General features: G+C 46.0%; 6 protein-coding genes and 1 long non-coding RNA gene across 12 annotated transcripts; 4 read left to right on the top strand and 3 right to left on the bottom strand.

The window, feature by feature from the left end:
- Positions 1–191,329: 191,329 nt before the first annotated feature.
- Positions 191,330–294,370, bottom strand: LOC141265265 (acyl-CoA dehydrogenase family member 11-like). 2 transcript variants are annotated; one of them, XM_073678114.1, is made up of 20 exons: positions 294,346–294,370; positions 286,657–286,756; positions 282,991–283,116; positions 279,648–279,809; positions 268,799–268,963; positions 265,036–265,183; positions 255,590–255,711; positions 251,423–251,529; positions 243,899–244,022; positions 242,617–242,694; positions 233,873–234,011; positions 232,621–232,728; positions 230,535–230,633; positions 212,086–212,152; positions 209,448–209,533; positions 204,607–204,678; positions 203,032–203,186; positions 199,351–199,467; positions 194,695–194,804; positions 191,330–192,264 (listed from the first exon to the last, which is right to left on the bottom strand). In XM_073678114.1, exons 3-20 carry the CDS (start codon positions 283,003–283,005, stop codon positions 192,153–192,155), a joined length of 1,986 nt encoding a protein of 661 aa, XP_073534215.1. In that variant the 5' UTR covers positions 283,006–283,116; positions 286,657–286,756; positions 294,346–294,370; the 3' UTR covers positions 191,330–192,152. The 2 variants fall into 2 exon arrangements, with proteins under 2 accessions (XP_073534215.1, XP_073534214.1); XM_073678113.1 differs by lacking the exon at positions 294,346–294,370 and adding an exon at positions 294,135–294,339.
- ACKR4 (atypical chemokine receptor 4) lies at positions 217,104–227,324 on the top strand. Of its 2 annotated transcripts, none has more exons than XM_073678111.1 (3): positions 217,104–217,235; positions 222,635–222,763; positions 224,266–227,324. In XM_073678111.1, exon 3 carries the CDS (start codon positions 224,273–224,275, stop codon positions 225,338–225,340), a length of 1,068 nt encoding a protein of 355 aa, XP_073534212.1. In that variant the 5' UTR covers positions 217,104–217,235; positions 222,635–222,763; positions 224,266–224,272; the 3' UTR covers positions 225,341–227,324. The 2 variants fall into 2 exon arrangements, with proteins under 2 accessions (XP_073534212.1, XP_073534211.1); XM_073678110.1 differs by having other exon boundaries at positions 224,263–227,324.
- A 203-nt stretch (positions 294,371–294,573) lies between the features above and the next one.
- Positions 294,574–296,643, top strand: LOC141265266 (uncharacterized). The gene is made up of 2 exons (XR_012320070.1): positions 294,574–294,954; positions 296,075–296,643. It is a non-coding gene; the product is annotated as an uncharacterized lncRNA (long non-coding RNA).
- A 70,836-nt stretch (positions 296,644–367,479) lies between these two features.
- Positions 367,480–844,015, bottom strand: LOC141265263 (acyl-CoA dehydrogenase family member 11-like). Its single transcript, XM_073678109.1, has 17 exons — positions 843,882–844,015; positions 833,863–833,962; positions 761,338–761,463; positions 759,411–759,572; positions 754,595–754,759; positions 753,733–753,877; positions 652,250–652,371; positions 649,482–649,588; positions 585,205–585,328; positions 576,371–576,448; positions 575,610–575,748; positions 489,051–489,158; positions 468,584–468,682; positions 388,568–388,634; positions 386,641–386,726; positions 374,642–374,758; positions 367,480–367,589 (listed from the first exon to the last, which is right to left on the bottom strand). The coding sequence occupies exons 1-16, from the start codon at positions 844,013–844,015 to the stop codon at positions 374,715–374,717; spliced, it is 1,806 nt and encodes a 601-aa protein (XP_073534210.1). The 3' UTR covers positions 367,480–367,589; positions 374,642–374,714.
- A 107,008-nt stretch (positions 844,016–951,023) lies between these two features.
- UBA5 (ubiquitin like modifier activating enzyme 5) lies at positions 951,024–984,478 on the top strand. Of its 2 annotated transcripts, XM_073678107.1 has the most exons (12): positions 951,024–951,295; positions 956,337–956,382; positions 961,996–962,085; positions 965,846–965,955; positions 968,111–968,197; positions 968,657–968,741; positions 973,907–974,011; positions 974,916–975,043; positions 975,913–976,048; positions 976,986–977,064; positions 979,290–979,396; positions 984,266–984,478. In XM_073678107.1, exons 1-12 carry the CDS (start codon positions 951,150–951,152, stop codon positions 984,341–984,343), a joined length of 1,197 nt encoding a protein of 398 aa, XP_073534208.1. In that variant the 5' UTR covers positions 951,024–951,149; the 3' UTR covers positions 984,344–984,478. The 2 variants fall into 2 exon arrangements, with proteins under 2 accessions (XP_073534208.1, XP_073534209.1); XM_073678108.1 differs by lacking the exon at positions 951,024–951,295 and having other exon boundaries at positions 956,344–956,382; positions 961,996–962,080.
- A 21,427-nt stretch (positions 984,479–1,005,905) lies between these two features.
- NPHP3 (nephrocystin 3) lies at positions 1,005,906–1,070,096 on the bottom strand. 2 transcript variants are annotated; one of them, XM_073678103.1, is made up of 28 exons: positions 1,069,981–1,070,096; positions 1,065,577–1,065,943; positions 1,063,630–1,063,755; positions 1,059,632–1,059,782; positions 1,058,736–1,058,888; positions 1,058,065–1,058,198; positions 1,057,830–1,057,990; positions 1,055,015–1,055,177; positions 1,051,634–1,051,708; positions 1,051,107–1,051,271; positions 1,047,982–1,048,085; positions 1,043,087–1,043,201; positions 1,041,977–1,042,120; positions 1,039,604–1,039,701; positions 1,038,300–1,038,402; positions 1,037,981–1,038,063; positions 1,033,600–1,033,738; positions 1,033,059–1,033,223; positions 1,032,040–1,032,137; positions 1,029,247–1,029,369; positions 1,021,039–1,021,228; positions 1,020,110–1,020,351; positions 1,019,777–1,019,852; positions 1,017,380–1,017,507; positions 1,010,420–1,010,660; positions 1,008,080–1,008,205; positions 1,007,123–1,007,238; positions 1,005,906–1,006,289 (listed from the first exon to the last, which is right to left on the bottom strand). In XM_073678103.1, the coding sequence occupies exons 2-28, from the start codon at positions 1,065,898–1,065,900 to the stop codon at positions 1,006,115–1,006,117; spliced, it is 3,918 nt and encodes a 1,305-aa protein (XP_073534204.1). In that variant the 5' UTR covers positions 1,065,901–1,065,943; positions 1,069,981–1,070,096; the 3' UTR covers positions 1,005,906–1,006,114. The 2 variants fall into 2 exon arrangements, with proteins under 2 accessions (XP_073534204.1, XP_073534203.1); XM_073678102.1 differs by having other exon boundaries at positions 1,065,577–1,065,997; positions 1,069,981–1,070,092.
- Positions 1,070,097–1,070,105: 9 nt separating this feature from the next.
- Positions 1,070,106–1,152,950, top strand: LOC141265261 (intraflagellar transport protein 70A). Of its 2 annotated transcripts, XM_073678105.1 has the most exons (20): positions 1,070,106–1,070,298; positions 1,078,258–1,078,323; positions 1,081,052–1,081,261; positions 1,084,078–1,084,134; positions 1,085,459–1,085,594; positions 1,088,299–1,088,403; positions 1,088,665–1,088,793; positions 1,091,528–1,091,577; positions 1,094,387–1,094,539; positions 1,107,115–1,107,180; positions 1,107,519–1,107,572; positions 1,121,124–1,121,189; positions 1,130,376–1,130,452; positions 1,133,266–1,133,476; positions 1,136,658–1,136,705; positions 1,143,513–1,143,584; positions 1,145,778–1,145,881; positions 1,148,702–1,148,780; positions 1,151,180–1,151,309; positions 1,152,707–1,152,950. In XM_073678105.1, exons 1-20 carry the CDS (start codon positions 1,070,245–1,070,247, stop codon positions 1,152,841–1,152,843), a joined length of 2,004 nt encoding a protein of 667 aa, XP_073534206.1. In that variant the 5' UTR covers positions 1,070,106–1,070,244; the 3' UTR covers positions 1,152,844–1,152,950. The 2 variants fall into 2 exon arrangements, with proteins under 2 accessions (XP_073534206.1, XP_073534207.1); XM_073678106.1 differs by lacking the exon at positions 1,136,658–1,136,705 and having other exon boundaries at positions 1,070,108–1,070,298.
- The last annotated feature ends 483 nt before the right edge of the window (positions 1,152,951–1,153,433 follow it).

The raw sequence follows: 1,153,433 nt of genomic DNA, 5'->3' as shown, positions 1-1,153,433 counted from the left end.
ATTTTTTCTTCTTTTAGACCTTTACTGGCCAGCCACGCTGTGGAGTAGTTGGATGCATGTGATGGAGCATTGTCCTGCATGAAAATCATGTTTTTCTTGAACGATCCCGACTTCTTCCTGTACCACTGCTTGAAGAAGTTGTCTTCCAGAAACTGGCAGTAGGTCTGGGAGTTGAGCTTCACTCCATCCTCAACCCGAAAAGGTCCCACAAGTTCATCTTTGATACCAGCCCATATCAGTACCCCACCCCCTCCTTGCTGGCATCTGAGTCGGGGTGAAGCTCTCTGCCATTTACAGATCCTGCCTCTGGACCATCCATCTGGCCCATCAAGAGTCACTCTCATTTCATCTGTCCATAAAACCTTTGAAAACTCAGTCTTAAGATATTTCTTGGCCCATTCTTGACGTTTTATCTTATGTTTCTTGTTCAAAGGTGGTCGTTTTTCAGCCTTCTTTACCTTGGCCATGTCCCTGAGTATCGCACACCTTGTGCTTTTTGATACTCCAGTAATGTTGCAGCTCTGAAATATGGCAAAACTGGTGGCGAATGGCATCTTGACAGCTTCACGCTTGATTTTCCTCAATTCATGGGCAGTTATTTTGCGCCTTTTTTGGCCAACACGCTTCTTGCGACCCTGTGTGCTATTTGCCCTAAAACGGTGATCATGCTTCAAAAGTTTGGAAATTTCAAGACTGCTGCATCCCTCTGCAAGACATCAAGACATCACAATTTTGGACTTTTCAGAGCCCGTCAAATCTCTCTTCTGACCCATTTTGCCAAAGAAAGGGAAGTTGCCTAATAATTAAGCACACCTTATATAGGGTGTTGATGTCATTAGTCAACACCCCTTCACATTACAGAGATGCACATCACCAGATTTACTTAATTGGTAGTTGGCTCTCAAGCCTATGCAGCTTGGAGTAGGACACCATGTATAAAAAGTATCATGTGATCAAAATACTCATTTGCCTAATAATTCTGCACACAGTGTAATGAGCCCCATATATTGCTCCATACAGAATAATGGACCCCATATAATGCTCCGTACAGAAAAATGGACCCCATATAATGCTCCGTATAGAATACTAGACCCCATATAATGCTCTGAACAGAATAATGGACTCCATATATTGCTCCGTACAGAATACTGGGCCCCATATAATGCTCCATACATAAAAAAATAAAATAAAATACTCACCTCTCCTTCCTGGCCACATCTCCGGACTCCTCAGCATCTTCTGTCTCTCTGCACTGCTCGGCACAGCGGGCGTGCTATAGTGATGTCATTGCGCCCTCTGCCTTGAGACGTCAGAGTCAGAAGACGCGGAAGACACCAGAGCTGTTGGGAAAGGGGGGAGGTAAGTAAGGCAAACAGTTTAAAGCCCGGGGGGGGGGGCTAGTGCACCGGGCTCCCCCCTTCCTGCCGACTCACGGGCCCCATAGCTTGCCGGTGTCTCGAACAGTGAGTGGGTCTCCCTGCTGGCTCAGGGTCCCGGCACTTGCCTGGGTGCACCAGGTGGTGACGCCAGCCTTGATTTTATGTACAGGTAGATTACACAGTTACATTATTTCCATTCACATCATCTGGAAATATCCATTGAGTAAATGCAGTCAGTTTTAGTAAATAAGGCAGACAACAGAACATATCTTTTAGCGTTAATGATTTGAAAAAATGTCCCAGGCACTTATCTCTGGGACGTCTGCTGCAAGAGGGAATATTCTTTGGTATGCTTGTAATGGCTTCACCCGATTTGTCTGCAATAGCCTTCTAACAAGGAGTTTGTATGTTCTCCCTGTGTTTGCGTGGGTTTCCTCCGAGTTCTCCAGTTTCCTCCCACACTCCACAGACATACTGATAGGGAATTTAGATAGTGAGACCCAGTGGGAACAGTGCGCATAATGTCTGTAAAGCGCTGTGGAATTAAAGGCGCTATGTAAGTGAGTAAAATAAATTAATAAAGGGACAGTCGTGTACCGCTTCGTTTGTTGAAAACTGACTTTGGTTCTTTGTTGTACAAAGTTCATGTAAGAATTGGTTAAAATATAAATAAGTTAAAAGGTTATTCAATAGTTTGGCAGCTTAATACTATATAAATCATCATGATATGTTTTTGTAAATATTTATTGTATATTTTTATTGTCACCGTATAGGAAACAGGAAATCAAAGTGACCAGGCTAACACTCAGATAAGGTTCAAGAAACAATTCTTTATCTTTGTATTTTTCATTAATAAATAAATAGACAACTCTACGTATAAGGTTAGAAAGGTGCCTCACACTGTGAGGGACATAGGAATAGACCTGCTGCTCTCACCATAGGACAATACTTGGGTGTTTTTAATGTTGTTATGCATCATAAAGACCCTGGTGGTTACCTTAATGTAATGCTGATAATAATTAGAGGGTCTGTGAGGGACATAGGAATAGACCTCCTGCTCTCACCATAGGACAATACTTGGGTGTTTTTAGTGCTAGTGTGGCACCCCAGGGGTCTGGTTTCCACAGTAACGGCAATGTTATGTCTGAGAGCTGGTGGGAGGTCTCTTGGTCAGGAATCCTATGCATGCCACACCTCCTGCCCAGTCCTGGGAGGGGAAGAACTTCCCCTATATAAACCTGGGGCTGAGGCAGGGTTAGAGAGTTCAGAGGGAGAGTGCAGCCAGGAGGGCTGACAGGGAGCTGTGGCTCCAGCTGGGCCCAGCTCCTGGGCCCTGCCAGAAGTAGAGACAGAGAAGAGAAGCAGCTATGGGAAGAAACAACAGGAGCTCTGTGGGAGCAGTGTTACAAGGAGTCAGGGGCTGGCAGCTGCAGAGCTCGCCCTGGCTGAGAAGATTTCTTACTGGACCCGGAGTCCGAGGCTGTGGGGACTAACTCCTACCCAGCAGCAGAATCCGTCAGGCAGGGGATTTCAGGTCCTCTGGCCAAGAAACCCGAAGGCACGGTCACACGCATGGGACCAGCACCGCCGTCGTGGAGCGGAAGCTACTAGAAGGCCCCGAGTCACCGGCCATACGGATGAGCACCACACGGTACACTCAGGGACGTGGGCTACTTATACCCGCCTCTAGCAAGGTAGCCAGAAGAGTACAGTTAGTTTGGGAGGCCTACAACTCCGCCTGGCCAGGGGAGATCCCATCTGCTCAAGGACTGACCAGGCCCCAATTGCTAGCCAGTACTCCGGGAGGGTCTATCTTTGTCACCAGTAAAGACCCTGAACTACACCGTACCGTCTCCGAGTGGTTCCTGCTACCCCCATCATCCATGTCGGCTGCCCTGAGGCCATACCCCTCCCGTTGGGGGTTATACCATCCCCGCTGCACCATCCTTCCACCGGCCTCAGCGGTCTGCCCTGCAGCGGCAGCTCCAAAGCTGCATTCAACGGGTGGCGTAGTCATCCAACATCTACTGCTAATAGACTCGCCACTTAGTTTGACTCCCTGGGCACGGACCGGGTCACCGCCACGAGACTACAACCCTCAACAGATCCGGCTCCGGGTAAGCTCCCGCGTGCGCAACGCAGCGCGACACAGGCTCAGGGGCGCGTCACTAGTATGTATCAGAAAGATCCTGGTGGTTACCTTAATGTAATGATGATAATAATAGGAGTGTATAGCTGGTCTCAATGTCTGGCAAAGAATATACAGCCACATTGTAAAGGGTAGCAGTAAAACTCGGCACTCAGCAGGCTGCACACCAAAAGACGTTTGTTTATTTACAATAGGTCAGTCCGAAGAAACAGCTTATGACTTTTCGGTGCTACATGGACCTTCATCAGATAAATGCTGTAGTGGAAGCACCTTCCTGATGGTAATTTAGTGACATTATTGCAGCGCAGACACCTTGTACCTGTTCAGCTGACCCAGTCCGTGTGTTCTCAACTGGCATTTGTGAACATCACATGCTCACATCCCATTATGACACCACAGCATTTATCTGGTAAAGGTCCATGTAGGACCGAAACATCATAGCCTGTTTCTTCAGACTGACCTATTGTAAATAAATTCACATCTTTTGTCTACTGATTGCCGAGATTTACTGCTACCATATACCCAGATTAGAACCATACTCCGGCGTCTCATCAGACCATACTGGAGTGCCGTTTATGATTTTACTAACATGTAAAGTGTGTCATTACCTTCCAGGTAAAGTTAGCAGATGCAGAGAAGGTCCAGTGTCCCTCCACCCCGACACGGATTTCATCTCGCTTCCTCAGGTAGCGTGTCAGGGAGGGGGACTCCGGTACATTAAATAGATAGAGATAGCCAATGATGGCATTGAATGTGGACATATGATTAGACTGGAAGTGGGGCTAAATGCCGTAAGAGCACATGTGGTGTATGTGGTACATGAGTCCCCAAGACCGCCCCCAATAGGTGACTTCCTTTTTCCGGCCAGTGAACCGCAAACAGGCAGCATTGTCAGGGTAACTCCCTGCACAGTTGACGGTGCGCGTCAGCTGGTACTATTGCTGAGAACGGCAAGAGTCTGGGGGGTATAATGAAGGCGCATGTGCACTACCAAAGTGAGCGCGATTGGATTGCGCTATATTGATTGCATTTATGGAACCAAAATGGAATGTAGAAAATTCATTATTATACAGGTGCTTAATCCTCAGTATGAGGCAAATGAACAAAAAACATGTATCATCACCAGTGTTAAAAATCAGATCCACTGGATAAAAATACTGCCACGTAAGGTCAATGTCTATAGGTGCCTGAAAGGCAACATTTCAATAAGGGGATCGTTATCACTACTGCAAGGATCAAAGTTGGGGTATATTATGGAGAAAATCTGCACCAGCCACAATGTAAACGCACAAGAATTTGTCATCTCATAATTTGTCATACAACATAAAATAAAGAATAAAAATTAAAAAATAAACCTCCTACATTAAAACATATTTCTTTACTAAGGTGTTAAAATAATAACATTGGTAATAATATAATATTTATAGATCACATATAACATTTCTAATATGCAAAAATGCCTGGAATACCCAACCCAAAGGACGTCTATTATTCCAAACAATGACAATTATTCTATGTGATAAGACAAATATGTGTCTCATAGTGCAAAGGGCAAAAAAATGTGCTATTACCTTAGACATTAGTCATAATTAGTGATACTGTGAATAAGGTGCAAATACGAGAATAGACACCAACGCCATTATTCATAAAACGGGAATATGGCTTTATCGAAAGTGAGAAGAGAACATAAGTGCATAAACAATGAAGACATCGGACCCAAGTGATAAAAGTGTTATGGCAGCCAATGATACGTGGGAGACATATATAGTGCCATACCATACGTATCAAAATGCATGACTGGTAAAATAGTGATATGCACAAGACTCATTAATGGGGACCAGAAAAAGAGAATATGTGTACAAGGGTGGGTGATAGCTTATCAAAGTGAGAGCATTATCCCACCAGTGAAAGTGGTTATACGGTATTGTTATCACACCCATGAGTTTACATGAGGACATTTGTAATATTAATCCGAGCTCTTCTCTTACTCATATACACAAGCATCCTCAGCTCAAGATATTTCAGAGCTGGTTAGCCTAAGTATATAGTCCTAAAGGAGATGTTACCGCCAATATAAATAGATATTATAACACCCCATCTATATTATATTACATTAAGACCCATATGTAAATGGCATCATAATTCATCCCCAGGATATTCGATGGCAGTAGTAAATAAAGTCCCGGCAGACTGTTGTTGTAACCAGACATATCAAAATAATACGCATTTTCTTTTGTGCGTAGATATCACAAAAGCATCCTCCGCCAGTCATAGTTCACCAATCATCAGGTAAGTCCATTATCGGCCAAATGTCACATATATCAACTACACAAAGAAAAGCCAGATAAGTGAAATGAATTAAGAAAAATTAAACATGATGGAAAAACAATCCCCCCCCCCAGATATGGAAACAATTAAAAAAATTGCACTAAATCCAAAATTTTCATGAAGCCCACTAGGTACAACTGTATTTAATCTAGAGATCCATTTGCTCTCTACTTGTGCAAGCATTTTGCAATTCCCTCCCCTGGGACCCATAGATACAAGATCAATACCTTCTATTTAAAGAATGCTGGAGTTACTCTGATGATGTTGATTACAGCACCACTCCAGGGTTTGTTTTATTGCACCGCTGGAGTGCTTCTTTACATATAATTCCCCCCACCCCCTATCTCAAACTCACCTGCCGCCACCTTTATCCTTTTTTACTGTCGCTCTGGTTGGTATCCGGCGAAAAGTGACCTACTGACAGCTCCATTGTTTCATAGAGCGGCGCAGCGATCACTTTTCAATGCAAGTCTATGAGGGCCTCATTCTGGCCTCGTTTTGGCCCTCATAGACTTGCATTCAGCTCTTATGATGTAGCTTCTGACTTTTGGACAGTCAGAAGCTGCGCTCACAAGATGGCGCCGCGGAACCAAAGTGGTGCCGAAATATAGGGAAGATGTCGGAGGGTGAGTATATGACCGGGGGCCGGAGGCCTACATTGAAAGCACCTCTCCAGTGCTTAAAAAAAAAAAAACAGCTGGAGTGGTGCTTTAAAGTGTCTTGTTGGGTTTAAAGTTCTGTTGTAGCACCCTGAGGATTCGGCTGCTACAGGGGTATTGCACCTCAACCCAGAGGTGTGGTATTCCACTCCCGGGTAAGGATGGAGTGTGGAACTGAGCTCAGTTAGCTGCATGCACTACACACATCCCATTTCCGGAGGACAGACCAATGGTACTCCCACTTAATAATGTGCAGGTATGACCGAGTCTGTCCTTGGCTGGAGTGGGAGGGGGGTGGAATATCCCAGTAGTGTAGGGGCAGATAGGGGGAGCAGTCTGGGTAGTGCTAGGAGCTCATTGGGTGCTGGTCACCTGAGCTCACACATAGAGGGAGTATATAAGGTGGGAACCATCTTAGATCAGGGTCAGTCTGTCAGAGTGTAACCTGAAGAGAGCAGAGGAGCAGAGCAGCCCCAGAGAGAGTGAGAGTGGAGCAAGAAAGACCCAGAGAGGGAAACAGAAGGAACTCTGAGAACCCACATACAAACAAAGGGTGAAGAGTTGGCAAAAGGGTACCGGATCCCAAACTGGTGGGGGCTAAAGCATACCTCAGCCAGAGACCGGAGGCCGTGGGCAGGATCTGCCACGGCCACCCACCACATCCACCCTGAAGGCAAACCACGTGTAGGGTCAGGGAACCCAAGGCCAAGGGTCTCCCAACAGAAGGCCCGAGGGAGCTGGACCTAGGTGGATCCCTGGTGGGGACGGCCAGAAGAAAGGACAAGAAGGAGGGCTCAGGGACACGCTCCGGACTTGCTTGGGGGTTGGCTGAATCCAGGACCTGGTGGACGCAGCACGGCTCGGGTGGTCACTCAAGGCCGGAGTGACCGGAATATCTGCAGTAAGTAAACACCCTGAACTGCACAACCCGACTCTGTCTTTAATTATCATCTACGCTGCACTTCCACAACCACCATCCTCTGCACCTGACCCCCTGAGGCTATACCCCTCCCGTTGGGGGTTATACCACCTAAGCTGCACAAACACCATCAGCCTCAGCGGACCCTGCTGCAGCGGCGGCCGTAGTGACCGCAATTCAACGGGTGGCGTAGTCGACATAAAGAACTTTAGTAACATCAGTAAGGACTGCCACACACTGAGTTTGACACCCTGGGCACGGACCGGGTCACAGCCACTCGGAGACTACAACCCCCATCTGATCCGGCTCCGGGTATCCCCAACAACACTGGCCCAGGGGGCGCGTCAACTTTGGCGTAGTCGGCAGGATCTCGTGCCCGCAACATCCGGGTACTGCGTGCCTGAAGAAAAGAACAAGTTTACCTCAAAAAGAAGTCTCCTGCCGGTTCCGGAGGGTCCCCGCCATCGGGCCCCATCACAGGTCGTTTCCCGCCGGTTGTCCGCCATTTGCAGCTTTTTCCCGCCATCCATGGAGTTTCCCGCCACTGGGAGACGATTCCCGCCATTTCCAAAGATTTCCCGCCTTGGAAGAGCGGACGCCATTATGGGCGTGCCAGAGGGTGGCAAGAGGCCACCTCCCATCGTGGGCCAGGTCGAAGAATGGCGCCAAAAGCGGAAACCGCGCCCACCAACAGGGACTGTGATGCTGGAAGTGTCCATCAGCGTGAGAGAACTGCCCCTGGAACTGACAATCACAAAGTTGCCCCGGGACCACCCTCGATGTGGGCGGAGACAGAAGGAGAGAACAAAGATGGGTGTCGCCTGGAGCAGTCTGGAGCGAGCGCACCCGGAGACAAGAAGTCTGGAGAGGGGTAGCAAAGAAGCTCACCCGGAGATGTCCAGAGAGCAGAGCAGCACCGGCCCGCTGGCCAGGAGCCTGCTGGAAGAAGAGCAGAGCAGCACCGACCCGTTGGTCAGGAGCCTGCTGGACACCACGACCCCACTAGGCCTAGTGGAGGTCCTTGCACAGCTCCCCCGAGACCGGGAGTGTGCGCAGACTGCCCTGGAGGGCCTCGCACGGAGGATGGCCCGGGTACAGCGCGAGATATTGGCGGAATGGAGCCGGGAGATGGCCCAGCAAGCTGAAACCAAGACGCAAGCTGAAACCAAGACCCGGAGCACGCCAGCCGAGATGAGGAAGGAGACCGCCTCTGAGGATGGCGCGGGAGGACCCAAGGCCGGAGACGGCGCCGAGGAGGGAGCCGAACGCATGGAGGCAGGTAAAGGGGACGCCTATACCCCAAGCCGTGACACCGCTTACCTGCCCCAGCTCCCCGTCGCAGAGCCCGAAAGTCCCCCTGCTGTGCCCGAAAACGCCATGTCACCGACGCAGACTAGGCCCCAACCGGAAGCCGCAGCCGCGACCCCTGTGACGTCACACGCCTCGACCCCGAGCGTGACCAAGCAGGAAGTACCACCAGCCTGGTCGCAAGGCCTAGTACCCCCGGGCGCCGCAATACCAACAGCGCCCCCTACCTCCGCGGAGCCACCGGCCTGGTCGCAGGGCCAAGTAGCCCAGGGCGCCGCCGTCCTTACGGTGCCCTTCACTTTCCAGGTGCCCCAGGCCTGGCCGCAAGGCCTGGGCAACCCGGGCGCCACCACCACCGCGCCCATAAAACCAAGAGTGCCGCATCTGGGAGAAGATTTGTTCGCCCAACATACGTGCCCGGATGGGCAGCCCTTTATATGGCCACCGGAGTTTCACCATCCCCGACTCCGGAAAGAGAGACCCCTAGACGAACCCCTGATTCCGGTTCCAAAGCCCATAAAAAGGACCTCGCCCCCGCTAGAGGAGGCACAGTTTGAGTGGGACCCCACCGGAGAAGATCTCATGGGGTTCACTCAGGAGACTCGGGCAGCTGCAGCGGAGCGTGCAGAGTGCTGCCGGCAACAGCTCGAGGTCTTTGAGAGGGAGCGGAGAGAGAGACGGGTCCGGGAACAAAAAGCCCAAATAAAGAGCGCGGAGCAGAAGAGCCGGGCCAGGAGGAGTCCCCGTGCAGCTCATGGTCCCCCTTCCACCGGGACTGTGATCAAGTTTAATATGCAGCACGGGTGGGGCTTCATCCGAGATCACCGCACCCCAGGCGACGTCTTCGTGACCAGGAGAGACGTTGAGTCCCACCTACCGGAGGGACACAGAGGACGTGACCTGTATATAGGGGACGAGGTCACCTTCACCCGGCACAAGTGTGCCAAAGGACCCTACGCCCTCAATGTGCATCGCCTGACGGAGGAGGAGCTGCGGTGTGAGGAAGAGCAAGAGGACCCAGACGGGTCTGAAGCTAAAGTTAATCACAAAGAAAGAGCAGGAGGACGTCGTCGTTGAGTACAGCGGAGTAGAAGCTGTATATAGTTGCCCGTCGGGGCACAGTGAGCTGTTGTTGCTAATATAGTCCCCGTTGGGACCAGAGAACTGAACTGTTAACCCCGTGTGTCCCTATTCCCACTGACCGAGGACTGAGAGCGGTCATCCCTTTCCTAATACCTGGCCGAAGACTGAGAGCGGCCATAATTCCCTTGTATATAGTTGCGCTTCCTAAAGCGCCCCTTACCGGTTTTATAGGAAAACCATTTTTTCTAAGAGGAACTGTTGCACTTTTCCCGGGCACACGTTGCACAGTGTCCGGAGGAGGAACCAGAAGACGAGAATGCTATTTATGAAAAAGTTTTATGATGCTGCTAATATATGTTTTATATGTTTTATTATGTTGTTTATGAAAAAAAAAAAATTGTATGTTTGGATGATGTTTTATATCTTACAGCCCGAGGACGTGCTGTGATTTACCAGGGGGGAATGTAGCACCCTGAGGATTCGGCTACTACAGGGGTATTGCACCTCAACCCAGAGGTGTGGTATTCCACTCCCGGGTAAGGATGGAGTGTGGAACTGAGCTCAGTTAGCTGCATGCACTACACACATCCCATTTCCGGAGGACAGACCAATGGTACTCCCACTTAATAATGTGCAGGTATGACCGAGTCTGTCCTTGGCTGGAGTGGGAGGGGGGTGGAATATCCCAGTAGTGTAGGGGCAGATAGGGGGAGCAGTCTGGGTAGTGCTAGGAGCTCATTGGGTGCTGGTCACCTGAGCTCACACATAGAGGGAGTATATAAGGTGGGAACCATCTTAGATCAGGGTCAGTCTGTCAGAGTGTAACCTGAAGAGAGCAGAGGAGCAGAGCAGCCCCAGAGAGAGTGAGAGTGGAGCAAGAAAGACCCAGAGAGGGAAACAGAAGGAACTCTGAGAACCCACATACAAACAAAGGGTGAAGAGTTGGCAAAAGGGTACCGGATCCCAAACTGGTGGGGGCTAAAGCATACCTCAGCCAGAGACCGGAGGCCGTGGGCAGGATCTGCCACGGCCACCCACCACATCCACCCTGAAGGCAAACCACGTGTAGGGTCAGGGAACCCAAGGCCAAGGGTCTCCCAACAGAAGGCCCGAGGGAGCTGGACCTAGGTGGATCCCTGGTGGGGACGGCCAGAAGAAAGGACAAGAAGGAGGGCTCAGGGACACGCTCCGGACTTGCTTGGGGGTTGGCTGAATCCAGGACCTGGTGGACGCAGCACGGCTCGGGTGGTCACTCAAGGCCGGAGTGACTGGAATATCTGCAGTAAGTAAACACCCTGAACTGCACAACCCGACTCTGTCTTTAATTATCATCTACGCTGCACTTCCACAACCACCATCCTCTGCACCTGACCCCCTGAGGCTATACCCCTCCCGTTGGGGGTTATACCACCTAAGCTGCACAAACACCATCAGCCTCAGCGGACCCTGCTGCAGCGGCGGCCGTAGTGACCGCAATTCAACGGGTGGCGTAGTCGACATAAAGAACTTTAGTAACATCAGTAAGGACTGCCACACACTGAGTTTGACACCCTGGGCACGGACCGGGTCACAGCCACTCGGAGACTACAACCCCCATCTGATCCGGCTCCGGGTATCCCCAACAACACTGGCCCAGGGGGCGCGTCACTGTCACATCCTCATCTGTTTTCCCCTTTTCAATATCCCTCTCGTGTTCTCTGGCTCGAATTCTTAATCCCTTCATGGTTAGTCCTATGTAGATTTTTTTGCACGGGCACTCCACATAATATATCGCTCCTCTGATGCACAGATCAGATGATATCTCATAGGACAGGTCCACTGGAATTTTTTAAATCCAATCAGATATCACATTACTTGTTCATCAAAAGGAGCGATATATTATGCCAAGTGTCGGTGCAAAAAATCAGACTAACCCCGAAGGAATTCAGAATTCGACTCAGAGAACACACGAGGGATATTTAAAAGGGGAAAACAGTGTAGGATGTGACAACTTAAAACCCAACAAGACACTTTAATCATCATCATCAGAGTAACTCAAGTCTTCCTAAAATAAAAGGTATTGATCTTGTATCTGTGGGTCTCAGGGGATTTAAGAAAAGGCTTGCACAAGTAGAGAGCAACTGGATCTCTAGATTAAATACAGTTGTACCTAATGGGCTTCATGAAAATTTTGGCTTCAGTGCATTTTTGTAAATGATGTCTTGGTATCTGGGGGTGGGGAATTGTTTTCTATCAGGTTTAATTTTTCCTGTTGAACTTTAATTTCACTTACGGTACCTATCTTTTCTCTCTTTACTTGATATTTGAGACATTTGGCCGGTAATGGACTTACCTGATGGTTGGTGAACTCTAGAGTGATGGATGCACCCCGGATTGGGAGGTCTGTCCTTCCTGGTGTCTGACTGGCGGAGGATGCTTTTGTGATATCTACGCACAAAAGAAAATACGTATTATTTTGATATGTCTGATTACAACAGTCTGCCCGGACTTTATTTTCTACTGCCATCGAATGTCCTGGGGATGAATTATGATAGTGTGACACCCCAGGGGTCTGGTTGTCACAGTGATAGAGATATTACGTCTGAGAGCAGGTGGGAGGTCCTTTGGTCAGGGATCCTGTGCATGCCACACCTCCTGCCCAGCCTTGGGAGGGGAAGAACTTCCCCTGTATAAACCCGGGGCTGAGGCAGGGTTAGTGAGTCCAGGAAGAGTAGAGACAGAGAAGCATAGGAAGCAGCAGAGTCACAAGGAGTCAGGGGCTGGCAGCTAAAGAGCTCGCCCTGACTAAGAAGATTCTTTACCGGACCCGGAGTCCGAGGCTGTGGGGACTAACTTCTACCCAGCAGCAGAATCCGTCAGGCAGGGGATTTCAGGTCCCCTGGCCCAGAAGCCCGAAGGCCCGGTCACACGCGTGGGACCAGCACCGCCATCGTGGAGCGGAAGCCATTAGAAGGCCCCGAGTCACCGGCCATACGGGTGAGCACCACACGGTACACTCAGGGACGTGGGCTACTTACATCAGCTTCTAGCAAGGTAGCCAGAAGAGTACAGTCAGCTTGGGAGGCCTACAACTACGCCTGGCCAGGGGAGATCCCATCTGCTCAAGGACTGACCAGGCCCCGTTCGCTAGCAAGTACTCCGGGAGGGTCTATCGTTGTTACCAGTAAAGACCCTGAACGCTACCATACCGTCTCTGAGTGGTTCCTGCTACCCCCATCATCCACGTCGGCTGCCCTGAGGCCATACCCCTCCCATTGGGGGTTATACTATCACGCTGCACCATCCTTCCACCGGCCTCAGCGGTCTGCCCTGCAGCAGCAGCCCCCTGGCTGCATTCAACGGGTGGCGTAGTCATCAACCATTTTCTACCGCTAACAGACTGCCGTTCAGTTTGACTCCCTGGGCACGGACCGGGTCACCGCCACGAGACTACAACCCTAAACAGATCCGGCTCCGGGTAAGCTCCCGCGTGCGCAACGCGGCGCGACACAGGCCCAGGGGCGCGTCAACTTTGGCGTAGTCGGCAGGATCACGTGCCCGCAACCACCGGGTACTGCGTGCCTGAAAAGCAAAGACTGTTCAAACTTACCAGTGGTGAAGATTCCCGCCATCGGTGAAGATTCCCGCCATCCGGCGCCATCTTCAGCCTTCTTCCCGCCATCCGTGGAGTTTTCCCGCCATTGGACGCCATCTTGAGGACGCCGCGCGGGAAGAAGAGGGGCGTGGACTCCGAAAGCGCGCGAGAACTGAAGCCCCGCCTCACGTCCGGACGTTGCGTAAGGTCCTGGAAGGAGCCCAGCAGACGCCGACGTCACAGGAGCGCGACGGAAGGTCCTCAACCCTGACGATCCACTGCGGAGCCGCGGCCTACGGAACAGGATCATCGCAAGGTAGGCCACGGTCCACTAGGGGGGAGGAAGATGTCGGATACGGAGGAGAGCTCCACTGCCTCAACCCCCGCCAGCGCTACCGCTGTTGCAGTTATGCCCTTCACCATGCCCTATATCCCGGGAGCAGCTTGGCTACCCCAGTACTCAGGGGAGTCACATACCCTGCATGACTTTAGAGAAAAGCTGGATAGCCTCTTCCAGGTGTACCCCCTCACAGAAGAGCAAAAAGTGAGCATCCTGGTGGCCCAACTAACTGGGGCAGCCAAAAGGGAAGTAAAATCCTGGCCACCTGGGAGGAAGACTGTCGCAGGGATACTAACCCGGCTGAAGGACACCTTTGATACCCGCACCTCAGCCGAGATTAAACTTAGATTCTACGGGTGCAAGCAGCGAGCGCATGAGAGTATAAGGGACTATGCACTCAACCTACAAGAGGCCCTGAGGGCCATTAAGCAGACCGACCCTAATGGAGTGGGAAACGAGGACAGGCTGTTGACCGAACAATTTATAGAGGGTTTATATTGCAATGCCCACCGCACCCAGTTGCGGGCAATGGCCTTACAGGACCCTCATCTAGAATTTGCACAGTTCAAGGACAGAGCCATCCGGGTGCTCCGAGAACCGGCACCAGGTGGCGTTGTGACCCACAGACGCCCCACTACCACTTACTACCAGGAGGCGGCGCCCTTGTCAGCAGGGCCTGTGGGAGCTGATGCGCAGGCTTTGGACAATGACCCGGCTCCAGACCTACACCATCAGGTCCAAGAGCTAGCTAAAAGCGTTGCTGCGCTAACCCGAACTGTGCAGTCTTTACAGGTTTCCACTCCAGGGAAGATCCAGCTGGCATCCGGACCGGAGGACATCCCGTGGCGTCGACCAAGGAGGACCCCACCGGCCAGAGGAAGACCCAGTGACCGATACAGCGAGGACGGACGACCCATCTGCCGCCGCTGCAATCAACCCGGACATATGGAAAGGTACTGTTCTTTAAACGGGCACAACCTGGGGTAGAGGGCCAACCCCCAGGAAAAAGATCACCAGGCCCATCGAACTGGCGCGACAGATATGTGGGAGGACGTCCAGTCTTGCCTGTGGTACTGGATGGCATTCCCATGAGTGCCCTACTGGACACCGGGTCACAGGTCACCACCATCCCGTACGTGCTCTTCAAGCAGTACTGGAATGACTCGGATATTACCCGCTACCCTGACGACGACTTGAGTATCATCGCCAGCAATGGTCAGCCCGTGCCACAGATCGGATTTAAAGAGGTGACCATCAAAATTGGTAGAGTCGAACTGGCCGCACAGGGACTGATCATTGTAGATATTGACAAACATGAGAGTCACCCAAAAATAACTCTAGGAACTAATGTAATTGAAAATTGTCTTGCAGAGGTGATTTTCCTTTTACAGCAGGTTGCCAAGAATGCCAGCTCCGGCGAGCAGCGGGTGCTCCAGAAAGAGATCCGGGCACTGATGCAACGGCAACAAGTGGAACTCTCCGGCGGTGAGATTGGTAGCGTAAGAATGTGTGACCCTTTTCCTATTGCCATGCCCCCAAAAAGTGAAATGATGATTTGGTGCCGGGCAGCTATTGGTCTGAGAGGTAGAGATTACCAGGCAATGGTAGAACCAGTTTACTCAGACAGTAGGCCCACCATTTTGACAGCACGGGGGGTGGTCAATGTACGCCATGGGAGGGTGCCTGTTCGCATAATAAATATCGGGGAGAGGGAAGTGTACCTGCCCCGGTATGCCACGCTAGCCAAATTATATACCACTAATCAAAATTCTATACAATCTGTGGAACCCTTGCCTCCATCTCACCCGGAGGAAGGTAACGGCTCTAAGAAAGACATGGAGGACTGGTGTCAGCAACTACATCTGGGTACTGACTCCACTCCCTCACACCAGAAACAAGGAGTCTATCGGGTGGTTCAAGAGTATGAGAGAGTGTTTAGTAAACACCCGTTAGACTTCGGGCGAGTCAAGGGGGTAGAACACCGCATCCCCACGGGAGATCATCCTCCCATAAAAGAGAGGTATCGACCCGTACCCCCTGCACATTACCAACACGCCAAGGGGATGCTTAGAGACATGAAGGAGGCTGGGGTAATCCGGGATAGCTGTAGCCCCTGGGCAGCCCCACTAGTTTTAGTCAAAAAGAAAGACAACACCATGAGGATGTGTGTAGATTACCGGAAAATCAACCGTATCACACACAAGGATGCGTACCCCTTACCAAGGATAGAGGAGTCATTGGCTGCTTTAAGATCTGCTAACTTCTTCTCTACCTTGGATCTCACTAGCGGGTACTGGCAGGTTCCTGTAGCAGAGGCGGACCGGGAGAAGACCGCATTCACCACCCCGATGGGACTTAGCGAGTTCACCTGCATGCCGTTCGGACTCTGCAACGCCCCAGGAACCTTCCAACGATTAATGGAGTGCTGTCTGGGCCACAGAAACTTCGAGACGGTCCTGTTGTACCTGGACGATGTCATCGTATACTCCAAAACTTATGAGGACCACCTGAAACACCTGGCGGAGGTGTTCGAAGCTCTGGCGAGTTACGGCCTAAAGGTGAAACCCTCCAAGTGTCACCTCCTGAAACCAAAGGTGCAATACCTGGGACACGTGGTGAGCGCTGACGGAGTGGCTCCCGACCCCGATAAGATCACCGCAATCAAAGGATGGCCAAGCCCTTCCAGCGTAAAAGAAGTGCGGCAGTTCCTAGGGTTGGTAGGCTACTACCGAAGGTTTATTCCCGGTTTCACCAAAAAGGCGGCGCCTATGCAGGACCTCCTGATAGGCCAGTCCCGGAAGGCCAAGAACCAGAAGCCGCCCTTCAAATGGGAAGAGCTAGAGGAAGAGTCCTTCCGCCAGCTGAAGATGGCCCTCACGGGGGATGAAATCTTGGCGTATCCGGACTATAGCCAGCCCTTCATCCTCTACACCGACGCCAGTAACGTCGGGCTAGGAGCCGTACTGTCCCAGATTCAGCAGGGGAAAGAGCGAGTAATCGCCTATGCCAGCCGAAAACTGCGACCCACCGAAAGGAATCCCGAGAATTATAGCTCATTTAAGCTAGAGTTCCTGGCCGTGGTATGGGCAGTCACCGAGCGCTTTAAGCATTACCTCGCTTCTTCCCGGTTCACCGTATACACGGATAACAACCCGCTGACACACCTGGACACGGCAAGACTCGGTGCCCTGGAGCAGAGGTGGATGGCCCGTCTGTCCAACTACGAGTTCACAATTAAATACCGGGCAGGGCGCTCCAATACCAACGCGGACGCCCTGTCCAGGATGCCCAACCTGCCGGACGGAGGAGAAGATCCGGAGGGACTGGAAGAAGTTGAACTCCCTGCGTTCCACCGTCATGGGACTATCCAGTATTCCCACCGGGTAAGGAGTAAGCAGGCTGCTACGTTGAACCCCTTACCTCACTACAACTGGGCGGAAACGCAAGACAGCGACCCTGCCGTCCGACTGGTGAAGGAGATGCTGACTCGCCCGGAGGCTAGCCTGGAATCAGACGCTCCAGAGGAAGCCAAACAACTATGGGCAGAGAAGAGTCGACTGTTCCTTTACAAGGGGAAGTTGTGCCGCAGAATGGTTAACTCCAGGACGCATGAACTACTCTGGCAAGTAGTGGTGCCACGAAGAGACGCAGCCATGGTGATGGAGGCATACCACGACGGAGCTGGACACTTCGGGTGGAAAAAGCTGGAGTTCCTGCTGCGCGAGCGGTTCCACTGGGTAGGCATGAGGGGAACCATCGAGAAGTGGTGCAGAGACTGTGGCCCGTGCAATCTGAGAAGGAAGGACCGGGCCAGCCAGAAGACTCCCCTGCAGTCCATCGTCACCCGGCAACCGTTGGAACTGGTAGCCTTGGATCATGTAAAACTGACCCCCAGCAGAAGTGGCTACATCTACGCGTTAACCATCGTGGATCATTACTCCCGGTTTCTGGTTGTCGTCCCCGTCAAGGACTTAACGGCTCGAACAGCAGCTAGAGCCTTCCAGCAGCACTTTTGCCGTCCACACGGGTACCCGGACCAAGTGCTGACGGACCAGGGACCTGCCTTTGAAGCGGAGGTCTTCCAGGAATTCTGCAATCTGTATGGCTGCCGGAAGATAAGGACGACACCCTACGATCCGCAAACTAATGGACTTTGTGAGAAAATGAACCAGGTGGTAATGGATCTTCTAAAAACGTTGCCCCTGGAAGAACGCAGTCTGTGGCCTGAGAAGTTGCCCGATCTGGTGGACCTATACAACCACATCCCGGTAGGTTCCACCAACTGTACCCCGGCTTACCTAATGAGGGCAAGACCTGGTAAGTTACCTGTTGACCTGGAAATGGGAGTCCTGACGCCCGAGGACACTTCACCAGAAACAGACTGGGACACAGAGAGGCAGCAGCAGTACCGGAAAGTACAGGAGAGCGTGGAGCGAAGTCTCTGTCAGGCTAGGGAAAGACAAGAGAAGACTTACAACCAGTATGCTCCCGCTGTTCCCCTGGTACCCGGAGAGCAGGTCTTGAAGAGGAAGAGACGGCTCCACAAGTTGGACGACCAGTGGGAGAAGGACCCGTACACCGTACTGCCCTCAAGCCACGAGAACCCGAAGGTCTGTACCATCAGTAAAGACGGAGGGGAAACCACAGCCATTGTATCCCGGGACCACCTGAAGAAGTGCCCCGAACAACTGAGGAACCCTGAGGAGGAACAGGAAGACCATCGACCCGTGGAAGAAAGGGAAGATATGGTTAGTACCGTGCTCAGGGACTTCCCTCGGTCTTGGACTCAAGTCAATGGTGCAGTTGTGGTACCCGTACTCACCTTCCTCCAACCATCATCCCAAGAACCTACGGAGCAACGGATAGAGCTGGAAGAGCAGCCGGTCCAGGAGGCAGAAGACTCCACCCAAGCGGAACAGGAGAATCCACCCTCTGCTTATAGTGAGCCTGCCGTACCCCTAGTGAGACAAAGAGCCGGTAGACAGCTGCCCAGTTTACCCTTGACAGCTCCTACACCCTGTAGTTCAGGGCCAGACAGTCAGCTCCGTAGGTCCACTAGGGCCACTAGAGGCCAGTTACCCGCACGTTGGAGGATCTAAATGTTTAAGTTGTTTTACAATGTTTACCTGTTTATTGTTGCTTGTGTGTAATTTTGTGTTTCTAGTTGTTTTTAGGAGTCTTCGGTGGATTTACCGGGAATCCTTTGTATATAGTTGGAGCGTAACCCAGGATGGACTAGAGACTGTTAAGGACTCGGGGTAGGACAGACCCCTACCTGGTTACGTCTCCCTGTGTTGGTGAAATGGACACCTTTGCTTTTCTTCAAAGACTGCACCCGGTTGCGGACATCCGTGACCATCTTATTGTGTTTCCTTATTGTATTTTATTGTTCTTTGATATACCTTGTTATATTTTTCTAAAAAGTGTTTAGTCCCGGAGTACTAAATTTCACTAGGGGGGAGTGTGACACCCCAGGGGTCTGGTTGTCACAGTGATAGAGATATTACGTCTGAGAGCAGGTGGGAGGTCCTTTGGTCAGGGATCCTGTGCATGCCACACCTCCTGCCCAGCCTTGGGAGGGGAAGAACTTCCCCTGTATAAACCCGGGGCTGAGGCAGGGTTAGTGAGTCCAGGAAGAGTAGAGACAGAGAAGCATAGGAAGCAGCAGAGTCACAAGGAGTCAGGGGCTGGCAGCTAAAGAGCTCGCCCTGACTAAGAAGATTCTTTACCGGACCCGGAGTCCGAGGCTGTGGGGACTAACTTCTACCCAGCAGCAGAATCCGTCAGGCAGGGGATTTCAGGTCCCCTGGCCCAGAAGCCCGAAGGCCCGGTCACACGCGTGGGACCAGCACCGCCATCGTGGAGCGGAAGCCATTAGAAGGCCCCGAGTCACCGGCCATACGGGTGAGCACCACACGGTACACTCAGGGACGTGGGCTACTTACATCAGCTTCTAGCAAGGTAGCCAGAAGAGTACAGTCAGCTTGAGAGGCCTACAACTACGCCTGGCCAGGGGAGATCCCATCTGCTCAAGGACTGACCAGGCCCCGTTCGCTAGCAAGTACTCCGGGAGGGTCTATCGTTGTTACCAGTAAAGACCCTGAACGCTACCATACCGTCTCTGAGTGGTTCCTGCTACCCCCATCATCCACGTCGGCTGCCCTGAGGCCATACCCCTCCCGTTGGGGGTTATACTATCACGCTGCACCATCCTTCCACCGGCCTCAGCGGTCTGCCCTGCAGCAGCAGCCCCCTGGCTGCATTCAACGGGTGGCGTAGTCATCAACCATTTTCTACCGCTAACAGACTGCCGTTCAGTTTGACTCCCTGGGCACGGACCGGGTCACCGCCACGAGACTACAACCCTAAACAGATCCGGCTCCGGGTAAGCTCCCGCGTGCGCAACGCGGCGCGACACAGGCCCAGGGGCGCGTCAATACCATTTACATATGGGTCTTAATGTAATATAATATAGATGGGGTGTTATAATATCTATTTATATTGGCGGTAACATCTCCTTTAGGACTATATACTGAGGCTAACCAGCTCTGAAATATCTTGAGCTGAGGATGCTTGTGTATATGAGTAAGAGAAGAGCTCGGATTAATATTACAAATGTCCTCATGTAAACTCACGGGTGTGATAACAATACCGTATAACCACTTTCACTGGTGGGATAATGCTTTCACTTTGATAAGCTATCACCCACCCTTGTACACATATTCTCTTTTTCTGGTCCCCATTAATGAGTCTTGTGCATATCACTATTTTACCAGTCATGCATTTTGATACGTATGGTATGGCACTATATATGTCTCCCACGTATCATTGGCTGCCATAACACTTTTATCACTTGGGTCCGATGTCTTCATTGTTTATGCACTTATGTTCTCTTCTCACTTTCGATAAAGCCATATTCCCGTTTTATGAATAATGGCGTTGGTGTCTATTCTCTTATTTGCACCTTATTCACAGTATCACTAATTATGACTAATGTCTAAGGTAATAGCACATTTTTTTGCCCTTTGCACTATGAGACACATATTTGTCTTATCACATAGAATAATTGTCATTGTTTGGAATAATAGACGTCCTTTGGGTTGGGTATTACAGGCACTTTTGCATATTAGAAATATTATGTGTGATCTAAAAATAGTATTACATTATTTCAGCATTATTTTAACACCTTTAATTAAGAAATATATCTTAATGTAGGAGTTTTATTTTTTACTTTTTATTCTTTATTTTATTATGTTGTACATTGTGGCTTGGTGTAGATTATCTCCATATTATACCTCAACTTTGATCCTGTACTACTGGTAACGATCCCCTTATTTAAATGTTGCCTTTGAGGCACCTATAGACATTGACCTTACATGGCAGTATATTTATCCAGTGGATCTGCTGTTTATCACTGGTGATGATACATGTTGTTTGTTCATTTGCCCCATACTGAGGATTAAGCAGGTGTACAGGCAGTTACCCTGTCAATGCTGCCTGTTTGCGGTTCACTTGCCTGAAATCGGAAGTCACATGTTGGGGGCGGTCTTGGGGCCTCATGCGCCGCATACACCACATGTGCTCTTACGGCAGTTAGCCCCACTTCCAGTCTAACCACATGTCCACAATCGATGCTATCATTGGTTATCTCTATCTATCTAATGTACCTGCGTCCCCCTCCCTGACATGCCCCCTGAAGATGTGAGACGAAACGCGCGCTGGGGTGGAGGAATATTAGACCTGCTCTACATCTGCTAACTTTATCTGGTGGAAATTACACCCTTTACTATGTTGCTATATATTATTTGCCAGGCATTGAGACCAGCTATACACTCTAATTGTTATCAGCATTGCATTAAGGTAACCACCAGAGTCTTTATAAAGATGCTATGCATCAAGTATTGTCTATTCCTATATCCCTCACAATGTGAGGCACTTTATTAACCTTATATGTCAAGTTGACTATTTATTTATTAATGGAAAACACAAAGATAAAGAATTGTTTCTTAAACCTTTCTGAGTGTTGGTGTTACTGCCCCTTTATGCTACTCCTCACAGATCTTATAAGCCACTTGTACGCTTCACATGCCGGGTTTTTGATGTTTTCTATGTCCTGCAAGAAAAAAAAGGTGTCTGTCTTAGGAGATTTTCTTTTTGAAACATTTTTATAATTCATTCCAGTATTATTTTGTACAGATGTTTTACACCTGGCCTTTTTAACATTCCATAGATAAAGCAAAAGCAGAACTGGAGGAAGCATTTAACTGCAGAGCTCTACTGATCTCAAAATACTTTTTGTAGACATTCTGATATTCCACACCATGCCCCCTCCCCACCAAAAAAAACCCACATAAATGCTAATGAGGATACGGAAGTGATGTGATCAGTGACTGGATGAGCAGCAGAGCCTAATTCAATTTCAATACAGCAAGAACAATCAAACATTGAGAAAAATATTACTCAAAATCAAAATTCATATTCCTATCAGAAAATGACCCATTCTTTAAGTCAGGTTTTGTTATACTGTATGTTCTTTCAAAAAAAAAATGTTGACTTCTTTTCCCAATGTTACGATCTTTAACCCCTTCATGACAGGAGCATTTTCTGTTTTTATGTTTTCTATTTTTTGCTCCTCTTCTTCCCAGAGCCATAACTTTTTTTTTTGGTCAATATGGCCGGGTGAGGGCTTATTTTTTGTGGGACAAGCTGTACTTTAGAACGACATCACTGGTTTTACCATATCGTGTACTGGAAAACGGGAAAAAAATTCAAAGTGCGGTGAAATTGCAAAAAAGTGCAATTCCACAGTTGTTTTTTTTACCACGTTCACTGAATGCTAAAACTGACCTGCCATTAATATTCTCCAGGTTATTACGAGTTCATAGATACCAAACACGTATAGGTTCTTTTTTCTTTAAGTGGTGAAAAAAAAATCCAAAGTTTGCTAAAAAAAAAAAAAAAAGTGGTGCCATTTTCCGAGACCCGTAGTGTTTCCATCTTTCGTGATCTGGGGCCGGGTGGGGGCTTCTTTTTTGAGCGCAGAGCTGACATTTTTATTGATACCATTTTGGAGTAGATACAATGTTTTGATCGGCCGTTATTGCATTTTATTGCAATGTTGCGGCGACCAAAAAAACGTAATTCTAAAATTTAGAATTTTTTTCTCGTTACGCCATTTAGCGATCGGATTAATTTTTTTTATACTGATAGATCGGGCGATTATGAATGCGGCAATACCAAATATGTGTATGTGTAGGTTTTTTTTTACTGTTTTATTTTAAATGGGGCGAAAGAGGGATGATTTAAACTTTTATATTTTTTTATATTTTTAAAAACATTTTTTTACACTTATTGCATGCTTCAATAGTCTCCATGGGAGACTAGAAGCAACACTTGTCAGATCTTCTGTGCTACACACAGGCAATGAGAAGATTGCCTGTGTGTAGCAAATTTGCTCACTTGCTATGAGCGCCGACAGCTGGACTTGATTCAGGAAAGACTTTTCCATGATTCCATTATAATGGGATACACATGACCTCTACCTACTCAATGTATTGGTAAGCTGTGTGCTGGAGAGAGTGAGGAGAGAAATACTAAGTCTAACTGCTCTGAGGCATGAAACACTGTGGTGGTCCTGACTGCTAACACTATGCAAAGTTGGCTGGTCTCTTCAGTGGGTGGAAACAGTGGACAGCAACCATCAAAGATGAAGAGCCTGCTCAGTGGGAAAGATACGTACCGGGTATGGCCTAGTAGTGGCCCGGAGAGCTTTTAAAATGCACTTTCCTCGTGGAGTTGGACGTACGTTTAAGATATAATCTTTCTCCTTTTCGGTTGGATCTTCTAACATTATTGGCTTTTCTTCAGGCATAAAACTCTGAAAGCAAGATCGCAATAGGTTAATCTAAAGTCCAGACTGTAAAGAAGATCAGCAATAAATACAATGATGATACACATTCTAGACCAGGGGTCTCAAACTCAGCTGGGTATATGGACCGCACACAGAAAAAAATTGAATTTGGGGGGCCGCATTCTTTGCATTACAAAGTGACATTTTTACTGATACCATTTTTTTTCTATGCACCTTTTGAACTGGTCCTCATCTTGTAGTAATGCCCCATCCTGGTCCTCATCTTGTAGTATTGCCCCATCCTGGTCCCCATCTTGAAGTAATGTGCCCATCCTGGTCCTCATTTTGTAGTAATGTGCCCATCCTGGTCCTCATCTTGTAGGAATGCCCCATCCTGGTCCCCATCTTGCAGTATTGCCCCATCCTGGTCCCCATCTTGTAGGAATGCCCCATCCTGGTCCCCATCTTGTAGGAATGCCCCATCCTGGTCCCCATCTTGTAGGAATGCCCCATCCTGGTCCCCATCTTGTAGGAATGCCCCATCCTGGTCCCCATCTTGTAGGAATGCCCCCCATCCAGGTGGCCATATGTCCCCATCCAGGTGCCCATAGTGCACATAACAGAGAAAAAAAAAGATTCTTCTCACCTGTCCTCCCTTCCCTCTGCCTCCTTCAGCACATGTGGGGTGCAGGCACCATAGACCCCTTGACAATGGCGGCCCGGTCCAGGAGCCGCCGACATCAGCTCTGTAGTGCAGTGTATTGCCACGCAGAGACCGGCTCTCTGCACAGCAATACCAATGCCAGCCGCCGGCCTATCAGAGGCCAGCAGCTGACATCTGCGCATGGCAGTGACGTCATACGCCGCTGCGCTGGGACGCAGATGTCAACTGCTGGCCTCTGATAGGCCGGCGGCTGGCACTGGTATTGCTGTGCAGAGAGCCGGTTTCTGCGCAGCAATACACTGCACTACAACGCTGATGTCGGCGGCTCCTGAACCGGGCCGCAATTGGGGTCTATGGTGTCTGCGGGCCGCATGGAGGGGCTGCATGCGGCCCGCGGGCCACGTGTTTGAGACCCCTGTTCTAGACCAGCATCCCTTCATTAGAAGTTTATTCCTATCTCAGCCTTTTATGGTCGAGATCAAAATAGCTGCATTCTGTCTCCGATCACTGGAAGTGGAGCTACAGAAAGACTACAGATGTAGAAATAAATAGTTACTGTTCAAACCAAGCACAGGCATTCGGAGCACCCTTGGCGTCACCGAGCAGTTCAGTGCACATTCCCACCTATCTGCGTCCAGTGCTTCACTTGTTTTATATAGGAGATCAGTATCTATATGTGAAAATGAGTTCAAGAAGAACCTGTAGCTCAGCTGTTTTTGGCCATCTTTGTAGCTACACTTCCAGTGGCTGGAGCCTAGACAGAGTTATTCTCATCTCAGCCACAAAAAGCTGACATAGGAAAGACCCCTTAAATCTAGTGACTTATGGAATTGGAGTTATATTCAACATGACATTCACAGCTCTCATGTCAAAACCTTTCTGCAGTTACCACAGTTGCTTCACAGTAACCCTACAGATTAATATTTAAAGACTTAAAAAGGGTTTTCTGTGATTTTACAAAATCCTTAAATTGGGGGGGCAGCAGCAGGACAAAAGGACATCATAGATTGCTGGAGCACAGCGGCCTATTCACTGCAGTAACTTACCCAGCAAGTCTATATGTCACCATGTCTGGTACTGCATCTGTCATCTGAAGTTAAAACAGAGTTTGTCAGGATAAAATAACTGTTCAAACCAAGCACAGGTGCTCAGTGCACCCTTGGTGTGGCTAAGCAGTGTCCCTTCTGACCTACTTATTTTCCATCCATCTCCACCCTCCATTGCTGCACCTGTTTTATATACATTAGTATCTTTGTGTGAAAACTAGTAGTAGAAGAACCGATACCTGGTATCTGGCCTCTACTCGGAGCTTATAATATGGACAAAATATACTGCCATTTTTCCTCTTGGCTTTTTCAGCTTCTTCCTTGCTGTTGTATTTTATGTATACCTCAGTTTCACAGCTTGGCATCTATCAAATAGAAAAAAAAATATTTAGAAAGTGATATATATTTAATAACAGTTTACATGTTTTTGGGTTTTCTTTTTACAAAATTACCTATTGTTTATGTCAAGTCCTAATATGGCTCATTAAATTTGGCAGCACAAGGGCCGTCTGAGTGCGGCCTAAGGCACAGGAAATCACACAGATTACCGCCCAGTGTTCTCCATATATTAAATTAAAATAACCTTATATGGCAATAAGCTGCAAAATATGTGCTGGGAAAGATCTCACCAGTCTAAGCCATAGTAAGCAAAACACATTTCCCTTAAAAAAGTTTCCCCTAGAAAAGAAGGGAAATCAAGAAATGAAAAAATGCATTACAAATGAATTGATAAATAATTGGAATAGTCGTCAATTTATTTATAATAATGTATTGTTTCATTTTTTTCATTTTCTTTGCCCCATTGAAGGTGATCTTCAGGAAATAGACTCGAAGAAGACAGGAAAATCATCCTTACCACATGTGTGATTATTTTTCCAATTTCTGAAAACATTTTAAGGACGCTGTTGGCACAGTATTTAGAAAATCTAAAAAATAATGGTATAAGCAGAAGATGTAATAAAAGAAAAGACAAGATAAGCATTCAGGCCTTCTGCAGACAGCCGTGTTACTATACGATGACTTCCTAGAAGAGTCATGATACAGTTTGTACATATTAGTAATATAGAACGACAGAAGTCCTATGTTTTCTCCCCAACACACGGAGTGCCGACACCTCGCTCCTGCCTTGTAATGTGCTTAAGGCATTGATCATAATGCTATTACATGTATAAAGACTATCCTAACACCTGGAGGTAGATAACAGACCGGCTGCCCTCTGACTACATAGTTACATAGGTTGAAAAAAGACCTGGGTCCATCAAGTTCAACCTTTCTCCACCTATTACAGAGGTGTCACTAAATTATCTTTAACCCCCAATCTTATGTGTACTGAGGAAATCATCCAACCCTTTTTTTAAAGCATGTTTCTCTTTAACCCTTGCTCGTTTTTGCGTTTTTGTTTTTTGCTCCCCTTCTTCCCAGAGACATAACTTATTTTTATTTTTCCGTCAATATGGCCGTGTGACGGCTTTTTTTCTTGCTGGACAAGTTGTACTTTGAATGACACCATTGATTTTACCATATATAGTACTGTAAAACGGAGAAAAAATTCCAAGTGTGGTGAAATTGCAAAAAAAGTGCAATTCCAAAATTGTTTTTTTTCTTTTAATACCATTTTTCACTAAATGCTAAAACTGACCTGCCACTAGGTTCTTTTTTATTTAAGTGGTGAAAAAAAGACCAAAATTTGTGAGAAAAAAAATAGCGCCAGTTTCTGAGACCCATAGCGTCTCCATGTTTCAGGATCTAGGGATGGGTGAGGGGCCAGGGCTTATTTGTTGCATGCCGAGCTGATGTATTTATTACCATTTTGGCGTAGAGATGATCTTTTGATCTATTGTTATTGCATTTTAATGCAATGTTGCAGCGACCAAAAAAAAACGTAATTCTGGCGTTTTTATTTTTTTCTCGTTGCGGCATTTGCCGATCGGATTACCGTATATACTCGAGTATAAGCCAAGTTTTTCAGCACATTTTTTGTGCTGAAAAAGCACCCCTCGACTTATACTCGGGTATATACTCAAGTATATAGAAATACCGTTGGTGGATAGTGGGGGGAGTTAAAGGGGTTGCGGCGGTGGAGGAGAGGGGCACACGCAGTAGCCGGCTGCTGCAGCTACCACGTGTGCCCGCTGTTAAAGGGAAATGAATATTCCCTCTTCTCCACTCCCATGGGTGTAGAGAAGAATGAATATTCATTCTCTTTAGTAGTGGACACAGAGAAGCGCTGAGTCGTGGCTCCTGCCAGGGGCGGACCTACCGCCCGTGCAGCCGGTTCATTGAACGGGGGCCCCCGAGGGAGAGGGGGCCCCTCCAGCCTCCAGCAGGGCCGCCATCAGGGCATGACTGTCCTGACTCCAGCATGGGGCCCGGCCGGTTGGGGCCCCCTCGGAGCCCCGTTGGGGCCCCCCTCTTGTGCGTCTCCTCATGTGGCCCCCCCGCAGGACCCCCCGCCGTCATATTACCGGAGATGTCCCTGCGCTCAGCATGGTTCCCCGGCCCCATGCTGAGCGCAGGGACATCTCCGGTCATGTGACGGCGCCGGCACAATACTTACCCCTCCCCGTGCCTCCGCAGCGTCTTCCGCGTCCTCTGACTGTGACGTCTCAGGTCAGAGGGTGCGGTGATATGTTTACACCGCGCGTGATCTCTCCTGAGCTGTCACAGCGGGAAGACGCGGGCGATGCTGGAGTCCGGATCAGCATCAGGTGAGAAGCGAGGTGAGTATTTGATTATTTTTTTTTTATGTTTGGGGCCATGGAGCATTATATGGTGGGGGGAGAGTGGGTGTGACATCCTGCATGGGGCATTATATGGGGGGGGTGACATCCGGCATGGAGCATTATAAGAGGGGGAGGGGGGAATTGACATCCTACATAGGGCATTATAAGGAGGGTGTGTGTGTGACATACTGCATGGGGCATTATAAGGAGGGGGGGTTTGTGATTTACTGCATGGGGCATTATAAGGAGGGGGGTGTGACCTCCTGCATGGGGCATTGTAAGGGAGGGAGTGGTCTGACATACTGCATGGGGCATTGAAAAGGGGGGATGTGACATCCTGCAAGGGGCATTATATGGGGGGGAGAGGTGACATCCTGCATGGGGCATTTTATGGGGGGTAGAGGTGACATCCTGCATAGGGCATTAAAAGGGGGGTGTCATCCTGCATGGGGCATTATAAGGGGGGAACAGCCTGCGTGGAGCGCTACATGGGGGCCAATATTCTGTATGGAGTGTTATATGGGGGTCAGTATTATGTATGGAGCGTTATATGGGGGACAGTATTCTGTATGGAGCGTTATATGGGGGTCAGTATTCTGTATGGAGCATTATATGGGGGTCAGTATTCTGTATGGAGCGTTATATGTGGGTCAGTATTCTGTGTGGAGCATTTTATGGGGGCCAGTATTCTGTATAGAGCGTTATATGGGGACTAGTATCCTGTATGGAGCATTATATGGGGACCAGTATCCTGTATGGAGCGTTATAAGGGGGTCAGTATCCTGTATGGAGCATTATATGGTGCCCATAATACTGTATGGAGGACTATACTGTCCAGTCTGCACTGTGCGCTGTGAGGATTCACCGGTTTCTGAGCTATTGTAGAATTTACAATAGATATCACTTGTGTAATGGGGCATTATAAGGGGGGAACAGCCTGCATGGAGCGTTATATGGGGGCCAATATTCTGTATGGAGTGTTATATGGGGGTCTGTATTCTGTATGGAGCGTTATATGGGAGACAGTATTCTGTATGGAGCGTTATATGGGGGCCAGTATTCTGTATGCAGTGTTATATGGGGACCAGTATCCTGTATGGAGCGTTATATGGGGACCAGTATCCTGTATGGAGCGTTATATGGGGACCAGTATCCTGTATGGAGCATTATATGATGACCAGTATCCTGTATGGAGCATTATAAGGGAGTCAGTATCCTGTATGGAGCATTATATGGTGCCCATAATACTGTATGGTGGACTATACTGTCCGGTCTGCACTGTGCGCTGTGAGGATTCGCCGGTTTCTGAGCTACTGTAGAATTTACAATAGATATCGCTCATGTAATGTAGTAAGTGAAATCCTTGGCCTTGTACTATATATATATTTCTCTGTAGTATCTGTGCATCATGAATCTTGGTATATGTTAAAGGGGCCACTGAAACTCTGTCGCCCAGGGCCCACAAAAACCTGGAGCCGGCCCTGGGGGTAAGTATAACAAGTTTTATTTTTTTTAAATACAGTTAATTGACTAGGAGTGGGGGGAATCAGAGATGCACGGGGGGATGAGAGATGCACGGGGGGGGGGCCTTCATGCCCTCTATGAAGGGCAGGGGGGGGGGCCCAAAAAAATTCTTGCACAGGGGCCCACTACAGTCTGTGTCCGCCCCTGGCTCCTGCTCACAATGCCCGCTACTAAAGAGAATGTATATTCACTGTTCTCCACGCCCATAGTCCCGGCGTGGAGAGGAGTGAATATTCCGGCAGCTCACATCAGCGTCTGAGAGCGCATGGCAGTGACGCCATGTGCTGCTCAGATACTGACATGTGCTGCTGCTGCAGCAGAACAGCACGCAGCGCTGGAGCAGAGGTGAGGAAGGAAGGTGAGGATAAGTGTTTATTTTTTATGTGTGCAGTGATGGGATTGGGATGAGGGGGCCATACATACCAGGATTGGGGATGATGGGGCCATACATGCCAGGATTGGGCATGAGGGGGCCATGCATACCAGGATTGGGATGAGGGGGCCATACATACCAGGATTGGGGATGAGAGGGCGCCATGCATACCAGGATTGGGGATGAGGGGGCTATGCATACCAGGATTGGGGATGAGGGAGCAATGCGTACCAGGATGGGGACATTTACCAGTAGCTGCTGCATTTCCCACCCTAGGCTTATACTTGAGTCAATAAGTTTTCCCAGTTTTTTGTGGTAAAATTAGGTACGTCGGCTTATACTCGGGTCGCCTTATACTCGAGTATATACGGTAATTTATCTTATATTTTGATAGAGCGGACATGTCTAAATGCAGTTATAACAAATGTGTTTTTTTTTATTTTAAATGGGACAAAAGGGGGGGGGTGATTTCAACTTTTATATTTATTTTTATTTTTTTTAATATTGTTTAGAACATTTTTTGTTTACTTTTTACTTGCTTCAATTGTCCGCTTAGGAGACTTGAAGCTGTGATCAACCGATCACTTGTGCTACACATAGCAGGGCTGAAGCCCTGCTATGTGTAGCATAAATCATCATCTCCTGTAACAAGCACAGGGTGAGTGGGGGTCTTCTACAGACCCCCGGCTGTATTGACAACCCATCTGCGCCCCGCAATCATGTGACAGGGGCGGCGATGGGTGTGTGTTAAGACGTGCTTCTGTCGGGCGTGAGTTAAATGCCGCTGTCAGTGATGGACAGCAGCATTTAACATGTTAACAGCTGCAGGTCGATCGCGATTCCACCCTCAGCTGTTAGAGGCACATGCCACCTGATCAAATCAGCTGTCATGTGCAGGGAAAGATGCGTGCTCCGGCACTGAGCCCGCATCAAAGGGAGGGACACAACCTTCGACATACTATTACATCCAAGGTTGTGAAGGGGTTAATACATTTCTCTGACATTCGGCTGCAGTTTATCATCTAGCACAGGAATGTGCTTGGCATACCCATACAGAATATGCTCCTGTTGCATCTATCAACTTCATTACTACACTGTATTGGAACTTGTAGTGATGGACAATGGATGGTATTGCTAGCATCACAAACATATCTCACACTCATTTATTCCTTAGTCCTATAAATTGGGAGGAAAAAAAATGCAACATAGCTCACCCAGATACGGTTATCCAGTTATCGGCGTCCGGCCCCTTAGGTCTGGGCATGAGCTCTCCTGGTGGGAAATATTTCCTATATACATATGGTAACAATGTTTTCACACTCTTCTTGGCTTTTCTTATTGGAATTGAAGCTGTTTACATGAAAATAATAATTTACTAATTAATTACAAAACCAGACTAAAATACATAATAAATGGATAAAAATACCACCCTTTGTTCAAGTGTAACTAGATGAATTTGTTGTTTTGAAGACAAAGTCAGAGATTTTGTAAGATGAATGAAAAACCAATTATACCAAACAGGTGATAATGATCATCGTTTCATACGTAGGTCGAAGCAGCCAATTACTGAAAGAAATTTCTGTGCAGGAGACTTAAAACTGGGTGAGGAACAGCCAAACTGTTCTAGAAAAGGTGAGGTTGTGGCAGACAGTTTCGTCTGTTTCAGTTGCAGCAGATGAAAGACACATCATGATTACTTCCCTTCAAAATCAAAGGATATTCATCACTGCCATCAGCTCAGATATAGCAGCAAGTAGTGGGACCCAGCTACACCCACCTTCTGTTCAAAGAGGACTGGCCAAAAATGCAGTTCATGGAAAAATTGAGTCCAAAAAGCCATACCTTCCACATGGAAAGAAGACCAAGTGACTCAACTATGTATGAAAATATAGGAATTAGGGTGCAGAAAAATGGCAGCAGGTGCTCTGGACTGATAAGTCAAAATGTGAAATATTTGCCTGTTACAGAAGACAATTTGTCACCAAAAGGCTGGAGCACAATAATGAGTGTCTGCAGGCAAAGTAAAGCTTGGTAGAGGGTCTTTGCAAGTTTGGAGCTGGTCACACCAAATATTGATTTGATTTAGATTTTCGTTTTATTCATTCATTTTATTTTTGTCAAGCAGCAAAATGAAAACTATCAACACTTTTATTTTTGGAAGCATTCTCACTTGGCAGCATTTTTTTTCCACACCTAAAACTTTTGTACAGTATTGTATATACACAGACAAGCTACTGAGCCTCACTCAAAAAGCTGATGCTGGAGGGCCGGTCTCCAGCACTGAAGGCAATATGCAGAAGTCCCAGAGACCATGCCAGCAGGCCCCATTCTTAAGATGGTGGGAAACGCATCTATCACACATGTGGAATATCCCATGCACAGATGTGCCGGCGTCCTGTTCCTCCTTGCAGTGTCTCAGCATGTACCAGTTTCTCCTGGGATCTACAGCAATGTCCGTTTAAGCTAGCAATATGCACAGAAAGTTATCTACTTTTTGTATATATGCTTCCTGGACTGCATTTTTCCACTTTATTTGATAAAAAATGTTTCTATTTGAAGAATTCATTTGTCGGGTGTTTCAGTTTATATCCCATGGATAAGCCATACATGAAGAAGGTGACAACATCCCTTAGAGGCCACGTTCACACGTTCAGTATTTGGTCAGTATTTTACATCAGTATTTGTAAGCTAAAACCAGGAGTGGGTGAGAAATACAGAAGTGGTGACATGTTTCTATTATACTTTTCCTCTGATTGTTCCACTCCTGGTTTTGGCTTACAAATACTGATGTAAAATACTGAGCAAATACTGAACGTGGCCTTAGATAAGTTACCGTCAGAGGTTTTTATAAGTAGCCTATTTCCCTTGCCCCTTTGAGAAAAGCATATGCTTGGCTGAGCCGATGGTATTGAGGGAGAACTGGGATGGAGTGAGACGGCCGTTCAGCCCCCAGCAGTCTGTATTGTCAGACCAGATTTGGGGTCCTGTGCACCGCACACAGGGGGACACTGGAGACCTCCTGTCATAACCAGTACCAGTCGCAGAGCAGGGAATTATTTTCTGCACGCAGGAGACAAAGCCCAAAAATAATATCACAACCTGAATTCCTTTACATAAGTAGAAGTGCACCTTAACTCCACGGCCGTGTTAACTCTCTGTGAAGCTTCACTTATAAAATGGAGGAGATGTGAATAAGTGCTGAACATACAATTCCCTAATAGACAGCAGTGGCTCAGAAACGTGCAGCTTCATCAATCCAGTAGAAGAACTCTGTACACAAAACGCTTACAGCAATCCTACAGAACCATGCAGTTGTAATATTAGATCAGATGACCCTATAACACCAATTTTTCATGGGCTCCCAAAAACCCACAAATTAGAATTTCCTACACCCTTACGCCCCATTATATCGAGTATCTCTTCTCTGAATGAACGTTTAAGTCGATGGGTAGATTTTCATCTACAGCCATTAATTCCCAGAACATCGGGTTACCTAAAAGATACGTTATCAGTAATTGATTATATGAAAAATGTAAAATGGTCTGAAAAATCTAAATTTCTGTCAGGTGATGTAGTAAATTTATTTTCATCTATTCCACATAATTTAGCATTAACTGCTGTGTTCCATCACCTACAAAAATATAGCGGGTATACGGACGAAACAAAGGAAATGATTGTCCGGAGTATTGAATATCTCCTTGAGTATCATTTTTTTATGTTCAATGAAGAATATTATTTCCAAATTAAAGGTTGGCCAATGGGCTCATGTTTCTCTCCATCTTTAGCTGTACTTTTTGTATCATGGTGGGAAGAAAACATTATTTTCACAGATAAAAATCATTTTAAAAATAACATTGAATTATATGTTAGATATTTGGACACTGTTTTAGTAATATGAGTAGGGGAAGTGGAAAAAAAATCCCATATTTTTTATCTTGTATCAATACCAATGATGTTGATTTAAAATTTACTTATACTGAACTGGAGGATAAAATCAGTTTATCGAACTTGTTTCTCATGGGGGATGTAAAACAACAAAGAGTTAGATATCGCTATAACTATAGAAAAGCTATTAGTGGGAACACTACACTTAGAGCAGACGGCTGCCATCCCGCACATACTGTGAATTCAATCCCCTATGGGGAATTAAATAGAATCTATAGAAACAGCTCTGATATTGCACTATTTAATGAACAAGCAGAGGTAGCGACAGCTAGATTGATGGAAAGGGGATATAAGAAAAAACAAATTGATTCAGCAATTAAAAAAGTTCTTTTAAGAAATACTCATTTAACTAATAGGAGTGATGGTATTAACAACAACCAAAAACCAATAACAACTAAACCTAATAATATGGAAAATAAAACCATTTTTAGCACCCCATATAGTTGCCAATTTCAGGAAGTAAAAAATATTATAAACAGATACAGTGCCTACAAGTAGTATTCAACCCCCTGCAGATTTAGCTGGTTTGATAAGATGCAAATAAGTTAGAGCCTTCAAACTGCAAACGAGAGTAGGTTTTATGAACAGAAGCATAAATCTTACAAACCAAAAAGTTATGTTGCTCAGTTGAATTTTATTAAATTTTAAACATAAAAGTGTGGGTCAATTATTATACAACCCCTATGTTTAATATTTTGTGGAATAACCCTTGTTTGCAATTACAGCTAATAATCGTCTTTTATAAGACCGGATCAGGCCGGCACAGGTCTGTGGAGTTATCTTGGCCCACTCCTCCATGCAGATCTTCTCCAAGTTATCTAGGTTCTTTGGGTGTCTCATGTGGACTTTATTCTTGAGTTCCTTCCACAAGTTTTCAATTGGGTTAAGGTCAGGAGACTGACTAGGCCACTCCAACACCTTGACTTTTTCCCTCTTGAACCAGGCCTTGGTTTTCTTGGCTGTGTGCTTTGGGTCGTTGTCTTGTTGGAAGATGAAATTACGACCCATCTTAAGATCCTTGATGGAGGAGCGGAGGTTCTTGGCCAAAATCTCCAGGTAGGCCGTGCTATCCATCTTCCCATGGATGCGGACCAGATGGCCAGGCCCCTTGGCTGAGAAACAGCCCCACAGCATGATGCTGCCACCACCATGCTTGACTGTAGGGATGGTATTCTTGGGGTCGTATGCAGTGCCATCCAGTCTCCAAACGTCACGTGTGTGGTTGGCACCAAAGATCTCGATCTTGGTCTCATCAGACCATAGAACCTTGAACCAGTCTGTCTCAGAGTCCTCCAAGTGATCATGAGCAAACTGTAGACGAGCCTTGACATGACGCTTTGAAAGTAAAGGTACCATACAGGCTCGTCTAGAACGGAGACCATTGCGGTGGAGTACGTTACTTATGGTATTGACTGAAACCAATGTCCCCACTGCCATGAGATCTTCCCGGAGCTCCTTCCTTGTTGTCCTTGGGTTAGCCTTGACTCTTCGGACAAGCCTGGCCTCGGCACGGGAGGACACTTTCAAAGGCTGTCCAGGCCGTGGAAGGCTAACAGTAGTTCCATAAGCCTTCCACTTACGGATGATGCTCCCAACAGTGGAGACAGGTAGGCCCAACTCCTTGGAAAGGGTTTTGTACCCCTTGCCAGCCTTGTGACCCTCCACGATCTTGTCTCTGATGGCCTTGGAATGCTCCTTTGTCTTTCCCATGTTGACCATGTCTGAGTGCTGTTCACAAGTTTGGGGAGGGTCTTAAATAGTCAGAAAAGGCTGGCAAAATAGATCTTTAATCCACACATGTGAAGCTCATTATTCTTGGTGCCTGAATTACTTCTTAATACTTTAGGGGGACCAAACAGAATTCTTGTGGTTTGAGGGGTTGAATAATAAATGACACTCTGAATTAACTTTTAACGTTTTTAAAAAAAAAAAAAAAAAAATTTGCTGCAGTGCATTTCCCACTTCCAGGCTGATCTACAGTACAAATGTCACAATGCCAAGTTAATTCCGCATGTGTCAACCAGCTAAATCTGCAGGGGGTTGAATACTACTTGTAGGCACTGTATGTCCCTATATTATTTCAAGATCGGAACTTAAACAAAATCGTGAAAAATGGATTAGTATGTGTGCCGAAAAATCAATAGGTGCTACTCTTTCCCCAAGTCTATGTGCCACAAAAAAGCGATAAAAAAACCTGGCTAAGTTGTAAAGGTTTTTTTAAATGTGCATGTTCTAAATGCACGATGTGTCAGTACACACTGCAAACTCAAAAAATGGATGCAGTCAATGAAATTAAAAGATTATTAATTGTAATACAAACTATGTCGTGTATTGCATTTTCTGCAAAGAATGTAAAATAAAATACATTGGCTGCACAATACATAAATTAAAGAAAAGGATGGCAGAACATGTTACTAACATCAAAAATAAAAATGCATCCTATTCAGGAGTATGTAAACATTTTGTAGAGAGACATAAAGGGGAATTAAATAATTTTTCATTTTATGGGTTGCAAAAAGTGGATCTTTCTATTAGAGGAGGGGATAGGAGGAAAAAACTCCTGCTAAGAGAATTATTTTGGATCATTAAACTTGATACAAAATACCCTAACGGTATGAACTATAGGAATAATACTCTTTATTTATATTATATTCTAGCGATTTGAGTTGTTCCTTGGGATTTAGTCTTGTGATTATGCAAATTATCCTCATATGTGATTGATTGTTAACATATGTTTTTATACCATGTATCATAAGGAATCTGTATCTCAGTGAATAAGGGCTTTTTGGCAGAAACGCGTAGGAGATGTATTTCCAACTTGTATGATCTTTTAAATTATTTGAAATAAACTGAGGATTTTATTCAATTTGGGACTCGGCAGAAGTTTTTCTTTTGTTTTGGGACAGTATATTACTTACAGGCACATGGCGTTTTTCTTGCTGTCTCTAAATTTGTCTGCAATTGAAAACAAATGGAAAACATTAATAGACATGCTAACATGTAATCAATAGCTACTCCAGCTTAACTGATGTCATCTCAGACTTGTTCCAGTGGCCCCCGAAGCCGATGCCGCAGGCTGGAGATTACGTACTCAGGCCTCAAAGACATCAGTTAGGTTGGAGGGGAAGTATTTGTGGTATGGGCACTGCAATTATCACTAAAGCAGCTCCTCCTTTGTGACTCCTAGCAAGCCATTTGCAGGGATAAAATGCCTTATTTTACATGCAATAAAGATACTGACATGCTTGGAAAGTTCACTTTAAAATGATCATATTAATTCTGTTAACGGAAAAATCTAGTCCCCCTAAATCCATGCCTAAACCCCCACCCCACAAAAAGGAAAAAAAGACTGACCAATAACACCAGATTCCTCTCTAATGGTTATTAGCCATTATACTGTACACATTAATGTCGTCCAGACCTGACGAGATCAACCGACATTCTGATGTGTGTGGGGCTCTGCCGATTGTCCCCCTACTAATGATTTTACTTCTAGAAGAGTCAGGAGGTCCACACTTATCACCCAGGATTGGAGCACAATACAGGTGCTGAATATACTCAGTCAGCAAATAAAGGGCATATACAGTTAGCTCCAGAAACATTTGAACAGTGACCGAATCTTTGTGATTTGGGCTCTACATGACACTATTTTTTATTGAAAATGAAGCAACTGGGATGCAATTGAAGTGTAGACTTTCAGGTTTAATTAAGGGGCTTGAACAAAAATATCCTATGAAACGTTTTGGAATTGCAACCATTTTCCTACAAAGCCTCCTCATTTCAGGGGCTCAAAAGTAATTGGACAAATTAACTTTACTATAAAATGTTCATTTTTAATAATTTGTGGAGAATCCTTTGCAGGCAATGACTGCTGGAATTCTGGAAGCCATGGACATCACCAAACACTAGGTTTCATCCTTTGTGTTGCTTTGCCAGGCCTTTACTGCAGCTGACTTCAATTGTTTCTTATTTGTGGCTCTTTCTGCTTTAAGTTTTGTCTTATGCATGTGAAATGCTGCTCGATGGGATTGAGATCTGGTGGTTGACTCAGCCATTGCAGGATAGTCCACTTTTTTACCTTAAACTTCTCCTGCGTTGCTTTTGCAGAATGTTTGGGTCACTGTCCATCTGTGATGCTCTGTCCAATCAACCTTGCTGCACTTCAGAATCCATCCGGCTGCTTCTGTCTTCAGTCACATCATCAATAAACACTAGGGACCCAGTGCCATTAGGAGCCACGCATGCTCATGCTATCACACTGACCCCACCATGTTATACAGAGGATGTGGTGTGCTCTTGATCATGAGCTGTTCCAAGCCTTCTCCCTACTTTCTTCTTCCCATCATTTTGATACAGGTTTATCTTAATTTCATCTGTCCAAAGAATGATTTTCCAGAGCTGGAATGGCTTTTTTAGATGTTTTTTTTGGCAAAGTCTAATGTGGCCTTTCTATTTTTAAGGCTCATTAATGGTTTGCCTCGTGTGGTGAACCCTCTGAATTTGCTCTCATGAAGTCTTCTCTTTATGGTAAAGTTAGATACTGATACATCTAATTCTTGGAGAGTTCTATGTACTGAAGTGTTCTTCACTTGGGTGGATGTTTTGAAGGGGTTTTCCTCCAACATGGAAAGGATTCAGCGATCATCCACCGCTATTGTCATGGACATCCAGGCCATTTTTGGGTTCCCAAGCTCACCACTACGATCTTGTCTTGCAGAATGAATCAAACTGTTTTTATTTGTCCACTCCTAACATTTCTGCATTCTCTGATGGATTTCATCTTTTTTTCTCAGCCTAATGCTGGTCTGTTTCTATTCCACTGAGAGTTCCTTTGACCGCATGTAGTGGTTCACAACAACAGCTTCCAAATGCAAATGTCACTCCTGGAATCAGCTCCAGGCCTTTTACCTACTTAACAAGGGAATAGCCTATGCAGTCTTCATTAATCCATCAAAGAACTTTTGAGATAATTGTCTAACTAGTTTTGGTCCCTTTAAAAAGAGGCAGCTACATATTAAAGTCTTGTAATTCCTAAACCCTTACTCCAATTAAGATATGAATACCCTCAAATTAAAGCTGAGAGTCTGCACTTTAAGCCTATATTAATCATACAAATGTATCTTGAATATGTTTTGGTAAACAGCTAAAATGCCCAAACTTGTGCCACTGTCCAAATATTTCTGGACCTAACTGCATTACTATTCACTAAGCAATAAAGAATGAAACTCCCTAATTACTAATAAAAAATAACAGTGAGTGAATGTGGGGAGGGTTAAAATCAATTACATAGGTTATAGGAATGTGATTATGTCCTGAAAAGTTGTCAAGATAAATACAGTTAAATAAAAGACAATACTTTACCAGCTCTCTAGATGTTACAATTGATGGTTTTATGTTGGGAAATATTTGGTCATAAATACTTCCCACAGGGGGCGCACCACGCCTCTTTTTTGGTGGAGGAGGCTGAGTAGAACCACCTAAAGTTGTATGAAAAAAATGTTATTTGTTAGTTAGGAGTAAGCGTTTGCTCCCTATGGGTCCAACTCCTGAGTCTCCGATCCCGGCACCAGCTGTGATGGCTGTATTGTCCCACTGACTAGAATAGAGCTGTGCTGCACTTGTCTACACACTTTCATTCTCTGGATCAGTATGGATTCAAGAAACTGAGCCATGAAAAATTTCTGCTGCTGATTTAGAACTTTCTGTGTAAAAAAAAGTATTCTGCTGATGCACCGATATGTGGGCTAAGTACAAAGGCACAATTTTGGGGCACACAGCCAATTGTGGCACTGTGTTCTGATTTTTTAAGCCAATAACTCTGGTTGTAATGATACCGAATGTGTATTTTTTTCCTAAGTTCCTACTTTTAACAATATTTTTTTAATTAACTTTAATGGGAATCTTTCAGAAGAATCCTTCCCCCAAAGCTGTTTATATGGTCTTGTTACTCTATGAAAGACGATGTCAGCCAGGCCTAGACTGATGCAATCTGCTGCTCCCTAACTGAAAAATCGCAGTTTAACTTCATATCTGTAAAGCATACATTACCTCCCAACAGCGATGGTCGTGGCTGCGATGGCATTTTCATGGGGGGTGGGAAATTGCCCATTAAAAAGCAAGGCAGAAACTTGCCACTGCTCTCTATTTTTGGCTGCTGCATTTTAGATTCTTCACCTGAAGAAATAAGAAAGTATCAAAATACAAGTGTATGCTGTATACCAATTCTCATGCAGGAAAATATACAGTATAGCCGCACATAATTACAAAGTCAGTATCCTGCATTATATACACGTTTGGAAAATGGATTCGGTAAGACTCGTCTTATAGCTCCTTGATTCTGACCAAATGAATGATTTGCCTGATCTATCCATTTTGGGTGCAGGCTGTGTTATACAGCTAGCTCCAGTTGCAGCCTCCGATATGCTGTTGTCAATCATCACAGCAGCATTGAAAAGGCTGAAAATGGTAGAATGTGTCCCTACCCCCTTTGCGCCCTGCAAAATTTTTGTGAGGTGCCGATGGCAATGTTACAGAAGTTGAGGACTTTTGAAGGCCCCTGTGTCCATCATGTTTGTACATTTATGAAGCTCTGCTTGTGGTTGGACTTTATACAAGATAGGTGATTTTACAAAACATGGCATCATTACAATATTGCAGTGTGTTGTACTGGCAATTAAGTGACCCCTGGTTCAAGTCACATTGACTGATTAAAAAAATTATATATTTGTTTAATAAGGTAAGGTTCTTATCACCCTACTTTCACCAAAATGTAAATAAAACATTTGGTGGCTCAGCATGTGAGATTTTCCAAACTAATACAATATCAGAATATACAGTGAATGCCCGACAAAATGCTGTTTTATGGTCACTTATGACAGAACTTCTATTTTATGGTCACTTCACCTCAAGAAATGAAATAAAAAGATCAGAAAGTCATACGGAACCCAAAATATCAAATCCATATCTCCCAGCCGATCCACCAGGACAGTCTCCAATTGGGAGGGAGATGTCCCGCTAGGTCAAGGCTATGTCTCAGGCCTCTTACACAGGTCAGTGTGTCCGGTGCGTCTGGTGACAGTTTTCACACGTTCCGGAGACACTGACACACCTAGACTCATTCAAATGAATAGGTCTGCGCACAGGTCAGTGAGTTTCCACATACTACGTGTCCGCCAGCAAAACACGCTGATATGTCTGTTTTTTTTCACGATGCATGAACCGCAAAACATCCCACACTGATGACACACACATAAACTACATGAAAGCGATTTTCAGTACGTTAAGGAGTGAAATTTTTAAAATAGAACTTTTGGGGGCTTCCAATATATAGGACCCCCAAAGTCACTTCAAAACCGAACAGGTCCCTATAAAAATAAGTTTTGTAAATTTCTTTGAAAAAATGAATTTTTACTGCTACATTTTTAAACCTACAATGCTGACAAAATGAAAGAACATTTTACAAATGGTGCCGATGTATAGCAGACATGAGGGAAATGTCATTTATTATTGGTTTTGTGTGGTATGACTATTAAAGGGATAATCATTCACAATTTGTGAATTGATAATTATTTGATTTTTTTTGTCAAATTTTTGATATTTTTATAAATGCCCAACATATCAAACTAAATTTACCATTATCATAAAGTATAAAGTGTTACTAAAAACAACTCAAAATCAATGGGATATTTTATTAGCACATAAAGTGACACATGTCAGATTTAAAAAAAAATGGCCTGGTCACTAAGGGGATAAACGCACACATATATACATATATCTATACATATACAGGGTGGGCCATTTATATGGATACACCTAAATTAAATGGGAATGGTTGGTGATATCAACTTCCTGTTTGTGGCACATGAGTATATGGGAGGGGGAAAACTTTGCCAGATGGGTGGTGACCATGGTGGCCATTTTGAAGTCGGCCATTTTGGATCCAACTTTATGTTTTTCAATGGGAAGAGGGTCATGTGACACGTCAAACTTATTGAGAATTTCATAAGTAAAACAAAGGTGTGCTTGGTTTTAACGTAACTTTATTCTTTCATCAGTTTTTTACAAGTTTATGACCACTTCTAAAATGTGTTCAAAGTGCTGCCCATTGTGTTGGATTGTCAATGCAACCCTCTCCTCCCACTCTTGACACAGATAGCAACACCGCAGAAGAAATGTTAGCACAGGCTTCCAGTATCCGTTGTTTCAGATGCTGCATATCTATATGTAATATATGTTCCTATAATATATTGTGGCACTCTCAGGGGAAAGCGCCACACCCTGTGCAGGACTGCATCATAATCAGGTACAACTATGCCATTCTTTATTAACATGATGGATCAATACAGTATATACTAATACTGGTGTCCGGCTGTGCAATACTTTACAGGTGGATGTGTAATATATTCTGGAACATTATCTCTTCTCTCTGATAGGCTTAGGGTTTGTGCAATTATTCACAAACATTTAATACAGCAATGTATTTAATACAACACTTAATATATAGAGGTGCTTAAACACTGCTGCGATTGTCCACTAGGCTCAGTGAGTGTGCAGTTATTGCACAACATATTATAGGCACATGTATTACTTGCCATATCTGCAATGATCACATACTAACTGTCTGCACATCTACTCATCCCAATAGCAACCATCTTAATATTTCTAGTATTTTACACCCCAATTGATTTACAATCATGCATTTTGGTAATATCATGTTGTCAAATACTTTTGAGTCTCTTTATTACTCAATTTATTTTGTGGGTGTACTCTTTTGACTACCACATACCCACTTGTTATTATAATAATGTATAAAAATACATCTGTCACTATGTGGGTGATCCCCCTGAGGCACTATTATTAGGGCATGTGCACACTATCCGTACTGTCAGCGCTTTGAACGCAGTATACTTTATGCTTCATCCACAGCGCTGCACGCAGATGAATCCGCATGTGTTGATTGAACAATGCGGATTCACCACATTCAATACATTGCACTGATCTCATTTCTCTTGGGGAGATTAGCGACTCCGCAAGATAAATTGACATGCTGCTGTCTGGATAGATGCGCTGCATGTCTGTGTCTGCGGGTGATCCGCAGTTGTATGGAGACGCATAGTGGGCATGGGATTTCTTGAAATCCCATCCACTTTGCTTGTAATGTAGAACGCACTTGCGCTGCGTCCAATCCGCAGCGTTTCCTGACCGTGTGCACATAGCCTTACAGTCTTGGATGTATATTATTTGCTTGTCCTTTACGTCATTTGGTTAACCGCAATGAGTGCAGTACAGAGAGCTGGACCGTCCCAGAGGAACGAGACATGCACACACGGAGCCTCTCCGGACTGCCTGCTCTCAGCCCAGCAGACTAGTGTGTCTGCAAACAATTTCTCCCTCTGGATTCCGAGTACTAAGCTTCCTGCATGACGGTAAAACAGCAGGAAACTCTGTCTACGGCAGAGGATGAGCTGTGCTGCGTATTGTAGGCTGCTGCATACAAGGCATCATGATGGGAAAACAAATGGCGATCAGATCGGCACAGATTTAACTTTCTTGATGAGGCCCCCTCCCCCATGGGCCACTGTGCTTCTTAACAGGCGGTATGTCCGCCCCTGACTCACCCATAGACTTGAAGAGCAAAGTTGTCAGGAGCCGGACACGAAGTGTCTCACTGCTCAGCAAATTCCAGGCTCAACTGTCATTCTCATGGCGAGTTCTAGAATGGAACGTATCTGGTTGTGATGTCACTATGGTACTCGTCATCCTGAGCTGCTATTGGCCGCAGCGTAGTACAAATTAAAAGGCGGGATTCCACGTTCAATGGCGTCTATAATGGATTTTCATCAATAAAATATGTGGCATTGTCTGGAAATGATGTATTCAGTGGGATTCTGAGGGCTTGCTCACACAATTTTCATTTTCTGCTTATTTTTGGTCTATATTCATGGACAGATATCAGCAGTGGCTTACAGTAGCAGCAAAGCAGAACTGACATATCTCATCCACACGCGGTGGATCAGTTCTGGGCAGAAATTCGCCTGCACTGTGGATTTCTAAACCTCCAAAATATCAATTCGTTGTGTAAATTTTCACTGTGGATTTCATTCTTTGCATACGGTAAAATACGCACCACTTTCACATGTAATACATGCAGATTTCATCACAACTCCATGACAATATCTGCACAGATTTTTTCTATTATGTTCACACGACCCCAATTTTTATCTGTGGAAAAAACTAACATCACACGGACAGCACTAGGATCAGTGTTATTCAAGTGGGTTGTTCAGATGACCTTTAGATTTTTTTTTTACATGGATCGAATGTTCGGGTGAAAAGAATCTCAGCATACACTATTATCTTCTGTATTTTGGATGAGATTTGCCCATTCTATTCTATGGATGCAAAATAAAAAATCGGATACCATACGGATCAACCATATAGCATTCTATTTTCATGGATTCAATGACATTATTAACATTGGAAATGTGTTTTGCTCTTGTAAATCTTATTACTTGGTGATGTGTTAATACGAATGACATACGGATGTTAAAAATGGTCTCATGGATGGTATACCGATGGCAATACTGAAGAATATCGCCTGTTTTGCTGGATAAACATTGATCGATTTTTTTTTTATACCCTTGTGTGATCTTCGCCCTAGTGTGAGATTTTACAACAGATACATTTTCAAAAAAGATATGAATATGGATGTAACAAGTATTAGATTTTTTAATATCAAGAAAGCTCTCATTTGTCTATAATCAGTGCTGAAAGTTATTCTGTTCTGCTCAGTCACCTCCAATGTTACTTGTTCTGTATGTCGGTGTATCAAGCCTCAGACCTAAAAAAAAATATTGCATCAAGAAGCAATTAGTCCTTATTAGTGATGAGCGAGCACTAAAATGCTCGGGTATTCGTTACTCCGGTCAAGTAAATCATAATGCTCAGGTGCTCGACCTGAGTAACGAGTACAATGAAAGTCAATGGGAAACCCGTGCATTTTTCCAGCGTCCCTCCTGGAGTTCTGGAGGGGGGGCTAAAAATTGGTGAAATTGTTGGAAACAGTGCTGAAATGACATGGGGACAGCATAGGGAAGACCCCTTGAAGCATCTCTGAATTCCAGGTCACTGCTGTGAACTATGTTGTCAGAGTATTACGCCACTTTTTCAGATTGACAATAAAACATACAAAAACAAAGATAAAATGGATTTTCCTGGAAAAAATGTTAAGAAACATTTTTTCCTGGGTAATGACTTGTACATAAGGCAAAATAAATAACCAAGATTTTTTTTGGTTTGTTGCAGCAGCAAGAGTATAAGGCAATAATCCCTGTCTGGATGCGTGTAATATGCTATCCATAGTGCGATAGCTCACCCGTACACAAACTTCAGATAAGAGTTAATGTTACGGGTCCGGGTGGTGGAACCTCTGTGCTTCGGTGCAAGGAGGGACCAGAGGGGCTTGACTATGTGCCTACTCGGCCTGACCAAGGTCACACGGTGGCTTAATTGACTCCATGAACCAGGGAGGGACCGGGCAGGTGGACCAGGTGCCACTCTGGGACCGACCTTGTGTGAGAGAAGGTGACTCCCATGGGTCATATGGCAAGAACTGATCTGTACAGCGGAAGAGCACGGTAGGAAGGCTGACGGGTGATCCGGGTAGATAAGCAGGCTGATTCAGCAGATAGCCAGACGGGTGCTCCAGGTAGGCAAGCTGACAGGTACGACAGGTAACAGACAGGTGCTCCAGGTAGGCAGGCTGGCGGGCACAGTAGATTACAGACAAGTGCTCTGGGTAGGCTGACTGGCGGGCACAACAGGTAACTGGCAGATGCTCCAGCTAAGCAGACTGGCAGGCACGGCACGGTAAATGGTAGACAGGTGGGCAGAGCCCATAGACTGACTGGCGGACTGGACTGTAGACAGACTGTCGGGCTGGATTGTAGTCAGACTAGCGGGCTGGACTGATAGACAAACTGGCGGGCGGACAGGACTGACTTGCAGAGGGACCAGAGGGCTGAAGCAACAGTTAGCACACAGAGCAACAACCTTGCACTGGCACCTCTATTTTGGAGGAGGTGCCTTATATAGGGGAAGTCCTCCGGCCATTGGCCGGGGACTCTTTAGGAGGGCGCTCGCGGCCTCTTCAAGAGGGAGGGAGCGCGCGTGCGTGCCCTAAGCACCATGCCCGGGAAGCTGCATGCACCCCTTCCAATCCACGAGAAAAAAGGTTTTTCCTCTTACCCTCTTGGTGGCCAACATGTTCTCTACCTCATAGACGTCCTCAGCGGAGACCAGAGCTGGGGTGGTACCTGGATCGTCAGAGAAAGAATTAAGGACAACTGGTTTGAGGAGAGATACGTGGAAGGAGTTGGGAATCCTTAAGGTGGCCAGGAGTTTCAGCTTGTAAGACACGGGATTTATTTGGTTCAGAACCTCGAATGGACCGATGAACGGAGGACCCAATTTATACGATGGTATTTTGAGACAAACATATTTGGAGGAGAGCCAGACCTTGTCTCCCGGATGGAATTGAGGTGGATCCAGATGTCTCTTATCAGCATGTCTCTTCATCCGCTCGAAGGACTGAAGAAGTGCGGATCTAGTGTCTTCCCAAATAGCAGAAAATTCGCTGACAAGAGACTTCGCAGCAGGATTGTCCACTGAAGAAGAGACGGGAAACGGAATCCGGGGGGTGTTGACCGTAGACCACAAAGAATGGGGATTTAGAAGAAGACTCGCTCTCATGGTTGTTATAGGAGAACTCGGCCCAGGGTAGGAGCTCATCCCAATCGTTATGGAGAGCATTGACGAAGTGCTGAAGAAAGCTGGTAAGGACCTGGTTGATACCTTCCACTTGACCATTGGATTGGGGATGATAAGCAGAGGAGAAATCCAAGGAGACATCCAGCAACTTGCACGTAGCTCTCCATAAGCCCGAAGTGAACTGGACCCCGCGATCAGACACAATGTGGAGGGGTAGGCCGTGAAGACGGAAGATGTGATGGATGAAGTCCTTAGCCAGCACTGATGCAGACGGGAGACCAGGCAAGGGAATGAAGTGGGCTATTTTAGAAAAGCGGTCAGCGACCACCCAAATGACAGTACAACAGGCAGAAACAGGGAGATCCGTAATAAAGTCCATAGCAATGTGTTTCCATGGAGCGGAAGGTACAGAACAGGAAGGAGACGGCCGGCTGGAAGGTGCCTGGGAACTTTGTTACGGGCACAGGAGGAGCAAGACGCGACGAAGTCCGCAACATTCTTGCGCATGGAAGGCCACCAGTAATGCCGGGCGATGAGCAGGAAGGTCTTCCTCTGGCCAACATGGCCGGCTAGTTTGGATGAATGGCCCCAGAGTAGAACCTTCTTACGATCCGGAACTGCTACAAAGGTCTTACCGGGTGGAAGACAAGACAGGCCAAACGGAGCCACAGTCATTACTTTGGAGGGGTCAATGATATGTAGAGGCTCCTCCTCTTGGTCGGAAGACAGGAATGAGCGTGATAGAGCGTCGGCTTTAATGTTCTTGTCCGCCGGGTGGTAATGTAGAGTGAAGCAAAATCGGGCAAAGAACAGAGAACACCGGGCCTGACGCGGATTAAGTCTTTGGGCGTTCTGCAAATAAGCGAGGTTTTTGTGGTCAGTGTAGATGATCACCTGGACGAGGATTTCTGGGTGAGCACCGGAGGAGCTCAGGAGGAGGATGCATCAACCTCCAGGAAGAACTGCTTGTTGTAATCCGGACGATGCAGCACAGGAGTGGAAGAGAAGGATTGTTTAAGGGAGGCGAAGGCCTTCTCCGCTTCGGAGGTCCACTCCCTAGGATTTGCTCCCTTACAGGTGAGCGCAGAGATGGGAGCGGTCCGGGAGGAGAAATGAGGAATGACGAGGCAGTAATAATTTGCAAAGCCCAGGAATGGCTGAATCGCCTTCAACTCCTCCGGTCGGGGCCACTTCATGATGGCAGACACCTTCTCGGGATCCATCCACAGCCCGGACTGGACTTGTCTGACTGATAGTCAGACTGGCGGACTGGTAGTCAGACTGGCGGGCAGGACCGACTGGCAGCGGGACCTGAGGGCTGAAGCAACAGTTAGCACACAGAGCAACAACCTTGCAAAGGCACCTCCATTTTGGAGGAGGTGCCTTATATAGGGGAAGTCCTTCGGCCATTGGCCGGGGACTCTTTAGGACAATGCACGTGGCCCCTTTAGGAGGGAGGGAGCGAGCGCCCTAAGCACAGTGCCCAGGAAGCTGCGTGCACCAGCAGCAGGGAGGCCGGAAGATACCGGACCAGGACCGCGAGGGGACTGTCGTCTCTGCCTGGCAGGGGGCTGAGACGCCGCTGCTACATGAGGGCACATCCGGAGAGAACATCAAGATATCGGCCAGGTACACCACCACGCAAGAATACAGAAGATCACGGAAGATGTCATTAACCAGCTCCTGGAAGACGGCTGAAGCATTACAGAAACCAAAGGGCATCACGCGGTATTCGTAGTGACCGTCCCGGGTGTTGAAAGCCGTCTTCCACTCGTCTCCCTGGCGAATCCGGACCAGATTGTACGCCCCACGAATATCAAGCTTTGTGAAGATCTTCGTGTCTTTAAGGCGGTCAAACAGCTCCAAGATGAGAGGCAGGGGGTACTTATTTTTGATGGTAATCTGGTTTATACCCCTGTAGTCAAAACAAGGACGAAGAGAGCCGTCTTTCTTCTTGACGAAGAAGAATCCTGCTCCAGCCAGGGAGGAGGATTTCTGGATAAATCCCCTAGCAAGATTCTCCTCTATGTACTCAGACATGGCACGGGTTTCGGCCAGCGACAAGGGGTAGATTCGCCCGCGAGGAGGTGAAGCACCAGGTACCAGGTAGATGGAGCAATCATGCGGCCTATGAGGTGTTAGTGTCTCCGCTTCCTTTTTGTGAAAGACGTCTGCATAGGACCAGTAGGGTGCCGGCTGTCCAGGCAGGTTAGCTGGAGTAGACGGGGGTCGAGCAGGACGAACCGGAAGCAGGCAGGACACATGGCATCCCTGCCCCCAACGGAGCACGTCACCAGATCTCCAATTCAGGACGGGCTCCTGTCTTTGCAACCAGGGCAGACCAAGCAGGAGAGGGTGAGAAAGACCAGACAGCACATGAAAGGAGATCTTCTCCGAGTGCAGCATTCCCACCTGAAGGGTTACAGGCTCAGTGACGAGCAAGATGGTCTCCAGAAGAACCCTCCCATCTACGGAGGCAACCGCCAACGGTTCAGCCAGACGTATGGTAGGAATCTGGTACCGCTCCACAACAGCCTGTTGAATGACATTCCCAGCGGCTCCAGAATCCAGATAGGCAGTCTCGAAGAAACGGGTCTCTCCACTGGAAACAGAAACAGACAGAGTCAAGGACAGAGAGGATTTACTTTTGCCTAGGATGACCTCTCCGAGCGGTCCTAGACACTGGAGTATCCCAGCCACACCGGGCAGGAACGGATCAGATGCTCAATACTGGACAGTAGAAGCAACTCCCCTCGGCTTGGCGTGTCTCCTGGCGAGACTTGATCATCTTGGTTTGGTCAATCTGCATGGGCTCAGGCAAACATGACCGGGGAATTGCCGGTTGCCAGGCTGGCTTTTGGAATACAGGAGCGAGACGATGAAATCTTTTCTCCCGGGTAGTCTCCTTAACACGCTCCAGAAAACGGATGTCAATCCGGGTAGCTAATGACACCAGGTCGTCCAGGGTGGAAGGGATGTCACGACTGGTTAGCTCATTCTTGATCCGTCCGGAAAGACCCTTCAAGAAGGTGGACACCAGGGCCTCGTTGTTCCAGGCAAGCTCAGATGCGATGGTACAGAAACGTATGGCACACTGGCCCACGGTGAGACTCCCTTGGCGGAGACGGAGAAGTGAGGAGGCAGTAGAAGATTTTCGCCCGGGCTCATCAAAGACCTTCCAGAAGGCAGTGAGGAAAGCCAGAAGTTCGGACACCAGGGGATCCCCTCTTTCCCACAGAGGGTTTAGCCATGCCAATGCCTCCCCGGCGAGGTGAGACATGATGAACGCCACCTTGACCCGGTCGGAGGGGAACTGATGTGCCAGGAGTTCAACGTGCAGCGTGCACTGATTTAAGAAGCCCCGAAATAAGACGGGGTCACCACCAAAACGTGGAGGCGCAGAGAGCCGGGGTTCAGAGCCAGGTGCCATGGCGCCAGTAGGTTGAGGTGCCGCCGGAGCGAGTGCCGCTCGGCTAGACACGGACATGGACCGAGTGGACAGCGTGTCCAGGCGGGAGTTGACAGTCCACAGATAGGACAGGATAGTCTCCTGTTGGGATCTCTGACGTGAGACCTCCTGGTACAGGTCAGAGAGTGAAGGAGCCTGGGGGCCACTGGGTTCCATGGCCTGTGCAAACTGTTACGGGTCTGGGTGGCGGAACCTCTGTGCTTCGGTGCAAGGAGGGACCAGAGTGGCATGATTAGGTGCCTACTCAGCCTGACCAAGGTCACACGGCGGCTTAATCGACTCCGTGAACCAGGGAGGGACCGGGCAGGTGGACCAGCTACCACTCTGGGACCGACCTTGTGTGAGAGCAGGTGACTCCCATGGGTCAGATGGCTGGAACTGATCTGTACAGCGGAAGAGCATGGTAGTATGGCTGACAGGTGGTCCGGTTAGATAAGCAGGCTGATTCGGCAGATAGCCAGACGGGTGCTCCGGGTAGGCAAGCTGACGGGTGCGACAGGTAACAGACAGGTGCTCCAGGTAGGCAGGCTGGCGGGCACAGTAGATTACAGACAAGTGCTCTGGTTAGGCTGGCTGGCAGGCACAACAGGTAACTGGCAGATGCTCCAGCTAAGCAGACTGGCAGGCACGGCACGGTAAATGGTAGACAGGTGGGCAGAGCCCATAGACTGACTGGCGGACTGGACTGTAGACAGACTGTCGGGCTGGATTGTAGTCAGACTAGCGGGCTGGACTAATAGACAGACTGGCGGACAGGACTGACTTGCAGAGGGACCTGAGGGCTGAAGCAACAGTTAGCACACAGAGCAACAACCTTGCACTGGCACCTCTATTTTGGAGGAGGTGCCTTATATAGGGGAAGTCCTCCGGCCATTGGCCGGGGACTCTTTAGGACGGCGCGCGCGGCCCCTTTAAGAGGGAGGGAGCGCGCGTGCACTCGCCTTGAGCATAGTGCACGGGAAGCTGCGTGCACATCAGCAGCAGGGAGGCCAGAAGACGCCGGACCAGGACTGCGGCGGTAAGGGGGACGGCGTCTCTGCCTGACAGGAGGCAGAGACGCCGATGCTACAGTTAATAATGTTGAATATAGAATCAAGTTGAATTGGCCTTCCCATTATTTAGGAGTGGGTCTCCAATGCTGTTATTCAGTATGCAGTAAGTGCAAGTTCTGCCGAAAATTAGGACGCACTCGAATACCAATTTGAAGAGACGCAGTGGCGGGCCTCAGTAAAAAAAATATTTTCCATTATTAAGGAGTGAGTCTTCTAGACTGGTAGTGCCTATGCACTAAGTGCATGGGCATTTACCCCTGGGGGGTATAAATATATATTATATAGAATGTTAGAGGCAGGCCTCTAAAAATAGTTCCTAGGCGCATCATAAAAAAATTATGTAGGGGTTGCATGATGGTCACCCTGGTTATATGGTGGTGGAGGAAGACGACATAAAACAGACGAAATCCTGAAGCGTATACCCATAGCTGGGTGTGAAGAGGTGCAGGGGAATAGACCCTCCAAAAAAAAACCACTGGATTTCAGTTTATGTTTCGCTGCTATCATCTGGTGGTGTTTATAAATCTGGCCCAATCCATCCCTTGTTCATTTTGATAAGAGTCGGCCTGTCAGCATTTTCGATTGACAGGCGGATGTGCCTATCAGTTATAATACCCACAGCGGCACTAAAAACCCTCTCTGACAAAATACTAGCGGCAGGCCAGGACCTCCAAGACATAGAGAGACAGTTCATGGCACAGAGGAATCACGGAGGATGCTGGTACGATCAGCAAGGTACTCCTTCAGCATCTTCCAAAACATTTCCCTCCTTGTCACAGTACCCCCATGCATCAGGGCCTGGGCACTGGGAGGGACTAAGAAAACTGCCCCAGACCTTTGCCAGTGTTCCCCTGCCTCTGCTGCATCTGGTTTGTGTCTCCCTTGCCTATACTCCTTAGTTATCCAAGGAACTGTGACCTCTTCCGCCAGCGTTGTCAGCTGGGAATTGTTTTAATAATTCTTCAACAAGATCACTTTGGTACTGCAACATTTTATTAGACCTCTTCGCCATGGGAAAGAGGGAGAGAAAATTCTGCTTGTAGCGCGGGTCTAGAAGTGTGACCAACCAGTGACTACTGTTGCCCAAAATGTGTACAACACAAGGGTCACGGGAAAGGCAGCGGAACATAAACTCAGCCATGTGTGCCAGACTGCCAACAGCCAAGCCAAGACTTCCCTGACCCAACCAAGAGGGCAACTGTCCATGTTCTCCATGTTCTCATCTTCATCCTCCTCCTGGTCCTCCTACTTATCCTCCCCTTCTTGAGATCATCCATTCTGAACAGACGGTATGAATGTGGTGTGGGTAGTACCAGCTCCTGTTCCTGCTCCTGCTCATTATCATCTAATCCGCATTGAGATGAGATGAGGCTGGGCTGTGTAGCATCACCCTGTATAGTTGCTCCTTTTCATTGTGCTCCACCTGCAATGCCTCCTCTTTAATTGTGAGCAACGAATGTTTCAGTAGACAGAGAATCGAGATATTGATGCTAATTATGGCATCATTGCCGAGTCCTGAAAGTTTTGGAGGATGGCAGACATCAAAGCCCACTCATCAGCTCTTATCTGTGGAGGCTGACTGTAATACCGACGGGCGTGTCGAAGCTGGTACTCAAAAACTGCCCTTTGCTACTCACAAATCCTTCTCAAACATTCAATGTTGAGTTCCAACGTGTGATGACATCACTCACCAGTCTGTGAGTTGGAAGCTGCAAAGATAAGTTTTGAGAAACCGCAGAACCACTAAGTTGAGCACATGGGCCAGGCATGGTACCTGTGCGAGGTTGTCAAGCTTCAGAGCCGCCACCAGGTTCTGGCCATTGTCACACATGACCATGCCTGGCTGTAGGTTCAGTGGTGAGAGCCACAGACCTGCTTGCTCTGTTACAGCTTTCAACAACTCTGCAGCGGTGCCATAGAAGATAACCTCCAGCATAGCCTGTTGCTGCTTGGCCGAGGCAGTGCTGCATTGCTTCCAGTCCAGCTTGCGACTGATGTGGTCATTTCAAAAATGGAGGCTGAAGAGGAGCAGGAGGAGGACGAGGCGCAGGAGCTGTAGAATGTGGGAGCAACCCTGATTGGCCCAGGAATCACAATCCTCTACGTCGGGAGGACGTGTTTCATCCCAGGGTCTGACTGGGTCCCTGCTTCCACAATATTAACCTAGTGTGCTGTCAGTGAAATGTACCGTCCCTGGCCACAAGCACTTGTCCACGTCTGCTTGGTTAGGTGGACCTTCCCAGTAACTATGTTGGTGAGGGCATGGGTAATGTTCTGAGACACGTACTTGTGTAAGGCAAGGGTGGCATACCAGGAGAAATAGAGGCGGCTAGGGACTGAGTCCCGAGGGACAGCCACCGCCATGAGGTTTCGGAAAGTTTCTGTCTCAATAAGTCTAAAAGGCAATATTTCCAGTGCAAATAGTCGAGAAATGTGACAGTTTAGTATTGTGGCCTGTGGGTGGGTGGCTGCGTAATTGTTCTCATGTTCAAAGCACTGGTGTAGGGACAATTGAACGCTGCGCTGGGACAAGGACGTGGTTGGTGACGGTGATGGTTGCAACGATAGCTGCAGGGTGGGAGGCATATTCCCCTGCATCATGAACAGAATTTTGGCGTGCATTTAGAACAGCGGAAGAGGCAGTATTGTCACCCGCAGACACTGTTTGTGGTTTCTGGCGTTCGGCCCAACTAGTCGGGTGCTTTGCTGTCATGTGCCTGAGCATTCTGGTGGTGGTCAGGATGGTAGTTTTGCTGCCCCTGCGGATGCTGGCATCTTTTTGGGTTAACTGGACAGTCTTTAAAAAAGACCCAGACTCAAGAAGACATAGCAGTTGGACTAGCAACTGTTCCGTGGCCCCATAGAAAGTGGGACTGGAAGCTAGGTCGACATGCTGTGGGTGCTTGTTGTGCTCCCTCAGCAAGCACAATTTCATCTTGCCCACGGTTTCGGCCTCTGAGTGCACCATCAGCATCACGTCCACTTCCCCGTTCCTTACCACACGCTTTGCCCATTTTAAATGGAGTTTAATATTTTGCAGCTTGCAAAAAAATGTCAGGATTAATACCGCAGTATTTGATCACATCTAATGACAGATTCTTTTGGGTAGTGCCAGTATAGCGATGCTATTGGTAAGCGAGCAAGTGTGGATATATTTTGGACACACAAGTAGCAGACTTTAAATGCAGTATAATATTTTGCAGCTTCTAAAAAAAATCAGGATGAATACTGCAATAATATTTGACCACCTGAGATGATGGACAAGTTTCTCAGCTTGCACAATACAGCAATGGTATTCAAATCAACCAAATCTGGCTGTATGTTGATAACAAGCAAATGGAACAGTAAAAATGGTTATTATACTGCTTTTCACCAAAATTAGCAGGACTAAGAGCAAAAAGAATACTATTAGCCTTGATGTCTAAGGCCATTGATAGGAGTTCCAGCAAGCAGAAAGAATGTGCAATGGACCCTATTCTGTACTATACTATGTCTCCACAAACTCAGCACTAATTAGGCAATCAGCAGGATTAATATTCTTCAGAAGAAGTCCTAACAAGGACTGTTAAAGTAGATTTCTGATAGTGGTGTGGAATCTCTGTTTAATAGAACTGCAAATGGGCATGAGAAAATAATTGCAGATCTGCACTTCCCCATAGTATAACATTGGACCGAGTGCAATCCAATATTTAATTGGATTGCACTCGTCCGATTTATACGTTGTGAGCAAGCCCTTAATGTGGGAGGCCTTGGTTTATCCCTCCAGCAGACCGTAACGCACATACACCGAGATGTCTGCAGTGTTCATTGTTTGTCCAAGTGGTTGGGAGAACGACAATGAACTAGAAGGAGGTGCACGGAGATGAATTTCTTCATAGATTGTCAGATTAGAAGAATGGTGCGTAGTGATCCAGTCTGTACTGTAAGTGAAATTGGACATCAGTTCCCAAGCCTAAGGCTTCAAACAGTGTCCACACAAACCATCAGAAGGTGTTTGCATCATGTTGGGCTATGAGAGAGATGTTCAGCTACAGATGTTCCTTTGACCACATGCCACTGCTCTCAAAGGCTATCATGAAGGAGAGCATGAAGGAGAGCAGGACAACAATGTTGGCTGAATTGGAGGTATGAACTCTTCAAGACAAGAGAGAGACTCATTGCTGGACACAGTGATAGCTGGAGATTGGTTTGGAGACCACTTGGACAACGCCATGAAAAGACCTTTATAAAGAACATGAAACTGGCCCTTCTCCTGGGTGCAGTTTCATAATGTACTGTAGCCGGACCCCTCGAGTTTTTATTTCGGGTACATGAACAGCTTAGTATTACATTGATTCAGTTGTGGAATCAGTGATATGGCCATTTCTCAAGTGTAACAGAAACCATTTTTCAACATGACAACACCAGGCCACATGTTGCTCATGCTACTGTGAGCAGCCTGTATGACTTAAACGTGCTACCATGGCCTGCAGCGGCTCCAGACTTGTCTCCCATCGTGCATATCTGGGACGTCATTGGTCAGGAACTACAAAGTGAGCTGCAAGAAGCAAATTTTGATAATTTGCATTCAACATGGCAGAACATTCCTCACTCAACTATTAATAACCTTATTGATGACAGCCACGGCATGCAAGTTCATATAATTCTGGGTGTGGCACTCATACTCGATGAGTTTTTACTTTTTTTTTTTAGTATTTGCATATCATTATTATGTCTATACTGTGATTTTACGTATGATATTATTATAATCTGATTTATTTCATGCTTCACTAAATATGTGGCCTTCAATACAGTTTAAGCTTGAAAACTCTGATGCTGAAGGCATTCAGCATCGGGACTGGAACTCTTTGTGCTTGTGCCATTATGTGGTAAAATTTGGTTCCCAAGCTTGTGTTTTGGGCATGGCAGCTACAAATTCCAGTTTAGTGTATTGTACTGTTGGTTTAGATTAACCATTTTAAGCCATGAGTTTCGGATTGGGCATTAAAAAAAAACCTCAGTTTAACTGAATGCACCGATATTAATGAAGATTTCATAACAGACATGTCAAAAGTTGTTTTTTTCTTTGATGCAAAATGAATGTTTCTGTTGGCTGATTTTCTTTATGCTTTCCTTTTTCGCTGGGTTTAAAAAATGGAAAAGTGTAACTTTGTCTATACTTTATAAAGGTTTTTTTTTCTAAGTGACTACATTTTAGAAGCCAAAGCAAAAGAGATTTCCGAGGCTCAAAGGCTGAATTACGAGCAGGTAATAACTTCCATTTTATCCCTTTTTTTCTTTGCTTGTGTAATGGTGTGCTTTCTCCTAACCTGATTTATAACAATTAGTCATAATTGTTATTTACAATGTGTATTTCTAGCAGCTAGGCTTCATCTTAGTTTGCCTATGTATTCTTTCACCAGAGTGTTTTGGATAACAAACGACCCCAGAACAGTTTTTTTTTAATTTATCATTAACTATTTGTGGACAGCCTGAAACTATAAAAATCCGGGCGTCCGCACTTTCTCTTCACTGACGTTCTAAAACATTAATGCAGAGTTAGAAGCTTGCAGGACATTGTGCAGCTGTGGGAGTGAGGAGCCAGCTGTCAGACACAGCCAGACTACCACAGTGAAGGCAAAGAAGGTTTATTACTATGTGTGAAGAAACGACAACAGGGGGGCCCCGCAGAATCTCGCTGTTGCCCCCGCTTGTGATGGACGCACACACCGCCTCCCGCCTGATGTCACAGTTACGTCAGACGGAGAACGTGGTAAGGACTAGCCCTCTACACCTACGTGACGTTCCGCACACCCTAAGGGACGCGTAAGGTCAGGTTGGTATGTTATGCACAGACACCCCTTTTCCACACAGGTACAGGAAGGCACCAGGGAGTGGGTAGAGGTGGCCCACTCAGTCACTCAGGTGGCACCACTCACCCACAACCCTGACAGGCTGAGAGGCTCCGCTCATTAGCTCCAGTGAAGCAGAGCCTAGTCGGCCTAGGAGAGCTGCCACCAGTTTCTATTTGATATAACGGACTATATCAGGCTAGATACCAGCATGTTCGTTGGACCGAACAACAGGCGTAAGGTTCGTGGATCGAAATAAAAGAACAGCCCAAGATTAAATTCTATATTTAATCACCGTAAGGGCACACTAAACAGTATGCTATATACATAAGGGTTATACATATACAGTGGTCGGAGATACAAGCACAAAAGCATGGGTACAAAAGGTATAAAGCAGTTATTACCAGTCAGTTACCGGTTTTAGATGGAAAGGCCTGGCATTCGGGGGATGGGCTGCCACATGGGAGGCTGTAGGCCCTCACTTGGTTGATGGACTTGTCCAACATGTCTTGATGTCATGACCTCCCCAGGAACAAAGACTCTGGGCTCAGGGCTGTTGGAACTGTTAAACTCTCTGGATCCTGCCCACTCCTGCCACCAAGCTGGATTCAACTCTCCTCCCCCTGGTCTCTCTCAGCTACAACTCTAAAAATGAAAACGGGCTATACCTCCTTACTGGACGATCCTAGGGATCTGGTTCTGGTGTCATCGGATCCAGCTTGGCCCCTGCTATGCCTGGAGACCAAACACAGGGGCACTAGGGGCTTCTGAAAGGTTGTGCTGCATATCTCCCTATAGTTGCTTGCTGGGCGGTGGAGAAAGGCTGGTGAGATTCTCCATTCCTTTCAGTTTCCAAATATCTGGTTGGTTTATCACTCGTGTGTATCGTTTTCCCATAGCTGCTGATAAATTATGTTTCTTGAACAAAGAAATACATGACGTCGGGGGAAGGGACATTCTGTGTAGCTGGCAGCCACTGTGGGGGATCTCACTCCTCACTTCTCAGCCCCCTCCTTTGCAAGCTGCAGTGTATTCAAAAGAGTTGGATTACACTGTGCATTGAAGATCTCTCTAGAACCTGCCAAGCAGGGCACAGTGATTGACACGTGTTAGTCTTGAATATTCTTCACACCATGTTTGCTTTTTGATCACTGTATACAGAGCACTCAACCAGCACTTGGGTATACAGATTCAGCAGAATTGATGAGGTTTCCTACTCTGGAACAAGTCATCATGCAATCGCTGGGTGTAGGGAGAGAACAGAAGCTGCTGGATCATAAGGAACCCAGTTAGCTCAGTTATGAGGGCAGGAGGCTAAATTCCCCCTGTAACTGGAGCCAATATGCCAGCCCCAGTTACTGGGGAAACTGACAATGAAAAGAATATTAGTATGTTGAAATGCCCCATCCCCCCCCCCCCCCAAAGGTCTCTTCAGACATTATGGGGGGCACAGTGTGTGAAATAAATGAAAAAAATGAAGAAACAAGAAAAATAAATGAAACAAAAAAAAACACTGCCAGTCCAAATTGCTGTTTGTCACTCCTGTCAGCAAAAAAGTTCTATATATGAAAATAACGGAAAGAGGAGTGCAACGTTTAACTTTTTTTAATAAGACCTTAGTGGCTGTAAAAACAACAGCAACAAGGCCCATTCAAAAATAATTAGAAAATCAGATTGTTTGGAAAAGCATTTAGAGTCGTTAAAAGCGCAAGTGCCTGGTCAGTATCAGGAGAATGTGACCTGGTCCTAAAATGGGTAAAAGAAGTCTGGCCCTTTTTTTTATTTTTTTTTAACACTTCAAATGGTCTGAAACCGAATCCCTCGATTCCTCTACTTTTAAAGGGAACTTTAACAGGGGTGTGGTATTGGAAGCACTTTATTCTCATCGTTTCTCCTCCCTTTTTCTTCTCCTCCTTTCTCTGCACATAGGGATGTCAGTAATGCCACTATGGGCTGTGATCTAGCACGCTACATTAATGATTGACAGCAGTCCCGGATTAGTATTAGAAGGCTGATAAAGCACTCCAAACACTATTATCCTAAATTTGTGATTAGTTTCAGTTGTGTGGGTTTTACATAAAGTGATTGTTGGTATTAAAAAAATAAATCCTTTCCACAGCACCGTCAAAATGAGATTTTAATCCAGTGTATTGTTATAACTTTATGTCCACATGTCAGACTTTCTGTTGGGTTTCAGGATGCTATGGAAGCCTGAGGCTGCCTTGATGTCAAAGTCATGTAGTTGTCCCACAGCTAGAGCGCCACAGAATGCGCAACACGGTTTGTAACTTTCTGGATTTCTGTTTTAGGTCGCTCATTATATTTCCGATAATATTACATTTCTGAATCATTTTGTCCTATAACTTGTTGCACGGTTCCTCTGTTGTTCCTTGTAGAAATGTTGTGAATTGACAATTTGATGTTGCCAGCTCAGGGTGTGCCCTTAGTCGTGTAACGTCCCATGAGTGTTTATTCCTTTCACAAGGGAAATGCTAAACCCTATTCTCAATTTATTCCGATATTTCTAGTAGGAATAACAGAGGAACAGCACAATATGGAGTTAAAATGATGGCCCAGAATAATTTAATAAAGAATGCAATAATTTATTAAAATGGATATGTCAAGGGTGGTGATGGGTCTCCTTTTCCTGACTGGGTGATTTTCATCTTTTATGCTTTTGTTTTTTCACCCCTTCTCCCAAGCACCATATCTTTTTTATTTTTCCATTGACATACAAGATCAGCTAAAATTTTGCATACACCTATTCATGCAGTGGTTTCCCTTGTTCTTATTAGAATGTGCACATTGTAGATTCAGACTGAAGGCTTCAAAACCATGACGGGAACTCCTAGAAACAAGTCGTAAACAAACACGTTTTTAACTTTAGATTCCTCAAAGCACCCACCTTTTACTCTGATCATAGCTTTACACCCCCTTGGCATTTTGAAAGCAGCAGGAGGACTAAGATGACAGTTACAGGGGGCTTCAGTAGGCCCCCTGGCTGCCATAGCCACCCATCTGTTCCCACGATTGGGTTGAGGGGCTGGTGGAAGCACCATTGCTGTCGTAATCTAAATGCCACTTTCAGAGATTGACAGTGGCATTTAAATTGTTAAATTACAATGATCTGAGCAAGCCCCGGTCGCTGTAGTTGGAGGCAAGTGCCGGCTATGTAACACAGCCAGCATCTGCATGGCATGATGCTGGTTCAGCTCCTAAGCTACTCCATACACGGCGATCTGACAAAGGACGGGATGTTACATCACATGTATGTTTAAAGGGAATGTCTCATGTTCTTTTTTCTGTTTAGCTCGTCTGCTTCCTTGCTTTCTTCTTTCTGAGGGGACTGTGCACTCCTGAAGATTAAGAACAGCGGCACAATTACAATGCAGGACCAAACTATGTAGTCTCCCATGTTGCAAGCAGAAGCAGCTTTACCTATTGAGCATCAGAGAAGTGTTAAAGCTGGCCAGATCTAGCTATAAAGCCAGCTTCAGAGCAGTGCTTGCAAGCTCTAAGGCCTCATTCAGACATTAGTGTTGCACGTACGTGTTGTATCAGTTTTTATCACGGATACAACACATACCACTTATAATCTACAATGTTATTCACATGTCCGTGTTCACCGACCATGTCTGTGCAAAACTCAGAGATATGTCTTTTTTTTTCAGCAGCATAGATGAAAAGGGCCAATATATGTCTATGAGTCAGTGAAAACACGTATAGCACACAGATGGCATCAGTGCACAATTCCCGTTTAACATTGAAAAGTATAGGAGAAGATTTGTAATTTCTTTCTTTATCCATCCGTGATAAATACTGATGACACCAATACCATTTTTTCACGGATATGTTTAATAAATACAGGCGTGTGAATGAGGCCTAAAGAGCTGCAATCACACATTTCTTGCCTAGGAAACCGGACACCTTTGATAGAAAGCAGAGGTGGCTGGTAACCTAGGTAATAAGCAGCAAACTATAGATTTAAAAGTCACACCATTTTTGAAAACGAACAGTATCTTTAACCCCTTCCCAGCGTTCGCCATACAAGTACATGACAAGTTGGGCAGAGGTGCATGGAGCAGGCTCAGGAGCTGAGCTGTGAACACTCCTATTACCCCTCAAATGCTGCTGTGTTCTGGGGCTCTCCATTTCACAACCCCATCGCCTCTTACTCAGGATAATATCTCAGGGTGCTTATGGGTTGCCATGATGGTGCCTGTGATTAAGTTTAATAGGCGATTGTGATTTTCTTTATATACTGCAATACAGCTGTTTTGTAATATATACAATTAGTGATCAAATAATCATAAGTTCAAGTCCCCTTAGGACAGTGTTTCTCAACTCCAGTCCTCAGGGCCTCCCAACAGATCAGGTTTTCAGGATCTCCTTAGTATTGAACAGGTGAGAGAACCTGTGGCTTTATTTAATGCCTTGATAATAATTCCATCACCTGTGCAATACAAAGGAGATCATGAAAACCTGATCTGTTGGGGGTGCTGAGGACTGGAGTTGAGAAACACTGCCTTAGGGGGATAAAAAGGAAAATTATATATACACATGTATATATTTATGTACAGTGCCTTGTGAAAGTATTTGGTCCCATTGAACTTTTCTACCTTTAGCCACATTTCTGGCTTCAAACATAAAGATATAAAATTCTAATTTTGCGGGGAAGAATCAACAACAAGTGGGACCTAATCGTGAAGTGGAACGAAATTTATTGGATATTTTAAACTTTTCTAACAAATTTAAAACTGAAAAGTGGGGCGTGCAATATTATTCGGCCCCCTTGAGTTAATACTTTGTAGCGCCACCTTTTGCTGCGATTACAGCTGCAATGCGCTTAGGGTATGTCTCTATCAGTTTTGCACATCGAGAGGCTGAAATTCTCGCCCATTCTTCCTTGCAAAACAGCTCGAGCTCATTTAGGTTGGATGAGGGGCATTTGTGAACAGCAGTTTTCAGCTCTTTCCACAGATTCTCGATTGGATTCAGGTCTGGACTTTGACTTGGCCATTCTAACACCTGGATACATTTATTTTTGAACCATTCCATTGTAGATTTTGCTTTATGTTTGGGATTATTGTCTTGTTGGAAGATAAATCTCCGTCCCAGTCTCAAGTCTTTTGCAGACTCCAACAGGTTTTCTTCCAGAATGGTCCTGTATTTGGCTCCGTCCATCTTCCCATCAATTTTAACCATCTTCCCTGTCCCTGCTGAAGAAAAGCAGGCCCAAACCATGATGCCGCCACCACCATGTTTGACAGTGGGGATGGTGTTTTGAGGGTGATGAACTGTGTTGCTTTTACGCCAAACATTTCGTTTTGCATTGTGGCCAAAAAGTTCGATTTTGGTTTCATCTGACCAGAGCACCTCATTCCACATGTTTGGTGTGTCTCCCAGGTGGCTTGTGGCAAACGTCAAACGAGACTTATTATGGATATCTTTGAGAAATGGCTTTCTTCTTGCCACTCTTCCATAAAGGCCAGACTTGTGCAGTGTACGACCGATTGTTGTCCTATGGACAGACTCTCCCACCTCAGCTGTAGATCTCTGCAGTTCATCCAGAGTGATCATGGGCCTTTTGGCTGCATCTCTGATCAGTCTTCTCCTTGTTCGAGATAAAAGTTTAGAGGACGGTCTTGGTAGATTTGCAGTGATCTGATACTCCTTCCATTTCAATATGATCACTTGCACAGTGCTCCTTGAGATGTTTAAAACTTGGGAAATCTTTTTGTATCCAAATCCGGCTTTAAACTTTGCCACAACAGTATCTCAGACCTGCCTGGTGTGTTCCTTGGTCTTCATGATGCCCTCTGCACTTGAAACAGAACCCTGAGACTATCACAGAGCAGGTGCATTTATAAAGAGCCTTGATTACACACAGGTGGATTCTATTTATCATTACCAGTCATTTAGGACAACATTGGATCATTCAGAGATCCTCACTGAACTTCTGCACTGAAAGTAAAGGGGCCGAATAATATTGCACGCCCCACTTTTCAGTTTTAAATTTGTTAAAAAAGTTTAAAATATCCAATAAATTTCGTTCCACTTCACAATTGTGTCCCACTTGTTGTTGATTCTTCCCCCCAAAACTAGAATTTTATATCTTTATTAGTGTTGAGCCACCACCGTAGTGTTCGAGTTCGGTTCGGTTCGTCGAACACCCGTGTGTTCGCCGAACTGTTCGTCGAACTGTTCGTCGAACACCTTCGAACACCGTTAAAACCAATGGCAGGCAAACAAAAACACATAGAAACACATAGAAAACACCTTCAAAGGTGTCCAAAAGCTAACAAACTGCTCAGAAGACATAACTAACACATTGAAAAGTGACAAGTACATATAGTCATGCGAAAATAAAAGAGGTGGAGGAGTAAAAGGAGGGGGAGACACAGATATAGGCATGTCATGCCCTTCTAAAATCCAAAAAGTGAGAAGCCGACACGGCCAGTCCGCTCCTGCCCGTGCCACCTCCGTGTCGCCGGGTTTGTGCCAGAGCCGCGGTGAACCCTGACGGCCAGCCCCCCTCTCCCAATACTGGTGCCTGTCCGCTGGTGGGTCGAGCGAGCCCCCCTGTGGTGGAGGCAGCTCTAAGCTTTTTAATTTAAATTGTCTCTCTAATTTGAATGAATACACTTTAAATCCATTTACAAGGATCTATTGGAGGGCAAGTCTCATGCCAGCAGCCGCGGTAATTCCAGCTCCAGTAGCGTCCACTAAAGCTGCTGCAGTTAAAAAACTTTTATAAGGATCGAGCTCGGCTGTCCACCGCAAGGCATGCTACTGCCAGTCCCAGCCCCTATGCCTTGGGGTGCCTCCTGATGCTCTTCACTGAGTATCCCATGGTCCCGAAGCATTTCCTTTGAAAAAATTAAGTGTCTAAACTACAGGTGGTGTAGCTTGCTTAACAGCCGGGATAATCCGCTGACTAGCAGACACTGCTACTAGGCACAAAGTATTTCCTGGGCTAGATGCAGTTAAAAATTTGTAATTACATACTCTCGTTGGATGCTGAGAAAGCATTCCATAGAGTCTCCTGGCACGCCATATATGATTCTCTTAAAAAGCTTGGGGTAGGGGTCTAGGGGACCCTTTTATAGCCAAAATCACGGCCCTGTATCGCAATACGTCACCTAGGCTGAAGATAAATGGAACTGTAGCACCCTGAGGGCTCGGTTGCTACAGACGTATTGCACCTCACCCAGAGGTGTGATATCTCACTCTCAGGTAAGGATGGAGTGTGGATCAGGACCCGACACCTGCATGCATTACACCACATTGCCGTGGGGCAGGGCGACCAATATGCCCCTGAGATGGGCACGACAGTCCCTGTCCCTGGCTGGAGTGGGGGGAGGGAACACTGAGGAAGGGGAACCCTGTAGTGCAGGAGCAGGGAGGAAGCAGTTCCTGGGTGCATTGAGAAGGGAGTATAAAAGGTGGGCACCATCTTAGTTCAGTGCAGAGAAGTCTGAGCAGAAGTGGCAGGGAGCAGGGGCTCTGCATGAGCTCTGCTCTGGAGGCGGGCCTAGTAACAGAGGCCCAGGCCTGGAAGAGGGAGAAGGAAGGAAGAGGAGCGGAGAAGGCTCCAGGAACGAGGAATGAAGGGATCCCAGGGGTGCGGACGGGCGAGTCGCCACCGCACGCCCGAATCCACCTGCGTGGAGGGGTCAGGCCAAAGGGGGAGACCGGTCCCCGAACTAGTGGAGGCAGGAAACGACCCTCAGCTAGAAACCGGAGGCTCTGACATTTTATGTGGCGCAGCCCCTCGCTACACCCGCTAGGAAGGCACCACATAGGGTCAGGGAAACTGGCGCCAAGTTTACCAAGAGGAGGCCCGAGGCAGCCGGACAGAAGTGTTGGTAAGAAAGGCCAGACAAAGGACACACAAAGGGGGTCCTGTGAAGTGCTCCAAAGTTATCTGGGAGTTGTCTGAGCCCCTCACCTGGTGAGCACAGTACGACGTGGGCAGCCGTTACCTGCAGACGTGGTCTGGATAATAAGAACTGTGAGTAAAGGCCCTGGACTGCATCACTGACTCCGTGTCGTTACTGTTGCTGCCCTGCACCATCACCCCCATCCTCCGCATACACTGCCCTGAGGCTATACTCCTCCCGTGGGGAGTTATGCTACGCTCTGCTGCACCCACAACACCAGCCTCAGCGTTCTGCCCTGTAGCGGCGGTTCACTCTGACCGCAATCCACGGGTGGCGTAGTCGGACATTTAAACATCAAAACCACATAAATAGTTCCGCAACTGGTTTGACCGCCCTGAGCCACGGAAGCGGGTCGCCGCCACGAAGACTACAACCACCAGCATCCACCAAAAAGGGTCCGGCTCTGGGTGTCCCAAGGCCCAGGGGGTGCGTCAGAACATTTTCATCACCTTTCACAATCACCAATGGGACAAGGCAGGGATGTCCTCTGTCCCCTCTCTTATACATCCTAGTGACGGAGCACCTGCTCTCATCAATTCGCCATAACCCCAATATTAGGTGGATTGAGGTGGGAGGCACCGAGTACAAGTGCTCTCTATTTGCTGATGATGTCCTAGTATATATCACTAAATCACATATATCCATCCCTGCTGTTATGGCTGAAATAGATCACTTTGTTACATGGTAAAATTTTAAAATCAATGCAGCGAAGTCTGAGGCCCTCGATGTCTCCCTCCCCAAATCCATATAGGATTCCATCCAGTCCAACTTTCCCTTTGCCTGGCCCTCACAGGGTATCAAATACTTAGGAATTCCTATTCATAGAGACCTCTCCCATCTATGTTATCTTAATTTTGGGCCCTTTATTGAACAATTCCATACAGACCACGGTTGGCAAGTTAGAACTGTAAGATTCACTACGTGAACCACTGGTGTTTTGTGGAAAAGCACATGTACACTGCGTTCCAAATTATTATGCAAAAAGTGTTTAGGAGTGATAAGGGAAGAATTTGTTTGTTTGTCAGTTAAACTCATTGATGGTGATGTGTGTCAGGGCTCTTTATATCACTGTAAGCAATTGCAGACACCTGTGCTAATTAGTTTGGCAGGTGTGTCCAATGAAAGGCAAGACTACTTAAGAAGGCTCTCTCACATTATTAAGCAGCCTACATTTTCTGCCAAAATGGGAAAGAAAAAGGATGTGTCGGCTGCTGAGAAGCAACAAATTGTGGAGTGTTTAGGTCAAGGCATGACTACAATCAACATTGTGCGATGATCAGGATGAAGTGTCTTGGCAATCAAGAAGTATGTAGCTGATTCACAGTACACACGTGTGCGTGCTGATAAGGGCAAATTGAGGACTCTTTCCTACAGGCAATTACGTCAGGTTAAAAGAGGAGCGGCAAGAAAGCCTTGTCATAGCAGCAGACAAGTTTTTGAAGCTGCTGGTGCCTCCAACGTCCCCCGAACAACAAGATGCAGGGTCCTTCAGAGGTTTGCAGCTGTGCATACGCCATCCTGTCGACCTCCTCTATCCACTTCACACAAGCAGAAACGGCTCCAGTGGGCCAAACATTACATGAAGACTGATTTCAAAACTGTTTTGTTCACGGATGAGTGCCGTGCAGCGCTCGATGGTCCAGATGGATGGAGTGGAGGATGGCTGGTTGATGGACACCCCACGCAAACACGGCTACAGCGCCAACAAGGAGGAGGTGGAGTAATGTTTTGGGCTGGAATCATGGGGAGAGAGATTGTCGGCCCCTTTAGGATCCCTGAAGGCGCTAAAGATGAACTCCATAATGTATGTGGATTTTCTCAAACAGCACTTCCTGCCATGGTTCAAGAAGAAGAACCGTGTATTTCACAGCAAGATCATTTTTCTGCATGATAATGCACCATCTCATGCTGCACATAAAACATCTGCATCTCTGGCTGATATGGGCATAAAAGGGGACAAACTTATGGTGTGACCCCCATGCTCCCCTGACCTCTACCCCATTCAGAACCTTTGGAGCATCATTAAAAGGAGTGTCTATGATGGCGGGAGGCAGTTCACATCTAAGCAACAGCTCTGGGAGGGTATTCTGTCCTCATGCAAAACAATTGAAGCAGAAACCATCCAAAACCTGACAAATTCAATGGACGAGAGAGTTCAGAAGCTCCTTTCGAACAAGGGGTCCTATGTGAAAATGTAACATCACCTACAATAAAGTTTTGAGTTGAAAACTGTTTGATTTCAGTTTCTAACAACCTGCTAATGCTTATAATTTCAAAAATGACCATTTTTTTGGTCTTTATTAAAATGAAAAGGTTGATCGAAAAGTTTGGGGGATCTAAGAGTGTGGCAACCCAGTAGTCATGATTACTTCGAATTCTGACAATATGAGGGTCATGCTGCAGGTAGTGCAGCAAGAAGGCACTTATGTGTCTTGCGCATCTCGGAGCCCCAAAATTATTTTCCGGGCTAGATGCAGCTAAAAATTATTTTTAATTTTAAATCTGGTGGAGCTTATTATAGATGGCCTAATATGATCAGTGCTGCACACTGCTACAAAGCCCAAATTATTTTCCAGTCAAGATACAGATAAACATGATTAGTAATTTGAAAGCTTAAAACGGTTGGTAGGGTGATTTTAACCAATCATCAAGCTTTTACTCTCCCCAGGATGACACAGGGGTAGAAAAGTCGTTTCGGATCCATGATTTGTTCATCTTTATGAACGTGAGTCTGTCTACATTATCAGTGGAGAGCCGCGTGCGCTTATCTGTCAGCACACCACCAGCAGCGCTGAACACACGTTCAGACAGAACGCTGGCTGCGGGGCATGACAAGATCTCCAAGGCGTAAGTGGCTAGCTCCGGCCATTTATCCAGATTGGAAGCCCAAAAAGAGCAAGGGTCCAGTGACACAGTCGTGGCTTCAATGTTTACTTGGAGATACTCCTGTACCATCGTCTCTAGGCGTTGACTATGTGTCAGACTTCTTGTCTCCTGTGGCCTTGCAAAGGATGGGCTAAAAAAGTGGTGAAATGATTCCGCAAAATTGATGTTACCAGCAGATACTGTGGTTCTGTTACGGTTTGAGTGCTGAACACTTGACGGTCCCACGGCTGGCAAGTTGGAACTGTGAGATTCACTACGTGCACCACTGGTATTTTGTGGAAAAGCACATGTAAGATTCTGCAACAGTCTCTGCTGATACTCCTGCATGCGTGCATCCCTTTCTATGGCAGGAATAATTTCTGCAAATTTACTTTTGTACCGGGGATCTAACAGTGTGGCAACCCAGTAGTCAGGATTATTTCTAATTCTCCCAATTCGAGGGTCATGTTGCAGGTAGTGCAGCAAGAAGGCACTCATGTGTGTTGCGCATCCAGGAGCACCAAGTCCCTGTTGTGTTGGTGGCGAGGTAACAATCATGCTTCCTTCCTCTGTCCTCTCCCCCCAACCTCGCACAACAGAAATGTGATCAAGGTCTCCCTCATCTGATGAGTCTTCCATCAGTTCGTCCTCCACTTCTTCCTGGGCTCCTGCACCTTCCTCACTAGTTTGGCTGCTACCATGCGCCCTGGTAAAACCATCTCCCCCACCCTCACATGCCTGCCGCCTTGGTGCTGCCGACTGTCTGGACCTTGCAGATGTTAGCCCTTCCGCATACAACTCCTCCTCCTCTACTTCCTCCACCTCCTCTTGTGCCACCACCTGACTCCAAATTCTGTTTAACATGTGCTCCAGCATGTAAATCACCGGAATAGTCATGCTGATAATGGCATCGTCAGCACTAAACATCTTCGTCGCCATTTCAAAACTGTGCAGAAGGGTGCATAGGTCCCTGATCTGAGACCACTCCTCCAGCGTGATTTGCCCCACCTCTGAATCTCGTTGGCCCAGGCTATACGTCAGGACGTATTGCACCAGGGCTTGTCGGTGCTGCCACAGTCGCTGCAACATGTGCAGAGTTGAATTCCACCGGGTAGGCACATCGCATTTTAGCCGGTGAAGTGGCAGGCCCAACGACTTCTGTAGAGATGTAAGTCGCTGAGCTGCGGGATGCGAACGGCGGAAGTGAGCACACAGCGACCGTGCCCTCTGCAGAAGGCCATCTAGTCTGGGATAGTGGGCTAAAAATTGCTGGACAACCAGGTTCAACACGTGAGCCATACAAGGCACGTGTGTGACATTGCCCCGGCGAAGGGCCGCACCCAGGTTTGCAGCATTGTCGCACACGGCCTTCCCTGGTTTCAGGTCCAGTGGAGACAACCATTCATGAAATTGGTTCTCCAGAGCTGACCACAACTCCTCAGCTGTGTGACTCACATTTCCCAGACATTTCAAAGTAAAAACCGCCTGATGACGTTGAGACCTACTGCCAGCATAGTAAGGAGGTGTGCAGGATCCCTTCTGCGCAGTTAGAAAGCTTGTGGCATGACCAGACAGGCTTTGGGTGCAGGTGGAAGACCGAGAGGAGGTTGAGGAGGCAGAAGCAGTGGAGGAACTTTGACATAAAGAGGATTGACGCACAACTCGTGGGGACGGCAAGACTTGGACAGCAGCCCCTTGTCCTGCTGTCACCATAGTTACCCAGTGCCCAGTCAGCGACATGTAACGCCCCTGTCCATGCCTACTCGTCCAAGTGTCTGTGGTGAAATGCACCCTGTCACACACAGAGTTTCTCAAAGAAGCGGTGATGTTGTGTGCGACATGCTGGTGGAGCGCAGGCACACCTTTCTTTGAGAAGTAGTGCCGACTGGGCATCTGGTACTGGGGCACTGCGACGGACATAAGGTCTCGAAAATCCTCTGTGTCCACCAGGCGGAAAGGCAGCATTTCTGTAGCCAAGAGCTTGCAGATGGTGAAATTCAACCTCTTAGCTTTCTCATGGCTAGGAGGAAATGGTCTTTTACTTGTCCACATCTGAGGGACCGAGGGCTGGCTATTGTGCTTAGACGGGGTTGATAAGGGTGTCCCCGGCAAACTGCCGGTCTGTGAGGAAGATGCAGGCGGACATGTTAGGTTGCCTTGATCCAAAGGTGGTACTATCGATGTCGGACAGCGCTCAACACCAGCTGGTGTTACCACCTCCAAAGAAAATGATGACCTGCCGATCACGCTGGCTGTTGCGGGTAAAGAGGTGGCAGGTCTGCGCCCCAAAACAGGTGTGACTGCTGTCCCCCCAGTCACAGAGGATGAAGAGGCCGCGGATGCACAAGATATGGCAGACGGTGGTTGGCCCGGCCGGCTAGGCCGCATTGTAGCACACTGAGCTTCCCACTGCAACTTATGCTTCATGTCCATGTGCCGGTTCATGCATGAAGTACTCAAACTATGTATTTTTTGGCCTCTACTTAGCTTTTGCTGACAAATGTTACAGATAACACGAGTTGGGTCATCTTTATCGATCTGAAAAAATGCCCAGGCTATGCAAGGCTTAGCACCCATGCGACCTGAAGAGCCACCACGACTTGTGGTGAGAGGCAGAGTTGTGTTTGAGGATGCAGTTGTTGACGTGCTTCCAGTACTACGTCTCTGTCCAGGAAGGCGCAACCTGACCTCGTCGTCACTAGCATCTTCCTCCACCTCCTCTGCTGACCTCATCTCTTGGCTGACTGTGGGTTGACAGTAAGTGGGATCTCCAACCTCATCATCATCACCCTGTGTGTTATCACACCCGTCGTCCTCAGAGCCAACCTGTTCCTGCCCTGACAAAAAACTGAAGTTGTCGCTCCAATCAGGTATTTGAGTCTTATCATCGTCTTCCTCATTGTCTCCACCAACAGGAGTTACAGTTTGGGAATGAGGGTCTACATTATGGTCAGAACCTTCTGCGTCTGGTCCTGGATCCGACTCATAAAGATTCTGGGCATCAGTGCAGATCATTTCCTCGTCTGGATTCACAGAAGCGCTGGAGTCGACCTCTGATTCCCAGGCTATAGTATTATGTAAACAGCTCTGCAGACTCAACCATCTGTTCTACCTCATACTCAGACGGGCAGCTGGAGATTTGGGAGCTGTGAGGAAGCAAGTGCGATTTGGGTGACACCTTTGAGGACTGGAGTATTTGTGATGTTGAAGTTGATGTGGAGGAGAGCCCACTTAAAGGAGCACTTGATATCCGTTGAAGCACCTGCTGTTTTTGTGCCTCATCTGGAATTTGTAGCGATTGGCGTGGCCATAAGAAAGGGATCTTATCACATTGTCCGCTAAAAGAAGTAGACATTTTAGTTTGGCTGGAAGATGGTCTTTCTTCTGCAGATGTTACTGTTGCTTTAACACCTACCCCACGGACACAACCTTTTTTCCCCTTCACAACACGCCTATTCCCCTTTCCACCAGCAGCAGGCCTTTTTCCACTCATTTTGGTGGTTAACTAATTCACAACTCTGGAGTTGTTTGCACAAAAAAACAATGGATGGTAACCGAGCAGAGCTGAGTGGCCAAACTGTGGTATTAGGCCAAAACTATTGGCTGGGTTAGATGCAGAAAAAAATTATATTCAATTTGCAACCTGATGGAGGTCAGTATAGATGGACTAATACAACAAGTCCCACACACAGCTAGAAGCCCAATATTTTTTCAGAGGTAGATGCAGAAAAAAATATATTCAGTTTGCAACCTGATGGAGGTCAGTATAGATGGACTAATACAACAAGTCCCACACACAGCTAGAAGCCCAATATTTTTTCAGAGGTAGATGCAGAAAAAAATATATTCAGTTTGCAACCTGATGGAGGTCAGTATAGATGGACTAATACAACAAGTCCCACACACAGCTAGAAGCCCAAATATTTTTTCAGAGGTACTGTAGATGCAGATAAAAATTATTTTGAATTTGCAACCTGATGGAGGTCAGTATAGATGGACTAATAGAGAAAGTCCGACACACTGCTAGAAGGCCAAATATTTTTTCAGAGCTAGATGCAGAAAAAAATTATATTCAGTTTGCAACCTGATGGAGGTCAGTATAGATGGACTAATACAACAAGTCCCACACACAGCTAGAAGCCCAATATTTTTTCAGAGGTAGATGCAGAAAAAAATATATTCAGTTTGCAACCTGATGGAGGTCAGTATAGATGGACTAATACAACAAGTCCCACACACAGCTAGAAGCCCAATATTTTTTCAGAGGTAGATGTAGAAAAAAATATATTCAGTTTGCAACCTGATGGAGGTCAGTATAGATGGACTAATACAACAAGTCCCACACACAGCTAGAAGCCCAAATATTTTTTCAGAGGTACTGTAGATGCAGATAAAAATTATTTTGAATTTGCAACCTGATGGAGGTCAGTATAGATGGACTAATAGAGAAAGTCCGACACACTGCTAGAAGGCCAAATATTTTTTCAGAGGTACTGTAGATGCAGATAAAAATTATTTTTAATTTGCAACCTGATGGAGGTCAGTATAGATGGACTAATAGAGAAAGTCCGACACACTACTAGAAGGCCAAATATTTTTTCAGAGCTAGATGCAGAAAAAAATTATATTCAGTTTGCAACCTAATGGAGGTCAGGATAGATGGACTAATACAACAAGTCCCACACACAGCTAGAAGCCCAATATTTTTTCAGAGGTAGATGCAGAAAAAAATATATTCAGTTTGCAACCTGATGGAGGTCAGTATAGATGGACTAATACAACAAGTCCCACACACAGCTAGAAGCCCAATATTTTTTCAGAGGTAGATGCAGAAAAAAATATATTCAGTTTGCAACCTGATGGAGGTCAGTATAGATGGACTAATACAACAAGTCCCACACACAGCTAGAAGCCCAATATTTTTTCAGAGGTAGATGCAGAAAAAAATATATTCAGTTTGCAACCTGATGGAGGTCAGTATAGATGGACTAATACAACAAGACCCACACACAGCTAGAAGCCCAAATATTTTTTCAGAGGTACTGTAGATGCAGATAAAAATTATTTTGAATTTGCAACCTGATGGAGGTCAGTATAGATGGACTAATAGAGAAAGTCCGACACACTGCTAGAAGGCCAAATATTTTTTCAGAGCTAGATGCAGAAAAAAATTATATTCAGTTTGCAACCTGATGGAGGTCAGTATAGATGGACTAATACAACAAGTCCCACACACAGCTAGAAGCCCAATATTTTTTCAGAGGTAGATGCAGAAAAAAATATATTCAGTTTGCAACCTGATGGAGGTCAGTATAGATGGACTAATACAACAAGTCCCACACACAGCTAGAAGCCCAATATTTTTTCAGAGGTAGATGTAGAAAAAAATATATTCAGTTTGCAACCTGATGGAGGTCAGTATAGATGGACTAATACAACAAGTCCCACACACAGCTAGAAGCCCAAATATTTTTTCAGAGGTACTGTAGATGCAGATAAAAATTATTTTGAATTTGCAACCTGATGGAGGTCAGTATAGATGGACTAATAGAGAAAGTCCGACACACTGCTAGAAGGCCAAATATTTTTTCAGAGCTAGATGCAGAAAAAAATTATATTCAGTTTGCAACCTGATGGAGGTCTGTATAGATGGATTAATAGAACAAGACCCACACACAGCTAGAAGCCCAATATTTTTTCAGAGGTAGATGCAGAAAAAAATATATTCAGTTTGCAACCTGATGGAGGTCAGTATAGATGGACTAATACAACAAGTCCCACACACAGCTAGAAGCCCAAATATTTTTTCAGAGGTACTGTAGATGCAGATAAAAATTATTTTGAATTTGCAACCTGATGGAGGTCAGTATAGATGGACTAATAGAGAAAGTCCGACACACTGCTAGAAGGCCAAATATTTTTTCAGAGGTACTGTAGATGCAGATAAAAATTATTTTTAATTTGCAACCTGATGGAGGTCAGTATAGATGGACTAATAGAGAAAATCCGACACACTACTAGAAGGCCAAATATTTTTTCAGAGCTAGATGCAGAAAAAAATTATATTCAGTTTGCAACCTGATGGAGGTCAGGATAGATGGACTAATACAACAAGTCCCACACACAGCTAGAAGCCCAATATTTTTTCAGAGGTAGATGCAGAAAAAAATATATTCAGTTTGCAACCTGATGGAGGTCAGTATAGATGGACTAATACAACAAGTCCCACACACAGCTAGAAGCCCAATATTTTTTCAGAGGTAGATGCAGAAAAAAATATATTCAGTTTGCAACCTGATGGAGGTCAGTATAGATGGACTAATACAACAAGTCCCACACACAGCTAGAAGCCCAAATATTTTTTCAGAGGTACTGTAGATGCAGATAAAAATTATTTTGAATTTGCAACCTGATGGAGGTCAGTATAGATGGACTAATAGAGAAAGTCCGACACACTGCTAGAAGGCCAAATATTTTTTCAGAGCTAGATGCAGAAAAAAATTATATTCAGTTTGCAACCTGATGGAGGTCAGTATAGATGGACTAATACAACAAGTCCCACACACAGCTAGAAGCCCAATATTTTTTCAGAGGTAGATGCAGAAAAAAATATATTCAGTTTGCAACCTGATGGAGGTCAGTATAGATGGACTAATACAACAAGTCCCACACAAAGCTAGAAGCCCAAATATTTTTTCAGAGGTACTGTAGATGCAGATAAAAATTATTTTGAATTTGCAACCTGATGGAGGTCAGTATAGATGGACTAATAGAGAAAGTCCGACACACTGCTAGAAGGCCAAATATTTTTTCAGAGCTAGATGCAGAAAAAAATTATATTCAGTTTGCAACCTGATGGAGGTCAGTATAGATGGACTAATACAACAAGTCCCACACACAGCTAGAAGCCCAATATTTTTTCAGAGGTAGATGCAGAAAAAAATACATTCAGTTTGCAACCTGATGGAGGTCAGTATAGATGGACTAATACAACAAGTCCCACACACAGCTAGAAGCCCAATATTTTTTCAGAGGTAGATGCAGAAAAAAATATATTCAGTTTGCAACCTGATGGAGGTCAGTATAGATGGACTAATACAACAAGTCCCACACACAGCTAGAAGCCCAAATATTTTTTCAGAGGTACTGTAGATGCAGATAAAAATTATTTTGAATTTGCAACCTGATGGAGGTCAGTATAGATGGACTAATAGAGAAAGTCCGACACACTGCTAGAAGGCCAAATATTTTTTCAGAGCTAGATGCAGAAAAAAATTATATTCAGTTTGCAACCTGATGGAGGTCTGTATAGATGGATTAATAGAACAAGACCCACACACAGCTAGAAGCCCAATATTTTTTCAGAGGTAGATGCAGAAAAAAATATATTCAGTTTGCAACCTGATGGAGGTCAGTATAGATGGACTAATACAACAAGTCCCACACACAGCTAGAAGGCCAAATATTTTTTCAGAGGTACTGTAGATGCAGATAAAAATTATTTTGAATTTGCAACCTGATGGAGGTCAGTATAGATGGACTAATAGAGAAAGTCCGACACACTGCTAGAAGGCCAAATATTTTTTCAGAGGTACTGTAGATGCAGATAAAAATTATTTTGAATTTGCAACCTGATGGAGGTCAGTATAGATGGACTAGTAGAGAAAGTCCGACACACTACTAGAAGGCCAAATATTTTTTCAGAGCTAGATGCAGAAAAAATTATATTCAGTTTGCAACCTGATGGAGGTCAGTATAGATGGACTAATACAACAAGTCCCACACACAGCTAGAAGCCCAATATTTTTTCAGAGGTAGATGCAGAAAAAAATATATTCAGTTTGCAACCTGATGGAGGTCAGTATAGATGGACTAATACAACAAGTCCCACACACAGCTAGAAGCCCAATATTTTTTCAGAGGTAGATGCAGAAAAAAATATATTCAGTTTGCAACCTGATGGAGGTCAGTATAGATGGACTAATACAACAAGTCCCACACACAGCTAGAAGCCCAAATATTTTTTCAGAGGTTCTGTAGATGCAGATAAAAATTATTTGAATTTGCAACCTGATGGAGGTCAGTATAGATGGACTAATAGAGAAAGTCCGACACACTGCTAGAAGGCCAAATATTTTTTCAGAGCTAGATGCAGAAAAAAATTATATTCAGTTTGCAACCTGATGGAGGTCAGTATAGATGGACTAATACAACAAGTCCCACACACAGCTAGAAGCCCAATATTTTTTCAGAGGTAGATGCAGAAAAAAATATATTCAGTTTGCAACCTGATGGAGGTCAGTATAGATGGACTAATACAACAAGTTCCACACACAGCTAGAAGGCCAAATATTTTTTCAGAGGTACTGTAGATGCAGATAAAAATTATTTTGAATTTGCAACCTGATGGAGGTCAGTATAGATGGACTAATAGAGAAAGTCCGACACACTGCTAGAAGGCCAAATATTTTTTCAGAGGTACTGTAGATGCAGATAAAAATTATTTTTAATTTGCAACCTGATGGAGGTCAGTATAGATGGACTAATAGAGATAGTCTGACACATTACTAGAAGGCCGAATATTTTTTCAGAGCTAGATGCAGAAAAAAATTATATTCAGTTTGCAACCTGATGGAGGTCAGTATAGATGGACTAATACAACAAGTCCCACACACAGCTAGAAGCCCAAATATTTTTTCAGAGGTACTGTAGATGCAGATAAAAATTATTTTGAATTTGCAACCTGATGGAGGTCAGTATAGATGGACTAATAGAGAAAGTCCGACACACTGCTAGAAGGCCAAATATTTTTTCAGAGCTAGATGCAGAAAAAAATTATATTCAGTTTGCAACCTGATGGAGGTCAGTATAGATGGACTAATACAACAAGTCCCACACACAGCTAGAAGCCCAATATTTTTTCAGAGGTAGATGCAGAAAAAAATATATTCAGTTTGCAACCTGATGGAGGTCAGTATAGATGGACTAATACAACAAGTCCCACACACAGCTAGAAGCCCAATATTTTTTCAGAGGTAGATGCAGAAAAAAATATATTCAGTTTGCAACCTGATGGAGGTCAGTATAGATGGACTAATACAACAAGTCCCACACAAAGCTAGAAGCCCAAATATTTTTTCAGAGGTACTGTAGATGCAGATAAAAATTATTTTGAATTTGCAACCTGATGGAGGTCAGTATAGATGGACTAATAGAGAAAGTCCGACACACTGCTAGAAGGCCAAATATTTTTTCAGAGCTAGATGCAGAAAAAAATTATATTCAGTTTGCAACCTGATGGATGTCAGTATAGATGGACTAATACAACAAGTCCCACACACAGCTAGAAGCCCAATATTTTTTCAGAGGTAGATGCAGAAAAAAATATATTCAGTTTGCAACCTGATGGAGGTCAGTATAGATGGACTAATAGAGAAAGTCCGACACACTGCTAGAAGGCCAAATATTTTTTCAGACGTACTGTAGATGCAGATAAAAATTATTTTGAATTTGCAACCTGATGGAGGTCTGTATAGATGGACTAATAGAGAAAGTCCGACACACTGCTAGAAGGCCAAATATTTTTTCAGAGCTAGATGCAGAAAAAAATTATATTCAGTTTGCAACCTGATGGAGGTCTGTATAGATGGATTAATAGAACAAGACCCACACACAGCTAGAAGCCCAATATTTTTTCAGAGGTAGATGCAGAAAAAAATATATTCAGTTTGCAACCTGATGGAGGTCAGTATAGATGGACTAATACAACAAGTCCCACACACAGCTAGAAGGCCAAATATTTTTTCAGAGGTACTGTAGATGCAGATAAAAATTATTTTGAATTTGCAACCTGATGGAGGTCAGTATAGATGGACTAATAGAGAAAGTCCGACACACTGCTAGAAGGCCAAATATTTTTTCAGAGGTACTGTAGCTGCAGATAAAAATTATTTTTAATTTGCAACCTGATGGAGGTCAGTATAGATGGACTAATAGAGAAAGTCCGACACACTACTAGAAGGCCAAATATTTTTTCAGAGCTAGATGGAGAAAAAATTATATTCAGTTTGCAACCTGATGGAGGTCAGTATAGATGGACTAATACAACAAGTCCCACACACAGCTAGAAGCCCAATATTTTTTCAGAGGTAGATGCAGAAAAAAATATATTCAGTTTGCAACCTGATGGAGGTCAGTATAGATGGACTAATACAACAAGTCCCACACACAGCTAGAAGCCCAAATATTTTTTCAGAGGTTCTGTAGATGCAGATAAAAATTATTTTGAATTTGCAACCTGATGGAGGTCAGTATAGATGGACTAATAGAGAAAGTCCGACACAATGCTAGAAGGCCAAATATTTTTTCAGAGCTAGATGCAGAAAAAAATTATATTCAGTTTGCAACCTGATGGAGGTCAGTATAGATGGACTAATACAACAAGTCCCACACACAGCTAGAAGCCCAATATTTTTTCAGAAGTAGATGCAGAAAAAAATATATTCAGTTTGCAACCTGATGGAGGTCAGTATAGATGGACTAATACAACAAGTTCCACACACAGCTAGAAGGCCAAATATTTTTTCAGAGGTACTGTAGATGCAGATAAAAATTATTTTGAATTTGCAACCTGATGGAGGTCAGTATAGATGGACTAATAGAGAAAGTTCGACACACTGCTAGAAGGCCAAATATTTTTTCAGAGGTACTGTAGATGCAGATAAAAATTATTTTTAATTTGCAACCTGATGGAGGTCAGTATAGATGGACTAATAGAGAAAGTCTGACACACTACTAGAAGGCCAAATATTTTTTCAGAGCTAGATGCAGAAAAAAATTATATTCAGTTTGCAACCTGATGGAGGTCAGTATAGATGGACTAATACAACAAGTCCCACACATAGCTAGAAGCCCAATATTTTTTCAGAGGTAGATGCAGAAAAAAATATATTCAGTTTGCAACCTGATGGAGGTCAGTATAGATGGACTAATACAACAAGTCCCACACACAGCTAGAAGCCCAATATTTTTTCAGAGGTAGATGCAGAAAAAAATATATTCAGTTTGCAACCTGATGGAGGTCAGTATAGATGGACTAATACAACAAGTCCCACACACAGCTAGAAGCCCAAATATTTTTTCAGAGGTACTGTAGATGCAGATAAAAATTATTTTGAATTTGCAACCTGATGGAGGTCAGTATAGATGGACTAATAGAGAAAGTCCGACACACTGCTAGAAGGCCAAATATTTTTTCAGACCTAGATGCAGAAAAAAATTATATTCAGTTTGCAACCTGATGGAGGTCAGTATAGATGGACTAATACAACAAGTCCCACACACAGCTAGAAGCCCAAATATTTTTTCAGAGGTACTGTAGATGCAGATAAAAATTATTTTGAATTTGCAACCTGATGGAGGTCAGTATAGATGGACTAATAGAGAAAGTCCGACACACTGCTAGAAGGCCAAATATTTTTTCAGAGCTAGATGCAGAAAAAAATTAGATTCAGTTTGCAACCTGATGGAGGTCAGTATAGATGGACTAATAGAATGATGCTATGCCCAAAAGATTTTACTTCACTAGGTGCAGTAAAAAAATTGGTATTCTATACACAGGTGGTATATCTTGCAACACAGATAGGCTACTCCACTGACTAACACACTCTGCAATAGGCCAAAAAGGATTAGCTTTGCTAGATTCAGCCAAATGCTGTGAAAAAAACTTGCACAGCACTGGCACAGACCTGCCTGGCAAAAACTGATAGGAACTGATGTAACCTAGTCCTGAAAAGGACTCCAATTACAATTAGTCTTTACTCCCACAACCTATCTATTTAAGAGCACAGACCTGCCTGATAAAAGTCGTAGGAAATGCTGTAACCTAGTCCTTAAAAGGACTGCAATCACAACTATTCCCTACTCCCAAGCTATCTGCATATTTGTGCGAAAATTGGCTTGAAATTAACAAGGTATAGCGCACACAGCAACAGCGGTGCCGTCTAACACGCAGCTGCAGCAGTGAGAAAATGGTGGCGACGGGGAAAATGGCTTGGTCTTATAGGGCAAGGACATGTGACATACACTGCCAATGACACATGCCCTTGCTTGTGTGAAAAAAAGCACTTCGCTCCGTGTGTGCGCTGCTGATAGGCTGACAGATTGCACCTCCCCACTGTAAATGCGGGAAAGAGAAAAAAAAATGGAGATCTTCATTGTTCCTGCAGAGATCCATCCCCTGCCCCTCCCCCCACCCCGCTGTACACTCAAACTGCGTATTAACATTAATTTTCATCATTACTGAGAAAAAATCCAGTTATGATTTTGGTGCACGAACAGTTATCGAACATAACCTCGAACAGCCGAATTTTTCTCAAATTGTTCGTGTTCGCCGAACGGCTCGAACACCGCCCAAAACAGCTCGAATTTGAGATTGGAGAACAGTTCGAGTAGAACAACGCTCATCTCTAATCTTTATGTCTGAAGCCAGAAATGTGGCAAAAGGTAGAAAAGTTCAAGGGGGCCAAATACTTTCACAAGGCACTGTATGTATATCTACAGGTGCTTCTCGCAAAATTAGAATATCATCAAAAAGTTCATTTATTTCAGTTCTTCAATACAAAAAGTGAAACTCATATATTATATATAGAGTCATTACCAACAGAGTGATCTATTTCAAGTGTTTTTATCTGTTAATGTTGATGGTTATGGCTTACAGTCAATGAAAACACAGAAGTCATTATCTCAGTAAATTAGAATAATTAACAAAAAACACCTGCAAAGGCTTCCTAAGCATCTAAAAAGGTCCCTTAGTCTGTTTCAGTAGGCTCCACAATCAGATGTCCAGAAGGCAGTCATTGACATACTCCACAAGATCACAGAGTTCCAATTTTCATTTGGAAATCAAGGTCCCAGAGTCTGGAGGAAGAGTGGAGCGGCCCACAACCCAAGCTGCTTGAGGTCTAGTGTGAAGTTTCCACAATCAGTGATGGTTTGGGGAGCCATGTCATCTGCTGGTGTAGGTCCACTGTGTTTTATCAAGATCAAAGTCAGCGCAGCCCTCTACCAGGAAATTCTAGAGCACTTCATGCTTCTGTGGTCACTGCATTCTGAGTCTTCTATCCTTTGGATTACGAGCTCAGAGAGATTGAGACACAGGACAGGAGGTGTGTCAAACAAGCTCTAAACTTTATTACAATGCATGGGTTTTATATTCACCCTGAAGGCAGGAAACGGATTTACCATATATGGTTTGATTATACAATTTTAGCACACAAAGACTGATTTCTATTCTCGTGCTTGTGTTGAAACATTCAATCGGACACATTAAATTAGACACATTAAATCAGATACATTCTGATGACTAGCAAGGACGCATTATTGATTTAAGAAGGAACATTCATAGTTGGTGTTTTTTGACCTAAAGTAACTTTCAGACATATATAGCATAGATGGGGTCTTTAAACTTAAGGGGCCTCATCTTCTGCTATAACATTCCATCCTTTTGTTCCTTCATTTATCAATATGAATCTCTATATTTTCTTTTAGTACACCGCTGAATACACATTAGAAAAAGCTTAAAAACCAAATAAACCGCAAGACACATTAGCAAAACCTGTAAAATAGCTTGCACTATACCAGCCAACCACCCACCGATACCTTTAAACCAATTACCAGGATTTAGAAAGGAAAAGGTGTTTGCCCACCAGGAATCCTGATTCTTGAGGTTGGCCTCATCATAAAGCTTCCTTAATTTTACAACGTCCTCTAACTTATGTTTCAGCGTCAATACACTAGAATTGTCTATATAATGACAGCATGCGGGCCCTATTATCTGGCACATCCCTCCTTGTGCTGCTGTTAAATAATCTAGTACAAGGGTATGTTGGTTCGTGACAATAATCAATTGATTCTGTACTGCAAGAGATCCGTTAACTACTTCTAAAATATCCCAAATCTGATCATCAAGATAGTCCGTAGCTTCTACTAATTTATCTCACATTTGTGTCAACATAGGGTATATAAACAATGCACTGAAAAATTTGTTTACCCCTCCCATTTGAACTATATGGGGTCTCCCACTTGGTCTTTCTTTATTGTCTGCTGATCGCTTATGCAGTGTATGTTTTGGGATAAACAAAGGATCTAGCTGGTCTGGAGTAACAATATAAGTTGCGGGTGTCAATCTGGCTAAGGTACAAGTTCCTGTTACTCCTACTGGGAGCCACTTGAAAGCCTTGTCTCCACATACCCAATACATGGATAAGGGGAGATTCCATAGTGCTGAATGTCGCAGTATTAGACGGTGAACTAAATCAACAAACTTAGAAACATTTGACATCATACACCACCCAGGCCCTTGACCTATAGGGGAGCAATAGCCAGCATCAGGATTGCCACACGTAGGTGTACCTTTCTGATAACTTGAGCTTTCATTACACTGTAGATTGCCAGGTATTTTGGCACAGGTATCACTTGTCCCGTTTTTAAAATAAACATTATTCACCCAATTAGAAGTGTGTAGATATCTTTCCAACAGGGAAAGTTTAAAGGCATCACTGCTTCCTGAAGTGGCATTAAAACTTATTTTCAATCCATGTTCAGGTATTTTCCCTAGATCAGTAATTTTTGTTTTGTTACGAGGTACCCACTCCCCTCCTTTAAATGCTATATACAACCTGGGAATTATTTGACCCGTCAGGTTCCCTTGCCACCGCGGAAATTTTGTCCATCCTACTACGGGAATCCCAACAGTGGTATTCCACAGTCTCTGTGTGGCATTATTGGCCCAAGTATCTGAACAGTTCACCCAAAAGTTTATCTCTTCCCATGAGACTGGGACAGTGAGAAAGTGTATGCTAGTGGATGTCACAGGGGCATGTGTAAATATCCAACAATTAGCAATGGTCTGGTTTTGCTCCTTTAGTCCATCGATTAGAGCAAGATGGTGTTTAATGAATCTATTGTCGTCTCCATCTGTGGTGCTCAACCTAGTCCATGCACCTGTGGTCGCAAGGATGCAGGTAAGTATAAACAATGTCATCATTCTTTGTCCGCTGGTTCTCCTAGTATCTTTTTGCAATGAGACGCGTGGATCCAGGTCTCTTTTCCCTCTAGCTTAACGGCTGTGCTTGTGGTCAGCAGAACTTGAAAGGGTCCGTCAAACCGTGGATCTAGGATTTTCCTTACGTGTCTTTTTATAACCACCCAGTCTCCAGGTTGCAGCGTATGGCTGCTAGAGTCTTGATCTGGATCTGGAAGAGAACTGAAGACATTATCATGTACTTGCTTAATCTCTTTGTGTAAAGCCCTCACGTAGGAACTTAGCACATGGTTATTCATTTCTAATGCTTGCGGATAGAAACACCCTAGGCTGGGTACGTTGCCAAACTATCTCATATGGAGAGAGTCAAGTCTTTCTATTAGGCGTGTATCTTACTGAAAACAGAGCAAGCGGTAAACAGTCCGGCCATGGTTTTCCTGACTCAGCCATGGCTTTCTGAAATTTTAATTTCAATGTCCCATTCAGTCTTTCCACTTTACCACTACTTTGCGGGTGATATGGGGTGTGGAATGCTTGTTGAATTCCTAGAGCTGACATGACTGCCTTCATTATTTCACCTGTGAAGTGTGTACCTCTGTCACTCTCAATTACCTTTGGTACCCCATACCTGCAGACCACCTCCGCAAGCAGTTTCTTTGCGGTTGCCGCAGCCGTGGCTTTGGCAATCGGGAAAGACTCTGGCCATCCTGAGAACAAATCAATACAGACCAACACATATTCCCATGATCCTGACTTTGGCAGCTGAATATAATCAATTTGCAGTCTCTGGAATGGATAGAGGAGCTGGGGGGGTGTTTCGGTGGTGTTTTAACTACTCTACCCTGATTATGTGTAGCACATATCATGCACCCTTGTACCAGGTTTTCAATACAGGTGGAGAATCCTGGTGCCACCCAATGTTTCTGCATCACACTCATCACAGCCGTTTTAGATTGGTGTGTCGGCCCATGTAGCATCTGGGCAGCTGCTGGGTACAGTGCCCTTGGAAGGCATCGTCGTGTCCCTTTCCCCCATACCCCATTTGCTTCATTCAGGCATGCACCCTCCTTCAACCACTTATCAACCTCCTCCTTCAGAGCCTGAGCCTGCATTTGGGATAAGATGTCCTCCGACACAAAGGGGTTTTTAGGGGCACTTAACTGACGTACTGTTGACCCTTGTTGCGACTTACAGGCTGCTGTTTTTGCCGCTGCATCTGCCATCGCGTTATCTCTGCTTACCTGTTCGGTGTGTCTGGTATGTGCTCTTACCTTTATGACAGCTACCTTTTTGGGTAGTTTTAGTGCATCAATTAACTGCTGGACCGCCTCAGCATTCTTAATGGGGTGTCCTGCTGCCGTCAGGAAACCTCTTGACTTCCATATGGGACCAAAATCATGCGATATACCAAATGCGTACCTAGAATCTGTGTAAATGTTAACAATACTACCTTCTGCTAGTTTACAGGCCTCGGTTAGGGCCCTAAGTTCAGCTTCTTGAGCCGATTTGTGTGGGAGCATTGGTTCTGCCTTGATTACTGCATTGAGGGAGACAACTGCATATCCAGTATGGAAAGTACCTGAATCGTCCTGATGACGGGATCCATCTACAAAAAATTCAAAATCTGCATTTTGTAATTCATGTTCAAATACAGTAGGTAAACCTGCTGTTTCTTGTGCCATTATTTGTACACAGTCATGAGGAACTTCCTCTCTTGGATCTTCCTTAAAAAGCACAGTACCTGACCCCTCCTTTAGATCCGAGAGAGGTAACAAAGTTGCTGGATTCAGGGTAGTAAACCTCTGTAAAGAAACATTGGGAGGCATTAACAGTGCACATTGTAACCTAAGATGACGTGCTGCTGAGAGGTGAGCGGGTTGCACTTGGTTCAATATAGTATAGACATCATGAGGTGTTAGCACGGTGAGCCGATGGTCAAGAACAATGTCTGCGGATTTATGGAGTAATAGTCCAACAGCATGCAGAGCACGTACACAGGATGGTGCACCTCTGGCTACCGCATCCAATCTGCCACTAAAATAGGCAACAGGTCTCTGATTATCACCGTGTGTTTGAGTTAAAACTACTGCTGCATGTCCGGCTTGTTCATGAAGATACAGAGTAAATGGGAGCTCATAATTAGGGGTACCCAAAGCTGGAGCGGCCAAAATACGGTTTTTGAGAGAATAAAAACAGTCTATTGCCTCTGGTGTTAGTACAAAAGGTGTTGGAGTAAGACAGTCATAGAGGGGCTGCATTAAAACAGAGACGGCATGAATCCACTGTCTGCAATAGGAAACAAGTCCAAGAAAAGTTCTGAGGGCTGCAACATTAATGGGGACGGTGAATGCCTGTACTGCTTGTTTGCGTGCATTTGTTAAATGACGAGCTCCTGGTGTAATGCAATGTCCCAAAAAGGTGACTGAAGATTTACAAAACTGAAGCTTATCTTTCGATGCCTTGCAGCCAGAGTGATAGAGAAACAACATAAGCGATATGGTTGCACTATGACATTGTTTCCTGGAGGGGGCACAAATGAGCAGGTCATCGACATATTGCAAAACAATGATATGTGGTTCAGACCATCCCTTCAGTATTTCCTGCAGACTTGCAGTGTACATTGTGGGTGAATTTTGGGCACCCTGTGGCAACACTGTCCATGTATATTGACTACCCTGGAATGTGAAAGCCAACAAGTACTGGCAGTCAGGATGTAATGGTACACTGAAAAATGCATTTGCCAAATCGACCACTGAAAAACAAAGAGAGTTAGAAGGTATCTGTGACAGAAGAGTATGCGGGTTGGGCACAACTGGTGTTAGAAGTTCTGTGGCTTTGTTAACCAACCAGAGGTCATGGACCATTCTATATGCGGCTGGTTGTCCTGGCACGCTCTTTTTCTTTACTGGGAACAGGGGAGTGTTGCAAGGGGACTGGGTTTTGACTAGGACTCCCCTCTGTAGTAATTTTTGGACTTGCTGGGCTATGGCATTCTCCTGAGCCGAGCTAAGGGGATACTGCTTCTGTTGAGGCAAGATTGCTCCTGGTTTTAATTTTACCATTACTGGTTGAACTCTTAACCTACCAACATCTGTTTTGTCTGAGGCCCAAAAATCATGTGGCACAGCATGCTCCAATATCGGGGGAAACTCATTTTTCTCTTCTATGCTGGCAAGATCTAGTGACATAATTTTGCAAAGGGTACTTGGTTTTAAACCTGGGGTCATGGTGACAGTGCCATCGGGATGATATTCAATATGTGCTTGTAATTGAGACAGCACATCATTTCCCAATAGATTACATTGGCCTTGGGGCAATACCATGAGCTGGCTATGTACAGTAGCTCCTTGAATTTGCAGGGGAATTCTCTTAGTGACAGGGAGCAGGATAGACGGGGAATTGAAGGGGGTGGCAATGACATGATGTGAAAAATCAGTGTCAGTGTATGGCCAATCACCTTGCTTAATTACTGAATTGTCGGCCCCCGTATCTACTTGGAAATCGATTTCATGTCCCCCTGGTAGGTTCACCTGCACTATACAACTGGGAGTTGGGGGTAAGGAGATGAGGGGGTTCATGTGCAAGCTACCCTCATCCTATGGGGGCGTTGTTTGGTCGGCTGGAGGACCCGTACTCTGAGCATTTGGATACGGGTTGGTCCTACAGTCCTTTCTAAAATGTCCTGGCTTTTTACATCCGTAACACAGTTTCTGTCCTCCTCCTTCAGTCCGTCCTCTGCCTCTGTTGTTTCAGGGGGTCGTCTCTACTATATTTATTCTGGCAGCTCTTTTTGCCTGCGCTATGTCATGCTGTGCCCCCTGAGCTATTCTAGCTAAATCTTCTGCCTTCACTGATCTCCAGTCTGGTCTACTTGCTTTTACCTTCTCTGCAATCTCCTTATTTAGTCCATTCATGAAAGCACTTGCTAATACCCTCTCACTAGTCCTATTCCCGGGGTTGAACCCCTTTTCTGACCAGGTTTTCTTTAATGCATAGAAATAATCCTTAGGATCTTCCTCCTTCCCCTGCACTCTATCTTCTAGTGTAACTTGCTTTTCTGCTTGCCTATCTTTACATGCTTTTACCAACGCTTTTACGTACAGAACCCCGGCTGCTGCATCATTAGCCTCCGCTACATCAGGGCCCGTTCTACTGTCATATTGTTTATAAGTTTCGTCCGTCAGTCTGTCATACCGAGCTTCATCTGCCAATTTCCCCTTAATTACCCCTTGCAGATCTATTCTAGTGGCATGGTACGTATCCTGTATGGTGGTGATCATTCTAGCGAAACCCATAGGGGACTGGGTTGGGTCTGGCAGCTGGGAGATCAGTGCCAACTGCTCTGAAGGACTCCATGGTCTATACATTAACATTGTGCGAGCTTCCTGACCTGGAACAACTGCATCCCCCCCCCTCCGCTGCTGCTGCTGCTGCTCCCGGTGCTCCTGGCACAACTACCGTCCTCATTGGGAATAGACTAGCTGGGTGGGGTCTCGGTCCTCCACATGCCACACAAATGTCTACTGTCAAGGGGTTCTGCTGTCCACATCTGGGGCAAACCCAACAATTGGGTTCCTGAGATTTCTGATACTGGGGTGGGGGTGAGCTGGGTGACGTCGGGAGCGGACAGGGAGAAAAATCTGTCACTCCGGTTTTTGTCAGTCTGTAACGTCCGTCTCCTAATTCTTCAATTTTTCCTTTAAAATGAGCACATGCATTCATCCATACAGCTACTGTCCCTAACAGACCCTTATCTTTCAGCCATCCATGATAGGAGTTAAAGAAGGATTTCCATTTCTCTCCATTCATCTCTCCATTCTCATTCATCCCCACTTTACACAATATTTTGTCAATTCCAATTGGTGCCTGTTTCCCTTCTCTGCGTTCCACTAAGTCTTTGGCTATAATGCCTTCCTTGGCATTTTGGTTCCCCATTTTTCGGTTCTCCTCACTTAGAGTAGACTCCTCAGTCACTTAGACAATGGTCACTTAGACAATGGGCCACAAAGGTTTCTGAACCATTCCACTACTAGCTTTCCAGGACTTATATGCCAACCAGAAAAACAGACCAAAAACACCAATTCCGATACACACCCACAACACAATCATCGGATCCATACTTTCATTCTTAAGTTTTTCCAAAGGATAGAAGGCAGGACTGACAATTTATCTGAGGGAATTCTACTGGTTCAAAGGGACCTGAGCCAGACAACAATCTGTGAATTACCTGGGGTTCCGACCGCTTGGGGGTGAGGGAGTCTCTTCTATGCAGTGATATAATTAGGTAGAATATAACAGTTATTCTTACCTCAGCGCTGTATATATCAACAACAGAGAGCTTCACTCGTCCCACGTCTCGGACCGGTCAAGCACCCCTGGGTAGATTAACTCAAGGTCCCTGTTTGAGGCGCCAGCTGTGGTCACTGCATTCTGAGTCTTCTATCCTTTGGATTACGAGCTCGGAGAGATTGAGACACAGGACAGGAGGTGTGTCAAACAAGCTCTAAACTTTATTACAAAGCATGGGTTTTATATTCACCCTGAAGGCAGGAAACGGATTTACCATATATGGTTTGATTATACAATTTTAACACACAAAGACTGATTTCTATTCTCGTGCTTGTGTTGAAACATTCAATCGGACACATTAAATTAGACACATTAAATCAGATACATTCTGATGACTAGCAAGGACGCATTATTGATTTAAGAAGGAACATTCATAGCTGGTGTTTTTTTACCTAAAGTAACTTTCAGACTTATATAGCATAGATGGGGTCTTTAAACTTAAGGGGCCTCATCTTCTGCTATAACACTTCCCTCTGCCGACAAGCGTTTTGGAGATGGAAATGTCATTCTCCAGCAGGACTTGGCCCCTGTCTACACTGACAAAAGTACCAATACCTGGTTTAAAAACAACAGTATCACTATGCTTGATTGGCCAGCAAACTCGCCTGACCTTAACCCCATAGAGAATCTCCCCATAGAGGAAGATGAGAGACACCAGACCAACAATGCAGACGAGCTGAAGGCTGTTATCGAAGCAACCTGGGCGTTCATAACACTTCAGCAGTGCCACAGGCTGATCGCCTCCATGCCACGCTGCATTGATGCAGTAATTGATGCAAAAGGAGCCCCGACCAAGTATTGAGCATTTACTGAACATACATTTCAGTAGGCCAACATTTCAGATTTTAAAATAATTTTTCAAGCTGTTGTTATAAAGTATTCTAATTTATTGAGATAATGACTTTTGTGTTTTCATTGGTTGTAAGCCATAATCATCAATATTAACAGAAATAAACACTTGAAATAGATCACTCTGTTTGTAATGACTTTATATAATGAGTTTCACTTTTTGTATTGAAGAACTGAAATAAATTAACTTTTTGATGATATTCTAATTTTGTGAGAAGCACCTGTATGTATGTAATGTATGTGTATATGTGTATATATACATATATGTAGTATATATACACATTTTTTTATATATTTTGGTTGGTTGGACTTTTGCGGACGTTACTAAATATGCTTTTTTATTCTTTCTTAATATATTTATTTTAAATGAGAAGAGGAGGGGTGGTTTCAACTTTTTAGTTTTTTTTCTTGTCTATATATATTAAAATATGTATGTATATTTTAACCTATATGGAAAAAAAACGTAATCACCTTTTCTCATTTAAAATAAACATTAAAAAAGAATAAAAAAACATATTCAGTAACGTCAATACCAAAATATAAAATTTACCAGGATGATAGACGCTATAGTGAAACAAAAATGTGAAAAGCCGTTACAGAGCTCAGTTGGCTAAAAAATTCAAAAGTTATGGGACTAGGAAAATGGTGATACAAACATTGGTGTATTTTTTTTTTTGTTTTTATAAATTTTGCAATTTTTTTCACCTCTGATGTAATAAAAATAAATTGGACAAGTGTGGCATCGCCTTCTTAGAACTGGCATGGAGAATCATTCTTACAGTAAAAGGAATGCTGTAAAAGCATAACCCAAAAACAATTTTTGGATTGCAATTTTTTCGCAATTTAACCACACTTTGGAATTTTTTTCCTGTTTTAAAGTACACTGTATGGTAAAATGAATGGTGTCATTAAAAACCTGACTTGCAATTAACAAACAAGCCGCCATACATGGTAGCTATGTGGTCTGCAAAATTAAAAATGGTATCACGTTTAGAAGAAAGGGAGGAACAAAATATATTACTAAAATTTGCTATGGTGGGAAGGGGTTAATAAAAAGTTTTAAATTGCAAAGTTGCTTTTTGCAACTTAACCAATTTAATAAGTTGAGGCAACCTCAAAGGCTACAATTATACTGTATTGACTATATATGTAATCTGGTAATTAATCCCTTTGATTGCACGATTGTGAAATGAGGCTATGGTCAGTATGGACTGTGAAAAATGAATTTATGGCTTATAATTGTCATTACAATATAATGTAGCGCTGGGAGATTCTAATGTCTTGCCTCATAGTTTCTCTCCAGATAGTGTATTCACATCCCATTTACAAAAAGATGGTATGAGTACAATATTCCTTCTTTCAGAGGCATTTTATGCAGAGGGGGTAATTTATGTGAAGTCTACATAAAAGACATTTATCACCGCTGCAGACTTGCTTTGTTGTCGGCCATAACTGAGCTGTAATTCTAATCAGGTGCTTTGTGTTGTCAAACCCTTTGAAAGATGTTACTGTGGCTACACATTAGTGGGGAAGTTTGGCTTTTTAATTACTGCATTCATAAAAATTCCTGATGGTACAAAGAACGTGTAATGTAAATCTAGATAAAATGAAATATGAACTTATCTGATCCTAAATTGTTCCCTGTCCAAGAAAGTATTCCAAAGGGTTTCATATTTACCCTGAGAAAATGGCTAAAATTTTGTTGAGAATAAGAAAATTTAAATAGGACCTTTCACCAGTTTTGCATGGTAAACTGGCGCAACATCATGGAATCGTATAAATATAATAAAGCATCTTTTATTTAATTTTTTTTAATTTCTCATCTTTGTTGTGGAGATATTATTGTAAAGTTTAGGTTATGATTTATGATGAGCTCCCCTGTTTGCTTTACCTCTTCAGGTAGGTAGGGCCACATTTGTCAGTAGGTCGAGGTCCAGTGTGTATGAGAGCATATAGCGGGGGGGTGGGGCCATCGTAATTCCTCCCCTTCATTTGGCGGACCTAACAGCAAATCTGGTGCATTTCTAGAGGGAGGGGGGTGTTGGCATGAAATATACAGCTATTTGGAGGATTACAAGGCAGAAAGTGTGATTAGGAGACTAGCGTTAGTCCTCCTTCCCCTCTGCAGTGTCCTGAGTGCATACTTGTACAGCAGCGATCCTTATATTTCTGTCTGCTCTGTTGCTCCACAAGTCAGTACAGTGTGCACTGATAGAGCCAAGGGGCCAAACTGGTCGGCTGGCCAAAGCCCCTATCAAAAATGACCTCTTTCTTTAGCACTGCGGTTCAGCTGCACACTCAAGGAAGCAAGCAAGCCAATGGACAGCAAGCTATATAACCATGAGAGCAGAAGGAATATATGGCAGGATGCCAGTTGAAGGAATGGAGTCTGGTTTGGTGAGGAAGAGACAAGAGCAACAAGTTGTGCTGATGAGACCGGAGAGGAGAAAAGGCATTGCAGCCAAAAACCTGAGGGCAGGCAGCTAAACGGCAATCACAAGTCCTCCCACCACAGTGACTGTGTTCTTGTGGGGTTAATTGGCACTGCTTGCAAATACTTTAGGGGAGAGTAGCTAAGCTGTGAACTGCAGCAGGGAGCTATGTCATAGCCAAGGACAACAGCAGCAGTGTCTCCAGTAATGAGGAGAATAAAGATATTTTAATAAGTCTGCATTGGACTGGCCCACCGGAAGATCGGAAAATCCTCAGGTGGGTCCACAAGCTCTAGCTCACCAATTACTTACAGAATAGAATGTCAGGCTTTCATAATGTTCTGCCTTGCAGGTTCCGATCATCTGACTGCTCAATGCTGCAGCTGCTGGTATTACAATGATTGGATGAGCGGCTGTACTCTTCCTGTAATAATAATGAGATGACTGCTGTAAAGTTAAGACCATTATGAAGATTAGTGATTAGAGCGAAAATTGCAAGATTTCAGGAATCTTTTTAAAACAGTGAATGATGATAAAAAAATCAACAAAAATTCTTACAGCCATTCGCAAATATTAAAGGGTTCCTCCGTGCTAAAATAAATAATACATAAATATTAAACATTCTTGTAAATACCTTTTTATATAGCAAAAAGATATTCTTTATCTACTGCACTCAGTCAGGATTTCAAGATGGCAGCTACTATGAATCAAAACTTGTCCTAGATTTCTGATTACACTCAATAAGAGTAGGACGGGCTATGTGAAGCATGAGACAGAGGTCACTGACAGAGCAGCGTCCTGTCAGGCATAGTGAACACACATTCCTCTGTGCAGTCAGCTTGACAGGACACTGAGTGGAGCCAGACTAAAGGAGAAGATAAACACCTTTCTTTATCTGACTGAGAATGAACATCCATCTCAGTCAACCTGACAGTTTTAGTGTGTCTGTCATGTGGTCACACAGCCCGTCCTACTACATGTCCAGGCAGTTGCCATATTTAAAATCCTGACTGAGTGCATTAGATAAAGCATACCTTATTGCTAAATAATGGTATTTGGAAAAATGTTTAATATTTTAAATGTGTGTTATTTATTTGATTACATTTCTTGGATAACCCCTTTAAATACTGAAGGTAATGTAAAATGAAAAACGTCATAAGAATTGGGACTTTCAGGTGTGTGTAAATGTATATTTAATATATATTACCTCCTGGTTGCTTCTTCCTGTCCAAAAAGCAATCTAAGGGTAGTACTCTTAGGCTATGTTCACACTTTGTATTTTTGCAGCGTTTTTTTTCTGCAGCCAGAACCTGATCTCTTGGCACTAAAAAAGCTACAACCAAATCGCAGGCATTTTTTTGCTGCTTTTTCTTGCTGCATTATTTCTGTGTTTTAGCTGAGTGTTTTGCTGCGTTTTTCAGGATCCAGAAGTTCTGCTTTGCTTCTACCTTGCAAGCGTAAACAATGCAAGATGTTAGGCCACCAATGCACGTAGTATGGGAAACAATTTTGCAAAAAAAAAGGGCAATTTGATTTATTGAATTATTTAGGGGGAAATGTTTTTTACGTTTACTAGGTAGGATGTAACATGTTGACATGTCTTTCTAGTAATGAGTTCATATTACTGACCGTCTAAATTTCTCCTGCAATGACTTAGTCCAGCCATTAGGGCTCAGCAAGAAACAAGTAAAGAAAAAGCCCAGGGATCTGTAAAAAAGTCCGGGAAACACAGAGATCCAGGAAGTCCTCTGAGGAGACGAGATGCGTCTGATGCTCAGTGTCGTTTGGGAGCTTGTACAGACTGCAGCCAGATGGTGTGTCCAAGAAGAAGCTGTGCCTTGTGAGTAACTGAGATATGTGACCGGTCACCAACTGTGTAGTCAGTTAGGGAAAGCTAGTTAGTGATTCCAGTAGTGCTGAGAATTGCCTGGTGTATATCACTTCTGATGGACTGATCAGGCTTGATCCAGAGATTGTGAAGGATCTGGTATACTAAGACTCTGTGCACGTGGATACTACAAAGGAGCCCTGTTGTGAACTACACTTTGAGACTGAGATTGATTCTAATTCCTGCTTACACCTGGATGTGCTGAAGAGCTTGGTGAGAAGGAGAAGCTGATCAAACCCTGTGGCCGGAGATCAGGGTCTAATAAAAGGTTTAGTTTGTTAACTGTTTGTATATGTACTAAGTCTGAGAGATTTCTCTTTGCTCTTGTAAGAAGAGAAACTGTACACTGTATAGGTAACGCGTTGGTTAAATATATATATGAGTGTTCTCTAAGGGGAAAACAAGTGTACCCAGATCCCATTGTATTAGTGTGGGAGGGGGGTGTAAGGTTATATTCCTGGGAGGACAACGTGCCGCATCCGCGGTAACATCCTGGGTAGGCCCTGTACTGAATAAGGGTGGGAGCGGCATAGCCCAGGGGTAGTTTGGCTCATTCCCGTGAGATTGGCACTTGGGCTCTCTCGGGCTGCATAACTTGTATTTTGTGTTAGTGGCTGTTGTGGCCCATATTTTGTAGAATCGTTTAGCCCTGTCATTTGTGTGACCAGTATAAAGAAAGTTATTTGCCACTATACGAGGTCGGAGTCATTCATAGCAGCGCCGTATCCCTCATACACATTCGACCTGCGTTCCGGTCGTTACAAGGACATTTTTACTTTTAACACATCATTAATTTAATTATCACTAATTCAATTAAACTATGCTTGGAGTGGGAGACACACAAGGATTGCTTTAAAAAATAGTTTTTGTATGTCTGAAAAAATAGTGAATATTCTGAACAAAATTGAAAGGGTAGGACATTAATTATGTCTTAAATTAAACAATCTAATTATCACAAATTTAATGATGATTTGAGTGGGGGAAATACAAAGATTGCACTAAAAATAAGTGCAAATTACATTACAATAAAAAAATTATTAAAATTCATGTTTATGCGACAAAACAAAGACATTATGTTTTCTACTTGGGAAAATTACAAAAAGAAATGGGTTTCGCATCCTGTTGTACCTGCGTGTTTTTTTTTACCAGAAACTCTGCAAAACCTGATAGCTGTGGTTTTGCTGTTTTTTTGCACTTACTCATTGCTTTCTATAAGTAAAAAAAAAAATTGCCAAAATGCTTAGAATTGACATGCAGCAGATTTCCAATTCAATCAGAAAAAAGCAAGTTTATTAATGAGATTTCTGAAATCTCAAAGCTTTTGTCGGTACTGTCAAAAGCAGTTTTTTAAGTTACAAAAAAAATGCAGCTTAGAAAGCTGCAAAAATGCAGCGTGTGAACATAGCCTTACTTACAATGATAACTGTTAGGTTTAGAATGTCCTGTGTTCTTTCCCAAAAGTTGCATTCAATGGAGAAAGTTACCAAGAAGTTCTTCTACATTATGTAATTACTAGTGTTGAGCCACCCCCGTAGTGTTCGAGTTCAGTTCGGTTCGTCGAACACCCGTGTGTTCGCCGAACTGTTCGTCGAACTGTTCGTCGAACACCTTCGAACACCGTAAAACCAAAGGCAGGCAAACAAAAACACATAGAAACACATAGAAAACACCTTCAAAGGTGTCCAAAAGCTGACAAACTGCTCTGAAGACATAACTAACACATGGAAAAGTGACAAGTACATATAGTCATGCGAAAAGAAAAGAGGTGGAGGAGTAAAAGGAGGGGGAGACACAGATATAGGCATGTCATGCCCTTCTAAAATCCAAAAAGTGAGAAGCCGACACGTTCAGTCCGCTCCAGCCCGTGCCACCTCCGTGTCGCCGGGTTTGTGCCAGAGCCGCGGTGAACCCTGACGGTCAGCCCCCCTCTCCCAATACTGGTGCCTGTCCGCTGGTGGGTCGAGCGAGCCCCCCTGTGGTGGAGGCAGCTCTAAGCTTTTTAATTTAAATTGTCTCTCTAATTTGAATGAATACACTTTAAATCCATTTACAAGGATCTATTGGAGGGCAAGTCTCATGCCAGCAGCCGCGTAATTCCAGCTCCAGTAGCGTCCACTAAAGCTGCTGCAGTTAAAAAGCTTTTATAAGGATCGAGCTCGGCTGTCCACCGCAAGGCATCCTACTGCCAGTCCCAGCCCCTATGCCTTGGGGTGCCTCCTGATGCTCTTCACTGAGTATCCCGTGGTCCCGAAGCATTTCCGTTGAAAAAATTAAGTGTCAAAACTACAGGTGGTGTAGCTTGCTTAACAGCCGGGATAATCCGCTGACTAGCAGACACTGCTACTAGGCACAAAGTATTTCCTGGGCTAGATGCAGTTAAAAATTTGTAATTAGATACTCTCGTTGGATGCTGAGAAAGCATTCCATAGAGTCTCCTGGCACGCCATATATGATTCTCTTAAAAAGCTTGGGGTAGGGGTCTAGGGGACCCTTTTATAGCCAAAATCACGGCCCTGTATCGCAATACGTCACCTAGGCTGAAGATAAATGGAACTGTATTACCCTGAGGGCTCGGTTGCTACAGAGGTATTGCACCTCACCCAGAGGTGTGATATCTCACTCTCAGGTAAGGATGGAGTGTGGATCAGGACCCGACACCTGCATGCATTACACCACATTGCCGTGGGGCAGGGCGACCAATATGCCCCTGAGATGGGCACGACAGTCCCTGTCCCTGGCTGGAGTGGGGGGAGGGAACACTGAGGAAGGGGAACCCTGTAGTGCAGGAGCAGGGAGGAAGCAGTTCCTGGGTGCATTGAGAAGGGAGTATAAAAGGTGGGCACCATCTTAGTTCAGTGCAGAGAAGTCTGAGCAGAAGTGGCAGGGAGCAGGGGCTCTGCATGAGCTCTGCTCCGGAGGCGGGCCTTGTAACAGAGGCCCAGGCCTGGAAGAGGGAGAAGGAAGGAAGAGGAGCGGAGAAGGCTCCAGGAACGAGGAATGAAGGGATCCCAGGGGTGCGGACGGGCGAGTCGCCACCGCACGCCCGAATCCACCTGCGTGGAGGGGTCAGGCCAAAGGGGGAGACCGGTCCCCGAAACTAGTGGAGGCAGGAAACGACCCTCAGCTAGAAACCGGAGGCTGTGACATTTTATGTGGCGCAGCCCCTCGCTACACCCGCTAGGAAGGCACCACATAGGGTCAGGGAAACTGGCGCCAAGTTTACCAAGAGGAGGCCCGAGGCAGCCGGACAGAAGGGTCGGTAAGAAAGGCCAGACAAAGGACACACAAAGGGGGTCCTGTGAAGTGCTCCAAAGTTATCTGGGAGTTGTCTGAGCCCCTCACCTGGTGAGCACAGTATGACGTGGGCAGCCGTTACCTGCAGACATGGTCTGGATAATAAGAACAGTGAGTAAAGGCCCTGGACTGCATCACTGACTCCGTGTCGTTACTGCTGCTGCCCTGCACCATCACCCCCATCCTCCGCATACACTGCCCTGAGGCTATACTCCTCCCGTGGGGAGTTATGCTACGCTCTGCTGCACCCACAACACCAGCCTCAGCGGTCTGCCCTGGAGCGGCGGTTCACTCTGACCGCAATCCACGGGTGACATTTAAACATCAAAACCACATAAATAGTTCCGCCACTGGTTTGACCGCCCTGAGCCACGGAACCGGGTCGCCGCCACGGAGACTACAACCACCAGCATCCACCAAAAAGGGTCCAGCTCCGGGTGTCCCAAGGCCCAGGGGGCGCGTCAGAACATTTTCATCACCTTTCACAATCACCAATGGGACAAGGCAGGGATGTTCTCTGTCCCCTCTCTTATACATCCTAGTGACGGAGCACCTGCTCTCATCAATTCGCCATAACCCCAATATTAGGTGGATTGAGGTGGGAGGCACCGAGTACAAGTGCTCTCTATTTGCTGATGATGTCCTAGTATATATCACTCAATCACATATATCCATCCATGCTGTTACATGGTCAAATTTTAAAATCAATGCAGCGAAGTCTGAGGCCCTCGATGTCTCCCTCCCCAAATCCATATAGGATTCCATCCAGTCCAACTTTCCCTTTGCCTGGCCCTCACAGGGTATCAAATACTTAGGAATTCCTATTCATAGAGACCTCTCCCATCTATGTTATCTTAATTTTGGGCCCTTTATTGAACAACTCCATACAGACCACGGTTGGCAAGTTAGAACTGTAAGATTCACTACGTGAACCACTGGTGTTTTGTGGAAAAGCACATGTACACTGTGTTCCAAATTATTATGCAAAAAGTGTTTAGGAGTGATAAGGGAAGAATTTGTTTGTTTGTCAGTTAAACTCATTGATGGTGATGTGTGTCAGGGCTCTTTATATCACTGTAAGCAATTGCAGACACCTGTGCTAATTAGTTTGGCAGGTGTGTCCAATGAAAGGCAAGACTACTTAAGAAGGCTGTCTCACATTATTAAGCAGCCTACATTTTCTGCCAAAATGGGAAAGAAAAAGGATGTGTCGGCTGCTGAGAAGCAACAAATTGTGGAGTGTTTAGGTCAAGGCATGACTACAATCAACATTGTGCGATGATCAGGATGAAGTGTCTTGGTAATCAAGAAGTATGTAGCTGATTCACAGTACACACGTGTGCGTGCTGATAAGGGCAAATTGAGGACTCTTTCCTACAAGCAATTACGTCAGGTTAAAAGAGCAGCGGCAAAAAAGCCTTGTCATAGCAGCAGACAAGTTTTTGAAGCTGCTGGTGCCTCCAACGTCCCCCGAACAACAAGATGCAGGGTCCTTCAGAGGTTTGCAGCTGTGCATACACCATCCTGTCGACCTCCTCTATCCACTTCGCACAAGCAGAAACGGCTCCAGTGGGCCAAACATTACATGAAGACTGATTTCAAAACTGTTTTGTTCACGGATGAGTGCCATGCAGCGCTCGATGGTCCAGATGGATGGAGTGGAGGATGGCTGGTTGATGGACACCCCACGCAAACACGGCTACAGCGCCAACAAGGAGGAGGTGGAGTAATGTTTTGGGCTGGAATCATGGGGAGAGAGATTGTCGGCCCCTTTAGGATCCCTGAAGGCGCTAAAGATGAACTCCATAATGTATGTGGATTTTCTCAAACAGCACTTCCTGCCATGGTTCAAGAAGAAGAACCGTGTATTTCACAGCAAGATCATTTTTTTGCATGATAATGCACCATCTCATGCTGCACATAAAACATCTGCATCTCTGGCTGATATGGGCATAAAAGGGGACAAACTTATGGTGTGACCCCCATGCTCCCCTGACCTCTACCCCATTCAGAACCTCTGGAGCATCATCAAAAGGAGTGTCTATGATGGCGGGAGGCAGTTCACATCTAAGCAACAGCTCTGGGAGGGTATTCTGTCCTCATGCAAAACAATTGAAGCAGAAACCATCCAAAACCTGACAAATTCAATGGACGAGAGAGTTCAGAAGCTCCTTTCGAACAAGGGGTCCTATGTGAAAATGTAACATCACCTAGAATAAAGTTTTGAGTTGAAAACTGTTTGATTTCAGTTTCTAATAACCTGCTAATGCTTATAATTTCAAAAATGACCATTTTTTTGGTCTTTATTAAAATGAAAAGGTTGATCGAAAAGTTTGGCGGATCTAAGAGTGTGGCAACCCAGTAGTCATGATTACTTCGAATTCTGACAATATGAGGGTCATGTTGCAGGTAGTGCAGCAAGAAGGCACTTATGTGTCTTGCGCATCTCGGAGCCCCAAAATTATTTTCCGGGCTAGATGCAGCTAAAAATTATTATTAATTTTAAATCTGGTGGAGCTTAGTATAGATGGCCTAATAGGATCAGTGCTGCACACTGCTACAAAGCCCAAATTATTTTCCAGCCAAGATACAGATAAACATGATTAGTAATTTTAAATCTGGTGGAGCTTATTATAGATGGCCTAATAGAATCAGTGCTGCACACTGCTACAAAGCCCAAATTATTTTCCAGCCAAGATACAGATAAACATGATTAGTAATTTGAAAGCTTAAAACGGTTGGTAGGGTGATTTTAACCAATCATCCATCTTTTACTCTCCCCAGGATGACACAGGGGTAGAAAAGTCATTTCGGATCCATGATTTGTTCATATTTATGAACGTGAGCCTGTCTACATTATCAGTGGAGAGCCGCGTGCGCTTATCTGTCAGCACACCACCAGCAGCGCTGAACACACGTTCAGACAGAACGCTGGCTGCGGGGCATGACAAGATCTCCAAGGCGTAAGTGGCTAGCTCCGGCCATTTATCCAGATTGGAAGCCCAAAAAGAGCAAGGGTCCAGTGACACAGTCATGGCTTCAATGTTTACTTGGAGATACTCCTGTACCATCGTCCCTAGGCGTTGACTATGTGTCAGACTTCTTGTCTCCTGTGGCCTTGCAAAGGATGGGCTAAAAAAGTGGTGAAATGATTGCGCAAAATTGATGTTACCAGAAGATACTGTGGTTCTGTTAAGGTTTGAGTGCTGAACACTTGACGGTCCCACGGTTGGCAAGTTGGAACTGTGAGATTCACTACATCCATCACTGGTGTTTTGTGGAAAAGCACATGTAAGATTCTGCAACAGTCTCTGCTGATACTCCTGCATGCGTGCATCCCTTTCTATGGCAGGAATAATTTCTGCAAATTTACTTTTGTACCGGGGATCTAACAGTGTGGCAACCCAGTAGTCAGGATTATTTCTAATTCTCCCAATTCGAGGGTCATGTTGCAGGTAGTGCAGCAAGAAGGCACTCATGTGTGTTGCGCATCCAGGATCACCAAGTCCCTGTTGTGTTGGTGGCGAGGTAACAATCATGCTTCCTTCCTCTGTCCTCTCCCCCAAACCTCGCACAACAGAAATGTGATCAAGGTCTCCCTCATCTGATGAGTCTTCCATCAGTTCGTCCTCCACTTCTTCCTGGGCTCCTGCACCTTCCTCACTAGTTTGGCTGCTACCATGCGCCCTGGTAAAACCATCTCCCCCACCCTCACATGCCTGCCGCCTTGGTGCTGCCGACCGTCTGGACCTTGCAGATGTTAGCCCTTCCGCATACAACTCCTCCTCCTCTACTTCCTCCACCTCCTCTTGTGCCACCACCTGACTCCGAATTCTGTTTAACATGTGCTCCAGCATGTAAATCACCGGAATAGTCATGCTGATAATGGCATCGTCAGCACCAAACATCTTCGTCGCCATTTCAAAACTGTGCAGAAGGGTGCATAGGTCCCTGATCTGAGACCACTCCTCCAGCGTGATTTGCCCCACGTCTGGATCTCGTTGGCCCAGGCTATACGTCAGAACGTATTGCACCAGGGCTTGTTGGTGCTGCCACAGTCGCTGCAACATGTGCAGAGTTGAATTCCACCGGGTAGGCACATCGCATTTTAGCCGGTGAAGTGGCAGGCCCAACGACTTCTGTAGAGATGTAAGTCGCTGAGCTGCGGGATGCGAACGGCAGAAGTGAGCACACAGCGACCGTGCCCTCTGCAGAAGGCCATCTAGTCTGGGATAGTGGGCTAAAAATTGCTGGACAACCAGGTTCAACACGTGAGCCATACAAGGCACGTGTGTGACATTGCCCCGGCGAAGGGCCGCACCCAGGTTTGCAGCATTGTCGCACACGGCCTTCCCTGGTTTCAGGTCCAGTGGAGACAACCATTCATGAAATTGGTTCTCCAGAGCTGACCACAACTCCTCAGCTGTGTGACTCACATTTCCCAGACATTTCAAAGTAAAAACCGCCTGATGACGTTGAGCCCTACTGCCAGCATAGTAAGGAGGTGTGCAGGATCCCTTCTGCGCAGTTAGAAAGCTTGTGGCATGACCAGACAGGCTTTGGGTGCAGGTGGAAGACCGAGAGGAGGTTAAGGAGGCAGAAGCAGTGGAGGAACTTTGACATAAAGAGGATTGACGCACAACTCGTGGGGACGGCAAGACTTGGACAGCAGCCCCTTGTCCTGCCGTCACCATAGTTACCCAGTGCCCAGTCAGCGACATGTAACGCCCCTGTCCATGCCTACTCGTCCAAGTGTCTGTGGTGAAATGCACCCTGTCACACACAGTTTCTCAAAGAAGCGGTGATGTTGTGTGCGACATGCTGGTGGAGCGCAGGCACACCTTTCTTTGAGAAGTAGTGCCGACTGGGCATCTGGTACTGGGGCACTGCGACGGACATAAGGTCTCGAAAATCCTCTGTGTCCACCAGGCGGAAAGGCAGCATTTCTGTAGCCAAGAGCTTGCAGATGGTGAAATTCAACCTCTTAGCTTTCTCATGGCTAGGAGGAAATGGTCTTTTACTTGTCCACATCTGAGGGACCGAGGGCTGGCTATTGTGCTTAGACGGTGGTTGATAAGGGTGTCCCCGGCAAACTGCCGGTCTGTGAGGAAGATGCAGGCGGACATGTTAGGTTGCCTTGATCCAAAGGTGGTGCTATCGATGTCGGACAGCGCTCAACACCAGCTGGTGTTACCACCTCCAAAGAAAATGATGACCTGCCAATCACGCTGGCTGTTGCGGGTAAAGAGGTGGCAGGTCTGCGCCCCAAAACAGGTGTGACTGCTGTCCCCCCAGTCACAGAGGATGAAGAGGCCGCGGATGCACAAGATATGGCAGACGGTGGTTGGCCCGGCCGGCTAGGCCGCATTGTAGCACACTGAGCTTCCCACTGCAACTTATGCTTCATGTCCATGTGCCGGTTCATGCATGAAGTACTCAAACTATGTATTTTTTGGCCTCTACTTAGCTTTTGCTGACAAATGTTACAGATAACACGAGTTGGGTCATCTTTATCGATCTGAAAAAATGCCCAGGCTATGCAAGGCTTAGCACCCATGCGACCTGAAGAGCCACCACGACTTGTGGTGAGAGGCAGAGTTGTGTTTGAGGATGCAGTTGTTGACGTGCTTCCAGTACTACGTCTCTGTCCAGGAAGGCGCAACCTGACCTAGTCGTCACTAGCATCTTCCTCCACCTCCTCTGCTGACCTCATCTCTTGGCTGACTGTGGGTTGACAGTAAGTGGGATCTCCAACCTCATCATCATCACCCTGTGCGTTATCACACCCGTCGTCCTCAGAGCCAACCTGTTCCTGCCCTGACAAAAAACTAAAGTTGTCGCTCCAATCAGGTATTTGAGTCTCATCATCGTCTTCCTCATTGTCTCCACCAACAGGAGTTACAGTTTGGGAATGAGGGTCTACATTATGGTCAGAACCTTCTGCGTCTGGTCCTGGATCCGACTCATAAAGATTCTGGGCATCAGTGCAGATCATTTCCTCGTCTGGATTCACAGAAGCGCTGGAGTCGACCTCTGATTCCCAGGCTATAGTATGAGTAAACAGCTCTGCAGACTCAACCATCTGTTCTACCTCATACTCAGACGGGCAGCTGGAGATTTGGGAGCTGTGAGGAAGCAAGTGCGATTGGGGTGACACCTTTGAGGACTGGAGTATTTGTGATGTTGAAGTTGATGTGGAGGAGAGCCCACTTAAAGGAGCACTTGATATCCGTTGAAGCACCTGCTGTTTTTGTGCCTCATCTGGAATTTGTAGCGATTGGCGTGGCCGTAAGAAAGGGATCTTATCACATTGTCCGCTAAAAGAAGTAGACATTTTAGTTTGGCTGGAAGATGGTCTTTCTTCTGCAGATGTTACTGTTGCTTTAACACCTACCCCACGGACACAACCTTTTTTCCCCTTCCCAACACGCCTATTCCCCTTTCCACCAGCAGCAGGCCTTTTTCCACTCATTTTGGTGGTTAACTAATTCACAACTCTGGAGTTGTTTGCACAAAAAAACAATGGATGGGAACCGAGCAGAGCTGAGTGGCCAAACTGTGGTATTAGGCCAAAACTATTGGCTGCGTTAGATGCAGAAAAAATTATATTCAATTTGCAACATGATGGAGGTCAGTATAGATGGACTAATAGAACAAGTCCCACACACAGCTAGAAGCCCAAATATTTTTTCAGAGGTAGATGCAGAAAAAAAAATATTCAGTTTGCAACCTGATGGAGGTCAGTATAGATGGACTAATATAGAAAGTCCCACACACTGCTAGAAGGCCAAATATTTTTTCAGAGCTAGATGCAGAAAAAAATTATATTCAGTTTGCAACCTGATGGAGGTCAGTATAGATGGACTAATAGAGAAAGTCCCACACACTGCTAGAAGACCAAATATTTTTTCAGAGCTAGATGCAGAAAAAAATTATATTCAGTTTGCAACCTGATGGAGGTCTGTATAGATGGATTAATAGAACAAGTCCCACACACAGCTAGAAGCCCAATATTTTTTCAGAGGTAGATGCAGAAAAAAATATATTCAGTTTGCAACCTGATGGAGGTCTGTATAGATGGAGTAATAGAGAAAGTCCCACACACTGCTAGAAGCCCAAATAATTTTTCAGAGCTAGATGCAGATAAAAATTATATTCAATTTGCAACCTGATGGAGGTTAGTATAGATGGAGTAATAGAACAAGTCCCACACACAGCTAGAAGCCCAAATATTTTTTCAGAGCTAGATGCAGATAAAAATTATTTTTAATTTGCAACCTGATGGAGGTCAGTATAGATGGACTAATAGAGAAAGTCCCACACACTGCTAGAAGCCCAATATTTTTTCAGAGGTAGACGCAGAAAAAAATATATTCAGTTTGCAACCTGATGGAGGTCAGTATAGATGGACTAATACAACAAGTCCCACACACAGCTAGAAGCTCAATGTAACGGGTCTGGGAGGCGGAACCCCAGAGCTACTATACAAGGGGGCGGTCCTTGTAAGGGAGCGGGTGGCGACCAGGGAAGACGGGCAGGCGGTCACAGCAGGTGACCGGGACAGTCTCTGAGTGAACGGGCTGGAGGTCACGGCAAGTGACCGGGGCAGTCTCTGGATGAACGGGCAGGAGGTCACGGCAAGTGACCGGGGCAGTCTCTGGATGAACGGGCAGGAGGTCACGGCAAGTGACCGGGGCAGTCTCTGGATGAACGGGCAGGAGGTCACGGCAAGTGACCGGGGCAGTCTCTGGGTAAAGTGTAGGTACGACCTGTGATGGCAGAGCCTCCAGGTAGGCTAGCAGGCAGATGGTAGATGTGTGCTCCCAGGTGAGCAAGCGAGAGTCTCTGGAATGGCAGGTGGTCACAGCACGTGACGGCGGAGCCTCCAGGTAGGCTAGCAGGCAGGTAACAGGTGTGTGCTCCCAGGTGAGCGGGCAGGAGTCTCTGGAATGGCAGGTGGTCACAGCACGTGACGGCGGAGCCTCCAGGTAGGCTAGCAGGCAGGTAGCAGGTGTGCGCTCCCAGGTGAGCGGGCAGGAGTCTCTGGAATGGCAGGTGGTCACAGCACGTGACGGTGGAGCCTCCAGGTAGGCTAGCAGGCAGGTAGCAGATGTGCGCTCCCAGGTGAGCGGGCAAGCTGGTCCATAGACAGACTGACAGGAGTTGGAGGGCAGACCATCGGACCTCAGGCTAGCAGGCAGGTAGCAGAACAGCGCTCCCAGGTGAGCAGGCAAGCTGGTCCTTAGACAGACTGACAGGAGTCGGTAGGCAGACCGTCGGACCTCAGGCTAGCAGGCAGGTAAGCGGAATATCATGCAGGAATCAGACAGTAAACTGGCAGGAATCTGGCAGGTAACTGGCAACGGGACCTGAGGGCTGAAGCAGAGTAGTAAACAGTGCAACAACATTGCTCGGGCACCTCCATTTTGGAGGAGGTGCCTTATATATGGTGAAGTCCTCCGGCCATTGGCAGGGGACTCCTTAGGACGGCGCGCGCGGCCCCTTTAAGAGGGAGGGAGTGCGCGCGCGCACGCCCTAAGCACAGTGGCCGGGAAGGAGCGCGCGCTGCCAGCAGAGCGGGAGGAGGACGCCGGTCTCGGAGCAGAGGGGTGAGGGGAACAGCGTCCCTGCCTAGCAGAGGGCAGGGACGCCGGCGCTACACCCAATATTTTTTCAGAGCTAGATGCAGAAAAAAATTATATTCAATTTGCAACCTGATGGAGGTCAGTATAGATGGAGTAATAGAACAAGTCCCACACACAGCTAGAAGCCCAAATATTTTTTCAGAGGTAGATGCAGATAAAAATTATTTTTAATTTGCAACCTGATGGAGGTCAGTATAGATGGACTAATAGAGAAAGTCCCACACACTGCTAGAAGGCCAAATATTTTTTCAGAGCTAGATGCAGAAAAAAATTATATTCAGTTTGCAACCTGATGGAGGTCTGTATAGATGGATTAATAGAACAAGTCCCACACACAGCTAGAAGCCCAATATTTTTTCAGAGGTAGATGCAGAAAAAAATATATTCAGTTTGCAACCTGATGGAGGTCAGTATAGATGGACTAATAGAGAAAGTCCCACACACTGCTAGAAGGCCAAATATTTTTTCAGAGCTAGATGCAGAAAAAAATTATATTCAGTTTGCAACCTGATGGAGGTCAGTATAGATGGACTAATAGAGAAAGTCCCACACACTGCTAGAAGGCCAAATATTTTTTCAGAGCTAGATGCAGAAAAAAATTATATTCAGTTTGCAACCTGATGGAGGTCTGTATAGATGGATTAATAGAACAAGTCCCACACACAGCTAGAAGCCCAATATTTTTTCAGAGGTAGATGCAGAAAAAAATATATTCAGTTTGCAACCTGATGGAGGTCAGTATAGATGAACTAATACAACAAGTCCCACACACAGCTAGAAGCCCAATATTTTTTCAGAGCTAGATGCAGAAAAAAATTATATTCAATTTGCAACCTGATGGAGGTCTGTATAGATGGAGTAATAGAACAAGTCCCACACACAGCTAGAAGCCCAAATATTTTTTCAGAGCTAGATGCAGATAAAAATTATTTTTAATTTGCAACCTGATGGAGGTCAGTATAGATGGACTAATAGAGAAAGTCCCACACACTGCTAGAAGGCCAAATATTTTTTCAGAGCTAGATGCAGAAAAAAATTATATTCAGTTTGCAACCTGATGGAGGTCTGTATGGATGGATTAATAGAACAAGTCCCACACACAGCTAGAAGCCCAATATTTTTTCAGAGGTAGATGCAGAAAAAAATATATTCAGTTTGCAACCTGATGGAGGTCAGTATAGATGGACTAATACAACAAGTCCCACACACAGCTAGAAGCCCCATATTTTTTCAGAGCTAGATGCAGAAAAAAATTATATTCAATTTGCAACCTGATGGAGGTCAGTATAGATGGAGTAATAGAACAAGTCCCACACACAGCTAGAAGCCCAAATATTTTTTCAGAGGTAGATGCAGAAAAAAATTATATTCAGTTTGCAACCTGATGGAGGTCTGTATAGATGGATTAATAGAACAAGTCCCACACACAGCTACAAGCCCAATATTTTTTCAGAGGTAGATGCAGAAAAAAATATATTCAGTTTGCAACCTGATGGAGGTCAGTATAGATGGACTAATAGAGAAAGTACCACACACTGCTAGAAGGCCAAATATTTTTTCAGAGCTAGATGCAGAAAAAAATTATATTCAATTTGCAACCTGATGGAGGTCAGTATAGATGCAGGGGCGGAACTACCGCCCGTGCAGCCTCTTCATTGAATGGGGGCCCCGAGGGAGAGGGGGCCCCTCCAGCCTCCAGCAGGGCCGCCATCAGGGCATGACTGCCCTGACTCCAGTATGGGGCCCGGCCGGTAGGGGCCCCCTCGGAGCCCCCCCTTTTGTTCGTCTCTCTCCTCATGGGGCCCCCGGCCCCATGCTAAGCGCCGGGTCCGGGACATCTCAGCGCTGCGCTGCTCAGCTGCGGCAGCACTTTCATGATTCCCCTGACTTCCGGTCATGTGACCGCGCCGTCACATGACCGGAAGTCAGGAGAACCTGGTGTCAGCGATTTGGACGAGCGCCAGGATTCTGCAGGGATCGCATGGGGGTAAGTATAACAAGTTTTATTTTTTTTTTTAAATACAATTAACTAGGAGTGGGGGGAAATGGGAGATGCACATGGGGGGGAGGGGAATGGGAGATGCACATGGGGGGGAATGGGAGATGCACATGGGAGGGGAATGGGAGATGCACATGGGGGATGCACATGGGGGGGCGTTGGGAGATGCACATGGGGGGGAATGGGGGATGCACATGGGGGGGAATGGGAGATGCACATGGGGGGGGAATGGGGGATGCACATGGGGGGGGATGGGGGATGCACATGGGGGGGAATGGGAGATGCACATGGGGGGGAGGGGGATGAGAGAGGTGCACATGTGGGGGAGGGGGATGAGAGGTGCACATGTGGGGGAGGGGGATGAGAGGTGCACATGTGGGGGAGGGGGATGAGAGAGGTGCACATGTGGGGGGATGAGAGATGCACATGGGGTGGGATGAGAGAGGGGCACATGTGGGGGAGGGGGATGAGAGATGTGCACATGGGGGGGATGAGAGCTGCACATGGGGGAATTGGGAGAAAATGAGCTGCACATGGGGGAATTGGGAGTAGGGGGATAATGAGCTGCACATAATGAATGTGGGGTGGGGGAGAGTAAATGATGATGGGGTGGGGAGAGCACGGACATGATATAATGAATTGGGGCAGGGGGTGCATGTAAATAATGAATGCAGGGAGCAGGAAGTATAGAGTAGGGGGCGTTGCGGATGCAGGAGTGTAACTGGTAACAAATTGGTGGAAAGAGTAGAGGTTCTAATTAAATTATATATTAAGTGCCTATTTACAGTTAATGGGGGCACCGTGGTGGATTACAATTTATATTTGGAATGGTGGGTTGCATAATAACTATATATTAATGGTGGGTGCACGTCTGTATTCAGCTGCGTAATGTAGAAGTTGGGGAATGTGCTCTAGATAACTGTGTTATTTTATGCAGAGACGAGTCCTGGCTGGAAGACGTGATGGCGGTCTGTGCTGGATGAAGGAGAAAAGCGTAGCTGAAGGACTTCACCTAGAAACGTCACCAGTGAGTCAGTGCATTACATGTACACTTACACTATATACTATGTACTGGGCTCCTGTGTATAATGTCACTGGTGATCACTGTATTACCTGTACACTATATACAGAGCTCCTGTGTATAATGTCACTGGTGATAACTGTATTACCTGTACACTATATACAGAGCTCCTGTGTATAATGTCACTGGTGATCCCTGTATTACCTGTACACTATATACAGAGCTCCTGTGTATAATGTCACTGGTGATCACTAGATTACCTGGACACTTACATTATACATACCATGTATAGAGCTCCCGTGTATAATGACACTTATGGTAATATTAGTAATGTGGTGGTAATATTAGTAATGTGGTGGTAATATGTGGTCTGGTCATGGTGTGGCAGTTTTTCTTCCTTCTGTGTGGTATTATTCGGTCACTATGTTGTGGTAATATGTGGTCTGGTCATGGTGTGGCGGTATTCCCTGTATGTGGTATTATTGGTCATTTAAAAAAAAAAATGTATATGACACATTCCCTTAAAGAAAACAAAATAAAAATATATCTAAAAAGAGTATTGGATATTTTAAGAAAATTTTAATAGGTTAGAGTAGGGCCCGGCCAGAAGAGTCTACCTTATCGTAGTGGCGGCTTTAAAAATCTTTTGGCCAAAACAAAAGCTGCTGGCTATGTATGTGGCGCCGTCACATGGCCGAACGTCAGGAGAACCTGGTGGCAGCGACGTGGACGAGCGCCAGGATTCTGCAGGGATCGCATGGGGGTAAGTATAACAAGTTTTATTTTTTTTAAATACAATTAATTAACTAGGAGTGGGGGGAATCAGAGATGCACGGGGGGGATGAGATGCACGGGGGGGATGAGATGCACGGGGGGGATGAGATGCACATACGGGGGGGGTGAGATGCACATGGGGGGGATGAGAGATGCACATGGGGGGGATGAGAGATGCACATGGGGGGGATGAGAGATGCACATGGGGGGGTGAGAGATGCACATGGGGGGGTGAGAGATGCACATGGGGGGGTGAGAGATGCACATGGGGGGGGTGAGAGATGCACATGGGGGGGATGAGAGATGCACATGGGGGGGGATGAGAGATGCACATGGGGGGGTTATGTTTACATAACTTTGTTGCCTTATGAAGGGCAGGGGGGGGCCCAAAAATTTCTTGCACAGGGGCCCACTACAGTCTGTGTCCGCCCCTGTATAGATGCACTAATAGAATGATGCTATGCCCAAAAGATTTTACTTCACTAGGTGCAGTAAAAAAATTGGTATTCTATACACAGGTGATATATCTTGCAACACAGATAGGCTACTCCACTGACTAACACACTCTGCAATAGGCCAAAAAGGATTAGCTTTGCTAGATTCAGCCAAATGCTGTGAAAAAAACTTGAACAGCACTGGCACAGACCTGCCTGGCAAAAACTGATAGGAACTGATGTAACCTAGTCCTGAAAAGGACTCCAATTACAATTAGTCTTTACTCCCACAACCTATCTATTTAAGAGCACAGACCTGCCTGATAAAAGTCGTAGGAAATGCTGTAACCTAGTCCTTAAAAGGACTGCAATCACAACTATTCCCTACTCCCAAGCTATCTGTAGATTTGTGCGAAAATTGGCTTGAAATTAACAAGGTATAGCGCACACAGCAACAGCGGTGCCGTCTAACACGCAGCTGCAGCAGTGAGAAAATGGTGGCAACGGGGAAAATGGCTTGGTCTTATAGGGCAAGGACATGTGACATACACTGCCAATGACACATGCCCTTGCTTGTGTGAAAAAAAGCACTTCGCTCCGTGTGTGCGCTGCTGATAGGCTGACAGATTGCACCTCCCCACTGTAAATGCGGGAAAGAGAAAAAAAAATGGAGATCTTCATTATTCCTGCAGAGATCCATCCCCTGCCCCTCCCCCCACCCCGCTGTACACTCAAACTGCGTATTAACATTAATTTTCATCATTACTGAGAAAAAATCCAGTTATGATTTTGGTGCACGAACAGTTATCGAACATAACCTCGAACAGCCGAATTTTTCTCAAATCGTTCGTGTTCGCCAAACGGCTCGAACACCGCCCAAAACAGCTCGAATTTGAGATTGGCGAACAGTTCGAGTAGAACAACGCTCATCTCTAGTTAAGAGTCCTATTCTGTTAGTTTTAGTATTCTTTACCATTAAATCACATAGTAAAGTGTGTAGCTATTACTCAGATTCTGGTCTCCCACTGACTCATGATGGGCTTATGATGACCCTTATCCTTATGGATGCCAATCAAGCCATATAGGGTGGGGATAAAGGGTGGGCAACTTGATGTCACTTAGCAGCATCTCCATCTGCTTTGCTGGATACATGAATTAACAAATGGCACCAACATGCATTAAAATTCTGCAAAATTCTGGGCTACTAAGGAGACTGCATGAACAGAACGATCAAGTATTGATGGAGCGCAAAGACTACCTGTCCGAAAGGGGTTAAACTCTAAAGTCCAAATGTGATAATCCAAGTTACATTGTATGAGTGGCTTCAGCTACTAAGTCACTTATGTCCATGCATTGATGCCTGCCTTCTTCTGTGCTTTCTTGGCTGATTGTATAGTAACTCACTTGTATTACACCGACTGAAGAGCGGTACCTATAAAAAGAGCACATTAATCTAATTCTTCCACACTAATAGGTTATAACACTGATGTACTGCTGAACTAAATAAAGCAGCCGGAACAAAACTACAAGGCCCCCAACAAATTCTCATTCTACAGTTCTTTTTCACTATTTATTTTTTATGTCTAAAAATGATTCACAAACAAAAGTTAAAACTAAAAAATTCCTACAGAAATGTGCGTTGAGCATATTGTTGTTTCCCAGGCAGGATGTGCTTCCAGTGCCGAGCTCTAGTTGTTGGGTAATGACAAAGCTAGGGACAGGGATACATGCTTGGCTTACCTGGAAGAAAGCAGTAGGGACTGCTACATAAGGATTCCCCCTTTATTATGTAATAAAAAATGTTATTGTGGCTATTAAATGCTGCTCCTCCATTCGAATTTAGGAAACTGTTTTCGAAGCATCTTAAAGTAGCACTGCCATCAAAGTTTTTATCGTAATTAATTTATCGTAATTAATTGCAATCATCATATTATGTTACGGATCCGGGTGGTGGAACCTCTGTGCTTCGGTGCAAGGAGGGACCAGAGGGGCATGACTAAGTAGAATACAGCAAGAAAGTGGTGAGAAAAGTTAAAATATAACTTTTATTAATGCAGCTAAAATAACTCAGAGACTTAATAAAAAGGTCACAGGGACCATGAGTACAAGAACTATTTGCCAACCTGTCATAGGACATACACCTCACTAAGTGTTAGGAGTGTTGAATGGCACAGGTAAATCTTAATCAACAACTAACCCACCAAATTCACTAACAGAGAGGTGATCAATAGAAATAAACCAGCTGAGAGAAGTAACAAACTGAGTATGACATGTAATGGTTAATTAATAGAGTTACTATAGCAATGGAACAGTCTCACCACTTTGATGTCAGTAACCTCCAGTGTTCTCATCAGCTCACAGACCAGGGCTCCTTAACATACTCAGCCTCCAGCCGAGCAAAGGACACATTCCCGACACGTTTCCTCACATAAGTGGATCATCAGGGGAGTTAAATGTTGGTGTGTCAAAGTCTGTCGCCGGTTCTGGCATGCGGCTCCTGTGCGGCCGAAACGTCACTTCCGGTTGCGGCCCCATTACTTCCAGTGCATGGACCGCATCAACTGGCGGTGACATGCAAACGTCACTTCCGGTATGCCCGTACTACAGCGCTAACAGATCGGGCAAGACGCTTACTACAGTCGTGGTGGCAACGACCGAACTAAACCAAACGGTCAACGCTATGGTGAAAGGGGGTGGGCAAGGTTCCCACTACAACCCTTCGTGGTCACCAAGGCTGAAGATAGAAAGGCTGGATGTGATGATATATATCACATTAACATCACACAGCACCCTAATAGTGGATGGCATTGGGGTCACAAAAAATCAGTGGGATAGAGGCAAATGGTGCACAAAAGCAGACGCACTGACCTCCAAAATTGAAGGATGGGTAGAGAGTTATAAAAACGGAGAGGTGGATGAGAGGACTAGAGGGGCAGGAAAAAGAGGTACAGGGAGAACGACTATCGGGACTGCAGGTGATATCAGAAAAGAGAAAGGAGATCTACACGGACCCTGTCAAGGCCCTAAGCACGGTGATCCCTAACTAACAGTGGAGGTTGGCACCCTAAATAACCTGCGCAAGTTGGCGCCCCCACTCCACGGCGGCTGTCCCTACACTCCTCTCCCTATGTTGTCCCTATGGCTAAAGAAAAGACCTATAGGACAGTTGTTCGTTCAGGCCATGAGGGGTAACAGTCAGTAACTTAAAGATCCATTTGGTTTCTCTCTGTAGGATCATTTTATCCCAATCACCTCCCCTGAGAGGGGGAGGGATTTTGTCGATGCCCATAAATCTAATAGCTTCCGGATGATCTGGATGCAGAGTATTGACATGCCTTGCTATGGGGGTATATCTCTTTAGAATGATATCTCGCTGATGCTCCCCCACCCTTCTCCTAAGTTCCCTTTTGGTTTTTCCTACATATTCAGCACCACAGAAGCACGAGGCCTTGAATATTATCCCTTTGGACCTACAGTTGATAAAAGTGTTTTATTACGAAAGTCTCACCCGTAATATTGCTCGTAAATTTCTTGCCCTGGGTCATGAGTTTATAAGCCACACACCCGCTACATCTGTAACTGCGCTTTATGGACCCTGATAACCAGCTGTCTTCATGATGGCTCGTGTAGTGGCTATGGACAAGCCTGTCCCTCAAGGATCTACCTCTTTTGTAAGTGATCTGGGGCGCAGAGCTCACAAGTGTGCCTATGTCCTCATCTATCTGAAGGATTGACCAGTTCTTCAAAAGTTTCCTGCGGACCAAGTCCGCTCTATTGGAGAAAGTGGTAACGAGCCTGCATATATTATCATCCTTTTTGGGTTTGAGAGATGGGTTCAGTAAAGAAGTGCGGTCCCTCACTATCGTCTCCCTGTACGCTCTTGACACCACCTTGCCCGGGTAACCTCTCTCATGAAAGCGTCTGAGTAGGTCAATGGCCTGCTCTTCAAAAGAAATGTCATCCGAGCAGTTCCTGCGGACACGCATGAACTGCCCTTTAGGGATTCCCCTCTTGAGGGGGATCGGGTGGATACTCTCCCACCTGAGCTGGGAGTTCGTGGCAGTCGCTTTTCTAAATGTCTTGGTGCTTAACAAACCATCTTTCTCATTTTGGATTAGGATATTCAAGAACGGGAGTCAGTCCTCATCTATCTCAGAGGTGAAACGGAGATTCAAATTATTGTGATTAAGTCTAGCCACAAAATCTTCAAATTGTCTCTTGTCCCCTTTCCACAACACTAAAACATCGTCAATGTAACGAATCCAAAGGAGCACGCGATCGCTTCCCTCCACTGGTATGTCCCCAAAGACCACGATTTCCTCCAACCAGCCCAGGAACAGATTAGCGCACGATGGGGCGCAGGGACTCCCCATCGCGGTCCCCCTGAGCTGGTGGAAGTACTTCCTGTCAAACAAAAAAACATTTCTTGACAGACAAAAACGGAGTGCCTCCAGAATGAACCTATTTTGCTTGTGATATTGTCTGCCCCTCCCACTCAAGTAGTATTGAACTGCCTCCAGGCCCCTCTCATGTGGAATAGACGAGTATAGCGACTCAACATCAATACTGGCTAACATCAACTCGGGATCCACCACCATGTTTTCCAATCTCCGAAGGAGATCAGTTGTATCACCAACAAATGAATTAAGACCCGTTACAAACTGACTCAGTACTTTATCCAGTTAAATGCCCAAGTTTTGGGTTAGATTAACATGACTCATTAGCATGACTAAGTGCCTACACGACCTGACCCAGGTCACACGGCGGCTTAGACGACTCCATGAACCAGGGAAGGACTGGGCAGCTGAACCAGGTGCCACTCTGGGACCGACCTTGTGTGAGAGCAGGTGACTCCCACGGGTCAGATGACAGGAACTGACCGGTACAGCGGATGAGCATGGCAGGAAGTCAGATGGGTGGTCCGGGTAGATCAGCAGGCAGGTACGGCAGATAGTCAGACAGGTGCTCCGGGTAGGCAAGCAGACGGGTACGGCGGATAGCCAGACAGGTGCTCCGGGTATGCTGGCAGGCGGGCACGGCAGGTAACTGGCCAGTGCTCCAGGTAGGCAGGCTGACGGGCTTGGCAGGTAACTGGCTGGTGCTCCAGGTAGGCAGGATGGCGGGCACGGCAGATAACTGGCAGATGCTCCAGGGAGGCAGGCTGGCAGGCATGGCAGGTTATTTTCAGGTGCTCCTGGTAGGCAGGCTGGCGGGCTAGGCAGGTTACTGGCAGGTGCTCCAGGTAGGCAAGCTGGCGGGCATGGCAGGTAACTGGCAGACTGGCAGGCAGAACTATTAGACAGACTGGCGGGCTGGACTGTAGACAGACTGGCGGTCTGGAATGTTAGACAGACTGGCGAGCAGGACTGACTGGCAGCAGGACCTGAGGGTTGAAGCAAGTGTTAGCACATGGAACAACAACCTTGCATAGGCACCTCCATTTTGGAGGAGGTGCGTTATATAGGAGAAGTCCTCCGGCCATTGGCCGGGGTCTCTTTAGGACAGCGTGCGCGGCCCCTTTAAGAATGAGGGAGCACGCGCGCCTTAAGCACAGTGGCCGGAAAGCTGCGCGCGCCACAGCAGCAGGGGTGCAGGAAGATGCCAGACCAGAACCGCAGCGGTGAGGGGATTGGCGTCTCTGCCCGTCAGGAGGCAGAGATGCCGATGCTACATATTATATGGCACTGTGTACTTAAAATTGCTCATTTTGCCTTTCTACCCAGTTAATTCTTCTCCTTTTCATTAGGTCTATGACCTCACGTGATTAAAAACTGACTCGCTGAATTCTTCTTAGCTCTATGTATAAACAGGAAGTCAATTTTCATTGCATGACTCACTGCAAAAGTATCTGGCAGAGGGGAGGAGCAGAGTTGCTGGGACATTAGTTGAAGAGGGGAATGATGAATGCAAGGACAAGAGACTTCCTGTTTTTACATAGAGCAAAGAAAAGAATTAACTGGGTAGAAAGGCAAAATAAGCAATTAAGTACACAGTGCCATATAATATGATTGCAATGTATTAAGAGGATAAAAACTTTGATGGGAGGAGTCGGGGTGGATTAAGAGTAGCAAGGGCCCCGGGCAGTTTAGAAGGTGCGGGCCCTCCCCCCACACACCTGATGTATCACGTGACATGTCACATGATCCCCTAAGATAGATCATGTGATAGTCCACGTGTGATTAATTTAGCACAATATTAATTATAATATTTTTTTTTACATTAATTGTATGACTTAATATTGAGCACAATTAAGTATGCTGACATCCCCTATATACAGTATGAGACCCTACACACAATATGAGCTGCCACATAATCCTCCTATACACAGCAGGAGGCCGCACGTAGCCATCTACACACTGTGGGAGGCCGCACATAGCCATCTATACACAGCAGGGGCCCGCAGGTAGCCATCTATACACAGCGGGAGGCCTCACTTAGCCATCTATACACAGCGGGAGGCCGCACGTAGCCATCTATACACAGCGGGAGGCCGCACGTAGCCATCTATACACAGCGGGAGGCCGCACGTAGCCATCTATACACAGCGGGAGGCCGCACATAGCCATCTATACACAGCAGGAGGCCACACGTAGCCATCTATACACAGCGGGAGGCCGCATGTAGCCATCTATACACAGCGGGAGGCCGCACATAGCCATCTATATACAGCGGGAGGCCGCACATAGCCATCTATACACAGCGGGAGGCCACACGGCGCCCCCCAGATACAGCGGGAGGCTACACGGTGCCCCCCCAGATACAGCGGGAGGCCACACGGCACACCCCCAGAAACAGCAGGAGGCCACGCGGCGCCCCCCAAGATACAGCGGGAGGCCACACGGCCCCCCCTAGATACAGTGGGAGGCCACACTGTGTCCCCCCAGATACAGCGGGAGACCGCACGGCACCCCCCCGATACAGCGGGAGGCCGCACGGTGCCCCCCCAGAGACAGCGGGGGGCCGCACGGCGCCCTCCCCAGAGACTGCGGGAGGCCACAAGTAGCCATCTATACACAGCGGTAGGACGCACGGTGCCCCCCCACAGACAGCGAGAGGCCGCACGCAGTCACGCACACACACACACACTTGAAACACAAAAATACATATAAACCGACATCACACAATGATATCTGCCTGCCTGCACACACACACACACTCACTCACACACACTGACACACACACACGTCACTCACCATCCCCCGGCTCGGCTCCAGTCATCCAGCTCCTCTCCGGTGCAGCAGTGCAGGGCGCACACTGCGTGACATCATGCTAGGAGACACGGCTGTGCACAGGGCCATGTCTCCTAGCTGTGACTCGGCCGGGCCAGCACACAAGGAAGTTAACAGGTGCAGTGCTGGCCCAGCCGAAGAAGAAGCAGCGGCTGTGCTCAGCTGCTGAGGGAGCGGTCCGGGGGCCCCCTGCCTCTGTCTGCCGGTATGTGCCGCCCCTCTGCCTGCCGTTATGTGCTACATTGGCGCCGGTGCCGCTCATATTATAATGAGGGCAATCTGGCTATGGGCCCCCCCGGAGCCCCGAGCCCCGGGCGGTAGCCCAGATTGCCGTCATTATAATCCGCCTATGTCTGCTATGTGTGTATGCACCTGTATATGTGTGCATCTGCCTGTATATGTGTTATGTGTGTACTCTCCTGTATGTGCACATCTGCCTGTATATGTGGTATGTGTGTACTTGCCTGTATATGTGTGTATCTGCCTGTATATCTGCTATGTGTGTGTTACTTAAAAGGAATTTCTGTTTTTATTCTTTTAATGCCCTTAGGCTTGCCCTAGGAAAAAAAATAAAATCAGGGATACTCATCCTCCTCGGGGTCAGCGATTCCTCTTTGCTACTGCCCTGGTCTTTGTTTTCAGGCTGCAACCGTGATGTCATGACGAAAACACGTGACTGCGGGAGCTAATCACTGACCTCAGCAGCCATGCCAAGTTAGACAGCACAACCTGCTGAGCCATGTGATTGGCTACAGTAGTCACATGTGATATCACCACTGCAGCCTGTAAACATAGACAGAGCAGGAGCAGAGAGATATCAATAGACTAGGTGAAAATGAGTAACTCTGATTTTATTATTTTTCTCCCTAGCGCAAGTCGATGAGCACAAAAATAAATTAACTTAATTGAAAGTCCCTGTAAGAGGAGGGGGCATACACAATTCTTACACAGGGGCCCTTTGGTCTCAGTGTTTGCCTCTTGTGTACTTGCCAGGTTGGGACAAGGGAATCACTAGAGAGGTCTGTGGTCAGTGAAGGACATACAAAAGGATTGGAATATTCATTTCAGGCAAGCCATATTGCTAAAATGTCATTTACAAGTTAAGTGCCACCAAATGTAACAAGGTCCATAAAGGCATAGCTTGGTGAGTTTCAAGTGGAAAAATTTGACTGGTCCAGACAGGGACCTGAACTCAACCCAATCAAACACCTTTGGGATGAACTTATTCTCTGTCTAAGGCCACAGTAGAGCTTGTCACCAGCAGGCGCAGCTCTACTCACTCAGAACACAAAGGCACTCAGCTTTCAGACAATGGCTAATCTCTGTCTCTCAGTCCTCGCTATGTAACTACAAGGGGTTTTAAGACAGGCAGGATGGTGAAGTCAATTGCCGAAAGGGTTATTCCCATTTCAGCCTTTCATGGCAGAGACAGCAATAACGTCTAGGTTTTTACAACAGAAGGTGGAGCTATGAAAAAAGCAGAGAGAAGTTGGTTTGTTGGTCCTAGGGAAGTAAGAGTGCAGCAGGGGGTGCTGATTGGCAGCAGGGCTTACGTCAGCCGACTTTGTGCCATCATTGCTGGAATGGCCTCAGTGCAGGAGGTGAGGTTTTTATTTTACAAGGGAGACTACTTAATTTAAAAAGTGGATGTCCAAGGAGTGGAAAACCCCTTTAAAAGTAATATGTAGCAGTAGTGATGGGTGATCACTAAAATGCTCGGGTGCTCGACGCTCGGGTCGAGCACATTGTAATACTTGGGTGCTCGACCCGAGCAATGAGCCAAATGTAAGTCTATGGAAAACTCGAGCATTTTTCCGGCAGCTCCCCCGGGTGGGCTGCAGAGGGCCTAAAAATTGCCCAAATCGATGGGAACAGTGCTCAAATGACATGGGGACAGCATGGGGTAAAAGACCCATAGAAGCATTTCTGACTCCCAGGTCAACAACATTGTCAGAGGTATTACGCCACTTTTACGGACTCACAATAAAATATACAAAAATGAAACCAAAATGGATTTTCCTGGGAAATATGTTAAGGAACATCCTTTCCAGGGTAATGACTTGTATATAAGGCAAAATAAATAACCAAAATCAAAAATACTCCTCCACACCTTGGGTTATGTTTACACGTAGCGTTTTTGATGTGTTTTTGCACTTTTGCATTGTTTTCAACCGTGACAACTGCATTTACCAGGAAATGTCATTTTAACATTTTACAACCTTATCTGGCCATGTGGTGTGTGAGATATCATCAGACACATTGTGTTTCATTTATGAAGGAGGGACTCTGATAGTTACAAAGTCTATTTTTATAGGGCCATCAGGCAGCCTTTACTATTCTTAAAGGGCCAGCATTCGGCCCTCAATATTCTTAAAGAATCATCAGCCGGCTATGTTTTATTGTTCCCATTACTAAAGAGTGGGTCTCCTATACTGTTATTGCATATGCAGTGAGTGGCAGCCCAAATTTGGACGCACCCCAATACCACTTTGAAAATTTGGACGCACCCCAATACCACTTTGAAGAGACTTAGAGGAGGGCCTCCTGAAAACAATGTTCCCATTATTAGGAAGTAGGTCTCCATTGTGTTTGCCTATGCAGTAAATGCAAGGGTTGCCAAAATTTTGGAGGCATTCCAATGCTCCTTGGAAGACACGTGGAGGTCAGAAGGCCTCCTGAAAACAATATTCCCATTATTAGGAAGTGGGTCTCCTATTGTGTTTGCCCATGCAGTGAATGCAAAGGTTGCCAAAAATTTGGAGGCACTCCAATGCCCCTTGGAAGAGATGTGGAGGTCAGAGGGCCTCCTGAAAACAATGTTCCTATTATTAGGAAGTGGGTCTCCCCATTGTGTTTGCCTATGCAGTGAATGCAAGGGTTGCCAAAAATTTGGAGGCACTCCAATGCCCCTTGGAAGAGATGTAGAGGAGGGCCTCCTGAAAAAAAATGTTCCCATTATTAGGAAGTGGGTCTCCCATTGTGTTTGCCTATGCAGTGAATGCAATGGCTGCCAAAAATTGGGAGGCACTCCAATGCCCCTTTGAAGAGACGTGGAGGAGGGCATCATAAAAAAATATTCCCAGAAAGGAGCGGGTCTCCTATACTTGTAATGCCCATGCACTAAATGTATGGTCTGACAAACATTTACCCCTAGGGGGTATACATGAACATACTGTATAAAAAAAATTTACGGGCATCATAAACACCCTTTAACAAAATTCTGTGGGTGCTGCATCACGGACCACGGTCACCCTGGTGACATGGTGGTGGAAGCTTATACCCATGTGTGGGTGTGAAGAAGTGCATGGGAATACACCTCCCAAAAAAAGACACTGGATTTGAGTTTATGTTACGCTGCTATCATTCGGTGGTGTTGAGAAGTCTGGCCCAATCCAGCCCTTGATCATTTTTATAGGAGTCAGCCTGTCAGCATTTTCAGTTGACAGGCGGATGAGCTTATCAGTTACAATTCCACCAGTGGCACTAAAAACCCGCTCTGATAAAACGCTGGCGGCAGGGCTGGCCAGGACCTCCAAGGCGTAGAGAGTAGTGTTGAGCCACCCCCGTTTGGTTCGGTTCGTCGAACACCCGTATGTTCGCCGAACTGTTCGTTGAACTGTTCGTCGAACACCTTCGAACACCGATAAAACTAATGGCAGGCAAACAAAAACACATAGAAACACATAGAAAACACCTTCAAAGGTGTCCAAAAGCTAACAAACTGCTCAGAAGACACAACTAACACATGGAAAAGTGACAAGTACATATAGTCATGCGAAAATAAAAGAGGTGGAGGAGTAAAAGGAGGGAGAGACACAGATATAGGCATGTCATGCCCTTCTAAAACCAAAAAAGTGCGAAGCCAACATGGCCAGTCCGTTCCTGCCCGTGCGACCTCCGTGTCGCCGGGTTTGTGCCAGAGCCGCGGTGGACCCTGACGTCCAGCCCCCCTCTCCCAATACTGGTGCCTGTCCGCTGGTGGGTCGAGCGAGCCCCCCTGCGGTGGAGGCAGGTCTAATCTTTTTAATTTAAATTGTCTCTCTAATTTGAATGAGTACACTTTAAATCCTTTTACAAGGATCTATTGGAGGGCAAGTTTCATGCCAGCTGCCACGTAATTCCAGCTCCAGTAGCATCCACTAAAGCTGCTGCAGTTATAAAGCTTTTATAAGGATCGAGCTTGGTGGTCCACCGCAAGGCGTCCTACCGCCAGTCCCAGCCCCTGTGCCTTAGGGTGCTTCCCCGATGCTCTTCACGGAGTGTCCTGGGGACCCGAAGCATTTCCTTTGAAAAAATTAAGTGTTCAAACTACAGGTTGTGTAGCTTGCTTAACAGCTGGGATAATCCGCTGACTAGCAGACACTGCTACTAGGCACAAAGTATTTCCTGGGCTAGATGCAGTTAAAAATTTGTAATTAGATACTCTCGTTGGATGCTGAGAAACCATTCCATAGAGTCTCCTGGCGCGCCATATATTATTCTCTTAAAAAGCTTGGGGTAGGGGACTAGGGGACCCTTTTATAGCCAAAATCACGGCCCTGTATCGCAATACGTCACCTAGGCTGAAGATAAATGGAACATTTTCATCACCTTTCATAATCACCAATGGGACAAGGCAGGGATGTCCTCTGTCCCCTCTCTTATACATCCTAGTGATGGAGCACCTGCTCTCATCAATTCGCCATAACCCCAATATTAGGTGGATTGAGGTGGGAGGCACCGAGTGCAAGTGCTCTGCATTTGCTGATGATGTCCTAGTATATATCACTCAATCACATATGTCCATCCCTGCTGTTATGGCTGAAATAGATCACTTTGTTACATGGTCAAATTTTAAAATCAATGCAGCGAAGTCTGAGGCCCTCAATGTCTCCCTCCCCAAATCCATACAGGATTCCATCCAGTCCAACTTTCCCTTTGCCTGGCCCTCACAGGGTATCAAATACTTAGGAATTCGTATTCATAGAGACCTCTCCCGTCTATGTTATCTTAATTTTGGGCCCTTTATTGAACAACTCCATACAGACCACGGTTGGCAAGTTAGAACTGTAAGATTCACTACGTGAACCACTGGTGTTTTGTGGAAAAGCACATGTACACTGTGTTCCAAATTATTATGCAAAAAGTGTTTAGGAGTGATAAGGTAAGAATTTTTTTGTTTGTCAGTTAAACTCATTGATGGTGATGTGTGTCAGGGCTCTTTATATCACTGTAAGCAATTGCAGACACCTGTGCTAATTAGTTTGGCAGGTGTGTCCAATGAAAGGCAAGACTACTTAAGAAGGCTGTCTCACATTATTAAGCAGCCTACATTTTCTGCCAAAATGGGAAAGAAAAAGGATATGTCGGCTGCTGAGAAGCAACAAATTGTGGAGTGTTTAGGTCAAGGCATGACTACAATCAACATTGCTAAGACACTTCATCCTGATCATCGCACAATCAAGAAGTATGTAGCTGATTCACAGTACACACGTGTGCGTGCTGATAAGGGAAAATTGAGGACTCTTTCCTACAGGCAATTACGTCAGGTTAAAAGAGCAGCGGCAAAAAAGCCTTGTCATAGGAGCAGACAAGTTTTTGAAGCTGCTGGTGCCTCCAACGTCCCCCGAACAACAAGATGCAGGGTCCTTCAGAGGTTTGCAGCTGTGCGTAAGCCATCCTGTCAACCTCCTCTATCCACTGTACACAAGCAGAAAAGGCTCCAGTGGGCCAAACAATACATGAAGACTGACTTCAAAACAGTTTTGTTCACCGATGAGTGCCGTGCAACGCTCGATGGTCCAGATGGATGGAGTGGAGGATGGCTGGTTGATGGACACCCCATGCAAACACGGCTACGGCGCCAACAAGGAGGAGGTGGAGTAATGTTTTGGGCTGGAACCATGGGGAGAGAGATTGTCGGCCCCTTTGGGATCCCTGAAGGGGTAAAGATGAACTCCATAATGTATGTGGAGTTTCTCAAACAGCACTTCCTTCCATGGTTCAAGAAGAAGAACCGTGTATTCCGCAGCAAGATCATTTTCATGCATGATAATGCACCGTCTCAAGCTGCACATAACACATCTGCATCTCAGGCTGATATGGGCATAAAAGGGGACAAACTTATGATGTGACCCCCATGCTCCCCTGACCTCAACCCCATTAAGAACCTCTGGAGCATCATCAAAAGGAGTGTCTATGATGGCGGGAGGCAGTTCACATCTAAGCAACAGCTCTGGGAGGGTATTCTGTCCTCATGCAAAACAATTGAAGCAGAAACCATCCAAAACCTGACAAATTCAATGGACGAGAGAGTTCAGAAGCTCCTTTCGAACAAAGGGTCCTATGTGCAAATGTAACATCACCTAGAATAAAGTTTTGAGTTGAAAACTGTTTGATTTCAGTTTCTAACAACCTGCTAATGCTTATAATTTCAAAAATGACCATTTTTTTGTTCTTTATTAAAATGAAAAGGTTGATCGAAGAGTGTGGGGGATCTAAGAGTGTGGCAACCCAGTAGTAAGGATTATTTAGAATTCTGACAATCTGAAGGTCATGTTGCAGGTAGTGCAGCAAAAGGCACTTATGTGTCTTGCGCATCTATGAGCCCCAAAATTATTTTCCGGGCTAGACGCAGCTAAAAATTATTATTAATTTGAAATCTGGTGGAGTTTAGTATAGATGGCCTAATAGAATCAGTACTGCAAACTGCTACAAGGCCAAAATTATTTTCCAGCCAAGATACATATAAACATGATTAGTAATTTTAAATCTGGTGGAGTTTAGTATAGATGGCCTAATAGATCAGTACTGCACACTGCTACAAGGCCCAAATTATTTTCCAGCCAAGATACAGATAAACATGATTAGTAATTTTAAATCTGGTGGAGTTTAGTATAGATGGCCTAACAGAATCAGTACTGCACACTGCTACAAGGCCCAAATTATTTTCTAGCCAAGATACAGATAAACATGATTAGTAATTTGAAAGCTTAAAACGGTTGGTGAGGTGATTTTAACAAAGCTTTTGCTCTCCCCAGGATGACACAGGGGTAGAAAAGTCGTTTTGGATCCATGATTTGTTCATCTTTATGAACGTGAGTCTGTCTACATTATCAGTGGAGAGCCGCATGCGCTTATCTGTCAGCACACCACCAGCAGCGCTGAACACAGGTTCAGACAGAACGCTGGCTGCGGGGCATGACAAGATCTCCAAGGCGTAACTGGCGAGCTCCGGCCATTTATCCAGATTGGAAGCCCAAAAAGAGCAAGGGTCCAGTGACACAGTCATGGCTTCAGTGTTTACTTGGAGATACTCCTGTACCATCGTCTCTAGGCGTTGACTATGTGTCAGACTTCTTGTCTCCTGTGGCATTGCAAAGGATGGGCTAAAAAAGTGGTGAAATGATTCCGCAAAATTGATGTTACCAGCAGATACTGTGTTTCTGTTACGGTTTGAGTGCTGAACACTCGACGGTCCCACGGTTGGCAAGTTGGAACTGTGAGATTCACTACATGCACCCCTGGTGTTTTGTGGAAAAGAACATGTAAGATTCTGCAACAGTCTCTGCTGATACTCCTGCATGCGTGCATCCCTTTCTATGGCAGGAATAATTTCTGCAAATTTACTTTTGTACCGGGGATCTAACAGTGTGGCAACCCAGTAGTCAGGATTATTTCTAATTCTCACAATTCCAGGGTCATGTTGCAGGTAGTGCAGCAAGAAGGCACTCATGTGTCTTGCGCATCCAGGAGCACCAAGTCCCTGTTGTGTTGGTGGCGAGGTAACAATCATGCTTCCTTCCTCTCCCCCCAACCTCGCACAACAGAAATGTGATCAAGGTCTCCCTCATCTGATGAGTCTTCCATCAGTTCGTACTCCACTTCTTCCTGGGCTCCTGCACCTTCCTCACTAGTTTGGCTGCTACCATGCGCCCTGGTAAAACCATCTCCCCCACCCTCACATGCCTGCCGCCTTGGTGCTGCCGACCGTGTGGACCTTGCAGATGTTAGTCCTTCCGCATACAACTCCTCCTCCTCTACTTCCTCCACCTCCTCTTGTGCCACCACCTGACTCCGAATTCTGTTTAACATGTGCTCCAGCATGTAAATCACCGGAATAGTCATGCTGATAATGGCATCGTCAGCACTAAACATCTTCGTCGCCATTTCAAAACTGTGCAGAAGGGTGCATAGGTCCCTGATCTGAGACCACTCCTCCAGCGTGATTTGCCCCACCTCTGGATCTCGTTGGCCCAGGCTATACGTCACAACGTACTGCACCAGGGCTTGTCGGTGCTGCCACAGTTGCTGCAACATGTGCAGAGTTGAATTCCAACCGGGTAGGCACATCGCATTTTAGCCGGTGAAGTGGCAGGCCCAACGACTTCTGTAGAGATGTAAGTCGCTGAGCTGCAGGATGCGAACGGCGGAAGTGAGCACACAGCGACCGTGCCCTCTGCAGAAGGCCATCTAGTCTGGGATAGTGGGCTAAAAATTGCTGGACAACCAGGTTCAACAACTGAGCCATACAAGGCACTTGTGTGACATTGCCCCGGCGAAGGGCCGCACTCAGGTTTGCAGCATTTTCGCACACGGCCTTCCATGGTTTCAGGTCCAGTGGAGACAACCATTCATGAAACTGGTTCTCCAGAGCTGACCACAACTCCTCAGCTGTGTGACTCACATTTCCTAGACATTTCAAAGTAAAAACTGCCTGATGACGTTGAGCCCTGCTGCCAGCATAGTAAGGAGGTGTGCAGGATCCCTTCTGCGCAGTTAGAAAGCTTGTGGCATGACCAGACAGGCTTTGGGTGCAGGTGGAGGACCGAGAGGAGGTTGAGGAGGCAGAAGCAGTGGAGGAACTTCGAGATAAAGAGGATTGACCCACAACTCGTGGGGACGGCAAGACTTGGACAGCAGCCCCTTGTCCTGCTGTCACCATAGTTATCCAGTGCCCAGTCAGTGACATGTAACGCCCCTGTCCATGCCTACTCGTCCAAGTGTCTGTGGTGAAATGCACCCTGTCACACACAGAGTTTCTCAAAGAAGCGTTGATGTTGTGTGCGACATGCTGGTGGAGCGCAGGCACACCTTTCTTTGAGAAGTAGTGTCGACTGGGCATCTGGTACTGGGGCACTGCGACGGACATAAGGTCTCGAAAATCCTCTGTGTGCACCAGGCAGAAAGGCAGCATTTCTGTAGCCAAGAGCTTGCAGATGGTGAAATTCAACCTCTTAGCTTTCTCATGGCTAGGAGGAAATGGTCTTTTACTTGTCCACATCTGAGGGACCGAGGGCTGGCTGTTGTGTTTAGACGGGGTTGAGAAGGGTGTCCCCGGCAAACTGCTGGTCTGTGAGGAAGATGCAAGCGGACATGTTAGGTTGCCTTGATCCAGAGGTGGTGCTATCGATGTCGGACAGCGCTGAACACCAGCTGGTGTTTCCACCTCCCAAGAAAATGATGAACTGCCAATCACGCTGGCTGTTGCGGGTAAAGAGGTGGCAGGTTTGCATCCCAAAACAGGTGTGACTGCTGTCCCCCCAGTCACAGAGGATGTAGAGGCCGCGGATGCACAAGATGTGGCAGACGGTGGTTGGCCCGGCCGGCTAGGCCGCATTGTTGCACAGTGAGCTTCCCACTGCAACTTATGCTTCATATCCATGTGCCGGTTCATGCATGAAGTACTCAAACTATGTATTTTTTGGCCTCTACTTAGCTTTTGCTGACAAATGTTACAGATAACACGAGTTGGGTCATCTTTATCGATCTGAAAAAATGCCAAGGCTATGCAAGGCTTAGCACTCATGCAACCTGAAGAGCCACCACGACTTGTGGTCAGAGGCAGAGTTGTGTTTGAGGATTCAGTTGTTGACGTGCTTCCAGTACTACGTCTCTGTCCGGGAAAGCGCAACCTGACCTTGTCGTCACTAGCATCCTTCTCCACCTCCTCTGCTGACCTCATCGACTGGCTTACTGTGGGTTGACAGTAAGTGGGATCTCCAACCTCATCATCATCACCCTATGTGTTATCACACCCGTCGTCCTCAGAGCCAACCTCTTCCTGCCCTGACAAAAAACTAAAGTTGTCGCTCCAATCAGGTATTTGAGTCTCATCATCGTCTTCCTCATTGTCTCCACCAACAGGAGTTACAGTTTGGGAACGAGGGTCTACATTATGGTCAGAACCTTCTGCATCTGGTCCTGGTTCCGACTCATAAAGATTCTGGGCATCAGTGCAGATCATTTCCTCGTCTGGATTCACAGAAGCTCTGGAGCCAACCTCTGATTCTCAGGCTATAGTATGAGTAAACAGCTCTGCAGACTCAACCATCTGTTCTACCCCAAACTCAGACGGGCAGCTGGAGACTTGGGAGCTGTGAGGAAGCAAATGCGATTGGGGTGACATCTCTGAGGACTGGAGTATTTGTGATGTTGAAGTTGAGGTGGAGGAGAGCCCACTTAAAGGAGCACTTGATATCCATTGAAGCACCTGCTGTTTTTGTGCCTCATCTGGAATTTGTAGCGATTGGCGTGGCCGTAAGTAAGGGATCTTATCACAATGTCCGCTAAAAGAAGTTGACATCTTAGTTTGGCTGGAAGATGGTCTTTCTTTTGCAGATGTTACTGTTGCTTTAACACCTACCCCACGGACACAACCTTTTTTTCCCTTCCCAACACGCCTATTCCCCTTTCCACCAGCAGCAGGCCTTTTTCCACTCATTTTGGTGGTTAACTAATTGACAATTCTGGAGTTGTTTGCACAAAAAACAATGGATGGGAACCAAGCAGAGCTTGGCCAAACTGTGGTATTAGCCCAAAAGTATTGGCTGGGTTAGATGCAGATAAAAATTAGTTTGAATTTGCAACCTGGTGGAAGTTAGTATAGATGGACTAATAGAACAAGTCCCACACACTGCTACAAGCCGAAATATTTTTTCAGAGCTAGATGCAGATAAAAATTATATTGAATTTGCAACCTGGTGGAGGTTAGTATAGATGGACTAATAGAACAAGTCCCACACACTGCTACAAGCCGAAGCCAAAATATTTTTTCAGAGCTAGATGCAGATAAAAATTATTTTGAATTTGAAACCTGGTGGAGGTTAGTATAGATGGACTAATAGAATGATGCTATTCCCAAAAGGTTTTACTTCACTAGGTGCAGTAAAAAAAATTGTATTCTATACAGAGGTGGTGTAGCTTGCAACACAGATAGGCTACTCCACTGACTAACATACACTGCAAGAGGCCAAAAAGGATTTGCTTTGCTAGATTTAGCCAAATGCTGTGAAAAAAACTTGCACAGCACTGGCACAGACCTGCCTGGCAAAAAGTGATAGGAACTGATGTAACCTAGCCCTCAAAAGGACTGCAATTACAATTAGTGTTTACTCCCAACCTATCTATTTAAGAGCACAGACCTGCCTGATAAAAGTGATAGGAACTGATGTAGCCTAGCCCTCAAAAGGACTGCAATTACAATTAGTCTTTACTCCCAACCTATCTATTTAAGAGCACAGACCTGCCTGATAAAAGTCGTAGGAAATGACGTAACCTAGTCCTCAAAAGGACTGCAATCACAACTATTCCCTACTCCCAAGCTATCTGTAGATTTGTGCGAAAATTGGCTTGAAATTAACACTGAAAGTATAGCGCACACAGCAATAGCAGTGCCGTCTAACACACAGCTGCAGCAGTGAGAAAATGGTGGCGACGGGGAAAATGGCTGGGTCTTATAGGGCAAGGACATGTGACATACACTGCCAATGACACATGCCCTTGCTTGTGTGAAAAAAAGCAGTTCGCTCTGTGTGTGCGCTGCTGATAGGCTGACAGATTGCACCTCCCCACTGTAAATGCGGGAAAGAGAAAAAAAAATGGAGATCTTCATTATTTATGCAGAGATCCATCCCCTGCCCCTCCCCCCGCCCCGCTGTACACTCAAACTGCTTATTAACATTAATTTTCAGCATTACTGAGAAAAAATCCAGTTATGATTTTGGTGCACGAACAGTTATCGAACATAACCTCGAACAGCCAAATTTTTTTCAAATTGTTTGTGTTCGTCGAATGGCTCGAACACTGCCCAAAACAGCTCGAATTTGAGATTGGCCAACAGTTCGAGTCGGACATCGCTCATCTCTAGTAGAGAGCCAGTTCATTCCACGTAACCAGCTTGGATACCCAATAATGTTACTCTGCTGTCATTTGGTGGTGATGAGAAGTCTGGCCCAATCCAGCCCTTGTTCATTTTGATAAGGGTCAGCTTGTCAGCATTGTCAGTTGACAGGCGAGTGCGCTTATCAGTTATAATTCCCCCAGCGGCACTAAAAACACGCTCCGATAACACGCTAGCGGCAGGGCAGGCCAGGACCTCCAAGTCGTACAGAGCGAGTTCATTCCAAGTGTCCAGCTTGGATACCCAATAATTAAAAGGCACAGAGGAATCACGGAGGACGTTGGTACGGTCGGCAAGGTACTCCCTCAGCATCTTCCCAAACTTTGCACTCCTTGTGAGAGTACCCCATGCCTCAGGGCTTGTGCAATGGGAGGGGCTGAGAAAATTTTCCCAGAACTTTGACAGTGTTCCCCTGCCTCTGCTGGATTGAAGTTGTGTCTCTCTCGCCTGTACTCCTTGGTTGTCCAACGAACTGTGACTTCTGCCGCCAGCATTTTCAGATGGGAATTTTTTTAATAGTTCCGCAACAAGGGCCTTCTGGTACAGCCCCATTTTTGTAAACCTGTCTGCCTCAGGAATTAGAGATATAAAGTTCTCCTTGTAGCGTGGGTCTAGAAGTGTCACCAACCAGTAATGACTGTCACCCAAAATTTTGAGAACACGAGGGTCATGGGAATGGCAGCGTAACATAAACTCAGCCATGCGTGCCAGACTGCTAACAGGCAAGACTTCCATGTCCTCACCAAGAGGATGACTGACCATGCTTTTCTCCTCCTCCTCTCTGTCCTCTGGCCATCCACGCTGAACAGACGGTATGACAGTTGTGCAGGTAGTACCGCGAAGAGTGCATGAAACTAGCTCCTGTTCTTCCTCCTCCTCCTCCTCTTCCTCATTGTCACCCAATCCACATTGGGATGAGATGAGGCTGGGCTGTGTGTAATCACTCTGTATGGTTCCTTGCACCATCTCATCATGCTCCGCCTACAATGCGTCCTCTTTGATTGTGAGCAGAGAGCATTTCAGAAGACAGAGAAGCGGGATGGTGACGCTAATTATGGCGTCATCGCCACTCACCATCTTGGTGGAGTCCCCAAAGTTTTGGAGGATGGTACATATGTCTGACATCCATGTCCACTCCTGAGGTCTTATATGTGGAGTCTGAACTGAATACCGATGGCCTTGTTGATGCTGGTACTCAACAACTGCCCTCTTCTGCTCACAAATCCTTCCCAACAACTGCAGTGTAGAGTTCCAATGCATGGGGACATCACACACGAGTCATTGAGCCGGAAGCTGCAAACGCTGCTGAAACACGGCAAGGGCGGTGGAAGCTGTAGCTGACTTTCTAAAATGGGCACACAGGCGGCGTACTCTAACAAGCAGATCCGGCAGCTCCGGGTAGGATTTGAGAAACCGCTGAACCATGAGGTTAAGCACATGGGCCAGGCATGGTACGCGTGTGAACTCGCCTCGCCTCTGAGCCGCCACCAGGTTCTGGCCATTGTCACATACGATCATGCCTGGCTGTAAGTTCAGCGGTGTGAGCCACAGATCTGCCTGCTCTTTCAGAGCTGTCCACAACTCTTCAGAATTGTGTGGTTTGTCACCTAAGCATATGAGCTTCAGCACAGCCTGTTGCCGCTTGGCCAAGGCAGTGCTGCAGTGCTTCCAGCTTGTGATTGATGTGGTTATTTCGGAGATGAAGGCTGAAGAGGAGGAGGAGGCTGAGGAGGAGGAGGTGCAGGAGCTGTAGAATGTGGGGGCAACCCTGACTGACCTAGGGCCCGCAATCCTTGGCATCGGGAGGACGTGTTCCGTCCCAAGGTCTGACTGGGTCCCGGCTTCCACTATGTTAACCCAGTGTGCCATCAGCGAGATGTACCGTCCCTGCCCACAAGCAATTGTCCACGTATCCGTGGTTAGATGGACTTTCCTGGTAACTGCGTTGTTGAGGGCACAGCTAATGTTTTGGGACACATGCTTGTGTAATGCGGGGACGGCACACCGGGAGAAATAGTGGCTGCTGGGGACCGAGTACCGAGGGATGGCCGCCGCCATCAGGTTGCAAAATGCTTCCGTCTCCACAAGCCTAAAAGGCAACATTTCGAGCGCAAGCAGTCGTGAAATGTGAGAATTTAGTAGTGTGGCCTGTGGGGCGTTGGCTGCGTATTTGTGCTTGTGTTCCAAGGACTGAGGTATGGACAACTGAATGCTGCGCTGGGACAAGGACGTGGACGTGCTTTCTGATGCTGCTACTTGAGAGTGTGCAATGACAGGTGCAGGGCAGGAGGCATCATTGAATGCACCATGGACAGGGGATTGGCTTGCATGCACAACAGCAGAAGAAGCAATGGTGCCACCCGCAGACACTGTTCCTGGACCCTGGGGTTTGGCACATAAAGTCGGGTGCTTTGCTGCCATGTGCCTGATCATGCTGGTGGTGGTAAAGCTGCTAGTTTTGCCACCCCTGCTGATGCTGGCCTGGCAGGTGGTGCAAATGGCCTTTTTGGGGTTATAGGCAGAGTCTTTAAAAAACAACCAGACTCGGGAAGACCTAACAGTTGTACTGGCAAATTCCGTTGTGTTGGTGTTACACGGAATGGTTGCCTGCCTTCTTTCTGCGGCCACCACACTGCTTCTTCTGCCTGTTGGGGTGCTCTGCCTCCCTCACCCTATGTGCTGCTGTCCTCGCTCTGCATGTCCTCCTGCCAGGTTGGGTCAGTTACTATATCATCCAGCACCTTGTCTTCCAGTGCCGCACCCTAGTCCTCCTCCTGACTTTCTGGCAATTGTGTCTCATCATTGTGCACCTCTTGTGACACTTTCACCTTTGTGTGACCGTGGCTGCTCAAATATTTGGGCATCACTACATGCGATCTCCTCTTGCCCCACTTCAAGTGGACCGGGCGAGAGGCCCGAATCTATAAATGGAAAAGTGAACAGCTCTTCAGAGTGTCCAAGTGTTGGATCAGTTATCTCCGGGCACTCGGCATGGTGGGAGGAAGGAGGATCAGGGTGAGGAATATGCGGTCCAGACTCACGGCTACTGAGACTTGACCGTGTGGAAGACAGGGTAGTGGTGGTGGGGGCTAAGTGATTGGAAGCATTATCCGCTATCGAACCAACAACCTTTTGACACTGCTCTGGGTTCAATAGTGGTGTGCTGCGGTCCCCTAGGAATTGGGACAGGAAGGTTGGGCGACAAGATGTGGGTGTTTGCTGTGGCACTATTTCAGCTTGCCCACGGCCTCGGCCTCTGCATGCACCATCACCATCACATCCAGTTCCCTGTCCCTTGCCACGTGCCTTGCCCATTTTAAATGTAGGACAATATCTTCCACGCTCACTACAAATGCCTGAATTTGGAGCAAAGTTATATGTAATCCATGTGATGGAGAAACCACAGTTGTAAATACCTGGCCTATAGGTAACTATTTTGAACAGCAATCCGGTGCCAAAAACTTTGCTGACACACTGAAAGAAAATTAGAATGGAGGCCAGAAATGGCAGAATTTTCAGAAAACTTATATGTGATCCGTGTGACGGACAAACCACAGTTTTAAATACCTGGCCTGTAGGTAACTATTTTGAACAGCAAACAGGTGCCAAAAACTTTGAGGACACACTGAAAAGCAAATTTGAATGGCGGCCAAAAATGGCAGTATTTTCAGTGCAATTATATGTGATCAGTGTGACGGACAAACCACAGTTTTAAATAGCTGGATTTTTAGTGCTGTAATATGGAAAGGACCTGGCTATATTCTGCAGTGTCAACAAGCAAATGGCACAGAAAAACGGTGTTCTCTGGATTGCTTTTTAAGCAAATAATGAGGATTAAGATCCAAAAAAACTTATTCCTGAGACCTGTGCCTTTGTCTAGAAATAAACAGCAGCAGAAGGCAGAACTGGAATGGAGCCTCTTGTGCTACATGCATTGCAGTCTGCTATATACACTGCCTGCCTGCCTGCCTATATACATTGCCGGCCTGATATCTCTGCAGATGGATTAGTCCTCAGAAGGACTGTTTGTAGAGATGGATATGTGTAATGTATTTGTTTTCTCCCTACACTACCTAAAACACAACCAAATCTCTCCTTAACTCAGCAGCACCTCTCCCTACACTGCCTGATTGCAAAGTAAATTGATGAGCACAGCGGTGCCAGGTCTGATATAGAACTGATGACACTGTGCGGAGAGCCAATCATTGTAATGCCACAACCAACAATGGCTGCGGCATTACAGTGAGTGGCAGGCAATCCCTGCATGTTGATTGGTGCTCTAAAGAGCGCCAAACATGCAGGGAGGTGACACGAGCATCCGCCCAAGCATTTCGCAAGTACTCGGCGAGCTCCGAGCATCTCGAGTACTGAGATGCTCGGGTGAGTACCGAGTACTTGCGAGTATGCTCGCTCATCACTAGTTAGCAGGTTTTTTGCTATGTAATCTGAGAGCAGCATGTTTATAGAGGTTGAGACACTAATTCCCGCAATGTATCACTTACTAGTCTGTGTGTTATTATTTCAATACAATCAGGGTTTTATCAGCAGGAGATTTTCACAACAGGACTAGGTGTCTTGTGCCTCCTAGTCATCTGCTCTGTGTAACTACGACCCACCACTGATTAGCAGTTCTCTGTCAACTGTGGCAAGACGACTCGCTCGGCTCTCCCGGAGGCAAACTCAGGACACGTTCTCAGGTTACCTTTCTGCTGGTTTATTATCTGGCATAAACTCATGCAGGGTTCCACAGGAAAAATAAACAAGACCCTTCTGGGTTAAACGGGAAAACAAAAGAAAATGTAGCTCAGTCCATAGGTGAGCAGGTTCCGCCCGCTCTCGGTAGCACAACTGCTCAGGCAAAGTCCTTGTAACAAGCTCTGCAGCTTCCACAACACTGTCTGGAGACTTCACTCTCCAGACCACACTCCAGAGGGAAAAAAAAAGGACTGAGCTTTTACACATTGCTCAGCCAGACCCTGAGTGGGGGTAGGGGGAATGGCGTCCGCCCTCTTTGCCATTCCCATAAAACTGCACACCCTTTAGCAGAGTAAACCCACCAGCATATAACACGCTGGCAGAAATAAATAGGTCTTAGTTCACACAGGAGAGCATCCTTAGTGACATATACCTCCTCTCACATATAAAACCAGTGACACTGTCACACAATGTACAATGTATTACTGGTTAAGCCAGAGTTATACAGAGAACAGAATTCAGAGAACTATTAGATCTGCCGCAGAGAAAACAGTGATTATATCAAAATAAAAGCAAGTAGCCCAGTAATTGATACATTTCTGGAATCAGGGTCTCAGCCCTTACATCATGCTGCTCTCGGATTACATAGTAAAACCTGGTGAAATATTCTCTTTAAGTTTCTTCCTTCTATTTCTAACTATATTTTGTGTTGTATACTTAAGGTGGGTTAAACTTTATTCTGAGGGATCTTTTAGACCATAGTTTCGGTTCACATTATCAGTATGTGACTATTAATGGATATTTTATGAGGTTTTTAATGTTTTTATCATCTATTATGTGCGTGTTTATGTAGTTTATGTAAAATGCACAATATAGCTTCAAATATTTTTCCATATGTTTGGTGTACACAAAATTTGGTATTGACTCTTTTTCAGTATCTGTATACCTACTATAAACACATCCAATGTGCCCAAAAGCAACCAGAATAGCCACCATAATACACTCATCACATACATCAGTCCCAGCATAAAACAGATTAAAATTTTCCCATACTAAATATATAATATTTATTTACTTCCATTAAAGGGGTTGTCCGGTACTTTTTTTAAGTTGCCCAATGTATTCAGCATGTGGGCATAACTATCTCTGTAAATACCTTGTGTTGCAAATAATACCTGTGAGCTGCGATATCGGTGGCTGCTCACAGGCATCACGTAACCCCCGGCTGCAACCGGCGCTGACATCCGCTGACGTCACGACAAGTCCAGGCTGCAGCCGAGGGTCCCTCTTCTGCGTTCCACCAGTGGCTGCTGGGTTGTGGGTGGGGTTATTTCCCTCCGTCACACCCGGCATCCACCACTCACTCTCCCTGCCCCATTCATTGGGAAAGCGTGAGGTGGATGCCGGGTGTGATGCAGGGGGTAACCCCACCCACAACCTAGCAGCCACCGCGGGGACCCCAGCGCTGAGTCACGCCTCACTTGTCGTGATGTCAACGCGGGGTCACGTGATGCCTGTGAGCGGCCACCGATAGCGCTGCTAACAGCCATTATCAGCAACACAAGATATTTACAAATATACTTATGCCCACATGCTGAATACATTGGCCAATTAAAAAAAGTACCGACAACTTCTTTAAGTTGAGCACGTTACACAACGTGCCACTGTCTTAAAGTTCTGCTGCCTACATTGCAATCAATGAAAGGTCAAAGTCTGCAAAGTTGAGACATTATAAACAAAAATGATTAAACATCTGTTACTTTACTGGACCAGCTCAACAATACAGTTGATGAATATGGCTTCTGTGGTGCCTGCAATGCTTGATTTAGACTGATAGACTATAGGTCCTGCTCTGCCTTTATTGATATTGAGCTCAGCTGACACAAGGTGAGGTTTTGATACTAGAGATAGGACCATCCCAATTGGGTACATCTTGTTGCGGTGGGATGGCATTTACGCTTTTTTGATCCTACTATTTACTTACTACAGTTGAAACCAGAAGTTTACATTTACTATATCAAAAAGACACATATGCATGCTTTTCTCAATATCTGCCATGAAATCAGAATAAACCTTTCCCGTTTTAGGTCAATTAGGATTACCATAATTTTTAATATTTGCCAAATGCCAGAATAATGAGAGAGAGAGAGAAGGTTTTAAGGCAGTCCAGAATTGTTTAAAGGCATAGTAATCTTAGTGTATGTAAACTTTTGACTTTGAAGTAAGTAATAAAAATGCCTTAAAACATTCTCTCTCTCATTATTCTGGCATTTGGCAAATATTAAAAATGATGGTAATACTAATTGACCTAAGACGGGAAAGGTTTATTCTGATTTCATGTCAGATATTGAGAAAAACATGCATATATGTCTTTTTATATAGTCTATGTAAACTTATGGTTTCAACTGTACATGGTATATGCTAATTTAGTTTTTTTTCTTCGGTTTTGATACACTATAGGTACCTGCATTATTTTTCGGAATATGTATTATATGTCTTGTTGTCGCCATATTATTTTGTCCTCCACTGATAGTAATTATCATGTAGGATTGTTCTAGCTGTCACCATTTGGTAGACACTCATGTGGGAGTCCATGGAGGAAACATTACATTTCCTGATCTATACATATCTATAATTGCTTCCTCTTACTTTTTTAAATTGCTCTCTTTCTGTACCCAGCACCCAATTCTAGTTATGAACAGTAATTTGAGGCCCTATTATTGCACACGCTGTTCCATTTTCCTGCTGGGAGATAAACCACCAATTTATTAGCAGAAGTTGTTTGTAAATATGTACAGAAAAATACACACATCTCTTATGATAGTTTCCCAGAGTGGTTTCCCGTCCATATAATAATGAACCATATTAATTCATTAGGATTACGCTACATTTTGTGTAACCACTTTTAATTAGTTGCATTATACTAATCTACATTCAAGGTATAAAATGATAGAGATTATGATATATATTTCTAAACTGCAAGCCTACAAGACTAGATTGCTGGACTATTATTTTTTTCTTTTTCCAACAGCTCCACCATGTGGCCAACATAGGTATTTTGAGATGATTACTATTTCTCCTGACTAGAGATGAGCGTTGTTCTACTCGAACTGTTCGCCAATCTCAAATTCGAGCTGTTTTGGGCGGTGTTCGAGCCGTTCGGCGAACACGAACAATTTGAGAAAAATTCGGCTGTTCGAGGTTATGTTCGATAACTGTTCGTGCACCAAAATCATAACTGGATTTTTTCTCAGTAATGATGAAAATTAATGTTAATACGCAGTTTGAGTGTACAGCGGGGCGGGGGGAGGGGCAGGGGATGGATCTCTGCAGGAACAATGAAGATCTCCATTTTTTTTTTTCTCTTTCCCGCATTTACAGTGGGGAGGTGCAATCTGTCAGCCTATCAGCAGCGCACACACGGAGCGAAGTGCTTTTTTTCACACAAGCAAGGGCATGTGTCATTGGCAGTGTATGTCACATGTCCTTGCCCTATAAGACCGAGCCATTTTCCCCGTCGCCACCATTTTCTCACTGCTGCAGCTGTGTGTTAGACGGCACCGCTGTTGCTGTGTGCGCTATACCTTGTTAATTTCAAGCCAATTTTCGCACAAATATACAGATAGCTTGGGAGTAGGGAATAGTTGTGATTGCAGTCCTTTTAAGGACTAGGTTACAGCATTTCCTACGACTTTTATCAGGCAGGTCTGTGCTCTTAAATAGATAGATTGTGGGAGTAAAGACTAATTGTAATTGGAGTCCTTTTCAGGACTAGGTTACATGAGTTCCTATCAGTTTTTGCCAGGCAGGTCTGTGCCAGTGCTGTGCAAGTTTTTTTCACAGCATTTGGCTGAATCTAGCAAAGCTAATCCTTTTTGGCCTATTGCAGAGTGTGTTAGTCAGTGGAGTAGCCTATCTGTGTTGCAAGATATACCACCTGTGTATAGAATACCAATTTTTTTACTGCACCTAGTGAAGTAAAATCTTTTGGGCATAGCATCATTCTATTAGTCCATCTATACTGACCTCCATCAGGTTGCAAATTAAAACTAATTTTTATCTGCATCTACAGTACCTCTGAAAAAATATTTGGGCTTCTAGCAGTGTGTGGGACTTGTTCTATTAGTCCATCTATACTGACCTCCATCAGGTTGCAAACTGAATATAGTTTTTTCTGCATCTACCTCTGAAAAAATATTGGGCTTCTAGCTGTGTGTGGGTCTTGTTCTATTAATCCATCTATACTGACCTCCATCAGGTTGCAAACTGAATATATTTTTTTCTGCATCTACCTCTGAAAAAATATTTGGCCTTCTAGTAGTGTGTCGGACTTTCTCTATTAGTCCATCTATACTGACCTCCATCAGGTTGCAAACTGAATATAATTTTTTTCTGCATCTAGCTCTGAAAAAATATTTGGCCTTCTAGTAGTGTGTCGGACTTTCTCTATTAGTCCATCTATACTGACCTCCATCAGGTTGCAAATTAAAACTAATTTTTATCTGCATCTACAGTACCTCTGAAAAAATATTTGGGCTTCTAGCAGTGTGTGGGACTTGTTCTATTAGTCCATCTATACTGACCTCCATCAGGTTGCAAACTGAATATAGTTTTTTCTGCATCTACCTCTGAAAAAATATTGGGCTTCTAGCTGTGTGTGGGTCTTGTTCTATTAATCCATCTATACTGACCTCCATCAGGTTGCAAACTGAATATAATTTTTTTCTGCATCTAGCTCTGAAAAAATATTTGGCCTTCTAGTAGTGTGTCGGACTTTCTCTATTAGTCCATCTATACTGACCTCCATAAGGTTGCAAATTAAAACAATTTTTTATCTGCATCTACAGTACCTCTGAAAAAATATTTGGGCTTCTAGCTGTGTGCGGGACTTGTTGTATTAGTCCATCTATACTGACCTCCATCAGGTTGCAAACTGAATATATTTTTTTCTGCATCTACCTCTGAAAAAATATTTGGCCTTCTAGCAGTGTGTCGGACTTTCTCTATTAGTCCATCTATACTGACCTCCATCAGGTTGCAAATTCAAAATAATTTTTTTCTGCATCTAACCCAGCCAATAGTTTTGGCCTAATACCACAGTTTGGCCACTCAGCTCTGCTCGGTTACCATCCATTGTTTTTTTGTGCAAACAACTCCAGAGTTGTGAATTAGTTAACCACCAAAATGAGTGGAAAAAGGCCTGCTGCTGGTGGAAAGGGGAATAGGCGTGTTGGGAAGGGGAAAAAAGGTTGTGTCCGTGGGGTAGGTGTTAAAGCAACAGTAACATCTGCAGAAGAAAGACCATCTTCCAGCCAAACTAAAATGTCTACTTCTTTTAGCGGACAATGTGATAAGATCCCTTTCTTACGGCCACGCCAATCGCTACAAATTCCAGATGAGGCACAAAAACAGCAGGTGCTTCAACGGATATCAAGTGCTCCTTTAAGTGGGCTCTCCTCCACATCAACTTCAACATCACAAATACTCCAGTCCTCAAAGGTGTCACCCAAATCGCACTTGCTTCCTCACAGCTCCCAAATCTCCAGCTGCCCGTCTGAGTATGAGGTAGAACAGATGGTTGAGTCTGCAGAGCTGTTTACTCATACTATAGCCTGGGAATCAGAGGTCGACTCCAGCACTTCTGTGAATCCATACGAGGAAATGATCTGCACTGATGCCCAGAATCTTTATGAGTCGGATCCAGGACCAGACGCAGAAGGTTCTGACCATAATGTAGACCCTCATTCCCAAACTGTAACTCCTGTTGATGGAGACAATGAGGAAGACGATGATAAGACTCAAATACCTGATTGGAGCGACAACTTTAGTTTTTTGTCAGGGCAGGAACAGGTTGGCTCTGAGGACGACGGGTGTGATAACGCACAGGGTGATGATGATGAGGTCGGAGATCCCACTTACTGTCAACCCACAGTCAGCCAAGAGATGAGGTCAGCAGAGGAGGTGGAGGAAGATGCTAGTGACGACGAGGTCAGGTTGCGCCTTCCTGGACAGAGACGTAGTACTGGAAGCACGTCAACAACTGCATCCTCAAACACAACTCTGCCTCTCACCACAAGTCGTGGTGGCTCTTCAGGTCGCATGGGTGCTAAGCCTTGCATAGCCTGGGCATTTTTTCAGATCGATAAAGATGACCCAACTCGTGTTATCTGTAACATTTGTCAGCAAAAGCTAAGTAGAGGCCAAAAAATACATAGTTTGAGTACTTCATGCATGAACCGGCACATGGACATGAAGCATAAGTTGCAGTGGGAAGCTCAGTGTGCTACAATGCGGCCTAGCCGGCCGGGCCAACCACCGTCTGCCATATCTTGTGCATCCGCGGCCTCTTCATCCTCTGTGACTGGGGGGACAGCAGTCACACCTGTTTTGGGGCGCAGACCTGCCACCTCTTTACCCGCAACAGCCAGCGTGATCGGCAGGTCATCATTTTCTTTGGAGGTGGTAACACCAGCTGGTGTTGAGCGCTGTCCGACATCGATAGCACCACCTTTGGATGAAGGCAACCTAACATGTCCGCCTGCATCTTCCTCACAGACCGGCAGTTTGCCGGGGACACCCTTATCAACCCCGTCTAAGCACAATAGCCAGCCCTCGGTCCCTGAGATGTGGACAAGTAAAAGACCATTTCCTCCTAGCCATGAGAAAGCTAAGAGGTTGAATTTCACCATCTGCAAGCTCTTGGCTACAGAAATGCTGCCTTTCCGCCTGGTGGACACAGAGGATTTTCGAGACCTTATGTCCGTCGCAGTGCCCCAGTACCAGATGCCCAGTCGGCACTACTTCTCAAAGAAAGGTGTGCCTGCGCTCCACCAGCATGTCGCACACAACATCACCGCTTCTTTGAGAAACTCTGTGTGTGACAGGGTGCATTTCACCACAGACACTTGGACGAGTAGGCATGGACAGGGGCGTTACATGTCGCTGACTGGGCACTGGGTAACTATGGTGACAGCAGGACAAGGGGCTGCTGTCCAAGTCTTGCCGTCCCCACGAGTTGTGCGTCAATCCTCTTTATGTCAAAGTTCCTCCACTGCTTCTGCCTCCTCAACCTCCTCTCGGTCTTCCACCTGCACCCAAAGCCTGTCTGGTCATGCCACAAGCTTTCTAACTGCGCAGAAGGGATCCTGCACACCTCCTTACTATGCTGGCAGTAGGGCTCAACGTCATCAGGCGGTTTTTACATTGAAATGTCTGGGAAATGTGAGTCACACAGCTGAGGAGTTGTGGTCAGCTCTGGAGAACCAATTTCATGAATGGTTGTCTCCACTGGACCTGAAACCAGGGAAGGCCGTGTGCGACAATGCTGCAAACCTGGGTGCGGCCCTTCGCCGGGGCAATGTCACACACGTGCCTTGTATGGCTCACGTGTTGAACCTGGTTGTCCAGCAATTTTTAGCCCACTATCCCAGACTAGATGGCCTTCTGCAGAGGGCACGGTCGCTGTGTGCTCACTTCCGCCGTTCGCATCCCGCAGCTCAGCGACTTACATCTCTACAGAAGTCGTTGGGCCTGCCACTTCACCGGCTAAAATGCGATGTGCCTACCCGGTGGAATTCAACTCTGCACATGTTGCAGCGACTGTGGCAGCACCGACAAGCCCTGGTGCAATACGTTCTGACGTATAGCCTGGGCCAACGAGATTCAGAGGTGGGGCAAATCACGCTGGAGGAGTGGTCTCAGATCAGGGACCTATGCACCCTTCTGTACAGTTTTGAAATGGCGACGAAGATGTTTAGTGCTGACGATGCCATTATCAGCATGACTATTCCAGTGATTTACATGCTGGAGCACATGTTAAACAGAATTCGGAGTCAGGTGGTGGCACAAGAGGAGGTGGAGGAAGTAGAGGAGGAGGAGTTGTATGCGGAAGGGCTAACATCTGCAAGGTCCAGAAGGTCGGCAGCACCAAGGCGGCAGGCATGTGAGGGTGGGGGAGATGGTTTTACCAGGGCGCATGGTAGCAGCCAAACTAGTGAGGAAGGTGCAGTAGCCCAGGAAGAAGTGGAGGACGAACTGATGGAAGACTCATCAGATGAGGGAGACCTTGATCACATTTCTGTTGTGCGAGGTTGGGGGGAGAGGACAGAGGAAGGAAGCATGATTGTTACCTCGCCACCAACACAACAGGGACTTGGTGCTCCTGGATGCGCAACACACATGAGTGCCTTCTTGCTGCACTACCTGCAACATGACCCTCGAATTGTGAGAATTAGAAATAATCCTGACTACTGGGTTGCCACACTGTTAGATCCCCGGTACAAAAGTAAATTTGCAGAAATTATTCCTGCCATAGAAAGGGATGCACGCATGCAGGAGTATCAGCAGAGACTGTTGCAGAATCTTACATGTGCTTTTCCACAAAATACCAGTGGTGCACGTAGTGAATCTCACAGTTCCAACTTGCCAACCGTGGGACCGTCAAGTGTTCAGCACTCAAACCGTAACAGAACCACAGTATCTGCTGGTAACATCAATTTTGCGGAATCATTTCACCACTTTTTTAGCCCATCCTTTGCAAGGCCACAGGAGACAAGAAGTCTGACACATAGTCAACGCCTAGAGACGATGGTACAGGAGTATCTCCAAGTAAACATTGAAGCCACGACTGTGTCACTGGACCCTTGCTCTTTTTGGGCTTCCAATCTGGATAAATGGCCGGAGCTAGCCACTTACGCCTTGGAGATCTTGTCATGCCCCGCAGCCAGCGTTCTGTCTGAACGTGTGTTCAGCGCTGCTGGTGGTGTGCTGACAGATGAGCGCACGCGGCTCTCCACTGATAATGTAGACAGACTCACGTTCATAAAGATGAACAAATCATGGATCCGAAACGACTTTTCTACCCCTGTGTCATCCTGGGGAGAGTAAAAGCTTGATGATTGGTTAAAATCACCCTACCAAACGTTTTAAGCTTTCAAATTACTAATCATGTTTATCTGTATCTTGACTGGAAAATAATTTGGGCTTTGTAGCAGTGTGCAGCACTGATCCTATTAGGCCATCTATAATAAGCTCCACCAGATTTAAAATTAAAAATAATTTTTAGCTGCATCTAGCCCGGAAAATAATTTTGGGGCTCCGAGATGCGCAAGACACATAAGTGCCTTCTTGCTGCACTACCTGCAGCATGACCCTCATATTGTCAGAATTTGAAGTAATCATGACTACTGGGTTGCCACACTCTTAGATCCCCCAAACTTTTCGATCAACCTTTTCATTTTAATAAAGACCAAAAAAATGGTCATTTTTGAACTTATAAGCATTAGCAGGTTGTTAGAAACTGAAATCAAACAGTTTTCAACTCAAAACTTTATTCTAGGTGATGTTACATTTTCACATAGGACCCCTTGTTCGAAAGGAGCTTCTGAACTCTCTCGTCCATTGAATTTGTCAGGTTTTGGATGGTTTCTGCTTCAATTGTTTTGCATGAGGACAGAATACCCTCCCAGAGCTGTTGCTTAGATGTGAACTGCCTCCCGCCATCATAGACACTCCTTTTAATGATGCTCCAAAGGTTCTGAATGGGGTAGAGGTCAGGGGAGCATGGGGGTCGCACCATAAGTTTGTCCCCTTTTATGCCCATATCAGCCAGAGATGCAGATGTTTTATGTGCAGCATGAGATGGTGCATTATCATGCAGAAAAATGATCTTGCTGTGAAATACACGGTTCTTCTTCTTGAACCATGGCAGGAAGTGCTGTTTGAGAAAATCCACATACATTATGGAGTTCATCTTTAGCGCCTTCAGGGATCCTAAAGGGGCCGACAATCTCTCTCCCCATGATTCCAGCCCAAAACATTACTCCACCTCCTCCTTGTTGGCGCTGTAGCCGTGTTTGCGTGGGGTGTCCATCAACCAGCCATCCTCCACTCCATCCATCTGGACCATCGAGCGCTGCACGGCACTCATCCGTGAACAAAACAGTTTTGAAATCAGTCTTCATGTAATGTTTGGCCCACTGGAGCCGTTTCTGCTTGTGTGAAGTGGATAGAGGAGGTCGACAGGATGGCGTATGCACAGCTGCAAACCTCTGAAGGACCCTGCATCTTGTTGTTCGGGGGACGTTGGAGGCACAAGCAGCTTCAAAAACTTGTCTGCTGCTATGACAAGGCTTTTTTGCCGCTGCTCTTTCAACCTGACGTAATTGCCTGTAGGAAAGAGTCCTCAATTTGCCCTTATCAGCACGCACACGTGTGTACTGTGAATCAGCTACATACTTCTTGATTGCCAAGACACTTCATCCTGATCATCGCACAATGTTGATTGTAGTCATGCCTTGACCTAAACACTCCACAATTTGTTGCTTCTCAGCAGCCGACACATCCTTTTTCTTTCCCATTTTGGCAGAAAATGTAGGCTGCTTAATAATGTGAGAGAGCCTTCTTAAGTAGTCTTGCCTTTCATTGGACACACCTGCCAAACTAATTAGCACAGGTGTCTGCAATTGCTTACAGTGATATAAAGAGCCCTGACACACATCACCATCAATGAGTTTAACTGACAAACAAACAAATTCTTCCCTTATCACTCCTAAACATTTTTTGCATAATAATTTGGAACGCAGTGTACATGTGCTTTTCCACAAAACACCAGCGGTTCACGTAGTGAATCTTACAGTTCTAACTTGCCAACCGTGGTCTGTATGGAATTGTTCAATAAAGGGCCCAAAATTAAGATAACATAGATGGGAGAGGTCTCTATGAATAGGAATTCCTAAGTATTTGATACCCTGTGAGGGCCAGGCAAAGGGAAAGTTGGACTGGATGGAATCCTATATGGATTTGGGGAGGGAGACATCGAGGGCCTCAGACTTCGCTGCATTGATTTTAAAATTTTACCATGTAACAAAGTGATCTATTTCAGCCATAACAGCATGGATGGATATATGTGATTGAGTGATATATACTAGGACATCATCAGCAAATAGAGAGCACTTGTACTTGGTGCCTCCCACCTCAATCCACCTAATATTGGGGTTATGGCGAATTGATGAGAGCAGGTGCTCCGTCACTAGGATGTATAAGAGAGGGGACAGAGGACATCCCTGCCTTGTCCCATTGGTGATTGTGAAAGGTGATGAAAATGTTCTGACGCACCCCCTGGGCCTTGGGACACCCGGAGCCGGACCCTTTTTGGTGGATGCTGGTGGTTGTAGTCTTCGTGGCGGCGACCCGGTTCCGTGGCTCAGGGCGGTCAAACCAGTGGCGGAACTATTTATGTGGTTTTGATGTTTAAATGTCCGACTACGCCACCCGTGGATTGCGGTCAGAGTGAACCGCCGCTACAGGGCCGACCGCTGAGGCTGGTGTTGTGGGTGCAGCAGAGCGTAGCATAACTCCCCACGGGAGGAGTATAGCCTCAGGGCAGTGTATGCGGAGGATGGGGGTGATGGTGCAGGGCAGCAGCAGTAACGACACGGAGTCAGTGATGCAGTCCAGGGCCTTTACTCACAGTTCTTATTATCCAGACCACGTCTGCAGGTAACGGCTGCCCACGTCGTACTGTGCTCACCAGGTGAGGGGCTCAGACAACTCCCAGATAACTTTGGAGCACTTCACAGGACCCCCTTTGTGTGTCCTTTGTCTGGCCTTTCTTACCAACACTTCTGTCCGGCTGCCTCGGGCCTCCTCTTGGTAAACTTGGCGCCAGTTTCCCTGACCCTATGTGGTGCCTTCCTAGCGGGTGTAGCGAGGGGCTGCGCCACATAAAATGTCAGAGCCTCCGGTTTCTAGCTGAGGGTCGTTTCCTGCCTCCACTAGTTCGGGGACCGGTCTCCCCCTTTGGCCTGACCCCTCCACGCAGGTGGATTCGGGCGTGCGGTGGCGACTCGCCCGTCCGCACCCCTGGGATCCCTTCATTCCTCGTTCCTGGAGCCTTCTCCGCTCCTCTTCCTTCCTTCTCCCTCTTCCAGGCCTGGGCCTCTGTTACTAGGCCCGCCTCCGGAGCAGAGCTCATGCAGAGCCCCTGCTCCCTGCCACTTCTGCTCAGACTTCTCTGCACTGAACTAAGATGGTGCCCACCTTTTATACTCCCTTCTCAATGCACCCAGGAACTGCTTCCTCCCTGCTCCTGCACTACAGGGTTCCCCTTCCTCAGTGTTCCCTCCCCCCACTCCAGCCAGGGACAGGGACTGTCGTGCCCATCTCAGGGGCATATTGGTCGCCCTGCCCCACGGCAATGTGGTGTAATGCATGCAGGTGTCGGGTCCTGATCCACACTCCATCCTTACCTGAGAGTGAGATATCACACCTCTGGGTGAGGTGCAATACGTCTGTAGCAACCGAGCCCTCAGGGTGCTACAGTTCCATTTATCTTCAGCCTAGGTGACGTATTGCGATACAGGGCCGTGATTTTGGCTATAAAAGGGTCCCCTAGACCCCTACCCCAAGCTTTTTAAGAGAATCATATATGGCGTGCCAGGAGACTCTATGGAATGCTTTCTCAGCATCCAACGAGAGTATCTAATTACAAATTTTTAACTGCATCTAGCCCAGGAAATACTTTGTGCCTAGTAGCAGTGTCTGCTAGTCAGCGGATTATCCCGGCTGTTAAGCAAGCTACACCACCTGTAGTTTAGACACTTAATTTTTTCAAAGGAAATGCTTCGGGACCATGGGATACTCAGTGAAGAGCATCAGGAGGCACCCCAAGGCATAGGGGCTGGGACTGGCAGTAGGATGCCTTGCGGTGGACAGCCGAGCTCGATCCTTATAAAAGCTTTTTAACTGCAGCAGCTTTAGTGGACGCTACTGGAGCTGGAATTACGCGGCTGCTGGCATGAGACTTGCCCTCCAATAGATCCTTGTAAATGGATTTAAAGTGTATTCATTCAAATTAGAGAGACAATTTAAATTAAAAAGCTTAGAGCTGCCTCCACCACAGGGGGGCTCGCTCGACCCACCAGCGGACAGGCACCAGTATTGGGAGAGGGGGGCTGGCCATCAGGGTTCACCGCGGCTCTGGCACAAACCCGGCGACACGGAGGTGGCACGGGCAGGAGCGGACTGGCCGTGTCGGCTTCTCACTTTTTGGATTTTAGAAGGGCATGACATGCCTATATCTGTGTCTCCCCCTCCTTTTACTCCTCCACCTCTTTTATTTTCGCATGACTATATGTACTTGTCACTTTTCCATGTGTTAGTTGTGTCTTCTGAGCAGTTTGTCAGCTTTTGGACACCTTTGAAGGTGTTTTCTATGTGTTTCTATGTGTTTTTGTTTGCCTGCCATTGGTTTTAACGGTGTTCGAAGGTGTTCGACGAACAGTTCGACGAACAGTTCGGCGAACACACGGGTGTTCGACGAACCGAACCGAACTCGAACACTACGGGGGTGGCTCAACACTACTCCTGACATCATTATAGAAGCATTCGGGATTGACGAGGATGACTAAAAAGCAGGGCCTATGATAAAATAACATACTCACCTTATAATAAGCCCCAGCTTCCCCATAAAGTGGTGGTCCTAGTTATCTTTATTAGCTTTCCTGCAGAGATGACGGTCCAAATACGAACACTGCAGCTAATTATTGACATTGATGGTAGCACAGTCCACACAAAATTACTGAGGCCAATGATTGGCTGCAGCTGTCACCCACAGATAGTCAATTGCTAGCACTGCAAAACAATTTAGGGTAGGTTCATATTTGGCCCAATTCATCAAAGCTTTTATGCTTATGAATGCAGTAAAAGAAAAAACTACGCCAGAATTGCATTTTATTCACCATTTTATCACTCTTGGAACATTTTTTTAATGTTTCCATACACTGCATAGCAACTTGAATGGTATCTTTCAAAACTATAACTTATCCAAAAGTACAAGTCCTCATAGTCTATGTCAACGGAAAATTAAAATGGTTATGGCTCTTGGAAGAAGGTGAGGAAAAAAGATAGCAAAAACAAAATTTTTTCTATGAAAAAAATTGCCTGGTCCTTAAAATATTAAAAATAAATGTTTTCCTAAGTGGATCCACTCAAATCCTCTCCGTAAAAAAATGTCATGTGAACATACCCTAAGGCTCTCAATAAAGGATCTAAAGTTGTACCCTTGCCTTGCTCCTCTAAATATGATGAAAAGCTGAGACTGCAGAACGTTAATCCACAAGGTAGAAGATGGATTTGTAAAGACAGTGTGTAAAATTTAGGAAAGTAGGTCAGAAGATGCAAAACTTTAAAATTTGGTTTAAGTGGTACCAAGTGACTCTATCAAAGGCCTTTTCAGTATCAGATCTTTGAGTTTCTTTACTGAAATATTTGCGCAATGCTTCTAATAGTTAAGCAAATATCATGAGTAATGGAATATTCATGTAAAAAAACAACAATCTGGAATGGCATAAGAATATGTGCCATCTAGACTGAAATCTATTTGCCATTATTTTGGTGGGTCTTTAAAGGGGTTGTCCCACAAATAAGTGCTTCCTAATAAATAATGGAAAATTAAGCATTTCCATAATGCAATACAAGCAGCTCAGTGCATAGATATACTGTAGAAAGTGGAAAAAAAACATGAAAAAAACTGTGTATATGTCTGGTCAGAGGCGGATCTAGGTTTTCCGGCACCCAAGGCAAGAATTCAGTATGGCATAATTGTCATGTACCACTCATATGCAATTTGCTTACTTACAGACACATGCACACTAGCCAGTCTTCATAATTCTCTCAATGTTCACTGAAAAACCACAGCTCCAGCTTCATTGAGAGAAGCATGAAGAAAAGTTAGTTGTCGCGTGACCGTTGATGTGAGAATCGCACCATGGTGGTGATACATGTCATAGAAGGGAGGAGGGGAGGGAAAATGTAGAAAGCTTACCACGTTGTTGATTTCAAAACCATATGCCAGCCGGAATCCATCCTGAGGGTGTCGAACCCATTGGTGATCACAAGCAAATGAAAAAGAAAAGGGAAATGCACTGGCACAGCCAAAAGGAAATAATTAAAAATTGTTCTTTATTGAAAAAAAACTAGAACATGCTAAAATGAAACCTCAGAAACCTGACGCGCTTCTGGTGTATACAACACCCTTATTCATAAGACGACTGAGGCAACATGTAACAGACCAGACTTTATACCAAACTTGCAATAAATGAGCAAAAACAGTAGTTGGAGCTCAAATCAGTGCTGCAGAGGAAGTTGCAAACAATACAGGTGACGAGCATAAGATAATAAATGTAGTGCAAAGAATAATAAATAATTCATAAAGCATACCACTATCACATGAGTTAAAGTCCGATGATGAAAAAGAAACGGACCTTCTATTTGGCTCCTGGTGCGAATGGTGACCAGAGCGATTTTTCAAAATAGATCTAAATGGCCTTTTGGAGGGGTCTCTGTTCCAGGTGTAGATCTTATCATTATTGTAATCTGATATATCTCTATTAAACTTGGATTGTTTTATTTTGGTGATATTGTCCTCCAAGGCATTGAGATTATCAGACATCTTTTTCTTTAATTGATGATATTCTGAGGTTTCTGAAATTTTGTTGAGCTCAACATTAATTAAATCAATGTCCATTTTTCATATGAGGTGATTAGACCCATCAATTTTACAGAACATTCAGAAAGTATCAAATTCCATTCAGTCAGGAATTGATCTGGAAAAATATATGTGGGTAATTTTTTATATATATATTGTAATGTAGCGCCTTGCTGCATTGCTAAAATGTCCAGGGGGTGTGTTCTAGCTGACCATGTACCTCCCCTCAGGTGACTGATCACATGACTGTGACATCATCACAGGTCCTATGTGCACAGACTGATATATAAACCCTGGTAGTTTTGAAACAGGTGTGAAAGGCATGAGGCCTGATCCCTGTGTGTAGGATACCAGAGTGCCTGGAGAGGCTGGGAGAGAGAGGCCTGGAGAGGCCTGGTGAGGCCTGGTGAGGCAAGAGGCTAAATCCCTGTGTTTGGGACGCAGTAGCCCTGGAAGGCACGTGGCTTGGAGACCACGGCTGGGAAGCCTTAAAGCCACAGCTTTGGCAGAACAGAGCTGAGAGAAGCAGCTAAGACCCAGCAAAGGTAAAAATGGTTCTTTATATGGACATTGATGTTGTACCTTGCTGAAGTCTGTATCTAAAGCCAAGCGGGTATGTCTGCCATTGGAAAGGTCTCCTGGATGTTATGTGTATAACCAAACTCATCAAGAGAATGCCAAGAGTGTGCAAAGCAGTAATTAAAGCAAAAGGTGGCTACTTTGAAGAACCTAGAATATAAGACATATTTTCAGTTGTTTCATACTTTTTTGTTAAGTATATAATTCCACATGTGTTAATTCATAGTTTTGATGCCTTCAGTGTGAATGCACAATTTTCCTAGTCATGAAAATACAAAAAAATCTTTAAATGAGAAGGTGTGTCCAAACTTTTTGTCTGTACTGTATATGGACCTAACTGTATGTGGGGGAAAACCACTGCCTGGGCATAAGGCAGGGTTCGGAAGGGAAGGAGCACCATTTGACTTTTTTAATGTAAAATTTGCTTGAATAATTAGCGGATATGCCTCTGATGTGCCTAAACAATAGAAACCCCCCACAAGTGACACCGTTTTGGAAACTAGACCCCTCAGGGAACTTATTTAGATGTGTGGTGAGCACCCTGAACCCCCAAGTGCTTTACAGAAGTTTATAACATGGAGCCGATAAAACAAAAAAATCTAACTTTTTCCACAAAAATGATGTTTTAGCCCCAATTTTTTTTTCACAAGGGTAAGAGGAGAAAATGGACCCCAAAACCTTTTGTACAATTTCTCCTGAGTGCGCTAATACCCCATATGTGGGGAAAATACAGTGTTTGGGCGTACGGCAGAGTTCAGAAGGGAAGGAGCACTGTGTGACTTTTTGAACGCAAAATTGTCTGGAATCGAGAGCGGATGCCACGTTGCGTTTGGAGAGCCCTTGATGTGCCTAAATAGTGGAAACCCCTCACAGGTGACCCCATTTTGGAAACTACACCCCTCAAGGATTTTATCAAGGGATATACTGAACATTTTGAACCCAGAGGTGCAACACAGAATTTGATAACATTAGGTCATCATATTGAATAAGTTGTCATTAGTCTTGAGCGCAAGTGCTCGCTACTTAAGTTTGCATCGGGTACTCAGGTATGCACCATGTATCGCGGGTCCTCGAGTGACATGGTCGAGTCCCGACCCACATTTTTCTCGGTTATTAGACACCCAAAAAAAATTGATAAGGTATCTTTATTGTTCGGGTCAGTACGTTTACAGCGGTACCACATTTATATCATTTTTCTATGTTTTGGCGCTTTTACACAATAAAAACTATTTTATAGAAAAAATTACTTTTTTGCATCGCTTTATTCTGAGAGCTATAACTTTTTTATTTTTCGGGTCATGGAGCTTGTTTTTTGCGGAACAAGATGACGTTTTCAGCGGTACCATTTTTATTTATATTTGTCTTTTTAATCGCGTGTTATTCCATTTTTTGTTTGGCAGTAAGATGATAAAGCATTGTTTTTTTCTTCGTTTTTTATTTAGTTTTTTTACCATGTTCACTAAATGGGTTAACTAGTGGGACAGTTTTATAGGTCAGGTCCTTCTGGACGCGGCGATACCAAATATGTGTATTTTATTTTTTTTTATTTTTTTTTTTTTCATAATAATATTTATTGATGGGTACATTATATTTTATTTTTGGTGTATTATTTTTATATTTTATTATTTTACAATTTTATTCTTTTTTTTTTCATTTTTAAACTCATTTTTTTACTTTTATTCTTTTTCCCAGTATGGGCCTTTCACTTTTTTTTACTCTGATCGCCTGTATAGCACAGGGATAAAGCACCATCCCTGTGCTATACAGGCTGTCAGCGCTGCAGATGCAGAAGATACTTTGGTCTTGCACTGCGCATGACCAAAATGTCTTCCTGTTGTCTGGTGGCCCGGATGTTGTCATGACGACATCGGGTCATCATGGCAACATCCGGGAAGCCGCGGCAGTCATCGCTGGACGCTGGCAGGAGAAGTGAGTATCCCGATCACCTCCCCTTGCCACCGCAATGCTGCAATCGACTTTGATCGCAGCATTGCGGGGGTTAATGTGCCGGGAGCGATGTGGGACTGCTACCTGCACATAGCACCGGGTGTCAGCTGTGACAATCAGCTGACACCCGGCGGCGATCGCGCCCGCACAGCCTGTGTGCAGGTGCGATTGGCAAGACGTACTAATACGTATCAGGCACTTAAACCCCAGGGCACAGATACGTATTAGTACGTCTTGGGCTTTAAAGGGGTTAATGAGAAAAAAAATAAACTTTTTAGAATTTACCAAATGGCTGCAATGAAACTAAGAGTGAAAAATTTAAAGGGGTCTGAATACTTTCCGTACCCACTGTATGTTCCCCCATCACTTTCCATACTTTCACTTCATTCATCCCCACTTCCCATACTATTTCTACACACATTCCTCCCTCCTGCTCCCCATACTGTTTCGTCATATATTCATACTGTCTCCTCAAATTTCTCCACCCCTCTTCCCCCTGCCAATTACAGTAAAGACTAGTGTTGAGCGAACATGCTCGACACTGCTCGGTACTCGCCCGAGCATCACGCTGCTCAGGATGTTCGGCGAGCACCGAGCATTTCCGGGTTACTCGGGCGGGAGCTCGGGTCTCCGCCCTGCATGTTTGGCGCACTTTACAGAGCCAATGAACATGCAGGGATTGCCAGCCAGTCACTGTAATGCTGCAGCCATGTTGGTTGTGGGCATTACAGTGATTGGCTGGCCGCACAGTGTCACCTCGAGTATTTAAAACCGGGCGCCGCCATCTTGGACACAGTCGCTCCGGATTAGACAGTGTAGGGACAGCGCTGCTGATTTAGGGAGAGATATAAACTGCGAAATAGTTAGTGTAGGGTCTGTAAAAGCTGCCAGAACAAACAAACAGTCCTTTTCAGGATTAATATCCATCCCAGATACCAGGCAGGCAGGCTGTATAGGAGACACAGTGGTTATACCAGCAAACGCTGCATTACAGTCCTGTGTGCTCCTGTTGCTGAAATTGCTGGACTTAGCACCAGGTGTCGGGGGCCAGGAAAAATCCATTTTTTTTCATCTAAATCCTCCTTTTTTTTCCTCCTTTACACTGTACAAATACCCGTCTTATTAACCTTTTGGTGTGTCCCCCCCCCACCCCAAAAAGCATGTCTCTGATTTTTCAGACACAAATATAACTGTTGAAAATAGTCTGGTGTAGGCTAGAGAAACGGAACTGTTGTTTTGCACTTCCACGGTTCAAACCTCTGTATTATCCATTTTGGGCCATTTGTATCTAAAAAAAAAACAGTTTGAGTGTGTCGCTCACTGTTCAGCCGCAAATCTATATATTTAAAAAAGTCTGGTATACCCCAGTAAACAATAACTGTGGTTTTGCCATCCCACGGTAAAAAATCTCTATTATTCAGGTTTTGGTAGTTTTTTCCGTAAAGAAAAACAGTAGTGTCTCCTGACTGTTGTGACACAAAAATATATCTGTTGAAAATAGTCTTATGTAGGCCCGACATCCCAGTGTGGTTTCGCAGTTCCATGGGTCAAATCACTGTACTATCCAGTTTTGGGCCTTTGGTATCTAAAAAAAAAAGCAGTTTGAGTGTGTCGCTCACTGTTCAGCCGCAAATATCTCTATTTAAAAAAGTGTGGTATACCCCAGTAAACAATAACTGTGGTTTTGCCATCCCACGGTAAAAAATCTCTATTATTCAGCTTTTGGTACTTTTTTCCGTAAAGAAAAACAGTAGTGTCTCCTGACTGTTGTGACACAAACATATATCTGTTGAAAATAGTCTTGTGTAGGCCCGACATCCCAGTGTGGTTTCGCAGTTCCACGGGTCAAATCGCTGTACTATCCAGTTTTGGGCCTTTGGTATCTAAAAAAAAAGCAGTTTGAGTGTGTCGCTCACTGTTCAGCCGCAAATATCTCTATTTAAAAAAGTGTGGTATACCCCAGTAAACAATAACTGTGGTTTTCCTCTTCCACGGTTCTAATCTTCTCTTTATTACCCTTTTTCTATTGATAGTGCAAGTGTAAGCTATTTTACTTCATTTACAATGGGCAAGGCGCGTGGCAAGGGACGTGGAAGTGGACGTTCTGGTGATGGTTCGTGCAGAGGACGGGGCCGTGGCCAAGGTGAAAATGTGCCACAACCAACAGCCACATCTTCTCGCTCCCACTTCTTGACCGAATTACTAGGGAAGCACAGAACAACACCAGTATTGAGAACTGATCAGTGTGAGCAGGTTATTAATTGGATAGCAGATAATACTTCCAGTTACCTGGGCACCACCACCTCCGGTCTGTCTTCCACACGGTCAACTCTTAGTAGCCGTGAGTCTCGACCGCATACTCCTCCTCACCCTGATGCTCCTTCCTCCCACCATGCCGAGTGTCGTCAGACAGCAAGTGATCCCACACTTGGACACTCTGAAGAGCTATTCACTGGTCCATTTCCATATTTGGGCCCCTCGCCTGATACGCTTGAAGTGGTGGAAGAGGAGATCCCATGTTGTGATGCCCAAATATTTGAACAGCCACGGCCACAGGAAGTCGACGTTGGCAATCTGTCACAAGAGGTGGACGATGACGAGACACAATTGTCAGGAAGTGAGGAGGAGGATCGTGGTGCGCAAGTGGAAGAGGAGGAGGTGGTGGATGTGACGCGCCCCTGGGCCTGAGTCGCGCAGCGTTGCGCACGCGGGAGCCTACCCGGAGCCGGATCTGATAGGGGTAGTAGTCTCGTGGCGGTGACCCGGTCCGTGCCCAGGGAGTCAAGCTGAGTGGCAGAGTTTAGCAGAAGATGGTACGGTGTTCGACTACGCCACCTGTTGAATGCGGCTATGAGGCCGCCGCTGCAGGGCAGACCGCTGAGGCCGGTGGTACGATTGTGCAGCGTAGATGGTATAACCCCCAACGGGAGGGGTATGGCCTCAGGGCAGCCGACGTGTTTGAAGGGGGTAGCAGAATAGCATGCAGGTAGCAGGAACCACTCAGAGACGGTGCGGTGTAGTTCAGGGTCTTTACTGATGACCAAGGTAGACCCTCCTGGAGTACTGGCTAGCAATCGGGGCCTGGTCAGTCCGTGAGCAGATGGGATCTCCCCTGGCCAGGCGGAGTTGTAGGCCTCCCCAACTAATTGTACTACTTTGGCTACCTTGCTAGAGGCGGGTAAAAGTAGCCCACGTCCCTGAGTGTACCGTGTGGTGCTCACCCGTATGGCCGGTGACTCGGGGCCTTCTGGTAGCTTCCGCTCCACGACGGCGGTGCTGGTCCCTTGCGTGTGACCGTGCCTTCGGGTTTCTTGGCCAGAGGACCTGAAATCCCCTGCCGGTCGGTTTCTGCTGCTGGGTAAGGATTAGTCCCCACAGCCTCGGACTCCGGGTCCGGTGAGAACTCTTCAATCAGGGCGAGCTCTACAGCTTCCAGCCCCTGACTCCTTTTAGCACTGCTCCCACTGAGCTCCTGATCTTTCTTTCCTATAGCTGCTCCTCTCCAGACCAGACTATGTCTCTGTCTGGGACTCCTCTTCTTCTCTTTCTCCTCTCTAACCCTGCCTCAGCCCCAGTTTTATATAGGGGAAGTTCTTCCCCTCCCAGGACTGGGCAGGAGGTGTGGCATGCATAGGATTCCTGACCAGGAGACCTCCCACCTGCTCTCAGACGTAATATTGCTATTACTGTGGAAACCAGACCCCTGGGGTGCCACATTCCCCCCTAGTGAAATTTAGTACTCCGGGACTAAACATATTTTTGTGAACATACAAGTATAAACAGAAACAGCATAATAAAGAAAAACACATTAGGATGGTCACGGCGTGTCCGCAACCGGGTGCGGTTTTTGAAGAAAACAAGGGTGTCCATTTCACCAAGGAACAGGGAGCCGTAACCAGGTAGGGGTCTGTCCTACCCCGAGTCTTTAACAGTCTTAGTCCTTTCCTGGGTTACGCTCCAAACATATGTACAAAGGATTCCGGATAATCCATAAACGACACCTATAAAATAACTAGAAATACACAATTATTCACAAGCAACAATAAACAGGTAAATACAAATAAAACAGTTTGAGCACTTTAAATCCTCCAACGTACGGGCAACTGGCCTCTAGTGGCTCTAGTGGACCTTCGGAGCTTACTGACTGGTCCTGAGCTACAAGGTGTAGGAGCTGTCAAAGGTAAACTGGGCAGCTGTCTACGGGCTCTTTGGCTCACTAGGGGTACAGCAGGCTCACTATAAGCAGAGGATTGATTCTCCTGGTCTGCTTTTGTGGGGTCTTCTGCCTCCTGGACCGGCTGCTCTTCCAGCTCTACCCGTTTCTCCGTAGGTACTTGAGATGCTGGTTGGAGGAAGGTGAGGACGGGTACCACAACAGCGCCATTGACTTGAGTCCAAGACCGAGGGAAGTCTCCGAGCACAGTACTGACCATATCTTCCCTTTCCTCTGCGGGTCGAGGGTCTTCTTGTTCTTCTTCAGGGTTCCGTAGCTGTTCGGGACACTTCTTCAGGTGATCTCGGGATACAATGGCTGTGGTTTCTCCTCCATCCTTACTGATTGTGCAGACTTTCGGGTTCTCATGGCTTGAGGGCAGTACGGTGTACGGGTCCTTCTCCCACTGGTCGTCCAACTTGTGGAGCCGTCTCTTCCTCTTCAAGACCTGCTCTCCAGGTACCAGGGGAAAAGCGGGAGCATACTGGTTGTAAGTCTTCTCCTGTCTTTCTCTAGCTTGACAGAGACTTCGCTCAACGCTCTCCTGTACTTTCCTGTACTGCTGCTGCCTCTCTGTGTCCCAGTCTGCTTCTTGTGAAGTGTCCTCGGGTGTCAGGACTCCCATATCCAGATCAACAGGCAGCTTACCAGGTCTTGCTCTCATTAGGTAAGCCGGGGTACAGTTGGTAGAACCTACCGGGATGTGGTTGTATAGGTCCACCAGATCAGGCAGTTTCTCAGGCCACAGACTGCGTTCTTCCAGGGGCAATGTTTTCAGAAGGTCTATCACCACCTGGTTCATTTTCTCACAGAGTCCATTGGTTTGCGGATGATAGGGTGTTGTTCTTATCTTCCGGCAGCCATACAGAGTGCAGAACTCCTGGAAGACTTCCGCTTCAAAGGCAGGTCCTTGGTCCGTCAGCACCTGCTCTGGGTATCCGTGTGGACGGCAGAAGTGCTGCTGGAAGGCTCTAGCTGCTGTTTGAGCCGTTAAGTCCTTGACCGGGACCACCACCAGGAACCGGGAGTAATGATCTACGATTGTGAGGGCGTAGACATACCCAGATCTGCTTGGAGCCAGTTTCACATGGTCCAGGGCTACCAGTTCCAGTGGCTGTCGGGTGATGATGGGCTGCAAGGGAGTCTTCTGGCTGGCACGGTCCTTCCTTCTTAGGTGGCACGGTCCACAGTCTCTGCACCACCTCTCGATGGTTCCTCTCATGCCTACCCAATGGAACCGTCCGCGCAGCAGGAACTCCAGCTTCTTCCATCCGAAGTGCCCAGCTCCGTTGTGGTATGCCTCCAGTACCATAGCCGCGTCTCTTCTTGGCACCACTACTTGCCAGATCAGTTCATGCGTCCGGGAGTTAACCATTCTGCGGCACAACTTCCCCTTGTAAAGGAACAGTCGACTCTTCTCAACCCACAGTTGCTTGGCCTCCTCCGGAGCGTCTGGGTCAAGGCGGGCATCTGGCTGAGTCAGCATCTCCTTCACCAGTCGGACGGCGGGATCACTGTCTTGCGTTTCCGCCCAGTTGTAATGAGGTAAGGGGTTGAACGTAGCAGATTGCTTACCGCTTACACGGTGGGAATACTGGATAGTCCCATGACGGTGGAACGCGGGGAGTTCAACTTCTTCCAGTTCCTCTGGATCTTCCCCTACGTCCAGTAGGTTTGGCATTCTGGACAAGGCATCCGCGTTGGTATTGGAGCGTCCTGCCCGGTATTTGATCGTGAACTCATAGTTGGACAGGCGGGCCATCCATCTCTGCTCCAGGGCACCGAGTCTGGCCGTATCCAGGTGTGTCAACGGGTTGTTATCCGTGTACACGGTGAACCGGGAAGAGGCGAGGTAGTGCCTAAAGCGTTCGGTGACTGCCCACACCACTGCCAGGAACTCTAGCTTGAATGAGCTGTAATTCTCAGGGTTTCTTTCGGTGGGTCGCAGTTTTCGGCTGGCGTAAGCAATTACCCGTTCTTTCCCCTGCTGGATCTGGGACAGTACGGCTCCTAGCCCGATGTTACTTGCATCGGTGTAGAGGATAAAGGGCTGGCTGTAATCAGGGTACGCCAGGATTTCATCCCCCGTGAGGGCCATCTTCAGCTAGCGGAAGGACTCTTCTTCCAACTTCTCCCATCTGAAGGGTGGCTTCTGGTTCTTGGCCTTCCTGGAATGGCCTATCAGGAGGTCCTGCATAGGAGCTGCCTTTTTGGTGAAACCGGGAATGAACCTTCGGTAGTAGCCTACCAACCCGAGGAACTGCCGCACTTCCTTTACGCTGGAGGGTCTTGGCCATTCCTTAATCGCGGTGATCTTATCAGGGTCGGGAGCCACTCCGTCAGCACTCACCACGTGTCCCAGGTACTGCACCCTTGGTTTCAGGAGGTGACACTTGGAGGGTTTCACCTTTAGGCCGTAGTTTGCCAGGGCTTCGAACACTTCTGCCAGGTGTTTCAGGTGGTCCTCGTAGGTCTTGGAGTAGACGATGACATCGTCCAGGTATAACAGGACCGTCTCGAAGTTTCGGTGTCCCAGACAGCATTCCATCAACCGTTGGAAGGTTCCTGGAGCGTTGCAGAGTCCAAACGGCATGCAGGTAAACTCGCTAAGTCCCATCGGGGTGGTGAATGCGGTCTTCTCCCGGTCTGCCTCTGCTACAGGAACCTGCCAGTACCCGCTAGTGAGATCCAAAGTGGAGAAGAAGTTAGCAGATTTTAAAGCAGCCAAAGACTCCTCTATCCTTGGTAAGGGGTACGCATCTTTGTGTGTGATACGGTTGATTTTCCGGTAATCTACACACATTCTCATAGTGTTGTCTTTCTTTTTAACCAAGACTAGTGGAGCTGCCCAGGGGCTACAGCTATCCCTGATTACTCCAGCCTCCTTCATGTCTCTAAGCATCCCCTTGGCGTGTTGGTAGTGTGCAGGGGGTACGGGTCGGTATCTCTCCTTTATAGGAGGATGGTCTCCCGTGGGGATGTGGTGTTCTACCCCCTTTACTCGCCCGAAGTCTAACGGGTGTTTACTAAACACTCTCTCGTACTCTTGAACCACCCGATAGACTCCCTGTTTCTGGTTTGAGGGAGTGGAGTCAGTACCCAAATGTAGTTGCTGACACCAGTCCTCTATTGTTTTCTTAGAGCCGTTACCTTCCTCTGGATGAGATGGAGGCAAGGGTTCCACGGACTGTACAGAATTTTGATTGATGGTATACAATTTGGCTAGCGTAGCATACCGGGGCAGGTACACTTCCCTTTTCCCGATGTTTATTATGCGAACGGGCACCCTCCCATGGCGTACATCAACCACCCCCCGTGCCGTCAAAATGGTGGGCCTACTGTCTGAGTAGACGGGTTCTACCATTGCTTGGTAGTCTCTACCTCTTAGACCAATAGCTGCCCGGCACCAAATCATCATTTCACTTTTTGGGGGCATGGCAATAGGGAAAGGGTCACACATTCTTACGCTACCAATCTCACCACCGGAGAGTTCCACCTGTTGCCGCCGCATCAGTGCCCGGATCTCTTTTTGGAGCACTCGCTGCTGGCCGGAGCTGGCGTTCTTGGCAACCTGCTGTAAAATGAAAATCACCTCTGCAAGACAATTTTCAATCACATTAGTTCCTAGAGTTATCTTTGGGTGACTCTCGCGCTTGTCAATGTCTACAATGATCAGTCCCTGTGCTGCCAGTTCGACTCTACCGACTTTAATGGTCATCTCTTTGAATCCGATCTGTGGCACGGGTTGACCATTGCTGGCGATGATACTCAAGTCGTCGTCAGGGTAGCGGGTTATATCCGAGTCATTCCAGTACTGCTTAAAGAGCACGTACGGGATGGTGGTGACCTGTGACCCGGTGTCAAGTAGGGCACTCATAGGAATGCCATCCAGTACTACAGGCAAGACTGGACGTCCTCCCACGTATTTGTCACGCCAGTTCGATGGGCCTGGTGATCTTATTCCTAGGGGTTGGCCCTCTACCCCAGGTTGTGCCAGTTTAAAGGACAGTACCTTGCCATATGTCCGGGTTGATTGCAGCGGCGGCAGATGGGTTGTCCGTCCTCGTTGTATCGGTCGCTGGGTCTTCCTCTGGCCGGTGGGGTCCTCCTTGGTCGACGCCACGGGATGTCCTCCGGTCCGGATGCCAGCTGGATCTTCCCTGGAGCAGCAACCTGTAAAGACTGCACAGTTCGGGTTAGCGCAGCTACGCTTTTAGCTAGCTCTTGGACCTGATGGTGCAGGTCTGGAGCCGGGTCATTGTTCAAAGCCTGCGCATCAGCTCCCACAGGCCCTGCCGACAAGGGCGCCGCCTCCTGGTGGTAAGCGGTAGTAGGGCGCCTGTGGGTCACAACGCCACCCGGTGCCGGTTCTCGGAGCACCCGAATGGCTCTGTCCTTGAACTGTGCAAAGTCCAGATGAGGATCCTGTAAGGCCATTGCCCGCAACTGGGTTCAGTGGGCATTGCAATATAGTCCCTCTATAAATTGTTCGGTCAACAGCCTGTCCTCGTTTCCCACGCCGTCAGGGTCAGCCTGCTTAATGGCTCTCAGGGCCTCTTGTAGGTTTAGTGCATAGTCCCTTATATTCTCATGTGCTCGCTGTTTGCACCCGTAGAATCTAAGCTTAATCTCGGCTGAGGTGCGGGTATCAAAGGTGTCCTTCAGCCGGGTTAATATCCCTGCGGCAGTCCTCCTCCCAGGTGGCCAGGACTTTACCTCCCTTTGGGCTGCCCCGGTTAGTTGGGCCACCAGGATGCTCACTTTTTGCTCTTCTGTGAGGGGGTACACCTGGAAGAGGCTATCCAGCTTTTCTCTAAAGTCATTCAGGGTATGTGACTGCCCTGAGTACTGGGGTAGCCAGGCTGCCCCCGGGATATAGGGCATCGTGAAAGGCATGACCGCTGCAGCGGTGGCGCTGGTGGTGGCTGCGGCAGTGAAGCTCTCCTCCGTATCCGACATCCTCCTCCCCCCTAGTGGACCGTGGCCTACCTTGCGATGATCCTCTTCCGTAGGCCGCGGCTCCGCAGTGGATCGTCAGGGTCGAGGACCTTCCGTCGCGCTCCTGTGACGTCGGCGTCTGCTGGGCTCCCTCCAGGACCTTACGCAACGTCCGGACGTGAGGCGGAGCTCCAGTTCTCGCGCGCTTTCGGAGTCTACGCCCCTCTTCTTCCCGCACGGCGTCTTCAAGATGGCGTCCAACGGCGGGAAAACTCCACGGATGGCGGGAAGAAGGCAGAAGATGGCGTCCAACGGCGGGAAAACTCCACGGATGGCGGGAAGAAGGTAGAAGATGGCGTCGGATGGCGGGAATCTTCACCACAGGTCAGTTTAAAAGTCTCTTTTTCAGGCACGCAGTACCCGGTGGTTGCGAGCACGGAATCCTGCCGACTACGCCAAAAGTTGACGCGCCCCTGGGCCTGAGTCGCGCAGCGTTGCGCACACGGGAGCCTACCCGGAGCCGGATCTGATAGGGGTAGTAGTCTCGTGGCGGTGACCCGGTCCGTGCCCAGGGAGTCAAGCTGAGTGGCAGAGTTTAGCAGAAGATGGTACGGTGTTCGACTACGCCACCCATTGAATGCGGCTATGAGGCCGCCGCTGCAGGGCAGACCGCTGAGGCCGGTGGTACGATTGTGCAGCGTAGATGGTATAACCCCCAACGGGAGGGGTATGGCCTCAGGGCAGCCGACGTGTTTGAAGGGGGTAGCAGAATAGCATGCAGGTAGCAGGAACCACTCAGAGACGGTGCGGTGTAGTTCAGGGTCTTTACTGATGACCAAGGTAGACCCTCCCGAAGTACTGGCTAGCAATCGGGGCCTGGTCAGTCCGTGAGCAGATGGGATCTCCCCTGGCCAGGCGGAGTTGTAGGCCTCCCCAACTAATTGTACTCTTCTGGCTACCTTGCTAGAGGCGGGTAAAAGTAGCCCACGTCCCTGAGTGTACCGTGTGGTGCTCACCCGTATGGCCGGTGACTCGGGGCCTTCTGGTAGCTTCCGCTCCACGACGGCGGTGCTGGTCCCTTGCGTGTGACCGTGCCTTCGGGTTTCTTGGCCAGAGGACCTGAAATCCCCTGCCGGTCGGTTTCTGCTGCTGGGTAAGGATTAGTCCCCACAGCCTCGGACTCCGGGTCCGGTGAGAACTCTTCAATCAGGGCGAGCTCTACAGCTTCCAGCCCCTGACTCCTTTTAGCACTGCTCCCACTGAGCTCCTGATCTTTCTTTCCTATAGCTGCTCCTCTCCAGACCAGACTATGTCTCTGTCTGGGACTCCTCTTCTTCTCTTTCTCCTCTCTAACCCTGCCTCAGCCCCAGTTTTATATAGGGGAAGTTCTTCCCCTCCCAGGACTGGGCAGGAGGTGTGGCATGCATAGGATTCCTGACCAGGAGACCTCCCACCTGCTCTCAGACGTAATATTGCTATTACTGTGGAAACCAGACCCCTGGGGTGCCACAGATGATCTAGTAACTGACCCAACGTGGAAGGAGGACATGCAGAGTGAGGCCAGCAGCACACAGGGGGAGGGAGGCAGAGTACCCCAACAGGCAGGAAGAAGCAGTGTGGTGGCCGCAGACAGAAGGCAGGCAACCGTTCCCCGTAACACCAACACGAGGGACGTTGCCAGTACAAGCGATAGGTCTTCCAGAGTCTGGAATTTTTTTAAAGACTCTGCTGATAACCCCAAAAAGGCCATATGTTCCACCTGCCTTGCCAGCATCAGCAGGGGTGACAAAACTACCAGCCTGACCACCACCAGCATGATCAGGCACATGGCAGCAAAGCACCCGACTTTGTGGGGCGAAACCCATGGTCCACGACCAGTGTCAGCGGGTGTCACCACTGCTTCTTCCACTGTTGTATGTGCAATAGAACCCCCTGTTGTGTGTGCAAGGCAATCCCCTGTCCATACTGCATGTAAATATGCCCCCTCCTCTCAGACTTCACTTGTTATGGCAGTTTCTCAAGAAACAGCATCAACGTCCACGTCCACGTCCCACCACAGCGTTTAATTGTCCATATCCCAGACCTTTGAACGAAAGCGGAAATTCGCAGCTAACGCCCCACAGGCCACAGTCCTAAATTCGCACATTTCACGACTGCTTGCGTTGGAAATGCTGCCTTTTAGGCTGGTGGAGACGGAATCCTTCCGCAATCTTATGGTGGTGGCCGTCCCTCGGTACTCGGTCCCCAGCCGACACTATTTTGCCCGGTGTGCCATCCCCGCACTACACAAGCACGTGTTCCAAAGCATCTGCCGTGCCCTCAACAACGCAGTTACTGGGAGAGTCCACCTGACAACGGACACGTGGACAAGTGCTTGTGGCCAGGGACGGTACATCTCTCTGACGGCACACTGGGTAAACATAGTGGAAGCCGGGACCCAGTCGGACCTTGGGACGGAACACATCCTCCCCACACCGAGGATTGTGGGCCCTATGTCTGTCAGAGTTGCCCCCACAGTGTACAGCTCCTGCGCATCCTCCTCCTCCTCCTCATGTTCAGCCTCCATCTCAGATATCACCACATCAGTTACAAGCTGGAAGCACTGCAGTACTGCCTCCGCCAAGTGGCAACAGGCTGTGCTGAAACTCATAAGCTTAGGTGATAAACCTCACACTGCTTGTGAGTTGTGGACAGCTGTGAAAGAGCAGGCAGATCTGTGGCTGAGACCGCTGAACCTACATCCCGGCATGGTCGTGTGTGACAATGGCCGTAACCTGGTGGCGGCTCTGAGGCGAGGTGAGATCACACACGTACCATGCCTGGCTCATGTGCTTAACCTCGTGGTTCAGCGGTTTCTTAAATCGTACCCCAAGTTGCCAGATCTGCTCGTGAAAGTACGCCGCCTGTCAGCTCATTTTCGCAAGTCGGCTACAGCTTCCGCGCGCCCTTGCTGTGTTGCAGCAGCGTTTGCAGCTTCCGGCACACCGACTGGTGTGTGATGTCCCCACACGTTGGAACTCTACCCTCCACATGTTGCAAAGGATTTGTGAGCAGAAGAGAGCAGTTGTGGAGTACCAGCTGCAACAAGGCCGTCGATATTCAGGTCAGACTCCACACATAAGACCTCAGGAGTGGACCTGGATGTCTGACATATGTACCATCCTGACAAACTTTGAGGAGGCCACCAAGATGGTGAGTGGCGATGACGCCATCATTAGTGTCAGCATCCCACTTGTCTGTCTTTTGCAACGCTCTCTGCAGAGAATTAAAGAGGAGGCATTGCAGCCAGAGTATGATGAGATGGATCAAGAAGCCGTAGCGGGCGATTACACACAGCCCAGCCTCATCTCATCCCAACGTGCATTGGGGGACAATGAGGGAGAGGAGGAGGAGGAGGAGGAAGAACAGGAGCTGCTATCATGCGTTGTAGACGGTAGTACCTGTACAAGTGTCATACCGTCGGTTCAGCGTGGGTGGCCTGAGGACAGGGGGGAGGAGGAAGAGGAGGAGGAGAGCATGGTCAGTCATCATCTTGGTGAGGACACGGAAATCTTGCCCGTTACCAGTCAGGCACGCATGGCTGACTTTATGTTACGCTGCCTTAACCGTGACCCTCGCGTTGTCAAAATGTTGGGTGACCGTCATTACTGGTTGGTGACACTTGTAGACCCCCGCTACAAGGAGAACTTTCACTCTCTTATTCCTGAGGTGGAGAGGTCTACAAAAATGGGGCAGTATCAGAAGGCCCTTGCTGCAGAACTCTTAAAAAAATTCCCATCTGAACACGCTAGCGGCAGAGGTCACAGTTCGTTGCCCAACCAAGGCGTACAGGCGAGAGAGATGCAACTCCAATCCAGCAGAGGCAGGGGAACACTGTCAACGTTCTGGGACAGTTTTCTGACACCCGCCCAGCTTACAGGCCCTGAGGCGCGGGGTACTCTCACAAGGAGTGGAAAGTTTCAAAAGATGGTGAGGGAGTACCTTGCCGACCATACCAGCGTCCTCCGTGATTCCTCTGTGCCTTTTAATTATTGGGTATCCAAGCTGGACACTTGGAATGAACTCGCTCTGTACGCCTTGGAGGTCCTGGCCTGCCCTGCCGCTAGTGTGTTATCGGAGCGTGTTTTTAGTGCCGCTGGGGGAATTATAACTGATAAGCGCACTCGCCTGTCAACTGACAATGCTGACAAGCTGACCCTTATCAAAATGAACAAGGGCTGGATTGGGCCAGACTTCTCATCACCACCAAATGACAGCAGAGTAACATAAAGTCAAATCCACTGTTATTTCGGGAGGTGTATTTGTTATGTTCTGCTACCAAAGCTAAGGAAAGAGAGGAGATCTGTCCCTACTATGAGACTCAGCTGAATCCCTACGATGTAACAGGGAACCTGATCCTGCGATCAGACCTGCTAAAGTCCTAATCTAGTCTGTACGAAGACCTATAGATGTGGGGAGGGAATCCCTACAAGTACTAAGGACTGGGAGGAATATGGGACACCTCCTAACAGAAATAGTAGCAGACAGACGAACAAACAAAATAGATAGAACATAGAGGTCCGTAGACCAAGCAAACTAACAGAGTTAGATACAGAGCACAGGCTAGCTAGAAAGTAGATATACAATGAAGTCCAGCAAAGCCAGAAGGGCGGAGCAGGACTAAATAGGCCAACAAGGTCATGTGACCAGCAAAGGAAAAAAAACCTAACAGCAAGGTTCTAACAGTACCCCCCCTTCTAAGAGGATCCTCCGGATCCCCTAGGACCAGGCTTATCAGGAAATCTCCTGTGAAACGCTCTGATAAGTCTGGACGCGGAAACATCATCTGACCTCACCCAAGAGTTATCCTCGGGTCCGAAACCTTTCCAGGCCACAAGATACTGCAAACTACCTCTATACCGTCTAGAGTCAAGGATGCGAGAAATTTCATATTCCCCGTCCTCCACCACCGGAGGAACAGAGGCAGAGGCGTCACCATCCGACACAACAGCTTTTTTTAACAGAGAGACATGAAAGACCGGATTAATTCTCCAGGAGGTAGGAACCTCCAACCTAACAGCAGATTGGTTGACAACCTGAAGCACCTTAAAGGGCCCTACAAACTTGGGACCCAATTTCTTAGAAGGAATCCTCAACCGTAGATTCCTAGAGGACAACCAAACCATGTCACCAACAGCGAACAAAACCTCCTGTCGTTTCCTATCAAAGTAGTCTTTAGATTTTCTGTTGGCCTCCTGAAGATTACCACGCACATCCGTCCAAACTCTTTCCAAATCACCGGAAAAATTCTCCTCCTCAGGCACGGCAGATCCCAACTTGGAGAACGACCCAAACGACGGATGTCTCCCAGAACAACAAAAAAAAGGCGAACAACCAGCAGAAGAAGATGTATGATTGTTCAGAGCAAATTCGGCAAGTGGCAGAAACTCAGACCACCCCTCTTGATTGTCTGCCACAAAACAACGCAAGAACTGCTCAACATCCTGGTTTTTCCTTTCTGTCTGGCCATTAGATTCAGGATGATATCCGGACGAAAACGACAAATGAATTCCCAACCTGTCACAAAAGGCACGCCAAAAACGAGCCACGAACTGAGGACCCCTATCAGAAACAATGTCAGTAGGAACGCCATGAAGTCTGACAATTTCCTTGACAAAGGCCTTAGCGAGAGTTTTAGCGCAGGGCAGTTTGACGAAGGGAACCAAGTGACACATCTTGCTAAAACGGTCCACGATCACCCAGATGACAGTAAAACCCTCAGAGGGGGGAAGGTCAGTTATAAAGTCCATAGCCAAATGTGTCCAAGGAGCACTGGGGACCTCCAAAGGACAAAGCAACCCCGCAGCAGGAGTATGTGAGGACTTAGATCTAGCACATATAGTACATTGGCGCACCCACTTAATGACTTCCTTCTGCCATCCAGGCCACCAAAAACTGCGACCCACCAGTCTCTTGGTCTCAGAGATTCCGGGATGACCTGCCAACCGAGATTCGTGACACTCAACAAACAAATCTCTCCTAAAGGTCTCAGGCACAAACAACCTCCCATGAGGAGTGTTAGATGGGGCATTCTCCTGAGCTTTAAGAATCTCATCTTCCAAAACGGAGTCTAAAGCAGCTATCACAACACCTTCTTGTAAAATGTTTTCCTCTTTCTCAGCACCGACTATGGGAGAAAAACTGCGAGACAAGGCATCCGCCTTAACATTCTTAGTACCAGGGATGTAAGTAACGGAGAAATTAAACCGCGAGAAAAACAGTGCCCACCTAGCCTGACGGGCATTCAGGCGCTTGGCAGCATCAAGATATATCAGATTTTTATGATCCGTAAGAACCTGAACGGGAAATTCCGCACCTTCCAAGAAGTGGCGCCAGTGTTCAAATGCGAGTTTAATAGCCAATAATTCCCGATTACCAATATCGTAATTCAATTCAGTCTCCGAAAATTTTTTTGAAAAAAAGGCACAGGGATGTAATCCATCCCCGTTATCCTGAGACAATACTGCGCCAACCCCCACAGAGGAAGCATCAACCTCAACCAAAAACGGCCTAGTAACATCAGGCTGCATAAGGATGGGAGCAGAGGTGAACCTCTCCTTGAGATACACAAAAGCTTCAATGGCCTCAGAAGACCACTGAACCGCATCAGCACCTTTCCTGGTGAGATCAGTCAGAGGTTTGACAATACTAGAAAAATTTTTTATGAACTTTCTATAGTAATTGGCGAAACCCAAAAACCTCTGTATCGATTTCAAACCAATAGGCCTAGGCCATTCCTGCACAGCCTGAACCTTAACCGGATCCATCTCAAAACCTTTGCTGGAGATAATGTAGCCCAAAAAACTAATTCTCTGTACAGCGAACTCACATTTCTCCAGCTTAGCAAAAAGCGAATTGTCCATTAATAACTGTAATACCTCACGCACGCTCCGCCAATGAGACTCCAGATCTGGCGAATAAATCAAAATGTCATCCAAATACACAACCACATTTTTACCGATCAAAGGTCTAAGGATGTCATTAATCAGATTCTGAAAAAATGCAGGAGCATTAGTAAGACCAAAAGGCATAACCAGATTCTCAAAATGACCCACAGGAGTGTTAAAAGCAGTCTTCCATTCATCACCTTCCTTCATGCGCAACAGATTGTATGCCCCCTTAAGGTCAATTTTAGAGAACCACTTGGCCCCCAATAACTGGTTAAACAGATCAGGAATCAATGGCAGTGGGTAAGGATTGCGTACCGTAATTTTGTTAATCTCACGAAAATCCAGACAAGGACGTAAACCGCCGTCCTTTTTTTTTACAAAAAAAAAACAACCGCCACAGGAGACTTAGAGGGCCTAATGTGACCGGCGGCCAAGCTTGTCTGTATGTATTCCTCCAAAGCCTTCCTCTCAGGAATAGTAAGGTTAAATAAACGACTCTTAGGAAGAGTCGCTCCAGGGACAAATTCAATAGAACAATCATAGTCTCTATGGGGAGGCAAAACCTGCGATTCCTTCTCAGAAAAAACTCTCCAAAAATCCTGAATAGGAACAGGCAATTCTCCCCTATCCAAAGCTGCAATACGCCCGTTACAACACTTGTCATAACATTTATGGCTCCAGGATTTAATTTCACTGGTAGACCAATCCAGTACAGGATTGTGAAATTTTAACCAGGGCAAACCCAATATTACTGGAGAAGGCAAGTTATTCAACACTACCAAATCCAATTTCTCATGGTGAACACCATTAATAGTGAGAGGAAATTCACTGACCTTGAGAGTAATATTCTTCAAAGGGGAGCCATCCACAGAAACCACAGCAATGGGGGATGACAAAGGTTCAGGTTTTAAATTGAGTTTTTCCACGAATCCCCCATCAATTACATTCAGTGTAGACCCGCAATCAACAAACACCCGAAATTCCATTAATTTTTCCTGAGCAATCGTGGAAGCAGCTAAAAATATACCCTTGGAATTTAAACAGGCAATACGGGCGTGACTGACCATTTTTTTTTTCTTTCTTCATACGAAGCTCACAGCCTTCAATCAAATGACCAGACTTTCCGCAATAGAAACACAAGCCCTGCGAAAAACGACGGTCTTTTTCTTGAGAGCGAGGTGCCACCGATCCAATCTCCATCAGTTCACCACTGTTAGTACACACATTATCATAACCAGAAACTGACATAGCAGAGGATTTGCTCTCATTAACCCTAGCACGCAGTCTTCTATCCACCCGTATAGCTAATTGCATAGCCTGTTGCAAATCTTCAGGTGTAGGATAAGCAATTAGCAGGTCTTTAACCCTTTCACTGAGCCCAGCAAGAAATAGACTTTTCAGAGCAGAATCGTTCCACCCTGTTTGAGTGGACCAACGACGAAAATGTGTACAATATTTTTCCACATTACCCGATCCTTGTTTTAGACGTCTCAACTCAGTCTCAGCTGATGCGACACGGTCAGGATCATCATATAATAGTCCCAAAGCAGAAAAAAAACTATCCACTGATCTGAAGCATGAATCACTAGGTTGCAAAGAAAAGGCCCACTCCTGAGGCTCTTTGCGCAAAAGTGACATTATGAACCCTACGCGCTGGGATTCATCCCCAGAGGACTTAGGTCTCAAACGAAAATACAATAAGCAAGCATTTTTAAATGAAAAAAATTCTCGGTGTTCACCAAAAAACAAATCCGGCAAACATACCTTAGGCTCCAAGAAATGTGCTCCAGGACAGTTACTCACGTGCTGACGGAGCTCGGCCACCTCCAGAGAGAGTCCCTGCAGGCGATGAGCCAAATCCTGAACCGACACCATGATGGAAAAAAAAATCTTTCCTTAGAGAATTTGCTGGCTGGACTTACTGTTATGTTCTGCTACCAAAGCTAAGGAAAGAGAGGAGATCTGTCCCTACTATGAGACTCAGCTGAATCCCTACGATGTAACAGGGAACCTGATCCTGCGATCAGACCTGCTAAAGTCCTAATCTAGTCTGTACGAAGACCTATAGATGTGGGGAGGGAATCCCTACAAGTACTAAGGACTGGGAGGAATATGGGACACCTCCTAACAGAAATAGTAGCAGACAGACGAACAAACAAAATAGATAGAACATAGAGGTCCGTAGACCAAGCAAACTAACAGAGTTAGATACAGAGCACAGGCTAGCTAGAAAGTAGATATACAATGAAGTCCAGCAAAGCCAGAAGGGCGGAGCAGGACTAAATAGGCCAACAAGGTCATGTGACCAGCAAAGGAAAAAAAACCTAACAGCAAGGTTCTAACAGTATTCACATGCACCGCTTCACACCCACACATGGGTATACGCTTCCTCATTTTGGCTGTTTTATCTTCTTCTCCTTATCCTCAGCCTCCACCACCACTATACCACCAGGGTGCCAGCATTACAAGTTGGTGGGCTCGGCCAATGCTGCCCTAAAGCAGGCCAGGCTAAGAAAAGTGTGGGAAAGGTTACCGGGACAAATAGGGGTGGCTGGGGACTGAGTATGGACACCCGGCCTCCCCCTGGAGGCTGGGGAGCAAGCGGGGACACCCGGCCACCAGGCGGCTGGGGACTGAGTATGGATACCAGGCCGCCGACACAGCCATGGCGTGGTGGCCAGATTCCGCCTCCACATGCCTAAAAGGCCCAATTTAAAGTGCAAGCAAGCAAGCAGTATGGTATTGCAGCCTGGGGGTGGGTGGGTGGCAGGCTGCATACTTGCGCTTGCATTGCAAGGAATGGGAGAGGTACAATTGAACACTGCCCTGGGACAAGGACTTGAATGGGGATAGTTGCAAGTCTGCAACGACAGGTGCAAGGTGGAAGGCATCTTCGCATGTACCATGAACAGGGGTTTGGCATGCACACACTACAGCGGAATAGGCTCTCCTTCCCACTAAATGCACTGGGGAGGGCACAGGTAATGTTTTGGTATACGCGCTTAATCTTATGTATAAGGCACACCAGGAGAAATAGGGGCGGCTGGGGACTGAGTATGGATACCTCGCTGCCGAAGCAGCCATGAGGCAGTGGCCAGCTTCGGCCTCCTCCAAACTAAAAGGTCCTATTTCAAGTGCAAGCTAGCAGTATGGAATTGCAGTCTGGGGGTGGTTGGGTGGCAGGCTGCACACTTACACTTGCATTAAAAGAAAACATAGCAGATGCTAACTTCTGTCATCATCATCATGTTCCTCACCTTGGCACTCTCAACTCCACCGATGGAGAAGTCAGGGCCCACCGGAGGAGTCTGGTTCTCTGGTGGGCTCGTCCAATGCTGCCTAAAGCAGGCCTGGCTAAGAAAAGTGTGTGGGGGGATGTTCCAAGGAGAAATAGGGGCGGCTGGGGACCGTTTATGGACACCCGGCTGCCCCCAGGCGGCTGGGGACCGTGTGTGGACACCCGGCCGCGGAGCGGCTGGGGACCGAGTATGGACACCCGGCCGCCGGGCGGCTGGGGACTGAGTATGGATTCCAGGCCGCCAACACAGCCATGACGTGGTGGCCAGATTCCGCCTCCAAATGCCTAAAAGGCCCAATTTCAAGTTCAAGCAAGCAAGCAGTATGGTATTGCAGCCTGGGGGTGGGTGGGTGGCAGGCTGCATACTTGCGCTTGTATTGAAAGGAATGGGGGAGGTACAATTGAACACTGCCCTGGGACTAGAACTTGCATGGGGATAGTTGCAAGTCTGCATCTTCTGATGCGGTAAGGATCACTTATGATGGTCACACTTTTAGACAGTGACCTGGGAGTCAGAGATGCTTCCAGGGGTCTTCCCCATGCTGTTCCCATGTCTTTTCAGCACTTTATGCATGTGTCACACAGCACATGGCCAGATAAGGTTGTAAAATGTTAAAATGACATTTCCCGGTGAATGCATTTGTCATAGTTGAAAGCAATACAAAAGTGCAAAAATGCATAAAAAATGCTACTTGTGAACATAGCCGAAGGTGTGGAGGAGTATTTTTGTTTTTGGTAATTTATTTTAACTTATACACAAGTCTTTTCCCTGGAAAGGATGTTCCTTAACATATTTCACAGGAAAAAAGTTTCACTTTCGTTTTTGAACGTTTTATTGTGAGCCCGTAAAAGTGGCTTAATACCTCTGACCACGTTGTTGACAGCAGTGACCTGGGGGTCAGAAATGCTTCCTGGGGCGATCCCCATGCTGTCCCCATGTCATTTGAGCACTGTCACTATCGTTTTGGGCACTTGTTAGGCTTTTAAAAGACTGCCGGGGGTGCCACCGCAAAAATGCTCGAGTCTCCCATAGACTAACATTGGGCTCGTTGCTCGGGTCGAGCACCCGAGTATCACGGCGAGCTCGGCCCGAGCTTCGAGCACCCGAGCATTTTAGTGCTCGCTCAACACTAGTAAAGACATAAGCATGGAATAGCCCCTGCCAGTGGCATCAGTAGAGAATATTCAATCATCCTCTCTTTCTGCTTCTGTAGAAGAAATGCAAACAACGCACACTAACCAGCAGCTACAGCACCTACATGGTCGGGCACAGACAGTTACACAGGATGCAGCAGTGACGCTATTTTAACTACACTGCTCAAAAAAATAAAGGGAACACTTAAACAACAGAATATAACTCCAAGTAAATCAAACTTCTGTGAAATCAAACTGTCCACTTAGGAAGCAACACTGATTGACAATCAATTTCACATGCTGTTGTGCAAATGGAATAGACAATAGATAGAAATTATTGGCAATTATTAAGACACCCTCAACAAAGGAGTGGTTCTGCAGGTGGGGACCACAGACCACATCTCAGTACCAATGCTTTCTAGCTGATGTTTTGGTCACTTTTGAATGTTGGTTGTGCTTTCACACTCGTGGTAGCATGAGACGTACTCTACAACCCACAGAAGTTGATCAGGTAGTGCAACTCATCCAGGATGGCACATCAATTCGAGCTGTGGAAAGAAAGTTTGCTGTGTCTGTCAGTGTAGTGTCCAGAGGATGGAGGCGCTACCAGGAGACAGGCCAGTACACCAAGAGACATTGAGGGGACCGTAGGATGCCAACAACCCAGCAGCAGGACCGCTACCTCAGCCTTTGTGCAAGGACGAACAGGAGGAGCACTGCCAGAGCCCTGCAAAATGACCTCCAGCAGGCCAGAAATGTGCATGTGTCTACACAAACGGTTAGAAACCAACTTCATGAGGGTGGTATGAGGGCCCAACGTCCACAGATGGGGGTTGTGCTCACAGCCCAACACCGTGCAGGATGCTTTACATTTGCCACAGAACACCAGGATTGGCAAAGTCACCACTGGCACCCTGTGCTCTTCACAGATGAAAGCAGGTTCACACGGAGCACATGTGACAGACGTGACAGAGTCGGAGACGCCATGGAGAGCGATCTGCTGCCTGCAATATCGTTCAGCATGACCGGTTTTGCAGTGGGTCAGTAATAGTGTAGGGTGGCATTTCTTTTGAGGGCCACACAGCCCTTCATGTGCTCGCCAGAGGTAGCCTGATTGCCATTAGGTACCAAGATGATATCCTCAGACCCCTTGTGAGACCATAGGCTGGTGCGGTTGGCCCTGGGTTCCTCCTAATGCAGGACAATGCCAGACCTCATGTGGCTGGAGTGTGTCAGCAGTTCCTGCAAGATGAAGGCATTGAGGCTATGGACTGGCCCGCCCATTCCCCAGACCTGAATCCGATTGAGCACATCTGGGACATCATATCTCGCTCCATCCACCAGCGTCACGTTGCACCACAGACTGTCCAGGAGTCGGCGGATGCTTTAGTCCAGGTCTGGAAGGATATCCCACAGGAGACCATCCACAACCTCATCAGGAGCATGCCCAGGTGTTGCAGGGAGGTCATACAGGCACCTGGAGGCCACACACAATACTGAGCCTCAATTTGACTTGTTTTAAGGACATTACATCAAAGTTGGATCAGCCTGTAGTGTGTTTTTTCACTTTAATTTTGGGGGTAACCCCAAATCCAGGCCTCCATTGGTTAATAAATTTGATTTCCATTGATGATTTTTGTGTGATTTTGTTGTCAGCACATTGAAATTTGTACACAACAAAGTATTCAATGAGAATATTTCATTCATTCAGATCTAGGATGTGTTATTTGAGTGTTCCCTTTATTTTTTTGAGCAGTGTTTATCTCTGCACAGCCACATTTTTATTTACAGCTTATTGCAGCAGCAGGAGACAGGACGCAGGAGCAGGAGATCCAGGACACCGGAAAAGGACACCGAGGACACTGGAGCAGGAGCAGCAACCGGAGCTGGTAAGAGAAAGGTCTTGTGGTGTCACAGAGGCTTCTGTGGCACCACAAGGCCCAGCACAGAGAAGATCAGCAGTGTGACCGCTCTGTAGAAATCCTCACCAAGTGTGAGGAGCTGCAGGGCGGTCACAGGGGGTAATAGGGTGGTGACAGGTAGGTCACAGGCCAGTCACCACTCGGTCACCTCCCGGTCAGGCACCCTGATCGATGTAATCATAGAGCGCTCCAATCAGAACTGGCTGAGGGCTGTGCAGCATCACAGGGGGTCATGGGGCGGTGACAGGCAAGTCACAAGCCAGTCACCACCCCGTGACCGCCCGGTCACCTGTGGACAGACACTTTGATTGGAGCGATCGATGTCATCATCGATCGCTTCAATCAGAGCTGGCTGAGGCCTGTGCAGCATCACAGGGGGTCATGGGGCAGTGACAGGCAGGCCACTAGCCGGTCACCGCCCTGTGACCGCCCGGTCACCGCTCGGTCGGTGCTCTGATTGGTGCAATCGATATAATCAGCGAGCGCCGATCCTAGGCTGCACATGACTGTTTCAGGCAATATGGTTTCAGGCAACGAGCTCGGGTGCTCGTTGCTCGGGTCGAGCAAATCGTAATGCTCAGGTGCTCGACCCAAGTAACTAACCCAATGTAAGTCAATGGGAAACTAAACTCGGAGGTCTGCAGAGGGCCTAAAAATTCGACAAATTGATGGAAACATTACTCAAATTATATGGGAACAGCATGGGGAAGACCCCTGTCAGCATTTCAGACTCCCAGGTCACTGCTGTGAACAGTGTTGTCAGAGTATTACGCCACTTTTACTTTTTACTTTTACAAAAATTTTAAGAAACATTTTTTCCAGGGTAATGACCTATATAAGGCAAAATAAATAACCAAAAACAAAAATGCTCCTCTACACCTTGGGCTATGTTCACACATAGAGTTTTTGATGCACTTCTGCATTTCTTTCAACGGTGAAAAATACATTCACCAATAAATGTAATTTTAACATTTTACTACCTTATCTGGCCATGTGGTGTGTGAGACATGATCAGAGACATCCAGAATGACCACTCATTTCCAGCTGATAATACAATCTAGCACCTGTCCCTATTTTAAAAGCAGCTAACAGCGGTATCAATAGGGAATAGATTTTTTTTTCAGCACGGAGTATAATACAATAATCCCTGATGAGATGCCTGCAAGACACTATCCCAACTGCTATAGGTCACCCGTACACGAATGTCAGATAAGAGAGGTAATATAGTACAATAGAAAATAGAATTTAACCGGCTCCGAAGAGGTTTTTTTGGTACGTTGCACCACCAAACTGTGAAGGAACGCAAGCAACCAACCTGTCTGCTTTCATCATTTTCTAATTACAGATCACCGTTAAAATTATGAATCGGTCAATGAGTGCATGGAAAAAATCTATCAAGTTATGGATTATTGTACGGATGTATGCGACCAGAATGAACAATTATTTCCAGCTGATAATACCATCAATCCAGTATTATCAATAGGGATTTTTTTTTTCAGCACGGAGTATAATACAATAATCTCTGACTAGATGCTTATAAGACGCTATCCCAACTACTATAGGTCACCTGTACTCGAATCTCAGATAAGAGAGATAATATAGTACAATAAAAAATAGAATTTAACCGGCTCAAAAGAGGTTTTTTTGGTGCGTTGCACCACCAAAATGTGAAGGAACGCAAGCAACCCTGTCTGTTTTCAGAATTTTCTAATTACAGATCACCGTTAAAAATTATGAATCAGTCAACGAGTGCATGGAAAAAATCTATCAAATTATGAATTGTTGTACGGATGTATGAGACCAGAATGAACACTCATTTTCAACTGAGAGGACCTTGCCCGCAAGGGCTCACAGTCTACAGGGGATTGGTGAGGATATAGTAGGTTAGGGTAGAGCTGGTCAAGCAAAGGTATGGTGAAACAAGGATTCCTGCAGGCTGTAGGCTTGTCACAAGAGGTAAGTCTTTAGGTTCCTTTTGATGACCAATTCTTTTGCCCGGTCACGGTATAGCGATGCTATTGGTCAGCGAACAAGTGTGAATATATTTGTGACACACAAATAGCAGACTTTAAATGCAGTATAATAATTTGCAGCTTGCAAAAAAAAAAATCAGGATGAATACCGCAGTATTTGATCACATCTGATGACCAATTTTTTTGCCCAGTCACGGTATACCAATGCTATTGGTCAGCGAACAAGTGTGAATATATTTTTGACACACAAGTAGCAGACTTTAAATGGAGTATAATCTTTTGCAGATTGCAAAAAAAAAACAGGATTAATACTGCAGTAATATTTGACCACCTGAGTTGATGGACAAGTTTCTCTGCTTCCACAATACAGCAATGCTAGTCAAATCAATCAAATCTGGCTGTATGCAAATGGGGCAGTAAAATGGTGTATTATATTGCTTTTCACCAAAATTAACAGGATTAAGAGCAAAAAGAATATTATCAGCCCTGATATCTAGGGCTATTGATAGGAGTTCCAGCAGCAGAAAGAATGCGCAATGAACCCTATTCTGTACTATATTAGGTCTCCACAAACTGCCTAAATAGTGCTATCAGCAGGATTAATATTTTCTTCAGAATTAGCCCTTACAAGGACTGTTAAAGTAAATTTCTAATAGTGTTGTGGAATCTCTGTTTAAAATAATCACCAATTCTCTCCCTCGCTCAGCAGCAGCTCTCCCTACTCTGCCTCTTTGACTGGTAGACTGTGACGTGCATAGGGTCCCGCGTCTTATATAGACCCGATGATGCGATGCGGCCAGCCAATCACTGTAATGGCACAACCAACATGGCTGCGGCATTACAGTGAATGTCACGCTATCCCTGCGTAATAATTGGCAGCCTAAAATGCGACCAACATGCAGGACGGGGACTAGAGCTCAAGCCCGAGCATTTCAAAATTACTCGTCGAGCACCGAGCATCCCAAGCACTGTGATGCTCGGGCGAGTAACTAATAGTGGCGAGCATGCTCGCTCATCACTAGACCGCATGTATGCAAACTGCATACTTGCGGTCATGTGCTCGCTCCACGTACAGGCACTAGTTATTCCTGACAGTGTGCACCTGAAAAACAGCTTCAACTCTTTTCTGTAGCATTAATGTAAGGAAGTTGACTTGGTTATTCCAAACCTTTAACTTTATTCTTCTGTAACCATTGTTTTGAACAACAACTGGTGTGTTTTGGGTAGTTGTCGTCTTACTGCAAGTAACATGTTCTCTTGGGATTCATCTCATGGACACATGTCCTGACATTTTCCCATAGAATTTGCTGGTTTAATTCAGAATTCATTGTTCCATCAATAATGGAAAGCCATCCTGGCCCAGCTGCAGCAAAACAACGGCAAACCATGCTACAAACACCGCCATATTTCACATATGGTATGATGTTTTTATGCTGTAATGCAGAATTTTTATTTTTCCCAACATAACACTTCTCATTGAAGCCAAAACACTTTCATTCACCCACAAAACATTGCTCAAATAGCCTGACTTGTCCAGGTGATCTTTAGTAAACTGCAGATGAGCAGCAATGCTTTTTGGAGAGCAATTTCTTTCTCCTTGTAATCCAGCCATGCATCCCATTGTTGATCTTTGTCCTCCTGATGGTAGACTCATGAACATTAACAGCAGCTAATGTGAGAGAAACCTTTAGTTGCATAGAGGATACCTTAGGTTCCATTGTGACCATGCTATTATTTGCCTTGCTCTTGGAGTAATCTCTGTTGGTCGACCACTCTTGTGGATGGTAATAATGGTGTTAAATATTCTCCCTTTTTTCTCAATTTTTACACAATCTGACTGTGGATTGGTAGAGTGTAAACTCTTTAGAGATAGTTTTGTAACCTTTTCAGCCAGATGAACATCAACAGTTTTTTTTCTTCGGAGGTCCTCTGAAATCTGTTTTGATCTTACCACGACACACTTCTACAAATATGTATTGAACTTTGATAGATACATATTCCTGAAATAAAACAGGTCACACACTCACACCTGATTGTCATTTCATTTATTAACAACACCAGACTCTAATTTTACAGTCAATTTAACCGCTTATCCTAAAAGGTTCACATACTTTTGCCACTCACAGACATATGGTATATGTCATTTTTTGGGTTCGCTCACACTTGGGTATAAATTGCAATCCAATAAAAAAAAAAAAAAGAAAGAAATCTCATGCCATATGGACCATCGTTATAGCATCCGATCTTTACAGACATTATAATTCTGTAGCATAGGAAAATGCAAGTGGTCCTGTAAAAGATTAATAGCTGCTGAGTAAAGGAAAAAAAAAGGATTGCATACGGATGACAAGTGAGAAAAAATCATCCCACTCTCCTGGATGAGAATGGGATCGGATTTTTTATACGCTAGTGTGAGAGAATCCTATCAATGAGGAAAATTATCCAAGTCTACTAGTTTTGACTCATTTGCTTGATGTTCGCTTTATTTACTTTTAGGACTGAAAATCTGATGAAGTTTCAGATTAAATTGACGCAGAAAGACGGATTTTGGTAAGAACTTACCTGTAAAATCCTTTTCAGCGAAGGAAGGAAGGGAGACACAGATCCATTACTAGTGGGTAGGCGGAGCCCCACAGGGATAGTTCACCTCAGATTTATAAAAAAGTGACGACCGGCCCCTCCAACTTAAGCTCCTCCTACTCCCATGTTCTCCAGTCCGTACACAAGCTAAGGAAGAGCAGACAACACCAGCAGAACAGTACAACCCCTTCTGAAAAATTCAGAAATGTGAGAAAACAGGTTATGCAAATAACAGCAAAAAAACACACAGTCCTAGGTACAACTCACTGGACCTGACAACTGCGATGAGCTGGCGATGCTGGAAAAGAGCCCTAGTGCGCCAACCCCAGACCAGATGACCGCCATCAGGAAAGGGTCGCGCCGCATCTAGAAACAAAAAAATACTTCTGCCATGGGAGGGTGCTGTGTCTCCCTTCCTTCCTTCGCTGAAAAGGATTTTACAGGTAAGTTCTTACCAAAATCCGTCTTTCAGCAGCAGAAGGGAAGAAAGGGAGACACAGATCCATTACTAGTGGGACGTCCCAAAGCAGTCCAAAACTCTAGGGTGGGAAATAGTGGCAGAATCTCCAACACCCCAACAACTTAGGTAAGCGCGCAACCAGCGCCGAACAAAAAATGAAATAAAGAGGTAACTTAAACCACCGCCGCCTGCAGGACCCTGCGTCCCAAGGCCGCATCGGCGGAAGCACTCACGTCCACTTTATAAAATTTAGTAAAGGTGTGAACGGAGCGCCAGGCAGCCGCCCGGCAGAGCTGTGCTGCCGAGGCCCCCTGACGAAAAGCCCACGACGAACCAACAGCCCTCGTGGAATGAGCTCGAACTTTAACCGGACAAGGCTCGCCCTTGAGCCGGTACGCTTCCAGGATAGCCGAACGTATCCACCGAGCTATAGTGTCCTTGGAAGCACGCTGACCACGTCGACGACCAGCAGGAATCACAAAAAGAGAGTCCGATTTCTGAAAACCTTGCGTGATTGTAAGATAGAACTTCAATGCCCGCACCAAATCCAATGAGTGCAAGGCCCGCTCCTTTGGACTCTTTGGCTTCGGACAGAGAGAAGGTAACACGATGTCCTGATTGACGTGGAAATGCAACACCACTTTAGGTAAAAAATCTCCACGGGTACGAAGCACCACACGATCCGGAAGAAATTCCAGAAAAGGTGGCGAGCAAGACAGTGCCGCCAACTCCGAAACCCTTCTCAAAGAGGTGACCGCTACCAGGAAGGCCACCTTCCAAGAAAGCAAGTAAAGCGTAGCCGAATCCATAGTCTCAAAAGGCCCATGCTGAAGAGCTTCCAGGACTAGATTAAGCCGCCAAGGAGACACAACCGCCTCCCGAGGCGGAAACTGACAAGCAACCCCACGAAAAAAAGAACGCACGTTCCTACGTGAAGCAATAGCCCTTCGAAAAAGCGCGGATAGTGCAGATACCTGACCTCGTAAGGTACCAACTGCTAGACCCTTGGCCAAACCAAATTGCAGAAAAGCCAAGAAGTTGGGGATGGAAAAAACCCTCGGGTTCCTTGACGATCCAGAACACCAAGAATAAAAAAGACTCCCAAGTTCTGTGATAAATCCTAGTCGTAGCTGGACCTCTGGCCGCCCGCAAGGTAGAAATAACCTCGGACGAAAAACCACGACGGTTCAAGATCTCGGTCTCAAGTGCCACTCCGTCAAAGTGACTTCAGGTGCGGATGATGAATGGGCCCTTGGATTAACAGGTCCGGGCGAAGAGGCAGTGGAAACGGAGGCGCCGCCAGAAGAGACACCAGCGTCGAATACCACGTCCTCCGTGGCCAATCTGGCGCTACCAAAATTGCTGATACTCGTTCCAGTTTGATCTGCCGAATCACCAAAGGAAGTAAGGATACTGGCGGAAACACATAGATCAGCTCGAACTGGTCCCACGGGGCCACTAGAGCATCTACCGCCATAGCCTCCGGGTCCCTGTACCTGGACATGAATGTCGGAACCCTGGCGTTCAGCCTGGATGCCATCAAATCCACCTGAGGGGTCCCCCACCGGGAGCACAGCAGTGCAAACACTTCCGGATGGAGACTCCATTCCCCCGGATCCACCTGCTCGTGACTGAGGAAGTCCGCCGAGATATTCAGCACACCTGGGATATGAATCGCGGAGATGGCTGGAACCCTGGACTCGGCCCAAACCAGGATCCGAGAGACCTCCACCATGAGTCTGGAACTCCTCGTCCCGCCCTGATGGTTGATATACGCGACAGCCGTCACATTGTCTGACTGAATCCGGACCGGCAGACCGCTCAAAAGGACCGTCCAATGTCGGAGGCAGAGAAAAATTGCTCTCAACCCCAGAATGTTGATCGGTAGGGACGACTCCTCTGACGACCAAACCCCCTGAACCCAGAGGTCGTTCCAAACCCCCCCCCCCAGCCAGTCAGGCTGGCATCGGTGGAAATCACCGATCACCTTGGGAGAAGAAAGGATTTCCCCAGGGATAGAGTTTCCGGATGTAACCACTATCCAAGAGACTCTCGCACCCTGCGGGAGATAACGACCGAGCGATCCAGTGAAGTCGGCGATCGATCCCAACTGGTCAGAATAAGATTTTGGAGATCCCGGGAATGAAATTGTGCAAACGGTACGGCTTCCATTGCCGCCATCATCAGACCCAGAAGGCGCATGCATTCCCGAAGGGACATTGCCATCGCCGACCTCATAGCCTGGACATGGCGACGAAGGTTCGTTTGTTTGTCCGGAGGCAGGGACACCACTGCCCGTACTGTGTCGAAATGCATCCCCAAGAACAGGATTGACTGCGTCGGTTTTAATGACGACTTCTTCCAATTGACCAGCCACCCGAAGTCCTCCAGGTGCTGGAGGGAGAGATCGCGAGCAGTCATCGCCTCCTCCGCTGTGGGCGACACAATCAACAGGTCGTCCAGGTAGGGTAGAATCGTAACTCCTTGTTTTCGAAGAAGCGCCATGAGTGGCGCCAGAATCTTTGTAAAAACCCTGGGTGCCGAGGCCAACCCGAATGGTAGGGCCACAAACTGGTAATGGGCCTGACCTATGGCGAAACGCAGGAAACGCTGGTGAGCCCTGCCGATAGGGACATGCAAATAGGAGTCGCGGATGTCGATCGACACCAAGAAATCGTACAGCGACAGGGCCGCTACGACAGAGCGGAGAGACTCCATGCGGAATTTCCGGGTCCGGACATGCAGATTCAAATCTTTGAGATCCAGAATGGGGCGAAACTTGTCCTCCTTTTTGGGGACCACAAAAAGGTTGGAGTAAAACCCCCTTCCCCGGTCCTCTGGCGGAACCGGGACCACCACACCCTGCTGTAGAAGAGTGTCTACCTCCCGCAGCAGTGCTGCAGCCAGCTTGGGCTCGGACGGGGTGCGTGACTGACAAAACCTGTCTGGGGGACGAGAGTGAAACTATGAAATAGCCTGCCAACATAACCCGCGTCACCCAGGCGTCCGAAATGTGGGACGCCCAAATTGACCCGAATTGTAGCAGACGACCTCACACCCGAGCGCCCTCCAGCGGAATCCTGGTGTCAGTCCGCCTTAGCGGGCTTCTTGTCAACCTCCCGTTTGTCCTGACGGAAATGTTGCTTCCAGGGAATACGGGATTTCTGGGTGGACTTCTTACCGGAAGCCGAGGGACGACCCGATCCCCAAGAAGGCTGACCGAACCGCCCCCTGGTCCGAAAGGACCGACGACCACCACTGGCACTTGACCTGCCAGACGTGGAAGCCGCCGCTTTCCGCTGAGGCAAGGCAGCATCCTTATCCTTGGCCTTAGCAATCAGCTCCGTGAGGTCCGAACCAAAAAGATGACCGCCTTTGTACGCTAGACTAAGCAAACCTTGCTTGGATACTGCGTCTGCAGTCCACTGTTTAAGCCACAGTGCTCTCCTGACTGTGACGGCCGAAGATTGAGCCCTGGACAGAACGGAAGTAGTATCCAGTACTGGGTCCCTGCCATAACATGTCGCCTCTTCCAACAGCTGGAAAAGCCTTTCCACTTCCAACAGCGGAGTTCTATCCTGCCATGCCGTCCGCAGCTGGTCCAACCACCGCAGAGAAGCCTCACCGGCCCACATGGCCCCCAAGGCTGCACGGAATCCATGACCCGCGGCCTCGTAGATGGACTTCGCCGCTAACTCCGTTCTTCTGTCCAGAGGCTCCTGAAGACTGGCCTTCCCTTTAGCAGGAAGATTTGCTAAGCTGAGACAGAGGAACGTCCACTTCAGGTGAGGGAACCCAATTAGCGATCGTCTCCGTGGTGCAGGGATACAAGGCATCAAAAAACCGCATCCCCTGGAAGCGTTTATCCTGACACCGGCGTTTTTTCCACTGCCTCGTTAAGTTCATCATGCGCTGGTAATGTTGAACGAGCCCGAAGCGACTCCTAATACAGCCGGGCCGACTTGCCAGGCTTTGTCGGCTCTTCAGACAGCTGTAACGCTTACCGCATGGCTCCAATAAGAGCATCCACGCGGCCCGAAAGCGAAGCAGAAAGACTCTGCCGATCCTCATCCTCAGAATCGGAGATTTCACCAACCGAGCTTGTTGGTGAATCTGGAGCCTCCGATGCACTGCGCGGAGGAGACAGCGCCACCCTGTGGCGCTTCTTGCCTCGTGGTGTCGGTTGCGACTTACTGACACCCAATGACCCAGGAGGTTAGAAAGACTGTCAATGGAGCGGGTGAGAGCCTCCACTTTAACATCACTAAGGGTCGAACTCGACGCCGTCGAAGACCTGGGTGTATCAGAAACGCGAGACCGATCCTGAAACGGATCGGGAGAGAGGTCCGCGCCCCCTGGTCCCTGATCCGTCATGCCTCCCACATCAGATGCCAGCATGTTAGAATGAGTATGGTAACCTAGAGTGTGTGAAAATAGCTAACACAGCCTGCTTCCACAAAAAAAATTCCCCTTTTTTTTTTTTTTTTTTTTTTTTTTTTACTTTTAAGGCACTGAAAGGTTAAAACTCTCCACTAGAGAGAGTTACCCCAGCCCTGCAGAGCAAAAGTTAACCTAACGAACTGGGGGGAAGCGCCCTTTGAACCAGAAGAGTGCACCCCCAGAAAGAGTTAACAGTCCTGTTGAGCAGACCCCTTCAGAAGGGGTTAATGCTGCTGACACACTAAATACCTCACGGCCTTAAGAGGTCAGAGAAGTGAGAGTGTCCAGTAAAGCGGTAGCGGCAAATAGCACCTTGCCTGCCTTAGCAGGTCAGCCAAGGTGCTTTACAATGGAGAGAACAAAAAAGGAAACTTCTGCCTTCAGGCAGAAGCGACTCACCAGTGCCGCGGTGACTGCTCATTCTGAGCTGTGAGGGCGGTGAACGGGGAGCAGAGAGCCGGAGGTGCACGTGGAGGGAAGCCGGAAGGAGGGAGAGGGGCGGAGAGCTCAGCGCGCGGTAAGCCAGGAGCTTCCTGTCAGAACTACAATGGCAGGAAGCCGAACGACGCGAAGCCCCGCCCCCCGAGCTCACTCACAGAACCCGCGCTTAGGGAGAAAGCGCGCGCTCTCCTGAAGGCTTCCTGCCTAAAAGTGACGGCAGGAAGCCAAGATAATAAAGCCACGCCCCCCGTTCCAATGGAGCCGCGCTCCTCCGTCCCTGTTCCCCAGCCCCCAGGGTCAGAGAATGCAGCGGTGATCCTCATACACCGTCTGCAAAAAAAAGAAAAGCAGAAAGTCACCACATGAAATAATGGCGGCTGCCGCAGCAGCCGCTGAAGCACTCATACACAGAGCACTTACCCCGCTGTGCGCCACAGGGACCCCCAGGGATGTGTGGCGCTGTGGCCCTTGCTCCCCCCACGGCGGAGCACGCAGGGACCCCACAGACGGTGTGCATCTCCACCAGGAAGCGCCCTATGTCCCCCGGGGCCGGCAGGTTACTGCGGGGACCTCATTAAGGGGTACGCAGGTCTGCCAGGGGAGGGCAGGGGTCCCGGCAGTGCCGAGACCCCCTGAGACCTCTAGACCACGGGGGGTCCCGGTCTCCTTTGGTAAAAATAAAAAATCTTCAGAGGAGCTGCAAAGGCAGCGACTATCCTCTGCGACCTCAAATTTCAGACTGGAGAACATGGGAGTAGGAGGAGCTTAAGTTGGAGGGGTCGGTCGTCACTTTTTTATAAATCTGAGGTGAACTATCCCTGTGGGGCTCCGCCTACCCACTAGTAATGGATCTGTCTCCCTTCCTTCTCTTCTGCTGCTGAAATACAGAAAATTCTGAAGAGTTCACAAATTTTCAAGCACCACTACAGAAGAGCTTTGCAATGCAGCTTTGCAGAAGAGCTTTGCAATAACTGCTATTCTTTCTAATTTTATTCTGTGAAGTACGTAGAAATAGACCCTTTAAAAAGGGAGTCTGTCAACCCAAACTGACAGTATAAACTAAGCACAGTCTTGCACTTTTAGGCCCTGACTCAAAGCAATTACGCCAGAATTTTGGCATAAATAGCTTGGAAAAAGACTCAAAATTCTTCCAACTTTTGGTGCTTTCATTCTAGTTTTACCCAGCACCACCAAAATAACGAGCAGACACTCAGCTCTAATTCATGACAAGCTGTAGCGTACCATACAGCAGTAATCTTATTTCTGTCCCTGACTGGAGTAGGATTTGTGGCAAGGTGCACAGGGGCGCACTCCACTTTTCAGACGCGTCAGAGGCAGTGAATGGTGGTAGCACTTAGAACATTAAAGGTGCAATTTTCATAGGAGCCATTTCCCCTACATGTCCGTGTGCTTGGTTTGTACTGTCAAATCCAGAGGATATTGCATGCAGTGCTGCAGTCATTCAGCCCACAGTCTAGAACAAACATGGAAATTGGTTAGTCGTCACTCTAGTGTATATCATGCCTGCAGTTTAGCGCACAGCTAATATAAAACAGTCAATATGTGTCAATAACGTGTTTTGGATATGCCAATCGTCTACAGTTTTATGAGACATATTATATATATAATATAAATATATATATATACACACACATACATACACATACACACACATACATATACACACACACATACAGTACATACAATGGTGTGAAAAAGTATTTGCCCCCTTACTGATTTCTTATTCTTTTGCATGTTTGTCACACTGAAATGTTTCAGATCACAAAACAAATTTAAATATTAGACAAAAATACCACAAGTAAACACAAAATGCAGTTTTTAAATGAAGGTCTTTATTTTTAAGGGAAAAAATAAATCCAAACCCACAGAGCCATGTGTGAAATGGATTGTGCTCTAAACCGAATAACTGGTTGGGCCACCCTTCACAGTAACAACTGCAATCAAGCATTTGCAATAACTGGCAATGAGTCTTTTACAACGCTCTGGAGGAATTTTGGCCACTCATCTTTGGAAAATTGTTGTAATTCTGCCACAATGGAGGGTTTCTGAACATGAACTGCCTTTTTAAGGTCCTGCCACAGAATCTCAAATCGGACTAAAGTCAGGACTTTGACTTGGCCACTCCGAAGTCTTAATTTTGTTTTTCTTAAGCCATTCAGAGGTGGACTTGCTGGTGTGTTTTTGATCATTGTCCTGCTGCATAACCCAAGTGCGCTTCAGCTTGAGGTCATGAACAGATGGACGGACATTCTCCTTCAGGATCTTTTGGTAGACAGCAGAATTCATGGTTCCATTTACCACAGCAAGTCTTCCAGGTCTTGAAGCAGCAAAACAGCCCCAGACTATTACATTACCACCACCATACTTTACTGTTAGTATGATGCTCCTTTTCTGAAATGCTGTGCTACTTCTAAGCAAGATGTAATGAGTCATACACCTTCAACTTCAAGTTCAACTTTTGTCTCATCAGGCCACAGAGTATTCTCCCAAAAGTCATGGTGATCATCAAGATGTTTACTGGCAAAACTGAGATGAGCCTTTATGTTCTTTTTGCTGAGCAGTGGTTTTCGGCTTGGAACTCTGCCATGCATGTCATTTTTGCCCAGTCTCTTTCTTATGGTAGAGTCACGAACAATGATCCTAACTGAGGCAAGTGAGGCCTGCAGTTCTGTGGATGTTGCTGTGGGGTCTTTTGTGACCTCTTGGATGAGTCGTCGCTGCGCTCTTGGGGCAATTTTGGTCGGCCGGCCACTCCTGGGAAGGTTCACCACTGTTCCATGTTTACGCTATTTGTCGATAATGGCTCTCACTGTGGTTCAAGGAGTCCCAAAGCTTTAGAAATGGCTATATAACCTTTTCCAGACTGATGGTTCCCAATTACTTTGTTTCTCATTTGTTCCTGAATTTCTTTGGATTGCAGCATGATGTCTAGCTTTTGAGTATATATTGGTCTACTTCACTTTGTCAGGCAAGTTCTAATCAAGTGATTTCTTGATTGAGAACAGGTGTTGTAGTAATCAGTCCTGTGTGTGGCCAGGGAAATTGAGCTAAGCTTCCCAAAGATGTGATAAACCATAGTTAATTTATGTTTTAAGGGGGAGGGCAATTACTTTTTCACACAGGGCCCTGTAGGTTTGGATTTCTTTTTCCCTTATTAATAAAGACCTTCATTTAAAAACTGCATTTTCTGTTTACCTGTGTTATCTTTGTCTAATATTTAAATTCGTTTTGTGATGTGAAACATTTAAGTGTGACAAACATGCAAAAGAATAAAAAATCAGGAAGGGGGTAAACACTTTTTCACACCATTGTAAGCTTTAGTGATGTTGTACATAACTACAACATGTAGTATGTCCCTCCTGTAGTTAATCATATGTTAATCACAGGGTTTCCATGCTTCATAGATAGACTAGATAAATGAATACACATAAATGCATACATACATACATAAATGTACCACAGATCTAGATTTTAAATTGTTTTAGGAATACTTTGATCACACAAAAAGATTACTGCTGCACTTCCACCATATGTTTCCTGGACATGAACACTCAGTAAACCATTCTTGTGTTCTCTATGGGGAGAGCAGAATAAGCCGCTTCTAGACTCCTTTGGCGGTGGCATATCTGCCTGTAGTACAAATGGATTAGTTGAAAAAATGTAAACTGCCCAATCACTCTGTCCCCAAAATTTGTGTCAGCAAGCCTCCATACACATTAGATGGCCCAGCTGTTCCAGTGATTAACCCATACAAGTCAGTAAACTTTAGGAAGGGAACTCGTGCACATTTGCTATACAGCAAAAAATGTCACTTGAATATAAAATTTGTGGATATTTTAAATGTAGTTGGTGAAATTTTGTAAAAAATTATCAAGACCACAAAACTTCATCCAGTACATTCATATGAAAAACTTAAGATTGAAAGGATTTCACCAACTAGAAGATATCAGGTGTTGTATACATGTGTACTTGCACATGCCATCTATATAGGAAAACAAAAGTGAGTTGAGGAAAAAGCATGTGACAACACATTGGGGTATCACTGGCGTTTCTAATTTACAATCTGTCCTTTGTCCAGGAAACATATGGTGGAAGTGCAGCAGTAATCTTTTTGTGTGATCAAAGTATTCCTAAAACAATTTAAAATATAGATCTGTGGTACATTTATGTATGTATGTATGCATTTATGTGTATTCATTTATCTAGTCTATCTATGAAGCATGGAAACCCTGTGATTAACATATGATTAACTACAGGAGGGACATACTACATGTTGTAGTTATGTACAACATCACTAAAGCTTACAATGGTGTGAAAAAGTGTTTACCCCCTTCCTGATTTTTTATTCTTTTTTTATGTTTGTCACACTTAAACTTTTCACATCACAAAACGAATTTAAATATTAGACAAAGATAACACAAGTAAACAGAAAATGCAGTTTTTAAATGAAGGTCTTTATTAATAAGGGAAAAAGAAATCCAAACCTACAGGGCCCTGTGTGAAAAAGTGATTGCCCTCCCCCTTAAAACATAAATTAACTATGGTTTATCACATCTTTGGGAAGCTTAGCTCAATTTCCCTGGCCACACACAGGACTGATTACTACAACACCTGTTCTCAATCAAGAAATCACTTGATTAGGACTTGCCTGACAAAGTGAAGTAGACCAATATATCCTCAAAAGCTAGACATCATGCTGCAATCCAAAGAAATTTAGGAACAAATGAGAAACAAAGTACTTGGGATCCATCAGTTTGGAAAAGGTTATATAGCCATTTCTAAAGCTTTGGGACTCCTTGAACCACAGTGAGAGCCATTATCGACAAATAGCGTAAACATGGAACAGTGGTGAACCTTCCCAGGAGTGGCCGGCCGACCAAAATTACCCCAAGAGCGCAGCGACGACTCATCCAAGAGGTCACAAAAGACCCCACAGCAACATCCACAGAACTGCAGGCCTCACTTGCCTCAGTTAGGATCATTGTTCATGACTCTACCATAAGAAAGAGACTGGGCAAAAATGACATGCATGGCAGAGTTCCAAGCCGAAAACCACTGCTCAGCAAAAAGAACATAAAAGGCTCATCTCAGTTTTGCTGTGAGAAATAAGTATTTGATCCCCTACAAACCATTATGAGTTCTGGCTCCTACAGACCAGTTAGACGCTCTTAATCAACTCGTTACCTGTATTAAAGACAGCTGTCTTACATAATCACCTGTATAAAAGACTCCTGTCCACAGACTCAATTAATCAGTCAGACTCAGATTTTAAAAAATCTCCCATGAACAGTTTCCAAATGCAAATTAGCACTGCAATTTCAGCATAAACCACAGACCGTTATTCTCATTCATTTGCCACAAAATTGAACTTTTTAAAAGTCAATTATCTAATTATTTTTCAACCTGTAAAAATAGACAACAATGGAGTGCATGAACAGTTATTATAATATTTTTGTGAAATCCATTGAATTCAACTTGAAAGTTTACACTTTAATTACATCTTGTTTCAAATCCATTAAGGATAAAATCATTACGTGTCACTGTCCATACTAATGGACTGTTCTGTACTAGATTCTACACTTTCATAACACGTCAAGGTCCTGAATTGCAATCATCTCTGGCCAATCGGGAGTCTGCAGGAAATCTTTGTATAAAGCCAGCTTTGGACGGGGTGAGTAATAACAGAGGAGTGAATGGCATTTGTTGCTCAATTGTTATAGGAAATTCAAATATCTACTAAAAAAAGACTCATCAGGAATGATGACAGGTCCTCTTTACAGCAAAACCTACAAGGTTGAAAAAAAAAAAAAAAAGATCTTCATTTGAACACTCTTGTGATTTTTTTTGCACATCTTGTAAATTAACCTTTATCATCACCAGATAAAAGTATAGTTCTAAAAATTCTGGAGAGATGCATCCCTATAATTAGGGTACGTTCGCATGACTCATTGTCATGCAGGGTGTGGGAAAGACTTAGTGCGAAACAAAGGGAAGAGGGAAAGGGAGCCCAGACTCTAGGGAAAGGGGGGAATGGAGACCTCCTAGGCTGATCTGTTATCACCCTATCTCCACTAACATACCTATATTGGTTCTTCACCAATTGCCGCACGTTAACCTCGCCCTGTCTTTCCCTGGAGTTTGGCCCTGGCTAGGGAAAGAAGGGGATGAGCGCTAGTCAATCCCCACTGACAACTAAGGACAACAATGGGGGAAAAAACAAGAGAAGATAGCTTAGCTTTTAGTCGACTTCAGAGAGATGAACGCCTGTCCTCATAACAGCAGAGAGGTAGAAGTAATGCACTTGCTCTGAGCCTTCACAAGGGGTAATGTGAGTATCGCCGGCAACTCCCTCTAGCACACAGCAGGTATTTATACACCCAGGCCAGGGTGTTAATTAGTCAGAGGAAGGTAGCCACTGGGTCCTAGATAGACAGCTTCTAAGAAGGTGTCTGTAATACCAAACTAAGAGATCTCCTGCAACCAACTGCAGGGCGACTGTCTGTCACTTCTGACACACCCGTGACAGTCATATAGTAAGTGGCAAAAATCCACTGGCTCCACAATATCAGCATGAGCTAAATGTAGATTTGCTGCATATTTTCACCATATGGCTTGCAAAGGGTGAAATCTGCAGCATTTACTGATATGCTGAGAATCTGCAGCACAGTTCAGTTTGTGAGAATTATTTCTGCAGCATATAGAAGAGACTTGGTAAAATTTTATCCACTTTGCCAGTTCTGAAATATATGAACGAACTTCTGCCCGAATATCCGAAAGGTAAAGTCAGTCATGTGTGAAGACACCCTAAGGCCACGTTCACACGTTCAGTATTTTACCTCAGTATTTGTAAGCCAAAATCAGGAATGGAACAATCAGAGGAAAAATATAATAGAAACATGTCACCACTTCTGCATTTTTCACCCACTCCTGATTTTGGCTTACAAATACTGATGTAAAACACTGACCAAATACTGAATGTGTGAACGTGGCCTAATGGTGATTTCAGTAGTTGTGGATGGGAAACGACCCTACAACAGCAGAAAACAAGTAATCTTCTATAGGGAGGCACAGCACCTCTAAAGCTGAAATGAACAACTTTAGTGTTTGTTACATAAAATACCATAATCTAAACCCACACCAGAATAAGAGAAACAATAAAATGAGCTTAAATTCTACTTTATTGATTGTTAATACTAGCAGTATAGAAATAGAAGATCAGTTATCCAAAATGTCATAATTACGTCATTATGAAGGAAACCTCTTTTCAGTATAATTGAAATGTACATATTGTTTTAGTGTTAATTTTAGCATAAAAAGTGCTATATGGTTAATAGAAGTATAATTAATGAAGGCACATAGAAAATACAGTACAAAGTTGATTTATTGGCTTTGTGCTACAACATTTGCTGCACTGTAATAATTACAATGTATTTAAGTTTAGTATCAGCAGTAGAGACATCGTCCAAAATCCAATCACATGACATTAATTACCCTGTAAACAAGTAGATAAAGTCTGGAAATTATCCTGTTATTTTTTGTGATTTACAAGAAAAAAAAAATACAAAAATTAATTTTTATTAAAGGTTTTCTCATTAGACATTTATGGTAGAACAGGCTTGATGATTCTGCACCTAAAGTAACATCACAAATTCCTAAACATTACATACACACGGCATCCAAACACCTTCTGTATGGACACGTATGTGACACCAGGCAGCAAATCAGCCCTGATATGGAATCTCAGAAAAAAATTATTTTTTTTAACACAATAGTTTTTATTAAGAAAAAAAGAGAATCAGACACTCCGACTGACGGCTAAATGTAAGATCATCTATGGAGAAACACAGCAGCCACTGCACCCATTCAGGACTCCATTTCGAAGCCTACAATGTGTATAAATGAAACGTGCCTTTTGTTAATTTAGTGCTTACAGGATTTGTGACTGTAAAATGTGCTGTATCAGCCAATTAAGCTGTAAAGTACAATATTGTACATATAACATGCACTTCCCATCAACACCATGTGCCGGGATTTATTCTATTGCACTTACATCATATATTTCCTGATAAGACTTTCCTAATCCGTCCTGTGACAAACTTCCTTTCAGTATTTTAGGTGCTGATTTCACTTAGATTTACAAATTACAAGAACCCATTGGAGTAACTCTGAATAATATAAGGATGGTTTTACATTTTTGACAACAGCTTTGCTTGATCCATCAATTCCATTTTTGCAATGGCGGAGAGATGAACTTCATCAGGACCATCAGCAATACGCAGAGTCCGAACAGCTGTATACCTGCAAACAATATATAGTGGTATATTTTACACAGGGATCCCACACTTCATTTCACTTTTATTCACATGTAGAACAACCTAAAGCGTGTTAAAGTAAATGTACTTTCTTCTCTGAGGTTTACCCAGGAAATGCACCTATGTCGGCCATGTGCCGAGCAACACACTTTCTTCAAAGCCCTCAAGGATAAAGAATGTGCCCAGCTCATGACCTACATAGTACAAAAGTATTTGAAGTATAAAAGGTTCGATCAAATTAAAAATCAGAATGAATACACTGAAATGTGCTAAAATTGGGTCTGAAAAACAACAATGTATTTTTGATCATTTTTTGGGGCAGCTTTGTTGCCAGTAATTTTTTTAACTGTATATATAAACTATTAAGTGTCTTCCAAACAGAAGCAGCCTGAAGAATGGTCAGGTCACAAAAAAAAGAAGCTGCAAAAGTTAAAAGAAGCTCAAAAAGACTGATCATATACACAGCAAGTCATATTGACATTGCAGGGTTCAATCTCTTTAGCATTTAAGTGCTTAAAAAGACATTGTGTGCACATACCCTTGGAGGGTGGAGGGGGGGGGTTAACGCAAAACTTTTCAATGTGGATTTTTGAGCAGATTCTGCTCCAAGATCAACATGAAAAATTGCTTCAAATTCTCTTTGAATATGCCTGCTATTCATTTCAATGGAAAAGACAACTATAGGACGCATGGTGCTGCAATTGTTTTCCTCATGTAGCAAAAGCAGCAACAGGTCAATTCTTCAGGCATTTCTTGCTTCAAAAATATTACTCCACATAAAAAATGCATAAAAACAGCACAAAAAAAACAAAAAACAAACAAACAACAAAAAAAACAGGCCAAAAACGTATTTTTAAGCCGTTTTTTTGTATGGATTTTTCAGCCAGAAAGATTCACAAACAAAATTCCACTTTAACATACTCTATGTAGTTAGCCCATGTGTGCTTGACTTGAAGCTTTGGTCCAAATGCCCCCAATAATATGAATAAAGACATAACGGCTGTGTGCCCATGATGCGTTTTTTAAGCGTTTCCGCAGAGGCAAAAACGCTGCAGAAACGCTTAAAAAATGCTTGGTAGAAGGCCTGCCATGTTCCCCAATGATAATCCGCATGTGCTGTGCAGATGCTGCGGAAATTTCCGCTGCGGATTATCATTGCGGAAAAAAACGCAGCACTACCAATTATTTTGCGGAAGCGCTGCGTTTTCGCCGCCATTGACTTGCATTGGAACGCATGGATTCCGCATCACTGCATCTGTACATGCAGAATCCATGCGTTTCAATGTGCGGATGGTACCCAGGTCTGGAGGACAGGAGACTCTCCTCCGGACCCGGGTACCATAGTACCTGTAAAAAAAAGAAATAAATGAAAAATTTATATTATATTTACCTTCTGACGGCCCCCGCTGCGCTTGTCTTCGCTTGCCGGCAGCTCGCGGTGGACTGAAGGACCTGCGCTGACATCAGTCATGTGACGGCAGGTCCTTCAGTGTAGTGTACCGCGAGCTGCCGGCAAGCCAAGACGGAGCGAAGCAAGACTCCGGGGGCCATCGGAAGGTAAGCATAGATTTATTTTTTTATTTTTTGACATTCTTTCGGTCACACTATATAAATCCATGCCGTTTGCATGGATTTATATAGTGTGACCAAGTTGACAAGCACTTTCCAAGTGATGCTAAAATGCTTGGAAAGCGCTTGACAACCCGCATGCAGAAATGCATGTGAAGAACGCTTCACATCCGCATGTCCCTGGCAGGAAAAACGCATGTACAATCCGCATGCGTTTTTTCTGCCAGGGAGATGCAGAAACGCTCAGGAAAAATCCGGAGCATTTCTGCATCATGGGCACATAGCCTTATACAGTTTTTTTTTTACTTTTAGATATTTTAAAGGTCTAAGGGGTAATATTTCTCCTTGTGGAGAGTGACATACCGCCTCTGGCATGTCAAGGTAAGGAGGCTTATTCGCTGTGCAATGCTCCTCTGGGAAATTTAATATGCAAATTGCCTCTTCAGAGAAAAAGAGGACTTGAACTCTATAGAGCCACCTATTGAAAGCAGCAAACCTACAAGTCACAATCGACCCTTTAACGAGTCGTGCAATATGACTTAAGATAAAAGCCAAATCAGAATCTCAATTTGTAGACACAGTGTGTCGGGCTGTTGGCCCTCGTCAGTGCAAAGTATGAGAACTGATTTGGCTGCATGAGAGGCTCTGGACTGAGGTCTATTTTAAAGACATTAGTGGCATCAAACTTACAGTAATGCAGCTCTGGCTTGAGCTTGTACCATCAAGTAACCATAGCTCAACTTAAACAAAGGCTTTTCTACTAATTTTTTCTATTTAAAAAAGTTCCCCAAATCTCTTTCTTTAATTTTTAGTACAGTTATGCATATGTAAATGTATAGCCACTTACATAAAGGCCAATGGAAAGTCCTGAGATACCCCAGCTCCTCCGAACACTTGAATTGCCCGATCGGCCACTTGACATGCCATTCTAGGTGCTACAACTTTAATCATTGCAATCTGCAGTGGATGGAAAAGTTTATGAGCATCACAAAACTATACAATACACAGCATAAGAACACAATATGACATGTAGGAAACATTTATGTTCTTTTGGTGTTTCCATTATAAAAGATTTTTTTTCCAGTAGGATTTCTAAACGGGGATGATTTTAGGGAGCAGCATACTGGGCAATGACCCAGGGGCATCATTTCCTTGATCCTCTTTCCCCACCAAAGATGAGACCCTTGGCAGTAGACAGATGGAGGAGAGGGAAAAAAATTGGAGTCAAGTAAATTGTTAATTTATGTTTGAGTGCTCATTTTATTTATTCATCTCAAAAGAACTATCGAGATGTTAAAGGTGTAAAACCATTACACTATTTACCGATTTTAAAAGGTATCCCCAACTTCATAAAGCCGACATATATTGTGAAACAGAGCTTGGAATCAACAAGCACTTTTGTAATTTACCGCTTATTAAAAATTGCAGCCGGTCTTGCAATATTAACACTTATACACACTTCACTGCCTAGAATGCCAACCTCCACTGCTCTCTAGTTTGTAAGCAGTGTGCTGAAGCTGGCCACTTAGGAGGTAATCGCACGCTCCCCCAATGCCGGCCAGCTTACGAGTCAAATGTAAAAAGAGAGCTTGTAAGCAACACACATGTTCTGCTTATCCAGCAGTCATGATCAGTCTCCAGTTGTGGTCATTCTTTTACTGTAAAGTAAAAAAAAAAAAAAGTTTTTTCAGGAACAAGCTAAAAAATTAATAAACAGTAAATTGCAAAACCAGCTTGTACTTACAAGCACTATTTAACAATACCCATTTATGAAGATGGGAATAACCATTTAAAAGGGGCTGTCCACTACTCTGACAACACCTTCTCAATCCCTATGTTTCCCCCTTGTAAAAATAACACCTACATAGTGCTGTTTCAATGGTTTCGGCACTGGTTCTCTCGGGGACTGCATGTAGTTATGTACTGATACTGATTGTGGTTCTGGTGCTGTACTTCATGATTTTTGGTTGTCCTGGTGATGTATTGATATATAGTTGGTGGTTCTGGGGCTGTATTCATGTACTAATTGTGCTTTTGGTGATGTATTCCTGTACTGATAATAGTTCTTATAATGCATTTCTGTATTGATGAGGATTGTGTTGATGTACAGTACAGACCGAAAGTTTGGACACCTTCTCATTTAAAGATTTTTCTGTATTTTCATGACTATGAAAATTGTACATTCACACTGAAGGCATCAAAACTATGAATTAACACATGTGGAATTATATACTTAACAAAAATGTGTGAAACTACTGAAAATATGTCTTATATTCTAGGTTCTTCAAAGTAGCCACCTTTTGCTTTGATGACTGCGTTGGACACTCTTGGCATTCTCTTGATGAGCTTCAAAAGGTAGTCACCGGAAATGGTTTTTACTTCACAGGTGTGCCCGGTCAGGTTTAATAAGTGGGATTTCTTGCCTTATAAATGGGATTGGGACCATCAGTTGTGCTGTGCAGAAGTCAGGTGGATACACAGCTGATAGTCCTACTGAATAGACTGTTAGCTGCTTTTTTCTTGCCATAAATACAAATTCTAAGTAAAGAAAAACAAGTGGCCATCATTATTTTAAGAACTGAAGGTCAGTCAGTGAGAAAAATTGGGAAAACTTTGAAAGCGTCTCCAAGTGCAGTTGCAAAAACCATCAAGCGCTACAAAGAAACTGGCTCACATGAGGACTGCCCCCAGGAAAGGAAGACCAAGAGTCACCTCTGCTTCTGAGGATAAGTTTATCCGAGTCACCAGCCTCAGAAATCGCAGGTTAACAGCAGCTCAGATTAGAGACCAGGTCAATGCCACACAGAGTTCTAGCAGCAGACACATCTCTACAACAACTGTTAAGAGGAGACTTTGCGCAGCATGCCTTCATGGTAAAATAGCTGCTAGGAAACCACTGCTAAGGACAGGCAACAAGCAGAAGAGACTTGTTTGGGCTAAAGAACACAAGGAATGGACATTAGACCAGTGGAAATCTGTGCTTTGGTCTGATGAGTCCAAATTTGAGATCTTTCGTTCCAACCACCGTGTCTTTGTGCGACGCAGAAAAGGTGACCAGATGGACTCTACATGCCTGGTTCCCACCGTGAAGCATGGAGGAGGAGATGTAATGGTGTGGGGGTGCTTTGCTGGTGACACTATTGGGGTTTATTCAAAATTGAAGGCATACTGAACCAGCATGGCTACCACAGCATCTTGCAGCGGCATGCTATTCCATCAGGTTTGCGCTTAGTTGGACCATCATTTATTTTTCAACAGGACAATGACCCCAAACACACCTCCAGGCTGTGTAAGAGCTATTTGACCAAGAAGGAGAGTGATGGGGTGCTACGCCAGATGACCTGGCCTCCACAGTCACCAGACCTGAACCCAATCGAGATGGTTTGGGGTGAGCTGGACCGCAGAGTGAAGGCAAAAGGGCCAACAAGTACTAAGCATCTCTGGGAACTCCTTCAAGATTGTTGGAAGACCATTTCCGGTGACTACCTCTTGAAGCTCATCAAGAGAATGCCAAGAGCGTGCAAAGCAGTCATCAAAGCAAAAAGTGGCTACTTTGAAGAACCTAGAATATAAGACATATTTTCAGTTGTTTCACACTTTTTTGTTAAATATATAATTCCACATGTGTTAATTCATAGTTTTGATGCCTTCAGTGTGAACGTACAATTTTCAAAGTCATGAAAATACAGAAAAATCTTTAAATGAGAAGGTGTGTCCAAACTTTTGGTCTGTACTGTATTTCTGTATCGATGGTGATAGTGATACTTCATTTCTGTACTTTTGGTAATTCTGGTGCTGTATTCCTGTACTTATGATGGTTCTGGTGAGGTATTTATGTACTGATGGTGGTTGTGATACTGTATTTCTGTACAGTTAGTTCTGGTGCTGTGTTCCTGTAATGTTATTGGTTCTGAGCTTGTACGCATGTAACCATCCATAACTAGTCAGATAACGTGATAGATGGCTATGTTAATAAAGTATTGTGACGTCTGACAAGTTTAGGGATCCTACATCTGTATCCATGTTAGGATTGGGCATGCTACAGTGCTTTCATTTCATAATGAATTATTCTAACTTTGTAATATACTCACTGAGAAGATGTGACTCCACTTTCCAGTTTCAGTGGTCATTCCATGACCACAACAGATTTTCACATTTACAGTAACATGCTGACTAGCTTCTCTTCTTGCTTCGCTCAGTGAAACAGGGGCTGTAGTTTTTCACTGAACACAGAGCGAATTAGGTAGAGAAACTAGTTGGCACATGACTAAGGATGAAAATCACAAGTGATCAGACACATGTCTTTTGAGGAGCTGCCCATTTACTAAAGACTTTTCCAGCACAGAGCACCGATTTTCGGCGATCTTATTGTTGTGTTTTATTAGTGATTTCTTGCTGTGTTTTATTGTCCTGCTTGCTTGTCAGTATGTGCACTAATTTCACTTGTAAAGTGTCCAGCATTCCAGTAATTTCATTAGTATCTCCGGAGCCTCTAACCATTGTTCAAACAGTGACTAGGCCCATTGTGTGAGTGTTGAAAGTAGATCCGGGGGAGCCGTCAGGACAGGGAGTTTCACATGCAGACCCAGGTGATGGGTTTGACCTGAGAAAAATCCCTCCACTAATACAAACTTAGCTTTGGGGGGAAAGGTGAGAACAGTTCTGCCCATTCAATGGGCTGATCCCAGTGAAGGAGAAAAGAAACCACATGTTTAGTGGGGAGTTGGTGGAATGTCATCGAAGAGATAGGATCTAGTCTAAGGACCTGGACCATGGATGGATTGATGGCTTATGGCGTAGAGCTCGGCTGCCGACTGGGCTGGGTAAAAGTGCTACAGTTGTGGGATCTCTCGTCTGGATTTGATAAACTTTCTTAAAGGACGGTTGCAAGTGGATACCTTTGCTTCTATTGTTTTATCTGTCATATGGAGGATCGTCAACTGTGACTACACACTATACTGGCTGTAGATCCAAAATCTGTGGAATCAACCAAAAGTTGGGGGACAGTGAGTATCGCCTGGCACAAAGGCAGTGAAAATACTGCCCTGGGGAGGGGATCTTGTGGACTGAGACAATTGTATTTTGGACATTTACCTGGGATTGCTGCATTACCATGGATGTAAGGAAGAAAATACTGTTGCATCGTTAACCTGCCTAGGTGATTATTAAAATACACAATCTCAGATCTTCACATGTCCAATACTCAAACCATCTAAGCTGTGTATAGGAGGGGACGCCAAATGGAACTTTTGCTTAGGGTGCAGTAAAACCTAGATCTGCCGCTGGTATTGTTAGTATTTGCAGGATTGTGTTTCCATTTCATTTAGGTATTATTGAAATTGTTATAAATTTTCTGGTAATCCAATGGCATAAAGTCAAGGCGTGATAACAAGACATACAGTATGATCGGGGGTTATTTCTAAGAAGTTTAAAGGTTAACTTACACAATGTAATATTTAGAGCTCACACAATTCACAGTTACAATGAGAACCATATCCTGTACCTCTTTTCGAGCTTTAGCACTGCCAACTGTATCTATGGCTTTTGCTGCTCTCAGTGTCAGCAGTCTGGCTTGTTCAATTGCAATGCGACTCTCTGCTATCCAGTGTGCAACCACTTCCTGTGTGAAGAAAAACACAGACCACAATGGTTTATAGACGTGCATGGCCATCCGGTAAACTAATTAACAAAGGTCAACACAAAGTATATGACTGGAAAGCAAACAAAGCTTATTAAAGGAAAGCACAACTATTGCTTCATTTATCTTGCTGTGCCATCTGTTTACTTTTACTTAAAATGATTTTCCAAGATTTACTTTTTCTTACTCCATAGGCGTTCAGGGGGTTATAAATATACTGAGCTTCATTCACGCTCCAATGGACCAGCATTGCCTCTGAACATTGTCGACAGGCTGCAGCAGTGACATTATAGCGCATGACCAATGTAACCAATCACTGGTCTCTGCAGTGACACAGAGCTAGATCTGGAAGCAGCAGTGATCTACTGTAGTTGTGATGTCACCGCTGCAGCCTGTCAACAAAGAATAAAGGCAGTGGCGAAGAGGTAGAGCATGGCATGATAAATGAAGGGATATAGAAAATATTGGTTCCTGTAATGTTCAGTAGTTTTCCTTTCTAGTAGAGATGAAACAATCTATTAGAAGGACCTTGGTCCAGCAGCCAGGTCATTATTCCGAGACTGGTGGACGGGAGCCCTGCGAATCACCTCTTACCCGAGGCCTGCATGACGTCATCATGACAGACACACAAATACACGACGTCTGGCTAATCAAAAGAGAACCCGCCGACACCATCAAGTAAGAGGAGATTACCCACACTACCGTTCAGTGGTCAAGGACTACTGAACTGGCTGCTGGACCAAAGTCCTGCAAATAGATTTTCCCATCTCTACTTTTTAGTTTTTAATGGCTACTACTGGATTTTGATAACCTAGTGTCCTTACAAATTCTCAGTATTAAATACTATTCTGCTCATCATTAGCATTAGACTGAACACAGCATTATATGGGGGGGGGGCATATCACTCGACTGAACATAGCATTATAAAGTGTCTATTCGTTTGTTTTTGTTCTTTTTATAAGTGGATAGGTAGACAAGGCCTGGTTGAATGGCCACAATGGTCCCCAGATGTTATGCAGATGGCATTTTTTTGGGGGGTGTTCTGAAAGATTAGGCATATTTGAGAAAGCTGTACACAGTTGATAACATGATTATAATTCAACTATTATTTAAACTATCTAACTACTTCTGTAAAGGTGGCTGGGACGCTAGGAGGCAGCGATCATGCTATTATAGAATTTTGGATAACTAGAGGAGGAAGACATGTGAAGACTCAAACTTCAAGGTTAGATTTTAGAAAGGCAGATTTTAAGAGACTCAGAAAGAGAATAGGAGGGATCCAATGGCTGGATGTCCTTAAGGACAAAAATGTCCAGGAAGGATGGGAAATTTTTAAAAATGAGATTCTCAAAGCACAATCGTTAACAATCCCGAGAAGTAGGAAGAATGGGAAGCATTTAAGGAAACCAGGATGGATGAACACAGAACTTAAACACATGCTAAAAAGAAAGAAAGAAATGTTTATTAAATGGAAAGAGGGAGGCATATCTAAAGAAGATTATAATGCAGTCTGCAGATCCTGCAGGGCACGTATCAGGTTAGCTAAAGCTGACAATGAATTAAGGCTTGCAAGAGATGTCAAAAGCAATAAAAAAGGATTTTGGGGGTATGTCAAAAGTAAAAGAAAAGTCAAAGATGCTATAGGATTTTTACAGGATGAAAATGGAGAAATGGTAAGAGAGGATGTTGAGAAGGCCGAACTTTTTAATTCCTATTTTGCATCTGTTTTCTCTCAGAAAGAAAATGTAACATCAACTGATCTTCACTGTCCTTTTAAAGGAATAGAGGAATCCAAGTTATCTGTAAACAGAAAGATTGTGAGGGAATATTTAGCTAACATAAATGAGTTCAAGTCTCCAGGTCCAGATGAATTACACCCCAGAGTACTGAAGGAGATCGTAGAAGAAATTTTAGAACCACTCTCCATAATCTTTGAAAATTCTTGGAGAACAGGAGAAGTCCCAGAAGACTGGAGAAGAGCAAATGTTGTTCCTATCTTCAAAAAGGGGAAGAAGGTGGACCCAGGGAACTATAGGCCGGTGAGTCTGACTTCTATACCAGGAAAGATCTTTGAACAAATTATTAAACAACATGTATGTAAGTACATGGATAAGAATGAAGTGATTAACCAGAGTCAGCATGGGTTTGTAACTAACAAGTCATGTCAGACTAACTTAATTTCCTTCTATGACAGAATCACTGACTGGGTGGATCAGGGAAATGCTGTAGATATAGTATATCTTGACTTCAGCAAAGCATTTGACAAAGTATCTCACACCATCCTTATTGAAAAAATGACCAAGTATGCAATGGACCAGGCAACTGTTAGGTGGATTCATAACTGGCTTAGTGATCGGACTCAAAGGGTGGTTGTAAATGGCTTCACATCCAGCTGGATGAATGTCTCAAGCGGGGTACCACAGGGCTCCGTCCTGGGACCTGTATTGTTCAACATCTTTATCAATGATTTAGATGAAGGAATTGAGGGTAAACTGATTAAATTTGCTGATGACACAAAGCTAGGAGGGATAGCTAATACTAGAGAAGAGAGAGAGAGGATTCAAAAAGACCTAAATAAACTGGAGCAGTGGGCAGCAACCAACAGAATGGTTTTTAACAGGGAAAAATGCAAAGTACTACATCTGGGCAATAAAAATGAAAAAAGCATATACAGAATGGGAGGAATAGAGCTAAGCAACAGTACATGTGAAAAAGACTTAGGTATACTAATAGATCATAGACTGAACATGAGTCAACAGTGTGATGCAGCAGCAAAAAAGGCAAATACAATTCTGGGATGTATTAACAGAAGCATACAGTCTAGATCACGTGAAGTCATTATCGGTCTTTACTCCTGTTTGGTCAGACCTCATCTGGAATACTGTGTACAGTTTTGGGCACCACATTTTAAAAAAGACATAGACAAACTGGAGCAAGTTCAGAGAAGAGCGACCAGAATGGTGACTGGTCTGCAAACCATGTCCTATGAGGAACGGTTGCAGGATTTGGGAATGTTTAGCTTGCAAAAAAGAAGACTGAGAGGAGACTTAATAGCTGTCTACAAATATGTCAAGGGCTGTCACATTGTAGAAGGATCATCTTTATTCTCATTTGCACAAGGAAAGACTAGAAGCAATGGGATGAAACTAAATGGGAGGAGACACAGATTAGATATTAGAAAAAACTTTTTGACAGTTAGGGTGATTAATGAGTGGAACAGGCTGCCACGAGAGGTGGTGAGTTCCCCTTCAATGGACGTCTTCAAACAGAGGCTGGACAGACATCTGTCTGAGATGATTTAGTGAATCCTGCTTTGAGCAGGGGGTTGGACCAGATGACCCAGGAGGTCCCTTCCAACTCTACCATTCTATGATTCTATGATTCTATGATTCTATGATTCTATGATTCCCTTGTACATAGTTCACTATAGAGGCCACTACTGTAGTTGTCCACATCATAATCGGGCCTCTAAAAGATTCCACTGTGCCCCCAGATGTGACCAGCCTGTGTGTACTCACAAAACTACAACACTAAAATTCTTCTTACGTGATGCATCAACTTTTTCCCAAAAGCTGTTCTCTGAGCAGCCCTGGCACACATAAGCTGAAGAGCGCTCTCAGCCGCTCCAATGGTCCTCATGCAGTGATGTATGCGTCCAGGTCCAAGGCGACCTTGGGCGATCTCAAAGCCTCTGCCCTCTCCTGAAAAGGAAAGAATATAAAGTGGCAAATATATAATGAAATCATTTAAAGAAAATATGATGAGTTTGCATAAAAATCCTGCATGTTTAATACAAACTGTGACTTAAACATATAAGCCCCAAATGTAGATGATGACATCTTTTCATTCATAATATTGCACATGAATTAGGAGTTAGGAAAGTGCACAGTGTGCGGACAAGCTACCCTAGACATGGGGATATGCAGGTTACGTAATGCCTTCAGTCTGGCGTTTGCTGTATTAGTCAGAGTGCCAACATTGCCATATTATCAAAGAAGTTCACGATCATTTTGAATTTCACAAAATTAGAAGACTGGGCAAAGAGGGCAAACAAGTAAGGAAGCTCCTCTGCATGAGTATGTACACCCCTATCGCTAAGACGTCACGGCACAGAGTTGCAGTCACAAAACAGGTTAGTAAGAAGACTTAGCTGGTCAATAAGCAGAGTTTCTTGGCTGGATCTGTCTTTTTTGGACACAAGAGATATCACCAGGGAGTTGGGATCAGGCTTACAGAAGTGGTTGGATGCCGAACAGGAGTGGCACAGGGCCCCTGAAATTTACAGGCTCCATAACAATCGCTGCTGTATGACATGCTAGAGAGAATGCAGCTGCAGGGCGAGTCGTTCTAGAGAACAGTCTATGCCGGATAGAGTCACTGCCTCAGTGTAAGAGAAAACCATCTCCTACAGGAGGAGCGTAAAGATTATGCAGGTCTGATTACTCTATAACCTATCCAACATTATATATGTGTGTGTGTGTTACAAACTAATATCACAGTTCTAAGGTCTCTTATCTCCATCCAATTAAAGAATTTATAAATCTACACAATAAAAAGACAAAAGGAAAAGCAAGAACATGTGGGACGCTGATGTAAGTCATTCAGTTTACAGGAAAGACTTAATGAAGGGCATATAATCGTACAGTTTGTATCTGCACTGTTTGTTATGATAGTAGCAAAACTCATAGAAAATACACACATACCCCAAACAAACACGGTACGCACACACTATTACCCACCCCAAGCATACATAGCAGACATACACACACTAAAGATATTGTATAAATATTTAGCAAATACATAAATTCACTTGACGTAACTAATACAGGTGCCAGGATTTCAGATTTGGTTCACTTTACACAATTGGCTGTATTAGCAGAATCTCATCTGATATCCCATCAGTCTCTTTTATATTCTAAGAGGAAATGACATTAGAGCTGCTGTTCAGTGAAGGGGAATTTCCAGAATTAGTCTAGGACTTGGCCGCCTTCTCCTACTGGAATAAAAACTTCTGTGGTGCTAAAATTGCTGCAAACAGAAAGCCAGCATAACAAATCAACAGTGGAAAAAACTGGCCACGCTCCAAAAGAGACTAAATCCTGTACAATACTAACTACTTACCCAGAATTAGATTCGCTTCGGGAACTCTCACATTATGGAAATGCACTTCAAAATGCCCTCCGTGATGGGTATCTGCAAAAACAGTTGTTTAAAGCTAGTAAAACAAATTAGTGCTAAAACTGGGAAAAGGTCATAAATCAATGTGGTATCCCTTGTATAAAAGATCAGTGAGTCAGAGCAATGACTTATATTCCAATTGAATTTCCCACGTTGATGTTGAATACATTTATTTCTCCTGTCACTCGGATACCCACTGGTTGGGAATACAATATTATTATTTCTTTAGCATTAGGAGGAGTCTGGTAATAACCCTGCAGAAATGTGTTGGGTTCCTAAATCCTTGCCATTGCCTTCTAGTCACAGTTCTGATTCTAGACAACTTTTCTGTACAACTATGTTTTTGCTTGTATTTCTTAAACTCATGTATAAAAAGGAGCATTATCACCAGAACATACGGTTTGGTCCAGTAATATTTGGACAGTGTGTCTTGAATATGTTTTGTTGTCAATAGCTAAAATGCCAAAACTCGTCAGTATCCAATCAACATGGGCTTAAAATACAGACTCTCAGCTTTAGGGTATGTGCGCACGTTCAGTATTTCATAGCAGAAATTTCTGCAAGGTTTCTGCATCTCTTGGCAGCAAAAATGTTGTGCAAAAATGCGTGTTTTGTCGCAATTTTGGTGCGTTTTTGTACAGCAATGAATGCTTTTTGGAGCTAAATAAAGATATTTGAAAAAAGAAACGTGGGACATCGCTTTCACCCTAGTATTACCTTCGGACCTGGTATGAGTATATTGGGTAATTTAAATGATTAAAATCGCATGATGTTCGCATACTTAGCATTGCAGAGTGCTACTTCGTTTGTTAGTTGTATATGGAGGTAGCTGCTCCTAGTAAGCACCTGTACACACCTATTTCTTGTTTTGGAAGTGCCAGTCAGTTTTTTCTGTTAGTGTTTTATTCTCAGTGTGTGTGTGTGTATTTAACTCTTTACTTAGTAATGAGGGTGTCTAGCTGACAACTCTTCATTACTAAAGCTAGGGTTAGGTATCAGTGTCACCTAATCCCATTAGCCCTAATCCCATTAATCCTAATGCCACACTTGTTTTGTCAGTATATGCGAATCCTCCACATGTAATGACATTTCTATAGGTCAAAATCTGCAGTGGAGACTAGCGTCTCCACTACAAAAATGGACATGCTGCAGGTGAGTTTGGGTATGTGCCCATGATCAGGAAATGTTCAGTGAACACATGCGGATTTACCTGCGTTCAATAGAAAGCAGCGTTTTGGACGCAGCAAAAATATGCTGCGTCTAAAGCGCTGCAACATCGAGATCATGGGGACATAGCCTAAAATGTAAAAAAAAATGGAGAGGGATCATGCGTAATTTTCATAACCAACAGAGGGAAAGCCAACCACTGGGGGCTGATAGTACTAGCTGGGGAAGGGGCCATTAGCCAAAAATGTTACCTGGCTCTTAATAACAGCCCACAGCAGTTTGCTTAGCCTTTACTGGCTAGACTACAGGGGGACCCCAGAAAGAAATTGACGTAGGGTCCTTCTATAAAATCTAACCAGCAAAGGCTAGGCAGACAGCTGCAGGTTGATATTAATAGCCAGGGAAGGAACCATGGATCATCGCCCCCTCCGAGGCTAATAATATCCGCTCTCAGCGGCCCCAGAACTGGCGCATTCATAAGATGCACCAAATCTGGCACTTAGCCTCTGCTCTTCCCACTTCCCCTGGTGCGGTGGCAAGTGGGGTTGGGGTTCATGTCAGACTTGTATTGGCAGCTGACATGAAGCCCAGGTTAGTAATGAAGGGCGTCTATAAGATGCCCCCATTACTAACTCAGTAGAACAAAAATTTTAAATAAAGACACGGCCAGAATAAATTTTTTTTATTTTAAATAAAATTCCACACGGTTTTAAAAGTGTATTTAATAATAAAAAACACTGTATACTCCCCTAACACCCATTCCGCTGAAGACACTGTCACCAGTAAAAAAACAAACAAAAAAAAACAAACAACCATATCACTCACCTGTCCGCCGTGATGACATAATCCAGATTGTCTCACGAAGATCTGGGTCACTTTTACAGCAGTCACATCAGCAATCACTGGTGTGACTGTTGTAGAGGACAGCACTCTATACCCCGAAAGGAGTGTAATCACTCCTGTCAGTGTATAGCGCTGTGTTGCTGGGAGTGAGGTCACTGGAGATCAGTCAGCTGATAAGCTCCGGTGACCTCACTTACTGCATCAGTGTTGCGTGAAAAAATTCTCACACAGCACCGGTGCCGTAAGTGAGGTCACCAGCACTCTCAACTAATCGTCAGCTGACCGAACTCCAGTGACTTCACTCCCGGCAGCTCAGCGCTATACACTGCCAGGAGCGATAGCGATCCTGTCAGTGTATAGTGTGCTGCCGGGTGATCGGATCGCCATGGGACACTCGGGGTACGGCGATAGAGGAGTATGAAGTGTTTTTATTTTAATATCGATTTATTTTAACTTTTTTTTTTTAAGACTAATTCTCCCCTCAGCCGTGCCTGCTCTCGCTATTATCAGCGGAAGTGGCAGTAGGATTATGGGAGGAGTTGTCTCCCGCAGGCAATTATTTGTGCGTTTTTGCCGCATTTTTGACTCATTGACTTGAATTGAGTCAGTCAAATACGCAGAAAACACCCGCAGCAAATCCGCAAATATTTTTTATACCTGCGTTTTTGCTGCAGATTTGACTGACTCAACTGAAGTCAATGGGTGAAAAACGCTGAAAAAATGCACAAAGAATTGATATGCTGCAGATTTAAACACAATGACAATCCTGACCGGAAAATTTCCGATCATGTGCATAGCACTTTAGGATTGTCATTGCATTAGCTGGCACATGGATTCCTTAGCATTTTTGGCTCATTTCCCCACGGAAAAAAAGCAGAAAAAACGCACCTTGTGCACATAGCCTTAGGCTACATTCACACATTCAGTATTTGCTCAATATTTTACATCAGTATTTGTAAGCAAAAATCACGAGTGGAACAATCAGAGGAAAAACTATAATTAGAAACATGGGAAAAAAAATTTCACCCACTCCTGGTTTTGGCTTACAAATACTGATGTAATACTGAATGTGTAAACATGGCCTTAAATTGAGGGTATTCACATCCTAATTGGAGTAATGGTTTAGGAAATAAAGCTCTTTAAAATGTAGCTGCCTCTTTTTAAAAAGGGATTTAAAGTAATTGGACAATTATTTCAAAAGTTCTTTAATGGGTTACATGAGCTACTCCCTCGTAAACCTATGACCAATTAAGCAGGAAAAAGATCTAGAGCAGATTCCAGGTGTGACATTTGCATTTGGAAGCTGTTGCAGTGAACCCACAACATGCGGTCAAAGGAGCTTTAAATGGAAGAAAAACAGACCATCATTACATTGAAAAAAAAAGAAGAAATCCATTAGACAAATAGCAGAAATGTTAGGAGTGGCCAAATCAACAGTTTCAGTATATAAGCCTACCATAAAGATAAGATTCCATGAGAACAAATATAGAGGGTTCACCACAAAGGTGCAAACCATTGATCAGCCTTAGGAATAGAAAGGCCAGATTAGACTTTGCCAAAAAACATCTAAAGAAGCTGGCTCTGTTCTGGAAAAACATTCCTTGGATAGTTGAACCCAAGATCAACCTGTATCAGAATGATGGGAACAAGAAAGTTTGGAGAAGGCTTGGAACGGCTCACGATCCAGAGCACACCACATCATCTGTAAAACATGGTGGAGGCAGTGTGATGGCATGGACATGGATGGCTTCCAATGGTGCTGGGTTACTAGTGCTTATTGATGATGTGACTGAAGCAGCCCGATGAATTCTGATGTGTACAGGGCGATACTTTCTGCTCAGATTCAACCAAATGCAGAGAGTTTGACTGGACGGAGCTTCATAGTACAGATGGACAATGACCCAAAAAATACTGCGAAAGCAATCCAGGAGTTTAAGGCAAAGAAATGGAATATTATGCAATGGCCCAGTCAATCAACAAATCTCAACCCCATTGAGCAGCATTTCACATGCTTTAGACAGAACTTAAGGCAGAAAGAACGACAAACAAGCAACATCGGAAGTCCGCTGCAGGAAAGGCCTGGCAAAGTATCACAAAGGAGAAAACCCAGCGTTTGGTGACATCCATGGCTTCCAGACTTCAGGTAGTCATTGCCTGCAGAGGATTCACATTCAAAGTATTAAAAATGAACATTTTCTTTATAGAAAAGTTAATTTGTCCAATTACTTTTGAGCCCCTGAAATGAGGAGGCTTTATAGAAAAATGGTTGCAATTCCTAAACGTTTCACAATTTTTGTGTTCAACCCCCATAATTAACTGAGATACATCTGAAGTGTAGACTTTCAGGTTTATTTCACTATAAATAAAAAATAGTGGCATGCAGAACTCATATCACGAAGATTCGGTCACAGTCCAAATATTTCTGGACCTAACTGTAGGTATATTTTGGGTTATGTTCACATTGAGTTTTTTGATGTGATCTTTGGAGCAGGAAGCAATCATTAATAAATAACCTAGTTAAATTAGATTTTTTTTCAATCAGGTCACTGGAGAGGGGCCAACACAGAGGGCGGTCTCCCTTCCCATGCTGAAACCACCACATGGAGCTGCCGGGACCAGGGGAGGAATACTAAAAGTGGACACATTTCAACAATAGAGTATGGTAGTAAGTGGAATTATAACATTTCATGTGTAATAGAACATAGTTTTGTGATGCTGAACATCCCCCAATTGTAAACATATAGGTGTATACAGCATAGTTCTTGCTACATTACCTTCATACCCAAACACTTTTATCGCTCTGACAAGCTCTACACCTTTTGTGTCCATGGGAACAAGGATCATGCTGTGCTTCTTATATCTGAAAAATATGGTTACATAAGGTTCACAAGATGTAACAAATACAGTTCATATGGAATCAGACATTAACATACTTGTTCAACTATTTGAAGGGAGTGTTACCCCCAAACTCAAATTAAAACCACTTATACATTCATATATGAAACCTGGCCTATGTGAAAATCCTACTTCTAGTACAGTCTTCACCATTTTCGTTTTATATAAAAAAAAAAAGTTTGCAACCTTGCTGTGTTCAAAAGCTCAGTGAACTGTTCCATTCTATGGGTTACGACCCTCAACACCTCGCCTTACAATGGGGAAAAAAAGTATTTAGTCAGCCACCAATTGTGCAAGTTCTCCCACTTAAAAAGATGAGAGAGGCCTGTAATTGACATCATAGGTAGACCTCAACTATGAGAGACAAAATGAGAAAACAAATCCTGAAAATCACATTGTCTGATTTGGAAAGAATTTTTTTTCAAATTTTGGTGGAAAATAAGTATTTGGTCAATTACAAACAAGCAAGATTTCTGGCTCTCACAGACCTGTAACTTCTTCTTTAAGAGGCTCCTCTGTCCTCCACTCATTACCTGTAGTACTGGCACCTATTTGAACTTATCAGTATAAAAGACACCTGTCTGCAGCCTCAAACAGTCACACTACAAACTTCACTATGGTGAAGACAAAAGAGCTGTCGAAGGACACCAGAAACAAAATTGTAGCCCTGCACCAGGCTGGTAAGACTGAATCTGCAATAGGCAAGCAGCTTGGTGTGAAGAAATCAACTGTGGGAGCAATAATTAGAAAATGGAAGACATACAAGACCACTGATAATCTCCCTCAATCTGGGGCTCCACACAAGATCTCATCCTGTGGGGTCAAAATTATCTCAAGAAAGGTGAGCAAAAATCCCAGAACCATGCGGGGGGACCTAGTGAATGACCTGCAGAGAGCTGGGACCAACATTACACAGGCTACCATCAGTAACACACTATGCCGCCAGGGACTCAGATCCTGCAATGCCAGCCGTGTCCCCCTGCTTAAGCCATTACATGTCCAGGCCTGTCTGAAGTTTTCTAGAGAGCATTTGGATGATGTCCAAGAATGAGAATGAGAATGTCATATGGTCAGATGAAACCAAAGTTGGACTGTTTGGTAGAAACACAACTCGTCATGTTTGGAGGAGAAAGAATGCTGAGTTGCATCCAAAGAACACCATACCTACTGTGAAGCATGGGGGTGGCAACATAATGCTTTGGGGCTGTTTCTCTGCCAAGGGACCAGGACGACTGATCCATGTACATGAAAGAATGAATGGGGCCATGTATCGTGAGATTTTGAGTGAAAATCTCCTTCCATCAGCAAGGGCATTGAAGATGAAATGTGACTGCGTCTTTCAGCATGACAATGATCCCAAGCACACCGTCAGGGCAATGAAGGAGTGGCTTCGTGAGAAGCATTTCAAGGTCCTGGAGTGGTCTAGCCAGTCTCCAGATCTAAACCCTATAGAAAACCTTTGGAGGGAGTTGAAAGTCCGTGTTGCCCAGCGACAGCCCCAAAAGATCACTGCTCAAGAGGAGATCTGCATGGAGGAATTGGCCAATATAACAACAACAGTGTGTGCCAACCTTGTGAAGACTTACAGAAAATGTTTGACCTCTGTCATTGCCAACAAAGGATATATAACAAAGTATTGAGATGAACTTTTGTAATTGACCAAATACTTATTTTCCACCAAAATTTGAAAAAAATTTCTTTCCAAATCAGACAATGTGATTTTCAGGATTTGTTTTCTCATTTTGTCTCTCATAGTTGAGGTCTACCTATGATGTAAATTACAGGCCTCTCATCTTTTTAAGTGGGAGAACTTGCACAATTGGTGGCTGACTAAATACTTTTTTTCCCCATTGTATGTCAATTGACAGCACATGATTTGTAGGCCCCAATTCATCAAAGCTTTCACGCCAAAGAACTGGGGTAAAAGCTGTGAAAAGCAGCAAAATTTTTGTGTAATACAGTTTAAGCAACCACTTTAGGGGATTCATATATATTTACCTGGCGTCCATGTATATTGCCTTATGGGCAACCATTACCTCCTATCCTCCTGATGAACCTGATATTACATGGGCGACACACGTTGGGGCAGTAACATGAACTCAAAGTAAACTATAGGTCTGTCCTTCAATGAGGAGGTAATATGTATCAGTAACTACTTGAATTTGGTCCGTTTCTTTCCTATCCCTATGGTACTGAGGCTTGTTATTATATTAATAGCCTTATCAAGTTCTGTGGATTAGTCAGGGTTTAAACTTAAATTTAATCATAAAAATCAGATTTAAAAACAGTAGCTTGTTTTCTGATAACACGAGGTGCTTGTTCTTCCCTGCTTTTCCCATTTGGGTTATGTAGGATTCTACATGGTGGCTTTTTCCACAGATAAATAAGGATGTTAACTGTCAGACATGTATGGTAGATGATACGGATCACTCCTGGTAGAGTGCCAGGGACCCATCAGAACATTTTTCTTTCTGTAAACAGTTCTTATACAGAGGAGCTGCTCCTCTTAAGATATACCTGGAGGATGAGCCATTTTCTGTTTTACCCATTACAATCGCTATTTTGCAATTGGAGTCTCCAGCACCTACAAAAGAGGGGGAAAAAAAATATAAAAGACATGAATTTGGCAAGTCAGGTTTCGAGAAATTTTTATAAACTTTGCTTTTATGATCACGGCAATGAAACAGTTCTTCAAGCCAACATCATTAGCGCAAAATGACCCACATGTTCTAACCATATGATTTCAAAACCATATCAATTCACTAAAATGTCACCAATATGGCTCAAAATATACTTTACATGTACATGTCTTATTACTTACCGTATATATTTGTTTTGCATGTACATGTCTTACTACTTATTTGCTTCCTATGAAGGATATTTGCTTGTTTATCATCAGATATTAGTTATAATAGTTTTGTAACATATATATATATATTAAATGATTAAGAGGATAGAATATGGTTTCCATCTCAATTCTGGCAAGTAGGAAATTCAAATAATAAGATAAGAGCCAGATTCTTAAATGTATACATATTCCATAATCATAAAAAGCGACAACCGGAGGAAAAAAATTATTGAAGAACTACTGGCCCAACAGTCTATCCATCAAGGAAAACTCCACACTATTGACCAGTGTTATTTCATCAGAATTTGTCATTGCCTGAGAAAATATGAGCAAAAAAATGACAGGAAGTATACTCAAAACATGGCAGGCTCTTACTTCCATTTGATCTGGGCTTATCTTAGAGTTCATGATGAATTGATGCAGGTTCTCAGATTGCTAAAAAGACAATAAGGGCTCACTCTCACTTGCGATGCAATCGGATGAGTGCAATCCAATAAAAAAATCGGATTGAACTCGCCCTAATGTTACCCTATGCCAAGCTGCAAGCTGCAATTGCATCCTCAAATCGGATCGCACGCGCCCATATAAGCGTGTGGGTGTGTGTGAAACATCGCACTGCACTCCGATATCACCCGAGTGCAGTGTGATTCCCACCGATGCCAGCAACAGAGGAGATGGAGAAATTACTTTCTCTGTCCCCTCCGCAGCTGTGCTGCGATCCCCTCTGTGCGAGAGGATCAGAGTACTGACACTCGGCTCACACTCGCAGCAGAGCAGGAGCTGAGTGTCATTAGCATATCGCATCGGATGCCATACGTTAGCGGGACCCCCGCCTCAGTAATGTTTCTTGGTGAACCCAACCTGGGTCTACTTCTGTTAATGGCTATCCCTAGCTTAATTAAATGATGTCTTCTTCCATGGAGGATAAGACTGGCCCAGAAGCGGCTGACTCCATAAGGCCCATCATAGCTGAACTTGATATGGGCAGTAATGAATGGGTCCATAAACATCTATCCCATAGATTTGTGCAGTTTTGTATTTTTTTTGTAGTGGTGAAGCCAATTAGGCATCCAAGTCTGGACTTCCCAAGAAAGAAGCCCCCTCATCTTTCAGCGTAGGTCTTTTGCATATTAGCCTTTTTTTTCCTTATTGAAAGGGTAGTGGTCCGGATGCACCACAATTGTCACCTAGATTATCATACCTAGATTGTAAATCCTTTTTTTGCCCGTGTACTTGTAACAATACTTCCCCTTATGTTCTGAATTTTCTACATTAATATCTTTGATGTATTAATAGTGTTTTTTCTAGCCTTTTATAGTTTATTAATATAAACTCCGATGAGTGTGGTGAATTACATTGATTTTCTTTGCTACAATTACACCTGGCAAAGGATGAGAAAGTAAAATGGGCAAGTAAGAACTGAGCGACATTGAGAAGGGGCCAATAAGGATAGCTAGACAATTTGTATACAGCTTACAAGACCTGCTATTTTGGAGAGATTTTAATCAATGATCATTACCTATCAAAGCTGGTTTAAGGTTCATTGGCATCCATAGTTTATTGGTGCAGGTTGGGTTAATTATAATCCATCTGGTCCATTCACACAGAGGAACTGCTGTAGCAAAAACCCCTAAGAGGTGTATGGTTGCCCTGATAGAATGCACCAGAAAACAGTGCTTAGAGGGAATCTGTCAGCAGTTTTTCCTATGCCATCTGAGTGCAGCATGATGTATGGGCAGAGAGTCTGAATTCAGTTATGTGTCATTTACTGGGCTGTGTTGTGTTTTAATAAAAATAAATAAAAATCAGGGTTTTATCAACAGGAGATTATCACTACAGGATTAGATCTTTAGTCCTATGTGGTCCTCTTGTTGTATAACCTCACTCTCATTACTGATTAGCAGCTTTCTGTCCATGTACAGTGTAGACCGAATCATATATATAACTGCCAATCAGTGTTGTGGGCTGAGTTATACAGGGCTCAGCATTCTGAGCACTGCTAGATCTGCAGCAGAAAAAACAGTGATGGTCTCAAAATGGCAGCATGCAGACAGCAAGTGACACATCGATGGTATCAGGTCTCAGCCCTTTCAGCATGCTGTTCTCGGATTACATAGCAAAAACCTGGTGGCAAATTCACTTTGAGGCTATGTGCCCACGATGCATCTCCCCTGGCAGAAAAAACACATGCGGATTGTACATGCGGATTGTACATGCGGATTGTACATGCGGATTGTACATGCATTTTTCCTGCCAGGGACATGTGGATGTGAAGCGTTCTTCACATGCATTTCCGCATGGGGGTTGACCAGCGCTTTCCAAGCGATTTTAGAATCACTTGGAAAGTGCTTGACAACTCGGTCACACTATATAAATCAATGCAACCGGCATGGATTTATATAGTGTGACCCGAGAGAATGTCAAAAAATAAATCTATACTTACCTTCCGATGGCCCCCGCAGTCTTGCTTCACCGTCCCGGCTGCCGGCAGATCGCGTTACACTGAAGGACCTGCCGACGTCAGCGTCGTGTGACCCATCACATGACTATGACGCCAGCGCAGGTCCTTCAGTCCATCGCAAACTGCCGGCATGCAAGGAGGAGCGCATCGGGGGCCGCCAGAATGTAAGTATATATATATTTTTTTATTCGATTCTTTTTTTTTTTTTTTTTTTTTTTACAGTTTCTATGCCTCTGCAGAAACGCTTAAAAAACGCATCGTGGGCACACAGCCTAATAGCTTTCTGCATATGAAGCAGAGTGGCCACAGACTGGTCAGAAGAATTCTGCTCAACAAGGGCAACAAAAGTGGTCTATGAAGCAATGGAAGAAAGTGGCCCGGTTTTCTTTTATATCACGTGAATGGTCATGTGCATATACAGTACAGACCAAAAGTTTGGACACACCTTCTCATTTAAAGATTTTTCTGTATTTTCATGACTATGAAAATTGTACATTCACACTGAAGGCATCAAAACTATGAATTAACACATGTGGAATTATATACTTAACAAAAAAGTGTGAAACAACTGAAAATATGTCTTATATTCTAGGTTCTTCAAAGTAATAAGAAATAGTCTTCCAACAATCTTGCAGGAGTTCCCAGAGATGCTTAGCACTTGTTGGCCCTTTTGCCTTCACTCTGCGGTCCAGCTCACCCCAAACCATCTCGATTGGGTTCAGGTCTGGTGACTGTGGAGGCCAGGTCATCTGGCATAGCACCCCATCACTCTCCCTCTTGGTCAAATAGCCCTTACACAGGCTGGAGGTGTGTTTGGGCTCCTGTTGAAAAATAAATGATGGTCCAACTAAACGCAAACCGGATGGAATAGCATGCTGCTGCAAGATACTGTGGTAGCCATGCTGGTTCAGTATGCCTTCAATTTTGAATAAATGCCCAACAGTGTCACCAGCAAAGCACCCCCACACCATCACACCTCCTCCTCCATGCTTCACGGTGGGAACCAGGCATGTAGAGTCCATCCGTTCACCTTTTCTGCGTCGCACAAAGACACAGTGGTTGGAACCAAAGATCTCAAATTTGGACTCATCAGACCAAAGCACAGATTTCCACTGGTCTAATGTCCATTCCTTGTGTTCTTTAGCCCAAACAAGTCTCTTCTGCTTGTTGCCTGTCCTTAGCTGTGGTTTCCTAGCTGCTATTTTACCATGAAGGCCTGCTGCACAAAGTCTCCTCTTAACAGTTGTTGAAGAGATGTGTCTGCTGCTAGAACTCTGTGTGGCATTGACCTGGTCTCTAATCTGAGCTGCTGTTAACCTGCGATTTCTGAGGCTGGTGACTCGGATAAACTTATCCTCAGAAGCAGAGGTGACTCTTGGTCTTCCTTTCCTGGGGGCGGTCCTCATGTGAGCCAGTTTCTTTGTAGCGCTTGATGGTTTTTGCAACTGCACTTGGGGACACTTTCAAAGTTTGCCCAATTTTTCGCACTGACTGACCTTAATTTCTTAAAGTAATGATGGCCACTCGTTTTTCTTTACTTAGCTGCTTTTTTCTTGCCATAATACAAATTCGAACAGTCTATTCAGTAGGACTATCGGCTGTGTATCCACCTGACTTCTGCACAACACAACTGATGGTCCCAACCCCATTTATAAGGCAAGAAATCCCACTTATTAAACCTGACAGGGCACACCTGTGAAGTGAAAACCATTTCCGGTGACTACCTCTTGAAGCTCATCAAGAGAATGCCAAGAGTGTGCAAAGCAGTCATCAAAGCAAAAGGTGGCTACTTTGAAGAACCTAGAATATAAGACATATTTGCAGTTGTTTCACACTTTTTTGTTAAGTATATAATTCCACATGTGTTAATTCATAGTTTTGATGCCTTCAGTGTGAATGTACAATTTTCATAGTCATGAAAATACAGAAAAATCTTTAAATGAAAAGGTGTATCCAAACTTTTGGTCTTTACTGTACATATATTTTCATGGTTTAAAAATAAATAACTAGATCTCTCATATGTGCAATAAGTTGACCTACTTCTCCTTTGTATGACCTGAAGATTTAGTGACTATAAAAAGAAAAACGATACTATTTCTTATAATATAACTATAACTTTGCTTTTAAAGAGTACTTTATAATACAGAGGAGAGAAGAATAAACATCCTCCTGCTTTTATATATTTCCTGAAACTAAAAAGGAAAAGAAAAACAAGGAGGGAGAGCTTTATCATACTTTCCAGAATAGGGAGGGGTGTTGGCTGGATGACAAAAATGCCTGTAAACTATTTTTTTTTCCTGACAGACCGTCTAATACTAGTCCACACACCACATAAAACCCAGGCTTTCTGCAATAGAGGTGAGTGCATCTGATGCTTTCACAGGCTTTTCTTTATTTCTGTTTGTTGTGAAATTAACCGTGCCATTTTCTTTATGCCATCTACCAAGTCATAGAAACAGACTGCTGAGGACATCTCTATTACAGTTTTATGAGTGACTAATAAAAAACACTTTTGACTTGTTGTAGATCTAGTCTGGATTTCACTAATCATTATCAGGCTAATTTATGACTAATTATTAGTATCATATATTCATGATAATCATTGCATAACTACAAAAGTATGCAAGAGATAGGAGAGAAGAAAGTAAAGTGTCAGTTGTTAAACGTTTCACTGTCTATAGCACAATCTGGTTCTAATTCCCATGTTACTTGTGATGAACTTTGCAGTCTTCTCTACAGGAGTTGCACTAATGTAACTTTCGGGAAGCTCTGCTGCACTTGATTTGTTGATTTAATTCTGTCTAAGCCAACAAGTGGCTCATTGTGGTCAGATGGACAAAATCCGCTAGACAAAGCCAAAAGAGATGAAAAAAGAATCCTAGGGAAATCTTACAGTCTGATGAAGTCAAGTCACAAGGCAAAACGTGTTTTAGGTTCAAATTCACAAGTCCATAATGAATTTATAAGTCCATTACTTTTAGATGGTCCTTAAATATATGCTACTTCATTACACTGCGATATAGTCTAAAATTCCTACTTAATGTAAAACATTACATTTTTCTGCCGGAATATACATAATTCCAGTGACAAATTAACAATAGAATAAGCTAAAAAAATCCCACACAAATTTATAGCTTTTGTAATTTACAATAATAAAGCCAAGTTATTGGACCAAATAAGACAAACTTAAATGTTGGCTACAGGGCAAATATATACTTTCTACTGGATGAGAACACTTAGCAAATAGTGATGAAACTCTTACACTACTGAGTATGTACCAGAGTTTTCAGAAACTCTTTCACTTACATGAGCCCTTGCGACAAACTATAGTGAGGTGTAAAATATGTATAGGTATGCACACATGCATTACAAGTATAGAAAGTCCTTTTAAAGTCTAGGGAAGCACAGACATACATGCCTCATTCCTCATTAGCACTGAGGACTGATGGAGATGGTTCACCGAGCAGTGACGCAGAGAATTTGCAGGTTACTCTCACTTTACTCGCACTCCAGCGCTATTCCAACTGCTAATATAAGATGATAGGAAATAGGGCAATGCTACAATGTAAATTGATCTGAGGACAAATTGAGGAATTGATGAATTACATTCTTGAACTCTTTTAATACACTTCTTATAGTAGAGGAGGTACAGGGAATTAAATTCCTCTGTTCTATAACTGTCCACATGCCAAGATAAATAAACCAATGCCACAAAAAAAATGCTACAATGTGTTTTGAAAAAGACTTGTGAAATTTGTAATTTTAAGTAAGCTAAGCAGCAGTAATTAATGTCAAGAAGCAGCTGCAAAAACAAATATTAGATGAGGGGTGAAAACAAAGATCAAATCTGTGTGCTCAAGGTAATATTACCCCTTAAATCTCTTTTAAGATCACATCCTAAATATGGGATTTAGTTTCAGGCTCTATGTTGTTAAAATTATATAGGTGAGCTGGAAAGTGTATACAGGCAGGAAGCCAAATAATTAAAGTTTTCTCCTAGTTGAATAAGCCCAATATATCTAGCCTCTCAGGTAACACCTTAGCAGTTATGTTATTGAGATGTTTGCACAAAGGATCATAGGAAGTGCATTATGTGTGGAAGAAAGAAAATTTTGATATTTGTTTAGGAAAGGGTTCTTTACAGTTAGAGTAGTCTACTATACCCGGAGAGGTGGTAATGACAGATACTGTGTTAGCTTATTAAAAGGCTAGATTCTTATGTACAAAAGAAGCTGATGGACGCACAGGGAATCCATGAGGGATCTGTGCTCCCCATGGCAGCCTTGTCCCATTACTTCTGATTGTAAAAGGTAAAGATTCTAATGCTAGGAGAAGCATTATAGATTTGAGAGGTCAGCAGAGAGATATACATAGATTCACAATGGAAGCATAAAATGTATTTGCATTAAAGGACTGGCTATGATTCACGTTTATTCCATGATTACACAACTAAATTGTGATATTGTGGTTTTAAATGATCAGCAAATCATTGTGTCACAAACATGGATTTTACAGAACTGCTATTCCACTGAACAGTATGGCTAAGGCTGAATAGAAAAGTTAAGGTCATATGAATAGCACGTAATAGGAAACAGCGATTTCCTATAACACGTCCTTAACCCATGGAAGATTTTACAATATCAGGCAGAAACATAACAGATGTTAAACAATTCACAGAACAGCATTTTGTATCCTGCACAAAGCAGACCAAATATATAGACATATTATAACATATAGGCAATAATATATATGTTAGTTTACTTATAATTACACAAATGGAGAAGAAACCTACCATAACTCAATCACTCACATTCCGGAGTGTCCACCTAAAGAGTTTCTAAGTTAGGATTCATGTTCTCCACTTATATAGCCACTGGTAAGTTTAATCAATCCCTGATTTAGCAATGGATTGCCACACTTAAAGGGTTTAAAAACCTGCAGTCAAACCTCAGGATTTCCACTAAGAGGTCACATTACAAGAGCTCTGGTTTTGAGAAAACCATGTGTCCTTAATCAAATATGCTAATGAGGTGCTTTGTGCACTCTAGGTGTGACCAAGCAGTTCATGGCACCTTCTCACTTACTTGATTTTCATCCATCTGACAGCTTTGGCTTTAAAAGGAGCCAGAGGAGGGCAATCAAGAAACACATGGGTAGAGATAGATTGAGAACAAGTAGGTGAGAAGATGCACCAACCTGCTCAACCATGTTAAGGGAGCACTGGGCACTTTATTAGCATATTTAAATAAAGAACTAATTCTGGCAAATGCAACAACAAATTTGGACACTAAAATGGTGCGATTTTTTATCAGGGCCATGTCCGCTTCAAGTTGCTGTGCTAGGTTTAAGCAGTCATTTTGTGCAGACAGACTGCCTTTCAATATGTCAAAAGAAGGAGTTTCATTACAGGCTTCTGAAATACAAATTAATGTTTCTTGTTGGAAGTTATACTTTAAGTTCTTTAGTTCAGTAAAGCCAGTAACAGACAGATAAGGGGACCAAAAAGAAGATTTTTTTTTATAAACAATGTACAGCACAGACCAAAAGTTTGGACACTCCTCATTTAAAGATTTTTCTGTATTTTCATGACTATGAAAATTGTACATTCACACTGAAGGCATCAAAACTATGAATTAACACATGTGGAATTATATACTTAACAAAAAAGTGTGAAACTACTGAAAATATGTCTTATATTCTAGGTTCTTCAAAGTAGCCACCTTTTTTTTGATGACTGCTTTGCACACTCTTGGCATTCTCTTGATGAGCTTCAAGATGTAGTCACCGGAAATGGTTTTCACTTCACAGGTGTGCCCTGTCAGGTTTAATAAGTGGGGTTTCTTGCCTTATAAATGGGGTTGGGACCATCAGTTGTGTTGTGCAGAAGTCTGGTGTATACACAGCCGATAGTCCTACTGAATAGACTGTTAGAATTTGTATTATGGCAAGAAAAAAGCAGCTAAGTAAAGAAAAACGAGTGGCCATCATTACTTTAAGAAATGAAGGTCAGCCAGTGCGAAAAATTGGGCAACCTTTGAAATTGTCCCCAAGTGCAGTTGCAAAAACCATCAAGCGCTACAAAGAAACTGGCTCACATGAGAACCGCCCCAGGAAAGGAAGACCAAGAGTCACCTCTGCTTCTGAGGATAAGTTTATCCGAGTCACCAGCCTCAGAAATCGCAGGTTAACAGCAGCTCAGATTAGAGACCAGGTCAATGCCACAAAGAGTTCTAGCAGCAGACACATCTCTACAACAACTGTTAAGAGGAGACTTTGTGCAGCAGGCCTTCATGGTAAAATAGCTGCTAGGAAGCCACTGCTAAGGACAGGCAACAAGCAGAAGAGACTTGTTTGGGCTAAAGAACACAAGGAATGGACATTAGACCAGTGGAAATTTGTGCTTTGGTCTGATGAGTCCAAATTTGAGATCTTTGGTTCCAACCACAGTGTCTTTGTGTGACGCAGAAAAGGTGAACGGATGGACTCTACATGCCTGGTTCTCACTGTGAAGCATGGAGGAGGAGGTGTGATGGTGTGGGGGTGCTTTGCTGGTGACACTGTTGGGGATTTATTCAAAATTGAAGGCATACTGAACCAGCATGGCTACCACAGCATCTTGCAGTGGCATGCTATTCCATCCGGTTAACGTTTAGCTGGACCATCATTTATTTTTCAACAGGACAATGACCCCAAACACACCTCCAGGCTGTGTAAGGGCTATTTGACCAAGAAGGAGAGTGATGGGATGCTACGCCAGATGACCTGGCCTCCACAGTCACCAGACCTGAACCCAATCAAGATGGTTTGGGGTGAACTGGACCGCAGAGTGAAGGCAAAAGGGCCAACAAGTGCTAAGCATCTCTGGGAACTCCTTCAAGATTGTTGGAAGACCATTTCCGGTGACTACCTCTTGAAGCTCATCAAGAGAATGCCAAGAGTGTGCAAAGCAGTCATCAAAGCAAAAGGTGGCTACTTTGAAGAACCTAGAATATAAGACATATTTGCAGTTGTTTCACACTTTTTTGTTAAGTATATAATTCCACATGTGTTAATTCATAGTTTTGATGCCTTCAGTGTGAATGTACAATTTTCATAGTCATGAAAATACAGAAAAATCTTTAAATGAGAAGGTGTGTCCAAACTTTTGGCCTGTACTGTATATGAGTTAATAAGACAACCCCTTCTCATTTGCCCTATTGAGGAATATGACGTGATAGTGCGGGCAGTCACTTGTCACTTGGAACCTTGAGGTGCAAATACAAAGGGTCTCTTGCTCTGATGAACTTGGTCACGTATTACATACTCCAGGTACTCAACTGATCACCTGGCCAGCTTGACAAAATTATGATGTCCTGATGAAGATGAAGAACTCTTCTCAATTTATTTTGTAAAATGTACTTTGCTGGTCTGCTCAAAAGGTCCGATAATTGGGAGCGAGCCTCCTTACGAATGCTCATTTCCCAATTGGGCCATATAATTTGGCCCCAACAGCCTTGATCTTTTGAATATTGCCAAATAGTCCATCCTGAATTAAAGGCAGAGATGAGATAAAAAGGCTTGGTGGGCTTTATTCTACCCATCCCTGCTCTTCTTACTGATGCATTAGACATATCTCTAAATAATTTAGTCATATCAGCTCTATTTAGGGAAGCAAAACGAAATCTGCCCTACCCATCTTTCCCAAAAGCTTCCGGCAGTTTAATAGCACTGAGATATGTTCTTACATGTAAGTGTAATATTGATATTTCTGTACACAGGAGCTTTTCTCTACATTGCATGGACTCAATGATGAAATGTACAGCTCTCCATGTTACCAATAGCCACAGTGTGAACTACAGCAAGATCTTTCTCTCCAATTATTGGATTCTCTCTACCTAACTACTCTTGTGAGTATCCATTCATGAATACACTTGTACCCAGGCAATTGCCATCCTACCATTGATCAAACAACTTGTAGCTGCCTAGATCATGTGGACCAAAGTAGTAGATTCCCCAATGATCATAAAATATTCTTATTATGATACAGATAAACTGTTTGCTGTTAATTCTTCTCGATTATCATGCGAGTAGCCATAAGGCCACCTTCACACGTCCGTGAAAAATCGGTACTGGTGCCATCCATGTGTTAATGTTTAGCATCAGTCATCAGTGTTTTTCCAGTATAGGTGAAGAAAGAATTAAATTACAAAAGTTTCTCCTATACGTTTCAGTGTTAAACATGTAAAGCACACGCATGCCATCTGCGTGCCGTACATGTTTTTTTACGGACCCATAGACTTGTGTTGGCTCTTGTCATTCGCGCTGTCGAGGAAAAAAAAAACACGACAGGTCTCTGTGTTATACACGGACACGGTGCGTATAAAAACCTACGTGCACAACAGTATAGGTTACAATGGGTACGTGTAGTATCAGTGAAAGAAACTCATACCACACGTACTTGAAGCAGACATGTGAAGGAGGCCTTAGACCACATTGGTTGCAGGGTAGATCATTTATATTTTTGTATACATTTTTAAATGGTACATTAGCTATATCTAACATAAGGAGTTTTTTTAATGGCCTCAGAGTGTTATGCACCGGCAGACTGAGCTTTCTTATAAAGTAATTGGGCCACTGTTTTGATCTATGTCTATGAACTCATTGTGACATTTTCCTGACTGGCCGAGACTGGCATTAGGTCGGGTTCAGAAGAGCCCATTTTCAGTCCATGTGCTGTCTCTGGGCAAAAAGGACCACATATAGACAATACGCAGATCAATGGCAGCCTATGTACTAGGGAACGAACGGAGGACAAGTGCGGGGAGTAGCATGAATCAATTATGACTGGTCCGATTACCTCAACAGTCATCTGAATACAGCCTAATGCTATATAAAAAATATATATCTAGGAAAAAAAATGCATTTGTCTCTAGTGAAAAATCAGAAGAAAACTCCCTCCCCCCATTGCCTCCTGAAGCAAACAACAAATACTTATTTCTTTTTTTATCCTTTGAACTGTAGTGTGATACTTTTGGTTAGTACTTTTTAAAGTTTAAGCATTCTCTATACAGATCATTTAAAAATTATGATTTGAGTTTTTACATTAAAACCTGTAGGAATGCAGTGCTGTGTTATCTAATCTGTTTTTGCCTACATTCCCCCATTTGCATGATAATGGCTAGGGAGGTAAAAACAGACAAGTCACAGATGTTGGTCTACTGATAACTATTGATAAGGAGTAGGGAACATCCTATACAAGCCCAGCTGCCAGCCCTACAAAACTATTGTCCACTCAAAAATAGTCTTTAAATTATGTTAGTAACATTTGTAGAGTATTTAAGCTTACGACAACATAAAATATTCTCCATAAAAATGTAATAATTCTCAAGTTTCCTTACTACGGCAGAAGCATCAGAATGAATCGACACATGACCACTACAACCATGACAACCGAAAGTTATGAAGATTACAATCACACAGCTTTTGATTATGACAATTATGAAGAACTTTGCATGAAGCACGACATCCGGAGATTTGCTTCTGTTTTCCTTCCAGCGTTCTACTCTGTGGCGTTTGTGCTTGGTGTAGCTGGAAATTCCTTAGTGGTTGCTATTTATGCATATTATAAGAAAATTAAAACGAAGACTGATGTCTACCTGTTGAATCTAGCGGTGGCAGACCTTCTGCTGCTCTTCACCCTTCCCTTCTGGGCCGTTGATGCCTCCATTGGTTGGCAGTTTGGACATGCAATGTGCAAGATAACCTCTGCTTTGTACACCGTGAACTTCAGCTCGGGTATGCAGTTTCTGGCTTGCATTAGTTTGGACAGGTACTTTGCAGTGCTTAGAGTATCCACACATCAAAATTTCAAGAGAAGATGCTTGGCAATTTGCCTTTTTGTTTGGATCACGTCAGCATTGCTGAGCATCCCCGACTTACAATTCAGTGACGTAAAGGAACACAATGGAAAGCATGCCTGCCTCCCAACGTATCCTAAAGAGTCTGTAAAACAGGTCACTGCCTTCATTCAGATTCTGGAAACCGTGTGCTGCTTTGTAATCCCTTTCATTATCATGCTGTTCTGCTATTCTGCCATGGCCAAAGTCCTTATTAAAACCCCAAACATTAAAAGATTTCGGTCACTGAAGGTCTTATTGGCAGTGGTGGGAATTTTTCTCATCACTCAGCTGCCATACAATGCCATCAAATTCTGGAGAGCCATTGACATTGTATATGTTCTGATAACAAGTTGCCAGGCCAGCAAAACCATAGACTTAATGATGCAAGTGACAAGTAGCATGGCGTTATTTCACTGCAGCCTCAATCCGCTATTATACGCTTACATGGGAACCACATTTAAAACTTATGTGGCGAAAACAGTGAAAAAAGTTGGCTCTTGGAGAAGACAAAGATCTGAGAGTGCTGAAGAGTACTCCATGTATTCTGGCAATCATGTGGAAGAAACAAACAGTTTTTCTATCTAATACTCTTAAAATAACTTGTTTAGATAAACTTGTAGAAAATGTCAATGACAAGAGGGGAATAAAATACAACTTGTTATTAATAAAAATGCCAGATTCATAATTCCACCGTGCTGAGAGCAAGTCTATCCAGCAGTCTAATACTACAGTGTAAGGTACCGATAAAGCCTAACTGAAAATTGTCTATATCTAGAGTTAGGACAATATGTTGAGGCCACTAGGAAAATATTAAATTATTCCTCCCTTGCTGCACTTTTTGCAATCCTAGCCCAATTCAACTACCTAAAACTATAGATACCAGACTCACTAGTATTGTTTGCTGGATACTGATACAGAATTATTTTGTAATCTAGACGCGATTCTGTCGCCCACTAGACAGCAGACATCAGGAGACCACTGGCCATAGAGTCACACATTATAGGCTCTTGTGCCAAGCATGTAAATAGTCTCCCGATAAGCCGCTGTCAAATGGGCGAGTGAAACAGGTCGAGACTTCAAATTGGAAATTCTATATCAGTATCCAGCATTAAATACAAGCGAGTCTTATATAACTAGTTTATTATTAGGTAATTTAATTGGGCAAGGTTAGGAACGAGTGTAGAAGGAGGAATTTCTATAAATTCCTATCTGTTGCTAGCTCTAGTTTAGTGGCCTCAACATTGTGTCTTAATTATTAGGCAACGTTCACACGTTCAGTATTTGGTCAGTATTTTACATTAGTACCTGTAAGCCAAAATCAGGAGTGGAACAATCAGAGGAAAAGTATAATAGAAACATGTCACCACTTCTGTATTTATCACCCACTCCTGGTTTTGGCTTACAAATACTGATGTAAAATACTGACCAAATACTGAACATGTGAAGGTGGCCTTAGCTGCAGACAATTTTCAGTTAGGCTGTATTTATTAGCCAACACTGTAGTGTTAGACTATATTAAACTGATGGATACATTTGCTCATTGCATGGTGAAGTTGTAAAATTGAATTTTTAATTAATAACAATAAAAGTTATATTTTAGCATTTTAGTCCACTCAAGTCAATGATACATTTTAAAATTAGGCTCATAAGTATTTGATGTCTTTGAATAGCAAACGTGTAAACTTGTAGAAAGCACAGGAAATCTATCATATCTGTTACAAATATACATGTTACCTTAATGTAAAATTCCTGAACGTACTATGCCGAATATAGAAGCCATGAACCGTCCCGTTCAGGCTCTGCACGAGGCATAACATAATATCAGAGTTTCCTGGAAAGTTATTTTAAAAGGAGTTTCTAAAATATTTACATTGTATGTACTATAGCTGTAAGTAATGAACTGATGACTACATTAAAAAAATGGCATTTCCAAAAGTCACATTGATATGTAAATGACGTTGGAGAGCTATTGTAGATCTGAAGCCTCTGTCACTCCAGCTCTATTCCCAGCCCAGTGCCACCTCCTCCTGCTTGACTGACAGCATGCTGTGTGACTTCAGGCAAAGGAGGAGGCAGGAGGAGGAGGCAGTTCCGGGCAAACACGGGGAGATCATACAAACTCCTTGCAGATGTTGCCCTTTGTGGGATTTGACCCCAGCGCTGCAAGGCTACAGTGCTAACCACTGAGCCACCATGCTGCCCAATGATCCAGTCAAACTATTAGAAGCTGGATTTATATATGAAGATGGATGAAAATATACTAAACTGGTTGTTTTTTTATTTTATAAAGTGTGCAGCACTAGGGAAAAATCCAATATTAAAAACAACCAGAGATGTAACCCACTCTTTCTTGCTCCAGTCTTTCTTGATTGGCTGCAGTGGTCAGGTGAGCTATAAACATGACGTCATGGCAGCAGAACATCACTGCTCAGTGGTGAGGTCATATCTACATCAGCCGAGCTACTGCGCCTAATTGTCTGCAGTGTTCAAGAACACTGCAACCAATCAAGTTTCTATAAGCCTTTAGATCATTGGTGTATGAGGTCTAATAAAATGGATTATTTCATCAGTTCTTTTGCAATGTATTACATAAGCAAAACAAAGCAAAGTAAACTGAACAAGGCAGGACTATTGATTTCACAAGAAACAGAAGAAATATATTACAGCAACAGCAACTCACAATCTTTGGAAAACTTTTTAAATATTTAATGGCGCACTTACAAAAGTCAATATAATAAAGATTCATATAAAACAGTCACTCCCATTCCATATACTGCTGATAGATTTATTCCAAATATTATTTTGAAGTAATAAAAAAGGGAACTAACCACCATAAGTAAACATTACAGGCCTAAATTGGGCTTATGGGCGCCGCATCTTGGCATATTTAGCTTTTTTGCTGCATATAGAATAGTCTGCAGTTAACAAATGATGGCAAGCCAACAACCTTCCACCTCAGCTCTGAACGTCCGTACATGCGCTCTGAATGTCTGTACATGCGCTCTGAACGTCCGTACATGCGCTCTGAATGTCTGTACATGCGCTCTGAACGTCCGTACATGCGCTCTGAACGTCCGTACATGCGCTCTGAACGTCCGTACATGCTCTCTGAATGTCTGTACATGCGCTCTGAATGTCTGTACATGCGCTCTGAACGTCCGTACATGCGCTCTGAATGTGTGTACATGCGCTCTGAACGTCCATCTCATATGTACGGTCCGATTTGCTTTCTGAGCAGATAGCTTTCTATACAGCCGTCTGCCTGCACTCTCGCTGAGAGCGGATATTGAGCACTTCTTCTGTGACTGAGGGCTGACTGGAGCATGCGCAGTAAAACTTTCTATATAGCGGTCGGGTTGAACAGTACAAGCCAGTAGTCTCCATCACAGAAGAAGCATTAACCCCCGAGATGCGTCTTATAAACATGCCAATTTCCTCTGAGCAGTATGAAAAAACATCTGCACATGCTCGGCCCAAAAAAACCTTCTGCACATGCTCGGCCAGAAAAAACATCTGCACATACTCGGCCAAAAAAACCTTCTCCACATGCTCAGCCAGGGCATGAGACTCCTGCTACAGGACAAGCTATACATCTTTACCAGACTGTAAGAGGAAAATTATGTCATTTTGAAAATGAATTGAATTTGAAAAGTTTTGTCTTTTCCAAAGCTCTTTTAAACAGAATGCATTTATTTTCATGGGAAAACCCAAATTTAATGCCACACATTGTACATGTACGGCACTGGAAGCTGCTGGTCATCTTACTTAATAGTGAGTAATTTTCTAAATTAAATATGGTATTTTAAAAACTTAGTAACTTGCATAAACTGTAAAAGTTCTTGACTGGAGTACACGTCTCTGGTAAACGCCAGCTGAAGGATGCACCAATCTCATCTTTGTGGTATCTTACGCCAGCGAACTCTACATAAAGACTAGTGGAAGCAATGCCAGTCTTAATGACTCTACCACTATATTTTGAGACAAATTAGACTAAAAAAAACAATTACAAACTGAAGATAGTGGGTAAAGCAGGCAAGAATGGGAGTTGTCTGTACATACTCGACTTGTATCCTTTACAGAGCAGAGGGTACACAAACTTTAGAGGTCAACAGCGTGCCTGTAAAACTAAACATTTTCCTTACACTTCTATCTCTGGGGAAAGCTAAAAAGAGAAGATTTATAACAGGAATGGAGATCCCACTAGCACACCGTATAATAGCTTTTAAAGTTTACAGTATGTGTCAGGAAGTATTTAAAGATGGCCAATGTGAAAGGCAAACAAGGGAAATAACAAAACAAGGGAAAGCCTAAACATTTACAGCTCAAATCCCCAAAGGAAATCTTTATCCCTCGCATGATCTACATATCAGCAGGTAAGGGTTATAGAGCCAGAACATGTGTATTTCTTGTAAGGAGCATGCCTTAGCTATCTTGGCATGCAATAGCAAATCCTGCTATATCAGATTCCTTGTCAGACATAACTAATGCAAAGACGGATAGGAGTACACAGCTGCTAGTATCTGTAGAATGTACAGTACATACTGTCGTATCTACTGCAAATACCAAGGAATACTTGATTTTCTTAAAATGATTACTAAACAGATGCAGACATCCACCTTTTGGTTCCTTGGCAGCTGAAAAGTCCAACTTCCAGCCATATGTAAAGTTGTAATTTTGCAATAGGTAGATAAGAAACTTACCATTTCTGAAACTGAATTTATTCGAGGGCGTGATGACCCCAAGACTTACTCTCAAGAAGTTTTTCCGCCGATAACAGGATGACAAATTTCCAGCATGTTGCATCCGGTTTTGAAATGAGGACAGATAGGGTGGAGAGGATGGGTGTGCAGAGATGTGCTCATCCCCAGGAATAAACACAAAGAGGACACACTTGAAAATGACCGTGGGGAGTGATATTAGCTGTGAACCTTCAGGATAAAGAACTTAATATTTCAAAGAGCAGGCTAACTTAAAGGTGATGTACACTAATGGACAACCCCAGTTTAATCAGTTCCGGACCCCAATTACAATAAAAACCATGTGCGTGTCACTTGTCATGGCAGCCAATGTCATGTCACCCTTTGGAACCACATCGCAGGAATGGCACCGCTGTGGGAGAGGAGTAAACATTGTTTTCATTTTAATTGAATTCCTGAATTGATTAAGCTATGGTTAGAGGGGGTCTTTCACAAGACATTTGCCTCTATTATGTAGTTCTACTCTCTGAAACTTCTATTATGCTATTGTCTCATGGAATCATAACCAGATTTACATGTCTAGTACTGAGCTGACGCTGTACAAAATAACAGTAATTGCAATCAAACATACACAAACATCTATAAAAGGAAGTTTATAGAGAATTTGTCACCAGGTTGTTGTTGTTGCATCTGAGATCAGCATAAAATAAGGACAGTGACCAGATTCCAATGATAGGTCACTTACTGGGCTTCTTGCTGTAGCTTTGATAAATCACTGATTTAGCAGCTTGCAGCTCTGAAAGTCCTCTCAGTTCATGAGCTCTGACTGTCCTCGCCACGCACCATTGATTGCCACGTCTATGCACTGTGCAGATAGACAGCACTCAATCAGTCGTATAGGCAGGTTACACAGGACTTATCCTTCAGAGGACTTACAGAGCAGAAGCAGATAAAACAGAGAATTTATCAAAATACGGCAAGAAGCACAGTAAGAGACCCCTGTTCCAACACCGAGTCCATGTCACTATTTTAGACGGCTTTCAGATTTGGCTTTTCAGAAACTAAAAACATGTTCTACTCACCACTGCTCCACCACTTCTTTCCATTGACCAGGTAGCTGTCTCCATCTCTTTTGATGCAGCACTCCATGTTGGTGGCGTCACTGGAAGCTACGTCAGGCTCTGAGTATGGAAAACGTAATAATGGTCATTCTGTGTTCAATACAATAACTGTTCATAAAACCATATACAGCATCTGATCAGGTTATAAACAACACTTTGGGAACAAAAACTTATTAGGCCCAATGCCACACTGATGGATAGTTTAATACACTACAATTCATAGCAGTGCTTTTCTTAGTGTCCATAGACTGAATACAATGAACCCATGTGCTCTCTGTAGGCAACTACTTGTTCCTGTTCACATTACCCTGATTATTGCTAATAACAACAAAACAAAAAAGGATAAAAGCATCCAAGAAGAAAGGATCGACCCTTAATATATTTGGGAGAGGTAGACACATGAATATATAAAGAAAATCAGACTGACACCCGTACTCTGCTATGTACCATCTAGAGGTGAGTGGGGCTTATTCTTTCAGCATACTACTATTCAATGTATAACTAGATCAATCAAAATGGTGGTAAATGCAAATGTATATCAGATATTATAGCCCATACTGTTAGAAAGAAAGAAATCACCTAGAAATCTGTGCACATTTCTACACATACGGCTGTAAGTGCTCTTATACAGATCACATAAGGTTGTAGGGGAGGCAGAGTTGCATGCCAATCTCCAAATGTGTACCATAATTGACTTAATGTGGCAAAGTGATGGAGTCACTAGCCGTGAGGTCTGTTATGGGAGAGTGCTATAACGGGATACTTAAAGAAGCACTCCTCCTCCCATCAAAGCTTTATCCAATTAATTTATTGCAATCATCATATTATATAGCACTGTGTACTTACAATTGCTCATTTTGCCTTTTTACCCAGCTATTTTTTCTCTTTTCTCTGAGCTATGTAGAAACAGGAAGTCTCTTGTCCCAGCATTTATTATCCCCCTCTTCAACTCCTGACCCAGCTGCCCCCCCCCCCCCCCGCCAGGGACTTTTGCAGTGACTTATGACTCATACAGGGAACATTGACCTCCTGCTTCTGCATAGAGCTTAGAAGGATTCAGTTAGTCAGTTTTTAATCATATGATGTCATAGACCTAATGGAAAACAGAATAATTAACTGGGTAGAAAGGGAAAATGAGCAATTGTAAGTACACAGTGCTATATAATATGATGATTGCAAGATATTAAGAGGATACATTTTTTTATGGGAGGAGTGCTTCTTTAAGTGTCAGACAAAGAAATACCCTTTTCCACAGAGTCAGCCATACTGTGTCCAAAAAAAAAAATCTTGATGCAGTACTGTTCCTTATCTTAACCAAAATGCACATCCATTGATAGTGATACTTCCACCTAATATCAGACATTATGGGCCCAATTATTGCATGCGTGCCTGGCTTTCGCCAAGTTTTTGGCGCTCTGCATTTTTTTTTTTTAGTTTGCCACTGTAGACGACATTAACATTTTCCATATGTTTTTGCCTAATTCATCATTTGCAACTCTCCTTAGAATACGCCATGAATGTCTGATCGGCCGGGGTCAGACACCCAGCACCCCCGCTGATCAGCTGTTATCGGTGGCGGCAGCTGCCGGCTGGAAGTACTCACTTACTGAGCTGCTCCATCTACTTGTAGTGGCCAAGGCAGGGTACTGCACATCCGGCTCCTATTCAAATCAATAGGAGGTGGCCGCCGCCGCCGCCGCCGCCGATGACAACTGATTGGCAGATCATAAGGATAGGCCATCAATGTAAAAGTAGTGGACAACCTCTTTAAATGTCCTGAATTTTACATTGTAAATGGTGGCTTGTATGAATGGCCTGCCAGTAATAGCGATCATGAGGAGAAACAGAAGAAGGAACTCCAGCAGGAGCCATCTTTAACACCTTCCTATCATGATTACTGCCTTTCGAAAACCACTTTTTTTCCCCCACTAACGTAGCAGTATGAGGGCTTGTTTTTCACAGTAGTTTTGAATGACACCATTTTATTTACCATAAAAAGTACTGGAACATGTAGTGGGGAGATCCTTTATATCTTAGTCATCCTCACCTGTCATGCAGAAACACGACTGAATTTTCCCCTTAAGTAAAGGCTCAAGCCACTGCTTCTTTTGCTCCTCTGTGCCGTACATGTGAAGCACCTCCATATTGCCGGTATCTGAAAAACAGAATTGATACCATTTAATACATTACAGAACATATTTATATAAAGCCCAATCCCGCTGCAGTAATTGTATACACTGCTGAATTAGTATTAACTGCTCAGAAATGGTTTTATTTTTGATTGCACCTATATGCTCTAATGCCCTGTTCATACTAGTGCTGTGGCTAATTGCTACAAGAAAAGGCTAATCACAGAGCCACATCTGCCCCATTGACTTCACCATTTTTATAATCAACATTTTGATAGGAAAAAATGGTATTACATGCAACATGCCAAAGCTGATTGATTCTGTGATGGAGGCTCTGAAACACTTGGGCTCTGTTCACATTTGTATCACATCATCCTAAATGCAGCACTTGTCAAAGTGGTCCAATGCCTACATGAAAGTGCCACCATTCTGACGGCCTGACATAATGTGTCCCCAAGCTCCATGCCAAAAGTCCGCTGCCTAAGGTGAAGTTCACACATTGCAGATTTCCAGTGCAGTATACAAAGCTTAGTAATGGAATAGGGTGAAATCTCTAACAAAATCCGGAAGTAACACATGAGGACTCTGCTGTGGATTCATCACCAAATTTGCAGAGGAAACATTCCACAGCGGGTGAATATGGCCTGACTTTATACTTTATGTAGACATTTTGGCCCCGAGTTATCATTGCTGTTTCTCCAGTTTTCTGACATTATTTGCTCCTTTTTAATGGCTCTTCATTTTTGTGCTGTTTAGGTCGTCTTTCTTTTGTAATTTTCTTTGATAACTTTGGTTATTTAGCGTTATGAAATATCATATTTTCTTGGCGAATCTTACTCTAGTCCCTGCCTGGAGTAAGGTTCCTGGAGGAGTTTTCAATTCGGTGCATCTTTTTTTTCTTCAGGTATTTGCGACTTTTGGCGCTAAAAAAACTGCAAAAACTGATCAAAGACAAGAATAAGCAATTTTTAATATTGCACCATTCTGAAGAAATGGGGGCAAAATAACCCCAAAAAACATCGAATGCCACAAAAAGAAAGACTTCAAGAAATTGCAAATGATGATGATTCTGGTCCTTTGTCGTGTACACTTAAAGCCATCAGCACCTGAGAGACGTCTTCTACGAGTGACGGTATGCCCACTGAAGTCTAGTATATACAAGATACTTGCCTGGTGCTTGGCAATTGAAAACCTCTGGAGCAAAGAAACATTTCCCAGTTTCTTCTGCAATGAAGGCGTAGTCTGTCTGGCTAAGACCACTGACAGCTGGCAGAAACAAATTCCACAGTCCTTCAGCTCTTGCCAGTTCCTAAGCAGAAATATATATATAAAAAAAAAAAAATCACGTTTATATCAAATGCTTTTGATTTATTTTTTGAAAGGCCTTTTTTTCCATTTTTTATAGCCAATGAAAATATTATCAATTAACAGCAACTAGAGTCATATACATACACTTAGTACATAAAGCCTTATACACAACACACACAACCGGTCCCCATGCCCAACCCCCTCCCCCAAAATGTCTCTGCTAGGAATAGTATCGGGCTATTGCTAATAAACCTGATGAGTACACCCACTGGAGCTCTTTATAACGTCCAAGAGTCCACACAGCCATAGTAAAGAAGCTGGAATGGTGGGGTCTTTTCCTGTCAGTCATTCTCACATTGAGTACGAGGAGCAGCTTCAACCCACCCCAGCGTATTGGCAGAAAGTGTGAAGAAATGGGAAGATTTCCCATCCACTACTCTTAGCTTTGCAGGGAATAACCGCATTTAGACCCCTTCTCTCGCAACTTGACGCGGACTTCAGCAAATTGAGTACATTGTTCTCTGACACCAACTGAGAAAGCCTTAGTTACTTACCGGTAAAGGGATTTTTCGGAGCCCATGACAGCACCACGTGAGAGAGAGGATCCGCCCATCAAGGACAGGAAACCTACAGGTTAAAAAGGGCGCCCCTCTCTTCCCGCCTCAGTTTAGTTAACAGAGCATGAGAGTACCGCCAAGGTTAGTTATAACAAAACATAATCACATTAAGTACATTACTTTTCATCAATTTCCCGCAAGGGTGCACAAAAAGAAATCAACTCTACGGGAGTGCACAACACCAGTGAAGGGAGGGAATATACGGGTGCTGTCATGGGCTCCGAAAAATCCCGTTACCGGTAAGTAACTAAGGCTTTATTCGGTATACCATGACAGCACCACGTGAGAGAATTACAGAGACGAAGGAAATTAGGGAGGGACCACAGCTTGAAGCACCCTTCTCCCGAAAGTGAGATCTGCAGAGCCACCCAGATCCAATCTATAGTGCCTATAGAAAGTAGAGGGAGAAGACCAAGTGGCAGTCTTACAAATTTCCTCAATGGAAAGCCCTGTCTTCTCCGCCCAGGAGGTTGATACCGCTCTGGTAGAATGCGCCCTCAATCCCTCCGGTATCTCTTTATCCCCTGAGGAGTATGCGAGGGAAATGGCCTCCTTGATCCATCTAGCGATTGTAGCCTTTGAGGCCTTACAACCCTTTCTAGCCCCCTGATAGCAAATAAATAGGGACTTATCCTTTCTAAATCCACGTGATACTTCTAAGTACTTTAGTATGCACCTCCTAACGTCTAAAGTGTGAAGCCTCTCCTCTTTTTGATTTTTGGGCGGGAAGCAAAAAGTCGGGAGAACTATCTCCTGGGTTCTATGGAATCGAGTGGCCACTTTAGGAAGAAAGTCCGGATCAGGTTTTAATATAATCCTATCGTCCAGAATTTGCGTAAATGGAGGGCATATTGAAAGGGCCTGTAGGTCACTGACTCTCCTGGCTGAAGTTAGGGCTACTAACAGGACCGTCTTTAGGAAAATAATTTTGGGGGAGACTAAATCTAGTGGCTCAAAAGGAGGACTGGTCAAGGCATCTAATACAAAATTCAAATCCCAGGGAGACATCTTTACTTTGGTAATGGGTCTACACCTAAAGGAAGCTTTTATAAAATGGGCTATCCAATAGTTATCAGCAATATTGGAAGAAAATAAAGCCCCCAACGCCGACACCTGTACTTTCAAGGTACTGGTAGAGACCCAATTCTAAGCCCCGCTGCAGAAATTCCAGAATTTTCCCAATAGGGGGCCCCTCCTCCACCTTAACTTCTGCAAAGGACAGAAACTTCCTCCAGGTCCTGGCATAAATACGGGTGGTAACTGGTTTTCTGCTAGCCAGGAGAGTATTCACTACATTTGCGGGGAATCCTTTGTTGGTCAATAACACCCTCTCAAATTCCACGCCGTCAAATGTAGACTCGGGGTTGGAGGATGGGAAAGTGGCCCCTGAGTGAGGAGGTCCGGAATCTCCGGAAGAACCCAGGGATCTGATATGGACATCTTCCGGAGACAAGGGAACCACGGTCTTTTGGGCCAAAAGGGGCATATGAGTATCACTCTGGCCCGGTCTGCCCTGATCTTTCTTATCACCGCTGGGAGCAGGATCATGGGAGGGAAGGCATATGCCAGAGGAAATCTCCAGGGAACCATGAAGGCGTCCACTGCCAGGGGTTCTTCTCTGGGGTCTAAGGAACAAAAATTTTCCACTTTCCGATTGGCTCTTGTTGCGAATAAGTCCACAGTCGGAAGGCCCCACATTTCTACGATTCTGGAGAATATTCGCGTATTTAGGGACCACTCTCCCTCTTTTACGGAAGTACGGCTGAGGAAATCCGCTGTGATGTTTTCCTTCCCTTTTAGATGAGTAGCCGAAAGAGAGGGACAATGATGTTCGGCTTTCAGCAGAAGTGCGTTCGCTACCCTCATCAAGTTTCTTGAGCGGGTTCCCCCTTGGTGGTTTAAGTAAGCTACCGTGACTTGATTGCCCGAGAGTATACGGACATGCTGGCCCTGTAAATATATAAGGAACTCGTTGAACGCATGCTGCACCGCCAGAAGCTCCTTAACATTTGATGACAACTGTCGCTCACTGCTTGACCAGGTTCCCTGCACTAATCTCCCTTCAAAGTGAGCTCCCCAATCTGTAGCACTTGCATCAGTGGACAAGACTGCAGTTGGTTCCCAGAGAACCCCTTTAGCAAGATTGTCTTGTCGCAACCACCAACGAAGGGACCTTATGGCACGAGGACCTAGCGTAAACTCACGGTCTAGATGCCCCTCTAAAGCTGCGTTATTGTACAACACATCCCACTGAAAAGCTCTTGAATGTAATTGTGACCAACGAACCGCAGGAAAAGTGGAGGTGAAGGTTCCCAATAGTAACATGGCCTTACGGAGTGACATAGAAGGCTGACGTATACATTGTGCTATCAACCCCCGGATTCTATCAATTTTTTCTTCTGGAAGACAACATAGCTGTTTCCTGGAATCTAATATGACCCCCAGGTATTGTTGTACCTTGAGTGGAGATAGTCTAGACTTTTCTAAATTTAGAAACCACCCCAAACTATTTAAGACCGACATGGTCTCCCGCAGGTGGGTCTCGCACTGAACCAACGAGTTCCCCACTATCAGGAGATCATCCAGGTAAGGGATAATTAGAATGTCCCTTTCTCTTACATGTGCCATAACTTCCGCCATTACTTTAGTAAAAACTCGCGGGGCTATAGCTAAACCGAAGGGGAGTGCAGTGTATTGAAAGTGTTTAACCACCCCGTCAATTTCAATGGCCAGCCTCAAGTATTTCTGATAGTCACTATGAATTGGGATATGGTAATACGCATCTTTGAGATCGAGCACTACCATATAGCAGTGGGGAAAAAGTAACTTTATTACGGATTTTAAAGACTCCATTTTAAAGGTGTGTATTTTAAGGAAATTATTCAGGGATTTCAGATTTATGATTGTCCTGAAACTTCCATCTGGTTTCGGAACCAAGAAGAGCGGGGAGTAGAAACCAAGACCCTTTTCAGCCTCCGGAGCCTCAATCAGGACGTGCTTTCTTATTAGGGTTTGTACTTCCGAAACGAGGGCAGCCTGGCGTTCTGGGGAAGAACTGGAGGGAACAACCATGAATCTTTTGTGAGGCAATGCTTTAAATTGAAATTTAAGACCATACTTAATCAGGCTTAAAATCCAATTACTATGAGAAATCTGTTCCCAAGCTGGGACAAAAAATGAAAATCTCCCTCCCACCTGGGCTGATTGTGTATCCCCTGGCTTCTGCTCAATTTTTGGAGACGGACCAAAGAGTAGACCTCTACCTTTTCGACCCCTTTCGTCAGACTTGTCTTGCTCCCTGAAATATCTCTTCCGGAACGATCTCTTAAAGGAGGGTAGAGGTACTGATGGAAACCCCCTCTTAGGGTCCCCCGCTTTCTCCAATAAGTCATCCATGGTCTGACCAAAGAGGTATTCTCCTTCGCACGGGATTGTGCACAGTCTGGATTTAGTCTGTAAATCCCCTGGCCAGCATTTAATCCACAAGGCTCGCCGAGCCGCATTTGACAGTGCTGCTGATTTTGCTGCCAACCTTACTGAGTCCACAGATGCATCCGCAAGAAAAGCTGCCGCCCCCTGAACCAGTGGAAGGGAAGAAATAATGTCTTTCCTAGAAGTCCCATCCTTCAACTGACTGTCTAGCTGTTCAAGCCACACCATCAGGGCTCTGGACGAGCAGGTAGCTGCTACTGTTGGTCTCAGTGCTCCCGCAGCTGTCTCCCATGCCCCTTTCAAGAAAGTATCAGCCCGTCTGTCTAGGGGGTCTCTCAATGCACCCATATCATCGAACGGGAGGGAAGTTCTTTTCGCTGCTTTGGTAACAGAAACATCCAGCTTGGGTGCTTTTAACCAGGAGGAACACATAGCATCCTCAAATGGATATTTCCTTTTAAAGGATGGAGGAACACTACCCTTCTTGTCAGGTTTCCTCCACTCCTTATCAATGAGGTCTTTCACCTTTGAATTTACCGGAAAGACCCTTCTTTTCTTTAGCCCCAGACCACCAAACATAACATCCTCAGCTGACTTCTCTGCCCTCGTGTCCACTATCCCCATTGTAGATCGGACGGCTTTTACTAGGGCATCGACCTCCTTCAGGGGAAAGCACTGTCTATCTGGCTCACTATCAGAGGAAGAGAAGGCGGAGGAGGAAGCGACCGATAGCTCAGAGTCTGAACCCGGCTGGGTTTCTTAAGGAATATGCCCAGACTCTGAACCCTGCAATGCTTTGCCAATTTCTTCCCTTATTAAAGTTCTTAGGCCTAGGGAAAAATCTGGGGTTTCCTCCGACATCATTTTGCTAATACAAAGCTGGCATAACCTCTTGCTATATGAATCAGGGAGTAGACAGCCGCATAAGGCACATTCTCTGTGCTTGGATTTCGAGGAACATTTCTTGCTCTAAAAGAAAGTTATAGATAGAAGGAGGAAACATTAGTAGAACTTTCACAAAGATTCCACTCACCCCACAGAACCTTCGGTACCGTAGAAGCAGAAGAATCCAACATGCACGGCGAGGAATCACGCCGCACCGGACCGTCCTTCCTGCTCTTAGTGGTAGCTCTTCTAGCTGAACGACCAGACCCTAGCCGGGAATGGTGCTGCGCCACTAGTTGTGAGGGCTCCCCAGAGGGCTGCTCCTGTAGCAGATGTTGTTGCCTAGGTGACAGCTCTTGTGAAACTTCCATAATTACAGTGTAAGAATGGGCTGGGAAGCACCTCTGTATGTTACCAGATCCTTTATATATTGGCCATACCGGTACCATGTGTGGGTGTGTGCTCTTTTTTTTTTTTTTTTTTTACCCAGGAGCGCGTTACCTGCTCCTTGGTCTTCCTCCCCAGGTGGCCAGGTGGGTTCCAGGTGGGCTCCTCGCCGCCAGGACCTTAATCCCCCGGCGTTCAGCTGCTCGCGTGCAAAATTCAAACGAGCTCCGCCCCTTCCGGTGACGTCACAGGGACTTCCTGCCCGGCGCACCGGAAGTCACGTCAGTAGGTCGCGCCTGTCACGTGCCCCGCCGGCGTGACCTGGATCTCCTGCAAATTGTAGCGGGGGGAGGAAGCCCGCTAGCGGCCCCACACCTGGCAGACATCTACCTCCCCGTGAGGCGATGTCGCGCCCGCCGCAACGCTCACGGAGGCGCCCCACTGAGCCCTACCGTGGCGTCTCCAGAGGACCGGGACGGACCGGCTCCAACCACCTGCTGTGGCCCTCTCTGGGACAGGAGTCCATCTTCTGCAGGTAAGCCTGCGAGGTCTCCCATCATGGACAGGAAACCTAAACTGAGGCAGGAAGAGAGGGCCGCCCTTTTTAACCTGTAGGTTTCCTGTCCTTGATGGGCGGATCCTCTCTCTCACGTGGTGCTGTCATGGGAGACCGAATAAATTTCGGTTAAAGGAAACCAGATTGCACAGCACCTCACCCTTCAGGCGGACAGCCATGAGTATGGCATCTCTGTCATGGTATGCAATAGTCGAGCAAATAATGGCCGAGGAGGACCAACAGGGGGGCCAACAGGAGGGCCAGGTCATGTTGGAACTCTATGTGCTCGCTCAATGCTAAAGACTTCTGCACCCAACAGATCTTTCAACCAGTTTTTGATGAAGTATCTGGCATCAGCCCCTTCAGTTTCCTCCGGCAGGCCCACTACCCTGATGTTATTTCTCCTAAGCAGATTTTCAAAATCATCTGTTCTTTCACTAGAAGAATTGACTTGTTTCTTTAATTCTGCAATTTGAGCTGGCATAGGCTTCAGAGTATCCTCTACATCCGAGATTCTGCGCTCCACCTCTGATGTGCACCTTCTGTCATTCGGAAACATGACGTGCAGAAAATTAAAGTCCGGCCGGAGTTCGTCCACTTTAGTTACCAACACGGCTTGGCAGTTGTTGCTGGCTGACAGTATCTTGCTCCTCTACAAACATTGACCAGAAATTTGGCCAGAGGATCTTTGAGGAGAATGTGGTTGGGAAGAAGTTAAGAATTCATTGTCCCCGCGCACAGAGGTCCGGTATGGAGCCTTGCAATGCATTCGGGACCCTGGAGTGTTGCTACAATTTTTTAGCTGCAACAGCTGTAATATGAATCCGTGCGCTGGTGGAAGTGGAGGAGCTATCCGCAGCAACAGTCACTTGTTCAGGGGAAATCCCAGCAGTAGAATCAATATCTGAGGAACAAATTGGGAGGACTTCCCCTTAGTTTTTTTCTTTGTATATGCCATAGCAATGTCAGCTGCATCTCAAATTCAACTGATAAAAGCAGAGACCAACTTCAGGAATATATTAACAGCTGTAAAATGTCTGGAAACAGTCTTAGTTCACAATGAGTAGAATAAACGGGTTGTTCTGTCCAAATCAATGAGTGTGCAGTCAGTCTGTGTGACTGCAGATTTATGGATCCTCGCAGAACACAGTGTACGCTTGGGAGGGATTCACAAGTCTGTTGTCACAGAGTGACTGTACACTTATCGATTTGGACCGGACAACCCCTTTAAGTCTAATATATAGTCTGTGCTGCTGTTTAACACCAGCAGGTGGCAGTGTTGTACAAGAATCGAGAAAATCCAGCACAGAGAAAATGACCTCTGAGAAGGTCAAGATACTCAGCACAAGTAAACAATGGTGCAGCAGTCTCAGTCTCAGTCTCAAGATCGAGACCCCACCTGATGAAGACGGCTTAGACCGTTGAAACGCGTTGTGGCAGTGGTATTGGAGGAAGAATAAAAGTCGGTTGACATCTATTAAATTGTCCAGTATTCCTTTGGCGCTCCCTGAGACTGCTGCACCATTGTTTACTTGTGAGATATCTCCATACGGAGCCAAAGCGGCAGGAGCAGCTGGGCATATTTGGATGTGTGAGGACCTGCGGTTCTCCAGCCACCGGGTTAAACTACTGAGGACCTGCGGTGACGTGGTATCTGGTCCAGCAGGATCGTGTGACCACTTGAGGAGCACGGAGTAGCGAGGCAAACACCGACAGGACGGTACTACAAATAGAGGCGACCCGGAGCCTCATTAATCACACGCTTAATCTTGGTTGTGTAGACGTACACAACCATCACAGGTGAGTGTACTGGCACTTTTTAAATTATTTAAATAGCCCTGTGAGTCTACACATGCGCCCTTTCTTTTCTTTTCGCTAGATACTCAGGACAGACAGAGAGGCCTTCTCCACTGTTCTAAGCTGTACTATCTGCAGCAGCAGGTCAGGAACACTGCTGAAGAAGGAAGCTGTCCCCGCACGACCACTGTGCAATATGGATTAGGAGAAGCACCAGGTCCTTTATACTGGATTCCATGTGAGCAGCATTAATGGAGTCACTTTACACAACTTTCCCTGTGGATTCCTGATGGGAATTCATCACAGCACCCTGGAGTTCACCCTCACCACTCTCCTCCATCAGTCACTGACCAGGTGGAAGGAGCAGCCACTTCACACTTAACTGAACAGAATCCACAGCTCAGCATCCGGGGCCAGGGCAGGGTGGGCGCAGCACAAAACACTGATCTGTGAGCAAGCGCCCCTCCAAAACGGCAACAGGGTATTCCCGATGTGAGGGTCTGCCGATTCCTCAGCTCCAGTGAGAGGTTACAGTAAGGACGGCAGGTTTATCTCAGGATGGAGGGGCAGAGAGCTAGAACAAATGCCTTTACCAAAGAAATTCAAACAGTTTATATTTTGTTCAATTATGGATTGCGAATTTGTGTAGGATCAGGAAAAAATAAATAGAGAAGCACTGGCACTTTGGTCTATCAGCAAAACAGAATATTGCAGCTTCTTCAAAATCAAGTGGGGTGTAATTCCAGACACAGCCTACATACAAATGTGGCGCTATTTCTAAAGAGAAACAAACAAAAACAAGAAGCCTTAGTTCTACTTTGTAGACACATCCTTTAAAATCCGAAAAGGCCGACCCCTGTGCTCTGGTACTGAATAAAAACAGCACAGTTCTGGGGTATGTGCAATGTTATTGTACATCTGTTACTATTCACCTTTAGCTTTTCTATGACCAGTGGTTTCTTCCATCTGAGCGGTGAGTTTTCATATTTGGTATAATACTCCAATACCTCCTAAAATGACAAAACATATTACACTGAAAAACCAAGTCTGTGACTAAAGTAATACTAAAACCCAACCACGCACAATATATAATGAGGCAAACTAGCTTTACAGACATCCATTATGTACTGACAGTCTATGCCAGAAACGTGTGATTTTAGGGAGTCCGGACACCAGAGCCCCTGCAGATACTGCGTCCTCCGGTTTACTGTAGACTAAAACTGCGAAAACTGTTCAACATTCAATGTAGGGATAATCAATTAGATTTACAAATTGACAAAAAATTCCCTAAAAATATAATTTCTATTGTCTATACTTAATAAAAGGGAATATTACACTAAACAGTTAAAACTACATAGCATGATTGGGCAGTAATAATTCCTAGCTAAATAAATCCCACCAGAATTCCATATTGTTATTATGTATTGCTGTATTGTGCAGCTGCAGTCCGTCACTATACTAAATTAATTGCCATCTAAACATCCCCTAGTGCATGCAATTTTTAAGAATTGTCAGCTATTAGCCTCCCCAACAGGTTTCACCATACTGGCATCATGGGCCTCGTTCTCCTGATGACACCAGAATGGTGAAACACGTTGGAAAGGCTAATGGCTGACAATTATTAAAAATCGCTTGTGTGAGGGGGTATGTCATTTAGTATAGTGATGGACTGCAGCCACACAATACAGCAATAGATAATAATCTGAAATTCTACTGGGATTTATTTAGATGGGATAAAGGTTCACAGTAATCATGATTCCTACTAGTTAACCATACCCAATCGCACTATGTGGTTGTAACTGTTTAGTGCAATATTCCCTTTCATTAAGTATAGAAAATAAAAGTTATACTTTAATACGGGCTTTAGTTTAGGCATTTTGCTCCTGTTTTTCTTAAGGAAGGGACTGTAGGTTGGAAACTTTACAATTATTGATCAGTCATCTGAGCTCTAAGTGGAAAAAGTGAACAGTGCATTTTTTTTAGCCTTTTTACTCTCAGTCCGTCACCATTGCCTATCCATGTATTGGTCTAGGTACAAAGTAGGTCCCCAAAACTACTGCACAAAGGTGTATGTGTACACCAGTCATTAGAGCTATCCTGGAAATCCTGGCTTGTCAACTCAATTGATAAAGAAAAAGTCAAAAAGTTATAGTGATGCAAGTTTTCTATTTGTGTATCACAATATATAGTAGATAACGTATGATAGGAAACAACCTGTTGTGCAGGCAGAATGTGTTGCTTTATAAACTGCTTCACTCGCTGCAAAACCAGGTTCCCTTTGCCACTAAGCAGGAACAGCTCCCCCGGAGGGTTGGAAATCTCAACAGCTGTTTTCTCTCTGGAATATAACAAAACAGAGAACCTATGGAATATCATACTATGCTCAATCTCATGACTTTACCTTCATAAAAATGCAGAGAAAAAGACAAAGCTCTCAAAAGAAATGATAATGCAATCAAGTCATGTACCACAAAAAACTATCATGTATTAAACTGAAGAGGTTGTCCACTACTTTTTCATTGATGACCTATTCTTAGGATAGGTCATCAATATCCGGCACCTGGCAACCCCGTCGATCAGTTGTTCTCGGTTTTGGCAGTCGGAATTGTTCGATTGCGGAGCTGCTCTGTCTTCTGATAGTACCCTGTCACGGACAGAAGAAGACAGAGCAGCTTCACAATTTAGCAGATCCAGCTGGCGGCCGCCGACATCGAGAGCAGCTGATCGGCCGGGGTGCCGGACCCGGGCTGAACAGACATTGATGTCTTATCCTAAGCATTGGTCATCAATGGAAAAGTAGAGGACAACCTCTTTAATGTATTAGTATGGCTAAATTTAAAAAAAGAGACCGTGCCAGGTCCCATCAATTACGGGCGGTACGTTACGGTGCTCAAAAGGCATCAAATGACACAAAGCAATTTTTGTGTTTATTTGCATGTGTTTAGGGAGCAATACAAAAACTGCACAAAAGACTCATGTGCAGGAGCCCAGATGCTTCACAAGTTGGGAATTTCTTATAAGGCAAGGAGAACATTTGAAGGATTGTGAGTTAGGAGACACAGCCACCCTATGAATACAAGTATGGTAGTCCTTTATGTAGCAAGTCCAATGTTGTGCTCTTGTCTTTGATGCAAGTTCAGGAGCCAAGATCGCATCTTTCCCAACAGAAAATAGTTAGGTTACACAGCCATCATCTGCCTCTAACAACAGCAAGTGGAGATGAGCCTCCAGGAGTTAACTCCTTAAATGCCACCGTCAGTCAATCTCTGACAGCAGATTTTAACGAGCACAAGAACTGGAGGAGGATGGGCACTTTCCACACACTAGTTCCCCAGTGATGATGGGTCATTATGGCAGCCAGGTGCCTGCTGAAAAACCTCCATGCCTTCAATATATGGTATAAGTTAGATCACTGGCTCAAGTCACCTTTGGGGACTAAAAAAAAAAAAATTAAAAATATGAAAAATTTAAATCATCCCAATTTTTCTTCCCATTAAAATACAGTAAAAAAAACACGTTGGTGTCCTAGTGTCCATAAAGTCAGATCTATACAAATGTATAAAAATTAACCTGATTGCAGAACACTGTAAAACAACAAAAAAGAAAAAACACTAGAATTGCGTTTTTTGGACAATGCAATAAAATTCAAATCTAAAGCAAGCAAAAATGTCGTCTATACCTCAAAATGAGATCAATAAAAAGTGAGCCCACCATAAAAAGAAAACCACACACTTTCATACTCTTTATCTAAAAACTGCAGCAATATTTCCTGCCACAACTGTTTCTCCCCTTCCCATACTGATAGTTCTGCTTCACGTCATCAGTCTTATTATGGCACTATTCCTGTGCACTGTTAGTACACACAAAAGACAAAGGAGCGAGCAGAACATGAGTGTAATTGTATGTACGGAATAAGTATATGTCAATGCACGTGCAGTAGTAAATAGACTGTCACATACACATATCTGCCGGGCACAATGATAATTAGACTAATTGGTAGTAAGCTAGAAAGACCAAAGAAAGCGGAAATCCTATGTATGGTCAAATAATTATAAAAACCATGTATAGTGGCCGTACAAAGAGTCTTTATTAAAAACACAAGTTGGTCAGGTGTGCAGTGGAAAAGCAGAAAAAGAACAAGCGCATACACTTACGTTTTTGACATAATAAAAATAAGATATAAAAGGATGTTAACAGACAGGGAACAAGTTTAAAACATATGAGTGATGGCCATACAGTAATATGCTAAAGTAGAGACCAAAAATGATGTACGAAAAGTCATGGCTAAGGTGCGCAAAGATATAAGTAATGTATGCCATTGATGGTGGGTACATAGTGGCTGAATCGGGCATACGTAGAGAAGGAGCGCATTTACTTGGAACATGACCTCGAGCACAAGAGTGGCTCTAAGACAAAGCAGTATTACAGTGTAAGGGCTTATTCACACATCAGCATTTCTCATCAGTGTTTGTAAGTTCCACTCCTGGTTTTGACATTGTAATGCAGCGACTTGCTGCATTGCCAAAATGTCTGAGGGGGTGTGTTCTGGCTGACCACGTACCTCCCGTTCAGGTGACTGATCACATGACTGTGACATCATCACAGGTCCTGTGCGCACAGAGGGATATATATATCGGGGTGGTTTTGAAACACAGGGAGGCAAGAGGCCTGATCCCTGTGTCTGGAACACCAGTAGCCCTGGAAGGCACATGGCCTGGAGACCACGTCTGGTGAGCCTTAAACCACAGCTTTGGCAGAACAGAGCTGATAGAAGCAGTCTAAGACCCGGCAAAGGTAAAAACGGTGCTTTATATGGACATTGATGTTGTTACCTTGCCGAAGTCTGTATCTAAAGCCAAGCGGGCATAGCTGCCACTGAAAAGGCTCTAAGATATAACATGTGTAACATGCCTGCGAGCCACTGAGATGGATTATGTTATAAGCAGTTTATGATGTGTAATAAACCGCTGGACTTCATATTACCGGAAAACGTTGCATATGTGCTTTAATTGACCCGGTGAAGTGAGTGCCCCTCAACATGATCAATAGCGCTACCTCACAATTGGTTAGAGAATGCGGGCAACTGCAGCCTGGTTGCAAGGGGTAACGGCACAGGACAACGAACGTGGATGCAAGCATCTGGCTGTGGCTTGTCGGGGCCACGAAGATTAAAGCATCTGGCTGTAACTCGGCGGGGTTACAAAAATTGTCGTCGCACTCAAACATGGTTTGCTGTGGCTTGGTGGGGCCACAAAAATTTTTCCGGGAAGAGCGGTGTGAGCAGCGTACCGTGATTGGCTATGAATGGAGCAGTATCCCCAGACGGAATGGAGAAGTGGTTGGATGACCGGCTGCAAACGTTCTGCAGCAAAATGGAGTGTCCTGAAGAAATGCAGGAGCTGATAAAGATGACTGTGAAGGGAGCAGCAAATGAGACTGAAGCTATTGAGCGATTAAAGTGCCTGTTAAAATCGCAGCAGCAGGCATTTGAGAAACGACAACAGGCCTTGGTGCAGGAACGGCAGGAGCTGTTGGACAGAAGGGCAGAAGCGGACCATTCCTTGAGTTCTCCAGTGACGCTGGTGCTATTCCAGAGTGCCCAGGGAGGTAGTAAGAGATGTTGTGAACTGGGTCCTAAGACTATCGCATGTTTTTTTTTAAAGTACCCCCTACAGGTGTGGTTGTCCAAAAGGGGGCGGGGTCTCAAAAGAGGGTGGAGCATAAAAAACCAAAATTGGTTACTGGTCGTGGGTTGGCACCACCTAAAAATGACAATTCGACCGTTGATAACTGGGTAGCTCCAGTAGAAGGGGTTGACATCAAAGTGGGAGGTGACTTGTTGGTCCATGACACCATGGGGAGTGACACAGACCCCACAGCTGACTGACGGTGACACTACAAAAGTAGAAAGAGTTCGGTCAGGAGTTAAACGAGGTGAGAAAGTCCCCCTCTAGTCGTCGAAGGTACAAGGGCCACAAAAAAGTTGCTCCTGTAGTCTTTGCTAAGAGGGTAAATAAAGAAAATGCAATGCTGTGTGCCTTTATTCCGGGTGTGGATCCTCCTTTAGAAGCAGAGGAGATCAAGATGGAAGAGGAGGTGACGTTGCCAGCAGCAACCTCTGGTACAGTATCAGACAACAAAGAAGATCAGGAGGAAGAGTTGGATGCAGTTCTGCAGATTTGGTACAAGCAGGATGATCTACTGAGACAAAAGTATCAGGAACCGACAGCCCTGAAAAGGGCACTGAAAGTGTAGGTGGCCAATCATGACCAAGAGCTGGAGCCTGTCAGGCAGCAGTATCAGAGTGACATGCAGCAACTAAGGAAAAACATCGAGAACGTATCCCAGAACCAGCTGAACCTGGAGTCTGAACGGCAGAAAATAAACCAGGTTGTGAGGAACTTGCAGCGAGAACTGGAGGAAAGCAGCGAGGAAATCAACCAATGGAAGGAAAAGTTCCAGAAAAATAAAGAGGACCTCCGCAAAACCAAGGAGGAGGTTTTGCAGTTGAAGCTTGAGAAAGAGAAGTCTGAAGATGAGCTGAACGAGATGAAAAATTGTTCCTCCCTGGTGCAGTCAGAGCTGAACCAAGTGAAGAAAGGCTCTGTGGATGTGGAGGAAGCAGAGGTCACAAGAAAGGAAGTGCAGAGATTTCAGGAGCAGGTGAAGCAGCTGATGCAGGAGAAGAAAAGTCTGGACGAGGGTCTACACAAGAGGGATAGGGAGCTGTCTGCCTTAAAAGGGGCGCTGAAGGATGAAGTTTCTGGACATGATCAAGACTTAGAACAACTGCGCAAACAGTTCAACTGGAAGCTGTGTGAATCCAAGAAAGAGTATGATGAACACGTGAGGGAGCTGCAACAATTTCAGGACCAAGTAAAGCCTCTAATGCAGGAGAAGGAGCGGCTGGAGGACTCTCTGTACCAGCGAGACCGGGAGCTAACTGCCCTGAAAGGGGCATTAAAAGACGAAGTGTCTGGTCACGACCATGAGGCAGAGAAGATGCGTGAAAAATTCAATAGGGAACTGCAACAAACCAAGAGAAATTGTGAGGATCTCCTCAAGGTTAAGAAAAAACTAGAGGATGATAAGGCTGATGCAGAGCACATGCGCCAAGTGATTGAGAGCACTCTGCAGGGCACCCGTGATGAAAATGATGATCTCCGCAGGAAGATCCTAGGACTGGAAGCTCAGGAGAAGAAGCTGAAGACGTTCTGTGATAATCTCCAGAGATAATCTCCAGAGGGCAGAGACGTGCCTTAAGAATAGAATTGGCAGGATGGAAGCTGAGCGGAAAAAGATGGAGGAGTCTATCGGAGAAGCCACAGACCAGGGTCAGGAGTTTGCCACTGGAGAAGGGAGGTATGAAGCAAATACTACCTCGAATAATGAGAGCTTGGATGATACGGTGGATGAAAGAGCCGAGATCAAGGAGCTCAAGAACACGTTACAGGCCCATTTGAAGCAAGAGAAGCTTGAGAGACTGGCTGTCGAGAGCCGAGTGGGCGCATTGGAGACAGAGAGGTCTGAGAGAACTCTGCTGATAAAGGAGCAGTTGAAGCAGGAAGAGCTTCAGAGATGTCCTACTGAGAGGCGAGTAGCTGAGCTAGAGGAAAAAGTTTTCAAGCTCAAAGATCGCCTGGCAAAGTACCAATCAGAGAACGAGGCCTCCTTGGAGAAGGGAAAGGGCAAACAAGTTGCGCTTAATCCTTTATACCATGAGAAGGTGGACCTGAGGAGAATTCTTGAGTTCATAGCTGTGAGTCAGCTCAGCGGAAGCATACAGGGTGAAGAAGCGGACAGTCAGTTGTCCCGGAAACCTGAGCCAGATGATTGTTTGGAGACCACTGGTGAGACAGAAACTTCTCGGTACAAGTGCCTCATAGATGTACCCTAAGATTTGAGAGAAGAATGCACCAGCGAGTCCGTGCATGAAGAGTTTAAGAAGGCTGTGCGAGCCTGTAAAGTGTACTCGACCTCAGAAGCTAAACAGCTGGTGGTCCTGTCCACAACCGAAGTCACAGTGAAGAGGGTGGCTATCCTACGTGACATGCACTGGCGATGTGTTCGCATGAAGTGGATTATCCGGTTGAAGACGGAACAAGCCATTAGACAACTGGAACTTATGAGAAAAGCTCAAAGTCTGCGGGAAGAAGTCATCTGGGTGCCTCATGCTCTGGTAAGAAAGCTCAATGGGAGAAATGGCCAAGCCATGCAAATGATGGTAAAGAAGTCTAGTGTGATGAAAGTATTCAGTCCCCGTGATCATCAGGACTGGATACCAGATAAAGACGGCATAGCGTCATTCTCCGCTGCAGGAACGGAAGAAAATTTTGCATATATACGAATGCTGATGGAGTACCGAGAGACCTACCTGCGAGAGATAGAACAGTTGAATCTCGCCAGATTGCGAATGGAAAGATAGTGTCGCCTGAACAGCAGAAGATGGCAGCAGTCTATAAATTGTGAGACCAGACAGAGAAAGGGTCCTCCAAATAATAGAACGGCTACAGCAGAAGTTAGAGACCTTTCAGGATGTCCTGAGGATAGTGGGCGTGGGTTTAGAGGTAGTGAGTCCTCCAGTAACTCAGGCCTGAGAGGCCCATGCAAACGACCCAATAGAGTACGAGACAGTACGGATTCGGACCTGACCTTAGCTACAAGGGCAAGCGAGTCGCATTGCTGTATTGACCGCTGGGAGCGGGGGAGGTCTGACAAGGTTACGACTCGGAAATGTGACTTGACAAAGTTAGTGACAATGACAGATGGTAGGTCCCTAAGGAATGGACTAATGTTGATGACTAATGTTCCAGGGGCTGAGCAGCGCAAACGTCAAGTACATGGACTTTGTGTGAACCGTGGGTTATAATGTGATTGTGTATATCATGTGTTCGATACCATGGGCTTGAACAAGAGGGGGAGGATATGTAATGCAGCGGCTTGCTGCATTGCCAAAATGTCTGAGGGGGTGTGTTCTGGTTGACCACGTACCTCCCCTTCAGGTGACTGATCACATGACTTTGACATCATCACAGGTCCTCTGCGCACAGAGGGATATATATCCGGGTGGTTTGAAACACAGGGAGGCAAGAGACCTGATCCCTGTGTCTGGGACACCATTAGCCCTGGAAGGCACATGGCCTGTAGACTACGTCTGGTGAGCCTTAAACAACAGCTTTGGCAGAACAGAGCTGATAGAAGCAGCTAAGACCCGGCAAAGGTAAAAACGGTGCTTTATATGGACATTGATGTTGTTACCTTGCCGAAGTCTGTATATGAAGCCAAGCGGGCATAGCTGCCACTGAAAAGGCTCTAGGATATTACATGTGTAACATTCCTGCGAGCCACTGAGATGGACTATGTTATAAGCAGTTTATGATGTGTAATAAACTGCTGGACTTCATATTACCAGAAAACGTTGCATGTGTGCTTTAATTGACCTGGTGAAGTGAGTGCCCCTCAACATGATCATTAGCGCTACATCACAACATACAGAGGAAAACTGTACTTTACAGATTGACATCTGTTCTGTGTTCTGGAGACATTCCAGTATTTTTTGATCAGCATTTATATGCCAAAACCAGATCAAAAATCCTGATGTGTGAATAAGCCTAAAACACAGATATTTGTAATGAGAATCATACAGTTTGTGGTTTGGGCAGCATGAACCCATCTAAACACTTTCTTAAAGGGAACCTGTTCAGTGCAATTTAAGGCATGTAAGAGATCTTTCATTACCTTTTAGCAAGTCTTAACCCATTTTCAGCCAAAGGTTGGACCATATCAGAAAAAGAGCTGGCATTTTCCCCACTAGAATTCCCAAGCAGGAATCGAGCATGAATTCCCTGAAAAACAAACATGTGAAACTAAATAGAACAAAGTTAGAGGGGTATCACTAAGGTAGGTTTTCTGCCAATAATATACTAATCAGCTGTAGTCTTCTGTTTTTGGAGCCGCTCCGGTCGTCTTCTGCCACGTGTACCCTGCCGGATCGCTCCAGTGTTTGCTGGGCGAGCCGGGGGTCACTTCTTAGTGCAAGTCTATGAGAGAAAGAAAGACTTTCACCTCTAACTGCTGGTCATTCAGGAGCTGCGGTCAAAAGATGGCGGAACGGGACTGGAGCGGCGCCAGGAAAAGCTGAAGTATATTATTAGGGGGAGGGAACATACATTATCGAAACCATGCCAGCAGTGAAATAAAATGAAAAATAATCAAAGCACCACTCCAGCATTTTATGTTGAATTTTGATGTTAGTATACTGAATAAACCTTGCTAGAATCCAGACCTCGCAATGACATTGCTTTATGCACGGTTTTATAGCTTAGAAACACTGAGGTTTGTGTAGAAATCCCACAAAAGTCCAAAAATAAAGTGGAGTGGTGCAAAAGTCGATGCCATCAAATAAGAGCGTGCAACAAGAGGAAGTCAATAACCATAAAAAACTGTACAAGATCAACCTAAGAGCATGGTCTTCAGGTGAAGAAAAACCCTGACTGTACAGGGATGTCTCGGGAGAGTTTCATATGACGACACAGTAATGAGGAGGCGTCTTAACTTTTATAATTACTGTTTTGGGAAATAATTTCAGACTCCAGTTCTCAGACTCCGTCAATTGCTCCAGGTTCTAGTGGACTAATATTAATATATATAATTTATGGAGGAGCCATATGAGTGGTCATTCCACTTTTAACAGATGTGAATACCATATAATTACTACATTTTCTGCTCGCTCCTTTCCTCCTATAGCAGCTCTACTTATTGGTTGATGAATATTGTATAAGATGTTACAGTCCTATAGCCAACATCCAGATGAGAAGTGAAGAATTGTCCTTTAACAAGTCATTATTACCAATAAGCAATATTATAGTAAAATTACATTTAGAGGCAGATCTATTCCTGACATGCAGGATCCACCAACCCACTCGTTGAAGATTGACAGATTTCGTCTTATTCTCACTGATAACCCCTGTATCTTCTTTGCTTAGTTAAAAAGAATTTCAATTTTTAGTGTAGGTACAGTACACTTTAAAGAAAAACTGTCATAATGATCAATGCCCCTTAATCCCAAGTCACTTAGAAATTGTCATGTAGTTCCTTGAAAGATGAGCCAGTCTACGCCATTATTTATAAAATCCGATACTCCATAACTGTAAAATCTACTGCCTCCTTGCTTTATTCCCCGTCTAGCACCACCTTCTGTCGCTTGAATCATAGCTAAAAGGCTGTAGAGTGAGACCAGTGAATCCCAAGTAAGACACAAGGTGGCGCTAGGCAGGGAATAGAGTCAAGGAGGCAGAGGTTCGGGAAGTGCTCCACATCACACCCAGAGCTCTTCACCCTTACTGTGCATATAGATTAAAATGTGGAATTTACAGTTATGGAGCAGCAGATTTTATAAATAATTGTATAGACGAGTACATCTTTCAAGGAGCTACATGACAATATTAGCAGCTTCAGGAGGTTCGATTTCATGACAGTTCCATTTAAATATAACCTGTATTTTATTTACTTTCAATTTTTGCTCTTTCAATATTTAGGAGTCTATTGGGATTTTCCATTAAGTGACTGACAATCTCCCCTGTAAGTAAGAATGTCCACTGGACTCAAAAAGCTATACTGACTCATTTACCACACCAAAATTATATATAGATCTGCTCGGAGTTCTGTTTTCCAACATGTGATCCACAGGTAAGATGCATGTACAATGTGACAGGTTGCCTTCAAGGTGAAAAAAAAAAAAAGCAACTAAACTGGTCCCCGATATTACAAAAAGCTTCAAATTGTAGGATTTACTGGTTTTGGCACTGCATACAGTAGCATAGCTTGGAAGGACAGGGTTAAATCCCAGCTCTGCCGATCTTGATTAGGAGTGCACCTGTAGTGTTTTTGTTAAGAACCAGGGCCTATGTTCACTAGGTGTGTCAATTTGCTGGATGTTCAGCAGAGTTGAGTGTGCTGCTGGAGAGTAACCAGACAAGATGTGAGCTGTGGGAGAGGGAGACATGCTGGGGTCTCTCTATGAATGGAGACTGCTTTAAGCAGTCAGTTTGAGGGCTGCAGAGAACCATGTTGAAGCCGCAGCCTGTTCAGTGTGACCTGTGCCTGGAGTTGAACACTTCTGTTTGGCGCAGGAAGCCACTGGAACTCGGATTGAAGGGGATAAAGCAACTGGTGAGACCGTACCTCAATTGTGTATGAAGTCTGCTCCACGAGAAATGACAGTAATCTATTGGGTGAGCCTGCACTGACATATGTGATTGTGATTAAATGCACAGGCCTACCACAGAGAGTGAATCCCTACAACAGTAATTATGTCATTGAAGAAACTTTATTGCATTTCATCTAAGAACTGATTCATTTTGAACTTAAAAGGGGTTATCCAAGAATGTCATAAAATGGCCCCATCACATAATTCAAACCACAATGTGAAAAACACAACTCGAGAAGTGTCTCAACTGACAGAAGAGCAGTATTGTAAATACACATAGCTCACTCAGGGAGGAGAAGGGCCATGGCATGAGAATATATACCTTTTGTTTGCTGAGCACAAAGGATTTTTTTCTCAAGCTTCAGGCTATGTGCCCACGTAGCATTTTTGCGGCGTTTTTACAGCCGCAAAAACACTTGTAAAACCGTCTGCCATGCAAGGCAATGTGAATTCGGATGTGCTGTGCACATGATGCGCTAATTAGCGCGCCGAATTCGCATTGCGTTGCAAAACGCAGCATGACCATTTGTACCGTGATTACGCCGCAAATTCGAGGCCAATGAGGAACATTGAAACGCAGCAAACCCGCAGGTATATGTGGATTTGCTGTGTTTCAATTAAATTCAATGGCCGCAAATTCGCGGCGTAATCGCTGTGCATGTGGTACCCAGGATGAAGAGGAGACTACAACTCCTCTCATCCTGGCTACCACGCGGTGAAAAAAAGAAGTACAAAAGTTAAAAAATAAAAAAAAACTGTATACTCACCTCTCCGGTTTCCTCCCGGCGGCGATCCTCTCTCCTCGGCGTCCCGCGGTGTACTGGCAGGACCTGCGGTGAAGTAATTTAATCAGCTGATGGTCACGTGACGCTGACGTCAGCAATAAGGTTATGGTCGCGTGACCATCAGATGACTAAATGACGTCACTGCTGGTCCTGCCAGTACACCACGGGACGCCGAGGAGAGAGGATCTCCGCCGCCGGGAGGAGACCGGAGAGGTGAATATACAGGTTTTTTTTTATTTTTAACTTTTTAATTCTTTTTTTTTTGCTATAGATGCAACATTTAAATCATCTAAGTTGGTCACACAATATAAATCCATGCCAGTTGCATGGATTTATATTGTGTGACCAACTTGTCAAGTACTTTCCCAAGTGATGCTCAAAATTGCTTGGAAAAGAACACATGGGAAAAAGCATGTAAACACGCTGAAAAAACGCTTCTCCCTGGCAGAAAAAAATGCATGTAAATCTGCATGCGTTTTTTCTGCCAGGGAGAGGCAAAAACGCACTGCATCAAATCTGCATCGTGGGCACATACCCTCAGTCCTCACTGAGCAGTCACTCAGCAGGGAGAAGACTTATTTCTTCTCATGTAACAGCCCTGCTCCAAGGCCAGATGTGCTATTTGCGTTTACAATACTGTTGTTCTGTTAATGGTTTGTCTGCAGTTTGGAGTCTTCAGACTGCAACTTGTCCTGAAAAATTACGAGTACAGGCTGCAGTTTGCAATATGTGATGGGTGATGTTTTATCACGTTCTTGGAGAACCCATTTAAGATGCTTACAACTTTGAAATAAATATGAAGTCCTATAGGATAGAGAGACAAAAGCTTTTCTTGTTAGCTTTGCAAGATAGTGATAACATATGCTTGAGCAAGTGGGTTATAAAGTATTATATATAAGGAGCTGTATTTACCTGCAATATCCCAGCAAGCTTAAAAAAGGTAAGGGCAAGAAAGAAATTCCAGTCATACACTTGTGATGAAACACCACGACAGCGGCTATATATAGTAATCAGATCATCAAATGCAGGAATTCCTTTAAAAATAAATAAAAATAACATTTTGCAGCGAAGAAAGCCTTTCATTTCTTAAAAGTAAATCTCCACCTTTTGATATCATGTTATCAAAAATTCTGAGCTGATTAATTTTATAAGATATGTTTGTAGAGTTAGGACCATTGTTTTTCCAAATCAGCATACACATGGAATTATAGGAGTTTTCCGGGAACAACAAATAACTAAAGGAAATGTATTCAGAAAAATAAAATTCCTAAATGACTTTAATTAGCAAATCACACTTGTTTTGTCTAGGGAGATAAATTTAGAATTAAAATGGCCACTGCCTTTCCACACTGACAGAAGGCTGGAAACCCTAGAATGTTAATAGGACAAGTGCCTGTGTGCCTAGGAAGCTCATCCCCCTCCCTTTATGTGTAGGAAAAAATGCACTCAGTGGATATTCTGATCTAATACTGGAGGTACCAGGGATTCTGAGGTAAGAAGAGGCTGCTCACACTGCTGTCCACCATGTCTAGCTGATCTAATACTAAATATACCAAGTATGCTGAGGTAAAGAGGGGCTGCTCACACTGCTGTCCACCCTGTCTATCTGATCTAATACAGTACTGAAGAAGATACCAGGGGTGCTGAGGTAAGAAGAGGCTGCTCAGATGGCTGTCCACCCTGTCTATCTAATCTAAGACATAGGTGTATAAACACATATAACTAACAAAAGACTGATCATCACTTCCAAACAGAAAACAGGTGTGCTCAGGTGCATACTAAGAATAGCCATCTCCATATATAACTAACAAGGTAGCATTCTGTAGCGTTATAGCATGTAATCATGAAATATAGGAAATTTTAATTGCATTACTGCTCTAGAAAATAGGAATAAACAAGAATACTGATTGCATAAATTGGCCAATTCATTCATACACAGCAGCTATGATAAGAATTCTCTTTGCTGGGACCTAACCTATTGCGATTCCTCTCCTAGGCTGATAGCCTACATTTAAATGGGTAGGTAGGATCCTGCGGTGATTAAAACTGCCAGAGGCTGATGGATAGAGCCTATGTAGACAACTAACAAAAGACATTAGGTTAGGTCCCAGCAAAGAGAGTCACCTTATCGTGGCTGCTGGGTACACATGAATTGGCCAATTTATGCGCTAAGTATTCTCAGTTATTCCTATTTTCTAGAGCAATAATGCAGTTCAAATTTCTTATATTTCATGTTTGCATGCTATAGCACTACAGAGTGCTACTTTGCTAGTTATAAAAACATATAGTCTGATCAAGAAAAATTACTGCATATCTAATAAAAGGTCACACTTTAATAAGAATGCCTAAGCATAATGCATAATTGCTATATCACATATTAATGCTACATAATGAAAGACATGCTACTGATGCTGCCTAATGACCTTGAGAAGTCCTGGTTCATGGCAGAAAGGAGATTTTTGTGTACTCACCGTAAAATCTCTTTCTCTTAGCCTCTAATTGGGGGACACAGGACCTTGGGTGTTATGCTGCTGTCCACTAGGAGGCGACACTATGCTTATCTGAAAAAGATTAAGCGTGGCTCCTCCTCTGCAGTATACACCCCCGGACGACATCAGCCTGCTCCAGTTTTGTGCAAAAGCAGTAGGAGTAACGTAACATAGATAACATAACCATGCCTATAAGAATGCAACTATGTAAGAACTCAAAGGAAAACCAACATGAGAACTCAACTTAACGGCCCGGAACGGGCAAAGGGTGGGTGCTGTGTCCCCCAATTAGAGGCCAAGAGAAAGATTTTACGGTGAGTACACAAAAATCTCCTTTACTCTGTCGCCTCATTGGGGGACACAGGACCTTGGGACGTCCCAAAGCAGTCCCTGGGTGGGAAGCAATGGACGAATATTGTGTAGACGGGTCCCTACAATTGGGGCACCGCCGCCTGCAGAACACGTCTGCCCAGGCTCGCATCTGCTGAGGACTGGGTATGAACGTTGTAGTGTTTTGTAAACGTGTGTAGGCTGGACCAGGTGGCTGCCTTACACACTTGTTGTGCCGAGGCCTGGTGCCGAATGGCCCAGGAGGCCGCTAACGCAACGTGTAGAATGTGCCGTAATACCTGCAGGAATAGTGAATTTTTGAGGCGGTAGGCCTCTTGCATGGTGGATTTGATCCACCTGGCAAGGGTAGCTTTGGAAGCTGGTAGACCCTTGCGGCCGCCTTCCAGAAGAAGGAATAGAGAATCAGACTTCCGGAAGGGCGCAGTCCTAGACACATAGATACACAGTGCCCTGACAAGGTCAAGCGTATGCAAAGCCTTTTCCACTCTATGAACCGGAACCGAACAGAGGGATGATAGTGAAATTTCTTCGTTGAGATGAAAGCTGGACACAACCTTCGGAAGGAAGGATGGAACCGTATGAAAGACTACCTTGTCCTGGAAAAAAATCAGGAAGGGCTGTCTGCAGGAGAGTGCCGTGAGTTCAGACACCCTGCGTAGCGAGGTGATTGCCACGAGGAAAATCACTTTCTGGGATAGAAGACGGAGTGGGACTTCCCTAAGGGGTTCAAAGGGTGTTTCCTGTAATGCTGTCAGCACCAGGTTGAGGTCCCACGCTTTTAGAGGTCGTCTGTAGGGGGGAACCAATCGGGAAACCCCCTGGAGAAATGTTCTTACTTGCGGTTTATGAGCAATGCACTTTTGAAAAAGCACTGAAAGAGCTGACACCTGGCTCTTAAGGGAGGCCAGGGATAGTCTGGCTTCCAGACCCGCTTGGAGAAAACAGAGTACCCTGGGAAGGGAATAAGGGAGTGGGGTCTGGTTACGAGATTCGCACCAGTTAAAGAAAGTTTTCCAGGTACGGTAGTAAATCTTGGCAGAGGTTGGTTTTCGTGCTCTGATCATGGTTTTAATGACGTCTGGTGAAAAACCTGCCTCGGTTAAAACCCAGGTCTCAATGGCCACGCCGTCAAATTGAGGGCCTCTAAGTTCTGGTGGTAGAACGGGCCTTGTGACAGAAGATCCGGGCAGTCGAGAAGACGCTAGGGAACGTCTGCTGTGAGTCGTACGATGTCTGCGTACCATGTACGCCTGGGCCAGTCCGGTGCTATTAGGATGGTTGGAACTCCCTCCTGTTTGATCTTTCTCATCACTCTGGAAATCAGGGGGAGAGGTGGAAAAATGTACAGGAGCTGGAACTGGGTCAAGTCCTGAACCAGGGCGTCCGCCGCTAGCACTCTCGGGTCGCGTGTTCTGGCCATGAAGTTGGAGACTTTGGCATTGAGATGAGACACCAATAGGTCCACGTCCAGAGTGCCCCAACGATGGCAGATCTGTTGGAAGATTTCGGGATGGAGAGCCCACTCTCCCGAGTCTATTCCTTGTCGGCTGAGAAAGTCTGCTTCCCAGTTGTCTACACCCGGAATGTGGACCGCTGAGATAATGGAGCTCGTTTTCTCCGCCCAGGGAAGGATGTGTGTCACCTCTTGCATCGCTCTGGCACTGCGAGTTCCCCCTTGGTGATTGACATATGCCACGGCTTTGGCATTGTCCGATTGTACTCTGATGTGAGAGGCTGCCAGTAAGTGATGGAAGGCTCTCAACGCCAGGAGGATGGCACGAATCTCCAGGATGTTGATGGGCAAGGTTGCTTCCGCTGGGGACCACTTGCCCTGTGCTCTGTGGTGTAGGTGTACTGCACCCCAACCCGTCAGGCTTGCGTCGGTGGTCAGGACCTTCCATTGACCTGGGAGAAAAGATTTCCCTTTTGTTAGAGAGGTCCGGTTGAGCCACCAGTGAAGGGACTTCCTGGTTGACGACGTCAGCTGGAACTTCCTGTCGAAAGAAGAAGGGTTCCTGTCCCATGACTTGAGAATGTCTAGCTGGAGAGGCCTGAGGTGAAGCTGGGCAAGTGGAACCGCTTCTATTGCCACCACCATCCTGCCAAGGACTCTCATGGCAAACCGGAGAGATCGAGGGGGTTTGCTGAGAAGGGTGCGAACTCCTAGACGGAGAGGCAGTGCCTTGTCTTTGGGGAGAAGCACTAGGCCCTTGGCGGTATTGAATAGCATTCCCAGGAATGTCAGAGACTGGTTTGGGGTTGGTGATGACTTTTGTAGGTTGACTAACCAACCCAGGCGACTCAGGGTGTCGATTGTGATTGAGACACTGAGCTCGCAGTCCTTGAAGGTAGAAGCCTTGACGAGCAGATCGTCCAGGTATGGGAAGACTACTATGCCTCTGGAGTGTAGGACATGCATGGTGGTAAACACTCTGGGAGCCGTGGCGAGTCCGAACGGGAGAGCCACGAACTGGTAGTGGTCCTGGTCGATTGCGAACCTGAGAAATCTCTGATGTGCAGGTGCAATCGGTATATGCAGGTATGCATCTTGTATGTCTATGGAGGCGAGATATTCTCCTTTTTCCATGGATGCAATGATTGACCGGAGGGACTCCATACGGAAGTGACGTACTCGTACATATTTGTTGAGTTGTTTTAGGTCTAGTATGGGGCGTACACCTCCTCCTTTCTTGGGGACTACGAAAAGATTGGAGTAGAACCCCTGGAAGCGCTCGGCTGCGGGGACAGGTATTATGACTCGTGCTTGAAGAAGCGATGAGACCGCTTGGTGGAAGGCGCGAGCTTTTACTGGCGATTTTGGGGGAACGGATATAAGGAGTCTCTTTGGTGGGTTGGAAGTGAACTCTATTTTGTATCCTGAAGACACTGAAGACACTAGTTCCCTGACACACCTGTCTTCTGTAATAGGTAGCCAGACTTGATGAAAGAGTAAAAGTCAGCCGCCTACAGGTGGGATGTCTTCCTGAGTCCGTGAGTCATGACGAGGAGAAATTCTTAGATTTTCCTCCTTTTGATTTTGAGTGGCCTGCCTTTGACTGCAAGGATTTGTCCGACTTTTGTGTCGGCCTCGAGTCTTCCCTGCGTGTGAAGCGGCTGTTATTTTGTGGTGGCCGTGAAACGGACCAGCCGGAAGAGTTCCGAAAGGATCGGAAGCGAGCTTGGTTACGCTTGTTATAATTGCGCTTGGGTTTCAGTTGGGGAAGAGAGGTACTCTTACCCCCGGTGGCATTGGATATCATTGTGTCCAAGCTTTCACCGAAAAGTCGACCGCTGAGGTATGGAAGGTGCGTGAGGGACTTCTTTGAGGCTGCGTCCGCTTTCCATTCACGCAGCCAAAGGATACGCCGAATTGTGATGGCGTGTGATATTGCCCCCGCTGCACCCCTTGCCGAATCCAGCGCTGCATGAAGCATGTAATCCGCCACAACTGCTATCTGAACTGTTTGGTCCGACAGTTCAGGGGCAGAAGCTTGGAGGCCAGTTTGTAGATTTTTTGCCCAAGCCAGTATGGCCTTGGCTGCCCAGACTGAAGCGAACGCGGGGGCTAGGGAGGCCCCTGTGGTTTTGCAAATTGAGCGAGCCATACTTTCTACCTGCCTGTCTGCTGCATCCCTAAGGGTTGAGCTATCTGGCAGTGAAAGAAGTGTCTGTGCTGCCAGCCTGGAGACTGGGGAGTCCACTGCTGGTGGGTCTGCCCATTCTTTGGTGGTTTCCTTTGGAAAGGGGTAACGGGCCTCCAGAAACTTGCGATTGTTAAGCTTCTTGTGAGGCTGTGAGAATTGTTTTGTGAGGATAGATTTAAATTCTGGATGATCCAAGAAAACCTTAGGTGGTTTCAGAGCTCCTTCAAATGAAATCTTATTTTGTGGTGCGTCCGGGATCGGATCACAGATGTCCAGCACCCGATGTATGGACGAGATTATGTCCTCAACTAGCGCTGCATTGCTAGGTGGGATTGGAGTTAGGGATCCATCAGTTTCCTTGTCTCAGTCAGAATTGCAGACGCCTTCTGACTCCTGTGTATCACTAAGGTGTCTCCTAGGAGACCCAGAAAGGGGGATTTCTCTGGACGGAGATTGGTGCGGAGAAATATAATGTCTGTCCCTGGTAGGGGACTGTGTAGATGACCTGTGAATACGGTATCTCTCCCTAGACCGGGATGACCGTGTGCTATGGGATGCCGCAGATGAGTGTGACCTATGGGTGCGCTTGCGTCCTGACCTTGACATGGATGTGCCTGGGTCAGTATGTGACTGAGTCCGGCTTTCCCTTTGTTGGGTAGCATTCATAGCCGAGGTATGGCTTTGCAGAGCCTGAAGCAATTTGGAGGTCATGTTATCTATGGACTGTGTCATAGATTGTGACATTTGAGTGACCCATTCCGGCGTAGCATTAGATACTGAAGGGTTGGTAGGGGCTAATTGGGACTCCGGCACAGTAGTCCGAGTACAATCCTTGCAATGCGGATATGTGCTGCCGCTGGGAAGAGCATTACTGCGGGCTGTACAGAAAGTGTAAAAGCAGTCCTGCCTGGTTTTCTTAGACTTTGAGCCCGGCATAGTGCACCTGGAGTGGCTATGCAAGGGGGCTAACTGTGTAGAGGAGGATACAGAGTAATAAAATTCACAGCTGAGGTAACTCAGACTGTGAACTTACCCCACCAATGTGCCCCTGTGAACAGCACTGAAGGTGCCTGGTCCTGTGCCTCCCCGGAGACTTGGCTGGCCTGTGAATGTCCTGCAGCTTATGATGGCCGCCGTAGCTCTTCTCCTGCTTGCAGAGATGAAGGAGAAGGGGGGGCGGAGCGCTGCAAGGGCGGCAGTTGCTATGGAGATGGGCGCCCTGCAGCCTAGATCCGCCCCCTGTCTGACACCGCAGTGAGTAAAAATCGTCATCCGGGGGGCGGAAAATGGGCGCCGTGTAAATTTATCTTCTATGCCCAAAATGGCGGTGGGGACATAAGTGGAAGGGGGTCTCTGAAAAGAGTCCCCCTTAGGCGCTTAAGATGAAAAGCTGCCGCAGGTGCAGAGCCTGTGAAGGCCTGTGCCTGTGTGTGCCATGGCTGCCTGCACTACAGGGTCCCGCAGTCAAGCTGGGGTTCCTGTATTGCTGCTGGTCCTCGGCTGCGGTGTGCTGGCTGGTGAGAGCTGCAGATGCTGCCGTCCAGGCCCTACCTGATGGTGTCTCAACCTAATACCCCAAGGGGGGATTAGGGAGGGTGCCGCTGTGACCTGTCAGGGGGCTTTGTCCTCGCCTCAACTTCGGACCAAGACCGAGGGAACTGGGGAAGGAGGGGGGTTCTCAACTTCAAGCCTGACCCGAGGGGCCGGAGAAGGAGCAGCATGGTGGCTAAGTAATCTCTCAACTTCAACTGTGCACCCCATAGTAGGGGGCAGAGGAAGGAGCCATGCCGGGGGTCTCTTAAGAGACCCTCTTTTCTTCATCTGTAATCCCGTGCTGAAGCGAGGGACGAGTGAAGGTCTGAGGTGTGCCTCCTTGCGACACTAAGCAAAAACTAGAGCAGGCTGATGCCGTCCGGGAGTGTATACTGCGGAGGAGGAGCCACGCTTAATCTTTTTCAGATAAGCATAGTGTCGCCTCCTAGTGGACAGCAGCATAACACCCAAGGTCCTGTGTCCCCCAATGAGGCGACAGAGTAATGCTGTAAATTTATGCAAGTACAATGCCTGTTTATGCCGAAATGCCTGTACAATTTATGCAAGTCATCCACAATCCAATATAATAAATTCGGAACCAGTAAACAAAAAACTGGAGTAATTACGTTTTCCAAGATTAAATTCACCCACTGCAATACCCATAGTAGTGTCTAGGGCTAACAAGATCTAACCTGGAGAATTAGGTTCACTGCCATTTTTTTTTTTTTTTTAAGTGAATGTTTTCAATAATTCTCTTCATTAAAGAGTTCTGCCATGACTTGTTTTTCATTTTTTTTTATTAATGGCCTATCTGATAGGTGTGGGTATGACCACTGGTACTTCCAACGATCAGCTGTTACCAGTGCTGGCTGGAAGTTCTCGGATGCTGCCGAAGCACAACAGCACCATCATTTTTATAGAGTCTGTGGCCGGCTACTGCATATCCACCCCCTATTCAAATGAGGATAGGCCATCAATAAAGTAGTGAACAATCTCCAATTTATTTATTTTACAGAGCCATTAATCAGAGACAATATCATTTCTAGTGAGAATTCAAAAAATTATATTCCATCCCATGGATGTGTAAACCGCAAGTTACAGCCATTGTCATTTAAACATTCCATACGGTGTTGTACGCTCAATATTTAATATCATCTAGGAGTTTTTAGGATTCTCTACTTTATGGGAAGTCCATTTATGTGGCATGTTCACATTGACACTGCTGTTATTTCTATGGAAACCTAACACCTTGTCATTTTATATAAAATGAGATTTTGTAGACCGTTTCCCCTTCACCCTCATTTTGCACTTGCACTTATTACTCTATGCTATACAAAGCCTTTGGGTAGAGGGTTTCATATGATATTTTGCTTTCAATATATAATCTTCAGTACACAGACTTTGTACTGGCCATGAATGTTGCCTCCTTTTCTGATATTTTTTTCAGAAACTTTGGCTCAGTGTTGCCCCCACGTATTGTCAATTTTAATATTTATTCAATTAAATTATATTTTTATACACTAGATAAGGAAGCCTTCTTTCTGATACGAGGGAGCCAAGTCATCTTGCAAACAACCCAAGGGACATTTGGCACCAAATTAAGTAAACTGAATGAGCTTGAAAGCCTCTACCCTGGATGGATCCAACAAATAGAAAATTTCATATTATTTAGAAAAAGCTGGGAGGTTCTTTTCTTCATGTAAAAAATGCTTTTTCCACAATATTTGCCTACTCTTTCATTTTGACATTTTGGCGACTTTTGAACTAATTTCTAACTTCTAGAACAGTATCATTCCCAGGTGTAACAATGCTACTCAATTGGGAGCGATGTGACGTATCACAGGAACCGTTTCTATTTAAAAGTCCGGCTGGTTTATTTCAGTCTTCATAAACCACATCACAGGAAAACTTAAAAATACAACCCTTGTCCAGCACAAAGTGAAAAATAAATCAAAAGTCCATACAATAGCACAGGTTGGCCTGCTTGGCTTAGGAGTCCAGCTTCCTAGTCCTTTAGTGAAGGCACTCAACCCAGGAGATCTACACACCTCTATACACAGAACCATGTGCGAGATAAGCAGGTTCCATTTTACAATGTGAACTACACCCAGGGATGGAGATATGGTGAGCAGCCGTCCCACCCTAACTCTTAACCCCTCTTAGTACTAGGTGTACTAGAGCATTACTCTAGGATTTACATCACAGAGGACATCAATCTCTGTGATACATATCTTGCATCCACTATGTGTCCGGTCAAAGGTTAAAGAAAAAAAAAAGGGGGGAGGGAGCAATATATTGCAGATCTAAATTTATGTCGTGTACCCTCAATAAGAATACCCACCTTCAACATCAGTAAAGGATTTGTTACTATGGTTTCCAAGAAACTGGACACCGCGAGGCCAAAAATACAGTGAGGTAAAGTAAGCCAAGTCAGACGTAGCATGTCCAATGGTGGAGAGTTCCCAATCAAGGACAGCAATTACACGGGCCTGGAGAGAAGTATTTAAAGGGTTATTCTCATTAGAATGAATGACTAAAATTGTAAAGTGTTATTAAAAAAAAGTAACTTTGCAATTTACATGTTATTGAAAATCTTCTTCATTCTTGAGAATGAAAGGATTTTTAGTTTATCGTTTACTGCTCTTGCCTAGGATACCAGCCATCTCTGCAGTCTAACAGCAGTGGTCGAATGTGCATAGTTCTTATAAGGTCTTTCTAATAGCGCTCCTAAGCATTGCTTTGAAGCTGACAGATTAGCTTCAGTGCCACTGCATCCCTCTGATGCTGTAGAGGCAATGCTGCCTTTGATCTCAGCATCGGAGAGTGTAAGGTTCAGGCCAGCAGTGCAATGATGATCTGAACTGTCAGTCAAAAAAGCACCACCTACCAGCAAAGAAGAAGGAGTAGCTCAAAGGGACAACATACCGTATTTTTCAGACTATAAGACGCACCGGACTATAAGAAGCACCTAAGCTTTAGAGGAGGAAAAAAAAAATTGAAGCAAAAAATGAGGTCATGACTCATTGTTATGGGGTGGGGATCTGCTGCTGAAACTGTTATAGGGGTAAAGTCCTACAATTCTGTACTAATATCCCCCATCCTGGTGTATATATGTGCCCCCCATCCTGATTTTTTATATATTATATATATATATATATATATATATATATATATATATATATATATATATATATATATATATATATATATATATATATATACACACATATATACACACACACACATATACATATATACATATATATATATATATATATATATATATATATATATATATATATATATATATATATATATATATATATATATATATATATATATATATATATATATACACACACACATACACAGTGCCTACAAGTAGTATTCAACCCCCTGCAGATTTAGCTGGTTTGATAAGATGCAAATAAGTTAGAGCCTTCAAACTGCGAACGTGAGTAGGTTTTATGAACAGAAGCATAAATCTTACAAACCAAAAAGTTATGTTGCTCAGTTGAATTTTATTAAATTTTAAACATAAAAGTGTGGGTCAATTATTATACAACCCCTATGTTTAATATTTTGTGGAATAACCCTTGTTTGCAATTACAGCTAATAATCGTCTTTTATAAGACCTGATCAGGCCGGCACAGGTCTGTGGAGTTATCTTGGCCCACTCCTCCATGCAGATCTTCTCCAAGTTATCTAGGTTCTTTGGGTGTCTCATGTGGACTTTATTCTTGAGCTCCTTCCACAAGTTTTCAATTGGGTTAAGGTCAGGAGACTGACTAGGCCACTCCAACACCTTGACTTTTTCCCTCTTGAACCAGGCCTTGGTTTTCTTGGCTGTGTGCTTTGTGTCGTTGTCTTGTTGGAAGATGAAATTACGACCCATCTTAAGATCCTTGATGGAGGAGCGGAGGTTCTTGGCCAAAATCTCCAGGTAGGCCGTGCTATCCATCTTCCCATGGATGCGGACCAGATGGCCAGGCCCCTTGGCTGAGAAACAGCCCCACAGCATGATGCTGCCACCACCATGCTTGACTGTAGGGATGGTATTCTTGGGGTCGTATGCAGTGCCATCCAGTCTCCAAACGTCACGTGTGTGGTTGGCACCAAAGATCTCGATCTTGGTCTCATCAGACCATAGAACCTTGAACCAGTCTGTCTCAGAGTCCTCCAAGTGATCATGAGCAAACTGTAGACGAGCCTTGACATGACGCTTTGAAAGTAAAGGTACCATACAGGCTCGTCTGGAACGGAGACCATTGCGGTGGAGTACGTTACTTATGGTATTGACTGAAACCAATGTCCCCACTGCCATGAGTTCTTCCCGGAGCTCCTTCCTTGTTGTCCTTGGGTTAGCCTTGACTCTTCGGACAAGCCTGGCCTCGGCACGGGAGGACACTTTCAAAGGCTGTCCAGGCCGTGGAAGGCTAACAGTAGTTCCATAAGCCTTCCACTTACGGATGATGCTCCCAACAGTGGAGACAGGTAGGCCCAACTCCTTGGAAAGGGTTTTGTACCCCTTGCCAGCCTTGTGACCCTCCACGATCTTGTCTCTGATGGCCTTGGAATGCTCCTTTGTCTTTCCCATGTTGACCATGTCCGAGTGCTGTTCACAAGTTTGGGGAGGGTCTTAAATAGTCAGAAAAGGCTGGCAAAAGAGATCTTTAATCCACACATGTGAAGCTCATTATTCTTGGTGCCTGAATTACTTCTTAATACTTTAGGGGGACCAAACAGAATTCTTGTGGTTTGAGGGGTTGAATAATAAATGACACTCTGAATTAACTTTTAACGTTTTAAAAAAACAAAAAAACAAAAAACAAAAACAAAATTTGCTGCAGTGCATTTCCCACTTCCAGGCTGATCTACAGTACAAATGTCACAATGCCAAGTTAATTCCGCATGTGTCAACCAGCTAAATCTGCAGGGGGTTGAATACTACTTGTAGGCACTGTATATATATATATATAAATAATCGGCATCCTGGTATACACGACCCCCTCCTCCCCATCTTGGTATACATGGTCCCTTCCTCCCTTCCTGGTATACATGGACTCCTCAGCCCCACCCTGGTATACATGGACCCCTCCTCCCCATCCTGGTATACATGGCCCCCCACATGCTGCACACATAAAAAAAAATAAACAATTCTACTTACCTTCCCTCTGCTCCCTTGCAGCGTCCTGTTCTGATGCCAGCAGCTGATCTCAGCTTGTAAGCAGTGTATGATGACATCACTGCCATGCGCTCCCACACGCTCAGGTCAGCTGCCGGAATTTTCACTGCTCCTCACGCCGGGTCTATAGGCATGAAGAGAAGTGAATATTCATTTTCTTTAATAGCGGGCACAGTGTTAGCCGCAGCTGCGGCACCTGCTCGGTGATCACGTGTGCTCGCTGTTAAAGAGAATGAATATTCACTGCTCTCCACTCCCATGGGTGTGGAGAGTAGTGAACATTCATTCTCTTTAATAGCGGGCACACGTGATCACTGAGAAGCTGTAGGAGCCGCGGCTGTGGCTAACCGTGTGATTGCTATTAAAGAAAATGAATATTCACTGGTCTCCACGCCCATAGTCCCTGCCATCTCTCGGAACCTGCTTCAGTGCAGAGGTGGGTGGGACTATGGGCGTGGGGAGCAGTGAATATTAATTTTCCTTATCAGCGGGCACAGTATTAGCTGCAGCAGCCGGCTACAGCCTCTGTGACCCATTCCTCTGCCGCTAAATCCCCCATCCACAGCCACAGCAGGTACATCTGGACTATAACACGAACCCCCAACATTCCTCCAAAATTTTGGAAGAAAAAAGTGCATCCTATAGTCCAAAAAATACGGTAAATAAAACCTACAATCAAATGTTACAGAGCCACACGCAGAATTCTGTTCTGTATTGCATTATATCTGAAAGGACAATCCCAACATCACAGCTAAAATCCCAAATTACACTGCACTATGTATGTATATAAAACTTGGTGATAGTTTCTAAGCACTGCAATCCAATCCTAGAGAGCAATGCTTTGATATGCCCCATGAAAATGGACATTACAGAGCTGTAGCTTTGCAACACATGCACAAAAAAAAAAACACAACCCTACCTCTGTTTGGTGGAAAATAACATTATCGATCCTGAAATCTCCATGGATCAGCGTTTCATCATGGTCATCGCTTGGCACATTTTTAATTAACCAGTCTGCCAGTTGGTTCATTGCGGGTATATCCTTATGTGCTGCCCTTTCATATTGCTTCTTCCATGTAGTGACCTGTCAATTATATAGATAATTTCGCATAGTTTTTAAATATAAAACAACATAACAGGTTCAATGACCTATGCAAACCTGGCTAATTGCTCGTAGGTTTTGGCCAGAGTGTCTAATTAGTCAAGAGACTTCAGCACCAGTCTCTTTAACTGCTGTAAATATATATTCTAACAGTCTTTTCAGTAGGACTATCAGCTGTGTATCCACCTGACTTCTGTCCCAACCCCATTTATAAGGCAAGAAATCCCACTTATTAAACCTGACAGGGCACACCTGTGAAGTGAAAACCATTTCCGGTGACTACCTCTTGAAGCTCATCAAGAGAATGCCAAGAGTGTGCAAAGCAGTCACCAAAGCAAAAGGTGGCTACTTTGAAGAACCTAGAATATAAGACATATTTTCAGTTGTTTCACACTTTTTTGTTAAGTATATAATTCCACATGTGTTAATTCATAGTTTTGATGTCTTCAGTGTGAATTTACAATTTTCAAAGTCATGAAAATGCAGAAAAATCTTTAAATGAGAAGGTGTGTCCAAACTTTTGGTCTGTACTGTATAATATATATATATATATATATAATAAAAAAAAGCATTCTAGAATTGGTACTTTTTTATTGGCTAACCAGGAACATTGTATTTGCAAGCTTTCAGAGCATAGAGGCTCCTTCATCAGGCAATTTTACAAGTGAATGACTGAGACAAGAGCCCAACATTTAAAAAATTTTTCAACTGGTCATTTGTGCATGGGAAAGATGGGATGATGCCTCCTAATGTTATAACCTTATAACAACAATAATAATTTTCAGACATTAATCGGCATTGGAAAAGTGAAAAGAGCGGCATTTCCACATGGGGATGTTTGGTATCTAAATGTAATATCCAGAACGCTTCTCACAGCATAAGGTGTTTTTGCCAAATACCTCCTCTAGGGAAATATGGCACTCTTTCTATACCGAAGAGTTTAAAGTGCGTTGAATCACCACTATGCATGGGAACAAAATTTTTACCAGAGCACCAGAGTACAATCCATTTTTTCTAGCGATACATCCTACGCATTGTACTTTACATAAATCACAGAAAATAGAATATACTACATGGTGGATATCAAAGTTAATGAAATCTTGACTATAATGAACATCTCCTTGAGAAGAGTGAAAGCTTTTTGTTTTGTCCGCAGCAAAGGAATACATGTTACATTGGTTTCCATTACACTTGAAAAAACCTTTGGGTTTTAACCAACAGTTTTTTTTGGTCGGACTTTGGAACAGGAGAAAGCATGTTGCACAAGGTTCGGACTCTTTTGCCACAAACCTGCAGCCCTGAGATATGATTTTTCTAAATGTGTCGTCTTGGTTGATGACTGGAAGAATTTTTTGGATAATATTTTTGACTTGATTATATTGTAGGCTGTAGGATGTGGAAAAAGTAACAGATGCGTCATTATTCATATTTGGTGGAATATTTTTTCTTATTAGATAGTTGATTTCTTGTTTTGTTTTTTACTTTGGTGAATGCACCTTGAATCAACTGACTTCCATATCCCCTTTCTCGCAATCTGTTATGTACAACATTACTCTCCGCAAGGAAGCGGTTGTCATCTGAACAAGTGTGTCGGGCACGTAACATTTCTCCATAGGGGATAGCCCTAGTAGTATGTTTGGGGTGACAGCTTGTCGATTGGAGAATAGTATTGCCTGATATACTTTTTCCGGTACAAAGATGTATGTACATGAACGGCAATGCAATCTCCTTAGAGGGAAAATGTCCAGAAATTAGATTTGATTGGAAAGTGGATCAGCCACGAACTTCAAATTGCATGTGTTATCATTTAGATATAGAACAAATTCAGAGAATTCCAATGTGCTTCCCACCCACACCAGGAGGAGGTCACCCACATAGCGACCATACCACCTGATGTGGGTGGAGAAAGGGCTGTCAGGGTGAAAAATTAATTTCTCTTCCCACCAAGCCATAAACAGTATGGCCAGGGAAGGGTAGAATTTAGCACCCATTGGTGCTCCAACTATTTGTAAAAAAAAAAAAAAATGTAGAATTGTACATGAAATAGTTGTGCTTTCTCGATATCACCCTTGCGGTGGATCCGGATGGTCGAATCCAGACAGATGTATATAGGAAGCCTACTGCAACAAATTCCCTGATACATGCCTCTTCGGCTCATGATTATTCCACCTTTAGAGCCGTCCCAGTTGGACAGTTCCTCAGGATGAGGCGCATCTGCTCTACTAATTCGTATTTTGAGAAACAGGCTACAGATCTTGCTGATCGCTTTAAACAACGTGGTTATAGCAACCGATGTATTCGCCGTGGCTATAAGAGGGCCCGCAGCACACCCAGGGACCATCTTATTCATCCCTCCCCGGTGCCTAGCCATGGGACATCTGAGAGGATCCGCTACATATCCACATTCAACCATGAGTGGGGAGCTATGCGGCGGATCCTCTCTCGACATTGGAGTATACTTCACACGGAGCCCTCAAACAAATCGGTCGTACTGGTGGAGGGAAAATCCATGTGTGTGTTTTAGGTAAACCATGGAATATTGGTATTACGGGTTTCTGGATTCAACTGGGTAATATGTTGGATTTTTAATTTGGAACGAAACATCACCATCACTAATACCATTCAGATTACCAATTTCTGCCTCTAGTTGCTGGCAACATAACAAAACAGTTTTTTCTGAAAAGAAAAATCACAGAATTCATTAGTATTATGTGACATTTCAGAAGCTTCATGTGCATCAAAATCATCCTTGAAGAAATGTTTTTTTACAGTTAAATTACGGAGAAATGTATTCACATCCTGTAAGGTGAGAAATAAATCAAAATTCTGGCTGGGGGCAAAATTCAAACCCCTGGCCACAACATCAATCTGATCCGTAGACAGTATAGTTGGTGTTAGAATCAAAACACTGTCAAGATGTTGAGTTGTTAGATGGAAACGTTTCTTCCCCCTGGGAGGATTTCTTCTGGGCATGCTTTCTCCGTGCTCTCCTCCCTCCTCCTCCTCTGACATTTTTTGACAAATTTTTGGAACTGATTTCATGTCACTTGGGGTCTGAATTAGATGCATCTGAAAAGCTGTCAGATTCATATTCAGATGATGAGAAGGATACATGTCTCTCTGACTTATAGCACTATGTTTTTTCATGATGGATTTAGTGCTGCCAGAAGGAAGAGTGGACTTGTGATTCCAATTATACACCATTATTTTTGTAATCCATCAAATCTCTGTTAAATTTAGATTTTTTTGGTTTTAGTGATGGATTCTTCCAATTTCTTGAGATTTACTTTAAGTTTTTGGTTAAGCATTGTGTATTCTGGATTATTAGCATGTGTCTTTAGAGATACATCCACATTGTTCATTTCTTCTGTATATTGCTTGGTGGGAGGAGAAATTCATTTTTCACCCTGATAGCCCCTTTCCACCCACATCAGGTGGTATGGTCGCTATGTGGGCGACCTCCTCCTGGTGTGGGTGGGAAGCACATTGGAATTCTCTGAATTTGTTCTATATCTAAATGATAACACATGCAATTTGAAGTTCACGGCTGATCCACTTTCCAATCAAATCTCATTTCTGGACATTTGCGGGCCCCATCCTCTCAGAAGGGTCGCTGATTCAGGATGACTTGGGCGGTGGTGGCGGCAGGAGTGAGGCGATGTTGCGGGCCCCGTCCTCAGAAGAAGTCGGAAGTGAGTGTAGGTTCCCTCTCCCGTACATAGCACTGTGGTGGGCATTTTCCCTATGTACGGAAGAGGGAACCTACACTCACCGCCGACTTCTTCTGAGGACAGGACCCGCGGCATCGCCCCAATCCCACCGCCACCACCGCCGAAGTGATCCTGAATCAGCGACTCTTCTGAGAGGACGGGGCCCGCAGCATCGCCCCAATCCCACCTCCACCACCACCCAAGTCATACTAAATCAGCGATCCTTCTGAGAGGACGGGGCCCGCAGCATTGCCCGACTTCTGCCGCAGCCAACCTCCTGTATCTGTGACCCTGGCTCCTGTGACGCCTGCTCCACCACCACCGTCTCCCTCAGGTAAAACGGCGCACCATTTAATTTAAAAAAAAAAAACATTTTTTCCTATTTTGCACCCAAAATTTGGGGTGCGTCTTATAATCCGCAAAATACGGTATACATATATTCATTGCTTATGTTTTGCATTTCATTGCATTTTCTGTGTTCTTGCACACCTGCTAATTACACGTTATTTTCAGCCTCTCTGTGATTGGCTGTGTGTAGCTTAAAACAGGACCATTATCATTTCATTACTATGCTATGATTAAGGACATCTAAGACGCCGGAAAAGCATCAGTTTGTTATCTTTGTATGTTGGGTATTATGGTAGAATTAAAATACTGCTTTTATTTTACCTGTGGAAGTTCCGCTCTTTTCACTTTTCCACTGTTGCTGAGCCACACCAGCTGGAGTCATGGCACCCACTGGTTTTTCGCCCATGGATTTCCAACTCACAAAGTATGGTAAGCTCTGATTCCTTTTAGCTACATTAATCTGCACCGTCCCCATTGGGGCTCACAATCTACATTCCCTATCAGTATTTCTTAGCTTATCTTTAAGATTTTTGTTACAAATGGAAAGGTGGTGGAAATGATGGCTTAATGGGCATTTACACTGCAAGATAATCGTGAACAAGCATTGTTAAAAATGCGCCTTTCAATATTTGGCAGCCGGTTTATACAGCAAGATATCACCCGATGAACGAGCAAAAATACTTATTTCACTTATTTATCAGGTGAAATTATTTTTTTTAAAAAACACAGCCTAAAATTTGTTATTAGACTTACCGGTAATTGTATTTCCAGGAGTCCACCCTGACAGCAACATGGAGGATGTCCTTCTTATCCTTTCAGGGACAGGAAACACTGAGAGGTTAAAAGCCCTCCCCTCCCACCACCACTCATGTGTCTTTCTAAGTACCACACCAGGATGGATGCAACATTTATTAATCTCTACATACCAATGTTACTTCACATTGCACAGAAATAATCAAGGGAGGGAAACTAACTGTGCTGTCAGGATGGACTCCTGGAAATACAATTACCGGTAAATCTAATTACCGCTTTCCAGGACGTCCCCCGGACAGCACCATGGAGAATACCAAAGTATTGCCCTAGGGTGGGACTACCGCGTGGAGAACTTTAATACCAAATGCCATTCTTTGCCCCACTAGTACATCTAGCTTATAGTGTTTGGAAAATGTAATCAAACTCGACCATGTCACGGCTGTGCATATCTGTTCTATCAAGACCCCCCCTTCTCTGGCCATGACGTGAAGACTGATTGAGTTGAACAGACTTTCAATCCTTCCTGTGTAAGCGAGGCCTATCGTGGACCTAATCCATCTTGTGATCATTTTCTTAGATGCTTTTTTCCCTTTATTTTTACCCCTATACTGTATAAACAGGTTGTGATCCTGCCTCAAGTCCCGGGTGGCCCCTAGATAACAGATGACTGTCTACCTGACATCCAGGGAATAGAAAAAACGGGCTGATTTTTAGGACACCCTCCTGATTTACGTATGTTTCTTGTAGACACTAACTTAGGTAGAAAGGCCGGATCGTACCTAAGCAGTATCCTGTCCTCATAGATCTGTAAATATGGATCTTCAATGGATAATGCCTGTAACTCTCCCACCCTCTTAGCGGTGGGGATAGCCACCAAGAAAGCTGTTTTAAAGGTAAGCCTGCTGATGTTCAATTCACTGGCTGGCTCATATGGGTATTGGCATAGGGCGTTAAGAACTAGATTAAGATCCCAAGGTGGGACTGATTTCTTTACTCAAGGCTTTAGTCTCTGAACTGCCCTAGAAAACCTACTGTAGCTATGCAGGGATGAGAGGCTAGGTGGATGTCAAAAAACATGTTTAGGGCTGAAATCTGGACTCTCAGTGTACTTTGTCTCAATCCTTTGTTGAACCCCGCCTGCAAAAAAACTAAGATTTTAGGAATATTAGGGTTCGAGGTATCTACTGCTGAATCCCCACATTCTAAAAGACAACCTCTTCCAGATTTTCCTATATATAGCTGAGGTAACCAATTTTCGACTCGCCTGTAAAGTTATTATTACTTGATCTGATAGCCCCCGGGACCTCAAGATCTGCATCTCAGGATCCATGCCGAAAGATGTAATCTGTCCACATTCTGGTACAAGGCTGGTCCCTGGTGAAGAAGATTCTTCCTTAAGAGGAGAAATATGGGTTCTTCCAGGCCCATATTGGCCAATAGAGGAAACCAGATCCTCTTTTGCCTAAAGGGAACTATCAGGATTATTTTTACCTGATCCTCCTACACCTTTCTTAGAACCCTTGGAATTAAGGGTAGTGGAGGGAAGGCATATGAAAGGTCCTTGGTCCATACTTGAGATAGCGCATCAATTCCCACAGGGTTGTCCCGGGGATTTAGGGAATAGAATTTTTTGACCTTTGCCTTCTCCCTGGTCGCAAAAAGGTCTATCTGTGGGACACCCCAACGGCAACAAAATCTGAGAAATACTTTGCCATTTAGTTTCCATTCTGGGGGTAAAATCTCCCATCTGCTTAGTAAGTCTGCCAACGGATTTTGAGCCCCTTTTAGGTGGACTGCCGAGATTGATAAGGCCGTCTTTTCTGCCAAGCTGAATATTTTTGTAGCAAGGCCCTGGAGAATTGCATTTCTTGGCCCTCCTTGGTGACGCAGAAAAGATACTGTTGTCGTATTGTCCGACAGGACCTTTATATGTTTGTTCTGCACAAGAAACCGATTGCGCTGAAAGACTTCCCATACGGCGCAAAGTTCCTGGTAGTTTGATGACCTGGAACGAACTTCCGGAGACCAAATCCCCTGAAAAACCCTACCTTCTGTGTGGCCGCCCCAACCTGACTGACTCGCGTCGGAGGTGATGACTACAACTGGGGAGGAGATCCACGCTATCCCCACCTGAAGGTTTTCTGGAACTGTCCACCAAATCAACAACCTTCTTACTAATCGAGACAGGGGCATTAACTTGTCCAGGGATATCAGCTTTCTGTCCCAGGCTGACAGGACAGCTTTCTAAAGTTATCTTGAATGAAACTGACACCATCTTACACATGGAATGCAGGCCGTCATCAAACCGAGAATTCTCGTTGCAGTCCTGATAGAGCAATGACGCCTTGAGAACTGACATATCCAGACTCCCATCGTCCTCTGTTTTACTATTGGCAGAAACAAGCTTCTTAGGTGGGAGTCTAAGGTAACCCCCATAAAGACTTTCCTGGTCCCTGGTGTTAAATCAGACTTTCCCCAATTTATTAACCAACCTAATTTCTGAAGAGTGGAAATTGTAAAATTTATCTGATCTAGAAGCTCCTAAAGAGAACCTGCCACTAGTAGAAAATCGTCGAGGTAAGGGACCACGATAACCCCTGTTTTCCTTAAGTAGGCTACGATTTTTACTACCAGCTTGGTGAAAACCCATGGAGCCGAGGCTAGAAAGAAGGGAAGACAACAAAACTGTAAATAATGAATTTGATCCCTGGATTTGACGGCGAATCTTAGATATCTTTGATAATGCTCATGAATGGGAACATGGTAGTATGCTTTTCTCAGATTTAATGTGCACATCATCGCATCTTTGTCTATTAGGGGAATGGTCAATCTGATTGACTCCATCTTGACACGTTTGTATCTTACCCAACGATTTAATGACCTTAAGTTTATAATTGTACGAGTCTCCCCGGAGGGCTTCCTGATAGAAAAGAGCCTTGAGTAGTGCCCCTGAAATGTTTCTCTTCAGGGAACCGTAACTGGCCCATATTTTTAGTAGGTCCTGAACCTCCGACCACATGGGATAGGAATCGGCCGTGGGCTGGGAGTTAGTTAGGATAAACCTTTCTGGTGGGAACCTGGAGAACTCTATCCTGTAGCCTGAAGATATAGTTCCTAGAACCCAATGATCCTGTGAGATCTCCTGCCAGCCTCTGACGAATGACCTCAGCCGCCCCCCCCACACGTATGGCGTCATTGTCTTCCTGAACCCGAGCCAAAAGGCGGACCTGTACCACTACCTCCTTTGGAGTATCTCAATCTACCGGATGTTCCTTTCCCTTTATACTCTGGTCTGTGGTAGGGACGGGCTCTGTGAAAGGGCTGATATCTATTAGATCTATCCTCCGGGAACCTTTTCTTTTTATCCGATGCGTTTTCTAGAATATCATCTAGAACAGAACCAAATTCTCTAGTTCCTGAAAAGGGAATAGAACAGAGCTTATTTTTTGACTGACTGTCCCCAGACCATGTCTTTAACCAGATAGCTCGCCTGGATGCGTTTGATAGCGCACTATTTATGGCCGCAAATCTGACAGACTCAGCCGATGCGTCCGCTATGAATCCCGTTGCCAATCTAAGTAAGGGAAGGGACCTTAGAATAGCATCTCTTGGAGTCTTAGATCTCAATTGTTCCTCAAGATCATCGACCCACAAGTGCATGGACCTGGCGACCGAGGTTGCAGCTATATTAGTTTTCATAATGGCTGCCAACGTCTCCCAGGTTCTCTACAGAAGGCCATCCGCTTTCCTATCCATAGGGTCCTTTAGGCTGGACGAGTCGTCAAAGGGGATCGAAGTTCTCTTAGCTACTTTTGCCAAAGGGACGTCGATCTTAGGAATTTCATCCCAGGGTTTAATGTCCTCTGGCTCAAACGGAAGATGGAGTCTAAAGTCCCGTGGAATGACCAGCCTTTTCTCCGCATCCTCCCATTCCTCAAGGATCTTGGCTCGGATGTGGCTGTTCACGGGGAAAACTCTGCTCCTCTGAGACTTCAGGCCCCCAAACATCTCATCCTGGATGGAATGAGATTTCTGAGCCTCCTCCACCTGCATGATGTTCCTGACAGATCTTAGGAGTCTCCTCTGACGAAAAGAGGTATCTCTTCCCCTCCTCTGGTGGATTTGAAGCAGTCTCTTCCTCCTCGTCATCTTCAGATCCGAAGGACTGTAGCTCTTCATCCAAACTGAGTTCCATTTCCCACCTTGGCCTCTTTGCTAAGGGCCTTGGCTGAGATGTTTGGGGTGAGACTAGACCGGAGATAGAGGCTCGTACCTCCTCCCTAATCATGGACCTCATGTCTGTGAGAAAGGATGGCTGCTCCTTCCTGATGATTCTGGAAGTACAGCTTTCACACAATTGCTTCCCCCATGCTTCAGGTAGCCTGTTGTTACATATAGAAAATCTTTTCAGCTTCCCTGTATTTTTCTTATTATCCTTTTTAACTGTCGTTGATGGGTTAGTGGGATCCCTGTCCTATAAAAACATAGAGGGACACATCTTTTTAATTACGGGGGGAACTTTATAACCAAAAGTACTGTAAATTTCACCCCCCTCACAAGGGTGTTAAGTAACTACCCCCACCCCCACCCCCCACGTGTACCACAGGCAGCTCTGATGGGGTCTCTGCTTTCCCAGATTCCTCCATCCTGGACAGTCTCCAGCTCAGCAGAGAAATCAGACACAGGTAATTCCTTTTATACTACCTATCTGACGTCTTCTCTGCTTCATGCGTTTTACCCTGAAACGCACGCCGATTGTACCTTTAAATTTTCAAAAAGTGTGCGCCCGGAAGTAGTCACTGGAAGTGAGCCGCACACGTGGATCCGGGTCTTCGGCGTACGGGATGTCTGCGCCGAAGCAGAGAGCCCTCGCCAGAGGGAAGCGGCTCGGAAGCCAGGAGCAGCGCTACACTGGCTGAGGATGAGGAACCCCCCTTCGGGGGGTGTCGGCCACGGACCTCATGACAGGGGGAAGGATAAGCTGGGCCACCCGATCCCCATGAGCCCGCCATAAGGTATCAATCTTCGGATCCTCAGATCCACTGCTCCTCTCGCTGTTCTTATCTTCACAGGGACAGGAAAAACACTGAGAGGTGGAGTCAAAAGAACTCAGATCGGTAAAAGTTTACCGATTGGTGTTCGTGTTGTGCCGCTCGTTGGTCCGAATAAACAGACCTTAAGACATGCCATGACTTTATGATCAGTGATGGTCATAAAGTGGTGGTCTGTGATGCAGTTATAGTATAGCTTGTGTGCTACTAAATTAAGAAATAACTGCATCGCCTTTACAGACACGTATAAAATATACATATACCTGTACATACAGGTGCGTGTGTACATACAGGTGCGTGTGGGCATTTCCTGCATTACTGTCACCTAAGAGTTGTCTAGGGAAGATAAGTTATCAACTATCCACAGGATTGTTGGGGGTCCAACTGCTGGGACCCGCACTGATTGGCAGAACAGGGAACTTTCATCTCTGTTACAATGATGCGGTAGTGTCCTATAGGGCTGCTAAACACTACGAGGGTACCTTCCTGCAGCCCATAGAGAAGGAATGAAGCAACAGTCGGACAAGTGCGCTGCAAGGGAATAGAAGTGCCCTGTTCTGCTGATTGATGCGAGTCTCAGTGGGTTGACCTCCATCTATCTATAACTTATCACCTTTCTTCTTGGGACAACCCTTATAGCTGGGGAGGAGAACAGTCCCCTTACTTCTGGAGAAGTGCTAGATTATATACTTTTCCTTCATGGACAGCTGGCTGTATACACACAAAGAAACGGTACCATAGGTTTTTATGATGACAGCTAAGCAAAATAAATTTTTCCTGCGAAATTAAAAAAGTCCACATTACCTGCCGCTGACTATATCCTTTTCCTCTGCCATATCCGGTAAGATTTAATGTATGTATGTTTAATGAATGGAGATGGGCAAGTGTTTCAGTGAGAGCCACATACAAGGCTAATCTTTCCGCAGGGCTGACTTCTGGCAGTGTGACATCTCGGAATATACGTCCCTGACCAAGACAAAGGGAGAAAAACACTAGTAACCATTACAGCTATAAATACAAATAATCATCTTGTATTAAAAGGTATTTCCCAAGATGGACACATCATTTATCCACAGAGTCGGTGATACATTTCTGATACCTGGGGAGCTTCATTGACCACTAAAATGGGATTTCTGATTGCAGTAAGTTTAGATGCTGCAGTGGTCCAGTGTGCCCAGTTTGGCTCAACTCTGTGGAGCTGGAGAAGACAGCTGAGCACATGGCTTGGTTGTTTTAGCTAGTCCCTTAGACATTAAAGAAGTCGGCCACTCTCTCATTTGTGCAGTTTCCGTACTTTTGTCCATACAATAGCTGCTGGTGGAGGAACATGTGACCAGACCTGTCCAGCAGTCTCCTCCAATAGTGAACTCCTCACATTGGAAAGCTGATTTTCTATTGGAGTAGACTGCTGAACGGGTCTGGTCACATTGTCCTCCACCAGCAGCCATTGTATGGACAGAAGTGTTGATCAGTCTGTGAGGAAACTGCACTAAGAAGAGTAAGTGGCGACCTCTTTATCTGAGACTCCACCAGTGAGCGCAATCTGACTGTCTAGCAGGAAAATTTATAACTATCTTATCTGTATTTTTTCGGTGCTCCTCTCATCTGATTTATGGCCTCAAATTACATTAAAAAAGGTGACCATGCAGGGAAACAAAGCCTGTAAGAGCAAAATTGTGCAAAATTTGCAATGAAACCCAATTATAAAATGGAGTTTTAGCTCAAAACAAAATTAAAAAAGGTGGCCAGCCTCTAACCATTTGTAAGTGTTATCTCATCACAGACAACCCATCTTAAAGCCCCCAAACACATTAGGTAGGTGTTAGCCAACAGCGATCTCTCCCAACTCCCCAGACACAGGAACGCTTGGCTTGGAGGGGCGCTCCAGTGTTTTCTATGAGAGAACTACAGCTAGAGGTGCATCCAAGGTCTTGTGTCCCATGAGAACAAAAAGGACTGACACTGAAATTAAGAAAGCTGGATCCATCTGTTCCACCAACATCATCTGTTGGGGGAGAATCAGGAGGCACCCATACACATTAGACTGTTGGTGATGCTGCCAATATCGCTCAGCCTTTATTCTAAGGTGTATGGGGCCTTTAATACGAGACCGATCACAACAACAAGCAGTTCTGTCTCGAGAAGATGTAGGTTCAACAGCTCAATTCCTCTAAACTGCATGTCTTTTATATTGTATAAGACTGGAATCAGTGGGTGAATAAAACAAGGGAAAATGCACTCAAAGAAGCAATGAAGGTTGTAAAAGTATCATTAGAAAAGTAATTGTTGAGTTAGGACATATGAAACTTCAGCCAGCAGTGCAGCTTACTGATTACTAACAAACACACTGTCAGGATTCACTCTGCTAGCCGACTAAAGCAGTCCTCACATGAGCACAAGTTTGTTATTTGCATACTGTGCTTCCAGTCATAAGCTTCTGTCAATAGTCTACAGAACATCGAGTATTGGGGAAGAATCAGCTAAAGTGTGACAGCCAGAACAGTGTGCAAATCGCAAACTTGTGATGACCGCTCGAACCTGTCAGTAAAGATGAATCCTAACAGTGAATTACACACTTAGCACACAGTAAGCTAAGCTGCTGACCGAAAGTTTGCCAAAGTGGAAAAACACTTTAAAAGGTGGCTTTCCAACTACTACATATGTATGAATGAAACAGGAAACTCTGCAGATTAGATCTCTCACTAATTTGCACATTTTTTTCAGTGGAGGATTGCCTGTAGACTCTATATTCAGCTGGTCTCTTTAAAAAACAACCACAGATCCTCTCAAGATCCTCCTTGGCTCCAGTTGTCTCTTTGAGTGGCCCTGGCTGACCATCTAATGTGTATGGAGGCTCTTCCCAACAGATGCGATCAAGTAAGAGAAGATTGGGGCGTGCTGAATTCCAAAGCCTGGATATTTGACTCATCTGAAAGATAGGCCACCGCAAGAAGTATCTGGCAACAACTTACTCCATTCCTCAATAAAGAAACCTGCACTCTTGGCAAAGATGAGCATTTGTATGGAGGAGTCAATATATGTAGCAGTCGACCAAATGATATCAGTTTGACTGATTTTTGGGAAAACCTCAGGAATAGTAGGTGGTCAGTGTTTCAGCAAAAGAGAAATATGAAGTGACAGAAAAGCAGAGACAGCTCTCCTCTCAGGCTGTGTGCCCACTATGCGCTTTTTAAGCGTTTCCACAGAAACGCTTAAAAAACGCATGGTAGAAGGTCTGCCATGTTCCCCAATGATAATCCGCGTGTGCTGTGCACATGCTGCGGAAATTTCCGCTGCGGATTATCATTGTGGAAAAATCCGCAGCACTGCCAATTATTTTGCGGAAACGTGGCGTTTTCGCCGCCTTTGACTTGCATTGGACGGCATGTCATCCGCATCACTGGATCTGTACATGCGGATAACATGCGTTTCAATGTGAGGATGGTACCCGGGTTTGGAGAAGAGGAGACTCTCCTCCGGACTCGGGTACCATAGTACCTGTAAAAAAAAAAAAAAAGAATAAAATAAAAAATAAAATATTATACTTACCTTCTGATGGCCCCCGGGGTCCTTGTCTTGGCTCGCCGGCAGCTCGCGGTAGACTAAGAGGACCTGCAGTGACGTCATTTAGTCATGTGACGGGTCACGCGACCGCTGACGTCGGCAGGTCCTTTAGTCTACCGCGAGCTGCCGGCGAGCCAAGACAAGGACACTGGGGGCCATCAGAAGGTAAGTATAGATTTTTTTTTTTTTTTTTTTTTTACCATTCTTTCGGTCACACTATATAAATCCATGCCGTTTGCATGGATTTATATAGTAGGACCAAGTTGTCAAGCACTTTCCAAGTGATGCTAAAATCGGTTGGAAAAGCGCTTGTCAACCCGCATGCGGAAATGCATGTGAAGAACGCTTCACATCCGCATGTCCCTGGCAGGAAAACGCATGTACAATCCGCATGTTTTTTTCTGCCAGGGAGATGCAGAAATGCTCAGGAAAAATCTGGAGAATTTCTGCATCGTGGGCACTTAGCCTTAGAGTGCTTCACATAGTGCCATCAGATTTCAGCGCCACTGAGAAGTACCACAAAGTAAGTGCAGACAGAGTGAATCAAAGGGACATGTTTGTTATGCATTAGAGAAAAACTAACCTGCACATGTTCCATCACGTAAAATTCTGTACCGATAACCGAGACATCTCGACAGTAAATTAAGGACTTTGGCACAGGAAATCCACCAGAAAATAAAGCCTTCTGCACTTCATATTCTCTTTCAATCTAAGGAAAATAAATAAGAGAAGAACCAGTGTGGAAGTATTGATTTTTTTTTATTTTTTAAATGATTTATATTGAGTTTAACAATAGGTAAATGGCATATCAACAATATCAATCAATAGACAATGTACGTACAGAGCCGGGTGTGAGCGGGGGAAACTTTCTCAGCTCTGCTACATGCTCTAAAACCGCTGATTGTATCACAACTGCTGCATCCAGAAATACAACATTGGTGGAATCAGGGTCTGTTTCCCTACATTCTGCTGCTTTCAGATGAGGTAGCAAAAACCTGGAGACAGATTCCCTTTAAAAGAAGTGACATAAGGTGGAACATGTGCAGAGCAATGGCGCTTTGACAATCATTGTTTTATCTGCAGGAAATCATCACTAGAGGACTACTTGGCCTGTTGCCAGGCAGTACAGCCTACCCCCATGAATGATTGGCAGCTTGCTGCTTATGCACAATGTACAAAGACAGCTGCCAATCAGCGGTGTGGACGGGGTTATACAGAGCTCTATATTCAGGAACCTGTTAGATCTGCAGCAAAGGAAACAGTTTTTAACTGCAGCACCCAGTAAAGTAAGTGACATAATGCTGGAATCAGGGTCACTGCCCTACATCATCCTGCGCTCAAATGGGGTAGAAAAAACCTGGTGACAGATTCCCTTTAAAACCGCTATCCTACAAACAGTCCGGGCAAAAACTGCCACTTTTAACTACATATCTCCGAGTCACATGACCCATTTCTGTTTAATTCCTATCTAATCTAAAGCCCTTTTACAAGCACTGTACTTGTCGTTGGCTACAACCTGCTCCACATCACCACCAACCTCCTGCCCCCTCTGGCAGCTGTGTCTAGTCTCCAGTAAGCTCCATTGTCAGTCTCCTTCCCCTCTGGCAGACACAAATACTATCAATCAACTAAATGTACCAGAGTCTGGAGCGATGGAAACAAAGCATACTAGACAGCCGCCCTTACATCTACACCTATGAAAGTCCACATTTATATTTTCTTTCTAATGAGAAATGGGGATCCGGCTGTGGGGAGATTGACTGAGCGTGTACAGCATGTCCAGCAGCACTCAGAGGGTAAAGGGGCTTACGTTATACACTTTGAACACCAGGTGGCGCTATACTATGTAACAATCATAACTCTTCACTAGTTTTTTTTAATGTAAGTTAAAAACTATTGTGACCTGTACAGTAATTATATCTACTCTTCTTTTAAAGAATTTATTTCTGTGATCAAAAATCTCCCCTAGATGAACTGTAATACACTACTCAAAAAAATAAAGGGAACACTTAAACAACACAATGCAAGTCAATCACACTTCTGTGAAATCTACCTGTCCAGTTATGAAGCAACACTGATCGTGAATCAATTTCTTCTGCTGTTGTGCAAATGGAACAGACAACTGGTAGAAATGATAGGCAATTAGGAAGATATACCCTATAAAGGAGTGGTTCTGCAGGTGGTGATCACAGACCATTTCTCTGTTCTCATCCTTTTTGGCTGTTGTTTTGGTCACTTTTTCATTTTGCCATTGCTCTCACCCTTAGAGGTACAGTAGCATGAGGCGGAGTCTACAGTACAACCCACAGAAGTTGCTCAGGTAGTGCAGTTCTTCCAGGATGGCACATCAGTGCGAGCTGTGGCAAGAAGGGTAGCTGTGTCTGTCAGCACAGTGTCCAGAGCATGGAGCAGATACCAGGAGATGTGGAGGGGGCCATAGGAGGGCAACAACCCAGCACCGGGACCGTTACCTCCTCCTTTGGGCAAAGAGGAACAGGAGGAGCACTGCCAGAGCCCTGCAAAATGACCTCCAGCAGGCCACAAATGTGCATGTGTCTGCACAAACGGTTAGAAACCGACTCCATGAAGGTGGTATGAGGGCCCGACGTCCACAGATTGGGGTTGTGCTCACAGCCCAACACTGTGCAGGACGCTTGGCATTTGTCACAGAACACCAGGATTGGCAAAGTCATCACTGGCGCCTTGTGCTCTTCACAGATGAAAGCAGGTTCACACTGAGCACATGTGACAGACGTGACAGAGTCTGAAGACGCCGTGGAGAGCGATCTGCGGCCTGCAACATCCCTCAGCATGACCAGTTTGGCAGTGGGTCAGTAATGGTGTGGGGTGGCACAGCCCTCCATGTGCTCGCCAGAGGTAGCCTGACTGCCATTAGGTACCGAAATGAAATCCTCAGACCCCTTGTGAGACCATATGCTGGTGCGGTTGGACCTGGGTTCCTCCTAATGCAGGACAATGCCAGACCTCATGTGGCTGGAGTGTGTCAGCAGTTCCTGCAAGATGAAAGCATTGAAGCTATGGACTGGCCCGCCCGTTCCCCAGATCTGAATCCGATTGAGCACATCTGTGACATCATGTCTCGCTCCATCCACCAACGTCACATTGCACCACAGACTGTCCAGGAGTTGGCGGATGCTTTAGTCCAGGTCTGGGAGGAGATCCCACAGGAGACCATCCGCAACCTCATCAGGAGCATGCCCAGGCGTTGTAGGGAGGTCATACAGGCACGTGGAGGCCGCACACAATACTGAGCCTCATTTTGACTTGTTTTAAGGACATTACATCAAAGTTGGATCAGCCTGTAGTGTGTTTTTCCACTTTAATTTTGGGGGTGACTCCAAATCCAGGCCTCCATTGGTTAATAAATTTGATTTCCATTGATGATTTTTGTGTGATTTTGTTGTCAGCACATTCAACTTTGTACAGAACAAAGTATTCAATGAGAATATTTCATTCATTCAGATCTAGGATGTGTTATTTGAGTGTTCCCTTTATTTTTTTGAGCAGTGTATAATATAATATAAGACCATTATTGGGGAGAAAGAGGACTGTGCAATTCTGTCAATCAATATTTTCTAGCCTGCCCTTATCTTTATAGTAGCCACAGTAATGAAGGCCAAAGAGCTTTGTTATACATATTGGGTTATGCACAATGTGAACAGATGTATAAATTTGGAATTACTGATAATTAGACGAGAATATGTCGCTTTCCCTACAATGATATTGCAGCTACTTAGCATCATTTTTAGAACAGATAGAATTCTTTTTTATAAAACCGAAAAAAAAAATATATATATATATTTTGTAGACTGCAATACATATTGTATAGAGAACAAAAAATAAATAAAACTCACAGTACTTGGAGGAAAATAGTAAAAAAATGAATAACTTATTGAAGAAAAAATAAAGGCAAGGGGTCAGTATGACCCCATTTGAAGTTTTAGCATTAAAGCAACAAAAGTCAAGAACGACCATGTGACGAAAGGTTCTCTGTACATAACACTCTTTAGAAAGATTTAGCTCATTAGAAAGCGACATTTCTTAAAATAGTTTAACAATTTCTGCTTTGATCCTGACTGTACATATGAAATTGAAATTATCTATTGCACTTTTCATATTTCCCACTAAATATCAGCAAACGTCAGAGCTGAATGCAGTCTAGTAAGAAAGAAAAAGGACTATTTGCTGTTTGGAATATTCAACCCTCAGATGATGAATCGCACTTTACCCGATGAGCTCCCGGCAGCAGCAGGCCGTGCGGCTTCTTCCTCAGAACAAATTTTTTCTGACCTTTCTGCAGAAAAAATGTAGGGTTGGATTGTCCAGATCTAGAATAATGAAAATAATTAGAAATTTATTTTTCCATTTATAAAAAAAATTGTGTAACTTTATTAGATAAAAATACTGCAAGTCACAGACAAGCTGGGAGTACGCATGCTGCGTGCCTGTACAAGAGAGAAGTTCTAGAGGAATCCTGGCATTACAATGTTATAAAACAAGTAAAGTTGGAAAAGAATTGCGATTTCATTCCTAGGCGTGGAAAAAATCTGTCTTACCATGCAATTAGGTCTATGGCTTTAGCGATCAATCGAAACTTAAAAAGGAATCTGACAGCAGGATTTCACCTCTCAAACTATTTATATGTGCATTTAACTTTTTTTAAGACAAGTCCGGAAACACCTTTACACCACCAGTGTATTCCTCTGTTACTGAGAATTCAGCGTTTAAATTGATATGCAAATGAGGCTGAAGTGCTATTTGTAGATCTGAAGCCTCTGTCACTCCAGCTCTATTCCCCGCCCCGCACCGACTTCTTTTGCTGTGTGACTTCAAGCAAATGAGCAGCCAGTCAAACAGGAGTAGGCAGAACTATGGAGGGAATAGAGCTGGAGTGACAGATGCTTCAGATCTCCAAATAGCACTTGTAGCATCGGCGTCTCTGCCCCCTGCCAGGCAGAGACGCCGTCTCCCCTACCACCACGGTCCTGCTCCGGCATGCAGCTTTCCTGGCACTGTGCTTAGGGCGCGCTCCCTCCCTCTTAAAGGGGACGCACGCACCGTCCTAAAAAGTCCCCGGCCAATGGCCGGAGGACTATCTCTATAAAAGGCACCTGCTCCAATATGGAGGTGCCTGTGCAAGGTTGTTGCTCTATGATACTTACTTTGCTTCAGCCCTCAGGTTCTCTGCAAGTCAGTCCTGTCCGCCAGTCTGTTCTTCAGTCTAGTCCGCCAGTCTCAGTACTTTCCAGCCCGACAGTCTGCCTACAGTCCAGTCCGCCAGTCTGTCTATGGGCTCTGCCCGCCTGCTTACCAGGAAGCACCTGCCTGTTACCTGCCGTGCCCGCCAGCCAGCTTCCTGGAAGCACCTGCCTGTCACCTGCCGTGCCCGCCCGCCTGCTTACCTGGAAGCACCTGCCTATTACCTGCAGTGCCCACCCGCCTGCTTACCTGGAAGCACCTGCCTGTTACCTGCCGTGCCAGCTTGCCTGCTTACCTGGAAGCACCTGTCTGGCTATCAGCCGAATCAGCCTGTCTGTCTACCCGGACCACCCGTCAGCCCGCCTGCCGTGCTCTTCCGCTGTAACGGTCAGTTCCTGCCTTCTGCCCTGTGGGCGTCACCTGCTCTCATACAAGGTCGGTCCCAGAGTGGCACCTGGTCCCTCTGCTCGGTCCCTCCCTGGTTCACGGAGTCGACTGAGCCGCCGTGCGACCTTGGTCGGGCCGAGTAGATACTTAGTCACGCCCCTCTGGTCCCTCGTTTCACCGAAGCACAGAGTTTCCACCACCCGGATCTGTAACAGCACTTCAACCTCATTTACATATCAATTAAAATGCAGATTTCTCAGTACCGAAGAGATGGACTGGCGGTGTAAAGGTATTACTGAACTGGTCTTTGAAAGAGCTACATGCACATATAAATAGTTTGGGGAGTGAAATCCTGCTGGCGGATTCCCTTCACACCTTTTGCACAGATAAACCAGTTGTTAAAATAACAACCTAATAGGAGAAATATATAATTTGTGGCACTTTTCTGATAAAGTTACCCTCTGCCCTAGACATATGAGCACAACACACTATCAATGTCATTCTGCTAATAAATAAAGAGACCTTTGTAATTCCATTGGTCCATAGCTTGTACTTTATCATTCTATAAACCCTTGACCTTCACAGATGCCATAAACTACAGGTCCACATAGAGGATACAGTTTAACTTTCACTAAATGTTGCCATTTCAGCTTTTGTCACTAGGTGGTGGGGCCCAAATATGATATCATATGCTTCAGGGTGATAAGAATTCTGGCTACACCCCAGCCATTTGTGGTTTTATTCTTTAGGGAAAAAGCAAGTGGGGCTGCTATACTCCGTATGGGGCTGCTATACTCCGTATGGGGCTGCTATACTCCGTATGGGGCTGCTATACTCCGTATGGGGCTGCTATACTCCGTATGGGGCTGCTATACTCCGTATGGGGCTGCTATACTCCGTATGGGGCTGCTATACTCCGTATGGGGCTGCTATACTCCATATGGGGCTGCTATACTCCATATGGGGCTGCAATCTGAGGATCATAGAGGGTCTTATCATTCTATGGCACATTCTAATGATATGCTGTAACTGCATGCGGTGCTGGTCAGTAAAGCAGAAGGCCCAGTGGTGTAGAGAGGTGGCCAATGGCTGGGGGCAAGGCTAGAATGTTGTACCTCTTAACATGTGGACAGTTTTAGGGATCTTTCACACTTCCTGATATTTCCGGTACTGGAAAAACCCGTACCGGAGATATCCGTGTCCACCTGTGTGGCACACGAGTGCTGCCCGTTCGCCGCATCAGGAGCACACGTACCGTCGCTTCCAAATCAGTGTACAGTTAGCGCTGTTCCCAAGCACCAAGTGCTGAACACTGCCCTCATCATAGTCCCCCTGTCGAAGCAGCGATCAGCACTAGCAGGGACAATGATGAGAGTAGTAGTCTGCTCCCGCAGTGTCCACCTGTACAAATAAAAATACAATAAAAAAAATCCATATACTCGCCTGTTCTAAGTGTCCCCCGCTGTAATCCATGTGACCGATCAGCAGAGGAGCAGGGGAGAATGACTCCCGCAGCGAACACGCCCCGGAGCTGAGCTGCACTCAGTGAGTGACAGGACACAGCTTGCTGAGCGCAGCTCCGGGTCCCGCTCCGGGTGGACACTGCGGGAGCAGACTACTACTCTCATCATTATTCCGTGCTGGCGCTGATCGCAGTGCCGGCAGGGAAAAATGATGAGGGCAGCATTCAGCATCCGGCGCTTGGGAACAGCGCTAACTTACCGCACGGATGGCATCCATGTGTGGAACGTGTTTACATGGACCCATTGACTTGAATGGGTCCGTGTGATCCGTGCTGCCGGCCAAAAATGGACATGTCTACGTGTGGAGCTCATGGACACACGGTCCGTGGAAACACACTGACGTGCGCAGACACATAGATTTGAATGGGTCTGCGTGGGTCAGTGTCTCCGGTACGTGTGCAAACTGTCACCACCGGACACACGGACAGGTCAAAGAGCCCTTAGAGTTTCTTTCTTCTTAAATCATTTTACCATGGCTATAACTAGAGCCTTAGCCCTAAACTAGTTAGAGTTGGAGAAAAATGTGTAATATGCTAACGTCTTACAACTTTAGGGTTTTTTTCCCCCCAAAGGACACTTAAATTTGGAGCAGGCTGTCCATCATCTCACAAAATTAGAGGAAAGGCAGAGAGCTATGGCACAGCACAGAGCACCACACTGATCAGTATGGTCAGGCTCAGCGGCCCCAATGCAAAATCCCCAACAGGGCCCCCAACTAGCACCATTCTTTAATAGTAATAGCATTTTCCCATGTTGCAAAGCGATCTTTGCCCCCCCAGTCTTCAGGGCCCAGGTACGATTGCAACTTCTGCACCTATTATTGCTCAGTCTTTTCCAACTTGCTGCCTATGCAGAGGGCATACTGAATAACAAACTCATCTTGACCGCTGCACTGATTGGGTGGCGCGACCAAGAAGACTAATTGGTTTTGGTCACTGTGCCCGTGCAATGCTCCATCAAGTGTGTGAAGGGGGGGGAATAGTTTGAACCTTCATTCAATTTGGTGCTTGGGGCCCATTTTCCACACCCAATATTGTACAAAAAGGAAGGTTCAAAAGTTGAAAAATCCCTTGTCCATCTGCCAGCAATGGTCCTATAAGCAGTGCACACACAGGGGCTTTCCTGTGCATTGTGCAGTCTATGATGGCAATGAAGCAGAGCCCCCAATAATAAGTATTGCAGGGTAAGGTGCCTGCCCCGCTCACCTGTACTGGCTGTCAGCCCGTCACACTCACCTGTACTGCCTGACTGTCAGCCCGTCACGCTCACCTGTACTGCCTGTCAGCCCGTCACGCTCACCTGTACTGCCTGACTGTCAGCCCGTCACGCTCACCTGTACTGCCTGTCACGCTCACCTGTACTGTCTGACTGTCAGCCCGTCACGCTCACCTGTACTGCCTGACTGTCAGCCCGTCACTCTCATCGGTACTGCCTGACGGTCAGCCCGTCACTCTCATCGGTACTGCCTGACGGTCAGCCCGTCACTCTCATCGGTACTGCCTGACGGTCAGCCCGTCACTCTCATCTGTACTGCCTGACTGTCAGCCTGTCACTCTCATCTGTACTGCCTGACTGTCAGCCCGTCACTCTCACCAGTACTGCCTGTCAGCCCGACACTCTCACCTGAGCTGCCTGTCAGCCCGTCACTCTCACCTGTACTGCCTGTCAGTCAGCCAGTGACTCTCACCTGTACTGCCTGACTGTCAGCCCGTCACTCTCACCTGTACTGCCTGACTGTCAGCCCATCACTCTCACCTGTACTGCCTGACTGTCAGCCCGTCACTCTCACCTGTACTGCCTGACTGTCAGCCCGTCACTCTCACCTGTACTGCCTGACTGTCAGCCCGTCACTTTCACCTGTACTGCCTGTCAGCCCGACACTCTCACCTGTACTGCCTGACTGTCAGCCCGACACTCTCACCTGAGCTGCCTGTCAGCCCGTCACTCTCACCTGTACTGCCTGTCAGTCAGCCAGTCGCTCTCACCTGAGCTGCCTGTCACTCTCACCTGCACTGCCTGTCAGTCAGCCAGTCGCTCTCACCTGAGCTGCCTGTCAGTCAGCCAGTCGCTCTCACCTGAGCTGCCTGTCAGTCAGACAATCGCTCTCACCTGAGCTGCCTGTCAGCCCGTCATTCTCAACTGAGCTGCCTGTCAGCCCGTCAATCTCACCTGTACTGCCTGACTGTCAGCCCATCACTCTCACCTGTACTGCCTGACTGTCAGCCCGTCACTCTCACCTGAGCTGCCTGTCAGTCAGCCAGTCGCTCTCACCTGAGCTGCCTGTCAGCCCGTCACTCTCACCTGCACTGCCTGTCAGTCAGCCAGTCGCTCTCACCTGAGCTGCCTGTCTGCCCGTCATTCTCACCTGAGCAGCCTGTCAGCCCGTCATTCTCACCTGAGCTGCCTGTCAGCCCGTCATTCTCACCTGAGCTGCCTGTCAGCCCGTCATTCTCACCTGAGCTGCCTGTCAGCCAGTCGCTCTCACCTGAGCTGCCTGTCAGCCAGCCAGTCGCTCTCACCTGAGCTGCCTGTCAGCCCGTCACTCTCACCTGCACTGCCTGTCAGTCAGCCAGTCGCTCTCACCTGAGCTGCCTGTCTGCCCGTCATTCTCACCTGAGCTGCCTGTCAGCCCGTCATTCTCACCTGAGCTGCCTGTCAGCCCGTTATTCTCACCTGAGCTGCCTGTCAGCCCGTCATTCTCACCTGAGCTGCCTGTCAGTCAGCCAGTCGCTCTCACCTGAGCTGCCTGTCAGCCCGTCACTCTCACCTGCACTGCCTGTCAGTCAGCCAGTCGCTGTCACCTGAGCTGCCTGTCAGCCAGTCATTCTCACCTGCACTGCCTGTCAGTCAGCCAGTCGCTCTCACCTGATCTGCCTGTTAGCCCGTCACTCTCACCTGCACTGCTTGTCAGTCAGTCGCTCTCACCTGAGCTGCCTGTCAGCCCGTCACTCTCACCTGCACTGCCTGTCAGCCCGTCACTCTCACCTGCACTGCCTGTCAGTCAGCCAGTCGCTCTCACCTGAGCTGCCTGTCAGCCCGTCACTGTCACCTGCACTGCCTGTCAGCCGCTCTCACCTGAGCTGCCTGTTAGCCCGTCACTCTCACCTGTACTGCCTGACTGTCAGCCCGTCACTCTCACCTGTACTGCCTGACTGTCAGCCCGTCACTCTCATCTGTACTGCCTGACTGTCAGCCCGTCACTCTCACCTGTACTGCCTGACTGTCAGCCCGTCACTCTCACCTGTACTGCCTGACTGTCAGCCCGTCACTCTCACCTGTACTGCCTGACTGTCAGCCCGTCACTCTCACCTGTACTGCCTGACTGTCAGCCCGTCACTCTCACCTGTACTGCCTGACTGTCAGCCCGTCACTCTCACCTGTACTGCCTGACTGTCAGCCCGTCACTCTCACCTGTACTGCCTGTCAGCCCGTCGCTCTCACCTGAGCTGCCTGTCAGTCAGCCAGTCGCTCTCACCTGAGCTGCCTGTCAGTCAGCCAGTCGCTCTCACCTGAGCTGCCTGTCAGTCAGCCAGTCGCTCTCACCTGAGCTGCCTGTCAGTCAGCCAGTCGCTCTCACCTGAGCTGCCTGTCAGTCAGCCAGTCGCTCTCACCTGAGCTGCCTGTCAGTCAGCCAGTCGCTCTCACCTGAGCTGCCTGTCAGTCAGCCAGTCGCTCTCACCTGAGCTGCCTGTCAGTCAGCCAGTCGCTCTCACCTGAGCTGCCTGTCAGTCAGCCAGTCGCTCTCACCTGAGCTGCCTGTCAGTCAGCCAGTCGCTCTCACCTGAGCTGCCTGTCAGTCAGCCAGTCGCTCTCACCTGAGCTGCCTGTCAGTCAGCCAGTCGCTCTCACCTGAGCTGCCTGTCAGTCAGCCAGTCGCTCTCACCTGAGCTGCCTGTCAGCCCGTCACTCTCACCTGCACTGCCTGTCAGTCAGCCAGTCGCTCTCACCTGAGCTGTCTGTCAGCCCGTCACTCTCACCAGCACTGCCTGTCAGTCAGCCAGTCGCTCTCACCTGAGCTGTCTGTCAGCCCGTCATTCTCAACTGAGCTGCCTGTCAGCCCGTCACTCTCACCTGCACTGCCTGTCAGTCAGCCAGTCGCTCTCACCTAAGCTGCCTGTCAGTCAGCCCGTCACTCTCACCTAAGCTGCCTGTCAGTCAGCCCGTCACTCTCACCTGCACTGCCTGTCAGTCAGTCGCTCTTACCTGAGCTGCCTGTCAGCCCGTCACTCTCACCTGCACTGCCTGTCAGCCCGTCATTCTCACCTGAGCTGCCTGTCAGCCCGTCACTCTCACCTGAGCTGCCTGTCAGCCCGTCACTCTCACCTGCACTGCCTGTCAGTCAGCCAGTCGCTCTCACCTGTACTGCCTGTCAGTCCGTGGCTCTCACCTGAGCTGCCTGTCAGCCCGTCATTCTCACCTGTACTGCCTGTCAGCCCGTCATTCTCACCTGTACTGCCTGTCAGCCCGTCATTCTCACCTGTACTGCCTGTCAGTCCATCAATCTTACCTGTACTGCCTGTCAGCCCGTGGCTCTCACCTGAGCTGCCTGTCAGCCCGTCATTCTCACCTGTACTGCCTGTCAGTCCATCAATCTTACCTGTACTGCCTGACTGTCAGCCCGTCGCTGGCGCTGAAGCCCGGCAGGTTGCTGGATAAGTAGTCATTTAGTTTTTGCTCGTCAAACTTGTGCTGCTCCCGGACTGCGCTGGTGTCTGCCTCTGGCGCTGCCATGTCTATACACAGTAATGACCGTCTGTCCACCGCCTGGACTTGAACCTTGGACTTCTCTACCTTTGACACATTATTACCTTTGTTTCGCTTTTTAGTGTCAATAAAGTTAAAGTGGAAAAAAAAACACTCATGACGTATCGGACGTTAACGTGAGGAAATAAGAATGCGCCGCTGCGGCCATATTGGAGACTGGCAAGTTCTCAACCAGTCCCCAAAGTGTTATGTCAATGAATGTTTGTATAGCAACTTCGGGCTCCGGCTGAAGAACTACAAGGCCCAGGGAGTCAGACTCGTGAGTCATGGAGAAACCACCAATAGCGACGCACTCTAGCCACTGTCAAACTCCTGGCGCTGCCCCATCTGCAAAACTACATCTCCCAGCATGCCGTGACTGGGTGATAGCCTACAGGCATGCTGGGAGATGTAGTTTACGCTGCAGTGTAGGACAGACCCGCCTCTTCCTGACTGCAGACGTGTCTGTAACAGGCGGCAGTGAGTGATTCAGAGCATCTCTGCTCGGCTGTCAGGCGCTGCGCGGCCATGGCTACTGATAGGCTGGTGCAGGAGCTACAGGCCAGGGTCCGGGAGCTGGAAGAGGAGCTGAGCAGGGTGAGGAGCAGACATGGAGCCCACAGAGCTAAGATTGTGCAGATGAGTGCAGAGGTGGTGGACTCCAACCCGTACAGGTACATGTGCTGCTGCCAGACCGCGGGGTGGGCACATACTGGGGGCACTGACTGCATTTTACCATTGAGCATCATTAGATGTGATGTCACAGTATGACGTCACCATCCTTCTGCCATGTGCAGGGCTGAGGCCAGGACCATACACAACCTGTGTGCTGGGATATCAGTGTGGCACCTGCATCCTGCACCATCCCCCGCTATTCCTGGGCTTTGCCCCCGTAGACACCATGTTAGTTGTGTGCGGTTTCCGTATATTCTGCTGCAATTAGTTTTGCACAATCCCTTATTAATGGCCCCAGAGAGGAGCCGAAAATAATAACGGCAGTGACCCTCTGATCTTACCAATCCCATGACGTAAACAATGTGACACGACTGCTGCAGCCAATCAGCAGCTGATGATCGGCTGCAGTATTCACAGTTTTCTGACATTGTTTTCACGGTGTACATATTGTGGTAAAAGTGACCTCTCAGTAAGTTTCTGCTCATCGGTACAATTATGGCGATACCAAACATGTCCAGTTTTTTTATTATTTTAGTGGTAGAAAAATAAAATCAGAAATTTGCAAAAAAATAAAAAATTGAGGGGTTTGAGTCAACATTTTCCGATACCCATAACATTTTAATTTTTCGCTCAATGGAGCTGTGTGACAGCTTTATTTTTTATGGGGCGAGACAACATTTCTGATACCATTTTGGGATAGATGTGACTTTGATCGCTTGTTACAGCATTTTTTGTGGAATTGCAGCGACAAGAAAAAATTTAATTTTGGTGTTCTTGAATTCTTTGTATTCTCTTTATTTTTAATGGAGGAAGAGGGGGGTGAATTGCCTTCACTGTGATTCCACTTGTGCTATATACAGTAATGCTGCAGCATCACTGTATACAGCCGGAATCACGTTTCCTTTGAAGGTCGGCCACAGGCAGAGTTTCAAAGGAGCATCAGGATGACAAGCACTGGGGTCTTTAACAGACCTCCTGCTGTCATAGCAACTCCATCCTACGCCAATCTCTTTCTTGAATTTTGGGAACATGAATATGTTCAGGAATATGGACCACACATCATCTGGCTCGGTAGTATCATGGATAAGGTTTATTGATGATATTTTGTTTATTTGGCAGGGGCTTCCAGAGCAGAGCTTGAGAAATTTCTTCTACATTTGAACACAAATACCATGAATATTAAATTATCTTGCACTATCAAACAAGATTGCATCGACTTCTTGGACTTGAGTATTTCAGTGGACAATTCCGGAAAACTTCATACGACCATCTATGTTAAAAAAACTACTGTGAATGCCTTTCTAGACGATAAATCAGCACATGTGATTCGAGCTATATCTACCAGACAGTTTCTTGGAGCACAACATATTTGCGACCAGAATGAGGATTTGGAGGATCAACCGCGTAATCTAACTTCTAGATTTTTACGACGAGGTTACAAGATAATAATTCTGCGTGCTAACCTTCGAGCGAAAAATACTAAGCGACATACTTTACGATTTCCAAAAGGGAAACAGATGGACATGTTCGTTTCATCACAAATTACCATTCCAGATGGCATAAGATGACTAACATCATTTCCAAATTTTGGCCTATTCTCCAACAGGATCCTACTTTTATATAAATTCTTGCCGAGTCAACCCCTTATAACTGCCAAGCGCAATAAAACACTATGTGATTAATTATTAGTACATAGTCATTATGTTTCTTCTACATCTACTTACATCTTTATCTCCAAAAGTCCCAAATGGGGTTCTTGGAAGCAGGGTCGGCTTCAGGTTTTTGTTGGCCCTGGCGAAAGAGTCTCAGTGGGCCCCTTTAACACATACCACATTTCATGATGCACAGAGAAATATAGGTATAATACAAGGCCAAAGATTTCACTTCTTACATTACATGAGCAATATCTATTGTAAATCCTACAATAGCTCAGAAACCGGCGAATCCTCGCAGCGCACAGTGCGTGTCCTGGGGGGATTCAAAAGTTTTCATTTTAGACTGGATGTAACGGGTCTGGGAGGCGGAACCTCTGAGCAACTATACAAGGGGGCGGTCCTTGTAAGGAAGCGGGTGGCTCCCAGGGAAGAAGGGCAGGTAGTCACAGCAAGTGACAGGGACAGTCTCTGGGTAGAAGGGCAGGTAGTCACGGCAAGTGACAGGGACAGTCTCTGGGTAGAAGGGCAGGTAGTCACGGCAAGTGACAGGGACAGTCTCTGGGTAGAAGGGCAGGTAGTCACGGCAAGTGACAGGGACAGTCTCTGGGTAGACTAGCAGACAGGTAGCAGGTGGACGCTCCCAGGTGAGCGGGCAAGAGTCTCTGGACGGGCAGGTGGTCACGGCAAGTGACGGCAGAGCCTCCAGGTAGGCTAGCAGGCAGGTAGCAGGCGAGCGCTCCCAGGTGAGCGGGCAAGAGTCTCTGGACGGGCAGGTGGTCACAGCAAGTGACGGCAGAGCCTCCAGGTAGGCTAGCAGGCAGGTAGCAGGTGAGCGCTCCCAGGTGAGCGGGCAGGCAGGTCCATAGACAGACTGACAGGTGTCGGAAGGCAGACCGTCGGACCGCAGGCTTGCAAGCAGGTAAGCGGATATCAGGCAGGAATCTGGCAGGTAACAAGCAGGAATCTGGCAGGTAACTGGTAACGGAACCTGAGGGCTGAAGCAGAGTGAAGGCTTTGCAACAACATTGCTCGGGCACCTCCATTTTGGAGGAGGTGCCTTATATATGGAGAGATCCTCCGGCCATTGGCCGGGGACTCCTTAGGACGGCGCGCGCGGCCCCTTTAAGAGAGGGGGAGCGCGCGCGCCCTAAGCACAGTGGCCGGGAAGGAGCATGCGCTGCCAGCAGAGCGGGAGGAAGACGTGGGGCACGGAGAGGTGAGGGGAACAGCGTCCCTGCCTAGCAGGAGGCATGGACGCCGACGCTACACTGGACAGTATTATGGGCACCACATAGTTCTCCATACAGAATAATGGACCCCATATAATGCTCCATACAGAATAATGGACCCCATATAATGCTCCATACCGAATAATGGACCCCATATTATAATAATTTTTATTTTTATAGCGTCAACATATTCCGTAGCGCTTTACATTTTGGAGGGGACTTGTACAGGCAATGAAAGACATTACAGAATAACGCTAATCGCAAAAATCAACAGATACCAGGAGGAGTGAGGGCCCTGCTCGCAAGCTTACAATCTATGAGGAAATAGGGGAGACACGAAAGGTGGATGGTAACAATTGCTTGTATTGTAAGGTCGGCCATCAATGTAATAAAAAGGGTATTCACATAATGCTAAATGAACCAGTCACCAACCAGTATTAGAACAAGTGCAGACACAGTAGTCTAAGTGATGGGATGAGGGACCTGATTTGGAAGGAAGTTTTGTATGGGGGGGAGAAAAAAAAAGGGGTAGTTGGGTAGGTGAGGTGATAGACAGTCTAAACAAATTCGTTTTTAGGGCACGCTTAAAACTGTGGGTATTGGGGATTAATCGAAGAGTCCTGGGTAGTGCATTACAAAGAATTGGTGCAGCACGTGAGAAGTTTTGGAGACGAGAGTGGGATGTCCGGATTATTGAGTATGTTAATCTTAGGTCATTAGCAGAACGGAGGGCCCTGTCCTGAGATGTCAGTCAGAAGACGTGGAAGAGAGTAGACTGGAGCAGTGGGGAACCGAGGAGAGGTCAGTATTGCAAACAGTTTAAAGCACGTAGGGGGGAACCCGGTGCCCGCGCTTGCACCAGGCCCCCCCAACTCCCAAGCCCCGACGACGAGTGGGCCCTCCAACTTCCTCAGGGCCCCGACACTTGCCCTGATTGGAAATGTGGGATTTGTAAGGCCTGTAGATACATTGAGAAAACCAATATTTTTATGAGTCTGAATATGAACGAGAGTTTAAGATTTTGCATTTCATTTGTCGTACGCCAATGGTCATTTACCAGACTACTTGTCCTTGTGGCTTAATATATGTTGGTATGACCACTCGGGAACTACATGTTTGCACTCTTGAACATATTAAGAATATAAAAGCAGTGGAAAAAATTACCACTGATGATGTTGGGGCCATTTCTAAATTAAAACCTTTGCCCAGACATTTTCAGGACTTTCATCCTTACCAGGAGCATCTGCTAAGGGTAAAAGGAATAGATCGTATATATCCTGAGAATAGGAGGGGAAACTTGGTGAGAAAATTGACACAAAAAGAGTAGTGATGGACGAACCCGAACAGTAAAGTTCGGGGTCCATACCGAATACCCAAGGTCCGTGCACGGACCCCAAATGCAGACTTCTCCAGGAAGTCCGTGTTACTGTTCGGGTGCGCAGCCCGAACATCGACTGTTTCCCAAGCTGTCATCTGTGTGACAGTGCGAGAAACACTGATCGATGTTACCGCCGGTCAGAGAGCTGCAGTTCCCACGCTGTCAGATGACAGCGTGTGAGCCAGCAGCTCTGACAGGCTTCGGCTGATGAGTACTACTTTCATCAGCGTATGTCAGGTGTCGCTGACGGCAGCAAGAGCAGGCGCCACTGATGAGTATTTATCAGCCGGCTGTGCTATAATAAATAATATTAAAAAAAATAGAACATACCCCCACATCATTTTTTTTATTTTTGATAACCAGTGTTGACAAAACTAGTATAGGCTTTATCATGGCTGATTATCAATAATTAAATAAATAATTTAAAGAAACTGTGTTGGGTCCCCCCCATTTTTTACAACCAGCCAAGCTAAAGCAGACAACTGGGGGTGGTGTTCTCAGACTGGGAAGGGGTCATGGATATTGGCACTCCCCAGCCTAAAAATAGCAGCCCGAGCCGCCCCAGAAACGAAGCATCTATTAGATGCCCCAGTTCTGGCACTTTGCCCAGCTCTTCCCACTTGCCCTTGTGCGGTGGCAAGTGGGGTAATAGGTTTGGGGTTAATATCAGCTGTTTTATGGCTGCTGACATCAAGACATCAAGCCCAGAGGTTAATAATGGAGGGACTAACCCAATAGTCAGATTGTAAAAAATAAAAACACAGCAAGAATAAAGTCTTTTAATTGAAATAATGACACTGACACCTATATTTGAAATGAAAATAAAAAAGCAGTTATACTCACCTTAACGCCAGTGTCAGCACTCACTCTCCCCGGGGCTCCTGTGTGCTGGCATCACTATCCCCGACCTACATATGGATTGAACATGAAGAGGAAGTCCGGGCTGCAGCTGATCTCTGACTTCCTCTTCATGTTCAATCTGTACGTAGACGGGGACAGTGATGCCAGCACACAGGAGCCCCGGGGAGAACAAGTGCTGACATCACTAGAACGGGCTCAGCATGGGAGGTGAGTATAGGATTTTCTATTTTATCGGGGCCAAACATTTACTTCAAGAAGCGGACAACCTCTTTAAGAGAGTGTGTGACCTTTTGATTGTCTGGCAGTAACATATTTTGGGGACTCATCGCCTCGTGTGTTTGATGAGTCGTGGCAGCCCGTTAAGAAATCGGGGTGTGCAGACTGTCGGGGTGTATTTATGCTCACATTTATAGCCTATAACAGAGGTTAACTGTTGGATTTAGTGAGAGGAAATAAATTAACCCTTGCATGCACACCCCACGTCACGAGCTGACAAGTGTGTACGTGACAGTGCTTGTGTTTCATCATCGTCTGAGATGTCCTGAAGTGGTCTGCTGAACGTATGCACTGGTGCTCCCACGTACTCATCCTCCGACATGGAGTGTACTGATGCTCAATAACTTGTCTCTTCCACTTGTGGGGCAGGGCCAGGTGGATGGGCCACGGAACCAACAGCAGAAGAGACTGCTGCACCACTTGTGGCTCAGACAGCTTGCAAAATCTGCACTTTCTGTAGGGGAACAGGTGGATGTGATGCACCCCCTGGGCCGTGGGGTACTCTGTGCCGGGCCTGTCGTTGCTAGGGGAGATGTCACAGTGGCGGTGACCCAGGGCGGTCAGTAGAAAGGGGATATTTACAGGGGAATTAAAGTTCTTATATACAGTTCGTGATGCCACCTGTGGTATGCGGTTAAAGGGAGCCGCCGCTGCAGCGCAGGTCCTCTGGAGCTGTTGTTAATGCAGCAGAGTTGGTTTAGCTCTCCCCAGGTAGAGCTTAGCTCCAGGGCAGTGTAGACGTTGCTGTTAGGGTGTAGTGCAGAGGATGGCGCAGTTAATAATCAGTCCACAACATAATGGCGGTTTCCTTTTATTTTTACTTGCGGTGGTTAGGTAGACCGGGGCACGTGTACTAGCTGATAGTAGAGGTCCGGGCAGCCTGGAAGCAAGTTGGGGATCCACCTAGCCAGGTGAAGTTGTAGGCCTTCCATCTGCGCTATTCTCTTTGGCCCTGCTGCTTGAAGCTATGCGGTGGCCCTCGTCCCTGAGTAAAATGTCTTTGTGCTCACCCGTATGGCTGGCAGCTCGGGCCTTCCTGGAGTCTCGCTCCCACGTGGCGGTGCTGGGCCTTATTGTGCTGCTGAGCCTCCAGGCGTATGATGGGGCCAGGAGACCTGCAGTCTCCTGCCCTCCGGTTTCTGCTGCTGGGCTTTCGGTGCCCCACAACCTCGGACTCCGGTATCCGGTTCTTCTGCGCGCCCCTCTGGGGTGAACTGCCGTGCAGCTCAACTCCCTGGGTCTTTCCTCATCGACGTCCTGACTTAAACTCCTGTCTGTTCTCACACTAACTAACCCCGCCTCTAGATCCAGTTGCTAAGGGGAGGAGTTCCCCTTGCTGGTCTGGAGCCAGGAAAGTGTTGCATGCTAGCAAAACCTGATTAGGGGACCCCTCCTTGCTTCCAGGCATGGCATCACCTCCTTGTGAGGGAGGCAATGCCACTGTGGCAACCGGACTCCTGGGGTGCCACATTCCCCTCTAGTTAAGTTCAGTACTCCCGGACTGAGGATACCTTTTAAAATTAACAATAACAATTCACATTACAAACCGTTTACAAAATCTCAAAAGGCAATAACTACAAAAACTCAAGCAACAACATACAGCAGTCACTGCGGCGCTTAGTCTTTACACCACAATCCGGGTAACTGAAATTTGGCTGGTGGGAACCACATCAACCCACTTTGTGTATCATCCCTGGATGTGGCTTCAGGGCACTCTTTTGGTGGGCCTGGTCTTCAGCCACGCCTGCGGTTTATTTTCTAGGCCAATTAGTAACTATATCCAACATTGTCCTAACCACATCTAGTCCTGTGGTCCAATTGTCCATAAATGTAACAAATTATATATATCTAGCATTATTTAACGATTACAACTATTTGTAACATACTCTTTAGTTCTCTTACACTTTAGTTCCTCCAGTGGGCAGGGAGCTGACCTTTAGTACTCCGGGTTGATCTACGTAGTATATTTGTTGTCACTGACCTACCCTGGTCCCTAGTGTCTACCCCTGGTGTGGTGGGTTCAGTGTGAACTACACTATGGGCAGTCTGAGGTAACACCGGTAGGCTGGGTAATCTCCTACGAATTCTTTGACTCACCCTGGGTATGGCAGGTTCACTGCTAGCAGAGGGTAGATTCTCCTGATCCGCTGCTGATGAAGCATCTGTCTCTGGGGCCAACTGGTCTTTCAGATGTTCTCGAGCCTCTGCAGCTTCCGGTGAGGCAGCTTGGAGAAAGGTCAGGACAGGTACCACAATTGCTCTGTTCATCTGCGTCCAAGACCAGGGAAATGCTCCAAGGACTGTCTGAACAGTTTCTTCCACTTCTGTGGGCTGAGGGCTGTCTTGGTCTTCTTCTTTTGTGTTTCAACCGTTCAGGACATATCTTCAAGCGGTCTCTTGAGACTGCCGCTGAAGTTTCCCCTCCATCTTTACTGATGAGGCACACTTTGGTGTTATCGTAATTCGAGGGTAGGACGGTGTATGGCTCATCCTCCCACTGGTCATCTAATTTATGGACTCGTCTCTTCCTCTTAAGAACCTGTTCTCCAGGTGACAAGCGAACTGCAGGTGCGTGCTTGCCTCGGGACTACCACCTGCCAGACCAGTTTGTGTGTCCGGGAGTTGATACTTCTTCGACACAGTTTGCTCTTCTCCTTCCACAACTCTTGGGTCTCCTGTGGAGCATCTGGATCAGGGTGCGAGTCAACTTGTGTCAGCAACTCCTTTACCAGGCGGACAGCTGGGTCGCTATCCTGCATCTCTGGCCATCCATGATGGGGCAATGGGTTGAACGTGGCCTCTCTGCTGGCGGAGTGCTTGTCCCTCACACAGTGGGAGCACTGGGTCACCCCGTGACGATGGAAATCGGGTAGCTCTATCTCTTCCGGGTTTTCTCCCCCATCTGGCAAGTTGGGCATCCTGGACAGCGCATCAGCAATGAGTGTTTTTATGCCCCGCCTGATACTTGATGGTGAACTCGTAGTTAGACAGTCGGCCATCCATCGTTGCTCTAGGGCACCAAGCTTCGCAGTCTCCAGGTGCGTCAGCGGGTTGTTGTCTGTGAAGACTGTAAATCTGGAGGAGGCGAGGTAGTGTTTGAAGCGCTCTGTTACAACCCAGACTATGGCTAAAAACTCAGGCCAGGACTTCGTCTCCAGTAAGAGCCATTTTCAGTCGAGTGAAAGATTCGTCTTCCGGTTTACCCCATTTGATTGGAGGTTTCTGGTTCTTGGACCTGCCCACTAAGAGGTCCTGCATGGGTGCCGCTATCTTGGTGAAACCCTTGATGAATCTCCTGCAGTAGCCCACCAGCCCGAGGAACTGCTGCACTTCCTTGATAGTGGAGGGTCTTGGCCAGTCCTTGATCACAGTGACTTTTTCAGGGTCTGGTGCTACACCTTCGGCGCTTACCATATGACCTAGGTACTGCATCTTGGGCTTCAACAGATGGCACTTGGATGGCTTTACCTCGAGGCTAAAACCAGAAAGGGCTTTGAACACCTTGGCCTTGTGCTCCAGGTGGTCTTCATGTGTCTTTGAGTAGACTATTACGTCGTCTAGGTACAGCAGCACAGTTTCGAAGTTTTTGTGTCCTAGGCAACACTCCATTAACCGCTGGAAGGTTCCTGGGGCGTTGCAGAGCCCGAATGGCATGCAGTTGAACTCGCTGAGGCCCATTGGTGTTTTGAACGCGGTCTTTTCTCTGTCCGCCTCTGCCACAGGAACCTGCCAGTACCCACTGGTGAGATCCAAAGTGGAGAAATAGTTAGCTGATCTCAATACTGCTAATGATTCCTCAATTGTGGGTAATGGGTAGGCGTCCTTATTTGTAATGCGGTTAATCTGCCTGTAATCAACACACATCCTCATTGCACCATCTTTCTTTCTAACGAGAACTAATGGAGCTGCCCAGGGGCTACAACTATCTCTGATCACCCCAGCCTCCTTGATCTCCCGTAACATTCCTTTGGCACATTGATAGTGAGCATGGGGGTACAGGCCGGTACCTCTCTTTAATGGGCAGATGATCTCCTGTGGGGATATGATGTTGGACCCCTTTTACCTGCCCAAAGTCTAGTGGGTGTTTGCTGAAGACTCACTCATATTCTTGGACCACCCGTTATACTCCATGCTTTTGGTGCAAATGGGTGAAGTCAGTGCCTACTTGTAGCTTCTGACACCAATCCTCCATCTGCCCCTTGGAGACGTTATCCTCCGCCGGTTTGGATGGAGACAAGGGTTCCACTGCCTTTATTGCATTGTTACTGACAGTGAACAGCTTAGCAAGGGTGGCATACCGGGGTAAATGGACCTCTTTCTCCCCACAATTCAGGATGCGTATCGGTACTCTCCCCTTGCGGACATAGACTAACCCCCTGGCTGTCAAGATGGTGGGCCTACTATCAGAGTACACGGGTTCTACCAGGGCCTGATAATCTTGACCCCTGAGACCGATTGCTGCCCTACACCAAATTAACATTTCACTCCTAGGGGGCATTGCAATGGGGAATGGATCACTCATTCTGACACTGCCGACTTCTCCTCCAGACAGCTCTACCTGCTGTCTTTTCATCAGGGCTCTGATTTCCTTCTGCAGAACTCGCTGCTGACTGGAACTGGCAGTCTCTGCGGCTTGTTGCAACAAAACAATAATTTCTCCAAGACAATTTTCTATCACATTGGTGCCTAAGGTTATCATAGGATGACTTTCTCGGCGATCAATATCAACAATAATCATTCCTTGTGATGGCAATTCTACTCGGCCAATCTTTATGGTCACCTTTTTATACCCCACCTGGGGCAAGGGCTGACCATTGCTGACATAGATGTTAAGATGTTCATCTGGACTGCGGGTAATGTCTGAATCAGTCCAGTATTGTTTATAAAGGATATATGGCATCGTTGTCACCTGGGACCCAGTGTCCAGCAGTGCGTTCATCGGGATGCCATCAAGCACGACAGGTAGGACCGGCCATCCTCCCACGTACTTGTCTCGCTAGCTTTGTGGGCCTGGTCGTCTTACTCCTGGGGGTTGGCCCTCTGCCCCAGGGGTTGCTCGTTTAAATTACAGAATCGTGCGAAGTGCCCCACCTTTTGACAGCGGCGGCAGATGGGTTGTCTGTCCTGGTCGTAGCGATCGCTATTTCTCCCTCTGGTCGGTTGAATTCTTCTCTGCCGTTGCCACGGGACGTCATCTGGACTAGAAGCCAGCTGGATCCTCTCCTTTGGAGACACTTGCATGGCCTGCATGGTTTTGGTTAGTGTAGCCATACTTTTGGTCATCTCCTGGACCTGAAGGCATAGGTCTGCAGATGGGTCATTATCTAGGGTCTGCACATCAGCCTCCACAGGTGCTGGGGAAAAGGACGCCACCTCCTGGTGGTATGTGATAGCAGGGCGCCGGAAGGGTGCAGTGCCACCTGGGGTTGGTTCTCGTAGCACCCGGATGGCTTGGTCTTTAAATTGCGCTAAGTCCAGATCAGGGTTTTGCAAAGCCATAATGCGCAACTGTGTCCGGTGAGCGTTAGACAGGAGCCCCTCAATAAACTGCTCAGTTAGCAATCTGTCCTTGTCTCGCACACTGTCGGGTCCACCTGTTTAATGGCCCGCAGCGCCTCCTGCAGGTTTAGAGCATAGTCCCGTACACTCTCCTGCACCTTTTGTTTGCACCCGTAGAACTTCATTTTAATCTCTGCTGCGGTACGGGTGTCAAAGGTAGCCTTCAACCGGGCCAGTATTTCCTTAACAGTGCCTTTGTCCCTGCCCGGCCAGGACTTCACCTCCCTCTGGGCTGCACCAATTAGCTGGCCTATAAGGATGCTGACTTTTTGCTCCTCAGACAGGGGGTACACTTTAAACAAACTGCGCAGTCTCTCCTCAAAGTCGCTCAGGGTGTGCGACTCCCCTGAGTATTGGGGCAACCAGCCTGCCCCTGGTATATATGGCATTGATAACGGCATTACAGTGGCGCTGGCTGTGCCCACAGCTGAATCCTCTCCCAGGTTGGGCATCTTCCTCCCCCCTAGTGAACCTCAGCCAGGTCCTGGGTGTCTGCTGACTTAATGGCGGTTTCCTCTTATTTTTACTTGCGGTGGTCAGGCAGACCGGGGCACCACGACCATGCCGCCTAATGCCTAAACCATTGAAAAAGGCAAAAAATAAACACCTTAAGGCTATGTGCCCACGATGCAGAAATGCTCAGGATTTTTTCCTGAGCGTTTCTGCATCTCCCTGACAGAAAAAAACGCATGCGGATTGTACATGCGTTTTCCTGCCAGGGACATGCGGAAATGGAGAGTTATTCACTGACATTTCCGCATGCGGATTGACAAGCGCTTTCCAAGCGATTAGCATCACTTGGAAAGTGCTTGTGACAACTAGGTCACACTATATAAATCCATGCAAACAGCATGGATTTATATAGTGTGAACGAGAGAGTGGTTAAAAATAAAAAAAATAAATATATACTTACCCTCCGATGGCCCGCGCTGGCTTGCTTCGCTTGGTCCCGGCTGCCGGCAGCGGTGAATTGAAAGACCTGCCGACGTCAGCGTCGCGTGACCCGTCACATGACTCTGACGTCAGCGCAGGTCCTTCAATCCACTGTGAAGTGCCGAGAAGCAAGGAGGAGCACAGCGCGGGCCGCCGGAAGGTAAGTATATATTTATTTTTTATTTTATTCTTTTTTTTACAGATTTTTTAATGGTACCTGAGTGTGGATGAGACTCTCCTCTCCGCTACACCCGGGTACCATCCGCACATTAGAATGCGCCAATTATGCAAGTACAGATGCAGTCTTGCGGAATTGGCGCGTTCTAATGTAAGTCAATGGCGGCGAAAACGCAGCACTTCCGCAAAATTATTGGTAGTGCTGCGTTTTTTCACACTGATAATCCGCAGCGGAAATTTCTGCAGCATGTGCACAGCACATGCGGATTATCATTGGGGAACATTACTGCCCTTCTACCATGTGTTTTTAATGCATTTCCGCAGCTGCAAAAACGCTGCAGAAACGCATTAAAAACGCATCGTGGGCACACAGCCTAATACTCACCTTTACGCCTAATCCACCAAAGCCCATGTCCCCTGTAAAAGACAAAAAATAAAAAAAAACACCATATTCGAGAATATCATCCATTTGTGTCCCACGACCATCCAGATGATTCGGAGAGCAGTCACTGATGTGACTGTGAATGTGCTTCCAATAGGTGGTGCTATAGAGTTCAAGTCCTCTTTTTCTCTGAAGAGGCAATTTGTATATCTAGTTTATTTGTAATTTTATTGCTCTTTTGCCTGGATTCAAATTTTAATATTTCTTTTTCCTCCTTTTTTCTAGGTGTTTTTTTCTTTTTTGTGGATCTATATTTTTGGGCAATTATGATATTTTGTATCTCCGTCTCCTTTTGAATATTGAAGACATGAGACCAGTATTTATGTGGGAAGTAGTTTTATTTTATTCTTTTACATATCTTATTTTTCTTTATTTTTTATTTTTCTATTTCATTATTAATTATTTGATCTATTTTTTTATTGTTTTTCATTTTTATTTTATTTTATAATTCATGCTTTTGTAACGGGGGACAGGTGGTAGCCATGGTCGAGTGGCACATCTGCTTCATCACCCTGACCCCCTACAGAAATAGGGGACTCCCTGGGTTTGTGTTGGAGGCAGTGTTTCTGTGACAGTCATTTTCACACTCCCTTATGATTCACCATCTGTGGTGCCGATTCTTTCGGTTTCCAGAATGAAATAGCCGAACCAACTTGAAAATGCAAAGTCCTTTCTAGTAACAAACACGCTTACATACAGGGTATAGCATGCAGTACATTTTCCTTCTTCATATACAGGCAACGGCACATGGGCACAGACACCGTTTGTGCAATAAAAATAGTTGCAGAGTGTTTCAGCCTTAAGGTAAACTCCATTCTCTGGAACTTAGACGTAAGGGAGCGCCGGCTATCACCTTACTGTTCCCGCTACCTGACTATCCTGGATCCACCTTGCTGATAAGGCTGACCTAGTCATGGCAAGTATGTGGAGTCCCCAAACTGGTTTACTTGAGGTATACTGTCCTGCTTGTCCCCGCTGCTGCTGGTCCCTTGTATTTGCTGCCACACACACCCGACTCCTCTTGTTCTTGTGTAGTTCATCTAGAACAAGTGTCTCCTTCTCTAAGACTCTCTCACTGTCTCCTGTCTTTTCTAAGACTCCCCACACACTGTCACACTGAACTAAGATGGATTCTCTAATTATCCCAGATATCCTTCAGTCTCAAACTACACCCACCTAAGGGCTGGCCTATTTATTTAACTATCTCCTGAACTTATGGATATGACAGGCACAAATATATTAACTGCCATCTAACCTATTGCTGCCATCTAGTGGCTGTATCATAAACAACACATTTTATGATCACTATAATACACAGATCATAAAACAGCTTTAGGCTAAGTGCCCACAATGCAGGTATGCTGCTGATTTTTTCTGCATCTCCCTGGCAGGAAAAACGCATGCGGATTTTACATGCGTTTTTCCTACCAGGTAGAAGCGTTTGTCAAGCGATTTTGCATGCATTTCTGCATGCAGGTTATCAAGTGCTTTTCCAAGCGATTTTAGCAACCGGCATGGATTTATATAGTGTGACCAAGTTAATAGTTAAAAAAAGAATAAAAATGGTAAAAAAAAAAAAACATTATACTCACCTTCTAATGGCCCGCTGTCTTCTCTCCGGTGCGTCCGGTCTCTTGTACGGCTCGCGATGGTGTAAAAGGAACTTGCATGACATAATTTAGTCATGTCTGTGGTCGCGTGATCTGTCACATCAGCCTGAACGTTTTCTGGGCTTTACTAATTTTTACCGGAAATTTATCAAAAACTACTCTATAATTGTGAAACCCCTTACTAACACGAAGAAAGGGTCTGATTTTTCCAAATGGTTGGATGCTTCCCTCCAGGCTTTTTCTTCCCTAAAAAATTGTATTGCCACTGCACCTATACTCAGTCAACCCGATGTTTTCCAACCCTTTATTGTGAAGGTTGATGCATCGGATGTCGGGGTTGGGACTGTGTTGTCCCAGGGTCCGTCCCCTGGTAAATAGCGTCCATGTGCCTTCTTTTCTAAAAAATTGACTTTGGCTAAGATTATGAAATGGCGTGGGTAATAGGGAACTTTTGGCAATCAAATTGGCGTTCGAAGAATGGTGACATTGGTTGGAGGGAGCTGTCCATCCTATTACTGTTATTGCTGACCATAAGAATCTGTCATATCTCCAGTCAGCTAAATGTCTCAACCCTAGCCAAGCCAGATGGTCCCTGTTTTTTGCTAAGTTCAATTTTGTTGACCCTTTTCATCCAGGGGTCAAAATGTCAAGGCTGATGCTTTGTCCCGGAGCTTCCCTGGTGGTGGTGATTATTAGAACCCTGCCCCGATATTACAGAAAGGGGTAACCATTTCGGCACTGTATCCTGACCTGTAGAATGAGGTGTTGGAGGCTCAGGGGGACGCCCCTGCCTCCTGCCCTTCAGGAAGGTTATTTGTACCATCTGACCTGAGCCGCAAAGTAATTAAGGAACATCATAACTCTGTGCTTGCTGGGCATCCAGGTGGTAAGGCAACTGCGGACCTCCTCTCTCGTCATTTTTGGTGGCCGGGGTTGCATTGGGATGTGATTGAACACGTAGCTGCTTGTAGTATTTGCGCGTGTTCTAAGGTTTCGCATACCTGTCCATCTGGTACTCTTCTTCCGCTACCTAATCCTAGTAGGCCATGGACACACTTGTCCATGGATTTTACTACTTACCTACCCGTCTCTGCAGGCAAAACGGTGGTAGATAGGTTCAGTAAAATGGTTCACTTCGTCGCATTGCCTGTGCTTCCAAATGCCAAGACACTTGCTCAGGTGTTCATAAATGAGATCGTGAAGCTTCACGGAGTTCCCTCTGATGTGGTGTCAGATCGGTGGACACAGTTTGTTTCCAAGTTCTGGAAGGCATACTTTTCTTGACTAGGGGTGCAGCTGTCCTTTTCCTCTGCCTTCTACCCTCAGTCGAATGGACAGACCGAGCGTGTCCATCAGAATTTCGAGACTGTCCTCAGGTGTTTCGTCTCTGAAAATCAGGAGGATTGGGCATCCTACTTACAGCTAGCAGAATTTTTCCATTAATAATCTTCGTCAAGAATCCACTGGCAGGTCACAGCTCTTCGGTGCATACAGTTATCATCCACAGTTTTGTACCTTTAGTGGGGGAGTAGCTTCAGGAGTTCCAGAGGAGGAACTGTTTGCTTCGTCGCTCTCCTCGGTATGGCAGGCTGTTCTGAGTAATTTAAAGATCATGGGAGACAGGTATAAATGTATGACTGACAGAAAACACTTACTCAGGCACATGACAGCAAAGCACCCGACTAGTTGGGCCGAATTTCAGGGTGTAGAAACAGTGCCTGCAGGTGACACCACTGCCTGTTCTGCTGTTGTGCATGCACGCCAATCTTCTGTCCATGGCGCAGGCGAAGGTGCCTCCCACCCTGCACCTGTCGTTGCAGGAAGGTGCTGTCTTCCCTATATTGGCTCTTCACCAATCGCCGCACGCGTGCCTCGCCCTGTCTTTCCCTGGCGAATGGCTAAGGCTAGGGAATGGAGGAGATTTGCAACCATCATCGTCCACGTCCTTGTCCCAGCGCAGCGTTCAGTTGTCCCTACCCCAGGCCACAATACTGAACTCACACATTTCTCGAATGTTTGCCCTTGAAATGTTGCCTTTTTGGCTCTTGGAGATGGAATCTTTCCGCAACCTGATGGCGGTGGTCCCTCGGTACTTGGTCCCCAGTCGCCACTATTTCTCCCAGTGTGCCATCCCCGCATTACACAAGCACGTGTCCCAGAACATTACCCATGCACCCTCAACAGCGCAGTTACTGGGAAGGTCCACCTAACCATGGACAAGGATTGTGGGCCCTGGGTCAATCAGGGATGCCCCCACATTCTACAGCTCCTGCACCTCCTCCTCCTCAGCCTCCATCTCCAAAATGACCACATCAGTTGGAAGCTGAAAGCACTGCAGCACTACCACAGCCAAGCGGAAACAGGCACTGGTGAAGCTAATACGCTTAGGTGACAAACCGCACACCGCTGCAGAGTTGTTAACAGCTCTAAAAGAGCAGGCAGATCTGTGGCTGTCACTGCTGAACCTACAGCCAGGCATGGTCATGTGTAACAATGGTTGGAACCTGGTGGCGGCTCTTAAGCTAGGTGAGTGCACACAAAATGTGTGCCCATTTTTGAAAGTCACCTACAGCTTCCGCCGCCCTCGCCGTGCTTCAGCAGCAATTGCAGCTTCCAGCTCACCGTCTGGTGTGCGATGTCACCACGTGTTGGAACTCAACCTTGCAGATGTTGGGAAGGATTTGTGAGCAGCAGAGGGCAGTTGTTCAGTACCAGCTTCAACACGCCCGTCGTTATTCAGGTCAGTCACAAAAGAGCTGATGAGTGGACATGGATGTCAAACATCTGTACCATCCTCCAAAACTTTGAGGACTCCATCAAGATGGTGAGTGGCCATGACGCCATAATTAGCGTCACCACCCCACTTCTCTGTCTACTGAAATGCTCGCTGCTCACAATTAAAGAGCAGGCATTGCAGGTGGAGCACAATGAGATGGAGCAAGGAACCATACAGGGTGATGCCACACAGCCCAGCCTCATCTCATCCCAATGGGGTGATAATGAAGAGGAGGGGGAACAGGAGCTGGTTTCCTGTGCTTCAGACGGTGCTACCCACACAGCATTCATACCGTCTGTTCAGCGTGGATGGCCTGAGGAGAGGGAGAACGAGGAGGAGGAGAGCATGGACAGTCATCCTCTTGGTCAAGACAGGGAAGACTTGGCTGTTCGCAGCCTGGCACACATGGCTGACTTTGTTTCTCTGCCTTTCCCGTGACCCTCACATTGTACACATTTTGGCCAACAGTAATCACTGGTTGGTCACATTTCTAGACTCACGCTACAAGGAGAACTTTCTATCTCTCCTTCCCGTGGCGGAGAGGTCTAATAAAATTTTGCAGTACCAGAATGCCCTTCTTGTGGAATTATTAAAAAAAATTCCCATCTGATAACGCTGGCGGCAGAGGTCACAGTTCATTGGACAACCAAGGAGTACAGGCGAGGGAGACACAAATATGATGCAGCAGAGGCAAGGGAGCACTGTCAAAGGTGTGGGACAGTTTTCTCAGACCCTCCCAGCGCCCAGATCCTGATGCGCAGGGTACTCTGACAAGGAGGGAAAAGTTTTGGAAGATGCTGAAGGAGTATCTTGTCAACTGTACCAAATTCTTCCGTTATTCCTTTGTGCCTTTTAACTATTGGGTATCCAAGCTGGACATGTGGCATGAACTGGCACTCTATGCCTTGGAGGTCCTGGCGTGCCCTGCCGCTAGCGTTTTGTCAGAGTAGGTTTTTAGTGCAGCCGGGGGTATTATAACTGATAGGCGCATCCGCCTGTCAACTGAAAATGCTGACAGGCTGACTCTTATCCAGATGAAGCAACAGCTGGATTGGGCCAGACTTCTCACCACCACTGCATGATGGCAGCGGAACATAAAGTAAAATCCAGTGGCTTTTGTTTGAGGGGTCTATTCTGATGCACCTCTTCACACCCAGACATGGGTATACGCTTCCTGATTTTGTCTGTTTTCTGTTGTCCTCCTCCTTCTCCTCATCCTCCACCACCATATCACCAGGGTGACCATGATTCAACACCCACATAATTTTTTAAGGATGTTTATGATGCCTGTAGGAATTTTTTTTATCGGCCTACCTTTAACATTCTGTATGTTATACAGTATGTTTACTCTGACTTAGTGTATGGGCATTAACAGTATAGGAGACCCACTCCTTAACAATGGTAAAAAAAATTTTTACTGAGGCCCTCCTCTATGTCTCTTCAATGAAGTATTAGGGTGCGTTCAAATTTTGCAGCCCTTGCAGTCACTGCATACGCAATAACAGAATAGGAGACCCGCTCCTTTATAATGGGAACATTTTTTTACTGAGGCCCTCCTCTGTCTCTTCAAAGGGATATTGGGGTGCGTCCAAATTTTTGGCAGCCCTTGCAGTCACTGCATACTGTAAGATGGCTGCCGGACCGGTCCTTGAGGGGAGATATGTGTCATTAAGGTTAGTAGCTTCAGTGATGTAAACACGGGAAAGCATGCTCCAGCACATATAGTGCAGAGAAGATTAATAGGGCATATCAGGGACGGGTTTTTACGAGTAGTCATGAGTAGTGTTGAGCATTCTGATACCGCGAATATCGGCCGATACCCGATATTTCAGTATCGGAATTACGATACTTAATTCCGATACTTTTACAATATCGAATACCGGAATTGGAAGTTCCCATAATGCCTGCGCTCTGCAGTGTCTCTGAAGTATGACAAGCTGGATGGCAGCCCTCAGCTGAGATCCAGCCTGTCATCAGAATGCCATCCCAGCGTGGGAGAATTCTCCTGATCGTTTAAAAGCCGGCGGGCGGTAAAAAGCCGTCAGCTTTTAAACAATCACACAGCCCCATACTGCTTCCCCGCAGCCTCACACCCCGATCCTCCGCTCCCCTCGCCACCTCCCATCCCGATCGTAAGTTAGGACAGGGCGGGGAGCGCAGCACCAAGGAGCGGGGAGCAAAGGACCCGGGCGGGGAAGCCGGCAGTGAAAAGACTTCACCGCCGGCTTTCCCATTCTGTGCTGCGCTTTCCCTCCGGTTATTTCAAATGAATAGCTGAGGTATCAGGTGATGCTGATCAGCTGTTCATTTGAAGTAGCCGCGGTGCCCTCAGAGGGTTCACGTGAGTTCATGCTTGACTGCATTACATGAACTCACATGAACTTTCCCACGGCCGCACCGATCAGCCCGTCATGATTGGTGTGTGTGGGTGTCTGTGCGTGTGTCTGCGAATGTGTGCGGGGTGTCTGTGCGATGTCTGTGGGTGTGTGCGGTGTCTGTGGGGCTTCGCACTATATTTATGTCCAGCCAGGTACAGCAGGCAGGAACGGGCTGCCCCCAACCACCAGCTGCCTATTTGTACCTGGTTGGACACAACAATATAGGGAAGCCCTTTTTTTCTTAATTATTTCATGAATTTCATGAAATAATTTAAAAAAAAAATACGTGGGGCTTCGCCCTATTTTTGTGTCCAGCCAGGTACAACTAGGCAGCTGGGGGCTGGAATCCGCAGCGCAGGGAGCGCCAAGCTTTCTGGGCCCCACCCGCTGCAAATTGCAGTCCGCAGCCACCCCGGAAAATGGCGCGCTCATAGAAGCGCCATCTTCTGGCGCTGTACCCAACTCATCCAGGGCCCTGGTGCGGTGGCTCACTGGGTAATAAAGGGGTTAAGGCCAGCTTGGCATTATCAGCTGGCCCTAAGCCCGAAATTCATGGGGTCACGCCAATATTAGACATGACCACCATGAATTTCTAGTAAAGTATTTAAAAAAAACACAACACCCAGAAAAAGTCCTTTAATTGAAATAAACACACAATTCTTTATTGTTCTAAATTAAACTATACTTACCATCACGCCCATTCCAGCTGAAGCCAATGATCTCCTGCAATAAAAGAAAAATAATAAAGCAACCTCATCCTTACCTTTCCATGGTTCCCACGACAGCTTCAGCTCTGCTACATCGAGATAACAGGCTGGACCGCAGCAGAACGCTGCCATCCAGCCTGTCATCCCGCAGACACTGAGAAGCGCAGGCTTGCTTGCGCTCCTCAGTGTCTCTCTGTGACGGCATAAAGATGAGCCGAGGTCATGTCCAATGAACTCGGCTCACCTCATGCACGTCACTGACAGCGTGGGAAAATTCTCCTGCACTCAGCGCTTCAGCGTGAGAATTTTCCCACGCTGTCAGTGACGTGAATGAGGTGAGGTCATGTCCAATGAACTCAGCTCACCTCATGCACGTCACTGACAGCATGGGAAAATTCTCATGCTGAAGCGCTGAGTGCAGGAGAATTCTCCCACGCTGTCAGTGACGTGCATGAGGTGAGCTGAGTTCATTGGACATGACCTCGGCTCATCTGGATGCCGTCACAGAGAGACACTGAGGAGCGCAAGCATGCCTGCGCTTCTCAGTGTCTGCGGGATGACAGGCTGGATGGCAGCGTTCTGCTGCGGTCCAGCCTGTCATCTCGATGTAGCAGAGCTGAAGCTGTCCTGGGAACCATGGAAAGGTAAGGATGAGGTTGCTTTATTATTTTTCTTTTATTGCAGGAGATCGTTGGCTTCAGCTGGAATGGGCGTGATGGTAAGTAGAGTTTAATTTAGAACAATAAAGAATTGTGTGTTTATTTCAATTAAAGGACTTTATTCTGGGTGTTTGTGGTTTTTTTTTTAACTTTGACTATGGGGTTAGTAATGGGGGTGTCTTATAGACGCCTCTCCATTACTAACCTGGGCTTGATGTCAGCTGGCATTATAAGCTGACATCAACCCCAACCCTATTACCCCACTGCCACCGCTACAGGGCAGTGGGAAGAGCGAGGCTAAGTGCCAGAATTGGCGCATCCTATGGATGCGCCATTTCTGGGGTGGCTGACGGCTGGTGTTTCTAGCCTGGGAGGGGGCCAATATTCATGGCACCCTTCCTGGGCTATTAATATCAGCCCCCAGCTGTCTGCCTAGCCTTTGCTAGCTATTAAATTAGGGGGGACCCCACGTCATTTATTTGAGCGGGTCCCCCATTTTAATAGCTAGTAAAGGCTAGGTATTCAGCTGGGGGCTCATATTAGTAGCCTGGGAAGCTCCGTGGGTATTACCCCCTTCCCAGGCTTCAAACATCTGCCCCAGCCGTCTGCTTAACCTCCGCTAGAGACTAAAATTAAGGGGAACCCCACGCCAATTTTTTTTTAAATAAATCCTTTATTTTAACACTAAATGACAAGTACAGTAATCAACACTATCACTGTACTTCATATATATGTGACTGACATGTTTCTATCTATCTAATCTATGTGTGAAGCTCTATTCTGTCTGTTATAAATTGTCGGGTACCGCTGCTGAATTGCCGGCCGGCTTTTTTAAAGAGACAGTGCATGAAAACACAATTATTTTTTTAAATAAATCTTTTACACTAAATGACAAGTACAGTAAGCAACACTGTCACTGTACTTCATATATATATATGTGACTGACATGTTTCTATCTATCTAATCTATGTGTGAAGCTCTATTCTGTCTATTATAAATTGTCGGGTACCGCTGCTGAATTGCCGGCCGGCTTTTTTAAAGAGACAGTGCATGAAAACACAATTATTGTTTTAAATAAATCCTTTACACTAAATGACAAGTACAGTAAGCAACACTGTCACTGTACTTCATATATATGTGACTAACATGTTTCTATCTATCTAATCAATGTGTGAAGCTCTATTCTTTCTGTTGTAAATTGTCGGGTACCGGTGTATGCCGCTGATGAATTGCCGGCTTTTCGCGTAATACATTCTACATTATTCTTAGTTGTTTTACTTCATGTAGAATTAACCTACAAGGAAAGAAAGGGTTTATTTTCATTCCGATATTTGTGTCCCATTGACTTGCATTGGTTTCCGGTATCGGAATCGGCGATATCCGATACTTTTTGGGTATCAGTCCGATCCAATCCGATACGATATTTCCTGATATTGGAAGGTATCGCTCAACACTAGTCATGAGTGATAGTTGCAAATGCCTGCTCACATATCCCCACCCTGGGGGCGTGGTTTAGTAAATAAAATGGAGACCAGGTATCTCATTCAGTGTCTGTGGCTGGAGGTGTGGAGACCTCCAGGATGTTTTGGCTAAAGGACACTGACCGTGAGTGGGCGAACGCACACTACTGTATGGACTGTTTATTCTTTGTTTTTCTACTTTGTGACAGAAAAGGCTGTCGTTATGTTTACTACTGATGTGGCAACCCTTCTTCTTTCTTAGAAAGAACTTTGGAATAGACAGCAAAGGGTCTTCACATTGCCAGTGAGATTCAAATTAAAATACTTCATCTATGAAGGGAGAGAGACAAAATACATTTGACATGCATTGTCAGCAGTTAGTCTGTCTGAGACGGCTAAGACTCACCGTATTTATTAGCTAGACAAAGCAGAACTACAACTGTTACATACAACTGAACAGGAAACCGAAATAGACTATCAGTGATAACACACTTCCTGTGGCCCAACGTAAAACCTTCTTGTCAGGGAATTCACAGGAAACCAGTATCTTAGTCAGACATTCCATGATGCAAGTTTTAAACAAAGACTTCAAACATAGAAAAGATATAATTGTTTTCTAAATAATAATGAATAGTGCATACAATTCATGGAGAGAGCAGGTAGTACACTTATCCCAAGACAGGGAAAAAGTCTGTATTCATATACAATTGTTAATAACTCAAGTATAGACTACCAATTAATGGACTTTTTGTAGGCTAAAACGTACAAACAAGATAGCACAAAAGAGCAAAAAACGATCAATAAGCCAACATTTAGAAAAATGATTCAATAGACTTTATTATAAATGACAACAAGGATGATTTAGGGTAATTGTTGGAATAATATATATTAATCTGTATGTGTATTGCAACAACTACTGTGCTGTTTCATATGTTGTGCATATTGTGAGGTTGTTAACAAAGTTTAGTTAAAAAAAAAAAAAAACTCACACAGACAGGATGCCCCCTCCTTCTCTTCCTGTGTTGTTGTTATATGTCTTTGATTTCCTCATGGTGCAGTAACACCAGACTCCATGCTGTGCCTATGCTGGATATGAATAAACCTACATTCTGTGTTCTAAACTCTGGATGTCACGCGGATTAATCCTCTGCTAACAGGTTATGGGCCCAGATGTACCAGAGTCCCCAGAGTCACAGAGTCACAGATCCCCAGAACACAAAAGAAAGAAAGACAGCAAACTGAGAAGAAGCAAAGATGGCCACCAGCAGCAGCTCCATGAAATTTACAGTGCCAAGTCTCACTAACCAGAATTATCAATCCTGGAAATTCAAAGTGAAAATGCTGCTGATAAGAGAAGGTACGTGGAAATACACACAGGAGCCTAAACCTGACCCAGTGCCACAGGAGTGGACAGAGATGGATCAGAAAGCACAAAGTACCATATCACTCAGTATAGATGATGACCAGATTGTGCATGTGTGTAAATGTAATACTGCAAAGGAAATGTGGGAGCAGTTGCAAAAGGTACATGAGAGGATAAATTTAAGCAATAAGCTCTATCTCATGAGAAAGCTGTACCAGTCTAAGCTGCAGAAAGGCCAGGATATGCAGGATTACATAAGAAGTGTTCTGGAAGTTGTAGAATGCCTGAGAGGCATTGGGGAAGATCTAAAGGACTTTCATGTGGCCGCATTACTGCGTAGTGGCCTTCCAGAGAGCTATGATACACTTGTAACCGCACTAGATGCGCGTCCAGATGATGAGCTTACACTGGAGTATGTCAGGGGGAAGCTCATAGATGAATATAAGTGAAAGGCAGAAGGTGTAAACAGTAGGACATGCAACACAGAATCTGCTTTACAGACTCAAAACCTGACTGATAACAGGAAGCACATAAAAGAAACACGTGAATATTTTGTTTGCAAGAAATCAGGACATTTGAAAGCTGACTGCAGAGTCTGGAAAGCTAGAATGAATCAGCTGAAAAAGCAAAGCAGTCATCAAAGGGTTAAAAGTGCTGTATCTGGAGAAAATGATTCTGTGAATACTGAAACTGCATTTACTGTCAGTGCAAATACATCAAAGCATGCATGGTGTATAGACTCTGGAGCAACTAGTCACATGACTAATAACAGAGACTTCTTTTCTAAGCTTGACCAAAGTAAATCAGAGAAAGGGATTATGGCTAATGGTCAGTACATGACTTCAGAAGGCATAGGAGATGGTTATATTGATTGTCAAATCTCACCAAAACAAAGCAGGAAGATCCCAGTAAAGGATGTACTGTATGTGCTTAGTCTTGAAAGTAATCTACTATCTGTGAAGAAACTCACAAAACAAGGAAATGAAGTTACATTTAAGCATGATAGCTGCATCATCTCAAAGGAAGGTCACACACTAGCAGAGGGAAACATCACAGATGAACTTTATCAGCTGAAATGCAAAGAGTGTGTGTATACAGCGCAACAAGAAGAGCATAAAAACTGTATTCATGTGTGGCATAGGCGTCTGGCACACAGAGACCCAGAAGCAATAAGAAAGTTAGTCCAAAAGCAACTAGCTGAGGATATTACAATTGATCTTTGTAACCAGACAATGAAGTGTACTAGCTGCATCAAAGGGAAAATGTCTAGGAAAGCTTTTCCTAAGAGAATTAGTACAACAACAGAACAGCCACTAGATTTAATACACACAGATGTCTGTGGTCCAATGAGCACTCTGACTCCAGGGAAGAAGAGATATTTTCTCACATTTATTGATGATCATTCAAGATATACAGTTGTCCACCTGCTTCACAGCAAGAAGGAAGTTCCAGAGAAACTTGAAATATACCTAGCTGAAGTATATAATAAATTTGGAAGAATGCCAAAGATTCTACGTGCAGATAATGGGACTGAATATACAAGTAATGAGACACAGAGCATTTTAAAGAAAAATGGAATCCTATTTCAGACCACTGTACCGTACAACCCAGAGCAAAATGGTGTCGCGGAAAGAAGGAACCGAACACTATGTGAAAGTGGAAGAAGCATGTTATTTGATGCAAATCTGCCCACAGCATATTGGGGTGAAGCAATCATAACAGCTTGCTATCTTTTGAACGGACTACCAGGTAAAGCTACAGAGAAAACTCCATTTGAGCAATGGAATAGCAGAAAGCCAAAACTACATCACATAAGAATATTCGGAAGTAAAGCATTTGTACATGTTCCCAAAGAAAAGCGAACTAAGTGGGAATCTCACGCTAAGGAAGGTACCCTGGTAGGCTACAGCGAAACTCAGAAAGGTTATAGGATTCTACACCCAGAAACAAACAAGATCACAATAAGTAGAGATGTAGTGATTGATGAGAACTTTGTATCACCCAAGTTTTGTGACATCACGCCAGTAGTCCAGCTGAAGTCACAATTACAAGACAGCAACAAGGAGGATGTAGAGGTCTGGCTGGATTCTTCAACTAATGAAGGAACAACAGAAAAATCAGGTGAATCTGAAATCAGGAGATCGTCAAGATCAAACAAAGGTATACCAGCTAAACGTCTATCCTACATTGTCAAGACACTACCTGAGTCAGAGCCGCAGTCATGGGATGAAATGCAAGCACTACCTGTCCATGAAAGAACAAAGTGGATCGATGCCGCTAATGAGGAAATCAAATCGCTTCATCAACTCCAAACTTAGAAACTCACCAAGCTATCACAGGGCAAAAAGGCAATCAAGTGCAAGTGGGTCTTCAAAACCAAATATGACTCTGAAGGTAAAGTCCATAGATTCAAAGCAAGGTTGGTCGCAAAAGGATATTCTCAAAAGTATGACGAAGATTACAATGCTACATTTGCTCCAGTCGCTAAACAGACCACGTTCAGAGCTTTGTTAGCTGTAGCTGCTGTACAAAAGATGTATGTCAGGCATTTGGATATAAAAACTGCCTTTCTAAATGGTGACATTGAGGAGGACTTATACATGACTCAACCTGAAGGTTATGTAAAAAGAGGTGAAGAGAATCTTGTTTGCAAACTACAAAAATCTCTCTATGGTCTTAAGCAATCAGCAAGAGCATGGAACACCAAGATGAATAAAGTCTTGTTGGAAGAAGGATTTAAAAGAGGTCAAGCAGATCCGTGCTTATATACAAAATATACAGATGGGAAGTGGATGTATATTCTCTTATATGTGGATGACGTGATTGTTGTTCATCAAGACGACGCAGAAATTGGAAAAATGACTGAAATTCTGAATCAGCACTTTGAAAAAAAAGACATTGGAAGTGTGACATATTATCTAGGAATCCAAATCCAGAGAGAGGAAGATGGAAGTTTTCTTCTAAACCAAAGTGCAAAAATTAATTTGATTCTGAATCAGTTTAAAATGTCAGAGGCCAAAGGTATATCAACCCCAATGGAACCATCCTACCTGAAGCTGGAAGGAGAAGATGACCTGTTGCCTAACAATGAGAAATATCGTCAGGCAGTGGGGGCACTTCTATACATATCAACTATGACTCGACCGGATATCACAACAACAGTTGGAATCCTTTGCAGATATGTGGAAAAACCGCGCCAAAGAGACTGGAATGCTGTTAAGAGACTTCTATGATATTTGAAAAACACGCAAGATGTAAATTTAAAACTATCTGCAGCAGGAGATCTAGAACTTACCGGCTATGTAGATGCGGATTGGGCTGGTGATTCACGTGATCGTAAATCCACAAGTGGATACTTGTTTAAAGTTGGAGAAAGTTCAATCTCCTGGTCTAGTAGGAAACAAGTGTCTGTTGCCTTGTCATCTACAGAAGCGGAGTATGTGTCCGCAGCCTATGCAAGCCAGGAGGTTGTTTGGCTAAGACAATTGATGGACGATCTTGGCAAACCGACAACTCAGCCGACGGTGATTTATTAGGACAACCAAGGATGCATTAAACTTGCATGCAGTGAAAAGATCAGTGCTAGAACCAAGCACATTGACGTCAGACATCATCATCTACGTGATTTGATAGATCGTGGCATAATTCAGTTTGTCTATTGTGAAACTGATAAGATGGTAGCTGACATTATGACAAAGCCATTGCCACGAGCTAGGTTCCAAGAATTGAGAACCACAATGGGACTAAGAGGATAAGTAGTTGTTGAGTGGGGGTGTTGGAATAATACATATTAATCTGTATGTGTATTGCAACAACTACTGTGCTGTTTCATATGTTGTGCATATTGTGAGGTTGTTAACAAAGTTTAGTTAAAAAAAAAAACAAAAAAACTCACACAGACAGGATGCCCCCTCCTTCTCTTCCTGTGTTGTTGTTATATGTCTTTGATTTCCTCATGCTGCAGTAACACCAGACTCCATGCTGTGCCTATGCTGGATATGAATAAACCTACATTCTGTGTTCTAAACTCTGGATGTCACGCGGATTAATCCTCTGCTAACAGTAATTATAAATATAAATATAGCCATTCTGAACCTTGAAAAGATAGCTCCACTAAGTACAGCATATATCAACTAATCCACAATTGAAAAATATATGTATATAAGCATATGTTGACAGTCAATACACGTACTAGCGAGTGCCTAATATACCCCTAGTCGGTAAAGTGCCCAGGTAAATCCCATATGTAATAATTTCCATATATTATAATATGCAGTCCTTCATAATCCTGTCTATACATACCAGGAAGTAAACAAAGGGACCGCAGAGGAAAATGGCAGGGCACGAGAACGTCACATTAAATGGCTGTACACGTGGAGCGCTCCACGTGTACAGCCATTTAATGTGACGTTCTCGTGCCCTGCCATTTTCCTCTGCGGTCCCTTTGTTTACTTCCTGGTATGTATAGACAGGATTATGAAGGACTGCATATTATAATATATGGAAATTATTACATATGGGATTTACCTGGGCACTTTACCGACTAGGGGTATATTAGGCACTCGCTAGTACGTGTATTGACTGTCAACATATGCTTATATACATATATTTTTCAATTGTGGATTAGTTGATATATGCTGTACTTAGTGGAGCTATCTTTTCAAGGTTCAGAATGGCTATATTTATAATTACCCTAAATCATGCTTGTTGTCATTTATAATAAAATCTATTGAATCATTTTTCTAAATGTTGGCTTATTGATCGTTTTTTGCTCTTTTGTGCTAAATAATAATGAAGCCAGATAGAAAATATTAACCATAACTACTCCTCCCTTTTTATTATTTTACAAAACAATTTATTCATCAGCTACTTCCTCATGCTATAAAAGCCTAGAGGGGACAAATCACGTTCACGGACAAATATCTTGCTTGTAAATCTCATCATATATGTTTATAGAAGTGGTATTATATTTTGCGAGGTGACATTTACACAATGAAGCTTAGGATTGAGAGTGGCATCAACCGCTATACACTGCGTAGTAGTGGTAGCAGATCCATTACACTCTGAATAGTCAGCTGTAAAGAAAGGAAACCCTCTGGATTTTATCTGAATACAGCTGCAAGAGGTAAAGTTCAGATAACAGGAGAGGTCTACACGACTGGTCGCCCAAGGCATTTCAGTCTGACTTAGAGGCGGACCACTCCTGTTAAACAACAACCATGGCTCAGTCACCCAAGCAGCTACAGTTAAACCTAAAGCCTTCTTTTTTTGTTGTTTTTAGTCTAATATGAAAAGTGTGGTTACTTAAGTTAAACATTTCTTTCAAAGTCACTGGAATGGCTAAATAAGGCATAGTACTAGAGGATATTGGACTATGGGTGCATATCCAACAGTTCTTAGGACGGTCATTAGAGTTCATGTCTTGGAGTAAGACTTGGTGATGCTTTATCAGTTTGTTATCCCAGTTCTCTTTTAGTACTTCATGGAGAGTTAGGGCAAGGGGTACGGTTACTATCACTATAGTCCAAACAAACAGAGTCATCATCTTTGCTGCTGCTGGGGTTCAAGACCTTTTTACCAAGGCTGGCGTGGATCCAAGTGTCCTTGCCTTGAAACTTGACAGAAGTGGCAGTGGTTAAGAGCACTTGGAATGGTTCACTGTATCTGGGCTCCAGTGGTCTCCTCATATGCCTCTTTACCGCTGAGGCAATTGGGGTCTGGGATAGAGGAAAGAACACGATTATGAGTAACAGTCAAATGATTATGAAACTCCAGAACATAATCAGTGAGAGAACCATAGGAGGCCTGCAGCTGCTGTGGGAAATACAACCCTGTCTTAGGGACACTACCAAACAGTATTTCATATTGACACAGCTTCTCCCTCCCCCTTGGGGCTGTCCTCACTGAATACAATGCTATGGGCAAACAATCTACCCAGGACAAGTGTGTTTCTTCCATGCACTTTTGGATTTTTAGTTTCAAGATACCATTGAGGCGTTCCACCTTCCCACTACTTTGTGGATGATAGGGAACATGGAAAGCCTGTTCTATCCCAAGAGTGACCATGATTTGTTTCATTAGTTCCCCAGTAAAATGGGTTCCTCTGTCACTTTCTATAGTTTCCGGCACCCCATATCTACAAACCACCTCACTGATCAATTTTTTTAGCAGTACTTTTTTTGTTTGCTTTAGTCACCGCCCAAGCTTCTGGTCACCCAGAGAAAAGGTCAATGCATACCAGGGCGTATTCATAATTACCCACCTTAGGTAGCTGTATGTAGTCCACCTGCAGTCTCTGAAATGGGTAATCTGGTTTTGGTGTGCATTTCGAATAGGCCTACCAGGGTTATGTTTTGCACAAAGTACACATTCTTGAACATACTTTGCAGCCGTATTCGAGAACCCTGGGGCCCACTAGTTTTGTAGCACCACTGCACACATAACACCCTTAAAGTTATGCACTGAAGAATGTGCAAGGGCAGCTATGATGGGGAACAGGCAGCGTGGAAGGCAAATACGTTTGTTTGCCTGCCATACCCTTGACACTGACTGTACAGTGCCCACTTTGACTCATGAATTCTGCTCGTGGGGGGAAGCCTGGGTCTGGAAGACCAGCAGTAGTTCGAGGTCCACGGCCACTGGGACCGGTGCAGGGGATGTCTCCTTATTTGAATGGGGGGCTTCCTGCACTCCCTGACTCTGAGTCTCCTGGGGTTCCCGCACCTGCTATAGCCAGTATCTCTGTCAGAGGTAGTCGTGCTGCTTCCTTAGCCGCCTGGTCGGCCAAGGCATTCCCTACTGCAAGGGGAGTTTGTTCCCGTGTGTGCTGACATTTTGACTATGGCTGCCCTTCAGGGAAGGGTGAGTGCTGTAAGTAGCTGCTCTACCACTTGTGCATTCCTTATAGGTTTGCCAGCAGAGGTCAAGAAATTACTGCTTCGCCAAATGGCGCCAAAGTCATGTGCAACACCATAAGCATATTGCGAGTCAGAAAATACATTAATTTCTTTACCTTTTTCCAGATTAAATGCTGCCGTGAGTGCTTTAAGCTCTGCCTCTTGCGCAGAGCAGCTGGAGGGGAGTGGTTCTTGCATTACTGCCTTACCATTGTGGACTACTGCATACCCAGTGATGAATCGTCCTTGTTCACTGTCCCAAGCTCTGGAACCATCTACAAAATACTCAGCAGAGGGGTTATTGAGTGGTACATCAGTAATATTTGCCAACCCTTTATTTCAGCTTCCATCAATGCCTGACAATTATGTTCATGTACCATATCAAACTGAGCTTCCTCATCTGCTAATTTGAAAAACAGGGTCAGGTCTTGACTCATGGTTCCAACCTCTTCCCCATCCTGATACTTTCCTCCCTTTTCTAAATCCACTAGAAGTAGCGTAGCTGGATTTAGAACATTACCGCGTTTGATAGTTATATGGGGGGGTGTAAGGAGTGAGACTTCATATTTTGTCAACCTTGATGCTGAGAGGTGACGGGTCTGAGCCTGTTGAAGTATTTCAGGTACAACATGAGGAGCTTGAAGCGTGAGGGAGCTTCCTAACTCTATGTCCTCTGTCTTTTTAATGAGTTCTGAAGCAGCTGCCACAGCTCTAACACAAATAGGAGACCCCATAATGACTGGAGCTAGGGTTACAGAGTAATACCCTAGAGGGTGCTGCCTACCACCATGTTCTTGGGTAAGGACACCAGACGCATGTCCAGCCTGTTCGTGGCAGTAAAAAGTAAAAAAACTTGTCATATTTTGGTATACCTACAGCTGGTGAGGCAGAAAGAGTGAGTTTGAGAGCGTGAAATGCATCAATAGCCTCAGAATTAATGGTGAAAGGCTCAGTTTTGAGGCATTGGAACAATAGGGCCATAATACTGGAGGCATTTCATATCCAGAGATGGCAGTACTAGACTAGGCCCAAGAATGCCCGAAGGGACTTAGTAGATCTTGGAAGGGGTATTTTTGTATTTTTAGTATAGTCTCAATCCTCCCTGGGCTGAGATGCTTAATGCCTGGAGACAGGCAATGCCCAAAGAAAGTGACTGTGGACTTGCACAATTGGACTACAGTCTGAACTGTAGGTCTAAGGCCATTCATAAAACACTGCAACAATAATCTGCGATCCTTATCATCATTATGCTCATATCCAAAATCCAACCATGTTTGTTCTAATACAGAGGCATATTCTGAGACTGACTGAGCCTTATCCTGTACTACAGTTTGTAACAGGTCTTGTTTTTTATCCTGCTCTGCCTGTGCCCGGTTTTGCATCCTTTGTATAAACACCCGACCCGACTCTGGTGTATTTTTAATGGCCAGTTCTTGGCCTGGCAGCATCTGAGTAATTTCCATAAGTAAGGGGTCACTGCCTTTCTGCAGAATGACAGAAACTAGATCATCCCATGTGGCCCGATATGCCTCCTGAACACCCTGGCGGCGCATTCTAAATGTTAAGGGAGTTTTTCGGGGAGCTGGGTAACGAGGGCAATAACTTCACTGGGGGACCAAGGCTGATATGTTTCTATTGGCCATACTTGGGGGGAATCGTGTACATGAACATTATCAACCATCCTAGGAGGTTGAAACTGTACTTGACTAGTGGTCCTCATAGGGAACAGAGGCAACCTGGGTGTTGTCCCTGGGTGGGAAGACCCACAGGACCAGCAACAATTAACCCCAGGGGGATTCTGATGACCACAATGTCTGCAAGTCCGTTCCATTGACCCAGCATAAGGCTTGGGTGCTGAATTTACATCAGGTACAGAGACTACAGGGGTCTGAAAGTTTTTCAAACTATCATAGATTACATAGACAGTTCCATGCCTGGTTTCCTCTGATTTATGTTCATTCATTGAAAGACATTTTGCTACTTCTAACCACATCCTAGCCTGCTCTAGTTTGTCTTTATCTTTCTACCATCCTTCCCAATTGCAGACATATTTCTCCCATTCCTTCTCTTCCAGATTTCCCCACTTTCCCATACCAAATTTCCTCAATATTATTTCACATCCCTCTACTGCTTCTTTCCCTTTCATTCTCTCCACTATCTCACATGCTGGAACTGGGGCATCACCCTTTGGGTCAGTCAATTCCTTACTGTTGCCAGTCCCTATGACTGCAATCACTGTGCCAGAGTTACCGTAGAACTCTCTTCAGCACACCTAGAGCCTCTCAGACTCTAAATTTGATCCTGTCCCAGTCTCCTCTGAGTCTCGAAAGACGGATCTTTAAGGAAGTACTAACACCGATTTTCCAGCCCTGCGAGCTAGGGAGATTCTTACACACAACCAAACAAATAACAATACTTAGCCTACTGCTCCAACTACTATTGCAATTATTTCTGCATGATCATATAACATTTCCTGAGGTAATCTGCAATTATTAAATAGCTGCCTCTGCAGTTTCTCTATCAACTGGGTTAGTTGCGGGACAAAAAAAGGAAGTCACACAAGTGGGGGCATAGTGGTGTGTTTTTACTACCCAGTTCAAAGGTTTTCCTTCTACACCATGTAAAGGCACTGCGTGACAATTATATCTGCAATAAGTGTTACTTTTTATACTATATGTTTCCCGGTCTGGGTATACTGGCTGAGCAAGAACTTCAACTACTATGATATTCCCTCTCTTGAGCTTACACAAAACAGAACACAGACACTGAGGACAACGATTCTGATTAATCAAAAATGACTTAACAATACGTCAGTCACTCAATGCACACTGTACAATCGCTGATATTAATCCCCCTGCTGTATTCGGGCTAAACACTACATTCAGTTACCCCTTTCTTGAGGGTGCCCTTACCAATTTACAGGGGAATTTAATACCTTCAGAGTACTACCTTACCGTGAAGGATTCCTCTGTTATAGGCAAACACACTTCCCTGATCCTCTTACGGAACGATTTTCCTCTCCACCACATGTGAAGGAACATACCTAACGGGATGCCTTATCAAGCAGAGACCGTAGTCCCATATCAAAAATCATTCAGTCCCACATTCAAGGATCCTCATAGTTTACAATATCATACCAGACATTTATGACGTAGACAAAACAACATAAAACAATCCTCTGACTCCTGAAATATGCTGGAGAGCTGCGGAGGTGCCTAATCCCGACACACTGGGCAAGGTTGGTTACTCGTCACTTCATTCAATTATCATTCAACCGTCATTCAACCATCATTCAATCGTCAATTATACATCTAAAAACACATTGAAACCTATAAGACAACAAATTTTGCACATAAAAAAAAAAAAAATTTCAATCACTGTTCAAAAATGAATGTCTTGTTAGGACCACCAACTACCCGTTCTGGAGCCCTCTAGTTAACTGTGAATTATTAGTAACACAAGGGGTTATCATATGGAGAAACTCACATAAATAACTTTTACAAGTTTATTTCAAAATTGCAAAATAAGATCTGAATAATGCACAACATTTTAATTATAATTTTTTGTAGAAAACACCAAAAAACATTTTTTTCCAAATTTCAAACAAAGATATGAAAAACACATAAAGGTATATAAATGTAGAGTAAACTAACTGCAGCTACATTTCTTTTCTAACTTTTTCTTTTCAATTTTATTGGTCTTCCAAACAATTTTCACATGTTATCTTTTCTGAAGAATGTACTTTACAGACATTTTCCCCACAAGTGGTACAATATCACTCAGTTTTCCTCTCTAGGTTTCTCGGACAAATGAAACAACGCTTTCATTTTCTTTCTCCTGGCCCTGGAATATCCTGAAACTGTATGCCACACCGTTTCATTGCTTCTTTAGTTTGCTTTGGCAAACATTTCATGTTGCTTCGCTCCATCATGTGAGGCATTACAAGTTCATGGCAAAGGTCCTTCCAGAATAGGCGTCTCCTGTCCTTCCTCCTTGCATGGAATTCTGGATGAGTTTCTGTATAAATAATGAATGAATTCAGGGCTGCTACATTAAGCATATTTGAAGAAATTACTACAGGCCAACGTCTTGTTTGCCTCTTGCATGAATATTCTCCCACCATTTCATCCATTTTGTCTACACCTCCATTAGTTTTATTGTAATACAGGATGATTTCTGATTTCAATTTCCTGTCATTGCTGTCAATACTGCAATCATAATGCATGGTACTGAGTAATATAACGGATTTCGCTTTGTAAGATACCAGTTTCGCTTTGTTGTTGAAACCAAAGACACTCTCATAAAGTACTCGCTGTGAATTGTGTTTCATTGCTTGAGGAATTTCTCATCGGCTTGGCTTCATAGTACCAACAAGTGTAACAGCTTTTTCAGGCAGAAAATTGCCCAGTGCTACATTGGTAAAAGAATTGTCCATGGTTATGTTTGTACCTGAATTGTATATTGGTACAGCAAGTGTTTTCACAATCTCAGACCCTAGATCTTTCTGTACTGGTGCATCAACTTCTTTGCCACAGTAGATAAGCCCATTTATGCCATAATAATTTGCAGAATCACACATCCAGAAGATTTTTATTCCATACTTGGCTGGTTTACTGGGCATGTATTGTATGAACTTGCAATGTCCTCTGAAGGGTACAAGTTGCTCATCTACTGTAACATTAGTACTAGGATTGTAAAGTTTGGTGCAATTTTTGATAAATATGTTCCAAATTGAACTGATAGGGACTAATTTGTCTGTTTGGAACCTCGCTGCATGAGTTCGCTTATCATCAAATCAAATGTTTCTTCTAATTTTCTCATATCTGTCCACTGCCATTGTCGCTTTATAGTGTGGATCAGAAAGTGGGTCCAGAAATAATTCTCTGATTGGAACATCATACAATTTTTGACTCCCTGCCAGCAGTAAACGTCCAATATATGCATAAAGTTCCTCTTTTGAGATATTTTTCCAGGACTTATTTTTTGCAGAAGCGATACGTCTTCCTTCTAGGCCTTATCACTCCCTCCCAAAATCACATGACATCCTCACATGGCATGATCCACCCCCTGGCCCCTCCACCAGCAACCCTGACTACAAAAAAATACTTCATTGATGAAGGTAGAGTCTGTCTGAGATGGCTAAGACTCAAGGTGTTTATTAGCTAGACAAAGCGGAACTGCAACTGTTACACTACAGGAAACTGAACAGGAAACCGATATAGACTATCAGTGATAACACACTTCCCGTGGCCCAACGTAAAACCTTCTTGTCAGGGAATTCACAGGAAACCAGTATCTTAGTCAGACATTCCATGATGCAAGTTTTAAACAAAGACCTCAGACATAGAAAAGATATAATTGTTTTCTAAATAATAATGAAGCCAGGTAGAAAATATTAACCATAACACTACTAAAGTGCGGTTTATGCAGTTATAATAAACCTGCCTTGGACATTTTAAAGAAACCGGTTTCCTGTGCCTATCTCAACCGCAGCTGAGTGAGTATAACCCTACAATTGGTGCTAGAAGTACAGGCACGAATCCCAAGGGGCAGTGTGACTGCTACAGGAAACCGTATATGTCCTGGTTGAAGGCCACCAGCCAGCAAAGACTGTCCATCAGCAGGAAGGAGCTGATAAAGCAACTGGTGCAGGCTAATCTCCAGCAGCATCAACAGCAGCAGACGCAGCAGCAGTAGTAACTGCAGCAGCAGATGGAGCTACTGGCTGAGGTGATCCTTGGCAGGGCAACTGCCCCACCCCCAAGTACAGGTGATGACTAACACATGAAGAAGACAGTAAGAAGAGCCTTATAAAAGATGACCCCGGGTGATGACGTCGAGGCATTCCTGATGGTTTTTGAGAGGGTGGCGGAGCAGGAGAAATTGCCTCCGGAGCAATGGGTGGAGGTTCTGGCGCCATATTTAACAGGGGAGCCGCAGAAGGCCTATTATGACTTGGCCTTTCAGGATGCAAAAGAGTATGCCAAATTAAAGACTGAGATTTTGGGGCGCTTTGAAGTGACTCTGACTGTCAGTGCACAAGGGGTGCACCACTGGGCCTAATGCAGTGACCAACCTCCCTGGTCCCAAATGTTTGCCCTCCTACACCTGGTTCAAAAGTGGTTGCAACCTGAATCTTCCTCCCCAGCACAGATGGTGGAGAGGGTCATCATCAACTGGTTCATACACTCCATTCCGAGGCTGGTGCAATCCTGGGTAGCCCAGGGAGATCCCCATAATGTCAATGACCTGGGGGGGTTGCTGGAAAGATACCAGGCAGTCGAGAGTGCCTTGGGGAAGCAATGGGTCGTAGCATCTCCATACTGGTGTTCTCAAAGGTGGGGCTGACACCCAAAAGAGGGGAACTAGAGATACATCTGGGGGACATCCAAGAGCCCAGGAGGGGTCTGAGATGCTGCCAAAGGCCCCATCCAGTAACATAATTTGTTGGAGATGTCAAACTCCGGTTCACATTGCCGCCCGTTGCCCCATAACCAACAAGCCAATGGACTGCAGCATAGGATGGCGCTGCTCGTACTTTGCATATCCTGCCTGGAGTGCTGTCCCTCAACCAGGCGAGTTGATGCGATCCAGAGTTGGCCACAACGTCTCTCAAAAAAGCAGGTCAGGGCGTTCCTAGGCATCGTGGGCTACTACCACTGGTTCATCCCTAACTTCGCCATGATAGCCGCCCCTTTGACAGACCTACTTAAAGGTGTTACGGATCCGGGTGGTGGAACCTCTGTGCTGTAGTGCAAGTAGGGACCAGAAGGGCATAACTAGGTATCAACTCGGACCGACCAAGGCCGCATGGCGGCTATATCGACTCCGTGACCAGGGAAGGACCGAGCAGAGGGACCAGGTGCTACTCTGGGGACCGACCTTGTATGAGAGCAGGTGACTCCCACGGGTCAGAAGGCAGACATGGCAGGAAACTAGCAGGAGCCTCTAGGTAGGCTGTCGGGTATACACGGCAAGTGACAGGCAGGAGCCTCTAGGTAGGCTGTCAGGTGGTCACGGCAAGTGACGGGCGGGAGCCTCTAGGTAGGCTGTCAGGTGGTCACGGCAAGTGACGGGCGGGAGCCTCTAGGTAGACTGTCTGGTGGTCACGGCAAGTGATGGGCGGGAGCCTCTAGGTAGGCTGTCAGGTATACATGGCAGGTGCAGGCAGGAGCCTCCAGGAAACAGGCAAGTACTTCAAGTAGGCAGTAGGCAGGCTAGCCTAGCCCATAGACAGACTGGCGGGTTTGACCGGAGGCAGACCGTCGGGCTGGAGAGTGTCCTTGGCAGGCAGAGACAGGTAGCAGGTGGAAGCTCCGGATAAGCGGACTGGACAAGCCTATTGACAGACTAGCGGTCTGGGCTGTGAGCAGACTGTCGGGCTGGACTGGAAATTAGGCTGGCAGACTGGACTGATAGTCAGACGGACTAGACTGGTAGTCAGACAGGCAGCGGGACCTGTGGGCTGAAGCAGAGTTTAGCATACAGAGCAACAACCTTGCACGGGCACCTCCATATTGGAGGAGGTGCCTTTTATAGGGGAAGTCCGCCGGCCATTGGCCGGGGACTTCTTAGGACGGCGTGCGCAGCCCCTTTAAGAGGGCGGGAGCACATGCGCGCACGCCCTAAGCACAGGGCCAGGGAAGCTGTGTGCACCAGCAGCAGCTGCAGGGAGGCCAGAAGACGCCGGAGCAGGACCGCGGCGGTAAGGGGGCTGGCATCTCTGCCGGGCAGAAGGCAGAGACGCCGATGCTACAAAAGGGACAAAATCAGCTATGGCTAAGTGGTCTCCAGAAGCTGAGACTGCCTTCCAGGAACTAAAGCTAGCCCTGTGTAAACAGCCAGTGTTGGCGGCACCAGATTTCTCTAAGGAGTTTGTGGTCCAGACGGATGCGCCAGATACAGGTCTGGGTGCTGTCCTATTACAAGAGATGAACAGGGAAGAGCACCCCATAATTTTATTTAAGCTGGAAGCTGACATCTTGTGAGAAGAATTACTTCATAGTGGAGAAGGAATGTTTGGCCATCAAGTGGGCGTTGGACACTGTAAAATACTACCTCTTAGGCAGGAAGTTCAGGCTGGTGTCAGACCATGCCCCAATAAGGTGGATGAGCGAGAAGAAGGGGAACAATGCCCGAGTGACCAGGTGTTATGATCTGCAAAACAAGAACTAAGGAAAGAAGGGGAAAGCGTTCCCTACAGTAAGACTAAGCTGAATCCCTATGATGTAGTGGGCAGCCTGTTCCTAGCGAACAGACCCGCCTTAGTCCTAGGCTAGTCTGAACGAAGACCTATAGAATAAACAAAGAAAACAAAAGATAAATTGACAAAAATGTACTAGAGGTCCCAAAGGACCAAGCGAACTGAGAGATATAGGCTCCGCAGCACCTGGCTAGCAAAACAGTCAAACAACACTGAAGTCCAGCACAGCCAAAAAGGCGGAGCTGGAATATAAAGGCAGATGGTCACGTGACCGCAAAACACAAGATGGAAAAAAACAAACAGGAGGGTTCTAACACCAGGTGGTTCCTAGCCCTTCAGGATTTTAGCTTCCATGTAGAGCATAGGCCTGGGAAAGTGCATGGTAATGCTGACGCTCTGTCGAGGGTCCACTATAGTGGACAGTGAATAGTGGATATAGTCCACTATAGTGGATAGTGAAAGGTGGCAAGCCCCCGGCTTTGAGCAGAGGGCGGGGTTATGTAAGATGGCTGCCTGAGAGGTCCTTGAGAGGAGATGTGTTATCGAGGTTGGTAGCTTCGGTGATGTAACCCGGTAATGCATGCTCCAGCACGTATAGTGCTGAGAGGGTTAATAGGGTGTATCAGGGCCGGGTTTTACAAGCAGTCATAAGAGATGGATGGGCATGGCTGCTCACATATCCTCACCCTGGGAATGTGGTTTGGTAAATAAAGGCCAAGTATCTCATTCATTTTCTGTGGCTGGCGGTGTGGAGACCTCCAGGATGTTTTGGCTAAAGGACACTGACCGTGAGCAGGCGAACGCCCATTACTGTATGTACTGTTTATTTTCTGTTTTTCCACTTTGTGCTGGAAAAGGCTGTTGTTTTGTTTACTACTAAAGTGCAGTTTATGCAGTTATAATAAACCTGCCTTGGACATTTTAAAGAAACCGGTTTCCTGTGCCTACCTCAACCGCAGCTGAGTGAGTAAAGCCCTACAATACGCAATAACAGTAATAACAGTATAGGAGACCCGCTCCTTTATAATGGGAAGATTTTTTACTGAGGCCCTCATATATGTCTCTTCAAAGGGGTATTGGGGTGCATCCAAATTTTTGGCAGCCCTTGCAGTCACTGCATACGCAATCACAGTATAGGAGACCCTCTCCTCTCCTTAATAATGGGAACAACAAAGCATAGCCGGCTGATGGCCCTCTAACAACAGTGAGGGCCGACTGCTGGCCATTTAACAAAAGTAAGGGCCGCCTGATGGCCCTGTAAAAATAGGCTTTGTGACTTCCAGAGTTCCTCCTTCATAATTGAAACAGGATGTGTCTGATCATGTCTCACACACCACATAGGCAGATAAGGTAGTAAAATGTTAAAATTACATTTACTGGTGAATTAGCTTTTCACCGTTGAAAGCAATGCAAAAGTGCAAAAACACATCAAAAACGCTACGTGTGAACATAGCCCAAGGTGTGGAGGAGCATTTTTTGGGGTTTTTTTTTTTGCCTTATATACAAGTCATTACCCTGGAAAGAATGTCCTTAACGTTTTTTTTCCAGAAAAATCCATTTTGGCTTCGTTTTTGTATGTTTTATTGTGAGTCTGTAAAAGTAGCGTAATACTCTGACAACATTGTTCACAGCAGTTACCTGGGAGTCAGAGATGCTTCCAGGGGTCTTCCCATGATGTTCCCATGTCATTTCAGCACTGTTCCCATCGATTTGGGCAATTTTTAGGGCCCCTGCAGACCTCCGGTGGGGCTGCCGGAAGAATGCTCGCATTTCCTATTGACTTACATTGAGCTCGTTGCTCAGATTGAGCACCCGAGCATTATGATTTGCTCTACCCGCACAACGAGCACCAAAGCACAAAGTGCTCTCTCATCACTATTCAGGACGTAATCTTTCATTGCACACTCTTCAGCATGCAGTAGTGAACGCTGCATGCACGTGCTCACTGATCAAGAAGAAATTAAAAGGATTGTTGCCATCAAAACACAGCTGCCGGCCCAAACACTGTGGTACCCAGAAATCTGCCCTCGGGCCTGAAGTTCCCCACCCCTGCTCTAAGCCATAGGTCAGGGTGAGCAACATAGACGAAAAGCGTTGGCGCAGTGGAGCATGACTTACCAGAAGGCATGTGGATCACAGAGGATGGCGAGATGGAAAGACTGAGTAAGAAACACCAGAAGACACAGAGCCAGAAATGTAGAAATACACAGGAACATTTGATGTATCATCAATCTAGGACTTGCAGCAGGCAAATTGTTAATTTTTGAGTTGTATGCTCTAAGGAAACAGGTGGTCAACAGTGGTGAGTGAAAGTGCTCACTACTCGAGTTTGCATTGGATGCTCGGGTACGCACCGAGTATCATGGGTGCTTAAGTGACAAGCTTGAGTTAGACAGCCAAAAAAACATGTGGGGATTGCCCGTGTATGGCTGGCAATCCCCGCATGTTTGTTTTGGCTGTCTAACAGCCACGAAACATGCGGGGTGGGGACTCGAGCATGTCGCTTGAGCACCCGCCATACTCAGTGCGTACTTGAGCATCCGATGCAAACTGGAGTAGCGAGCACTTTCGCTGATCACTAGTGGTTAAAGGTATTGATGTATTCAATCAGTCGCCTTTAATAGGCCTTGGGTGATGATGTTAAACGTGTTTGCTGGGTAACCTCAGTAACCCGTTGCAGACTTACACAAAGGGAACCAAGCTTTGGCACCTGAGCAAGGACAGTTAAGTAACATATAGTTGTTTCCTACTTGCAAAACAGCTTCAATTCTTTTCTCCCATTAACTGCTTGCTTCAGGTACTTCTACATTTCTATAGCATTAACTTGGCCATTCCAAACCTTTTAACTTTATTATTCAGTAACCATTATTTTGAACAACAACTGGTGTGTTTTGAATAGTTGTCTTGCTGCAAGTAGCACGTTCTATTGGGATTCATCTCATGGACACATGTCCTGATATTTTTCCATAGAATTTGCTGGTTTAATTCAGAATTCATTGTTTTATCAATAATGGAGAGCCATCCTGGCCCAGATGCAGCAAAACAATGCCAAACCATGCGACCAACACCACCGTGTTTTGCATATGGTATGAAGTTTTTATGCTGTAATGCAGTGTTTTTATTTTCCTCAACATAACACTTCTCATTGAAACCAAAACAATTTCATCCATCCACATTGTTCAAATTGCCTTCTGGCTTATCCAGATGATCTTTAGTAAAGTGCAGATGAGCAGCAGTGTTCTTTTTGGAGAGCAATGACTTTCTCCTTGCAATCCTGCCATGCATCCCATTGTTGTTCAGTGTCCTGATAGTGGTCATGATTTTTAATAATAGCTAATGTGAGAGAAGCCTTCCGTTGCTTAGAGCAGTGGTCCCCAACCTTTTTTGCACCAGGGACCGGCTTGAAGCAAGATAATTTTTCCATGGCCCAGCAAGGAGGGGGTGGGGTGGGCGGGGCTTTGGTCATATGGGGGCGGGGTAATGGAGGGATTTGGAGTTTAGTGCATACTTATCATATAGTGTTGACCAGGTCCCCGCCAGGAGCTATGCCAGGAGCCCCACATAATGTGCTGTGCCAGGTGCCGCATCACTGAGGCCCCATCACGCCCTGCAGCAGGACAGGGCAGCTGTCCTGACAGCTGCTGTTCAGCTGCATTTACTTCATCCCAGGGGCGGACACAGACTGTAGTGGGCCCCTGTGCAAGAAATTTTTGGGGGCCCCCCCCGCCCTTCATAAGGCAGCAAAGTTATGTAAACATAACCCCCCCATGTGCATCTCTCACCCCCCCATGTGCATCTCTCACCCCCCCATGTGCAGCTCACCCCCGTGCATCTCTCATCCCCCTCCGTGCATCTCTCATCCACCCCCGTGCATCTCTCATCCCCCCCGTGCATCTCTCACCCCCCGTGCATCTCTCATCCACCCTCCGTGCATCTCTCATCCCCCCCGTGCATCTCTCCCCTCCCTCCCATGTGCATCTCTCATCTCTCCCCTCCCCCCATGTGGATCTCTCATCTCTCCCCTCCCCCATGTGCATCTCTCATCTCTCCCCTCCCCCCCATGTGGATCTCTCATCTCTCCCCTCCCCCCATGTGCATCTCCCATTCCCTCCACTCCTAGTTAATTGTATTTAAAAAAAAATAAAACTTGTTATACTTACCCCCATGCGATCCCTGAAGAATCCTGGCGCTCGTCCAAATCGCTGACACCAGGTTCTCCTGACTTCCGGCCATGTGACGGCGCCGTCACATGACCGGAAGTCAGGGGAATCATGAAGGTGCTGCCGCAGCAGCGCAGCGCTAAGATGTCCCGGACCCGGCGCTTAGCATGCGGCCGGGGGCCCCATGAGGAGAGAGACGCACAAGAGGGGGGCTCCGAGGGGGCTCCTACCGGCCGGGCCCCATACTGGAGTCAGGGCAGTCATGCCCTGATGGCGGCCCTGCTGGAGGCTGGAGGGGCCCCCTCTCCCCACGGACCGGCTGAAAAACCCCAACGGCCCGGTCCTGGTCCGCGGACCGGCGGTTGGGGACCTCTGGCTTAGAGGATACAGTTACCATGGTACCCTGAGATCATGTGATGATCCCAGAGTACGGTGGCCTTTGAGATCTAGCAATAAGCTGGATCTCACAGGCAGAGTCGGTGAGTCAGACATGACTCACTGACAGGTCTCATGCACTGCAGTACAGAGGTACTGCAGAGTATGAGACCAGCTATAAAAGTGACAATCACACATGTCCCACAGTGGGACTTGGTGAAAAAGTAAAAAAAAAGTTAAATAAAATGTGTAAAAAAGTGAAAAAAACACAAAAAGTGCACAGAAATCACTAAAATCCGTTTTGCCGCTCAAAACGCAGCGTTTGTGATAAAACAAAAATAAACGAAAAAACGTACACATAAAATGACGCATCATACTGACTCACAAAAAAGTGAATAAAAAGCGATCAAAAAGTCTTATGTAAAAAAAATGATACAAATAAAAATGCCAAACCGTCCCACACAAAAAAGCCATAATATGACTTATTTGGCAAAAAAATAAAAAAGTTACAGCTCCCAGAATGCGACGATGCAAAATAAAATTATTTTTTGTAAAATACTGTTTTTAGTCTGTAAAAATAGCAAAGCATAAAAAAAAATATATAAATCTGGTATCGCTGTAATCGTACCGACTCAGCGGACAAATCAATCTTATCACTTTTACCGCACGGTGAACGGCGCAAAAAAAACGCAAATAAAAACAATAACTGAATTGCTGGTTTTGTTCATTCTGTGTCTGAAAAATCTGAATAAAAAGCGACCAAAAATTACTATGTGCCCCAAAACGGTACCAAAAAAATCTACAACTCGTCCCGCAAAAAAATAAGCCATCAAAATGCAAAATTGAGGGTTGAAAAATATTTTTGTGGGAAAAATTTGAAAATTTTATTTTTACATCTCAATGTTATAAACTTCTGTGAAGCATCTGGGGGTTCAAGGTGTTCAGCACACATCTAAAGAAGTTCCCTGAGGGGTCTAGTTTCAAAAATGCTCTCACTTGTGGGGTTTTTTCACTGTTTAGGCACATCAGGGGCTCCCCAAATGCAACATGGCATCCGCTAATTATTCAAGCAAATTTTACATTCAAAAAGTCAAATGGTGCTCCTTCCCTTCCGAACCCTGCCGTGCGCCCAATCAGTGTTTTTTCCCCACATATGGGGTATCGGCATACTCAGGAGAAATTGCACAACAAATGGTATGGGGCAATTTCTCCTGTTACCCTTATGAAAATGCAAAATTGGGGGCTGAAAAACATTTTTGTTTAAAAAATGTGAAAATTTTATTTTTACTGCTCAATGTTATAAACTTCTGTGAAGCACCTGGGGGTTCAATCTGCTCACCACATATCTATATAGGTTTCCTGAGGGGTCTAGTTTCCAAAATGGTGTCTCTTGTGGGGGGTTTCCACTGTTTAGGCACATCAGGGGCTCCCCAAACTCGACATGGAGTCTGCTAATTATTCAAGCAAATTTTACATTCAAAAAGTCAAATAGTGCTCCTTCCCTTCCGAACCCTGCCGTGCGCCCAAACAGTGTTTTTTCCCCACATATGGGATATCGGCGTGCTCAGGAGAAATTGCACAACAAATTTTTTGTCCATTTTCTCTCGTTACCCTTGTGAAAATAAAAAAAAATTAGGTCTGAAGTAAACATTTTGTGAAAAAAAATTAAATGTTCATTTTTTCCTTGCACGTTGCTTCAGTTCCTGTGAAGCACGTGAAGAGTTAATAAACTTCTTGAATGTGGTTTTGAGCACCTTGAGGGGTGCAGTTTTTAGAATGGTGTCACTTTTGGGTATTTTCTGTCAAATAGATCCCTCAAAGTCACTTCAAATGTGATGTGGTCCCTAAAAAAGTGTTTTTGTGAATTTTGTTGGAAAAATAAGAAATCGCTGGACAACTTTTAACCCTTATAACTTCCGAACAAATTAATGAAAAAAAATAAATAAATTTGGTTCCAAAATTGTTATGATGTAAATTACACAGGTGAGAAATGTTATTTATTAAGTATTTTGTGTGACATATCTCTTTGATTTAAGGCCATGAAAATTCAAAGTTTGAAAATTGCAAAATGTTAAATTTTTTTGCCATATTTCCACTTTTTTCACAAGTAAATGCAAGTCATATTGAAGAAATTTTTACCACTATCATGAAGTACAATATGTCACGAAAAACTGTCTCAGAATCAGGGGGATCCGTTGAAGCGTTCCAGAGTAATTACCTCATAAAGTGACAGTGGTCAGAATTGTAAAATTTGGCCCAGTCATCTAATATATATAATTGTCTTATCCCGTCTGTCTGTCTGTCTGTCTGTCTGTCTGTCTGTCTGCGACGCGGGATTTCAGAAAAAGATGGCGGCCGTTAGCGGCTCACCCGCATACGCTCACCCTCACCCTCACACCCTCAGACGCTCACCCTCACACGCTCACCCGCATACGCTCACCCTCACCCTCACACGCTCAGACGCTCACCCTCACGCTCTGACGCTCACGCTCTGATGCTCGGACGCTCACACTCTCACGCTCTGACGCTCACGCTCACACGCTCTGACGCTCACGCGCACGCTCGGACGCTCACGCTTACACTCTGACGCTCGGGCGCTCACGCTCTGACGCTCACGCTTACACTCTGACGCTCGGGCGCTCACGCTCTGACGCTCACGCTTACGCTCGGACGCTCACACTCTGACGCTCACGCTCGGACTCTAACGCTCTGACGCTCACGCTCGGATGCTCACGCTCACGCTCGGACGCTCACGCTCTGACGCTCACGCTTACGCTCGGACGCTCACGCTCTGACGCTCATGCTCGGATGCTCACGCTCTGACGCTCACGCTCGGATGCTCACGCTCATGCTCTGACGCTCACGCTCTGACGCTCACGCTCTGACGCTCATGCTCACGCTAGGATGCTCACGCTCTGACGCTCACGCTCAGACGCTCATGCTCACGCTCTGACGCTCACGCTCTGACGCTCACGCTCTGACGCTCACGCTCGGACGCTCACGCTCAGACGCTCATGCTCACGCGCAGACGCTCACACTATGATGCTCACGCTCAGACGCTCATGCTCACGCTCAGACACTCACGCTCTGAAGCTCACGCTCTGAAGCTCACGCTCTGACGCTCATGCTCACGCTAGGACGCTCACGCTCTGACGCTCACGCTCAGACGCTCATGCTCACGCTCAGACGCTCACACTCTGATGCTCACGCTCAGACGCTCATGCTCACGCTCAGACACTCACGCTCTGAAGCTCACGCTCTGACGCTCATGCTCACGCTAGGACGCTCACGCTCTGACGCTCACACTCTGATGCTCACGCTCAGACGCTCACACTCTGATGCTCACGCTCACACACTCATGCTCACGCTCAGACACTCACGCTCTGAAGCTCACGCTCTGACGCTCATGCTCTGACGCTCATGCTCACGCTCTGACGCTCACGCTCTGACGCTCATGCTCACGCTCAGACGCTCACGCTCTGATGCTCACACTCAGACGCTCATGCTCACGCTCAGACACTCACGCTCTGAAGCTCATGCTCTGACGCTCATGCTCACGCTCTGACGCTCACGCTCTGACGCTCACGCTCTGACGCTCACGCTCTGACGCTCATGCTCTGACGCTCATGCTCACGCTCAGACGCTCACGCTCTGATGCTCACGCTCAGACGCTCATGCTCACGCTCTGACACTCACGCTCTGACGCTCACGCTCAGACGCTCATGCTCACGCTCAGACGCTCACACTCTGATGCTCACGCTCAGACGCTCATGCTCACGCTCTGAAGCTCACGCTCTGAAGCTCACGCTCTGACGCTCACGCTCTGACGCTCACGCTCTGACGCTCATGCTCACGCTCTGACGCTCACGCTCTGACGCTCATGCTCTAACGCTCATGCTCTGACGCTCACGCTCTGACGCTCACGCTCTGACGCTCATGCTCAGACGCTCATGCTCACGCTCTGACACTCACGCTCTGACACTCACGCTCTGACACTCACGCTCTGACGCTCACGCTCTGAAGCTCACGCTCTGACGCTCATGCTCACGCTAGGACGCTCACGCTCTGACGCTCACGCTCTGATGCTCACGCTCTGATGCTCACGCTCTGATGCTCACGCTCTGAAGCTGACGCTCACGCTCTGAAGCTCACGCTCTGACGCTCACGCTCTGACGCTCACGCTCTGAAGCTCACGCTCGGATGCTCACGCTCAGACGCTCACGCTCTGAAGCTCACGCTCGGATGCTCACGCTCACACTCTGACACTCACGCTCTGAAGCTCACACTCTGACACTCACGCTCTGAAGCTCACGCTCTGATGCTCACGCTCTGAAGCTCACGCTCTGACGCTCACGCTCACGCTCTGACACTCACGCTCACGCTCTGACACTCACGCTCTGACACTCACGCTCTGACACTCACGCTCTGAAGCTCACGCTCTGACGCTCATGCTCACGCTCGGACGCTCACGCTCTGATGCTCACGCTCAGACGCTCATGCTCAGACGCTCATGCTCACGCTCAGATGCTCACGCTCTGATGCTCACGCTCAGACGCTCATGCTCACGCTCAGATGCTCACGCTCTGATGCTCACGCTCAGACGCTCACGCTCTGACGCTCACGCTCTGATGCTCACGCTCTGATGCTCACGATCAGACGCTCACGCTCTGACGCTCATGCTCTGACGCTCACGCTCACGCTCTGACACTCACGCTCTGAAGCTCACGCTCGGATGCTCACGCTCACACTCTGACACTCACGCTCTGAAGCTGACGCTCTGACGCTCATGCTCATGCTCTGACTCTCACGCTCTGACTCTCACGCTCTGACTCTCACGCTCTGACACTCACGCTCTGACTCTCACGCTCTGACTCTCACGCTCTGACTCTGACGCTCACGCTCTGACGCTCACGCTCACGCTCTGGCGCTCACGCTCAGACGCTCAAGCTCGGACGCTCACGCTCTGATGCTCACGCTCTGATGCTCACGCTCTGATGCTCACGCTCGGATGCTCACGCTCTGAAGCTGACGCTCACGCTCTGACGCTCTGACACTCACGCTCGGATGCTCACGCTCACACTCTGACACTCACGCTCTGAAGCTCACGCTCTGAAGCTCACGCTCTGATGCTCACGCTCTGAAGCTCACGCTCTGAAGCTCACGCTCTGACGCTCATGCTCACGCTCTGACACTCACGCTCTGACGCTCACGCTCTGAAGCTCACGCTCTGATGCTCACGCTCTGATGCTCACACTCTGACACTCACGCTCTGACACTCACGCTCTGAAGCTCACGCTCTGAAGCTCACACTCTGACGCTCACGCTCACGCTCTGACACTCACGCTCTGAAGCTCACGCTCTGACACTCACGCTCTGACACTCACGCTCTGACACTCACGCTCTGACACTCACGCTCTGACACTCACGCTCTGACACTTACGCTCTGAAGCTCACGCTCTGACGCTCATGCTCACGCTCGGACGCTCACGCTCTGATGCTCACGCTCAGACGCTCATGCTCTGATGCTCACGCTCAGACGCTCACGCTCTGATGCTCACGCTCAGACGCTCACGCTCTGACGCTCACGCTCTGATGCTCACGCTCAGACGCTCACGCTCTGATGCTCACGCTCTGATGCTCACGCTCTGATGCTCACGCTCTGATGCTCACGCTCAGACGCTCACGCTCTGATGCTCACGCTCAGACGCTCACGCTCTGATGCTCACGCTCAGACGCTCACGCTCTGATGCTCACGCTCAGACGCTCACGCTCTGATGCTCACGCTCTGATGCTCACGCTCAGACGCTCACGCTCTGATGCTCACGCTCAGACGCTCACGCTCTGATGCTCACGCTCAGACGCTCACGCTCTGACGCTCACGCTCTGACGCTCACGCTCTGACACTCACGCTCTGAAGCTCACGCTCGGATGCTCACGCTCTGAAGCTCACGCTCTGACGCTCATGCTCATGCTCGGACGCTCACGCTCTGAAGCTCACGCTCAGACGCTCATGCTCGGACGCTCACGCTCTGATGCTCACGCTCAGACGCTCATGCTCAGACGCTCATGCTCACGCTCAGATGCTCACGCTCTGATGCTCACGCTCAGACGCTCATGCTCAGACGCTCATGCTCACGCTCAGATGCTCACGCTCTGATGCTCACGCTCAGACGCTCACGCTCTGACGCTCACGCTCTGATGCTCACGCTCTGATGCTCACGCTCAGACGCTCACGCTCTGACGCTCATGCTCTGACACTCACGCTCACGCTCTGACACTCACGCTCTGAAGCTCACGCTCGGATGCTCACGCTCACACTCTGACACTCACGCTCTGAAGCTGACGCTCTGACGCTCATGCTCATGCTCGGACGCTCACGCTCTGATGCTCACGCTCAGACGCTCATGCTCAGACGCTCATGCTCACGCTCGGACGCTCATGCTCTGATGCTCACGCTCAGACGCTCACGCTCTGATGCTCACGCTCAGACGCTCACGCTCTGACGCTCACGCTCTGATGCTCACGCTCAGACGCTCACGCTCTGATGCTCACGCTCTGATGCTCACGCTCTGATGCTCACGCTCTGATGCTCACGCTCAGACGCTCACGCTCTGATGCTCACGCTCAGACGCTCACGCTCTGATGCTCACGCTCAGACGCTCACGCTCTGATGCTCACGCTCAGACGCTCACGCTCTGATGCTCACGCTCTGATGCTCACGCTCAGACGCTCACGCTCTGATGCTCACGCTCAGACGCTCACGCTCTGATGCTCACGCTCAGACGCTCACGCTCTGACGCTCACGCTCTGACGCTCACGCTCTGAAGCTCACGCTCGGATGCTCACGCTCTGAAGCTCACGCTCTGACGCTCATGCTCATGCTCGGACGCTCACGCTCTGAAGCTCACGCTCAGACGCTCATGCTCAGACGCTCATGCTCACGCTCGGACGCTCACGCTCTGATGCTCACGCTCAGACGCTCACGCTCAGACGCTCATGCTCACGCTCAGACGCTCACGCTCTGATGCTCACGCTCTGACGCTCACGCTCTGACGCTCACGCTCTGACATTCACGCTCTGAAGCTCACGCTCGGATGCTCACGCTCACACTCTGACGCTGACGCTCTGAAGCTCACGCTCTGACGCTCACGCTCTGAAGCTCACGCTCTGAAGCTCACGCTCTGACACTCACGCTCACGCTCTGACACTCACGCTCTGAAGCTGACGCTCTGACGCTCATGCTCACGCTGTGACTCTCACGCTCTGACTCTCACGCTCTGACGCTCACGCTCTGACGCTCACGCTCGGACGCTCACGCTCACGCTCAGACGCTCACGCTCACACACTCATGCTCACGCTCAGACACTCACGCTCTGAAGCTCACGCTCTGACGCTCATGCTCACGCTCGGACGCTCATGCTCTGATGCTCACGCTCAGACGCTCACGCTCTGATGCTCACGCTCTGATGCTCACGCTCAGACGCTCACGCTCTGACGCTCACGCTCTGATGCTCACGCTCAGACGCTCACGCTCTGATGCTCACGCTCTGATGCTGACGCTCTGATGCTCACGCTCTGATGCTCACGCTCAGACGCTCACGCTCTGATGCTCACGCTCAGACGCTCACGCTCTGATGCTCACGCTCAGACGCTCACGCTCTGATGCTCACGCTCAGACGCTCACGCTCTGATGCTCACGCTCAGACGCTCACGCTCTGATGCTCACGCTCTGATGCTCACGCTCTGATGCTCACGCTCTGATGCTCACGCTCAGACGCTCACGCTCTGATGCTCACGCTCAGACGCTCACGCTCTGATGCTCACGCTCAGACGCTCACGCTCTGACGCTCACGCTCTGACGCTCACGCTCTGACGCTCACGCTCACGCTCTGACACTCACGCTCTGAAGCTCACGCTCGGATGCTCACGCTCTGAAGCTCACGCTCTGACGCTCATGCTCATGCTCGGACGCTCACGCTCTGAAGCTCACGCTCAGACGCTCATGCTCAGACGCTCATGCTCACGCGCAGACGCTCACACTATGATGCTCACGCTCAGCCGCTCATGCTCACGCTCAGACACTCACGCTCTGAAGCTCACGCTCTGAAGCTCACGCTCTGACGCTCATGCTCACGCTAGGACGCTCACGCTCTGACGCTCACGCTCAGACGCTCATGCTCACGCTCAGACGCTCACACTCTGATGCTCACGCTCAGACGCTCATGCTCACGCTCAGACACTCACGCTCTGAAGCTCACGCTCTGACGCTCATGCTCACGCTAGGACGCTCACGCTCTGACGCTCACACTCTGATGCTCACGCTCAGACGCTCACACTCTGATGCTCACGCTCACACACTCATGCTCACGCTCAGACACTCACGCTCTGAAGCTCACGCTCTGACGCTCATGCTCTGACGCTCATGCTCACGCTCTGACGCTCACGCTCTGACGCTCATGCTCACGCTCAGACGCTCACGCTCTGATGCTCACACTCAGACGCTCATGCTCACGCTCAGACACTCACGCTCTGAAGCTCATGCTCTGACGCTCATGCTCACGCTCTGACGCTCACGCTCTGACGCTCACGCTCTGACGCTCACGCTCTGACGCTCATGCTCTGACGCTCATGCTCACGCTCAGACGCTCACGCTCTGATGCTCACGCTCAGACGCTCATGCTCACGCTCTGACACTCACGCTCTGACGCTCACGCTCAGACGCTCATGCTCACGCTCAGACGCTCACACTCTGATGCTCACGCTCAGACGCTCATGCTCACGCTCTGAAGCTCACGCTCTGAAGCTCACGCTCTGACGCTCACGCTCTGACGCTCACGCTCTGACGCTCATGCTCACGCTCTGACGCTCACGCTCTGACGCTCACGCTCTGACGCTCATGCTCTAACGCTCATGCTCTGACGCTCACGCTCTGACGCTCACGCTCTGACGCTCATGCTCAGACGCTCATGCTCACGCTCTGACACTCACGCTCTGACACTCACGCTCTGACACTCACGCTCTGACGCTCACGCTCTGAAGCTCACGCTCTGACGCTCATGCTCACGCTAGGACGCTCACGCTCTGACGCTCACGCTCTGATGCTCACGCTCTGATGCTCACGCTCTGATGCTCACGCTCTGAAGCTGACGCTCACGCTCTGAAGCTCACGCTCTGACGCTCACGCTCTGACGCTCACGCTCTGAAGCTCACGCTCGGATGCTCACGCTCAGACGCTCACGCTCTGAAGCTCACGCTCGGATGCTCACGCTCACACTCTGACACTCACGCTCTGAAGCTCACACTCTGACACTCACGCTCTGAAGCTCACGCTCTGATGCTCACGCTCTGAAGCTCACGCTCTGACGCTCACGCTCACGCTCTGACACTCACGCTCACGCTCTGACACTCACGCTCTGACACTCACGCTCTGACACTCACGCTCTGAAGCTCACGCTCTGACGCTCATGCTCACGCTCGGACGCTCACGCTCTGATGCTCACGCTCAGACGCTCATGCTCAGACGCTCATGCTCACGCTCAGATGCTCACGCTCTGATGCTCACGCTCAGACGCTCATGCTCACGCTCAGATGCTCACGCTCTGATGCTCACGCTCAGACGCTCACGCTCTGACGCTCACGCTCTGATGCTCACGCTCTGATGCTCACGATCAGACGCTCACGCTCTGACGCTCATGCTCTGACGCTCACGCTCACGCTCTGACACTCACGCTCTGAAGCTCACGCTCGGATGCTCACGCTCACACTCTGACACTCACGCTCTGAAGCTGACGCTCTGACGCTCATGCTCATGCTCTGACTCTCACGCTCTGACTCTCACGCTCTGACTCTCACGCTCTGACACTCACGCTCTGACTCTCACGCTCTGACTCTCACGCTCTGACTCTGACGCTCACGCTCTGACGCTCACGCTCACGCTCTGGCGCTCACGCTCAGACGCTCAAGCTCGGACGCTCACGCTCTGATGCTCACGCTCTGATGCTCACGCTCTGATGCTCACGCTCGGATGCTCACGCTCTGAAGCTGACGCTCACGCTCTGACGCTCTGACACTCACGCTCGGATGCTCACGCTCACACTCTGAAGCTCACGCTCTGAAGCTCACGCTCTGATGCTCACGCTCTGAAGCTCACGCTCTGAAGCTCACGCTCTGACGCTCATGCTCACGCTCTGACACTCACGCTCTGACGCTCACGCTCTGAAGCTCACGCTCTGATGCTCACGCTCTGATGCTCACACTCTGACACTCACGCTCTGACACTCACGCTCTGAAGCTCACGCTCTGAAGCTCACACTCTGACGCTCACGCTCACGCTCTGACACTCACGCTCTGAAGCTCACGCTCTGACACTCACGCTCTGACACTCACGCTCTGACACTCACGCTCTGACACTCACGCTCTGACACTCACGCTCTGACACTCACGCTCTGAAGCTCACGCTCTGACGCTCATGCTCACGCTCGGACGCTCACGCTCTGATGCTCACGCTCAGACGCTCATGCTCTGATGCTCACGCTCAGACGCTCACGCTCTGATGCTCACGCTCAGACGCTCACGCTCTGACGCTCACGCTCTGATGCTCACGCTCAGACGCTCACGCTCTGATGCTCACGCTCTGATGCTCACGCTCTGATGCTCACGCTCTGATGCTCACGCTCAGACGCTCACGCTCTGATGCTCACGCTCAGACGCTCACGCTCTGATGCTCACGCTCAGACGCTCACGCTCTGATGCTCACGCTCAGACGCTCACGCTCTGATGCTCACGCTCTGATGCTCACGCTCAGACGCTCACGCTCTGATGCTCACGCTCAGACGCTCACGCTCTGATGCTCACGCTCAGACGCTCACGCTCTGACGCTCACGCTCTGACGCTCACGCTCTGACACTCACGCTCTGAAGCTCACGCTCGGATGCTCACGCTCTGAAGCTCACGCTCTGACGCTCATGCTCATGCTCGGACGCTCACGCTCTGAAGCTCACGCTCAGACGCTCATGCTCGGACGCTCACGCTCTGATGCTCACGCTCAGACGCTCATGCTCAGACGCTCATGCTCACGCTCAGATGCTCACGCTCTGATGCTCACGCTCAGACGCTCATGCTCAGACGCTCATGCTCACGCTCAGATGCTCACGCTCTGATGCTCACGCTCAGACGCTCACGCTCTGACGCTCACGCTCTGATGCTCACGCTCTGATGCTCACGCTCAGACGCTCACGCTCTGACGCTCATGCTCTGACACTCACGCTCACGCTCTGACACTCACGCTCTGAAGCTCACGCTCGGATGCTCACGCTCACACTCTGACACTCACGCTCTGAAGCTGACGCTCTGACGCTCATGCTCATGCTCGGACGCTCACGCTCTGATGCTCACGCTCAGACGCTCATGCTCAGACGCTCATGCTCACGCTCGGACGCTCATGCTCTGATGCTCACGCTCAGACGCTCACGCTCTGATGCTCACGCTCAGACGCTCACGCTCTGACGCTCACGCTCTGATGCTCACGCTCAGACGCTCACGCTCTGATGCTCACGCTCTGATGCTCACGCTCTGATGCTCACGCTCTGATGCTCACGCTCAGACGCTCACGCTCTGATGCTCACGCTCAGACGCTCACGCTCTGATGCTCACGCTCAGACGCTCACGCTCTGATGCTCACGCTCAGACGCTCACGCTCTGATGCTCACGCTCTGATGCTCACGCTCAGACGCTCACGCTCTGATGCTCACGCTCAGACGCTCACGCTCTGATGCTCACGCTCTGACGCTCACGCTCTGACGCTCACGCTCTGACGCTCACGCTCTGAAGCTCACGCTCGGATGCTCACGCTCTGAAGCTCACGCTCTGACGCTCATGCTCATGCTCGGACGCTCACGCTCTGAAGCTCACGCTCAGACGCTCATGCTCAGACGCTCATGCTCACGCTCGGACGCTCACGCTCTGATGCTCACGCTCAGACGCTCACGCTCAGACGCTCATGCTCACGCTCAGACGCTCACGCTCTGATGCTCACGCTCTGACGCTCACGCTCTGACGCTCACGCTCTGACATTCACGCTCTGAAGCTCACGCTCGGATGCTCACGCTCACACTCTGACGCTGACGCTCTGAAGCTCACGCTCTGACGCTCACGCTCTGAAGCTCACGCTCTGAAGCTCACGCTCTGACACTCACGCTCATGCTCTGACACTCACGCTCTGAAGCTGACGCTCTGACGCTCATGCTCACGCTGTGACTCTCACGCTCTGACTCTCACGCTCTGACGCTCACGCTCTGACGCTCACGCTCGGACGCTCACGCTCACGCTCAGACGCTCACGCTCACACACTCATGCTCACGCTCAGACACTCACGCTCTGAAGCTCACGCTCTGACGCTCATGCTCACGCTCGGACGCTCATGCTCTGATGCTCACGCTCAGACGCTCACGCTCTGATGCTCACGCTCTGATGCTCACGCTCAGACGCTCACGCTCTGACGCTCACGCTCTGATGCTCACGCTCAGACGCTCACGCTCTGATGCTCACGCTCTGATGCTGACGCTCTGATGCTCACGCTCTGATGCTCACGCTCAGACGCTCACGCTCTGATGCTCACGCTCAGACGCTCACGCTCTGATGCTCACGCTCAGACGCTCACGCTCTGATGCTCACGCTCAGACGCTCACGCTCTGATGCTCACGCTCAGACGCTCACGCTCTGATGCTCACGCTCTGATGCTCACGCTCTGATGCTCACGCTCTGATGCTCACGCTCAGACGCTCACGCTCTGATGCTCACGCTCAGACGCTCACGCTCTGATGCTCACGCTCAGACGCTCACGCTCTGACGCTCACGCTCTGACGCTCACGCTCTGACGCTCACGCTCACGCTCTGACACTCACGCTCTGAAGCTCACGCTCGGATGCTCACGCTCTGAAGCTCACGCTCTGACGCTCATGCTCATGCTCGGACGCTCACGCTCTGAAGCTCACGCTCAGACGCTCATGCTCAGACGCTCATGCTCACGCTCGGACGCTCACGCTCTGATGCTCACGCTCAGACGCTCACGCTCAGACGCTCATGCTCACGCTCAGACGCTCACGCTCTGATGCTCACGCTCTGACGCTCACGCTCTGACGCTCACGCTCTGACACTCACGCTCTGAAGCTCACGCTCGGATGCTCACGCTCACACTCTGACGCTCACGCTCTGAAGCTCACGCTCTGAAGCTCACGCTCTGACGCTCACGCTCTGAAGCTCACGCTCTGAAGCTCACGCTCTGACACTCACGCTCACGCTCTGACACTCACGCTCTGAAGCTGACGCTCTGACGCTCATGCTCACGCTCTGACTCTCACGCTCTGACTCTCACGCTCTGACGCTCACGCTCTGACGCTCACGCTCGGACGCTCACGCTCGGACGCTCACGCTCACGCTCAGACGCTCACGCTCAGACGCTCAGGCTCTGACGCTCAGGCTCTGACGCTCAGGCTCTGACGCTCAGGCTCTGACGCTCACGCTTGGACGATCTGACGCTCACGCTTGGACGCTCAGGCTCAGGCTCTGACGCTCAGGCTCTGACGCTCACCCTCGGACGCTCACCCTCGGACGCTCACCCTCGGACGCTCACCCTCGGACGCTCACCCTCGGACGCTCACCCTCGGACGCTCACATTCTCACTCTCCCGCGCTCACATTCTCACTCTCCCGCGCTCACATTCTCACTCTCCCGCGCTCACATTCTCACTCTCCCGCGCTCACATTCTCACTCTCCCGCGCTCACATTCTCACTCTCCCGCGCTCACATTCTCACTCTCCCGCGCTCACATTCTCACTCTCCCGCGCTCACATTCTCACTCTCCCGCGCTCACATTCTCACTCTCCCGCGCTCACATTCTCACTCTCCCGCGCTCACATTCTCACTCTCCCGCGCTCACATTCTCACTCTCCCGCGCTCACATTCTCACTCTCCCGCGCTCACATTCTCACTCTCCCGCGCTCATATTCTCACTCTCCCGCGCTCACATTCTCACTCTCCCGCGCTCACATTCTCACTCTCCCGCGCTCACATTCTCACTCTCCCGCGCTCACATTCTCACTCTCCCGCGCTCACATTCTCACTCTCCCACGCTCACATTCTCACTCTCCCACGCTCACATCCTCACACGCTCCCACGCGCACCCTCACACGCTCCCACGCGCACCCTCACACTCTCCCACGCGCACCCTCACACTCTCCCACGCGCACCCTCACACTCTCCCACGCGCACCCTCACACTCTCCCACGCGCACCCTCACACTCTCCCACGCGCACCCTCACACTCTCCCACGCGCACCCTCACACTCTCCCACGCGCACCCTCACACTCTCTCACGCGCACCCTCACACTCTCACCCTGTGCTAGCCGGTCATCTCCCCGCTGCTCGCAGCAGAAGTTACCCGACCGGCGGCCTCGCTCCCCGGTCCTCCAAAATTCATTAGGGGCCCCGGGGGGATACATTGGGGGGTTAATTTAAAGTAGTGCACAACCCATTTAAACACTGCTTTGCTGATTAGTCGCGCCCGGTCGGCGTTAGAATCGGGCCACCATCTAGTTAAGTACATAATTGGCTCCATCCTTAAGGGGTTAAATCATTTTATGCAATCTGACTGAGGATTGGTGGAGTGCCAACTCTTTAGAGATAGTTTTGTAACCTTTTCAGCCAGATGTACAGTACATCAACATTTTTTCTTCTGAGGTCCTCAGAAATCTCTTTTAATCGTACCATGATACACTTCTACAAATATGTATTAGACTTTGATAGATACATGTTCTTCAAATAGACCGGATCACACGCTCACACCTGATTGTCATTTCATTGGTTAACAACACCAGACTCTAATTTGACATTCAGTTTTTCCGCTTATCCTAAAAGGTTCCTATAGGTTCACATACTTTTATCACTCGCAGACATGCGATATTTGTCATTTTTTGAGTTTGCTCATACCTGCGAATAAATTGGACAAGTGCAATCTGATAAAGAAAAAATCAGATTGCACTCAGACCAATGTTATTCAAACAGGCAGTTCACATCTGCATATTTTTTTCTCAGCTGTATTTAGCATGAGAAAAAAAATCACAGCATGCTGTGACTTCACTCTGAAATCAGACCGTGCGAGAAAAAAAAATTGTATGTCATACAGACACCATAAATATGCCATTTGATTCTTACAAATACAATACAATTCTGTAGGAAACAGCAAATAGTAACAGCAAATAGTCCTGTAAAAGATTAATAGCTGCTGAGTAAAAAAATGGATGGCATACGGACTGCACACAGATGTCAAGTTAAAAAAATCATCCCACTATTCTGGATGAGAATGGGACCAATTTTTTTACACGCCATTGTGATCAAACCCTTTAAAAGAGTAAAATTATTCAAGCCTACTAGTTTTGCTTGATTTTGTTCTCTTTATTTACTTTTAGGACAGTAAAAATATTATGTAGTTTCAGATCAAATTGATGCAGAAATACAGAAAATTTTGAAGGGTTCACAAACTTTCAAGCACCACTGTACAGTAATCCAGAAGAACTTTACAATGCATTAAAATAACTGCTATGCTTTGTAATTTTATTCTGTGCAGTGTTACACTCACGCACGGACTGACTGACGTGAGCGTGGTTAGTGGTCCCACTAGGCCACGAACCAAGGAGTGCCTGGAGGGGCGTGACTAGGGGCCTCACCAGATCCGACCACGAACACACGGTGGCTTAATCGACTCCGTGGTCCGAAGAGGGACATGGGAGGTGGCCCAAGTGCTACTCCAGGTCAGACTCCGGTCACAGCTGTTGACCCACACCGGGGAATGCAGGAATGGGCAGGCACGGCTAGTATGCAGACAGGTGGGTACTGGCAGGCACGGCTGGTATGCAGACAGGGGTAGAGGCAGGCACGGCTGGTATGCAGACAGACGGGTAGAGGCAGGCACGGCTGGTATGCAGACAGGCGGGTACTGGCAGGCACGGCTGGTATGCAGACAGGCGGGTACTGGCAGGTACGGCTGGTATGCAGACAGGCGGGTACTGGCAGGCAGGAACGCAGGTTGGATAAGGACCAGTACAGACTGGGATACAGGAACAGGGCCGCAGGTGCGGAGGGCAAGCAGAGCAGAGCGAAACCGCAGGTGCGGAGGGCAAGCAGAGCAGAGCGAAACCGCAGGTGCGGAGGGCAAGCAGAGCAGAGCGAAACCGCAGGTGCGGAGGGCAAGCAGAGCAGAGCGAAACCGCAGGTGCAGAGGGCAAGCAGAGCAGAGCGAAACCGCAGGTGCAGAGGGCAAGCAGAGCAGAGCGAAACCGCAGGTGCGGAGGGCAAGCAGAGCAGAGCGAAACCACAGGTGTGGAGGGCAAGCAGAGCAGAGCAAAACCGCAGGTACGGAGGGCAAGCAGAGCAGAGCGAAACCGCAGGTGTGGAGGGCAGCAGAGCAGAGAGAAACCACAGGTGCGGAGGGCAAGCAGAGCAGAGCGAAACCGCAGGTGTGGAGGGCAAGCAGAGCAGAGCAAAACTGCAGGTACGGAGGGCAGCAGAGCAGAGAGAAACCACAGGTGCGGAGGTCAAGCAGAGTAGAGCGAAACCGCAGGTGTGGAGGGCAAGCGAGGCAGAACAGAGCAGAGCGTAACCGCAGACCAGAAGGTGCAGGTAGACAGGACAGGGCTCTGTTCACATGGAACAGACTGGGAATCACAGGAAGATAGCTAGAACACAGGAAGTAGAAACGGAGGCAGGGAAACGGGACAAGCAGAACAAGATACACACAAGGTACTTGCAATGAAGTAACAAGTGGACACAAAACTCACAAACAGAAGTACAGAGACAACGAGTTGGAGTTAGGTGCAGGTTCAGACACTGCAGGAAAACGAAAGAATCGGACATAGAGACAAACAGGTAACTGGCTAGGACACAGTTCAGAGAGGAACTGAACCTGGAACAAGATAAAGGAACTAGCCTGGGTACTCAGCCCCCAGGGAGGCGGAAACAGACTAGAAGTCACAGATACAGGTAACAGGCCTGGGTATACAGCCCCCAGGGTGGCAGACACCGACAAGATACAGGACAGAACCTAGCAACTCAGTTGCATAGAACACACTGAAAGAAAGTGTTGCTCATTCACCTCCTACTGGGTGGAGGGGGTTTAAGTATCCAGTGACTCACAGCAATAGGCTGGGAATGCATTAGGACTGTGCACACTGTAACTTTAAGAAACAGGAAGCAACAGCGCCGCTGCCCTAAGCAATCAGACAAGAGACATGCACACAGCAAGTAATGGAGCAAAGTGTGCAGCCTGGACTGATAGGTAAGTTGGCGGTCTTGCATGGTAGGAGATGGTAAGCCATGCCAGCACACCGCCAGGGATGTTACATGCAATATGTAGAAATAGAACCTTTAAACCCTTTACGAATATACGTCATAGGTTGCCTCCCTCCCTTTGATGAGGGCTCTGGTGCTGAGCCTGCATCTTTCCCAGCACATGACAGTTCATTTGATCATCTGTCATGTGCCTCTAACAGCCGTGATAACATGTTGAATGCCGCTGTCAATCTCTGACAGCGGCATATAGCTTGCGCAAACCGGATGCGCATCACTAACCGTATCCATCAGTGACCGTCACATGATCTCGGGGCGCCGATGGGTTGGCATTACAGCCGAGGGTCTGCAGAAGACCCCTGTGACTGTCATTGCAGATCTCCTATGGACGCTGGCCCGATGATTTCTGCTGAAGCTCTGCTACGTATAGCATAAGTGATCGGAAAATCGCCGCTTCAAGTCTGCTAAGGGAACTGTTGAAGCAAGTAAAAAGTAGAAAAAAAATATTTTAAAAAATATATAAAAGTTCAAATCATCCCCCTTTTGCCCCATGCAAAATAAAACAGTGAAAAAAATACATGTTTGGTATCGCTGGTCTATGCGTTCCCTCCGATACCGCTGATAGCAAGAACCATCCAGAAAGTCAGGATAGAGAGAGTGGCAACAATTCTGGTGGCCCCTCTGTGGCCCAAAAGGCCTTGGTTCGGGGCCATCACAGGACTCTGCCTAGAGGGTCCAGTAATACTACCACAGGTCAACAACCTTCTCTCTCAAGGGCCCCTGTTCCATCCCAATCCTCAGTGGCTAAACCTGGCAGCCTGGTTACTGAAGCCGAGATCTTAAGATCCCAAGGTCTCTCGGAAGAAGTTATAAAAACTCTTCAACAGAGTAGGAAGCCAGTAACCAACGCGATATACGGCAAAATATGGAAAAAATCCTATCATGGTACGCTCCAGATACTCCTGATACCTCACATCCCAACATTGCTCGGATCCTTGATTTTCTACAGAGTGGATTGGAGTTGGGTCGCAAACCCTGCACTCTTAAGGTGCAGATTTCAGCCCTGAGTTCCATATTCGACCAAGATTTGGCCTCTCATAGGTGGATCAAGAGATTAATAACTTCAGCACTCATAACTTCACCCAAAAATTCAGTCTCAGGTCCCATCCTGGGATCTGAATGTGGTACTCAAGGGTTTAACCCTCTCTCCCTTTGAGCCTCTAGCTCAATACAGACTCTCTCATAAGACTGCCTTCTTAGTAGCCATCACTTCAGCACGGAGAGTAGGAGAACTTCAGGCCCTTTCTATCAGAGAACCTTACATTAATGTGACCGAAGATAGAATTACGCTTCGCCTGGACCCTTCCTTTCTCCCAAAGGTAGTTATTGACTTCCATCATTCCCAGGAAATCACCCTTCCCTCCTTCTGCCAGAATTTTTCCAATCCAAAGGAAGCAGAGTTCCACCTCCTAGATGTCCGCAGAACTGTCCTTTATTATCTTCAACAAACTGAGTCTTGAAGATTGGATGGAAACCTATTTATACAGCACTCAGGGCAGAACAGAGGAAGGAAGGCAGCTAAGTCCACTATAGCAAACTGGATCAAAAAGGCAATTGGGGAAGCTTATAGCAATCAACAAATGAATCCACCGATTGCCTTAACGGCTCATTCTACCAGATCCACATCAACTTCATGGGCCGAAAGAGCGGGCGCTTCTACTGAGCAGATTTGCAGGGCAGCTACATGGTCTTCCCTTCATACGTTTTCTAAACATTATAGATTAGACTTCCACATTCTTTCCTGTATAATGACTTGTATATAAAGCAAAATGAAACAAAGAGAGAAAAAAAACGCTTCCTCCATCCTTTAATAGCCGGGCTATCTCTCATCGTATTTCCCCATCGCCTATGACTACACTAGATGACATAGTAGAGGGGGAAATAAAACTACACCTACCGGTAGTCACCACTAAATGTAATTTTAACAATTTTCTTCCTTATCTGGACATGTGATGTGTGTGACATGGTCAGACACATCCCGTTTCATTTATGAAGGAGGGACTCTGAAACTCACAAAGCCTATGCGGACAATGCAAGAAGCGCCAAAAATTAGAAGGAAGAAAGTCTATGATACACCCTGTATTTGACATAAAGGAGGGCCTCATACACATTCTGTTAAAATTGTTAGGTAGTGGGACTCCTAGACTGGTAAAGCCTATGCACTAAGTGCAATGGCTGGCCAAAATTAGAAGGATGGACTGCAATTCACCCTGTAAGACAAAACTTTTTAACAAGTGCCGCATGACGACCCTCTAAAAATTTGGAGAAAGTGACGCATAATGACCTTTTAAAAATTTGGACACAGTGACGCATAATGACCTTCTGCATGATGACCCTACATTTAAATTGGCTTTGTGTTCCGCTGCTCTCATCTGGTGGGGTTGAGAAGTCTGGGCCAATCCAGGCCTTGTTCATTTTGAGTGAGGGACGCCAGATGACCCGATAAAGATTTTGAGTGAGAGCCACCTGTTGACCCTATAAAGTATTTCAGTGAGGGCTGTCTGATGTTGATATTGTGGAGGACAAGAAAAAGAAGAAACCTTTTTGGTGGGAAGGGGTGCATGTGAATACACCATAAAAAAAGGAACATTTGAATTGACTTGATGTTCTGCTGCTGTTATCCGGTGGGGTTGAGAATCTGAGCCAATCCAGGCCTTGTTCATTTTGATAAGAGTCAGCCTGTCCGCATTTTCAGTTGGCAGGCAGATGCGCCTATCAGTTATTATGCCCCCGGCAGCACTAAAAACCCACTCTGACAAAACGCTAGTGGCAGGGCAGGCCAGCACCTCCGAGGCTTAGGACAGTTTATACCACGTCTCCAGCTTCGATACCCAATAATTGTACGGCACAGAGTAACCAAGGAGGACGCTGGTACGGTCGGGTAGGTACTCTTTCATCATCTTCTAAAACCTTCCCTCCTTGTCAGACTAGCCTGCGCATCAGGGCATGGGTGCTGGGAGGGTCTAATGAAACTGTCCCAGGGCTTTGATAGTGTTCCCTTGCCTCTGTTGGACCAAGTGCATGTCTCTCTAGTCTCTCCTCCTTGGTTGGCCAAGGATCTATGACCTCTGCCGCCAGCATTGCCAGATGTGAATATTTGCATTAATTGTTTGGCTAGGGCCTTCTGGTATTGCATCATTTTACTAGCCCTCTCCGTTGCAGGAAGGAGAGATGAAAAGTTCTCTTTGTAGCATGGGTCGAGAAGGGTGAACAACCAGTAATCGGTGTTGGCCAAAATGTGCATAACGCGAGGGTCATGGGAAAGGCAGTGGGACATAAAGTCAGCCATGTGTGCCAGACTCCCAACAGGCAAGACTTCCCTGTAACCACCAGGGGAACAACTCTACATATCCTCTTCAGCCTATCTATGCTGAACAGACGGGAAGAAGCTGGTGTGGTTAGTATCCTCTTTAGCGCAGGTAACTATCTCCTGTTCCTCCTCATTATCACCCAATGCGCGCTGAGAAGATGAGATGAGGCTGGGTCGGGTAGTATCACCCTATGTGCTTTCTTCCTCCATCTCCGCCTGGTCCACATGTAAAGCTTCCTCTTTAATTGTGAGCAGCGAGCACTTGAGTAGACACTGAAGTGGGATGGTTACCCTGATTATGGCGTCATCGCTACTCACCATTTTGTTTGAATGATCAAAGTTTTATAGAACCTCACAGATGTTAGACATCCATGCCCACTCGGTTATGTGCTGAGGCTGACCGGAATACCGACGGGCATGTTATAGCTGGTATTCAACTTCTGCCCTCTGCTGCTCACAAAGCCAGCCTTGCCAACCTATGTATTGTGGCGTTCTAGTGCGTGGTCATGTCGCACAGTAGTCGGTGAGCTGGCACTGCTGCAGCACTGCTAGACCGGCGCCAGCTGTAGCTGACTTGTGGAAATGGGCGCATATGTGGCATACCTTCACAAGTAGCTCAGGCAAATCTGGGTAGGTTTTCAGAACCTGAACCACCAAGTTGAGCATGTGGGCTAGACATCGTACATGTGCGAGCTTGCCAAGCTTCAGAGCCGCCACCAGGTTACGGCCATTATCACACACAACCATACATGGTTGTACAATAGGCGAGAGCCACAGATCTGTCTGGTCTGTTTATACCTATCAACAACTCTGCGGCGGTGTGCTGTTTGTTGCCCAAACAAATTAGTTTCAGCAGAGACTGTTGCCACTGCACCAAGGTAGTGCTGCAGTGCTTGCATCTTGCGAGTGATATGGATGACAATTCGGAGATGGAGGAGGAGGTGGTGGAGGAAACCCTGATGGAACTAGGGCCCACAATCCTCGGCATCGGTAGCATGTGTGCCTTCCCGGACCTGGCCTCCTAGGTAGGTTTTAAGAAACCGTTTTACCACCAACTTGAGCACGGGGGCCAGGCCTGGTACATGTGCAAGTTGCCAAGCTTCAGAGCTGCTACCAGGTTACAGCCATTATCACACATGACCACGCATGGTTGTAGGTTCAGCGGCAAGAGCCACAAATCTGTCTGGTCTGATTTCTTATCTGATTTCTGGTTTGATGTCTTACAGTTGGTGAAATCCTTTCAAAGTTTTTCCTATTAATGTACTGGAAGAAGTTTTGTTGTCTTGATATTTTTTACAAAATTTGCACCAACTACATTTAAAAGTATCCACAATTTTTATATCCAAGTGACATTTTTTTTTTTGCTGTATAGAAAATGTGCACGAGTTCCCTTCCTAAAGTGTACTGACTTGTATGGGTTAATCACTGGATCAGCTGGTCATTTAATGTGTATGGAGGATTGCTGACTGAAATGTTGAAGACAGAGTGATTGAGCAGTTTTGACTTTTTCATCTAATGATTTTGTGATACAGGCAGATATTACTAGAAATAACATAGGTGATAGACCCAAAGGAGTAGAATTATTGAGTGAACATATAAACCCTTTAAAACCGTGGAGTGGGGGCGCCAAATTCGTTTATTAGGGTGCCAACCCCCGCGATATGCAGGATCTTTGAAGGGCTTATCAGAGTTATTTTAAGTCCGTCCTTCATATTAATAATCCGCTTATAGGATGTGTTATATAACATTTATGGTTAGCTCTATCTCATTTTAAAACACATGGGTATTGGTGTTTTTTTTCTAATATAATTATTGGTTTTAAAGGGTTTATATGTTCACTCGATACAGGCAGATATGCCACCGCCAAATGAGTCTGGAAGCGGCTAATTCTGCTCTCCCCATAGAGAACACATGAATGGTTTACTGAGTGTTCATGTATATGGAGGAGTTGGGAGAGCTAGAGGTTATCTGAATGAGTATTTGGTTGACAGCTGTCTACGCTTTAAGAATGGGGGGCCTTTAGTACCAAATATATAGAGTTCCCATGAACAGCTTCCAAATGCAATTTATCAATGCAATTTAAAAATCAACCCCAGGCCTTTATTTTCATGTCATAAAATTGAACTTTTTAACAGTCAATTGTCTAATTATTTTTCAACCAGTAAAAATAGAGGGACAATGGAGTGCCTGAACAGTTATTGTAATATTTTTGTGAAATTCATTGAATTCAACTTGAAGGTTTACACTTTAATTACATCTTGTTTCAAATCCATTGAGAATAAAATTGTGTGTCACTGTCCATACTGATGGACTGTTCTGTAATAAATTCTAAACTTTCATAACATGTCAAGGTCCTGAATTGCAATCATCTCTCGCCGATCGGTTGTCTGCAGTAAACCTTTATATAAAGCCAGCTTTGAACTGGGTGAGTAATAACAGAGGAATGAATGGCACTTGTTGCTTAATTGTTATAGGAAATTCACATATCTACTAAAAAAGACTCCTTAGGAACAGGGCTGTGGAGTCGGTAAGCCACAGTTGCGACTCCGACTCCTGGATTTTATCAGGTTCCGACTCCGACTCCTTCATAAATGGCCAATTCGTAACAATAAATTTACTGTTGTAAAATATTAACATCGTGCTTATTCAGTTTCTCACCATCATATAAGTAATCAGACCACTTAGAGCAAAAACTATATTTATTAGAATACAATTAGAATATAGCAAATAACTTTTATAACCTTTTATAAACTCTTGTAAGTAAATATGCAATAAACACTGTTATGCAGTTAATAAGAAGAAATCTATAAATTTGTCCTCAGAAAAAGTATTGCCTCTGTCAGATCCTCCTTCATGGATGCCCTCAAATCTGATCTATTTATTTTGAGAGCAGAGAACAACCTCTCTACACTAACTTGGGTTGGTGGCAAAGCAGTAACCACTCGTGCAACATCTCTGACAATGTCAGGATACAGAGGAATCGCTTGTTGCACTGTTATTTTTGATGAACGGTCAAATTTCTCAATTTCTTTTAGTGCACATGAAAAATTCTGCTGAAATGTACTGGCTGTGTTCTTTGATGGGGATGACTCTTCTTCTATGCGGGAACGCTTTGCACGGTCCTTGTGATCCAAATATTTTTCGAAATTAAATTCTTCATCAGTTGATGATGAGGGTGAAGATGTGGCAGGACGACCAAATTCTTCTTGTTCCTCCTGACTGTTCTGCAACCCTTTCATCCTTACTGCTATTTCAAACAGAGCTTCTTTTCCTTTAGTTAGCTGTTGATCATCTAGAAGAATCTGATGCATTGGGTCTACATAAACAGCTGCCAAAAGAATGTTATTTTGTAATAGTAGCTCCTCTCTCCGTTTCATTGATGTAGCAATGCCACTTGCAATTAACCCTCCTCTTTGGGACAGGCGAAACATCAGGTTCTTCCACTCCTTTAAGAAAATATCTGGAGTTAAGTCCTCTGCTTGTAATTTTTTAGTCACTGTAAATGGGTGCTCTAGCAATTTTTCCAGCTCAGTCACCTGATTCCACTGACTTTCATTTAGCGTCAGTTGAGAGTTAGCCATGTCTACAAGAAAGGTTTTCAGTTCAACCAAGCGCTGAATCATTAAGTACTGCCCCATCGTGTGGCTTGATCAATAATTGCCCCTTTTTCAGCATCTCTTCAAAATTTAGTCAATTTTCTCACCTTGCCAATCAGTGCAGCAGCATGTCCTTCTTGCAGACTGTCTCTTATAGCCAACTGTAGCGTATGCACAACACAGCGCATGTGATGAATGAAAGAACGTATTGACACAGTTTCATCAAGATCATCTAAACTATCATGTTGCTGTTCATCTGAAGCAACTTCAGTTTGCTCCTCAGTTACAATACTGTGTTCCTCTATTTCAAACATTTCTGTGTCTGTGGACCCAGAATGTTCTTCTAGCTGCTGGTCACCATCATTACTCTCATTCATTAGCTTAATAGTACTTATCATATTTGAAGCATTATCAGTTACGACAGAAAGAACTTGCTCTTTTTTAAGTTCATAGTCTTGCAGAACCTTTTCCACCAAGACCTGGAGAAACTCACTGGTGTGATGAGCTTTGGTGTCTTTTACTACCAATGTCTTGGTAACTATTTCATTTTTGTCACAAACAAATCGGACATTGATGGCAAAATAGTTCACTCTGTGACGTGTGCAGCATCCATTTTAAGAAACAGAAAGCGTCCCTTGAGAGTTTTTTTAAGTTCTTCCTTTTGTTTAAAAGCTTCTTCGATTACTAATTTTCTAATTCTCTCTCTCTCCAGAGAAACACCAAGCTTGCGGGCCATTTCCCCATTCAGACACATAAAAGCTGGTCGTGAAAATAATGAAATAGGCACACTATCCTTTACAACAAGCTCTATGATCTGTTTTTTAAATGTATCTACTGTCATTGTCACAGTAACTTTGTCACTGACAAAATATCTTGCAACTGATGGCTGCAAAGTTCTCTGCTCCTTTGTTTGGCTGGAAGAGCTGGGCACTGGTTCATTGGTTTGTATGCAGTCTTTCTCATCCACTGCTTTCAGTACTTCTGGATGAAAGCGCTGTAAATGTCTCTTTAGATTAGAAGCTCTGGTAGGAGCATTTTTATCTTTGCCTGAATATGCACTGATCTTGGCTTCACAGCATTTGTTTTCGTCTGGATCATTTGTCATACACTGACAGACATAATGTTTTCTATCTTGAGTGATGGTGAAATGTTCAAATACAGCTGATTTAATGTGACGCTTCTTTGACATTCTCAGGTTTTTAATTCTGCATTCACAATCCAAATGACAATTGTTTTTCCTAAAAACAATTGTACAAAATTACTGCCAGGTCGTACAACTGATATAGTGGTCAGTAATACTGTTATTCCTCATGTACTCACAGTTAACTGATGCAAAGTTTGTTGAAAGGATAATACTTCTTACAGTCTTCCTCTTCTGAGTAGCAGCTGTGAGATGCTTGGAAGACGCACACCTAGTAAACATCTAGTCTAGAGGAGGAGCTTTACTACTAAAAATTTGCAACTCATTTTCACTTTCAGTTTCATACATTGTAAGTAGGGGGGTTGGGGCAGCATGAGGTTAACCAAGTATAAGATTAGATAAGGGCAGTGGAGAACAGTGACACATAAGAAGTAAGAAATGTCTCTATCTCCAGCAGAACTGCTTATCACTGTTGTTCATAGTTTGATAGAACATATATATTTGAGTAACATTTATAAAATTCATATGAAAGTTCAATTATGAAATATTAATACATTTTTTTTAAAGCTGGAGTCGGTACATTTCTACCGACTCCGACTCCAACCAAAACTAACTCCGACTCCACGACTCCGACTCCACAGCCCTTCTTAGGAATGATGACAGGTCCTCTTTACAGTAAAACCTACAAGGTTAAAAAAAATAAAAAATCTTAATTTGAACTTGGCTCATATAGTAAGTGGCAAAAATCCACTGGCTCCACAATATCAGCATGAGCTAAACGTAGATTTGCTGCATATTTCACCATATGGCTTGCAAAGGGTGAAATCTGAAGCATTTACGGATATGCTGAGAATCTGCAGCACAGGTCAGTTTGTGAGAATTATTTCTGCAGCATATAGATGAGACTTGGTAAAATATTATCCACTTTGCCATTTCTGTGATACATGAACGATCTTCTGCCCGAATATCCGAAAGGAAAAGTAACAGTTACGTGTGAAGACACCCTAATGGCGATTTCAGTAGTTGTAGGGTCGTCTCCAATTCACAACACCAGAAAACAAGTAATCTTCTACAGGGAGGCACAGCACCTCTTGACTGAAACAAACAACTTTAGTGTTGGTTACATAAAATACCATAATATAAACCCACACCAGAATAAGAGAAACAATAAAATGAGCTTAAATTCTACTTTATTGATTGTTAATACTAGCAGTATAGAAATAGAAGATCAGTTATCCAAAATGTCATAATCATTATGAAGAAATTTATTTCATATTTCAGTGCAATTCAAATGTACATATTGCTTTGGTGTTAATGTTGACAATATCATAAAAAGTGGTATATGGTTAATAGAAGTTTAATTAATGAAGGCACATAGAAAATACAGTACAAATATGAGATATTGGCATTGTGTTGCAAGTTTTGCTGCACTGTAATAAGTACAATCTATTTAAGTTTAGCATCAGCAGTAGAGACATCGTCCAAAATCCAATCACATGACATTAATTACCCTGTAAACAAGTAGATAAAGTCTGGAAATTATCCTGTTATTTTTTTGTGATGTATAAGAAAAAAATGTAAAACATTTATTTTTTATTAAAGGTTTTCTCATTAGACATTTATGGTAGAACAGGCTTGATGATTCTGCACCTAAAGTAACATCACAAATTCCTAAACATTACATACACACGGCATCCAAACACCTTCTGTATGGACACGTATGTGACACCAGGCAGCAAATCAGCCCTGATATGGAATCTCAGAAAAAAATTATTTTTTTTAACACAATAGTTTTTATTAAGAAAAAAAGAGAATCAGACACTCCGACTGACGGCTAAATGTAAGATAATCTATGGAGAAACACAGCAGCCACTGCACCCATTCAGGACTCCATTTCGAAGCCTACAATGTGTATAAATGAAACGTGCCTTTTGATAATTTAGTGTTTACAAGATTTATGACTGTAAAATGTTGTGTCTCGGGCAATTAAGCTGTAAAGTACAATATTGTACATATAACATGCACTTCCCATCAACACCATGTGCCGGGATTTATTCTATTGCACTTACATCATATATTTCCTGATAAGACTTTCCTAATCCGTCCTGTGACAAACTTCCTTTCAGTATTTTAGGTGCTGATTTCACTTAGATTTACAAATTACAAGAACCCATTGGAGTAACTGAATAATATAAGGATGGTTTTACATTTTTGACAACAGCTTTGCTTGATCCATCAATTCCATTTTTGCAATGGCGGAGAGATGAACTTCATCAGGACCATCAGCAATACGCAGAGTCCGAACAGCTGTATACCTGCAAACAATATATAGTGGTATATTTTACACAGCAATCCCACACTTCATTTCACTTTTATTCACACGTAGAACAACTTAAAGCGTGTTAAAGAAAATGTACTTTCTTCTCCGAGGTTTACCCAGGAAATGCACTTATGTTGGCCATGTGCCAAGCAACACACTTTCCTCAAAGCCCTCAAGGATAAAGAATGTGCCCAGCTCATGACCTACATAGTACAAAAGTGTGGCGTGATCACAGGTGGACATATATGGGTAAGCTTAACTCATGTTTAGTAACGCGCGCACTTATATATATACATTGTTTATTGATTGACATTTAAACTGTGCGAAGGGTACTGGCACGGGCCCATGAGTTTATGCAAGCCTTGGGCTCAAAGTATACTGCCCTTTAAACACTTACCAGCCCAGGGATCTCTTTGCATTGCCCATTTACCTTCCATGCCCCCCTGTGGTCCTTTTCATGTATCTCTCACCTCATACCCACTGATCTGTTTTATGTTTTGTAGTGATTTTGTCTTTTAATGTTTCTAAATAAAATATACACTTTTTAATCTATTCTTCAGCATTGGAGTTGCAATTTTTGGGGTGTACCATTTTTTCTATAGGTTTATATATAACTGTGGTAAAATTCCCCTCTTTTCCCTATGTATGGGATAATATGTGATTTATTCACCCGCTGTGTAGGTATTATGCACATAGTGCAAAAGTATTTGAAGTATAAAAGGTTCGATCAAATTAAAAATCAGAATGAATACACTGAAATGTGCTCAAATTGGGTATTCCAATATTTTTATATAATCAAACAGGTGAAACAATAAGAAATGGTAGCTTTCTACAACGCTGAGATCAGCCATTTTGAAGGCACCCCTATGCTAACTACATAGGCTTTAAAATAACGGTGACACAACCCCCCATACATCATTTGACCCCTGATGTATAACATGGCCACCTGCTTCTACATTCTCCCAGAAGCGACGCCGGTAGCACAATGTAAGAGGTCCTTCTGCACACACCTGATGTGGATATACCACTGTAACTAGTTATAAGAACTTAATATGACTAGGAGTAATAAATAGAAGCCCTCACATAATACACACAACTACCATTATTCTGGTCAAGTGTAATGTAGTATTTATGTAGCTAGTGATTTATAGTAACACTGAGTTTAGCACACATAGTGCAGCATTTGTCCCTCATGTAGACAAAGAAGAAACAGTTCAGTTCTTCAGGCATTTCTTTCTTGAAAAATATTACTCCACATTTGGACTATTGAGTCAACTGATACAGAAAAAAATGCATAAAAACAGCACTCACAACACCAAAAAAACCAGGCCAAAAACATTTTTTAAGCTGTCCTTTACAGCTAGAAAGATCCACATTGTTAGATGGAATTTTGTCTCACTCCTGTGTACTGGGTGAGCTTGACTTGAAGTTTTGCTCCAAAATGCCCCTAATATGAATAAAGACATTTCTACACTTTCTACACTTTTTTTTACTTTTGGATAATTTAAAGTCATTAGCAGCACCAGACTGAGAGTAATGCCGCTCTGGCTTGGGCTTGTACTTTCAAGTAAACAAAGCTCAACTTATACAAAAGCCTTTCTACCTGTAGGCTTCTTTTAAAAACTTCCCCAAATCTCCTTCTTTATTCTTTTACACTTACATATAGTCCAGTGGAAAGTCCTGAGATACCCCAGCTCCTCCGAACACTTGAATTGCCCGATCGGCCACTTGACATGCCATTCTAGGTGCTACAACTTTAATCATTGCAATCTGCAGTGGATGGAAAAGTTAATGAGCATCACAAAACTATACAATACACAGCATAAGAACACAATATGACATGTAGGAAACATTCATGTTCTTTTAGTGTTTCAGACACATTACCCATTATGAAAGTTTTCTTTCCCAGAAGGATTTCTAACAAAGATGATTTCAGGGCACAGCATAATAATAATACTTATTATTATTAATATTTTTTATTTTTATTGCGCCAATATATTTAGCAGCACTTCACAATTTTAGAGGGGACTTGTACAGACAAAGATATTACAGAATAAACATAACTTAGATACCAAGAGGAGTGAGGGCCCAGCTTGCAAGCCTACAATCTATGATTAAATAGGGGAGGCACGAAAGGTAAATGATAAATGTGCTTAAATTGTATGATACAGCCATAATATACTAAATAAAGGGTATGCACATAACGCTGCATGAAACAGTCACTAGCCAGTATGTGTACAGCATGCTACGAGGGTCATGATCTTGAAGGAAATTTTGTATGGTCAAAAAGGAGATAGTTCTACAAGTGAGTTGGGGCGATAGCCTAAAAACGCATTTCTTTAGACTGGCCTACGCTTAACCCCTTCACACCCCCAGCCTGTTTTTTACCTTCATGACCAGGCCAAATTTTACAATTCTGACCACTGTCACTTTATGAGGTAATAACTCTGGAACACTTCAACGGATCCCACGAATTCTGAGATTGTTTTGTCGTAACATATTGTACTTCATGATAATGGTAAAATTTGTTCAATATGATTTGCGTTTGTGAAAAAGATGGGAATTTGACAAAAATATTGCAATTTTCAAACTTTTAATTTTTATGCCCTTAAATCAGAGTTATGTCACACAAAATAGTTAATAAATAACATTTCCCACATGTCTACTTTACATCAGCACAATTTTTGAAACATAATTTTTTTGGTTAGGAAGTTAGAAGGTTTAAAAGTTGACCAGCGATTTTTCATTTTTCTAACCAAATTTACAAAATCCCAATTTTTTTTAATTTTCACAACAGTAACAGGAGAAAATGGACCCCAAAGTTTGTTGTGCAATTTCTCTTGAACAAGCCATGTGGGGGAAAACCACTGTTTGGGTGCACAGCAGGGCTCAGAAGGAAACGAGCGCCATTTGACTTTTTGAATGTAAAATTTGCTGGAATAATTAGCGGACACCATGTCTCATTTGGAGGGCTCCTGATGTGCCGAACTGTAGAAACCGCCCACAAGTGATACCATTTTGGAAACTAGACCCCTCAGGGAACTTATCTAGAAGTGTGGTGAGCACCTTGAATCCCCAGAACCAACACAGAAGTTTATAACGTAGAGCTGTGAAAATAAAATAAATTAATTAAAAAAAAAAAATCACATTTTTCCCACAAAAATGTGTTTTAGCCCCAAGTTTTGCATTTTTACAAAGTAACAGGAGAAATTTCACCATACAATTTGTTGTGCAATTTCTTCTGAGTAATCAGATACCCCATATGTGGTTGAAAACTACTGTTTGGGCGCAAGGCAGGGCTTAAAAAAGAGTGACATTTTGGAAATCAGACTTTGATGGAATGCTCTGCAGGTGCCATGTCACGTTTTGAGAGCCCCAGATGTGCCTAAACAGTGGAAAAACCCCACATTTTGGAAACTAGACCCCTCAAAGAATTTATCTAGATATGTGGTGAGCACCTTGAAACCATAGGTGCTTCACAGAAACAGAATGTGCTTCACAGAATTTTATGTTGATCTGTGAAAATGAAAAAAAAATATTTTTCCCACAAAAATGTTGTTTTGGCCCCAAATTTTTTCATTTTTTCATTTTCATTGGCTAAAAATGGCACCAAAATTTGTCCCACAATTTCTGCTGAATGTAGACATACCCCATACGTGGCTGTGTACAGTACTGCTTAGACACATAGCGAGACTCGGTAGGGACGGAGCGCTATTTGCCTACTGGAGTGCAGATTTTCCTAGAATAGTATGCAAACTCCATATACAGAGCCCCTAAGTGCTAGAAGAGAAAAATCCCCCTTCAAGTAACCTTATTTTGGAAATAATAAGTCTTTGGGAATTTATCTACTGGTGTAGTGATGATTTTAACTCCATTATTCATTTTGTTTGGCAGCGGGCACAGCGTAAGCAGCAGCAGGCGGCTGCTGCCTCCTGTGCCCCGCTCCTCTGCCGCTGCCGCTCCCCCCCCACACCCACAGAACATATGTTCGGACTATAAGATGCACCTCCCCCAGTTTCCTCCAAAATTTTGGAGGAAAAAAGTGCGTCTTATAAATAGATAGATTGGTTTTTTTTTCACTCTTATTTTGTGATTTTTTTATGCTTTATAAACTGAGTGCTGCACTGACAGACAAACATGCTCGATCGGCCCCCGCGATGACGTTGCTTTGCGCCGATCGGAGGGCAGAGGGGGCTTCCTCCCTCTACCTGATCTCTAGATGCTGCAATCGGTATAGATCACAGCATTTAGGGGGTTAAAGTGCCGGGTGTCAGCTGTCAAAATCAGATGACACCCAGCGGCACAGCCTCTGTGCATGCAAAATCGCCTGGACGTAGCCATACATCCAAGATCGGTAAGTACGAATGGATATGTCCAAGGTCATGAAGGGGTTAAAACTATAGGTATTTGGAATGCACTACCCAGGACAATTATTTAATTCCCAAGAATTGGTGCAGCACGCGAGAAGTTTTCGAGACTGGAATGGGAGGTTCGGATTATTGAAGATTTTAGTTTTAAGTCATTAGCAGAACAGAGGGTACAGGTAGGGTGGTAGACTGAGACGAGGGAAGAGATGTAGGGTGGTGCTTTACCATGCAGCGCTTTGTGAGTGAGAGTGATAATTTATATTGAACTCTGTATCGGATGGGTAATCAGTGAAACGACTAGCACAGGGTAGAGGCATCGGTGTAGTGGTTGGAAAGGAATATGATCTTGGCTGCTGTATTCAAAACGTACTGGAGAGGGGAGAGTATGGTAAGAGGGAGACTGATTAGTAAAGAGTTTCAATAGTCCAGACGAGAATGAATAAGTTTTTGCTGAGTCCAAAGTAAGAAAAGGTTGAATTCTAGAGATGTTTTTGAGGTGTAGGTGACATGAGCAGGCAAGTGATCGGATGTGGGGAGTGAATTAAACATATGATTCAAATATGACACCAAGACAGCGGGCATGTTGCTGGGGAGTGATGGTAGAACCACACATGGAAATGGCAATATCGGGCATAGGTAGGTTATTGGATGGAGGAAACACAAGGAGTTCCATTTTTGACAAATTCAGTTTTAGCTAGAGGGAGGACATAATGTTAGAGACAGTGGACAGACAATCACTGGTATTTTGTTGTAATGCAGGGGTAATGTCAGGAGACGATGTGTATAATTGGGTGTCCTCAGCATAGAGATGGTACTGAAAACCGAACCTACTGATGGTTTGTCCAATATAGGCAGTTTATAAGGAGAAAAGGAAGGGGCCTAGGACGGAACCTCGAGGAACCCCAACAGTAAGGGGAAGATAAGCCAGCAAAAGATACAGTGAAGGAGCCGTCAGAGAGGTAGGAGGAGAAGCAGGAGAGAACAGTGTCCTTGAGGCCGATAGCGCGAATCAGCAGGAAACAGTGACCATTAGATAGCTGTAAGTAGATCATTAGAGACTTTGGTAATGGCAGTTTCAGTAGAATGTAAAGAGCAGAAACCATATTGTATAGGGTTAATAAGAGAGTGATCTGAGAGATAGTGGATTAGACGGGAGTGGACCAAGTGTTCCAGGAGTTTAGAGATGAAGGGAAGATTGGAGACAGGTCTGTATTTCGCAGCGGAGTTCGGGTCAAGCGATGGTTTTTGAAGTAATGGATGTATGCTGGTGTATTTAAATGAGGAGGGAAAAATACCAGACGAGAGAGATTAAATATTTTAGTTAGGTAAGTGGTGACAGCCGAGAAAGGGACTGGAGGAGATGTGAGGGAATAGGGTCACTGGTGCAGGTAGTAGGGTGAGAAGATTCAAGGAGCCTGGTCACTTCTTCTTGCGTGACCGGTTCAAAGACAGAAAGTGAGCTAGATGAAGTGCATGGGGGAGGAGAATGAATAACGTTAGGGTATTGTGAGCAAATTTTCTGTCGGATATGATCAATTTTTTCTTTGAAATAATCTTTGGCCAGATTGGATTTTCTCAACAGACATTCGGCGCACCTGGAGCACCGCTGGAGAAAACATGTTTGCAGCGCATGCCAGAGCTGTCACTGTCTGTCGAGGTGCTCTAAATGTAGGCGGTGCAGCTTGATCCAGGGCACATTGCAGTGTTTCTGTCACAGTTCCACCCCTCACAGTGTCTGGGATGCAGTTACTGACAGCTCAGCCGTCCAATCTTGTACAGGGGCATGCTGGAGCTGTCAGTGCTGTGATTGACAGCTCGACCATCCAGTCTGGTACAGGGGCGTACAATAGCTCTCATTGTGGTGATTGACAGCTAAGCTGTCCAACCTGAGACTGGGAGGCACTGGCTATCTTCAGGTGTTCATTATCCCAATTGAATGCCTGGCTACTTAACTGAGCTGTTTCCCCCATACGTACATTCAGCTAGTGTGAAGTTTGTTCTCTGTGCCTTGAGTTCAGTTTATTGATCTTCTGTTGCCTGACCTTAGACCTTGTTGTGACCATCCATCTGTTTAACCCCTTCTGCTCTGATCTGCTTTCCTCCTGATATTCTGATCTACGGAACGTTACCTGACTACGCCTTTGCCTCTTCCCTCTGTTTATGACGTACCCTCCTGGCTTTGACTTCGGACTCCTTGACTATCCCGTCTCACGGCCTGGCCGTGAAAAGTGACTCAGCGTCACAGTTTCATTATAATGTTTCAGTGCAGAGTCAGGACATGAGAGGGAAGAGATTGGGGCCAATGATGACTGCAAATTCTTCATAAGTTTCTGGGTGTTTCTGGGCATGTATATTTTTAGAAGTGTGGAAAGTTGGGTGTGTCCTGAGCAGGGTGATAGTTCTTGACAGAGAACGAAAGAAGGTTGTGGTCAGAGCGGAAGGGGGGAGTTAGTAAAGTTATACACTGAGCAGAACCGGGAGAAGATCAGGTCCAGCGTATTTCAGTCTTCATGCGTAGGAGAATTAATAAGCTGTGAAAGACCAAAGGAGGAAGTTAGCGATAAAAAGTGGGAGGCAGATGGGGAGAGGGAATCACCAATGGGGATATTGTTAAAGTCCCCCATGATGACAGTGGGGATGTCACAGGACAGAACGTTTGGAAGCAGAGTGGCAAAATGATCCAGGAACTGAAGGGAGGAGCCTGGAGGGTGATACACAACTGCCGCTCACAAGGAGAGGGGCTGATAGAGTCTGAAAGTGAGAACCTCAAAAGAAGGGAAGATAAGGGAGGGTACTGGGGGGATGGACCTGAATAGTAAATTTTGTTGAAAGGAGCAGACCAACACCTCCACCTGATCTGTTGTCATGTTTCCAGGTATGAGAAAAATGAAGGCAACCATATGAGAGGGCAGCAGCAGTGGTGGTATCTGACTGCTGGATCCAGGTTTCAGTAAGAGCAATAAGGTTAAGGGAATATGAAAGGAAAAAGTCATGGTTATAGGAGAGTTTGTTGCACGCTGACCATGCATTCCAGAGGGCACAATTAAAAGAGACGGAAGGCATGCAAGGAATATTAATGATATTTGCAGGGTTTCTGAGTGCAGCAGGGAAGGAGCTAGTCTTATTATTACAAGAAGGAGCGGGATTAGGAGAGATACCTCCTGCAACTAGAAAGAGAATAGAGAGAGTGAGCAGATGGTTCAGTGATTTTTGAAAGAGTCTTTTGTGTTGTATGGTGGGAGTGAATGGATCTGTGCGGTTTAACATTGTGAGATTTTCATACTTAGTCACGTGCTGACTAGCTTCTCTTCTTGCTTCGCTCAGGGAAACCGGGGTTGTAGTTTTTCACTGAACATTGAGTGAATTAGGGAGAGAAGCTAGTGCCACATGACTAAGCATGCAAATCGTCAGTGACTCCCCGTCACCTGCGCAATAGAACCCTGCGGTGCAGTGCACATACAAACTGGGCCGGAAGGAAACAAAGCGTGCTCTATGTGACCAGTGCTTTACCAATGCCTGGGAGGTGAGGGAGACCAGTGCACATCACAGGGCTCTGTGACGTTAAGGGGAGGGGGGAATATGGTAAATAAACACATAGGTGGGGATTACTAAGAAGATAGGCATGGATTTCTTGGCATCCAGGGGATGCCAAGCCTGTGCAAAACAGAGTTGATAAAAACACATTTCTCTGCAATCAAACCTCTACTATGGGCCATACAGGTATGTATAGATTTACTTTTCTATAATCTGTATGCCCATATTAGAGGTCTTATATCTCTCAGGGGGTGACAGATTCCCTTTAAAGGGGCATTCCCATCTCCAAGACCCTATCCCAATATGTAGTAGGTGTAATAATAATAATATTAGCAAATAGCTCAATTAGAAATTTAGTATAGTATTTTTGATTTGCTACCTCTTACCTCATGTGCAGGCATCGCAGGACCTTAGGTATCCATGGTTACGACCACTAGCAACTAGCTAACTGACTTTATCAGTGGACATAACCATGGATACCTAAGGTCATGTGATGCCTGCACATGAGGAAAGAGAGATAGCGAATCAGAAAAAAATATACTACATTTCTAATTGGAGGTATTTGCTAATATTAGTATTATTATTACACCTACTACATATTGGGATAGGATCTTGGAGATGGGAATACTCCTTTAAACTGTGTATAGGAGGGGGCGCCAAACTGAATTTTTGCGTAGGGTGCAAGAAAGCCTTGATCCGCCTGTGGTATTGTTAGTATTATTTGCAGATTTGTTTTTCCATTTCACCTAGGTATTTGTGTCATTGGATGACCAGAATATATATAACAATGGCAATAAGTCAGGGGGTGATAAGACACAGTATGATCAGGGCTTGTTTTCATGAAGTTTAAAGGTTAACTTACACAATGTAATATTTAGAGCTCACACAATTCACAGTTACAATGAGAACCATATCCTGTACCTCTTTTCGAGCTTTAGCACTGCCAACTGTATCTATGGCTTTTGCTGCTCTCAGTGTCAGCAGTCTGGCTTGTTCAATTGCAATGCGACTCTCTGCTATCCAGTGTGCAACCACTTCCTGTGTGAAGAAAAACACAGACCACAATGGTTTATAGACGTGCATGGCCATCCGGTAAACTAATTAACAAAGGTCAACACAAAGTATATGACTGGAAAGCAAACAAAGCTTATTAAAGGAAAGCACAACTATTGCTTCATTTATCTTGCTGTGCCATCTGTTTACTTTTACTTAAAATGATTTTCCAAGATTTACTTTTTCTTACTCCATAGGCGTTCAGGGGGTTATAAATATACTGAGCTTCATTCACGCTCCAATGGACCAGCATTGCCTCTGAACATTGTCGACAGGCTGCAGCAGTGACATTATAGCGCATGACCAATGTAGCCAATCACTGGTCTCTGCAGTGACACAGAGCTAGATCTGGAAGCAGCAGTGATCTACTGTAGTTGTGATGTCACCGCTGCAGCCTGTCAACAAAGAACAGGGGCAGAGGCGAAGACATAGAGCATGGCATGATAAATGAAGGGATATAGAAAATATTGGTTCCTGTAATGTTCAGTAGTTTTCCTTTCTAGTAGAGATGAAATAATCTATTAGAAGGACCTTGGTCCATGAGCCAGGTCACTATTCCGAGACTGGTGGACGGGAGCCCTGCGAATCGCCTCTTACCTGATCCCATCCGCGGTCCCTCTTTTGATTTATAGAAACAAATAAATCCCGGCACTCACGAGTATTTCAATGCTCTTTAATGAACTTCCACATGGAAAAACGTTTCAGCCCATCCCAGGCTTTTGTCAATTGTGGACTAATGGTTACAACATAAATTTATAGGATACATCCCCAAAGTAATACAAAACGGAAATATATAAGAAAAAAAACTACAAATAAATCACAACATAACTATTACACCATTATTTCTTAAATAAATTATATCAAAGCATATACCGTATTTTTCGGACTATAAGATGCACCTAGGTTTTAGAGGAGGAAAATAGAAAAAAATGTAAGCAAAAAATGTGGTCATGATGCCCTGTTAAGAGGGAGGGGGTGGGGGTCTGCTGCTGACACTGTTATAGGAGTAATGTCCCCCAATTCTGTTAATATGGCCCATCCTGGTATATATGGCCCCCTCCTTGTTATACATGGCCCTCATCCCCATCCTGATATGCATGGCACCCCAATCCCCCATCCTGGTATGCGTGGCCTCCTCATACCTCTTCCTGGTATGTATGGCACCCTTCAACCTGTTATGTATGGCCCACTCACACCCATCCCTGTATGTATGGCCCCCTTCATCCCTGTATGTATGGCCCCCCCTCATGCCTATCCTTGTATGCATGCCCCCACCCTCATCCCGGTATGTATGGACCCCTCATCCTTGTATGCATGGCACCCACCCTCTGGTCCCCGTCACGCTGCACAGAAAAAAAAATAAACAATCATACTCACCTCCTCTCTCCTCCAGCGCTGTGTTCCGCTCTGTGCCAGAATAGTCAATGCTCCCCACGCATGCAGTCCAGGCGTGGGGAGCAGTAACTATTCATTCTCGATAATAGCACTCATCATGCTGTAGCCTCAGCGAGGCTCCTGCTGTACTCGGTGGTCAGCGTGTCTGCTATTCAAGGCCATGAATATTCACCCCCCGCGTGCGCGCTATTAGGGAGTATGAATGGTCACTGCTCCCCACGCACACAGTCCCGGCGTGGGGAGCAGTGACTATTCCGGCATAGAGCGGAACACAATGTTGGAGGAGAGAGGAGGTGATTATGATTGTTTATGAATGGGCTGTAAAGCCTAAGCTAACTGCTGCGGACTGATATTAATAGCAAGGGAAGGGGCCATGATCTTTGGCTACTTCCAAGACTATTAAATCAGCCCTCAGCTTTCCCTCTTTTCCTTAAAAATACGCGTGAGCCCACTTTTTTTTTTTTTTTTTAATAAATTGATTAGGGGTTGTACTAGGAAATGACATCAAATTGGCCTTTTTTTTTTTTTTTTTTCTTCACTAACTTTATTTGTCTTCAAAAATACTTCAAAAACGCACATAGAATCCACATGCGTTTTTCTGGCACGGAGATGCGGAAATGGTCAGGAAAATTTCTGCTTCATTTCTGCATCGTGGGCACATAGCCTAATATTGGCGTGACCCCATGAATTTCGGGCTTAGGGCCAGCGGATAATACAAAGCTGGCCCTAACCCCTTTATTAGCCAGTGAGCCACCGCACCAGGGCCCTGGATGAGCTGGATACAGCGCCAGAAGATGGCGCTTCTATGAACGCGATATTTTCTGGGGTGGCTGCGGACTGCAGTTCGCAGCAGGGGGGTCCACAAAGCTTGGGCCACCCTGCGCTGTGGATTCCAGCCTCCAGCTGCTTAGTTGTACCTGGCTGGACACAAAAATAGGGCGAAGCCCCACGTATTTTTTTTTTTTAATTATTTCATGAAATTCATGAAATAATAATAATAAAAAAAAAAGGGCTTCCCTATATTGTTGTGTCCGGCCAGGTACAAATAGGCAGCTGCGAGTTGGGGGCAGCCCGTTCCTGGATGCTGTACCTGCTGGCATACAAAAATATGGCGAAGCCCACGTCAAAATTTTTGGGAAAAATTTATTAAAAAATAAATAATAATTTAGGAACGGCATCTTTATTAACCCCTCAAGTGTCATTTAGTGTTAAAATAAAGGATTTATTAAAAAAAAAAATTGGCGTGGGATCCCCCATAATTTTAGTCTCTAGCAGAGGTTAAGCAGACAGCTAGGGCAGATGTTTGAAGCCTGGGAAGGGGGTAATACCCACGGAGCTTCCCAGGCTACTAATATCAGCCCCCAGCTGAATACCTAGCCTTTACTAGCTATTAAAATGGGGGACCCCCCTCCAAAAAAATGTTTTGGGGTCCCCCCTATTTTAATAGCTAGCAAAGGCTAGGCAGACAGCTGGGGGCTGATATTAATAGCCCAGGAAGGGTGCCATGAATATTGGCCCCCTCCCAGGCTAGAAACACCAGCCGTAAGCCGCCCCAGAAATGGCGCATCCATAGGATGCGCCAACTCTGGCACTTAGCCTCGCTCTTCCACGCTGCCCTGGTGCAGTGGCAGGGGGTAATAGTGGTGGGGTTCATATCAGCGCCAGCTGCCATGAAGCCCAGGTTAGTAATGATGGGCGTCTATAAGACACCCCCATTACTAACCTACAAAGTGTTAAAAAGAAAAAACACACACTACACCCAGAAAAAAATTATTTATTTGAAATAAAACACACAATTTTATTTAATTCTTAGTTTACTAAAAAAAATAGTTACATGTCCATCCAGCTTGTCGTCCTTCAGAGACACTGCAGAGCGCAGGCATTATGGGAACTTCCGATTCCGGTATCCGATGTTCTAAAAGTATCGGAACTCCGATACTGCGAATATCGGCCGATACCCGATATTACAGTATCGGAATGCTCAACACTAGTCAGGACCCATCACTATGTGGACTGGGGGCCATCAGAAGGAGAGTATAATGTATTTATTTATTTTAAATTTTTTTTTTTTACCGGTATTGTGGTACCCGGGTCTGGAGGAGCGTCTTCTCTTCTCCAGACCCGGGTACCATCCGCACACTGAATCGCTTAATATCCGCATGTGCACATGTAGTCATGCGGATATTAAGCGATTCAATGCAAGTCAATGGTGGCGAAAACGCCGCGATTACGCAAAATAATTGGTAGTGTTGTGGATTTTTCCGCAATGATAATGCGCAGCGGAAATTTCCGCAGCATGTGCACAGGACATGCAGATTATCATTGGGGAACATGGCAGGCCATCTACCAAGCGTTTAAGCGTTTCTGCGGCGGAATTGCCGCTGCGGAAGCGCTTAAAAAACGATAGTGGGTACACAGCCTTAATGTTGTGGAATTTAGTAATCCCCCTTTGATATGCAATTAAAAACTACTCAACATTAAAAATAAACTGATACGAGCGGATGCAGGGAGTGCAATTAAATTCTAAACAGACCTTTCTCTCCCAAAAGAACAATGGCACTTTTCCATGTCTTAATTGTGCTCAATGCAATAATGTGATTAAGGGCCAATATTTTACACATCCTCAAACAGGCAAACGTTTTGAAATAAAAGTTTTTTTCACCGGTACGACCAGTAATGTTATTTATTCGATCAAATGCCCTTGTGGCTTTCTCTATATAGGTGAGACAATGCAACAGGTGGGGAGTAGGATTAATAAACACAAGTCCACCATTCATTGTAATGATACTACACTATCTACCTCTCCCTTATCACTTTAATGAAAAGAATCATTCAATAGCTCAAATATTACAACACATAAAACTTCCTAGACGAGGAGGAAATATTAAAAAGATTTTATAGCGGAGAGAAGCATATTGGATCTATACTTTGAATACATTGACCCCTAATGAATTGAATAGAGAGTACGAGACAAACTGCTTCATGTGAACTTGCTTTGAAGGGAAGTTATTTATATCTCTTTTTTTTCAGACATCTCAGGCACGTTAATTAAGTATTCAGATATGTCAGTTATAAGTGGATGAAAATCAATATAAATATATTCATACATATTTTATATGAATAGCTTGTTTTGTATATAGATAACAAAAAATTAGTTACATATTTTATAATTATGAATTAATATAAGTAAAGTAAAAATTATAATCTGAAATTTACTATGAAATGTAATAAAAAATCACGGTATTTAAAAGATAATACTCCATATTTCACAACATACGCATTATGTATGCAATATGAAAAATGTAATAATTAGGAATAATTTAATAAATTAAATATTGAATAGTTATTTATATATTTACTTGTTACACATGTCATGATTGAAAATAGCCGTCCACTTTTCTATAGATGTGGTATTGTAATGAAATTGTAACATGTACAAACAATATGTAGAAATAGGTCTCTTTTTTTCTTTTATAATTTTGAGCGGTTATATACTTTCATATAATTTATTTAAGAAATAATGATGTAATAATTATGTTGTGATGTTATATATTTCCTTCTTGTATTACTTCCGGGTATGTATCCCATAAATTCATGTTGTAACCATTAGTCCACAATTGACAAAAGCCTGGGATGGGGTGAAACGTTTTTCCATGTGGACGTTCATTAAAGAGCATTGAAATACACGTGAGTGCCGGGATTTATTTGTTTCTATGGATTGTTGCTTTCCACATGCACCAAGATCTATTGCAGAGTGCTGACCCTCTTTCTGGATCTTTTGCCTCTTTTGATTTAGTTGGGCCTGCATGACGTCATCATGACAGACACACAAACACACGACGCCTGGCTAATCAAAAGAGGACCCTCCGACACCATCAAGTAAGAGGAGACTCGCAGCACTGCCCCTCAGCGGAGTACTGAACTGGCTGTTGAACCAGAGTCCTGAGATTAGATTTTAGTTTTTAATGGCTACTACTGGATTTTGCTGACCTAGCATCCTTACAAATTCTCAGTATGAAATACTATTCAGCTCATCAATAGCATTAGACTGAACACAGCATTATATGAGGGAGGTGAGGGTACATATCATTGACACTCGACAGAACATAGCATGATACAGGAGTGGGGGGGCATATGTAAGAATAAAGTGTCTATTTGTTTGGTCTTTTTTTTTTTTTTTTTTTTTTTTAATATGTGGATAGGTAGACAAGGACTGTTTGGATGGCCACAATGATCACCAGATGTTCTGCAGATGGACTTTTTTTTTGTGGGGTGTTCTGAAGGATTAGGCATATTTAAGACAGCTCCAACAGTTGATAACATGATTATAATTCAACTATTATTTAAACTGTCTAACTACTTCTGTACTCCCTTGTATATAGTTCATTATAGTGGCCACTTGTCACGCCAGGTATGGGAAAGACTTAGTGCAACACAGAGGGAAAAGGGAAAGGGAGCACACACACTAGAGAAAGAGGGAAGTGAAGACCTCCTAGTCTGATCTGGCGTCACCCTGTCCCTATATTGCCTCGTCAGCAATCGCTGCACGCGTGCCTCGCCCTGCTCTCCCTGGCGTATGGCTACGGGTAGGGTTGGGAAGAGATGAGCACTAGTCAACCTCCACTAATCTCTATAAGAAAAACAAGGGTAGACAAAACAGGGGGAAATGGCTTAGCTTTAGATGAACTCCAAATAAGCACACGGCCTCAAGCTCCAGAGAGGACGAAGTACTGCTCCTGCTACGCAGCCGGCATGGATTTATATAGTGTGTGAATGTCAAAAAATAAAAAATAAATATATACTTTACCCTCTGATGGCCCCCGGTGTCCGGCTTCGCTCGGTCCCGGCTGCCGGCAGTGAAGACTTTACGACCTTCCGACGTCAGCGTCATGTGACCCGTCACATGACTCTGACGTCAGCGAAGGTCCTTCTTCATTCAACCGCGAAGTGCGGGGAATCAAGCAGGAGCGCTGCGCGGGCCGTCAGAAGGTGAGAATATATATTTTTTATTTTATTCTTTTTTTTTTAATGGTACCTGGGTGTGGATGAGACTCTCCTCTCCTCCACACCCGGGTACCATCCGCACATTAGACCGCATGAAAAGCGCATCAACATATACAGTGATGCGGATTCCATGCGGTCTAGTGCAAGTCAATGGCGGCAAAAGAGCAGCGTTTCCGCAAAAGTAATTGACATGCTGCGGATTTTTGACCGCAGCGTTTACGCTGCGGAAAAATCCGCATCATCGGCACAGCACATGCGGATTTCAATTGGGGAACATTGCTGCCCTTCTACCATGCGTTTTTCATGCGTTACCGCGGTGTTTACGCAACTGCAAAAACGCCGCGGAAACGCATGAAAAACGCATCGTGTGAACTCAGCCTTAGCATTAGGAGGAGTCTGGTAATAACCCTACAGAAATGTGTTGGGCTCCTAAATCTTTGCCATTACCCTGCAGCCACAGTTCTGGTTCTAGACAACTTTTCTGTACAACTATGTTTTTTCTTATATTTCTGATTTTAAACTCATGTATAAAAGGAGCATTTTCACCAGAACATACCTTTAGGTCCAGAAATATTTGGACAGTGACAAGTTTTGTCATTTTAGCTGTTGACCAAAACATATTCAAGATACAGTTATCTAATCAATATGGGCTTAAAATGCAGATTCTCAGCTTTAGGCTACGTTCACATACAGTTATATGAAAAAGTTTGGGCACCCCTATTAATCTTAAGCTTAATGTTTTATAAAAATTGGTGTTTTTGCAACAGCTATTTCAGTTTGATATATGTAATAACTGTTGGACACAGTAATGTTTCTGCCTTGAAATGAGGTTTATTGTACTAACAGAAAATGTGCAATCTGCATTCAAAGAAAATTTGACAGGTGCATAAGTATGGGCACCCTTATTTTCCTGTTTTAAATACTCCTACCTACTTTTTACTGACGTACTAAAGCACTTCTTTTGGTTTTCTAACCTCATTGAGCATTGAACTTCATAGCCAGGTGTATGCAATCATGAGAAAAGCTACTTAAAGTGGCCACTTGCAAGTTGTTCTCCTGTTTGAATCTCCTCTGAAGAGTGGCATCATGGGCTCCTCAAAACAACTGTCAAATGATCTGAAAACAAAGAATATTCAACATAGTTGTTCAGGGGAAGGATACAAAAAGCTGTCTCAGAAATTTAACCTGTCAGTTTCCACTGTGAGGAACATAGTAAGGAAATGGAAGAACACAGGGACAGTTCTTGTTAAGGCCAGAAGTGGCAGGCCAAGAAAAACATCAGAAAGGCAGAGAAGAAGAATGGTGAGATCAGTCAAGGACAATCCTCAGACCACCTCCAGAGAGCTGCAGCATCAACTTGCTGCAGATGGTGTCACTGTGCATCGGTCAACTATACAACGCACTTTGCACAAGGAGAAGCTGTATGGGAGAGTGATGCGAAAGAAGCCGTTTCTGCAAGCACGCCACAAACAGATTCGGCTGAGGTATGCAAAAGCACATTTGGAGAAGCCAATTTCTTTTTGGAAGAAGGTCCTGTGGACTGATGAAACCAAGATTGAGTTGTTTGGTCATACAAAAAGGCGTTATGCATGGCGGCAAAAAAACACAGCATTCCAAGAAAAACACTTGCTACCCACAGTAAAATTTGGTGGAGGTTCCATCATGCTTTGGGGCTGTGTGGCCAATGCCAGCACTGGGAATCTTGTTAAAGTTGAGGGACGCATGGATTCCACTCAGTATCAGCAGATTCTTGACAATAATGTTCAAGAATCAGTGATAAAGTTGAAGTTACGCAGGGGATGGATCTTTCAGCAAGACAATGATCCAAATTACCGCTCCAAATCTACTCAGGCATTCATGCAGAGGAACAATTACAATGTTCTGGAATGGTCATCCCAGTCCCCAGACCTGAATATCATTGAACATCTGTGGGATCATTTGAAGAGGGCTGTCCATGCTCGGCGACCATCAAACTTAACTGAACTGGAATTGTTTTGTAAAGAGGAATGGTCAAAAATACCTTCATCCAGGATCCAGGAACTCATTAAAAGCTACAGGAAGTGACTAGAGGCTGTTATTTTTGCAAAAGGAGGATCTACTAAATATTAATATCACTTTTCTGGTGAGGTGCCCATACTTATGCACCTGTCAAATTTTGTTTGAATGCAGATTGCACATTTTCTGTTAGTACAATAAACCTCATTTCAAGGCAGAAACATTACTGTGTCCAACAGTTATTACATATATCAAACTGAAATAGCTGTTGCAAAAACACCAATTTTTATAAAACATTAAGCTTAAGATTAATAGGGGTGCCCAAACTTTTTCATATAACTATTCAGCATTTGCTCAATATTTTATATCAGGAGTGGAACAATCAGAGAAAAATTATAATAGAAACACGTCACCACTTCTGTATTTTTCATACACTCCTGGTTTTGGCTTACAAGTACTGAATGTGTAAACATGGCCTTAATTTGAGTGTATTCACATCCTAATTGGAGTATGGGTTTAGGAATTACAGCACTTTAATATGTAGCATCCTCTTTTTAAAATGGATTAAAAGTAATGGGGCAATTATCGCAAAAGCACTTTAATGAGCTACATGGGCTATTCCCTCGTTAATCTATCAATTAAGCAGGAAAAAGGTCTGGAGCCGATTCCAGGTGTGACATTTGCATTGGAAACTGGAAACTGTTGCTGTGAACCAACAATATGCAGTCAAAGGAGCTTTCAATGAAAGAGAAACAGCCCATCATTAGATTGAAAAAAAAGAAGACATCTATCAGAGAGATAACAGAAATGTTAAGAGTGGCCAAATCAACAGTTTGGTACATTCTACAAAAAAAAAGCGCACTGGTGAGCTTGGGAACTCAAAGTGCTGGATGTCCACAGAAGACATCAGTGGTGGATGATCCTAGAATCTTTTCAAAAACCTCTTCACAACATCCACACAAGTGGATATATTATATATATATATATATATATATATATATATATATATATATATATACATACATATATACACACACACTGTGGCTTTGGGTGTTGAGATGTGTGGGGGGAGCTGCAGTGGTGGAGGAGCGAGGCACAGGAGGCAGTAGCCAGCTGCTGCATCCTACACTGTGCCCGCTGCTAAAGAAAATGAATAGTCACTGCCCCTCATGCACATGGGCGTGGGGAGCAGTGAATATTAATTTTCCTTAATAGCATGCACACTGTACTTGCAGCGCAGCTCCTAGTATGTATGGCACCCTTCATCCCTCATCCTGGTATGTATGGCCTCCCTCATCCCTCTTCCTGGTATGCTTGGCACCCCCTGATCACCATCATGCTGCACACAAAAAAAAATAAACAATTATACGCACCTCCTCTGCTCCACCAGTGCATCCTGCTCTGCTGCCGACAGGGATCTCACTGTGTGGAGTGGGTTGTAGTAAATATTCATGGTCTTTAATAGCGGGCACACATGACCGTCGACTGCAGTAGGAGCCGCGCTGCGGGTACAGTGTGCGTGCTATTAAGGAGAGTGAATGGTCACTGCTCCCCACGCACACAGTCCCGGCGTGGGGAGCAGTGACTATTCCGGCACAGCATCTCACAGTGTGAGGGTGCATGGCAGTTATGCCATGCGTGGCTCACACAGTGAGATCCCTGTCGGCAGCAGAGCAGGACGCAGCACTGGAGCAGAGAGGAGGTGAGTATAATTGTTTATTTTTTGGGGGTGCAGCGTGATAGGGATCACGGGGTGACAAGCATACCAAGATGAGAGGTGCCAAGCATACCATGATAAGGGATGAAGGGTGCCATATACATACCAGGAAGAGGGATGAGGGGGGCCATACATACCAGGATGAGGGGTACCATACATACCAGGAAGAGGGATGAGGGGGGCCATACATAACAGGATGAGGGGTACCTACATACCAGGAAGAGGGATGAGGGGGGCCATGCAAACCAGGAAGAGGGATGAAGGGTGCCAAACATACCAGGAAGAGGGATGAGAGGTGTCATACATACCAGGAAGAGGGATGAGGGGGGCCATACATGCCAGGATGAAGCATGCAATACATACCAGGAAGAGGGATGAGGGGTGCCATACATACCAGGAAGAGGGATGAGGGGTGCCATACATACCAGGAAGAGGGATGAGGGGTGCCATACATACCAGGATGAGGGATGAAGGGGGCCATACATACCAGAAAGAGGGATGAGGGGGGCCATACATACCAGGAAGAGGGATGAGGGGGGCCATACATACCAGGATGAGGGTTGAAGGGGGCCATACATACCAGGATGAAGGGTGCAATACATACCAGGAAGAGGGATCAGGGGTGCCATGCATACTAGGATGGGGATGAGGGCCACGTATAACAGGAAGGAGGGGGCAGCATATATACCAGGATGGGGGATATTAACAGAATTGGGTGACATTACCCCTATAACAGTGTCAGAAGCACACCCCCTCCACCTTAACAGGACATCATGACCACATTTTTTGCTTAATTTTTTTTCGATTTTCCTCCTCTAAAACCTAGGTGCATCTTATAGTCCACAAAATACGGTATTTAAAAAGATGGTATTTTTAATTTTAATAACAGGATTAGTATTAAAAAGTGGTAATCATGAAATTCACACTGACAGGCCACTGGGGCTTTTTTTCTGTCACAGAACAGAAAGCTCACAGCAAGGCTCCATGTTCAGAGACAGAATTATTGACAGGTAACCCCTATACACAGCAAATAACACAATATCCATCAATAACAACAGGTAATGTCACTCCTGTGTTAATGAATTGGGGATCATTGTGTGCACATACTCATACTGCTCAAAAAAAAAAAATCAGTGTGTACATAACCTTACAGCAACCTACAATGAGTGAATCATCTGCTAAAAAGACTTTTGTGATGCCATTAAAGCAAATCTTCATATTTAACCAATATTTAATTTTAAGTTTAAACTGCATAATTCATTTGCCTGTTGCCACTAATAGTACAAGCACATATAGGGCAAACTACTTAATGAAAACTGCAGGGAGCCAGAAGGATTTAAAGGGGTTGTCAAACAACACAAAAATATATTATACTACTGTACATGAAATGTATTGATATGTCCATGCTTCAGCACCCTTATCCTGATCCCGAAAGCTACTTCTGCTTTAGTTTTGTATTATCTCTACAGAGAGGGGGCTTAAATGGCAACTGAAATGAGCAAACAGCCAGCCCCCTTCAAGCAAGTCACTGGAGAGGGGCCAACACAGAGGGCGGTCTCCCTTCCCATGTTGAAACCACCACATGGAGCTGCCGGGACCAGGGGAGGAATACTAAAAGTGGGCACATTTCAACAATAGAGTATGGTAGTAAGTGAAATTATAACATTTCATGTGCAATAGAACATAATTTTGTGATGCTGAACATCCCCCAATTGTAAACATATAGGTGTATACAGCATAGTTCTTGCTACATTACCTTCATACCCAAACACTTTTATCGCTCTGACAAGCTCTACACCTTTTGTGTCCATGGGAACAAGGATCATGCTGTGCTTCTTATATCTGAAAAATATGGTTACATAAGGTTCACAAGATGTAACAAATACAGTTCATATGGAATCAGACATTAACATACTTGTTCAACTATTTGAAGGGAGTGTTACCCCCAAACTCAAATTAAACCACTTATACATTCATATATGGGACCATTCCCTTATAAAAATCCTACATCTAGTACAGATTTCACCATTTACGTTTTATATTTAAAAAAAAAAGAGTTTGCAGCCTTGGTGTGGCCAAAGGCTCAGTGAACTGTTCCATCCTATCGGTTACAATCTTCCACACCTTGCCTCATGTCGATTGAGAGCACTTGATTTGCAGTGATGCCTGAATCAAACTCTAAGCCCAATGACAAAGCAGAGAGGACATAAAGGCACCGATTCATCAAAGCTTTTACGCCAAAGAACTGGCGTAAAAGCTTTGAATAGTCACAACATTTTTGTGTAACACAGATTAAGCAGCCCCTTTAGGGGATTCACATACATTTATCTGGCGTCCAAGTATATTGTCTTATGGGCAACCATTACCTCCTAACCTCCTGATGAACCTGGTATTACATGGGGAAAACATGTTGAGGCAGTAACATGAACTCAAAGTAGACTATAGGTTTGTCCATCAGTGAGGAGGTAATATGTATCAGAAACGTTACTTACATTTGGGCTGCTTCTTTCCTATCCCTATGGTACTATGGCTTGTTATTATATTAATAGCCTTATCAAGTTCTGTGGATTAGTCAGGGTTTAGCCAACATCGAGCAAGTGCTATATTACAAAATTTAGGATGAAAACTTCTGCCGCTTAGGGTGAATTAGATTTATAAGAATCTACCTTCCAACAAGACAATGACCCTAAGCACACAGCTAAAATAACAAAGGAGTGGCTTCAGAGCATCTCTGTGACCATTGTTGACTGGGCCAGCCAGAGCCCTGACCTAAACCCAATTGAGCATCTCTGGAGAGACCTGAAAATGGCTGTCCACCAATGTTCACCATTCAACCTGACAGAACTAGAGAGGATCTGCAATGAAGAATGGCAGAGGATTCCCAAATTCAGGTGTGAAAGAATTGATGCATCAGTTTTTTTTCAGTCAAGATGGGGTGCAGAGTGGACTTTAATGGGAAAAAATGAACTTTTTAGAATTTACCAAATGGCTGGAATGAAACAAAGAGTGAAAAATTTAAAGGGGTCTGATTACTTTCCATACCCACTGTAAAACAGAATCAAGGGAGCTCGGAGATTTTTACAAAGTATTTAACACAATTATATGACCAAGACAGGACCTCAAAATTTTTTTTTCTTCATATTACAACCTGCAAGAAAAAAACAACAACACATTTTGCACTTTTCATACTGGGCTCTGGGGTCATATTGAACTCATATTTCCTGTTCTTTCTTGAAGACTTTTCAGAAGTATCACGGGGAGATAATGGATCACATATGATCCACTCTTCATAGCAGGCTATGTCACAGCTCCTACTCCGCTCACAAAGCCCTTTGTACCAGTGACTTTTCTGAAAGAACATAGGAGTCTAGAATAGCCCCGTGGCCAATGTAAAGGTTGCAAGATTTTGAGTTTTTTTTTTTTTTTTTTTACTTAAAAATTAGATTTAAAGCAGTAGCTCATTTTCTGATAACACGTGGTGCTTGTTCTTCCCTGCTTTTCCCATTTGGGTTATGTAGGATTCTACATGGTGGCTTTTTCCACAGATAAATAAGGATGTTAACTGTCAGACATGTATGGTAGATGATACGGATCACTCCTGGTAGAGTGCCAGGGACCCATCAGAACATTTTTCTTTCTGTAAACAGTTCTTATACAGAGGAGCTGCTCCTCTTAAGATATACCTGGAGGATGAGCCATTTTCTGTTTTACCCATTACAATCGCTATTTTGCAATTGGAGTTTCCAGCACCTACAGAAGAGGGAAAAAAAAATTATAAAAAAAGGACATGAATTTGGCAAATCATAAAAACAGGTTTCGAGATTAATTTTTATAAACTTTGCATTTATGATCATGGCAATGAAACAGTTCTACAATCCAAGATCATTAGAGAAAGATGACCCACATGTTCTAACCATATCATTTCAATTCTAGAAATAAGATGTCACTAATATGGCTCAAAATATGTTTTGCATCTACTTGTCTTATTACTTATATATTTGCTTCCTATAAAACAGGGTTCCCCAACTCCAGTCCTCAAGGCCCACCAACAGGTCATGTTTCCAGGATTTCCTTAGTATTGCACAGGTGATAATTCTATCACCTGTACAGACAATAATTCCATCACCTGTGCAATACTAAGGAAATCCTGGAAACATGACCTGTTGGTGGGCCTTGAGGACTGGAGTTGGGGAACCTGGCTATAAAGGATATTTACAGGGTGGGCCATTTATATGGATACACCTAAATAAAATGGGAATGGTTGGTGACATCAACTTCCTGTTTGTTGCACATTAGTATATGGGAGGGGGGAAACTTTTCCAGATGGGTGGTGACCATGGTGGCCATTTTGAAGTCAACCATTTTGCATCCAACTTTATTTTTTTTCAATAGGAAGAGGGTCATGTGACACATCAAACTTATTGAGAATTTCATAAGAAAAACAATGGTGTGCTTGGTTTTAACGTAACTTTATTCTTTCATTAGTTTTTTACAAGTTTATGACCACTTATAAAATGTGTTCAAAGTGCTGCCCATTGTGTTGGATTGTCAATACAACCCTCTTCTCCCACTCTTGACCCACTGATAGCAACACTGCAGAAGAAATGCTAGCACAGGCTTCTAGTATCCATTGTTTAAGATGCTGCACATCTCGTGTCTTGATGGTATGGTACGCTATATGGTGTACAAAGATAGTGGGGCCATTCTTCATCAATGGAAACCTCAATGCCACTGGATATCCGAAATTGCTACATGATGATGTGTTGCCCTCTTTATGCACTGAAGATGGCACGTTGGCATGGAATGGCATGGAAACAACAGATACTGTATCCTCACTCATCCCTTGTAGATTGTGAGCCCTCGCGGGCAGGGTCCTCGCTCCTCCTGTACCAGTCGTTGTCACATTATGTTCAAGATTATTGTAATTGTTCTTGTATTATACCCCTTTTTTCACATGTAAAGCGCCATGGAATAAATGGTGCTATAATAATAAATAAATAATAATAAAAAACCAAGCACACCATTGTTTTTCTTCTGAAATTCTCAATAGGTTTCATGACCCTCTTCCCATTGAAAAAAATAAAGTTGGATCCAAACTGGGCAACTTCAAAATGGCTGCCATGGTCACCACCCATCTCGAAAAGTTTCCCCCCTCCCATATACTAATGTGCCACAAACAGGAAGTTGATATCACCAACCATTCCTATTTTATTTAGGTGTATCCATATAAATGGCCCACCCTGTACTCGTTTATCATTAGATATTATTTTTTATTAAAGTTTTGGAACAAATTTAAATAAAAAATATATGTGGCACCCTGCTACTACAGGTACCACAGGACCCAAAAGGGTGCATGGACTTCTCCACAAGAGGCCCTCATTACAAACAAACACCTCCACCCTTCCACCTCATACCACCAGAGGGAGCCCTGTTAGGCATATATATATATATATATATATATATATATATATATATGAGGGTGGAGTCAGGCAGTTCAGTTTAGTCTGAGGGGAGCGTGCTGACGCTGAGAGCAGTGAAGACGCAGCACATCTGCTGCTCTGTTCTGAGGGCCCCGAGTGTGGCCGGAGGCAAAGAGGAGAAAGGAGTTAAGGGGGCAGAGGAGCATCACAGGCTCACCCCAAGATTTAATCCGGACACCGGGTCCGCACCTACAGGGTCCTCTATACCCAGTAGGGACTATCGGCATATCAGGAGGATTACAGATCCCTGGTCGACCTGAAGCTAAACCCTTTACAGGACTAGGAACCATGAAGGCCCCGGCGTCCAGGGATAGTGGTTGCCAGATAAAGGTCCTACTACCAAGCGACAGGTGAGAGAACGACACAACACAGAAGCTAGGCCGAGTTTCAGGCTGGCCAGGAGCTTAGAGAGAGGGAGAAACGGACCAGGAGGCCTTATACCCGCTCACTGGGGAGAGTCCAGAAGTGCACCCTTCCTACCGAGTACCCTGGACCGTACCTGACATCCGCACCAGTAAAGGTACTGAAGTGAATCTCCTGTCTCTATCAGTTACTCCTGCTGCACCATCTCTTCTGCACTACAACGCCCAGCATCACCTACACTGCCCCGGGGGGGCCGCTCCGCCTGTGGGGAGCAGAAACATCCCAGCTGCCATCCCATCAGCGCCGGAGGTCTGCAGCAGCGCCGGTAACCATTACCGGAAACCACAGGTGGCGTCACGAGACAAACTGTACACTAAAACCCCTTTTCAAGAGAGACCCCAGAGTACGGGCCCGGGAGCCGACTGCCGTGACATCCTAAACAAGTTAAAAGGCCCGGGTAGAGAGTCCCCTATATCCCCCTGGGCGAGACATATATATTAAATTATTAAGAGGCTAGAATATGATTTCCTGCAAGTGGAGAATTAGCACAATTCCCCATTTCCGCTCTTGGCTACACCATCTCAATTCTGGTAAGTAGGATGTTAATATTAAAAGACAAAAGCCAGATTCTTAAATGTTTACATATTACATAATCATAGGAGGAAAAAATTAATGAAGCGCTACTAGCCCAACAGTCAACCCATCAAGGGAAACACCACACTATTGACCAGTGTTATTTCATCAGAATTTTTCATCGCCTGAGAAAATATGAAAAAAAAATGCAAGAAATAAAGTTGGTTTGTAGTTTGGAAAATATACTCAAACCATGTCAGGCTCTTTCTTCCATTTGATCTGGGCCTATCCTAGAGTTCATGGTAAATTGATACAGGTTCTCAGATTCCTAAAAAGACAATTAGTATTGTTTCCAGATGATCCCAACATATGCCTACTTCTGTTGTTGCCTAATGATTATCCCTAGCCCTTGGAAATTATACCTTCTTTCACGCTTAAAACTGGCCTAGAAGGGGCCGACTCCATGAGTCCCATCATAGTTGAACTTGATGAAAAACCTATAACGAATCCACTGAAAGTGGAGACTAGCCCGAATATATATTAAACCAAAAAAGGACAGAGAGGACAGAGGCCTATGATCTATAATAATTAACAATTAAGCTCAGAACAAGTTATCACAGTGTCAAGAGATTACTCATGGGTTCAGGTAAAACTCAAAGAGAAAAAAGAACCAGAGGACACTCCTGTCCAAAGAAAAACCGCGGGATCGGTTTGAATATCAAGATAAATTTATTAAAGCAAGATAATAGTACATACACAAAATCCACAAATGGTGAGAGAAAATGTGCTGCTAAAGTATAAGCAGCAGAAGTATACAGTAAAAACTCATGAAAACCCACGGAATTCCCTGCCCTAAGTCAAGATAGACAAAAATCCACCCCCTCACATCATAAACATGTATGACCGCCTATGGAGTAACAGTAACTAATGAGATAGATGCAGATCAGAGTAAATTTAACAGAGGCCGCAGGTGTAATGCGGCATGATATAATGGATCAGATGCGTACTGTACCTGAGGACATATCAGCGTCGTGGGGAGAGAGCAGGGGATCCACACAAGCGCCTCTGCGTACTGTACCTGAGGACATATCAGCGTCGTGGGGAGAGAGCAGGGGATCCACACAAGCGCCTCAAAATAGTTGAACTTGATGCGGGCAGTGAGAAATGGGTCCATAAACAGGAATACAAAACTACATAAATCTTTGAGAGATTCGTTTCACCTCTACAAAAACAGAAGCATCCAGTTAGGCATCTCAGTCTGGACTTCCCAAGAAAGAAGTCCTCCCATCTTCCAGCGTAGGTCTTTTGCATAGAAGCCTTTTTCCTTATTGAATGGGTAGTGGTCCTAATCCACCACAATCGTCACCTTGATTATCATAACTGGATTGTATATCCTTTTTTTGCCCATGTACTTGTAACAATACTTGCCCTGAGTTCTGAATTTTCTACATTAATATTTCTGATGTATTAGTATTGTGTGTTGTATATGCCTTTTATAGTTTATTAATATGGTTGGATGAGTGTGGTGAATTACATTGATTTACTCAGCTACAGTTATACCTGTCAAGGAACGGGATATACAAAGCAGCAAATGAAATGGGCAAGTCTGATTCTGAGCAACATTGAGAAGGGGCCAATAAGAATAGCTAGACAATTTGATTAAAATCTCTCCAAAACAGCAGGTCTTGTAAGGTGTTCAGTGATCAGTACCTACCAAAACTAGTTTAAAAGGGGTTTTCCCCCAAAGTTAATTAAAATTTACATTTTAATCAAATCAATCTTAGAATAATAATAAGTTCCACAATTGGATGTGTTTTAATAAAATGTTCCTGTGCTGAGATAATCTTATAAATGTGCCCCTGCTGTGTACTGTGTAATGACTGTGTCTGATCATACAGGGACATGGTCTGATCATACCACATGAAGTGACATGTTGCAGTTTGCAAAAACGCAGTAGTTTTCAGAAATCCCATGCACACACATTGTTTCTTTTTCCAGACTGATTTGGAAATCTCATAGCTTCTGCTGGTACTTTAAAAGCAGCTTCTAATTTACATAAATTTGCATAAAAACACAGCAAAAATGCAATGTGTGAATATAGCCTTAAACTGATTTTAACATAAAACACTTTTGACTTGTAGATCTAGTTTGGATTTCACTATTCATTATTAGGCTAATTTATCACTATGATTATATAATATTTATATTCTGCAATGGTTATCATGAATGTATGATAAACATAACTACAAAACTATGCAAGAGATAGGAGAGAAGAAAGTAAAGTGTCAGTTGTTAAACGTTTCACTGTCTATAGCACAATCTGGTTCTAATTCCCATTTTACTTGTGATGAACTTTGCAGTCTTCTCTACAGGAGTTGCACTAATGTAACTTTCGGGAAGCTGTGCTGCACTTCATTTGTTGATTTAATTCTGTCTAAGCCAACAAGTGGCTCATTGTGGTCAGATGGACAGAATCCGCTAGACAAAGCCAAAAGAGATGAAAAAAGAATCCTAGGGAAATCTTACAGTCTGATGAAGTCAAGTCACAAGGCAAAACGTGTTTTAGGTTCAAATTCACAAGTCCATAATGAATTTATAAGTCCATTACTTTTAGATGGTCCTTAAATATATGCTGGTTCATTACACTGCGATATAGTCTATATTCCTACTTAATGTAAAACATTACATTTTTCCAGTGACAAATTAACAATAGAATAGCCTAAAAAAAATTCCACATAAAATTATAGCATTTGAAATTTACAATAAAGCCAAGTTATTGGACCAAATAAGACAAACTCAAATGTTGGATAAAAGGCAAATATATACTTTCTACTGGATGAGAACACTTTTCAAGTAGTGATGAAAGTTCAAGACTTTTCAGAAAGACTTTCACTTAAATGAGCCTTCGCGACAAACTTTAGTGAGGTTTACAATATGCATAGGTATGTACCACATGCATTACAAGTATAGAAAGTCTTTTTTTAAAGGCTAAGAAAATACAGACATGTTGACACGGTGTGACTGTCAGATAATTACTGTTCCCTCTGGGCTGTGAGATGTGGATGGCGTTCTTCGTGATGTTAGGTAAGGAGAAGGAACAAGAGATGAGAGAGAGTCACAAAGACATGTTAACAATGAACAGGTTAACTTTTACTTCTCACAGCATTGATGGTAACAGCCATAGATGGTACAGTGGGACAGCATGTGCAGATGGTAAACTGTTCCATTATCACAGGCAGCATTTGGTAAATGGAGGCAGAGCAATGGGAAAACCAATCAGTAGCTTACAAGTACGTCTCTCCAGGTGTCTAATGTCTGGTGTCCAGTACTGACGCCATAGAGGTTCTATGCAGAGTCTTTATCCATGTTAGGCCTCATTGTCCCATCCTCACTAACCATCATATCAATCACTACCAATCACTCACCCCGATTGGCAGAAGTCTTGCTCCCTCATGTTTGGTTCTCAAGTTAGCCATTCCCAATACAGCCCGGAAGGAATGGATTTCCTCACATGCTGGCTAGTTGCTGTGGTACTTCTCAGTGTGCTGTTACCTCATCTCTATCTGAATTTAATCTGTCCTGAGTCATAGTGATATAGTACATAACATTAAAGTATTCATCATTCTTATAAAACAGTATTGTAACCCCCAACTTTGGGGCATTACAATGCCACATAAAAAAAATGCTACAATGTCCTTTGAAAATGCAATTTTTTTATCTTAAGTAAGCTAAGTGACGCGCCCCTGGGCCTGTGTCGCGCTGCGTTGCGCACGCGGGAGCTTACCCGGAGCCGGATCTGTTTAGGGTTGTAGTCTCGTGGCGGTGACCCGGTCCGTGCCCAGGGAGTCAAACTGGACGGCAGTCTGTTAGCGGTAGAAAATGGTTGATGACTACGCCACCCGTTGAATGCAGCCAGGGGGCTGCTGCTGCAGGGCAGACCGCTGAGGCCGGTGGAAGGATGGTGCAGCGTGATAGTATAACCCCCAACGGGAGGGGTATGGCCTCAGGGCAGCCGACGTGGATGATGGGGGTAGCAGGAACCACTCAGAGACGGTATGGTAGCGTTCAGGGTCTTTACTGGTAACAACGATAGACCCTCCCGGAGTACTTGCTAGCGAACGGGGCCTGGTCAGTCCTTGAGCAGATGGGATCTCCCCTGGCCAGGCGTAGTTGTAGGCCTCCCAAGCTGACTGTACTCTTCTGGCTACCTTGCTAGAAGCTGATGTAAGTAGCCCACGTCCCTGAGTGTACCGTGTGGTGCTCACCCGTATGGCCGGTGACTCGGGGCCTTCTAATGGCTTCCGCTCCACGATGGCGGTGCTGGTCCCACGCGTGTGACCGGGCCTTCGGGCTTCTGGGCCAGGGGACCTGAAATCCCCTGCCTGACGGATTCTGCTGCTGGGTAGAAGTTAGTCCCCACAGCCTCGGACTCCGGGTCCGGTAAAGAATCTTCTTAGTCAGGGCGAGCTCTTTAGCTGCCAGCCCCTGACTCCTTGTGACTCTGCTGCTTCCTATGCTGCTCTTGTCTCTACTCTTCCTGGACTCACTAACCCTGCCTCAGCCCCGGGTTTATACAGGGGAAGTTCTTCCCCTCCCAAGGCTGGGCAGGAGGTGTGGCATGCACAGGATCCCTGACCAAAGGACCTCCCACCTGCTCTCAGACGTAATATCTCTATCACTGTGACAACCAGACCCCTGGGGTGTCACACTCCCCCCTAGTGAAATTTAGTACTCCGGGACTAAACACTTTTTAGAAAAATATAACAAGGTATATCAAAGAACAATAAAATACAATAAGGAAACACAATAAGATGGTCATGGATGTCCGCAACCGGGTGCAGTCTTTGAAGAAAAGCAAAGGTGTCCATTTCACCAACACAGGGAGACGTAACCAGGTAGGGGTCTGTCCTACCCCGAGTCCTTAACAGTCTCTAGTCCATCCTGGGTTACGCTCCAACTATATACAAAGGATTCCCGGTAAATCCACCGAAGACTCCTAAAAACAACTAGAAACACAAAATTACACACAAGCAACAATAAACAGGTAAACATTGTAAAACAACTTAAACATTTAGATCCTCCAACGTGCGGGTAACTGGCCTCTAGTGGCCCTAGTGGACCTACGGAGCTGACTGTCTGGCCCTGAACTACAGGGTGTAGGAGCTGTCAAGGGTAAACTGGGCAGCTGTCTACCGGCTCTTTGTCTCACTAGGGGTACGGCAGGCTCACTATAAGCAGAGGGTGGATTCTCCTGTTCCGCTTGGGTGGAGTCTTCTGCCTCCTGGACCGGCTGCTCTTCCAGCTCTACCCGTTGCTCCGTAGGTTCTTGGGATGATGGTTGGAGGAAGGTGAGTACGGGTACCACAACTGCACCATTGACTTGAGTCCAAGACCGAGGGAAGTCCCCGAGCACGGTACTAACCATATCTTCCCTTTCTTCCACGGGTCGATGGTCTTCCTGTTCCTCCTCAGGGTTCCTCAGTTGTTCGGGGCACTTCTTCAGGTGGTCCCGGGATACAATGGCTGTGGTTTCCCCTCCGTCTTTACTGATGGTACAGACCTTCGGGTTCTCGTGGCTTGAGGGCAGTACGGTGTACGGGTCCTTCTCCCACTGGTCGTCCAACTTGTGGAGCCGTCTCTTCCTCTTCAAGACCTGCTCTCCGGGTACCAGGGGAACAGCGGGAGCATACTGGTTGTAAGTCTTCTCTTGTCTTTCCCTAGCCTGACAGAGACTTCGCTCCACGCTCTCCTGTACTTTCCGGTACTGCTGCTGCCTCTCTGTGTCCCAGTCCGTTTCTGGTGAAGTGTCCTCAGGCGTCAGGACTCCCATTTCCAGGTCAACAGGTAACTTACCAGGTCTTGCCCTCATTAGGTAAGCCGGGGTACAGTTGGTGGAACCTACCGGGATGTGGTTGTATAGGTCCACCAGATCGGGCAACTTCTCAGGCCACAGACTGCGTTCTTCCAGGGGCAACGTTTTTAGAAGATCCATTACCACCTGGTTCATTTTCTCACAAAGTCCATTAGTTTGCGGATGGTAGGGTGTCGTCCTTATCTTCCGGCAGCCATACAGATTGCAGAATTCCTGGAAGACCTCCGCTTCAAAGGCAGGTCCCTGGTCCGTCAGCACTTGGTCCGGGTACCCGTGTGGACGGCAAAAGTGCTGCTGGAAGGCTCTAGCTGCTGTTCGAGCCGTTAAGTCCTTGACGGGGACGACAACCAGAAACCGGGAGTAATGATCCACGATGGTTAACGCGTAGACGTAGCCACTTCTGCTGGGGGTCAGTTTTACATGATCCAAGGCTACCAGTTCCAACGGTTGCCGGGTGACGATGGACTGCAGGGGAGTCTTCTGGCTGGCCCGGTCCTTCCTTCTCAGATTGCACGGGCCACAGTCTCTGCACCACTTCTCGATGGTTCCCCTCATGCCTACCCAGTGGAACCGCTCGCGCAGCAGGAACTCCAGCTTTTTCCACCCGAAGTGTCCAGCTCCGTCGTGGTATGCCTCCATCACCATGGCTGCGTCTCTTCGTGGCACCACTACTTGCCAGAGTAGTTCATGCGTCCTGGAGTTAACCATTCTGCGGCACAACTTCCCCTTGTAAAGGAACAGTCGACTCTTCTCTGCCCATAGTTGTTTGGCTTCCTCTGGAGCGTCTGATTCCAGGCTAGCCTCCGGGCGAGTCAGCATCTCCTTCACCAGTCGGACGGCAGGGTCGCTGTCTTGCGTTTCCGCCCAGTTGTAGTGAGGTAAGGGGTTCAACGTAGCAGCCTGCTTACTCCTTACCCGGTGGGAATACTGGATAGTCCCATGACGGTGGAACGCAGGGAGTTCAACTTCTTCCAGTCCCTCCGGATCTTCTCCTCCGTCCGGCAGGTTGGGCATCCTGGACAGGGCGTCCGCGTTGGTATTGGAGCGCCCTGCCCGGTATTTAATTGTGAACTCGTAGTTGGACAGACGGGCCATCCACCTCTGCTCCAGGGCACCGAGTCTTGCCGTGTCCAGGTGTGTCAGCGGGTTGTTATCCGTGTATACGGTGAACCGGGAAGAAGCAAGGTAATGCCTAAAGCGCTCGGTGACTGCCCATACCACGGCCAGGAACTCTAGCTTAAATGAGCTGTAATTTTCGGGGTTCCTTTCGGTGGGTCGCAGTTTTCGGCTGGCATAGGAGATTACTCGTTCTCTCCCCTGCTGAATCTGGGACAGTACGGCTCCTAGCCCGATGTTACTGGCGTCGGTGTAGAGGATGAAGGGCTGGCTATAGTCCGGGTACGCCAAGATTTCATCCCCCGTGAGGGCCATCTTCAGCTGGCGGAAGGACTCTTCTTCTAGCTTTTCCCATTTGAAGGGCGGCTTCTGGTTCTTGGCCTTCCGGGACTGGCCTATCAGGAGGTCCTGCATAGGTGCTGCCTTTTTGGTGAAACCGGGAATAAACCTTCGGTAGTAGCCTACCAACCCTAGGAACTGCCGCACTTCTTTTACGCTGGAGGGGCTTGGCCATCCCTTAATTGCGGTGATCTTATCGGGGTCGGGAGCCACTCCGTCAGCGCTCACCACGTGTCCCAGGTATTGCACCTTTGGTTTCAGGAGGTGACACTTGGAGGGTTTCACCTTTAGGCCGTAACTCGCCAGAGCTTCGAACACCTCCGCCAGGTGTTTCAGGTGGTCCTCATAAGTTTTGGAGTATACGATGACATCGTCCAGGTACAACAGGACCGTCTCGAAGTTTCTGTGGCCCAGACAGCACTCCATTAATCGTTGGAAGGTTCCTGGGGCGTTGCAGAGTCCGAACGGCATGCAGGTGAACTCGCTAAGTCCCATCGGGGTGGTGAATGCGGTCTTCTCCCGGTCCGCCTCTGCTACAGGAACCTGCCAGTACCCGCTAGTGAGATCCAAGGTAGAGAAGAAGTTAGCAGATCTTAAAGCAGCCAATGACTCCTCTATCCTTGGTAAGGGGTACGCATCCTTGTGTGTGATACGGTTGATTTTCCGGTAATCTACACACATCCTCATGGTGTTGTCTTTCTTTTTGACTAAAACTAGTGGGGCTGCCCAGGGGCTACAGCTATCCCGGATTACCCCAGCCTCCTTCATGTCTCTAAGCATCCCCTTGGCGTGTTGGTAATGTGCAGGGGGTACGGGTCGATACCTCTCTTTTATGGGAGGATGATCTCCCGTGGGGATGCGGTGTTCTACCCCCTTGACTCGCCCGAAGTCTAACGGGTGTTTACTAAACACTCTCTCATACTCTTGAACCACCCGATAGACTCCTTGTTTCTGGTGTGAGGGAGTGGAGTCAGTACCCAGATGTAGTTGCTGACACCAGTCCTCCATGTCTTTCTTAGAGCCGTTACCTTCCTCCGGGTGAGATGGAGGCAAGGGTTCCACAGATTGTATAGAATTTTGATTAGTGGTATATAATTTGGCTAGCGTGGCATACCGGGGCAGGTACACTTCCCTCTCCCCGATATTTATTATGCGAACGGGCACCCTCCCATGGCGTACATTGACCACCCCCCGTGCTGTCAAAATGGTGGGCCTACTGTCTGAGTAAACTGGTTCTACCATTGCCTGGTAATCTCTACCTCTCAGACCAATAGCTGCCCGGCACCAAATCATCATTTCACTTTTTGGGGGCATGGCAATAGGAAAAGGGTCACACATTCTTACGCTACCAATCTCACCGCCGGAGAGTTCCACTTGTTGCCGTTGCATCAGTGCCCGGATCTCTTTCTGGAGCACCCGCTGCTCGCCGGAGCTGGCATTCTTGGCAACCTGCTGTAAAAGGAAAATCACCTCTGCAAGACAATTTTCAATTACATTAGTTCCTAGAGTTATTTTTGGGTGACTCTCATGTTTGTCAATATCTACAATGATCAGTCCCTGTGCGGCCAGTTCGACTCTACCAATTTTGATGGTCACCTCTTTAAATCCGATCTGTGGCACGGGCTGACCATTGCTGGCGATGATACTCAAGTCGTCGTCAGGGTAGCGGGTAATATCCGAGTCATTCCAGTACTGCTTGAAGAGCACGTACGGGATGGTGGTGACCTGTGACCCGGTGTCCAGTAGGGCACTCATGGGAATGCCATCCAGTACCACAGGCAAGACTGGACGTCCTCCCACATATCTGTCGCGCCAGTTCGATGGGCCTGGTGATCTTTTTCCTGGGGGTTGGCCCTCTACCCCAGGTTGTGCCCGTTTAAAGAACAGTACCTTTCCATATGTCCGGGTTGATTGCAGCGGCGGCAGATGGGTCGTCCGTCCTCGCTGTATCGGTCACTGGGTCTTCCTCTGGCCGGTGGGGTCCTCCTTGGTCGACGCCACGGGATGTCCTCCGGTCCGGATGCCAGCTGGATCTTCCCTGGAGTGGAAACCTGTAAAGACTGCACAGTTCGGGTTAGCGCAGCAACGCTTTTAGCTAGCTCTTGGACCTGATGGTGTAGGTCTGGAGCCGGGTCATTGTCCAAAGCCTGCGCATCAGCTCCCACAGGCCCTGCTGACAAGGGCGCCGCCTCCTGGTAGTAAGTGGTAGTGGGGCGTCTGTGGGTCACAACGCCACCTGGTGCCGGTTCTCGGAGCACCCGGATGGCTCTGTCCTTGAACTGTGCAAATTCTAGATGAGGGTCCTGTAAGGCCATTGCCCGCAACTGGGTGCGGTGGGCATTGCAATATAAACCCTCTATAAATTGTTCGGTCAACAGCCTGTCCTCGTTTCCCACTCCATTAGGGTCGGTCTGCTTAATGGCCCTCAGGGCCTCTTGTAGGTTGAGTGCATAGTCCCTTATACTCTCATGCGCTCGCTGCTTGCACCCGTAGAATCTAAGTTTAATCTCGGCTGAGGTGCGGGTATCAAAGGTGTCCTTCAGCCGGGTTAGTATCCCTGCGACAGTCTTCCTCCCAGGTGGCCAGGATTTTACTTCCCTTTTGGCTGCCCCAGTTAGTTGGGCCACCAGGATGCTCACTTTTTGCTCTTCTGTGAGGGGGTACACCTGGAAGAGGCTATCCAGCTTTTCTCTAAAGTCATGCAGGGTATGTGACTCCCCTGAGTACTGGGGTAGCCAAGCTGCTCCCGGGATATAGGGCATGGTGAAGGGCATAACTGCAACAGCGGTAGCGCTGGCGGGGGTTGAGGCAGTGAAGCTCTCCTCCGTATCCGACATCTTCCTCCCCCCTAGTGGACCGTGGCCTACCTTGCGATGATCCTCTTCCGTAGGCCGCGGCTCCGCAGTGGATCGTCAGGGTTGAGGACCTTCCGTCGCGCTCCTGTGACGTCGGCGTCTGCTGGGCTCCTTCCAGGACCTTACGCAACGTCCGGACGTGAGGCGGGGCTTCAGTTCTCGCGCGCTTTCGTAGTCCACGCCCCTCTTCTTCCCGCGCGGCGTCCTCAAGATGGCGTCCAATGGCGGGAAAACTCCACGGATGGCGGGAATCTTCACCACTGGTAAGTTTGAACAGTCTTTGCTTTTCAGGCACGCAGTACCCGGTGGTTGCGGGCACGAAATCCTGCCGACTACGCCAAAGTTGACGCGCCCCTGGGCCTGTGTCGCGCTGCGTTGCGCACGCGGGAGCTTACCCGGAGCCGGATCTGTTTAGGGTTGTAGTCTCGTGGCGGTGACCCGGTCCGTGCCCAGGGAGTCAAACTGGACGGCAGTCTGTTAGCGGTAGAAAATGGTTGATGACTACGCCACCCGTTGAATGCAGCCAGGGGGCTGCTGCTGCAGGGCAGACCGCTGAGGCCGGTGGAAGGATGGTGCAGCGTGATAGTATAACCCCCAACGGGAGGGGTATGGCCTCAGGGCAGCCGACGTGGATGATGGGGGTAGCAGGAACCACTCAGAGACGGTATGGTAGCGTTCAGGGTCTTTACTGGTAACAACGATAGACCCTCCCGGAGTACTTGCTAGCGAACGGGGCCTGGTCAGTCCTTGAGCAGATGGGATCTCCCCTGGCCAGGCGTAGTTGTAGGCCTCCCAAGCTGACTGTACTCTTCTGGCTACCTTGCTAGAAGCTGATGTAAGTAGCCCACGTCCCTGAGTGTACCGTGTGGTGCTCACCCGTATGGCCGGTGACTCGGGGCCTTCTAATGGCTTCCGCTCCACGATGGCGGTGCTGGTCCCACGCGTGTGACCGGGCCTTCGGGCTTCTGGGCCAGGGGACCTGAAATCCCCTGCCTGACGGATTCTGCTGCTGGGTAGAAGTTAGTCCCCACAGCCTCGGACTCCGGGTCCGGTAAAGAATCTTCTTAGTCAGGGCGAGCTCTTTAGCTGCCAGCCCCTGACTCCTTGTGACTCTGCTGCTTCCTATGCTGCTCTTGTCTCTACTCTTCCTGGACTCACTAACCCTGCCTCAGCCCCGGGTTTATACAGGGGAAGTTCTTCCCCTCCCAATGCTGGGCAGGAGGTGTGGCATGCACAGGATCCCTGACCAAAGGACCTCCCACCTGCTCTCAGACGTAATATCTCTATCACTGTGACAACCAGACCCCTGGGGTGTCACATAAGCAGCAGTAATTAATGTCAAGAAGCAGCTGCAAAAGCATATATTATCTGAGGGGTGAATACAAAGAGCAAATCGGTGTGTTCAAGGTAATATTACCCCTTAAATCCATTTTAAGATCACATCCTAAATATGGGATTTAGTTTTGGGTTCTATACTGTAAAAATTATATAAGTGAGCTGAAGAGAGTTAATATAGGCAGGAGGCCAAATTATTAAAAGTTCTTAGTTGAATAAACCCGATATATCTAGCCTCTCAGTATAACACAGAAAATATTGACATTTGTATAGGAAAGGGTTCTTTACAGTTAGAGTAGTCTACTATACAGTGCCTTACTCCAAGAGATAGTAATGGCAGATACTGTGTTAACTTATGAAAAGGCTAGATTCTTATGTACAAAAGACGCTGATGGACATGCAGGGAACCCTTGGGGAATCTGTGCTCCTCATGGCTGCCATGTTCCATTACTTCTGATTGTAAAAGGTTACAATTCTCATGCAAGGAGAAACATTATAGATTTTTGATGGTTCAGCAGTAGTGTTGAGCCACCCCCATAGTGTTCGGGTTCGGTTCGGTTCGTCGAACACCGGGATGTTCGTGGAACTGTTCGTCGAACACCTTAGAACACCGTCGAACACCGTTAAAACCAATGGCAGGCAAACAAAAACACATAGAAACACATAGAAAACACCTTCAAATGTGTCCAAAAGCTTACAAACTGCTCAGAAGACACTCTTTAAAAAAGCCGCCGGCAATTCAGCAGCGGCATACACCGATACCCAACAATTTAGACAAGAAGGAATAGAGCATCACACATAGATTAGATAGATAGAAACATGTCAGTCACATATATAAGAAGTATAGTGACAGTGTTGGTTACTGTACTTGTCATTTAGTGTTAAAGGATTTATTAAAAAAAATATTAGTGTTTTCATGCACCGTCTCTTTAAAAAAGCCGGCCGGCAATTCAGCATCGGTACCCAACAATTTATAACAGAAAGAATAGAGCATCACACATAGATTAGATAGATAGAAACATGTCAGTCACATATATAATAAGTACAGTGATAGTGTTCATTACTGTACTTGTCATTTAGCGTTAAAATAAAGGATTTATTAAAAAAAAAATTGGCGTGGGGTTCCCCGTAATTTTAGTCTCTAGCGGAGGTTAAGCAGACGGCTGGGGCAGATGTTTGAAGCCTGGGAAGGGGGTAATACCCGCGGAGCTTCCCAGGCTACTAATATCAGCCCCCAGCTGAATACCTAGCCTTTACTAGCTATTAAAATGGGGGACCCAAAACAAAAATGACGTGGGGTGCCCCCTATTTTAATAGCTAGCAAAGGCTAGGCAGACAGCTGGGGGCTGATATTAATAGCCCAGGAAGGGTGCCATGAATATTGGCCCCCTCCCAGGCTAGAAACACCAGCCGTCAGCCACCCCAGAAATGGCGCATCCATAGGATGTGCCAATTCTGGCACTTAGCCTCGCTCTTCCCACTGCCCTGTAGCGGTGGCAGTGGGGTAATAGGGCTGGGGTTGATGTCAGCTTATAATGCCAGCTGACATCAAGCCCAGGTTAGTAATGGAGAGGCATCTATAAGACACCCCCATTACTAACCCCATAGTCAAAGTTAAAAAAAACACAAACACCCAGAATAAAGTCCTTTAATTGAAATAAAACCACAATTCTTTATTGTTCTAAATTAAACCATACTTACCATCACGCCCATTCCAGCTGAAGCCAAAGATCTCCTGCAATAAAAGTAAAATAGTAAAGCAACATCATCCTTACCTTTCCATGGTTCCCATGACAGCTTCAGCTCTGCTACATTCACATGACAGGCTGGAGCGCAGCAGAACGCTGCCATCCAGCTTGCCATGCAGCAGAGACTGAGAAGCGCAGACATGCTCGTGTAGCACCCCGAGGACTCGGCTGCTACAGGGGTATTGCACCTCGACCCAGAGGTGTGGTATTCCACTCCCGGGTAAGGATGGAGTGTGGGACAGAGCTCAGACAGCTGCATGCACTACACTCACCCCATTTCCGGGGGACAGAACAACGGTACTCCCACTAGGTAGATGTGCAGGTACGACAGAGTCTGTCCCCGGCTGGAGTGGGGAGGGGGGAGGAATATCCCTGTAGTGTAGGAGCAGATAGGGGAGGTACTCTGGGTATAGCTAGGAGCCCATTGGGTGCTAGTCACCTGGGCTCACACATAGAGGGAGTATATAAGGTGGGCACCATCGGAGGACAGGGTCGGTTCTGTGCAGAGAGGAGCTCAGCCAGAGAGGGCTGAGGGGGGGGAGCTGTGGCTCCGTCTGGGCCCAGCTCCAGGGCCAGGCCTGAAGCGGAGAGAGAGAGACAGAAAGTCCCAGAGACACAAGGGGAGAGAGGAACCCTGAGATCCCACAGGAGAACGAAGAGGGTGAAGGGTTGGCAGAGAAGGGTACCGGATCCCAAACTGGTAGAGGCTAATTATCCTCAGCCAGGAACCGGAGGTCGTGGTCAAGCTTTGGCACGACCCTCACCACATCCACCAGGAAGGCATACCACGCGTAGGGCCAGGGAAGCCAGGAAAGGTTTTACCACCAAGAAGCCCGAGGGAGCCGGACATAGGTGGGTCCCTGGTGAGAACGGCCAGAAGGAAGGAAGAGAGGGGAGCTCTGGACCACGCTCTGGAACTACCTGGGAGTTGGCCGAGTCCCTGCCCTGGTGGACACGGCATGACTCGGGTGGTCCTTACTGTGCACAAGCGACCGGATAAAGAACAGTGAGTAAAACTTTTGAAACTGCACTTCAAGCCTCCGTGTTTCGTTGTCACACCTGCACCCTCAGTACTGGGACACCCGCACCATCACTCCCCTCATCCAACTCTCAATAGCTGCCCTGAGGCCATACCCCTCCCGTTGGGGGTTACACCATCCACGCTGCACCATCCTTCCACCGGCCTCAGCGGTCTGCCCTGCAGTGGCAGCTCCATAGCTGCATTCAACGGGTGGCGTAGTCGAACCATACAGCATCATCTGCCAAACACTGCCTCCTAGTTTGACACCCTGGGCACGGACCGGGTCACCGCCACAAGGACTACTACCCCTATCCAGATCCGGCTCCGGGTATCCCCTGAACATGGCTCAGGGGGCGCGTCACTCGCGCTTCTCAGTGTCTGGCTGTGACGGCATAAAGATGAGCCGAGGTCATGTCCAATGAACTCGGCTTACCTCATGCACGTCTCTGACAGCGTGGGAAGAGCAGGAGAATTCTCCCACGCTGGGATGGCATTGAGATGACAGGCTGGATCACAGCTGAGCGCTGCCATCCAGCTTGTCATCCTGCAGATGTGTTATGTGCAGCATGAGACGGGGCATTATCATGCATGAAAATGATCTTGCTGCGGAATGCACGGTTCTTCTTCTTGAACCATGGAAGGAAATACTGTTTGAGAAACTCAACATACATTATGGAGTTCATCTTTACCCCTTCAGGGATCCTAAAAGGGCCGACAATCTCTCTCCCCATGATTCCAGCCCAAAACATTACTCTACCTCCTCCTTGTTAGCGCCGTAGCCGTGTTTGCATGGGGTGTCCATCAACCAGCCATCCTCCACTCCATCCATCTGGACCATCGAGATCATTTCATGCATGATAATGCCCCGTCTCATGCTGCACATAACACATCTGCATCTCTGGCTGCTATGGGCATAAAAGGGGACAAACTTATGGTGTGGCACCCATGGTCCCCTGACCTCAACCCCATTGAGAACCTCTGGAGCATCATCAAAAGGAGTGTCTATGATGGCGGGAGGCAGTTCGCATCTAAGCAACAGCTCTGGGAGGGTCTTCTGTCCTCATGCAAAACAATTGGAAGCAGAAACCATCCAAAACCTGACAAATTCAATGGACGAGAGAGTTCAGAAGCTCCTTTCGAACAAGCGGTCCTATGTGCAAATGTAACATCACCTAGAATAAAGTTTTTAGTTGAAAACTGATTGATTTCAGTTTGTAATAACCTGCTAATGCTTATAATTTCAAAAATGACCATTTTTTTGTTCTTTATTAAAATGAAAAGGTTGAAAACTCGCTGTGCATAATAATTTGGAACATGCATTTTGAGTGCAGTTTGAGTTTTTTATTTTTTTAAAAATATACTGTTATCATAGGCAGTTTGTACAAAAACCTTTCAATTGTACTCTAATAGTTATTTGACTGGAAATTACAATGACTGCAATTCATATAGGTAATTTGGGAAAATCTGAGAAAATATTATTTGCATAATAATTTGGAACACACTGTAAATTGTCGGGTACCGATGCGGAATTGCCGGCCGGCTTTTTTAAAGAGACGGTGCATGAAAACACTAATATTTTTTTAAATAAATCCTTTAACACTAAATGACAAGTACAGTAACCAACACTATCACTGTACTTATTATATATGTGACTGACATGTTTCTATCTATCTAATCTATTTGTGATGCTCTATTCTTTCGGTTCTAAATTGTCGGGTACCGGTGTATGCCGCTGCTGAATTGCCGGCTTTTCATGTTTCACTGTGAGCACTGTTCCCATCGATTTGGGCAACCACTGTAATGCCACAACCACCATGGCTGTAGCATTACAGAGAGTGGCTGACAATCCCTGCATGATTGGTGCTCTAAATAGCGCCAGACATGCAGGACACGCTTTTGGTGCACGAACAGTTATCGAACATAACCTCGAACACCGCCCAAAACAGCTCGAATTTGAGATTGGCGAACAGTTCTAGTCGAACACCGCTCATCTCTATTCAGCAGAGATCATTGTACAAATACATACGGTAGATTCACAATGGAAGCATAAAATGTATTTGCATTAAAGGACTGGCTATGATTCACGTTTATTCCATGATTACACAACTAAATTGTGATATTGTGGTTTTAAATGATCAGCAAATCATTGTGTCACAAACATGGATTTTACAGAACTGCTATTCCACTGAACAGTATGGCTAAGGCTGAATAGAAAAGTTAAAGAAGTTGTCCACTACTTGGACATGTTCCTGTTCCCCTGTTCATACCCCTCGCTTGGCCCCCATAAAGTAAAGATTATACTCGCCTCCCATGCCGTTGCCGTTCCCGCAGTGTTGGCACTCGCTCTCCCGGGGCTCCTGTGCTGTTGTTGTGACACGTGATGCCCGGCACCCAAACAGCGCTGGCGTCACTGTCCCGGCCTCCTGTCAAATTGAACGTGAAGAGGAAGTCAGAGAGCAGCCGAAGCCCGGTTCAATTTGTCTGAAGGCAGAGACAGTGACGCCAGCAGTGATTGGGAGCCGGCGTCAGGTGTCACAACAACTGCACAGGAGCCTCGTGAGAGCGAGGGCCGACACGGCAGGAGCGTCCCTGGCACAGGAGGCGAATATAAGCTTTATTATTTTATGGGGGACAACCATTTTGATCAAGAAGGGGTTGTGCTAGTAGTGGACAGCCCCTTTAAGGTCATATACATAGCACGTAGTAGGAAACAGCGATTTCCTATAACACGTCCTTAACCCATGGAAGATTTTACAGTTCAGGCAGAAACATAACAGATGTTCAACAATTAACAGAGCAGCAGCATTTTATCTTGCACATAGCAGACCAAATATATAAATATACTATAACATATACAGGTGCATCTCACAAAATTAGAATATCATCAAAAAGTTAATTTATTTCAATTCTTCAATAGAAAAAAAATGAAACTCATATATTATATATATAATGCTATCAGGGCATTACTGCCATTACTGGTGTATGGGGCCCCGGTGAGCAGAGAGGGGAGCCCAGACTTGGTGAGACAAGTAGCAGCGTGTCTCACCCAGACCAGGCCCCCCTCTCTTGCTTCTTCTCACTGTGCCTCAGGGGCAGGCACTTTCCTTATGGGCTGGTGGCATTATTAGCTAACTGTATCGCTGCTGTTTGATGTAGCCACAGTCAGTGCAGCAGGGCAATGCACAAGGTCCTCAGCATTAGTTCTGTGCAGAGCTCGGTGCCGTCTCCAGCACTGGCTCCATCTCTGTCTTTTCTCACCCTGCTCCTACTCCTGACCATGACAGCAACAGTGGCCGGAGCTCAGCAGGAAGAGATTGGAGCCAGAAAAGGTCAGCAATTCTGTGCCCTCACAAATTGATGCTGCTTCCTACTGGCTCTAGAACAAGGGCTTCTCAATCGTCTGGAGAAGGGATCCACAGCCAGGGTCGGACTGGCCTGGCGGGATAGCGGGAAAATTCCCGGTGGGCCCCTATGAGAGAGTGAGAGAATTGGTAGCGGGGCCCTTTAAAAGTGTGGGCCCTTTAAAAGTGCGGGCCCTTTAAAAGCGCAGCCGAAGGAAATGTAGCATCAACTGCGGCGCTCATACTATTCAGTGGTGACAGTGGGTGACGCGCATACTCACATGACAAGAGGACGTGTTCTTGGTGGGCGGTGACACGTACCGCGCTCTGCTTTCCCGCTGGTGGCTGGCAGTGGTGTGGTGTCAGGTGACACGCTAATGTCGCGCTACTTGCTCCCCGGCTGGCTTCTGATACGCCGACGTCGCGCTCTGCTCTCCAGTCCCGGCTCCTGCTCCCTTGGAATTGGCCTTGTAACACCGGCGCCCGTCCGGGTATGTAACACCGCACCAGCACCGCGCACCGCCCTCTTCTCTCCTGCTCTCTTGGCCTTTTAACGCCGGCTCCTGGGCAGAGTATGTGGTGACCTGCACTCTGCTCTCTCACCGTCACCCTGGAAACAAGGCTGCAGGCCTACAGCTCTCCCTGCTTCAACTTCAAGTCAAGTGCAATATCCACGTTTTTCTGGGTGAGTGTTCCCAGCATTGGTCATCATGCATATATGGGGGGGTCAGGCTGGACACATGGGGTTGAGGGGGGCAGGCTGGACACATGGGGACCTGGATGGACACATGGGGGTGAGAGGGGGCAGGCTGGACATATGGGGACCTGGATGGATACATGGGGGTGAGAGGGGGCAGGCTGGACACATAGGGACTTGGATGGACACATGGGGTTGAGGGGGGCAGGTTGGACACATGTGGACCAGGATGGATACATGAGGGTGAGGGGGGCAGGCTGGACACATGGGGCCTAGGATGGATACATGAGGGTGAGGGGGGCAGGCTGGATACATGGGCACCTGGATGGATACATGGTGGTGAGGGGGGCAGGTTGGACACATGGGGGCCTGGATGGACACATGGAGGTGGTGAGGGGAGCAGGCTGAACACATGGGGACCTGGATGACACATGGGGGTGGGGTTAGGGGGGGCAGGCTGGACACATGGGGACCTGGATGGACACATGGGGGTGAGGGGGGCAGGCTGGACACATGGGGACCTGGATGGACACACGGGAGTGAGGGGGAGCAGGCTGGACACATGGGGGTGAGGGGGGGCTGGATGGACACATGGGAACCTGGATGGACACATAGGGGTGAAGGGGGGGCAGGCTGGACACATGGGAACCTGGATGGACACAAAGGGGTCAGAGGGGGGAGGCTGGACACATTGGGACCTGGATGGACATATGGGGGTGAGGGGGGCAGGCTGGACACATGGGGACCTGGATGGACACATGGGGGTGAAGGGGGGCAAGCTGGACACATGGGGATCTGGATGGATACATGGGGTGAGGGGGCAGGCTGGACACATAGGGGCTAGGATGGATATATGGGGTAGGGCAGGCTGGACACATGGGGGACTGGATAGATATATGGGGGGCTAGGATGGATATATGGGGGTGGGCAGGTTGGACACATGGGGGCTAGGATGGATATATGGGTGGGGCAGGCTGGACACATGGGGGACTGGATAGATATATGGGGTGGGGCAGGATGGATATATGGGGGGCTAGGATGGATATATGGGGGTGGGCAGGTTGGACACATGGGGGCTAGGATGGATACATGGGGTGGGGCAGGCAGGACACATGGGGGACTGGATAGATATATGGGGTGGGGCAGGATGGATATATGGAGGGGGCGCTAGGATGGATATATGGGGTGGGCAGGTTGGACACATGGAGGTCAGGATGGATATATGGGAGAGGGCAGGCTGGACACATGGAGGACAGGATGGATAGATGGGGGGCCACGCTGGACAAGGGACTTTATTACTGTTTGGGGGCCAGATTGAGGATCTTTATTAGTTTATGGTGGCGAGTGGGGAACATTATTACTTTAGAGTCCAATTAGGGACATTATTACTTCTGTAATATAATTTCATTTTTAGGAAACGGTTTTCCATGGGACGGGACAAAAGGGGGGTCCTGTTACTGTGCAGGGCGGCAGTACGTCTCTTTATTTCTTCAACTGGTGTAGTGTAGAAGCCCGGGAAAAGTGGGAATGTGCTCTAAAAGAGATCAATTATTGATAACTGTGTTATTTTCTGCAGAGATGAATCCTGGCTGGAAGAAGTGATGGCGGACTGTGCCAGATGAAGAAGAAAAGCGAAGATGAAGAACTTCACCTAGAGACATCACTGGTGAGTCAGTGTATTACATGTACACTTACACTATATAGTATATACAGAGCTCCTGTGTATGTCACTGGTGACCAGTGTATTACTTATACACTATATACAGAGCTCCTGTGTCTAATGTCACCCGTGATAACTGTATTACCTGTACACTATATACAGAGCTCCTGGGTATAATGTCACCGGTGATCACTGTATTACCTGTACACTGACACTATATACAGAGCTCCTGTTTATAATGTCACTGGTGATCACTGTACTACCTGTACACTATATACAGAGCTCCTGTGTTTAATATCACTGGTGATCCCTGTATTACCTGCACACTATATACAGAGCTCCTGTGTATAATGTCACTGGTGATCCCTGTATTACCTGTACACTATATACAGACCTCCTGTTTATAATGTCACTGGTGATCACTGTATATTACCTGTACACTGACACTATATACAGAGCTCATGTGTTTATTGACAGTTTTGTTAGTATTGTGGTTTGTATTCCTGATCAGTATTGTATTATTTGGTCACTATGTGGTGGTAATATGTGGTCTGGTCATGGTGTGGCGATATTTGTTCCTTTTGTATGTGGTATTATTGGTGTTGGTATAGTGGATTATGTTGTGTATGGCGGTCATTTGTTCTCGCTGATATTAACTAGGAAAATATTTTTTGCCATAAGGCCACGGCCCCACTATCAGTATTTGGTCAGTATTTTTTCCTCAGGAGTGGGAGCCCAAACCAGGAGTGGGTGATAAATGCAGAATTGGTGACTTGTTTCTATTATGCCTTTTCTCTGATTGTTCCTCTCCTGGTTTTAGCTCCCACTCCTGAGAAAAAATGCCGACTGAATACTGACCAAATACTAATAGTGGGGATGTGGCCTTAGAGATTAAATACTTGGACCAGAGCGTCAGAGATGCACTTACAGGGGTTCTCCGGTGAAAACAAGTAATCACCTCTCCACAGGATAAGTGATAACTTATTGATTGGTGGGGGTCTGACTACTGGGACCTGCACCGATTGGTAGAATGTGGAGCTTTTCTCCCCATTAGACTGGAGCTGATGTGCGACTCGACCACTGATCCATTCATTCCCTCAGTGGCTGCGAGCGCTGCTCTTTTTTGGAAGCCCCCAAGAGAATGAATGAGGCTGCGGTCAGATGTCCCACCTGTCGCTGCATTTTAAAATGGGGATAAGTGTCCTGTCAGGGATAAAACTTCCCCATTCTTCTGATAGGTGCGTTTTCCAATGCTCGGACCCAAACGATCAATAAGTGATCACCTATACTGTGGAGCCCATGGATCGGTGATAACTTGTTTTACACAAAGAAGCTCTTTCATGCAAACTACAGTAATTGTACATCCCAGTTATAGTGTGCACAGTAGATGTGCCGGAGGCGCCAGGAGACGCTCCACTATAACAGGGATAGCGGATAACAGGTATTTGCATATTGCTGTAGGTGGGCCCCTAGAGTCAATTCCCCTGTGGGCCCCAGACACCCCAGTCCGACCCTGTCCACAGCCCAGATTTTTTTAAGCAATTTTTAAGACTGCACACAAATCAGTATGGCTGCCATACCACGCATACTGTACTCTAGCTAGAATCTCTTCTAAAAGAAGTAAGTACACCCCTAGTGTGCTACTAGTACTCACAGATCAGCTGCCTTTCTAGCTGCATGAAAGAGCGCCTCTGAAGATTGTAAACTCCATCCTGGCACGGGAGATGGTCACATTGGTCAGTGGAGTGGAGATGGACCTGGGATGATGTCACCGTCATGTGACCTGAGGGGGCGAAGCTTGTGTGCAGAGACTGGAAAGAAAGTGAAACAGACCCATCTCCTCATGTGGTCAGTGATCTCTGTCTGGACCTCAGGAATGCTGGGAGACAGTTGTAGTTCTAGTTAGTATATACCCTCCCTGTAACATCACTGTCACATAGCCTGGATATGCTGGGAATTGAATTGTGAGTCTTCTCCTTATACCTCCTCTCTACCCGTAATGTAATTTTCAGGCTGTCATTTTTTTTTTATAGCACATAACAGCCTGGGCATTCTGGGACCTGTTGTTCTCATATTACCTTTCTGTCATTTTCTCTGAGATCCGATTGCGGCTTGGACATGCTAGGAGTTTTAGTTTGCTTCCTTTTATACAGGAAGGGGGCAGCTGGGGTATGTACCCCGGGTGGGCTCAGCTAAGATTTTCCTGCCCTAGAACCACAATATACCCCATTAACCCCTCACCATCCTAGACCCTACATCACTGTGGCTGTGCACATTAACCCTTTCTCTGCTACAGACCACCATTTTTATTAACCCCCTTTTCTTAGACCATCAGGAGTGTAGTCATTAACCCTGTCACAACCCATTTAAGGTACGTCGACACTGAAAATTCAGCAAAATTTTGCAGCTGAAAACATGCAGCAAAATCCACACCATTTGACGCTGATTTATTGGTGGTTTTTGAAGTCAAAATCATCCCTCATTAGAAGAGGTGAACTTTTTACTTAAATCCGCAGAATAAAATTGACATCCGCAGCAGAATAAAATCCGCAGCATTTCAAGCAGAAACTCCCTGCAGATAAAAAAAAAATTAAATACAAGATTAAATTAAAAATTTGGTATCGCCGCATCAGTAAAAGTCCATTCTAGTAAAAAATATTATCTAAGTAGTATATAAGTATCGAGAACAGTTAACACCGTCAATAGAAAAAATACAAAAAGCCAAAATTGCTTTTTGGAGGGGGTCAGTTCTTCTGCAAGAAAAAAATGTAATAAAAAGCGAGCAAAAGACCTTATGTCCCCCTCCCCAAGAGGGTACTTTGTTCACTATAACATGCCACCTCTGGCTGAATGGAATCCTCAGGAAATAGTACGGTTCTGGCTCCGGAAGTGTGAACAATGTGCCTGCGATCGTCCGAAGCTGCTACAAGGGTACTTCACTGGCATATCCAGCTGTGCCGAGAAACATCAAGGAGACAGCCCACAGGAAGGTAACGTCACAAAGAAAAAGACATTCTAAGATACCGTTGGCTGTTACAAGCTAATTTTGCATAATTATGCCACAATTGTTTATATTACTTGTACTTGATTTATGTAATTGTAACTAATTTATACAATGCAAGTTTCCATGAATACAAGGTTATTGCTTTCAACTTGGTATCTGTAGTTGTCTTTTAACTTTTATTACTGCACATATTTGGTGCATTTATGTGCAAAACCATAGACTTAATGATGCAAGTGACAAGTAGCATGGCGTTATTTCACTGCTGCCTCAATCCGCTATTATACGCTTACATGGGAACCACATTTAAAACTTATGTGGCAAAAACAGTGAAAAAAGTTGGCTCTTGGAGAAGACAAAGATCTGAGAGTGCTGAAGAGTACTCCATGTATTCTGGCAATCATGTGGAAGAAACAAACAGTTTTTCTATCTAATACCCTTAGAATAATGTGTTTAGATAAACTTGTAGAAAATGTCAGTGGACAAGAGTGGACAAAAATACAACTTATTAATAAAAATGCCAGATTCATAATTCCACTGAGCTGTGAGCAAGTCTATCTAGCAGTCTAATACTACAGTGTAGTACAACAACATCAATGATTTAGATGAAGGAATTGAGGGTAAACTGATTAAATTTGCTGATGACACAAAGCTAGGAGGGATAGCTAACACTAGAGAAGAGAGGATTCAAAAAGTTCTAAACAAACTGGACCTGTGGGCAGCAACTAACAGAATGATTTTAATAGGGAGAAATGTAAAGTCCTGCATTTGGGCAAGAAAAATGAAAAACAAAATACAGAATGGGAGGAATAGGGCTAAGCAACAGCACAGGTGAAAAATACTTGGGTATACCAATAGCTCACAGACTGCACATGAGTCAACAGTGTGATGCAGCAGCAAAAAAGGCAATACAATTCTGGGTTGCAATAACAGAAGCATAGAGTCTAGATCGCATGAAGTAATTATCCTCCTCTACTTCTCTTTGGTCATACTTCATCTGAAATATTGTGTCCAGTTCTGGGCACCACATTTTACAAAAGATATAAAGAAAGTGGAGCAAGTTCAGAGAATAGCGACTGGAATGGTGATCGGTCTGCAAACAATGTCGTATGAGGAACGGATGGGAGATTTGGGAATGTTTAGCTCGCAAAAGAGAAGACAGAGTAGACTTAACAGCTGTCTACAAATATCTCAAGGGCTGTCACACTGTAGAGGGATCAACTTTATTCTCATTTGCACAAAGAAAGACAAGAAGCAATGGGATGAAACTGATTGGGAGAAGATACAGATTAGATAGTAGAAAAAACTTTGACAGTGAGGGTGATTAACGAGTGGAACAGGCTGCCACGAGAGGTGGTGAGTTCTCCTTCAATGGAAGTCTTCAAACAGATGCTGGACAGACATCTGTCTGAGATGATTTAGGGAATCCTGCATTGAGCGGGGGGGGGGGGGGGGTGGACCAGATAAGCCTGGAGATCCCTTCCAACTCTTCCTTTCTATGATTCTATGACAATATAAAATTATTCCTCTCTTTCTACATTTGTTGCAATCCTAGCCCAATTCAACTACCTAAAACTATTGATACAATACTCACTACTAGTATTGTTGGCGGGATAATGATACAGAATTAGCAATTTGTAATCTAGACGCGATTCTGTCGCCCACTTGACAGCAGACATCAGGAGACCACTGGCCATAGAGTCACACATTATAGACTCTTGTGCCAAGCATGTAAATAGTCTCCCCATAAGCCGCTGTCAAATGGGCGAGTGAAACATGTTGAGACTGCAAATTGATAATTCTATATCAGTATCCAGCATTAAATACAAGTGAGTCTTATATAACTAGTTTATTATTAGTTAATTTAGTTTCGCAAGGTTAGGAACGAGTGTAGAAAGGAGAATTTCTATAAATTCCTTAGTGTTGCTAGCTCTAGTTTAAGTGGCCTCAACTATTGTCTGCAGACAATTTTCAGTTAGGCTATAGTTGTTACTAGCCAACACTGTAGTATTAGACTGCTGGATACATTTGCATGCTCACAGCATGGTGAAATTGTAACTATAATTAATAACAATAAAAAATAAGGATTTTAGTTCACTCAAGTCAATGATACATTTTAAAACTAGGCTCATAAATATTTGGTGTTTTTGCATAGCAAACGTGTAAACTTGCAGAAAGCACAGGAAATCTATCATATCTGTTACAAACATACATGTGACCTCAAAGCGTCAGCAGGATTTAGCCCTATAAACTAAAGGCATGGCCATAATGGCGCTTTGATGCTGATTAGTCTGATACCTGATGTGAAGCGATCCGCTTCGTGGCTGCTGAATACTCATCTTATGAACTTTTCATAAAATGACGTCTTCTATACTTCTGTGTGCTTCGGGGTGGGACGTGGGGGCAGGATCCTCTTCTGGTTCTCTGCCCCCCCCCCCAGCCTCCCCTGCTTCTTGTACAAGTCACTGATTATTCAGTGACCTGCCTTTTTAAAATTCCACACGGATGTACCCATCACTGTGTGAGTGACGCATTTGCAGTGTGAGTCTGCGTCCTGTGTGCAGGACTTCAATGGCGCCGGAGGTGGCGCATGCGCAGGTTGAGACTTCAGCTCAGTGAATTTTTCAGAGCCAAAATCTCAATCTGTGCATGCACCACCTCTGGCGCCATTTTATTGAAGTCCTGCACACAGGACGCAGACTCACACTGCGCATGTGCCGCTCACACAGTGATCGCGGTGGCACAGAATTTTAAAAAGGACTCAGGTCACTGAATACTAAGTAACCTATACAAGAAGCAGAGAAGGCTGGTGGGTGGGGCGGAGAACCAGAAGACCGTGCCCCCACATCCTGCCCCGAAGCACAGAAATCATCATTTTATGCAAACTTCATAAGGCAAGTATTCAACAGCCACTAATCGGATCCCTTCACATCAGGTAATGTATTACCCTTTACCCCCAAAGGCTGTTTGCACATTAATGACCAGGCCAGTTTTTACAAATCTGACTAGTGTCACTTTATGAGGTAATAACTGTGGTACACTTCAACGGATCCCACTGATTCTGAAACTGTTTTTTTTCGTGACATATTGTACTTCATGATAGTGGTAACATTTATTTGATATGACTTTCGTTTATTTGTGAAAAAAAAACAAAACGGAAATTTGGTGAAAATTTTGAAAATTTAGCAATTTTCAAACTTTGAGTTTTCATACCCTAAATCTGAGAGATGTCACACAAAATAGTTAATAAGTAACATTTCCCACATGTCTGCTTTACATCACCACAATTTTGGAACCAACATTTTCTTTTATTAGGGAGTTATAAGGGTTAAAAGCTGACCAGCGATTTTTAATTTTTTCCACAAAATTTACAAAACCATTTTTTAAGGGACTACATCACATTTGAAGTGACTTTGAGGGGTCTCTATGACAGAAAATACCCAAAAGTGACACTGTGGCGCCCCTGAGGGTTCAGACGCCACAGAGGTACTGCACCTCACCCAGAGGTGTGGTGTCTCCTTCTCTCAGGTAAGGAGGAAGTGTGACGCCTCTTCTCGGAAGCCCTTTTCTTTACCCTGGGAGATGGGGACTCGGAGGCTGTCACAATTAAAAGGATGATGAAGGCTTATCCGGGTTGAGTGACTGATTCCAACTACGCCACCTGGTGAAGGCCACCAGCGCCGCTGCAGTCCGCTGAGGCATGGTGTTATGGCGGCCATAGTTATTACTACTCCCCCCAGGTGGAGCAAGGCCTCAGGGCAGAGGGACAGGATGACTGGGGTAGTAGTCTAGATAGTCTGGGTGTTGCGTCGTGCGGTGTAGCGCAGAATAAAGAGTCCGGAGGCCATAGAGGTGAACTTCCAAGGCTTTACTCACTTTTGAGATGGCAAAAGGAAGGCGACTCCCTGCTCCCCGCGGAGCTCTGTGGCCACCAGGGATGGGGGTCCGACAACCTCCGAGTAAGTCCAGCGTTCAATCAGGACCCCGCACCAGAGTGTTCCTGAACTACAGACCGTATCCTTTCCTGACTGTGTATGTAGATAGGCCGGGTCTCCCTCTGAACTCCTCTCAGAAAAAGGGCACGGGTGGCAGCGCCATTCCTTTCGATACCCGGTGGGATCCTCAGGGCCTACCGGGCTTTCCTGACCAGGACATAAAGTAGCAAGGTCAGGTGCTGGGAGCCGGTACCCCTCTTGCAGCCGGACTCCCTCTGAATATATCAGGTGCTGAGGACAGGTGGCGTACACCGCTTCGTCTGCATCCTCCCTGGGATCCATTTGCTGTGGAGCTACACTCTTAAGCTCCGGGCCTTCTTGGTCGTGGGCCTTGACCGGGTTGAGACATTCCTTGTCTACAACCTACCCCCTCGACCCAAGGCCAAGGTACAAGGGCTGTGTCTCCATCCTCTGCAGGTCCACACAGGATCCACGCTCAGGGAGGAAGGTCATGATCCATGGACCGACCGACTAACAGAGACCAATCACCAAGATGGCTTTCTATTAAATATCAATTATTAAGTGTCACTAAATTGTAAGTCCTCCACCCTCACCCACTAACTGGTTCCCCTAACTCTTGGTTCCCCAGTCTCCCTGTAACCAGGAGGGCAGCACCTAGTGCATTCTAGCCCCCTCTGGTGGAGAAATGTGGTGTTGGATGTAAAGGAAGGGTCCTGAGCATCACGCTGTTCTTACCTCAGAGGAGGAACACCACACTCCATTAAAGAAGTGCAGCATCCCTGTGGCGGTCGAACCCTCAGGGGCGCCACAGGAGTGCTGCCCGGAACCCCAACACCCGCATTCAGCACTACACTACTCCAGGCCGGCTGGAAGGGCAAGATGCACTGTGTCTCCTGCTGAGCCCTGCCTTGGCTGGAGTGGGGGGAACCAAAGAGGGGGAACCAGCAGTGGGCGTGGGTGGAGGAAGCAGTTTAGGGGAGCACTTTTATAGGAGGTACATATAAAGGGAAGCCATCCTAGGGTGGCAGGTCAGTCAGTGGAGAACAGTCAGTGAGCAGTCTGAGGAGCAGAGTTTCTTCAGGAGCTCAGCTCCACAAGTGGGGCCTAGTGATAGAGGCCCAGGAGGGGAGCAGAGGAGAAAGGCTCCGTTCTGCAGAAGGGATCCCAGGGGGTACAGTGAGTGCAGGAAGGCACCCGTACGCCCCAAATCTGCCAGGTGTCAGAGGTATCAGGCCGCAAGAAGGGGACCGGCCCCTGGACCAGCCGTGTTACTCCAGGTCTCAGCTGGAAAAACCGGAGGCTTCTTCACTTCCATGGTGCAGTCGCCACAGTCTCACCCTAGTCACCGTGAAGGTCAAGTAGGTCCGGGAACTCCAGGTTGCCCAGAGGGACTTCAGAGCACCCGATCGGGACTGTGTGTGGGAAGCACAGGGCAGGAGGGAGAAGACCCAGCGCGCGAAGTCAGTCTAGATAGGTACACAAAGAAAGCGGGGTTCCGTCAAGCACTCCTGACACATCTGAGGAAGAGCTGAACCCCTGGTCTGGTGGACGCAGTGCGACGCGGAGGCGGACACCCGTACAGTGTACCTGAGAACCTTGAATAAGAACTGTGAGTAAAACTCGGATGACTGCACTGCACTGCCTCTATCAGTTATTTCAGCTGCGCCATCCCTCCTGCACCACAAGTCCCAGCAACACCACCCACCATCAAACTCTACACTGCCCTGAGGCCCGCTCCACCTGTGGGGAGCTGTTCCATCCTAGCTGCCTATCAACTGCGTCAGAGGTCTGCAGCAGCGCTGGTACAAATTACCAGAAACCACAGGTGGCGTCACGATCAAACTACAAATCCCATATAAACTATCCCCTTTTTGTTGACCGCCTTGGGCCACGGACCGGGCCAGCCACTATGACATATTCCCCCCCAGCATCCATAGGCCCGGACACCGAGTACCCCACTGTCCTGGGGGCGCGTCAACACCATTCTAAAACTTCACCCCTCAAGGTGCTCAAAACCACATTCAAGAAGTTTATTAACTCTTCAGGTGCTTCACAGGAGCCCCTGATGTGCCTAAACAGTGGAAACCCCCTACAAGTGAAACCATTTAGCAAACAAGACCCCTCAGGGAACTTATCTAGATATGTGGTGAGCACTTTGAACACCCAAGTGCTTCATAGAAGTTTATAACATTGAGCCGTAAAAATAATATTTTCACATTTTTCCCACAAAAATGTTTTTCAGCCCCAAATTTTGCATTTTCATAAGGGTAACAGGAAAAATTGCACCATACCATTTGCTGTGCAATTTCTCCTGAGTAAGCAGATATCCCATATGTGGGGAAAAAACGCTGTTTGGGTGCATGGCAGGGCTCGGAAGGGAAGGAGTGCCATTTGACTTTTTGAATGTAAAATTTGCTTGAATAATTAGTCGACTCCATGTCGTGTTTGGAGAGCCCCTGATGTGCATAAACAGTGGAAACCCCTCACAAGTGACCCTGACGGGGTCTAGTTTCCAAAATGGGGTCACTTGTGGGGGTTTTCCACTGTATAGGCATATCGGGGGCTCCCCAAACGCGACATGACACCCACAGACCATTCCATCAAAGTCTGCATTCCAAAATGTCACTCCTTCCTTTCTGAGCCCTGCCATGCATCCAAACAAGTTTTCCCCCACGTATGGGGTATCTGCGTGGTCAGGAGAAATTGCACAAAAACTTTGGGATCCATTTTCTAAAAAAAAAGAAATTTTTTTGTAGGAAAAATATGATTTTTTTTTTCATGGCTCCATGTTCTAAACTTTTGTGAAGCACTTGGGGGTTCAAGGTGCTCATCACACATCTAGATAAGTTCCTTAAGGAATTTTAAGTGGTGCTCAAAAGGGGGGTGGGCATTTGTATTTGGGAGCACAGAATTTTCTGAATTTCTTGTGGGGGGGCAAGGGTCATTTTCTAGAGCCATTTTCCTACTAGTAACATGGAAGCCCCCTATATTTCCATTACCAGATGATGGACCTGAGTGGGGACTTGCTTCTTTTGTGGATTGAGTCGAAGCTTTTATTATGATCCAAAATGTTATGTAAAATTTTCCCATTTATCCTGAGCTTTATGCTGAGCACTGATATTTGGGTTTTCATTTAAATCTCCGAATGACATAATTCAGATGAAACCCCCGAGGTTATATCAGGTTTTTAGGTTTGGCTGCTGTCACACACTAAAAGACTTTTTTTTTGCAAAAGCTAGTTTTTGCATTGCCATATTTTGAGAGCTATAATTTTTCCATATTTCGTCCGACAGTCATGTAAGTGCTTGTTTTTTGCGGGACAAGTTTTTATTGGTACCATTTTTGGGCATGTCAAATTTTTTGATCGCTTTCTATTCTTGTTTTGGGAGGCAGAATAAACAAAAAACAACAATTGTTTTTTTGGGGTTTTTTTATGCCGTTCCGCGGGTGGTAAAATTGATAAGGCAGCTTTATCCTTCAGGTCAGGATGTTTATAGCAATACCACATTATATATTAATACAACACTACATTACGAATATATTATATAGTTTTTTTTATGTGTTGGCGCTTTTACACTATAAAAACTATTTTAAAGAAAAAATATTTTTTTTGCATCGCTTTATTTTGAGAGCTATAACTTTTCTATTTTTCGGCTGATGGAGCTGTATGGCGGCTTGATTTTTGCGGAACAAGATGACATTTTCAGAGATACTATTTTTATTTATATTCGTCTTTTTGATCGCGTTTTATTCCACTTTTTGTTTGGCAGTATCGTTTTTTTCCTTTTTTTTTTTTTTTTACCATGTTTACTAAAGGGGTTAACTAGTGGGAAAGTTTTATAGGTCAGGTCGTACCGAACGCGGCGATACCAAATATGTGTACTTCTATTGTTTTTTTTTATTCATAATATTTATTAATGATACGTACAGTATGTACAGTACAGACCACAAGTTTGGACACACCTTCTCATTTAAAGATTTTTCTGTATTTTCATGACTATGAAAATTGTACATTCACACTGAAGGCATCAAAACTATGAATTAACACATGTGGAATTATATACTTAACAAAAAAGTGTGAAACAACTGAAAATATGTCTTATATTCTAGGTTCTTCAAAGTAGCCACCTTTTGTTTTGATGACTGCTTTGCACACTCTTGGCATTCTCTTGATGAGCTTCAAGAGGTAGTCACCGGAAATGGTTTCCACTTCACAGGTGTGCCCTGTCAGGTTTAATAAGTGGGATTTCTTGCCTTATAAATGGGGTTGGGACCATCAGTTGTGTTGTGCAGACGTCTGGTGGATACACAGCTGATAGTCCTACTGAATAGACTGTTAGAGTTTATATTATGGCAAGAAAAAAGCAGCTAAGTAAAGAAAAATGAGTGGCCATCATTACTTTAAGAAATGAAGGTCAGTCAGTGCAAAAAATTGGGAAAACTTTGAAAGTGTCCCCAAGTGCAGTTGCAAAAACCATCAAGCGCTACAAAGAAACTGGCTCACATTAGGACCGCCCCAGGAAAGGAAGACCAAGAGTCACCACTGCTTCTGAGGATAAGTTTATCCGAGTCACCAGCCTCAGAAGTCGCAGGTTAACAGCAGCTCAGATTTGAGACCAGGTCAATGCCACACAGATTTCTAGCAGCAGACACATCTCTATAACAACTGTTAAGAGGAGAATTTGTGCAGCAGGCCTTCATGGTAAAATAGCTGCTAGGAAACCACTGCTAAGGACAGGCAACAAGCAGAAGAGACTTGTTTGGGCTAAAGAACACAAGGAATGGAAATTAGACCAGTGGAAATCTGTGCTTTGATCTGATGAGTCCAAATTTGAGATCTTTGGTTCCAACCACCGTGTCTTTGTGCGACACAGAAAAGGTGAACGGATGGACTCTACATGCCTGGTTCCCACCGTGAAGCATGGAGGAGGAGGTGTGATGGTGTGGGGGTGCTTTGCTGGTGACACTGTTGGGGATTTATTCAAAATTGAAGGAATACTGAACTAGCATGGCTACCACAGCATCTTGCAGCGGCATGCTATTCCATCCGGTTTGCGTTTAGTTGGAACATCATTTATTTTTCAACAGGACAATGACCCCAAACACACCTCCAGGCTGTGTAAGGGCTATTTGACCAAGAAGGAGAGTGATGGGGTGCTACGCCAGATGACCTGGCCTCCACAGTCACCAGACCTGAACCCAATCGAGATGGTTTGGGGTGAGCTGGACCGCAGAGTGAAGGCAAAAGGGCCAACAAGTGCTAAGCATCTCTGGGAACTCCTTCAAGATTGTTGGAAGACCATTTCCGGTGACTACCTCTTGAAGCTCATCAAGAGAATGCCAAGAGTGTGCAAAGCAGTCATCAAAGCAAAAGGTGGCTACTTTGAAGAACCTTGAATATAAGACATATTTTCAGTTGTTTCACACTTTTTTGTTAAGTATATAATTCCACATGTGTTAATTCATAGTTTTGATGCCTTCAGTGTGAATGTACAATTTTCATAGTCATGAAAATACAGAAAAATCTTTCAATGAGAAGGTGTGTCCAAACTTTTGGTCTCTACTGTATGTATTTTTTTTATTATTATTACTATTTTGTGATTTTTTTTAAAAAAAATTATTTTTACAACTTTTTTTTTTACACTTTACTTAGGCTATGTGCCCACGATGCAGAAATGCTCCGGATTTTTTCCTGAGCGTTTCTGCATCTCCCTGACAGAAAAAAACGCATGCGGATTGTACATGCGGATTGTACATGCGTTTTGCCTGCCAGGGACATGCGGATGTGAAGCGTTCTTCACATGCATTTCCGCATGCGGGTTGTCAAGCGCTTTCCAAGGGATTTTAGCATCACTTGGAAAGTGCTTGACTACTTGGTCACACTATATAAATCCATGCAGCCGGAATGGATTTATATAGTGTGACCGAAAGAATGTTAAAAAATAAATATATACTTACCTTCTGATGGCTCCAGAAATCTTTATTCGATGTGTCTCGGCTACACTGAAAAGACCTGCCGACGCCAGTGGTTGCGTGACCCGTCACATGACTAAATTACGTCATGGCAGGTCCTTCAGTCCACCGCGATCTGCCAGCAAGCCAGGACAAAGACACCGGGGGCCATCAGAAGGTAAGTATAATGTTTATTTTTTATTTTATTCTTTTTTTTTTTACAGGTTCTATGGTACCCAGGTCCGGAGGAGAGTCTCCTCTTCTCCAGATCCGGGTACCATCCGCACATTGAAACGCATGGAATCCGCATATACAGATCCAGTGATGTGGATTCCATGCGTTCCAATGCAAGTTAATGGTGGCGAAAACGCACTTCCGCAAAATAATTGGTAGTGCCGCGTATTTTTTCGCAATGATAATCCGCAGCGGAAATTTCCGCAGCATGTGCACAGCGCATGCGGATTATCATTGGGGAACATGGCAGGCCTTCTACCAAGCATTTTTTAAGGGTTTCTGCAGCAGAATTGCCGCTGCGGAAACACTTAAAAAACGCATTGTGGGCACACAGCCTAAGTCCCACTATGGGACTTTCACTTTCTGCAGTCTGATCGCTGCTAAAAGGCATACAGTGCTGGCCAAAAGTATTGGCACCCCTGCAATTCTGTCAGATAATACTCAGTTTCTTCCTGAAAATGATTGCAATCACAAATTCTTTGGTATTATTCTCTTCATTTAATTTGCTTGCAAGGAGAAAACAAAAAAGAGAATGAAGCAAAAATCAAATCATTGATCATTTCACACAAAACTCCAAAAAAGGGCCGGACAAAAGTATTGGCACCCTCAGCCTAATACTTGGTTGCACAACCTTTAGCCAAAATAACTGCAAACAACCGCTTCCGGTAACCATCAATGAGTTTCTTACAATGCTCTGCTGGAATTGTAGACCATTCTTCTTTGGTAAACTGCTCCAGGTCCCTGATATTTGAAGGGTGCCTTCTCCAAACTGCCATTTTGAGATCTCTCCACAGGTGTTCTATGGGATTTAGGTCTGGACTCATTGCTGGCCACCTTAGAAGTCTCCAGTGCTTTCTCTAAAACCATTTTATAGTGCTTTTGGAAGTGTGTTTTGGGTCACTGTCCTGCTGGAAGACCCATGACCTCTGAGGAAGACCCAGCTTTCTCACACTGGGCCCTACATTATGCTGCAAAATTTGTTGGTAGTCTTCAGACTTCATAATGCCATGCACACGGTCAAGCAGTCCAGTGCCAGAGGCAGCAAAGCAACCCCAAACATCAGGGAACCTCCGCCATGTTTGACTGTAGGGACCGTGTTCTTTTCTTTGAATGCCTCTTTTTTTTCCTGTACACTCTATGTTGATGCTTTTCCCCAAAAAGCTCTACTTTTGTCTCATCTGACCAGAGAACATTCTTCCAAAACGTTTTAGGCTTTCTCAGGTAAGTTTTGGCAAACTCCAGCCTGGCTTTTTTATGTCTCGGGGTAAGAAGTGGGGTCTTCCTGGGTATCCTACCATACAGTCCCTTTTCATTCAGACGCCAACGGATAGTACGGGTTGACACTGTTGCACCCTCGGACTGCAGGGTAGCTTGAAATTGTTTGGATATCAGTCGAGGTTCTTTATCCACCATCCGCACAATCTTGCGTTGAAATCTCTCGTCAATTTTTCTTTTCCATCCACATCTAGGCAGGTTAGCCACAGTGCCATGGGCTTTAAACTTCTTGATGACACTGCGCACGGAAGACACAGGAACATTCAGGTCTTTGGAGATGGACTTGTAGCCTTGAGATTGCTCATGCTTCCTCACAATTTGGTTTCTCAAGTCCTCAGACAGTTCTTCTTTCTTTTCTCCATGCTCAATGTGGTACACACAAGGACACAGGACAGAGGTTGAGTCAACTTTAATCCATGTTAACTGGCTACAAGTGTGATTTAGTTATCGCCAACACCTGTTAGGTGCCACAGGTAAGTTATAGGTACACAAATTAGAGAAGCATCACATGATTTTTCAAAGGGTGCCAATACTTTTGTCCACCCCCTTTTTTAGGTTTGGTGTGGCATTATATCCAATTTGGCTTTAGGACAATTTTTTTTGTGTTTTTTTTTTGTGTTTTTTTTCATTGAAGACAAATTAAATGAAGAGAATAATACCAAAGAATTTGTGATTGCAATCATTTTCAGGAAGAAACTGAGTATTATCTGACAGAATTGCAGGGGTGCCAATACTTTTGGCCAGCACTGTAGCAGTGCAGGATCACTGCTATGCTTTATAGCTGTCAGCCCTGCAGACACAAGATAGTTCACGCGCAGTGCATGAACTAACTACCTTGCTAGTGCCTGGTGACCTGGATGTCGTCATGATGACATCGAGTCACCATGGCAATGATTGGGACCCCAAGATGATGTCGCGGGGTCTTCAATCCAAAGACAGAGGGGCTTTCTTCCCTCTGCCTGCACGCTAAATGCTGCGATTGCAGTGATCGTAGCATTTAGCAGGTTAAAGTGCCGGGAACGGTGCGGGCAGCGTTCCTGGCACTGAGAGCCGGGTGTCAGCTGTCAGAATCAGCTGACACCCGGCAGTGATCGCCCACGCACAGCATCTGTATGCACATAATAGCCGAGACGTATCTATACATCCCATGGCAGTAAGAACCAGGCCACAGGGACATATGGATACATCTTATGTCAGAAAGGGGTTAATCAGCATCATAGCACCATTATGGCCATGCCTTTAGTTAATAGGGCCAAATCCTGCTGACAGGTTCTCTTTAATATAAAACTCCAGGACAAAGTGTCATGCCCAGTGTAGGACCTGTAAGTCAGACACCGAACATAGAAACCATGAACCTTCCACTTCAGGCTCTGCACAAAGTATCAGGACTTCCACTAGGAATTTCAGGGCCCCATACTGTCAACATTTTCGTGCCCCCCTCAGACTCCACCCCAGGCTCCACCCCAGCTCAGCCTCCATCCCACGACACCTTCCACAGTCCCACCTCCCACTCTTAGAAATACTCCACTTCTGCACCACGTCCTCACCAAATCACACATTAACAGTTCCCATCGAACACCAGATCACATACATAGCCAGCAGCTTTTGTTTTGACCAAAAAATTTCTTAAGCCATTACCAGGACAAGGAGACTATTCTGGCCGGGCCCTACTCTACTCTAACCTATTAAACATTTCTTATAATACCCAATACTCTTTATAAGTATATTTTTCTTTAAGGGAATGTGTCACATACATTTTTTAAAAATGACCAACAATACCACGTACAAGGGACAAATACTGCACAACAATTACCAGACCACATATTACCACCACATAGTGACCGAATAATAACACATACAAGGAATGCCGCCACTCCATAAACAGACCATATATTACCACCACATAGTGACTGAATAATGTCACATACAAGGAACAAATACAGTCGCATCATGACCATACCACATATTACCACCTCATAGTGACCAAAGAATACCACATACAGGAACAAATACTGCAACATCATGGCCGGAGCACATATTACCATGACATAGTGACTGACTACTACAATACTGATCATTAATAAAAAAAAATAAAAAATAAAAAAAAACCACAATACTAATATTACCATAAGTGCCATTATACGCAGGAGCTCTGCACATAATATACAGTGTATAGCGTAAGTGTACAGGTAATACAGTGATCACCAGTGACATTATACACAGGAGGTCTGTGTAATATACCTGGCGGCGTCCTTGCATAGTGGTCCATCTCCCATTGTGCAAGAGCGCGCACTTGATCTCCAGTTCAGTCTGCTAGCCTGGCTTCCCTCCATGCTGTCTGCTTGCCTCTGTTTCTGCTGCTTAAGGGCGGCGCCCGATCACTTCCTGTTTCTTGTACCTGCTGCAGACACACCCCTGATGCGTCCTCAGCCTATTGCTGTCTGTCACCTGGTATTTAATCCAGCTCCTCCCAAGAAACCCTGCCTGAGCATTGTGTTTCATTCAGTGTGCTCTTTCACTCTGAATGTGCCAGGTCCCTTTCTGTGTTTGCTTGCCTGCCTTTCCTGGAGGCTGTATTTCCAGGCCTGTCTGAACTCGCTCCTAGCCTGTTCCTTCCGCCCTCTAGGGGCTGCATACCTAGACCCGCTCCTCTATCTCGTCTGTCCTGTCTGAACACGCTCCTAGCCTGTTCCTTCCGCCTTCTAGGGGCTGCATACCTAGACCCGCTCCTGTTTCTTGTTACTGCGTCTGTTCTTGTCTGAATACTCTTCTAGCCTGTTTCCTGTTTTTCTTTATGTCCGTACCTTTCCTTTTTCTGCAGAGTCTGTACTCGTACCTAACTCCTACTCGTTGTCCCTGTACTCCCGTTTGTGAGTTTGTGGTCCACTCGCTACTTCACTGCAAGTACCCTGTGGGTATCTGGTTCTGCCTTTCCCTTCCTGTCTGTTCCGTGTGAACAGAGCCCTGTCCCCCCTGCTCTGCCTTGCTCACCGCTCCGGCGGTTCTTGCCTGCTCTGCCTTGCTCACCGCTCCGGCCGTTCTAGCCTGCTCTGCCTTTGCACACCGCTCCGGCGGTTGTAGCCTGCTCTGACCCTTTGCTCACTGCTCCGGCAGTCTTCCTCCGCTCTGACCCTTTGCTCGCTGCTCCGGCAGTCTCGCTCTGCTCTGACCCTTTGCTCGCTGCTCCGGCAGTCTCGCTCTGCTCTGACCCTTTGCTCGCTGCTCCGGCAGTCTCGCTCTGCTCTGACCCTTTGCTCGCTGCTCCGGCAGTCTCGCTCTGCTCTGACCCTTTGCTCGCTGCTCCGGCAGTCTCGCTCTGCTCTGACCCTTTGCTCGCTGCTCCGGCGGCCTCGTCCTGCTCTACTCTTGCTCACCGCTCCAGGCGGCCTCGTCCTGCTCTACTCTTGCTCACCACTCCAGGCGGCCTCGTCCTGCTCTACTCTTGCTCACCGCTCCAGGCGGCCTCGTCCTGTTCTACTCTTGCTCACCGCTCCAGGCGGCCTCGTCCTGCTCTACTCTTATACACCGCTCCAGGCGGCCTCGTTCTGCTCTACTCTCGCTCACCGCTCCAGACGGCCTCGTCCTGCTCTACTCTCGCTCACCGCTCCAGGCGGCCTCGTCCTGCTCTTCTCTCGCTTACCGCTCTAGGCGGTCTCGTCTTGCCCTGCTCTCGCTCACCACTCTGGGTGGCCTCACTCTGCTGTGTTTGTCCGCCACATCTGTGGTTCTGTTCCTGAGTCCCAGTGTGTACTGAGTCCTATCCCGCCTGTGTTCCAACCAGCTAGTGCCTCCCTGTCTGCACTCTAGCCGTGCTTGCCTGTACCCCCCTGCCTGCATACCCGTCTGCCTGCATACCAGTCGTGCCTGCCTATACCCACCAGTCTATGTGCCAGCCTAGCCTGTCTGTTCCTGTGTTCCCCAGTGTGGGTCAACAGCCGTGTCTGGGGTCTGTCCTGGAGTAGCACCTGGTCCCTCTGCTCGGTTCCTCCTTGGTGCACTGGCGTCGTATGCCGTCGTGCGACCCTGGTCGGATCGGGTGAATACTTAGTTACGCCCCTCCAGGCATTCACTCTCCGGCACGGTCCAGTGGAATCACTACATATACACGCACACGCCGCTCAGCCCGGGCGTGTGCATTACAGCCTGTATATAGTGTCAGTGTACAGATAATACAGGGATCACCAGTGATATTATACACAGGAGCCCTGTGTATAGTATGTAGTGTATAGTGTCCGTGTACTTTAACACACTGACTCACTGGTGAATCTCTAGATGGAGTCCTTCCATCTTAGCTATTCTTGCTCATCCAACACAGACCGCCACCACTTCTTCCAGCCAGGACTAGTCTCGGCAGAAAATAACACAGTTATCTAGAACAGTTTCCAGAATGTGCTCTCCCCTCATGTCTCTCCACTCTGTCCTCCATGCCTCAAAAAAAAAAAAAAAAGAAGTTCCTCCTTACCTTGCTGCCGCACCAGTGGTGACGCTCCTTCGTTGATTTGAAACGTGGACGCCAGCCAGTCACAGGCCGGCACTGACATCATACAGTAGGGGAAATAAGTATTTGATCCCTTGCTGTTTTTGTAAGTTTGCCCACTGACAAAGACATGAACAGTCTATAATTTTAAGGGTAGGTTAATTTTAACATTGAGAGATAGAGTATGCCAAAAAGATCAAGAAAATCGCATTGTATAAATTAGCTAAATTTATTTGCATTTTACATTGAGAAATAAGTATTTGATCCCTCTAGCAAACAACACTTATTACTTGGTGTTAAAACTCTTGTTGGCAAGCACAGCAGTCAGGCTGGACTTGTAGTCAGGCTGGCAGTCTGGACTTGTAGTCAGGCTGGCGGGCTGGACTTGTAGTCAGGCTGGCGGGCTGGACTTGTAGTCAGGCTGGCGGGCTGGACTTGTAGTCAGGCTGGCGGGCTGGACTTGTAGTCAGGCTGGCGGGCTGGACCTGAGGGCTGAAGCAGAGTATAACACACAAAGCTACAACCTTGCACGGGCACCTCCATTTTGGAGGAGGTGCCTTTTATATGAGAGGTCCTCCGGCCATTGGCCGGGGACTCCTTAGGACGGTGCGCGCGCCCCAAGCACAGTGCCCGGGAAGCTGCGCGTACCAGCAGTAACAGAGGCAGGAGCGCCGGAGGACGCTGGGCAGGGAGCGCGGCGGTAAATGGGACGGCGTCTCTGCCTGTCAGGGGGCAGAGACGCCGATACTACAGTACCCCCCCCTTTACGCCCCTTCTTTTTTAGGCCTGAAAGAAATTTTTTAAAGGAGAATCGGGGCATGGATGTTCTCCCTGGGTTCCCAAGTTCTCTCCTCTGGGCCGACCCCCTTCCAATCCACCAGAAAAAAAGGTTTTTCCTCTTACCCTCTTGGTAGCCAGAATGTTCTCTACCTCATAGACATCCTCAGTGGAGACCGGAGCTGGGGAGGTACCTGGATTGTCGGAAAAAGAATTAAGCACAACGGGTTTGAGGAGAGATGCATGGAAGGAGTTGGGAATCCTTAAGATGGCCGGGAGTTTTAACTTGTAAGCTACTGGGTTAATTCGCTGGAGGACTTCAAATGGGCCAATGAACCGTGGGCCCAACTTATAGGAGAGTATTTTGAGACGAACATTGTTTGGAGGAGAGCCAAACCTTGTCTCCCGGACGGAATTGAGGCGGATCCAGAAGTCTCTTATCAGCATGTTTCTTCATCCGCTCGGAGGATTGAAAAAGTGCGGACCTAGTGTCCTCCCAAATGGTAGAAAATTCGCTGACCAGAGACTCCGCGGCAGGGTTGTCCACAGCAGCGGAAATGGGAGACTTAATCCGGGGATGTTGACCGTAGACCACAAAGAACGGGGTCTTGGAAGAAGATTCGCTCTCATTGTTGTTGTAGGAGAACTCGGCCCATGGTAGGGGCTCCACCCAATCCGTATGGTGAGCGTTGACGAAGTGTCAGAGGTAGCTGGTAAGGATCTGATTGATACGTTCCACTTGGCCATTGGACTGCGGATGGTAAGCAGAGGAGAAATCAAGGGTGACATCCAGCAGTTTACACGTAGCTCTCCAGAAGCGCGAAGTGAACTGGACCCCTTGATCAGACACTATGTGGAGGGGTAGGCCGTGGAGACGAAAGATGTGATGGATGAAATCCTTAGCCAGCACAGATGCAGACGGGAGACCAGGCAGAGGGATGAAGTGGGCCATTTTAGAAAAGCAGTCAGCGGCCATCCAAATGACCATACAGCCGGCAGAAACAGGGAGATCAGTAATAAAGTCCATAGCAATGTGTTGCCACAGGGCAGCAGGTACGGGAAGAGGCAGGAGACGGCCACCTGGAAGATGTCTGGGAACTTTATTGTGAGCACAGGACGAACAGGCAGTGACAGAGTCTACCACATCCTGGCGCAGGGTAGGCCACCAGTAATGCCGGGTAATGAGCAGGAAGGTCTTCTTCTGGTCAGCATGGCCGGCTAGTTTGGATGACTGACCCCAGTGAAGAACCTTCTTACGATCCAGAACCGCTACAAATGTCTTACCGGGTGGGAGACGAGAAAGGTCCAAGGGGGCCACATTCATCACTTTGGAGGGGTCGATGATATGCATGGGCTCCTCCTCTTGAACGGATGACAGGAAGGATTGGGACAAGGCATCGGCTTTAACGTTCTTGTCCGCCGGGCGGTAATGCAGAGTAAAGTTGAAGCGGGCGAAGAACAAAGACCACCGGGCCTGACGTGGATTGAGTCTTTGGGTATTCTGTAGATAAGCCAGGTTTTTGTGGTCAGTATAGATGACCACCGGGTGCAGAGTCCCCTCAAGCAGGTAACGCCACTCCTCCAGCGCCAATTTGATGGCCAGCAGCTCTCGGTCTCCTATGGAGTAGTTGCGCTCAGACGAGGAGGAGAGCTTGGAGTAGAAGCCGCAGGTTACCATTCTCCCGGATGGAGATTTCTGGGTGAGCACCGCTCTGGCTACGGAAGAGGAAGCATCAACCTCCAGAAAGAACTGTTTGTTGCCATCCGAACGGTGCAGCACAGGGGCAGAAGAGAAGGCTTGTTTTAAGGAAAGGAAGGCCTCCTCCGTTTCAGACTGCCATTCCTTAGGATTTGCTCCCGTCTGGGAAGAGAAATGTGGAATGAAGAGACGGTAATAGTTGGCGAAGCCCAGGAAACGCTGAATCGCCTTCAACGCCTCCGGGCGGGGCCACTTCAAGACGGCAGAGACCTTCTTGGGGTCCATCCATAGACCAGTCTTAGAGATAATATAGCCCAGGAACGGAAGGGAGGTCTGCTTGAAGAGGCACTTCTCAAATTTTGCATAAAGGTGATTCAGCCTGAGCCTAAGCAGGACCTGACGAACATCCCTCCGGTGTGTGGGAAGATCCGGAGAGAAGACCAAGATGTCGTCCAGGTACACCACCACGCAAGAATATAAGAGGTCACGGAAGATGTCGTTAACTAATTCTTGGAAGACGGCGGGAGCATTACAGAGGCTGAAGGGAATCACACGGTATTCATAGTGACCGTCCCGGGTATTGAATGCCGTCTTCCACCCGTCTCCTTGGCAGATCCGGACCAAGTTATACGCCCCACGAAGATCGAGCTTGGTGAAGATCTTCACGCCTTTAAGGTGGTCGAACAGCTCAGAGATGAGCGGCAGGGGGTATTTGTTTTTGATAGTGATTTGGTTGAGACCTCTATAATCGATACATGGGCGCAATGAGCCGTCTTTCTTTTTTACTCAGAAAACTCCGGCTCCAGCCGGGGAGGAAGATTTACGGATGAATCCCCTAGCCAGATTTTTTTCGATGTACTCCGACATGGCCCGGGTTTCGGCCAATGACAACGGATAAATACGCCTATGGGGTGGAGTGGCACCGGGTATCAGGTCGATAGGGCAGTCATATGGCCTATGAGGTGGCAGTGTCTCTGCCTCCTTCTTGTCGAAGACATCAGCATAGGACCAGTAAGGTGCCGGTAGACCAGGTAAATTAGTCGGAGTAGATGGAGGGCGGACCAGAACCAGGCAGGTCTTATGGCAATCCTGCCTCCAACGGAGCACCTCACCGGATTGCCAGTTCAGAACGGGTTCATGTCTCTGTAGCCAGGGAAGACCTAGCAAAAGAGGGTGAGAGAGTCCGGAAAGCACATGGAAGGAGATCCTCTCTAAGTGCAGCATTCCCACTCTGTGACGAGCAAGATGGTCACTGGAAGGAGTCTTCCATCCACAGAAGCGACTGCCAATGGTTCTGAAAGAGGTTTGGTAGGAATCTGATATTTCTGTACAAGGGACTGGGAAATGAGATTCCCAGCGGCTCCGGAGTCCAGATGGGCGGTCTCAAAGAAGCAGTTCTCTCCACAGGAGATAGAGACGGACAAAGTCAAGAACGGAGAGGATTTTCTCTTGCCCAGGACGACTTCTCCAAACGGTCCAAGACACTGGAGTTTCCCGGCTTCACCGGGCAGGAACGGATCAGGTGCTCCTTACTACCACAGTAGAAGCAGCTCCCCTCGGCTCGGCGTGTTTCTTGGCGAGACTTGACCATCTTGGTCTGGTCGATCTGCATAGGTTCGGGCGAGATTGCCCGGGGAGTTGCTGATTGGGAAGCTGGTTTCTGGAAAACAGGAGCAAGACGAGGAAATCTTCTCTCCCAGGTAGTCTCCTTTGCACGTTCTAGGAAACGGATGTCAATCCGGGTTGCTAGTGACACCAGGTCATCCAGGGTGGTAGGAATGTCCCGGCCGGCTAACTCGTCCTTAATCCGACCGGAAAGGCCCTCCCAGAAGGTGGACAGCAGGGCCTCTTTGTCCCAGGCAAGCTCAGAAGCGAGGGTACGGAACCGTATGGCATACTGGGCCACGGTGAGACTCCCTTGGTGGAGACGGAGCAATGAGGAGGCAGTAGAAATCCTTCATCCGGGTTCATCGAAGACCTTCCGGAAGGCAGTGAAGAAAGCCGGAAGGTCGGACACCAGGAAATCCCCTCTTTCCCACAGAGGGTTAAGCCATGCCAATGCTTCCCCGGTGAGGTGAGACATGACGAACGCCACCTTGGCCCGGTCGGAGGGAAACTGATGTGGCAGAAGTTCAAATTGCAGCATGCACTGGTTCAGAAAGCCCCGACATAAGACGGGGTCACCTCCAAAACGAGGAGGCACAGAAAGCCGGGGTCCTAGGCTGGTTACCGAGGTATTGGTAGGCAGTGGCGCTGCCGGAGCGGGTGTCGCTCGACTTGGGGCGGACACAGGTGGAACAGACAGCATGTCAGGCGAGAGTTGACAGCCCGCAGGTAGGTCAGGATGGTTTCCTGTTGGGATCTCTGATGAGAAACCTCCTGGTACAGGTCATCAAGCAAAGGGGCCTGGGGGCTACCGGGTTCCATGGCCCGTGCAAACTGTTACGGATCCGGGTGGTGGAACCTCTGTGCTGCGGTGCAAGGAGGGACCAGAGGGGCGTAACTAGGTATCAACTCGGACCGACCAAGGTCGTACGGTGGCTCAATCGACTCCGTGACCAGGGAAGGACCGAGCAGAGGGACCAGGTGCTACTCTGGGACTGACCTTGTATGAGAGCAGGTGACTCCCATGGATGAGAAGGCAGGGACTGACCGGTACAGCAGATGAGCACGGCAGGCAGGCTGATGGGTGATCCGGGCCGACGGATTGGCAGGCACGGCAGGTTACAAGCAGGAGCCTCCAGGTAGGCTGGCTGGTAGGCACGGCAGGTAACAGGCAGGTGCTTCTAGGTAAGCGGGATGGCAGGTAACAGGCAGGTGCTTCTAGGGAAGCGGGCTGGCAGGCACGGCAGGTAACAGGCAGGTGCTTCAAGGTAAGCGGGCTGGCAGGCACGGCAGGTAACGAGCAGGTGCTTCCAGGTAAGCAGGCGGGCTGAGCACATAGACAGACTGGTGGACTGGACTGTAGACAGACTGTCGGGCTGGAGAGTAGACAAGCTGGTGGGCAGGACTTGTAGTCAGGCTGGCTGGCGGGACTTGTAGTCAGGCTGGCGGGCTGGACCTGAGGGCTGAAGCAGAGTATAACACACAAAGCTACAACCTTGCACGGGCACCTCTATTTTGGAGGAGGTGCCTTTTATATGAGAGGTCCTCCAGCCATTGGCTGGGGACTCCTTAGGACGGCGTGCGTGGCCCTTTTAAGAGGGAGGGAGCGCGCGCGCGCGCCCTAAGCACAGTGTCCAGGAAGCTGCGCGTGCCGGCAGCAACAGAGGCAGGAGCGCCGGAGGACGCCGGGCAGGGAGCGCTGCGGTAAGTTGGATGGCGTCTCTGCCTCTGAGGGGGCAGAGACGCTGATACTACACAGCCCATAATCACCAAACAACCACTTGAACTGGTAGCCTTGGACCACGTTAAGCTAGCCCCAAGCCGGTCAGTCTATGTCTACGCTCTCACCGTAGTAGACCACTACTCTAGGTTCTTGGTAGTAGTGCCAGTGAAATATCAGACGGCTCAGACGGCAGCCAAAGCATTTCAACAACACTTTTGTTGCCCGCACGGTCACCCTGAACGAGTGCTTACTGACCAAGGTCCAGCCTTTGAAGCAGAGGTGTTCCAGGAATTCTGTAACTTGTATGGCTGCAAGAAAATCAGGACGACGCCGTATCATCCCCAGACCAACGGGTTGTGTGAGAAGATGAATCAGGTGGTAATAGACCTATTGAAGACGTTTCCCCTTGAAGAACATAGCCTGTGGCCAGAGAAGTTACCAGATTTGGTGGACCTATATAACCACATCCCGGTGAACTCCACCAACTGTACACCTGCTTACCTGATGAGAGCAAGACCCGAAAAGCTACCCATTGACTTAGTCATGGGGGTTTTAACACCAGAGACGACATCATCAGATGCAGATTGGGATACAGAGCGGCAGCAACAATACCGCAAGGTGCAAGAATGTGTTGAGAGAAGTTTGTCCCAGGCAGGACAGAGGCAGGAGAAAACTTACAATCAGCATGCACCAACAGTTCCCTTATCACCTGAAGAACAGGTACTTAAGAGGAAGAGATGAGTCCATAAATTAGATGACCAGTGGGAGGTGGAGCCATACACCGTCCTACCCTCAAATTACGATAACACCAAAGTGTGCTTCATCAGTAAAGATGGAGGGGAAACTTCAGCGGCCATCTCAAGAGACCACCTGAAGATATGCCCTGAACAGTTGAAACACAAAGAAGAAGACCAAGACTGCCCTCAGCCCACAGAAAAAGTGGAAGAATCGATCCAAACAGTCCTTGGAGCATTTCCCCAGTCTTGGATGCAGGTGAACAGAGCAATTGTGGTACCTGTCCGGACCTTTCTCCAAGCGGCCTCACCGGAAGCTGCAGTGGCTCCAGAACATCTGGAAGACCAGTCGGCCCCAGAGACAGATGCTTCATCATCAGCAGATCAGGAGAATCTACCCTCTGCTAGCAGTGAACCTGTCGTACCCAGGGTGAGTCAAAGAATTAGTAGGAGATTACCCAGCCTACCAGTGTTACCTCAGACTACCTGTAGTGTAGTTCACACTGAACCCACCACACCAGAGGTAGACACTATGGACCAGGGTAGGTCAGTGACAACAAATGTACTAAGTAGATCGACCCGGAGTACTAAAGGTCAACTCCCTGCCCACTGGAGGAACTGAAGTGTCTGTTATATATAGTTGTAACCGTTAAATAATCTTGCATATATATAGTTGTTAAATTTATGGCCAATCGGACCACAGGACTAGGTGTGGTCAGGACAATATTGAAAATAGTTGGTAAGTGGCCTTGAAAATAAACCAGGCCCAACGACAGCGTGCCCTGAAGCCACGCCCAGGGACGATACACAAAGTGGGTTGATGCGGTTCCCACCAGGTAAACTTTAGTTATCCGGAAATAAACAATTCCCTGATAGTGGCATAAAGACTAAGCACCACAGAGACTGCTATAAATTTTTGTTGGGTTTTTGTAATTTTTTACTTTGTAAACTATTTGTAATGTGAATTGTTATTGTTAATTGTTGATTCAAAAAGGTATCCTCAGTCCGGGAGTACTGAATTTAACTAGGGGGGAATGTGGCACCCCAGGGGTCCGGTTGCCACAGTGGCATTGCCTCCCTCACAAGGGGTGATGTCATGCCTGGAAGCAAGCATGGGTCCCCTAGTCAGGTATACTAGCATGCAACACTTTCCTGGCTCCAGACCAGAAAGGGGAGCTCCTCCCCTTAGCAACTGGGATCTGGAGGCGGGGTTAGTTAGAGTTAGAGAGGAGTTGAATACAGGACAGCGACGAGGAAAGACCTGGGGAGTGGAGCTGCATGGCAGCTCACCCCAGAGAGGAGCGTAGAAGAACTGGACACCGGAGTCCGAGGTTGTGTGGGGAAACCGGAGGGCAGGAGACTGCAGGTCTCCTAGCCCCATCAGACGCCCGGAGGCTCAGCAGCACATAGGGCCCAGCACCGCCACATGGGAGCGACACTCCAGGAAGGCCCGAGCTGTCTGCCATACGGGTGAGCACACAGACGTTTTACTCAGGGACGAGGGCCACAGCACAGCTATAAGCAGCAGGGCCAAAGAGAGCGCAAAGGGAAGGCTTCCAACTTGACCTGGCGAGGTGGATTCCCAACTTGCTTCCAGGCCGTCCAGACCTCTACTACCAGCTAGTACCTGTGCGCGGGTCTGCCTAACCACCGCAAGAAAAGATAAGAGGAAACCGCCATTAAGTTGTGGACTGGTCATTATCTGCGCCATCCCCTGCACTACACTGCACAGCAACATCTATAACATCACCATTTCCTGCCCTGGAGCCAAGCTCTGCCTGTGGAGAGCTGAATCAACTCTGCAGCGTCATCATCAGCTCCAGAGGATATGCACCGCAGCGGCGGCTCCATATAGCTGCATACCACAGGTGGCGTCACGAACATTTATATTAAACTTTAATTCCCCTTTTCTCAACATCCGCTTTTATTGACCGCCCTGGGTCACGGACCGGGTCACCGCCACTGTGACATCCCCGAGCACCGACCGGCCCGGCTATCGAGTACCCCATGAACCAGGGGGCGCGTCAGCCGCATAGACTATCATGGCTACGAGTGCTATCCATGAAAACCACAGATGGCACTCATACATGAAAACCGGATATCTCTATGAGCCATTAAAGGGAATTTGTCAGAAGGATTTCATCCCCATTCTCCAAACGAGTTATACACGCTTGCAGCTCTTTCAAAGACCAGTCCAGCAATACCTTTACATGACAAATCCATTTCTAGGTTACTGAGAAATCAGCGTTTGAATTGATATGTAAATGACATTGGAGAGCTATTGTAGATCTGAAGCCTCTGTCACTCCAGCTCTATTCCCTGCCCAGTGCCACCTCCTGCTTGACTGACGGCCTATATGCTTTGTGACTTCAGGTAGAGGCGCCATCATTCAAGTAGGAGGAGACAGCTCTGGGTAAAAACATGGAGAGACCATACAAACTCCTTGCAGATGTTGTCCTTGGTGGGATTTGACCCCAGTGCTGCAAGGCTACAGCGTTAACCGCTAAGCCACCATGAAGCCCAATGATCCAGTCACCAAACTATTAGAAGCTGGATTTATATATGAAGATTGCAGAAAATATATTAAACTGGTTGTTTTTTTTATTTTACAAGTGTGCAGTGTGGCGCCCCTGAGGGTTCGACCGCCACAGGAATGCTGCACTTCTTTAATGGAGTGTGGTGTTCCTCCTCTGAGGTAAGTCCGGTGCTATGGTAGTTACCTAGTTTTGCATCCAACACCACATCTCCACCAGAGGGAGCTATTATGCACTAGGTGCTGCTCCCCTGGTTACAGGGAGACTGGGGAACACAAAGTGGTAGGAACCAGTTAGTGGGTGTGGGTGGAGGAACAGTTAGTTTGTTACACTTCTAATTTCATATTTAATAGAATGCCATCTTTGATCTTGGTTCTTTTTTGGTCCTTCTGTCCGGTCTTCTGTCGGATCATCAGACCTGTGTGGTCTCGGACAGTGTGTCTGTCAAGTGGTCGTACTGTGCTGTCAAAATACTGTGTGTAAAGTGACTTCCCTCCGGGAGCGCAGATCCTGGGTGGGCATGCACCGGTATGGGACACAGCCCTCGTACCCCGATCTATGGGACGAGAGGGAGGTTGCAGACAAGGAATGTCTCAATCCGGCCAAGGACCAGGATCAAGAAGGCCCGGGAGCTTTAGAGTGTGGCTCCCTAGCAAATGGGTCCCGGGGAGGATGCAGACGGAGCGGAGTACGCCACCTGTCCTCTTCTACCTGATCTATTCAGAGGGATTCCGGCTGCAAGAGGGGTACCGACCCCCTGACACCCGACCTCGTACTCTATGTCCAGGACGGGAAAGCCCGGTTAGGCCCTGAGGATCCCGCCGGGCTTGGGATGGAGAGGAATTGCCACCCGAGCCATACACCTGAGAGGAGCTCAGAGGGAGACCCGGCCTATCTACACACGCACAGACGGGAAAGGGGAAAGTCCGTAGTGCAGGAACACTCTGGTGTAGGGACGCTACCGAACACTGGACTTCCTCGGAGGTAGTCGGATCCCCGTCCCTGGTGGCCGCAGGACTCCGCGAGGAGCAGGGAGAAGCCTTGCGCTGCTTGTGAGAACTGTGAGTAAAGCCTTGGAAATTCATCCCTATGGCCTCCGGACTGTTCATTACGCGCCATACCATGCGACGCCGCGTCCCTACTCCCGCACTACTATCCCTCTTCATCCTGCCCTGAGGCCGCGCTCCGCCTGTGGGGAGCAGCGAGAACTTTAGCCGCCGTGACATTGGGCCTCAGCGGACTGTAGCAGCGCTGGTGGCGCATCACCAGACACCACAGGTGGCGTAGTCGACAATTACCACTCAACCTGGAAAGCCCTAACATCATTTTCAATGTGACGGCCCTGGGCACGGAACGGGTCGAGGCCACGACTGCATCCCCGTCCTCAACATCTGACCCGGCTCCGAGTACCCCATCTTCCCAGGGCAGGGCTTGAGAGGCGTCACATCACTGGCTTAGTCGGCAGGATATCGTGCCCGCAGCAACGGAGAAAAGTGCCCATTGCTATCGGGTACTGTGTGCCTTACACCTTGGACTGTTGTTTTGCACTTAAAATGGCACCCGCCCAAGAAGAACAGGCGCCATAATGTTGTGAAAAGACTGACTTTGTACACCTCCCATCGTGGGCTTGCCTCCCGTTTGGCGCCAAAAATGTGGACTGCCCCTTCCATCAGAGACTGTCCGCGAGGTAATGCCCGTCAAACAGGATGGGCTGAACGAAGGCGGGCCTGTCAGCATGCCGCCCAGGAACCGCCCCGAAAGAGGAGGAAGAAGAAGCAAAGCAACAAGGTGCGGCCATGTCAGTCGGAGCTTGGCAGTGAACGGAGGTGGTCATGGATGCCCCTGGGGAACGAAGCCATGCGACTGCTGCACCTGATCCAGGCCCTTCATCTGGCGGAGAGTCTAGCGGCAATGCGTTGACACCGGGAGACTTCGAGTTTCTAAACCAGGAGGCCCCAGAGCTTGCTAGGAGGCAGAGAGAGGCCCAGGAGGCGGCGACGGCTGCGTGGAAAGCAGAGATGCTGCAGCGGATTTGAGATCGCCGCCGAGGAGTGGAGGCTCCGGAAGCAGTCGGCCTGGAGGTCGAAGTGGAAACCGACCTGACAGCAGGTGAGGATGCAACCCCTGCCCCGGCTGCGGAGCCGTCGGAGTTGATCCTGGACCTCATGGCGGAGTATATCCACCCCCAAGCTGTCACCTGGGAGCAAGCACTAGCTCCTGAGCTGCAAGTGGCAGCTATCGGTGGGGATTTGCACTGCCACGAGAGCTCCGTGACAGAGGTACCTGGAGTTGCGGAGGAGACTACCGACTCCAACCTGGATTGGTCCGCACTACTTGAGGACTTTCAGCAACCTGTCCTGACCCCGCTACCTGCCCCGGCGGTAACCTGGCCCGAGGCCGAAGAGTGGGCCTGGGAAAACCAGGGGGGCGACCTGATGGGCTTCCCGTGGGAGACCACAGCTGAAGCGCACAGGAGGAGCCAGTGGTGTAGTGATCAGGTCCTACAGCTGGCACGGGAGCGACGTCGGCGGGAGCAACGCTGCGAGCGCCTCGAAGTCCGGACCAAGGCTTCAAAAGACTCGGGCACGACTGGAGGAGGCCACCCGTCCCAGTCCCCGGTATGAAGGCCAGATTGTGCGATTTCACCATGAGGCGGGGTGGGGGTTTATCAGGTGTCCCCTCTTCAGAGACGATGTGTTTGTCAGCGGGCGGGACGTAGAGCCGCGCCTTAAGAAGGGACACACTGGCCGGAACCTCCTCCCGGGTGATACTGTGACTTTCACTCGCCACCAGGGGGAGCATGGGTGGTACGCCCTGGACGTCCGCAAAGTGTCTGGGAGTGACGCCACCACCTTCTCAGCCTCAGGTGACCGGCTAGCCTCTGTCGGGAGGAATGAGCCCTTCCCTCCACGTGAGCCCCAAGTCTGAAGCAGCCCCCGGCTGCTGTTGTTGTTGTTTTGGTTTGAACTTTTGCTGCTATATCTGGTATTTTTCTTTATATAGAGACTTTGATCCCTGCGGACTATGGCAGGCGGCGGACTGCAATGTAAATAGTTATGCACCTATTTAGGTGCTCCCTATTGGTTTTATACAAAACCGTGCATACTTTCTACCTCAGACCTCAGAAGCAAAACCTGTCTGGAGTGGCAAGTGTGGGGGTCGAACTCCGGATCTTCATGCCGTGCAGCCACCCCAGGGCCCAAGTAGAGGGTTTAGGGCAGGTCCCTCTTGCTACTGAACAGACCGTTGTCACTTTAAGCTGTCCGCTGCCTTAATCAAAAAGTCTCTTGTCTTAATTTATAATTTTGCACTTTTATATCTTTGTACTTTTATAATTTTATACTTTTGCACTTTTATACTTTTATAACTGTTATGCAACGTTACAAGAAATGTGCCTCCCATAAAGGGATGATAGTTCTACTTGTTTATATATAAAAAGAATTTTCCTGGGTGCTATTCCTTTGCAGCCCGCGGACGTGCTGTGTTTTACCAGGGGGGAATGTGGCGCCCCTGAGGGTTCGACCGCCACAGGAATGCTGCACTTCTTTAATGGAGTGTGGTGTTCCTCCTCTGAGGTAAGTCCGGTGCTATGGTAGTTACCTAGTTTTTCATCCAACACCACATCCCCACCAGAGGGAGCTATTTTGCACTAGGTGCTGCTCCCCTGGTTACAGGGAGACTGGGGAACACAAAGTGGTAGGAACCAGTTAGTGGGTGTGGGTGGAGGAACAATTAGTTTGTTACACTTCTAATTTCATATTTAATAGAATGCCATCTTTGATCTTGGTTCTTTTTTGGTCCTTCTGTCCGGTCTTCTGTCGGATCATCAGACCTGTGTGGTCTCGGACAGTGTGTCTGTCAAGTGGTCGTACTGTGCTGTCAAAATACTGTGTGTAAAGTGACTTCCCTCCGGGAGCGCAGATCCTGTGTGGGCATGCACCGGTATGGGACACAGCCCTCGTACCCCGATCTATGGGACGAGAGGGAGGTTGCAGACAAGGAATGTCTCAATCCAGCCAAGGACCAGGATCAAGAAGGCCCGGGAGCTTTAGAGTGTGGCTCCCTAGCAAATGGGTCCCGGGGAGGATGCAAACGGAGCAGAGTACGCCACCTGTCCTCTTCTACCTGATCTATTCAGAGGGATTCCGGCTGCAAGAGGGGTACCGACACCCGACCTCATACTCTATGTCCAGGACGGGAAAGCCCGGTTAGGCCCTGAGGATCCCGCCGGGCTTGGGATGGAGAGGAATTGCCACCCGAGCCATACACCTGAGAGGAGCTCAGAGGGAGACCCAGCCTATCTACACATGCACAGACGGGAAAGTCCGTAGTGCAGGAACACTCTGGTGTAGGGACGCTACCGAACACTGGACTTCCTCGGAGGTAGTCGGACCCCCGTCCCTGGTGGCCGCAGGACTCCGCGAGGAGCAGGGAGAAGCCTTGCGCTGCTTGTGAGAACTGTGAGTAAAGCCTTGGAAATTCATCCCTATGGCCTCCGGACTGTTCATTACGCGCCATACCATGCGACGCCGCGTCCCTACTCCCGCACTACTACCCCCCTTCATCCTGCCCTGAGGCCACGCTCCGCCTGTGGGGAGCAGCGAGAACTTTAGCCGCCATGACATTGGGCCTCAGCGGACTGTAGCGGCGCTGGTGGCGCATCACCAGACACCACAGGTGGCGTAGTCGACAATTACAACTCAACCCGGAAAGCCCTAACATCATTTTCAATGTGACGGCCCTGGGCACGGAACGGGTCGAGGCCACGACTGCATCCCCATCCTCAACATCTGACCTGGCTCCGAGTACCCCATCTTCCCAGGGCAGGGCTTGAGAGGCGTCACATCACTGGCTTAGTCGGCAGGATATCGTGCCCGCAGCAACGGAGAAAAGTGCCCATTGCTATCGGGTACTGTGTGCCTTACACCTTGGACTGTTGTTTTGCACTTAAAATGGCACCCGCCCAAGAAGAACAGGCGCCATAATGTTGTGAAAAGACTGACTTTGTACACCTCCCATCGTGGGCTGGGCTCCCGTTTGGCGCCAAAAATGTGGACTGCCCCTTCCATCAGAGACTGTCCGCGGGGTAATGCCCGTCAAACAGGATGGGCTGAACGAAGGCGGGCCTGTCAGCATGCCGCCCAGGAACCGCCCCGAAAGAGGAGGAAGAAGAAGCAAAGCAACAAGGTGCGGCCATGTCAGTCGGAGCTTGGCAGTGAACGGAGGCGGTCATGGATGCCCCTGGGGAACGAAGCCATGCGACTGCTGCACCCGATCCAGGCCCTTCATCTGGCGGACAGTCTAGCGGCAGTGCGTTGACACCGGGAGACTTCGAGTTTCTAAACCAGGAGGCCCCAGAGCTTGCTAGGAGGCAGAGAGAGGCCCAGGAGGCGGCGACGGCTGTGTGGAAAGCAGAGATGCTGCAGCGGATTCGAGATCGCCGCCGAGGAGTGGAGGCTCCGGAAGCAGTCGGCCTGGAGGTCGAAGTGGAAACCGACCTGACGGCAGGTGAGGATGCAACCCCTGCCCCGGCTGCGGAGCCGTCGGAGTTGATCCTGGACCTCATGGCGGAGTATATCCACCCCCAAGCTGTCACCTGTGAGCAAGCACTAGCTCCTGAGCTGCAAGCGGCAGCTATCAGTGGGGATTTGCACTGCCACGAGAATTCCGTGACAGAGGTACCTGGAGTTGCGGAGGAGACTACCGACTCCAACCTGGATTGGTCCGCACTACTTGAGGACTTTCAGCAACCTGTCCTGACCCCGCTACCTGCCCCGGCGGTAACCTGGCCCGAGGCCAAAGAGTGGGCCTGGGAAAACCAGGGGGGCGACCTGATGGGCTTCCCGTGGGAGACCACAGCTGAAGCGCACAGGAGGAGCCAGTGGTGTAGTGATCAGGTCCTACAGCTGGCACGGGAGCAACGTCGGCGGGAGCAACGCTGCGAGCGCCTCGAAGTCCGGACCAAGGCTTCAAAACACTCGGGCACGACTGGAGGAGGCCACCCGTCCCAGTCCCCAGTATGAAGGCCAGATTGTGCAATTTCACCATGAGGCGGGGTGGGGGTTTATCAGGTGTCCCCTCTTCAGAGACGATGTGTTTGTCAGCGGGCTGGACATAGAGCCGCGCCTTAAGAAGGGACACCCCGGCCGGAACCTCCTCCCGGGTGATACTGTGACTTTCACTCGCCACCAGGGGGAGCATGGGTGGTACGCCCTGGACGTCCGCAAAGTGTCTGGGAGTGACGCCACCACCTCCTCAGCCTCAGGTGACCGGCTAGCCTCTGTCGGGAGGAATGAGCCCTTCCCTCCACATGAGCCCCAAGTCTGAAGCAGCCCCCGGCTGCTGTTGTTGTTGTTTTGGTTTGAACTTTTGCTGCTATATCTGGTATTTTTCTTTATATAGAGACTTTGGTCCCTGCGGACTATGGCAGGCGGCGGACTGCAATGTAAATAGTTATGCACCTATTTAGGTGCTCCCTATTGGTTTTATACAAAACTGTGCATACTTTCTACCTCAGACCTGAGAAGCAAAACCTGTCTGGAGTGGCAAGTGTGGGGGTCCAACTCCGGATCTTCATGCTCTGCTGCCACCCCAGGGCCCAAGTAGAGGGTTTAGGGCAGGTCCCTCTTGCTACTGAACAGACCGTCGTCACTTTAAGCAGTCCGCTGCCTTAATCAAAAAGTCTCTTGTCTTAATTTATAATTTTGCACTTTTATATCTTTGTACTTTTATAATTTTATACTTTTGCACTTTTATACTTTTATAACTGTTATGCAACGTTACTAGAAATGTGCCTCCCATAAAGGGATGATAGTTCTACTTGTTTTTATATAAAAAGAATTTTCCTGGGTGCTATTCCTTTGCAGCCCGCGGACGTGCTGTGTTTTACCAGGGGTGAATGTGGCGCCCCTGAGGGTTCGACCGCCACAGGAATGCTGCACTTCTTTAATGGAGTGTGGTGTTCCTCCTCTGAGGTAAGTCCGGTGCTATGGTAGTTACCTAGTTTTTCATCCAACACCACATCCCCACCAGAGGGAGCTATTATGCACTAGGTGCTGCTCCCCTGGTTACAGGGAGACTGGGGAACACAAAGTGGTAGGAACCAGTTAGTGGGTGTGGGTGGAGGAACAGTTAGTTTGTTACACTTCTAATTTCATATTTAATAGAGTGCTATCTTTGATCTTGGTTCTTTTTTGGTCCTTCTGTCCGGTCTTCTGTCGGATCATCAGACCTGTGTGGTCTCGGACAGTGTGTCTGTCAAGTGGTCGTACTGTGCTGTCAAAATACTGTGTGTAAAGTGACTTCCCTCCGGGAGCGCAGATCCTGTGTGGGCATGCACCGGTATGGGACACAGCCCTCGTACCCCGATCTATGGGATGAGAGGGAGGTTGCAGACAAGGAATGTCTCAACCCGGCCAAGGACCAGGATCAAGAAGGCCCGGGAGCTTTAGAGTGTGGCTCCCTAGCAAATGGGTCCCGGGGAGGATGCAGACGGAGCGGAGTACGCCACCTGTCCTCTTCTACCTGATCTATTCAGAGGGATTCCGGCTGCAAGAGGGGTACCGGCCCCCGACACCCGACCTCGTACTCTATGTCCAGGACGGGAAAGCCCGGTTAGGCCCTGAGGATCCCGCCAGGCTTGGGATGGAGAGGAATTGCCACCCGAGCCATACACCTGAGAGGAGCTCAGAGGGAGACCCGGCCTATCTACACACGCGCAGACGGGAAAGGGGAAAGCCCGTAGTGCAGGAACACTCTGGTGTAGGGACGCTACCGAACACTGGACTTCCTCGGAGGTAGTCGGACCCCCATCCCTGGTGGCCGCAGGACTCCGAGAGGAGCAGGGAGAAGCCTTGCGCTGCTTATGAGAACTGTGAATAAAGCCTTGGAAATTCATCCCTCTGGCCTCCGGACTGTTCATTACGCGCCATACCATGCGACGCTGCTTCCCTACTCCCGCACTACTACCCCCTTCATCCTGCCTTGCCTGCCCTGAGGCCGCGCTCCGCCTGTGGGGAGCAGCGAGAACTTTAGCCGCCGTGACATCGGGCCTCAGCGGACTATAGCGGCGCTGGTGGCGCATCACCAGACACCACAGGTGGCGTGGTCGACAATTACCACTCAATCCGGAAAGCCCTAACATCATTTTCAATGTGACGGCCCTGGGCACGGAACGGGTCGAGGCCACGACTGCATCCCCGTCCTCAACATCTGACCCGGCTCCGAGTACCCCATCTTCCCAGGGCAGGGCTTGCGAGCGTCACAGCAGCACTAGGGAAAAATCCAATATTCAGAATAAATATATAATAATATAATAATTTTATAATATAATATAAAATAATCAGATGTAACTCACTCTTTACTGCTCCGGTCTTTCTTGATTGGCTGCAGTAGTTAAGTGAGCTATAAACGTGACATTGTTGCAGCAGAACATCACTGTGCTCAGTGGTGAGGTCATATCTACATCAGTCGAGCAACTGAGCCTAATTGGCTGCAGTGTTCATGAACACTGCAACCAATCAAGAAACTGTAGAGTAGCAGCAATGATGAGCCCGAGGTGGGAGAGTAAAATCTCTAGTTGTTATTGTAATCCAATGCCTATGGAAAAAGAAATAAGCACACAATCCCTTTAATACGGCATTGCATGTGGTTTAGAAGAGGTGGTGAAGGCCCTGTTCCCAGTTTCCATTTAAACCTAGTGCACCTAGCATTTAGATCATTGGTGTATGAGGTCTAATAAAATTATTATTTCATCAGTTCTTCTGCAATGTATTACATAAGCCAAACAAAGCAAGGTAAACTGAACAAGGCAGAACTATTGATTTCACAAGAATCCCAAGAAATATATTACCACAGGAATTCACAATCTTTGTAAAACTTTTCAAATATTTAGTGACGCACTTACAAAAGCCAATACACTAAAGGCCGATAAAAACAATCACTCCATTCCACCTACTGTTGACAGATTTATTCCAAATATTTTAAAGTAACAAAAAGTGAACTAACCACCGTAAGTATACATTACAGGCCTATTTGGTTTACGGGGTCCGCATCTTGGCATATTTAGCTTTTTTGCTGCATGTACAATTCTGTGCAGTTAACAAATGACAGAAAACCAACAACCTCCAACCTCAGCTCTGAATGTCCGTACATGCGCTCTGAACGTCCGTACATGCGCTCTGAACGTCCATCTCATATGAGCGGTCCGATTGTCTTTCTGAGCCGATAACATTCTATACAGCCGTCTGCCTGCACTCTCGCTTTGAACGGATATTGAGCACTTCTTCCCTGACTGACGGCTGACATGTCTGACTGGAGCATGTGTAGCTCATAGTGGGTTATGGGGGCTTCTCGGTCTCTGTACACATACCCCATTTACTACTGAAAAACCATCTGCACATGCTCGGCCAGGGAATCAGACTCCCGCTACTGGACAAGCCTGTAAAAGGAAAGTTATGTCATTTTGAAAATTAATTGCATTTCAAAAATTTTGTATTTTTCAAAGCTCTTTTATACAGAATGCATTTATTTTCGTGGGAAAATGCCACACATTATACATGTATAGCACTGGAAGCTGTCATTTTACTTAACAGTGAATTATTTTCTAAATTAAATATGGTATTTCTAAAACGTAGTAACTGGTATTAACTGTAAAAGCTCTTGACTGGAGATTAAGTCTCTGGTAAACGCCAGCTGAAAGATATGCCGATCTCATCTTTGGCGCATCTTACTCCACTGAAGTCTGCATCAAGACTGGTGGAAGCAATGCCAGTCTTAATGACTTTTCTACTATATTTTGAGATATACTAGACAAAAAACAAACTCAATTACAAACCGAAGATAGTGGGTAAAGCAGACAAGAATGGGAGTTATTTGTACATACAGTAGTGTTCAAAATAATAGCAGTTAAGCACAAAATCTTTAAACTAGTTTCTATGTCCATGCATTGGGAACATCGTACACTGTTTTCTAATTCAAAACATGAAGAGAAATGTATATAATTTTTAACTACTTTACAGAAAATAAAAAAGAAACATTGGGCTGTTCAAATAAATAGCAGTGTCTGCATTTGTCTTTACAAACTCACAACATGTACTTTTTTTTGAAGATTTACCATTCCTGTGAATCACTAACCTAATATTTAGTTGTATAGCCACAGTTTTTTAGAACTGCTTCACATCTATGTTGCATAGAGTCAATCAACTTGTGGCACCTGTCATTCCAGCCCAGTATGCTTTGACTACATCCCACAATTTTTTGGCATTTATTGGCTTTGCCTCAGAAATGACATTTTTGATGTCAGCCCACAAGTGTTCTATCGCATTAAGGCCAGCCCAAGCCGGGGATTGGGCTGGCCTCTTCATAACCTTAATTTTGTTGGACTGGAACCAAGATTTTTCTCGTTTACTGGTGTGTTTAGGGTCTTTGTCTTGTTGAAACACTCATGTCAAGGGCATATCCTCTTCAGCATAAGGCCTCTTCAAGTATTTTAATATATGCAAACTGATCCATGATCCCTGGTCTGCGGTAAATAGGTCTGGCACCATAGTAAGAGAAACATGCCCTTATCATGATGCTTGCACCACCATGCTTCACGGTCTTCAGAGTTTACTGTGGCTTGAATGCAGAGTTTGGGGGTCGTCTGATGAACTGTCTGTGGCCCTTGGACCAAAAACAACAATTTTACTTTCATCAGTCCACAAAATGTGTCTCCATTTCTCTTTAGGCCTGTTGATGTGTTCTTTGGCAAATTGTATCCGCTTCAGTAAATTTTTTTTTTTGGGACTTTGTGAGGACTTCTTACTAAGAGATTAGCTTCACACAAGCATCTTCTAACTGTCACAGTACTCACTGGTAACTTGAGACTGTCTTTGATCATCCTGGAGCTGATCATTGGCCGAGCCTTTGCCATTCTTCGATCCATTCGAATGGTAGTCTTTAGTTTTCTTCCACGTCTGTTTTTTTTCCCCATTTTAAAGCATTGCAGATCATTTTAGCTGAACAGCCTATCATTGTCTACACTTCTTTATACATTTTACCCTCTCCAATCAACTTTTTAATCAAAGTACGCTGTTCTTCTGAACAATGTCTCGACCGACCCATATTTCTCAGGCTTTCAAGGAGAAATGCATGTACAACATGTGTTGGCTTCACCCTTAAATAAGGGCCACCTGATTCACACCTGTTTCTTTACAGAATGATTGACCTTACTAATTGAACTCCACACTGCTATTATTTTGAACATGCCCCATTTCAATTAATTATTCAAATACACAGACTCAAAAACATGCAGATCATGAATGCTGAGTCTGTTGGTTTTCTTAGAATCTACTGCACCAACTGGTAAATTGTTTGATGTGGTAATATAATTTATACCAGAAACAGCGATTAAAGGGAATCTGTCACCCCCTTGGGACTTATAAGAACTCTAATATGGACATACAGGTGATAGAAATGTGAATCTATACTTACCTGTATGCCCCATATTTAGAGGTTTGCTTGCTTTGAAATAGCTTTTTACTAAATTAGTTTTGACATGCTTCCCATCCGGGGGATGCGAAGAAATCCCCACCTATCTACTTAATTTCCATATTCCCCCCCTCCCCTGCACGTCACAGTCCCTGTGACGTGCAGTTCCCGTGGCCGGATCCTGCGCAATTTACCTTGTATGCAAGGCGCAGTTCTTCCTGCCGTCTGTGTATCTTTGTAGAGTAGGGAACTTGTGCGCAGGTGCCGGGAAGGCAGAGTGATGAGGGGGAAGGAAGCCAAGACACTAAGGAAAGAGGGGGTGGAGACTTCCTAGGCTCATCTGATATCACACTGTCTTCCCTACCGTCACGAAGAAAAAAAGGAAAATCCAGCTACCACAATATAAAATCTTCTGTCTTTATTTAATCCTTTAAAAATCAAGACATGGGTACAAACCACTGAGGGAGGTGTGAGGGGAAAGGAAAACGCAGCACACTAGACGCGTTTCGAGCACATTACATGCTCTTGAACTCAGTGTGATGTGCTCAGCTACACATGAGTGTATATAATGAGTCAGATACGTGATCACTGGTTGAGCTCCTGGGCGTAAACAGATGGACAACTCATTAATTAACCAGGCACTATTAACACAAGGTATGAGCTGAGACAAAGAGAATAATGTTAAAAACCACATGATAAAATACAATAACTGTTGTGCAAAGACATAATAACATGAAATCCACTGAGCAGTCAAATATGAAAAGGGAAAATACGTTGAAACAAACGAAAGTATATAACATCCAGAAACAATGGGACTGCGTGAACATGTAACAAAAGACTCCCTTTGAAGACCAATAAATGCATGTAATAGAAAAATTTTATCAGAAATGCTTGTAATCTTTAAAATTAATAGAAGTACAACATTAGCACGAAGACCGGAAACATGGTTCAAAAAATTAATATACAGACAATCACTATAATATATAAATATACCTTATAATAGCAATTGTTTTTCTGAATTACTTCATACAATAGATGCAAAAAGAACTTCCTTAAAGGGTAATATAGTAATACTAAATAAAGAACAATCATTCATACATTTTTATTATTGCTGGGAAAAAAATCTATATAAAATAAAAAAAACAAATAAATATATTATTCCTATTGGAATATTATTATTTATTTAAGTCCAATGTATAATATAACCCAGGAGGTAACAGATTCCCGAAGTTTGAAGGAACTATTGAGCGGAGGGCTCAAGGTTCAAAGAACCCATATATTAGTATTCCAAGGGAGTCATCTGTCAGAAGGTCGCACAAGAGGAATGCACAGACATTCACTGCAAAGTACATACTGATGTGTTACACATGCAATTGCTAATTTTGATGGTGATAATATTGTCCAGAGGAGAAACTATTCCACAATGAGGGGCAATCTAGGAAATATATATCAATCAAATTTATTTGCTATTGCGGAAAAGAGTAAAAATAATAACACAATAGGGATGGTATATTAAACTCCCGTGTTTAGTATAACCTAGGAGATAATGAGTTCCCGCAGTTTAGTGAACTGTGGAACCGAAGGCTCACAGTTCAGGAACACCGCAGATTAATCTTCCACGGAGAAGTCACTTGTCAGAAAGCCGCACAAGAAAAATGCATGAGAATTACTGCAAAGTACATGAGAATATATTAACCATTCAATTGCTAGTTTTAATGGTTATGATTAGTGTTGAGCATTCCGATACTGAGTTCCGATACTTTTAGAATATCGAATACCGGAATCGGAAGTTCCCATAATGCAATGAACCAGTTTGATTTTATTCAGCCAATGAGGATCCTAAGAAGTGTGGGCACATCCTGTTAGGCATGTAGGCATGGTAACTAATGGCATGGCTGTGATTGGCTGCTGAAATTATGTCATGATGCACTATAAAAGCTGCCGCCGCCATTTTGGGTTCACTCTGCTGTGAATTCAGTTAGGGACAGGACGCTGCTGTTCTGAGGGACAGTTTTAGCTACCTATTTGCTTTATTGTGCTTTACCCAGGCTACTTTATAAAGGTTTCTTTTGCCTTGCAGCGCTAGTGCACAGTTCTCTGCACTGTTCACGGCTGTCTGCGAGGTCTCTGTGTGTGAGTGCAGCTCACGCTGTAGTGTGTGCTTCAGCCACGTCTGGTTGTAGTGCGCTCAGCGTGCGTCACTGCCACATACATTGTGATTTTTTGCATTAGTGCTGCTCATTTTTCCTGATTTCGCCTATTAGTGTGGTGGTTCCATCCGTATCCAGCTAGATTGCTTCCAAACACACTATATAGGAGTAGATAGAGAAGCTTTCTTTTGCCTTGCTGTGCTAGTGCACAGTTCTCTGCACTGTTCATGGCTGTCTGCGAGGTTTGTGTGTGTGAGTGCAGCTCACGCTGTAGTGTGTTCTGCAGCCACGTCCGGTTGTAGTCCGCTCAGCGTGCTTCATTGCCTCATACATTGTGCTTTTTTTGCATTAGTGCTGCTCATTTTTCCTGATTTCTCCTATTAGTGTGGTTCCATCCATATCCAGATAGATTGCTTCCAAACACACTACAGTGCTGGCCAAAAGTATTGGCACCCCTGCAATTCTGTCAGATAATACTCAGTTTCTTCCTGAAAATGATTGCAATCACAAATTCTTTGGTATTATTTTCTTCATTTAATTTGTCTTCAATGAAAAAAAAACACAAAAAGAATTGTCCTAAAGCCAAATTGGATATAATTCCACACCAAACCTAAAAAAGGGGGTGGACAAAAGTATTGGCACCCTTTGAAAAATCATGTGATGCTTCTCTAATTCGTGTAATTAACAGCACCTGTAACTTACCTGTGGCACCTAACAGGTGTTGGTAATAACTAAATCACACTTGCAGCCAGTTAACATGGATTAAAGTTGACTCAACCACTGTCCTGTGTCCTTGTGTGTACCACATTGAGCATGGAGAAAAGAAAGAAGACCAAAGAACTGTCTGAGGACTTGAGAAACCAAATTGTGAGGAAGCATGAGCAATCTCAAGGCTACAAGTCCATCTCCAAAGACCTGAATGTTCCTGTGTCTTCCGTGCGCAGTATCATCAAGAAGTTTAAAGCCCATGGCACTGTGGCTAACCTCCCAAGATGTGGACGGAAAAGAAAAATTTACGAGAGATTTCAACGCAAGATTGTGCGGATGGTGGATAAAGAACCTCGACTAACATCCAAACAAGTTCAAGCTGCCCTGCAGTCCGAGGGTGCAACAGTGTCAACCCGTACTATCCGTCGGCGTCTGAATGAAAAGGGACTGTATGGTAGGATACCCAGGAAAACCCCACTTCTTACCCCGAGACATAAAAAAGCCAGGCTGGAGTTTGCCAAAACTTACCTGAGAAAGCCTAAAACGTTTTGGAAGAATGTTCTCTGGTCAGATGAGACAAAAGTAGAGCTTTTTGGGAAAAAGCATCAACATAGAGTGTACAGGAAAAAAAAAGAGGCATTCAAAGAAAAGAACACGGTCCCTACAGTCAAACATGGCGGAGGTTCCCTGATGTTTTGAGGTAGCTTTGCTGCCTCTGGCACTGGACTGCTTGACTGTGTGCATGGCATTATGAAGTCTGAAGACTACCAACAAATTTTGCAGCATAATGTAGGGCGCAGTGTGAGAAAGTTGGGTCTCCCTCAGAGGTCATGGGTCTTCCAACAGGACAATGACCCAAAACACACTTCCAAAAGCACTATAAAATGGTTTTAGAGAAAGCACTGGAGACTTCTAAGGTGGCTAGCCATAAGTCCAGACCTAAATCCCATAGAACACCTGTGGAGAGATCTCAAAATGGCAGTTTGGAGAAGGCACCCTTCAAATATCAGGGACCTGGAGCAGTTTGCCAAAGAAGAATGGTCTACAATTCCAGCAGAGAATTGTAAGAAACTCATTGATGGTTACCAGAAGCGGTTGTTCGCAGTTATTTCGGCTAAAGGTTGTGCAACCAAGTATTAGGCTGAGGGTGCCAATACTTTTGTCCGGCCCTTTTTTGGAGTTTTGTGTGAAATGATCAATGATTTGAATTTTGCTTCATTCTCTTTTGTGTTTTTTCCTTGCAAGCAAATTAAATGAAGAGAATAATACCAAAGAATTTGTGATTGCAATCATTTTCCGGAAGAAACTGAGTATTATCTGACAGAATTGCAGGGGTGCCAATACTTTTGGCCAGCACTGTATATAGGAGTAGATAGAGGAGCCTTTCTGCAGCCTTGTGCCCTGCAGCCCCAGCCAGATTAGTATTAGCCTATTTTTTGTAGCCTCATCTATTGCATTGTAGGTTACCTTCCTGCATTGTAATAGCTACAAAAAGTTTGTGATACTATCGGTTTTACATCTCTGGGCACATCCAGTGTCTTTTTGTGAAAAAAAAAAACCACGTAAATAAAGTTCACCAAACACTCCACTTTACAGTTGTGTAGGCCACATTAGCTTATATTAAAGTCTAGTCCACACTTCATAAAATTAGTGTTTCTTATACCTGTTAGCAGCTGTTCAGGAATAAGCACACTAAGCCCTTAGTACTTTTCTGCCTATCTTTATCAGTCTACCAAGATGAAGAAGGCAGGGAGTAAGGCATGTAGTCGTGGGCGTGGGCATGGAGTTTCTGCAGGGAGAGGACGTGGGGATTCTGTGCCTGCAGGGAGAAGACGTGGGGATTCTGTGCCTGCTGCGGGCACCAGTGACTCAGCATCCCCCAGTTTTACCAAGGAACAGTCCTTTATGCGCAGCTTTGTAGGAGCTCGCCATGCCCCACTGTTGCGGGAGGACCAAATTGAAGCCGTTGTCGGATGGATGGCAGCTAACGCATCGACTTCAATTAGTTCCAGATCCTCTCAGGTCCTGAGCACTGAAGAGCACCCATCTGTCTCTTCACCACCTGCCAAATTGCCCAGGCAGTCAGAGAGCCCTGGACAGGAGCCATCTCTACTTCTGTTCTCTGAATCTCTTGGCTTGGAAAGAGGGGGCCAGCCAAGCAGAATTCTAGAATTTGATGAAGAGGTAGTATGCAGTGATGCGCAACCGCTTTGTCTCTCTGAATCTGAAGAGGCGGGTGGGCCAGTGCCTATGGTCAGCACACCTCAGTACGCATCTGATGATGAGACTCAGGTGCCACTTTCTGGTGCATACTGTGCTCTCGAGACTACCCAGGAGAAGCAGTTGTTTGAAGAGGGTAGTGTAGATGATGAGGTCCTTGACCCATCATGGCGTGAGGTACAAGAAGGTGGTGGGAGCAGCTCTGAGGAAGAGATTCCCCGAACAGCCCAAAAAAGAGGCAGAGGGAGGGGGCAGACTTGGTTGCCTGTAGCCTCCACTTCGGCACCCATTAGGAGCATGCCTCTTCCAAAACGGGCGCTCCCAAGACTTGCAGTGCCTGGTCCTTTTTTGACACAGTTGCAGATGATATTTACTTTGTCAAATGCAAGCTGTGTAATCAGAAAGTGAAAAGAGGGAAAAGTGTCAGCTACCTCAATACCACAAATATGTGGAAACATGTGCGGACCAAGCACGTGGTGGAGTTACAAAGACACACTGAAGACCTAGGCCAACCTACAGCGCCACCTACCACCTCTTCAGCTCGTGTTGTAGCCTCTTCCTCCAGCTCACACACAGCTGGTTCGGCTTCCTCACAGGATCGCCATGGAAGAACCTCTGGCACTGTTGTACAGAGACACAGTGTCATTCCACCCACAGCACCACATTCCCTGTCATCCTCACACTCCCAGGCCAGTCTACAGCCATCGTTAGCACAGGCATGGGAGAAAAGGCGCCCATACTCGGCAAACCACCCCCGAGCACAGGCTCTGAATGCTGGCATTGCAAAACTACTGGCCCTTGAAATGCTATCATTCAGGCTGGTGGAGACTGACACTTTCCGTAACTTGATGGCATTGGCAGTCCCACAATACAATGTGCCCAGCCGCTTTTATTTCAGCAGGCAAGCCGTCCCTGCCCTGCAACAGCATGTGGAGGGAAAAATTAAACATGCGCTACAAAACGCCATCAGTAGCAAGGTCCATCTGACCACTGATGCGTGGACCAGTAAGCATGGACAGGGACGATACCTTTCCCTCACTGCTCATTGGGTAAATGTTGTGGAGCCAGGTACAGATCTTGAGAGTGGCACTGTACATGTTCTGCCAACTCCAAGGATTGCAGGAATCCAGTCTGTACACATTGACTTCTCTTCATACTCCAGTTCCTCTGAATCAGCGCTGCAGGAGCCATCACGGTCTACCTCTACATCGACCCATGAACTACCTGTTATGACCTATATGAGCACAGCCATGGCCAAACGTCAACAGGCCGTATTGAAATTAATTTGGGGAATCGAAGTCACACAGCGCAAGAGCTCTGGAATGCCATCAAGCAGCAGAGCGACGTGTGGTTTGTGCCAGCGAATCTCCAGCCAGGTATGGTAGTGTGTGACAATGGCCAAAATCTGGTGGCAGCTCTGGGCCTAAGCAGCCTCACTCACATCCCATGTCTGGCACATGTGCTCAATTTGGTCGTGCAGAGTTTTTTGAGGGACTATCCGGATCTTGATGCAATGCTGCACAAGGTCCGCATAGAGTGCGCTTACTTGCGGCATTTCAGCATCGCAAGATCGCGCATTGCAGCTCTGCAGCGCTGATTACGCCTTCCGGAACATCGCATCATATGTGACCTACCCACCAGGTGGAATTCAACGTTGCATATGTTGGAGAGGTTGTGTGAGCAGCAGGCAGCAGTAATGGAGTACCAGCTGCAGTCGGCGCAAACAAGTCGCACTGCGCGCCGTTCACATTTCACCACCACTGAGTGGGCCTCTATGAAGGACATCTGCCATGTTTTGCGTGCCTTCGATTATTCGAGTGCAGATGATGCACTAGTCAGCATGACTATCCCCCTTATCTGCCTGCTTTAAAAAACACTGCAAGCACTAAGGGAGGAGGTTTTGGAAGAGGTGGAGGATGAGGAGTCACAAATGCCATCTGCTTCTGTACAGTCTGCACAACGTGGTTCCTCACAAAGGCCTAGGCAGGGGACACTTTGTGAGGAGGATGAGGAGGAGTCAATGGAGGAGGAAGACATCTGTCCAGAGGAGGGAGGTACACAATGCTCTAGTAGTCAGTATCTAGAGCGAGGGTGGGGTGATGCAGAGCAGGCAGAGTTCACGCCTCAAGCAGGGGACAGCGTTTCTTGGCCAGTTGGCAGTCTGCAGCACATGGTTGATTTCATGCTGAAGTGCCTGAGAAATGACCGCCGCATCGCCCACATTCTCAACACGGCTGATTATTGGGTGTCCACTCTCCTAGATCCTCGCTACTGGGACAACTTACAAAGCATCATAACACCGTTGAACCGGGAGTGTAAAATGCGGGAGTACCAAGAAACACTGGTGCATTCCATCAAGTTCTCCATTCCACCCAATGGCAGTGCTGCTAGTGCTTTACAAAGCAGCTCAGTGCGTCGAGACAGTGGAGGAAGCTCTGCGCAAAGAGGGAGCAGAAGCAGCACCTCAGCACATGGCAAGACCAGTATGGCCCAAATGTGGCAAAGTTTTGTGTCCCCGCCACAAATGTCTACACCATCACAGATGGGTCCAGTCAGGAGGAGGCAACATTTCCGTCAGATGGTGACAGACTACATGTCTTGCCCTGTCAGTGTACTCCCAGACCGCTCTTCCCCCTTCAAGTTTTGGGTCTCTAAGCTGGATACATGGCCAGAGCTTAGCCAGCATGCATTGGAGGTGCTGGCTTGCCCTGCTGCTAGTGTATTATCGGAACGCGTCTTTAGTGCCGCAGGTAGTGTACTAAAAGACTGTCGCATCCGACTATCCTCCGATAACGTTGACCGGCTTACTTTTCTGAAAATGAACAAGGCCTGGATCTCGCATGAATTTGCCAGTCCTCTTCCAGATTAAATAATTGGTTGGCAACAGTATCCAGGTCTCCTGTTGTGTTCATGTTTCTACCACCTGAACTGTAATCCCTGGGCTCCAACACCGCCAGTTGCTGCTCAGAAGTGCCATCTGCACAGTCAACACTTGCTCCAGTGTTATTGGGGTTCAGTAACGTCAGCTGTTCCCCGAAATGTGTGTCCGTCAATTTCTCCTGCTCTGTCCACATTCACACTACTACTGATTTTAAACTTGCTCCAATTAGGCCTCTGGCTCCACTCTGTTTTCAGTATTTACCCTGGGCTCCAACACCGCCAGTTGCTGCTCAGAAGTGCCGTCTGCACAGTCAACACTTGCTCCAGTGTTATTGGGGTTCAGTAACGTCAGCTGATCCCCTGCTGTGTGCCCGGCAATTTCTCCTACTCTGTCCACATTCACACTACTGCTGATTTTAAACTTGCTCCAATTAGGCCTCCGGCTCCACTCTGTTTTTAGTATTTACCCTGGGTTCCAGCACCGCCAGCTGTTTCCCAGCAGTGTCTTTGGCACGGGTACTCCCTCCTGCCCAGCCTGGTTCCAGCACGCCAGCTGTTTCTGGGTATTGTCAACGTCACTTTGCCTCCAATACGTTGTCCTGTCGTGTTGTGGTCGGGTTAGCCGACTCTATGGTGCCTGCAGTTTAGGTGACTCCTATGTGGGCTGCGGGATCTGGCAATGAAGGCTGGTTCCATAGTGCCAATAGGACAAGCACCCCCTGTAGGACTGTGGGTTTCGGTAACTCCGGCCGGCTCGCGGCCTTGCAACTTTTTTTTTCATGTGTACCTTCTGCTACCCATCCGGGTTCCAGTACCATCAGCTGGTTCTCGGCAGTGCCTTTGGCTTAGGTGCCTCCTTCTTGGTATCTGAGTTCCACCAACGTCTGCTGGTCCTTTGTAGTGCTTTCTGGCACAGGTACCTCCTGCTTAGTAACCGGGTTCCAGTACCATCAGCTGGTCCTCGGTAGTTCCATTGGCTCTTGTACCTTCTGCTACCCATCCAGGTTCCAGTACCGTCAGCTGGTTCTCGGCAGTTGCTCAGCCTTCTTGTACCTTCTGCTACATTTCCAAGTTCAAGCTTTTTGAAATGGTTTTTGGTAATCACTCTGGATCTCCCTGACGACGACCCTGAAGACCACCCCGAAGAAGACGACGACCCCGAAGAAGACGATGACCCCGAAGATGACGACCCTGAAGACCACCCCGAAGAAGACGACCCTGAAGACCACCCCAAAGAAGACGAGGACCCTGAAGACGACGACCCTGAAGACCACCTTGAAGAAGATGACGACCCCGAAGACGACGACACTGAAGACCACCCCAAAGACGACTAAGAAGATGACCCTGAAGAAGATGACCAAGAGGACAAAGAACAAGAAGTCAACCACCAAGATACAGAGAAACAAGAGACAGATGACCAAGAAGCAGAAGAACAAGAAGCTGCAGAACATTAAGCATAAGACTAAAAATCAGAGCAAAAGATATTATCTAAATTATAAGCAGAAGAAGACTAAGCAGTGTATGGGGGGTGAGTTCATTCCTCTTCGTGGTGCCCCTGGAAAATACCTGCTGCTGCAGGCCAAACTGAACGCGGACAAATCCTGTTGTAAATCTTTTGTGACAGGTAGAACGGAAGGTGTAATCTTCAAACTTTTATAGATAACTACAGGAATGCCTGTCACAAATAAGAATATGATGAAGAAGAAGACGATGAAGAAGATGAAGAAGTAGAATATGAAGAAGAGTAATAGTTGAATAAGAAGAATATGAAGAATGTAAAAAAAAAGAATAGGAAGAAGGTGAAGAAGAAGAAGATGAATAAGGTGAAGAAGAAGTTGATGAAAAAGATGCTGCTGCTGAGGATGATGAAGGAGAAAGTGTGGGAGAAGTAAAAAAGAAGGTGAAGAGCATGGAAGTAGTGAAACAAATATCTGACCAAATATAAAAAAGCTTAACATAGTCAATATCTTTGTAACTCCAAACGTCTTAAAAAAAATATTAATTCCTGCTATTCCATTTGATTGGGCTAAACCTCTATGCCTTTAATGTCTCCACCACCTCCCCCAATACATTCTACATTATTCTTAGTTGTTTTCCTTCATGTAGAATTAACCTACAAGGAAAGAAAGTGTTTATTTTCATTCCGATATTTGTGTCCCTTTGACTTGCATTGGTTTCCGGTATCGGAATCGGCGATATCCGATATTTGTTGGGTATCGGTCCGATCCAATCCGATCCGATATTTCCCGATATCAGAAGGTATCGCTCAACACTACTCAACACTAGTTATGATGTTACCTAGAGGAGAAACTAACTAATCCACAATCAGCGGTCATCAGGGAAATATGTGTCAGGATTATACCTTTGGGATATATAGGCAGACATATATTAATAAAAGCCTGCATCCAAAATAACCACAATCAACTCAATCGTTTATTAGCTAGAAAAGGGGATCAAAAAGGATTAATAATGTAACATGAATTCTTTCCTTAGATTTAGACCAGCTGGAACATGGGTATTTAACATCTAGATCCAAAAAGCCTCTCGATCTCGCAATCTACGCTCCCTGTTACCTCCTATAATGTGTTTTGGTACCTGTTCAATAGCATATACCCTGCAATTATGGATTTGTCTGTCATGATACAAGACAATGTGTCTAGTAAAATTAGATATATTGCGATTTCTGAGATTGGAAATGTCATATAAGTGCTCACGCAACCTGGATTTTAATTTTCTTGTTGTGGACCCTATATACTTCAGGTGACACAACAGACATTCCAAAATATAAACGACAAAATCTGAATTACAATTCAGGAAACCCTTGATATTGTAAATTTTGTCAGTATCAATGTGATGGAACAAGTTTTGCAAGGGTACTGTCCACATCTAAAAAAGCCTGATACGGACAACCAATGTGATGGTCCCTATGTGGAACTATTCCGATTAATATGAAGACTGGGTGACAGATGACTCGCTAAAGACGGAGCTCGCTTTGATACAATCCTCATGCCATTTTTTAATATTTGTCCATGTTTTCATCATCCCTAAGTACATGTAAATTATTCTGTACAATACGTGAGATTTCTATTTAGGATAACCCCTGGTAAGTAAGCGTTGTTTAATATTTTCAGTTTCTGAAACAAGAAGCAGTGGTATTACAGTTCCGTTTGGCCCTAGTAAGTTCACCTACTGTGATAGACTTTTTGGTGTGGGGAGGATGGTGACTGTGAGCATGTAGAATAGTATTGCCTGCACATTTTTTGCGAAAAGTACTGGTAAAAATAGGAAAACCAGCAATGGATTTTAGATGGAGAACAAATAGAGTCTTTGTGAGAAGAAAAAGTGAATTTTAAATAACAAGGATTATTGTTTAGAAAATTCATGAAAGTGGGGATATTGGACAAGTTTCCTCCCCACGCCATCAGAATATCATCAATTTATCTCGAGTACCAAATAATGAATTCACTGAAAGGGTTGTTTTCACTGTAACTATACATTTCTTCCCACCAAGCCATAGCAAGATTGGCTACCGAGGGGGAAACTTTAGCTCCCATTAAAAGCCACTTTTTTGAAGAAAAATTTTTTTGTTAAAAAGAAAAAATAGTTGTGAGTGAGTAAGAATAATAATCCAGTTTCCATATAGGATTGGAGATCTAAGGTGTAATCACTGTATTTACAGAGGTGATGACGTTCTGCCAATATAGCAATATAATGAGGAATGGCAGTATAGAGTGAAACGACCTCGCATGTCATCCAAGACCAAGTGGATTGCCAACTGACTTGGTGAAATAGACTGATAACATCCTTAGAATCCCTCAAGTAGCCAGGAATACACTGAACTAGGGGCTGCAAGGCACTGTCCAACCGCTAGCCCAAACGCTCTCCCATAGACCCATTGCCGGAAACTATGGGACGCATTGGTGGGAGAATTAAATTTTTGTGTGTTTTGGGCAAAGCATGCATGATTGGGATGGTAGAATCATGCACAATCAAATAATCCCTTTGTTTTTTGGAAAAAAAGCCCATAGAAAAACCTTCCTCAACGATACTGTTGCATTCTTGCATGTAGATGGCAGTAGGGTCTTGAGAGGGATATAAATGTTATAGTCAGACAACATCATTTCAATTGAATGGACATAATCTGTTTCATTCATTACGACCACTGAGCCCGCTTTATCTGACATCTTAATTACAATGTCCCATCGTGAACGGAGATTAGAATACGCAAACTGCTCAGCCGATGTTAAATTAGAGCAATATGATTTAGAGTCTTTGGTGGAAATTAAGGCTTTTAAGTCCCGTTCAATATTCTCCTGTAATCGTGTCATGTTATCCGTTCTAGTTTGTACCGGATAAAATGTGGGATTTTTCGTTTGGAAAGAATCAATTGAGTGTTTATCTTGAGGCAATGCCGAAGAACTGTCCAGATCGAAGAGAGCTAATAAGCTGTTCTGTTCACAAAAGTTCATGTTCTTAAATTCATTAGGCATGACGTGCATGACGTTTTGTTCTGGAGTCTCGGTGGAGAGAAAATGTTTTTTAATAGTGAGATCAAACTTGTTAATATTTTTGATAGTAGAGAAAATATCAAATTTGGGATTGAACGGAACAAAATTAAGACCTCTACTCAAAAGTTTAGTTTCTCCCTCTGTCAATGGAATAGATGGAAGATTGACAACATCTAATTTATGGTTTTGTTTGAGCTCCTGAGGCAGTTTTTGAGAAAAAAGGGGGTGTTTGCAATGTTTTCTGACACCTCTTCGGGTCCGTTTTTTGGCATTTTAGATGTTTTACGCTGTTTTTTGTTTGAGACTTATTTGTAGGCTGTCTATATGTGAATGGGGTTGGCATACGTTCAGAAGACGCATCTGAGTCCATTTCCGATGATGAAAACGTAACTTGATGACGTGAAGTTGATATTTAAGATGGGCGATGATGTTTTTTTAAAATAGATCTGGGAGATTTTCCAGGTCTATCCCAGCGGCCCCATTCATAGACTTGATCATAATTATAGTCAAAAGTGTCTCTATCAAACTTGTTCTTCTTATAAGTCATAATGGATTCCTCCAATTTAGTGACTTTGGAGGTTAGGTTTTTCTGGAAAGCTTCAAAGTGTTCTTCCCTACCGTCCTTATATTGGTTGCTCACCAATCGCCAAACAGGAACCTAAAACCCTGCATCTCCCTAGAGCTAGGCCCTGGCTAGGGAAAGGGGGGGGGGAAATGAGCGCTAGTCAGTCCCCACTAACAACTAAAGACAGCAAGGGGATACAGACACTGGGGAAGTAACTTAGCTTGAGCCAACTTCAGAGCGATTACACACACGGCCTCTTAGCACCAGAGGGAAGTAAGCAGACTGCAACAGCTCCAAACCTTCAGAAGGGGTCATATGAATATCACCGTCACCTCCCTATAGCAAACAGGAAGTATTTAAACAACCATGCCTGGCTGTCAATTAGCCGGAGGGAGGTAACTGCTGGGTCCTAGAGTAAGACAGATCTAAGGTGTCTGTATTGCCAAATGAAGAGATGTCCAGCAACCAACTGCAGGGCGACTGTCTGTCACATCTGACATACCCGTGACACTATCCCTGTTTTGCCCATTCAAAATTTTCTTCAAATCTAGGACCCTCATATCATCTGGTCACACATCCTACATGCACGTAGTAGCCCTCTGTGTCCGTATACATACTAGTTGGTGACCGGTTCATGCAGCATTACGTGAACACCCTATTTATTATATTGATGTTTGGACCGTACAATATAAATAATTATTACCATCCACCTTTCATGTCTCCCCCATTTTATCATAGATTGTAAGCTTGCGAGCAGGGCCCTCACTCCTTTTGGTAGCTGTTGATTTATGTGATTGTTATTCTGTAATGTATTTTATTGTCAGTACAATCCCCTCTCTAACATGTAAAGTGATGTAGAATATGTTGGCGCTATAGAAATAAAGTTATTATTAAATTATTTGTAGAATGTATAGTACATACTGCAGTATATCAAGTCAACAAAAAACAGGGATCTAGCAACAGACATCCAAACGAGAATCTGAATATGTGTTAAAACTTCATGTTTATTAGAATTCCTTTAAAATCACTGTTAAAATTATAGATCCAGGGGATTACGCGTTTCGAACAAAAATGTCCTTAGTCATAACCATGTCTTGTAATCAGTACAAAAGCAGGGTTAAATAGAAAAGGAAAGGGAATGAGGTGAGCAATTAATCATGTAGATGATACAATTATGCTAATAAACCAAACAAATGTCATAGGTGCAAAAAGAATTAATCCAATAATAATACGTGATATCCGTTTTCTTATTCAATCCAGAAGGAACTCTGCAATTAAACGTAAAAATATATTGCGCTTCTCTAAAATGCAATACTTTATCTCTATCCCCGCCTCGATCACTGGTGAGAACCTCCTCCAATGCATGAACACGAAAAAAGTCCAAACAACCTCCATGGACAGACAAAAAATGGTAAGATGCTCCTGATAGAGCTCTTCTTGTAACATTTGCAGCATCATACATATGTTCTGCAATTCTAGTCCTGAGAGATCGTGTGGTGCAACCAACATATTGAAGATTTCACTGTATGCATGTAATAGCATAAACCACATAGGCTGTCATCAGCATATAACACCGGAAGGTATTTCTTAATCACATCAGTCACTTGATGAAAATTACTGCTATATGTAGTTGAAAAAGTTAGATTAGGCAGATTTTCTCGTGCAGTTTTTTTTTCTGCTGTAAGTATTCTGCTCTGCTTTTACTATCAGCTTTAATTTTTGCCCTTTCGAGCACATTAGTAGAATAGCCACAGTTTTTAAATCTGTGGTCAATAATGGTACACTCCTTCAAAAAATCCTCTCTGTTAGTACAACATCTTTTAGCTCGAATATATTCTCCTGTTAGCAAGCAATATAGAATTCCCAGCAGTAGGTTTGCGAAATAGGGAGCAATCAATTTTACCAGTTATAATTGACCCTTTTAAGTTGATATCCAAATATGGAATCGACTCCTTTTCATGTTGGAAGGTGAAAGAAATATTAAATGGATTATTGTTAATATATTGAACGAAATCATAAACTGACTCATCGGGATCGGGCCATATTATTAAACCATCATCTATATATCTCATGTAACAATGTAGAGAAAATTGAAATGGATTCAGTTCTGAATAGATATAATTGTCCTCCCACCAATTCATAAAAATAACAGCAATAGAGGGGGAAAATTTCGCTCCCATAGAACAACCTTGCTGTTGTAGAAAAACCTGTCTGAAAATTTAAAGTAATTGTTTTTCAGCAAAAACCAAGTAGCATCTAGTATAAAATCTTGCAAACTTGTGCTATATTTGGAATACCTCTCCATATAAATGCATATCGCATAAAGGGCTAAAGTGTGTGGAATCATAGAATATAGTGCATTTACGTCACATGTAAGCCAGCTATTATTGATTGTCCATTCCCAACCATTCATGATATTTAACACATGCTTGGAATCCTGGACAAAACTGGGAGAGCATTGCGTCAAAGGTTGAAGTCTCTCATCAATCCATTCACATAAATGTTCAGACAAAGAGTCAATGCCTGAAACAATCGGTCGCATTGGAGGTGGAAATGTCCCTTTATGTAGTTTGGGCAGTGGAAAAGAGGTACTCTTGGTTTAAGGGGGCTGAAAAATTCAACTTGTTTTTGATCCAAAATTCCCAGAGGTTCTCCTTCATGCAAGATAGTACTTAATTGAATCCGTACTGTATTAGTTGGATCAGATCTTAGCGGTTTATATGTAGCTGAGTCGTTCAACATTTCACAAATTAGCATTTCATACAATTTAGTGTCCATGATTACCACAGATCCGCCTTTATCCGAGTTTTTAATAATAACACGATCATTTGATTGTAGAGACTTTAAAGCACTTTTCTCTCTCTCGTTGAGATTCTCCTTTTTGATTTTATTTGAGGCATTCAAATTTTTTTAGTTCAGCCTCCACTAATGCTTGAAAATCATCCATACAATTACTCCTACTTTGTATTGGATAAAAAGTAGGATTAGGTATTTTTTTCCTGAAGTGAGTATCATGAAGTGATGAAATAGCAAGATCAGTATCAGACAAATTTTCCAAATGTCTAGCTGAAATTTGTTCACTGAAAGTGGGCAGAAAAGAGTCAAAAATATGAGAAGTTAATGTCTCAGATGTTTCATGACTTTCATTAGGATCAAAAAAATGTTTCTTTATAGTCATATTATGAACAAACTTGTTTACATCAATTAAAGTAGAAAATAAATTGAACTGGGAACTGGGTACAAAATGAAGTCCTTTACTGAGAATTTTTATTTGATCTTCATTGATTATAGTAGCAGACAAGTTGACTAGAGTAAAATTCTCACTCTGATGGATTAAATTCTCTTCCGTGTGAAATACTGGTGCACTTTTTCTGTGGTGTTTGCGGCCTGAACGCCTAGTTTTTTTGTAGGCTGTATATCAAGTACCAATGATTACTTAATTATCTTGAATTGATTAGTATACAGGGTGCAGACATCCACCATCTGGTTCTTTGCCTGTTGAAAAGTCCAACTTCCAGCCATATATAAAGTTGTAATTTTTCAATAGGTAGATAAGAAACTTACAGTTTCTGAAATTTAAATTAGAGTGTGTGATGACCCCAAGACTCATCAGGAAATTACTTCTTGAGAATAACAGGATGACAAATTTCCAGCACGTTGTACCATGGGGAGTGATATTAGTTGTGAAACTTCAGGAAAAATAAATTAATATTTCAAAGAGTTGGCTAGCTTAAAGGTGTTGTCACTAATGGACAACCCCAGCTTAATCAATTCAGGACCCCAATTAAAATAAAAACCATGTGTACTCACCCCATGCAGTGGCACTGTTCTAACAATGTCTGCTGTTCCCGGCATGGAGCACAACATTGGCTTCAGCAGACACGTGAGAAAACAACCAGCAGATCGTATACATTCCATCATGCTGGCAGTCAGCTCTGACAGTATATTGAAGGCTGCAGTCAACCAGCAGCCGCTGAGTGTGGTGTCACTTGTCCGTAGCAGTCAATGTCATGTCACCAGTTGGAACCACATCGCAGGAATGGCACCGCTGTGGGAGAGGAGTCACAATGTTTATTTTATTTGGAGTCCTGAATTGATAAGGCTGGGGTTAGAGGGAGTCTTTCACAAGACATTTACCTCTATTATGTTGTTCTATTATCTGAAACTTCTATAATGCCATCTCCTCATGGAATCAACCAGATTTACATATCTAGTACTGAGCTGAAGCTGTACAAAATAATCAGTTCAATCAAACAAATACAAACTTCTGTAAAGGGAGTTTAAAGAGAATTTGTCACCAGGTTGTTGCTGCTGCATATGAGAGCAGCATAAAATAAGGACAGAGGCCAGATTCTAAGCTAGGTCACTTACTGGGCTTCTTGCTGTAGCTTTGATAAATCACTGATTTATCTGCTTGCAGCTCTACTAGTCCTCTAAGTTCATGAGCTCTGACTGTCCTCGCCACGCACCATTGATTGCCACGTCTATGCACTGTGCAGATAGACAGCTTTCTATCAGTCGTATAGGCAGGTCACACAGGACTTTTCCTTGAGAGGACCAACAGAGCAGAAGCAGATAAAACAGAGAATTATCAAAGTACAGCAAGAAGCCCAGCAAGAGATCCCTGTTACAACACAGCATCCGGTCACTATTTTATATGGCTTTCAGATTTGGAAGCATAATCGTGGCATCAAGTTTCCACTCCCCCTCCAAAAAAAAATAAAGGCTATAGTTTGCATCTGAGTGAGGCCGAGCATGACATGACACCAAATCATTCTACCCCTACCTAATACTACATAGCTTTTCAAAAACTAAAAATAGGTTCTACTCACCACTGCTCCACCACTTCTTTCCATTGACCAGGTAGCTGTCTCCATCTCTTTTGATGCTGCACTCCATGTTGGTGGCATCACTGGAAGCTACGTCAGGCTCTGAGTATGGAAAATATAATAATGGTCATTCTGTGTTCAATAGAATAACTGTTCATAAAACCATATACAGCATCTGATCAGGTTATAAACAAAACTTTGGGAACAAAAACATATTCCGTCCAATGAAACTTGGATTGATGGTTTAAAAAATACACTACTATTCATAACCGTAGTGGTGAGCGAGCATGATCGTCACTGCTCCGAGCTACTGCCCGAGCATCTCACTGCTCGGCGCTCCTTCTGCATTTCCGGGATGCTCGGGCAGGAGCTCAGGTCCCCTCCCTGCATGTTTGGCGCTCTTTAGAGAGCCAATTAACATGCAGGGATTGCTTGCCACGCAATGTAATGCCGAGGTCATGTTGGTTGTGGCATTACAGTGATTGGCTGGCCGCATAGAATCATTGCGTCTATATAAGACCTGGTGGCGCTATGCTCATGACAGTCTAACCCGGAAATAGGCAGAGTAGGGAGAGATGCTGCTGAGCTAGGGAGAGAATTGGCGTTTTAATAGTTAGGTATAGGTTTTCCACAGCAAGATATACAGCTCTGGCAAAAATTAAGAGACTACTTAACAGTTTTCTATTGGAAAGTATGGAAAGACTGGTGGAAAGCATGCCAAGACGAATGAAAGCTGTGATTAAAAATCATGGTTAGTCCACGAAATATTGATTTCACAGTTAAAACATGAGTAATTTGAGGCTTGAAAGCACTGTTTCTTTTTTAGTATTTTGACGCTTTATCATTTGCTGCAAATAAATAAAAAAAATTTAGCTTTGAATTTTTGGAGACATGTTGTCAGTAGTTTTTAGACTAAAACAACAATGTACATTTTACTTAAAAAATATACCTATAAAGAGAAAAATCAGAGAAACTGAAAATTTTCTAGCGGTCTCTTAATTTTTACCAGAGCTGTATATCCATCTGAACGAACAGTCCTTCTGAGGACTAATCCAGCTGCATATATTAATCCTGATAGCAGGAGTTAGGCAGTGTGGCAGCGTATATGACCAGCCCAGGGGAATGGGGATAACTCTGTACCCGGGCCTTTAGCCTGGCCTTTAGGGATGTCGCGGTGGTCGGCTCCCGGGCCCGTACCCTGGGGTCGCTCTTTAAAAAGGGGGTTGATATTTGTAAAGTTTATAAAAGAAAGAGTTTGTGACGCCACCTGTGGCTTCTGGTGAGAATCACCAGCGCTGCGCAGTCCACTGAGGCTGGTGATAAGGCAGCTGGATGGTATAGCTCCCCACAGGTAGAGCTGGGCCTCAGGGCAGTATAGGAACGGGGATGCAGGACAAAGAGACTCCGCCGGGCCAGAGCAAGAACAGGGACGGACACGATAGTTACTTCAATACCTTTTACTGGTGGAATTTCAGGCACTCCCCGGAGCACTGTATGGTGAAGGGTGTATGTCCGGATCCTCCCCAATGAGCAGGTTTTGGACCTCCTGGTTCTTGCTTCTGCGTAGTAAGTTTCTGACCTGCCTGGAGCTAGGCCTAACTTTGTCTCTGTCCTGCGCTGGCTGACCTTGTGGTAGGGCCTTCTCTTGGAGTGCACGCTCCCGACTTACGGGGCCTATGTGTCTCCTGGCTCTGGTACGTATCAGCACTTTAGCGATCCTGGGACCTGTAGTTCTCCAGGGATTCCGGTTTATCTTACTGGGTCGTGGAGATCCCGGCAAGCTTCGGACCCGGTGTCCGGTAACTACTTCTTCTTCGGGGTGAGCTAATTAAGCTCCTCTGCCCCCTATGAGCTAACTCTCTACTCTTTTTGCCTTCGGCCTACTCGGACCCTCAATAGGCTACTCACACTAACGGCAGCGTGCCGCGTTTCACCGATCTTATGGCGCCGGCACACCTGAAGCTCACCCCTCTGAGCAACACCAAGTCTTGATCTGGATGAGCTCCACTGCAGGATAGCAATTGCAGGAGCTGGAACAGACTTTTGTCCTCTGAGGTAACTCTTCTCAGACTGCACTGGACTCACTGCAAAACCAGCCTCTGACTTCAACTAGACTCTCTGAGCTCGACTCTGCATTCAGGTTTGTACTTGCTGAACTCTTTAGAGGAACTGAACTGCCTGGCTCCACCTTCCCTTTTATATCTCCCTAACGGGCTTCCTCTGGTGGTCTGAGGTGGAAGGTGGAGATGTGTGAATGGTATGGGGGCCTCTTGTGGAGGAATCCTTCAATACACCCTTCTAGGATTTGTGATACCAAGCACAGCTGGGCTTCACATATACAGCACAATATGGTCCATATCACGTTCTGTCTGCTGCTACTGTTACAGATATCCATATAGCCCTACATATCCGGGCTATTTTTTTTTTTTTGCTCTTAATTCTGGTTATTTGCTTAAAAAGCAATCCAGAGTACATAATTTTACTGCTTCATTTTCTTGTTAGCAGAATACAGCCAGATTTTTTTGATTATATTCGCATTACTGTATTGTGGAAGTAGAGAAACTTTTCGATGATCAGACGTGATCCCATATTACTGCCGTAATAATACAGACATTTTACAGAGCGTGCCAAATATTACACTCCATTTAAAGTATGGCAGTTGTGTGTTCAAAACTATTCACAGTTGGTCGCTGACAACATATCTGTGAACAATGTTGTCAGAGTATCACACCACTTTTACAAACATACAAAAACCAAGCTAAAATGGATTTTCCTGGAAAAAGTGTGAAGAACCATTCTTCCCAGGATAATGACTTGTATATAAGGCCAAAGAAATAATAATATTAAAAAAAAAAGTGGAAGAGATCTATGCGACCAGAATGAACACTCATCTGGAGCTGTTGATGCCCCCTAGCACCTGTCCCTATTGTAAATGCATCCAACAGTGTTATCGATAGGTAATAGAATAGATTTTATTTATTCTATTTTTTTTCGGCAGCACCAGCAGCATGCAGTATAAGGCAATAATACCTGGCTGGATCGGTATAATATGCTATCCATACTGTGATACCTCACCCATAAGCGAATTTCAGATAAGACAGGTAATATTCTAGAATATAGAATCTATTTGAATTGTCCTTCCCATTATTAAAGAGTGGGTCTCCTATACTGTTATTCCGTATATACAGCAATTAGAAGGGCTGGCAAAAATTAGGATGCACTCCAAAACGCATTTGAAGAGACGTAAAAAACAACCCCAAAAAAATATAAAAAAACACAGCAGGATCTTTAGTATAAGAACTAGACTTGCCAATATAATCACATTGTACAGCTCCTGCACCTCCTCCTCCAGCTCCGAAATTACCACATCAGTCACAAGCTGGAAACACTGCAGCACTGCCATATGCTTATGCTTAGGTGACAAACTGCACACTACTGCAGAATTGTTGAAAGCTGTAACACAGCAGGCAGATCTCTGGCTCTCACTGCTGAACATACAGCCAGGCATGGTTGTGTGTGACAATGTCTGGAATCTGGTGGTGGACAAATGATAGCCAGAGTAGATACGGTTTCCCTCTATGCCAGTCCTTTCATCCGACCTAAAGAATATGGCTGTGGTGAAATACAACTCTCTCCGAGAAACAGCCCTGGCTAAGAAGAGTCTGTGTGAAGGTTCCCAGGCACTATGCCTGCTTTTTTACTGAGGGGGAAACCCACACAAACACAGGGAGAACATACAAAATCCTTGCAGATGTTGTCCTTGGTGGGATTTGAATCCAGGACCCCAGCGCTGCAAGACTGCAGTGCTAACCACTGAGCCACTGTGTTGCCCTCTCTGTTCTCCCTCTGATATCTAACATGCTGGAGAAACTTGCACCTACTTCCATGCAGTATCTTCAGCCCCTTTGTGAGAAGCTAATGTATTTGGACAGCCACTCAGTCTAGCAAATAAAATTCCTGAGAAGGAAATTGTGGATGGGTTAGCTTCTGGTACTGGGTGCCAATACCAAACCACTGGAAATATTCCAGGCTGGTTGGAGCCAAGCTGATTTCCACAGAAAAGTACCAGCAGCAACCTAAGGAGATGGTGGCCTCTACCATCATCATCATGACCTGCACTATGAACTCTCCTGAAGGAGAAGCCATGACCCACCAGAGGAGTCTCCGGTTCTCAGGTGGGCCGTCCAACCCTGCCTAGAAGCAGCCCTGGCTAAGAAAAGTCTGTGTGCAGGTTCCCGGACACGCTATGGGTGCCTTTGTACTGTGGACTGGTCCAGCAATCTATAATATTGCAATCTATAAGATCCCTTCACTGGTTCCCAATTGCCCATCGTATCCAGTTCAAACTACTAACACTGACCTACAAAGCCATCTATAACCGCTCTTCTCAGTACATCTCTGAACTAATCTCCAAGACCTCCTTTTCTCCTCCACACTTATTCGTTCCTCACACAATCGCCTTCAAGACTTCTCCCGAATATCCCCCATGCTCTAATTCTGTGCCTCAACATGTCCGATTAGCGACCACATTCGGATCTTTCAGACAACCTGAAACCCCATCTCTTCAAGACAGCCTACAGCCTGCCATTAGCTCGCTGCCACCTCAACACCACCAGAGCTACTGAAACCTCCCAACCTACTGTCTCCTTCCCCACCATCCTGTAGAATTTAAGCCCAAAAGGGCAGGGTCTATAAGACTTAAGATGCAATCTGGCACCTTGCCAAAGCCCAATTCTGCTCTCCCTCTGATATCTAACAATAACAGAGGTCATGCTGGAGAAACTTGAACCTACTGCCACTCAGTGTCTTCAGCTCCTTTGTGAGAAACTAATTTTGGGCAGATGCTCAGTCTGCCAAATAAAATTCCTGAGAAGGCAATTGTGGGTGGCTTCGCTTCTGGTACTGGGTGCACTGCTAATACCATGACGTGCCATAATTCACTGGAAATATTCCAGGCTGGTTGGACACAGAAAAGTACCAGAAAGCTAAGGAAATGGATAGACTATCATCATGAATAATTTGCTCCTTGTCTAGGAGACCGACCACTGCTGCTGTCTACCTTGTGAACATTGTGTTGAAGCATAATTGACCCAGGGACCGCAATCCTATGCGTCGGGAAGACGTGTTTCCTCCCAGGGTCCGACTGGTTCCTGGCTTCCACAATATTAACCCCGTGATGCGTCAGTGAGTTGTACCGTCTCAGGTCACAAGCACTTGTTCACATGTCTGTGGTTAGGCGGTCCTTCCCAGTAACTGTGCTGTTGATGGTACGGGTAATGTTCTGGGACCGATGCTTGTATAAAGGTGGGGATGACAACGGGAGAAATAGTGGTGGCTGGGGACCGAGTACCAAGGGCCAGCCACTGCCATGACGTTGCGGAAAGCTTCTGCCTCCACGAGCCTAAAAGGCAAAATTTCTAGTGCAAGCAGTCGAGAAATGTGGCAGTTTAGTATTGTGGCCTTTGGGTGGTTGGCTGCATATTTGCACTTGCATTCAAAGGACTGGGGTAGGGACAACTGAACGTTGCACTGGAACAAGGTGGTTGCTGATGGTGATGGTTGCAAGTGTGCAATGACAGGTGCAGGGTGGGAGGGATTGTCGCCTGTATCATGGGCCGAGGCTTGGCGTACACGTAGAACAGGGAAAGAGGCAGTGGTGTCACCCGCAGACATTGTTTCTGGACTCTGGCATTCGGCGCATCGGCTTCATCGTCCACCACCTCATCTTACACTGATTTTCTGTCCATTGTGTCTCATCATCATCCACCTCTTTCGACAGTAACTGCACTTTCCCACCGTCATCTTTGGGTGACCATGGCTGCTCAAATATTTGGGCATCGCTACATGCGATCTTCTGTTGCCCTGCTTGAAGCGGGCAGGGCAAGAGGTCCGAATCTGTAAATGGAAAAGTGAACAGCTCTTCGGAGTGTCCAAGTGTAGGATGAGTTGTCTCCAGGCACTCGGCATGGTGGGAGGAAGGAGGATCAGGTACTAACCAAAATCCCACAATGTCTGTCTGCTATTTCATCCTACTTCTCTGCTAGATTTCTATAACTTAACATGGATGAAAAGGAATTCATCATCTTTCCACCATCTCATTCAACCTTCCTATCTGACCTATCAACGTCAATGGCTGTCCACTCTCACCAGTCCCGCAAGCTCACTGCCTTGGGGTAACCCTGGACTCTGATCTCTCCTTCAAACCACATATCCAAGCCCTTTCCACTTCCTGCCGACTCCAATGCAAAAATATCTCCCTGATCCACACATTCCTCAACCACGAATCTGCAAAAACACTAGTGCACGCCCTCATCATCTCCCGCCTCGACTACTGCAACCTCCTGCATTGTGGTCTTCTTCCACCTCTCTTGCACACCTCCAATCTATCCTAAACTAATCCACCTGTCCCCCCGCTATTCCCCAGCCTCTCCTGTCAGTCCCTTTACTGGCTCCCCATTTCTCAGAGACTCCAGTTTAAAACCCTAATGATGGCATACAAAGCCATCCACAACTTGTCTCCCCCATAGATCTGTGAGCTAGTCTCCCAGAACATACCTGCACGCAACCTCCAATCCTCACAAGATCTCCTTCTCTACTCCCCTCTTATCTCCTCTTCCCACAATCGCATATAAGATTTCGCCCATGCACCCCCCCTACTCTGGAACTCTCTACCCCAATATATCAGACTCTTGCCTACTGTTGAAACCTTCAAAAGCAAGCTGAAGACCCACCTCTTCCGACAACAAACAACCTGCAGTAACCCTCGCTACACCATATCGCTACACAACCAGCTCTACCCTCACCTACTGTATCCTCACCCATCCCTTGTTGACTGAGCCCTCACAGTCAGGGTCCTCTCCTCTCCTGTACCAGTCGCTGTCACATTTTTGTTCAAGATTATTGTAATTGTTTTTGTGATGTTTACCCCTATTTCACATGTAAAGCGCAAAGGAATAAATGGCGCTATAATAAAAATAATGTTGTCCAGACTCACAGCTACTGAGACTGGACCATGTGGAAGACAGGGTGGTGGCAAACTGACTGGAAGCATTATCTGCTATCCAACCAACAACCTTTTCACTCTACTCTGGCTTCAAAAGTGGTGTTCCGCAGCCCCCTAGAAATTGAGACAGGAAGGTAGTTCAACATAATGTGGGTGTTTGTTGTGCTCCCTCAGCAGGCACAGTTTAATCTTCCCCATGGCCTCGGTCTCTGCGTGCACCATCACTATTATGTCCACTTCCCCGTCCCTTGCCCATTTTAAATGGAGTTTAATATTTGTCACGTTGCCAAAAATGTCTGTATTATTACCGCAGTAATATAGGATCATGTCTGATGACCACGGTTTTAGGCAGTGATCTGGGAGTCAGAGATACTTCAAGGGGTTTTCCCCATGCTGCTCCCATGTCTTTTCAGCACTGGATGTGTCTTATGCCTCACCACATGGCCAGGTAAGGTAGTAAAAATTTTAAAATTACATTTACTGGTGAATGTATTTTTCACCATTGAAAGCAGTGCAAAACGCATCAAAAACGCTACGTGTGAACATAGCCCAAGGTGTGCATGAGCATTTTTTTGGGGGATTATTTATTTTGCCTTATACTCTTGTCATTACCCTGCAAAAAATGTTCCTTAATGTTATCCCCAGGAAAATCCATTTTGTTTTTGTATGTTTTATTGTGAGCCCGTAAAAGTGGCGTAATATTCTGACAACATTGTTCACAGCAGTGACCTGGGAGTCAGATGCTTCCAGGGGTCTTCCCCATGCCATTTGAGCACTGTTTCCATCGATTAGGGCAATTTTTAGGCCCCCTGCAGACCTCTGGGGGGAGCTGCAAGAAAAATGCTTGAGCTTCCCATAGACTTACAGTACAGACCAAAAGTTTGCACACACCTTCTCATTTAAAGATTTTTCTGTATTTTCATGGCTATAAAAATTGTACATTCACACTGAAGGCATCAAAACTATGCATTAACACATGTGGAATTATATACTTAACAAAAAAGTGTGAAACAACTGAAAATATGTCTTATATTCTAGGTTCTTCAAAGTAGCCACCTTTTGCTTTGATGACTGCTTTGCACACTCTTGGCATTCTCTTGATGAGCTTCAAGAGGTAGTCACCGGAAATGGTCTTCCAACAATCTTGAAGGAGTTCCCAGAGATGCTTAGCACTTGTTGGCCCTTTTGCCTTCACTCTGCAGTCCAGCTCACCCCAAACCATCTCGATTGGGTTCAGGTCTGGTGACTGTGGAGGCCAGGTCATCTGGCGTAGCACCCCATCACTCTCCTTCTTGGTCAAATAGCCCTTACACAGCCTGGAGGTGTGTTTGGGGTTATTGTCCTGTTGAAAAATAAATGATGGTCCAACTAAACGCCAACCGGATGGAATAGCATGCCGCTGCAAGATGCTGTGGTAGCCATGATGGTTCAGTATGCCTTCAATTTTGAATAAATCCCCAACAGTGTCACCAGCAAAGCACCCCCACACCATCACACCTCCTCCTCCATGCTTCACGGTGGGAACCAGTCATGTAGAGTCCATCCGTTCACCTTTTCTGCGTCGCACAAAGACACGGTGGTTGGAACCAAAGATCTCAAATTTGGACTCATCAGACCAAAGCACAGATTTCCACTGGCTTAATGTCCATTCCTTGTGTTCTTTAGCCCAAACAAGTCTCTTCTGCTTGTTGCCTGTCCTTAGCAGTGGTTTCTTAGCAGCTATTTTACCATGAAGGCCTGCTGCTCAAAGTCTCCTCTTAACAGTTGTTGAAGAGATGTGTCTGCTGCTAGAACTCTGTGTGGCACTGACCTGGTCTCTAATCTGAGCTGCTGTTAACCTGCGATTTCTGAGGCTGGTGACTCGGATAAACTTATCCTCAGAAGCAGAGGTGACTCTTGGTCTTCCTTTCCTGGGGCGGTCCTCATGTGAGCCAGTTTCTTCGTAGTGCTTGATGGTTTTTGCAACTGCACTTGGGGACACTTTCAAAGTTTGCCCAATGTTTCGCACTGACTGACCTTCATTTCTTAAAGTAATGATGGCCACTCATTTTTCTTTACTTAGAATTTGTATTATGGCAAGAAAAAAGCAGCTAACAGTCTATTCAGTAGGACTATCAGCTGTGTATCCACCAGACTTCTGCACAACACAATTGATGGTCCCAGCCCCATTTATAAGGCAAGAAATCCCACTTATTAAGCATGACAGGGCACACCTGTGAAGTGAAAACCATTTCCGGTGACTACCTCTTGAAGCTCATCAAGAGAATGCCAAGAGAGTGCAAAGCAGTCATCAAAGCAAAAGGTGGCTACTTTGAAGAACCTAGAATATAAAACATATTTTCAGTTGTTTCACACTTTTTTGTTAAGTATATAATTCCACATGTGTTAATTCATAGTTTTGATGCCTTCAGTGTGAATGTACAATTTTCATTGTCTTGAAAATACAGAAAAATCTTTAAATGAGAAGGCGTGTCCAAAATTTTGGTCTGTACTGTACGTTGGGCTCGTTGCTCGGGTCGAGCACCCGAGCATTCCAATTTGCTCAACCTGAGCAACGAGCACCCGAGCATTTTAGCGCTCGCTTATCACTACATAACAATACTTTTCTTAGTGTCCATAGACTGAAGGAACCTACCTATATGCAACTACTTGTTCCCATTCACCTTACCCTTATTATTGCTAAATGACCACAAATCAAAATGATAGAAGCATCCAGAAAGAGAGGATCGGGCCTTTAATATATTTTGAGGAGGCAGACAGATGAATATATAAAGAAATAATCAGACATACATCAGTACTCTGCTAGAAGGAACATTCCTATATACCAACTAGAGGGAAGAGGGGGATGTTCTTTCAGCATATCACTTTTCATTACAAAACTAGATGAATTAAAATCTTGTTAATTGCAAATCTATATGAGATATTATAGTTCATACTATTAGATAGAAATCACCTAGAAGTCTTTGCACATTTCTGCACATAAGGCTGCAAGTGCTCCTATTCAGATCACATGAGTTTGTTGGGAAGGCAGAGTTTCATGCCAATCTCCAAATGTGTACCATAATTGACTTAATGTGGCAAAGTGACTGAGTCAGTAGCCGTGAGATCTGTTATGGGTAAGCGAGTGTGCTATAGTGGCCTACTTAAGTGTTAACCAAAAGTGCACTCCTCCACAGAGTCAGCCATAGGGTATGTGCACACGGTCAGGAGCCGCTGCGGGTTTGACGCTGCGTGTTATGCAGCGTCAAACCCACAGCAGCAAGATGTTACAGCATAGTGTATGGGATTTCTAGAAAACCCATGCCCACTATGCCTCTACGGCTCACCCGCAGAAACTGACATGCGGCGCATCTTTCCAGACCGCAGCATGTCAATTTCTCTGGCGGGTCCGCATGCGGGCTTTTACCCATAGACCTAACCTCTATGCGGAAAGTCCGCAGGTTAAAAAAATGGTGCCACTCATTTACATAAAATGAGCGGAAGATGCCGGTGGCCACTCCGCTGTGTCGGGGCTGCAGGCGGCTCCGGATAGTGTGCACATACCCATACTGAGCCCGAAAAAACTAGATGCAGTGTTGTTCTTTGTGTTAACCAAAATGCACATCCACTGAGAGCAATACTTCCACCTAGTATGAGAGACTAATGGCCTGATTTATTATTGCATGTGTGTCTGTTTTTTGTAAAATTTTTGTGTTTTTATTTTTTTTAGCGCACTTTTACTTTCTGCAACAAGTTCAGGTTTCCATTAGCACTTATCTTGAAGTCTATTTTATATATGTGTTTGCCACGGGACACAGCTTAAGGCCCCGTCACACTTAGCGACGCTGCAACGATCCCGACAACGATACGACCTGTCAGGGATCGTTGCTGCGTCGCTATGTGGTCGCTGGTGATCTGTCAAACAGGCAGGCTCACCAGCGATCAGGGGAGCAGCGACATCGTGGAAAGAATCTTTCCACTATGTCCTGCTCCTGCTTACTAGCCTGCTGAAGCAGGAGCAGGCTGGTAACCATGGTAAACAACGGGTTACTAGGGGCACACGCGCTCCTAGTAACCCGTTGTTTATCATGGTTACCACTCTGCTACAGTGAGCGGGAGGTTAGCGCTCACTTTAGCAGGCTCGTAACCATGATAAACAACGGTTTACTAGGTGCGCGTGTGCACCTAGTAACCCGATGTTTATCATGGTTACCAGCCTGATCGCTGCTCCCGCTGGTCACACACAGCGATGTGTGCTGACCAGCAGGAGAGTAACGACCAAAAAATGGTTCAGGACACTTTGCAGCGATCAGCGAACTCACAGCAGGGGCCTGATTGTTGCTAAGTGTCACACATAGCGACATCGCTGGTGAGGTCGCTGTTGCATCACCAAAACCGTGACACAGCAGCGATCTCGCTAGCGATCTCGCTATGTGAGACGGGGGCTTTAGCGTTTTTGCCTAATTCAACAATTGGGACTTTCAAAAAAGTAATAAAATGTGTTACAAATGTATCCCTGAAGTTATTTCATGTACGCTAAAAATGTTTGCGCAATTTTCTCAACTTTTTACGCCATAAAAAAACTGTTAAAAAGGACAAAAAAGTAAAAAACATTTGACTGTGCAAAATTTATGAACAGCATGTGCCAATTTGATGCAAAACAACTTCAGCGAATGACACAAGATGACAAAAAAAAATATATATATATCCTTAAATAATGAAATGGACCTTGTGACCATACTTGCTACGGTCCAGGTTTTACAGTAATACTTTTGCTAATGGATTGCAAAAAGTGCACAACTTGGCAAAACCACACCTAAATATGTTTTAGGGTATGTGCACATGATCAGTATTTGCTACAGATTGGACGCAGTGCACTTGCACTGCGTCCAATCTGCAGTGACCAGATGTTACAGCATATTGGATAGGATTTGTAGAAATCCCATGTCCACTATGCATCTCCGTACACCCGCGCAAACTGACATGTGGCACGTCTTTCCAGACTGCAGCGTGTCAATTTCTCCTGCGGGTCCGCATGCAGGCTTTCCCCATAGACCTAACCTCTATGGGGAAAGTCGGCATGTGGAAATAAAAAAAAAAAAAGCCTCCGCTCATTAGCATATTGAGCGGAAGCCGCTGCCGGCTTCTCCGCAGCGTCGGGGGTCGCAGGCGGTGAGACATCGTGTGCACAGTCCCTTAGAGTCATCTATGGGTAATTTGGAGGTGCTTCGTGATCATCATGGAGGAAGAGCTTAAATGTCCTGAATTTTACATTGTAAATGGTGGCTTGTATGAATGGCCTGCCAGTAATAGACATATACAACCCTGCAGCAACTCAGACAACCATAAGGAAAAACGCAAAACAGAATTAGCAACTCCAGCAGGAACGATTTTTAACCTCTTCCTATCACGATCACTGCATATTTTGTTATTCCAACATTATATGTTGAAAGGCACATTCCCCCCCCACTAACGTAGCTGTTATGAGTAGTGTTGAGCGATACCTTCCGATATCAGGAAATATCGTATCGGATTGGATCGGGCCGATACCCAAAAAGTATCGGATATCGCCGATTCCGATACCGGAAACCAATGCAAGTCAATGGGACACAAATATCGGAATGAAAATAAACCCTTTCTTTCCTTGTAGGTTAATTCTACATGAAGTAAAACAACTAAGAATAATGTAGAATGACATGAAAAGCCGGCAATTCATCAGCGGCATTCACCGGTACCCGACAATTTACAACAGAAAGAATAGAGCTTCACACATAGATTAGATAGATAGAAACATGTCAGTCACATATATATGAAGTACAGTGACAGTGTTGCTTACTGTACTTGTCATTTAGTGTAAAGGATTTATTAAAAAAAATATTAGTGTTTTCGTGCACCGTCTCTTTAAAAAAGCCGGCCGGCAATTCAGCATCTGTACCCGACAATTTATAACAGACAGAATAGAGCTTCACACATAGATTAGATAGATAGAAACATGTCAGTCACATATATAAGAAGTACAGTGACAGTGTTGCTTACAGAACTTGTCATTTAGTGTAAAGGATTTATTTAAAAAAATAATAGTGTTTTCATGCACCGTCTCTTTAAGAAAGCCGGCCGGCAATTCAGCATCTGTACCCGACAATTTAGAATAGAAGGAATAGAGAATCACACATAGATTAGATAGATAGAAACATGTCAGTCACATATATATGAAGTACAGTGACAGTGTTGATTACTGTACTTGTCATTTAGTGTTAAAATAAAGGATTTATTTAAAAAAAAATTGGCGTGGGGTTCCCCTTAATTTTAGGCTCTAGCGGAGGTTAAGCAGACAGCTGGGGCAAATGTTTGAAGCCTGGGAAGGGGGTAATACCCACGGAGCTTCCCAGGCTACTAATATCAGCCCCCAGCTGAATACCTAGCCTTTACTAGCTATTAAAATGGGGGACCCCCCCAAAAAAATGACGTGGGGTCCCCCCTAATTTAATAGCTAGCAAAGGCTAGGCAGACAGCTGGGGGCTGATATTAATAGCCCAGGAAGGGAGCCATGAATATTGGCCCCCTCCCAGGCTAGAAACACCAGCCGTCAGCCGCCCCAGAAATGGCGCATCCATAGGATGCGCCAATTCTGGCACTTAGCCTCGCTCTTCCACGCTGCCCTGGTGCGGTGGCAGGGGGTAATAGGGTTGGGGTTGATGTCAGCTTATAATGCCAGCTGACATCAAGCCCAGGTTAGTAATGGAGAGGCGTCTATAAGACACCCCCATTACTAACCCCATAGTCAAAGTTAAAAGAAAACACAAACACCCAGAGTAAAGTCCTTTAATTGAAATAAAGACACAATTCTTTATTGTTCTAAATTAAACCATACTTACCATCACGCCCATTCCAGCTGAAGCCAACGATCTCCTGCAATAAAAGAAAAATAATAAAGCAACCTCATCCTTACCTTTCGATGGTTCCCAGGACAGCTCCAGCTCTGCTACATCGAGATGACAGGCTGGACCGCAGCAGAAAGCTGCCATCCAGCCTGTCATCCCGCAGACACTGAGAAGGCAGGCATGCTTGCGCTCCTCAGTGTCTCTCTGTGACGTCATCCAGATGAGCCGAGTTCATGTCCAATGAACTCAGCTCACCTCATGCACGTCACTGACAGCGTGGGAAAATTCTCCTGCACTCAGCGCTTCAGCGTGAGAATTCTCCCACGCTGTCAGTGACATACATGAGGTGAGGTCATGTCCAATGAACTCAGCTCACCTCATGCACGTCACTGACAGCGTGGGAAAATTCTCACGCTGAAGTGCTGAGTGCAGGAGAATTTTCCCACGCTGTCAGTGACGTACATGAAGTGAGCGGAGTTCATTGGACATGACCTCGGCTCATCTGGATGCCGTCACAGCCAGACACTGAGGAGTGGAAGTATGCCTGCGCTTCTCAGTGTCTGCGGGATGACAGGATGGATGGCAGCGTTCTGCTGCGGTCCAGCCTGTCATCTCGATGTAGCAGAGCTGAAGCTGTCGTGGGAGCCATGGAAAGGTAAGGATGAGGTTGCTTTATTATTTTACTTTTATTGCAGGAGATCGTTGGCTTCAGCTGGAATGGGCGTGGTGGTAAGTATGGTTTAATTTAGAACAATAAAGAATTGTGTGTTTATTTCAATTAAAGGACTTTTTTCTGGGTGTTGTGTTTTTTTAAATACTTTACTAGAAATTCATGGTGGTCATGTCTAATATTGGCGTGACCCCATGAATTTTGGGCTTAGGGCCAGCTGATAATGCCAAGCTGGCCTTAACCCCTTTATTACCCAGTGAGCCACCGCACCAGGGCCCTGGATGAGTTGGGTACAGCGCCAGAAGATGGCGCTTCTATGAACGCGCCATTTTCTGGGGCGGCTGCGGACTGCAATTTGCAGCGGGGGTGGCCCAGAAAGCTTGGGTCTCCCTGCGCTGCGGATTCCAGCCCCCAGCTGCCTAGTTGTATCTGGCTGGGCACAAAAATAGGGCGAAGCCCCACGCATTTTTTTTTAAAATTATTTCATGAAATTCATGGAATAATTAAGAAAAAAAGGGCTTCCCTATATTGTTGTGTCCAACCAGGTACAAATAGGCAGCTGGTGGTTGGGGGCAGCCCATTCCTGCCTGCTGTACCTGGCTGGACACAAATATAGTGCGAAGCCCCACGTCAATTTTTTTTTAATTATTTCATGAAATAATTTTTTTAAAAAAGGGCTTCCCTATATTGTTGTGTCCGGCCAGGTACAAATAGGCAGCTGGTGGTTGGGGGCAGCCTGTTCCTGCCTGCTGTACCTGGCTGGACACAAATATAGGGCGAAGCCCCACGTCAATTTTTTTTAAAATAAGTCCTTTATTTTAACACTAAATGACATTTGAGGAGTTAATAAAGATGCAGTCCCTAAATTATTATTTATTTTTTAATTAATTTTTCCCAAAACTTTTGACGTGGGCTTCGCCATATTTTTGTATGCCAGCCAGGTACAGCATCCAGCTTCTATGAACGCGCCATTTTCCGGGGTGGCTGCGCACTGCAATTTTCAGCGGGGGGAGGGGGGGGGGGCAGAAAGCTTGGGCCTCCCTGCGCTGCAGATTCCATCCCCCAGCTGCCTAGTTGTACCTGGCTGGACACAAAAATAGGGAGAAGCTTCACGTATTTTTTTTTTTTAATTATTTCATGAAATTCATGAAATAATTAAGAAAAAAAGGGCTTCCCTATATTGTTGTGTCCAACCAGGTACGAATAGGCAGCTGGTGGTTGGGGGCAGCCCGTTCCTGCCTGCTGTACCTGGCTGGACACAAATATAGTGCGAAGCCCCACGTCAATTTTTTTTAAATCATTTCAGGAAATTCATGAAATAATTTAAAAAAATTGATGTGGGGCTTCGCCCTATATTTGTGTCCAGTCAGGTACAGCAGGCAGGAATGGGCTGCCCCCAACCACCAGCAGCCTATTTGTACCTAGCCGGACACAACAATATAGGGAAGCCCTTTTTTTCTGAATTATTCCATGAATTTCATGAATTTAAAAAAAAAAAAACGTGGAGCTTCGCCCTATTTTTGTGTCCAGCCAGGTACAACTAGGCAGCTGGGGGCTGGAATCTGCAGCGCAGGGAGGCCCAAGCTTTCTGGGCCCCACCCGCTGCAAATTGCAGTCCGCAGCCGCCCCGGAAAATGGCGCGTTCATAGAAGCGCCATCTTCTGGCGCTGTACCCAACTCATCCAGGGCCCTGATGCGGTGGCTCACTGGGTAATAAAGGGGTTAAGGCCAGCTTGGCATTATCAGCTGGCCCTAAGCCCGAAATTCATGGGGTCACGCCAATATTAGACATGACCACCATGAATTTCTAGTAAAGTATTTAAAAAAAACACAAACACCCAGAAAAAAGTCCTTTAATTGAAATAAACACACAATTCTTTATTGTTCTAAATTAAACCATACTTACCATCACGCCCATTCCAGCTGAAGCCAACGATCTCCTGCAATAAAAGAAAAATAATAAAGCAACCTCATCCTTACCTTTCCATGGCTCCCACGACGGCTCCAGCTCTGCTACATCGAGATGACAGGCTGGACCGCAGCAGAACGCTGCCATCCAGCCTGTCATCCCGCAGACACTGAGAAGCGCAGGCATACTTCCACTCCTCAGTGTCTGGCTGTGACGGCATCCAGATGAGCCGACAATGAACTCGGCTCACCTCATGTACGTCACTGACAGCGTGGGAGAATTCTCCTGCACTCAGCGCTTCAGCGTGAGAATTTTCCCACGCTGTCAGTGACGTGCATGAGGTGAGGTCATGTCCCATGAACTCGGCGCACCTCATGCACGTCACTGACAGCGTGGGAGAATTCTCACGCTGAAGCGCTGAGTGCAGGAGAATTTTCCCACGCTGTCAGTGACGTGCATGAGGTGAGCTGAGTTCATTGGACATGACCTCGGCTCATCTGGATGACGTCACAGAAAGACACTGAGGAGCGCAAGCATGCCTGCGCTTCTCAGTGTCCGCGGGATGACAGGCTGGATGGCAGCGTTCTGCTGCGGTCCAGCCTGTCATCTCGATGTAGCAGAGCTGAAGCTGTCCTGGGAACCATGGAAAGGTAAGGATGAGGTTGCTTTATTATTTTACTTTTATTGCAGGAGATCGTTGGCTTCAGCTGGAATGGGTGTGGCGGTAAGTATGGTTTAATTTAGAACAATAAAGAATTGTGTCTTTATTTCAATTAAAGGACTTTTTTCTGGGTGTTTGTGTTTTTTTTAAATACTTTACTAGAAATTCATGGCGGTCATGTCTAATATTGGCGTGACCCCATGAATTTCGGGCTTAGGGCCAGCTGATAATGCCAAGCTGGCCTTAACCCCTTTATTACCCAGTGAGCCACCGCACCAGGGCCCTGGATGAGTTGGGTACAGCGCCAGAAGATGGCGCTTCTATGAACGCGCCATTTTCCGGGGCGGCTGCGGACTGCAATTTGCAGCGGGTGGGACCCAGAAAGCTTGGGTCTCCCTGCGCTGCAGATTCCAGCCCCCAGCTGCCTAGTTGTACCTGGCTGGACACAAAAATAGGGCGAAGCGCCACACATTTTTTTTTTTAATTATTTCATGAAATTCATGGAATAATTAAGAAAAAAAGGGCTTCCCTATATTGTTGTGTCCGGCTAGGTACAAATAGGCAGCTGGTGGTTGGGGGCAGCCCGTTCCTGCCTGCTGTACCTGGCTGGACACAATTATAGGGCGAAGCCCCACATAATTTTTTTTTAATTATTTCATGAATTTCCTGAAATAATTAAAAAAAAATTGACGTGGGGCTTCACACTATATTTGTGTCCAGCCAGGTACAGCAGGCAGGAACGGGCTGCCCCCAACCACCAGCTGCCTATTTGTACCTAGCCGGACACAACAATATAGGGAAGCCCTTTTTTTCTTAATTATTCCATGAATTTCATGAAATAATTAAAAAAAAAAAAACGTGGAGCTTCTCCCTATTTTTGTGTCCAGCCAGGTACAACTAGGCAGCTGGGGGATGGAATCTGCAGCGCAGGGAGGCCCAAGCTTTTTGCCCTCCCCCCCCCCCGCTGAAAATTGCAGTCCGCGGCCGCCCCGGAAAATGGCGCGTTCATAGAAGCTGGATGCTGTACCTGGCTGGCATACAAAAATATGGCGAAGCCCACGTCAAAAGTTTTGGGAAAAATTTATTAAAAAATAAATAATAATTTAGGGACTGCATCTTTATTAAGTCCTCAAATGTCATTTAGTGTTAAAATAAAGGATTTATTTAAAAAAAAAATGGCGTGGGATCCCCCATAATTTTAGTCTCTAGCGGAGGTTAAGCAGACGGCTGGGGCAGATGTTTGAAGCCTGGGAAGGGGGTAAAACCCACGGAGCTTCCCAGGCTACTAATATCAGCCCCCAGCTGAATACCTAGCCTTTACTAGCTATTAAAATGGGGGACCCCCCAAAAAAAAATGACGTGGGGTCCCCTCTATTTTAATAGCTAGCAAAGGCTAGGCAGACAGCTGGGGGCTGATATTAATAGCCCAGGAAGGGAGCCATGAATATTGGCCCCCTCCCAGGCTAGAAACACCAGCCGTCAGCCGCCCCAGAAATGGCGCATCCATAGGATGCGCCAATTCTGGCACTTAGCCTCGCTCTTCCACGCTGCCCTGGTGCGGTGGCAGGGGGTAATAGTGGTGGGGTTCATGTCAGCGCCAGCTGCCATGAAGCCCAGGTTAGTAATGATGGCCGTCTATATGACACCCCCATTACTAACCTACAAAGTGTTAAAAAGAAAAAACACACTACACCCAGAAAAAAATAATTTATTTGAAATAAAACACCATTTTATTTAATTCTTAGTTTACTAAAAAAAAATAGTTACCTGTCCACGTTCCTGCGCTGATCTCCCATGCACAGCTGTCACATCTGGAGATGGTGACAGCTGTGCATGGCTGCTGTAAGCTCACGCTGCCGGGAACACGTCCGCTCCCGGCAGCGGGAGCCACTGACTGAGGTCACCGGAGTGCATTCAGGCAGCGCAGCTCCGGAGACCTCCTTTACGGCAGTGCTGTACCGTGGGAATTTCTCACGATACAGCAGTGCCGTAAAGGAGCTAACCGGAGCAGCGCTGCCTGAACTCCGGTGAACCCTTACGGCCCCGTCATTCTAGCGGCGGCAGCGGTTCAGAGCGGTCACATTCTATGTGGCTGCTCTGAACTGGAGATCTTCGTGGGACACTCGTGGACTACTACGGAGGGGTAAGGATAAGGTTGTGGTTTATTATTTTATATTTTATTACAGGAGATCGATGGCTTCGGGGAATTAGGTGTCTTGGTGAGTATAGGTGTAGTTTTTTATTTTTTACTTTATTTTAGGTGGCGATCGGCGGGGACAGGTAATGTATGAACTAATTTCTTTTAGGTAACCACTGGCCACCAATGACATGTATTTAACATTTATTGGGGACACAGTAGGGCAATTTAAATAGCAGGATCAGGCTGATGGGAACTACTGCTCCCATCGAGCTGATCCTGCTGGCAGGAGTGGACGGGGGACAGACATAGGCCGATGGGAGTAGTAGTGTCACATCGGCCTATGTCTGCCTGCACACACACCCGCACACACACCCGCACACACACACCCCGCACACACACACACCCCGCGCACACACACACCCCGCACACACACACACACCCCGCACACACACACACCCCGCACACACTAATCATGACGGGTCCGGGAGGTGAGGCTGACCTGTGCGGCCGTGGGAAAGTTGATGTGAGTTCATGCAGTCAAGCATGAACTCACATGAACCCTCTGAGGGCACCGCGGCTACTTCAAATGAACAGCTGATCGGCATCACCTGATACCTCAGCTGTTCATTTGAAATAACCGGCGGGAAAGCGCAGCACAGAACGGGAAAGCCGGCGGTGAAGTCTTTTCACTGCCGGCTTCCCCGCCCGGGTCCTTCGCTCCTTGGTGCTGCGCTCCCCGCCCGGTCCTAATTTACGATCGGGATGGGAGGTGGCGAGGGGAGCGGAGGATCGGGGTGGGAGGCTGCGGGGAAGCAGTATGGGGCTGCGTGATTGTTTAAAAGCCGGCGGCTTTTTACCGCGCGCCGGCTTTTAAACAATCAGGAGAATTCTCCCACGCTGGGATGGCATTCTGATGACAAGCTGGATCGCAGCCTAGCGCTGCCATCCAGCTTGTCATCCTTCAGAGACACTGCAGAGCGCAGGCATTATGGGAACTTCCGATTCCGGTATTCGATATTATAAAAGTATCGGAATTAAGTATCGGAATTCCGATACAGTGAATATCGGCCGATACCCGATATTTCAGTATCGGAATGCTCAACACTAGTTATGAGGACTTGTTTTTCGCAGAACGAACAGTAGTTTTGAATGACACAATTTTAGTAGCCATATAATGTACTGGAAAATGTAGTGGGGAGATCCTTTATGTATTTTAGTCATCCTCACCTGTCATGCAGAAACACGACTGAATTTTCCCCTCAAGTAAAGGCTCAAGCCACTGCTTCTTTTGCTCCTCTGTGCCATACATGTGAAGCACCTCCATATTGCCGCTATCTGAAAGACAGAATTGATGCCATTTAATACATTACAGAACATATTTATTTGTAGCTCAATCCCACTGCAGTAGTTGCATACACTGCTGAATTAGTATTAAATAACTGCTCAGAATCTAGTGTAGTGCGGCGTGTGTTCATGTGGCACCCCAGGGGTCTGGTTACCACAGTAATAGAGATATTATGTCTGGGAGCAAGTGGGAGGTTTCTCTGGTCAGGAGCCCTAGCCCTAAGCATGCAACACGGCCCACACCCAGACCTGGGAGGGGAGGAATCTGCCCTTATAAACTGGGTCTGGGGTGGGATTAAGTTAGTCAGAGCCTGGAGTTGAGTTCCAGACACAGGGAAAGTGACAACAGGAGCTCTGTAGGAGCAGGAGCGAGTGCCAGAGGCTGGAAGCTAGATAGCTCGCCTTGGCTGAAGACACTAACCCGGACACGGAGTCCGAGGCTGTGGGGACATCCAGGTCCAGCAGCAGAATCCAACCGGCAGGGGATTCCATGTCCTCTGGCCTTAGAAACCCGAAGGCACGGTCACAAGCAAGGGACCAGCACCGCCATCGTGAAGCGAAGGCTAACGGAAGGCCCCAAGTCACCGGCCATACGGGTGAGCACCACACGGTATACTCAGGGACGTGGGCTACTTCTACCCGCATAGAGCAAGGTAGCCAGGAAAGAGTGCAGATAGTCGGGGAGGTCTACAACTCCACCTGGCCAGGGGAGATCCTGCTTGCTCACAGACTGACCAGGCCCCTACTGCTAACCAGTACTCCCGGGAGGGTCTGCTTTATACCATCAGTAAAGACCCTGAACTGCACCACACGTCTCTGTGATTCCTTGCCGCACCAGCACCATTACTACTGGGACGCTCACACCATCACTCCCATCATCCACATTAGCTGCCCTGAGGCAATACTTCTCCCGTGGGGAGTTATCCCATACTCGGCTGCGCAAACAACATCAGCCTCAGCCGTCGGCAGTGCAGCGGCGGTCCCCACTGACCGCAATCCACGGGTGGCGTAGTCGGACATTGTTCTTACTTAAGGCCGCCACTGGTTTGACCGCCCTGGGCACGGACCGGGTCACCGCCACGGAGAACTACAACCCCCAGCATCCCAGCGATCCGGCTCCGGGTATCCCCCTGCACAGCACAGGCCCAGGGGGCGCGTCATTCACACTGTGTGGTAATGAAGGAATGACCCAAGGAAAGTTCAACTTAAATGTCTTTATTTGCAAAAACTCACAACTCAAATGCAAAAGATGTCCACCGGATCGCAGCGGGTGATCCAAACAGTCCGTGCAAACCTGTTGCCATGGAAGACAGCCGCGCCATTTCACTCTGAGGTGCGCAGTTATGTTGCCTTCACAGGCCTGTGTTGCAGAGCCTCCTGCTCTGCAGCTTGCAAACAAATCACTGACACACCCAAACCTTTGCTGCAGGTTTTTAAATGAAAACTGTGGACATGAGCCACTTGGAAGACCCAGCTGGAGGGAGCAATCTGCCCCACTTCGATCCTGTAGATTGCTCCAAAAATAAAAGCCCATGCCGGGTTTTCTTAATCCAACTTGGTCAAATAGCTTGACCAAGTTCAAACTTACTTTTATTTTACACTGCAACCACAGCTGTGTCTGTGATTGCAATGCACTCCAGTGGGTTCAATAAACTCCTATGCGCATCCTGGGGGATACCCTCCCTTGTATATGATCCCCCTCACTGCCTCACACTACCTATATGCTCTAATGCCCTGTTCATATTAGTACTGTGGCTAATTGCTATAAGAAAAGGCATATCACAGAGCCACATTTGCCCCATTGACTTAGTCACATCTGTCACAGTACCATTTTTATAGTTAACATTTTGACAGGGAGAATGGTATTATATGCAGTGACATACAACATGCCAAATCTATTGGACTCTGATGGAGGCTCTGAGACAAATGTGAAAAGAACCCAAGCGTATCACATCATCCCAACATGTAGTGCCTGTCACAAAGGTGTCCAATGCCTACAAGAAAGTGTCACCATTCTCATTGCTTGCAATAATGTGTCCTCATACTCTGTGCCAAAAGTCTTCGTAATGGAATAGGGTGAAAGCTCTAATGAAATCCGGAAGTAACACATGGGGATTCTGTCTGTGGATTCATTACCAAATTTGCACCGGAAACTTTCCACATGTGAACATGACCTAACTTTATGTAGACACTTTGGCCCCAACTTATCATTGCTGTTTCTCCAGTTTTCTGGTGTAACAAGATCTGCAACTTTCGTGGCTTTAATTTTTGTGCCTTAGGCTATGTGCCAACGATGCAGAAATGCTCCGGATTTTTCCTGAGCGTTTCTGCATCTCCCTGGCAGAAAAAACGCATGCGGATTTTACATGCGTTTTTCTGCCAGGGACAAGCGCATGACGCGTTTTTCACATGCGATTTCGCATGCGGGTTGTCGAGTGCTTTTCCAAGCGATTTTAGCATCACTTGGAAAAGTGCTTGACAACGTAGTCACACTATATAAATACATGCAACCGGCATGGATTTATATAGTGTAATCAAGTTAATAGTTAAAAAGAATGGTAAAAAAATAAAAAATAAACATTATACTCACCTTCTGATGGCCCCCGGTCTCCTTAGCAATGCGTCCTGGCTCCCCGGCAGCTCGCGATGGTCTAAAATGACCTTCCATAACATCATTTAGTCATGTGACAGGTCAGGTGACGTCATGGAAGGTCCTTTTAGACCATCGCGAGCTGCCGGGGAGCCAGGACGCATCAATAAGGAGACTGGGGGCCATCAGAAGGTAAGTATAATGTTTATTTTTTATTTTTAAATCTTTTTTTTAACAGGTACTTGTTATGATCTGCAACAAGTACTAAGGAAAGATCGGGGAAAGCAGTCCCTACAGTAAGACTAAGCTGAATCCCTACGATGTAGTGGGCAGACTGTTCCTAGTGAACAGACTCACCTTAGTCCTCGGCTAGTCTGAACGAAGACCTATAGCATAAGGGGAGGGGTCCCTAAAAGAACTAAGGACTGGGACAAAAAAGGGACACCTCCTAAACAGAGAAGTTGTTGCAGAACACAAAAAGACAAACTGACAAAAAGGTACTAGAGGTCCCAGAAGGACCAAGCAAACTGACAGAGAAAGGCACCGAAGCACCTGGCTAGAGAAACAGTCAAACACTTAAGTCCAGCACAGCTAAAAGGGCGGAGCTGGAATATAAAGACAGATGGTCAAGTGACTGCAAAACACAAGATGGAAAAAACAAACAGGAGAGTTCTAATAGTACCCCCTTCTTTATGAGGATCCTCCAGGCCCAGGCCTATCCGGAAACCTCTTGTGGAAAGCTTTAACAAGCCTAGTAGCAGAGATATAATCCGTCCTTAAACAGGAGTTGTCTTCGGGTCCGAAACCCTTCCAGGAGACAAGATACTGTAATCTCCCTCTATGCCATCTAGAATTAAAGATACGAGAAATTTCATATTCACCATCTTCCACCACAGGAGGAATTGTGACAGTGGCGTCCCTATCTGATACATCAGCCTTTTTCAACAAGGAAACATGAAACACAGGATTAATCTTCCAGGAAGTAGGGACATCCAACTTAACAGCAGACGGGTTAACAACATGAAGCACTTTAAATGGATCCACAAATTTAGGACCCAGTTTTTTAGAGGGAATCCTCAACCGCAGGTTCTTGGAGGACAACCAAACCATGTCACACACAGTAAACAAAACCTCCTTACGTTTCCTGTCAAAATACTTCTTGGACTTCTTGCTAGCCTCTTGAAGGTTGCAACATACAGTACAGATCAAAAGTTTAGACACACCTTCTCATTTAAAGATTTTCTGTTTTTTCATGACTATGAAAATTGTACATTCACACTGAAGGCATCAAAACTATGAATTAACACATGTGGAATTATATACTTTACAAAAAAGTGTGAAATAACTGAAAATATGTCTTATATTCTAGGTTCTTCAAAGTGGCCACCTTTTGCTTTGATGACTGCTTTACACACTCTTGGCATTCTCTTGATGAGCTTCAAGAGGTAGTCGCCAGAAATGGTTTTCACTTCACAGGTGTGCCCTGTCAGGTTTAATAAGTGGGATTTCTTGCCTTATATATGGGGTTGGGACCATCAGTTGTGTTGTGCAGAACTCTGGTGGATACACAGCTGATAGTCCTACTGAATAGGCTGTTAAAATTTGTATTATGGCAAGAAAAAAGCAGCTAAGTAAAGAAAAACGAGTGGCCATCATTAGTTTAAGAAATGAAGGTCAGTCAGTCCGAAAAATTGGGCAAACTTTGAAAGTGTCCCCAAGTGCAGTTGCAAAAACCATCAATCGCTACAAAGAAACTGGCTCACATGAGGACCGCCCCAGGAAAGCAAGACCAAGAGTCACCTCTGCTTCTGAGGATAAGTTTATCCGAGTCACCAGCCTCAGAAATCGCAGGTTAACAGCAGCTCAGAATAGAGACCATGTCAATGCCACACAGAGTTCTAGCAGCAGACACATCTCTTCAAAAACTATTAAAAGGAGACTTTGTGAAGCTGGCCTTCATGGTAAAATAGCTGCTAGGAAACCATTGCTAAGGACAGGCAACAAGCAGAAGAGACTTGTTTGGGCTAAAGAACACAAGAAATGGACATTAGACCAGTGGAAATCTGTGCTTTGGTCTGATGAGTCCAAATTTGAGATCTTTGGTTCCAACCACTGTCTCTTTGTGCGACGCAGAAAAGGTGAACGGATGGACTCTACATGCCTGGTTCCCACCATGAAGCATGGAGGAGAAGGTGTGATGGTGTGGGGGTGCTTTGCTGGTGACACTGTTGGGGATTTATTCAAAATTGAAGGCATACTGAACCAGCATGGCTACCACAGCATCTTGCAGCGGCATGCTATTCCATCCGGTTTGCATTTAGTTGGACCATCATTTATTTTTCAACAGGACAATGACCCCAAAAAAACCTCCAGGCTGTGTAAGGGCTATTTGACCAAGAGGGAGAGTGATGGGGTGCTACGTCAGATGACCTGGCCTCCACAGTCACCAGACCTGAACCCAATCGAGATGGTTTGGGGTGAGCTGGACCGTAGAGTGAAGGCAAAAGGGCCAACAAGTGCTAAGCATCTCTGGGAACTCCTTCAAGATTGTTGGAAGACCATTTCCGGTGATTACCTCTTGAAGCTCATCAAGAGAATGCCAAGAGTGTGCAAAGCAGTCATCAAAGCAAAAGGTGGCTACTTTGAAGAACCTAGAATATAAGACATATTTTCAGTTGTTTCACACTTTTTTGTTAAGTATATAATTCCACATGTGTTAATTCTTAGTTTTGATGCCTTCAGTGTGAATGTACAATTTCCATAGTCAAGAAAATACAGAAAAATCTTTAAATGAGAAGGTGTGTCCAAACTTTTGGTCTATACTCTACATTAGTCCAAAATCTCTCCAAATCACCAGAAAAATTCTCCTCCTCCGGCAACGCCGACCCCAATTTGGAGAACGAACCAAAAGACGGATGTCTCCCAGTACAACAAAAAAAGGAGAACACCCAGCAGAGGAGGATGTATGATTGTTAAGAGCAAATTCTGCGAGAGGCAGAAACTCAGACCACACCTCTTGATTGTCCGCCATAAAAAACGCAAAAACTGTTCAACATCCTGGTTCTTTCTTTCAGTCTGTCCATTAGACTCAGGATGATAACCAGATGAAAATGACAAATGGACTCCCAACCTGTCACAAAAAGCACGCCAAAAGCGAGCCACAAACTGAGGTCCTCTATCAGAAACAATATCGGTGGGAACGCCATGGAGCTTGACAATCTCCTTAACAAACGCCTTAGCGAGAGTCTTGGCGCAGGGCAACTTAATGAATGGAACCAAATGACACATCTTACTAAAATGGTCCACGACCACCCAGATGACAGTAAAACCCTTGGACACAGGAACATCAGTAATAAAATCCATTGTGAGATGAGTCCAAGGCGCAATAGGCACCTCCAGAGGGCAAAGCAACCCCGCAGCAGGAGTATGTGAAGCCTTTGACCTAGCACACACAGTACATTGACGCACCCACTTGATGACTTCCTTCTGCCATCCAGGCCACCAAAAACTGCGACTGAAAAGTCTCTTAGGCTCCGAAATTCCTGGATGACCTGCCAACCGAGACTCATGACACTCCACAAACAAATCTCTCCTAAAGGCTCTAGGCACGAACAACCGCCCATGGGGAGTGCTAGATGGAGCATCATCTTGAGCTTTCAGAATCCCATTCTCCAAAACAGAGTCCAATGCTGCCACCACAACTCCTTTCTGTAAAATGCTCTCCTCCTCCTCGGCACCGACCGTAGGAGAGAAGCTGCGAGATAAAGCATCGTCTTTAACATTCTTAGTACCAGGGATATAGGTAACAGAAAAATGAAACCGAGAAAAAAAAAGTGCCCACCTAGCTTGACGGGCATTCAAGTGCTTGGCAGCATCCAGAAAGATCAAATTCTTATGATCTGTGAAAACCTAAATAGGAAATCTAGCGCTTTCCAAAAAATGACGCCAATGTTCAAACGCGAGTGTAATAGCCAGCAACTCCCGATTTCCAACATCATAATTCAGTTCGGTTTCCGAAAATTTTTTCGAAAAGAAGGCACAAGGTTGTTCTCCTGAAACAAAACTGCTCCGACCCCCACCGATGAAGTATCGACCTCGACCAAAAAAGGCTTGGTCTCATCAGGCTGCATAAGGATAGGGACAGAACTGAACCTCTCTTTGAGATACTCAAATGCTTCAATGGCCTCAATAGTCCACTGGACCGTATTCGCGCTTTTCCTGGTGAGATCGGTCAGAGGCTTAACAATTATAGAAAAATTCTTAATGAATTTCCTGTAATAATTGGCAAAACCCAAAAATCTCAATATAGATTTCAAACCAATAGGCCTAGGCCATTCCTGCACAGCCTGAACCTTCACCGGGTCCATCTGAAAGCCCTCGCTGGAGACAATGTAGCCCAAAAAAATAATTTTCTGCACAGCAAACTCACATTTCTCCAGCTTAGCAAAGAGTGAATTATCACTCAATAACTGCAAAACTTCACGTACACTCTGCCAATGGTACTCTAGATCTGGTGAATAAATCAAAATGTCATCCAAATACACAACCACATTCTTCTGAAAAAATGCAGGCGCATTGGTTAGACGAAAATGCATCACCAGATTCTCAAAATGACCTACCGGAGTGTTAAAAGCAGTTTTCCATTCATCACCCTCCTTCACTCGTAACAAATTGTATGCGCCCCGGAGATCAATTTTAGAGAACCCCTTGGCCCCCACCAACTGGTTAAACAAGTCAGGAATTAACGGCAATGGGTAGGAATTGCGTACGGTAATCTCCGCTCTATCGGCCTCAAGGACACTGTTCTCTCCTGGTTCTCCTCTTATCTCTCTGACCGCTCCTTCTCTGTGTCTTTTGCCGGCTCCTCCTCCTCCCTACTTCCTCTTACTGTCGGGGTTCCTCAAGGATCAGTCCTAGGCCCCCTTCTTTTCTCCTTATACACCGCTCCTATTGGACAAACAATCAGCAGATTCGGTTTTCAGTACCATCTCTATGCTGATGACACCCAATTATACACCTCTGCTCCGGACATCACCCCTGCATTACTACAAAAGACCAGTGATTGTCTTTCTGCTGTGTCTAACATTATGTCCTCCCTCTACCTAAAACTGAATCTGTCAAAAACTGAACTACTCGTCTTTCCTCCCTCCATTAATCTACCTGTGCCCGATATTGCCATCTCCGTTTGTGGCTCAACCATTACTCCCCAGCTACAAGCCCGCTGTCTTGGGGTCATTTTTGATTCAGATCTTTCTTTCACTCCTCACATCAAATCACTCGCTCGTTCATGTCATCTACACCTCAAAAACATCTCAAGAATCAGGACTTTTCTCACCTTTGACTCGGCAAAAACTCTTACTGTCGCTCTTATTCATTCTCGTCTTGACTATTGCAACGCTCTACTAATCGGTCTCCCTCTTACTAAACTCTCCCCTCTCCAATCCGTCCTGAACGCAGCAGCCAGGATCATATTCCTCGCCAACCGCTACTCAGATGCCTCTTCCCTGTGCCAGTCATTGCATTGGTTGCCCATCCAATATAGAGTTTGTTTTAAACTTATCACGCTTACCCACAAAGCGCTCCATGCTTCAGTACCCCCCTACATCTCCTCCCTTGTCTCAGTCTACCACCCTACACGTGCCCTCCGTTCTGCAAATGACTTGAAACTAAAATCCTCCATAATCCGAACTTCCCACTCCCGTCTCCAAGATTTCTCGCGTGCTGCGCCAATTCTCTGGAATCCACTACCCAGGACAGTTCGATTAATTCCCAATACCCACAGTTTCAAGCGAACCCTAAAAACACATTTCTTTAGACTGGCGTATCACCTAAACACACTCTGTCCATCCCAGCTTTCCCCCATATTAAAATCTTTTTCAACTTCGGGTTCAAACCAACCATGCACATAAAAGCTTCTGTCAGGACTGCACACATACTGGCTGGCGACCAGTGCATGTATTATTATTTATCCTATTCAGTATATCAAGGCTGCATTATACAATATATGTACTTTTTACCTTTTGTGTCTCCCCCACTTCCTCATAGACTGTAAGCTCGCGAGCAGGGCCCTCACTCCTTTCGATATGAGATATGCTTATTCTGTATTGTCTGTATAAGTCCCCCCTAAAATTTGTAAAGTGCTGTGGAATATGTTGGCGCTATAAAAATAAACTATTATTATTATATTATTATTATTATATTATTATTATTAATTTCACGAAAATCCAGACATGGACGTAAAACCCCGTCTTTTTTTTTTAAGAAAGAAAAATCCAACTGCCACAGGCGACTTAGAAGGTCTAATGTGACCAGCAGCCAGGCTAGTCTGTATGTACTCCTCCAAGGCCTTTATTTCAGGAATAGTCAGATTAAACAAGCGACTCTTGGGAAGAGTAGCTCCAGGAACAAACTCAATGACGCAATCATAATCCCTATGAGGAGGTAAAACTTGCGACTCTTCTTCCGAAAAAACCCTCCAAAAATCTTGAATAGGTACAGTAATTCCCTTTTTTCCACAGCCGCAATGCGACCATTACAACATTTATCATAGCACTTTGGACTCCAAGACTTAATCACATTAGTAGACCAGTCCAGCAAAAGATTGTGCAGTTTTAACCAAGGCAAACCTAAAACGACCGGAGACGGTAAATTATCTAATACAACCAAGTCCAAAATTTCTTGGTGAACTCCATTGATAGTGAGGGGAAATGCAGCAACCTTGTGAGTAATACATTTCAAGGGAGTGTTATCAATTGCAATCACAGAAATAGGTAATGACAAAGGTTTGGATTTCAATTTAAGGTTTTCCAAAAACCCTTTATCAATCACATTAAGTGTTGAACCACAATCCACAAATACCTGAAATTCAATCAAATTTTCCTGCAAAGTAGTACTCCCAGAAAAAAATACTCCTGCAGAGTGTAAACAAGCTATACGGGCGTAACTGACTTTTTTTTTTCTTTACTTAAACGAAGCTCACAATACTTAATCAAATGGTCAGCTTTACCACAATAAAGACACAATCCCTCGGCGAACCTCCGGTCTCTTTCCTGAGAGCGAAGTGACATCGCCCCAACCTCTATCAGTTCTCCACTGTCAGAGCAGATTTTCTGGGGACTAGGACCTGACATTATGGGAGTCTTTACCTCATTCACCCTGGACCTCAGTCTTCTGTCCACACGAACAGCTAACTGCATGGCATCCTGCAGAGTCTCAGGTGTGGGGAATGCAATTAGCAGGTCCTTAACCCTTTCACTCAGACCAGCAAGAAATAAACATTTCAGCGCAGGATCATTCCATTTGACTTCTGAAGCCCATCTCCTGAAGTATGTGCAATAATTTTCAACATCACCTGACCCCGGATTCAAACGCCTGAGTTCTGCCTCAGTAGATGAGATTCTATCAGGATCGTCATATAATAGCCCCATAGAAGAAAAAAATTCTTCTACAGACCTTAAACACGGATCATTAGGTTGGAGAGAAAAGGCCCACCCCTGTGGTTGATTGCGCAAAAGTGACATAATAAAACCAATGCACTGTGATTCATTCCCAGAGGACCTTGGTCTCAAATGAAAATATAACAAACAAGCATTTTTAAAGGAAAAAAAATCTAGCTGTTTACCATAAAAAACATCAGGCAGTCCTACCTTGGGTTCCACAAAATGCGCTCCAGAACAACTTACGTGTTGCTGTAGCTTGTCCACCTCCAGAGACAATCTCTGCAAGCGTTGAGCCAAATCCTGGGCGGAAACCATACTGATCCCCGAATTTCTTTCCTTTTAGTTTTTTGGGCTGGACTTACTGTTATGATCTGCAACAAGTACTAAGGAAAGATAGGGGAAAGCTGTCCCTACAGTAAGACTAAGCTGAATCCCTACGATGTAGCGGCCTGACTGCTTCTAGCGAACAGACCCGCCTTAGTCCTCAGCTAGTCTGAACGAAGACCTATAGAATAAAGGGAAGGGTTCCTAAAAGAACTAAGGACTGGGACAAAAAAGGGACACCTCCTAAACAGAGAAGTTGTTGCAGAACACAAAAAGACAAACTGACAAAAAGGTACTAGAGGTCCCAGAAGGACCAAGCGAACTGACAGAGAAGGGCACCGAAGCACCTGGCTAGAGAAACAGTCAAACACTGTAGTCCAGCACAGCCAAAAGGGCGAAGCTGGAATATAAAGGCAGATGGTCAAGTGACCGCAAAACACAAGATGCATAAAAACAAAAAGGAGGGCTCTAACAGTACTATGGGACCCGGGTATGGAGGAGAGTCTCCTCTTCTCCAGACCCGGGTACCATTCGCACATTGAATCGCTTAATATCCGCATGTGCACATGTAGTCATGAGGATATTAAGCGATTCAATGCAAGTTAATGGCGGCAAAAACGCTGCGCTTATGCAAAATAATCGGTAGTGCTGCGGATTTTTCCGCAATGATAATCCGCAGCGGAAATTTCCGCAGCATGTGCACATTATCATTGGGGAACATTGCAGACCTTCTACCAAGCGTTTTTAAGCGTCTGTGGCGGAATTGCCTCTGCTGAAACGCTTAAAAAATGCATAGTGGGCATACAGCCTTATTCCTCGTAATTTTTGCACCACTTCTTAAGTTGCCTTTCTTTTTTAAATCTTTTTTTACTTTTCCTTTACAACTTTCTTATTCAGAGTAATGAATTTTTTTTGGCGAATATTACTCTAGTCCCTGCCTGAAGGGACTAGAGGAGTTTTCAATTTTGCACTTTTTTTAAAGCATTTGCGACTTTTGGTGTTAAAAAACTGATAAAAAGACAAAAAAGTAAATTTTTGGTACTCACCGTAAAATCTGTTTCTCGTAATCATCATTGGGGACAAAGAACCACAGGATAGTCTGCTGCCACCTGCAGGTCGACACTATTGTTGCATTGAAATAAAATTTGTTCCTCCCCAGCAGACTATACCTAGCTTGAAGAAAAGCATTGAAGATGTTATCCGGTACTTTTTTTAAATTTCCCAAAGTATTCAGCATGTGGGCATAAGTATATTTGTAAATACCTTGTGTTGCTGATAATGCCTGTGAGGGGTGCTATCGATGGCCGCTCACAGGCATCACGTGACCCCGCGCAGACGTCATGACAAGTGAGGCGTGACTCAGCACTGTGGTCCCCGCGGTGGCTGCTGGGTTGGGTTATTCCCCGCGTCACACCCAGCATCGACCACGCGCTTTCCCAATGAATGGGGAGAGGGAGAGCGCATGGTGGATGCCGGGTGTGATGCAGGGGAATAACCCCGCCCACAACCCAGCAGCCACCGGTGGAACGCGGAAGAGGGACTTGCCGTGACGTCAGCAGATGTCAGCGTCAGGTGCAGTCGGGGGTCACGTGATGCCTGTGAGCGGCCAGTGATAGCGCCACTCACAGGCATTATCTGCAACAGAAGGAATTTATAGAGATACTTATGCCCACATGCTGAATACATTATGCAACTTTAAAAAAGTACCGGACAACCCCTTCAGGCAAGAAGAAACATAACTGCACTCCCAACCGAGGGAGCTGTCCCCCCCAATGAAAACTACGAGAAACAGATTTTATGTTGAGTACCAAAAATCTACTTTTCTGGTTCTTCTCATTGGGGAAAACAGAACCATGAAAGCTGTCCCTAGGATGGGAAAGAATTAAATATCTTAATATTACCACCTAGTCTTCCGCCGTAGCAAGCAGAAGTCTGGGCTACTGCCTCAAGCAATATCTTCCTACCAAGGCTTGCATCAGCTGAGGCAAAAGTTTGGACCCTATAAAACTTGGGTGTCGATGCATACATTTTCTAAGTAGCTGCTTTACAGAGCTGCAAAGCCGATGCCTGATGATGAACCACCCAGAAAGCTCCCACCGCTTACGTAGAGTATGCCCTAATCCTAAATGAGGCCACCCTGGCCTTAGCACTATAAGCCTGGATAATAGCAGTCTTGATCCAGTGGGCAATTGGTTGCTTTAGAAGCGGCCTGACCCCTATGAGGGCCCTCTGGTATAATAAACAAGGAATGAGAACGCCTGAATGAGACAGTGGCTGATAAATAATATCTTACGGCTCTAACAACTACAACCTGTGCAGACTTCTCAACAGGATGAGATGGTGCCAGACAAAAGGAAGGTAAAATAATGTCCTCCTTAAGGTGAAAATTCGAGACCACCTTTGGGAGAAAAGACGGAACACTACCTTATCCTGATGAAAAATAAGGTAAGGAGCGTGACAAGACAGAGCTGCAAGCTCCGAGACCCTCCTAATAGAAGTGATGGCTATAAGGAAAGCTACCTTATGAGAAAAAGAGATCTCTACGCTTTTTCTGATAGACTCAAAAGGCAGAGACTGAAGAGCCTCTAAAACAAGATTCAAATCCCAAAAGATCCAGGGGAGTCCAATAGCATGGCTTAAAGTGTGCCACCCCTTGGAGAAAAGTCTTAACCTGCGGTTTAGATGCTGAATCACTCAAAAACAGAATAGCCAGGGCAGACACCTGACCCTTGAGGGAGTAAAGCCCTAGCCCTTCCTCCAATCCAGACTGTAAGTAGACGGAGAGCAGCGCTGGCAAGGAAAAAAGACATTGACAAAGTACTGGTAGACTCACACCAACCTTAATAAGTCCTCCAAGTATGATGGTAGACTCGCAATGAGGATGGCTTCTGGGCAATAATCATAGTCTGTATGACTGATTCAGACAGATCTGTTGCTCTCAAAATCACAGCTTCAACATCCACACAGTTAAATTGAGCACCCATAAATTCAGATGAAAGAACGGCCCCTGAGACAGAAGGACCAGAAGAGCCCATGGGACATCTGCCAGGAGATTGATAACAGCCGAATACCAGGCCCTCCGAGACCAGTCTGGAGCAATGAGAATGACAGGAACACCCTCTATCCTGATCTTCTTGAGAAGTCTGGGTAGAAGCAGTAGAGGTGGAAAGAGGTAAGGCAGAGAAAACTGGGATCAATAGATTACCAGGGCGTCGAGTGTGATCGCCTGAGGGTCCCGGCACCTTGCCATGAATTTCAGCATCTTGTTGTTTATTCTTGATGCCAAAAGATCGACATCTGGTGTACCCCACCGCCGACAAATCCGCCTGAACACCTCCAGGCGAAGATCCCACTCTCCTGCGGGTAGCTGCTGGCGACTAAAAAATGTCTGCCTCCCAGTTGCCTACCCCTGGCATATGTACTGCCGAGATTACAGGAACCTTGTACTTGTCCAAAATTCCTGTGACCTTAACCATGGTAGATGGGCTTTGTGTGCCCCCCTGGCGATTGATATAGGCCACAGCAGTAGCATTGTCTGATTGATCCCTGATCGGCAACTCTCAGACAAAGTGCTACCAATGAAAAAGAGCCAGACGGACTACTCTAAGCTCCAGAACGTTGATTGGGAGAAGTCTCTAACTGCTCCAGACTCCCTGGACCGTCAAGTTTGCTCCAAGAAAGGCTGAGATCTGTGGTAAGCACCTGCCACTGAATGGGACGAAAAAAGCGACCCTGAGTTAACAGTGGTGACGTTAACCTCCACCTAAGAGACTGGCGACAGTGAAGGTGGAGAAGAATAGGCTAATCCAGGGACTCTATTGATCTGTCCCAAGAGGCTAGAAGCGTATTCTGTAAAGGCTGTAATGCAGCGGCATTACTGCAATGATCCAGTGTGTATTTTGGCTGAACATGTACCTTTCCCTCAGGTGATTGGTCACATGACTGTGACATAGCTCAGGTCCTGTGCGCACAGAATGTCTGTCTGATCACATGACTGTGACATCAGCAAGGTCCTGTCTGTGTGTGTGTGCTACAGGATATATAAACCCTGGGTGATTTGAGACAGGTGTGTTGTGTAAGGCATGAGGCCTACTCCCGTGTGAAAGGCATGAGGCCTGGTGAAGCCTGGTGGACTCCTGGAAGGTAAAGCCTGGATCCTTGTGTGTGTAAGCGATGCCAGTAAGCCTTGGAGTGCCAGAGGCTTTGAGAGTGAGAGGCCTGGAGAGGCCTGGTGAAGCCTGGTGGACTCCTGGAAGGTGAAGCCTGGATCCTTGTGTGGAAGCGATGCCAGTAAACTTTGGAGTGCCAGAGGCTTGGAATAAGCGTCCTGGAAGGCAGAGCCTGGATCTGAGTGTGTGAGAGATGCCAGTGGCCTTGGACGGGATGAGGGCTGGAGACCACGCTTGGTAAGCCCTAGAGCCACAGTGGTGGTGGGACAAAGCGGACTGAAGCAGCTACAACCCCTCAAAGGTAAAACACTGCGTTATATGGACATTGATGTGGACATTAATATAAGTGCCTTTGCTGAGGGATGTAACTGTAGCCAAGAGGGCCTGTCTGCTAGTTGCAGGGCTCCTGGATATTATATGTGTAATATGCCGGTGAGCCACTAAGATGGACTGTGTGACAAGCAGTTTATGAAGATTAATAAACTGCGGGTTGGTGAAATACCGGAAAATATGGCTGGTGTGCGTTAATTGACCCGGCGCAGCGAGTATCCCCCAGGATGATGACAAGCGCTGCCTTACATGTGGTTTGAGGATGCGGGTAACTGCAGTCCAGTTGCTAGGGGCAACTGCAGTCCGGTTGCTAGGGGCAACGGCACAGGAGGACGAGTGTGGTAAAGCATCTGGCTGCAACTCGGCGTGGTTGCGAAGATTGTCGTCGCACTCAAACCTGGTTTACTGTGGCTCGGCGGGGCTCACGAAGTTTAAAGCATCTGGCTGCAACTCGGTGGGGTTGGCAAGGTTGTCGTCGCACTCAAATCCGGTTTTGCTGTGGTTCGGTGTGGCCACGAAATTTTTTTCGGGGAGAGCGGTTTAAAGTGTCTAGTGTGTACCGCGATGGCCAGGAATGGTGCAGTATTTCCAGATGGAATGGAGAAGGGGTTAGATGACCGTGTGCAATCGCTCTTTGGCATAATGGAGTGTCCTGAAGAAATGCAGGAGCTGATAAAGATGGCTGTGAAAGGAGCAGCAAATGAGTCTGAAGCTGTTGAGCGATTGAAATGCCTGGTGGAGTTGCAGCAACAGGCATTTGAGAAACAGCGACAGGACTCACATCAGGTATTTGAGAAACTTTTACAGGACATGGTGCAGGAACCGCAGGAGCTGTGGGCACTATATAGAATGGCGGCAGTGCACCATTCTGTGAACTCTCCGGGGGCGCTAGTATTGTCCCAGAGTGCCCGGGGAGGTGGTAAGAGATGTTGTGAACTCGGTCCTAAGACTATTGCTGTTTTTTTTTGTGAAAATCAACCTACAGGTGTGGGTGTTCAAAAGGGGGCGGAGTCTCAAAAGGGGGCAGATTTTCACAAGAGTATGGAGTGTAGAAAACTGAAAATTGTTACTGGTGGTGGGTTGGTACCCCCTAAAAATGACAATTTGACCGTTGATAACGGGGTGACTCCAGTGGAGGGGGTTGACGTCAAGGTGGGAGGTGACCTGTTAGTCCACAACACCAGGGGGAGTGACACAGACCCCGTAGCTGACGGTGACACTATATAAGTAGAAGGTGAGGTCAGTCAGGAGGGACTAGAAGAGGGGAAAGAGTCCCCCTCTCGTCGACGGCGCAAATGTGGCACCCCAGGGGTCTGGTTTCCACAGTAACGGCAATGTTATGTCTGAGAGCAGGTGGGAGGTCTCTTGGTCAGGGATCCTATGCATGCCACACCTCCTGCCCAGTCCTGGGAGGGGAAGAACTTCCCCTATATAAACCTAGGGCTGAGGCAGGGTTAGTGAGTAGAGAAGAAGTAGAGACAGAGAAGCAGATATAGGAAAAGAACATCAGGAGCTCTGTGGGAGCAGTACTACAAGGAGTCAGGGGCTTGCAGCTGCAGAGCTCGCCCTGACTGAAAAGTTATCACCGGACCCGGAGTCCGAGGCTGTGGGGACTAACTCCTATCCAACAGCAGAAACCGACCGGCAGGGGATTGCAGGTCCTCTGGCCCAGAAACCCGAAGGCACGGTCACACGCGTGGGACCAGCACCGCCGTCGTGGGGCGGAAGCTACTAGAAGGCCCCGAGTCACCGGCCATACGGGTGAGCACCACACGGTACACTCAGGGACGTGGGCTACTTATATCCGCCTCTAGCAAGGTAGCCAGAAGAGTATCGTTAGTTTGGGAGGCCTACAACTCCGCCTGGCCAGGGGAGATCCCATCTGCTCAAGGACTGACCAGGCCCCAATCGCTAGCCAGTACTCCGGGAGGGTCTATCTTTGTCACCAGTAAAGACCCTGAACTATACCGTACCGTCTCCGAGTGGTTCCTGCTACCCCCATCATCCACGTCGGCTGCCCTGAGGCCATACCCCTCCCGTTGGGGGTTATACTATCACGCTGCACAATCCTACCACCGGCCTCAGCGGTCTGCCCTGCAGCAGCAGCTCCTTAGCTGTACTCAACGGGTGGCGTAGTCGTCCAACATCTACCGCTAATACAGCGCCACTTAGTCTGACTCCCTGGGCACGGACCGGATCACCGCCACGAGACTACAACCCTCAAGAGATCCGGCTCCGGGTAAGCTCCCGCGTGCGCAACGCAGCGCGACACAGGCCCAGGGGCGCGTCACAAGGGCCACAAAAAGGTTGCTCCTGTAGTCGTTGCTGAAAGAGAAAATAAGAAGAATGTAATGCTGTGTGCCGTTGTTTCAAGGGTGGATCCTCTTTTAGAAGAAGAGGAGGTGACGTTGCCAGTAGCAGCCTCCGATACAGAAGAGGAGGTGAACGAGGAAGTTAACTAATGGAAGGAAATGTTCCTGGAAATTATGGAGGACCGCCGCAAACTCAAGGAGGAGGTTTTGCAGTTGAAGCTTGAGAAGGAGACGCGGCAGGATGGAGTTTCTGGACGTGATCAGGAACTAGAACGACTGCGCGCACAGTTCAACCAGGAACTGTGTGACTCCAAGTAGGAGTGTGGTGCACTCAGTAAGAAACTCCAACAGATTAAAAGAGCCTATGAGGATCTCCTCAGGGGTAAAGGAAAACTAGAGGATGATAAGGCGGATGCAAAGCACATGCGCCAAGTGGTTGAGACCACTCTGCAGGAGACCCGTGAGGAGAATGATGATCTCCGTAGAAAGACCCTAGGTCTGGAAGCTCAGGTGAAGGAGCTACAGGTGTCCTGTGATAATCTCCAGAGGGCAGAGACGTGCCTTAAGGAAAGGCTCAGCAAGATGGAAGCTGAGCGGGAAATGATGGAGGAGTCCATCGGAGAAGCCACAGACCGGGGCCAGGAGTTGGTCGCTGGTGATGGGAGGTATGAAGCAGATACCTCCTTGAGTGATGTGAGCTCGAATGATTCGGTGGATGTAGGAGCCGAGATCAAGGAGCTCAAGGAGTTGCTACATGCCAGAGGACGCAAGAGAAGCTTGAGAGACTGGCTATTGAGAGCCGAGTGGGCGCATTGGAGACAGAGAGGTCTGAGAGAACTCTACTGTTAAAAGAGCAGTGGAAGCAGAAAGAGCTTCAGAGACGGGCCGCTGAGAGGAGAGTGGCGGAACTAGAGGAAGAAGTTTCCGGGCTCAAAAGTCGCCTGATAGAGTATCACTCAGTGAACGAGGCCTCCTGGGAGAAGAGAAAAGGCAAACAAGTGACACTCACTCCCTTAGACCATGAGAAGGTGGACCTGAGGAGAGCTAAGAGAGTGATGACAAGCACTGCCTTACAAGGCCTTCACTGACATTGAGCAAACGGCACTACCTCGAATGTCGCCACCATCTTTCCTAGGAATGCCTGCCCGGACGCTTCAAAATTCTGATGGAAGACTGAAAAGATCATCTCTTCTCCTCTGGAAGAAATACTGATGTCTGAACAGTGTCGAATACCATTCCCAGAAATCGTAGCCGCTGTGTAGGAACCATAATTGACTTTGGAGTGTTTCGGTTGGATTGTCAACAGAACAGCGTCTGTAGAACGATTTGTAGGCTTCTAGATTCTGAGCAAAGGATAGCGCTTTTACAACAATATCATCCAGATAGGGGAAAAATTTATCCTCCAGGAGCGTAGCAGCGTAATAACTGGGGCCAGGATTTTCGTGAATATCCTGGGTGCTGTGGCAAGTCTGAATGGGAGAGCCCTGAATTGATTGTGATCTTGATTGACTGCAAAGTGAAGAAATCGCTGATGGGCTGGAAAAATTTGCACAAGCAGATAAGCGTCCCAAATATCTACCGAACAAAGAAATTTCTTGGCTTCCATGGATGCGATCACTGACAGGAGCGACTCCATCTTGAAGCCAAACTCTTTTGTTCAGGTGCCTTAAATTAAAATAGGCTGCATCGAGACGTCCTTTTTGGGGATGATGAATACATTTCAATAAACCCCCCTGAAGCACTTTGAAATGGGAACACCTACAATCACGCCTGCCTGAATCAGGGATTATATCGCCTCATCAAAACTGACTCATACTGGGAGACCTTGGAGGGCGAGAACAAAAGAAACTATCCTGAGGTAGAGTGGTGAACTCTAATCTGTAACCCAAAGAGATAGACCTCTTTGACCAAAAGATTGCTGATTGCCGCAAGCCATGCCTCCTGAAAAAGGAAGAGGTAGCCTCCCACCCAGGAAGAATCCCTGAGTGGGGGCTATCCATCAAGCATTGACCTTCCTGTTGCATCTGGACCCGGAGGGCCTAGCCGCTGATTCAGAAGGGCATCTGGCGGGTGTTGGTCTAAAAGGTAGCTCTCTTGGATGACCCTCGGTCAAACCTGCCGACTCATCCAGGGCTGGAAACTGTCAAAAGAGACAGACCTCCAAGGCCCCATGTGTCACAGGTGTATCAAGTGTGACAGACCGTCACTCTGGATCCGGCTGTAGAAGGTCACTGCGCTTGGCATTGCAGATGCCTTCTTGATCCTCTCGTCTCTGTAGTGTAGTGATATCCTTCTTCCTTTAGGACCCAGCAGGGATCTCCACCTTTTGCTGCTAATTGACACACCCTTGCTTGGTAGTTAAAAATTCTCAGTGTCTCCAGAGAGTCGCCGGTGATAGTTCTATGTTCCTCTGTCCATGCCTGGAGTACTAGTAGTTGGATAGTTTCTTCTTGGACTTCCTTTGGAGGACAGTTTGCGTTATCTCTCTTGTGTCTTCTCAAGCTAAGTGTATCCCCTTTGTTTATTTACCTTGTTGTCTCCCTTCCCCTCTTACCGTTGTTGTTTACTTGTTTCTTCTCTCACCTTGCGTGACATTATCACCGGCCGTACATAAAAAAAATAAACTGACGTGTTTTTTTTTTGTGTGGTTTTTTTTGGCGTGTTTTTCTTTCCCTATCCCTTCATTCATGGATCCCATTTTTATGCTGACATAGCAGCTGCACAGGCTGTCACTGGAGGTGACTGACCTGCGCTCAGACTTTCAGCAGCGGCTGCAGACTCCTAATGTTTGGGACTCTGTGGGAAGGCCGGTCCAGCCTGAACCCAAAATTGCCCTGCCGGACAGGTTTTCAGGAGGTAGGGACACGTTTTTTGTATTCAAAGAAGCTTGCAAATTATATTTTAAACTTTGTCCTTACTCCTCTGGAGATGAGGAGCAACGAGTGGGGATTGTGATCTCACTGTTGCAAGGAGATCCTCAAACCTGGGCTCTCTTTGCCACAGGGTTCTGTGTTTCTCCAGTCAGTAGAGGGGTTTTTCGGGGCTCTAGCCCTCATCTTTGATTATCCGGACCGAATCTCCTTTTTACCAGAAATTCATTCAAAACTATTCGGTAATTGTGAAACCCCTCACTGACATGACAAGGAAGGGGTCTGATTTTTCAAAATGGTCGAATGCCATCCAACAGGCTTTTTCCTCCCTAAAGAATTGTTTTGCCACAGCACCAGTACTCAGTCAACTCAATGTTTCCCAATCTTTTATCATTGAAGTTGATGCATCAGAGGTGGGGGTTGGGGCTGTGTTGTCTCAGGGTCCGTGCCCTGGTAAATGGCGTCCATGCGCATTCTTTTCCAAGAAATTATTTATGGCTGAGATAAATTATGACGTGGGTAATAGGGAGCTTAGGGCGATTAAATTGACGTTCGAAGGAAGAATGGAAAAATTGGTTGGAGGGGGCTGTTCATCCTATTACTGTTATCACGGACCATAAGAACCTGTCATATCTTCAATCTGCTAAACGTCTCAACCCTAGGCAGGCTAGATGATCCCTGTTTTTTACTAGGTTCAATTTTGCTGTCACTTTCCAGCCATGTGTCAAAAACATCAAGGCTGATGCTTTGTCCAGGAGCTTTCCTGGTGGTGGTGACCATGATTTTGCAGAAGGGAGTAGTCATTTCGGCATTGTACCCTGACCTTGAGGGTGAGGTGTTGGAGGCTCAGAAGGACGCCACTGCCTCCTGCCCTTCGGAGAGGTTATTTTTACCATCTAATCTATGCCATAAAGTAATTAGGGAACATCATAACTCGGTGCTTGCTTGACATCCAGGTGGTAAGGCTACTGCGGACCTCCTTTCTCGTCGTTTTTGGTGGCCGGGGTTGCATCAGGATGTGGTTGAACATGTGTCTGCTTGTAGTACATGCGCACATTCTACAGTATCGCATACCCGTCGGTCTGGTTCTCTTCTTCCACTCCCTATTCCTAGCAGGCCATGGACACACTTGTCTCAGGTATTTATAAATGAGATTGTAAAGCTTCACGGGGTTCCCTCCGATGTGGTGTCAGATCGGGGAACCCGGTTTGTTTCTAAGTTATGGAAAACTTTCTGTACTCGCCTGGGGGTGCAGCTGTCCTTTTCCTCTGCCTTCCATCCTCAGTCGAATGGACAGTCCGAGCGCATTAATCAGAATTTAGAGACTTACCTCAGGTGTTTTGTCTTCAAGAACCAGGAGGATTGGGCATCTTACCTACCGTTGGCAGAGTTTGCTCATAATCATCGCCAGGAGTCTACCGGCAGGTCACTGTTCTTTGGTGCATACGGTTTCCATCCACAGTTTGGTACTTTTGGTGGGGAAGGGGCTTTGGGAGTTCCTGAAGAGGAACGTTTTGCTTTGTCGCTCTTCTCTGTGTGGGAGGGGGTTCAGAGTAATTTTAAGATCATGGGAGACAGGTATAAACGTATCAAAGAGAATGACGGCACTTCCACTACAAAAACTAGGTGTGAACAGGTGCTTACTAAGAGCAGCTACCTCCATATATAATGAACAAATAAAGTAGCACACTGTAACACTGAGTATATAGATGTGAAATATGAAATATGAATAGCATAACTGCTGTAAAAAATAGAAATAAATGAAAAATTTTTTGAAAATTTTTTTTAGCGCATGAAATATGAAGTATGGAAAATGAATAGCATTACTGCTGTAAATAAATGAGAAATCTTAGCGCATAAATTGGCCAATTCATGTGTACCTGACAGCCGCGGTAAGGCGTTTCTCGATGTCAGGACCTACCAATGTGAATACCTCTCTAAGAGACCTCCGTCTGCTTATGTGTGGGAAAGACAGATCCTGATGCATTTAAAACCACCTGCGGCATGGGGGTGGGGGTGGAGTGCTCAGTCAACGCTAAATCTAGTAACAAAGAGAATGACGGCACTTCCACTACAAAAACTAGGTGTGAACAGGTGCTTACTAAGAGCAGCTACCTCCATATATAATGAACAAATAAAGTAGCACACTGTAACACTGAGTATATAGATGTGAAATATGAAATATGAATAGCATAACTGCTGTAAAAAATAGAAATAAATGAAAAATTTTTTGAAAATTTTTTTTAGCGCATGAAATATGAAGTATGGAAAATGAATAGCATTACTGCTGTAAATAAATGAGAAATCTTAGCGCATAAATTGGCCAATTCATGTGTACCTGACAGCCGCGGTAAGGCGTTTCTCGATGTCAGGACCTACCAATGTGAATACCTCTCTAAGAGACCTCCGTCTGCTTATGTGTGGGAAAGACAGATCCTGATGCATTTAAAACCACCTGCGGCATGGGGGTGGGGGTGGAGTGCTCAGTCAACGCTAAATCTAGTAACAAAGAGAATGACGGCACTTCCACTACAAAAACTAGGTGTTAGTAAGCACCTGTTCACACCTAGTTTTTGTAGTGGAAGTGCCGTCATTCTCTTTGTTACTAGATTTAGCGTTGACTGAGCACTCCACCCCCACCCCCATGCCGCAGGTGGTTTTAAATGCATCAGGATCTGTCTTTCCCACACATAAGCAGACGGAGGTCTCTTAGAGAGGTATTCACATTGGTAGGTCCTGACATCGAGAAACGCCTTACCGCGGCTGTCAGGTACACATGAATTGGCCAATTTATGCGCTAAGATTTCTCATTTATTTACAGCAGTAATGCTATTCATTTTCCATACTTCATATTTCATGCGCTAAAAAAAATTTTCAAAAAATTTTTCATTTATTTCTATTTTTTACAGCAGTTATGCTATTCATATTTCATATTTCACATCTATATACTCAGTGTTACAGTGTGCTACTTTATTTGTTCATTATATATGGAGGTAGCTGCTCTTAGTAAGCACCTGTTCACACCTAGTTTTTGTAGTGGAAGTGCCGTCATTCTCTTTGTTACTAGATTTAGCGTTGACTGAGCACTCCACCCCCACCCCCATGCCGCAGGTGGTTTTAAATGCATCAGGATCTGTCTTTCCCACACATAAGCAGACGGAGGTCTCTTAGAGAGGTATTCACATTGGTAGGTCCTGACATCGAGAAACGCCTTACCGCGGCTGTCAGGTACACATGAATTGGCCAATTTATGCGCTAAGATTTCTCATTTATTTACAGCAGTAATTCTATTCATTTTCCATACTTCATATTTCATGCGCTAAAAAAATTTTTCAAAAAATTTTTCATTTATTTCTATTTTTTACAGCAGTTATGCTATTCATATTTCATATTTCACATCTATATACTCAGTGTTACAGTGTGCTACTTTATTTGTTCATTATATATGGAGGTAGCTGCTCTTAGTAAGCACCTGTTCACACCTAGTTTTTGTAGTGGAAGTGCCGTCATTCTCTTTGTTACTAGATTTAGCGTTGACTGAGCACTCCACCCCCACCCCCATGCCGCAGGTGGTTTTAAATGCATCAGGATCTGTCTTTCCCACACATAAGCAGACGGAGGTCTCTTAGAGAGGTATTCACATTGGTAGGTCCTGGCATCGAGAAACGCCTTACCGCGGCTGTCAGGTACACATGAATTGGCCAATTTATGCGCTAAGATTTCTCATTTATTTACAGCAGTAATGCTATTCATTTTCCATACTTCATATTTCATGCGCTAAAAAAATTTTTCAAAAAATTTTTCATTTATTTCTATTTTTTACAGCAGGTATAAACGTATGGCTGACAGGAAATGCTCGTCAAGTCCGGACCTAAATGTGAATGACTTTGTGTGGTTGTCTACCAGGAATATCAAGTTGAGGGTTCTTTCCTGGAATCTGGGACCTAGATTTTTTGGTCTCTATGAAATAACCGCCGTCATTAACCCAGCAGCGTTTTGTCTTGAGCTACCTAACACTCCTAAGATCCACAATTTGTCTCACAGGTCTCTGCTCAAGAAGTATATGGAACCTCTTGAGTCCTCTCCCCAGCCGCCGCCCCCAATCATGGTTGATGGTAATTTGCAGTTTCAAATTTCGAGGATTGTGGATTCTCGTTTCCAGCTTTGTTCCCTACAGTACTTGGTGCACTGGAGGGGTTATCATCCAGAGGAAGGGATGTAGGTTTCAGCATCAGAGGTGAATGTCCCTTGGCTGGTTCATTCGTCCCATCCTGAGAAATCGGGTCCTGAGTGTCTGGAGGCCACTCGTAGAAATGGGGGTACTGTCACGGGTGTATCAAGTGTAAGAGGCAGTCGCTCTGGATCCGGCTGTAGAAGGTCACTGCGCTTGGCATTGCAGATGCCTTCTTGATCCTCTCGTCTCTGTAGTGTAGTGATATCCTTCTTCCTTTAGGAGCCAGCAGCGATCTCCACGCTAATTGACACACCCTTGCTTGGTAGTTAAAAACTGTCAGTGTCTCCAGAGAGTCAACAGTGATAGTTCTATGTTCCTCTGTCCATGCCTGGAGTACTAGTAGTTGGATAGTTTCTTCTTGGACTTCCCTTGGAGGACAGTTGGCATTATCTCTCTGGTGTCTTCTCAAGCTAAGTGTATCCCCTTTGTTTGTTTACCTTGTTGCCTTTAGTTACATTGGGGCCTGACTAGTGTTAACCCCGTCCCCTTCCTACCTAGACCCAAGCGCTAGGGACATTCAGGGATTAGGTTTCCTGCTCGGCGAAAGGTGCGGAACCTATATAGGAACGATGGGGTAGTCAGGGTGATATTAGATCTGCCTAGGGGTCTCTACTCCCCCTTTTCCTAGTTGTTGGGCTCCCTTTCCCTCTTACCGTCATTGTACACTTGTTCCTTCCCTCACCTTGCATGACACCATGCCTCCGAAAAGGACGGCTGGCCCTGGACTGAGGAAGAAATGCGCTTCTGTCCCCCCCCCGCCCACTTTCGTAGCTTCGTAAATTATCTTATATGACATGCTTCCAAATAAGTGAGACCCCTGGAATGGTAGTCCTGTTGATCTTTTTGAAGCTGAAAAAAAAGTAGTTCTCCAGCGATGATGGAAAAACAGGTAAGTATAAAACATCACATTTATTTAAGCATATTAAAAGTCCAACATATCGGCATGACACAGTGAAGCACTACAGAAAAAAACAATGTATTTCAGCTAGTGTGCCTTAGTCATGGTCTGTGTGAACAAGCATCTAGCTAAGCTAATAAACATTTGTTCACTAGTTATTTAATTAGCATTTGTGTGCCAAAGTATATTTAATAGTGATGAGCGAGCATGCTCGCTACTGCTCGGTGCTCGCCCGAGCATCTCACTGCTCGAGATGCTCGGCGCTCTCCGAGTATTTCCGGGGTTGCTCGGCGGGAGCTCGGGTCCCCTCCCTGTATGTTTGGCGCTCTTTAGAGCGCCAATCAGCATGCAGGGATTGCCTGCCACTCATTGTAATGTCGCAGTCATGGTGTTTGTGGCATTACAGTGATTGGCTGGCCGCACAGCGTCATCAGATCTATATCAGACCTGGCACCGCCATGCTCATCACAGTCATTCCGGAATCAGGCAGAGTAGGGAGAGGTGCTGCTGCATCAGGGAGAGATTTGCTTGTGTATTAGGTAGTGTAGGGAGAAAAACCGTACATTACACATATCCATCTTAACAACAGTCCTTTTGAGGACTAACTAATCCATCTGCAGAGATATTAGGCAGGCCGTGTATATAGGCAGGCAGGAAGGGTATATAGCAGACTGTGGTGCATATAGCACAATAGGCTCCATTCCAATTCTGCCTTCTGCTGCTGTTATTTCTATACAAAGACCCAGGTCTCAGGGGCCAGGAATACTTTTTTTTGGATCTTAATCCTCATTATTTGCTTAAAAAGCAATCCAGAGAACACCGTTTTTCTGTGCCATTTGCTGGTTGGCACTGCAGAATACAGCCAGGTCCTTTCTATATTACAGCGCTAGAAATCCAGCTATTTAAAACCGTGTTTTCTCCGTCAAACGGATCACATATACGTTGTCAGAAAATACTGCCATTTCTGGCCTCCATTAAAAATTTCTTTCAGTGTGTCAGTGAAGCAATTCCCACCAGTTTGCTGTTCAAACTACTTACCTACAGGCCAGGTATTTAAAGCTGTTTTCTCCGTCACACGGATCACATATATGTTGTCAGAAAATACTGCCATTTCTGGCCTCCATTAAAAATTTCTTTCAGTGTGTCAGTGAAACAATTCCCACCAATTTGCTGTTCAAACTACTTGCCTACAGGCCAGGTATTTAAAACTCTGTTTTCTCCATCACACGGATCACATATAAGTTCGCTCCAAACTCAGTCATTTGTAGTGAGCATGGAAGATGCTGTCCTCCATTTAAAATGGGCAAGGCACGTGGCAAGGGACGGGGAACTGGACATGATGGTGATGGTGCATGCAGAGGCTGAGGACAAGGCCGTTGGCAAGGTGAAATTGTGCCACTACAAACATCCACATCTTCTCGCCTGACCTTCCTGTCCCAATTCCTAGGGGACCGCAGCACACCACTATTGAACCCAGAGAAGTCAAAAGGTTGTTGGTTGGAAAGCGGATAATGCTTCCAGTCACTTAGCCACCACCACCACCACCACCCTGTCTTCCACACGGTCAAGTCTCAGTAGCCGTGAGTCTGGACCGCATATTCCTCACCCTGATCCTCCTTCCTCCCACCATGCCGAGTGCCCGGAGACAACTGATCCCACACTTGGACACTCTGAAGAGCTGTTCACTTTTCCATTTATAGATTCGGGCCTCTCGCCCGGTCCACTTGAAGTGGGGCAAGAGGAGATCGCGTGTAGCGATACCCAAATATTTGAGCAGCCACGGTCACACGAAGGCGACGGTGGGAAATTGGCAACGGTGGAAAGAGGTGGACGATGAGGAGACACAATTGCCAGAAAGTCAGGAGGAGGACCAGGGTGCGGAAGTGGAAGACGAGGTGGAGGATGATATAGTAACTGACCCAACCTGGCAGGAGGAAATGCAGAGCGAGGACAGCAGCACACAGGGGGAGGAAGGCAGAGCACCCCAACAGGCAGGAAGAAGCAGTGTGGTGGCCGCAGACAGAAGGCAGGCAACCGTTCCCCGTAACACCAACACTAAGGAAGTTTCCAGTACAACTGTTAGGTCTTCCCGAGTCTGGTTGTTTTTTAAAGACTCTGCCGATAACCCCGAAAAGGCCATTTGCACTACCTGCCAGGCCAGCATCAGCAGGGGTGGCAAAACGACCAGCCTGACCACCACCAGCATGATCAGGCACATGGCAGCAAAGCACCCGACTTTGAGGGCTGAGCCCCAGGGTCCAGGAACAGTGTCTGCAGGTGGCACCATTGTTTCTTCTGCTGTTGTGCATGCAAGCCAATGGTGCATGCGAAGATGCCTCCCGCCCTGCACCTGTCGTTGCGCACTCTCAAGTAGCAGCATCAGGAAGCACGTCCATGTCCTTGTGCCAGAGCAGTGTTTAGTTGTCCATACCCCAGTCCTTGGAACGCAAGCGCAAATATGCAGCCAACACTACTAAATTCTCACATTTCACGACTGCTTGCGCTCGAAATGTTGCCTTTTAGGCTCGTGGAGACGGAAGCATTCCGCAACCTGATGGCGGCGGCCATCCCTCGGTACTCGGTCCACAGCCGCCACTATTTCTCCCGGTGTGCCATCCCCGCATTGCAAAACATTAGCCGTGCCCTTGACAACGCAGTTACTGGGAAAGTCCACCTAACCACAGACACGTGGACAAGTGCTTGTGGGCAGGGACGGTACATCTCGCTGATGACACACTGGGTTAACATAGTGGAAGCCAGGACCCAGTCGGACCTTGGGACGGAACACGTCCTCCGGACGCCAAGGATTACAGGCCCTAGGTCAACCAGGATTGCCCCACAGTCTACAGCTCCTTCACCTCAGCCTCCTCCTCCTCCTCAGCGTCCATCTCCGAAATGACCACATCAGTCACAAGCTGGAAGCACTGCAGCACTGCCTCGGCCAAGCGGCAACAGGCTGTGCTGAAGCTAATATGCTTAGGTGACAAACCGCACAATGCTGAAGAGCTGTGGACAGCTCTGAAAGAGCAGGCAGATCTGTGACTCACACTGCTGAACCTACAGCCAGGCATGGTCATGTGTGACAATGGCCGGAACCTGGTGGCGGCTCTGAGGCGAGGCGAGCTCACACACGTACCATGACTGGCCCATGTGCTTAGCCTCGTGGTTCAGCGGTTTCTCAAACCCTACCTGGATCTGCCGGATCAGCTTGTTAAAGTATGCCGCCTGTGTGCCCATTTTAGAAAGTCAGCTACAGCTTCCGCCACACTTGCCGTGTTTCAGCAGCGTTTGCAGCTTCCGGCTCACAGACTGGTGTGTGATGTCCCCATGCGATGGAACTCTACACTGCAGATGTTGGGAAGGATTTGTGAGCAGAAGAGGGCAGTTCTTGAGTACCAGCATCAACAAGGCCGTCGGTAGTCAGTTCAGACTCCACACATAAGACCTCAGGAGTGGACATGGATGTCAGACATATGAACCATCCTCCAAAACTTTGAGGACTCCACCAAGATGGTGAGCGGTGTTGACGCCATAATTAGCGTCACCATCCTGCTTCTGTCTTCTGAAACGCTCTCTACTCACAATCAAAGAGGATGCATTGCAGGTGGAGCACGATGAGATGGAACAAGGAACCATACAGGGTGATTACACACAGCCAAGCCTCATCTCATCCCAACGTGGATTGGGTGACAATGAGGAAGAGGAGGAGGAGGAAGGACAGGAGCTAGTTTCAAGCACTATAGACAGTACTACCTGCACAGCCGTCATACCGTCAGTTCAGCGTGGATGGTCGGAGGACATAGAGGAGGAGGAGAGCATGGTCAGTCATCCTCTTGGTGAGGACACGGAAGTCTTGCCTGTTATTAGTCTGGCACGCATGGCTGAGTTTATGTTACGCTGCCTTTCCCATGACCCTCGCATTCTCAAAATTTTGGGTGACAGTCATTACTGGTTGGTGATGTGACGCCCGGGTGGAGGAGAGATGGATGACTTGCCTCTCCTTCCCCTCTCGCTAGCCCACCCTGAGAGTTGGGGTACCCGGAGCCTCTGTGGAAGGTGGATGCAGTCGTGGCCTAGGCCCGGTCCGCGCCCAGGGTTGTCACATAAAAATTAAGGGTTAGGAGGGATGGTGATGGTTCGAGTGGTGTTAAAGACTACGCCACCTGTGGTGTCTGGTGATTCGCCACCAGTGCTGCGGCAGTCCTCTGAGGCTGGATGTAGCGGCAGCTGTAGATGGTACTACTCCCCACAGGCAGAGCAGGGCCTCAGGGCAGAGGAAACAGGAGGATGGGAGTTGTAGTGGGAGATGCAGTGCCGTGCTTCAACAAAGGACCGGAGGCCATAGGGGTAGTATTCCAAGCTTTACTCACGGTAGAATGCACAGCTGCAAGGCTTCTCCCTGCTCCTCACGGTGCGCTGCGGCCACCAGGAAAGGGATTCGGCACGCTCTGGGTAATTCAGGTGCGCTGATCAGGACCCCCAGCACCCGAGTGTGCCTAGCAACTCCCACTAGGTCCTCTCCTGTCCGTGTGTGCTATGTGTGGCAAGGCCGGGTCTCCCCTTCCGGGCTTTCCTGACCAGGACGTGAAGTAACAAAGTCAGGTATCGGGGGCCAGTACCCCTTTTGCAGCAGGAGTCCCTCTGACTAGGCCAGAATAAAGAGTAGAGGTGGCGTATGCCGCTCCGTCCTTATTCTCCGGGATCCTTTTGCCTGTGAAGCTTTACTCCTCCACTCCCCTCCATTCCTTCTTAGGTAGGGACCTTGACTGGGTAGAGACAACCGTTAACTCCCGCCCGCTCCTCGCCTCAAGGCCAGAGTACGAGGACCGTGTATCCTCAATAGCTGCAGGTTCTATCAGAAAGCCACATTCAGCAATGAAGATCACAATCAAAGAACCTTGAACTTAAGATGGCCGAATATTAAATATGAATTAGTAAGTGTAACCTCTAGGTGTGTCCTCCACCCTCACCCACTACTAGGTTCCCCCTATCTTTGGTTCCCCCATCTCCTCTTATCCTGGCTGGGGCAGCACCCTGGTGCATATTAGCCCCCCTACAGGTGGGAGAGGTGTAGTGTTGAATGCAGAGGTGGGGTCCTGACAGGCGCTCCATCCTTACCTCGGAGAGGAGATACCACACCTCATTAAAGAGATGCAGTACCCCTGTGGCGACCGAACCCTCAGGGGCGCCACAGTCACACTTCTAGACCCACGCTACAAGGAGAACTTTATATCTCTTATTGCTGAGGCGGACAGGTCTACAAAAATGGGGCTGTACCAGAAGGCCCTTGTAGCGGAACTATTAAAAAAATTCACATCTGAAAACGCTGGCGGCAGAGGGCACACTTCTTTGGACAACCAAGGAGTACAGGCAAGACAGACACAACTTCAATCCAGTAGGGGAACACTGTCAAAGTTCTGGGAGAGTTTTCTCAGACCATCCCATCGCACAAGCCCTGAGGCGCAGGATACTCTCACAAGGAGTGCAAAGTTTGGGAAGATGCTGAGGGAGTACCTTGCTGACCGTACCAACGTCCTTCATGATTCCTCTGTGCCTTATATTTATTGGGTATCCAAGCTGTATACGTGGAATGAACTGACTCTCTACGCCTTGGAGGTCCTGGCCTGCCCTGCCGCCAGCATTTTATCAGAGCGGGTTTTTAGTGCCGCTGGTGGAATTATAACTGACTAGCTGGTGGCCCGATTCTAACGCATAGGGTATTCTAGAATATGTATGCGGCCAACCGGGCGCAATCAGCAGAGCGCTGTTTAAATTTGGCGCCAATATCGCTGATTGGTCACGGCCAGCGGTCGCGACCAATCAGCAGAGCGGTGTTTAAATTTGGCGGCAAAATCGCTGATTGGTCGCGGCCGCCGGCCGCGACCAATCAGTGAATTGTATTAGTGAGGACCGGGGAGCGGCGCTGCCTGTGCGGGTACTTCCGCTGCGAGCAGCCGGGAGATGACTGGCTGCTCGCAGCAGAAGTATCCGGACCGGCGGCGCTGCTCACTGGTCCTCCCTCCACACTTGCCGTCAGGAAATCAGCGGCTGGAGCCGCTGATCTCCCGACGGTAGCCGCATGGAGGTCAGTGGCGCCACTGGTCGGGGTACTTCGCCACTGACCTCTGTGCAGAGCGGTGTTTAAATTTGGCGCCAATATCGCTGATTGGTCGCGGCCGGTGAATTGTATTAGTGAGAACCGGGGAGCGGCGCTGCCTGTGCGGGTACTTCCGCTGCGAGCAGCCGGGAGATGACTAGCTGCTCGCAGCAGAAGTATCCGGACTGGCGGCGCCGCTCACCGGTCCTCCCTTCACACTTGCCGTCGGGAGATCAGGGGCCCTAGCCGCGGATCTCCCGACGGTAGCCGCATGGAGGTCAGCGGCGCCGCCGGTCGGGGTCCTTCTGCTGTGAGTAGCCGGGAGATGACCGGCTAGCACCGGTCATCTCCCGGCTGCATCGCCACTGACCTCCGTGCGGCAGATGAGCCGCTAACGGCCGCCATCTTTTTCTGAAATCCCGCGTTGCTGATTGGCCGCGGCTGGACCAATCAGCGACGCGGGATTTCCTGGACAGAAGGACAGACAGACAGACGGGATAAGACGATTATATATATTAGATAAGCGCATCCGCCTGTCAACTGAAAATGCTGACAGGCTGACTCTTATAAAAATGAACAAGGGCTGGATTGGGCCAGACTTCTCAACACCACCAAATGATAGCATCGTAACATAAACTCAAATCCAGTGTCTTTTCTTGGGAGGTGTATTCCCATGCTCCTTTTCACACCCACACATGGGTATACGCTTCCTGATGTTGGCTATTTGCTCTTGTCCTCCTCCTTCTCCTCATCCTCCACTATCATATCAACAGGGTGACTGTGGTCCGTGATGCAACACCTACATAATTTTTTTAAAAGGTGTTTATGATGCCCGCAAAATTTTTTTTTTATACAGTATGTTCATGTATACACCCCCAGGGGTAAATGTTCGTCAGCCCATACACTTAGTGCATGGGCATTACAAGTATAGGAGGCCCGCTCCTTTCTAATGGGAACATTTTTTTATGAGGCCCTCATCCACGTCTCTTCCAAGGGCCATTGAAGTGCCTCCAAATTTTTGGCAGCCCTTGCATTCACTGCATAGGCCAACACTATCGGAGACTCTCTCCTTTCTAATGGGAATTTGTCATTACTGTGGCCCTGCTCTATGTCTCTTTAAATTGTTAGTGGGTTTTTCCTAAATTTGGTCAGTCGTTAGACTCACTGCATACCCTATAACTGTATAGCAGTCTCTTTCCTTTCTAATGGGAATTTGTTGTTACTGTGGCCCTGCTCTATGTCTCTTTAAATTGTTAGTGGGGTTTTTCCTAAATTTGGTCAGCCGTTGGACTCACTGCATACCTTATAACTGTATAGCAAGCCCTCTCCTTTCTAATGGGAACATGTCGTACTTGTTACTGTGGCCCTGCTCTATGTGTCTTTAAATTGTTAGTGGGGTTTTTCCTAAATTTGGTCAGCCATTAGACTCACTGCATACCCTATGTTATGCACACGCCCGGACTGACTGGCATGTGCGTGTTTAGTGATCCCACTGGACCATGAACCGGAGAGTGCCTGGAGGGGCGTAACTAAGTATCTACCCGATCCGACCAAGGTCGCACGACGGCATACGACGCCTGTGCACCAGGGAGGAACCGAGCAGAGGGACCAGGTGCGACTCCAGGTCAGACCCCGGACACGGCTGTTGACCCACACCGGGGGATACAGGAACAGGCAGGTTAGAGCACAGGCTGGGTAGAGTCCAGTACAGACTAGGAGACGGGTTCAGAGCCGCAGATGCGGTAATCAAGCAGAGTAAAGCGAAACCGCAGGTGCGGTGGACAGGGCTGAGCAGAGCGAAACCACAAGTGCGGTGGACAGGGCTGAGCAGAGCGAAACCGCAGATGCGGTGGACAAGGCTGAGCAGAGCGAAACCGCAAGTGCGGTGGACAAGGCAGAGCAGAGCGAAACCGCAAGTGCGGTGGACAAGGCAGAGCAGAGCGAAACCGCAAGTGCGGTGGACAGGGCTGAGCAGAACGAAACCGCAAGTGCGGTGGACAGGGCTGAGCAGAGCGGGCAGAAACCGCAAGAGCGGTAAGTAAGGCAGAACAGAGATAAACAGCCAAAGCGGTGAGCAAAGACAGAGCAGAGGGGACAGGACTCTGTTCACACGGAACAGACTGGAAGAGAAAAGCAGAACCAGATACACACAAGGTACTTGTAAAGAAGTAGCGAGTGGACTCCAAACTCACAAACAGAAGTACAGCGACAACGAGTAGGAGTTAGGTGCAGGTTCAGACTCTACAGAAAAAGAGAGGAAACGGACACAGAGACAAAACAGGTAAGAGGCCAGGAGACAGTTCAGACAAGAACTGCACTGCAACGAAATACAGGAACGAGCCTAGGTAAAGCCAAGTGCTGGTTCAGACACTGCAGCAAAAGGGAAGAAACGGACATAGAGACAAAACAAGTAACAGATTAGGAGACAGTTCAGACAGGAACTGTTACTGCAACAGAATACAGGAACGAGCCAAGGTAAAGCCAAGTGCTGGTTCAGACAATGCAGGAGAAAGGGAGGAAACGGACATAGAGCCAAAAACAGGTAAGAGGCTAGGAGACAGTTCAGACAGGAACTGTTACTGCAGCAAAATACAGGAACGAGCCAAGGTAAAGCCAAGTGCTGGTTCAGACAATGCAGGAGAAGGGAGGAAACGGACATAGAGACAAAACAGGTAAGAGGCTAGGAGACAGTTCAGACAGGAACTGTTACTGCAGCAAAATACAGGAACGAGCCAAGGTAAGGCCAAGTGCTGGTTCAGACAAAAAACAGGAAGCAGGTTAGGAGACAGTTCAGACAGGAACTGTTACTGCAGCGAGACACAAGAGCGAGTCTGGGTATGCGGCCCCCAGACGGCGGGACGAACAGGCTAGGAGCGTGTTCAGACAGGCCTGGAAATACAGCCTCCAGGAATGCAGACAGGCAGGCAAGAAAACACAGAACAGGACCTGGCACATTCAGAGTGAAAGAGCACACTGAATGATAACGTTGCTCAGGCACCAGCTTCCATGTGAAGCTGGTTTAAATATCCAGTGACGGCCAGCAATAGGCTGAGGATGCATCAGGGATGTGCCCACAGCAGCTACAAGAAGCAGGAAGAGATCGGGCGCCGCCCTTAAGCAGCCAGAACAGAGGCAAGCAGACAGCATGGAAAGAAGCCAGACTAGCAGACTGGACTGGTGATCAAGTTTGCAATCTTGCATGGTGAGAGATGGTGCACCATGCAAGCCCGCCACCAGGTATGTTACACCCTATAACTGTATAGCACACTCTCTCCTTTCTAATGGGAATTTGTCATTACTGTGGCCCTGTTCTATGTGTCTTTAATTTCTTAGTGGGGTTTTTCCTAAATTTGGTCGGCTGTTGGACTCACTGCTTACCCTATAACTGTATAGCAGACCCTCTCCTTTCTCATGGGAACATGTCGTACTTGTTACTGTGGCCCTGCTCTATGTGTCTTTCAGAGTCCCTCCATCATCAATGAAACAGGATGTGTATGATGATGTGTCACACACCACATTGCTAGATAAGGTTGTAAAATGTTAAAATGACATTTCCCGGTGAATGCATTTGCCTTAAAAAATAACATGAAAAAAAAACGTAGGATCTTTCTTTAGTATAAAAACAGAGTCGCCAATGTAACCTCAATGTAATCACATTGTTCAGCTCCTGCACCTCCTCCTCCATCTCCGAAATGACCACAACAGTCACAAGCTGAAAGCACTGCAGCACTGCCTTGGCCAAGCAGCAACAGGCTGTGCTGAAGATAACATGCTTAATACTTAGGTGACAAATCGCCCAGCGCTGCAGAGTTGTTGACAGCTGTAACACAGCAGCTTGATCTGTGGCTCTCACTGCTGAACATACAGCCAGGCATGGTCATGTGTGACAATGGGCGTAACCTGGTGACGGAGAAATGACAGCCGGAGTAGATACGGTTTCCCTCTATGCCAGTCCTTTCACCGAGCTAAAGAATATGGCTGGGTGAAATACAACTCCCACTGAGAAGCTGTTTCAGATTGAAAAACATTGGGCCCACCAGAGAATTTGATTCTGAGGGCTCACCTTTCTCCCCTGCTCAAGAGCCCCATAGCAGCTTCAAAGTTAGCGCTATCATAACTCTCCTGATGTAGAAGCCAGGGCACACCAGAGGATTCTCTGGTGGGACCGTCCAACCCTGCCGAGAGGCAGTCCTGGCTAAGAAAAGTGTGTGGAAAGGTTCCCGGAAACTCTATGGCTGCTTTTTTACTGAGGTGGAAACCCACGCAAACATGGGGAGAACATACAAAATCCTTGCAGATGTTGTCCTTGCTGGGCTTTGAACCCAGGATCCCAGCGCTGCAAGGCTTCAGTGCTAACCACTAATCCAATGTGCTGCCATTCACCCTCTGATGTCTAACAGCCTGGAGAAACTTGCACCTACTGCCACTCTATCTTCAGCTCTTTTGTGAGAAACTAATGAATTTGGGCAGCCACTCAGTCTACCAAATAAAATTCCTGAGAAGGAAATTGGGGAAGGCTTCGCTACTGGTACTGGGGGCAGTGCTAATACCATGGCGTCGTACCATAGTGTACTGGAAATATTCCAGGCTGGTAGGAGGCAAGCAGATTCCCACAGAAAAGTACCAGCAGTAATGTTCAGGGACCCACGCTTGTAGAAGGCGAAGACAACACCGGGAGAAATAGTGGCGGCTGGGGACCGAGTATGGACAAGAGGCATGAGGTTGTGAAAAGCTTCCGCCTCCACGAGCCTAAAAAGCCACATTTCAAGTGAAAGCAGCTTTAGAGGACTTCCTGGGAGAAATAGCAGCTGGAGTAGATATAGTTTCCCAAGTCCTTTCACCAAGCTAAAGAATATGGCTGTAGTGAAATACAACTCAGCAAAAAAAGCTGTGTACTGGCTCTGTACCATCCCTGGCCACATTCACTTGACCACATGTTTGTGGGTAGGCGGTCCTTCCCAGTAAGTTCACTGGGGAGGGCACGGGTAATGTTGTGGGACCCGTGCTTGTGGAAGGCGGAGACGATACCGGGAGAAATAGTGGCAGCTTGGGACCGCGTATTGACACCCGGCTGCCGCCGGCATGAGGCTGTGAAAAGCTTCCACCTCCATGAGCCTAAAAGGCCCCATTTAAAGTGCAAGCAGCTGCCCAGAAATCTGACAGTTTAGTATTGCAGCCTGTGGGTGGGTGGGTGGCTGGCTGAATACTTGCGCTTGCATTCCAAGTAACAGAAAACTAAGCAGATGGTGGCCTCTATCATCATGGCCTCACCTTGGCACTATGAACTGTCCTGAAGGAGAAGCCAGGGCCCACCGGAATAGTCTCTGGTTTTCTGCTGGGTCCGTCCAATCCTGCCGAGAAGCAGCCCTGGCTAAGAAAAGTGTGGGGGAAGGTTCCCGGACACTCTATGGCTGTTTTTTTAATGTGGATCGGATGTGCTTATGCATGTTATTTCTCAAACCGGATTGCAGATCCGGCCATTGCCCAACTCTGCAGTCATGAAATTAAATGCACAAAGAAAGATGTTTGTGTGTCAAAGCACCATCGAGAAGTGTGAGTTGATTTTGGACAGGCTGCCATTGCTTCTGCAAAAGCTTCTATAGAGAACTTCCTGGGAGAAATGACACCCAGAGTAGATACGGTTTCCTTCTATGCCAGTCCTTTCACCGAGCTAAAGAATATGGCTGTGGTGAAATACAACTCAGCAAAAAAAGCTGTGGACTGGCTCTGTACCGTTCCTGGCCACATTCACCTGTCCACGTGTTTGTGGTTAGGTGGTCCTTCCCAGTAAGTGCACTGGGGAGGGCATGGGTAATGTTGTGGGACCTGTGCTTGTGGAAGGCAGAGACGACACCGGGAGAAACAGTGGCGGCTGGGGACCGAGTATGGACATCCGGCCGCCGCCGGCATGAGGTTATGAAAACATTCCACCTCCACGAGCCTAAAAGGCCACATTTCAAGTGAAAGCAGCTTTAGAGGACTTCCTGGGAGAAATTACAGCTGGGTAGATATGGTTTCCCAAGTCCTTTCACCAAGCTAAAGAATATGACTGTGGTGAAATACAACTTAGCAAAAAAAGCTGTGGACTGGCTCCGTACCGTTCCTGGCCACATTCACATGTCCACGTGTTTGTGGTTAGGCGGTCCTTCCCAGTAAGTGCACTGGGAGGTCACGGGTATTGTTGTGGGACCCGTAATTGTGGAAGGCGGAGACGACACCGGGAGAAACAGTGGTGGCTGGGGATCAATTATGGACACCCGGCCGCCGCCGGCATGAGGTTATGAAAAGCTTCCGCCTCCACGAGTCTAAAAGGCCACATTTCAAGTGAAAGCAGCTGTCGAAAATTAGGCAGTATAATGTTGCAGCCTGTGGGTTGGTGGGTGGCTGGCTGCATACTTGAGCTTGCATTCCAAGGAATGGGGTAGGGACAACTGAACGCTGCACTGGGACAAGGACGTGGACGGTGATTGTTACAAGTCTGCAACGACAGGTGCATGGCGGGAGGCATCTTCGCATGTGCCAAGGATCACTCATGATGGGCACACTTTTAGGCAGTGGCCTGGGAGTCAGAGATGCTTCCAGATGTCTTCCCCATGCTGTTACCATGTCTTTTCAGCACTGTATGCATGTGTTTGATGATGTGTCACACACCACATGGCCAGATAAGGTTGTAAAATATTAAAATGACACTTCCCAGTGAATGCATTTGTCTTGGTTGAAAGCAATGCAAAAGTGCAAAAACACATCAAAACATGTGAACATAGCCCAAGGTGTGGAGGAGTATTTTTGTTTTTGGTTATTTATTCTGCCTTATATACAAGTCATTACCCTGGAAAGGATGTTCCTTAACATATTTCCAACTGACAACGTTGTTGACAGCAGTGATCTGGGAGTCAGAGATGCTTCCAGGGGTCTTCCCCATGCTGTTCCCATGTCATTAGAGCACTGTTCCCATCGATTTGGGCAATTTTTAGGCCCTCTTCAGACCGCCGGGGGAGCCGCCTGAAAAATGCTCGAGTTTCCCGTAGACTTACATTGGGCTCATTGCTCAGGTCAAGCACCCGAGTATTCCAATGTGCTCGACCCAAGCAATGAGTACCCGAGCATTTTAATGCTCGTTCATCACTAATATTTAGCTCTATCCTATCTGGATGCAATAAAAAACTGAAAATGCAATGAAAACACAACATGAAACAAACTATTAGCACTGAATGATTAAATCTTGTCTAATATTCATATCAACCGGTATTCTGGTTAGAGCTTTTAGATCCAATATAATTATCTGTTTAGTATTTTCCTCTTTAAATCTCCTCCTCTGAAAAAAACCTTGTTCAATACCTGCAAGTCTGAACGATGTCATATCCTGCTTATACTGTATATCAGTGAAAAATGTCTAGAGGCTGCAGACATATTAACTGTTGCCAGATTAAAAGCATCATACTGGAGCTGCATGTGCACTATGTAAAACCGCCTGACAGTAAATTCTCTATGTATTTATTGTGTATGTAAAGTGTCACAGATGCTGAGTCATTGCATGCTCTGTACTAACTGCTTATTGTAGGAGAAAGAAACAAGTGTTTTATGGGTAAAGTGATTAGACTCATTCACTGACAGCAAGCAGAGATCTTGCAAATAGTGAGAAATTGTGACACATTTTGCTAAACTATTCATTAAGATAATACTGACCATTTAATATTCCAGGGCTGATGATTGAAGGGTGTGACAAAGTCACTGGCAGAGTACTTGAGAAGAGATATGTTTCACTGAGGTTATTAGTTTCAGAGATGTGAAACCTGGAAGTCTTCTCCATTCTTTTATGTATTTTTATATTCCAGCTGAGAGGGTTAATCAGCCATTTTAAAAGGGCTTGTTTTTTTTTGAATGGCCTTAGTACGAGTTGGAGGCTATTCACCATATCTCCACTCCAGGTGTAGTCTGGGCTACAAATAGCCAGTCTTGTGTCTCAGGTGGTGTTCAGTATCTGGAGAAGCTTGCTCCAGAGAGGAGCTTGCATTTGTTGTGCTAAATCTGGATGATGTGTGATTAATAGTGATGAGCGAGCACTAAAATGTGTAACGGGTCCGGGAGGCGGAACCTCTGAGCTACTATACAAGGGGGCGGCCCTTGTAAGGGAGCGGGTGGCAGTCTCTGGGTGAACGGACAGGGAGTTACGGCAAGTGATCAGGGCAGTCTCTGGGTAAGGGGTAGGTACGACCTGTGATGGCAGAGCCTCCGGGTAGGCTAGCAGGCAGATGGTAGATGTGTGCTCCCAGGTGAGCAAGCGAGAGTCTCTGGAATAGCAGGTGGTCACGGCACGTGACAGCGGAACCTCCGGGCTGGCAGGCAGGTAGGTAACGGAGAAGCGCTCCCAGGTGAGCGGGCAAGAGTCTCTGGAATAGCTGGTGGTCACCGCACGTGACAACGGGACCTCCGGGCTGGCAAGCAGGCAGGTAACGGAGATGCGCTCCCAGGTGAGCGGGCAAGAGTCTCTGAGATAGCTGGTGGTCACAGCACGTGACAACGGAGCCTCCGGGCTGGCAAGCAGGCAGATAACGGAGAAGCGCTCCCAGGTGAGCGGGCAAGCTGGTCCATAGACAGACTGACCGGAGTAGTAAGGCAGACCGTCGGACCTCAGGCAAGCAGGCAGGTAGCTGATATGCGCTCCCAGGTGAGCGGGCAGGCTGGTCCTTTAGACAGACTGACAGGAGTAGTAAGGCAGACCGTCGGACCTCAGGCTGGCAGACAGGTAACAAGTATTCAGGCAGGAATCAAGCAGGTAACTAGCAGGAAACTGGCAGGAAACTGGCAGGTAACTGGCAGGTAACTGGCAACGGGACCTGAGGGCTGAAGCACAGGTGAGACACAGGTGCAAACAACATTGCTCGGGCACCTCCATTTTGGAGGAGGTGCCTTAAATATGATGAAGTCCTCCGGCCATTGGCCGGGGACTCCTTAGGACGGCGCGCGCGGCCCCTTTAAGAGGAGGGGAGCGCGCGCGCCCTAAGCACAGGGGCCGGGAAGGAGCGCGCGCTGAGAGCAGAGCGGGAGGAGGACGCCGGGAAGGAGCGCGCGCTGACAGCAGAGCGGGGAGAGGACGCCGGGCACGGAGAAGAGCGGTGAGAGGAGCAGCGTCCCTGCCTAGCAGAGGGCAGGGACGCCAGCGCTACAGTACCCCCCCCTTTAGGCCCCCCCTTTTTTAGGCCAGACAGAAATTTAGCTAGGATGAGAGGGGCATGGATGTTCTCCCGGGGCTCCCACGTTCTCTCCTCAGGACCAAACCCCTTCCAATCTACCAGAAAAAAGGTCTTTCCTCTTACCCTTTTGGTGGCAAGAATGTTCTCTACCTCAAACTCGTCCTCAGCAGAAACCGGAGCAGGAGGCGTACCTGTAGACTTGGAAAAAGAGTTAAGCACCACAGGTTTGAGTAGAGACACATGGAAGGAGTTAGGGATCCGTAAGTTGGCCGGGAGTTTCAATTTATAGGCCACCGGGTTGATCTGACTGATGACCTCCAGTGGGCCGATGAACCGAGGCCCTAACTTATAGGAAGGGATCTTGAGCCGGACATATTTGGACGAGAGCCAGACTTTATCCCCAGGGCGGAATTGAGGAGGGTCCAGACGTTTTTTGTCAGCGTGTCTTTTCATACGCTCGGATGACAGAAGGAGTGCGGACCGGGTACTCTCCCATATGGAGGAAAATTTGTTAACAAGAGATTCCGCAGCCGGATTGTCCGCCGAGGTGGAGACGGGAAACGGGATCCGAGGATGCTGACCGTAGACTACAAAAAACGGGGATTTGGAGGAAGACTCGCTCTCGTGATTGTTGTACGAGAATTCGGCCCATGGCAGGAGATCCACCCAGTCAGAATGGTGGACATTAACGAAGTGCCGAAGGTAACTGGTCAGGTTCTGATTGATCCGCTCCACTTGACCATTAGACTGTGGGTGGTAAGCGGAGGAGAAGTCCAGGGTGACGTCCAGCAATTTACAAGTGGCTCTCCAGAAACGGGAAGTGAACTGTACCCCACGATCCGACACGATGTGACGGGGCAGGCCATGAAGACGGAAGATGTGGCGGATAAAGTCTTTAGCCAGCTCGGGTGCAGACGGAAGACCTGGCAGTGGAATGAAGTGAGCCATCTTGGAGAAGCGGTCAGCGACCACCCAAATGACCGTACAACCGGCAGAGACGGGTAGATCAGTAATGAAGTCCATCGCTATATGCTGCCAGGGGGCAGCAGGTACTGGCAGAGGTAGGAGGCGGCCGGCCGGCAGGTGTCTCGGAACTTTGTTGCGGGCGCAGGACACACAGGCAGAAACAAAGTCTATTACATCCTTGTGCAGGTTAGGCCACCAGTAGTGCCGGGTAATAAGCTGGAGGGTCTTTTTCTGACCGGCGTGGCCAGCTAGTTTAGAAGAATGACCCCAGTGTAGGATCTTCTCCCGATCAGGTACTGGTACGAACGTCTTACCAGGAGGAAGACGATTTAGACTCACGGGAGCCACCTGCATTACTCTGGCGGGATCGATGATATGTTTCGGATCCTCCTCGAGATCAGACACCAGAAAGGACCGAGACAAGGCGTCCGCCTTGACGTTTTTGTCAGCCGGGCGAAAATGAAGGACAAAATCAAAACGAGCAAAAAACAAGGACCACCGGGCTTGGCGCGGGTTAAGTCTCTGGGCATGCTGGAGGTAAGCCAAGTTCTTGTGGTCAGTGTAAATTATTACCGGGTGAAGAGCCCCCTCGAGCAGGTAACGCCACTCCTCCAATGCCAGTTTGATGGCCAATAACTCTCGGTCTCCTATGGAATAGTTGCGCTCAGAGGAGGAGAAGAGTTTAGAGAAGAAGCCACAAGTTACCATCCTCCCGGAAGATGATTTTTGAGTAAGTACCGCTCCGGCTCCAGAGGAGGAGGCGTCAACTTCCAGGAAGAACTGTTTGTTGCCATCTGGGCGATGCAGCACCGGGGCGGAAGAGAAGGCCTGTTTAAGGGAAAGAAAGGCCTCCTCTGCTTCGGGTGGCCACTCTTTGGGATTAGTACCTTTACGGGTGAGCGCAGAAATTGGGGCCGTCCGGGAAGAGAAGTGTGGTATGAAGAGGCGGTAGTAGTTGGCGAAGCCCAGGAATCGCTGAATGGCCTTCAACCCCTCCGGTCGGGGCCATTTCTCGATGGCAGACAGTTTCTCAAGATCCATTTGTAGGCCGGTCTGAGAGATAATGTAGCCCAGAAACGGAAGCGAGGTCTGCTCAAAGAGGCACTTCTCAAATTTAGCGTAGAGATGGTTCTGCCTTAGCCTGAGCAGGACCTGACGAACGTCCCTCCGGTGAGTCTGGAGATCCGGAGAGAAGACCAAGATGTCGTCCAGGTACACCACTACGCAGGAGTAGAGAAGGTCCCGGAAGATGTCATTGACCAACTCTTGAAAGACGGCAGGAGCGTTACAGAGACCAAAGGGCATTACCAGGTATTCATAGTGGCCGTCCCGGGTGTTGAATGCCGTCTTCCATTCATCCCCCTGACGAATACGAACCAGGTTGTACGCCCCACGAAGGTCCAGTTTGGTGAAGATCCTAGCCCCCCTCAGGCGATCAAATAATTCTGGAATGAGCGGAAGGGGGTACTTATTCTTCACCGTGATCAGGTTTAGGCCTCTATAGTCTATACAGGGACGGAGAGAGCCGTCCTTCTTTTTGACGAAAAAGAAGCCTGCTCCCGCCGGGGAGGTAGATTTCCGGATGAATCCTCTGGCCAGATTCTCCTCAATATATTCGGACATTGACCGGGTCTCAGCAGCGGATAAAGGATAGATACGCCCACGGGGAGGAGTAGTACCGGGTAGCAGATCGATGGGACAGTCGTATGGTCTATGTGGTGGTAATGTCTCTGCCTCCTTTTTATTAAAGACATCTGCATAAGACCAATAAGGAATCGGAAGTCCAGGTAGATTAGCTGGGGTAGGAGAGGGACGGACGGGATGGACGGGAACCAGGCAGGTTTTATGACAGTCTTGTCCCCAGCGAAGGACCTCTCCGGTTTGCCAGTCTAGCACGGGTGCATGTCTCTGGAGCCAGGGCAGACCTAGCAAGAGGGCGTGAGAGAGTCCAGGTAGAACATGAAAGGAGATACTTTCAGAATGCAGCATTCCCACCTGCAGGGTAATGGATTCGGTGATGAGTTGAATGGGGCGAGGTAAGAGGCCCCCATCCACGGCAGCGACAGACAAGGGTACAGCCAGAGGTTTGGTGGGGATGCGGTATTTCTCAACCAGGGACTGTGAAATAAGGTTCCCGGCTGCTCCAGAGTCAAGTTGGGCTAGTTCGAAATAACGGCTCTCCCCGTAGATGATCGAAACTGACAACAGCAGGGATGGAGAGGATTTATTTTTGTCTAGGTGGACCTCTCTGAGCGAACCTAGACACAGGCGTTTCCCGACCTCTCCGGGCAGGCACGGATCCGGTGCTCCTTACTGCCACAGTAGAAGCAGCTCCCCTCGGCACGGCGTGAGTCCTGACGGGTTTTGACCATCTTGGTCTGGTCGACCTGCATAGGCTCAGGAGAGTGTACCTGGGGAGAGATGGAGGGAATGACGGGTTTCTGGAAAGTAGGAGCTAAACGTGGAATCCTTCTCTCACGGGTGACCTCTTTGGCACGCTCCTGGAACCGTAGGTCAATCCGGGTGGCAAGGGTTATTAGATCATCGAGAGAGGTAGGAATGTCCCGACCAGCAAGTTCATCTTTAATACGACCGGACAGACCCTCCCAGAAGACGGATACCAGAGCGTCGTTATCCCAGGCCAGCTCCGAGGCAAGGGTGCGGAACCGTATGGCATATTGGCCCACGGTGAGACCCTCCTGACGGAGGCGTAGCAGAGAGGATGCGGATGAGGTCTTCCGTCCGGGTTCGTCGAAGACTTTCCGGAAAGCCGAGAGAAAAGCAGGCAAGTTGGACACCAGGGGGTCTCCTCTCTCCCATAGAGGATTTAGCCAGGCCAGGGCCTCCCCGGTGAGATGGGACATAATAAAGGCAATTTTGGCCCGGTCGGAATTAAACTGATGGGACAAAAGTTCAAAGTGCAGGGTGCACTGATTTATGAAGCCCCGAGCCTGGACGGGGTCGCCTCCGAAGCGAGGAGGTGCAGAAAGCCGGGGTCCGGGGTAGGATACCATAGTATTAGTGGGCAGCGGAGCTGCCGGATTGCAAGATATGGCACTGGCGGAGGTTGTTGGTGGATCTGACAGAGTGTTCAGGCGAGTATTAACATTCCGCAGGTGACCCAGGATGGCCTCCTGTTGGGACCTCTGACGGGACAGTTCAAGACAGAGGTCCGAGAGCGAGGGAGCTTGGGTGCCACCGGGTTCCATGGCCCGAGCAAACTGTAACGGGTCCGGGAGGCGGAACCTCTGAGCTACTATACAAGGGGGCGGCCCTTGTAAGGGAGCGGGTGGCAGTCTCTGGGTGAACGGACAGGGAGTTACGGCAAGTGATCAGGGCAGTCTCTGGGTAAGGGGTAGGTACGACCTGTGATGGCAGAGCCTCCGGGTAGGCTAGCAGGCAGATGGTAGATGTGTGCTCCCAGGTGAGCAAGCGAGAGTCTCTGGAATAGCAGGTGGTCACGGCACGTGACAGCGGAACCTCCGGGCTGGCAGGCAGGTAGGTAACGGAGAAGCGCTCCCAGGTGAGCGGGCAAGAGTCTCTGGAATAGCTGGTGGTCACCGCACGTGACAACGGGACCTCCGGGCTGGCAAGCAGGCAGGTAACGGAGATGCGCTCCCAGGTGAGCGGGCAAGAGTCTCTGAGATAGCTGGTGGTCACAGCACGTGACAACGGAGCCTCCGGGCTGGCAAGCAGGCAGATAACGGAGAAGCGCTCCCAGGTGAGCGGGCAAGCTGGTCCATAGACAGACTGACCGGAGTAGTAAGGCAGACCGTCGGACCTCAGGCAAGCAGGCAGGTAGCTGATATGCGCTCCCAGGTGAGCGGGCAGGCTGGTCCTTTAGACAGACTGACAGGAGTAGTAAGGCAGACCGTCGGACCTCAGGCTGGCAGACAGGTAACAAGTATTCAGGCAGGAATCAAGCAGGTAACTAGCAGGAAACTGGCAGGAAACTGGCAGGTAACTGGCAGGTAACTGGCAACGGGACCTGAGGGCTGAAGCACAGGTGAGACACAGGTGCAAACAACATTGCTCGGGCACCTCCATTTTGGAGGAGGTGCCTTAAATATGATGAAGTCCTCCGGCCATTGGCCGGGGACTCCTTAGGACGGCGCGCGCGGCCCCTTTAAGAGGAGGGGAGCGCGCGCGCGCGCGCCCTAAGCACAGGGGCCGGGAAGGAGCGCGCGCTGAGAGCAGAGCGGGAGGAGGACGCCGGGAAGGAGCGCGCGCTGACAGCAGAGCGGGGAGAGGACGCCGGGCACGGAGAAGAGCGGTGAGAGGAGCAGCGTCCCTGCCTAGCAGAGGGCAGGGACGCCAGCGCTACAAAATGATCGGGTACTCGTTGCTCGGGTTGAGCAATTTGGATTGCTCGAGTGCTTGGTCCGAGTAATGAGCCCAATGTAAGTCTATGGGAAACTCAAGCATTTTACCGGAGGCTCACCCCGGCAGTCTACAGAGGGCCTAAAAATTGCCCAAATCGATGGGAACAATGCGCAAATGACATGGGAACAGCATGAGGAAGACCCCTGGAAGCATTTATGACTCCCAGGTCACTGCTGTCACTCAAAATTTGGAGAACGGGAAAGGCAGCGTAAGATAAACTCAGCCATGTGAGGTAGACTGCAAAAAGGCAAAACTTCTGTGTCCTCACCAAGAGGACGACTGACCATGCTCTCCTCCTCATCCTATTCCTCCTCTTCCTCCTTCTGTCCTCAGGCCATACACGCTGAACAGATGATATGACAGTTGTGCAGGTAGTACCATCTATAGCACAGGAAACTAGCTCCTTTACTTCCTACTCCTCCTCTTCCTCATTGTTAGCCAATCCACGTTGGGATGAGATGAGGCTGGGCTGTGTGGAATCAACCTGTATGGTTCCTTGCTCCATCTCATCATGCTCCGCCTGCAATGCATCCTTTTTAATTGTGAACAGAGAGTGTTTCAGAAGACAGAGAAGCGGGATGGTGACGCTTATTATGGCATCATCGCCGCTCACCATCTTGGTGGAGTCCTCAAAGTTTTGGAGTATGGTACATATGTCTGACATCCATGTCCACTCCTTAAGTCTTATGTGTGGAGTCTGAACTGAATACCGACGGCCTTATTGATATTGGTAGTCAACAACTGCCCTCTTCTGCTCACAAATCCTTCTCAACATCTGCAATGTAGAGTTCCAACGCGTGGGGAAATCACAGATCTGTTAGAACCCTCCTGTTAGTTTTTGCTATCTTGTGTTTTGCAATCACGTGACCAGCTGCCTATATATTCCAGCTCTGCCCTTCTGGACTTCAGAGTTTCTAGACTGTCTTACTAGCCAGGTGCTTCTGTGCCTATTCTGTCAGTTTGCTTGGTCCTCTGGGACCTCTAGTACTTTTTGTCAGTCTGTCTTTTGCTCTGCAACAACTTCTGTTAGGAGGTGTCCCATTTTTGTCCCAGTCCTTAGTTCTTTTAGGGACCCCTCCCTTTATTCTATAGGTCTCCGTTCAGACTAGCCGAGGACGAAGGCGGGTCTGTTCGCAAGGAACAGACAGCCTGCTGCATCGTAGGGATTCAGCTTAGTCTAACGGTAGGGACAGCTTTCCCATTCTTTCCTTAGTTTATGTTGCAGATCATAACAGTAAGTTCAGTCCCCCCCAAAAAAAACGATAGGAAAGAAATTCAGGGATCAGTATGGTTTCCGTCCAGGAGTTGGCTCAACGCCTGCAGGGATTGTCTCTGGAGGTGGCCGAGCTTCAGCAACACGTGAGTAGCTGTCCTGGAGCGCATTTTGTCAAACCCAAGGTAGGACTGCCTGATATTTTTTACGGTAAACAACAAGATTTTTTTTCCTTTAAAAATGCTTGTTTGTTATATTTTCGTTTGAGACCGCGGTCCTCTGGGAATGAATCACAGCGCATTGGTTTTATTATGTCACTGTGCAAATAACCACAGGGGTGGGCCTTTTCTCTCCAACCTAATGATCCGTGTTTAAGTTCTGTTGAAGAATTTTTTTCTGCTATGGGGCTATTATATGATGATCCTGATCGAATCTCATCTGCTGAATCAGAACTTAGACGTTTGAATCAGGGGTCAGATGATGTTGAAATTTATTGCACACACTTCAGGAGATGGGCTTCAGAAGTTAAGTGGAATGATTCAGCACTGAAAAGTTTATTTCTAGCTGGTGTGAGTGAAAAGGTTAAGGATTTGCTAATTGCATTCCCTGCACCTGAGACTCTGCAAGAAACTATGCAGTTAGCTGTTCGTGTGGACAGGAGAATAAGGTCCAGGGTCAATGATGTAAAAACTCCTGTAACTTCAGGTCCTAGTTTCCAGAAAATCTGCTCTGACAGTGGAGAATCAATCGAGGTTGGGGCGATGTCACTCCGCTCTCAAGAAAGAGATCGGAGATTCGCCGAAGGTTTGTGTCTTTATTGTGGCAAAGCTGATCATTTGATTAAGTATAGTGAGCGTCGTTTAAGTAAAGAAAAAAAAAGGTCAGTTACGCCCGTATAGCTTGTTTACGCTCTGCAGGAGAGTTTCTTTCTGGGAGTACTACTCTGCAGGGAGATTTGATTGAATTTCTGGTATTTGTGGATTGTGGTTCAACACTTAATGTGATTGATAAAGAGTTTTTGGAAAAACTTAAATTGGAATCCAAACCTTTGTCATCACCTATTTCTGTGGTTGCAATTGATAACACTCCCTTGAAATGTATAACTCACAAGACTGCTGTATTTCCTCTAACTATCAATGGTGTTCACCAAGAAATTTTGGACTTGGTTGTTTTGGATAATTTGCCCTCTCCAGTTGTTCTAGGATTGCCTTGGTTAAAATTGCACAATCCTTTGTTGGACTGGTCTACTAATGTGATTAAGTCTTGGAGTCCGAAGTGCTATGATAATTGTTGTAATGGTCGCATGGTGGCTGTGGAAAAAGGGGAATTACCAGTACCTATTCAAGATTTTTGGAGGGTTTTTTCGGAGGAGGAGTCGCAAGTTTTACCTCCTCATAGGGATTATGATTGTGCCATTGAGTTTGTTCTAGGTGCTACTCTTCCCAAAAGTTGCTTGTTTAATCTGACTATCCCTGAAAGAAAGGCCTTGGAGGAGTACATAGAGACTAGCCTGGCTGCTGGTCACATTAGACCTTCTAAGTCGCCTGTGGCAGTTGGATTCTTATTTGTTAAAAAAAAGGACGGCGGTTTACGTCCATGTCTGGATTTTCGTGAAATTAATAAGATTACCGTACGCAATTCCCACCCATTGCCGTTAATTCCTGACTTGTTTAACCAGTTAGTGGGAGCCAAGTGGTTCTCAAAAATTGATCTCCGAGGGGCATACAAATTGTTACGAGTGAAAGAGGGTGATGAATGGAAAACTGCTTTTAACAATCCGGTAAGTCATTTTGAGAATCTGGTGATGCCTTTCGGTCTTACCAATGCACCTGCATTTTTTCACAACCTTATTAATGACATCTTGAGACCTTTGATGGGTAAGAATGTGGTTGTGTATTTGGATGACATTTTGATTTATTCACCAGATCTAGAGTCCCATTGGCAGAGTGTACGTGAAGTTTTGCAGTTATTGAGTGATAATTCACTCTTTGCCAAGCTGGAGAGATGTGAGTTCGCTGTGCAGAAAATTTGTTTTTTGGGCTACATTATCTCCAGCGACGGCTTTGAGATGGACCCTGTGAAGGTTCAGGCTGTGCAGGAATGGCCTAGGCTTATTGGTTTGAAATCCATACAGAGATTTTTGGGTTTTGCCAATTATTACAGGAAATTCATTAAGAATTTTTCTGTAATTGTTAAACTTCTAACCGATCTCACCAGGAAAGGTGCGAATACGACCCAGTGGACTACTGAAGCCATTGAAGCGTTTGAGTATCTCAAAGAGAGGTTCAGTTCTGCCCCTATCCTTATGCAACCTGATGAGACCAAGCCTTTTTTGGTCGAGGTCGATTCTTCATCAGTGGGGGTCGGAGTAGTTTTGTCTCAAGAGAACAAGGGTAGAGTACATCCTTGTGCCTTCTTTTCGAAAAAATTTTCGGAAACCGAACTGAATTATGATGTTGGTAATCGGGAGCTGCTGGCTATTAAACTTGCATTTGAACACTGACGTCATTTTTTGGAAGGCGCTAGATTTCATATTCAGGTTATCACAGATCATAAGAATTTGATCTTTCTGGATGCTGCCAAGCGCTTGAATGCCCGTCAAGCTAGGTGGGCACTTTTTTTTTCTCAGTTTCATTTTTCTGTTACCTATATCCCTGGTACTAAGAATGTTAAAGCTGATGCTTTATCTCACAGCTTCACTCCTACGGTCAGTGCCGAGGAGGAGGAGAGCATTTTGCAGAAAGGAGTTGTGGTGGTGGCATTAGACTCCGATTTGGAGAATGCGATTCTGAATGCTCAAGATGATGCTCCATCTAACACTAACCCATGGGAGGTTGTTCGTGCCTAGAGCCTTTAGGAGAGATTTGTTTGTGGAGTGTCATGAGTCTCGGTTGGAAGGTCATCCAGGAGTTTCGGAGACTAAGAGACTTATCAGTCGCAGTTTTTGGTGGCCTGGATGGCAGAAGGAAGTCATCAAATGGGTGAGTCAGTGTACTGTGTGTGCTAGGTCAAAGGCTTCACATACTCCTGCTGCGGGGTTGGGAGTCCATTTGTCATTTTTGTCTGGGTATCATCCTGAGTCTAATGGACAGACTGAAAGAAAGACCAGGATGTAGAACAGTTTTTGCGTTGTATTGTGGCGGACAATCAAGAGGTGTGGTCTGAGTTTCTGCCTCTCGCAGAATTTGCTCTTAACAATCATACATCCTCCTCTGCTGGGTGTTCTCCTTTTTTTTGTTGTACTGGGAGACATCCGTCTTTTGGTTCGTTCTCCAAATTGGGGTCAGCGGTGCCGGAGGAGGAGAATTTTTCCGGTGATTTGGAGAGAGCTTGGACTAATGTACGTTGTAACCTGCAAGAGGCAAACAAGAAGTCCAAGAAGTATTTTGACAGGAAACGTAAAGAGGTTTTGTTTACTGTGGGTGACATGGTTTGGTTGTCCACGAAGAACCTGCGGTTGAGGATTCCCTCTAAAAAACTGGGTCCTAAGTTTGTGGGTCCATTTAAAGTGCTTCAGGTTGTTAACCCATCTGCTGTCAGGTTGGATATCCCTACTTCCTGGAAGATTAATCCTGTGTTTCATGTTTCCTTGTTGAAAAAGGCTGACGTATCTAATAGGGACGCCACTGTCAGAGTTACACCTGTGGTGGAAGACGGCGAATATGAAATTTCTCGTATTTTGAATTCTAGATTGCATAGAGGGAAATTACAGTATCTTGTCTCCTGGAAGGGTTTCGGTTCCAAAGACAACTCCTGGGATGATGTCTCTTGCCCTAGGCTTGTTAAAGCTTTCCACAGGAGGTTTCCTGATAGGCCTGGGCCTGGAATATCCGAAGGATCCTCATAGTAGAGGGGGTACTGTTAGAACCCTCCTGTTAGTTTTTGCTATCTTGTGTTTTGCGGTCACGTGACCAGCTGCCTATATATTCCAGCTCTGCCCTTCTGGCCTTGCTGGACTTCAGTGTTTTCTAGACTGTCTTACTAGCCAGGTGCTTCTTTGCCTATTCTGTCAGTTTGCTTGGTCCTCTGGGACCTCTAGTACTTTTTGTCAGTCTGTCTTTTGCTCTGCAACAACTTCTGTTAGGAGGTGTCCCATTTTTGTTCCAGTCCTTAGTTCTTTTAGGGACCCCTCCCTTTATTCTATAGGTCTCTATTCAGACTACCCGAAGACGAAGGTGGGTCTGTTCGCAAGCAACAGGCAGCCCGCTGCATCGTAGGGATTCAGCTTAGTCTTACGGTAGGGACAGCTTTCCCATTCTTTCCTTAGTTTATGTTGCAGATCATAACAAGATCAGTCAGTGAGATGGAAGCTGCAAACGCTGCTGAAGCACAGCAAGGGCGGCGGAAGCTGTAGCTGACTTTCTAAAATGGGCACACAGGCAGCGTACTTTGATAAGCAGATCCAGCAGATCCGGGTAGGTTTTGAGAAACCGCTGAACCATGAGGTTAAGCACATGGGCTAGGCATGGTACATGTGTGAGCTCACCTCACCTCAGAGCCGCCACCAGGTTCTGGCCATTGTCACACACGACTATGCCTGGCTGCAGGGTCAGCGGTGTCAGCCATAGATCTGCCTGCTCTTTCAGAGCAGTCCACAACTCTTCAGCATTATGCGGTTTGTCACCTAAGCAAATTAGCTTCAGCACAGCCTGTTGCCGCTTGGCCGAGGCAGTACGGCAGTGCTTCCAGCTTGTGACTGATGTGGTCATTTTGGAGATGGAGGCTGAAGAGGAGGAGGAGGAGGATGAGATGCAGGAGCTGTAGAATGTGGGGTCAACCCTGATCCACCCAGCGCCCGTGTTTCGTCCCAAGGTCCGACTGGGTCCCGGCTTCCACTATATTAATCTAGTGTGCCGTTAGCGAGATGTACCGTCCCTGCCCACAAACACTTGTCCACGTTTCCGTGGTCAGGTGGACTTTCCCAGTAACTGCGTTGTTGAGGGCACGTCTAATGTTGTGGGACACTTGCTCATGTAATGTGGAGACGGCACACCGGGAGAAATAGTGGCGGCTGTAGACTGAGTACCGAGGGATGACCACAGCCATTAGGTTGCAGAAAGCTTCCATCTCCATGAGCCTAAAAAGCAACATTTCAAGCGCAAGCATTCGCAAAATGTGTGAATTTTGTAGTGTGGCCTGGGGGTGTTGGCTGCGTATTTGCTCTTGCGTTCCAAGGGCTTGGGTAGGTACAGCTGAACGCTGCGCTGGGACAAGGATGTGGACATGTTTGCTGATGGTGCTAGTTGAGAGTGTGCAACCACACGTGCAGGTCGGGAGGCATCTTGCCATGCGCCATGGACAGGGGATTGGGGAGCACACGGAACAGCGGAACAAGCAGTGGTGTCACCCACAGACACTGTTTCTGGACTCTGGGGTTCGGCTCACTTAGTAGGGTGCTTTGCTGCCATGTGCTTGATCATGCTGGTGGTGGTCAGGCTGAAAGTTTTGCTACCCCTGCTGATGCTGGCCTGGCAGGTGGTGCAAATTGGAGTTTGGGGTTACCTGCAGAATCTTTAAAAAATAACCAGACTCGGGAAGACCTAACAGTTTTACTGGCAACTTCCGTCGTGTGGGCATTATGAGAAACGCTTTCCCGTCTTGTGTTCGCAGCCACAACACTGCTTCTTCCTGCCTCTTGTGGTGCTACGCCTCCCTCCCCCTTTGTGCTGCTGTCCTCGCTCTCTATGTCCCCCTGACAGGTTGGGTCAGTTACTATATCATTCACCACCTCGTCTTCCACTTCCGCACCCTGGTCCTCCTTCTGACTTTCTGGCAATTGTGTCTCATCATCATCATCATCATCTACCTCTTGCGACCGTAATTGCACTTTCCCACCATTGCCTTCGTGTGACCATGGCTGCTCAAATATTTGGGCATCGCTATACGCGTTCTCCTCTTGACTCGCTTGAAGCTGGCTGGGCAAGAGGCCCGAATCTACAAATGGAAAAGTGAACAGCTCTTCTGAGTGTCCACGTGTGGGATCAGTTGTCCCCGGGAACTCGGCATGGTGGGAGGAAGGAGGATCAGGGTGAGGAATATGCGGTCCAGACTCACGGCTACTGAGACTTGACCGTGTGGAAGACAGGGTGGTGGTGGTGGTGGCAAAGTGACTGGAAGCATTATCTGCTATCCAACCAACAACCTTTTGACACTGCTCTGGGTTCAATAGTGGTGTACTGCGGTCCCCTAGTAATTGGGACAGGAAGGTCGAGCGACAAGATGTGGGTGTTTGTTGTGGCACAATTTCAGCTTGCCCATGGCGATGTTCTCGGCCTCTGCATGCACCATCACGTCCACTTCCCCGTCCCTTGCTACGCATCTTGGCCATTTTAAATGGAGGACAATATTTTTCATGTTCACGAGAAATGGCTGATTTTGGAACACAGTTATATGTGACATGTCTGACAGAGAACCATGATTTTCAATAGCAGGCCTTTAATTTGCTAATATTATTCTACACAGAGACCTAATGAGAACAGCTTGACTGACACACTGCAACGAAATGAAAATGGAAGGAATGGATGATTTTGGAACACTCTTATAGGTGATAGGTCTGACAGAGAACCATGGTTTTAAATAGCAGGCCTGTAATTTACTAATATTATTCTATACATAGACCTAGTGTGAATAGCTTGATCGGCATACTGGAACGAAATGAAAATGGAAGAAATGGCTGATTTTGGAACACTCTTATAGGTTATATGTCTGACAGAGAACCACGGTTTTAAATAGCAGGCCTGTAATTTACTAATACTGTTCTTCACAGACACCTAGTGTGAATTGCTTGACCGACACACTGCAACAAAATGAAAATGGAAGAAATGGCTGATTTTGGAACACTCTTATAGGTGTTATGTCTGACAGAGAACCACGGTTTTAAATAGCAGGCCTGTGATTTACTAATACTATTCTTCACAGACACCTAGTGTGAATAGCTTGACCGACACACTGCAACAGAATGGAAAAGGAGGCCAATATTTTCCACGTTTAGTTCAAATTTCTGGATTTTTATCGCTGAAATATGGAACAGATCTGACTGTATTCTGCAGTGCTAACAAGCAAATGGAGCAGAAAAATGGTGTACTCTGGATTGCTTTTTAAGAAAATAACCAGGATTAAGATCAAATTTTTTTTCCCCTGGCCCCTGATATCTGGGGCTAGGTCTACAAATATCTGTAATTATTACAGCAGCAGCAGACAGGACGTTCAATGGACCCTCTTGTGCTAAATGCACTGCAGTCTGCCACATACACTGCCTGCCTAACTAACACTGATTATATGCAGCTTGATTAGTCCTCAGAAGGACTGTTAATTCATATATATATATGTATATATTGTAAGGCAGCGCTAGTCATCATACTGGGGGTAACTCGCTTCGCTGCGTCAATCAATGCACACGTGCAATGTCTTTACGTTTTTCACCACAATGCAGTTTATTACTTCGGCATAAACCACAAGTCCACACAGTTCATCGGGTCCAACTCCGTGGTACGCCGACACACATATCTACATTATTCATGAGCCAAGTGGCACACCGGCCCACTTGCTCCAGGTTACAGCTTACGGCAAGGTAATAATAGCAATGTTCATATCACAATGTCCATATAGCACAGGGTATTACCTTTGCCGGGTTTAGCTGTCTCAGTCCATTACTCTGCCACCACTGTGGCTCTGCGGCTTCCCAGGTGGGGGTCTCCAGCCGTCGTTCCCTCAAAGGCCACTGACATCCACACAGGATCCAGGCTCTGCCTTTCAGGACTCTTACTCAAGCCGGCTCTCCCTCAAAGGCCACTGACATCCACACAGGATCCAGGCTCGACCCTTCAGTTACCAGGCTTCACTCCAAAGCCGCTGCCTTCCAAGGCCACTAGCATCCGCACAGGATCCAGTCTTTGCCTTCAGGCTGCCAGGCTTCACTCCAAAGCCGCTGCCTTCCAATGCCACTAGCATCCACACAGGATCAAGTCTCGACCTTTCAGGCTGCCAGGCTTCACGGTATCACGGTATCCCACACACATGGGGAACAGGCCTCACGCCTCTCACACCGAACACACCTGTCTCAAATTAAGCAGGGTTTATATATGCTGTGCACAGACAGCCACATACTGACAGGACCTTGCTGATGTCACAGTCATGTGATCAGTCAGCTGGGTGTATAGGTCCTGTGTGCTGTCCCAGTCATGTGTACAGAGCTTTACTGTGCATACAGGACCTGGGTGATGTCACAGTCATGTGACCAGTCAGTTAAAGGGGAAGGAACATGGTCCGGTAAACACATCCTGGACCATTTACAGTAATGCTAGCAAGCTGCTGCATTACAATATATATATATATATATATATATATATATATATATATATATGTTGTGGAATACCTATACTAACAGGACGTTCAATGGACCCTCTTGCACTATATGCACTGCAGTCTGCCACATACACTGCCTGCCTGCCTAACTCCTGCTATCACCACTGAATATATGCAGTTGGATTAGTCCTCATAAGGACTGTTAGTTCAGATAGATATATATGTTGTGGAATACCTATGCTAACTAAAAACAAGCGAATCTCTCCCTGACTCAGCAGCACCTCTCCCTACTCTCCCTGTTTCCGGGGTAGACTGTGACGAGCATACCGGCGCCAGGTCTTATATAGACCTGATGATGCTGTGCGGTCAGCCAATTACTCTAATGCCCACATCCAACATGGCTACGGCATTACAGTGCGTGGCAGGCAATCCCTGCATGCTCATTGGCTCTCTAAAGATCGCCAAACATGCAGAGGGGACTCAAGTTCCCGCCTGAGCAACCCAGTAATAATCGCCAAGCTTGTCGAGCATTGTGATGCTCGGGCGAGTACCGAGCAGTGGCGAGCATGTTCGCTCATCACTAGTGATTAACCCTGAGTGGCCGGACCCCGGCCGATATACGGACTGTGCTGTATCTTTTTATTTTGATTTGCTGTTATGCCTAATGGGCTGTGTTTACTTTATGAACTCTAAGATTGGTTTATGACATTTTTTAACCCCTTTACTCCCCAAGGTGGTTTGTACTTTAATGACCATGCCAATTTTTACAATTCTGACCACTGTTAATTTATGAGGTAATTACTCTGGAACGCTTCAACGGATCCCACTGATTCTGAGAACGTTTTTTCATGATATATTGTACTTCATGATAGTGGTAAAATTTATTTGACATCACTTGCGTTTATTTACGAAAAAAATGGAAATTTGGCGAAAATTTCGCAATTTTAAAACTTTGAATTTTCATGCCCTTAAATCAGGGAATTATGTTACACAAAATAGTTAATAAATAACATTTCCCACATGTCTACTTTGCATCAGCACAATTTTGGAACCAACATTTTTTGTTAGGGAGCTATAAGGGTTAAAAGTTGACCAGCAATTTCTCATTTTTACAACAAAATTTACAAAACCATTTTTTTAGGGACCACATCACATTTGAAGTGACTTTAAGTTGCCTTTATGACAGAAAATACCCAAAAATTACACCATTCTAAAAACTGCACCCCTCAAGGTGCACAAAATCACATTCCATAACTTTATTAACCCTTCAGGTGCTTCACAGGAATTTTTGGAATGTGGAAGAAAAAAATGAATATTTATTTTTTTCACAAAAATGTTACTTTACACCGCAATTTTTTTATATTTGCAATGGTATCATTAAAAAATGGACCCCAAAATTTGTTGTGCAATTCCTCATGAGCACACCGATACCCCATATGTGAGGGAAAACCACTGTTTGGGCACACGGCAGGGTTCGGAAGGGAAGGAGCGCCATTTGACTTTTTGAAAGTAAAATTTGCTTGAATAATTAGCAGACGCCATGTTGCGTTTAGAGAGCCCCTGATGCGCCTAAACAGTGGAAACTCCCCACAAGTGACACCATTTTGGAAACTAGACCCTAGATGTGTGGTGAGCACCCTGAACCCCCAAGTGCTTCACAGAAGTTTATAACATTGAGCCGTGAAAATAACATTTTCACATTTTTCCCACAAAAATGTTTTTCAGCACCCAATTTTGCATTTTCATAAGGGTAACAGGAGAAATTGCACTATACCATTTGTTGTGCAATTTCTCCTGAGTAAGTCGATACTCCATATCTGGGAGAAAACCACTGTTTGGGTGCACGGCAGGGATTGGAAGGGAAGGAGCGCCATTTGACTTTTTGAATGTAAAATTTGCTTGAATAATTAGCAGACGCCATGTTGCTTTTGGAGAGCTCCTGATGCGTCTAAACAGTGGAAACCCCCCAGAAGTGACCCCATTTTGGAAACTAGACACCTCAAGGATTTTATCAAGGGGTATAGTGAACATTTTGAACCCAGAGGTACGACACAGAATTTGATAACATTAGGTCATCATATTGAATACGTTGTCATTAGTCTTGAGCGCAAGTGCTCGCTACTTGAGTTTGCATCGGGTGCTCGGGTATGCACCGTGTATCTCGGGTGCTCAACTGACATGCTCGAGTCCCCGCCCCACATGTTTCATGGTTATTAGACACCCAAAAAAACATGCGGGGATCGCTCGTGCATGGCAGGCAATCCCTGCAAGGTTTTTTTGGCTGTATAACAGCTGCAAAACATATGGGGCGGAGACTTGAGCACCCACGATACCCGGTGCATACTCGAGCACCCGATGCAAACTCACTTAGCGAGCACTTGCGCTCAACAGTATTCGCCATATTGTCGGCATTTTTTTTCTTTACTTTTGGAAAAATCCCAACCCCAACAAAACCTAACTCCAATCCTAATACAACCCCAACCTTAGCACAACCCCAACCCTAGCCCAACCCTAACCATAGCCCTAGCCCAACCCTAACCCTAGCCCAACCCTAACCCTAGCCTAACCCTAGCCTAACCCTAGCCCAATCCTAACCCTAGCCCAACCCTAACCCTAACCCTAGCCCAACCCCAATCCTAGCTCAACTCTAGCCCAACCCTAGCCCTAGCCCAACCCTAACCCTAGCACAACCCTAACCCTAGCACAACCCTAACCCTAACCCTAGCACAACCCTAACCCTAGCACAACCCTAACCCTAACACAACCCTAAACCTAGCACAACCTTAACCCTAGAGTTTATTTTTTACGCCATTCTTCATGCCGTATAAGTGATTAGACAACTTTATTCTTTGGGTCGGTGTGATTACAGCAATATCAGATTCATATCAGTTTTTTATGATTGACAGCTGTCACACACTAAAAGACGCTTTTTTTTTTTTTGAGACAAGTTAACGTTTTTATTGGTACCATTTTCGGCCATGTGACATATTTTTTGATCGCTTTCTATTCCGATTTTTGTGAGGCAGAATAAACAAAAAACAACAATTCTGGAATCTTTTTTTGTTTTTTTTTTATGCTGTGTTTTTTTTTTTTATGCGTGTGTCAAAATTGATAAGGTAGCTTTATTCTTCGGGTCAGTATGTTTACAGCGGTACCACATTTATATCCGTTTTTATGTTGTTGCGCTTTTACACAATAAAAACTATTTTATAGAAAAAATATTTTTTTTGTATTGATTTATTCTGAGAGCTATAACTTTTTTATTTTTTCGGCTGATGGGCTTGTTTTTTGCGGGACAAGATGACGTTTTCAGCGGTACTATTTTTATTTGCTTTCGTCTTTTTGATCGCGTTTAATTCCATTTTTTGTTTGACGGTATGATGATAAAACATGGTTTTTTGCTTCGTAACTAGTGGGACAGTTTTATAGGTCAGGTCACTCCGGGCGCGGCGATACCAAATATGTGTACTTTTATTGTTTTTTTTTTATTTTTTTATTCATAATAAATAAATATTATGGATACACTATATTTTTATTTTTGGGGGATTATTTTTTTCATTTTTTTTTAAATATTTTTACTATTTTCTTTTCACTTTCTGGCACTTTTTTTTCTTTTACACTTTGTCCCACTATGGGACTTTTCACTTTTTGCAGCCTGATCGGCTGAATAGCATGGAGAGCAGCAGCTCCTTATGCTATGCAGCCTGTCAGTGCTGCACACAGGGAGAAGTTACTTTGGTCATGCACTGCGCATGACCAAAGTAACTTCCAGCTGTCTGGTGACCCGGATGTTGTCATGATGACATCGGGTCACCATGACAGCATCCAGGAGCCGCCACAAACAGCGCAGGACACCGGCAGAGGAGGTGAGTACTGGCGCTTACCTTCGCAATGCTGCGATCGACTTCGATCCTGGCATATAGCACCGGGTGTCAGCTGTTACAATCAGCTGACACCCGGCGGTGATCGCCCCGCACCGTTTGTGTGCGGGCGCGATCGCATTATGCGTAATAGTACGTAGCTGGTCCATAAGGCCCAGGGCACAGCTACGTACTATTACTGACAAGGTCGGAAAGGGGTTAATAAACCAAGACAAAACTTAAAGAGACAGAGTTCCATGTCTACCTCCACGTACAGCCAAGCAAGCTGCTCTACCACAAGGGTTAATATAGGGATTTGTACCGGAATAAAACAAGCCGTTAGTACTGAAGAATTAAATCTTGTTAAATCTTGTCTAATGTTCGTACCAAGTGGTGTTCTGGTTTGCAGTTTATAGATCCAATATGATTCTCTGTTCAATATTTTCCTCTTCAAGTCCCCTCCTCTGATAGGTTTGAAAACCTTTTCAATACCTGGAAATCTGAATGATGTCGCATCCCCCTTATGTATCAATGAAAAATGTCTAGAGGCTGCAGGCATATTAACTGTTGCTGGATTAGAAGCATTAGGCCACGGCCCCACTATCAGCATTTGGTCAGTATTTGGTCAGTATTTTTTCTCAGGAGTGGGAGCCAGGTGAGGAACAATCAGAGAAAAGGTATAATAGAAACAATTCTGCATTTATCACCCACTCCTGGTTTTAGCTCCCACTCCTGAGAAAAAATACTGACCGAATTCTAGCGAAATAGTGATTGTAGGGCCGTGACCTTAGACAAATGATGCCTGATGCGTTTTTTAAAAGGGCCGATAGTGCACCCTACACATTGTTTTTTGCATGTGATGAAGTCCATCAAGTAAACAACCCCTGCTGTATTGCAATTGAAAAAAGCTACACATCATACAATTTTGTCCTGTTGTAAAAGAGAAATATCTTTGACATTTTAATGCATGTTTACAGGATATACACTGTGTGTGTCCACATCCAGAGAATCCCTTAAGGGAAAGCCCAGTCAGTTTACAAGATTGTGTGTTGTTGTGAAAAAGACTGGGAGATAAAATCATACCCTTTTGAAGCTAGGTCCACCCTCCACAGCTTGATGCACAGCATGCAGTGAATTGCCACACAATTACTTGCCGCCTGGGCAGAGCACTCCACCCCATCTAAGGATGCTGAACAGAGATACTTTCCTGCCTGTGCAATCTAATCCGCAATCTTGGCTAATTCCAAGTCCTGGGAACCAGCCAAAAATCCTTGTCACAAATGCTTAGCCCACGTCGTCACGGTCTTGAAGACCCAAGTAAGACAGAAAGAATTATGCGGTGTTAGGGAAGTGCTAGAACAACTAGACAGGGGATTTAGGTTATAACACACAAACCTTTTATTGTTTAATACGCTCTCTAACGCCACGACGCATTTCAATAGCAATTTGATAGCGTTTCCAAACATTTTTCTGTGGCACATAATAAGGATCCTACTGACTTAAGGCTTAAAATCATTGATCAGATTGAGTCGTTTAATTAATCGTGAGAGTTATTGGATTTTTAGATTGGGCACTTTGTCCCAGGATTGAGAATGCGATTCATTAGCCCTAGTTCTCTCTTGGTTCTTAGTCACGCATTACCAGTTTTTATTCATTTTATATTTTATATTTTATGCCTTACATTTTATTTATAATCCCTGCTTTTAGTACATCATGACACTCTTGGGTATATTGTGGCATCTTTTATCCTCTTTTTTAATCTTTTGATCTAAATTTGCAATGTAGTTTTTATATTCATATTTATACAATATTCATTTTCTTTTTTATATTTACTTCCTGTTTTGCATTTCTGGTGTTGTCATAATTGTCAGTATCTTTTGATTGGTGCACCTACCCTGCATAATTGTTGATCTGTCATTTGCTCTCTAATCTACCTGAGGAAGATAGTTTTTGCTATCGAAACGCGTTGTGGCGTTAGAGAGCGTATTAAATAGTGTTGAGCGAGCACTAAAATGCTCGGGCGCTCGAAGCTCGGGCCGAGCTCGCCGTGATACTCGGGTGCTCGACCCGAGCAGCGAGCCCAATGTTAGTCTATGGGAGACCCGAGCATTTTTGCGGCGGTACCCCCGGCAGTCTTTTAAAAGCCTAACAAGTGCCCAAAACGATAGTGACAGTGCTCAAATTGACATGGGGACAGCATTGGGATCGCCCCAGGAAGCATTTCTGACCCCCAGGTCACTGATGTTAACAACGTGGTCAGAGGTATTAAGCCACATTTAAGGGCTCACAATAAAACGTTCAAAAACGAAACTGAAACTGCTTTCCTGTGAAATATGTTAAGGAAGTTCCTTTCCAGGGTAAAGACTTGTGTATAAGGTAAAATAAATAACCCAAAAAAATACTCCACCACACCTTGGGCTCTGTTCACAAGTAGCATTTTTTATGCATTTTTGCACTTTTGTATTGCTTTCAACCGTGACAAATGCATTCACCGGGAAATGTCTTTTTAACATTTTACAACCTTATCTGGCCATGTGCTGTGTGACATATGCATACAGTGCTGAAAAGACATGGGAACAGCATGGGGAAGACCCCTGGAAGCATCTCTGACACCCAGGTCACTGCCTAAAAGTGTGTCCATCAGAAGTCATCCTTGCCGCATCGGAAGATGCAGACTTGCAACTGTCCCCGTGCAAGTTCTAGTCCCAGGGCAGTGTTCAATTGTTCCTCCCCCGTTCCTTGCAATGCAAGCGCAAATATGCAGCCAACCACCCACCCACCCCCTGGCTGCAATACCATACTGCTTGCTTGCACTTGAAATTGGGCCTTTTAGGAATGTGGAGGCGGAATCTGGCCACCACGTCATGGCGGCGTTGGTGGCCTGGTATCCATACTCAGTCCCCAGCCGCCCGGCAGCCGGGTGTCCACACTCGGTCCCCAGCCGCCAGGGGGTGGCCGGGTGTCCACACTCGGTCCCCAGCCGCCCCACGGCCGGGTGTCCACACTCGGTCCCCAGCCGCCAGGGGGCGGCCGGGTGTCCATACTCGGTCCCCAGCCGCCCCGCGGCCGGGTGTCCACACACGGTCCCCAGCCACCTGGGGGCAGCCGAGTGTCAATAAACGGTCCCCAGCTGCCCCTATTTCTCCTGTCAACTTCCCCTCACACACTTTTCTTAGACCGGCCTGCTTTAGGGCAGCATTGGACGAGCCCACCAGAGAACCAGACTCCTCCTGTGGGCCCTGGCTTCTCCATCAGGGGAGTTGAGAGTGCCAAGGTGAGGAGCATGATGAGGATGATAGAAGTTAGCATCGGCTTTGTTTTCTTGGAATGCAAGCACATGTATGTAGTAGCGGCTAGGCCTGAGGTGGTCAGCATTTTGGCGCATATCCTACCTCCTCCGAGGATTGCTGGATGTTTTCCTGCTACTATCCCAGTTCTATGACTCCCGTTAAAACAAAGCTTCAGGTGATAAATGATGGATGAGGTAGTGGCAAAGGAGAAAGAGCAGGAGGAACAGGGACCATTCACATCAATATCAGGCTAGTCAACCACATATGTCTTGTAGGATATGTTTCTGTAACAAAAGGAGCGGTTCGGCTACACAGTTATAGGGCATACAGTGAGTGCAATGCCTACCAAAAATTTTGAGGCACTCCAATGCCCCTTGGAAATGACATGGAGGTCAGAGGGCCTTAACTAAACCGTTTTTTTCCATTTATAGCAACTGGGTCTCCTGCACACTGTTGGCCTAAGCAGTGAATGGAAGGCTTTCCAAAAATTATGAGGAACTGCAATGCCCCTTGAAACAGATGTGGATTACAGCGTACTAAAAACCTTCTACCCATTATTGGGGAGTGGGTCTCCCTTAGTTTTCGCCTTTGCATTGAAAAGCAAAAGCTGACTAAAATTAGGAGGAAAAGCAATGCCCGTTGGAAGAGTCGTGGAGGTTAGAGGTAATTAAAAACAACATTTCAATGCCCCTTGGAAGAGCTGTGGAGTTCAGAGTGGCTTAAGAAGACGCTTTTAATGCCACTTTGAAGAGACGTGGAGGTCACAGTAGCTTAACAAGACAGTTTTAATGCCCCTCGGAAAAGACGTGGAGGTCCCAGTAGCTTAACAAGACGGTTTGAATGCCCCTTGGAAGAGACGTGGAGGTCACAGTAGCTTAACAAGACGGTTTTAATGCCCCTCGGAAAAGTGATGGAGGTCGCAGTAGCTTAACAAGACGGTTTTAATGCCCCTTACAAGAGCCATACAGTACAGCATCTTAAAAACATTATTTCCTATATTGGGGAGTGAATCTCCCATAGTATTTGCTTATGCCTTCCAAGCAAAAGCTGCTAAAAATTAGGATGGAGGAACTTGCAATGCCCCTTACAAGAGCCATGCAGTACAGCATATTACAAACATTATTCCCATTATTGGGGAGTGGGTCTCCCATAGTATTTGCTTATGCCTTCCAAGCAAAAGCTGCCAAAAATTAGGAGGAAATGCAATGCCGGTTCGAAGAGTCGTGGAGGTTAGAGTTAATTAAAAACAACATTTCAATGCCCCTTGGAAGAGCTCTGGAGTTCAGAGTGGTTTAACAAGACTCTTTTAATGCCCCTCAGAAGAGACGTGGAGGTCCCAGTAGCTTAACAAGACGGTTTTAATGCCCCTTGGAAAAGTGGTGGAGGTCGCAGTAGCTTAACAAGACGGATGGAATGCCCCTTGGAAGAGACGTGGAGGTCCCAGTAGCTTAACAAGATGGTTTTAATGCCCCTCGGAAAAGTGGTGGAGATCACAGTAGCTTAAAAAGATGCTTTTAATGCCCCTCCGAAGAGACGTGGAGGTCCCAGTAGCTTAACAAGACGGTTTTAATGCCCCTTGAAAAAGTGGTGGAGGTCGCAGTAGCTTAACAAGATGCTTTTAATGCCCCTCAGAAGAGACGTGGAGGTCCCAGTAGCTTAACAAGATGGTTTTAATGCCCCTTGGAAAAGTGGTGGAGGTCGCAGTAGCTTAACAAGACGGTTTGATTGCCCCTTGGAAGAGACGTGGAGGTCCCAGTAGCTTAACAAGACGGTTTTAATGCCCCTCGGAAAAGTGGTGGAGGTCACAGTAGCTTAACAAGACGCTTTTAATGCCCCTCAGAAAAGTGGTGGAGGTCGCAGTAGCTTAACAAGATGCTTTTAATGCCTCTTGGAAAAGTGGTGGAGGTCGCAGTAGCTTAACAAGACGGTTTGAAAGCCCCTTGGAAGAGACATGTAGGTCCCAGTAGCTTAACAAGACTGTTTTAATGCCCTTCGGAAAAGTGGTGGAGGTCACAGTAGCTTAACAAGATGGTTTTAATGCCCCTTGGAAAAGTGGTGGAGGTTGCAGTAGCTTAACAAGACGGTTTGAATGCCCCTTGGAAGAGACATGGAGGTCCCAGTAGCTTAACAAGATGGTTTTAATGCCCCTCGGAAAAGTGGTGGAGGTCGGAGTAGCTTAACAAGACGTTTTTAATGCCCCTTACAAGATCCATACAGTACAGCATCTTAAAAATATTATTCTCATTATTGGGGAGTGGGTTTCCCACAGTCTTTGCTTATGCTTTCCAAGCAAAAGCTGACAAATATAAGGACGAGGAACTTTCAATAATGGCAACACGGACCACGGGCACCCTGGTGGTATAGTGGTGGTGGAGGCTGAGGATAAGAGGAAGAACATAAAACAGCCGAAATGAGGAAGCGTATACCCATGTGTGGGTTTGAAGCGGTGCATGTGAATACACCTCCCGAAATAACACAGTGGATTTGACTTTATGTTACTCTGCTGTCATTTGATGGTGATGAGAAGTCTGGCCCAATCCAGCCATTGTTCATTTTGATAAGGGTCAGCTTGCAGCATTGTCAGTTGACAGGCGAGTGCACTTATCAGTTATATTTCCCCCAGCGGCACTAAAAACACGCTCCGATAACACACTAGCGGCAGGGCAGGCCAGGACCTCCAAGGCACGCAGTACGAGTTCATTCCAAGTGTCCAGCTTGGATACCCAATAATTAAAAGGCACAGAGGAATCACGGAGGACGCTGGTACGGTCGACAAGGTACTCCCTCACCATCTTTTGAAACTTTCCACTCCTTGTGAGAGTACCCCGCGCCTGAGGGCCTGTAAGCTGGGCAGGTCTCAGAAAACTGTCCCAGAACGTTGACAGTGTTCCCCTGCCTTTGCTGGATTGGAGTTGCCTCTCTCTCGCTTGTACGCCTTGGTTGGTCAACGAACTGTGACCTCTGCCGCTAGCGTGTTCAGATGGGAATTTTTTTAACAGTTCTGCAGCAAGGGTCTTCTGGTACTGCCCCATTTTTGTAGACCTCTCCATCTCAGGAAAATGAGAATGAAAATTCTCCTTGTAGCGGGGATCTAAAAGTGTCACCAACCAGTAATGACTGTCACCGAACATTTTGACAACGCGAGGCAGCGTAACATAAAGTCAGCCATGCGTGCCAGGCTGGTAATGGGCAAGACTTCCGTGTCCTCACCAAGATGACGACTGACCATGCTCTTCTCCTCCTCCTCCCCCCTGTCCTCAGGCCACTCACGCTGAACCGACGGTATGACAGTTGTACAGGTACTACCGTCTACAGCGCATGATACAAGCTCTGTTCTTCCTCTTCCTCCTCTCCCTCATTGTCCCCCAATGCACGTTGGGATGAGATGAGGCTGGGCTGTGTGTAATCGAACGCTACGGCTTCTTGATCCATCTCATCATACTCTGGCTGCAATGCCTCCTCTTTAATTCTCTGCAGAGAGCGTTGCAAAAGACAGACAAGTGGAATGCTGACGCTAATGATGGCGTCATCGCCACTCACCATCTTGGTGGACTCCTCAAAGTTTGTCAAGATGGTAGATATGACAGACATCCAGGTCCACTCCTGAGGTCTTATGTGTGGAGTCTGACCTGAATATCGACGGCCTTGTTGCAGCGGGTACTCCACAACTGCTCTCTTCTGCTCACAAATCCTTTGCAACATGTGGAGGGTAGAGTTCCAACGTGTGGGGACATCACACACCAGTCGGTGTGACGGAAGCTGCAAACGCTGCAGCAACACAACAAGGGCGGCGGAAGCTGTAGCCGACTTGCGAAAATGAGCTGACAGGTGGCGTACTTTGACGAGCAGATCTGGCAACTCGTGGTATGATTTAAGAAACCGCTGAACCACGAGGTTAAGCACATGAGCCAGGCATGGTACGTGTGTGATCTCGCCTCACCTCAGAGCCACCACCAGGTTACGGCCATTGTCACACACGACCATGCCTGGATGTAGGTTCAGTGGTCTCAGCCACAGATCTGCCTGCTCTTTCACAGCTGTCCACAACTCACAAGCAGTGTGAGGTTTCTCACCTAAGCTTATGAGTTTCAGCACAGCCTGTTGCCGCTTGGCGGAGGCAGTACTGCAGTGCTTCCAGCTTGTAACTGAAGTGGTGATATATGAGATGGAGGCTGAACATGAGGAGGAGGAGGATGACGACGCGCAGGAGTTGTACACTGTGGGGGCAACTCTGACTGACATAGGGCCCGCAATCCTCGGTGTGGGGAGGATGTGTTCCGTCCCAAGGTCCGACTGGGTCCCGGCTTCCACTATGTTTACCCAGTGAGCCGTCAGGGAGATGTACCGTCCCTGGCCACAAGCACTTGTCCACGTGTCCATTGTCAGGTGGACTCTCTCAGTAACTGCGTTGTTGAGGGCACGGCAGATGTTTTGGGACACGTGCTTGTGTAGTGTGGGGATGGCACACCGGGCAAAATAGTGTCAGCTAGGGACCGAGTACCGAGGGATGGCTACCGCCATAAGGTTGCGGAAGCATTCCGTCTCCACCAGCCTAAAAGGCAGCATTGCCAACGCAAGCAGTCGTGAAATGTGCGAATTTAGGACTGTGGCCTGTGGGGCTTTAGCTGCGAATTTCCGCTTTTGTTCAAAGGTCTAGGATATGGACAACTGAACGCTGCGGTGGGACGTGGACGTGGACGTTGATGCTGTTTCTTGAGAAACAAGTGAAGACTGAGAGGAGGGGGCATCTTTGCATGCAGTATGGACAGGGGATTGCCTTGCACACACAACAGGGAGTTCTATTGCACGCACAACAGTGGAAGAAGCAGTGGTGACACCCGCTGACACTGGTCGTGGACCCTGGGGTTCGCCCCACAAAGTCGAGTGCTTTGCTGCCATGTGCCTGATCATGCTGGTGGGGTTCAGGCTGGTAGTTTTGCCACCCCTGCTGATGCTGGCATGGCAGGTGGTACAAATGGCCTTTTTGGGGTTATCAGCAGAATCTTTAAAAAAATTCCAGACTCTGGAAGACCTACAGGTTGTACTGGCAACGTCCCTCGTGTTGGTGTTACGGGGAACTGTTGCCCGCCTTCTGTGTGTGACCACCACACTGCTTCTTCCTGCCTGTTGGGGTACTCTGCCTCCCGCACCTTGTGTGCTGCTGGCCTTGCTCTGCATGTCCTCTTGCCACATTGGGTCAGTTACTAGATCATCCACCACCTCCTCATCTTCCACTTGCGCACCACGATCCTCCTCCTCACTTCCTGGCAACTGTGTCTCCTCATCGTCCACCTCTTGTGACAAATTGCCAGCGTCGACTTCCTGTGGCCGTGGCTGTTCAAATATTTGGGCATCGCTACATGGGATCTCCTCTTCCACCACTTCAAGCGGAGCAGGCGAGGGGCACAAATCTGGAAATGGACCAGTGAACAGCTCTTCAGAGTGTCCAAGTGTAGGATCAGTTGCTGTCTGACGACACTCAGCATGGTGGGAGGAAGGAGCATCAGGGTGAGGAGGAGTATGCGGTCGAGACTCACGGCTACTAAGAGTTGACCGTGTGGAAGACAGACCGGAGGTGGTGGTGCCCAGGTAACTGGAAGTATTATCTGCTATCCAATTAATAACCTGTTCACACTGATAAGTTCGCAATACTGGTGTTGTTTTGTGCTTCCCTAGTAATTCAGTCAAGAAGTGGGAGCAAGAAGATGTGGCTGTTGGTTTTGGCACATTTTCACCTTGGCCACGGCCCCGTCCTCTGCACGCACCATCACCAGAACGTCCAGTTCCATGTCCCTTGCCACGCGCCTTGCCCATTGTAAAGGAAGTAAAATAGCTTACACTCGCACTATCAATGGAAAAAGGGTAATAAAAAGTAGATTAGAACCGTGGAAGAGGAAAACCACTGTTCTATTTCTCTGGCCTACACCCAACTCTTTTAAACAATCTGAACAATCAGGGAGAAACTATTACTGTTTTTCTTTACGGAAAAAATACCAAAAGCTGAATAATAGAGATTTTTTACCGTGGAATGGCAAAACCACAGTTATTGTTTACTGGGGTATACCAGACAGTTTTAAATAGATATATTTGCGGTTGAACAGTGAGCGACACACTCAAACTGTTTTTTTCTAGGTAAAAATGGCCCAAAAGTGGATAATACAGAGGTTTGAACCGTGGAACTGCAAAACCACACTTCTGTTTCTCTGGCCTACACCAGACTATTTTCAACAGATATATTTGTGGCTGAACAACCAGGAGACACTACTGTTTTTGTTTACGGCAAAAAATGCAAAAAAGCAGGATAATACAGAGATTTGACCCATGGAACTGCAAAACCACACTTGTATTTCTCGGGCCTACACCAGACTATTTTCAACAGATATATTTGTGTCTGAACAATCAGGAGACACTACTGTTTTTCTTTACGGCAAAAAATGCAAAAAAGCAGGATAATACAGAGATTTGACCCGTGGAACTGCAAAACCACACTTGTATTTCTCGGGCCTACACCAGACTATTTTCAACAGATATATTAGTGTCTGAACAATCAGGAGACACTACTGTTTTTCTTTACGACAAAAAATGCAAAAAAGCAGGATAATACAGAGATTTGACCCGTGGAACTGCAAAACCACACTTGTATTTCTCGGGCCTACACCAGACTATTTTCAACAGATATATTTGTGTCTGAACAATCAGGAGACACTACTGTTTTTATTTACGGCAAAAAATGCAAAAAAGCAGGATAATACAGAGATTTGACCCGTGGAACTGCAAAACCACACTTGTATTTCTCGGGCCTACACCAGACTATTTTCAACAGATATATTAGTGTCTGAACAATCAGGAGACACTACTGTTTTTCTTTACGACAAAAAATGCCAAAAGCAGGATAATAGAGATTTTTTACCATGGAACAGCAAAACCACAGTTATAATTTACTGATGTATACCAGACTTTTTAAATATATATATTTGCAGCTGAACAGTGAGCGACACTCAAACTGTTTTTTTTTAGATACAAACGGCCCAAAAGTGGATAATACAGAGTTTTGAACCGTGGAACTGCAAAACCACACTTCTGTTTCTCTGGTCTACACCAGACTATTTTCAACAGATATATTTGTGTCTGAACAATCAGGAGACACTATTATTTTTTTTTTACGGCAAAAAATGCCAAAAGCAGGATAATAGAGATTTTTTACTGTGGAACAGCAAAACCACACTTATAATTTACTGGTGTATAGCAGACTTTTTTAAATATATATATTTGCGGCTGAACAGTGAGCGACACACTCAAACTGTTTTTTTTAGATACAAACTGCCCAAAAGTGGATAATACAGAGGTTTGAACCGTGGAACTGCAAAACCATACTTCTGTTTCTCTGGCCTACAACAGACTATTTTCAACAGATATATTTGTGTCTGAAAAATCAGAGACACACTTTTTTTTTGGGGGGGGGGGGGGGGGCACCAAAAGGTTAACAAGACGGGTATTTGTACAGTATGAAGGAGGAAAAAAAAAAGAGGATTTGGATGAAAAAAAAAAGGATTTTTCCTGGCCCCCGACACCTGGAGCTAAGTCCAGCAATTTCAGCAATAGGAGCACACAGGACTGTAATGCAGTGTTTGTTGGTATAACCACTGCATCTCCTATACAGCCTGCCGGCCTGCCTGATATCTGGGATGGATATTAGTCCTGAGAAGGACTGTTTGTTTGATCTGGCAGCCTTCACAGACCCTACACTAACTATTTCGCAGGATATATCTCTCCCTAAATCAGCAGTGCTGTCCCTACACTGTCTGATCCGGAGCGACTGTGTCCAAGATGGCAGCGCCCGGTTTTAAATACTCGAGGTGATGCTGTGCGGCCAGCCAATCACTGTAATGCCCACAAACAACATGTCTGTGGCATTACAGTGACTGGCTGGCAATCCCTGCATGTTCATTGGCTCTGTAAAGAGCGCCAAACGTGCACAGCGGAGACCCGAGCTCCCGCCCAAGTAACCCGGAAATGCTCGGTGCTCGCCGAACATCCCGAGTAGTGTGATGCTCGGGCGAGTACCGCTCAACACTAGTATTAAACAATTAAAGGTTTGTGTGTTATAACCTTAATCCCCTGTCTAGTTGTTCTAGCGCTTCCCTAACACAGCATAATTCTGTCTTGATTGCTAATCTCCCATGTGGAGAGCTGTGGAAGCTGCTCTGTTTACAACTAGTTCACCACAGGACCTGCCGTGATGTCATTGTGGAACGCCCACTTCGTTCACACGGTCCCGGTGAAGCAGGAAGAAACTCCTTACAGCAGCCCCTGTTAAGCTGCGGTCATCATTCAGACTCCCACCTGGAAGCGTTTTCCCTTGTTGTGCGGGGCTTCTTGGTACCACAGGACCAGGTGAGTGGTCACAACATTCTCCCCCTTTCCTCCCCCCCAACCTCAGGCTCTTCACCATTGGCACTCCAACTGCTTTTGTTCTTCTTGAATACCCAAGTGGCAGAAAAGGCTGGGCAAAGGACAAAACTTGCCATTTCAAAAGCGGACCTTGCCACAAATTCTATGCTTCTATCCGTGGTGTCCTTAAGCGTCGCAACCTCTGCAAGAGGTACAGTGGCCCCCTTAGATAAGTGAGATACTGGAGTGTCTACCACCGGTGGAGTAGACCAAGAGGCCACCAGCTCTGCTAAAAAGGGATATAACACCTCTGTATGAATACGCTTTTGAAAGCGTTTGTCTGGATGTTCCCTTGCTCTCTGTAAAACCTCTGTAAATTCTTCATGGTTAGAAAAGGATCTAGCCATGTGCTCACCTCTCTTAAGAAAAACTGTTTCAGTAACAGAAGGGGGCGGCGCAGTTGTCACTCCTAGAGAGGCATCAACAGCCGACACAAAACTGTCCACCATTTCTCTCAGCTTTCCCACCTTATATGGATCAAAACCATACAACGAACTAAAACTGGATTCTGAGCACTGATGGGGATAGAATCCCTTGAGGAGGGAAAAAGAAATCTGGGTGCCTCCCCTGTGAAGGTGAATGGGACAAGAAGGTAACTCGAGGCTGTGTGGACCACCTTCGCGACAGGCCAAATTGGTGCGGGGTGGCTGGAGTATCCGATTCACTCGCAGCAGCATTCGGAGCTCCTGTGGTGGTAGTAGCCACTGGCAAATGTTCACAACTGTAACCAGCGTCCTGGATATCCTGGTTAGTTCAGCTACAGACAGCTTATACACGAGTCCAGGAAGGAGGGGTAATATATTCCTCAGATGTCATAGAGGTCATCTGGGCGGCTAATAGCAAGGAAGCTGGAAGGGTACAGGTGGTACAATAGGCCACAGACTGACCGGTGGAAAACTTTTTATTACAAGTTACACAAGCATAGAAAGTGACAAGTGCAGACTGCATTTATGGGCATGCACAGTCCTCTAGTGTCAGGCAAGGTGTAGGAAAGACTAAGTGTAACACTAAGGGATGAGGGGAAGGGAGCCCAGACACTACAGAAAGGGAGAGTGGATACCTCCTAGGTTGATCTGATATCACCCTGTCTCCCCTATCATCCCTATATTGGTTCCTCACCAATCGCTGCACAGGAACCTAAAACCCTATATTTCCCTACAGCTTGGCCCTGGCTAGGTAAGGGGGGATGAGGACTAGTCAGTCCCCACTAAACAACTAAAGACAGCAAGGGGGACAAACAGGGGAAAGTAACTTAGCTTGAGCGGACTTTAGAGAGATTACAACACGTCCTCTCAGCACCAGGGAGGAAGTAAGCAGACTGCAATAGCACCAAGCCTTCACAGGAAACATGTGAATATCACCGGCCCCTCCCTAAAGCAAACTGAATTTATTTAAGCACCCAGGCCAGGGTGTTAATTAGAGCAGGAGGGAGGTAGCCACTGGGTCTTAGAGTGAGACAGATTCTAAGAAGATGTCTCTAATGCTAAACGAAGAGATCTCCTGCAACCAACTGTAGGGCGACTGTCTGTCACATCTGACAAACCTGTGACATCTAGACTCAGACATTATGAGTGATAGAGAAAGGGCAGAAAGAAACTATAAGAGTCCACTAAACAGTTGTAAGGGAGTGAGAAGAAGACACCGTGTCAAGAAAGAATTAAATGTTATAAAAGTATTTTATTGTTATATGTTTTATACAAATCTGTTTTTTATCCTTATGGCCGGTTTGTGCCTCGGTTTTCCTGGAGGCATCCAAAGTTTCACGCAGATCCCAGGGTGGTCTTGGGCCTAGGGCCCAGACGAGGCACCGAATTCCATGGCTCTGCCTCCACTGAGAGGAAGAGGCCGGTTGGGTCACAACAAGAGGGAAAGATGGTGGGCATCAGAGAAGCTGTAATGCCAGATAGGAAGTCCCTGGTATGAACAGAAGCTGTAGAGGTGGTTGATATGTATGTAACTGCATCCGGTCCCATGGATGGGGAGGTAACAAGGACTCCTGTACAACAAGTGAGTATAGAACGCATCCCACAGCACAACACACACGTCAGGTTCCCGTTTAGAAAAGGGGTTTCAGGGTGAAGAGAACTCCCACAGCACCGGCCCTGTGTCCCCCCTTCACAGTAACACAAAACTGTTAGAGTGCTTAGTATAAGCCCCCAGTAGCCAATAGTCTGCCACACCCAGGTTGCTGGAATTCATAGCCCTGTTAGCTTGCTATCCCATGAGGAGGAAGACGTCGAGGTGCTTCTGTGCCCCACACCACTTAAAAAGGAGGAAGAGGAAGGGGAAGGGACAGAGCCAGAGGAGTGGGTAACCAGCGTGCCGAGAAACCACCGCTGATTGGCTGTTAAACCGGCCGCGCTGATAGGCCGACTGGCTTGAAACAAACTGCCCGATGATTGGCTGAATGTTTCCAGCTAGAAGATTGGCTAAGCGTTCCAACGGCCACATGCACTTGCGGTCTGCCTGCTGGAACAGGACCAACAGCGTCCAGCCTACTACCACCCGGCCTGCTACCTGCAGATACACAGCTAGCTGCATGGCACGGTCCTACCTCAGCCCACTGACCTGTCTAACCCCAACCAGCTAAGGCCAAAGGGAGCTCAGATGGGCAAGTAGAATAGCCAGCAGCAGCACCTAGCCCCTGAACAAGGACTATCCCCTTCTCTCCCTCGAAGCTGTACACTGGTAACTACTATCCCAAGGAAAGGAATAGAGGGGAGGGGTGAAATAAAGGCTCATGAATGACAAGCTTATACTTATCTGTCCTGCAGATACAGATCCTTTTAACTTCTGCTCCATGCACATGCACGCTATGTGGGGCAGCGGGCAAGAGCTAGTTGGACCTCCTCCCCAGTACCTAACTGTGCCGACTGTGTAAAGGGAAATTTGTCCGGCCACACTGACGCAAGAGGATACGGACTGAACAGTTACAGTCTGTGCTCTCTGTCGCTACATGGGTGAAACAGAGTGCAAAATTACACTCTGGTACTCTGAGACATCCATCTGAAAAACACAATGCAAAAATGGTTAGCTCCTAACCCAAGACAGGTCTGAGACACACCTTGCCTCCAACTGGCACTACAAAAAACTTGGGAAGCCTGAGTCCAGCAGGAAAGGTATAGTCTGCTGGGGAGGGGCCAATTATATTTAAATGCAATAATAGTGTCAGCCTCCAGGTGACAGCAGACTATCCCGTGGTTCTGTGTCCCCCAATGAGATGAACGAAAATGAAGCATTTTTTAACATTGCACCATTTTGAAGAATTGGGCTCAAAAAACATCAGCAAATACCACAAGACAAAAAAAAGGGACTTCAAGAAATTGCAGATGATTGTTTGGGTCCTTTGTCATGAATAGCATGAGCGAATATGTTCGAAAACGATCGCAAGTTTTAAATTCGGCACGAATATGGCACATTCGGATTTGTGATCGGAAACACTAGCATTTTTTCTTAAAATCGGTAAAATTCGGTGAAAAAGTGTGGGAAATTATTGCATTGCAACTAAACTTAACATTTTGGCTAGCATACTGGTGGTGTATGATGAGCGGGGGGACATGTTTGTTGAGGGGAGGGGCTGGGGAGAGCTGACAGGATCTGAGAGCAGCGAAGTGCTTGTAATATTTTTTTTTCCCTAACTTTATGTGTGCAAATCGCGGCTAGCCAATAAGGGCGCAGGAAGCATCCACTCTGTCCAGACACAAGGGCTTGTGCCATTGGCTGCTGAAATCACATGTCTTATCTATATAAAGAGCGGATATGTTGTGTCAGTGCCATTTTCTGATTATAACAGGTCACAGACGCTGCTGCTGGATGCTGCTCCTGCATACTGAGATATTTTAGCTAGTTAGATAGGCGCTTGCTTCTAAGTCAAATAGTTTAGATAGCTAGTGTCCTGTGTGGCTGTGAAATCGACCTTCCAGCAGATTTTTTTTCTTGTGCTATTACTGAGGTCGACACAAAGACAGCAGGACCATTGTCATAGAACTCTATTGTGCACTGCTTCTATTGTTAGATTATAAGATTAAATTTTGCCAGAAACTTCCCTCCATGGAAAGGGACCCGTGAATGCTAGAGTATCGAAACACGCTTTTACACAACCTTAAGACAGGTTTTCCCGAAGACACCAGTGAGGCACACAGTGTGCATCGCAGCTGTAGACCTCCGGGACTTCAATTCGTCAACGCCAAAATACTAGCAGCAGCAGTATAAGTGGCAGAGTGGCAGAGGCAATTTTTGTGAGCCATTTCACACATTTTTTAGACCAGCTTGTGCACTAGCACAACAGAGTACAAGTCTGACACGTGGTGAACGACTGGAGAGGATGGTGCAGGAGTATCTAGAACTCAATATCAATACCATCAGGGAGGGTTTGGACCCTTTTATATTTTGGTCATCAAAAATGGGTGAGTGGCCTGAGATCGTCTGTCACGTCTTGGAGGTTTTATCATGCCCGGCAGCCAGCGTTCTCTCAGGGCGTGTCTTCAGTGCTGCTTGTGGTGTCCTGATGGATAAGCACAGTCGGCTATCCCCTGAAATTGTAGACTGCCTAACTTTCATCAAGATGAACAAATCATGGATCTCAAAGGACTTTTGCACCCCAATCGCAGACTGTACAGACTAGGTGATGCTGTAGTTTTTAGTGTGCTGCACTGATATCGCATAATTGCAGTCTATGATATGTTTAGTGTGGCTTCAGTGCCTGCTGTTGCTGCAGATGTTAAGAATAATTTTTTGAAATGTGATCACTACTGGTTAGGTCTCCATCTGCTGGGTTGGCTGTAGTGGAAGAGGTGTCGGTCCCCATTAAAAAAAAAAATTATTCCACGGAAATTAATTTTTGATTGAAATTGATGCCATTTTGTTGGTATTAGGCCATAATTTAGGGAAATGTGAACACTTCTGGTTAGGCCTCCATCTCCTGGGTTGGCTGTAGTGGAAGAGGTTTTGGTCTCCATCCATTTGTATAGTTATACTGTAGTGAAATTAATTATTTGGTGCTGATATTGTACACAGGGTGTTATGCACACGCCCGGGCTAAGCGGCGTGTGCGTGGGATTGGTAGTGATTCCACTGGACCGTGCCGGAGAGTGAATGCCTGGAGGGGCGTGACTAAGTATTCACCCGATCCGACCAGGGTCGCACGACGGCATACGACGCCAGTGCACCAAGGAGGAACCGAGCAGAGGGACCAGGTGCTACTCCAGGACAGACCCTGGACACGGCTGTTGACCCACACAGGGGAATACAGGAACAGGCTGGTAGGCTGGCACACAGACTGGTATGCAGGCAGGCGGGTATGCAGGCAGGGGGGTAAAGGCAAGCACAGCTAGAGTGCAGACAGGGAGGCACTAGCAGGTAGGAACACAGGCGGGATAGGACCCAGTACACACCGGGACTCAGGAACAATACAGGCAGAGGGTTACAGGCAAGCACAGCTAGAGTGCCGACAAGGCTGAGCAGGGAGGACAGGGCTCTGTTCACACGGAACAGACAGGAAGGGAAAGACAGAGCCAGATACTCACACAGTACTTGCAGAGACAATAAGCAGGAGTTAGGTACGAGTTCAGACTCTGCAGAAAAAGGAAGGGAACGGACATAGAGGCAAAACAGGTAAAGGACAGGAGAGAGTTCAGACTGGAACTGAGTGTACGGAGGAGACCGACACTGCAGAGGGATACAGGAGCGGGTCTGGGAATACGGCCCCCAGAGAGGCGGAACGAACAGGCAAGGAGCGTGTTCAGACAGGACAGACCAGACACAGGAGCGGGTCTAGGAAATCGGCCACTAGAAGGCGAGAGGAACAGGCTAGGAGCGTGTTCAGACAGGACAGACAAGAGAACACAGAAAGGAGTCAGTTCAGACACGGGAGCTGAAACCGCAAAGCAGGAGACATACAGGACTCAGTTCAGACACGGGAGCTGATACCGCAAAGCAGGAGACATACAGGACTCAGTTCAGACACGGGAGCTGATACCGCAAAGCAGGAGACATACAGGACTCAGTTCAGACACGGGAACTGATACAAAAAGCAGGAGACAAGAGACGGGACCTGGCACCTTCAGAGTGCAAGCACACACTGAAGGAAACACTATGCTCAGGCAGGGATAGAAGGGAGCTGCTGAGCTATATACCAAGTGTCAGACAGCAATAGGCTGAGGACGCACAAGGGGCGTGACCCACAGCAGGTACAAAAAGCAGGAAGTGATCGGGCGCCGCCCTTAAGCAGCAGAAACAGACACAAACAGACAGCATGGAGGGAAGCCAGAGAGACATTCTGGACAGGAGATCAAGTGCGCTCTCTTGCACAGTGGGAGATGGACCACCATGCAAGGACGCCGCCAGGTATGTTACAGTACCTCCCCCCTTACGCCCCCTCTTCTTCAGGCCTGCCAGAATCTTCCGCAGGGAATTCGAGGGCCAGTCGTTCACTGGGTTGGAGGGGGACAGAGACTTAAGGGTAATCTCTGCTTCGAGGTACATCTTGTCAAGCTCACAGGAAGAAATAGACGGGTTATCACGTACATAATGAGGAAAAGTCACTGTCTCTTTGTTATCTGGTGGTATCCCGGAGGATTCAGGAAACAACTGGAGGTCCTCCGCCGGGTCAGAAGAGTGCAGAGGCTCAGAGAAAACAACTGCTTCAGAGTACGCTAGGTCGGACTCACTGGAGGAAGCAGGCGAGGTATCGGGTACCGAGTATAGGAAAGTCTCTGTCCATTCACCACCAGGTGGCACCCCGAAGGGTTCTGGAGACAGCTGGCGGTCCTCCGCCTGGTCAGAGGGGTGTAGAGACTCACGGGTAACCTCTGCTTCAGAGTACACTAGGTCGGACTCACTGGACGAAGCAAGCGAGGTATCAGATCCAGGATATAGGAAAGTCTCTGTCCATTCACCACCAGGTGGCACCCCGAAGGATTCTGAACACAACTGGAGGTCCTCCGCCTGGTCGGAGGGGTGTAGAGACTCAGGAGTAACCTCTGCTTCGGAGTACACTAAGTTGGACTCACTGGACGAAGCGAGCGAGGTATCAGGTACAGAGTATAGGAGAGTCTCTGTCCTTTCGCTACCAGGTAGCACCCCGAAGGGTTCAGGAGACAACTGGAGATCCTCCGCCTGGTCGGAGGGGTGTAGAGACTCGGAGGTAACTACCACTTTGGGGTACCCATTGTCAGGCTCACAGGACGAAGCGGACAAAGTATTGAGTACCGGGTGTAGAGAAGTCTCTCTCCATTTGTCATCGAGTGGTATCCCGGAGGGTTCAGGAGGCAACAGGGGATCCTCCGCCAGGTAGTAGAGGTGCACAGACTCTGAGGTAACCACAGCTTTGGAGCATCCTTGGACATGCACACCGGTTAAAGAGAAAGAAGCATCTGATGCCGGGTGCAGGAAGTTCTCCTGTGTGGAGTCTGGATGGGCAGAAGTCTCTTCGGCCAGGAGAACTGGTGCACTACCCACGCACATTACCCATTGGGGTTTCTCCGGGATACAGGGAGATGAAGCTTCAGTAGGGACTTCAAGGTTGGGGTCAGGAGGTCTCAGGGAGGACAGACCCTGGCGTGACGGCTTGCCTCTAAGTCTAGCACGTCTGGACTGCCTCTTGAGGTTGAGAGAAGTATTCCGGAAAGCGTAGTCACCCTGTGAGGATTCTGGGTGGGCAGTAGTCTCATTGGGCTGGAGGACTATTGCGCTACCCACACACATTACCCGTCGGGGCTGCTCCGGGATATTGGGAAGTGAAGCTTCAGCAGGGGCTTCAGAGTTAGGGTCCTCGAAGACCATACGAAAGGCCACCAGGAAGGCCTGCAGGTCAAGGATGACAGGATCCCATGCTTCCCATAGGGGGGTGACCCATTTCAAGGCATCACCCGCTAGGTAGTCAATCATAAAGGCCACTTTAGCCCAATCGGAAGGAAAATAGAGAGGGTAGGCCTTAAAGTGTAGCATGCATTGCTCCACAAATGCACGACACTGTCTTGGATCCCCATAGTAACGTGGCGGATCCGCAGGAACGAGGGCTGATAGATCCATCTGGACGGGTGCGTAACTCGCCTGGAACTCAGCTAAAGGGGGAAAAAAAATTATTTATTTTATTTTAATGCATGTATTCGCTGGAAAAACTTCTCAAAGAGCGAAGGCCGTGGGGCTCAACGGGAACCATGGCCTGAGCATGCTGTTATGCACACGCCCGGGCTAAGCGGCGTGTGCGTGGGATTGGTAGTGATTCCACTGGACCGTGCCGGAGAGTGAATGCCTGGAGGGGCGTGACTAAGTATTCACCCGATCCGACCAGGGTCGCACGACGGCATACGACGCCAGTGCACCAAGGAGGAACCGAGCAGAGGGACCAGGTGCTACTCCAGGACAGACCCCGGACACGGCTGTTGACCCACACAGGGGAATACAGGAACAGGCTGGTAGGCTGGCACACAGACTGGTATGCAGGCAGGCGGGTATGCAGGCAGGGGGGTAAAGGCAAGCACAGCTAGAGTGCAGACAGGGAGGCACTAGCAGGTAGGAACACAGGCGGGATAGGACCCAGTACACACCGGGACTCAGGAACAATACAGGCAGAGGGTTACAGGCAAGCACAGCTAGAGTGCCGACAAGGCTGAGCAGGGAGGACAGGGCTCTGTTCACACGGAACAGACAGGAAGGGAAAGACAGAGCCAGATACTCACACAGTACTTGCAGAGACAATAAGCAGGAGTTAGGTACGAGTTCAGACTCTGCAGAAAAAGGAAGGGAATGGACATAGAGGCAAAACAGGTAAAGGACAGGAGAGAGTTCAGACTGGAACTGAGTGTACGGAGGAGACCGACACTGCAGAGGGATACAGGAGCGGGTCTGGGAATACGGCCCCCAGAGAGGCGGAACGAACAGGCAAGGAGCGTGTTCAGACAGGACAGACCAGACACAGGAGCGGGTCTAGGAAATCGGCCACTAGAAGGCGAGAGGAACAGGCTAGGAGCGTGTTCAGACAGGACAGACAAGAGAACACAGAAAGGAGTCAGTTCAGACACGGGAGCTGAAACCGCAAAGCAGGAGACATACAGGACTCAGTTCAGACACGGGAGCTGATACCGCAAAGCAGGAGACATACAGGACTCAGTTCAGACACGGGAGCTGATACCGCAAAGCAGGAGACATACAGGACTCAGTTCAGACACGGGAACTGATACAAAAAGCAGGAGACAAGAGACGGGACCTGGCACCTTCAGAGTGCAAGCACACACTGAAGGAAACACTATGCTCAGGCAGGGATAGAAGGGAGCTGCTGAGCTATATACCAAGTGTCAGACAGCAATAGGCTGAGGACGCACAAGGGGCGTGACCCACAGCAGGTACAAAAAGCAGGAAGTGATCGGGCGCCGCCCTTAAGCAGCAGAAACAGACACAAACAGACAGCATGGAGGGAAGCCAGAGAGACATTCTGGACAGGAGATCAAGTGCGCTCTCTTGCACAGTGGGAGATGGACCACCATGCAAGGACGCCGCCAGGTATGTTACACAGGGGTACAGAGACATGATAAACTCAAAATTGGTTTTCTTACTACCGTGGTATATAAAGCAGGCTACTCAGACTATCTCAACTTAAAATTCTTTGGGGCAGATATTGTTCTCCACACAGTGGTACACAGACATGATAAACTCAAAATTGGTATTTAAAGCAGACTACATTTCAGGTTAAAATTCTTTGGGGCAGATATTGTTCTACACAGAGGGGTACACAGACATGATAAACTCAAAATTGGTATTTAAAGCAGATTACATCTCAGCTTAAAATTCTTTGGGGCAGATATTGTTCTCCACACATGGGTACACAGACATGATAAACTCAAAATTGGTATATAAAGCACACTACATCTCAGCTTAAAATTCTTTGGGGCAGATATTGTTCTCCACACATGGGTACACAGACATGATAAACTTAAAATTGGTATATAAAGCACACTACGTCTCAGCTTAAAATTCTTTGAGGCAGATATTGTTTTCTACACAGGGGTACACAGACATAATAAACTCAAAATTGGTTTTCTTACTACCATGGTATATAAAACAGGCTGCATCTCATCTTAAAATTCTTTGGGGCAAATATTGCTCCATGCAGGGGAAAAAAAAAAAGCTGGTCCAAGCAGCTTCCTGACCCTCGTCACCAGACGTTAACCCCAGGGGAAGGGGGGAGATCCTGATGAGACTCAGATACCTGAGGGTCACGCGGACTGTACTGTGCTATCAGGGCAAGAAGAGGAGGAAGGTGACTCACAGGGCGAGGAATGGGATAACATATTGGTTGATGATGAGGTTGTGTTTCCCACTTGGTGTGAACCCAGAGGCATGCAGCTGAGTAGCTCACCTGAGGAGGTGGAGGAGGAAGACGAGGAGGTTACGTTGCATCTTATGGTGCAGACACGGAGTGATGCAACCGTGACAAGCACTGCATCCTTACCCACAGCTGTGGCGGTGACCAGAACCGGTCATGGGTCTGCAGCTTGCAGGGGCGGCAAGGGTTGCCTAGCCTGAGCCTTTTTTTGATACCGCAAGGAATGAGCCAACTCACGTTATCTGCTAACTTTGCAAGAAAAAACTCAGTAGAGGGAAAAAGTGCAATAATTTTACTACTACATGCATGAACCTTCACATGCGCAATCAACATGCATTACTCTGGCAATCTCACTGTGATAAAATGTGGACCTCAACAACCATCAGCCGCCCCATCAACCGCATCTGCTGCTTCTTCCTCCTCATCTGTTACCGTGCCCAGTATTGTCACGCAGGTCTCCCACCGCAGAACCTCTGGTTCTTTACCCGCTCCAATCAGGCTGAGTGAGACCCTGTCAGCTGTAATAGAAGCGGACATGCCTGCTTTTTGACCGATCTCAGAGAACGAGCACACCACAACTTTATCATTCCATCGTAACTTCTCCGCCTGCACCTCACTCATGTCCAGCAGTTTGTCCGGTTCACCGTACTCTGCCCTCTCTCAGCACTGCAGCCAGCCCTCCGTCCCGCAGTTGTGGTCACGTAAAAGATTGTTTCATCCTACACATGATAAAAGCTAAGAGATTGAACTCCACCATCTCCTATCTGTTAGCCATGGAAATGGTGTGTCAGGCCCTAATTTTTTAAAATTTGAAGACTCCTGATTGGGTCTCCATTTGCTGGGTTGGCTGTAGTAGAAGAGTTGTCGTCCCCATTATACTATTTCTACTCTACTGAAATTGATGCTACTTAGGTGGTGTCAGGCCTTAATTTAGGAAAATGTGAACACTCCAGATTGGGTCTTCATCTGCTGCGTTGGCTGTAGTGGAAGAGGTGTCAGTCCCCATTAGAATAGTTAGAATCTAGTGAAATTAATTCTTTGGTGCAGATATTGTTCTCCACACAGGGGTACACATGATAAAATTGAAATTGGTTTTCTTACTACCGTGGTATTAAAGCAGGCTACATCTCATATTTTAATTCTTTGGTGCTGATATGGTTCTCCATACAGGGGTACACATTAGTGATGAGCAAGCACTAAATGTGCTCAACTTAGTGGTTCAGCGGTTTCTCAAAACCTACCCAGATCTGCCAAAGCTGCTTGTGAAAGTACGCCGCGTGTGTGCCCATTTCAAAAAGTCAGCAACAGCTTCTGCAACCGTGGCAGTGCTTTAGCAGCGTTTGCAGCTTCCAGCTCACCGACTGGTGTGCTATGTCACCACACGCTGGAAATCAACGTTGCAGATGTTGGGAAGGATTTGTGAGCAGCAGAGGGCAGTTGTTGAGTTCCAGCTTCAACACACCCGTTGGAATTCAGGTCAGCCTCCACACATAAGAGCTGATTATGATGAGTGGGCATGAATGTCTGACATCTGTGCCGTCCTCCAAAACTTTGAAGACTCTAACAAGTTGGTGAGCTGCGATGACGCCATAATTAGCATCACTACCCCCTACCCCCCTTCTCTGTCTACTGAAATGGTCGCTGCTCATAATTAAAGAGGAGGCATTGCAGGCGGAGCAAGGAACTAAACAGGGTGATGCTACACAGTCCAGCCTCATCTCATCTCAATGGATTGGGTGACAATGAGAAGGAGGAGGATGAGGAGGAGAACATGGACAGTCGTCCTCTTGGTGAAGACAGGGAAGCCTTGGCTGTCTTGGAAGTTTTGATACCCCTCTTTCAGTCTGTGGGAAAGCTATATGAGTTTTGCTTAATGATGACATTCAGTGGCCTAAACCGGAGCTTTGCTTATGAACATTATTTCTCAAAATGCATTGCAGATCAGGCCATTGCCCAACTCTGTAGTCATGAAATTCAAGGCGTAAAGAAAGATCTTTGTGTGTCGAAGCACCACTGAGAAGTTTGAGCTGAAGGTGGACAGGCTGCCATTGCTTATGCAATAAGCTGCATTAGATCTCTTCCTGGGAGAAATGACAGTTGGAGTAGATACAGTTTCCTTTCACCGACCTAAAGAATATGGCTGTGGTGAAATACAACTCTCCCTCTCAGTGCTAACCACTAAGCCACCGTGCTACCCTCTCTGTTCTCCCTCTCATATCTAACAAACAGGTAATGCTGGAAAAACTTGCACCTACTGCCACTCAGTGTCTTCAGCTCCTTTGTGAGAAACTAATGTTTGGGCAGATGCTCAGTCTACCAAATAAAATTCCTGAGAAGGAAATTGTGGATGTCTTCACTTCTGATACTAGGTGCCAATACCAAACCACTGGAAATATTCCAGGCTGGTTGGAGACAAGCTCATTCCCACAGAAAAGCTAAGGAGATGGTGGCCTCTATGGACATGAAGGAGTTAGCTCGTTGTCTAGTAGTCTGGTTTTTATACTAAAGATCCTGTCCTTTTTTATAGTTTTAAGTGAGCACAAAGAGACCGTGCTTTCTGCAGCAGTTCATCCAGGCCAAGATAGTGGTGGAGAAATTGCTGTACCATCAGGATGAGGATTCGAGCCATGCAAGGCACGTGTGTGAGGTTGCTCCGGCATAGGGCCGCCACCAGGTCAGCACCATTATTGCACACGGCCTTCCCTTGCTCAAGGTTCAGTGGAGACATCCATTGCGCCACAACTCTTCAGCTGTATGACTACGATCTCCAAGGAAAATTAATTTTAAAAATGCCTGATTGCGGTGAGCCCTGGCTGCGCAGTAGGGAGGTGGGGGGGATTCTATCTGCACTGTTGGAACGTGTGTTTCACTAAGGCAGAGGTTGAGGGTGCAAGTGGAGGCCCTAGAGCAGGTGGAGGAGGCAGAAGCACTGGAGGAAGTGTTAGATACAGAGGTTTGTCCCACAAGCATTGGGGATTCCAATACCTGCTATCTAGAGACATCTTGGTGTTTAATAGTGGTTTAGTTCTCCATCCCCTGGTGTGTAGTAGTTTAGTTTTCCAACCCCAGCTGTTTAGTAGTTTAGTTTTCCAACCCCTGTTGTCTATCCGTTTAGTTCTCCATGTTCTGGTGTGTATATGTTTCGTTCTCCAACCCTAGCTGTCTAGTAGTTTAGTTCTCCAACCCCTGTTGTCTATTAGTTTAGTTCTCTAGGTTCTGGTGTGTATTTGTTTCATTCTCTAACCCATCCATGCCCATCCCCAGGGGTTAAAGTCTGGTGACAAGAGTCATGATTCTGCTCAGACCCTACTTCGTCCGGCCCTGGATCAACTGAAAAAATTTTTGGGCATTGCTGCACATGCTTTCCCCATCTTGAGTCTGTGAAGCTTTGGATTAAACCTCTGATGCTCCGGAATAAAATGTGTGAACAGCTCTGCAGACTCTCCTGTCTGTGGTTCCATACAGTTAATTGGGCGGTTAGAGAATTGTGATGCGGGTGAAAACAAGGGTAATTGGGGTGCCATCTTTGAGGACTGTACTGTGTGTGATGTTAAGGTGGAGGAAGAGGAGCGGAGGCCACTTGATGCAGCTCTTGTCATCTACTGGAGCACATGTTCTTTCTGGCCCTCATCTGCAAAGCGTACCGCTGTCTTGGCATTACAGACTAGGCCCTATCTTGGATCTCTTCATACCTAACCGATCAGACATTCAGTGTCTCACACTCATACACCACCTCCTCATCTTGCCCCCTATAAGTCGGTGTCCCCCAAGGTTCAGTTCTAGGACCCCTGCTCTTCTCCATCTACATCTTCGGTATGGGACAGCTGATAGTCTCACGGCTTTCAGTATCACCTATATGCTGATGACACATATAGCTACTTCTCAGGACTTGATATCACCTCCTTACTAACCAGAATCCCACAATGTGTGTCTGCTATTTCTTTTTTCTCTGCTAGATTTGGAAAACTTAATATGGATAAAACCAAATTCATCATCTTTCCACCATTTCATTTATCCCCCCCAACTGGTCTATCCATCAAAGTCAATGGCTGCCCACTCTCTCCAGTCTCGCAAGCTTGACTCTGATCTGTCCTTGAAACGTCAGATCCAAGCCCTTTCCACTTTCTGCTGGCTCCAACTCCAAAATATCTCTGGAAGCTGCACATTCCTCAACCATGAATCTACAAAAACACCAGTGCACGCCCTCATCATCTCCCGCCTGGACTACTGCAAGCTCCTGCTGTGTGGCCTCCATTCTACCACTCTCGCACCCCTCCAATCTATCCTAAACTGTGCTAGCAGACTAATTCACCGGTTACCCCGCTATTCCCCGACCTCTCCCCTCTGTCAGTCTCTGTGCTGGCTCCCTATTGCCCAGAGACTCCAGCTGAAAAGCCTAACTTTGGCATACCAAGCCATCAAAAACCAGTCTCCTCCATACATCTGTGACCTAGTCTCTCTGAACTTACCTGCGCGCAACTTCCCATCCTTCCAAGATCTTATTCTCTACTTCCCTCTTATCTGTTCTTGCCACAATCGTATACAAGTTTTGTCCCGTGCATCTCCCTTACTGTGGAACTCTGTACTCCAACACATCAGACTGTCACCTACCATGGAAACCTTGAAAAGGAAGCTGAAGAAGACCCACTTCTTCTGACAAGTGTACAATCTGCGGCAACCCTCGCTCCACCATACCGCTGCACGACCAGCTGTACCCTCACGTACTGTATCCTCACCCATCCCTTGTAGATTGTTTGTGCGCCCTTGCGGGCAGGGTCCTCTATCCTCTTGTACCAGTTGGTGACCCCTTTTCACATGTAAAGGGCACGGAATAAACGGTGCTATAATAATAAATAATAATAATAATAATTATACTACTTGTACTCCGGGTCAATTGATGGCACTTTCTTGGTGTCTGCCCTTAATTTGAAGTGTTTTGGCAGCTATTGGGCCCATTTGAAGGTGTTGTGTATGGGTTTGTCTTTGCCCCCCATTGAATCCAATGGTGATCGGCAATGTTCGGCGAATATTCAACTAATAAATCTGTGAATATTGCAAATTCGAACGTTCGAGATCCGAACCGAATATTGAAATATTCACTCATCTCTAGTCATGAACACTTAAAGGCATCAGCAACTTCTACAAGTGACGGTACGGTATGCCCACTGAAGTCTAGTATATACAAGATACTTGCCTGGTGCTTGGCAATTGAAAACTTCTGGAGCAAAGAAACATTTCCCAGTTTCTTCTGCAATGAAGGCGTAGTCTGTCTGGCTAAGACCACTGACAGCTGGCAGAAACAAATTCCACAGTCCTTCAGCTCTTGCCAGTTCCTAAGCAGAAATATAAAAAACTTTTTTTAACAAATGCTTTTAACAAAGAAATTCAAACACTTTACATTTTGTTGCTAATACTAAAAATGGGTTGTCTAGGATCAGAAAGAAAAAATAAATAGAGAAGCACTGGCACTTTTTTTTCCATAGGCAAAATCTAATATTGCAGCTTGTTCAAAATCAAGTGGGTTGTAGTTCCAGACACAGCCTACATACAAATGTGGCGCTATTTCAAAAGATAAACAAGCAAAACAAAAACCTTTAGCTCTACTTTCAGACAGACCCTTTAAAATCCAAAAGGGCCTACCCTGTGCTCTAGTACTGAATAAAAACAGCACAGTTCTGGGGTATCTGCACATGCAAGTGTGTATTTGATTTGCAATGTAAGGCCACAGACCCACTATCAGTATTTGGTCAGTATTCAGTCAGTATTTTTCTCAGGAGTGGGAGCCAGAACCAGGTGAGGAACAATCAGAGAAAAGGTGTAATAGAAACAAGTCACCAATTCTGCATTTACCACTCCTGGTTTTGGCTCCCACTCTTGAGAAAAAATACTGACCGAATACTGACCAAATACTGATACTGGGGCCGTGGCCTTACTTGTACATCTGTTACTATTCACCTTTAGCTTTTCTATGACCAGTGGTTTCTTCCATCTCAGCGGTGAGTTTTCATATTTGGTATAATACTCCAAAACCTCCTAAAATGACATAAAACACATTACACTGACAAACAAAGTCTATGACTAAAGTAATACTAAAACACATCCACGCACAATAAATAATGAGCCAAACTAGCTTTACAGGCATCTATTGCATACCGACAATCTATTATTCAGATTTTAGGGAGTCCAGCACAAGGGCCTCTGCAGATACTGGGTCCTCCTGGTAGCTGTTGGGACAGGATTGTAGGTTGGAAACTTTTGCAATTATTAATCAGTCATCTGAGCTCTTTAAGTGTAAAAAGTGAACAGTGCATTTTTTAGCCTGAGTTTACTCTCACTCAGACACCTTTGCTGGAGCCACCTTTTGACTAGCTGCCACATGTCATATGCCTGAGACCTAGCGGGCCGGGCCTTCACAAAGGTCCATTGAAACACACGTTGGGCTCGCACATAGTTATTAACCCCCAGTTGGACAAGGATGTCACCTTTCAGCTTCCCATAGTCCTGGGCATCCTCCCGACTGAGGTCAAAGTAGGCCTTTTTAGCGTCTCCCATCAGAAACAGAGCCACCACTTCAGCCCACTGATCGGCTGGCTGGCACTCTTGCTCTGCTGTGTGTTCAAAAGACTGTGAAGAAGGCTTCTGTGGCGCCCAGCTGCGCTGGGTACCATAGATCCTAGAAGGGTGCATGGATGGATTCCCCACAAGAGGCCCTCATAAGCATTCACACATCTCCACCTTCCACCTCAGACCACCAGAGGGAGCCCGCTAGGGATATAAATAGGGAATGTGGAGCTAGGCAGACAGTTCCTCTAGAGAGTTCAGCAAGAGCAGGTCTGACTCCAGAGTGTAGCGCAGTCTAGGGAGCTTAACTAACTGTTCAGTTAGAGCCCAAGGCGTGCCGACGCCATAAGAGCGGTGAAGCGCGGCAAGCTGCCGCTAGTGTGTTTAGCCTAGTGAGGGCCTCGAGTGAGGACGAAGGCTAGAGGAGTGAGTAACATAGGGGGCAGAGGAGCTTTACCCACTCACCCCAGAAGACGTATACTGGACACGGGGTCCGCATCTACAGGGCCGTATACCCCCCTGTGGAGACAACCGGAGACCCCTGGAAGACTTCAGGTCCCAGGATCACCTGAGAGCTGATACGTATCAGAGCCAGGAGACACAGAGGCCCCGCATGCTGGGAGTGTGTACTCCAAGAGAAGGCCCTACCACAAAGTCAGCCGATGCAGGACAGAGACAAAGTTAGGCCTAGCTACAGGCAGGTCAGAAACTTACTACGCAAAGGCAAGAAACAGGAGGCCCTATACGCGCTCACTGGGGAGTATCCTGATATGCACCCTTCACCCTACAGTGCTCCAGGATGTGCCTGAACCTCCTTCAGTAAAAGGTACGGAAGTGAACTGTGTCTTTGCCTATCCTTCTTCAGGCCCGGCTGGGCCTTCGCGTCCTGCATCCCCCTTCTACGCTGCCCTGATTAGCTATACCACCCAAGCTGCCTTAACACTGGCCTCAGAGGGCTGCCGCAGCGCTGGTGATCCTCACCAGACACCACAGGTGGCATCACGAACTTTCCCATCATTATCCACCCTTTTAAAAGAGAGACCCAGGGTACGGGCCCGGGAGCCGACTATCGTGACATCCCCCCAAAACCAAATAACAAGGCCCGGGCGCCGAGTTGTCCCCATCCTCTGGGCTCATCACTTACATGTTGTGCTCAGGACTCATCTTCCTCAACGCTGCCCTTACTTTGTCCCGGGCCTCACAACGGATTGGGGTCGTTGTTGGGGGTGTCTCTAGCAGAGCAGCAATCTGTTGCAGAATCAGGTCATTAGTCTTCTGCTGCTGCAGGTACAGCAGTTGCTGCTAATTGTGCTGCTGTTGCAGTTGCTGTTGCAGCTGCTCAGTGAGTACCAACTGCTTTAGTAGCTCCTCCATGTTGTCGGAAGGCCTGAGCTGTAGCCTTGCAGGCTTGATCACGGACATGCAGCTTTTGAGGTATGCCTCAGTTCACACTCCCCGCATTCTACACCATATGTAGTGCAGCGGGATTTACACAGTGCAGTAATAAGGCAGTGACCCCGGAAAGTTCAACGTAAATGTCTTTTATTTTCCAAAACTCGCAAATTAAAGGCAAACGGTATCCTCCGGATCGCAGCCGGGTCATCAAACAACAGTCCATTTCCAAACCAGTTGCCGTGGGTGACTGCACTGCCGTATCTCTCTGAGGTGCGCAAGGAGTTTTGCTTCCCTTGGCTCTGTGTTCACTTTACACAGGCCTGTCTTGCACAGAGCCTCCTTCTCTGCATCTAGCAAACAAACCACTCACACACTGAAACCTTTGCTGAGGTTTAAATGTGAATCCTTGACGTGAGCCAGTTGTAAGACCCGGGCTGGAGGGAGTGACCAGCCCCACTACAATCCTGTAGATCACTCAAAAATAAAAGTCCAGGTCAGGTTTTCTTAAATCTGACTTTATAGCTTGACCAAGTCAAAACTCTTACTTTTATTTTTCACTGCAAGCACAGCTGTTTCTGTGATTGCAATGCACTCCAGCGGGTTCAATATGCTTCTATGCGCATCTTAGGGGATACATCCCATCCCTCGCATATAATTCCCCTCACTGTCTCACACCATGTATGGTCTTGGTACAAAGTAGGTCCCCAAACCCACTGCACAGAGGTGTATATGTAAATCAACACTAATCATAAGATTTATCCTGGAAATCTGGGCTTGTCAACTCAATTGATAAATATAAAACTTACATCACTATAGACAGGGCCGCCATCACAGCATTACTGCCCTTACTGATGTATGGAGCTCAGTGAGCAGAAACAGGAAGGGGGGGGGCCAGACCGGGCTCACCTGATTTTTGCTTGTGCTCACCGGGCCCCAGTGGCAGGATTCAGCCGCTTCAGTACTTCAGTAACTGAATGTGTGTCCGAGGACACACATTCAATTACTGAAATCTATTGGCGTGCAGGAAGCCCGTGGCTTCTTGCACAACAATAGTTAAAAGTCGCCAGCCAATCAGAGGATGGCAGCTGACATCAGTGCGCATGTCGCCAGAGTATGACGTCACTGCCATGCGCCGGTGCATCCGCGCCTCAAATGGATGAGTAAGAGGATGCCGCTGGACCGTGGCCAGGTAAGGCAAAGTTCTTTTGTACTGAAAGCCACAAAGGCAGGATGGGAGACAATATGGGACCAGGAATAAAAACACTGGGGGCCAGGATGGAAGACGACATGGGGCCAGGAATGAAGATACTGGAGGCCAGGATGGGAGACCATATGGGCCAGGAATGAAGACACTGGGGGCTATTAATAAAGACACTGGGGGCCAGGATGAGGGACGTTATTACAGGAAGGGGCTAGGATGTGGGACATTATTACTGTAGGGTCTAAGGGATATAATTACTGCTGTGATGTATTTTATTTTTGAGGAAACTGTTTTCAGGGTGGGGAGGGCCCTGTTGCTGTGCAGGGCAACACTATGTCATTTTTTTCTTCATCTGGTGTAGTGTAGATGACGCGCCCCCTGGGCCAGTGTTGTTGGGGATACCCGGAGCCGGATCAGATGGGGGTTGTAGTCTCCGAGTGGCTGTGACCCGGTCCGTGCCCAGGGTGTCAAGCTCAGTGTGTGGCAGTCCTTATGATGTTACTAGATGTTCTTTTGTGTCGACTACGCCACCCGTTGAATTGCGGTCAATACGGCCGCCGCTGCAGCAGGGTCCACTGAGGCTGGTGATATGTGTGCAGCTTAGGTAGTATAACCCCCAACGGGAGGGGTATAGCCTCAGGGGGTCAGCCGTGGAGGATGGTGGTTGTGAAGGTGCAGCAAGGAGACTCAGAGGCATAAAATGCAGTTCCAGGGTTTTACTTACTGGTGTTGCTCGGGTCACTGTGTACAGCAGTGACCACCCAAGCCGTGCTGCGTCCACCAGGTCCTGGACTCGGTCAACTCCCAGGCAACTCCGGAGTGTGGTCCTGAGCTCCTTTCTGTCTCTCCCTTCTTCTGGCCGTTCCCACCAGGGATCCACCTAAGTCCGGCTCCCTCGGGCCTCTTGTTGGTCAAGCCTCCTCTGGGCTCCCTGACCCTATTCTTGGTCTGCCTTCTGGGTGGATTTAGTGGGTGATCGTGGCAGATCCTGCCCACGACCTCCGGTTCCTGGCTAAGGTGTGCTGTAGCCTCTGCCAGCTTGGGATCCGGTACCCTGTTGCCGACCCTTCACCCTATTAGCCCTCTTATGGGCTCTTGGGGTCCCCTCTGCGCCTCTGGGTCTCTCTCTCTTCTCCTCTGCTCTGCTTCTCAGGTTACACCCTGACAGACTGACTGACTGGCTGACTGACAACCGACTGACGTCTCACAGACTGACCCTGATCTAAGATGGTTCCCACCTTATATACTCCCTCTATGTGTGAGCTCAGGTGACCAGCACCCAATGAGCTCCTAACTTTACCCAGGCTGCTCCCCCTATCTGCCCCTACACTACTGGGATGTTCCACCCCCCTCCCACTCCAGCCAGGAACAGACACAGTGGAAGTGGTGCTCTAGATATCTGTGTTATTTTCTGCAGAGATGAGTCTTTGCTGGAAGAAGTGATGGCGGTCTGTGCCAGATGAAGAAGAAAAGTGAAGATGAAGGACTTCAACTAGAGACGTCAATGGTGAGCCAGTGTGTTACCTGTACACCGACACTATACACTATATACTGTATACAGAGATCCTGTGTATAATGTCACCAGTGATCACTGTATTACCTGTACACTGACACTATATACAGAGCTTCGGTGTATAAACTGGTGATCACTGTATTACCTGTACACTATACACTATACACAAAGCTCCAGTGCATAATGTCACTGGTGAGTCACTGTATTACCTGTACACCATTAACTATATACAGAGCACATGTGTATAATTTCACTGGTGATCTCTGTATTACCTGTACACTATACATTATTTATAGAGCACCTGTGTATAATATCACCGGTAATCACTGTATTACATATACACTATACGTTATATACAGCGGGTACGGAAAGTATTCAGACCCATTTAAATTTTTCACTTTGTTTCATTGCAGCCATTTGGTAAATTCTAAAAAGTTCATTTTTTTTCTCATTAATGTACACTCTGCACCCCATCTTGACTGAAAAAAAAATGTAGAAATTTTTGCAAATTTATTAAAAAAGAAAAACTGAAATATCACATGGTCATAAGTATTCAGACCCTTTGCTCAGACACTCATATTTAAGTCACATGTTGTCAATTTCCTTGTGATCCTCCTTGAGATAGTTCTACTCCTTCATTGGAGTCCAGCTGTGTTTTATTAAGCTGATAGGACTTGATTTGGAAAAGCACACACCTGTCTATATAAGACCTCACAGCTCACAGTGCATGTCAGACCAAATGAGAATCATGAGCTCAAAGGAACTGCTCAAGGAACTCAGAGACAGAATTGTGGCAAGGTACAGATCTGGCCAAGGTTACAAAAGAATTTCTGCATTACTCAAGATTCCTAAGAGCACAGTGGCCTCTATAATCCTTACATGGAAGAAGTTTGGGACAACCAGAAGTCTTCCTAGATGTGGCCATCCAGCCAAACTGAGCAATCGTGGGAGAAGAGCCTTGATGAGAGAGGTAAAGAAGAACCCCAAGATCACTGTGGCTGAGCTCCAGAGATGCAGTAGGGAGATGGGAGAAAGTTCCACAAAGTCAACTATCACTGCAGCCCTCCACCAGTCAGGCATTTATGGCAGAGTGGCCAGACAGAAGCCTCTCCTCAGTGCAAGACATATGAAAGCTCGCATAGAGTTTGCTCAAAAACACATGAAGGACTCCCAGACTATTTGGTGATAATTCTAAGCGGTATGTGTGGAGAAATCTAGGCACTGCTCATCATCTGCCCAATACAATCCCAACAGTGAAACATGGTAGTGGCAGCATCATGCTATGGGGGTGTTTTTCAGCTGCAGGGACAGGACGACTGGTTGCAATTGAGGGAAACCTGAATGAGGCCAAGTACAGAGATATCCTGGATGAAAACCTCTTCTAGAGTGCTTTGGACCTCAGACTAGGCCGAAGGTTCACCTTCCAACAAGACAATGACCCTAAGCACACAGCTAAAATAACAAAGGAGTGGCTTCAGAACAACTCTGTGACCATTCTTGACTGGCTTAGCCAGAGCCCAGACCTAAACCCAATTGAGCATCTCTGGAGAGACCTGAAAATGGCTGTCCACCAACGTTCACCATCCAACCTGACGGAACTGGAGAGGATCTGCAAGGAAGAATGGCAGAGGATCCCCAAATCCAATTGTGAAAAACTTGTTGCATCATTCCCAAGAAGACTCATGGCTGTACTAGCTCAAAAGGGTGCTTCTACTCAATATTAAGCAAAGGGTGTGAATACTTATGACCATGTTATATTTCAGTTTTTCTTTTTTAATAAATTGGCAAAAATTTCTACTTTTATGGTTATTTCAGTCAAGATGGGGTGCAGAGTGTACTTTAATGAGAAAAAAATTAACTTTTAGAATTTACCATATGGCTGCAATGAAACAAAGAGTGAAAAATTTAAAGGGGTCTGAATACTTTCCGTACCCACTGTACTATATACAGAGCTCCTGTGTATAATGTCACTGACGATCCCTGTATTACCTGTACACTTATACTGTATACTGTGTGCAGAGCTCCTGTGTATAATGGCATTTATGGTAATATTAGTATAGTTTTTTTTTATTAATGATCAGTAATGTAGTATTTGGTCACTATGTGGTGGTAATATGTGGTCTGGTCATGGTTTGCCAGGATTTATCCCTTGTATGTAGTATTATTCGGTCACTATGTGGTGGTAATATGTGGTCTGGTCATGGTGTGATGGTATTTTTCTCTCGTATGTTGTATAATTCAGTCGTTATGTGGTGGTTATATGTTGTCTGGTCATGGTGTAACAGTATTTCTCCCTTGTATGTGACTCGCCCCCTGGGCCATGGGGCACTCGAGACCGGTTTTCAGGGCAATGCTGGGAGTAGTAGTGGCGACCCAGTCCCGTGGCTCAGGGTGGTCAGACCAGTGGCAGTCTTTTATATGTTTTAGGTAATGTCCGACTACGCCACCCGTGGATTGCGGCTATTATGAACCGCCGCTGCAAGGCAGTCCGCTGAGGCTGATGGTGTGTGCAGCTGAGATCGTATAACTCCCCACGGGGAGAGTGTGGCCCCAGGGCAGTGTAGTAGATGGTGGGGGTGATGGTGCAGGGAGTCCCAGTACCATTAGTGCTGGCGAAGTAAGAAGCACAAAGACAATGTGTTGCAGTCCAGGGTCTTTTACTCACAGTTAGTATACTCCAAGCCACTTCGGTACCGGTAATGACTGCCCAAGCCGTGCCGTGTCCACCAGGCGAGGGGCTCGGTCAACCCCCAGGCAATTCAGGAGCATGGCACAGGTCTCCCTTCTATCCTTCCTCTGGCTCGTGCCCCACCAGTGACGAAGCTTTTGTCCAGCTGCCGCGGATCTATGCGGGTAAACGTGGGCCCCGTTTCCCGCTGTCCTATATGGTGCCTTCCTAGCAAGGTTTAGCAGGGGGTCGCACCAAGTGATGATCACGACCTCCGGTTCTTGGCTGAGGATTATTTGCCTCCACCAACTTGGGATCCGGTACCCTTTTCTTGCCTAACCCGTCACCCGTAATTTCCTGGGTCCTTAGGGTCCCTTCTGCCTTCTTGTTTCTGAGCCCTTCTGTTCCTCTGTCACTCCTCCTTTCCTGTTCCTTCTTCTCCTCCTTCCCTCGGCCTCTTCTCCAGGCCTACTTCTCCCTCTCCTCCCAGGCTCCGACCTTTTCTCTAGGCCTGCCTTTGAGCAGAGCTCCTACAGAGCCTCCGCTCCCTGTCTTCTCCTCTCACTCTGAACTGACCACTGTCCTAAGATGGTGCCCACCTTTTATACCTCCTCCTCTGAGTGTGAGCTCAGGTGACCAGCACCCAATGAGCTCCTACCTATGCTCAGAAACCGTCCCCTTCTGCTCCTACATGACTGGGTATTCCTCCCCCCTACCCACTGCAGCCAGGGACATGGTCTGTCGTGCCTGCATTACGTATAAATGGGAGCACCGTTGAGCTGTCCCCCGGAAATGGGGTGTGTGTGATGCATGCAGCTAACTGAGCCTTGGTCCATACTCCATCCTTACCCGGGAGGGAGTGGAATACCACACCTCTGGTTGAGGTGCAATACCCCTGTAGCGGCCGAACCCTCGGGGCGCTACATATGTAATATTATTCAGTCACTATGTGGTGATAATATGTGGTCCGGCCATGGCGTGACGGTATTTGTCCCTTGTATACAGTATTATTGGTCATTTTAAAAAACGTATGTGACACATACCTTTAAAGAAAAATAGATAAAAATATACCTAAAAAGAGTGTTGGATGTTTTAGGATATTTTTAAAAGGTTAGAGTAGAGTAGGGTCCTGACAAAAAAGTCTACCTTGTCGTGATGCTTAAAAAATCTTTTGGACAAAACAAAAGCAGATTGTTATGTATATGATATTGTGTTCAATGGGAACTGTTAATGTGTGATTGGTGTTTTTCCAAGAATGGGCAGTGGGACTGTGGTTTGAGGGGTAGAGGCAGAGTTGGGGTGGAAGTGGAGCTGGGGTGCAGTCTCAAGGGGGCCCGAAAATTTTGCCAGTATAGTGCTCTGAAATTCCTGGTGGCAGCCCTGACTATAGATTTTGGACATTTTCTTTGTATATCACAACATATAGCAGATAAAAAATGATAGGAAACAACCTGTTGTGCAGGCAGAATGTGTTGCTTCATAAACTTCTTCACTCTCTGCAAAACCAGGTTCCCTTTGCCACTAAGCAGGAACAGCTCCCCCTGAGAGTTGGAAACCTCAACAGCTGTTTTCTCTCTGGAATATAACAAAACAGAGAACCTATGGAATATCATACTATGCTCAATCTCATGACTTTAAGTTCATAAAAATGCAGAGAAAAAGACAAATTTATTAAGAGAAATGATACTACAAAAAAGTGATATACAAATAAATCTATCATGTATTAAACTTAATGTATTAGTATGACTAAATTTAAAAAAGGACAAGTTAGCAGTGCCAGGTCCTATCAATTAAGGGCAGTACATTACTGGGTTATTGTGGATTCCAGCTTATTCAAGAGCAGAGGATTTCTTACAGGCTAAAGAAGCAAACTTGAAGGATTGGGCACTATGAGACACAGCCACCTTATGAATACAAGTATGGTAGTCCTTAATGTAGTAAGTTTAATTTTGTGTCCTTGTCTTTGATTCAAGCTCAGGAGCTGAGACCGCATCTTTTCCAGCAGATAATGGTTAGGTTACACACCCATCATCTGCCTATAACACATACCTTAAAGAAAAGAATGCCTGAACATATTACCATTCGTCACCTGATTCCACACAAACAAATTGCTCGTCCTCAGCTTTGTCTAAATGTTTTCTGGAAGTTCACCAGGATAACATCTCTTCCTTCAGGGTTTCCAGCATTGAAGGGATTTATAAACCCTGTATGGGGGGGTCTGACCAGTGGCGTACCGCCAATGGCGGCAGACCACACCACTGCTATGGGGTCCGTGGCCGGAGGGGGCCCGTTAGGGCCCCAAGCAGCGTGGGAACGAGGAGTATAGGTGAGTAGGACGTTGCGGCAGTAGAGGAGCGGAGCACACGCTGTAGCCGCTGCTGCAGCTACCACGTGTGCCCGCTGATAAAGGGACATGAATATTCCCTCTTCTCCTCTCCCATGGGCGTGGAGAAGATGGAATATTCATTCTCTTTAGTAGCGGCCACGGAGGAGCGCTGAGCCCGGGCTCTTGCTGTCAGTGGCCGCCGCTAAAGAGAAAGCATATTCACGCTTCTCCACGCCCATAGTCCCGGCGTGGAGAGGAGTGAATGTGCCGGCAGCAGCTCACCTCGGCTTCTGAGAGCGCGTGCAGCTCAGATGCCGACATGAGCTGCTGCAGACAGGACTCAGCGCTGGAGCAGAGGTGAGGAAGGAAGGTGAGTATTAGTGTTTATTGTTTTATGTATGCAGTGATTGGGGGATGAGGAAGCCACACATACCAGGATTGTCACGCTGTCTCTGTATACTGGAGGTAGGGGGCCTAAGCTGACCCTAAGCTGGGGCCCTGACTAGTCCCTCAACCTGGAGGTACTGTTAAAGGTACAGAGGTCCAGGCCGCCAGCGTAACCCCTACCTCCTGAGGATCCCTGCACCTAAGTAATCTAGTCCTGAGAAGGACCCCGATCACAACAAAAGGGGACAAGTAATAATATGCCCACACACAGTACTTAGACGAACGAGACAGTACAAGGGAAAAACCAAAACCACCTTGCATACAACAACTACACAACTACAACAGAGGGAACACCAACGGGAAAGGAGATAAATGATAAAGCGAGGAAGGGAAAAAACACTCCAAATACACTTATCTCAGTAACTCCAAACACCACGATCCGCTCTGTTAGTCTGAATGAAATGCTTTCACCGACACTTCCCAAACAGACCAGCAGGCATATGAAGGAGTCTCACTACAGCAGTATTGATTGCAGCTGGGCGAGGCTGGACCTCCTCTAGCTCAGAGAGAGAGAGAATTAACTCCCTCACTGCCGAAAAACACAAAGCACCAACAAGTCAGCTGCGAGAAGTCAGGCTGTGTACTCGTGACGATCTTCGTGGCGACACACCCGTGACAGTACCCCCCCTTCTACGAGGGGCCTCCGGACCCTCAGGGCCAGGTTTATCCGGGTGAGTCGTGTGGAAGGCCCGAACTAATCGGTCTGCGTTAATATCCGACGCAGGAACCCACATCCTCTCCTCAGGACCATACCCTTTCCAATGAACCAGGTACTGAAGGGACCGGCGATTAAAGCGTGAATCGATGACCCTCGATACCTGGAACTCCAAGTTACCATTGACCACCACTGGAGGGGGAGGTAAAGGTGACGGTACCACCGGCGCCACATACCTCTTAAGCAACGATCTGTGGAACACGTTGTGAATTTTAAACGTAGGGGGGAGGTCAAGACGGAATGCCACCGGATTAATAATAGAACTGATTCTGTACGGCCCGATGAACCTGGGACCCAGTTTCCAGGAGGGAACCTTAAGTTTAATATTCCTGGTAGACAACCATACCCGATCGTTCACACTTAGGTCCGGACCAGACACTCTCCTCCTATCAGCCATACGTTTGTATCGGTTCCCCATAGTATTCAGATTCTTCAGCACCCCTCTCCATACTGAAGCGAGTGATGAGGAAAATCGTTCCTCCTCAGGAACCCCCGAAGAGCCCCCCCTACTGAAAGTACAAAACTGGGGGTGAAAACCATATGCCCCAAAAAACGGGGACTTACCAGTGGACTCACTCCGCCTATTATTAAGAGCAAACTCTGCCAGAGGTAAGAAAGAAGCCCAGTCCTCCTGGTTCTCTGACACAAAACACCGGAGATATGTCTCCAAGCTCTGGTTCATACGTTCCGTCTGACCATTGGTCTGAGGATGAAAAGCCGATGAGAATGACAAATGCATCCCCCGCCGTGCACAAAACGCCTTCCAGAACTTGGACACAAACTGAGACCCCCGATCAGACACCACCTCGGAGGGTACCCCGTGAAGCCTCACAATCTCCCCAGTGAACACCTGCGCAAGAGTTTTAGCATTAGGGAGAGCCGGAAGAGCGATAAAATGTGCCATCTTGCTGAACCTGTCCACTACAACGAGTATGACCGTTTTACCCGAAGAAGGAGGGAGGTCCGTAATAAAGTCCATAGACAGATGAGTCCAAGGACGCTCCGGGATCTTCAAAGGTAAGAGGGCCCCAGACGGACGGGTATGTGAGGTCTTAGAGCGCGCACAAACCCCACAGGACGCGACAAAAGTTACCACCTCCTTATGTAAGTTAGGCCACCAAAACCGACGCGAGAGGAGATCCACAGTTGCTTTACTCCCCGGGTGTCCTGCAAAAACTGAGTTATGGTGTGCCTCGATCACCTTTTGTCGCAACTGATCTGGAACAAACAGTCTCCCCGGAGGTCCAACAGGGGCGTCCCCATGAGCCTCCAATACCTCCTCCTCCAGCTCAGAGCATACTGCCGAAACCACCACCCCCTCCTGAAGGATAGGAATCGGGTCGTCCGTATTCCCGGCCCCAGGGAAACTACGAGATAAGGCATCCGCCTTTACATTTTTTGACCCAGGACGATATGTAACGACAAAATTAAACCTGGTAAAAAACAATGACCACCTAGCTTGTCTGGGATTCAGACGTTTCGCGGACTCCAGATATAGCAGGTTCTTGTGATCGGTGATGACGGTGACCGGATGGACTGCCCCCTCCAAAAAATGGCGCCACTCCTCAAAAGCTAACTTAATGGCCAAGAGTTCCCTATTGCCGACATCGTAATTCCTCTCAGCGGACGACAATTTTTTAGAGAAAAAGGCGCACGGATGCCACTTACCAGGGGACGAACCCTGTGACAATACTGCTCCCACCCCTACCTCGGAAGCGTCTACCTCTACAATGAATGGCTGTGACGCATCAGGTTGAATGAGTATGGGTGCCGAGGCAAAACATTTTTTCAAGGAGGAGAATGCTTGACAAGCCTTGTCAGACCACCTAGAAAAATCCGTCCCCTTTTTAGTCATGTCTGTGAGAGGCTTAACCATGGACGAGAAATTACGAATGAACTTCCGGTAATAATTAGCAAACCCCAGGAAACGTTGTAGTGCCTTAAGATTCTCTGGCCGATCCCACTCAAGAACTGCCCGCACTTTCCCAGGGTCCATACGAAAACCGGACGCTGAAACCAGGAAGCCTAAAAACTGGAGTTCCTGTACGGCGAACACACACTTTTCCCATTTGGCATACAGTTTATTATCCCGCAAGATCTGTAACACCTGCCTAACGTGCTCCTGATGAGACACCAGATCCGGCGAGTAAATTAAGATATCATCCAGATATATGACAACAAACTGTCCCACCAGGCGGTGAAAAATGTCATTAACAAAGTGTTGGAACACCGCCGGGGCATTAGTCAGACCGAATGGCATGACAAGGTTCTCATAATGCCCCTCCGGAGTGTTAAACGCCGTCTTCCACTCATCCCCCTCCTTCATCCTAATCAGATTGTACGCCCCCCTGAGATCCAACTTAGAGAACCATTTGGCGCCCACGATCTGATTAAAGAGATCGGGAATAAGTGGGAGCGGATACGGATCTCGGACTGTAATGCGATTAAGTTCACGGAAATCCAGGCAAGGGCGTAGGCCTCCATCTTTCTTCTTAACAAAGAAGAACCCCGCAGCCACCGGTGAAGATGAAGGTCTAATATGCCCCTTAGCCAGACTTTCTGAAATATAATCCTTCATGGCCTGCCTCTCTGGACCAGAAAGGTTATACAACCTAGCTTTAGGTAACTTGGCCTCAGGGAGCAGTTTTACAGAACAGTCATACTCGCGATGAGGAGGTAGTTCCTGACACCCTTTCTCCGAGAATACATCCTCAAAGTCCGCCAGAAATGGAGGTAAGACCCAAGGAGTAACCGCACCGATGACCGTGTTCATGCAGTTTTTATTACAGAATTTACTCCATTGGCTTATCTCTCTGGTTTGCCAATTAATAACCGGGTTATGCTTAGCTAACCAAGGAAGGCCCAACACTATAGGAGTGGGAAGACCCTCCAACACGTAGCAAGACAACAGTTCTTTATGTATCGCCCCCACTTGAAGTTTTACGTCATGCACAGCTTGCAAAAAACTTCCCTGACCGAGAGGCCTGGCATCGATCGAGAATATGGGGATGGGTTTAGCCAACTCACTCAATCGCATACCTTGAACCCGGGCAAACCGAGCATCAACCAGATTAGCCCTGGCCCCACTATCCAGAAGAACAGATATCCTCTCAGTTCTCGTACCCACCACCACCTCCGCCGGTACGAGAAACTGAGACGAACCTAGGGACGAAATACCTACTCCCAGATTGCCGTCCACCACACAACCTGGGATCAACAGTTTTCCGACGACTCTTCACTCTGCAAGGGACGGGATGGACACCCCCCAATAAAATGTCCCTTTCTCCCGCAGAAGAAACACCTTCCTGTCTTATGGCGCACCACCGGTCCCCTCCCCCGAAATGATGTCCCTCCTAATTGCATAGGCTCCTCTGGACTGACCAGGGGAACCACCATATGAGGGGACCTTGTAGGAGGTGGAGTCATCACAGGGGGTAGAGTTATCCCGCACCTCTCCCGAAGCCGTCTGTCAACGCGAATAGCAAGGGCCATAGCGGCTTCCAGTGACGCGGGAGAGTCATACTGTGCCAACACATCCTGTAATTTGTCGGATAAACCATGACAAAACTGGCTCCTAAGAGCCGGGTCATTCCACTGGGTGTCCGTGGCCCACCTACGGAACTCCGAACAGAATTCCTCCGCCGGACGATCTCCCTGCTGGATCCTACGTAACTTAGACTCAGCAAGGGAGATCCGATCTGGGTCATCATATACGAGTCCCAGAGCAGCGAAAAACCTATCCACTGACTGGAGAGCCGGGGAGCCCGGGGGAAGAGAGAACGCCCAAGATTGTGGGTCCCCTTGTAGGAGCGAGATGACAATTCCCACCCTTTGTTCTTCACTCCCCGATGACCGAGGCCGCAGCCGAAAGTACAACTTGCATGCCTCCCGGAAAACAAAAAACTTGTCCCGCCCCCCAGTGAACCTGTCAGGGAGAGCTACTTTAGGTTCTGGTCCGGCTTGCTCCTGAGGATGCAAAACCTTGGACCTAACGTCCGCCAGCTCCATGGACAAACTCTGCAACTGCCGAGCTAGACCGGCTACTGGATCCATGGTAGCTGGAGAAAAACTAAGTGGGTCGGTGAAAATGTCACGCTGTCTCTGTATACTGGAGGTAGGGGGCCTAAGCTGACCCTAAGCTGGGGCCCTGACTAGTCCCTCAACCTGGAGGTACTGTTAAAGGTACAGAGGTCCAGGCCGCCAGCGTAACCCCTACCTCCTGAGGATCCCTGCACCTAAGTAATCTAGTCCTGAGAAGGACCCCGATCACGACAAAAGGGGACAAGTAATAATATGCCCACACACAGTACTTAGACGAACGAGACAGTACAAGGGAAAAACCAAAACCACCTTGCATACAACAACTACACAACTACAACAGAGGGAACACCAACGGGAAAGGAGATAAATGATAAAGCGAGGAAGGGAAAAAACACTCCAAATACACTTATCTCAGTAACTCCAAACACCACGATCCGCTCTGTTAGTCTGAATGAAATGCTTTCACCGACACTTCCCAAACAGACCAGCAGGCATATGAAGGAGTCTCACTACAGCAGTATTGATTGTAGCTGGGCGAGGCTGGACCTCGTCTAGCTCAGAGAGAGAGAGAATTAACTCCCTCACTGCCGAAAAACACAAAGCACCAACAAGTCAGCTGCGAGAAGTCAGGCTGTGTACTCGTGACGATCTTCGTGGCGACACACCCGTGACAAGGATACTTGGATCGAGGAGGCCACACATATCAGGATACTTGGATTGAGGAGGCCACACATACCAGGAATGGGGGATTGAAGAGGCCACACATACCAGGAATGGGGGATTGAGGAGGCCACACATACCAGGAATGGGGGATTGAGGAGGCCACACATACCAGGATTGTGGGATTGAGGAGGCCACGCATACCAGGATTTGGGGATTGAGGAGGCCACATGTACCAGGATTTGGGATTGAGGAGGCCACACGTACCAGGATTTGGGGATTGAGGAGGCCACATGTACCAGGATTGGGGGATTGAGGAGGCCACACTTACCAGGATTGGGGGATTGAGGAGGCCACACTTACCAGGATTGGGGGATTGAGGAGGACACACATACCAGGGATTGTGGGATTGAGGGGGCCACACATACCAGGGATTGTGCTGCTGCATTTCCCACCCTAGGCTTATACTCAAGTCAATAGGTTTTCCCATTTTTATGTGGTAAAATTAGGGGCCTCGGCTTATATTCGGGTCGGCTTATTTAAAATATACGCTATTTTAAAATCAGTGAGTACGTGGTGCCCATAATACTGCAGGACTGTGGCGTGCATTATACTATATGGGGGCTACATTTTACCCTATGGGGTGTGTAATATACTGTATGGAGGACTATGGGGAGTGCATTATATTCTATGGAGGACAATGGGAAGTTCATTATACTATATGGAGGATTATGGGGGGCGCATTATACTATATGGAGGTTTATGGGGGGAGCATTATACTATATAGAGGATTATGGGGGCGCATTATACTTTATGGAAGATTATTGGTGGTGCATTATACTATATGGAAGGCTATGTGGGGCCATTATAATATTTTGAGGGCTATGTGGGGGGCCATTATACTGTATGAAAGCAATTATACAGTGTGAAGGTTTGTGTGGGGTCATTATACTGTTTGGAGGGCTGTGTGGGGGCCATTATACTGTTTGGAGGGCTGTGTGGGGGCCACGAGAGTGTATGGAGGGCTCTGTGGGGTTCACAGTTGGGGGATTATACTGTGTTAGGGTCACCATACTTTGCCATGGGTCTGACCCAAAGCGATGTTCACCAAGGAAGTGTCTTGTTTCCTTGGTGAACATCACTCGCCTTCCTTCAGGTTTCAACTACTACAATGATATAATGTTTTTGTTTTTTTTTAGGAAATGAGGTTAATATTTTCTTTGCAATTGTGCTTATACGTTTTATATGCATGTGTGTGTTTATCATGTTTTTTCTCTCTTTGGTATGTGCATGTGTGGCACCCCAGGGGTCTGGTTTTCCACAGTAATGTAATGTTATGTCTGAGAGCAGGTGGGAGGTCCTTTGGTCAGGGATCCTGTGCATGCCACACCTCCTGCCCAGTCTTGGGAGGGGAAGAACTTCCCCTGTATAAACCCTGGGCTGAGGCAGGGTTAGTCAGTCAAGGAGAGTAGAGACAGAGAAGCAGCATAGGAAGAAACAGCAGAAGCTCATTGGGAGCAATATTACTACGAGTCAGGGGCTGGCAGCTGCAGAGCTCGCCCTGACTGAGAAGCTTTCTTACCGGACCCGGCGTCCGAGGCTGTGGGGACTAACTCTTACCCAGCAGCAGAAGCCGACCGGCAGGGGATTTCAGGTCCTCAGGCCCAGAAACCCGAAGGCACGGTCACACGCGTGGGACCAGCACCGCCATCGTGGAGCGGAAGCCATTAGAAGGCCCCGAGTCACCGGCCATACGGGTGAGCACCACACGGTACACTCAGGGACGTGGGCTACTTATATCCGCTTCTAGCAAGGTAGCCAGAAGAGTACAGTCAGTTTGGGAGGCCTACAACTCCGCCTGGCCAGGGGAGATCCCATCTGCTCAAGGACTGACCAGGCCCCGTTCACTAGCAAGTACTCCGGGAGGGTCTATCGTTGTTACCAGTAAAGACCCTGAATTACACCGCACCGTCTCTGAGTGGTTCCTGCTACCCCCATCATCCACATCTGCTGCCCTGAGGCCATACCCCTCCCGTTGGGGGTTATACCATCTACGCTGCACCATCCATCCACCGGCCTCAGCGGACTGTCCTGCAGCGGCAGCTCCATAGCTGCATTCAACGGGTGGCGTAGTCGTCCTGCATCTACCGCTGTTACATCGCCGCTCAGTTTGACTCCCTGGGCACGGACCGGGTCACCGCCACGAGACTACAACCCTCAAGAGATCCGGCTCCGGGTAAGTTCCCGCGTGCGCAACGCAGCGCGACACAGGCCCAGGGGCGCGTCAACTTTGGCGTAGTCGGCAGGATTTCGTGCCCGCAACCACCGGGTACTGCGTGCCTGAAAAAGAGACTTTTCAAACTTACCTGTGGTGAAGATTCCCGCCATCCGGCGCCATCTTCAGCCTTCTTCCCGCCATCGGTGAAGTTTCCCGCCATCCGGCGCCATCTTCTGCCTTCTTCCCGCCATCCGTGGAGTTTTCCCGCCATTGGACGCCATCTTGAGGACGCCGCGCGGGAAGAAGAGGGGCGTGGACTCCGAAAGCGCGCGAGAACTGAAGCCCCGCCCCACGTCCGGACGTTGCGTAAGGTCCTGGAAGGAGCCCAGCAGACGCCGACGTCACAGGAGCGCGACGGAAGGTCCTCAACCCTGACGATCCACTGCGGAGCCGCGGCCTACGGAACAGGATCATCGCAAGGTAGGCCACGGTCCACTAGGGGGGAGGAAGATGTCGGATACGGAGGAGAGCTTCACTGCCTCAACCCCCGCCAGCGCTACCGCTGCTGCAGTTATGCCCTTCACCATGCCCTATATCCCGGGAGCAGCTTGGCTACCCCAGTACTCAGGGGAGTCACATACCCTGCATGACTTTAGAGAAAAGCTGGATAGCCTCTTCCAGGTGTACCCCCTCACAGAAGAGCAAAAAGTGAGCATCCTGGTGGCCCAACTAACCGGGGCAGCCAAAAGGGAAGTAAAATCCTGGCCACCTGGGAGGAAGACTGTCGCAGGGATACTAACCCGGCTGAAGGACACCTTTGATACCCGCACCTCAGCCGAGATTAAGCTTAGATTCTACGGGTGCAAGCAGCGAGCGCATGAGAGTATAAGGGACTATGCACTAAACCTACAAGAGGCCCTGAGGGCCATTAAGCAGACCGACCCTGATGGAGTGGGAAACGAGGACAGGCTGTTGACCGAACAGTTTATAGAGGGACTGTATTGTAATACCCACCGAACCCAGTTGCGGGCAATGGCCTTACAGGATCCCCATCTGGGCTTTGCACAGTTCAAGGACAGAGCCATCCGGGTGCTCCGAGAACCGGCACCGGGTGGCGTTGTGACCCACAAGCGCCCTGCTATCACTTACCACCAGGAGGCGGCGCCCTTGTCGGCAGGGCCTGTGGGAGCTGATGCGCAGGCTTTGGACAATGACCCGGCTCCAGACCTACACCATCAGGTCCAAGAGCTAGCTAAGAGCATTGCTGCGCTAACCCGAACTGTGCAGTCTTTACAGGCTTCCACCCCAGGGAAGATCCAGCTGGCATCCGGACCGGAGGACATCCCGTGGCGTCGACCAAGGAGGACCCCACCGGCCAGAGGAAGACCCAGTGACCGATACAGCGAGGACGGACGACCCATCTGCCGCCGCTGCAATCAACCTGGACATATGGCAAGGTACTGTTCTTTAAACGGGCACAACCTGGGGTAGAGGGCCAACCCCCAGGAAAAAGATCACCAGGCCCATCGAACTGGCGCGACAGATATGTGGGAGGACGTCCAGTCTTGCCTGTGGTACTGGATGGCATTCCCATGAGTGCCCTACTGGACACCGGGTCACAGGTCACCACCATCCCGTACGTGCTCTTTAAGCAGTACTGGAATGACTCGGATATTACCCGCTACCCTGACGACGACTTGAGTATCATCGCCAGCAATGGCCAGCCCGTGCCACAGATCGGATTTAAAGAGGTGACCATCAAAATCGGTAGAGTCGAACTGGCAGCACAGGGACTGATCATTGTAGATATTGACAAACATGAGAGTCACCCAAAAATAACTCTAGGAACTAATGTAATTGAAAATTGTCTTGCAGAGGTGATTTTCCTTTTACAGCAGGTTGCCAAGAACGCCAGCTCCGGCGAGCAGCGGGTGCTCCAGAAAGAGATCCGGGCACTGATGCGACGGCAACAGGTGGAACTCTCCGGCGGTGAGATTGGTAGCGTAAGAATGTGTGACCCTTTTCCTATTGCCATGCCCCCAAAAAGTGAAATGATGATTTGGTGCCGGGCAGCTATTGGTCTGAGAGGTAGAGATTACCAGGCAATGGTAGAACCAGTTTACTCGGACAGTAGGCCCACCATTTTGACAGCACGGGGGGTGGTTGATGTACGCCATGGGAGGGTGCCCGTTCGCATAATAAATATCGGGGAGAGGGAAGTGTACCTGCCCCGGTATGCCACGCTAGCCAAATTATATACCATTAACCAAAATTCTATACAATCTGTGGAACCCTTGCCTCCATCTCACCCGGAGGAAGGTAACGGCTCTAAGAAAAACATGGAGGACTGGTGTCAGCAACTACATCTGGGTACTGACTCCACTCCCGCACACCAGAAACAAGGAGTCTATCGGGTGGTTCAGGAGTACGAGAGAGTGTTCAGTAAACACCCGTTAGACTTCGGGCGAGTCAAGGGGGTAGAACACCACATCCCCACGGGAGACCATCCTCCCATAAAAGAGAGGTATCGACCCGTACCCCCTGCCCACTACCAACACGCCAAGGGGATGCTTAGAGACATGAAGGAGGCTGGGGTGATCAGGGATAGCTGTAGCCCCTGGGCAGCTCCACTAGTCTTAGTCCGAAAGAAAGACAACACCATGAGGATGTGTGTAGACTACCGGAAAATCAATCGTATCACACACAAGGATGCGTACCCCTTACCAAGGATAGAGGAGTCATTGGCTGCTTTAAGATCTGCTAACTTCTTCTCTACCTTGGATCTCACTAGCGGGTACTGGCAGGTTCCTGTAGCAGAGGCGGACCGGGAGAAGACCGCATTCACCACCCCGATGGGACTTAGCGAGTTCACCTGCATGCCGTTCGGACTCTGCAACGCACCGGGAACCTTCCAACGACTAATGGAGTGTTGTCTGGGCCACAGAAACTTCGAGACGGTCCTGTTGTACCTGGACGATGTCATCGTATATTCCAAGACGTATGAGGACCACCTGAAACACCTGGCGGAAGTGTTCGAAGCTCTGGCAAGTTACGGCCTAAAGGTGAAACCCTCCAAGTGTCACCTCCTGAAACCAAAGGTGCAGTACCTGGGACACGTGGTGAGCGCTGACGGAGTGGCTCCCGACCCTGATAAGATCACCGCAATTAAGGAATGGCCAAGCCCCTCCAGCGTAAAAGAAGTGCGGCAGTTCCTCGGGTTGGTAGGCTACTACCAAAGGTTTATTCCCGGTTTCACCAAAAAGGCAGCACCTATGCAGGACCTCCTGATAGGCCAGTCCCGGAAGGCCAAGAACCAGAAGCCGCCCTTCAAATGGGAGGAGCTGGAAGAAGAGTCCTTCCGCCAGCTGAAGATGGCCCTCACGGGGGACGAAATCCTGGCGTACCCGGATTATAGCCAGCCCTTTATCCTCTACACCGACGCCAGTAACATCGGGCTAGGAGCCGTACTGTCCCAGATCCAGCAGGGGAAGGAACGAGTAATCGCCTACGCCAGCCGAAAACTGCGACCCACCGAAAGGAACCCCGAGAATTACAGCTCATTTAAGTTAGAGTTCCTGGCCGTAGTATGGGCAGTCACCGAGCGCTTTAAGCATTACCTCGCTTCTTCTCGGTTCACCGTGTACACGGATAACAACCCGTTGACACACCTGGACACGGCAAGACTCGGTGCCCTGGAGCAGAGGTGGATGGCCCGTCTGTCCAACTACGAGTTCACAATCAAATACCGGGCAGGACGCTCCAATACCAACGCGGACGCCCTGTCCAGGATGCCCAACCTGCCGGACGGAGGAGAAGATCCGGAGGGACTGGAAGAAGTTGAACTCCCTGCATTCCACCGTCATGGGACTATCCAGTATTCCCACCGGGTAAGGAGTAAGCAGGCTGCCACGTTGAACCCCTTACCCCACTACAACTGGGCGGAAACGCAAGACAGTGACCCTGCCATCCGACTGGTGAAGGAGATGCTGACTCGGCCGGAGGCTCGCCTTGAACCAGACGCTCCGGAGGAAGCCAAACAACTATGGGCAGAGAAGAGTCGACTGTTCCTTTACAAAGGGAAGTTGTGCCGCAGAATGGTTAACTCCCGGACGCATGAATTACTCTGGCAAGTAGTGGTGCCACGAAGAGACGCAGCCATGGTGATGGAGGCATACCACGACGGAGCTGGACACTTCGGGTGGAAGAAGCTGGAGTTCCTGCTGCGCGAGCGGTTCCACTGGGTAGGCATGAGGGGAACCATCGAGAAGTGGTGCAGAGACTGTGGCCCGTGCAACCTGAGAAGGAAGGACCGTGCCAGCCAGAAGACTCCCCTGCAGTCCATCGTCACCCGGCAACCGTTGGAACTGGTAGCCTTGGATCATGTAAAACTGACCCCAAGCAGAAGTGGCTACGTCTACGCGTTAACCATCGTGGATCATTACTCCCGGTTTCTGGTTGTCGTCCCCGTCAAGGACTTAACGGCTCAAACAGCAGCTAGAGCCTTCCAGCAGCACTTTTGCCGTCCACACGGGTACCCGGACCAAGTGCTGACGGACCAGGGACCTGCCTTTGAAGCGGAGGTCTTCCAGGAATTCTGCAATCTGTATGGCTGCCGGAAGATAAGGACGACACCCTACCATCCGCAAACTAATGGACTTTGTGAGAAAATGAACCAGGTGGTAATGGATCTTCTAAAAACGTTGCCCCTGGAAGAACGCAGTCTGTGGCCTGAGAAGTTGCCCGATCTGGTGGACCTATACAACCACATCCCGGTAGGTTCCACCAACTGTACCCCAGCTTACCTAATGAGGGCAAGACCTGGTAAGTTACCTGTTGACCTGGAAATGGGAGTCCTGACACCCGAGGACACTTCACCAGAAACAGACTGGGACACAGAGAGGCAGCAGCAGTACCAGAGAGTACAGGAGAGCGTGGAGCGAAGTCTCTGTCAGGCTAGGGAAAGACAAGAGAAAACTTACAACCAGTATGCTCCCGCTGTTCCCCTGGTACCCGGAGAGCAGGTCTTGAAGAGGAAGAGACGGCTCCACAAGTTGGATGACCAGTGGGAGAAGGACCCGTACACCGTACTGCCCTCAAGCCACGAGAACCCGAAGGTTTGTACCATCAGTAAAGACGGAGGGGAAACCACAGCCATTGTATCCCGGGACCACCTGAAGAAGTGTCCCGAACAACTGAGGAACCCTGAAGAGGAACAAGAAGACCATCGACCCGTAGAGGAAAGGGAAGATATGGTTAGTACTGTGCTCGGGGACTTCCCTCGGTCTTGGACTCAAGTCAATGGTGCAGTTGTGGTACCCGTACTCACCTTCCTCCAACCAGCATCCCAAGCACCTACGGAGCAACAGGTAGAGCTGGAAGAACAGCCGGTCCAGGAGGCAGAAGACTCCACACAAGCAGAACAGGAGGATCAACCCTCTGCTTATAGTGAGCCTGCCGTACCCCTAGTGAGACAAAGAGCCGGTAGACAGCTGCCCAGTTTACCCTTGACAGCTCCTACACCCTGTAGTTCAGGGCCAGACAGTCAGCTCCGTAGGTCCACTAGGGCCACTAGAGGCCAGTTACCCGCACGCTGGAGGATTTGAAGTGTATAAATTGTTTTATTTATGTTTATCTGTGTATTGGTGCTTGTGTATAATTTTGTGTTTCCAGTTATTTTTAGGAATCCTTGGTGGATTTACCGGGAATCCTTGTACATAGTTGGAGCGTAACCCAGGATGGACTAGAGACTGTTAAGGACTCGGGGTAGGACAGACCCCTACCTGGTTACGTCTCCCTGTTTTGGTGAAATGGACACCTTGCTTTTCTTCAAAGACTGCACCCGGTTACGGACATGCCGTGACCACCTTTATGTGTTTCTTCTTATTGTACTGTTATTGTTGTTATATCTTGTTATGTTTTTCTAAAATATGTTTAGTCCCGGAGTACTAAATTTCACTAGGGGGGAATGTGGCACCCCAGGGGTCTGGTTTTCCACAGTAATGTAATGTTATGTCTGAGAGCAGGTGGGAGGTCCTTTGGTCAGGGATCCTGTGCATGCCACACCTCCTGCCCAGTCTTGGGAGGGGAAGAACTTCCCCTGTATAAACCCTGGGCTGAGGCAGGGTTAGTCAGTCAAGGAGAGTAGAGACAGAGAAGCAGCATAGGAAGAAACAGCAGAAGCTCATTGGGAGCAATATTACTACGAGTCAGGGGCTGGCAGCTGCAGAGCTCGCCCTGACTGAGAAGCTTTCTTACCGGACCCGGCGTCCGAGGCTGTGGGGACTAACTCTTACCCAGCAGCAGAAGCCGACCGGCAGGGGATTTCAGGTCCTCAGGCCCAGAAACCCGAAGGCACGGTCACACGCGTGGGACCAGCACCGCCATCGTGGAGCGGAAGCCATTAGAAGGCCCCAAGTCACCGGCCATACGGGTGAGCACCACACGGTACACTCAGGGACGTGGGCTACTTATATCCGCTTCTAGCAAGGTAGCCAGAAGAGTACAGTCAGTTTGGGAGGCCTACAACTCCGCCTGGCCAGGGGAGATCCCATCTGCTCAAGGACTGACCAGGCCCCGTTCACTAGCAAGTACTCCGGGAGGGTCTATCGTTGTTACCAGTAAAGACCCTGAATTACACCGCACCGTCTCTGAGTGGTTCCTGCTACCCCCATCATCCACATCTGCTGCCCTGAGGCCATACCCCTCCCGTTGGGGGTTATACCATCTACGCTGCACCATCCATCCACCGGCCTCAGCGGACTGTCCTGCAGCGGCAGCTCCATAGCTGCATTCAACGGGTGGCGTAGTCGTCCTGCATCTACCGCTGTTACATCGCCGCTCAGTTTGACTCCCTGGGCACGGACCGGGTCACCGCCACGAGACTACAACCCTCAAGAGATCCGGCTCCGGGTAAGCTCCCGCGTGCGCAACGCAGCGCGACACAGGCCCAGGGGCGCGTCACATGCATATTCAATGGAGGACGGTGGCATCTTGCTTAACATAATGTCAGTTCCAGTATATTGAACAAGCATTTATTTACCTGGATTTCCTAAACATTATGCCCAGGAGTAAGGATGTTACTGTCCGAAACGTGCAAGATTTTGCATGGTCTAGAACGCCCGTTATTTTTTACTCCATGCATTTTTACTAAAGCTAGAATAAAAGTTTGAATTCTTTAATTGTTTTTGGTGCTGGATTGCAACCTTTTCATGTTTTTGTTTTTCCGTGTCTGAGGGAAAAAAAACAACACACAACATGCCAGAGTATGACCTGATATTTGGATCGCATTAGGAAATGCAAGTCAATGAGTCAGTGGAAAACATCGGACTGCATTCGGATGACATCTGAGTCTAGTCTGATTTTCATGGGCTGACAGAATGGAGAAGATGGAGACATTTTTTTTCCCCATCTTCACATCCGAGAGAATCAGTCCACTATCTCTGATCAGAGTTGGATCAGAGTGATAATCAGCCATATTCTCTCAGATGACTGAATATACGCTCATGTGACCCTAGCCTTACTCTGAAATGCTGCAGTGAGAAAGAATAGTTGAAAGCAGGAGCAGGGAATGAGGTGACTGAGATGGTTCATCACATTAGTCATAGTGAGCTTCTCCCAGCCTCGCTTGGATTGGGTGTTCAGTGAGCATTTCCCAGCCTCACTCTGGTTGAGTGCAAGGTCTCTCCTTATACATAACCATGGAGCAGACCTCAATCACATGACACTAAGCTAAATGGAGTAGCTTGGTTCCACTAGGTGAGTGCAGCCTGTTGAGTCGGAGTCAACTTTTTTCCTTACAGGGGTGGACCACTACCTGGATAAACCCTTTTTAAATTAAGTAGTACCCTTATAAAAATTAAAACTCACCTCCGGTACCAGCGCTAATCTAAGGGTTCGACATATTGCGGATCGGATAGAAAGAATGCTGGGTGGGGCTGGGGAAAACCCAGCAGTCATGGTACACATCGGTACCAATAACAAAGTTAAAGGGAGGTGGAAGGTCATTAAAAATGATTGCAGGGAAGTAGGAGAGAAGGCCAAGATTTCCAAGGTGGTGTTTTCAGAAATGCGGCCACTGCCACGAGGGTCACTAGAAAGACAGCGGGAGCTTAGGGAGATAAATAAGTGGCTTAGAAATTGGTGCACGAAGGATGGGTTTGGGTTCATAGATAACTGGGCCGACTTCTCTATCGGCTACAGGCTCTACGTTAGGGACTGGCTGCACCTCAATGGGGAGGGTGCAGCCGTGCTTGGGGAAAAAATGGTCAGTCGGATGGAGGAGCTTTTAAACTGGGATCTGGTGGGAGGGAGGGTAGTTGTGCTAATAAGGGGATAGATAGAGTAGACAGAGAGAATGACAGTAAGATGATTTAGGGGGTGTGGGATAAGAAAGGAAAGTAGGGAGCTGAGTAGGAGTAACAAATGTACTAATAGTATCAAATGTCTGCTGGCAAATGCAAGAAGACTCGCAAACAAAATGAATGAACAGGAAAGACAAGAAAGGTGGAGGGGTTTTTATTTTCGTAAAATCCAACTTAAAACCTGTGCTCAGTGACGACATTAAGGGGAGATGCGACAATGTACAGTAGATTCAGTATGGGTCAATGTACATGAGGCTGGCAATAATGGAAAACTGCTAATTGGAGTTTGCTACAAGCCTCCTAATATGGCTGAACAGGTGGGAGTATACTGGGGACTACAGAACAGGAGAAAGACTTGGGTGTCATAGGAAATATTAAAAGCTCTGCAGCCACACTAGGGATGGACACCCCCTGTCTCCTTTTTCTTCTCAAACTCATTTCCAGTAAGAGCTGACAGTCTAAGTCTCCTAGATGTAGGATTACACAATGGGCATAACAAAGTAGGGAATTAAAATGCGGGAAGTCCTTTTGAAGCCCAACTAGGATGTCTCTTGTGAAAGACTGAGATGCATACAGTAGACAGGTAATTGAGACAGGAGAAGTATTTTCAAAGCGTTGGACAACAATAGGTACATATGTTTACGCATAGACACAGAAATGAAAAATCTTTTTGTTCCCAGGAAATACATTGTCCTTTCAGGGGAAATGTCATACATTTACACTAAACACATCTTTGGCAACCTGATGTCTCCGAAAGAAAATATTGAATATCGAAGGTTGTATAAATCCGATTGTAATGGGACATACCTTTTCGGCTTCAGATCTAATAGGGGAAGAAGCAATACCAAAAAATTGGAGCAAATTGTTCATAAAAAATATAAAAATCATTATTGAAATAGCACAAGTATATAGTCAAAACATAGATATGAACCATAGTTAGACATAATCAGTGATACAAAACAAGTGTTAAAAAATGACAATCACCACACATAATAGTCTGGAAAGGGAAGAGCAGATTTCCACATAAACTGTACATAAAGGGCTAATGTTCAAAGTATTAACTCACACTGAATACTATGTCTGCAATATACAAAGTCACTCCAAGTAGTAGTATCAGCAGGTACCAGGTAAGGATAAGTATATCAGACTACTTGCGCGTATACAGACAACAAAACATAAGCTCATACTGTCACGGGTGTGTCGGAGGTGACAGACAGTCGCCCTGCAGTGGCAGTGGCTTGTAGGAGGTCTCCACGTTTGGCATTGAAGACAGCTTCCTAGATAGTAGGCTGTCTTTAGGACCCAGCAATTACCTCCCTCTGGCCTGGGTGTATATATACCTGGTCTCTCCAGGTGGGCGTCGCCGGTTATATTCATTCCTACTTGGAACTTGGCTGAAGTAGCATCATGTCCTCTTTAGAGTCTTGAGGCCGTGTGCCCTGTTGGAGTTTCTTCTAAAGCTAAGTTCTAATTCCCCTGTGTTGTCTTCCCCTTTTGTCTTTAGAGTGCTAGTGGAGGTTGACTAGTGCTCATCTCCTTCCTTCCCCAGCTATAGCCTTATGGCAGGGATAGTAGGGCGAGACACGTGATCGGCGACAGCTGCGGAGGCTGTATAGGGACGTTAGCGGGAGACAGGGTGACGGTAGTCCAGATTAGGAGGTCACCACTTCCCCCTTTCCCTAGTGTCTGGGCTCCCTTTCCCTTTCCCCTCTGTGTTGCTCTCACACCTGGCGTGACATTATAACAGGCCGAGCACGTTTTGGGAAAAAAAAGGGAAAAAAGAAAACGACACAAGATTGACACTTTTTTTTTCATTGTGTGTTTTTGGATGTGCACCTTTATTTTTCCTTACTCCCTTTAGTATGGGATCAGTTGCAGAGCTTGCAGAGCAGTTCTGTTGTCTGTGTCTGGAGGTGAATGACCTCCGCTGTGAGGTTCGGCAGCGGTTCGAGGCCGCCAATGTGGGGTCTCTGCAGGTAGGCCTATCCAGCCTGAACCCAAGGTTGCCCTGCCGGACAGGTTTTCAGAAGGTAGGGACAAGTTTTTTTGTGTTTAAGGAGGCATGCAAATTGTACTTCAAACTTCGTCCCTACTTCTCCAGCAATGAGGAGCAACGTGTTGGTATTGTGATCTCTCTACTGCAGGGCAATCCTCAGTCATGGCGTTTTCGTTACCGCAGGATTCTGTTTGTCTCCAATCTGTGGAGGGGTTTTTGGAGATCTTGGCCTCATCTATGATGACCCTGACCGAGTCGCCTTGGCTGAGTTTAAGCTACACCGCCTTCAGCAGGGGATTCGGTCAGTGGAAACATACAGTTTGGAATTCCGTAGATGGGCAACAGATTCTAAATGGAATGACTCAGCCCTTAAAAGTCAATTTTGTGAGGAAAGGTTGAAAGATGCCTTGGCTGTATATGATACCCCTCAGTCCTTGGAGGCTGCCATGTCTTTGGCCATACGTCTCGATAGGCACCTTCGGGATAGACGGGTGCGACCTCCTTCTCCAGGGCCTTCTTGTCGAGGTTGTGTACCTTTGCCAAGGGAGCGGTCTGGGGGTGAAACATACATCTCCCCGGAGATTTGCAAGAGAAAAGGCGTATGTTTTTTTTATGGGAAAAAGGGACACTTTGTTGGGACCTGTCCTTCAATTCCTAAACAAAAAGAGACTCTATTAACTCTTGGTAGTCTGGAGTTGGATAAACAAGGGTTGCATTTGTGGCCAAACTGCAGTTCCCGCTTTGTCCTGCCTGCAGAGGTGGTGCAAGAGAGCAAAATCAAAAAAATTTCTGTGTTTGTTGACAGTGGAGCCGGGGTCAGCATGGTTGACGCTGAGTTTGTGAAAACTCATGGTCTCGCTTGCTGTGCTTTAGCTGAACCTATTTCCATCTTTGCCATTGACTCGGCGCCACTTGCACAGAAAGCATTTACTCAGATTGTACATAATGTGAAACTGAGGGTAGGGTCAGTTCATTGTTAAATCATTCCTTGCTATGTTTTGGAGAATCTCCCTACTCTGATTGTTTTAGGTATCCCTTTGGCTTTTTAAACATAATCCATTGGTGGATTGGCAAACCGGGGAGATTATTGAATGGGGAGATTACTACCATGAGAACGGTCTGAATATTTTCATTGCTGCTTTCTCTACGGAGTTTCTGCCTGCTTTTTTGTCTGGTTTTGAGGACGTTTTTTTCTGAGAAGGGGTGTCAGGACTTGCCCCCTCATCGTACTTATGACTGTCCTATTAACCTGACCCTCAGAGCTAAACTACCTAAGTCCAGACTGTATAATCTTTCTAGCCCTAAGAGACAAGCCATGAAGGATTTCATTGCGGAAAGTCTGGAGAAGGGACATATCAGACCCTCATCTTTGCCCATGGCGGCAGGGTTCTTCTTTGTGAAGAAAAAAGATGGTGGTCTACGTTCCAGTTTAGATTTCCGGGAATTAAATAAAATTACCATCCGTGATCTATACCCTCTTCCTCTGATTCCTGATTTGTTCAGCCAGGCTGTGGGAGCTAAGGTATTCTCCAAGTTGGATTTAAGGGGAGTCTACAATCTGGTTAGAATCAGAGAAGGGGACGATTGGAAGACAGCGTCCAATACCCTGGAAGGTCATTTCGAGAGTCTGGTTATGCCTTTTGGCTTGACCAATGCACCTGCGGTATTCCAGCATTTCATAAATGATATTTTTCATCATTTGGTGGGGAGGTTTGTGGTGGTCTATTTGGACGATATTTTGGTTTATTCACCTGATTTTCAGACACATCTGGGGCATGTTAAGCTGGTGCTCCAGATATTAAGGGGTAACAAACTTGATGCCAAACTAGAGAAATGTGTTTTCGCTGTTCAGGAGGTGCAGTTTTTGGGGTACTTGTTGTCATCTTCAGGTTTTTGGATGGATCCGGCGAAGATCCGTGCAGTCCTTGACTGGGAACGTCCCAAGAACCTGAAGGCCCTACAACGTTTTCTGGGCTTTACTAATTTTTACAGGAAATTCATCCAAAATTACTCTGTTGTTGTGAAACTCCTTACTGACATGACTAAGAAGGGGTCTGATTTTTCCAAATGGTTGCAAGCTTCCCTCTAGGCTTTTTTTTCCTTAAAGAATCATTTTGCCACTACACCTATACTCAGTCAACCCGATGTTTCTCAACCCTTTATTGTGAAGGTCGATGCTTCGGATGTCGGTGTTGGGGCTGTGTTATCTAAGGGTTCGGCCCCTCGTGAATGGCGTCCATGCACCTTCTTTTCTAAAAAATTGTCTTCAGCTCAGAGAAATTATGATGTGGGTAATAGGGACCTTTTGGCGATCAAATTGGCATTCACGAATGGCGATACTGGTTGAAGGGGGCTGTCCATCCTATTACTGTTATTACTGACCATAAGAAGCTGTCATATCTCCAGTCAGCTAAATGTCTCAACCCTAGGCAAGCCAGATGGTCCCTGTTTTTTACTAGGTTCAATTTTGTTGTCACTTTTCATCCAGGGGTCAAAAACGTCAAGGCTGATGCTTTGTCCCGGAGCTTCCCTGGAGGTGGTGACCATGAGAACCCTGCACCAATATAACAGAAAAGGGTAGTTATTTTGGCTCTTTTTCCTGAACTGGAGTGTGAGGTGCTGGAGGCTCAGGGGGACACCCCTGCCTCCTGCCCTTCAGAAAAATTATATGTACCACCTGATCTGCGCCATAAAGTAATCAAGGAACATCATAACTTTGTGCTTGTGGGCATCCAGGTGGTAAGGCAACCGAGGACCTCCTTTCTTGTCGTTTTTGGTGGCCGGGGTTGCATCGGGATGTAATTGAACACATAGCTGCTTGTAGTATTTGCGCGCGTTCTAAGGTTTCGGACACACATCCGCCTGGTACTCTTCTTCCGCTACTTATCCCCAGCTGGCCATGGACACACTTACTGACCTACCGGTATCTGCAGGCAAAACGGTGGTTTTAGTAGTAGTAGATAGGTTCAGTAAAATGGTTCACTTCGTCGCTTTACCTGCACTTCCCAATGCAAGGACACTTGCTCAAGTTTTCATAAATGAGATAGTGAAGCTTCACGGGGTTCCCTCCGATGTGGTGTCTGATTGGAGGACTCAGTTTGTTTCTAAGTTCTGGAAGGCATTCTATTCTCGACTGGGGGTGCAGCTGTCCTTTTCCTCTGCTTTCCACTCTCAGTCAAATGGTCAGACCGAGGGGGTCAATCAGAACTTGGAGACATACAGTACAGACCAAAAGTTTGGACACACCTTCTCATTTAAAGATTTTTCTGTACTTTCATGACTATGAAAATTGTACATTCACACTGAAGGCATCAAAACTATGAATTAACACTTGTGGAATTATAGACTTAACAAAAAAGTGTGAAACAACTGAAAATATGTCTTATATTCTAGGTTCTTCAAAGTAGCCACCTTTTGCTTTGATGACTGCTTTGCACACTCTTGGCATTCTCTTCATGAGCTTCAAGAGGTAGTCACTGGAAATGGTCTTCCAACAATCTTGAAGGAGTTCCCAGAGATGCTTAGCACTTGTTGGCCCTTTTGCCTTCACTCTCCGTCCAGCTCACCACAAACCATCTCGATTGGGTTCAGGTCTGGTGACTGTGGAGGCCAGGTCATCTGGCGTAGCACCCCATCACTCTCCTTCTTGGTCAAATAGCCCTTGCACAGCCTGGAGGTGTGTTTGGGGTCATTGTCCTGTTGAAAAATAAATGATGGTCCAACTAAACTCAAACCGGATGGAATAGCATGCCGCTGCAAGATGCTGTGGTAGCCATGCTGGTTCAGTATGCCTTCAATTTTGAATAAATCCCCAACAGTGTCACCAGCAAAGCGCCCCCACACCATCACACCTCCTCCTCCATGCTTTACGGTGGGAACCAGGCATGTAGAGTCCATCCGTTCACCTTTTCTGCATCGCACAAAGACACGGTGGTTGGAACCAAAGATCTCAAATTTGGACTCATCAGACCAAAGCACAGATTTCCACAGGTCTAAGGTCCATTCCTAGTGTTCTTTAGCCCAAACATGTCTCTTCTGCTTGTTGCATGTCCTTAGCAGTGGTTTCCTAGCAGCTATTTTTTCATGAAGGCCTGCTGCACAAAGTCTCCTCTTAACAGTTGTTGTAGAGATGTGTCTGCTGCTAGAACTCTGTGTGGCATTGACCTGGTCTCTAATCTGAGCTGCTGTTAACCTGCGATTTCTGAGGCTGGTGACTCGGATAAACTTATCCTCAGAAGCAGAGGTGACTCTTGGTCTTCCTTTCCTGGGGTGGTCCTCATGTCAGCCAGTTTCTTTGTAGCGCTTGATGGTTTTGCAACTGCACTTGGGGACACTTTCAAAGTTTTCCCAATTTTTCAGACTGACTGACCTTCATTTCTTAAAGTAATGATGGCCACTCGTTTTTCTTTACTTAGCTGCTTTTTTCTTGCCATAATACAAATTCTAACAGTCTATTCAGTAGGACTATCAGCTGTGTATCCACCAGACTTCTGCACAACACAACTGATGGTCCCAACCCCATTTATAAGGCAAGAAATCCCACTTATTAAACCTGACAGGGCACACCTGTGAAGTGAAAACCATTTCCGGTGACTACCTTTTGAAGCTCATCAAGAGAATGCCAAGAGTTTGCAAAGCAGTCATCAAAGCAAAAGGTGGCTACTTTGAAGAACCTAGAATATAAGACATATTTTCAGTTGTTTCACACTTTTTTGTTAAGTATATAATTCCACATGTGTTAATTCATAGTTTTGATGCCTTCAGTGTGAATGTACAATTTTCATAGTCATGAAAATACAGAAAAATCTTTAAATGAGAAGGTGTGTCCAAACTTTTGGTCTGTACTGTACCTCAGGTGTTTTGTCTCCGAAAATCAGGAGGATTGGGCACCCTACTTACCGCTGTCAGAATTTGCCATCAATAATCATCATCAAGAATCCACTGGCAGGTCACTGTTTTTTCGGTGCATACGGTTATCATCCACAGTTTGGTACTTTCAGTGGGGGAGGAGCTTCAGGAGTTCCTGAAGAGGAACGGTTTGCTTTGTCACTCTCCTCAGTGTGGCAGGGTGTTCTGTGTAAGTTGAAGTCCATGGGTGACAGGTATAAACGTATGGCTGACAGAAAACGCTTGCCAGGTCCGGACCTGAATGTGAATGACTTTGTGTGGTTGTCTACCATGAATATAAGATTGAAGGTTCCTTCTTGGAAGCCGGGACCTAGGTTTATTGATCCCTACAAAATTAACGCCGTCTTTAACCCAGCAGCGTTTCGTCTTGAACTTCCTCGGGCCCTTAAGGTTCGCAATGTGTTCCACAGGTCCTTACTCAAAAGGTACGTAGAACCCATGAGCCCTCACCTCTACCACCGCCCCCAGTAATGGTTGATGGCAATTTGGAGTTCAAGATTTCAAGGATAGTAGATTCTCATCTCCAACGTCGTTCTCTGCAATAAATGGTGCACTGGAAAGGCTATGGACCAGAGGAGAGGATGTGGGTTTCAGCATCAGAGGTGAACGCTCCCATATTAGTTCACGCTTTTCACACCTCTTTTCCTGGGAAACCCAGTCCTGAGGGTCCGGAAGCCACTCATAGAGGGAGGGTACTGTCACGGGTGTGTCGGAGGTGACAGACAGTCGCGTGGCTTGCAGGAGGTCTCCACGTTTGGCATTGCAGACAGCTTAATAGATAGGAGGCTGTCTTTAGGACCCAGCGACTACCTCCCTCTAGCCTGGGTGTATATATACCTGGTCTCTCCAGGTGGGCGTCACCGGTTATATTCATTCCTACTTGGAACTTGGCAGTAGCATCACGTTCTCTTTAGAGTCTTGAGCCCATGTGCCCTGTTGGAGTTTCTTCTAAAGCTAAGTTGTAATTTCCCTGTGGTGTCTTCCCATTTTGTCTTTAGAGTGCTAGCGGAGGTTGACTAGTGCTCATCTCCTTCCTTCCCCAGCTATAGCCTTACGCCAGGGATAGTAGGGCGAGGCACGTGATCGGCGACAGCTGCAGAGGCTGTATAGAGACGTTAGGGGGAGACAGGGTGACGCTAGTCCAGATTAGGAGGTCACCCCTTCCCTCTTTCCCTAGTGCAGGGCTCCCTTTCCCTTTCCCCTCTGTGTTACTCTCACACCTGGCATGACACATACCCATAGTTAGCCCATTGTTATATTTTTTATGGACAATTTGCTCCAATTTTTTGGTATTGCAGCTAATGTTTAGGATTGTTCATAGTTTATATTATTGGCCCTGACACTGAGAGGCATTGGGCCTTATTAATTTAGGTATATTATGTATTCTGCTCTATGGATATGGATATCTATGAAGCATATTTTTTACTAACTGTAACTGACGCGCCCCCTGGGCCGTGTGTGGGGGAATACCCGGAGCCGGGTCTCTGTGTAATGCAAGGGGTTGTAGTCTCCGTGGCGGCGACCCGGTCCCGTGGCTCAGGGTGGTCAAACCAGTGGTGGATCTGTTTATTTGGTTTTTAATGTTTAAAAGTCCGACTACGCCACCCGTGGATTGCGGTCACTGAGAACCGCCGCTGCGAGGCAGACCGCTGAGGCTGATGTTGTGTGCGCAGCAGAGGGTAGTATAGCCTCAGGGCAGTGAGTGCAGATGGTGGGGGTGATGGTGCGCGGGAGCAACAGTAATGACTCAGAGTCCAGTGATGCAGTCCAGGGTCTTTGCTCACAGTTTTACACTCCAAGCCACTTCTGCAGGTAATGGCTGCCCACGTCATACTGTGCTCATCAGGTGAGGGGCTCGGCCAACTCCCAGGTACCTTTGGAATGCTTTTCAGGACCCCCTTCATGTGTCCTTTCTCTGGCCCGTCGTACCCCACAATTGACCACGTTTCTGTCCAGCTGCCTCGGGCCTTGGCGGGCAAACGTATGTTCCATTTCCCTGGGTCCTATATGGTGCCTTCCTAACGGGTGTAGTGAGGGGCCGTAACACGTGCAATGCCACGGCCTCCGGTTACTAGCTGAGGGTAGTTGCTCTCCTCCACTAGATGAGGGATCCAGTTCCCTTTCTTGGCCTGACCCCCCTACTCTGGTAGCAGCGGGCGTACGGTGGCGACTGGCCGGTCCGCACTCCTGGGGTCCCTTCAATCCACTCCTGGAGCCTCCTCCGCTCCTCTCCTCTCTGACTGAACTCAGTAACTCTTCTCTTCTCCAGGGTCAGGCCTTGAGACTTGGCCTCCCTGCAGAGCAGAGCCCGTACAGAGCCCCTGCTCCCAGTCTTCTTCTCTCTCTTCTCTCCCTTCTTCTCTCTGACTCCAAGATGGTGCCCACCTTATATACTCCCCCTTCCAGTGCACCCTGAATCTACTCTCCCCACCCACACACTACCGGGTTCCCCTTTTCTAGGTGTTCCCTCCCCCCACTCCAGCCAGGGACAGGGGCAGTTGTGCTCACTCTTGGGAGCATTGTCACCCTGCCCCCCGGAAATATGGTGTAATGCATGTGGGTGTTAGGGTCCTGAGCCACACTCCATCCTTACCTGGAAGTGAGATATCACACCTCTGGGTGAGATGCAATACCTCTGTAGCGACCGAACCCTCGGGGCACTACATAACCCCTGTCTATAGGCCGCAAATCGATAATGAGCAAATCGCTGACAGCAACCATGTCACGTTTGGTCTCTGGGTAATGGTAAAATCCCAATAAAAAATATGGTCGCGATCTCGAACTTCTGTTAGTTTCCCGATAGCCGGTCTATTAGTGGGAACAGCCTGCAGCCTCCTCCGTTAATCGTCAGGACAATCATGTAATTGTCCAGACAATAGGGGACAGCAGAGAGCTGTTCGATACAAAGATCACAGCAAGTGGTTCTGCATGACTTTCCCGGGCTGTGCTATCCTGAAAATGGTATTCTCATGGCTGTATTTGCCACTAGGCACCCGAGGGTGGGTGCCTAGGGTGGCAGGTTGGGGGGTCCACCATGAAGGAATATTAAAATATATATATTTTTTAAACTTCCCCCTTCCTCTAACCACCGCTGGACTTTGTATGAAATGCCATCTTTATTGGGGGGAGGGAGGGGATGCATGGGCAGATCAGCGCCCTGCTAGTGATGAGCGAGCACTAAAATGCTCGGGTACTCGTTGTTCGGGTCGAGCAAATTGGAATGCTTGAGTGCTCGGACTGAGTAATGAGCCCAATGTAAGTCTATGGGAAACTCGTGCATTTTTCTGGCGGATCCCCCCGGCAGTCTGCACAGGGCCTAAAAATTGCCCAAATCAATGAGAAGAGTGCTCAAATGACATGGGATCAGCGTGGGGAAGATCCCTGAAAGCATTTCAGATGCCCAGGTCACTGCTGTCAACAATGTTGTGAGAAGTATTACGCCACTTTTACGGACTCACAATAAAACATGGAAAAACTAAACCAAAGAGGATTTTCCAGGGAAAAATGTTAAGGAACATCCTTTCCAGGGTAATGACTTGTATATAAGGCAAAATAAATAAACAAAAATGCTCCTCCACACCTTGGGCTATGTTCACACGTAGCATTATTGATGAGTTTTTGCCCTTTTCTCCCAGGAAGTCCTCTAATGCAGCTTGTTCGCATAAGCAATGACAGCCCATCCAACATCAGTTCGCACTTGTCGGTGGTGCTTCGACACAAACATCTTTCTTTGCCCTTTAATTTCATGACTACAGAGTTGGGCAATGGCCTAATCTGCAATGCGGTTTCAGAAATAACATGCAATTAAGCACGTCCAGTCCACATTAAAAAAAGCAGCCAAAGAGTTTTCGGGAACCTTCCCACACATTTTTCTTAGCCAGGGCTGCTTCTCGACAGGATTGGACGGGCCCACCAGAGACCTGGAGACTCCTCAGGTGGGCTCTGGCTTCTCCATCGGGAGAGTTTATAGTGCCGAGGTGAGGCCATGATGATGATAGAGGCCACCATCTGCTTAGTTTTCTGTTACTTGGAATGCAAGCGCAAGTATGCAGCCAGCCACCCACCAACCCACAGGACGGAATAGTAAATTGCCAGATTTCTGAGCTGCTGCTTGCACTTGAAATGTGGACTTTTAGGCTTGTGGAGGCGGAAGCTTTTCACAACCTCATGGCGCAGCAGCCGGGTGTCCATACTCGGTCCTGAGCCACCACTATTTCTCCCAGTATCGTCTCCGCCTTCCACAAGCAAGGGTCCCTGAATATTACTGCTGGTACTTTTCTGTGGGAATCTGCTTGCCTCCTACTAGCTTGTAAAAATTTCCAGTGAACTATGGTACGACGCCATGGTATTAGCACTGCCCTCAGTACCAGTAGCAAAGCTATCCCCAATTTTCCTTCCAGGAATTCTATTTGGTAGACTGAGTGACTGCCCAAATACATTAGTTTCTCACAAAGGAGCTGAAGATAGAGTGGCAATAGGTGCAATTTTCTCCAGCCTGTTAGATATCAGAGGGTGAACGGCAGCACATTGGCTCAGTGGTTAGCACTAAAGCCTTGCAGCGCTGGGATCCTGGGTTCAAATCCCAGCAAGGACAACATCTGCAAGGATTTTGTATGTTCTCCCTGGGTTTGCGTGGGGTTCCACCTCAGTAAGAAAGTCGCCATAGAGTGTCCGGGAACCTTCCCACACACTTTTCTTAGCCAGGACTGCTTCTCGGCAGGGTTGGACAGTCCAACCAGAGAACCGGAGACTCCTCCGGTGGGCCCTGGCTTCTCCATCAGGAGAGTCCATGACAGCGCAAATTTTGCAACAGCTATGGGGCTCTTGAGTGGGGGAGAAAGGTGAGCCCTCAGAATCAAATCCTCTGGTGGGCCCAATGTTTTTAAGTTTGAAAATGCTTCTCAGTGAGAGTTGTATTTCACCACAGCCATATTATTTAGCTCGGTGAAAGGACTGGCATAGAGGGAAACCGTAAGTACTCCTGCTGTCTTTTCTCCATCGCCAGGTTTTGCCCATTGTCACATATGACCATGCCTGGCTGTATGTTCAGTGGTGAGAGCCACAGATCAGCTGCTGTGCTACAGCTTTCAATAACTCTGCAGCGGTGGGCGGTTTGTCACCTAAGCATTAAGCATGTTTTCTTCAGCACTGCCTGTTGCCGCTTGGCCAAGGTAGTGCTGCAGTGCTTTCAGCTTGTGACTGATGTGGTCATTTCGGAGATGAAGGCTGAACTGGAGGAGGAGGTGCGGGAGCTGAACAATGTGATTACATTGAGGTTACATTGGCGAGTCTGGTTTTCATACTAAACAAATATCCTACTGTGTTTTTATTTTTTTCATTTATTTTTTTTTATGTTATTTTTTAAGACAAATGCATTCACCGTGAAATGTCATTTTAACATTTTACAACCTTATCTGGCCATGTGGTGTGTGACACATCAGACACAACCTGTTTCATTTATGATGGAGGGACTCTGAAAGTCACAAGGCCTATTTTTAAAGGGTCATCAAGCGGCCCTTACTATTCTTAAAGGGCCAGCAGTTGGCCCTCGCTATTGTTAGAGAGCCATCAGCCGGCTATGCTTTGCTGTTCCCATTATTAAAGAGTGGGTCTCCTATACTGTTATAGCGTATGCAATGACTGCAAGGCCTGCCAAAAATTTGGACGCAACTCAATACCCCTTTGAAGAGACATAGAGAAGGGTCTCAGTAAAAACAATGTTCCCATTATAAAGAAGCGGGTTTCCTATAGTGGTAATGCCCATGCTGTGACTGCAAGGACAGCTAAAATTTGGGAAAAACCCCACTAACAATTTAAAGACACATAGAGTTGGGCCACAGTAACGAATATGACATGTTCCCATTAGAAATGAGAGGAGGGTCTGCTAAACAGTTATAGGGTATTTAATGAGTCCAACAGCTGCCAAAATTTAGGAAAAACCCCACTAACAATTTAAAGACACATAGAGCAGGGCCACAGTAACGACATGTTTCCATTAGAAAGGAGCGGGTCTGCTATACAGTTATAGGGTGTGAAGTGAGTCCAATGTCTGCAAAAATTTAGGAAAAAACCCACTAACAATTTAAAGACTCAGAGCAGGGCCACAGTAACAATATGTTTCCATTAGAAAGGAGCAGGTCTTCTATACAGTTATATGATATGAAGTGAGTCCAACGGCTGCCAAACTTTAGGAAAAACCCCATTAACAATTTAAAGACACATAGAGCTGGACCACAATAACAACATGTTCTCATTAGAAAGGAGAGGGTCTGCTATACAGTTTTAGGGTATGCAGTGAGTCCAACGGCTGCCTAAATTTAGGAAAAACCCCACTAACAATTTAAAGACACGAAGAGCTGGGCCACAGTAAGGACATGTTTCCATTAGAAAGGAGCGGGTCTGCTATACAGTTATAGGGTATGCAGTGAGTCCAACGACTGCCTAAATTTAGGAAAAACCCCACTAACTATTTAAAGACGCATAGAGCTGGGCCACAGTAAGGACATGTTTCCATTAGAAAGGAGCGGGTCTGCTATACAGTTATAGGGTATGCAGTGAGTCCAACGACTGCCTAAATTTAGGAAAAACCCCACTAACTATTTAAAGACGCATAGAGCAGGGCCTCAGTAACGACATATTCCCATTAGAAAGGAGCGGGTCTCTCATACTGTTTGCCTATGTAGTGACTTCAATGGCTGTCAAAAAATTTGGAGGCACTCCAATGCCACTTGCAAGAGACATAGTGGTCGGAGGGCCTCCTGAAATAATGTTCCCATTATTAGGAAGTGTGCCTCCCATACTGTTTGCCTATGCAGTGAAGCAACGGCTGCCAAAAATATTGAGGAACTCCAGTGCCCCTTGCAAGAGACGTAAAGGTCGGAGGGCCTCCTGAAAACAATGTTCCCATTATTAGGAAGTGTGTCTCCCATACTGTTTGCCTATGCAGTGAAGCAACGGCTGCCAAAAATATTGAGGAACTCCAATGCCCCTTGCAAGAGACATAGATATGTTGATATGGTGGTGATATGGTGGTGGAGGATGAGGATGCAGAGAAGGATGAGGACAAGAGCAAATAGACAAAATCAGTAAGCGTATACCCATGTCTGGGTGTGAAGACAGAGGTGCATGGGAATAGAGTTAGACCTCCCCAAAAAAAGACACTGTATTTGAGTTTATGTTACGCTGCTATCATTCGGTGGTGTTGAGAAGTCTGACCAAATCCAGTCCTTGTTCATTTTTATAATAGTCAGCCTGTCAGCATTTTCAGTTGACAGGCGGATATGCCTATCGGTTATAATTCCACTGGCGGCACTAAAAACCCGCTCTGACAAAACTCTAGCGGCAGGGCAGGCCAGGACCTCCAAGGTGTAGAGAGCCAGTTCATGCTACGTGTCCAGCTTAGATACCCAATAATTATAAGGCACAGAGGAATCACGGAGGACGTTGGTACCGTCGGCAAGGTACTCCCTCACCATCTTCCGAAACTTTGCACTCCTTGTGAGAGTACCCCGCGCCTCAGGGCGTATGCGATGGGAGTGTCTGAGAAAACTGTCCCAGAACTTGGACAGTGTTCCCCTGCCTCTGCTGGATTACATTTGTGTCTCTCTCGCCTGTACTCCTTGGTTGTCCAACAAACTGTGACCTCTGCCGCCAGCGTTTTCAAATGGGAATTTTTTTAATAATTCCACAAGGGCCTTCTCGTACTGCACCATTTTATTAGGCCTGTCCTGCAAGGTAATAAGAGACATAAAGTTCTTCCTGTAGCGTGGGTCTAGAAGCGTCACCAACCTGTAAAGACTGTCACCCAAAATTTGGACAAAGCGAGGGTCACAGCAATGGCATAACATAAACTCTGCCATATGTGCCAGACTACAAAGAGGCAAGACTTCCGTGTCCTCACCAAGAGGACGACTGACCATGCTCTCCTCCTCATCCTCCTCCTCTTCCTCCTCCTCCCTATCCTCAGGCCATCCACACTGAACAGACGGTATGACAGTTGTGCTGGTAGTACAGTCTATAGCGCAGAAAACTAGCTTCTGTTCTTCCTCCTTCTCCTCCTCTTCCTCATTGTCACCCAGTCCACGTTGGGAGGAGATGAGGCTGGGCTGTGTGTAATCACCCTGTATGGTTTCTTGCTCCTTCTCATCGTGCTCCGCCTGCAATGCATCCTCTTTAATTGAGAGCAGAGAGCGTTTCAGAAGACAGAGAAGCAGAATGGTGACGCTAATTATGGCATCACCAACGCTCACCATCTTGGTGGAGTCCTCAAAGTTTTGGAGTATGGTACAGATGTCTGACATCCATTTCCACTCCAGAGGTCTGGTTTGGAGTCTGACCTGAATACCGACAGCCTTGTTGATGCTGGTAGTCAACAGCTGCCCTCTTCTGCTCACAAATCCTCCCCAACATCTGCAATGTAGAGTTCCAACAAGTGGGAACATCGCAGATCAGTCGGTGAGCTGGAAGCTGCAAACGCTGATGAAGCACGGCCAGGGCGGCAGAAGCTGTAGCTGAATTTCTTAAATGGGCACACAGTCGGTGTAATTTGACAAGCAGATCCGGGAAGGTTTTGAGAAACCGCTGAACCACGAGGTTAAGCACATGGGTCAGGCATGGTACGTGTGTGAGCTCGCCTCGCCTCAGAGCTGCCACCAAATTCCGGCCATTTTCACACACGACCATGCCTGGCTGTAGGGTCAGCGGTGTCAGCCACAGATCTGCCTACTGTTTCAGAGCTGTGCACAACTCTTCAGCGTTGTGTGGTTTTTCACCTAATCATATTAGCTTCAGCACAGCCTGTTGCCGCTTGGCCAAGGCAGTGCTGCAATGCTTCCAGCTTGCGACTGATGTGGTCATTTCGGAGATGGATGCTGAAGCTGTAGGTGACTTTCGAAAATTGGCACACATTTTGTGTGCGCTCGCCTAGCTTCAGAGCCTCCACCAGGTTCTGACCATTGTTACACACAACCATGCCTTGCTGTAGGTTCAGCAGTGACAGCCACAGATCTGCCTGCTCTGTTACAGTTAAAGCACATTACCTTCAGCACAGCCTGTTGCTGCTTGGCCAAGGCAGTGCTGCAGTGCTTCCAGCTTCCGACTGATGTGGTCATTTCGGAGATGAAGGCTGAAGACGTGGAGGAGGTGCAGGAGCTGTAGAATGTGGGGGCAACACTGATTGACCCAGGGCCTGCAATCCTCGGCGTCGGGAAGACATGTTCCGTCCCAAGGTCCGACTGGGTCCAAGCTTCCACTATATTAACCCAGTGTGCCATCAGCGAGATGTACCATCCCTGCCCACAAGCACTTAGGTGGACTTTCCCAGTAACTACGTTGTTGAGGGCACGTCTAATATTGTGGGACACGTGCTTATGTAATGCGGGGCGGCACACCGGGAGAAATAGTGGCTGCTGGGAACCGAGTACCATTGGACTGCCGACACCATCAGGTTGTGGAAAGCTTCCGTCTCCATGAGCCTAAAAGGCAACATTTTGAGTGTAAGCATTCGTGAAATGTGTGAATTTTGTAGTATGGCCTGTGGGGTATTGGCTGCGTATTTGCGCTTGCGTTCCAAGGACTGGAGTAGAGACGTGATTGCTGATGGTGCTAGTTGAGAGTGTGCAATGACAGGTGCAGGGCGGGAGGCATCTTGGCAAGGGATTGGCGTGCACGCACAACAACGAAAGAAGCAGTGGTGTCACCCGCAGACACTGTTGCTGGACCCTGGGGTTCGGCCCACTTAGTCGGGTGCTTTGCTGCCATGTGCCTGATCATGCTGGTGGTGGTCAGGCTGCTAGTTTCGCTCCCCATGCTGATGCTGGCTTGGCAGGTGGTGCAAATGGCCTTTTTGGGGTTATTTGCAGAGTCTTTAAAAAATAACCAGACTTGGGAAGACTTAACAGTTGTACAGGCAACTTTCGTCATGTTGGCATTACGAGGAAGGCTTTTCCGCCTTTTGTCTGTGGCCACCACACTGCTTCTTCCTGCCTGTTGTGGTGCTGCACCTCCCCCCTCCCTGTGTGCTGCAGTCCTCACTCTGTGTGTCCCCTTGCCAGGTTGGATCAGTTACTATATCATCCACCACCTCGTCTTCCACTTCCGCACACTGGTCCTCCTTCTGACTTTCTGGCAATTGTGTCTCATCATCATCATCCACCTCTTGCGACAGTAATTGTACTTTACCACCGTCGCTTTCATGTGACCGTGGCTGCTCCAATATTTTGGCATCACTATCCGCGTTCTGCTCTTGACTCTCTTGAAGCTGGCCGGGCGAGAGGCCCGAATCTACAAATGGAAAAGTGAACAGCTCTTCTGAGTGTCCAAGTGTGGGATCAGTTGTCTCCGGGCACTCGGCATGGTGGGAGGAAGGAGGATCAGGGTGAGGAATATGCGGTCCAGACTCACAGCTACTGAGACTTGACCGTGTGGAAGACAGGGTGGAGGTGGTGGTGGCCAAGTGACTGGAAGCATTTTCTGCTATCCAACGAATAACCTTTTCACACTGCTCTGTGTTCAATAATGGTGCTATGCGGTTCCCTAGTAATTGGGACAGGAAGGTCGAGCGAGAAGATGTAGGTGTTTGTTGTGGCACAATTTCACCTTGCTACGGCCACGTCCTCGGCCTCTGCATGCACCATCACCATCACGTCCACTTGCCACACACCTTGCCCATTTAAAATGGAGGACAATATTTTCCACATTCACGAAAAATGGCTAATTTTGGAACGCAGTTATATGTGATATGTCTGACAGAGAACCACGATTTTAAATAGCAGGCCTGTAATTTAATATTATTCTACATTGAGACCTAGTGTGAATATCTTCACCGACACACTGCAACGGAATGAAAATGGAAGAAATGTATGATTTTAGAAGTCTTTTCGGTGATATGTCTGACGGAGAAACACAGCTTTAAATTGTAGGCCTGTAATTTACTAATATTATTCTACACGGAGACCTAGTGTGAATAGCGTCACCGACACACTGCAACGGAATGAAAATAGAAGAAATGTATGATTTTAGAAGTCTTTTCGGTGATATGTCTGACAGAGAACGACGGCTTTAAATTGTAGGTGTGTAATTTATTAATATTATTCTACACGGAGACCTAGTGTGAATAGCTTCACCGACACACTGCAACGGAATGAAAATGGAAGAAATGTTCGATTTTAGAAGTCTTTTCGGTGACATGTCTGACAGAGAACGACGGCTTTAAATTGTAGGTGTGTAATGTGCTAATATTATTCTACACAGAGACCTAGTGTCAATAGCTTCACCGACACACTGCAACAGAATGGATTAAGTCCTCAGAAGGACTGTTGGTTCAGATGATTATAGATATATGTTGTGGAATACCTATACTAACTATGAACAAGCAAATCTCTCCTTGACGCAGCAGCAGCTCTCCCTACTCTGCCTGATTCCGGGGTTGACTGTGACGAGTATGGCGGCGCCAGGTCTTATATACACCTGATGATGCTGTGTGGCCAGCCAATCACTGTAATGCCCACAACCAACATGGCTACGGCATTACAGTGAATGGCAGCAAATCCCTGCATGTTCATTGGCTCTCTAAAGAGCGCCAAACATGCAGGGAGGGGACCTTAGTTCCTGCCTGAGCAACCCGGAAATACTCGCCGAGCGCTGAGCTTGTTGAGTACCGTGATGCTCGGGCGAGTACCGAGCAGTGGTGAGCGCGTTCAGTTATCACTACTCCCTGCCCAATCAGTCCCTGCCCAATGGAGGAAGTTAAATGATAGAAGTGAAGTTATGATGTCATGCCCATGTGACTTATAGGCGGAGCCATGAAACAGCTTGCAAGTGAAATAGCAGAAGGGAAGAGACACTAATGACAGGTAATTAGGGAACAGGTCTACATGGGATGCAGGCTATGTGGGGGTACATATGGGGGTACAGGATGTATATGGGGTGCAGGCTATATCTGGGGGTACATGTGGGGGGTGCAGGCTATATGTGGGATTACATATAGGGGGTGCAGCCTATATGTGGGTATACATATAGGATGTGCTGGAGATATGTGGGGTGCAGGCTATATGTGGGGGTACATATGGGTGGGTGCAGGCTATATGTGGGGGTATATATGAGAGTGCAGGATAAATGTGGGGGTGCATATGGTGAGTGCAGGCTATATGTAGGGGTGCATATGGTGGGTGCAGGCTATATGTAGGGGCGCATATGGTGGGTGCAGGCTATATGTAGGGGCGCATATGGTGGGTGCAGGCTATATGTAGGGGTGCATATGGTGGGTGCAGGCTATATGTAGGGGTGCATATGGGTGGATGCAGGCTATATGTGGGGGTATGGGAGTGCAGGCTATATGTGGTGGTAGATATGAGTGGGTGCAGGTTATATATGGGGGTACATATGGGTGGGTGCAGGCTATATGTGGGGTACATATGGGTGGGTGCAGGCTATATGTGGTGATACATATGGGTGGATGCAGGCTATATATAGGGTTGCTTATGGTGGGAGCAGGCTATATGTAGGGGTGCATATGGTGGGTGCAGGCTATATGTAGGGGTACATTTGGTGGGTGCAGGCTATATGTAGGGGTACACATGGGTGGGTGCAGGCTATATGTGGGGTTACATATAAGGGGTGCAGACTATATGTGGGCTTACATATAGGAGGTGCTGGAGATATGTGGAGGGGCAGGCTATATGTGGGGGGTACATATGGGTGGTGCAGGCTATATGTGGAGGTATATATGAGAGTGCAGGATAAATGTGGGGGTACATATAGGTGGGTGCAGGCTATATGTAGGGATGCATATGGTGGGTGCAGGCTATATATGGAGGTATAGGGAGTGAAGGCTATATGTGGTGATACATATGGGTGGATGCAGGCTTTATGTGGGAGTACGTATGGGAGTGCAGGCTATATGTGGTGGTACATATGGGTGGGTGCAGGCTATACGTGGGGGTACATATGGGTGGGTGCAGGCTATATGTGGTGATACATATGGGTGGATGCAGGCTATATGTGGGGGTACATATGGGTGGGTGCAGGCTATACGTGGGAGTACTTATGGGTAAGTGCAGGCTATATGTGGGGGTACATATGGGTGAGTGCAGGCTATATGTGGGGGTACATATGGGTGGGTGGGTGCAGGCTATATGTGGGGGTACATATGGGTGGGTGCAGGCTATATGTGGGGGTACATATGGGTGGGTGCAGGCTATATATGGGGCTACAAATGGGTGGGTGGGTGCAGGCTATATGTGGGGGTACATATGGGTGAGTGCAGGCTATATGTGGGGGTACATATGGGTGGGTGCAGGCTATATGTGGGGGTACATATGGGTGGGTGCAGGCTATATATGGGGCTACAAATGGGTGGGTGCAGGCTATATGTGGGGTACATATGGGTGGGTGCAGGCTATATGTGGGGGTACATATGGGAGTGCAGGCTATATAGGCAGCATGATGGCTCAGTGGTTAGCACTGTATGGTGACTCAGTGGTTAACGCTGTTGCTTTGCAGCCCTGAGGTCCAGGATTCAAATCCCACCAAGGACATCATCTGCAAGGCGTTTGCATGTTCTCCTCTTGTTTGCATGGGTTTCCTCTGGGTTCTCCGGTTTCCTCCCACATGCCAGAGACTGATAGTGAATTTACATTGGGGACAGTGAGCCCCAATGGGGACAGTGATGATGATGCCTGTAAAGTGCTGCGGAAAATGATGGTGCTGTATAAGCAATGCATAATAAATAAATAAAATATATGTGGGAGTGCAGGCTATTTGTCGGGGTACATATGGGGAAACAGGCTGTATGTGGGGGTACATATGATGGTGAACACTGTATGTGGAGGTTACATGTTGGTGCAGGAAATATGTGGGGGGTGCAAGCTGCATGTGGGGGGTACATGGGTGTGCAGGCTGTATGTGTGGGGAGTATGGGAATACAGATTGTGTGTAGAGGGTACATGGGGGTGCAAGCTGTATGTGGGGGTTGCATGGGGTGCAGTCTGTATGTGCATGGTACATGGGGTACGGACTGTATGTAAAGGGTGCAGGTTGTATGTGTGCGGTACATGGGGTGCAGACTATACGTAGGGAGTACAGGCTGTATGTGTGCGGTACATGGGGTGTGGACAGTATGTAATAGAGCGCCACAAAGGAGGGGAAAGTAACCACTCCTTGAAGCTAAAGATACAAGGAATATTTACAGTAGATAGTGAGAGGGAGTGGTATTTTTTGAGGGCACAATATGGAGGGAGTATAGTGTGGGGAGGGATACTGAAGATGAGGACAGTTTGGAGGCAGTATTTTATAACGCAGGTAGAGTGAGGAGGGCGAACAGTGTATAGGTCATAGTTGTTAAGAGAGCATTGTTTGACAGTTATAGTTCATAAGGAAGGGCAGTGTGGTGGGCAAAGTTCATGAGGGAAGGGATGGGGAAGCATTATAATTTATAAGGGGGGGGCGATGTGGAGACAATATTTTATAGGAGAAGAGACCATATACCATAAGAGGGACAGTGGTGGGGGGGTCACTTTATGGGGCAGAGAGCACAGTGAGGATCAATCTATAATATAAGGCGGGATGCGTGTCTCTGTCTGAAGCCTCGATAGACTGCGCATGCGTGACGCGCAGTCTGGCTCCAGAGAGAAGCACGCATCCAGCCATTACAGGTAAGAGGAGGTGTATGGCACCGGAGATCGCGCGGTATGCGTAGACACCGAACGCATACCGCGATCTCCGGCGCCATACTTACATACTTAGCTGACCGGGAGGAGCGTTGCCGCGGCGCCTCTCTTCGCTGGAGACCGGGGGCGGAGTGAAGGCGTCGGACCGGCGCGTGCGCATTGCGCTATCCGGTGCCATTTTACTGAAGACACATTTACAGTGTGTCTTCAGCAAAATGGCGCCGGACAGCGCGGTGCTCCGGCGCCGCACTCCTCCCCCGGCCTCTGGCAGAACAGGACGCAGCAGAGCTGGAGCAAAGAGAAGAAAGGTGAGTATAACTGTTTCTTTTTTTTGTATGTGTGTACAGTGTCAAAGGGATGAGGGGGCCACACATAACAGGATTGTGGGGTGAGGGGACCATGCATATATCAGGATTGGGGGGGTGAGAGGTACCACACATACCAGGATTGGGGGGTGAGGGGTACCACACATACCAGGATTGGGGGTGAGGGGTACCACGCATACCAGGATTGGGGGGTGAGGGGTACCACGCATACCAGGATTGGGGGGTGAGGCGTACCACACATACCAGGATTGGGGGGTGAGGGGTCCCACGCATACCAGGATTGGGGGTGAGGGGCACCACGCATACCAGGATTGGGGGTGAGGGGTACCACGCATACCAGGATTGGGGGTGAGGGGTACCACGCATACCAGGATTGGGGGGTGAGGGGTACCACACATACCAGGATTGGGGGTGAGGGGTACCACGCATACCAGGATTGGGGGGTGAGGGGTACCACGCATACCAGGATTGGGGGGTGAGGAGTACCACACATACCAGGATTGGGGGGTGAGGGGTCCCACGCATACCAGGATTGGGGGTGAGGGGCACCACGCATACCAGGATTGGGGGTGAGGGGTACCACGCATACCAGGATTGGGGGTGAGGGGTACCAAGCATACCAGGATTGGGCGGTGAGGGGTGCCATGCATACCAGGATTGGGCGGTGAGGGGTGCCACGCATACCAGGATTGAGGGGTGAGGGGTACCACGCATACCAGGATTGGGGGGTGAGGGGTACCACGCATACCAGGATTGGGGGGTGAGGGGTAACACGCATACCAGGATTGGGGGGGTGAAGGGTAACACGCATACCAGGATTGGGGGGTGAGGGGACCATGCATACCAGGATTGAGGGTGAGGGGTGCCACGCATACCGGGATTGGGGATGAGGGGTGCCACGCATACCGGGATTGGGGATGAGGGGTGCCACGCATACCGGGATTGGGGATAAGGGGTGCCACGCATACCGGGATTGGGGATGAGGGGTGCCACGCATACAAGGATTGGGGATGAGGGGTGCCACGCATGCCGGGATTGGGGATGAGGGGTGCCACGCATGCCGGGATTGGGGATGAGGGGTGCCACGCATGCCGGGATTGGGGATGAGGGGTGCCACGCATGCCGGAAGTGTGGATGAGGGGTGCCACGCATGCCGGGATTGGGGATGAGGGATGGAGTGCCATGCATACCGGGATGAGGGATGGGGTACCATGCATACCAGGATAAGGATGAGGGATACCATACACACCAGGATAAGGATGAGGGGTGCCACGCATACCGGGATTGGGGATGAGGGGTGCCACGCATACCGGGATTGGGGATGAGGGGTGCCACGCATACAAGGATTGGGGATGAGGGGTGCCACGCATGCCGGGATTGGGGATGAGGGGTGCCACGCATGCCGGGATTGGGGATGAGGGGTGCCACGCATGCCGGGATTGGGGATGAGGGGTGCCACGCATGCCGGGATTGGGGATGAGGGGTGCCACGCATGCCGGGATTGGGGATGAGGGGTGCCACGCATGCCGGGATTGGGGATGAGGGGTGCCACGCATGCCGGGATTGGGGATGAGGGGTGCCACGCATGCCGGGAGTGTGGATGAGGGGTGCCACGCATGCCGGGATTGGGGATGAGGGATGGAGTGCCATGCATACCGGGATGAGGGATGGGGTACCATGCATACCAGGATGAGGGATACCATACACACCAGGATAGTGATGAGGGGTGCCATACATACTAGGATAGGGATGAGGGGTGCCACGCATACCGGGGTGAGGGGTGCCACGCATACCGGGGTGAGGGGTGCCACGCATACTGGGATTGGGGGTGAGGAGTGCCATGCTTACCGGGATTGGGGCTGAGGGGTGCCACGCATACCAGGATTGGGGATGAGGGGTGCCATGCATACCGGGATTGGGAATGAGGGATGGGGTGCCATGCATACCAGGATGAGGGATACCATACACACCAGGATAGGGATGAGGGATGGGGTACCATGCATGCCAGGATGAGGGATACCATACACACCAGGATAAGGATGAGGGGTGCCACGCATACCGGGATTGGGGGTGAGGGGTGCCACGCATACTGGGATGAGGGGTGCCACGCATGCCGGGATTGGGGATGAGGGGTGCCACGCATGCCGGGAGTGTGGATGAGGGGTGCCACGCATGCCGGGATTGGGGATGAGGGATGGAGTGCCATGCATACCGGGATGAGGGATGGGGTACCATGCATACCAGGATGAGGGATACCATACACACCAGGATAGTGATGAGGGGTGCCATACATACTAGGATAGGGATGAGGGGTGCCACGCATACCGGGGTGAGGGGTGCCACGCATACCGGGGTGAGGGGTGCCACGCATACTGGGATTGGGGGTGAGGAGTGCCATGCTTACCGGGATTGGGGCTGAGGGGTGCCACGCATACCAGGATTGGGGATGAGGGGTGCCATGCATACCGGGATTGGGAATGAGGGATGGGGTGCCATGCATACCAGGATGAGGGATACCATACACACCAGGATAGGGATGAGGGATGGGGTACCATGCATGCCAGGATGAGGGATACCATACACACCAGGATAAGGATGAGGGGTGCCACGCATACCGGGATTGGGGGTGAGGGGTGCCACGCATACTGGGATGAGGGGTGCCACGCATACCGGTATTGGGAGTGAGGGATAGGGTGCCATGCATACCAGGATGAGGGATACCATACACACCAGCATAGGGATGAGGGGTGCCACGTATACCAGGATTGGGGGTGAGGGGTGCCACACATACCAGGATTGGGGGTGAGGGGTGTCACGCATACCAGGATTGGGGGTGAGGGGTGCCACGCATACCAGGATTGGGGGTGAGGGGTGCCACGCATACCAGGATTGGATGATGGGGGCAGCACAAATACAAGGAGGGGGGCAGCACATTCCAGCATGGGAGACTATATACCAATAAAAATGCTCGCCACCCGGGAGTAGAACGGGTTCAATAGCTAGTTATATTTACGGCACACAGAAGGGGGTTAGCTATTTTTATTTAGGCGGCATTATAATGACACTTTTTTTATTTTTAAGGGCACTGTGTAAGGATGTGCTACAGAAGACTAGAGAAGAGGGACGGCAGCAGAGACGAGCTATAGCATCGGGACCAGATGAAGAAAAAAAGGATGAGAAGAACTTAAATCAGAGGAGATGTCACCTATAAGGTACCTGGATCTAAGGAGGCATTTACACTGGTCAATCGCGGCGCTTAAATGACCACTGACCAGTCTTATTAAGCCAATCCGCAGTCATTTATTACCCTGTTTAGACCAGCCAACTGCACCTTCATGTGCAGAAAGCCATCCTTAATATGATCGCTCTGTGCTCATAGAATAAAAATGTTCTCGGCAGCACATCTTTACACAGGATGATCTGCTGCCGAGATCAATGATATTTAAGTAAGCGGAAAATGTCATCACATGTGACCTGTCTAAGCTATTAATATGGTCATACAGGTTATAGACTGCTGAGGAGAGTGATCCCTGTATGCCTCATATCAAATGCCTTGTTGTGGATAAATCATCTTTTATCCGTTAACCTCTTCCACTTAACAGTAGGGGGCGTCACAACTTAGAGTGCCTAGGGCATCATGTACACCAAATACGGCCCTGGGTATTCTGGTTAAAAGTTAGCTGAGCAGCAGTACTCAATGTCAAGCAGCAGCTGCAAAAGCAAACAAGATTTCAGGATGTATAAAAAGAGAGATAAAATCCAGCGATCACTACGTATTGTTACCCCTATATAAATTACTGGTGAGGCCACATCTAGCATATCTGATCCAGTATTGGGATTTACATTTTAAAAAGGATATTCAGAAGTTAGAGTCAGTTCAAAGGGATGGAGGGCCTCTCATATGATGAGAGGTTGGAAAAGTTGGGCTTGTCTAGCTTTGAGAAAAGACATCTCATGTACATTAGTAAATATATGTGTACAAAGTACTGGCGCATGACTTATTCCTTCCAAAAACCATACTAACGAACAGGCGGCACTCATTACAGGTGGAAGAAAGGTGATTCTGGCAGCTAAATAGGAAAGGGTTCTTTACAGTTACAGCAGTCAGACTGTGGAATACCCTACCACAAGAGGTAGTAATGGCAGACACTATAACAGCTTTTAAAAAAGGGCTGGATGATTTCCTCAATACACATAACATTGTGTGTTATAGTTTAATTAGTAACAAAATGTACAATTGGTGGAGGAAGATTGAACCTAGGTCTTTTTTCAACCTATGCAACTAGGTGACTACGTAAGGATGTCAGTGCCGGGTATTCTGTGACATTAGGTCACGCAAGTTCTGCAGCCAGGGCCGGCTCCAGGTTTTCATGGGCCCTGGGTGAAAGTCTCAGTGGGCCCCTTTAACACACACCACAATTTATGATACACAGATATGGCGGAGAAATATAGGTATACAACACAGGCCCAGGCTATCCCCTCATCCTTCACATATGCAGACATTCACGCACACACACAGTGAGCAGACATACAAACATACATACACAGTAAGCAGACATGCACACACACAGTACACAGACATGCACGCACACATGCACAGTATGCAGGCATGCACACACATACGGTACGCAAACATGCACACACATAAACACATGCACATGATACACAGATATGCACACATACAATATGCAGACACGCACATACACAAATATATACACAGATATGTACACATACAGACATACGTACATATTTGAACACAAATTCTTAAAAACACATATATAAATAGACATAAATATATACTGTATATACACAGTCATACACACTGACATACACAGACATTCACATCATACATGCACACACACACATATAAGAAATATTTTTAATATGGGGATTGGGGAAGCCTCACTCACCTGTCACCTGTCCAGCAGCTCCTCAAGTATGCGGCAGTGCAGGGCTGCCGGCGTGTCACAAACATGGGGCACTGCACCATCAGAGGGGTCCACTCGCTGTTGGGGCCTGGGATGCTCCTCCTCATCTGTGCAGGGCCGCCGGCATGTCACAGACATGGCCCTACACCATCAGAGGGGCCCACTCTCTGTCGGGGCTTTGACTGTTCCCCCTCATCTGTGCAGGGCCCCGGCATGTCACAGACATGGCCCTGCACCATCAGATAGGCCCACTCGCCATCGAGGCCAGGGAAGGGGTGACACACACGCATAATTAAAGGTGTCACCACTGCCATGTCATTACCACCAGATACAGACAAAGAGCGCACAGCGCGCGGCCATGTCTGGGAAAGTGCCGGCAATCAAGCAGCGCTGGCGGTCCTGAACAGGTGGCGGGAAGGCGGCCCGGGCATCAACAGCGAGTGGGCACCTCTGATGGTTCAGGGCCTCGTACGCCGGGTACTGACGCTGGCCCTGTCGGCAGCCAACCAGCGACTGCTATTGGGCTGCTGCTCTAGTACTACTTCTGTTACTTCCACTGATTGGCTGCAGGGCTCTTGTGCTGTAACTATCAGAATTGATCCTGACATTGATAAAATGGTGGTGATATGGGAAGGAAGGCATGTGTTAATTTTGCTTTAGGAGAGAGATAGCTTTCAAAAGCCTTAGACAGATATTTGTAACGAGGGAACCAGTCTTGGATTCATATCAAATGTGGTTTGGGCAACATGAACCATCTAATCAGTTTCTTAAATGGAACCTGTTAAAGGGACTCTTGTCAGCACAAAATGACAAAATATTCTAGTACCAAACGTTTAACCCCTTAATGACAGCCAATACGACTTAAAACTGACCTGCGATATAAGAGACTAGCATTCTCTGACAGGTGACTATCCAGCAGCTATCAGCCATACACTATAGCTGACAACTTCTTGCATCAGCCACGATTAGTGTTGGCACCGGACATGGCCGTTTAACCATTTAAATATTGCTGGCAATAGTGACTACAGGATCTAGATGGTTAAGAGAGTGTGGGGGCTCCATCTTTAACCCCATCGGCACCCATAGATTTTGATCGTGTGATCCTGATGTTTGCCATGGCAATTCATAGCCAAATCATGGCCTTAAAGTCTTCCAGCTATAGTAGCCTGTTGTCACGGGTGTGTCAGAGGTGACAGACAGTTACCCTGCAGTGGTTTGCAGGAGATCTCCATGTTTGGCAATGCAGAGAGCTGCCTATATAGGAGGCTGTGTTTAGGACCCAGCAACTACCTCCCTTTAGCCTGGGTGTATATATACTTGGTGTGTCTAGGATGGCGTCACCGGTTATACTCATTTCTACTTGGAACTTGGCTGAAGCAGCACCACATCCTCTCTGGAGTCCTGAGACCGTGTACACTGTTGGAGTTCTTCTAAAAGCTAAGCTGATATTCCCCTGTGTTGTCTTCCCCTTTTGTCTTTAGAGTGCTAGCGGAGGTTGACTAGTGCTCATCTCCTTCCACCCCCAGTTGTAGCCTTATGCCAAGGATAGTAGGGTGAGGTACATGATCGGCGACAGCTGCGGAGGGTGAATAGGGACAGTAGGGGAAGACAGGGTGACGCTAGTCCAGTTTAGGTGGTCATCACTTCCCCCTTTCCCTAGTGTCTGGGCTCCCTTTCCCCCCCTGTGTTGCACTCACACCTGTTCAGAAGTTAGAAACATTTAGGTGGTAAAAATACATTTTTTCATTCCTGTCATATCATTAATTTCTCATCTGCACCTGAAAGGTTAATAAACTACCTGAAAGCCATTTTGAATATGTTGAGGGGTGCTGTTTTTAAAATGGTATCACTTTTGGATGGTTTACAATATATAGGACCCCCAAAGGCATTTCAAAACTGAATAGGTCCCTAAAAAAATAAGTTTCGTAAATTTCCTTAAAAAAAATAAAAATTACTGCTACATTTTAAAACGTGCTAAAATGTTAACAAATAAAACAGCATTTCACAAATGGTGCTGATGTAAAGCAGACAAGAGGGAAATGTTATTTATTAATGTTTTTGTGTGATATGACTACCTGGATTAAAGGTATAATCATTCAAAGTTTGAAAATTGCTATTTTTTTACATTTTTGTCACATTTCTGAAATTTTTAAAAATAAACATAAAACATATCAATCTAAATTTACCACTATCAGAAAGTATAACATATCACGAAAAAAAACTGTCTCAAAATCAATGGGATATGTTGAAGCATTACAGAGTTATTACTATATAAAGTGACATGTCAGATTTCAAAAAGTTGGCCTGGTCATTAACCCCTTTCTGACATTCTATGTAATAATACGTCCCTGTACCCTGGGCCTTAGGTACCAGGTATGTATTATTAAGACATGGCGATTTCGCCTGCACACAGGCTGTGCGGGTGCAATCGCCGCTGGGTGTTAGATGATTCTGACAGCTGACACTAAGTGCCAGGAGCTGTGCCCGCTCCCGGCACTTTAACCCCCTAAATGCTGCTATCTGTGCAATCGCAGCATTTAGGGAGCAAGCAGATGGACAGAATACCCTCTGCTTTTGGATCGGAGACCCCACGCCGTCAGCGCGGGGTCCTGGTCGTTGCCATGCTGATCCGATGTCATCATGACGACATCCGGGTCACCAGGCACCAACAAGTTACTTTGATCATGTGCAGTTAATGATCAAAGTAACTTGTGTCTTCAGCACTGACAGGTTATAATATATAGCAGTGATCCTGCACTGCTATATATTATAACTACGATCAGACTGTAGAAAGTGAAAGTCCCGTAGTGGGACTAAGTAAAAAAGTAAAAAAAAAGTAAAAAAAAGAAATACAAATATTTTTTAAAAAATAAAAAACTATAAAATATCTATCTATCTATCAAAAATGAGAAAAAACAGACAGCACTCCAAAAATTAAAGTGAAAAAAACGTGGCTTTACTGATCCATTAGCAGCTGCTAAAGGATCAGTAAAGCCACGTTTTTTTTACTTTAATTTTTGATGTGCTGCCTGTTTATTCTAATTTTCTATTTGTGGAAGGTTTGGACATCACCTTAACAGGTTTTATTGCACCCGGCTTCTTTTGGCAGTGCTGCCAAATTTTCTTTAATTATCTGTCTATCTGTCTATCTATCTATCTATCTATCTATCTATCTATCTATCTGTCTATCTATCTATCTATCTATACAGTGGGTACTGAAAGTGTTCAGACCCCTTTCAATTTTTCACTCTTTGTTTCATTGCAGCCATTTGGTAAATTCTAAAAAGTTCATTTTTTTTCTCAAAAAAGTACACTCTGCACCCCATCTTGACTGAAAAAGTATTCAAGTATTCATAAGTATTCAGACCCTTTGCTCAGACACTCCTATTTAAGTCACACGCTGTCCCTTTCCTTGTGATCCTCCTTGAGATGGTTCTACTCCTTCATTGGAGTCCAGCTGTGTTTGATTAAAATGATAGGACTTGATTTGGAAAGGCACACACCTGTCTATATAAGACCTCACAGTTCACAGTGCATGTCAGACTAAATGAGAATCATCAGCTCAAAGGAACTGCCAAAGGACCTCAGATACAGAATTGAGGTTAGTCACAGATCTGGCAAAGGTTACAAAAGAATTTCTGCATTACTCAAGGTTCCTAAGAGCACAGTGGCCTCCATAATCCTTAAATGGAAGAAGTTTGGGACCACCAGAAGTCTTCCTAGACCTGGGCATCCAGCCAAACTGAGCAATTGTGGGAGAAGAGCCTTGGTGAGAGAGGTAAAGAAGAACCCCAAGATCACTGTAGCTGAGCTCCAGAGATGCAGTAGGGAGATGGGAGAAAGTCAACTATCACTGCAGCCCTCCACCAGTCGGGTCTTTATAGCAGAGTGGCCCGACGGAAGCCTCTCCTCAGTATAAGACATATGAAAGCTCGCATAGAGTCCCAGACTATGATAAATAAGATTCTCTGGTCTGATGAGATGAAGATAGAACTTTTTGGTGATAATTCTAAGCGGTATGTGTGGAGAAAACCAAGCACTGCTCATCACCTGCCCAATACAATCCCAACAGTGAAACATGGTAGTGGCAGCATCATGCTATGGGGGTGTTTTTCTTCTGCAGGGACAGGACGACTGGTTGCAATTGAAGGAAACATGAATGCGGCCAAGTACAGAGATATCCTGGATGTAAACCTCTTCCAGAGTGCTCTGGACCTCAGATTGGCCGAAGGTTCACCTTCCAACAAGACAATGACCCTAAACACACAGCTAAAATAACAAAGGAGTGGCTTCAGAACAACTCTGTGACCATTCTTGACTGGACCAGCCAGAGCTCTGACCTACACCCAATTGAGCATCTCTGGAGAGACCTGAAAATGGCTGTCCACCAATGTTCACCATTCAACCTGATGGAACTGGAGAGGATCTGCAAGGGAGAATGGAGGAGGATCCCCAAATCCAGGTGTGAAGAACTTGTTGCATCATTCCCAAGAAGACTCATGGCTGTACTAGCTCAAAAGGATGCTTCTACTCAATACTGAGCAAAGGGTCTGAATACTTATGACCATGTGATGTTTCAGTTTTTCTTTTTTAATACATTTGCAAAATTTTCTACATTTCTGTAGTCAAGATGGGGTGCAGAGTGTACTTTAATGAGAATAAAAATGAACTTTTTAGAATTTACCAAATGGTTGCAATGAAACAAAGAGTGAAAAATTTAAAGGGGTCTGAATACTTTCCATACCCATTGTATATACAGTATATACATATATATGTATACAGTATATGTACCCATAAATAAATATTATTATGGTAAAAAAAAAAAAAGTACACATATTTTATATCGCTGCGCCAGGAACAACCTTACCTATAAAACTGTTCCTTTAGTTAACCCCTTTAGTGAAAACGGTAAAAAATAAAAAACAAAGCAAAACACGGTGCTTTATCATTATACCACTGAACAAAAAGTGGAATAAAACGCGATAAAAAAGATGAATGTAAATAAAAAGGATACCGCTGAAAATGTAATCTTGTGCCGCAAAAAACAAGCTGCCATATAGCTCCATCAGCCAAAAAATAAAAAAGATATAGCTCTCAGAATAAAGCGATGCAAAAAAATATTTTATTAATAAAATTGTTTTTTTTGTGTAAAAGCGGCAAAACATAACAAAACGATATAAATATAGTATCGCTGTAAACATACTGACCCGAAGAATAAAGCTCCCTTATAAATTTTACTACACGCAGAACGGCATAAAAAAAAATTAAAAAAAACAATTCCTGAATTGCTGGTTTTTGTTTATTCTGCCTCCCAAAAATCGAAATAGAAAGCGATCAAAAAATGTCACGTGTCTAAAAATGGTACCAATAAAAACATCAACTTGTCCCGCAATAAACAAGCACTTACATGACTCTGTAGGCTGAAAGATTGAAAAATTATAGCTCTCAAAATATGGCGATGCAAAAACTAGTTTTTACACAAAAAGTGTTTTTTAGTGTGTGACAGCTGCCAAACATAAAAACCTGATATAAATCTGGTATTGCTGTAAATCGCACTGACCCGAAGAATAAAGTCGTCTAATCACTTACACCGCACGAGGAACAGCGTAAAAAATAAATAAAACCAATTCTTCACCGGCTGCTGATTTGTTCATTCTGCCTCCCAAAGATTGCAGTATGGCTCAGCTCACATCTATTCTGCGCTCTGTGCTGAGTGCTTACACCAGGGTTTCCATGTAAATCTCTGAAATACGTGATTCAGACGGAACCCCCGGTGGAAGATTTCCTGTAATGAGGCAGACGGAGGCACTGTGGACACCATCTGGCCTGTGATCCCGCGGTGTCCGTCTTTTTATTAGGTGTGCATAAAAGTGCAGTCGGCCACAGTTTTGTGAACCTCTGAAAAAAAGGAAACCGCTAAACAAAGGCCAGACGGAGTCCAGAGTAACTCTGCTGACTCATTATAGTGAATGGATCCCTCGGGATAAGGTTAAGGTTGTGTTAGGGTTGTGTTAGAGTTAGGGTTGTGTTAAGGTTAGGGTTAGTGTTGTGTTAGGGTTAGGGTGAGGGTTATTGTTAGGATTAGGTTTGTGTTGGAGTTAGAGTTGTGTTAGGGTTAAGATTAGGGTTATGGTTAGGGTTGTGTTAGGGTTAGGGTTGTGTTAGGGTTAGGGTTGAAAAAAAAATGATGACAATATGACGTCTAGTGTTGAGTGCAAGTACTTGCTACTTGAATTTGCATCGGGTGCTCGAGTATGCACCAAGTATTGCAGGTGCTCGAGTGATGGGACCGAGACTCGAGCATGTCACTCGAGCACCCGTGATACTTGGTGCATACCCGAGTACCCGATGCAAACTCAAGTAGCGAGCACTTGCACTCAAGACTATTGACAACATATTCAATATGATGACCTAATGTTATCAAATTCTGTGTTGTACCTCTGGGTTCAAAATGCTCATTATAACCCTTGATAAAATCCTTGAGGGGTGTATTTTACAAAATGGGATCACTTGTGGGGGGTTTCCACTGTTTAGGTACATCAGGGGCTCTCCAAAAGCGACATGGCATCCTCTCTCGATTTCAGCCAATTTTGCGTTCAAAAAATCACACAGTGCTCCTTCCCTTTTGAACCCTGCTGTGCGCCCAAACAGTGTTTTTTCCCCATATATGGGTTATCGGATGACTCAGGATAAATTGCACAACAATTTTTGGGGTCCATTTTCTCCTTTTACACTTGTGAAAAGAAAAGAAAAAATTTGTAGCTAAAAGATGAATTTTGTGGAAAAAGTTTGATTTAGTGATGAGCGAGGGGGCTCGCTTCTGCTCTTGCTTTAGCTCACTGCTCGAGATGCTCAGCGAATACTTCCGGGATGCTCAGGCGGGAGCTCGAGTCCCTGCCCCGCATGTTTGGCGCTGTTTTAACATCGAATAAACATGCGGGGATTGCCTGCCACTCACTGTAATATCACAGTCATATGCTCGTCACAGTCTTCCCTTCAGACAGGCAGAGTAGGGAGAGGTGCTGCTGAGCTAGGGAGAGAATTGAAGGTTTATTGGTGAGGTATTAGGTATTAGGTATATACATACAACCCCTGGCAAAAATTATGGAATCACCGGGCTCGGAGGATGTTCATTCAGTTGTTTAATGTTGTTGAAAAAAAGCAGATCACAGACATGGCACAAAACTAAAGTAATTTCAAATGGCAACTTTAGGGCTTTAAGAAACACTAAAAGAAATCAAGATTAAAAATGTGGTACTCAGTAAGGGTAATTTTTTCAGACCAAGCAGAGGGAAAAAATTATGGAATCACTCAATTCTGAGGAAAAAATTATGGAATCACCCTGTAAATTTTCATTTCCAAAACTAACAACTGCATCAAATTAGATATGCTCGTTAGTCTGCATCTAAAAAGGAGTGATCACACCTTGGAGAGCTGTAGCACCAAGTAGACTGACATGAATCATGACTCCAACACGAGAGATGTCAATTGAAGCAAAGGAGAGGATTATCAAACTCTTAAAAGAAGGTAAATCATCACGCAATGTTGCAAAAGATGTTGGTTGTTCACAGTCTGCTGTTTCTAAAATCTGGACCAAATACAAACAACATGGGAAGGTTGTTAAAGGCAAACATACTGGTAGACCAAGGAAGACATCAAAGCTTCAAGACCGGAAACTTAAAGCAATATGTCTCCAAAACAGGAAATGCAAAACAAAACAAATGAGGAATGAATGGGAGGAAACTGGAGTCAATGTCTGTGACCGAACTGTAAGAAACCGCCTAAAGGAAATGGGATTTACATACAGAAAAGCTAAACATAAGCCATCATTAACACCTAAACAGAAAAAAACAAGGTTACAATGGGCTAAGGAAAAGCAATCGTGGACTGTGGATGACTGGATGAAAGTCATATTCAGTGATGAAGAGCGAATCTGCATTGGGCAAGGTGATGATGCTGGAACTTTTGTTTGGTGCCGTTCTAATGAGATTTTTAAAGATGACTGCATGAAGAGAACATGCAAATTTCCACAGTCATTGATGATATGGAGCTGCATGTCAGGTAAAGGCACTGAGGAGATGGCTGTCATTACATCTTCAATAAATGCCCAAGTTTACATTGATATTTTGGACAGTTTTCTTATCCCATCAATTGAATATGGGGATGATGATATCATTTTTCAAGATGATAATGCATCCTGCCATAGAGCAAAAACTGTGAAAACATTCCTTAAAAGAAGGCACATAAGGTCAATGTCATGGTCTGCAAATAGTCCGGATCTCAATCCAATTGAAAATCTTTGGTGGAAGTTGAAGAAAATGTTCCATGACAAGGCTCCAACCTGCAAAGCTGATCTGGCAACAGCAATTAGAGAAAGTTGGAGCCAGATTGATGAAGAGTACTGTTTGTCACTCATTAAGTCCATGCCTCAGAGACTGCAAGCTGTTATTAAAGCCAGAGGTGGTGCAACAAAATACCAGTGACGTATTGGAGTGTTCTTTTGTGTGTTTGTTTTTCTTGTGTCCATAATTTTTTCCTCAGAATTGAGTGATTCCATAATTTTTTGCCTCTGCTTCGTCTGAAAAAAATTACCCTTACTGAGTACCACATTTTTAATCTTGATTTTTTTTAGTGTTTCTTAAAGCCCTAAAGTTGCCATTTGAAATGACTAGTTTTGTACCATGTCTGTGATCTGCTTTTTTTCAACAATATTAAACAACTGAATGAACATCCTCCGAGCCCGGTGATTCCATTATTTTTGCCAGGGGTTGTATACATCTGCGGTAATAATCATCACATTTTTTGGAGCGTGCCAAATATTACACTCCAGTTAAAGTCTGCCAGTTGTGTGTTGTTCAACCTATTCTTACTTGGTTGCTGACCAATACCACATCTATAAGGCCACTGTCTAAAATCATGGTCATCAAATGTGATCCGATATTACTGCGGTAATAATCGTCACATTTTTTGGAGTGTGACAAATATTACACTCCAATTAAAGTCTGCCAGTGGTGTGTTGTTTAACCTATTCACACTTGGTCACTGAACAATACTACATCTATAAGGCCACTGCCTAAAACCGTGGTCATCAGACGTGATTGATCCGATATTACTGCGGTAATAATCGTCACATTTTTTGAAGCGTGCTTAGTATTACACTCCAGTTAAAGTCTGCCACTTGGGTGTTGTTCAACCTATTCACACTTGGTTGATGACCAATACCACATCTATAAGGCCACTGCTTAAAACCATGGTCATCAAACTTGTTCTGATATTACAGCAGTAATAATCATCACATTTTTTTGAGTGTGCCAAATATTACACTCCAATTAAAGTCTGCTAGTTGTGTGTTGTTCAACCTATTCACACTTGTTCACTGACCAATACCACACCTATAAGGCCACTGCCCAAAACTGTGGTAACCAGACGTGATCCGATATTATTGCGGTAATAATCGTCACATTTTTTGAAGCATGGCTAATATTCCACTCCATTTAAAATGGGTAGGCGCGTGACAAAGGATGGGAAGGTGAACGTGATGCTGATGGTGCATGCAGAGGCTGAGGCCATGGGCAAGATAAACTGTGTCTGCTGAGGGAGCACAACAAACACCCATATCATGTCGAACTACCTTCCTGTCCCAATTTCTAGGGGGCCATGAACTCTCCACTCTTGAAGCCAGAGCAGTGTGAAAATTTGTTGGTTGGATAGCAGATAATGCTTCCGGTCAGTTTGCCACCACCATCACCTTGTCTTCCACATGGTCCAGTTTCAGTTGCCATGAGTCTGGACCACATATTCCTCACCCTGATCCTCCTTCTTCCCACCATTCCGAGTGCCCAGAGACAAGTGGTTCAACACTTGGACACTCCGAAGAGCTGTTCACTTTTCCATTTATATTTTGTATGTTTTAATGTGAGTTCATGAAAGTGGCGTAATACTCTGACAACACTGTTCACACCAGTGACCTGGGAGTCAGAACTGCTTCCAGGGGTCTTCCCCATGCTGTTCCCATATCATTTTAGCACTGTTCTCATCGATTAGGCCAATTTTTAGGCCCCTCCAGACCTCCTTGGGGGGCCGCCGGAAAAATGCTTTAGTTTCCCATTGGGCTCAATGCTTGTGTCGAGCACCCGAGCATTAAGATTTGCTCGATCCGAGCAACGAGCACCCGAGGATTTTAGTGCTCGCTCATCACTAGTTTGATTTTTTTCTATTTTCACGGCCCTATGTTATAAACTTCTGTGATGCACCTGGGGGTTCAAGGTGCTCATCACACATCTAGATAAGTTCTTTGAGGGATCTGGTTTCCAAAATGAGGTCACTTGTGGGGGGGATTCCACTGTTTAGGCACATCATGGGCTCCCCAAAAGCAACATGGCATTCGCTAATTATTCAAGCTAATTTTACATTCAAAAAGTCAAATGGCTCTCCTTCCCTTCTGAGCCCTGTCGTATGCCCAAACACTGTTTTTTCCCCACATATGGGGTATTGGTTTACTCAGAAGAAATTGCAAATCAAATGGTATGGTGCAATTTCTCCCGTTACCCTTATGAAAATGCAAAATTGGGGGCTGAAAACATTTTTGTGGGAAAAATGTGAAATTTTTATTTTTACGGCTAAATGTTATCAACTTCTGTGAAGTACCTGGGGGTTTAAGGTGCTTACCACACATCTAAATTTGTTCCCTGCGGGGTCTAGTTTCCAAAATGGGGTCACTTGTGGGGGACTGCCACTGTTTAGGCACATCAGGGACATGGCGTCCACTAATTATTCATGCAAATTTTACATTCAAAAAGTCAAATGGAGCTCCTGTCGTGTGCCCAAACCGTGGTTTTCCCCCACATATGGGGTATCGGCGTGCTCAGGAGAAATTGCACAACAAATTTTGGGGTCCAGTTTTTCCTGTTACCCTTGCGAAAATAAAAAAATGTGGGTCTAAAGTAAAATTTTGTGAAAAAAGTTAAATGTTCATTGTTGTCTTCCCCATTCCAAAAATTCATGTGAAGGGTTCATGTCACCTGAAGGGTTAATATAGTGCTTGAATGTGTTTTTGAGCACCTTAAGGGGTGCAGTTTTTAGAATGGTGTCACTTTTGGGTACTTTCTGTCATAAAGGCCCCTCAAAGTCACTTCAAATGTGATGTGGTCCCTAAAAGAAATGGTTTTGTAAATTTTGTTGGAAAAATGAGAAATCGCTGGTCAAATTTTAACTCTTATAAATTCCTAACAAAAAAAATATTGGCTCCAATATTGTGTTTATGTAAAGTAGACATGTGGGAAATGTTATTTATTAACTATTTTGCGTGACATATCTCTCTGAGTTAAGGGCATGAAAATTCAAAGTTTGAAAATTGCAAACATTTTCAACATTTTTGCCAAATTTCCAATTTTTTCACAAATAAACACAAGTCATATCAAATAAATTTTACCACTATCATGAAGTGCAATATGTCACGAAAAAACAGTCTCAGTATCAGTGAGATCTGGAAGTTCCAGAGTTATTGGCCTGGTCATTAACGTGCAAACCACCTTCGGGGATAAAGGGGTTATGTACACCTTCACACCTTCTGGTTTACCATCTACAAGTGCTTCTCACTAAATTAGAATATCATCAAAAAGTTAATTTATTTCAGTTCTTCAATACAAAAAGTGAAACTCATATATTATATAGAGTCATTACAAACAGAGTGATCTATTTCAAGTGTTTATTTTTGTTAATGTTGATGATTATGACAACGAAAACACAACTTATGACAATGAAAACACAAAAGTCATTATCTTAGTAAATTAGAATAATGAACAAAAAACACATGCAAAGGCTTCCTAAGTGTTTAAAAAGGTTCATTAGCCTGTTTCAGTAGGCTCTACAATCATGGGGAAGACTGCTGACTTGACAGATGTCCAGAAGGCAGTCATTGACACACTCCACAAGGAGGGTAAGCCACAAAAGGTCATTGCTAAAGAAGTTGGCTGTTCACAGAGTGCAGTATCCAAACATATTAATGGAAAGTTGAGTGGAAGGAAAAAGTGTGGTAGGAAAAGGTGCACAAGCAACCGGGATAACCGCAGCCTAGAAAGGATTGTTAAAAAAAAGGCCATTCAAAAATGTGGGGGCGATTCACAAGGAGTGGACTGCTGTGGGAGACATTGCTTCAAGAGCCACCACACACAGACGTATCCAGGACATGGGCTACAAGTGCTGCATTGCTTGTGTCAAGCCATTCATCACCAATAGACAACACCAGAAACGTCTAACCTGGGCCAAGGAGAAAAATACCTGGACTGTTGCTCAGTGGTCCAAGGTGTTATTTTCAGATGAAAGTAAATTTTGCGTTTCATTTGGAAATCAAGGTCCCAGAGTCTGGAGGAAGAGTGGAGAGGCACACAATCCAAGCTGCTTGAGGTCTAGTGTGAAGTTTCCACAATCAGTGATGGTTTAGGGAGCTGTAGGACAGCGCTAGTCATCATACTGGGGGACACTTGCCTCACCGGGTCAATTAAAGCACACATGCAATGTATTTCCGGTATTTCACAATTCAGCAGTTTATTATACTTCATAACTGCTTATCACACAGTCCAACTCAGTGGCTCGCCGACATTTTACACATATAATGTCCATGAGCCTTTCCAGTGGCAGCTATGCCCACTTGGCTCCAGTTACAGCCTTCAGCAAAGTAACTATAACAATGTCCATATAACACATCGCTTTTACCTTTTGCCGGGTCTTAACGGTTTAGTTCGGCCACAGTCGTGGCTTTAAGGCTTTCCTAGATGGGGGTCTCCAGACTACTGGTATGTTTTCTCACCTAACATCCAGCCTTTGCCTTCCAGGACTCTTGCCTTCCAAGCCTCTTGCCCTCCAAGGCCACTGGCATCGCTTACACCTAAGGATCCAGCCTCGACCTTTCAGGCTTCACCAGGCTTCACCAGGCCTCACTAGGCCTCACTAGGCCTCACTAGGCCTCACTAGGCCAACCGTGTCCCACACACTGGAACAGGCCTCACGCCTTACACACCCTGTCTCAAAAGCACCAGGGTTTATATATCTTCCAGTGCACGCAGGACCTGTGCTGATGTCACAGTCATGTGATCAGACTTTCTGTGTGCACAGGACCTGTGCTTTGTCACAGTCATGTGACCAGTCACCTGAGGGGGAGGTACATGGTCGGCCAAAACACACCCTGGACCATTACAGTAATGCCTCAGGCCGCTGCATTACATATCCCCCCCTCTGTTCAAACTTGTGGGGTTGAAGACATAATATACACAATCACCTTATAACCCACAGTTCACACAGAGACCATGTACTTGTCAATTGCGCTTTTCACCCCCTGGAATATTAGTCAATGACTTTAGCCAATTCCTTAGGGACCTACCATCTGTCATTGTCACTGACTTTGTCAAGTCACATTTCCGGGTCGTAACCTTGTCAGACCTCCCCCGCTCCCAGCGGTCAGTCGTAACCTTGTCAGACCTCCCCCGCTCCCAGAGGTCAGTCGTAACCTGGTAAGACCTCCCCCACTCCCAGCGGTCAATACAGCAGTGCGGCTCTCATGCCCTTGTATCTAAGGTCCGGTTCGACTCCGTACTGTCCTGTCCTCTATTGGGTCGTTTGTATGGGCCACTCAAACCTGAGTTACTGGAGGTCTCACAACCTCTAAACCCACGCCCACTACTCTCAGGACATCTTGAAAGGTCCCTAACTTCAGCTGTAGCTGTTCTGTTATTTAGGGGGCCCTTTCTCTGTCTGGTCACACAATTTCTAGACGGCTGCCATCTTCTGCTGCTCAGATGATGCTGTCTATCCACTCGCAGTCTAGCGAGATTCAACTGTTCTACCTCTCGCAGGTAGGTCACTCGGTACTCCATCAGAATGTGACTCGCCCCCTGGGCCATGGGGTACCCGGAACCGGGCTTCTGTACGATGCTGAGGGTAGTAGTGGCAACCCGATGCTGTGGCTCAGGGTGGTCAGACCAAATTGTGGCAGTCTATTTATTATGTTTTATGAATGTCCGACTATGCCACCTGAGGATTGCGGTCAGAGATAACCGCCGCTGCGAGGCAGACCACTGAGGCTGGTGTTGGTGCACAGCACAGGGATGGGATAACTCCCCACGGGAAGAGTGTAGCCTCAGGGCAGTGTATCGGGATGCTGGGGGTGATGGTGGATGCGCAGCAGAAATCACACAGAGTCCAATGATGCAGTCCAAGGTCTTTCACTCACAGTTGTTATCCAAGTCACTTCCGTCGGCAAGGACTGCCCGAGCCGTGCTGCGTCCACCAGGTGAGGAGTATGGCAATTTAGGAGAATGGCACAGGACCCCCTTCTGTCCTTTCTCTGGCCTCTCGTGCCCCACCAGTGACCAAACTTCTGTCCAGCTACCGCGGACCATGTCAGGCAAGCGTTGGCCTCCGCTTCCCGCTATCCTATATGGCACCTTCCTAGCAGGTTTGGTGGGGGGTCGCACCAATAGATGATCACGACCTCCGGTTCTTGGCTGAGGGATGATTTACCTCCACCAACTTGGGAATCCAGTACCCTTCCACAGCCTGACCCTTCACCCAATATAACGCGGGTTTGCAACGGTTGCTGTCCGTTTTGCTCTCTTAGGGTCCCTTCTGCCTTGTTGTCTCTGGAGCCTTTCTACTCCTCTGTCTCTTCTCCTTCCTTCCGTCTCCTTCTTCTCTTCTCCTCTCTGGCTCCGGCTTTCTCTCTAGGCCTGCCTCATGGAGCTGAGCTCAGGCTGAGCCGCGGCTCCCTGTCAGCTCTCTCTCCCTTCTTCTTCCACCCTGACTTCACACTGACTAAAGATGGCTCCCACCTTTTATCTGCTTCTCTGTGTCGGAGCTCAGGTGACCTGCACCCAATGAGCTCCTTCCTATGCTCCCAGAAACCGTCCCCTTCTGCTCCTACATCACTGGGTTCTCTCCCCCCTCCCCACTCCAGCCAGGGACATGGTCAGTTGTGCCTGCATAAATGGGCGCACCGTCGAGCTGTCAAGGGACATGGTCAGTTGTGCCTGCATAAATGGTAGCACCGTCGAGCTGTCCCCCAGAAATGGGGTGAGTGTGTGTATGCAGCTAACTGAGCCCTGGTCCACACTCCATCCTTACCTGGGAGTGGAATATCACACCTCTGGTTGAGGTGCAATACCCCTGTAGCAACCGAACCCTCGGGGCGCTACACATGCGCATATATTCCAGGCTTTCTTCCGTTCCTACAGCGGAGAATGACACCATGCCGTCTTCATCTGGTATCCAGTCCTGAGGATCACGTGGACTGCTTACTTTCACCACACCAAACTTCTTTATCATCATCTGCATGGCTCAGCCATTTCTCCCAATAAGCTTTCATCCAGAGCCTGAGGCAACCAGATGACCTCTTCGTGCAGACTTTGAGCTTTTTTCATAAGCTCCAGTTGTCTAACGGCTTGTTCCGTCTTCAACCGGAGAAACCGCTTCGTGCGAATACATCGCCAGTGCATGTCACTTAGGATCGCCACCCTCTTCACTGTGACTTCGGTTGTGGACAAGACCAGCAGCTGTTTAGCTTCTGAGGTCGAGTACACCTTATAGGCTCCCACGGCCTTCTTAAACTCTTCATGCACGGACTCACTGGTGCATTCTTCTCTCAAATCCTCGGGCACTTGTACCGAGAGGTTTCTGTCTCACCAGTGGTCTCCAAACGATCATCTAACTCAGGTTTCAGGGGCAACTGACTTTCAGCTTCTGCACCCTGTATGCTTCCCTTGAGCTGACTCACAGCTACATATGCACGAATTTTCGTCTTGACCACTTCCATTTCATATTTATCTTCTGTTAACACTCTCTTAGCTCTCCTCAGGTCCACCTTCTCATGGTATAAGGGAGGAAGTGCAACTTGTTTGCCTTTTTCCTTCTCCAAGGAGGCCTCGTTCACTGAGTGATACTTTGCCAGGCGACCTTTGAGCTCAAAAACTTCTTCCTCTAGCTAAGCTACTCGCCTCTCAGCAGTCCATCTCTGAAGCTCTTCCTGCTTCAACTGCTCCTTTAACAGTAGAGTTCTCTCAGACCTCTCTGTCTCCAATGCGCCCACTCAGCTCTCAACAGCCAGTCTCTCAAGCTTCTCTTGCTTCAAATGGGCTTGTAGCATCTCCTTGAGCTCCTTGATCTCGGCTCTTACTTCCACCGAATCACCTGAGCTCATATTATTCGAGGGGGTATCTGTTTCATACCTCCCATCTCCAGTGGCCAACTCCTGGCCCTGGTCTGTGGCTTCTCCGATACACTATATCTTTTTCCACGCAGCTTCCATCTTGCTGATTCTTTCCTTAAGGCATGTCTCTGCCCTCTGGAGATTATCACAGAACGTCTGCAGCTCCTTCACCTGAGCTTCCAGACCTAGAGTCTTTCTGCGGAGTTCACCATTTTCATCACGGGTGTCCTGCAGAGTGGTCTCAACCACTTGGCGCATGTGCTCTGCATCCGCCTTATCATCCTCTAGCTTTTCTTTAACCCTGAGGAGATCCTCATAGTCTCTCTTAATTTGTTGCTGTTCCCCACTGCGTTCACCATATTCCTTCTTGGATTCACACAGCTCCCGGTTGAACTGTTCGCGCAGTCATTCTAGGTTTTGTTCACGCCCAGAAACTTCATCCTGCAGCGCCTCCTTCTCATGCTTCAACTGCAAAACCTCCTCCATGGTTTTGCAGCGGTCCTCCCTAATTTCCTGGAACATTTCCTTCCATTGGTTAATTTCCTCGTTGCTTCCCTCCAGGTCTCGCTGTAAGTTCCTCACAACCTGGTATATTTTCTGCCGTTCAGACTCCAGGCTCTGCTGGTCTGAGGACACGTTCTCCAGGTTTTCCCATAGTTGCTGCACGTCACTCTGACACTGCTGCCTGATAGGCTCCAGCTCTTGGTCATGACTGGCCACCTCCTCTTTCAGGGCTGTCAGATCCTGATCCTTCTGTCTCAGTATTGTACCAGAGGTTGTTACTGGCAACGTCACCTCCTCTTCTGGCTTTAAAGGAGGATCCACACTTGAAACAAAGGCACACAGTACTACATTTTCCTTATTTTCACTTTCAGCAAAGACTACGGGAGCAACATTTTTGTGGCCCTTGCGCCGTCGACGACGAGAGGGGGACTCTCTCCCCTCGTCTAGCCCCTACTGACTGAACTCTCTTTCTACTTTCATAGTGTCACAGTCAGCTATGGGGTCGGTGTCACTCCCCATGGTTATGTGGACTAACAGGTCACCTCTCACTTTAACGTCAACCCCGTCTACTGGAGCTACCCCGTTATCAACGCTCAAATTGTCATTTTTAGGGGGTACCAACCCACAACCAGTAACAAATTTTGGTTTTCTAAAATCCACGCTCTTGTGAAAATCCGCCCCTTTTTAGACTCCACCCCCTTTTGGACACCCACACCTGTAGGGGGAATTTTACAAAAAAAATCAACAATAGTCTTAGGACTCAGTTCACAACATCTCTTACCACCTCCCCGGGCACTCTGGGACAATACTGGCGCCCCCGGAGAGTTCATAGAATGGTCCACTGCAGCCATTCTATACGGTGCCCACAGCTCCTGCCGTTCCTGCACCATGTCCTGTAGACATTTCTCAAATACCTGCTGCGGTTTTAACCGGCACTTTAATCGCTCAATAGCTTCATTTCCTTTTGCTGCTCCGTTCACAGCCATCGTGGTACACTATTCACACACACCGCTCTCCCCCGGAAAAAATTTTCGTGGCCCTGCTGAGTCACAGCAAACCAAGTTTGAGTGGGAGGACAATTTTTCGTAACCTCACCGAGTTACAGCAAACCAGGTTTGAGTGCGAGGGCAATTTTCGTAACCCCGCCGAGTTACAGCCAGATGCTTTAATTTTCGTGATCCCGCCGAGCTAAACCAGGTTTGAGTGCGAAGACAATTTTCGTAACTCCGCCGAGTTACAGCAAGATGCTTTAATCTTCGTGACCCCGCCGAGCCACAGCAAGATGCTTGTATCCACACTCGTCGTCCTGTGCCGTTGCCCCTAGCAACCGGGCTGCAGTTACCCCTAGCAACTGGGCTGCAGTTGCCCGCATTCTCCAACCACATGTAAGGCAGCGCTAGTCATCATACTGGGGGACACTCGCCTCACCGGGTCAATTAAAGCACACATGCAATGTCTTTCCGGTATTTCACAATTCAGCAGTTTATTATACTTCATAACTGCTTATCACACAGTCCAACTCAGTGGCTCGCCGACATTTTACACATATAATGTCCATGAGCCTTTCCAGTGGCAGCTATGCCCACTTGGCTCCAGTTACAGCCTTCAGCAAAGTAACTATAACAATGTCCATATAACGCAATGCTTTTACCTTTTGCCGGGTCTTAACGGTTTTGTTCGGCCACAGCTGTGGCTTTAAGGCTTTCCCAGATGGGGGTCTCCAGCCCTCGTTCCTTCAAAGACTACTGGTATGTTTTCTCACCTAACATCCAGCCTTTGCCTTCCAGGACTCTTGCCTTCCAAGCCTCTTGCTCTCCAAGGCCACTGGCATCGCTTACACCTAAGGATCCAGCCTCGACCTTTCAGGCTTCATCAGGCCTCACTAGGCCAACGGTGTCCCACACACGGGAACAGGCCTCACGCTTTACACACCCTGTCTCAAAAGCACCAGGGTTTATACAGTATATCTTCCAGTGCACGCAGGACCTGTGCTGATGTCCCAGTCATGTGATCAAACCTTCTGTGTGCACAGGACCTGTGCGATGTCACAATCATGTGACCAGTCACCTGAGGGGGAGGTACATGGTCGGCCAAAACACACCCTGGACCATTACAGTAATGCCGCAGGCCGCTGAATTACAGGAGCCATGTCATCTGCTGGTGTAGGTCCATTGTGTTTTATCAAGATCAAAGTCAGAGCAGCCATCTGCCAGGAAATTTTAGAGCACTTCATGCTTCCCTCTGCTGACAAGCTTTTTGGAGATGGAAATTTCATTCTCCAACAGGGCTTGGCAACTGTCCACACTGCCAAAAGTACTCATGCCTGGTTTAAAACAACAGTATCACTGTTGATTGGCCAGCAAACTCGCCTGACCTTAACCCGTTAGAGAATCTATGAGGTATTGTCAAGAGGAAGATGAGAGACACCAGACCCAACAATGCAGACGAGCGGAAGACTGCTATCAAAGCAACCTGGGCTTCCATAACATCTCAGCAGTGCCACAGGCTGATTGCCTCCATGCCACGCTGCATTGATGCAGTAATTGATGCAAAAGGAGCCCCGACCAAGTATTGAGTGCATTTACTGAACATACATTTCAGTAGGCCAACATTTCGGATTTTAAAAAAAATTTTCAAGCTGTTGTTAGAAAGTATTCTAATTTACTGAGATAATGACTTCTGTGTTTTCATTGGCTGCAAGCCATAATCATCAACATTAACACAAATTAACACTTGAAATCGATCACTCTGTTTGTAATGACTCTATATAATATATGAGTTTCATTTTTTGTATTGAATGTATTGAAGAACTGAAATAAATTAACTTTTTGATGATATTCTAATTTAGTGAGAAGCACTTTTCTCTACGCCTTTCTCTGGCTCTATGAAGCCAGAGCTGCCAAAGAAGATGGGGAGTGGAGATAAAGGGTAAACAAGCAGGTGGGGAGATGTATTTAAATGATTGGTCGAGCCATGAAGCACCGAGCAGCGGAACTTAGTTTGTACAGTCATTCTGTGCGGACAGAGTCCCTTTTAAGAAGCACTCCCATCAAAGTTTTTATCCTCTTAATATATTGTAGTCATCATATTAAATAGCACTGTGTACTTACAATTGCTCATTTTGCTCTTCTACACAGTTAATTCTTCTGCTTTCCATTAGGTCTATGAAAATCATATGTAAATCAATGGCGGGGGGGGGGATGGTGCAGCTGGGTCAGGATTCGAAGAGGAGAATGATTTCTGCAGCGAAAAGATACTATCTGTTTCTACATAGAACAGAGAAAAGAAAATAATTTACTGGATAGAAAGGCAAAATGAGCAACTGTAAGCACACAATGCTATATAATATGACGACTGCAATATCTTAAGGGGATAAAAACTTTGATGGGAGTACTTCTTAAAGTGCAGTTTATGGCATGTAAGATATTTTATTACCTTTTAGCATACATTAACCCACTTTCAGCCAAAGGTTGAACCACATCGGAAAAATAGCTGGCATCTTCCGCACTAGAATTCCCAAGAAGGAATCTTGCATGAATTCCCTGAAAAACAAAAGTTTCAAACCAAATACAAGACATAGAACAACCACAAGTTGTTATAGAAGGGGCCTTTTTTCTCAGTTCTTCAAAGAGCAGCTCCTCCTCTAAGCAGTTCCTCACACCTGAAAGGGTAACATGTAAGTAAATAATGTCTCATGGGAAACGTAGAGCCGCAAAAACAGTCAAGTACAGCTGCGCCATGTTGTTTGCATGACTCCCAGAGAAATAAATAAAAGCTACTAAAAACAGCTTTTGCAAAACATGTCGCTGTCTTTAAAGCGAACCTGTCAGCCGGATTTTGCAAATTAAACTATAGGCAGTGTCAGGTTGGTGCCGTTATACTGATTAAAATTATACCTTGGTTGATGTCCTGTGTTTCTTGTGTAATATTTATTTTCAGTTTTGATGTAATGATATGCTCATGCTTCTGGGCGGGCCTTGTGGGCAGGGCTTTATGTGGTGCTCTGCTTACATATTCATCTGTATGCCTTTTGACAGGTCACTGTGCCTTCAGTAATAATGAAAACAAAAACTGCACTTCTGGGTTTGCTGTTTGGTGCACAAGTAGGACCCCAATCCATAGACAGTATATGAAAAACTTGGCACTCGCTCTTTATTCAAAGTGAATTGATAATTTTATTTTTTACAGCAATTCCAGAATATATAAGACGTTTCGATTGGTCAGACCTTCATCAGTCATCTGGAGTTGCTAAATTTGCATGCTGCAGCACTAAGGTCATGAGGCGCCTCATGTCTCAGCGGTGGACACCGCAGACATCACCTTAGCGCTGCAGCATGCAGATTTAGCAACTCCAGCAGATGACTGATGAAGGTCTGACCGACCGAAATGTCTTATATATTCCGGAATTTCTGTGAAAAATAAAATTATCAATTCACTTTGAATGAAGAGCGAGTGCCAAGTTTTTCTTATACTGTGCCTTCAGTGACCTGCCTCCTATTTTACATACTGCATATAGTATTGTGGGTTTAAAAAAAAACATTTTTCATCCATCAAAATTATGCCAGCGCCCGCGCATGCTCAGTAGCATTTATCGCTTACCGATAGATGCTACTGCGCAAGCGCTGCCGGCAGCACCATTTTGCTAAAGCCAATTTTTTTTGTCTCAATCAATATGGAGCCTGCACATGCACAGTAGCATCTATCTCTTGCCAATAGATTCTACTGCGCAAGCGCCGCCGGCGGTGCCATTTTGTTGGAGAAAAAAAAATTTGTCTGCCGACTATTTATGTTATTCAACTAGCACTGGAGAAAAACTGTTTTCTAATGATGAGAGAATGTGCTCGGATAAGGGGTTAACCAAGCATGCTCGAGTGTTATCCGAGTATCTTCGGCATGCTCGTATATTACGTTTGAGTCTCTGTGTCTGCATGATTTGACATTAGACATTATTTATTTATAAAATCTACATTTTAATTCATATGTAAAATGAGGCTTGAAGTGCCCTTGGCATGATCAGAGCACTCCCTGAACCTCTGCCTCCCTAGCACTATCTTCTGCTGCTTGAATGGCAGCTAAATGGTTGTACACTGAAACCAGTAAAACATAAGTCAAACAGAAGGTGGTGCTAACCAGGGAATAGGGCTAGGAGGAAAGAAGTTCAGGAAGTGCTCCAAATCACATCCAGAGCACTTCAGTATCACTTTGCATGTAAATTAATATGTGGAATTTACAGTTATGGAGCAGTAGATTTTATAAATAATGTAGATTGGCTCACCTTTCAAGGAGCTATATGACAATATTAGCGGTTTCAGGAAGTTCATTGCCATGACATGTTCCACTTAAGTATAAACTTGTATTTTATGACTTTAAATGTTTGCCTAACAACCTTCCCTTTAAGACTGGCAATATAGACCGCAGTCAAGAGCTAAGTAGTAATGTCCACTGGACTCATAAAACGTTATATTGACCCATTTGCCATACCAAACTATATATACACATCTGTTCAGTACTTTATGTTCTAACATGTGGTCCACAGGTGAGATGCACATACAATGTGACAAACTGTCTTTGAGGAAGAAAGAGAAGTAAAAAAATACACACACTAAATTTGTCCCTAATTCTAATTTTACAAATATTTAAAAAAAAAAATGCAAATGGTAGGATTTAATTGTTTTGGCACTGTACACTTAGTAATTATCATTACAGAAATTATATTGCATTTTATCTATGAACCGATTGATTTTGAACTTACAAAGGGGTGCTCTAAGTATGTTACAAAATAGCCTCAGTCACATAATTCTAACCACAGCCCCGTCCTATTCACATGTCAGGATGGGTTGCAGTCTGAAGAAACACGTCTCAACTGAGAAGTACTGGACATACACAAACCTCACACAGTGAAAAAAAAGGGCCGGGACATGAGAAGAAATAAATATTTTCTTTGCTGAGAACAAATTTTTTTCTCCCGCCTCAATCCTCCATGTGCAGTCACTCAGCAAGGAGAAGATTTATTTCTCCTCATGTAAGAGCCCTGCTCCAAGGCAGACTGTGCTTTACAATACTCCATGGAGAGGCCCGCAGTTTGCAATATGTGACGGGGGATGTTTCATCACATTCTTGGAAAACCCCTTTAAGATGCCTAGTAATAACATATGCCTGAGCAAGTGGGTTATAAAGTATTATATATAAGGAGCTGTATTTACCTGTGATATCCCAGCAAGCTTAAAAAAGGTAAAGGCAAGAAAAAAATTCCAGTCATACACTTGTGATGGTACACCCCGACAGCGGCTATATATCGCAACCAGATCATCAAATTCAGGAATTCCTTAAAAAAAAAAAAAAAATAGGATTTTGCAATGAAAAAAACTTTCATTTCTTTAAAGTAAATATCCACCTTTTGTCACAATGTTATCAAAAATTCTGAGCCGGTTAATGTTATAATATCCATTTGTAGTGATAGGACCATTGTTTTTCCAAGTCTTCTGCACATGTATGAAATTAAAGGAATTCTCTGGGAACAAATATATATATATATATATATATATATATATATATTGTAAGGCAGCGCTAGTCATCATGCTGGGGGACACTCGCTGCACCGGGTCAATTAAAGCACACCAGCCACGTTTTTCCAGTTTTCACAATCTAACAGTTTATTGCACTTCATAACAGCTTATCACACAGTCCATCTTAGTGTCTCACCGGCATGTTTACACACATAACATCCGGGAGCCTCTCAAGTGGTAGACAGGTCCACTTGGCCCCAGTTACACCCTTCAGCAAAGTCACTTATATCAACATCCATATAACGCAGTGTTTTTACCTTTGCCGGGTCGTAGCTGCTTCAGTCCGCTGTGTTCTGCCACAGCTGTGGCTTTAAGGCTTTCCCAGGTGGGGATCTCCAGCCCTCGTACCTTCCAAGGCCACTGGCATCGCTTACACATAAGGATCCAGTCTCGGCCTTTCAGGCTTCACCAGGCTTCACCAGGCTTCACTAGGCCTCACCAGGCTTCGCTAGGCCTCACACTAGCGGTGTCCCGCACGGGGAACAGGTCTCATGCCTTACACACCCTGTCTCAAAAGCACCAGGGTTTATATATCATCCAGTGCACACAAACAGGACCTGTGCTGATGTCACAGTCATGTGATCAGACCTTCTGTGTGCACAGGCCCTGTGCGATGTCACAGTCATGTGACCAGTCACCTGGGGGGAGGTACATGGTCGGCCAAAACACACCCTGGACCATTACAGTAATGCCGCAAGCCGCTGCATTACAATATTATATTTATATATATATATATATATATATATATATATATATATATATATATATTGTAATGCAGCAGCTTGCTAGCATTACTGTAAATGGTCCAGGATGTGTTTTACCTGACCATGTACCTTCCCCTTTAACTGACTGGTCACATGACTGTGACATCACACAGGTCCTGTATGCTCAGTAAAGGTCTGTACACATGACTGGGACAGCACACAGGACCTATACACACAGCTGACTGATCACATGACTGTGACATCAGCAAGGTCCTGTCAGTATGTGTGTGTGTGCACAGGATATATAAACCCTGCTTGATGGGAGACAGGTGTGTTCGGTGTGAGGCGTGAGGCCTGTGCTCCGTGTGTGTGGGACACCGTTTGTGAGAGGCCTAGTGAGGCCGAGTGAAGCCTGGCAGCCTGAAAGGCAAAGACTGGATCCTGTGCGGATGCTAGTGGCCTTGGAAGGCAGCGGCTTTGGAGTGAAGCCTGGTACCTGAAAGGTCGAGCCTGGATCCTGTGTGGATGCTAGTGGCCTTGGAAGGCAGAGGCTTGAGGAAGAGTCCTGAAAGGCAGAGCCTGGATCCTGTGTGGATGTCAGTGGCCTTTGAGGGAACGACGGCTGGAGACCCCTACCTGGGAAGCCACAAAGCCACAGTGGTGGTGGATTAAAGGGACTGCAGCAACTAAACCCGGCAAAGGTAATACACTTTGTTACATGGACTGTGTCATGGTCATTGATAATTTATTACCTTGCCGTAGGCTGTAACCTGGAGCAATTGGGCCTGTGTGCCACTTGGCTCATGAATATTGTGGATATGTGTGTCGGCGTGCCACGGAGTTGGACCCGGTGAACTGTGGCATATGAAGTAATAAACTGCAGCTTTGTGAGAAAAACGTAAAGACATTGCACGTGTGCATTGATTGACGCAGCGAAGCGGGTAACCCCCATTATGATGACTAGCGCTGCCTTACATATGGTTCGAGAGTGAGGGCAACGGCAGCCCGATTGCTAGCGGCAACGACAACCCGGTTGCTAGCGTCAACGGCACAGGACGATGAGTGTGGATAAAGCATCTTGCGGCAACTCGGCGGGGTTGCGAAGATTAGCGTCGCACTCAAACCTGGTTTGCTGTGGCTCGGCGGGGCTCACGAAGTTTAAAGCATCTTGTGGCAACTCGGCGGGGTTGCGAAGATTATCGTCGCACTCAAACCTGGTTTGCGGTGGCTCGGCGGGGCCACGAATATTTTTTCCGGGAGAGCGGTGAAATGCTAGCGTGAACAGCGTACCGCGATGGCTGTGAGCAAAGCAGCAGATCTGTCTGGAGCTATTGAGCGGTTGAAGGGCCGGTTGGGACCGGAGCAGGTATTTGGGAAACTTTTACTGGACATGGTGCAGGAACCGCAGGAGCTGTGGGCACCATATGGAATGGCGGCAGTGGACCATTCTATGGACTCTCCGGGGGCGCCAGTGTTGTCCCAGAGTGCCCGGGGAGGTGGTAAGAGATGTTGTGAACTGATTCCTAAGACTACTGCTGATTTTTTGTGTAAAAATTACCCTGCCGGTGTGGTTGTTAAAAAGGGGGTGGAGTCTAAAAAAGGGGCGGATTTTCACAAGAGTGTGGAGTGTAGAAAACTGAAAATTGTTACTGGTTGTGGGTTGGTACCTCCTAAAATTGACAATGTGACCGTTGATAACGGGGTAACTCCAGTAGAAGGGGGTGACGTCAAAGTGGGAGGTGACCTGTTAGTCCACAACACCATGAGGAGTGACACAGACCCCGTAGCTGACTGTGACACTTTGAAAGTAAAAAGTAAGTTCAGTCAGGAGGGGCTAGATGAGGGGAGAGAGTCCCCCTCTCGTCGTCGACGGCGCAAGGGCCACAAAAAGGTTGCTCCGTTAGTACTCCCTGAAAATGAAAATAAAGAGAATGTAGTACTGTGTGCCTATGCTTCAAGTGTGGGTCCTCCTTTAGAGGTAGAAGAGGAGGTGACGTTGCCAGTAGCAACCTCCGGTACAGTACTGAGACTGACGGATCAGGATCTGACAGCCCTGCAAGAGAAGGTGGCCAGTCATGACCAAGAACTGGAGCCTATCAGGCAACAGTGTCAGAGTGACATGCAGCAGATAAGGGAAAACCTGGGGAACGTGTCCGCAGACCAGCTGAACCTGGAGTCTGAACAGCAGAAAATATACCAGGTTATGAGGAACTGGCAGCGAGACGTGGAGGGAAGCAACGCGGAAATTAACCATTGGAAGGAAATGTTCTACGCAATTAAGGAGGACCGCCGCAAAATCAAGGAAGAGGTTTTGCAGTTGAAGCTTGAGAAGGAGGCGCGGCAGGATGGTGTTTCTGGACGTGAACAAATCCTAGAACGACTGCGCAAACAGCTCAACCAGGAGCTGTGTGACTCCAAGAAGGAGTGTGGTGAACGCAGTAGGGAACTGCAACAGAGTAAGAGATTATGAGGATCTCCTCAAGGTGAAGGAAAAACTAGAGGAGGATAATGCGGATGCAGAGCAAGTGCGCCAAGTGGTTGAGACCACTCTGCAAGACACCCGTGAGGAGAATGATGGTCTCCGGGGAAAGACCCTAGATCTGGAAGCTCAGGTGAAGGAGCTACAGATGTCCTGTGATACTCTCCAGAAGGCGGAAATGTACCTTAAAGAAACAGTCAGCAAGATGGAAGCTGAGCGGAAAAAGATGGAGGAGTCCATCGGAGAAGCCACAGACCAGGGCCAGGAGTTGGCCACTGGTGAGGGGAGGTATGAAGCAGATACCTCCTCAAATGATGCGAGCTTGGATGATTCGGTGGAAGTAAGAGCCGAGATCAGGGAGCTCAAGGAATTGCTTCAGGCCCATTTGAAGCAAGAGAGGTCTGAGAGAACTCTACTGTTAAAAGAGCAGTTGAAGCAGGAAGAGCTTCAGAGACGGGCCGCTGAGAGGCGAGTGACGGAACTAGAGAAAGAGGTCATCCGGGTGCCTCATGTTCTGGTGAGAAAGCTCATTGGGAGAAGCGTCGAGCCATGCAGATGATGGTCAAGAAGTCTGGTGTCGTGAAAGTAAGCAGTCCACGTGATCGTCAGGACTGGATACCAGACGAAGACAGCATGGTATCATTCTCCTCTGTAGGAACAGAAGAAAGCCTGGAATATATACGCATGCTGATTGAGTACCGAGTGACCTACCTGCAGGAGGTAGAACAATTGAATCTCGCTAGACTGCGAGTAGATAGACAGCATCATCTGAGCAGCAGAAGATGGAAGCCGTCTAGAAATAGTGAGACCCGACAGAGAAAAGGCCCCCTAAATAACAGAATAGCTATAGCTGGAGTTAGGGACCTTTCAAGATGTCCTGAGAGTAGTGGGCGTGGGTTTAGAGGTGGTGAGGCCTCCAGTAACTCAGGTTTGAGCAGCCCATACAAACGACCCCATAGAGGATGGGACAGTACGGAGTCAAACCGGACCTTAGATACCAGGGCATGTGAGTCACACCGTTGTATGACTGACCAATGGGAGCAGGGGAGACCTGACAAGGTTACGACCCGGAAAGGTGACCTGACGAAGTCAGTGACAGTGACAAATGGTAGGTCCCTAAGGAATGGGCTAATGTCGTTGACTAAGGTTCCAGGGGCTGAGTAGCACAATTGTAAAGTACATGGTCTCTATGTGAGCTGGGGGTTATAATGTTATTGTGTATATATATTATGTGTTCAACCCCACAAGTTTGAACAGAGGGGGGGGGGATGTAATGCAGCAGCTTGCTAGCATTACTGTAAATGGTCCAGGATGTGTTTTACCTGACCATGTACCTTCCCCTTTAACTGACTGGTCACATGACTGTGACATCACACAGGTCCTGAATGCGCAGTAAAGGTCTGTACACATGACTGGGACAGCACACAGGACCTATACACACAGCTGACTGATCACATGACTGTGACATCAGCAAGGTCCTGTCAGTATGTGTGTGTGTGCACAGGATACATAAACCCTGCTTGATGGGAGACAGGTGTGTTCGGTGTGAGGCGTAAGGCCTGTGCTCCATGTGTGTGGGACACCGTTTGTGAGAGGCCTAGTGAGGCCGAGTGAAGCCTGGCAGCCTGAAAGGCAAAGACTGGATCCTGTGCGGATGCTAGTGGCCTTGGAAGGCAGCGGCTTTGGAGTGAAGCCTGGTACCTGAAAGGTCGAGCCTGGATCCTGTGTGGATGCTAGTGGCCTTGGAAGGCAGAGGCTTGAGGAAGAGTCCTGAAAGGCAGAGCCTGGATCCTGTGTGGATGTCAGTGGCGTTTGAGGGAACGACGGCTGGAGACCCCTACCTGGGAAGCCACAAAGCCACAGTGGTGGCGGATTAAAGGGACTGCAGCAACTAAACCCGGCAAAGGTAATACACTTTGTTACATGGACTGTGTCATGGTCATTGATAATTTATTACCTTGCCGTAGGCTGTAACCTGGAGCAAGTGGGCCTGTGTGCCACTTGGCTCATGAATATTGTAGATATGTGTGTCGGCGTGCCACGGAGTTGGACCCGGTGAACTGTGGCTTATGAAGTAATAAACTGCAGCTTTGTGAGAAAAACGTAAAGACATTGCACGTGTGCATTGATTGACGCAGCGAAGCGAGTAACCCTCATTATGATGACCAGCGCTGCCTATATATATATATATATATATATATATATATATATATATATATATACACACACACTGCTCGAAAAAATAAAGGGAACACTCAAATAACACATCTTAGATCTGAATGAATGAAATATTTTCATTGAATACTTTGCTCGGTACAAAGTTGAATGTGCTGATAGCAAAATCACACAAAAATCATCAATGGAAATCAAATTTATTAACCAATGGAGGCCTGGATTTGGAGTCACCCCCAAAATTAAAGTGGAAAAACACACTACAGGCTGGGTATGCTCCTGATGAGGTTGCAGATGGTCTCCTGTGGGATCTCCTCCCAGACCTGGACAAAACCATCCGCCAACTCCTGGACAGTTTGTGGTGCAACGTGACGTTGGTGGATGAAGCGAGACATGATGTTCCAGATGTGCTCAATCGGATTCAGGTCTGGGGAACGGGCGGGCCAGTCCATAGCTTCAATGCCTTCATCTTGCAGGAACTGCTGACACACTCCAGCCACATGAGGAATGGTATTGTCCTGCATTAGGAGGAACCCAGGGCCAACCGCACCAGCATATGGTCTCACAAGGGGTCTGAGGATCTCATCTTGGTACCTAATGGCAGTCAGGCTACCTCTGGCGAGCACATGGAGGGCTGTGCGGCCCGCCAAAGAAATGCCACCCCACACCATTACTGACCCACTGCCAACCGGTCATGCTGAAGGATGTTGCAGGCAGCAGATAGCTCTCCACGGCATCTCCAGACTCTGTCACGTCTGTCACATGTGTTCAGTGTGAACCTGCTTTCATCTGTGAAGAGCACAGGGAGCCAGTGGCGACTTTGCCAATCCTCGTGTTCTGTGGCGAATGCCAAGAGTCTTGCACGGTGTTGGGCTGTGAGCACAACCCCCATCTGTGGATATCGGGCCCTCATACCACCCTCATGGAGTCGGTTTCTAACCGTTTGTGCAGACACATGCACATTTGTGGCCTGCTGGAGGTCATTTTGCAGGGCTCTGGCAGTGCTCCTCCTGTTCCTCCTTGCACAAAGGCGGAGGTAGCGGTCCTGCTGCTGGGTTGTTGCCCTCCTGTGGCCCCCTCCACGTCTCCTGGTGTACTGGCCTGTCTCCTGGCAGCGCCTCCAGAGCCTCTGGACACTACGCTGACAGACACAGCAAACCTTCTTGCCACAGCTTTCATTGATGTGCCATCCTGCCATCCTGAGCAACTTCTGTGGGTTGTAGAGTCCGTCTCATGCTGCCACGAGTGTGAAAGCACAACCAACATTCAAAAGTGACCAAAACATCAGCCAGAAAGCATTGGTACTGAGATGTGGTCTGTGGTCCCCACCTGCAGAACCACTCCTTTATTGAGGGTGTCTTGATAATTGCCAATAATTTCCATCTATTGTCTATTCCATTTGTACAACAGCATGTGGAATTGATTGTCAATCAGTGTTGCTTCCTCCGTGGACACTGTGATGTACCTGGAGTTATATTCTGTTGTTTAAGTGTATATATATATATATATGTATGTTTTAGGGATTCATGCTCTAAGATAGGCATTAGACCTTAGGTAGCATTCACACAGGCAATGCAGCTTTGGTCCAAACGTGCAGTTTTTATTGCTTTCCACAGGTTGTACAGCACCAAAACAAACTCAACATAAATCCCTAGCCTTGTCCAGGCACTAATTAAACAACACAGTCCCTGTCTACTCATACACGGCTGAGCTGGTCCCAATCTGGTCAAACACAACAGCCATTTTCCCTAGCAACCACTGATACTTGCAGTTTGGTGCACACAGGCTGTGCAGTCTCTTCTCAGAGAGAGATTCCAGCTTGTATCTCTCTTCAGCTTTAACACAAATCCACTCTGGTCAGCTTCCCCCCAGCTGACTGACTTAGATGAACACCTGGCTTGGCTATTTGCAGAGCTTAGCCAGGGGTACCTAATCAAACTCTGTAGAGACAGGATTTAACCTTAGCCTAGCCGACATTGCTAATATATTTATTTATTACATAAATATTAAAACACACATCTAAATGTATTTAGAAAAAGAAATTCCTAAATGTCGTTAATTAGTAAATCACACTTGTTTTATCTAGGTAGGCAATCATTATAGAATTAAAATGACTGCTGCCTTTCTACACAGACAGAAACTGGTCATAGAATGTTAATAGGACAGGTGCCTGTGAGCATGTGCAGTAAGAAACTTACCCACCTCCTTTTAGGTGTAGGAAGAGGTACACTCATTGGATATTCTAATCTAATACTGGAGATACCAGGGTTGCTGAGGTAATAAGAGGCTGCTCACACTGCTGTGTACTATTTATATCTGATCTAAGACATATATACATAAACATATATATAGTCTGACCAATAAATTATATTATTGCATATCTAACAAAGGTAAAATCTTAATAAGAATGTCTAATGAAGCGTAAAGCACGGTTAAAGCACAAATGCTATATCAAATGTTAATGCAGAATCTCTCAATCTATCAATATATAAAAGAACTAAGCCGATGGGTGAATGGCGTAACGACAAAAAAATCAAAAGGCCAGAATTACAGGGTTTTTTGGTCACCGCAACATTGCAACAAAATGCAATAAATCAAAACATTGTATCTACAATTAAATCTGTCAATCAAAACATTGTATCTACACCAAAATGGTATCAATAAAAACGTCAGCTCGACGCGCAAAAAATAAGCCCCCACCCGGCCCCAGATCACGAAAAATAGAGATGTTATAGCTCTCATAAAATGGCGCCATTTTTTTATTGTTTTTTACAAACTTTGTTTTTTTTTCCACCAATTAAATAAAGAACCTATGCATAATTGGTATCTACAAACTCATAATGACCTGGAAAATCATAATGGCAGGTCAATTGTATCATTTAGTGAACATGGTAAAAAAAAAAAACCTTTTTGTGGAATTGCACTTTTTTTGCAATTTCACCGCACTTTGAATTTTTTTCCCATTTTCCAGTACACGATATGTAGACGATATGGTAAAACCAATGGTGTCGTTCAAAAGTACAACTCATCCTGGAAAAAATAAAATTATGTAAAATACAAAGTTATATTGTGGTACTGTGTTAGCCAGAAAAATTGATGTAAATACTTTTATGCCCAAAAATGACGAAAGTATTCTCAGAGTGATAGCTTTATTGTCTAACAAGAAAAAAATATATATATGCAAGCTTTCAGAGCACACAGGCTCCTTCTTCAGGCATTATTACAAATTAATTGATAAGACAAAAGGCACAACATTTAAGAGATGTTACAGCAAGACATTTGTGCATGAGGTGTAAGGGGTGATGCCTCTTAATGATAAGTCAAAGAGATCAAATTTAGGGTTTTTAGTTGCAACTGGCAAGTCTGTGGGAATGTTTAATTATCCGCAAACTGTCTCGCGGATGTGTGAATTTAACCCATGTAGGGAGTCATAAATCCAGGTGTTAGATTGAGTCCTGTTGTCAAGGAATTGAACATTCTTATCAATTTGAATTCACAAATTTTTCTCTCTCTGTCATCCTTGAAATGACCTTTTAGTATTAAAACTTTTAGCAGCCGCAAAAGCAAACAAGATTTTGGGGAGTATAAAAAGAGAGATAAAATCCCATAATCCCAACATATTGTTACCCCTTTATAAATCACTGGTGAGGCCATATCTAGAATATGGGATCCAGCTTTGGGCTCCACATTTTAAAAAGGATATTCAGAAATTAGAGTCAGTTCAAAGGCGGTCAACAAGATTATTACAAGGGATCGAAAATCTCTCATATGATGAGAGGTTGAGAAAGTTGGGCTTGTTTAGCTTAGAAAAAAAGAAGCCTCAGAGGAGATCTCATTTACATGTATAAATAAAATGTGTGGTCAGTACAAAGGACTTGCACATGACTTATTCCTTCCAAAGACCATACTAATGACCAGGGGGCACTCATTACGGGTGGAAGAAAGGCAATTCCGGCAGCTAAATAGGAAAGGGTTCTTTACAGTTAGAGCAGTCAGACTGTGGAATACCCGACCACAAGAGGTAGTAATGGCTGCCACTGTAACAGCTTTTAAAAAAGGACTGGATGATTTCCTCGATACACAACATTGTGGGTTATAGTTAAGTTAGTGACAAAATGTACAATTGGTGGAGAAGGTTGAACTTGATGGACCTAGTTCTTCTTTCAATCTATGCAAATATGAGTTGACCCAATTTTACAACCTAGCCCCCTAAATTTATTCCTCTAGCGGTGCAGTTAGCATAATTACACCACAGCTGTTTCATAGAACTTTATACCACTGATCAGTGAAGAAAAAATTAATTACATTTTTTACCACTAAAATATTATTTTAGCCCCAGATTTTACATTTTTACATGGGAAAATTGATAAAAGTGGCCCCTTAATTTGTCTCACAATTTTTGCAATACTCCATATGTGGCTGTGCAGTATTGTTTGACAATATGGCAGGACTGAGGGAGAAGGAAGGACGACTATTTGACTATAGGAGCACAGATTTTCTTGATTTCCTAGAATAATTTGCGGACTCCATTTGCAGAGCCACTAAGTGCCAGAACAGCAGAATCCCCCCTCTCAAGTGACCCCATTTTGAAAATGACACCCCTCTGGGAAATTCATATATGGGTGTAGTGACGATTTTCACTCCATTGATGATTTCCAGAAGCAAGCAGCAGTGGATGTTTTAGTGCAAAAATTGAAAATGTGCCAATGTAGTGCCCAATATATTGCTCCCAGCTTGTGTCTCTGGAGACATCAACCCCGGAAATTGTTATTCACTAAATAACACATATGCTTGAATGACAAAATTAGATAAATTAACCTTCACAACCTTTGATGTATCTATACGTCCAGGTCGCCCTGTACTTACCAACCTTGGACGTATGGATACATAATGGCGATCACCCGCGCACAGAAGCTGTGTGCACATGATTTCTGCCGGGTGTCAGCTGATTCTGACAGCTGACACCCGGCACTCAGTGCCAGGAGTAGTGCCGAATCGCTCCAAGCACCTTAACCCCTAAATGGTGAGGGTTAACGCTGGTTCCTGATCGCAGTATTTAAAGAGCAGGCAGAAGGAGGAAGCCCCCTCTGTCCTTGGATCGGTGCCCCTGCGATGTCTTCGGGGGGTCTGATTGTTGCTATGGTGATCTGATGTCGCCATGACGAGATCAGAGTCACCAGAGCTAGCAAGTTTGGTGCTGACAGTTTGTAAAGGTCAGGAATAGTGATGAGCGAACGTGTGCTCACAACTGCCCGGTACTCGCCAGAGCATCTCACTGTTCGTGATGCTCGGTGAGTACTTCCTGTATGCTCAGGTGGGAATTCGAGTTCGAGTCCCCGCCCTGCATGTTTGGCGCTGTTTAGACAGTGAATAAACATGAGGGAATTGCCTGCCACTCACTGTAGTGTCGCAGCCATGTTGGTGGTCGAGGTGGTGGACTATGAAGTCACTGACCCAACCTGGCAAGGTGACATGCATAGCGAGGACAGCAGCACAAAGGGAGAGGGAGGCGTAGCACCACAACAGGAAGGAAGAAACAGTGGGGTGGCCACAGACACAAGGCAGGCAACTGTTCCCTAGAACACCAACACGAGGGAACCAGCCAGTCCAACTATTAGGTCTTCCCGAGTCTGGCTCTTTTTTAAAGACTGACAAGTTAACCCCAAAAAGGCCATTTGCAACATCTGCCATGCCAGCATAAGCAGGGGCAGCAAAACTACCAGCCTCACTACCACCAGAATGCTCAGGCACACGATTGCAAAGCACCCGACTAGTTGGGCCGAACGCCAGGGTCTAGAAACAGTGTCTGCAGGTGACACCACTGCTTGTTCCGCTATTGTGCGTGCACACCAATCCCCTGGTGCAGGAACAACCACCTATTACAGGTGGGTTCTTACAATCACGATATCCCAGATCCACTAGATTCCCCCCCTTGTCCCTGAACCCAGCGATCGAGATTTTTGTACGCCTTGTGGCCGATGATTTGAGTCGCCTTCCTACACAAAGACGTTCTGATAATCTCACTTACTCACAAAGCACGGCACTAAATCAGTTACGATCGCTGTCGTATATAGTCATTAAGCCAGCAGACAAGGGAGGGAATATTGCTCTCTGGCCCTGCTCTCAATATGAAAGAGAGGCATTTCGCCAATTAAGAGACACTCAGACTTACATTAGATTGTCCTTTAATCCCACAGCCTCCTTCTCTGACGCACTCCAGGGGATCCTGGGTCGAGCGTGTGATCGGGGTCTCATTGACAAAAAGACCGTTGAGGCGCTCATGGTGCGATTTCCAAAAACAGCCACCTTTTATCTTTTACCAAAAATCCAGAAGGACGCCCTCAACCCGCCGGGACGTCCGATCATTTCAGGCTTGGATGGCCTATGTGGCCCCATCTGCCAGTACATTGACAGCCATCTTCATCCACTGGTTGAAACCCTTCCATCTTATATAAAAGACAAGACGGACGTCCTCACGCGGGTTGATTGCGCCCTTGTTACAGACGATACCCTCCTTGTCACGGCCGATGTCGAGAGTCTGTATACATGCATCAGCCATGATCTGGGCCTGGCTGCGGCCCGCCTCTTCCTGGGCAGTTCCAATCTGGACGGCCCATCTAGGGATTCATCCTTGAGCTCCTCCAATTCGTCCTCTGCCATAATTACTTTCTTTTTAAAGATAGGGTATACCTCCAGAAACGTGGCACGGCCATGGGGGCGGCCTGTGCCCCCTCATACGCCAACCTCTTCCTCGGCGCGTGGGAGAGAGATATTTTTTGGCGACGAGGGTACACAGGGCGCGGACCGGGTCGTGTCATGGATGAGGTATATAGATGATGTTCTATTTTTCTGGCAGGGGACGGTGGAGGAGCTTGATGATATTATGGCACGTCTGAATTCTAACACACGTGCGGTGAGGTTATCCTATACATACCATCCTAAGCAGATCGATTTTCTGGATATCACTTTGGAGGTGGACTCAGCTCTCCGTATCCAGACCGATCTGTTTAGAAAACCCACCTCTGTTAATTCCCTGATACATGCTGCATCTGCACATGATTCTTCAACTATCAGAGCCGTCCCGATTGGACAATTTCTCAGGGTGAGGCGGATCTGCTCAACTAACTCCAACTTTGAGAAACGAGCCTCAGATCTGGCTGAACGTTTTAAACAACGAGGCTACAGCAATCGATGCATTGGCCGTGGCTATGTGAGGGCCCATAATACCTCTCGCTATGACCTTATACATCCTCTTCCCAGACACAATCATGGGTTACCGGAGAGGATCCGCTACATATCCACATTCAACCATGAGTGGGGGGAAATGCGGCGGATCCTCTCCCGTCATTGGAGCGTTTTGGGCATGGAGCTCTCCCTTCGGGATTTCATTGGAGAGTCTCCATGCATGACACCTCGGCGTTCGAACACCCTGGGGGACCTGTTGGTCTCCAGTCACTACATTCCTCCTTTGTGCAACCCCTTCGGATCTCGTGGCCCCACGGTGGGTACCTTCCCATGTGGACATTGCACCGCCTGCACCAATGTCATACGCTGTACGTCGCTCACGAACTCCGATGGCTCCCGCCATTTTGATATCCTCCACTACATCTCCTGTAGCACCACACACGTGGTATATTATGCCACGTGTGGGTGTGGGTTGATTTATGTAGGTCTTACATCAAGGGAGCTATGAAACAGAGTTCGTGAGCACGTAAGAGACATTGGTGCGGCTCGGGGAGCCACGGATCCCCGGGAGCTCAAGACTTTACCACGGCACTTTAGGGCGTTTCATAACTGCGATCCTCGATCACTGAAAGTACGGGGTATTGATGTGGTACACTTGGGCTCCCGGGGTGGGAATGCTAAATGCCTCCTGGCACAAAAGGAGGCAAGGTGGATTGTTACTCTTGATACCTTGGCACCACGGGGTCTGAATGAGAACTTGGGGTTTGCCTCTTTTCTTTGACTGGTATCCATTCCGTTACTGTGCTTCGGTATATTAGATATGGTGCCAATTATATTTATCTATAGAGGTCACGGTAGTTAGTTCTATCTAATGACATTTATTTACCTTGGACCATTTGTAAATGCTCTCCTCTTGACCCTGCTGAACATTTTCGTATGTGGGGGCTACTTTTCATTCCTCCCGTTTTTAATCTTGTTCTTAAATTGTTCTGTTTCTAATTTTCTTATATTTTTTTCATATAGACTCTCTCTTAAGGACCGTAACCATGTTCCATTGTCGTATTTGGATAGACAGAATATCTCATCCTTCTCTTCATGGAATCTAATTGGACTTATGATTTATTGATATATATTTTTTCTCATCAACATTTTTTCTTTTTCCTTTTTCCCATATTTGTATTTTAGTTTTTCCATTTTTCATTGTTTCTGTCTCCCCCCCCCCTCCCCTTTTTTGTTTTCTATTTCTCTTATATGTGATTTCATATATGTATTCATTTTTTATTTTTTAATTGCTTGATATTTTCCTGCCCTTCATATTATTTTTCTACTCTTTCTTGTTTCTTATTTATCTTCCCGGTCCCAATAGGATCTGGTATGGCCTTTGCCTCCCTCTAACTGCGTATAGGGGGTAGTCTATTTGCTCCGACGGGCTGCCCATTCATTTGATATATTATCCTCCATAGACTTAGGGCCCATACAATCGGAGCACTATGTACCGCTACCGGGGGTTGCTGTGCGCATGTGCTGGGTTACTCACGCCCTGCGTCCCCGCGCGTCTGTCACCATGGCTGCGGCACTTCACCGGATGTAGCCTAGGCTGCACTTCCAGGTCGCGCCAACGCTATGACGGACAAGGCGGGGTATTGTGGGGCGATGACGATCCCAGCGCATGTGCCATAGATGCCGCCCCCGGGGGCGGCCATATTGCTAGCTCACATGACAGTACATGTGATCTTCCAGGGGCAGGCATAAAAAGGTCCTTGAGCCCTTTGCATTTATGCCTCTTGAGAAAGCAGTCGCGAAACGCGCGTCAAGGCCCGCTCCTAACGGGAGTAACCAGCCCTCCTCTGTCCCCTGTACGAGCAACAGTTTATACCTTCGTGGGTGAGTCATTTTTGGTTGTGTTGGTGATATATAGAATGAATTTAACGATATACTTCCTTACCGAACTGACCTAACTCCCTCTTGATTACTTAATACTCTTAATGTTTGCTTGTACCACCTTTCCCGCCCTCTCCTCTTCCCACTTCTTGTCTTTTACTCATTTGTTATCTTTACATTTTTTTGGATGGCATCTTTAGGTTTAGTGCCATACCACAGTCACTGACCTGAGTCCATCCCTTGCAGTTCATATATCTTGGTGATTCCCCTCAGGACGTTCTTCCTTAGGGGACCCACGTGTATTTATTGTCATCTTTTTTGGTGCTTATTTTTTCATCTTATATTCACGATGTATTGTCTAGATACCTAGTACTCTGCTTTTCTATGGGGTTTAGGATATGGTGGGACTCTTTTGATCCGCAAGTCTATACATTGTCTTCATATGTTTTGATACTATTTATGTAAAATAATTTTTTAATAAAGCTTATTTATGCCAGTTTACTCATTTTGTCCTCTTCGTTTTCCATAAATTTTTTTGAGTAGGCGCTGCTTCGCGGTTATGGGCTGTGAGTGGTATCCCCTCCACACCACTTACCCGCTGTTTTAAATATGCTGGCCAAAGTGTTTTCTATAATTTAAAGAGCAGGCAGAAGGAGGAAGCCCCCTCTGTCCTTGGATCGGTGCCCCTACGATGTCTTCGGGGGGTCTGATTGTTGTGTGGCACCCAGATCCAGCAAGGAAAAGAACGGGTAATCGCTTACGCTAGCCGAAAGCTATGACCCACCGAGAGGAACCCTGAGAATTATAGCTCATTCAAGCTGGAGTTCCTGGCAGTAGTGTGGGCAGTGACCGAACGTTTCAAGCATTACCTTGCCTCCTCCAAATTCATCGTGTACACGGATAACAACCCGTTGACACACCTGGACACTGCAAGGCTCGGTGCTCTGGAACAGAGATGGTGTTAGAACCTTGCTGTTAGGTTTTTTTTCCTTTGCTGGTCACATGACCTTGTTGGCCTATTTAATCCTGCTCCGCCCTTCTGGCTTTGCTGGACTTCATTGTATATCTACTTTCTAGCTAGCCTGTGCTCTGTATCTAGCTCTGTTAGTTTGCTTGGTCTACGGACCTCTATGTTCTATCTATTTTGTTTGTTCGTCTGTCTGCTACTATTTCTGTTAGGAGGTGTCCCATATTCCTTCCAGTCCTTAGTACTTGTAGGGATTCCCTCCCCACATCTATAGGTCTCCGTACAGACTAGATTAGGACTTTAGCAGGTCTGATCGCAGGATCAGGTTCCCTGTTACATCGTAGGGATTCAGCTGAGTCCTATAGTAGGGACAGATCTCCTCTCTTTCCTTAGCTTTGGTAGCAGAACATAACAGTAAGTCCAGCCTGCAAATTCTCTAAGGAAAGATTTTTTTTTTTTTTGTTCCATCATGGTGTCGGTTCAGGATTTGACTAAACACCTGCAGGGACTCTCTCTGGAAGTGGCCGAGCTCCGTCAGCACGTGAGTAACTGTCCTGGAGCATATTTCTTGGAGCCTAAGGTATGTTTGCCGGATTTATTTTTTGGTGAACATCGAGAATTTTTTTCATTTAAAAATGCTTGCTTATTGTATTTTCGTTTGAGACCCAAGTCCTCTGGGGATGAATCCCAGCGCGTAGGGTTCATAATGTCACTTTTGCGCAAAGAGCCTCAGGAGTGGGCCTTTTCTTTGCAACCTAGTGATACATGCTTCAGATCAGTGGATAGTTTTTTTTCTGCTTTAGGATTATTATATGATGATCCTGACCGTGTGGCATCAGCTGAGACTGAGTTGAGACGTTTAAAACAAGGATCAGGTAATGTGGAAAAATATTGTACTCATTTTCGTCGTTGGTCCACTCAAACAGGGTGGAACGATTCTGCTCTGAAAAGTCTATTTCTTGCTGGGCTCAGTGAAAGGGTTAAAGACCTGCTAATTGCTTATCCTACACCTGAGGATTTGCAACAGGCTATGCAATTAGCTATACGGGTGGATAGAAGACTGCGTGCTAGGGTTAATGAGAGCAAATCCTCTGCTATGTCAGTTTCTGGTTATGATAATGTGTGTACTAACAGTGGTGATCCGATGGAGATTGGATCGGTGGCACCTCGCTCTCAAGAAAAAGACCGTCGTTTTTCGGAAGGCTTGTGTTTCTATTGCGGAAAATCTGGTCATTTGATTAAAGGCTGTGAGCTTCGTATGAAGAAAGAAAAAAAAATGGTCAGTCACGCCCGTATTGCCTGTTTAAATTCCAAGGGTATATTTTTAGCTGCTTCCACGATTGCTCAGGAAAAATTAATGGAATTTCGGGTGTTTGTTGATTGCGGGTCTACACTGAATGTAATTGATGGGGGATTCGTGGAAAAACTCAATTTAAAACCTGAACCTTTATCATCCCCCATTGCTGTGGTTTCTGTGGATGGCTCCCCTTTGAAGAATATTACTCTCAAGGTCAGTGAATTTCCTCTCACTATTAATGGTGTTCACCATGAGAAATTGGATTTGGTAGTGTTGAATAACTTGCCTTCTCCAGTAATATTGGGTTTGCCCTGGTTAAAATTTCACAATCCTGTACTGGATTGGTCTACCAGTGAAATTAAATCCTGGAGCCATAAATGTTATGACAAGTGTTGTAACGGGCGTATTGCAGCTTTGGATAGGGGAGAATTGCCTGTTCCTATTCAGGATTTTTGGAGAGTTTTTTCTGAGAAAGAATCGCAGGTTTTGCCTCCCCATAGAGACTATGATTGTTCTATTGAATTTGTCCCTGGAGCGACTCTTCCTAAAAGTCGTTTATTTAACCTTACTATTCCTGAGAGGAAGGCTTTGGAGGAATACATACAGACAAGTTTGGCCGCCGGTCACATTAGGCCCTCTAAGTCTCCTGTGGCGGTTGGATTTTTTTTTGTAAAAAAAAAGGACGGCGGTTTACGTCCTTGTCTGGATTTTCGTGAGATTAACAAAATTACGGTACGCAATCCTTACCCACTGCCATTGATTCCTGATCTGTTTAACCAGTTATTGGGGGCCAAGTGGTTCTCTAAAATTGACCTTAAGGGGGCATACAATCTGTTGCGCATGAAGGAGGGTGATGAATGGAAGACTGCTTTTAACACTCCTGTGGGTCATTTTGAGAATCTGGTTATGCCTTTTGGTCTTACTAATGCTCCTGCATTTTTTCAGAATCTGATTAATGACATCCTTAGACCTTTGATCGGTAAAAATGTGGTTGTGTATTTGGATGACATTTTGATTTATTCGCCAGATCTGGAGTCTCATTGGCGGAGCGTGCGTGAGGTATTACAGTTATTAATGGACAATTCGCTTTTTGCTAAGCTGGAGAAATGTGAGTTCGCTGTACAGAGAATTAGTTTTTTGGGCTATATTATCTCCAGCAAAGGTTTTGAGATGGATCCGGTTAAGGTTCAGGCTGTGCAGGAATGGCCTAGGCCTATTGGTTTGAAATCGATACAGAGGTTTTTGGGTTTCGCCAATTACTATAGAAAATTCATAAAAAAATTTTCTAGTATTGTCAAACCTCTGACTGATCTCACCAGGAAAGGTGCTGATGTGGTTCAGTGGTCTTCTGAGGCCATTGAAGCTTTTGTGTATCTCAAGGAGAGGTTCACCTCTGCTCCCATCCTTATGCAGCCTGATGTTACTAGGCCGTTTTTGGTTGAGGTTGATGCTTCCTCTGTGGGGGTTGGCGCAGTATTGTCTCAGGATAACGGGGATGGATTACATCCCTGTGCCTTTTTTTCAAAAAAATTTTCGGAGACTGAACTGAATTACGATATTGGTAATCGGGAATTATTGGCTATTAAACTCGCATTTGAACACTGGCGCCACTTCTTGGAAGGTGCGGAATTTCCCGTTCAGGTTCTTACGGATCATAAAAATCTGATATATCTTGATGCTGCCAAGCGCCTGAATGCCCGTCAGGCTAGGTGGGCACTGTTTTTCTCGCGGTTTAATTTCTCCGTTACTTACATCCCTGGTACTAAGAATGTTAAGGCGGATGCCTTGTCTCGCAGTTTTTCTCCCATAGTCGGTGCTGAGAAAGAGGAAAACATTTTACAAGAAGGTGTTGTGATAGCTGCTTTAGACTCCGTTTTGGAAGATGAGATTCTTAAAGCTCAGGAGAATGCCCCATCTAATACTCCTCATGGGAGGTTGTTTGTGCCTGGGACCTTTAGGAGAGATTTGTTTGTTGAGTGTCACGAATCTCGGTTGGCAGGTCATCCCGGAATCTCTGAGACCAAGAGACTGGTGGGTCGCAGTTTTTGGTGGCCTGGATGGCAGAAGGAAGTCATTAAGTGGGTGCGCCAATGTACTATATGTGCTAGATCTAAGTCCTCACATACTCCTGCTGCGGGGTTGCTTTGTCCTTTGGAGGTCCCCAGTGCTCCTTGGACACATTTGGCTATGGACTTTATAACTGACCTTCCCCCCTCTGAGGGTTTTACTGTCATCTGGGTGGTCGTGGACCGTTTTAGCAAGATGTGTCACTTGGTTCCCTTCGTCAAACTGCCCTGCGCTAAAACTCTCGCTAAGGCCTTTGTCAAGGAAATTGTCAGACTTCATGGCGTTCCTACTGACATTGTTTCTGATAGGGGTCCTCAGTTCGTGGCTCGTTTTTGGCGTGCCTTTTGTGACAGGTTGGGAATTCATTTGTCGTTTTCGTCCGGATATCATCCTGAATCTAATGGCCAGACAGAAAGGAAAAACCAGGATGTTGAGCAGTTCTTGCGTTGTTTTGTGGCAGACAATCAAGAGGGGTGGTCTGAGTTTCTGCCACTTGCCGAATTTGCTCTGAACAATCATACATCTTCTTCTGCTGGTTGTTCGCCTTTTTTTTGTTGTTCTGGGAGACATCCGTCGTTTGGGTCGTTCTCCAAGTTGGGATCTGCCGTGCCTGAGGAGGAGAATTTTTCCGGTGATTTGGAAAGAGTTTGGACGGATGTGCGTGGTAATCTTCAGGAGGCCAACAGAAAATCTAAAGACTACTTTGATAGGAAACGACAGGAGGTTTTGTTCGCTGTTGGTGACATGGTTTGGTTGTCCTCTAGGAATCTGCGGTTGAGGATTCCTTCTAAGAAATTGGGTCCCAAGTTTGTAGGGCCCTTTAAGGTGCTTCAGGTTGTCAACCAATCTGCTGTTAGGTTGGAGGTTCCTACCTCCTGGAGAATTAATCCGGTCTTTCATGTCTCTCTGTTAAAAAAAGCTGTTGTGTCGGATGGTGACGCCTCTGCCTCTGTTCCTCCGGTGGTGGAGGACGGGGAATATGAAATTTCTCGCATCCTTGACTCTAGACGGTATAGAGGTAGTTTGCAGTATCTTGTGGCCTGGAAAGGTTTCGGACCCGAGGATAACTCTTGGGTGAGGTCAGATGATGTTTCCGCATCCAGACTTATCAGAGCGTTTCACAGGAGATTTCCTGATAAGCCTGGTCCTAGGGGATCCGGAGGATCCTCTTAGAAGGGGGGGTACTGTTAGAACCTTGCTGTTAGGTTTTTTTTCCTTTGCTGGTCACATGACCTTGTTGGCCTATTTAATCCTGCTCCGCCCTTCTGGCTTTGCTGGACTTCATTGTATATCTACTTTCTAGCTAGCCTGTGCTCTGTATCTAGCTCTGTTAGTTTGCTTGGTCTACGGACCTCTATGTTCTATCTATTTTGTTTGTTCGTCTGTCTGCTACTATTTCTGTTAGGAGGTGTCCCATATTCCTTCCAGTCCTTAGTACTTGTAGGGATTCCCTCCCCACATCTATAGGTCTCCGTACAGACTAGATTAGGACTTTAGCAGGTCTGATCGCAGGATCAGGTTCCCTGTTACATCGTAGGGATTCAGCTGAGTCCTATAGTAGGGACAGATCTCCTCTCTTTCCTTAGCTTTGGTAGCAGAACATAACAGATGGATGGCTCGCCTGTCCAACTTTGAATTCACCATCAAATACCGGGCAGGACGCTCAAATGCCAACGCGGATGCCCTGTCTAGAATGCCGAACTTACCGGACGTAGGGGAAGATCCAGAAGATCTGGAAGAAGTTGAGCTCCCTGCGTTCCACCGTCATGGGATTACCCTGTATTCCCACCGTGTGAAGGACAGGCGCTCCGCGACGTTCAATCCCTTGCCCCACTACAACTGGGCGGAGACGCAAGACAGTGATCCTGCAGTCCGTCTGGTGAAGGAAATGCTGACCCAAGCCGATGCCAGTCTGGACCCAGACGCCCCAGAGGAGACTAAGCAACTGTGGAAGGAGAAAAGTAGGCTGTTCCTCTACAGGGAGAAGTTGTGCCGGAGAATGGTTAACTCTCGAACACATGAGTTGACCTGGCAGGTAGTGGTCCCCAGACGAGACGCGGCTATGATTCTGGAGGCGTACCACAACGGAGCAGGACATTTCGGGTGGAAGAAGCTGGAGTTCTTATTGCGTGAACGGTTCTACTGGGTAGGCATGAGAGGAGCCATCGAGAGGTGGTGCAGAGACTGTGGACCGTGCCACCTAAGAAGGAAGGACCGTGCCAGCCAGAAGACTCCCTTGCAGCCCATCATCACCCGACAGCCACTGGAACTGGTAGCCCTGGACCATGTGAAACTGGCTCCAAGCAGATCTGGGTATGTCTACGCCCTCACAATCGTAGATCATTACTCCCGGTTCCTGGTGGTGGTCCCGGTCAAGGACTTAACGGCTCAAACAGCAGCTAGAGCCTTCCAGCAGCACTTCTGCCATCCACACGGGTACCCGGACCAAGTGCTGACAGACCAAGGGCCAGCCTTCGAAGCGGAAGTCTTCCAGGAGTTCTGCAACCTGTATGGCTGCACGAAGATAAGAACAACGCCCTATCACCCACAAACTAATGGACTCTGCGAGAAGATGAATCAGGTGGTGATAGACCTCCTGAAAACATTGCCCCTGGAAGAACGCAGTCTGTGGCCTGAGAAGCTGCCTGATCTGGTGGACCTATACAACCACATCCCTGTAGGTTCTACCAACTGTACCCCGGCTTATCTAATGAGAGCGAGACCTGGTAAGCTGCCTATCGACCTGGATATGGGAGTCCTGACGCCCGAGGACACCTCGCCAGAGGCAGACTGGGATACAGGACGGCAGCAGCAGTATCGGAAAGTGCAGGAGAGCGTGGAGCGAAGTCTGTCTCAAGCTAGAGAAAGGCAAGAGAGGGCTTATAATCAGTATGCTCCCGCTGTTCCCCTGGTACCTGGAGAGCAGGTCTTGAAGAGGAAAAGACGGCTCCACAAGTTGGACGACCAGTGGGAGAAAGACCCGTACACCGTACTGCCATCAAGCCATGAGAACCCAAAGATTTGCGTGATCAGTAAGGATGGAGGAGAAACCACAGCCGTTGTCTCCAGAGACCACCTGAAGAAGTGTCCCGAGCAGCTGCAAAACCCTGAAGAAGAAGATCAAGAAAACCCTCGACCCGCAGAGGAAAGGGAAGAAATGATCAGGACTGTACTCGGAGACTTCCCCCGGTCTTGGACACAAGTAAACGGTGCTGTCGTGGTACCCGTCCTCACCTTTCTCCAGCCAGCCCCGCAAGTGCCTACAGAGGAACCAGTAGAGCTGGAAGAGCAGCTGGCCCAAGAGGCAGAAGAGTCCACACCAGCAGTACAGGAGGATCAACCCTCTGCTAGTAGTGAGCCTGCCGTGCCCCTAGTGAGCCAAAGAGTGCGCAGAAAGCTGCCCAGCCTGCCCATAACACCTCCTACACCCTGTAGTGCAGGACCAGTTAGTGAGCTCCGTAGGTCCACTAGGGTTACCAGAGGCCAGATGCCCGTACGTTGGAGAATCTAAGTTGGCTAGTTGCTTTAACTATTTTATGTTTACCTGTTTTGTTGTAGCTGTTGCTAATTATGTTTTTCAGTTACAGATTTCTTTATATGGACTGACAGGTTATGGACAGTGAGTAACCGGAACTCTGTTGTAAATATGTTTGGAGCGTAACCCAGGAATGGACTAAAGACTGTTAAAGACTCGGGGCAGGACAGACCCCTACCTGGTTACGGCTCCCTGTTCTTTGGTGAAATGGACACCCTTATTGCTTCCCGGTTACGGACACGCCGTGACCATCTCATGTATTTAACTGTTATTGTTTATACCCTGTTATGTTTTAAAAAAAATATGTTTAGTCCGGGAGTACTAAATTTCACTAGGGGAGAATGTGGCACCCCAGGGGTCTGGTTTCCACAGTAATAGCAGTATTACGTCTGTGAGCAGGTGGGAGGTCTCCTGGGCAGGAATCCTAAGCATGCCACACCTCCTGCCCAGTCCTGGGAGGGGAAGAACTTCCCCTACATAAACTGGGGCTGAGGCAGGGTTAGAGAGAGGAGTTCCAGACAGAGACGGAGTCTGGTCTGGACACGCAGAAACAGGGACAGATAGACATCAGGAGCTCTGTAGGAGCCAAGGAGAAGCGCCAGGGGCTGGAGCTGTGCAGAGCTCGCCCTGGGAGAAGGTACTAAAACCGGACACAGGAGTCCGAGGCTGTGGGGACTAAGATATACCCAGCAGCAGAATCCATCCAGCAGGGGATTCCAGGTCCTCTGGCCATAAAAGCCCGGAGGCTCAGTCACAACGAAGGGACCAGCACCGCCATCCCGGAGCGGAGGCTAACAGGAGGCCCCAGGTCACCAGCCATACGGGTCAGCACCACACGGTATACCCAGGGACGTGGGCTACTGGTAACCGCCGAAAGCAGGGTAGCCAGGAAGGGTACAGACTAACGGGAAGGCCTACAACTCCACCTGGCCAGGGGAACTCCGGCTTACTCGCAGACTAACCAGGCCCCAACTACTAGCCAGTACTCCCGGGGGAATTTGCCTTGTACCATCAGTAAAGGCCCTGAACTGTACCCTCGCGTCTCCGTGCTTCCTTGTCGCACCGTTAGTGCTGGGACATCCACACCATCACTCCCAACATCATCCACATCCGCTGCCCTGAGGCCATACCTCTCCCGTTGGGGGTTATATCAACATTGCTGCACACCTATACCACCGGCCTCAGCGGTCTGCCCTGCAGCGGCGGTTTCATAACCGCATTCAACGGGTGGCGTAGTCGGACACTAATACCATCATACCAATAACTGCCACTTAGTTTGACCACCCTGGGCGCGGACCGGGTCACCGCCACACGAAGACTACTACCCCCATCGGATCCGGCTCCGGGTATCCCCCACGCGCGCCGCACTACAGCACTGGCCCAGGGGGCGAGTCAGTTGCTATGGTGATCTGCTGTCGCCATGACGAGATCCTGGTCACCACAGCTAGCAAGTTTGTCTGTCAGTGAAGTGCTGACAGTTTGTAAAGGTCAGGAATAGTGATGAGCGAGCGTGCTCACAACTGCCCGGTACTCGCCAGAGCATCTCACTGTTCGTGATGCTTGGTGAGTACTTCCTGTATGCTCAGGTGGGAGTTGGAGTTCGAGTCCCCGCCCTGCATGTTTGGCGCTGTTTAGACAGCGAATAAACATGAGGGAATTGCCTGCCACTCACTGTAGTGCCACAGCCATGTTGGTGGTCGAGGTGGTGGACGATGAAGTCACTGACCCAACCTGGCAAGGTGACATGCATAGCGAGGACAGCAGCACAGAGGGGGAGGGAGGCGTAGCACCACAACAGGAAGGAAGAAACAATGGGGTGGCCACAGACACAAGGCAGGCAACTGTTCCCTAGAACACCAACACGAGGGAACCAGCCAGTCCAACTATTAGGTCTTCCCAAGTCTGGCTCTTTTTTAAAGACTGACAAGTTAACCCCAAAAAGGCCATTTGCAACATCTGCCATGCCAGCATAAGCAGGGGCAGCAAAACTACCAGCCTGACTGCCACCAGAATGCTCAGGCACACGATTGCAAAGCACCTGACTAGTTGGGCCGAACGCCAGGGTCTAGAAACAGTGTCTGCAGGTGACACCACTGCCTGTTCCGCTGTTGTGCGTGCACACCAATCCCCTGTCCATGTCGCAGGTGAAGATGCCTCCCGCCCTGCACCTGTTGTTGTACACTTGCAACCACTACCATCAGTGACCCCGGTCCTTTGAATGCAAGTGCAAATACACAGCCAACGCTACAATACTAAACTGCCACATTTCTCGAATGCTTGCACTTGAAATGTTGCCTTTTAGGCTTGTACAGATGGAATCTTTCTACAAGCTCATGGCGACGGCCGTCCCTAGGTACTCAGTCCCCAGCCTCCACTACTTCTCCCGGTATGCTGTCCCCACCTTACACAAGCATGTGTCCCAGAACATTACCCGTGCCCTCACCAACGCAGGTTTAGCTTAGATAAAGCTTAGGTCCACCTAACCGCAGACACGTGGACAAGTGATTGTGGCCAGGGACAGTAGATCTCACTGACGGCACACTGGGTTAATATAGTGGAAGCCATGACCCAGTCAGACCCTGGGACGGAACACGTCCTCCCGATCCCGAGGATTGCAGGCCCTGGGTCAATCAGGGTTGCCCCCACATTCTACAGCTCCTGCACCTCCTCCTCGTTTTCAGCCTTCATCTCCGAAATGACCACATCAATCAGAAGCTGGAAGCACTGCAGCACTGCCTTGGACAAGCAGAAACAGGCTGTGCTGAAGGTAATGTGATTTAACTGTAACAGAGCAGGCAGATCTGTGGCTGCTAGGCGAGCGCACACAAAATGTGTGCCAATTTTCGAAAGTCACCTACAGCTTCCGCCGGCTCTGAGGCTTGGCAACCTCACACACATACCATGCCTGGCCCATATGCTCAACCTAGTGGTTCAGCGGTTTCTCAAAACCTACCCAGATCTGCCTGAGCTGCTTGTGAAAGTACACCACGTGTGTGCCCATTTCAGAAAGTCAGCTACAGATTCCGCCGCCCTCGCCGTGCTTCAGCAATGTTTGCAGCTTCCAGCTCACCATCTGGTGTGCGATGTCACCACGCGTTGGAACTCAAAGTTGCATATGTTGGGAAGGATTTGTGAGCAGCAGAGGGCTGTTGTTGAGTACCAGCTTCAACATGCCCGTCGGTAATCAGGTCAGCCTCCGCACATAAGAGCTGATGAGTGGGCATGGATGTCTGACATCTGTGCCATCCTCCAAAACTTTGAGGACTCCACCAAGAGGGTGAGCGGCGATGACGCCATAATTAGCATCACCATCCCGCTTCTCTGTCTACTGAAACTCTCGCTGCTCATAATTAAAGAGGAGGCATTGCAGGCAGAGCACAATGAGATGGAGCAAGGAACTATACAGGGTGATGCCACACAGCCGAGCCTCATCTCATCTCAACATGGATTGGGTGATAATGAGGAGGAGGAAAAGGAGGAAGAACAGGAGCTATTTTCCTGCACTACAGACGGTACTGCCCACACAACAGTTTTACAGTATGCTCAGATTGGATGGTCTGAGGAGAGGGAGAATGAGGAGGAGGACCAGGAAGAGGATGAGGAGGAGGAAAGTATGGACAGACGTCCTCTTGGTCAGAACAGGGAAGTCTTGGCTGTTGACAGTCTGGCACAAATGGCTGACTTTATGTTCCGCTGACTTTCCCATGACCCTCGCGTTGTACGCATTTTGGCCAACACTAATTACTGGTTGGTCACACTTCTAGACCCATGCTACAAGGAGAACTTTCTATCTCTCCTTCCCATGGCAGAGAGGTGTAATAAAATGTTGCAGTACCAGAAGGCCCTTGTTGAAGATTTATTTAAAAAATTCCCATCTGAAAACGCTGGCGGCAGAGGTCACAGTTTGTTGGACAACCAAGCAATACATGCGAGGGAGACACAAATACGATGCAGCAGAGGCAGGGGAACACTGTGAAAGGTCTGGGCCAGTTTTCTCAGACTCTCCCAGCGCCCAGGCCCTGATGCGCGGGTTGCTCTGACAAGGAGGGAAAAGCTTTGGAAGATGCTGAAGGAATACCTTGTCGATCGTACCAACGTCCTCTGTGATTCCTCTGTGCCTTATAACTATTGGTAATCCAAGCTGGACACGTGGCATGAACTGGCTCTCTACGCCTTGGCGGTCCTGCCCTGCGCTGCTGCTAGCGTTTTGTCAGAGCGGGTTTTTAGTGATGACGGGGGTATTATAACTGATAGGCGCATCCGCCTGTCAACTGAAAATGCTGACAGGCTGACACTTATCAAAATGAACAAGGGCTGGATTGGGCCAGACTTCTCAACACAATCAGATGATAGCAGCGGAACATAAAGTCAAATCCAGTGTTTTTTGCTAGGGTCTACTCCCATGCACCTATGCACCTTTTCACACCCAGACATGGGTATACGCTTCCTGATTTTGTCCATTTTATGTCACCCTCCTCCTTCTTCTTCGCATCCTCCACCACCATATCAACAGGGTGACCATCATGCAACACCCACATAATTTTTTTTAAGGCTGCTTATGATGCCCGTTGCCTGTAGGAAATATTTTTAGAGGCCTACCTCTAACATTCTGTATGTTATACAGTATGTTCATGTATACCCCACAGAGGTAAAAAAATTTTATGCACTTAGTGCATGGACATTACCAGTATAGGAGACCCACTCCTTAATAATGGGAACAATTTTTTTTAATGATGGCCTCCTCTACATCTCTTCAAAGCGGTATTGCAGTGCGTCCTAATTTTAGGCGGCACTTGCAGTCACTGCATGGGCATTACCACTATAGGAGACCCACTCTTTAACCTCTTTCTGACGTGGGGCGCAATAATACGTATCTGCGCCCTAGGCCTATTGGACCAGATATGTACTATTACGCCCTGGCGATCTCACCCACACAGAGGCTGCGCTAGTGCGATCGCCGCCAGGTGACAGCTGACACCTGGTACTATGTGCACATTAACCCCCAAAATGCTGCGATCAAAGTAGATCGCAGCATTTCCGGGGAAAGCACTGGTAAGAGCGCCCCCTCTTACCTTCTATCCGGCATCCCGCGCTTTGTATGCCGGGTCCGGATAGTTGCCATGGTGACTCGATGTTGTCATGATGACATCTGGGTCACCAGGCATCAGCATGTTAGCTAGATTGTGCTCAGCGCACAATCTACCTAACTTGTGTGTGCAGGGCTGACAGCCTGCACAGCATAGAGGGTGATTCTTTATCCTTATGCTGTGCAAGCGATCAGCCTGCAAAAAATGAAAGTTCCTTAGTGGGACAAAGTGCAAAAGTTAAAAAAAAGTCTCAGAAAGTGAAAAAAAAATAAAAATTTAAAAATGAAAAACTAATTCAAAAAAATAAAAATATACTGTACCCATAAATAAATATAATGGAAAAAAACAAAAAAAACTGTAAAAGTACACATATTTGGTATCACCGCGTCCATAACGACCTGACCTATAAAACTGTCCCACCAGTTAACCCCTTTAGTGAACATGCTAGAAAAAAAAGTTAAAAACTATGCTTTATCATCATACCGCCAAACAAAAAATGGAGTAAAACGCGATCAAAAAGACGAATGTAAATAAAAATGGTGCTGCTGAAAACGTCATCTTGTCCCGCAAAAAACAAGCTGCCATACAGCTCTATCGGCTGAAAAATAAAAAGGTATAGCTCTCAGAATAAAGCGATGCAAAAAAAATATTTTTTCTATAAAATAGTTTTTATTGTGTAAAAGCACCACGTAGTAAACGTACTAACCCGAAGAATAAAGCTGCCTTATCAATTTTACCACACGCGGAATGGCATAAGAAAAATAAAACAATTCCTGAATTGTTGGTTTTTGTTTATTCTGCCTCCCAAAAATCGGAATAGAAAGCGATCAAAAAATGTCACATGCCCAAAAATAGTACCAATAAAAACATCAACTTGACCCGTAAAAATCAAGCCCTTATATGACTCTGTCGGCAGAAATATGGAAAAGTTGTAGATCTCAAAATATGGCGATGCCAAAACTAGTCTTTACAAAAAAAAAAGTTTTTAGTGTGTGACAGCTGCCAAACATAAAATCCCGATATGAATCTGGTATCGCCGTAATTGCACCGACCCGAAAAATAAAGTCGTTTAATAACTTATACCACATGAGGAATGGCGTAAAAAATAAACGCTAGGGTTAGGGTTGTGCCAGGGTTAGGGTTGTGCTAGGGTTAAGTTTGAGCTAGGATTAGGGTTGTGCTAGGGTTAGGGTAAGGATTGTGTTGGGGTTGGGATTTTTTCAATAGTAAAGAAAAAAAAATGACGACAATATGGCGACTCGTGTTGAGCGCAAGTGCTCGCTACTTGAGTTTGCATCGGTAGCTCGGGTATGCACTGAGTAGCGCGGGTGCTCAAGTCTCCACCTCATATGTTTTGCGGCTGTTATACAGTAAAAAAAAACTCGCAGGGATTGCCTGTCATGGACGAGCGATCCCAGCATGTTTTTTTTGGATGTCTAACAACCATGAAATATGTGGAGAGGGGACTCGAACATGCATACCCGAGTACCCGATGCAAACTCAAGTAGCGAACACTTGCGCTCAAGACTAATGACAACTTATTCAATATGTTGACCTAATGTTATCAAATTCTGTGTCGTACCTCTGGGTTCAAAATGTTCACTATACCCCTTGATAAAATCCTTGAGGGGTCTAGTTTCCAAAATGGGGTCAGTTGTGGGCAGTTTCCACTGTTTAGGCACATCAGTGCCTCCCCAAACGCGACATGGTGTCCACTAATTATTCAAGCAAATTTTACATTCAAAACGTCAAATGGGGCTCCTTCCCTTCCGAACCCTGCTGTGCGCCCAAACAGCGATTTTCCCCCACATGTGGGATATAGGCTTACTCGGGAGAAATTGCACAACAAACTGCATGATGCAATTTCTCCTGTTACCTTTAGGAAAATGCAAAATTGGTGGCTGAAAAACATTTTTGCTCACCACACATCTAGATAAGTTCCCTGAGGGGTCTAGTTTACACAATGGTGTCACTTATGGGGAGTTTCCACTGTTTAGGCACATCAGGGGCTCCCCAATTGCGACATGGCGTCCACTAATTATTCAAGCAAATTTTACATTCAAAAAGTCAAATGGCGCTCCTTCCTTTTCAAACTCTGCCGTGCGCCCAAATAATGGTTTTCTCACACATATGGGGTATCGGCGTGCTCAGGAGACATGGCGCAACAAATTTTGGGTCCATTGTTTCATCTTACCATTACAAAAATAAACACATTTAGGTCAAAATTAACATTTTTGTGAAAAAAGTTAAATGTTCATTATTTTCTTCCATATTCCAAAAATTCCTGTGAAGAACCTGAAGGCTTGATAAACTTCTTGAATGTTGTTTTGAACACCTTGAGGTGTGCAGTTTTTAGAATGGTGTCACTTTTGGGTATTTTCTGTCACAAAGGCCCCTCAAAGTCACTTCAAATGTGCTGAGGTCTCTAAAAAAATGGTTTTGTAAATTTTGTTGGAAAAATGAGAAATCGCTGGTCAACTTTTAACCCTTATAACTTCCTAACAAAAAAAAAAATTTGGTCCCAAAATTGTGCTGATGAAAAGTAGACATGTGGGAAATGTTATTTATTAACTATTTTATGTGACATGACTCTCTGATTTAAGGGCATGAAAATGCAAATTTTGAAAATTGCAAAATTTTCAAAATTTATGCCAAATTTACGATTTTTTCACAAATGCAAGTCATATAGAATAAATTTTACCACTATCACGAAGTACAATATGTCACGAAAAAATAAATAAATTCAGAATCAGTGGGATTCGTTGAAGCGTTCCACAGTTATTACCTCATGACGTGACAGGGTATGCAGTGAGTACAACGGCTGCCTAAATTTGGGAAAAACCCCAATACCAATTTAAAGACACATAGAGGTGGACCTCAGTAACGACATGTTCCCATTAGAAAGGAGCGGTTCTGCTATACAGTTATAGGGTATACAATGAGTACAACGCCTGTCTAAATTTGGGAAAAAACCCAATACCAATTTAAAGTCACATAAAGTCTTCTATCCTCCTGTACCAGTCACTGACTTGTATTGTTCAAATTATTGTAATTGTTTGTGCTATGTATACCCCTTTCATATGTAAAGTGCCATGAAATAAATGGTGCTATAATAATAAAGAATAATAGAGGTAGGCCTCAGTAACAAAATGTTCCCATTAGAAAGGAGCGGTTCTGCTATACAGTTATAGGGTATGCAGTGAGTACAATGGCTGCCGAAATTTGGGAAAAACCCCAATACCAATTTAAAGACACATAGAGGTGGACCTCAGTAACAAAATGTTCCTATTAGAAAGGAGCGGTTCTGCTATACAGTTATAGGGTATGCAGTGAGTACAACTGCTGCATAAATTTGGGAAAAACCCCAATACCAATTTAAAGACACATAGAGGTGGGCCTCAGTAACAAAATGTTCCCTTTAGAAAGGAGTGGTTCTGCTATACATTTGTAGGGTATGTAGTGAGTACAACGGCAGCCTAAGTTTGGAAAAAAAACAATATCAATTTAAAGACATGTGAGAGTGTGAAATGTGATAACAGCTGGAGAGCTCTAGGACCCTGTGACTTTTGCATGGCTGGGCTCAGAGGAGGGGCAGGGCTAGAAACTTTGTGTATTTTGAGAGCGTCTGATGTGTGCGTCTAGACAGGAAGTCTGAGAGAAGGAGCTGCAAGAAGACGCTGTCTTTACTCTCTTCTGTGTGGAGTTTGTTGACCCCTATCCCTGTTTAAGGACAAGGGCTGAGCTGGGGAAGCTGTGTGGCTCTGTGGAGTTTTGTGAAAGTCCATGCTGAGTGGATTATAGACTTTGTGCTTGGGGAGTCACTGTCGGGTGATGAAGAGGCTGAGCAATCCATCTCTGTGACTGAACACATGTATGGTGTACTGGATAACAGTGAGAGACTTCGGGAGGAAAGACGATTTCTGGTGCTATTTCCACTGAGAGGATATTGACAAGACTTTGTGAAGAGATCTTCCCAGACCTTAATCTGAGGTTACAGGACTTAAGTCCCCGGCGTGTGGGCTCGGCATCGGCCGACAAGACAAGGAATTTTTGCTGTTTTGTGAACTCTGTTTTTGTTTTGGCGCCAAAGTTTTCCGGGACTAGCTGCAGCCACCGCGATTCACAGGCCTGTGATAGACTGCATCCGAGGTTAACGGTACCGTAACTTTAAGATATCCGGATATCCTAATAATAAGAGCAATTGATATAGTTTCATGCATTATTATTGTTTATAGTGGTAGGATTGTATGCAGTGTGCCATCCCAGGGGGTCCCCATATACCGCCCTCACTAGTCTGACACTGTTTTTAGGTAAAATTGTTCCAGATCTTTAGAATAATTTACATGAGCTGGAAACCTTGAGATTGACACATTGATTTCAGCTCTTGCTGATTGTGTATATCTAGTAGAGGTAGTGTCCCAGGCAGAACCTGAGACTGATTCATCCAATACTGAATTTTAGTCTAATCTCTGTTTTAGTAAAGAAAGTGTTGTTTATTTCTGTCTCTGTCTCAGTTTGTGACTCACTGGATCTCTCTCGGACCACCGGTCATTACAGACACATAGAGCCTTCTCTCCTCCTGTACCAGTCACTGACTTGTATTGTTCAAATATAGTAATTGTTTATGCTATGTATACCCCTTTCACATGTAAGGCACCATGGAATAAATGGCACTATAATAATAAATAATAATAATAGAAGTGGGCCTCAGTAACAAAATGTTCCCATTAGAAAGGAGGGGTTCTACTATACAGTTATTGCATATGCAGTGAGTACAATGGCTGCCAAATTTGGGAAAAAAACCAATACCAATTTAAAGACACAGAGGTGGGCCTCAGTAACTGTCACGGGTGTGTTAGAGGTGACAGACAGTCGCCCTGCAGTTGGTTGCAGGAGATCTCTACGTTTGGCATTACAGACATCTTCTTAGAGGCTGGCTGTCTCTAGGACCCAGCGGCTACCTCCCTCTGGCTAATTAAGTCCCTGGCCTGAGTGTATAAATACCTGGTGTGTCTGAGAGGGAGGTGCCGGCAATATTCATTACTACTTGTGAGGCTTTAGGAAGAGCAATACTTCATCCTCTCTGGAGCTTGAGGCTGTGTGCGCATTTGTCTGGAGTTGTCTAAAGCTAAGCAATCCCCCCCCTGTTTGTCTATAGAGTTTAGTGGAGATCGACAAGTGCTCATCTCCTCCCTTCCCTAGCCTTAGCCATATGCCAGGGAAAGTCAAGGTGAGGCACACGTGTGGCGATTAGTGAAGAGCCAATATAGGGACGGTAGTTGAGAAAGGGTGACACTAGACCAGACTAGGAGGTCTCCACTCCCCTCTTTCCCTAGTGTCTGGGCTCCCTTTCCCTCTTCCCTCTGTGTTGCACTAAGTCTTTCCAACACCCTGCATGACAATAACAACATGTTCCCATTAGAAAGGAGCGTTTTCCGCTGTACAGTGATAGGGTATGCAGTGAGTACAACACCTGCCTAAATTTGGGAAAAACATCAATACCAATTTAAAGACATATAGACGTAGGCCTCAGTAACAAAATGTTCCCATTAGAAAGAAGCGGTTCTGCTATACAGTTATAGGGTATGCAGTGAGTACAACGGCTGCCTAAATTTGGGAAAAAAAACAATGTCAATTTAAAGACACATAGTGTCTTCTCTCCTCCTGTACCAGTCACTGACTTGTATTGTTCAAATTATTGTAATTGTTTGTACTATGTATACCCCTTTCACATGTAAAGCGCCATGGATTAAGGAAAGGAGCTGTTCTGCTATACAGTTATAGGGCATGCAGTGAATACAATGGCTGCCTAAATATGGGAAAAACCCCAATACCAATTTAAAGACACATAGAGGTGGGCCTCAGTAACAAATATTCCCGTTAGAATGGAGCGGTTCTGCTATACAGTTATAGGGTATGCAGTGAGTACAACGGCTGCCTAAATTTGGAACAAAAAAACAATATCAATTTAAAGACACATAGGGGTGGGCCTCAGTAGCAAAATGTTACCATTAGACAGGAGCGGTTCTGCTATACTGGTATTGCATATACAGTGAGTATGACGGCTGCCTAAATTTGGAACAAAAAAACAATACCAATTTAAAGACACATAGAGGTGGGCCTCAGTAACGACATGTTCCCATTAGAAAGGAGCGGTTCTGCTATACAGTTATAGGATATGGAGTGAGTACAATTGCTGCCTAAATTTGGGAAAACCCCAATACCAATTTAAAGACACAGGTGGGCCTCAGTAACGACATGTTCCCATTAGAAAGGAGCGGTTCTGCTATACAGTTATTGCGTATGCAGTGAGTACAACGGCTGCCTAAATTTTGGAAAAACCCTAGTACCAATTTAAAGACACAAAGATGTGGGTCTCAGTAACAAAATGTTCACATTAGAAAGGAGCAGTTCTGCTATACAGTTATAGGATATGGAGTGAGTACAATTGCTGCCTAAATTTGGGAAAACCCCAATACCAATTTAAAGACACATAGAGGTGGGCCTCAGTAATAAAATGTTCCCATTAGAAAGGAGCGGTTTTGCTATACAGTTATTGCGTATGCAGTGAGTAAAACGGATGCCTAAATTTGGGAAAAACCCCATTACCAATTTAAAGACACAGAGGTGGGCCTCGGTAACGACATGTTCCCATTAGAAAGGAGCTGTTCTTCCATACTGTTCTTGCGTATGCAGTGACTGCTAGGGCTACCAAAAATTTGGACGCACTCCGATGCCCCTTAGAAGAGACGTAGAGGAGAGCCTTATGAAAAAAATGTTCCCATTATTAGGAAGTGGATCTCCCATACTGTTATTGCTTATGCACTGAATGCAAGGGCTGCCAAAAATTTGGACGCACTCCAATGCCCCTTGGAAGAGACGTAGATATGGTGATATGGTAGATATGGTGGTGGAGGATGAGGATGAGGAGAAGGAGGAGGACAATAGCAAATAGACAAAATCAGGAAGCATATACCCATGTCTGGGTGTGAAGAGGTGCATGGGAATAGACCTCCCCAAAAAAAGACACTGGATTTGAGTTTATGTTACGCTGCTATCATTTGGTGGTGTTGAGAAGTCTGGCACAATCCAGCCCTTGTTCATTTTTATAAGAGTCAGCCTGTCAGCATTTTCAGTTGACAGGCGGATGCACTTATCAGTTATAATTCCCCCTGTGGCACTAAAAACCCGCTCTGACAAAATGCTAGCGACAGGGCAGACCAGGACCTCCAAGGATTAGAGAGCCAGTTCATGCCACGTGTCCAGCTTGGATACCCAATAATTATAAGGCACAGAGGAATCATGGAGGACGTTGTTACAATCGGCAAGGTACTCCTTCAGCATCTTCACAATCTTTTCCCTCCTTGTGAGACTACCCCACGCATCAGGGCTTGAGCGATGGTAGGGTCTGAGAAAACGGTCCCAGCACTTTGACAGTGTTACCCTGCCTCAGCTGGATTGAATTTGTGTCTGTCGCCTGTACTTCTTGGCTGTCCAACAAACTGACCTCTGCTGCCAGTGTTTACAGATGGGAATTTTTTGAATAATTCTGCAACAAGGGCCTTCTGGTACTGCCCAATTTTAGCCGACCAGTCCACCATGGGAATAAGAGATAGAAAGTTCTCCTTGTAGTGTGGGTCTAGAAGTGTGACCAACCAGTAATGACTGTCACCCAAAATTTGGACAACGCGAGGGTCACGGGAAAGGCAGCGTAACATAAACTCAGCCATGTGTGCCAGACTGCAAAGAGGCAAGACTTCTGCGTCCTCACCAAGAGGATGACTGACCATGCTCTCCTCCTCATCCTTCTCCTCTTCCCTCTCCTCAGGCCATCCACGCTGAACAGACGGTATGACAGTTGTGCGGGTAGTACCGTCTATAGTGCAGGAAACTAGGTCCTGTTCTTCCTCCTCCTCCTCTTCCTCATTGTTACCTAATCCACGTTGGGATGAGATGAGGCTGGGCTGTATGGAATCACTGTATGGTTCCTTGCTCCATCTCATCGTGCTCCACCTGCAATGCCTCCTCTTTAATTGTGAACAGCGAGCGTTTCATAAGACAGAGATGCGGGATGGTGACGCTAATTATGGTGTCATCTCCGCTCACCATCTTGGTGGAGTCCTCAAAGTTTTGGAGGATGGCACAGGTGTCGGACATCCATGCCCATTCCTGAGGTCTTATGTGTGGAGGTTGACCTGAATATCGACGGCCGTGTTGAAGCTGGTAGTCAATTACTACCCTCTGCTGCTCACAAATCCTTCCCAACATCTGCAACATTGAGTTCCAACGACTGGGGACATCACTCACCAGTCAGTGAGATAGAAGCTGCAAACGCTTCTGAAGCATGGCAAGGGCGGCGAAAGCTGTAGCTGACCTTCTAAAATGGGCACACACGCGGCATACTTTGACAAGCAAATCCGGCAGATCAGGTCGGTTTTGAGAAACCGCTGAACCACGAGGTTAAGCACATGGGCCAGGCATGGTACGTGTGTGAGCTTGCCTCGCTTCAGAGCCGACACCTGGTTCCTGCTTCCACTATATTAACCCAGTATGCCATCAGCGAGATGCACCGTCCCTGCCCACAAGTCCTTCTCCACGTATTCGTGGTTAGGTGGACCTTCCTATTAACTGCGTTGTTAAGGGCATGGCTAATGTTCTGGGAAACATGCTTGTGTAATGTGGGGATGGCACACCGGGAGAAATAGTGGCGGCTGGGGACCGAGTACCGAGGGACAGCCGCCGCCATCAGGTTGGGGAAAGCTTTCATCTCCACAAGCCTAAAAGGCAACATTTTGAGCGCAAGCATTCGTGAAATGTGTGCATTTAGTAGTGTGGCCTGTGGGGTGTTGGCTGCGCATTTGCGCTTGCGTTCCAAGGACAGGGGTAGAGACAACTGAACGCTGTGCTGGGACAAAGACGTGGTTGCTGATGGTGTTAGTTGAGAGTGTGCAGCGACAGGTGCACAGCGGGAGGCATCTTTGCATGCGCCATGGACAGAGGATTGGCAAGCACCCACAACAGCGGAACAAGCAGTGGTGTCCCCCGCAGACACTGTTTCTGGACCCTGGCGTTCAGCCCACCTAGTCGGGTGATTTGCTGTCATGTGCCTGATCACGTTGCTGGTGATCAGGCTGCTAGTTTTGCTACCCCTGCTGATCCTGGCTTGGTAGATGGTGCAAATGGCCTTTTTGGGGTTATCTACCGAGTCTTTAAAAAACAACCAGACTCGGGAAGACCTAACAGTTGTACTGCCAACTTCCGTCATGTTGGTGTTCCGGGGAACGGTTGCCCGCCTTGTGTCTGCGGCCACCACACTGCTTCTTCCTGCCTTTTGTGGTGCTACGCCTTCCTCCTCCTGTATGCTGCTGTCCTCACTCTGCATGTCACCTTGCCAGGTTAGGTCAGTGACTTCATCATCCACCAACTCGTCTTCCACTTCCGCATCCTGGTCCTCCTCCTGACTTTCTGGCAATTGTGTCTCATCATCATCCAGCTTTTGCGACAGTAATTGCACTTAGTCACCATTGCCTTCGTGTGACCGTGGCTGCTCAAATATTTGGGCATCCCTACACGCGTTCTCCTCTTGCTCCGCTTGAAGCTGGCCGGGTGAGAGGCCCAAATCTATAAATGGAAAAGTGAACAGCTCTTCAGAGTGCACAAGAGTGGGATCAGTTGTCTCGGGGCACTAGGCATGGTGGGAGGAAGGAGGATCAGGGTGAGGAATATGAGGTCAAGACTCACAGCTACTGAGACTTGACCGTGTGGAAGACAGGGTGGTGGTGGTGTTGGTGGCAAAGTGACTGGAAGCATTATCTCCTATACAAAGAACAACCTTTTGACACTGCTCTGGGTACAATAGTGGTGTGCTGCGGTCCCCTAGAAATTGGGTAGGAAGGTCCAGTGACAAGATGTGGGTGTTTGTTAAATAGCTTCACTGACACACTGATGCAAAACTCTAAATGGAGGACAATATTTTCCACGTTTACTATAAATGCCTGGATTTGAACCGCAGTTATATGTGATACGTCTGAAGATACCCACGGTTTAAAATAGCGTCCCTGCAGTCTACTATTCTTCACAGCTACCAAGTGTGAATAGCTTCACTGAAACACTGATGCAAAACCTTAAATGGAGGACAATATTTTCCACGTTCACTCGAAATGCCTGGATTTGAACCGCAGTTATATGTGATACATCTGACGGACACCTGCGGTTTTAAATAGCGGCCCTGTAGTTTACTATTCTTCACAGCGACCACATGTGAATAGCTTCACTGACACACTGAAGCAAAACTCTAAATGGAGGACAATAATTTCCACGTTTACTACAAATTTGTGGATTTTTATTGCTGTAATATGGGATCACATCGGACGATGGAAAAGATCTGGCTGTATTCTGCAGTGCCAACAAGCAAATGGAGCAGTAAAATGATGTACTCTGGATTGCTTTTTAAGCAAATAATCAGGATTAAGATTAAAAAAAATTAGCCTTGGCCCCTGATATCTGGGGCTATGTCTACGGATATCTGTAACAGCAGCAGCAGACAGAACGTGCAATGGACCCGCTTCTGCTGTATACACTGCCACAAACCCGGCCTGCCTGCCTGTCTAACTCCTACTATCACCACTGAATATATGCAGCTGGATTAGTCCTCAAGAGGACTGTTAGTTCAGATGGATATATAGATATACTGTGGAATACCTATACCAACTAATAAACAAGCAAATCTCTCCTTAACTCAGCAGCAGCTCTCCCTACTCTGCCTGTTTCCGAGTTAGACTGTGACGAGCATAGGGGCACCAGGACCCGATGACACTATGCGGCCAGCCAATCAATGTATGCCACAACCAACATGGCTATGGCATTACAGTGCGAGGCAGGCAATCCCTGCATGTTCATTGGCTCTCCAGGGTCCAGGAACAGTGTCTGCAGCTGGCACCATTGCTTCTTCCACTGTTGTGCATGCAAGCCAATCCCCTGTCCATGGTGTATGCCAAAATTCCTCCTGCCCTGCACCTGTCGTTGCGCACTCTCAAGTAGCAGCATCAGGAAGCACGTCCATGTCCTTGTCCCAGCGCAGTGTTCAGTTAGCCATACACCAGTCCTTGGAACACAAGCGCAAATATGCAGCCAACGCCCCACAGGCAACACTACTAAATTCTCACATTTCACGACTGCTTGTGCTTAAAATGTTGCCTTTTAGGCTCATGGAGATGGGAGCATTCTGCAACCTGATGGCGGCGTCCGTCCCTCGGTACTCAGTCCCCAGCCGCCACTATTTCTCCCGGTGTGCGGTCCCCGCATTAAACAAGCACGTGTCCCAAAACATTACCCGTGCCCTCAAAAACGCAGTTACCGGGAAAGTCCACCTAACCACAGACACGGTCCATCTCGCTGACGGCACACTGGGTTAACATAGTGGAAGCCGGGACCCAGTCCGACCTTGGGATGGAACACGTCCTCCCGATGCCAAGGATTGCAGGCCCTAGGTCAATCAGGGTTGCCCCCACAGTCTACAGCTCCTGCACCTCATCCTCCTCCTCAGCCTCCATCTCCGAAATAACCACTTCAGTCACAAGCTGGAAGCACTGCAGCACTGCCTCGGCCAAGCTGAAGCTAATATGCTTAGGTGACAAACCGCACAATGCTGAAGAGTTGTGGACAGCTCTGAAAGAGCAGGCAGATCTGTGGCTCACACCGCTGAACCTACAGCCAGGCATGGTCATGTGTCACAATGGCCGGAACCTGGTGGCGGCTCTGAGGCAAGGCGAGCTCACACACGTACCATGCCTGGCCCATGTGCTTAACCTCGTGGTTCAGCGGTTTCTCAAATCCTACCCAGAGCTGCCAGATCTGTTTGTCAAAGTACACCACCTGTGTGCCCATTTTAGAAAGTCAGCTACAGCTTCCGCCGCCCTTGCCGTGTTTCAGCAGCGTTTGCAGCTTCCGGCTCACAGACTGGTGTGTGATGTCCCCACGTGTTGGAACTCTACACTGCAGATGTTGGGAAAGATTTGTGAGCAGAAGAGGGCAGTTGTTGAGTACCAGTATCAACAAGGCCATCGGTATTCAGTTCAGACTCCACACAAGACCTCAGGAGTGGACATGGATGTCAGACATATGTACCATCCTCCAAAACTTTGAGGACTCCACCAAGATGGTGAGCGGTGATGACGCCATAATTAGCATCACCATCCCACTTCTCTGTCTTCTGAAATGCTCCCTGCTGACAATCAAAGAGGATGCATTGCAGGCAGAGCACGATGAGATGGAGCAAGGAACCATACAGGGTGATTACACACAGCCAAGCCTCATCTCATCCCAGCGTGGATTGGGTGACAATGAGGAAGAGGAGGAGGAAGGACAGGAGCTAGTTTCATGCACTATAGACGGTACTACCTGCACAGCTGTCATACCGTCTGTTCAGCGTGGATGGCCAGAGGACAGAGAGGAGGAGGAGGAGGAGAGCATGGTCAGTCATCCTCTGTCACACTGTCTCAACGTACAGGAGGTCAGGGGCCTGAGCTGACCCTAAACAGGGGCCCTGACTAATCCCTCAACCTGGAGGTACTGTTAATGGTACAGAGGTCCAGGCCGCCAGCGTAACCCTAAACTCCTGAATATCCCTGAACCTCTGTAATCTAGTCCTGAGAAGGCCCCCGATCACAACAATGGGGAACAGGATAGAAAATGCCCAAACACAGTACTAAACAAACGAGACAGTACAAGGGGAAAACCAAAAACCACCTTGCATACAAAAAACTCACACCACAATTACAGAGGGAACAACAACAGGTTAGGAGATAAATGATAAAGGGAGGAAGGGAAGAAACCACACCGTATACTCTTCGCTCCGAACTCCACCAAACAACGATCCGCTCTGTAGGTCTGCAAGAAATGCTTTCACCGACAACTTCCCTATCAGACCAGCAGGTATTTGAAGGAATCCCAATCCAGCAGCATTAACTGCAGCTGGGCGAGGCAGAGCCTCGTCAAGCACAGAGGGAGAGAATTAACTCCCTCACTACCAAAACACAAAGCACCAAAAACTCAGCTGCGAGAAGTCAGGCTGTGTAGTCGCGACGATCTTCGTGGCGACACACCCGTGACAGTACCCCCCCTTCTACGAGGGGCCTCCGGACCCTCAGGGCCAGGTTTATCCGGGTGAGTCGTGTGGAAGGCCCGAATTAACCGGTCTGCGTTAATATCTGATGCAGGAACCCACATTCTCTCCTCAGGACCATACCCTTTCCAATGAACCAGGTACTGAAGGGACCGGCGACTAAAACGTGAATCGATGACTTTCGATACCTGAAACTCCAAATTTCCATTGACCACCACTGGAGGAGGAGGTAAAGGTGACGGTATCATTGGCGCCACATACCTCTTAAGCAAAGATCTGTGGAACACGTTATGAATTTTAAACGTAGGGGGGGAGGTCAAGACGGAATGCCACCGGATTAATTATAGAACTGATCCTGTACGGCCCGATGAACCTGGGACCCAGTTTCCAGGAGGGAACCTTGAGTTTTATATTCTTAGTAGACAACCATACCCGATCGTTCACACTTAAGTCCGGACCAGACACTCTCCTCCTATCAGCCATACGTTTGTATCGGTTCCCCATAGTACTCAGATTATTCAGTACCCCTCTCCACACTGAAGCGAGTGATGACGAAAATCGTTCCTCCTCAGGAACCCCCGAAGAGCCCCCTCTACTGAAAGTACAAAACTGGGGGTGAAAACCATATGCCCCAAAAAACGGGGACTTACCAGTGAATTCGCTCCGCCTATTATTAAGAGCAAACTCCGCCAGAGGTAAGAAAGAAGCCCAGTCCTCCTGGTTCTCTGACACAAAACACCGGAGATATGTCTCCAAACTCTGGTTCAGACGTTCCGTCTGACCATTGGTCTGAGGATGAAAAGCCGATGAGAACGATAAATGCATCCCCCGCCGAGTACAAAAAGCCTTCCAGAATTTGGACACAAACTGAGACCCCCGATCCGACAGCACATCGGAGGGTTCCCCGTGAAGCCTCACAATCTCTCCAATGAACACCTGCGCAAGAGTTTTAGCATTAGGAAGAGCAGGAAGAGCGATAAAATGTGCCATCTTGCTGAACCTGTCTACTACAACGAGTATGACCGTTTTACCCGAGGACGGCGGGAGGTCCGTAATAAAGTCCATAGACAGATGAGTCCAAGGACGCTCCGGGATCTTCAAAGGTAAGAGGGCCCCAGACGGACGGGTATGTGGGGTCTTAGAGCGCGCACAAACCCCACAGGACGCAACAAAAGTTACCACCTCCTTATGTAAGTTAGGCCACCAAAACCGACGCGAGAGGAGATCCACAGTTGCTTTACTCCCTGGGTGTCCTGCCAAAGCTGAGTTATGGTGTGCCTCGATCACCTTTTGTCGTAGCTGATCTGGAACAAACAGTCTCCCTGGAGGTCCAACAGGGGCGTCCCCCTGAGCCTCCAATACCTCCTCCTCAAGCTCAGAGCATACTGCCGACACCACCACCCCCTCTTGAAGGATAGGAACCGGATCATCCGTATTCCCGGCCCCAGGGAAACTACGAGATAAGGCATCCGCCTTCACATTTTTTGACCTAGGACGATATGTAACGACAAAATTAAACCTGGTAAAAAACAATGACCACCTGGCTTGTCTGGGATTCAGACGTTTTGCGGACTCCAGATATAGCAGGTTCTTGTGATCGGTGATAACGATGACCGGATGGACTGCCCCCTCCAAAAAATGGCGCCACTCTTCAAAAGCTAACTTAATGGCCAAGAGTTCCCTATTGCCGACATCATAATTCCTCTCAGCGGACGACAATTTTTTGGAGAAAAAAAGCGCACGGACGCCACTTACCAGGAGACGAACCTTGTGATAAAACTGCCGCCCCTACCTCAGAAGCGTCTACCTCTACAATGAACGGCTGTGACGCATCAGGTTGAATGAGTATGGGTGCCGAGGCAAAACATTTTTTCAAGGAGGAGAATGCTTGACAAGCCTTGTCAGACCACCTAGAAAAATCCGTCCCCTTTTTTGTCATGTCTGTGAGAGCTTTAACCATGGATGAGAAATTACGAATGAATTTCCGGTAATAATTAGCAAACCCCAGGAAACGTTGTAGTGCCTTAAGATTCTCTGGCAGATCCCACTCCAGAACTGCCCGCACTTTCCCTGGGTCCATACGAAAACCGGACGCTGACACCAGGAAACCTAAAAACTGGAGTTCCTGTACGGCGAACACACACTTCTCCCATTTGGCGTACAGTTTATTATCCCGCAAGATCTGTAACACCTGCCTAACATGCTCCTGATGAGACACAAGATCAGGCGAGTAAATTAAGATGTCATCCAGATATATGACCACAAATTGACCCACCAGGCGGCGAAAAATGTCATTAACAAGTGTTGGAACACCGCCGGGGCATTAGTCAGACCGAATGGCATGACAAGGTTCTCATAATGCCCCTCTGGAGTGTTAAACGCCGTCTTCCACTCATCCCCCTCCTTCATCCTAATCAGATTGTACGCCCCCCTGAGATCCAACTTAGAGAACCACTTGGCGCCCACGATCTGATTAAAAAGATCGGGGATAAGTGGGAGTGGATACGGATCTCGGACCGTAATCCGATTAAGTTCACGGAAATCCAGGCAAGGGCGTAGGCCTCCATCTTTCTTCTTCACAAAGAAGAACCCTGCGGCCACCGGGGAAGATGAAGGTCTAATATGCCCCTTAGCCAGACTCTCTGAAATATAATCCTTCATGGCCTGCCTTTCCGGACCAGATAGGTTATACAACCTAGATTTAGGTAAATTGGCCCCAGGAAGCAATTTTACAGAACAGTCATACACGCGATGAGGAGGTAGTTCCTGACACCCTTTCTCCGAGAATACATCCTCAAAGTCCGCCAGAAATGGAGGTAAGACCCTAGGAGTGACAGCACCGATGACCGTATTCATGCAGTTTTTATTACAGAATTCACTCCATTGGCTTATCTCCCTGGATTGCCAATTAATAACCGGATTATGCTTAGTTAACCAAGGAAGGCCCAACACAATAGGAGTGGGAAGACCCTCCAACACGTAACAAGACAACTGTTCTTTATGTATCGCCCCCACTTGAAGATTTACGTTATGCACCACTTGCAAAAAACTTCCCTGACCGAGAGGCCTGGTGTCGATTGAAAATATGGGGACGGGTTTAGCCAACATATTCAATAGCATACCTTGAACCCGGGCAAACCGAGCGTCCACCAGATTAGCCCCGGCCCCACTATCTAGAAGAACAGATATCCTCTCAGTTCTCGTACCCACCACCACCTCCGCCAGCACGAGAAACTGAGACGAACCTAGGGACGAAATACCTACTCCCAGATTGCCGTCCACCACATAACCTGGGATCAACAGTTTTCCGACGACTCTTTACTCTGCAAAGGACGGGATGGACACCCCCCAATAAAATGTCCCTTTCTCCCGCAGAAGAAGCACCTTCCAGTCTTGTGGCGCACCGCCGGTCCCCTCCCCCGGAATGATGTCCCTCCTAACTGCATAGGCTCCTCTGGACTGACCAGGGGAACCTCCATATGAGGGGACCTTGTAGGAGGTGGAGTCATCACAGGGAACGGAGTTATCCTGCACCTCTCCCGAAGCCGTCTGTCAATGCGAATAGCAAGGGCCATAGCGGCTTCCAGTGAGGCGGGAGGATCATACTGTGCCAACACATCCTTTAATTTGTCAGATAACCCTTGACAAAACTGGCTCCTAAGAGCCGGGTCATTCCACTGGGTGTCCGTGGCCCACCTACGGAACTCTGAACAGAATTCCTCCGCCGGACGATCTCCCTGGTGGATCCTACGTAACTTAGATTCAGCAAGGGAGATCCGATCCGGGTCATCATATACAAGACCCAGAGCAGAGAAAAACCCATCCACTGACCGGAGAGCCGGAGAGCCCGGGGGAAGAGAGAACGCCCAAGATTGTGGGTCCCCTTGTAGGAGCGAGATGACAATTCCCACCCTTTGCTCCTCACTCCCCGATGACCGAGGCCGCAGCCGAAAGTACAACATGCATGCCTCCCGGAAAACAAAAAACTTGTCCCGCCCCCCAGTGAACCTGTCAGGGAGAGCTACTTTAGGTTCTGATCCGGCTTGCTCCTGGGGATACAAAACCTTGGACTTAACGTCCGCCAGCTCCATGGACAAACTCTGCAACTGCCGAGCTAGACTGGCTACTGGATCCATGGTGGCTGGAGAGATTTTTTTTTTTTTTTTTTGTGTCGGTCGGTGAAAATGTCACGCTGTCTCAACGTACAGGAGGTCAGGGGCCTGAGCTGACCCTAAACAGGGGCCCTGACTAATCCCTCATCCTGGAGGTACTGTTAATGGTACAGAGGTCCAGGCCGCCAGCGTAACCCTAAACTCCTGAATATCCCTGAACCTCTGTAATCTAGTCCTGAGAAGGACCCCGATCACAACAATGGGGAACAGGATAGAAAATGCCCAAACACAGTACTAAACAAATGAGACAGTACAAGGGGAAAACCAAAAACCACCTTGCATACAAAAAACTCACACCACAATTACAGAGGGAACAACAACAGGTTAGGAGATAAATGATAAAGGGAGGAAGGGAAGAAACCACACCGTATACTCTTCGCTCCGAACTCCACCAAACAACGATCCGCTCTGTAGGTCTGCAAGAAATGCTTTCACCGACAACTTCCCTATCAGACCAGCAGGTATTTGAAGGAATCCTAATCCAGCAGCATTAACTGCAGCTGGGCGAGGCAGAGCCTCGTCAAGCACAGAGGGAGAGAATTAACTCCCTCACTACCAAAACACAAAGCACCAAAAACTCAGCTGCGAGAAGTCAGGCTGTGTAGTCGCGACGATCTTCGTGGCGACACACCCGTGACATCCTCTTGGTGAGGACATGAAAGTCTTGCCTGTTAGTAGTCTGGCACGCATGACTGAGTTTATGTTACGCTGCCTTTCCCATGACCCTCGCGTTCTCAAAATTTTGGGTGACAGTCATTACTGGTTGGTGACACTTCTAGACCCACACTACAAGGAGAACTTCATATCTCTTATTCCTGAGGCGGACAGGTCTACAAAAATGGGGCTGTACCAGAAGGCCCTTGTTGTGGAACTATTAAAAAATTTCCCATCTGAAAACGCTGGCGGCAGAGGGCACACTTCATTGGACAACCAAGGAGTACAGACGAGAGAGACACAACTCCAATCCAGCAGAGGCAGGGGCACACTGTCAAAGTTCTGGGAGAGTTTTCTCAGACCCTCCCATCGCACAGGCCCTGAGGCGCGGGGTACTCTCACTAGGAGTGCAAAGTTTTGGAAGATGCTGAGGGAGTACCTTGCCAACCGTACCAACGTCCTCCATAATTCCTCTGTGCCTTATAATTATTGGATATCCAAGCTGGATACATGGCATGAACTGGCTCTCTATGCCTTGGAGGTCCTAGCCTGCCCTGCCGCCAGCGTTTTATCATAGCGGGTTTTTAGTGCCGCTGGTATAATTATAACTGATAAGCGCATCCGCCTGTCAACTGAAAATGCTGATAGACTGACTCTTATAAAAATGAACAAGGGCTGGATTGGGCCAGACTTCTCAACGCCACCAAATGATAGCAGTGTAACATAAACTCAAATCCAGTGTCTTTTCTTGGGACGTGTATTCCCATGCACTTTTTCACACCCAGACATGGGTATACGCTGCCAGATTTTGGCTATTTGCTCTTGTCCTCCTCCATTTCCTCATCCTCCACCACCATATCACCAGAGTGACGGTGGTCTGTGATGCAACACCCACATAATTTTTTTATGATGGCAGTAAAAATTTTTTTTATACAGTATGTTCATGTATACCCCCCTGGGGTTAATGTTTGTCAGCCCATACACTTAGTGCATGGGCATTACAAGTATAGGAGGCCCTCGCCTTTCTAATGGGAACATTTTTTATGAGGCCCTCTTCCACGTCTCTTCCAAGGGGCATTGAAGTGCCTCCAAATTTTTGGCAGCCCTTCCATTCACTGCATAGGCCAACACTATGGGAGACTCTCCTTTCTAATGGGAATTTGTTGTTACTGTGGCCCTGCTCTATGTGTCATTAAATTCTTAATGTGTTTTTTTCCGAAAATTGGTCAGCTGTTGGACTCACTGCATACCCTATAACTGTATAGCAGACTCTCTCCTTTCTTATGGGAATTGGTCGTTAATGTGGCCCTGCTCTATGTGTCTTTAAATTCTTAGTGGGGTTTTTCCTAAAATTGTTCAGCCGTTGGACTCACTGCTTACCCTATAACTGTATAGCAGACCCTCTCATTTCTAACGGGAACATGTCGTACTTATTACTGTGGCCCTGCTCTGTGTGTCTTTAAATTCTTAGTGGGGTTTTTCTTAAAATTGGTCAGCCTTTGGACTCACTGCATACCCTATAACTGTATAGCAGACTCATTCCTTTCTAATGGGAATTTGTCGTTACTGTGGCCCTGCTCTATGTGTCTTTAAATTCTTAGTGGGGTTTTTCCTAAAATTGGTCAGCCTTTGGACTCACTGCTTACCCTATAACTGTATAGCAGACTCTCTCCTTTCTAATGGGAATTGGTCGTTACTATGGCCCTGCTCTATGTGTCTTTAAATTCTTAGTGGGGGTTTTTCCCAAATTTTGTCAGCCCTTGCAGTCACAGCATGGGCATTACCACTATAGGAGACCTGCTCCTTTATAATGGGAAGATTTTATTTTACTGAGACCCTCCTCTATGTCTCTTTAAAGGGGTATTGGGTTGCATCCAAATTTTTGGCAGCCCTTGCAGTCACTGGATATGCAATAACAGTATAGGAGACCCACTTATTAATAATGGGAACAACATAGCTGGCTGATGGCTCTCTAACAATAGCGAGGGCCGACTGCTGGCCTTTTAAGCATAGTAAGGGCCGTCTGATGGCCCTATAAAAATAGGTTTTATGACTTTCAGAGTCCTTCCATCATAAATAAAACAGGATGTGTCTGATGATGTGTCACACACCACATTGCCAGATAAGGTTGTAAAATGTTAAAATGACATTTCCCGGTGAATGCATTTGTCTTAAAAAATAATGTAAAAAAACAAAACAATAGGATCTTTCTTTAGTATAAAAAACAGCGTCACCAATTTATCCTCAATGTAATCACATTGTTCAGCTCCTGCACCTACTCCTCCATCTCCGAAATGACCACATCAGTCACTGCAGCATTGCCTTGGCCAAGCGGCAACAGGCTGTGCTGAAGATAACATGCTTAATGCTTAATTGACAAACCGCCCAGCGCTGCAGAGTTGTTGAAAGCTGTAACACAGCAGCCTGATCTGTGGCTCTCACCTCTGAACATACAGCCAGGCATGGTCATGTGTGACAATGGGCGGAACGTGGTGACGGAGAAATGAGACCCAGAGTAGATACGGTTTCCCTCTATGCCAGTCCTTTCACCGAGCTAAATACAACTCTCATAAAAAAAAGGCTGTGGACTGGCTCCGTACCTTCCCTGACCACATTCACCTGTCCACGTGTTTGTGGTTAGGCGGGCCTTCCCAGTAAGTGTACTGGGGAGGGCACGGGTAATGTTGTGGGACCCATCCTTGTGGAAGGCGGAGACGATACCGGGAAAAATAATGGTGGCTGGGGACCGAGTATGGATACCCAGCCGGCTCCGGCATGAGGTCGAGAAAAGCTTCCGCCTCCATGAGCCTAAAAGGCCACATTTCAAGTGAAAGCAGCTTTAGAGGACCTCCTGGGAGAATTTACAGCTGGGTAGATATGGTTTCCCAAGTCCTTTCACCAAGCTAAAGAATATGACTGTGGTGAAATACAACTCAGCAAAAAAAGCTGTGGACTGGCTCCGTACCGTCCCTGGCCACATTCACCTGTCCACGTGTTTGTGGTTAGGCGGTCCTTCCCAGTAAGTGCACTGGGGAGGGCATGGGTAATGTTGTGGGACCCGTGCTTGTGGAAGGTGGAGACGACAGTGGGAGAAACAGTGTCGGCTGGGGACCGAGTATGGACACCCGGCTGCCACCGGCATGAGGTTGTGAAAAGCTTCCGCCTCCACGAGCCTAAAAGGCCATATTTCAAGTGCAAGCAGCTGCCCAGAAATCTGGCAGTTTAGTGTTGCGGCCTCTGGGTGGGTGGGTGGGTGGCTGGCTGCTTACTTGCGCTTGCATTCCAGGTAACAGAAAACTAAGCAGATGGTGGCCTCTATCATCATTATGGCCTCACCTCGGCACTATGAACTCTCCTGAAGGAGAAGCCAGGGCCCACCAGAGGAGTCTCCGGTTCTCTGGTGGGCCCGTCCAACCCTGCCGAGAAGCAGCCCTGGCTAAGAAAAGTGTGGGGGAAGGTTCCCGGACACTCTACGGCTGCTTTTTTAGTGTGGATCGGACATGCTTATGCATGTTATTTCTTAAACCGCATTGTAGATCAGGCCATTGTCCAACTCTGTATTCATGAAATCAAACGCCCAAAGAAAGATGTTTGTGTGTCAAAGCACCACCGACAACTGCGAGTTGATGTTGGACAGGCTGCCATTGCTTCTGCAACAAGGTGCATTAGAGTACTCCCTGGGAGAAATGACACCCAGGGTAGATATGGTTTTCCTCTATGCCAGTCCTTTCACCGAGCTAAATACAACTCAGCAAAAAAAGCTGTGGACTGGCTCCATACCGTCCCTGGCCATATTCACCTGTCCACATGTTTGTGGTTAGGCGGTCCTTCCCAGTAAGTGCACTGGGGAGGGTACGGGTAATGTTGTGGGACCCGTGCTTGTGGAAGGTGGAGACGATACCGGGAGAAATAGTGGTGGCAGGGGACCAAGTATGGACACCCAGCCGCCGCCGGCATCAGGTTATGAAAATCTTCCACCTCCATGAGCCTAAAAGGCCACATTTCAAGTGCAAGCAGCTTTAGAGGACTTCCTGGGAGAAATGACAGCTGGGTAGATATGGTTTCCCAAGTCCTTTCACCAAGTTATAGAATATGGCTGTGGTGAAATACAACTCAGCAAAAAAAGCTGTGGACTGGTTCCATACCGTCCCTGCCCACATTCACCTGTCCACGTGTTTGTGGTTAGGCGGTCCTTCCCAGTAAGTGCACTGGGGAGGGCATGTGTAATGTTGTGGGACCCGTGCTTGTGGAAGGCGGAGACGACACCGGGAGAAACAGTGGCGGCTCGGGACCGAGTATGGACACCCAGCCGCCGCCGGCATCAGGTTATGAAAATCTTCCGCCTCCATGAGCCTAAAAGGCCACATTTCAAGTGCAAGCAGCTGTCAAAAAATTGTCAGTATAGTATTGCAGCCTGTGGGTGGATGGGTAGCTGGCTGCATACTTGCGCTTGCATTCCAAGGAATGGGGTAGGGACAAATGAACGCTGCACTGGGACAAGGACGTGGACGGTAATTGTTGCAAGTCTGCAACGACAGGTGCATGGCGGAAGGCATCTTCGCATGCGCCAAGGATCACTTATGATGGGCACACTTTTAGGCAGTGACCTGGGAGTCAGAAATGCTTCCAGAGGTTTTCCCCACTGTATGCATGTGTCTGATGATGTGTCACACACCACATGGCCAGATAAGGTTGTAAAATGTTAAAATGACATTTCCCAGTGAATGCATTTGTAATGGTTGAAAGCAATGCAAAAGTGAAAAAACACATCAAAAACGCTACGTGTGAACATAGCCCAAGGTGTGGAGGAGTATTTTTGGTTTTGGTTATTTATTTCGCCTTATATACAAGTCATTACCCTGGAAAGGATGTTCCTTAATATATTTCCCAGGAAAATCCATTTTGGTTTAGTTTTTGTATGTTTTATTGTGAGTCCGTAAAAGTGGCGTAATACTCTGATAATGTTGTTGACAGCAGTGACCTTGGAGTCAGAAATGCTTCCAGGGGTCTTCCCCATGCTGTTCCCATGTCATTTGAGCACTGTTCCCATCGATTTGGGCAATTTTTAGGCCCTCTGCAGACCGCCCGGGGGAGCCACCTGAAAAATGCCTGAGTTTCCCATAGACTTACATTGGGTTCGTTGCTCGGGTCGAGCAACCGAGTATTCCAATTTGCTCGACCCGAGCAACGAGTACCTGAGCAATTTAGTGCTCGCTCATCACTATTGGCCACAGTTTTTTGCACCTCTAAAAAAAGGACACCGCTGAACAGAGGCCATATGGAGTCCAAAGTAACTCTGCTGCCTCATTATAATAAATGCATCCATTGGAGGTTTCATCTGAATCATGTCACTTGGAGATTTAGATGTATACCCCTATGTAAATGCTCAGCCTAGAGAGCTGGATAAATTTGATCCAAAATGTTATGTAAAATGTTCCCAATAAAAGCTTTAACTCAATCCACAAAAAAGCCCCCACTCAGGTCTGTCATCTGTTGAAAATATAGGGGACTTCCACATTACTGGTAGCACAAAGGCTCTGGAAAAGTGAAATGGCTCTTCACCAAATGCCCTCCTACCTTCTGAGCTTCAGTGTGCCTATACCACATTTAGCGTCCACATGTTTGGCATTACTGTAGCGATGAGAGGCCGCCTAATTTACAGGTGCATGTCTCCAGAAGCATGAGCTGGGCACAATGTACTGAACAATACAACATACTGGTCAACACAAAGCACTGGTCACTACAACATACTGGTCACTATAATGGCAGTTTGCAATTTTTAATCAGCAACATCCAATGCTGCTAGTTCTGGAGAACACCCATGGAGTCAAAATCGTCACGACACCTGTAAATTCCCAAAGAGGCATAAATGGGGGGGTTCAATGTGCTCACCAAAAATCTAGATAAGTTTCCTGAGTGGTCTAGTTTCCAAAATGGTGTCACTTGTGGGGGATTTCCACTGTTTAGGCACATCAGGGGCTCTGCAAACTCGACATGGTGTCCGCTAATTATTCAAGCAAATTTTGCATTCAAAAAGTCAAATGGCACTCTTTACCTTCCAAGGACAGCTGTGCCCACAAACAGTAGTTTTCCTCCACATATTGGTTATCGGCGTACTCAGGAGAAATTACACAACAAATTGTACAGTGCAATTTTTGCTATTACCCTTGAAAATGCAAAATGTGGGGCTAAAAAACATTTTTGGGGGAAAAATGTGATTTTTTTATTTTCACGGCTCAACATTATAAACTTCTGTGAAGCACTTGGGGGTTCAAGGTACTCACCACACATCTAGATTAGTTCTTTAAGGGCTCTAGTTTCCAGAATTGTGTCACTTGTGGGGGGTTTCCACTGTTTAGGCACATCAGGGGCTCCCCAAATGCAGCATGGCGTCCGCTAATTATTCCAGCAAATTTTACATTCAAAACGACAAATGGCACGCCTTCCTTTCAGAGCCCTGCTGTTCGCCCAGTGGTTTTCCCCTACATATGGGATATCGGCATGCTTAGGAGAAAATAAATAAATTGGGGCTAAAAGAACATTTTTGTGTAAAAAATTTCATTTTTTTATTTTCACGGCTCTAAGTTATAAACTTCTGTGAAGCACCTGAGTGTTCAATGTGCTCACCAGACATCTAAATAAGTTCCCTAAAGGGTCTAGCTTCCAAAATAGTGTCACTTGTGGGGGGGTTCCACTTTTTAGGCATATCAGGGGCTCTCCAAACGCGACATGGTATCCGCTAATTATTGAAGCAAATTTTACATTCAAAAAGTCAAATGGCACTCCACAGTATAGATATTCTGTTGATATATGTCCAATAACAGTTCTGCACCACCTTATATCTCCTCTCTCATCTGTCTATCGCCCTATACGTGCCCTTCGTTCTACAAATGACCTAAGACTAACATCCCCCATAATCCGAACCTTGTACCTCCGTCTCCAAGACTTCTCTTGTGCTGCGCCAGTTCTCTGGAATGCATTACCCCAGACGTCCCCCACGTCTTCAAGCGCGCTTTAAAAACCCATCTCTTTAAACAAGCCTACCACCTCAACTCTGTAAACTAACTTTCCCCTGTTCCCTCCTTTTAAATATTATTCAGAATCTGCACCCTACTATTCAACTGTCTCCACACCCTCCATGCACACGAAAACTGCATTCGATACTTCAGTATTGCACTTAAACATACAGGCTGATGACCGAATCATGCAGCGTTATATGAAAATCCCTATTTATTATAATTGCCAGACCTGAAATAACAAGCACTTTTCACCTATTGTGTCCACCTATTGTGTCCCCCCATTACCTTGTAGAATGTAAGCTTGCGAGCAGGGACCTCACTCCTAATTTAACTGTTTAAACTGTCTTAACTTGTATTGAATTTATTGTCTGTACATGTCCCCGCTTAATTGTAAAGTGCGCTATATAGATAATTATTATTATTATTATTATTATCTGAACTAACAGTCCTTTTGAGGACTAATCCAGCTCCATATATTCAGTGGTGATCGCAGGAGTTAGGCAGGCAGAGATTGTGGACACTATGCAGCTAGTGTTGAGCATTCCGATACTGAAATATCGGGTATCGGCCGATATTTGCGGTATCAGAATTCTGATACTTAATTCCGATACTTTTAGAATATCGAATACCGGAATCGGAAGTTCCCATAATGCCTGCGCTCTGCAGTGTCTCTGAAGGATGACAAGCTGGATGGCAGCGCTCAGCTGCGATTCAGCCTGTCATCAGAATGCCATCCCAGCGTGAGAGAATTCTCCTGATTGTTTAAAAGCCGGCGGGCGGTAAAAAGCCGCCGGCTTTTAAACAATCACACAGCCCCATACTGCTTCCCCGCAGCCTCCCACCCCGATCCTCCGCTCCCCTCGCCACCTCACATCCCGATCGTAAGTTAGGACCGGGCGGGGAGCGCAGCACCAAGGAGCGGGGAGCGAAGGACCCGGGCGGGGAAACCAGAAGTGAAAAGACTTCACCGCCGGCTTTCCCGTTCTGTGCTGCGCTTTCCCGCCGGTTATTTCAAATGAACAGCTGAGGTATCAGGTGATGCTGATCAGCTGTTCATTTGAAGTCGCCGCGGTGCCCTCAGAGGGTTCATGTGAGTTCATGCTTGACTGCATGAACTCACATGAACTTTCCCACAGCCGCACAGGTCAGCCTCACCTCCCAGACCGGTCATGATTGGTGTGTGTGGGTGTCTGTGCGGGTGTGTGTGCAGTGTCTGTGCGATGTGTATGGGTGTGCGCGATGTGTGCGGGTGAGCGCGATGTCTGCGGGTGTGTGCGGGTGTGCGCGGTGTCTGTGCGATGTCTGCGGGTGTGTGCGTGCAGGCAGACATAGGCCGATGTGACACTACTACTCCCATCGGCCTATGTCTGTCCCCCGTCCACTCGTGCCAGCAGGATCAGCTTGATGGGAGCAGTAGTTCCCATCAGCCTGATCCTGCTATTTAAACTGCCCCATATGTTATTTTGGCCCCCATAGGTTTATATTTTTGCCCCTATACATGTTTTATTTTTTTAGGCCCCCATATTTTTTTTTTGTTTTTGGTCCCCAATAAATTTTAAATACATGTCATTGGTGGCCAGTGGTTACCTAAAATAAATTAGTTCATACATTACCTGTCCCCGCCAATCGCCACCTTAAATAAAGTAAAAAATAAAAAAATACACCTATACTCACCTAGACACCTAATTCCCCGAAGCCATCGATCTCCTGTAATAAAATATAAAATAATAAACCACAACCTTATCCTTACCCCTCCGTAGTAGTCCACGAGTATCCCACGATGATCTCCAGTTTAGAGCAGCCACATAGAATGTGACCGCTCTGAACCGCTGCCGCCGCTAGAATGACGGGGCGTAAAGCAGCCCCGTCATTGCATAAGCGGGTTCGCCGGAGTTCAGGCAGCGCTGCTCCGGTTAGCTGCTTTACGGCCCCGCTGTACCGTGAGAAATTCCCACGGTACAGCAGTGCCGTAAAGGAGGTCACCGGAGCAGCGCTGACTGAATGCACTCCGGTGACCTCAGTCAGGGGCTCCCGCTGCCGGGAGCGGACGTGTTCCCGGCAGCGTGAGCTTACAGCAGCAATGACAGCTGTCACATCTCCAGATGTGACAGCTGTGCATGGAAGATCAGCGCAGGAACGTGGACAGGTAACTATTTTTTTTTTTAGTAAACTAAGAATTAAATAAAATGTTGTGTTTTATTTCAAATAAATTATTTTTTTTCTGGGTGTTTGTGTTTTTTATTTTTAACACTTTGTAGGTTAGTAATGGGGGTGTCTTATAGACTCCCATCATTACTAACCTGGGCTTCATGGCAGCTGGCGCTGACATGAACCCCACCACTATTACCCCCTGCCACTGCACCAGGGCAGCGTGGAAGAGCGAGGCTAAGTGCCAGAATTGGCGCATCCTATGGATGCGCCATTTCTGGGGCGGCTGACGGCTGGTGTTTCTAGCCTGGGAGGGGGCCAATATTCATGGCACCCTTCCTGGGTTATTAATATCAGCCCCCAGCTGTCTGCCTAGCCTTTGCTAGCTATTAAAATAGGGGGGACCCCACGTCATTTTTTGGGGGGGTCTCCCATTTTAATAGCTAGTAAAGGCTAGGTATTCAGCTGGGGGCTGATATTAGTAGCCTGGGAAGCTCCGTGGGTATTACCCCCTTCCCAGGCTTCAAACATCTGCCCCAGCCGTCTGCTTGACCTCCGCTAGAGACTAAAATTATGGGGGATCCCACGCCAATTTTATTTTTAATAAATCCTTTATTTTAACGCTAAATGACACTTGAGGGGTTAATAAAGATGCAGTCCCTAAATTATTATTTATTTTTTAATAAATTTTTCCTAAAAAATTTTGACGTGGGCTTTGCCATATTTTTGTATGCCAGCCAGGTACAGCATCCAGGAACGGGCTGCCCCCAACTCCCAGCTGCCTATTTGTACCTGGTCAGACACAACAATATAGGGAAGCCCTTTTTTTTTAATTATTTCATGAAATAATTAAAAAAAAATTGACGTGGGGCTTCGCCCTATTTTTGTGTCCAGCCAGGTACAACTAGGCAGCTTGGGGCTGGAATCTGCAGCGCAGGGAGGCCCAGGCTTTCTGGGCCACCCCCCTGCAAATTGCAGTCTGCAGCCACCCCGGAAAATGGCGCGTTCATAGAAGCGCCATCTTCTGGCGCTGTACCCAACTCATCCAGGGCCCTGGTGCGGTGGCTCACTGGGTAATAAAGCCCGAAATTCATGGGGTCACGTCAATATTAGACATGACCACCATGAATTTCTAGTAAAGTATTTAAAAAAAACACAACACCCAGAAAAAAGTCCTTTAATTGAAATAAACGCACAATTCTTTATTGTTCTAAATTAAACCATACCTACAATCACGTCCATTCCAGCTGAAGCCAACGATCTCCCGCAATAAAAGAAAAATAATAAAGGAACCTCATCCTTACGTTTCCATGGTTCCCAGGACAGCTCCAGCTCTGCTACATCGAGATGACAGGCTGGACCGCAGCAGAAAGGTGCCATCCAGCCTGTCATCCCGCAGACACTGAGAAGCGCAGGCATGCTTGCGCTCCTCAGTGTCTCGCTGTGACGGCATAAAGATGAGCCGAGGTCATGTCCAATGAACTCAGCTCTCCTCATGCACGTCACTGACAGCGTGGGAAAATTCTCCTGCACTCAGCGCTACAGCGTGAGAATTCTCCCACGCTGTCAGTGACGTGCATGAGGTGAGTTCATGTCCATGACCTCGGCTCATCTTTATGCCGTCACAGCGAGACACTGAGGAGCGCAAGCAAGCCTGCGCTTCTCAGTGTCCGCAGGATGACAGGCTGGATGGCAGCGTTCCGCTGCGGTCCAGCCTGTCATCTCGATGTAGCAGAGCTGAAGCTGTCCTGGGAACCATGGAAAGGTAAGGATGATGTTGCTTTATTATTTTTCTTTTATTGCAGGAGATCGTTGGCTTCAGCTGGAATGGGCGTGATTGTAGGTATGGTTTAATTTAGAACAATAAAGAATTGTGCGTTTATATCAATTAAAGGACTTTATTCAGGGTGTTTGTGTTTTTTTATAACTTTGACTATGGGGTTAGTAATGGGGGTGTCTTATAGACGCCTCTCCATTACTAACCTGGGCTTGATGTCAGCTGGCATTATAAGCTGACATCAACCCCAACCCTATTACCCCACTGCCACCGCTACAGGGCAGTGGGAAGAGCGAGGCTAAGTGCCAGAATTGGCGCATCCTTTGGATGCGCCATTTCTGGGGCGGCTGACGGCTGGTGTTTCTAGCCTGGGAGGGGGCCAATATTCATGGCACCCTTCCTGGGCTTTTAAAATCAGCCCCCAGCTGTCTGCCTAGCCTTTGCTAGCTATTAAATTAGGGGGGACCCCCACGTCATTTTTTGGGGGGGGTCCCCCATTTTAATAGCTAGTAAAGGCTAGGTATTCAGCTGGGGGCTGATATTAGTAGCCTGGGAAGCTCCGAGGGTATTACCCCCTTCCCAGGCTTCAAACATCTGCCCCAGCTGTCTGCTTAACCTCCGCTAGAGACTAAAATTACGGGGAACCCCACGTCAATTTTTTTTTAAATAAATCCTTTATTTTAACACTAAATGACAAGTACAGTAATCAACACTGTCACTGTACTTCATATATATGTGACTGACATGTTTTTATCTATCTAATCTGTGATTCTCTATTTCTTCTATTCTAAATTGTCGGGTACCGCTGCTGAATTGCCGGCCGGCTTTTTTAAAGAGACGGTGCATGAAAACACTATTATTTTTTTTAATAAATCCTTTACACTAAATGACAAGTACAGTAATCAACACTGTCACTGTACTTCATATATATGTGACTGACATGTTTCTATCTATCTAATCTATGTGTGAAGCTCTATTCTTTCTGTTGTAAATTGTCGGGTACCGGTGTATGCCGCTGATGAATTGCCGGCTTTTCGCGTAATACATTCTACATTATTGTTAGTTGTTTTACTTCATGTAGAATTAACCTACAAGGAAAGAAAGGGTTTATTTGCATTCCGATATTTGTGCCCTATTGACTTGCATTGGTTTCCGGTATCGGAATCGGCGATGTCCGATACTTTTTGGGTATCGGTCCGATCCAATCCGATACGATATTTCCTGACATCGGAAGGTATCGCTCAACACTATATGCAGCACAATAGGGTCAATTGCACGTTCCGTCTGCTGCGGCCTGTTACAGATATCTATTGGACTAGATATCAGGGCTAATTTTTTTTTGCTCTTAATCCTGATTATTTCATTAAAAAGCAATACAGTCCAACATTTTACTGCTACATTTGCTTGTTAACACTGCAGAATACAGCCAGATCTTTTCCATCAGACGTGATCCCATATTACTGTGATACAAATCAAGTAACTTGTAGGGGACGTGTAAAATATTCTACTCCATTTACAGTTTGGCAGCAGCATGTGTGGCGCCCCTGAGGGTTCGACCGCCACAGGAATGCTGCACTTCTTTAATGGAGTGTAGTGTTCCTCCTCTGAGGTAAGAACAGTGTGATGGTCAGGACCCAACCTGCACATCCAACACCACATTTCTCCCACCAGAGTGGGCTAGAATGCACTAGGTGCTGCCCTACTGGGAATTGGGAGACTGGGGAACCAAGAGATAGGGGAACCATTTAGTGGGTGAGGGTGGAGGACTCACATTTTTGTGACACTTAATAATTCATATTTAATACACTGCCATCTTGGTCTTTTGATTGTGATCTCCCACCCTGAATGTGGATCCTGTGTGGACCTGCAGCGTATGGAGACACGGCCCTCGAGCCCTGGCCTTGGGCCGAGGGGCAGGTTCGAGTTAACATATGTCTCAACCCGGTCAAGGACCATGACCAAGAAGGCCCGGAGCTTAGGAGTGTAGCTCCACCGCAAATGGATCCCAGGGAGGATGCAGACGGAGCGGTTTACGCCACCTGTCCTCGCTATTCTGATCTATTCAGAGGGATTCCGGCTGCAAGAGGGGTACCGGCCCCCAACACCCGACCTTGCTACTCCACGTCCTGGTCGGGGAAGCCCAGTAGGCCCTGAGGATCCCACCGGGTGACGGAAAGAGCAGAGTTGCCACCCGTACCCTGTTTCTGAGAGAAGTTCAGAGGGAGACCTGGCCTATCTACACACACACAGACAGGAAAGGACCCGGTCTGAAGTCTAGGAACACTCTGGTGCGGGGTCCTGATCAAACACTTGTATTACTCGGAGGTTGTTGGACCCTCGTTCCTGGTGACCGCAGAACTCCGCGAGGAGCAGGGAGAAGCCTTGCAGCTGTATTCTCCACCGTGAGTAAACAACCCTGGAAGTTAACCCCTATGGCCTCCGGACTCTTTATTCTGCACTACACCGCACTACGCAGCACTAGACTTCCTAAACTACTACCCCATCTTCCCGTCTCTCTGCCCTGAGGCCCTGCTCCGCCTGTGGGGAGAAGTGACAACTATGGCTGCCATAACATCCCGCCTCAGAGGACTGCAGCGGCGCTGGTGGCCTTCACCAGGTGCCACAGGTGGCGTAGTCGAAATCAGCCACTCAACCCGGATAAGCCCGTACCATCTCTTTTTAAGTGTGACGACCCTGGGCACGGGCTGGGTCTGGGCAACGGCTGCACCCCATCTCTACACCCACAGAACTCGACTCCGAGTCCCCATCTCCCAGGGAAGGGCTTACACCACGCAAGTGGGGGGGGGTCACACAACCTGTGGTAGTCGGCAGGATCGCGTGCCCGCAGCAAAGGAAGGAATTACCCATATTGCTATCGGGTACTGTGTGCCTTACAACTTGAACTGTTGTTTTCACTTAAAATGGCGCCCGCCCAAGAAGAACAAGCGCCATAATGCTGTGGAAAGATGGCCTTCTGACACCTCTCATCGTGGGCTGGGCTTCTGTATGGCGCCAAAAGTGTGGACTGCCCCTTCCATCAAAGACTATCCGCGGGGTAATGCCCGTCAAACCAGATGGGCTGAAAGAAGGCGGGCCTGTCTGCATTCCGCCCAGGAACCGCCCCGAAAGAGGAGGAAGGAGAAAAGCAACAAGGTGCGGCCATTGAAGTTGGAGGTTGGCGATCTTCGGGAGCAGATATGGACGCTTCTGGAGCGCAACCTACGGAGCCTTCCGAACCCGGTTTAGGTCCTTCACCCGGAAGGGAGCAAAGCAGCAGAGTTCTTACAGCGGGAGACATAGAGTTTCTCCAGCAGGAAGCCCCAGGTCTTGTGCGGAGACTGAATGAGGCCCAGAAGGCGGCGTCTGCTGCGTGGCGGGAAGAAATGCTGCTGCGCATCCGGGCCCGCCGCCAAGGAGCTGGAGCTCAGCGGGAAGCAGTGACAGAGATCGTGTGCGGCCCAGCGGCGGGTGAGTGTGCTACCCCTGCCCCGTCTGCCGAATCTACCGTGCCCATATTGGACCTCATGACAGAGTATCTCCTGCCCGGCACGGTCACCTGGCAGCAGGTCTTTGCCCCGGAGCTGCAAGCTACAGCTATAGGCGGAGACCTGCACTGCCACCCAACTCCCGAATCTTGTAGAGCACCCGCAGCAACCCCTAATGACACCGATACCCGCACCGACAGTCACCTGGCCGGAGGCTGAGGAGTGGGCCTGGGACAACCCGGGGGGGGACCTGATGGGCTTCCCCCGGGAGACCCGGGCCGAAGCGCGCAGGAGGAGTGAGCGGTGCAGTGAGCAGATACTCCAACTCACTCGGGAGCAACGCCAAAGGGAGGTCCGCTGCGAGCGCCTCGAGGTGCGGGCCAAGGCTGCCAAGTCCCGAGCCTGACAGGAAGAGGCAACCCTTCCAAGTCCCCGTGTGGAAGGGCAAGTCGTCCGCTTCCACCATGAGGCGGGGTGGGGGTTCATCAGGAGTCCCCAGTATCAGGACGATGTCTTCATCAGCAGGCGGGACGTCGAGCCGCGTTTGAAGAAGGGACACCCTGGCCGGAAACTCTTCCCGGGTGATGTAGTTACATACACCCGCCACCATGGGGTGCGGGGGTGGTACGCCCTGGATGTCCACAAGGTGTCTGGGAGCGACGCCCCCTCGCGCTCAGCCTCAGAGGACCGGTCAGCCTCCATCTGGAGGAACGAGCCTTTTCCCAGGAGGGAACCCGAGATTTAAACAGCCCCGGCGGGTGTAATCTGTTAATAGTTATTATGTTGACGTTTATGCTTTAATTTGTTTACCCCGGTTTCTAGAGACATGTGTCCCTGTGGACTTGCAGCAGACAGACTCCTTACCTTGTACATAGTTTGCATCTCTTTAGGTGCTCCTTATTGGTTTTATGTAAAACCGCGTATATATTTCTACCTCAGACCTCAGAAGAAAAACTTGTCTGGGTGGCTCTCCTGGAGGTCCAACTCGGGATCTTTATGCCCTGCAGCCACCCCAGGGCCCAAGTTGGGGGTTTGGGACAGGTCCCTCGCGCTTCTGAGCTGACTCTTTGTCCTTGCACCTTAACCCGTCTGTCTGTGCACAAAAGTCTCTGGAAAATGCTAGCACTTTTATAATTTTATACTCTTCTACTTTTGTACTTTTATATTATATGCTGTTTGTAATGTTTAAGAAAAAGTGCCTCCCATAAAGGGAAGATAGTTTATTGTTATATATAAAAGAAAACTTTCCTAGGTATTGCTCTTTTGCAGCCCGCGGACGTGCTGTGTTTCACCAGGGGGGAATGTGGCGCCCCTGAGAGTTCGACCGCCACAGGAATGCTGCACTTCTTTAATGGAGTGTAGTGTTCCTCCTCTGAGGTAAGAACAGTGTGATGGTCAGGACCCAACCTGCACATCCAATACCACATTTCTCCCACCAGAGTGGGCTAGAATGCACTAGGTGCTGCCCTACTGGGAATTGGGAGACTGGGGAACCAAGAGATAGGGGAACCATTTAGTGGTTGAGGGTGGAGGACTCACATTTTTGTGACACTTAATAATTCATATTTAATACACTGCCATCTTGGTCTTTGGTCGGTCTTTTGATCGTGATCTCCCACCCTGAACGTGGATCCTGTGTGGACCTGCAGCGTATGGAGACACGGCCCTCGAGCCCTGGCCTTGGGCCGAGGGGCAGGTTCGAGTTAACATACGTCTCAACCCGGTCAAGGACCATGACCAAGAAGGCCCAGAGCTTAGGAGTGTAACTCCACCGCAAATGGATCCCAGGGAGGATGCAGACGGAGCGGTTTACGCCACCTGTCCTCGCTATTCTGATCTATTCAGAGGGATTCCGGCTGCAAGAGGGGTACCGGTCCCCGACACCCAACCTTGCTACTCCACGTCCTGGTCAGGGAAGCCCGGTAGGCCCTGAGGATCCCACCGGGTGACGGAAAGAGCAGAGTTGCCACCCGTACCCTGTTTCTGAGAGAAGTTCAGAGGGAGACCCGGCCTATCTACACACACAGACAGGAAAGGACCTGGTCTGAAGTCTAGGAACACTCTGGTGCGGGGTCCTGATCAAACACTTGTATTACTCGGAGGTTGTTGGACCCTCGTTCCTGGTGACCGCAGAACTCCGCTAGGAGCAGGAAGAAGCCTTGCAGCTGTATTCTCCACCGTGAGTAAACAACTCTGGAAGTTAACCCCTATGGCCTCCGGACTCTTTATTCTGCACTACACCGCACTACGCAGCACTAGACTTCCTGGACTACTACCCCTGTCTTCCCGTCTCTCTGCCCTGAGGCCCTGCTCCGCCTGTGGGGAGTAGTAACAACTATGGCTGCCATAACATCCCGCCTCAGAGGACTGCAGTGGCGCTGGTGGCCTTCACCAGGTGCCACAGGTGGCGTAGTCGAAATCAGCCACTCAACCCGGATAAGCCTGTACCATCTCTTTTTAAAGTGTGACAACTCTGGGCACGGGTCGGGTCCGGGCCACGGCTGCACCCCATCTCTACACCCACAGGACCCGACTCCGAGTCCCCATCTCCCAGGGAAGGGCTTACACCACGCAAGTGTGGGGGGGGGGGTCACACATATGGTAGTGAACCTATTCACACGTGATCGTTGAGCAATACTAAACTAGAAGGGCAGTGCTTAAAACAATGGGTGTACCGTCACACGTATCAGATATTACAGCGGTACAAATCCAGAAATTTGTAGGAGACATGTAAAATATTCTACTCCATTCACAGTTTGGCAGCAGTGTGGTAGTGAATAGTGATGAGTGAATTTGTTCGAAATCCGATCTTACAACTTAAATTCGACACGAATATGGCACATTGGGATTCGTGATCAGAAATGCAAACAAAATTTCTTAAATTTGGGAAAAATCTGCAACGTATGACGGATACATGCGGGAACGTGATTGCGGGGCAATCACAGTGTTTTTAACTGTTTTGCTAGCATAGTGTTTGTGTATGATGAGCAGGGGAACATGGTAGATGAGTGGGGGGCTGGTGATAGCTTAGAACAGGTCAGATCAGTGACGCGCTTGTAATTTTTTTTCTTCGTCCTGTAGGCGGCAACTTTAAGTTAGGAAAGCGCGGCTAGCCAATCAGAGCGCAGGAAGCATCCACACTGTCCAGACACAAGGGCTTCTGCAATTGGCTGTTGAAATCACATGTCCTCTCTATGTAAAAAGCGGCCATGTTCCCTCAGCGCTATTTTATACATGTCACTACTGGAGACAGACGTTGGCGAGTGTGCACCTGTGTACTGAGAGATATTAGGTAGATAGATGGGCGCTAGTGTGGAAGTCAGATAGTGTAGAGAAGTCCTGTGCCGTGTACCTGTTCAATCGACCTTGCAGCACTTTTTTTGTTCTTGTGCAATTACTGAGGTTCTGACAGAAAGAGCAGGGCCCATGCCATAGAACAATGTTGTGCACCGGTTGTACAGTACTCCATCTGCAACTATCTGCAGAGCTTGTCAGAGCAGAGCTTAGAAACCTTTTTTTTTCATTTGCTAATGTGATAGTCAGAGGCGTAGCTAGGGTTTTGGTTCAGGGAGGGGGGGGGGGGGCGAAACATCTGAGTGGGCCCCTAGCCAGGTATCACTGATTACAAACATAGTGGCGCACCCAGATAGTGGATGTAGGAGAACCTCAGCAGATGACCGTGCTGTTACTAAAATTAATCTCTATACAAAGACCAGCACTGATATTACCGCCATATGGTGACATATATTGATTGTTGCCAGTCCTGCAGAATATATAAGAGATTACAGTTATATACAGGGTGGTCCAAAAGTAGGTGGACAGAAAATAATAACATTTGAATTAGGCTGTTGCTGTAACTGGGGAACAACTTGATTCATTAGAATTTCGAGATACTTATCTCCTGTGACTGTTTCATCAAAAAATATTGGTCCTAAAACACCAAAACTTGAAATACCACCACAAACATTGACACCAGGCTCATTTAGTTGTTGTTCTAATGTTAAATGCATGTTCTGATTATACCAGTAAATACAATTATGTCTGTTAATATGGCCGGATAACTTGAAAGAAGCTTCATCACTCCACATAATGTTATCTAAAATTACTGGATTTTCTTCAATTTTGTTAAGCATAATCTCACTAAATGGCAGCCGCTTGTCTGGATCATCCTCCAATAAACCATGAATTAGACGTGGAGAATCAGCTTTCCAACCAATAGGTTTCAGGATTCGCATGATAGAAGCTCGTGAAATTCCCAATTCCAAACAGGCTCTTCTGGTGGACTTTTTTGGACTCTGAACAAATGTTTCAGCAACAAGTTGTTTATTATCTTCTGTACAGACTGTTTTGGGTCGACCAGTTTTTGGAGCATTAAGGATTGAGCCAGTGGCATTGAATTTGTCACGAATGCGGTAAATGGTTTTTCTCTTTGGGGCTTGAGTACCAAATGTTTCAACCCAATTTGCTCTAACGGTTTCAGCATTTTGAGATTTCCAATACTCTGTTAAAATCCATTTTCTTTGATCTGTATTTAAATTATTTGCCATTATGTGTTATCTGAATTATCTGAAAAGAAAACAGATTTGGGGGAGATCTATCTGTGAAAACTAGATCTGTGAAACTGGCTCAGTTGCCCTTAGCAACCAATCAGATTCCACCTTTCACTTTCCAAAGAGTCTGTGAGGAATGAAAAGTGGAATCTGATTGTTTGCTAAGGGCAACTGAGCCAGTTTCACTTTACACCATGTTTGATAAATCTCCCCCATCATAACCTTATTACACTTTCTGTCCACCTACTTTTGGACCAACCTGTATATTAACTTACAGCTGACGTTCTTTCTGATTAAATTGTTTACTTTTCCTGCCTTTTCCATTTGGCCCAGACCGACACGACAACGTCTCCATCCAGGACTCAGAGTCTCAGGTCTGCAGAGATCACAACAAAGACACATTTGACTACTTACATTTCCGGCACCGTTCCCATCTATTCCCAACCTACACAAACCGCTCATCCAGCTGATAAGCCAATACTGAGCCTCTGTTGCTGTACATGTCCCTATTACTGCACCTACTGTGTGCCCTCTAAATGGTAAAACAAACCTCAAGAATATAGTAATGAACTGTGCAAGTGCCCTAGAAAACAGTGCCCACATTTTTCCCCCTAGAAAGTAATAGTGCCCTCTGTGTGCCCCTTTGACAGTCACAATAACCTGAGTTCCCCTATAACTATAAGTGCCCACTTAACGTTTAATAACGTCTTGAGTCTCCCTCCATGTACAGCCCCTGTCTACACAGTATGATGCTTTCCTATACACAGTATAATGTCCCCTCACTGTATAGTACCCCCCACACACAGTATACTGACCCCTTAGTAGCCCCCAAACGGATGTCTCCAACACTGTATGATGGACCCACACTATACAAAGACCCCACATAATCTGCCACACTGTATGACCCTAACTGTAATCCCCACACTGTATAAATAGCCTCCATATAGTATAATGCACCAGATAGTCCTCAATATAGTATAATGCACTCCCCATAGGCAGAGTCTGTAGCACAATCCCCCCCATAGACAGTCTGTGGCATAATCCCTCCACCCCCCCAATGGCAGTCTGTAGCATAATCCCCCCACCTCCCATAGGCAGTCTGTAGCATAATCCCCTCACCCCCCATAGGCAGCCTGTAGCATAATCCCGTCACCCCCCATAGTCAGTCTGTAGCATAATCCCCTCATCCCCCTTAGGCAGTCTGTAGCATAATCCCCTCACCCCCCATAGGCAGTCTGTAGCATAATCCCCTCACCTCCATAGTCAGTCTGTAGCATAATCCCCTCACCCCCCATAGTCAGTCTGTAGCATAATCCCCTCACCCCCATAGGCAGTCTGTAGCATAATCCCCTCACCCCCCATAGGCAGTCTGTAGCATAATCCCCTCACCTCCATAGTCAGTCTGTAGCATAATCCCCTCACCCCCATAGGCAGACTGTAGCATAATCTCCTCTACCCCCCGTAGGCAGTTTGCAGCATAATCCCCCCACCCCCCATAGGCAGTCTGTAGCATAACCCCACCCCCCCCCCCCAAATAAGAAAAAATAAATAAATAAGTACAATACTCACCTCTCTCTCCTCCTCGTTCCCCCGCTGCTCCGAGTGCCCGGCCCGCACAAATCTTCAGCACAGCGGGCCGGGCGCCATGTTATGACGTCAGTGACATCAGACACAGAGGACACTATAGGGACTGATGGGAGAGGGAGCGTCGCTTCCTCTCCCATCACTGAGCTTGCGGTTGCGGTGACGTGTGGGCGGGGGGGCGATGCTAGCACCGGGGGCCCCCCCCTCCTGCTCAAGCGCTCCATAGCAGCCGCCGTGCAGTGCAAGTACAGCGCTTGCCGCTACAGTTACAATAGCATAGCTCCGGGTGGGCCCCCTCAGAGCGCGGGGCCCGGGGCCCCCTCTGCCCCCCCCGGTAGCTACACTACTAGTGATAGTGCAAGCTATGTTAGCCAGTTTGTCATTTTTTTGGTGAATGATCTTCAGCTGTATGTACAGTAAGACATTTTTTTTTTCTGTTGGCAGGCAGAGTCCACAAAAGTTTTTTTTTGTGGCAAACATGATACACTCTGCTATACGTCAGCTACTACGTTAGTGGCGGTGAACTTCAGCTGTTTTCAGAGTAAAAAAAAATATTTTTCTGCTGCTAGCCACAGTCCATCAAAGATTTTTTTGTGTGGCAAACGTCATACACTCTGCTATACATCAGATACTACGTTAGTGGCGGTGAACTTCAGCTGTTTTCAGAGTAAAAAAATATTTTTTTCTGTTGCTAGCCACAGTCCATCAAAGATTTTTTTGTGTGGCAAACGTCATACACTCTGCTATATGTCAGCTACTACGTTTGTGGCAGGGAAACTTCAGCTGTTTTAAGAGAAAAAAAAAAATTGATTTTTTTCTGTTGCTAGCCAGAGTTCACAAAATATTTTTTTTATGTAGCAAACGTGATACACTTTGCTAGAAGCCACCTACTATTTTAGTGGCGGTGAAATTTATCTGTATGCAGAGCACATGCAGAGTAAATATATATATTTTTTACTGTGACTGACGTGATACAGCAGGCTAGATCTGAGTTTGAAATATCTTGGAGCATATATTCTATGTTATATAGGCCTCATTCACATTCAAAAAATACTTTCTTCAATTCCTAATGTTATACAGCAGGGAATATCTCAGTTTGAATTAGTTTGGAGAACATCTCGTATGTTATACAGGCCTCATCTACACTAAAAAAATACTTTCTTCTGTTACTAATGTCATACACTAGGGGACATCTCAGGGTGCGAAGGGAGGGTGGTTCACTGCGATCGAGGGGGGTTGGTGATAGTGAAGGTGAAGTGAAGGCGAGGAACAAATGAAGTAGGAAGAGGTGATGGGAGAGCAACATTCTGAACATGAAGAGGATAATCATCCCATCTCTGTTTGTGTTTGGTGGGAGGGGATGGAGGAAACAAGCATCAGAATTACCCAGCCACCAACACAGCATGGGCTTGAACCTCAGGGAAGAGGCTGACATATGAGTGTGTTCTTGTTGCACTATCTGCAACATGATCCCTGTATAGTTATGATTCGAAATAGTGCTGACTACTGGGTTGCCACTCTGTTAGATCCACGTTATAAGAGTAAGTTTTACCAGATGATTCCCGCCCTGGAAAGGGACCCGCAAATACTGGAGTATCGAAACACGCTTTTAAACAACCTTAACATAGGTTTTCCCCAAGCCAGCAGTGAGGCACACAGAGTTCATCGCAGCTCTACACTTCCATGGACAGTTGTCCTCTTGGGGAGGACAGGGAACTCTTGGCTGTCTTGGAAGTTTTGATACCCCTCTTTCAGTCTGTGGAAAAGCTGTATGAGTTTCACTTAATGATCTTCAGTGGCCTAAACCGTGGCTTTGCTTATGCACGTTATTTCTCAAAATGCATTGCAGATCAGGTCATTGTCCAACTCTGTAGTGATTCAAGGAGTAAAGAAAGATCCTTGTCTGTGACTAAACACCGCTGAGAAGTGTGAGCTGATGTTGGACGGGCTGCCATTGCTTATGCAACAAGCTGCATTAGAGGACTTCCTGGGAGAAATGACAGCCGGAGTAGATACGGTTTCCATCTATGCCAGTCCTTTCACCGAGCTAAAGAATATGGCTGTGGTGAAATACAACGCTCACCGAGAAGCAGTGTCAGACTGAAGAACATTGGGCCTACCAGAGGATTTGATTCTAAAGGACCACCTTTCTTCCCCACTAAAGAGCCCCATAGAAGCTGCAAGGTTTGCGCTATGAACTCTCCTGAAGGAGAAGCTAGGGCCCACCAGAGGAGTCTCCGGTTCTCTGGTGGGCCCCTCCAACCCTGCTGAGAAGCAGCCCTGGCTAAGAAAAGTCTGTGGGAAGGTTCCCGGTCACTTTATGTCTGCTTTTTACTGTGGCCTGGCTCCAGTGAGATGTATTATCCCTGGACACATTCACTTGTCCACGTGTTTGTGGTTTGGTGATCCTTCCCACTAAGTGCACTGGGGACGGCACGGGTAATATTTAGGGACCCGTGCTTGTGGAAGGTAGGAATGACACCGGGAGAAATAATGGTGGCTGGGGACTGAGTATGGAGACCCGGCCGCCGCCATGAGGTTGTGAAAAGCTTCCACCTCCACGAGCCTAAAAGTCAACATTTCAAGTGCAAGCAGCTGTCCAGAAATGTCACAGTTTAGTATTGCGGCCTGTGGGTGGGTGTCTGGCTGCAGAGACTCCGGGTCTCTGGTGGGCCCGTACATCCCTGATGAGCAGCAGCCCTGGCTAAGAAAAGTCTGTGGGAAGGTTCCTGGACACTCTATGGCTGCTTTTTTACTGTCGACTGGCTCCAGTAATCCTTCAGATTGCAATCTATAAGAACCCTTCATTGGTTCCCAATTGCCCAGAATATCCAGTTCAAACTACTAACACTGACATACAAAGCCTTCCATAACCTTTCTTCTCCGTACATCTCTGAACTAATCTCCTGATATATTCCCTTATTTAATCTCCGGTCCTCCCAAGACCTCCTTCTCTCCACATTTATTTGTTCCTCACCCAATCGCCTCCAATGTTTCTACCAAATATCTCCCATCCTCTGGAATTCTGTGCCTCAACACGTCCGATTAGCCACCACATCCGGATCCTTCAGACACAACCTGAAAACGCATATCTTCAAGACAGCCTACAGCCTGCCATTGCCTCGCTGCCACCTCAACACCACCGGAGCTAATGCAACTCCACAACCTACTGTCTCTGACGCGTCCCCTTGGGCCGTGGGGGACCTGGTGCCGGGCCGGTGGATGCTGGGGAATGTCACAGTGGCGGTGACCCGGTCCATGACCCAGGGCGGTCAATAAAAGGGGTTATGGATAGGGGATTTATAGTGGTTTTATAGAGTTCGTGACGCCACCTGTGGAATGCAGCTAAAGGGAGCCACTGCTGCGGACCAGTGCTCTGAAGCTGATGTTACTGCAGCAGGGATGGTGTGGCTCTCCACAGGAAGAGCTAGCTCCAGGGCAGTGTACACTATGTGCAGAATTATTAGGCAAGTTGTATTTTAGAGGATTATTTTTATTATTGATCAACAACTAAGTTCTCAATCAACCCAAAAGACTCATAAATATTCAAGCTTAATATTTTTGGAAGTTGGAGTGTTTTTTTTTTAGATTTGGCTATCTTAGGAGGATATCTGTTTGTGCAGGTAACTATTACTGTGCAGAATTATTAGGCAACTTAATAAAAACCAAATATAATCCCATCTCTCTTGTTTATTTTCACCAGGTAAACCGATATCAGTGCACAAAAATTAGAAATAAACATTTCTGACATGCAAAAACAAAAACCCAAAAAATTAGTGATCATTATAGCCACCTTTCTTTATGATGACACTCAACAGCCTTCCATCCATAGATTCTGTCAGTTGCTTGATCTGTTTTCGATCAACATTGCGTGCAGCAGCCACCACAGCCTCCCAGACACTGTTCCAAGAGGTGTACTGTTTTCCCTCCCTGTAGATCTCACATTTTATGATGGACCACAGGTTCTCTATGGGGTTCAGATCAGGTGAACAAGGGAGCCATGTCATTATTTTTTCTTCTTTTAGACCTTTACTGGCCAGCCACGCTGTGGAGTAATTGGATGCATGTGATGGATCATTGTCCTTCATGAAAATCATGTTTTTCTTGAACGATAATGACTTCTTCCTGTACCACTGCTTGAAGAAGTTGTCTTCCAGAAACTGGCAGTAGGTCAGGGAGTTGAGCTTCAGTCCATCCTCAACTCGAAAAGGTCCCACAAGTTCATCTTTGATGATACCAGCCCATACCGGTACCCCACCTCCACCTTGCTGGCGTCTGAGTCGGAGTGGAGCTCTCTGCCCTTTACTGATCCAGCCTCTGGCCCATCCATCTGGCCCATCAAGAGTCACTCTCATTTCATCAGTCCATAAAACCTTTGAAAAATCAGTCTTAAGATATTTCTTGGCCCATTCTTGACGTTTTATCTTATGTTTCTTGTTCAAAGGTGGTCGTTTTTCAGCCTTCCTTACCTTGGCCATGTCCCTGAGTATCGCACACCTTGTGCTTTTTGAGACTCCAGTAACATTGCAGCTCTGAAATATGGCAAAACTGGTGGCGAATGGCATCTTGGCAGCTTCACGCTTAATTTTCCTCAATTCATGGGCAGTTATTTTGTGCCTTTTTTGGCCAACACGCTTCTTGCGACCCTGTTGGCTATTTGCCATGAAACGCTTGATTGTTCGGTGATCATGGTTCAAAAGTTTGGAAATTTCAAGACTGCTGCATCCCTCTGCAAGACATCTCACAATTTTGGACTTTTCAGAGCCCGTCAAATCTCTCTTCTGATCCATTTTGCCAAAGGAAAGGAAGTTGCCAAATAATTAATCACACCTTATATAGGGTGTTGATGTCATTAGTCAACACCCCTCCTCATTACAGAGATGCACATCACCAGATTTACTTAATTTGTAGTTGGATCTCAAGCCTATGCTGTTATGATCTGCTACAAGAACTAAGGAAAGATAGGAAAACTGTCCCTACAATAGGACTAAGCTGATTCCCTACGATGTAGCGGGCAACCTGTTCCTTGTGAACAGACCCACCTTTGTCCTCAGCTAGTCTGAACGCAGACCTATAGATATAAGGGAGGGGTCCCTAAAAGTACTAAGGACTGGGACAAAATTGGACACCTTCTGGCAGAAGTTGTAGCGGAGCAAAAAGACAAACAGACAAAAATACTTAGAGGTCCAAGGACCAAGCAAACTATAGAGATAGGTACAAAGCACCTGGCTAGATTAAGAGTCAAAGTAACACTGAAGTCCAGCAAAGCCAGAAGGGCGGAGCTGGAATAAATAGGCAGCAGGTCACGTGACCACAAAATAGAAAAAAACTAACAGGAGGGTTCTAACAGTACCCCCTCTTCTATGAGGATCCTCCAGATCCTCCAGGCCCAGGCCTATCAGGAAACCTCCTGAAACGCTCTGATAAGTCTAGGAGCAGAGACATCATCTGCCCTTACCCAGGAGTTATCCTCAGGACCGAAACCTTTCCAAGGGACGAGATACTGCAATCTCCCTCTATGCCTTCTGGAATTCAGGAAACGAGAAATTTCATATTCACCGTCTTCCACCACCGGAGGAACTGTGACAGTGGCATCCCTATCCGATACATCAGCTTTTTTCAACAAGGAAACATGAAACACCGGATTAATCTTCCAGGAAGAGGGAACCTCCAACCTAACAGCAGACTGGTTAACCACCGGAAGCACCTTAAATGGTCCCACAAACTTCGGACCCAATTTCTTAGAAGGAATCCTCAACCGCAGATTCTTTGAGGACAACCAAACCATGTCACCAACCGTAAACAAAACCTCTTGACGTTTCCTGTTAAAATACTTCTTAGACTTTTTATTAGCCTCTTGAAGGTTACAACGTACATCAGTCCAAACTCTCTCCAAATCACCGGAAAAATTCTCCTCCTCCGGCACAGCCGACACCAATTTGGAGAACGAACCAAACGACGGATGTCTCCCAGTACAACAAAAAAATGGAGAACACCCAGCAGAAGAGGATGTATGGTTGTTAAGAGCAAATTCAGCAAGTGGCAGAAACTCAGACCACCCCTCTTGATTGTTTGCCACAAAACAACGCAAAAACTGCTCAATATCCTGGTTCTTTCTTTCCGTCTGTCCATTAGACTCAGGATGATACCCAGACGAAAATGACAAATGGACTCCCAACCTTTCACAAAAAGCATGCCAACAACGAGCCACAAACTGAGGTCCCCTATCAGAAACAATGTCGGTGGGAACGCCATGAAGTCTGACAATTTCCTTGACAAAAGCCTTAGCGAGTGTCTTAGCGCAGGGTAGTTTAATGAAAGGAACCAAGTGACACATCTTGCTAAAACGGTCCACGACCACCCAGATGACAGTGAAACCTTCGGACACAGGAAGGTCAGTAATAAAATCCATAGCAAGATGTGTCCAAGGTGCACTAGGAACCTCCAGAGGGCAAAGTAACCCCGCAGCAGGAGCATGTGAAGCCTTTGATCTGGCACACACCGTACATTGACGCACCCATTTAATGATTTCCTTCTGCCACCCAGGCCACCAGAAACTGCGACCTACCAGTCTCTTAGTCTCAGAAATTCCTGGATGACCTGCCAACCGAGACTCATGATACTCCACAAACAACTCTCTCCTAAAGGTTCTAGGTACAAACAACCTCCCATGGGGAGTGTTAGATGGGGCATCCTCCTGGGCTTTCAGAATCCCATCTTCCAAAACGGAGTACAATGCTGCTATCACAACTCCTTGCTGTAAAATGCGCTCCTCCTCCTCGGTACCAACCATGGGAGAAAAGCTGCGAGATAAAGCATCAGCTTTAACATTCTTAGTACCCGGGATGTAAGTAACAGAAAAATTAAACCGCGAAAAAAAAGAGCCCACCTAGCCTGACGGGCATTCAAGCGCTTGGCAGCATCTAGATAGATCAGATTCTTATGATCAGTGAAAACCTGAATGGGAAATTTAGCACCTTCCAAGAAATTACGCCAATGTTCAAATGCGAGTTTGATAGCCAGCAATTCCCGATTACCAACATCGTAATTAAGTTCGGTTTCAGAAAATTTTTTCGAAAAAAAAGCACAGGGATGAACCCCATCCTTGTTCTCCTGAGACAAAACCGCACCGACCCCCACCGAAGAAGCATCAACCTCGACCAAAAAAAGCTGGGTCTCATCAGGCTGCATAAGGATGGGGGCAGAACTGAACCTCTCCTTGAGATACACAAAAGCTTCAATGGCCTCAGTAGTCCACTGGACCGTATTCGCACCTTTCCTGGTGAGATCAGTCAGTGGCTTAACAATTATAGAAAAATTCTTAATGAATTTTCTGTAATAATTGGCGAAACCCAAAAATCTCTGTATCGATTTTAAACCAATAGGCCTAAGCCATTCTTGCACAACCTGAACCTTCACCGGGTCCATCTCAAAGCCCTCGCTGGAGATAATGTAGCCCATAAAACTAATTCTCTGCACAGCGAACTCGCATTTCTCCAGCTTAGCAAAAAGTGAATTGTCACTTAATAACTGCAATACCTCACGTACGCTCTGCCAATGAGACTCCAGATCTGGCGAATAAATCAAAATGTCATCCAAATACACCACCACATTCTTACCAATCAAAGGTTTCAGGATGTCATTAATAAGGTTCTGAAAAAACGCTGGTGCATTGGTAAGACCAAAAGGCATAACCATATTCTCAAAATGACCCACCGGGGTGTTAAAAGCAGTCTTCCATTCATCACCCTCGCAACAAATTGTATGCCCCCCGGAGATCAATTTTAGAGAACCACTTGGCCTCCACTAACTGTTTAAACAAGTCAGGAATTAACGGCAGTGGGTAGGAATTGCGTACGGTAATTTTATTAATTTCGTGAAAGTCCAGACATGGACGTAAACCGCCGTCCTTTTTTTTTACGAAAAAAAATCCAACAGCCACAGGTGACTTAGAAGGTCTAATGTGACCAGCAGCCAAGCTCGTCTGTATGTATTCCTTCAAGGCCTTTCTTTCAGGGATAGTAAGATTAAATAAGCGACTCTTGGGATTGGTGCAATCATAGTCCCTATGAGGAGGTAGAATTTGCGACTCCTCCTCTGAAAAAAACTTCCAAAAATCCTGAATAGGTACAGGTAATTCCCCTCTTTCCACAGCAGCAATGCGACCGTTACAACATTTATCATAACACTTAGGACTCCAAGACTTAATCTCATTAGTAGACCAGTCCAGTAAAGGATTGTGCAGTTTTAACCAAGGCAAACCTAAAACTACTGGAGAAGGTAAATTATTTAATACCACTAAATCCAAATTCTCTTGGTGAATACCATTAATAGTGAGGGGAAATTCAAAAACCTTGTGAGTAACACATTCCAAAGGAGTGTTATCAACAGCAACCACAGAAATAGGAGATGACAAAGGTTTGGGTTCCAATTTAAGTTTTTCCAAAAATCCCTTATCAATCACATTCAGTGTAGAACCACAATCCACAAATACCTGAAATTCAATCAACTCCTCCTGTAATGAGGTACTCCCTGAAAGAAATACTCCCTTAGAGTTTAAAAAAGCAATACGGGCGTAACTGACCTTTTTTTTTTCTTTGTTTAACAGAAGCTCACAGTTCTTAACAAAATGGTCAGATTTACCACAATAAAAACACAATCCCTTGGAAAACCTGCGGTCTTTTTCCTGAGAGCGGAGTGACATCGCCCCAATCTCCATCGATTCTCCGTCGTCCGAGCAGACCATCTGATGACTAGGAGCTGCCATAGCAGGAGTTTTCTCCTCATTAACCCTGGCACGCAGTCTTCTGTCCACCCGTATAGCTAATTGCATGGCTTCTTGCAAGTTTCCAGGTGCAGGGAAAGCAATCAGCAGATCCTTAACCCTTTCACTTAAACCAGCAAGAAACAAACATTTTAACGCCGAATCATTCCATCTCACTTCAGAAGACCACCTTCTGAAGTGTGTACAATAATTTTCAACATCACCTGACCCCTGCTTTAAACGTCTCAGTTGTGTCTCAGCAGAAGAGACTCGATCAGGATCATCATACAACAACCCCATAGCAGAAAAAAAATCTTCCACTGATCTAAAACACGGATCATTAGGTTGGAGAGAAAAGGCCCATCCCTGTGGTTCCTTGCGCAAAAGTGACATGATAAACCCAATGCGCTGTGATTCATTCCCAGAGAACCTGGGTCTCAAACGAAAATATAATAAACAAGCATTTTTAAAGGAAAAAAAATCCTGTTGTTTACCACAAAAAAAATCAGGCAGTCCTACCTTCGGTTCAACAAAATGCGCTCCAGGACAACTACTCACATGTTGCTGGAGCTTGGCCACCTCAAGAGACAATCCCTGCAGGCGTTGAGCCAATTCCTGAACAGACACCATGCTGATCTCCGGATCTCTTTCCTTAGGATTATTTTTGATTTTGGGCTGGACTTACTGCTATGATCTGCTACAAGAACTAAGGAAAGATAGGAAAACTGTCCCTACAATAGGACTAAGCTGATTCCCTACGATGCAGCGGGCAACCTGTTCCTTGTGAACAGACCCGCCTTTGTCCTCAGCTAGTCTGAACGCAGACCTATAGATATAAGGGAGGGGTCCCTAAAAGTACTAAGGACTGGGACAAAATTGGACACCTCCTAGCAGAAGTTGTAGCGGAGCAAAAAGACAAACAGACAAAAATACTTAGAGGTCCAAGGACCAAGCAAACTATAGAGATAGGTACAAAGCACCTGGCTAGATTAAGAGTCAAAGTAACACTGAAGTCCAGCAAAGCCAGAAGGGCGGAGCTGGAATAAATAGGCAGCAGGTCACGTGACCACAAAATAGAAAAAAACTAACAGGAGGGTTCTAACATATGCAGCTTGGAGTAGGACAACATGTATAAAAAGTATCATGTGATCAAAATACTCATTTGCTGAATAATTTGGCACACAGTGTAGATATTGCAGGTTGTGCTGGGCATTCTAGTGCAGGGGTTGATGGCATAGCAAGAAACACAGAGACAAGGAAGTGAAGTCCCAGGGTCTTTACTGGTGGTGATTAGACAAGCCGGAACTAGGGTACTGGCTAGAAGTGGAAGTCCGGGCAGCCTGGAAGCAAGTAAAGAACCCTCCTCGCCAGGTGAAGTTGGAGGCCTTCCCTTTCTATTAAACTCTTTGGCCCTGCTGTTTGTAGCTGTGCAGTGGCATCTGATGGGGCCAGGAGACCAGCAGTCTCCTGCCCTCCGGTTTCTGCGGCTGGGCCTTCAGTGCCCCACAACCTCGGACTCCGGTGTCCAGTTCTTCTGTGTCCCTCTGGGGTGAACTGCCGCGCAGCTCCAGTCCCCAGCTCCTCTCTCCTCGACGTCCTGACTTCAACTCCTCACACTAAGATTAACTAACTCCGCCCCCAGATCCCAGTTGCCAAGAGGAGTGGCTCCCCATGCTGGTCTGGAGCCAGGAAAGTGTTGCATGTTTAGTATACCTGACTAGGGGATCCCTGCTTGCTTCCAGGCATGGCATTACCTCTTTTGAGGGAGGCAATGCCACTGTGGCAACTGGACCCCTGGGGTGCCACATCTCCTTCCCCACCATCCTGTAGAATGTAAGGATGCAAGTGCAGGGTCTATAAGACTCAAGATGCACTATGGCACCTTGGCAAAGCCCAGTTATATTCTCCCTCTGATATTTAACAATAACAAACAGGTCATGCTGGAGATACTTGCACATACTGACACTCAGTGTCTTCAGCTCCTTTGTGAGAAACTAATGTTTGCTCAGCCAGTCTACCAAATAAAATTCCTGAGGTATGGAAATTGTGGATGGCTTTGCTACTGGTACTGGGTGCTAATACCAAACCGTGGGGTGCCATTCACTGGATATTCCTGGTTGGTTGAAGATGAGCTCATTCCCACAGAAAAGTACCAGTAAGCTAAGGAGATGGTGGCCTCTATCATCATGAAGGAGTTTGCTCGTTGTCTAGTAGTCTGGCTTTTATACTAAAGATCCTCATTTTTATAGTTTTAAGTGAGCATGCAGAGACCGTGGTTTCTGCAGAAGCGCTTCCAGGCAGACATAGTGGAGGAGAAATTGCTGTACTATCAGGTTGAGGATGCGAGCCATGCAAGGCACATGTCTGAGGTTGCCCTGGTGTAGGGCCGCCCCCAGGTTTTTACCATTATCTCACAAGGCCTTACCTTGCTCCGGGTTCAGTGGAGACAGCCATTGCTCAAACTCGGCCTAGAGAGAGGTCCACAACTCCAACCCCTGTTTTCTATTAGATTAGTCCTCCATGTTCTGGTGTGTATTTGTTTCATTCTCCAACCTTTGCTGTTTAGTAGTTTAGTTCTCCAACCCCTGTTGTCTTATTAGAAAACAGGGGTTGTAGAACTAAACTAATAAGACAACAGGGGTTGGAGAACTAAACTAATAGAAAACAGGGGTTGGAGAACTAAACTATTCTAAACTATAAACTATTTGTTTAGTTCTCCAACCCCTTTTTTCTATTAGTTTAGTTCTCCATGTTCTGGTATGTATTTGTTTCTTTCTTCAACCTTAGCAGTTTAGTAGTTTAGTTCTCCAAACCCTGTTGTCTTATTAGTTTAGTTCTCCAACCACTGTTTTCTGTTAGTTTAGTTCTCCGTGTTCTGATGTGTATTTATTTCTTTCTCCAACCCATCCATGCCCATCCCCAGGGGTTAACATCTGGTGACGAGGGTTTGGATTCTTCTCGGAACCTACTTCGTCTGGTCCCGGATCAACTGAAAACATTTTTGGGCATCGCTACACATGCTTTCCCCCTCTTGAGTCTGTGAAGCTTTGGATCAGACCTCTGATGCCCCGGAATAGAATCTGTGAACAGCTCTGCAGACTCGCCCATCTGTGTTTCCCCACAGTCAGTTGTCTGGTTGGAGAGTTGTGACATGGGTGAAAACAAGGGTAATTGGGGTGCCACCTCTGAGGACTGTACTGTGTGTGATGTTAAGGTGGAGGAAGAGGAGCAGAGGCCACTTGATGCAGCGCTTGTCATCAACTGGAGCACATGTTCTTCTTGCCCCTCATTTACAAGGCATATCGCTGTGCGACTGCCAAAGAAAGGGAGTGGAGTCCAGTAACAGAAGTTTTAAAAATACTGCACAATTACTCACTGCAGCAAAACAAACCTGCTTCTCATCTCATATCATACGTGTCTCACAACCCTAAACAGCTATTCAGTACATTTAAGTCCCTCCTCTATCCCCTAGCTCCCCCTCCCTCTCCTCTCCTCTCATCTCAGCTGAAGAATTAGCCTCATTCTTCAAGCAGAAGATTGACAACATAGGGCAAAGCGTTTGTTTAAAGTCCCATCAGCCCCTTCTTAAAATGGCTCAACTCTTCTCCAAAACCAGCTTCTCTGCCATCACGGAATATTATCTTTACTCTCCAAATCACATCTCACCACCTGTGAACTTGATCCAATACCATCTCACCTCATTCCAAACTGTACCACAGTCTTCATCCCAAGCCTAACCATCCTCTTCAACCTGTCACTAACAACTGGCGTCTTCCCCCTTGTGATTCAAACATATCTTGATGACAGGTATATAAGGAAAAAAAGGGGAAAATTTTAGCCTACCATGTATATGCCATGGACTTTTTAACTTTACATTTCTTGTGATGAATACGGAGAAGGTGCTGGAGTTTTTTTAATCTACTTCCTACTACCTATATCTCGATGACACCCATCCTCCAAAAGTCCACACTTCACCCATCCTATGTTTAGCTATCACCCCATCTCACTTCTCCCCTATGCCTCCAAATTACTGAATCAACACATCTATTTTGAACTGTCCTCCCACCTCTCCTCCTGCTTTTACTGCTTACAATCTGTCTTTCAACCTCACCATTCCACTGAAACTGCCCTGACTAAAGTCACCAACAACCTACTAACTGCCAAATCCAAACAAGACTACTCTGTCCTCCTTCTCCTAGACCTGTCTCCTTCCTTCGACACAGCAGGCCATACCCTCTTGCTACAGACTCTCATCTCTCGGCATCACAGACTTGGCCCTGTCTTGGATCTTTTCATACCTAATTGACAGGACATTCAGTGTCTCCCACTTACACACCACCTCCTCATCTCACCCCCTATGTGTCAGTGTCCTACAAGGTTCAGTTCTAGGACCCAGGCTCTTCTCCATCTACACCTTCACCCTGGGACAGCTCATAGTCTCACGGCTTTCAGTATCACCTCTATGCTGATGACACACAGATCTACCTCTCTGGACCTGATATCACCTCCTTATTAACCAGAATCCCACAATGTGTGTCCTGTATTTCATCTTCCCCTTTTCACATATAATGCGCGACGGAATAAATGTCGCTGTAATAGTTACATATATATAGTTACATAGTTAGTAAAGCCGAATAAAGACTTGCGTCCATCAAGTTCGACCTGTTAGTTCTGTAATTGCTAAAGTTGATCCAGAGGAGGGCAAAAACCCCAAATGATTTAGCCAATCTTCACCTGAGGAAAAATTCCCTCCCGACTCTGAAACCAGCAGTCAGAATAAATCCCTGTATCAACCTACTATTTTATTCTATTTTTAAGTATATGCAGAAATCTGCCTGGTATCTAGAAAAGCATCCAGTCCCCGCTTGAACTGGTTTAGTGAATCCGACATTACCGTCTCCTCACTCAGTGAATTCCATATTCTCACTGCTCTTACCGTAAAGAACCCCTTCCTATGCTGGTGCTGAAACCTTTTCTCTTCCAGTCTTAGTGAATGCCCTCTTGTTACCGTAATATCCCTCCTTTTGAACAAATCCCGGGCAAGGTCTCTATACTGTCCCCTAACATATTTGTACACATTTATTATGTCCCCCCTCAACCTTCTCTTTTCCAGGCTGAATAGTCCTAGTTTTGCCAACCTCTCTGGGTATTGCAGTCCCTCCATTCCCCTTATTAATTTTGTTGCCCTCCTTTGTACCTTTTCAAGCTCATTTATATCCTTTCTATATATTGGGGCCCATAACTGAGCACAGTATTCCAAGTGTGGTCTGACCAGTGCTTTGTACAGTGGAAGAACAATGTTCTCATCCTTTGCAGCTATACCTCTTCTGATACATCCCATTACCCTGTTTGCCCTTACAGCAGCGGCCTGACTTTGGGCACTCCAATTTAGTTTGCTATCAATCAAGATGCCCAAGTCCTTCTCCATCTCTGAATTCCCCAATGATTTCCCATTCAGTGAGTACTGGTGACTTCCATTTTTCCTTCCCATATGTATGACCTTACATTTCTCCTCGTTAAACCTTATTTGCCATTTAATGCTCCACCTACCCAGCTTATCCAAATCCCTCTGTAGGTCTTCACTATCCTCTTTTGTATTAATTGTTTTACATAACTTTGTGTCATCTGCAAATATTGATATTTTACTATTTATCCCGTTGACTATGTCGTTAATAAAGATATTAAATAACATTGGGCCTAGTACAGACCCCTGTGGTACCCCACTAGTGACGCTTACCCAATCTGAGTATATTCCATTTATAACCACCCTCTGCCTTCTATCCTTTAGCCAGTTAGCTACCCACTTGCAGACATTTTCCCCCAGCCCCATCATTCTCATTTTGTATACCAACCTATTATGTGGCACGCTATCGAACGCTTTTGAGAAGTCGAGATACACGACATCCACTGGTTCCCCCTGATCTACTCGAGAGCTAACCTCCTCGTAGAAGTCAATCAGGTTTGTTTGGCAGGAGCGATTCCTCATGAATCCGTGTTGGTTCGGGGTTAATAGATTATTAGCGTCAAGATGCTCCATGATTGCCTCATTAATAAAGCCTTCAAAAATTTTGCCCACAACGGACGTCAGACTCACCGGCCGATAGTTTCCGGTGTTACTTTTTGCTCCCTTTTTGAATATTGGCACTACATTCGCCTGTCGCCAATCAAGTGGTACAGACCCAGTCTCAACAGAGTCCTTAAATATAAGATATAACGGTCTGTCTATCACATTACTTAGTTCCCTTAGTACCCGTGGGTGTATGCCATCAGGTCCTGGTGATTTGTTTATTTTAATGTTACTGAGGCGTTTCTGTACCCCAGCTTGGGTTAGATTTGTCATACTTAGTGGAGGATTAAGCTTGTCACTTCTCATTTCGCCTGTTAGTTCTTTTTCCTTTGTGAAAGTTGACGAAAAAAATTTATTTAATAGATTAGCTTTATCCTCATCTTTCTCTATGATTTTGCCTTCATCACTTTTTATCGTAATAATATAATATAGTAATAATAATAATAGTACTTGTACTCTGGATCAATTGATGCCACTTTCCTGGTGTCTACTCTTTATTTGATATGTTTTGGCAGCTTTTGGGCCCATTTAAAGGTGTTGTATATCCTTATTTTTTGTCGTCCCATTGAATCCTATGGCGTTCGGTAATATTCGGCGAATGTCTAAATATTCGGCCAACATTTCCGAACTGAACATTGAAATGTTCACTCATATCTAGTAGTGAACCTATTCACACGTGGACTCTGAGCAATACTATACTAGAAGGGCAGTGCTTAAAACTGTGGGCAACCAGTCACACGTATCAGATATTACTGCGGTACAAGTCCAGAAATTTGTAGGAGAAGTGTCAAATATTCTACTCCATTTACAGTTTGGCAGCAGTGTAATAGTCAACCTATTCACACGTAGTCGCTGAGCAATACTAACCTAGAAGTGCAGTGCTTAAAACTGTGGACGTTCTGTCACACATATCAGATATTACTGCGGTACAAATCTAGAAATTTGTAGGAGACGTGTAAAATATTCTACTTCATTTAAAGTTTGGCAGCAGTGTGCAAGTGAACCTATTCACACCTGGACTCTACACCCACAGGACCCGACTCCGAGTCCCCATCTCCCAGGGAAGGGCTTACACTACGCAAGTGTGGGGGGGGGTCACACATATGGTAGTGAACCTATTCACACGTGGTCGTTGAGCAATACTAAACTAGAAGGGCAGTGCTTAAAACCATGGGCGTCTCATCACAGGTATCAGATATTACTGCAGTACAAATCCAGAAATTTCGAGGAGACGTGTAAAATATTCTACTCCATTTAAAGTTTGGCAGCAGTGTGGTAGTGAACCTATTCACATGTGGTCACAGAGCAATACTAAACTAGAAGGGCAGTGCTTCAAACTGTGGACGTCCTGTCACATGTATCAGATATTACTGTGGTGCAAATGCAGAAATTTGTAGGACACTTGTAAAATATTCTAATCCATTTGCAGTTTGGCACCAATGTGCTAGTGAATCTATTCACACGTGGTTGCTGAGAAATGTTAAACTAGAAGGGCAGTGCTTAAAAACATGGGCATCCCATTACACGTATCACATATTACTGTGGTGCAAATCCAGAAATTTGTAGGAGACGTATAAAATATTCTACTCCATTTACAGTTTTGGTCTCCAAGCACAGCGTAACCCGACTCCCACCTTTAAGAGAGAAGGGAGGGGGCTTCAGTGTGAGTGTCCCTCTGCAGCGTGAGCTGAGCTGACAGGCAAGCCCCTTGCTGACATCCGCTCTTAGTTCTCAACATGTGCTCTGTTGTGTAAGCTACTATATTTCTATACCGATCTGTGGAAGAACTATATGTCCTTGCTCTTCACAAAATGGATTTTCTTGCTCAGGGGGAAGATAGCGAATGCCAGACTGCATCCTAGCCCACTCTAGCATGTAGGGACGAGGAGATATATGTTCCAGCCTTTTGGAACCTCCTACAACTGCTGTGTTTGGTACCCACACGTAGCAGGGGCCCTACCGGGTCCATTGACAGCAGAACCAGTTCCCTGGAATCTTCCTGTAAGGAGGTATGGGCCACATTAGTTCTGGGAGTCTCTTAGCCAGGAAGGAACAGGGGGTGGAGACTTGGGCTGAACAGGGGGCAGGTTGTGGGAGTTCCCAGAGAGTTGGAAGGTCTGTGTAGCAAAAGCCTATCCTCTTTTCCCTGCTCGTGACATGCAGACGTGAGGGACAAGTCCAGCAACCAAGCAGGGCACACATTCTTCCCCATGTGGTCGCCCGACCCCGGATCCATGCTTTCCATCTAACTGGTATTTGATGTTAAGATCTGTTATGCTTGATGTACCATGCTTCTGTATTTGTAAATCTGATCACTGTATTTGTATAACCTTATGTATATAGTAGATTGTTTAGTGAGCCCTTATGGCGATTAAATATATAATTTAATCTTGGGCTGGTCTTTTATCTCGAACCATGAACTTCACATCTGTTGTTCGCGCTACCGGGCTGGTTTCTAGCCCGATATAAGTCTGTATATCAAATAGAAACTGGTGGCAGCTCAATCAAGGCCGACCAGGCTCTGTTTCGCTAGAGTACTGAAAGAGCCTCTCAGCCTGTCAGGAGGATGGGAGAGAGTGGGGCCATGTCAGAGTCTAAGTGGACCACCTTGTCCCACCACCTGGTGCCTCTCTGTACCCGTGTGGACTGGAGGTGACGGTGTAGAACTGTGCCAATCTGACCTTACGCGTCCGGAACATCATATTGGTGCAAGGGGTAGATGCGTATCACGTGCTCCGTCTGGCGTAGTGTGACGTCCGGCAGGTGGTGGGGTGTGGATCCACCGGAAGAAGCGGCGACAGCGGGATTCTGCGGGGTCCCTCTGGTGCCGTTCCTTCACATTGGTGGCAGCGATGGGATTCTGCGGGGTCTCTCTGCTGCCATTCCTTCACAACATGTAAAATATTCTACTCCATTTACAGTTTGGCAGCAATGTGGTAGTGAACTTATTCACACGAGGTTGGTGAGCAATACTAAACTAGAAGGGCAGTGCTCAAAACCGTGGGTGCCCCGTCACACGTATCAGATATTATTGCGGTACAAATCCAGAAATTTCTAGGAGACATGTAAAATATTCTACTCAATTTATAGTTTGACAGCAGTGTAGTAGTGAACCTATTAACATGTGGTTGGTGAGCAATACTAAACTAGAAGGGCAGTGCTTAAAATTTTGGGCGTCCCGTTACACGTATCAGATATAACTGCGGTACAAATCCAGAAATTTGTAGGAGACGTGTATAATGTTCTATTCCATTTACAGTTTGGCAGTAGTGAGGTAGTGAACCTATTCACACGTGGTCGCTGAGCAATACTAAACTAGAAGGGCAGTGCTTAAAACCACAGGCTTCTCATCACGCATATCAGATATTACTGTGGTACAAATCCACAAATTTTAAGGAGACGTGTAAAATATTCTGCTCCATTTACAGTTTGGCAGCAGTGTGGTAGTGAACCTATTCACATGTGGTTGGTGAGCAATACTAAACTAGAAGGGCAGTGCTCAAAACCGTGGGCGCCCCGTCACACGTATCAGATATTATTGCGGTACAAATCCAGAAATTTCTTTGAGACGTGTAAAATATTCTACTCCATTTACAGTTTGACAGCAGTGTGGTAGTGAACCTATTCACACGTGGTCGCTGAGCAATACTAAACTAGAATGGCAGTGCTTAAAACCGTGGGCACCCCGGCACATGTATCAGATATAACGCGGTACAAATCCAGAAATTTGTAGGAGACGCGTATAATGTTCTATTCCATTTACAGTTTGGCAGTAGTGTGGTAGTGAACCTATTCACACATGATCGCTGAGCAATACTAAACTAGAAGGGCAGTGCTTAAAACCGTGGGTGTCCCGTCACACGTATCAGATATCACTGCAGTGCAAATTCAGCAATTTGTAGGGGACATTCAAGATATTATACTTCATTTAAAATGGGCAAGGCGCGTGGCAAGGGACAGGAAAGTGGACATGACGATGATGGTGCATGCAGAGGCTGAGGCCATGGGCAAGCTGAAATTGTGACATAACAAGCACCCATATCATGTCGCCCTACTTTCCTGTCCCAATTACTAGGGGATCGCAGCACACCACTATTTAACTCTGAGCAATGTCAAAACGTTGTTGGTTAGATAGCAGATTATGCTTCCAGTAACTTTGCGATCACCACCACCACCCTGTCTTCACCTCTTTCAAGTCTCAGTAGCCTTGAGTCTAGACCACATATTCCTCACCCTGATCCTCCTTCCTCCCACCATGCCGAGTGCCTGAAGACAACTGATCCCACACTTGGACACTCTGAAGGGCTGTTCACTTTTCCATTTATATATTTGGGCCTCTCGCCCATGCAGCTTCAAGCGAAGCAAGAGGAGTTCACATGTAGCTATGCCCAAATATTGAGCAGCCATGGTCACACGAAGGCGATGGTGGGAAAGTGCAATTACTGTCGTAAGAGGTGGATGATGATGATGAGACACAATTGCCAGAAAGTCAGGAGGAGGACCAGGGTGCGGAAGTGGAAGACGAGGTGGTGGACGATGAAGTCACTGGCCGAACGCTAGGGTCCAGAAACAGTGTCTGTGGGTGCAACCACTGCATGCTCCGCTGTTGTGCGTGCACGCCAATCCCCCATCCATGGTGCAGGAGAACATGCCTCCCACCTTGCACCTGTCATTGCACACTTGCAACCACCATCATTGTCCGCGTCCTTGTCCCAGCACAGCATTCAGTTGTCCCTACCCCAATCCTTTGAACGCAAGCACACATATGCAGCCAACCACCCACAGGCCACAGCACTAAACTGCCACATTTCTAGAATGCTTGCACTTGAAATGTTGCCTTTTAGGCTCGTGGAGATGGAATCTTTCCTCAACCTGCTATCGCCTGTCCCTCGATACTCGGTCCCCAGCCGCCACTATTTCTCCCGGTGTGCCATCCCCGCATTACACTAGCACGTGTCCCAGAACATTAGCCATGCCCTCAACAACGCAGTTACTGGGAAAGTCCACCTAACCACGGACACGTGGACAAGTGCTTGTAGGCAGGGATTGTACATCTCACTGATGGCACACTGGGTTAATATAGTGGAAGCCGGGACCCAGTCGGACCCTGGGACGGAACACGTCCTCCTGACGCCGAGGATTGCGGGCCTTGGGTTAATCAGGGTTGCCCCCATAATCATAATCATAATACAGCTCCAGCACCTCCTCCTCTTCTTCAGCCTCCATCTCTGAAATGACCACATCAGTCGCAAGCTGGAAGCACTGCAGCACTGCCTCGTCCAAGCGGCAACAGGCACTGCTGAAGCTAATATGCTTAGGTGACAAACCGCACACCGCTGAAGAGTTGTTGACAGCTCTAAAAGAGCAGGCAGATCTGTGGCAGTCACCGCTGAACCTACAGCCAGGCATGGTTGTGTGTGACAATGGCCGGAACCTGGTGGTGGCTCTGAAGCGAGGCTAGCTCACATATGTACCATGCCTGGCCCATGTGTTCAACCTAGTGGTTCAGAGGTTTCTCAAAACCTACCTGTATCTGCCTGATCTGCTTGTCAAAGTACATCGCGTGTGTGGCCATTTTAGAAAGTCAGCTATAGCTGCCATGCTTCAGAAGCGTTTGCAGCTTCCAGCTCACTGACTGGTGTGCGATGTCCCACACGCGCTGGAACTCAACCTTGCAGATGTTGGGAAGGATTTGTGAGCAACACAGGGCGGTTGTTGAGTACCAGCTTCAAAACGCCCATCGGTATTCAGGTCAACCTCCGCACATAAGAGCTCAGGAGTGGACATGGATGCCAGACATCTGTGCCGTCCTCCAAAACTTTAAGGACTCCACCAAAATGGTGAGCGGCGATGACGCCATAATTAGTGTACTTAAATGCTAGTTGCTCACAATTAAATAGGATGCATTGCAGGCGGAGCACAAAGAGATGGAGGAAGGAACCATACAGGTTGATTCCACACAGCCCAGCCTCATCTCATCCCAACACGGACTGGGTGACAATGAGGAAAAGGAGGAGGAGGAAGAACAAGAGTTAGTTTCCTGTGCTATAGACGGTACTACCCACACAACTGTCATACTGTCTGTTCATCGTGGATGGCATGGTCAGTCGTCCTCTTGGTGAGGACGTGGAGGTCGTCCCTGTTAGCAGTCTGATACACATGGCTGAGTTTATATTCCGCTGCCTTTCCCGTGACTCTCGCGTTGTCCAAATTTTGCATGGCAGTCATTACTGGACCCACGCTACAAGGAGAACTTTCTATCTCTCATTCTCGCAGCGCAGAGGTCTACTAAAATGGCGCAGTACCAGAAGGACCTTGCTGCGGAATTATTAAAAAAATTCCCATCTGCAAACGCTGGCGGCAGAGGTCACAGTTCGTTGGACTACCAAGGAGTACAGGCGAGATACACAAATACGATGAAGCAGAGGCAGGGGAACACTGTCAAACGTCTGGGACAGTTTTCTCAGACCCTCGCATTGCACAGGCCCTGATGGGCGGGGTACTCTCACAAGGAGGGATAATTTTTCAAAGATGCTGAAGGAGTAACTTGCCGAACTTACCAACATCCTCCAAGATTGATTTGTGCCTTATAATTATTTGATATCCAAGCTGGACACGTGGCATGAAATGACTCTCTAAGCCTTGGAGGTCCTGGCCTGCCCTGCTGCTATCGTTTTGTCAGAGCAGGTTTTTAGTGCGGCCGGGGGCATTATAAGTGATAGGCGCATCCGCCTGTCAACTGAAAATGCTGACAGGCTGACTCTTATAAAAATTAACATGGGCTGGATTGGGCCAGAATTTTCAACACCACTGGATGATAGCAGCAGAACATGAACTCAAATCCAGTGCCTTTTTTTGGGAGGTCTGTTCCCATGCACCTCTTCACACCCAGACATTGGTATATGCTTCCTGATTTTGTCTATTTTCTGTTGTCCTCCTTCCTTCTCCTCATCCTTCACCACCATATCACCAGGGTGACCGTGATGCAACACCCACATAATTTTTTTAAGTGTGTTTATGATGCCCGTAGGAATTTTTTTAGAGGCCTACCTCTAAAATTCTGTATGATATACAGTATGGTCATGTATACCCCCCATGGGTAAATGTTTTTCCGCCCATGCACTTAGTGCATGGGCATTACCAGTATAAGAGAGCCACTCCTTAACAATTGTAACAATTTTTTGAATGAGGACCTTCTCTACATCTCTTCAACGGGGTATTGGAGTGCGTCTAATTTTTTGGCAGCTCTTGCATTCACTGCATGGGCATTACCACTATAGGAGACCCACTCCTTTATAATGGGAGCATTTTTTTACTGAGGCTCTCCTCTATGACTCTTCAAAGGGGTATTGGGAGTGCATCCTAATATTTGGCCGCCCTTACAGTCACTGCATACGCAAAACCAGTATAGGAGACCTGCTCCTTTATAATGGGAACATTTTTTTTACTGAGGCCCCCCTCTATGTCTCTTCAAAGGGATATTGGAGTGCGTCCTAATTTTTGTCAGCCCTTGCAGTTATTGCATATGCAATACTAGTATAGGAGACCAGCTCCTTAATAAAGGGAACACTTTTTTTACTGAGGCCCTCCTCTATGTCTCATCAAAGGGGTATTGGAGTGCGTCCTTATTTTTGGCAGCCCTTGCAGTTACTGCAAATGCAATAACAATATAAGAGATCCCCTCCTTTATAGTGGGAATTTTTTTTTTACTGAGGCCCTCCTCTATGTCTCTTCAAAGGGGTATTGGGGTTTTACCAGAATTTAGGCAGCCGTTGCAGTCACTGCATACGCAATAACAGTATAGCAGAACCGCTCCTTTATAATGGGAACATTTTTTTACTGAGGCCCTCCTCTATGTGTTTTAAATTGGTATCAGGGTTTATCAAAAATTTAGGCAGCCATTGCAGTTACCCCTGCGGGTTCAGTCGCCACAGAGGTACTGCATCTCACCCAGAGGTGTGGTATCCCACTCTCAGGTAAGGATGGAGTACTGCACGGGACACACTTGCATCCATTACACTCCACTTCAGTAGGGAAGGGCGAGATTGCTCCTAAGGGAGAGCACAGTCCCTGGTCCCTAGCTGGAGGGTGGAACCATGTAGTGGGTGTGCGTGGAGGAAGGAGTTTATGGGAATACTTCAGTAGGAGTATAAGAAAGCAGGGAACCATCTAGAAGGGTCGAGTCCTGCTCAGGAGAGCAGTGGAGGAGGTCCAGGCTCCTGGCTCCAGTGCTTGGAGCAGGAGTTGAGAGGAGGGAGAGAGGAGTGGGGCCTAGTAAGAGAGGCCCAGGAGAGAGAGAGCGAGAGAGGACGGGAGCAGAGGGAAGGCTCCAGAGACAGAGGGGATCCCAGGGGCACGGTGAGTGCAGGAAGCCACCTGTGTGCCCGAATCTGCAGGAACGTGGAGGAATCAGGCCGTAGAGGGGACCGGCCCCTAAACTAGTGGAGAACTACAAGGCTCAGCTCAGCTAGATAACCGGAGGCTGCTGTGCTTGCAAGGTGCAGCTGCCAACCACCACAATTACATCGCCGAAAAGGCGGCCACAGAGGGTCCAGGGGACTGCAGGTCGCCCGACAAGATCCGAGGCTACCGACTTGGGACACTGATTGTGAGGCGCAGGGCAGGAGGGTGAGAGCCAGCACCAGAAGGCACATAGAACGAGGCCCCGTTTAAGTACTCCTGAGTTACTTGAGAGATTGCTGAACCCTTTCCTTGGTGAATGCAGGATGACGTGGGAGGTTACTTTAGTACTAGTAACCCGGAGTTCAACAACTGTGAGAAACCTTAAAGACTGCACCCCACTGTGTCCTGGAATTATTATCTGCGCCATCCCCTGCACTACACTGCACAGCAACATCTATAACATCACCATCTACACTGCCCTGGAGCTAAGCTCTGCCTGTGGAGAGCTGAACCAACTCTGCTGCGTCACCATCAGCTCCAGAGGATCTGTACCGCAGCCGCGGCCCCATATAGCCGCATACCACAGGTGGCGTCATGAACATTAAACTATAAAAACTTTATTCTCCCTTTTACTATAATCCCCTTTTTATTGATCGCCCTGGGTCACGGACCGGGTCACTGCCACTGTGACATCCCCTTCACCGACCGGCCCGGCACCGAGTACCCCACAGCCCAGGGGGGGCGTCACATACGCAATTACTGTATAGCAGAACTGCTCCTTAATAATGGAAACACTTTGTAACTGAGGCCCTCCTCTATGTGTCTTTAAATTGGTATTGGGTTTTTTCCAAAATTTAGGCAGCTGTTGCATCCACTGCATATGCAATAACTGTATAGCAGAACCTCTCTTTTATAACTGTATAATACAAACACATTTTACTGTGTCCTTGTGTTTTTCAGTCTTTTGGTGGTGTGAACACTGTCCTACAGACTTGTTCACCATGTGCATGGCCCATGTGTTTGTATTCAATTTGTTTCTCTGCAGCGTGTTCACATGGACATTACCTGTCAGATCTGCTCATATAGGTACTATACACATGATCAGTTTTTAAATACAACAGATAGGGACTGCTCTGATGTGGGTTACCTTGATGTTGGTAGAGCGGCTTAGTAACCAAATACCCTGTTTTTTATCACCTTTCGGCTATGTGCCCACGATGCAGAAATGCTCCGGATTTTGCCTGAGCGTCTCTGCATCTCCCCTGGCAGAAAAAACGCATGCGGATTCTACATGCGTTTTTCCTGCCAGGGATATGCGGATGTGAAGCGTTCTTCACATGCATTTCCGCATGCGGGTTGGCAAGCGCTTTCCAAGTGATTTTAGCATCACTTGGAAAGTGCTTGTCAACTTGGTCACACTATATAAATTGTAACATACCTGGCGGCATTCTTGCATAGGGCAGCATCTCCCACTATGCAAGATCGCAAACTTGATCATCAGTCCAGTCTGCTAGCCTGGCTTCTTTCCATGCTGTCTGCTTGCCTCTGTCCTGGCTGCTTAGGGCGGCGGCCCGGTCACTTCCTATTTCTTGTAGCTGCTGTGGGCACACCCCTAATGCGTCCTCAGCCTATTGCTGTCAGTCACTGGATATTTAAACCAGCTTCACCTGGAAGCTGGTGCCTGAGCAACTTCACCATTCAGTGTGCTCCTTGACTCTGAATGTGCCTGGTCCTGTTCTGTTTTTCCCTGCTTGTCCACCTTCCTGGAGGCTGTATTCCCAGGCCTGTCTGAACACGCTCCTAGCCTGTTCGTTTCTGCCTCTGGGGGCCATATACCCAGGCTCATTCCTGTATTTCGCTGCAGTAATAGTTCCTGTCTGAACTGTCTCCTAACTTGTTACTTGTTTTGTCTCTATGTCCGTTTCCTCCCTTTTGCAGCAGTGTCTGAACCAGCTCTTGGCTTTACCTAGGCTCGTTCCTTCTTTTCGTTGCAGTACAGTTCCTGTCTGAACTGTCTCCTAACCTGTTACCTGTTTTGTCCATACGTCCGTTTCCTCCGTTTTGCTGCAGTGTCTGAACCAGCACTTGGTTTTACCTAGGCTCGTTCCTGTATTTCGTTGCAGTACAGTTCCTGTCTGATCTGTCTCCTAACCTGTTACTTGTTTTGTCTCTTTGTCCGTTTCCTCTCTTTTTCTGCAGAGTCTGTACCTGCACCTAACTCCTACTCGTTGTCGCTGTACTTCTGTTTGTGAGTTTGGAGTCCACTCGCTACTTCTTTGCAAGTACCTTGTGTGTATCTGGTTCTGCCTTTCCCTTCCAGTCTGTTCCATGTGAACAGAGCCCTGTCCCCTCTGCTCTGTCTTTGCTCACCACTTTGGCGGTTTATCTCTGCTCTGCTTTACTTACCGCTCTGGCGGTATCTGCCCGCTCTGCTCTGTTTTGTCTACCACACTTGCAGTTTCGCTCTGCTCAGCCTGGTCCACCGTGCCTGCGGTTTCGCTCTGCTCTGCCTTGTCCACCGCATCTGCGGTTTCGCTCTGCTCTGCCTTGTCCACCACATCTGCGGTTTCGCTCTGCTCAGCCTTGTCCACCGCATCTGCGGTTTCGCTCTGCTCAGCCTTGTCCACCGCATCTGCGGTTTCACTCTGCTCTGCCTTGTCCACCGCATCTGTGGTTTCGCTCTGCTCTGCCTTGTCCACCGCATCTGCGGTTTCGCTCTTCTCTGCCTTGTCCACCACATCTGCGATTTCGCTCTGCTCTGCCTTGTCCACCACATCTGCGGTTTTGCTCTGCTCTGCCTTGTCCACCGCATCTGCGGTTTCGCTCTGCTCAGCCCTGTCCACCGCATCTGCGGTTTTGCTCTGCTCAGCCCTGTCCACCGCACCTGCGGATTCGCTCTGCTCAGCCCTGTCCACCGCACTTGCGGTTTCGCTCTGTTCAGCCTTGTCCACCGCATCTGCAGTTTCACTCTGCTCAGCCCTGTCCACCGCACTTCAGTTTCGCTCTGCTCAGCCCTGTCCACCGCACTTCAGTTTCGCTCTGCTCAGCCTTGTCCACCGCACCTGCGGTTTCGCTCTGCTCATCCTTGTCCACTGCACCTGCGGTTTCGCTCTGCTCAGCCTTGTCCACCGCACCTGCGGTTTCACTTTACTCTGCCTAATTACCGCATCTGCGGCTCTGAACCCGTCTCCTAGTCTGTACTGGACCCTACCCAGCCTGTGCTCTAACCTGCCTGTTCCTGTATTCCCTGGTGTGGGTCAACAGCCATGTCCGGGGTCTGACCTGGAGTCGCACCTGGTCCCTCTGCTCGGTTCCTCCCTGGTGCGCGGTGTCGTAGCCGTCGTGCGACCTGGGTCAGATCGGGTTGATACTTAGTTACGCCCCTCCAGGCACTGTCCGGTTCATGGCACAGTGGGATCACTAATCACGCACACGCCAGTCAGTCCGGGCGTGTGCATAACATAAATCCATGCAATCGGCATGGATTTATATACTGTGACCGTAAAGAATGTTTAAAAATAAAAAATAAATCTATACTTACCATCTGATGGCCCACGCAGCCTTGCTTCGCTCCGTCCTGGCTGCCGGCAGATCGCGGTACACTGAAGGACCTGCCGACATCAGCATCGCGTGACCCGTCACATGACTATGACGTCAGCGCAGGTCCTTCAGTCCACCGCGATCTGCCGGCATGGGAGGACGAGCGCTCCGCGGGCCATCAGAAGGTAAATATAACATTTATTTTTTATTTTATTCTTTTTTTCACAGGTTCTATGGTACCCGGGTCCGGAGGAGAGTCTCCTCTCCTCCATACCCGGGTGCCATCCGCACATTGTTCCAATGCAAGTCAATGGCGGCGAAAACGCAGCGCTTCTGCAAAATAATTGGTAGTGCTGTGTTTTTTTCCGCAATGATAATCCGCAGCGGAAATTTCCGCAGAATGTTCACAGCACATGCGGATTATCATTGGGGAAAAAAACACAGCACTACCAATTATTTTGCAGAAGCGCTGCGTTTTCGCCTTCTACCATGCATTTTTTAAGCGTTTCTGCAGCGTTTTTGCCGCTGTTACTTTTTTATAGCTTTTATAATGGGAACATTTTGTTACCGAGGCCCTCCTCTATGTGTCTTCAAAGGGGTATTGGAATGCGTCCAAAATTTTTGCAGCCGTTGCAGTCACTGCATACACAATAACTGTATAGCAGAACCGCTCCTTTATAATGGGAACAATGTTACTGAAGCCCTTCTCTATGTGTCTTCAAAGGGGTATTGGGATGCGTCCAAAATTTAGGCAGCCACTGCATATGCAATAACTGTATAGCAGAACCGCTCCTTTTTAATAGGAACATTTTGTTACTGAGGCCCTCCTCTATGTGTCTTTAAATTGGTATTGGGGTTTTCAAAAATTTAGGCAGCTGTTGCAGCCACTGCATGCGCAATAACTGTATAGCAGAACCTCTCTTTTATAATGGGAACATTTTGTTACTGAGGCCTTCCTCTATGTGTCTTCAAAGGCGTATTGGAATGCGTCCAACATTTTTGCAGCCGTTGCAGCCAATGCATATGCAATAACTGTATAGCAGAACCTCTCCTTTATAATGGGAACATTTTGTTACTGAGGCCCTCCTCTATGTGTCTTTAAATTGGTATTGGGGTTTTTCCAAAATTTAGGCAGCCGTTACAGTCACTGAATCTTCAAAGGGGTATTGGAGTGCATCCAAATTTTTGGCAGCCCTGCCACTCACTGCATACATAATAACAATATAGGAGACCCACTCCTTTATAATGGGAACATTTTTTTTCCGGAGGCCCTGCTCTACGTCTTTTCAAAGGGGTATTGAAGTGCATCTTAATTTTTGGCAGCCCTTGAAGTCACTGCATACGCTATAACAGTATAGAAGACCGGCTCCTTAATAATGGGAGCAAGAAAGCATAGCCAGCTGATGGCCCTCTAACAATAGTGAAAGCCGACTGCTAACCCTTTAACAATAGTAAAGGCCACCTGATGGCCCTATAAAAATAGGCTTTGTGACTTTCGGAGTCCGTCCTTCATAAATGAAACAGGATGTGTCTGATCAAGTCTCACACACCACATGGGCAGATAAGGTATTTAAATGTTAAAATGACATTTACTGGTAAATGCTACGTGTGAACATAGCCCAAGGTGTGGAGGATGATTTTTGTTTTTGGTTATTTATTTTGACTAATATACAAGTCATTATCCTGGAAAGGATGTTCATTAACATTTTTCCCAGGAAAATACATTTTGGTTTCGTTTTTGTATGTTTTATTGTGAGCCCCTTAAAGTGGCATAATACTTTGACAGTATTGTTTACAGCAGTGACCTGGGAGTTAGAGATGCTTCCAGGGGTCTTCCACATGCTGTTCTCATGTCATTTGAGCACTGTTCCCATCGATTTGGGCAATTTTTAGGCCCCCTGTAGACCTCCGGGGGGGGCGACGGAAAAATGCTCGCGTTTCCCATAGACTTAAATTGGGCTCATTGCTCAGGTTGAGCACCCGAGCATTCCAATTTGCTCAACCCGAGCAACGGGCACCTGAGCATTTTAGTGCTCGCTCATCACTACTCCACATATTAGTTATTGGCGAACTCAGGAGAAATTGCACAATAAATTGTACAGTTCAATTTTTGCCATTACCCTTATAAAAATGCAAAATTGGGGGCTAAGAAACATTTTTGTGGGAAAAATGTGATTTTTTTATTTTCATGGCTCAACATTATCAACTTCTGTGAAGCACCTGGGGGTTCAAGGTGCTCACCACACATCTAGATAAGTTCCCTGAGAGATCTAGCTTCCAAAATGTTGTCATTTGCGGGGGATTTCCACTGTTTAGGCACATCAGGGGCTCTGCAAATGTGACATGTCGTCCGCTAATTATTTCAGCAAATTTTGCATTCAAAGAGTCAAATGGCAATCCTTCCAAGCCCTGCTGTGCCCACAAACAGAAGTTTTCCTCCACATATTGGGAATTGGCGTACTCAGAAGAATTTGCACAACAAATTGTACAGTGCAATTTTTGATATTACCCTTATGAAAATGCAAAATTTGAGGCTAAAAAACATTTTTGTGGGAAAAATGTGATTTTTTTATTTTCACGGCTCAACATTATAAACATCTGTTACGCACCTGGAGCGTTCATGGTGCTCACCACACATCTAGATAAGTTCCCTGAGGGGTCTAGTTTCCAAAATGTTGTCACATGTGAGGGTTTTCCACTGTTTAGGCACATTAGGGGCTCTTCAAATGCGATATTTCATCCGCTAATTATTCCAGCAAATTTTACTTTCAAAAAGTCAAATGGCGCTCCTTCTCTTCCGAGCCACGGCGTGCGCCCAAACGGTGGCTTTCCCCTACATATGGGGTATCAGTGTGCTCAGGAGAAATTGCCCAATAAATTTGGGGTCCATTTTCTCCTGTTATTCTTGAGAAAATAAAAAAATTGGGGCTAAAAGAAAATGTTTGTGGTAAAAATTTGATTTTTTTTTCATTTTCACGGCTCTACTTTATAAACTCCTGTGAAACACCTGGGGGATCAAGGTGCTCACCACACATACAGATAAGTTCCTTGAGGGGCCTAGTTTCCAAAATGGTGTCACTTGTGGGGGATTTTCACTGTTTAGGCACAACAAGGGCTCTTCAAATACGACATGGCATCGGCTAATTATTCCAGCAAATTTTGCATTCAAAAAGTCACATGGCGTTCCTTCCCTTCCAAGCCCTGCAGTGTGCTTAAACAGTAGTTTTCCTCCACATATTGGTTATCTCCGTACTCAGGATAAATTGCACAACAAATTTCATGGTGCAATTTCTCCTGTTACCCTTGTGAAATTGGAAAATTTGGGGATAAAAAACTTTTTTATGGGAAAAATTTGATTTTTTTATTTTTACAGCTCAACATTATAACCATCTGTGAAGCACCTGGGGGTTTAAGGTGCTCACCACTCATCTAGATATGTCCCTGAGGGGTCTAATTTCCATAATAGTGTCACTTGTGGGGAATTTCCAATGCTTAGGCACATCAGGGGCTCTTTAAATGCAACATGACGTTTGCTTATAATTCCATTTTTACATTCAAAATGTCAAATGGTGCTCCTTTCTTTTCGAGCCCTGCCGTGTGCCCAAACAGTGGTTTTCCTCCACATATGGGGTATCGGCGTGCTCAGGAGAAATTTCACAACAAATTTTGGGGTCCTTTTTCTCCTGTTACACTTGTGAAAGTAAAAAGAAAATTGTGTCTAAATTAACATTTATTTGTATTTTTTCCTTACACATTCCATTAATTCCTGTGAAGCACCTGAATGATTAATAAACATCTTGAATGTGATTTTGAGCACCCTGAGGGGTGAAGTTTTTAGAATGGTGTCACTTTTGGGTATTTTCTGTCATATAGGCCCCCCAAAGTCACTTCAACTGTGTTGTGGTCCTTAAAAAAATGGTTTTGTAAATTTTGTTGTAAAAATCCTTATAATTTTCTAACAAAAAAAATTCTTTCAAAAATCATGGTTATGTAAAGTAGGCATGTGGTAAATGTTATTTATTATCTATTTTGTGTGACATAACTCTCTGATTTAAGAACAGAAATTAAAAGATTGAAAATTGCAACATTTTCCAAATTTTCGTCAAATTTCCGTTTTCTTCACAAATAAACGCAAGTCATATGGAACTAATTTTAACACTATGATGAACTACAATATGTCTCAAAAAAACAAACTCAGAATCAGTGCAATCCATTGAAGCATTCCAGGGTTATTTCCTCATAAATCTACGGGTAATATGTCTCCTTGCGGAGAGTGACGTGTTAAGCACGTCAGGTGAGGAGACTTTTAAAGCTGCAATGCTCCTCTGGGAAATATTCAAATTGTCTCTTCAGAGAGGAAGAGGACTAGAACTCTAGTGCCACCTAGAGGAAGTAGAAATCCTAAAAGTCAATAGTGACCCTATAACGAGCCTTATCACATGACTTAGGATAAAAGCCAATACCAGAAACTCAATTTGCAGGTACTGTGTTTCGGGGTACTGCCCCTCGTCAGTGCAAAGTGTGAGTTCTGGTTTGGCTGGATGAGAGGTGTCAGACTGTTATCTAGGGGTAATATTTCTCTCTCCTCACCTGACGTGCTTAACACGTCAATCTCCACAAGGAGAAGTATTACCCCTAGATACTCATACTCACTTGCCTCTTGAGAAAGCTGCTTTAGCGAAACGCACGTCGAGGTGTGTCCGCTATAACTGGTCCCCTGCGGTCCCATCCGGCACTGGTTCTATTGCGGTAAGCTTCACCTATTCGGGTTATGACTTAGGTGGGAATTGTGTCCTGACTTCAGCAATACTTTAATACATAATTTCCTGTATGGGTGATCTCTGCTGAATATACATATGGATTCCTTTTGCCAGGAAGAGATATAGTATATCTTCCCCTTGTGAGACCAAGGGCTCTTTCCTAGCACTAATTTGTCCTTTTGATATGTTTGATGTACATAAACTGTGATAATGCTTATAAATTGATTAAATAAATAATGTTTTTCTATCTATGCCATTTATACTCATGGTCTCATTTGCTTGGAATGTGACACGAGTAGGCTTTCTTGGTTGGCCTCGGTTTACCGGGTGATCCAACCAAGATTTTGTATGAAATATGTTGGTCGTTGTTTATGTACTAAACACCTACCCTACTGAACCCTATATCCTAACTAATAAATTGATGGGACTAACTGGGAAAGTAAATTGTGCCCAGCTCATGCTTCTGGAGACATGCACCCGTAAATTAGGTGAGCTCTCATCACTACAGAAATGCCAAACATGTAAACGCTAAATGTGGTTTAGGCACACTGGGGCTCAGAAGGGAGGGGGGCGTTGGGAGCACAGAATTTGCTGAATTTCTTTTGGGGGCTTTTCCAGAGCCTTTGCGCTACCAGTAATGTGGAAGCCCCCTATATTTCCGATAACAGATGAAGGACCAGAATGGAGGCTGTTTGTGGATTGAGTTAAAGATTTTATTGGGAACATTTTACATAACATTGTGGATCACATTTATCCTGCACTCTATGCTGAGCATGTACAACGGGATTTACATCTAAATCTCCAAGTGACATGATCCATTCACTATAACGAGGTTGCAGAGTTACTCTGGACTCCGTCTGGCCTCAGTGGTGTCCTTTTTCTCAAAGGTGCACAAAACTGTGGCCAGCTGTGCTTTTATGCACGCCTAAAAAGATGGACACCGCCGGATCAAAGGCCAGACAGCATTCACAGTGCCTTCATCTGCCTCATTATAGGGAGTCTTCCGCCGGGGGTTCCATCTGAATCACATATTTTAGAGATTTACACGGAAAGCACAGTGTAAGAGCTCAATGTAGGGCGCAGGATAAATGTGAGCCTTACTGCGATCTTTGGGAGGCAGAATGAACTAATCAACAGCAGGTGAAGAATTGGTTTTATTTATTTTTTACGCCGTTCCTCGTGCGGTATATGTGATTAGACAACTTTATTCTTTGGGTCGGTGCGATTAGAGCAATACCAGCTTTATTTTGGGTTTTTATGTTTGACAGTTGTCACACACAAAAATATGCTTTTTTTTGCTTTGCCATATAGTGAGAGTTATAATTTTTCCATATCTTAGCTGACAGTCATATGAGGGTTTGTTTTTTGCGGGACGAGTTGACTTTTTTATTGGTGCTATTTTTGGGCACATGACATTTTTTGATTGCTTTCTATTCCAATTTTTGGGAGGCAGAATTAACAAAAACCAGCATGGTAAGGCAGCATTATTCTTCGTGTCAGTACGATTACAGCAATATAATATTTATATATTTTATGTTTTGCCACTTTTATGCAATAAAAACTATTTTATAGAAAAAATCATTCTTTTTGCATCGCTTTACTCTGAGAGCTATAAATTTTTTATTTTTCCGCTGATGGAGCTGATGGTGGCTTGTTTTTTGCAGTACAAGATAGCGTTCGTGATACCATTTTTATTTACATTTGTGTTTTTGATTGCGTTTTATTCCACTTTTTGTTTGACGGTATGATGATAAAGCATCGTTTTTTGCCCTTTTTTTTTTTTACGGTGTTCACTAAAAGGGTTAACTAGTGAGACAGCTTTATAGGTTGGGTCTTTCCGGACGTGGCAATACCAAATATGTGTACTTTGTTTTTTTATTTTTTTTTCCATAAAAATATTTATTTATGTTTACAATATATTTTCATTTTTATGTCTTATTCTTTGATTTTTTTTTTATATTTTTACTCATTTTTTTCACTTTTTTACTTCGTTCCATTAGGTGACTTTCACTTTTTGCAAGCTAATCACTTGTATAGCTTAGGAATGCAGGAGCATTCCTGGTCTATACAAACTGTCAGAGCTGCACTGACAGACAAACTTGCTAGATCATGCAATGAGCATGATCTACCAAGTTTGCTAGCTCTGGTGACCCGGATCTCATCATGGCGACATCGGATGACCATAGTGCCAATCCAAGGGCAGAGGGGGCTTCCTCCCTCTGCCTGCTCTCTAAATGCTCACTGACAAAGCTAAATTGCTGATTGACAAAGCTCTTGTCAGCAGCACTGGTCACACTTTCTCCTCTGATAGCTCACTAACAGAAGATCAGAGGAGAAACAGTGTTTTATATAAGGCAAATCACACGGAAAGTTTGTTACTGTAGCAAACTTCCCAGCAATTGCGGTCATTGGCTAGAATGAAGGCGACATCATCAGAACCTGAACCAGTGGGCAGCATGATGGTGAACAAATCAGATCTCGATGAGGTCAGGGGTCATAGCTAACGTTCTACAACGGAATCCCAGTGCTTGCAGGTATGTGGTCCCAATCTCTGCAAGACCACCGACTGTAGACAAACGTCGGAGCTGCACAAAACCCAACAAGCTACCATCGGTGGAATCAGTTAATATGAGATATTGTGGATTTTTTCCCCTTCACCTCACTTTGCACTTATTACTCTATGCTATATAAAGCCTTTGTGTAGGGGTTTCATATGATATTCTGTTTTCAATGTATAACTTTCATTATGCAGACTTTATACGGGCCATGAATGTTGCCCCCTTATCTGATATTTTTTTCATAAGCTTTGGCTTCATGTTGCCCCCCATGTATTTTATGAATTTTAATATCATTTATTCAATAAAATTATATTTTTATTCACTAGGTAAGGAAACCTTCTTTCGGATATGAGGGAGCCAAGTTCTACTAGGCAAGTCATCTTGCAAACAACTCAAAGGAAACTTGGCACCAGATTAAGTAAACTTCATAAACTTGTAAGCCTCCACCCTGGATAGATCCAAGAAATAGGAAATGTCGCATTCTTGTCTTCATCTAAAAAGCTGCCTTCTCCACAATAATCACCAAATCTTTCATTTTGACAACTTTTGAACTAATTACTAACTTACCAAACATAATCATTATCAGATGTAGGGATTTACTCACTTTTAGGCACCTGGTAGCATTCACACAGGCACGTAGTTTTGGGGTCAAACAGGGACATTTATTGAAGTGCATAAACTTCCAGCAGAATGCAAAACAATCAGCCTTTCTTCGGCATAAAGGAATAAAATAAACAGTCCATATACAGGCACATCTGGGCTTACGCGTTCATATAAATGTCCAGCTGCCTCTCGAGTTGTGTCAAAGAGACCAGCACCAAGAGGTCTTTTCACCTCTCCTCCCAGACACAGACCACAGTCTCACACCCATGCAGCAATCCTGGCACAATTTAGTCTGCAACAAACAGTACTCTGCAGCTCCCAGCAGAATATACACACTGCTCAGTTCCCCAGCACATTGCACACCAAGTGACCCTACTTCCTCTTTGTAGTAAAAAGTTATGCAGGTGCCACTATCAAACCTGCAAAGTGGGGATTTAACCCTGTTCTACATTACTTTGATACACAGGTTACAAAAATAGGAGGGAGCTATATATTGCAGATCTTAGAAGGTACACATTACTTCAATTTAGAATACCCACCTTCAATATCAGTATAGAATTTGTTACGGTTTCCAAGAAAATGGACACCATGACGGCAAAAATACAGTACGGTAAAGTAAGCCAAGTCAGACATAGCATGTCCAATAGTGGAGAGTTCCCAATCAAGGACAGCAATTACACGGGCCTGGAGAGTGTAAAAAGGATATAAGTGTAAAAAAGTGTATAAAGGGTTATTCTCATTAGAATGAATGAATAAAATTGAAAAGTGTTCTTATAAAAAGTAACTTTGTAATTTGTTATTGAAAATCCTCTCCATTCTCAAGAATGAATATATTTTTAGTTTATTGTTTACTGCTCTTGCCTAGCATACCAGCCACTCCTGCAGTATAGCAGCAGTGGTCGAATTTGCGTAGTTCTTAAAAGGTCTTTCCAGTTGCCCTTCTAAGTACAGTTTGGAAGTTGGTTGGTTAGGTTAAGAGCCCTTGCACCCTTCTGATGCTGTAGAAGCAAAGGTGCCTTTGATCTCAGCATCGGTGAGTGCAAGGTCAGCGCAGCAGTGCAATGATGATCTGAACTGTCAGTCAAATGCGCACCACCTATGAACAAACAGGAAGCCAGGAGAAGGAGTAGCTCGAACGGACAACATAAATAAAAACTACAATCCAATTTTACAGAGCCACATACAGAATTCTATTTTGTATTATATTATATCTGAAAGGACAATCCCAGCATCACAGCTAAAATACTGAATTATACTGCACTATGTATGTATATAAAATTTGGTGATCGTTTCTAAGCACTGCAATCCTAGAGAACAAGGCTCTGACATGCCTCATGATAATGGACATTACAGAGCTGTAGCTTTGCAACACACACAAAAAAAACCACCACACAACCTTACCTCAGTTTGGTGGAAAATGACATTCTCGATCCTGAAATCTCCATGGATCAGAGTTTCATCATGGTCATTGCTTGGCACATTTTTACTTAACCAGTCTGCCAGTTGGTTCATTGCGGGTATATCCTTATGTGCTGCCATTTCATAATGCTTTTTATATATAGTGACCTGTCAATTATATAGATATTTTAAAACTATATACGTTATATGAAATTAGCACACAATATAACAGGTACAACAATGACCTACACAAACCCGGCAAATTGATTGCAGGCTTCGGTTAGAGTGTCTAATTAGTTAAGAAACTTCGGCACCATGTCATTTACTATTAACTGCTGTCAAGTATGATGTACAAATAATAATATATTTATATACTTTGCTAACCAGGAAGACTAGTTTTGCAAGCTTTTAGATCACAGAGGCTCCTTCGTCAGGCACTTTACAAATTAATTACTGAGACAAGAGAACATTTAAGAGAAGTTTTACCAGGACTTTTGTGCATAGGAAAGATAAGGTGATGCCCACTAAAGCTAAGCCAAGGTTATAAAATTAAGAGTTTTGTTCCATATGGAGTGGTGGTGGAAGTGATGGCTTAATGGGCGAACATTGTTAAAAACGCTTATTTCAATATTTGACAGCCTATTTACACGGCAAGAAATCCTCCCATGAAAGAGCAAAACACTCGTTTATCAGGTGAAATGTTTTTTTTTTGCACAGCGTAAAAGATAATCACTATTGGCAGTGCGTGGGGCTGTGTAAACAGAGCTTGAGCTGCCGAGAACTATGACAGCCTATGTGCACTGAGTGCTCTACTATAGATTGCTCAGTGCGCATCGTTTTCTTTGGTCTGCCTGTGTAAACAGGCTGTCAAAAGACCTCAAACTGGTAAAAGTTTACTGACCATGGCTGGCCCTCCTGCACGGTGTCCCCTTCTCCCTCCATGCAGGGACGCCGGGTTGCTCAGAGTCCCAGGCCTCAGTGTGGTCCCCAGCGTGCTTCTTGCCCTCTTCTGTGTTTCGGCGCGCCTAGTGCACACGCGCTCCCCTGCTCTTAAAGGGGCAGCATATGCATTTGGTAATTGTCCCCAACTATCAGCTGGGAGGCATTTAAAGTTTTCACATGCAAGGTATCTCCCAGCCAATAGCTGGGAGACATCTTGTATAAAAGGCACCCTCCCCAATTGGGAGGTTCCTGAGCAACCCCTATAGGTAGTGTTAGGCGTTTGCAACTGTATGTTGCCAGGTCCCCGTCCTTATTCTGTTGAAGTTATTCCTGTATCTTGTGTCCCATTAGTCCAGTATAGTTTCTCCATGTTCCTGTGACCGCTTAGGCAGTGTCCGAATCCTGAAACCACATCGACAGTATCTGTCTGCTATCCTGAAACCTGTGAGTCTGAACCTGTCCCAGTGGACTTCCTGTCTGCACAGTCTGAACTTGTCCCAAGTGGCCATCCTGCTCTGTTTGTAAATCTGAATTAATGTCTCTGGCCCCTGGGGACAGCTGCTACTGACGGACGCCGCCCTGGAGTGGCACCTGACAGCTATCTGCTGCACAAGCCTGACCTCACCATTAGAGGCTCCATGAACACCAAGGTAGCTGGTTAGTTATGCCCCACCAGGGTGAGTCCACGAACCACATGCGCCACCTGTGAGCGTGACACATATTAAAGAACCTTAAGATATACCATCCCTTTATGATCAGTGGTGGTCTGACCTCTAGGACTCCCACCAATCCTGAGAATAAATGGGATGCAGTGCTAGTATAGCTTATGTGCTGCTAAATTGAGAAATAATTGCATCATCTTTACAGACATATATAAAATATACATATATCTGTACATACAGGTGTGTATGGGCATCTCCTGCATAACTGTCTCTCAAAACAGTAGTAAAGATAAGTTATCAACTATCCACAGAATTGGTGGGGGTCTAACCGCTGGGACCCGCACTGATCGGCAGAACAGGGAACTTTCATCTCCTTTACAATGGTGCGGTAGTGTCCTATAGGGCTGCTGAACACTGCAATCGTATTTTCCAGCAGCCCATAGAGAACGAATGAACCATCAATTGGACAAGCACGCAGCGAGGGAATAGAAGTGCCCCATTCTGCTGATTGATGTGAGTCCCAGTGGGTGGACCCCCATCTGTCTATCACTTATCACCTATCCATAGGATAAGTCATCATCACCTATCTTCTTGGGAAAACCCTTACAGCTGGGGAGGAGAACAGTCCTAGTTCTGGGGAAGTGCTAGATTATATACACTGCTCAAAAAAATAAAGGGAACACTTAAACAACAGAATATAACTCCAAGTAAATCAAACTTCTGTGAAATCAAACTGTCCACTTAGGAAGCAACACTGATTGACAATCAATTTCACATGCTGTTGTGCAAATGAAATAGACAATAGATGGAAATTATTGGCAATTATCAAGATACCCTCAATAAAGGAGTGGTTCTGCAGGTGGGGACCACAGACCACATCTCAGTACCAATGCTTTCTGGCTGATGTTTTGGTCACTTTTGAATGTTGGTTGTGCTTTCACACTCGTGGTAGCATGAGACAGACTCTACAACCCACAGAAGTTGCTCAGGTAGTGCAGCTCATCCAGGATGACACATCAATGCGAGCTGTGGCAAGAAGGTTTGCTGTGTCTATCAGCGTAGTGTCCAGAGGCTGGAGGCGCTACCAGGAGACAGACCAGTACACCAGGAGACGTGGAGGGGGCTGTAGGAGGGCAACAACCCAGCAGCAGGACCGCTACCTCTGCCTTTGTGCAAGGAGAAACAGGAGGAGCACTGCCAGAGCCCTGCAAAATTACCTCCAGCAGGCCACAAATGTGCATGTGTCTGCACAAACGGTTAGTAACTGACTCCGTGAGGGTGGTATGAGGGCCCAACATCCAAAGATGGGGGTTGTGCTCACAGTCCAACACAGTGCTGGACGCTTGGCATTTGCCACAGAACACAAGGATTGTCAAAGTCGCCACTTGTGCCCTGTGCTCTTCACAGATGAAAGCAGGTTCACACTGAGCACATGTGACAGACGTGACAGAGTCTGGAGACGCCGTGGAGAGCAATCTGCTGCCTGCAACATCCTTCAGCATGACCGGTTTGGCAGTGGGTCAGTAATGGTGTGGAGTGGAATTTCTTTGGAGGGCCGCACAGCCCTCCATGTGCTCGCCATAGGTAGCCTGACTGCCATTAGGTACCAAGATGAGATTCTCAGACCCCTTGTGAGACCATATGCTGGTGCGGTTGGCCCTGGGTTCCTCCTAATGCAGGACAATGCCAGACCTCATGTGGCTGGAGTGTGTCAGCAGTTCCTGCAAGATGAAGGCTTTGAAGCTATGTAATGGCCCGCCCATTCCCCAGACCTGAATCCGATTGAGCACATCTGGGACATCATGTCTTGCTCCATCCACCAACGTCACGTTGCACCACAGACTGTCCAGGAGTTGGCGGATGCTTTAGTCCAGGTCTGGGAGGAGATCCCACAGGAGACCATCCGCAACTTCATCAGGAGCATGCCCAGGCGTTGTAGGGAGGTCATACATGCACGTGGAGGCCACACACAAAACTGAGCCTCATTTTGACTTGTTTTAAGGACATTACATCAAAGTTGGATCAGCCTGTAGTGTGTTTTTCCACTTTAATTTTGGGGGTGGCTCCAAATCCAGGCCTCCATTGGTTAATAAATTTGATTTCCATTGATGATTTTTGTGTGATTTTGTTGTCAGCACATTCAACTTTGTACAGAACAAAGTATTCAATGAGAATATTTAATTTATTCAGATCTATGATGTGTTATTTGAGTGTTCCCTTTATTTTTTTGAGCAGTGTACTTTTCCTTCATTAGGCTGTGTGCCCACGATGCGTTTTTTAAGCATTTCCGCAGTGGCAAAACGCTTGGTAGAAGGCCTGCCATGTTCCCCAATGATAATGCGCATGTGCTGTGCACATGCTGCGGAAATTTCCGCTGCGGATTATCATTGCGGAAAAAAACGCAGCACTACCAATTATTTTGCGGAAGCGCTGCGTTTTCGCCGCCATTGACTTTCATTGGAACGCATAGGATTCGCATCACTGGATCTGTACATGCGCATTCCATGCGTTTCAATGTGCGGATGTTACCCGGGTCGGGAGGAGAGGAGACTCTCCTCCAGACCCGGGTACCATAGAACCTGTAAAAAAAAAGAATAAAATAAAAAATAAATATTATACTTACCTTCTGATGGCCCCTGGTGGGCTTGTCTTCGCTTGCCGGCAGATCGCGGTGGACTGAAGGACCTGTGCTGACGTCATTTAGTCATGTGACGGCAGGTCCTTCAGTGTACCGCGAGCTGCCGGCAAGCCAGGACGGATCGAATAAAGACTCCGGGGGCCATCTGAAGGTAAGTATAGATTTATTTTTTCATTTATTATCATTCTTTCAGTCACACTATATAAATCCATGCCGTTTGCATGGATTTATATAGTGTGACCAAGTTGTCAAGCACTTTCCAAGTGATGCTAAAATCGCTTGGAAAGCGCTTGTCAACCCGTATGCGGAAATGCATGTGAAGAACGCTTCACATCCGCATGTCCCTGGCAGGAAAAATGCATGTACAATCCGCATGTACAATCCTCATGCGTTTTTTCTGCCAGGGAGATGCAGAAACGCTAAGGAAAAAATATGGAGCATTTCTGCATCGTGGGCACATAGTCTTAGACTCCTTTCCAGTTGGCTGTATACACACAAAGAAACGGTACCATAGGTTTTTATGATGACAGCTAAGCAAAATAAATTTTTCCTATGAAAATAAAAAAGTCCACATTACCTGCCGCTGACAAGATCCTTTTCCTCTGCCATATCCAGTAAGATTTAATGTATGTATGTTTAATGAATGGAGACGGGCAAGAGTTTCAGTGAGAGCCAAACACAAGGCTGATCTTTCCGCAGGGCTGACTTCTGGCAGTGTGACATCTCGGAATATACGTCCCTGACCAAGACAAAGGGAGAAAAGCACTAGTAACCATTACAGCTATAATTACAAATAATCATCTTGTATTAAAGGTATTTACCGAGATGGACACATCATTTATCCACAGATAATACATTTCTGATACCTGGGGAGCTTCACTGACCATTAAAATGGGATTTCTGATTGCAGTAAGTTTAGATGCTGCAGTGGTCCAGTGTGCCCAGTTTGGCTCAACTCTATGGAGCTGTAGAAGCTGGTTAAGACACCTGAGCACAGGGCTTAGTTGTTTTTGCTAGTCGCTTAGACATTAAAGAGGTCGTCACTCTCTCTTCTAAGTGCAGAGTCTGTCAAATTGACCAGCACTTCTGTCCACATTTAAGTGTGTGTTCAGAGCAATTCATGCCCTTCATCCTAATGAAATAGATATGTGATGGAGGGAGGAAGTCTGCGTTGCTGTGTCCTATCCCACCTGTATCTACCTGATGAACTTGGACTGTTTAGTAAAAGTTTGAATGTTGCAAAGAACCTGGTGTCCCATGCATTGTGTGTGGCGGCTCTTGGGACAGAAGCCTCAATGAAGCAGAGACCTACAGCCTGCAAGTGAGTGTGATGCACCTCACACCCTAAGGCACACTGGGACTGGGACACCAATTGTCTGTAAAGTGCCAGAGCGCAGCCGGACAACAGCTCGGTCGCGACTACCGCTCTGCAGTACTTTACACATACAATGGCTGCTGGTGGATGAACATGTGACCAGACCTGTCCATCAACCTCCTCCAATAGAAAAGCAGCTTTCCCATGTGAGGAGCTTACTATTGGAGGAGGCTGATCTTTGATATGTTCCTCCACCAGCAGCCATTGTATGGACAGAAGTGCTGGTCAATTTGACGGAAGCTGCACTAAGAAGAGAAAGTGGCGACCTCTTAATTGGAGACTCAGTCAGATAGCTCAATCTGACAGTCTAGTATGAAAGTTTGTAACTATTTTATCTGCCTTTTACTGAGCTCCTCTCAGCTGATTTATGGCCTCAAACTACATTAAAAAGGTGACTATGCAGGGAAACAAATCGTGTAAATTATAAAATGTTGTTTTAGCTCAAAGCAAAATTAAAAAGGTGGTCTATAGTGATGAGCGAGTATGCTCTGCTAACCCTTTCGGCGAGCATGCTCGGGTGCTCGCTGAGTATCTTCAGCGTACTCGGGTGTTATGTTTTAGTCATGCCGTGCACATGATTTGCAACCGTTTGACAGCTTTAATACATGTGAGGAATGCCTAAGAAACAGGCATTAGTCACATGTATTAAAGCTGTCAAACAGTCGCAAATCATGTGCACTGAGTGACTAAAACATAACACCCGAGCACGCTGAAGATACTTGGAAAACTCCCGAGCATGCTCGTAAATCTCGAGTAACGATCATGCTCGCTCATCACTAGTGGCCAACCGCAAGAAGTATCAGGCAACAACTTACTCCATTCCTCAATAAAAACACCTGCACTCTTGGCACAGATGAGCATACATTTGTATGGAGGAGTCAATATATGTAGCAGTCGAACAAATTATATTAATTTGAATGATTTTTGGGAAAACCTCCAGAATAGTAGGTGGTCGTGGGGGGAGTTTCAGCAAAAGAGAAATATGAAGTGACAGGAAAAGCAGAGACAGCTCTCCTCTCAGAGTGCTTTGCATAGCGCTATCAGATTTCAATTAACTGCAGAGGAGCGAGGCCATACTTTATTCTCAAATCAAAGAGATATGTTTGTTATGCATTAGAGAAAAACTAACCTGCACATGTTCCATCACATAAAATTCTGTACCAATAACCGAGACATCTCGACAGTAAATTAAGGGCCATGGCACAGGAAATCCAGCAGAAAATAAAGCCTTCTGCACTCCATATTCTCTTTCAATCTAAGAAAAAAAATACCACATGCTATAATGGAAACAAATGAGAGAAGAAACAGTGTGGAAGTATCGTAAATCATCATTTCCTGTTTTTTAAATATGAACAATAAACTGGGACCAATATTCAAGAATATTCTGCAGTTACTCCAGCAGCAGACAATTCATTCCAGCAAATTGGATTTATTCACTTTTACACACTTATATAACACCATTAACCCCTTCACCCAACAACCCTGTTTTCACCTTTATGACCAGGCCAAATTTTACAACTCTGACCAGTGTCACTTCATGTGGTAATTGTGTCACCCCAGGCCTGGATGGCACAAACATTAAAGGCTGTGTCTGAGAGCAGGAGGGAGGTTCCCTGGTCAGGGACCATTAGCATGCAGCACCTCCTGTCCCAGGCCAGTAGGGGGAGCAGGCTGCCCCTACAAAAACTGGAACTGAGGGCAGGGTTAGCGAGACCAGGACCCACTTCTGAAGCATCCAGAAGGGTTCCCAGAGGAAAAGGACAGGTCAGCAGCAGCTGAGGAGTCCGGGAGGCAGAGGAGGAACAACAAGCCAGTGACAGAGGCGACAAGAGCCGGTCCTGGCTGAGAGAGAACTACACAACTGGACACTGGGGTCCGAGGCTGTCCCGGCAGCAGATAACCAACCCGCAAGGGATTTCAGGTCCCTTGGCCTAAGAAGCCTGGAGGCTCCGCCACACAGAGGGACCGGTACAGCACAGAGAAGCAACAGGTACCTAAGGCCCAAGTCGCAAGCCATACAGGCGTAGTACACGGCCAGCTCAGGGACGTGGGCTATCACACCACGAAAAGGGGGATAGTCAGCAAGGGCAGAGAGAGAACGGTAGGCCTACCCACTCACCCTGACCAGTGGGGCTCGCCCGAATGCTCTCACATACCTAGGCCCATTCCTACCCTGTACTCCTGTTGGGTCATTAGTGCTAACTACAATAAAGACCCTGGACTGTTTGAAGCAGACTCTGAACCCTTATTATTGCGGCCTGCACCATCACCCCCCAGCATCCTATTACACTGCCCTGAGGCTACACTCTTCCCGTGGGGAGTTATCCTATCCCTGTGCTGCATACCAACATCAGCCTCAGCGGTCTGCCTAGCAGTGGCGGTCATCCCCGACCGCAATCCACTGGTGGCGTAGTCAGGCATTCAAAACCCTACAAATAGACTGCCACAGCATTTGGTCTGACCACCCTGAGCCACGGGATCGGGTTGCCACTGCTACCCCCAACATTGCACGGAAGCCCGGTTCCGGGTGCCCCACGGCCCAGGGGGCGAGTCAGCTTTGGCGTAGTCGGCAGGATTGTGACCAACCCGCCACAAATGGGTATTGCGCGCCTGAAACAGACTGTACACGTACCTCAAAAGGAAGTTTCCCGCCATTCGGAGCCGTTTCCCGCCATCTTCAGCCGTTTTCCCGCCATCGGACGCCATCTTTGGGACGCCACGTGGGAAGAAGAGGGGCGTGAACATCAAAACCGCGTGAGACCTGAAGCCCCGCCCTACGCACCGACGCTGCGCAAGGTCCTGGAAGGAGAGAGAGCGACGCTGACGTCACCAGGACGCGACGCAAGGTCCTCGCCCGGAGCAGCACCAGCGGAGCCGCGGCCTACGGAAGAGGATCAACGGAAGGTAGGCCACGATTAACTAGGGGGGAAGGAAGATGACGGATGCGGAGGGACCTTCTACCACCAGTGTGGCTGCAGCAGCGGTGATGCCGTTCTCCATGCCCTACATCCCCGGAGCAGCCTGGCTGCCCCGATACTCAGGGGAATCCCATACATTAACTGACTTTAAGGAAAGACTGCGCAGTTTATTTAAAGTTTATCCCCTGACAGAAGAACAGAAAGTGAGCATTCTGACGGGGCAGCTAACCGGTGCAGCCCAGCGGGAAGTGAAATCATGGTCAGATGAGGAGAAAAGGACTGTAAAGGACATTCTGACCCGGCTGCGGAGTACCTTTGATACCTGTACCTCAGCAGAAATCAAAATGCGGTTCTATGGCTGTAAGCAGCGAGCCCAAGATAGTATCAGAGACTATGCCTTGAACCTGCAAGAAGCTCTGGGAGCAATTAAACAAGCTGACCCTGGCAGCGTGCAGGACACTGATAAACTGTTGACTGACCAGTTCATAGAAGGTCTGCTGTCCAGCGCCCACAGAACCCAGCTGCGCCTCATGGCCCTACAGAACCCCGATCTGACTTTTGCGCAGTTCAAAGATAGGGCCATCTGGGTGCTCCGAGAACCTGCACCAGGTGGCGCTGTAGCTTCCCGGCGCCCTGCCATCACTTACCACCAGGGGGCGGCGCCCTACCCAGCAGACATTGTGGAGGCTGATGCGCAGGCCCTAAATCCATCCCAGCCTGACGACCTGCACCATCAGGTCCAAGAACTAACAAAGAGTGTGGCCGGATGACCAGGACCATACAGTCATTGCAGGTGGAATCGTCAAGACCAATCAAGCTGGCTTCCAGTCCGGAGGATGTCCAGTGGCGTCGACAGACGAGGATCCCGTCGTTCAGAGGGAGGCCCGCCGACCGTTACACTGAGGATGGACAGCCGATTTGCCGCCGTTGCAGCCAGCCAGGACACATAGCGAGGTACTGTACTTTAAATGGGTCCGACCTGGGGCAGAGGGCCAACCCCCAGGCATAAGGTCATCAGGCCCATCTAATTGGCACGATAAGTACGTGGGGGGACGCCCGATCTTACCCGTAGTGCTGGACGGTATCCCCATGAGTGCACTGCTGGATACCGGGTCTCAAGTGACTACCATCCCCTACGTACTTTTCAAGTGGTACTGGAGTGACGCTGACATAACCCGCTATCCAGACGATGATTTAAGCATTATCGCCAGCAATGGCCAACCCGTGCCGCAGGTGTGGTTCAGAGAGATGACCATCAAGATTGGTAAGGTTGAACTGCCGGCACAGGGAGTGATCATTGTGGACTTTGACCGTCGTGAAAGTCACCCTAAAATAACCTTGGGTACTAATGTGATTGAAAACTGTCTTTCAGAAGTAATTGTGATTTTGCAGCAGGTGGCGATGAATGCGAGTTCCAGCCAGCAGAGGGTCCTCCAGAAAGAGATAAGAGCCCTGATGAGACGGCAACAGGTAGAACGGTCTGGTGGTGAGATCGGTAGAGTGAGGATGAGCGACCTGTTCCCCATTGCCATGCCTCCCAAAAGTGAAATGATGATCTGGTGTCGGACTGCAATTGGGTTAAGAGGGAGAGACTACCAAGCCATGGTAGAACCCGTGTACTCAGACAGCAGGCCTACCATTTTGACAGCCAGGGGGGTGGTTGATGTCCGCCATGGAAGGGTGCCCGTCAAGATCTTAAACATCGGGGAAAGGGAAGTACACTTGCCCTGGTACGCTACACTAGCCAAATTGTTTGCCGTCGAACACAATGCTATCAGGGTCGTGGAACCCTTGCCTCCATCTTCCCCGGTGGAGGGTAATGGCTCCCAGAAACACAAGGAGGACTGGTGCCAGAAACTCCATGTGGGTGCTGACTCCACTCCCCTGCACCAAAAACAAGGAGTCTACTGGGTGGTTCAGGAGTACGAGAGAATTTTTAGTAAGCACATGCTAGACTTCGGCCGAGTAAAGGGAGTAGAACACCACATCCCCACGGGGAGACACCCACCAATAAAAGAGAGACACAGACCTGTACCTCCTGCACATTATCAGAAAGTAAAGGGTATGCTGAGAGAAATGAAAGAAGCTGGGGTCTTTAGAGATAGCTGTAGCCCCTGGGCAGCTCCCTTAGTTTTGGTAAAAAAGAAAGACGGTACCATGAGAATGTGCGTGGACTATAGACAAATCAATCGTATCACCCATAAAGACGCGTACCCGTTACCTAGGTTAGAGGAGTCTTTAGGAGCCCTAAAATCAGCTAACTTCTTCTCTACTTTGGACCTTACTAGCGGGTGCTGGCAGGTTCCTGTGGCAGAGGCTGACAAGGAGAAGACCGCCTTCACCACCCCGATGGGATTGAGCGAATTCAACTGTATGCCCTTTGGGCTCTGCAACGCACCAGGGACCTTCCAGAGACTGATGGAATGCTGTCTAGGGCATCGAAACTTCGAGACGGTCCTACTTTACCTGGACGATGTGATTGTCTATTCGAAGACTTACGAGGACCATCTAAAGCACCTGGCCGAGGTGTTCGAAGCCCTGGCAGGCTATGGCCTGAAAGTGAAGCCTTCAAAGTGCCACCTGTTAAAACCGAAGGTCCAGTACCTAGGACACGTGGGGAGTGCAGAGGGAGTAGCCCCCGACCCCGACAAAGTTACAGCCATCAAGAGCTGGCCAAGCCCCTCTAACATCAAAGAAGTGAGGCAATTCCTCGGGTTGGTAGGCTACTACCGAAGCTTCATCCCCGGGTTCACTAAGATGGCAGCCCCTATGCAGGACCTCCTGATAGGGCAATCTAAATCCAGAAGTCACAAGCCACCCTTCAAGTGGGACAAGCCGGAAGAGGAGTCCTTCCGCCAGTTGAAGATGACCTTCACGGGGGATGAGATCCTGGCCTACCCCGATTATGGCCAGCCTTTTATCCTCCACACAGACGCCAGTAATGTGGGGCTGGGAGCCGTACTGTTGCAGCACCAACAGGGCAGAGAAAGGGTGATCGCGTATGCCAGCCGGAAGCTGAGGCCCACTGAAAGAAACCCGGAGAATTACAGCTCCTTCAAGCTAGAATTCTTGGCAGTGGTGTGGGCCCTCACAGAACGGTTTAAGCATTACCTGGCCTCCGCAAAGTTCACTGTGTACACGGACAACAACCCATTGACACATCTGGATGATGCCAGACTAGGTGCCCTAGAACAGCGGTGGATGGCCCGGCTATCCAATTATGACTTCACAATCAAATACCGGGCAGGCAGAACCAACGCCAACGCAGACACCCTATCAAGAATGCCCCAACTACCTGAAGGAGAAGATGATTCGGAAGAGCTGGAGGAAATAGAGCTCCCTACATTCCACCGGTATGGGGCCACTCAGTATTCTCACCGGGTAAGAGACAAAGACTTAACCACCGTCATGTTCAACCCCTTACCCCACCACGGCTGGGCTGAAACGCAAGATAGTGACCCTGCAATACGCCTGGCGAAAGACCTGTTAACCCAGGCAGACGCTAGCCCTGGCCCGGACGCTCCAGAGGAAGCCAAGCAGATATGGAAGGAGAAAAGCAGGCTATTCCTCTACGAAGGTAAGCTGTGCAGAAGGCTTGTCAACCACCGGACGCACGAGCTGACCTGGCAGATAGTGGTCCCAAGGCGAGATGCAGCAATGGTCCTGGAAGCCTACCATGACAGAGCGGGACACTTCGGGTGGAAGAAACTGGAGTTCCTACTGAGTGAGCGGTTCTACTGGATCGGTATGAGAAGGGCCTTAGAGAAGTGGAGCAGGGACTGCGGCCCATGTCACCTCTGAAGGAAGGACCGTACCAGCCAGCAGACACCCTTGAGGCCCATCGTCACCAGGCAGCCTCTTGAGCTGGTAGCTCTGGACCATGTGAAATTGGCTCCAAGCCGGTCGGGCTACGTCTATGCCCTGACAATTGTGGACCATTACTCCCGGTTCCTGTTGGTGGTTCCTGTTAAAGACCTGACAGCCCAAACAGCGGCCAGAGCCTTCCAGCAACACTTCTGCCGTCTACATGGGTATCCGGAACAGGTCTTGACAGATCAAGGTCCAGCGCTTGAGGCTGAAGTATTCCAGGAGTTCTGCAACCTCTACGGCTGTAGGAAGATTCAGACAACGCCTTACCACCCGCAAACCAACGGGCTGTGTGAGAAAATGAACAATATCGTCATTGATCTCCTCAAGACGTTACCCCTGGAAGAACGCAGCCTGTGGCCGGAGAAGCTGCCAGACCTGATTGACTTGTACAACCATATCCCGGTGAATGCTACAAATTGCACCCCGGCTTACCTGATGCGAGCAAGACCAGGTAAGCTGCCGATAGACCTGGAGATGGGAGTCCTGACACCCGAGGACACCTCCCCAGATGCGGACTGGGATACGGAACGGCGGCTACAATACAAGAAGGTACAGGAGAGTGTGGAGAGGAGTCTGGCTCGAGCGAGAGAAAAGCAAGAGAGGCTCTTCAACCAACACGCCCCGGCTGTTCCTCTGGAACCTGGTGAGCAGGTCCTGAAGTGGAAGAGAAGGCTTCACAAGCTGGACGACCGGTGGGAGAGAGACCCGTACACAGTACTGCAGTCCGACCACGACAACTCGAAGGTATGTGTGATTACCAAGGATGGAGGAGAAACCACTAGCACCGTCTCCAGTGACCACCTAAAACGGTGCCCCGAGCAACTACAGAGTCCAAGTGAAGATCAAGATGACCTTGAACCCGCAGAGGACAAGGAAGAAATGATCAGCACAGTTCTCGGAAAGTTCCCCCGGACCTGGACTCAGATAAATGGCGCGATAGTGGTACCTGTCCTACGCTTCCTTCAGCCTACCCAGCAGGAGCCTACAGGAGAGCAGGAAGAACAAAGAGAACAAGCAGCCCCGGAGGCAGAAGAACCCATGCCAGCAGCCCAGGAGAGTCAACCCTCTGCTGACAGTGAGCCTGCCATTCCTGCGGTAAGTCAAAGGACCCGCAGACAGCTGCCTGCCCTGCCTGTGAACCCAGCTAGTAGCTGTACCCTAAATGCTAGTGGGGAAAGCCAGGTTAGACCACCACCAGACAGTGGGTTAAGGAGGTCAACCCGGAGCACTAGGTGTCAAATACCAGCTCGCTGGAAGATCTAAATGCACAGTGTATATATTTAATGTTTTTATGTTTGTACCCTGGTTATTAATACTGTTTTCCAGTTTCCCTAGATACAATGGACTGACAGGTTATGGACGGTGAATAACCGGAACTACCGTGTAGATAGTTGCACCTGGTGCCCTCTTGTGAAGTTGGCCACAGAAGAAAAACCTGTCCGGCGTGGCCCCCTTTGTGGCCCAAAGTAGGTAGCTCAGCCTTGTCGCCACGCCCAAGGCCAGGAACTTGGGGTTTATGGAGACAGGTCCCCACATCGCTCAAAACCTTCACCTTATTGGGTGAAATGGACACCCAATCACGGATCATACTGTGACCCTCTTCTTTTGTTGGTGATATGGACACCCGGTCACAGACCATACTGTGACCTAAAGAACTCAATATGTGGTGTTGTTTGTTATTTCCTTCCCTGTTGTGCTTATGGTCATGCATTTATACCCTGTATTTGTGTTTTCTGTTTAGTCCCGGAGTACTAAATTTTACTAGGGGGGAATGTGTCGCCCCAGGCCTGGTTGCCACAAACATTAAAGGCTGTGTCTGAGAGCAGGAGGGAGGTTCTCTGGTCAAGGACCATTAGCATGCAGCACCTCCTGTCCCAGGCCTGTAGGGGGAGCATTCTGCCCCTATAAAAACTGGAACTGAGGGCAGGGTTAGCGAGACCAGGACCCACTTCTGAAGCATCCAGAAGGGTTCCCAGAGGAAAGGGACAGGTCAGCAGCAGCTGAGGAGTTCAGGAGGCAGAGGAGGAACAACAAGCCAGGGACAGAGGCGACGAGAGCCGGTCCTGGCTGAGAGAGAACTACACAACCGGACACTGGGGTCCGAGGCTGTCAGGGTTGCAAGCCCGGCAGCAGATAACCAACCCGCAAGGGATTTCAGGTCCCTTGGCCTAAGAAGCCTGGAGGCTCCGCCACACAGAGGGACCGGTACAGCACAGAGAAGCAACAGGTACCTAAGGCCCGAGTCGCAAGCCATACAGGCGTAGTACACAGCCAGCTCAGGGACGTGGGCTATCACACCACAAAAAGGGGGATAGTCAGCAAGGGCAGAGAGAGAACGGTAGGCCTACCCACTCACCCTGACCAGTGGGGCTCGCCCGAATGCTCTCAGACACCCAGGCCCATTCCTACCCTGTACTCCTGTTGGGTCATTAGTGCTAACTACAATAAAGACCCTGGACTGTTTGAAGCAGACTCTGAACCCTTATTATTGCGGTCTGCACCATCACCCCCCAGCATCCTATTACACTGCCCTGAGGCTACACTCTTCCCGTGGGGAGTTATCCTATCCCTGTGCTGCATACCAACATCAGCCTCAGCGGTCTGCTTAGCAGCGGCGGTCATCCCCGACCGCAATCCACGGGTGGCGTAGTCGGACATTCAAAACCCTACAAATAGACTGCCACAGCATTTGGTCTGACCACCCTGAGCCACGGGATCGGGTTGCCACTACTACCCCCAACATTGCACGGAAGCCCGGTTCCGGGTGCCCCACGGCCCAGGGGGCGAGTCATAATAACTCTGGAACGCTTAAACGGATCGCACTGATTCTGACACAGGGAAAATGTATATTTTTGTACTGTGTTAGCCAGTAGATAGAAAATATTTAGATTTGAGAGTCCTCAGTGGTTGATACCTTTTAATGGCTAACTGAAAAGATGGTAACAAGTTGCAAGCTTTTGAGACTTGGTATTAAAAGGTAATTTCAAATCTCATTGAGACAGAAAAGTTTGGGAATATAAACTCATGGTGACCTTTGACACCTTCAGAGTAGGAATGAATGCGTCCCATGGATTTATGTCATTCTACATCAACTAAGGAATGTGGTCCTCAGAACTGTGGGGTCATCACAACCCTGGACCAGACCTCAGTCACAGGACAATAAAACTTTCACACTCCTTATCTATGAACTGCTAAAATATTTACAGCCAGAACTGTTTATCTCTCCCATAGTAATAGCTCTGCTTTACATCACCTGTCTCATCTATTGCATTATTTCTGTGTCCTATTGTGTATAAATATTTCTCTTCAGATTTTGTGTTATATGCCTGATGAAGAGGCCTGAGTAGTTTCGAAAGCTTGCAACTTGTTAACATCTTTTCAGTTAGCCATTAAAAGGTATCAACCACTGAGGACTCTCAAATCTAAATATATTACTAAATGTGACATTGTTTCTTCAAGACATATTGTACTTCATGATATAGGTAAAATTTGTTCGATATGACTTGCGCTTATTTGTGAAAAAAATTGAAATTTTGTGAAAATTTGGAAAATTTTGCAATTTTCAAACTTTTAATTTTTATGCCCTAAAATCAGAGAGTTACAGTGAAGAGCAAAAGGGTAACAACGTTTTGAACTTTTGACTTTCAGGCTCCATATCTCATCATTCACTACTGCTTTGAATGTGAGACTACCATAATTTTACAGACAATCATTTTGGCTATCTCATACATAAAATTGACTTGCAACTATTTAGCATTAGTGATGAGCGAACGTGCTCGCCACTGCTCGGTACTCGTCTGAGCATCACTGTGCTCAACAAGCTCGGCAAGTATTTCCGGGTTGCTCGGGCGGGAACTCGGGTCCCTTCCCTGCATGTTTGACGTTCTTTAGAGAGCCAAAGAACATGCAGGGAACATGTACTGTAATGCTGTAGCCATGTTGGTTGTGGGCATTACAGTGATTGGCTGGCCGCACAGCGTCGTCAGGTCTATATCAGACCTGGCGACGCCATGCTCATCACAGTCTACTTCGGAAACAGGCAGTGTAGGGAGAGGTGCTTCTGAGATAGGGAGAGATTCGCTTGTTTCTTAGTTAGTATAGGTATACCACAACATATTCTACACATATCCATCTCAACTAACAGTCCTTCTGAGGACTAATCCAGCTGCATAGATATCAGTGCTATGCAGGCAGGCAGTGTATGTGGCAGACTGCAGTGCATATAGCAAGAGGGTCCTTTCCAGTTCTGTCTGCTGGTGCTTTTACAGATATTTGTAGAAATAGCCCCAGGTATCAGGGGCCAGGAATAAATTTTTTTTGGATCTTAATCCTGATTATTTGCTTAAAAAGCAATCTAGAGAACACCGTTTTTCTGCTCAATTTGCTTGTTGGCACTGCAGAATACAGCCAGGTCCTTTCCATATTACAGCGCTAAAAATCCATCTATTTAAAACTGTGGTTTGTCCGTCACATGGATCACATATAATTGCTCTGAAAATTCTGCCATTTCTGGCCTCAATTGAAATTTTGTTGCAGTGTGTCAGCGAAGTTATTGACACGAGGTCGTTGTTAAAAATAGTTGCCTACAGGCCAGCTCTTTAAAACTGTGGTTTTTCTGTCACACGGATCACATATAATTGCGCTGAAAATTCTGTCATTTCTGGCCTCCATTGAAATTTTATTGCAGTGTGTCAGCAAAGTTATTGAAACGAGGTCTGGATTGGGCCAGACTTCTCAACACCACCGAATGATAGCAGCGTAACATAAACTCAAATCCAGTGTCTTTTTTTGGGAGGTCTATTCCCATGCACCTCTTCACACCTACACATGGGTATACGCTTCCTGATTTTGTCTATTTGCTCTTGTCCTCCTTCTCCTCATCCTCCATCACCAAATCATTCACCACCATATCTACCATATCACCTCCTCTACGTGTCTTGCAAGGGGCATTGGAGTTTCTCTAAATTTTGGTCAGCTTTTGCATTCACTGCATAGGCAAATACTATGAGAGACCCACTTCCTAATAATGGGAAAATTGTTTTTAGGAGGCTCTCCAACCTCTACGTCTCTTCCAAGGGGCATTGGAGTGCCTTCAAATTTTTGGCAGCTTTTGCATTCACTGCATAGGCAAATACTATGGGAGACCCACTTCCTAATAATGGGAACATTATTTTTAGGAGGCCTTCTGACCTCTACGTCTCTTGCAAGGGGCATTAGAGTGGCACCAAATTTTTGGAAGCCGTTGCTTCACTGCATAGGCAAACAGTATGGGAGAACCACTTCCTAATAATGGGAACATTGTTTTTAGGAGGCTCTCTGACTCCTACGTCTCTTGCAAGGGGCATTGGAGTGCCTCCAAATTTTTGGCAGCCCTTGCAGTTACTGCACACCCAATAACAGTATAGGAAGCCCACTCATTAATAATGGGAACAACAAAGCATAGCCGGCTGATGGCTCTCTAACAATAGCGAGAACCGACTGCTGGCCCTTTAAGAATAGTAAGGGCCGCCTGATGGTCCTATAAAAATAGGCTTTGTGACTTTCCCTCCATCATAAATGAAACAGGATGTGTCGGATGATGTGTCACACACCACTTGGCCAGTTAAGGTTGTAAATGTTAAAATTACATTTACCAGTGAATGCATTTGTCTTGGTTGAAAGCAATGCAAAGTGCAAAAACGCATCAAAAACGCTACGTGTGAACATAGTCCAAGGTGTGGAGGAGCATTTTTGTTTTGGTTATTTATTTTGCCTTACATACAAGTCATTACGCTGGAAAGCATGTTCCTTAAAATATTTCCCAGGAAAATCCATTTTGGTTTAGTTTTTGTATGTTTTATTGTGAGTCTGTAAAAGTGGTGTAATACCTCTGACAACGTTGTTGACAGCAGTGACCTTGGAGTCAGAAATGCTTCCAGGGGTCTTCCCCATGCTGTTCCCATATCATTTGAGCACTGTTCCCATCGATTTGCGCAATTTTTAGGCCCTCTGCAGACCGCTGGGGGGAGCCGCCTGAAAAATGCTCGAGTTTCCCATAGACTTACATTGGGCTCGTTGCTCGGGTCGAGCACCCGAGCATTTCAATTTGCTCGACCCGAGCATCGAGCACCAGAGCATTTTAGTGCTCGCCAATCACTAGTCTAGAAGAAATAATGGAAAAAATTCTAACAGATCAAGTAATTTATAGTGCCAGTGTTTCTACCTCCTGCCCCTCTCTCCCAGCAGACACGCTGACCTCCTTACCACCATGGGCCCTGGCCGAGGTGTCCTGCTCCTCCATCCTCCCTCCACGCCGACTCTGCCCAGGGCATGTGCACTGTACGCAGATCCCCGGGCACTGTGCTTAGGGCGTGCGCGAGCATGGTTTTTGACTCTTTAAGGGGCTGCACGCACTGTCCTAAAATGTCTCCGGCCAATGGCCGGAGGACACTGGCTGCTTAAAGCACCTCCTCCAACATGGAGGTGCCTGTGCAACGTTGGAAGTTTGTTGTCTAAACATTCTTGTCAGCTCTCTGGTTCCAGTGCACGTATCGCCATTTACCTGCCTTTTTACCAGCCATGCCCGCCAGCCTATCTACCAGCCGTGCCTGCCTGCCTTTTTACCAACCGTGCCCGCCTGCCTGTCTACCAGCCATACCAGTCTGCCTGTCCATCTGTCATTCCAGCCTGTGCCTGCCCCCTGTCTCTTGGGGGTCAGCTGCTATCCACCCAAGGTCAATCCCGGAGTAGCACTTGGTCCACCTTCCCGGTCCCTCCTCAGATCACGGAGTCATCTAACAACCGTGCATCTGAGGTTGGATGTCGTGAGGTCCCTAGTTACACGCCTCCAGGCTCTCCTCGCGCCACGGCACCACCACCCGTCCTGTTACATTTTGCACAGGCAATGGAATCCGCTTGCTCCCAGGCTCCTATCACCTCAGACCTATACCAGGAGGTCTTCTGCAAGACATCCCAACAGGACATAATCTTTTCCTTTTTGTGGACTGTGAATACCCGCCTGGATGTACTGACAAGACTAGCTGCACCCGCCTCTACCGGAGCAGTAACTACTTTGGCGGCATCTCAACCTTGTGGCAGTGCTGGACCCCGACTGTCTGCTCCTCAACGCTATGGCAGGGATCCTGCTCTATGTCGTGGATTTGTGAATCAGTGCACCCTACACTTCACGCTCTTCGCCCATTAGTTTACTTCATCATTTCACATCTCACTGGTGAAACGCTGGCGTGGCTCAATTCCATATGGGTGAGAGGGCACCCTCTAGTGTCTTATCTTCAGGCTTTTCTAGAGGCCTTCCAGAGGGTTTTCGATGAGCCCGGCTGTGCATCCTCAACGGCTTCATCTCTCCTCCGATTGCGTCAGGGGAACCGAACAGTAGGCCAGAGTATGCTGTACGTTTCCACACCCTCTGGTCTGAACTTTCCTGGAATAACGAGACTCTGGGAGGGCCTTTTGGGAGGGCTTTTCTGGGTGAATCAAAGACGAAATGGCCAGTCATGACATACCCACCTCCCTGGATGACCTAGTGTCTCTGCAAGTTGACCAGGTGATGATGATCAAAAGCTGCCAGGAGACCCGTCATGCCGAGGGAAGGTGCTTTTATTGTGGCAGTTCTGAGCATATAATCTGCTCCTGTCCAGAGAGACTGGGAAACTCCAAAGCCTATGGTCGCTTGGAGAGGTCACCCTGGCGAGAATCAGTTCTCTCCATCACTGACACTGTCAGTGTCCGTATCCTGCGGCAACACCCATTTTGTTGAGTCTACCTATCTGGACACCGGCGCCACAGGTAATCTCATCCAACAGGCCGTGGTGGAGCGGTATCAAATCCCGATCCAATGTCTCCCAGATCGGTTTCTTCAGTGGATGGGAGGCACCTTGCCGAGATCATCCTGTTCGGCACCGAGCCTGTGGTAATCCAGGTAGGAATGCTACAATCAGAGAATATTTCCTTCTATGTGCTGCCCGGCCTCTCTCACCTTTTGCTACTAGGTCTACCATGGTTGCGGAGACAAAAACAGGTCTTGAACTGGAGTTCCAAAGAGGTGCTCCATTGGGGTCAGGAGTGTCATAAAACCTGCCAGGCTTCCATTCGCCCTGCTTGACCTCTGGCTTCTCTATCTAAGCTACCTGGCTTACTGGCACCTTACTGGACGTATGCGGACATCTTTGACAACAAGGAAGCCGAGACTCTCCCTCCCCATAGGCCATATGACTGTCCTATTGACATTATTCCTGGTGCTTCTCCCCCTCGAGGCTGAATCTACCCCCTGTTGCAGGCCGAGACCCATGCCATGTCTGAATATATAGAGGAGAATCGTGCTAGGGGATTTATCCTGAAATCCACCTCTCCAGCTGGTCCATGATTCTTCTTTGTCAAGAAGAAGGACAGTTCTCTTCGGCCCTGTATCGAATATAGGGGACTGAATCAAATAACTATAAAGAATAAGTACTCCCTGCCTCTTATCTCCGAGCTGTTCAATCGCCTTAAAGGTTCTACAGTCTTCACTAGTGATGAGCAAGCATGCATTGCTCGAGATGCTCGGCGCTCGCCGAGTATTTCCAGGGTTGCTCGGCGGGAGCTCGGTTCCCCTCCCTGCATGTTTGTCGCTCTTTACAGAGCCAATGAACATTCAGGGATTATCTGCCACTCACTGTAAAACCGCAGCCATGTTGGTTGTGGCATTGCAGTGATTGGCTGGCTGCACAGCGTCATCAGGTCTATATCAGACCTGGCGCCGCCGTGCTTGTCATAGTCACTCCGGAACCAGACAGTGTAGGGAGAGGTGCTGCTGTGCTAGGGAGAGATTTGCTTGTTTCTAGTTAGTGTAGGTGTACCAAAATATTAAAGACACATATCCATCTTAACAAACATCCCTTCTGAGGATTAATCCATCTGCAGAGATATCAGGCAGGCAGTGTATATAGGCAGGCAGGCAGTGTATATAACAGACTGCAGTGCATATAGCACAAGAGGCTCCATTCCAGTTTTGTCTGCTGCTGCTGTTAGATATTTCTAGGTCCAGGTCTCAGGGGTCAGAAATAATTTTTTTTTCTTGATCTAAATCCCCTTTATTTGCTTAAAAAGCAGTCCAGAGAACACCATTTTTCTGTGCCATTTGCTTGTTGGCACTGCAGAATACAGCCAGGTCCTTTCCACATTACAGTGCTAAAAATCCAGCTATTTAAAACTGTGGTTCACACGGATCACATATAATTGCACTGAAAATACTCCCATTTCTGGCCTCCATTAAACGTTTGTTTCAGTGTGTCAGTGAAACTATTGACACCAGTTTGCTGTTCAAAGTACTTACCTACAGGCCAGCTATTTAAAACTGTGTTTTCTCCATCACACGGATCATATATACGTTTTCAGAAAATACTGCCATTTCTGGCCTCCATTAAACATTTGTTTCAGTGTGTCAGTGAAACTATTGACACCAGTTTGCTGTTCAAAATAGTTACCTACAGACAACTACTTAAAACTGTGTTTTCTCCATCACACGGATCATTTATACGTTTTCAGAAAATACTGCCATTTCTGGACTCCATTAAACATTTGTTTTCAGTGTGTCAGTGAAGCTATTGACACCATTTTGCTGTTCAAAATAGTTACTTTCAGGCCAGGTATGTAATACTGTGTTTTCTCCGTCACACGGATCATATATACCTTTTCAGAAAATACTGTCATTTCTGGCCTCCATTAAACATTTGTTTCAGTGTGTCAGTGAAGTTATTGACACCAGTTTGCTGTTCAAAATAGTTACCTATAGGCCAGATATTTAAAACTGTGGTTTGTCCGTCTCACGGATCACATATAAGTTCACTCCAAATTCAGTCATTTGTATTGAGCGTGGAAGATATCGTCCTCCATTTAAAATGGTCAAGGCACGTGGCAAGGGACGGGGAACTGGACGTGATGGTGATAGTGATGGGGCATGCAGAGGCCGAGGCCGTGGGCAAGCTGAAATTGTGCCACAACAAACACCCACATCTTCTCGCTCGACCTTCCTGTCCCAATTAATAGGGGACTGTAGAACACCACTATTGAACACAGATCAGTTTGAAAAGGTTATTGGTTGGATAGCAGACAATGCTTCCAGTCACTTAGCCACCACGACCACAACCCTGTCTTTCACACGGTCAAGTCTCAGTAGCCGTGAGTCTGGACTGCATATTTCTCACTCTGAACCTCCTTCCTCCCACCATGCCGAGTGCCCAGAGACAACTGATCCCACACTTGAACACTCCAAAGAGCTGTTCACTTTTCCATTTATAGATTTGGGCCTCTCGCCCGGTCCACTTGGAGGGGGGCAAGAGCAGATTGTATGTAGCGATGCCCAAATATTTGAGCAACCACGGTCACACGAAGGCGAAGGTGGGAAAGAGGTGGACGATGATGAGACACAATTGCCAGAAAGTCAGGAGGAGGACCAGGGTGCGGAACTGGAAGACTAGGTGGTGGATGATATAGTAACTGACCAAACCTGGCAGGAGGACATGCAGAGCAAGGAGAGCAGCACACAGGGGGAGGGAGGCAGAGCACCTCAACAGGCAGGAAGAAGCAGTGTGGTGGCCACAGACAGAAGGCAGGCAACCGTTCCCATAACACCAACACGATGGAAGTTGCCAGTACAACTGTTAGGTCTTCCCAAGTCTGGTTGCTTTTTAAAGACTCTGCCGATATCCCCAAAAAACCCATTTGCGCCACCTGCCAGGCCAGCATCAGCAGGGGTGGCAAAACTACCACCACCAGCATGATCAGGCACATGGCAGCAAAGCACCCAACTTTGTGGGCCGAACCCCAGGGTCCAACAACAGTGTCTGCGGGTGGCACCACTGCTTCTTCTGCTGTTGTGCATGCAAGCCAATTCCCTGTCCGTGGTGCATGTGAAGATGCCTCCTGCCCTGCACCTGTGATTGCACACTCTCAAGTAGCAGCATTAGGAAGCACGTACTTGTCCCAACGCAGCGTTCAGTTGTCCATACCCCAGTCCTTGGAGCGCAAGCGCAAATACGCAGCCAATGCCCCACAAGCCACACTACTAAATTCCCACATTTCGCGACTGCTTGTGCTCGAAATGTAGCCTTTTAGGCTTGTGGAGACGGAAGCATTCCGCAACCTAATGGCGGCGGCCGTTACTCGGTACTCGGTCCCCAGCCGCCACTATTTCTCCCGGTGTGCCGCTCCCGCATTACACAAGCACGTGTCCCAAAACATTAGCCGTGCCCTCAACAATGCAGTTACCGGGAAAGTCCACCTAACCACGGACACGTGGACAAGTGCTTGTGGGTAGGGACGGTACATCTCGCTGACAGCACACTGGGTTAACATAGTGGAAGCCGGGACCCAGTCGGACCTTGGGACGGAACACGTCCTCCCGACGCCAAGGATTACAGGCCCTACGTCAATCAGGGTTGCCCCCACAGTCTACAGCTCCTCACCTCATCCTCCTCAGCCCCCTCCTCCTCTTCAGCCTCCATCTCCGAAATGATCACATCAGTCACAAGCTGGAAGCACTGCAGCACTGCCTCGGCCAAAGCGGCAACAAGCTGTGCTGAAGCTACTATGCTTAGGTGACGAACTGCACAATGCTGAAGAGTTGTGGACAGCTCTGAAAGAGCAGGAAGATCTGTGGCTCACACCGCTGAACCTACAGCCAGGCATGGTCTTGTGTGACAATGGCCGGAACCTGGTGGCGGCTCTGAGGTGAGGCGAGCTCACACACATACCATGCCTGGCCCATTTGCTTAACCTTGTGGTTCAGCGGTTTCTCAAATCCGACCTGGAGCTGCCGGATCTCCTTGTTAAAGTACGCCGCCTGTGTGCCCATTTTAGAAAGTCACTTACAGCTTCAGCCGCCCTTGCCGTGTTTCAGCAGGGTTTAGAGCTTCCGGCTCACAGACTGGTGTGTGATGTTCCCACGCGCTGGACCTCTATACTATAGATGTTGGGAAGGATTTGAGAGCAGAAGAGGGCTGTTGTTGATTACCAGCATCAACAAGGCCGTCGGTATTCAGTTCAGACTCCACACATAAGACCTCAGGAGTGGACATGGATGTCAGACTATATGTACCATCCTCCAAAACTTTGAGGACTCCACCAAGATGGTGAGCGGTGATGACGCCATAATTAGCATCACCATCCCGCTTCTCTGTCTTCTGAAACGCTCTCTGCTCACAATCAAAGAGGATGCAAAGCAGGCAGAGCACAATGAGATGGAGCAAGGAGCCATACAGGGTGATTACACACAGCCCAGCCTCATCTCATCCCAATGTGGATTGGGTGACAATGAGGAAGAGGAGTAGGAGGAGGAAGAACAGGAGCTAGTTTCATGCGCTATAGACGGTACTACCTGCACAACTGTCATACTGTCTGTTGAGCATGGATGGCCTGAGGAAAGAGAGGAGGAGGAGGAGAGCAGGGTCAGTCGTCCTCTTGGTGAGGACACGGAAGTCTTGCCTGTTAGCAGTATGGCATGCATGGCTGAGTTTATGTTACGCTACCTTTCCCATGACCCTCGCATTCTCAAAATTTTGGGTGACAGTCATTACTGGTTGGTGACACTTCTAGACCCACGCTACAAGGAGAACTTTCTATCTCTTATTCCTGAGGCGGACAAGTCTACAAAAATGGGGCAGTACCAGAAGGCCCTTGTTGCAGAACTATTAAAAAAATTCCCATCTGAAAACGCTGGCGGCAGAGGTCATAGTTCATTGGACAACCAAGGACTACAGGCGAGAGAGACACAACTCCAATCCAGCAGAGGCAGGAGAACACTATCTAAGTTCTGGGAGAATTTTCGCAGTCCCTCCCATCGCACAGGTCCTGAGGCGCGGGTTACTCTCACAAGGAGTGCAAAGTTTGGGAAGATGCTGAGGGAGTACCTTGCTGACCGTACCAGCATCCTCTGTGATTCCTCTGTGCCTTATAATTATTGGGTATCCAAGCTGGATACGTGGAATGAACTGGCTCTCTACGACTTGGAGGTCCTGGCCTGCCCTGCCGCTAGCGTTTTATCAGAGCGGGTTTTTAGTGCCGCTGGTGAAATTATAACTGATAAACACATTTGCCTGTCAACTGAAAATGCTGACAGGCTGACTCTTATAAAAATGAACAAGGGCTGGATTGGGCCAGACTTCTCAACTTCACCGAATGATAGCAGCGTAACATAAACTCAAATCCAGTGTCTTTTTTTGGGAGGTGTATTCCCATGCACCTCTGTCTTCACACCCACACATGGGTATACGCTCCCTGATTTTGGCTATTAGCTCTTGTCCTCCTCCTTCTCCTCATCCTCATCCTCCACCACCATATCACTAGGGCTACCGTGGTCCGTGATGCAACACCCACATCATTTTTTAAAGGGTCTTTATGATGCCCGTAAAAAAAAATTTTTTTACAGTATGTTCATTTACCAGGGGTAAATGTTTGTCAGCCCATACACTTAGTGCATTGACATTACAAGTATAGGAGACCCGCTCCTTTCTAATGGGAACATTTTTTTATGAGGCCCTTCTCCACGTCTCTTCCAAGGGGCATTGGAGTGCCTCCCAATTTTTGGCAGCCCTTGCATTCACTGCATAGGCCAAGACTATGGGAGACCCACTTCCTAATAATGGGAACATTTTTTCATGAGGCCCTCTACGTCTCTTCCAAGGGGCATTGGAGTGCCTCCCAATTTTTGACAGCCCTTGCATTTACTGCATAGGCAAACACTATGGGAGACCCACTTCCTAATAATGGGAACATTGCTTTTAGGAGGCTCTCCGACCTCTACGTCTCTTCCAAGGGGCATTGGAGTGCCTCCAAATTTTTGGCAGCTTATGCATTCATTGCATAGGCAAACACTATGGGAGACCCACTTCATAATAATGGGAACATTGTTTTTAGGAGGCTCTCCAACCTCTATGTCTCTTGCAAAGGGCATTGGAGTTCCTCCAAATTTTTGGCAGCCGTTGCTTCACTGCATAGGCAAACAGTATGGGAGACCCTCTCCTTTCTAATGGGAATTTGTCATTACTGTGGTCCAGCTCTATGTGTCTTTAAATTGTTAGTGGGGTTTTTCCTAAATTTTGTCAGCCTTTGGACTCACTGCATGCCCTATAACTGTATAGCACACCTGCTCCTTTGTAATGGAAACATGTCATTACTGTGGCCCTGCTCTATGTGTCTTTAAATTGTTAGTGGGGTTTTTCCCAAATTTTGGCAGACCTTGCCATTACAGCATGGGCATTACCACTATAGGAGACCCGCTCCTTTATAATGGGAAATTTTTTTCACTGAGACCCTCCTCTATGTCTCTTCAAAGGGGTATTGGGTTGCGTCCGAATTTTTGGCAGCCCTTGCAGTTACTGCATACGCAATAAAAGTATAGAAGACCCACTCTATAATGGGAACAACAAAGCCTAGCCGGCTGATGGCTCTCTAACAATAGTGAGGACTGACTGCTGGCCTTTTAAGAATAGAAAGGGCCGCCTGATGGCCCTATAAAAATAGGCTTTGTGACTTTTAGAGTCCCTCCATCATAAATGAACCAGGATGTGTCTGATGATGTGTCACACACCACATGGACAGATAAGGTTGTAAAATGTTAAAATGACATTTCCTGGTGAATGCATTTGTCTTAAAAAATAACGTAAAAAAACAAAAAAAACAGTAGGATGTTTCTTTAGTAAAGAAAACAAAGTCGCCAATGTAACCTCAATGTAATCACATTGTTCAGCTCCTGTACCTCCTCCTCCATCTCCAAAATGACCACATCAGTCATAAGCTGAAAGCACTGCAGCAGTGCCATGGCCAAGCGGCGACAGGCTGTGCTGAAGACAACATGCTTAATGCTTAAGTGACAAACCGCCCAGCGCTGCAGAGTTGTTGAAAGCTGTAACACAGCAGCCTGATCTGTGGCTCTCACGCTGAACATACAGCCAGGCATGGTCGTGTGTGACAATGGGCGGAACTTGGTGACAGAGAAATGACAGCCAGAGTAAATACGGTTTCCCTCTATGTCAGTCCTTTCACCGAGCTAAAGAATATGGCTGGGGTGAAATACAACGCCCACTGAGAAGCTGTTTCAGATTGAAAAACATTGGGCCTACCAGAGGATTTGATTCTGAGGGCTCACCTTTCTCTCCTGCTCAATAGCCCCATAGCAGCTGCAAAGTTTGCGCTATCATGAACTCTCCTGATGTAGAAGCCAGGACACACCAGAGGATTCTCTGGTTGGACCGTCCAACCCTGCCGAGAAGCAGTCCTGGCTAAGAAAAGTGTGTGGGAAGGCTCCCGGACACTCTATGACTGCTTTTTTACTGAGGTGGAAACCCACGCAAACACGGGGAGAACATACAAAATCCTTGCAGATGTTGTCCTTGCTGGGATTTGAACCCAGGATCCCAGCGCTGCAAGGCTTTGGTGCTAGGCTGGAGAAACCTGCACCTACTGCCACTCTATCTTCACCTCCTTTGTGAGAAACTAATGTATTTGGGCAGCCACTCAGTCTACCAAGTAAAATTCCTTAGAAGTAAATTGGGGATGGCTTCGCTACTGGGGGCAGTGCTAATACCATGGCATCATACTATAGTTTACTGGAAATATTCAAGGCTGGTAGGAGGCAAGCAGATTCCCACAGAAAAGTACCAGCAGTAATGTTCAGGGACCCCCGCTTGTAGAAGGCGGAGACAATACCAGGAGAAATAGTGGCGGCTGGGGACCGAGTATGGACACCTGGCCGCTGCCACCATGAGGTTGTGGACAGCTTCCACCTCCACGAGCCTAAAAGGCCACATTTCAAGTGCAAGCAGCTGCACAGAAATCTGGTAGTTTAGTATTGCTGCCTGTGGGTGGGTGGGTGGTTATTTGGCTGCATACTTACGCTTGCATTCCAAGTAACAGAAAACTAAGCAGATGGTGGCCTCTATCATCCTCATGGCCTCACATCGGCACTATGAACTCTCCTGAAGAAGAAGCCAGGGCCCACCGGAGGAGTTTCCGGTTCTCTGGTGGGCCCGTCCAACCCTGCCGAGAAGCATCCCTGCTAAGAAAAGTGTGTGGGAAGGTTCCCGGACACTCTATGGCTGCTTTTTTAGTGTGGATTGGACGTGCTTATGCATGTTATTTCTCAAACCGCATTGCAGAACAGGCCATTGCCCAACTCTGTAGTCATGAAATTAAAAGCGCAAGGAAAGATGCTTGTGTGTCAAAGCACCACCGACAAGTGCGAGCTGATGTTGGACTGGCTGCCATTGCGTCTGCAACAAGCTGCATTAGAGGACTTCCTGGGAGAAATGACACCCAGAGTAGATACGGTTTCCCTCTATGCCAGTCCTTTCACCGAGCTAAAGAATCCATGGTGAAATACAACTCTCTTTGAGAAGCAGTGTCAGACATTGGGCCCACCAGAGGACTTGATTCTGAGGGCCCACCTTTCTCCCCCACTCAAGAGCCCCATAACAGCTGCAAAGTTTGCGCCTATCATGAACTCTCCTGATGGAGAAGCCAGGGCCCACCCGAGGATTCTCGGGTGGGCCCGTCCACCCCTGCTGAGAAGCAGCCCTAGCTAAGAAAAGTGTGTGGGAAGGTTCCCGGACACTCTAAGGCTGCATTTTTAATGTTTACTGGCTTCGTACCGTTCCTGGCTATATTCACTTGACCACGTGTTTGTGGTTAGGCGGTCCTTCCCAGTAAGTTCACTGAGGAGGGCAAGGGGAATGTTGTGGGACCCGTGCTTGTGGAAGGTGGAGATGATACCGGGAGAAATAATGGCGGCCGGGGACTGAGTACGGACACCCAGCCGCCGCCGGCATGAGGTTGTGAAAACCTTCCGCCTCCACGAGCCTAAAACGCCACATTTCAAGTGCAAGAAGCTTTAGAGGACTTCCTGGGAGAAATGACACCTGGAGTAGATACGGTTTCCCAAAAGTCAGTCCTTTCACCGAGCTAAAAAATATGGCTGTGGTGAAATACAACTCACCGACAAGCTGTGGACTGACTCCGTACTATAACCCTGGCCACATTCACTTGTTCACGTGTTTGTGGTTAGGCGGTCCTTCCCAATAAGTAAACTGGGGAGGGCACAGGTAATGTTGTAGGACCCGTGCTTTTGGAAGGCGGAGACGACACCGGGACAAATAGTGGCAGCTGGGAACCGAGTATGGATACAGTTATGATCTGCAACAAGAACTAAGGAAAGAAGGGGAAAGCTTTCCCTACAGTAAGACTAAGCTGAATCCCTACAATGTAGCGGGCTGCCTGTTCCTAGCAAACAGACCCTCTTAAGTCCTAGGCAAGTCTGAACGAAGACCTATAGAATAAAGGGAAGGGGTCCCTAAAAGAACTAAGGACTGGAGCAAAAAAGGGACGCTTCCTGAACAGAGAAAGTTGTTGCAGAAAACTAAAGAAAAACTGACAAAAAGGTACTAGAGGTCCCAAAGGACCAAGTGAACTGAGAGATAGGCACCGAAGCACCTGGCTAGCAAAACAGTCAAACAACACTGAAGTCCAGCACAGCCAAAAAGGCAGAGCTGAAATATAAAGGCAGATGGTCATGTGACCGCAAAACACAAGATGGAAAAAACAAACAGGAGGGTTCTAACAGATACCCGTTTGCCGCCATTAGGTTATGGACAGCCTCCACAAGCCTAAAAGGCCACATTTCAAGTGCAAGCAGCTGTCAAAAATTTGGCAGTATAGTATTGCAGCCTGTGGGTGGGTGGGTGGCTGGCTGCATACTTGCGATTGCATTCCAAGTAATGGGGTAGGGACAACTGAACACTGCACTGGGACAAGGACGTGGACGGTGATTGTTGCAAGTCTTCAATGACAGGTGCATGGCGGGAGACATCTTCGCATGCGCCAAGGATCACTTATGATGGGCACACTTTTAGGCAGTGACCTGGGAGTCAGAGATGCTTCCAGGTGTCTTCCCCATGCTGTTCCCATGTCTTTTCAGCCCCATATGCATGTGTCTTATGATGTGTCACACACCACATGGCCAGATAAGGTTGTAAAATGTAAAAATGTAATTTCCCAGTCAATGCATTTGTCTCGGTTGAAAGCAATGCAAAAGTGCAAAAATGCATCAAAAATGCTACGTGTGAACATAGCCCAAGTGTGGAGGTGCATTTTTGTTTTTGGTTATTTATTTTGCCTTATATATATATACAGTACAGACCAAAAGTTTGGACACACCTTCTCATTTAAAGATGTTTCTGCATTTTCTTGACTATGAAAATTGTACATTCATACTGAAGGCATCAAAACTATGAATTAACACATGTGGAATTATAAACTTAACAAAACAGTGTGAAACAACTGAAAATATGTCTTATATTCTAGGTTCTTCAAAGTATCCACCTTTTGCTTTGATGACTGCTTTGCACACTCTTGGCATTCTCTTGATGAGCTTCAAGAGATAGTCACTGGAAATGGTCTTCCAACAATCTTGAAGGAGTTCCCAGAGATGCTTAGCACTTGTTGGCCCTTTTGCCTTCACTCTACGGTCCAGTTCACCCCAAACCATCTCGATTGGGTTCAGGTCTGGTGACTGTGGAGGCCAGGTCATCTGGCGTAGCACCCCATTACTCTCCTTCTTGGTCAAATAGCCCTTACACAGCCTGGAGGTGTGTTTGGGGTCATTGTACTGTTGAAAAATAAATGATGGTCCAACTAAACGCAAACCGGATGGAATAGCATGCCGCTGCAAGATGCTGTGGTAGCCATGCTGGTTCGGTATGCCTTCAATTTTGAATAAATCCCCAACAGTGTCACCAGCAAAGCACCCCCACACCATCACACTTCCTCCTTCATGCTTCACGGTGGGAACAAGGCATGTAGAGTCCATCCGTTCACCTTTTCTGCGTCGCACAAAGACACGGTGGTTGGAACCAAACATCTCAAATTTGGACTCATCAGACCAAAGCACAGATTTACACTGGTCTAATGTCCATTCCTTGTGTTCTTTAGCCCAAACAAGTCTCTTCTGCTTGTTGCCTGTCCTTAGCAGTGGTTTCCTAGCAGCTATTTTACCATGAAGGCCTGCTGCACAAAGTCTCCTCTTAACAGTTGTTGAAGAGATGTGTCTGCTGCTAGAACTCTGTGTGGCATTGACCTGGTCTCTAATCTGAGCTGCTGTTAACCTGCGATTTCTGAGGCTGGTGACTCGGATAAACTCAGAAGCTGAGGTGACTCTTGGTCTTCTTTTCCTGGGGCGGTCCTCATGTGAGCCAGTTTCTTTGTAGCGCTTGATGATTTTTGCAACTGCACTTGGGGACACTTTCAAAGTTGGCCCAATTTTTCGTACTGACTGACCTTCAATTCTTAAAGTAATGATGGCCACTCGTTTTTCTTTACTTAGCTGCTTTTTTCTTGCCATAATACAAATTCTAACAGTCTATTCAGTAGGACTATCAGCTGTGTATCCACCAGACTTCTGCACAACACAACTGATGGTCCCAACCCCATTTATAAGGCAAGAAATCCCACTTATTAAACCTGACAGGGCACACCTGTCAAGTGAAAACCATTTCCGGTGACTACCTCTTGAAGCTCATCAAGAGAATGCCAAGAGTGTGCAAAGCAGTCATCAAAGCAAAAGGTGGCTACTTTGAAGAACCTAGAATATAAGACATATTTTCAGTTGTTTCACACTTTTTTTGTTAACTATATAATTCCACGTGTTAATTCATAGTTTTGATGCCTTCAGTGAATGTACAAGTTTCATAGTCATGAAAATACAGAAAAATCTTTAAATGAGAAGGTGTGTCCAAACTTTTGATCTGTACTGTATATATATATGCAGTACAGACCAAAAGTTTGGACACACCTTCTCATTTAAAGATTTTTCTGTATTTTCATAACTATGAAAATTGTACATTCACACTGAAGGCATCAAAACTATGAATTAATACATGTGGAATTATATACTTAACAAAAAAGTGTGAAACAACTGAAAATATGTCTTATATTCTAGGTTCTTCAAAGTAGCCACCTTTTGCTTTGATGACTGCTTTGCACACTCTTGGCATTCTCTTGATGAGCTTCAAGAGGTAGTCACCGGAAATGGTTTCACTTCACAGGTGTGCCCTGTCAGGTTTAATAAGTGGGATTTCTTGCCTTATAAATGGGGTTGGGACCATCAGTTGTATTGTGCAGAAGTCTGGTGGATACACAGCTGATAGTCCTACTGAATAGACTGTTAGAATTTGTATTATGGCAAGAAAAAAGCAGCTAAGTAAAGAAAAATGAGTGGCCATCATTACTTTAAGAAATGAAGGTCAGTCAGTCCAAAAAATTGGGAAAACTTTGAACGTGTCCCCAAGTGCAGTTGCAAAAACAATCAAGCACTACAAAGAAACTGGCTCGCATGAGGACCGCCCCAGGAAAGGAAGACCAAGAGTCACCTCAGCTTCTGAGGATATGTTTATCCGAGTCACCAGCCTCAGAAATCGCAGGTTAACAGCAGCTCAGATTAGAGACCAGGTCAATGCCACACAGAGTTGTAGCAGCAGACACATCTCTACAACAACTGTTAAGAGGAGACTTTGTGCAGCAGGCTTTCATGGTAAAATAGCTGCTAGGAAACCACTGCTAAGGACAGGCAACAAACAGAAGAGACTTGTTTTGGCTAAAGAACACAAGAAATGGACATTAGACCAGTGGAAATCTGTGCTTTGGACTGATGAGTCCAAATTTGAGATCTTTGGTTCCAACCACCGTGTCTTTGTGCGACGCAGAAAAGGTGAACGGATAGACTCTACATGCCTGGTTCCCACCGTGAAGCATGGAAGAGGAGGTGTGATGGTGTGGGGGTGCTTTGCTGGTGACACTGTTGGGGATTTATTCAAAATTGAAGGCATACTGAACCAGCATGGCTACCACAGCATCTTGCAGTGGCCTGCTATTCCATCCAGTTTGCGTTTAGTTGGACAATCATTTATTTTTCAACAGGACAATGACCCCAAACACACCTCCAGGCTGTGTAAGGGCTATTTGACCAAGAGGGAGAGTGATGGGGTGCTACGCCAGATGACCTGGCCTCCACAGTCACCAGACCTGAACCCAATCAAGATGGTTTGGGGTGAGCTGGACCGCAGAGTGAAGGCAAAAGGGCCAACAAGTGCTAAGCATCTCTGGGAACTACTTCAAGTTTGTTGGAAGACCATTTCCGGTGACTACCTCTTGAAGCTCATCAAGAGAATGCCAAGAATGTGCAAAGCAGTCATCAAAGCAAAAGGTGGCTACTTTGAAGAACCTAGAATATAAGACATATTTTCAGTTGTTTCACACTTTTTTGTTAAGTATATAATTCCACATGTGTTAATTCATAGTTTTGATGCCTTCAGTGTGAATGTACAATTTTCATAGTCAAGAAAATACAGAAAAATCTTTAAATGAGAATGTGTGTCCAAACTTTTGGTCTGTACTGTATATATATATATATATATATATATCCGCAGTCCAATGGCAAGGTAGAGTGAATCAATCAGATCCTCCTCACTAACTTCCTCCGGCACTTCGTCAACGCCCACCACAGTGACTGGGTTGAACGCCTGCCTTGGGCTAAATTTTCGTACAATAGCCATGTGAGCAAATCATCAGCCAAATCTCCGTTCTTTATGGTATATAGTCAGCATCCTAATATTCCATTCACTGTCTCTACTTCCACCAACACTCCTGCTGCTGAATCCCTCATAAAAAGCTTCTCTGAAATCTGGGAGCACTCCAAGTCTACTTTACTAAAGTCCTCTGAGCAGATGAAGAGACATGCAGACAAGAGACGTCTGGATCCACCTCTGTTTCGTCCTGGGGACAAGGTCTGGTTGTTGTCCAAGTATGTCCTTCTCAAGGTACCTTCATATAAACTGGGCCCACGTTTCATTGGTCCCTTCGAGGATCTGAAACAAATTAATTCAGTGCCTTACAAACTTAAACTCCCTGTCTCGTTACGGATCCCCAATTCCTTTTATGTGTCTCTCCACAAGCCTGTCGTCCTCAGTCCTTTTTCAGAAGACCTGGGTACAACTCCTGCTCCAGTCAGCACTGAAGACGTTTTTAAGGTAGAGAGTATTCTGGCTATCAAGAGGGTAAGAGGAAAGAACTTTTTTCTCATAGATTGGAAGGGGTTTGGTCCTGAGGAGAGGTCTTGGGAGCCCAGGAAGAACATCCATACCCCCTTCTCATGGAGAGATTTCTTGCGGGCTTGAAAAAGAGGGAGCGTAAAAGGCAGGGTACTGTAGCGCCGGCATTTCTGCCTCCTGCCCTTCTCCCCCGGCACAGATGCCGACCCCTTTACCGCTGTGGGCCTCGGCCGGCGTGTCTGGCTCCTCCGTCCTCCCTCCATGCCGACTCTGCCTGGGGTACGCGCACTGTGCACAGATCCCTGGGCACTGTGCTTAGGGCACGCACGCTGCCTGCCTCTTAAAGGGGCCGTGCACGCCATCCTAAAGTGTTCCCGGCCAATGGCCAGAGGACACTTGCTGCTTAAGGCACCTCCTCCAACATGGAGGTGCCTGTGCAATGTTGAAAGTTTGTTTCCTAAACAAGTTCTCATGTCCCAGTGCACATATTGCCATTTACCTGCCTGTCTAGCAGCTATGCCCACCAGCCTGTCTACCAGCCGTGCCCACCTGCCTGTCTACCATCCGTGCTTGCCTGCCTGTCTACCAGCTGTGCCAGTCTGCCTTTCCGTCTGTCGTGCCAGCCTGAGCCTGCCACCTGTCCCTTGGGGTCAGCTGCTATCCACCTGAGGTCAGTCCCGGAATAGCACCTGGTCCACCTTCCCGGTCCCTCCTCGGATCACGGAGTCATCTAGACCCCTCAAGGAACTTGTCTACATGTGTGGTGCGCACCTTGAACCCCCAGGTGCTTCACAGAAGTTTATAATGTTGAGCCGTGAAAATAGAAAAATCGAATTTTTTCCACAAAAATGTTTTTTAGCCCCAAATGTTGCAATTTCGCCAGGGTAACAGGTGAAATTGCACCATACAATTTGCTGTGCAATTTCTCCTGAGTATGCCGATACCCCATATGTAGGAAGAAACTACTGTTTGGGCGCATGACAGGGCTTGGAAGAGGAGTGCCATTTGACTTTTTGAATGCAAAGTTTGCTGGAATAATTAGTGGACGCCACATCATGTTTGCACAGCCCCTGATGTGCCTAAACAGTAGAAACCCCCCACAAGTGACACCATTTTGGAAACCAGACCCCTCAGGGAACTTATCTAGATGTGTGGTGAGCACATTGAACCCCCAGGTGCTTCACAGAAGTTTATAATGTAGGGCCATGAAAATAACAAAATCACATTTTTCACACAAAAATGTTCTTTTAGCCCCAAATTTTTTATTTTCAAAAAGGGAACAGGAGAAAATGGACCCCAAAATTTATTGTGGAATTTCTCCTGAGTATGCCGGTACCCCATACGTGGTTGAATACTAATTTTGAGGCACAGTGCAACGCTCAGAAGGGAAGAAGCGTCATATTGGAGTTCAGATTTTGCTAGACTGGTTTAAGAGTGCCATATCACATTGGCAGAGCCCCTGAGGTGCCAGAACAGCAGAACCCCCCTCATAAAAGACCCCATTTACAAACTACACCTCTCAATTCATTCATCTAGGGGTGCAGTGATCATATTGACACCACAGATGGTCACAGAATTTTATACCATTGGGCAGTGAAGAAAAAAATAATTACATTTTTACTACCAAAATTTTGTTTTAGCCCCAGATTTTACATTTTCACACGGGGAAATGAGTAAAAATGGCACCAAAGTGTCTTACAATTTCTGCTGAATGTAGAAATACCCCATATATGGCTGTACAGCACTGCTTAGCCACAGGGCGAGACTTGGGAGGGACAAAGCGCTATTTGCCTCCTGGAGCGCAGATTTTTCTACAATAGTTTGCAGACTTTTTTTTTATGTCGTTCCGCGTGTGCTAAAATTGATAAGGCAGCATTATTCTTCGGGTCAGTATGATTACAGTGATACTACATTCATATCGTTTTTTTATGTTTTGGCGCTTTTACCCAATAAAAACTATTTTATAGAAAAAATTATTATTTTTGCATCGCTTTATTCTGAAAGCTATAACGTTTTTATTTTTTCGGCTGATGGAGCTGTATGGTGGCTTGTTTTTTGTGGGACAAGATGATGTTTTCAGTAGTACCATTTGTATTTACATTTGTCTGTTTGATCGCGTTTTATTCCACTTTTTGTTCGGTGGTATGATAATAAAGCATTGTTTTTTGCCTCGTTTTTTTTTTTATGGTGTTCACTAAAGGGGTTAATTAGTGGAACAGTTTTATAGGTGGGGTCGTTCGGGACGCGGCAATACCAAATATGTGCACTTTTTTTGTTTACATTTTTTTTCCATTAAAATATTTATTCATGGGTACAATATATTTTTATTTTTTTAATTTTTTTTTTTTTTTCCGATTTTTTTTTTTTACTTTTTTACTTTGTCCCACTATGTGAGTTTCACTTTTTGCATGCTGATTGCTTGTAAAGGATAGGCATTCCTATGCCTTACAAACTGTCAGCGCTGCACTGACACACAACCTTGCTACAACATGTTGTGAGCATGATCTAGCAAGTTTGCTAGCTCTGCTGACCCGGAATGCATCATGACTATAGCAACGATCGGGCCCCCGCGATGATGTTGCAGGGGCGCCAATCCAAGGGCAAAGTGGGTTTACTCTCTCTGCCTGCTCTCTATATGCTGCAATCAATTTTGATTGTAGCATTTAGGGGGATAAAGTGCTGGGAGCAGTGCGCCACCGCTCCTGGCACTGAGTGAAAGGTGTCAGCTGTCAGAATCAGCCATGACGTATCCGTACGTCCAAGGTCAGTAAGTACCAGGCGACCTGGACGTATGGATACAACAAAGGTCGTGAAGCGTGTCTTTGGAGTGTAGGAGGAAACCCACTCAAATACAGGGAGAACATACATACTCCATGCAAATGTTGCCCTTGGTGGGACTTTAATGGTGCTAATCACTGGATAAGGTAGCATTACCCAGTCTGTTTTAAATATGGCTGTAATGCACCAGAAAGGTGAGAGAAAAAAAAAACCTTCTGTCACTATCCAATCTGGGTCACTGAACTGAGCCCCTCAATACTAAATTGCCTTAAATGGGTTTTCTAACCAAAATCTTTAGGCTATGTGCACACAGCATCCTTTCGCCATCAGCATTGCTGTCGTACTTGTGGCAGCTCCGTCGATGGTATCTTTTACTCTATACTGTTAAGTGTAGAGAGTGGACGGCATGTCACTTCTTGTGGTTGCTTCAGATTTTCTGAACCCTGAAGCCATTAAAGGGAATCTGTCAGCAGGTTTTTGCTATGTAATCTGAGGACAGGATGAGGTAGGGGTTAAAACACAGATTTCAGCAATGTTTTACTTATCAGGCTGTTTGCTGTTTATGACGCGCCCCTGGGCCTGTATCGCGCTGCGTTGCGCACGCGGGGGCTTACCCGGAGCCGGATCTGTTGAGGGTTGTAGTCTCGTGGCGGTGACCCGGTCCGGGCCCAGGGAGTCAGACTAAGTGGCGCTGCAATAGCAGTGATGTTAGATGACTACGCCACCCGTTGAATGCAGCTTTAGGGCTGCTGCTGCAGGGCAGACCGCTGAGGCCGGTGGTAGGATTGTGCAGCGTGGTAGTATAACCCCCAACGGGAGGGGTATGGCCTCAGGGCAGCCGACGTGGATGATGGGGGTAGCAGAAACCACTCGGAGACGGTACGGTGTAGTTCAGGGTCTTTACTGGTCACAAAGATAGACCCTCCCGGAGTACTGGCTAGCGATTGGGGCCTGGTCAGTCCTTGAGCAGATGGGATCTCCCCTGGCCAGGCGGAGTTGTAGGCCTCCCAAACTAACTGTACTCTTCTGGCTACCTTGCTAGAGGCGGGTAAAAGTAGCCCACGTCCCTGAGTGTGCCGTGTGGTGCTCACCCGTATGGCCGGTGACTCGGGGCCTTCTAGTAGCTTCCGCTCCACGACGGCGGTGCTGGTCCCACGCGTGTGACCGTGCCTTCGGGTTTCTGGGCCAGGGGACCTGCAATCCCCTGCCGGTCGGTTTCTGCTGCTGGGTAGGAGTTAGTCCCCACAGCCTCGGACTCCGGGTCCGGTAAGAAATCTTCTCAGTCAGGGCGAGCTCTGCAGCTGCCAGCCCCTGACTCCTTGTAACACTGCTCCCACAGAGCTCCTGATGTTCTGTTCCTATATTTGCTTCTTTTCTCTGTCTCTACTTCTTCTCTACTCACTAACCCTGCCTCAGCCCTAAGTTTATATAGGGGAAGTTCTTCCCCTCCCAGGACTGGGCAGGAGGTGTGGCATGCATAGGATTCCTGACCAAGAGACCTCCCACCTGCTCTCAGACATAACATTGCTGTTACTGTGGAAACCAGACCCCTGGGGTGCCATATTTACTTTACAATTAAGGTTTTATCACTAGGACATGATCACTGCAAGACTGCCTGTCTCTTACCAGGTCGTCAGGCCATGCCCAGTCCTCTGATTAGCAGCTCATATAGAGCCGGGTGTGGGAAGCTTTCTCAACTCTGCAATGTGTTCTAATACCTCTGATTGTATCACAACTGCTGCATCCAGTAAAACATCGGTGGAATCAGGGTCTGTTTCCCTACATTCTGCTGCTTTCAGATGAGGTAGTGAAGGAGGGTGGCAGGCAGAAGAAGACGCCGTAGCAAGAAGAGGGTTAAGAATTTTTGTTATGTTATGTTTTATCAAGTGTGCTGTGTTACATTTTATTATTTGTTTGATAAAGTGTGTTAAATTTTATCCCTATGGCTGTTGTTGCATTTCGGTTTTCCTCTAGGATTTGCCTTAAAGCCATCTGTCAAGATTATCCAGCCTGGGAAAGTCATGCAGAGCCACCCGCTGTGATCTTTGTGTCGAACAGCTCTCTGCTGCCCTCTATCGTCCGAAAAATTACGCAATTGGCAGACGATTACCATAGAAGGCCGCAGTCTGTTTGCATGCAGGCCAGTTATTGGAAAACTACTTGATTCTGGTCCTGGAAGAGTATGGCTTCGGGCACAGTTTACAGAACAAAAGGTACAGAACTATTACATTTGATATTTAATCCAGAACGATAGGCAGTGCTTATAAAAAATATAAAAAAGATTTTACAAAGGGGACAAAACAATACAGAATATACAATTACATAACATAAAAGGATAAACCAAGGAAACTTACTAAACCTGTCGTCACAGCAATGGCTTCAGATTTATGGAGGGAGGCTCTCCAGGAAAAAAATGGACAGCACCTACAGTGAACTGTGCCTCCATGTACTGACAAGGCCCAAAAGTTACATCACTGCATAAGCCAGATCAGTGCTGGCACTGACCATGGTCGTTTAACCCCTTAAATACTGCTGTCAATAGTGACTACAGCATCTAGATGGTTAACAGAGTGTGGGGGCTTCCTCTTTAACCTCATCAACACCCTGAGACCTTGATCGTGTGGTGCTGATGTTTGCCATTGCAATTCATGGCCAATTAACGACCTTACAGTCTTCCAGCTATAGTGGTTGTTCAGAAGTTAGAAACATTTAGGTGGTAAAAATAAATTTTTTCATTCCTGTCATGCCGATTTGCATTAATTCCTGAAAAGCGTATGAAGGGTTAATAAACCACTTGAAAGCAATTTTGAATACATTGAGGGGTGCTGTTTTTAAAATGGTATCACTTTTGTGTGTTACCAAATATATAGGACTCCCAAAGTCACATAAAACTGAATAGTCCCTAAAAAAATACGTTTTGTAAATATCCTTTAAAAAAATTAAAAATTGCTGCTACATTTTTAACCTTCTAAAATGTTAACAAAATAAAACAACATTTTCCAAATTGTGCTGATGTAAAGCAGACATGAGGGAAATGTTATTTATTAATGTTTTTGTGTGGTATGACTATCTGAATTAATAATTTTTGTCACATTTCTTATATTTTTATAAATAAACACAAAACATATCAACCTAAATTTACCATTATCATAAAGTATAATGTGACACGAAAAAACAATCTCAAAATCAATGGGATATGTTGAAGCATTCCAGTGTTATTACAACATAAAGTGACACATGTCAGATTTCAAAAATTTGGCCTGGTCATTAAGGTGTTATTAGCTCCTTTGTTACACCCACATACCTCCCTTTCATGACTCCTTAATGGGTTGGGCTTGGGATGTGGCTTCAGTTTCAGAAAATTATAAGATTCCCTTAATTGACTATATCTTTGCATCAGAGAGTTGCAGGTGCTCAATATCGACGTCATATTTTTATCATGATTTTATCTTTACATAGAGACTGTTTTCTTGCGCCCGGACTGACTGGCGTGAGCGTGATTAGTGATCCCACTGTACCATGAACCGAGGAGTGCCTGGAGGGGCGTAACTAAGTATCAACCCGATCCGACCAAGGTCACGCAGCGGCTTAGTCGACTCCGTGGACAAAGGAGGAACTGAGCAGAGGGACCAGGTGCGACTCCAGGTCAGACCCCGGTCACAGTTGTTGACCCACACCGGGGAATGCAGGAACAGGCAGGTTAGACTGGCATACAGGCAGGTGGGTATTGGCAAGTACGGCTGGTATGCAACAGGTGGGTACTGGCAAGTACGGCTGGTATGCAGACAGGTGGGCACTGGCAAGCACGGCTGGTATGCAGACAGGTGGGCACTGGCAAGCACGGCTGGAGTGCAGACAGGGAGATACTGGCAAGCATGGCTGAATGCAGACAGGGAGATACTGGCAAGCACGGCTGGAGTGCAGACATGGAGATACTAGCAGGTTGGAGCGCAGGCTGGATAGGGTTCAGTACAGACTGGGAGACAGGAACAGAGCCGCAGATGCGGTAGACAAGCAGAGTAAAGCGAAACCGCCGGAGCGGAGGACAAGGCAGAGCAGAGAGGAACTGCTGGTGCGGTGAGCAAGCAGAGCGGAGCGAAAACCGCAGGTGCGGTGGACAAGGCAGAGCAGAGCGGAACCACCGAAGCGGTGGACAAGGCAGAGCAGAACGGAACCGCCGGAGTGGTGGGCAAGTCAGAGCAGAGAGAAACCGCTGGTGCGGTGAGAAAGGCAGAGCAGAAAGAAGCCGCCGGAGCGGTGGGCAAGTCAGAGCAGAGAGAAGCCGCCGGAGCGGTGGGTAAGGCAGAGCAGGGGGAAGCCGCCGGAGCGGTGGGCAAGTCAGAGCAGAGAGAAACCACCGGAGCGGTGGGCAAGACAGAGCAGAGCGAAACCGCAGGTGTGGTGGACAAGGCAGAGAGGACAGGGCTCTGTTCACATGGAACAGACTGGAAAATACAGGAAGATGGCTAGAATACAGGAGGAAGATATGGAGGAAGGGAAAAGGGACAAGCAGAACCAGATACACACAAGGTACTTACTATGAAGTAGCGAGTGGACACAAAACTCACAAACAGAAGTACAGAGACAACGAGTTGGAGTAGGTGCAGGTTCAGATACTGCAAGAAAAGGGAAGGTACGGACATAGAGACAAACAGGTAAAAGGCTAGGATACAGTTCAGACAGGAACTGCTACTGCAAAGAGATACAAGAACGAGCCTGGGTATACAGCGGAACAGAGTAGAAGACAGAGATAACAGGCCTGGGTATACAGCCCCCAGAGATGGCGGAAACGGACAAGAAGTCACAGATAACAGGTCTGGGTATGCAGCCCCCAGAGATGGCGGAAACAGACAAGAAGCAGAACTGGACCTGGCAACTTCAGAGTCAAGGAGCACACTGAATGTTAGTGTTGCTCAGGCACCTCCTACTGGGTGGAGGGGGTTTAAATATCCAGTGACTCACAGCAATAGGTTGGTGACTCATTAGGGGTGCGCCCACAGCAGCTATAAGCATCAGGAAGTAACCGGGCCGCAGCCCTAAGCAGTCAGTCAAGAGACATGCACACAGCATGAACTGGACCACGGTTTGCAGGCTGGACTGACAGGTAAGATTGCGGTCTTGCATAGTGGGAGGTGGTGCACTCTGAAAGCACGCCGCCTGGGATGTTACAGAGACCAAACATGGCAGGTGTAGCCTCATCTATCAGGTCCGTATTCAATTGAATGGATTCTGGCCATTGCTCGCAACTTGAAATCATGCTTTGCATTCGCCACTTCATCATGTTTCCAAAAATATGATTTTCCTATCTATTGGATCGACGCAGTTCATGCAAACCTCCCTTCTTAATTTTCTAGTAAGCAGACAAAGGACTCCCAGATCTTTAAATTTCTAAAATGCTTATCTCAGTTGTAAATCTAATCCACATTCCTGAAGCAGGTTGCAGGCAGTTAGTCTGAGTCTATGACTCATACAGACAGTCAGTCCGAAGTCCATGACTCATGGACTCATGACAAGTGCTGGTTCAGTAAAGGGAGTGGAGTGGTAAAAGCAAGGCTGAATTGCCAGGAAAGCAGGTTTCTAGAAGCAGATACAGCAGGAAAAGAAAGTGTTCTGTCAGTTTGTGTTTCTTAATAGAATGAGGACATGTCTGAAGCTCCATCTAAACGCCGGGACTGTCTTGGACCTATGGTCCGGAAAAGGGTCTGAAAAGTAGGCCTCTGTCACCCAGCAGAGGAAGATGTCGGCCAGGTCACAGGGAGAGAGGAAGATGGTGGGTCTCAGGACAGGATGGGTACAAGGACTGGTAGGACACAGAACCAAGGGAACACCATCACCACAAAAAGACTGTCTTAATCTGTATGCTGCAGTCGTGTGTAAATGAATTGCACAGTAAAGTCGAACCTGTTAACACAGACCCAAGTTCTCCTGTCTTGTTTGCAGTCGGAAACAGTCCTATGGACAGGGAGGTAATGAGGACTCCCGAAGTAATAGTGAGTAAAGAACGAACTCCACCACACAGTACACTCCCCTCTCATTCCTGTTTAGAAGAGGGCTTTCAGGGCAAAGAGAACTCAGTGAGGGCCCACAACATGTCGGCCTTGGTCCATCCCCCTCCCCCACTTCAGTAGCAAAAACCTGGAGACAGAGTCCCTTTAAAAGAAGTGGTATGGATATGGGACATGGGCACAGTACTGTCACTTTGACAATCATTCTTTTATCAGCAGGAAATCATCACTAGAGGACTAATTGGCCAGTTACCATGCAGTACAAGCCTTCCCCCACCACTGCTTAAGCAGCAAGTTGCCAATGTAAATAGAAAGCTGCCAATCAGCGGTGTGGACGGGGTTATACAGAGCTCTATTTTCAGGGACCTGTTAGATCTGCAGCAAAGGAAACAGTTTTTAACTGCAGCACCCAGTAAAGTAAGTGACACGTCGCTGGAATGAGGGTCTCTGCCCTACGTTATGCTGATCTCAGATGGGGCAGCAAAAACCTGGTGAAAGATTCCCTTTAAAACAGTTATCCTGCAAACAGTCCAGCCAATAACTGCCACTTTTAACTACATATCTCCGTGTCACATGGCCCATTTCTGTTTAATGCCTATGTCATCCAAACCCCTTTTACAAGCACTACATTTGTCGTTGAACAATTTGCTCCACATCACCATCAGCTTCCTGCCCCCTCTGGCAGTTGCATCTAGTCTCCAGTAAGCTGCCTTGTCAGTCTCCTTCCCCTCTGGCAGACACAATTATTATCAAACTACTAAATGTATCAGAGTCTGGAGCAATGGAAACAAATCGTACTAGTCGGACCCCTTACATCTACACATATGAAATTCCACATTTATATTTTCTTTCTAATGAGAAATGGGGATCCGGCTGTGGGGAGATTGATTGAGCGTGTACAGCATGTCCAGGATCACTTGGTAGGTAAAGGTGCTTAAGCTATACACTTTGAACACCAAGCGGTGCTATACTATGTAACAGTCATAACTCTTTACTAGTTTTTTTAATGTCAGTTAAAAACTATTGTGACTTTCCTCTTTTAAAGAATTTATTTCTGTGATCAAAAATCTCCCCTAGATGAACTAGAATATAATATAATATAAGACCATTATTGGGGAGAAAGAAGACTGTGCAACTCTATCAACCAACTTTTTCTAGTCTGCCCTTATCTTTATTGTAGCCACAGTAATGAAGAGCAAAGAGGCATGTTGTACATATTGGATTATGTACAGCGTGAACAGATGTATAAATTTGGAATTACTGCTAATTAGAAGAGAATATGAATTTTCCTTACAGTGAAATTGCAGCTACTTAGCTCTTTAAAGCAACAAAACTCAAGAACGACCATGTGACAAAAGGTTCTCTATTAGTGATGAGCGAGCATGCTCGTCACTGCTCTGTACTCGCCTTAGCATCTCATTGCTCGAGATGCTCGGCGAATATGTCAGGGATGCTCGGGCGGGAGCTCGGGTCCCCGCACTGCATGTTTGGCGCTCTTTAGAGAGCCAATGAACATGCAGGGATTGTCTGCCACTCACTGTAATGCCGTAGCAATCTTGGTTGTGGCATTACAGTAATTGGCTGGCCGGATAGCGTCATCGGGTCTATATAAGACCTGGTGATGCTATATTCGTCACAGTCTAACTTTCAGACAGGCAGAGTAGGGAGAGATGCTGCTATGTGTGGGACAAAATTAGCAGTGTAATAGTTAGATATACTGTAGGTATTCCACAACAGGATACATATCCATCTGAACTAACAGTCCTTCTGAGGACTACTCCAACTGCATATATTGAGTGGTGATACCAGGAGTTAGGCAGGCAGAGAAATTTGTGAACACTATACAGCACAATAGTGTCCATTGCACGTTCTGTCTGCTGCTGCTGCCTGTTACAGATAGCCATTGGACTAGATATCAGGGCTTTTTTTTTGCTCTTAATCCTGATTATTTTCTTAAAAATTAATAGAGTCCAACATTTTACTGCTCCATTTGCTTGTTAGCACTGCAGAATACTGCCATATTTTTCCATCATCAGATGTGATCCCATATTACTGCGGTACACATCCTGCAATTTGGAGAGACCTTGTAAAATATTATCCTCCTTTTACAGTTAGGCTGCAGTGTGTCAGTAAAGCTATTGACACGTCGCCGCTGCAAATAATAGGAAACTACAAGACCGGTATTTTAAACCGTGGGCGTCTATCAGACGTATCACATATTACTGTGGTACAAATCCAGCAATTTGTAGGGATCGTGTAAAATATTATCCTCCTTTTACAGTTAGGCAGCAGTGTGTTGGTGAAGCTATTGACATGTGGTCGCTGCCAATAATAGGAAACTACAAGGCTGGTATTTAAAACTGTTGGCGTCCATCAGACATATCACATAAAACTGCGGTACAAATCCAGCAATTTGTAGGGACCGTGTAAAATATTATCCTCCTTTTACAGTTAGGCAGCAGTGTGTCGGTGAAGCTATTGACACGTGGTCGCTGTCAATAATAGCAAACTACAAGGCCGGGATTTAAAACTGTGGACGTCCGTCAGACGTATCACATATTACCGCGGTACAAATACAGCCATTTGTAGGGACCGTGTAAAATATTATCCTCCTTTTACAGTTATGCAGCAGTGTGTCGGTGAAGCTCTTCACATGTGGTTGCTGCCAATAATTGTAAACTACAAGTCCGGTATTTAAAACCATGGGCGTCCATCAGGCGTAGCCCATATAACTACGGTACAAATCCAGCCATTTGTAGGGACTGTGCAAAATATTATACTCTATTTAAAATGTGCAAGGCACGTGCCAAAGGACGGTGAAGTGGACGTGATGGTAATGGTGCATGCAGAGGCCGAGGCTGTGAGCTAGCTGAAATGGTGCCACAACAAGCACCTACATCTTGTCGCCCGACCTTCCTGTCCCAATTACTAGGGGACTGCAGCACACCACTATTGAACCCAGAGCAGTGTCAAAAGATTGTTGGTTGGATAGCAGGTAATGTCACTTTGCCACCACCACCCTGTTTTCCACATGGTGAAGTCGTGAGTCTGGACCGCATATTCCTCACCCTGATCCTCTTTCCTTCCACCATGCCGAGTACCCGGAGACAACTGATCCCACACTTGGATATTCCGAAGAGCTGTTCACTTTTCCATTTATAGATTCTGGCCTCTCGCCCGGCCAGCATCAAGCGGGGCAAGAGGAGATTGCATGTAGCGATGCCCAAATGTTTGAGCAGCCACTGTCACACAAAGGCAACGGTGGGAAAGTGCAATTACTGTCACAAGACGTGGATAATGATGAGACACAATTGCCAGAAAGTCAGGAGGAGGACCAGGGTGCTGAAGTGGAAGACGAGGTGGTGGACGATGAAGTCACTGACCCAACTTGGCAAGGTGACATGCAGAGCGAGGACAGCAGTACACAGGGGGAGGGAAGTATAACACCACAACAAGCAGGAACAAGCAGTGTGGTAGCCACAGACACAAGGCGGGCAACCGTTCCCCGAAACACCAACACCAACACGACGGAAGTTGCCAGTACAACTGTAAGGTCTTCCCAAGTCTGGTTGTTTTTTAAATACTCTGCAGATAACCCCAAAAAAGCCATTTGTAACTTCTGCCAGGCCAGCATCAGCAGGGGTAGCACATGACAGCAAAGCATCCGACTAGGTAGGCCGAACGCCAGGGTCCAGAAACACTGTCTGCGGGTGACACCACTGCTTGTTCTGCTGTTGTGCGTGCACGCCAATCCCCTGTCCATGGCGCATGCAAAGATGCCTCCCGCTCTACACCTGTCATTGCACACTCGCAACTACCACCATCAGCTACCACGTCCATGTCGTTGTCCCAGCGCAGCGTTCAGTTGTCCATACCCCAGTCCTTGGAACGCAAGTGCAAATACGCAGCTAATGCCCCACAGGCCACACTACTAAACTCAACCATTTCGCGAATGCTTGCACTCGAAATGTTGCCTTTTAGGCTCGTGGAGACGGAAGCTTTCCGCAACCTGATGGCGGCGGCTGTCCCTCAGTACTCGGTCCCCAACCGCCACTATTTCTCTCGGTAAGCCGTCCCCGCATTACAGAAGCACGTTTCCCAGAACATTAGCCATGCCCTCAACAATGCAGTTACTGGAAAGGTCCACTAACCACGGACACATGGAGAAGTGCTTGTGGGCAGGGACGGTACATCTCGCTGATGGCACACTGGGTTAACTTAGTGGAAGCCGGGCCCCAGTCGGACCTTGGGACAGAACACGTCCTTCCGACGCCAAGTGTTGCGGGCCCTGGATCAATCAGGGTTGCCCCTATATTCTACAGCTCCTGCACCTCCTCCTCTTCAACCTCCATCTCCGAAATGACCACATCAGTCGGAAGCTGGAAGCACTATAGCACTGCCTCGGCCAAGCAGCAAAAGGCTGTGCTGAAGCTAATATGCCTAGGTGACAAACTGCACACCGCTGAAGAATTGTTGACAGCTCTGAAAGAGCAGGCAGATCTGTGGCTGTCACCGCTGACCCTACTGCCAGGCATGGTCATGTGTGACAATGGCCGGAACCTGGTGGCGGCTCTGAAGCAATGCGAGCTCACACATGTAACATGCCTTGCCCATGTGCTCAACCTAGTGGTTCAGCGGTTTCTCAAAACCTACCCTGATCTGCTGGATCTGCTTGTCAAAGTACGCCACGTGTGTGCCCATTTTAGAAAGTCAGCTACAGCTTCCGCCGCCCTTGCCATACTTCAGCAGCATTTGCAGCTTCCAGCTTACTGACTGGTGTGCGATATCCTCACGCATAGGAACTCAACATTGCATATGTTGGGAAGGAATTGTGAGCAGCACAGGGCAGTTGTTGAGTACCAGCTTCAAAATTTCTGTCGGTATTCAGGTCAGCTTCCGCACATAAGAGCTTAGGAATGGGCATGGATGTGAGATATCTGTGCCATCCTCCAAAACTTTGAGGACTCCACCAAGATGGTGAGCGGCGATTGCGCCATATTTAGCGTCACCACCCCGCTTCTCTGTCTTCTGAAATGATCGCTGCTCACAATTAAAGAGGAGGCATTGCAGGCAGAGCACAATGAGATGGAGCAAGGAGTCATACAGGATGATTCCACACAGCTCACTCAGCCTCATCTCATCCTAACGTGGATTGGGTGACAAAGAGGAAGACGAGGAGGAGCAGGAAGAACTGGAGCTAGTTTCTTGCGCTATAGACGGTACTACCCACACAACTGTCATATCGTCTGTTTAGTGTGGATGGCCTGAGGAGAGGGAGGAGGAAGAAGAGGAGAGCATGGTCAGTCGTCCTTTTGGTGAGGACACGGAAGTCTTGCCTGTTAGCAGTCTAGCACACATGGCTGACTTTATGTTACGCTGCCTTTCCCGTGACCCTCGCGTTCTCCAAAATTTGGGTGACAGTCGTTACTAGTTCGTGACACTTCCAGACCCACACTACAAGGAGAACTTTCTATCTCTCATTCCAGTGGCGGACACGTCTGCTAAAATGGTGCAGTACCAGAAGGCTCTTGTTGTGGAATTATTAAAAAAAATTCCCATCTGAAAACGCTGGCGGCAGAGGTCACAGTTTGTTGGACAACCAAGGAGTACAGGCAAGAGAGACACAAATATGATCCAGCAGAGGCAGGGGAACACTGTCAAAGGTCTGGGAGAGTTTTCTCAGACCCTCCCATCACACAGGCCCTGATGCGCGGGGTACTGTCAAAAGGAGGGATAATTTTACAAAGATGCTGAGGGAGTACCTTGCCGACCGTACCAATGTCCTCCATGATTCCTCTGTGCCTTATAATTATTGCGTATCCACGTGGCATGAAATGGCTCTCTACGACTTGGGGGTCCAGACCTGCCCTACCGTTAGCATTTTGTCAGAGCAGGTTTTTAGTGCCGGGGGAATTACAACTGATAGGCGCATCCGCCTGGCAACTGAAAATGCTGACAGGCTGACTATTATCAAAATGAACAAGGGCTGGATTGGGCCAGACTTCTCAACACCACCGAATGATAGCAGCATAACCTAAACTCAAATCCAGTGTCTTTTTTTTTGGGAGGTCTATACCCATGCACTTCTTCACACCGAGACATGGGCATACGCTTCCTGATTTTGTCTATTTTCTGTTGTCCTCCTCCTTCTCCTCATTCTCATCCTCGACCACATCACCAGGGTGACCGTGATGCAAGACCCACTAATTTTTTTAAGGGTGTTTATGATGCCCGTAGGAAATTTTTGTTATACACTGTGTTCATGTATACCCCAAGGGGTAAATGTTTTTCAGCCCATGCACTTAGTGCATGGGCATCACAAGTATAGGAGTTGCGCTCCTTTATAATGGGAACATTGTTTTAATGAAGACCTCCTCTACAACTCTTCCTAGGGGCATTGGAGTGCTTTCAAATTTTTGGAAGCTTTTGCAGTCACTGCATATGCAAGAACAGTATAGGAGACCCGCTCTTTTATAATGGGAATGACGCGCCCCCTGGGCCAGTGCTGTTTGGGGGATACCCGGAGCCGGATCAGATGGGGGTTGTAGTCTCCGAGTGGCGGTGACCCGGTCCGTGCCTAGGGTGTCAAGCTCAGTGTGTGGCAGTCCTACAGATGTTGCTGGATGTTCTTTAGTGTCGACTACGCCACCCGTTGATTTGCGGTCAATACGGCCGCCGCTGCAGCAGGGTCCGCTGAGGCTGGTGGTGTGTGTGCAGCTTCTGATAGTATAACCCCCAACGGGAGGGGTATAGCCTCAGGGGGTCAGTTGTGGAGGATGGTGGTTGTGAAGGTGCAGGATGAATCAGCAAGAAGACTCAGAGTCGGGCTGTGCAGTTCAGGGGTTTTTACTTACGGGTGTTCTTATGGTCACTCTGGCCTGAAGCGACCACCCGAGCCGTGCTGCGTCCACCAGGTCCTGGACTCGGCCAACCCCCAAGTAATTCTGGAGCGTGGTCCTGAGCTCCTGTCTGACTTTCCCTCTCTTCTGGCCGTTCTCACCAGGGATCCACCTATGTCCGGCTCCCTCGGGTCTCTTGGTGGGTACACCTCCTCTGGGTTCCCTGACCCTATACTTGGTCTGCCTTCCTGGTGGATTTGGTGAGGGTCGTGGCAGATCCTGCCCACGACCTCCGGTCTCTGGCTAAGGTGTGCTTTTCTCTCTGCCAGCTTGGGATCCGGTACCCTAGGTGCCAACCCTTCACCCTGTTGCTTGTATTCTGGGGTCTTGGGGTTCCTTCCCCTTCTCTCTGGGTCCTTCTGACTCCTCTCTCTCTCTTGGCCTTGGAGCTGGGCCCAGCCGGAACCACAACTCCCTGTCAGCCCTTCTGGCTGAGCTTCTCTGCTCTGCTCCTCAGGTTACACTCTGACAGACTGACCCTGATCCAAGATGGTGCCCACCTTATATACTCCCTCTATGTGTGAGCTCAGGTGACCAGCACCCAATGAGCTCCTAGCCTTACCCAGACTGCTCCCCCTATCTGCCCCTACACTACTGGGATGTTCCACCCCCCTCCCACTCCAGCCAGGGACAGACACTATCGTACCTGCACATAAACTGGTGGGAGTACCGTCGATCTGTCCCCCGGAAATGGGATGTATGTAGTGTATGCAGCCTACTGAGCTCAGTTCCACACTCCATCCTTACCCGGGAGTGGAATACCACACCTCTGGCTTGAGGTGTAATACCCCTGTAGCAGCCGAATCCTCAGGGTGCTACATTCCCCCCTGGTAAATCACAGCACGCCCTCGGGCTGTAAGAGAATAAACATCCAAAACATACAATTTTTTTCATAAAACATAAACATATAAAACATTATAAACATTATCAGCATAAAACTTTTTCATATAAACATTCTTGTTCCTCCGGCCACGGTGCAACTTGTGACCGGGTAAAGTGCAACAGTCTCTTGTAGTAATAACAACAGTTTCCTATAAAACCGGTAGGGGGCACTTTAAGAAGCGCAACTATATACAAGGGGAATATGGCCGCTCTCAGTCCTCGGCCAGTGGGATTAGGGATGGCTGCTCACAGTCCTCAGCCGGTGGGGAGATGGGACACACTGTAACAGTTCACTGGTCCCAACGGGGACTATACTTTTGTAGCAACAGTTTGTGTACCCACACGGGTAATTATTTACATGTTCTATTTACAGTTCATCAGTGGCGGTGTGCTCTTGGCTGAGGGTAATCTTTAGACCCGTCCGGGTCCTCTTGATCCTCCTCACCCCGTAGCTCCTTCTCAGTAAGTCTATGCACGTGCAGGGCATACGGACCCTTGGCGCACTGATGCCGGGTGAAGGTGACCTCATCACCCAGGTATAGGTCACGACCTCTGTGTCCCTCCGGCAGATGACTTTCAACGTCTCTGCGGGTGACAAAGACGTCGCCGGGGGTCTTGTGGTCCCGGATGAAACCCCACCCGTGCTCCAACTGGAATTTTATTACAGTCCCGGTGGCACGGGGACCGTGGGCTGCACGGGGGTTCCTCCTGGTCCGGCTCTTCTGCTCTGCGCTCTGTATCTGCAGCCGCTGCTCACGGACCCGCCTCTCTCTCCGTTCCCGGTCGAAGACCTCTAACTGCTGCCGGCAGCACTCCGCACGCTCAGCTGCGGCCGCCCGAGTTTCTTGGGTGAACCCCATGAGATCTCCTCCAGTGGGGTCCCACTCAAATTGTGTCTCCTCCAACGAGAGCGGGGTCCTCTTGACGGGCTTCGGAGCCGGAATCAGGGGCTCGCACAGGGGCCTTTCCTTTTGGAGCTCAAGTTGGTAATACTCCGGTGGCCATATAAAGGGCTGCCCATCCGGGCATGTGTGCTGGGCAAATAGATCTTCACCCAGGTGTGGCGCTGTGGACGTTGAGGGCGCTGTTTTGGTGGCGGCGCCCGGGTTCACCAGGCCTTGCGACCAGGCCTGGGGCGCCCTGAATGTAAAGGGCACCGTGAAGACGGCGGCGCCCGGGGTTACTTGGCCCAGTGACCAGGCCGGTGGCTCAGTGGAGGTAGAGGGCGCTGTTGGCACTGCGGCGCCCGGGGGCACTCGGCCTTGCGACCAGGCCGGTGGCGTCTCCTGCTTGGCCGTGCTCTGGATCGAGGCGCGTGACGTCACAGGCGGCGTGGCCGCGGCTCCGGCCGCTTGAGGCCTAGCTTGGAGCGATGACGCAGCGGCTACGGGAACGGTGAGTGGGGCTTCGGGCTCTGTGACGGGGAGCTGGGGCAGGTTTACGGCTTCTGGGCACGGGATATTTTCGTCCCCATTACTTGCCTTCATCTCTTCGGCTCCCTCCGCGGCGTCGTCTCCGGCCGTCGTCCCTCCTTCGCCGTCCTCAGAGGTGGACTTGCTCCTCGCTGCTGGTGACATGCTTCGCTGGCAGGCTCCAGCCTGCAGGGCCATCTCTCGGGTCCACTCCGCCAGCGTTTCCTGCTGCACCCGGGCCATCCTTCGTGCGAGGCCCTCCAGCGCGGTCTGTGCACGCTTCCGGTCTCGGGGGAGCTGTGCCAGGATCTCCAGCAGGCCTTCTGGAGTGGCGGCCTGCAACAGGCTCCTGACCACAGGGTCGGTGCTGCCTGACTCTCCCTCCATCTCCGGGTGTGTTCTCTCTGGACTCCTCTCCAGACTCCTCATCTCCGGGTGCGCTCTCTCCAGACTCCCCCAGGCTGCACCCATCTTCGCTCTTTTGTTCCGTCTCCGCCCACATTGGGGGTGGTCCTGGGGCAACTTTGTGATTGCCAGTTCCAGGGGCAGTTCCTTCACGCTGATGGACATATCAATCATCACAGTCTCTGCTGGTGGGGGCGGTTTCCACTTTTGGCGCCATTTCCGATCCTGGCCCACGATGGGAGGTGGCCTCTTGCCATCCTCTGGCACGCCCATAATGGCGTCCGCTCTGCCAAGGCGGGAAATCTTCTGAAATGGCGGGAATCTTCTCCCAGTGGCGGGAAACTCTGTGGATGGCGGGAAAAGACTGCAGATGACGGGCAAATGGCGGGAACTGATCCGAGATGGCGTCCGATGGCGGGGACCCTCTGGAATTGGCGGGAGACTTCTTTTTGAGGTAAATGTGAACTTTTCTTCAGGCACGCAGTACCCGGTTGTTGCGGGCACGTGATCCTGCCGACTACGCCAAAGTTGACGCGCCCCCTGGGCCAGTGCTGTTTGGGGGATACCCGGAGCCGGATCAGATGGGGGTTGTAGTCTCCGAGTGGCGGTGACCCGGTCCGTGCCCAGGGTGTCAAGCTCAGTGTGTGGCAGTCCTACAGATGTTGCTGGATGTTCTTTAGTGTCGACTACGCCACCCGTTGATTTGCGGTCAATACGGCCGCCGCTGCAGCAGGGTCCGCTGAGGCTGGTGGTGTGTGTGCAGCTTCTGATAGTATAACCCCCAACGGGAGGGGTATAGCCTCAGGGGGTCAGTTGTGGAGGATGGTGGTTGTGAAGGTGCAGGATGAATCAGCAAGAAGACTCAGAGTCGGGCTGTGCAGTTCAGGGGTTTTTACTTACGGGTGTTCTTATGGTCACTCTGGCCTGAAGCGACCACCCGAGCCGTGCTGCGTCCACCAGGTCCTGGACTCGGCCAACCCCCAAGTAATTCTGGAGCGTGGTCCTGAGCTCCTGTCTGACTTTCCCTCTCTTCTGGCCGTTCTCACCAGGGATCCACCTATGTCCGGCTCCCTCGGGTCTCTTGGTGGGTACACCTCCTCTGGGTTCCCTGACCCTATACTTGGTCTGCCTTCCTGGTGGATTTGGTGAGGGTCGTGGCAGATCCTGCCCACGACCTCCGGTCTCTGGCTAAGGTGTGCTTTTCTCTCTGCCAGCTTGGGATCCGGTACCCTAGGTGCCAACCCTTCACCCTGTTGCTTGTATTCTGGGGTCTTGGGGTTCCTTCCCCTTCTCTCTGGGTCCTTCTGACTCCTCTCTCTCTCTTGGCCTTGGAGCTGGGCCCAGCCGGAACCACAACTCCCTGTCAGCCCTTCTGGCTGAGCTTCTCTGCTCTGCTCCTCAGGTTACACTCTGACAGACTGACCCTGATCCAAGATGGTGCCCACCTTATATACTCCCTCTATGTGTGAGCTCAGGTGACCAGCACCCAATGAGCTCCTAGCCTTACCCAGACTGCTCCCCCTATCTGCCCCTACACTACTGGGATGTTCCACCCCCCTCCCACTCCAGCCAGGGACAGACACTATCGTACCTGCACATAAACTGGTGGGAGTACCGTCGATCTGTCCCCCGGAAATGGGATGTATGTAGTGTATGCAGCCTACTGAGCTCAGTTCCACACTCCATCCTTACCCGGGAGTGGAATACCACACCTCTGGCTTGAGGTGTAATACCCCTGTAGCAGCCGAATCCTCAGGGTGCTACAGGAACATTTTTTTAATGAGGCCCTCCTCTACGTCTTTTCCAAGGGGCATTGTAATGCATCCACAGGTTTGGCAGCCCTTGCAGTCACTGCATATGCAAGAATAGTATAGGAGACCCGCTCCTTTATAATGGGAACATTTTTTTAATGGGGCCCACCTCTACGTCTTTTCCAAGCGGCATTGTAATGCGTCCACATTTTTGGCAGCCCTTGCAGTCACGGCATACGCAAGAACAGTATAGGAGCCGTGCTCCTTTATAATGGGAACATTTTGTGACCGAGACCCTCCTTTATGTCTCTTTAAATTGGTATTGGGGTTTTTACAAAAATTTAGGCAGCTGTTGCAGTCACTGCATACACAGTAACGGTATAGCAGAAGCGCTCCTTTATAATGGGAACATTTTGTGACCGAGGCCCTCCTTTATGTCTCTTTAAATTGGTATTGGGTTTTTTCCTCAATTTAGGCAGCCGTTGCAGTCACTGCATACGCTTTAACACTATGCAAGACCTGCTCCTTAATCCCATGTCATTTGAGCACTGTTCCCATCTATTTGGGCAATTTTAAGGCCCCCTGCCAGGGGCGGAACTACCGCCCGTGCAGCCGGTTCATTGAACGGGGGCCCCTCCAGCCTCCAGCAGGGCCGCCATCAGGGCATGACTGCCCTGACTCCAGTATGGGGCCCGGCCGGTAGGGGCCCCCTCGGGGGCCCCCCTCTTGTGCGTCTCTCTCCTCATGGGGCCCCCGGCCCCATGCTATGCGCCGGGTCCGGGACATTTCAGCGCTGAGCTGCGCTGTTGCAGCAGCGCCTTCATGATTCCCCTGACTTCCGGTCATGTGACGGTGCCGTCACATGACCGGAAGTCAGGAGAACCTGCTGTCAGCGATTTGGACGAGCGCCAGGATTCTGCAGGGATCGCATGGGGGTAAGTATAACAAGTTTTATTTTTTTTTAAAATACAATTAACTAGGAGTGGAGAGATGGGAGATGCACATGTGTGTGTGTGTGTGTGTGGGGGGGGGGAGATGGGAGATGCACATGTGTGTGGGGGGGGGAGATGGGAGATGCACATGTGTGTGGGGGGGGAGATGGGAGATGCACATGTGTGTGGGGGGGGGGAGATGGGAGATGCACATGTGTGTGGGGTGGGGATGGGAGATGCACATGTGTGGGGGGGGGAGATGGGAGATGCACATGTGTGTGGGGGGGGGAGATGGGAGATGCACATGTGTGTGGGGGGGAGATGGGAGATGCACATGTGTGTGGGGGGGAGATGGGAGATGCACATGTGTGTGTGTGTGTGTGTGGGGGGGGGAGATGGGAGATGCACATGTGTGTGTGTGTGTGGGGGGGGAGATGGGAGATGCACATGTGTGTGGGGGGGGGATGGGAGATGCACATGTGTGTGGGGGGGGATGGGAGATGCACATTTGTGTGGGGGGGAGATGGGAGATGCACATGTGTGGGGGGGGAGATGGGAGATGCACATGTGTGGGGGGGGGGAGATGGGAGATGCACATGTGTGGGGGGGAGATGGGAGATGCACATGTGTGGGGGGGAGATGGGAGATGCACATGTGTGGGGGGGGAGATGGGAGATGCACATGTGGTGGGGGGGGAGATGGGAGATGCACATGTGGTGGGGGGGGAGATGGGAGATGCACATGTGGTGGGGGGGGAGATGGGAGATGCACATGTGGTGGGGGGGGAGATGGGAGATGCACATGTGGTGGGGGGGGAGATGGGAGATGCACATGTGGTGGGGGGGAGATGGGAGATGCACATGTGGGGGGGGTGAGAGAGGTGCACATGTGGTGGAGGGGGATGAGAGAGGTGCACATGTGGTGGAGGGGGATGAGAGAGGGGCACATGTGGTGGAGAGGGATGAGAGAGGGGCACATGTGGGGGAGGGGGATGAGAGGGGCACATGTGGGGGGGGGAACGAGAGGGGCACATGTGGGGGAGGGGGTGAGAGATGTGCGCATGGGGGGGGATGATAAATGATGATAGGGTGGGGAGAGCACAGACATGATATAATGAATTGGGGCAGGGGGTGTATGTAAATATTGAATGCGGGGAGCAGGAAGTATAGAGTAGGGGGCGTTGCGGATGCAGGAGTGTGACTGGTAACAAATTGGCGGAAAGAGTAGAGGTTCTAATTAAATTATATATTAAGTGCCTATTTACAGTTAATGGGGGCACAGTGGTGGATTACAATTTATATTTGGAATGGTAGGTTGCATAATAACTAACCATATATTGATGGTGGATGCACGTCTGTATTCAGCTGCATAATGTAGAAGTTGGGGAATGTGCTCTAGATAACTGTTATTTTATGCAGAGACAAGTCCTGGCTGGAAGACGTGATGGCGGTCTGTGCTGGATGAAGGAGAAAAGCGAAGATGAAGGACTTCACCTAGAGACGTCACCGGTGAGTCAGTCTATTACATGTACACTGTGTATAATGTCACTGGTGATCACTGTATTACCTGTACACTGACACTATATACAGAGCTCCTGTGTATATTGTCACTGGTGATCACTGTATTACCTGTACACTGACACTATATACAGAGCTCCTGTGTATAATTTCACTGGTGATCACTGTATTACCTGTACACTGACACTATATACAGAGCTCCTGTGTATAATTTCACTGGTGATCACTGTATTACCTGTACACTGACACTATATACAGAGCTCCTGTGTATAATGTCACTGGTGATCCCTGTATTACCTGTACACTGACACTATATACAGAGCTCCTGTGTATAATGTCACTGATGATCACTGTATTACCTGTACACTATATACAGAGCTCCTGTGTATAATGTCACTGGTGATCACTGTATTACCTGTACACTGACACTATATACAGAGCTCCTGTGTATAATTTCACTGGTGATCACTAGATTACCTGGACACTTACGTTATACATACCATGTATAGAGCTCCCGTGTATAATGACACTTATGGTAATATTAGTAATGTGGTGGTAATATTAGTAATGTAGTGGTAATATGTGGTCTGGTCATGGTGTGGCAGTTTTTCTCCCTTCTGTGTGGTATTATTCGGTCACTATGTTGTGGTAATATGTGGTCTGGTCATGGTGTGGCGGTATTCCCTGTATGTGGTATTATTGGTCATTTTAAAAAAAAAATGTATATGACACATTCCCTTAAAGAAAACTAAATAAAAATATATCTAAAAAGAGTATTGGATATTTTAAGAAAATTTTAATAGGTTAGAGTAGGGCCCGCCCAGAAGAGTCTACCTTATCGTGGTGGCGGCTTTAAAAATCTTTTGGCCAAAACAAAAGCTGATGGCTATGTATGTGGCGCCGTCACATGGCCGAACGTCAGGAGAACCTGGTGGCAGCGACGTGGACGAGCGCCAGGATTCTGCAGGGATCGCATGGGGGTAAGTATAACAAGTTTTATTTTTTTTAAATACAATTAATTAACTAGGAGTGGGGGGAATCAGAGATGCATGGGGGGGGTGAGAGATGCACATGGGGGGGTGAGAGATGCACATGGGGGGGTGAGAGATGCACATGGGGGGGTGAGAGATGCACATGGGGGGGTGAGAGATGCACATGGGGGGGTGAGAGATGCACATGGGGGGGTGAGAGATGCACATTGGGGGGTGAGAGATGCACATGGGGGGGTGAGAGATGCACATGGGGGGGTGAGAGATGCACATGGGGGGGTGAGAGATGCACATGGGGGGGTGAGAGATGCACATGGGGGGGTGAGAGATGCACATGGGGGTGATGAGAGATGCACGGGGGGTGAGAGCTGCACATGGGTGGGATGAGAGCTGCACATGGGGGGGTGAGAGATGCACATGGGGGGGTGAGAGATGCACATGGGGGGGATGAGAGATGCACGGGGGGTGAGAGCTGCACATGGGTGGGATGAGAGATGCACATGGGGGGGTGAGAGATGCACATGGGGGGGTGAGAGATGCACATGGGGGGGTGAGAGATGCACATGGGGGGGTGAGAGATGCACATGGGGGGGGGTGAGAGATGCACATGGGGGGTGAGAGATGCACATGGGGGGTGAGAGATGCACATGGGGGGGATGAGAGATGCACGGGGGGTGAGAGCTGCACATGGGTGGGATGAGAGATGCACATGGGGGGGTGAGAGATGCACATGGGGGGTTATGTTTACATAACTTTGTTGCCTTATGAAGGGCAGGGGGGGCCCCCCAAAATTTCTTGCACAGGGGCCCACTACATTCTGTGTCCGCCCCTGCCCCCTGCAGACCTCCAGGGGAGGCCGCCGGAAAAATGCTCGAGTTTCCCATAGACTTACATTGGGCTCATTGCTCGAGTCGAGCACTCAAGCATTCCAATTTACTAGACTCGAGCACCGAGCACCCAAGCATTTTAGTGCTTTCTCGGCACTAGTCTATATATATAACACACCTTAGAAAGATTTAGCCCATTAGAAAGTGTATTTTCTTTAAAAAAATTAACAATTTAATTTCTGCTTTGATCCTGACTTTACATATGAAATTGAAATAATGTATTGCACTTTTCATATGTCCCACTAAATACACTGTGTGCAGAATTATTAGGGAAGTTGTATTTTAGAGCACTATTTTTATTATTGATCAACAACTATGTTCTCAATCAACCCAAAAGACTCATAAATATCCAAGCTTAATATTTTTGGAAGTTGGAGTGGGTTTTTTTTAGATTTTTTTTAGGAGGATATCTGTTTGTGCAGGTAACTATTATTGTGCAGAATTATTAGGCAACTTAATAAAAAACAAATATAATCCCATCTCACTTGTTTATTTTCACCAGGTAAACCAATATCAGTGCACAAAATTTAGAAATAAACATTTCTGACATGCAAAAACAAAAAAAAAAGTAGTGATCAATATAGCCACCTTTCTTTATGACGACACTCAACAGCCTTCCGTCCATAGATTCTGTCAGTTGCTTGATCTGTTTTCGATCAACATTGCGTGCAGCAGCCACCACAACCTCCCAGACACTGTTCCGAGAGGTGTACTGTTTTCCCTCCCTGTAGATCTCACATTTTATGTTGGACCACAGGTTCTCTATGGGGTTCACATCAGGTGAACAAGGGGGCCATGTCATTATTTTTTCTTCTTTTAGACCTTTACTGGCCAGCCACGCTATGGAGTAGTTGGGTGCATGTGATGGAGCATTGTCCTGCATGAAAATCATGTTTTTCTTGAATGATACTGACTTCTTCCTGTACCACTGCTTGAAGAAGTTGTCTTCCAGAAACTGTCAGTAGGTCTCGGAGTTGAGCTTCACTCCATCCTCAACCCAAAAAAGTCCCACAAGTTCATCTTTGATGATACCAGACCATACCAGTACCCCACCTCCACCTTGCAGGCGTCTGAGTCGGAGTGGAGCTCTCTGCCCTTTACTGATCCAGCCTCAGGCCCATCTATCTGGCCCATCAAGAGTCACTCTCATTTCATCAGTCCATAATACCTTTGAAAAATCAGTCTTAGGCTATGTGCCCACGATGCAGAAATGCTCAGGATTTTTTCGTCCTATGCTTCCTCTCTGACCCAGGCGCGCGCAGCTTGATGACGTCATCATGCAGCGCACGCCTGGGTCAGGGAGAAAGCTGCCGGCAACCAGGAGGATGTTGCAGGGGTGCGAGCTGAGGTTTTTTTTTTTTTTTTTTCACTGAAACGCTGAAGGTGGGAGGGGAGGTGGGGGGGGAGCAATGGTGGGATGGTGGGGCTGGGGAGTACAATAATGGGGCTGATGGGGCTGGGGAGAGGAATGATGGGGCTGGGAAGAGCAATAATGGGGCTGATGGGGCTGGTGAGAGGAGTGATGGGGCTGGGGAGAGCAATATTGGGGCTGATGGGGCTGGGGAGAGGAATGATGGGGCTGGGGAGAGGAATAATGGAGATGATGGGATGATGGGACTGGGGAGAGCAATGATGGGGCTGGGGAGAGCAATAATGGGGCTGATAGGGCTGAGGAGAGCAATGATGGGGATGGTGGGGAAGGGGAGAGCAATGACGTGTTTATGGGAGAGAGCAATGACGGGGGTGCTGGGAGAGAGCAATGATGGGGTGGTGGGAGAGAGCAATGATGGAGGTGCTGGGACAGAGCAATGATGGGGTTGCTGGGAGAGAGCAAGGATGGGCGTGCTGGGAGAGAGCAATAATGGGGGTGCTGGGAGAGAGCAATGATGGGGGTGCTGGGAGAGAGCAATGATGGAGGTGCTGGGACAGAGCAATGATAGGGGGCTGGGAGAGAGCAATGATGGTGGTGCTGGGACAGAGCAATGATGGGGTTGCAGGGACAGAGCAATGATGGGGGCTGGGCGAGAGCAATGATGGAGGTGCTGGGACAGAGCAATGATGGGGTGCTGAGAGAGAGCAATGATGGGGGTGCTGGGAGAGAGCAATGATGGGGGTGCTGGGAGAGAGCAATGATGGGGTGCTGAGAGAGAGCAATGATGGAGGTGGTGGGAGAGAGCAATGATGGGGGTACTGGGAGAGAGCAATGATGGGGGTTTCACTTTGCTTGTACTGTGAAGCCTTGTATGTTTTCCGTGTGCACATAGCCTTACAGTTAATTGGGGAGAGTCACAGAGATTGAATCATTTATATTATTGGCTGGTGGAGATTATAGTTAATGGGGGGCACAGTGTTGCTTATCACTTTATATTTTGATTACTAAGTAGCTAATAAATAGTATATTAATGGGGGGTACATATCTGTATTCGAGGACGCAGAGTGGGGGAGACACATGTATGCATACAATATGTGACCTTGTTATTTTCTAGGCTGGAGATCATCGTGACAAGACTAGTCGTGGCTGGGAGATGTTGACATGAAGGTCTGACCAGATGGAGAAGAAGCAGCAGAAACCGACTCTGATCAGACGAGACGTCAGCGGTAAGTGCCTGGATGTAAATATTATTCTATATCTGCACTGTGTGACTTGGATTGATAATGTTATCTGTAAAATCCCTTAGGCCACATTCTCACATTTGTGTGAAATGTCCGTGTGCTGCCAGAATTTTTTATAGGATGGTCTACGGACTCGTAGAGTTTTATAGATCCATTCACACATCCATGAAAATCACGGATCTGAGAATGAGATCTAAGAGGGTCAGAGAATGTCCTGTTCTGATCCGATTTTGAGGATTAGAATAGGACATGCTCAATGCGTTGGTAAAACAGGGCAGCACACCGACACTGCACACAGATGCAGGAATGTATTATGTATAGCACAGTCCCTTAGTATATAGTGTACTCACTTATTATGTATAGCGCCATCCTTAGTTATATAGTTTCCTCTTTTATTATGTATAACACCCTCCCTTATTATGTACCATCCTCTCTAGCTCTAGGGGCTCACAGTTGGGGGATCATACTGTGTTGGGGTCAGCAGCATACTTTGCCCTGGGAGTTGAGGTGGGGTATAGTAGGGTCATTATACTGCGTATGTGGAGGAATTCACCATGGGGTATCATACTGTGTTTGGGGGGCCATTTTATTGGCATCACACTTTATGGGGCAATGAAAGAGAGATCTAGGACTTCAGCAGGAGAAAAATTACTATGTAAAGGATGGAAAGTTGTGAGATCTGATCTTTGGTGACCCCGACTATTATTTACATTTTCTTTTGGGGGGGGGCCCAATTAGAGCTTCTGCTATGGGGCCCCATGATTCCTATGTATGCCCCTGCCCCCGGTGTCTTGCTTCCCTCCGTTCTGGCTGCCCGCAGCGGTACACTGAAGGACCTGCCGACGTCAGCGTCGCATAACCCGTCACATGACTATGACGTCAGCGCAGGTCCTTCAGTCCATTGCGATCTGCCGGCATGAAAGGACGAGTGCAGCGGGGGCCGTCAGAAGGTAAATATAATCTTTATTTTTTATTTTATTCTTTTTTTCACAGTTTCTATGGTACCCGGGTCCGGAGGAGAGTCTCCTCTCCTCTAGACCTGGGTACCATCCGCACATTGAACGCATGTATTCCGCATGTCCTTATCTAGTGAAGCGGAATGCATGCGTTCTCATGCAAGTCAATGGCGGGGAAAACGCAGCACTTCCGCAAAATAATTGGTAGTGCTGCGTTTTTTTCCGCAATGATAATCCGCAGCGGAAACTTCCGCAGCATGTGCGTAGCACATGCAGATTATCATTGGGGAACATGGCAGGCCTTCTACCATGCGTTTTTAAGCGTTTCTGCAGCGTTTTTGCCGCTGCTGAAACACTTAAAAATCGCATCATGGGCACACAGCCTTAAGATATTTCTTGGCCCATTCTTGACGTTTTATCTTATGTTTCTTGTTCAAAGGTGGTCAATTTTCAGCCTTTCTTCCATGTCCCTGAGAATCGCACACCTTGTCCTTTTTGATATTCCAGTAACGTTGCAGCTCTGAAATATGGCAAAACTGGTGGCGAATGGCATCTTGGCAGCTTCACGCTTGATTTTCCTCAATTCATGGGCAGTTATTTTGTGCCTTTTTTGGCCAACACGCTTCTTGCGACCCTGTTGGCTATTTGCCATGAAACGCTTGATTGTTCGGTGATCACGCTTCAAAAGTTTGGAAATTTCAAGACGGGACACAGTTGGACCCTGGAATGCAACACGTCCTCCAGACATAGAGGATTGCGGTTCCTGGGTCAATCAGGCTTCAACACAAAGTTCAAATGGTAGACAGCAGCAGTGGTCGGCCTCCTACACAACAAGTAAATTATTCATGGTCATGAGGCCATCCATCTCCTTAGCTTTCTGTTCCTTGGAATGCAAGCACATGTATGTAGTAGCGGCTTGGCCTGAGGTGGTAAGCGTTTTGGCGCATATCCTACCTCCTCCGAGGATTGCTGGATGTTTTCCTGCTACTATCCCAGTTCTATGACTCCCGTTAAAACAAAGCTTCAGGTGATGAATGATGGATGAGGTGGTGGCAAAGGAGAAAGAGCAGGAGGAACAGGGACCATTCACATCAATATCAGGCCAGTCAACCACACATGTCTTGTAGGATATGTTTCTGTACCAAAAGGAGCGGTTCGGCTACACAGTTATAGGGCATACAGTGAGTGCAATGCCTACCAAAAATTTTGAGGCACTCCAATGCCCCTTGGAAGTGACATGGAGGTCAGAGGGCCTTAACTAAATCGTTTTTTCCATTTATAGCAACTGGGTCTCCTGTACACTGATGGCCTAAGCAGTGAATGGAAGGCTTTCCAAAAATTATGAGGAACTGCAATGCCCCTTGAAACAGACGTGGATTACAGCGTACTAAAAACCTTCTACCCATTATTGGGGAGTGGGTCTCCGTTAGTTTTCGCCTATGCATTGAAAAGCAAAAGCTGACTAAAATTAGGAGGAAATGCAATGCCCGTTGGAAGAGCCGTGGAGGTTAGAGGTAATTAAAAAAAACATTTCAATGCCCCTTAGAAGAGCTGTGGAGTTCAGAGTGGTTTAACAAGACGGTGTTAATGCCCCTTGGAAGAGTGGTGGAGGTCGCAGTGGAATAAAAAGACAATATCAATACCACTTGGAAGAATGGTGGAGGTCACAGTAGCTTAACAAGACGGTTTTAATGCCCCTTGGAAGAGCTGTGGAGTTCAGAGTGGTTTAACAAGACGGTTTTCATGCCCCTTGGTAGAGCTGTGGAGTTCAGAGTGGTTTAATAAGACGGTTTAAATGCCCCTTGGAAGAGACGTGGAGGTCACAGTAGCTTAACAAGACGGTTTTAATGCCCCTTGGAAGAGATGTGGAGGTCACAGTATCTTAACAAGACAGTTTTAATGCCCCTTGGAAGAATGGTGGAGGTCACAGTAGTTTAACAAGACAGTTTTAATGCCCCTTGGAAGAGTGGTGGAGGTCGCAGTAGCTTAACAAGACGGTTTTAATGCCCCTTGGAAGAGTGGTGGAGGTCGCAGTAGCTTAACAAGATGGTTTTAATGCCCCTTGGAAGAGACGTGGAGGTCACAGTAGCTTAAAAAGACGGTTTTAATGCCCCTTGGAAGAGTGGTGGAGGTCACAGTGGAATAAAAAGACAATATCAATGCCCCTTGGAAGAATGGTGGAGGTCACAGTAGCTTAACAAGACGGTTTTAATGCCCCTTGGAAGAGCTGTGGAGTTCAGAGTGGTTTAACAAGACGGTTTTCATGCCCCTTGGTAGAGCTGTGGAGTTCAGAGTGGTTTAATAAGACGGTTTAAATGCCCCTTGGAAGAGACGTGGAGGTCACAGTAGCTTAACAAGACGGTTTTAATACCCCTTGGAAGAGATGTGGAGGTCACAGTATCTTAACAAGACAGTTTTAATACCCCTTGGAAGAATGGTGGAGGTCACAGTAGTTTAACAAGACGGTTTTAATGCCCCTTGGAAGAGACGTGGAGGTCACAGTAGCTTAACAAGACGGTTTTAATGCCCCTTGGAAGAGTGGTGGAGGTCACAGTGGAATAAAAAGACAATATCAATGCCCTTTGGAAGAGTGGTGGAGGTCACAGTAGCTTAACAAGACGGTTTTAATGCACCTTGGTAAAGCTGTGGAGTTCAGAGTGGTTTAACAAGACGGTTTTAATGCCCCTTGGAAGAGACGTGGAGGTCATAGTAGCTTAACAAGACGGTTTTAATGCCCCTTGGAAGAGCTGTGGAGTTCAGAGTGGTTTAACAAGACGGTTTTAATGCCCCTTGGAAGAGCTGTGGAGTTCAGAGTGGTTTAACAAGACGGTTTTAATGCCCCTTGGAAGAGACGTGGAGGTCACAGTGGTTTAACAAGATGGTTTTAATGCTCCTTGGAAGAGACGTGGAGGTCACAGTAGCTTAACAAGACAGTTTTAATGCCCCTTGGAAGAGTGGTGGAGGTCGCAGTGGAATAAAAAGACAATATCAATGCCCCTTGGAAGAGTGGTGGAGGTCACAGTAGCTTAAAAAGATGGTTTTAATGCCCCTTGGAAGAGCTGTGGAGTTCAGAGTGGTTTAACAAGACGGTTTTCATGCCCCTTGGTAGAGCTGTGGAGTTCAGAGTGGTTTAATAAGAGGGTTTAAATGCCCCTTGGAAGAGACGTGGAGGTCACAGTAGGTTAACAAGACGGTTTTAATGCCGCTTGGAAGAGCTGTGGAGTTCAGAGTGGCTAAACAAGATGGTTTTAATGCCCCTTGGAAGAGTGGTGGAGGTCGCAGTAGCTTAACAAGACGGTTTTAATGCCCCTTGGAAGAGACGTGGAGGTCACAGTAGCTTAACAAGACGGTTTTAATGCCCCTTGGAAGAGTGGTGGAGGTCACAGTGGAATAAAAAGACAATATCAATGCCCCTTGGAAGAGTGGTGGAGGTCACAGTAGCTTAACAAGACGGTTTTAATGCACCTTGGTAAAGCTGTGGAGTTCAGAGTGGTTTAACAAGACGGTTTTAATGCCCCTTGGAAGAGACGTGGAGGTCATAGTAGCTTATCAAGACGGTTTTAATGCCCCTTGGAAGAGCTGTGGAGTTCAGAGTGGTTTAACAAGGCGGTTTTAATGCCCCTTGGAAGAGACGTGGAGGTCACAGTGGTTTAACAAGATGGCTTTAATGCTCCTTGGAAGAGACGTGGAGGTCACAGTAGCTTAACAAGACAGTTTTAATGCCCCTTGGAAGAGTGGTGGAGGTCGCAGTGGAATAAAAAGACAATATCAATGCCCCTTGGAAGAGTGGTGGAGGTCACAGTAGCTTAAAAAGATGGTTTTAATGCCCCTTGGAAGAGCTGTGGAGTTCAGAGTGGTTTAACAAGACGGTTTTCATGCCCCTTGGTAGAGCTGTGGAGTTCAGAGTGGTTTAATAAGACGGTTTAAATGCCCCTTGGAAGAGACGTGAAGGTCACAATAGCTTAACAAGACGGTTTTAATGCCGCTTGGAAGAGCTGTGGAGTTCAGAGTGGTTTAACAAGATGGTTTTAATGCCCCTTGGAAGAGATGTGGAGGTCACAGTAGTTTAACAAGACAGTTTTAATGCCCCTTGGAAGAGTGATGGAGGTCACAGTAGCCTAACAAGACGGTTTTAATGATCCTTGGAAGAGTTGTGGAGGTCGCAGTGGAATAAAAAGACAATATCACTGTAACTTGGAAGAGTGGTGGAGGTCACAATAGCTTAACAAGACGGTTTTAATGCCCCTTGGAAGAGCTGTGGAGTTCAGAGTGGTTTAACAAGACGGTTTTCATGCCCCTCACAAGAGCCATGCAGTACAGCATATTAAAAACATTATTCCCATTATTGGGGAGTGGGTCTCCAATAGTCTTTGCCTATGCCTTCCAAGCAAAAGCTGCCAAAAATTAGGACGGAGGAACTTGCAATGCTGGCAAACAAGAGCCATGCAGTACAGCATATTAAAAACATTATTCCCATTATTAGGGAGTGGGTCTCCCATAGTCTTTGCCTATGCCTTCCAAGCAAAAGCTGCCAAAAATTAGGACAGAGGAACTTGCAATGCTGGCAAACAAGAGCCATGCAGTACAGCATATTAAAAACATTATTCCCATTATTGGGGAGTGGGTCTCCTATTGTTTTTGCCTATGCATTCCAATCAAAAGATGCCAAAAATTAGGACGGAGGAATTTGCAATGCTGGCAAACAAGAGCCATGCAGTACAGCATATTAAAAACATTATTCCCATTATTGGGGAGTGGGTCTCCCATAGTCTTTGCCTATGCCTTCCAAGCAAAAGCTGCCAAAAATTAGGAAGGAGGAACTTACAATGCTGGCAACACGGACCACGGTCACCCTGGTGGTATAGTGGTGGTGGAGACTGAGGATAAGGAGAAGAGCAAAATACAGCCGAAATGAGGAAGCGTATACCCATGTGTGGGTGTGAAGCGCAGCATGGGAATACACCTCCCGAAATAACACAGTGGATTTGACTTTATGTTACTCTGCTGTCATTTGGTGGTGATGAGAAGTCTGGCCCAATCCAGCACTTGTTCATTTTGATAAGGGTCAGCTTGTCAGCATTATCAGTTGACAGGCGAGTGCGCTTATCAGTTATAATTCCCCCAGCGGCACTAAAAACACTCTCCGATAACACGCTAGCGGCAGGGCAGGCCAAGACCTCCAAGGCATACAGAGCGAGTTCATTCCAAGTGTCCAGCTTGGATACCCAATAATTAAAAGGCACAGAGGAATCACGGAGGATGCTGGTACGGTCGGCAAGGTACTCCCTCACCATCTTTTGAAACTTTCCACTCCTTGTGAGAATACCCCGCGCCTCAGGGCCTGTAAGCTGGGCGGGTCTCAGAAAACTGTCCCAAAACGTTGACAGTTTTCCCCTGCCTCTGCTGGATTGGAGTTGCGTCTCTCTTGCCTGTACGCCTTGGTTGGGCAACGAACTGTGACCTCTGCCGCTAGAGTGTTCAGATGGGAATTTTTTTAACAGTTCTGCAGCAAGGGCCTTCTGGTACTGCCCCATTTTTGTAGACCTTTCCACCTCAGGAATAAGAGTGAAAGTTCTCTTTGTAGCAGGGGTGTAAAAGTGTCACCAACCAGTAATGACTGTCACCCAACATTTTGACAACTCGAGGGTCACGGTTAAGGCAGCGTAACATAAAGTCAGCCATGCGTGCCAGACTGGTAACGGGCAAGACTTCCATGTCCTCACCAAGATGACGACTGACCATGCTCTCCTCCTCCTCCCCCATGTCCTCATGTCACCCACGCTGAACCGACGGTATGACAGTTGTACAGGTACTATCATCTACAGCGCATGATACCAGCTCCTGTTTTTCCTCCTCCTCCTCTCCTTCATTGTCCCCCAATGCACGTTGGGATGAGATGAGACTGGGCTGTGTGTAATCGCCCGTTACGGCTTCTTGATCCATCTCATCATTCTCTGGCTGCAATGACTCCTCTTTAATTCTCTGCAGAGAGCATTGCAAAAGACAGACAAGTGGAATGCTGATGCTAATGATGGCGTCATCGCCACTCACCATCTTGGTGGACTCCTCAAAGTTTGTCAGGATGGTACATATGTCAGACATCCAGGTCCACTCCTGAGGTCTTATGTGTGGAGTCTGACCTGAATATCGACGGCCTTGTTGCAGCTGGTACTCCACAACTGCTCTCTTCTGCTCACAAATCCTTTGCAACATGTGGAGGGTAGAGTTCCAATGTGTGGGGACATCACACACCAGTCGGTGTGCCGGAAGCTGAAAACGCTGCTGCAACACAGCAAGGGCGGCGGAAGCTGTAGCGACTTCTGAAAATGAGCTGACAGGCGGCATACTTTGACGAGCAGATCTGGCAACTCGGGGTACGATTTAAGAAACCACACATGAGCCAGGCATGGTACGTGTGTGATCTCGCCTTGCCTCAGAGCCGCCACCAGGTTACGGCCATTGTCACACACGACCATGCCTGGATGTAGGTTCAGCGGTCTCAGCCACAGATCTGCCTGCTCTTTTACAGCTGTCCACAACTCACAAGCAGTGTGAGGTTTATCACCTAAGCTTATGAGTTTCAGCACAGCCTATTGCCGCTGGGCGGAGGCAGTACTGCAGTGCTCCCAGCTTGTAACTGATGTGGTGATATCTGAGATGGAGGCTGAACATGAGGAGGAGGAGGAGGATGATGCGCAGGAGCTGTACACTGTGGGGGTAACTCTGACTGACATAGGACCCGCAATCCACGGTGTGGTGAGGATGTGTTCCGTTCCAAGGTCCAACTGGGTCCCGGCTTCCACTATGTTTACCCAGTGTGCCGTCAGGGAGATGTCCCGTCCCTGGCCACAAGCACTTGTCCACGTGTCCGTTGTCAGGTGGACTCTCCCAGTAACTGCATTGTTGAGGGCACGGCAGATATTTTGGGACATGTGCTTGTGTAGTGCGGGGATGGCACACCGGGCAAAATAGTGTCGGCTGGGGACAGAGTACCGAGGGACGGCCACCGCCATAAGGTTGCGGAAGGATTCCGTCTCCACCAGCCTAAAAGGCAGCATTTCCAACGCAAGCAGTCGTGAAATGTGCGAATTTAGGACTGTGGCCTGTGGGGCTTTTGCTGCGAATTTGCGCTTTCGTTCAAAGCTCTGGGATATGGACAATTGAACGCTGCGGTGGGATGTGGATGTGGACGTTGATGCTGTTTCTTGAGAAACTGCCATAACAAGTGAAGACTGAGAGGAGGGGGCATCTTTGCATGCAGTATGGACAGGGGATTGCCTTGCACACACAACAGGGGGTTCTCTTACACGCACAAAAGCGGAAGAAGCAGTGGTGACACCCGCTGACACTGGTCGTGGACCCTGTGGTTCGCCCCACAAAGTCGGGTGCTTTGCTGCCATGTGCCTGATCATGCTGGTGGTGGTCAGGCTGGTAGTTTTGTCACCCCTGCTGATGCTGGCATGGCAGGTGCTACAAACGGCCTTTTTGGGGTTATCAGCAGAGTCTTTAAAAAAATTCCAGACTCTGGAAGACCTACCGGTTGTACGGGCAGCGTCCCTCGTGTTGGTGTTACGGGGAACTGTTGCCCGCCTTCTATGTGCGGCCACCACACTGCTTCTTCCTGCCTGTTGGGGTACTCTGCCTCCCTCCCCCTGTGTGCTGCTGGCCTTGCTCTGCGTGTCCTCCTGCCACGTTGGGTCAGTTACTAGATCATCCACCACCTCCTCCTATTCCACTTGCGCACCACGATCCTCCTCCTCACTTCGTGGCAATTGTGTGTCGTCATCGTCCACCTCTTGTGACAAATTTCCAGCGTCGACTTCCTGTGGCCGTGGCTGTTCAAATATTTGGGCATCGCTACATGGGATCTTCTCTTCCACCACTTCAAGCGGAGCAGGCGAGGGGCACAAATATGGAAATCGACCAGTGAACAGCTCTTCAGAGTGTCCAAGTGTGGGATCAGTTGCTGTCTGACGACACTCGGCATGGTGGGAGGAAGGAGCATCAGGGTGAGGAGGAGTATGTGGTCGAGACTCACGGCTACTAAAACTTGACCGTGTGGAAGACAGACCAGAGGTGGTGGTGCCAAGGTAACTGGAAGTATTATCTGCTATCCAATTAATAACCTGTTCACACTGATCAGTTCGCAATACTGGTGTTGTAGTGTGCTTCCCTAATAATTCGGTCAAGAAGTGGGAGCTGTTGGTTGTGGCACATTTTCACCTTGGCCACGGCCCCGTCCTCTACACGCAGCATCACCAGAACGTCCAGTTCCACGTCCCTTGCCACGTGCCTTGCCCATTGTAAATGAAGTAAAACAGCTTACACTCGCACTATCAATGGAAAAAGGGTAATAAAAAGGAGATTGGAACTGTGGAAGAGAAAAACCACAGTTCTTTTTCTCTGGCCTACTCCAGAATCTTTTAAACAGATATATTTGTGTCTGAACACTGAGCGAGACACTCAAACTTTTTTATGTAAAAAAGGCAAAAAGGTGGATAATACAGAGATTTGAACCGTGGACCTGCAAAACCACAGTTATAGTTATGTGGCCTACACCAGAATCTTTTAAACAGATATATTTGTGTCTGAACAGTCAGGGAGACACTATTACTGTTTTTTTTATGGAAAAAAGGCCAAAAGCTGGATAATACTGAGATTTGAACCGGAGTCATTCCATGTCAAGTGGACCAGTGGTCCCCACTCGACCTTCTCCGATTTTGCTGAAAATTTATAAGGATGTACATGTATGTTTGAAAAGAGGTTCTGTAAATTTTTAGGGCCAGTTCTCAAATACATTGGGCACTGTTGACCTTTCACTGGAGGTTCCACCAAGCCTGCGGCTTCAGCTAAGAGGATTTTGCAAACTTTGGCACATAGCCATTAGAGTTCTATACTGGCTATGATGCTGAAATTAGGCATACTAGCTCAACTTTTGCTGCTAAACACGATAAAATTATTACCGGCTATGACAAAACAATATTTTGGCAGCAATTTTGTGTCAAAGTAGCTTGTAAAACGCGTCGCATAAAATTTATGACAAACTTTGCCCATATATAACTCAAGACCAAAAACCAATAGTAACTGGTGCTTTGCCCTGTACACCAAACATCTACATGACTTTGCATTGCTGCAATATCACGGTCAAATCATATGTATTTGTGGAAATATTCACACCCACATATGATGAAAAACTTAAAAAAAACGAATTTTACCTATTTTTAGGTCAAATTTCTCAAAAAGGGTACCCCTAAAATATATTAATTCTGATATCATTAGAAAGAGCACATTTTTCTCTACACGGATCATTGTTTTTTTTTTGGAGTCTCTCAGTTTAAGAAAAGAAAAATGCCACTGAACATGGTGTTATTTATGCGCGTAATGCATTGATTTTGTGTTTGATTTTCAGATTCTTATCACATGTTACAGAGTTGTATTGTTGCTAGCAATGTCTATTATAATCAAAAACCTATAAACCTTTTTGTTTATGAAAAGTTATTGACTATTGTTACATTTTAATGCATATATTATTTATTTTTTAGCGATGGAGAATGAAATTGATGAAGAATCGGCCCAGTGCTCTATCGGCCTTGCGAACAATTCGAAGTGCCACCTTAAGACATTCACCCATAGCAAGGATGAGTTGAAATTGTTTACAAGCTTTGGATTGGATGAACAGAAATTGCTGCGTCGACGAGAGGGACTAAATTTTGACGAACATTCACAAATCTGTTTACACCATGAAGCTTCATTCTTGACCAAATATGAGCATTTGCAAAAATCGTGTTGCAATCCTTTTGGGAAGAAAGGTCATAACACCGAAAAGAATTTGCAAGCTATCAATTTGTTAGCAGCTGACCAGTTGAACGAATTTACAAAGAATGATGTGAAGCCTGGCCAGAAGATGTGTGCATCATGTCGAAAAGAATTTGCTAACAGGAAAAAATCAGCTGATCCAGTTTCCTCTGAATCAGATCCAGATGGAATGGAATGTTCTCCTGAAAGTCTAAATTCAAGCTTAACATCCATTGGCATCTCTCCTCTGAAATATCCACGGGTAAGCCAGCGGGATTCACTTGGATATGCAAGGAGAAAGATAAGCCAGGTACAAAATGCATTTTCTAGCAAGATTGCTTCAATTGGAGGGCTTGAGCCGAAAGACATTGAGCAAACAAAAACAGCACAGTGCAAAATGTGTCTGGATTACAATCACCTTTTGGCAGATTTGAAGCAAAAGCTGCAGGTGTCCAGTCGGGCAGAAAAGGTCCAAATCTTGACATTGGCACCTAAAAGTTGGTCCATTAAGGCTATATCAGACGAATTCGGTGTCTTTGAACGAATGGTCAAACAAGCTGGAAAGCTTAAATGTGAACATGGGATCTTAGCCTTACCTAGAATCAAGTGTGGCAAGAAAGTTTCTGAGGAAGTGAAGAAAAAGTTGCAGGCATTTTTTGAGGATGATGAATTCAGTCGAATGTGCCCTGGTAAAAAAGACTATGTATCAGTGCGAATAGCAGGAGAAAAAAAGCAGATGCAAAAGCGACTATTACTGAGCAATATGAGGGAAATGTTTGTTGCCTATCGGGATCGGAATGGCCCTGAAATTGGATTTTCCAAGTTTTGTGAGCTTCGGCCAAAGTGGTGCGTAACCGTTGGATCTGCTGGAACACATTCCGCTTGTGTGTGTACCATTCACCAAAATGTGAACTAATGCTTGCAGCATGCCCAATCAATAATGACTACAAAGAGCTCATATGCAAAATGGTCTGTGGAATTGAATCCAAAGACTGTATGCTTGGCCGTTGTGATAAATGCCCGGGTCCTGAAGTTTTAAAAGAATTTCTAGTCAATGTGTTTGTCAACAGTGACTCTGAAGATATTATTGAGTTCAAACAATGGATTCACACTGATCGAGACACGCTTGATACCAAACAACTGACTATAGAAGATTTCATTGAAGAATTGGTTTTGAAAATTTCTAAACTTTGTAGCCATCACTACATCGCCAAGCATCAAAGTAGCTATTTGAAATCGTTGAAGGAAAATCTGAGACCTGGAGAGCTTGTGATCCTTATGGACTTTGCTGAAAATTACTCATTTATTGTTCAAGATGCCATTCAAGGTTTCCACTGGGAAAATAGTCAAGCTACAGTACACCCATTTGTAATTTACTTCAAGGAGTTAAATGGTGAAGCTGCGCAGAACATCAGCTTGTGCATAATCAGTGATTGCTCACGACATGACACAGTTGCAGTCCACACTTTCTTAACAGTAATTGTGGAGTATCTCAAGACTCTCATCTATGGGATTCGTCATATCCACTACTTCAGCGATGGATCTGCAGCCCAGTACAAAAATTTCAAAAATTTTCTCAACTTGTGCCACCACAATGCTGATTTCAATATCAGCGCTGAATGGAATTTTTTTGGTACCAGTCATGGAAAGTCACCCTGTGATGGGATTGGAGGGACAGCAAAGAGGTTGGCAGCTCGTGCCAGTCTTCAACGCCCAACTGAAAACCAAATACTGACCCCGGTGGATTTATTCAACTTTTGCAACGAGCAACTGCATGGAATCAAATTTTTTTTTGTTCCAAAAGAAAAAATTGACGAAATACGGGTAGTTCAAGAGGAAAGGTTCAAAGATGGACATACAATTGCTGGAACAAGAGAAAATCACCAGTTTGTGCCAATTGATGACAAAAAGATTCACATTTCAAGGGTGTCAAATGACCCATCATCTTTCATTGCCCATGTAGATAGATCTGTCAGATCAGAAATGCCTTTTGTGCCAATTGCAAACCTCCAGCCAGGGCAATACATTGCCTGCATTTACGATAGGAACTGGTGGATTGGAAATATTTCTGAAATTTCAGTCGACGACCATGATGCATTAATAAATTTTATGTATCCTCATGGACCAGCTAGCTTCTTTCACTGGCCTGTGAGAAATGATACATGCTGGATTGCCGAGCAGTCAATCATTGCAATAATTCCAGCACCAGCTGCAACAGCAATGGGCCGACAATACAGCTTCTCTGAACCGATTATGTTGCAAATTCAGCAACAATTCCAGACCACTTAGACTGAACATTATGGCTTGGGAACCAACAAAAGATACCCAATATTAGGCTTGGGATCCTAGGCAAAGACACCCACCCTCAGGCTTCAGAACCTGCGATAAAGAGACCGCCCGCGGTTGGCCTTGCACATCTATCGGCCATGGCTCCTAGGTGATGGGGCTGCCAATTCTCGAAAGACAGCATTATTACAATTCTTAATAGGATTATAATACCAATTCTTAGAGAATTGGTTGTGGTATAACCACCATGGACCAACGCAAGGGTTTGAATAGTGCAGTTACCATTCATTGCTTATTAATAAATAACACCATGTTCAGTGGCATTTTTCTTTTCTTAAACTGAGAGACTCCAAAAAAAACAACAATGATCCTTGTAGAGAAAAATGTGCTCTTTCTAATGATATCAGAATTAATATATTTTAGGGGTACCCTTTTTGAGAAATTTGACCTAAAAATAGGTAAAATTAGATTTTTTTTAAGTTTTTCATCATATGTGGGTGTGAATATTTCCACAAATACATATGATTTGACCGTGATATTGCAGCAATGCAAAGTCATGTAGATGTTTGGTGTACAGGGCAAAGCACCAGTTACTATTGGTTTTTGGTCTTGAGTTATATATGGGCAAAGTTTGGCATAAATTTTATGCGACGCGTTTTACAAGCTACTTTGACACAAAATTGCGGCCGAAATATTGTTTTGTCATAGCCGGTAATAATTTTATCGTGTTTAGCAGCAAAAGTTGAGCTAGTATGCCTAATTTCAGCATCATAGCCAGTATAGAACTCTAATGGCTATGTGCCGAAGTTTGCAAAATCCTCTTAGCTGAAGCCGCAGGCTTGGTGGAACCTCCAGTGAAAGGTCAGCAGTGCCCAATGTATTTGAGATCTGGACCTAAAAATTTACAGAAACTCTTTTCAAACATACATGTACATCCTTATAATATCGGAGAAGGTCGAGTGGGGACGATTTTTAAAACTGGTCCACTTGATGTGGAATCACCCACCGTGGAACTGCAAAACCACAGTTACAGTTATGTGGCTTACACCAGAATCTTTTAAACAGATATATTTGTGTCTGAACAGTCAGGGAGACAGTATTGCTGTTTTTTTTTACGGAAAAAAGGCCAAAAGCTGGATAATACTGAGATTTGAACCGTGGAACTGCAAAACCACAGTTCTTGTTATCTGGCCTACACCAGAATCTTTTAAACAGATATATTTGTGTCTGAACAGTCAGGGAGACACTATTACTGTTTTTTTTTTATGAAAAAAAGGCCAAAAGCTGGATAATACAGAGATTTGAACCGTGGAACTGCAAAACCACAGTTATAGTTATGTGGCCTACACCAGAATCTTTTAATCAGATTTATTTGTGTCTGAACAGTCAGGGAGACACTTTTACTGTTTTTTTTTACGGAAAAAAGGCCAAAAGCTGGATAATACTGAGGTTTGAACCGTGGAACTGCAAAACCACAGTTATAGTTATGTGGCCTACACCAGAATCTTTTAAACAGATATATTTGTGTCTGAACAGTCAGGGAGACACTATTACTGTTTTTTTTACGGAAAAAAGGCCAAGAGTTGGATAATACAGAGATTTGAACCGTGGAACTGCAAAACCACAGTTATAGTTATCTGGCCTACACCAGAATCTTTTAAACAGATATATTTGTGTCTGAACAGTCAGGGAGACACTATTACTGTTTTTTTTACGGAAAAAAGGCCAAGAGTTGGATAATACAGAGATTTGAACCGTGGAACTGCAAAACCACAGTTATAGTTATCTGGCCTACACCAGAATCTTTTAAACAGATATATTTGTGTCTGAACAGTCAGGGAGACACTATTACTGTTTGTTTTTATGAAAAAAAGGCCAAAAGCTGGATAATACAGAGATTTGAACCGTGGAACTGCAAAACCACAGTTATAGTTATGTGGCCTACACCAGAATCTTTTAAACAGATTTATTTGTGTCTGAACAGTCAGGGAGACACTTTTACTGTTTTTTTTTACGGAAAAAAGGCCAAAAGCTGGATAATACTGAGGTTTGAACCGTGGAACTGCAAAACCACAGTTATAGTTATGTGGCCTACACCAGAATCTTTTAAACAGATATATTTGTGTCTGAACAGTCAGGGAGACACTATTACTGTTTTTTTTACGGAAAAAAGGCCAAAAGTTGGATAATACAGAGATTTGAACCGTGGAACTGCAAAACCACAGTTATAGCTATGTGGCCTACACCAGAATCTTTTAAACAGATATATTTGTGTCTGAACAGTCAGGGAGACACTATTACTGTTTTTTTTACGGAAAAAAAGGCCAAAAGCTGGATAATACAGAGATTTGAACTGTGCAACTGCAAAGCCACAGTTCTAGTTATCTGGCCTACACCAGAATCTTTTAAACAGATATATTTGTGTCTGAACAGTCAGGGAGACACTATTACTGTTTTTTTACAGAAAAAAGGCCAAAAGCAGGATAATACAGAGATTTGAACCATGGAACTGCAAAACCACAGTTCGAGTTATCTGACCCACACCAGAATTTTTTAAACAGATATATTTGTGTCTGAACAGTCAGCAAGACACTATTAGTGTTTTTTTTTACGGAAAAAAAGGCCAAAAGCTGGATAATGCAGAGATTTGAACCGTGGAACTGCAAAACCACAGTTCTAGTTATCTGGCCTACACCAGAATCTTGTAAACAGATATATTTGTGTCTGAACAGTCAGCGAGACACTATTACTGTTTTTTTATGGAAAAAAGGCCAAAAGCTGGATAATTCAGAGATTTGAACCGTGGAACTGCAAAACCACAGTTCTTGTTATCTGGCCTACACCACAATCTTTTAAACAGATATATTTGTGTCTGAACAGTCAGGGAGACACTATTACTGTTTTTTTTACGGAAAAAAGGCCTAAAGCTGGATAATACAGAGATTTGAACCGTGGAACTGCAAAACCACAGTTCTAGTTATGTGGCCTACACCAGAATCTTTTAAACAGATATATTTGTGTCTGAACAGTCAGGGAGACACTATTACTGTTTTTTTTACGGAAAAAAGGCCAAAAGCTGGATAATACAGAGGTTTGAACCGTGGAACTGCAAAACCACAGTTCTAGTTATCTGGCCTACACCAGAATCTTTTAAACAGATATATTTGTGTCTGAACTGTCAGGGAGACACTATTACTGTTTTTTTTACGGAAAAAAGGCCAAAAGCTGGATAATACTGAGATTTGAACCGTGGAACTGCAAAACCACAGATATAGTTATGTGGCCTACACCAGAATCTTTTGAACAGATATATTTTTGTCTGAACAGTTAGCGAGACACTATTACTGTTTTTTTTTACAGAAAAAAAGGCCAAAAGCTGGATAATACAGAGATTTGAACCGTGGAACTGAAAAACCACAGTTATAGTTATCTGGCCTACACCAGAATCTTTTAAACAGATATATTTGTGTCTGAACAGTCAGGGAGACACTATTACTGTTTTTTTTACGGAAAAAAGGCCAAAAGCTGGATAATACTGAGATTTGAACCGTGGAACTGCAAAACCACAGTTATAGTTATGTGGCCTACACCAGAATCTTTTAAACAGATATATTTGTGTCTGAACAGTTAGCGAGACACTATTACTGTTTTTTTTTTACGGAAAAAAGGCCAAAAGCTGGATAATACAGAGATTTGAACCGTGGAACTGCAAAACCACAGTTATAGTTATGTGGCCTACACCAGAATCTTTTAAACAGATATATTGGTGTCTGAACAGTCACAGACACACTCAATTTTTTTTTTTGGTGGGGGGAATACCTAAAGTCTAATAAGACGCGTATTTGGACAGTCTGACTGAGGAAAAAAAATAAAAGATTTAGATGAAAAAAAGGATTTTTCCTGGCCCCTGAGACCGGGGGATAAGTCTAGCAATTTGACCAGCAGGAGCACACAGAACTGTAATGCAGTGTTTGTTGGTATAACCACGTGTCTCCTATACAGCCTGCCTGCCTGATATCTGGGATGGATATTAGTCCTGAGAAGGACTGTTTGTTTGATTTGGCAGGCTTTAGAGACCCTACACTACCTATTTCACACTATATATCTCTCCCTAACTCAGCAGCACTGACCCTACACTGTCTGATCCCGGGCGACTGTGTCCAAGATGGCGGCACCCGGTTTTAAATGCTCGAGGTGACGCTGTGCGGCCAGCCAATCACTGTAATGCCCACAAACAACATGGCTGCGGCATTACAGTGACTGGCTGGCAATCCCTGCATGTTCATTGGCTCTGTAAAGAGCGCCAAACGAGCAGGTCGGAGACCCGAGCTCCCGCCCTAGTAACCCGGAAATGCTCGGTGCTCGCCAAACATCCCGAGTAGTGAGATGCTCGGGCGAGTACCGAGCAGTGTCGAGCATGCTCGCTCAACACTAGTCATTAGTTAACACCCCTCCTCATTACAGAAATGCATATCACCAGATTTACTTAATTGGTAGTTGGCTCTCAAGCCTATTCAGCTTCGAGTAGTACAACATGTATAAAAAGTATCATGTGATCAAAATACTCATTTGCCTAATAATTCTGCACACAGTGTATTAGCAAACATCAGAACTGAACGCACTCTTAAAAAAAAAAAAAAGATTAACAGTTTGGACTATATAACCCTCACATCAGAAAGTTTACTTTACCCGATGAGCTCCCGGCAGGAGCAGGCCATGCGGCTTCTTCCTGAGCACAAATTTTTTCTGACCTTTCTGCAGCAAAAATGTAGGGTTGGATTGTCCAGATCTATAATAATAATAATAATAATAATAATAATAATAATAATTAGAACTTTATTTTTCTGTTTCATTTGTAAACCAAATTGTGTAACTTTAATACACAAAAAACTGCAAGTCACAGACAAATTGGGAGTAAGCATGCAGCGTGCAGAGCAGTTCTAGAGGAATCCTGGCATTACACTGTTATAAAAAAGTGAAGTTGGAAAATAATTACGATCTCATTACTAGGCGTGGAAAAAATCTATGTTATCATGCAATCAGGTCTATGGCTTTAGCAACTGACGGGACTCTGACAGCAAGATCTCACCACTCAAATTATTTATATGTTAATGTGGCGCCCAGGGGATGGGGACTACTCGGCGCCTGGGCCTTAATGCCTGGTCTTGGGGGATGTCGCGGTGGTCGGCTCCCAGGCCCGTACCCTGGGGTCTCTCTTAAAAAGGGAAAAAAGAAATGTCAAAGTTCGTGACGCCACCTGTGGTGTCTGGTGAGGATCACCAGCGCAGCGGCAGTCCACTGAGGCCGGTGTTACGGCAGCTTTGATGGTGTATCTCCCCACAGGTGGAGCTAGGCCTCAGGGCAGTGATGTTTGACGAGGTGCACGATATGGCGGTGACCCAGCCGGGTCACAGGAAGAACATTGGACACACACGGTTTGCTTCTGTACCTTTTACTTGTGGAAATGCAGGTACCGTCCGGAGCACCGTAGGGTGAGGGGTGCACTGCAGGACTCTCCCCAGTGAGCAGGTGTAGGGCCTCCTGTTTCTTCGCCGCTTAGTGTTAGTCTCTGGCCTGCCTGGAGCTAGGCCTAACTTAGTCTCTGTTCTGCACCGGCTGATCCTGTGGTAGGGCTTTCTGTTGGAGTACACACTCCCTGGTATATGGGGGCTCGGTAACTCCTGACCCTGGTATAACAGTCAGCGTTTGGTATTCCTGTGACATGTAGTTTGCCAGGGGTTCTGGTTGTCTTCTGCTGGGTGTAAAGAATCCCTGCAGACTCGGACCCTGTGTCCGGTATATGGTTTCTGGGGTGAGCTGGTAAAGCTCATCTGCCCCCAATGCTACTCACTCCTCTAGCCTTCGGCCTACTAGGGCCCTCACTAGGCTATACACACTGGCAGTTAGTTGGCTGCCTCTTCTGCTGTTCTCTGAGCGTCAGCAACGCTCCTAGCTCACTTTACTCGAGCTGCTTGAGTCTGACTGAGCTCCACTGCAGACTAACCTGTTTCTCTGTGTCTCACTCTGCAGGAACTGGCTGTGGACTCCAGACTGTTCTGTCTCCACTCTCTTCCTGAGGAGAACTCACTCACAGACTCTCTCCTTCTGTGTCTGAGCAGAAACTGCTGAATCACTGTCTGGGCTGCCTAGCTCCACCATCCCTATTTATATCCCTATCAGGCTCCCTCTGGTGGTCTGAGGTGGAAGGTGGAGGTGTGTGTATGCTCTGAGGGCCTCTTGTGGAGAAAACCTGAAATGCACCCCTCCAGGATCTGTGGCTCCATACACAGTAGGGCGTCACATTAACTTTTTCTAAGACGAGTCTGGCAACACCTTTACATGGCCAGTCCATTCCTCTGTTACTGAGAATTCAGCGTTTAAATTGATATGTAAAGAGACTGAAGAGCTATTTGTAGATCTGGAGCCTCTGTCACTCAAGTGATATTCCCTCTCCAAAGTGCAGACTTATTCTGCACGACTGACAGTCTCTATGTTGTCTGACTTCAAGCAAAGGAGCAGTCAGTCAAATGGGAGGAGGCAGCACTAGGCAGGAAATATAGCTGGAGTGACAGAGGCTTGAGATCTCCAAATAGCACTTCAACCTCATTTCAATATGCCGATATTCAAATGCCGATTTCTCTGTAATGGAGGGACGGACTGGCCATGTAAAGGTATTGCTGAACTTGTCTTTGAAAGAGCTACATGCACATATAAATAGTTTGGGGAGTGAAATCTTGCTGACGGATTCCCTTCACACCTTTAAGACAGATAAACCAGTTCTTAATATAACAACCTAATAGGAGAAATATACATTTTGAGGCACTTTCCTGATAAAGCTAACCTCGGAACCAGACATGTGAGCATTGCACACGATCAATGTCATTCTGCTAATAAATTAAGAGACCTTTGTAATTCACCAGTGTAATATCCCCAACAGGGCCCCCAACAATCACTGTTCATCTTTTCCCATGGGGCAAAGGGATCTTTAGGGCCCCCCTAGTTGTAGGGACCCAGGTGCGATTGCAACTCCTGCACCTATTATAGTTATCTCCTGTTGCTCAGTCTTTGCCAACTTGCTGCCTATGTAAAAGGCATACTGAATGACAAACCCATCTTGACTGCTGCACTGTGCATAGGATCGGATGGCAGTGACCAAGATGACAATTTGGTTTTGGTCACTGTATCCGTGCAATGCTCCAACAAGTGTGGGTGGGGGAATACTTTGCACATTCATTCAGTTTGCTGCTTGGTGCCAGGGCTGCGACCAGGAAATTCAGGGCCCCTTACTGGCAAAATTTTTGGGCCTCCTCGAGACTCTGATCAGTCTCCACCTTAGCTTTGCCTCTACCTCTCGAACCTTCCACGGTCCCACCGCCCATTTCTGTACCACATCATCACCAATCACACATTAACAGTTCCCATCGAACACCATATCACATATATAGCCATCAGCTTTTGTTTTGGCCAAAAGATTTTTTAAGCCACCACCACAACAAGGTAGACTCTTCTGGCCAGGCCCTACTCTACTCTAACCTATTAAAAATTTCCTAAAATGTCCAATACTCTTTCTAGGTATATTTTTATTTATTGTTCTTTAAGGGAATGTGTCACATATATTTTTTAAAATGACCAATAATGCCACATACAAGGGACAAATACAGCCACACCATGGCTGGACCACATATTACTACTACATAGTGACCTAATAATACCACATACAAGAAACAAATACTGCCACGCCATGACCAGACCACATATTACCACCACATAGTGACCGAATAATACCACATACACGGAACAAATACTGCTACACCATGACCATTGTCACGGGGTTACCATGACAGTTTGGAGCCAGAAGACCTCAGCGTTGGATGGCTCCTACTCCAGCTCTGACACGAAGCACTTCTCCGTCATTTTAAATGTGTTTATTTCTTCCGGCAGAACAGGGGTTAAGTGGCCATGTTGGAATTCCTTGTGCTCACAGCTGAGCTCGATTAGCCACTCCTTTTCCCTTTATAATCTGGGCTCTGATACAAATCCTTATCAGAGCTAGCTTTTGCTGCATGGCTAACGGAGGGAGAGGGGTTCTTATGCCAAGGAGAGTTGAAGGAATTATTTGTGACTGTAGTCTGGTTTGTACTCGTAGTAATTCTTTATCCTTCTCCATTTTTGGTTTATTCCCTTTCCTTCACACCCCGGTGCTTTCCTCTGTTATATGTGAGTGAATTTTAGTGTGCCTGGAGTTTTCTGTTTACCCCTGTCTATGTAACCCTGTTTGTCGGGTTGGTGTACTACGGTGCACCGTAGCACCCCTTTCTCTAGGTGGGGGGGAGTGAACAGATAGAGGGCTTACTAAGGAGTCAGGGTGAGGGTGGAGGCCCCGGCATTCTCACCTTCAGAGGTATCCCGGGGAATAGGGCAAGCTAGGGTGCCCCCTAGTGTTATGTACAGGGTAAGAGCCCCTGGTCCCTGATCACTCGACAGCTGTGTCATGACAACCAGACCACAAATCACCACCACATAATGATCGAATAATACCACATACAAGGAACAAATACCACCACACCATGACCAGATCACATATTACCACCACATAGTGACCGAATAATACCACATACAAGGAACAAATACTGCTATACCATGACCAGACCACATATCAACACTATATAGTGACCGAATAATAATGGCAAATTGAAAGGATCTACCATATAATGTATGTCCTATTAAAGGGGTTGTCCGGTCAAAATCGATAAGTCTGCCGTCTCACTGTGTGTGACAGCAGACTTATGAATCCCCGCAGCGCACACACTGTGTGCTGAGGGTCTTCGTCGGTTTCAGTTCCGATAACGGAGGGTATGTATGAGTTATACATACCCCTGGCCAATGAGCGTGTATAACTCATACATACCCTCCGTTTCCGGGACTGAAACCGGCGAATCCCCACAGCGCACAGCGTGTCAAACAGAGTGACTGCAGACTTATTTGTTTTGACCGGACAACCCCTTTAATGTTCCACTGCTAAAAAGAAAGAATAGAGACCCAGCGGTGGCTTCCAGGAAAGGAGCGGTGACTTCCAGAAAAGGAACGGTGGCTTCCAGAAAAGGAACGGTGACAGTAAATGTGCAGATCTCTCCATTCATTTCTGCAGGAACTCCAAAAAGTTCTGAATGACCCTGGTGGGACTTTTATGTATGGTTGTTATGTATGACAATTATACTCCCCGTAAAGTGGCCATATAGCGCTCAGATAACAGGTCTGTGCAGGCAGTCAGCAGAGGATTATTACGCTTTGGACTTTACAAGATTCTACATCACTGATCAGACAGTTCTTGGGAGATGTAACAAGGACCTTTCTGCTTGTCTTTGTTAATGGATACTTGGAAACAATTATGGAGGTTTTTTTTCAACATGTCATTCCTCTGTTATTCCTCCTGGAAATATATGAATAAACTAACAAAATGTCTGTTACCATTTGTGTGTCCCTACTAAGTCTATCCTTGCCTAATCATTACTGACAGTATCAGACTGTATAGGGACGCATCTTATTTAGAAGGGGAATGGTAACCCCTAGTTGTCAGTTAGGCCTGGGATACAGATTTTGCAATGCAACTGATTGATTTTAACCATTGGGCGACAGCTGCAGTTCTAAGAATTGCGTGGCATGCAGTAGATGGCATTGTACAGCAGCTGCAGCGCTATAGGTAAGATCAGTTAGTTATGTCTCTGCTTAAACCAGGCGCTATACACACATTTTCAGGAGTAACGACAGAGGAACTGCACAACAAAGGGTCCACAGGCATTATATGTTAAGTATCAGAACTTCATAATGCCGTACAGGATATACAGGTGCATCTCACAAAATTAGAATATCATCAAAAAGTTAATTTATTTCAGTTCTTCAATACAAAAAGTGAAACAAATATTATATAGAGTCACCAGGAAATTTTAGAGCACTTCATGTTTCCCTCTAATGACAAGCTTTTTAGAGATGGAAATTTCATTCTCCAGCAGAACTTATCACCTGTCCACACTGCCAAAAGTACCAGTACCTGGTTTAACCCCTTTAAAGCCCAAGACATATTAATACATGTCTGCGCACTGGGCTTTGAGAAAGCGATTAAAAAATGTCACATGCCTGAAAATGGCACCAATAAAAACGTCAACTCATCCCGCAAAAAACAAGCCGTCACATGACTCTGTCGGCCAAAATATGGAAAAATTATAGCTCTCAAAATATGGCGATGCAAAAACTAGATTTTACAAAAAAAATCCGTCTTTTAGTGTGTGACAGCTGTTAATCATAAAAACTCGATATGATTCTGGTATCGCTGTAATCACACCGACCCGAAGAATAAAGTCGTCTAATCACTTATACCACACGAAGAACGGCATAAAAAATAAACTCTCCGGTTAGGGTTGTGCTAGGGTTAGGGTTAGGGATGGGCTAGGGTTAGGGTTGGGGTTAGGGTTGGGCTAGGGTTAGAGTTAGGGTTGGGCTAGGGTTAAGGTTGGGCTAGGATTAGGATTGGGGTTAGGGTTAAGGTTGGGCTAGGGTTAGGGTTGGGGTTAGGGTTCGGGTTGGGCTAGGGTTAGGGTTGGGCTAGGGTTGGGCTAGGGTTAGGGTTGGGGTTAGGGTTGGGGTTGGGGTTAGGGTTAGGCTAGGGTTAGGGTTGGAGTTAGGGTTGGGCTAGGGTTAGGGTTGGGATTTTTTTCGAAAGCAAAAAAAAAAAGATGACGATATGGTGACTAGTGTTGAGCGCAAGTGCTCGCTACTTGAGTTTGCATCGGGTGCTCGGGTATGCACTGAATATCGCGGGTGCTCGAGTGACATGCTTGAGTCTCCATCCCATATTCTTCGCAGCCAAAAAAACTCGCGGGAATTGCCTGCCATGCACGAGCGATCCCCACATGTTTTTTTTGGGGTGTCTAATAACCATGAAACATGCGGACGGGGGCTCGAGCATGTCACTCGAGCACCCACGATACATGGTGCATACCTGAGTACCCGATGCAAACTCAAGTAGCGAGCACTTGCGCTCAAGACTAATGACAACTTATTCAATATGATCACCTAATGTTATCAAATTCTGTGTCGTACCTCTGGGTTCAAAATGTTCACTATACCCCTTGATAAAATCCTTGAGGGTTGTAGTTTCCAAAATGGGGTCATTTGTGGGGGGTTTCCACTATTTAGGCACATCAGGGGCTCTCCAAATGCGACATGGCTTCCGCTCTCGATTCCAGCCAATTTTGAGTTGAAAAAGTCACACAGTGCTCCTTCCCTTCTGAACTCTCTCGTGAGCCCAAACACTGTATTTTCCCCACATATGGGGTATTGGCGTACTCAGGAGAAATTGCACAAGAGTTTTTGGGGTCCATTTTCTCCTCTTACCCTTGTGAAAATAAAAAAATTGGGGCTAAAACATAATTTTTGTGGAAAAAGTTTGATTTTTTTATTTTCACGGCTCCATCTTATAAACTTCTGTAAAGCACTTGGGGGTTCAGGGTGCTCACCACACATCTAGATAAGTTCCCTGAGGGTCTAGTTTCCAAAAGGGTGTCACTTGTGGGGGGGTGTTTAGTCACACCAGGGGCACATCCGCTAATTATTCAAGCAAATTTTACATTCAAAAAGTCAAATGGTGCTCCTTCCCTTCCGAACCCTGCTGTATGCCCAAGCAGTGGTTTTCCCCAACATATGGGGTATCTGCTTACTCTGTAGAAATTGAACAACAAACTGCATGGTGCAATTTCTCCTGTTACCCTTATGAAAATGCAAAATTGGGGGCAGAAAACCCTTTTTTGTGGGAAAAATTTGAAAATTTTATTTTTACAGCTCAATGTTATAAACTTCTGTGAAGCACCTGGGGGTTCAAGGTGCTCACCACACATCTAGATAAGTTCCCTGAGGGGTCTAGTTTCCAAAATGGTGTCACTTGTGGGGGGTTTCCACTATTTAGGCACATCAGGGGCTCTCCAAACGCAACATGGCGTCCGGTAATTATTCAAGCAAATTTTACAATCAAAAAGTCAAATGGCGCTCCTTCCCTTCCAAACCCTGCCATGCGCCCAAACAATGGTTTTCCCCCACATATGGGGTATCTGATTACTCAGGAGAAATTTTACAACAAACTGCATGGTGCAATTTCTCCTGCTACTCTTATGAAAATGCAAAATTGGGGGCCAAAAAACATTTTTGTGGAAATTTTATTTTTACGACTCAATGTTATAGGCGCATCAGAGCCCCTGATGTTTAGGCACATCAGGGGCTCTGCAAATGCAACATGGCGTCCACTAATTATTCAAGCAAATTTTATATTCTAAAAGTCAAATGGCACTCCTTCCCTTCCGAACCCTGCCGTGTGCCCAAACAGTGTTTTTTCCAAACATATGGGGTATCTGCGTTCTCAAGGGAAATTGCACAACAAATTTTGGGGTCCATTTTTTCCTGTTACCCCTGCAAAAATAAAAAAAATTGGGTCTAAAGTAACATTTTTGTGAAAAAGTTAAATGTTAATTTTTTCTTCCACATTCCAAAAATTCCTGTGAAGAACCTTAAGCGTTAATAAAGTTCTTGAATGTGGTTTTGAGCACCTTGAGGGGTGCAGTTTTTAGAATAGTGTCACTTTTGGACATTTTCTGTCATAAAGACCCCTCAAAGTGACTTCAAATGTGGTGTGGTCCCTAAAAAAATGGTTTTGTAAATTTTGTTGGAAAAATGAGAAATCGCTGGTCAACTTTTAACCCTTATAGCTCCCTAATTAAAAAAATTTTGGTTCCAAAATTGTGCTGATGTAAAGTAGACATGTGGGAAATGTTATTTATTAACTTTTTTGTGTGACATATCTCTCTGATTTAAGGGCATAAAAGTTCAAATTTTGAAAATTGAAAATTTTTTACAATTTTTGCCAAATTTCCATTTTTTTCACAAATAAATGCAAGTGATATCGAAGAAATCTTACCACAATCATGAAGTACAATATGTCACGAAAAAACAGTCTCAGAATCAGGGGGATCCGTTGAAGCGTTCCAGAGAAATTACCTCATAAAGTGACAGTGGTCAGAATTGTAAAAATGGGCCTGGTCATTAACGTGCAAACCACCTTGGCTTGTAAAGGGGTTAAAAACAACAGTATCACTGTGCTTGATTGGCCACCAAACTCACATGACCTTAACCCCATAGATAATCTATTGGGTATTGTCAAGAGGAAGATAAGAGTCACCAGACCCAACAATGCAGATGAGCTGAAGGCTGCTATCAAAGCAACCTGGGCTTTGACACCTCAGCAGTGCCACAGGCTGATCGCCTCCATGCCACGCTGCATTGATGCAGTAATTGATGCAAAAGGTGCCCAGACCAAGTATTGAGTGCATTTACTGAACATACATTTCAGTAGGCCAACATTTCGGATTTTAAAAACATTTTTCAAGCTGTTTTTATAAAGTATTCTAATTTACTGAGACAATGACTTTTGTGTTTTCATTGGCTGTAAGCCATAATCATCAATATTAGCAGAAATAAATACTTGAAATAGATCACTCTGTAATGACTCTATATAATATAGGAGTTTCACTTTTTGTATTGAAGAACTGAAATAAATTAACTTTTTGATGATATTCTAATTTAGTGAGATGCACTTGTTCAGTATATGTATGAAAGGCAATCATAGAAGAAATACTTAGAACTTTTTTAGCAATTAATATAAAAAACACAATGATATTGATCTACATGTCATATCTGTAATAGTTTGTGAAAATAATAAAGAGACTTCAGAGACCACACAGAACCAACATGACAATCAGCGCGGACCCTAAATGCACTCATCACTAAACCTACATATAGTGAAATAACTGCCGTCACGACGGTGTGGACTATAAGGTCCATTCTATAATGACCATAATGAGCTGGGGGTCCCTTTGGCAGCCCAGTGATAGAGCCAGTAGGAGGCAGCATCAATTTGTGAGCACAGAATTGCTGACCTTTTCTGGCTCCAATCTGTTCCTGCTGAGCTCCGGCCACTGTTGCTGTCATGTTCAGGAGTAGGAGCAGGGTGAGAAAAGACAGAGATGTAGCCAGTGCTGGATACGGCACCAAGCTCTGCACAAAACTAATGCTGAGGACCTTGTACATCGCGTCTGGTACACTGAGTGTGCCCACATCAAATAGGAGCGATACAGTCAGCCCAAAATGCCACCGGCCCAGCAGGAAAGTGCCTGCCTCTGAGGCCCATTGAGAAGAAGCAAGAGAGGGGGTCCCGGACTGGGTGAGACACGTTGCTACTTGTCTCACCCAGTCTGGGCTCCCCTCTCTGCTCACCGGGGCCCCATACATCAGTAATGGCAGTAATTCCCTAATGGCGGCCCTGCCCCGATATTACACAAAAAGGAAGGTCCAAAAGTTGAGAAATCCCTTGTCCATCTGTCAGCAATGGTCCTATTTGCAGTGCGCACACAGGTACTTTCTGTGCATTGTGCAGTCCATGATTGCAATGGAACAGTGCCCCCCCTATAGTAAGCATTGCAGGGTAAGGTGCCTGCCCCGCTCACCTGTACTGCCTGTCAGCCCATCGCTCTCACCTTTACTGCCTGACTCTCAGCCCGTCGATCCCACCTGTACTGCCTGACGGTCAACCCTTCGATCTCTCCTGTACAGCCTGACTGTCAGCCCGTCGCTCTCACCTGTACTGCCTGTCAGTCCATCAATCTTACCTGTACTGCCTGACTGTCAGCCCGTCGCTGGCGCTGAAGCCCGGCAGGTTGCTGGATAAGTAGTCATTTAGTCTGTGCTCGTCAAACTTGTGCTGGTCCCGGACTGCACTGGTGTCTGCTTCTATCGCTGCCATGTCGACACACAGTAATGACCATCTGCTTAAAGCCCCAACCTGCACCTTGGACTTCTCTATCTTTGACATATTATTACATGTGTTTTCAAAGATGCTGAAGTTGGTTGCTCATTCATCCAGTTTCTTACTTGGGGCTGAAGTTCGTTTTCGACGATGATGAAGTTGGTTTCTTATTCGATAATTCTTTTTTCTGTTTTTGACAGGTTTCACAGCAACAGTAAAAGAATCACAATAATAACATACAATGCAGTGATGTGCCTTTATGTGAATACACATAAAAACAGCTAGCTACAAAAATGATAAAACTGGCACCAAAATGGGCATCAAAGTGGGCAAGTGGGCATTATAGAAAGTGTTAGGCTAAGTGCCCACGATTCAGAAATGAAGCGGAAATTTTCCTGAGCATTTCTGCATCTCCTTGGCAGAAAAACGCATGCAGATTTTAGGTGCATTTTTGACGCGTTTTTTACATGCGTTCTTGTAAGCGTTTTTTAACCCAAATAAAGTTAGATGAAAAAAATAGGGCACTTGCTATGTTCTGCAACTAAGAACTAAGGAATAGGAGGGAAAAGCTGTCCATGCACTGAGATTCTGCTAAAACCCTACGCTGGGGTGGGTGCCCTATTCCTTGTGAATAGCCCCACCGACGATCCTGCACTGTACTTAAACGAAGACCTGAAGGAAGGGGAAAGGGTGTCCCTAAAATATCTAAGGACTGGGAGCAAAAACAGGTGACCTCCTATAAGATAAGTCAGTTGCAGAAACGAAGATTAATGGAAACAAAACTGGTGGAACAAGAAGTCCCAGGATATCAATTGTCCTAAGCCCAAAGAACTAACAAGGCAACTTAGCCAGAGCACAAGCGTTACAACACTGATGTCCAGTGAGGAATGGGAGATAGGTGCTGACTAATAAAGAGTGAGGAGATCCCGTGACCAAGACAACTAGCACCAGAGGAAAAGACTAGAAGCCAGCAAACCACAAAAAGATGTCCGAAAAGTAAAACAACATATATTCTAACAGTACCTCCCCTTTTACAAGGATCCTCCGGATCCTCTAGGCCGAGCCTTACCAGGAAATCTCCTGTGAAAAGCCTTAATTAGCCTTGAGGCCGAGACGTCCTCGGCCTTCACCCAGGAATTGTCCTCGGGGTCGAAACTTCTCCAGGACACAAGATACTGTAATCTCCCTCTATGCCACCTGGAATCTAAAATGCGAGAAATCTCAAATTCACCATCCTCATCAACAGGAGGAACAGTAGGCTTCGCCAGCTTATCAGGCGTGTCCGCCTTCTTAAGTAACGACACATGAAACACAGAATTAATCCTCCAGGATGAGGGAATGCCCAACCTCACTGCTGCCGAGTTGACAATCTGAACCACTTTGAAAGGACCCACAAATTTAGGCCGCAGTTTTTTAGAAGGAATTTTCAAACGAAGATTTCCAGAGGACAACCAAACCATGTCCCCAACAGCAAGCAATGACTCCTTTCTTTTTTTGTCAAAATACCTTTTTGATCTCCTGTTAACCTCTTTAAGATTCAGGCGTACACTGGTCCAAACCCTCTCCAAATCTCCAGAAAAATTGTCCTCCTCCAGTACAGCAGCCCCAACTTTGGAAAATGGACCAAAAGATGGACACCTGCCAGTACAACAAAAAAAAGGAGAACACCCAGCTGAGGAAGAAGTATGATTATTAATGGCAAACTCCGCAAGTGGTAGAAATTCCGACCACATTTCCTGATTGTCTGCTACAAAACATCTCAAAAACTGCTCAACATCCTGGTTCTTCCTTTCAGTCTGTCCATTTAACTCTGGATGATACCCCGACGAGAATGACAAATGAATTTTCAATCTGTCACAAAAAGCATGCCAAAAGCGAGCCACAAACTCTGGTCCTCTATCGGAAACAATGTCCGTGGGAACACCATGGAGCCTGACAATCTCCTTCACAAAAGCCTTAGCAAGAGTCTTGGTGCAAGGTAACTTGTTGAACGGAACCAGATGACACATTTTACCAAACCGATCCACAACAACCCAGATGACAGAAAAACCCTCCGATACTGGCAGATCAGTGATAAAATCCATGGCAAAGTGCGTCCATGGCGAACTAGGAACTTCCAAGGGGCACTGCAACCCCGCAGCTGGAGAGTGAGTGTTAGAACCCTCCTGTTTGTTTTTTTCCATCTTGTGTTTTGCAGTCACGTGACCATCTGCCTTTATATTCCAGCTCCGCCCTTTTGGCTCTGCTGGACTTCAGTGTTTGACTGTTTCACTAGCCAGGTGCTTCGGTGCCTTTCTCTGTCAGTTCGCTTGGTCCTTCTGGGACCTCTAATACCTTTTTGTCAGTTAGTCTTTTTGTGTTCTGCAACAACTTCTCTGTTTAGGAGGTGTCCCATTTTTGTCCCAGTCCTTAGTTCTTTTAGGGACCCCTCCCCTTATGCTATAGGTCTTCGTTCAGACTAGCCGAGGACTAAGGCGGGTCTGTTCACTAGGAACAGGCAGCCTGCTACATCGTAGGGATTCAGCTTAGTCTTACTGTAGGGAGAGCTTTCCCCTATCTTTCCTTAGTACTGTAGCATCGGCGTCTCTGCCCCGTACTAGGCAGAGACGCCGTCCCTCTCACCTCCCCGCTCCTGGCGCGGCGTCCTCCAGCGCTTCTCTCCCCGCTGCTTCCGGCACGCGCTCCTTCCCCGGCAGTGTGCTTAGGGCGCGCGCGCGCACGCTCCCCCTCTCTTAAAGGGACCGCGCGCGCCGTCCTAAGGAGTCCCCGGCCAATTGCCGGAGGACCTCCCATATTTAAGGCACCTCCTCCAAAATGGAGGTGCCCGAGCAATGTTGTTGCAAAGCCTTCACTCTGCTTCAGCCCTCAGGTCCAGTTACCAGTTACCAGCCAGTCACCTGCCAGATTCCTGCTTGTTACCTGCCAGTCACCTGCCGGATTCCTGCCTGTTACCTGCCAGTTACCTGCCTGATTCCTGCTTGATACCTACCTGATATCCGTTTACCTGCTTACAAGCCTGCGGTCCGACGGTCTGCTTTCCTACACCTGTCAGTCTGTCTATGGACCAGCCTGCTCGCTCACCTGGGAGCGCTCATCTGCTACCTGCCTGCTAGCCTACCTGGAGGCTCCGCCGTCACTTGCCGTGACCACCTGCCTGTCCAGAGACTCTCGCCTGCTCACCTGGGAGCGCTCATCTGCTACCTGTCTGCTAGCCTACCTGGAGGCTCTGCCGTCACTTGCCGTGACCACCTGCCTGTCCAGAGACTCTTGCCTGCTCACCTGGGAGCGCTCACCTGCTACCTGTCTGCTAGCCTACCTGGAGGCTCTGCCGTCACTTGCCGTGACCACCTGCCCATCCAGAGACTCTCGCCCGCTCACCTGGGAGCGCTCACCAGCCACCTGCCTGCTGTCCTTCTACCCAGAGACTGTCCCTGTCACTTGCCGTGAGTACCCGTCCTTTTACCCAGAGACTGTCCCTGTCACTTGCCGTGACTACCTGCCCCTCTACCCAGAGACTGTCCCTGTCACTTGCCGTGACTACCTGCCCGTCTTCCCTGGGAGCCACCCGCTTCCTTACATGGACTGCCCCCTTGTATAGTTGCACAGAGGTTCCACCTCCCAGACCCGTTACAAGTACCTGTTGCAGATCATAACAGTGAGAGGCCTTCGACCGATACCTTCCTAGTTTCCGAAATCCCTGGGTGACCCGCCAACCGAGACTCATGACATTCAACAAACAACGCTCTCCTCAAGGCTCTAGGCACAAACAATTTACCACACAGAGTGTTAGTTGGTGCTGCACTCTGAGCTCCTAGGATGCTATACTCCAACTCTGAATCAAATACGGCCACCACCACCTCTCTCTGCAAAATATACTCCTCCCTCTCAGCATTCACTGCTGGAGAGAAACAACGTGTCTTAACATTCTTTGTCCCCGGGACAAAGGTTCTGGAAAAATTGAACCGGGCAAAAAACAGTGCCCACCTAGCCTGACGGTCATTCAAACGTTTAGCTACGTCCAGATAAATCAAATTCTTATGATCAGTGAAAACCTGTATAGAATGTAGAGCCCCCTCCAAAAAATGTTGCCAATGCTCGAACGTGAGTTTAATAGCCAACAACTCACGATTCCCAACATCATAGTTGAGCTCTGTCTCAGAAATTTTTTTGGAAAAGAAAGCACAGGTATGCACACCATCCTCTCCCTCCTGGGACAGAACTGCCCCTACGCCTATAGATGAGGAATCCACCTCAACCAAAAATGGCTTGGTCTCATCCGTCTAGATAAGAACAAGAGCAAGAGCTGAACCTCTCCTTGAGATACTCAAAAGCTTCAATAGCCTCAGTGGACCATTGGACTGTATTAGCACCTTTCTTGGTAAGATCAGTAATGGGTTTAGCAATGACAGAGAAATTCTTTATGAATTTCCTGAAATAATTGGCAAACCCCAAAAACCTCTGTACGGACTTCGAACCTTCAGGCCTTGGCCACTCCAGCACAGCCTGAACTTTCACTGGGTCAATCTCAAAACCATCACAAGAGACAAAGTAACCCAAAAAACTAATTTTCTGGACATACTGTTATGTTCCGCACTAAGAACTAAGGAATAGGAGGGAAAAGTTGTCCCTGCACTGAGACTCAGCTTAAACTCTTCCTTGTGAATAGCCCCACTGACGATCCTGCACTGAACTCAAAAGAAGACCTGAAGGAAGGGGAAAGGGTGTCCCTAAAAGATCTAAGGACTGGGAGCAAAAGCAGATGACCTCCTAAAAGATAAGTCAGTTGCAGAAACAAAGATTAAAGGAAACAAAACTGGTGAAACAAGAAGTCCCAGGATATCAATTGTCCTAAGCACAAAGAACTAACAAGGCAACTTAGCCAGAGCACAAGCATTACAACACTGATGTCCAGCGAGGAATGGGAGACAGGTGCTGAGTAATAAAGAGTGAGGAGATCCCGTGACCAAGACAACTAGCACCAGAGGAAAAGACCAGAAGCCAACAAACCACAAAAGGGTGGCCGAAAAGTAAAACAACATAGATTCTGACAGCACTACTGATGTCATTTCCTAGTCCAACCCCTATTCACCATTTTTGCAGTATTCAGGATGCCACATGAACTGCAGCCCCTGTGTCTCAGTCAACCATACATGTTCCTTTTGCTGCTGACTGCGATAAATCTCCTGAATCACTACAGCGAGCAGGTAAGATAAATGTAAGTAGATGGTTTGTTATATTGTATGTAGTGTGTACTAACCAATTATTCTCCCATAGGAGTGGTCTAGGAGGAGAGGAGAAGACCCAAAAAGCTGTGGGTGCACCCTATTGTGCAGGAGCAGGCAGACAAGTGGCACTTCAATGTGCTGTACTAGGTTTTAAGGAGGTAAGATATATGGGAAAAAAGGATATTGTCATCTGTGTGTACCTAATGTATTTTTAAATGAGTTGTTGTTGCTATCCTATGGTAAAAAATTATATTTTATTCTATTTCAATCCGTGTGAACCTAATATTTATTTTGAACTTTTTTACATATATCCCGAAAAATTCCAGCAGTTTTGTTGGCTCACCATTGCTGCCTTTGATGGGCTGCTGTGTCTTCTTTCTCCCGACCTGTACTACAGTGACACCATAATGAGAAGGGCCATCTCTGCTGAGGAAAGGCTGCTCATCACCTAGCGGTAAGTTGAATATTTTAATATACACTGCTCAAAAAAATAAAGGGAACACTCAAATAACACATCCTAGATCCGAATGAATGAAATATTCTCATTGAATACTTTGTTCTGTACAAAGTTGAATGTGCTGACAACAAAATCACACAAAAATCATCAATGGAAATCAAATTTATTAACCAATGGAGGCCTGGATTTGCAGTCACCCCCAAAATTAAAGTGGAAAAGCCCAGTACAGACTGATCCAACTTTGATGTAATGTCCTTAAAACAAGTCAAAATGTGGCTCAGCATTGTGTGTGGCCTCCACGTGCCTGTATGACCTCCCTACAATGCCTGGGCATGCTCCTGATGAGGTTGCGGATGGTCTCCTGTGGGATTTCCTCCCAGACCTGGACTAAAGCATCCGCCAACTCCCGTACAGTCTGTGGTGTAACTTGACGTTGGTGGATGGAGCGAGACATGATGTCCCAGATGTGCTCAATCGGATTCAGGTCTGGGGAACGGGTGGGCCAGTCCATAGCTTCAATGCCTTCATCTTGCAGGAACTGCTGACACACTCCAGCCACATGAGGTCTGGCATTTTCCTGCATTAGGAGGAACCCAGGGCCAACCGCACCAGCATATGGTCTCACAAGGGGTCTGAGGATCTCATCTCGGTACCTAATGGCAGTCAGACTACCTCTGGCGAGCACATGGAGGGCTGTGCGGCCCGCCAAAGAAATGCCACCCTACACCATTACTGACCCACTGCCAAACCGGTCATGCTGAAGGATGTTGCAGGCAGCATATCGCTCTCCATGGCGTCTCCAGACTGTCACGTCTGTCACATGTGCTCAGTGTGAACCTGCTTTCATCTGTGAAGAGCACAGGGCGCCAGTGGCGACTTTGCCAATCCTGGTGTTCTGTGGCAAATGCCTAGCGTCCTGCACGGTGTTGGTCTGTGAGCACAACCCCCATCTGTGGACGTCAGGCCCTCATACCACCCTCATGGAGTCAGTTTCTAACTGTTTGTGCAGACACATGCACATTTGTGGCCTGATGGAGGTCATTTTGCAGGGCTCTGGCAGTGCTCCTCCTGTTCTTCCTTGCACAAAGGCGGAGGTAGCGGTCCTGCTGCTGGGTTGTTGCCCTCCTATGGCCCCCTCCACGTCTCCTGGTATACTGGCCTGTCTCCTGATAGCGCCTCCAGCCTCTGGACACTACACTGACAGACACAGCAGACCTTCTTGCCACAGCTCGCATTGATGTGCCCTCCTAGATGAGCTGCACTACCTGAGCAACTTCTGTTGGTAGTAGAGTCCGTCTCATGCTATCACGAGTGTGAAAGCACAACCAACATTCAAAAGTGACCAAAACATCAGCCAGAAAGCATTGGTACTGAGATGTGGTCTGTGGTCCCCACCTGCAGAACCACTCCTTTATTGAGGGTGTCTTGATAATTGGCAATAATTTCCATCTATTGTCTATTCCATTTGCACAACAACATGTGAAATTGATTGTCAATCAGTGTTGCTTCCTAAGTGGACAGTTTGATTTCACAGAAGTTTGATTTACTTGGAGTTATATTATGTTGTTTAAGTGTTCCCTTTATTTTTTTGAGCAGTGTATATGTATTGTGAGGCAGTGACTGGGATTGTATACGAGGGATGTTATATATCCCCAGAATGTGTACAGAGACCTATTAAATCCATTGGAGTGCATTACAGACACAGACACACCTCCGGCTACAATGCAGGAATGAAGGTGAGCATTGACCTGGTCAGGCTATCTGGCTAAGGCAGATTAGTAAAACCCTGCAGGGCCTTCAATTCTTGGAGGAGGCTACAGGAAGGCAGTGGGGCGGCCTCCTCCCTCCAACCCGGGTTTTTCAGTGGCTCTTTCCACAGGTCCTTTAAAAACTCTGCGTTAAGGATTAGTGTTGGTGAGTGTTGGGACCTGCTAGGAGCATAGCAGGAAAGCTTGTCGGGTCTGTGTGTATCTGAACCTACGCCTGGGAAGGCTCTGCACCCATCAGGCTCTGAGCGGCCCGGCGCGGCTGCTTATGTTGGACTTGCTTGGGTCGCTGCCTCAGTTACTGCACGGTGTGAACACCGTCGCCTTACAGCATACATATATGTATATATTTTATATACCGTATTTTTTGGACTATAAGACACACCTTTTCCTCCAAAATTTTGGAGGAAAGTGGGGGGTACGTCTTATAGTCTGAATCTACTATATATATTCTACTATATATATTGTAATGTTGCTGTGGGTGGTGAGGGTGCGGGGGGAGCGGCAGCGGAGCGGGGCACAGTAGGCAGGAGCCAGCTGCTGCAGCCCTTGCGTGTGCCCGCTGCTAAAGAAAATGAATATTCACTGCTCCCTACGCCCATGGGCGTGGGGAGCAGTGAATATTCACTCTCCTTAATAGCGGGCGTACAGTTTCAGCAGCAGCTGTGGCTCCTGCAGCGGATCGGCGGTCATGTGTGCCACTACTAAAGAGCATGAATATTCACTCCTCTCCACACCCATGGGAGTGAGGAGTAGTGAATATTCATGCTCTTTAATAGCGGGCACACGCAATCGCCCAGCTGCTGCTGGAGCCATGGCTGCGGCTGAAGCGTGCGCCCGTTATTAAGGAGAATGAAGTCACTACTCCCCACACCCATAGTCCCGATGTGGGGAGCAGTGACACGGTGAGATCAGCTACTGGCAGCAGAGCAGGATGCAGTGCTGGAGCCGAGGGAAGGAAGGTGAGTAGTATTGTTTATTTTTTGTGTGCAGTGTGATAATAATGAGGGGGGCGAAGCATACCAGGATGAGGGGTGCCACGTATACCAGGATGAGGGGTGCCATGCATGCCAGGATGAGGGGTGCCAAGTATACCAGGATGAGGGGTGCCACGCATACCAGGATGAGGGGTGGCATGCATACCAGGATGAGGGATTAAGGGTGCCATGCATACCAGGATGAGGGGTGCCATGGATACCAGGATGAGGGGTGCCATGCATACCAGGATGAGGGGTGACATACATGCCAGGATGAGGGCTTCCATGCATACCAGGATGAGGGATGCTGTGCATACCAGGATGAGGGGTGCCATGCATACCAGGATGAGGGGTGCCATGCATATCAGGATGGGGGATTGGGTGTCATGCATACCAGGATGGGGATGAGGGGTGCCATGCATACCAGAATGGGGATGGCGGTCACGTATAATAGGAAGGATAGAGGCCATATATACAAGGATGGGGATATTAGTACAGAATTGGGGGACATTACCCCTATAACAGTGTTAGCAGCAAACCCCCTCCCCCATAACTGTGCATCAGGACCACATTTTTTGCTTACATTTTTTTCTATTTTCCTCCTCTAAAACCTAGGTTCTTATGGTCTTATAGTCCGAAAAATATGTTTTTTTGTTTTTTTTTACGTAATCAACATATGCTGCCACATCCCCACTGAAAGTATTTTCTCAGTATTCGGACAGTATATTTGCTGTGGAGTTGGATACAAAACCACATGAGGAACAATGCGAGAAATTAAATAGAAACCCGTCACCAATTTTGAATTTATCATCCACTCCTGGTTTTGACTCACACTCTTTAAGAAAAATACTGACGGAACACTGACTGTATGGCTGGTTTCACACGTACAGATATCTCCTGCACCGTACGTACCGGAAATATCCGTGCCCGTGTGTGTTTTACTTTATGTGTTGTGGTCGTGTGCGTTACATGTGCCGCACCTGGATCACATAGATGGACTTCTGGAAGTCAGCAGTACAATTATCGCTATTCCCTGTACTCATTGCTGAACGCTGCCCTCATCATGGTTCTCTGCCGGTGCTTTGATCAGCACCAGCAGGGACCATGATGAGGGGGTTAGTAGTGTGGCCCCACCTGTAAAATTCAGAATGAAATAATAACAATCATTACGTCTGTTGTCTGTGGTACGTCTGGAAACTGTCACCACTCGTACCGGAGAAACAGACGTGTGAAAGAGCACTGTGCAGTTTTGTATTAATAATCACATAGGAACATTAACCATGTAATTAGTTGTATTCCTTCCAGCATTGGTAATTTAAAATAAATAATCTGTCCTATAGACAATTATCCACTCCTTGTCTTTTCAAACTGACATCTGTAGTTCCACCACCCATGAATGGGCGCAACAGCTCACCCCTCCCTTCAGGTTTAACTTGGTTAGTCAGCCTCTGGTGACAGCTCCTCTGTGTCTAATGTTTTTGTGTACATAAGATTTGCTGGGTCATAGCAAGGTCATTGTGATAAGGTCACTGAATAGAATTGATATGTATGAGGAGCAAACAATGGAGGCAAACACAGTCAATGACAACTGACTACATATGTGTGAACTCACGAGCAAAAAAATGACGAAAAAACACCTAGCAAATTTACAACCAAACAACAAAAAAAAAAAAGTGCGCTCAGTGCGGGAATAGTATTTTGTAATAAGTCCATTTTTTTCCCATAGTAATTACAAATGTGGAATTATAATGTTGACTTGTATTTCTTTTCTTTTTTGTGTCTTTTCTAACTTTATATTTTTCCTTTTCAGGTTTTTGGCCACAGGAGAGAGCTATACATCACTGCACCTCCAATTTAGGGTTGGTAAATCCACTATTTCCAGAATTGTGAGGTGCACATGTACCGTCATCTGGCAGGAGTTGCAGTCCATCGTGATGCCTTCCCCAACCGAGGAGACTTGGCTGCAGGTCGCAGCAGGCTTTCAAACTGTGGCCAATTTCCCCAACTGCGTAGATGCTGTCGATGGCAAACATTTGAGAGTTCAGCAGTCACCACGATCAGGATCACGCTTCTTTAATTATAAGAAGTATTTTTCTGTGGTCCTGATGGCGGTGGCTGATGCACATTATAAATTTGTTGCCATTGACGTTGGTGCTTATGGCAGTACTGGGGACTCTCGGGTGTTGCGATCATCACAGATTGGGCTGCAAATTCTTCAAGATGGCGGAACGCTCCCAGCCTCAAGACCTTTGCCGGGTTCCACACATCCAGTTCCCTTTGTGATGGTATCAGATGAGGCATTTCCCTTAATGACCAACCTTCTGCGCCCATACCCACGAAGGGCACTGAATGACCAGCGGAGGATTTTGAATTATCGTCTGAGTCGTGCACGCAGATATGTGGAATGCACCTTCGGAATCATGTGTAGTCAGTGGAGGATCTTTCACACTGCAATCCGGAGACAGTTGACACTGTAATTAAGGCATGCTGTGTACTCCACAACTATGCTCCTGAATACAGCACTGAGCAAGATGAGATGTCACAGCTGTCAGAATTAATTCCAGTGGTCAACTTGGCTCCAGGTAGGCAATGCAACTCAGGTGGCAGGGTGTGAGAAACCTTCGCTGACTACTTCATGAGTCCTGAAGGTGCCGTGCACTGGCAATACTCCTATGTCGGTGGTGTGCAACCTGACCAGCAGAGAAGATCTGATGCCCAATAAAAGAAGAACTTCAAGAAAAGTTATTCTTTACAAAATTGCAAAAACCTTTTTAAATATTAAATTAATTTGTTTTAATTTTCAATTTTGTCTCCATCAGTTATTCAATTATCACCTCCTACGTGTTGCTTTATGCCCATACGTCTACCCATAAGTTTACGTAAGTCTATGACAGCCACAACAATGGTAGAACGTGACTATCATACACTTACATTGTGACCCCTACCTCTGATTATGCTCAGTCAGAAGTAGTGGTCACAAGATGGCTTTCCAGTGCATCACCCGTGAAGATATTTCAGCTACTTGACACAAAAAAAAAAGCATGAGATATTCGAACCGGTGCCTGGGAATCGGCAGTACTACTAGAGCGCTCTTCCAAAGTACTGACTGTTAAAGTCATCACTCACTATTGTCATTTGCTTGTGCTCTGAGCAGAACTAGCAAAGAACAATGTTGAGAGTATTCATCCCTTTGTTGTCAAAAGTCAGATAAATTAACCAATTTTTTTTTTTAATTCCAATCGTCTACATACAGATGACCCCACACGTACAGTAGCAGAATAACTAGAAAAATTTAGCTGTCCCCTGACCTGCGCGCGCAGGTCAGCGCAGATCAGGGGCCCATTTTTTTAGATGAAATTTTTCAATGACGCCACCAAAACAGATATACTCTAATTAAGTATATAGTCTAAATTTTACTTTAAGTAAAATGGACTCAAATGTTTTAAATATTAATTTATTTGTATAAATTATATATATATATATATATATATATATATATATATATATGAGTATATAAACTCTGCAAAAATCTTGTAACAAAAAAAATAACTAAACTTGTCAAGTAAACTTTCGGACAAACATTATCCATAAATTTTCAATGTCCCAACAAACACAGTTTCATAAGCTGACCTGTCAACAGTTTTGGGCCATAAAGTATGGGCAGCGCCTGTAGTTCATTTCAGTATATAAAACTAAACACCTAGAAAAGGTGTTTTTGAACGCATTCAGTCTTTTTTAAAAAAAATGGTGTATATAATGGCCTACAGGTGCTGTCTGCATTTTTTATGGCCCAAAAATGGTGACATAGGGTAAGTAATTTTACTGAAATTGATGGAAGTCAGGCTCGTAGCCATACCCTGGAAACATGTCCTGGGAGAAGCTGATGTTGGTAGACGGACCAGGATGATGACAAGATGCTCCAGGGGCAGGTGGGCGACCGTAACTTCCATGCGCCTCTGAAGGTTCGGGCTGATATGATGCAACCTGCCCAAAATGCTGGGTTGCAGCTGCTGGTGGTGGTGGAGGCCCACTGGGCTTAAACAAATTAAATATCCCAGTTATTAGGGCTGGTGCCGAGGGCATAGGTGATGGTGCATTAATCTCCATGACAAGAGCATTGGCTGCTGTGATGTACAGGTTCTGCTTGTCCCGTGGCATGGATCTTAGGCGGCCTGCTATTGATAACCCAAATTTGTCACGCTCATCTTCTTTGTGGACCCTGTCCATAAGATTGAGGGTGCATGTAGTGAGGGCTTCAAGTGCACTACTCCCAACCTCTTGGCTTTTGGCCTTTTTATTTGCCCTTCTCAATGCCACGGGACGGGCAGAATCAGCCCCCATCCCAGTGGGCCTCCAGCAGAGCTACCGGCAGCGCCAGAAGCAGGAGCAGCATCAGCAGCAGACCCTGGCACAACGCCCTCAGCAGATGAGGAGGCAGCGGCGGGCGAACCGGAAGGACCAGCACCATGAGGATCCGGAGAAGACAGGAGAAATAAGTCCTCTGAATCCTTTTCCGCTCCCTGTTCCGTGCTGGTCTCCTTGTGTACAGCAGGTGTCGGGGCCCTTACATTGCCTTCAGTGCCATAGAAAAAAGGAAAAAAAGAAGGCATGTTAATACAACACTTTGAAAGAAATTTCGTTTACAAATAATTATTGTGAAATTACCTCCACAAACTCCTGCTGGTCAAAATGAAGGCCAGCTGGTCTGCATAACGAACCTTTCTTTTGAGGGGCGATGAGCCGCTTTGCCCGGACTCTGACTTCATCAGGCGGGAAAGGTGACCGAGCGCCACCTTTTTTTTACATCTTCCACTGAAATAAAAAAAATAAATAAATAAAAATTATGTACTGCATTTCAAACATAAATAAAATTACACATCTATATTACAAAATGGTACAAATATCTCAAAAAATAAAAACTTACAAATTTGTTTTTGGGCCACTTTGTCCACGTCCACCCACAGTGGGTAAATTTCTCTGACAACATGCGTCTCTTCTATGCTGTTTATCCTTGTAGAGTTCGCTGGCCCGGTCCCTTATTGCAGGATACTTCTCCACCTACAATGTCTTAGCATTACATCAATGAATTAATAAACCGAAAAGGGTGTAATTAAGATTAAAAAAATATATGCATATAAATTATATATATATATACACACTCAAACACACATGCAAAAGCTATGCAGATATTTACATAGTTACATAGTTTATAAGGCCGAAAAAAGACAAGCGTCCATCCAGTTCAGCCTATTTCTTGTGCACTGCAGCTATTCCGCTATTCCTATACCATGCGGTATAGGCCAATTTACATCATTGAGGAAAAATTCACTTCCCGTCACCAATCTGGCAGTCAGATTAAATCCCTGGATTAATTAACTATCACTAAGCATAAGATGTAATTTTATTGTTCTCAAGAAAGGCGTCCAGGCCTCTCTTGAACTCATTAAGTGAGTTGGACATCACCACTTCCTCTCCCAGAGAGTTCCAGAGTCTCACGGCTCTGACCGTAAAGAATCCCCTTCTATGCTGGTGCAGGAACCTCCTTTCCTCCAGACGCATAGTGTGCCCCCTCGTCTTTGTCACCATCCTTGGTATAAACAGGTCATGGGAGAGATCTCTGTACAGCCCCCTGATGTATTTATACATGTTTATGAGGTCTCCCCTAAGCCTTCTCTTTTCCAATGTAAATAGGCCTAATTTTGACAACCTCTCTGGGTATTCTAGTCCCTCCATTCCCTTTATTACCTTAGTCGCCCTCCTTTGTACCCTCTCTAGCTCCAATATGTCTTTCCTGAGCACCGGAGCCCAGAACTGTGCACAATATTCTAAGTGCGGCCTTACCAGCGCTTTATACAGAGGAAGAACAATGTTCTCATCATATGCCCCTATTCCTCTTCTGATGCATGCCATGACTCTATTAGCCTTCGCAGCTGCTGCATGACACTGGGCACTCCAATTTAATTTGCTATTAACCAAGACGCCCAGGTCCTTCTCCATGTCAGATTTCCCCAACGGTTTCCCATTTAATATGTATGGGTGACTGCTTTTTTCTTTCCCATGTGCATGACCTTACATTTATCAGCATTGAACCCCATTTGCCATTTTTTGGCCCAACTCCCCAATTTATCTAAATCCTCCTGTAGCTGTGCCCTATCCTCATCTGTATTAACTACTTTACAAAGTTTAGTATCATCTGCAAATATTGCTATTTTACTATGCAACCCTTCCACTAGATCATTAATAAATATATTAAATAATATAGGGCCCAAGACAGACCCTTGAGGCACCCCGCTAGTAACCCTGACACACCCTGAGCTTACTCCATTGATAACCACCCTCTGCTTTCTATCACTCAGCCAGCTATTTACCCACTTGCACACATTATCCCCCAGACCAAGCATTCTCATTTTATATACCAACCTTTTGTGTGGCACGGTATCAAACGCTTTGGAGAAGTCAAGGTATACAACATCCACTGACTCTCCCCGGTCCAGCTGTGAGCTCACCTCCTCGTAGAAGGCGATCAGGTTTGTTTGGCAGGAGCGATCCCTCATGAATCCATGTTGATATGGAGTTAGACAGTTGTTATCATTAAGATATTCTACAATAGCATCTCTAAGAAATCCTTCAAACAATTTACCCACAACAGACGTTAAGCTTACTGGTCTATAGTTCCCAGGGTCACTTTTAGACCCCTTTTTGAATATTGGTACCACATTTGCTTGGCGCCAGTCTAGTGGGACAGTCCCTGTCCATAAAGAGTGCTTGAATATAAGATACAGCGGCCTGTCTATCACATTACTTAATTCTTTTAGTACCCGGGGGTGTATGTCATCTGGGCCTGGTGACTTGTCTATTTTGATATTATTTAGGCGTTTCTGAACTTCCTCCTGGGTTAGGTGGGTGATATTTAGCGAAGGGTTTACTTTATCACTCTGCATTTCCTCCGATAAATTGTTTTCTTTTGTGAAAACAGTGGAGAAGAAGCTATTGAGTAGGTTTGCTTTACCCTCATCGCCCTCTATGATTTTACCCAGGTTACTTTTCAATGGGCCAACTCCATCAGTTTTAATCCTTTTACTGTTTATATAGTTAAAGAACAGTTTGGGATTTGTTTTACTTTCCTTGGCAATTAGTCTCTCTGTCTCCTCTTTTGCTATTCTTATTTGTTTCTTACAGATTTTGTTTTTTTCCCTATAAGATATTAGCGCTTCCTCGCTGCCTTCTTGTTTAAGTTTACCGAAAGCCCTTTTTTTGTTTTTCATTGCCCTCTTGACTTCCTTATTTAGCCACATTGGCTTCCTCCTATTCCTAGCCCTTTTATTCCCATAAGGTATGTACTTCTACAGTGACTATGTAGGATTGTTTTGAAAATTTCCCATTTTCTATCCGTGCTCCTCTTACTGAAGATACTATCCCAGTCTATAAGGTGAAGGGCATCTCTTAGCTGATCAAACTTTGCCCTCCTGAAGTTCAGTGTTTTTGTGACTCCCTTGCTGGGCACCCTACTGAAGCACATGTGGAATTGTATAATGTTGTGGTCACTATTTCCCAGGTGCCCCCCGACCTGCACCTCAGTTATTCTGTCTGGCCTGTTAGTTAATATTAAGTCTAAAAGGGCCGTCCCTCTAGTTGGTTCCTGCACAAGTTGTGACAAATAATTGTCTTTGATAATTGACAGAAACCTGTTTCCTTTTTGAGATCTACAGCTTTCGGTTTCCCAGTCTATATCGGAGTAGTTGAAGTCCCCCATAATAATCACCTCGTTATTTTTTGCTACTTCGTCTATTTGTCTCATTAATAGACTTTCCGTGGCTTCTGCTATATTTGGTGGTTTATAACAGACTCCTATGATAATTTTATTATTGTTTTTTGCCCCATGTATCTCCACCCATAAGGACTCGACCTCCTCATTTCCCTCCCATACATCCTCCCGTATTGTAGGCTTTAGACACGTCTTTACATATAGACAGACTCCACCCCCTTTCCGACTTCTTCGATCCCTTCTAAACAGACTGTAACCCTGTAAGTTAACTGCCCAGTCATAGCTTTCATCTAACCATGTCTCGGTTATTCCCACTATGTCATAGTTACCTGTAGATATTTCTGCTTCCAGTTCATCCATCTTGTTTGTCAGGCTCCTGGCATTTGCTAGCACGCAGTTTACACGATTTTGTTTTGTTCCAATCTTCTCCCTGTGGACTGTATTAGAAATTTTCTTACCTCCCTTCCAAGCATCTTGTCTTGGACCTTCTTTGTCGCACTTCATATCTTTCATTAGTATGTTCTCTGGTTGCATGTTCGTGTCCGGCGTTTTTCTTCCCATCCCCTCTTCTTCTAGTTTAACGCCCTCCTGATGAGTGTTGCGAGTCTCCTGGCGAATGTGTGTTTCCCGGGTTTGTTGAGGTGTAGTCCGTCTCTGGCAAGGAGTCCGTCATAGAGGTAATTCACACCGTGGTCCAGGAATCCAAATCCTTGTTGTCTGCACCATCGTCTCAGCCAGTTGTTCACATCAAGGATCCTGTTCCATCTCCTGACGCCATGCCCATCTACTGGAAGGATAGAAGAAAAAACTACCTGCGCATCCAGTTCTTTTACTTTCTTCCCCAATGCTTCAAAGTCCTTGCAGATTGTCGGTAGGTCCTTCTTTGCCGTGTCATTGGTGCCAACATGTATCAGAAGAAATGGGTGGACATCCTTGGAACTGATGAGCTTCGGTATCCTATCGGTAACATCCTTGATCTTCGCCCCTGGGAGGCAGCATATTTCTCTTGCGGTTATGTCCGGTCTGCAGATAGCTGCTTCTGTTCCTCTCAGTAGTGAGTCTCCCACCACCACCACTCTTCTTCCCTTCTTGGCTGTCCTTTTTCTTGTCGCTTCTGGGTGTTTCTGGTTGCTCTTTTCTTTCTTGCTTGCTGGTAGTTCCTCATCCTTAGGTGTGCCATCTTCATCCTCCACAAGTCCTTGGAATATGTTTCTCAGTTGTGTGGTTGGTGGTGTCTCCATGGTCTTCTTGCTTCTTTTGGTCACTTGCCTCCACTTGTCTGCCTCTGGAGGTTCTCGGATGCTTCCTTGACTTTCCGTGACCAGTAGTGACGCTTCTGTTCTGTCCAGGAAGTCTTCATTTTCCTTGATGAGTTTTAATGTCGCAATTCTTTCTTCCAGTCCCCGCACCTTTTCTTCTAAAAGAGCCAGTAGTCTACACTTCTGGCAGGTGAAGTTGGTTTCAGCTTCTGGTCGATCTGTGAACATGTAGCACATGTTGCAGCTCACCATGTAGGTTGCCACATCTGCCATGCTGCTCCTTGTCCCTGCTGACTTGATGTCTGTCTTCTTTCTTGTGATACCCTAGGATAAACAAATTAAACAAATTTTTGGCGATGCTTTCCAAGCAGCTGGTCCCGGCTGTACCCAACGATCTTGTAGCTGAAGGGGACTCTTCGCTTTTCCCAGAAGGCACCTGGAATATGCAAATTGTCCTCTTCAAGCTTCAATCCCTGGTTTGGCGATACTTTCCAAGCAGCTGGTTCCGGCTGTACCCAACGATCTTGTAGCTGAAGGAGACTCTTCGCTTTTCCCAGAAGGCACCTGGAATATGCAAATTGTCCTCTTCAAGCTTCAATCCCTGGTTTGGCGATGCTTTCCAAGCAGCTGGTCCCGGCTGTACCCAACGATCTTGTAGCTGAAGGAGACTCTTCGCTTTTCCCAGAAGGCACCTGGAATATGCAAATTGTCCTCTTCAAGCTTCAATCCCTGGTTTGGCGATGCTTTCCAAGCAGCTGGTCCCGGCTGTACCCAACGATCTTGTAGCTGAAGGAGACTCTTCGCTTTTCCCAGAAGGCACCTGGAATATGCAAATTGTCCTCTTCAAGCTTCAATCCCTGGTTTGGCGATGCTTTCCAAGCAGCTGGTCCCGGCTGTACCCAACGCTCTTGTAGCTGAAGGAGACTCTTCGCTTTTCCCAGAAGGCACCTGGAATATGCAAATTGTCCTCTTCAAGCTTCAATCCCTGGTTTGGCGATGCTTTCCAAGCAGCTGGTCCCGGCTGTACCCAACGATCTTGTAGCTGAAGGAGACTCATGTGTGTATACATGCGCACACACACACCACAACAACACCCCCCCCCGCCACCCCCATTTCCAATTACAGCTCTTTCACAAGTCAGAATCTCCGGTACGAGAGGTGATGTCATTTTTTGCACACATACCGGAGACACACACATGCTTGGTCACGCATACCTGCAGTAACATACATATGCGGACAAATCCAAAGGCGGTGAAGGTAGAGATATACGTCCGCGCCGCTGAAAAATACTCAAATCAGGAACATATAATAAAATCCTTGTTTATTGGTAAATGCCTACGCGTTTCTGGGTGTTCCACACCCCTTCATCAGGGCACCAACAGATATATCAATGTATGCACTGAAACACTCCATTTATATACAGACATGAAATGAAAAAAAAAAAATGTGTTCAAAAAGGAAGAGCAGAAAAAAACAACATAACCTTTGCACCTGAGGCTGTGTGCAAAAAACCTTGAACAAAACTTTATCAATGAGTGTCACCAATATAAAAAGTGAATATAAAAAACATGTATTAAGACACGTATTACAGATAATGTAGTGTAGAAATGTATAAATAATCAATATACAGGATAGTCAAATGTATCAGTCAAATGGAGTAAATACATGAAAGTAATATTACTTACTAATAAGTAAGCGTTCACATTAGGTAAGAACAATATAAATATATATATAACATTAAAATCTCTAATGAAAATACACCCATCAGCTGTCGTTCCATAGAGGGAGAAGGAACAAAATAAAAAGAACCCCCATGTAAAAAAATAGCCAGTAATATCCTCTATCACCGGAGGAATGGTACAAGGAACACGTTATCTGACCTATATCATGTAGTGACATAGAGACTTAATGTGTAGTAATAGGACCCAAAGAAAACGCCGCGATGTAGTGCAAAGGCTGTGGCACAGATAAAGGAGATACACAGACAGGTAGTGAATCACCTGACGTGCGGTGGCGTAGAAGGAGAGAGGTGTGTGATTGTAGCAACCAGCAGAGCACTACGATGTGGGTTTGAGTTGTACTGCTCCAAAAAGGAAACCATAAAAGAGGGAATATTTATAATAGCGTGCAGGATTTTAGAGGAACACAATATGTGTGTCAGCAAAAACTATGATGAATGTAAAAACACAGATTTAGGTGTGTATATATAAAAAACAATATTAACTATAAAAAAAACTTCAGAGACATCATTCAGACCAAAGGGCTTAAGAGTATTCAGTCTGTAAATCCAATAAATTTCCTTTCTGTTTAGTTCTTGGAGTCTATTAGGATAATTCTCGGGAATTTGATCAATAAGGCTGATCTTTAGATTTAAAAAATCTTTATTATGCACCACATTGTGCAATGTCTAGAAAGATCTTGTTTAAGAAACCCTTTAAGAACATTATGCCTATGCGAGTTGAGGCGTAGGTGGAGAGGCTGTATCGTTCTCCCCACATATTGTTTATTACAACTGCATTCTATTAGATAGATAACAAAAGTAGAATTGCTGGTGAGATATTTATTGATCTCAAAAATCTCCATATTAGTCTTTGATTGAAAGTGAGTAAGACCATGTGTAATACTTTTACAACATAGACAATTTTTGTTGCCACATTTAAAGACCCCTTTACAGGATGTTATAGGAGTCATACAGTTGTTCTTTGTCGTATTCCTTATCCTACTCGGAGCTATGATATTTCTTAGTGTGGGGGCACACCTAAAAGTAATACCCGTTCTTTTAGGCAAGATCTTTTCCAGTATGGGATCATCTAGAAGAATTTTCCAATTATCTTCTAGTATTTTTCGTATTTGTCCATGAGATTTGTTGGAGGAAGTTATGAAATTCAAGGAATAATTACTCTCCTTGGTATTTTTAGTTTTTTCTTTACCTATCAATAGACTATCCCTATTTTCTATATTTAAAGCCTCCGGATATGCTTTTTTTAATAAGATTACCGGGGTATCACTGGTTTTTAAACCTGTTAGCAACAGTGCTAGATTGTACTATAAAGTCATCTTTGTGGGTACAATTTTTTCTAATCCTATAGAATTGGTTTCTAGGAATATTTTTTAGCCATTTAGAGTAATGGCCGCTTTTAAAATTAATGTAGCTGTTTGTGTCAACATCTTTAAAGTATGTTTTTCTGCAGATATTCTCTCCTATTAAAAATAATGTGAGATCCAAAAAATTGATAGTCTCAGGATTAACAAAGGGTGTAAAAGAGAGACCCCAAACGTTTCCATTCAAATGATTTAGAAACTTAGCCGGACCAACAAGTTCAGCATCCCAAATAATGATCAAGTCATCAATGTACCGTTTATAAAATATGATGTTCTCAAAAAAAGGGGAGTTATAGATATATATTTTTTCGAAGAGACCCATAAAAAGATTAGCGTATGTAGGTGCTATTTTTGACCCCATCGCTGTACCTGATACCTGATGATACATTTTATCTCTAAAGGTGAAATAATTATTGTTCAATATAAACGACAGCCCTTCAAATAAAAAATCCCTTTGTGTAACCGTAAGCCTATTATCTAAATCTAAGAAGTGCCTAAAAGCCGCCAGACCAATTGTGTGTTCTATATTGGAATATAAAGCTGCTACATCTAAAGTGATGAAAGTATAAGTATTTTTCCATTTCATCTCTTTTATTAAATTAATCAAAAGTGCGGAGTCCCTAAGGAAGCTATCCAAATGCAATACATGTATTTTCATAATTCTATCAATGTATTCGGACAATTTACTCGTTAGCGAGCCAATACTTGAAATAATGGGTCTACCAGGGGGATTTTTTTGATTTTTATGTAATTTTGGTAGATGGTAAAAAAAGGGGGTATTAGGACTCCTAATATTCAGGAATTTTTTCTCTGTTTCATTAATGCTCTTGTTAGCAAAGGCCTGGTTGATTCTTGTAGTATATTCCTTAATTAAATCAAAGGAGGGATCAATATAAATATTTTTATAGTATTTAGTATCTGACAAAATATTGTGGGCTTCTTTGACATAATCATCGTAATCCTGTGTAACAATACCCCCCCTCCCCCTTTGTCTGCTGAACGAATAATGATGTTCTTATTCTCCCTGAGAGATTTAATAGCCATTTTTTCTTTTTTTGAAATGTTTACTTTATCGCTTTTTAGAACAAAAGGGTTATCATTAATCCTTTTGAACTGACTAATCAAAAGATCACTAAAGGTACTTAGATGGTGTGTTTTACTCTCTAGAGGATAAAAATGTGATTTTCCTCTCAAATCCAGATGTGAGCCTTCTTCAATTTCACTTTCTTGTTTTAAATTCATATTTTTATCAGAAGCTATTACAGTTTTTATCGCAAAGTGTCTTTTAAGGGTTAATTTCCTTATAAAGACTTGAGTGTCTAAAAATAAATCAAAGTCTTTGGGAGTATTAGTGGGACAGAAGGAAAGACCTTTACTTAAAATGTGTGAGTGAATATGAGGACAAATTAAAAATGTTTCCAAAGTCCATGGTCTTATCTATCTCCTTGGATCTATTTTTTCTTTCTTTTTTCCTTTTCCCTCCTCTACACCCTCTTCGGATTTTTTTCATTTTATGGTCTTTTTTGGAAAAAAATGATCTATCCTTCCTTTTATGGGCAGTGCTGAGGGTAAAAAAGGCACTGAGCAAGCAGCCCCTGTGTTAGAATTATCGACAATATTCTCCCTGGTAGAGGGCCCCGGGATCTCAGTCTCAGAAGGGGTATTGCTGAGGTCAATATTTTCATGTATAGAGAAATCCAGTAATTCTCCAATTGGAGGGTCTTCCCTTGCAGGTGAAAGGGATAGGGAAGTATCAGATGCCGCATACACGGGGAGTGTAAAAGAAGAAGATTTCCTCCTTTCCTCAGTAATTAAGTTAATTTGGGCAATGACCTGTTCTATATTGATATCAGGACTAGTGTTGAGCCACCCCCGTAGTGTTCGAGTTCGGTTCAGTTCGTCGAACACCCGGGAGAAGGAAGGAAGAGGAGCGGAGAAGGCTCCAGGAACGAGGAACGAAGGGATCCCAGGGGTGCGGACAGGCGAGTCGCCACCGCACGCCCGAATCTACCTGCGTGGAGGGGTCAGGCCAAAGGGGGAGACCGGTCCCCGAAACTAGTGGAGGCGGGAAACGACCCTCAGCTAGAAACACATTTTATGTGGCTCAGCCCCTCGCTACACCCACTAGGAAGGCACCACATAGGGTCAGGGAAACTGGTGCCAAGTTTACCAAGAGGAGGCCAGAGGCAGCCGGACAGAAGGGTTGGTAAGAAAGGCCAGACAAAGGACACACAAAGGGGGTCCTGTGAAGCGCTCCAAAGTTATCTGGGAGTTGTCTGAGCCCCTCACCCGGTGAGCACAGTACGACGTGGGCAGCCGTTACCTGCAGACGTGGTCTGGATAATAAGAACTGTGAGTAAAGGCCCTGGACTGCATCACTGACTCCGTGTCGTTACTGCTGCTGCCCTACACCATCACCCCCATCCTCCGCATACACGGCCCTGAGGCTATACTCCTCCCGTGGGGAGTTATGCTACACTCTGCTGCACCCACAAAACCAGCCTCAGCGGCGGTTCACTCTGACCGCAATCCACGGGTGGCGTAGTCGGACATTTAAACATCAAAACCACATAAATAGTTCCGCCACTGGTTTGACCGCCCTGAGCCACGGAACTGGGTCGCCGCCACGGAGACTACAACCACCAGCATCCACCAAAAAGGGTCCGGCTCTGGGTGTCCCAAGGCCCAGGGGGCGCATCAGAACATTTTCATCACCTTTCATAATCACCAATGGGACAAGGCAGGGATGTCCTCTGTCCCCTCTCTTATACATCCTAGTGACGGAGCACCTGCTCTCATCAATTCGCCATAACCCCAATATTAGGTGGATTGAGGTGGGAGGCACCGAGTACAAGTGCTTTCTATTTGCTGATGATGTCCTAGTATATATCACTCAATCACATATATCCATCCCTGCTTTTATGGCTGAAATAGATCACTTTATTACATGGTCAAATTTTAAAATCAATGCAGCGAAGTCTGAGGCCCTCGATGTCTCCCTCCCCAAATCCATACAGGATTCCATCCAGTCCAACTTTCCCTTTGCCTGGCCCTCACAGGGTATCAAATACTTAGGAATTCCTATTCATAGAGACCTCTCCCATCTATGTTATCTTAATTTTGGGCCCTTTATTGAACAACTCCATACAGACCACGGTTGGCAAGTTAGAACTGTAAGATTCACTACGTGAACCACTGGTGTTTTGTGGAAAAGCACATGTACACTGTGTTCCAAATTATTATGCAAAAAGTGTTTAGGAGTGATAAGGTAAGAATTTTTTTGTTTGTCAGTTAAACTCATTGATGGTGATGTGTGTCAGGGCTCTTTATATCACTGTAAGCAATTGCAGACACCTGTGCTAATTAGTTTGGCAGGTGTGTCCAATGAAAGGCAAGACTACTTAAGAAGGCTGTCCCACATTATTAAGCAGCCTACATTTTCTGCCAAAATGGGAAAGAAAAAGGATGTGTCGGCTGCTGAGAAGCAGCAAATTGTGGAGTGTTTAGGTCAAGGCATGACTACAAATCAACATTGTGCGATGATCAGGATGAAGTGTCTTGGCAATCAAGAAGTATGTAGCTGATTCACAGTACACACATGTGCGTGCTGATAAGGGCAAATTGAGGACTCTTTCCTACAGGCAATTACGTCAGGTTAAAAGAGCAGCGGCAAAAAAGCCTTGTCATAGCAGCAGACAAGTTTTTGAAGCTGCTGGTGCCTCCAACGTCCCCCGAACAACAAGATGCAGGGTCCTTCAGAGGTTTGCAGCTGTGCATACGCCATCCTGTCGACCTCCTCTATCCACTTCACACAAGCAGAAATGGCTCCAGTGGGCCAAACATTACATGAAGACTGATTTCAAAACTGTTTGTTCACGGATGAGTGCCGTGCAACGCTCGATGGTCCAGATGGATGGAGTGGAGGATGGCTGGTTGATGGACACCCCACGCAAACACGGCTACAGCGCCAACAAGGAGGAGGTGGAGTAATGTTTTGGGCTGGAAACATGGGGAGAGAGATTGTCGGCCCCTTTAGGATCCCTGAAGGGGTAAAGATGAACTCCATAATGTATGTGGAGTTTCTCAAACAGCACTTCCTGCCATGGTTCAAGAAGAAGAACCGTGTATTCCACAGCAAGATCATTTTTATGCATGATAATGCACCGTCTCATACTGCACATAACACATCTGCATCTCTGGCTGATATGGGCATAAAAGGGGACAAACTTATGGTGTGACCCCCATGCTCCCCTGACCTCTACCCCATTCAGAACCTCTGGAGCATCATCAAAAGGAGTGTCTATGATGGCGGGAGGCAGTTCACATCTAAGCAAGAGCTCTGGGCGGGTATTCTGTCCTCATGCAAAACAACTGAAGCAGAAACCATCCAAAACCTGACAAATTCAATGGACGAGAGAGTTCAGAAACTCCTTTCGAACAAGGGGTCCTATGTGCAAATGTAACATCACCAAGAATAAAGTTTTGAGATGAAAACTGTTTGATTTCAGTTTCTAATAACCTGCTAATGCTTATAATTTCAAAAAGGACCATTTTTTTGGTCTTTATTAAAATGAAAAGGTTGATCGAAGAGTGTGGGGGATCTAAGAGTGTGGCAACCCAGTAGTCAGGATTACTTCGAATTCTGACAATCTGAGGGTCATGTTGCAGATACTGCAGTAAGAAGGCACTTATGTGTCTTGCGCATCTCGGAGCCCCAAAATTATTTTCCGGGCTAGATGCAGCTAAAAATTATTATTAATTTTAAATCTGGCGGAGCTTAGTATAGATGGCCTAATAGAATCAGTACTGCACACTGCTACAAAGCCCAAATTATTTTCCAGCCAAGATACAGATAAACATGATTAGTAATTTTAAATCTGGTGGAGCTTAGTATAGATGGCCTAATAGAATCAGTACTGCACACTGCTACAAAGCCCAAATAATTTTCCAGCCAAGATACAGATAAACATGATTAGTAATTTGAAAGCTTAAAATGGTTGGTGAGGTGATTTTAACCAATCATCAAGCTTTTACTCTCCCCAGGATGACACAGGGGTAGAAAAGTCGTTTCGGATCCATGATTTGTTCATCTTTATAAACGTGAGTCTGTCTACATTATCAGTGGAGAGCCGCGTGCGCTTATCTGTCAGCACACCACCAGCAGCGCTGAACACACGTTCAGACAGAACGCTGGCTGCGGGGCATGACAAGATCTCCAAGGCGTAAGTGGCGAGCTCCGGCCATTTATCCAGATTGGAAGCCCAAAAAGAACAAGGGTCCAGTGACACAGGCATGGCTTCAATGTTTACTTGGAGATACTCCTGTACCATCGTCTCTAGGCGTTGACTATGTGTCAGACTTCTTGTCTCCTGTGGCCTTGCAAAGGATGGGCTAAAAAAGTGGTGAAATGATTCCGCAAAATTGATGTTACCAGCAGATACTGTGTTTCTGTTACGGTTTGAGTGCTGAACACTCGACGGTCCCACGGTTGGCAAGTTGGAACTGTGAGATTCAGTACGTGCACCACTGGTGTTTTGTGGAAAAGCACATGTAAGATACTGCAACAGTCTCTGCTGATACTCCTGCATGCGTGCATCCCTTTCTATGGCAGGAATAATTTCTGCAAATTTACTTTTGTACCGGGGATCTAACAGTGTGGCAACCCAGTAGTCAGAATTATTTCTAATTCTCACAATTCGAGGGTCATGTTGCAGGTAGTGCAGCAAAAAGGCACTCATGTGTGTTGCGCATCCAGGAGCACCAAGTCCCTGTTGTGTTGGTGGCGAGGTAACAATCATGCTTCCTTCCTCTGTCCTCTCCCCCCAACCTCGCACAACAGAAATGTGATCAAGGTCTCCCTCATCTGATGAGTCTTCCATCAGTTCGTCCTCCACTTCTTCCTGGGCTCCTGCACCTTCCTCACTAGTTTGGCTGCTACCATGCGCCCTGGTAAAACCATCTCCCCCACCCTCACATGCCTGCCGCCTTGGTGCTGCCGACCGTCTGGACCTTGCAGATGTTAGCCCTTCCGCATATAACTCCTCCTCCTCTACTTCCTCCACCTCCTCTTGTGCCACCACCTGACTCCGAATTCTGTTTAACATGTGCTCCAGCATGTAAATCACCGGAATAGTCATGCTGATAATGGCATCGTCAGCACTAAACATCTTCGTCGCCATTTCAAAACTGTGCAGAAGGGTGCATAGGTCCCTGATCTGAGACCACTCCTCCAGCGTGATTTGCCCCACCTCTGTATCTCGTTGGCCCAGGCTATACGTCAGAACGTATTGCACCAGGGCTTGTCGGTGCTGCCACAGTCGCTGCAACATGTGCAGAGTTGAATTCCACCGGGTAGGCACATCGCATTTTAGCCGGTGAAGTGGCAGGTCCAACGACTTCTGTAGAGATGTAAGTCGCTGAGCTGCGGGATGCGAACGGCGGAAGTGAGCACACAGCAACCGTGCCCTCTGCAGAAGGCCATCTAGTCCGGGATAGTGGGCTAAAAATTGCTGGACAACCAGGTTCAACACGTGAGCCATACAAGGCACGTGTGTGACATTTCCCCGGCGAAGGGCCGCACCCTGGTTTGCAGCATTGTCGCACATGGCCTTCCCTGGTTTCAGGTCCAGTGGAGGCAACCATTCATGAAATTGGTTCTCCAGAGCTGACCACAACTCCTCAGCTGTGTGACTCACATTTCCCAGACATTTCAAAGTAAAAACCGCCTGATGACGTTGAGCCCTACTGCCAGCATAGTAAGGAGGTGTGCAGGATCCCTTCTGCGCAGTTAGAAAGCTTGTGGCATGACCAGACAGGCTTTGGGTGCAGGTGGAGGACCGAGAGGAGGTTGAGGAGGCAGAAGCAGTGGAGGAACTTTGAGATAAAGAGGATTGACGCACAACTCGTGGGGACGGCAAGACTTGGACAGCAGCCCCTTGTCCTGCTGTCACCATAGTTACCCAGTGCCCAGTCAGCGACATGTAACGCCCCTGTCCATGCCTACTCGTCCAAGTGTCTGTGGTGAAATGCACCCTGTCACATACAGAGTTTCTCAAAGAAGCGGTGATGTTGTGTGCGACATGCTGGTGGAGCGCAGGCACACCTTTCTTTGAGAAGTAGTGCCGACTGGGCATCTGGTACTGGGGCACTGCGACGGACATAAGGTCTCGAAAATCCTCTGTGTCCACCAGGCGGAAAGGCAGCATTTCTGTAGCCAAGAGCTTGCAGATGGTGAAATTCAACCTCTTAGCTTTCTCATGGCTAGGAGGAAATGGTCTTTTACTTGTCCACATCTGAGGGACCGAGGGCTGGCTATTGTGCTTAGACGGGGTTGATAAGGGTGTCCCCGGCAAACTGCCGGTCGTGAGGAAGATGCAGGCGGACATGTTAGGTTGCCTTGATCCAAAGGTGGTGCTATCGATGTCGGACAGCGCTCAACACCAGCTGGTGTTACCACCTCCAAAGAAAATGATGACCTGCCAATCACGCTGGCTGTTGAGGGTAAAGAGGTGGCAGGTCTGCGCCCCAAAACAGGTGTGACTGCTGTCCCCCCAGTCACAGAGGATGAAGAGGCCGCGGATGCACAAGATATGGCAGACGGTGGTTGGCCCGGCCGGCTAGGCCGCATTGTAGCACAGTGAGCTTCCCACTGCAACTTATGCTTCATGTCCATGTGCCGGTTAATGCATGAAGTACTCAAACTATGTATTTTTTGGCCTCTACTTGGCTTTTACTGACAAATGTTACAGATAACACGAGTTGGGTCATCTTTATCGATCTGAAAAAATGCCCAGGCTATGCAAGGCTTAGCACCCATGCGACCTGAAGAGCCACCACGACTTGTGGTCAGAGGCAGAGTTGTGTTTGAGGATGCAGTTGTTGACGTGCTTCCAGTACTACGTCTCTGTCCAGGAAGGCGCAACCTGACCTCGTCTTCACTAGCATTCTCCTCCACCTCCTCTGCTGACCTCATCTCTTGGCTGACTGTGGGTTGACAGTAAGTGGGATCTCCAACCTCGTCATCATCACCCTGTGCGTTATCACACCCGTCGTCCTCAGAGCCAACCTGTTCCTGCCCTGACAAAAAACTAAAGTTGTCGCTCCAATCAGGTATTTGAGTCTCATCATCGTCTTCCTCATTGTCTCCACCAACAGGAGTTACAGTTTGGGAATGAGGGTCTACATTATGGTCAGAACCTTCAGCGTCTGGTCCTGGATCCGACTCATAAAGATTCTGGGCATCAGTGCAGATCATTTCCTCGTCTGGATTCACAGAAGCGCTGGAGCCGACCTCTGATTCCCAGGCTATAGTATGAGTAAACAGCTCTGCAGACTCAACCATCTGTTCTACCTCATACTCAGACGGGCAGCTGGAGATTTGGGAGCTGTGAGGAAGCAAGTGCGATTGGGGTGACACCTTTGAGGACTGGAGTATTTGTGATGTTGAAGTTGATGTGGAGGAGAGCCCACTTAAAGGAACACTTGATATCCGTTGAAGCACCTGCTGTTTTTGTGCCTCATCTGGAATTTGTAGCGATTGGCGTGGCCGTAAGAAAGGGATCTTATCACATTGTCTGCTAAAAGAAGAAGACATTTTAGTTTGGCTGGAAGATGGTCTTTCTTCTGCAGATGTTACTGTTGCTTTAACACCTACCCCACGGACACAACCTTTTTTCCCCTTCCCAACACGCCTATTCCCCTTTCCACCAGCAGCAGGCCTTTTTCCACTCATTTTGGTGGTTAACTAATTCACAACTCTGGAGTTGTTTGCACAAAAAAACAATGGATGGGAACCGAGCAGAGCTGAGTGGCCAAACTGTGGTATTAGGCCAAAAGTATTGGCTGGGTTAGATGCAGAAAAAAATTATATTCAATTTGCAACCTGATGTAGGTCAGTATAGATGGACTAATAGAACAAGTCCCACACACAGCTAGAAGCCCAAATATTTTTTCAGAGGTAGATGCAGAAAAAAATTATATTCAGTTTGCAACCTGATGGAGGTCAGTATAGATGGACTAATAGAACAAGTCCCACACACTGCTTGAAGGCCAAATATTTTTTCAGAGCTAGATGCAGAAAAATATTATATTCAATTTGCAACCTGATGGAGGTCAGTATAGATGGACTAATAGACCAAGTCCCACACACTGCTAGAAGCCCAAATATTTTTTCAGAGCTAGATGCAGAAAAAAATTATATTCAATTTGCAACCTGATGGAGGTCAGTATAGATGGACTAATAGAACAAGTCCCACACACTGCTAGAAGGCCAAATATTTTTTCAGAGCTAGATGCAGACAAAAAAATATTTTTAATTTGCAACCTGATGGAGGTCAGTATAGATGGACTAATAGAACAAGTCCCACACACTGCTAGAAGCCCAAATATTTTTTCAGAGGTAGATGCAGAAAAAAATTATATTCAGTTTGCAACCTGATGGAGGTCAGTATAGATGGACTAATAGAACAAGTCCCACACACTGCTAGAAGGCCAAATATTTTTTCAGAGCTAGATGCAGATAAAATTTTTTCTCAAATCGTTCGTGTTCGCCGAACGGCTCTAACACCGCCCAAAACAGCTCGAATTTGAGATTGGCGAACAGTTCGAGTCGAACAACGCTCATCTCTAATCAGGACCCTTGTTATGGGAAGTGGTTTCATCAAGGACATTAGACGTTGCCGGCACTATAACAATATTGTTCGGCTCAAAAGACGGACCTTTAATACTGTCAAAAACAATATTAGAAGACATAGGTGTTGTTACCATGGTGTTTAATTTAGAATCAGAGGTTCTATTACCATTGTACGCCAATGGGATAGTGTCATCCTCTTTATCCCTTTGAGCTCTTTTATCACTCATTTTGTTGGAGGTTAAATTTGAGCGATGTCTGTTGCTATTTGAAATAGCTTTGTGGGCTTGCTGAAATTAAAGCGTTGGCGATGATGGAACCACTTCCCATAACAAGGGTACTGATATCAATATAGAACAGGTCATTGCCCAAATTAACTTAATTACTGAGGAAAGGAGGAAATCCTCTTCTTTTACACTCCCCGTGTATGCGGCATCTGATACTTCCCTATCCCTTTCACCTGCAAGGGAAGACCCTCCTATTGGAGAATTACTGGATTTCTCTATACATGAAAATATTGACCTCAGCAATACCCCTTCTGAGACTGAGATCCCGGGGCCCTCTACCAGGGAGAATATTGTCGATAATTCTAACACAGGGGCTGCTTGCTCAGTGCCTTTTTTACCCTCAGCACTGCCCATAAAAGGAAGGATAGATCATTTTTTTCCAAAAAAGACCATAAAAAGAAAAAAATCCGAAGAGGGTGTAGAGGAGGGAAAAGGAAAAAAGAAAGTAAAAATAGATCCAAGGAGATAGATAAGACCATGGACTTTGGAAACACTTTTAATTTGTCCTCATATTCACTCACACATGATGAAAAACTAATTTTAAGTAAAGGTCTTTCCTTCTGTCCCACTAATACTCCCAAAGACTTTGATTTATTTTTAGACACTCAAGTCTTTATAAGGAAATTAACCCTTAAAAGACACTTTGCGATAAAAACTGTAATAGCTTCTGATAAAAATATGAATTTAAAAAAGGAAAGTGAAATTGAAGAAGGCTCACATCTGGATTTGAGAGGAAAATCACATTTTTATCCTCTAGAGAGTAAAACACACCATCTAAGTACCTTTAGTGATCTTTTGATTAGTCAGTTCAAAAGGATTAATGATAAACCTTTTGTTCTAAAAAGCGATAAAGTAAACATTTCAAAAAAAGAAAAAATGGCTATTAAATCTCTCAGGGAGAATAAGGACATCATTATTCGTTCAGCAGACAAAGGGGGGGGGGTATTGTTACACAGGATTACGATGATTATGTCAAAGAAGCCCACAATATTTTGTCAGATACTAAATACTATAAAAATATTTATATTGATCCCTCCTTTGATTTAATTAAGGAATATACTACAAGAATCAACCAGGCCTTTGCTAACAAGAGCATTAATGAAACAGAGAAAAAATTCCTGACTATTAGGAGTCCCAATACCCCCTTTTTTTACCATCTACCCAAATTACATAAAAATCAAAAAAATCCCCCTGGTAGACCCATTATTTCAAGTATTGGCTCGCTAACGAGTAAATTGTCCGAATACATTGATAGAATTATGAAAATACATGTATTGCATTTGGATAGCTTTCTTAGGGACTCCGCACATTTGATTAATTTAATAAAAGAGATCAAATGGAAAAATACTTACACTTTCATCACTTTAGATGTAGCAGCTTTATATTCCAATATAGAACACACAATTGGTCTGGCGGCTTTTAGGCACTTCTTAGATTTAGATAATAGGCTTACAGTTACACAAAGGGATTTTTTATTTGAAGGGCTGTCGTTTATATTGAACAATAATTATTTCACCTTTAGAGATAAAATGTATCATCAGGTATCAGGTACAGCGATGGGGTCAAAAATAGCACCTACATACGCTAATCTTTTTATGGGTCTCTTCAAAAAAATATATATTTATAACTCCCCTTTTTTTGAGAACATCATATTTTATAAACGGTACATTGATGACTTGATCATTATTTGGGATGCTGAACTTGTTGGTCCGGCTAAGTTTCTAAATCATTTGAATGGAAACGTTTGGGGTCTCTCTTTTACACCCTTTGTTAATCCTGAGACTATCAATTTTTTGGATCTCACATTATTTTTAATAGGAGAGAATATCTGCACAAAAACATACTTTAAAGATGTTGACACAAACAGCTACATTAATTTTAAAGTGGCCATTACTCTAAATGGCTAAAAAATATTCCTAGAAACCAATTCTATAGGATTAGAAAAATTGTACCCACAAAGATGACTTTATAGTACAATCTAGCACTCTTGCTAACAGGTTTAAAAACCAGGGATACCCCGGTAATCTTATTAAAAAAGCATATCTGGAGGCTTTAAATATAGAAAATAGGGATAGTCTATTGATAGATAAAGAAAAAACTAAAAATACCAAGGAGAGTAATTATTCCTTGAATTTCATAACTTCCTACAACAAATCTCATGGACAAATACGAAAAATACTAGAAGATAATTGGAAAATTCTTCTAGATGATCCCATACTGAAAAAGATCTTGCCTAAAAAAATGGGTATTACTTTTAGGTGTGCCCCCACACTAAGAAATATCATAGCTCCGAGTAGGATAAGGAATACGACAAAGAACAACTGTATGACTCCTATAACATCCTGTAAAGGGGTCTTTAAATGTGGCAACAAAAATTGTCTATGTTGTAAAAGTATTACACATGGTCTTACTCACTTTCAATCAAAGACTAATATGGAGATTTTTGAGATCAATAAATATCTCACCTGCAATTCTACTTTTGTTATCTATCTAATAGAATGCAGTTGTAATAAACAATATGTGGGGAGAACGATACAGCCCCTCCACCTACGCCTCAACTCGCATAGGCATAATGTTCTTAAAGGGTTTCTTAAACAAGGTCTTTCTAGACATTGCACAATGGTGCATAATAAAGATTTTTTAAATCTAAAGATCAGCCTTATTGATCAAATTCCCGAGAATTATCCTAATAGACTCCAAGAACTAAACAGAAAGGAAATTTATTGGATTTACAGACTGAATACTCTTAAGCCCTTTGGTCTGAATGATGTCTCTGAAGTTTTTTTATAGTTAATATTGTTTTTTATATATACACACCTAAATCTGTGTTTTTACATTCATCATAGTTTTTACTGACACACATATTGTGTTCCTCTAAAATCCTGCACGCTATTATAAATATTCCCTCTTTTATGGTTTCCTTTTTGGAGCAGTACAACTCGAACCCACAACGTAGTGCTCTGCTGGTTGCTACAATCACACACCTCTCTCCTTCTACGCCACCGCACGTCAGGTGATTCACTACCTGTCTGTGTATCTCCTTTATCTGTGCCACAGCCTTTGCACTACATCGCGGCGTTTTCTTTGGGTCCTATTACTACACATTAAGTCTCTATGTCACTACATGATATAGGTCAGATAACCTGTTCCTTGTACCATTCCTCCGGTGATAGAGGATATTACTGGCTATTTTTTACATGGGGGTTCTTTTTATTTTGTTCCTTCTCCCTCTATGGAACGACAGCTGATGGGTGTATTTTCATTAGAGATTTTAATGTTATATATATATTTATATTGTTCTTACCTAATGTGAACGCTTACTTATTAGTAAGTAATATTACTTTCATGTATTTACTCCATTTGACTGATACATTTGACTATCCTGTATATTGATTATTTATACATCTCTACACTACATTATCTGTAATACATGTCTTAATACATGTTTTTTATGCTCACTTTTTATATTGGTGACACTCATTGATAAAGTTTTGTTGAAGGTTTTGTCACGGGTGTGTTGCCACGAAGATCGTCACGAGTACACAGCCTGACTTCTCGCAGCTGACTTGTTGGTGCTTTGTGTTTCTCGGCAGTGAGGGAGTTAATTCTCTCTCTCTGGGCTAGATGAGGTCCAGCCTCGCCCAGCTGCAATCAATACTTCTGCAGTGAGACTCCTTCATATACCTGCTGGTCTGTTTGGGAAGTGTCGGTGAAAGCATTTCATTCAGACTGACAGAGCGGATCATGGTGTTTGGAGTTGCTGAGATAAGTGTATTTGGAAGTGTTTTTCCCTTTCCTCGCTTTATCATTTATCTCCTTTCCCGTTGGTTTTCCCTCTGTTGTAGTTTAGTAGTTGTATGCAAGGTGGTTTTGGTTTTTCCCTTGTACTGTCTCGTTCGTCTATATACTGTGTTTGGGCATATTATTTCTTGTTCCCTTTGCTTGTGATCGGGGTCCTTCTCAGGACTAGATTACTGAGGTGCAGGGATCTTCAGGAGGTAGGGGTTACGCTGGCGGCCTGGACCTCTGTACCTTCAACAGTACCTCCAGGTTGAGGGATTAGTCAGGGCCCCAGCTTAGGGTCAGCTTAGGCCCCTTACCTCCAGTATACAGAGACAGCGTGACATTTTCACCGACCCACTTAGTTTTTCTCCAGCTACCATGGATCCAGTAGCCGGTCTAGCTCGGCAATTGCAGAGTTTGTCCATGGAGCTGGCGGACGTTAGGTCCAAGGTTTGGCATCCTCAGGAGCAAGCCGGACCAGAACCTAAAGTAGCTCTCCCTGACAGGTTCACTGGGGGGCGGGACAAGTTTTTTGTTTTCCGGGAGGCATGCAAATTGTACTTTCGGCTGCGGCCTCGGTCATCGGGGAGTGAAGAACAAAGGGTGGGAATTGTCATCTCGCTCCTACAAGGGGACCCACAATCTTGGGCGTTCTCTCTTCCCCCGGGTTCCCCGGCTCTCCAGTCAGTGGATAGGTTTTTCGCGGCTCTGGGACTCGTATATGATGACCCAGATCGGATCTCCCTTGCTGAGTCTAAGTTACATAGGATCCAGCAGGGAGATCGTCCGGCGGAGGAATTCTGTTCGGAGTTCCGTAGGTGGGCCACGGACACCCAGTGGAATGACCCGGCTCTTAGGAGCCAGTTTTGTCATGGTTTATCCGACAAATTACAGGATGTGTTGGCACAGTATGACTCTCCCGTGTCACTGGAAGCCGCTATGGCCCTTGCTATTCGCGTGGACAGACGGCTTCGGGAGAGGTGCGGGATAACTCTACCCCCTGTGATGACTCCACCTCCTACAAGGTCCCCTCATATGGTGGTTCCCCTGGTCAGTTCAGAGGAGCCTATGCAATTAGGAGGGACATCATTTCGGGGGAGGGGACCGGTGGTGCGCCATAAGGCAGGAAGGTGTTTCTTCTGCGGGAGAAAGGGACATTTTATTGGGGGGTGTCCATCCCGTCCCTTGCAGAGTGAAGAGTCGTCGGAAAACTGTTGATCCCAGGTTGTGTGGTGGACGGCAATCTGGGAGTAGGTATTTCGTCCCTAGGTTCGTCTCAGTTTCTCGTACCGGCGGAGGTGGTGGTGGGTACGAGAACTGAGAGGATATCTGTTCTTCTGGATAGTGGGGCCGGGGCTAATCTGGTTGATGCTCGGTTTGCCCGGGTTCAAGGTATGCGGTTGAGTGAGTTGGCTAAACCCATCCTCATATTCTCGATCGATGCCAGGCCTCTCGGTCAGGGAAGTTTTTTGCAAGCTGTGCATGACGTAAAACTTCAAGTGGGGGCAATACATAAAGAACTGTTGTCTTGCTACGTGTTGGAGGGTCTTCCCACTCCTATTGTGTTGGGCCTTCCTTGGTTAGCTAAGCATAACCCGGTTATTAATTGGCAAACCAGGGAGATAAGCCAATGGAGTAAATTCTGTAATAAAAACTGCATGAACACGGTCATTGGTGCGGTTACTCCTTGGATCTTACCTCCATTTCTGGCGGACTTTGAGGATGTATTCTCGGAGAAAGGGTGTCAGGAACTACCTCCTCATCGTGTGTATGACTGTTCTGTAAAACTGCTCCCTGAGGCCAAGTTACCAAAAGCTAGGTTGTATAACCTTTCTGGTCCTGAGAGGCAGGCCATGAAGGATTATATTTCAGAAAGTCTGGCTAAGGGGCATATTAGACCTTCATCTTCACCGGTGGCTGCGGGGTTCTTCTTTGTTAAGAAGAAAGATGGAGGCCTACGCCCTTGCCTGGATTTCCGTGAACTTAATCGGATTACGGTCCGAGATCCGTATCCGCTCCCACTTATTCCCGATCTCTTTAATCAGATCGCGGGCGCCAAATGGTTCTCTAAGTTGGATCTCAGGGGGGCGTACAATCTGATTAGGATGAAGGAGGGGGATGAGTGGAAGACGGCGTTTAACACTCCGGAGGGGCATTATGAGAACCTTGTCATGCCATTCGGTCTGACTAATGCCCCGGCGGTGTTTCAACACTTTGTTAATGACATTTTTCGCCGCCTGGTGGGACAGTTTGTTGTCATATATCTGGATGATATCTTAATTTACTCGCCGGATCTGGTGTCTCATCAGGAGCACGTTAGGCAGGTGTTACAGATCTTGCGGGAAAATAAACTGTATGCCAAGTGGGAAAAGTGTGTGTTCGCCGTACAGGAGCTCCAGTTTTTAGGCTTCCTGGTTTCAGCGTCCGGTTTTCGTATGGACCCTGGGAAAGTGCGGGCAGTTCTTGAGTGGGATCGGCCAGAGAATCTTAAGGCACTACAACGGTTCCTGGGGTTTGCTAATTATTACCGGAAGTTCATTCGTAATTTCTCGTCCATGGTTAAGCCTCTCACTGACATGACTAAAAAGGGGACGGATTTTTCTAGGTGGTCTGACAAGGCTTGTCAAGCATTCTCCTCTTTGAGAAAATGTTTTGCCTCGGCACCCATACTCATTCAACCTGATGCGTCTCAGCCATTCATTGTAGAGGTAGACGCTTCCGAGGTAGGGGTGGGAGCAGTATTGTCACAGGGTTCGTCCCCTGGTAAGTGGCATCCGTGCGCCTTTTTTTCTAAAAAATTGTTGTCCGCTGAGAGGAATTACGATGTCGGCAATAGGGAACTCCTGGCCATTAAGTTAGCTTTTGAGGAGTGGCGCCATTTTTTGGAGGGGGCAGTTCATCCGGTCACCGTCATCACCGATCACAAGAACCTGCTATATCTGGAGTCCGCGAAACGTCTGAATCCCAGACAAGCTAGGTGGTCATTGTTTTTTACCAGGTTTAATTTTGTCGTTACATATCATCCTGGGTCAAAAAATGTAAAGGCGGATGCCTTATCTCGTAGTTTCCCGGGGGCCGGGAATACTGACGACCCGATTCCTATCCTTCAGGAGGGGGTGGTAGTTTCGGCAGTATGCTCTGAGCTGGAGGAGGAGGTATTGGAGGCTCAGGGGGACGCCCCTGTTGGACCTCCAGGGAGACTGTTTGTTCCAGATCAGTTGCGACAAAAGGTGATCGAGGCACACCATAACTCAGTTTTTGCAGGACACCCGGGGAGTAAAGCAACTGTGGATCTCCTCTCGCGTCGGTTTTGGTGGCCTAACTTACATAAGGAGGTGGTAACTTTTGACGCGTCCTGTGGGGTTTGTGCGCACTCTAAGACCTCACATACCCGTCCGTCTGGGGCCCTCTTACCTTTGAAGATCCCGGAGCGTCCTTGGACTCATCTGTCTATGGACTTTATTACGGACCTCCCTCCGTCTTCGGGTAAAACGGTCATACTCGTTGTAGTGGACAGGTTCAGCAAGATGGCACATTTTATCGCTCTTCCGGCTCTCCCTAATGCTAAAACTCTTGCGCAGGTGTTCATTGGGGAGATTGTGAGGCTTCACGGGGTACCCTCCGAGGTGGTGTCTGATCGGGGGTCTCAGTTTGTGTCTAAGTTCTGGAAGGCGTTTTGTGCACGGCGGGGGATGAAGTTGTCATTCTCATCGGCTTTTCATCCTCAGACCAATGGTCAGACGGAACGTATGAACCAGAGCTTGGAGACATATCTCCGGTGTTTTGTGTCAGAGAACCAGGAGGACTGGGCTTCTTTCTTACCTCTGGCAGAGTTTGCTCTTAATAATAGGCGGAGCGAGTCCACTGGTAAGTCCCCGTTTTTTGGGGCATATGGTTTTCACCCCCAGTTTTGTACTTTCAGTAGGGGGGGCTCTTCGGGGGTTCCTGAGGAGGAACGATTTTCCTCATCACTCGCTTCAGTATGGAGAGGGGTGCTGAAGAATCTGAATACTATGGGGAACCGATACAAACGAATGGCTGATAGGAGGAGGGTGTCTGGTCCGGACCTAAGTGTGAACGATCGGGTATGGTTGTCTACCAGGAATATTAAACTTAAGGTTCCCTCCTGGAAACTGGGTCCCAGGTTCATCGGGCCGTACAGAATCAGTTCTATTATTAATCCGGTGGCATTCCGTCTTGACCTCCCCCCTACGTTTAAAATTCACAACGTGTTTCACAGATCATTGCTTAAGAGGTATGTGGCGCCGGTGGTACCGTCACCTTTACCTCCCCCTCCAGTGGTTGTCAATGGTAACTTGGAGTTCCAGGTATCGAGGGTCATTGATTCACGCTTTAATCGCCGATCCCTTCAGTACCTGGTTCATTGGAAGGGGTATGGTCCTGAGGAGAGGATGTGGGTTCCTGCGTCGGATATTAACGCAGACCGATTAGTTCGGGCCTTCCACACGACTCACCCGGATAAACCTGGCCCTGAGGGTCCGGAGGCCCCTCGTAGAAGGGGGGGTACTGTCACGGGTGTGTTGCCACGAAGATCGTCACGAGTACACAGCCTGACTTCTCGCAGCTGACTTGTTGGTGCTTTGTGTTTCTCGGCAGTGAGGGAGTTAATTCTCTCTCTCTGGGCTAGATGAGGTCCAGCCTCGCCCAGCTGCAATCAATACTTCTGTAGTGAGACTCCTTCATATACCTGCTGGTCTGTTTGGGAGGTGTCGGTGAAAGCATTTCATTCAGACTGACAGAGCGGATCGTGGTGTTTGGAGTTGCTGAGATAAGTGTATTTGGAAGTGTTTTTCCCTTTCCTCGCTTTATCATTTATCTCCTTTCCCGTTGGTTTTCCCTCTGTTGTAGTTTAGTAGTTGTATGCAAGGTGGTTTTGGTTTTTCCCTTGTACTGTCTCGTTCGTCTATATACTGTGTTTGGGCATATTATTTCTTGTTCCCTTTGGTTGTGATCGGGGTCCTTCTCAGGACTAGATTACTGAGGTGCAGGGATCTTCAGGAGGTAGGGGTTACGCTGGCGGCCTGGACCTCTGTACCTTCAACAGTACCTCCAGGTTGAGGGATTAGTCAGGGCCCCAGCTTAGGGTCAGCTTAGGCCCCTTACCTCCAGTATACAGAGACAGCGTGACAGGTTTTTTGCACACAGCCTCAGGTGCAAAGGTTATGTTGTTTTTTTCTGCTCTTCCTTTTTGAACACATTTTTTTTTTTTCATTTCATGTCTGTATATAAATGGAGTGTTTCAGTGCATACATTGATATATCTGTTGGTGCCCTGATGAAGGGGTGTGGAACACCCAGAAACGCGTAGGCATTTACCAATAAACAAGGATTTTATTATATGTTACTGATTTGAGGATTTTTCAGTGGCGCGGAAGTATATCTCTACCTTCACCGCCTTTGGATTTATTCTGGTCCTGTGGGACACCTATTGGAGATCCGCTGCGGCTGCCTTTTATATGTTATGGTAGTTGTGAGAACCACCTTTTTACTATTATTCCCTATGCCTACAGGTGTAACCCTATTGGCCTTTGTGCTCTCTCTCTCTTTGTATTTTTGTACATATGCGGACGTGAGAAACTGTCTTTCCAGCGTATGCAGGAGCTTTCAGTGAGTGAACCTACATACGCTGTACAAGAATCTTAAATTTCAATATATTAAAAAAAGAAACAATTAGGTGGGCTCCCGCTTAATTTTAATAACAAGCAGAGGGAAAGCATACGGTTGGGGGCTGATGTTATAGTTTGGGAAGTAGCCAATAACATGGCCCCTTCCCTTGCTATTAATACCAGGCCACAGCAGTTAGCTTAGCCTTTACTGGCCATTCGACAGGGGGACCCCCAAAAAAAATAACATGGGGTCCCCCTATAAATTGTAGCCTGCAAAGGCTAGACGGATATCTGCAACCTGATATTAATAGCCTAGAAAGGGGCCATGGTTATAGGCCCCTTCTCAGGCTATAATATCAGCCCTCAGCCGCCCCAGATTTGGCGCATCATATTTGTTCGCCAAATCTGGCGCCTAGCCTCACTCTTCCACGCTGCCCTGCTGCGATGGCAGGGGGTAATTGTGTTGGGGTTTAAGTCAGCGCCAGCTGGCATGAAGCCCAGGTTAGTAATGAGAGGCGTCGATAAGACACCCCCATTACTAACCAACAAAGAGTTAAAAAATAATAAAAAAAAATAAACACACAAACACCACAAAAAAATAATTTAATTGAAATAAACCACACCATTTTAATAAATTCTTAATTTACTAAAATAAAAAATAATTACCTATCCACGTTCCAGTGTTGATCCCCCATGCACAGATATCACATCTGGAGATGTGACAGCTGTGCATGGCTGCTTTATGCTCACACTGTCGGGAACATGTCCGCTCCCGGCAGTGTGAGCCCCTGACTGAGGTCACTGGTGTGCATTAGTGCAGCTCCGGTGACCTCCTTTATGGCCCTGCAGTACCGTGGGAATTTCTCACGGTCAGCAGGGCCGTAAAGGAGATCACCGGAGCAGCGCTGCCTGAACTCCAGTGAACTCCGTGATGCAATGACGGGGACCCTTTACGGCCCCGTCATTGTATCGGCGGCGCTCATTTAGAGCAGTCACATTTTATGTGACTGCTCTAAACTGGAGATCTTCGTGGGACACTCGTGGACTACTACGGAGGGGTAAGGATACAGTTGTGGTTTATTATTTTATGTTTTATTACAGGAGATCGATGGCTTCTGGGAATTAGGTGTCTAGGTGAGTATAGGTGTATTTTTTAATTTTTTATTTTATTTTAGGTGGCGATCGGCGGGGACAGGTAATGTATGAACTAATTTATTTTAAGGTAACCACTGGCCACCAATTAAATTCATTTATTTAACTTATTGGGGACCAAAAAAAAATGGGGACAATAAATTAATAAAAAATTAAGTGGAAAAAAACTAAAAAAAAATATGGGGGCCCAACAAAAAAATATAGGGGGGGGCAAAAAAAATAAATGTATGGGGGCAAAAATATAAACATATGTGGGCAAAAAATATAAACATATGGGGGCAATTTATGGGGCTCATTAGAGGCACTTTTAATAGCAGGATCAGGCTGATGGGAACAACTGCTCCCATCGAACTGATCCTGCTGGCGCTAGTGGACGGGGGACAGACATAGGCCGATGGGAGTAGTAGTGTGACATCGACCTATGACTGCCTGCACACAGACCCCACACAGACCCCACACAGACCACACACAGACCACACACAGACACACACAGAGACACTTATCACACTAACCATGAAAGCCACATTCAGGTCCATTCGTTTATACCACCCCAGGTGCTCAGCTATGTTCCGGGAAGACGGGAATGGTATGGGATTCTCGTCTTCTTGGATTTATGGGATGCTCATGGGATAGCAGGAACGCCCCCACATGAGGTCACTTCCCATTTGCTGTGGTTTTGTGCTACAAAATCGCAGAAAATGCGCTTCAAATCCGCAAGTAGTTTTACATATTTGGGGATTTGAAGTGGCTCAATGCAAGTTTATGGCGGCCAAATTGCCGTGATTTTGCAAAATAAATGGTATTGCTGCGTATTTTTCCGCAATGATAATCCGCAGCGGAAATTTCAGCAGCATGTGCACAGCACATGCGGATTATCATTGTGGAACATTGCAGACCTTCTATCAAGGTTTTCTAAGCGTCTCCACGGAGGAATTGCCGCTGCGGAAAAGCTTAAAAAACGCATCGTGGGCACACAGCCTTAAATGACTTTGGGCCACTGATCTCACACTTCACACACATAGGTTAGGGTGCCCCACATCAAATTCACATCACTTCAGCCTTGCCCAAATGGGTTCTGGGCATGAAAACTGGCATCGAAGTGGAAAAATAGCCAATTTTCACAGAATAAGTAACTGATGTTTTTCAGGGGTTAAAGGCCTTTGGGCCACAGAGACTTTTGATGCCAGTTCTCATGCCCAGAACACATTTGGGCCAGGCTGGAGTGACATGAATTTGATGTGGAGCATCACTATCTATGTAACGGTGGTGTGAGATCAGTGGTCCAAAGTTATTTTACCCCTTAAAATCACTAGTTACTTTGTCAAATCTGTCAAAATTGTCTATTTGCCCAATTTGATGCCAGTTTTCATGCCCAGAACACATTTGGGCCAGTCTGGAATCACCTGAATTTGATGCGGGGCATCACTACAGCAGCAGACATACAGATTGCCCTCATCATGTGTGGCAGACAGGGAGCGATCCCTGCAGGTCCACTGCCATTTATTGCAGCGGAGCTTTGAGAACCCATCCTCTGCTTCCTGCCCGGCGCTTTCTGCCTGACACAGGAAAGCATGGCTTGATGACGTCAGCATGCAGCGCGCGCCTGTGTCAGAGAGAAAGTTGCCGGCAACGGCGATGCTGTGGGGGAAAGCGCTGAGAGGTGAGTGTTGTTTTTTTTACTAATACAATGGGGAGAGGTCCAGGAAAATGAGGGGTGGTGGGGGAGACAATGATGGAGGTGGAGGAGACAATAATGGAGATGCGGGAGATGACAATGATGGGGATGAGGAGAACAATGATGGGGGTGTGGGAGATAACAATGATGGGATGAGGGAGAACAATCATGGAAGTGGGGAGAAAAATGATGGGGATGGGGAAGAGCAATGATGGAGGTGAGGGAGATGACAATGATGGGGATGAGGGAGAGCAATTATGGGGTGTGGGGGAGAGCAATGATGGAGGTGGGGGAGAACAATTATGGGGATGGGGAGTACAATGATGGAGATGTGTCATGCACAGTGTGGGAAATACTAAGTGCAACACGAAGGGATGAGGGGAAGGAAGCCCAGACACTAGACACTAGAGAAAGGGGGAGTGGAGATCCCTAGGCTGATCTAATAACACTCTGCCTTCCCCACCATCCCTATATTGGCTCCACGCCAATCGCCGAGCAGGAAATATAAGCTCTGTATATCCCTAGAACAATGATGAAGGTGGGGGAGAGCAATTATGGAGGTGGGCAGAACAATGATGGGGTGGGGGAGGTGACAATGATGGGGATGAGGAGAGCAATGAAGGAGGTGCAGGAGATGACAATAGTGGAGATGGGGAGAGCAATGATGGAGGTGGGGGACATGACAATGATGGAGGTCGGGGAGATGACAATGATGGAGGTGGGGGAGAGCAATGATGGAGGTGGAGAGATGACAATAATGGAGGTGGGGGAGAACAATGATGGTGGGGGAGAGCCCTGTATATCCCTAGAGGTAGGCCCTTCATAGGGAGGGGGGTGAGCACTGGTCAGTCCCCACTATAGACTAAAGACAACAAAGGAGACAAACAAAGGGGGAAAACTTAGCTTGAGCAGACACCAGAGAGAAAACACCAAACGTCCTCCAAGGGCACCAGAGAGGAAGCTAGCCGACTGTTATAGCTCCAAGTCCTCACAAGGGAAAATGTGAATATCACCCGTGACTCCCTGCAGCAGACTGAGAGTTTATAAACACCCAGACCAGGGTGTGTCAATCAGAGTAAGAGAGGTTGCCGCTGGGGCCAAAAGAGAGAAGGATTAAGAAGACGTCTGCAATGCCAAACGCAGTGACCTTCTGCAGCCAGATGCAGAGTGACTGTCACATCTGACACACCAGTGACAAGATGGGGGAGAGCAATGATGGAAATGGGGGAGAACAATGATGGGGATGGGGAGAGCAATGATGGAGGTGGGGGAGGTGACAATGATGGACATGGGGGAGAGCAATAATGGAGGTGGGGAGGACAATGATGGGGAAGGGGAGAGCAATGATGGAGGTGGGAGAGAGGCAGGAGTCTCTAGACCGCTATTTTCACAAATTAGTAGACATTTAGACAATAGAAATGATGAGAGGACCAATGTGTTCAATCTCTCATCATACTCTTTGAGTGATGATGAAACAAAATTACTCTCGAAGGGTTTGTCTTTTTGCCCGACATATAAGAGTAATGATTTTGACATTTTTTTGGACCTACAGTCTTATATCAGAAAATTTACTTTAAAAAGACATTTTTTGTTAAAATCTGATAAATGTTCCGTTGTGAAAGATAAAACACAAATGTCTTCCGACCCAACACTACATATACACTGTGTTCCAAATTATTATGCAAAAAGTGTTTAGGAGTGATAAGGTAAGAATTTTTTTGTTTGTCAGTTAAACTCATTGATGGTGATGTGTGTCAGGGCTCTTTATATCACTGTAAGCAATTGCAGACACCTGTGCTAATTAGTTTGGCAGGTGTGTCCAATGAAAGGCAAGACTACTTAAGAAGGCTGTCCCACATTATTAAGCAGCCTACATTTTCTGCCAAAACGGGAAAAAAAAAGGATGTGTCGGCTGCTGAGAAGCAACAAATTGTGGAATGTTTAGGTCAAGGCATGACTACAATCAACATTGCCAAGACACTTCATCGTGATCATTGCACAATCAAGAAGTATGTAGCTGATTCACAGTACACACGTGTGCGTGCTGATAAGGGAAAATTGAGGACTCTTTCCAACAGGCAATTACGTCAGGTTAAAAGAGCAGCGGCAAAAAAGCCTTGTCATAGCAGCAGACAAGTTTTTGAAGCTGCTGGTGCCCCCAACGTCCCCCGAACAACAAGATGCAGGGTCCTTCAGAGGTTTGCAGCTGTGCGTAAGCCATCCTGTCGACCTCCTCTATCCACTGCACACAAGCAGAAACGGCTCCAGTGGGCCAAACAATACATGAAGACTGACTTCAAAACTGCTTTGTTCACTGATGAGTGCCGTGCAACGCTCGATGGTCCAGATGGATGGAGTGGAGGATGGCTGGTTGATGGACACCCCATGCAAACACGGCTACGGCGCCAACAAGGAGGAGGTGGAGTAATGTTTTGGGCTGGAATCATGGGGAGAGAGATTGTCGGCCCCTTTAGGATCCCTGAAGGTGTAAAGATGGACTCCATAATGTATGTTGAGTTTCTCAAACAGCACTTCCTGCCATGGTTCAAGAAGAAGAACCGTGCATTGCGCAGCAAGATCATTTTCATGCATGATAATGCACCGTCTCATGCTGCACATAACACATCTGCATCTCTGGCTGCTATGGGCATAAAAGGGGACAAACTTATTGTGTGGCCCCCATGCTCCCCTGACCTCAACCCCATTGAGAACCTCTGGAGCATCATCAAAAGGAGTGTCTATGATGGCGGGAGGCAGTTCACATCTAAGCAACAGCTCTGGGAGGGTATTCTGTCCTCATGCAAAACAATTGAAGCAGAAACCATCCAAAACCTGACAAATTCAATGGACAAGAGAATTCAGAAGCTCCTTTCGAACAAGGGGTCCTATGTGCAAAGAATAAAGTTTTGAGTTGAAAACTGTTTGATTTCAGTTTGTAATAACCTGCTAATGCTTATAATTTCAAAAATGACCATTGTTTTGCTTTTTATTAAAATGAAAAGGTTGAAAACTCTGCTGTGCATAATAATTTGGAACATGCATTTTGAGTGCAGTTTGAGTGTTTTATTTTTTTTTAAATATACTGTTATCATAGGCAGTTTGTACAAAAACCTTTCAATTGTACTCTAATAGTTATTTGACTGGAAAATTACAATGACTGCAATTCATATAGGTAATTTGGGAAAATCTGAGAAAATATTATTTGCATAATAATTTGGAACACAGTGTACAGTCATGGCCAAAAGTTTTGAGAATGACACCAAAATTATATTTTCACATGATCTGCTGGCCTCTGGTTTTTATTAGTGTTTGTCTGATGTTTATATCACATACAGAAATATAATTGCAATCATATTATGAGTACCAATAGGTTATATTGACAGTTAGAATGAGTTAATGCAGCAAGTCAATATTTGCAGTGTTGCCCCTTCTTCTTCAAGACCTCTGTAATTCTCCCTGGCATGCTCTCAATCAACTTTTGGACCAAATCCTGACTGATAGCAGTCAATTCTTGCATAATCAATGCTTGCATTTTGCCAGAATTTGTTGGTTTTTGTTTGTCCACCCGTCTCTTGATGATTGACCACAAGTTCTCAATGGGATTAAGATCTGGGGAGTTTCCAGGCCATGGACCCAAAATCTCTATGTTTTGTTCCATGAGCCATTTAGTTATCACCTTTGCTTTATGGCAAGGTGCTCCATCATGCTGGAAAAGGCATTGTTGGGCGCCAAACTGCTCTTGGACGGTTGGGAGAAGTTGCTCTTGGAGGAAATTCTGGTACCATTCTTTATTCATGGCTGTGTTTTTAGGCAAGACTGTGAGTGAGATGATTCCCTTGGCTGAGAAGCAACCCCACACATGAATGGTTTCAGGATGCTTTACAGTTGGCATGAGACAAGACTGGTGGTAGTGCTCACCTCTTCTTCTCCGAATAAGCTGTTTTCCAGATGTCCCAAACAATCGAAAAGGGGATTCATCAGAGAAAATGACTTTGCCCCAGTCCTCAGCAGTCCACTTCCTGTACCTTTTGCAGAATATCAGTCGGTCACTGATGTTTTTTCTGGAGAGAAGTGGCTTCTTTGCTGCCCTCCTTGAAACCAGCCCTTGCGCAAAGAGTCTCCGCCTCACAGTGCGTGCAGAAGCACTCACACCAGCCTGCTGCCATTTCTGAGCAAGCTCGGCACAGCTGGTAGTCCGATCCCGCAGCTGACACAGTTTTAAGATACGGTCCTGGCGCTTGCTGGTCTTTCTTGGGCGCCCTGGAGCCTTTTTGACAACAATGGAAGCTCTCTCCTTGAAGTTCTTGATGATGCGATAGATTGTTGACTGAGGTGCAATCTTTGTAGCTGCGATACTCTTCCCTGTTAGGCCATTTTTGTACAGTGCAATGATGGCTGCATGTGTTTCTTTAGAGATAACCATGGTTAACTGAAGAGAAACAATGATACCAAGAACCAGCCTCCTTTTAAAGTGTCCAGTGATGTCATTCTTACTTAATCATGACTGATTGATCGCCAGCCCTGTCCTCATCAACACCCACACCTGTGTTAATGGATCAATCACTAAAACGATGTTAGCTGCTCCTTTTAAGGCAGGACTGCAATGATGTTGAAATGTGTTTTGGGGGTTAAAGTTCATTTTCTGGGCAAATATTGACTTTGCAAGTACAGTAATTGCTGTTAAGCTGATCACTCTTTTACATTCAGGAGTATATGCAAATTGCCATTACAAAAAATGAAGCAGTAAACTTTGGAAAAATTACTATTTGTCTCACTCTCAATACTTTTGGCTATGACTGTAGACCTGAGGAGAAAGTCAAACTTCTATCCAATTGAGAGTAAGAGTCACCAGATCGAGACATTCTCTGACATTACACTGCTGGACCTGAAAAAAATGGTGAAGAGACCCATACTCCATAAAAATAAGAATTTGAGTAAAAAAGAAAGTTTAGCACTAAATAATCTTAAAAAGAACAGAAACATCGTTATTAGGTCGGCTGATAAAGGAGGGGGCATAGTCATTCAGAATTATTGTGACTATGTGGGGGAAGTCTATCAAATATTAAGTGATGTCAACTACTACAAGGAGATCTTTTTCAATCCTCTTCCAGAACTAAAAATTGCATACAAGAAACTTATTACACAGGGAGTAGAAGATTATGTACTAAATGAACATGAAAAGAAATTTCTTACTACACTTAGTCCTAGTATGCCATTTTTTTTATCATTTGCCGAAAATTCATAAAGATCCCCTTAATCCTCCAGGTAGACCAATAATATCAGGGATAGGTTCTCTCACCAGCAATTTAGCGGAATACTTGGACATACTCTTGCAACATGTGAAAAATCTTAGTAGCTACCTTCGTGACTCCAGCCATTTTATTAAACTAATATATAACATTAAATGGAAAAAACAGTATGTTTTTGTGGCGCCCCTGAGGGTTCAGTCGCCACAGGGGTACTGAACCTCAGACCGAGGTGTGGTATCTCCTCTCCGAGGTAAGGAACGAGCACCTCTCAGGACTCAGCCATCCATTCAACACTACACCTCTCCTACCTGAGGGGGGCTTATATGCACCATGGTGCTGCCCCAGCCAGGATAAGAGGAGATGGGGGGAACCAAAAGATAGGGGGAACCATGTAGTGGGTGAGGGTGGAGGACGCACTTTAGGTTACACCACAAAATTCATATTTAATAAACGGCCATCTTGGGCTTATGGTCTTTGATTGTGGTCTTCATCACTGAACGTGGGTTTCTGTGTGAACCTGCAGCTGATTGAAGATACACGGTCCTCGTGCTCTAGCCTTGAGGCGAGGAGCGGGCTAGAGTTAACGGCTGTCTCTACCTGGTCCCTACCTAAGAAGGCCTGGAGGGGAGCAGAGGAGACAAGCTCCATAGGCTAAAGGATTCCAGAGGGATGCAGACGGAGCAGCGTACGCCACCTGTCCTCACTATTCTGGCCTTGCCAGAGGGACTCCTGCTGCAAAAGGGGTACCGGTCCCCGATATCTGACTCTGTCACTTCAAGTCTTAGTCAGAGAAGCCCGGAGGCTCAGTGGATCCCACCGGGTAACGGACGGAGCGGAGTCGCCACTCTTACCCTTCTTCTGTGCATAGACCGGAGGGAGACCCGGCCTTGTAACACGCACCACATACGGACAGGAGAGGACCTAGTGGGAAAGTCTAGGAACACTCTGGTGCAGGGGGTCCTGATTGATGCACCTGAACTACCTGGAGTGTGCTGATCCCCTTCCTGGTGGCCGCAGCGCGCCGTGAGGAGCAAGGAGAAGCCTTGCAGCTGACACCTAACAACGTGAGTAAAGCTTGGAAGACTGCATCCATTGCCTCCAGTCCCTTATTTCAGCGCGACACCACACCGCACCACCCACTACGACCCCCCTCATCCGTCCTCTCTGCCCTGAGGCCCTGCTCCGCCTGTGGGGAGTAGTACCATCTTCTGCTGCCACTACATCCCGCCTCAGAGGACTGCCGCAGCGCTGGTGGCGAATCACCAGGCACCACAGGTGGCGTAGTCGTTTAATCCACTCGATTAACAACAAACCGTGAAAGCCCATTAAATCTTTTATGTGACGGCCCTGGGCACGGAACGGGTGCAAGCGACGACTACAACCCCCAACATCTGACCCGGCTCCGAGTACCCCCCATCTCCCAGGGTAGGGCTGTGAGCATCACATTTTCTTAAGTTTGGATGTGGTTTCACTCTATACTAATATAGAACTGGACATCGGCTTGCTGTGCATTGAGTATGTTATATCCAGGGATGAACATTTGTCTTCCAAACATAAATCTTTTGTTTTAGCTGGGTTATCCTTCGTTTTGAAAAATATTTTTTTAATTTTAGATATAAAACGTAGCATCAGGTGAAGGTCACAGCAATGGGCTCGAAGGTAGTACCTACATTTGCAAATATTTTTATGGCGGGTGTTTGAAAAAATATTTATACAAGATGGGGCTTTTAATAGGAGCATCGTTTTTTATAAACGATATATTGATGACCTATTTTTTGTTATAGATAGGGACATCGTTGACCTTATATCTTTTATCAGATTTTTAAATACCAACAATTGGGGCATAACTTTTAATTCAGATATCAACGAAGAGAAAATTAACTTTTTGGACCCAACTCTGTTTGTAAAAGATGAACAAATTAATACTAAGACTTTCTTCAAGGAGGTGGATGCTAATAGTTAAATCCACTATAGCAGTGGTCATTATAGAAAATGGCTTAATATTCCTCACAATCAGTTCCAGAGAATTAGAAGAAATTTCACTACGAAAACAGGTTTTATAGAACAATCTAAAATTCTGAAACAGAGGTTTTTAAAACAAAAATACCCAAGAGGTTTGGTACATAAATCACTTTTGAGTGTCAAAGTGAATAGCAATCAGAACTCTCTTCTTACAGGCACTGCTAAAAAATGAGGCTATTTGAACATGAGGCTTTTGAACATGACTTAAAGTTCATCACAACTTACAACCACCAACATAATGAAATCAGAGACGTTTTAAAGAAAAACTGGTATATCCTTAAGAATGATCCATTTTACTGCAGATCTTACCTAAAAACCCGACCCTTATCTTCAGAAGAGCCCCTACATTAAGGAACATTCTAGCCCACAGTAAACTGCGCAGTCCCCATGTTTATTCTGGAAATAATGACAATAAGGTCAAAAAGAATATCACCAAATGCGGAAAAAGGGGATGCATGTGTTGTAAATCTATAACACATAATATCGAGAGTTTCACTTCATTGGCCACTGGAGAGAATTTTAAAATCACAAGCCACATGACCTGTGAAACTGATTTTGTCATTTACAGTACAGACCAAAAGTTTGGACACACCGTCTCATTTAAAGATTTTTCTGTATTTTCATGACTTATGAAAATTGTACATTCACACTGAAGGCATCAAAACTATGAATTAACACGTGGAATTATATACTTAACAAAAAAGTGTGAAACAACTGAAAATATGGCTTATATTCTAGGTTCTTCAAAGTAGAGTAGCCACCTTTTGTTTTGATGACTGCTTTGCACACTCTTGGCATTCTCTTGATGAGCTTCAAGAGGTAGTCATCGGAAATGGTCTTCCAACAATCTTGAAGGAGTTCCCAGAGATGCTTAGCACTTGTTGGCACTTTTGCCTTCACTCTGCGGTCCAGCTCACCCCAAACCATCTCGATTGGGTTCAGGCCTGGTGACTGTGGAGGCCAGGTCATCTGGCGTAGCACCCCATCACTCTCCTTCTTGGTCAAATAGCCCTTACACAGCCTGGAGGTGTGTTTGGGGTCATTGTACTGTTGAAAAATAAATGATGGTCCAACTAAACGCAAACCGGATGGAATAACATGCCGCTGCAAGATGCTGTGGTAGCCATGCTGGTTCAGTATGCCTTCAATAAATCCCCAACAGTGTCACCAGCAAAGCACCCCCACACCATCACACCTCCTCCTCCATGCTTCACGGTGGGAACCAGGCATGTAGAGTCCATCCGTTCACCTTTTCTGCGTCGCACAAAGACACGGTGGTTGGAACCAAAGATCTCAAATTTGGACTCATCAGACCAAAGCACAGATTTCCACTGGTCTAATGTTCATTCCTTGTGTTCTTTAGCCCAAACAAGTCTCTTCTCCTTGTTGCCTGTCCTTAGCAGTGGTTTCCAATCAGCTATTTTACCATGATGGCCTGCTGCACAAAGTCTCCTCTTAACATTCGCTGTAGAGATGTGTCTGCTGCTAGAACTCTGTGTGGCATTGACCTGGTCTCTAATCTGAGCTGCTGTTAACCTGCGATTTCTGAGGCTGGTGACTCGGATAAACTTATCCTCAGAAGCAGAGGTGACTCTTGGTCTTCCTTTCCTGGGGCGGTCCTCATGTGAGCCAGTTTCTTTGTAGCGCTTCATGGTTTTTGCAACTGCACTTGGGGACACTTTCAAAGTTTGCCCAATTTTTTGGACTGACTGACCTTCATTTCTTAAAGTAATGATGGCCACTCATTTTTCTATTCAGTAGGACTATCAGCTGTGTATCCATCTGACTTCTGCACAGCACAACTGATGGTCCCAACCCCATTTATAAGGCAAGAAATCCCACTTATTAAACCTGACAGGGCACACCTGTGAAGTGAAAACCATTTCCGGTGACTACCTCTTGAAGCTCATCAAGAGAATGCCAAGAGTGTGCAAAGCAGTCATCAAAGCAAAAGGTGGCTACTTTGAAGAACCTAGAATATAAGACATATTTTCAGTTGTTTCACACTTTTTTGTTAAGTATATAATTCCACATGTGTTAATTCATAGTTTTGATGCCTTCAGTGTGAATGTACAATTTTCATAGTCATGAAAATACAGAAAAATCTTTAAATGAGAAGGTGTGTCCAAACTTTTGGTCTGTACTGTATGTTATTGAGTGTAGTTGCCCGAAACAATATGGTGGCAGGACTGACTCGCCCAGGGGGATATAGGGGACTCGGTACCCGGGCCTTTACCTCCTTGGGTTGTCACGGCAGTCAGCTCCCGGGCCCATACTCTGGGGTCACTCTTTAAAAGGGGTTTGCTAACAGTTTTGTCTCGTGACGCCACCTGTGGTTCCCGGTAATGAGTAACGGCACTGCTGCAGACCTCCGGGGGTGATGGGATGGCAGCTGGGATATTTTCTGCTCCCCGTAGGTGGAGCGGGCCCCGGGGCAGGGTTGATGGAAGGGATGCAGGTGAGAGGTGGCCCGGTCGGGTCAGGGGAATGATGGACACGCACACAGGGGATTCGCCTCAGTACCTTTACTGATGTAACGGCAGGTATGGTCCAGGGTACCTAGTAGGAAGGGTGCACTTCTGGACTCTCCCCAGTGAGCGGGTAATAGGCCTCCTGGTCCATTTCTTCCTTTCTCTAAAGCTTCCGGCCAGCCTGGAACTAGGCCTAGCTTCTATGCTGTTTCACTCTCTCACCTGTCTGCTTGTAGTAGAACTTTTCTTTGGCTACCACTATCCCTGGAAGCAGGGGCCTTCGTGGTTCCTAGTTCTGTAAAATGATGGTAGTTTCAGGTTAACCAGGGATTTGGAATCCTCCTGGTATGCCAGTTGTCCCCACTGGCTGTAGATGACCCTGTAGGCGCAGACCCGGTGTCCGGCTTGTGTCCTGGGGTGAGCCTCAGATGCTCCTCTGCCCCCTTAACTCCTCTCTCCTCTCTCCTTGCCTCGGCCACATTCGGGGCCCTCAACACAGCAGCAGACGTGCTGCTCCTTCACTGATCTAAAGCATCAGTACACTCTCTGACTACCTAACTCCACCCTCCTGTTTATATATCCCTAACAGGGCTCCCTCTGGTGGTGTGAGGTGGAAGGGTGGAGGTGTCTGTTGTGTAATGGGGGCATCTGGTGGAGAAGTCCGTCCATGCACCCTTTTGGGTTCTGTGGTACCTGTGGTAGCAGGGTGCCACAGGACCACTCAGCCCATGCATAAAAGGTTAAATTCTCATAGACACAATGTGACCATTGGCTTTCTTAAACATGGTCTATCTAGACACAGGCTTACACACCACGGAAAAGACTTTGGAAGTTTAAAGATATCACCCATTGAGCATGTCTCTATCGAGAACACTAACAGAGCCCAATCCTTAAACCGTAAAGAGGTTTATTGGATATATAAATTGAACATTCTGAAGCCACAGGGTCTTAAAGAGATCACGGAAGTGTTCACGTAAAATCAGATTGATTGATTTTCTGAACCACGTTGTGCTATATAGTGGTGAATAGGAAACTGAAAAGAGTACCATCTAGCGGCAGCAGGGGTGGATTAAGAGTAGCAAGGGCCCCGGGCAGTTTAGAAGGCACGGGTTTCCCCACCCCCCACACACACACCTGATGTATCACATGTCACATGATCCCCTATCATAGATCATGTGATAGTTCACGTGAAATTAATTTGGCACAATATTAATAAATTAATTATAATAATTTTTTTTAGGCTGTGTGCCCACTATGCGTTTTTTAAGAGTTTCTGCAGCGGCAATTCCGCAGCAGAAACGCTTAAAAAACGCTTGGTAGAAGGTCTGCCATGTTCCCCAATGATAATCCGCATGTGCTGTGCACATGCTGTGGAAATTTCCGCTGCGGATTATCATTGCGGAAAAATCCACAGCACTACCAATTATTTTGCGGAAGCGCGGTGTTTTCGCCACCATTGACTTGCATTGGAACGCATAATATCCGCATCACTACATGTGCACATGCGGATATCATGCGGTTCAATGTGCGGATGGTACCCGGGTCTGGAGAAGAGGAGACTCTCCTCCAGACCGGGATACCATAGTATCTGTAAAAAAAAGAATAAAATAAAAAATAAATATTATACTTACCTTCTGATGGCCCCCGGTGTCTTTATCCGATGCGTCCTGGCTTGCCGGCAGCTCGCGGTAGACTAAAGGACCTGTGGTGATGTCATTTAGTCATGTGACGGGTTACGCGACTGCTGACGTCGGCAGGCCATCAGAAGGTAAGAATATATTTATTTTTTATTTTTTACCATTCTTTTACGGTCACACTATATAAATCCATGCCGGTTGCATGGATTTATATAGTGTGACCAAGTTGTCAAGCACTTTCCAAGTGATGCTAAAATCGCTTGGAAAGCGCTTGACAACCCGCATGCAGAAATGCATGTGAAAAATGCTTCACTTCCGCTTATCCCTGGCAGGAAAAACGCATGTAAAATCCGCATGTGTTTTTTCTGCCAGGGAAATGCAGAAATGCTCAAAAAAAATCCGGAGCATTTCTGCATCGTGGGCACATAGCCTTACATTAATTGTATGACTTAATATTGAGCACACGTAGTCATCTATACACAGCAGGAGGCCGCACATAGCCATCTATACACAGCGGGAGGCCGCATGTAGCTATCTATACTGTTACGGATCCGTGTGGTGGAACCTCTGTGCTGCGGTACAAGGAGGGACCAGAGGGGCGTAACTAGGTATCAACTCGGATCGACCAAGGTCGTACAGCAGCTCAATCGACTCCGTGACCAGAGAAGGACCGAGCAGAGGGACCAGGTGCTACTCTGGGACCAACCTTGAATGAGAGCAGGTGACTCCCACGGGTCAGAAGGCAGGGACTGACCGGTACAGCAGATGAGCACGGCAGGCAGGCTGACGGGTGATCCGGGCAGACGGACTGGCAGACACGGCAGGTAACAAGCAGGAGCCTCCAGGTAGGCTGACTGGTAGGCACGGCAGGTAACAGGCAGGTGCTTCTAGGTAAGCGGGCTGGCAGGCACGGCAGGTAACGGGCAGGAGCCTCCAGGTAGGCTGACTGGCAGGTAACAGGCAGGTGCTCCTAGGTAAGCGGGCTGGCAGGCACGGCAGGTTACGGGCAGGTGCTTCAAGGTAAGCAGGCGGGCAGAGCCCATAGACAGACTGGCGGACCGGACTGTAGGCAGACTGTGGGGCTGGAGAGTAGACAAGCTGGCGGACTGGACTTGTAGTCAGGCTGGCGGACTGGACTTGTAGTCAGGAGGTGCCTTTTATATGGGAGGTCCTTCAGCCATTGGCCGGGGACTCCTTAGGATGGCGCGCACGGCCCCGTTAAGAGGGAGTGAGTGGGCGCACGCCCTAAGCACAGTGCCCGGGAAGCTGCGCGTGCCGGCAGCAACAGAGGCAGGAGTGCCGGAGGGCGCGGGCAGGGAGCGCGGCGGTAAGTGGGACGGCCGCACGTAGCCATCTATACACAGCAGGAGGCCGCACGTAGCCATCTATACACAGCGGGAGGCCGCACATAGCCATATATACACAGCAGGAGGCCGCACGTAGCCATCTATACACAGCAGGAGTCCGCACGTAGCCATCTATACACAGCTGGAGGCTGCACGTAGCCATCTATACACAGCGGGAGGCCGCATGTAGCCATCTATACACAGCGGGAGGCCACACGGCGCCCCCCAGATACAGCGGGAGGCCGCACGGCGCCATCTATACACAGCGGGAGGCCGCACGGCACCATCTATACACAGCACAAGGCCGAACGTAGCCATCTATTCACAGCAGGAGGCCGCACGGCACCATCTATACACAGCGGGAGGCCACACGGTGCCCCCCCAGAGGCAGCGGGAGGCCACACGCAGTCACGCACACACACAAACATATACAGACATATACATACACGCATAAACACATTTGAAACACAAAAATACATGTAAGCAGACATCACACAATGATAACTGCCTGCACACACACTCACTCAATCACACACACACTCACACACACACACTCACACACACTCACACACACACACCATCCCCCGCCTCGGCTCCAGTGGTCCAGCTTCTATCCAGTGCAGCAGTGCAGACCGGGCGCGCACTGCGTGACGTCACACTAGCAGACACGGCCGCGCACAGGGCCGTGTCTCCAAGCTGCCTGCACACACACACACTCACTCAATCACACACACACACTCACACACACACTCACACACACTCACACACACACACACTCACAATCCCCCGGCTCGGCTCCAGTAGTCCAGCTTCTCTCCGGTGCAGCAGTGCAGGCCGGGCGCCCACTGTGTGACGTCACACTAGCAGACACGGCCATGCACAGGGCCGTGTCTCCTAGCTGTGACACGGCCGGGCCAACAAACAGGGAAGTTAACAGGTGCAGTGCTGGCCCGGCTGAAGAAGAAGCAGCGGCCATGCGCCGCTGCTGGGGCAGCGGTCCGGGGCCCCCCCCGCCACTGTCTGCCAGTATGTGCCGCGGCGCCGCACATATTATAATGAGGGCAATCTGGCCATGGACCCCCCAGAGCCCCGGGCGGTGGCCCAGATTGCCCTCATTATGATCCGCCTATGAGAGGCAATATATGGTATTGCATATAGCAAGTGTTCACCTTATAGAGATGCAACACTTTTTATATATATATTTTTTGGATATAGATGAGCTCATGATTTAATGCAAAGGATTAACAGGAGTTTGATCAATTAGAATCACCATAAGAAAAAGAGCAAAGGATGTTCCCTAGCTATTTTATTTTCATTATCAAAAAATGACAGTAGGTTTTTCCAAAATTCATTATTAATCCATTTCAACTATTTTTTTGTTGTATGCATCTAATTATTTCAGACAATTTTTATGAGGGTTTGCCAATCTTGCATCTTGTAATAATTTTTTATCTTGTAAGAAGAATATAGGTTCTTAAAAGGCATTTTACATACATAACAGGGCATGTGAGTTGATAGCCCATACGGCCCTTTAACTAGACAAAGAATAATGGTTCTAATACCAACAGGTTCAATCCCAGTCAGAATGAGTAAGTTTTATTAAGGTATATATTCACAAACATAGAAATAAGTATACGGGGTTGCTTAATAATTGCACTCAATATTGATAACAAATATGTAATAACTCTGATGTTTGATAACAACAATATAAACATAGTGCTGTTTTTCTTTTTTCTTTTTGTTTTTTCCCCTCTTTTTTTTCTCTCTCCATTTTTTTTCTTTTTCCCCTCTTATTTTTTTTTTGCTTCTTTTCAAAAGTAACTGCCGCTGGGAGGAGCCAGGTCTGTTTGGCGCCCATTTTTTTCATTTGAGGTGTGTATATATAGAGACAGATCCATAGTTTTGTGATAGGCTTTTTACCTGATGAAGTGGACAGGACGTCCATGAAACGCGTTGTATTTTAAGCCATTAAATAAAAGATGTAACCTTATTAATTGGTATTATCATCTGTACACGGAAGAGCGCGGACTGAACTCACACCATCATATCTTATACTACGTGCTTCAAAATGATGGAGATGGGGGAGAGCAATGATGAAGGTGGTGGAGATGACAAAGATGGAGGTGGGGGAGAGCAATGATGGAGGTGGGGGAGATCAATGATGGAGGTGGGGGAGAACAATGATGGGGATGAGGGAGCGCAATGATGGAGGTGTGGGAGATTACAATGATGGGGATGGGGGTGAACAATGATGGAGGAGCAGGAGATGACAATAATAGAGGAGGGGGAGAGCAATGATGGAGGTGGGGGAGAGCAACGATGGTGGAGGGAAGAACAATGATGGGGATGGGGAAGAGCAATGATGGAGGTGCAGGAGATGACAATGATGGGGATGGGGAGAGCAATGATGGAAGTGGGGGAGATGACAATGATGGAGGTGGGGGAGAGCAATGATGGAGATGGAGAAGATGACAATGATGGAGGTGGGGGAGAGCAATGATGGAGGAGGGGGAGAGCAATGATGGAAGTGGGGGAGATGACAATGATGGATATAGGAGAAAGGACAATGATGGAGGATGGGAGATGACAATGATGAAGGTCTGGGAGATGACAATGATGGAGGTGGGGGAGAGCAATGATGGAGATGGTGGAGATGACAATGATGGAGGTGGGGGAGAGCAATGATGGTGGGGGAGAGCAATGATGGAGGTGGGGGATATGACAATGATGGATATAGGAGAAAGGACAATGATGGAGGAGGGGAGATGACAATGATGAAGGTCAGAGAGATGACAATTATGGAGGTGGGGGAGAGCAATGATGGAAGTGGGGGAGATGACAATGATGGAGATGGGGGAAAGCAATGATGGAGGTGGGGAAGATGCCAATGATGGATGTGGGCGAAAGGATGGAGGTGGGGGAGATGACAAATATGGAGGTGGGGGAGAGCAATGAGGGAGGTGGGGAGATGACAATGATGAAGGTGGGGGAGAGCAATGATGGAGGTGGGGGAGATGACAATGATGGATGTGGGAGAAAGGACAAAAATGGAGGTGGGGGAGATGACAATCATGGAGGTGAGGGTGAGCAATGATGGAGGTGGGGGAGATGAAATTGATTGAGGTGGTGGAAATGACAATGATGGATGTTGGAGAGAGGAGAATGATGTAGGTGGGGAAGATGACAATGATGGAGATGGGGAGATGACAATAATGCAGGTGGGGTAGATAACATTGATGGAGGTGGGGGAGATGACAATGATGGATATGGGGGGAGATGACAATAATGCAGATGGGGTAGACGACATTGATGGAGGTGGGGGAGATGACAATGATTGGGATGAGGTAGAGGACTTTGATGGAGGTGGAGGATGTAACATCCCTGGCGGCGTGCTTGCATAGTGCACCACCTCCCACCATGCAAGACCGCAATCTTACGTGTCAGTCCATGCTGCACTCTTTGCTCCAATACCTGCTCTGTCCATGTCTCTTGTCTGATTGTTTAGGGCGTCAGTGCGGCTTTTTGCTCGTTTCTTATAGCTACTGTGTGCACAGTCCTAATGCATCCCCAGCCTATTGCTGTGAGTCACTGGATACTTAAACCCCCTCCACCCAGTGGGAGGTGCCTGAGCAACACTTTCTTACAGTCTGTGTTCTGTGCAACTGTTAGTTGCCAGGTACTGTCCTGACTCTGTTTCCGCCACCCTGGGGGCCAAGTACCCAGGGCCGCTACCAGTATCTCTGACTTATAGTCTGTTTCCGCCACCCTGGGGGCTGAATTCCCAGGCTCGTTCCTGTATCTTGTTCCCGGTTCAGTTCCTGTCTGAACAGTGTCCTAGCCCGTAACCTGTTTGTCTCTATGTCCGAATCTTCCCTTTTCCTGCAGTGTCTGAACCTGCACCTAACTCCAACTCGTTGTCTCTGTACTTCTGTTTGTGAGTTTTGTGTCCACTCGCTACCTCATTGTAAGTACCTTGTGTGTATCTGGTTCTGCTTGTCCCCTTTCCCTTCCTCCGTATCTACCTCCTGTGTTCTAACCATCTTCCTGTATTTTCCAGTCTGCTCCATGTGAACAGAGCCCTGTCCTGTCTGCCTTCACCTTCTGCTCTGTTCTGCTCTGCTTGACCACCACTCCAGCGGTTCCGCTCTGCTCCACTTGGTTACCGCACCTGTGGTTCTATTCTGCTCTGCTTGTTCACCGCTCCGGCGGTTCCGCTCTGCTTCGCTTGTTCACCACATCTGCGGTTCTGCTCCGCTCTCCTTGTTCACTGCGCTTGCGGTTTTGCTCTGCTTTGCTTGTTCCCCGCCCCCCTGGTTCCGCTCTTCTCCGCTTGTTTACCGCAACTGCGGTTCTATTCTGCTCTGCTTGTTCACTGCTCCGGCGGTTCCGCTCTGCTTCGCTTGTTCACCACATCTGCGGGTTTTGCTCTACTCAGCTTGTCTACCGCATCTGCGGGTTTTGCTCTGCTCAGCTTGTCTACCGCATCTGTGGATTTTGCTCTGCTCAGCTTGTCTACCGCATCTGCAGGTTTTGCTCTGCTCAGCTTGTCTACCGCATCTGCGGGCTTTGCCCTGATCAGCTTGTCTACCGCATCTGCGGGTTTTGTTCTGCTCGTCTACCGCACCTGCGGCTCCGTTCCTGTGTCCCAGTCTGTACAGGTCCCTATCCTGCCTGCGTTTCTACCTGCCAGTACCCGCCTCTCTGTATGTCGGCCGTGCCTGCCTGTGCCCATCTGTCTGCACGCCAGCCATGCCTGCCAGTGCCCACCTGTCTGCATACCAGCTAACCTGCCTGTTCCTGCATTCCCTGGTGTGGGTCAACAGCTGTGACCGGGGTCTGACCTGGAGTAGCACCTGGTCCCTCTGCTCGGTTCCTCCCTGGTTCACGGAGTTGATTGTGACCTTGGTCGGACCGGGTTGATACTTAGTTACGCCCCTCCAGGCACTCCTCGGTTCATGGTACAGTGGGATCACTAATCACGCTCATGCCAGTCAGTCCGGGCGCGAGCCTAACAGTTTGCTCAGGCCATGGTTCCCGTTGAGCCCCATGGCCCTTCGCTCTCAGAGACATTTTGAATCCTTGTCTGGCGAATACGTGCACCAAGAAAAACTTTTTCTCAAACTGTGGCCCAGGCGATTTATGCACCAGCCCAAATGGATCTATCAGCACTCGTTCCTGCGGATCCACCACGGTACTATGGGGATCCAAAACGAAACCGTGCATTTGTGGAGCAATGCATGCTGCATTTCAAGTTCTATGCACACTATTTTCCTACTGATCGGGTTAAAGTAGCATTCATGATGTCCTACCTAGCGGGTGATGCCTTGAAATGGATCACCCCCCTTATGGGAAGCATGGGATCCTATCGTCTCTGACTAGCAGGCCTTCCTGGTGGCCTTTCTCATGATCTTCGATGACCCTAACCCTGAGGCTTCTGCTAAAGCTTCCCTTCCCAGTATCCCGGAGCAGCCCCGATGGGTAATGTGTGTAGGTAGCCTACCAGTTCTCCAGCCTGAAGAGACTGCTGCCCACACAGAACCCACACAGGATGACAATGCTCCACAGAATACTTTCTTTCCCAACCTCAAGAGGCAGTCCAGACGTGCAAGGCGTAGAGGTAAACCGTCACGCCAGGTTCTGTCCTCCCAAAGACCTCCTGTTCCCCAGCCTGTAGAGGCAGCTCTCCGCACAGAATCCATGAAGGATGACTATGTTCGTCAGGCAAAGCAGAGGCCAGAACTCAGTCACAAAATCGGATTGCGGTCCCGCTGCGGTTGTTTGAGACCCCCTGATGGTCTTTGTCCAGCGAAGGTTGGAGAATCCCAAGACATTAGGCCTGTAGGAGAGGCTGCCCTTAGCGCTAGTGTTTCCTCTCCACAGATGACCATGACTGTCTCCGTGGCAAGTGAAGGCCTCGGATTAACCGGATGTTTCGGGCTTAAAGCCTTGAAGAGTCGGTGTCTGATTCCCGTCCGACAACTCCAGAAGCCGGTTTGGGCATACCCACAGGTCGTCCTGTATGATGTTTCCTGGGGGACTGCTGAGGTGCAAGAGGTGTCCAGTCCCCATATCTTCAGGACAGTCAGCAGTTTCTTCTTCTTCTTCACCAGATCTGCTAGTCGCTGACTCTCTGTGCGCTGAAGTCTCCGAAGGAAGGGAAGCGGAGGCATTGTTCCCACACAGTCTCGACGATTGTACCAATGATCTGGCTTTAGGCACCGCCCCGCCTCGCAGACATGTAATCTCAGAAACCAGACTGAAGTTGGCCCATAATCAAGGATCCTCCATCTCTAACAAATCTGCGAATAATTCCATAAAGGCGGTGGCTACCTCCAAGTCTCTGCACCCCTCCAACCAGAAAGAAGGACCTCCAGTTGCCTCCTGAATCCTCCGGGGAGCTATCTGATAACAAATGGACAGAGACTTTTCTGCAATTATGGAGGTGGGGGAGAGCAATGATGGAGGTGGGGGAGATGACAATAATGGATGTGGGCGAAAGGACAATGATGGAGGTGGGGGAGATGACAATGATGGAGGTGGGGGCGAGCAATGATGGAGGTGGAGGAGATGACAATGATGAAGGTGGGGCAGATGAAATTGATGGAGGTGGGGGAGAGCAATGATGGAGGTGGGGGACATGACAATGATGGATGTGAAAGAAAGGACAATGATGGAGGTGGGGGAAATGAAAATGATGGGGATGAGGTAGAGGACAATGATGGAGGTGGGGGAAGACGACAATGATGGTAATGGGGAGAGCAATGATGGGGATGGGGAGAGCAATGATAAAGGTGGGGGAGAACAACAGTGGGGATGGGGAGAACAAAGATGGAGGTGGGGGAGAGCAATGATGGAGGTGGGCAGAACTATGATGGGTATGGGAGAGAGCAATAATGGAGGTGGGGGGCTGACAATGATGGGGATGGGGAGAGCAATGATGGAGGTAGGGAAGATGACAATGATGGAGGTCGGGGAGATGACAATGATGAAGGTGGGGGAGAGCAATGATGGTGGGGGAGAGCCCTGTATATCCCTAGAGCTAGGCCCTTCATAGGGAGGGGGTGAGCATTGGTCAGTCCCCACTATAAACTAAAGAGAACAAGGAAGACAAACAAACGGGGAAAACTTAGCTTGAGCAGACACCAGAGAGATAGCACCAAACGTCCTCCAAAGGCCCAAGGGAGGAAGCTAGCCGACTGCTATAGCTTCAAGCCTTCACAAGGGAAAACGTGAATATCACGCGCGACTTCCTGCAGCAGACTGAGAGTTTATAAACACCAAGACCAGAGTGTGTCAATCAGCGCAGAAAGGAGGATGCAAAAGTGAGAAAGATTAAGAAGACATCGACAATGCCAAGCGCAGTGACCTTCTGCAGCGCAAGTATCTGTCACATCTAACACACCCATGACAAGGTGAGGGAGAGCAATGACGGAGGTGGGGGAAAACAATGATGGGGATGGGAGAGCAATTATGGAGGTGGGGGAGATGACAATGATGGGGAGTTGACAATGATGAAGATGGGGAGATGACAATGATGGAGGTTGAGTAGATGACAATGATGGAGGTGGGGGAGATGGCAATGATGGAGGTGGGGGAGATGACAATGATGGATGTGGGAGAAAGGACAATGATGGAGGTGGGGGAGAGGACAATGATGGAGGTGGGGGAGAACAATGATGGAGGTGGGGGAGAGCAATGACAGAGGTGGGGGAGATGACAATGATGGAGGTGGGTGAGAGCAATGATGGAGGATATGCCAATGATAGATGTGGATGAGAGGACAATTATGAAGGTGGGGGAGATTACAATAATGGAAGTGGGGGAGAGCAATGATGGAGGTGGGGAGATAACAATGATGGAGGTGAGGTAGAGCAATGATGGAGATGGGGAAATGACAATGATTGATGTGGGAGAAAGGACAATGATGAAGGTGGGGAGATGACAATGATGGAGGTGGGGGAGATGACAATAATGGATGTGGGAGAAAGGACAATGATGGAGGTGGGGGAGATGACTATGATGGAGATGGGAGAGATGACAATGATGGAGGTGGGGAGATGGCAATGATGGAGGTGGGAGAAAGGACAATGATGGAGATGGGGGAAATGACAATGATGGATGTGGGAGAAAGGACAATGATAAAGGTGGGGAGATGACAATGATGGAGGTGGAGGAGATGACAATAATGGATGTTAGAGAAAGGACAATGATGGAGGTGGGGGAGATGACAATGATGGAGATGGAAGAGATGACAATGATGGAGGTGGGGAGATGACAATGATGGAGGTGGGAGAAAGGACAATGATGGAGGTGGGGGTGATGACAATGATGGAGATGGGGGAGATAACAATGATGGAGGTGGGGGAGATGACAATGTTGGATGTGGAAGAAAGAATAATGATGGAGGTGGGGGGATGACAATAATGGAGGTGGAGGAGATGACAATGATGGAGGTGGGGGAATACAATGATGGAGGTGGAGGAGAGGACAATGATGAAGGTGGAGAGTTGACATTGATAGAGGTGGGGGAAAGGACAATGTTGGAGGTGGGGGAGAGGACAATGATGATGAAGGTGTGGGAGATGACAATGATGGATGTGGGGGAGATCAATGATGGAGGTGTGAGAGATAACAATGATGGAGGTGGGGGAGATCAATGATGGAGGTAGAGAGATAACAATAGTAACATAGTAACATAGTTTTTAAGGTTGAAGGAAGACTAAGTCCATCTAGTTCAACCTATAGCCTAACATGTTGATCCAGAGGAAGGCAAAAAAAAACCCATGTGGCAAACACTAAGCTCCACATTGGGGAAAAAAATTCCTTCCCGACTCCATACGACAATCAGACTAGTTCCCTGGATCAACGCCCTATCAAGGAATCTAGTATATATAACCTGTAATATTGTACTTTTCAAGAAAGGTATCCATGTCCTTTTAAATTTTAGTAGTGAATCACTCATTACAACATCATAAGGCAAAGAGTTCCATAGTCTCACTGCTCTTACAGTAAATAATCTGCATCTGTGATTATGATTAAACCTTCTTTCCTCCAGACGTAGAAGATGCCCCCTTGTCCCCATCTCAGGCCTCAGAGTAAAAAGATCAGTAGAAAGGTCTTTGTATTGTCCCCTCATATACTTGTACATAGTAATAAGATCATTCCTAAACCTTCGCTTTTCCAAAGTAAATAACCCCAAGTGTAATAACCTGTCTTGGTATTGCAGACCCCCCAGTCCTCTAATAACCATGGTCACTCTTCTCTGCACCCGCTCTAGTTCAGCTATGTCTTTCTTATACACCGGAGACCAGAACTGTACACAGTATTCTAAGTGTGGTCGCACTAGTGACTTGTATAGAGGTAAAATTATGTTCTCCTCATGAGCATCTATGCCTCTTTTAATGCATCCCATTATTTTATTTGCCTTTGCAGCAGCTGCCTGACACTGGCCACCAAACGTGAGCTTGTCGTCCACCAATACACCCAGGTCTTTTTCAGTTACAGTTTTGCCCAGTGTTTTACAATTAAACATATAATTATACATTTTTTTTTCCTCTGCCCAAGTGCATTACCTTACATTTATCCCCATTAAAGCTCATTTGCCATTTATCAGCCCAAGCTTCTAGTTTACATAGATCCTCCCGTAATATAAAATTGTCCTCCTCTGTATTGATTACCCTGCCGAGTTTAGTGTCATCTGCAAATATTGAAATATTAGCGGGCTCAATACTGACCCCTGTGGTACCCCACTGTTAACTGAGACCCAGTCTGAGTGTTTTCCATTAATAACCACCTTTTGTTTCCTATCACTGAGCTAATTCTTAACCCACATACATATATTTTGACCTATCCCCATTGTTCTCATTATATGTATCAACTTTTTGTGTGGAACCGTCTCAAAAGATTTTGAAAAGTCCATATACACAACATCCACTGCATTTCCTTGGTCCAGTCCAGAACTTGCCTCCTCATAAAAACTGATCAAATTAGTTTGACAGGAGCGGTCCCTCGTAAACCCATGTTGATATTGGGTCATGAGGTTATTCTTCTTCAGATACTCTAGTATAGCATCTCTTAGGAAACCCTTCAGGATTTTACCCACAGTAGAGGTTAAGCTTACTGGCCTATAATTTCCAAGTTCGGTTTTTGTCCCCTTTTTGAATATTGGCACCACAGCGGGCACTAAAATGCTCGGGTGCTCGAAGCTCGGGCCGAGCTCACTGTGATACTCGGGTGCTCGACCCGAGCAACGAGCCCAATGTTAGTCTATGGGAGACCCGAGCATTTTTGCGGCGGCACCCTGGCAGTCTGTAGAAAGCCTAAAAAGTGCCCAAAACGATAGTGACAGTGCTCAAAAGACAGGGGGACAGCATGGGAATCGCCCCAGGAAGCATTTCTGACCCCCAGGTCACTGCTTTCAACAACATGGTCAGAGGTATTAAACCACTTTTACGGGCTCACAATAAAACGTTAAAAAACGAAACTGAAACGGTTTTCCTGTGAAATATGTTAAGGAACTTCCTTTCCAGAGTAAAGACTTGTGTATAAGGTAAAATAAATAACCAAAAACAAAAATACTCCTCCACACCTTGGGCTATGTTCACAAGTAGCATTTTTTATGCGTTTTAGCACTTTTGTTTGCTTTCAACCGTGACAAATGCATTCACCGGGAAATGTCATTTTAACATTTTACAATCTTATCTGGCCATGTGCTGTGTGACATATGCATACAGTGCTGAAAAGACATGGGAACAGCATGAAGAAGACCCCTGGAAGCATCTCTGACACCCAGGTCACTGCCTAAAAGTGTGCCCATCAGAAGTGATCCTTGCCGCATCAGAAGATGCAGACTTGCAACTATCCCCGTGCAAGTCCTTGTCCCAGGGCAGTGTTCAATTGTACCTCCCCCATTCCTTGCAATGCAAGCGCAAGTATGCAGCCTGCCACCCACCCACCCCCAGGCTGCAATACCATACTGCTAGCTTGCACTTGAAATGGGACCTTTTAGTTTTGAGGAGGCCGAATCTGGCCACTACCTCATGGCTGCTTTGGCAGTGAGGTATCCATACTCAGTCCCCAGCCGCCCTGCGGCCGGGTGTCCACGCTCGGTCCCCAGCCGCCAGGGGGCGGCCGGGTGTCCATACTCGGTCCCCAGCTGCCCGGCGGCCGGGTGTCCACGCTCGGTCCCCAGCCGCCAGGGGGCGGCCGGGTGTCCTTACTCGGTCCCCAGCCGCCCCGCGGCCGGGTGTCCATACACAGTCCCCAGCCGCCTGGGGGCGGTCGGGTGTCCATAAACGGTCCCCAGCCGCCCCTATTTCTCCTGCGAACTTCCCCCACACTTTTCTTAGCCTGGCCTGCTTTAAGGCAGCATTGGACGAGCCCACAAGAGAACCAGACTCCTCCGGTGGGCCCTGGCTTCTCCATCAGGGGAGTTGAGAGTGCCAAGGTGAGGAGCATGATGATGATGATGATAGAAGTTAGCATCTGCTTTGTTTTCTTGGAATGCAAGCGTAAGTGTGAAACCTACCACCCACCCACCCCCAGGCTGCAATACCAGACTGCTAGCTTGCTTGCACTTGAAATTGGGCCTTTTAGGCATGTGGAGGCAGACGCCAGCCACCATGTCATGGCTACGTCGGCGGCCTGGTATCCATACTCAGTCCCCAGCCGCCCGGTGGCCGGGTGTCCACGATCGGTCCCCAGCTGCCAGAGGGCAGCCGGGTGTCCATACTCAGTCCCCAGCCGCCAGGGGGCGGCCGGGTGTCCACACACAGTCCCCAGCCGCCTGGGGGTGGCCAGGAGTCCAAAAACGGTCCCCAGCCGCCCCTATTTCTCCTGTCAACTTCCCCTACACTTTTCTTAGCCTGGATTGCTTTAGGGCAGCATTGGACGAGCCCACCAGAGAACCAGACTCATCCGGTGGGCCCTGGCTTCTCCATCAGGGGAGTTGAGAGTGCCAAGGTGATGGGCATAATGATGATGATAGAAGTTAGCATCTGCTTTGATTTCTTGGAATGCAAGCGTAAATGTGCAACCTGCCACCCACCCACCCCCAGGCTGCAATACCATACTGCTAGCTTGCTTGCAGTTGAAATTGGGCCTTTTAGGCATGTGGAGGCAGACGCCGGCCACCATGTCATGGCTGCGTCAGCGGACTGGTATCCATACTCAGTCCCAAGCCGCCCGGCGGCCGGGTGTCCACGCTCGGTCCCCAGCTGCCAGGGGGCGGCCGGGTGTCCATACTCGGTCCCCAGGCGCCCCACGGCCGGGTGTCCACACACGTTCCCCAGCCGCCTGGGGGCAGCCGGGTGTCCATAAACGGTCCCCAGCCACCCCTATTTCTCCTGTTAACTTCCCCCACACTTTTCATAGCCTGGCCTGCTTTAGGGCAGCATTGGATGAGCCCACCAGAGAACCAGACTCCTCTGGTGGGCCCTGGCTTCGCCATCAGGGGAGTTGAGAGTGAGAAGGTCAGGAGCATGATGATGATGATAGAAGTTAGCATCTGCTTTGTTTTCTTGGAATGTAAGCGCATGTATGTAGTAGCGGCTAGGCCTGAGGTGGTCAGCGTTTTGGCGCATATCCTACCTCCTCCGAGGATTGCTGGATGTTTTCCTGCTACTATCCCAGTTCTATGACTCCCGTTAAAACAAAGCTTCAGGTGATGAATGATGGATGAGGTGGTGGCAAAGGAGAAAGAGCAGGAGGAACAGGGACCATTCACATCAATATCAGGCAAGTCAACCACACATGTCTTGTAGGATATGTTTCTGTACCAAAAGAAGCGGTTCGGCTACACAGTTATAGGGCATACAGTGAGTGCAATGCCTACCAAAAATTTTGAGGCACTCCAATGCCCCTTGGAAGTGACATGGAGGTCAGAAGGCCTTAACTAAACCGTTTTTTCCATTTATAGCAACTGGGTCTCCTGTGCACTGTTGGCCTAAGCAGTGAATGGAAGGCTTTCCAAAAATTATGAGGAACTGCAATGCCCCTTGAAACAGACATGGATTACAGCATACTAAAAACCTTCTACCCATTATTGGGGAGTGGGTCACCCTTAGCGTTCGCCTATGCATTGAAAAGCAAAAGCTGACTAAAATTAGGAGGAAATGCAATGCCCGTTGGAAGAGTCATGGAGGTTAGAGTTAATTAAAAACAACATTTCAATGCCCCTTGGAAGAGCTGTGGAGTTCAGAGTGGTTTAACAAGACGGTTTGAATGCCCCTTGGAAGAGACGTGGCGGTCGCAGTAGCTTAACAAGACGGTTTTAATGCCCCTTGGAAGAATGGTGGAGGTCGCAGTAGCTTAACAAGACGGTTTTAATGCCCCTTGGAAGAGACGTGGAGGTCGCAGTAGCTTAACAAGATGGTTTTAATGCCCCTTGGAAAAGTGGTGGAGGTCGCAGTAGCTTAACAAAACAGTTTTAATGCCCCTTGGAAAAGACGTGGAGGTTGCAGTAGCTTAACAAGACGGTTTTAATGCCCCTTGTAAAAGTGGTGGAGGTCGCAGTAGCTTAATACGACAGTTTTAATGCCCCTTGGAATAGTGGTGGAGGTCACAGTAGCTTAACAAGACAGTTTAAATGCCCCTTGGAAGAGACGTGGAGGTCACAGTAGCTTAACAAGACGGTTTTAATGACCCTTGGAAGAATGGTGGAGGTCGCAGTAGCTTAACAGGACAGTTTTAATGCCCCTTGGAAGAGACGTGGAGGTTGCAGTAGCTTAACAAGACGGTTTTAATGCCCCTTGGAAGAATGGTGGAGGTTGCAGTAGCTTAACAAGACGGTTTTAATGCCCCTTGGAAGAGACGTGGATGTCGCAGTAGCTTAACAAGACGGTTTTAACGCCCCTTGGAAGAGACGTGGAGGTCGCAGTAGCTTAACAAGACGGTTTTAATGCCCCTTGGAAAAGTGGTGGAGGTCGCAGTAGCTTAACAAGATGGTTTTAATGCCCCTTGGAAGAATGGTGGAGGTCGCAGTAGCTTAACAAGACGGTTTTAATGCCCCTTGGAAAAGTGGTGGAGATCGCAGTAGCTTAACAAGACGGTTTTAATACCCCTTGGAAAAGTGGTGGCGATCGCAGTAGCTTAACAAAACAGTTTTAATGCCCCTTGAAAAAGACGTGGAGGTTGCAGTAGCTTAACAAGACGGTTTTAATGCCCCTTGTAAAAGTGGTGGAGGTCGCAGTAGCTTAATACGACAGTTTTAATGCCCCTTGGAATAGTGGTGGAGGTCACAGTAGCTTAACAAGACAGTTTAAATGCCCCTTGGAAGAGACGTGGAGGTCACAGTAGCTTAACAAGACGGTTTTAATGCCCCTTGGAAGAGTAGTGGAGGTCGCAGTAGCTTAACAAGACGGTTTTAATGCCTCTTTGTAGAGACGTGGAGGTCGCAGTAGCTTAACAAAATGGTTTTAATGCCCCTTGGAAAAGTGGTGGAGGTCGCAGTAGCTTAACAAGACAGTTTTAATGACCCTTGGTAGAATGGTGGAGGTCGCAGTAGCTTAACAGGACAGTTTTAATGCCCCTTGGAAGAGACGTGGAGGTTGCAGTAGCTTAACAAGACGGTTTTAATGCCCCTTGGAAGAATGGTGGAGGTTGCAGTAGCTTAACAAGACGGTTTTAATGCCCCTTGGAAGAGACGTGGATGTTGCAGTAGCTTAACAAGACGGTTTTAACGCCCCTTGGAAGAGACGTGGAGGTTGCAGCAGCTTAACAAGACGGTTTTAATGCCCCTTGGAAAAGTGGTGGAGGTCGCAGTAGCTTAACAAGATGGTTTTAATGCCACTTGGAAGAATGGTGGAGGTCGCAGTAGCTTAACAAGACGGTTTTAATGCCCCTTGGAAAAGTGGTGGAGATCGCAGTAGCTTAACAAGACGGTTTTAATACCCCTTGGAAAAGTGGTGGAGATCGCAGTAGCTTAACAAGACGGTTTTAATACCCCTTGGAAGATTGGTGGAGGTCGCAGTAGCTTAACAAGACGGTTTTAATGCCCCTTGGAAGAGACGTGGAGGTTGCAGTAGCTTAACAAAATGGTTTTAATGCCCCTTGGAGAAGTGGTGGAGGTCGCAGTAGCTTAACAAGACGGTTTTAATGCCCCTTGGAAGAGACGTTGAAGTCGCAGTAGCTTAACAAGATGGTTTTAATGCCCCTTGGAAGAGACGTGGAGTTCAGAGTAGCTTAACAAGACGGTTTTCATGCCCCTTACAAGAGCCATGCAGTACAGCATATTAAAAACATTATTCCCATTATTGGGGAGTGGGTCTCCCATAGTCTTTCCCTATGCCTTCCAACAAAAAGCTGCCAAAAATTAGGACGGAGGAACTTGCAATGCTGGCAAACAAGAGCCATGCAGTACAGCATATTAAATACATTATTTCCATTATTGGAGAGTGGGTCTCCCATAGTCTTTGCCTATGCCTTCCAAGTAAAAGTTGCCAAAAATTAAGATGGAGGAACTTGCAATGCTGGCAACACGGACCACGGTCACCCTGGTGGTATAGTGGTGGTGGAGGCTGAGGATAAGAAGAAGAGCAAAATACAGCCGAAATGAGGAAGCATATACCCATGTGTGGGTGTGAAGCGGTGCATGGGAATACACCTCCTAAAATAACACAGTGGATTTGACTTTATGTTACTCTGCTGTCATTTGGTGGTGATGAGAAGTCTGGCCCAATCCAGCCCTTGTTCATTTTGATAAGGGTCAGCTAACGGCAGGGCAGGCGAGGACCTCCAAGGCGTACAGAGCGAGTTCATTTCAAGTGTCCAGCTTGGATACCCAATAATTAAAAGGCACAGAGGAATAACGGAGGACGCTGGTACGGTCAGCAAGGTACTCCCTCACCATCTTTTGAAACTTTCCACTCCTTGTGAGAGTACCCCGCGCCTCAGGGCCTGTAAGCTGGTCGGGACTCAGAAAACTGTCCCAAAATGTTGACAGTGTTCCCCTGCCTCTGCTGGATTGGAGTTGCGTCTCTCTCGCCTGTACGCCTTGGTTGGTGAACGAACTGTGACCTCTGCCGCTAGCGTGTTCAGATGGGAATTTTTTTAACAGTTCTGCAGCAAGGGCCTTCTGGTACTGCCACATTTTTGTAGATCTCTCCACCTCAGGAATAAGAGAGTGAAAGTTCTCCTTGCAGCAGGGGTCTAAAAGTGTCACCAACCAGTAATGACTGTCACCCAACATTTTGACAATGCGAGGGTCATGGTTAAGGCAGCGTAACATAAAGTCAGCCATGCGTGCCAGACTGGTAACGGGCAAGACTTCTGTGTCCTCACCAAGATGACGACTGACCATGCTCTCCTCCTCCTCCTCCTCCTCCTCCCCCCTGTCCTCAGGCCACCCACGCTGAACCAATTGTATGACAGTTGTACAGGTACTATTGTCTACAGCGCATGACACCAGCTCCTGTTCTTCCTCCTCCTCCTCCTCTCCCTCATTGTCCCCCAATGCACGTTGGGATGAGATGAGGCTGGGTTGTGTGTAATCGCCCATTAGGGCTTCTTGATCCATCTCATCATACTCTGGCTGCAATGCCTCCTCTTTAATTCTCTGCAGAGAGCGTTGCAAAAGACAGACAAGTGGGATTCTGACGCTAATGATGGCGTCATCGCCACTCACCATCCTGGTGGACTCCTCAAAGATTGTCAGGATGGTACATATGTCAGACATCCAGCTCCACTCCTGAGGTCTTATGTGTGGAGTCTGAACTGAATATCGACGGCCTTGTTGCAGCTGGTACTCCACAACTGCTCTCTTCTGCTCACAAATCCTTTGCAACATGTGGAGGGTAGAGTTCCAACGTGTGGGCACATCACACACCGGTCGGTGTGCCGGAAGCTGCAAACGCTGCTGCAACACAGCAAGGGTGGCGGAAGCTGTAGCCGACTTCCGAAAATTAGCTGACAGGCGGCGTACTTTGACGAGCAGATCTGGCAACTCGGGGTACGATTTAAGAAACCACTGAACCATGAGGTTAAGCACATGAGCCAGGCATAGTACGTGTGTGATCTCGCCTCGCCTCAGAGCCGCCACCAGGTTACGGCCATTGTCACACACAACCATGCCTGGACGTAGGTTCAGCGGTCTCAGCCACATCTGCTCTTTCACAGTTGTCCACAACTCACAAGCAGTGTGAGGTTTATCACCTAAGCTTATGAGTTTCAGCACAGCCTGTTGCCGCTTGGCTGAGGCAGTACTGCAGTGCTTTCAGCTTGTAACTGATGTGGTGATATCTGAGATGGAGGCTGAACATGAGGAGGAGGAGGAGGAGGATGATGCGCAGGAGCTGTACACTGTGGGGGCAACTCTGACTGACATAGGGCCCGCAATCCTCGGTGTGGGGAGGATGTGTTCCGTCCCAAGGTCCGACTGGGTCCTGGCTTCCACAATGTTTACCCAGTGTGCTGTCAGGGAGATGTACCGTCCCTGGCCACAAGTACTTGTCCACGTGTCCGTTGTCAAGTGGACTCTCCCAGTAACTGCGTTGTTGAGGGCACGGCAGATGTTTTGGGACACGTGCTTGTGTAGTATGGGGATGGCACACTGCGCAAAATAGTGTCGGCTGGGGACCGAGTACCGAGGGACGGCCACCGCCATAAGGTTACGGAAGGATTCCATCTCCACCAGCCTAAAAGGCAGCATTTCCAACGCAAGCAGTCGTGAAATGTGCGAATTTAGGACTGTGGCCTGTGGGGCTTTGGCTGCAAATTTGCGCTTTCGTTTAAAGGTCTGGGATATGAACAATTGAACGCTGCGGTGGGACGTGGACGTGGACGTTGATGCTGTTTCTTGAGAAACTGCCATAACAAGTGAAGACTGAGAGGAGGGGGCATCTTTGCATGCAGTATGGACAGGGGATTGCCTTGCACACACAACAGGGGGTTCTCTTACACGCACAACAGTGGATGAAGCAGTGGTGACACCCGCTGACACTGGTCGTGGACCCTGGGGTTCGCCCCACAAAGTTGGGTGCTTTGCAGACATGTGCCTTATCATGATGGTGGTGGTCAGGCTGGTAGTTTTGTCACCCCTGCTGATGCTAGCATGGCAGGTGGTACAAATGGCCTTTTGGCGGTTATCAGCAGAGTCTTTAAAAAAATTCCAGACTCTGGAAGACGTACCGGTTGTACTGGCAACGTCCCTCGTGTTGGTGTTACGGGGAACTGTAGCCCGCCTTCTGTGTGCGGCCACCACACTGCTACTTCCTGCCTGTTGGGGTACTCTGCCTCCCTCCCCCTGTGTGCTGCTGGCCTCGGTCTGCGTGTCCTCCTGCCACATTGGGTCAGTTACTAGATCATCCACCACCTCCTCCTCTTCCACTTGTGCACCACGATCCTCATCCTCACTTCGTGGCAATTGTGTCTCGTCATCGTCAACCTCTTGTTACAAATTGCCAGCGTCAACATCCTGTGGCCGTGGCTGTTCAAATATTTGGGCATCGCTACATGGGATCACCTCTTCCACCACTTCAAGTGGAGCAGGCGAGGGGCACAAATATGGAAATGGACCAGTGAACAGCTCTTCAGAGTGTCCAAGTGTGGGATCAGTTGCTGTCTAACGACACTCGGCATGGTGGGAGGAAGGAGCATCAGGGTGAGGAGGAGCATGCAGTCGAGACTCACGGTTACTAAAACTTGACCATGTGGAAGACAGACCGGAGGTGGTGGTGCCCAGGTAACTGGAAGCATTATCTGCTATCCAATTAATAACCTGTTCACACTGATCAGTTCGCAATACTGGTGTGGTAGTGTGCTTCCCTAGTAATTCGGTCAAGAAGTGGGAGCGAGAAGATGTGGCTGTTGGTTGTGGCACATTTTCACCTTGGCCACGGCCCCGTCCTCTACACGCACCATCACCAGAACGTCCAGTTCCACGTCCCTTGCCGCGCGCCTTGCCCATTGTAAATGAAGTAAAATAGCTTACACTCGCACTATCAATGGAAAAAGGGTAATAAAAAGGATAATAGAACCGTGGAAGAGGAAAACCACAGTTCTATTTCTCTGGCCTACACCAGACTCTTTTAAACAGATTTATTGGTGTCTGAACAGTCAGGGAGACACTATTACAGTATTTTTTATGGCAAAAAATGCCAAAAGCAGGATAATACAGAGATTTGACCCTTGGAACTGCAAAACCACAGTTCTATTTCTCTGGCCTACACCAGACTCTTTTAAACAGATATATTTGTGTCTGAACAGTCAGGGAGACACTATTACTTTTTTTTTTACGGCAAAAAATACCAAAAGCAGGATAATACAGAGATTTGATCCGCGGAACTGAAAAAACACAGTTCTATTTCTCTGGCCTACACCAGACTCTTTTAAACAGATATATTTGAGTCTGAACAGTCAGGGAGACACTATTACTGTTTTTTTTTATGGAAAAAATGCAAAAAAGCAGGATAATACAGAGATTTGACCCGTGGAACTGCAAAGTCACAGTTCTATTTCTCTGGCCTACACCAGACTTTTTTTAAACAGATATATTTGTGTCTGAACAGTCAGGGAGACACTATTACTTTTTTTTATGGAATAAATGGCAAAATCAGGATAATACAGAGATTTGACCCGTGGAACTGCAAAACCACAGTTCTATTTCTCTGGCCTACACCAGACGTTTTTAAACAGATATATTGGTGTCTGAACAGTCAGGGAGACAGTATTACTGGGGTTTTTTTCGGAAAAAATGCCAAAAGCAGGATAATACAGAGATTTGACACGTGGAACTGCAAAACCACAGTTCTATTTCTCTGGCCTACACCAGACTCTTTTAAACAGATATATTGGTGTCTGGACAGTCAGGGAGACACTATTACAGGTTTTTTTTACGGCAAAAAATGCCAAAAGCAGGATAATAAAGAGACTTGACCCGTGGAACTGCAAAACCACAGTTCTATTTCTCTGGCCTACACCAGACTCTTTTAAACAGATATATTTGTGTTTGAACAGTCAGGGAGACACTATTACAGTTTTTTTTTACGGAAAAAAATGCCAGAAGCAGGATAATACAGAGATTTGACCGGTGGAACTGCAAAACCACAGTTCTATTTCTCTGGCCTACACCAGACTCTTTTAAACAGATATATAGGTGTTTGAACAGTCAGAAAGACACTATTACGGTTTTTTTTATGGCAAAAAATGCCAAAAGCAGGATAATACAGAGATTTGACCCGTGGAACTGCAAAACCACAGTTCTATTTCTCTGGCCTACACCAGACTCTTTTAAACAGATATATTTGTGTCTGAACAGTCAGGGAGACACTATTACTTTTTTTTTTACGGCAAAAAATAACAAAAGCAGGATAATACAGAGAGTTGACCCGTGGAACTGCAAAACCACAGTTCTATTTCTCTGGCCTACACCAGACTCTTTTAAACAGATATATTTGTGTCTGAACAGTCAGGGAGACACTATTACTGTTTTTTTTACAGAAAAAATGCCAAAAGCAGGATAATACAGAGATTTGACCAGTGGAACTGCAAAACCACAGTTCTATTTCTCTGGCCTACACCAGACTTTTTTAAACAGATATATTGGTGTCTGAACAGTCAGGGAGACACTATTACTGTTTTTTTTTACGGAAAAAATGCCAAAAGTAGGATAATACAGAGATTTGACCCGTGGAACTGCAAAAACACAGTTCTATTTCTCTGGCCTACACCAGACTCTTTTAAACAGATATATTTGTGTCTGAACAGTCAGGGAGACACTATTACTGTTTTTTTTTACGGCAAAAAATGCCAAAAGCAGGATAATAAAGAGACTTGACCCGTGGAACTGCAAAACCACAGTTCTATTTCTCTGGCCTACACCAGACTCTTTTAAACAGATATATTTGAGTCTGAACAGTCAGGGAGACACTATTACTGTTTTTTTTTATGGAAAAAATGCCAAAAGCAGGATAATACAGAGATTTGACCCGTGGAACTGCAAAGTCACAGTTCTATTTCTCTGGCCTACACCAGACTTTTTTTAAACAGATATATTGGTGTCTGAACAGTCAGGGAGACACTATTACTTTTTTTTTTACGGCAAAAAATACCAAAAGCAGGATAATACAGAGATTTGATCTGTGGAACTGCAAAACCACAGTTCTATTTCTCTGGCCTACACAAGCCTCTTTTAAACAGATATATTTGTGTCTGAACAGTCAGGGAGACATTATTACTTTTTTTTATGGAATAAATGGCAAAAGCAGGATAATACAGAGATTTGACCCGTGGAACTGCAAAACCACAGTTCTATTTCTCTGGCCTACACCAGACGTTTTTAAACAGATATATTGGTGTCTGAACAGTCAGGGAGACAGTATTACTGGGTTTTTTTTCGGAAAAAATGCCAAAAGCAGGATAATACAGAGATTTGACACGTGGAACTGCAAAACCACAGTTCTATTTCTCTGGCCTACACCAGACTCTTTTAAACAGATATATTGGTGTCTGGACAGTCAGGGAGACACTATTACAGGTTTTTTTTACGGCAAAAAATGCCAAAAGCAGGATAATAAAGAGACTTGACCCGTGGAACTGCAAAACCACAGTTCTATTTCTCTGGCCTACACCAGACTCTTTTAAACAGATATATTTGTGTTTGAACAGTCAGGGAGACACTATTACAGTTTTTTTTTACGGAAAAAAATGCCAGAAGCAGGATAATACAGAGATTTGACCGGTGGAACTGCAAAACCACAGTTCTATTTCTCTGGCCTACACCAGACTCTTTTAAACAGATATATAGGTGTTTGAACAGTCAGAAAGACATTATTACAGTTATTTTTATGGCAAAAAATGCCAAAAGCAGGATAATACAGAGATTTGACCCGTGGAACTGCAAAACCACAGTTCTATTTCTCTGGCCTACACCAGACTCTTTTAAACAGATATATTTGTGTCTGAACAGTCAGGGAGACACTATTACTTTTTTTTTTACGGCAAAAAATAACAAAAGCAGGATAATACAGAGATTTGACCCGTGGAACTGCAAAACCACAGTTCTATTTCTCTGGCCTACACCAGACTCTTTTAAACAGATATATTTGTGTCTGAACAGTCAGGGAGACACTATTACTGTTTTTTTTATGGAAAAAATGCCAAAAGCAGGATAATACAGAGATTTGACCAGTGGAACTGCAAAACCACAGTTCTATTTCTCTGGCCTACACCAGACTTTTTTAAACAGATATATTGGTGTCTGAACAGTCAGGGAGACATTATTACTGTTTTTTTTTACGGAAAAAATGCCAAAAGTAGGATAATACAGAGATTTGACCCGTGGAACTGCAAAAACACAGTTCTATTTCTCTGGCCTACACCAGACTCTTTTAAACAGATATATTTGTGTCTGAACAGTCAGGGAGACACTATTACTGTTTTTTTTTACGGCAAAAAATGCCAAAAGCAGGATAATACAGAGATTTGACCCGTGGAACTGCAAAACCACAGTTCTATTTCTCTGGCCTACACCAGACTCTTTTAAACAGATATATTGGTGTCTGAACAGTCACAGACGCACTCAATTTTTTTTTTTTTTGGGGGGGGGGGGATACCAAAAGATTAATAAGACGCATATTTGAACAGTCTGACTGAGGAAAAAAAAATACATGATTTAAATGAAAAAAAAAGGATTTTTCCTGGTCCCTGAGACCGGGTGATAAGTTTTAGCAATTTGACCAACAGGAGCACACAGGACTGTAATGCAGCGTTTGCTGGTATAACCACTGCGTCTTCTATACAGCCTGCCTGCCTGATATCTGGGATGGATATTAGTCCTGAAAAGGACTGTTTGTTTGATTTGACAGGCTTTAGAGACCCTACACTACCTATTTCGCAGTATATATCTCTCCCTAACTCAGCAGCACTCTCCCTACACTGTCTGATCCGGAGCGACTGTGTCCAAGATGGCGGCGCCCGGTTTTAAATGCTCGAGGTGACACTGTGCGGCCAGCCAATCACTGTAATGCCCACAAAGAACATGGCTGCGGCATTCCAGTGACTGGCTGGCAATCCCTGCATGTTCATTGGCTCTGTAAAGAGCGCCAAACGTGCAGGGCGGAGACCCGAACTCCCGCCCGAGTAACCCGGAAATGCTCGGTGCTCGCCGAACATCCCAAGTAGTGAGATGCTCGGGCGAGTACCGAGCAGTGTCGAGCATGCTCGCTCAACACTATTATTATGGAATCTTTAAAGATTAAAAATAATTGTCTATCTAGGACGTTACTTAATTCCTGCAGTACTCGCAGGTGTATCCCATCCGGGCCCGGGGATTTGTCAACTTTAGTGATTTTTAGACGCCGCCGTACTCCCTGCTGGGTTAAGCAAGTGACATTTAATGGAGAATTTTTGTCATCACTAATCATGTTTTCTGTCATGCGATTTTCTTGTGTAAATACGGTTGAAAAAAAAATCATTTAGCATATTGGCTTTTTCCTCATCCTCCTCCACCATTTCACCCAGACTATTTTTAAGGGGGCCAACACTATCATTTTTTAGTTTTTTACTATTTATGTAGTTAAAGAATATTTTTGGATTATTTTTACTTTCTCTGGCAATGAGTCTCTCTGTCTCAATCTTTGCTGCCTTGATTTGGTTTTTACAGAATTTATTTAATTTTCTGTATTTATTTAATGCCTCATCACTACCTACTTGATTTAGTTCATTAAATGCTTTCTTTTCGTCATTTATTGCACCCCTTACTGCTCTATTTAGCCATAGTGGTTTCCTCCTATTTCTAGCATGTTTATTCCCATAGGGTATATATTGTGCGCAGGTCCTATTCAGGATGCTAATAAATGTCTCCCATTTGCTTTGTGTAGTTTTATGTCTCAGGATATTGTCCCAGCTTATTGCACTAAGATCATCTCTCAACTGTTGGAAATTTGCCTTCCTGAAGTTTAGTGTCCTTGTAACCCCTCTACTACACATCTTATTAAAGTATACATGAAAACTTATTTTGTGATCACTATTACCCAAGTGACCCCCAACTCTTATATTTGATATGCGGTCTGGCCTGTTGGTTAATGTTAGGTCTAGCAGTGCCCCCCTTCTTGTTGGGTCCTGAACCAGTTGTGAATGGTAATTGTCTCTCATAGTTGTCAGAAACCTATTACCTTTGCTTAAACTATAGGTTGCTGTTCCCCAATGTATTTCAGGGTAGTTGAAGTCCCCCATAATGACTTCTCCTTGAGTCGCTGCTTCATCTATTTGCTTTACGAAGGATATTCTTTGCTGCTTCCATGATTTTTGGAGACTTACAACAAACCCCTATCAGTAATTTATTATTTTTTCCCCCTCGCCTTATCTCCACCCAACGGGACTCTACATTTTCATTAGATTCACATGTATTCTCCCGCAAGATGGGTTTTAAGGATGATTTTACATATAAACACACCCCTCCCCCTCGCTTGTTTGTACGGTCATTTCTGAACAGGCTATAGCCCTGTAAATTAACCGTCCAGCCATGTCTCAGATAGCCCCACCATGTCATAATTATTTTCCAACAAAATTAATTCTAATTCCTCCATTTTCTGGTGAGGCTTCTGGCATTAGTGTACATGCATTTTATGTATCTCTCTGTACCGCTGTACCTCTATGATGAACAATGATGGATGTGGGACAAAGGACAATGATGGTGTTGGAGAAAATGACAATGATAAAGGTGGGGAGATGACAATGATGGAGGTGGAGTAGATGACAATGATGGAGATGGGGGAGAACAATGATGTAGGTGGGGGAGAACAATGATGGGCGAGAGCAATTATGGAGTTGGAGGAGATGGCAATGATGGAGGTGGGGGAAAACAATGATGGAGGTTTGGGAGAGCAAGGATGGAGGTGGGGGAGAACAATGATGGGGATGGGGAGAGCAATGATGGAGGTGGGGGAGATGATAATGATGGGGATGGGGGAGAGCAATTATGGAGGTGCGGGAGATGACAATGATCGGGATGGGGAGAGCAAGGATGGGGATGGGGGAGATAAATGATGGATGTGGGGGAGAACAATGATGGGGATGGGGGAGAACCATGATGGGGATGGGGGGAGATGACAAAGATGAAGGTGGAGGAGAGGACAATGATGGAGGTGGGGGAAATGACAATGATGGAGGTGGGGGAGAGCAATGATGAAGGTGGGGGAGATGAAGATGATGGATGTGGGAGAAAGGACAATGATAGAGGTGGCAGAGAACAATGATGGAGGTGGGGGAAAGCAATGCTGGAGATGCCAATGATGGATGTGGGCAAAAGGACAATGATGGAGGTGGGGAAGAGCAATTATGGAGGTGGGGGAGATGACACTGATGGAGGTGGGGGAGAGCAATGATGGAGGTGGGGAAGATGACAATGATGGATGTGGGAGAAAGGACAATGATGGAGGTGGGGGAGATGACAATGATGGAGATGATAATGATAGAGGTGGGGGAGATGACAATGATGTAGGTGGGGGAGATGACAATGATGAGTATGGGGTAGAGGACAATGATGTAGATGGGGAGATGACAAAGATGGAGGTGGGGGAGAGCAATGATGGAGGTGCAGGAGAGGACAATGATGTAGGTGGAGGAGATGACATTGATGGAGGTGGGGAAGAGGACAATGATGGAAGTTGGGGAGAGGACAATGATGATGAAGGAGGGGAAAATGACAATGATGGAGGTGGGGGAGAGCAATGATGGAGGATATGCTAATGATGGATGTGGACGAAAGGACAATGATGGAGGTGGGCGAGATTACAATAATGGAGGTGGGGAGAGCAATGATGGAGATGGGGAGATGACAATGATGGAGGTGGGGTAGAGCAATGATGGAGGTGGGGGAGATAATAATGATGGATGTGGGAGAAAGGACAATGATGGAGGTGGGGGAGATGACAATGATGGAGGTGGGAAGAGAGATGATGGAGGTGGGGGAGATGACAATGATGGATGTGGGAGAAAGGACAATGATGGAGGTGGGGGAGATGACAAGGATGGAGATGGGGGAGAACAATGATGAACGTGCAGAAGAGGACAATGATGTAGGTCTAGGAGATGACATTGATGGAGGTGGGGGAGAAGACAAGGATGGAAGTGGGGGAGGACCATCATGATGAAGGTGGGGAAGATGACAATGATGGAGGTGTGGAGAGCAATGATGGAGGTGTGGGAGATGACAATGATGGAGGTGGGGAGAGGACAAGGATTGAAGTGGGGGAGAGGACAATGATGATGAAGGTGGGGAAGATGACAATGATGGAGGTGGGGGAGGACAATGATGGATGTGGGAGAAAGGACAATGATGGAGGTGGGGAGAACAATGAAGGAGGTGGGGGAAAGCAATGATGGAGGTGGGGGAGATGACAATGATGGAGGTGGGGGAGAGCAATGATGGAGATGCCAATGATGGATGTGGACAAAAGAACAATGATGGAGGTGGGGGAGATGACAAGGATGGAGGTGGGGATGAACAATGATGGAGGTGCAGAAGAGGACAATGATGTAGGTCTAGGAGATGACATTGATGGAGGTGGGGGAGAGGACAAGGATGGAAGTGCGGGAGAGGACAATGATGATGAAGGTGGGGAAGATGACAATGATGGAGGTGGGGGAGAGCAATGATGGAGGTGTGGGAGATGACAATGATAGAGATGGGGAGAGCAATGATGGATGTGGGGGAGATAACAATGATGTAGGTGGGGGAGAGCAATGATGTAGATGGGGAGATGACAATGAGGGATGTGGGAGAAAGGACAATAATGGTGGTGGAGGAGATAACAATGATGGAGGTGGGGAGATGACAATGATGAGGGTGGGAGAGAACAATGATGGGGATGGGGGAGAACCATGATGGGGATGGGGAGAACAATGATGAAGGAGGGGAGATGACAATGATGGAGGTAGAGTAGATGACAATGATGGAAGTGGGGGAGAACAATGATGGAGGTGGAGGAGAAAACAATGATGGAAATGGAGGAGATGGCATTGATGAAGGTGGGGGAGAGGACAATGATGGAGGTGGAGGAGAGGACAATGATGGAGGTGGAGGAGATGGCATTGATAGAGGTGGGGGAGAGGACAATGATGGAGGTGGGAGAGAACAATTATGGAGGTGGGGGAGAGGACAATGATGGAGGTTTGGTGGAACAATGATAGAGGTGGGGGAGAGGACAATGGTGGATATATTTTGATTGGTGCGTGGCTAATAGTATATTAATGATGGGGTACATATCTATATTCAGGGGTGCAGTGCGGGTGAGACACATGAATGTATACACTATATGTGACCTTGTTTTTTTAAGGTTGCAGTGGTCATCTTGACAGTACGAGTCATGGCTGGGAGATGTCGACATTAAGGTCTGTGTTAGAACCTTGCTCTTAGGTTTTTTCCTTTGCTGGTCACATGACCTTGTTGGCCTATTTAATCCTGCTCCGCCCTTCTGGCTTTGCTGGACTTCATTGTATAACTACTTTCTAGCTAGCCTGTGCTCTGTATCTAACTCTGTTAGTTTGCTTGGTCTACGGACCTCAGTGTTTTATATATTTTGTTTGTTTGTCTGTCTGCTACTATTTCTGTTAGGAGGTGTCCCATTTTCCTCCCAGTCCTTAGTACTTGTAGGGATTCCTTCCCCACATCTATAGGTCTCCGTACAGACTAGCTTAGGACTTTAGCAGGTCTGATCGCAGGATCAGGTTCCCTGTTACATCGTAGGGATAAAGCTGAGTTCTATCGTAGGGACAGATCTCCTCTCTTTCCTTAGCTCTGGTAGCAGAACATAACAGTAAGTCCAGCCTGCAAATTCTCTAAGGAAAGATTTTTCTGTTCCATCATGGTGTCGGTTCAGGATTTGGCTCAGCGCCTGCAGGGACTCTCTCTGGAGGTGGCCGAGCTCCGTCAGCACGTGAGTAACTGTCCTGGAGCACATTTCTTGGAGCCTAAGGTATGTTTGCCGGATTTATTTTTTGGTGAACACCGAGAATTTTTTTCATTTAAAAATGCTTGCTTATTGTATTTTCGTTTGAGACCCAAGTCCTCTGGGGATGAATCCCAGCGCATAGGGTTCATAATGTCACTTTTGCGCAAAGAGCCTCAGGAGTGGGCCTTTTCTTTGCAACCTAGTGATACATGCTTCAGATCAGTGGATAGTTTTTTTTCTGCTTTGGGGCTATTATATGATGATCCTGACCGTGTCGCATCAGCTGAGACTGAGTTAAGATGTTTGAGACAGGGATCAGGTAATGTGGAAAAATATTGTACTCATTTCCGTCGATGGTCTACTCAAACAGGGTGGAACGATTCTGCTCTGAAAAGTCTATTTCTTGCTGGGCTCAATGAAAGGGTTAAAGACCTGCTAATTGCTTATCCTACACCTGAAGATTTGCAACAGGCTATGCAATTAGCTATACGGGTGGATAGGAGACTGCGTGCAAGGGTTAATGAGAGCAAATCCTCTGCTATGTCAGTTTCTGGTTATGAGAATGTGTGTACTAACAGTGGTGAACCGATGGAGATTGGATCGGTGGCACCTCGCTCTCAAGAAAAAGACCGTAGATTTTTTGAAGGCTTGTGTTTCTATTGCGGAAAATCTGGTCATTTGATTAAAGGCTGTGAGCTTCGTATGAAGAAAGAAAAAAAAATGGTCAGTCATGCACGTATTGCCTGTTTAAATTCCAAGGGTGTATTTTTAGCTGCTTCCACGATTGCTCAGGAAAAATTAATGGAATTTCGGGTGTTTGTCGATTGTGGGTCTACTCTGAATGTAATTGATGGGGGATTCTTGGAAAGACTCAATTTAAAACCCGAACCTTTATCATCCCCCATTGCTGTGGTTTCTGTGGATGGTTCCCCTTTGAAGAATATTACTCTCAAGGTCTGTGAATTTCCTCTCACTATTAATGGTGTTCACCATGAGAAATTGGATTTGGTAGTTTTGAATAACTTGCCTTCTCCAGTAATATTAGGATTGCCCTGGTTAAAATTTCACAATCCTGTACTGGATTGGTCTACCAGTGAAATTAAATCCTGGAGCCATAAATGTTATGACAAGTGTTGTAACGGGCGTATTGCCGCTTTGGATAGGGGAGAATTGCCTGTTCCTATTCAGGATTTTTGGAGAGTTTTTTCTGAGAAGGAATCGCAGGTTTTGCCTCCCCATAGAGACTATGATTGTTCTATTGAATTTGTCCCTGGAGCGACTCTTCCTAAAAGTCATTTATTTAACCTTACTATTCCTGAGAGGAAGGCTTTGGAGGAATACATACAGACAAGTTTGGCCGCCGGTCACATTAGGCCTTCTAAGTCTCCTGTGGCGGTTGGATTTTTTTTTGTAAAAAAAAAGGGCGGCGGTTTACGTCCTTGTCTGGATTTTCGTGAGATTAACAAAATTACTGTACGCAATCCTTACCCACTGCCATTGATTCCTGATTTATTTAACCAGTTAACGGGGGCCAAGTGGTTCTCTAAAATTGACCTTAAGGGGGCATACAATCTGTTGCGCATGAAGGAGGGTGACGAATGGAAGACTGCTTTTAACACTCCTGTGGGTCATTTTGAGAATCTGGTTATGCCTTTTGGTCTTACTAATGCTCCTGCATTTTTTCAGAATCTGATTAATGACATCCTTAGACCTTTGATCGGCAAAAATGTGGTTGTGTATTTGGATGACATTTTGATTTATTCGCCGGATCTGGAGTCTCATTGGCGGAGCGTACGTGAGGTATTACAGTTGTTAATGGACAATTCGCTTTTTGCTAAGCTGGAGAAATGTGAGTTCGCTGTACAGAGAATTAGTTTTTTGGGTTACATTATCTCCAGCGAAGGTTTTGAGATGGACCTGGTTAAAGTTCAAGCTGTACAGGAATGGCCTAGGCCTATTGGTTTGAAATCGATACAGAGGTTTTTAGGTTTCGCCAATTATTACAGAAAATTCATAAAAAATGTTTCTAGTATTGTCAAACCTCTGACCGATCTCACCAGGAAAGGTGCTGATGCGGTTCAGTGGTCTTCTGAGGCTATTGAAGCTTTTGTGTATCTCAAGGAGAGGTTCACCTCTGCTCCCATCCTTATGCAGCCTGATGTGACTAAGCCGTTTTTGGTTGAGGTTGATGCTTCCTCTGTGGGGGTTAGCGCAGTATTGTCTCAGGATAACGGGGATGGATTACATCCCTGTGCCTTTTTTTCAAAAAAATTTTCGGAGACTGAACTGAATTACGATATTGGTAATCGGGAATTATTGGCTATTAAACTCGCATTTGAACACTGGCGCCACTTCTTGGAAGGTGCGGAATTTCCCGTTCAGGTTCTTACGGATCATAAAAATCTGATATATCTTGATGCTGCCAAGCGCCTGAATGCCCGTCAGGCTAGGTGGGCACTGTTTTTCTCGCGGTTTAATTTCTCCGTTACTTACATCCCTGGTACTAAGAATGTTAAGGCGGATGCCTTGTCTCGCAGTTTTTCTCCCATAGTCGGTGCTGAGAAAGAGGAGAACATTTTACAAGAAGGTGTTGTGATAGCTGCTTTGGACTCCGTTTTGGAAGATGAGATTCTTAAAGCACAGGAGAATGCCCCATCTAACACTCCTCATGGGAGGTTGTTTGTGCCTGGGACCTTTAGGAGAGATTTGTTTGTTGAGTGTCACGAATCTCGGTTGGCAGGTCATCCCGGAATCTCTGAGACCAAGAGACTGGTGGGTCGCAGTTTTTGGTGGCCTGGATGGCAGAAGGAAGTCATTAAGTGGGTGCGTCAATGTACTATATGTGCTAGATCTAAGTCCTCACATACTCCTGCTGCGGGGTTGCTTTGTCCTTTGGAGGTTCCCAGTGCTCCTTGGACACATTTGGCTATGGACTTTATAACTGACCTTCCCCCCTCTGAGGGTTTTACTGTCATCTGGGTGGTCGTGGACCGTTTTAGCAAGATGTGTCACTTGGTTCCCTTCGTCAAACTGCCCTGCGCTAAAACTCTCGCTAAGGCCTTTGTCAAGGAAATTGTCAGACTTCATGGCGTTCCTACTGACATTGTTTCTGATAGGGGTCCTCAGTTCGTGGCTCGTTTTTGGCGTGCCTTTTGTGACAGGTTGGGAGTTCATTTATCGTTCTCGTCCGGATATCATCCTGAATCTAAGGGCCAGACAGAAAGGAAAAACCAGGATGTTGAGCAGTTCTTGCGTTGTTTTGTGGCAGACAATCAAGAGGGGTGGTCTGAGTTTCTGCCACTTGCTGAATTTGCTCTGAACAATCATACATCTTCTTCTGCTGGTTGTTCGCCTTTTTTTTGTTGTTCTGGGAGACATCCGTCGTTTGGGTCGTTCTCCAAGTTGGGATCTGCCGTGCCTGAGGAGGAGAATTTTTCCGGTGATTTGGAGAGAGTTTGGACGGATGTGCGTGGTAATCTTCAGGAGGCCAACAGAAAATCTAAAGACTACTTTGATAGGAAACGACAGGAGGTTTTGTTCGCTGTTGGTGACATGGTTTGGTTGTCCTCTAGGAATCTGCGGTTGAGGATTCCTTCTAAGAAATTGGGTCCCAAGTTTGTAGGGCCCTTTAAGGTGCTTCAGGTTGTCAACCAATCTGCTGTTAGGTTGGAGGTTCCTACCTCCTGGAGAATTAATCCGGTATTTCAAGTCTCTCTGTTAAAAAAAGCTGTTGTGTCGGATGGTGACGCCTCTGCCTCTGTTCCTCCGGTGGTGGAGGACGGGGAATATGAAATTTCTCACATCCTTAACTCTAGACGGTATAGAGGTAGTTTGCAGTATCTTGTGGCCTGGAAAGGTTTCGGACCCGAGGATAACTCTTGGGTGAGGTCAGATGATGTTTCCGCGTCCAGACTTATCAGAGCGTTTCACAGGAGATTTCCTGATAAGCCTGGTCCTAGGGGATCCAGAGGATCCTCTTAGAAGGGGGGGTACTGTTAGAACCTTGCTCTTAGGTTTTTTCCTTTGCTGGTCACATGACCTTGTTGGCCTATTTAATCCTGCTCCGCCCTTCTGGCTTTGCTGGACTTCATTGTATAACTACTTTCTAGCTAGCCTGTGCTCTGTATCTAACTCTGTTAGTTTGCTTGGTCTACGGACCTCAGTGTTCTATATATTTTGTTTGTTTGTCTGTCTGCTACTATTTCTGTTAGGAGGTGTCCCATTTTCCTCCCAGTCCTTAGTACTTGTAGGGATTCCTTCCCCACATCTATAGGTCTCCGTACAGACAAGCTTAGGACTTTAGCAGGTCTGATCGCAGGATCAGGTTCCCTGTTACATCGTAGGGATAAAGCTGAGTTCTATCGTAGGGACAGATCTCCTCTCTTTCCTTAGCTCTGGTAGCAGAACATAACAGTCTGACCAGATGGAGAAGAAGCAGCAGAAAACTACTCTAATTAGACGAGACGTCAGCTGTAAGTGCCTGGATGTAAATATTATTCTGCATCTGCATTGTGTGACTTGGAGTGATAATGTTGTCTGTAAAATCCCTTAAGCCACATTCTCACATTTGTGTGAAATGTCTGTGAGCTGCCAGATTTTTTTATTGGATGGCACACAGACTCATAGAGTTTTCTGGGTCCATTCACACATCTGTGAAAATTACGCATCTGACAATGAGTAGTGTTGAGCCACCCCCGTAGTGTTCAAGTTCGGTTCGGTTCGTCGAACACCCGTATGTTCGCCGAACTGTTCGTCGAACTGTTCGTCGAACACCTTCGAACACCGTTAAAACGAATGGCAGGCAAACAAAAACACATAGAAACACATAGAAACCACCTTCAAAGGTGTCCAAAAGCTGACAAACTGCTCAGAAGACACAACTAACACATGGAAAAGTGACAAGTACACATAGTCATGCGAAAAGAAAAGAGGTGGAGGAGTAAAAGGAGGGGGAGACACAGATATAGGCATGTCATGCCCTTCTAAAACCAAAAAAGTGCGAAGCCAACAAGGCCAGTCTGTTCCAGCACATGCGACCTCCGTGTCGCCGGGTTTGTGCCAGAGCTGCGGTGGACCCTGATGGCCAGCCCCCTCTCCCAATACTGGTGCCTGTCCACTGGTGGGTCGAGCGAGCCCCCCTGCGGTGAAGGCAGGTCTAAACTTTTTAATTTAAATTGTGTCTCTAATTTGAATGAATACACTTTAAATCCTTTTACAAGGATCTATTGGAGGGCAAGTCTCATGCCAGCAGCCGCGTAATTCCAGCTCCAGTAGCGTCCACTAAAGCTGCTGCAGTTAAAAAGCTTTTATAAGGATCGAGCTCGGCGGTCCACTGCAAGGAGTCCTACCGCCAGTCCCAGCCCCTGTGCCTTGGGGTGCCTCCCCGATGCTCTTCACTGAGTGTCGCGGGGGCCCGAACCATTTCCTTTGAAAAAATTAAGTGTCCAAACTACAGGTGGTGTAGCTTGCTTAACAGCTAGGATAATCCGCTGACTAGCAGACACTGCTACTAGGCACAAAGTATTTCCTGGGCTAGATGCAGTTAAAAATTTGTAATTAGATACTCTCGTTAGATGCTGAGAAAGCACTCCATAGAGTCTCCTGGCACGCCATATATTAATCCCTTATAAAGCTTGGGGTAGGGGTCTAGGGGACCCTTTTATAGGCAAAATCACGGCCCTGTATCGCAATACATCACCTAGGCTGAAGATAAATGGAACATTTTCATCACCTTTCATAATCACCAATGGGACAAGGCAGGGATGTCCTCTGTCCCCTCTCTTATACATCCTAGTGACGGAGCACCTGCTCTCATCAATTCGCCATAACCCCAATATTAGGTGGATTGAGGTGGGAGGCACAGAGTACAAGTGCTCTGCATTTGCTGATGATGTACTAGTATATATCACTCAATCACATATATCCATCCCTGCTGTTATGGCTGAAATAGATCACTTTGCTACATGGTCAAATTTTAAAATCAATGCAGCGAAGTCTGAGGCCCTCGATGTCTCCCTCCCCAAATCCATACAGGATTCCATCCAGTCCAACTTTCCCTTTGCCTGGCCCTCACAGGGTATCAAATACTTAGGAATTCCTATTCATAGAGACCTCTCCCATCTATGTTATCTTAATTTTGGGCCCTTTATTGAACAACTCCATACAGACCACGGTTGGCAAGTTAGAACTGTAAGATTCACTATGTGAACCACTGTTGTTTTGTGGAAAAGCACATGTACACTGTGTTCCAAATTATTATGCAAAAAGTGTTTAGGAGTGATAAGGTAAGAATTTTTTGGTTTGTCAGTTAAACTCATTGATGGTGATGTGTGTCAAGGCTCTTTATATCACTGTAAGCAATTGCAGACACCTGTGCTAATTAGTTTGGCAGGTGTGTCCAATGAAAGGCAAGACTACTTAAGAAGGCTGTCCCACATTATTAAGCAGCCTACATTTTCTGTCAAAATGGGAAAGAAAAAGGATGTGACGGCTGCTGAGAAGCAACAAATTGTGGAGTGTTTAGGTCAAGGAATGACTACAATCAACATTGCCAAGACACTTCATCCTGATCATCTCACAATCAAGAAGTATGTAGCTGATTCACAGTACACACGTGTGCGTGCTGATAAGGGAAAATTGAGGACTCTTTCCTACAGGCAATTACATCAGGTTAAAAGAGCAGCGGCAAAAAAGCCTTGTCATAGCAGCAGACAAGTTTTTGAAGCTGCTGGTGCCTCCAACGTCCCCCGAACAACAAGATGCAGGGTCCTTCAGAGGTTTGCAGCTGTGCGTAAGCCATCCTGTCGACCTCCTCTATCCACTGCACACAAGCAGAAACGGCTCCAGTGGGCCAAACAATACATGAAGACTGACTTCAAAACTGTTTTGTTCACCGATGAGTGCCGTGCAACGCTCGATGGTCCAGATGGATGGAGTGGAAGATGGCTGGTTGATGGACACCCCATGCAAACACGGCTACGGCACCAACAAGGAGGAGGTGGAGTAATGTTTTGGGCTGGAATCATGGGGAGAGAGATTGTCGGCCCATTTAGGATCCCTGAAGGGGTAAAGATGAACTCCATAATGTATGTGGAGTTTCTCAAACAGCACTTCCTGCCATGGTTCAAGAAGAAGAACCGTGTATTCCGCAGCAAGATCATTTTCATGCATGATAATGCACCGTCTCATGCTGCACATAACACATCTGCATCTCTGGCTGATATGGGCATAAAAGGGGACAAACTTATGGTGTGACCCCCATGCTCCCCTGACCTCAACCCCATTCAGAACCTCTGGAGCATCATCAAAAGGAGTATCTATGATGGCGGGAGGCAGTTCACATCTAAGCAACAGCTCTGGGAGGGTATTCTGTCCTCATGCAAAACAATTGAAGCAGAAACCATCCAAAACCTGACAAATTCAATGGACGAGAGAGTTCAGAAGCTCCTTTCGAACAAAGGGTCCTATGTGCAAATGTAACATCACCTAGAATAAAGTTTTGAGATGAAAACTGTTTGATTTCAGTTTCTAATAACCTGCTAATGCTTATAATTTCAAAAATGACCATTTTTTTGTTCTTTATTAAAATGAAAAGGTTGATCGAAGAGTGTGGGGGATCTAAGAGTGTGGCAACCCAGTAGTCAGGATTACTTTGAATTCTGACAATCTGAGGGTCATGTTGCAGGTAGTGCAGCAAGAAGGCACTCATGTGTCTTGCGCATCTAGGAGCCCCAAAATTATTTTCCGGGCTAGATGCAGCTAAAAATTATTATTAATTTGAAAGCTGGTGGAGCTTAGTATAGATGGCCTAATAGAATCAGTACTGCAAACTGCTACAAAGCCCAAATTATTTTCCAGCCAAGATACAGATAAACATGATTAGTAATTTTAAATCTGGTGGAGTTTGGTATAGATGGCCTAATAGAATCAGTACTGCACACTGCTACAAGGCCCAAATTATTTTCCAGCCAAGATACAGATAAACATGATTAGTAATTTTAAATCTGGTGGAGCTTAGTATAGATGGCCTAATAGAATCAGTACTGCACACTGCTACAAGGCCCAAATTATTTTCCAGCCAAGATACAGATAAACATTATTAGTAATTTTAAAGCTTAAAACGGTTGGTGAGGTGATTTTAACAAATCATCAAGCTTTTACTCTCCCCAGGATGACACAGGGGTAGAAAAGTCCTTTCTGATCCATGATTTGTTCATCTTTATGAACGTGAGTCTGTCTACATTATCAGTGGAGAGCCGCGTGCGCTTATCTGTCAGCACACCACCAGCAGCGCTGAACACACGTTCAGACAGAACGCTGGCTGCGGGGCATGACAAGATCTCCAAGGCGTAAGTGGCGAGCTCCGGCCATTTATCCAGATTGGAAGCCCAAAAAGAGCAAGGGTCCAGTGACACAGTCATGGCTTCAATGTTTACTTGGAGATACTTCTGTACCATCGTCTCTAGGCATTGACTATGTGTCAGACTTCTTGTCTCATGTGGCCTTGCAAAGGATGGGCTAAAAAAGTGGTGAAATTATTCAGCAAAATTGATGTTACCAGCAGATACTGTGTTTCTGTTACGTTTTGAGAGCTGAACACTCGACGGTCCCACGGTTGGCAAGTTGGAACTGTGAGATTCACTACGTGCACCACTAGTGTTTTGGGGAAAAGCACATGTAAGATTCTGCAACAGTCTCTGCTGATACTCCTGCATGCGTGCATCTCTTTCTATGGCAGGAATAATTTCTGCAAATTTACTTTTGTACCGGGGATCTAACAGTGTGGCAACCCAGTAGTCAGGATTATTTCTAATTTTCACAATTCGAGGGTCATGTTGCAGGTAGTGCAGCAAGAAGGCACCCATGTGTCTTGCGCATCCAGGAGCACCAAGTCCCTGTTTTGTTGGTGGCGAGGTAACAATCATGCTTCCTTCCTCTGCCCTCTCCCCCTAACCTCGCACAACAGAAATGTGATCAAGGTCTTCCTCATCTGATGAGTCTTCCATCAGTTCATCCTCCACTTCTTCCTGGGATCCTGCACCTTCCTCACTAGTTTGGCTGCTACCATGCGCCCTGGTAAAACCATCTCCCCCACCCTCACATGCCTGCCGCCTTGGTGCTGCCGACCGTCTGGACCTTGCAGATGTTAGCCCTTCCTCATACAACTCCTCCTCCTCTTCTTCCTCCACCTCCTCTTGTGCCACCACCTGACTCTGAATTCTGTTTAACATGTGCTCCAGCATGTAAATCACAGGAATAGTCATGCTGATAATGGCATCGTCAGCACTAAACATCTTCGTCGCCATTTCAAAACTGTGCAGAAGGGTGCATAGGTCCCTGAGACCACTCCTCCAGCGTGATTTGCCCCACCTCTGGATCTCGTTGGCCCAGGCTATACGTCACAATGTATTGCACCAGGGTTTGTCGGTGCTGCCACAGTCGCTGCAACATGTGCAGAGTTGAATTCCACCGGGTAGGCACATCGCATTTTAGCCGGTGAAGTGGCAGGCCCAACGACTTCTGTAGACATGTAAGTCGCTGAGCTGCGGGATGCGAACGGCGGAAGTGAGCACACAGCAACCGAGCCCTCTGCAGAAGGCCATCTAGCTCGGGATAGTGGGCTAAAAATTGCTGGACAACCAGGTTCAACACGTGAGCCATACAAGGCACGTGTGTGAGCCGCACCCAGGTTTGCAGCATTGTCGCACATGGCCTTCCCTGGTTTCAGGTCCAGTGGAGACAACCATTCATGAAACTGGTTCTCCAGAGCTGACCACAACTCCTCAGCTGTGTGACTCACATTTCCCAGATATTTCAAAGTAAAAACCGCCTGATGACGTTGAGCCCTGCTGCCAGCATAGTAAGGAGGTGTGCAGGATCCCTTCTGCGCAGTTAGAAAGCTTGTGGCATGACCAGACAGGCTTTGGGTGCAGGTGGAGGACCAAGAGGAGGTTGAGGAGGCAGAAGCAGTGGAGGAACTTCTAGATAAAAGAGGATTGATGCACAACTCGTGGGGACGGCAAGACTTGGACAGCAGCCCCTTGTCCTGCTGTCAACATAGTTACCCAGTGCCCAGTCAGCGACATGTAACGCCCCTGTCCATGCCTACTCGTCCAAGTGTCTGTGGTGAAATGCACCCTGTCGCACACAGAGTTTCTCAAAGAAGCAGTGATGTTGTGTGCGACATGCTGGTGGAGCGCAGGCACACCTTTCTTTGAGAACTAGTGCCGACTGGGCATCTGGTACTGGGGCACTGCGACGGACATAAGGTCTCGAAAATCCTCTGTGTCCACCAGGCGGAAAGGAAGCATTTCTGTAGCCAAGAGCTTGCAGATGGTGAAATTCAACCTCTTAGCTTTCTCATGGCTAGGAGGAAATGGTCTTTTACTTGTCCACATCTGAGGGACCGAGGGCTGGCTGTTGTGCTTAGACGGGGTTGAGAAGGGTGTCCCTGGCAAACTGCCGGTCTGTGAGGAAGATGCAGGCGGACATGTTAGGTTGCCTTGATCCAAAGGTGGTGCTATCGATGTCGGACAGCGCCCAACACCAGCTGGTTTTTCCACCTCCAAAGAAAATGATGACCTGCCAATCACGCTGGCTGTTGCGGGTAAAGAGGTGGCAGGTCTGCGTCCCAAAACAGGTGTGACTGCTGTCCCCCCAGTCACATAGGATGAAGAGGCCACGGATGCACAAGATGTGGCAGACGGTGGTTGGCCCGGCCGGCTAGGCCGCATTGTAGCACAGTGAGCTTCCCATTGCAACTTATGCTTCATATCCATGTGCCGGTTCATGCATGAAGTACTCAAACTATGTATTTTTTGGCCTCTACTTAGCATTTGCTGACAAATGTTACAGATAACACGAGTTGGGTCATCCTTATCGATCTGAAAAAATGCCCAGGCTATGCAAGGCTTAGCACCCATGCGACCTGAAGAGCCACCGCGACTTGTGGTCAGAGGCAGAGTTGTGTTTGAGGATGAAGTTGTTGACGTGCTTCCAGTACTACGTCTCTGTCCAGGAAAGCGCAACCTGACCTCGTCGTCCTCCACCTCCTCTGCTGACCTCATCTCTTGGCTGACTGTGGGTTGACAGTAAGTGGGATCTCCAACCTCGTCATCATCACCCTGTGTGTTATCACACCCGTCGTCCTCAGAGCCAACCTCTTCCTGCCCTGACAAAAAACTCAAGTTGTCGCTCCAATCAGGTATTTGAGTCTCATCATCGTCTTCCTCATTGTCTCCACCAACAGGAGTTACAGTTTGGGAACGAGGGTCTAAATTATGGTCAGAACCTTCAGCGTCTGGTCCTGGATCCGACTCATAAAGATTCTGGGCATCAGTGCAGATCATTTCCTCGTCTGGATTCACAGAAGCTCTGGAGTCGACCTCTGATTCCCAGGCTATAGTATGAGTAAACAGCTCTGCAGACTCAACCATCTGTTCTACCCCATACTCAGATGGGCAGCTGGAGACTTGGGAGCTGTGAGGAAGCAAGTGCGATTGGGGTGACACCTCTGAGGACTGGAGTATTTGTGATGTTGAAGTTGATGTGGAGGAGAGCCCACTTAAAGGAGCACTTGATATCCGTTGAAGCACCTGCTGTTTTTGTGCCTCATCTGGAATTTGTAGCGAATGGCGTGGTCGTAAGAAAGGGATCTTATCACATTGTCCGCTAAAAGAAGTAGACATCTTAGTTTGGCTGGAAGATGGTCTTTCTGTTATGTTCTGCTACCAAAGCTAAGGAAAGAGAGGAGATCTGTCCCTACTATAGGACTCAGCTGAATCCCTACGATGTAACAGGGAACCTGATCCTGCGATCAGACCTGCTAAAGTCCTAATCTAGTCTGTACGGAGACCTATAGATGTGGGGAGGGAATCCCTACAAGTACTAAGGACTGGGAGGAATATGGGACACCTCCTAACAGAAATAGTAGCAGACAGACGAACAAACAAAATAGATAGAACATAGAGGTCCGTAGACCAAGCAAACTAACAGAGTTAGATACAGAGCACAGGCTAGCTAGAAAGTAGATATACAATGAAGTCCAGCAAAGCCAGAAGGGCGGAGCAGGATTAAATAGGCCAACAAGGTCATGTGACCAGCAAAGGAAAAAAAAACCTAACAGCAAGGTTCTAACACTTTCTTCTGCAGATGTTACTGTTGCTTTAACACATACCCCACGGACACAACCTTTTTTTCCCTTCCCAACACGCCTATTCCCCTTTCCACCAGCAGCAGGCCTTTTTCCACTCATTTTGGTGGTTAACTAATTGACAACTCTGGAGTTGTTTGCACAAAAAACAATGGATTGTGCTGATTGGTCGCGGACGCTACTTAAATGTGGTGCCAAAATCGGTGATTGGTCGCGCCCAGCGTCGGCGACCAATCAGCACAGCGGTGTTTAAATGTGGAGCCAAGATCGGTGATTGGTCGCGGCCGATATTTAAATGAGGCGCCCAAATCGGTGATTGGTCGCGGGCAGCGCCAGCGACCAATCAGCGATTTTGAACAAAAATGTCCGGACCTTTGTAACACCATGTGGATACTGTGCGGAGATCAGCGGCTAGGGTGTGAAGGGAGGACCGGGGAGCGGCGCTGCGGATCTGGATACTTCTGCTGCCAGCACCCGCTCATGTCCCGGCTTCTCGGAGCGGAAGTATCCGCACAGGCAGCACCGCTGACATCCATGCGGAAGGGAGGACCGGGGAGCGGCGCTGACATCCATGCGGCTAGGGTGTGAAGGGAGGACCGGGGAGCGGCGCTGCGGGTCGGGATACTTCTGCTGTGAGCAGTCGCTCATGTCCCGGCTTCTCAGAGCGGAAGTAGCCGCACAGGCAGCCGCTCCCCGGTCCTCACCAATACAATACGCTGATTGGTCGCACCCTCCTGACGCGACCAATCAGAGATTTTAACGCTAAATTCAAACACACTGTCCGCTCGCGCCCGGTTAGCCGCATGCATATTCTAGATTACCCGATGCATTAGAATCAGGCCACAATCTAGTAATAATAATAAATTGCTTATTATGAAATTATTAAAGTACCACTCTAGCGTTGTTTTTTTCAGCACTGGAGTGGTGTTTTGAACGTAAGCCCCCCTCTCCGGTCCTGCGGCACCATCTTGCTGGAAGTCAGAAGCTGCATCACAAGAGCGCAATGTAAGTCTATGGGAGCCAGAACGAGGCCAGAACGAGTGTCTCATAGACTTACAGTACAGACCAAAAGTTTATTCAGTTCAGTTTATTCAGTAGGACTATCAGCTGTGTATCCACCTGACTTCTGCACAACACAACTGATGGTCCCAACCCTCTGGAGCATCATCAAAAGGAGTGTCTATGATGGCGGGAGGCAGTTCACATCTAAGCAACAGCTCTGGGAGGGTATTCTGTCCTCTTGCAAAACAATTAAAGCAGAAACCATCCAAAACCTGACAAATTCAATGGATGAGAGAGTTCAGAAGCTCCTTTCGAACAAGGGGTCCTATGTGCAAATGTAACATCACCTAGAATAAAGTTTTGAGTTGAAAACTGTTTGATTTCAGTTTGTAATAACCTGCTAATGCTTATAATTTCAAAAATGACCATTTTTTTGTTCTTTATTAAAATGAAAAGGTTGAAAACTCTGCTGTGCATAATAATTTGGAACATGCATTTTGAGTGCAGTTTGAGTTTTTTATTTTTTTAAAAATATACTGTTATCATAGGCAGTTTGTACAAAAACCTTTCAATTGTACTCTAATAGTTATTTGACTGGAAAATTACAATGACTGCAATTCATATAGGTAATTTGGGAAAATCTGAGAAAATATTATTTGCATAATAATTTGGAACACAGTGTAGTACCACAAGGGGTTACTTACCGTGGATTTATTCAGTGGTTCCCAGAGAGATCCTTGTTGACGAGTCCAGAGAAGATACGGTTGTGACAATCCCAGGTTTCAGGCATCATGTACTGATGTGGAAACCCTTCTTTAGGGAGAGCTTTGGAATAGACAGCAAAGGGTCTTCACATTGCCAGTGAGATTCAAATTAAAATAATTTATGGATGAAGGGAGGGAGACAAAATACATGCGACATGCAATTGTCAGCAGGTAGAGTCTTGTGTGGCAACTAAGACTCACCATATTTATTAGCTAGAGAAAGCGGAACTACAACCGTTACATGCAACTGAAGAGGAAACCAAAATAGACTATCAGTGAGAGCACACTTCCCGTGGCCCAACGTAAAACCTTCTTGTCAGAGAACTCACAGGAAACCAGTATCTTAGTCAGACATTCAATGATGCAAGTTTTAAGCAAAGACTACAGACATAGAAAAGCATATAACTGTTTCTAAATAATAATGAAGCCAGATATAAAACATTACCCATAACAATATATAGACTGCTGTGTATAATTGCAGTATCACCTACATAACATATATACAACAGTCACCGTATCACCTACATAACGTATATACACCAGTCTATATACATTATATAGGTGATACATCTGTATATACAGTACAGACCAAAAGTTTGGACACACCTTCTCATTTAAGTATTTTTCTGTATTTTCATGACTATGAAAACTGTACATTCACACTGAAGGCATCAAAACTATGAATTAGCACATGTGGAATTATATACTTAACAAAAAAGTGTGAAACAACTGAAAATATGTCTTATATTCTAGGTTCTTCAAAGTAGCCACCTTTTGCTTTGATGACTGCTTTGCACACTCTTGGCATTCTCTTGATGAGCTTCAAGAGATAGTCACCGGAAATGGTTTTCACTTCACAGGTGTGCCCTGTCAGGTTTAATAAGTGGGATTTCTTGCCTTATAAATAGGGTTGGGATCATCAGTTGTGTTGTGCAGAAGTCTGGTGGATACACAGCTGATAGTCCTACTGAATAGACTGTTAGAATTTGTATTATGGCAAGAAAAAAGCAGCTAAGTAAAGAAAAATGAGTGGCCATCATTACTTTAAGAAATGAAGGTCAGTCAGTGCGAAAAATTGGGAAAACTTTGAAAGTGTCCTCAAGTGAGGTTGCAAAAACCATCAAGCGCTACAAAGAAACTGGCTCACATGAGGACCGCCCCAGGAAAGGAAGACCAAGAGTCACCTCTGCTTCTGAGGATAAGTTTATCCGAGTCACCAGCCTCAGAAATTGCAGGTTAACAGATGCTCAGATTAGAGACCAGGTCAATGCCACACAGAGTTCTAGCAACAGACACATCTCTACAACAACTGTTAAGAGGAGACTTTGTGCAGCAGGCCTTCATGGTAAAATAGCTGCTAGGAAACCACGGCTAAGGACAGGCAACAAGCAGAAGAGACTTGTTTGGGCTAAAGAACACATGGAATGGACATTAGACCAGTGGAAATCTGTGCTTTGGTCTGATGAGTCCAAATTTGAGATCTTTGGTTCCAACCACCGTGTCTTTGTGCGACGCAGAAAAGGTGAACGGATGGACTCTACATGCCTGGTTCCCACCGAGAAGCATGGAGGAGGAGGTGTGATGGTGTGGGGGTGCTTTGCTGGTGACACTGTTGGGGATTTATTCAAAATTGAAGGCATACTGAACCAGCATGGCTACCGCAGCATCTTGCAGCGGCATGCTATTCCATCTGGTTTGCGTTTAGTTGGACCATCATTTATTTTTCAACAGGACAATGACCCCAAACATACCTCCAGGCTGTGTAAGAGCTATTTGACCAAGAAGGAGAGTGATGGGGTGCTACGCCTGATGACCTGGCCTCCACAGTCACCAGACCTGAACCCAATCGAGATGGTTTGGGGTGAGCTAGACCACAGAGTGAAGGCAAAAGGGCCAACAAGTGCTAAGCATCTCTGGGAACTCCTTCAAGATTGTTGGAAGACCATTTTCGGTGACTACCTCTTGAAGCTCATCAAGAGAATGCCCAGAGTGTGCAAAGCAGTCATCAAAGCAAAAGGTGGCTACTTTGAAGAACTTAGAATATAAGACATATTTTCAGTTGTTTCACACTTTTTGTTAAGTATATAATTCCACATGTGTTAATTCATAGTTTTGATGCCTTCAGTGTGAATGTACAATTTTCATAGTCATGAAAATTCAGAAAAATCTTTAAATGAGAAGGTGTGTTCAAACTTTTGGTCTGTACTGTAAATGATACTGCAACTATACACAGCAGTCACAGTATCACGTATATAATGTATGTACAGCAGTTTGAATATGATATATATTCAGCAGTTGCAGTGTCTCCTATATGATATATATGTGTCTCCTATGTGATGCATGCATCATAATGTAGTATATAGTGTAATGCAGTCTTAATATAGTGTGTAAGGTAGAGTTGTGTATGTATAGTATATAGTGTAGAGATGTTTATATAGTATGATTATATGTATATAATGTGGAATCCACACTATATACACTGCTATATCTCTACACTGTATATTATATACATTGCTCCACTATATATTCCTTAACACAGCATATAGTGTATACAGCTATATCTGCTGTATATGCTCTAATTATGAATGTGTGTGTGTATGTATGTATGTGTATATATGTGTGCGTGTGTATATATAAATAAGCAGCACTCCGATTTATTGTGGAAAAAGTGGAGGACTCTTCTTTATTAGCCCATGTGGCAACATTTTGGATCCATAACAGAACATTTCTCTGTTATAATAATAATAATCTTTATTTTTATATAGCGGCAACATATTCTGCAGTTCTTTACATACATTATCTGTTATGGAACCGAAACATGGCCACAAGGGCTAATAAAGAAGAGTCCTCCACTTTTCTCTTATTTAATTTGTGTGCTACTTTTATTCTTTTTATAAATCTCTTTGTTTTAAGGGTATGTGTCCTGAAAGCATTTCACCCACTGCTTAAGATTTGGTGGTACTCAGTTATGACACATACAGTGGTGGCCAAAAGTATTGGCACCCCTGCAATTCTGTCAGATAATACTCAGTTTCTTCCTGAAAATGATTGCAATCACAAATTCTTTGGTATTATTATCTTCATTTAATTTGCTTGCAAGGAAAAAACACAAAAGAGAATGAAGCAAAAATCAAATCATTGATCATTTCACACAAAACTCCAAAAATGGGCCAGACAAAAGTATTGGCACCCTCAGCCTAATACTTGGTTGCACAACCTTTAGCCAAAATAACTGCGAACAACCGCTTCCGGTAACCATCAATGAGTTTCTTACAATGCTCTGCTGGAATTGTAGACCATTCTTCTTTGGCAAACTGCTCCAGGTCCCTGATATTTGAAGGGTGCCTTCTCCAAACTGCCATTTTGAGATCTCTCCACAGGTGTTCTATGGGATTCAGGTCTGGACTCATTGCTGGCCACCTTAGAAGTCTCCAGTGCTTTCTCTCAAACCATTTTATAGTGCTTTTGGAAGTGTGTTTTGGGTCATTGTCCTGCTGGAAGACCCATGACCTCTGAGGGAGACCCAGCTTTCTCACACTGGGCCCTACATTATGTGCGAAAATTTGTTATTAGACTTCATAATGCCATGCACACGGTCAAGCAGTCCAGTGCCAGAGGCAGCAAAGCAACCTCAAAACATCAGGGAACCTCCGCCATGTTTGACTGTAGGGACCGTGTTCTTTTCTTTGAATGCCTCATTTTTTTTCCTGTACACTCTATGTTGATGCTTTTTCCCAAAAAGCTCTACTTTTGTCTCATCTGACCAGAGAACATTCTTCCAAAACGTTTTAGGCTTTCTCAGGTAAGTTTTGGCAAATTCCAGCCTGGCTTTTTTATGTCTCGGGGTAAGAAGTGGGGTCTTCCTGGGTATCCTACCATACAGTCCCTTTTCATTCAGACGCCGACGGATAGTACGGGTTGACACTGTTGTACCCTTGGACTGCAGGGCAGCTTGAACTTGTTTGGATGTTAGTCGAGGTTCTTTATCCACCATCCGCACAATCTTGCGTTGAAATCTCTCGTCAATTTTTCTTTTCCGTCCACATCTAGGGAGGTTAGCCACAGTGCCATGGGCTTTAAACTTCTTGATGACAATGCGCACGGAAGACACAGGAACATTCAGGTCATTGGAGATGGACTTGTAGCCTTGAGATTGCTCATGCTTCCTCACAATTTGGTTTCTCAAGTCCTCAGACAGTTCTTTGGTCTTCTTTCTTTTCTCCATGCTCAATGTGGTACACACAAGGACACAGGACAGAGGTTGAGTCAACTTTAATCCATGCTAACTGGCTGCAAGTGTTATTTAGTTATTGCCAACACCTGTTAGGTGCCACAGGTAAGTTACAGGTGCTGTTAATTACACGAATTAGAGAAGCATCACATGATTTTTCAAACAGTGCCAATACTTTTGTCCACCCCCTTTTTTAGGTTTGGTGTGGAATTATATCCAATTTGGCTTTAGGACAATTCTTTTTGTGTTTTTTTCATTGAAGACAAATTACATGAAGATAATAATACCAAAGAATTTGTGATTGCAATCATTTTCAGGAAGAAACTGAGTATTATCTGACATAATTGCAGGGGTGCCAATACTTTTGGCCACCACTGTATATGGGACTCTTTATACTGTATGGAGCAATATATGGGGCCCATTATACTGTAAAGAGCATTATGTGGGTCTGTTATACTGTATGGAGGGATATGTGCTGCCCATAATACTGTATGGAGGACTATGTGGAGCCCATTATACTGTATGGAGGACTATACTGTCTGGTTTAGAATGATAAGTCTGCAGTCATTCTGTGTGACTGCAGACTCTTGAGTCCCCCTCAGGACGAGCACTGTGTGCTGTGAGGATACTGAGCTATTGTAGAATTTACAATAGATATCACTCATGTAATGTAAGAAGTGAAATCTTTGGCCTTGTACTATATCTATATTTCTTATCTGTGCATCATATATAAGTATCTATTATTTTTATCCAGAAAAGTGGGACAATTTTCTTCTCACTTGTCATCTGTGTGCAGTTAGTTTTCTTTTTTTTCTCAGCAGCTATTAATTTTTTACACGACCATTTACAGTTTCCTATGTTACAGAATTGCAATGTATCTGTACATATTGGATGCTATACTGTGGCATCTGATTTTTTTGTTTCTTACTCCTAAACTTGAATGGGTGAGTCTCATCCAATTTCAGAGTCAAATTGCAGCATGATAAGATTTTTTTCTCACACCGAATCAGTATGAGAAAAAAAAAGTTTCTCTCTACGGCCTCATTGCAGAACATCGGTCAGTGTGCGATCTGATAAAATATCGGATAACACACGCCTGATTTATACACTTATTTGCACAAGCCCTTGGTGGCATTGGACTTCTGTATTGTCATTATTGGTTTATTATTTTCTACATATAAAAATAAATCATGGGCTGTTAAATGGGCTATCCCAAGTTTGGAAGTTATCCCCTATTTCCGACAATCCTGAGAAACGGATCACTAAAGAGCAACATGTAAATGGAGCTGTGGTTGATCATACGCACTGTGGCGCCATTCACATGTAAATCCTTAAATAACTCCTTTAAGAGAATGTTGAGGGGCACGACAACGTTTAAAAGCAAAATTCACTGATGTTATGGAGGTGGTGGGGTTTGTGTGGCATGGCTGCTTTTTTGTCCTCGTCCGGCCCTGACGGAGACGCATAGTGGACATGGGATTTCTAGAAATCCATCCACTATGCTGTAACATCTGGACGCTGCATAAACACGCAGCGTCAAACCCGTAGCGGCTCTGCATCGTGTACACATATGACTCGCCCCCTGGGCCATGGGGTACTCGGCAGCCGGGCCTTATGGCTGCTTTTGGGGGAGATCACGTTGGCTGGCTCGGTCCGTGACCCAGGGCGGTCAGTGCAAAAAGGGGATATTTATAGGGGATTTGTCGTGACGCCACCTGTGGTGTCTGGTGAGGATCACCAGCGCTGCGACAGTCCTCTGAGGCAGATGATAGGGCAGCTTGAGATGGAACGGCTCCCCACAGGTGGAGCAGGCCTCAGGGAGGTGAAAACGATGCAGGTTGCCCTGGGCGTTGTGGTGCAGGGGGAGCGATGGCGCAGCAGAAGTAACGGACAGAGACAGGGGATTTGTTTCATTACCTTTACTGGTGCTGTTGTTAGGTATGGTCCAGGGTACTCCAGGTGAAGGGCACACTTTTGGACTTGACCCCAGTAAGCGGGTATAGGGCCTCCTGATCCGTGTCTGTCTCTGTGTATGTTCCTGGCCAGCCTGCAACTGAGCCTAGACTATGTGTCCTACTTTTACTTCACCTGTCGCTCTGAAGTAGGACCTCTGGTTGGTAACCACTTTCCCTGGACATCGGGGCCTTCGTGGTTCCTGGTCCTGTAGGTGTCTAGCTTCAGGTTTGCCAGGAACTTGTAGTCCTCCTGGGATTCCGGTTATCCCTACTGGGTGTAAAGGGTCCCTGTAGGCTCGGACCCGGTGTCCGGTCTGTATAAAGGGGTGAGCTTACTATGCTCCTCTGCCCCCTTAGCTCCACTCTCCTTTTCTCCTCGCCGTCGACCACACTCGGGGCCCTCACTACTCGGCAGCTGGCGTGCTGCGTCTTCACCGCTCTCTGAGCGTCGGCACACTCTCAGCTCACAGACTCACTTCTGTCTGAGCTAACAACTAACTGACTAACTGACTGAGCTGCCTGGCTCCACCCTCCCTATATATATCCCTAACGGGCTCCCTCTGGTGGTCTGAGGTGGTAGGGTGGAGGTGTGTGAATGTGTGAGGGCCTCTTGTGGAGAAGTCCATCCATGCACCCTTCTGGGTTCTGTGGCACCAATGCGCAGCAGGCCCAATACATACTCTAAGAGATTTTTTCATCTTATAAAATTACTAAAAAAAAATTATAATAAAAAACACAAAAAAGTTATTTTTAATGCGTTTTTTTTAAATTAATGAACATCGCAAATCAGCAAATAACACAGACATATTTGGTGTTCCTGTAATGGTAACGACCTACACAACACAGCGATCAGATTATTTACGGGGATCGGTAAAGGACGTAAAAAAATGGTGTAATTCATATTTTTCTCTATTAAATCCATAAAAATGTAATAAAACGGTAATGCTGAGGCCGTGTTCAGACGTAGCGTAAATGCTGCATTCTTTCTGCTGCTTTTTTTCTGCAGGTGTCCGCACCACACGTAACAATCTTCTCTGATTATTGGTGTTTGCTGCGTTTCTTTTATGCGTTTTCCTCTTTGCTTGATGCTATTTTGGGACAGATATGAAGCAGAGTTTTGAACGCTTTTTAACAGTACAGAAAAGCTTTGATTCTTATTGTGGAGTTTGGTGCGGATCCTGCAGAAAACAAAAAACACAATATTTCTGCAACATGTGAACACGTCCTTACAGACACAAAAAAGCCGGATGTCATATAATGAAGTTACATAAGGATGAGAAAGTTCTGGCGGCTCCGACTGTGAATGAGGGAACAAAAAATAATCAACAACTAGAGATGAGCAGGTCGCACCGATGACGTCGCGCTGCCCGGGGTGATCAAAAGCCGCCGGGGAAGCCGGATGGTTAGAGATTCACAGCCTCCTGTCCAGCCGCCAGGTAGCACTGACCTGGACGCTGGACCAGAGACCTGGGAATCCATCAGCTCATCTCTAGTCCCAACTGTCCGGGATACAGCGGACAATCCTGGATTTGGGTCTACGCCCTGCAGTCTTGGGCGTCTGCTGAATGCCCCTCACTACCAGAGCCCCTCTGACAACTCCTCCTGCCAGGGGAGAAAGAAATGGTAAATGGGCGTGGATTGGGGTGTGGCCAAAATTTGCTGCAGCGCCAGTGTGCAGAGTCTCTGTCTGACAGGGCAGCAGGCATTTTGCTGCCCTCTCTTTCACACCTCATGACAGAAGTGGCCGTTGCTTCAGAGGGGCCCCTTTATGTGATGGGGCCCGGGGCAACGGCCCCCCTCTGCGTCCCCGGTAGCTACGCTAATGCTTATTACGTACCATCCTCTCTAGTTCTATATGGTGCCGTCCCTTATTTTATGGCTTCCTCTGCTATTATGTACAGTGCTGTCCCTTAGATAGAGTATTCTTGTTTTTTTGTCAGTCACAGCGCCCTCTTTTATTACATAGTCCTCTCTTGTTAGATATAGAATGACTGGTGATGTCACGGATGTGTCAGAGGTGACAGGCAGTCGTCCTGCAGTGGGTTGCAGGAGATCTCTACGTTTGGCATTCTTAGATAAGAGGCTGTCTTTAGGACCGAGTGGCTACCTCTCTCTTGCTAATTAGCTTTCTGGCCTGGGTGTATATATACCTGGTGTTTCTGAGAGGGAGTCGCCGGCTATATTAATTTCTACTTGTGAAGCTAAGCAGGAGCAGTACTTTGTCCTCTCTGGAGCTTGAGGCCGTGTGCTTATTTGGCGTTCATCTAAAGCTAAGCCATTTCCCCCTGTTTTGTCTACCCTTGTTGTCTATAGAGTTTAGTGGAGGTTGACTAGTGCTCATCTCCTCCCATCCCTAGCCGTAGCCATACGCCAGGGATAGCAGGGCGAGGCACGCGTGCGGCGATTGCTGTAGAGGCAATATAGAAATGGTAGTTGAGACAGGCTGACGTCAGATTGGACTGGGAGGTCTCCACTTCCCCATTTCCCTAGTGTCTGGGCTCCCTTTCCCTTTTCCCTCTGTGTTTCACTGAGTTTTTCCCACACCTGGCGTGAGAGGTGATGAGGCATCATCTGACAAGAAGACCAGTTTATCAGCTCCTCCATTAGAAAAGAAGCTTTCCTATGCTCCATTATCAGTCATTGTATTATATACAGTACCTAACAAGAGAGGACGACATGTAATAAAAAACAGGGCGCTATATTATCTGATGTAAGGGACAGTGCTGTAGATAACAAGAGAGGGCACTGTGTAATAAGGGACGGTAATATACATAATAAAGGAGACTATGTAATATATATATATATATATATATATACAGTTGAGACAAGAAGTTTACGTACACTATATAAAAAGACACATATTCATGTTTTTCTCAATATCTGACATGAAATCAGAATAAACCTTTCCCGTTTTAGGTCAATTAGGATTACCATAATTTTTAATTTTTGCCAAATGCCAGAATGAGAGAGAGAGAGAATGCTTTAAGGCATTTTTATTACTTACTGCAAAGTCAAAAGTTTACATACACTAAGATTACTATGCCTTTAAACAATTCTGGACTGTCCATATGATGATGTCATGTTTGGAAACTTCTGATAGTTGTTTTTTTGGCAACATCTGAGTTAATTAGAGACACACCTGTGGATGTATTTTAATGCACACCTGAAATTTGATGTGGGCCATCACTATCTGTGTATTGGTGATGTGAGATCAGCGGCCAAAGTTATTTAACCCTCTCAATAACGTCCTTCGGTGCCCACTTTTGTGCCAGGTTTATCATTTTTGTAGCTGTTTTTAAGTGTATTTACATCAGGGCACCTTGCCGCATTGCATTTTATCATTGTGATTTATTACTTTTGCTGTTAAACCTGTAAAAAAATAGCAGAAAAAAAAATTGCCGAATAAGAAACTTCAGCATCGTTTTGTTTCGCTTTATATGGTCAATAAAGTTAATGGAGGTAAAAAACACTCATGACGTATCGGACGTTAACGTGAGGAAATAATAATGCGCCTGGCTCCTGGCGCTGCCCCATCAGCAAAACTACATCTCCCAGCATGCCGTGACTGGGTGATAGCCTGCAGGCATGCTGGGAGATGTAGTTTACGCTGCAGTGTAGGACAGACCCGCCTCTTCCTGACTGCAGACGTGTCTGTAACAGGCGGCAGTGAGTGATTCAGAGCATCTCTGCTCGGCTGTCAGGCGCTGCGCGGCCATGGCTACTGATAGGCTGGTGCAGGAGCTACAGGCCAGGGTCCGGGAGCTGGAAGAGGAGCTGAGCAGGGTGAGGAGCAGACATGGAGCCCACAGAGCTAAGATTGTGCAGATGAGTGCAGAGGTGGTGGACTCCAACCCGTACAGGTACATGTGCTGCTGCCAGACCGCGGGGTGGGCACATACTGGGGGCACTGACTGCATTTTACCATTGAGCATCATTAGATGTGATGTCACAGTATGACGTCACCATCCTTCTGCCATGTGCAGGGCTGAGGCCAGGACCATACACGACCTGTGTGCTGGGATATCAGTGTGGCACCTGCATCCTGCACCATCCCCCGCTATTCCTGGGCTTTGCCCCCGTAGACACCATGTTAGTTGTGTGCGGTTTCCGTATATTCTGCTGCAATTAGTTTTGCACAATCCCTTATTAATGGCCCCAGAGAGGAGCCGAAAATAATAACGGCAGTGACCCTCTGATCTTACCAATCCCATGACGTAAACAATGTGACACGACTGCTGCAGCCAATCAGCAGCTGATGATCGGCTGCAGTATTCACAGTTTTCTGACATTGTTTTCACGGTGTACATATTGTGGTAAAAGTGACCTCTCAGTAAGTTTCTGCTCATCGGTACAATTATGGCGATACCAAACATGTCCAGTACTTCTATTTTAGTGGTGAAAAAAAAATGTGGGGGGGTTGTGTCGCCAGTTCCTGAGACCCGTAGCTGTTTAATTTTTCGTTTAATGGAGCTGTGTGACGGCTTTATTTTTTGCGGGCTGAGACAACATTTTTGTTGCTACCATTTTGGGATCGATATGACATTTTGATCGCTTGATACAGCATTTTTTTGTGGAATAGCAGCCTTAGCTGTGGTGTTGGAGTCGGTATAAATTGGACCGACTCCTGAAATATGTAATAAATTGGGTACAGTAGCACAATGCAGGATGTGCTGTAAATGTTTTCATAAGAATTTGGGAAAGTTATGAAATGTCCTATAAATGTCTATTCTGTTCCTGATCTAAGGTTCTCGGCTTTTAGTTGAGATGAATCTGTGTTGCTGTTTATGTACACGCTCAGTACTGAGGCCGGGCTGTGGAGTCAGGAGTCTGAGGTTTGGCTTATCGACTCCGCAGCACTGATTGTAGCGACCAAAAAACCCTGTAATTTTGACGATGCTGAAGTTGGTTTCTGATTCGTCCAGTTTCTTATTCGGCAATTTATTTTTTTCTGTTTTTTTTTTTTTTTTTTTTACAGGTTTCATTACAAAAATAAAAAATTACAGTAATAAAATACAATGAAGCAAGTAGCCCTGATGTGAATACTTTTAAAAGCAGCTACAAAAGTCATAAAACTGGCACGAAGGGTGTTATTGAAAGGGTTAAATGACTTTGGACCCCCTGATCTCACACTGCAGATACACAGACCAGGATGCCCCACATCTTACTCAAGTCACGCCATCCTGGCCCAAATGGGTTCTGGAAATCACAATGGGCATCAAAGTGGGCAGACAGCCGATTTTGATGAGCTGAGTAAGTACTGTAGCTGGTGTTTTTTTTCAGGGGTTAAATGACTTTGACCCACTAATCTCACACAGCCATTACATACATAGTGATGGCCCACATCAAATTCTGGTCACTCCAGCCTGGCCCAAATGGGTTCTGGACATCAGAATGGACATCAGAATGGGCATCAAAGCAGGCAAATATTCAAATCTGTGAAAAGTGGCTATTTGCCCGCTTTGATGCTGGATCTGATGCCCAGAACCCATTTGGGCCAGGCTGGAGTGACCTGAATGTTATGCGGGCCATCCCTAAGTATGTAATGGGGGTGTGAGATCAGTGGCACAAAGTCATTTAACCCCTGAAAAATCACCATTTACTTATTCAAATCTGTGAAAAGTGGCTAAGTAAATGGTGATTTTTCAGGGGTTAAATGACTTTGTGCCACTGATCTCACACCCCCATTACATACTTAGGGATGGCCCGCATAACATTCAGGTCACTCCAGCCTGGCCCAAATGGGTTCTGGGCATCAGATCCAGCATCAAAGCGGGCAAATAGCCACTTTTCACAGATTTGAATAAGTAACTGGTGTTTTTAATGGGTTAAATGACTTTGGGCCACTGATCTCACACCAGCATTACATACATATTGATGGTCCACATAAAATTAGATGTGGGGCATCACTAGGTATGACATACTGGTGTGAGATCCGTGGCCCAAAGTCATTTAACCCCTGAAAAACACCAGTTGCTTATTCAAATCTGTGAAAAGTGGCTATTTGCCCGCTTTGATGCTGGTTCTGATGCCCAGAACCCATTTGGGCCAGGCTGGAGTGATCTGAATTTGATGTGGAACATCACTTTGTATGTAATGGTGGCATTATATCAGTGGCCCAAAGTCATTTAAACCCTGAAAAACACCAGCTACTTATTGAAATCTGTGAAAAGTAGCTATTTGCCCGTTCTGATGCCCAGAGCCCATTTGGGCCAGGCTGGAGTGACCTGAATGTTATGCGGGCGATCACTATGTGTGACATACTGGTGTGAGATCATTGGCCTAAAGTCATTTAATCCCTGGAAAACACCAGTTACTTATTCAGCTCATCAAAATCGGCTATCTGCCCACTTTGATGCCTGTTGTGATTTCCAGAACCCAGTTGGGCCAGGCTGTCGTGACTTGAGTTAGATGTGGGGCATCCTGGTCTGTGTATTTGCAGTGTGAGATCAGTGGCCCAAAGTCATTTAACCCTTTCAATAACTCCCTTCAGTGCCCACTTTGGTGCCCATTTTTGTGCTAGTTTTACGACTTTTGTAGCTGCTTTTAAGCGTATTCACATCAGGGCACATCGCTGCATTGTATTTTATTACTGTAATTTTTTATTTTTGTAAAAAACAGAAAAAAAGAAATTGCAGAATAAGAAACTAGACGAATCAGAAACCAACTTCAGCATCGTGTAATTTTGGTGGTTTTGAATTTTTTCAGTTTAGGCCGTTCACACATTATGTTTTTTTCAGCGTTAATTTTCATAAAAATCTGCAGCAAATTTCAGCTGCCTTTTGCAGTACCAGCAGTCTATGAGAAACCAGAATTCTCTGTTCACACATCATGGTTTTTTTTTTTTTCGTTGTTGAATATTTTGTGTCTTGCATGGTTTTTTGGAAAATAGAACATGTCACTTCTTTCACCGATTTTTATTTTTTTATTTTTATTATTTTTTATTTTTTCCAGCGTTTTTTTCACCCATAGGAAGTAATGGGTGGTGACAAACGCTGAGAAACCGCACCAAAATTTGCATCAGCTTTTTTTTTCAGCATTTTTGATGGCAAAATAGAATGGGGTTCTTTTTTTTTCATAGAACTTTATGTACATGCATAAATAGAGACAGAAGGACAGTGAAAAAAAACGCATCAACAAGAGCACCAAAACTGCAAGAAAAATCCTGAACAAAATGCCCCTGAAGATAAAGTTTTGCTGCAGATTTGTGACGCAAAAAAACCATGATGTGTGAAGATAAATAGCCTTAAGGCCCCGTCACACTTAGCGATGCTGCAGCGATCCCGACAACGATACGACCTGTCGGGGATCGTTGCTGCGTCGCTATGTGGTCACTGGTGAGCTGTCAAACAGGCAGGCTCACCAACGATCAGGGGAGCAGCGACATCGTGGAAAGAATCTTTCCACGATGTCCTGCTCCTGGTTACCAGCCTGCTGAAGCAGGAGCAGGCTGGTAACTATGGTAAACATCGGGTTACTAGGGGCACACACGCACCTAGTAACCCGCTGTTTATCATGGTTACCACTCTGCTACGGTGAGCGAGAGGTTACCGCTCAGTTTAGCAGGCTCGTAACCATGATAAACAGCGGGTTACTAGGTGCGCGTGTGCCCCTAGTAACCCAATGTTTATCATGGTTACCACTCTGCTACGGTGAGCGAGAGGTTACCGCTCAGTTTAGCAGGCTCGTAACCATGATAAACAGCGGGTTACTAGGTGCGCGTGTGCCCCTAGTAACCCAATGTTTATCATGGTTACCAGCCTGATCGCTGCTCCCGCTGGTCACACACAGCGATGTGTGCTGACCATCGGGAGGGCAACGACCAAAAAATGGTCCAGGACACTTTGCAGCGATCAGCGACCTCACAGCAGGGGCCTGATCGCTGCAAAGTGTCACACATAGCGACATCGCTGGTGAGGTCGCTGTTGCGTCACCAAAACCGTGACACAGCAGCGATCTCGCTATGTGAGACGGGGGCTTTACTGTGCTTACCAATCAAGTTAATTATTTTGATATATCTGACTTCTTGAATGCAGCAATACCACGTGTACTTTTTACATTTTTTTTCCCTTATCTTTTTATTTTTAATGGGGGAAAAAGGAGAGTGATTTGAACTTTTATTTTTTTTACTTTTCACTGTTCTTATTAGTCCCCTCAGGGGACTTGACGCTGCGATCGTCTGATCACTTGTGCTATATACTGCAACGTCATAGCATCGCTGCGTATAGCAAAAATCCCCATCTCCTTTGAAGCCCGGCCATAAGCAGGGTTTAGAAGGAGCTCCGTAATAACAAGCACGGGGGTCTTCAGCAGTCCTCTGGCTGTCATAGCAACTCATCAGTGTCCATGCTGTTCTGTGATGGGATGCACTGATCAGCTGGGCCGCTGTTGCCTTTACTGCTGTATATACATTTGGATTATCGGTCCTTTAGCTGTACATTCACACATGGCAGTAATGGTCCATACTGTACCTGCTCCGCTCTCTACCGCATCGGTCACTATTAGTATATATTAGTATATTATACAGGATACTTCCAGAGTACAGAAGACCAGTGATCATCAGAACATCTGATCAGTCAGGATTTTCTGTGACTTCTATTACACATATTCCACTCCTGTTCTGTGTGACTGTATCCAGCTACATTACAGGACTTTCAGTTCACTTTTTCACTGGAGATTTTTCCACTGATCTACAGAAAATCTACATGAAAGTCCCTCTGTTACATGAGGCTTCGTAGTGGATTGTGATGTGGATGCGCAGTGGATATTTCCCTATACATTGCTGCTGAGTTTTCCTGCTGTGTGTAAATCAGTCTACTGACCAAATACTGATAGTGGGACCGTGGCCTATAAAGTTTCATCTACTTCGTTGTTGTGATATATAATGTTTTTTTGTTTTTTTAGCCGCTTAATGGCCTTGAAGCGAATGGGAATTGTTCAAGATTATGAGGTAAGAGATAAATCGGATGAAGATTCCTGCTGGCGGATTCTTTACTGTATAAAGACATTGCTACTATTTAGATCTGGGCATTTACCTTCTGCAAATTTAAGGAGTTATTAAAGGGAATCTGTCACCAGCTTTTTGCAGCTAGGGGCAGAGACCCTGATTCCTGTGATGTGTCACTTACTGAGCCTTTTGCTGTAGTTTTGCTCAATCCCAGTGTAATCAGCAGGAGATTATCACTAGAGGACTAGTAAACGTGCTGTCATGTAGTCATTAATATTCATGATCCCTGTATAACTCCTCCCCGACCACTGATTGATACCTTTCTGCCTATGCACAGTGTACACAGAAAGGTGCCAATCAGTGGTGTGGGTGCGGTTATACAGAGCTCAGCATTCAGAAAACTGGGAGATCTGCAGCAGAAAGTCATTTCTTTATCGCATCATTGGGGGACACATGTAACCATGGGTGTATGCTGTTGACACTAGGCAAAAAAAGAAATCGCTCCTCCTCGGCAGTATACACCCACCGACAGGCACTAAGCTCACCAGTTTAAGCTTAGTGTCTGTAGGAGGTAGACCTGGATCTTTGCAGATCCATCTTTTTCTTCTAGGTATTCTGTCGTTTTTTATTAATCTTTTCACCTTTCTTTTTCAGATCCTTCTCTTCAGGGTTAACAGGGAGTAAATCTCACCCGGTTGTCCGTACTCGAGCGACCGAGAGAGCAGTGTGGCACCCCCCACATTGCCCACTCTCGGACCCGCTGGGCAGGACTTTATCCCCTGTCACCTCTCGGTGCTTTAGGGTGACTCCCGTTGGCCAGTTCTAGCCTGTTCCCCATCCTCGGAGCGTCCTGGGAAGGAGGCGGTGGTCCCTTCGGGTGACCTTCCCCTTTATTATTTGGGGTCAACACAGTCTTCTGCACTGTCCAAGACTGGACAGTGCGGGAAGGAGGAATTGTCAGAATCCACCCCCCCCCCCCCTCTTATACGGTGGACCTCCTGTTGCCAGCCTCAGAAGTGGAGAAGAGGAGCTGGGTCTCGCATACCCTGGTACTGACTCTCCTCTCCTCCACAGAAGTCGGCGGGGGTGCAGGCGCTCCCTCTCAGTAGCACCGAGGGAAAGACGGAACATGACGCTTCCTTTCAGCAGCGTTCCTTGCTGGCCACGCCCCCCTCTTACCTCCCTGTGCTCCGCAAACATGGCGCTTCTCAGCAGCTGTCCTTGCTGGCCACGCCCCCCTCTTACCTCCCTGTGCTCAGCAAACATGGCGCGTCTCAGCAGCTGTCCTTGCTGGCCACGCCCCCTCTTACCTCCCTGTGCTCAGCAAACATGGCGCTTCTCAGCAGCTGTCCTTGCTGGCCACGCCCCCCTCTTACCTCCCTGTGCTCAGCAAACATGGCGCGTCTCAGCAGCTGTCCTTGCTGGCTACGCCCCCTTCTTCCCTCTCTATGTGAGGCAATTCTGCCTGCTCTATTCCGTCTATCAGGCGTCTCCTTACAGCTGGCACAACTTAACGATCACGCCCCTCCCGACACTCGCAGCCCATCAGCGCGAGCGTCTCCTCTAGTCTGGAGTCATAGTGCCTGTTGCCTATCACGAACAGTTCTCCAGTTTCTACTCCAATCTTTTCGTTGTCCCAAAAAGGGACGGCTCTCTCCATCCAATCCTGGACCTCAAGCGTCTGAACCGACGAGTGCACATCCTTCACTTCAGAATGGAGTCCCTCCGCTCAGTGATTGCCTCAATGGCAGCCGAGGAGTTTCTATGCTCAGTGGACATTCAGGACTCATATCTGCACATTCCGATCTGTGCATCGCATCAGAGGTTCCTTCGTTTTGCGGTTCAGGACAGGCACTACCAATTCACAGCGCTCCCCTTCGGACGTGCCTCTGCACCAAGGGTATTCACAAAGGTAATGGCGACTGTCATGGCCATTCTGCGTGCCAGGGGGATTGTAATTATCCCTTATCTGGACGACCTGTTAATCAAGGGTCCCACCCTCAAGGCCTGGTTTCTAAGCCTTCAAATCACTCTGAACACTCTATCCCGGCTGGGCTGGATTGTCAATGTGGCCAAATTGTCCCTAATTCCATCTCCACGTCTAACCTTTCTAGGAATGTGGTTCGACGCAATCCAAGCCACGGTCTTTCTTCCAGACAAGAAGATTTGCGCCCTTCGTCGCGGGATCCGCCTTCTCAGCAACCCAGTTCCCCATTCTCTTCGTCTTTGCATGAGTGTCCTGGGGAAGATGGTTGCAGCCATGGAGGCCGTGCCTTTTGCCCAGTTCCATACATACCTGGCCTCTTCAGTTAGCCCTGCTCTCAACTTGGGGCAAGAGCCCCTCGTCACTGGATCGACCCATCATGTTGCCCCCCCCCATGTGATACGGTCTCTTGCATGGTGGATTCGTCCCTCTTCCGTCAGTCTCGGGAGGTCATTCCTGCCTCTCCTCTGGCAGGTGGTCACGACCGATGCCAGTCTTATCGGCTGGGGGGCAGTTTTCCTTCACCACACTGTGCAAGGCCGGTGGAGTTCCCGGGAAGCCTTCCTCCCAATCAGTCTCTTGGAGATGAGAGCAATTTACCTCGCTTTGCGTCACTGGCAGGATCTCCTAGTAGGAGCCCTAGTTTGCATCCAATCGGACAATGCCACGGCCGTGGCATACATAAACCATCAAGGAGGGACGCTCAGCAGGTCCGTCATGAAAGAAACCTCAAAAATCCTAGTGTGGGCCGAGAAGACAGTTCCGGCTATCTCAGCGGTACACATTCCAGGGGTGGACAACTGGGCCGCCGACTTCCTCAGTCGGTAGGGTCTGGCCTCAGGAGAGTGGTCCCTCAACCCCGAGGTGTTCCATCAGATTTGTCAGCGGTGGGGCACACCCAACGTCGACCTTATGGCGTCTCGGCAGAATCACAAAGTTCCCTCCTTTTATAGCCTGGTCTCGCGATCGGCCAGGACACTCTAGTCATGTCATGGTCACAGTTCCAGCTGCCTTATCTCTCCCCCCCCCCCCCCCCCCCCCCTCAACCTTTTTGATCCCGCGAGTCGTCAAAAAGATCAGGGCAGAAGGGGTACCTGTAATACTGGTAGCTCCGGACTGGCCCAGACAGGTCTGGTACGCAGAGTTGGTAAAACTGGTCGCTGATTCCCCCTGGAGGCTACCAGACTGCCCGGATCTTTTCTCACAGGGTCCTCTCTTCCTTCAGAGTTCTCGGTCCCTAAATTTAATGGCATAGCCGTTGAAGCCGCAGTTTTGAGGGACCTAAGGTCATCCAAGCCATGATTAGTGCTAGAAAGCCTGCCACCTCTCGCATTTATCATTGGACCTGGAAAGCCTTTTTTCGCCGTTGCGAGGAGAAACAGCTGGCTCCCATGATATTTTTTCTACCTTCCATTCTGGTCTTTCTACAGTCAGGCCTTGATGCCGGCCTCTCTGATTACCCTCAAAGGCCAAATCTCAGCACTGTTGATCCTTTTTCAGTGTAACTTGGCGTCCTGACCTCAGGTCAAAACCTTCCTCCAAGTAGTGGCTCACCTGGCACCGCCATATTGCCCCCCTGTGGATCCGTGGAACCTTAATTTTTTCTCAAGCACCCTCCAGCAATCTCCGTTCGAACCCATCCAGGACATTTCAACACCTCTTCTTTCATGGAAGGTAGCCTTTCTGGTTGCAGTTACTTCAATCAGAAGGGTTTTTGAGCTGGCAGCTCTCTCGTGTTGGTCTCCCTTTATTGTCTTCCATCAGGACAAGGCGGTCCTCAGACCGGTACCTTCCTTCCTAACGAAGGTGGTGTCCTCTTTCCACATCAATAAGGACATTGTGGTACCATCTTTCTGCCCGGCTCCAGCTCATCCGTTTGAGAAGGCTCTTCATAAGCTGGACCTTGTTAGAGCTGTACGCGTTTACCTTACAAGAACGGCTCCTTTTCGGCGTACCGACTCCTTGTTTGTCATTCCTGAGGGTTGCCGCAGGGGTCTCCCCACTTCCAAGTCGACCATCGCCCGTTGGATACGTTCGGCCATTTTGGAGGCATATCTGGTCAGAGATAGGCCTCCACCTCCGGAAGTAAAGGCCCACTCTACTCAGGCGGTGGGGGCCTCCTGGAAGGAGGCCACAACCTGGTCTTCACTTCACACCTTTACGAGGTTTAACAGAGTCCACACTTGTGCCTCGGCTGATGCCAGCCTAGGACGGAGGTTCTGCAAGCGGCGGTTGCCCACCGTCCGACCTAGTCTGTGGCTATCTACTGTTCTCCCACCCTAGGGACTGCTTTTGCACGTCCAATGGTTACCTGTGTCCCCCAATGAAGCGATAAAGAAAGAGGGATTTTTGGAATTCACTGTAAAATCTTTCTTGGAGCCTTCTTTGGGGGACACAGCACCCTCCCTGGTTTTATGCATATGTTGGGCCATTGTGCCCCTGTTGGGCATGTACATAGTTACTCTTTGTTTGGTTCCTCCTACTGCTTTGGTCACTTACTGATGAGCTTGGTGCCTGTCGGTGGGTGTATACTTCCGAGGAGGAGCTATTTTCTTTTTTCTGCCTAGTGTCGGCCTCCTAGTGACAGCAGCATACACCCATGGTTACCTGTGTCACCCAATGAAGGCTCCAAGAAAGAGATTTTACAGTGAGTACCAAAAATCCCTCTCTTATCAAAACTACCACAAGCCGCCCAATAAGCTAGTGGAATCAGGGTCTCTACCCCTATGTCGTGCTGCTCTCAGATAAGGTAGCGAAAGCCTTAATTCCCTTTAAGAATTTTACACCTATAACCTATCCTTAGGATGAAGTATCAATGTGGGATTAATGGATTGTTGACTCCTGAGAGCCAATGATCAGTAGAACTCATCAGCTGTACCCGGGCCCCTCATTGCCGCTCCCAATACAGCGCCATCTTTATTTATGCTGCTGTGCTGGGTACTGCATCTCGATCTATTGAAATAAAAGGGCAGAACTACAATATCAAACAGCTGCACAGGTGAGTATGTAATAATCAGTACCGCAGTGACGGACCCTAAGGTGTGCTGACCCCCGGTCCACCATCATGTCTGTGTCACATATTCATGTCTGATCCCATTTGTGTAACAGTTTTGATTTCCTCTGAATTTCTTTTTCAGCATATTTATTTCCTCTCCTTTTATGTCTTCATGGCCTTGGTCAATAAATCCATATATTTTCTCATTTTTCCTATTAAAGAGGTTATCCTTGCATATGATATTTTAATAATTAATGATATTAATAACCTATCCTTACAATAGGTCGTCAATATCAGATTGGTAGGGGCTCGGCACCAATCCCCCACCAATCAGTTACCTGCTCTGGTGATGACCATAAATGAACAGCGTAGTTCTCTTCAATGTGTAGAAGCCGCTGCTGGGTGCTGCCCTTCACTCCTCAAGGCAATAGGAGTTGTTCTGCAGCTCTTGGCAGCAGCTGTTACCCAGTGATGGAGCTGTGCTGCTCCTATTGTACACAGTTTACATCCGATAACTACCAGATCTGGTAACGACTGAGCGGTGGGGCGCCTGGTATCAGACCCATTTGGTTCAGACAACATTTTCAAGTATATAGTTGGATAAAGCTATAATATGAAATTATTTTTTCTGCCCTAGAAAATCCGTACATACACCGTGGCAGTAGTAGGTGTCGGTGGTGTTGGCAGCGTCACTGCAGAAATGCTAACGAGATGTGGAATTGGTAAGGTAATGCATATTTTCACCAATTTTAATAATATAGTTGTTTTCTTTTTTCAGTAATGCATATCAATCAACAAGGTTTTTTTTAAAGCACACCTGTCGGCAGGATTGTGCTTAGTAAACCACATACACTGTCAGGTAGGCGTCGTTATGCTGAGTAAAATGATACCTGATGATGATTATAAAAGAATCACTGGACGGGTTTTATCAACAAGGTATCATTTTATTCATCATAACACGCCCACCTGACTTATTATTATTATTATGCCATTTTATTCCATGGCGCTTTACATGTGAAAAAGGGGTATACATACAAAAACAATTACAATGATATTTAATGAAACGTGATGGCGACTGGTACACGAAGAGCGAGGACCCTGCCTGCAAAGGCTCACAGTCTACAAAGGATGGGTGAGGATACAGTAGGTGAGGGTAGAGCTGGTCGTGCAGCGGTATGGTGGAGCGAGGGTTTCTGCAGGTTGTAGGCTTGTTGGAAGAGCTGGGTCTTCAGGTTCCTTTTGAAGGTTTCCACGGTAAGCGAGAGTCTGATATGTTGGGGTAGAGAGTTCCAGAGTATGGGGGATGCATGGGAGAAATCTTGTATGTGATTGTGGGAAGAGGAGACAAGAGGGGCATAGAGCAGGAGATCTTGTGAGGATCCGAGGTTGCATGCAGGTATGTACCGGGAGACTAGGTCACAGATATATGGAGGAGACAGGTTGTGGATGGCTTTGTATGCTGTGGTTAGGCAGGTTAGACAGAGAGGAGAGGCCGGGGAATAGCGTGGGGACAGGTGGATTAGTCGGGCAGCAGAGTTTAGGATAGATGGAGGGGTGCGAGAGTGTTAAAAGGGAGGCCACAGAGCAGGAGGTTGCAGTAGTCGAGGCGGGAGATGATGAGGGCGTGCACTAGTGTTTTTGCAGATTCGGGGTTGAGGAATGTGCGGATCCGGGAAATATTTTTGAGTTGGAGTCGGCAGGAAGTGGAAAGGGCTTGGATATGTGGATTGAAGGAGAAATCAGAGTCAAGGGTTACCCTAAGGCAGCGAGCTTGCGGGACTGGGGAGAGTGAACAGCTATTCACGTTGATAGATAGGTCAAATGGGGGGGAGGGGGGGTTAATGGGAAGGTGGAAAGATGATGAATTCAGTTTATCCATGTTAAGTTTTAGAAATCTGGTAGAGAAGATGGATGAAATAGCGGACTGACATTGTGGGATTTTGGTTAGTAAGGAGGAGATGTCGGGTTCGGAGAGGTAGATCTGTGTGTCATCAGCATAGAGGTGATACTGAAAGCCGTGAGACTCTAAGAGCTGTCCCAGGCCAAAGGTGTAGATGGAGAAGAGCAGGGATCCTAGAATTGAGGGACACACAGGGGATGGGCCACTGTGTCACAGGCTTAGGAGAAAGTAGTTTTGCTTGGATTTGGCGATTAGTAGGTCGTTGGTGACTTTAGTCAGGGCAGTTTCAGTAGAATGGTGCAGCCGGAAGCCAGATTGGAGGAGGTCAAAGAGAGAGCAGGAGGAGATGTGGGAGGACAGTTCAAAATGAACATGTTGTTCCAGTAGTTTTGATGCATAGGGGAGAAGTGATGTGGGGCGGTAGCTTGTCAGAGAGGATGGGTCAACGGAGGGCTTTTTGAGGATGGGTGTGATCGAGGCATGTTTGAAGCATGAGGGGAAGACACCAGTTGTTAGTGAAAGGTTGAAAAGGTGGGTTAGGGTTGAGATGAAGATGGTGGTAAGGCTGGTGATGAGGTGGGACTTGATTGTGTCAAGTTCACAGGTGGTGAGGTGTGATTTGAAGAGTAAAGAGGAAAGTTTATCTTCTGTAATGGTGTAGAAGCTGGTTTTGGAGGAGTAGGATTGAATGGGTCTGAGGAGGGGCTGGGGTTTTTTAGGCAAAAGCTTTGTCTGATGGTGTCAAACTTCTGCTTGAAGAATGAGGCAAAGTCTTCAGCTGAGAGGAGAGGGAAGAGGAGCTGGGCGGGCTGAGGAGAGAATTGAAAGTGTTTAAATAGCTGTTTAGGGTTGTGAGACAGGGAGGATATGCGAGATGAGAAGTAGGTTTGTTTTGCTGCAGTGAGTGTGGACTTGAAGGTAGTGAGGGACTGTTTGAATGTGATGAAATGCTCGTTGGAGTGGGACCTTTTCCATTTCCACTCGGCAACCCTGGAGGCCCGTCGCAGTTCTTTAGTTAGGCTGGTCTGCCAGGGTTGCCTGTTGATTGTGCGAGCTTTGGTATGTGTGAAGGGGGCGACCGAATTGAGAGCTGCAGCTGTTGTGGTGTTACATGACGCAGATGTTGCTGCCGCTTTATATAAGGAACTGATGTCTGTAAGAGGGAATAGGGATTCAGAGAGTAAGTGTAGGTCAAAGTGTTTAAGATTTCTGTGAGGGTATGCAAGTTTGTGGACTAGGGATTGTTGCCCTGGAGAGGTGAGGGTAGAGAATGTAAGTAGGTTGTGGTCAGAAAGAGGGAGGGGTGAGTTAGAGAGGTTAGACAGGGAACAGAGGCGGGTGAAGATGAGGTCCAGAGTGTGGCCATCTTTGTGAGCGGCTGCGGAAGACCATTGGGTAAGGCCAAAGGAGGAAGCGAGGGATAGAAGCTGAGAGGGAAGTGTCTATGTGGATGTTGAAGTCACCCTTGATAGTGGGGATGTCAGCGGAAAGGAAATGAAGTGGTCTAAGAAGGTTGTGGCTGGTCCTGGGGGACGGTAAATGACAGCCGGTTGGAGTGGTAGTAGATGCACACATAGTGCACCTCAAAAGAGGGGAGAATAACGGAGGGTGGTAGTGGGATTTGGGTGAAGGAGCAGTTATCTGGCAGGAGAAAACCTACTCCTCCACCATGCTGTGTATGTGGTTTACTAAGCACAATCCTGCTGACAGGTGCACTTTAAACTTGTCATGAGTCGTATCTGGTTAATATGACTTTTATCATAATAACATTTATTTATTTTGGGCCTCTAGCACTAGAGTTCATTTTTATAACCCTGAGGGTCAGAGTGTTTTGGCACCACCATTGTAATAAAAAAATAAATAAATACAGGACTGGGTTTACACCGCATTGTGTTCTGCGACCTTCTTGAGAATTTTTCTTATGCATCTCCATGTCTTATAAGATTCAATGTAGATATATGTTCCGTTGGCATTTGCTAATAACCTTCTTCACCATACATCATAGTGGGTGGGGTACAACTAGTAGAATCGCTCCTGGAGCAAGATCTTGGCGAACCTGTAGATTAGGCTAATGCGGAATAACAAAATAGAAAATTCCCTTAAAAATAAAGCAAATGAACCGGGGCTGTAGACTTTAGAGACATGGACACACAGTAATCTAACCTTGATATAAAGCAGTACATGACGTCCTCTCAGACACTAGCAGTTTAAATCTCACATCTGTTTTTTTAGAAAAGTTCAAGGAAAGGCAACACATTTAGAAGGGGCCTTTATACAAGGGTTAATTTCCAGAGGTGTCTTATGTTGGCCGAGTTCTGTTTTCAGTTGTGGAAAGGGTATTCCATCTCATAGTGATGATGTATGATTGGTGGGGTCTGACCTCTGGGACCCCCACTGATCCTGAGAAGAAAGGCTTTTTCTTTCTAAGCAGAATGTCCGGATCCGTGGGGATTGCAGAGGTCATGACCCGGTCATCATAAAGTGCTGGATATTGGATCTATATGGCATCATTATATTGGATGGGAATAATAACGGCTTCTGGGATTCTACATGTGGGTGATTACACACCAGTCTTGTTTCTCTCTAGCTGCTGCTCTTTGATTATGATAAGGTGGAGCTGGCGAATATGAACAGACTCTTCTTCCAGCCGCACCAAGCTGGGCTGAGCAAAGTTGAGGCAGCGGAGCACACACTGAGGTAGGAGCTTTTTCCAGGATTCACATTGGAAGGGTTATCTGCGACTTATTTTTTATACAATGTCCCTTGGAACTAACAGTAAGGTGGTTGCTACCTGCACTGATCGCTGCCGGCACTGAATGGTCACTGACCACTCCTGCCGGCAATTCAGTGGTTTCCGCTGACGTCACTTCAACAGAGCAATCTTTGAAAAGAGGAAAGGCGACACTTTCTGTCCCATAAAAACATATATTTTTTTAACAAGCATTAAAAAATGGTTGCAGGAGAAAGCTGGATGCAAGAGATAGACGACGGCCGTTTCGCACATAATGTTGCTTCTACGGGTCCAACCAAACAGAATACCAAATTTTTGTACCCCACATTTGACCACCCTCACTCTGACTACTCAGATACTACAACCTGTATGGGATAAACTCCCTCGATCTGATTTATCTCTGATCCTGACTGTTACATCAGTCCCACTCCTGAGGCCTTAACTTATACACCGCGTGCAGAATTATTAGGCAAATACATATTTTGATCACTTCGATACTTTTTATACATGTTGTCCTACTCCAAGCTGCATAGGCTTGAGAGCCAACTACCAATTAAGTAAATCTGGTGATGTGCATCTCTGTAATAAGGAGGGGTGTTGGGTAATGACATCAACACCCTATATAAGGTGTGCTTAATTATTAGGCAACTTCCTTTCCTTTGGCAAAATGGGTCAGAAGAGAGATTTGACGGGCTCTGAAAAGTCCAAATTGTGAGATGTCTTGCAGAGGGATGCAGCAGTCTTGAAATTTCCAACCTTTTGAAGCGTGATCACCGAACAATCAAGCGTTTCATGGCAAATAGCCAACAGGGTCGCAAGAAGCGTGTTGGCCAAAAAAGGCTCAAAATAACTGCCCATGAATTGAGGAAAATCAAGCGTGAAGCTGCCAAGATGCCATTCGCCACCAGTTTTGCCATATTTCAGAGCTGCAATGTTACTTGAGTATCAAAAAGCACAAGGTGTGCGATACTCAGGGACATGGCCAAGGTAAGGAAGGCTGAAAAACGACCACCTCTGAACAAGAAACATAAGATAAAACGTCAAGAATGGGCCAAGAAATATCTTAAGACTGATTTTTCTAAGGTTTTATGGACTGATGAAATGAGGGTGACTCTTGATGGGCCAGATGGATGGGCCAGAGGCTGGATCAATAAAGGACAGAGAGCTCCACTCAGACTCAGACGCCAGCAAGGTGGAGGTGGGGTACTGGTATGGGCTGGTATCCTCAAAGATGAACTTGTGGGACCTTTTCGGGTTGAGGATGGAGTGAAGCTCAACTCCCAGACCTACTGTCAGTTTCTGGAAGACAACTTCTTCAAGCAGTGGTACAGGAAGAAGCCGGTATTGTTCAAGAAAAACATGATTTTCATGCAGGACAATGCTCCATCACATGCATCCAACTACTCCACAGCGTGGCTGGCCAGTAAAGGTTTAAAAGAAGAAAAAATAATGACATGGCCCCCTTGTTCACCTGATCTGAACTCCATAGAGAACCTATGGTCCATCATAAAATGTGAGATCTACAGGGAGGGAAAACAGTACACCTCTCGTAACAGTGTCTGGGGGGCTGTGGTGGCTGCTGCACGCAATGTTGATCGAAAACAGATCAAGCAAACTGACAGAATCTATGGATGGAAGGCTGTTGAGAGTCATCATAAAGAAAGGCGGCTATACTGATCACTAATTTTTTTGTTTTTGCATGTCAGAAATGTTTATTTCTAAATTTTGTGCACTGATATTGATTTACCTGGTGAAAATAAACAAGTGAGATGGGATTATATTTGGTTTTTATTAAGTTGCCTAATAATTCTGCACAGTTATAGTTACCTGCACAAACAGATATTCTCCTAAAATAGCCAAATCTAAAAAAAAACCACTCCAACTTCCTAAAATATTAAGGTTGGATATTTGAGTCTTTTGGGTTGATTGAGAACATAGTTGTTGATCAATAATAAAAATAATCCTCTAAAATACAACTTGCCTAATAATTCTACACACAGTGTAGTTACCTCTGATTTACATTTTCATCCTGAGCCATTAAAAAGTTACCAAACTGCAGAGGCAAAGAAGAGCTCTGTGCACACAGTAATTTCCTGATATATGCTTCTTTTCTTTTTGCAGGAGTATAAATCCTGACGTCCAGTTTGAAGTCCATAACTATAATATCACCACAATAGACAATTTTCAACACTTCATGGATAGAATAAGGTAAATTGTTCTTATCAAATTCATATACCGCGCTGAGCAATTTCCTTCAGCCCTACAGACTTTAAATGTAGCGGCGGCATTCGAGCGCCGCCGCCTCTGCACTCATACTAATATTCCCTCATCGTGCAGTGAAGAAGAAACAGGGCACTTGGGGTCCCGTTCTAGTAATCTGGGGGACCACCAATGATTATAAATTTCTTCACTACAATCATAAGCCCAAATTTATTAACAAAGTTTTACATTTTTAAATTCAACATTAAAAAGTTTTGCAACTTGGCAAAAGATTAGTATTTCATTCATTGTGGATGTAGAACGTGCGGAGGTACTGTATAATCTTGCAGTGGTGGAGATTCAGAGTTACACGGTTAAAGCTCACAATAAAAGCTGTTACAAATATGTTTCAAATCAACTTTTTCATGATTGTTTTACGTTCTTAACTTTTTTTTTCCCTACTATTAGCAAAGGTGGATTAAAGGAAGGAGAACCAGTGGACCTTGTACTTAGCTGTGTTGACAACTTTGAAGCACGTATGGCAATTAACACTGTATGTAGAATTTCTAATTTTTACATTTGGCTCCAATCACTGCTGTTAGAAAATTAGATTCTCTGGTCTAAGACAGCAGCTTTCTAATAGAGCCCGTCTAAACTTTAGCAAACACTTTATCATTGTTGCTCCAGTGCATCTACCATTAAAAAATTAAGAAAACTTGCAAATAGTCTTGATTTAAAATATCCAAATATTTTGTGTCCAAGACTTTGTTCACACAGATTTATTTTTTTGCGGTATAAGCTAAAGCTGCTTCTGGAAGTTTTGAGAAATTTTCTCTTTTTCTGAAGTTGTCTTAAAGGGAACCTGTCAGCAGGCTTAAGCACTATAAAGTAAAGGTATGGCCATAATGGCGATATTACACTGATTAAATTGAGACCTTTGTTGAAGGAATCCGATCAGTGGTTCTTTTTTAATCATGGTTTTAAGTTGTCTTTTGATGATGTCTTCTGTGCATGGGGCGGGCCTGGGGGTGTGTGGGTCTGTGTTCTGGCCCCTCTGCCTCCTGTGTTTCTACCACGTCTGGTCTACAGGAAAATGGCGCTGCTGTTGGCTCATGCGCAAATTGAGATCTCAGATCTTGATCTGCACGTTCGCCGACTCTGGCGCGATTTTATTGAATACCAGATGTGGATTCTCATACTGTGAAATTTCAAAACGGAGTCAGGTCGCTGAATAATCAGTGACCTGTAGAAACACAGGAGGCAGGCGGAGGGGCTAGAGCAGAAGACCCAACCCTCCCTGGCCTACCCCAATGCACAGACGAAGTCATTGAAAGAAAACTTAAATCCATGATTAAAAAAGAACCACTGATCGGATTCCCTCAACAAAGGTACCAATGTAATCCGTGTAATAGTGCCATTATGGCCCTATGTTTACTTTATAGTGCTTAGTCCTGCAGACCAGTTCCCTTTTAAATACCGTATTTTTCTGACTATAAGACACACCCCAGGTTTAGACAGCAGAAAATAGGAAAAACATTTTTTCCTATTAAAACTTCTCTGGTGGGGTAAAGTGGAGGGGTCATTATCACTAATTTTAATGTACAGTGATATGAAAAAGTTTGGGCACCCCTATTAATCTTAAGCTTAATGTTTTATAGAAATTGGTGTTTTTGCAACAGCTATTTCAGTTTGATATATGTAATAACTGTTGGACACAGTAATGTTTCTGCCTTGAATGAGGTTTATTGTACTAACAGAAAATGTTCAATCTGCATTCAAACAAAATTTGACAGGTGCATAAGTATGGGCACCTCACCAGAAAAGTGACATTAATATTTAGTAGATCCTCCTTTTGCAAAAATAACAGCCTCTAGTCGCTTCCTGTAGCTTTTAATGATTTCCTGGATCCTGGATGAAGGTATTTTTGACCATTCCTCTTTACAAAACAATTCCAGTTCAGTTAAGTTTGATGGTCGCCGAGCATGGACAGCCTCTTCAAATTATCCCACAGATGTTCAATGATATTCAGGTCTGGGGACTGGGATGGCCATTCCAGAACATTGTAATTGTTCCTCTGCATGAATGCCTGAGTAGATTTGGAGCGGTGTTTTGGATCATTGTCTTGCTGAAAGATCCATCCCCTGCGTAACTTCAACTTTGTCACTGATTCTTGAACATTATTGTCAAGAATCTGCTGATACTGAGTGGAATCCATGAGTCCCTCAACTTTAACAAGATTCCCGGTGCCGGCATTGGCCACACAGCCCCAAAGCATGATGGAACCTCCACCAAATTTTACTGTGGGTAGCAAGTGTTTTTCTTGGAATGCTGTGTATTTTTGCTGCCATGCATAATGCCTTTTTGTATGACCAAACAACTCAATCTTGGTTTCATCAGTCCACAGGACCTTCTTCCAAAAAGAAATTGGCTTCTCCAAATGTGCTTTTGCATACCTCAGCCGACTGTTTGTGGCGTGCTTGCGGAAACTGCTTCTTTCGCATCACTCTCCCATACAGCTTCTCCTTCTGCAATGTGCGTTGTATAGTTGACCGATGCACAGTGACACCATCTGCAGCAAGTTGATGCTGCAGCTCTCTGGAGGTGGTCTGAGGATTGTCCTTGACTGATCTCACCATTCTTCTCTGCCTTTCTGATGTTTTTCTTGGCCTGCCACTTCTGGCCTTAACAAGAACTGTCCCTGTGTTCTTCCATTTCTTTACTATGTTCCTCACAGTGGAAACTGACAGGTTAAATCTCTGAGACAGCTTTTTGTATCCTTCCCCTGAACAACTATGTTGACTAATCTTTGTTTTCAGATCATTTGACAGTTGTTTTGAGGAGCCCATGATGCCACTCTTCAGAGGAGATTCAAACAGGAGAACAACTTGCAAGTGGCCACTTTAAGTAGCTTTTCTCATGATTGCATACACCTGGCTATGAAGTTCAAAGCTCAGTGAGGTTACAAAACCAAAAAAAGTGCTTTAGTAAGTCAGTAAAAAGTAGGTAGGAGTATTTAAAACAAGAAAATAAGGGTGCCCATACTTATGCACCTGTCAAATTTTGTTTGAATGCAGATTGCACATTTTCTGTTAGTACAATAAACCTCATTTCAAGGCAGAAACATTACTGTGTCCAACAGTTATTACATATATCAAACTGAAATAACTGTTGCAAAAACACCAATTTTTTTTATAAAACATTAAGCTTAAGATTAATAGGGGTGCCCAAACTTTTTCATATAACTGTACTAGGGTAGAATAGAGAGGTAATCTGTTGCTAGTGTCTCTCTGCAGTGTTGCAGTGGGCTCTGCTACATGTGCATGTACACACACACTTTACCACATTCTGCAGTTCCTGATCAGGACCTGTACGGAGGTTGCAGCCAAAGAACATTTGCAGGACCTTCCACTTGATTAAAGGGGTATTCTCATCTCCAAGATCCTATCCCAATATGTAGTAGGTGTAATAATACTAATCTTACCAAATACCTCCACTTAGAAATGTAGTATAGTTTTTTTTAGATTTGCTATGTCTTTCCTCATGTACTGGCACTGCAGGACCTTGGATATCCATGGTTACGACCACTAGCAACTAGCTAACTGTCACTTAAATCAGTGGATGTAATAAAGTCCTGCAATGCCCCGCACATGAGGAAAGAGAGATAGCTAGTCAGAAAAACGATACTACATTTCTATTTGGATGTATTTGCTAATATTATTATTATTCCTAATACATAATTTCACATCTAATCAGTCACATGACCTGAAAGATCCTGGAATTACTGTTGCAGAAGGTCCTGCTGCTGCTCAACTCCTGCAGCCTCCTTTCCCGCCGGTAAGCTTCCTCTCCTGCTCTGCACCGATCACCTAGATTAGTACAGAGCAGGAGGAGAGAGAGCAGCTCTGTGTGACTGGAGAGGACGCGGTGCCAGCGTTCTCCATCGCCTGAAGCTGCCTCCGGACTATAAGACGCACACACTTTTTAACAAGTGTTTTTCTTGTTAAAAAATGCGTCTTATAGTACGAAAAATACGGTAAGATTTTACGGTAAGATTTTTTTTTTTTCTCTATAGATTTTTTTTTTTTTTGTTCTGCAGCCTTTTGATTTAACAGTGCCTAGTTTACAGTGAATTCCAACAGTAATCGCTATAGAGAAGCGGCTTTCAAAACCTCTTCAGATAAAAACACTCAAGCTCCTTATTCCCTTCACGCCGCATCCCTTTTCCGTTTTTGTTTTCATTTTTTGCTCCCCTTCTTCCCAGAGCCATAGCCTTTTTATTTTTCGGTCAGTATGGCCGTGTGAGGGCTCATTTTTTTGCAGGACGAGTTGTACTTTTGAACGCCACCATTGGTTTTTACCATAACGTGTACTGGAAAACGGGAAAAAAAATCCAAGTGCAGTCAAATTGCAAAAAAAAGTGCAAATCTACAATTTTTTTTTTTTTTTATCATGTTCACTAAATGCTAAAACTGAGATGCCATTATTATTCTCCAGGTCATTACAAGTTTGTAGACACCAAACATGTATAGGTTCTTTTTTTATTTGAGTGGTGAAAAAAAAATACAAAGTTTGTTTAAAAAAAAAACAAAACGCCATTTTCCGAGACCTGTAGCGTCTCCATTTTTAGGGATCTAGGGCTGGGTGAGGAGTTATTTTTTGAGTGCCGAGTTGACGTTTTTATTGATACCATTTTGGTTCAGATACTATCTGTTATTGCATTTTATTGCAATGCTGCGGCGACAAAAAAACGTAATTCTGGCGTTTAGATTTTTTTTATTGTTACGCCATTTACCGATATAGTTAATTTTTTTTTTTTATATTGATCTGGCGATTCTGAACGCAGCGATACCAAATATGTGTCTATTTTTTTAGTTTGTTTTATTTTGAATAGGGTGAAAGGGGGGTGGATTTAAACTTTTATTTTTTTTTATATATATTTTTTTTAAAAAAAAAAATTCTACTTTTTACTTGCTTCAATAGACTCCTTAGGAGACTTGAAACTGCGATTGTCCGATTGCCTGTGTTACTCATAGAGCTTCAGCCCTGCTATGTGTAACAAAAGTGCTCATCTTCTATGAGCGCCGACCACTGGGTGATTCTCATAGCAGATCGGCTATGACAACCAAAGGTGTCTCATCCAGACCCCGGGTTGTGAAGCCAACCCATCGGTGACCCGCAATCACGTGACGGGGTCGCCGATGGGTGGAGCCAACAACGCTCTTCCCGGAAGAGCAACTTAAATGCCGCTGTCAGTTTGACAGTGGCATTTAACTAGTTAACAGCCGCAGGTGGATCGCGATTCCACCCGTGGCTGCTGCGGGCACATGTCAGCTGTAAGAATCAGCTGACATGTGCTCGGAAAAGTGCGGGCTCTGCGCCAGAGCCCGCACCAAAGGGGGGGGACACGGCATTCAGTTTTCCACATGGTTTTAAGCATGATTTTGGAGCTGATGTGCATCACAGAACTGTTTGAACATAGCCTGAAGCTCCTATGCAGACCTGTGGTTACAGATATATCCGAGCCCTGTGCAGCCTGATTGCAGTTCTATAATCATCCAGTATGTATGAGCACGATGTTCTCCCTTCAGTTACGGAGTCTACCGTACCCAGCATAACATTCATCCCTAGTACCACTTTAAAGCGGTGCCTACATTCAATGGCTTTGTTTATTACAGCTTTGTCATGTTTTTTTCCCTAAATCTACTCTATATTTGATAGGCCTGTAATGAACTTGGACAGATCTGGATGGAGTCTGGAGTCAGTGAGAATGCGGTGTCAGGACACATTCAGCTTATTAAACCCGGAGAGACGGCCTGCTTTGCGGTATTTAATCCCAATATTTCAGTCTTGTAATCAGTTTATACACTTGTGTATCTTTTAACAAGCTGCTTACATTATTTCTATGGCTTCAAAGGAACCTGTCCTCAGATTCATGCTGCCCTATCTGCGCACACCAACATTGTCCCAATTATTTTGAAATTCTGCGACATTTCAGAGCAAAACATTTGTTAAAAAAAAACCAAAACTTGGGCACAGAAAGTGCTGGGCGGCTCCCCTTATGGTTTCTCTTATAGGTATAGCATTCAAGTATGGTGGGCAGAAAGAATCTGTCAGGATCCCTACAGCTTCCCCAGTTCATAGAATCAGAATGGTAGAGTTGGAAGGGACCTCCAGGATCATCTGGTCCACCCCCTGCTCAATGCAGGATTCACTAAATCATCTCAGACAGATATCTGTCCAGCCTCTGTTTGAAGACGTCCATTGAAGGGGAACTCACCACCTCTCGTGGCCGTCTGTTCCACTCATTAATCACCCTAACTGTCAAAAAGTTTTTTCTAATATCTAATCTGTGTCTCCTCCCATTTAGTTTCATCCCATTGCTTCTAGTCTTTCCTTGTGCAAATGAGAATAAAGATGATCCTTCTACAATGTGACAGCCCTTGAGATATTTGTAGACGGCTATTAAGTCTCCTCTCAGTCTTCTCTTTTGCAAGCTAAACATTCCCAAATCCTGTAACCGTTCCTCATAGAACATTGTTTGCAGTCTGCTCACCATTCTGGTCTCTTCTCTGAACTTGCTCCATTTGTGTTAGTACTTGAAAACACAAAACCCCATATAATACATGAATGAACCCATAGTGCCACAATCAGGCACCATGGCTCATCTTTGTACAGTTACAAGGTAGAAACATTGTATTGAATTTCATATCTGGTTCATCTTCTGCAGTGTGCTCCACCACTAGTGGTTGCTGCCAACATTGATGAAAAGACTTTGAAACGAGAAGGTGTTTGTGCGGCCAGTCTCCCTACCACGATGGGAGTTGTAGCAGGAATTCTTGTACAGAATGTACTCAAGTAAGTGCTGGGAAAAGACACCATAAAAAACGTATGACATGGTCAACCCAAAGATAGATTTCCTCAATCTGCCCCTAATACAGACCAAAATAAGCGAGATGATGGCTTGTCGATAAGGCAGCAGGACAAGTGCTAAATATCGGGAGCAAAGATTAGCAAAAAAAAATCAGAGCAGACAAGTACAAGCTTCCTTAGCTGACACTACGCCTCACACAGTCATGACATCCTAGGGACCTACTAATTGGAAAGGGTGCCCGCAGTCAAGTGCCGGCTGGGGAAGTTCACACTGCTCTGGTCTGGCCACGAAGAACAGAAGTGGACGCCAGAACTAGGTAGTCTGAATTTTTTTTCTTCATTTTGGATCGAGAAGTAAAGTATGAAGAAAAAAATAAATATAAGAACCCATTTACAGTATATGGCACATAAGGTGGTGTTGGGCATTGTACTTTTATCAAGTCATTAGGGAAGATGTATCAAAATAGATTCAATAGAAATAATGGAGTATTTACACATAGCAACATATCAAATTGATGCTAATATTTTTCAAAATGGCTTTAAAAAGTTACCGTAATTTGTTTTTGTGAATAACCCTTTATCACCTAATGAGCAGAACCCAATGATCTCACGATCAGGGCGTTGGAGCTTAAGAACAGCCCCGTCCTGGAGCAGAGATCAAGCGTGTCAATACTTCATTCAAGACACATCGGCATAGCCCCGTTGTTGGGGCTCAAGAGCGCTGATCTTGGGTTTCTTGGTGTTCCCAGTGGACTATAGTTATTCACAGCCCATATTATTGGGAAGCATATACATAAATTAGAGGATGAAATAACACCAGTTGTTTACAAGAAACCTTGATTTTTGCTTTGTAGATATTTGTTGAATTTTGGCACAGTCAGTTACTACCTAGGATACAATGCAATGCAGGACTTTTTCCCAACTATGACCATGAAGCCCAACTCCTCGTGTGATGATAGATACTGCAGGCAACAGCAGGAGGCTTACAAGGTGAGAAGAAGATCTTACTTTATCTACTAAATGTACCTTACATCGACAAGTCCAGATTCAAGATTGCTTTAACACAGATGATGGTGGGAAAGAGAGGTCTAAATGGTTTCCTATGATTTGATGGTCTCCACAGTGGAAGTTCTCAGTAACAATAATCTTCTGATGTGTCATAGATATAAGTGGGAAGTTCGCAGTGTGAAATCTGCGAGCAGCGCCATAAGAGTTAAAGCTCTTTTGTTCTGAAAATCTCACAAGAATTTGTGAAATTTAATATCTATGATTAAATCACAATAGATAAGTCATTTTTTATTCACTTAAAGAGGCTATGTCACAAGGTGAGAAGTGGCCAGATTTTGCTCTTATTGTATTGCTTTTGCTCCACAGATTATTCTGTGTGGTTTTGTTTTTTTAAATCCACCATACGGTTAAGAGCTATCGGCCTTTTTATTTAGTGCTAGTTCTTATGGTTTTTACCAGGAGGGCCAAGGTCCACAGGATAATAATGCAGAGTAACCTATGGACAGTCCCCCAGAGACTGTGAGAAAGACCATAAAAATTAGCACCAGATTAAAAGGCCCATATCTCCAGAACCATACTGTAGACTTAAAAAATACAAAACCCGGTTTACTCAGGGGAGCAGCAGGAATTAAATAGGAGCATACAATTTCCACTATTGATTTGGTGACAGAACGTCTTTAAAATAGAAGTCACTATACAAAAGAAATTGTAGAGAAAGTAAAACTTTTAATATGAATAAGACAAAAACGAAGTAATTCGGGGATGTATGAACCCTTATTCAGTGAGCCTCTCTTAGTGCCGGCTTCAGACAATCTGAAGTTCACCATATTGGTAGGTTGTGCCATTACGATAAGACGTTGGTAGAAAGAAAACTGTGTTTAATGATACTATAACCAGTAATACTTGTCTCATTTCTCAGCTCCGAGAGGCTTCAGAACCAAAGCCGGAGGTGGTTGTGGTAGAAGAATCACCGGTTGTACACGAGGACAATGAATGGGGTAAGGACTGAAGCTGAATTTCCATTTCCATGCCGTGTGATTGAGAGAAACCTTATAATCACTATCTCCCATAGGAGAAATGGCTTCTGGTAAAATGTTGGCATTTTCCTTGTATACAGTGACCTCTGTATAAATTTAGAGGGATTTTGTGTTCTACTGCTGAAGTGACCAATGGGAAGCTACAGTGGTGGAGGAAATAGAAAACCTATAGAGCTTACCACAGGAACCTGCTCCACTGATGCCTTGCCTACGGTTGGTAGCAATGATGTTTTGGCTATCGGTGGCCACAGCAGTCAGGTCACTGGTGGTTGTCACATCGATGCAACAATATGGAACTGTTAACTTAAAGGGAACCTGGTTATTACCTGCAAATATAGGGGTAATCTGCAGATAAGTAGCATTACAGTGCTGTCCAGCTACCTGACTGAAAGTGCAACAACCCAGAGAAAATTTAACTTTTTTCCTCCCACGAGCCGCCAGCTTTCAGTGACTGTGGCATGCACGGAGCGGCTACACCTGGCAGTATGAATGACAGCTCTTTTTGCTCAGATGCACTGCACCGCGAACTGTTAAAGTGCCAAAGCGTGCTTACAGCCTACGCTCACAGTATAGTGAGCTGTGCACGCCACCGTGACTGAAAGCCAGCGGCTCCTGAGAGGAAACAAATGCATTTTCTCCCAGAAGCCCCACTTTCAGTAAGTCAGCCAGTCAGCATTATAACACGGTTTACCTGAAGATTAACACCATATCTGCAGGTAGATGGCGTTTCCTGAGGTGTTACCTTTAAGAGGAAGTGGTTTAGGCTGAGGTTGGAGGTGGTGTGCCGAGCTACTCTCTTATAGGACTTGCATTATGGCATTTGTAGTCAAAGCACAGGAAGACTAAGGAGCAGAAATGAGTGATGTAAACATACAAGCTGGTGCCTGCAGACCAGAAGAGCAGCAAAAATGACAATATAGATGTACTCATTGGCACTTGACTGCAATACTTATGGCAAAAAAAAGGACATGGGTTAGAGTCATGAGAACCTCTTTAATTAGCAAATAACACTCATTTTATCTTGGGAGGTAATCTTTATAGTACATTAAAAGGGCCACTGTTTTGTTACACTGACACAAACCTGACCTTGAACATTTACTAGGACATGTGCATCAAGACGCTCCACTACTGTGACCTTCAGGTAACCTATACCACATAGTGTCAGCTATCTCCAGGTCACAGCAGCCAGTCAACATCGATAAACCACTGTCATCTCCAGTATTAGATCAGATAAACAGAACGGACAGCCGTGTGAGCAGCCTCTTCTAATACTGCAGATACCAGGGGTGCTGAGGTAAGATCAGATAGACAGGGTGGACAGCCGTGTGAGCAGCCTCTTCTTACCTCAGCACCCCTGGTATCTGCAGTATTAGATCAGATAGACAGGGCGGACAGCAGTGTGAACAGCCTCTTCTTACCTCAGCACCCCTGGTATCTGCAGTATTAGATCAGATAGACAGGGCGGACAGCAGTGTGAACAGCCTCTTCTTGCTTCAGCACCCCTGGTATCTCCAGTATTAGATCAGATAGACAGGGTGGACAGCAGTGTGAGCAGCCTCTTCTTACCTCAGCACCCCTGGTATCTGCAGTATTAGATCAGATAGACAGGGCGGACAGCAGTGTGAACAGCCTCTTCTTGCTTCAGCACCCCTGGTATCTCCAGTATTAGATCAGATAGACAGGGTGGACAGCAGTGTGAGCAGCCTCTTCTTACCTCAGCACCCCTGGTATCTGCAGTATTAGATCAGATAGACAGGGCGGACAGCAGTGTGAACAGCCTCTTCTTGCTTCAGCACCCCTGGTATCTCCAGTATTAGATCAGATAGACAGGGTGGACAGCAGTGTGAGCAGCCTCTTCTTACCTCAGCATACTTGGTATCTCCAGTATTAATCAGATAGACAGGGTGGACAGCAGTGTGAGCAGCCTCTTCTTGCTTCAGCACCCCTGGTATCTCCAGTATTCGATATGAAAGACCAGGTGAACAGTAGTATGAGCAGCCGCTTCTTATCTCCGCACCCCTGGTATCTTCAGTATTAATAGCGGTTCCTAGTAGTCTCACTTTTTACAAAAAAATGGCTAATTGATTTGCTTTGTGTGATTCAATCTGTGATGCTATGCAGGTTGTGTGTTGGCTTCTCTAGGTTTTAGAAAATGCACTTTATTTATTCCTGTATATATTTTGTAGGCATCGAGCTGGTGTCTGAGGTTTCTGAAGAAGAGTTAAAAGATGCTTCTGGACCTGTCCCTGAGCTGCCAGAGGGAATTACTGTGGCATATACAATTCCTATAATGGTATGAAAATCATAGTTATCTGGCTTAAAATGTATGCAGTAAGTGGGATTCCAAAACCTATATTTTATTATGGTTTCTTTCGTTTTGGCAGTTTTAGGCACTAGTATTAAAATGGACACAGATTAAGATGAACACTTTAATGTAGGAGTCAAAAAGTCAACCAAGATCACAGCCTGACAAATGATCAGATTTTCTTGCAGACAACCTTTTAAAGGAGATCCAACATCAGGTTTTTGCTATCCCATCCCATTTATTTGTTTTTTTGTCACCTAGCATAGGTATGACGTGTATGCAATGCATTTTTAACATCATCTTTTAGATGCTGTAATTATCTATGTAATTTAAAGCTAGTTTTCAAACTAATAAAGTAATCTTATATATAGATTTATAACGTAAATGAATAGATACAATAGATGATGTCCTGTAGATGCTTAACGTCACAAGCCCCCTAAATATAAATTGGCACCCTTTAATGCCTTTTATGTGACACTAAAGGGTGTTTTTAGCCTTATTAAATCTATTACATGATTTAAAAAAAATTACCTGGGGGTCCCCCTTATTTTTAATAACCAGCCAAGGTAAAACAGCTGAGGGCTTTTATTATTAGGCTGGGAAGGTCCCTGGTTATTGGGCCCTCCCCAGCCTAGAAATACATGAGATGTGCCAATTCTGGCGCTTGGCCCGGCTCTTCCTGATTACCCTGGTGCGTTTGCAATTGGGGTAATGGTTTATGGGGTTAATGTCGGCTTTGTAATGCCAGCTGGCATCAATCCCTGGTGTTAGTAATAGAGAGGTGTCTATCAGACACCCCTCCCATTACTAACCCAGTATGTTAAAAGAAATAAAACACATTTTGTTTTAAAAAAAACACCCCTTTCTTCCCCGACTCTATCCTGTTTCATCAAATCACTAATAAAAAGATAAAAAAATCCAGTCCAGGGATTCTGGCGTAGCCAATGGAATCCGAAATAGTCCACAAATGGGAACCTGAAAGACATAAAGAGAGGTCAAGAAATAAAAACAAGAAACACTCTCTCATTCACCAATTTATTATTAAAAAACTCCGCAGCTCCGACGTAATGCATGGCGTTCCCACGATTCTGTACTGCAAGCTATGGAGCACCCTGCTGAGAATGAAGCTTGGTGGGTCGCTCCCGGTCATGTCTCCTGCTCGATGAGGTCAGTAACGTCATCGCTCGTGAGACAACCAGGAGTGACCTATGCTTGCAGTACAGAAGCAAAGTTTCTGATTTCCACGAGACCCGACGTCTCTGAACAGCGGTGACCTCAGAAACGACACCGCTCATCCGAGTCACACTGGCCTCTGAGACTGTGCCACAGAGGCGTAGGAGTGCAGTGCAATGCTTTCTCTCATTGCAGTCCTCCAGTGTGAGCGAGTCCTTAAAGAGAAAGTGCCATCAAAAATTTTTTTTGCAACAATTGAAAAAATGTAAAGTATTTAATGTTTAATTTTTTTTATAAATATGATCATTTATTTTTAATGAAGTAAAATATGAAAAATAATTTTAAACACTAGGGGGAGCAGCTGCTGAAATTTGCCATGAAAACCTAGTGTACACCTAGCTCACATTACACTGCAGTCAATGTGTTTGGGGTCTGCTCTCCTCCCCTTCTGGGTGTCTGCAACAAGATAAGAAAGGATGAAGTGTAGGATCAGTGTGGAGCCATTTTATTGGTGACTTCCAGTGATACTGACAAGTACAGTGTCACCGAGGACGGACGGCAGCACCGAATCTGTTAGATGTATCATAAACTGGGGTTAGATACGTGGAGTGTATCACGTGCTTGATTAGATACGCATAGAGTAACACACGCTGGGATTAGATGGAGTTTATCACATGATGGGATTAGATATTGAGCTCAGCGGAGTATTACACAGGATGGGATTGGATACACAGAATCTAATGTATGCAAGATGTGACCCCACTCCGTCCACTTCTATGGGAGCAGTGGTGTAATGTGTGACCCTCCTCAGTCTACTTCTATGGGAGCAGTGGTGTAATGTGTGACCCTCCTCAGTCTACTTCTATGGGAGCAGTGGTGTAATGTGTGACCCTCCTGTCTACTCCTATGGGAGTAGTAATGTAGTGGATGAAGCGAGGTCACACATTACACCACTGCTACCATAGAAGTGGACAGAGGAGGGTCACACTTTACACCACTGCTCCCATAGAAGTGGACGGAGCGAGGTCACACTTTACACCACTGCTCCCATAGATGTGGACGGAGGAGGGTCACACTTTACACCACTGCTCCCATAGATGTGGACGGAGGAGGGTCACACTTTACACCACTGCTCCCATAGATGTGGACGGAGGAGGGTCACACTTTACACCACTGCTCCCATAGAAGTGGATGGAGGAGGGTCACACATTACTCCACTGCTCCCATAGAAGTGGACGGAGCGGGGTCACACTTTACACCACTGCTCCCATAGATGTGGACGGAGGAGGGTCACACTTTACACCACTGCTCCCATAGATGTGGACGGAGGAGGGTCACACTTTACACCACTGCTCCCATAGAAGTGGATGGAGGAGGGTCACACATTACTCCACTGCTCCCATAGAAGTGGACGGAGTGGGGTCACACTTTACACCACTGCTCCCATAGATGTGGACGGAGGAGGGTCACACATTACACCACTGCTCCCATAGATGTGGACGGAGGAGGGTCACACATTACACCACTGCTCCCATAGATGTGGACGGAGGAGGGTCACACTTTACACCACTGCTCCCATAGATGTGGACGGAGGAGGGTCACACTTTACACCACTGCTCCCATAGAAGTGGATGGAGGAGGGTCACACATTACTCCACTGCTCCCATAGAAGTGGACGGAGCGGGGTCACACTTTACACCACTGCTCCCATAGATGTGGACGGAGGAGGGTCACACTTTACACCACTGCTCCCATAGATGTGGACGGAGGAGGGTCACACTTTACACCACTGCTCCCATAGAAGTGGATGGAGGAGGGTCACACTTTACACCACTGCTCCCATAGATGTGGACGGAGGAGGGTCACACTTTACACCACTGCCCCCATAGAAGTGGACGGAGGAGGGTCACACTTTACACCACTGCTCCCATAGAAATGTGTAACCCTGCTCTATCCACTTTTATGGAGAAGTGGTGTAATAGAATAAACGTCCTGTAGATATATAATTTCACAAGCCCCTACATAAAATAAACTTGCAACCTTTAGTGCTTTTCATGTGGCACTAAAGGGTATTTACCCTAATAAATAAATGAAAAAAAAAAAACCATGTGGGGTTCCCCACTAGTTTTGGTAACCAGCAAGGTAAAGCAGACAGCTGCAGGCATATATATTCTGGCTGGGAAGGTCCCTGGTCTTTGGGCCCTTTCCAGCCTAAAAATACAAGCCCGCAGCCGCCCCAGAATTGGTGCATCACATTAGATACGCAATGTTGGCTTTGCCCGCCTCTTCCCGATTGCCCTGGTGCAGTGGCAATTGGGCTAATGATAGTTGGGGTTGATGACAGCTGTGAATTGTCAAAAATCACATTGACATCAAGCCCTGAGGTTAGTAATGGAGAGGTATCTATCAGACACCCCCATTACTAACCCACTAATGAAAAAAATAAAGACAGAAAAATAAATTTTACTTGAATAAAGACTCCCCGACACTTTCCTTGCTTCACCAATTTATTTAAAATAAAAGCAAAAAACATGCAGGTCCGATCTAGTCCATGGCATTCCCACGACGATTCCTGAATCCAGCGTCCAAAGGCTATGGAGCCTTGTTCAGAGAACGACGCTCCATAGACTGTAGCAGCCACCACTCCGGGTCCCGCTGCGCTCCACGAGACCCGGCGGCTGTGATGAGTAGTGAGCTCAGTAACTATACCACTCCTCAAAGTCGCCGAGTCCTCTGTATAATGGCCCCATATAGCGCCCCATAGTCCAATCGCCCCATATATTGCATCCCAATATATGGGCCTTCCATCCTGGGATATTCCCCCATCCTGTGTATATGGCCCCCATATATTCAATGCAAAGAAGAAAAAAAAAAACGCTTCTACTCCATTTCCACACGCTGCCCCGCAGCGCTGTGTCTTCTGGCTGAGATCACCGTTCCCCGCCGCTGCAGATACTTACCCCGGACCTCCGCTCCCAACACCTTGTCTCCCCGGCAGCTCCTGACATCGCAGGCACTGACTGAGCAGTGCATGCGATAATAGGGGAAAGTGGAGCTCGCAGCATACACAGTGAGTGGGCGCCACAAAGATGGCCGCGATCTCCTCCCACAGCTATGACCTCGACAGCCCAGGTCGCAGCAAAGAGGCAGGAGGAGCGGGCTCAATGCTAGAGATGTGGCTGGATGGTAAGCGCATTCTCTTATGCCCTGGACCTGTCCTGCATGGAGATTTACACACCCCCCAAATGAAAAGGACAACCCCCAGTGGCTGAAATAAAAAAAAAAATTAAAGCGTTACATTTACTTTTGTATTAAAAATAATTGATTATGTAATCAATAATTATTAGTACAAAATTAAAAATCGCAGCACCTTCCCTTTACCCTGAGGGTTGTGTATAATATTACTCAGTGTGATTTACTAGTCTCATGTGTGGATTTCTTTTACCATTTGTGATATCTTGTGAGATCGACTATTGTTTGGTTTAGGTTAGTAGAAAACCTTCCACCATGTAGCTCGTGTTTGTTCATCTTATTATCTCTGATCACCCAACGCACTGCAAACTCAATACCGCAGTGTAGGGCAATTTTGGTTGGGTTCGGATGAAAAAAAACTAAAAATGCCAAATTTAAAACTTGTCCCCCTGCCCCCCCAAGCAGAAAACATTCCTGCTCTTTCTATTCCAGAAACCCTCATCAGGAGCTACAGTGGAGGACACAGATCAGAGTCTGGAGGACCTCATGGCCCAAATGAAAAGCATGTAATATCGGCTGCCGGTTATCATTCCCATGTGTCCTGGTGGAATCTATTCATATAGTTCTTGGCTCTTCTCACGTCACACTACTTGGTCCTATGTACTTACATTGTACTAATAAATTGCTCAGCATTATTTAAATACATTTAGTCTCTCGTTCCTTATTATTTATAGGCGCTGATGCAAAGGAAATGATTAAAGTGGATTTTCAATTAATGGGTTTCCAAAATTGTTCAAGTTTTTTTTTTTTTTTATAATTTGATATTTCTAATTATTACAAATGTTAATGGACTGTTTACTAGCCTTTATTTTTATAGATTTGATGATAAATGTATGATTGCTGGGGCCAAACACTAGCCGCATTAACATCGTGCTGTCATGGGGGTGCGTCATTCTATGCACCCATCAGCAATCCTGTGACATGATCGTGGGCTGTAACGGCAGCCGGGGGGGCTACTGAAGACGTCCGTGTATGTCATCTCATAGCTCCGCTGAAGCCCTGCCTGTGGCTGGGCTTCAAATGACTGGGAGATCTTTATTATATACAGCAATACTGTCACTCTGTGTTTAACAAGTAAATCGTTATTTCGCAATTAATAAATATAACCTCATACAAAATAATATATACATATTAAAGTTTTTTCTTTACCATAACATACGCTAGTCATTAAAATTCAGTTTCCAGTATTTGGAGTGTTTTATTTTAATCACTTTTGCTTTAAAGGGGTTATCCAGGACTATTTCATTCTTTTCACTATGAGCCATAGAACTAACAGGCAGGTAGTTGCTGACTATCTCCCCTTTGTGCCCGGCGCCGTTCTCTGCCAGCACAGACCTCTCCTGTCTGCGATACAGTGACTTCCACTGATGTCACGTCGACAGAACAGCTGATTCTCTTCCGCTCTGCGCTGTTGGCGGGGAGTGACTGATGATGTCATGCTGATTTGGCAGCCGGCTCCCCGCTGCCTAACTGCGGATAGCCAGCTGTCAATCAGCACAATGTCCTCAATCCCGCCCATCGACAGAGAAGCCTGGAAGAAGAGCTGCTATGTTGACATGGAGCAGCTGCATCACATGTAGGAGTGGCCGGTGACCCATCTGAGCCAACGCCGGGTTGAAGAGGCAGGTAGTCGCCTCTGTTATCAACTACCTGCACGTTCGTTTTTAGGCTCATAGGAAAAAAAAATAACTGTCCTGGACAACACTTTTAAGGGCTATGTGCCATTAGAAAATTTTCCATTATTTAAAGTACAGTTCACAAATGTAAGAATTCTCAAGTTTTATGTATCTGGAGAGGATAAAAAAAAAAAAACCTAGTCCGTTAAAGGTCTTAAAGTTAGGTAGATGAAACCTGAGATGAACAATAGCACATAACTTCCATTGTGTCATTATTTATTTGTCACAAACTAGGCCAAGATGCAGAAGCAGTATGTGAAAAATTAAGTACACCTTCACTGCTTCCACTGGAATTAAAGGTAGCAGCCCGGTGCTGCAAAGCGAATGGGCTTGATTAATTGACCATCAGCAAGTGTTGGCACCCTTTAGCACGGTGTTTTCAAGTGCTGTGCATTTTTGTTATTCTTTGCTGTAATAATGGCAAAAGGAAATGTACAGTTTGCCACAAATTTAAAAAATCATAGCAAAATATTGCGATTTTAACTCTTATTCTGGCGAAAAATGCACCACGTCCGCAATGTGTGAATGTAGCCAAAAAGCAGAAGTTTTGGCATTTTACTGGTCTGGAGTATTTAAGTGTGTGTTAACACAATGCCAAGGAGGAACGGGTTAAAATGGTTGTCCACCTTTTTGAGGACACTTTTTTTTTTTTTTTTTTTTTTTTTTAAATGCATATAATTGGGGCTAAAAAATCATATTCGATTGGGTTTTATTAAAAATTTTGTACAGTTTGCCGTCTGTTTTGCATTGTATATTGCTGGCTGCAGAATGAGTTAATCCCTCCCCCCTTTCTGATGCACCGCTCCTGACACTGTAACCCCTTAAATGCTGCGATCTCAGCATTTAGCGAGTGAGCAGAGACAGCAGCCCCTCTGCTCTTGGATCGGAGACCCCACGCTGTCATGACTACATCCGGGTCACCAGGCCCCAGCAAGTTACTTTGATCATGCGCAGTGCATGATCAAGCTAACTTGTGTCTGCAAGGCTGACATAAATATAACACATAAATATTTTGGAAAAAAAATATACCGAATGTGTACTTTTATTGTGTCTCCACATCCGGAATGACCTGACCTATAAAACTGTCTGGCTAGTTAACCCCTTTAGTGAACACAGTAGAAAAAATAAACATAGCAAAAAACTGCTTTATCATCATATCGCCGAACAAAAAGTAGAATAAAATGCGATCAAAAGACGGATGGAGCGCATCAGCTGTGGACTTGCTGCCTCTCCCTGGATCCTCACGGCCTGCTCTGCAGGGAGCCCGGGCCAGCACTGGTGAGAAGCGTGCACCGGAACATCCAGGTTCCAGTGTGCACACGTGGGGATGCAGCGCGTCCCAGGGCATGACTGGGAATCCAGTCGGCGCGTGCGACCTCTTTCAGAGATGCTGTGAGTACAGATGTTCCTATGGGAGGGACGCGCCGGTGTCCAGGCCAATTAAATATAATTAAAAAATGCCCAGGAATGCGTCAGTCGGAAGTGTTCTGGAAGTAAAGCGGGGGAGGGAGAGTGCCCGGGACTTATATACCGCCAGAAAGCACTGTGAAAGTGCTTCTTATAGACAGTGGGAGATCGTCCCAGCACAGCAAGGACTCCAGTGTGGCGTCGACCCCCCCCCCCCCCCCCCCGAGAGCGAACTCCTCTACAAAAATGGTTCCTCCTCCTAACCCGGTACCCCTTCTTCCGTCAGAATGGTAAGTGATCTACGTGAACGTTCACTTCATAATTAGGGTCACCCTTTTTTCTCTTCTCTTATTCAGGGAAGAAAAAGTGCGGGAAAGACCAAACACAGGACCTGTGCACTTTGCACAGAAGAGTTACCCACTATATGGGAGAAAAGACTCTGCTGCTCTTGTATAGAGCAAACAATCTGTGACGAAACACCAAAGTTTGCCTCAGAGCTCAGGTCCATGATAAAGTCACAGGTAGAAATACTTTTAGGTCCCTTCAGGATAAAGGGAAAAAAACGAAAAAATCCAGAAACATATCCCCTGAATCCAAGTCTAGAGGCTGAGGAGGGAGACTCAGATACATCCAATTCATAATCATCTTCATCCAGGGATAGAGGCGGGCGTAACTGTTTCCCTGTAGAGGAAACAGCCTCATTAAAGCGGTCAGGTCCACCATGGGGCTGATAGACCCTCATCCAACAAGATCAGTTCAGGACATAATGTTCGGCATACTAGAACAAAAAAGAGAAGATCTTTCCCTCTTAATGAGAAAATCCAATCTCTAATTAGGAGAGAGTGGGAAAAAAACAGAGAAAGGGCCTTTTATCCCCAAAGAGAAAGTATCCGTTCGATGACCCGGCCTGTTCATTCTGGGAGAAGGCGCCAAAGTTAGACGTGGCAATTGCTAAGACTTCTTTTTGAGGACATGGCAGTATTGAAGGATCACATGGACAAAAAAGCGGACACTTTCCTAAAGGGCTCATGAGAAGCTGCTGGGGGGGGTTAAAACCCGCGGTAGCAACCACTTGTACAGCCAGATCGCTAATGGTCTGGCTAGACCAACTGGAAACACAGCTGAGCGGAAAAACGTCTAGGGATACTATATTAGACTCCATCTCAGTAATGAAAGGGGCAGCTGCCTTCTTGACTGACGCATCTGCTGACTTTCTCTAACGCAGCCATGCGTGCTCTCTGGCTTAAAGGTTGGCCAGGAGACCTCCAGACAAAAATCAAGGTTATGCTCCATTCCCTGTGAGGGAGAATTCTTATTCGGGCCTACGCTTGATGATATTCTGGATAAAGCTGGTGATGATAAAAAAATTAAAAAAAAAACATTTCCCTGTCCTCTCCAATACCTCTTATAGGAAGTCCTTTCGGAGTAGGAAATTTATCCGTAGGAAAAACCCCAGGGACCAAGATAAGTGGGAGGATAGGAGGAAAACCAAAAGGTTCATGTTCAACAGACCCCCCAATGACAACAGAAAGCCTTCCCAATGAGGGTTTTCCCAAGGTGGTGGGAAGATTGAATGAATATCCAACAGCTCTTGGATCCTAGACCTAATAAAATCAGGTCTAAAGTTTCAATTCCACAACCATATTTCATGGTGACACCCCAGAGATCCTCAAACGGAGAGCAACTAGCCTTAGAGCATGAGGTTCTAGGCCTAATAGGGAAAGCAGTCTTTCAAGAGGTTCCTTCTCGAGAAAATGGCAAAGGATTCTACTCCCCTCTGTTTCTGAGGAAAAAAACAGATGGGACTTTCAGGACAATCATAAACCTAAGGAAGCTGAACAAGTTATTGAAGGTCCAGTCCCTTTAAAATGGAAACCATAAAAACATGTGTAAAAATGCTGTTTCCAGACTGTTTCATGACTGTTCTGGACCTAAAAGACGTTTACTATCATGTCCCCATCCACAAAAATTATCAGAAATTCCTCAGAGTAGCAATCCTGATAAGAGGGGTAGTCAAGCACTTTCAGTACACTGCTCTCCCATTCGGTCTAGCCATAGCTCCATGGGTGTTCACCAAGATAGTTGCAGAGGTAATTGCTCACTTGAGGGAACAGGATATCCTAATTGTCTCGTACCTGGACGATTTTCTGATAATAGGCAATTCTCTCTGACATTGCAAGAACCAACAAGGGAAGGTCATGGATTCCTTTACAAACTTTAGGCTGGCTTTTGAATCTAAAGAAATCCAAAACCTAGCTGCATCAAGTACAGGAATATCTGGGTATCATATTAGATTAAAAAAAATCAGGAATGTCGCCTCCCGCCAGAGAAAATTCAGACGACCATAGCTCAGGTATCTTGGATAAGGGACCATCCCTCTACGACTCTGCGGAAAGCGGTGTTCCTCCTAGATTCCATAACTGCCTGTACCCCAGCCGTTCAATGGGCTCAGATGCACACCTAAGAATTCCAACTGAAACTCCTTGGATCTGAAAATTCTCTAAAAGGGCATTTAGAAGGTCAGCTAACCTGGTCATCAAAAACTGCGCTTTCTCCTTCCCCCATGACGGCACCACGGAGAGGGGATCCGCCCTTCAAGGACAGGAAACCTACAGATAAAAGGGCGGTGCCTCTCTCCCGCATCAGTTGGTTTCCTGTCCTTGATGGGATCCTACAGTCCGGCATACCTGCGGGGTGCCAGAAGACAGAAGTGGACGTCGTGGGATGCCAGGCCCGGCCAGTCCGATACAGGCAGCGGGGGTCCCCCTGCCTCTGCTGGTGCGGTGTCCTGAGGGCGCCACCGCTAAGGTCAGTGGGCCTTTAGGGTGTGCGAAGGGAGGTCCAGACGAGGAGCAGTGGATCACGACCTCACCTTAGAGCTATGAACTCTCCTGATGCCGGTTCTCTGGTGGGAGAGGCTGCCGTGGGTGGCTCCAGCTCTGCACGTCAGTGAGAGAGCAGCTGTGGACCTGCGCCCCTGTCTGGGGTCGGCAGCTCCAGCTCCGTGCATCAGTGGATAAGCTTCTGTGGAGCTCTGCACGTCAGTGAGAGAGCAGCTGTGGACCTGCGCCCCTGTCTGGGGTCGGCAGCTCCAGCTCCGTCCATCAGTGGATAAGCTTCTGTGGAGCTCTGCACGTCAGTGAGAGAGCAGCTGTGGACCTGCGCCCCTGTCTGGGGTCGGCAGCTCCAGCTCCGTGCATCAGTGGATAAGCTTCTGTGGAGCTCTGCACGTCAGTGAGAGAGCAGCTGTGGACCTGCGCCCCTGTCTGGGGTCGGCAACTCCAGCTCCGTGCAACAGTGGAGAAGCTGCTGTGGAACTGCGCAGCTCCAGCTCTGCACATCAGTGGGAGCAGTATTGCTCAGGCATGGACGGAGGTTGAGGAACAGGCCCGTGACTCGTTCCAGCCCCCAAATCCGTACAGCTGGTGGTGAGTGATCTTCGTGAATGTTTACCTTGTTATGGCGCCCTTTCCTTGTTATGGTACTAGGAAAGGCTGAAAGATGTTAGCGCAAAACTCAAAATTGGGTGTGGGTGCGCTCTGTAAGACCCCATCTGGGCTAAGGGCATTGTGCTTTAAAAATCGGCTGGACCTTAGACCTCTAGGCTAAAGTTAGCCACATGTCTGGGTCGCACAGAGCCTCATGATTAGCCTTCAGAATTTACCACAAAAATAAGCCTCAATCTGCTCAGTAAATGTTAAACCAACACTGTGGTTTTTTACTGTTGTCCTCCAGTCTGTTTACTCCATCCATAGGACGGCACATGGTGTTAATACAGCACATGGTCTCTGTGAAGGTCTGCTGTCCAGCTGCATCTCATCAGTTGGCTCCTTCAGGTGGGGCTAGTCTGACAATTGAGATTTACCACCCAAAGGGAAGGTTTATCCTTCATTCAGAGGGATTGTTCTTTTAAATAAAAATCTGAGCGCAGTGCCTCACAGTGCCTTATAAGCCTCTTTGCGCTCATAAAGAGCTCATCATAGCACTTTATATTACATCATAGTGCTTCACAGATGCCACATCTTAATGCACATCATAGCGTGGTGCCTCATGGCACATCATAGCGTGGTGCCTCATGGCACATCATAGCGTGGTGCCTCACGGCACATCATAGCGGGGCGCCTCACGACACATCAGAGCGCGGCGCCTCACGACACATCAGAGCGCGGCGCCTCTTGGCACATCAGAGCGCGGCGCCTCTTGGCACATCAGAGCGCGGCGCCTCATGGGCTTAATAGTGCCTCATGGCATAATGCCTCATGGCACATTATAGTGGCTCAGTAGCACTTTACAGTGCCTTTTAGTACCTAATGGGACCTCATAGTGTCTCTCAGTGCTTCAGGGTGCCCCTGTACCTTGTAGTGCTTTTATAGGGTGTCTGTGCCTCATAGTCCCTCTTCGTAAGGGTACTGGTTCCACAACTAAGTTTATGTCTAACAAAACCAGGTTCAGCGACTGTAAACTGTGCATGGCAAGCTTACCGACTTCAGGGGGAAAAATATCCTAGCCTCTGTTTTGAGACTGAGGGTAGCAGTATTCCTGGCTGGTGCCCAGCTGGCTCGGTGAAATGCCGATTGGAGGCAGGTAACAATGAGAGCGCTTCCTTCGTTTTGCAAGCTAATAATAAACCTTGTACATTTTCACCCTTAAACGTAGGAGGCATCATGTAGTGCTCATACTGCCATTGTGGGAGGGCAGACCCTGACTACTCATATACAGCTCAGCTATCCCAGCTTGATCAAACAAAACAATATTTATCCAAGGTAACCACTGATACTTGTGGAGTCTGGCCTGTGTCTCTGATTAGCTCCAAGACACATACCATCTGCTCTGCTCTCCAGCAGTCTGACTAAGGTGAATGCCTAGCCTGCTCTGGTGCTTAGCTCTCCAGGGGCCCTAATCAAGACTGGTAAAGCTATTATTTAACCCAGTCCTACCTGGGTTTGCTTCAACCCGAAGGGGCTACTGAGAGTCAGATCATTGGAAATGGACTCTAAAAGAACTGCTAGTGAATCTGCAGTTCCAGATTGCAATATAGTAGTATAGGCATTTAAGGAGGTATACAATCAGGTTCCAATTCACATGAAACATCAAATTCCTGAGAATAGTTCTTGGTATAAATGAGGATTTAGGCTTTGTTTGTGTCCTTCCATTCAGATGTTAATGAGCCTTAAGGCTTTATGGAGGATTATAGTAGTTAGGACAACTCTCATATCGAAGGAAGAGGCATTAACAATAGTTTACCTCAACTATTTCAAGATTATCGGCAGACCCATCGAGTGCTGCAAAACTCACTGGGCAGTGAGTAAGAGCTGTAGTCTCCCAAGGTAGAATAAGGAGTCCTGCTATATGTCAAAATTAAAAGCCGTCTGGCCACAACTCTGAACAAGGCAATGTTGCTGTTAATAAGTAATCTCTTACATTCCAGTAGTAGCATGGTCACAGGTACACACCCATGGGCTGTCTTTAAAGACCCGGTTCCTCTAACCTGAAGAAGCTTTAGGCAGTATATAAGAAAGCTCCATTCATCTATACATGGTCTCCATGTAAAGGTCTTGTCATACAATAGAGTAGCTTTATCTTACATAAACCATTATGGAGGAATTCTGCCAAGATCCCTAATGACATTTATGTCTAATCAGTTCAGATGGCGAAGTCTCACCTTTTATCTTTAACAGCACCTCATATAAAGAGGAAGAGAATTGCAAGTGGACCTTTTTAGCCGTGGACTACTGGAACAGTGTCCAACCTTCATTGAATAAGCAAGGAATATGAAAGTGAGTTTGGATCTAGGCCCATTTTCAGTCCAAAGATGGCACCCTGGGATGTGAATCCAGTGCTTACGGCTGTAACAAGCCTTTGCTTGAACCCATGGATTCAGGGTCTTCACAATAAAGACTATTATCCCGGTGGCCCTGACTTCAGCATGGTAAGTTTATGACATTCAAGCTTTTTCGGTTAATCCTTTGTTTATACAGATCCTAGAAGATGGGTCGGTTCCGGAGCTACTTTATCTTCTGAAGATAGCTTCCAATTTCCATAGAAGTCAGGAAATGGTGCACCCTACTTTCTGTGCTAATCCGGGGAATCCATGGCAGAACAATAAGAAGCCTCCTGGGCGGAGAAGGCCGGTGCTACGATAGAGCAGATATGTAGACCGGCAACCTGGTCTTCCCCCTCTACCTTCTTTAATCACTTAACCTACAGAGAGCACGGAGTACATTCCCACTCAAACAACAAAAAAATGTTGGTAATTAAAAACACATTTATTCAATCATTTAAAATATACATGCAAAAAGGACAAAAGTACATATATAAAAATAGTAAGTCATTCGGGGTGAAAGTCACAAAACAGAGCTGCAAAAGTACTCAATCCTTGTTCCCACAGTATAATGGTATATATAAAGTAGATAAAGTAGTATCAAACAAATAAATAGAGAATAATACAGTGTACAGAATTTAACAATGAATATCACACAATCACCCATAGAGAAATACCTATAGGTAGTGAGTTACCTGGTAAAACCCCCCTCCATCCAGGATCTAAAGTGTTAAAAGTGCAGTCATATTTAGATCAGAGGGGGCTTACCCATATGAGCAACAGGGATTAGCGTGCGACTCTGAAAGCCCCTTCTTTAATCACTGCTGGCTAGACTTAACCTCTTTTTCGGACCTTACTTTCGGGAGAAGGGTTCTGGAAGCTGTGGTCCCCCCCCAATGAGTCACTTCTCTGTAATTTTCTCCGTGGTGCCGTCATGGGGGAAGGAGAAAGACGTAGTTACTTACCGGTAACGGGATTTCTCAAAGCCCATGACGGCACCCGTACATTCCCTCCCTTCACGTGTGGGTGCGCACACTTATTAGTTAATTATTGTAGCCACGTGGTGTGTCTGACGAGGTCTTAAATTGTAAAAAATTTTGTTACTAACCTGGTGGACCTCTCATGCTCTGTAAACAACTGATGCGGGAGAGAGGCACCGCCCATTTATCTGTAGGTTTCCTGTCCTTGAATTCCTTCCAAAGCCCCTAAGGGAAAAAAACAAACAAAAGCACACAGGTACCAGGTATGGCCAGTATAAAAGGTTCCTGGAAACATATGGAGGTGCTTCCCAGCCCATTGTTTTTTGCCTTGGTAATCGTGGGAGATGCACAGGAGCAGCTAGCACCTCAGCAAGAACTGCTGCAGGAGCAGCCCTCTGGGGAGCCCTCACAACTGGCGGTGCAATGACGTTCCCGGTCTGGGTCCAATCGTTCAGCTAGAAAGTTCACCGCAAAAAGCAGGAAAGAAGGTCCGGTTGTTCGGCTTGATTCTCCGCCGGTTAAGATGGATTCTTCTGCTTCTACGGTACCAAATATTCCAAAGGGTAAGTGGAATCTTTGTGAAAGTTCTACTAATTCTTCTTCCTCCTTCTCTATAACTTTCTTTCAGAGCAAGAAATGTTCATTTTAGTCTAAACATAAGGAATGTGCCCTATGCAGCAATCTGCTCCCTGATGCATATGTTAAGAAATTGTGCCAACCTTGTATTGACAAGGTAATGAATGAAGAAACCCCGGGGTTTTCCTTAGGCCTAAAGACTTTAATTAGAGAAGAAATAGGCAAGGCTTTGCAAGGGAATTCTGAGTCCAGGCATGTTCCTCGGGACCCTCAGTCAGGCTCGGACTGATATCTCAAACATTTCTTCCTCCTCTCTCTTTTCCTCTGATAGCGAGTCGGATAGACAGTGTTTTCCTCTGCAAGAGGTTGATGCCTTGGTGAAAGCTGTCCTGACTACCATGGGCATTGTAGACACGAGACCAGAAAAATCTGTAGAGGATGTAATGTTTTGGGGATTAGGTCAGAAGAAGAAGAAGAAGAAGAAGAGATGTTTTCCCATAAATACAAAAGTCAAAGATCTCATTGATAGAGAGTGGCAAAAGCCAGACAGGAAGGGCAGCATTCCCCCCCTCTTTCAAAAGGAGGTATCCATTTGACGATGCCGCATGTACCTCTTGGTCAAAAGCACCAAGGTTAGATGTTGCCATTGCTAAGGCATCAAAAAAGTCTTCTCTCCCATTTGACGACATGGGAGCATTAAGAGACCCCCTGGACAGATGAGCCGATACCTTCCTGAAAGGTGCATGGGAGACAGCTGCAGGAGCCCTGAAACCAGCAGTGGCAGCCACCTGCACATCCAGAGCCCTGATGGTATGGCTGGAACAGCTAGACAATCAACTAAAGGAGGGTGTCTCCAGGAAGGAGATTATTTCTTCCCTTCCCCTGGTCCAGGGTGCAGCGGCCTTTCTTGCTGATGCATTTGCGGACTCTGTTAGATTGGCAGCAAAATCATCAGCTCTATCAAATGCTGCTCGGCGAGCCCTATGGATTAAATGCTGGCCTGGAGATGTACAAACGAAGTCTAGACTTTGTACAATTCCTTGCGAGGGGGAATATCTTTTCGGCCATACCATGGACGAACTGTTGGAAAAAAACGGAGATCCTAAGAAGGGATTTCCATCTGTACCTCTACCCTCTTTTAAGAAATCATTTCGGAAAAAGAAATTTGTCCTAAGAAGATTTTTTTAGAGAACGAGAAATTCGAAGAAAGAGGTTGCAAAGGTAGAGGCCTACTCTTTGGTGGTTCTTCCAAAAATGAGCAGAAGCCAGGAAAATCACAATCGGCCCAGGTGGGAGGGAGAATGAAGTTATTTTTCACATAGTAATTGGATTTTGAGCCTGATTAGATTTGGTCTTAAATTTCAATTTCAAACTCTTCCTTACAGAAGATTCATGATTGTTCCCTCTATTTCCTCCCCAGAGCGGCAGACTGCTCTCGTATCGGAAATTCAAGTCCTAATAAAGAAAAACGTCCTGATTGAGGTTTCGGATTCAGAAGAGGGTCACGGATTCTACAACCCGCTCTTCCTGGTCCCCAAACCAGATGGGTGTTTCAGGACAATCATAAATTTAAGATCTTTAAATAGCTTTCTTAAAATAGACACCTTTAAAATGGAATCCTTAAAAACGATAATAAAATTACTTTTTCCCCAATGTTATATGGTAGTTCTAGATCATAAAGACGCATATCACCATGTTCCCATTCATAAGGACTATCAAAAGTATTTGAGGGTGGCCATTGAAATAAGTGGGGTGGTTAAACACTTTCAGTATACTGCACTTCCCTTTGGGTTAGCTATAGCCCCGCAAATTTTTACCAAACTAGTGGCAGAGGTTATGGCCCATATAAGAGAAAAAGACATCTTAATAATCCCTTACCTTGATGATTTCCTGATAGTGGGGAACTCCTTTGTTCAATGCGAGGCCCACCTTCAGGTAACTATTTCTGTCCTGGAAGGACTAGGTTGGTTTCTAAATCTGGAAAAATCTAGATTGACTCCACTAAAAGCTCAACAGTTTCTAGGGGTCATTTTAGATTCTGAAAGACAGTTATGCTATTTATCAGAAAAGATTGCAAAAATCCAGGGCTTAGAAAGACATTGTATGGATAGACCCTCTATGTCACTCCATAAAGCCATGTCATTATTAGGGACCTTGACCTCGAGTTTTACCGCGGTGCGTTGGTCCCAATTTCACTCAAGGGCACTTCAATGGGATATATTGTATAACGACTCAATCCTAGATGGACATCTAGACCGGGAGTTTACCTTGGCCCCTCGCTCTTTACAATCCCTTCGTTGGTGGTTGGTACACACTAATCTTTCTAGGGGAGTCCCTTGGGAATGTAAACCTACTGCAGTCTTGACTACAGATGCAAGTGCTACAGGTTGGGGAGCTCATTTTGAAGGTAACTTAATTCAGGGGACCTGGTCAGAAAATGAGGTACGGTTTTCCTCAAATGTTAAGGAACTTTTGGCGCTTGATTATGCGTTCAATAACTTCCTTGTATATTTACAGGGCCAGGATGTCCGTATACTCTCGGACAATCAAGTGTCTGTAGCATATATAAATCATCAAGGGGGAACCCGTTCAAAAGACTTAATGAGAGTAGCGGACAAACTTCTTCAGAATGCAGAGGATCATTGTCTCTCCCTTTCTGCTGTTCATCTAATAAGGAAAGAAAACGTCACAGCTAGTGTTGAGCATTCCGATACCGCAAATATCGGTCGATACCCGATATTTCAGTATCGGAGTTCCGACACTTTTAGAATATCGAATACCGGAATCGGAAGTTCCCATAATGCCTGCGCTCTGTAGTGTCTCTGAAGGATGACAAGCTGGATGGCAGCGCTTAGCTTACTGTACTTGTCATTTAGTGTTAAAGGATTTATTAAAAAAAAAAAAAAAGTGCTTTCATGCACCCTCTCTTTAAAAAAGCCGGCCGGCAATTCAGCAGCGGCATACACCGGTACCCGACAATTTACAACAGAAAGAATAGAGCATCACACATAGATTAGATAGATAGAAACATGTCAGTCACATATATAAGAAGTACAGTGACAGTGTTGCTTACTGTACTTGTCATTTAGTGTAAAGGATTTATTAAAAAAAAGTGTTTTCATGCACTGCCATGAATATTGGCCCCCTCCCAGGCTAGAAACACCAGCCGTCAGCCGCCCCAGAAATGGCGAATCCATAGGATGTGCCAATTCTGGCACTTAGCCTTGCTCTTCCCACTGCCCTGTAGCGGTGGCAGTGGGGTAATAGGGCTGGGGTTGATGTCAGCTTATAATGCTAGCTGACATCAAGCCCAGGTTAGTAATGGAGAGGCGTCTATAAGACACCCCTATTACTAACCCCATAGTCAAAGTTAAAAAAAACCACAACACCCAGAATAAAGTCCTTTAATTGAAATAAACACACAATTTTTTAATGTTCTAAATTAAACCATACTTACCATCACGCCCATTCCAGCTGAAGCCAATGTCTTCTGCAATAAAAGTAAAATAAAAAAGCAACATCATCCTTACCTTTCCATGGTTCCCACGACAGCTTCAGCTCTGCTACATTGACATGACAGGCTGGATCGCAACAGAACGCTGCCATCCAGCTTGCCATGCCGCAGAGACTGAGAAGCGCAGGCATGCTTGCGCTCCTCAGTGTCTCGCTGTGACGGCATCCAGATGAGCCGAGTTCATGTCCAATGCACGTCACTGACAGCGTGGGAAATTTCTTCTGCTCAGCGCTTCAGCAGAATTTTCCCACGCTGTCAGTGACGTGCATGAGGTGAGCTGAGTTCATTGGACATGAACTCGGCTCATCTGGATGCCGTCACAGCCAGACACTGAGGAGCTTCTCAGTGTCTGCGGCATGGCAAGCTGGATGGCAGCTTTCGGCTGCGATCCAGCCTGTCATGTGAATGTAGCAGAGCTGGAGCCGTCGTGGGAACCATGGAAAGGTAAGGATGAGGTTGCTTTATTATTTTACTTTTATTGCAGGAGATCGTTGTCTTCAGCTGGAATGGGCGTGATGGTAAGTATGGTTTAATTTAGAACAATAAAGAATTGGGTCTTTATTTCAATTAAGGACTTTATTCTGGGTGTTTGTGTTTTTTTTTTTTTAACTTTGACTATGGGGTTAGTAATAGGGGTGTCTTATAGACACCTCTCCATTACTAACCTGGGCTTGATGTCAGCTGGCATTATAAGCTGACATCAACCCCAGCCCTATTACCCCACTTCCACCACTACAGGGCAGTGGGAAGAGCGAGGTTAAGTGCCAGAATTGGCACATCCTATGGATTCGCCATTTCTGGGGCGGCTGACGGCTGGTATTTCTAGCCTGGGAAGGGGCCAACATTCATGGCACCCTTCCTGGGCTATTAATATTAGCCCTCAGCTGTCTGCCTAGCCTTTGCTAGCTATTAAAATAGGGGGGACCCCACGTCATTTTTTTGGGGTCCCCCATTTTAATAGCTAGTAAAGGCTAGGTATTCAGCTGGGGGCTGATATTAGTAGCCTGGGAAGCTCCATGGGTATTACCCCCTTCCCAGGCTTCAAACATCTGCCCCAGCTGTCTGCTTAACCTCCGCTAGAGCCTAAAATTAAGGAGAACCCGACGCCAATTTTTTTTTTAATAAATCCTTTATTTTAACACTAAATGACAAGTACAGTAATCAACACTGTCACTGTACTTATTATATATGTGACTGACATGTTTCTATCTATCTAATCTATGTGCGATTCTCTATTCTTTCTATTCTAAATTGTCGGGTACCGGTGTATGCCGCTGCTGAATTGCCGGCTTTTCATGTCATTCTACATTATTCTTAGTTGTTTTCTTTCATGTAGAATTAACCTACAAGGAAAGAAAGGCTTTATTTTTATTCCGATATTTGTGTCCCATTGACTTGCATTGGTTTCCGGTATCGGAATCGGCGATATCCGATACTTTTTGAGTATCGGTCCGATCCGATATTTCCCGATATCGGAAGGTATCGCTCAACACTAGTCACAGCAGATTTTCTCAGCCGTACTTCCATAAAAGGAGAATGGTCCTTGAACCCTCAGATATTCTCCAGGATTGTGGAAATGTGGGGTCTTCCAACAGTGGACTTGTTTGCGACAAAATCCAATCGAAAAGTGACGTTTTGTTCCCTAAACCCCAGGGAAAGGCCCCTGGCAGTGGACACCTTCATGGTTCCCTGGGAGTTCCCTTTGGCGTATGCATTTCCTTACATGATCCTGCTTCCATCAGACATAAGGAAGATCAGGGCAGACAAAGCCAGAATAATTCTTACATGCCCCTTTTGGCCCAAGAGACCGTGGTTCCCTTGCCTCTGGAGAATGTCCATATCAGACCCCTGGGTTCTTCCAGAGATTCCAGACCTTCTCACTCAGGGTCCGGTTTCCCATCCTCCAGCCTCAAATCTCCATTTAATGGAATGGAATTTGAAAGGGCGCTGTTAACCAGCAAAGGTTTCTCCACAAATGTAGTAAACACTCTCTTATGTAGCAGGAAACCCGTTACTACAAGCATCTATGCTAGGACTTAGAGGAAGTTTCTGTCCTTTTCGAAATTTAAACCAGAGGATGGGCCCCCTAGTGGGAAGATACTAGAATTTTTGCAGCGGGGTTTACAACAGGGCCTTACCACTAGTACATTGAAAGAACAAGTTTCGGCTTTGGGAGCTTTGTTTTCTTCCGATATAGTGGCTAATTATTGGGTAGCACGGTTTATAAAAGCTTATTTTAGGTGTAGACCTATTAAAACTAAACCCTCTCCCTAGGATTTAAATCTAGTCCTAGATGCCTTGACTTACCATCCCTTCGAGCCCCTAGATTCAGCCTCCCATAAAATTATTCTTCTTAAAACAGCCTTGTTAGTTGCCCGAACTTCAGCCAGAAGAGTAAGTGACATACAGGCTCTTTCTAAATCACCACCATTTACTCAAATTCTGGATGATAGAATTGTATTAAAACCTGACCTAGCCTTTCTTCCAAAGGTAGTCACTCGGTTCCATAGGACTCAGGAGATTAATCTTCCAACTTTTTGTTTTCCCCCTAAAAATCAGAACGAGGAGAAACTACACACATTGGATGTTAGGAGGTGCGTACTTAAATACCTGGAGGTTTCACACAGTTTTAGGAAAGATAGTTCCCTATTCATATGCCATCAGGGGGCTAGGAAAGGCTGTAAAAGCTTCAAAATCTACGATTGCGAGGTGGATTAGAGAGGCCATCTCCCTCGCCTACTCCTCAGGGGATAAGGAAGTACCGGAGGGGTTGAGGGCTCATTCCACCAGAGCAGTAGCAACCTCCTGGGCGGAGAAGACAGGGGTTTCCATCAAAAACATACAGTACAGACCAAAAGTTTGGACACACCTTCTCATTTACATATTTTTCTGTATTTTCATGACTATGAAAATTGTACATTCATACTGAAGGCATCAAAACTATGAATTAACACATGTGGAATTATATACTTAACAAAAAAGTGTGAAACAACTGAAAATATGTCTTATATTCTAGGTTCTTCAAAGTAGCCACCTTTTGCTTTGATGACTGCTTTGCACACTCTTGATGAGCTTCAAGAGGTAATCACCGGAAAAGTTTTTCACTTCACAGGTGTGCCCTGTCAGGTCTAATAAGTGGGATTTCTTGCCTTATAAATGGGGTTGGGACCATCAGTTGTGTTGTGCAGAAGTCTGGTGGATACACAGCTGATAGTCCTACTGAATAGACTGTTAGAATTTGTATTATGGCAAGAAAAAAGCAGCTAAGTAAAGAAAAACGAGTGGCCATCGTTACTTTAAGAAATGAAGGTCAGTCAGTGCGAAAAATTGGGCAAACTTTGAAAGTGTCCCCAAGTGCAGTTGCAAAAACCATCAAGCGCTACAAAGAAACTGGCTCACATGAGGACCGCCCCAGGAAAGGAAGACCAAGAGTCACCTCTGCTTCTGAGGATAAGTTTATCCGAGTCACCAGCCTCAGAAATCGCAGGTTAACAGCAGCTCAGATTAGAGACCAGGTCAATGCCACACAGAGTTCTAGCAGCAGACAGATCTCTTCAACAACTGTTAAGAGGAGACTTTGTGCAGCAGGCTGTCATGGTAAAAGAGCTGCTAGGAAACCACTGCTAAGGACAGGCAACAAGCAGAAGAGACTTGTTTGGGCTAAAGAACAACAGGAATGGACATTAGACCAGTGGAAATCTGTGCTTTGGTCTGATGAGTCCAAATTTGATATCTTTGGTTCCAATCACCGTGTCTTTGTCCGACGCAGAAAAGGTGAACGGATGGACTCTACATGCCTGGTTTCCACTGTGAAGCATGGAGGAGGAGGTGTGATGTTGTGGGGGTGCTTTGCTGGTGACACTGTTGGGGATTTATTCAAAATTGAAGGCATACTGAACCAGCATGGCTACCACAGCATCTTGCAGCAGCATGCTATTCCGTTCGGTTTGCATTTAGTTGGACCATCATTTATTTTTCAACAGGACAACGATCTCAAACACACCTCCAGGCTGGGTAAGTGCTATTTGACCAAGAAGGAGAGTGATTGGGTGCTACGCCAGATGACCTGGCCTCCACAGTCACCAGACCTGAACCCAATCGAGATGGTTTGGGGTGAGCTGGACCGCAGAGTGAAGGCAAAAGGGCCAACAAGTGCTAAGCATCTCTGGGAACTCCTTTAAGATTGTTGGAAGACCATTTCCGGTGACTACCTCTTAAAGCTCATCAAGAGAATGCCAAGAGTGTGCAAAGTAGTCATCAAAGCAAAAGGTGGCTACTTTGAAGAACCTAGAATATAAGACATTTTCAGTTTCACACTTTTTTGTTAAGTATATAATTCCACATGTGTTCATTCATAGTTTTGTTGCCTTCAGTGTGAATGTACAATTTTCATAGTCATGAAAATACAGAAAAATCTTTAAATGAGAAGGTGTCCAAACTTTTGGTCTGTACTGTATGTAAGTTTGCCACGTGGTCTTCTCCCTCCACCTTCTATAGGCATTATAGATTGGATTTGGGTGTCTCTTCTGATCTCACCTTTGGGAGAAGGGTGCTTCAAGCTGTGGTCCCTCTCTAGTCTCCTTTCGTCTCTGTAATTCTCTCGTGATGCTGTCATGGGAGTACGAATAAAGCCTTAGTTACTTACCGGTAACGGGATTTTTTGGAGCCCATGACAGCACCCTTATATTCCCTCCCTACACTGTTGTTTTTTCGCACACCCTTAGAGTAAATTTCCTTTTTTGCACCCTCGGGGGAAGTTAAAGTACTTGGCTTAATATGAAATTTGTTTTGTTGTTATTAACCTTGGCGGTCCTCTCATGCTCTGTTAACTTAACTGAGGCGGGAGAGAGGTGCTGCCCTTTTTAACCTGTAGGTTTCCTGTCCTTGAGGGGCGGATCCTCTCTCGTGGTGCTGTCATGGGCTCCGAAAAATCCCATTACCGGTAAGTAACTAAGGCTTTCTAAAAGGATGATGGCAGCAAGGCTAAAATTTAAAAAGCTGCATCCAAAGAAAAGCAGAAAACTTCTTGAACAAGGTCCTCTGGCCAGATGAGACATCAGTGAAGATGTTTGGCCATAATGCCTGTAAAGATCTGAGGTTGGGGGTTGTAAGTAGTTCCCTAGGCAGGTTAACGATGCAACAATATTTTATTGATCACAGCCATGGTAATAAAGCAATTCCAGGTAAATGGCCAAAATACAGTTCTCTCAGTCCTCAAATTCCCAATCTGGGTTCAGTAGTTACACTGGTTTTGTATAAGGCCATACTCACTGTCTCCCAACTTTTGGTTGGCCCACAGATTTCGTACCTCCAGCCAGTATAGTCTGTAGCCACAGTCCATGATCCTCTAGGCGGCAGATAAACCGATGAAAGCACAGGTATCCAGTAGCAGCAGTCCTTTTAAGAAAGTGTAAATCCAAACGACATAATCCATAATGGTAACATGTTCATCCATTCATCCTTCCAAGTCCACAGTCTCCATCCTCTTCCTTCAATCCTTTCCCACAACCCTCACTAAAACAGGTCTCTCTCTTCCTCCCTGGGGTCAGCCCCCTCCAAAGTTCAGAAGTGAAGACACCCTCCCCCTTAAGCATTTACTTTAACATGAGACTGCATGTAAGACCTCCTGTGGTGACAGCTCCACTGTGTCCACTCCTTCCATCTACATAAGGGGTCCCTTGGCTGAAAGATCAATGGTCCAAGGCACCTGAGATAAGGTCACTGAATGGAATGGATACCTGAGATAAAGATGAGATTAGTGGAATGCTGGACATTTTACAAGTGAATCTTACATACTGACAAGTAAGCAGAACTATATCAAACATAACAAGTAAATCACTAATAAAAACACAATAATAATATTGACAAAATGGTGGTCCGTGCTGGAAAAGTATCATAGTCTTTAATAAGTGGGCAGCTCCTCACAATGCCCTTCACTAGGTTTGGTGAAAACCAAACCCAGCATATCTGCAAACAGAAACTTTTTATACCAGTGATCAAGCACAGGCGAGTGGTGATTTGGGTTTGTTTTGCCTGCACAGGACCACTTGGCAGTCACTGAGTCAACTCTGAACTCTGTATACCCAATTATTCTACAATCAAATGTGAGGCCATTTATCCAAAAGCTAAAATTTGCCCCAAACTATGTCATGCAACAGGACAATGATCCCAAGCTTACCAGCACGTCTGCATCAAAATGGCTGAAAATGAAGAAACATTGAGGTGTTGCAATGGCCCACACCAAAACCCAATTGCAATGCTGTGGTGGGCAGACCTGAAGATTGCCGGATCAGCATGGCTGCACTGCTAATCCGAACTGACCTCTCCCCCATACTACCAGCAGAGATAGATTTGTCTCTGCTGCATGGGAGAAGCACAGGGGAACTGAAGCTGACGGGGTCAAGGTATGCACTCCGTGTCTAAGTAACCGGCTACTCTAAGACTGCAAGGTGGCCGGTAACCTAGGCAATGAGCTGTGCATAATAGAATTAAAAAACCCCTCTGTTTTAGAGTACAGAGAAGATTTTTAATAGGTAAATTGCAAAGTTGCTGCTTTTTACAGGCATTTTGCAATTTTACACAATAGTGAACACTAGACAACACCTTTAAGCAACATGGTAAAAATTAATGTACCAAAATTCATCCAGAAAAAAAGTGAGAGATTGATAAAGAAAACAATTACTTCAAGTTATTACCACCAATGGTGGTTCATACATCGGTTCTGTATTTTGGCCTAGTTTTTGTTAAGTAATGACACCATGTAATATGTCGTGTGTTGTTCATCGGAGGTTGTATTTACCTGATTGTAAGTCCTTCTAAGGACCAGATAATTTTTCATAATCTCCTGATTCATCTAACTGTAGAACTCAAAAACATACATTCATGAGAAAAAGTTTGTTAAATGTATCGAAAAACAAGTTGTTTTTTTTTTTTGTTACCCAAAAAAAAAAAAAAATCGAGCAAATTTTACACTGGCCGCTGGATCTAATCCTCATTCAGACAGCAGCGGATTTTCTGGTATGCAAACACAGTCAGCTTTTATCATAAATGATTCATCAGTGATTTTTTCGTGATTGCAAAGGAGTGATCGACAGCGTCTTCGAGCCAACCTAAAATACCCGGATATGGCCAATAATTATGTCTGACATAGCGTAAGCAATGCATCATTACAGTCAGGGGCCCTTTCAGCGCATACGCCAAAATCCCATTTTCCAGAGCTTCATACGTAATTTCTGACAGCACCACTGCTGACGTGGGGATCAAATGTGGTATGAGTATAGCATTAGGCCTCATTCACACCTCAGTTTCATCAGTGTTTGGTCACTCTGTCATCTGTAATATCAGTGATTTTCAAATATGAAAAAAATCTAAAATAAATTGAAAGGCTTCTCCTATCCATTATAGTGTTACTGACGGATGCACGCAGACTGCTGCCATCTCTGTGTGGTCCTTTTTTTTTTACTGAATCATAAACCTGTATGCATAACTTTGATCTGTGACTTAAAATCGATCAAAAATGGACGTCACCAAGATTTTTTTGTGGTCACATGGTGCGCATAAAAACATGTGAACAGTTCCACAGACTTTAATGGGTACTTATTCTCATTCTATGAATGAGGACTAATATATATGCTGCAGCCACAATCATACTTGTCATTTGGCAGTTAAACTGCAAAAAAAAAAAATGCTGACTGTTTATTTCAATAGCAAAGCCAACTTTCAGATGTGACTGAGAAGGGGGCTGGCTAAGCTATTACTATTATCCGGTCTGGCCAGTCTTCGTCACACATTGACAAGGAAACACATGGTCTTCCACAATATGGGAAAAATAAATATCACATTTCATAGAGACTTTGTGACCATTTATACAATAAATACGGGAGTGTACAGATAATTAGGACAATGGTTATTAGCTTCCATTTTGTAAATTACAGCATTAGTCTTTATGTGTGTTCTGCTTCAAGTTGTCCTGAGCAAACCAGACGTTCCAGGACTTCCCATGGGATGAATCGGTAGCCATTTGAGGTTTCTGGCAATTCCCAGCATTGGACCAAGAACCAATATGTAGATTTCTTTTTAGGTCAAGTCCGCATACAAATATTTTATTCTTTTGGCTTCTTGATCATGAAAGGTTTCATTTGGAAACTAAATACTGTCTGTGTGATTTGGGAAATTTGGAAAGAATGATGGAAGACCATGGTGGGCTCATAATCCACGGCTGACACTTGTAGTACCAGTGATAAGAGGTCAGGCTCGTTTTTCAGATCTTCCAGCTCTCTAGACCACAGTACGTTTCTGTGACTATATTCATTGTTCAGTGAATGCATTTACTGGTAAAGTGTTCCTGAGACTGGACGTGTCTCCTCCGCTAGATGAATGTCCGGAAGGGGCCTTACCCCCTAATACAGAGGTGTCAGCTTCTCGGATTTCCATTGCTCTTTTATAAAGTTCTGCTGCTTTTTCAAAGTCTCCTTCTTCATACCTGTTAAAAATATATAATAAATTGGGTACAGTGGTTCAATGCAGTTTATGGAGAATATTTGTTTCATAAGAATTTGGGAAAGTTATGAAATGTCCTATAAATGTCTGTCCTATTCCTGATCTAAGGGTCTAGACTTTTAGCTGAGATGAATCTGCTACAGAAAATTTATCACTTAAACATGAGCCATGTATGAGGGAGTCTGAGTCGGTAAGCCAAACCTCCGACTCCTCAATTTCCATGACACCGACTCCACAGCCCTGTGAAAAACTGCCAAAAGTTGCAATTTTTTTTACGCAGCTTCTCATTGCGCAAAAAAATGTTGACTTTTTAAAGCTTTTACGCCAGTTTCCTGGCATAAAAGCCTTGATAAATCGGCTCCACAGTAAACACAAAAACCTCTGCATTAATATCTATCATCAAACTTCACACATTCAAGCCAAAAAGTTTGCATGTAAAAGATGCTCTTTATTTTTGACTTTTGTAAAGCAATGGTCTCACAAAAGAAAAGCCGTTCATAAACAGAAGCCAGTTACTGCCCATAGACGCAGCTTCTCTAACCCATGGGGTTCAACTGTTATCACTGGAAGGAAGCTGGATCTGGCTTTATATGTGTACCAAAATGTAGCATCTAAGTCATGTAATGCGGGGACAGTCCAGATTCACGAGAGGGGTAGCCATTCTTAAAGGAGTAACCCGACTTTGCTCATCTCCATATGGGCAGGTGTGTGCAGCTCGACACTTCTAGAGATATCTGCTATCTCACGCACCTGTTCTAGTTGTTAAACTAGAATGATATGCGATATCTGCAGCTCACTTATACATATTAACAATACCTCAATAAAGCAAGATTTTTCAGGGTTTCTCCAACCCTGGGGTGCATACGACCAAGACTATCTTCATAAATCTTCATGGCACGTTCATATAGAGGTAAAGCTTCCACTTGCTTTTTCTGAAAGGATAAAATCAGGTAATATAATAAAAACTATAAAGATTGTGCTAGAGAGTATGCAATATAAGACAAAAGCAAGACCAAGCAGTCCCAGAGACGTATGTGTTTGAAAGCATATATTTATTGCATTTATATAAATTCTAAATACGTTGAAATACCTCGCATTACTGATCTTGAACTCCTCTGGCTTTTACAAGCTGTAACTTAGGATCAGTACAAATGACTGAAAGGGGTTGTCCGGTTTGAAGCCACAATTCTGCAGTCACGCTATGTGATGAGATATTGCATACACCCGGCCACATTCTGACTAGACGGACACAGTCTCGCTCAATGCAAGCATATTGAGAGAGGCTGGAAACAGTCAAGTTGGAATGTGGCTTAGAGTATGCATATTTCATACTTGCAGTCACATAACCGCCATTCTTGGAGCCGCAGAATCCTTACAGTGCACACGATGCAAGGATTCACAAGTCTGCAGTCACATAGAGTGACTGCAGACTTGTAGCTTTAGACCAGACAAACCCTGTAATGTAATCAGTTCTAGAGATTTCTTTAAAGAGGCGTAGTCCTGACATGTCTGTTCTTTTAATTAGTGAATTCCCCATAAAATAACAAATCTAAGCAACTTGTCTTAATACTCTTTTCTCAGGTGCTACTAGTTGGTGGTGTGTTCCTTTTAGTGCTTCCCTTACACATCAGACTGTACAGAGGAATACCCTAAAAGAAGAGAAATGATAACACATGACAGATAATACCTTTCCTCTTTTGGACCATGTTTTATCAGGAGAGATAACAGGTGCTCTCCTTTAAGTAGTGTCCCAGGAAACTACACAGCGCTTACCATTTGACAGTACAATACAGCAAGGTTCACCAAGGCAGTAGCAACACTGGGGTGCTTGGTGCCAAATGACTTCTGACGGATTTCCACAGCCAGTTCATAAAGAGGTGCCGCTTTATCAAGCTTCCCCTGGGGAAAATAAGAAAAAAGAAATGTTTAAAACTGATACAGAATAAAATTGAAAAACAACGTCCAGTTTATTTATACCCTTCTTATCCATGTATAACGAGTTTCATCAACAGCCTCAAATATGAATCATATGAGACAGGATTTCAATAATGTGTAAGTATGGAGTACCTCCTTCACTTAGCTGGCTATCCTGCTGCTCCTGACACAGATCATACAGCACAGATCCACTTTTTCAGTGTAAGAGGAAGTATTAGAGAGGGGGAGGGTAGATCACACAAACTATATGAAATTCAAGCATAGAAAAGATAACATACAAAGTCTGTAGAGGGAGGGTGGAAAGCACTTTGAGGTTTGGAACAGATGACAGATCCACAAGCAAAGTTAGTATCAGTGTACACTACCATTCAAAAGTTTGGGGTCATTCAAAAATAATGAAATTTCTAAAAGAAAAGCACATTTTTTTCAATGAAGCTAACATTAAATGAATCAGAAATACACTCCATACATTGTTAATGTGGTAAATGACTATTCTAGCTGCAAACATCTTGTTTTTATTGCAATATCTACATAGGTGTATAGAGGCCCATTTCAAACAACCACCACTTCAGTGTTTTAATGGTACATTGTGTTTGCTAACTGTGTAAGAAGGCTAATGGATGTTTAGAAAACCCTTGCACAAGCATGTTAGCCCAGCTGAAACAGTTTGGCTGATTTGAGAAGCTATAAAATTGACCTTCCTTTGAGCTAGTTGAGAATCTGGAGCATTACATTTGTTTGTTCTATGAAACTCTCAAAATGGCCAGAAAAAGAGAACTTTCATGTGAAACTCGACAGTCTAGTCTTGTTCTTAGAAATGAAGGCTATTCCATGCAAGAAATTGCCAAGAAACTGAAGATTTCTTACAACAGTGTGTACTACTCCCTTCATAGGAGAGCACAAACTGGCTCTAACCAGAGTAGAAAGAGAAGTGGGAGGCCCCGCTGCACAGCTGAGCAACAAGACAAGTACATTAGAGTCTCTAGTTTGAGAAATCGACACCTCACAGCTCCTCAACTGGCAGCTTCATTAAATAGTACACGCAAAACGCCAGTGTCAACGTCTAGAGGCGACTCCGGGATGCTGGCCTTCAGGGCAAAGTGGCAAAGAAAAAGCCATATCTGAGACTGGCTAATAAAAGGAAAAGATTAATATGGGCAAAAGAACACAGACATTGGACAGAAGAAGATTGGAAAAAAGTTTTATGGACAGAAGAATCAAAGTTTGAGGTGTATGGATCACACAGAAGAACATTTGTGAGACGCAGAACAACTGAAAAGATGCTGGAAGAGTGCCTGACGCCATCTGTCAAGCATGGTGGAGGTAATGTGATGGTCTTGGGTTGTTTGGTGCTGGTAAAGTGGGAGATTTGTACAAGGTTAATGGGATTTTGAATAAGGAAGGCTATCACTCCATTTTGCAACACCATGCCATACCCTGTGGACAGCGCTTGATTGGAGCCAATTTCATCCTACAACAGGACAATGACTCAAAGCACACCTCCAAATTATACAAGAACTATTTAGGAAAGAAGCAGGCTGCTGGTATTCTGTCTATAATGGAGTGGCCAGCGCAGTCACCAGATCTCAACCCCATTGAGCTGTTGTGGGAGCAGCTTGACCGTATGGTACGCAAAAAGTGCCCATCAAGCCAATCCAACTTGTGGGAGAGGCTTCAGGAAGCATGAGGGGAAATGTCTCAAGATTACCTCAGAAAATGAACAGCTAGAATGCCAAAGGTCTGCAATGCTGGAATTGCTGCAAAGGGAGTATTCTTTGACGAAAGCAAAGTTTGAAGGAGAAAATTATTCTTTTTAATAAAAATCATTATTTCTAACCTTGTCAATGTCTGGACTATATTTTCTATTCATTTTGCAACTCATTTGATAAATAAAAGTATGAGTTTTCATGGAAAACACAAAACTGTCTCCGTGACCCCAAACTTTTGAACGGTAGTGTATTTCAGCATGAGGAAGAAGAGATGCCTTATGGGCAGTAAAAGAACAGGGATGAAGCTGTGCTAATCCAAAGATACTTGGGAATGTCTGAAACTAGGAGCAGGTTCCAAAGTTTTTATCAGTGGTTGTGAAAATGAATGAAGGAATGAAGATACAGACTCCATGCATATATACTCTAGGAGAGTTTTTGACATAAGCTAAAAATGTAACACAAGTCATACTTTTCTTTTGTAGAGCACGGCAAGATGCTTCACAGTATATGCGAGTGATGGGTGGTCTGGGGAGAGCGCCCTCCTCCTGATGTCTAATGCTCGTTCGTATAGTTCCTCAGCTTTGTCATATTGCTTTCTCTCATTATATAGAGCAGCTAAATTGTTTAAAGACTGGGCACAGTCAGGATGTTCTGCACCAAGCACACGTTCCCGCATTTCCAATGATCGCCTAAGAAACATTTCCGCTGTTCTACAAAGATAAAAAATACAAACAAGAGAGAGATATCAATCCCTGGAATTAATACAGGTGACTTACCTTTGGATTGTGGGTACAAGAAGTAACTATGTGGGGAACTGCAATATATATGTGAATCCCTAATATACCCTCCTCAATGTTGAAATTGCAACACCAAGAAGGAAAAGTCGTGGAATTATGGAGATCAGAGGATGGAAAGACATGTTAATGATATGCAAATGATGAAAAATAGAAACAAAATTGTCAAGACATCTTTGATCAGTATTGAATATTAGCACTATGTACAGGAATACACGCACTTACATATATTGACAAGAGATCAATGAGGTTAAGCGTTTGAGGAATGTTCTACACTTGGGAACGAAAATCATCAAGATCTGCTGCTGGCAGCTCCCTTTGTAATCGCCAAACAATGACATGCCAGAAGTGTTTGATGGATACACCGCATGCCATTGTAGCATTTTCAGGGCACGCAGGCTGCTCACAGTAGCACTAACAACATGCGGCCTGGCATCATGTTGAAAAACGGCTCCTGTGAAACTTTGCATAAATGGCCCGTGGTTTCACAACTAAATCAATGTAGCACTGAGCAGTTACCAACATTATGACTTTCCACTACATAATCCCAGAAGTAGGACCGGTGTGACAATTACTTTTCATGATGTTGCCCACGTGGTCTGCAGAACAATCTCCATCTATTATCGAATATAAGACAAAAGTGAGACTCATCGCTGAAGAGGATAGACCGCCTTCAACCTCCATTGCTACCTTGCACTGCACCATGATGGCCTGAGAATGGCGGAGTGAGGTCAGTGGACACCTGGAGCTGAACGTCTGGCTCGTAGTCCTACGTCATGCGAATGTCTTCTGATGGTTTGTGTAGAGACTGATGCCTTAGGCTTGGTATGTGACGTGTAATTTCACTTGCAGCACAGAATGGATCAATTATGGAAGCAGTGGTACGGTCATTTCTGAAGAGTGTCTCAAGAACCGTTTTTCAACACGACAATGCCAGGCCGCATGTTTCTTATGCTACTGTGAGGAGTCTGTCACCGAAATGGTCATTTTCAGCAATTGAAAAGGGAGCTGCCAGCAGTGGATCTTGATGATTTGCGTGCACAAGTACATTGAGCAGAAATTTCCTCAGACAACCATTAACTTCATTCAATGCAGAGGTGCTCATACACTATACTGAATAAATCAAGACATGTTTTCATCATTTGCATATCATTATCACATCTATTGATGCTGTGATTTACATAATTCCATAACTTTTCCTTATATGTGTTGCAATTTCAATGTTGAGAAATGTATATGCGATGAAGCAGGTTAGCGCCAGGAAAACCATATTAAATGGAATGTGTCGTCAGAAAAAGAGGATTTTTGGTACTCACCGTAAAATCCTTTTCTCGGAGCCTTCATTGGGGGACACAGGAAACCATGGTGTATGCTGCTGTCACTAGGCAGAAAAAAAGGGCTAATTCCTCCCCAGCAGGCTACACCCACACTGGGAGTGAACTAACCAGTTTGTGAGAAAGCAGTAGGAAAGGAGGTATAAAAGATTACCCTAAAATGGCACAAATAAGGGTGGGTGCTGTGTCCCCCAATGAAGGCTCCGAGAAAAGGATTTTACGGCGAGTACAAAAAATCCTCTTTTCTCTATCGCTTCATTGGGGGACACAGGAAACCATGGGACGTCCTAAAGCAGTCCCTAGGGCGGGAAGAGACAAGTACTCAAAAGCTAAGGTCGGTCCACTACTGCATGAGGGACCTTCCAATACAGATTGGCGTTGCTGAGGCCAAGTGGAGATACCGTGTAGTACAAGGAGAAAGTGTGGACCGAAGACCAGGAAGGACGAACAGTCCATGGAGCGATAGGAAGATTCTGGATAATCTGGAAGTGTCCCCCGTTCGGGGGAGAAACTGTGGAGGAAAAAACAGAACAATGAGTTCAGACCGAAGCACCAGACTGTCTAATTTAGCGCTCCACCCTGTATGTAAGTCACGGCTAGAACAGATAAGACGGGCTCTAAACCTAAGCGAGTCGGAAAAAGGAAAAGGTCCTGGACTTCCTGCGACCTTGAAATGGGGGGGGGGAACTAGAAGGCAGCTCCCAGGCCAGGGAACAAGTGTCCCAGAACACTTCCCACTTCCAACAGGCGCAGGGCTCAGGCTAGAAGGGAGGATAGCCCCTTCCATACAGGGAAAACTTCGCTCAGGGGGGAAGAATTAAGGACCGATTTGGGGATGGGCCCTCCTGTTCCATGTGTTACACTGTCCCCCAAATTTACTCAACATGCTTATGTGGAGATGAGAGAAGAAGGTGAAAAAAAGAGGACAGGAAGATTGTCACCAAAGAGTCCAACCCTCCAAGGGAAGGATCGAGAACGCTTACCGTGAGAGTAAAGACTATGGCGCCAACGGAGGGAGGATTCCAACCACAGTAGGATCAATCATGATGACACATGTCACGTGAGTAACGACCACCCATCTGAAGGGAATGCTCTGAGGAGAACCTTACCTGTCTCTGGAAACGACCCACTGGTTCATGTTACACTGGACAGGACCAGCTTGAATAAGGGCCATCATATCCTGATAGGCGGAAGTTCTCTTCGTCGAAACAGAAGGTATGGTAAGAGACATGGCATTAATGAGGTGCTAGTCAGGTAGACGGCAGACTGGTTCAGGTTGTGGAATCAGGTGTTTCATCATAAGGCGCCTGGAGACCGATAGTCCATCTTGATTCTAGACAAGTGGCAATCCTGAAAGGAAGGAAGAAAAGAAGAGTACCTGCATGCGGAATCCTGAATCCAAAGAGGAGTCTTCCGAGATGAGCTCCGTTACCAACCGTTCATCCTGCAAATGTTGGGGACTGCCAACAACTGTCCCTGGAAGTGGAAACTTCTGACTGAACACATGTTAAGCCGGATAGTGCCGGCTTGAGGAAAGGCTTCCATGTCCTGAAAGTCGGAAGTTCTCTTGTCGAAAGAGAAAATTAGGCAAGAGACACAACATTACTGAAGTACCTGACCGGTAGGAGGTAATCAGGTGCTTCATCTCAAGGCGTCTAGAGACCATAGGTCTGTTTCGGTCCTTGACATGTGATCGAAGAAAAGGAAGAATAGTCTCCCTAGAGGAGCGCCACAACCAATTATCCAACTGATGAAAGGCGTAGACGACAACTGTAGGGAAAAAGAAAACAGGAACAACAACTCGTGTATAAGCATCAGACCGGTAGGTCCCACGGAGCCTGGGCGAATCGGGGCGGTCAGGATCAGCAGGACGAGAAGAATCTGTTTTCGTGACCAACTAAGACCTGCTCCTTGGTATGAACAGAGCCTGTAACAGCATCTGGTCTGTAATACCATGTCTGTAATTTGTTGAAGACTTGAAGAGGTCTGCTTCTGAGGAAACAAAAAGGTGAGTGTCGACAAACTGACATGCTGTGGATAGTGGATCGAATACTACAGGGTTAGCAGCAAACGGATAAAAACACTGTAGCTGCTAATAAGGGGGGGTAGTAGGTCTGAACCGCTAGGGATAATGGACAAAGAGCCCAGATATAGATAAGATAAGTGCCTGGAGCACTACATGGATTTATGCTGTTGAAAAGAGACAGCTGTATAGCTGTGGCCATAGATGTTAGTGGGTCTGACCAACTGCAGAGAGAACCCGACAGTTGATGCATAAGAAACCTCTGAAACGAAGATAATGGAGGTTGTTGCATGTATGTTCTTAAATAGCAGTGGCAAGGTAATACTCTGTTACTGACCCGCCTTAGTCCGAAAGGACTGTTGGCGGGATAGGCAACCACATAGATCTGATGCCATTAGGAAGTGGGCAGGAGTTGGCAGTGGTTTGCCTGGGTAGTCGTGCCATAGGTATGGTCGTGGAGCTGATGGAACACCAGGTATGTTCCATAAAGGAAGCTCTACAGCTGTGGATGTGGAGGATGGAGTGTTCTGACGCACTGCAAGAGTGGCAAAGTTTCGAACAGTCAAGGTATGGGCAGCTACTCCGTTATAAAAATAATAACTCTGGAGACACCTCGGTTCTGACTTACTATCGCTAGTAGTAACAGTGTGAGGGCACAACCTTGGTGAATTGTGGACCTGTCCGTAGGGAGAGGCATAAAACAACTCCTGTGTGTATCATAAACAAGGTAATCTGCTATAGGCAAGGCACCCTGTAGGTACCAGAATGTTAATTGACCAGAAACCGTAGGTTGCAGAAGAATTCTAGAACGATAACTGCTCTGAACACCATTTCCTGAGTATACCTCATTCGCAGGGGCACTCAATCAGATCTCTTCGTGATTGGAGGTGAGAGACACTCTCGAGAAGAGATTGGTCTTTGTGGAAAAGGTTCGTCGTCCTTGACTCAGGCCTGCATGACAGCTGATACCGGGCTGTTCATCATGTCTTGTGACCTGGAGGGGCCGGTTGGAGTCTAGATCGGAATCTGACTCGGGTAGCAGGGTGGAGAGGTGCTACTCTAAAACTATCTCTGGGAAAGAGAAGTGAGACATGGGAGTAGTCCTAGATTATGTAGGAACAATGGGAGTCTAGACGTAAAGCTGGAGGGCACCCGCTCCCTGGAACTCTGCGCGATCTGCTGTAAAAGCATGCATCTGATACATCTTGGGAAATAATCAGAGCAGCTGAGGCAGATGGCTTGTTAGGCAGTCGCAAAGGGACCTCTACCAAAGGTTGGTGAGGTCGGTTACCGGATGCAATAAGGCAGCAACCATTGGAATACTGCTTTCGATCCTGGTGGCGGGGAGCTCCGGATAGAACTGTGTGCTTGGGGTTGTTGCGGTCGATGCATGGAGATTCCTGCTGACCTATGGATATTGGTACCCTCATACCATAAGTCTTAGCATGGTCTGACCCACAATCTGTATAGTTTTGGGATGTTCCATGAAATGTCCCACAAATGCTATGGTTTTGGAATGAAATGTCCCACAAACGCTATGGTTTTGGAATGAAGTGCCCAACAAACTATGGTTGTGGAATGAAATGTCCCACAAACTATTTGGACAGTTTAGAAAAAAAAAGGGGGGACTGGGCCCGAGGGGCCGGGACAGTGCCTACCTTATCCTATGTGGGGGACCCCGGTGTTGATTGCCATGGGCTAACGGTTGAAGCAGTGCCAGGAGCCGAGGCTGAAGAGGGCCAGGAGCCGTTGTGACAGAGGCTGCGGCTGGGTGACTGAGGGAGTGGCTGTAGCTGTGCCAGAGCCCGCGGCTGGCGCTGCGACGGAGGCCGCTGAGACGGAGGCTGCGGTAGTCATTGAAAGGGATGCGGCTAGCGCCATGATGTAGGCCGCAGCTAGCATTGGAGCGGAGGCCGCAGCTGGCGAGGAGACGGGGCAGGGCTAGACCTGTGACAGGGGCCGCAGTTGGCGCGGGCAGCGTCTGTAGCTGTGACTCTGGCTTCGGCAGGCGCCAAGAAGAAGACCGCAGGCCGCGCGAGTAATGGTGCCGGCGGGAGAAGGAGGGGGCGGGGGCCGAAAAAGGGAGCACAGAGAGCCCGTGCTGAGGAAAAGAAAAAACAGCAGGGATTGGATAGAAAAAAAGGGGGTTAGAAAGAGTCCGTGGCTCTGAGGGGCTAATGGTGCGGTGGGGGGGCATGTGGAATGGAACTAGGCCGAAGCCACGGCCTAAATTTTGAATGAGGGCTGGAAATGAGGGAGAACGACGGGGAACAGTAACCAGCTGGCTGTCCTGTGGAGCTCCCGCCACCTGAAGAAAGGACTGTAGAAAGGAGGGTACCTGTCTCTGGAGAGGCCCCGACTCCTTCTTCACAGTCCTGAAGACGGCATCAGCAGCCCCCGGTTGAGGGGGCGGGGGGGGGGGGGTCGCTGGAATAGGAACGTCTTCCTTCCCGCACCGTCGCAGTCCCCAGCGGTGCAAAAGACGGTGTCGACCCTGGGTGAGGGGAGGATTACTGAGTAGTGATCACAGTCTTCCTCCCGGCCCGCTCCGAGGAGGCAGCTGGGGGGGGGGGCAGGACCATCTGCCACGAGTCACCCCAAGACGCTTCGGAAGAGTTAGGGGGAAAAAAGGGTCCTGCCTGTTAGACAAGAGAGTGGACGATGTGGGCGACACCACATTGTTCTCTCTGTCCCAAAAGGTGGGAAATCAGGGTGAGCTGTTACACCTTGTTGCCCGAAGTCACAAGCTGTATCTGAAAAAGAAAGGAAAAACATTAATAAAACACAACAAGATGGTAGAGACGGGTCTGAACGCAGACCCATGTCTTGCCTCCTTGGACACTAAGCAAAAACTGGTTAGTTCACTCCCAGTGTGGGTGTAGCCTGCTGGGTAGGAGTTAGCCTTTTTTTCTGCCTAGTGTCTGCAGCATACACCATGGCTTCCTGTGTCCCCAATGAAGCAATAGAGAAATTACCTACTGCCCAAGTAAAGTTTTTACGTTAAGAATTTTGTACACATTTTTTGTGATATTTTTATTTTCCATGTCAGTATTTTAACTTTAATATGTTATTAACATTGCACTGCTGGTTTTCCAAGTATGATAAATTAAAATAAAATTAAAATAAAATAATAAAAAAAAAGAAATACAATTGTTACATAATTTATTAAATAATTAAAAATAAACTAATATACAAATGGCAGTGAGAGATTAAAAAATGTAAAGTACCTAAGATGTATATGGATCATGGGTTTACAATGGTCAGTATCTAGTACTCACTCGAGGTTGTTCTGTAAGTAATATAAAACTCCCAGCTCATTTAGGGTCCTTGCGTTATCGGAGGTGTCCTTGCCCAGTGTCAGTTCCTCCAACTGAAGAGCACGACGCCTTAGGAGAGCAAACCCATACTAATGAGAGAGAAACGGAAAAGTGCTTGTTTTAGTCAATTCATGCATTCCCCATTAAATAATCTGGAACATATTGTCTAAGAACTCTTCATTGTGCCATTCCTCTGTTATTACTCTTGGAAATGTATGAATGAAATTGACAACAAGGAATAACCATTTCTGTTGATAAAAGGGTGTGTCCCTACACAGTCTGACACTGCCAGCACTCATTGGACTACTGTCAGACTGTGGATGGCCACGTCCCTTTAAAATAACAATGGTTATACCCATAAATCAATATTAATCACTTTCAGCCATGAGGGAACGCCATGTGACTGAGGCTTGGAATAGAATCTACGGGGTCCATGAAGGAGCGTGTGTAAAAAGATGCTACAAGGGACCATTTTTGGAAAAAAAAATTGTGAGGGCAAAACAGGAATAGTTACATAAGTGAGGTGATAGAACAGTCTAAAGAAGTGCGTTTTTAGGACACGCTTAAAACTGTGGATATTGGGAATTAATCGAATTGTCCTGGGTAGTGCATTCCAGAGAACAGGAGCAGCTCGTGAGAAGTCTTGGAGACGGGAGTGAGAGGTTTGGATTATTGAGGATGTTAGTCTTAGGTCATCAGCAGAACGGACGACACGAGTAGGGTGATAGAGATGAGGGAGGAGATGTAGGGTGGTGCAGAAATGTGGGTTTGAATTTATAAAGCTTTGTGAGATAGAGAACCCCGCACTGTGCCCTGACAGCAACATAAAATGGAAAAATGGAAACGGAGAGGTACATCTTGTGGGATTTTCCATGGGACCACAATGACAACATTTTATAACCTGCCTCTCGATATTTACTAGTGATGGAGGATTTATGTGCAAACTTGAAGATTCAATCCATTTCAGCAGTATGGAGAACGAGGAGAAGATTATTTATCCAGGAAAGATATTCTGAAATCCTAGTTCAGGGAGATCAGTAAGGAAATAAATACAGAAAAGATCTAACGAATAGGACCAGATTAACTAAGGCTCGCTTGGATGTAGCCACAGCTTAAACAGTGACATGTGCCACGCAACATTGAGATTTCAGGGTCACCTTGTGACATCACGTGGAATGATTTTCTTTAGTGTTCTTCTGTTGGTGGTGCAAAGACACAAACAGGTCACTTGCTAAGGCTTCAATTTGTCTGTATTTAAGACTAGGCCTACATGGCGATATTGTGATCGGGGTGTCAGCATCTCTATAGCATCACAGCTAATGGTTTCCTATGGTGTCCCATTGCCACTAGCGATCTATCACCACCGTGACACAGAGTTGTAAATGTGTGTTGGATTTTCTGTCATTGGTAGCGACTCGCACGTGACTTATTTGCATAGACTTACGTGCAAGTCTCATGGGACTGTGACTAGTCTGCCATTTGGCTATTCTTTTACATTAAAATGGCAGCTCTAAAATAATTACAAGACAGCAAGTCGCAGACAGGTTGTCGACATGTTTATGGTCACACATCTGAAAACTGATGTCGAGCGGCACATGTTAAAGTGTAGCTCCAGCCTAAGGGATCGGTTAAAATGTGAAAGGGCCAGCAAATAGACAAGAAGAGTAAATCTCCAGAATCCAAGCAGAGGTAGATCTGTAATAACACCAGGTCTTCAAGGGATTGATGGAAAATGTAAGAATTTACTACTGCAAAACAGACAGGAGAGCTGACCGCATTTCTTACACACTATTTCTGATAACACAAATTGTGTCTTTCCATAGATGTAATGTAAGGTCCCCGGGCATCACCGTGTACCCAACACTGACCTGCAACCATAGGGGTAGGTTCACACGACTAATGGACTGATTATTCGGATTACAGTTTGATCATTTTTTCTCGGACGTGGAGAGAATTAAAAAAGTTTCTTCGCCTTCTCCATTCGGTCAGTTTGTGAAAATCTGCCTGATTTTTTTCATGGACACAGACTTGCATGGCCGATTTTGATCTGACGTTCGGATCAAAATCAGACATGTCACCGATTTTCTCTACGAACATCACAGGTACAAGTGCCATCTGTGAAAACCACGGCTAGCACTTGTACGGGAAAATCATCCTACAGATATACAAAAAGAACACACTTTGGACCCTTTATTAATAATGTTTTTCACTTTTTCAGATTATCTTGAAAAAGCTTTTTCAACACTTCAGTAAAAGATGAAATTCTAGCTTGAAATCCCTTTATAATCAATGTCTGATGTAAAATAATAGCAATTGCCGAGAGCCAGCCAGTGTCATGAAGATTAATGGGAACATTACCACACTCCCTTTCCTTCTCGCAGCTTTCTGTCGGATCTTGAATGATCTTTTCTTAAGTTGTTCAGCTTGCTCATACCTGTACAAAACAAGACTCCGTCACATTACACTGCACACAATACCAGCTATATAATGGAGCTTGGGGTAACACAGGATGTAATAGGCTTCTTTGAAGTTAATATGTCCAGATATTAAAAAAGTGCAGGCACTGAATGTTACACTAAGCTGTGCTATTAATGCATGCGTGTGTTAGTAAGCACTATCCCATGCAGCGGAGGCAGAAGTGCGGTATAATTAGTAGCACACGTATGTTGGGTTTACTATCGGTCGTCTTACTTGTTTTGCTTCTGGTACAAGACAGCTAATGCATCGAGCTCCCAGGCTACTCTCAGGTGTTCGCTACCATAGGCATTTTCACTTATTTCTAGAGCCTGTTTATAAAGCTGCTCAGCATTTCCAAATTTCTTGGACTGTACATAGACTCCTGCCAGCTGGTGAAGGGACTGAGCCACACTGGGGTGATCCGGATCTAGAGCGGTCTCTCTGATCTCTAATGACCGCTGGAGAGGCGTCACAGCCTATGCATTAAAACAGGTGTAAGACCGCCGTACTACAGCTTTACAACACGATAGGAACATAGAGGAATAGAAATTTAGGACAACATATCAATGGGAGAAAAGTTATGAGCACACATTAGTTATCCAAACTATATGGATAAAATGGCTGGATCGAACAAGCGCCACCCCACCAAATTTAGATTCCTATTTGGTAGGATTAGATGGCCTTACAACCACACTCTTTATGGGATTGCCAGGCTGAAACTTTTTATCCTAAGTTTACTCAGGTAGTCAATGTAAGGTCAGTTTCACCCATCCGACATGGTACGAGTTTGGACTGCGATGTCTGGACCAGCCCACGGTCTCCTGACCTGAATTCGATAGCCTCATAGGTGTATATAGGCTGCTGAGTTTAGGTCATGGAACCCACGACTGGTTTGGACATCATAGAGAACATTGGATGTGTAAAGCCAGTGTAAGGTAGAATTACAGGTGAATGGAGTAGAGATGATGACAGGTCTTCAGTTGATGGCCATCTATTCTCCACAGGAGACATCCATCTAGAGTGAGGTTTCTGACACTATGCATATATTTTTCACTTAACAATGGTTTAAAAAATGTAATTTAGGATTTAATTAATAATATAAGAATTACCCATTATATAACATTTCTAAATGAAAGAATACATTCATGGTAGAAACAAGAGACCTGACTGAGGAGACCCAAGTCTTTGAGGAAACGCCCAAGTGTTTCATACAGGTCTGCTAAACACGTCATGGTCTCCTCTCCTTCACAGCTTTTTTCGTATTGCTTCAGAGCATCAAAGTATTCTGTGGCCATGGAGTTCTTGTCTTTTTCAACAAGTTGCCAGTAATTGAGCAGTTCAGCAAAATGCCCCCTGAGAACAAATAAAAACACTTAGCTGCTTCAGAAATGCCCAACAACTTTAATCGTCACCGATTTAGAAATGGCTCAGGAATGCCAAATGAAATTACTCTGCAATCATGTTCTATAATGTTATTTTAGAGTAAGCAGTTACATGGGATCATGCAGGTGCATAAGCGGGTGCCACCTATCAGGGACACCCGGACTTTACATAGAGAAGGCAGGGATGGTTTAATACCATCTCTGCCTTCCGGATCACTGAATAGGCATAGTATATAACAGTGCCTCCTCCTCTGGACCTAGAGATCATGTGACCACCGGGTGCTGGGAGGGAACAAGAGCTGCCGTGTCCTAGCAGATCCAGGAGGCTGAATTTGCCCTATAACTGGAACTAATATGCCGGCACCAGTTATAGGGGAAATCAGAAGAAGAAAAAAATGTAACAATAAAAGCTGCCACCAGTTCAAATCAGTGTTTCTAGCGTGACCCCAATAATAAAAAAAAAAAAAAACTAGACATGTGTCCGATATATAAAAAGATTAAATTATGAAAGTGCTCCTTTGGTGTGTATATATATATATATATTATATATAGTTATGAACAGAGGAAAATGGCCCAGTCTTGAGGATGTCAAGGACACAGATATGAAAGTCTTTTTCTCCATATCCAAGAATATTCTGTTGCCCCCCGTGTAGTTTGTTGTAAAGAAAACAAAAAAACAAACTTGCTTTACTCACCCTCCCCAGGTTTCAATGTTCGGTGTCTGCAGCAGCTCCCGGTGACGGTTATTGTGTGAAGCGCTGACGCCACACAACATCAGCGCTGCAGCCAATAACGGGGTTCAGCAGCTCTGCCCATGTAGACAGCATGGACTGCTGAACTCAGCGATTGGCTGTAGGCACTGTCGACGTGATGTCAGCACTGCAGGCTGCTATAGACACCGGTTGTAGTGGAGCAGACTTCGTGCTGGACCTGGGGTCTGTGAGTAAAGCCAGCTTTTTTATTTTTGGAGAGCCAAAATATCTGAAGCAGGGGTCTGACACCTGGCACACTCACCAGCTGTGGAAGGAAGTACATAGTGTAGAGAGACAGAAGAGCACAGCTTCAAACACTGGGTAGCGGCTGTTTTCGAGGCTGCAGCTCAGCTTGCATTGAAGTGAATGGGAGCTGAGCTTCAGTACCTGAGAATGGCACAACACAGTGTACACAGCATGGTCTCCCCTCTCCGTACAGTTTACTTCAGGTCACTGCAGGACCTGCAAACAGCTGATTGGTGGGCATGCCCGATGTTGGACTCCCACTGTTCTGATACGGATGACCTATCTTCAAGATACAGTGAAGGAAATAAGTATTTGATCCCTTGCTGTTTTTGTAAGTTTGCCCACTGACAAAGACATGAACAGTCTATAATTTTAAGGGTAGGTTAATTTTAACATTAAGAGATAGAATATCCAAAAAAAAAAATCAAGAAAATCACATTGTATAAATTAGAAATTTTTTTTTGCATTTTGCAGTGAGAAATACGTATTTGATCCCTTACAAACCATTATGAGTTCTGGCTCCTACAGACCAGTTAGACGCTCCTAATCAACTCGTTACCTGCATTAAAGACAGCTGTCTTACATAATCACCTGTATAAAAGACTCCTGTCCACAGACTTAATTAATCAGTCAGACTCTAACCTCTACAACATGGGCAAGACCAAAGAGCTTTCTAAGGATGTCAGGGACAAGATCATAGACCTGCACAAAGCTGGAATGGGCTACAAACGTAGGCATTAGACCTACCGGTAATAGGGTTTCCAGGAGTCCCTCATGACAGCACCCTCAGGAGGTCGTCCTTCATATCCTTGATAGTGACAGGCACCACACAAGAGGATAAAAGGCCCCTCCCTCCACCCCAACTCCAGTGATTTTTCAAGTACCACACCAGGATGAATGCAACTCTATTTTATTTGCCTTTCAACAATCTATGTTAATTTCACATAGCCTTTTAGGAATATTTAGGGAGGGAATATAATGGGTGCTGTCATGAGGGACTCCTGGAAACCCTATTACCGGTAGGTCTAATGCCTACTTTCCAGGACGTCCCTCCTGACAGCACCATCAGGAGAATACCAGAGTACACATTTTAGGGTGGGACCACTGCCTGGGAGGACCTTCCTTCTGAAGGCCATCTTTTGGCCTGATAGAATGTCCAATTTATAATGTTTACAGAAGGTGTTCACATTTGTTCAAGTTGCCGCTTTGCAGATTTGGTCCACAGATGCCCCTGCTCTTTCTGCCCATGATGCGGACATAGCACTGGTAGAATGGGCTCTAATATTTCCCCTCAGCTAAATAAGCTAGACTAATTACTGATCTGACCCATCTTGCTGATGTAGATTTTTTTGCTTTTTTCCCCTTATTCCCCCGCCCCCCACAATTGGTTGGAATCTATGCGGCAGTCCTTCTTGACCTCTAAGTATTGTAAAACTACTCTCCTGACATCAAGTGAGTGGAAGGCTAGTTCCTGATCATTCTTATAGTCCTGACAAAAAGAGGGTAGGACCACCTCCTGATTCATATGGAAAGGGGTAACTACTTTTGGTAAAAAAGTTGGGTCTAACCTGAGGATAATACAATCATCTAGGCATTTCAGGTATGGGTCTCTGATTGAGAATGCTTGAATCTCCCCTATCCTTCTCGCTGTGGTTATTGCGACTAGGAACACTGTCTTAAGTGAGAGTAATTTTTATGTTCAATTCCATGAGAGGCTCGAAGGGCTTCTTGCATAGGCTCTTTAGGAGCATGTTTAAGTCCCATGTTGGAATGTGGGATTTAATTGTTTGCCTTAACCTTGTTGTAGCCTTAACGAATCTTTCTACCCATGGATGGTGAGCTAGCGGATAATCCATGAAAGCGCTCAATGCAGCAATCTTACAGGTTTCTTACTATTTTGCATGGTTGAGATTACTGCGTCTGATAGGCCCCTAGATCTCAGAATCTGCTTTTCAGGGTCCATGCCGAAAGCTGGAGAAACTTCACATCGGGATGGAATATTGGGCCCAGAAACAACAAGTTCTGCCTCTCCAGAAGGATTATTGGATCCTCCAGGGACATTTTCTTCAGTAAGGGGCGCCAACTTCTCTTGGGCCAGAAAGGTAGGATTATTATCACCCTGGCTTGGTCTTCCTGAATCTTCTTTAGTACCCATCAAGGGTAAAAGGAGGGAATGCATATGCTAGATTCAGGTTTCATTTTTGAGATAAAGCATCTATCCCTTCTGGTCTGTCTTCTGGATTGAGGGAGAAGAATTTTTCTGCCTTTGCGTTTTTCCGTGTGGCGAAGAGATCCCATTGGGGAATGCTCCATCGATGTATTACCTGATGAAACCCCTCCCAGTTCAACTCCCATTCTGACTGTAGAACAGTTTCTCAACTGAGGAAGTCTGCTACTATACTGTGAGAACCTTTTAGATGCACTGCAGATATTGAAAGGACCGATTTTTCTGCCCACTGGAAGATTTTCCCCGCCAAGGATTGTAGAAGGTGGTGACGTGGACCTCGCTGATGTTTGAGGAAAGCCACTGATGTCATGTTGTCTGTTAATACTCTGACATGTTGACCTTTTAGATGTTTTTAACACCTTTTCAACGCCTCCCAGACGGCCTGAAGCTCTCTCAGATTTGATGATCTGGGACGATCCTGCGTCCACCAGTTACCTTGTAGGTATTGACTGTTTACGTGAGCCCCCCAGCCTCTGCTGCTCGCATCGGTAGAGAGTGTCATGAATCGGGTTAATTTCCACATGACTCCTTCCTGTAGGTTGGCCTTGGAGGTCCACCAAGTCAATGATCTTTTGGTTACCTTCGATAAGGAAACCCTTTTGTCCAGAACTACCATTTTCCGATTCCAGGTTGATAGAATTTGTTGCTGCAATTGTTTCGAATGGAATTGGCTCCACCTGACTCCCGGTATGGAAGCGGTCATGAGACCCAGGATTTTCATACATTCTCGAATGGTAACTTTTGTCCTCCTCCTGAATTTCTTGATCTTGGCCCTGAGCTCTGTCTGTTTCTTTTCCGGCAGAAAAGACATTTGTTGCTCTGAGTCTAGAAGGATTCCCCAAAATTCTCTTCTTTCTGGAAGATGTGATTTTTCCCAGTTTATAATCCATCCTAAATTTCTTAGGGTCAGGATGGTTGATGTTAGGTTGGTTTTTAGCTGCTGTGGAGAGTCTGCAAATACCAGGAAATCGTCTAGATATTGAATGATTAACATTCCTTGTTCCCTGAGGAATGCCATAACTTCGGCCATCGGTTTGGTAAAGACACGTGGAGCTGAAGTTAGGCCAAACGGAAGACAAGTGAACTGGTAATGTAGAATGGTGTCTCCTTCTTTTAGTGCAAACTGTAGAAATTTTTGGGATGGTGAATTGGGACATGATAAATAGGCCTCTTTGAGATCTATTGTACACATCACCATGTTGTGTCCAATTAAGGGAATTGTCGACCTGATTGATTCCATTTTGAATTTTTTTAAACAACTGATTAGAGACTTCAGATATATTATGGTGCGATAAATCGCCCCCGGGTTTCTTTATTGAAAAAAAAACAGAGTAAAAGCCCAGGAACTGTTCTGCTTCTGGTATCACTGCTCCTGAGTTTATCAGTTTTCTCACGTCTGTTAGCAGTCTTTTGGAGACCTTAGCGAATTGGGTTGTTGTCAGGTGAAACCTTCCCTGCGGAATCTGTCCAAATTCTATTTTGTAGCCCTGTGCGGTAAATTGGAGAATCCATGGGCTGTTGGTAATCTTCATCCATGCTCCATGGAAAAGTTGGAGCCTTCCTACTACTTTCCTGGCATCATCTTCTACTTGTGTTAGCACTTGTAGTGGGAAGGGGATTCCTCGAGATACCTCCTTTCTGGTAGCTCCATCTACTAGACTTTCCTTTTCCGGAATATTCTGGCTTTTGCTGGTAACGAGGTTTCCGAAAGGAGGACACCTTAGGTTTCTCCTCCAGAAATCCCTATTTCATCTGAGGCTTTCTCCAGCATTTCATCCAATACTGGACCAAACACCCGGAGGCCTGAAAAGGGAATGGCACACAATTTACTTTTAGAATGACTGTCTCCTGACCAGGTTTTTAGCCATATTGCTCTTCTAGATGCAGTAGAAAGGGCCCCATTCTGAGCAGCAAATCTTATTGATTCTGCCGAGGCGTCGGCGACAAACCCTGTTGCCATCTTAAGTATTGGAATTGAGTACAGGATCTCCTCTCTGAATGTCTTCTTCCTCAGGTGGTCTTCCAGTTGTTCCAGCCATATGCTCATGGATCTTGCTACTGAAGTGGATGAGATATTGGCTTTTATTATCGCCGCAGATGTTTCCCAGGTCTTTTTAAGGAGACTGTCTGCCTTCATATCCATTGCATCCTTTAGAGACGATGAATTCTCAAACGAGATGGATGTTTTTTTCGCTACCCTGGCAATCGGGATATCAATTTGTGGGGTTTCGTCCCATAATTTTATATCTTCTAGTTCGAATGGTAGACGAGTTCTGAAGCTTCTGGGAATTACTAGCTTCTTCTCTGCGTCCTTCCACTCTTCCAGGATCATTGCCTTAAGTTGATTATTCACAATAAAAACCTTATTCCTGCGGGTTCTCAACATCCCCCCAAACATCTCATCCTGCACGGATGATGGTTGATAAGTGTCTTCTATCTGCATAGTGTTTCTTACTGCAGTTAACAGTGTATCGGTATCTTCCCAGGAGAAGAGATATTTTTTCTTTTCTTCTGGGGGGGGGGGTTAATGATCTTCCCTGTCCTGATCAGGGGCAGAAAAATCCGACAACTCTTCTTTCCCAGAACTGGACTCCAGCTCTTGACGTGGCCTCTTGAGACGGGGCGCACCCTGAGGAGCTTGTGGAGCGACTAAATCTGTGACAGTACTCTGCACTCCCTCTCTCTACTATGGCTCGTAAGTCTGACATGAAGGAGGAATGTTGTTCTTTGACAATTTTTGCAATACAGGTCGAGCATAACAGTTTCCTGTATGTGTCTGGTAGTTTCTTGTTACAGATGGCAAATCTTGTTTTCTTAGGAGCTGATGTCATCAAGTTTTTTTTAGGTGTCTCCTTGTCCTAAAATGACAAGGAGCAAAAGACTTTTTACTACCGTATACAAATGGGAATGTGGTGAGAAGAGGGGAAGTATTCAGTAAACTTACTTGGACTGGAGGTTCAGTCAGCGTGTCAGAACGACCAGTGGTTTGATCTGCCATTACTGGTGTGCTGGTTGACTGACAGCCTCTCTCACCTGTCTTCCATCTGCATACTCGCGATAAAAAGGCGTTTCTCCTAATTTTCAGTTTGGCGCCATTTTTTTCAAATTTTCCGGACGTGCGTTCCACTGTGGAACGCACACCGGCTACTAGAGGTTCACGTATCGCTCCTTCTGTAACCGGAAGTGCTGTCTCCGCCATCTTGTGGCGCACGCTGGAGCTATGCGCAGGGCGGCAGTTGCCGGAACCCAGAGCCCCCTTTGGGTGTGTGTGTGTGTGTGTGGGGGGGGGGGGGGGGGGGAGACGGTTCCACCACTCCTACCGGAAAAAGGCTGAGGGACCCCTGGTTTCAGCGGGGCGTCGGCCTCTCGACCCTGGCAGGAGGGAGGGGCCTTTTAACCTCTTGTGTGTTTCCTGTCCCTATCAAGGATATGAAGGACGACATCCTAATGGTGCTGTCAGGAGGGACGTCCTGGAAACCATAAGTAAGACGCTGGATGAGAAGGAGACAACTGTTGGTGCAATGGTAAGAAAATGGAAGAAATAAAAAATGACTGTAAATCGACATCGATCTGGGGCACCATGCAAAATCTCAACTAGTGGGGTATCCTTGATCATGAGGAAGGTGAGAGATCAGCCTAAAACTACACGGGGGGAACTTGTTAACGATCTCAAGGCAGCTGGTACCATAGTCATCAAGAAAACTATTGGTAACACATTACGCCTTAAAGGTTTAAAATCCTGCAGTGCCCGCAAGGTCCCCCTGCTCAAGAAGGCACATGTGCAGGCCCGTCTGAAGTTTGCCAATGAACACCTGGATGATTCTGTGAGTTATTGGGAGAAGGTGCTGTGGTCAGATGAGCCAAAAATTGAGCTCTTTGGCATTAACTCAACTCCGTGTGTTTGGAGGAAGAGAAATGCTGCCTATGACCCAAAGAACACCGTCCCCACTGTCAAGCATGGCGGTGGAAACATTATATTTTGGGGGTGTTTCACTGCTAAGGGCACAGGACTACTTCACTCAATGGGAGAATGGATTGAGCCATGAACCGTAAAATCCTGAGTGACAACCTCCTTCCCTCCACCAGGACATTAAAAATGGGTCGTGGCTGGGTCTTCCAGCAAGACAATGACCCAAAACATACAGCCAAGACAACAAAGGAGTGACTCAAAAAGAAGCAAAGTAAGGTCATGGAGTGGCCTAGCCAGTCTCCAGACCTTAATCCCATAGAAAACTTATGGAGGGAGTTGAAGCTCCAAGTTGCCAAGCGACAACATCAAAATCTGAATGATTTACAGGTGATCTGCAAAGAGGAGTGGACCAAAATTCCTCCTGACATGTGCGCAACCCTCATCATCAAGTACAAAAAACATCTGACTGCTGTGCTTGCCAACAAGGGTTTTGCCACCAAGTATTAAGTGTTGTTTGCCAGAGGGATCAAATACTTATTTCTCACTGCAAAATGCAAAAAAATTTATATAATTTATACAATGTGATTTTTCATTATTTTTTGGGGGACATTCTCTCAATGTTAAAATTAATCTACCCTTAAAATTATAGAATGTTCATGTCTTTGGCAGTGGACAAACTTACAAAAACAGCAGGGGATCAAATAATTCTTTCCTTCACAGAAGATATTTTCCCAAGTCCTGGAGAACCCCAAGTTTTATGAAGTCAATGTAGTGAAATGTATGTGAAACAAGATAAAATAGCCTCACACTGCAGAATATGTTAGAATAACTGATGTGTTCAGCCACAGACGAACCTTTTGTAAAGATTCTGAGATACAAACAAGTTCATGAGACACCGGTGGAGCTTCTGCTTCTCCCCTTGTTGCTGGAAAAGCCACGTGAGCTCATCTGCGCTCCTCCATGTCACTCTGTCCCGGCTAGGAAAAGGAGCAACAGATCAGAGCCAAAATGCACAACAAAAATGACAACTCAGCAGCAATCTCCCTTTTAAAGAGGAACAGAGGACTTGGCAGCCTGCTGGCAAAGCACAATGTACACAGGAAGCTGCCAATCAGTGGTGTGGGTGGGGCTATACAAGGCTCAGCATTCTGAGCACTGCTACATCTAAGGCAGAGAAAACAGGGATTCTATCCAACGTAAATAAAGGAGTCCAGTAAGTGACATCGCAGGAATCAGGCTCTCTGCCCGTACATCAATGCTGCAGTCAGATTACATAGCAAAACATGCTGACACATTCCCTTTAAAGAGGACCTTTCTTCAGGTTAAAAGTGTCCAGTTTCTGCCATTATATTATTCCTGCTGTTCCCCTGAATATTTTTTTTTTAAACTGCCATATAATTTAAGAGAAATGGGCCTTTTTTCAGTGGTAATTTTGTGGTGATTGGAGTACATAGCACAAACCTGATGATAGATTCCCTTTAACACTTGTTTTCCCTATATCCTAGTCTATCTCATAGTTTCACAAAATATAAATAAAGAATTCTATATGTATATAAAGTATTAGAGAGACAAAAAAGAAAGAAGTTTGCACTCCAAAGAAGTACAGAGCAATAATTTGTATAGGGGGTGGGGGTGGATTACGGTGGCGAGAGAGATCCCTTAGATCACACATGACAAACTCCGACCCGTGGGCCAAGTCTGGACCTCAGGGTGATTGCATGTTGCCCACAACGCTGGGGACTATGTGGGGCCCATTATACCGTACGGAGGACTGTGTGGGGCCCATTATACCGTACGGAGGACTGTGTGGGGCCCATTATACCGTACGGAGGACTGTGTGGGGCCCATTATACCGTACGGAGGACTGTGTGGGGCCCATTATACCGTACGGAGGACTGTGTGGGGCCCATTATACCGTACGGAGGACTGTGTGGGGCCATTATACCGTACGGAGGACTGTGTGGGGCCATTATACCGTACGGAGGACTGTGTGGGGCCATTATACCGTACGGAGGACTGTGTGGGGCCATTATACCGTACGGAGGACTGTGTGGGGCCATTATACTGTACGGAGGACTGTGTGGGGCCATTATACTGTACGGAGGACTGTGTGGGGCCCATTATACTGTACGGAGGGCTATGTGGGGTCATTATACTGTATGGAGGACTGTGTGGGGCCCATTATACTGTACGGAGGACTGTGTGGGGCCCATTATACTGTACGGAGGACTATGTGGGGCCCATTATACTGTACGGAGGACTATGTGGGGCCCATTATACTGTACGGAGGACTATGTGGGGCCCATTATACTGTATGGAGGACTTTGTGGGGCCCATTATACTGTACGGAGGACTGTGTGGGGCCCATTATACTGTACGGAGGACTGTGTGGGGCCCATTATACTGTACGGAGGGCTATGTGGGGCCATTATACTGTACGGAGGATTGTGTGGGGCCCATTATACTGTACGGAGGGCTATGTGGGGCCATTATACTGTATGGAGGACTATGTGGGGCCCATTATACTGTACGGAGGACTACATGGGGCCCATTATACTGTATGGAGGACTACGTGGGGCCATTATACTGTATGGAGGTCTGCGTGGGGATCACCGTTGAGGGATCATACTGTGATGGTCACCATACCTTGCTGGGGGGGTACAGTAGAGTCATCATACTGTGGTATGGATTGTGCCGCGAAGAAATTCACTGTGGGGGTGTCATACTGTGTTTGGGCACACGTTTGTTGGCATCATACTGTATTATCTGTATTATTTATCCTTTGCTATTACATATTTAAATTAGGCCATTGGGTCACATGCTCTTACATAAATTATTAGATTATTCCAGTATGCCCCATTTGTGATTATGCGCTAATGTTATTCTAAGAACTATTAATTAAAATGTACTTTGTTAGTCTGGCAACCCCTTTTAAGTTGGTTTCCATATGAAACGTTTTATCATTATATTTGATAATAAGGAAAAACGTTCTCAATTGTACTTTTTTTTTTTTTTAATAAATATCAAGGTTGGACCGCGACTTTGTCCAAGTTTTTAATTTTGGCCTCTGTATTTGAGTTTGACATCCCCGCCTTAGAGGGAGATGAGCCATTCCCCATCTCTCGGACTATTTCCTCCATTTATTGCAGTGGAAGGCCTACTTTTTTGGATTGCTGTACTAGGAAGGCAGAGTGCTTTATTCTTGTACATGTTAATTGCAGCTCCACTGTAGAAGCCCCTTATTACTGACTGCAATGGATCTACATTATACCACTTTCTCAAGAGATCAGGCATTGCCCCTTCCTGTTGTGCACTGGATATTGCTGTGCACCTTATACTTCAATCCCTTATCTCACCTCTATGACACTTAAGGCCCCCATACACATTAGACTAACGTCAGCCGAACCCACCGATATCAACGTATTGGGCCAACAGTCTGATATTTATGGGGGCCCAACAGATAATTGTATGGTAATGGCCGGGTGAGATAGCGGACAGCTAAATGAGACATCTGTCGGCTGTCAGATACCTAAAGTGTGTGGGGGGCTTTAGCTTCAGCAGTTATAACAGATGCCCGATGTTAGTATTTATCTTCTACCAGTCAAGCAAGAGAATCCCTTAATAAGCCAAAAACCAAATTACTGTACCTCAACTGTGCAGTGAAGTATTGTATGAGCTTTTCTCTGTACTCGGACACAATATTGTGCCCTCCATGCATATACTCCAGCCTCGCAGCTTCCCACGCCTGAAGAGAGAACGCACAAAAATGACAATAGTCTTCGCCTTGTCTAAATGCAGATAATACTGAAAAGTGCCCATATGATACCTATATTTATATTATGTGCCACTTTTGCCTATTTTCTTACACATACCTCTTTGTTACCATCAAACCTGTGCCTTTATTCGTCCCTGCATGTAAATATGTTTTTTGGCTACTAGACATTGTTTTTGCCATTTCAGGTACTTAAAGGGAATCCATCATCAGGTTTTTGCTATATCATCTAACAGCAGCATAAGGTAGGGGCGGGGACACTGATTCCAGAGATGTATCACTTAGTTTACTAGATACAGCAGTTATAATAGAATCACAGTTTCCTCTTTTGCAGATTTAGCAGAGCTTGGAATGCTGAGATTGTATAACCCCGCCCACACCACTGATTGGCAGTGCTGGGGACGTGGCTTGACCAGGATGCACAAGGACAGTTGTCCTGTAGTGATAATCTCCTGCTGATAAAACACTGATTGTATAGAAACAGCAAAGCACAACCTTGTAAGTGACAGATCGCTGGAATCAGGATCTGTGCTCCTACAATATGGTGCTCTCAGTTTACATAGCAAAAGCCTGGTGACGAAATCCCTTTAAAGTTCTTGTGATTGCTGTGTGTCCTAGTGGTTGGATCCCAAACAATCAGTATGTTATATCCTATACTTTGGATAGGGGATCACTTTCAATTCTGGAAATACCCTTTTAAGATTTCCATATATCCAAATTCTACAACTACTGTTTCCAATTAAATCAATATACAATTTAACCGTTTTAAAAGAACTCAGATTAGAGCACAGGGCGTCCTGTCCTCAGTGTCCCTATGGATTACAGGTCTAAACATCACATTGTAAAGTATGTATGGATTAATGGATCTCAGATATATACAGTGTTAGAACATACCTGGAGATGTTGAAACTGGAGTAGTCCACAGCTATACCTAAGTACAACCATCTTATGAAGGTGATGGACCAAAAATGTCAATACTGGCCATGTCAGTCCAGGGCACAGCTCCATCAGCTCACATTCACTCACTCCATTGTGGCTTATGCTGATCAGACTAAGAATCTATAGTAAAATACAATACAGATAAGTGATATCACTTTTGTCAATGACGTCACTAATGTAACACAGAGAAAAAGCATCGGCAATACGCCCACTGAACGGTGCTGCACTGAGCTTAATTTCAAATATAATTGTTAGAATTAGAAGAATAGTAGAATAAATCTATTAGAATAATCTACATATGCCATTCTCTTCTGCGGGTTCTTTTAGGAGTGGCGACCACAGTGCACACACAAGGAAACGCAATGTTGTGTCCAGAGTAGAAGCCGCTGTACAGGTCCGTCATTGAGCCCTGAATGCTCCCCGTACGACCATGCTGTAGGTGTCATCCTAAACATCAGGGATCATTTCTGGCTTTAGCTGGGTGCTGGCTTCTTACCTCTCTCATGAACTCCTTGTCTCTTGCAGTTGGCAGGAATTCCTGCACTGTGTGAAGTGCAAGCCGATACAAAGACACCGTATCCTGACACTGCAGGCAGAGCGGCAGCACCTCCGTAACGTCCCCCATGCTCGCAGCCCTGAACACAACACAGTTACGTTACTAATCGGATTTCATTTTGACATCTTTGTAGGATCAAGACTAAAAGCAGTGACCACTCAATGACATACAACTCCCATATTATGCTCTCCCCTTTTACCAATGTATTGTACTGCATTTTATAGCAGCAATTTTGCAGCTACGATTTATTATCATACTAAAGGTAAGGGGACCATGTTAAAGGGGCTTTACACTATTAAACAACCATTACTGAATCACTTCAGGGCCCCCTAGAAAAGAAAAACAATTGATATTCATGTCCTGCATGGTTTAACAATGGTGGCAATGCTTTTCCTGGCGTATCACGTGACAGTGTTGTGTCATGTGACTGCTGTAACCAATCAGCAGCCACTGATCAGTTGCAGCTCATCAATATTCCGTCTAAGTGGACAAAATCGTAACAGCTGCAGCCAATCAGTGGCTGTCACATGACTCCTGGGTTGTCCAGAAAATGTGAAGACACACACACACACACACACACACACACACACACACACACAGTACAGACCAAAAGTTTGGACACACCTTCTCATTTAAAGATTTTTCTGTATTTTCATGACTATGAAAATTGTACATTCACACTGAAGGCATCAAAACTATGAATTAACACATGTGGAATTATATACTTAACAAAAAAGTGTGAAACAACTGAAAATATGTCTTATATTCTAGGTTCTTCAAAGTAGCCACCTTTTGCTTTGATGACTGCTTTGCACACTCTTGGCATTCTCTTCATGAGCTTCAAGAGGTAGTCACCGGAAATGGTCTTCCAACAATCTTGAAGGAGTTCCCAGAGATGCTTAGCACTTGTTGGCCCTTTTGCCTTCACTCTGCGGTCCAGCTCACCCCAAACCATCTCGATTGGGTTCAGGTCTGGTGACTGTGGGGGCCAGGTCATCTGGCGTAGCATCCCATCACTCTCCTTCTTGGTCAAATAGCCCTTACACAGCCTGGAGGTGTGTTTGGGGTCATTGTCCTGTTGAAAAATAAATGATGGTCCAACTAAACGCAAACCGGATGGAATAGCATGCCGCTGCAAGATGCTGTGGTAGCCATGCTGGTTCAGTATGCCTTCAATTTTGAATAAATGCCCAACAGTGTCACCAGCAAAGCACCCCCACACCATCACACCTCCTCCTCCATGCTTCACGGTGGGAACCAGGCATGTAGAGTCCATCCGTTCACCTTTTCTGCGTCGCACAAAGACACGGTGGTTGGAACCCAAGATCTCAAATTTGGACTCATCAGACCAAAGCACAGATTTCCACTGGTCTAATGTCCATTCCTTGTGTTCTTTAGCCCAAACAAGTCTCTTCTGCTTGTTGCCTGTCCTTAGCAGTGGTTTCCTAGCAGCTATTTTACCATGAAGGCCTGCTGCACAAAGTCTCCTCTTAACAGTTGTTGTAGAAATGTGTCTACTGCTAGAACTCTGTGTGACATTGACCTGGTCTCTAATCTGAGCTGCTGTTAACCTGCGATTTCTGAGGCTGGTGACTCGGATAAACTTATCCTCAGAAGCAGAGGTGACTCTTGGTCTTCCTTTCCTGGGGCGGTCCTCATGTGAGCCAGTTTCTTTGTAGCACTTGATGGTTTTTGCAACTGCACTTGGGGACACTTTCAAAGTTTGCCCAATTTTTTGGACTGACTGACCTTCATTTCTTAAAGTAATGATGGCCACTCATTTTTCTTTACGTAGCTGCTTTTTTCTTGCTATAACACAAATTCTAACAGTCTATTCAGTAGGACTATCAGCTGTGTATCCACCAGACTTCTGCACAACACAACTGATGGTCCCAACCCCATTTATAAGGCAAGAAATCCCACGTATTAAACCTGACAGGGCACACCTGTGAAGTGAAAACCATTTCCGGTGACTACCTCTTGAAGCTCATCAAGAGAATGCCAAGAGTGTGCAAAGCAGTCATAAAAGCAAAAGGTGGCTACTTTGAAGAACCTAGAATATAAGACATATTTTCAGTTGTTTCACACTTTTTTGTTAAGTATATAATTCCACATGTGTTAATTCATAGTTTTGATGCCTTCAGTGTGAATGTACAATTTTCATAGTCATGAAAATACAGAAAAATCTTTAAATGAGAAGGTGTGTCCAAACTTTTGGTCTGTACTGGATAGATAGATATATATATATATATATATACACACACACACAGTTATATGAAAAAGTTTGGGCACCCCTTTTAATCTTAAGCTTAATGTTTTATAAAAATTGGTGCTTTTGCAACAGCTATTTCAGTTTGATATATGTAATAACTGTTGGACACAGTAATGTTTCTGCCTTGAAATGAGGTTTATTGTAGTAACAGAAAATGTGCAATCTGCATTCAAACAAAATTTGACAGGTGCATAAGTATGGGCACCCTTATCATTTTCTTGTTTTAAATACTCCTACCTACTTTTTACTGACTTACTAAAGCACTTTTTTTGGTTTTGTAACCTCATTGAGCTTTGAACTTCATAGCCAGGTGTATGCAATCATGAGAAAAGCTACTTAAAGTGGCCACTTGCAAGTTGTTCTCCTGTTTGAATCTCCTCTGAAGAGTGGCATCATGGGCTCCTCAAAACAACTGTCAAATGATCTGAAAACAAAGATTATTCAACATAGTTGTTCAGGGGAAGGATACAAAAAGCTGTCTCAGAGATTTAACCTGTCAGTTTCCACTGTGAGGAACATAGTAAGGAAATGGAAGAACACAGGGACAGTTCTTGTTAAGGCCAGAAGTGGCAGGCCAAGAAAAACATCAGAAAGGCAGAGAAGAAGAATGGTGAGATCAGTCAAGGACAATCCTCAGACCACCTCCAGAGAGCTGCAGCATCAACTTGCTGCAGATGGTGTCACTGTGCATCGGTCAACTATACAACGCACTTTGCACAAGGAGAAGCTGTATGGGAGAGTGATGCGAAAGAAGCCGTTTCTGCAAGCACGCCACAAACAGAGTCGGCTGAGGTATGCAAAATCCCATTTGGAGAAGCCAATTTCTTTTTGGAAGAAGGTCCTGTGGACTGATGAAACCAAGATTGAGTTGTTTGGTCATACAAAAAGGCGTTCTGCATGGCGGCAAAAAAACACAGCATTCCAAGAAAAACACTTGCTACCCACAGTAAAATTTGGTGGAGGTTCCATCATGCTTTGGGGCTGTGTGGCCAATGCCGGCTCCGGGAATCTTGTTAAAGTTGAGGGACGCATGGATTCCACTCAATATCAGCAGATTCTTGACAATAATGTTCAAGAATCAGTGATAAAGTTGAAGTTACGCAGGGGATGGATCTTTCAGCAAGACAATGATCCAAAACACTGCTCCAAATCTACTCAGGCATTCATGCAGAGGAACAGTTACAATGTTCTGGAATGGCCATCCCAGTCCCCAGACCTGAATATCATTGAACATCTGTGGGATCATTTGAAGAGGGCTGTCCATGCTCGGCGACCATCAAACTTTACTGAACTGGAATTGTTTTGTAAAGAGGAATGGTCAAAAATACCTTCATCCAGGATCCAGGAAATCATTAAAAGCTACAGGAAGCGACTAGAGGCTGTTATTTTTGCAAAAGGAGGATCTACTAAATATTAATGTCACTTTTCTGGTGAGGTGCCCATACTTATGCACCTGTCAAATTTTGTTTGAATGCAGATTGCACATTTTCTGTTAGTACAATAAACCTCATTTCAAGGCAGAAACATTACTGTGTCCAACAAAATTTTTTCATATAACTGTGTGTGTGTGTGTGTGTGTGTGTGTGTGTGTGTGTGTGTGTGTGTGTGTGTGTGTGTGTGTGTGTGTGTGTGTATGTATGTATGTATGTATGTATGTATGTATGTATGTATATACACACATATACACACACACACATACACATACATATACATATATATACACACTGCTCTAGAAGTTTAGGAATACATTGATCACTGGGTGATACCATTTCCTTTGTCCAGTGGGTGTGTCCCGCCACAGACTGGCAAGGTCAGCCCTGATTGGACAATGCCTGACAGCCCTGACACCCCCCCAACTAGTAACATCTCATTATTAATGGATTCATTCATTTTCAATAGAAGTAACAGATGAACCATACAATGCAGATCTGCAAGAAAAGAGGATTCATAATGGTAATATTATGGAAAACGTTTTACTTTTATTTTTTTAAATACGTGTCAGGACAGCTGTAAGGTCCCCTGTAAGAAGAGTAGGTTATTTCCACCTACCAGATCAGTATTTGAGCCAATAAAGTTACATATAAAGGATTGCAGGTTGTAGCAGACCGACAATGTCTCTCTAGTTTCCTTTCCTGGGAAAAAAAAAGTAAAAAAGATTAGTTTAATCAGCGAGGAAAAATCATCTAATAAACAATCTTACCTTATTCTTGTAATCAGCCATCAGGAAGCTGGGAACATTGGGGAGTATAATCAGACACACACCTTCAGCTTAAATCTAAAAACACTGAACACAGACATACCTATATATCTGCCTTAATAAATCTAAAAATAAAAAGTGTAAAAGATGCCGTGTACAATAAAAACATACCTGCTCTTTGGTTAATAAAACACTAGTTGCACAGCACTCGACATTTATCAGAGACTTCACATCTTTTGGATTCAGAGGATCCAGATGGAGAGTCGGCCACAATCTACAATAAAGCACATAGCAGATAATAACCTTTATCAATCTTATAATCTAAGTTCCTGGAGACAATACAAGGAGTACCCTGCGCATGGAAAATAACCACTGAAAGCTTCTTATTTATGTTTTTAATTTTCTTAAAGCAAATTCCACTGGTTTGAAAGTGTTCGGATAATAATCTAAATGTCCACAGAAGGGGCCAGAATACTTGGGCAGATTAGATTATTCCTATTGTACACTTTGCTGTAGAGACAAATAGGATATTAGTTGTATGGCAGCTGCTCATCATCCTGACAGTAATGAATAGAAAGTACTGTATGTGTTAAAGGAGCAGCAATGTATTAATTTCCTGCTACTATATCTAGTAAAACTTCCCTTTTACACAATATACCGCATATATTTAGGACATTTCACAATGTTGCCTTTCATTGCTTTACTTGTATTTCTTTTCTGTATTCAAAAAGAATGTGAAATTCACAAGTCAAGAAAGCGGCATAGAGTGGTGGTCTCATCTTATTAAACGGTTAAAAATACAAAGTGCTTGTAAAAAAAACAAGCAACTTTGCAATTTATCGCTTATTAAAAATCCTCTCTGTTCTGAAGAAAGGAGAGATTTTTAGTTCTGTTATGTACTGATCATGGCTTTGGTCACTGGCCACCTCTACAGGCTATCAGAGGTGGCAGATTACCTAGGCGAGGTGAGTGAGCTCTATGTTTTAGAGCCTGGAAGTGGATGGATTACTGGATGCTCCACTACTCTGCCAATACTGCAGAGGAAAAGTGGCCTCTGCAAGCACCCTGGAAGAGCTCGCAGTTCAGACCAGCATCACGACCATGCTGCTGGTCCAAACTGTCCATCTTCAGAAGTACATCACTCCCAGGCAAGCAGGAAGCCAGGAGGCTGGGGAGCAGTGAGCGCCTGAAGAGAGAAAATGTGAAAAACCCTTTTAAGCAGTTTTTGCACAGTATACATTTATGGCATAACACTCTGATATGCCACAGATGTCCGATCAGTTGCGTCCCATCCAAAAACGCCCAATCCTCAGTATAACATTGTACACATTGACCGCTTGTGCATGGCCACTCTCCATTCAACTTTATGTGAAATATGGAAATTTTGCTAAAATGCAGAATTTCCTTTTAATATCCAGTGTCCTTTACCCACCATAAAAAAACATACATCAGAAGAATAATGGGACGTGATTTACCTCCATGCCTGGGGACAAGTTTCAACATTCACAGATACGATTACACGGACATTTACTGGTAAGGGATCGATCAGCCATTTCATGTGCTTTTCTGATTGCTGGAAAATATATAGAGGAGCTCATTTTCTCAGCTTCTGGTGAAGCCATGACGATACATCTGATTTATCCATTCAAAATTTCACAAAAATATATCGGAGGACGACATAATTAATAATTCCATTATATACAGTGATTCTGCTTCTTATGGTACAGATGCCCATGGTAAGCTTTGTATCTAATGAAACTAATACTCACAGATACACCACAAAATAAGACATTTTATAATACCAGTAAACTCACAGTAAATGCATCTTACATTGCATAATCGGATTTGGATATTAAAATTAAATAAAATATTCCAAACTGTATGAAGGAAAATATAAATCAGTTCTTGGAATGACATTACAGAATAAACAAATCTGTAGAAGAAACCAATGCAAATAAAGAATCAAGAAATTGCAGGAAAAACAAAAAACAAAAAAAAGAGGTAAGTATGTCTGACTTCACTGTTTGCTAATAAAATCATGGGTCGTTAAATGTTGTATATGCATTTCCATAAAGTGGCATATTATTTGGCATTAAAGGGAATTTGTCACGAGGTTTTTGCTACCTCATCTGAGAGCAGGATATGTAGAGAAAGAGAAGCTGAATCCAACAATAGATCACTTAGTTTACTGGGTGCAGCATTTGTGACACAATCAGAGTTTTTAGTGTAGTATGTAGCAGACCTCAGAAAGCTGTCCCCTCCCACACAACAGCATCCTATGTACATTGTTTGTTGATAGTGAGCTGCTTATCAGAGGAGGGGGTGGAGTTGGACCTGGATTCACTTGGGAACAAGTCCAGGCAGTGATAATCTCTTGCCGATAAAACACTCATTGTATTAAAACAAAAGCACACAGCCTAATAAGCGACATTGCTGGAATGTGTGTCTCAGCCCCAAGCTCATGCTGCACTACATAGCAAAAACCGGCTGACAGATTCCCTTTAACCGTCTCTGAGGTATAAACCACGGACCAAGGTATACATTGATATTAATTCCTAACATACTCGCTGTGCATTATATTTATCTTGTTAAGCAGAGCAGTAAAGTATTCTTTTTGGACTTTCATTTTTTCCTATTTTTCCATCGAGGCAGCCATATGAGGATTTGTTTTTTGCAGATAGAGTTGTAATTTTGAATGGACACCATTAATTTTTTCCATATAATGTACTGAAAAGCGGAAAAAAAACTCCAAGTTGGGAAAAAAATGGTGAAATAACCTACAATTCCGCTTTTGTTTTTGTTGGTTTACTTTTTATGGGGTTCACTGCAAATGGCCTTGCAACATGACATTTAGATTTTAGTGGTTAAAATAAAACAAAAATTGCAAAAATTGCTTTGTGTTATTTTCTGAGACTGGTAACATTTCTATTCTTTAGTTGCTAGAGTGGTGCGAGTGTTTTTTTTATTGAGTGGCAAGCTGTTGTTCTTATTGGTAACATTTTGGGGTACTCAAAACGGCTATTCCACTGCTTTGGTTCTTTTTCTTCATACCATGTACTGTATATGTGTTTGTTCATTTTTATGCTTTCATGGATCTAACGTTTACAGACGTTACCAAATATGTTTATTTTTTCAATTTCTTTAATTTTCGATTGGGAAAAGACCCTTTGAACATTTTTTATGCATTTTGAAATAGTAAAAAATCACAATTTTTTATGACTGGGAAATCAAAGATGACCGCTATGGGACCTTCAGTGGTAAAACAGCAGAGATCATGTGGTGAAAGTGAAACTGCAGCGATCAGAGCTAGCTCCAATCGCTGCTGTTAGAAACAGGTGTTGGCTGTATAACACAGCTGGCACCGACCTTGTATGAAGATGGCTCAACTCGTGAGCCTGCTCCGTACCCCCACACTTGACGTACGATGTACTTCTACGTCTTATGTAGCGAAGTGGGTAATTGTCAATAAAAGAGTTAACCTTGTGGTACTAAAAGCTCCCACAATGCAGTCCACCAAAACAGGATTTCAGGTACCGTATAGTACTTATCCCCAACTACATGGAACAGATTCCCAGTTGGCCCTTTGTTAACCCTTTATCAAATGTCTAGTTCAAAGTAGTTCAGTCTCGTGACAAGTGAGGTTTAATATGTGGATTACTGAAAGAGTCACTGGTGCCGCCCAGGACTGTCTGTCACAGGAAAGCATATCTAATCATATCTACAAAGACCCCTCCAATGAATGTACAACAAGCGGAAGCCAGTCACGGGGAAATCCAATATCATGTACTCATAATCCACTCTGTAGGTATAGATATAATTACAGCATTAACTATGTAATTCTCGCATACCTCAATCTGATCAATGGAGTCAATGATAATGATGAGGTTGCCTTGATAGCGACTGGAAAGTTTTTCAAGCCAATGAGGGAATTCTTCCAAGAACTTTCCTGGATCCATAGAAAATGAGGATACCGACCAAGAATGTTGCATTAGCTATAAGTAAAAACAGGAAAACATCGAATTCTCATATTAACAACTAGCAGCCAAAGTTCCGAAACAAATACGTTTCGGCAGCTAGAAAAGTGTGCGCTACATAATAAAAATGTACTCAAATTACCCATGTCTATTCACTTTCAGGCTTTTTACACGATAAATTGACAACGTTGTCAATTTCTCTGTATGCTGCCCCTCTGGCCTACTGAAGTAATTGCAGCTGATGTTTTTCTCGGACTCACCTCAACATTAAGCTCTTTATGTAGTAAGATATGCACAATGACATCAAATATACATTGCATATACGTAAGAAGTGAAAAATTAAAAATACATAAAGAACAAGCCTATATATATTTCAATAATAAAACTGTAAGTTCCCAAAATAGCCATGCGTAATGCGATTACTCGATGGTCTGACAGCCAAGCCACCCACCTAGGTCCCACCTCTGTACCATGTGATTACATCACAATATCACCTTCATTTCTTCAAGACTGAATTCAAGTATGAAGCTACAGTGGAGGTAGCACAGCTACAAGTCAATATCGACTCATTAAAGAGGCCTTGCCTTGGGATAAGAAGCCTAGCTCCCTATGCCAAACTGGTGCCCTTCACAAAAAGAACTTTTAACCCTTAGACACCCTGTCAGAGGCTTCTCATCCAGCCAAATCAATTCTCTTGCTTGGCAATGATGAGGAGCAAACACCCTGAAACACGTGTCTGCAAAGGAGTTTCTGGTTTGGCTCTTATACTAAGTCGTGTGACAAAGCCCCATAAGAGGTTGATATTAACTTTTAGGATTGCTACATCCAATCGTTGGCGCTAGAGTTCCAGTCATTTTTGTCTCTAAAGAAGCTACTTGGATATTTAATTTCCCAGAGGAGCATTGCATACCAACTTTGTACTTTCCACAAGGAGAATCTTTGCACCTTGGACACATACTAAAAGCATAATAAAGTGAACATTACCTTCAGAGTCAGTCTCTTTATTATTAATGCCGGCTCCGAGCTGGTTGACATTGGTTTCCCAACAAAGTGATACAACATAAGAGTATTTGGTGAATGTTTCTGCTGGAGTTGAATCCTGCACACACAAAACACTGTCATTAGGACCAAGAACTGCAGACTTACTCTATTCTAAGAAGGATCCATGATTGGCAACTGAGCATTGTAGTAAAGCTTGTGCCCGATTATTCTCCTACACAAATATGCTGGCGATCTTCTGAGAAACAGGCAAAAAATAAAAAGCATGATTATCAAGAGCACATCACCCCATTTACACAGGGAATGCGATGCCATTAACATGATCATGTATGTGGACAGACCAAATTGTGTGATCGACCCTCATTCATTGGCCTGCCAGCAAACTAGATGCAACTATTAGATAGTCATTTAATGCTCATTAACAGGCTGAAATTGGCCCATCTAAATGGACTTTTACTTCTGCCTTTCAGCAAACTATTTACCAAAACTTCGGTCCATCTTATTAAAACTTGACATTTTATCATGTATTAAAAAACATTAGATCCCCACACAAAAATAAAAAGTTACAAAATATGACAATAAACCAATATAATTGTAGATATTTCTACCACTACATGGAGCTATCACTGCTATTGTTTAAGACTGGATTCAATGAACACATTTAAAAGTGATATGTGATTAACCCCTTTACTCCCGAAGGTGGTTTGCACATTAATGACAAGGCCAATTTACAATTCTGACCACTGTCAATTTAGGAGGTAATAACTTTGGAACACTTCAACGGATCCCACTGATTCTGAGAATGTTTTTTCGTGACATATTGTACTTCATGATAGTGGTAAAATTTATTCGATATCACTTGCGTTTATTTGTGAGAAAAAAAAACGAAAATTTGGCGAAAATTTGGCAATTTTCAAAATTTTAAAATTTTCACGCCCTTAAATCAGAGCGATATGTCACACAAAAGAGTAAATAAATAACATTTCCCACATGTCTACTTTACATCAGCACAATTTGGGAACCAACATTTTTTATAAGGGTTAAAAGTTGACCAGCGATTTCTACTTTTTCCAACAAAATTTACAAAACCAGTTTTTTTTAGGGACCACATGACATTTGAAGTGACTTTGAGGGGTCTTTATGACAGAAAATACCCCAAAGTGACACCAGTCTAAAAACTGCCCCCCCCCAACCCCCAAGGTGCTCAAAAACCACATTCAAGAAGTTTATTAACCCTTCAGGTGCTTCACAGGAATTTTTGGAATGTGGTAGAAAAAAAAATGAACATTTAACTTTTTTCACAAAAATGTTACTTTAGACCCCATTTTATTTTTTTTTCGTAACATTAACAGGAAAAAAATGGACCCCAAAATTTGTTATGCAATTTCTCCTGAGCGCGCCAATACCCCATACGTGGGAAAAAAAAAAAAAAAAAAACACAGTTTGGGCGCACAGTAGGGTTCGGAAGGGAAGGAGCGCCATTTGACTTTTTGAATGTAAAATTTGCTTAAATAATTAGCGGACGCCATGTTGCGTTTGGGGAGCCCCTGATGTACCTAAACAGTGGAACCCCCCCCCACAAGTGACACCATTTTGGAAACTAGAACCCTCAGGGAACTTATCTAGATGTGTGGTGAGCACCTTGAACCCCCAGGTGCTTCACAGAAGTTTATAACATTGGGCTGTAAAAATAAAAAAAGAAAAAACTTTTTCCACAAAAATGATCTTTTAGCCCCAATTTTTTTATTTTCACAAGGGTAAGAGGAGAAAATGGACCCCAAAAACTGTTGCGCAATTTCTCCTGAGTACGCCGATACCCCATATGTGGGGAAAATGCAGTGTTTGGGCGCACGGCAGGGTTCAGAAAGGAAGGAGCACTGTGTGACTTTTTGAACGCAAAATTGGCTGGAATCAAGAGCGGACGCCGTGTCGCGTTTGGAGAGCCCCTGATGCGCCTAAACAGTGGAAACCCCCCACAAGTGACCTCTCAAGGATTTTATCAAGGGATATAGTGAACATTTTGAATCCAGAGGTATGACAAAGAATTTGAAAACATTAGGTCATCATATTGAATAAGTTGTCATTAGTCTTGAGCGCAAGTGCTCGCTACTTAAGTTTGCATCGGGTACTCAAGTGACATGCTTGAGTCCCTGTTCTCATGTTTCACGGTTGTTAGATACCCAAAAAAAACATGCGAGGATCGCTCGTGCATGGCAGGCAATCCCCGCAAGTTTTTTTTGGCTGTATAACAGGCAAGAAACATGCAAGGTGGAGACTCAAGCATGTCACTCCAGCACCCGCGATACTCGGTGCATACCGGAGCACCCGATGCAAACTCAAGTAGCGAGCACTTGCGCTCAAAACTAGTGGCCATATCGTCATCATTTTTTTTTTTTCTTTACTTTTGAAAAAATCCCAACCCCAACACAACCCTAACCCTAACTCAACCCCAACCCTAGCACAAACCCAAGGTCACGGCCCCACTATCAGTATTTGGTCAGTATTTTTTCTCAGGAGTGGGAGCCAAAACCATGTGAGGAACAATCAGAGAAAAGGTAAAATAGAAACAAGTCACCAATTCGGCATTTATCACCCACTCCTGGTTTAGGCTTCCACTCCAGAGAAAAAACACTGACCAAATACTGATAGTGGGGCCGTGGCCTTAACCTAACCCTAGCACAACCCCAACCCTAGACTTTATTTTTTACGCTGTTCCTCGTGCGGCATTAGATGATGGCATGATTAGACGACTTTATTTTTGGGGTCGGTTCGATTACAGCGATACCAGATCCATATCGGGTTTTTATGTTTGGCAGCTGTTCCACACTAAAAGACACTTTTTTTTTTTGCAAACACTAGTTTTTGCAATCATTTTTCCATATTTCAGCCGACAATCATGTAAGGGCTTGTTTTTATCCAGGACGAGTACCATTTTCAGGCAAATGACATTTTTTGATCGCTTTCTATTCCGATTTTTGGGAGGCAGAATAAACAAGATCCAACAACTCAGGAATTGTTTTTTGGGCTTTTTTTATGCCGTTCCACATGTGGTAAAATTGATAAGGCAGCTTTATTCTTCGGGTCAGTATGTTTACAGTGATAATACATTTATATAGTTTTTTTATGCTTTGGCGCTTTTACACAATAAAAACTATTTTATAGAAAAAAGATTTTTTTTTTATGGCTTTATTCCGAGCGCTATAACTTTTTTTTATTTTTTGGCTGATGGAGCTGTATGGCAGCTTGTTTTTTGAGGGACAAGATGACGTTTTCAGCGGTACCATTTTAATTTACATTTGTCTTTTTGATCGCGTTTTATTCCATTTTTTGCTTGTTTTTTAATTTAGTTTTTTGCTTATTTTTTTATTTATTTTTTTTACCGGTTCACAAAAGGGGTAAACTAGTGGGACAGTTTTATAGGTCAGGTTGTTCCAGATGCGGCGATACCAAATATGTGTACTTTTATTGTTTTTTTTCATAATAATAGTTATGGGTACAGTATAATATATATATATATTTTTAAAAAAAAATTTTTTTTCACTTCTACACTTTGTCCCACTATGGGACTTCATTTTTTTGCAGGCTTATCGCTTGCATAGCATGAATATGCAGCAGCATCTCTGTGCTATGCAGGCTGTCAGCCCTGCAGACACAAGTTAGGTGGAACGTGCACGGAGCACGATCTATGGTGACCCGGATGTCGTCCTGACGACATCGGGTCACCATGGCAACGATCGAGACCCCGTGCTCACAGCACGGGGTCGCTGATCCAAGGTAAGAGGTTCGCTCTTACCTCTGCTTGCCCTGGAAATGCTGCGATCAACTTCGATCGCAGCATTTCCGGGGTTAATGTGTCGGGATCGGTGCGGCACCGCTCCTTGCACATAGTACAGGGTGTCAGCTGTTAGAATCAATTGAAACCCAGCAGCGATCGAGCCCGCACAGCCTCTGTGCGGGCGCGATTGCCAGGGCGTAATAATACGTATCTGGTCCAATAGGCCCAAGGCGCAGATACGTATTATTACGTCCCACGTCAGAAAGGGGTTAATGCAGGACTGGATATTAGAACAACAATGTAACACTTGTTAATATCCTATAGCATCAGTTACTTCACTGGTGCAAATAGATGATACTCATTTAAAGGGGTTGTCCTGGCTGAAAATTAAAAGTCTTTATTCATTCTATGTGTATTCTCCGTGTAATGTAGGAAACTTGCATAGCTGCATGTTTATACAAGCACTTACAATTTTACCCGTTTAAATATGATGAGAATAATTCTTTAATAACTTTTTGCTTATTTCAGGTAAAAAAAGCTATATATCCATATTCATTTTACATAGCTGATGGTTAGAGAGACCCATCACAGTATTCTTTGTTCAGCTCATAAACTTGTCTGAAAATCCTCATCATTAAAAACAAAGTAGAAATCAAGATAAAAAAAGAAATTACTCAAAATAAATGTCAAGTTTAAAATCAATGGTAAAGCGATTTTTCACTTTGATCGCCAAGTCTATATGAGGCTGATACTCCCTGCCCTGTAGGGATCACTTTTCAGCAGTCATCTCATTATCCTCACAGGCAGGATTACCTTTCATTGTAACACCTTGCTGACTCCCACATCAGGAGACATTATTTGTCAGACTCAAAGATCAATCACAGAAGTCACTGAGGTCTGGATCACTATTCTATATACTACTTCCATACTCAAGCAGGGTAAATAGGTGCACATCCAATATCTCATTTCTGACAGAATGGTACGGCACTCAAAGTCACTCAATGTACAGAAAACCATTTGAAGTAAGATACATAAAAAAACTGTCAAAATGTATTTGGGAACATCTTAAGTTTGTGGATCCTGAAAGCTCTGAAAAGCAACCTACCACTTTGAAAGGAGAAGAGATTTCCCTGAGCCTGGTCCTCCCGAAATAAGCAGCGGTGGAATTGGTGCGGGAGCAGCTACTAAATCATTCAATCGATCATAGTACTAAAATAAAACAAAATAGACAAAGTACATTTGAAATTCATTGATTAAGTTCTGCATTTAAAGGGAATAATCTGAAAATGTTTCAATAGTGATTTAAAGGGAATCTGTCAGCAGGTTTTTGCTACCTCATCTGAGAGCAGAATGATGTAGGTAAAGAGAAGCTGAATCCAACAATGTGTCACTTAGATTACAGGGTGCAGCAGTTCTCACACAATCAGAGCTTTTAGATTTAGAATGAAGCAGAGCTGAGAAAGCAAACCCCACCCACACCAGGCTCTCAGTGTAGAAAGTCCATAGACAATGAGGTGCTTATTACAGGAGGGAGCGTTTCCAGACTAGTGTAGTCCGGCAATGTTAATCTCTTAGGGATAAATCCTTCACAGTAAGTAAACAACAGCACGCACTTTAACAAGTGACATCTCTGGATTCTGTGTTTCAGCCTCTATCTCCTGCTGTCTTCAGATTATATAGCAAAAACCTGCTGACAGATTCCCTTTAAAGTGCTTGTCCCCTTTCAGAAAACTTTGGGCATAAGCTGCAATTGTTATAAAAAAAAACAAAAAAAACAACACATTATTACCTCTCCCTGGGTCCAGAACTTGTCTGCAACGTGGCGTCACGTTGACAACACTGCAGCCAATCACTGAGAACAGTAGCAATATACGAAGACAAACACAACAACTCCATACATCAGGTATGGCAGCTTTTCGCCTATTCACTCGAAAGGGTGATAAACTGCAGTCACCAATGGTGAATTTTGTAATCATTAAACTTCAATTCATAGAAAAACCAAGTCCAGTTACAGGTAAAAGGGAGCAGCAGGATTCGCCTAGGACAGGCGATGGCCGTTTCATGTCACACAGACGCTGTGTCTAGCCTAGAGAAAACGTCGGTGTGACGAGGAATGGAAATCGTATGTCTTAGTCACGTCCTGCTGGTCCCATTTTTTGCATGTAACTGGACTTGTTTTTCTATGAACTGAAGTTTAAAATAGAATAGTGCCGCTATTCCTGTCTTTTACATTGAAACATAATTGATTTATTTATTTATTGGACAGATCACCACCTCTATTGGCTATAATAGCTCACGTGCTGTTGTTATGCCATATACAGTTATATGAAAAAGTTTGGGCACCCCTATTAATCTTAAGCTTAATGTTTTCTTAAAATTGGTGTTTTTGCAACAGCTATTTCAGTTTGATATATGTAATAACTGTTGGACACAGTAATGTTTCTGCCTTGAAATAAGGTTTATTGTACTAACAGAAAATGTGCAATCTGCATTCAAACAAAATTTGACAGGTGCATAAGTTTGGGCACCCTTATCATTTTCTTGTTTTAAATACTCCTACCTACTTTTTACTGACTTACTAAAGCACTTTTTTTGGTTTTGTAACCTCATTGAGCTTTGAACTTCAGAGCCAGGTGTATGCTATCATGAGAAAAGCTACTTAAAGTGGCCACTTGCAAGTTGTTCTCCTGTTTGAATCTCCTCTGAAGAGTGGCATCATGGGCTCCTCAAAACAACTGTCAAATGATCTGAAAACAAAGATTATTCAACATAGTTGTTCAGGGGAAGGATACAAAAAGCTGTCTCAGAGATTTAACCTGTCAGTTTCCACTGTGAGGAACATAGTAAGGAAATGGAAGAACACAGGGACAATTCTTGTTAAGGCCAGAAGTGGCAGGCCAAGAAAAACATCAGAAAGGCAGAGAAGAAGAATGGTGAGATCAGTCAAGGACAATCCTCAGACCACCTCCAGAGAGCTGCAGCATCAACTTGCTGCGGATGGTGTCACTGTGCATCAGTCAACTATACAACGCACTTTGCACAAGGAGAAGCTGTATGGGAGAGTGATGAGAAAGAAGCAGTTTCTGCAAGCACGCCACAAACAGAGTCGGCTGAGGTATGCAAAAGCACATTTGGAGAAGCCAATTTCTTTTTGGAAGAAGGTCCTCTGGACTGATGAAACCAAGATTGAGTTGTTTGGTCATACAAAAAGGCGTTATGCATGGCGGCAAAAAAACACAGCATACCAAGAAAAACACTTGCTACCCACAGTAAAATTTGGTGGAGGTTCCATCATGCTTTGGGGCTGTGTGGCCAATGCCGGCACCGGGAATCTTGTTAAAGTTCAGGGACGCATGGATTCTACTCAGTATCAGCAGATTCTTGACAATAATGTTCAAGAATCAGTGATAAAGTTGAAGTTACGCAGGGGATGGATCTTTCAGCAAGACAATGATCCAAAACACCGCTCCAAATCTACTCAGGCATTCATGCAGAGGAACAAATACAATGTTCTGGAATGGCCATCCCAGTCCCCAGACCTGAATATCATTGAACATCTGTGGGATCATTTGAAGAGGGCTGTCCATGCTCGGCGACCATCAAACTTTACTGAACTGGAATTGTTTTGTAAAGAGGAACGGTCAAAAATACCTTCATCCAGGATCCAGGAACTCATTAAAAGCTACAGGAAGCGACTAGAGGCTGTTATTTTTGCAAAAGGAGGATCTACTAAATATTAATGTCACTTTTCTGGTGAGGTGCCCATACTTATGCACCTGTCAAATTTTGTTTGAATGCAGATTGCACATTTTCTGTTAGTACAATAAACCTCATTTCAAGGCAGAAACATTACTGTGTCCAACAGTTATTACATATATCAAACTGAAATAGCTGTTGCAAAAACACCAATTTTTATAAAACATTAAGCTTAAGATTAATAGGGGTGCCCAAACTTTTTCATAGAACTGTATACACACTGCAGTTTTCTGCTGGATAGTGTCGATCTTTACTGCCAAATGACAAAGTGCAGTACTTAGCAGTTGCCACTAAACAAAGAATGGCGCTATTGTGTTTGGCCCTGTACGATGCTTACATCCAGCAGCTGTGGGTGGGCTGGGTGTCAGACCCCCACCCTTCTCATATTGATGACTTATCCTATAGGTAGTTCATGAACAGTTTAGTCCTGGACAACTCCTTTAATATAAATGCATTTTAACCAATAGTCCTTACTTTGTCAAAGCCCAGCTCACACGTAGACTGGGAGGCATGCTGAAAAGCCTCCATTTGCTCTTGCTCATCATGAACATCCCATAAAACATCCCCAAAGTCATCGTCATCTTGAACTGCTGGATCATCTTTGGCATCAGGATCAGAGATCTCAGCACCCAATAAATCCTGGCAGAAAAAAAAAAATAAATGACTTGGATATTAGTCGAAACATGCCAAGAACATGGTGAGAGACTGGAAATGGTAACTCCGGCTAATCTGAAACAATATGGATTCCACTGGAGATGACAGATTATACACTACAGATCAAGGACGCTAATGAGACAAAAGTACACTGCCGTATTAAGCTCTCAAAGGAGCAGGGAGCGCTGATGTGAGCGCACAGGCAACGGCACTCCGCAGAGAGCAGCAGCGGCTTGCTCGAGATCAGTAGGGGGGTCTCAGGACCTCAACATAGAAATGTTATCCCACCACCTCAGGCCTCTGTAACTTATATCTACACCCTATGGCATGCATGAGATCGAACTTACCTGTTTAATGACCTGTTCTACATGACAGTAGGTTTTATAAGCTCCTTCCTCAGGTTCTCCATCGTGATCGATGATCTGAAAAGTATAGAAAAAGATTTTATTTTTTGGACTATAATGCACACCTTACCATGAGACACACCCCAGATTTAAAACAGCAGAAAATAGGAAAAACATTTTTCTTATTAATTAAAACTTCCCTGGTGGTGTAAATAGGAGGCGCCATTATCACTAATTTTAATGCACTAGAATAGAGAGATGTAGTAGATCTATTATTAGTGTCTAATATATACACACACACACACACACACACACACACACACAGCTCGTCATGCAATTCCTAGGAACCATGGATGCCAACCAGGTACCTAGAACTAGAGGCGCCCTGGTTTATCCCTCAGATTACTCCTGAAGGTGGAGACGCAGGGTTCACGTGCCTTACTAAGCTCCTATATTAACCCTTATCTGTCTCACCCCCCCCAGGGAGGTGGGAAGCTAAAGTATATGGGAATGCACTAACCAGACTAAGCAGACAAACAAGTGGAAGAAGGACAGGGAAAAATTAAAATAACATTCATAAAATGCACACACGAAACAACAGAGTGGGACACAGGGGAGATAAAGGAAGGAGAATAAAATAGGAGAGGATGTGCACGCAAACCAAACTCCAAGCAACAATCTCCTGAGCAAATCACCAAATGCCAACTCCAACCACAGACAACAGCTACAACTCAACACCAGGCAGTAAGAACTAACACCGACAATCCCTAAGTGCCAAAGGTGAGCATATATAGCAAAAGGTAGTGGCCAGCTCTGAACAGCTGAGACAATCCAGATAGGAAAGCTCCAGGAGCTACACCTGAACAGATTAACCCTTGCACTGCTAGCAAGGAAAAAATCTGCACGGTTTAGTAATATGGTAAAGTACTCCTAACCAGTGCAGGAGTTAGTGAAACCAGACGCCGTGATAGTCTGGCCCCTCTGTCTCGGTATCCCCATGACAGTACCCCACCTCTAAAAGGGATCTCCGGAACTTGAGGGCCGGGTTTATCTGGGAGTCGCGTGAAATTACTGGACCAACCTGATCGCATGAACATCAGAAGCTACATTCTCTCTTCAGGACTGTAACCTTTCGAGTGTACCAGATACTGAAAAGACCGACGAACAAAGCGCGAATTGACAATCTTAGCTAACTGAAACTCCAGATTCCCATCAGCAATGACCGGGGAAGACAGTGGTGGAGATGGTTTGGAGGAATGAATGCATTTTTTGAGCAGGGATCGGTGAAACACATTATGGATCCTAGAAGTGGTTGGTAAAGCAAGGCAGAATGCTACTGGATTGACAACGGCCACAATCTTATATGGACCAATAAACCTGGGTCCCACTTTCCAAGAAGGAGCCTTCAGCTTAATGTTCCTCGAGGAGAACCACACCAAATCATCAACACACAGGTCCGGACCCACCACACGTCTCCAATCAGCCACACTCTTATATTTGGACCCCATCATCTTCAAATTATCAAGAACACCTTGCCACACTGATGTAATAGATGAAGAAAACCGTTCCTCCTCTGGCACCTCTGAAGGAAGATTCCTACTGAAGGAGCAGAACTCAGGCTGAAACCTGTATGCCCCGAAGAACAGGGACTTGCCAGTAGACTCATGACAATGGTTATTCACAGGTAATTCCGCTAAAGGTCTAAAGGTAAGTAATTAACCCAATCCTCCTGGTTCTCCGACACAAAACACCTAATATAGGTCTTAAGATTCTGGTTCACATATTCAGATTGCCTATTAGACTGTGGATGAAAGGCAGAAGAAAATGAAACATGGACCCCCAGACAAGCACAAAATGCTTTCCAAAATCTGGAAATAAATTGCACCCCCTGGTTGGAAACAATATCAGTAGGAATCCCATGTAATTTCACGATTTCTTTGATAAAAATTTGCGCCATGGTCTTGGCATTAGGTACAATAAGTAGCACAATAAAATGAGACATTTTGTTGAATCTGTCCACCACTAACAATATAACAGTATTACCTGCCGACACAGGTAGATCAGTGATGAAATCTACCGACAAATGAGTCCAAGGTCTACAAGGAATCGCCAAAGGTTGAAGAGCCCCAGATGGACGAGTATGAGGGGGTCTTAGAACGCACAGACACACTGCAGGCAGTAACATACTTCCAAACATCCTGGTGCACCCCAGACCACTAAAAACGATGGGCAAGAAGATCTGTGGTGGCTTTACTACCAGGAAGTCCGGCCAAGACCGAATCATGATGTTCGCTTAAAACTTTGAGACGGAGATTCACAGATACAAACAGTTTACCTAATGGACATGCATCAGGGGGGTCTCCCTGAGATTCTACAACCTCTTCTATAGATCAGAACATATAGTTGCAATAACTACCCCTTTCTGTAATATAGGAACTGGTTCAATATTATCTCCTCTCCCAGGAAAACAATGAACTTAATGTTCCTACCCCCGGCCTAAACGTTACAAAAAAGTTGAATATGGTGAAGAACAATGACCATCTCGCCTGTCTAGGTGTTAGACGTTTAGCAGATTCCAAATATAAAAGGCTTTTAGGATTACCATGACCGGATGTACTGCCCCCTCCAAAAAAATGACACCACTCTTAAAAAGCCCATTTTATTGCCAAGAGTTCCCTATTACCAAAGTCATAGTTTTTCTCAGCGGGCGACAGCTTCTGTGAAAAGCATGCATACGGTCGCCACTTACTTGGAGATGAACCCTATGACAACACAGCCCCCACTTCAGACTAGAAGATGCCCACATAAGAGTTTTTCTTGCTAAAAAGTGGGTCTTATAGTCTGATAAACACAGTAATCTTAAGCTACATCTAAACCTAATTTTTACAACAATGATGGCAACTTTCCAGAGAGGGTCACACATTTAATGAGTAACTTTTAATGTTTTTTTTAATAATTTTATAAAGTATGGAAACTTGAGAAAGCTCGCAAATCACTTTAGAGGATTTCACTTCATTGCAGTAAAAAAATGTCTGCCTTCAGCTGCATGGATATCAGAATGAACTCATTTAGAGTGCAGGTCATGGCAATGAGAGAGCCGAGAGGAGGCGACAGGAGCTGCCCTGTCACTGCCATCATCTGTACTCCAAAGGAGTATGTTCTGACATTGATGCAGGCAAATACACTGGGGAAAAGCAGGGGTTTGGAAGGCACTTATATGCAATATTTTACATGAATGAAGACAAATCCACTAATAAAGGGATTGCCAAACTTTCTAAGTTTCCTGACTTTTCATAATAGACAAAATTATATAAAAAAGGAAGGTAGTTACTATATCACATGCAATGAATATTACGAAACTTTTACATTTTTACCCTTTTTTACCTTTGTTTTATTGGCTTTATTAGTGTCTTCCTCCACTAGTTGCTGGACGCAGTCAGAGGTTATAGCTCCATTGTCACTTTTGTGATAAACAATCCTCGGCTTGGCCTCAGTATTTTTCAGGAACGCTTCCTTACAGTCTTCCCAGAGGGAACTGCATTGTAAGCTATAAGCAAGGTTCAAGTACAGAAATTACACTAAACAGAGACAAATCAGTGGGGAAAACCCAACAATAAACATATGTCTGGGGTTACAAAATGTCTGTAATACACTAATGAAAAGAAAAATCTTAAAACGGGCTTTTTAGAAGGCTTAGTGTTTTTGGTATTTTCCGCTCTAATTCTTAATGAATAAAGTGGTTGACCAGCCACTGAAAAAATGTAAAAAGCCCCTCAGAATGCTATCAAACAATAAAATAAATGATTTTTAAACACACCGCTCACATATCAGATACATGCAGCACACACGCACCACTCACATATCAGCCGCAGGCAGCACACACACGCACCACTCACATATCAGCCGCAGGCAGCACACACACGCACCGCTCACATATCAGCCGCAGGCAGCACACACACGCACCGCTCACATATCAGCCGCAGGCAGCACACACACGCGCCACTCACATATCAGCCGCAGGCAGCACACACACGCACCGCTCACATATCAGCCGCAGGCAGCACACACACGCACCGCTCACATATCAGCCGCAGGCAGCACACACACGCGCCGCTCACATATCAGCCGCAGGCAGCACACACACGCACCGCTCACATATCAGCCGCAGGCAGCACACACACGCACCGCTCACATATCAGCCGCAGGCAGCACACACACGCGCCGCTCACATATCAGCCGCAGGCAGCACACACACGCACCGCTCACATATCAGCCGCAGGCAGCACACACACGCACCGCTCACATATCAGCCGCAGGCAGCACACACACGCGCCGCTCACATATCAGCCGCAGGCAGCACACACACGCACCGCTCACATATCAGCCGCAGGCAGCACACACACGCACCGCTCACATATCAGCCGCAGGCAGCACACACACGCACCGCTCACATATCAGCCGCAGGCAGCACACACACGCACCGCTCACATATCAGCCGCAGGCAGCACACACACGCACCGCTCACATATCAGCCGCAGGCAGCACACACACGCACCGCTCACATATCAGCCGCAGGCAGCACACACACGCACCGCTCACATATCAGCCGCAGGCAGCACACACACGCACCGCTCACATATCAGCCGCAGGCAGCACACACACGCACCGCTCACATATCAGCCGCAGGCAGCACACACACGCACCGCTCACATATCAGCCGCAGGCAGCACACACACGCACCGCTCACATATCAGCCGCAGGCAGCACACACACGCACCGCTCACATATCAGCCGCAGGCAGCACACACACGCACCGCTCACATATCAGCCGCAGGCAGCACACACCGCTCACATATCATATACAAGCAGCACACACACCGCTCACATATCACATACAAGCAGCTGACACATCATATTTTAATCACTTGTACATTGGACAAATGTTGGTAAAATGATGCACATCAAGATTTACAAACATCACTTAAAGGGTTTGTCCACCACTCGGATAACCTCTTCTCAATTGCTATATTTCCCACTGTACGATAAAAACAGCCTATAATCCCCTCTGGTGCAGTTCCCGTTGTGCGCTGCATGTATCTGATATGTGAGCGGTGTGTGCACGCTGCATGTATCGGATATGTGAGCGGTGTGTGCACACTGCATGTATCTGATATGCGAGCAGCGTGTGCGCTGCATGTGTCTGATATGTGAGAAATGTATGTGCGCTGTATGTGTCTGATATCTGAGCAGTGTATGTGCGCTATATGTCTGATATGTGAGCGGTGTGTATGCGCTGTATGTGTCGGATATGTGAGTGGTGTGTATGCGCTGTATGTCTGATATGTGAGTGGTGTGTGCTGCATGTGTCCGATATGTGTGAGTGATGTACATACCATATCAGACATAGGGTATTACGATTGATTATACAGGTGAATAAATGATATAGCCACCACTTGAGTACCAATGCCATATTAGAACACCACAAAGCAGCTTAAAGGGGTTGTCCGATCTGGAATGACATGACTTGGGAATCCTCCCAGTGCACACAGAGCGCGCTGGGAGGTTTTGCCGGTGTAATGGCGGTTAAGTATGAGATATGCATACTCCCGGCCAGAACTCGTCTAGTGGGCATGGCCTCGCTCATTCACTGGCAGCAGAAGCAACCAACGCAGCAAAGCTACAGTCTGTCCAGTCAGGTAGTATGGAAACCAGTGGGGGACCTGGGCAGCTCTGGAACAGGAGAGCCATGGATCGGTAAAGTATTATTATTTTTTTGTTATTTTACAGCATTCCAAGAGATTTTTTTTAATATTTTTAGCGGCTGGATAACCACTTTGCAGTTTCTCAGTATTTAGTATGCACCCTTCCAGCGATTCCTGCTGACACTGTAGCACCACCCAGGTCTGGACATGACCTCCTCTCACTTGTCCTCTGTATAATGTAGGGGGACATTAAAACTCTTTAATGAAACTTCCTGTAACAGAAAAGTTCAGTGCTAGATTGTCTGCTGGTACTTTCACCTTCTTCCTGACGTTTAACTACAGTCAAAAGTGCAATAAACTGCTGTAGACCTGTCCGATAACGTCATACATACAAAATGGCGATGTGGGTTGTATGCGTCTTCTGCAGTACAGCCCAACTACTAACGTTATCATTCTAGGACACAGATTTTTTATTTTTTTCTTAAAACGCTCCTTACCCATTGAAGGAGGAACACATAAATAATATCACCAGGGAACTTTTCTCAATTTCCCACTTCCGCACAGCCGCATAATACTTTTCACATTCCTCAGGAAAATATACCACGTGAAAAAAGTAGCCCAATGTCTCGCACATCGTCTGGAGCTTTGGAGAGTATTCCTGTAAGGAGACGGGCAACAGTTTATGGGTCAGTAACTCGTTTCTAATCAGACTTCCGTTCTATCTGTTCTCACCCTTAGGAAAATGTCCACTTCAGCCTGAGTGTCCTTAGTGTGGATTAGATAACAACGCACAGTGTTACTCCATAACGCCTGAGAGAAGAGCGGCGTGACCTGGAGCAGGCTGGCCACTGCGGCATCCCAGTCATCTGCAAAATGTGCAACAATCGAGTAGGTCAGAAATCACCATTAAAAAGGGAATTTGTCACCTGATCTGACAGCAGTATGATGTAGAGACACAGACCCTGATTCCAGTGATCTGTCACTTACTGGGCTGCTTGCTGTAGGTTTGTTAAAAGCACTGTTTTATCAGCAGGAAATTATCACTATAGTACTAGTAAATCTGCTGTCAAGTAGTCCTCAATATTTATAACTTATGTAGAACCCAACCACTGATTGGCAGCTTTCTGCCTATGCACAGTGTACACAGATAGCTCAGCATTCGTAGAACTAGTAGATCTGCAGTAAATAAAACAATGATTTTATCAAAACTGCAATAAGCAGTCCAGTAAGTGACATCTCTGGAATCAGGGTCTCTACCCCTACATTATGCTGCTCTCAGATGGGGTAGTAAAAACCTGGTGACAGATTCCCTTTAAATGTGCCACCAGCAACAGACACTTGTATGATGTAAGCCTGTTTATTACCAGCAATAGGATCTTAAGACTTCTCATATCTTCATTTACCTCTGTTCACATTTGCAAATGGCCCCTCAACATCAATAGAGCTGTGAGCAAACTCCGGGCCCCGAAATGACTGCTGAAGCTGCATCATGCTGCCCAGGGAAGGCTCGCTGCCTAGGGCTCCGCTGGTCCAGTAGTCACACTGTGTTCCTGGCACTTTATATAAGATATAGAATAAATGTTAGATTTCTCCAAAACGAATACTGGACACCATGTTACTAAATGTCCCCATTAAAGGGATTTCCTAGTGACACAGTAAAAATACCACATATCCATAGCTTAGGCCATGAATGTATCATTGCTGAGGACCTGGCTACTAACGGGTCTAATGGGTGAAGGGCTTCATGCTGTAACTATTACACATTGGGAAACAGCTCATAGGAGATAGATCCGAATGATAGAATTACTGCACGTATCAAACACCAACTGAAAAGCCGACCTGGAGATCATCTGAACTGTAATTCGGTAATGTGGACACAATGAGGAGTCTAACAAATGAAGCCTAAAGGTGAACGTAACTTGGCCAGTTATGTAAAAGCATAGAGATTGAAGGGTATGTTCACACTTGCGTTTTTTTTTCCGTGCGTATTTTGAGCCCTGCTCAGTTTTTTGCCAAGACGCATTATGTCAATTCTTTCAGTTTTTTGCAGCGCTTTTCACCCATTCAAATAAATGGGTGAAAAAAAACATGTAAAACCCTGCACAAAAATGCAGGTAAAAACGTGACAAAAGCAAGCATATTATATTCAGTGTTTTCCCGGCCACCACTCAGGTTTTTGGTGCAGAAAAAACATGAGAATCTGAGCAAAGTGCATCAATGGCTCATCAGTGTAATGTTCTGCCACCGCACACGGCAGGGAATGGTACTAGTATGCCCGCTTTACTCTAGGGATACTTACCTGTCACCTCTGTGCCATTGTCATCAGAATCAGATTCACAGGGATCAAACACTTGGATTCCCTGGGCTTGTAATCTTTGAAATTTGGCCTCAAGGTCTCTCTTGGCTCGGAGTAAATCTTGGATTTCTTTTTCTTTTGTTTCTCGAAAGATCTGTTAAGACTCGTTACAATCAGATTCTGATTATTCAACTGATAATACGATCAATTCATAAAAATCAAATCAATTCTATACAGTGGATATATATATATATATATATATATATATATATATATATATATATATATATATATATATATATATATATATATATATATATATATATATATATATATATATATATATATATATATATATATATATATATATATATATATATACACACACACACACACACACACACACTAGATGGTGGCCCGATTCTAACGCAATAGGTATGCGGCTGACCGGTCGCAATCAGCAGAGCGGTATTTAAATTTGGCGCCAAAATCGCTGATTGGTCGAGGCCGACAACAGCGACCAATTAGCAAACCGGTGTTAAAATTTGGCGCCTATATCGCAGATTGGTCACGGCCGGCGGTCGCGAGTAATCAGCAGAGCGTTATTTAAATTTGGCGCCAATAATGCTGGTTATTCGTGACCGGTAACCGCGACCAATGAGCAGAGCGGTGTTTAAATATGGCGCCAATATTGCTGATTAGTTGCAACCACCGGCCGTGACCAATTAGCGATATTGGCGCCAAGAGAATGCCAAGAGTGTGCAAAGCAGTCATCAAAGCAAAAGGTGGCTACTTTGAAGAACCTAGAATATAAGACATATTTTCAGTTGTTTCACACTTTTTTGTTAAGTATATAATTCCACATGTGTTAATTCATAGTTTTGATGCCTTCAGTGTGAATGTACAATTTTCAAAGTCATGAAAATACAGAAAAATCTTTAAATGAGAAGGTGTGTCCAAACTTGTGGTCTGTACTGTAATATATATATATATATATATTTATTTATTATATATACATACATACATACATACATACATACATACATACATCTATACACATATACACAGTTGTGCTCAAAAGTTTACATTCCCCGGCAGAATTTTTCCTTTCTTGGACTTGTTTCAGAGAATATGAATGATAACAAAAAAACGTTTTCTCCACTCATGGTTATTGGTTGGGTGAAGCCATTTATTGTCAAACTACTGTGTTTTCTCTTTTTAAATCTTAATGACAACCAAAAACATCCAAATGACCCTGATCAAAAGTTCACATGCCCGGGTGATTTTGGGCTGATAACATGCACAGAATTTGACACAAATGGGTTTGAATGGCTACTAAAGGTAAAATCCTCACCTGTAACCTGTTTGCTTGTAATCAGTGTGTGTGCATAAAAGCTGAGTGAGTTTCTGGGATCCAGACAGACTCTTGCATCCTTCATCCAGCCACTGAGGTTTCTGGATTGTGAGTCAAGGGGAAAGCAAAAGAATTGTCAATGGATCTACAGGAAAAGGTTGCTGAATTGTATAACACAGGAAAGGGATACAAAAAAATATCCAAGGAACTGAAAATGCTAGTCATCAGCGTTCAAACTGTGATTAACAAATGGAAAATCAGGGGTTCTGTAAAAACCAAACAGTCAGGTAGACCAACAAAAATTTCAGTCACAACTGCCAAGGAAAAAAATTGTTCGGGAAGCAAAGAAAAATCCCACAAATAACATCAGCTGAAATTCAGGACTCTCTGAAAACTAGCGGTGTGGCCATTTCAAGATGCACAATAAGGAGGCATTTGAAGACAAATGGGCAGCATGGTCGAGTCGCCAGAAGAAAGCCATTACTGCGCAAATGCCACAGAGTATCTCACCTACAATACGCCAAACAGCACAGAGACAAGCCTCAAAACTTCTGGTACAAGGTAATTTGGAGTGATGAGACCAAAATTTTACTTTTTGGCCACAACCTTAAATGTTACATTTGGAGAGAGGTCAACAAGGCCTATGATGAAAGGAACACCATTCCTACAGTAAAGCACGGAGGTGAATCGCTGATGTTTTGGGGATGTGTGAGCTACAAAAGGCACAGGAAACTTGGTAAAAGTTGACGGAAAGATGAATGCAGGACGTCATCAGCAACTACTGGAGGCAAATTTGCACTCATCAGCCCAGAGACTGAGCATGGGACGTACTTGGACGTTCCAACATGACAACGATCCAAAACACAAGGCCAAGTCGACCTGTCATTGGCTACAGCAGAACAAAGTGAAGATTCTGGAGTGACCATCTCAGTCTCCTGACCTCAATATCATAGCGCCACTCTGGGGAGATCTCAAGCGCACAGTTCATGCTAGACAGCCCAGGAATTTACAGGAACTGGAGGCTTTTTGCCAAGAAGAATGGGCAGCTTTACCATCTGAGAAATTAAAGAACCTCATCCACAACTACCACAAAAGATTTCAAGCTGTCATTGATGTTAGAGGGGGCAATACACGGTATTAAGAACTGGGGTATGTGAACTTTTGATCAGGGTCATTTGGATGTTTTTGGTTGACATTAAGATTTAAAAAGAGAAAACACAGTAGTTTGACAATAAATGGCTTCACCCAACCAATAACCATGAAGTTATAGTCTCTGAAACAAGGCCAAGAAAGGAAAAATTCTGCAGGGGTATGTAAAATTTTGAGCACAACGGTATATACCTGTAAGATAGCAGGGAATGAATGAAGTGGGGGCTTAAAGGCAGATGATGGCAGATTACATCAGTCATCATGTGCGGGAAAAGGTGTGAGCAGGACGTGCGAGCCTACATCAAAGGCAGGCACATGACTTTTGATGTAAATATACGTCAAAGGTCGTGAAGGGGTTAATCGGAAAACGTCACCAGGTTTTCGCTTCCTAACCTGAAAGCACCATAATGTAGAGACTGATTCCTGCAATGCATCACGTATTGGGCTTCTGGAGCAGTTCCTCCATATTCATGAGCTCTCAATAGTCCTGCCCCCACCAGTGATAGAAAGGTTTCTGCCTATGCACAGTGTACACGGAAAGCTGACAAACAGTGGTGTAGCAAAGGTTATATGGAGTTCAGCGTACAGAGAACTGGTAGATCTGCAGCAGATAAAACAATGATTTTATCAAAACCGCATCAAGGAACACAGTAGCAATCATCACAGGAGTCAGGGTCTCTGTCCCTACATTTTGCTGCTCTCAGATGGGATAGCATAAAACTGGTGAACCTTTAACTGAAAAGAATAAGTAATAGCAAGAATGAAAATGCTTCCATAAGGGCTTGTTCTCATGGAACATATTTGCAGTTTTTTTCTGTATCAAAGTAGTGGAGGAGTTTTTATGAGATCTCACCCTACAAAGAAAATCAGCAGTGTAAATTTACCAGAGCTGGAGATCTTACAACTGGTGTATGTGAATTTATGATGCTGATCCTCACAGCGTTAAAGTTGGCGGTATACTGACATCATATGTGTAATAGTAACTGCAGCGATATTTGGACAATTTGGTGGAGCTGCAAATTTATTTCATGGGGATATCCCCTTATAGGTAAATTGTTTCATAAGATACTGATATTTAAAGGGGTAGTCCACCTTTGGAGACAATCAGTTAACTGAGAATCTGTCAGTGAGCTCATTCAGAAGGGAAAAGGTTTTACTTTTTATTTGTATTTTTTCTGGGCTCCTCTGAGCTGATTTATGAGCACAGACCACATCAAAGTTGAATGAGCAGAGAAGCAAAGAGCCTATAAAAGTAAAACGCTGCAACATTTTTGATAGAACAAAACTACAAAAATTATTTTTAGCCCCAAATACATCATTGTAAGTGGAAAATGTCCTCAGGTGGACAACCCCTTTATACGAAATAAGTTAGGGCATTTTTTTGAAACAGTGCAAAAAAAAAAAAATAAATAATAAAGATAGTTCAATAGTAAACTGATAATGAAAAGTCTGTGCAAATTTGGAGAATAAGTAGCTTCAGCAGCCGACTAGGACTCGCCTTAAACTGTCTTTTCACTTTGTCCCTGTCATGTTCAAAGGTAGCAGCTCTCTCCATCGCCTGGTACTTCGCTTCCACCGCACCCTCCTTCTCTCGCAGGTTCTTCTGGTACGTCTTCTGCAGGGCCTGATAGAGTAAGTCAGTGTAATTAGGAGAACATTCATTGTGTCTTCCTATAGAACAAGATATAAAGAACCAAAAACAACAGAAACAAGGTTTTAAGTAATAAACTCATATTAGATGTCCACAAGAAATACAATGTACTGTTTAATCAGAATATTTTCTATGAATTGTAATATATTAAATACACATTCAGCTGGAGAATCACAACAGAGCTTCTAAGATGCATGAATATTGGGGAACACATTTAGGGTCGCACATGAGATCTTGATGTGACGGTGGGCCCCTATCGTTTAGTGCATGTTCTCCTAAAGATTTTCCTGAGTAGAACATTATAAATGGAAGCTGTGACCTTAAGGGGAATTTGTTACCGGGTTTTTGCAGCCTCTCTGAGAGCAGCTTAGCAGAGATCCTGATTCCAGCCCTTTGTCATTTACTGGGCTTCTTGCTGTAATTTTGATAAACTGTTTTATCTGCTGCAGCTCTGCTAGTACTCTCACGGATGAGCTCTGTATAACCAGCTGCACCATTATTTGACAGCTTTCTGTCCACTCATAGGCAAAAAGCTGTCAATCAGTGGTGAGGGGCAAGGATAGACAGAATGCGAGGACTACATTCCTGCAGGCTTCCTAATCCTATCAGTGATAAAACACAGTTTTGTCAGTAGGAGATTATTAAAACTACACCACGCAGCCCAGTAAGTGACACATTGCTGGAATCAGGGTATCTGCCCCTACATCATGCTGCTCTCAGATGGGTTAGCAATAACTCGGTGATTCAAATCAACTACACAAACATGTTTGAGAATTAATTTTAATGAATTAGTAATTTCAAATGAAACCTTACATATGTGAGCCTCACTGTATTAAAGGGGTATTCCAATTTTGTCATATCACTTTACTATTGGTGAGGGCCAACTTCAGGGACCCACACCGATACCGAGAACTGAGAATTGCAGTGTTGAACCTTTTTCACTGTTCGGTTATGTGTACATAAAGATGCTGGCGCATCCACTAAGGTTTTCCTACGTGAAGCCGCTTCAGGAAAAAGCAAGCTGTCTTTTTCCTGAAGCTTCATGCAAAAGTGTCAGTTTTAAAGGGATTTTTGTGGCTCTAAACAAATGTCTTTAGTCACTCTGTGACTGTAGCTTAGTGAATCGTGACAGTGTACGCTGCGCACTGCCACGATTCCTCTGTATTCACAGCGTGAGAAGATGATCACGTTATCAGAAGTTCTCATACTTGCAATCATGTTGATTAGATTCTCGAAAGCTTCTCTGAATGTTTCGGGTTAAAAGGGATTTCCACTATTCGGACAACCCCTTCTGAATCCCTATGTTTCACCTCAGTAAAATAATAGCACTTGTACTCACCACCGATGCTGGCGCTGTTCCGGCAGTGTTGGCACGCGCTCTCCTGGGGATTTGTTATGTCGCGCAATCACTGCGGCCAATCAGAGCTGGTTTCACTTTCCCCACCTTGGGACAAATCGACTAAATCCAGAGAAAGTGAGAGCTGCAGATCTCACCTCCTCTGGATTTATTTGATTTGTCCTAAGGTGGGGAAAGTGAACCCAGCTCTGATTGGCCGCAGTGATCGCGTGACATAACAATGTCACACCATCCCCGGGACAGCCAGTGCTAACACTGCTGGAACAGCACAGGAAGTGAGTATAGGCGTTATTATTTTACAAGGGGGAAATATAGGAATTGAGAAGGGGTTGTCCGAGTAATGGACAACCCCTTCAACATAAAAACAGCTGAAAAAACATATATCAGCAGGAAATCCCAGTACAATCTCATGTATATAGATGGCTTTCTTTACACACCTGTAACTCTGCTCTCAGCCGTTTATTCTCCTCATCCAACTTCACCTCTTTCTTCTGCATGGAAGCAATCTCATTATTCTTGCTCACCCTAAATATCTCATACTCCTTCTTCAGTCGTTCATACTCAGCAGCGTATTCCAGATCCACTGAGGCAGTGGATTTAAAACTGGCTCCGATAACCCTGGGACCTCGTCTGAAAGAACTGCGGAGAAGCCGGGCCTTGGGCTTCACTTCTACTGGAATCTCACAGGCTTCTCCTCCTCCACCACCATAAGTGTCCTCGATCACCTCTCCAGGGCTCACCAGGGAAGATGCTGTTCCCATCGTAGTATGTCTGGATCTTTTGGTCTTTCTACTAACTCCCCATCTCATAAAAGGAGTGAAAAACAACAAACAAAAACAAAGAAAAAGGAAACACAAACTAACAAACATGAGCAATATCAAATTATTGTGGAATGTTCTACACACTGTCAATAGCTACTATGGTGGGGTCATTGTACACTGAAGGCCAGACAGTGGTCAGATCTCAAGCAAACAGATCAGGAAAGAGACTGGACAGGACATCCCCTTGACAGTGAATTCAGCTAAATTCTGCTGGTTTGCATTTTATTTAGTGCATCAATATCAGAGGTAAAACGTTATTCCGAAATTAGCAAATTATCTAATTAGCTTGCTGATGACTGGGGGTCCAACCGAAACATGGGATTGGGGATAAATTACTATTTTAGGAATATCCTTTTAATCCCTTGATGTTACAGCCAGTGTTCAGCTTTTTGACCATCCATTTTTCTTTTTGCTTTTCTATTGTTATGTTCCAGGAACCATACATTTTTTGGGGGGCAACATAAGGCTTGTTTATTTTTCAGGATGAGTTGTAATGGTCATTGGAATTATTTTGGGGAACATATAGCTGTCCGGAGGCAAAGTCATTTTGCTCCTAACTATCTATTTGATGCTATAATCTGCGTCATCTTCTAATACATTTGCTTTAAAAAATTCCTAATGTTCCCTAGCTACACTGTCTAATAGCAATTGTATTTTTTTCCCCGATGAGGATTCCTTTGAGAATCCCAGAGCATGCTATGATACTCAAACAAGGCGTCATCAGGGGCAGAGACTGTGGTCACTGCTACAGCCCCGGCCCCCTCCCTGAAGCCAAGCGTCATCAGTGACGCTCGTTTCAGGGGCTGGTCCCTGCACTGTCTTCTGCGCGCTGTCCCCTGTCTCCCGTGTGCTATCCTCTTTCACTAGACCGATGTCCCCTGTCTTCTGTGTGATGTCCCCTTTCACTAGAGTGCTGTCCCATCTTCTATGTGCTGTCCCCTTTCACTAGAATGCTGTCCCATCTTCTATGTGATGTCCCCTTTCACTAGAGTGCTGTCCCATCTTCTATGTGATGTCCCCTTTCACTAGAATGCTGTCCCGTCTTCTATGTGATGTCCCCTTTCACTAGAATGCTGTCCCGTCTTCTGTGTGCTGCCCCCTTTCACTAGAGTGCTGTCGGCTGTGTGCTGTCCCATTTCACAAGCGCGCTGTCCCGTCTTGTGTGCTGTCCCCTTTCACTAGCACGCTGTCCCATCTTCTGTTTGCTGTCCACTTTCAATAGAATGCTGTCAGCTGTGTGCTGTCCACTGTCCCCTTTCAATAGCGCACTGTCCGTTCTCCTGTGTGTTGTCTCCTTTCACCAGCAAGCTGTCCCGTCTCCTGTTTGTTGTCCCCTGTCACCAGCGCGCTGCCCCCTGCCCCTTGTCCCCTTTCACCAGCATGCTGTCCCATCTCCTGTGTGCTGTCCCGTGACGTCATTGTTCTCTGCCGGGTATTCGGACAACTCTTTGCTGCCGGCTTATTAATATTCATCTAAGCCGACAACAGAGCGGACGTTGTGCACAGGGCACAGCGTGCTGGTGACAAGACAGCGCACAGGAGACAGCGCCCACACCATTGACAGCTCTCTGTGTACACTGTGCATAGGCAGAAAGCTGTTAATTGTGGGTGGGGTGATACAGAGCTTATATACACTGCTCAAAAAAATAACGGGAACACTCAAATAACACATCCTAGATCTCAATGAATGAAATATTCTCATTGAATACTTTGTTCTGTACAAAGTTGAATGTGCTGACAACAAAATCACACAAAAATCATCAATGGAAATCAAATTTATTAACCAATGGAGGCCTGGACTTGGAGTCACCCCCAAAATTAAAGTGGAAAAACACACTACAGGCTGATCCAACTTTGATGCAATGTTCTTAAAACAAGTCAAAATGAGGCTCCGTATTGTGTGTGGCCTCCACGTGCCTGTATGACCCCCCTACAATGCCTGGGCATGCTCCTGATGAGGTTGTGGATGGTCTCCTGTGGGATCTCCTCCCAGACCTGGACTAAAGCATCCGCCAACTCCTGGACAGTCTGTGGTGCAACGTGACGTTGGTGGATGGAGCGAGACATGATGTCCCAGATGTGCTCAATCAGATTCAGGTCTGGGGAACGGGCGGCCAGTCCATAGCTTCAATGCCTTCATCTTGCAGGAACTGCTCACACACTCCAGCCACATGAGGTCTGGCATTGTCCTACATTAGGAGGAACCCAGGGCCAAGCGCACCAGCATATGGTCTCACAAGGGGTCTGAGGATCTCATCTCGGTACCTAATGGCAGTCAAGCTACCTCTAGAGAGCACATGGAGGGCTGTGCAGCCCTCCAAAGAAATGCCACCTCACACTATTACTGACCCACTGTAAAACCGGTCATGCTGAAGGATGTTGCAGGCAGCAGATCGCTCTCCATGGCGTCTCCAGACTCTGTCACGTCTGTCACATGTGCTCAGTGTGAACCTGCTTTAATCTGTGAAGAGCACAGGGCGCCAGTGGTGACTTTACCAATCCTTGTGTTCTGTGGCAAATGTCAAGCATCCTGCACGGTGTTGGGCTGTGAGCACAACCCCCATCTGTGGACGTCGGGCCCTCATACCACCCTCGTGGAGTCGGTTTCTAACCGTTTGTGCAGACACATGCACATTTGTGGCCTGCTGGAGGTCATTTTGCAGGGCTCTGGCAGTGCTCCTCCTGTTCCTCCTTGCACAAAGGCAGAGGTAGCGGTCCTGCTGCTGGGTTGTTGCCGTCCTACGGCCCCCTCCACGTCTCCTGGTGTACTGGCCTGTCTCCTGGTAGCGCCTCCAGCCTCTGGACACTACGCTGACAGACACAGCAAACCTTCTTGCCACAGCTCGCATTGATGTACCATCCAGGATGAGCTGCATTACCTGAGCAACTTCTGTGGGTTGTAGAGTCCGTCTCATGCTACCACGAGTGTGAAAGCACAACCAACATTCAAAAGTGACCAAAACATCAGCCAGAAAGCATTGGTACTGAGATATGGTCTGTGGTCCCCACCTGCAGAACCACTCCTTTATTGAGGGTGTCTTGATAATTGCCAATAATTTCCATCTATTGTCTATTCCATTTGCACAACAGCATGTGAAATTGATTGTCAATCAGTGTTGCTTCCTAAGTGGACAGTTTGATTTCACAGAAGTTTGATTGACTTGGAGTTATATTCTGTTGTTTAAGTGTTCCCTTTATTTTTCTGAGCAGTGTATATGCCTGACTTTTTCATATGCTCTGCACATTTGCAATCTCGTGCCAACTAGACGAGTTTGGCTTCTCACCACGGTTAATCATGTGACCGGCAGCTCGCCCCCGAAATACAGGAAAATAGTGATAGAATTAGAAGGGGAGGGAGAGAGCGAAGAATAGTGAAAAGAGAGAGGAAGAGAAGAAAAGTAAAAGTAAAAGGAGGAGAAAGATTAGAAGGAGAAAGAGGAGAGAGAAAGAAAAGGGGAAAGAGGTAAAAATGAGAGAGAGTGGGGGGGGGAATAGTAAGTAGATAAAGAGGAGGGCAAAGAGAAAGAGAAGGGGGAGAACAAGGTGGGAGAGAGAAAAAGGGGAGAGCGAAGTCGTAAAAGAAGGAGACAGTGTCTGCACAGGTCCTCCGCTTTTCCGCTCTCAATTCTGTGATTGGTACTTTGATGTGAGAAGTAGCGGCCCTGTCCCGGAGGAGAGCTCCTGTCCCGGAGGAGAGCCCCTGTCCCGGAGGAGAGCCCCTGTCCCGGAGGAGAGCCCCTGTCCCGGAGGAGAGCCCCTGTCCCGGAGGAGAGCCCCTGTCCCGGTGGAGAGCCCCTGTCCCGGAGGAGAGCCCCTGTCCCGGTGGAGAGCCCCTGTCCCGGTGGAGAGCCCCTGTCCCGGAGGAGAGCCCCTGTCCCGGTGGAGAGCCCCTGTCCCGGTGGAGAACCCCTGTCCCGGTGGAGAACCCCTGTCCAGTATCCGCACCTCCCTGCAGTCTCCCCTCCACCATGCTGCTGCCCATCACCCACTGATCGCACTGACACAAACACGAGCACTTACTGTTTGGTTGCCACGGAGCAGATCACTCCTATCAGCGCCGGCAGGTCACCAACATTGTTCGCTACCAATAAAGTTTATTGTGTTCAGGGGAAGTAAAAAAAAAGAGATGCTGAATTGGCGAATCAGCGTCACTGTGACTAGGGGGCGTGGTTACTGGGCTCGGCTTCCGGTTGGTTGCCAGGGAGCTGTGTGGAGCGGCCTTGGTTACTGGGATCTAACAGAGAAGATCGGGGATTACTCTGGGATATTGACATCCCATCCGGAATGGCCGCCCTGCAGATCAAGGATGGGGAGTACACCGCCACCATCTACAAACTGGTGAGACTGAGTACTGCATGAAGGTGTCCTGCGGATAGTATGGCTGTATGGTCATGTCTTCTCTGGATAAGGCCCTGCTCCTGAAAAAAGCGCTTCTCTTTATATCTTCCTTAGGGGTTATGTTGGATTATCAAAAAGGCAGGTTTTTCTCCACAAACAGCGCCACCTTTGCTTCTGGGCTTAGTCTGGTATTGCAGCACAGCCCTGTCACTGGAACCTGGCATGTACTGCTGTGTTATACCCAGCCCACAAGCAAGGCGGCTGAGATAAGACGTCTTCATTAATCGCGTCAGTGCCATTAGAGCAGAATCCCAGATATCGTCTTTCAGCTTTTACCACCTTTAAAAAGTAAAAACAAAACCCTCTGGTTCCTGAGGCCTCAGCTTTTTATTATCTCATGGAGCTGTGAGTCTTTTTATTGGATCTATTTTGGGTACATATGAATCAGTGATCGGTTTTTATTCTATTCTTTGTGTTTTTGTTTTTAAAACTATTTTAAAACTCTGGGCCTTCATCATTGAGGTTGTACCCCTCAGCCTTACTGAAGGGGCGCATTGAAGTATGAATGTATTCGGCTCATCCGGTCGCCTCTGCCAGAGATACAGATTTGATGAATTTATCGGGCGTCATCAGCACGCCCCATCTCGCCCATGCTGCACTCACTTTAGCGGATCTGGCCGGGATAGGCGTGAAGACGCCAAAAGTCACACCACCTCTGATAGCTGTCAGTCAAGCACTTACAGTGTAATACCCAGAAGGGAGTGCTGTATATCACTAATGCGATTGTGAGATTGCATGTGAAAGTCCGTGGGGCCTAAAAAAATATTGGAAAAAAAAATCTTGATTTTTTTTTTAAAAAGTTAAAAAAGTAAAAACGCCCTCCCCAAAATTCCTGTTATCTAAATAAAAAGAAATTAAATATTTAGTATTGTCACATCCACAATGACACATAACATACAGTGGGGAAAATAAGTATTTGATACACTGCAGATTATGCAAGTTTTCCCACCTACAAAGAATGGAGAGGTCGGTAATTTTTATCGTAGATACACTTCACCTGTGAGAGACAGAATCTAAAAATAAAAAACAGAAAATCACATTGTATGATTTTTATATAATTAAATTGCATTTTATTGCATGAAATAAGTATTTGATCACCTACTAACCAGCAAGAATTCTGCTCTCACAGACCTGTTAGTTTTTCTGTAAGAAGTCCTCCTACTCTGCACTAATTACCTGTATTAATTGTACCTGTTTGAACTTGTTACCAGTATAAAAGACACCTGTTCACACACTCAATCACACTCCAACCTCTCCACCATGGCCAAGACCAAAGAGCTGTCTAAGTAGTCATCTGCTGGTGTAGGTCCACTGTGTTTTATCAGTACCAAAGTCAGCGCAGCCGTCTACCAGGAAATTTTAGAGCACTTCATGCTTCCCTCTGCCGACAAGCTTTTTGGAGATGGAAATTTCATTCTCCAGCAGGACTTGGCACCTGTCCACACTGTTCTTGATTGGCCAGCAAACTCGCCTGACATTGTCAAGAGGAAGATGAGAGACACCAGACCCAACAATGCAGACGAGCTGAAGGCTGCTATCAAAGCAACCTGGGCTTCCATAGTATCTCAGCAGTGCCACAGGCTGATCGCCTCCATGCCACGCTGCATTGATGAAGTAATTGATGCAAAAGGAGCCCGACCAAGTATTGAGGGCATTTACTGAACATACATTTCAGAACACCAACATTTCGGATTTTAAAAACATTTTTCAAGCTGTTGTTATAAAGTATTCTAATTTACTGAGATAATGACTTTTGTGTTTTCATTGGCTGTAAGCCATAATCATCAACATTAACAGAAATAAACACTTGAAATAGATCACTCTGTTTGTAATGACTTTATATAATGAGTTTCACTTTTTGTATTGAAGAACTGAAATAAATAAACTTTTTGATGATATTCTAATTTAGTGAGAAGCACTTGTAAAACAGGGATATTATCAAAACTGCACAAAGCAGCCCAGTAAGTGACACATCACTGGAATCGGGGTCTCTGCCCCTACATCATGCAGCTCTCAGATGGGATAGCAAAAATCTGGTGACAGATTCTATTTAACCCCTTTCTGGCCCAGGGCATATTAGTACGTATCTGTGCCCTGGGCCTTATGGGCCTGATATGTATTAATATTCCCTGGCGATTTCGCCCGCACACAAGCGGTGCGGGTGAGATCGCCGCCGGGTGTCAGCTGATTGTTACAGCTGACACCCTCTGCTATGTGCAGGGAGTTAATGTGACACCGCTCCCGGCACATTAACCCCCAAAATGCTGCGATCAAAATCGATCGCAGCATTCCGGTGGCAAGAGGAGGTAAGCGCTATACTTACCTTCTCTGCCGGCGTCCAGCGGATGTTGCCATGGTGACCCGACGTCATCATGACAACATCCGGGACACCAGGAGGCAGGAATTTGCTTTGGTCATGCGCAGTGCACGACCAAAGCAACTTCTCCCTGTACAGCGCTGACAGGTTGCATGGTTGCTGCTGCTCTCTATGCCATGCAGGCGATCAGGCTGCAAAAAGTGAAAGTCCCATACTGGGACAATGTGAACAAGTAATAAAAATGTCAGAAAGGAAAAAAAAAAAAAAAAATTGTAAGAATATAAAAAAATATATATATATATATTGTACCCATAAATAAATAATCTTATGAAAAAAAAAATAAACCAATAAAAGTACACATATTTGGTATCGCCGCGTCCAGAACGACCTGACCTATAAAACTGTCCTGCTAGTTAACCCCTTTAGTGAACACGATAAAAAAAACAAATAAAAAACGAAACCTAAAACTATGTTTTATCATCATATCGCCAGACAAAAAATGGAATAAAACGCAATCAAAAAGACGAATGTAAATAAAAATGATACCACTGAAAACATCATCTTGTCCCGCAAAAAACAAGCCACCATACAGCCCCATCAGCCAAAAAATAAAAAAGTTATAGCTCTCAGAACAAAGCGATGGAAAAACAATTCTTTTTTCTATAAAATAGTTTTTATTGTGTAAAAGCGCCAAAATATAAAAAAAATATATAAATGTAGTACCGCTATAAACCTACTGACCCAAAGAATAAAGCTACCTTATCAATTTTACCACACGCAGAACGGTATAAAAAAAGCCCTCAAAAAAACAATTCCTGAATTGTTGGTTTTTGTTTATTCTGCCTTCTAAAAATCAGAATAGAAAGCGATCAAAAAATGTCACGTGTCCGAAAATGGTACCAATAAAAACGTCAACTTGTCCCGCAAAAAACAAGCCGCCACATGACTCTGTCGGCCGAAATATGGAAAAATTATAGCTCTCAAAATATGGTGATGTAAAAACTAGTCTGGCGATGTAAAAACTAGTCTGCAAAAAAATGCGTCTTTTAGTGTGTGACAGCTGTCAATCATAAAAAACCTCTATAAATCTGGTATCTCTGTAATCGCACCAACCCGAAGAATAAAGTCGTCTAATCACTTATACCGCACGAGGAACGGCGTAAAAAATGAACTTTAGGGTTGTGCTAGGGTTAGGGTTGTGCTAGGATTTGGGTTAGGGTTGTGTTAGGGTTAGGGCTGGGCTACAGTTGGGGTTGGGCTAGGGTTAGGGTTGTGCTAGGGTTAGGGTTGTGCTAGGGTTAGGCTAGGGTTAGAGTTAGGCTAGGGTTAGGCTAAGGTTAGGGTTAGAGTTGGACAAGGGTTGGGCTAAGGTTAGGGTTGGGGTTGGGATTTTTTCAGAAGTAAAGAAAAAAAAATTACGACGATATGGCGACTAATGTTGAGCGCAAGTGCTCGCTACTTGAGTTTGCATCGGGTGCTCGGGTATGCACCGAGTATAGTGGGTGCTCGAGTGACATGCTCGAGTCTCTGCCCCAAATGTTTTGCAGCTGTTATACAGCCAAAAAAACCTTGCGGGAATTGCCTGCCATGCATGAGCTATCCCCGCATGTTTTTTTTGGGGTGTCTAATAACCGTGAAACATGCTGGGCGGGGACTCGAGCATGTCACTCGAGCACCCGCGATACTTGGTGTATACCTGAGCACCCGATGCAAACTCAAATAGCGAGCACTTGCACTCAAGACTAATGACAACTTATTCAATATGATGACCTAATGTTATCAAATTCTGTGTCGTACCTCAGGGTTCAAAATGTTCACTATACCCCTTGATAAAATCCTTGAGGGGTGTAGTTTCCAAAATGGGGTCACTTGTGGGGGGTTTCCACTATTTAGGCACATCAGGGGCTCTCCAAAGGCGACATGGCATCCGCTCTCGATTCCAGACAATTTTGCGTTCAAAAAGTCACACAGTGCTCCTTCCCTTCTGAACTCTGCCGTGCGCCCAAACACTGTATTTTCCCCACATATGGGGTTTTGGCGTACTCAGGAAAAATTTCACAACCGTTTTTGGGGTCCATTTTCTCCTCTTACCCTTGTGAAAATAAAAAAATTGGGGCTAAAAGATAATTTTTGTGGAAAAAGTTTGATTTTTTTATTTTCACGGCTCCATCTTATAAACTTCTGTAAAACACTTGGGGGTTCAGGGTGCTCACCACACATCTAAATAAGTTCCCTGAGGGGTCTAGTTTCCAAAATGGTGTCACTTGTGGGGCGTTTCTACTGTTTAGGCACATCAGGGGCACATCCGCTAAATATTCAAGCAAATTTTACATTCAAAAAGTCAAATGGTGCTCCTTCCCTTCCGAACCCTGCCGTATGCCCAAGCCGTAGTTTTCCCCCACATATGGGGTATCTGCCTACTCAGGAGAAATTGCGCAACAAACTGCATGGTGCAATTTCTCCTGTTACCCTTATGAAAATGCAAAATTGGGGGCTGAAAAACATTTTTGTGGGAAAAATGTGAAAATTTTATTTTTACGGCTCAATGTTATAAACTTCTGTGAAGCACCTTGGGGTTCAGGGTGCTCACCACACATCTAGATAAGTTCCCTAAGGGGTATAGTTTCCAAAATGGTGTCACTTGTGGGGGGTTTCCACTGTTTAGGCACATCAGGGGCTCTCCAAACGCAACATGGCGTCCGCTAATTATTCAAGCAAATTTTACATTCAAAAAGTCAAATGGCGCTCCTTCCCTTCTGAACCCTGCTGTGCGCCCAAACAGTGGTTTTCCCCCACATATGGGGTATCGGCTTACTCAGGAGAGATTGCACAACAAGTTGCATGGTGCAATTCCTCCTGTTACCCTTATGAAAATGCAAAACTGGGGGCTGAAAAACATTTTTGTGGGAAAAATGTGAAAATTTTATTTTCACGGCTCCATCTTATAAACTTCTGTGAAGCACCTGGGGGTTCAAGATGCTCACCACACATCTAGATAAGTTCCCTGAAGGGTCTAGTTTCCAGAATGGCGTCACTTGTGGGGGGTTTCTACTGTTTAGGCACATCCGCTAATTATTCAAGCAAATTTTACATTCAAAAAGTCAAATAGTGCTCCTTCCCTTCCGAATCCTGCCGTGCGTCCAAACAGTGGTTTTCCCGCACATATGGGGTATCGGCGTGCTCAGGGGAAATTGCACAACAAATTGCATGGTGCAATTTCTCCTGTTACCCTTATGAAAATGCAAAATTGGGTACTGAAAAACATTTTTGTTGAAAAAATGTGAAATTTTTATTCTTACGGTTCAATGTTATAAACTTCTGTGAAGCACCTTGGGGTTCAGGGTGCTCACCACACATCTAGATAAGTTCCCTAAGGGGTATAGTTTCCAAAATGGTGTCACTTGTGGGGGGTTTCCACTGTTTAGGCACATCAGGGGCTCTCCAAACACAACATGGCGTCCGCTAATTATTCAAGCAAATTTTGCATTCAAAAAGTCAAATGGCGCTCCTTCCCTTCTGAACCCTGCTGTGCGCCCAAACAGTGGTTTTCCCCCACATATGGGGTATCGGCTTACTCAGGAGAGATTGCACAACAAGTTGCATGGTGCAATTCCTCCTGTTACCCTTATGAAAATGCAAAACTGGGGGCTGAAAAACATTTTTGTGGGAAAAATGTGAAAATTTTATTTTCACGGCTCCATCTTATAAACTTCTGTGAAGCACCTGGGGGTTCAAGATGCTCACCACACATCTAGATAAGTTCCCTGAGGGGTCTAGTTTCCAGAATGGCGTCACTTGTGGGGGGTTTCTACTGTTTAGGCACATCAGGGGCACATCCGCTAATTATTCAAGCAAATTTTACATTCAAAAAGTCAAATAGTGCTCCTTCCCTTCCGAATCCTGCCGTGCGTCCAAACAGTGGTTTTCCCGCACATATGGGGTATCGGCGTGCTCAGGGGAAATTGCACAACAAATTGCATGGTGCAATTTCTCCTGTTACCCTTATGAAAATGCAAAATTGGGTACTGAAAAACATTTTTGTTGAAAAAATGTGAAATTTTTATTCTTACGGTTCAATGTTATAAACTACTGTGAAGCACCTGGGAGTTCAGGGTGCACACCACACATCTAGATAAGTTCCCTAAGGGGTCTAGTTTCCAAAATGGGGTCACTTGTGGGGGGTTTCCACTGTTTAGGTACATCAGGGGCTCCCCAAACGCAGCATGGCGTCCGCTAATTATTCAAGGCAATTTTACATTCAAAAAGTCAAATGGCGCTCCTTCCCTTCTGAACCCTGCAGTGCGCCCAAACAGTGTTTTTTCCTCACATATGGGGTATGTGCGTGCTCAGGGGAAATTGCACATCAAATTTTGGGGTCCATTTTTTCCTGTTACCCCTGCAAAATAAAAAAAATTGGGTCTAAAGTAAAATTTTTGTGAAAAAAGTTAAATGTTAATTTTTTTCTTCCACATTCCAAAAATTCCTGTGAAGAACCTGAAGGGTTAACAAACTTCTTGAATGTGGTTTTGAGCACCTTGAGGGGTGCAGTTTTTAGAATGGTGTCACTTTTGGGTGTTTTCTGTCATAAATGCCCCTCAAAGTCACTTCAAATGTCATGTGGTCCCTAAAAAAATGGTTTTGTAAATTGTGTTGTAAAAATGAGAAATCGCTGGTCAACTTTTAACCCTTATAGCTCCCTACTAAAAAAAAATTTTGGTTCCAAAATTGTGCTAATGTAAAGTAGACATGTGGAAAATGTTATTTATTAACTATTTTGTGTGACATATCGCTCTGATTTAAGGACATAAAAATTAAAATTTTGAAAATTGCGATATTTTCAAAATTTTCGACAAATTTTCGATTTTTTTCACAAATAAACGCAAGTGATATCGAAGAAATTTTACCACAGTCATGAAGTACAATATGTAATGAAAAAACATTCTCAGAATCAGGGGGATCCGTTGAAGCGTTCCAGAGTAATTACCTCATAAAGTGACAGTGGTCAGAATTGTAAAAATTGGCCTGGTCATTAACGTGCAAACCACCCTTGGGGGTAAAGGGGGTTAATAGAAACCTGTTGCTCAATTCTCACTTCCCAAGCCACAGGGAGCATGAATCACAGCCTTGCTACACGATTGCAGCCACGTATGTTTTTCTCTCAAACACTTTGGCATATATAAGAATATATAGTTTGAAGAACATTTCATGGTGCTCACCACTTTGGGTGACTGACAGCTCTCTCACTGTATACGCACAAGAAGTAGCCAGCCAAGGATGGCCTCGACTCGCCTCCTCTCTGCTCTTCAAACTATGTACTCTGTAAAACTCTGGAGTGTTTCAGAAAAAAGCCATAGCTGACTGCTGCCTGTGAATTGGGCAGTGACAGGCTCCCCTTTACTCCTGAGGTCAGCGCCTCCCCGTCTTCCCCTGCAGTAGGGTCAGAGCGATGACGGATACTCTATGGACAGCTCGATACAATCCATCAGGCCTCCTTGTACTGTAGTTTGGAGATAAGATCACACAAGTATTGTCCTATTTAAGTAACTAATGGGAAATGATCTCTTCTGCCTTTACTTTGTCAGATAAAGGAAGGACGATACGGAGAAGCAGTGCAGACCCTCAGCATTGAGCTGCAGAAGCAGTATCGGGTAATGTCAAGTTAATACTAGTAATTACACTTCTGTATCATTCTACTTAGTGAATATGATATTCTCCAGTGCGGACATGCAGGGCTGGGGATTCAGTTCAGGCAGCGCTGGCTCTGGGTTAACTGAGCGCTGTCAGTCAAGCTAAGGGGAGGTGCGCAGTACGTTCATTGGGGGTCGGAATGGTGCATTTAGCCCTCAGCCACGCCAAGGGTGCATCAAGGAGCCCTCATTTGCACATCATATAAAATAAAAATGTTTTCTATCTAACTAAAGAGGTAAAATCTCATCTGCAGGTGTGACATTGATAGGGCCTCGAGGGAAATGTATAAATAATTTCAATCTCGTTTTGAGAGTCACACACTACCTTTAAAGAGGTTGTCCACTACTTTGTCATTGACGATCTATCCTTAGGATAGGTCATAAATGTCTGACACCCGGCACTCCCACTGATCAGCTGTTATCGGTGGCTGGAAGTCCTCACTTGCGGGGCTGGCCGTTTTCTGATAGTGGCCAACACAGGGTACTACACATCCACCTCCTATTGATTTGAATAAGAGGTGTAGTACCAAGCCTCGGCCATTACCAGATGACGGGTAGCCCAAGTGAGTCCTTCCGGCCACCGATAACAGCTGTTCGGCGGGGGTGCTGGGTGTCAGACCCCAGCTGATCAGACATTGATGACATATCTCAAGGATAGGTCATCAATGAAAAAGTAGTGGACAACCTCTTTAACTCTTGATGCTGCTTTTATATCTTAATTTTAATATATATTAAGGGAAATTATTATATATAATAATTTTATATACAATGAAGGAAATAATTATTTGATCCCCTGCTGTTTTTGTAAGTTTGCCCACTGACAAAGACATGAACAGTCTATAATTTCAAGGGTAGATTAATTTTAACATTGAGAGATAGAATATCCAAAAAGAATCAAGAAAATCACATTGTATAAATTAGATACATTTTTTTGCATTTTTCAGTGAGAAATAAGTATTTGATTCCTCTGGAAAACAACACTTAATACTTGTGGCAAAACCCTTGTTGGCAAGCACAGCAGTCAGATGTTTTTTGTAGTTGATGATGAGGGTTGCGCACATGTCAGGAGGAATTTTGGTCCACTCCTCTTTGCAGATCATCTCTAAATCATTCAGATTTTGAGGCTGTCGCTTGGCAACTCAGAGCTTCAACTCCCTCCATAAGTTTTCTAGGGGATTAAGGTCTGGAGACTGGCTAGGCCACTCCATGACCTTACTGTGCTTCTTTTTGAGCCACTCCTTTGTTGCTTTGGCTGTATGTTTTGGGTCATTGTCTTGCTGGAAGACCCAGCCACGACCCATCTTCAATGCTCTTACTGTGGGAAGGAGGCTGTTGGCCAAAATCTCGCGATACATAACCCCATCCATCTTCCCTTCAGTACTGTGCAGTCGTCATGTCCCCTTTGCAGAAAAGCACCCCCAAAGTATAATGTTTCCCCCACCATGCTTCACGGTTGGGACGATGTTCTTAGGCAAGTTGAGTTAATGCCAAAGAGCTCCTTTTTTGTCTCATTTGACCACAGCACCTTCTCCCAATAACGCACAGAATCATCCAGGTGTTCATTGGCAAACTTCAGACGGGCTTGCACATGTGTCTTCTTGAGCAGGGGGACCTTGCGGGCACTGCAGGATTTTAAACCTTTAAGTCGTAATGTGTTACCAATAGTTTTCTTGGTGACTGTGGTCCCAGCTGCCTGGAGATCATTAACAAGTTCCCATCGTGTAGTTTTAGGCTGATCTCTCACCTTCCTCATGATCAAGGATACCCCATGAGGTGAGATTTTGCATGGTGCCCCAGATCGATGTCGATTGACAGTCATTTTGTATTTCTTCCTTTTTCTTACTATTGCACCAACAGTTGTCTCCTTCTCATCCAGCGTCTTCCTTATGGTTTTGCAGCCCATTCCAGCTTTGTGCAGGTCTATGATCTTGTCCCTGACATCCTTAGAAAGCTCGATCTTGCCCATGTTGTAGAGGTTAGAGTCTGACTGATTAATTGAGTCTGTGGACAGGAGTCTTATATACAGGTGACTATGTAAGACAGCTGTCTTTAATGCAGGTAACGAGTTGATTAAGAGCGTCTAACTGGTCTGTAGGAGTCAGAACTCATAATGGTTTGTAGGGGATCAAATACTTATTTCTCACTGCGAAATGCAAAAAAAATTATCTAATTTATACAATGTGATTTTCTTGATTTTTTGGGGGGGATATTCTATCTCTCAATGTTAAGATTAACCTACCCTTAAAATTATAGACTGTTCATGTCTTTGTCAGTGGGCAAACTTATAAAAACAGCAAGGGATCAAATACTTATTTCCTTCACTGTATATTACGGGAAACTTTCGGGCAGGGGAACATTATGCTCCTATTTGTCACCGAACATCTCTCTCACAGAATTATTGAAGCAAAGCTCTCCATCCCAGCACTGGAGGCCAGTGACTCCAGATTCCTTTCTATGTAAGGTTTTCTGCTTTATTCCCACCCTGAATTTTAAATCACAAAGACACAAAAAGTAATGCACTGGAGCAGGGATCTGATTGACCTTTGCATTATGTGCCGACTTTTATTTATCTATTTTTTACTAGCATTATTCATTTTTTTCTTTGGAAGATGTATTGATGTAGCGTCTATTATCTTGTTACATGTAGATTTCTGGTGTATACTGTATATGTTGTTTTTTTGTGTTGCAGTCTAGGGCTGGTCTGTCTCTCCTGGGATACTGTTATTATCAGATGCAAGACTTCGTCAATGCTGCAGATTGCTATGAACAGCTCTTGCAGATAAATCCTGAAGTTGAAGAGTATAAAGTATATTATGCCCAGTCTTTATACAAGGCGTGTATGTACCCAGAGGCCATGAAAGCAACTTTTCTCTTGGATAGTCCTGCATATCAGAGCAAGGTGAGGGTCTGGGCCTTTACACAGCACGTTCTTGTATTCCAGCTGTGACCACCTCCTGCCATCTCCAGCTTAGAAACATGTCTCACATCTTTACATATCCTAGCCCATTTGGCATGAAACAGATTGCATATTTCTCAAGTTGGAGTTTAGCAGTGGTCTCACACAAATGAGTCTCCCATTTGGCTGACACCTGTTTTGCTGACTCCACCATACACTTGCATGCTTGGCCGAACAGGCCTGTTTATTTTAACGGGGAGAGGATGAAAGAATTGTTCATGCTCAAATGAACATTACCCATCCATTTTTGCCCTTGTTTTCTGCCATCAGGAGATGCTAGTGAAGTCCCTATATAAAGTATGCTATATGGACTAAAGTATTGGGACACCTGCACATAACTTCTACAGGAGCATTTACATGGGGATGCCTTTCCCAGACCCATAGCAGCTTAAAGCGCCTCTATCTTCTGGGAAGAGTTTCTAGAAGATTTTGGAGTGTGACTGAGAATTTTTCCCATTCATCCTGAAGACATTAGTGAGGTCAGATACTGACATTGGAAAAGAAGGCCTAGCTCACAGTTATAGTTCAGATATGTTACATGTGGTTGATTTCAGGCCTCTGTGTGGGTCGCTTAAAAGGGTATTGACACGGGTGTGTCAGGTGTAATAGACAGTCGCTCTGGATCTGGCTGTAGAAGGTCACTGCGCTTGGCATTGCAGACACCTTCTTAATCCTTCTTACTTTAAGACCCAGCGGCGACCTCTGTCCTGCTGCTGATTGACAAACCCTTGCATGGGAGTTAAAAACTCTCAGTTTGCTCCAGGCAATTGCCGGTGATTCTTCTATGTTCTTTTGTGCATGCTTGGAGCACTAGCTGTTGGCTGGCTTCTTCTCTGGTGCCCTTGGAGGACAGTTGGCTTTACTCCTCTGGTGTCTGTTCAAGCTAAGTTAATCCCCTTTGTTTGTCTACCTTGTTGTCTTTAGTTGGTACTGGGGCCTGACCAGTGCTCACACCCCCTCCCTATCTAGGGCCAAGCTCTAGGGATATACAGGGTTTAGGGTCCTGCTCGGTGATTGGTGTGGAACCAATATAGGGACGGTAGGGTAGGCAGGGTGTTATTAGATCTGCCTAGGGGTCTCCACTCCCCCTTTCCCTAGAGTTTGGGCTTCCTCCCCCTCTTCCCTTCGTGTTGCACTTAGTCTTTCCCACATCTTGCGTGACAGGTATTCCCATCTCCAACATACTATCCCAATATATAGTATGTGTGATAATAATAATATTACTAGTAGCTTAGGTATGCATGGTTACGGCCTCTGGTATAGTGACAGTTAGTTGTTAGTGGTTTTGACCATGGATACCTAAGATACTGCAAAGCCTGCACATGGGGAAAGCGGAATAGCGAATGAGAAGAACTATACTACATTTCTAACTGGAGATATTTGCCAATATTATTACACAGCTAGATACATTCCTTGAGGGGTCTAGTTTCCAAAATGGGGTCACTTGTGGGGGGTTTCCAATGTTTAGGAGCTCCCCAAATGCGTCATAGCGTCTGCTCTCGATTCCAGCCATTTTTGCGTTCAAAAAGTCAAACGGTGCTCCTTCCCTTCTGAACCCTGCCGTGTGCCCAAACAGTAGTTGTCACTCACATATGGGGTATCGGCATACTCAGAAGAAATTGCATAGCAAAGTTTGGGGTTCATTTTCTCCTGTTACCCTTGTTAAAGTAAAAAATTTGAGGCTAAAGTAAAATTTTTGCAAAAAAAAAAAGTTAAATGCTTATTTTTTCTTTTCACATTCCTTAAAATTCCTGTGAAGCACCTGAAGGGTTAATAAACTTCTTGAATGTAGTTTTGAGGGGTGCAGTTTTTAGAATGGTGTCATTTTTGGGTATTTTCTGTCATATAGACCCCCAAAGTCACTTCAAATGTGATGTGGTCCCTAAAATAAATGGTTTTGTAAATTTTGTTGAAAAAATGAGAAATTGCGTGTCAACTTTTAACTTCCTAACTAGAAAAATTATGTTTCAAAAATTGTGCTGATGTAAACTAGACATATGGGAAATGTTATTTATTAACTATTTTGTGTGACATAACTCTCTGATTTAAGGGCATAAGAATTAAAATTTTGAAAATAGTGAAATTTTCAAAATTTTCACCAAATTTCTGATATTATCGCAAATAAACGCAAATCATATCGAACAAATTTTACCACTATCATGAAGTACAATATGTTATGAAAAAACATTCTCAGAATTAGTTGGATATGTTGAAGTGTTTCAGAGTTATTATCACATAAAGTGACACTGGTCAAATTAAAAATTGAGGCCCGGTCATTAACGTACAAAGTGGCTTGGTCCTTAAGGGGTTGAAGGAACCTGTTGCTTGATTCTCGCCGCCCAAGTCATGGGCACGATTGCGGCGAGGTATGTTTTTCAAAGACTTTGGCATGTATAAGAAAACATAATATTGTTCAACTTACAACTGTAGTGTTGTCCCTTTTGTAATTGGACCTTTGGATGGAAAAACGAGAACCATTGATGGTGAAGGTCACCCACTTCAGCATTGACTCATGTATATTGCCAGCTTCAATGTGAAGATCCACTTTTAGGACATCTTAGCATGTTAGAAGTACAATACAAGACAGAAAATATAGCAATTTCAATTGTTTTACAATTAGGTGCATCCTTATAAACTGTAGGAACATTTCATATTCCCTGAAGACCCCCAAACAGAATACAGATGGAGATAGCTTGTGATAAATATATTTGTCCTATCACTGTGATTATAGCTTTGATCCACCTCTATTTTTCTCTTAGGTTTTGAAATTACAAGCTTGTATTAAATATGGAGAAGAAGACTTATCAGGAGCTAAGGTATGAAATTAATTTAAAATGTACTTTTACCAAACATTACAGGTGAGTGTAAGAAACTTTGTAATATATTGTATCTTATCAGAGAAATCCGCTTTTTTCTCCACTCATTCCTCTCCTCTTGCCTCCTGAACTTGCCATCATTTTGTGAAAACAGCTCAACTCCATCTTTCTCAGATAAGATGGACTGCTAGCTCTCTGTGCTTTTATGTGATTCAACCTATTATATGGAGAGGGAAGGGAGAGGAAACAGGCAGGGGTAAAAATGTAAAGATCGACGTGAACTTTCTAATAAGACATTTACCTCACCCCAGAGCTGACTCAAATCCAGACGACTAAGGACTGTAGTATAATTTCCTCCATGCAGCTGCAGCTTGTCTCTGTATGCTAAAAAATGGTGTTAATGCTGCTGTTTTCCTGAATTTGGGGTTGTTTTTCCTTTGTTCCTGCAGCACTCTATTCCTGAAATATGACCCCTTCTTACCTTCTAGACCCCATAGTAAAGAGTTGAGGTCCAAGCCCACTTGGCTTAAAAAGACTTTCATTCAGGGAAGAGGTTATATCTCAGGAATGATGAGGTGCATTTATACCGGGTAAAAAAATGACATATTTTTAGCAAGTAACAGGTCTTCTTTGAGCGAACAGTAGATACAAGTATAGCAGTGAACTTAAAGGGGTGGTCCGAAATTAACACTGATTTAATCCTAAATCAACTGGGCTAGTCCCTGCTCTACTGAACATGTGTCGGTTGCAATTAACAACCGATGCATGCTCAGTGGAGCAGGGACTAGCCCATCCCCTGAAACGGAGGTCACTGATGACACTTTGTATCAGGGAGGGGGCAGAGGTTTCTTCAGTGAACCCAGCCTCTGCCCCCTGATAACCTCTCATTTGAGTATCCCAGAATACACTGTGGATTCTCAAACGAGACGTCATCTAACAGGAAGTTGGTTAAAAAAGAAGTAGTTAAATAGATAGACATTTGGGATTAAATCAGTGTTAGTTTCTGGCCACTCCTTTTATGTTTTCTTTTTTTTGAAACTGAAGTGCTAAAGTGCAAGGAGTTTGTATGTTCTCCCCGTGTTTGCTTGGGTTTCCTCTGGGTTCTCCGGTTTCCTCCCACACTCCAAAGACATACTGATAGGGAATCTAGATTGTGAGCCCCGATGGGGACAGCGACAATAATGTATGTAAAGCGCTGCGGAATATGTTAGCGCTATATAAAAATAAAGATTATTATTATTATAATGTTATTTATTGTATTATTATCTTTAGAATGATATTATTATTGCATCCTACTAATCGTCTCTTTGATATGATCTGATAGAGTTTGGTGGAACAGATACCTTCTGATGATCCAGATAGTGAAATTAATTTGGGATGTTTGCTGTACAAAGAAGGACAATATGAAGAAGCCTGCAAAAAATTCATCACTGCCATGCAAGTTGTGGGGTATAAGCAAGGTAAAGAGATTCTACAAAGATTTTTCTGTTCATTTTGCTAAAAAAAAAATCTGGACACTCTATACTACTAGAAGTAGAGACCAGACTCTCAAGACGCAGCTTCAACTATGCGGCATGTCAATTATTTCAGCATTTTGGAATGTTTTTCACCCATTCAAATGAATAGGGGAAAAAACATTTGAAAAATGCATGTAAAAAAGGTGCGTAGTTTACACATCGATTTTCCTCCGAAGAGATGCGATCTTGGTGCAGAAATTTCTGCTTAACATGCACATAACCTTAAAGGCCAAGAGAGCCTGTCACCGGCATGTGTTGGATTATATTATAGCATTTTCTAGATGCTGAATAGTCCTAAACTAGGAGTGAATGTAATTCCTAAGCGGCAGAGACATCACATTTTCTAAGGTGGAGTGGAGCGTATTATAGTATTGCAATAGGTGTAATCATTTGGATCATTTACCGATTTTCCCACAATTTACAGATTTTTTTGAACGATAACACAAAATTCACATGCTTTATGTATTCTTAGTCAGCTTAGTTTTCGTTTTACTTTGACATTTTTCTAGTATTTTGAAAGATTTGATATGTGGTAAGTTTTGATCCGCGCGATTGATGCCCACCAATTGTTGGCAATGTATTGGAGCCGTTTTCAGTCTCAGAGATGAGAAGCACTGGGCGACTTTTGCCCCTTTATTTTGTGATATGCATTTACATCTATTCTGCATTCAGAACAAGGTGATACACTGAACTATAATAATTCACAAGCCTCATAGATTATCTATCCCACAACCCCTACCGTGAAGCCCTCATTTCAGCGGACGACATTGCCTCATATTTCAAAAACAAGATTGCCCACATCAGAGAAAGCTTTATTTTACAACCCCCAAAACTCTGCTGCATAATGGGTCCACCCCCCTCTCCCATAACCTTTTTCCCCACCATCACTTTAGGGAAGCTTGTCACTCTTCTCTCCAAGTCACACCTCACCACTCGTGCCCTTCATCCTATCCTATCCCACCTCCTCCATAACTTCACCACTGTGCTTATCCCCCATAACTCATCTCTAAATATAACTAACAAATAAAGCTGCACTCTGTAGCGTTATAGTATGTATACATGAAATATAGCAAATGTGAGCTGCATTACTGCTCTGGAAATAATAAATTGGCCAATTCATGTGCTAAGTATTCTCAGTTATTCCTATTTTCTAGAGCAGTAATGCAGCTCACATTTCCTATAGTTCATGTATACATACTATAACGCTACAGAGTGCAGCTTTATTTGTTAGTTATGGTATATATAGAGATGGTTACTCTTAGTAAGCACCTGTACAGACCAGTTTTCTGATTTGGAAGTGCCGGTCAGTCTTTTGATATTCATCTCTTCGACTTATCATTACCTCTGGTGTATTCCCTTCCTTTTTCATATACAGAACCATCACACCATCCTGAAGAAGCCATCCCTTGTCCTGTCCTCTATGTCTATGTATTTTCTCATATCACTACTCCCATCTGCTTCAAAACTCCTTGAAGAACACGTCCACATTGACGTTTCCTCCCACCTCTCATTCAGCTCACACTTTGACTAACTAAGATCTGTCTTCCGTACCCACTACACCATGGAAACGGCCCTAACCAAAGTCACAAACAACCTGCTAACTGCCCAAGTACATAGACAATACTCTGTACTCCTCCTCATAGACCTGTCCTACGTCTTTGACACACTTGACCACTCCCTTCTACTGGAAATCCTCTCATCCATTGGCAATCAAAGAGCTGGCCTTTTCTGGATAATTTCATACCTTACTAACCGCACATTCAGCGTCTCCCATTCCCACACTACCTCCTCCCTCTTTTGGTATACATCTAGGCTCTCTCCTGGGACCCCTCCTTTTATACCTTTGGCTTGAGACTCATAGAGTGTTTTCAAATACTTGATCTATGATGATGACAATCAAGTAAACCTCTCTGGCCCAGAAGTCACACCTCTGCTGTCCAAATCCCAGAGTGTTTATCATCCATATCCTCCTCATCATGCTTACTAAAACTCAGTGTAGACAGAACTGAACTCATCATCTTCCCTCCGCCTCATTCACTCCCCCTAATAGACCTATCATAATCTGTATTCCCCGAACATCTACGAACTAACCTCTTGAAACCTCCTCACACGTAATCTGGGGTCTTTACAAGACCTCCTTGTTCCTCACATAAACATCTCCAAGACGTCTCCCAATCATCCTCCATCCTCTGGAATTCAGTACCTCAGCACATCAGATTGTCTTCCACAATCGAAGCCTCCAGACATAACCTGAAAACTCATCTCTTCAGGAAAGCCTCCAACCTGCAGTAACCCCGCTGCCCCCATCAACCAACCCTTTAAACCATTGTCTCCTTCCCCATAAATTTGTAGATTGTAGTCCTCTCCCCCTTAGTGTTTACATGTACATGTTTATTGTACTTATATCCTCACTTGTAGAGCACCCTGAAATTAATGGTGCTTTAACAAATAATAATAATAATAATTTAAGCCATAGCCATATCATCAAATGTACTTACTTTCTTTATTGATGTAAATATCATTATAGCAGTAATTATCTTCATTTGGCCGAAATCATTATCTAGTAGATAAAGTAAATAAAAACTTTTGTACTTTTATTTGCCTTATATTTTTGGCATGATGATTTATTTCTTTTGTGTTTGGATAGACTTGTCCTACAGCATTGCCTTGTGTTACTACACCATGAAGCAATACGTGCCTGCTCTAAAGTACATTTCCGATATTATAGAGCATGGAATCCGAGAGCATCCAGGTAAGTTACAGTGGTAGATCTCTGGGATGTACAATACTGCACGCTTTAGTTGTAATGTGAACATGCAGCTATCTGGTGTTCTTGTGTATGAAGGAAAGGCCAATGTCAATAAAGAGGCAATGGTAGTGAGCCATGTACTAGTGGCTTGTATTCCTATGTCATCAGCATTTCACATAGTCGTTGTTATCACTATGTATGAGTGTAAAGAGTCCGATGAGGCAGTGTGAGCGGCACTCTCATCCTGTATTTCTGTGTATCCAGAGCTTGGCGTCGGCATGACAACTGAAGGAATCGATGTCCGCAGCGTGGGTAATACTTTAGTACTGCATGAAACAGCACTGATTGAAGCATTTAATCTAAAGGCTGCCATTGAATATCAGTTGAAAAATTGTAAGTCCATCTCTGTCTTTAGTTTAAGTACCTCATATAAGGCTAATATTCATGAAAGATGTCCTTAATCCTCCTGTACACCCTAACCTAAAGAGGTATTCGCTATGTTGCTTACCCCATGTGCAGGGCATTGCAATAGGTTAGGTATCCATGGTTATGATCACTCATATAGTGACAGTGATTTGTAAGTGGTAGTAACCATGGATACCTAAATGACTGCAATGCCCTGCACATGGGGTAAGCAACATAGTGAATCTGAAGAACTATACTACATTTCTAATTGGAGGTATTTGCTAATGTTATTATTATTACATTTTATTGTATTATTATAACTTATTAATTTATAATTATATATACAGTACAGACCAAAAGTTTGGACACACCTTCTCATTTAAAGATTTTTCTGTATTTTCATGACTTTGAAAATTGTACATTCACACTGAAGGCATCAAAACTATGAATTAACACATGTGGAATTATATACTTAACAAAAAAGTGTGAAACAATTGAAATATGTCTTATATTCTAGGTTCTTCAAAGTAGCCACCTTTTGCTTTGATGACTGCTTTGCACACTCTTGGCATTCTCTTGAGCTTCAAGAGGTAGTCACTGGAAATGGTTTTCACTTCACAGGTATGCCCTGTCAGGTTTAATAAGTGTGATTTCTTGCCTTATAAATGGGGTTGGGACCATCAGTTGTGTTGTGCAGACGTCTGGTGGATACACAGCTGATAGTCCTACTGAATAGACTGTTAGAATTTGTATTATGGCAAGAAAAAAGCAGCTAAGTAAAGAAAAACGAGTGGCCATCATTACTTTAACAAATGAAGGTCAGCCAGTCCAAAAAATTGGGAAACTTTGAAAGTGTCCCCAAGTGCAGTTGCAAAAACCATCAAGCGCTACAAAGAAACTGGCTCACATGAGGACCGCCCCAGGAAAGGAAGACCAAGAGTCACCTCTGCTTCTGAGGATAAGTTTATCCGAGTCACCAGCCTCAGAAATCGCAGGTTAACAGCAGCTCAGATTAGAGACCAGGTCAATGCCACACAGAGTTCTAGCAGCAGACACATCTCTACAACAACTGTTAAGAGGAGACTTTGTGCAGCAGGCCTTCATGGTAAAATAGCTGCTAGAAAACCACTGCTAAGGACAGGCAACAAGCAGAAGAGACTTGTTTGGGCTAAAGAACACAAGGAATGGACATTAGACAGTGGAAATCTGTGCTTTGGTCTGATGAGTCCAAATTTGAGATCTTTGGTTCCAACCACTGTGTCATTGTGCGACGCAGAAAAGGTGAACGGATGGACTCTACATGCCTGGTTCCCACCATGAAGCATGGAGGAGAGGTGTGATGGTGTGGGGGTGCTTTGCTGGTGACACTGTTGGGGATTTATTCAAAATTGAAGGCATACTGAACCAGCATGGCTACCACAGTATCTTGCAGCAGCATGCTATTCCATACGGTTTGCATTTAGTTGGACCATCATTTATTTTTCAACAGGACAATGACCCCAAACACACCTCCAGGCTGTGTAAGGGCTATTTGACCAAGAAGGAGAGTGATGAGGTGCTACGCCAGATGATCTGGTCTCCACAGTCACCAGACCTGAACCCAATCGAGATGGTTTGGGGTGAGCTGGACCGCAGAGTGAAGGCAAAAGGGCCAACAAGTGCTAAGCGTCTCTGGGAACTACTTCAAGATTGTTGGAAAACCATTTCCGGTGACTACCTCTTGAAGCTCATCAAGAGAATGCCAAGAGTGTGCAAAGCAGTCATCAAAGCAAAAGGTGGCTACTTTGAAGAACCTAGAATATAAGACATATTTTCAGTTGTTTCACACTTTTTTGTTAAGTATATAATTCCACATGTGTTAATTCATAGTTTTGATGCCTTCAGTGTGAATGTACAATTTTCATAGTCATGAAAATACCGAAAAATCTTTAAATGAGAATGTGTGTCCAAACTTTTGGTCTGTACTGTATATATGTATATATATATATGTATATATAATTATTATATATATTTTTTATTTAATTTAATAATTATTATAATAACATATTATTATACTGCATATTGGGTTATGATTTTGGAGATGAGAATACCCCTTTAACTGTACAGCGCAGTCAAGATGCTGATCATGCTCCGCATTGAGCAGATGCCAACTGTGTTATACAGCCGTTGCAGCAAAAGATGAGGGTGGGGAGTAGACCACACCCGTTGCCGTGGAGGCCCATATCGGTTGGTTATGGCGAGCGCACACCACTGGGGGTAGGACAACAAGAGGAGGAACTTTGTATTTTGTGCCCTGAATTCTTTCTGGCCTTGTATAGGTGCTCATTAATAAAATAGTTTGGTCCCCATATAGCTTGCATTTATCGGCCATTTTTCCCAAGCCAGTCCTGCTGATAATTATTTTAGGGATGGGTTTATCGATCCAGTTATTGATTAATAAGCATTTTCTGTGTCATACGTGATTAGGATTAAGCGTTACATCTTATCCATATCCAGGACATAACAGTGATATTCTGCATGTATCCATTATCTATAAAAGAGAGTTACAGACATCTTTCCCTTGAGGTTGGCATTATCAGAGCTCAGACACTGAGTAAATTAGCAGATACAGGCCCATCACATATGATCTCAGTGTATAACATGATATAATACATATATGAACTACAGTAGCATACAGTACTAAATGTTTCCTCACTATGTGCTTTTACATTTGTCCTTGTAGATGAAGCAGCTCAAGACGCTCTGACAGACATGCCTCCACGATCAGAAGAGGTAAACTTGTGGTCATTATGTACTGCACTTCCGGGTATACTTCGGTGCACAAGTAGGACCCCAATCCTTTAAACAGTGTAAGAAAGACTTTGCACTCGCTTCTTCACATAGACTGAAATATTTTATTGTTCATAGAAATTCCAGATTCAAGACGTTTCGGTCAGTAAGACCTTCATCAGTCTGTCCGGCAAAAACAGATATATACAAAAATTGAATACAAATCTACATACATGTAAAGACAAAATTACACAGACAAGTATAAAAATTGGAAGTCATCTTATAGAACCATTATTAGAGGAGAAATCTTGCGTTACCAAGGTCTGACCAGGAGGAGCTCATCCTCATATTAGTCCATCCAAATTGGAAATCTGGAGGAAGGAGGAAGAAGAAACAAAAAAGAAAGCAAAGGGCGCAAAAAAAGGGGGTAAGAGAATGAGGGTGATCAGGAACAATGAAATATTCTATGAACAATAAAATATTTCAGTCTATGTGAAGAAGCGAGTGGCAAGTCTTTCTTACACTATGTAATAGATGTAACTCTATTGAAGAAGTCGTAGTAGTAGTTGTAGGGTTTGGTACTCACTCGGCTGCGGTTGAGGTAGGAAGAGAAGCGTTTTTAGTGAAATCCAGGCCGGTTTATTAAAACAGCATAAACCGCTCAGGAAGCAAAACAAAACAAACACAGCCTTTTCCGGCACAAAGTGGAAACACAAAGTAAAATGTCCAAACAGCATTGCAGCCTCGCCTGCTCAGGTTAGAGTCCAGTCCTTAGGTCCTAACACAGATCAACACTCTGGAGATCCACACGTCTCCAGACACAGACAGCAACTGAGACACTCTGTCTCTGTTTTATTCACACGCCCTGGGCTGGGGATATGTGAGCAACCAATCCCCCCCAACTTTTATGACTGCTTGTAAAAAAACAGCCCTGATACCCCCTATTAACCCTCTCAGCACTATGTGTGCTGGAGCATGCTTTCCTTGTTTTACATCACCGAAGCTATCAACCTGGGTGATACATATCTCCCCTCAAGGACCTGACCGGCGGCCATCTTACATAGTTCATTTTGAGATAAAAATGAAGTGGCACCTCTCCCCAGCCTACTAACTTCCTTGTTGCCTGGGGTGGGTGCTCCACATTGATCAGTATTGCTGCTGACCTGGACATGCTACTGTGACTGACAGTGCGCTTGTTCTATAGTCTATAGTAATAACAGTGTCTTTGAGCAAGTGCACCGCTCAGCAGCTCATCGGGAAAGTGAGCAGTGCTATAAATATCTGCTCTGTAGAAATTAATGAGCTGAGAGCTCAGCCTTGAATGTAGCTATTACGCATGTTCATCCCCTACTCTTAGACAGCAGGGTTGGTCGGTCCTTTGGCAACGAGCTATAAGTAGTAAGAGCCATAGCAGGAGAATGACAGCGGATAGAAAAAGCAAGTCAATTGCAAACTTGCTTATTTTCATACTGCCTAACTAACTAACTATACCAATTTCCTAACATGAGAATAGCAATTTAACTAATTAAAAAAATTTTGGCTTGATTTGCGATATTCTGGGAGCCATACATTTATTTTTCAGTCAATAGTATTAGGGCATGATTTTTGCAGGAGTTTTAACATTGGTAACATTTAGGGGTCAATACAACTTTCTGATCCCTTTTTATTCCATGTTTTTTTCCGGAAGCCATTTCGATACATATTTTTTGTGTTTCAGTGTTCACCATAAGGAATAAATATTTCGGTATTTTTTTAGCTTGGGCCGTTACACACTCAGTGATATCAAATACGCACATTTTTTTTAATTTATATATTTTGTTATTTTCTTTCAGGGAAAAGGACAGTGTATTAAACCTTTATATCTTTAGGGGGGAGAGGGGTTTATATATTTTTAAGGGTTTTTTTTTACGTTTTTACTTAGAACCTGCAATGTGTAGTATTGGTTTAATGCCTTTATTGGTATGTGAACACTACATTGTCTACCTGGATACAGAATGCTGTTAATATATGATAAATGATTATTATATCATGCACTGCTGAGAGGATCGTTCACAATCCTGTGTATTATTCTTCAGATGTCTCCTTACTTTTTCTATTGGCTCAACATATCCTAAAAAAAACGTGGTGCGCAACCTTTTTTTGGTCCAAGAACCACATTATCATACTGAACAAATCTCAAGGGCCGCAATGAGAATTAAAGGGGTATTACTGTCTGTGACATTTACGGTATAGCGATATATGTTTGATAGGTGGAAATCCTACTTACAGGAGTTGGAACTCCACCGATCTCATGGTACGTTCACAGAGTTTTTTTTACAAGGATTTAGAAATAGATTCTGCACCGAAATTCACATAAAAACGACTTTAAATACTCTTTGAATAAGCTTCCGATTGATTCTAATAGAAAAAGCTCCTGTTCTGCACACAATGCTGTTTATTTTTTATGTTATTTTTAAGGAAGCAATTTTTTTTACACTTGTAGTAAAAATCCTTTTGTAAATCCTCGTCCAAAAACTGTGTGAATATACCTTAATGAAGAAAAAGTGGCAAACGCTCATGGCTTTCGTTGGGGACCCCTGGTCTATACTATATGCATTTATATGTGGCCATCTAGTGGTTGTCATGTGAATTGCAGCCCATCAAGGCTTGCCAGCATGTTGCCAAATTTTATCACAAGAAGTTGTAGGAGTGGACACGTTGTACTATGCTGAACTAGGAGCTGCATGTCTGGATGGAGTATTCCTAAATGCAGCCAGGGTAATTTACTAAGGCAATTATTTGTACCTGTTTACTTATGATCTGATTTTCACAGGAACTTGACCCCGTCACTCTTCACAATCAAGCGTTGATGAACATGGAGGCCAAACCCACTGAAGGGTTTGAGAAACTGCAGTTTTTGTTGCAGCAAAATCCTTTTCCTCCGGAGACATTTGGAAATCTCTTACTTTTGTACTGCAAGTATGAGGTAGGGGATCCTATAAGTTAATATTTCCGTGTCTTTATTGGGACATGCAGAGCATTTTAATAAGCACTTAGTAATTCTAATGAAGTCATGCTCTCTCACCACACATCAGTTTGACCCTGGTGGGTTGTAAGCCTAAATTGTTTCCCTGACCTGATTTATAGACACAGGAATACAGTCCCAGCAATGCTAGATATCAAAAAGATTTAAAAACGTGTAAAACTCCCTAATATTACTTATTGTTCTGATTCTTGATTTAAAGTGTAATAGTCACTTTTTTATTTTTTTTTTCATGAGTCAATATTACAGGTGAAAATAAGAAACTTTGTAATTTATCACATTAGAGAAATCTGCTTTTTTCTCCTCCAGGACTGATCATTCATTCTCAATTCAAGAGTAAAATCCGTCTTCAGCTAATATACAGTGGGGAAAATAAGTATTTGATACACTGCCGATTTTGCAAGTTTCCCCACCTACAAAGAATGGTGAGGTCTGTAATTTTTATCATAGGTACCTTTCAACTGTGAGAGACAGAATCTTAAAAGAAAAATAAGAAAATCACATTATATGATTTTTACATAATTAATTTGCATTTACTCTGTCGCCTCATTGGGGGACACAGGACCATGGACCATGGGTGTTATGCTGCTGTCCACTAGGAGGCGACACTATGCATAATCTGTAAAAGATTAACCGTGGCTCCTCCTCTGCAGTCTACATCCCTGGACGGCGTCAGCCTTCTCCAGTTTTTGCTTAGTGTCGCATAGGAGGCACACCTAAAACTTTTACTCCGTTTTTCACCGACTGGATTACAGATGAAGAAAAGTGGGTCTACTGCGAGACTCCCGGCATGGCTCCTTCCTCGGCCCCTTATTATGGGGTGCACGGTTGAAGTTGAGATGACTATTCCCCATGTCGCTCCTTCCCCAGCCCCTCGGGTGCTGGTTCGAAGTCGAGACCCCCCTCCTTCCCCAATTCCTTTTTGTTTCTGGGTTGAGGTCGAGGCGAGAATATAGCCCCCTGACGGTGACAATAGCACCTCCCTAATCCCCCCCTGGGGGTATTAGGTTGAAACGCCTCAGGTAGGGTCTGTACAGGCAGCAGCTCCCAGCAGCCAGCACACTACGGCTGAATCCAGGGACCCCAGCCTTGCTGCGGGCTCCTGTCGGGACCGGAGGGAGCGCAGGCAGAACACAACAGAGGCACAGGCCTCCCTGCGCCCTGTTTCTGCGGCAGCACCAGCTCTACGGTGCCTCAGAGGGACTCTTCACAGGGCCCCCCCTTCCGCTTATACCCCACCGCTATCCTGCCTTTAAATCCGGGGGGGTCCGGTTCAGATCCGGCCCCCTCCCGGACTTCTGCGCTGGCCTGCAGTCCCTTTGGGCATCAGGCATCTAATTTAGGCCGCGGCTTCGGCCTAGCCGAAGCCGCCACCTCCTCTCCCCGGCCCGCCCCCCGGATGACAAATACAGTGTCATAGAGGGGGCGGATCGAGACTGAAAGGGCGCGATTTCACACAGTTCTGCCGCCCTTTTCAGCTCTCCACCCCCCTTCTTTCTTAACTTTACTCCAGCGGCCATTATCTGCTGCAGGATAAGGGAAGACCAGCCAGTCTCCGGGGGGCACAGGACCGTGGATCTTCGGCGCTGGACCTAGGGGCACACCGGTGGGATAAGATCACAGCTGGAGTTCTTCCTCGGCTGTGAGTCCAGGCTCCTCTGCATAGCCACCCCTGTAGGGCCCTCTGCATAGCCACCCCAGTGCAGTATGCTGGGTTCAAGGTCCAAGAGAACCAGGCAGGACTGCTATTATGCACTCTGTACAGCCTGCAGCAATACTCTCCCAAGTGGTAGTAACTCGCCCCCTGGGCCGTGGGGCACGCGGAACCGGGCAATAGTGAGACGCTGGGAGTAGTAGTGGCGGCCCGGTCCCGCGGCTCAGGGTGGTCAGACCAATGGTAGTCTGCTACGTGCTATTGATAATGTCCGACTACGCCACCCGTGGATTGCAGTTATTAGGAACCGCCGCTGCAAGGCAGTCCGCTGGGGCCGATGATGAATGCAGCTGGGAAGAGTGCGGCCCCAGGGCAGGGTAGTGGATGGTGGGAGTGATGGTGGTGAGAGTCCCCGTGCTGATAGTGCTGGAGGAGCGAAAGAGCACACAGACAACGTACTGCAGTCCAATGTCGTTTACTCACAGTTCAGGTACTCCAGGTCACTTCTGTACAGGTAGTGATCGCCCGAGCCGTGCTGCGTCCACCAGGTGCGGGGCTTGGTCAACTCCCAGGCAGTTCAGGAGCATGGCACAGGACCCTCTTTAATCCTTTCTCTGGCCTGCCTCACCAGTGACCCACTTTTGTCCAGCTGCCGCGGACTTGTGCGGTTAAACGTGGGCCCCGTCCTCCACTGTCCTATATGGTGCCTTCCTAGCAGGTTTGATGAGGTGTCGCACCAATAAATGATCACGACGACCGGTCTTTGGCTGAGGGTAGTTTCTCCTCCACCAACTTGGGATCCGGTACCCTTAATCTGCCTGACCCTTCACCCTGGATTCTCGTGGGTTCTTAGGGTCCCTTCCACCTTCTTGTTCCTGAGCCCTTCTGTTTCTCTGTCTCTCCTTCTCCTTCTTTCCTGTTCTGTCTTCTCCTCCTTCCCTTGGCCTCTTCTCCAGGCCCACTTCTCCTTCTCCTCTCAGGCTCCGGCCTCTTCTCTAGGTCTGCCTCTGGAGCAGCACTCAGCCTGAGCTGCTGCTCCCTGTCAGCTCTCCTCTCCTCACAGACTGAACTGAACCTCGATCTAAGATGGTGCCCACCTTTTATACCTCCCTCTGACAATGAGCCCAGGTGACCAGCAACCAATGGGCTCCTTCCTATGCTCAGGAACCAACCCCTATCTGCCCTTACAGCACTGGGTGTTCCACCCCCCTCCCCACTCCGGGCAGGGACATAGTCGGTCGTGCCTGCACTTCTGTCTAGTGGGAGCACCATTGAGCTGTCCCTCGGAAATGGGGTGTGTGTGCTGTATGCAGCTAACTGAGTCCTGGTCCATACTCCATCCTTACCTGGGAGTGGAATATCACACCTCTGGTCTGAGGTGCAATACCCCTGTAGCGGCCGAACCCTCGGGGCGCTACATTCCCCCCTGGTAAAGCACAGCACGTCCTCGGCTGGAAAAGAGTAAAAACAGTTAAACACTGGACATGCAAACTTTTTAAAACTTTTCACATCAGAAAACAGGCAATACGGTTCAATTCCCTTTATGGGACACACTTTTCCTTTCTTGTCACTATTATAAAACACTTTGCTAATGCCTCTGGAACTCTTTTGTCATATAAAACACCTTGTAAAACATTTGCATTATCACCTAGCAGCATATTAAGCTTTCTCATGTAAAACATTTTTAAGTAAAGCACATTCTTGGATTCTTGGATCATGGCCGCGGTGCAACTTGCGACCAGGTAAAGGTGCAACAGTCCAGTAAATCTTGAGGTAGACGTTGCGGTTTTTGTATAAAACCAGTAGGGGGCGCTTTAGGAAGCGCAACTATATACAAGGGATTTGACCGCTCTCAGTCCTCGGCCAGTTTTGGGAAGGGAATGGCTGCTCACAGTCCTCAGCCTAGTAGGGGATGAGGGGCACACAGGTAACAGTTCAATATTTGTCCCAACGGGGACCACACTTTCAAGACGGGAACAGTCCCAAAAACAGTTCTGATACCCTGACGGGTAACTATGTACACAGGTACTTTGCTACTTACTAGTAGCGGTGTCCTCCATATGCTCCTTCTTCCTCCTCATATGGTTCTTCAGACCCGTCCGGGTCCTCTTGGCTCTCCTCATAGCCGCGGTATTGTAGCTCCTCCTCGGTGAGCCGATGGACATGTAAGGCGTATGGTCCTTTTGCACCTACGTGGCGGGTAAAGGCGACCACATCACCAGGGTATAGGTCACGGCCACGATGTCCCTCAGGTAGATGACTCTCCACGTCCCTGCGGGTCACAATGACGTCGCCTGCGGTTTCTGGGCCCCTGATGAAGCCCCAGCCGTTCTCCATGTGGAACTTGACTATGGTCCCGGTGATTCGGGGACCACGGGCTGCTTGGGGGTCTTGGCGGGCCTTGAGCTTTTGTTCAGCACTCTGGGCTTGGAGCCGTTCCTCCCTGACGCGCCTCTCTCGTCGCTCCCGCTCAAAGGTCGCCAGTTGCTGGTGACAGGCCTCCAGACGACGGACCGCGTCTGCCCGGGTCTCTTGAGAGAACCCCATCAAGTTCTCGCTGGTGGGGTCCCACGCAAATTGGACATCCTCCAGTGGGGGTAGGGTGACCTCGACGGGTTCAGGAGCCGGTATCAGAGGCTCGCGCGGGGGCTGGGCCTTCCATGGCTGATTGCCGGTCACTTCAGCCGGCCACTCCAGCGGCAGTACATCCGGACCGGTGTGATGTGCCAATAGGTCCACGCCCAGCGATGGTATAGTGGGGGGACCTAATCTGGGAGCAGCGCCTGGGGGCACTCGGCCTTGCGACCAGGCCGGGGGTCTTGTGGCTGCGCTAGGTGGCAGTCCCATCCGGGACAGGGGCGCAGGCTTGGCGATGGCGCCCTGGTCATCCAGGCCTTGCGACCGGGCCGATGATGCTTCCTGCTTTACAGCGCCCGGGGGCGTGGCGCTGGGCGGGGCGTGGCCGCGGCGCTCGCCGCTTGAGGCCTAGCCGGGAGCAGTGGCGGCGCGGCAACAGGTGCGGTGAGTGGGGCTTCTGGTGCTGCGACGGGAGGCTGGGGCAGGCTTGCGGGTGCTGGGCTTGGGGTGGTGACGTCCCCTTCACTTGCCTCAGTCCTCGTGGCTCCCTCCGCGGCGTCGCCTCCGGTCCTCTCTCCTCTTGCGCCGTCCTCAGAGGCAGGCAAACCCCGGGGTGCGGCTGAGGCCTGTCGCTGGTGGGTCTCGGCCTGCCGGGCCAGATCCTCTCTCCACTCGGTGAGTGCACTCTGCTGCGCCCGGACCATCCTCCGCTCCAGGTCCTCCAGTGCAGCTTGCGCACGCTCCGGATCTCTGGGGAGCTGCGCTAGGACTTCTGCTAGGCTGCAGAGCGGTTCGGCCTGCAGCAGGCTTCGGGCCAGGAGGCTGGTGCTGCTCAGGGCGTCCATTCCCGGGTGCGGTCTGTCTGGACTGATCCAGACCACCCCCTGCCCCGCAGTTTTCTTTCCTATCCGCCCCCATGGGGGGTGGTCCTGGGGCATTCTGCTGACAATCACTCTCAGGGGCAGCCCCCCCACGTTGACGGACATTTCCACAGCAGTGCTCATGGTTGTTGGGGGCGGGCTTCCTCTTTGGCGCCATTCTGGGACCCGGCCCACGATGGGAGGCGGCCTCCTGTGGTCTTTTGGCGCGCACATTATGGCGCTCGTTCTTCTAGGGCGGGCGCCATCTTTAGTACAACGAAACAGTCTCTTTTCAGGCGCGCAGTACCCGTGGTTAGCGGGCACGAAATCCTGCCGACTACGCCAAAGCTGACTCGCCCCTGGGCCGTGGGGCACGCGTAACCGGGCAATAGTGAGACGCTGGGAGTAGTAGTGGCGGCCCGGTCCCGCGGCTCAGGGTGGTCAGACCAATGGTAGTCTGCTACGTGCTATTGATAATGTCCGACTACGCCACCCGTGGATTGCGGTTATTAGGAACCGCCGCTGCAAGGCAGTCCGCTGGGGCCGATGATGAATGCAGCTGGGATGGTGTGACTCCCCACGGGAAGAGTGCGGCCCCAGGGCAGTGTAGTGGATGGTGGGAGTGATGGTGGTGAGAGTCCCCGTGCTGATAGTGCTGGAGGAGCGAAAGAGCACACAGACAACGTACTGCAGTCCAATGTCGTTTACTCACAGTTCAGGTACTTCAGGTCACTTCTGTACAGGTAGTGACCGCCCGAGCCGTGCTGCGTCCACCAGGTGCGGGGCTTGGTCAACTCCCAGGCAGTTCAGGAGCATGGCACAGGACCCCCTTTAATCCTTTCTCTGGCCTGCCTCACCAGTGACCCACTTTTGTCCAGCTGCCGCGGACTTGTGCGGTTAAACGTGGGCCCCGTCCTCCACTGTCCTATATGGTGCCTTCCTAGCAGGTTTGATGAGGTGTCGCACCAATAAATGATCACGACGACCGGTCTTTGGCTGAGGGTAGTTTCTCCTCCACCAATTTGGGATCCGGTACCCTTAATCTGCCTGACCCTTCACCCTGGATTCTCGTGGGTTCTTAGGGTCCCTTCCACCTTCTTGTTCCTGAGCCCTTCTGTTTCTCTTTCTCTCCTTCTCCTTCTTTCCTGTTCTGTCTTCTCCTCCTTCCCTTGGCCTCTTCTCCAGGCCCACTTCTCCTTCTCCTCTCAGGCTCCGGCCTCTTCTCTAGGCCTGCCTCTGGAGCAGCACTCAGCCTGAGCTGCTGCTCCCTGTCAGCTCTCCTCTCCTCACAGACTGAACTGAACCTCGATCTAAGATGGTGCCCACCTTTTATACCTCCCTCTGACCATGAGCCCAGGTGACCAGCAACCAATGGGCTCCTTCCTATGCTCAGGAACCAACCCCTATCTGCCCTTACAGCACTGGGTGTTCCACCCCCCTCCCCACTCCAGGCAGGGACATAGTCGGTCGTGCCTGCACTTCTGTCTAGTGGGAGCACCGTTGAGCTGTCCCTCGGAAATGGGGTGTGTGTGCTGTATGCAGCTAACTGAGTCCTGGTCCATACTCCATCCTTACCTGGGAGTGGAATATCACACCTCTGGTCTGAGGTGCAATACCCCTGTAGCGGCCGAACCCTCGGGGCGCTACATTAGCACTTACCCGCACTGCCGGGACTGCATCCAGACTACTGTGCCAGAGCCCCAAGAAGCCCCTGCCAATGCTTCGGTGTCTAATGCCACGCCGGAATGGGTCACTCAGATGTCGCAATCTATGACGCAGTCTATAGATAACCTAACCTCCACATTGCTTCAGGCTCTGCAGAGTCATGCCTCGGCTATGAACGCTACCCAGCAAAGAGAAGGCTCGACTCAGGCACATAACGACCCGGGCACATCCACGTCTAGGTCAGGACACAAGCGGACCCACAGGTCACGGTCATCTGCGTCATCCCATAGCACACGGTCATCCCCTTCTAGGGAGAGACACCGTAGTTCCAGGTCATCTAGACCGTCCCCTACCAGGGACAGACAATGCAGTTCTCCGCAGCGATCCCCGACCAGAGAAGGCCTCCACCCTGGTTCACCCAGCAGGAGACGCCTTAGCGATACACAGGATTCGGAAGGCATCTGTGATTCCGACTCAGACAAGGAAACTGAAGGGTCTCTGATCCCAATCCCCCCTAGCAATACAGCGCTAGTTGAGGACGTATTCTCGTCCATCCATCGGGTGCTGGACATTTCTGATCCGCCTCCGGAGGCACCACAGCACAAGATTTCCTTTGAAGGACTTCTGATGCCGCCTAAGGTCTTCTTTGACCACCCAGAGTTTAAGTCGATCCTTAAAAAGCAGTTCTCACAGCCTGAGAAGAAGTTTACCAATCGCAAATATCTGGAGGCGTGGTACCCCTTCCCACAGGAGACCACCAAGGAATGGACAGATCCACCCGAAGTGGATCCCCCAATCTCTAGGCTAGCAGCACAGTCCCTCCTTTCACTGCCAGATAGCTCAACCCTCAGGGACACGGCAGACCGGCAGGTAGAACGCATGGATCTTTCAATTTTCGAGGCCGCAGGGGCCTCCCTGGCTCCCGCGTTCGCTTCAGTTTGGGCTGCCAAGGCCATCCTGGCTTGGGCCCAAAAGTTACAAGCTGGCCTCCAAGTATCTGCTCCTGAGCTGTCGGACTAAACGGTTCAAATAGCAGTTGTAGCAGATTATATGCTTCATGCAGCTCTGGATTCTGCAAGGGGTGCAGCAGGGATAGCATCAAACGCCATCACGATTCGGCGTATCCTCTGGCTGCGGGAATGGACAGCAGACGCAGCCTCAAAGAAGTCCCTCAAGCACCTCCCGTATCTCAGTGGTCGACTTTTTGGTGAACAGTTGGACACGATGATATCCAACGCCACCGGGGGTAAGAGTACCTCTCTCCCCCAACTGAAGCCCAAACACACTTACAAGAAGCGTAACCAAACTCGATTCCGATCCTTTCGGAACTCTTCGGGCTGGTCCGCCTCGCGGCCAGCACAAAACCGCTCACTACACAGGGACAACTCGTGGTCGACGCAAAAGTCGGACAAGACCTGGCAGTCAAAAGCAGGCCAGTCAAAGTTCAAAGGAGGAAAATCTCAGACTTCCTCCTCATCATGACTCACGGACTCCGGAAGGCACCCCACCTGTAGGCGGCCGACTTTTGCTCTTTCATCAAGTCTGCTGCCTAGTACAGAAGACAGGTGGGTCAGGGAGCTAGTGTCTTCGGGATACAAGATAGAGTTCACTTCCATCACTTACTAGCAGCCTCTCACATCAAAGTACAGTCGGACAATGCCACGGCTGTGGCATATGTGAATCACCAAGGGGGGACCCGCAGTGCCCAGGCGATGCGAGAAGTGACACACATTCTCCACTGGGCGGAAGACACAGGTTCGGTTCTCTCTGTGGTCCACATTCCGGGTGTGGACAACTGGGAAGCAGACTTCCTCAGCCGGCAAGGAATGGACTCGGGAGAGTGGTCTCTCCTTCCCGAAAGTTTTTCGACAGATCTGCCATCGCTGGGGGACTCCGGAAGTGGACCTAATGGCATCCCACTTCAATGCCAAGGTCTCCAACGTCATGGGCAGAACTCACGACCCGCGGGCGCTAGGAGCAGACACCCTGGTTCAGGATTGGACCCAGTTCCAGCTCCTGTACACTTTTCCACCTCTCCCCCTGATATCCAGAGTGGTGAGGAAGATCAAGCAAGAGGGAGTTCCAACCATCCTAATCGCACCGGACTGGCCCAGACGTACATGGTACGCCGACATCGTACAGCTCACAGCAGACGTCCCCTGGCGTCTCCTCGACCGCCCGGATCTTCTGTCACAAGGCCCGTTTTAACACCAGAACTCAGGGGCCCTTAATTCGACGGCGTGGCCATTGAGACCTGGGTTCTAACCCAGTCAGGGTTCTCGCCGGACGTAATTGGAACCATGATCAGGGCACGGAAGCCAACCTCTGCTAAGATTTATTACCGTATCTGGAAAGCCTTCTTTACCTGGTGTGAATCTCGTGGCCAGACCCCATACCCTTATTCCCTCCCCAGGGTACTTGGGTTTCTCCAATCGGGTCTGGAGGCCAGACTGTCCCTGGCCTCCATTAAGAGCCAGGTATCAGCTCTCTCAGTGCTTTTTCAGAGGTGCATTGCTACCAAGCCGCAAGTAAGGACATTTCTTCAGGGGGTCTCCCGATTGGTTCCCCCCTACAGACGACCACTAGAAACGTGGGACCTCAACCTGGTGCTGACAGCATTGCAGGAAACACCCTTTGAACCCCTTAGGGAAGTCCCACTCCACCTTCTATCCCAGAAAGTGGTTTTCCTGGTGGCAATCACCTCACTATGCAGGGTGTCTGAACTGACAGCACTCCCTTGCAGACGGCCCTTCCTGGCTTTTTACCAGGACAAGGTAGTTCTCCGTACGGTCCCATCCTTCCTTCCGAAGGTTGTGTCCAACTTCCACCTCAATGAGGAAATTTCACTGCCATCCCTCTGTCCGGTCCTGATTCATAGAGTGGAGAAGGCTCTGCATACGCTTGACCTTGTCAGGGCATTGCGTACCTATGTGTCTATGACTGCGCCCTTCCGGAAGTCTGATTCTCTTTTCCTTCTTCTGGAAGGCGGCTGCAAGGGTCTGCCAGCTTCCAAAGCTACCCTTGCCAGGTGGATCAAATCCACCATACAAGAGGCCTACCGCCTCAAAAATTCTCCTCTTCCAGCAGGTATTAGGGCACACTCTACACGCACGGTAGGGGCCTCCTGGGCCATTCGGCACCAGGCTTCGGCACAACAAGTGTGTAAGGCAGCCACCTGGACTAGCCTACACACGTTTACCAAACACTACAGGGTTCATACCCAGTCCTCAGCAGACGCGAACCTGGGTAGATGTGTTCTGCAGGCAGCGGTACCCCAATTGTAGGGGCCCGTCTACACAATATTCGTCCATTGCTTCCCACCCAGGGACTGCTTTGGGACGTCCCATGGTCCTGTGTCCCCCAATGAGGCAATAGAGTAAAGGAGATTTTTGTGTACTCACTGTAAAATCTCTTTCTCTTAGCCTCTAATTGGGGGACACAGCTCCCACCCTGTCGCCCGTTCCGGGCCGTTATTATGTTGAGTTCTCATATTGTTTTTTTGAGCTCGTACATAGTTGCCTTCTTATAGGCATGGTTATGTTATCCATGTTACGTTCCTTCTAATGCTTTTGTACAAAACTGGAGAAGGCTGATGCCGTCCAGGGGTGTATACTGCAGAGGAGGAGCCACGGTTATTCTTTTTCAGATTATGCATAGTGTCGCCTCCTAGTGGACAGCAGCATAACACCCATGGTCCATGGTCCTGTGTCCCCCAATTAGAGGTTAAGAGAAAGAGATTTTACGGTGAGCACACAAAAATCTCCTTTTTATTGCATGAAATAAGTATTTGATACAATAGAAAAACAGAACTTAATATTTGGTACAAAAACCTTTGTTTGCAATTACAGAGGTCAGATGCTTCCTGTAGTTCTTTACCAAGTTTGTACACACTGCAGCAGGGCTATTGGCCCACTCCTCCATACAGATCTTCTTCAGATCTCGAAGCTGTCGCTGGGCAACATTGAGTTTCAGCTCCCTGCAAAGATTTTCTATTGGGTTCAGGTCTGGAGACTGGCTAGGACACTCCAGGACCCTGAAATACTTCTTATGGAACCACTCTTTAGTTGCCCTGGCTGTGTGTTTCGGGTCATTGTCATGCTGGAAGTCCCAGCCACGACTCATGTTCAATGCTCTTACTAAGGGAAGGAGGTTATTGGCCAAAATCTCGCTATACATGACCCCATCCAGCCTCCCTTCAATACAGTGCAGTTGTCTGTCCCTTTTGCAGAGAAGCACCCCCAAAGTATGATGTTTCCCCCACCATGCTTCACGGTTGGTACGGTGTTCTTGGGGTTGTACTCATCCTTCTTCTTCCAAACACGGCGAGTGGAGTTGATACTAAATAGTTCTATTTTGGTCTCATCTGACTACATGACCTTCTCCCATGCCTCCTCTGGATCATCCAGATGGTCATTGGCAAACATTAAACGGGCCTGGACATGTGCTGGCGTGAGCAGGGGGACCTTGCATGCGCTGCAGGATTTTAATCCATGATGGCGTAGTGTGTTACTAATGGTAATGTTTGAGACTGTGGTCCCAGCTTTCTTCAGGTCATTGACCAGGTCCTCCCATGTAGTTCTGGACTGATTCCTGACCTTTCTCAGAATCATCCTTACCCCACGAGGCAAGATCCTGCATGGAGCTCCAGACTGAAGAAGATTGACAGTCATCTTGTGTTTCTTCCATTTTCTAATAATTGTGCCAACAGTCGTTGCCGTCTCACCAAGCTGCTTGCATATTGCCCTGTAGCCCATCCCAGCATTGTGCAGGTCTACAATTTTGTCCTCGGTGTTCTTAGACAGCTCTTTGGTCTTTGCCATGGTGGAGAGGTTGGTGTGTGATTGATTGAGTGTGTGGACAGGTGTCTTTTTTACAGGTAACGAGTTCAAACAGGTGCAATTAATACAGGTAATGAGTACAGAGTAGGAGGGCTTTTTAAAGAAAAACTAACAGGTCTGTGAGAGACAGGATTCTTGCTGGTTGATAGGTGATCAAATACTTATTCCATGCAATAAAATGCAATTTAATTATGTAAAAATCATACAGTGTGATTTTCTGTTTTTTCTTTTTAGATTCTGATTGAAGTGTACCTACGATAAAAATTACAGACCTCTCCATTCTTTGTAGGTGGGAAAACTTGCAAAATTGGCAGTGTATCAAATACTTATTTTCCCCACTGTAGATTTTCTCATTACTGAGATAGCATATGACAGTTGGTGCTCATAAAGTTCTATGCAGAACTGTAACTGTTGTTTCAGGAGAACTTGCAGCAGAATGTCGGTCGGCCTCTAGCTTCTCCCCTCTCAATAGAATTTTAAAAGCACCAACTGTCATCTCCTATCTCTGTAATGGAAACATCAGTATTCACTGAATACAGATTGTACCCATGAACTGCGGGTGAATGATCAATCAAGGAGTGGACATAAATAAATTTCTTTGAGATTTAATACAAAGTTTCACATGTACTATTGATCTATGAAATAATAGTTAAATCCACGGTTGCTCTTTAATGATGTATGCTCATTTTTTTTGACAATTATGACAACTTATCACCAATTCAAAGGATAGGTGATACATTTTTGATTGTTGGGGGTCTGACCTCTGGTAACTCCACCAATCCCAAGGACAGGGCTTCAAAGTCACCTGAGTAGCCATATATAAATTGTATCATTCATTTTCCTAAAATTGAACAGTATAAAAGTTATTCTTTCCTGTCACAGTAAGGAGCTATTAATTTACTACTGTGGTTTATCTTTTTTTAGTATTTTGATCTTGCAGCGGATGTGCTGGCAGAAAATGCTCATCTTACCTACAAATTTTTAACTCCAGTAAGTAATTATTGCTTATAAAGAAACTTTTTGTCTATTTGCTGTATTTAATAGTAGAAATGGGAATTTTAAAAAACTCTCATGTGATTCCAATCGGGAGAGAGGAGGAGACACCTGTGGGGTTGACCTACGGTATCTCTCCTAAGAGTAAAAGGGTTGGGCATTTAAATTCAACCTGCCCCATCCTTCTGTCCCCAAGAATCATTTGGGAGGGAGAAATGGGAAACCCTCATACACGTAATTTGGTCGGTAGTCAACATTTGTGAAATATAATTGCTCTTGGCTCAAAAAATGTAAGAAATTACTTCTGAAATCTTTTTATTTCTTATATATTTCAGTATTTGTATGATTTTCTGGATGCCCTAATAACATGCCAAACAGCCCCAGATGAGGTACTGTATGCTTTCCTGCTCTTTTAACCTGCTGTATTATTATACATCACTCCCTTTGTACGACCTACGCTGAAAATAAACCCTATTATGATTTTACAGGATTTTAGAGTATGCTTCATATATAAGCTCTACTCCAATAATAAGCACTAGTTACAGTGAGGGCCTGAGTTAGGATGGTACAAACTGGGTAATTGCCCAGGGCCCCTACTCTCTTAGGGGCTCCAACATTTCTATTCCGAGGTTAAGACTGCTTAAGGACCTTGGGTGACATCATGATCATGGGACCATGATGTCATCAAAGATGTTTTAACTGCACGAGTCTAGAAAAACTGAAGAGGAGATAGGTTGGTATGCAGGGCTGGCGTTAGGGGGTAGGAGGAGATCCTGTGCGATTTCTCAGATCCCCCACTCTCTTAGGAGACCCCAGCATTTCTATTCCGAGATTAAGGTCTTTTAACTGCGGAAATGTAGAGGAACAAAAGAAGAGATAAGCTGGTATGTGCAGCGTGTGTGTGTGTGTGTGTTTATATATACATGTGTATGTGCAGTGAATATGTGTATAAATGTATGTGTGTATATACATGTGTATGTGCAGTGTGTGTATATACGTGTGTGTGTATAAATGTGTATGTGCAGTGTGTGTATGCATATGCAGTCTTGGCCGAAAGTGTTGGCACCTTTGAAATTGTTTCAGAAAATAAAGTATTTCTCCCAGAAAATTATTGCAATTGCATATTTTGTTATACACGTTTATTTCCTTTGTGTGTATTGGAACAACACAAACACTAGAGAGAAAAAAAGGAAAATTTGGACATCATTTCACACAAAACTCCACAAATGGGCCTGACAAAATTGTTGGCACCTTTCCAAAATTGTGGGTAAACAACTTTGTTTCAAACTCACCTGTGGCAAGTAACAGGTGTGGGCAATATGAAAATCACACCTGAAACCAGATAAAAAGGGGAGAATGTCTGTGTGTGCCACACTAAGCATGGCGGACATAAAGAGAAGAGAACTGTCTGATTTCTTGAGAGCCAAAATTGGTGAAAAATATAAAAAATCTCAAGGCTACAAGTCCATCTCCAGAGATCTTGATGTTCCTTTGTCCACGGTGCGCAACATAATCAAGAAGTTTACAACCCACGGCACTGTAGCTAATCTCCCTGGATGTGGATGGTAGAGAAAAATTGATGAAAGGTTGCTACGCAGAATAGTCTGGATGGTGGATAAGCAGTCCCCCAATGAAGTTCCAAAGAAATTCAAGCTGTCCTACAGGCTCAGGGTGCATCAGTGTCAGCACGAATTATCTGTCAACATTTGAATGAAAGGAAACGCTATGGCAGGAGACCCAGGAGGACCCCACTGCTGACACATAGATATAAAAAAGTTAGACTGCAGCTTGCCAAAATGTTACATGAGTAAGCCAAAATCCTTCTGGGGAAGCGTCTTGTGGACAGATGAGACCAAGATAGAACTTTTTGGTAAAGCACATCACCCTATGGTTTACCGAAAAGGGAATGAGGTCTACAAAGAAAAAAACACAGTACCTACAGTCAAATATGGTGGAGGTTCTGGGGTTTTGCTGCTACTGGCATTAGATGCCTTGACTTTGTGCAAGGCATCATGCAATCTAAAGATTGTGTCGTAGTGCCCAGTGTCAGAAAGTTGTGTTTGTGTCCTAGCTCATGGGTCTTAGCAGAACAATGACCCCAAACATAATTCAAGAAGCACCCAGAAATGGATGGAAACAAAGCGCTAGAGAGTTCTGAAGTCGCCAGCAATGAGTCCGGACCTAAATCCCATTGAACACCTGTGAAAAGATCTTAAAATTGCAGTTGGGAGAAGGCACCCTTCAAATATGAGAGACCTGGAGCAGTTTGTAAAAAAAGAAGAGTGGTCCAAAATTCCAGTAGAGCAGTGTAAGAAGCTTGTTGATGGTTATAGGAAGCGATTGATTGCAGTTATTTATTCCGAAGTGTGTGCAACCATAGTAATAAGTTAAGGTGCCAACAATTTTGTCCTGCCCATTTTAGGGGTTTTGTGTGAAATTATGTCCAATTTGCTTTTTTTTTCCTCTGTGTGTATTGGAACAACACAAAAAAACAAAGGAAATAAACATGTGTAGAATAAATGTGTAATTGCAATAATTCTCTGGGAGAAATACTTCATTTTCTGGAACAATTTTAAGGGTGCCAACACTTTCGGCCATGACTGTATACGTGTATGTGCTGTGATGACATGATCATATTTCAATAAATGTTGATTTTTTTTTTTTTTGTTCAAAAATAAATGTGGCTTGTTATTCAAGGAAAAAAATAAGACATCACCTGAAAATAAGGTCTAACCCATCTTTCAAAGCAAAAGAGGGATTTTTGGTACTCACCGTAAAATCTCTTTCTTGGAGCCTTCATTGGGGGACACAGGACCATGGGTGTATGCTGCTGTCGCTAGGAGGTTGACACTAGGCAAAAAAGGAAAATAGCTCCTCCTCTGCAGTATGCATCCACCTACAGGCACCAAGCTCACCAGTTAGTGGCTAGAGCAGTAGGAGAAGCATAAAATAACCAACTATGCAATGCCCAACGGAGCGCAACCGTGAAAACTAAATGAGATGCCCAACAGGGCCAACTGGACATATGTCCAAAAACAGGGAGGGTGCTGTGTCCCCCAATGAAGGCTCCAAGAAACAGATTTTACGGTGAGTACCAAAAATCCCTCTTTTGCTTTGAAAGATGGGTTAGACCTTATTTTCAGGGGATGTCTTATTTTTTTCCATGAATAACAAGCTTTCTCTATGGCTTCATTGGGGGACACAGGACCATGGGACATCCCAAAGCAATCCCCTGGGTGGGATAACAGAAGATAGTCACAGACTAGGTCAGACTGCGGCAACTGCCGCCTGCAGGACCTTCCGTCCAAGACTGGCATCAGCCGAAGAATAAGTGTGGACCTTGTAAAACCTTGAAAAGGTGTGAAGTGAAGACCACGTTGCGGCCTTACAGATTTGAGAGGCCGAAGCCTGATGGCGGACCGCCCAAGAGGCCCCCACCGCCCTAGTGGAGTGAGCCCTTACTCCGGGAGGGGGAGCTTTGCCCGAGATGGTCGAACGTATCCAACGGGCGATGGTTGACTTGGAAGCAGGGAGACCCTTGCGATGCCCCTCAGGGATGACAAAAAGGGCATCCGAGCGCCGAAGGGAGGCCGTTCTAGAAAGGTACACACGTAGAGCTCTGACCAGGTCCAGTTTGTACAGGGATTTCTCCCGTGGATGCACTGGAGCAGGGCAAAAGGAAGGCAAAACGATGTCCTCATTAATGTGTAAAGCGGAAACCACCTTTGGCAAAAAGGAAGGCACCGGCCTGAGCACTACTTTGTCTTGATGGAATACCAGAAAAGGCGACAAGAGAGGGCTGCGAGTTCTGCGACTCTTCTAATAGAGGTAACAGCCACCAGAAAAGCCACCTTCCGGGAAAGGAGAGAGGCTCGAATGTCCTGAATGGGTTCAAACGGAGGCTGTTGTAGGACGCTTAGGACCATATAAAGGTCCCATGGTTCCACTGGAGGGCGATAGGGGGGGGCGCCAGGTGGGCCACCCCTTGTAGAAACGTCTTGACCTGAGCACGGCTAGCTAAGTTACGTTGGAATAGAATGGACAAGGCCAAAACTTGGTCCTTGAGAGTGCTGAGAGAGAGTCCCGCCTCTAGGCCAGACTGAAGAAAAGCCAAAATGACTGGCGAATAAAAAGAGATAGGAGTCAGCTGATCCTGTTCGCAGTGACGAAAGAAGGCTCTCCAAGTTCTGTGGTATATGCCCGAGGTAGCGGGTTTTCTGGTGTTAATTAGGGTCTGAATGACATTGTCAGTAAAGCCCGCCGTCTTCAACACCTTGGCCTCAACGGCCATACCATTAAATTCAGAGAACGAGAACTCTGTTGAAGAATAGGACACTGAGAGAGGAGGTCCGGATGGTCTGGTAGTCTCCAGGGGGTGTCAACAAGCAGATTTACCAGATCTGCGTACCAGACGCGTCTGGGCCAATCTGGGGCTACTAGAAGAACTGGTACTCCCTCTGTCTTGACCTTTTTGATGGCTCGAGGGATCAAAGGTAGAGGTGGAAAGAGATAGGGCAGTTGGAACTGTGACCATGATCGCGGGACCGAGCTACAAAGGACGGAACCTTGTGGTTTAACCGGGACGCCATGAGGTAGACGTCCGGCGTGCCCCACCGTAAGCAGATTTGGTGAAACACCTCGGGATGGAGAGACCATTCTCCTGAGGCGAGGCCCTGCCGACTGAGGAAGTCGGCCGCCCAATTGTCGACCCCTGGAATGTGGACTGCTGAGATTGCTGGGTCCGTCTTCTCGGCCCAAAGTAACACTCTTGCCACCTCTTTTAAAACGGGCTTGCTGCGCGTTCCTCCCTGATGGTTTATGTATGCCACGGCCGTGGCATTGCCCGATTGTACACGGACTGGGAACCCTGCCAGGATCTTCTGCCAGTGACGCAACGCCAGGTAAATCGCCCTTATCTCCAGAATGTTGATGGGAAGGGAGACTTCGTGGGGACTCCACCGGCCCTGGACCGTGTGTTGTCGAAAAACTGCCCCCCAACCGATGAGACTGGCATCGGTTGTGACCACCTGCCAGCGAAGCGGAAGGAATGATCTCCCGGGTCTGAAGGAAGAAGGGCGGGACCACCAGGTTAGCGACCGTCTTACTTGACGAGGTAACTTGATGCGTCGATCTAGAGATGACGGATTCTTGTCCCAAGCTGAGAGAAGGGCTAGTTGAAGAGGCCGGGTATGGAACTGGGCAAACGGAACTGCCTCCATGGCTGCTACCATCTTTCCCAGGACACTCATGCATAGGCGAAGGGAGTGTGGACTTGGGTCGGAGAGGATGTGGATTCCTTGTCGCAGAGAGTTTATCTTTTCCCTCGGAAGGAGGACCCGGGCACGGGTCGTGTCGAACTGCATCCCTAGGAAGGTTAAGCGTTGGGATGCAGTTCGACACGACACGGGTCGTGTCGAACTGCATCCCTAGGAAGGTTAAGCGTTGGGATGGGACTAGGGAGGATTTGTCTGTGTTGATCAGCCAGCCTAACCGGGAGAGTGTGTTCAAGGTGATCTGGAGACTGTGGAGACAGTCCCTGAACGTGGGGCCTTTGATCAACAGGTCGTCGAGGTAGGGGATGATTACAATTCCCCTTGTTCGAAGAATGGCCATAACTGTCGCCATCACCTTCGTGAAAACCATCGGGGCTGTGGCGAGGCCGAAGGGGAGGGCAGTGAATTGGTAATGCGCGTTCTTGAAGGAAAAGCGAGGGAACTTCTGATGTGACTCGCAGATTGGGATGTGAAAGTATGCATCCTGAATGTCCACTGAACATAGATATTCCTCAGTTTCCATCGAGGCTATTACCGACCTGAGGGACTCCATCCTGAACTGTCGGATGCGTACATGTCGGTTTAGCTGTTTGAGGTCCAGAATCGGACGCAGTGAGCCGTCCTTTTTTGGTACGATGAAGAGATTTGAGTAAAAACCGGAAAAGCTTTCCTGAAAGGCAACCGGAACTATGACTCCTGAGCGCAGAAGGGAGGTGATGGCTTGAAGGAAACCGGGGAGCAGAGATGGTTGCGGGGGGCGGGACCTGAGAAAACGTGGGGGTGGGCTGGAGTCGAACTCGATTTTGTAGCCGGAAGTAACAATTTCTTTAACCCAGGCATCTTCTATTGCCAAGAGCCAAGAATCTGTGAACAGAAGGAGACGGCCGCCCACCCTGGGAGAAGCCCCAGGTGGGAGTGACCCGTCATGCTGAGGAAAACCTGTTGGATCGTGATCGTGATCCAGAGGACTTGGAGGAGGGACTCTTTGGGCGCCAGTTAGGCGAGGGCCTAAAGGAGGGCTTACGACTGTCCCGCTGTGCTGGAGTACGGTCCTGTTGAGAGGAGGGGTTCGGTTGAGCGAACTGACGAAAGGGCCGGAACTGAAGGGGGCGTCTCCTAGGAAAAGGGCGTTTGGGTCTGGGCTGGAGGAGAGAGGTGCTCTTACCCCCAGTAGCATCAGAGATGATCTGGTCTAGCCTGGAACCTTAAAAAGGAAGATTAGTTAGAGATCTTTTGGAAGCCGGGTCGGCGTTCCAGGCTTTAAGCCAAAGAATTCTACGTAAGGCAACGAGATTACTGGAAACCCGGGCTGAGCATTCAGCGGAGTCGAGGGACGCCTTAAGTAGATATTTTCCAGCGTGGCCGATTTGATCAGCTAAGTCGGCCAGATCGTCCGGGGAGGCCCCTGCTAGGATGCCCTGTCTGTGCTGTTTGGCCCATGCGGACACCGCTTTTGATACCCAAGTTGAGGCAAATGAAGGGCAAAGGGAGGTGCCCGCTGTTAGAACCTTGCTCTTAGGTTTTTTCCTCTGCTGGTCACATGACCTTGTTGGCCTATTTAATCCTGCTCCGCCCTTCTGGCTTTGCTGGACTGCATTGTATAACTACTTTCTAGCTAGCCTGTGCTCTGTATCCAACTCTGTTAGTTTGCTTGGTCTACGGACCTCTATGTTCTATGTATTTTGTATGTTCGTCTGTCTGCTACTATTTCTGTTAGGAGGTGTCCATTTTCCTCCCAGTCCTTAGTACTTGTAGGGATTTCATCCCCACATCTATAGGTCTCCGTACAGACTAGCTTAGGACTTTAGCAGGTCTGATCGCAGGATCAGGTCCCCTGTTACATCGTAGGGATTCAGCTGAGTTCTATCGTAGGGACAGATCTCCTCTCTTTCCTTAGCTCTGGTAGCAGAACATAACAGTAAGTCCAGCCCTCAAATTCTCTAAGGAAAGATTTTTCTGTTCCATCATGGTGTCGGTTCAGGATTTGGCTCATCGCCTGCAGGGACTCTCTCTGGAGGTGGCCGAGCTCCGTCAGCACGTGAGTAACTGTCCTGGAGCACATTTCTTGGAGCCTAAGGTATGTTTGCCGGATTTATTTTTTGGTGAACACCGAGAATTTTTTTCATTTAAAAATGCTTGCTTATTATATTTTCGTTTGAGACCCAAGTCCTCTGGGGATGAATCCCAGCGCATAGGGTTCATAATGTCACTGAGCCTCAGGAGTGGGCCTTTTCTTTGCAAACTAGTGATACATGCTTCAGATCAGTGGATAGTTTTTTTTCTGCTTTGGGGCTATTATATGATGATCCTGACCGTGTCGCATCAGCTGAGACTGAGTTAAGACGTTTAAGACAGGGATCAGGTAATGTGGAAAAATATTGTACTCATTTCCGTCGATGGTCTACTCAAACAGGGTGGAACGATTCTGCTCTGAAAAGTCTATTTCTTGCTGGGCTCAATGAAAGGGTTAAAGACCTGCTAATTGCTTATCCTACACCTGAAGATTTGCAACAGGCTATGCAATTAGCTATACGGGTGGATAGAAGACTGCGTGCAAGGGTTAATGAGAGCAAATCCTCTGCTATGTCAGTTTTTGGTTATGAGAATGAGTGTACTAACAGTGGTGAACCGATGGAGATTGGATCGGTGGCACCTCGCTCTCAAGAAAAAGACCGTAGACTTTTTGAAGGCTTGTGTTTCTATTGCGGAAAATCTGGTCATTTGATTAAAGGCTGTGAGCTTCGTATGAAGAAAGAAAAAAAAAAATGGTCAGTCATGCCCGTATTGCCTGTTTAAATTCCAAGGGTGTATTTTTAGCTGCTTCCACGATTGCTCAGGAAAAATTAATGGAATTTCGGGTGTTTGTCGATTGTGGGTCTACTCTGAATGTAATTGATGGGGGATTCTTGGAAAGACTCAATTTAAAACCTGAACCTTTATCATCCCCCATTGCTGTGGTTTCTGTGGATGGTTCCCCTTTGAAGAATATTACTCTCAAGGTCTGTGAATTTCCTCTCACTATTAATGGTGTTCACCATGAGAAATTGGATTTGGTAGTGTTGAATAACTTGCCTTCTCCAGTAATATTGGGATTGCCCTGGTTAAAATTTCACAATCCTGTACTGGATTGGTCTACCAGTGAAATTAAATCCTGGAGCCATAAATGTTATGACAAGTGTTGTAACAGGCGTATTGCAGCTTTGGATAGGGGAGAATTGCCTGTTCCTATTCAGGATTTTTGGAGAGTTTTTTCTGAGAAGGAATCGCAGGTTTTGCCTCCCCATAGAGACTATGATTGTTCTATTGAATTTGTCCCTGGAGCGACTCTTCCTAAAAGTCGTTTATTTAACCTTACTATTCCTGAGAGGAAGGCTTTGGAGGAATACATACAGACAAGTTTGGCCGCCGGTCACATTAGGCCTTCTAAGTCTCCTGTGGCGGTTGGATTTTTTTTTGTAAAAAAAAAAGGACGGCGGTTTACGTCCTTGTCTGGATTTTCGTGAGATTAACAAAATTACTGAACGCAATCCTTACCCACTGCCATTGATTCCTGATTTATTTAACCAGTTAATGGGGGCCAAGTGGTTCTCTAAAATTGACCTTAAGGGGGCATACAATCTGTTGCGCATGAAGGAGGGTGACGAATGGAAGACTGCTTTTAACACTCCTGTGGGTCATTTTGAGAATCTGGTGATGCCTTTTGGTCTTACCAATGCTCCTGCATTTTTTCAGAATCTTATTAATGACATCCTTAGACCTTTGATCGGCAAAAATGTGGTTGTGTATTTGGATGACATTTTGATTTATTCGCCGGATCTGGAGTCTCATTGACGGAGCGTACGTGAGGTATTACAGTTGTTAATGGACAATTCGCTTTTTGCTAAGCTGGAGAAATGTGAGTTCGCTGTACAGAGAATTAGTTTTTTGGGTTACATTATCTCCAGCGAAGGTTTTGAGATGGACCCGGTTAAAGTTCAAGCTGTACAGGAATGGCCTAGGCCTATTGGTTTGAAATCGATACAGAGGTTTTTAGGTTTCGCCAATTATTATAGAAAATTCATAAAAAAATTTTCTAGTATTGTCAAACCTCTGACCGATCTCACCAGGAAAGGTGCTGATGCGGTTCAGTGGTCTTCTGAGGCTATTGAAGCTTTTGTGTATCTCAAGGAGAGGTTCACCTCTGCTCCTATCCTTATGCAGCCTGATGTGACTAAGCCGTTTTTGGTTGAGGTTGATGCTTCCTCTGTGGGGGTTGGCGCAGTATTGTCTCAGGATAACGGGGATGGATTACATCCCTGTGCCTTTTTTTCAAAAAATTTTTCGGAGACTGAACTGAATTACGATATTGGTAATCGGGAATTATTGGCTATTAAACTCGCATTTGAACACTGGCGCCACTTCTTGGAAGGTGCGGAATTTCCCGTTCAGGTTCTTACGGATCATAAAAATCTGATATATCTTGATGCTGCCAAGCGCCTGAATGCCCGTCAGGCTAGGTGAGCACTGTTTTTCTCGCGGTTTAATTTCTCCGTTACTTACATCCCTGGTACTAAGAATGTTAAGGCGGATGCCTTGTCTCGCAGTTTTTCTCCCATAGTCGGTGCTGAGAAAGAGGAGAACATTTTACAAGAAGGTGTTGTGATAGCTGCTTTGGACTCCGTTTTGGAAGATGAGATTCTTAAAGCACAGGAGAATGCCCCATCTAACACTCCTCATGGGAGGTTGTTTGTGCCTGGGACCTTTAGGAGAGATTTGTTTGTTGAGTGTCACGAATCTCGGTTGGCAGGTCATCCCGGAATCTCTGAGACCAAGAGACTGGTGGGTCGCAGTTTTTGGTGGCCTGGATGGCAGAAGGAAGTCATTAAGTGGGTGCGCCAATGTACTATATGTGCTAGATCTAAGTCCTCACATACTCCTGCTGCGGGGTTGCTTTGTCCTTTGGAGGTTCCCAGTGCTCCTTGGACACATTTGGCTATGGACTTTATAACTGACCTTCCCCCCTCTGAGGGTTTTACTGTCATCTGGGTGGTCATGGACCGTTTTAGCAAGATGTGTCACTTGGTTCCCTTCGTCAAACTGCCCTGCGCTAAAACTCTCGCTAAGGCCTTTGTCAAGGAAATTGTCAGACTTCATGGCGTTCCTACTGACATTGTTTCTGATAGGGGTCCTCAGTTCGTGGCTCGTTTTTGGCGTGCCTTTTGTGACAGGTTGGGAGTTCATTTATCGTTCTCGTCCGGATATCATCCTGAATCTAATGGCCAGACAGAAAGGAAAAACCAGGATGTTGAGCAGTTCTTGCGTTGTTTTGTGGCAGACAATCAAGAGGGGTGGTCTGAGTTTCTGCCACTTGCTGAATTTGCTCTGAACAATCATACATCTTCTTCTGCTGGTTGTTCGCCTTTTTTTTGTTGTTCTGGGAGACATCCGTCGTTTGGGTCGTTCTCCAAGTTGGGATCTGCCGTGCCTGAGGAGGAGAATTTTTCCGGTGATTTGGAGAGAGTTTGGACGGATGTGCGTGGTAATCTTCAGGAGGCCAACAGAAAATCTAAAGACTACTTTGATAGGAAACGACAGGAGGTTTTGTTCGCTGTTGGTGACATGGTTTGGTTGTCCTCTAGGAATCTGCGGTTGAGGATTCCTTCTAAGAAATTGGGTCCCAAGTTTGTAGGGCCCTTTAAGGTGCTTCAGGTTGTCAACCAATCTGCTGTTAGGTTGGAGGTTCCTACCTCCTGGAGAATTAATCCGGTATTTCATGTCTCTCTGTTAAAAAAAAGCTGTTGTGTCGGATGGTGACGCCTCTGCCTCTGTTCCTCCGGTGGTGAAGGACGGGGAATATGAAATTTCTCGCATCCTTAACTCTAGACGGTATAGAGGTAGTTTGCAGTATCTTGTGGCCTGGAAAGGTTTCGGACCCGAGGATAACTCTTGGGTGAGGTCAGATGATGTTTCCGCGTCCAGACTTATCAGAGCGTTTCACAGGAGATTTCCTGATAAGCCTGGTCCTAGGGGATCCGGAGGATCCTCTTAGAAGGGGGGGTACTGTTAGAACCTTGCTCTTAGGTTTTTTCCTCTGCTGGTCACATGACCTTGTTGGCCTATTTAATCCTGCTCCGCCCTTCTGGCTTTGCTGGACTGCATTGTATAACTACTTTCTAGCTAGCCTGTGCTCTGTATCCAACTCTGTTAGTTTGCTTGGTCTACGGACCTCTATGTTCTATGTATTTTGTATGTTCGTCTGTCTGCTACTATTTCTGTTAGGAGGTGTCCATTTTCCTCCCAGTCCTTAGTACTTGTAGGGATTCCATCCCCACATCTATAGGTCTCCGTACAGACTAGCTTAGGACTTTAGCAGGTCTGATCGCAGGATCAGGTCCCCTGTTACATCGTAGGGATTCAGCTGAGTTCTATCGTAGGGACAGATCTCCTCTCTTTCCTTAGCTCTGGTAGCAGAACATAACACCCGCGGCCTCAAAGGCTGACTTAGTGAGGGCCTCAACCTGTCTATCCGTGGTATCCTTAAGGGAGGAACCGTCCGGAAGAGACAGTACTGTCTTGGCGGAGAGACGGGAGGGTCCACAGATGGGGACTCCGTCCATTTGCTGACAAGGTCATGGTTAAAGGGGTATAGGACGTTTAACTGTTTCTTTCCTGTAAAGCGCTTTTCTGGATGCTCCCACTGCTTTCAAATTCTGCATGGTTAGAAAAAGTGGGTGCAGGACGCTTAATCTTTTTGAAGGAAACTGAGTAGTCCCGGGAAAGGCTCTCGTCTTCTGTAACATGCAGAGTCTGATTGACAGCCGTTATAAGGCTGTCTATCATGTCCTGGATCTTGGAATACTGGTCTGTGTCGGAACCAGATTCTGAATCTGAAGCAAAGCTGGATGATGAGCTTGTGTGAGTCCATTTCTGAGAACGTGCCGTCAGTCTGCCCCTGTGAGGAGGGGGCAGGGGTGCCTGTTAATCGTCTGTGGGGACGTTCGGAGCGCTGGTGGCCGTGGATAACATAGGCAAACGTTCTGGCAAGCGTTCTAAGACCTGCACCAGAGATTGAGAAACCTTGGTGAGGTCAGAGACAGACTGTGACATAGCAACAGCCCACTCCGGAGGGGAGGGGGTTACCTCGTCCTGAGCGGCGGGGGGATCTTGGGGTGCCAGCATGGCGGGAGGTTTGCAGGTCGAGCAGAAGGCCGTAGTGAGACCCGCGGGCCACTTAGTACCGCAAAGAGCACAGACGTAGTATGTGACAATGTGAGAGGGACTCACTGAGAGCTCACTGAGTTTGGGCATATGTGCCTGACCAGGGATACTGCAGAGGGGGGCGCTGTGGGCTGGAAAAGGTGGGGGTCGGTGTCAGGGCAGAGCCTACCCGATCCTGCAGAGAAGCGGTCCCGTGTCCCCCTGAAAGGCTCCTAAGGTGAGGCTGGAGCGGGTCACAGTAGGTGCCGACGGAGTAGGGAGCTGCGTGCGGCAGAGTGATGGCGTCGGTGTAGGGGGAGGAGCAGAGGACGCTGCGTTGATGACGGAGCGCGTCGAGGCTCCAACAGGCGGATGGGAAGGGGGGCGGGCTTGAAAGGTTCCCCGTTGATAGGTCCATGGAAGGCTCGAGGGCGTGACGGAAGCGTCATTATGCTCCTCGGCCCTGGTTGGTCAAATAGGAGGGGGCGTATAGCCGTCGGAGCAGGACCGCCCACCGGACACCCCCCCCCCTGACGGAGGAAAGCGCGGCAGATTTGCTGCGCATAAATGAAGAAGAAGGAGGAAGTGGCCCAGGGAAGCGCTGTTAAGTGCCATGTTTGGTGAGAGGGGGAGGGGGGAGAAGGGCAGGTAACGCCGGGGGACTGGGACCTACAGCTGAGAGACAGGGAAGTACCAGTCTTAGCGGGTCCGGGAATCGTCTCTTCCTTTCTCCTTCTGAGGATGTTCTCAGGATGCCTTCCTGGATAGGGGGGGATCCTGGCTTTTCCTCCTTCCCGCACTGTCCGGTCCTGGACAGTGCAGGAGACGGTGTCAGCCCCAGAAAACTGGGGTAAGGTCACCCGTAGGGACCACCGTCTCCCTCCCAGGCCGCTCCGAGGAGGGGGCTGGGGTGGGGAACAGGCTAGGACTGGCCACCGAAATCACCCTGAGACACCCTAAGGTGACAGGGGATAAGTCCTGCCCGGCGGGTCAGAGAGTGGGCGATGTGGGGGTAGCCACATTGCTCTCTCGGTCGCTTGTGGGTTAACAGGGGACGCAGTGTTCCCTGTTAGCCTGAATAGCTGTATTTGAAAGAGAAAAAACAAGGATTAATAAACACAACAGGGTTGGATCTGTGAAGATCCAGGTCTACCTCCTACAGACACTAAGCTTAAACTGGTGAGCTTGGTGCCTGTAGGCGGGTGCATACTGCGGAGGAGAAGCTATTTTCCTTTTTTGCTTAGTGTCAACCTCCTAGCAACAGCAGCATACACCCATTGTCCTGTGTCCCCCAATGAAGCGATAGAGAAAAATAAATAATTAAGATCCTGTCTTATTTTCAGAGAAATGGAGTAGTGGGGGTGTTCCAGTGAGCCCTAATAGAGCCTTCAGGAGTATTTTATTCTTGCACTTTAAATACATCAGCTTTTCTATAGGGGCCTATAATCTATTTTACACTGTGCTGTAGTTTAACCTTATTGTATTTTTTAGGCTTTCTTAAAGCTGGACGAATTGGCTGGGATGCTGACAGAGCAACTGAGAAAACGAACAAAACAGGTACACAACTCCTTCTCTTCCATTGTATATCATGCACCAAACATTAATTATGCCTCGTTCAGGGTTGAGGCTGTGGACTATTCTTTATGTTAGGATGGCGCTATTCTGGGTCAGGAAAGGACGTTCATTTTACATAGTATTGAATTTATACACAATCACAATATTTTTACTTTTGAGGATGTGACCTATCGGCAGTTGAGGGGCTGTGCTATGGGGACGAGATTCGCCCCTAGTTATGCTAATCTTCATGGGGCCTTTCGAATCCCTAGACATTGCGCAGTCCTTCCTGCCGATGGGTCATATTCTTTGTTATAAAAGTTTTATAGATGATCTCTCTTTTATTTGGACTGGGACACTTGGGGGAACGCAAGCATTTGTTATATATAAATTGATAAATTGAACCAAAATCTGTGGGGTTTAGAATTTTCTTCTCTTACTCAGAATCAAGTATTGAACTTTTGTCATAGTAATGGATTCAGAATGTGCCTTATGGTCAGTATTGGTGCATAAGGAAAAATTGCACGAATGATGATGATTTTGAGAGAGAATCACGAGTTCTACAAATGAGGTTCAAGGATAACGGGTACCCCGCCGACATTTTGAGAGATGCTATTAAAAGAACAAGGAAGTTGAAACAGGCTGATTGCCTCACTAACAATAAATCTGAGAATAATCGGACACAAGGAAATAATTCCATAGCTGATAATAAATTTTATTACAATTTTGTCACTACCTTTAATCAGTCCCATGGGAAGATTGGTGGGATTCTGTATTTTGCGTACTATAAGACGCACCAGACCATAAGACGCACCCCACATTTTGGGGAGGAAAATTGGAAAAATATGTTTTTTAATAAAATGGTGGTGCGTCTTACAGTCTGATGTTACGGTAGCTTACCGGGGTGTGGAAGGGCAGGACGGTGGAGCAGAGTCAAACTGGCAGCGGCAGGAGTGGGGCGAAGGCCACCGCAGGGAAATCAATGGGAAAGTGCAGGTACTTCGCTTAACAGCAACATTTTCTGACAGCCCAGTGCCCATAGCCTCGCAGTGCCGGGATATCCCCTCCTCCCAGCCCAGACCCTGCAGCGTCGCCGCACTCCTGCCGCCGCCGGCCTCATGCAGCAGCGAGCCTGCCACAGCCTCCCTCCTCCCAGCCGGTAAGCTACATTCAGATTATAAGATGCACACACATTGCCCTCTCCAATTTGGGGGGGAACAAGTGCATGTTATAATTTGAAAAATACTGTACTTAATACATACTGGTTTATACTGAAGGATGACCCGGTTTTATCTAAGATCTTATCCAAAAATCCAATTTTTAGGAGGAATATGGATTTCAAAAACCGTATTGCACCTAGTCTAATTGGTAAGAGAGCATTGATATAGCTATCCCTCTTTCCAGAATTAACAGGGGCTTATAGTTGTGGGGGGTCTAAATGCCAATGCTGCAAAATGGTTACACATAGCTATAGTAATTTTTCACCCATGGCCAAGGGAGAAGATTTTTTTTACCAACCAGTTCTTAAATTGTAATACCTCCTTTGTAGTTTATTTTCTTCAATGCAGTTGTAACCTGCAATATGTGAGTTGTACCATTCAGCCTCTTCATTTCAGAATGAACAAGCATAGACTCAACGTTAGGAGTGGAGTAACAAATCACAGCTTGTCTAGACATTTTCTCCATGAACACCAAATAAAACCCGACAGTTTTCGGCTATTAATATTAGAGCATACACTACCGTTCAAAAGTTTGAGGTCATTTAGAAATTTCATTATTTTTTAAAGAAAAGCACTTTATTTTTTCAATGAAGCTAACATTAAATGAATCAGAAATACACTCTATACATTGTTAATGTGGTAAATGACTATTCTAGCTGCAAACGTCTTGTTTTTATTGCAATATCTACATAGGTGTATGAAGCCCATTTCCAACAACCACCACTCCAGTGATTTAATGGTACATTGTGTTTGCTAACTGTGTAAGAAGGCTAATGGATGGTTAGAAAACCCTTGCACAAGTATGTTAGCCCAGCTGAAACAGTTTGGCTGATTTGAGAAGCTATAAAATTGACCTTCCTTTGAGCTAGTTGAGAATCTGGAGCATTACATTTGTTTGTTCTATGAAACTCTCAAAATGGCCAGAAAAAGAGAACTTTCATGTGAAACTCGACAGTCTATTCTTGTTCTTAGAAATGAAGGCTATTCCATGTGAGAAATTGCCAAGAAACTGAAGATTTCCTACAACGGTGTGAACTACTCCCTTCAGAGGAGAGCACAAATAGGCTATAACCAGAGTAGATTGAGAAGCGGGAGGCCCCGCTGCACAACTGAGCAACAAGACAAGTACATTAGAGTCTTTAGTTTGAGAAATCGAAGCCTCACAACTCCTCAACTGGCAGCTTCATTAAATAGTACACGCAAAACGCCAGTGTCAACGTCTACAGTGAAGAGGCAACTCCAGGATGCTGGCCTTCAGGGCAAAGTGGCAAAGAAAAAGCCATATCTGAGACTGACTAATAAAAGGAAAAGATTAATATGGGCAAAAGAACACAGACATTGGACAGAGGAAGATTGGAAAAAAGTTCTATGGACAGACAAATCCAAGTTTGAGGTGTATGGATCACACAGAAGAACATTTGTGAGACGCAGAACAACTGAAGAGATGCTGGAAGAGTGCCTGACACCATCTGTCAAGCATGGTGGAGGTAATGTGATGGTCTGGGGTTGCTTTGGTGCTGGTAAAGTGGGAGATTTGTACAAGGTAAATGGGATTTTGAATAAGGAAGGCTATCACTCCATTTTGCAACACCATGCCATACCCTGTGGACAGCACTTGATTGGAGCCAATTTCATCCTACAACAGGACAATGACTCAAAGCACACCTCCAAATTATACATGAACTATTTAGGGAAGAAGCAGGCTGCTGGTATTCTATCTGTAATGGAGTGGCCAGCGCAGTCACCAGATCTCAACCCCATTGAGCTGTTGTGGGAGATGCTTGACCGTATGGTACGCAAAAAGTGACCATCAAGCCAATCCAACTTGTGGGAGGGGCTTCAGGAAGCATGGGGGGACATTTCTCAAGATTACCTCAGCAAATTAACTGCTAGAATGCCAAAGGTCTGCAATGCTGTAATTGCTGCAAAGGGAACATTCTTTGACGAAAGCAAAGTTTGAAGGAGAAAATTATTCTTTCTAATAAAAATCATTATTTCTAACCTTGTCAATGTCTGGACTATATTTTCTAAACATTTTGCAACTCATTTGATAAATAAAAGTATGAGTTTTCATGGAAAACACAAAATTGTCTCCGTGACCCCAAACCTTTGAACGGTAGTGTGTATCTGAAGGTAGATTTCAAAAACGTATCAATAGGGAATCATTCTGGATCTTTAAATTATCTACATTGTATCCTGAGGTCTTAATCAATGCATAGAGAATACTCGATTTATTATTATAATAATACTTGTGTAATTTATATTATTGTGTTTTTTGTCCATTACACAGGTCTACAAAAAATATTTTATCTTCGGGTACCAAGGTTTATTGAATGGATTTTGGGTATTTTAACGGTGCTGAATTCAAAAATCCCATTACTTTTGCTGAATTGGTTCTAGTTTTTGAGATAATTCATCCATTGAAAATAATGCATTCGCCCAATTCGACTTGTGTGTGATAACAAATGCAATAGCTTTTGGTCTTTTGACCCTTTAACAGTGTTTTAGGTAATGAAATATCCCATATAATTATTAAAGAACCACAGCAATGAGCACACCAGCCAGACGTAAAAAAATATACAGTACAGATCAAAAGTTTGGACACACTTCATTTAAAGATTTTTCTGTATTTTCATCACTATGAAAATTGTGCATTCACACTGAAGGCATCAAAACTATGAATTAACACATGTGGAATTATATACTTAACAAAAAAGTGTGAAACAACTGAAAATATGTCTTATATTCTAGGTTCTTCAAAGTAGCCAACTTTTGCTTTGATGACTGCTTTGCACACTCTTGGCATTCTCTTGATGAGCTTCAAGAGGTAATCACCGGAAATGGTCTTCCAACAATCTTGAAGGAGTTCCCAGAGATGCTTAGCACTTGTTGGCCCTTTTGCCTTCACTCTGCGGTCCAGCTCACCCCAAACCATCTTGATTGGGTTCAGGTCTGGTGACTGTGGAGGCCAGGTCATCTGGCGTAGCACCCCATCACTCTCCATCTTGGTCAAATAGCCCTTACACAGCCTGGAGGTGTGTTTGGGGTCATTGTCCTGTTGAAAAATAAATGATGGTCCAACTAAACGCAAACCGGATGGAATAGCATGCTGCTGCAAGATGCTGTGGTAGCCATGCTGGTTCAGTATGCCTTCAATTTTGAATAAATCCCAAACAGTGTCACCAGCAAAGCACCCCCACACCATCACACCTCCTCCTCCATGCTTCACGGTGGGAACCAGGCATGTAGAGTCCATCCGTTCACCTTTTCTGCGTCGCACAAAGACACGGTGGTTGGAACCAAAGATCTCAAATTTGGACTCATCAGACCAAAGCACAGATTTCCACTGGTCTAATGTCCATTCCTTGTGTTCTTTAGCCCAAACAAGTCTCTTCTGCTTGTTGCCTGTCCTTAGTAGTGGTTTCCTAGCAGCTATTTTACCATGAAGGCCTGCTGCACAGTCTCCTCTTAACAGTTGTTGTAGAGATGTGTCTGCTGCTAGAACTCTGTGTGGCATTGACCTGGTCTCTAATCTGAGCTGCTGTTAACCTGCGATTTCTGAGGCTGGTGACTCGGATAAACTTATCCTCAGAAGCAGAGGTGACTCTTGGTCTTCCTTTCCTGGGGCGGTCCTCATGTGAGCCAGTTTCTTTGTAGCGCTTGATGGTTTTTGCAACTGCACTTGGGGACACTTTCAAAGTTTTCCCAATTTTTCGGACTGACTGACCTTCATTTCTTAAAGTAATGATGGCCCCTCGTTTTTCTTTACTTGGCTGCTTTTTTCTTGCCATAATACAAATTCTAACAGTCTATTCAGTAGGACTATCAGCTGTGTATCCACCTGACTTCTGCACAACACATCTGATGGTCCCAACCCCATTTATAAGGCAAGAAATCCCACTTATTAAACCTGACAGGGCACACCTGTGAAGTGAAAACCATTTCCGGTGACTACCTCTTTAAGCTCATCAAGAGAATGCCAAGAGTGTGCAATGCAGTCATCAAAGCAAAAGGTGGCTACTTTGAAGAACCTAGAATATAAGACATATTTTCAGTTGTTTCACACTTTCTTGTTAAGTATATAATTCCACATGTGTTAATTCATAGTTTTGATGCCTTCAGTGTGAATGTACAATTTTCATAGTGATGAAAATACAGAAAAATCTTTAAATGAGAAGGTGTGTCCAAACTTTTGGTCTGTACTGTATATACAAAATATTCAAAAATATGGACATACATACAGTATAAAAACATTTCTCTATCGCTTCATTGGGGGACACAGGAAACCATGGTGTATGCTGCTGACACTAGGCAGAAAAAAAAGACTAACTCCTACCCAGCAGGCTACACCCACACTGGGAGTGAACTAACCAGTTTTTGCTTAGTGTCCAAGGAGGCAAGACATGGGTCTGCGTTCAGACCCGTCTCTACCATCTTGTTGTGTTTCATTAATGTTTTCCCTTCTTTTTCCGATACAGCTTGTGACTTCGGGCAACAGGGTGTAACAGCTCACCCTGATTTCCCACCTTTTGGGACAGAGAGAACAATGTGCTGTCGCCCACATCATCCACTCTCTTGTCTAACAGGCAGGACCCTTCCCACTAACTCTTCCAAAGCGTCTTGGGGTGACTCGTGGCGGATGGTCCTGCCTCCCCCCCAGCCCCCTCCTTGGAGCGGGCCGGGAGGAAGAGGGTGATCACTAGTCAGTGATCCTCCCCTCATCCAGGGTCGACACCGTCTTTTGCACCGCTGGGGACTGTGACGGTGTGGGAAGGAAGATGTTCCTATTCCAGCGACCCCCTCAACCGGGGGCTCCTGATGCCGTCTTCAGGACCGTGAAGAAGGAGTCGGGGCCTCTCCGGAGACTGGTACCCTCCTTTCTACAGTTCTTTCTTCAGGTGGCGGGAGCTCCACAGGACAGCCAGCTGGATACTGTTCCTGGTCGTTCTCCCTCATTTCCAGCCCTCTTTCAAAATTTAAGCCCTGGTTTCTGCCTAGTTCCATTCCACGACTAGACACGCCCCCCACCGCACCATTAGCCCCTTAGAGCCACAGACTCTTCCTAACCCCCTTTTTTCTATCCAATCCCTGCTGTTTTTTCTTTTCCTCTGCCCGGGCTCTCTGTGCGCCCTTTTTCAACTCCGCCCCCTCCCTCTCCCGCTGGCGCCATTACTCGTGCGGCCTGCGGCCTCCATCTTGGCGCCTGCCGCAACCTGGGTCACAGCTACAGACGCTGCCCTCGCCACACCACCAGCCGCTGCCCACATCACTTCGCCACCTACGGCCTCCGTCACAGCGCCAGCCGCGGCCTCCATCTCAGTGCCAACAGTGGCCCCTGTCACAGCGCTAGCCCTGCCGCCTCTCCTCGCCAGCTGCGGCCTCCGATCCAATGCTAGCTGCAGCCTACATCATGGCGCTAGCCGCGTCCCCTTCAGTGACTGCCGCTGCCCCCGCGCCAGCAGCAGCCGCTGTCTCAGCGCCAGCAGCGGCCTCCGTCACAGCGTCAGTCGTGGCCTCCCATCCCAGTGCCAGCCGCGGGCTCTGGCACAGCTACAGCCACGCCCTCCATCACCCAGCTGCAGCCTCTGTCACAACGGCTCCTGGCACTGCTTCAACCGTTAGCCCACGGGCAATCAACACCGGGGTCCCCCACATAGGATAAGGTAGGCCCTGTCCGGCCGTCAGCCCCTCGGGCCCAGTCCCCCTTTTTTCTAAACTGTCCAATAGTATATGGGACATTTCATTCCACAACCATAAGGTTTGTTGGGCACTTCATTCCAATACGATAGTTGTGGGACACTTCATTCCAAACCATAGAGTTTGTGGGACATTCCATTCCAAAAACAAAGAGGGACTTTCCGTCCCAAAGCCATAGAGTTTGTGTGGCATTTCATTCCAAAACCATAGAGTTTGTGGGGCATTTCATTCCAAAACCATAGAGTTTGTGGGACATTTCATTCCAAAACCATAGAGTTTGTGGGACATTTCATTCCAAAACCATAGAATTTGTGGGACATTTCATTCCAAAACCATAGAGTTTGTGGTGCATTTCATTCCATAACCATAACCATAACCTCCCTTCTAGCCTGAGCCCTGTGCCTGTTGGAAGTGGGAAGTGTTCTGGGACACTTGTTCCCTGGCCTGGGAGCTGCCTTCTAGTTCCCCCCCATTTCAAGGTCGCAGGAAGTCCAGGACCTTTTCCTTTTTCCGACTCGCTTAGGTTTAGAGCCCGTCTTATCTGTTCTAGCCGTGACTTACATACAGGGTGGAGCGCTAAATTAGACAGTCTGGTGCTTCGGTCTGAACTCATTGTTCTGTTTTTTCCTCCACAGTTTCTCCCCCGAACGGGGGACACTTCCAGATTATCCAGAATCTTCCTATATCTCCATGGACTGTTCGTCCTTCCTGGTCTTCGGTCCACACCTTCTCCTTGTACTACACGGTATCTCCACTCGGCCTCAGCAACGCCAATCTGTATTGGAAGGTCCCTCATGCAGTAGTGGACCGACCTTTCCTTTTGAGTACTTGTCTCTTCACGCCCTAGGGACTGCTTTAGGACGTCCCATGGTTTCCTGTGTCCCCCAATGAAGCGATAGAGAAAAGAGGATTTTTGGTACTCACCGTAAAATTATTTTCTCGGAGCCTTCATTGGGGGACACAGCACCCACCCTTATTTGTGCCATTTTTGGTTCATCTTGGGGTAATCTTTTATACCTCCTTTCCTACTGCTTTCTCACAAACTGGTTAGTTCACTCCCAGTGTGGGTGTAGCCTGCTGGGGAGGAGTTAGCCTTTTTTCCTGCCTAGTGTCAGCCTCCTAATGACAGCAGCATACACCATGGTTTCCTGTGTCCCCCAATGAAGGCTCAGAGAAAAGGATTTTACGGTGAGAACCAAAAATCCCTCTTTTAAAATACATATACCACATATACCTCTAAGGACAATAATCCTATTTGCATTTATGTATCCACAGTAATCAGAGGACAATTTATGCAGTTATTTCAATGTAAAGGATTATCAAAAAATTTCATATACATGAATAAATAGACTCAAGGAAGTAGGAACAATTTATGCATAAACCATGTCCTTAGAATATAAATATGACTCACGTGCATGAAAACCCTCAGAGTTATGAGATGCTTGTCTAATGATATACAACCCACAAACTATATAGTCCTAATAATATTAGAAGAAAAATATATCTTGTTGTAAAGTACCAATCCAGGCTAATGAAAAGAGCCTAGTGGTAAGGAAGAGTAAGGATATGGGCACCCATATAAGGAACAGTGCAGGTCTCAAGTGAGACATAAAAAGATGGCATAAAGTCAGCCAAAAAGGATTACCTACTGACACCGAGTGGTCAGGATGCTATAGCACAGTGAAAAGCTAAATATTGTATATGCAGAGGTATAATGAGGCAAGGTCCGAACCTCACGCGTATCGCCGTGTCAAGTCTGAAATTGGACACGTGCAATGACATCTCTCGACCATCAGTCAGCCGATCCCCCAAACCCATTGCATAGTCGACAAAATCAGTCACTATCTGTAGGTTCTGCCAAAATTAGCCTAAGGTGTATAGGGGCGTTAAGAATGTATGAAAAGTGGGAAAGAGACCAACTTTAGTGTACCTATTGGGGATCCCGGCAGATTCACACACAGGTTTAGTACTAGAAGTGAAGATGATGTCTGTGTGCAGGACCTTCAGCTGTAGGGAAGTCCATAGGAGCTGACCACTGGTGTAATAACTCACCCATCTCTCACATTATGAGGCCTTAGAGAAAATGTCACTGCACAAATGATAGCTGATGTGGAAATATATTAATATATCTGTGTGTGTGTATGCATTGGTATATATATATATATATATATATATATATATATATATATATATATATATATATATAGTGTTTCATTGTTTAAAGGTTCTTTATGTTATTTATATATTTTTCATATTTATTTACAATATCAAGGTACAAGAAGCGAGACTTAACCGGGATGATGAAGCCGTTAAAAAGGCTGTGAACGAATATGATGAAGCCCTAGAAAAGTAAGATCATTTCATAACATTGTTGCTGTAAAGGGTTTGTCCCATAAGAAATTGTACTATCTCACCTGTTAAAACATACATTTAAAGTATTCCACTATATATATATATATATATATATATATATATATATATATATAACCCTTTGTAATGCTCTCAAAGGGCACAATTGTGGTAAGGCTTCAGAAGAGACAAGTAATGACACCATAGGCTACTAATGACAACATTTCCTACGAAACTCATGTATACTTGAACGTTCCTTCTTTGTTGGCCCTTCCTACACTTCCATATTACGCCCCCTACAGTCTTGTTCTTCCCTGACAAGAATCTCACAAATACATAATATGGCCTCCATAATTCTCCACCTTCCCACTTCAGTAGAATCAATCTGCCGCTAAGGATCTGGCTGCTCCCTATCACACTCTGTATGCTTGACTGCTAGCTAAGGCATCGCTTGTTGGACCAATTAGCGGGCACCATAGAATTGTTTATTTGTAAAGGATCTATTGCTTAGATGGCACTTTTGTTCAGGGCTGTGGAGTCAGTAAGCCAAACCTCCGACTCCGACTCCTCAATTTCCATGACATCGACTCCGACTCTACCTCCACGACTCCGACTCCCTCATACATGGCTCATGTTTAAGTGATAAATTTACTGTAGCACAGATTCATCTCAGCTAAAAGTCTAGACCCTTATAGATCAGGAATAGAACAGACATTTATAGGACATTTCATAACTTTCCCAAATTCTTATGAAAAAATATTCCCCACAAACTGCATTGAACTACTGTACCCAATTTATTATATATTTTAGGAGTTAAGAGTCGGTCCATTTTATACCGACTCCGATTCCACAAAAATGGACACTCACTCCACAACTCCGACTCCACAGCCCTGCTTTTGTTTGTGGGATACTGCTTTAAAGTAATATTTAAATTGTTGAGGGAGGGCAATGGCCCTTCACGGTTGACCAAGTGAGTGTCAAATTATTATGTTATAAGGTTGATTGCAATCCACAGAAAACCAAACGGAGACAGTGCTCTGTATGGGAGGATTCAGAGAATCTCTAATCCCATTTATTTCTACTTCGCATTTTGTATTGTTTTGAGCTTATTAATAGCCAATCATCTACAGCCGTACTACAGTACTACAGGCTTAGGCCAATGTTAGTGCAATTATTACGGAAACACACATATGGGCATTTATCATCGTTAGTTCGGCGCATGATGGAAATTTACAAGGTTACCCATCCCGGCTCAGACTAGTCAGATAACGGGAGCAGGGTGTCTCACAGAATGTTCTTGTGAGAAAAGGTTAGTGTGGGAAAAGATGCTTGGGAAGCATGAGAAAAGAAGGAAAGAATGCATGTTATGCAAGGAGTATAATAACATGATTTTAAAGCAAGCAGACAAAATGGAGTTGCTCTAGCATGAGTATCAATATGTCCTTTACACTTGGATAGCATGAATATTAATATGTCCTTTACAAAATTTCATGAACTTTCAGTTCTATTACTAAACCTCTTCATGACCAGAGAAATTTGAATATTTTGCAGCAGATGAGCTTTCTCATTTTGGTCTTCTTTTTTACTGGGAAGATACTTATTTGTCACCAAAGTAAAATCCTGCTTATTTTCTAGAGATGGGCACATTTGTTGTAAGTCTTAATGAACTTGCTTTATGTAGGAGATGGCGATAAAAGTTGGATGCCAGTGTTATATTAAGTCAATCATCATTTACCGTTATTTGCAGTCATTTCGTCAACAATAAAAATGCAGGGAAGACTGTTTATAAGGTGTGAAAGGCCTTAAAGGGGTTGTCCGGAGAAAAGTGATAAGTCTGCAGTCACTCTGTGTGACTGCAGACTTATGAATCCCCCAGCGCAGGCACTGTGCGCTGCGGGGATTTGCCAGTATGAGACCCGGTTACGGAGGGTATGTATACATTATATATACCCCCGGCCAGTGGGCGTGGCCTCATTCTCCATGCACTTGTATTGAGCGAGGTCGTGCCTCCTAGTCGGATGCGCCCACTGGCTGTCTACGTCGCTAGATGGGGCGTGGCCTTGCTGCATACAAGTGTATGGAGCAAGGCGGAGCAGAATGGCAGGGGGTATGTATAACTCATACAGAGTGACTGTAGGCTTATGACTTATTACCTACTAGTGATGAGCGAGTGTGCTCGTTTAACCCGCTCGCCGAGCACTCTCGGGTGCTTTCCGAATATCTTCGGCATGCTCGTATATTAAGTTAGAGTCCCTCCGTCTGCATGATTTATGACTGTTAGTCAGCCTTAACACGTGTGAGGATTCCCTAACAAACAAGCAATCTCTGCATGTGTTGAGGCTGACTAACAACGATAAATCATGCAGACGCAGGGACTCAAACTTAATATACGAGCACGCCTAAGATACTCGGAAAGCACTCGTCCTCGGCGAAAGGGATAAACGAACACGCTCTCATCACTAGTACCTACCCAAGGTAGTCCAAGAAAGGAGAGCTGGTGAACTTAGCATCTAATTTTTTAGGAAACCTCCATGTGTGACTAGATCATGGGGGGTGATAAAGGTGTATAAAAGGCCATATACAAGTCAAGCAAGTAAGCTCAACAGTGCAGAATTACACCTTCAAATCATATATGGACACAAGCTGGAGATCTAATCTTTTTGGGCATTTAACTGAAAAGTTACTTTGGTTTACTGTATCAATTATACTGTAACTTCAAATCCCGACTATCATTTTGATTATTAGAGCATCTTTAACAGGATACTTTTTAACAATTTTTTTTAAGTGTTATCTATACTTTGCATTCTGTCTAGGTATATTCCTGTATTAATGGCCCAGGCAAAAATCTATTGGAACCTGGAGAATTATCCGATGGTGGAGAAAATCTTCCGGAAATCGGTGGAGTTTTGCAATGAGCATGATGTATGGAAACTGAATGTGGCCCATGTCTTGTTTATGCAGGAAAATAAATACAAAGAAGCCATCGGCTTTTATGAGCCCATTGTTAAAAAGCATTATGAGAATGTAAGTAGTATTTGTATTAATACAGCTATATCACTAACCAATGTATTCTTTTTCAGAGTAGATATTTATTGCATTGTATGTTTTGGTATATGAATAATATATCCCGCTGGCCTCGTACTTAATTTAGCAAAGGCAAAAATCGTGGCAGCTGCCATGCTATTCAGGTAGACTCTAGCTTTTATTCCAACATGAATACGGTGATCTGACAACTACTCCAACTTCTGGCACCCAGTGTACACTCACATACTCTATTTCTGTTTCACTGACCCATTTTGCTAATTGTATCATCAAATACTATGGTTATAGGGTTATAGTAATATAACCTGACTAAGGATGAGCGGACCCATGGAAGTTTGGGTTCTAGTACCCGAACCGAACTTTCATAAAGTTCAGTTCGAGAACCCGAACCCCATCTCTCTCCCTCTCCCTCTCTCTCTCTCTCTCTCTCTCTCTGCGATGGACTTCCCCTGGAACTTCCAACATTTCATCGGACTTACAGGGAAAGTCCACGTTTGGTGTTTAGCAGCAGACACTAACTGTCCGGTATGAACCCCGAACTTTTAAGTTCGGGTTAGCTCATCTCTAAACTTGACAATTCACAATTCTTATTAGATATGGTTTCATAGTTTTTAAGGTTGAAGGTAGACATAAGTCTATCGAGTTCACCTTTAGCCTAACATGTTGATCCATAAGGAATGAAGGCAAAAAGCCCTTTTGGCAGAAACTAACTGTCCCATATTAGGGAAAAAAATCCTTTCCGACTACACATACGGCAATCAGTCTAGTTCCCTGAATCGATCCCAAAACAGAATCTAGTACCCATAACCTGTAATATTAGATTATTCAAAAAAGACATCCAGGCCCTCCTGGAACTTTTGTAGTGAATCAACCATTACAACATCATGTGGCAGAGAGTTCCATAGTCTCACTGATCTTACAGTAATGTATATGAAGAGCCAGTGGGGACGGCCACCTATGAGCCACAAAAATCACTGACTGTGGGTGGCTTGTCCGGCCCTCTGCTGTCTCGGCTGTTTCCAGTTAGTGGTTGCAGAGGTGACATATCGCGAAGACACAACATCACTGGATCTGGCTAACTATAAAACCAGATGTGGATCGGGGAAGTATAAGCAGGGGAATGGCAACATTTCTCCTTTTTTAATTTATGCTATATAAAGCAATTTGTAAAATATTTCAGGGGGCCAGAAACCCCCTGATTGTGCATAACAAAACACTTAGAACATTTTTTTATATATATACAGTGGGGGAAAAAAATATTTAGTCAGCCACCAATTGTGCAAGTTCTCCCACTTAAAAAGATGAGAGAGGCCTGTAATTGACATCATAGGTAGACCTCAACTATGAGAGACAAAATGAGAAAACAAATCCTGAAAATCACATTCTCTGATTTGGAAAGAATTTTTTTTTAATTTTGGTGGAAAATAAGTATTTGGTCAATTACAAAAGTTCATCTCAATACTTTGTTATATATGCTTTGTTGGCAATGACAGAGGTCAAACGTTTTCTGTATGTCTTCACAAGGTTGGCACACACTGTTGCTGGTATGTTGGCCCATTCCTCCATGCAGATCTCTAGAGGAGTGATGTTTTGGGGCTGTCGCTGGGCAACACGGCCTTTCAACTCCCTCCAAAGGTTTTCTATAGGGTTTAGATCTGGAGATTGGCTAGGCCACTCCAGGACCTTGAAATGCTTCTTACGAAGCCACTCCTTCGTTGCCCTGGCTGTGTGCTTGGGATCATTGTCATGCTGAAAGACCCAGCCACGTTTCATCTTTTATGCCCTTGCTGATGGAAGGAGGTTTGCACTCAAAATCTCACAAAACATGGTTCCATTCATTCTTTCATGCACACGGATTAGTCGTCCTGGTCCATTGGCAGAGAAACCGCCCAAAAGCATAATGTTGCCACCCCCATGCTCCACAGTAGGTATGGTGTTCTTTGGATGCAACTCAGCATTCTTTCTACTCCAAACTCGACAAGTTGTGTTTCTACCAAACAGTTCTACTTTGGTTTCATCTGACCATATGACATTCTCCCAATGCTCTCTAGCAAACTTCAGACGGGCCCGAACATGTAATGGCTTAAGCAGGGGGACACGTCTGGCACTGCATGATGAGTCCCTGGCTGCGTAGTGTGTTACTGATGGTAGCCTGTGTAACGTTGGTCCCAGCTCTCTGCAGGTCATTCACTAGGTCCCCCCGTGTGGTTCTGGGATTTTTTCTCACCGTTCTTGAGATCATTTTGACCCCACGGAGTTAGATCTTGTGTGGAGCCCCAGATTGAGGGAGTTTATCAGTGGTCTTGTTTTCCATTTTCTAATTATTGCTCCCACAGTTGATTTCTTCACACCAAGCTGCTTGCCTATTGCAGATTCAGTCTTCCCAGCCTGGTGCAGGGCTACAATTTTGTTTCTGGTGTCCTTCGACAGCTCTTTGGTCTTCACCATAGTGGAGTTTGGAGTGTGACTGTTTGAGGCTGCGGACAGGTGTCTTTTATACTGATAACAAGTTCAAACAGGAGCCAGTACTACAGGTAATGAGTGGAGGACAGAGGAGCCTCTTAAAGAAGAAGTTACAGGTCTGTGAGAGCCAGAAATCTTGCTTGTTTGTAATTGACCAAATACTTATTTTCCACCAAAATTTGAAAAAAAATTCTTTCCAAATCAGACAATGTGATTTTCAGGATTTGTTTTCTCATTTTGTCTCTCATAGTTGAGGTCTACCTATGATGTCAATTACAGACCTCTCTCATCTTTCTAAGTGGGAGAACTTGCACAATTGGTGGCTGACTAAATACTTATTTTCCCCACTGTATATATAATTTCCAAGAACTCACCCTATATGCTCAGTACAGATATATGTAATGAACGTGCCGTTTGTCAGGAAATTGACATAATTTATAATTTGATTTCTGTTTAATACATTTCTATGCAATAAATTAGGCTTTTAGACTCCAATATTTTATGGCCCATGGAAGGTGCATTTGGTAACACAAATACAGTAGTCTTCCTTAACAATAATAAATAAAATACCAATTTATAGTCTTACTAAATCATTTATAACCTCAAAGTTTATTACAACTTTTGACAAATGCTCTGCTCACTGGCTGTTTACTGAAGCATAGACGTCACCTCTGCATCGTTTTTCTCCTGTGTGTCTTAGCCGGGACAGTGTAACATTGAAGAATGTCCTTGCAAGAGAAAAGTTTCGGTAAACTGAGCGTTTGTCTCTCTTGTCTTTTTTATGTATTTTTTCCATTGGTTGCATGGAGTTTCTGAGTGCTTGCCTGGTGTCTTGCTCTGCCTCCCGTCTGCAGTTTTCACTGTGTATCTTATCTTAGTGCCTTCACTATCAGTCTTCATTCAATGACATCTGTATACATTGTATGTAAAAACTAGCGCCACTGACATATATAGAGGCACTACGAACAGCAGCACCATAGATTGCTATTGTCCACCTCTGGGTGAATTTTTTTGTTTTTACTTAACTGCATATATTTGGGGCTAAAAATCAATTTTGCAATTTAGTTTCATTAAAAAATTTGCACCTTTTTGCTTTTACGGGCTCTTTGTTTTACTGCTCCTCTCAACTGAGAGGAGTTATAAAAGAGCTACATACTCTCCCAGTGGACCGTTAGCACAGTTAAAATTAGCCACAAAACAGAGGCTATAAATGGCATGAAACCCAATTACAAAAATGACTTTTAGCCAAAGATACATTCATTTCCATAAAAAAAAGTGTCCCCAAAAGTGGACAACCCATTTAACAACATGAATTTCCAAGAAATACCAAAACACTGAGCAGTAGTAGGGCAGGAACTCCATGATCTTGAACCACAGTCATCTACCACTGTAACACAACCAGGATTAGTGGTGAAATCATTGCACATAGATATTAAAGTGGTTCAAGGTAATGGAGTTTAGGCCTTAATAGCTCAAAAAGAGCTTTTATTCTTCATACAAAGACATCTATATATGCCATTGGATGGAATAGTGTGCTTTTTAGAAGAAATACAGATCAGCTTAATGGGATTGCCTTACCCCCCACCCCCTTTTTTATTTTCTTAAAGGGAACCTGTCAGCAGGTTTTATATGTAATCTGAAGACAGCATGCTGTAGGGGTTAAAACACAGATTTCAGTGATGCCTTTCTTATCAAGCTCCCCACTGTTGTTTACATGCAATGACTGTTTTAGCAACAGGAGCTTATCATTGCTGGGACACAGCAGCAGTGCCTTCTGGTCCGACTCCACCCCCTCCTGTGATAAGCAGCTCACTGTCTATGGACATTGTATATGCGGAGCCTGGTGTGATGTGAGCGAGGGCAGCTTTCTCAGCTCTGATTGTGACAGAACTGCTTCACCCAGTAATCTAATTGATACATCGTTGGAATCAGGGTTTCTTTGCCTACATCATGCTGTTCTCAGATGAGGTAGAAAAAAACTTCTGACAGATTCCTTTTAAAAATGGCCCAACATTGTTTAAGAGAAAAAAAAGACATTATCGCCTACCGATACCCCATTTCTCCTCTGTACTACAGCCATGGTGCTCTGATGGTCTCCTCTCTTTCTGGGGCAGAGTATGACCACTGCAGCCAATCAGTGATTGATGATGTTGTATCCATGCATTCAAAAAGAATAAACTGTCAGTTAATAAATAAGTGACAGTCCATCTTATGGTGAACACCTCCTAAGGTTTCGGTAATAAGTGACAGTTGTGTTGTTTTCATATTTCATGGCCTCATTCTCTCTACATATTACCTCAGTGTCCATGTATCTGCCTCTCCCAGTTCTGAGCCATGAATATAGGTGAGTACAGATCTCATATAGAACAGATGGGCTGAGCACAGGGGCAAGAGCATGGGGGCAAACTCAACCTCTGTACCATCTGTAGTTGTAAACCTTAATATATATACACTAATCTCTGTTCTTTTATTTCCAAAGTTTGGACATTATCGTAATTAACCCAACAATAGAGAGTATATAAAACTACCTAAACTATACTATACTGACATAGGGTTGACCCATTAAGAGTGGCATAGCGCACGTCAGCCTTAATGAAGCGCTCGCCGGAGTGTACGGACCTGATTCATTAAGCGACCAGGGTCTGGCGTACATTTCTGGAGTAACTGGCATAACTTAAGATGAATATAACGGGTTGGTGTGACTACGCCTGGCCCACCCATGTCACGACTATGTTGACTTAGATGACAAGGACTGGGGTGTAAACGCCAAAAGTAGCAATATGTTTGCATTTGCCAAAAATATTTCAACTATTTAAGGTGTGTACTACAGATTTCTGGCGCAAGCATTTTAATGAATAGCCCCCCTAGTACGCAAATAGGACATTGCTAAGAAAAGCTATAGTCTAATCTTAGCCGTACACATGATAGTTTTACACCTCCATTGTATCACTGATGTGCCAGGGCAGGGCAATTACAGTCACCTAGTATACTGTGAGCGCGGCTGTAATCACTCCCCTGCACGTCGATTGAGTGTGTGCAAAGCAGGATGTCAATCATGTGCAGGGAAATGATTACAGTGCACTCACTGTATACTCAGCGCTGACTGTAACAGCTCCCTCCACCACCGTGATGACTGAAGCAAGTCACCACACAGATAATATAAGTTCATTTTCTCCCAGTAGCCGCTGTTCAAGTAAGCCAAACTAACATGATAAAGGGTTAATTTGCAGGTAAATAGTCTTAAAGTTGTGTTTTGTCTGCTTTACTAAAATAATGGCTGTAGAGAGAAAATTAACTTATATCCTCCCTGCAGCCGCTGCCTTACAGATCCACTAAAGCAGTCTAAAATGATTTTCACACTATTTACTTGCATTTTGACCCTATATCCGCTGGTAAATAGCATTTTTGGACGTAACAGTTTCCCTTTAAGTTATACAATTTGTCATGATACAGATTCAATACATGGTCTTAACAGCTGGTAAAAAATGTGACAGACGGATAGCCAAGGATGTCCAACTGATGGCATCCTTCAATCTTTGAGGCATCCACCAGAAGTAAATGTTTTTTTTTCTAGCATCTTGCACCATACAGTATAGACCAAAAGTTTGGACACACCTAATCATTTAAAGATTTTTCTGTATTTTCATGACTATGAAAATTGTACATTCACACTGAAGGCATCAAAACTATGAATTAACTCATGTGGAATTATGTACTTAACAAAAAAGTGTGAAACAACTGAAAATATGTCTTATATTCTAGGTTCTTCAAAGTAGCCACCTTTTTTTTGATGACTGCTTTGCACACTCTTGGCATTCTCTTCATGAGCTTCAAGAGGTAGTCACCAGAAATGGTTTTCACTTCGCAGGTGTGCCCTGTCAGGTTTAATAAGTGGGATTTCTTGGCTTATAAATGGGGTTGGGACCATCAGTTGTGTTGTGCAGAAGTCTGGTGGATACTCAGCTGATAATCCTACTGAATAGACTGTTAGCTGCTTTTTTCTTGCCATAATACAAATTCTAAGTAAAGAAAAACAAGTGGCCATCATTACTTTAAGAAATGAAGGTCAGTCAGTCCGAAAAATTGGGAAAACTTTGAAAGTGTCCCCAAGTGCAGTTGCAAAAACCATCAAGCGCTACAAAGAAACTGGCTCACATGAGGACCGCCCCAGGAAAGGAAGACCAAGAGTCACCTCTGCTTCTGAGGATAAGTTTATCCGAGTCACCCGCCTCAGAAATCGCAGGTTAACAGCAGTTCAGATTAGAGACCAGGTCAATGCCACACAGAGTTCTAGCAGCAGACACATCTCTTCAACAACTGTTAAGAGGAGACTTTGTGCAGCAGGCCTTCATGGTAAAATAACTGCTAGGAAACACTGCTAAGGACAGGCAACAAGCAGAAGAGACTTGTTTGGGCTAAAGAACACAAGGAATGGACATTAGACCAGTGGAAATCTGTGCTTTGGTCTGATGAGTCCAAATTTGAGATCTTTGGTTCCAACCACCGTGTCTTTGTGCGACGCAGAAAAGGTGAACGGATGGACTCTACATGCCTGGTTTCCACCGTGAAGCATGAAGGAGGAGGTATGATGGTGTGGGGGTGCTTTGCTGGTGACACTGTTGGGGATTTATTCAAAATTGAAGGCATACTGAACCAGCATGGCTACCACAGCATCTTCCAGCGGCATGCTAATCCATCCGGTTTGCGTTTAGTTGGACCATCATTTATTTTTCAAAAGGACAATGACCCCAAACACACCTCCAGGCTGTGTAAGGGCTATTTGACCAAGAGGGAGAGTGATGGGGTTCTACGCCAGGTGACCTGGCCTCCACAGTCACCAGACCTGAACCCAATCGAGATGGTTTGGGGTGAGCTGGACCGCAGAGTGAAGGCAAAAGGGCCAACAAGTGCTAAGCATCTCTGGGAACTCCTTCAAGATTGTTGGAAGACCATTTCCGGTGACGACCTCTTGAAGCTCATGAAGAGAATGCCAAGAGTGTGCAAAGCAGTCATCAAAGCAAAAGGTGGCTACTTTGAAGAACCTAGAATAGAAGACATATTTTCAGTTGTTTCAGACTTTTTTGTTAAGTATATAATTCCACATGTGTTAATTCATAGTTTTGATGTCTTCAGTGTGAATGTACAATGTTCATAGTCATGAAAATACAGAAAAATCTTTAAATGATTAGGTGTGTCCAAACTTTTGGTCTATACTGTATATCTTGGGGTATGTCAGGTTTAGAGATAAATAAGCAGCTATATGTACATAGTATATATTGACAGCTCTCTTGGAGAGAAGAGTGTGCCCAAGTGACTTTTTGACACAACCCCATTTACATCTCTACAATTTCCCTTGTGCATGGACAGTAGTAATATTTTTTGTGTTATGATAAAGTATCTGGACACGTTAAAGCAAATGTGTCATCAAATCTCTCCACCTAAAATTGCATTAATTGTTAAATAGATCTTAGAACTGATGATTCTGGTGCACGTACAATGTAGAGCCATGCTAGACTGACTGACAGCTGCGGCTTGTACTGAACAGTGGGAGATTTCAGCAGCTGCAGCAGGGAGGAGCTGCCAATCAGGCTAGGTGGGCATAGATTGAGTCAGAAATTCAAAAACAGATTATTATGACACAGTAAGTACACCAGCCTCATTTGGTGCAACAGACCTATTTAATAATATATATTGTCAGTATTGTTAAATCTGGAGACAGATCCACTTTAAAACATTTTAAAGTATAAGTAGTACATTACCTGTGAATTACCGTATATACTCGAGTATAAGCCGACCCAAATATAGGCCGAGGCACCTAATTTTACCACAAAAAACTGTGAAAACGTATTGACTCGAGTATAAGCCTGGAGTGGGAAATGCAGCAGCGACTGGTAAATTTCCCCATCCTGGTAAGTATTGCCCCCTCATCCCAAATCCTGGTATGCATGGTCCCCTAATCCCCAATCCTGGTATGCATGACCCCCTCATCCCCAATCCTGGTATGCATGGCCCCCTCATCCCCCAATCCTTGCATGTATAGCCCCCTCATCTCCAATCCTGGTATGCATGCCCCCCTCATCCCCCAATCCTGCCATGTATAGCCCCCTCATCCCCCAATCCTGCCATGTATAACCACCTCATCCCCAATCCTGGTATGCATGGAACCTCTCATCCCCTATCCTGGTATGCATAGCCCCCTCATCCCTATCCTGGTATGTATGGCCTCCTCATCCCCTAATACTGGTATGTATGGCCTCCTCATCCCCTAATACTGGTATGTATTGCCTCCTCATCCCCAATCCTGGTATGCATGGCCACCTCATCCCCAATCCTGGTATGCATGGAACCTCTCATCCCCTATCCTGGTATGCATAGCCCCCTTTTCCCTATCCTGGTATGTATGGCCTTCTCATCCCCAATCCTGGTATGTATGGCCTCCTCATCCCCAATCCTGATATACATGGCTCCCTCATTACCAATCCTGGAATGCATGGCATTGACGTGGTAGCTGAAGCAGCCGGCTTCTGCCCCTCACGTCTGCCACCGCAACCCCCCCACCACCGAAATATATTACATATATAAGTATAAATAAGTATATACCCGAGTATAAGCCAAGGGGGGCTTTTTTCAGCATAAAAAAATGTGCTGAAAAAGTCGGCTTATACTTCAGCATATACGGTATGTATACCGATGACAGGGCTGTCAAGAGTATGGAATCAAGGGCTTGGTATAATTTCCGAACACTAATTGGGCAACAGCATTGTTCTTATTTGCGCTGCATTTACATGACTCCAACAGTGATGTTGATATGTGGCACTATATTAGGAACTTATGTATAGGAAATACTGCCTAATTTCTGGATTTTCGTATTGTAGTTTTTGGTACTTGGCGCATGGGCTTTTAATGTTTGCAAGTATTTGGTATGCTTAATGCTGGCAATATGTGTGAGATATTGCAATCTTTGTGAAGCGAAGTTAAAGGGAATCTGTCACCAGGGTTTTGTCATGTAATCCGAGAGCACCATGATGTAGGGTCAAAGACCCTGATTCCAGTAATATGTCACTTACTAGGTTGTGCTTTGCTGTTTCAATCCAATCAGTGTTTTGTCAGCAGGAGATTAACACTACAGTTCAAGCTGCCTCCTGGTTCAACTAAACCCCCATTATTGATTAGCAGCTTTCAGTTAATATACATTGTATACAGAAATTTGCCATTCAGTGGTGTAGGAGGAGTTATACAGGGCTCAACATTCTGAGCTCAGCTAAATCTGCAACATAGAAAACTGTGATTCTATGACAACTGCTGCACTCAGTAGTCTAAGTGATACATTGCTGGAATCAGGGTCTCTGTCCTTACATCATGCTGCTCTCAGATTATATAGCAAAACCTGCTGACAGATTCTCTTTAAAAAGGCGCAAGCTTTTTCATCATCGTCATTCATTGAGTTACTTGGGTACATTCAGAATACAAAGCAAACTGCAATATACTGTATGTGCTGTAGGTTTTTCTATGACAGCTTTTGTACTGATCATCTTACATCTGTCTTATTTTTCAGATCCTGAATGTCAGCGCCATTGTCCTTGCAAATCTGTGTGTGTCCTACATTATGACAAGCCAAAATGATCTGGTAAGTTTGTTCTGATGATCCAACCCTTAGAGTGAAATGTTTAAAGGGAAACTGTCATCAGGATCAGGCATGTTAAACTAAAGGTATGGGCATAAAGGCTTTTCTACTGATTTAATAGGTACCTTCAGTGTAGAAATCCGCAGTCTGGTTGTTATTTAATTATTAGAAGTTTGGGTGCAACAAGCTGTATGTGCATCGGGACGGGACTGTGGGTAGGGTCTCCGGCTCTGCCACAGCCCGTCAACTGCTTCTAGTGTTTGTATTTTCATACTGCGTAAAATTTTGCGCCGGCACGTCCTAACTGCGGGTGGCGCTTGCGCATATTCATCTTGAGGCGGGCTTCAGGGAAATGGCGTCGGTGTCAGCGTTTTAACAGATTTAGATCTCGGCTCAATGACGAGCCAAGATCTTAATCTGCACATGCGCCGCCACCAATGCAATTTTACCGTAGACCCCGCCGGGAGGTCAATGTGCTCATGCGCCGACACCAGCACCACTTTACTGAAGCCCGCAACCAGATCAATCTCTAACAGCGGCATTTAACATGATCGCGCCGGGAGCGCGTCATAGCTCAGCCCATCGGCGCCCCTGTCACATGATCTTCGGGCGCCGGTGGGTTGGCATGACAACCCAGGGTCTGCAGGAGACCCCTGTGATTGTGATTGCCGAACTGCTGTGAGCACCACTCAGTGGCCAGTGCTCATAGCAGATGAGCAATTTTGTTACACATAGCAGGGCTGAAGCTCTGCTATGTGTAACACAAGCGATCAGAAGATCGCAGCGTCAAGTCTCCCATGGAGACTATTGAAGCATGTAATAAGTTTAAAAAAAAAAAGTTTTTCAGAATATTAAATTTTAAAAAAAATATATAAAAGTTTGCCCTCCTTTCACCCCATTCAAAATAAAACAATAAAAAATACACATATCTGCTATCGCTGCATTCAGAATCGCCCGATCTATCAAAATATAAAAAGAATTAATCAGATCAGTAAACGGCGTAATAAAAAAAAAATCAAAACGCCAGAGTTACGTTTTCTTTTTGTTGCCGCAATATTGCAATAACGGGCGATCAAAACATCGTAGCTATCCCAAAATGGTATCAATAAAAACATCAGCTCGGAATGCAAAAAATAAGCTGTAACCCGGCCCCAGATCCCGAAAAGTGGAGAAGCTACAGGTCTTGGAAAATGGCGCATTTTTTTTTTTTTAGCAAACTTTGGGATTTTTTTTCACCACTTAAATAAAAAAGAACTTATATATGTCTGGTGTCTACAAACTCATAATAACCTGGAGAATAATAATGGCAGGTCAGTTTTAGCATTCAGTGAACGTGGTAAAAAAAACAACAGTGGAATTGCATTTTTTTTGCAATTTCACCGCACTTGGAATTTTTTTCCCGTTTTCCAGTACACGATATGTTAAAACCAGTGATGGCGTTTAAAAGTACACGCATCCTGCAAAAATTAAGCCCTCACATGGCCACAAAAAATAAAAAAGTTCTGGCTCTGGAAAGAAGGGAAGCAAAAAACGAAAACGCAAAAACAGAAAATGCTCTGGTCATGAAGGGGTTAATTACATTGGCTCCAAATTTATTCTGCAGCAGGAAAATGGCCCCAAACATGCAATCAGCTGCCTCCCTGATTATATTCTATGATTGATAGGTACCGGTCTATATTTCCTAGCATTTGTAAAATTGATGCCTTTGAGCTGTAGAGCTGGAGAAGACTTCTAAGAATGTCATGGACAGTTAGGATCACCAGGAAGGATGTTCTTGATCATATAAACTCAGAATTGTCCTTGGAAGGAAAGATCACCATACAGAAAGTGATCTATTTTGGTCATGTTATGAGGGCAAATTCACTAGAAAAGGAGATGCTATTCAGAATAGTCAGTAGTAAAAGGAAAAGGGGAGTCCAAAGGCCTGTTGGCTGGATGTCATCAAGAATAACGAGGAGGATAAATATCTTGCAGTTGAAAGAAAACAGGAAGTATGGCGAGAACTGGCCTACATAGTGTCCAAGGGTTGGACACGACTGGATGGATAGAATCAGATTATATTTGTATATTTTTGTAAAATGGCTGTTACTTTTGGATTTCTTATGTGTTTCTACTGGTATTAATAGCTTATACAATTTTTACCAGTCACAAACCAAGACAATTTTATTTAGAACCATTTGTCATTTGCTTGTCTAGGCTGAAGAATTTATGAGGAAGATAGAAAAAGAAGAAGAGCAGATTGCTTATGACTACCCAGACAAGAAAATCTACCATCTTTGTATCGTTAACTTAGTTATTGGGTAAGTGAACATGAAATACTTTGCTTTAAAAAGGATGTGTCTTTTTCCATAAATATGTAATGTTTTTACTTGGTATAAATGCCACTGTTTTCCTGAATCTGGCATTATGTATCTTCTGTTTCTCCATTTCTCCATTGTTTCTCCCGTGGGTTGTATTTAATATTCATGGTCTTTAATAGAGGGCACACAGAACGCCGGCCGCAAAAGGAGACGCCCTGTGGGTACAATGTGCGAGCTATTAAGGAGAGTGAATGGTCACTGCTCCCCACACACACAGTCCTGGCGTGGGGAGCAGTGACTCTTCCGACAGACCATCTCAGAGTGTGAGCGCGCATGCCAGTTACGCCAGTGAGATCCCTGTCGGCAGCAGAGCATGACGCAGCGCTGGAGGAGAGAGGAGGTGAGTCTAATTGTTTATTTTTTTGTGTGTGCAGTGTAATGGGGATCAGGGGCTGCCAAGCATACCAGGAAGAGGGATGAAGGGTGCCATACATACCAGGATGAGAGATGATGGGGGCCATACATACCAGGATGAGGGATGAAGGGTGCCATACATACCAGGAAGAGGGATGAAGGGTGCCATACATACCAGGATGAGAGATAAAGGGGGCCATACATACCAGGATGAGGGATGAAGGGGGCCATACATACCAGGATGAGGGATGAAGGTGTTTCAGAAGATTATGTTGCACAAGTTTATTAAGTTAAAAAACAGTACAAATGTGACAAAAGACAATATAATATGTGACAGACACAAAATCAGACTGAGAGTGATCATTGGTGCCTATTATGTATAGGAGGGAGTCCATATGATATCCAAGAAAAAATAATCAATTTGTCAAATACAGAGACAACTCACCATAGGAATAACATGGGTTTAAGAAAGGGAATGAATTAAATCAGAAAACGGGACACAAGGCAATATGTGATGCCAAAATTGACACAATATGTGATACCATAGTGGACCATGCACATGGTTCCATGCAAAAATATACCCATGAGTCCATAAGTAGAAGAACTATTCAAAAAAATCCCCAAAACATACCAGAGATGTACAGGGCTCCAAGGGCACAGTTTGCCAGATAAAGGGAAATCCCCTAAGTTAACTGTACGTTAAATGGCCAAAAAAAAATTGGAACTACAGAATTGCCATTTTTCAGTCACCGCACTCCCCCTCCCAATAAATGCAATAAAAGCAATTAAAAAGTCATATCTACCCCAGAGCGGTATCAATAAAACCGTCAGCTAGGGGCTCAAAAAACAAGCGCTCACACAGCTCTATATTGAAAAATAAAGTTATAGGTGTCTGAAAATGGGAACACAAACACTTTTTTTTTATTAAAATTCAGAATTTTTTTTACCAGTAAAATAATTTTAAAAAACTGGCAAAGATTGGTATTGTCATAATCGGATTGACCTGGAGAAATTATGTTTCTGGGTCAATTTTACCGCAGAATGAACTCTATAAAAAAAAACAACTCCAAAAAATAGAGGAATTGCAGGGTTTTTTTCACAACTTCACTGCACTTGAATTTGTTCCCAATTTTCCAGTACGTTATATGATAAAATGAACGGTGTTATTCAAAACTACAACACCGCCCCTCAAAAAACAAGCCCTCATATGTCTGTGTCAACTGAGAAATAAAAGTTATGGCTCTTGGAAAAAAACAAATGTGGAAAGATGAAAAATTCCCTGGTCATTATAAGGTTAAAGGGAAAAGCCTTTTTTTTACCCTTTAATATATCATCTTCACTTGGCCCGATTGTAGACTGGTTACAAAGAGTGACTGAGACTTTAAGGACTTGTCCTGCCAGATAATCCATTGATTCTAATTTCAACTGAGCAATCATTTATATCCCGGTGGCGGCATTACGGAGAGATTGAACCCAAATTGTTACTTTTTTTCCATAAATTACAGCCATGACAGGGAGACCCTTTTAACTGATAGTAATTATCCGATGCGGAGAACACCTTTAAAGGGTATCTATCACCAGATTTTGCTTCTTCATCTGAGAGCAGCAAAATATGGGGCAGCGACCCTGACTCTAGCTATGTGTCACTTACAGGGCTGCTTGCTACAGTTTTGATAAAAGTACTGTTTTCTGTTCTGCAGATCTAGCACTTCTCTGAATGCTGAGCTCTTTATAACCCCGCCCACACCACTGATTGGCAGCTTTCTGTGTACACTGTGCATAGGCAGAAAGTTGTCAATCCATGATGGGATTTGGTTATAGGGAGTTTATGAATATGGAGGAATACATGATAGCAGGTTTAGTAGTTCTCTAGTAATAATTTCCTTCTAATAAAATAGGGATTTTATGAAAACTAGAGCAAGCAGCCCAGTAAATGACACATCGCTGGAGTCAGGGTCTTTTTCTCTACATTAGGTGGCAAAAACCTGCTGATAGATTCCCTTTAACATACATTTACCGGTACTTACATTCCCTGAACTTACTGAGAGCTGGAATCAGGATCTTTATTATACAACCTGTCCGAATTCTGCTTCTGGGTAGAGATTAGATTCTGCAGTGTGTTGCATAAAGCTCCTATTTTATAATGTATATGTATTTATTGCTATACACGAAAATACGACTGCATGATATTCCTGCTGAGGTGGGGTTTCTGCATTAAAGAGAAAATCTACTGACCATGTTATGCGTCATCAGCTTCTACAAAGTGTCCATAGTAGTGGGTGTACGCGGTAGAGAGTTTGATCACAATGGAAATGATACTTTTTGCATGATCCTTGCAGATCTCCTCTCGAGATATGATATCTTTAGAGCGCTTCCTAATGATTTATGTTTTCTGTTTGTCCACAGAACTCTTTACTGTGCCAAGGGGAATTATGAGTTTGGCATATCACGAGTTATCAAAAGCCTGGAGCCGTACAATAAAAAGGCAAGTATGAAACTAGACCACAGAGGTTTAGTCCTTAAAGGGGATGTCCACTACTTTATATGATCCCCCAATGCATTCCCCCAGGGCCCATAAGTGTTTCTCTAAATACCTTGTGGTGCCTTTTCTGCCTGTGAGCGGCGCTATCACTGGCCGCTCAGAGGCATCACGTGACCCCGGGCTGCAGCCGGCTCTGACATCCGCTGACATCACGACAAGTCCAGGCTGCAGCCGAGGGTCCCTCTTCCGTGTTCCACCGGTGGCTGCTGGGTTGTGGGCTGGGTTACCCCCCAACGCCACACCTCTAATCCACTGTGCGCTCTACCTCTCCTCATTCACTGGGAAAGCGCGCGGTGGATGCTGGGTGTGACGCACGGGGTAACCCCGTCCACAGCCCAGCATCCACTGTGGGGAGCGCGTCACTGATGTCACGCCTCATTTGACGTGACATCAGTGATGGGTCACGTGACGCCTCTGAGCGGCCAGCGGTAGCGCCGCTCAGAGGCAGAAAAGGCACCGCAAGGTATTTACAAAAACACTTCTGGGCCCCAGGGGGATAAATTGGGGGGTTCATATAAAGTAGTGGACAACTTCTTTAACACCTTCACTACATCCACTGTGTATGTGTGGAACATGTAATGCAGGGCACAACTATGGTGTGGGTTTATGGAGCAGACTCAGAAGCTGGGCCTCCCCTACATTTGGCAGATTGCTGGTGGTGTTACACAGCCAGCATCCACCTATAAAAGTAGCAACTCGAGTTACCTCCGATTGCTGCCTTTAACAACCTTAAATGCTACTGTCAATCTGACGACGGCATTTAAGGTGACTAATCAGGGAGTCACAATGTTTAGGGCCTTTGGCTGCCCCACGAGGTGATCGCACAATGCTGATGAATTGCAATGGCAACTGTAAGCCTTACTGAAAGCCCCATGGCTGCCATATTGGTATTCCTGTGACGCCCATCCTTGGGCTGAGCTTCATTGGAGACATTTTACTTATATACTGCATTGATGTGGAAATTTAGTATATAAAAGTAATCAAAGGATCGCAGGTTCAAGTCTCCTAATGGGACTAAAAAATAAAGTACAAAAAAAATGTTTTAAATAATAATAGAAAACATAATATTTTGAGTCACCCATACTTTCTCCTTTTAAAAATAAATAAATCCAATAAATAAAAAAGCCTATATGGTATTGCCGCATTCAAACATCTACTCTATCAAAATATAAAATCATTTAACCCGTACGGTAAACACAATAGAGAAAAAAGAAAAATTACAAGGACATGATGGCTCTGGAGGTCCCTTCCAACTCGACCCAAAAATTCACAGAAAATACACAAAAAATGTGTGCTCCAACATGATATCAATAGAAGCATCAGATTGCCAAGCAAATATTTTTCACCACTTAAATAAAAAATAAAAAAATTACAAATTTGGTATCACCGTAGTAGTACTTAAGAATCTTATTGCTGGGTCATTTTTACCACTCATTGAATACTGTAAAACAAAAACTTTCACCATTTCACCCCACTTGGAATTTTTTTCTCATTTCCAGTACATTGCATGATAAAAATGAGTGGTGTCATTCAAAACTACATGTCAGGAATGTCGACGGACAAAATAAAAAAAGTTATGGTTCCTGGAAGACTGGGGGACAGAGAGGAAAACGCAAAAACTAAAATATTTCATGGGGGGAAAGAAAAGCATTGTACAAATATAAGGAATGGATGATGGCATTCTCTCATTCATATAGTCAGCGCGTATACAAAACAAGGAATACAGCAGCACTCGGTATGAAAGGGCAATCTAGGGGCTTCAATAGGAGGAAAATGATTCTGTAAAGGCTGCAAAGTTGTGAGATATGCTCTTCTGTGACCCCTCCAAATATTATTAGATTTTTATTAATAAATATCAAGGTTGGCCCACAACTTTGTCCAAGTTTTTAATTTTGGCCTCTGTGTGTTTGAGTTTGACATCCCTGCACTAGATGTATGCATACATTGAATATGTGAAAATTAAACTACATTACTGCTATATGGAATATACTTATAAAATGAAGGTACTTAGCTCACAATTTGGCCAATTCATGTGTGCCCTCGAGCCATGACAAGGTGACCTTTCTCTGGTAGAACCCAGCTTGTATACAGTTATATAAGCTTAAGGAAAGAAGAACTTAGTGTTCTACTTGCTCTGACACATGAGAAGCTCAGTGTTGCCAGTATGATTGCTGCCCATTTTACAGTAACGGGGCGACTGGTGGTAGACTGCACATCATATTTGCTTTTTCCACCTTTTTCACAATCTGCAGTGAGAAACAAGCATTCTGATCTTTCTTTCTGTATAGTTGTGTTGCATACAGGATTACTTGCTTTACGATATCTGTTGATTTGCCTTACAGCTCGGAACAGACACATGGTATTATGCAAAGAGGTGCTTTCTATCCTTGCTGGAAAACATGTCGAAGCACATGATCATGCTCCAGGACAGCGTCATCTATGAGTCTATTCAATTTTTGGAACATTGTGAAAGTAAGTTTGGAAAGTGTATGGGACAGGATTGTATAGGCGAACACAGTTCTGCAGGCACATGTGTGTTTTATCTGTATTAGTAGTACTAATAATAAGAAGAATATTTATTTTAAAGCAAAAATAATTCCAAGGAAATGTGACATGGTTTTACATAGAAAAAACACATATATGAAATGCAAATACAGTAAACTTAAAGGGGTACTCCCATCTCCAAGATCCTATGTAGTAGGTGTAATAATAATAATATTAGCAAATACCTCCAATTAGAAATGTAGTACAGTTCTTCTGATTCACTATGTCGTTTACCCTATTTGCAGGGCATTGCAGTAGCTTAGGTATCCATGGTTATGGCCACTAACAACTAACTGTCATTATATGAGTGGTCGTAACCATGGATACCTAAGTGTCACGGGTGTGTCAGAAGTGACAGACAGTCGCCCTGCAGTTGGTTGCAGGAGATCTCTACATTTGGCATTACAGACACCTTCTTAGAGGCTGTCTCTCTAGGACCCAGCGGCTACCTTCCTCTGGCTTATTAACACCCTGGCCTGGGTTTATAAATACCTGCTGTCTGCCAGAGGGAGGTGGCGGCGATACTCACATTACCCTTTGTGAAGGCTCAAAGCAAGTGTCCTAGAGAGACAGCCTCTAAGAAGGTGTCTGTAATGCCAAAGTAGAGATCTCCTACAACCAACTGCAGGGCAACTGTCTGTCACTTCTGACACATCCGTGACAATAAGCTACCGCTGCAATGACCTGCACATGTGGTAAACGACATAGCTTATCAGAAGAACTATACTACATTTCTAACAGGAGGTGTTTCAGGTTGCGTTTGAAGGCTTCAGTTGTGGAGGAAGAGAACCTAACTTGCTGAGGCAGAGAGTTTTAGAGTATGAGGTTCGCTCAGGAGAATTTTTTCTATAGTGGTATATTGGTAAGTGGCACCCAGTATCTGGGGCACATTCCCTGCAAGCTACACTTTTGGCTGAGGCATACAGCTTTCTGTTTCTCCTATCTGACAACTGTTTTGTGAGCAAAGTTATACCTACTAGCAGTGGACAATGACACGTCAGTAAACAATTGTCCTCATGTCTGTGTTATCGAGACTATCCCTCGTAACCGCAAGGTCCTGTGACAGATGCTCCTTACAGTGTTCAGTCAGCTATTGTACAGAGACTGGCGTTCATCAGTGATTTCCAGATATCTGTGCCCCTTTAACAGTCAGTAAAATATACAAAAGAAAGCTAAGTGAAATGGGGTAGGACGCCCGCCCAGAGTACTGTGGACGATGCTGAAGTGCTGCCCGACCTGTAATACTAATATAGAAGACTTGTGTAATTGCATCACTGGGAGCGCTAACCCAAGAATGCACCAAACTCATTCTTTTCCCTTTACAGTTTATGGTAAAACTATACCGGCCCTAATCGAGCAACCATTGGAAGAAGAGAAGATGCACATTGGCAAGAACACCGTTACTTATGAAGCACGACAGCTGAAAGCATTAATGTATGAAATAACATCCTGGAACATGTAATTACCTACATCCGGAAATCCTTTTCTCTTCTTTTGTGGTTTTTTATGATATTTAAAATGTAAATGGAATTTTGTAGTGTTATAATTAAATTATTTTGTGTACAAGAATGTGTATGGATTTTGTTTCCAGCTGAGGAAAGTGTCTGACATGGAGCGGGCAGCATCAGCACCGCAGGATGCTGCAGTATCAGGACTTTCTGCCAGCTCCTGGGGTTTGCCTTTGCTGCAGTACAGTTGAGTGTCACTGCCAGGTCTCTTCTTACATTTGCCATCACTCCTATTCCCATTTAAAGATGTTTTTTGCTTTGGAAGTAGATGGTTACTGTAAAGATCTGAGGTTGTGGGTTGTAAGTAATTACCTAGGCAGGTTAACGATGCAACAATATTTTATTGATCACAGCCATGGTAATAAAGCAATTCCAGGTGAATGGCCAAAATACAGTTCTCTCAGTCCTCAAATTCCCAATCTGGGTTCAATAGTTCCACTGGCTTTGTATAAGGCCATACTCACTGTCTCCCAACTTTTGGTTGGCCCACAGATTTCGTATCTCTAGCCAGTATAGTCTGTAGCCACAGTCCATGATCCTCTAG

Source organism: Phyllobates terribilis, unplaced genomic scaffold (assembly GCF_046119375.1).
Source record: "Phyllobates terribilis strain yellow unplaced genomic scaffold, ASM4611937v1 Scaffold_4__5_contigs__length_816908805, whole genome shotgun sequence".
Classification (NCBI taxonomy): domain Eukaryota; kingdom Metazoa; phylum Chordata; class Amphibia; order Anura; family Dendrobatidae; genus Phyllobates; species Phyllobates terribilis.
This window is presented reverse-complemented; position numbering and strand designations above follow the sequence as displayed.

What these genes read in the sequence shown, in the direction of transcription:
- ACKR4 (XM_073678111.1), top strand. Translation starts at nt 224,273, where the DNA reads ATGAATCGACACATGACCACTACAACCATGACAACCGAAAGTTATGAA.
- LOC141265265 (XM_073678113.1), bottom strand. Translation starts at nt 294,268, where the DNA reads ATGGCAGCGCCAGAGGCAGACACCAGCGCAGTCCGGGAGCAGCACAAG. An exon ending in TGCTGCCGGGAGCTCATCGG is followed by an intron (nt 283,117 to 286,656) that starts GTAAAGTGCGAT and finishes TATTTTCCTTAG; the next exon opens with ATTGAAAGAGAATATGAAGT. An exon ending in AAAAGTGTTTGGGTATGAAG is followed by an intron (nt 204,679 to 209,447) that starts GTAATGTAGCAA and finishes CTGTTTTTGCAG; the next exon opens with ATACCCATCACGGAGGGCAT.
- LOC141265263 (XM_073678109.1), bottom strand. Translation starts at nt 844,015, where the DNA reads ATGGCAGCGATAGAAGCAGACACCAGTGCAGTCCGGGACCAGCACAAG. An exon ending in TCATTTTCCACCAAACTGAG is followed by an intron (nt 753,878 to 754,594) that starts GTAAGGTTGTGT and finishes TACACTCTCCAG; the next exon opens with GCCCGTGTAATTGCTGTCCT. An exon ending in AAAGAAGTGGTGGAGCAGTG is followed by an intron (nt 388,635 to 468,583) that starts GTGAGTAGAACC and finishes CCTCTTCTGTAG; the next exon opens with GTGCTGGAAACTCCAATTGC.
- UBA5 (XM_073678107.1), top strand. Translation starts at nt 951,150, where the DNA reads ATGGCTACTGATAGGCTGGTGCAGGAGCTACAGGCCAGGGTCCGGGAG. An exon ending in GTGGACTCCAACCCGTACAG is followed by an intron (nt 951,296 to 956,336) that starts GTACATGTGCTG and finishes TTGTTTTTTTAG; the next exon opens with CCGCTTAATGGCCTTGAAGC. An exon ending in GAGAGACGGCCTGCTTTGCG is followed by an intron (nt 974,012 to 974,915) that starts GTATTTAATCCC and finishes CATCTTCTGCAG; the next exon opens with TGTGCTCCACCACTAGTGGT.
- NPHP3 (XM_073678102.1), bottom strand. Translation starts at nt 1,065,948, where the DNA reads ATGAGATGGGGAGTTAGTAGAAAGACCAAAAGATCCAGACATACTACG. An exon ending in ACAAGGAGTTCATGAGAGAG is followed by an intron (nt 1,033,224 to 1,033,599) that starts GTAAGAAGCCAG and finishes ATTTTACTATAG; the next exon opens with ATTCTTAGTCTGATCAGCAT. An exon ending in TTGTACCAGAAGCAAAACAA is followed by an intron (nt 1,019,853 to 1,020,109) that starts GTAAGACGACCG and finishes TGTTTTGTACAG; the next exon opens with GTATGAGCAAGCTGAACAAC.
- LOC141265261 (XM_073678105.1), top strand. Translation starts at nt 1,070,245, where the DNA reads ATGGCCGCCCTGCAGATCAAGGATGGGGAGTACACCGCCACCATCTAC. An exon ending in AGCTGCAGAAGCAGTATCGG is followed by an intron (nt 1,078,324 to 1,081,051) that starts GTAATGTCAAGT and finishes TTTGTGTTGCAG; the next exon opens with TCTAGGGCTGGTCTGTCTCT. An exon ending in TGCCTCCACGATCAGAAGAG is followed by an intron (nt 1,091,578 to 1,094,386) that starts GTAAACTTGTGG and finishes TGATTTTCACAG; the next exon opens with GAACTTGACCCCGTCACTCT.